The sequence below is a fragment of the Anser cygnoides genome, chromosome 1 (genome assembly GCF_040182565.1).
Source record: "Anser cygnoides isolate HZ-2024a breed goose chromosome 1, Taihu_goose_T2T_genome, whole genome shotgun sequence".
Lineage (NCBI taxonomy): Eukaryota > Metazoa > Chordata > Aves > Anseriformes > Anatidae > Anser > Anser cygnoides.
Window position 1 is genome coordinate 1826027 of NC_089873.1, and position 988974 is coordinate 2815000.

Below are 988974 nucleotides of genomic sequence, written 5' to 3' on the forward strand. Positions count from 1 at the left end.
GCCGGATTCCTTCGGTGTTTCAGTGGCAGCCAAAGTCCCCGTGGGTTTGCAGAGGGGTTGGGGGTCGTCGGGGACGAAGGAGGCCGCCTGCATCCCGGCTTCTGTGAGACTCCTCCGTTGGCTGCTGGGGCTACGGCCTTCGCTTTTGTTTTTATGTCGGGTTCTGGCCCGTTATTCGATTTCCTTTAATCCAAACGTCAAACAGAGGTGCGAATCCGGCGTAAACGCACCCAAAGACCCCAGGCCAGCCCTGCTTCCACCCGTCCATCCCTTCCTGGGCTCCCAGCACCAAGGGAGGGCCCCAGCCCCAGACTGCGGCTACGTTCGGCGTTTCAGCCTCCTCCCCTCTCCCGGGGGCTGCTTCTTCCTGCCCTCCAGCCTCGTTACGGGTCCGGCCGTCCGAAATAACCCCGTTCCCGTCACATTTGGGAAGTCCGGGTGCGAATAGGGCCTGGCCGCTTCTGGCACAGCCCTGCCCCGCTTGCTGCTGGCCCCGCTCGCCAACGCTGGCTCGCCGGCGGGGGGGCTCGCTCCCAGCAGCTTCCCTCAAACCTCGTGGAGCTGGGCCAGGAAAAACAAGGTGTGACCGAAGCTGGGGCCTTGGGAGGAAGAAAGCCTCGCCGCCCCGCGGAGTTCACTCCTCGTACCGCTGCTTCGCCTGGAAAAGTCAGGAGGGAGCCACCCTTCTCCGCCCCGAATGAAGGGTTTGTGCCCGCGGCTGCAGAGGGGCGCGGAGAAAACGTTGCTGAACCCCGGCGTAAGGAAGCAGGGGGAAAGGAGAGAGTGCAAACAGGGTTTCGTGCTTTTTATTTTTATTTTTTTTTTAAACGTCTCCAGGGGACTTGGCACAGCCAGCGAACAAAGCCCTCGGTGTCCCTTCAGACGTGGCGGCCGGAGCCGAGCGAGGCAGGCGTTGCGGCACGCCGGGAGCAAGCGCGAGCATGAAGCGCCTCTCCCGCCGCCCCCTGTGAAACCCGACGAAGCGCCGGAGCTGCCGGGCGCGCACCTGAGCTTGCTCACGCCCCGTCCGTTCATCGCCTCCCTCCCTGCTGCAAGGGCACGAGGCATCTTGCAGGCGCTTGCGAGGAGACGGCGCCCGTCCCCTGCGCCTGGACCCCCGCTGGGTCTCTGCCGGCTCGTGTTTGCCGGGCTCTGCCCCCCCGGCGCTTTAAGCTAGCAGCGAGGTACCGAAACGTAAAAGGAGAAAAATCTGAGTTTTTTGGGGATCTCCAGAAACCTAAATTACACCCGCGGGGCTTGCCTGGGCTGGGGTTAAGGGCAGGCTCTGCCCTCCACGCTGCTGCGGCACCTCAGGCTGACTGCGGCGGGACAAAATCCTCACATCTCCTGCAAATAATAATTAAAAAGGAATTTTTTTTTTCACCCAATAACACAGCCACGGCTTGTGCTTTGGCCACCTGTGGTCCCGGGTGCCCTGCAAACGTGGCACCCCGCTGCCGCTCTGCATTTTGGGACCGAGACACGGGCTTGCAAAGCTCTGACCTCAGTCCAGGAGGAGTCCGGCACGCCACGAAGACGAGATTTGTGTTTTTATCAGATTGATTTTTAATGGTTCCCAGAGCAACCATTACGTTCGGAAGCTCCTGGCTTTCCGCAGGCTTGTGTGGTTATTGGGCTTCTTGCTTTGCTGGTTTTATTTTTATTTTTTTGCGGAGGGACGCGGTGATTTGGGTGATGGTGGCTGAGAGCTGGAGGGGGACGCTGGAGGAAATAAAAAGCCCCCCCAGAATTCAAATTCCTCCCGAATATCGGGAGTGTTTCAATCCCCGATCCCTGCTGAAGAGCTGGGATGGAGGAAACCTCTTCCCCAGCAGTGCTGCTCCCCTGTCAGGCTCACCAAGGATCTGTTGGGCTCACCGAGGGTCCATCGGGATCACCGAGGACCCGTCGGGATCACCAAGGACCCATCGGGATCACCGAGGATCCATCGGGATCAATGAGGATCCATCGGGATCACCGAGGACCCATCGGGATCAATGAGGATCCATCGGGATCACCAAGGGTCCATTGAGATCACCGAGGACCCATCGGGATCACCGAGGATCCATCGGGATCAATGAGGATCCATCGGGATCACCGAGGACCCATCGGGATCAATGAGGATCCATCGGGATCAATGAGGATCCATCGGGCTCACCAAGGATCCGTCGGGCTCACCGAGGATCCATCGGGATCACCGAGGACCCATCGGGATCAATGAGGATCCATCGGGATCAATGAGGATCCATCGGGATCAATGAGGATCCATCGGGCTCACCAAGGATCCGTCGGGCTCACCGAGGATCCATCGGGATCACCGAGGACCCATCGGGATCACCGAGGACCCATCGGGATCACCGAGGACCCATCGGGATCAATGAGGATCCATCGGGATCACCAAGGACCCGTCGGGATCACCGACCTGCCTGCGCCTGAGCCTTTTTGCCGACCGACAAATCCTGCAAGAGCTGCACCGATGCGCCCCAAAATACACGTGGGTGGCAGAGCTGCCGCCAGCTCTCCCAGCTCTGAACTCTGCCCCCATGGGCCCCGCTTCACCTGTCTTTCTTTTTATTTTTATTTTTATTTTTTTCCCTTTAATTGCGTTTTTCCTAATCCTGCGTGAAAATTGACGGCAATGACAACCCGCCCCCGCAAAGCGGCCGGGCTCCCCTCTGGCTCCGGGCTCCAAAAGCTTTTTGGAGCTCCTCAGATCCCTCAGCAACCAAATCCCCGCTGAGCTCAGCTCGGGGCGTGGGGCTGTGGTGTGGTTTGGGGGAAAAAAACTGGGAATCGAGCAAAAACCCAGAGAGCAGGGGAGGGAAATGGCCCCGAATCCCCCCCCCCGTCTGCGCTGTGGTCCCGGGGGGCTCCCAGCATTTGGGGCAGCGCGTGCACGGGGCGATTTATTTCCCATTAAAATACCCCAACGGTGCTGGGATGGGGCCTGGACCCGCTCCGGTTGTGGCCTCGTCCTGCTCCCCGTTAGCCCCCAGCGGCGCTGCTCATCGCCAGCGTCGTTTTGGGCTGAGAAATCCCAAATCCTGGCCCCTTCCCGAGGTGCCGACACAGAACGGCACCCCCGAAAGTGACGAATTGACGGACGTGTCCCCAGCAGCCTGCTCCCCCTTTCTCCTCTCCCTGTCCCGCTCGGCCCCTCTCCAGCTCCCACTTTTTCTCTCCTGACCCAGCCGGTCCCATTTTTTCCCTTCCCGTGCTCCGATTTGTCCCCATCTCCTGGTCCCACGGCCCCAGTCCTGGTCCCGCTTGTCCCCGTCCCCCTCTGCCCCTGCTTTGCTCACGCGACGGGAAAAGGTCGCAGGCGGCCCCCACCCCGTCAGCCCCCACCAGCCCCCCGGGAGGAAAACGCTATTAATGGGCACGTGGGATTATTTTATTTTATTATTTTATTTTTATTTTATTTTATTTTATTTTATTTTATTTTATTTTATTTTATTTTATTTTATTTTATTTTATTTTATTTTATTTTTTATTTTATTTTATTTTATTTTATTTTATTTTATTTTATTTTATTTTATTTTATTTTATTTTATTTTATTTTTTATTTTATTAATTTAATTTAATTTAATTTAATTTAATTTAATTTGTACCACGCTTGGTTATTTACTCCCCTCTCTGGAGGGGAACCCAGCTCAGCTCTTCTCCACGGGCATCCCGCTCCCTGCCAACCTGGAGCTGCAAAAAAAAAAAAAATACTTTTTCCCCATTTTTTCACAGCCTCTCCTTTTTCACAGCCTCCCCTTTTTGCAGGCTCCCTGTTTTTTTGTTTTTTTTTTTTTTGCAGCCTTCCCTTGTTTTTTGCAGCCTTCCCTTTTCGCAGCCTTTTTTTTAGCCTCTTTTTTTTTTAGCTTTTTTTTTTTTTTACATCCTCTTATTATTTCAGACTTTTTTTTAGCCTCTTTTTTTCCAGCCTGTTTTTTTGCAGCCTCTCTTTTTTTGCAGCCTCCCCTTTTTGCAGCCTCTTTTTTTTTTTTAGCTTTTTTTTTTACAGCTTCTTTTTTTTTAGCCTCTTTCTTTTTTCCAGCCTCTTTTTCTGCAGCCTCCCTTTTTTTGCAGCCTTCATTTTTTTTGCAGCCTCCCCTTTTTGCAGCCTCTTTTTTTTTTCAGCCTCTTTTTTTTTATCTTCCCCTTTTTGCAGCCTCCCTTTATTTTTACAGCCTTCCCATTTTGCAGCCTCTTTTTTTTCACTCTTTTTTTTTTTTTAGACTTTTTTTACAGCCTCTTTTTTCAGCCTTTTTTAGCCTCTTTTTTTTTAGCCTCTTTTTCTGCAGCCTCCCTTTTTTTTTTTTGCAGCCTCCGCTTTTTGCAGCCTTTTTTTTTTGCAGCCATATATATTTTTTTCATCTGCCCCTTTTTGCAGCCTCCTGTTTTTTTTTTTTTTTTTGCAGTCTTCCTTTTTTGCAGCCTCTTTTTTTTAACTTTTTTTTTTTTAACCTTTTTTTTTCAGCTTCTTTTTTTTCCAGCCTCTTTTTTTTTTTTTTTTTTCAGCCTCATTTTTTTTCCGCCTCCCTTTTTGCAGGAGGAGTTGAAGCCGGTGCAGATGCCAAGGGGCCTTCCCTTCCTGCAGGCAGTGACTTTCCCCCCCCGACATCACCTTCACTAAGGGCAGAGCTCTTGCTGGGGCGGAGGCCGGGACTCTGGAACTGGGGAAAAAATTGGGAATAATGGGAAAAAAAAAAAATCCCTGCCCTTCTTTAACGTCCTTTGGGAGCGCAGAGAGAAGCCTCTCGGTCCCTTCGGGGCTCTGCAGAAGTTGTTTGCCCAACATTTAATTTTTAAAGCCCGGATGCTGAAACATCAAAACGCTTCTGCTAAAATCAAAGGATTTGGGTCTGACCCGGCCCTGCAGGTGAACCTTCTCCCATCTCCCCTCCCCGTGGCGGGTGGTGCTGGGGGGGGGGGGCTCGTGAGCTGCCTATCCCCCAGAACCATCATTTCGGAGAATAAAAATCCCCCAAAAGCACATAAACCTCCAGGTCTACCCCCGCCGGGTGGCCCCCATTTGCCACCCCACGTAACCCCCCAGGTCCCATCTCAGAAGGTCCCCAGGGACCCACCAAGGTCCCACCAAGGACCCACCAAGGTCCCAAGGTCCCACCAAGGACCCACCAAGGTCCCAAGGTCCCACCAAGGACCCACCAAGGTCCCAAGGTCCCACCAAGGACCCACCAAGGTCCCAAGGTCCCACCAAGGACCCACCAAAGTCCCAAGGTCCCACCAAGGACCCACCAAAGTCCCAAGGTCCCACCAAGGACCCACCAAAGTCCCACCCTGGAGGATTTCCCAGGTCCTTGCCCACCCCCGGTCCCACCCCACTGTCCCCATCCCCGGGGACCACCCCAGTGAGGTTTTGGGGTGGGACGGGCAGGTTTCTGCCCCTTGGCACCCCACGGCCGCCCCTTTCCACCCCCTCTGGTGCATCTCCAAGGGCGGCTCAATTAACGTAATCATTAACGAAGGCCGGATCTGAGCCTCCCGGTGAGTCACGGAGCGGGGGCGGGCAGGGTGCAAGGTCGGGGCCGGATCCTGCCCGCTTCCACCAGCTCCGTCCCTAAGATTTGGGCCTCAACAGCCGGATTTTGGGGAGCAAAATGGCCTCCCTTGGCGATGCCAAAGCAAACGGCGCCAGCAAGCCGGCGGCGCCGGCAGAGATAAGCGTGGTCCTGCCCGTCTGTCCGTCCATCCGTCTGTCTTTCCATCCCGCGCGGTGCCAGGGCGAACCTTGCCAAGCCGCTGGGAGCCCAAATGGGGAGGGGGGGAAAAGGGCAAAACCGGGCACTTTCCCCACGATGAAAGACACCAACGAGGACGCTGGCGTTCCCGGCCGGGCTCCAGGCTCTCGTTTAAGGCCGTCATTAAGAAAAAAAACAGCCCAGGAGGAGCGGCGTGAAAAAAAAAACAACAAAAAACCACAACGCGCCGGTAATTAAACATCCCCGGAACAGAAGGAGAAAAGGTCAGCCCTAAAAATACCGCGCGGCGCTTCGCCTCCGGAGCAGCGCGTTAATAAATAATCACATTTTTTTGGAAGGTCTAAATGTAGCGGCTTGTGTATGATAGCCTGGTGTGACCCCCGTTGCTTGTCTCAGTTGTGCAGGATGAGGGCTTTTTTTTTTTTGGGGCCAGAAACGCCCGTTTTGCGTCTGCTGCAGGGCTGTGCGCGAGCAAGAGGGCAGCGCGTGGCGAAGGCGCCGGGTGCTGGCACGGCGTGCTCGTTCGTTAGTGACTGAGCATTAATGAGGCCCATTATAATTAATTCTCTTCCCAAACCCTCCGTATAGAGAAAGGAAACCGCCCTGGCCAGCAGTGGGAGGGCTGCTGCGATTGGGTTTCGCCCTCTTTGTAGGGAAACTGAGTCACGGGGCGCGCTGTGGGGCGGGTGACGGCTGGGAAAGGCGAATCCTGTCCTGCCTTTGTTTGGGACGGGGCTTTTGGGCTAAATCCACCTACCACCAGTCCTCTGGAGACAGAAGGGGGGTGAACCAGAGCGTGGCTGCAGCCAGCAGCCCCCAAAAGTGAGGGGATTTGGGGCGGGGTGGCCACGACCCAGGGGCAGGGCGCTGAGCCGCCACGTGGGGCATTTCCCCAGCTCGTGGGGTGAAAGGATGGGGGAAAGGGGATGGGGGTGACGCGGGTCCCGTCCCCAGCCCTGTCACCCCATCCACGTGCACCAATGGTGGCCTTTGTTTTTTTTTAGGGGGGGGTGGATTAGCAGTGGCCCCAAAGAGAAGCCAAAAGAAGCTCTGGCAGCCACCCGGACATGGGGGGGACATTTTATTGGGCTCGGCGTGGTGCTGGGGGACACGCGGTGGCCTCTGTCCCCTCTACAGACACAGGGAGTGCATCTTTTGGGGGGGAGCAGGAGCGACACCCCCATGTCCATCAGCATCCCGGGGGAGAAGCAGCGTCCCCGAGCCCTGTCCCGCTGGGGTGGGATGCCCGCATCCGACGCAGACGCTGGCTGGCGATGCTCCGGCTGGGATAAAGGATGATTTTCCAGCCCAGGACGGTGGCGAGAAGGCAGTGAGGGGATGGAGGGGCTGGGGGCCACTATGGCCTTGGTTCCCTATGAAGAAACAAAGGAAAAAATAATAAAATAAAATAAAATAAAATAAAATAAAATAAAATAAAATAAAATAAAATAAAATAAAATAAAATAAAATAAAATAAAATAAAATAAAATAAAATAAAATAAAATAAAATAAAATAAAATAAAATATAAAAAGGCACCATGAACGTTGACGTTTCCAACCACCAGCACACGTTGAGATGGGGGGAATGAGAAATTTGGGGTCCCATTGCCAAGGAGATGGTGGCCCCCCCCGGTCCAAGGATTTCCCTGCACATGGGGTTGGGCACAAGGTGGCATCCCGGCATGTTACCTGCGGGCCAGGGATGAAGGTCACTTCTCCGTCATCATCCTCACGAACTCCTCGTAGTTGACCTGCCCGTCGTTGTTGCAGTCGGCCTCCTTGATCATCTCGTCCACCTCCTCGTCCGTCAGCTTCTCGCCCAGGTTGGTCATGACGTGCCGCAGCTCCGCCGCGCTGATGTAGCCGTTGCCGTCCTTGTCGAAGACGCGGAAGGCCTCGCGGATCTCCTCCTCGCTGTCCGAGTCCCTCATCTTCCTCGCCATCAGCGAGAGGAACTCGGGGAAGTCGATGGTGCCGCTGCCGTCGGCGTCCACCTCGCCCACCATGTCCTGCAGCTCTGCCTCGGTGGGGTTCTGCCCCAGCGAGCGCATGACGGTGCCCAGCTCCTTGGTGGTGATGCAGCCGTCGCCGTCCCGGTCGAAAAGGGAAAAAGCCTCCTTGAACTCGGCGATCTGCTCCTCTGAAAGCCGCTCGGCCATGGCGTCCCGCGCTCCCCGCTCGCACGCGGCTCTGCCCCGGCACGCAGCGCCGGTGGGGAGGCACGGATGGGGCCTCCTCCCTCCGTCCTCCCTTTCCCGGAGGAGGAGGAGGAAAAGGAGGAGCTGAGGCCCGCAGGGAGCTCCTTGCTCGTGCAGGCCCAGGCAGAGCCCGGTTGCCGATGCTGACGGGGACCTGAGTCAGCCGTGACGCCTCGTCCGGGCTCCCCGTGAACACTTGTGTGGCCCCCGGGGAGGTGAGGTGGCCGCGCAGCGGGTGAGTCGCGGCATGAGGCTCATGCCCTGGTTAGTCAGGGGTTAGCCCCGGGCTGAGTGAGGGTTCACCACCTCGTAACGTCCTGCTTTCGATTTTTGCTCATCTCTCACGCCAGGGTGTGCAGTGGGGTTCAGAAGCACGTGGTGATGAGGTCAGTTTCGCTGTCCATCCATCTGTGTTCGTCCGTCTGTCCATCCATCCAGCCAACTGTCCATGCATCCACTCAGCCACCCAACCGTCCATCCATGTGTCCTTCCTTTTACCCACCTACATTCCTTCCATCCATTCATCCATCCATCTGTTGTCAACCATCCATCCATCCATCCATCCATCCATCCATCCATCCATCCATCCATCCATTGTCAACTAACCATCCATCCATCCATACTCACCCAACCATCCATGTATTTGTTCATCCATCCACGTATCCATCCATCCATCCATCCATCTACGTCAACCATCCATCCATCCATCCATCCATCCATCCATCCCTCCATCCATCCATCGTCAACCAACCACACATCCATCTGCCCATTCACTCATGCATCCATCCAGTCACCCAACCATGTATCTGTTCATCCATCCATGCATTCTTACTACCATCCATCGAGCTGCCCCTCCATCCACCCATCCACCCACCTATCCATCCATCCACCCATCCACCCATCCATCCATCCATCCATCCATCCATCCATCCATCCATCCATCCATCCATCCATCCATCCACTCACCCACCCACCCACCCATCCATCCGCCCATCCCTCCAGCCCCTCTTTCCTATGTGCCCATAACAGCCAAGTGAACGTCACCAGCCGGGCCAAGGAGCAAACAGACCAGATGACCGGGCTGAGCAGCAGCAGAAGTTATTTTGCCTTTCTGGGCTCCAGGAAAACGGCACTAATTTTCCCCAGATTCCCCCAGCGAGTAATGAAACCCGTGGGATTTGGAGGGAATGCCACAAAAAACAGAAGCAACCCACGGGACAACTTGGGATCGCGTGGGAATTGGGGCCTCCAGGTGGGACAAAGTTTGGGAGGGGGTGACCATCTCGAGGAAAAACTCATCTGGAAAAAACTCCTGGCACGAAAAGCGTCGCAGAGGCAGGGAGGAATTGGCTGAGCCGCGCTGGGAACCTGTCTGGCGAGAGGCACGGCGAGCGCGTTTCGGGGAGGGGAGGCCCTGGCGGCTCCTCTTGTGCAACTAACGAGCTGCTCCCTGCTCTTCTGCCTGCCCGCGCTGCTGCCCTGCTCCAAAATGAATCGAAATTGTGAAAGAGCCCCGGGCGGGACAGGAAAGCGCGGGGCTGGGGAGCGGGGGCTGGCTTGGGGGTGGCTTGGGAGAGGCAGGCACCGTCAGGTGTTTTTCGGGGTGTTTTCCAGGCCTGGGAGGATTTAGGAGGTTGTTCGAGCTGGGGGGGGGGCTTGTCTGAGCTCCAACACGAGGGTGGGCTGGGGGGGCACCAGGGTGATCTCGCTAACGGGAGGCTCCATCCTGGGAGTGCCTTGGTGCTGAACAAAGCTGGAAGCTGCTGGGGGGTTGCTTCTCTGTCACCTCCCTGTCCCTGGCACCCATCTCCTTCCACCACCAGCACCCATCTCCTTCCACCACCAGCACCCATCTCCTCCTACCACCAGCACCCATCTCCTCCTAGCACCCATCTCCTTCCACGACCAGCCCCATCGTGTTCCACCACCAGCACCCACCCACCCACCTCCCACCACCAGCACCCATCACCTCCCACCACCAGCACCGATCTTCTTCCACCACCAGCACCCACCACCTCCCACCACCAGCTCCCACCACCAGCACCCACCACCAGCACCCAGCACCTCCCAGCACCCACCACCTCCCACCGCCAGCACCCAGCACCCCCCAATCTCTCCCCCCCCCCCTTCCCTTCCCCATCTCCAGCACCCGCTGCCTCCCCCTGCCCACCCCACGCTGCCTTCCGCGTTGCCAACCCTCTGTGGGAGGAGGTCAGGCCAGCCCTTGATTTCGACCGCGCTTAATTGCGACCTCATTAGCACAGAAGGCTAATTAACCTCCTAGACCCGCCTGCTGGCCCATAAAATCCTGACGGAGTGGGGAGAGGACGCCGCTGGGCGTTCTGCAGGCGGCCTCCCCTTCCCGGCATCGCCCCGCTCAACCCCAGCCTCTGCCTTAGGGTGATCCGACCCGCGAAATGTCTGAAAAAAAATCCCAAAATGACTGGTGAGAAGCAGCCGGACGAATTACCCCGACCCCGCGTGGCTTGCACCGCAAGCGCAGATGTGCGCAGATGTGTCTGGGTCTGACGAGGCTGGGGGCGGGGGGGGGGAGGCTGAGGAATTCGTGGAAAAAAAAAAAGAGAAATTTGGAGGCGGGGAACGAAAATGGCTCCGGCGCGGAAACCTCCGTGGGGCCCCGGGGCCCCGCATGAACCCAAGGCGTTGGTGGAGGTGGGGAGGAGCGGCCACAAAACCCGGCAAAAATCGCATCGGGGTTTAGGGAACAACTTGGGATTTTTGGAAAGGGCCCCGGGGGACGGCAGCTGCCGGGCGTAAAAGCCGGGCGGCGGCGGTTTGCGGTCGAGGTATTGTTTTGGTGAGGTTTCCAACAAAAATGGGGAAAAACGACGGGGTCTGCGGGGCTGCGTGCCCGAAGTCGTGCTTTTTTAACCCAAAGGGACCGCGGTCCCGCCTGCCGGATGTCCCCGTGGTGCAGGCCAGGATTGGGGTGCTGGGGAGGTGCTCGGGGCAGGGGTGCGCTGCGTGGCGCTGGCCCTGCTCAGCACCAAGCTGGGTGGGGAACCCCCCGAGGTGAATACGGGGCCGGGGAGCTGCTTGCCGAGGGTGGAGGTGCCGGGAGCCCGCGGGGCACGGCCGCGCTCCCTGCTCCCCCCCGTGTGTGGTGGGGATGTCGCTGCGGCAGGGGTGGGCAAGGATTTTGGGGTGGGTGGGTGGGGTTGGGGACATGGTGCTCGCTCAGGTCCCTTGTCTGGGTGTGAGGAGAGGAGAGGAGAAAAGGAGACGGAGGAGGAGGAGGAGGAGGAGGAGGAGGAGGAGGAGGAGGAGAAGGAGGAGAAGGAGGAGAAGGAGGAGAAGGAGAATAGAGGAAAGGGAGAGGGAGAAGAGGGAGAGGGAGAGGGGGGAGAAGGAGAAGGAGAGAGGAGGAGAGGGAAAAGAAAGGAGAGGGAGAGGAGGAAAAGGAGAAAGAGGGAGAAGAAGGAGAGGGAGGAGAAGGAGAGGAGAAGGAGAAGGAGAAGATAGGAAAAGGAGGAGAGGAGAAGGAGAGAAGAAGGAGAGGGAGAGGGAGAAGGTGGGAAAAGGAGGAGAGGGAGAAGAAGGAGAGGGAGAAGAGCGGAGAAGAAGAGAGGAAAAGAAGGAGAGGGAGAAGGAGAGGGAGGAGAAGATAGGAAAAGGAGGAGAGGAGAAGGAGAGAAGAAGGAGAGGGAGAGGGAGAAGGTGGGAAAAGAAGGAGAGGGAGAAGAAGGAGAGGGAGAAGAGCGGAGAAGAAGAGAGGAAAAGAAGGAGAGGGAGAAGGAGAGGGAGGAGAAGATAGGAAAAGGAGGAGAGGAGAAGGAGAGAAGAAGGAGAGGGAGAGGGAGAAGGTGGGAAAAGAAGGAGAGGGAGAAGAAGGAGAGGGAGAAGAGAGGAGAAGGAGAGGGAGAAGGAGAAGGAGAGGGAGAAGATAGGAAAAGGAGAAGGAGAGGGAGAAGGAGAGGGAGAATAGAGGAGGAGAAGAGGAGAAGGAGAGGGAGAAGGGGAAGGAGAAGAGGGCCAGGACCCGCCGGCAGCCAGGCACGCCCGGCGTGTTTAGTCTAGCAGAGCGAGGGCGGAGGCGGCGGCCGGCTGCGGTCGGCACATTCGTCCTGGGGAGCGCGCGGGACCAGCGCCGAGCGGGGGAACGAGGCTCGCGGCCAACTCTCTCTGTCGGCCGTGCGAAGACCGGAGCGAGGTCTGTCCCCGGCCTGACGCGCGGGAGGATAAGCCGCAGGATTTCCTCTCCTTTGAGGCCGAGCCATGTGCCCCCGCAGCTCGCCGAAGGCTTTTTTTTGTGTGTGTGTGTGTCTGCAAAAGGAGACTTTCTTCTACGCCCTCTCGCTTCTAACCCCTGTGTGGGGAGGGCTGAGCTCCCTCCAGCTTAAAATTTGTAATTCAGAGGTCAAAAATGGGGGCGAGCAGGGCCCTGGGGACACCGTGGGAGAGCTGGGGGAGCCAGCACGGGCACCCAGCACCCAGACACTGCCCTACACGGGCAGCCCACGGATTTTCGTGTGATTTCATCACCGCCACTCGCAGTTCGCCTCTGGATAGGTTCCCCAGGGTGCCCCCCAGCTCTGTCCAGCCGTGTCCTCCTTCAGCTCAGGGATTTCTAAATGTTCACTAAATGGGGACACCTTTTTCCCCCGCCGGGGCTGTGGGGTGGTTTGAGAGCTGCTTTTGGGGTCACACGTCCTTTCCTTTAAAAGAAGCGTGGGCTGTTGCGGACAGATCTGGTTTCTTTCCCTGGGCAGCCGCACGGTATCACTTCACAGCACGCAGGAGGAACAAGCGTAACGAATACTCGCTTTGGTACCAGAGCTAAAGATGAAGAGAAACACGTGCAAGACGCCCAGCAACGTCCTCTCGGTGTGCCGCGAGCAGGGCAGGGCAGCGACCACCACCCCTGCTCCCTTTTCCTCCGAAAAGCCAGGGAAGCCCGCAGGGTGACTCAGGGAGCTGTGCCCTTTCCCAGCGCCCGCCTGTCGCGCCGCGAGGGCGGCCGGTGCCGGCCATAAACCCCTGGCTCGCGTCCTGCTGGGCCCTAGGTGGCAAAAAGAGGAACCGTGACCGAGAAGAGGATTTTGACAACCCCACAGCTTCCTCGCGGGGGCTCCAGGGCCCAGCCAGGTGCCCAGGCTTTATCTGCTTCCCCGTACCGCGGCCCGATAACCCCGCCTGCATTTAGGGTGCCCTGCCCAGGAAACAACTCACGCAAGACAAAGCAGAAGGCTGTCACAAATTTAATTGTACTTGGCAATCGAAACTGTACAAGACATTTACAGAGAACCACACGGCTTTGCGTCTATGTACACCTTCCTCCCACCTCCCGCACTACTGGCGCGAGGGACAGGAACCCTCACAGCCGGGTGACTGCAAGGCTCGAGGAGGGGTGGCGTGGGATCGCCGTCCTCGCCCCGCCACCCGCGGCCGCAGTGCGGGGACAACCCTTTGGCTTCGATCAGAGCCGGTGCCGCTTCGTTTCCTACGCTGCCTGGCGGCACCGTTTCCCAGCTGGCTTCTCGCACGAATTCTTTGGACTGCTAGAAGGGCGGCAGTGTCGCCATTACGAGTATATACACTTCTACCTCTCCCGTCCTCAACTCCTCCGCCGCAGACGTTTCCTCTTCTCTACCTTTCTACCACATGCAATATCCTCTTGGCTGCCTCCAGCCCGGCCCCCCGTTAGCCCACGGAAGGCATTTCATTTTCAACAAACAGTAACTACAAAAGCTACTTTCACTCCCTCGCTATTCCCTCTACAGCTGCTGCTCTTCTTTTCCCTCCCCAAACCCTTTGCAACGTGCCTACAAAACCTTCCTACACCCCGTACAACGCAGTTCTCTTTCAGGAGTCCAGAGCTCAGCGCAGGCGCGTTGTGTACACGCGCGCCTCTGAACAAGAAGGATCAAGTACTCGAAAGGAAATGCCAAGTCTGAAAGACTGAAGATGACGAAAATACAAAAGTAAAAAAACGAACAAACAAACAAAACAAAAAGAAAACCAAAAAACCCCAAACAAGTATTTGAAACAAAAACAACTAATAAAAAAAAAATTAAATATGCGGCAGGTTACATGAGTGAAAATGAGGAATGTACAGTGAACACACCAGGACGAAAGATTCCAGTAGGTAAATTGAGAACCTGTTGAACCTGGGGTCTGATTTTTTGTCCCTTTTTTTTTTTTAAAAAAAGGATGGAAAGTCACATGGGTGATGACAACCAGACACTGCAAAACATGCGCTATTCGAGACAAAAAGAAAATGTGACTTCAGCTTTCGAGCCCACTTTAAAAGGGCTCCTGCAGCACAGATCCAAACTGTTCCGCTGCAGTGGGACACCACCAGGCTCGCGGTGACGGCACCAACTTCTGCTTTAGGTTTACCATTTCCCCGCCTCAATCACCACGTGGCAATCTTTCAGAAACCAAGGTGTGCTCTTCAAAAATCTGCCGGAAGCAGTCAAAACCACGAGGGCTTCTGAATCACAGACTAAGAGCGTAAAAACAGGGTCAAAGTGGTTGCTTTAGGAAAAACAGACTCCAGTTCAACAGTGTTAACTGTATACCAGTAGCTGCCATTACAACATCAAAAAAAAAAAAAGACTTCTGTTCAGAAGAGCAAATCCAATCGTGCTCACATGACAAGAAAAATGTACACGTTATTTATAAATAAACAGTCTTCCGCCGTGGTGTCACCGGGCTCCTCTTTACACTAGCGTTTCTTTCCGCTTGCTGCTCAGCTGCTTCTCCCTCGTTTTCCTGTGCCCCGCGAGCGTTCTGTGCGTTTTCACGCCCTTGGCTTCCTCCGAGTCCAGGACGGAGCCGCACTCGGCAGTGCTCTCGTCCAGCTCCATCTCCGTTACGCCGGACACGGCGGACTGCCGCCTCTGGGCTTTGACGTTGGGCACGGAGGGGTTGTTCTCCTCCGACTCTTCGCTGAGCTCCGGCAGCTCCGGCAGCTCCGCGGCGGCCGCAGTCCGCTGGAAGGGGGCGATGGCGGTTCGGATGCAGTTGACCCACTGCTGCTTGTGGAAGACGTCGTTGGCCTGCAGCGTGTGGGACTGGCCCGGCGAGGGGTCTTGGAAACGAACTCGGAAGATATTTTTAGCTGAAGGTAAACATAGGAAAAAGCGGATCAGTTCCTAGCTCAGTATTTCGAGATTCCATCACGAGGCAAGCGGCCCTGCCTGACCTGCTCCGCTTCGGGGAAAGCGTTCAAAATCCCACAGACATTCTCCCCAAAAAACCCAGCCCGGTCGCACTGAAATAGATGTTTTTCTAATTTTAGCTCCGACTGCAAGGCGCCGCATGAAAGTTTATGGGCACCAAAATATAACACTGCGAAGCCCAGCAGCGAGTCTAAAGGTGGATGCAGACATGTCACACACCCGCTGCGTGCAGGGATCATCCTGACCGAGATCTCCTGCTCTCCTCACCAGCTGATCCCCACGCGGGTGATGGGGTTGGGCTGTACCTTTATCCGAATTGCCAAAAGCTCCTCGGAAGGATCCGCCCATTTTCACATCGCCGTCCTGGAGGTCTTCGAGGAGCAGCTCCTGGACAGGGATCGGCTGCCGGTACACTTGGTAGGACTGACGCTCGTTGCGAGTGACTGGCCGGGTCAAAACCAGGATGTCTTGGAAAAGGAAGACGTAGAGTTTCTGAAAGGGAAAACATATCGGAGTATGAGCAAAGCGTTGTGCTCTGTGCAAAGTTGTCACACACCCTCTGGAATTCAAGGCCACGTTAGCTCAAGTCTCACGCCCATATTAGTTTCCTGACAACTGTTGGTTACAGTAACTTAGGACCCTGACAGCAGTGGCATACACAACACTTACATCATCAGATTTATTATTTTGTGACCCGTAAGAATTGATTTATGATTTGCAGAAGGCAAGGAGAGGATAATTAGAAGCAGTTTGTTTTCTGACTGTACAAAATGCTTCATGTGTCCTGCAGCGTAATGGCTGAATTAAACAAAAAACCTCAAAACAACCGACTGAAAAATAAAATAAAGAACACAAAGATTTGATGTTTAAACTGAGGTTACTCCGGCAAGCCAGGACAAAAGGCAGCAAAGCCTGGAGTACAGCAGGGTCTTTCAGTGCCGCTGCAGTGGGAGATAAACTCTTGGCAGTTCATCTCAAAGCCAAACAGGCTTTTGCAGGAACACTTTTGTTTGGAAGAGCTGCGCGCCAGCGTTCACAATGGGGAATGTCAGAGCACCTGAAAGTAAACAGGCAGCAGGAAATCCCTTTTGATGGAGTGCTAGGGCACGGAGCACACTTTCTAAGGTAATTCTGTGCTAATTATTTTCCAGCTCCTGAAGGCCAATTGTAAAACTGTCAGCAGGAAACTTTCCCTTATAGCCTGCAATGCAGTCTGCCATCAGGCCCTTTTTCCTCTGCTTTTTAAAATCTAGGCAATTGTCTCGGCTAACCCTAAGGATGGAAGGGCTCCTGGTCCTGCTATGACAAGGAGTTTCAAACTGCCTTTAAGGGAAGGTTTTCAAACCCGAGCGTTAATTACCATGACTTACATGCCCATTTTTATTCTTCAGCTCCCCGTGGCACAGTAAAGCTTTGCTTCCTTCAATCCTCGGGTCCTTCTGCTTCTCATCCAGGTATTCCAGCTTGTCAATGTAGTACTGGCACTCTGACTCCCCCTTCTTCAAGTTGATGTCAGAGAGGACGCCTTGGATTATAGATATCTAAAAAATAAAACATTTACAAATGATTAAATAGGGACCTATGCTTGCATACCTTCCCTTTACGTAGTTATTTAAAACCTCCCCATGATGGAGTCCATGTGGACTGATCGCCCATTTGCTTTCACAAGGGGTTACTGTCACAGATTTATGTCCTCTGAAAGCCACCCCACAAAACCGCTGAGGGTTTAAGAAAGCTTTCTGGAGCTCTAAAATGACATGGCTCTGTCAGAACAATGCTCATAAAATCGCTATTGCTTACGGCTTCTTCCAGGATCTGGATATCAGGATGGTCTTTGGGAGTGTGCCTCAGGATCTCTTTCAGGAGCAGCGGGTATTTGACCAGCCGACTTCGAGGGATGTCCAAAAAGCTCCAAAGGTCCAGCTTGCGGCTGAAAGGAGACTCGAGGCAGCGCTGAAGGAAGTCCTGCACTCTCCGGTCCTGCTTCTTCTGATCCAGAAGGGCTTTGGCTGCCAGCTGATTGCTACAGTAACCTTTGTAGGCATGGAGTCTTGGTAACTGCGGGAGGAGAAGAATAGTGTTGAAGAGTCAAATTCCATGCAGGAAGACCGAATCACGTTAACATGTCAAGCTCGGGGGGTTCTACTTCCCTCACTGAGATATCTGGGCCCAATAAAAAAAGCTAACAGATTATCCTGTATATGTAGCTAGTCTTTTGTGAGGAGAACAAGGGCGTCCTACATTCAATGCCTTTGAAGTTCAGATGTTTGAGATTAACAGCTACAGCGCCATTGAGATCACATCAGTTGCTAACAGTGCGGACAATGTAGACATTTCAAACATAAATCAGTAAGTAATTGCAGTCGCACTAGTGCAAGTCTCCCAGATGAAATTGTGGCCCATTACAGCTGACAGAGCCCCATTGTTTTCAGGGCAGTCAGGATTTCCGCTTCAGTCTTCCACTCAAGGCCACAAAAGCCCGCAGCTTTTCAGCTTCTAGCTTTAAACGTTCTTTAAGCTCATAATCATTTTCAGCCTGGTGTCTGAGAGTTATGTACTCACCCATTTCACGAGAATGGGCCCAATCTGCTCCACTGTTCCATCTGGTTTTGTTGCTTCTCCTAAACTTGCCAACAAGTCTGGAATTGAAACACGGAATTAGAAACTGCTACAACACCCCAGTAAACTATTCTGATGTGAGCAAGCACCGAGTGCAACTCCCAGTCAACGTATTACGTGAAAGCGATCCAATTGTTCTTACCTTCATGCAGAGGAATATAAGAATCCAAGTCCCCAAATATGTGGGTGAGTTCCTCCTCGGACATGATGGAGAGTTTCAGCATAGGATCGTGATACGCCTGTCAAAGGAAGTCAGTATTAGAAGGCATTCAGATCTCCCACAGCTAAAAGCTGACAATGTAAATCCCGGGGATGTATCAAGTGCAGGACAGATTTGAAGTGAAGCCGATAGAAACAGTAACATCGACTTGGATCGATGTTACAACATCGGATCCACAACTCTGTATGAAGGCATCAAGGCCTAAAAAGGAGAAGGGCTTTCCTGTCTGAACTGTTCTCCTCTGGGAGAGGAATTCCCCGACTAGCAGTGCAGGACTGCAAGGCACAATCGTTTTAGGGCCGGGTTTGTTGCACCCAAACCAGCACTGCAGGACTGCTCGCTTCAGCTTTCCAGGAGAGTTTCCAAAAGGTGGATTCTAGGCCTGACAAAGCTGATGTGTAATGTTTGCAGGGGCAAGTAAACTTAATTATCTGCAACGTGGTTACTGACTGCAGGAAAAAACCACTCACCTTTCTGGCAAGCTTCAGGTCTTCGATTAGGTCCTGCTCTCCTCTGGACATTTCATATATTGCCTGTGAGGAGGGGGATAAAAGCACCGAGAGTCATTTTTAACCCCCGTTTTCCTCTGAAAGAGCCTTTCAGCTAACATAATGTACATCCTGTCTCTTTGGCCTGAACAGGCGGTTCTGCCATCTGAATCGCTTTATGCCACCTGGGCACGACAACCCCGAGTAAATCTGCTGGCTTTCCCAGCCTGGAGAAAGCTACATTACTTACAACTGTGTGAAAGCTCTGACGCTCACGCACAAGCCAAATTAAATATTAGCACCTTTTAAATCACTGCTTTTACACAGGCAAGCACGAAAAAAACAAAACCCAGAAAACCGCAGAGGTCAGATCCCAGGCGTCTTTAGTCAGCTTCTGTGTTGTCATGAGAAGATTTGTCTAAGAACTACAGGGAAAAGGCAAGCCAAGGCCTCGCTGTTTGGCTTTCAACCAATTGTCAAGAGCTCGAAGAGAAAGACAGCTGGCTTTACAAGGAACCCGACTTTGGGTCTGCTGCAAAGCAACCAGCGCGGCTGGGTCTCAAATTTCAGCAATGCTGAGCACCCCCGTGGAAAGAGTTTGGCATCTCCGAAGGGTCAAACTGGGGAGACGAGCTCCCTAGCGACTCGAGAGAGAGCAGCCTACCTTTTCCCATGCCTGGCACTGAAATAAATCTAGTGGTTTCGAAATGAAGGTGCACAGGAAGACACAATCACCCACAGGTGCTCACTGCTCCTTTTCCCACCAAGGAAATGGACCAAGCCTCAGCTGCCTTTGCCAGTCCTGCTGTTTAACAGACGTCTTACCTCCTGGCGCTTGATTTCTTTGGTGCTCAGGGATTCTTTCATGTTGACATCTAGCATCTCAGACCAGAGGACACTGTTTCTTCTTTTAGGAGGGGTGGGAGCAGCGGATCTGCTACATGACTTCTGGGCACAGCCAGGGGATTTGCTGTCGCTGCGAAGGGCGAATGACTACAGGGATTAAAGAAAAAAAGAAAAAAAGTCAAAAAAAAAAAAGAGCCTACAGTTCAGAAGTGCAGAAGTATTACCCACACCCCTCCCAATCCTTCATCCTCCTCTGCTGCACAGGGCAGGAAAACACACCCAGACACTTTTCCTCAGATAAAGGAACACTTTAATCAAGCTGCTGAGAAGGGCCCAAGAGCCCCGAGACTGGCAATCTTTTCTATGTGCCTCTCTGCACCGATCCAGCAGCAGCCCTTGGGAGGAGAACAGGCAGATAAAGCTCGGGTCTATTTCCAAGGTATGAGGAAGTAAATAAATTAGGACCATAACCCTGCTTATAATGGGGTTAGTCAGACACCACTCGAACTTTGCTCCCGTGATCTGCAGTGGTACTGCAAGAGCCAGAGCAGCGATCGCACCTGGACACGCGCGGTTCCTTAGGCAACACGTCCCTGACATCATCGCTAAACAGCAAGGTCAGCTCGCTTCTATCTCGACACGAGCTCCAATACACATACCTCAAGTGCTGCAACGGCTTACCAACACCATTCCCCTTATCTGAAGTTTATTTTTGCTTCCCTCCCTAAGCCCTCAACAACCTAGGGAGCCACCTCTGAACTCCCGAACTCTTCTTCATCCCCGAGCAAGCTTTCTGTCCTTGCACGAATCCTACGGTAGGTTTTCACAAGCTGCCTGGAAATCCCAGTGCCTGTTTTCCACCCCCCCTACAGCCAGTACCGTCCCACACGTCCACGGAGGGCTAGAAAACTCTGCTTTTTACCTGTATTGTCTGCCCAAAGCGCCGAACTGCACCATTTCTTACAGGAGAGATCAAGTTCGCCAAGGATGTGACCCGTGCTAAAGGCCGAACCCGTTTATTGCTTGGCTCCTGTAAATAAAGCAGAGAACAAATTGTACTGGCTGTGACTCCCACTTCATTTCTCAAGCTGTCCAGGCAGGTTTAAAAAGCATGAACACCCTTAAGGGATGGGAAACACTGCAAAGAAAGCGTTTTGAAGTGGCCATTCATCTTAAATGGAAAGCAGAGGCTGTAAATATTTGTCTGAACTTTAGGGCCACAATTAAGACTGCGAAAACTCTGCCCAGTGTAGAAGAGGCAAGATAACACACACGTCAGAATTCAGAATTAGGCTCAAACAGAGACCGTTACGGCTCGAACAGAAATAGAGCGAAGCACTCGGCTCTACAGGGCAGGCGACTCATCTAAAGATGGAGCTGCGATCCGCTCCTCCCTTTTACCATGTTTTCCTTTGTCGAAAGAATGCGTTTTTCCATTTTAATTTTATTTTGGAGAGAAAAGTAGCAGTCGGAGCCCGGGACGGCCTCAGCAGCTATTCTAACAAATGGCAAATGACCACATGCTGAACATTCCTGCGAGGGCTACGCACACTCGAGGCAGATGAAGTTTAAAACCTTCGGTTTTACAAAGCTTCCTCCCCCTCCTGCTCTGCCCCCCTCCCCCCCTGGCAACTCATCGTAATTTTTCTTCTCCGTGTTTAGATTTGAAAGGCAGAGCTTCTGCTTTTCTACGCCGCTAATCCACGCCGGGAGCCCAGAGCATTTTCAATGCCGCCCTGACGCAAAGGCTGCCAAAAACGAGGAAGTGTCCCAAGGAAACCTACCGGTGCTTGAGCTCTGATCGGTTTTTAACATTGTGGTGGCAACCCTACAAATTTTGGATCAAATTTTTGGCTGTAGGGACTGCCCAGGGAAGGTGCCCTGGTGCTCCTAAGCATCTGGCAGACGTCGGCGTGACTCATCAGCACAAGGAAGTTCCTTCGTTTGGAGTTGGTTAGCATAAGTTGATGGAAGCTTTAAATTTTTTTTTGACTCAATCGCCCTAAAAACTTTCCCAAAACTTCATTGGACGTTTTTGGTTAATTACAGTTAAATTTCTCCTCTCCTGTATCAAAGACTAAAAGGTGAAGGCTGCTTAGGACAATCTCTTTAGCGTCTCGATTTCCAGCCTGAGGTTGCAGGGCAGGGAGCCCAAACCCCCTGCTCCTGCGTAGCACCGATGTGACAGAAGCTGAAAGCAGAAAAGGGAAATAGGAACCCGCAGGGAGAGCTGGGTTCCAGGAAGGACCGAGGAAACCTAAGAGCTACGTCCGCAAGATCCGTTCTCAGCAACACGACCCGAGGAGCCTGTCTGCCTGTGAGCGGCATTAAGCAACGCAGGACTGAGCTCACACCGAAATAAGCCCTCAAAGTCGCAGGGAGGAACACGAAACGCAATGGTTTATGGCTGACGCGGAGCACAAAGACCTCTCGGCACCGCACAACGGGTGTCTGAGGCTGCGCTCGAGAAGTTTGGGTAATCTCAGGCGCTGCGGGAAAGGGGAAAGCTCCAAGAGGGCACCCTCGAGCACGGGCCCCCGGCTCTCAGCGGGGTCGCTGCAGTCACTCGTCCCCTCTGCCAGCCTCGAGCCATCGCTCTCAGGGAACGTTGGTCGGGAAAGGCTTATCCAAGCAGGCTGGATACGCAGGCTGTGCTCAGGAAACGAGGAAACTTTAATTACTTACAGACGTTTCTGGCCAGAGCGAAAGGATAGGTAATTTAGTTCTGTGAAGCCCCGCATCCGTGTACCGGGATAAAGGGACACGAGCCAAGAGAAGCGTAAGAAACTACAGGAATGTGAGCAGAAAACATCCAGGCGTGAGCCACACACGGCTCGGGCAAGGCCAGGGATATAAATAGCACGGAAAGGAAAAACACGACGCCGAAAATTAACAGTGAGGAACCTCAGTGCTTTAGGATGCTCGCACGGTATTTCGCAGCCTGCCGTTAAAGGGTCAGCTCGGCAGGCTGGCCAGAACCGAGGTACAGTGACACGCCGTCTACGTGAAGGGACGCGTGCGGATGCCTTCCCCGCACATCTGCGGCACATGCACGAGGTCTCGCGGCCGGCATTCCTGCCTCTGCTCGGGCCAGGCGGCACAAAGGGGCTCCCTGTCCCTGCGGGGACCGTAAGTTGGCACCTTTTGGAACAGCAGCTGCTAGGCACCGAGACAGGCGAAGGCAGGCCGGGAGCGAAAAGCTCTGCTCTTGCGGACGAGAGGCAGCACAGCTCCCGAGCGGCACTCCTCTGCTCTGCAGAGGGAGGAATTTCACAGACCGGCAAGACCCGAGCGTTTTCTGCCCATGCCCTGTGCTCCCTCGGGGCGTTCGGCCAACAGAAAAACTTCTGCGCGCTACAAAGGCAGCTCAGCAAAAGGCCATTTCCCCTCTCTTGAAAAGAAATCCCGCTCTCTGCCCTGTCTCAGACGGGAACGGTTTCACCGCCAGAAAGCTGCATCTGTTTCTTCTTCTCCTTCCAACTGCATCACTCGATCCAAGGCAGGGAGACAGCCTCTTAGAAGCCTCACCGTCCCTGTGATCTGCGTTTCAGCTGGGGGTTACGTACTGCGATCCTCCGCTTGTGGTCAGACTCAGCCACGGTGTAAGCTGAGCCTCGGCGCGGCTCATGCTAGGGATAACTTTGGCTCGGTGCTTCTTCTTTTTTTTTTTTTTTAGCTCTGTACTTGCAAACAACGATCAGACTGTCTCCACGCTGTATTCCTTACAGAAGCCCGGATTAGAACCAAGTCTGCAACGCTTCCGTAACCAGTTAGCAGTGGTGAGCCTTACAGCCCCCACACAATTAAAACCCTGGGGAGTTCAACAGCTCTCCTACTTCCATTCACGTTTTTATTTTTCCCCCCAAGGGACTCTTTATTAGAAACGAAGAATATAAATACGTTGTGAACGTCCACACAAAAGGTAAATCTTTGTCTCAGTGCCTCGGCTGGAGGGCAAGGCTACCGTGCTTCAAGGGCTCCTCTTTTAAGCGCAGGTAATTCACGTTGTGAAGGCACTGCGTCTTGCTGCTCGGAAGAAAACCAGCTACTTCTGAGCAAAGCAGTTTTTCCCCTGGCAGCACGCACGCACGCAACCTTTCCCCCGCGCTGGGTAATAATTAGTGGGTTTTACAGGGCTCATTTAGCAGAGGACAATGCTCGCCGTGCCAGCCCCGTCCCAACGCATACAAACTCGGTGACAAATCGACAAACCGCACGCAGCCGAACTTGGATTAATTAAGCCAGGAATGCAGGAGGAGGTTTGAAGTCACCACCTCGAATATTCCTCGCCAGCGATCATCGCCACCTGACTATCTTTAAGATCCACGTGAAAGCTGGGCAAAGCTCGCCTCTGCCCCGGACACCTTTACCCGGGATCGATGCGAATCCCCCAGCTCGGCACCTTGGGGTGAGATCCTCACCCTCTGCCTTTCCCAAATTCAGGGGGCTGCCCGCCACGATGGGAGCGTTCAGCCCCAAAATTTGGGGGCTCCTGACACCAAACAAGTACCCAGCACCGCCAGGAATATTGCTCGGGGGGCATCGCTCGAGCCCTGACCCACAGCTTCACAACCAATACCCAGCACACCGGTTATACCGTACCAAACACGTACATTTTAAGTATCAGAGGCGATTTATTCATATTTATAAGACCTGCCTTATTTCTCTTCTCTCCCAGCGCCTGTTTTCCCTTTTGCAGGAGGCGATTGCCCAAATGGGGCTGTTTTAAAGGCAGGGCTTTAAGGTGGGGGGCTATGCGCGCAGTGTGCTGGCCCCAGAGCTGCCTGCAGCTCCCTTCCCCTTCCCCTTGTCCCCGAGCGGGGCGATAACGCCCTGCCCAGTGCCGCCAGTCTCTGCCTGACTGCTGAACTTTGCCTCCAGTCCCTGCGGGAGACGTGCGATAGTCTCCCCCGAACGCAATTACCCTCTCTGCATAACAACACAGAATAAAATCAACCCTATATATATATATATAAAAAAAAAAAAGCCACCAACACTTCGGCTTTGGCTCGAGGTCCTAATAAGGCAAAATCCTGGCAGCGGGAGGAGACGGCGCACGCAGAGAGCCCCCCGGAGCAGCCCCGCTTCGCCCCCCGCCTTCAGGACTACCCTCCTGCGGGAGCCTTTAACAAAAAGTTGATTTTCTTCTTTTTTTTTTTTAATCACAGCCTGCACCTCAAGGAGGGTCCGGGCAGCGCCTGGCTCCTCGCCGTCCCCAAACCCACCTCTTTTCCCACCAAAATCCCCCCCCCCCCCCCCCCCCCCCCCCCCCCCAAGACCCCAAAAAACCCGCTCCCCGGCCCCTCTTTTCCCCATCTCCTGCTCACCTCCTGCTCCCTGAAGGCCTGGTTCTGGGCGTCGATGACACGGATCGTCCTCTTGACGGGCAGCAGCCCCCCGAGCTCGCCGGGCGCCACCATCGCCCCGCGCCCCCCGCGCCCCCCGCCGCCCCCCGCCGCTCTGCGCCCGCCGCCGCGCCGCGCCCCGACCTCACCGCCGGGGGCGGGGCCACGCCCCCAAGCCCCGCCCCCAGGCCCCAAGCCCCGCCCCCTCCAGTAGCCCCGCCCCCAAGCCCCAAGCCCCGCCCCTCCCGTAGCCCCGCCCCCCTCCCTCAGGAGCTCGCCCCTCCCACCCCGGTCCCTTTCCCCGCCTTTTTTTCTCCTAAAATCCTTAAAAAAAAAAAAACCGCCCCGAAACGGGAGCTGGGGAGGCTTTGCTTTAAGGGGGGGAAGCTGTGAGGGGCGAGGGGTGCGTTCCTCACGTTTTGTGACAGAAAGTGGTTTGGAAAACACATTTTTTTTCCCGTTTTTTTTTTCCTTCTTTTTAACCGTTTGGGTTAAAAAGAGGCAAATTAAAACGCGTGTTTTGGTCTGGGGCTATTTCCCCTCTTTTTCTCTCCTGGCACTCGTGGTTCTGAGGCTCAGCCGCCCCCCAGGCCTGGCGGTGGGACGCGCTTCTCCTCACGGTCTCTGTCCCGTTGCCGCCACAGGGGCGCGAGGCGCTTGCCGCCACAAATTGTGGTATTTTTTTAAACCAGCCTCAGCCCTCCCTGTTCAAAAACCCGAATTCTTGTCTGGACCTGCGCTTTTAAGTCGGCTCTCGGCTTCCAAAGCTGTGCTGGCAGGGCCCGAGCCGCTCCCCCTCTCCTCCCAAGGGGAGCCTGCCCCAGCAGGCCCGGCCGTGGATGCAGCGGGGCCTGTAGGGTTTGTTTGTTTGTTCAGCCCTATTATTCCTGGCACCGCCACAAACCTCTGAAGGAAAAAGGTCTCCTGTGCTGGTGGAAACGCACCGAGTTTGTTTGGTGGTAGAAAGGTGGCTGCAGGGCTGCCTGGCCGTGCTCTCCCACCTTCTTTGTGGAAAAAGGCTCGCGCCCCACCAGCCCCAGTCGTGTCGTCCTCTCCCCTGGCCCATTTTGGTTTGATTTTGGCCCTGTTTGTGTCTTTTGGGTGGAAAACTTGGAAATCCAGGCCCCTTGAACCTTGGTTGGGGGTCAGGGTTTACAGCATTCACCCAACGCAGGATTCTCAGAAACTTGAGGTCCTTCAGATGGGGGGGATCCTGGTCAGCCAAGACACCTTCCTTCCCACCAGTCAAGTCAACTGGTTTTAAGACGACAACTAACCAACGGGACTGTGACTCTGGAAAACCCATCACAGAATTTGATCAGGGGTTTGGGAGTACCTAAAAGCTCGATTCTCCTCTAACCTAAGGACAAAGGTTTGATAAATGTGCTCTAAAGGGCCCTGAGTTGGGAGAGGGGAACAATTCTCGACCCAGACATCTCCCTTTCCTGAGATGGAGATGTGCAGAGCCAACTAAAAATAGGACGTGAACAATTGGGACCCGGGAGGGAAGGCGTGAAGAGCCACACACGCACACGAGGGCGGCTCTTGAACGAGTCTCGTTAGGACCAGAACGTGATGTCCTGCGTCTCGGAGCACTTCGTGCCATCCCAAGTGTTTTCTGTGACGTAAGAGTTAAGTAATTGTCCCTCTCCTTGCAGAGCCCTCGGGGAAGGGACGATTCACCGCGGGGAGATCCCTGTTTGTGCCTGACACCTGCTGAGGCCGCCTAATTCGCCGTGATGCAAGCCTGCTGAAGTCACGGAGAGGGAACTGAAGGCTCCAGCCTGACACACCGGGGCTCCCCGCCTGCTCCTGGCCCAGCACGTGCGACGGGTACGTGTCCTGCACAGCCGCTCTGGGTAGATCAAGCACTGTTGCAAGGTAAAATCCACCTGCGCGGTGGAGGTGCGCACGTGTGGGTAGTTGACGACCCACATGCAGCGCCGAGCACACAAAGGGAATAAATCTGGAGAAGCCTGAAGATGGCAAGGGTGGGAGGTGGGCAAACACCACCCCGGTGGGCAAACCATCCTGAAGGAGGCTGTAGTACTGGGCAATTCTCTGAAGAAAGCCAAAACGAATGGAAAAAGAAAGGAAACTCGTTCATCCTGCAGCAGAAGCTACCAAGCCCGACTTCTGGAGTTGTACCCTACACGCTCCACACCACAACCCCAGCTTCCCTCTACCCACCAGCATCTCCCTCTGTGTTCCCAGTGCCCCTTCACCCCTCTGCCCTGGCCCCGGCTGCTTTTGCGCCATCCCCAAACCCTCTGGGCTGCTGGGCAGGGTCCGGCCCACACCAGGACTCCGAAGCCACGAGAATGCCGCCCGGCCGGTCTCTGCATGGAGCGATGGTAACAGACCAGTTCTTCCTGCTCTCCTGCCAGGGGTATTAATAGCATTCCTCCCCTACACTCAGCTGTGGATTTTCACTTCTAGGAGTGAAATACCTCGGTGACTCCTATCCTCCTGTCGCGTTAGGGAGCCAGGAGGATTTCGAGTGACAGTCACCCAGCCCTCATCGTTCGATGCTCGCTTTTAGTTTGGGTTTTCATTTCCGTGGAGAAGGGTGGACTTGCTGTTACACCGAGCTGCTTGCCTGACGTCCTGAGCAGCCTCGTACCTGCGTCATTCTTTGCTCCTGCGTGTTATTCTGGGCAGGACTGCTACTAAACAAGTCCTCTCGGGGGTACTGACATGCCATTGTGTTATTTCAGCCCCAGAGCATCATCAAATAAATTTTAGATTAACAAACCAGGAATTCCTAAGAAAACACACATCCGAATTCTGGTCTGCAATTCCAGACTGCGTTAAGTTTTCACGGTTAAAAATACTCAGTTGCTTAAACAACACGTGGCATCTGGCTAGTGCCAGGGGTTGCCAAGCGTGGCGTGCAGACCGCTCGGGGCAGCAGGAACGTTGACCCCACAGCTGAACGTGTCCTCCAGCACCCGTGTCCTGGGCAGCCAGCACTCACGACCTGCTATCCTGTCCCTTCTCTTGGCAATACTCAAGCGAATCATGTGCGACAACAGCAGGCAGACACAGTTAATATAAAATCCTAGCAGGCCCGGAATGTGATTTTCAGCCTAGGTTCAGTGGAAGAGTCATTCCAGCACCCTCCGTGTCCTCACAGTTCAGGTCTGGCCAGGTTACACAGCCCCAGCCATCAGCCAGGGCGCTTGGGGTTGCTTTAGGTTATACCTAACTCTGCAAGAAGGATGTTTGCGGCTGCGGAGAGGAGCCAGAGACAAAAGATCTCGCCTCTGCCATTGGCTGCGAAGGAAAAGACCCGAGCTGGTGCACCACGGCAGCCTGGAGGCAGGGGGGTATTCCTCAGCGGGCACTTTTCCCAGTTTTCACAGGTCCCGGATGCCTCCAACGTGACTGACATCTGGATTCAATTTCTTCAAAGAAAGAACCTGCGACATTTTAATCCCTTCGGCGGCTTGAAGTCTCGGGGAAAACGAAAGCATCCATTACATTCACAGCGTATTCGTTTTCATTGTTGTGCGTGTCCGTTTTGAAATCCTGCTTACTAGGAACTGAAATCCGACTGAAAAGCTAACTTTACAGCTATTCCTAATATGCTATATATAGCATAGCATGCTCAAGGACTGGGATATGGACGATCTCCGCAGGCAATCATCTCCCATCCATTTTCACGTACCCGGGGCTGTCGGCCCCCCGCTGCTGTACACAACATTGTTTACCGTCCACGAGCTGTGTTTAACATTCCACTCCCAGATATTTATATTCGGAGCCAAATTCAGAGCAGTCTTCTGGAAAATGAGCAAAAGTAGGCTATGACCCATCAAGAGACTATTGGGTCATCTGAAAAGTTTACGAGCCGGTCTGGAATCCAGCATTTATTTTGGATGGTGGGAGGTCACTATAATTAGCTGCCACTCAACTCCATCATACAGTTACAAGTGGAAAAAACAACAACCCGCAGCGCAGATGCATTTTTACCGAAACAGAGCCTCCAACGTTTTGCAGAGCTCTGGAGGAAGAGTCACCTCAACCATCCCCGAGCTGAAAGTTTGTGTGCTCAGGCCAGGAAAGCAATTTCCATCTTATGAATATGAACGCGACGCCCCAAAACACGGACCGTCCGAGCTCGTGGCATTATTACACGCAACATCTGCCCGAACAACAGAGTAATGGCGCGAGAAGCTCCGGTTGACTTCAGCTCCCAACCTTCTCGCGTGCCAACTGTTGTTTTTCGGTTGCACGGAGCAGCCAATGCCAGCGATACTCGTTTTGATCGAAGCCCGTTTCCAAATACAAATTTGTAGCTTATGCACGGGCACGTTCTTGCATGAATCAGACCCGCCAATAAAACTGCCATAAAAGTCCTCGCGCGCGGTTATATCTTTGGGAGGGGGAAGGGAGGAGGGCGGGACTGTTTTGGTTGTTTCTTTAAAGCTTGTGGATATATATTCTAAAGGCAGACGTTACGGCTGCAGTTTCTTGCATTATTTCGTCGTGTTCTTTATGCTGCGTTATCCCTGCCTCGAGCCAAGCAGCTTCTGTGGACCCTGACCACGGAAAGACGCTCGCTGCTGGTTTTGAGTGATCTGGACCAGCAAGAACGCAGACACACGGGGATTCTCTCTCCCCCTTCCTCTTTTCTTCCAAGTCATTTTCTACCATAAAAATATTCGGGTTTCATCTGCTTTCCCTGGAAGGATTGTCGCTGTCAGCTTTAGCGTCACAGTCTCTCTCTGCTGCCAACACGAGCACAACTCCAGGGCTTGTTTGGGCTGGACTCCTCTCGCAGCCAGGCTGAGTAATATTCACAGAGCTGGTCCCTGAAGGTGAGTAAGGCTTGGAGAGGACACAGCACGGAGGTTCATAAAAGGGTCTTCACTAAGACTTCACTTCCTCTGTGGAATCCCTCTTCCTAAAGCCTTACACAGACAACCCATAACCAGCAGAAAACATCATCCAGACAAGACGTGATTCTTACACATTACTCAGCTTGGCTTCATTCTGCCTCTGGTAAAATACACTATCACATCCGTGTATTCCCTGTCATGTTCTGAAAACTGTTTATCTAGTTGCTAGCAAACATCAAGATACACACGCCTTCAAAAAACACAGGACTGCTTCCTCCCGTGAATCATTTAACGCCCTGCATAACTGTGGGTAACATGCAATCAGTCTGTACGCGATCAATTAACAAAAAGTAGCTCACAAACCTACCTGAAATGCAGAAGTAACTCTCAGTATTGAAGCATAAAGATCTGCTTAACAAATTCCTGTCTTCGAGTTCTTGTTTCTGCCCCTGCACCGCAATTCACTTTCTGTTCTTTCTTACCCAGACAATTATCAGTAGCCCAACGTTGTAGTGTTGCTCCAGAAATGATACGGGGAGAAAATACCTCCTTTTTCCCCCAAAAGGAGGGGGAAAATGTTTTGGCACATGAGAAGGGGTGGCTCAGTGCTGAAGGAAGTGGCTGCTGTAACTGCGGTCTCAGGTTATAACTTCCCACTCGTATTTTGATAATGTTTGGAGGGATTTTTAGGCTGTATGTCAAGGAAGAAGCTTAACAGGCCTAAGAGATCTGGTTCATTTTTGAGCGGGCCTCTGGCGGGCAAGGAGGAGGTTAACAAACCCAAACAAACAAGAGCAGCCTGGGCACTGCGGGCCGTCTGGGGTGGCGTGATCTCCCCTGCCATTTTGCATACCATCTTCCCGGCATGCGGAACGATGAGCTAGAATATGCAAGGTTCAAACGTCGTGAAAGGCCTGCTCGGCCTTTTCAGAAAGATAGGTACATGCCCAAAATTAAATAAACTCTCCCCTGGCTTTATTTTAAAAACACACATCGGGTAGGACACCAGGTTTGGATACTACGGTGCCTGCTCCTAAACACCTCTTCACAGGATCACTGTCTACATGGTATTTTTGTCAGCACAACTATGTCTGATAGGAGTGTGAATGCGGCGTGCTGGCAAAACTCCCCTGTTACTACAAGCGTGGCGACAAAACAGCAGCTCGGCAGCTGGGCTGTATTGGCTGGGGGAGATAGCGGAGCTGAAATAAGAGCTACGTGGTGGAGTTTGACACTTAATACTGACAAACTCTGAAAGTCAGTTCCCATCTGCAACATGGGGATAAACAACGTATGACCTAACCTATACGTAACATTCTTAAATTATCTTGAAATTCCCTTGAGACCTTATTTTGTTAATGAAACAGATACATCCCTGTCTAATGGAGCTAAATTTTAGCCTGTTGATTCACCCTCATCCAATCTAGACAGAGCAAAATAATCTCTGCAGCATTAGTGTGTGATGAGACTCTGAAGTGCTGGTGATATGTTTTGAAAATGTGACTATAAATAGTTGATTGCATTGTGTTTAATTTTTTTAAATAACCTTGAGGGTTGTTATCAAAAAGCCTACAAATTACAACCCAATCAGTACTGTTAATGTCTTTCAACAAGGCTACTGGAGTATGTTTGGTGGGTGTGCCTCACTATCAAATATCCCAGAGAGCCTGACCCTTTCAAAAGAACAAGGTAAAAAGTCAGCTTAAACAAAAGCTGCAGTCTGAACTTTGGCTGTATTGCCTAGGGATTTCCCTTTTTCCTTGGAAGATTCCAGTTAAAACTCTTAAAAAGCGGGTAAACATGTTACTGTCGATATTTCAGTTTTGCCTTAGAAGCGATTGCTTTGTGGGAGAAACCCTAGTCCATGCAATTTTGTTCAACACCCAACTTAGCCCAGTTAAAAAGAAGAGAAAAAGAAAAGAAAATCCTCTTCCCCGAGGGCAGCTTTCCTAGCCATAACACTCCCATCTGCATCAGAAAACCAGAAAGACCTCAGAAAGGAAACAAGCCCCACAACACAGTCAGCGCGGAGGCACCAGCACTGCTGTGTCACACAGCCCTCGGCAGAGAATCCTTTTTGCCCTTTTCCCTCCCCTGCTAGGAAATCACAGGGATGGCCTTATCTGGAGCAGGAGATCTGGTTTAGAGAGGTCAAAGCCCAGAGTTAGCCTGCTGGACAGGACAATCGGTGACGGCAAGCATCCAGCAGTAGCCAGGCTAAGCGAGGCTCATAAATAATGCACAAACGCAGAGTAAGTGGCAACAAACAGAGGATGCGCTGGTCATTAGGTCAAACAGGAAATTCCCCACTAGCAAATTACTTTTAAACCCAGCCTAATAAACTGTAAAAGCCACTTGTTAACTCTCAACTCAATAGCGACTTCCTAGGGGGAAAAACCCCAAACAATTTATCTCGTTCCCCTCTTCAGAGAAGTGTCTGACAGCGAGATCTTCGGGCCAGTTGGAGAGCGGGAAGCAGAGTCCCGTTCAGAAAACCCAGCTCGTATCTTTTCCCAAGATACAGCTCTGCAACTCCCCACCCTCAATTTTTTAAGTCCCTTTAATCCGCAGCCTTAAGAACAATTTACCGCCCAGCCTGTCCAGCTTGTTTGCAAAACAATGAAGTGCATTTGAAGGGGGCTTTGCACGGTTTTGCTCCCCACGGCTTGAAAATGCTTACTTTTTTTTTTTTTTGCCAAGTGCAGGTTACGCGCATTCGTTTCACACAACACCACAACTGTGGCGCATTTGGGATTCAAATGATTGAAACAGGGGATCACAAGCAGCGTTATGGATATCCCAAGCAGGACTCAGCCCACCCCAGAGGTGTATCCGAGAGCAAACACAGCTGTACGCGGCTCTGCTGCTGACGGGGAAATGCAAACACACAAAGTACGCCGTTCCCCTGGGTAAGCCACCGCAGCTCACCGAGGGGATGCTTGCACAATACCGTAGAGCAAAATGTTTTCGTTACCTTAAAGTCAAGGCTGCAGAGACTGACCACATCATCGTCCTTCTCTCGGCGCTTCCTTTTCTGTAAGAAACGAAACCAAGTTATAGCTGTGCACTTGATTTGCAACCTGAAAGAAGGCTGTGTTTTACAAAGTGGTCTAGAGACGTTTTTAAAACTTTATTCCAGCAAATAACTCAAAAAATCTAAAGGTTGACAATAAACGCATAGCACGTTTATGCTATTTTGTGAGGTTTGTCATGTGATTATACTTATATGCTACGTTTGTTTCTCTGCACTCCCATAATTGCGACTGTGAGTGAAGTCTTAAGTAGGAAACCTCAGTAAGAAGGCAGAACGTGGCAGTTAACCACTGTGAAATGATTCGAGGTTCATTTAGACCGTTATGGTTTCTCAGGTCAGCAATCCAGCACTAAAGCTGGGCTTTTTGAAGGAGTTAGGTACCGAGGGGGTCAGACACGGTGACCCATAGGACTTCATGCCTCTAAGGGGACACCAGCAGATACCGTATTTAATTCTCGTCATGTTTGATCCCCAGCCTGGCTGGCATTCGTGAGTGAGGGGTCCACAGATTTCCCCTGGAGGCAGTGCCAGCAGAAAGCAGTTTCGCACTGGGTTATACAGCTGCATGCACCTATGTGAGGGCACTTTGGTCACTTATTTAAAGTATCACCTGCTGTGGACATGGCCAGCAGGCAGCTGTGGCTGAGGCATCCCTGCTAGGAAGGCAACAGGCTCAAAGAATACATGTGTTTGTGGAGGAAAGATGAGGCTTTTGGCAGGGCAGCTCTCAGCTATTTTCCTTTCCGAAGAAGAGCAAAAGTCAGTGGAACAATGATCGGCACGGAGCTTCCTGATACCTCCCACTATTTCTGTGCTATCTGGGCTTCTACGTTATTTTTGCATTACCCAGATAATGGAAAACTAAGCGTGGGCTCATCCTGTTGGACAGTACCAGCCTGGAAAAAAACACGGGTCACGAGCATAAATTGGTCACCCATGAAACAAGCACTCGATTTTCGTCCTGTGCCTGACCCTTGTTGTTCAAAACTAGGGAAGGAGCAGAGTCCATCTTCTTCCACTTCACTAAGAACAGAGGAAAAAGAAAACAAACTATTTTGTGTTTTTGTATTGGCCTGCACGTTGTTCGCTTGTTTAACAGACTAACCACTGAACCATTCCCATTGAAATGGGAAGAACCACCTCTCTGCAGCTGCAGAGGGAACTACTAACACAAGCCTATTCTGAAAACTGAAAAAAAATTCTTTTTTTTGTGCTCTGCTAGCCCAGCAGCTTGACTTTCTGTCAGAAGCAATTCCTCTTTTCTTAGAATTTATTAATCTATTCATATAACTTGAAAGTTTCAGCTTTAGTAGAGGTTTGTCATCATTGTAAGTGTGTTTAAAATGTTTGAATACAAGCATTCAAATTATTTTTAAGCGCTGACCAGCCGAGTTTACATAGCTCCTTTGAAAGTCTGATGCTGTTGAGGGGATGTCCAGCCTCCCTGGAGGGCTTCAGAAACCTGTTCTCTTGTTTGCTCGTCCTTTCATATCGAGCATTTTTAGGCTCCAAGGAGTCTTCTCACCCGTCCACGTTATGCTAACTCCACCATTTAACTATTAAATTAACACGTGTAATGCTGAGATACAGAAGCTCACTCACTAATTTCTTATATTTTGTGTTTTTGTGATTTTTTTTCCTAACCGATCAAACGAGCTAAAAGAAGTGGATTCAATTTCAAAGTCCTCCGATGACTTCAAGCAGCGTTTCTGGTTTGTACCTGAGAAGACAGGACAGTGCCCCTGTCATGTCACTGAGTCCCTTTGCTAACTACCGAGGAAAAAAACTCGCACGTTAGGCATTCTGTCTGACCAAATTTTAGCACTGTCACTGCATTAATGGCCCAGCACACTCCCCGCTTTTTGAACAGACCTTTGGCAGGCTTGAGAACATATGCAAACGCAGACATTTGTTTTTCAGGCTTAGTAAAACATTCAGAGTTGGTTATTTACCAAACCCTACAATAAAAGACTGCTGTAACCACACCTTTTTGGTCTGCAGATTATTTTTCCCATATGTAAGGCGAGGATATTAGCATCTATTTAACAGAAGGGAGCTTGCAATAAAGACAAAGACACCACGCCTTTCTGGTCGGAATATTATTCGTTCCTTATGCAGGCAAGGATATTAACATCTTTACCATAAAGCTCCAGACCAAAGCCCAGACACGAAAGGGAGGCCAAAGTTTTGTTTTTAAACTGGCTAGACTTATGCAATAAGTATTGCATTGGCTGGACCCCATTTCCTTTGCCCAATATAGTTTCATACAAGAACGTAGACGTTTGAGTACAGAGCCAGCTGTATCATTCCTGCGTGGTGCCAGAACAGAAACAGATTCCAGGAAAACTGCCTCTTCAGACTGCTCAGACCTGGGCGTTTAAAGCCACACGACAGAAAAGAAAGCGCTACGGTGCCGTTCGCTCGCGTTTTTGAGACGGTCACAATCAGCGATGTGGCACGTTAACCTCCTCACGAAACTCCAGTCATGTGGAAAAAGTTACTTCTAGGAAAGTTATTAAACTGTAAAAACCGTGAGACCTGATTTTAAGCTCTCAAAGAGGTATTGTAAAGGAGAAACATAAAAAATGCTAAGCAGGAGGGGGAATCTAAATATTTTGTGACTTACTTTAGGAGACCTAAACAACGCCATGAATGTGGATGTTAATTACATTTCAAGGGCTCCGATTAAAGCTCCAGGAGCTTGGATTTCGGTTTGCAAGCAGTTCCCGTCAGCTAGTTTTCCTTACGCATATTAAGGGCTTTTGCATGAAAGCAGGAAATTTTTTTTGGTTAGGAGTCAGTCTGGTTTTTTTTGCCGCTTCTTGCTCACCTGAAGTCAGAAAGCACCAAAACAGCATCGCGACTGTTAAATCAACAACGATCAAGCGCCTGTTTCTCATAAACACATCCTTCTTAACGGAGAGGAAGAAAGGAAAGCGACCAGGAGTAACCTTGCTCCCAGTCAGAAGCCATCCTGAGGATGTTTGAACCCAAACTGTGCTCGTCTTTTCTTAGGACTGTGCACAGAACGGGCACCGGTCCTCTTTAAACCAACCTGAAAGGATATTTGCCCCGTTACCCACTATCCCTGAGACTCAGGCCAGGGCTTACAGGCTTTGGGCTGAAAAGCTGCACAAACTACGGCACGAAGAGCTGCTGTTTGTGACTGGCACGCGAGTAGTTGGTTATCAGGGGGAAAAAAAGCCTCTTGTGCAACGCACATGGGAGAAATAACACCAGGAAAGGTACACTTCTGGCTTGCCCACGGGCTGCTGCCGAAATACAGCGCTTTGGCCATAGATGGCTTTGCTGATAGAGCACAGAGTTTTCAAGTTTTAAATAATATAATTTCTAGGGCTTTGTAATATTCGAACGTGTAAGTCCAATGTAGCTGTAGTCACCAGATGAAAGTTTCTAAAATTAGGCAAAACACATCTACAAGCGCTTACGGTTTTGTTTTATCCCCTCCCACACCGGACCGGTGTTCGTGCAGCCTCAAATCTGCACATGACTGCCCTTCGAGGCACAGGCAGCGAAGAGCCTGTCCCAACGCACGCTCTCACAAGAAGCTCCAGCTGATTTTAGACGGGATTTCCTTCATAAAAGGTGCTCCTGTCCTTTTCCCCACCCCCAGACGTTCTCACGCCCTTCCTTGTGCCGGCGCTGGCATCCATACAGCTCGTGCGGTCAGCCGGCTCAGCTCATCCCAAACACTTTGTTTTCCTTTTGGTAAAGCAAGTTTTTCAGCCACATCAGTCTCGCTGGCTGATGATGGGATCACCGCTTCCAAGGGCAGCGGGGTCAGGTCAGCTTAGGCTGCTCATGAAAATGAGCTTTAAGATAGGCCAACATTTATACACCCAGCACCTCCTTCAGCTGAGTAATCGCCTCCAAATCCTCAGAAGACAGACTTCGTGATGAAGCATTTAAGAACAGAAATCCAGTGAAGGTTCTCTACCAGCACCAGAGGCTGGAGCAAGATGTGAACCACCTCCCTTCTTGATGCCTGTTACGGGATGGAGAGAAGAGTCCAAGGCTTTCAGCACTAAGGCCACACATATGTTCTGGGTAGTCTCTATACCAATAAAATACAGATTGCTGTATTTAAGGAAAAAAAAGGGTTTCCTTTTATACCATGCTTTACATCTCGCTATTGCAGTGCCAGCTTAGTTAGCAGGACTGCTGAAGCACATCAGAAAGTAAGAGGTCTATGAAGAAATCACAATCACAGCGTCCAGGATATCCTGTCTTCTCTTAATCCCTGTGTGCAAAAAGTACCCTCCAGGTACAGCCTCAGTGGCTTAGGAAGTATCTGCCTAGCCAGGGAGCGAGAGGAATGGGCTGATTTTCCTGCCCCTCCAAGCAGTGGGACCTCCACGTTCCTATTCCTGCTTTTGTCACAAGCACCACCAGGAGTTTACTCACCAGGGTGAAGTCCCAGTGTGGTCCTGGAGTCAGAAACGTGAAAGAGCTGCCTCGTCTCAGAGGATACCTGCGGGTAGAAAAAAGGATTAAGGTAAATGACGTATAGGGGTGCTGTATTAATTGATAACCTACACCTGTTCTCCACAGCTTCAATGGTATTGTAGGCCTTCAGCTCCTAGCCCAGAAGTCTTGAAGACAATGATGTAGCAGTATTTGGGAAGGAGAGACCAAAGGGTTGCCAGTATTCCCTGGGACGATTGCAGGTGGTAGACCAAAAATCCCATTTTATTACAGTAAGCAGCACTGTGCAACAAAGGCAGGCAGAACCCTCCCTGCCGGGCCCTACAGGCTGGTCAGGAAGAATCTCTCTCTTCGACCACAAATCTGCCAATTATTTTAAATCTGACCAAGAGGAAGGATAAAAAATAATAATAATAATAAAAACTAATCGTATCGTGACCTCATCTTCCAAGGTTAATGAAGCTGAAATGAAAGGAAGCAACAAACTGCACCTTCGACAATGCAGCCTTGTAGTTTCCCATAAAATCACAAGCAGGAATTGAGTTGTGGTCTTTCATTAAGTCCCTCTCGATCCAAGAAAGTCAAACCACCAGAAAGTAATACATACAATAGAGCGTTTGTATAATCCTTGCTCTTTGAACAATGGTAAACGAATTGCCTTATGCAAGTCATTTATTGTGCTAGCACGGAGTTAAGCAAACAAGTTACGTTCCAGCTTTCACTGTCTGGTGGACTTAAGGTATGTTTCCAGCAACAATTTTTTAAAGCTTATTCTGGCCCTAGCGTGGAGAAACATTTTTGTCTGTCATTGGGTTTCTGCATGTAGAATTTTAGTACCAAATGGGCCACAGGGTTTTTTTTTCAAAGGCAGCCAGCTGCATCACCAAACCAGGGGGAAGATTTCCCCTCTGCTGTCAAAAAATCAGACAGAAAAGGCATCTCCCCGCCAGCTGCACCTTTCTTCTTTGTTCAGAGATCCCCCAGGATTTTCAAAAACCTGGAAATAATATAGGAATGCAAATCCTTCCGAGTTTCAGAGGACTTACACACCAGCATTGCTGGAAATTCATCTCACGGAGTATTAGTAGCGCTTCACGTCAGCAACTTTCCGTATCAGGAGAGAAAAAGCATTTGTCTGTAAAAGGTTTGTGCAGGGTGCGGTGTTCCGGATTGGTATTTGGAAAAAATAAGTCAACCACCCAGAAAATACTTTTGCGCTCCTACCAGCCGATGCAGAGCACCAAGATAAATGTTTCGTGAAGTACATCTTACTCCAAGAAAGACGTGAAAGAGTACAGGATGCTTTTGGTGACGAGGCAAATATTTTATGCAGCAGCTGTACGCTATGGACGTTACACGGGTGAGATTTTTAGCACTTTCCCCCCCCCTCCAGAAGCGAGCTTCTGTGCTGACCCTTTGCTTAGGATACTCCTGTTAATCCAAGCGACGCCGTATGGTACTTTCTGAGAAGGCATCTAACCAAGTGGTGAACGCCCGAGCTGGTTCTGTGCTCCTGCCCCCGGGAAGGCAGCACATTTAGTTTCTTGAGACGACCCCAAACCTCTATCAGGCACCTGGAACCACGATGATGAAACCTCTACGTGCAAGAAGGGCCTCCTCCTCTCTTCCCTCCCTGTTTGGGGTGAAGGAACGGGGCTGCTGGCCCTAACAGGCTGGAGCAGAGGTCAGCAGACAATGCTGTACTTTGATCCGGATGGGGAGTGAGAGCTGTGGGGCTGCCTGAGGAGGTGGCGTGGAACAGGAGCGACAAACACGTCCCCGCGGCTTCTGGGGAGGCCGATGTCCCCTCGGGACCTGCTGAGGGAGCATTTCGCCCGTGCCAAGGGTTCGTGCGAGGCAGCGGCAACGTGAGAGGTGAAAACGCTAAGTGAGCAGCAGCTACAGTGGAAAATCTGGAAGCTGGAACATTCAGAGTGGTTAGAATACTACATATGCCACAAATATCTAAATATATAGATACATAAAATACCTGGAATATATAAAAAAATAAGCTGTTTCAAAACGCCACATGCACAAATTACAATTTACATAAACCCAGAGGAAAATATTCCTCAGACCGCACCGCTTTCGGTACCTTCGGATCAGCCAAAACCTTTTAACATAATCGCTTTGTCTGTGAGAGCGCTCCAGAAAGGAAAGTGGCATTTCCAAGAGCTGCATACTAGGACGCCGGATGGAGAAGAATCCTCTAGAAGGGAACATTCTTTGGGATTTATAAGAGTACATACCGCTCGGGGAGAAAAAAACCTGGGAAGGAGCATTGGATTTCTTTGAAATTTAAACTAGAGTTTAAAAGCGAGTTTTTCTCTCACGAGAAAGAAAAATCCTCGCTGTTTAATCCCAACCTGCTGAGCTGCCCAGACCAAAATTTATGAGTTTGATTAAACCTTCCTCGGCTGCAGCTAGAAAAGCGGAGAGCTAATTAATGGTCCGCAAACCGTGCCCTGCGCGGCCAGACAGAGCCACCAGGCTCAGTCGAAGGCGGCAGCTTTCTAGCTGAGAAGCAGGAGCACGAGTTTATTCCACGGATCTCGATCTCCGGCAGCAGAGGTAGCCAAATGGCGGCCTGGAAGCCACGCGAGGCTTCAGACCGTCATCCCAGTAGGGATGGGGGCTGCTGCTGCTGCCCTGCGGGTGACAGAGGGGCCGCCGGCACGGAGCTGCCGCTGGGGACAAGCGGGACAGTTTGGCCCGTCCGTGTCCCTGCATTCAATTTCCAGCCCGAAGGGATTTTACGGGGTTTAATCAAGTACGCCTTTTCAAGAAAGCTCAGATTTAAAGGTATTCTGTACAATCATCGTGTCCTCGTGGGTTTAACGATCGCTGCAGATTTCCAGTTACTGTCCAACACATCTCATTTCAATTAGAGAGCCGTTAAATAGGATTTTAATCCGAAGCAGTGTTTTGTTTTGGCCTGCACGTTATAAGGCAGCGTGCCTCACTGGGCTGCCTATCTACGCAGCATTTCGTTTCCCGCCTCTGCTCGAGCTGGGGTAGGAATCACCAGGCTGACTGTGCAAGATGCACCCTGGCCTCCCCACTGCCCTTGGATCAGGATTTTCTCAGGGTCTCTTGGGAATCTGCCTGACAGCACCTTCCAAAAGCCAGCCTGCGGGGACGATCAGCCGGGTGTTAACATCTCCAACGTCCACTAAGAGGACTCAATCAAGAGAAGGGGGCAAAGTGGAAATCAGAAACTGCTTCTTCCCATGTGCTGCCAACACCTCTGATGGTGTGGGGGCAGGAATTCCCTCATTTGTTGGTATCACAGCCACTTCCCAACTATCTTTTGTTGATAGGAACCTTTTGTGGTGCTAAGAGCCCTTACTGAATCCCCTTCCTTGGCAAGTCTTTGGCCAAACAGGGAGCTGCCATCTGCCAAGAACTGTCCAGAATGGCATGCGGAAAGACATCGAGGGTGGCAGACCTTGTGTGAAGTGGGGAAGAGACATTTAGGAACAAAGTCCTTTAGGAAAGTGGCCTCCAAAGCCTCATCACGCATCGTCGCGGCACCCCCTCCCCAGTCACTGCTTGCTATCCAAGCCTCGATGAGGTACCCACTGGGGCAGAGACGATCGCGATGGCCGTTGGCAGAAAATTGCTCCATTTTGTCCTCCGGATCTGCCCGGAGCTTATTGCTACGGCCTGCAAAGCTCTCCAGGAGCGCAGAGCCAACCGTAGCCCGCATGTACGATGTGCAAACAGACGACTCGCGCCTGCAGCGCTCAGCCGGGCATCCCTCGCAAGGTCTCTCAACAACGCGAGGATGATTCTGGTCAGAGAAAGGTCGGTGATGACCGCAGGAGAGGGCCTGGAAGTTTCACCTAGCGCATCGCACTACGCAACGTGAAAAGAAGCAGGGCTGCGTGACGGAGCTCCGCGCTGTTGGGCATTGCTCAAAACACTGCGTGATTAATTGGAAGAAGCGCAGAGTGGCCGGGATGTAATGTTTTAGCTCCTGAAGACAGCAGAATAAAGCACTGCGCCGGTGCCAACACTTGGATGTAGTTAATTGCTGTGTTTACAGCAAAGCTGTTGCAACAGCCCTGTTGCAGGGACATCCACAGAAATTCCTGCTGTGTCACCCAAACGAAGCCTGAAGTCGGGCTCTGTCATTTCCTGGGTTTCTTAAAAAAAAAAAAAGATTCTTCTTGATAGACCATCTCCAGAGTCATTTTCTTGTTTATGACAGGAAGAGCAGAGAGACAAGGAAAAAGGCTGGGTCCTTATCTCACCAGGACTCAGGCAAGCAGAAAGAGTTAATTGTAGCTAGCTAACGCCTTTCAGCAATGAAGAACTTCGGGGCTACGAAGAAGATTGCGCGAACAGCCGAAAATAATTTTCTAGATGTAAAACATTGCGGCAACACGTTGGCAAAGAAAACCTCTCCGGGCCAAAAGCAGGGGAGGGGCAAGAGCATTGAGACTGTACAGAAAGAACAAACAATTCTGTTTTGGTACCCTCTGTTTGCTTTGAGAAATGAATGTTCCAGGCTGCTTACCAGCAAGCGATGATACTGCCGTCGTGCCAAGAGTAAATCTTTCCACAGCCTGCTAAAATCAAGACTGCCATGTTGGTGGTCCATAAAGAGGTTATGAAATATTTCTAAACTGAAAAAAAAAAGAGCGTGTGCAATTTATAATATTCTCAAGCTGGCCTGCAAACAGATTTAGGAAACCAGCTTCTTGCTGGAAACTCCGGAGCCCCAAACCTGTTTGGCGACATAGCAGGGAAGGAGATGAGGCCCCAATAATCTTAATAGAGGAAGTTTGGGTGATTTAGTAGATAACATTTTGATAAAGGCGAGCGGGCAGGCTTCCATTGTTTCACAGCGAAGCCAGGCTCAGGAAACAGTCATTGTTTGCCGCCTTCCTTGAATAAACACCGGGAGCCTCTCACTGGCACAGCCCCGCGTGGATGCAGCAGCAAGGGCAGCAGGCACGCAGTTGAATTTGTCCGCAGAATTTCATTTCGTGGTTGCTGGTTCCCTTCAGAGCTCCATCCTGCTTCAAGTTCGGAAGGGAGAGGTAAACAGCAGTGAGAAAAACACCTAGTCTTAAATCACTTTATCAAAAAGCCAACGTTTCCGTCAAACAGTTTACACCGTGTGGCTTCTTGGACGTCTTTTTATTGTTTGCCTTATGCAGAAACAGATTTTCTTGTTTTGACTTTTGCTTAAGTTTTTGAGGAAGAATAAATGAGGTTTTAGGGGTAAACAAGAAAAGACAAAAGACATCCACCCAGGGCACGCTGGAATGGATGGCCATTAGTCAGAGCAGAGGACAAAGCACAGAAGAGCCTCACTCATCAGGTTAGGGCGACTTCCCATTAGTGCTATTTGAGACGTTTCTCTGCCTTGTTACTGTAAATCCGCACAGCCTAGTCAGCATCATTCGACAGCCTGCGCTCTTTTTCGACTTATTTTTGATGACTTATCCAGGAAACTGCAGAAACGCTTTGATCTGGCAGTTCTCTTCACTTTCTGAAGTTCCAAAATACATTCTTCAGACTGGGCAGCAGTTGTGTGTTTCCTTCCCCTCTGACTTCCAACTCCCCTTTTTTTTTTTTTTGCTGTGTTTTCAGTGCAAGCTGTTCTTAAATATAAACCACTTGTGCCAGTTAAGTACTAAGATGGTGAACGCTGCAGCACCAGGTTAAAAGCCTCTTTCCAAACAAGCCAGCCCCGCTGCTGAACCCCATTTTGAACGACAAGAACAGAAAGCTCCACAAAGAGCCTTTTGAATGTTAATGTAAAGCTTTTCTGTAGGGGGGAAAAAAAAAAAAAGCCTCAGGATTTCCAACTTAATATAGTTAATATTTCCACTTCAACAATATCCAGAGGCCTTGGCCAGCACGAGAGGCCTCCCAAGCACTGTGCAAACAAACGCTGAGTAAGGGCGCTTACAGCACTGCTTGTCACGGTTCCTTATCTTGAAAAGCTCCAGGGTGAAAGCCTTACTTGGAGAAAAACCTATTGAGAGACATTTTAAATGTCTAAAAGCCGGGCAGAAGAACTCCCTACTTCAATGGCCGCGAGGAAAATGGTGCCGACGAACTCCGCGTGGAGTTCAAGTTTGCGGCCTGCCCCTCCATCGTTAACGCTGCCTCGTCAGTGCTCCCGCTGCCAGCGGCGCGCAAAGGGAAGCGGGGTATGCGCAGCCCCAATTACACGGGGAGCAAAAGCACGACGACGGGCTCGCTCTCTGGAAATGTGCTTTCAGTAAGCTGCAATAAACTTGCTGGCAGCAGCAGCGTCGCGCTTCGCAACACCGGTGCAATTAGTAACTCTAGCAGCTCTCAGACACGCAGGGCCGGCAGCGAGCGCGGCAGCGGTCGGAGCCCCTTCGAGCCATCTTGGACGGGACCGAGCCCCGCTACTGCTCAGCTGAGAACTCCTTGTACTTTGTCAGACGCTCTGGAATAGCTATCATTTCGTTCTTTTATGCTGGAACAGCCCCTAAAGGAAGCGCCTCCAGACACACTCCGGGCAGGTTCGAGCTATACAAAGAACATTTAATTCGTAAGTGGTTTTATGAAGTTCAGTGCAGACTGCAGGGGAAGCCTGGTTTTCCATTTTGGAAGCGTTTGCTCCTTGCAGCTCGCAGCGGATTACTGCAGCTATTTGTCTGAAGAAGCAATCAATGGCAGCGCTGAACGCGAGCAGATAAGCGCCGAGATTACCCGGGCGCTGATATCCTGAAATAATCACACGTCTGACCTCCGCCGAGCTGCACAATCACAGGCTCTCCACGGCCAACGCAGCAGAGCCTGGTTTCATCTGAGGAGCGGAGTGCTATCTTTTCACCACAGACTTCCCTTATGACCCAAGCATCTTCCTTCCAGCCTGCCTCCAGACTTCCCGCCCCAGCCGCGTGTCTGCTCCCCGTCAAAGCCCGCGAACGCCAAGCTCCCAGCGCTGTCGCTACGGCTGGCGGCCCGACTTTTCTGCGGGAGAAGGAAAACTGGACCTGGCAGCACACGGCCAGGTCTCCTCTCCCCCCGAAGTCCCACCCCAACCATTTTCCAGCTGCTGAGATCACTTCGACGCTCACGCGCAGCACGTGGGGGCATTTGCAAAGACCCCTCTGGTGGGATTGACGTGCTGCAGCGCACCATCAGCGGGGCACCGAAATGGAAATGCTTCACAATAAGCCTTTTGTGATGATTATTTGTCAGAGCGCTGTTGCAACGCTCGAGTTTACAAGGTGACCGTGCAAACATTTGCGTTGGCCCAGCGGAGATAGCAATCACGAGCCTGGCAAGGAAAACCTTTGGTCTGCTTTGCGAGCTGGCGCGCCGAGACAACGCTCTGCGCCTGTTCAAGCCACCTGCAGCCACGGCCTAAGGTCACCCCTAAAGGCGCACACAAAAGCGGCGAGGAACTGATGGCAACACCCCACAAGAGCCCACGCTGCCACAACTAAGCTGGGAGCACAGGAGCAGCGTGGCATGGCTCTTAAAAGGCACGGGAGGGAGCCGGCAGCTCTGCAGCCCTCAGCACCGACACCTTCCCGGCCTCAGAGCATGGGCAAGAGCAGCTTCTCCTCCACGTGGCACGCGGGGACAGAGCCGCACAAAGAGCTCTGGCTCTGCACGCAGGTGTTCTCGCTTGCAAGCACGTCAGAGGGGATTAAAGCAAGAATCTGTCATTAGAAAGAGAAACCTTGCATTCCTCTTCATGAAGGCCGAAGGAGGGCTCCCGACAGAACAAACGCCTCCCGCTGCATGATGAAGCACACGCTGCGTGAAGTCCGTCTGCCCGCATCACGGAGCTATTTGCGCTCTCCTTTCCAGAGCTATGATGTAAATGCTTAAGCAGGGGGGGGAGGACTTTAGGGAGAAGCAGTGCAGCTGCCGACAAAATATTTTGCTTGTCAGCAGCCATGCAAAGGGGCTCTGGCTGCTGCAGGGCTGTCTCCAGCAGAAGGGCAGATGGCGCAGCCGTCGCAGCCCCAGCTCGTGAGCTGCCAGGTTTCGTGCACCGGGCTCTTGTCAATCAGCCCTGCGGGCCGCGCGCGGCTTCTCGCACCGACGGCGGGCCGCAAGATAATCCTCGCAACCAAAAAGCAGCAACAGGAATATAAGCACGCCACCGCCGCATGCCGAACCTCGGCTCCCCTCTGCCTGCTGTGTGCGCGGCCAGGCTTCATCTCATCTGTCAGCCCCCGATGGGAGGCGGCCGCCCAGGCTCCCCTGTCACTCCCGCAGGGGCTGACACCTCCGGCCAGGCATTTTAAGCTGCCGTGGCCGTGCCCCGGGGGGCGCCTCTCCTTCTGCATGACTCCACAAGAACCCTGGGTGAGGCTCAGATTTAAGCAACTGGCTTTTAGGTGACCGGAGTTAGGGGAAACGAAGCTCCCGTGCGGCGTTCAGGAGGCACCGGTCGGCCAAGTGTCTCGCTGAAGCTCAAACGTAGACTTCTCAGCGATTTTTCTCAGAGAAAAATCAAAAGTAGACTTCTCGGGACGCATCGCCATGAAAAATCAAAGCGGACTTCTCAGTAGAGAGACGTAAACTTAATGTCACCAGGTGATACACCACGAGCACACAACTCAACACAAATAAACGTTTCCATGTCTGGAGCACGTTCAACGAGGAAAGGGAAAGGAAGCAAAACAATAACCCTGCTTACAGAAGAGCACCGTGTCATAGAGACTAGACCTGATAAGGACGCTTTTGCCGTGTTTTCATGTACCAAAGTCAAGGCCGCCATCTCTGCACGCTTTAACGAACCGCAGACCTTTCCACATTACCTCACCTGACGGTTAATCCTACAAAACCACGCTCCCGAGGGCTCCAAGTGAACTTTCAACTTTTCGAACGTTTCCAGGCAGGGAGCAAAAGGTTCCAAGTTCAGCTGAAAGTAGCTGCGCTTAAAATACAACTATTTCCACTTAATATCGCCCCCGGAGCCCCTTCCCCTCTGGTACCTATTTCGAACGCTCCCAGGGGACAGCGGTCGGGACAGAGGGCTAGCGGGTGCCCAGAAGCCATGGGAGCGAGCCGCGCCGCCCGGCAGCCGTGCCAGCCCAGGAGGACCTCGTCACTTCAAATCCAGACGGCTATTTCGAGTTCTTGTGGGAACCAAGCTCGATCCAATAAATATTACAAGCCATCACAAGAGAACAGTCAGGAAAACATACATTTTAATGCTGACAGGCACAAACTTTTCTCTTAAAATAAAATAAAAAAAAACCCTAAGCAGCTATACAAACAAACGTTTCTGCTGTATGTTTTTCGCTTTCCTGCGAACCGTGTCTTTGCAGCCCCTGGTGTGAGAGCAGTTCTGCCCGTTGTAGGGCCCAAGGGCTGGATCAGCAGTTAACAGGGCGCAGCAAGTCACTGCACGGCCCCCACACATTGCTGCGCCCTGCAGAAACACGAGCTGGTCCCATTGGTGATTCAGGTGGGCTTGCGCTCAACGAAACACAATCATCTGCTTAAGCTGCACACGTGCATATAAAAAAGTTACTAAAACCCAGCTGAAATGGGGTTGCTCGCCCGTAGTAGGACAGCTTTTTTGTTCTACAGGACTCCAGCAGAGCTCGAGGCTCTCAGGAGAGCAGGGGATCCGTAAGAGCAGCGGTAGTGCCACGTGTGTGTTTGAAGGAAGCCTCCTACCCTTTGCTACAGCGCCCGCGCGGGGACTCACCAGCACAAGATGAACGTGTTCGTCATTATTTATGATTCACGAGAAAAGCAAACCGACTAAACCACAGGACTTGGCTTGAGCTAATCGAAGCCAGCACTTTTTGTCCTGCTCGGGGCAGTTCTGCAGAAGCGCTACAACACAGCTGGGGTGGGCACAGAGCGATGCGCACCCCCCTTTTTTGCCCATTTTGGAGCTGGTGTAAACAACTGGCCCACGACAATCCTTGCCAAGAGCTACCAGAGACACAAGGTGGAACTAGAAATAAAAGTTTCCAAAGCCCTGGAAGAGATTTACAGGGGGGCCACTAAGCAGACAACCCCAAAACTGCTGGAGATCAGGGATGGTACGGGAAAAAGGAGCATCATAAACACAGTCCTGTTCCTGCTCTTCCCTTAGTGCCCAGAAACAGCACATTAGGTCAGAGGGACACTCAGTCTGAACCAGCTCTTATGTTCTTAAGAAAGTTCACCTCCTCCTCCTCATCTTTGGCCGGGCTATAAAAAGATGCCCCGCATTGCTCTGGAGGCTGAAGGCGATTAGCGCTGATCCCACGCGGGAGAAAAGACCCAGGGGAGGGAGAGATTGGGGCGGGCAGGGTAAGCCAGCAGCAGTCTAGGAACTGCTAGCCTAGTTCCTAGACTCCAAAAAAAAAAAAAAAAAATATTGGAGCTGTAGGAAAAACAGAAAAGGAGACAAGAGAGAAAATAATGAGAAAAGAGCAAGGAGTGAGGAGCTGGGCAGGAAATGGCTGCAGGGTGGAGCTGTGTAATGTAATGTCTATACAATTTAAGGGTAAGACTGTAAGAGAAACAGACCTCAGTGAGTGGGTGGCAAGGCAGCCCTGAGTGACTTCACATTTTAAATATTTAAACATTACAAGGGCTTGAAGGTGTACTTTGCTATTACAAAAGGGATTGTTTAATGCTTTTACTTTTTGAAGGGACAGTCCCTTTCATTCTTTTCTTACTAAATGTAAGGATAAGTAAACACATTTAGCGCCGATAGCCCAGGCAGCTCTGCAAGCCAGTGACAAATCGACCCGTGCCGAGTTGATATAGGCCAGCAACCACCCCGGGAGAATTTATTTTCACAAACAAGGCTCGCAGTGTTTTATTAAATTCATTTAAAGCACTTTACCTAGCGCACCCTCTGTGCTTAGGCAAGGCACTTGTCTCCTTTCAGGGAGACCACCTCTCTTCAAACTATTTTAACCTTTAACAACCTTTCCCCCCGGGGAATTTGGAGGCTGCAGCTTCACTTCTCACGCAGCATTTTGGGAGCTTCGGCAGTGGGGTACAGCCGAAATCGGTCCAAAAGGCTGGTGCCTGTGCCTGACCTAAGCCTCTAGCCCTACAGCTCCCACCATAAAACCACGGCGATGCTTCTCAGTCCTCCCTGGAGGTGTTGAGGAGCATATCTCACAATGCTTTGTACCCTGACCCTCTGCTCCCTCCCGCCACTGGGAAAGCACGAGGGGAGTATCAGCTCTGAAAAGACTCGGTTCCAGTCCTGGAAGGCAATTTCCAGTTGGAGATCCTTTCCCTTCTCCTCACCTGGCCAATTTAGCTCGGTTTGCATATGCACGGCAGCAGAGATGGGGTTAGACCTCAGTGCTCGTGGTGGAAACGGCAGCTTCTGACTGATGCCGTTTGGGTATGTGGCCACGGGAGCTGCAGAGGCAGTGGCAGATAAGGAACAGAGTAACGACAGGCCTGCAAGGAGAGCAAGAGAGCTTGAAACTCAGACAAAACAACACAGCGAGGGATTAAGAAATCAGGGAAAATGCAGATACTGCAGTAGACAAGGAACCGCTGCCTCCAGGGATAATTTTATGGATGCTGGCAGGGAAAGGCCGCTGCTCGGCGGCCAAGGCAGACGCATGAGCTAGCATGATGAGAAGGGGGAGGAGAGCTCAGACACGAGTCTCTAATCTCTTTCCACGGGAGAAGTACAAATACACCTGAAGTCTGTCTTCAAGCCTTAAGCAGAGCAGGAATGAGGTTTTAATACAAGCATTGTAGCCGTTCCCAGTTATTACAACAAACAAACAAACCACCCACACACAAAATAAACCTCTCAGTGCAAGGGAAACAAACAGCACCTCACCAGAAAGAACAGCCAGTCTTTAGAGGAGAGAAAGTCTGCTAGACGCGACCACAGGAAACCCGTTATTAAAGCTCACTCGGCTCAAGCAGTGGTTATTCATGTTGTGGAGAACATTCTTGGACAGTTAGTACAAAGATTACCGTGTCTCTCCTAAAGATTATCCTAAAGCAACTCTTTACACAAAGAGAGTTGAGATTGGTTCCAGAGCAACCCCAAATCCGCCCCCTTCCGTGTACGGATCAGTATTGCAACGGCCCCGCCACGTGTGCTCGATGCAAAGAGATGATCACGGGCAAATTAAATATCAAAAACCACCTGGGGGATGCTTTAGTCAGCTGAAATTGGAGGCAGCAACACCCCACGTTACGTTTTTAAACTGGGCTCAGTAAAGAGGGCCTGATGCACCGATAAGGACCGTTGCACCGACAGCACCGCGCATCTCAGCACTTCCCCTGCTACGGAGATCGCTTCTTCCCCACCTGTTGGTACGGCACAAGTTAAAACACCGACCCATCTGAGTGATAAAAAGCACCTCAGGGAAGGGGACGTGACACCGCCGGCAGCTGGCAGGCTTCTAGGCGGGCGAGCCAGAGGCCGGGCTGTGTTGTGGTTAGCAGACATCTCGCTGAAAGTCAGCACTTCTGCAGCAGCCTCCGTCTGTCGTTAACTGCTCCGAGTTTCGGGGCCAAGCCCTCTGTAAAACAGTTACAACAACATCAGCTGCTCAGACCCGCTGCGGAGCTTTCGGAAGATCGCCGTATGAAGTGCAAAGTCCCACAAAACTAACACAAACAACAGTCGTGGAGGACTTTGAGTACGGGCCGCTAATTAGCGAACGCTTCACAGGGCTCTGGGTGATGTTTTCCAGCCAGTTTCAGGGACTCACGAACACAACTGCCGTGAAAAAACATAAACATGGAAATTCAATCACTTTGGCTCGCTGGGAAACCTCGCAGCTAGAGGTTTAAACTGATACAGAAGCAGTTATAACAGAGTCTTAAGACCTTTCTTTATGCGTGTGTGGGTGGGAAATGAGCTTAACCCTATGCAACAGACTTCTGTGGTCTCTCTGATGCTGAGACTAACATATCCTGGGCTGTCAGCAACAAACCCGGAACCACCCAGGCAACTTCACAGAAGAGCTTTTAAGTGAAGAGACAGGTGATGAACGCTCCCAGCCCTGCTGTGTTCCTGCTCCAGACCACCCACGTGCCCAACTGGCTTCACGTGCTTTGGTTCCCCGCTCACTTTCCTCCCCCCGAGTCATTTTAGAGCTCACCGAGCTCAAGTGGTTTAGGAAAAGGACACGGTCAGCAGACAGCATGTCATGAAAGATTATTAATTGTGCGGGGAATGGAAAAAGGACACTCATCGGTAGTAGTCAAGAAATTACTTCCCTTTATCCTGGGTGGGGAAGCACTAACCATTGGACTCAGTGAAGTTAAATTAATTCCAAATGTAGCCCAGCCGGTCAATTTATTGTAAATATTAAGCCCCAATTTAAACACTCGGGTTGTGCCTTGGGGTGAGAGTGAAGGGAGAAGATCTGTTTCCCAATCCAGAGGTGACACCTAGAGGAAGAGGATTTCATTGCGTGCTTGACAGTTCTTGAAGAGGCTGAAAAAGGAGTAAGAAAGCTCTGCCTGAAGCCGCATTTGCAGCTGTTCTGGAGTCCCTGCTTTCATACTAGGACATTTCCCGTGTGTGCTCCAACACAGGAGGACAACAGAGCAAGAAGAAAGCTGCTGGTGGAGAAGAGAACGTACACTGCACAGCATCGGTGGGATGCAAATGGTGCTCAGCTGCCTCTGGGATGGCAGCCCAGGAGGGCTCAGGCCCCCCAGCAGCGGGTGAGCTGGTTTATTGGCTTATGCCCTTCCCAACAGACCTTGCCTCTGTTCCCCAGACTCAAACTCCACACATTTTTCTTTTTAAATCTCTCTCCCCCCACTTTACACACCCTGAACTGCCTCAGCCACGGAGGTGGGGATAAAAAGACATCCAAGCACAGGCCAGCTCCAAAATAAGCCATGCGACTTCACTGCCAGTCCCTGGAACGACTTGCTAAAACACGCAGGGAAACTTTAGCCAAGGTTGTTGTTCCTCCTCCACACGAGGCAGGGCCGCCCCAGATTTGCAATTCTAATCACGGTACTAACTTCGAGCCTTTTTTGGTGTCTGTTTGCTACGGCTTCACCAAAACAAACATCGAGAATAAAGGTGAGCAGCAAAGCATCCAAATAGGGCAGGGATGAGGGTTGCAACACGAAGCCTGCAAGACCGTGGCTGCACAGACGTGCTTTACACCCCTGCTCGCGGGGGTAAATGCCTCTTTTGGAGAAGTTGTTGACAAGCACGGGGTCCTGCGCAAGGAACAAAAATCGTCTTGTCCACCTGGGACCCATCCAAGCATCTGACAGGCCTGAAATAATCTGTGCCTTTTCCCTCCCTGTTAAAAGGCTGCTGGGAGGGTGTCCGTCCCAGCCTTAATTTCTGGGAAGACTTCAAAGTAACCCTAAATGAAATTGCCTGAGGAGGGCAAGGCACCAGGAAGCCAAGGCCTGTGATCAAGCCTGCCTTCCTGACCATTTGCAGGTAAAGTTGAAGGTTTGGTCAGACAATTGCTTGCAATTATGTTAAACATGTAATAAGGTACTTCCCCTCTCACCAGGATGTGGTAACTGGGGGACCACCAGCCCCACGGCACCGCGGCGTTGAACAGATTTGCTGACAGCCTGCAATTCCTGGCGCGCAGACACTGCAGTGCTTTACGCTTCTCACAGCAAAGGGAGGAGGTATGACTGAATCAACAAAGCTGCAAAGCTTAAATGGTTAGAAGTACAAGGTAAATGTTCAGGCAAGTCGATACAATGTGAAATTGTGGCCGCTTTCCAGGGACTGCCGAAATTTGCCCTGCTGAGTACAAAAGCCGGGAAGCAAAGAAGATGTGCAGCTAGGAGGACGAAGTTAATGACCATTTAAAACGCTATTTGGAAGCAAGTCCCAAACCATCACCTGCTGTTTTCTCCAGCTCGCTGAGTATGCTAATGGTGCGTCAGGGTTTAGTTTGGAAGACCAATCTCATTCCTGAACTCACGCCTGCAGCCTTTGTGTTCAGGGCTTGCCAGGAGGTGACAAAGTCACACTCAAACTGCTGCCCACGCGTGGCTGCGAGGACCAGCACAAAGCGTCAGCTTTCTTCTCCCACCACATTTACCAAAGGCTCGCTTCTCCATGGCTCTCCACTGCATGAAGGATTATTTCCTAATCCGCAGTATTTTACAACTCCGCTTTAGCATGGAGCTGCCTGTAGCTTGATGTAGCCGATGAAGTAATTCCTGCATTCACTTACGTGTCAGGTTTTTAGAAGACCCTTCGATTACAGCAGTAAAGGCACCAGCTTCGCCTTACGGACACTAAGTAGGGACCCACACTGTGTAAAATACACTATCTTCAGGAACAGCTCCACTGCAAACACGACTACCTGTTACTTGAGTGCAGAGTTTTGAAATTCAAATAAGGATTCGGCATATTCTGAATGCTTATTTCAGCTCTCAAAAAGCAGACAAGCATTACCAGTATAAAAGGAAGACAAGTGATGAAATTTCATCAGGATCCCCAGGAACTGTCCATATGAATTTTTAAGTACTGTCTAATCTTCATTCCACTGATTTATAATGGGGGGAAAAAGGCTTTTTGATCCTCGCTAACTGCTTTACCTCAGCAGCAGCATCACCAGGAGTTCCCTCCTCATGAATTATTTTTTAGGGAAAGTTTCATGAAATGATTTTATTTCTCTCCCCCCGCTACTTCCCAGTCTGTTCATTTCTTGCTATCACATTCCTTTCTGGGAAGAGTTCTTCCTTCCACAAATTATTCTCAGGGCTGCCTTATCACTGCTTTCCTTTCTAAGGCATTTTGAAATTTTCCTTTAAGTTTCATTGCTGCAGGGGTTTGACATTCACCAGAAACTCCGTGTTTCCTGCTGTTTCTTCAGAGCAAGCACGCAGATGATAACGGATTCAAAGCTGATGCAGAAACGAAAGCATAAAACATGCTGGCAGATCTGACAGGAAAGGAAGAGAAGGGAGGAAGGGGAAAAAATGAAGACAAGAAGCATCTTCAGCCAACTGATAACAGAGCTAGAAAACAAGCATTAATGGTAAGGGTGAAGTTTTTCCAGTATCCAGAGAGGAAATCCTTGCGAGTCAGCCAAGATGCGAAGTTACTGTGACTTGCAAATGGACCGGCACTTGAAATGAATCCGTTGGACGAAGCACTCTAGGGTAAAATCCTGTAATAGGGTAAAATCCGGGAATTTACCAGGAATTTTGCCATCAGCTTCAGCGAGGTCGTATATTTATCTGCACACTGCTTTAAAAAAAAGCACTAAGATTTAAGAAGAAAAGCACTGCTGAAAAGCCCACTAAGTATTCCTAAAGTAGAGAAACCAAACAGCAAAGACAACTCCTGAGCACAATAAGGTCCAGAAGAAGTTGGCTGATTCCAGGTCCACCCCAGCTTTAAAACCTCAGCTGTCTTTCACCAGCTGGCCTAGTTCAGGTACTTTCAGAGGTTCCCGAGCTGTTTGCTTACTGCCACAAACAGCAACATCCTCTACAACCACCAAAAGACACCACTTCCATATAAAATATATTTTTATATAAAATATCTACATTCATTGTTACATAAAAATATTTACACGCACACTTTAAAATCAGATAGCCCCAGCTGCCTTCCTCCAAGCCTCCAGCAAAGACGAGCCCCTATTTGGGAATCCCTCGTTTATAAAATTAAGTTAATGAGCAAGCACTAATTCAAACAATGATCGTCTTCCTACAGAAAGATTCACGGGCTGCAACCACTAAACATGCACACTAAAGCAGTCTAAACCACGTCTCCGTACTTCTGATGTCAATAATTATATTTCTCGTCTTATTGCAATAAAAGGAACTGCTCCTGTGAATGGGAACAGCTTGGCAGATTCATTACTTCTGAAAAGCCGAAGGGGACTTCAGCAAGTGCAGGACTTCTACGTTGGCGCTTCTCAAAAACGGTCCAAGACGTTTGTTCACATCCTTCCACGTATCTGTGGTTCTCAAAAATTCAGCGCTGAGGAAGAAGAAACATTTTAATACTAACGGGCAGGGTTTTACCGCCCAGAAAATTGAAACCTGAAGTAATTAAGCAAAAGCTTTGTGTTATAACAGAAACCGGAAGCCTTGACATCTGCTGTGATGCCAAACTGAAGAGCAGCACTTGCTCAGTAGGAAAGGGAACGATACAAACCCCTGAAGGAGTGCACGGCCCTGACATTTGGAAGCTCGACCTGACAGCGGAAGCTGAAGATGTCCCATAAATTCTGTTAACGGGACAGCAGAGCTGTCTCCTCCTCTCAGACACATGAACGCCTCTTCTTCAGCCCGTACAAGCTTGCCTATCCACATGACAGGCAATTTCGTAGGTTAACAACAATCCTGCCCCTACGTGACATGCCCAGCACTGCATTAAACTCCCTCGCATCCCATTTCTGCAGAGAAGCAGAAGGGCTTCGAGGCTGACAGTTTTCCTCACCCCCCTCAGCAATTTGCTAAATATGCAGGGAGGGAGCACCACCTGTGGCAAGCGTTGATCCCTGCTGGTCCTACGGCAGGCTTGGAGATTTCACCAACAAGAACATGAGGTTTGCTGGCTACCACCCGGAAACCCGCATGCCAGCATGTGAAAATGAATGCCAGGTGACTCGATAATCAGAAGCTTCATGGGTCCACCTGGGCAGGAAAGGATTTTGCAGGCAGTTTTTGCCTTTTCCATTGCTACTTCGATTTAGAAAATGCTTTCTCAAGCCAAACCAACTTGCCAGTTCTTTTCAATCTGAGCTCTTGAACTCTGGAAACAAAACTGGAAGTTTAAACTTCCCAAGAGGGAAGGGCAAGCAATGGGAGCTGGTGGAATATTTGAAGCTCAGCGGTTTCAAGGTTTTTGTGTGAAGCTAGAGTAGTCAGGGAAGGAGCTACACCCTGAGTCTATGTTGGTTTTACATCTGCTTGGCACCACAGAAAGCACCAAAGCACCAGGATGTTGGTCTGAAGCGCTGGCTCCTCATTCTGGTTAGAGCTCAAGTTCTTACAATCCCTTCTCACCCACCGGAGATGCGAGTACAAGGCCTGCTACATTTCTGGAGGTGAGGAGATTACAAGTCAGGAGACGAGATGACTTCGGTATGACTTGGACCTCATGCTTGAACATGTCAAAATCTTCTCGTTCTTGCAAAAAAAAAAAGTCTTTGGGGAAACAGATAGAGCCTTCCCCAACAGCTAAACTCTGCTCACTATTTGGATATACCAGGCCTTTATCGCTGATTTAACACTTTCCCTGACTTTATGTAAAGTAAAGACCATCTTTATGTTGTCTCAGTCTCCTCTGATGCACCAGAGAGCCCACAGGATGCAGTCAAGACACGCAGAGTCTCCTCCTCAACATAAGATAACCGAGGAAGATGCCTGCGTTGCGTCTCATTTCTAAGAATTCAGTAAAATTATTCTCCTTGTTTGGAGTCCATCCTCCCCTGTCCAGATCAGCAGGACTGTAAGAATTAGTTTATTTTTCTCAGCCTGTCCCTGCAGAAGCAGCACTACTCGTTTCATAAAGCTCTTTACATTTTACTGAGACCAACTGTGCCACTGATTTTCACCTCTTCTTTCCAAAGCATATTTCAGATCAACCATCACAACCAGCATCTGTTAAACGTGTGCAGTCTGCAGCAAGAAGGCACGAAGCAGACATTTTGTAGGCTCCACTGCATTGCTGCGTGCAGTTGCAGAGAACGATGCCCCTGTTGTATTCCTATCCACACACAAAATTGGTGTGAAAGATTGTTAAAGTGCTCTTTCCAAAATGACAGACTGGGATACCAGGAAAGGGATGCTTTATCTCTGCTGCAAATGCATGTGATAAAGCGTTTCTTTTTTTTTTTCCTTAAGAAAAACTGCACCTACGTGTAAGAAAGAACCAGAAGAGTGAGGTCTTCTGCCCGTCCCACCAAACCACGCCACTGCTGTGGGCTCACACCAACCTTTGCCTACACTAAGGCTAGAAGAGATACGTAGAGTTAAGAACATCCCTTATGGTGGAAGAAGTACCTTCAGCACATGGAAACATCATTTCACTGGGTGCCAAGGCACCGAAGGGATCATTATCATCAAGGGGCCACGCTGACAGGAGAGATGCTAGCCTTATCTTTTGACTCACAGGCCTGAAGCTGGCTGGGCTCGGCCAAAACGTTTCATCTTCCTCCACCGCGAGCTACTTATCTGATGGGTGCCTTCTGCAAGGCATCTGCGATGAGCTTGCCCTGAAAATATTAATTGCAGCACTAATAGCTAGGATTAAGCAAATGGATGCTGAGGATAATCATTTGTGAGTAAAGATAATTATTTGGTAAGTGCAGCATGACTTCTGTTTTACAAGACAATAACGAGTCAGGCTATCATCAGCACATAGTAATTAAGAGAATTAAGAGACTGGTGTTGCTCCCAATCAACGTTCACATAAAGGGAAGCTGAGTGCTGAAAGCTGCCCTCGGTTTTAATAACTGCCTGGTGGCATTTGCCACGGAGTTTGGGAAAGCAGCAGCGCCGCGTTTTAGAAAAAGCAAGTTTTGGGAAACTTCCTTCGTTTCCAGCACCTCCAAGCACCCAGGCACTGAGCTGCACTGAGCACACCGTGGATAGCTCCACAGGTGCTATCAGCATTTCCCAGATATTTATGTAGAGGCCACTGAAAGTGCACAAAGGGTGAACTTCACCTTGTTTTACTCATTCTGCCCGCGCTTTAATATGTTTAGCGTGTCCTACCAAAAGGGAACAATTCTCCAGAGCTGTGACTAGTCAGGTGTGCTCACACCTTCTTTGTTCCTTGCAGGAAAACACCAGCTATAAGACAGTTCCCTTGCACCAGCAGGTGTTAGTAGGTGTCCAGTAGGGTCAGGCTTTCATTCAGGTTTGCTGCAAGAACACTATAATGGATTTTAATAAGTCTTCAGACACTCTGAGCACAGGGAAAGATGAAAATGACTATAAAAAGCTACTAGATATTTCACTGAAAAAAACAAACAGCCTACACATGAAGAAACCAGTTAGTAACTAAAATACACTATAAACGTGTATATAAATATATACACACATATATATATAAATGCCTCTCAGTTTTTGAGGTACTTTCTTCCTAGCCCTCTTCCAGCTGCTGAAATGTTGTGAAGTTCTTGCAAAAAGAAGAGCTGAAAAGAAAAACAAGCAAAGTACACACAAGCAAAACCTTAAGCCTTAAAAAAAAACATCCTGGTTGGTTTTTTGTGTACTGCTGCCCAAGTACCAGCATTCTCTTAAAGCCACTTCAGGCTGAGGCCTGGACACGGTTCGGGTGTCTGTGCTCCCGCAGCGTTACCCGTCTCCCGTGAACTCTGCATTTCGGGCCCGTGGCAGCACAAGCGACTGAAGTGGATGCATATTTGCATACCGTGCCTTGAACGCGCTCAGACCCAGACACGGCCTGCTTTTGGAGTAAAACAGTGGTAACACGAGAGCCTCTAGACATTTTCTGAAAGCTGCGCTGTAGCTTCCAATTACGCTCAAGTGATGCATTTTAATAACTACCTTCTTCAGTGGAGCAAAAGTTTCCACTTGTGCTAACTTTGAAGTGATAATAGTAAGGAACAGTGTAGGTTTGCGCTCTTCATTATTGTTTTTACCAGTCCAAGAAAGTCTGATGGAATACAGGCTTTAATCACAACAGAGATCAAGAGCAAGCGAACACTCATTGCAGAAAAGCCATAATTAGGGAGAAGAAAGGAAAGAGGTATCGCCATCAAAACCACGTCGCCTTCCACGGAGCGTTAGGTCACAGGCCAACAAACGACTGCCTTGCAATGGGCTCTGTGCGCGCAGTGAATAAATACAAGCCAAGCGAAGAGCTTGCAGTAAACCGTGCACAACAAGTGGGTGATCACAGAGGATTTAAAGAGCTTTTTTAAATATGTAAACATCATCGGGGAAGGACTCTCTTCAGCTGTCTCTAAACCCCATCCTTCTGTGTGGACAAGCAGATTCTTTGCTGCCATCTCTGCTGGGAAGCCTCCTCCTGACAAACCTCCCACGGGGGCTGCGGCGAAGGATCCTGCTCTGCACAGCACCTCTCCAGCGTGACCGCAGGCTGCCACCAAGAAAATCTGTCCTTTTCCCAGCCAGATCCCTGCAAATTGAGTTCACCAACCCCACGACCACAGGGAAAAATGGTTTAGCCACTGACTGAATGCAAAGCTTTGTTTTTTCGGGTGCTGGTTCGATATAAAACTCAACCAGGCAGCTCACCCTGCAGCCACAGCGCAAGTGGGACCGCTGCAAGGAAAGCGGCAGGAATGGAGTTGGTCTGGGGAATCCAGGCCCCCTCCACCCCTCTGGCAGGAGTTCACAGCCAAGGCATCGATGGGAAAACACAGACTGATGCTGTCAGTCTCCTCCGGCACCTGCTGCTGCTCTGCCAAGCTCCTTTGTCAGCCTCCTCTGCTCATCTCGCTGGGCAGCAGCTGTTTGTCCTGGCTTTCTCCACCCAACACCATCCAGCCTGCTTCAGACCTCAAGGGCTTCACGTGACACCACCCGTGTCCACACAACCGAGCATCTTTGCCATCTTCCACACTAATGCGAGCCACATAAAAACACATTTCTTTAATCCTTCCATCCCAAGTCAGCCAGTTAATTGAGATTAATGCCATTTGAATAACTACTGAGGACTGATGGGTGCGATTACAATGTTTACGAGTGCATGAATACCCGAGTCCTCCCTCCCCGCTGCAGATAGCTCATCTCAAAGTGACACAGCACTGACACTTGCTCAGAACCACACCGTCTTTGTAGCTCTGGGACCCCGGGACAGGCACAACACTGCATGAGAATCGCAGGATCATCATCGAAGAGCTGCGGCACCAGAGCACAAGACGCAGACTCTAGAGAAGGGGAGTGTGAGGTACAGCTGGAGCTAGCTGATGTGACAGTCCATCTGCCCTCACAGCTGAATTTCAGCCCTGCACAACCAGGGAAACCACAAGAAAATTTCACGGGCTTGCCTGGGGTGGGAGGTACCTGTCTCGTCCTGCGGGCTGCTGGGCCATCCCTGCTGCGAGCTGCTCCTTCCCAGTGCCAGCCTCCTGCAGCTTGGCAGGAGGTGCATGCGAGATGCAAGCTGGGGTTAGATAGCGCGTCTGGGGCAGGAGAGAGGACTCACTGCTTTATTTGTGTTACCTCAGCAGAGGTAACATGCCCCTGAGCTGTCAGCCTCACCTGGATTCACCCCAACACTACACATGTGAAGCTGGGAACAAGATTACAAAGCAAACAAAACCCCAAACAAGGTTTCTTTTACCCATCCCAGAAGCCTACCTGCAGTTTCTTTGCCACTTTCTAGCTACCAAAGCCAGGGACACGAGGTTCAGAGCAACACTGCCCCTAATTCCGGGTCAGAAACCAGCTGCCAGCAGAGCAAAAGTCTTCCTGGTAAATCCATCCTTCCCTCCCACCTCGGGACTGCTCTGGGCACACTTGTAATTTCTCTGTGTCTGCTCAGAGAAATTACCTCTTCTGATCATATTTTAAACGTGATTCACATCATCATGCAACAGCTACAGTGGTACTGCTGAGGGGGGAAAGATACAAAGGGAAAATAAGACGTTAAAGCAGACCCCAGGTTAGAGCTCTTAGAAATATTCCCAGTTGCATGAAGTCACTGTCTAGCATGCTACCAACTGTCTCCTCCCTTTTTAGGCACAGCTCTGAGATCACACAGACAAGCGGCCGGCTCCAAATACTGTCCAAGCTGCACCCTTCACACCTCCCTGGCCGTATACCCCTCTTTCGGGAGGGTTAGCAATTCTTCGGCGTCACAGAAGCAAAACTTGCTTTCTAAAAAAGGTAAACTGCTACTTAAAAAAAAAACAAACTGAGCCAGTTTGAGACTGCTGCGGAATGTCATAGCTGTGAGGGTCTAAGGGTACAAAAGCAAGGCAGCGTGTCCGAGGGGACACGTCTAATAAAGGATATTACCTCGCCCCCAAACACTGAGGAATGTATTTTGTGCATTCACAGGCTTTCAGTCGGAGGCCCCAGGCCCGCAACTGGAGCTGTTTGTGCCTGGAGAGATATTTGACTAAAATCAGCCTGGTGGGCAGGGGACTCCTCCTCCACGGTCAGGTTACAGGGCTGGAGACAAAGAGCTTTTTCATGCCTGGGTGTGCACGCACTCGCAAGTGTTGCAGCAAATCAGCTGGGGGAGAGGTAATCCATCGTGCATACGTTTAAATAGAATTAAATTCTAGTGTAGAAGCACCTGCCTGGGTAGCAGGGGCCTTTGCTGAAGCGCTCAGTAGGGTTTTCCCAGGGACCCAGCAGCATTCAGCGCCCCGGCTCGTGGCATTTCCATCCAGAAGAGCCCCAAGGTGCCCACGCTGGCTGCGGCAGGTGGATAGGTGCAGTCACAGCCAGGAGGGGGAAAATCACCCACTAACCTATACCAACCTTGCAAGGTCAGACTGGCTTCAAGCTCTGGAATCGAGTCCTGCAGCAGGACCACTCAGAAATAAGACATTTTTGTGCATCTGGTTAAAGTGGTTAAAAAAAAACAACAAAGAAACCTGCTTCTGGATGCTTATTCTCTCCCTCTGTTGTAGTTTGCCAGCCCTCCAGAGTGGAGGGGATTAAACAAGTTAAATGTTACAAGTGGTTTGCGGCAAGGCGGCCTCCTCTCCATTACTCGGGTGGTGAAACCACCGCAAGAAGGTCAAGGGCTAACAGTCAGTACTCGTGAGACTCCATCGGGATACTGGGTCCAGCTTTGGGCCTCCCAGTACAGGAACCACCACCAACTGGTGCACCCAGGCAAGGGCACCGAGCTGGTGGTGGGGCTGGAACACAGGAAGAATGGGGAGAGACAAGGATTTGCTCAGCCTGAGGAAGAGAAGGCAAAGGGGGATCCAACTGCTGCCTACAGCCATCTAAAAAGGGGGCAGCAAGAAGGAGCAGAAACACACAACAGAACAGAAAGAGGCAACAAGCACAAGCACCAGCAATAAAAAGAAAACATTAGATGTAAGGAAAAGTGGTTTTGCACTACGAACGGGTGGTCAAACTGTGGAACACAGACCCCCAGAGGTGGAGACATCTGCCCTTGGAGGTTTCTGAAACACACCTGAGCAACCTGACCTAAATTTGAAGTTGGCCATCTTTTAAGCAAGGGCTGGACTGGAGACCTCCCAAAGTCCCTTCTGGCTAAACCTCCCTATCATTCTCAGGCCAGCAACTTCTTGAATTGCTCTACACACATCTCAGGACCATGTTCTAGGTGCAGAGCTGGCATCATCTTGCTTGTGAGAGATTCTCAGGATGAAGGGTTTAATCCAATGAAGGTCTTATCTGCATGAAATCCTTCCCCAGCTTCACTGCAATCTCTCTGGGCCTCTCCACACAGACGAGCCTCAAAGAGGAATGCACGACTGACCATCCCAGAAACCAAGCTGGTGCGTTTCATCACCTCACCGAGACACTGAAGCCTTCAATTACTCTACACTTCTCAAGTGCAGTAATTACGGAGCTACAATTTGATCATCACGACGATAATGCAGCATATTTCTACAAAAAGCATTTATTTTTAAAGTTCATTGAAGTGTTCTGCCATCCAGAACACCCAATGGTTACTAAAACTAGCCAATATGAAAACCGAGCTCACCAACATTCACCTTGCTTTCATTTTAAGTCACTTAATAGACAATATCCATTCTGGCCTGTGAGGAATTTCAACAGGTTTCAAACAAGGGGCTGCCCAGGTTGCCTTCCTCGTTATCCCCAGGGCACAGACGGGGCAAAAAGCAGGTGCCAGGCTTGGATGCAAAGGGCTGGAGTCCCACAGTGGGCACAAATAACCAGGGCAGCAAAGGAAGGACCCTGATCATAGCCTCTAGAGCTGGGACTGCCCTGATAGCAGTGTGCTTTCTACATCACCTGCACACCTGGAGAAGTCATTTCCTAACCTCGAGGGTAATAAAAAGCAGAGATCTCTGCTGCTCCCCCTGGGTTTATCTAGATACGAGTCAGCAGGAGTTGGGTCACCCGGGTCAACACAGATAAGCTGATCTTTGGTTAGTTTATGACATAATGGTTTCTTCCACAGGGTGGTCTTGAGAAAGGTCTCCCAAGTCCAACGCATCGAAATAACAGTAATAGATGACACACAGAGGGATTTAAAAATCAGAGTAATAGCCAGGGCTAACGCTGAGTCCCCCATGCCCAGGGGAGGGAGTGAATCCAGTGTTATGGCCTGAGGGGATCCTGGAGGCTTGGCCAAGCCCTTCAAGGATGCTGGTGATGGCCAAGGGGTCCTGTCCCACTCCAACCCTCCCCAGAGAGCCCAGACCCCACACAGCAGCTGCAAGCTCCATCGTCCTTAACAACTCCCACTGCCCCCAGCCACAGCCCTACAGGACTCAGCACATGAAACGGGTGACAGAGAGGTGCAGGGGGAGCCCAATCCCCTGACACAGGGCTGTGCGACAAGAGAAATGGGAGAGGGAAAAGAAATCCCACCTCCAAACCGCACCAAAGCCCACCCTGAAGAGAAGCAAGGACCCTCTCTTCCTGCTCCCAGAGGGATGTGTAGGTGCTGGAAGCAGCCCCCCAGACACCCCCCCCTAAAAATAGGGAGAGGAGAAGGACTTCTTCACGGAAGCCTAGGGTCAGTTTGGGACACAAGGACGGAAATAAGACCAGCCACCCCTCTGATGGGTCAGGAACAGGCAAGGAAATCAGTTACGACCTGAGGAACGCCTCATCCCCCCCAACACTTTACAGTATAAGATGTGGCACTGGGATACCCCAGGCCCAATTACAGGACACTCAGGGACCCCCTAAACCCTGATCACTTTATAAGACAGGACAAAAAGCCAGCAGGAGGGGAGAAAGCATCCTTATATCCCTATTTTATACGGTGGGAGTGCAGCGGATCCCCCAAAATTCCCCTCACGAGGTAGGAGACAGGGGTCCCATATAGCCGGGGGGGATTTACCCATAAAACAGAGGAGTGCCCTGAAGGACAGAGTCCCCAGCGGTCTGAGGAGATGCCCCCCTCACGGTACCCACGGGCGGGCTCCAGCCCCTGAGGGGGAACGGGGAGGGATCGCGGCTCCTACCGGCTGCACGACGCGGCCCCACCGGGGGTGCTGGCCGCCGGGGGCGAGCGGCTGGCGCGGGGCCCTGCACTTGCCCTGCCCCGTCTCCGCCGAGGGGGTTTCAGGCCCGTGGGCTCGGCCTCCATGGTGCCACCCGGGGAAAGAGGGACGGGGACGGGACCCGACGGGGCTCAACCGCGCCGCTTCAGACCGACACAAAATGGCGGCGGCGGCGGCGACGGTACCGGCGGCGCCTCGGCGGTTTGAAAATGGCGGCGGTGTCGGCGGCAGCCAATCAGAGAGGCGGGAGGCGGGCGTTGCTAGGAAACGAGGGGGCGGGACTAAGAGGGGGCGGGAGGGGCTGAGCGCAGCGCCCCCTGGTGTCCGCGCTGAGGGAGGAGCGCGGGGAGGGGAAACTGAGGCACGGAGCCGGCCCCCGGTCCCTAAACCAAGCGCTGTGTCCCCTCTCCTCCCGTCCTCATCCTTCATTTCTCCTCAGTGAAGTAAAAGCCAGTGCCTCACGGCCCCCGGGAGAGTAGCAATGTCCCTTTCATTGGAGGGAGGCAGAAATCGCCGGGGTTGATGGAGGAGAAACAACTCTCCCCCCCCCTTAACCCCCGCCCCCCCCCAAATCTGAAAAAATAAACTTCGGAAATCAACTGCGATCTAAAAAACGTGCCTCAGACACCCCCTCAAAATCCCCTCAAAATACACATACAAGTGGTTTAAACGTGGTGTGAGCTGGGATGTGACCCAGGGTGAGGGCATGGGGCCGGGGCAGTGGCTCCCCTCACAGAGCCGCCTCCCTGACCCTTTTCTCCTCTGGCTTTTGCAGGGTTTTCCCTTTCCCCTGACAAAACGAGTGTTAAATGCGTGGACCCTATGTAGTATCATGAAACCAGGCAAAGGAGGGAGGTGGGATTTTCATCTCCTGCTTGTTTGTGTGAGGAGACTGGAATCTCACAGGCCACAGTCCCTTGCTGAGGTTTGCAGCGTCCCAGTGTGAAACCACCGTGTAAACTGTTTACAACGCAGTCTTAAATTCTGATAGTGCTGGGGAAAAGCAGATGCCTTGGCTAGACAGGCATTGGCTAGCAAACCCAGCAAATTCTGTCTTGAAAAGCTATCAGATACCCGCCTGATTTGTCCCACCCCACTCCAGGTAAAGTGGGGTTTTGAGCAAGACACAGGGTGAAAGTTTAGACACGCTTAGATGAGGAGACATGTCCCACTTGGGTGACATCTCAGCTACCTTCATTTCAGCCCTTCCCCTCTGTGAAAAATGGCTGTTATGTTGGGACAGGGTCTCTCTCATGGAGTGGCAGCCCTAACTGGTCCCAGAAGAGGGAGTAGGTAATGGTTTATCATTGCTTGGAAATTGGATTTATCTCCTCTGGGGTCCAAGTCTACCTTTAGACCAGACAGTTTTGGCAAAAAGATCTCCCTTTAACAATGCTGGCACCCCAGACTGCTATGCTGGAACGACCTTTTACAGTTTATCATGTTCATTTCAGTCGCAGGTTGATCTCAACTTCTGTGCACCAGTTGGATGAAATGCTTTGAAACGCATTAAAAATCCCACATATGCACAAGGCATTTCACTGCCTTGGCTGTATTTTAGTAATGAATCAGAAATGGATTCTTCAGAGGTACTAAAAAACAAGCCTAACTTTGAAGTGAAACCTGCAACTTGATTCAGAAAAGTAGATACCCCTTCTGTAAGCTGAACAGAGCAGCCTGCCAAAGGGTTAAACATAACCATATGCGAGGCAAAGACTGGAAGGTTTTAGAAAGAAGTTGTGCTTCTATTTTGAAATGTGCCATTGGGATAGGAGGAAGAATAAGCATACACAATACGCCAGGCTTACTCTCGATAGAGTATGCCAGAGTAGTCAGGCTCAGCACTGATATTATGCCAAAGTGAGAGGAATTAATTTTGTTTATTCTATTCCAGTGTAGACTTAACATGACAAAACTGTGAAGTTTCCATTTTTGTCCAAACCTAAACAGTTTAGCAAATTGTATTGTCCCACTCAGTATTTCATTTATATTGGCTAATAGTTACCGATAGGCATTCGCATACTTCATCTCCATCACTCATATCCTTTAATTTCTTTCCAGTCCCTCTCCACAGCTCTGTCTCCTGCCCTAGAGACCTCGCCAGCTCAGATGAGCCCTGGTTTCTGCAGCAGCCATCCACAAACTGGTGTGTCCTCCTGGGTTTGAAAAACTCCCAGGCTTTCAGGACCTTTTTTTTTGTTTTGTTTGTTTTTTTTTGCATTCTGCGGTGGCCACAGCCACATCCCTGAGCACTGCCTCCCCCCCAGTACAGCAGGCTGCGAGCCGTGGACTTATCAAATGCTTCTTCCATCTGGTTGAAGAACTCAGAACACAGACGTTAGTGATCTGAAAGGTGCTTATGGCAGACCTTGTCTGCTGAAACTATAGGTGTGTAGGTCATGGGGGTAAAGCATATCCAAGGAATAGGTCACCAGGGGAAGTCAGCACTCTCTTGGTGAAATCAATACTGAAGGCCCTGTTAAAACGAGGACACAATGGGAGAGGACACCGTATGTCCCATCAGCAGGTACCAGTGTGATGCTGGTTATGCAGGTTGCAGGTGGTGATGTTGTCATAGATCTATGACATGGCCTTGATGTCTTCCATGGAGCCTGAGTGCACCTTGGTGGGGTGGAAGGTCCCTGTCTTCAAGGAGATTTGTAGGATCTGGATGACCAGGAACACTTGCAGGATCCACACAGATAAGCGGGCACTAAAAGAGGGTTTTGTGAGATTACTACAGATGAGTATCCAGTGCAAATATAGGTTTTTGAAGGCCACTCTTCGTTATGAGTCTGTCACAATTGGATTGAGCTGTGGCCACAATGGGGAGGGAAACACACCCCAAAATCTGAGCTCAAGCAGAGTTGATCTGGCTTGTTACCCACCTCCAGCACGCTGACCTGTGTTTGCCTTTCAGTTACATGCTCAAGATAAAGTCTCCATCCATCTTTACGCAGCATGAGCGTGGCAGAAATCAGACTGCCTCCGCTCTGCACCCATTGTGCCTTATCTGCCATTTTGGAAGTCTTATTAACCAGCACCAAAATCCAGCATTACCAACCCGGGCTGTAGTGGTCCCAGGACGGTGTTAGCATCTCTCTTCCCACTGCTGCTCAAGGCAATAGAAGAACAGTGGACACCAATCTGAATTTCACCTGTTCACTGGAGACCATGTTAAAAAAAGAAGGCAGGTGGTGGTGAAAGAGTAGAACAGAGCAGGGAGAAGTCGACTGAAAATCAGAGTCCCCGTTACCCTTTTCTAGAAGGGACTTAAGTCCTTACATCCAGAATAATCATGGGATCTGCTAACAGCGGAAGACAAAGAGGAACCTCAAAGCATGGGACACAGCTCAAAAGAGGTGAAGAAACTCTTGTGGGCCACAGGACTCCTAGTGCAAAAATTTAGGAAAGCTAAGAAGCCGGTCCAGCTGGGAGATCCTTTTCATGCCTCTTGAAATCCTTGTTGTTAGATTTCCACTCTTTTTTTTTTTTTTTTTTTTGTATCTCTCCAGTGTCTCCGGGCTCTGGGGCTAGTCAGCTGCTCCTCCTGTCCTCTGTCACTGACGAAGGACTCAGGAGTTTGTTCATTTGTTTCATTATGGGGATGGAGAAGAAGAAAACGCTTCCTAATGCCGAGATCTACCTCTCACACATTCCTCCCTTGCTTTGCTGTATGCCTACCAGACTGGAGACATCATGCCCAAGGGAATCCCCAGCTTCTCATCTCAGGCAGCTCTGAGGGCAAGCACAGGGCAGGAAGGGTACGTTAATCTGCTAATAATCAGCACGTGAGCACGAGTCTTCATTGGCCTCACCCAATGCCTTCTTCCCCTGCCTTATGCATGAGACTTACCAGCTGCACAGCCCTGATAACCGCTGCTTGTGCATTTATGCGCTCATCAGAGCTTGGAATTTTAATAAGCGTAAGTGGATTTAGTGTGCTATATAACAATATTATCTCAAAGTCAGGCATTAAGCCCAACACTGGTTGGTACAACCAGTCTCTCTCCTGACTGTCAGGAGGTCAGGACGCCAGCTCTACCTTGCTTCAGGCCGCATCCTGACTTTATGGCCAAGTCCCCGGTAGTGTCTGAGGCAGTTTACTCTGCTGAAGATTGAATCAGGCAGCCCAGTGCTTGTCAGAGACAAATTAGGGTTGAAGATTGTGCCCACATGGTATCTGTGGGATCTCGTGAGTGCTGAGAATCCCACTGATGCTGCAGCATCCACCTGCTAGCAAGTGCTGCCAGGGGTTGCAAAATGGATTCACTGCGTTTCCAGAAGCTGGTGATGCTCCAGGAGAAATTTGAAATTTGAGCTTTGCTCTGTGCTTCTCGTCTTCGGGGCCAGAGAAGATTTTGCTCAAAGGAGGGCTTTTGCCTGCAAGGTTTTCTCTTCCCCACTCTCAGCAAGGAGGAGTGGAGACTACACTGACCTAAATGGAGAGTCTGTCTTGTTAGGACTGTGCTCTTTCGGAAAGATTTTTTTGGATTAGACAGGGAATTAGTAACACATGCATTAAGGACCTGTGGTTCTCAAACAAGCCGACTTAATTAGGCGAAGATTAAAGCATGCTTCATTGACACCGATCTCTTTCAGGATTCAAAGCGTCGAGTTATTTTGTAGAATTTTATACACTTGGCAACGTTGCTCATTTAAGCACTTACAGTACTTTGAAAGTAGTCATCTGGAGGATTCGAGGCAGCTTGGACGTTTATGATGCCATAAAACCTTCGGCCATAAATTGCACATGATTAGGGTGTGTGTCACCATCAGCATTCAGAGCCGTTAAAAAAAAAAAAAAAAAATCTAGTATTTTCATCTTGAAAAACCTAGAAAATAAGTGCCATAAAACGACATGAAAATTGCCTTTGCATTCCAGGTAGTCAGCGAGCATTAAGCTAGATAATACTTGTGGTTCACGGTCACAACAGGAACTCCGCCAAGTGACACAGTCGACTTGTGAAAGGTTTCAGAGCTCTTCAGCGAGGCTTATGAGATATCCTAGCTGGCCAAGCCGCTGCTGTAAGCCTCAAGTGACGCATTTCCCAACTCCTGTGCACCATGCAGAATTAATTCCTTTTAGGAGAAAATTAAGCAAATTAGTTTGGATAATCCAAGACACTCTGCTCCTCCGTTCTCCCTCCTTGCACCTTCTACAGACGTTATGGTTGGGCCTCATTTGTGTTTTGTCTCAGCCAAAGAGCTGACCAGCGTAAAAAAGCCAGTTTTAATAACAGCGCAGCCCTTGCGTGTATTTTTACAATGCATTCCATCTTTCAGAAGATGAAGGAAAAAGTGTTTTGCTCTTACATCTTCAAAATCGTTGTTTACATAGGCTCAATGACAGCATTTATCGTTGTCAGAGGTTTAGGGCCATTAGAAAAACCCCACGAGCTGCAAGTAATCAGAAACGTCAATCATGTGTGAGCTTTGTGGCATGGGAAGGGCTCTTGCTCAAAACTTCTTTGCACAGCTAAGCACAGCAGGGGAACAGGTCTCTAACTGCAGCTTTACGATGTCCTTTTGATGCTGCTGTGAATTCGTTTTCAGCAGCTCCCAACCTATCCTTTTCTATAAGGATACGTGCAGAAACGAGAACATCCCACTCTGCCAAGAACATCCCGGACAGTCAAATGTGTCTACCCATCTTTCCCAGCACGTAACAGATCTCTGCACACTGAATCTTCAGGTTAATCCCAATAATACAAATTAAACGTCTGCACTGAAATACAATTCTTCCAAAACACTTGATGCAAAGCTTCAGCTTTCAACTCCACTGACGGCAGTGTTGGTACCTCTGAAATTAAACACAAAGGGAAGCACTAAGGCTGAGTTTTTAGACTGCTCGTGAGATTGGCAAGAATTTTTCTACCCCAGCTTTGCTCTCAATGTTTCCCATATGCAGACAGGTGGGAAATAAAGGTGTCTCACAGAGAAGGGCCCTTCGGAGTGGGTCAATAAAGAATTGAATCCATGCTGAAATGCAACACGGGGCAGTTCCATGGGGAGCAACGAACGATGGAGAGAGTCTGGCTCAGCCTCTTTTGCTTTAAAACAAAAACTTGCAGGACTGGTAGTAGGGTCAGCTACTAAGGGAGCAGAGAGCGGCCGGGATCCTTCGCAGAACTAGATAAAGTCACATTGTTGGCAGAGGAAAAGGCACAGCTCAGCCACTTGCCTTTCTACAGCTGCACACAGTCTTTAGGGCTGAGACGGCTTCAGCCGTACGGACAGGGAAATGCAGGAGGCTGGTCACTTGGAGTCCCGCTGAACAAATTGAAACTAAAAGTGCCCGGGAGCTGACGCTAAGGTTGGACAACGTTCAAGGGCACGAGACAAACTCATGGCAGGGAAACGCATTGAGTGTTACTGAGTATGTGGAAACCACATGCAGTTCAGAAAGTCCCTGAGCTGAATAAAAATCAGCGGAGAGACTTCAGGGGATGTTATATCCATTTTCCCTGCCCTTTACACTTCTCTAAGCAGCTGCTCACGGCCATGGCTGGGAGCAGGGCACCAGAAGGCAGACCTTTGCCTGACACATCACAGCCACTCTGAAACCCATTAAAGAATATAAACCCAGCTTTCTCCAAGTTACTTTAGAAGAAAGCTTTTCCTTAAAGCATTTACCTCGTTACTTCCAAGGTAATTAAAGGAAGAAGAGTAGAAATAACCCTTTGCAACTCGAGAATAAATAAAAATACATCCTCGTGGGCTCTTGCTACAGCCTGACCCCACCGCAACGAAGCCCCTGCCCCGCAGCTGGTTGCTATCTGATTTCGGGGAGGCAGAGTAGAAGCACAGCTGTGCAGACACAAATCCAGAGAAGGTGCTTTCTCCACCCTCGGTTACGGGAATAGCTTCGAGGCAGAGCTGGTTGGGGGAATTCTGCTGGAACGGCGCTCTGCTGAAATATGCAGTTCCACTCCAATTGAGCTGTCTCGCAGAGTGGGGACGGGTCTGCCAGGGTTTTATTTGGAAAGGAGAATGAGGGGAGGGGGGTGGAGAAGCTGGAATGTCAAAACATCCCAACCTGATAGCCTTGAAACGGAGGGTTTCGGTTTTAACCACTTTTTGCTGGAAACTTTTTGCACTGCTGTGGAGAACGTTGAAAGTTCCTACCGATGCCGAATGCTTTTGTTGCAAGCGGTGTATTGGTAGTTTACTTTTGTGGTAAGATTAACTGATTTTTTTTTTGTGAGTATCTCTGATCCCCCTGCATCCAAATTGCTGCACTTGTCTTCCATTGCAAGGAGGTGTTTGCAGGAGCCAACTCTGTGCGTTGGAAGGAGGGGTAGGAAACCACGTAAGTGGATTTGTCCAAACCAAGTGGAGTTGGCCCTCCTTGTGTCCTTCGTGCACGCGAAGCAGAAAAGCGGGGAAGCAGCAGGATGAACACAAACGGTGCATGGACAGAAGCACACGCAGTCGTACGCTGGAGATAGCCAGGCTAACGCCTGGATAAATCATCTCTGGTTATCAGTAACAGATGCCTGAGCTGAGGCTGGGGCCTCACTGTGTCGTGATAAAGGGCAACCAACGTCAGGAGCAGCACTTCGGCAGCAGCCCTGGCAAACCTAAAATAGGGGAACAGTGGCCTGAGGCCTTCCTACAACCTGGGGGGAGAAGTGGGGTGTCCAGAAGGCTAGGTGGCCCATCAGCAAGGGGGTGCCCCTTGGGAGGATCCTCGTTTGCTTACCAGGCATGTAATAAAATCTGCACGGCCACCGTGAGCTCCTAAGGGTCTCAAAGGTCTTATGGGATGTGCTCACCACTGGCTGAGCCTTGGGAACAGCTGGCATAGGACAGGCTCCCTCCCTTTTGGAGGATTGTTAGTGGGTATTGGCGTTAGGTGGGACGAGCCCAGGTTTGTCCAGGTCACCGGGGTGTTCTCATTAATGGTGTTTTGGGGTTTTATGTCCCTGGAGGACAACGGGGGCAGACAGAGAACTGCTGGGGAATGGGATCTGGTGGTTCAGGTTAACGCCGAGGATGCAGATTTCTAGGACTGTTGTTCTGCATATTGGGCCAGCACGAAATTCACTTGAAAAGACAACAACCGCCTTCAGGGGGACGAGGGTGTGGAAAGTTGGCAGCCTTCACTCCCCAGAAAAAGGCATAATGAGAGCCAGTGGCTGAAAGCTGATGCTAGGGAAATTCACGTGTGAAACAGGGAGCAAATTTAACTGGGTGAACAATTAAAGACGGGAGCAAATTACGCCTAAAATGGTGGATTTGGGAGCTACGTAAATCACTGTTTTTTCAGTTCAGCCAATTAACCAAAAACACCCTGAAAAACCCACATTTGGCTCAGCTTGAAGCAAAATAGAGTTTTTTTCCCCCCACACTTTTTCCTCTTAGAGCAACACCAAAAATTAATATTGGCTGAAAGTAAATATTTTCTCTTCCCAGGGCCAAAACCTTTTGACAGCAGGTTTTTCTCTTCCTCAGCAGCCCGATGATTCAAGTGCTTCCCCAGAGCGTGGTCGCAGATCAGTTCTCCCCTCCGCCCGAGGACACTCATTCAGCGAGTTTTGGGATGCCGCCCCCATCCTCGTGGGTACGGATTTGCTCCGTGGAGGCTAAGAGCAGCTGGTGCATGGTGGGGACGGCAACAGGAGGACCAGGCAGAGCCAGGAGGCAATATTTAGGATGCTGGAGTGGGAAAAAGGAGGCAGCAGCTGTGAGGTCTGGCTATAAAAAGGCCGGGAGCTGCCGCAGTGGGTCCTCTGGGGGGTTGCTCTCTGGCCTTCTCCTTGATGCTGTTCTAAATACGTCCCGGAGCTGAGATTGCAGGCAGGTTGTCTCTGTCACCATGTCACCACCTACAGCACTCCTCCCCTTCGCTTTCCGTTTCCCATGAAAAAAGAAATCAGCCGCCCCAAACTTTGACTCGGAGTCACGCGTAGCTCGGCGTTGACCAGACATCAGCCAACGAATGAATATTTCATACTCAAAACTGCCAGAGTTCCTCATTTTCACTGTTCTCCTTGGGAAACAGATGTCTCCTGGAAAGAGAAGATCTTGTCTGACCGGCAGGCTCGGCGCGCACGTTTGGGGAGGTTCTCGGTTCGGGCCAGGAATGAATAGCTTCCCTGTCCTCGGAGGCCACCTTTATTCCCAGCAGAGGCCACGACGCTGACAAATGTGTTTACGTGAGGCTGTATCTAACAAAAGAAGGCTGCCTGACCCAATTAGCCCTGAATTCCCCCACTTCCAAAGCAGGTGCGTCCAACCTGCTTGGCTTCCCTAAACCCGTGGCATAGCCCGGAGCAGGAACAGGGTGATGCTCCCATCTGCCCGCAGAGGCTGGGCTCAGCACGTTGGTGGAGGAAAGCTGGTCCCTAGATGCCTCCTCGGGCAGGTCAGCTCATCTCATCTCATCTCTCTGCCCACCAGCACTGCAGACTCGTGCCCATTTTTTGGCAGAGCTGGGGGTTGAATTCTCCCACGCTTCAGGCTCGGCTGAGCCCATACGTGGTGTTGAGAATACAATTAGGGAATAAAGATTCGCTGAAGAAGGTCACCCCGTGGCTGGTGGTGCTCCTAAGGTCAGGTTGGAGCATGCAGGTCCATGGCAAGAAGTTTAATTTTGCTTCCTGAAAATATCTTGGAGTCAGCTTGGATCAGGATGTGTGCAGGTGACTTCTGAATATGTTCAAGGATGAAGAGTCCCCCATCTTCAGGTTCCTGTTCCACATCTGACCACCTTCGTGGTGAGCTGCAAGGTTCTTGAGGATGAACAAGCCCCACGCTTACCCTTTCCTTCCATGTCCTGTCCCCCAAACCTGGCAGTCTGCACTGGATTTCCTCCAGTATACCACTGCCTGTCTTGTACTGGGGAGCCCAAACTGGACCCAGCAAGCAGAGGGGGTCTCACAAATGCAGAACAGAGGGAAAACTCCCTGCCTGGGTGATTTCATGCAGACACAGAGCCCACTGAGCCATCAGGGCAGACCCAGAGCATCCCTAAAGATGTACCTACCCTCGTAGGGTACCTGCCCCTGGATGGGGCCAGAGCTGGCTCCGAGTCCCTATGTCAGCTCTCGGCAGGGCAAATGAAAAATGAACCCTAAATGTCCAGCAGGTAAGGAAAATGGGGGGTCTGAGCCTACAGCTTAATGCCACAGAGGTGCAAAAATCAGCGGATTGCCAAGGAGGTCATTGAGATACGGAATGCAGAAATAGAAAAGAAAATAGACAAAATACAACATCACCAATGGCAGTGCTCTGGATAACAATAAGGGGAAGATTATTGTTTCTTCTGGATAAAGTGAATCATATGGGGGTACTCAAATTTCCCCAGAGTTTCCTTCTTTTTAGCCCAACTTCGGCATCTACTTTTTTTTTTCTTTTTTTCTTTTTTTTCTTCTTTTTCTCTTTTTTCTTTTCCCAGTTGAGGCTGTTTGGAAAAAAAAAAAAAATAAAAAAAGAAAAAAGCTGCACTGTACCCCTGTAGGCTGTTTAATCACAGAATTTGCACCAGCCAGACACGAAGAGACCGTTTTATCCCTTGCTATTTCTGGGGATGCACAGGAAAAAGGAGCTCTGCTCCTTTAAGCTAGCAGAAAGCTTCTTTATATTCAGGTGGAGTCAAGCCTTCCTGGGCTATAAAGTTGCAGGGAGAGGCAGGGGCAGCAGCTGTTTTGCTTAGATCTTAGCGAGGCTCCAGTCTCATCATGGTAAGAGCATGCCTTATATTTGTATTAGCCTAAACTTAAAGTGTAGGCTGTGGATTTTCCAAGCGCACGGAGCTGAACAGCTTGCTTGCTCTCTTTCTCTCCTGTCTCTTGGGGATGTTAATTCCAACCGGCTTTATTTAATTGCTGATTAGCTTATGGCTTATTGATTCAAACTTTGCTCCTTATAAGGGAAAAGTGAGGGACTTGCTCGCAGAACAGCAAAGTGGCCTCTTGCTGCTTTTTCCCTCTGAATTTGCAGCTCCTGAGATGGGGTCTGTAGAGTTGCAAAGTGCCTGGCTCTCTAATGCAAGTTGGGTTTTTCTTTTTTTTTTTTTTTTTTGGCGGGGGGGAACCAGCATATCTTGAAACGCAACTGTGGGGTAGAACAAAGCCTGAAGTTTGGCACCGCTGGCCCTTTTCCCGAGTTTAACACTTCAACTCTCACACTGCCACAGGGATCTGGTGCAACTTGCAGAGACCTTTAGGGTTTTTTTCCTTAGGAGTGAGCTGCCATGTTGCCTTTGTCTGCTACAAACCCTTGGGATTATTTATTAAATGAATAAGGTCCCCCTTCCTTCTAGGTTTATTTTTTTTTTTAATTGAATCTTTGCCCTGAAGAGTTTGCAGCTGTGAAACTGAAGGGGATTGATCTGGTTACTAAAAAACTTGCAGACCTGCCTACTCTGGCTGAAACTTTTTGTGAAGAGTAACACAGCTGTCACCCTCTTGTGAATGCAAAAGAGCGCCTTGTTGGAAAATCTGATGATGTCCTTTTGCGTGTTGCAAGTGGAAGAAAACTTCAAAGTAACTCCTAGCGAGCCAGCTTTTGAACTTCTTCCTTTTATCCCGTGACTTCTAGAGTCTGTCCCGGTTATAAAACAGTTAAACATTCCCATGGTATTTCCAATGGGAAAATCAGCTGGACAACAATAGGCTGCCTATGGCCAGAGTCGGTAAAATGCAATTTATCTTGATGCAGAGGGCAAAAGTTGGAGATCTGGAATCTCAGGAAAAAAAAAAAGGGGGGGGGAAAAAAAAGCCCTTCCAGCATATATGGGGAGGGTTTAAAGAAAAAAAAAAAAGTTGTAGAATGTGATCTATGCTTTCTTCCTTCTAGCAGGCCCCTCTTTTCTTTCTCTTTTCTTCTCTTCCCCCTGCCCTTCCCTGGGCTCTGGGCTGAAAATGGCAGTGCCCCCCTGCAGCAGGTGCTGGGACCAGCAAACTGGGAGAGGATGGTGAGCGGAGCAGCTGTTCCGGCCCGTGCCCCCGACGGGGCTGTGCCGCTGACCCCTGCAAACCCTGGCGAGGAGCTATTGCAACCATCTTGCTGGGAGGGATGGGCGAATGGCAGGCAGCATTTCCCAAATAGTGCAAATATCAGCTCGGAGAGGGAGGACTTGCACGCGGCCTCCCCGCCCAGCAGCGCTGGCGGGCTCAGCCCGGAGCAGGGTTCAGCTGTGCTCCACCAGCTGTGGGTGGAGGGCTCGGTGTCCCTCTGCGGTGGCGAAGGGATGCTTGGACAGTTGGTGTCCAGCTTTGTGGCAGATGGCCTGGACACGTGGTGGCCCCTGGGCTCAGCTTGAGTGCTGAGAAACCTCTTGGCACGTCCGTGCATGGAGGCAAAGAGGGGAGAAGTCGTGTTGCGTCCTGATGGCTTCTCATGGCCAAGAACAGTTGGTGCTCAGGACCCTCTAGTGTGGCTTAGAGGGTTGTGCCTTCAAGGGACCAGGTCCCTCTGGCCGGGCAGTCACGTTTAGGGGTGTACACATGCAAAGCATCCTCTCCATCACCACCAGGAGCAATGGTACTGCTCACCGTGCCTGGGTGGGATCCCCAGCACCCTTTAATGGGATCCCCTGGGGAGCTGGCGCTGCAGCAGCACTTTGATCTCGGGGAGGTGGAAACAGCAGAGGTGCCAATTACCGAGGGAAGCGTGCAACCATCAGAAGTCCCCAGAGAGTCTCCAGAAGGTGCAGGTACCTCCAACACATCCCTGGAGGTTGTTTGGAGGCTCCTGGAGGGTGACCTGCGTAAATGGAGACTCTGAGCCTCTCCTCGGCTGTTGGCCTGCCCTTGTTCTGGCCCTGGGCAACTGCTGCTGTCCTCCAGCTTTGTTTCCTGGTGTGACTCCAAGCTTTTGGCTTCTCCCTGCTTGGTGTAGAAGTGTTTTGGAGCCTGGAGTTGTTGTCCCCAGGTCCTGACCCCCAGGGGATCGGTGGCCACCTGGCTCCATGGTGGGACCAGGTGAGCACTGCTCCAGAAGGAGCCAGCGGTGCTCAGCTGCTTCCTGCCTCAGCATGAAGCCCATCACCTCCTTCCTTCCTTCCTTCCCCCCCTGCCTCAGGCCAGGCAAGCCCTTCCTAGGGATGCTACGCCTGTGGGTCATGGTTTGATCCTCGCTCCAGCTCCCAGCGGTGGGCGGAAGCCGCCTGCTTCCCTAATCAGCGAACGGCCCCAACGAGAGCCACAGGGGCTTAAAGTTAAGCCGCAGGATGTCTAAAAATTGCCTTAACGCGCCGTTTCCCCTTGCAGAGGGAGTGCATTTCCATCCACATCGGGCAGGCGGGCGTGCAGATGGGCAACGCCTGCTGGGAGCTGTACTGCCTCGAGCACGGCATCCAGGCCGATGGGACCATTCCTGGCCCCAAGGTGGCGAAACCCGTGGAGCCGGAGGCCGAACAAGTGGATTCGTCTTTTGAGACCTTCTTCTGTGAGACGGCGTCTGGCAAGCACGTGCCCCGGGCAGTGTTCATAGACCTGGAGCCCACCGTCATTGGTAATAGCGGGTGTTGTGGTATCGTCATTTGTCGTCAGAGGAACTCCTCGCCTTTCTTACTGGGGCCTGGATCATTGTCCAGTAGCTCCCACTCTCTTCTGCTGTGGTAAAAAGTCTCCAGCCAGCAGAACTTGGCTGGGGGCTGCCTTTCCAAACGGATCTGGGAGGGACAGACCCGTTATCCCTAATACCTGTCCTCAGCTCGTCCCTCTTCTTAAGAGGCCTGCTCTGTTAAGCAGGATCCTCACAGGTGTGAAGAGGTGTGGGTTTATCAACCTCAGTAATACACCACAGGGTGAATTACCACATCCTAGGACTTGTTCCACATCTGGCCAAGGCTTCCTCTGAAGCTTCTGTGGGCAGATGGGTGCTACAAGTTCTGTGGAAGCTGTATGTTTTGCTGCTGCAAGTTTGCTACTTCCCCCAGCTCCATTAGTGATCTCTGGGGGGTTGACTCAATTTGATGTTTTAATTTGATTCACAATACCTTCCTATTCAAGTTCTTTTCCTCAAGAATCTGGTGGAAATGACTCCCAGTCACCTGCATCCACTTAGGCTGTGCATCTAACCTGCTCCTGCCTCCTAGGCCTCTCCTGGGGGTGAATGTGTTCCTGTCTTACCATCTCGGATGTGTGACTCGCTATTTCAACTAATGGAAGGAATGTAGACTTCTGTTTGGTTCCATTTAATTTTTAGGTACCTAGTCAAGGCACTAAATTGGGATCTGAGTAAGCAAGCCAACAGAATATGAAATGAATGAAAATGAAATATCCAACACTGAGTTTGAGTGGGTCTGAATAACCTCTGGAGGTGTCTCAAACTCACTGACTGTGTGGAGCCTAGAGAAATTGCTCCTAATCCTATCTTCGTTAGCTGGGTTGGATGAATATAGGGGAAACGTCAGCGCTGAAGGCACCCTGTCTTCTCTTTGGTGTGCTGTAGGGCAGGCGGTGGAGGCCATGCTTCGAGCCTCCTGCGACAAGCAGGAGCATAAGCTGCATGTGGTAACTGTAGACCTACACCAGTGTTGGAAGCATAGGCAGCATCCTAAATCTTTAAAGCCAAATTATGTCAGGATCTCAAGGTGGATGCTAGGGGAAGGTGGAGGAGTAGGGCCTGGACAGAGTTATTCTGACCCTTGCTGCGATCCCCCGTCTGCACTAACCGTGCTGTAACTGTTACTGTGTGTGTGTAGCCTCATCTCACATGGGTTCCTAGGGGATTTTATTACCCATTTTACTCTGCCACACGAATATCCACAACCTGTAACTGTGTGCTGCTCTCCATGACTGCCCTTCCCTGTAGACGAGATCCGGACTGGGACCTACCATGGGCTCTTCCATCCGGAGCAGCTCATCAGCGGCAAGGAGGATGCTGCCAACAACTATGCCCGTGGTCACTACACCATTGGGAAGGAGATCATAGACACTGTACTCAGCAGGATTCGCAAAATGGTAAGGAAAAAGGTGGTCTTCCTCTGAAAATAGCACACTGTGGACCATGCGATTAAGCTTTGGGTTTCGGAGTAATAGTCTTTGAAGAAAAAAAACCCTGTATCTGAGCTCAAAAGTGGCTGCTGCTGTGAGTGGGCCATCTGATTTTGTATATCTTCACGTAAAGCAAGGGTTGCTCAGTATCATACATGTATGGGGGGTTGGAACAGGAATGAGGCAATGCTAGATGTAAGAAGTGGAAGAGAAGGACTTTTGACCTCAAGGAGGCCACATTCCCGTTGTGCAACTGCAGAGATTAATTCCAAACAGGCAAACTGCAGTGGGCTGGCAAGACCAAACTCCATGCTTGATAAGAGCAAGGAAAGTTTGTAATGCTGTACATGGTTGCATGCAGCTGAAGTGCTTTTGAGATGTCTCCCAAGGGTCTAGGACCCACATACTGCCTCCTGTTTACTCTCAGGTACTGAGATGTGCATTTGGCTGATAACTCTGGGCAAGTTCCTCAGTTTCCATTTGATGACGCAGAACTACCTATAGTAGCTCTATGGAGATCCTGAAGTTGATTAACACATGTCTACTTATTCATCTTTTGTAGGGTGATAGGAATGGATCTATTCTAGGGGTTGGATGTACTCAAGGTTGAATTAGGTTTTGTTTAGCTACTTCTCAGTAAGTTCTCCAAGCAGCATTTATTACTATGTCATATGGGAGAGTCCTTAACAGAGAGGTAAAAATGCATTATTCCACTGCAGGCTGACCAGTGCAGCGGCCTCCAAGGGTTCCTGGTCTTCCACAGCTTTGGGGGAGGCACGGGCTCGGGGTTCACCTCCCTCCTCATGGAGCGGCTCTCTGTGGAGTACAGCAAGAAGTCCAAGCTGGAGTTCTCCGTGTACCCGGCCCCGCAGGTCTCCACAGCGGTGGTGGAGCCCTACAACTCCATCCTCACCACCCACACCACCCTGGAGCACTCGGACTGCTCCTTCATGGTGGACAACGAGGCCATCTACGACATCTGCAACCGCAACCTGGACATCGAGCGTCCCACCTACACCAACCTCAACAGGCTCATTGGGCAGATCGTCTCCTCCGTTACAGCTTCCTTGAGATTTAACGGCGCCTTGAACGTTGACCTGATTGAATTCCAGACCAACCTGGTGCCTTACCCGCGGATACACTTCCCGCTCACAACCTATGCGCCCATCATCTCGGCAGAGAAAGCCTACCACGAGCAGCTGTCGGTGCCGGAGATCACCAACGCTTGCTTTGAGTTCTCCAACCAGATGGTGAAGTGTGACCCGCGCCGTGGCAAGTACATGGCGTGCTGCCTGCTGTACCGGGGCGACGTGGTGCCCAAGGATGTGAACGCGGCCATCGCGGCTATTAAAACCCGCCGGTCGATCCAGTTTGTGGACTGGTGCCCCACAGGCTTCAAGGTGGGTATCAACTACCAGCCACCCACGGTGGTGCCCGGGGGGGACCTGGCCAAGGTGCAGCGTGCTGTCTGCATGCTGAGCAACACCACGGCCATCGCTGAGGCGTGGGCTCGCCTGGACCACAAGTTTGACCTGATGTACGCCAAGCGTGCCTTTGTGCACTGGTACGTAGGCGAGGGCATGGAGGAGGGGGAGTTCTCAGAGGCCAGGGAGGACCTGGCTGCCCTGGAGAAGGATTATGAGGAGGTTGGAAGGGACTCAGCAGATGGAGAAGAGGATGAGGCCGATGAGGATGAGTACTAACAAACTCCTGTCTGTTCTTAATGAAGCCAAACCTCAGATGAAATATAAACTATCTGTCATCAGGCTAAACTGGTCTTGAGTGCCTGGAGGTGCCAAAGGACTGTCCTGAACCTCACCGCTACTGTTTGAAGTATTATGCCTTTTCTGCTTGCCTAGTCTACGTGCTCCTAGTGCACTTCTGTAGCATGGGTGTCTCGAGCTTTGTCACACGGCTGTTTATCGATGAGTGAAGCTGAATAGGTGCCTGGCTCAGTGCTGGGGACACATCCTGCCTGGGCAGAGGATCCTGGTTTTTAGTCCAGGGGAATGTCGCAAGCTGCCTGCTTTGGTTGAAATGGCAAACTCTTGCTCTGGCTCTTACTGCAAAAGCACCTTTTAATGAGAAATGTACCAGTACACTTCTATGCAACTGTCTTTTGTATTTGAATAAAGACTTTTTTTTTTTGCTCTGAGCTCTCTGGATTTAATTGGGTTGTTTGTACGTGGAGGTCCCTACTGTGTGGATGGTGCCTTTGGGGAAACAGTGAATGCCGGTAAGGGGGTGCTCTGGGTAGGTTAACTCTGAGCATTATTGACTGTAATTGCTGCTGTGTGGGAAATATCCTATATCCTGCCAGAACTTGCCTGTCAGAAGCTGGATGCTGCTCACATCACCTCCAAGAGCAGCCTGGAGAAGCTGGGGCTGGGAGCAGGCACACAACCCCCAGTTTGACCAGTCCTGCAGTGGGGAGAGCACCATTTGGGTGGGTTTTTGCCACCTCCCCAGCTCTGACAAAGCTTCCTGGGGGCCTGAAGGAGTCCCACTTTCTGGAGTGTGAAATCAGCCCCACGTGCCTGGGCTTGGAGTCTGCCCTGAGGAGCCAGGGGCAGGTGCTGGGGTGACTCAGGAGGAAAAGCACTGAGGTGCCCCCGATAAGATATGGAGAGGGAGTGTTTATAATCCTGTTGCTCTATGCTGAATTGAGTTTGTTCATGTCTGTTGCATTAGAGTTCGTGTTTGCGTGCCACAGCCACACATCCACCTTTCATTTCAAAGCTGGGAGCCAAAAGACCGAAGATGCCTTCTGAAAAGACCAAAGATGACTTCTGGCGCTATTCCCCCAGGTAAACGCACTGGGATGTTTCCAGGCATGGTCTAGAGGGCTGGCCACCTTTTGCTGGTGGCTCCACTCCTGGCAGGCAGGCAGGGCTGGAAGTTGCTGGTTAAATTTCCCCAAAAAGCTCATCTGGGTGAGCATCGCTCCTGCCTGGAATCATGAGCCAGCCCAGAGGAGCACAGCTGCACTCCTGCAGCTTGGAAAGCAATTAGCACAGCACCAGGGCTGATGTAATTGGAGAGGTTATTTATTACTGCAATTAATTACTTGGGCACATCCATCAGCACAACCCTGCTCAGGCCCTCCCACAAATGCAGGGAGGGAGGGCCAGGAAGGATTTTCCTTATGGGGGGAGTGATATCATGACTTTTGGGAAAGCAACATCATTGCCATGATGGTCATAGGTGATGCTTTGTCTTCTCAACAAGCCTACAGACCTTCTTCCAAGAGTGTTACACCCTTCATTGTGTGGCTTCAGCTTTATTTTCTCTACTTGTGCACTGAGGGGGAAGGGTGGCCACAAAAAGAGCATCCTCTGGCCAGCAACGCATGGAGCAGCTCTCAGGATTGGGATGCCCAGTGCATTGCTCCATTCATCACCTAATTAGCCAGGGCAGTAGGGGTAGATCAAGGTGGTGGGGTGAAGTTTGTCAGCATCCTGCAGCAAGGATGCTGAGCAGTGCCTGCAGAGCTTCACCACTGACTTCTCACAAGGTTTTGGGCACCATCTCTCTCCCTTGTGGCCACACAACCCTGATTCTAGCAACACCAGCTGCCTCTTGCTTCCACCCCATTGCCCCAGGTGAGCCAAGAGCTGTGTCTGGGGCTGCTGTGGAGATGTGTGTGGCCCCCAGGGGCAGAGTTTGTGGGGCTGGTCTTCTGCATGTGTTCAGATGGGAGAGAAACTGTCTCATCTCATCACCACCACTGTGCCTGACTGCCCCCAGCCCCATCCAGCCTGGCCTCGGGCACCCCCAGGGATGGGGCAGCCACAGCTCCTCTGGGCAGCCTGGGGCTCACCACCCTCTGAGTGGAGAATTTCTTCCTAACATCTAATCTAAATCTCCCCTCTTTTACCTTAAAGCCATCACTCCTTGTCCCATGAAAAGGGTTCAACAGGTCCTTAAAGATTAAGCTCCTCCACAGTCATAAAAATGATGGTCTCAGGCCACCAGACTTGGTTCAGCTGCTGTTTCTCCTTCCTGCAGCTGCTTGCTGACCACAAACCCCAAAACAGGACCCCTACACCAGGCTGTCTGAGCTGAGCAGAAGACAAGGCTCCAAAAATAAGCAAGCTACCATCACTCCCAGCCAAATACCCACACAAGGAAGACAGCTGGCATTGCACCTGCTGCTTGCCTGTACATCTTTCTGCTTTCTCCCCTTTTGGTGCTGTGGTGGGTTTGAGCATCACCTTGGGGTCTGCACGTACCCTTTGCAACAGGGTGGCATTAACCAGCACATGAAGCTGCATCTGGAGGCCTGGGAGCTCCAGGAGAGCTCCTTCCCAACCCTGCCAGCCCAAACAGCCTCGCTCCCCCAGGCAGAGGGCAGCTGGAGGTGAGACAACCCCCGGGAGCTCCCCCCATGTTGTCCTTGGGAGATTGCCACCCCTTGGAGTCCAGCTGAGTAATGGCAAGTGGAGACAGCTTCTAATAACAACTCTTCCCCCCACCTCAGGTTGTTTAAACTTTCCTCCAGTGCAACCTAGAGCCAACACTGTCAGCCCTTCAATTACAGCCTGAGTGCAGATCCAGCTTCCCTGCTGCATCCCAGCCAGCTCTTTGTCTTGGATCACTTGCTGGGAGGAGACTCCCCAGCAGAGTAATAACCTGCCTCAGTCCGGGGATCTGCAGAGATCAAGTTAAAACCCATTTTTCCAACTCATTACCTGTTCACAGGGACTGTGCTGTTGTGCCTGGGGGGCAGCCCTCACCCAGCACAAGAGGAAAGAAGTCTAACTGGGGAGACCGCTCCGTGCTTTGGTGCCAAGCGTGAGCTAGGACGTGGGTCAGATGCATTTGGAGGGGCCAACAGACAGCTGGAGCATTTGAATTCTCATCTCCAGACTCAAAATTAGACTTGCAGGCAAGCCCAGCCCTGGCAGCCAGACATGGATTGCTTTAGCAGGGCTCTGTGTGGTGGTGGGGGACTGGAGAAAGCTGATCCCACTGCCTCGGAGAGGGCTGCAAGCTGGAAAGCCCAAAGCCAGCAGTGTTTTGGACAGGGAGAAGCCACAGGCAGCCAGTGCCTGAGTAGGATTGCTATCCCAGTGTTCATCTTAGCCCAGCAGTTCCCCTGCTGGGGAGGTGGCTCACATCCTGCTGTCACCTGCCCCAGTCTGCAGGGAAAAGCTCAGCATCACCAGGTGTGAAAGCCCCCAGTAGGGCTGCAGCAGCCAAGGCAGAAAAACCCCCTCCCATCCCACCATGAGCAACTTCGGTGGCACACCAAGACAGATGTTTCTGCTGGTCACCATTTATTCAGCCAAATTTGTGCATACACAAACCTTGACCAAAGGGTTGCGTTTAGCCAAGCTATAGTTTACAAGTCACACTTTCTCAAACCAAGTCCACAATTCCCTTCTCTGGAAGGAAATGCAGGACAAAAATACAAGACCTACTCACAATCCAAGCTGCTTCCCCACAGAAGTTATTCATCAAACTCTTCTCCATCTGCTGAGTCCCTTCCAACCTCCTCATAATCCTTCTCCAGGGCAGCCAGGTCCTCCCTGGCCTCCGAGAACTCCCCCTCCTCCATGCCCTCGCCCACGTACCAGTGCACAAAGGCACGCTTGGCATACATCAGGTCAAACTTGTGGTCCAGGCGGGCCCAGGCCTCAGCGATGGCCGTGGTGTTGCTCAGCATGCAGACAGCACGCTGCACCTTGGCCAGGTCCCCCCCAGGCACCACCGTGGGTGGCTGGTAGTTGATACCCACCTTGAAGCCTGTGGGGCACCAGTCCACAAACTGGATTGACCGGCGGGTTTTAATGGCCGCGATGGCCGCGTTCACATCCTTGGGCACCACGTCACCCCGGTACAGCAGGCAGCACGCCATGTACTTGCCACGGCGCGGGTCACACTTCACCATCTGGTTGGAGAACTCAAAGCAAGCGTTGGTGATCTCCGGCACCGACAGCTGCTCGTGGTAGGCTTTCTCTGCCGAGATGATGGGCGCATAGGTTGTGAGCGGGAAGTGTATCCGCGGGTAAGGCACCAGGTTGGTCTGGAACTCAGTCAGGTCAACATTCAAGGCACCATCAAATCTCAAGGAGGCTGTGATGGAAGAGACGATCTGCCCAATGAGCCTGTTGAGGTTGGTGTAGGTGGGACGCTCGATGTCCAGGTTGCGGTTGCAGATGTCATAGATGGCCTCGTTGTCCACCATGAAGGAGCAGTCCGAGTGCTCCAGGGTGGTGTGGGTGGTGAGGATGGAGTTGTAGGGCTCCACCACCGCTGTGGAGACCTGAGGGGCCGGGTACACGGAGAACTCCAGCTTGGACTTTTTGCTGTACTCCACAGAGAGCCGCTCCATGAGGAGGGAGGTGAACCCCGAGCCTGTGCCTCCCCCAAAGCTGTGGAAGACCAGGAACCCTTGGAGGCCGCTGCACTGGTCAGCCTGTAGCACCAGGGAAAGAGCCAGGACACCAAGTTACTGGAGTTCTTTTGGCCTCCTTGGACTTAAATTAAGCTTAAGTACTGCATTCAGCATCAAGTTTAAGGCCAGGTTGTTTACTACTGCTTTAACACCTTCCACTTCTAACAGAAGAAGTCTGTTAAACACAAGTTCTTTTATCTTTTTTTTTTTTGTCATTGTTGAGATTGGCGCCTGGCCTGAATGATGTTTGGGGACAGACTCCTAATGTTAGGAGTCAAGAAAATAAGGAAGCCTTTGAAGGCCACTTAGGAGTTCTACCTAAATCAAGCATATCTTAGTGTTATCCCAGCACTTCTGAGCTTATAAAGGCACAAAACCTTACCCTTCAAGGGCAGCTGCACAGGGAAGGAGATGCTTAGGGGAGAACACCAGCCAGAAGCTGATCTGTAGCACTGGTTGTAATAAGATGTTCATTTGTGATCACCAGACAGCTAAGTACCACAACAGCTGCCTTTTGAGTTGAACTACTGGAGACCAACTCAGGACTGACCCAGCAGATACTACACCCATAAGGGAAACCCATCTCCATCTTGCCTGGACATTTAAGCCACAGCTGCTTGTTCTCCTGCATAAGCTGGGTGCATGTTACCTCTTGTTTTCCCCTCATGTTCCAACAAGGGCAACATACACCCACATGCATCTCATTGTGTTGTTCCAGGTCAAGCTGCCAAAGATGCACCCACACCATTGCCTCCCTTGATGGCCAAGGCAACAACAGAATGCTAATGCAGGAGACCCTTCATAGCACTGTTACCATTTTACGAGCCCTATCAACAACAGGGTCGATGATCTCCTTCCCAATGGTGTAGTGGCCCCGAGCATAGTTGTTGGCAGCGTCTTCTTTGCCACTGATGAGCTGCTCCGGGTGGAAGAGTGTGCGGTAGGTCCCAGTCCTGATCCCATCTGGAAGAAGTTGAGATCAGGTTGACAATTTCATGATTGTCACGAGCATTGTCCGCCAGATTATTCGCATTTGTTTAGATGCAATTTCATATGGAAGCTAGTAGCCTCACCAGGAGTTTAGATGGCCAACAGTGCATGCCAAATCAGAGAAGGTGACACCCTCCCACTCCCCCCAGTAGGAGGGCTGGGGACCTTCCACCACTTACCAATGACAGTAGGCTCCAAGTCAACAAATATTGCTCTGGGCACGTGCTTCCCTGAGCCTGTCTCACTGAAGAAGGTCCCAAAGGAAGAGTCTGTTCGCCCTGAGGATGCCTCGGAGGAGATGATGCCATCTGGCTGGATCCCGTGCTCCAGACAATACAGTTCCCAGCAGGAATTGCCCATCTGGACACCAGCCTGGCCAATGTGAATAGAAATGCACTCCCTCTGCATTGGGAGTGGAGAGAGGAGGAGGTTATGAGTGTGCACTGAGGAATAAGGCAAAAACTGACTTTTCTGGGTGTCTTTATGTAGCATATGGCCCACAGCCTACGTATAAGAAGGACATCATCCCAGCTTGGTGGCAGCCAGGACATTTTCTCCACAGTAGGCACCCAAGAGATACTGACCTAGCAAGAACTACGCGTTAGCCCTTCAGAGAGATGTTACAACCTCCCACCAAGGCAGATCAGATGCAGAGATTAGGGCTTTGTGGTAGGTCCCCATGCATCCCAGGGCTGTCATTACATTGCACAACAGCCCCGTTCCCAGGAGCTGGATGCAGAGCAGAGCTGCTGGATCTGCAGCACGCCAAGGCTGCCGAGTCGAGCTGCTCGTGGTTCCCCTTCACCCTGCCTTGGGGCAGAAGGCAGGGTACTGCAGCCTTCCCAGATGCTTCACCTAGTGCTCCCAGCCAGGAAGGAGGGCATGATCCTGCCCAGCCAGCCTTGGTCCAAACGCTTTCCCCCACCACAGAGAGGGGAAGGTTGGAAGGGACCTCTGGAGGTAGAGGCTGGCCTCCCCATCCAGATGGGCAGCTGTAGAAGACCACTGCCAGGAGAGGCCCCTTGCTGTTGGGCTCCACATGTTGACTTGCAGAGCAGTTCCTCATCTCCCTTTAGATTAAAGGCAGCCATGCAGGAGCTGCTGGCTGGAGGGGATCCAAGGACTGAGGAGCAGGGACTAGTTATTCACCTTCTCTAGACAAGACCTAGCCATTGCCCTGTGAAGCAACTGCTCATGGCTTGAGCCTAAGAGAGACCTTAAGTAGCGTATAGGGAGCTGTTGAACTCCTTGACACAGGAGACTATAAAAAAAAAGTCAAGCTTTTGGGTACAAAGAGACTGGACTAGAGATATCCACAGAGGGTTAGTAGAAGAAAACACAAATATCTAACTGGAGAAGTCCCAGCCCGCAAGATGTTTAAGGTAAGTAAGCTTATCTAAAACTTTCCCAAAGCCTGCCCTCACCATGTGCTTTTAGTTGGGGCCTGGACAGGACTTGGGGTTGGAACCCTAGCACAGCCCCAGCCCCAACACCCCCCACACCAGGCCCAGCACAGGGGTGCTGAACCCATCTCCCCCAAGACCAGAGCATCACACCCCTTCTCCAGGTCTGCCCCAGCCCCACAGCAGCACCAGAGGGACACCCAGCTTAGTCCCATCCAGCCACCAGCCCCACATCCTTTGGGGGTGCCCTCATACAGGGGATATTTGCAGGTCTGAAGGTGGCAGCAGCAGGGGAACCCTCCCCAGGTGAGGAAGAGGAAGATATGAGGCTTGCAAACCCAACCCAGCTCTAGAAACCTCCCCAGGCACCAGCTGAGCACCCCAGGAGCCCTTCCTACTTTTGGGTAGACAGAGTCTCATGTGCTGATTCCCCCTCATGTGCTGCCCCCACCCACAGCCACTTTCCCCCAAGAAAAACCCCCATCCAGGGACAAGACACCTAGCAAAAAGAAAGGAAGGAAGGAAGGAAGGAAGCTTCCTCCAGTTCCCATCTCCTGCAGAGGACCAAGCAGAGCCACCAGAAAACAAACCCAAGACCCCACAACTACTCACCATATCTCTGCCCCACCAAGGCTCCTCACAAAAACCCAAGCCCACCTCACTGACAGCACCCCCTGCCCCGTGCTGGGGGCTTTTATAGCAGGTGGAGCTGGGCTCGCTCTCACCAGGCTCCCTCCTGGCTCCTGCTCCACCTGTGGGCCAAGCTCTCAGGTGTTGCTGCCCCCGAGGGACTGCGGTGTGAGGCAATGAGGTGCTTTGAAGGACTTGCTCCTGGGGAGCCCGAACTTTCTTTAGCCTTTTAAATCCTCATTTAGCTTTTCCTGTGAGGTCTCTCTTGTCTTTTTGCACTTTCTGCAAATTCAGAAGACGTTCAAATGTTTGTTTGGGGGGAGTATCTGGGTTAATCTGAGTTGGTTATTTTTAATGAAAAAAAAAAAAAGAAAACGCTGATGTTAATTTTTACAAATTTCTTTGCAACTTTCAGGACTGGAAATTGATTCCTGTTCTCTGCCCCAATTCTCTGAATGCATACGTTGAATCTCCTGTGTTGGCTGGGGATGGAGAGGAGTTGCAGGCTGGGGCTCCTGCCTCAGGGCAACGTCCCAGGGTTGGGATGGCTTCTCCAGCATTGGTACCACAAGAAAGCCAGGCTGTCCCAGCTCCTGGGCAGCTCCAGAGCCACAAAAGCAACGCGGCTCCCCTGGCCCTGCCTGAATTTTGCAGCATCCCACATCTTGGTCCCAAAACATCCACGGTGTAGGGCCTGGAGCTCTCCCAGACCCCCTATGGGACTAGGTCCTGCTGCCAGAGGGGAGTGTGCTGGGAGATAGGACTGCTGTGTGCCTCAGTTTCCCCTACCTAAAATAGGCATAGCAGTTGTTACATGGCAAAAAAGTCCCCAGAGATGCTGTGGCTGTGACGTGGCGCTGATGGATGTCCTGGAGGACCTGAAAGAGCCATGGAGATGGTACATGGCTCAGCACCACGTTGGGGAGGCACCAATGAGACCATCACACTGCAAATGGACAATGGTTTTATTTTTCTATACAGCACACACCAAAGCAAGAAACTCACTGACACGGATGTCCCAGAAACACAAGTTTTAAAATGTGAGCTAGAGCCAAGACATGGGGACTGGCTCTGGTCCACCGGGCATGGTTGGGTCTCCCCCTGTCCCACCACCTTCTTGGGATCAGCAGGAAGATTGAGGCCTGTCAAGGGGGAGAGCAGAAAATGGGACGTGCTGGGGAGGTTTAGCAGCTCTGGGGCTCCTCAAAAGCTGAGTTTTTTCATTAAAGAGTGGCCAGGATGTGGCATTGGCAGCAAGGAAAGGTCTTCAGGGTGGTTAGTGTTTGTTGGGAATGGGGGCAGCTTCTCACCCTCCTCGAGAAAACGGCGCTAACTTTTGCACCTTGATGTGCTCCTGCCCGTGACACCAAGCCAGGACACCCCAGGAGCAGGCCAGGACAGCCAAAACGCAGGACAGCTCACCCCAGGAACAGGATGGGACATCTCCAGGGCAGGACAGGACATCCCATCCCAGGAGGAGGCCTCGTGGCACCAGGGGTGGCTCCCCATAGGTGTCCCTACAGCCTGAAGTGCATCTCACCCCCTGCTTAGGGCTCAGCTCCTGAGGCCTCTGCAAGGCCACCACGTCCCCAAGTGCCTCAGGACAATTCTCCCCATGGTCACTGCTGTAAATCGTCTTTGTTTTTCTAGCCCAAACCCCATGGATGTGAACGCAGGCACCGTCCCACTCGGCAGGGGAATATTTTTGGCCAGATGCTCAATGCCTGTTGAGTTATACAGCCTGAATTCCTTCCTCAGCCAGATGGGCATGGGGCCTCCTTGATCCCTGGAGGGGAGTCAGGACCTGCTGTCCTCGGGGAGTTGCCAAAATCACTGCAACACCTCTGGTTTGGCCTGACGTGGGTTGGCAATATAAACATTGGCATGTGAGCATTGGCACGTGGAAGAAGAGAAAGAGGGCTAGGGGGTTCCTGGAGGCCAGGGGAGAGCTGGATGTTTGGGTGAGGATTATGAAGAGGGTGGGAGGGACCTGGCGGTGGAAACGGAGGGATCTGTTGGTCTGAGTGAGCCCACAGCAGCTGTGCACCCACACTTTGCTCAGGGAAGCCCACCTTTTCCAGTGCGATTTTGGGGTTTCATCCCTGCACAAAGTGGTAGGAAAGACCAAATCCTCATCTGGCTTTCACCAAACTGCACATCTCACCCAAACAGCAAGGCTGCCCTTCCTAAGCCTTGGATCCCCACGCTCCCAGCCCCAGGCGGTGGCTGGTGGAGACCTCAGTGCTCTTGCTTGCATCCAGCTTCCTCGGGAAATCTGGCTCCTCTTACCTCTACCTATGTCTCGTCCCCTCCAAGCAAGAAGGAGGGTTAATTTTGGAAAGGTTTGTCCACGGCAGCGCCGGGTACGGGTGAGACTCCCCCAGGGGGATGCAGGTGGGGACGGAGGACCTCTGCTTTCCCCATCACTTGCCATCAGCTGGTACCTGCTGGCCCCATCTCAGCTTTGCACGTGCAGGCACAGCCTGGTGCTAGCAAACACCTTGGGCCCACCCGCTCCCATGGTGTGGTTTCAGTGTTAATTGTTTTGTTAATGGGGAGCAGGAGAAAGAGCCAATGCGAGCCCTAGGGATGGGATGTTTGGATTTCCAGGCAGTAGCTTGGGGATATTCCCCTCATCTAAGCTGCTGCTGGCCAGCGTGTCCCATCCCATCGGGAACATCACAGCCATGTGGACCCCGACCAGGGCTGGTGCAGATCCCCATGGGAGCTGGTGGTAGGGAAAAGCCTCTTCCCAGCCTGGGCCAGTGTTTTACTGGAGCTCACTGGGAAGCAGAGGGGAAATCCACCCAGAGCAATGACTTCTTAACTCTGAGCGAAGGCTCCTATAGACAGCCTGATGCATTGGAAAGGCTGAGTCCAGACAGCTTGGGACACCTCTGGCCAACCCACAAAGGGACACGAGCACGTCTGGCCGGGTGTCTGGCCAGGTCTGACCTTGCTCTGTCCTGCCCTGCCTGGCCAGATGCATGTGGGCACTGTGCCTCAGCTTCCCCAGGTGTAAAATGGGGACAGCGACTGTGCACTGCTGAACAAGAGCTCAGTGTACTGACGGGGGATGGACATGTAGGTTGTTGGGCCATAAAATATATAAAGCTGTATATAAATGTATATAAAGGGCCATATAGTTCAAGGCTAGAGGAGACTGCAACGAGGAAAGACCTCACTGGTCCGTCCTCAGCCCCAGGGTGGAGGAAGGAGGTGGTCATGGCACAGAGATGCTGTTGGCATGTTGGTGTGTTGCCTGCTGGAGATGTGTGTACGAGGGGGAGATGCTGGAGGATCTGGTGTATTTATATGATTTTTTCTTTTCAGGCTTCAAATTCTGGTCCTAAGTCCCAGGGCTGTGGTCAACTAGGAGTTCTGGCCACCCAAACATGGGCTTGCTGGGGATGAATCCAGCTGTGCTGCCTCCTCTGGGTGCTCAGAGGAGGGATGTAGAGGAGATGCCTCCATCTATGTCCCTGCATACGTCTGGTGGGTCCGTCTGCCAACCCTTCCACCAGAGACCTGTCCCCTGCAATGTCCCACCTGGGGGGCTCCCTGGATGAGGCTGGTGGGAGATGTTGGCTGCTATTGGCAAATGTCTCCTGGGGAAGGAGGGCCAAATTTCTCACCACCTCCCCAGTTTCCCTCCACATGCTGGGATGGAGGACAGGAGATGGGAGTATCATCTTGGAGGCGGGCTGGGAGGTGAAGAGAGGATTTGGGAGGGATTTGGAGGAAGGGATGAATAGTCCAAGGTGAAGGGGTGGGCACTGAGTGAGCTGGGGCTTGATGGAAGGTGGGCAAAGGGGAGCAGGTTGAGTAGGGTGGTTTGGCAGGGATGTGAAGGGGGACCTCACGCACCTGGATTTGCACGGAGGTCTGCCAGGAAATGCAGAATGGTGGGGATGGACAACACGGACAGACCCAAGGGTGGGTCTGAAGTGGCTGGGGAGGAAACTGCAACTCTTGGGGTCCAAACTCACCTCGAACAACGGCGGAGAGAGGCAAAGCCACCCCGCATCCTGGAGATGCTCCTGAAGGACTACGTGGATGGGGGGTGATGGCCTCCTGGCTGAAGGTGTTGGTGGGGAAATGGGTGGTTGCAGGCCGGCTTTAAAATCTAGACAGTGCCCAGCAGGACAAACTGGGAAATCCCTCCTGAGATCCCCTGGACAGTCTTGGTTTTCCCTTCCTGATGCAGCAATGATTGTGTACGGGGATGTGTGTTGGGGGACGTGGGAGAGAGTAGGGCCTGGGTTGAGATAGGCCAGGTGGAGCTGGAGGGAGGTTTTGGAAAGGCCCTGAATGAGCATCTGGGGGAGGTGACGGGAGAACAACGCATTGGAAACTCAAGAGACTGTAGCTTTAATCGGGACCTTCCCACGGTGACAAGTCCCCTTGCCCTGCTGCGGACACCAGCCTCTTCCCCACGTGTGGAAATGTCCAGGAGGAGGAATTGGGGGGAGATCGGGAAGGAGAGAAGGAGGAAGAAGAGGTATGAAAGTTAGGTAGCTCTATGGGTCAAAAATATACAATACTGCTATCGTACATGGCTGTCAGTCCCCTCTGGCCGGCAGGCCGGGGCCGGGTGGTGGCCCCGTGTGCCCAGCTCTGCTCCGAGTCCCCCCGGCCCTGCGGGGGTCACTTTCGCCGCCCGATTTGGGCCATGAGGTGCGCGTTGGCCGCGGCCTTCGCTCGCAAGTTCTTGGCTTTGGCGATGTTGAAGAGGATGTTCATGATGTTGGTGGGGACGTCGAGGGAGAGGGTGACCTTGGTGCGGCGGTCGCTCTTGGCCCGGTTCTGGTACGTCTTCCCCTTCACCTGCGCCTGGGAGGTGTATTTGTAATGGCCTTCCCCAGGGAATGTCCTTTTCCCTCTGTCTTCCTCTGCCTCCTCCTCCTCCTCCTTGGACGCCTCCTCTGATGGGTGGTAGTCGTAGCCACGCTTGTCCAAGACGGCGTTTTCCTCCGGGAGGCTCTTCTGGGCCTCAGCGAGGGCCGCGTTGAGGCAGCTGAAGATGGAGGCGGCGTTGTAGAGGCGGAGGGCCCGGCTGGTCTCGGTGGCACAGAGGAGGGCGAGGAGGAGCAGCAGCTTGGCGTGGGGCATGGCGGTGGCCTGCCCGGCGGAGAGACCGAGGGGAGGGCAGAGATGGACATAAGATTCCCCAGGGGGCCCAGCACCACCGTCCCCCCGTCCTCCCATGTCCCAGCCTCCTGGGTTCACCTCCCAGGTCCCACCCAAGGTCCCAGCTAATGCTTAGGGCACGGGGGAACGAGCTGCCTCGGGGCTTCCTCCTCCAAGGTGCAATGCCCAAACCCTTTTTTTTTTCGGGGTACTGGGTGTGAGGTGGGATCTCCCAGGTGCTTTGCAAGGCTGAAACCTCTGTGGAGGAGAGGATTTGGCCATCTCCTTGTTGAAATGCAACTGCCTGTTGCAGGAGAACTTGTTTCTCCTGTGGGCACCTCCTTGCCTGGGGCAATCCTGTTGCAGTCCCTGTGAAGCCCTCTCCACCTTGCTAATGCCTCCACTGTGTGTGCCACCAGTTGGTGTAAAGGTGAGTTTTCCTTCCAGCTCCTCTCTGGTCCACCTGAAGCCACCAGAGACGTTTCTGTGCTCTTTGAAGAATTGCCTGTCCCAACCACTCCCCCAGCCTGGTCTGAAAAGGGCATGGGGAGCCAGGTACAAGGGGCTCTGGTACTGGGGATGATCTGCCACCCATCCTACATGATGTCCCTGTGTCCCCTCTCCAGCCCTGCTCTGGGGTTCCCCTTTACCCCATGGCTCCATCCCCAGGACCCCTCCACCCTGGGTGCAGGACAGGTTGCCCCATCTGATGGCATGGAGCTCCCCGGTGGACAGCCCTGTTTGAGGGACCTTGGGGCACCTCCAACATCATAACAGCAGCATCACTCCCTGCTCAAAATACGGTTGTTTTGGGGTCCCAAGGAGGCTGAAAATCTTGGAATAACCCCCGTGCTGTGCAAAACCTCCCTGTCTCCAAGTCCTGCCTCTCTGAGAAGCAACCCATCTCCCTATACACCCACCCATCTGCTCCGTAGGGCCCCCTAAAAGTCCACAGGGGATTTTCCGGGGGGGTCTTTGCCTTTACCGAGGGCAGACGAGTGTCCCCACCGAGGGCTGGAGGTGGGCTGCCATTCCCAATCATCTGGCCCCATCTTGTGGCAAGCTCACCGCACGACAAGGTGCACAAGTCCCCTTGGGTGGGGAAACCTCGCTTGGGTCCTTCTAGGGTGGATGTCCCCCAAAATCCGATCACCCCCTTATCTCCAGGAGCTGTCGCCTTGGACCTGCTCTCCTACTACCGAGTCACAGCCTCTAAATTGGTGTCTCTTTGCCCTTTGCCGGCACTTTGGTGGAGATAAGGGCAGGTTCACCCTCTTAGTTCTGCCCTCGTTGCCCCTCTCAGGGAGAGGTTGGGGCAGATTTGTCCCCTTAGCTCTGCCCTGTCTCCAGACAGGAGATGGTTGGGAAACGACCCAGGCGGTGCTGGCAAAATCAGTGCTGTAGGATGGGGATCAAAACCAATCCCAGGCACACAACACCCCTGTGATGGAGATCTGGAGCCTGAAGCTCTCCTTCCTTCAGCCCCAAATCTGAAATTTAAATCCTGGGGCTTAGCGTTTGCTTGCAAAAGCTTAATAGGACAAGCATCTTTCTTCCGCCCCAAAGCAGATGCATTTCAGCCCCAGATGATGCAGCCACCCCAGCAAACTCCTTGTGGTCCCTGCTAGCAGGATAGGGGAGATCAAGGCATGAACTTAGAAACCGCCATCCTTCCTCACCCCTGCCTGCAGCCCCTGCTCCCCCGGGGACCGTGCGTGTCACCAAGCTGCCACCCGAATAGCGGGAATGGCTCTGAGAGCGCTGCTGGCGGGGAGCTGAGCTGCTTTGCGAAGCCGCTGCCCTCTCCGAGCAGCATCTCCCCGCTGCCTTGCCTCCCCCCCGGTACTGAAATGGGCGGTTTGGCTCCATGGGCATTTGCTGCTCAGAAAAACTCTTTGGGAACCTCAGCTGAGCAAGGGAAAAGGCAGGACAAAAAGCAAGGCAAAGCAGCAAGGAAATTCAGCGTCCAGAGAGCAACAGCTACTTTTTAATATATATACATATTTTCACAGGGGTTTTACTCCCCTGCCAGAAAGTTTTTTTGGATTGCTTCTAGAAAAAGCTGAAAGTGGATCCCCTTCACCTCCCAAAAAAAGCAGGAAAAGAAGAAAAACCTGCCTGCGGCAGAGCTGAGCAAGTCGGAGTTAAATCTGCTGCTGCCGGAGGGTGACCCGCGGGTGGAAATTGCCGGGACGCCCGTGAGCGATTTCCAGGCATTACGGTGAGATGGAGCCAGCAGCCCCGGCAGGACAGCTCTGCCTCTTGGCTTCGGGGAGAAAAGTAAATCACTCCAGCGGGGCAGCTCTGGCAAACTGGGGACGAAGCTATTTGCTCCTCGGCAGCAAAGGCACCGCATTAAGCTGAGGTTTTTTTTTTTTTTTTTTCCCATCAAAAAGTAAGTCTGGAGTAAAATAACGGAGCGGATGAGACCTGTAAGACTTTTAAAACTTTCTGTCTGATGCCACTTTTGCTTCCCTAATGAATGCCTCCTGATGATGCTGATTCCCAGGGCTCCGAAATCCAGGCTGAACCGACGTGGACGGGGCTGTGCCCTCCTCTCCCCTCGCCCCTTTAACATCAGCAGCGATTTGTGTCCCCACTTCCAGATTTCCAAACCCTTCCCCTGCCTGATCTACCTCCAAAAATTGTTATAATAACCCAAAAGATATTTCACTTGTGGTGGTGGCGGGGAGTCTCTTACAGTATTTTCAACTGCTTTTCCCTACCCTGCTCTTTTTTTCTTTTTTTCCTTGCAGAGAAACGTGGAACCTGATCTCCCAAGGAAAGAAATGAAATATTTAAAGTTTGTGCAAATGAAGCCGGCTGCTGGTTAATAAATGAAATCCAGGCACTCACCTGGCAGTCCTCGGTGCTCGGGATGGGAAGGGGCTGCTGCTCGCTCGGCTGTCTCACTCCGAGGAGAGAGGCATCAGGCGCCTTCCCCTGAACTTCTGCACCCTCGCTTTTCTTTTATTGTTATTAAGAGGGCTGTGATATTTTTTCTCTCTATGGAAACGCTTTTCCCCTCCCTTGTGTATATATAAAAATGAGTGATCACGGGGTTTGAGTCGTAACTCCAGACGTGGAGCCTTCGTTTGGGCATGATTTCATTAAAATGAAATCAGAGGGAGCTGGCAACGTCACGGGGCCGGCGGTGCCTCTCCCCATTCAGAAAGAGGAAAAGGGGGGCAAAAAAGACCTCTGAACCCGACAACCCTGTGAGAGTCACCCGAAAACGGGGCTGTCGTCAGCGCTGGGACTTTGCAGGATCACGCAGACACGTTTCCCCCGCTCCTCCAGGTAGCTGAGCACTCCCTGCGAGGGTATTTTAAATGCAGAAGGTTTTTGTGGCCCCTAAGGATGCCTGTTTTCAGCATTGATGAGCAGCAATGAGCAGTGTTATCCCAATCATTTGGGCTTCTCTTTGATGCCTGGGGCTGCTGCAGCAGCTTGGCAGGGTTTTGCCCCAGTGTAGTGCCCTAAAGCCCCAAAAACTCTCCAGACCCCCTGAGGTCCAGCAGAATTAACTCAGATTGCCCCGAGGCAGCAGCCAAGAAAAGAAACCCAGTCCGTGGTCCCAGTATTGCTCCAGTCCTGGTGGGATCAGTGAGGTCTCCTGCAATGCCTCACGGTGCTGGTTTGCGAGCAGAAATGGGTTTGTGCTGCCAAGAGGATGGGGATGGAGATCTCCCTGCTGGAAACGTGCGGTCCTGGGCTGGGGCATCCCAAGAAGTCGGGTTCCTGGTGAAGAATCCTCCCAAGGCTGGGCTGGGGGCTCCTGGTGGACCAGGGAAGGAACAAATCCCACCAAACCCGGGGAAAGCCCTCTGAGCCCCCCACAAAGGTCGTGGCAGCCAGAAGTCACTCTGGGTGGGCTCGGAGTGACGGTGAGGAGACGTTCTCGCTCCTGGATGACAGCAGTGGTCACGGGTGCTTTTTGGAGAAACGGAGCTGTGATCTTCTTGGATGAGCATCTCTGAGCTTCTCACCCAGCCCTTGAAGTTGCTGCCCATCACCTGCGACTGGTGACAGTGGGAGCTCCCAGTTGGCTTCAATCCCTGGTAGAACATTTTCCCCTTGACCACCACCAGCTGTTGGCTGAGACACATCGGTCCCATAGCTCCAGCAATTCACTCTTTCCATTTTCACTTGAAGCTTCTATCTCCTGGACCGACATCTCCATTTCCCCTCCTTCAATGAGACCTGGAAGGCAAATCCGTGGAGCCTTTGGTCACCAAACCTGCTTGCAGAAGTCCATGCAAAAACCTGGAAGGGAAACACCGTCGGAGGGAACCACCACCCTGCTCCTTCCCGGCAAGAGCGAGGGAAGCCACGGCCCGCAGTCCTCGCTCCTCTAGCTCCAGCAAACTCTTGCAGACCCATTTATTGTAGCGGGATGAGCTTCCTCTAAGGGCTGCCAGGTCCCCGGTGCTGCCGAAAACCTTCAGCTCACCTTGCGTGGCGAGGAAGCAGTGATGGATGGGAGCTATTTCCAAAGGGTCCCTGGTGGTGGAGCTCCATTAAAAATGATTTCCCTTTGCTCTCGTTGCAGATAGGCGAGTGCTGATTCTCAGCAACCTTCGGCTTCCTCAGGTCGTGTCCTGCCTTTCCTCGGCCTTGGTGGGGTGAGAAGGGCTTGAGTCAGCACCAGTAGCTGGTGTCTTAATGAGCATTGGTGGACCAGGTGGTACCACAGCCCTAAAGAAGTTACCTAAAGCTTTTTAAGGTGCACGCAATGCCTCGGTTGGACTGAGCACCTCGGATGATGTGGCTCCACCTCAACCCCTGTGGAGGAAGGCTTTGTGCCTGGGGTGTTTCTGTCCCCTTGTGCCTCCTTGGAGAGATGTGGTCTGCATCTTCTTGCTCCCCGGAGGCTTCAGATATTGGCTGCGGTCCCTGCAGAAAGCTCAGGAGACCCTTGGACCCTGTTGGCCTCAGACCACTGGCAGCCCTACATGCTTCAGAGTGGGTTAGGGACAACCCTCCCACCTCCTTCCCCCAATTTTGTGGGGCTGGGGATGAAAGAAAGGGGTTGAGCTTGTAGATGCATCTGGGATGGGGGCTTTGGGTGCTGACATGGCCAATGGGTGCTTTATGAAAGGTGTGGGGGCACTCGAAAATAGGTGGCCCTCTGCCTCAGAGGGGGATGTCACCATCCCAGGTCTTGTTGAGGTAGAGGAGAGTTTTAAAAGGGCTGGGGGAATCCACTGGAAATGTCTTGGGTGGCATTTTGGGCTCAGTTGTCACCTGTCTGGGGATCATTAGGGCAGCATTGCTCCTGGCATGGGGTTTGGGTATGGCATCCCCTAGGTCTGAAGGTAGGGAAAAGCAGGCACCCCAGAAACCAAGGCACCCCTCTGACATGAGGACCTCATGGCCCTGATCACCTCCAGCAGTTTCAGGTCTTCAGGTCAAAACCGAAGCCCTGATACTGCCAAAACCTAGGAACCCATAATTCAGATACTCGGGGAAGGGAATATAGGATAGGGAAAGGAGTGGTGTTAAAGTAGATCAGTTAAGCCATCTTAAAGCCCACTTTCTCCCAGAGGTGGTGGGGTCTTCTCAGGGCATTTCTGTAGTGAACTGAGCTATATGAAGACTGCATTTTGGGAGGGGGCAAGGTCTGTGCAGCTGCCTTCACAGCAGTGATGCTGCTCCACCTCAACAGGTCTGTCCCTTGTGGTGGGGTGGTCGTCCCCTCTCACTGAGGGTTTCTTGGGGCTGAAAGGAGAGCGTGTGTGATGGAGGGAGAACACGGCAGCTTGTAGTTTGTACCCACTGCAATTACTTCAGGCTGTGCCCATGGGTTGTGCATGCTCTGAATCGTTGGGAATGGGGTGGTCAGCTCTTCTTGGTTGGCGGCTGCAATGGGGTGGCTTGGGGACACTGGGAAAGGGCTGGCCCCATGCCAGGAGGTCCTGTGGGACCATGAGGGGGTGTTTGTCAGTTTGGCAGCTTTGCACGGGAAGGTGGCAAGCGTGGGTTCATCTTCACGCACTTGGGGTTGAATCTGTCCCTGTTTGGGGAGATGTGGTGGTGGTGGATCCCAAAGGTCTTGGGGGAACAGGACGCAAGACCAGACCAAAAAGCAGGGAAGGACTTAGTGCTTAATGCACTGCTTTCCTGGGCAGCCAGGCTAGAAATGGATCATCCCTGTGACTGCAAAGGTGCCAGGTGAAAAGCAATCAAGACCACCCTAAAGCCACACAAAATTTGAAGGAAATGGGCTGTAACATGGGGCTTCCTCAAAAGTCAGTCCTGCTGCCCCAATGACCCATCTAAATGCATCTTTCCTTTCCTTTCCTTTCCTTTCCTTTCCTTTCCTTTCCTTTCCTTTCCTTTCCTTTCCTTTCCTTTCCTTTCCTTTCCTTTCCTTTCTTTCCTTTCCTTTCCTTTCCTTTCCTTTCCTTTCCTTTCCCTTTCCTTTCCTTTCCTTTCCTTTCCTTTCCTTTCCTTCCTTTCCTTTCCTTTCCTTTTCCTTTCCTTTCCTTTCCTTTCCTTTCCTTTCCTTTCCTTTCCTTTCCTTTCCTTTCTTTCCTTTCCTTTCCTTTCCTTTCCTTTCCTTTCCTTTCCTTTCCTTTCCTTTCCTTTCCTTTCCTTTCCTTTCCTTTCCTTTCCTTTCCTTTCCTTTCCTTTCCTTTCCTTTCCTTTCCTTTCCTTTCCTTTCCTTTCCTTTCCTTTCCTTTCCTTTCCTTTCCTTTCCTTTCCTTTCCTTTCCTTTCCTTTCCTTTCCTTTCCTTTCCTTTCCTTTCCTTTCCTTTCCTTTCCTTTCCTTTCCTTTCCTTTCCTTTCCTTTCCTTTCCTTTCCTTTCCTTTCCTTTCCTTTCCTTTCCTTTCCTTTCCTTTCCTTTCCTTTCCTTTCCTTCTTTCCTTTCTTTCTTTTTCTTCTTTTTCTTTTTCTTTCCTTTCTTTTTCTTTTTCTTTTTCTTTCTTTTTCTTTTTCTTTTTCTTTTTCTTTTTCTTTTTCTTTTTCTTTTTCTTTTTCTTTTTCTTTTTCTTTTTCTTTTTCTTTTTCTTTTTCTTTTTCTTTTTCTTTTTCTTTTTCTTTTTCTTTTTCTTTTTCTTTTTCTTTTTCTTTTCTTTTTCTTTTTCTTTTTCTTTTTCTTTTTCTTTTTCTTTTTCTTTTTCTTTTTCTTTTTCTTTTTCTTTTTCTTTTTCTTTTTCTTTTTCTTTTTCCTTTTCCTTTTCCTTTTCTTTTTCTTTTTCTTTTTCTTTTTCTTTTTCTTTTTCTTTTTCTTTTTCTTTTTCCTTTTCCTTTTCCTTTTCCTTTTCCTTTTCCTTTTCCTTTTCCTTTTCCTTTTCTTTTTCCTTTTCTTTTTCTTTTTCTTTTTCTTTTTCTTTTTCTTTTTCTTTTTCTTTTTCTTTTTCTTTTTCTTTTTCTTTTTCTTTTTCTTTTTCTTTTTCTTTTTCTTTTTCTTTTTCTTTTTCTTTTTCTTTTTCTTCTTTTTCTTTTTCTTTTTCTTTTTCTTTTTCTTTTTCTTTTTCTTTTTCTTTTTCTTTTTCTTTTTCTTTTTCTTTTCTTTTTCCTTTTCCTTTTCTTTTTCTTTTTTTTTTCTTTTTCTTTTTCTTTTTCTTTTTCTTTTTCTTTTTCCTTTTTATTCTTTTTACTTTTCTTTTTTCTGTTTTCTTTTTTTCTTTTTCTTTTCCTTTTCCTTTCCAGGAAGGAAGCTGGAGCATGAGGGCAAATGCATTTCCCATCATCCTGCAGGTCACCACCAGAGCCAGGCAGGGAAACCCACCTCCATCTCCTGTGCCATCAGCAGATGATGGGGTGTATTTCTGTAGCTATTTACCCATAAAGTGCTTCGCTTTTCGGTAGGGTCGGTGCAGGACAGTGTCCTGCAGGAGGCAAATCTGCATGCCAGACATGGAGTCTTCACGGTGATTTTATTAGGGGAAAATAGGAAAGAGAAAACAGCACTAAAGAAAAACAAAAAGATGAAAGAAGTCGAACTGTCTGGTACATCTCTATTGGTCTGCTTTAAATGCTGTTTTCGCTGTCCCCGGCTGGCTACCACAGCTTGCCGATCCCTGCTTTGCTTTTTGCTTTTTGCAGAGCTCAAAGCATAGATTTTGCTGCAAAAATTGAAAATATCACGGTATAGAAATAACCCTTGACCCCGGAGAAAGGACACTCTTGGGAGCTCATCTGAGGCAGAGTGGAATATGACCCAAACTCCCCGAAGTTTCTCCCCAAATTACCAAACTTGTAAAAAATGCAGGCTTTGTCACGAGCGTCCTCACTGGTACCCCTTGTGCGTCTGTCTCTCCAGGAGCAGGACACCTTCCCACCTCTCCGCAGCCTCTCTTGCAGTTGCCGAGCTCAATTTCCTTCTGTGAATCATCATTTAAGTCTGAATGTGGGCAGCTGAAGAAGATCTTATTAAAATTTCATCACCGCAACCGTTCCACTACTGGGAAAAATAAGACACAGCATCTCGTGGTCATGGTAGACCAGAAGCCTTGAAAGCAAAAAGCACGCCCCAAATACCAACACGAAACTTTTGGCTGGCTCAGGGAGGCGAAGGCAATGCCGTGCGTCATCGTATTTAATGTCTCCATCACCACGGCTGCAGAGAGGAGTGGGACATGGAGGCATTGTAGGTCCATAGATGGGCAAAAAGGGACTTTCTGGGTTGTTTTGGCCTGTCTTTAATAACCTCTAAGACTCAATGTGCATTTTCAGGGCTGTGGTGGCTGGAAATTCAGGACTGCCTGTTCTCCATCTCACCATAACCCTGTAGCAAACAGCTCTTCCTCTCCCCCAGAGCTCATTTTTGGTGGGTTTCTCTGCCCCATGACACAATTTTAGGGGTGGTTTCACTCCTGCTGGCAGCTCAGCAGCAGCAAGTTCTTGCATTTATCTCCAAAGGGGCTGTAGAGAAGGTGCTGGTGGCTTGGAAAGCCCTGTGGTTTTGAGCTGGGACCTTGGTAGAGAGGTGAGAGGAGATAAGGACTGGGAAGGCTGTTCATTTTGCAGGGTCAATTCTCGTTGAATTTGGTCAATTCTCGTTGACCAAGCCACCTTCTCAAAAACTACCAGACTTCACCTCTGACAGCCCTTTGGGCATGAAATAAAACTCGGTTCTTGATGCTTTCCCTCCAAAGGAAGGAAAACATGTAGCATTGGAGAAGAAGAAAATCTCTTAAATCCTCCAAATGGTCTTCCCCGCAGGTTTGCAGCAATGCTTTTATTTTCTGTCTCTATCACACCTTCTACCCCTTCTCCAAGGAGGCACTTGCACCACGTGCATGGTATGTGCCTGCAGCTACGTGGACACCACACCTCCTGTTGGAAGGAAACACCCAAAATCAAGAAAAATACAAGAAATATGATGGTTGCTTCTCCACAGCTGGGTTATATTGCTCCTCCAGCATTTCTTTGCTGCAGGGGTCATGGCCAAGTTTTGGCCCTTTGGTTTCATGAGCCACATGGAGGTGTTTGGGGTGGCTTTAGGGGCAGGGTGGGACACGTCTCTGGGACATGGGGACCTGCTGGTGGGGCTCAGGGCGCAGGGTAGGGAATGCCCCAGGCAGGAGATGGGTGACCCAAACCTTATGGATCAGAAGGGATTTCCTGGGTTGGTTTGGGGTGAAACAGGACAGGACAGACCAACACAGCTCTTGCAGGATTACCGGCTCCTGGATGGGGAGACTTTCTCCTTGGTTTTGCTCCTAACCCACGCAGCAATGATGCTGGGGGGGCGAATCCATCCCAGTTTTTGCTCCAAAGGATTTGGAGGCTTCTTTAACATTTCCCCTCCTTCTCCAGGGTGCCACAGCCATTGGGCTGCAGTTCCACCCTTGCCATGGACAGGGGATGGTGCTCACCAGCAGCCTCCTCACTTCTACCAGCGGCTCCAGCAGTGGCTGTGTATACCAAAACAATGATGCAGTAACGGCTCTTGCTCCCAAAATGAGCCGTTCTGGGTGCTTTTGCAAGATGTGTCCTGCCAGAGCTCAGGTCCAGCCCTGCATCAGCTCCACGTCCATTTGCCTCCGCAGCATCTCCAGCGCCTAAATTACTCCTGCTCTAAAAATACCAGGTAATTAATTTACCTAGCCGGATGCAATTCAGATGGGTGACACGGCGATGAACTTTTCTGTTGCTTTTGACTCCGGCAGGAGTGAAGACGAGGACTTCTGTCAGCTCCCTCCCCGGCAGCCTGTCCGCTCCAATCTGCCGGCGCAGCCAGAGGAGGCTGGATGATGCTCGGGGCTCGCGGCCATTTCAGGGGCCGGATCGTTATCGAATTACTCAATTACTCCGGCCCAGCCTCTTCATCTCTCGCCATCCATTTTCTTTTGTCAGGGTTGCCTAGGAACTACCCGCTGACATCGGATGCCGCGGTTGGGCAAGTTTCTCCTTCCCTCACCTCCTCGCAAGGCTCCGCTGGCCAGATGTGCAAGGCAGCGCTGAAATCCCAAATATAAGGGGCTTCAGTTATAGGCACACAGCCATATATACAGTCCCACGTGCTCAGCTCTGCAGGATCCATGTGAACGGGGCTTTGGGGTCACCCGTGCCCTGAAGTCCCCCTCCTCTTTGCAAAACTAAGGATTTTTGAAGCTGGTTTTACGTGCATTAGAGCCCCAGTGTGTGCCTCTCCTTCTATGCCTGGGGCTTGTAGCCACGCACCTCGCTTTTTCATGGCTTTTCTCCAGCGTGTGATGTTCAGGAATCTTCTGGCTTCGCCCCGCTTGGAGCAGCCTCAGCTCCCTGCACCTGGAAAGCAGCCGGCTCCCAGCAAACCGCTCGGCCCTAAAAGTCTCCCCTACCCTGCAATCAAATCATTTCAAGAAACTCAATTAGAGTGACGTGACATTTCCAAGGAAACACCAAGGATGCGTTCCGGTAATATTTTGGCCCTGCCAAAACGGTTCAGATGGCAAATCAATAATGAACATTTAAGGTTAGACGTATTAAAAAAAAATCGAGTTATCAATTTCCCATTATGCCCAAGCTCCCAGAGCTCTGATGGGAAATTCAAGCTGCATTTAATACACCTAGCAGAGGACTGAACAGCTGGATCCTGTACACTCGCCTGCAGTGTCGCTTCCCACTTGACAAGTCTTCCAAGTGCTTTGCAATCCTGAATTAAGTCCCCCAGCTCCCCCGTGAGCTGCTGCTTTGGCTGCCCTTGTGGGCATGGTTTATGGTGAAGGGTCCTGGGCCAAATCACGCTGCAGAGGCTCTGCACCTCTCCTTCAGCTACGGCTTAACCACGAAACCAGGTGGCCAGATCTGCTCCCCAAACTTGGCTTTGGGGCACTCTTGGCCAAGCTTGGAGCCCAAAGCTGCCAAGAAATTCCACACGTGGGGAGGTGAAGCCCTGTTTAAAGTGTTGGCAGTGAGCTTAAAAGGAAAAATGAACATGTTATCCCATTCCTTCAGTGTCCTGGGAATAATGAGGCTGAAAGAAAAATTCCTCGTGTTCTCAGGTGGGTCCCAGGACCATGGTCCGTGCTTCCAGGTCCACTTGCTCACCTCCGGCTGCCTCCAGACCTCACTGTGCTGCTGATTCACAGCCATAAAAATTATCTTCAGGCAATTACTCTTGCTTGTCATCTCCTCAGACTTCATGTCAACTTAGCATGCCTGCCAGGTGCCTCGCTGGCCTGCAGAGATGCACCATCCTCATCTCCGCTGCCCTAATAAAGTTGATAGCTGGAGGTGGACAAGGAAATGTGGGGCTGGGGTCCCTGAGGGGGCGGTGATGGGATGGAGGAAGACTTCCTGATCTTGTTTTTGGTAAATAAACGCCACCTGGAGTTATTAATGAGCTGTAGGTGGCAGTAGTCCCCGGCAGGGCACCATGTATTGGGGAGAAGCTCCTGGTGGAAACCCCACATTGCAGCACATAGGGAGGGCAGGGATAGGGCAGGGGCAGAGGAGATGTCCAGGGGGGATTTGGGGATCCAAAGGAGGCAGGGACCCAAAGGAGGTTAGGGTGGGTACACATCCCATATCACCAGAGATGGTGCAGCCATGTGTGGGCTGGCTTGGTAGGAAGAGGCAGGAATGAGAAACTGTAAAAATGTTCATTTTAACTGTGTTTACAGTGGGTCCCCATGTGCCCACATGGATATTTTTGCACCAGTCCAGCCACGGACTGGTTTGCATCAGGAAGTCTCATTTGGGGCATGGGGAGGTTGCAACCAGAGATGTCCCAGCTCAGGTTGAGGTGGCTGAACCTTTCTGGGGATGCATCCCCAGCCCTTCCTATGGCTGAGTCCCTTTTCCCCAGCTCTTTTAAAGCTCTGAAAAGTTGTTTGCTCTGCAAAAGTGTGTGAGTTCAACAACTTGATCCCCCTGGCAAAGTCCCTCCTAAAGAGAGATTTTCATACGAGGGTCATGGATGAACCTGGGGGTCATGCACTCTGTTAGGTCTCATTCTTGATTAGAAATTGCTGTTTCTCGATGCCATGGCCTCACCTAGAAGTACAGAAAGACTTTTTTTGTTTTGTTTTATTTTTTTTTGTTGGGGGGTTGGGGGTGAACCTGCAGCCAGCGTTTTGCTCAGCCTGGAATATTTTTTTCTTTTCTGAGGGAGTATTTTTCTTGCTGTGAAGCAGCACCTGAATGTTTTTGCTTGCCAAAGTGCATTTTGATGCTAACCATCCTTTCGAGAGGAGAGGCTGAAAGTGGCGCCTGTATCATTTCCAACGTTTACCAATTTCCTTTTTTTTTTTTTTAATTTTATTTTTTTTTCATTTAGAGGGAATGAAAAACCCACAGAGCTCTGCTGACCCCTTCTTGGAGCATGGGACATTGTGGGCAATGGGAATCCTGCTCCTGCCTGTACTTCTACCTGTACACCATACTGCCTATGCAGGGTAGCACTGAGGCAATCCTGCTCAGCCAGGAAAACCTGATCTCGATCTTACCAAACTGTGCATCCAAACTTTTAATAAAATGTACCGATAATTTCCTAGCCTTCGCCTCCAGCCCTGCTCCACCACAAACCCTCATTTAACCACAACGTTCCCACCAAGGCTGTTTGGGGGAAGAAATGTGATTCCCAGCACGACCCCTGCAGACATGATGTGATGAGAGGCGTCGTGTTCAGACCCCACATTTCCCGCTTGGTTGCGACACAACAGCAATTTTCTCACCCGTGGGGAAGTCAGAACCTTTCACTTCTGCTGTTTCTCTGGCAAATTCTGAATATTTGAAGACCTGGGAGGAAAATTTGTGCTGTTGGAGCTGCAGAAACCCTTCCAGGGGCTGATGTGCTGTCCCATGAGTGCACTTGGAGGCGATGTTTTTAGCCAGGACCCCTCTCAGCAGGATCCATGTGGCCACCAACCCCCGAGTTTTACCCTCCCACCTGATGGACCTCCACACACCTTGAAGTCTTGGGGCTGGCATTTTGCAGGGAGAAGCCAGGCCTGGTTTCAAACCTCATTTTTTTTTTCTTGTCATAAAATCTGGGACTCAATAAAGGCCCTGGGGAGGTCAAGGCTAAGCTGAAATATTTTATGCCACCAGGATGGGGCTCAGCCTGCCCACAACACGGTGCAATGGAAACCCCCAGCTTCCCATCAGCCTTTCTTAAAAGGTTACTGGTTCCACGTGAATTACGAGCTTGGATGATACACAGCAGCATTAACACACTTTTATTTTACAAAAATAAACTCGGGGGTGGGCATTGTCTGGTTTTGCACAGTAGTCTTCTGAGGAGAGCAGTGCAGTCATGAGCCTCCAGACGAAGCTTTCCGGAGCAATCAGGTGCTTCGCTCTCCTCATATCGCTTTGTTTCCTGCTCATAATTAGTTTTTGATTTTTTTTTTTCCCAACCTCTGTTGCTTCTTCATGCTAAATGGGTTGTCTTGCTTGTCCAGTCTCCAAGAAGTCCTGAAGACACTTCTTGCAGCTCTGTTTCTCTTTGATTTAGGCGTGGATTGCAGCGGATCACCTCCCTCGGTCTGGTTTTTGAAAGGAAAGAGGAAACAAAGGGGATGTTGGAGGCTGGCTGTAACTTGGGCTTCTTCTTGGACCTCCCACGTCTGGACTGGCTCAGGAGGCCCTAACACCATGCGTTTGTCTCTGCCTGGTCATGTCATGACATGTCAGGTACCCATAAAGCAACTATCCCAATACGGGCCAGCTCTGGACACTCTCTAGGGCCAGCAAGAAGAAATGGGCATGTGGAGGACACATGGACCTGGCCTAATTTTGGATGACTCCCACTCCACAGTGGCTGCTTCGCCCCAGAGAGGGGGGTGCAGATGTGGAGCTGCACCGGGGCAGCCAATCTCCCCATCCTGGCTGGTCAATACATACCTGTGCTCCCCAAGGAACACTTCAGCTCTCTGGGACGGCATTGGCTGTCCTAAACTGGGCTTAGAGCAACAAATATTTGCACTGCCCTCTTCCTCACAGAATGGGAAGCTCAGGCTCTGCAAAACCCCTTCCTTATCAGGAAGTTTCAACTGGATGATAACACCGTGTGCAATGGTCTTGATTTTAAGTACAGCAGATGCCAGTCTAAAAACCAACCAACCAAATATGGACCACCTGAAAACTCCAATTTAATTTCCTTCTCTTTGTAAAATGCCTTTGAAGACAGAGCAGGTAAACCTCACCAGTATTTTTTTAATTTATTGTGGAGAGCTAATACATTTCTCCTGCTGCCCAGGGGGGTTTCTTCCCCGCAGAGAAAAGGCTGAGAGAGGGATGTCTTTCTAGGAAAGTGTTTCAGCTCATGCCCTGCTCGGCAGCAGTGGTGTTTGCATTACTGCCAGGGCCAGCAGGAGCCCATTTCCCCTGTGGCAAGCTGCCATGTGCCTGGAGAGTAGGAAGAACCAGGAAAACCAACCCTCCAGAGCCTACATCACGCAACAGCAGCCCAACTGGTCTTCCAGGAGTCAGTTTTGCCCATTGAACCCCTGGTGAAACAAAAAGCCCATGCAGGTGTGTTTGGGACTGCTTGCAAGCTGGGCTAGATCGAGGCAGCTCCACCAGCTTCAAACTCAGTCCCAAGCCCTTGGTGGCTGGAGAGGCCAGAGAAGCACTTGGATGGAGCAGTCTGAGGATCGGGTTCCTGCAGAAGGCATGGGGTGACGAGCTCGAGTCAGCATATCTGCATCAACAGATATCAATCAGACCCAGCAAACTATCTAGAGAAATTAGTGAGACTTGGAGGGACCTCTTCATCACCCTGGACAGATCCTGGAGAGGCCTGTGGGCAAATCAGCCTCCTCATGTTTTTGCTGCCATCCAAAGCAGCAGCTCTGCCTTGGAAACCTCCCTTTTCTTCACGGGTTGAGGGAACAAATAGTCCCCCTTGTCCCCTTTGCATCTGGCCTCTTCCCCTTCCTCCCCCTTCTGCTCCAAATCATCAGCATCCCTTTATCATCCCAGCTTATCAAAGAAAGCAGAGCTGCCTTTGTCCTGCTGGGGCTTGGAGCCCTCCTGCCTGGTCCTGGTGGGGCACCACCGGGCGATGGAGGTGGATGGATCACAAATGGGTTTTCGGGCTTCCTCCTGAGGAAGAGGAGGGTTGGAGAGCCAAGGGCTGCCTCACCTGCTGAGGTTTTGCACCTCCGCTCGCACTCCCTCTTGCTTTCAAAGCGGTTGCTGTTCCCTCGGCACCCCCCGAAGACGAAGGGTCGGCAGGAATTCGCCGCGGGGTGGAAATACCAGCGCAGGGCGTAGTGCCGGCAGGAGCCCTCGTCCATCGGCTGCAGGCACGGGGCTGCAGGGAAACCCCAACACCACTCACGTGTGAGACCCGGGTGGGCAAAAGCCACCCTGGTTCCACCTTGGGCAAATGTATGGGGATGGTGCAAAAGCTGCCCCTGCCCTTTGGTTGGCACCTTCTCCCAAAAAATGGGGCTGGGGAAGGAAAGAGGGCAGCAAGGACCAGCGGTGTGGGCATTTGGCAGTGGGTTCCCGATAGTGGGATGGGCACAAAGCTCCGTGTTGTTCCACAGCACTGGCTGCCCATCACAGTGGTCTCTGAGCTTTGCAAGGGGGAAATGAACCCCCAGTTCTTGGGGTGGGGGTCTTTGTAGTGATGGTTGTATTAGAGGACATTACACAGGGGAATCTCACCGTGGTTTTTTGGGGTGGGGATAAATGCAGCTGCCTTAAGCCAAGCTCAAATCTGAGATTTGAGCCGCTACATGCTGGAACCTGTAACACTTTCAGCCCCGCATCCCCTTGATCTCAAGGCCAGAAAGCATTTAGGGAGCTGACTTCGCTAAATGTCACTTAATTCAGTGTATTTCACCTGGTAATTGACTGTGGGCTTCTCGGCGCTTGTGCAGAGAGGGCCCCGTTATCTGCTGCACGCTGGAAGCTGCTGGAGAAGCAAATGGAAATTACACGTAATGAGGGCACGCAAACAAATTAGCCATCATTTAAATATTGATCATTGGAGCCTTGCATGGCTTTCCTATGGCTAACAAGTTCTCTTAATAAATGTCACGGAGCGACTGGTGAGGCAGGGGGAGGAACCGGCGGCAATAAAATTCTTAATGGTGTTAAACAACTCAGTCAAAAAGGTTGGGTGTTAGTCAGAGAAAATGGAAGTATTTGAGGTTGTTTGCAGGAGATAAATGTCAGGCCGGAGTTTTGTAAATCTGGGAGCTTTGAAAAGCCAGGAGCGATTGTAATCTGGCGGTAATAACCCTCCGACTGCAGAATCCTGTTAACATTTCGAGCGCCTATCCGCACTCATCACTTAGCCGAGCGATTTATGAGCCCTCCTGCCTCAGACCCAGGCTTTAATGGGATTGTCGGCTGGCGACGGCGGCAGCTGTGATTCGATAACGCGTGGTACGCTCCATCGATCTGAAACCGCCCAGATCCCAAATGCTGCCTTGATATAAAGTGAGTTTAAACCCAGATGGATGACGTCTTCGCAGTGCTACGCAGACGTTAGGTGAGAGTTTGAGGGATGGGCAGGAGGAAGGCGGCGATGGTTGGAGGCTGGCTGCAGGCTTAGCTGGATTTGGGGGTTTGTTTGGTCCTGAGCAGATTATATGGGCGAAAAGTTGGGGTCATTGTCAATGGGTTTGACTTAAAATGCATCCCAAAGCTCAGGGAAAGTGCAATAGTGTAATAAAGGTGAACATATCTAAACTGCAGTCACTGACCTGTACAGGCTACCACTTGTTTTGAGGTTTGAAATGATGTAACATCAGGGGTCTTGTATGCTAAAAAAGTGCAATGTGATTTTTATTATTATTATTTTTTAATATTTTCCAAAGTAGCATAGCTGATTGGCCCACTGATGTTTTGGCTGGCCAGCTGGTGAGCTGGCTGGCCAGCTTTCTTGTTGGTCATCCACTTGGCTGCTGCATGGCCAGCCTGCAGAAAGCTCCGCAGCTGCTGGGGGACCAGAGCTTGTGCAAGGCTGCTGCAGGGGCACGGGACATTGCATTTCAGATGGCTCCTTTCTGCTGAGATGTTTCTGGCCTTGCAAATACCTATTTCTCTGAGCTGAAGCACTGGTGCCATCCCCTACCCATATTGGATTGACAATGGCCATCCATCCATGCTACCCAACCTCCTCCTCCTCATGACAAAATCTGAGCAGTCGTGGTGTAAACATCTTAATTTCTGATTTGCTGAATTTCAAGGAATGAGACTGAACTCTCCCTCGTTTTGAGTCCTGCCCTTTCCTGCAGTGTGTTTGGACTCTGAGTGCTCCATAAGCAAGCCCCAAGTCCCCTACTCCTGCCCACAAGCCCTTCTGCATCAAGCTTTCACTCTGTCTCCCATAAGTCAAGGCTCAAATCCAAGAGCTGAAGATGAGATCAAAAGGTCCATGGATGTCTGTGGTGTGAGTTTGAAAATTAGGTGGACGTGGGGAAAGACAGCTCACAGGAGTCCTATTGGGTGAAGATAATTTCCAGGTTGCTGTCTAAATTCAGGGCAGAGGTAGCCAGAAATCCCTCAAGCTCATGGTATCAGTAGCTTCTGGTCAAATCCATCAGGGCACAGGCAGGCCCATAGGTCCCTGAAAAGCCACCCATGAGGGATGGAAGAAGGAAGATATCCGACTGGTAGTTCCTATGTGCCGAAGGGACTATATCAGGTCATCAGGTCTGCATGGTACTGGGCCAAGAAGTCCCCCAGAGACTCACTCCAGTGGTTCACGGTCGGAAGAAAGGTTGGATGATTGGAAATGCAGCTAAAACTGCCCCATCCTGTCCTCTTCCTGGAGAGTAGGCCATTCTCAGCCAAGCACTAATGATTTCCCTGTGTCCATCAGACTCATCTCCTGAGCTTCTCCACCAGGACACCGTCACAGTGAATCCCAAGGGGGTCCTGGAGCCTCCTGAGGAGCCACCCCATCGGTTGTGCCTGCAGAACAGCCATAACCTCCCTCCAGCCCATGGACAAGTAGAAGCACATGGGTCACCTCTCTATAGCTGAGCAGCCTTCATCCTCCCCAAATGGTAGCTACATCTCAGTTGCCCAGCACTGCTTCAGATCCTACTGGGGAGACTGATAATTCCTAAAATTGTGGCCAATCCCAGGCCATGCTCGGACCATTCTCTTGCCTTGTCCATTAGCCTGGTGTAGAGGTAGATGAGGAGATGCCACAGACCCACTGGTGTTCATGTACAGGCAGGCCAGGACTGCATGCATCTGCAGAGAAGGACCCTGGCTGTTCTGTCTCCCCCTCTCTCTTGGGCAACACAAAGAGAGACAAATAGAGCTGGTTGTTTTCCCCTTAGCTGTAATCAGAAATTTTACCCATTAAATGGTTCACGAGGCCCTGGGCAGAAATAGTCTATAACAGCTCAAGTCTTTGGTCTCAGAGATGTAATTTCTGGCTGGCAGGAAGCTTTACTAGAAGTTGCAGAGGATGTGAGTGGGACAAAATCAGTCCCGAAAAATTCGGCTGCCTCCTTCCAGCATTTAGGAATGTGTCCTTTCAAAAGTGGCAGTCATCACTGGGGCCACGTGCATTTGGCTTTTCCCTCACCCACTGCCCTTTGTAGGAGCATTGGATCACCTTGTCTTCGAGCCACAGATCAGCCCTGTCCAGCACAGGGGATCTCGTGTAGGAGCCCTTGCTGGAAATCCCTTTCCTGCTTCCTTTCTGCCCACTGTCAGTGATAGAGATTTAGCACAGGGTTCATGGTGTGCTCTAAGAGGGTGAAAGAATTATTTTCTATGGTAGAAAAGACCAACAGCATGCATCCAGGCAGCTGCACCTACCTGCAATAAGTGAAGGGTTCATGAAAGGCTCTGATGATGTTGCCAACGTGGTCATGCTCTGGGTTTTGTTGAGCATTTCTTCCTGGTTCTCACCATCCCTTCCGGGGTATTCCTGTTCCTCAAAATACCCTTGGAGCCGCCTGCTGATTTCAGCTGCTTCCAGGCCTGTGGATTTAATTGCCGGGTCAGTGAGGATGAAATCTGGCACCATGATTTTACAGCTAAGCCCCCTGTGCTTGGAAAAATAGTTCAACACAATGCCATGTTTTGTTGGCCATAACCTCCAGACCATGGGCTTGTGGTCGAGGTAGGAAACCGTTCCCAAACCACACGTACTCTTGAGAAAGGCAAGCACTTATGGGCAGATCACACTGTCTATTGTCTTCTCATCAAAGTCAGAAGGATATACTAAATTTATGCAGACCAGAAGCTGGTTTTAAAGGAAGCAGTTCCCAGCCAGTGTGGTGGGACTCCTTGGGATTGCCATGGGCACTGCATGGACACATTTGCAGTGATGCTTAGGATGGAGCTGTGATCAAAGTCCCCTGTATAATTAAATTCTGTGGGACCTGTCGCATCTCTATGGGGTGGATCATCTGATGTGCTGAGCATTGCAGCCTTCTCAGATAAGACCAACTAAGGAAAAAAATGGTTAAATATTGCAACCTCATCTGTGTATCTGGATGCCAGTGGGGCTGTGGCTCCATCACCCTTCAGACAGGGTCTGTCTGACACCTAGTGCCATATGGGATAGGTGGGACCTTGACCAGGACTGGGCTGGCAGGCACGTTAGCGAGGCAGATATTTTATGAGTTTTGGCTTTATGTATGTACAGTGTTTATGGTTACAGGATGGCAGATCTGGTGGAGCCTGGATGTGCAAACCCAGAAACATGTTTTGAAGTGATTTGGACCAGCAGACTGAATCCATCCCAGATTAACATTCCGTGGCATGTCCATTGTGGTTTTGATGCAGCTCTGCTTTCCTTTGTAAATGTAGTGCTACATCTAAATGATGCTCTGAACAGGAGTGAGGGAGAGAGGACCATGTGCTCCTGGCTGAAGGACTGACCAGCTGGATAACAGGCAAATCCCTTGGGTAGAACCTGAGTCACGAATGCAAAGCACTTCAGCAAGGGCTGTCTTTTATAGAAACATGAAGTCTTCTGTGTCCGAGAGCATTCACTGTGCAGGATTCATTTGCTGTGATTCATGGACATTGCGGAAGCAAGTGGAGGCCAGTGCAAGGGCAGGATCTCAGGTACGGGGCCTTGGAGAGACACCAGGGAGAGATGCTCTCTACCCTGACAGATTTGTTTTCTAAATACAGAGCAGGAGGGGAAACAGAACCCAGAAAAAGCTATATTGTGTCTGGTGTAATGTCCCATGCCAAGGGAGTTCCCAGCTACGCTGTGTGTCTGTGATTGTACTGTCTCTTTATGTCCAGAGCAAGGATGCTGCCAAGTATCCCAGCTATTTGCTTCTCAACCTATTTCTCCTTTTAGAAAGTCTCTGCTTTGTGAAATGCTCTGATTTCATATACTATGAAAAAATGTGCTATGAAGGCTTAAAAAAAATAAAGCAAATCCATTCCTGAAGAACATGAGTTCATTTTAGAGGTGAGTTGCTGCTCTCAAGTTCCTCCTTTGGTTATTCCTGTTTAAAACATTAAATACAGCTTCAAGGTAGGAAAAGACTAACTGTGGTGGCTGCAGACAAGAGGGTTTGGTGCCATGCGAGTCAGCAATGTCCTCGCATCAGGAAGCCCGACAACATCCCATGGAGACGGGATCCAACACAGAGAGTGTAAAACACATCCACCCCTTATCTGGGGTGGGGTGCATCACCTCGGGCACTGCACTGCCCACATGGAAAGCAAACTCCTCTAACTGTCCTTTAATCCAGCACAGAGGTTGAGCCCTTGACCAAATGGGTCTATTTCAGCACCATCAGATTTGCCCTCCATGTTCCATGGACCATAAACATTAGGTGCCCATAGTGGGAGCTTAAATGACACACAGACACCCACAATGCAGGCACTGAAGCTTTTTGTGTTAAGGGTTTGGGATGATGGAATAACAGGATCTGTTTCATGGGTATGGAGAGGAGCTCCTGTGGCTGCAGCTTTTAAATCTGGGTGTTGGGAATATTTGTCAAGAATAGCTTTGATTTTGTCCTGCAGTACAGGGTGGAAGCAGGAGACTTCTTGGTGTCTCTCTTAACCCTGTTTTTTACATTCCCCTCAAAAAAAGTCCCCCTAGGAGCCAGGGTCTAAAAAGCATTCGGTGATCCAGGGTCATTTTCCATGCTGAATCTCAGAAAAAAACAAAACAAAACAAAACAAAACACACTTATTCTTAACATCTTTTCACTCAGTTTCAGACTGTTTGGGGTAGGGAGAACATCCTTTACTCCACTGCACATTCATATGCATTTCTGTGTGTGTAGTAGTAGCCTTACCCCTTTCCATGAGCATCCTTCCCAACTCACCTCCACAATCTGTAAACACAAGACAGGGCAAAAGTTTATTCTCTACTTCTTCCTTCCCTATGGAAAGTTTATTCTTCCAATGAAATCATTATTTTTATAGGTAGCACATGTTTTCATGGATTATTTTGCATTTTTTACCCCTTAAAGGCACTAAAACGCCTCCTAATATCTCTAGGCAGAAACAAATGCAAGTCCATCTTAATTATGTTGGCAAGTGCAAGGGGACAAACCCAAACCCTCTTTGGCCACAGGAAGGCTCCAGGGAGTGGGGCATAAGTGGTGCTCAGGAAGCTGGGCAAGGAAAGTAAGACCACAAAACCCTAAAACCTTGTGATGTGGGGATTCTGGGGTAAAAACATCCCCAAATGTGTTTTTCCTTTTTTTTTTTTTTTTTTTTTTTTTTTGTTACTGCCATGGCCCTGCTTGGCAGTTATTCGCTGCTGCAGAAGAGAGGTCTGTGTGTCAAGAAGCACCACGAAGTAGACGGGAATTAAAAGGTTGTTATTTGGCAAAACGCAGCTCCAAACTTCCCCTCGTGACCCAGTGTCTTTCACCGATCAGCGGGGAAACGGAGGTGACCAGCGAGGAAACCTTTACTGACAAAACCACTGGGGAAGAAATGGGAAGACAGAGGGTTCGAAGGAAAAAAATATTAAGAGTTTGAGCACGAGGTCAGGGCTACAGCGGAGACGCCAGGGCCCAGAAACCCACGCTCGTCTCCAAGCTTGGCGAGGTGACATGTCTCCGCTGGCTGCTAATGGGGTGATATTTGCTCTGCCGGGTGAGCATGTGCTGGCGCTCAAATTGCTCCAATTTAGTCACCGGCAGATGTCAGAGCCATGACCCCGAGTGCGGTTCGCCAGCCAACTTACCGCATCTGCCTCTCATCTCGCTCCTGACCACCTCCTTCACCTCTTCCTCCTGTGCCGCAGGGGGAAAAATAGAGGTTAGCGGAGATTTTCTACCCGGGCTCCATCTCCCTCTGCTTTATGTCCCCTCGCCCCACCAGTGTTGGTCTCGGCCAGCAAGTGAAACCAACTCTGCTTTGGTTTGACCAAGATGTTGGTGTCATAGGGACCTTGGTTCAAGTTTTGTGGCTTATTGGGAAAATGATTCCCTTTGCAGATTTGTGGCCATCCTGTCACCAGCGATGGTTTCTTTCTTTCCCTGAGGAACAGACATCTCCAGCCACGAGGACCGTGGGACACCTCAGGCCCAGGGTGGCTTTACAGTGAGTACCAGCACCTTTTCGGCACTGTCCCTGGAGCCATGGTCCCCCAGATGTCCTTGGCCTCTGACAAGTTTCATCAACCCATCTGCATCCATGCGAAGGGGCTGCTGAAATCACACCGTAGACTGACAGATGGGCTGTAGCATGAGGTTTAGCTGAGATGTAACTGCACCTCATTTTGTTCTTCTCCGTTTCTTTTCTAGCTAACACTAATCCTCACATGTCCTTGGGCTAACCAACCACCACTCTCAGCTGAGAATCTTCCATTTTGCACCCTACTGCAACTTCATGTGCTCTCCACCTTGTAGGGGTGAAAAATTTTGTGCCCCAAGCTCTGGGTCATTGCTTGGCCTTGGCATTGGACTGCCCAGCATTGCTCTTGCCCCAGCTCGTGCTTGTCTGACGTCTCTGGGTAATGGCCAACACTCTCATTTCCTGGATATTCTCTGCATGAATTTGTTTCTCACCATTTCCCTCCTCCCTTACACCTCTTAGGGGCAGTTTGTCCTATTTTCTCTATTCAGGCCTGTGTAATAGGATGTCATCTTGGACTAAAGTACTCACAGAAAGACCAGGATCTCCCTTTTCTCCCTTCTGGCCAGCAGGACCATTTTCACCCTGTTAAAAACACTTAAGTCATTACAAAAGCTCAGTAGATTGACCATTAAATGCTCCAAGAATAAGTGCACCTTAGAGAGGAGAGGATGCTCTAGAAATGGAGATGGAGAAAAATGCTCACATGTTTTCCCATAAATTTAAGGGATATCAGTGGGTAGCTCGCTAAGCTGGAAGGAACGGTCTCATCCGTGTGCGGGGAAACAAGAACAAAATTGCGTCTCAAAGGGCTGGGTGCAGGTTCCCAGCTTTTTGGGGCTGTTTTTTGCTTTCCCACTGAGTTTGAAGAGCTGTGTGACTGCTCTAACTTATATATGCACAAGGCAGCAGGGCTCTAAGGGTGTTAACAGCTACGGTTTAAGGTAGGTTTCTTTGGAATATGTAAGGGACCAAAAAGGCTGAGGTGGAGGCGTGGAGAGGATCTGGCCTCCAGAGAACCTCTGGGAACCCCAACCAGACCACGCAGAAGATGTGAGCCAGGTTTGCAGTCCCAGCACTAGGGAGATGCTGAGTTTTGCCAACAGGGCTTTCTGAAAAGAAAAATTTTCTGCTCAGATCTGGTGAGAACTGGATTTGTTGATTACATATACATAAAAATATTAAAGGAAAAGGAGCACGGGAGGAGTGACCTAAATTAAAGCCTTGATGGCCATTTTTCTCATTCCTCAGTTGCTTACAGATGTTGGAGACTGGGGAGACATCACATTATCCTCCACTGACACATGGAGGTAAAGCAATGTCACCTCCTGATGCAAAAATGTTGTGACTCAGTGTTGGTAGGGCCCAAAGCATGTAGGGACTGATCTGGGACATGGGTTGCAGGTTATCTTGAAATTAAGCTCTTGATTGTATTCTCTGATGAGCAATGAAAAGCTGAGCATTACCCCTCTGTACCGAAGTACTGCAATGAGTATTGTTTTACTCCTGGTCTACCAAGCACAGCTGAGGATATATGGCCCAACATATGATGTTTTCCCAAAGAAGCCTAATATAAAACAACCCAGTGGGCTCACAGCAGTTGTCCCAAGCAGAGGATGTAGGCATTGCTCATGTCTGGTGCCTGGCACTTGGGGGTAAAATGCTCTCTGTGCTCTTGCTGTTGCAAAATTTGGAGGGCCAAGAAACCCCACCTAGGGCAGCCAGGGTTCACCCAGCCCTAATGCGGAGCCCTGCGCTGCCGTAGGGTGGTGGTGGGGTCTCACCAGGACAGCAGGCGCACCCCCATACTGACCGCTTCTCCTTTTTGCCCGTCCATGCCAGGGGGCCCTCTGAGGCAGAGCGGAGGTCTCCCTCTTCTTCCTCGTGGGCCCTGGAGAGGATGAGGAGAGCTCAGTTAGTGGTGCCTGAGCAACATATGGAGATCCCACGCAATACAGCTTGGGTTTTTCCCCCTAAAGCCCAAGCTGGGCATTGGTAGGAGATACTCAGAGCACTCTGGATCTCAGATGCTCTCTGAGCAGATGTGAGGGGTCGGAGCCCTGGGATCTGCCCCATCTGGGCAACCACAGGGAGCTTCCTACGGTCCCACCCTGCAGAAAGGACGGGTGCTGTGGGGCAGAAGGCAGTTTTCTCTCTCCAGATCTCTGTCTTGGCATTAATTTAAGAAAGGGAGTCTCAGCGGGAGGAGAAGGGCTTGCAGTCTAAGATAACGCCCTCCCACATCAGAAATGGGGGTGGCCTCGCTGCGGTTCAAACCCTGGGACTTTCTCTTTTAATTTAGGGAAAAGACAAGTAGCAGTGTGGGTGTAGAAAGCGGCATCTCACAGTCCCTCTTTAATCAGTGTCCAGACAAAAGCCATTTATTATCTCACACATGGCTTTCTGAGCATTCACCACTTGTAAATGCTAACATAAAAACTTCCAGCCTTTTAAACATACATGAGGGGAGCTTGTACTTTTGGCTATGATTCTTTTGATACATTTTTCATTGCCAGGTAGAGCCTGGGGAGCAAGGAAAAGAAGAAGAGTACTGCTGCTACGGTCTGAGGCTGGATCTAGTCCCTGTTTTAGTGTTCTGGAGAGGGGGTCCTACACCTTGCCCACCCTGTGGGTAGAGACTTTCCCAAAGTGTGTTGCTCTTTCTCTGTGTAGGGTGAAAATTAGGTTAATAATCGACAAAACCTACATAGATGCCTTTACACCACCTGACTCTGAAGCCCTGCAAGGATTTCTAGGGCAGGGAGACCTTTGGTTGGGCCCAGGAGACCTGATCTAGTGAGGTCCAGATTCAAATGAATCTGGAAGTTCACACCAAATTGGGTCTGAACTGTCCCAAATTGTCTCCCTGACAGCAAAAGCAATTTTCACTGGTGTATCTTTACCAGCACAGACCTGTAAAGTCAGATGCAGCTACACAGCAGCTCCATTCTCCATCCTTTAAATGTGCTCTTAACTTGGCAAAGACCACTCACTGACCATCAGAGACGCATTATTTGGCTAAAAAAATTCATCAGGGCATAACAGAGGAAAATCCTGCCAGGGTTTCTGCCTCCTTTCCAAGCAGCAGCACGATCTACTTCCCATCTGGCAGCAAACTCGAGTGTTTTACAGACAACACATGGATGTGCATACACATGATGTCTGCATACAAATACACAGACATATGTGGATTAAGTCCTCGTGCTTACTTTTATAAGGATACATCACTCAACCAATATCTGCCAAATATCTGCCAGCCTTGCAGGAGTTAAAACAGGGCTGTCCCTGAGATGTCTGGTGGGACGCAGTTGGTCTTTCAGGTAGTTACCCAACTTCAGCTTTTCTTTTATTCCCAGCTCTTTCATGTTAATTTTTGTATTCTCCTGTGCAAGCCTGAAACTCAGCCAGTCCCACCAGCACAGCTGAGAAGAGTATTTTCATTTCCAGTACTCTTTCAGTTGAAAAGTTCTTTGTTACTTAATGGATGCTGTCTAAGGGTGGGTGATTAACATTAATCTCTAGTGTCGTCCCTCTGCATTGTGTTGGCAGCAGCAAGACACTCTTCATTACCATAGAATCTGGGGGCAGCATGTTCCTGCTTATAAACAGTATTAGCATGTCTCATTTCCAAGTCTTTTTGTTACATTTCAAAAGGTGCCCAGCATGTCTTGCATGCAAAGACACCTATTAAGCGTAGGCCACAAATGGGGTTTGAAAGCCACCAGCTCCTTCCGAAACTTTGGCATCCTGCTCCCTAGATAATTAGCAACAGGAGGGGTGCACTCGTTGCCCTGCTAACGTGAAATTATCAGCCTTCCTCTCTTCATTCAGAGGTCACAACTTATGCTGCAGATAGGAAAAGAAGAGAGGAAAGGAAAAAAAAATATCTCTGGTGATAAATACACTGAGAGATGAAGTAAGTTGACCAAGACCCCACTGAAAGCTGGGTAAGGGGGGGCATGTATGCATGCACGGTGGCATGGGGGGGACACTTCTGGGGTGCTGTGTCACATGAGGATGTGTGGTGCAACCACCTGGAGGGCAGCTGGGGAAGGGACTTCTACCAGAGCTCCCCACAGAAGGTAAATCCATGAGGTCTAGAGCATCTTGCTCTTGGAGGAGGGTGTCTGTCAGTGAATCCTTGCTAGGACAGCCCCACTAGCTCTGGTATAGGGTTTTCTAGAGAGCAGAGGGACCATGGTAGTGTTTGCCCACGTGGGAGATCTGGACCTGACTACACGGAAGTGGGAGGAGAGGATTTTTCTTTATCAATGGATGTATGGTATAGCTACAATGGGAAGGAGAAAACTAGATCTCCTAGAAGACAGCATATTAGAGTTTATCAATCAAGCCATCCTCACACCAGACCTCATTAGGGTTAACAGCATGCCAATGACGCTTGTTGCTCACCTGTGGCCCTGGTTTGCCCTGGGGCCCTTGAGGTCCATCTGGTCCAGCAGCTCCAGTCTTTCCAGGCCACCCCATTTGTCCTTTGAAGCCTCCCAAGCCAGGAACTCCCTTGGCCCCCTGAGAATCAGCAAGAGAGAGCGGTTCAGAGCTTTTATCAAGCACAGGTGGTGTGCTATTAGAAACAGGCCAGTCAAGTATCACCCAGATATTTCCATGGACACTGGCAGTAAAGGGAGACCCTGGACATTCTCCTTTGTCTGCTCGCGTAGGCAGAGCATCAGTAGGATGGCTGAGATTAAGTTTTTGCTCTCCAACATTTCTCTTCCAGAAGCACCTCCCTGCTTGGTGACATGGACATCTCCAGCATGATACCCCCAAACTTCTAAAGCCCAACTCCCCTTGCACATGTAAGCAGAGTCCTTTAGTCTGTAGCCCCAGAAAAGCCAATGATTCCTGAGGAGGAAAAAGGGAGTCACCAAGAGGTGGCCTGTAAGTTTCCTAGTCATCTGCACTACTGGGCTTTCTCCTGGAGCTGCGGTGAACAGAAAAGTCTCCCATTAAAACACAGCAGGAGGAGATGCCTGCAAGACTCAGCTAAAGGTGGATTTCTAATGTAGGCAAAAATAAGAGGCTGTCCATCTCCCCTGGATGCAATATTTTCTCTCTTTTCCTTCTGCTTCTCATCCACATCTTGGTCTCCAAAGCGAAACACCTTCTCTGTTCTTAAAAAAACAGATGTTTTTGGGAGAGGAGAACAGGAAAGGAAGGAAGTGATATTTCCCCAGAAACAATCTCCCAGCCTCCAACCATTTGCAGCTCAGAAACTCACTGAGCCAGGGGTGTTTGGCAAGAGAAGGACTTGCAGAATTTGACACAAATAACCATCAGGGAGTGGGGACCACAACAGTTATCGATAGAAGCAAAAAACTTTGGGACCAAATGGTGGAGCTGAATGCAAGAAGGGGCTGGAAAGTGCAATAAGCCTTGATGTTTCATGCATTAGCAGAGGGTGAATTTAAGGAGACCTCCTTCTCCTGCCCTTTCCACCTGCAGTCCCAGCCTCAATGCTCCAGACAGTTGACATTTGCCCGCTGGAAAGGGTACCTATGATGCATAAAGTGTATAATTTTGTTAACTCAACCTGATGGATGTGCGATTTATTCTTTTAAAAATGGCAGCTCAATGCAGTGTGGCGAGCACTAACCTTTTCTCCTTTCTCCCCAGGAATCCCCGTGGCACCATCGTCACCTGATGCTCCTTGTTCGCCCTGTTGGGAGCCAAGATAAAATCATGGCCAATGCAGATTTGGCATGGTTGCATTTGTTGAACAAACCTGTTTTTCTTCATATTACAATGTTATTTACTGAGTGCAACCCATCAGGGTCTCTCAGCCTGTGCACTGACTCAAGGAGACTGAAAGAAATCTTGTTAAAAAGCCCCAGTGCTTGGTACGTGCAGTACTGCATGAGGAGCTTCAGGGCTGGGTGGATGAATTTGGCTGAGTCTCGCATAGGCAAGAGAAGAGTTCCCCACCCCCAGATGTCCAAGCATCTTCACCAAGATATATGCTGGCTTCTAGGAACAGGTTCAGAATAGCCCTGGATTTTTTTTTTTTTCTCCAGCAGAAATAAGCACATTGCCAAAGTGAATTCCCATCATCTGCAAAGCTTTTAGGAAACTCCCTATTTGCAGGCAGATGTGCAATTTAAATATTCACCTTTGGTCCAGGTGGCCCATCTGATCCTGGGATTCCTGGTTTTCCAGGACTGCCAATTTCTCCCTGTGGATGCAAAAGCAGTGAATGGGCTGTAAGTACACACAGTGCCTAAAATATGGGGAAAACTGACTTCAAAATGTCAAGATGAGTAAGTGGTGCTGTGGAGGACATGGACACGATGACACTCCTGGTAACAGAAAGCCTAAATACAGGTAGATTCCTACTTCAGACCAATATAGACTTAAGGCTGCCCCGACTTCAAGTCCACCCACATGAAAGTAGGTGGGCGATTCACTGAGTAGTACTTAATTTACCCAAAAGGCCAAGGCAGACGAAGGACAACAATAACAACAACAACAATAATAACAACATAGCCCATTGGCTCAGATATCAAGCGCTCCCTTGCTTCTTATCAAGCTTTTCAAAACCCTTCATAAACAGACCATTAAGGGCCATTATCCCTGTTTATAGAGGAAGGACCAGCAGTGCTGACAATCAGAGCGATGTGCCTGGCAGTAATTGTGAATCAAGCCCAGGCAGTTGCTAAGCCACAGACCAGGAGAGGATTTGGGCAGGGGTTCATGAGGAAGGGTCTGTTTTCCTTTTTTTAACCCCAGATTGTCCAAAATTGGGGATCAATTCTGACAGTCCCCAGACTGTGCCCACATCTCTCTGTGCTGCAGCCTGCCGAGAGGGTCTTCTTCTGCCTGAGTTAGGGTGGCTTCTTCAGGCATGATGTTACCCTGGGGATGAGTTGGAAACACAGCTGGAAATGGGGCAGACAGAGCAGGAGGGAAAGCTGGGCTCAGCTCACCTTGGTGCCCTTGGCTCCTGGTGTGCCAATGCGTCCCGGGAGCCCATGTAAGCCCTGGGGAGAAAGCAGATCATGGGCAATGATGTTAAATCAAGGGGAAGGCAGACAGGATGAACGTTGCGTGTGCACAGGATTAGTCCCAGTGTAGTGCTGCAATAGCTTCCCTTACCCAAAGCATCCTTACTCATCGGCCCCACTCCAGCCTGGAGCCTTAGCTCTCTGCTCTGCTTGTCCCAACCTTTATTTCACAGAATGACAGTGGTCAAGGCTGGAAGGACCTCTGGAGGTCATCTGGTCTAACCACTCTGCTTAGGGTCTAGGGTCTGCTAGACCCTGCTCTAGGATCACCTAGAGATGGTTGTCCAAGACCATATCCAGACAGCTTTTGAGTATCTCCAAGAACAGAGATTTCACAGGGTCTCACCCTTCCCCTACCTTTGTTCCTTTCCGCCCGATGTCACCGGCAATCCCAGGATCACCTTTCTCTCCCTACATGAAAACAAAACAAAACAAAAAACATATCATACGTAGCCTGACAGGTTAAGAATGCAGCTCTGATGATAGCATCGGCTTGCATCTGTATTGTCCTTTTAACCACTGGGGGCTCCTAGAAAATTTGCAGATCATAGAATTGTAGAATCACAGAATAGTTTGGATTGGAAGAGACCTTTAAAGATCACCTGGACCAACTCCCCTTCACTAGATCAGGTTGCTCAAAGCCAAGCTGACTTTGAACACTTCCAATAACGGGGCACACACAATTTCTCTGGGCAACCTGTTCCAGTGCCTCCCCACCCTCAGTGAAGAAAACTTCTTTCTTATATCCAATATAGCCTTCTTTCAGTTTAAAACCTTTGTAACCTAGGTTTAAAACCTAGTAAACCTAGGTTTAAAACCTAGTAAAATGTCTTTGTCTTTCTAACAAGCCCCCTTTATATACTGAAACACTGCAATATAGTCTCCCTGAAGCCTTCTCTTCTCCAGGCTAAACAACCCCAACTCTCTCAAGTAACAGAGGAAAACTCATGGTGAATAACATGGGAATAACATAAAGGTAAGCTCTACCACTATAGAAATGGACTACTGGTGGTTAGAGATGGTCACCTCCCCAAATTTGGTCCAGGATGTGCATTAGAGACTTGTCTAGAAGGTTCAGGCAGCCATTTCATCTTTCTTTTGGAAAGACTCATCCTAAGCAAGAATCTGACTGCAATAATGAGGAATGTGGGAGAAGAAATGAACTTGGGTGTCAGAAAGCGACGGAGCCTCTTTTTGCCTTCCAAACTAACCGCGTCCTTTCCTGCTACTCACTGCTTTCCCCTTCTGTCCCTGAAGACCTCTGTCACCTTTGGCTCCCTTGTTTCCATTCCTCCCATCGAGGCCTGCTGCACCCTGCCGAAGAGGAGCAAAATGAATTTCTGTGTTAGCAAGGCAGTGGCTGAGGACAGTCATCAGGATAGAAACTCAATAGTAAGAGCCCAGGCGGCACCTGGCCACGGTCAGAGATCAGGAACCACCCTAAAACCAGCACTGAGACACGAGGCTGGGGTTTAGCACCTATTCTTTGCAAACTTGCAACCCACATGTGTGCAACTTGCAAGTTGACCTTTTTATAATTACAGCTCAGGAAATTGAGACACGTGGCAGTTAATGAGTAGTCCTGGGGCAAGAAAATTGAGGTGGTGATGGCTGCAGTTGAAAATAGGGGTAGAGGCATTAGCAGGCAGCATCACGTTGTGTGAGTTCCTTCATGGGATGCCCACAGTCCTGGGCACTGGGTCGCAGCCCAGTTTCAGCCCCAGCCAGTGGAGCAGAGCAGAAATCCAGCAGTGAAATTCAGTTTGGTGAATGACCGCCCTGCTCAGTGAGAGTGGCTCCGAGCACGGGGCTGCTCACAGTTGCAGTTTGGAGATCTCCCACCTGGGGAGTCCAGAGCCAGAAAACAGAGCCTCATCCAGCCCAAACATGTGGGCAATGAAGGACAGAGGTGCTCTACCATAGCACTGCACCTTGGAGGTCCTCGAACCACTTCGCTGCTTAGCTCAGCATGGGACATCAATATCACCTCCAGCATTAGGGTCTCTTTCTCTGGGGTCTCACTGTTTCAACAGCAAACTGAAAGTTACTTAAACTGTCTTTTTTTTTTTTTTTTTCCCCAAGGCCCACTTCTGCTAGTCTGTTTTTCTAATCTGATGATTTTGACTGCAGTTTTCAGAACCTGGGTGTGAGGTGTAATTGGATTTAACCCCACTTGAGAGACACTGATTGCACAGGGCTCGGCTCTCTTGGAGGAGAGTGAGTTGGCTGCTTAAGCAGATCAGGAGATGAACAAGTGACATTATCTACTTGGAATTAATTTACAGTAAGTTATTGAAAGGAAGCATGTTTATTAAAAAAAAAAAAAAGGCAAAAAAAACAGCCACCAGATCTGTATGTCAAACAGCTTCATCATCACCTCTCCCATTACTCATCCTCTCCGTGGCTAATGGACAATTCAGTGACCACGGTGACAAGCAAACATCCCAGAGATACGTGGGTGGGACGGTGCTGTCCTTGCCAGCAGGTCAGCCTGCAAGACCCATCACCTCTTCATCCCCAGATATCAAAAATTCAGCTTCCCTGGGGAGTGCTTCCTCAAACCCCTCCCCAAGCCTGGGCACCTTTTATGTTTTGGAGTAAGAGGAGCATTTGAAAGCAGGCCACGTGCTCCTTCATGGCTCTGCCGGTCGCGTCTGGAGGAGGTAAAGTCCATGCTCCTCAAGCCCTGCCTGCACGATCAGGCACGAACATCTCACGCATGATCTTTATTTACTAGTAACTATTTATTGACACAATCAATATGAAGTTCTGGCTGAGGAAATAAATGGGCCATAAAAAACACAGCTAACTAGAATTTCTGTTTACCAGGACAGATTGCTTGTTTGGAGGGCAATAAACCTTTTGGTTCAATGGTTAAATCTCAAGAGCCCAGGATACCTTCAAGTGCCTGGCATTTTTCAGATTGCTTTGAACTAGGTACAGACCCATCTGGCCAGGGATTTATACACCTGTGCCCGAGAGGATGGGCTAAAGCTTATTCCTGAGCACTGCCTGAGCCTGAAGGAACCTGACACTAGTTAGTGATTTCCCAATTAGCTCTAATAGTCCTCTTAGCACCTGAATTTATTTGTCCAGAGGGGCTCCTGTGTCAAAGAGAGCCCTTTCTGTTTTTTCTTGTGCTTCCCCCATCTGCCTGTGTCCAACTCTCATTTCTTCTGCTAGCTTTAACCTGTGAGATGCTTCTTGTCTGGTGGCTCTGGGCCTGAAAGGAGCTCAGGTGGATTCAGGAAGAGCTAAGCTCATGATATGTACTGGTAGGCAGAAAAATAGCTGGTCTAAGGCTTGCCTACTCATCCAGTGAATATGTTTTTGACCTTGATCTTATCTCACTGCAGGTGTTCTATCTGTGACAGGCTGAACAGACTTCGTCCTGCATGCTAGAAGGTTTTTTTTTAGTGAGGCTTGGCCATGCGAGCGGGTCTGATCTCCCTTCAGAGGCTGGGGTCAGAGAGATGATGCTTTTCAAGGCCGTCTACACCCAGGGAAAGAAAATGATGGCTGAAAGGGTCAAGAAGGAACAGGATTTAAAAACAAGACAAAGAAAGAAAATGCTCAGGCACTGGGCAATGGAAAGAAGCCGAATGGAAATTTGTTCCCTCAGATTTACACTCTGTGTTTTGCCAGGCAAATAAAAAGCTAGTAAAATGGCAGTTTAAAGGCAATTAATGGTGGAATACTGGAAATGGTTTCTGCTGTTTGGTTCTGTTATTAAAGTGTTGCTGGAACAGGCTTCATTTAACCGCAAAGACACCAGGTACCACGAAGGCATAGCAACGCAGAGGCTTAGTCATAAGTCCCGAGCGCTGGCCGTGACGCAAAGATGCCTTTGAGCAGCCGAGGAGCTCTGCTTCCAGGCACAAATTCCTGCGAAGATTTGGGCTGGAGCCAGGGAAGAGCCTGTGTCGTCACCAGGCTCATTGTCTCCACTCAGATGAGGAGCTGGGGAATTAGCTGGGTCACCCTGGGCAAGCATGAAATCCATCTGCAGAAACACGTCGCACCCCGAAAGGAGCAATCTGTTGGAAGCAGCAGGGAAGACGCATCAAAGGGCTAATGCATTTCCAAAGCATGGCGTAGGTTGCTACCTCTGCTAAAAGGTTTCCCACCTCCTGGGCTTCGGTGCTCAATATTTGATGGGATGATACATCTGAAGTAGCTGGGAGTCTCAACCTGAGAGTTCCAACTGTGTTTTTATCCCTTCCCTGCTGCGTCTTGTGTCTAGATGATCCTGCCCGCAATTATTTGCTGCACTCCTGAGTCTACTCCCCCCAAAAACCCTGTCCTGTCTTGGTGTGGAAGCAGCAGCTTGTCCTCATGGCTGTAACGAGCATTCGTTCTCAGGCAGTGCATCTCACAAAGCCTCCAAAGTGTCTGGGCGGAGATTTCCACCTGTGGCTGGAAGGTCTGGCTGGCTTCTCCTTGGCCACCTTGGACTCATGAGAAGTGCTCAGGACACATCAGGACACCCTTTTAGGCCAAAAACAACTCAGACGATGGCTCTTTGTGCTCCAAGTGGCCAGGGCACCTCTTGTCCAGCACAGGACAGAGGCCTACACCCGGCCTTTCCTCTCCTCTTGCTTGAGGTGGCCCCACTGCTCAGCAGGCCGGAGAGCTGTGCTGCCATAGGGGTTCACCTAAGTCCTCATGCAGCCGCTGGAGGGAGGTGGGACCCTCAGGTTGGTACCCTGAGTAGCTCTTCAATGACTCTATCTGTATCAAGAGCTCTAGGGCTTTTAATTAGTCTGGTAAAGTGAAATTTGTGCTTGTATTACCACACCTGCCACAGTCTGGACAAAGGGGCCTTGGCTATTGATTAGTTTTCAGGCCCTGCAGAGCACTGAAGAATAAAGGGCATCGGAAATGGTTCTGGGAGCAAAAGCAGAAGGCCCAAGGATCTGGTGGGTCTCCCACCCTCTAGGCAAGTTTCAGGGGGACACTGGGAACACACACGTGGCTGTGTGGATGGTGTTACCACATGGGGCCTGGCTTCCTCAGTTATAGGGCGAGCATCCGCAGGCTGCTGGCCAACTATAGAGCCCAGCTCACAAGAGGATTTGAAGAACTCATGAGAAGAACTCATGAGACCCCATTTGTACACTGAGTGAGGAAGACTGTGCACCAGGATGGAGAAGACCCAGGAACACTCATAACCGCAGATCCTGGAAACCCAAGATAGGGAGGAATGGCAGGGGATATTCATAACAGAGCTTTAAGGAGAATAATGGGTTAATCTGCCAGTATTTTAATGCATGAATTACATCTGGGACATAAAGAAATCTTAAAGTCTTAATACATAATCAAGACTACAACTTAATAAATGTAACACAGACTGGAGTATTAATATTAAAGGATGAATTGGGGCAGGAATATCAATGTAAAAGAGCACAGTGCTTTTAGAAAAGAGGAAAAAGGAGGATGTGTCTTGAATATCAAGAATGCACTCATTTGCCTTGAGGTCCAGCTATAAACTCATCTAGGTCCATTGAAATTCTCCAGGTAACGATTACAGGGAGAAGACACAAATGCTGTCACTTGGTTGGGAACTCCTACAGATCAAATCAAAAGAGTAAATGGATGAGACTTTTTACAAGCTGGTTAAATTATTCAGAGTGATTTGTGGGGGCGCTGGAACTTTTGTCTCCCCAGATATTAACTGGGAGGGAATTCGGCAGGACAGAAAGCAAGTTTTTGCAGTGAGTTGGTGGCAATTTGTAGAAAGGACAGATGAAATTAGGGGGGCCTGAAGGAAAATGAGAACTGCTAGGCAGTACCTTGGAGGTTTTTCATAGGAATGAGTGGGTACAGGTAGACTGGACCAAGTAGTGTCTGTCTTCAAGAAAAGAGGAAAAGAGGACTTGAGGAATGATAGATGAGGCAGCCTAACCTCCCACTCCGGAGTAACTCAGGAGAAAACAATCAAGGTATCTGTGAGCATTGTGAAGATAAAGTGAGACACCATCAACCTGGTTTTGTGGAGAACAAGTCACGTCAGGATGTCATGTCCCATCACAGGTGTCTGAAATAGATGGTGTGAATCACACTCTAAGAGTACCCTAAAGCAGTCTATAAAACACTCTGAGTCCAGCCTGCTCAGATGTGGAAAGTGAACATGGCAGACATCTAACCGGAGGTCAGATGAATTTCATCCAGGCTGTTGTATATCAAGGCTCCTCTGTCAAGGCCCCAGCTTTGATGTGAGAGTTGCAATTTTAGAAATTTAATGAAAAACGAAAACCAAGCTTTGTTATCTCAAATGTTTGTCTAGCCCCAAGCACAGCATAGCGTTCCCTGTACCAGCAAAATCCTCAGATATTTTCCAAAGAAGGATTACGTAGCTTTCCTCAAATACTGATTGACAAGATAGCAATCTCTGGCAGTTAATTACATTATGCACCAACCCCTGTGGGTACCAGTACACCTCCCAACCATCACTGGATGGCTGCTGGTCAGGATGGCCAATTCCTGCTGGAGTCCAGCTGAGCTTCCTTTGCTGCTCAAAACCCATCCTTGTTCTCCCCCTTGCACTACCAAAGCAGGAGTTGAAATTCTTATTTGAATGAGGGCCTTTTCCTTGGTGAGCAATTACCAGTTTGGATTATGGACTCTTAAATACCCACATACCCGTGACCAATAATCATCAGGCGGCACTGAGCAGCCGTGGAGCCTTCACAGCAACAGGCAGTTGCTGAGAACCACCTGCTCATGCACGTGGAGACATAATGGTGCAATAGGTTAAGAAAATGCTGATATTTCTTATTGCAACGAAACAACCAAACATGTTCATATTTCCACAACCAGTTGCCTTTTGGTGTTGGTCCATCCTATTCCTTCCTTTCTCCAACGAAAACAAATCAGTGGTGACTTTTTTTTTTCAGTTTGAACAACTTTGGAGACCCCCCCCCCCTTTTTTTTTCACTTGGGGTTTCCTCCAGGTGAAATGGCAAAGTTGTAAAGCATGTAAACACTTTTGTAAAACATTGCAGCAAAACCAAAATTACTTTATTATTATTATTAATATTAATATTATTATTGTTATTATTATTATTATTTTTCCCCCATTGCTGCTTGCCTGGAAATAGGATGTACTATCCAGGTCCTCCAGTGTAACTGCTTTCCCTCTGGCCAGCAGCAGTACCCACTAAGCACTGGGAATAGTCACTTGTAGCCCAGTCCTTTAAGGATATATACGTTTCTCATGTGATACACAACCTATGGTCACAATTCTTAAACCACCTGAACATGAACCATTGTCTGTTCGTGTCTGGCAATGCTCTCTGAAATGCTAAAGGCATTGCAAATAATAATTAAACGCACATTTCATGTGTCTCCTGATGCAAAAATTTAAACTACCTATTAAAACTTACCCTTGGTGTTGCCCCCCCCGCCCATGGCTGGTTTTCCAGCAAAGCCTCTTTGAAGATGGGCTTTATGGAGCAGCACTGAGCCACAGCTCCTTAACTTCCCCGTGACCCACATGCGTGGCCATGGGGCGAGGAGGAGTGGTGCCAGCCCTGCTCCATGCCCAAGCCTCCCAAAGGCAGAGAAACGTGCTCCAACTCACTGCAGAGCCCGGCAGGCCTCGTGCTCCCGGCTCCCCCTGCAAGGAAAGCAGTGACTGTGAGAAAGAGATGCCCTGACTCTGGGAGAGAGGATTGCTGTAGGATATTCCTACAGCTGTGGAAGAGGAGACAGGAGGACCTTTGGGGGTCAGGGACCCTCTGCAGCAGCAGCTGGAATGTAAGATCCTTTAAACATCTTGGGTGGGCAGATGAAGGGAGCCCTACATCTCCATTTTGACTATGACTGGAGCTTAGGCAGGAATTCATACCTGGCATGTAAATACTGACATTTCAGCAAAATCATTGTTGGTTGTCATAACCCAGGAAAGACGCCAGGAAAAAAGCTGCTTTATAAAATGGGACTAATCTTTAGGGCTGTCCTGGTAGAGCACAACTTCTGCTCTCTGGTAGCCCCGTAACATTTCAAGCAGCAATTTTGAAGAGGGAACACAGAATTCTATTGCGAGGAAACCGCGAAAGGATTTTATACATCAGTTCATGCATGATTTTACACCTCGGTTCTTACAGAGGATGCCTTAATGTAGGTGCTCGCTGTACTCACCTTCTGTCCCACCGGTCCTCTTGTTCCAAAAAGCCCCATGACTCCCTTGGAGCCAGCTTCACCTTTGAGTCCCTACAATTTTAAAATCCTTGTCAAATACAGCCTAAGTACCCTATGCTCTTGAAGCGACCCACCCTCAGAGAGAGTAGAGGAACCCATGGAGATGGCAGAGAGAAACACCAAAAGCACCATTTCTATAGCAGACTCCAGGCCCCCAGGGACCCCAAATGTCTGTATGGCACCCAGCGCTAAGGAAGAAAGCCATAGCTGCAGAACAGCTCAGCAGAAAGCTCAGAGCACTGTCCTGGGAGAGAGTTGGTGCCCGGTGATGGGGACTGAAGGAACACAAGCAGAAAAGGGTCTCAAAGCCTCTAAATAGGTTGCCTCCTTGCAAAGACTGAAGAGCAAGACCCTGATTGAATTACTGGTGGTGGAGATACTACCCTGGGGCTCCAAAGTATCTCAGATATTCAGCCCAAAGGTGCTGTGCCTTTAGGAGATGTTTACGTATTATTTTCTTATTAGAGAGCAGTCTGACAGATACTGTGCAGGGGATTTCATCTGACAAAAATACAGGTACCACCCATGGGAGCATCTCCATGGGTTTCTTTTACAGTCACTGGGGACCTAATCAGTGCCAGGATGTGATCTGCCCGTTCACGAAGAAGATGCCCACACTGGCTCAGGTGATTCCCATCCTGAATCCGCCCTGTGGAGTTATACAGATCCCCATGGGAAGCGACAGGAGCTCAGACAGGGATGCTGCTGTTGTAGGTACTTATATTTATTCAGCTGAGTCCCTGTCCTGGGTCAGGCTTCTGGAGCAAAACCCATTAACATAATATGAAAATAGGGATGATTGGTATATGGAGATTTAATCCGTGACTCAGTCCGAGAGTGGGAGAGTTGCGCGATTCCTCCCAGCAGAGTGATGGGTTGAGACCTGAGACCACCACGGGGGGCTCTCAAAGAGCAAAGACAGCCAGAGGGGCAGGTGGGGGACTGCCCTGCATGAGGAGCAGCTCTGGACAGGAACAGAAGAGCCAGCTGAGCCTTAAAACTGCCACAGGAGTTGCAGGGTTTGAAGGAGCACGGCCACCTCGGAGGGAGAAGGAGATACGGGGCCCCCGGTGCTGCAGCAATTGAATGAACACTTCACCCAAAGTGGTCTTACGCTGCAAACACCAACTTCACATGGTCCCACAACTACAAGACTTGACACCTGGCAAATGGGATGAGTATCACAACCCCAAGCCCCAGCCCAGCAGCATTCTTGCCCCATCTATGGGAAGAGCTGGGCGAGTGTGTCCTTGCACCGTGTTCCCCAGCAGGAATGTGGGATGGGAGGATGCAGAGACAGTGTCTGCATATAGCCCCCTCCTCACACAGCCAGTGCCTTTCTGTTGTACAGCTCATTCACACTGGGATGCTCATACCTTTTCTCCTACAGGTCCATCCTCTCCCTTCTCGCCTTTGTCTCCATCGAAGCCTGGCAGGCCCTGTTCACCCTGAAGGACAAGACAGAAATTAGTGGGTTGTGCCTCTCTCCTGGAAGGATGCAGCCCTCAGCCGCTGGCTCTGGACCAAAGTGCTGGTTTGCGGTGGTTGTCCCAAGCTGTTTCCTATGTGGATGTTACCAACATTGGGGAATGGATAGCTTAAAAAGACAACGAGAGTAAAACTTACGGGATCTCCTTTACTGCCTTTATAGCCCTGGGGTCCAAAACCGGTCATGGGATCACCCTAGAGAAAGGAGACATAGAAGAGCTGTAGATGCCCAGTGATTTCTGAATTCACAGCTCCCATCCGAAGGAACCACGCTTGCTACGATGGGCAGAACAGCAAAAGGGGAACACATATCTGCAAGAAAGGTGAGCATTTCCCAAAAGTTGGTCCATATGGATCCAACTGGGGAATGTATGGATGCTTCACAGAACAATATTAAATAAGTTTAATCTGTCCTTAACTAAAAGATGGGTGATAAACATGCAGAGAAGACTGCAAGAAGTCCTGAGTTTTGCCGGTGACGTCTTGCTCCAGAAAATGTTGGGGCCCACTTGTCTGGATGTCAAGGCTGGAAGTGGAGCTGTGCATGGGAAGGTGGGACCCCGAGGTTCAATTCCTGACCTGAGGCCATCAGTGATGGGACAAATTCACACCTGGCATGGTGGCTTGGCTCCTTCATCTCTGCATGTCACTCAGCATGGCAAGGTTTGCATCTCCTGCCAGGAGCAGGACCTGGACGTAGGTGGGATGGTGAAGGGGTCTGCTCGTGGTGCCCTGCTTTATGGGCAGAGATGGAGCTCAGGAAGGTGAGTGGGACTTTGGACACCCCTCCAAGGGAGTTTTTGAGGGTCAGCCACCCCTGGTGCCACCCTGGTATCTACAGGGCTGCAGTAACCCATGGACATGTCTGTGCCAAACATATTCATCAGCGGTTGTGTCTCCAAGGAGGAGATGCCACCCGTAGTTTGGAGGGAGGAGGGTTGAAGCCACCTTCCAAATAGCTTCAGGGAAAACCTACACCTGGCTGGAAAGGTTCCCTCTGGGCACAACCCGAGCCCCTGGGCATATGGACAAGCGTGAGAACATGGCAGGCTACCTAAGAAGTTTTTCATTTTGGTCTTTGGGATTAGGCCAAGTTTTCTTTAACCAAGTCTTTCACAGCCTTACGTAGCTGTGTCAGCTGCGTGTCACAAGGTAATACTTCTGTTTCATCCTAACTCAGCTAAAGGCTGGTTTCAGGGTAATGGGATCACCTCCACACCCTCAGCATCATCGATTCTTAAAACCAGGGCACTGTGACCTGCTGACGTGCACCTGCTTCCAGCGTGCAGCAGCAAGGAGGATGTGTGGAGGTGCAGCAGGTATGGGTTTTGGCATTGGAGGCAGGACAGACCCAGTAGGGAGGGTGATTCCCTTTTACTGGGGGCAGGACAGAGGCAAAAAGGAGCACTTTTCGCCTTTGGAAGACTTTCACATCTGATTTGGATGTTCAGTGCAGCTTGTTGTTAATATTTCACCATTGCTGTTAGCAGCATACAGAACTCATTTATTCATTTTTTCCCCCTTAAAGATAAATTAACCCCTTACAGGCTGTTAATTCTCTTTCCAGTCCTTTGTGGCAATTGTAACCCTCTTGAAAAGGCCTCCATTTACACCAGCTCGCTTCAGTATTGCGAATATCCCTGTTCAGGCAGACTGTGCATTGCTGCTAGAGTCTTAACAAACATGAATTAATATTCTCCCAGATTTGATAATCTTTTGCAGTCTTTTGCAATCTTTATACAGCCGTGATGGACCGTGGGACCCTGATCCAGTTCTATCTTAATATACCCTCCTGCTTGCTTTCTCCTTAGTATCTATAATGCAGATGGGGATGGGCTTGATCAATTTTGCGAACAAAAGGGAGCATAAGCATTCTGTAGTTTAATCCAATATATGGTATTGGCCCTGAGATGCACACAGATACTCCTGTATTGATGAAGAGAGAGTTAGAAAGAAAATTGAGCTGCAATCATGTAGAACAAACCCAAACCAACTCTCTCTCCCTTCCAGTTTTATCTCACACTCCTCCTTATATTTTATTAAGGTATTCTTTGGAAAACAGATTACACATTCCTTCAGCTTGGGAGGTGTTTTGGGGCCTCCTCACGAAGCAGATTAAGAATTGATTTGTCTCTGGAGCGAGTCCCTTTTGAAAGTAGCTTCCTCAGAGACAAATCGGCCATAATCATTTAATACTGCATGACTCAAAGGCAGAATCATCATGTCGGTTTTCTAAAACTCATTTTCTAACAAGCCATTTCATCCAGGAAGGAAGTTAACAAAACACTGGGCAGAAGTTCAGCATTTTCTGTGCACTTTCCAGAACCACTCTGGGTGTTATTTTCGCATTACCTGCTATGAGCCAACTCAGGCTTCTTCAGATTGCGGTATGCTTTGGGGCGAGCTGGTTCACCAAAATCAGTGGAAATTTTCTTCCTCCCTTAGAGCACAGGAAGCATTTTTGTGTGCCCCAGAAAAGAGTTGCTGAAGTGACTTTTTTTTTTTTTTTTTTGCTGTTTTTGGCTATGACTGTTGTAGGATCCTATTAAAACTATGGTGCAAGCCCCACCTGGAGCATTGCGTACAGGGCAAGGAAGACACCAACAAAGTGGATTGAACCCACTGGAGAACCCCATGAAAGAGGGGGAGCATCTAAGCATTGTCTTCCATTGCATGGGTGTAAAATGCAGAGAGGACAGACCCCAAGTTTTCTTGGAGGTGCACAGTGAAGGGACCAGTTGTTACACCCATCAGACAGAAGAAAAAGCTTTTTCCCCTGGGGGTGGCCAAACATCAGAGCAGAGGCTCAGAGAAGAGCACACGAGGACATGAGCACTGTGATCTGCTTTTGCAGCTGGCCCTGCTTTGTGTGGGGCTTGTACCAGAGATGTCCACAGGTCCTGTTTAAGCTCTGATTTTATTTTATTTTTTTAAATTAAAATTTTAAAAGGTCTCACCAGGGAGCAGTTCCCCACATGGTACAGCTCTGAGACACTGGTGGGCTCAAATTCTGCAGATTTCCTTGGCAAAGGGATCTTAATCCAGGCATGTCATACTTACTACTCAGTTCCCACTGAGGACTGAAGATAGGATTTAAAGTCCCCTTCGATGTGAAGCCTTTGCACACCACCAGCTGGGATCCTTGCTCAGCACCCTGTGCAGGCTGGGCTACGCTCCCCCATATGTAACAATACAAATCCTGTAAAATCACTAGGACCTCCAGATATCTGAAAACACATATCAGTATTTCTTATCATTTACGTCTCTACCTTGTCTGATCACTGACTCACTAAAATAAACGTCCATCTGCTCACAGGTAACTATAAAATCCCAGCAGCCTTTCACCCCATCTGCCCCAGACAGCCACAAGCCGGAATGGCCTTACTCTTTCTCCCTTGGGTCCCGGCAGTCCCCGATCACCCTGAAAACAGGAAAGAAAAAAAAAAAAGACAGTGAGTGATTCCCTTTTTACTCACTCTTCTTGTGCTGCTCAGTCCACCAATTCGCACGTCAAGACACTGACATCTATCACAGCTGGGAGCCAGTTCCTCTGGGCACTCTGCCAAATGATTAGCTTACCGCAAGAGATTGCGCACCACCAGAATTTATTGCACCGACAAAAAAAGAAAGATCCAGGACTGGAGTGGTTTGGTTGACTCCATGCTCAGCACATCCACGGTGTGGAGCTATCCCTGGATTTTCCCCATCCAGCAGGACATAACGCCTCCAGAAATGTGCCCACGCTATATCTAGGGTAGGAAGACATCCTACATAATGTAGGATTTCCCAGATTTCCACCCCAAAACTGGCATGTTGTACCGAAATTGTATGAAATACCAACTGTTCCTCAAGGGTTTTATCTAGGAGGTGGGATGTGAAGCTGAAGGGCAGGACTTCATTGCTGATGGCATCTCATACCCCTCTTCAGTGCTCGGGACTGTTGTGGTGACAGCAGAAGAGGAAGGCTACTACAAGGGCCAGGTGGGGACAGGAGATTTTCTCTTCTCAGCACTGCACTTTTCAGCTTTTCAGGGCTTGCAAGTGGGAAGTGGCAGAAGAAGACCAAGGGACTCCTGCTCAGAAATGCAAATGGAAGGCTATGCGTTGCCTGGCAGGTGGTCTTCACCCTGCCTGTGCTGCAGGAAAGCTGCTCCCCAGACCAGCCCTGCACATTTGGGGATCAAATGGAGTACACCAGGAGTCCCTTGCTGTCCAAACTCCCCAATTTCCTTTCACCTCCCCCCAAAAAAACAACCACCCAACTGAAAAAAAAAAAACAGGCTTGCAGAAAGATACCATGCACCCAGGCCCCATCTCAGCCCAGCCCTTATTGGGGGCTGCAGATGTCACTTCACACTTGTGCACACTGACCGAAGTGTCTTTCCCCCCTCCCAAGTTTGCCCTGATAAAGACTCCCCACAACACCTTCCTTCTCAGGTGCTGCATAGGTAAAGTGACTGTTGCTTACTCTTTCGCCTTTCATGCCCGGGAGGCCTTTTAGACCCTGCAAGAAGATAAAACAACATGTGAAGAGAAATACCAGACAGGGAAGGTGTTAGGAAAGAGTAAAAGGGCAGCCTCCACTTGAAGGCAGGGCTGCCTCCAAGGAGAGGCTCCAGCATGGAGAAGCTGGTGGTGGGATGGGTGCAGGAGCCCAAGCTCTCTTTTCCTTCCCTGTGAGAGCAATTTGAGGAGAAGTGAGAAACAGCACAGTTGAATCACGCTGGTGGAAAGAAAAAAATTAGCCATAGGTTTCTGCCCAGCACAGGATCGTGGCTACAACTCAGGATCTCCTGGGAGATGTATAAATTAAGCCAGATTGGCCAACCTGCCCCATTTTGCAAGCCTCATACTGAGGTTTCTGTATGCTTAACATTAATGAGATGAAGCCCCAGCCTCTCAGAGAGTGTAGGGTTGCTGCCAGAGGTCTTCTCCTGGGGGGTCACCTCAGGTGTAACCCCTTTTTGTGATCCATGACCTCGTACAAATACACACAGGGGTGGCACCTTCCCCCTACAGAACAGACAGCTCATCACAGTGGTGGGCATGGACAGGATGGACTGGGAGGAGATGGAGAACAGACATTTCCCAAAGGCACGAAACCTGCTTTCTACCAGCCCCCTGTGCCCTGTGCTGCTGCTCTAACCACTGGGCTACATCCTTCTGCAAGCCCTCATGGTTAAGGGATGGCCTGGCTGAGAACAAGCCCTTCAGGGATGAGACCCAGGGTGCAACCATGTGCTGCAGTCACCCTTGGCCTTCTGAGGAACTTCATAAAGGCCTATTCTGCTCATAATAAGAGCTTTGTTCCATTCGAGACAACGGCTTAATAAATAAAAAGTTGTTTGTCGAAATAGCAGTTGTGATCTGCATCTCTCCTGACTCACCCCTATCAGCAGAAAGGGAATTTAAAGCAGAACAAGGCCCTAAAACTCATGCAGGCAAGCAGACCTGACGAAGAAGAAAAGAGAGGTGGTGATATTTTAGGAGGGCTTCAGAAGCTTGTAGATGAGTCAGCCAAATGGACAAGAGCCTAAAGTGATTACGCTTGGCACGACAGCTTGTGTCTCACAGCTGCCTGCGGGATTTACGCTCATGCATCCCAACACAACCCTGGAGTTCAGGTTCCCAGAGTCTCTATTTCCCACTAAAACCATCAAACCATTTACATTTTTTTTTTTTCATTATCTGTGGGGATTTTTTTCCAGCCCTGGGCCACTATAATGCACGTTAATCAGTCTTGCATGCTGTGTTAACACTCACCATCATGCCAGCGGGGCCACGGACTCCCACAGCGCCCTCGCCACCCTGTGAGGAAGGAGGGGGTTAGTGATGGCCACCAGCAGACAAACGCAACATGTGCAGTCCTAACTCTGCAAACCATCCCGCAGAGCACAACAGGAATTGAAAATTCAGAAGCCTAGATCCTCCAGGGAGTCGTCCTTTCTTGTCCACTTGTATGGCCTCGTGGATTAGGTGCCTTAATGCTCCAATGGCTCTGGGTCAAAGGGCCTGGAGGGCTTGAGACCATCCATGTGTCACTGCAGGTAGACAGTGTGTGCAGTGTTTAGAGAATAATACTTTGGTCAGCCTCAATCTTCAGCTTCTCCTCAGCCCCCAAGTGAAATGCACTTGTAGGATGATCTGGACCTGGTTTAGCACGATATTAATCACTCGAAAAAAAGGTGCCTCTCCTTCTCTGATGCTACAGGGAGGCCCTGGTAGGATTGGCCCAGAAGAAGCCACCTAAGGTTGGGTGACCCTCCTTGAGCTGCATTTACACAAGACAAAGGCATGGGAAGCAATGGGCAGAGATCTGAGACGTTCCTGGGGTCCCAAGAGATTTCTCACCCTCAGTTAGGGGGCTCGATAGCTTCTATGCATGTTCATAACTCATTGCTGAGCTCGATTTCAGTAGGCCTCACCACAGCAAAGGAATTCACCTGGAACCCACACCACTGACTTTCGGAAGGAAGATACCACCAGCCAGCTGCTCAGCAGTAACTCTTGCCTTTGGAGACCAGCGTGAGACTTATCTTCACACCTAGCTGTAGTTTTCACCTGCTATAGAACTTCTTCTGAGCCTCTCTTCAAGCCTGCCATTGATTTTTTTCAAACCTTACTATGAGGGACAGGTGTGCTGGTGGGTTTGTGAAGTGCTTTTATGACCTCCCGAGGTAGATCCCCTGAGATTTACCTGTCTTTAAGATGCCTAGACTTAGGCACTGTCCTGTGGGGCCAAATTCTGCTCTCTCCTATGTAGCCAATGTAATTTGAGATTCTGTGATTCACTCCAGATATATGCTGGAGTCAGAAGAGCAGAAACATTATTTCATCATTTCCTTCAGATAATAAAGCTTGAGCGAGGCTTACCCCAGACCTTTCACAGCTGTTGACATTCTCATTAAGTGTTTTGTCTCAGGGGCCTCATTGAACCGTTCTGCTAGCAGATGGGGAGTTTGTCTAAATGGATTGCAGCATAAAATCAGTTTATTCGCGGAACAGCCACAGACGCAGCAAATTGAAACATGGCCTCTGATTACAACTCCAGAGGGTCTCCCTGGGGTCTTTGCCAGAAGGGGACCAAAACTTCTCAGCAAAGTGAGGAAAAGTGAGCATTGCTGTCCCAAGGATGACAGGGGCTGTTTCCTGGAAGAGGGAAACGAGGGCAAAAAATCTGGATGTGGATTTCTGAAGGAACGAGCTTGCAGGTAGCATCCCCAAAGCATACAAAATGAGCTGGTTCCTCACTGAGCTGCTGTTATTGAGACATGCAGATGTAGAGGTGTAGTTGCTGCCTTTGAAGCTCCCACCCAGCCAGTGAGGGCACAGGCATGCAGCCAGCCAATGCAACCTGCAGCGCTTGAGGGCATCTAATTGCAGAGGGAATGCTAATTGCAACCATTATTTAATTAATAAAGAGGGCTCTTCTGGCATCTTCTGTGATGAGTGAGCAGGAGGTGATGGTATAATGTTGCCTCCAAAAGGGGGTAGTTTGTACCAAGCCAAGCAAGAAGCATGTTTGGAAGGACCTACCTGAGGGCCAGGCAGTCCACGAGGGCCTCTTGGACCAGCAGCTCCAACCCCAACTTCTCCCTGCAGAACAACACCAAAAAGGTCTCGCTTGGAGCAAGGATACCACATGGGATGATTGCTGATTAGCTTGACTCTGATTTAAAAGCCACAGAAAGAGTCAGGAGACACTTCCATTTACTTTCTCCTGCTCTCTCTGGAGGATGCTCTGGCAAACATGGGGAAGAAGGGCGTGAGGGTGAAAGAGGGATGAAGCACCTGGAAGGGCTCAGGGATAAGGAGCCAGGGGAGGGCAGTGGATATCTCATTGCCACCCCAGGATCTCAGCTGTGACCTGCCTGGCAGGTTGGCACTCACCTTGTTGCCTTTGGGTCCGGGTGTCCCAGGAATCCCCTGTAGGATGAGGAAAACAAAGCAAGAAGGAAGACTTTGGTTTTGCATGTCCTTGATGTTCTCCTGTCCCACTAAGAGGGTGAAAGCGCACCCAGCCCAGGCACCAGGGCCTCAGCCCCTTTCCCCAGACAACCCTGTGTCGCTCAGAAGACAAAGGGGTGATTTATGAAAAGTCACCTCCTTTCCTGGGGATCCCGACGGTCCTGCAGGTCCAGCAAATCCATTCCGGCCTCTCTTCCCACGCTCACCCTTGAAAATAAAATACTTTAAGGAGAAAACCCTAAGGGAAAAGCCCTCCTTCCCCACAGCCATCCTGAAAGCAGGAGCCAGTGTCCCTAAAGCTCTGTGTAGGGGCAGCAAGCAGGAGGAATAATCACTGGGGTGTTCCCAATGGGAACTTCTTTGTCACTGAGAGGGGGACTTCAGCTACATCTAAGACCCTGAGTTTAGACACGTTGCTGTCCCCCATCTCACCTCCCACTAAGACTCCTTGTCCTTGCAGTGACAATCATTGCTTCTTCTGTCCCCAGGGGCTAATGACCCCTAGCCCCCTTTCTAACACCCTCTGCCCCATAACCACCCCTTTTCTTCCCAGTCACCTCATCAGGTCACATCACTAGGCTTCAGTGGAGAGCAATGGGTCCCTGCCTTGCTTGGAACCCCATTTCTTTTGTTTTGAACTTGAAGGACATCCTCCTGGACCAAACCCTGCCTGTTTATTTTTTTTCCCCAACCACACCAATTCGTCTAATCAATGCTGTTACCACTCATTTTGCAACCAGGCTTTGTCTCTGTTTCCCTTCATGGGCTATGCATAGGCTCAGGAGAATTGGATAGGTGGGGGTCTGACCTGCAGTGGACACCTGGTGCAGTCTCAGGAGGACCACGCTCGTTCTCACCTTGTGTCCAACACCACATGCCCAGTCCCCTCACCACACACCACCTGCCTTCTGTCCTGGTGTCCCGGGCAGGCCTGGAGCCCCTCTGTCCCCCTGTGACCCAGGAGTGCCAGCGTTGCCTCGAATGCCCTGGACGCCCTGAGCTCCTGGAGGTCCTGGGGCCCCTGGCTCACCCTGTTGAGTGAATCACAAGGAATTTAGATCTTAGGTGGGATTGACGGCCTCCCAAAGGTCCTGGAGAAAGCCTGGGGTGTTTCCTTGAATTCTCATGACTGGTACGTAGATCTGGGGGCACCCCTTCCAGCTCAGGCCCATCAGATAAGTCCTAGGGCTGGAGAAGGGCTTGCTAGAGTGGGGAACCCTCACCTTCACACCCACAGAGCTGTGCACTGAACTCAAACCCTGCATGCCTGCAATGTCCCAAGGGACTGCAGAAACATCCCTCTGCTGAGACCACGATTCCCTGATTTTTTTCACAGTCATATTTATCCTCTGGACCACACCTGTTCTGAACTGGTCCCTTGGAGGACACAAAGCTCTCCCTCTGTCCCCAACCCACGTGGTGGTGTTCCTGCCTCTCCAGGTTGGGACTGCCTTATCTTTGGCATCCCAGCCACCTCTGTGCTTCCCACCCAGCAGTGGAAAGATCAGCAAGGACTCCAGAGAGTAATACCCATAGAAAAACAAATGAGATCCTATCTAGAGGAGAAGACAGGTTTACCTTAAATCCTGGGGGACCAGCCTGACCGACAGGACCTCTGAATCCAATTCCTGGTTCTCCCTGAGAAGAGAAGAAGGTCAAGAAAAAAGCAAGACCACTTCTTCCACTGTGGGTCCATCAAGAGCTTGCTCCATGCTGCTCTCTGGATACCCAGCTGAAGTCCCTCAGGACTGATCCTATGCTAAAGTGTCTAAAGAGCACATCTCCTCTAGATGATGGGAAGTCTGGAGAGATAAAGTTGCTGAGAGCATTTAAAGAGCTCAGCTCAAACAGGGCACAACCTGGAGCCTGGGAGGTTCGCTCTGCCCACCAGAAGCACTTCTGTGCGGGGTGGGTGCTGGAGCCCTGGCACAGGTACCCAGAGGTTGTGGTGTCCCCTCCTTGGAGAGCTTCAAAAGCCACCTGGACACCAGCTTGGGCTGGCCCTGTTGGAGCAGGGATGGGACCAGAAGGACCCAGAGGTGCCTCCAAGCCTCAACCTTCAGTGATTCTGAGCTTCAGAAAAGAGGGAGCTGAGTTGTGGGAATATTACTGGAGATGGTGTCAGAAGACTCTGTGTGAGACTCATACCTTCTGGCATTAGTCATAAGGTGTGTGTCCTGCCTAGAGCAGCCACCAGCACTCCCTGACAAGCCAACAGACAGAAGCCGTGTCTCCCAGTGGGTGACCCATCCCAGCCACACTGAGCCCACATCTCAGGAGGCCACCCGGACACCTCTCCCTGAGATGGGAGGTAAGATGTCAGGAGCGAGAGCAGTCATGGAGGACATAAGGTCTCCTGGTGTCAGAAGAGGCACCCCTGACTGTGATACCAACGCTGTTCTTTACCTTTTGACCATTTTCCCCTCTGTCTCCTTTGGTGCCCTGAGAAATGAAGAGAGAGTTACCAAGGCTGTAGGAGAGGAGGAGTGAAGTACAAGCTCCGTGCTACCCTGAGTGAGAGCAGAGGTTTCCAGTTGTGCCCACCACAGAGATGCCTCTGATGTCCCCAGAGGAGGTGGGGAATATTCATGTGGCCAGGGAACAGCCAAATGCCCCAACATGGGGCCAAAGTGAAGGCGATGGGATACTGAAGGAGTTGGGGTACTGAAGGAGATGGGGTACTGAAGGAATTGGGGTACTGAGCTGACCCAGTGGGCATTGGGTCTGAGCAGGGTACAGGTTTTGGCTTCCCCGTGGCAATCCCCAGTGCTGGATTTTGGCCACCTAGCTGGTACCACTGTCCTGCTCCAGCTGCCGATCCCGACTCCTCAGCTCACCTTTTCTCCAGGCTTCCCCATCTCCCCGGGCTGCCCCTGTAAGACAAAAACCAAATACCTTCCAGCCCTTCTTCCATCTCTGTCTTTGTGCCAGGGCTGGCTTTCACTTGTCTGTCACCTGTTCAGTTCACCGATCCAGCAGAACAAACATCAGGACCCCCCCCTGAACTTTCTGCCTTCCCACTGAGGCATGGCAGACGCGTGTTAGCGTTGCTGGGAGAGAGGGAGCAGAACCACTCAGCCAGATCGAGGGATAAAGGTGGGACTGCAGCAAACCCAGTTTACATCAGCAGTCTCCCATGGACCCAGGATGTCCTCTCCACCAGTGTGTCCTCAGCTTCCTTCTCCAAATCTCAGAGACTCAGGCCGCAAAAGCACTATTGCTACCTTTTCTCCTTTGTCTCCATGGGCTCCTGGAGCTCCCGTTTCTCCCTGGAAAACAACAGACAGCCCCTTCAATTGCAAGCATGAGGAATTTCTCCTTCCCTCTTTGGGCCATGTGGGGGTTGCCCTTGTTTCCGTATCACCTTTTGGCAAACTGCAGTGAGGGCCACCTCCTTTCCACTGCTTGCTGGTGGACCAGGGCTATCCTAACCAGATCCTAACCAGATCAGGGTTGTCCCTGAACCCATCCCTCCCATCCTTCACTGTGGAAATGCAAAGAGAGATGACAAATTACGGAACTGGGGCCAGAGATGAGTGGTAGCTGAAGGTGTCCCTGTCCCAGGATACCACAGATGTTAAAAAATGCCATGAGTCTGAAGGAGACCGGAGAAGTTCATAGAGCAGAAAACTACTGAGGAGGCACAAAACAACTAAAAGCATGTCTGAAACAGCTGTGGAAGGTTCCAGCATGGGTCCTCTACTCATTGCCAGTGGCCAAAACCATTGATTACCACCTCTTGAACCCACCAACCTGGCCAATTTTCATCTGTGATTTCTCAGCCTCTATATGAGACTGCCCGGGAAGATGCTCTGGGATCCCATCTCACCCCAGCACCATTGGGTATCTGCATTAAAAGGTGAACCAAAAGCACTGACCTTTTGGCAACACAAGGGTGGATCTGGCCGGCCCGTTTCCTCCTTCTGTAAGAAAATGAGTGCAGGTACAACACAGAGTTGGGATTCCGCAGGAGAAAGGACTGGCCACGTCCTCATCACATGTATCTGGGGTGAGAGGAGCCCTGGGGCTTCATGCTGTACCTTAATTCTGCTCGGGTGCTGAGGGCCTGGGTACGTCTTGAATTGAAGAAGAAAAGAGAAAAGTGTGAGAGCAGGTGGAGAAATATTTCGCCCCTTGAGCCATGGGAAAGGAGTCTCGAGGACTCATAATTTTTCACCCTTAACTCCTGGAGATAGGTCTTGCGCTCTTAAACTTTGTAAAATCAACTCTTTGCACTTTCCATTTCTGGCTTATTATGTTAAAGTTGGAGATGTAATTGTGCAGGTATGTCAGAGATGTATGTGTTTGTAAATGCACTCAAGTATTTTCACATTTACACACACATACCAGTATCTTCTATTCTTTCAGGACACCAAATACCCCTGTCTCATGCTGCTTTCTCCACAAACCAGGTAATTATGTTCTCTCATTGATTAAGTTTGATTTTCGCCACTTCTGTATTGTGAGCATCGCGTTTCCCTTGCCAAATACCAGGAGAACACTCTGCTCTGCCAAGAAAGACAGCCTCACCTGCAGCTGCTTCTTGCTTTATTTATTAATATTTATCACTAAACTTTCACCCCCCACCCAGATTCATCATGATTCATCATGATTTTGCACGGTGAGAAGAGGCAAGTAGGGTTTCCCTTGCGTCCATGTGTTTGAAGACAACCTTGTACCAGGCTGTCTCACTCACCGCAGATCCAGATGGGGATTTCAGAGCTCCTGGGGCACCGGGGGGATGCACCTGTGACAGAGCCAACAAGGAAGGGTCACTGCTCCCTTGGGGATTACACCGGTGACTCTGCTCATATGCAATGGCCAGCCCAAAGCCACCGCGGTGAAATAGGGTTTTTACCTTGTATCTGTCCTGTTGGGCTGATCTCCTGGCCCTCACATGCCTTGGGAGTGCAGAGCCATCATCCAAATTCATCTTTTCCTGCAGGAAGGGAAACACCACCCTGCTGAGCACCCAATGCTATTATTTATTCAGGACCGTGCAATTAACTTATCGCTATTTCAGAGGAATACCTAAAATCTTGCAACTCTGAACTCTAAATGCTTCCCTGAAGCACCCATGCCTGGGTAACACATCTGCTGAGCATTTATTGTACCCGATATATCTGACTGCAATAACACAACTGTTGATGCCTGATCACTCTCCTCGGTCATCTGCCTCTTGCTGATGTTTGCAATGCTCATGGTTTTGGCCGGTACATATTTGAGACACACACAGTAAAGCTTGTACAAATAGTTACTGGCCCGAATCATAAACTGCTTGTAATTTTCCATGTTAGCAACAACAAATTATCTGCTTGCTGTTGTAAAAATTATAATATTCCTAGCTGCTGGATATCTCAGTGTACAGCAATTATTCCCTGAGCCACACGATGGAGGCACTGCAGATCAGCTTTGGCAAATATTTTGATACGAAGGCAAAAAGCAATGGGGTGATCCATAACAAAAGAAGGCTGGGCACCTCCTTGCACCCCAACCTCAACCCTGAGCCCTGCCAGGAGCATGGGAAGTAGAGAAGAAAATCAGGATGGGGTGCACCCAGCACTATTTCTGCATTATTATCATTTTCAGACTCAAAGACCTAGACTGATCTCACAATTTAATCTAGAAGTATATTTTGAAACTTTCAGATGGCTAAACTTAAGGAAAAGTAAATCCTAGATAAAGGACTTGTAAGAAATGCTGGTTAGTCCAACCACAGACATTACGTTGGCAGGTTTGCAGGGCTGATAGCCTTATTTTTTTGGATTCAAGTAACATTCACTAACTGGCTAATAAACTCAGGAAGTTTCTGACTCACCGAAATACGTAAGGAAAAAATATTTTGGACCAATTAAAATTGAAATTCTTTACTGCAACATAGTGAGGTGTAAGGAGGAGGAATTAAAGACCCGTTGATGATGTGCTGGCACAGATTGCTCATGAGTGCCCATCTTGGGTGGCTTTTGTCCATCCTGCACTGGGTCGCGGCTGATCTGCATGCAGAGCATTTGTAAAATGCCGCTGCTGTTTCGCACGGGTCCACGTTCATTCTGCAGACGTGCGAAGAGCGTCACAAGGAAAAGGCGAGGCAAGCCCGTGGGTTGCCAAGACCTCGCCGAGGTTTGGATGGCGACCCATGTGCATGTGATCTCATAAAGCTGCCATTTCCAGGGGTGGTGGGAAATTGCTGGGGGTAATAACTCTCCTCCATTCTGCTGTTCCTCCGCAATTTTAGCAGTTTCCAGCGCTGAGATGCCAGCAATAAGGCAAAAAAGAAAAGTGGAGAGGCTGCTGTTTTCTAAAGCAGTGATTTGCTGATGGCAGGTGGCAGTGTAAAAAAAAAAAGGAAGAAGAAATAAAAAGAGACAAGGGAGAAAAGGAGGAGTAAAAGAACGGATACAATTAGGACAGGAAAGAGAAAAATGGAAATAAAAGGGGGAGGAAGAAATTCTCCTGCAAAGAAAGAGGAACAGGAAAGACAGAAACAACAAAGAAAGAAGATATCAAGTGAAAAAAAATTAAGTGACTTTGGTTTTATCCACATGGAGACAGCCAGGGACATTTATCTGAATTAACCCCGAAAATGAGTAAGTTGAATTGCAGGGAGGCTGGGAGATGGAGGGGGCAGGAACTGACCAGACCAGTCCCATAGCGCCAAAGAAGTGGCTCATCCATGGAAAGAGCAACTGGGCACTGCTTCTGGCATGGGCACGTGTACCTGGGCTCATCCTGCCTCTTTATGCCAGTTAATTTGCTTCCCCCATTAACTCCTGCCAGCCAGAAATTGCACCTCTGAGATGAAGCTCTTGGGCTATTACAGAATGCTTTTCTCCAGGGCCCCATGAACCTTTTAACAGGTAAAATTCGTGATTACAGCTGCTACTGACGGGGAAACAAGCGGCTCCATTTCGCTCTCTTTGCATCACCCCGCGATGCGCGCAGGGATCTGTGCTGGGGGGAGAGGGGCTGCTCCTGGCTCCCTGCCTTCCACCCATGCTTCTTCCTCCTCTGGAGGATGAGGGGGATAAATGGGGCAGGAGATCATCTCTATAAACCCAAAATGTGAAGTTTTGGTTAAAAAAAAAAAATCTGATCTTAGGTCTCTGGTGATAAATGAGCCTGCAGTTTTGTGGCTCTGCTCCTCTCCTCCCACTGGCTTTAAAAAAATGAAAGTGGTATCTCAAATGGGATGCGAAGTCTGCTTTTCATCCTTGGGATGCAGGCATTAAAAATTAATTACATCCCTGATTGCTGAGGACAGTACTGCTTTTTTTTTTTTCTGCCTCAACCCCCTCATCCTTCCCAGCACCATGGCCACAGTGTTTGGGCACATGGATGCTTTTAGTTCCCTGAAACCAGACAAACGGGGGTCACTCCCTTTTCACCAAGGAGGAAAATGCTGGGCCTGTCATGGATCTGATTTATTAAGTCACTCCATGCAGGGGGCATGCGTGAAACCACGAGGAGCACAGCTGGAGTCCACAGCTTCAGATGGAAGTACAGATTTGGGATGCCCCAATTCCAGGGTGCAGGTCCCTAGGGACTGAGCTCTACCTGCTTGTGAGAGCGGGGCATCAGAGAGCTCCTATCTCAGCTGGCATCCTACACCCAGTCGAATGAGAAGTGAGGGGTTTGGTGTCCATCCTCTGCATTTCCAAATCTCTCTCCAGCTTAGCCATGGCCAGCAAAGGGAAACGGCGCATGCAGGAAGAGAAGCAATACAAAATGTGGGATGTGGGCTGGAAACTGGCTCCGCGAGCTCCTAAATCCCTGCCCTGTGATAGCAGCTGAGGGATGCTCGTTGCACAGGCCACAGTCTGCAGGGCTGCAGCTTGCACACACACACACACGCGTGTGAGTGCTCGTGTGCGTGTGCTTGTGCCGGGAGCCCTCTCGTGGCTGCTGCCACAGCAATTGTTCCAGCTTCGTGAGTCAGCGCCGCGACAATTTGCAAAGCCAGGCAGGAGACAGCTGAAGCGACGGAGCAGAGGCAAGTTTCCAGCAGACTGCTCAAATCAGAGCAAGATTTCCTCTTGACAGGGTCTCCCCGCTTTGAGCTACCTCCCCCATCGCTGTTCCTAGAAATGTCCTTGCTAATGCTGTTCCTAGCAGAAGCTGCACTTGAGGCTGAAAGCAAACATCCAAGGGATTTTTCCACTCAGGTTGTGGGCATCCTGCCTCCAAGTATTTTCAAAAATAGCCTTCCTTCCATCACACAGCAACATATCAGATGGAAAAGTGTTAAAGCAGCACTGAGGGAGTGCGTTTGCCCTCTCTCCCTCCCTGGGGCCGGTGCCACCCAGCGCATGGTGTTGGGGTAGGGTCTCCCAGCCAAGCTGGACTTTGCTTTCAGGGTTAAAATGCTGTGAAGAATGAAGGGTGCTGGGTTTGGTACAAGTCATTGAGCATGGAAGGGCTCGCAGAAGAAAATACATGCCCAGGAGGGCAGAAATAGAGAGTGAATTGGGATGTTAGGGCTCAGACAACCACACTGCAGCAGCACCCCAAGTTAGTGCCCATCCTCTGAGCTGTGACAACTGCTGCTGCCAGCCTGGATGTGCCCTCTGGCTTTGCTGCAAATGCTATGGCGTGACTTAAAGGGCACGTGCATGTGCCCTTGGAAGGCTGCTGCACCTCCTGACTATGGAAGGAACCTCTTTCTGTGCTATCTCCCCTCAGCTGAGGTGCAGTAACTCATCTCCTGAGCTTTTTAAGAGGCAAATGTCCTGCAGACCTTGAAAGAAGAGTTAAAGTGAATCATTCTATACCAAGTTTCCTCTGGGACAGCCACCTTGGCTCAGCTGCCCCACAAAGGATTGCTAAATTACAATTCACTCTGGTAGAAATTGGCCTTTTTTTTCAGCAAAGTGGGTAATTAGCCACCAAAACAATTTTCCAAGGGCTCTGGGGCGGGGGGGGTCCCGCTTCCCTGCCCATATACAGAGGACAAGTTTGGCCATCAGCCTCCTGCCCAGGTCCCATGTCCAAGCAGTGGTCTCCTTTGGGGATCTGGGGATCTCAAAGCACTGGGTGTGAGACGAGCATCCCAGTCCCTTCCAGTCTATCACTTGTCTCCCCACTGGTCTAGCACCCGGTGCTACTAGGGAATACATACATGGCTGGTGTCCTCCTGTGGCTGTCCTTCTGTCCTCTCCTCCAAGGACTTGAGAAGCTCCATGGATTGGTTTCCTTGCAGATCATATTCGGGGTGTGTGGGGGGCACAGGCAAGCTCTGCAGGGGATGCTGGATGAGTGACAACACAGTCTTACTGATTACCAGAGTGGAAGTTGGAAAGCAAAGACTTTTCCAGCCTCTGAAACTGATTCATGCAGAACTCCTTATCCTCTCCCTAAATTAGCTTTTCACTGCAGCAAAATAGAGGCTGAATGCACAGAATTGCAAGGGTTTGTCCACTCAAGCTCTTCAAAATGTAATCCCATTGCGCCTATTAAATCAGCACAAATAGGAATGTAATTAAAAGTCACTGAACAGGCATTTACATACACTGCTGAGAGAAGTGTTTGTCCCTTTCGAGTCTCTCTCCTTCCTTCTCTCCTCCAAGGACTCGGGAGTGTTCCCCAGGGGCTGGTACTCACCAGCAGATGGACCCTGGGGAGAACAAAAGCAGTTACTGCTTTTTCCAAGTCAAGACCTCATCCACAACACACTGTTTTTACCAGCACTGCAGTTTATTCAATAACACACTCACAGACAGCAGGACAAGGCTGAAGAGCCAAGTTACCATGATCCCTCTTGCACCTTACTTGGGAAGTGCCAATGACTTTGGGCTGGGGCATGCTGCAGGGGTCCTGATGGCTCAGAGGACTGCCGAGGGGCTCTGGCCCCTTTGCTCCCAGCTTTTTCATTGAAGGCAACCTAAACAGGGTGGTCCAGGTGAGAAAAGAGTGTCTCCAACACTTCCAGCCAGATTTAGGGGGGCAGAGAGGAGGAATGGTGCTCCCAAAATAATGTAAGTGAGCTCAGTATTTTGACAAGGAGAAGGGGGCAAATGTTTTGCCTCTTCTCACCTGGAACCCAAACCAAGACTCTCACAAGGAGGTGATCAGCCCCTTCCCACCCTGCCCTGGCTGAGTGGCCCAGGCCATATAACCATACTCCAAACCCCCATTCATGGTGGCAGAGACAGTGACAACATTTGTGGAGCGCCCTGACCCGCAAAGATGAGCAAAATTCCATTATTGTCATAGGTCCATGGTGGTATCTGATACGCCGTGTCTCCTCTAGCATATCACTGAGTACACCACAAAGTCCTGTAGCTTCTTTCAACACAGAATACATAGCACACGCTATCTTACAAAGGCCATCTAGTACATGGTGTGACCAATTTCCAGATGCTGTCCCTAATAAACCCAACGGAGCCAGCTTTGGTGTCTCCATATCCCAAATACCAGCATTGCTGGCTCCACGCTTGCTGGCACATGTCTATTTTCAGTCTCTTGAGCCCTCTGGTGCAAACACACTTACTGGTGAGCACTTCATTCCTCTCAAGACCCTAAGATACAGTCATCCAGGTTGCAATGATCTGGAAAAGTAAGGCGTCTCACCCGAGATCACAGTAAGAGCCTGGACAGAGGGGGGGATGAGCCTGTCCCGACCTAAGTGCCTGAGCAACTGGGTCATCGCTGAACCAACCACAGAAGAAGATAAAATCATCAGAGCTGCCTCCAAATGCTCCCACATCTCTTGTGCTCCAGATACAGACAACATTTCCTACCAGTGACCAACAAGGGTTTATGGAGAGTGAGTCACTTCTTGACTGTCATAAAAGAGGATTAAAAATCCTCACCTCAGCTGCTGTTACTGTTTACTGGACTCTCTCTTATCAGGACTGTCTAGTATGGGCAAATTAAGAGCCAGGACTCATCCAACAGCTATGAGAGGTGGCCTGGATACAGCCTTCTAAATATATTCCTGGAGGTGTGCTGTGACACACAGGAACTTGGGTCCAGGACGGAGTCTTATCACTAGAATTTGTAATTCCCACAACCACAATCTGTTACTTGCAATTGCAGAGGATGTAGGTGACTAGATTATCTCTAGCAATTAGCCTGGTTACTCAAGCAAATGAGGGCTGTGGAGTCATGGCAGGAAATGTTCCTTGGGCAATCTCAGCCCAATGTGACAGCAGGATCGGATCCATCCCTGCCAGGGCAGGAGACACACATAGATTAGAGTCTCCACATGGGGAGAAGACTCAGGATGAGTTCAACAGACATCAGGCATGGGGAATAGCTTGAAACCAGCCAAAAACCTGTGGTCAATTTTACTCAGAGGACCAGAAGGAGCAGTGCTTGGGTGGAGAGGAAGGGAGGATGAGGGATCAGCAGGACGATCATTGCTGGAGCATGGACTGGGAGCTCACAGGCATCTGGCACACATCAGATGTGTGATCTCTATTATTGCTGCAGCAGACTGGGTGGACAAAGGTACAGATCTATGTGACTACACTTCATCAGCTCTGCTGCTTGTTGTCACCTTAGGGGGTCCTTCAGACACCAGCACCCTAAACGGAGGCTCCGCTGCCAAGCTCTGTGCTTCTGTCACCTCGCTGCTGGCCAGGGCATCACGAGAAGTATCAAACACCAGCGAATCCTGTAACACCAAAAACAGTGGCTTGTCAAACTCGAGCTCCCAGGAACCACAAATGCAAAAAGCTGGGTCCTGATGGCTTATTTCTGCCCATCACCCCGGCATGCTCTGTCCCACTTGCTGGCCTTCCTGTACCAGGATGGAGTGAGCAGGCAACCAGCCCCTACTCGCCATTTCCAGGCCTTCTTTCCCAATCAGTTTTGTGTCCCTGGGATCCCTCTCACTTTTGAGGCCACCCTCGCGGTCTCTTCTTGTGCTTTATTCTGCTTTTCTCCTCTCACACATCCACCAGTCCATCAACCCCCAGTCTCTCAGGGCACGAGGAAGCTCACAGCTTCAGATGATGGCTTCTAGCTACCACCATCAACAGCAGGGGCTGACTGATTCTTTCTTTTCCACTGAAAACCAGCTGCTTTGCAATCTCAGCAGCTTTACCAGTAGATCCAAAATCCTGGCGAGAGCCCCCAGCCTCTTCCAGATTAAGATGGCTGCAAGTCACCATAACCTGCTTGATGACAGAGGTGACCCTGAAGCCTTCACTGATTCATTTCCTTCTAGGGCCCCCTGAAGATGATGGATACTCACGCCATGTTTAGCAGTCTGTGGAAGTGTCTGCTTTCTCCTGGAGCTCTTGCTTTTCCTGGAGCTGCCCAACTGCTGCACCAGCCCATCCAGCCCATCCCTCAGCAGCGCGTTGGAGAGATCCTTCAGCAGTGCCAGCTGCCAACGGCACAGACCGTTCAGGCAATGGCCTGCTGTTACTCTTCCATCCCCAAGACACAAAAGTCCAAGAAAAGCCACCCCAAAAAGATTGTTGATGAGTTTCCAGTCAGCTCACAGGGCATTGGAATGGGTTGCCCAGGGAGGTGGTGGAGTCACCGTCCCTGGGGGTGTTCAAGGAAAGGTTGGACGTGGTGCTTGGGGACATGGTTTAGTGGTGACATTGGTGGGAGGGGGATGGTTGGACCAGATGATCTTGGAGGGCTTTTCCAACCCTAATGATTCTGTGATTCTATGATCTGGCCCTGACAGCCAACAGTTGATTTAAATATAGATGTTTATGGTTTGGGCATCTAGGAGCTGATTGATGGTGCTTACGCAGGGGCTCTCACCACTGTAAATAAGATCCCCTACACCTAGTTAAATAAGCCAGTTCCTCACCTCCCTTGGTCACATCTCCAGAGCTCACAAAAAGGAGCTGAGGGCAATGAGCTCAACAATAAGGGCCTAGTTGGTAGATACTAAATGATGAGGTTCATCAAAATTCCTGAGCTTGATGGCTACCTTGAGACTGGAGAGGGAGGCCACCGACCTAGCATGGCTGTATTGCACAGCGATAAGTCATGATTATTTGTGCTGTCAGCAAGGGAGCAACCCAAAGTGGCCTTTGCACTAAACAAGATGTACAACATGGCCAAAGCACCAGAGGAACCTGGGGGTCTCCTCTTCCTGGCTGTGCAGACGCAGCGCTGCAGTACACTCCACAAGCCAACCCAGGTGGCAGCACCAAGCTCTGAATGGGTATTTGGCATTGCCCAGACAAATTGTGGATATCTCATCCATGGAAAATGGAAGCCGTCATGGGAGACACCATGTCTTCTTGTGAGTGCTGGACTCAGAGGAGCACACATCATCTCCAGAAGACCAGAGTGGATAGATGGAAAAGCTTAATTGCAATCACCTTGTCAAAAGGAAGGTCAAGGTGTTACCTACCTTAATACCATTTTCTTCAAAAAGTCTCTCCAGATCCTGCCAGAAGAAAGAAAGATAAGGACATGACTAAAGCCCAGACCCAAAAAGCAGAAGAAACGCCCCCTGCTGAGCAGCAGCCTGACTCCAGTGCCCTGGGCAACAGAGCAGGGAGAGGAGCAAATGGCATTTCCCAAAGGACTGAGCACGGTGATATCTTTCCTCCCCTTTCCAGCCTGAAAAGCTGGCTACACAGGTGGCAATGGCTAAGCCTGGAGGCATACACAGGGTCCCCTCTGCCATCCCAACCCCATGCAGAGAGGGAGGTGTTGCTAACATTAATATGCTCCAAATTTCTTTTTCTTTACCTTCATTTCCACTCCTTTTCCTGGTGGACCGGGCTCTCCCTTCAAGCAAACAACAACAAATAATTAAGTCATTCCAACGAGCACCAAGAATGGGCAGAAGTCTGCCACCATCCGGCTCCATGACGCCAGACAAATCTCTGTTGGCTCACAGAGGGGTTTGAATCCCACCCTGTTGCACGGGCTCCTTTGCTCCTCTACCAGACTCAGCCAACGTCTGTGTTTTTAGGGTCAGGCTGGACCAGAGCTTGACTTGAGCATCACCAAAGAGGTGTTTGGACCGGAGCTTTGCACCATCCCTGTATGGGGGGTTGTGGTTTGCTCCAAGTTAGGATGGACGGTCAGGCCTGGGCTATGCAATTCTGCAGTGAAGGAGGGAGAGAGACCAGAAAACTGATCTACTTGTGCAATGCCCACTGAAAAAAAATATTTAACAAGCTCCTGCGTTTCCACTTGGCACGTATAAATGCAACCAGAGGGTGACCCATTGCTCTGGAGGCAATCCTCCTTGCCACAGACTGAATCCACTCCTCCATTTCTCAGCTATGCACAATGTGTGAAAAACAAAGTGCAGGTGGCCCCTCAATGCCACCGGTGCTGCCACTGCCATGGCTGGAAGTCGTGTGGTGGTGGCAGCAAGGCAGGGGGTGGCCAAGGTGCTCCCAGGGACGGCGGTCCCTTCTGGGGGTGGCTGTGGTCCTGGTGGCCCTCCACACCACCACGCACAGTCTGGGTCAAATATCTCTGATGGGTTTAAGTCACAGGGATGGGTTTTCCGTCTCTCCTTGACCAGCATGATGTGGGTCTCCAGGTGAGTTATCATGAGCCACTGCCATGGATGAACTGCTGGATGAGCTGCAACAGCTTGGGAAGTCCCGTGGCGAGGCAAGGAGCATCTGATGGGACCAGGGGCTGACCTGCCTCTCTGACGGGCTTCATTTCACTGAAATCTGCTTTCTGCACTGACAGATTCCGGTGGAATGAAGGGCGCCAGGAAGGCCCCAGTGGTGCTGCATCTCCATGCCAAGGTGTGCTGGGGCAAAGGAGCCACTTCGTGGGGACATGCTGGATAAACTGGGTACGTCAGGACATCTACCTGCACTCACTAATGTTTCTTTCTGCACCATTTGCCTCTTCATTAGTGGAGCAGTTGGTCCCACCTCTTAAGATCTCTGCGTGTTGTGGCAGAAGCCTTTTCTCTTTCCATTCCTTTCTGATGTGATCTTCAAGTTGCAGGAGGGGAGGAAAGAAAGCAAATACCCCAAGCATTTTAGAAACGTATCCCATCCAGCTCCTGAATAACATCTTCCTTCCTAAATGTCATATATTTACTAAATTGAGTTGTAGGGCTTACATCACTGTTACCACAAGTTTACGAGCCCAGCTCATAACACCTGCTTTGAGAAACACAACTTTTTTGGGGGTAAGAAGAGATCTGAGATAGGTGCTCTTCCCCTCTGGCCAGCCCAACACAAAGATGCCTCCACACATTCGAGCACCTACCTTTGGGCCTGGAGGTCCTCTTTCACCTTTCAAACCATCCTTCCCGCGATCCCCCTGCAAGCCAGCAGGAACACGTTAGTTCTTCGTCCCCTCTAAAATTCACAGTGGTTTCATCATGCTTTATGGCGTTTCCCACCTACTGGCCTGTGCTGGCCTCATTCTAACAACATCCCCGTCTTTTCCACATGAACCAGCCAGCCTTTTCTTGTAACTATCTTATTAATTCACGTAATTAAGGTAAATCTGGAGCAACTCTGCTCTTCACTTGAAATATGCTACCTAAGTCCTTAAGAAGGTTTCTCATTCCTGAGAGCTTTTCTGTTTATTCTTTTCCCCTCATACCTACTTGGGCTAATAAAACAGTATTACTCCTCCTCACAAACTAAAATTCACCTGGATTTCTTTGCCATCACAGCTTGGCCGATGAAGCAAAACCTGGATATCTTATGTAGGGTTTGGGGAGGGGACAGACCCATGATGACAATGCCTGTGGCTCTTGTTCTCCCAGTCTTTGCCTGTGACCGAGTCCTGTGGGTGAACTGGAAAGCCCAGACCTGCCTACAAAGCAGCCATCTAGATAAACACTCTGCCTCTCTCTGAACAAGCCTTTCCTCTCAGTGAAATCTGGCAGACATCGAAATTTGGCAGAAATCAATTCTGTGGCTGCCCTGCCTCCCCCCTGGCTGCCTCATCTCCTCTCCTGACCCCAGCTGCATGGTGCATAAAATAAATGACCATCTCACAAACTTCATTAAACTGAGGGATTTAAATGCATTAGATACATTTTTCATCATATTGGGCTTTTTGATTACTCAAATTGCTCCATGACCCCACCTCTGTTCCTGCAGTGGGTAGGACCTGGGGCTGCACGTGGCACTATGCTTTGCAGGCAGCTTTGCCATTTGCTTGGTCTATGGTCTAAACAGACCATAATAAGTGGGGCGGGAGGGGGTAAGGAGCTGCTTTGCTCTTGATCACTATTTGGGCATTCCGCAGATAGAATTTAGGCAGATTGGCACGAAATCATGAGGGGCTGGGTGATATTTTCAGCGATCTTTTTCAGAGGGCTGATGAAAGGATGGAATGACTCCAGCTCTGCTGCATCCTACCGCTGATGCCTCTGGGCTGGATCCATGCCACTGTGATCCCTCCGAGCACTGGTGCTGGGTAAAAGCTCCTTCAATCCCTCCCAGACAGAGCTATTGCTGCAGCAAGGGAGCTTCTGTAATAGCAATAGACTTGTGCTGGACAAACTACTGGAGTAGCAGCATCCAAGTCATCTTATTGCCTTTCAGCAAAACTATTGTGCTGGCAGAAAACTTCAGTGTCTGACTGGATCTTTCTAATTTCTGGGCTGAAATGTTCACTCTTGTTTTCCCTGAAAACACAAGAGGACTGGGAAGAACTGCAGCTCACCTTGCCCTGGCATCACCAACAGTGATACATGGAGTTTGGAGCAGCTTTGCTGTTGGGGGCGGGAACAGCAAGAATTTGCTTAAGGAACTTGCAAGTTTCAGGCTGTGTTTGCAGACTTTGACTTATAAAAGTAACGAAGCTACAGAAAATATGACATACATGAAATAATCACATACCCAACTTCAAGAAAAAGCTTCTTCAGCAAGAAGGAGACTTTACCTTTTCGCCTTTCAGGGTCATGGTGTTTTCCAGAGAAGACACCTACAAAAAATGGAAGAAACGTGGTGAAGGAAGACGTCTTTGATGCGAGCTCTCACCTCCATGTGCCTTTTATCCCAGGTAGCCCTTACCCATGGGCACCGAGCCAGCACCTTTCTCTGAAATTAACCAGCAATGTGATCCCCTTATCTCTGGGCTCAAACCAAGGGGGAGCCAGTGTAGCATCTTTGTGCTCACAGGTCAGAGATTCAGGGTGCTGTTTTGATAAGGCTAGGAGGGAAATCCTCTGTACAGCACACACTGCTGAAAGCAATAATTTCTGGCAGTGTGTCCCCCCTGGTACCCAGGATTCATGATAAATCTCGACATATCCCTTTCCTGACCAAATGTGGAAGTCAGTAGAAGAAGGCATTACTCACAATGCTTCCAGGAGTCCCAGGCAGACCAGGCTTACCCTAGGGAGATAAAACACCCCCGTACCCCCCACCCCCCCAAAAAAGTGAGTGGTGCAATTCAGCATTTCGGCCTCCAAACAGATTCTTTCATGCAAGGTTATAAACGGGAATGTGCAAACCTACAGAATCGCCCTTGTCTCCCTTCTCTCCAGTGATTCCCTAGGAGGGGGAGAGAGAGGCAGAATGAGAAGAAGCCTTGGGAGGGGAGGGGGGCTCAGCATCTTTTTGCTAGCTCAGCATCCTGTGGACTAACAAGCCCTTCCTAGAGCAACTGAGATAATGAGAACTGGAATTCAACATCACTCCTGCAGAGGGGCTCTCTGAGATTCAATAAGAGGTGAGGTTATTAGCCTCTTCCCCAGTGGGTAGGCTCGTTAGGGACTTTCTCTCCCCCAGCCAGATGCTCATTTTACCAAAGTTTGTAGAAATGCTGTGCCTTTGAGACCTCTGTCCCTCTGAAAAATGTAGCTTATGCCAGCCAGTGTTTTCCTAAGCTATTAGAGGGAGATCAGACAGAACACAAGCGCATCCTTTCCCTTCCCTCCTCACCAGACTGAGACAGGGCTGAGCATTTTGTTTCCAGCAGCGTGGGGCTGGGGAAGGTTTGCATGCTCAGCACCCCCTGCTGCACAGTCCTGCTATTTAACTTGTGCTCCAGCTAGTCAAACAAGAAGGGAGAAACAGTCCTAATCCTCCCTTTGAAGAGGAGATCCCTCCCCAGGAGAGAGGGAGGGAGATTTCTGTGCCTTGCATACTGTAAGGCAGAAAAAATATAGTTCTGTCTTGCACTATCCTAAGCTCTCCCTCTCTCAGCTGCTCCTTTGGGCATTCCTTACGTCCTTTCCAGGTTGTCCTGTGTCGCCTTTTATGCCCTGCTCTCCAGGTCGTCCTGGGAATCCAAGTGGGCCCTACAAGAAAGGATTCGGAGAAGCAATCAATCAGAAATAGAGCCTGTCCAGCAGTTTCATAAAGTAAAGCAAACAAGAAAAATGCTTCCCCCCAGGATTTTTCACTCAGGGAATAAATAGTTGCATGTGGGAACTTCTAAGTGGGGATTCTTCCTGGGCTGGAGAAGGAACTCCTTTCCTCCTGGACAGATCAGGGGGCCCAGGTGGTAGCAGAGCAGAAAACTCAGCTGGGCAGAAAATCTTAATAATTACAGTTATTACCCTCATTCCTCTTTCTCCTGGTTCTCCAGGGGCACCAGCTTCTCCCTAAAAAAAGAGGAGCAGGAGCTTTAAAAAGCCTCTTCAGTTGCATTGAACCTTCCTTGGTGATACTAATGTTACTCCATTTACACCTGGAGGAACCAGTTTAAAGGGAGAGAAACAAGTCAGCTACTATTCCAGTGGTCCTAAGAGCAGATAAGGGCACCTCTTTGGCATTGCTTAATGCCTGGAAAGTTGGTACAAAGCCAGGCTTATGGTGATGTGAAATATCAGCTGTTGAGTAGGGGCGATGTTTCAGAGCAGCCCTAGAGCTGGAATAAACGGGATTGATGGTGACAACAGCCTGTTCATACTTACGGGGGAAACTGGGTTATTTCCACCAAACCCTACTATGATTTGTTACAACCTGTTTTCTGCTGCACAGCATAAAGAACTATCTTCCAAAGAAAACACATATTGATTCTTTTTTGGCTTTTGTTTTTCAGTCTTTGGCTTCGGAAGATGAAACCAAAGCTGAAATAAAAGAAAGAAAAGCCGTGGGAAAGATGCAGAGGATTCTTCATAGTCTCATCTAACCCAAGGACGAGGCAACAGGTAATAAAATGAGCAGGAGTCAGCTTCAAAACAAAGGGACTGGTGTTGCAGATTCTTTTTAACCAACTCATGCAGTGCTTTGCCTGAGGTCTGAGGGCACTAAAAGTTTCTGTTACCTTGGTCCCGGAGGTGCCTTTCTTCCCTGGTTCTCCCTAGAACACAGTGCAAAAATGCAAGGTTACATTTTGTCTTGCAGCAAGCTGTTTTACCCTAATTTCCTGCTCAGGCTAAGAGCCCTTGGCCTGATTCTGAAATCACCGGTGACTCTGAAGTCAGGGGGATTGTGCAGCAGTGCTTTGGGATCAGAAACACACCTGCTTTTTTTATTTAAGCCTCCTCTTGGTGATCCTATTCCACCTGATGCTCAGGGATCAGCTCAGCCCTTTGAACTGAAGAAAAGTCTTCATCGGCTGCTGGTAGGAGAGGTTTTATCTGAAGCCAGTTGTGAAGCTCTTGGGAAGAGCCACTTTGATTGTAAGAGGGAGCTACTGTACCCTAAAAACCAAATCAAGCCCTTCAGGGCTGGTGTGACTGCACACCATGCTAGTGCCTGCATAGCAGAGAGGCTCAATTGCAAAAAAAACCCAACCCAACCCAAACCAGACCAAAACAACAACAAAAAAGCACAGTGTTGAATAAGAGGTAAAAAAAATATGCTGTATCCATACAGCGTAACATAAACACCACGTTGCCAGGCACTTGCACCACCCTGATCAAGGGTGAAGAGACCTCACCCCAAAACCTAGCCTGAAGCACACCCCAGTGGGATCTACCTTCTCATTTGCTGTGAAAGGACAGAGCAAGCAGGAGGGTGGATCCCTTGATCAGCAAGTCATCATGGCTAATTAGAGGCCATTTGCCTGGACTTGTCTTGTTGACCACTGTTACTTCCCCATCCAGTACTATATAGGATGTTTGTTTCAGACTGGTCCCACCTCGTCATTTGTTCCTACTTTCTGCTGCAAGGGTGTAACGTGGGGTTGAGAGCTTGGCACTGAGTGATCAAGGGGTTCAGCACGATCATCTGCCTGGATTGTGAGCTTCTACTTACATCTTTACCTCTTAGTCCGGTCTCGCCTGGTTTCCCAGGTACTCCTGGTTCACCCTTCTCTCCCTTCAGACCTATTTCCCCCTAAAGAAAACAAGGCAGTTGTTACGTTTCTCTTCTGTATTTCGTAGTCCTTACATTTAAGACATTGAGAGGCAGTCCCTAAAAGCATGCCAGGCACCGTGGCCATGCAATTGCTTCCTGGCTGAAGTCTGGGCTCAGAGCATCTGCCCTGCTCTAGGAAAGGCTGTGTTCAGTGTATATGGTTAGCTGGGCTGGTCCATAAGTGCAGCCCCTGGGGAGCAGTGCTGTGAGGCTCAGGTTCTCCGAACAAACACCACTTTGGGATGGTTTCCACACCTCTCTTGACCAGTTTTGAGGCTTTGCTAGGAGGACTCCTACGAGACAGGGTTTGCAGAATTTTTGAGGCCTCACTTCTAGCATTTTTTCAGTGTTTCTCTGTTCAGGGCCCTGTGTGTCACGTGGAGACTCCAGCAAAGCAGGACCTGCTCAGACCTTTCAGCTTCTGAACACTCCCAAAATTTTGACACTAGCCCCACGGCAAAGATAAAACCGCACTGACTCAAGTTGCTTTGGGTGACACAGACATCAGTCATGAGATGGTGCTTTACGTGTTGCAGTCACTGCATCAAATACTCACCTTTTGACCTGGTTTCCCAGACAAACCTACATTTCCCTGCAGAAATATACACCGTTAGTCACATGGCAAGAAGGACAGAGGTAGAAAACTTTCAGATGAGGGTCCTCTGTGTTATCTAAAGGGTGTAAACATCAGACCCAGTGCTGCAATGCTGCCGTTTGCAGGCGGTAGCAGCTGAAACAGCCTAGTATGATGCAGAGAAGGGGAAAATATCTGGTCCTAAGAGGGGCTGCTACAAGCACACATTGTCTAGATACATGTCTTCATCATTTCTGAAATCATTAATTGCATGAATGACTTTGACAGAGGGGTGGGGATCTCAAATTTGCTAGTTTTTGCAAGTTTTAACTGGATTAAAGTGAAAGAGACAATTAATACCTTCACAGGAGGAAATGTGAAGACATTAACCCTTACTAGGCATCAGTGAACACACACGGGAGTGCCTTAAACACAGAAGTCAGGAAGATAAAGCTCAGGTTTGCCTTCAATTGGGAACGGGGCTTCCTTGGCTCTGTTCCTTGCAGCATCACCAGCTGAGCTTTGACTTCCTGAGCTTTACTGCAGATTTAGGAGCGATCTTCTGTCTGCATTTTGGAGGAGGCCCCCTTAGCATTGTCTTCCACAGTCGGGGGCAAAGACCCCCGTGGCAGCGACTGAGATATTGCCTCTGAACCTCCCAGTGTGTCTGTTAGCCCCCCCTTTCCACACCCCATGTGTTGCCCCACTTACCCTGTCCCCCGGGTCTCCCTTCAGCCCAGGCTGACCAGGAATGCCAAAACCTGGGCTTCCCTGCAAAAAACAAACAAAGCCGATGCATGTCTCGCTGCAACACCGAAGAGCTTTTCCTCTCTGGCTCCATGTTCCCTATCTTGCCACATCCCTCTGCCTCCTCACCACACTGCTTGCCACCTCTAGGAGATGCTAATTTTCATAAAGCACTATTTGGTGAAGCCAGCGAGTGCCTCAGTTTCCCTGTCCTGGTTTTGCAGATCAGAGATGTGAGCCCACTCGGCTCTTCACAGCATGTCCTGTGCCATAGCCATAGGTACCTGTCACCATCCCACCACTATTTTGCAGCCCCTCAAGGGTCAGCCTGCTTCTTGTCCCAGCTATAACTGATGGTATTTTGTTGCTAGTGCTGTGTTTGGTGCTAAGCAGGATGCAAATGGAGATATAGTGTCTTCCAGGAGCAATTTCCAAGCTCGTAAATCTCCCTGTCTGAAGCTAGCAGGAAAGGCCAGAGCAGATCCCAAGAATTTTCACCAACCCCAGGCAGCCAGGTGAGCCAAGCACTGATAACTCCTTGTCTCTCACAGACTTCTTTGCAAGCAGCTTTTGACTTCTCCATGTGAGCACAGGTTTTCCCTTGGCTTAGAGCACAGGGGTGTCTGACACAGGAAGGCAATTGGTGAATAAACCCTTCTACCCACAAAGTATGTGTTAAGAAGAGCAAGTGCATTACCTTCTCTCCTTTGTCTCCTTGTATTCCCTTGTCTCCTCGTGGTCCCAGGGCCCCTGTTGGTCCAATATCTCCCTGTGTATAAAGACATACCAAAAGCAAGTAATATCATGCAGGAAGGCCAACCCCTCTTCATGTGGCTTGGCTACAGCTGTATTTTGCTATTTCAACCCACTCTGAAAACTATTCCCTTGGGAAATCCATCCATCCATCCATCCATCCATCCATCCATCCATCCATTCACCCATCCATGGGTTTATATTGAAGCTTTCCTTGTAGTACCTGGGCTTCTGCCGTACAAAACCCATCAGAGCAGTTACACCCCTTCCAGCCACACAGCTGGCGTCGTATGTAACTTCACACAACTGTAAGGTGCTGTGTGTGCTCTTATGGTGGTATCAAGCACAAAAAATCAGGTCCCAGGTCACTACCTAACTGCAGCCAGCCTAAAAGAAGAGTGAAATTTTTGCTAACCAACATTAAGCAGTCTGGAGGATAAGACCAATGAAGGGAGGTGGCACAAATACCCAGGCAGAACTCATTAGCTCCAAGGGGTGAGGGAGGTCTGGAGGGTATTTCATGAATGCCAGGAGTCAAAAAGCCCAGAGGAGTTTCTCCTACAGTAAATACTCCTTACAAGCATAAGGGAGATCTTTAATTTCCCTGCAGATTGACGATAAACTATAAAGAATAAAGAAAAACAAAAACAAAAACCAACAACGTACTCCAGGCCATGTACCACCATGAAGACTAGACTGTAAAAGTGAACTATATGTGTTGCTCTACAAAGCAGATGTAGAATATGGACATCAATCAGTGAACAGCTCTGTCTCAGACATCTCCCTGATTTCAGAAATTCAATTTCCTCTAGTCATGGGGAGGCCAAACTCTAGGTGAGGAGCCCCAGGAGGTGGGGGACTCTCCACTTGGAGGTGCTCAGTACAAGGTCCTGAGGAACCTGACCCAGTTTTGAAGTTGTCCCTGTTTTGAGCAGGAGGTGGGACTGGTGACCTCCAGAAGTCCCTTCCAGCCTCCGCTATTTTTTGACTTTGTGTCAATGCCTCCCTTGGCTGGAAATTAGCTTCTGTGAGTGGGACGAGTCTTCCACAAACTCTACCTTCTAAAACTATCACATGAAATACCAAATTTCCCCACAGACTGGAGCTAGAAAGAGAATGACAGGTACAAAATGTTAATAAAAGCAAAAGAAATATCAGCAGGGCAAGACTGTTGCTAATTTTCCAACCTCTCCTCTCCAGCCCATCACAAGGGATATATGATTCAGGCAGTAAATAGTCCAGCCTTCAATTTTCTTAGTCTAAGTTTCATCTACGTTTCAAGCAGTGCTAATTAATAGACTTACCCTCACACCTTTCTTGCCTGGTGGTCCCAAAACCTGAGGATAAAAAGAAATCACAGAAATACTCTCTTATTTGGGAAAGGACCTGCCTTTCAAAGAAGGGTCTATTCACGCTACTGCTTCCAGAGCAGGAGAATCTCAGCCTTGTTATGGGATAGGAAGTGCATTGCCTACACTGGGTCATAAAACACCAGAAAGGGCTCCAAGACAAATGCCAAGCCCAGTGAAACTTGTGAAGGGATCCCACCAACCTCAGTAGGTTTTGGCTCCAGGGATAGGGCTGAAAGATCATTCATAAGCAAGGGGTAGTTGACAGATATCTGCTGTTGCCTTTGCTAACACACACCTTAAAGTCCAAACGACTGACCTTTGGACAAAAATAAATGCTAATGACTGCACTATGACTCTGCAGAGCAGCCCTGAGCTGAATTTTGGGACTACGGAGCTGTCTTCCTATACTGTGTTTCCAAAACAATTCTGCCAGTTTTGCTCAGAAAGAAACCTACGTTGCCCTTGCTCATTCAAGCATCCTCCAGGACACATCGATGTGTCCTGGTGGTGGGTCTCAGCCCTTGGTGCAACTTCCAGCTGCTCCCACAGCCCTTGCAGAAATGCTGTGAAGCACACAGAGCTGGCCACCACCCAGGTTTCTCCTGAAAGTTGCCCTAGCATTTGCAGGGACATGAAAAGGATGCTCGAGGAACCTGTTTCCACTTGAGAACAAGGCAAATAATCAAAAAAGAGACATCAGTAGTGTCTCTTCAGCAGGAACCAGAGCAGCATGAGCAAGGGGGCAAATCCAGAACACAGGGCTTGAGCAGGGGAGAGGTTTTATCCTTCTGCTTCTCTGAGGAGCCAGTGGGCAACTGTGGCACGGGGCTGGGAATACGAGAAGTGGAGCAAGGGAGCAGAAGACAAGGTTGGTTGGAGGGCCAGGGATAAAGTCCCTTAGTTCATCCCACACTTCAGTGGGACGCATCTGTTGGTCCTTGGTCTACTGGCACCACTGTTGATGATGCTGTATGGCACAAGAAGGGCTGTAATCCACTCATAGTTACCCCCATAGCTGGAGCACCTGGAAATCCTGGGTTCCCCTGCAAAGCAAGATGACATAAAATGAATAACTTGGGACAATGAAAAAAATAATCTCCTCCTTAAATCAGCTCAAAACCCCGTTTAGAAGCCAAAGACAAAACCAGAAATGAGATGCTGAGCTTTCAGGGATGCTCAAGTGACTCCCTGCTGGTTTCTTCTCTGTATGGCCCCCCCATAAGCACACTTGACTGCACCAGCAAGAGCTGCACACACCGTACAAGCTGGGGAAATGTGGGACACCTTCTCCTGAGCTAGTCAAACATGCCCTTTCACTGTTTGACTTACTTGGTCTCCCTTCGGCCCTGGAGGTCCTGGGAGTCCCTGTAAGAGAAAAGCGAAGAGACAGGAGACAGCCTTAAGGTTATGGGAGTTACCAGATCAGGTCAGTGCTTTGTCTAATCCAGCCCTGGGACTCTGCTCAGAGCTGGAAGCTGCAAGCACGCATACCCACTGTGCTTACAGCACCTTAGGGACCTAATAAAGCATATAACCTCGAGGTAACAAGGACTGGTCCATCACTGCCAGACCCTGGACATCCTTCCACCATCAGTGCCTGTCTCAGAATCCATACTCCTCTCCTACAAAGGGGCTGCAGCCTGGTCAGTCAAACAAGAGGCTCAGGATACAGCCCATATATCCACTCCAGGCCAATGACTCGAGAAAGACCGGCAGCTATTTCCACTTTTCACTACCGTAGCTATTCTTAGGAAAAAATCCACAGTCTCTTTTGATCATTGAGTTTATAATCAGCTGGGGGAGCACTTGTTCAAGCTGCAAAACTGAAATCAAGCTCAATAAAATAAATCTGTCAATGCACAGGATGGATTGGCAAAGAGCAATCAAGGGTTGTTTGTCGTGCTGTGTTTGCTGGTTGCAAACTGCCCAGGATATTTCCCACTGATGCAAGGTCTATCACATGCACAAAGGCTCCTTCAGCAGCAAGAAGCTCCTGAACCCTGTGGTTACATGGCACATAGCTACATAGCCTGGTCATCTACATCCAGCCTGCAAGAAGCCTTTGGGGGGACCTCAAATTCCCTCCCTGGATCCCCAACCTCATATTTCAGCTGCTCTGTTCTGAGCCTGAATACAGAGCCAGGGCTGTTTTCCCTCCTGCTCTGTGCTCCATTGCTGGCCAGTCTCACCTTTTCCCCTTTAACACCACCTTGCCCTTTGTTACCCTGGAAAACAGAAGATGCTTTCGTTAAGATGAGGCTCTGCTGGCAGAGCAGGGTCAGCCTGAAAGCTCACATGCTTCAGAAGAGCATGCTGAGCATGTTCCCTCCACTGGAGGTTGTGAAAGCCAGGGGGAAAGCAAATAAAATATTAAAGAAAAATGAAGATTTTCATATATATATATGTCTATATATATATCACATATGGGATATAGCATAAATTATATACATAGTCCATGTATTTATGCATTATATATTATATTAAGTACCTCTATTATTTACAATTTATAATTTATATTTATAATTAAGACATTTATAATCAAGCATGCTATTATCTGTACTTTAAATATACCTAATACTAAATTGCATGCATATTATAATATACAGTTATTATATACTAAATAGTTATATCATGATCATTTACTATATAATATAATACACATAAGCATATGTCATTATAGGTATATATCTGGACTATCCTGAGCTTGATCAGACTGTTTCCTCCCAAGGAGCTCAAGAGCTCAAGATGAGATTCTTGGAAAAGCTGAAGTTTACAGCACAGATAACGTGCAGGTCTGGGGCTGAGGGACAAGTCCAAGCTTAGCTCAGAGGCTGAGCAGGAGCAAGTTTCTATATTTACATGTAAGTTTATTTATTTATGTATTTATTAAAGTCTTCGTTTAGAAAAACTTCCTTCTGATTTGATTCATTTGGAGGCACACCCTTGGCTCGATTGATTCTCCTCCCCCAGGTGGTCCTGGTTAATCCTAGATGAAGGAGAGCAGCAGTGGTCGCCTTCTGCACCCTCTGATATCATCTCAGAAAGAGCTTATAAGTGTATGGCCAACCGATTACCCCACTGGTGAGCACCCTGCCAAAATTTGCACTTTCTCATTGAAATACCTGGCCACAGACCCGTGTTTCTCAGGCCTGTGCAATTCAAGGAGGTCTTTGCTCTCACAAAGAGCAACACACAAGCAGCAAACTGACTGTTACCACTTGTAAAGGCCTCACAAATTTAAGATCCATCTCCATTTTATGAAGGTTAAAAAAAAAAAAAAAAAAGACCACTGAAAAGGAAAGCAAAATATCTTGTTTCAGGCTAAATATACATTTCCTTGAATATTATTTTTTCCTTTATTTTCTACCTCTCCTGGAAGTATGACAATAATTTATTTTGGGGTCAACATGGACACTTTTTTGACTTTATCAGACCTGAAATAAATCAGTGGCTCATATTCATTTGGCCATCAGCAGTAGCTCAGAGTGTAACCTGAGTTACCTGGAGAAGGGGATGTGCAGAGAGCCATGCAACCCAATCCTACGTGGTTACTCCTCCAAAAGCTGTTCCAACCTGAGATAGCTTTTGTACCACTTAAGCCCATGCCTGGTGCTTCCTGTGCCAGGGAAATTCAGATCCTCTGAGATGAAAACTGATTGAAAATTGCTGAAAATTTGGTGTGCTGGACTGCAGTTTTTCTCTAGTGTCAACTTCCAGCGTGAGCTGAAGCTGGATGCTTCAGGAAGATGCAAAAAGCCATTCAAAACTGAATTTAGAGACTTTTCTCCCAGCTCAGGAGAAAGTTTCCTGGTGGTCCAGAGGAAGGTGCCCAAAATGCAAATGTGAGACAATCTGTTCCTCACATCTTCATCCCTCCTCATCCCATCAGAGTTGGGATTAACCCTGGTGCATGAGATTTCATGTTCCTCCCAAAACACATTTAACAGCAGCTATTACAGTTCTGCAGCTTCTCACTGGCCACAAAAAATGGCATTTATTATATTATTGAGATAGTGCCTCTCACTGCCATTCCTGGTCTCCGCAACATCCCACAGCAATGACTTCGACAGGTCAATGACTGCTGATGCACAGAATTATTCCTTTTCATTGCTTTTGAGGAAGGGGTCAATGTTTCTACATCCCATGACGATGGTTAGGGCTGGATGCATCCCTTGGCACCTGAGTACCAAGCACAGTGACTCAGGTTCAGGGTTTCAGTACCCACCTTTGGACCTGGTACTCCTGGAGGGCCCATCACCCCCTAAAAAAAAAAAAAAAAAAAAAAAAGAAACAGTGAAAACTCAAGCTTTAAAAGCCCAAGTCTTCCCTTCTTTGTCCCTTTCCTTTGAAACCACAGGTTGTACCCACCAAGGAGAAGCTAGAGGGGAGGTCCTGGAGGAGACTCTGGAGACACTGAGCCCTCCAAGGGGACTTCAGCAGAGGTGTCACTGCAGAAAGGCCACCCACCTGCTCTCCTTCTTCCCCCTTCGAGCCAGCAGTGCCAGGAATGCCAGTTCCTGCCATCCCCTGCAAGGTAAGTACAGCATTGTGCTCAGGAGAGCTGAACCCCCGAATTGCAAAGCATCATACATCCTACACTGCAACCTGCTTCCAAGCTCTCGTCTTAACCATCCTGCAAAGGAGGAGGGCAGAAATGTGCTCTGTAGCCATTTCGCTAAGATAAATGTCCAGTCAGTAACCTCAGGCAAGGTGCAAGCAATGACTGGGAGGAGAGAATCGAAAACGAGGGTATATGGATATTTTCAGTGACTATTTGAAGCACAATGGGGGATTCAGAGGAGCAGCCCCATCCAGGGGACAGGAAGCATGCAGGGCTTGGGAGGAAAAACCATTCCTGACAGCAGGAACTGCAGAGACCTTCCACTGGGTGGAAGCAAGAAGACTGAGAGGAATACAAGGGCTTGGATGGAGGCGGAGCATCTATGCCACCATGCATGAACTTGAACATATATGAGCAGGGAGCAGAGGGGAATGGGGGAAAATCCCTACATGCCTCCACTTTATTTGCAGTCATTCTATCCTGACATTACTTTGTCTCAGTTATTCTCAGCTCCCTCTCGGGATGATGGATCCTGCAAGCACCTGGTATGAGTAATGACCTTTTCTCCCTGTGGTCCAGGCAGTCCAGGAACACCGTCTAGCCCTACAGGGCCTGGCAAGCCAGGTTTCCCCTGGAAAAGAAGATATGTCATCAAATCTTTTTCTTCCAAACTGTTCGTTACCAATTGTACTAAAGAGAAGATTTATTAAGTCTGCAGAAACACAGAGAAATGTATTTCCTGATGAGTCTGTCTTATTGGTTTCTTTGCAACTGAGGATTTACAGAGATGTTTATTTATACCCAAAATGTCTCCCCTTCCTGCCCTCCCCAAAATAGGCTATGGATCATTGGCTTCACTCAGGAAGAGAAAACCAGACGTGTTTGCTTGTTACATGGGAAGACAGAGGCTGGGTGCTCGTGTTGATTTGGCAGTGGGTGCCTTCTGCAGTGGCACTTTAGGGCTGTGTTGCTGTAAGAGGGTGATCCCAGTGATGCTGCTGATGTAGAAATGGTAAAGACTGAAATAAGGAAATGTCTGGTCTATGGGATACAGCTTTGCAGTAGGGTAAAGGTTACAAAAAAAAGCACTTCTGTAGGATGATGGACAGCTATAGGCACCTTGGGAAGGATGTAAAAACAGGATATGCATAGTGTTCCTGAGTAATCTCTCAGCCTTGAATCATTTCTAATGCAGGGACTTCCCAAACCAGACATGGTTTCATTATCCTCAGTAGCCCTCCATGGACTACTTCTCTTTTTTTCCCTTCCAACAATGCAAATATTCTTGTGGGGCTTCTTGTGTGAAGAACCATTTCCTTTTGTTTGTCTCGAATCTGCGACCGGCTCTGTTCATTTACTGTCCTATACTTTTGATCCACCTTCATGCCCTCTTAATCCACCTTCACGCCATCCTCTGGACCTACCCAAGACTTCTCTGTCTTCCTGAGACAGGGGCAGGGGTGGGATGTGGGATGTTGGAAGGAGCAGGGTTGCACTCAGCTGCTCCATGGCTGATGGGATCAGGAGGGGTTCAAGGTGGAATCACTGCCACTTTGGAGCAACCTTCATCAAGCAATATTTGTTATCATCTGCCAACATGACTGACTATACCCAAGGGTTTGTCATCATGGCGAGCACGGTGATGGACGCAATTCTCACTGCTTTGCTCTGTGCCATGAGGATGAGCATGTCCTTCCTTTTAGCAAAATGAGTGGCTGTTATCTTGTGACTTTGTTGACTTTCTAACATTTTCCTTTTGGCTATTTGTGAGTGATGGGTCAGCAGGACGAAGCTGACAAAGTGAGAAATGCTTAACTGGCCATGCTTAATCTGACAGCCCTCATCAGCAGAGCAAAGCGTCTCACAGTGACGGCTGATGAGAGCTGGCAGTAGACATTAACCCTCTACACTCACCCCAAGTGACAGCAGGTGTCCCCAGGCCAACAGCCCCTTCCCACCATGGCCAGTGAAATTTCTGCAGGACTGGCCATCGGTGGACAACTCACCGGCTCTCCCATGCCTCCTCGGTCCCCCTTGAGGCCGTTCCTCCCACGAGGGCCCTACATGAAGCACAGGACACTCTTACCATCTGTCCCAGCAACCCTTTTGGGTGTTGATTGCCATCTGGTAAGTACTGAAAACAGAGCCTATTGGGCAGCTTATAAATAATAATAATAATAATAATTATAATAATGATAGTAATGATGACAATAATAATAATAAAGGCTTGTCATCACCTGGTAAAGTGAAAGTCAGTCTCAGGTACTTACTCTGATACCCGAATCCCCTGGTTCACCCTGAAACAAAAATGACAAGGAGTATTAGTGCAGTGTGGTAATTTAGAGAGGGGTTCCTCTCTAAATTTAGATCTTGGCCAAAAGCTCCTGCAGGCTGACAGCCTCAGAGACCAAAACCCCCTACCTCCAAGGGAAAGCAGAGGTTTAGTAGAGGTGTCTGTTATCTTTCATGCTTCAGACTCCTCAACTTGCAAAATCTGATGTCAAAACCCCCCTTAGGGTAGACAGGAGGGGAATTGAGGTCTCTTGATCTCTGCTGAGACTTTTTGAAACCTCCCAGTGCAAGGAGACATTTTGCAACAACCATCAGTCCAGTTTTAGCTGTGCACAGCAGAAGTGATCTCAGTTATTTCACTCCAGCCACTGAACAACCTTTGTATGGACCTGGAGATGTAAAAGTCTTAGTGGCCATTGAATCTGGTCCCATGTCAGAGAAAGCTGACTGCAGCCTTTTCAGGTTGCATCATTGATTCCCGCTGTGTTGAACAGCAGGGTCGTGGTGACAGGCAAAGCCATTTTGGAGAGAGTGTCCTTTTATAACTTGATGAGAGAGTCCCATGACAGAGAGAAGAAATGTGTGCTCTTAGGGCCCTTGAGTGACCAGAGTGTCTAGGGACCCTGGGCTATGCCATGTTCCCACTCTCTGTGGCACAGCATCACAGAGCCATGCTGCAAATAATCTTGCTCACCTTGATGGAGATGCCTGGTGGCCCCTGTGGTCCTGGTAAGCCTGGTAAACCCGGTGGTCCTGCTACCCCAGGAACCCCCGGCTGTCCTTTCTGTCCCTGCAACAACAAAAAAGAGAGGGACGTGGGCTCTCTTGCAGCTCCCTTTGCTGCACTGTCAGTGTCACAGAGGCCGAAGGGTCCAGCACACGTGGAGGATAATACTCACAGGGGGGCCAGGTTGCCCGTTTCGGCCAGGAATCACCTCCACTCCTCCCAGGACATAGCCCGGTTCACCCTGTGTGCAAGAGGAGGAGGACACGTGTTCATCTGTGCTGGGAGGTCCAGGCAAAAACAGGCAGTTTTGTGACTTAGAGGCAATAAGCAAATTTTAAACAAAGCAACCCCTGAAAGGCTTGCACCTCCCTACACTGCAAAACCAAACCACTTGCTTCCAGAAACTCTTTTAGAGGTACTAGAAACCACAAGGCCATGCCATGAGTTCTGCTCACCGGCATTGCAGAAAATTAATGCTGGGGAAAAAAAAGGGGGTTGGCTTTCAGCAGGATCCGTTCTCTGATCCAGGGCACTGTGTAGCCATACAGACAGCTTGGGTCCATGCAAGGAAGGAGGAGAAACATGAATTTGGGGATGATGGAAGGACAGGAGGACCGCTCATAGGAACTGCCTACAACTGGTCTTGAAGCCTTATCTTTCTGTGTCCTAAAAGTGTGCAAACAGGCTTCTTCATAGGGGAAACTCTCCAAAATGCAGAATGATCCAACCAGCTGCTACCTGCTTCTGCAAATAACCAGCTGAAATGTCCCAAGGACCTGTGATAATAACTGAGCAGTTTTCTCCACAGAGATTTTAAATGCCTCCTAGCAAAGCTGAAGGACAAACCCCTAAGCAAAAAACGAGTGGTGTAGGAGGGCTAGTTATGAGTAGTTCAGAACGTCATATTCACATATTATGAATATGAAGTCACAGGTCACTGTGCAAATGCTTAGAAATAAGAGAACAGAGCAAGACAATAGTTTTTTGTTGTTGTTCTTTTTTTTTTCCAGTGAATCCCAGGAATGGAACTCACCCGGTCTCCTTTTGGCCCCACTGGTCCTGGATAGCCAGGAGCTCCCTGGAATTAAAGATAAATCACACAGCGTTAAGCAACAAAGCACCCACAAGACCATCATTGTGGGCTGTTCAAGTCAAAGACTTATAAAACTTCATTCAGTTTTTAAGTAGTCATGTGAATATGTTCCTAGAAGTGGGTTTTGGTCCCAACAATGATGAGAATCATGTGTGTGTCATTCCTGGGGCCAATGTTTTTCTACACATTTTATACATGTACACTGTGTAATTCTGGAGCATCAGCTAGAGGTTTGGTGGGATAAAAGGGCATCTCAAACAACATGAGAGAACACTTTAAGCAACTGAACTGAGCCCAAAAGTTAGAGTTAAGTTCAAGATGATGACAATGAAATGCTGTTTCTCCACTAGAGCTGCCTGTTTACATCCTTTTGCAGCCAACAGAGATCAAAAGCTCAGTGCAAGTACACATGCACTGGTGTCTTGTGCCATTTATGATGTTATCTTATACCTGCCTGGCCCTAAGCTCTCACTTCAGGAGTGTCCACCAAGTCCCATATTTTATCAACTCTACATGGTCGCCTAGGAAAGTCTAGGGCATCTCAAACAACCTGGGCACATTGTTATCTGCCTCTTCTTAATATAGCCTTCAGAGGCAAGGGTGATTTTGGCCGTCAAACACTGTTTTCTACTAGTAGAGTCCTGGTAAAACACCTGTGATGGCTCTTCTAATGAGTAAAGCTGTGCCATCACCAATAACATTGACAGCATGCAGCAATTAGCAGCATGGCTAGCAAAAACAAGCGCACATGAGGTTTGGCTGGTCTGGCTAGACGTGTTTTCCAAGCAACGGTATAAATAGTTGCATGAACAGTTTTGGTATGGGAAGTCTGTGAGCTAACGATGCAGCTGGTGATTATGCAGCAGGACGGGTATGCCACTGAAGGCAGAGTTCACAGTCATTGGCCTTTTTTCTGGAGAGGTCTGGTTCACTGAGGATTACTTAGCTAGAAACATGCCTGTGTTGTATTGCATTATTGGCCAGATCTCCGAATATAAGGAAATCTGAGTGGCTGACTCCAGTACACAGCCAGAAGTGATAGTCCTGGCAGGGGATGCAGAACCCAGAAAAAGAAAAAAAAAAGAAGGAAAAAAAAAAAGAAGAAAAAAAAGAGTCAACAGACTCTTCCTTGTCTTGGTCTGGAGCTGTTTGGTGACAGAAGGGTAGAACATGCCACCTGGGGTCTCCTGTCCTGCTCAGCACAACTGGCCTTTGAAAAGCTTAAGAAGCAAAGCTTTAGGGTCCCACTGCATTGATTACATTTGCTGCATTCAATATACTTACAATATCACCTTGGATGCCAGGAAGACCCTGCAAAACAGGAGAGAGAGAGACTTGAGAGCCATGCTGATTTCTCCATTAAATGCCATTATTACAGAGTTTGTTAAAACAAATACATACCATGAGCCCTGGGGGACCAGGAGGACCTGTCCGCCCCGGCCTACCCGGCAGCCCAGGAATGCCATCCTTCCCAGGCAGGCCCTAAACACGTGGAAAGTGATAGTATGCAAGTTATGGCTCCAGATCTGCAAGCCCAAACATCTTCAAGCAGTACTAGCTTTCTGCACTGCTTCAGAGAATCCTTCGTTGCCAGCACAACACACACATATATGCGTCTTTTCCTTTTTGCCTGATTTTCAAAGCCAGCATGAAGATATATCAAAAAGTCAGCATAAAAGATCTGAGAATGATTCTTTGCTAGATCTCTTCATTGTTACTAATAATTTAGTTGTATATTAATTAACCAAGTGGATGATTCATGAAAATGGACTCACCCTCTCTCCTTTCTCTCCCTTCATAACAAACCCATACGAGTCGTAGCCTCCACGAGTTGGTGAGCCCCTGAAGCTCTTGAAAGGAAAAGAAAAAATGAACAGATGATCAGAAAATCATTATCCACCAAACACAAACCAGACTGACCATGAAGCGCTGACTAGCATACCCCTTATCTTATGCAACAGAAGTAAGGCTGACCACCCAGGAGACTGATCCATTTCCTCACTAAGGGACCCGGTTTAGTAGTGACACTCAGTAGGTCAGGTTGATGGTTGGACTTGGTGATCTTGAAGGTCTTTTCCAACCTAGATGATTCTATGATTCTATGTATTATTTATAGGGTCTTCAGTTTGCACTGAAATTTGGAGAATGGGATGGAGAACCTGATCACCTGTCCAGAGCAATGATCAAGATGTTTTTCTGAACTATATTCCCCTGAATCAGTGAACGAATTCTTACCTTCAGACACCAGGGACCACAAGCCTCCTCTCCTTTTTGGGGGTGTGGTTGAGCTGATGATGGGGCAGGGAGGTGTAGCTTGCTCTCCGTGTCATCAAACGGCAAGTGCTTGTTGGCTTCATGTGTGGCAACCTACAGCATGGAGTTCGAGTTAGATTAGTGATCCTCCAGATTTTGGGGCCAGACATCAAAAATTGTCCCTCAACATGTCTCAAGAGGTTACTGTGCTTTTACATCACCAGCCTTTTCATTGAAGTAACCATATCACTGTTGGAGATAACTTCAGACAAGCTCGTATCCTTTCCAAGGACCAGAGTTAGAAGAGGGCAATATATTTTTAATACATTCAAATGCTCTGCCCCTGCAGTGGCCTTATGCAACAAAACTTTTGAAGCTCTGTTCTGGCTTCTGCAGTCGCCTTGATTTGAAAATTTTTGTTATTCATCTCTAGGGCTGGACAGTAAGTGAGGTTAGGTTTGGACCCATTGTCCTAGATCTGCTCTGTCCTTGCTTTCAGACTTTACTCAGGGAAAGAGATTGGCCTCATGCATGACCCATGGTAAGGAATCTCTTTTATTCAAAGGCCTGTGAAGCAGCTCACCTTCCCATTAGGTAATTGGGCCCCTGAAGGCTGAGGGTCAGAGCAAATGACTTCTATCAGCTCTCGGAGGATCTGGGGGAAGTCATCAAATGTGTTGACGTAGAAAACATTCTGGAGGTTCTGCTGCAGCAAGATGCTGTTGAGCTCAGCAGGGTCGGCTCCGGAGACACCCACAGCAATGATGCGGATTCCTGGAACACATCACTCCCTCAGTGGAAGCAGAAATGTCTAAGATCAGTGTCCAAATCCCTCACTCCACTTGCCTTGAGAGAACTCACTGACAGCAGTGTGTGTGAGTTATAGCTAAACCAAGACACTCAGGCTAAGAACAGGAAGAAGAAAGGATGAAGAAGTGAAGAAAGCCAGTGATGCACTCAAAATGCACGAGTGGTGTAACCTTCAACCCTCTGGAAATTCAGCCTCAGTCTGTACATGAAGGAGAGCCAAGGCCCTAGGGAAACACAACAGGGCAATTCTTACCCAAAGCATGGGCTACTCTGGCTGGTGGCAGCACATCGTCCTGGGATCGCCCATCAGTCACAAGAACCAGCATGTGAGGGAACTCTGGTCTCATCCCTCTGGAGGACTGAAATAACTCCTTTAGCATGTAGGTTATACCACGACCTGGACAAACAGAGAGAGGCAATATGTAAACCTACAGAAGTGTTAGGTCTATAGGGGGGACCTGTGGGGTCTCTTCCATGCATGGAGGAGAAAAGGTATGCAGTGTGGTCCCATAAATAGATTGGAGATCCTAGCAGGGGCCAATGCTTTTTGAGGGAAGACAGCAGTAAATCAGATTGGCTGAAACGGTTCAGGTTGTTTTCAGCAGTTTCAGTTTCGGAAAGAGAAAAAATACATTTAGGAGATTTGAAGCATTTTCCCTATATTTTAGGAAAAAAAATCACAGAATCCCCAGTTCCAAATTCCTTTAGAAAGATCAGAAAAGTTTTCTGAAGAACTCTCCCCCAAGCTGAAACGGTTAAGAAACCCCAAAATAGCACAGAAGTCTCCTGTGAGCAGTAAAATGCCTTCATTGACACAAACTCCACAAAAAAGAAGGACTAGAGGCAAGGTTACATAAGAATTTGCAATCTGACCTGTCTCACGCCGACTTTCTCTAGCCAGTCCTGTCTGAATTCTTGTATTCTGACCAGCCCCATTTCTCTGTGTTGCTAACCAATACCACTAAGCCAGGATGGGATATACAAGCCTTCGTTTAACATATACAAGTTCCTCAATGCTTCGCTTTATGTTGACTGCCTGGAAGATATTTAGGTGGGCCACTTAAAAAAGATAAAGTTAAAACTAACTATCTTCAGTTTCATATTACTGCTGATGTACCGTTGGGGAAGCAGGAATACCCCACCATCCTTCTGGGAATGAGTAGGTGGAAAGTGCTGTTTGAGTTTTTAACCCTGTAAGACAAGTGTCTGCATTTCTGAGATGCTGAGCTGATGAAGAGCTGTGTTATTTGTACAACAGTGAGAAACAAAGGACATTTATGTGATGACACTCCATAAAAATAGGACCAGGTATATTGTTTTGTTGTTAGGGTAACAAGGCAATAACCATTGGCATTTACTGATTAAAATGTGCATAGAGTGGGTAATAAGGATACTTCAGCATCAACTATCCTTATCTAATGTTTATGGGTTTGGTCTCCAAGCCAGGTATAAAAACCTCCCTCAAGTATAGGCAAGGTTATAAAAAAAATGAAGAGAAACCCAGTAGCAAAACTAGGACATGGATAAAGGACACCAGGCCATCCCTGGGAATAAAACCAAATTCAGCCCTGTGTTCTCAGATTTTACAGAACTTTGGACTTCCTAACCAGGTAAATGGGTTCAAAACGTTCGCTGTCCCCTTGCCTCTGTCTTGGGTCTACCCCACATGTGGGCTTGCACTTGCACACCTGTTTTTGTGTTGCCTCCAGTGTAGTGCAGCTCCTTGATGGCTTTCAGGGCGCTGTTGCGGTCCTGGTGCTGGTGGAAGTGGAAGGCTGCCCTGGGCTCCTCGCTGTACTGTGCGACAGCAACCTGGCAAAGAAAAGGGAGGCAAGGGAGATAAGAAATGTGGAGGGATCAGACACAAAGCAAAGGTGCCATCACTCAATAAATCTCCTTGATAATACAAATATTTGAATTGCAATAGAAGTGGAATGAAGCTGTGTTTCTTAGAGACTAAAAACAGGCACAAAAACATCTGTCAGGTTGGCAGACAATACATAGGACACAATTCAGACGCTTAAGCATGGGCAAAGTGCTATTTTCTGCTCTCTAGGGCATCAGAAATTTCTGCACAGGCTGGTAGATAGAGCACAGAACCAAAGGGAAATACACTTCTGGCAGCTCACGGCTGGGTGGGAGCATCTCCTGGTGCAGCATCTCCCATGGCAGCATGCATCCCTCCTGAACTAAATTACCTTTAGGCAAAGTGCTTATCCTCTCTGAACCTCAACGTGAGTGAGCAGACTGCTGTCATTGCAGAGGTGAGCAACAGGTAAACACTTGGAAGGAAAACATGTTCAGGAAACAGAACAGATTCTTGCCTGTGTCCCTTCAGGCCCAATCTTAGGGAAATAGGAAATGATCCGGAAGAGGAAATCCTTCACTTTGTTGAAATTGCTCTGTCCAATACTTGAGGACTCATCCACCAGGAACCCAACGTCTGCTTTGAACTTGCCACAGACTGCAGAGGGAAGAGAGAACCTCTGTAAGCCGTGTGGTCCTGAAGCAGCATGTTTCTTTGTGCTCAGAACAATAAAACAAATCCAAGCATGGGTATCTTCTGTGACGCCAAGTGTCAATGAGTGAGCAGGCAGCACCTTCACCCCCCAGGATAGAGGTGAGTGCTTAACTGCGTGATACATGCTTTGTGTCTTCCATTTCCCCAGTGCTGGCCACTCTCACTTCTCAGTGAACAAAGATTAATTTTGACTCCTGACACCAGAGAAGACCATGACTCCTGGTGGTTAGACCCCCTTCATCATCATCATCAAATCACACATAGATGCACACTCACTTGGCCCAGGGAGAGTTGTCAGCGGTGCAGACACTATGGTGGTGGCTGGCAGGGTGTCTGGGGTTGGTGCTAATGTTGTGGCCGTGACTAGTGGGAGAGGAGTGGTGCTCACATTGCTAGGAGCTGTGACTGGGGATCTCCTTGCAGCCAAGTTTGCAGAAGTCACGGGAGAGACCATTGCAGTTGAATCTGTGTGAGGTCCTGCAGCAAGAGGCAAAAGAGGAAAAGATGTTTGTTAACCCCCTCTTAGTAATGACGCAAAGCACCACAAGGGTAGAGAAGACAAGAAACTAGCCTCAATAGCAGCTACCTGGGAAAACTACTACGTAACCTTCCTGCCTTCATACCTGTTTGTGCAGTGAGTGTTGTCTCTGGTCCCTCTGTATTTCCAAAGACTGGCCTTATGGAAAACAAATACGTCTCCTTGGAGCTCAGCCCTGTCACTCGGTATGATCTTGAAGCTGCTGATAACAGTTCCAGGGAAAGATCAGAAGCTGGAAAAAAGGAAGAAACATGCATTAACTGGGAGGCAAAGAAGCTCAAAAAAATCCCATGTCAGGAGCATCCCATCTGCCACTGACACCACCTTCAGCAAACAGGAGCTTGAGAAGCAGATGAGTCCTGGGCTTGGTAAAATGGATTTGCAAACTGCAATGGTCAGGCCCTAAACCAGCTGAAATAAAGTTGTTTGCATCTCTCTGAAGTTGAGAAGGATGGAATAAAGCCTGATGTTTGTGCAAATGTTTAGAGAGGGCATTTGGTCCAGGTGCTGAGCTCTGTGACTGTCCAATGAAGGAATATTAATTATGGTTTGCAAAGGCTGGCACGTATAAAAACAGGATTCTTTTTGTTAATGAATAGAAAGCTTGCTGAAAAATAGAAATAAACATAACTTGAGAAAACTGACTGCATACAATAGATAGTTTTGCTTTAAAGTGATAGGAAAAATCTGTGAAAATGTCATAACAATGTTTTGACATTTTAAAAGTGTCTTATTTTGGAAATACTGAAAGATGAGTTTTGACATCGTTCAAAGTGAAACTTGTACCTTTTCATTCTGAAATAGCATTTTCTTTTAAAAGAAAAGAACGTTAGTTTCTAGGGAAATAAATTAAATTGTTGCGAATAACTTGTTTCAACTGTATTAAATGTTTTTCATTACCCCAGAATAAATTTTGGAAGGGAGGTTTTCTTCCTTTAAATATATATATATTATTCCCTATTGCAGTTTGACTGAAGATCTTCTACTCCTCTCCATTTGGGTAGGCAAGTCAAGATAATAATTATCATAGGTGTGTTGCTATGCTGCCTGAAGAGATTTGCCTGAAGAGAAACATAAGCTGAGAGCTCTGCTGAAACACAGACCTAAGGCAGCCCACTCCTCACCCCTGCCTAATACCCCCAAAGAGGTAAGTTTAGCTACTTTTCCATTTCCTCTGTGCCATTGTGTAGCACCAAAACCCTCTGTTTCACACGATGAGGCTTTCCCACAATCAAAGTGTATGGTTACCGCGCTCATGGTCTAGAAGAAGCAGAAGACTTTGTTGGTGGATGGAGGCAGGAGAGACCTGGATCATACCCAGGATGGGATGCACAGCCCAAGGCTGCCGAGCACATGCAGGAAGAGGTCTGCAACCACTGGAGGAGGCAGATGGTCTTTGCTGGAGACAGTTTTCGAAGAAGAGTGAAACTGATGCTTTGCAAAGGAGAAGAGATGTGAGGGTCAAGGAGCAACTGGACGATTAAATGAACTTCTGGATGTTGATTGAGTGGATGCAAAAAACCATGGCTTTGGTGGTCTAAGAACAGTCAAGAGAAGGTAGGAAGAAGAGAGAGGAGGGCAAGATTTAGGTGAACTTCTCCAAGGTCTCTTCTGTCACACGGAGGATGAAGACTGGCTCTGGATGGAGCCCTGTTGAAATGTATAATGTATGGGGTTGGTTTTATGTAACATGACAGGGAGATCTACAGCAGGGATGACCTCCAGCTGAGTAGAAGAGGACCCAGTCTTTTACAGGGCAGGCTGGTGAGGGTAGGCAGGTAGGGAGGAGGGCATTGAGCGAGCTTAAAAAGGCAGAAAGGGAAATGGGTAATGAATGAGAATTCATTTAGCAAAAAAGCAAGTTGCTGAGAAGAAAATTAATCAAGGCAGCAAGAGAAAAAAAAAAAGACAAAATTCTTAATTGCCTTTATACCCTAATGCTGGCAGCTTGGATAATTAAACAAGAGAAATTGGAATTACTCACTTATGAGCATAAATTTGATCTTGTTGGTACTATTGAAACTCGGTGGCAAGATTCATCTGATTGTAATGTTAAATCAATAGTTATAAACCTATTTCAGAAGGATCGATTGAGTGAGGGCACAGTGGGACTGTCAGATGTGGTATTATCCGTTTCTGAGCCCCTGACAACTCTGAAACCAATGATTTTTGAATACTTACAGATCGATATTTTAACAGCATGGCACAGGAGAGGAACAGTTGCATTAGATCACTTAAGTCACCCTAGAGAGCTGAATGTTCAGTTCCCTAATCACTTACCTATAATATGTAGAGCAAAAAAATGATGTTATCACAGGAGACTTCATCCTGAGTGACATATGCTGCAAGTCTTAAGCTGCCAATACCAAAACGTCCTTGGAATTAGAAAAATTAAAGCTGATGACCTGGTAACTCAGAAAGCACTGCAGGGAGCACAGGGGAATTGCATCAGATGTTTTCCTTATTGACTTGTGAAGTTGAACTGATCCCTAGCAAAAAAGTTAATGGCTGAAGCAACAATGACAGGAAACTTGCTATATCCAAAGAGGTTAAGCCCGCTCCAGAAAAAAATGGTATACCTGGTACCTTAAAACAGTAAAACTCAGTAAGGCCAAATCAATTGAAAAAGAAAACAAACCATACACTAAATCTGTGAGCAATGATTATGAAAGTTTTAAAAGTTCTTTACTAGATAATAAAGCTTTTAAACAGATAAGAATTAAGGTGTTATGGATGACAAAAACAGACTTTTTTTGATTCACTGCAACTATTCCTGATGGACAAGCAGGGCCTCTAGAGGAAGAGAAATTGATAATGCCAATCAGGCTTTTTTTTTTTTTCTTTTCTTTTTTTTCTTTTTTCCTAAGCAATTTTCACTTCTCCTTTGTCTTCCTCTGAGGATTTTGCAATGGTCACATCGATCATCTTGTGAACCTCCTCAGTGAGACAGTTTTCTTTTTTCCCTCTATTTTTCACCCAAATGAAATTGAGATTAATGGATATGATGCATGGAATACCTGCACCCTGGTCAAACTGGGCAGCACTTGGAAATAATAGTCATTATACTAGAAGGAATCAACAGCCACTTAAGGCTGGTGTTGGAAAGAAATTTCCCCTTTATTACCCGCCCCTTGCATCTTCTGCTGCGTCAGCTGGCTCTAAGACCAAGTATTGAATTCAACACTCCAGAAGGTAAGCCAGACTTCTCCATGGTCCATCCTCAGATCTTCTTGGGTGATGGGGCAGCTCACAATGGAGGGGTCTAAATTACAAACCATCTTCCTTTCCCCACCAAAAAATGGGTACCTGAGGACAAGCGCCACGTTAATAGGTACGTGGATGCGCCAGGAACAGCCGCCCAAGTCAGCAAAACACTGGTCTCTGCAGCTTCCTGCACCATGAACTCGGTCACTTTGGGTAAATCCACTGTTGGAAAAGAGAAAGAAAGCAAGCTTAGGGAAGGTAGAAGCTCCCACCAAGAGCTTGACTGAGCTGAAAGGAAACAGATGCATCCTTTGGGAGATTCTGATCCAGGCCCCACTGAAACGAAATGCAAAAAGTCCAGATAGAAACGATGAGCATGGAGAATATCTGCTCCACTTGATCACAGCTCCAGCTGCTGGTGAATATCTGCCCTAGGGTAAATATCCCTTAAATATCCCTTATTAGAAATATTCCTTAGCCTGTGACCAGTTTTCAGAGCCTTTTTACCTTTTAGCTATCACTTTTCTGATGAGACAAAGGAGTCCCTGCAGCACTTCAAGGGTTTTCCAGAAAGCTAAGGCAGATCCGATCCTTAGCTAGTGGGAATTGGTGGCATTTTAGCAAATAACCATCGACAAATCTTCAGCCTAGCCTGATGGGTGTTTCTCCAAACCATTTTTTAAATTCAATCTGTTGGGATGGGAAATGGAAATTTGTGCCTGCTCACTTGTGCCAGATGCTGGTGCTCCTTGAAACTCCAGTGCTATCTCCACACCCCCGACCTTCTCCAAATCTGCCTATTCTGCAGCATCAATCAAATTGCATGATGCCACAGTGTCATGAGAGGTTTGCCTTTATCTTCTGGAAATGGTATAGATATTGTAATTCAACAGGTAATTCGAATACAATGGGTCACAAAAAGGGCACCTCTCGATGATTTTTGGTAGGTGAAGACAAGCAAAGCCCCAACATTTCTCAGTAATAAGATGAAAGGACCAATATACATTTTCTGGCACACTGGCTGGTGGGTGTCTGACAGCCAGCATTGCTCCCTGTCCATCCCCACCTGCTGTCACAGCCCCTGGCATTGCTGTGGCACTGCCCTTGTCCCCCCTCGGTGGTCTTTGTACTCACGGGTTTTGGCTGTGAGGATCGTGGGGCTTCCCTCCTGGCCCCCGATTACCGCAGACACGCAGACGGTGTAGGTGGTGCCCTCCTTCAGTCTGGGGATCGTGAACGAGATGGTCTCTGCTTCAACCAACTGTGAGGTTTCCAAGCCACCTAACAAAAATTGCAGCCACACCAAAAAAACACAATGCTACATAGAAATGGCAGGGTGATTGCTATTGACAGTTATTGTTACAGCAGTTTCTGCACACAGATCTTATAGGTCCTGGCCAGGGAGGATGTTATAAGCTCATTTTACATACAGAAGAACCAAGGCGTGGGCAGCTGAGGGATCTGGTCACAACGGCATCACATATGCTGCTGGAAGGGAACCGCTTCCCTGACTCCCCAAATCCAGCTATGCCTAAATCCGACCAATATCTACTTTGCAAACTAAAACCTGGCCAAGTTTCAGGGCTTCAGCCTGTCCCCAGATATTATAGTCCCCGTCTACCCTGATCATCTGTGGGAAAAGAACTGAGCTGAGCTAAGCTCCTGTTTTCTGAGGATCTTTGTGCTCTGTCCTCATATTGCATCTAAGAGAGGAGGATGCTTACCGTTGAATGGCACCCAGGATATCTTATAGTGAGTTACCCCTGGAAGCCTCTTCCAAGACAGCTTCAAACTATTTACACCAGTGTCAGTAATCTTCAGATCCTGGACGGCCTGGATGGGGTTGGAGTCTGCGAGAGATGCTGCAGAGATGAACCAGGATGAGATGTTGCTGGGGTTTAACCTGGCAGACAGCTGAACGCCACACAGATGTTTGCTCAGTTCCCCCTGCCCCACAGTGGAGTGGAGAGAAAATTGAAAAGTGCAAGAACTTCTGGGTTGAGATAGGGACAGCTGAATAAAAAAGAAAAAGAGAAAGGAAAGGAAAGGGAAGGGAAGGGAAGGGAAGGGAAGGGAAGGGAAGGGAAGGAAAGGGAAGGGAAGGGAAGGGAAGGGAAGGGAAGGGAAGGGAAGGGAAGGGAAGGGAAGGGAAGGGAAGGGAAGGGAAGGGAAGGGAAGGGAAGGGAAGGGAAGGGAAGGGAAGGGAAGGGAAGGGAAGGGAAGGGAAGGGAAGGGAAGGGAAGGGAAGGGAAGGGAAGGGAAGGGAAGGGAAGGGAAGGGAAGGGAAGGGAAGGGAAGGAAGGGAAGGGAAGGGAAGGGAAGGGAAGGGAAAGGGAAGGGAAGGGAAGGGAAGGAAGGGAAGGGAAGGGAAGGGAAGGGAAGGGAAGGGAAGGGAAGGGAAGGGAAGGGAAGGGAAGGGAAGGGAAGGGAAGGGAAGGGAAGGGAAGGAAAGGAAAGGAAAGGAAAGGAAAGGAAAGGAAAGGAAAGGAAAGGAAAGGAAAGGAAAGGAAAGGAAAGGAAAGGAAAGGAAAGGAAAGGAAAGGAAAGGAAAGGAAAGGAAAGGAAAGGAAAGGAAAGGAAAGGAAAGGAAAGGAAAGGAAAGGAAAGGAAAGGAAAGGAAAGGAAAGGAAAGGAAAAGAATAAACAAAGCAAGCGATGCACAACACAATTGCTCACCACTCAACAAATGATTCCCAGCCTGTCCCTGAGCAACAGTCACCCCCCACCCCAGCCAGCCACCCCATATTAATTGTTCAGTGTGATGCCATATGATATGGGATATCCCTTTGGCCAGTTGGGGTCAGCTGTCCTGGGTCTGTCCCCTCCCATCTTCTTGTGCACCCTCAGCCTCCTTGCTGGCAGGGTGGTATGAGAAGCTGAAAGTCCTTGGCTTAGTGTAAGCACTGCTCTGCAACACCTAAACCATCAGTTTGTTATCAGCATTATTCTCACCCTAAATCCCAAACACAGCACTGTACCAGCTACTAGGAGGAAAATTAACTCTATCCCAGCCAAAAGCAGGACAGATGTCAGAAGCAACACCCCAAGAGAGTGCAGGGCCAGGACCATGAATCCAGCCCTGATGTCCCAACACTAGGATGTCTGTTCCACCAGGACATACCTGTGCGGTGAGTCAGAGTCACCTCTGGCCCCTCGGTCTTGCTGAAGACAGCCCGGATGCTGACTTTATACTGGGTGTCAGGCAGCAAGTGGTCGATTCGGTGAGCCAGCACCCTACTGCCCAGGTACTGAGTCTTGGCAACCTGGTTTTCTGTGAAAGAAGGGATACTTCAGAGTTCGTAGCTCACTGATGAGGCTGGTGGCATCTCCTCCAAAGGAAATAGCCATTCCTTGCTGTACTGTGGTTTCAGAGCTTTGGGGATTGGTTTCATAAATAGAAGAGCATGAATATGGAAAGAAAAATATATCACTAACGGGTAGAGGCTCAAGACCATGTTTCTTAGTAGTGAGATCTTTTTCCTACCCTGGGCAGTAGATAAGAAGTTTGGAAAGGTCCCTCCCATCACCATGGCCACTGACATGGGTCTGTGCCAAGAACATGTATGTGCACCCTGTCTCTGCTCACCTTTGCCTGCTCCCACAGGGCTCCAGGTGAGTTTGAATTTGGTGGCAGCTGCTGTGGCACTCCATACCAAAGACAGGCTTGTGTTGGTGCAGGATGTCACCTTGAAATTGGAGACGTAGCCAAGAGGAGCTGCAAGATGGAGACAGTATTAGATGGTGCACACCATGTTCAGCATTGCCACATGGCCCCCCTCAAGCTGCAGCAACAGAGGTGGACATACAATGGTTCACCATGGAGGGACAATCTCTGGCTACCAACTGGATCACCATCTTTCCCTATTTTAGGTGAAGAATTTGCATCTGCTGCCTCTTGTCCAAGCAACCTGGTCTCCCAGCACATTCTTCTGGAGTCCCCATTCTTTGAGGCAGAAGACAGCTGCCTGTAACAGGCGTCCTAACGCGGTCCACCAGGCATCAAAGACCATGTTGGAATGTTCCTCTCCCTGCATCTCCCTGTAGCAGAGTTTATCAAGGTCTTTTCTCTTCCAGCTGAACTGTTTGACAGCGTAGAATACTTTGGCCAATGGTATGGATTTTGGGATGCCTGAAAGTTCAGTGAACGCGGATTTGGTGGTTCATATTTGAAGCTTTGTCCAAGCCCAAGGCACATGAACATAACTACTGCAGAGCATGCTGACTCCAGTTTGCATTTGAAGACTCACAAGCAGAAAACCCAGAGCCTTTGGGATTCCTGCTCTCACCCATAAGGTCAGCAGGGAAAAGAACCACCACCATGGTGCCCCTGACATGAAGGAAAGGCGATAACAGTGAGGTGCCGGAGGCATGGTGTAAAGCTTTGCAGGGACACACCAAGTTGAACCAGACACACAAGGGCTGTGTGCCGTAGTGGTTATTTGAGTGCTCTGCCCATACTCACATGTCCTGGCTGAGGTCGTGATCCCTGGTCCTTCCACTGAGCCAAAGAGCACATAGAGGGAAATCACGTACTCGGTGTCATGGGCCAAGTTGCGGAGCCTGTAGGCTGTGATCGACTTGTTGAGGGACAGCTGCCGAGGACGGTCTTTGCCAAAGAATTCTTTGCAAGAGAGGGAAAATAAAATAGAATAGGATAAAACTAAAGAGTCTGGAGAATGCCATGTTTTCCCCAGCAGTCCATCTCTGTCTCAGCTGAAGTTCTGTTGGAGGACATCTGAGTGTGCTGGGGCACGAGAGAGTTTCTGTGTGGTTGTGTATTTGAATTTGGATTTGAATGACTAGGAACGAACCAAACTAGCCAAGAGGAACCAAAAGAATCAAACCAGACATATTGTGTTTATGTGGCAAAGTTTTGGTAGCAGGGGGGGCTGCAGGGGTGGTCTCTGTGAGCAGAGTCCAGAAGCTGCCCCATGGCAGATCAGAGCCAGCTCCAACCAGCTCCAAAGGGACCTGGCGCTGGCCGGAGCCGAGTTGAGTGACATTGGTTAGGCCTTTGGGAGGAAAGAGAAGGGAAAAATGAAGGGGGAAACCCTGCTGCATTACAGCAGCTGGGAGAGAGGAGCGAGACCCAGCCCTGCAGCCCCCAAGGTGAGTGCAGCAGGAGGGCAGGAGGTGCTCCAGGCTCGCAGCAGCAGTTCCCCTGCGGCCTGTGGAGAGGCCCCTGGTGGAGCAGGCTGTCCCCCTGCACCCACGGGTGCCACACGGAGCAGATCTCCACGCTGCAGCCCGTGGAGGAGCCCCCGGTGGAGCAGGTGGATGTGGCCTGGAGGAGGCCGCGGCCCACGGAGAGCCCCCGCAGGAGCAGGCCCCGGGCCGGAGCTGCAGCCCGTGGAGAGGAGCCCACGCAGGAGCAGGGGGGCTGGGGGGAGCTGCCGCCTGTGGGGGACCCGTGCTGGAGCAGTTTGCTCCTGGGGGATGGACCCCCTGGGACGGAGCCGTGTGGGAGCAGTTCTTGAAGCCCCCACAGGATCAGTATGGGAGGGACCCCACCTGGAGCAGGGGCAGAGAGGGACCGTGAAGGAGGGTCAGGGACAAAGTGTCAGGGACTGACCACAGCCCCCATTCCCCGTTCCCCTGTGCCTCTTCGGGGGAGGAGGTGGAAGAGGGTGGTTGGGGGCAGGTATTTTTATTTTGTTTTTAGTTTCTCACAGTTCTAGTCAGGAGCTGGTGTGGTTGATACAGGCTGGAGGAGAGCGGGGTCTTACCTGGTGTAGGACCCCAAGCCACTCGGTACCCAGTGGCCCCAGCAACCGAGTCCCAGGAGACCAGAGCACCACTGATGGATATTTCACTCACTTTCAGCATCTGGACAGTGCTTGAAGCCACTGCAAGAGAGCAGAGTTGCCCGGTTGCATCAAGGTCCCCACAGCTTCTAAGTGATCCCCAGACAGCTCTCTGCACCAAACGAGCAGGGTGGTGGCCACAAATGACACCAACTCTGTGCTGCCAGCACATCCTCACCCCATCCATGTCCTTTAGGGCTGGTTCCCTTGCTCACACCCTGCTGCAGGGCACCCACCTGTGGTTGCTTTTGCGCTCACCACCGGCCCCTCGACATCTCCGAAGATGGGGTTGATGGTGACATTGTATTCTGTGCCAGGCTGCAGCCCCTGGATCATGTAGTAGGTGTAGGCGTTGCTGAGGTTCACGTCCTGGATGCTGCCCTCTGCAAAGGGAAATGATAGGTGAGGTCCCTCATGCCAGGCCAAGGAGGACCCCCCATCTGGGAGGGTGGTGGGCAATCACACAGACACTCAAGGACTATCTCGGTTGCCTGAGATTAAATGGCATTTTGTCCTCCTGGCCTGCACCTGTGCCCATGAAGTCCTCAAGCCGAGGACAGTAGGGATGGTGCTTCGCACACATCTTGGTTGAGGAGGTAATGCATATACAGATAGAAATATCCCACAAGCATTTGGACAGACCTCAGTGATCACCAACTGATCAAAGTGGCTTAGGACTTCGCAGGCCAAAGAAAATAACTGAGGTAAAAACACAGAAATTGATGTACATGGGGCTGTGAGCAGTCCCTTAAGAGGGTCCACACACTGCCCAGCTCTGGGTGACATGCTGCTGGAGCCATCCTGCCTTCCCTCCTGGACACGGGAGACAACTGATGCCACAAACAACATTTTCTCTATGTTAATCCTATTTTTGTATCATGGACTAGAAACCGCTCAGCAGAACCTCTCAGCATCACTCCAGAGGGAATCACGGACAGAGAAGAGTTAAAACCTAATCCTTGGGGGTCAGACCCCCCTTTTCAGAGGGGCAGAGAGGTGCAGGCAGCAGCAGGTTGGGATTGGGGGGGGGGGGCTGCCATTTACAGTTTGGTCACTGGAGGGTGCCATGTCCCCATCTTCTGCTTCCACCAGCACCCTGCGCCCCATCCCCCTCTCCGACCCCCCCCTCCACGGACCTTCTCTCCGTATCAGGCGTTCATTTATTTTTATCTATTCTCTGTCAGAGAAGAAAAACCCACATCCTCCAGCACCTGGGATGGCTGCATGGGGACGGAGAACAGGTGTCCAATCCCAGTGCCCCTGCACCCATAACACAGGCTGCTGGGATGGGATGGGATGGGATGGGATGGGATGGGATGGGATGGGATGGGATGGGATGGGATGGGATGGGATGGGATGGGATGGGATGGGATGGGGCGGGATGGGGTGGGATGGGATGGGGTGGGATGGGATGGGATGGAGCATGGGAGAAGGACCCCGCAGTTGTGAGGGAGGACTGTCCCTTGGGATTTTTGTCACCTCTGGATTTGGGGTGAACCAGCATTCAGTAAAAGAGCTGCTCAGCTACCACAACCCCAGAGCAGAGGTGATGTGTTGTTGCTCCTTCAGCTGAGGACATCGCTCATTGTCCCCTCAAGATGTGGCAGGCTAGGCACATGCTCCATTTCTATTTGGGACATCAAGCAAAGACTGGCCAAACAGCTGAGTTTTGGGGTGTGCCTTGATTTTTATTTTTATTTTTATTTTTTTCCAGAGAACCATTCACTACAAAGCAATAAAAGCAGTGTTATATCCTCCCCATAAAGATTTTTCCCTTCTCATGACCTTCAGAGCTGTTCTCCAGCTAACCCCCCATGGGAGATATCTCCTTATTTCATTAGCATGGGAGCTGAGCCTAAGGAGAGAGTGCTATTTTTTCAAAGCCTGTGACGGAGCCCAGGTGTCTCGACACCCATCTCCTCTTTGAACCACAGAGACATCCATATCCCAAGACCAAAATACGCCATCAGGCCTGATTTTTTAACTTCTACTCCCCCACATCAGCAATGAAAATATGTCTGGGTTCAGGGCAGGGGAGAGGCTCCAGCTGCTAGTGCAGATCTGTTTTCAAACACTAAAATCTGAGAATGAGGATGCATTCTCAGGGGGATATGGGATGCTGGAGGCCAAAGTCAGGTCTTGATGCAACAGACACAGAGAACCTGGATCTCTCCAGACTCTTGTTGCACGGCTGGCACGAAGTGGATAGTGCATCCAGTGCCTGGGGACTTCTCAGCTCGGGCCTCCCCAGCTCCCTGACCACCAACGCCTGCAGCCGGCTCCCTTCTTTTTACCTGCTGATGTCCAGGTGAGCCTGTAGCCTGTTGCTCCCCGGACAGGGCTCCACCTCGCCTGCAGCGTGTCAGTGGTCTCGTTCTGCAGCAAGATACTTTTCACGGGCAGGAGCTTCACTGGAAGGACAGGGAAGAAATCTTTCAAAGCACCTACTGAGCAGTGGAGGATTTTGCTGGCTGCCCTCCTTCTATCACTGTCCCTGCAACCTGTCTGTCAACAGGAGAGGGATTTCTAAGGGCTCCTGCTTTGCCTGAAAGGTCGAAGGCTTCTTGTAAAAGCACTGGCACGAATACCCAAATCTGTGGCCACTGCTTTCCACAACCAGTACCTCTAAGGCACCAACCTTGCTTCTTTTCTGCAGTGTGGGTGCAAAACAGAGGGGTGAGTGGCCGATCTTCCACCTTTCCACCCCAGCAGCGTGGTGGTGTTCAAGGATCAATGCACGTGATAGGGAAAGAGCATGGCTCAAAAATGGAGTTAGGAAGGACGCGTTGAGCACTGCTCTTTTGATGCATGTATAGATGCCATTCCCACCAACCATGAGGTGCTTATCAACGGCAAAGGGTTTGAAAGAAAAGCCCAGGGCAAGAAGGGGACAGCCAAGGAGTCAAACCTCTTACATGTTCTCCCCACAGCAGCCACGGGCTGGCTTGGCCCCTGGGGGTACACGGCGTAGATGCTGACGCTGTACTCTCTGTCCTCCTGCAGGTTATCCAGCACGTGGGAGGAAACATCGCCCCGCAGAACTTGCTCGTAGGTCATTCCCGGTCTGTTGGCTGCAAAACAAGGAGAAGAGGGATACTTGAGTATGAAAAACATCCAGGGTAGATCTGGATATGATGGTGCAAATGGTTATAAGGCATCCACAGCATCATCCCCACCTTCTCCTGCAAAAGAAGGTCCTTCAAAGGACTCTCTTCTTCCATCCCAGGGGAACCACAATGTCTGGAAGAAGCTAACCTGGCCTCCTTCCAGCGTAATGCCAGGAGCACTGTGGTGCAGTATTCCTTGGATAAAATGGCACTTTTCCTGCCCTCAGTTCACTGCTCCTCTTAAAGCAAATGCCAAGAAAACTGAACTCACCTCTGGGGATGTAGATCTTGTAGCCTTCCAGCTTGCCCAGGGGAGGTGTCCAAGCAACCTTCAAGCTAAAAAGTCCTTCTTCTATCACCCGGAAATTAGTGACTGGAGGCACAGGTGCTTTGGGGTACAAAAATAGTGCAGAAATGGATAGGACAGTGCTTTAATAAAGCCCCACATCCAAGACCCTTGGAAATATTTTTGTCTTCAGAGACAAAGAGACACAACAGTAAGCAGCGCCATCTCTCCCTATTGCGGCAGCTATATCCTCAGAAGTAAACTTCCCCCTCTATCGCACCCTTGTCCACTTGAAAAATGAGCAGAAAACCCCCATGTCAGCGTGCCTGGGGGCTTCCTCTTTGAACGGTGTTGCAAGCTGTGAAATATCTAACCATCCATCTATCATGAGGGCATTGCCTCGTGAGCAGATAAAACTGCAGTGGTTTCAGGCAGGTTGAGCAAGAACATAGGAATCGAACATTACTTGAGCCCATGGATGTGGCTCTTACAAAGAGGAGCCCATTTTGATCCAGCCAGCCATGGCAGACAGATTTATAGCTTCTACCTCTGCCTTCATGTTGGGGATAATAAGAGGAGAGATCGAATGACTTTATTTCTACCCATAAAACCATTCCATCTTCTTTGCGGCAAGTACATATGAATCAACCTCATTGAGGCTCTTTATTTATTCATCCTTTCGGAGATCTTCCCTTAAGAAAACAAGCAATTTAGACATTGTGGGGTTGGGGAGAAGAAACAAAAGGAAAGGAAAAAGGAATAATTATTTTCAAAATGCCATGGGCAAAGCAGACTTGGTGCTTCATGCAAAACAGGGAGAAAAGTGGAATTACTGTGCCCCCTTACCCCTTAAAGCCCCTGAAAGTAGTGCAGAGATTTCTGGGCCAAAACCTGCTCCATCTATCACATCTGACCCAGTGCCTTGCACTTCAAGAGTGAACTTTGTTTCCAAGAACCTTGTCATTATAGCCAGCAATGTGAAAGCAAAGGAATTCGGCATGGCAGATCACAATCTGGAGGAAGTCCAGATCATTTCATGGGACCAGAGATCACTTCTTGAGGCATGTCCTAAAAGCCTTGATCATACCACCTTGGTGTTCTCCTTGTGTGAAGTGAAACTCTAAGTGTGTACACGTACATAGTGCCAACCCAAACCTTTTGGACAGTCCCACTTCCAAAACAAGGTGTTTAGAATATAAATCGCTCCAGAATCCCAGTGTTTGTGTTTCTAAACCCACGGTCTCCAAAGGTTTCCTTCATCCCAGGTACGTGGGAGGTACATTAACTAAATCCCAACCTGAATTTTTTAAATCCCACTGGTTATTAAATCAGATGATATGAGCTACACCCTGTGCTTTCAGGTGCTGCGTGGGTTACTCTGCACCTGCTCAAGAATGCTGCACATCATACCAAGAACCACATATGCTGTTTTACTTGAGATATTCCTCCTGCGCCTCCATCCCTCACTCCTTGTGCATATGGTTTTTGGGTGGTTCTCTTCCTGTGCCCACATGGACAAGTGACGTGTGGGGGTGACTGCAGAAGAGATACTCACTAGTCTTCCCCTTGACAGCTGCCGATTCCCCAAGGGCATCTGTATAGACAGCTCTCACCGTGAAGACGTACTTGGTGTTGGGTTTCAGATCAGGTACCAGCACGGTGCGTTTGTCACCATCCACTGTGATCTGTCACACAGGGAGACAAAGGACATCGTTACACCTCTGTGATGGTCGAAACACCCATGTTCACAGCAGGTTAGGAATACAAGGCTTCTCCTCTAGTGCAAGGTTCTTCCATCGGCAGGAGTCTCTTAAAATGTACTAATGGATTTTATGTACATTGCAATCCTCAAATGATGTCCGGGTTCACATGGGACATGGCACTGACACGGGACAGTGCCAAGGGCGGGTTTCATGGGATAGCTCAGAAGAAACTCCGTGAAAACAAGAGCATGCACAATGGTGAAGGTGTTTCCCAGTACTCACTTCAAAGACAATGGAGGAAAAGCAACTATTTTTGACAAAGAGGGTTTCTTTTAGAATCATTTCCACAGAATCACATAGGTTGGAAAAGCTCATATAGGGAGATTTCAACGCAGCCTGAGGGCAAGAGAAGTAGACCTAACTTTTGGGTTCTTACTATGTTCTTATGAGATTCTGAAGCAGTCAAAAAATGATCCTTCTCGTTAAATGCAACCTTAAAAATTAATACAACTAATAATCTTAACCTTAATACTTTATGCTTTCATAGGTTTGTTCTCTTATTGGAAATCAGAGCTCTTAGGCATACATCTTCCATCCTTCAATCCTGCTTTCACACTCTGTGCAGTGACCCAGCTGACCCGGAGTGAGCTGGCACACGTGGCATCCTCCCTCTCACAAGGACATGGCAAATCCCAAACCAAAACATGCAGAAATTTTACCAAGGCAAACAAACTTGGTGGCAAGAGGAATAGGAGCTGCTATTATGGAAGCTGGCTGGACTTATTTGAGAGGTGGTATCACAGAGGTAAAGAAAGAAAGGAGCAGTTCCTATTAACCTGTTCTTATTGATCCTAAAGGAGCTTGTGACAGTTTGTGTCATATTGTCCTTCCACTCTTCCTTTCCAAATGACACACCAGCAGACCTGATGGTCTACCTACAGAGCTTCCCTTCAAACAAGCAGCTCCGGCAGTATATGGCAATGAACTGGGCTGTGACCGGGGTGGCTGAGGGACACGGTGCCATCTCCAAACCAGGCTGTGCCATCAACAGCCCCAGAATAGGTTTCATCTCGAACACTGAGACCCACAGCTGGGGCTCCGCAAGACAGGAAAGCATCTCTACCTGCCGCTGGTCCTCCAAAACTGGCTGCCCTGAAGGCAACAAGGGATGCAAGTGGACCCGGTACCCCGTCACCCTCCCTGTAGCCGGCATCCACGTGAGCTGCAGTGAGCTGTGGCTGTGCTCACTGACGTGCAGATCCCGGGGGCCAATGATCTTCTCAGCTGTGAAAAGAGAAAAGAAAGGTCTTTGGTTTGGACCATGATGCACAGGCCTTTTGTCGATGGAGTCACCATATTCAACGCAGAAAAAGCCTCTGTTTCCAGTCCAGAACCATGCAAGCAGGTTTTCTTTTGACAAATTGCTTGACAGCACAAGAAGGGAAAACAAAACTGTTTCTGGCTACGCTTGCCCTGTGAACACCTGCTTAAAGCATAGTGTATCAGCTCCTTTCTGCCCTTCTCCTTCCTGCCAGCATAGATGGTTCTGCCAGAAAGCTCAAACTCTCCATGAAGCATCACAGGAAGCCCTGAAGAGATACAGAACCACAGAGAAAACAAACAAAAAAAGATGTTCTAAGGACTTGGATAAAGTTCTTCCAAGCTCTGCCCTAAGATTTAAACTTAAGTTTGTGTGCCAGGAAGGGGGCAGGAATTCATTGCCACCACCTCTATGTTTGCTGCACCTCTGTATCTCTTTGGTGAGATCCAGATCTCTTTGGACATCTTTCTGGCTGCTTTTTGCATCTGTTTTGAGGACGAAATTCCTTCTGACATGGAGCTGTGCTGCCAGAATTCACCACGGGAGGCCCATCACGAAAACCCCGAGGGGCAGAACTGCTGCCCCATTGCCCCAATGGGCAGCGAGAGCATCGGGACCCCGTATCACCAGACAAACCACAGCAATGCAGATACAAGTGAAAAACACAGGACCACTGCCCCTAAGCGACAGGTGCTCCATGGAGCTGGCTGCTCCTCTAGGGTCATCCAACCCATAAAACTCCCTTGCGATGGGACCAGAAGGGACGTGCGAGGTCCACCTCCGTGGCGTGGCTGGCACATCCAGGGACTGGGAAGTGGCTGGTTTGAGCAGGTGGAAAATGGGATAAGGGGAGAACCCCAAAATACCTTGCACAGTCTGCTTGATGGGCCGTGGTGGCTCTGAGGCAGTGAAGCAGAGCCTTCGAGAGAGCTTGGGGGCCACGTTGTGGAGCAGGTGAAAATCGTCAACGTAAACCACGTGCTCTGCTGTGGGCTCAGAAGCTATTTTGTTCAGTTCCTGCTTGTCAGCATCCTTAATTCCTAGGCGAAGAAAAGAAGAGGAAAGGAGAACACCAGAGACATCAGTGGGGTAGGTGAGGCATTGGCAAAGGTCTTGCAAGAGCAAGAGGGAGCAACGTGCTGCCCTTTGTGCTTTATGCTGGCTTTATGGTCACGCTGCCCACAGTGAAGGCTGAAACAAGGAATGGAGACTCAGTCTGTATGGGCAGTGGTGGAGCAGTTGAAGCCTCTTCCATTAGGGAAAAGAAGCCAAGTTTTCCTCCCGAGGCATGTTGGAGATTGCCCCAGGGGACTTGGCACTGATGGGATGCTTAGGGTGGATAGTGAAAGGGAGGGGGTAGGATCTGGCCTCCTCCTTCCCGTTGGATACAGAGATGTTTCTGCCCTTCTGATGGATGATTAGTCAAAGGGACGGAGGCTGTGTGAAAATTGCTGCATCTTCCAGTGGTTGAATCAGAAAAGGAAAAAAGAAATCACTCATAATTTTCAGCTTGCATTGGTCCAAATTTGCCTGCTTGCTCTCTCTAATGGAACACCACCACCACCTCCTTTTTCTCCCCAAAATACTTGCTGAAAGGAAGGGTTTGGCTTGTAATAAATGGCTGTATTTAACTTGGGGGCAGAGGGGGCTGAAATTTTTCCTTTCCCGTGAAATTGTTCTGATGGACACTTGAAGTCAGCCTCTAAGCCCTATTAAGAGAAACCTTCAAAAGTAAAACCATTTCGTTTTTGAAAATGTCACATCAAAACATTTTGACTTTTATGGAACTGTTTATTGAACTCCTCCTGAATTCACAAGTAGTTTTGACAGATGCAAAACTGCAGATTTCCGCTGCATAAATCAGCGATTGACAACAACAACAAATATCCAAGCACAGCACAGATGTGTTTTTCTCCTACGTGCAGTAGTTGCTGGTGGCTGAGCCTAGAGATGGGTGCAGTGTTTAGAGGCGGGTGCTTTGTGCATCTGGAACCTTCCCTGGTGTGTAGACCGTGTGGTGGTTCACACACAGTAGTTGGTACAATGCTCCACATAGCTTTTTGTGTCCATACGTACCTACAGCAAATACTGTCACTCCCCGATCCTGCAGGACGTGGGCTTTGTCTTCAACTGAGTCGCTGGATTTCCCATCCGTGATCAAAACAACTACCTACAAGAGTTGGAGTCAGAGCCAGAGAATGAATGAGCACAACACGAGGGGCTTGAAGAGGAAGCTGCAGGATTTTCAAACCAACAGCCCAAACCTTGGATGAAGTGCATCCCCCTAAATGCAATGTATGATCTTAGGGCAAAAGAAAAGGTGCAGCACTGAGCTGTAAAAGTGGGAAGGCCCCGGGAGGCAAAAGCTGGCCGTGACAGTTTCAGACTCAATGCATGGGGTGCAAGGCTGCCCCATTCTTGATTTCAAGGCTGTCTACTGGCAGAGCAGAGCAAACAGCCTTGTGCGGTCTGCAAAGCAAGACAGAATGCGGTGCCTTCTCTTTAGCATCCTCAGAATTGAAAACCACTTAGAAAGTATGAACTAAACCATAGTTAAAAAATGATCTGATGGAACCGATGGCCCAAAACTTATGCCCAAAAGGTAGGGACACTGCCACATGCCTACTTTTTAAATAAGATTCCGGTTGTGTACTTGAGCTGTCCCTAAGTGGAGCAGGTGCATGCATACTGTTACCAACAGCACGTAGGAGGAACCGATGCTGCCACGACTTGTTTCCTTGTCTAAATCACGTCCTGAGCCTGCTCAGTTAGCTTGAGCAGTAAGTGCTCTGAATTTGGATACTTAGCTGGAGGCATCTGAGACCAGAGCACTCTGAGCATCTCCATAAGGTGAGCCAGCCCTTGAAAATCTGCATGTGCCTGTCTCTTTCTATCAAAGACCTGAAGCCGAATGGGCTCCTAAATGAGGTACCCCAACTCCAAGTCAAAAAGCAGATGGGGTGACTACAACCCAGCTGGCTCATTCATGCCCGTGGGTGGAGAAGTCAGAGGTCTGATCCCTGACAAGGATTACACCAGGGAAGTTGTCACAGAAGGTCGCTTACCTTTGCTGCATCCTCTCGCAACGTGGCTGGGCGAGACATGGCATGAGCTGCAAACGCCAGGGCAGCCCCCGTTTTTAGGTTGCTTCTTTTGAACGAGAGCTCCTGAATTGCCACCAGTATTTCTTCGATGGTCACATAATCCGTCAGTTCAATACTCATCCTGGGGGTGAGAGATGGGGAAGTATGGGGGAATAAAGGGCAATAAAATGCTGTCATTACAGCAAATTTGTATCATTAATGATAATGACCAACAATGATGATGACACTTAGATGGTCACACTAGTCTCACAGGTAGTCAAGAATTCTTCTTCACAGTGGTCAGGGGAAGCCCAGAGTCTTCTTATTTTAAAAATAGTATCTGAAATTGGACAGCAGGGAGTTTCTTGTGGCTGCATTAAGTGCTACCCTCCCTGCCCTGGAAGAGTTCCCCATAGACAAGCCCCTCTAGACTCTGGTGGCATTGCTGGGGGCTGAACTCTTGCTTTGCTCTTCCAAGAGTTCAACCAAGCAGCAAGAGCTCTTTAACCAAGGGAGATGGTTGCTTAGCAAAAACAGTCCCCATTTAGAGGTGTAGGGCTATCGAAACCCACGTGTTTCTGGTAGATAGATTGACCCACCTTGGTTTCTCTCCATAGAGTGCCACTGCCAGCCGGATGCCTCCTTTGCCCATCACCACATTCTCAAAGGAGCGGGCCATGCCGCTGATAAAGTCCTTCACCAGCCGCGTGCTCTCTGTCTCCGCACCCTGGGACTGTCCCACGAGGAACAAGACATCGGCCACCTCTGCTGTCCTGCACACTGAAGGAGAAGAGCTCATCTCACATCATGAAACCAGCCAGGAGATAAACCCCTCTGAGCCACATGAACCCTTGAGATATTACAGCTAAGGGAGAGAGACCGTGCTTCAGCCCAATGAAGTGGGTAAGCATGGGCCTCCCAGAGCAACAGGCTGCTTCATTCTCTCTAATTTCTCTCTAAGTCCCCATTTTGCTGTTCCCACCCCGTGAAGTTCTCCATTTGAAGCACAAACACTGGGGCCCATATCCATCAAGGTGGTAGACCACGCTGGCAGCAAGGGGACATCTAGGTGTTTCGTATGCCCAGAAGCTGACACCCACAACATGCACAACTGAAAATTGGCAATGTGGCAGCTCTGTCACCCTATTAACCACCCTGGTCTTCTTGTCATTAAGGTCTCAGAGCCGTCATGAGGCACACAATGCAGACATGGGGCCACACATACTTCGCCAGTCCTAAAACAACCAGGTCCTCCAGTCTTGCATGGACACCCCATGCATTCAGATATGCAGTACTCTGCTCTTCCCAAACTGTCAGCAGCCCTGAGCGTGGAAAAAATGTCACATGTGAAGAATGAGCAACGTGAGAGTGCTTTCGGTGCAAGCCAGAGCTATCCAATGACAGCTGGCACCGAAGGGGCAGGTGTATGGGGAAATTTGTTTAATGAACATCAAGGCATATTTCCCTTTACGCTGCTCAGTCTTTTAATTTAATTTCACTTTCTTTAGGAATCCAGTAAATATATTTCAAGGGCAGAAATCTGATGACTTTTAGGCATGGTTAAAGTAATGAAGTCTCTAAAAGGGAAGTTCAAAATTTGTATTTTCTTTGGCTTTTCTCTCCATTGCAGGTAGATGCTGAGTTCTTATTGTAAAGCTGCTAAAAAATTGTCTGCGCTGACTGCTGGAGGAAGACTTTTTTATTCAGGCTTGTTCACCAGGAGTGGACTCAACCTCTTCACATTTTTTCTCATTTTGTGTCACTGTTGCTCTGGACTTGCAGTGCAGGTTTGGAGACCCAACCCACATCCAACCAGGCTGGAGCATTTGCTCCAGTTTGCTGCAGAGATTTCAGGGTTTGCTGCAGAGATTTCAGGGTTTCTCATGCTTCTGCTGTGATGGAAAGCCTGCTTTAGCTCAGCCTTTTCAATTTACCTGCCTTTTACCCCATTCCTATGAGCAGGGTCCCCAAAGGGCTTGGAAAGATGCAGGTTTTGTGATCTCCTTCATTGCTGCGTGTCCCTGATCAATCCCCTTTGGCCACGCAGCAGGAAAGAGGATCATTTACTGGCAGCAAACAGATGGCTCCCCAAAGCTCTTTGCTGCCCAAGTTTTTTGGTTTCATCATTTTCCTTCGTGCCTCCTGATCCTGAGCTCTTTACAACTTAACAATCCTTTACTGCAGGAAAAGTAATGACCGCCTCTTTTTGGTTTAACTCACCCAGCTGTGAACACAAAGCACTTTCCCCCGACAAAAATGGGAGATAATTATTTCAATTTCCCTTTCTAGAGCTCTCTTTTGAGATCTCCCTTTCCTTCTCGACCCTCCGTAAGTCCTTTTCAGCTGGGATGTCAGGGCTGTCTTGGAGGCAGCTCTGCTGCTAACAGCAGGTCACCATAAGCTGTGCTCCTAGGTGCTGTTGCTGTTCTTGGATCTACCCCTTTGCCCTAGCTTGGACCTTGATGTCCCTGCTACCCCAGAACGATTTTAAGGAAAGGCAATGCCGGTCCTTGTGTTACCACAAGAATATCCCAACAAGTGCTGACCGAGACGGAGAACGCTTTCCAACAGCTCTCCCAAAAATCACCCACCTCTTGGAGCTTCTCAAGGCAGTGCAAACTGCTCTTCCTGGAAAACCTGCATTTTTGGACCTGATCTGGAAAACCTGCTCAAAATGCTGTTGGTATCAGAGGTCCCTTCGCTACCCCTCCACATCCCATTGCCCCAGGAGCCTCCTCCATCCATGCCTGGTCCATGGGAGCCTTTCTCACCCTGCACAATGCTCCTGCCCCTGTTTGCACCCAGGGATAACAAGGAGAAAGACAACTGAGCTGCAGGAGCTCCATGAGATTAAAATGGGAAGCCTGGTGCCCTTTTTGTCTATAAAGGGGCAACCAGACCCCATGTTGTGAGATGCTGAGCCAGGTGCTCAGCACCTTTCCAGAGGGGCCCAGTTGGGCAATGAAACCCACATCCATTTGCTGCCTGGATCAGGTACCTGAAGCTGTCACTGGGAACATGTGGTGTTAAGCATATTTGGACGGGTACCTTCTGGAGAAAATACCAACACAGACAGCTATATTAATCACAGGGGGATATGATTTTATTTGAAATTTTCCATGCACCTCCAAAATTACCACGTTTCATCAATCACAGGTTTGCCAGAGACATCTGTAAACGTTGATTTATTGCACTGTTCCCAGCTTCAAATTAAATAGCATTATAGTTGACTATATTGGCTTAATTGATGGACAGGAACTTAATCAAGTTAATTCTGTAGCTGGTGCCAAAGCCTCCATTAACTCCTTGTTGAATTTGCTGAATTTACGCCAGGTGAATTCACACCCCCCAAAGCCTGGGGGGGTGTTGCTGCAGAGGGATTCGAACAGGAAGGACCCTTTGGCTCGCAGCCAGCCCCACGGCATTCCTGGGAGCTCGCAAGGAGCCTCCCCCTCCTGCAGGACCCCAAAGCTCCACAGATGTGGGATGGATCACGCTGTAACTGCGCAAGGCTTTTCCCCAGGGTCTTTTTGGTTCCAGCCACTCGTCCCCCAAAAATCTGTGGGCTTGCACAGACAATGGGGAGCCAGGCAGGAGGCGAGCCCTCACGCTGTTTTGCCTCTCTAGACAGCAGCAGGAGGTTTCAAGGCTGCCTTGAGGTCCTCTGTCTCATATCCCTTGGGTGGTGGCTTGTCCCAGCTCTTGGAGATCGAAAGAAGAATAGGGAGAGGGCAAATTTTCCTTTTCTCCCCACCTTTCCCTGAAGCAGCTGAGGTAGGACAGCGTCAGAGGCTGGACACCAGGCAGACCCCTCATTTCCCCATAAACCAGGGAAAATCAGGTCCTGTCCAGGGACCAGCTGGGATGCTCTCTTAGCCAGCTGCTAACAAAAAAAAGGACACTAATGCAAAAGTCAATGGCATCAGCACTACAGCTCACCCTGATGTGACATTAGCAAAATAGCTGCTTGGAAAATGTCTTTTTTTTTTTTTTTCCTTCCCGATGTGTCTCAGCATCCTCCCCAGCTGCTGCATTCACGGTAGCCCACTTGCCACGTACCTTCATGAATGGCCATGGCTCTGTAATGTGCCATGGCCGCTGCCAGGGCAAGGAGCTGGGTACACAGCATTTTCTTTTCCCTTGGGAATAAGCCCTTCCTCAGTCCCTGGAGTCAGCACGCAGCCTGGGCAGTCATTCATCTGCAGAAGAAAAGATGCTTTAAGGTACGCCATCCCAATGGTATGCTCTGTCTGCCTGCTGTGGCAAGAGAAACTTTCCTCTAGCTCCCAAAGCTCATCTTGACTTGGGGAATCAGCATTAAACTCCATAAACCCTCTCACTCCTCCGCCTCTTTGCTGAGGCTGGCTGCAGGGGAGAGCTCAGCTTTGTTTCCCAGCACCTTTCCCTAAAATCACCCTTCTTCAGGCAGTAACGACCACAGGCAATTAAGCCTAAATGTGAATATTACTGCTGCAATGGAAGAAGGAAACATCTGCTGCCTCCATCATGCAGGGAGCAAGGATCAGCCCACGAGCATCGCTAGGAGATCGCTGCAGACAGCAACCACCCATACTCAAGTCTTTATTAGTCTGCCTTGTGACCGACCTTCAGGTTCCTAAATCTAGGATTAACTGCCTTGCATGTGGCTTCCTTGGAAATCCAGCCCATCATCATGGATCCAAAGGGGGCTGAAAGCTCTGGTTACTACTCATGGATGGTTTAGTGGCTCCCCAGACGACTGCTGACAGCTCATTAGGCTACAGAAGTCTCCCCCAGCAAGGCAGGGACTTCTCTCTGTAAAGCACTAACTGCAGCAGAAGTGATGTTGCCAGAAGGGGTTTTATTCTTTTGAAATGGACAATAAAAAAGTCCTTCTCCTGGTCTGAGCCTCACCTGCTTGGCTGGGACTGAGCAGATTTCACGGGGAGACATGGACTACTTCCAGGGTGGAAATTCAGATGTGGGGAAAAGACGAGCTCAATGACTTCATCCAGCCTAGCTCTTTTCCAGGGTCACATTTTTCCTTCCAGTTAACACCACGCAACCTCAAAACCACACTGCCTTATATATGGAGCTGGTCTGCTTTGGAAAAGAAGGCTGGGTTCCCTGCTCAGCATGGGACAGTCCCACCTGAATGAATCCCCCCGCAAAATAAAGGTCAAATGCCCACAGCAGCCTGATGCGTCAGTGTCACCTAGTGGCACTGAATTCTGAGACCCTCAGGGATGATGTCCCCCTAATGTGCTTTCTGTTTCATATTTCCCCTCTCTCTTCTCCTAATTGCTGGGTGTACTTGGATGTAATTGAGATCTTTGCCGTGCAGTGGTTACCCTGTGCTGCATCCTTCCTTCTTACCTCCTGCAAGAACCTCTGTGCAGCGCTGCCATTAGATGCTATGGAGGTGACTGCAGAGTGAAAACAACAACAAAAAGAAAGAGGAAAAGAAAAACACCACCAAATGTGGGTTTTTTTAAACACTGAAATAAGGATTTAACAACAGTCGTGAACAAGCTTCTAGGAAACCAAGTATTGCAGCACAAGTGCAGAGCTAAGACCTAAGAACACTGTTTTACCTCCAGCTCTTCTTCAAGAGTCACATTGTCAGCTTTGGCGAGGTCACCCCATCACCCCTCAGCTCCAGCATCCTTCTTACATTGCTGAAGGATCCCCTTTTCTTTTCCCTTTTAATCCTCTGCTCCATAGGGCAGGGTCTGTCCTGGACCACGAGCAAACCCAGCACGGAGCATGAAGGCACGCCAAACGCGTTTCTGAGCTCTGTGTTAATGCTGTTACAAAGGTACATCCCTCCAGAAATGTTCCTGCAGAGACCTTTATTTTTTTTTCCCAAAAGTTCTTCCTTCATTTCCTCCTTCCTCCCTTCTTCTCTTCCTCCTGTCCTTCATATCCCTACAGTTCTGCCCAAAATATAATCCAAGTGAAGAATATTAGTTTGTAAATACAACAATCTCTTCTGGGATTATCTGTACCTAAAATAACATCAGAAATGCCATGTAGTATGCACTGAGATAGCTAATGTAGGTCCTTCGAGAGCAGACGTCCATCACAATGGCTGAGACTGAAGCCAGCCCTAATGGTCTTACTGGTCTGTATGGGGAAGGCTCCCCAGTTAGAACCATGGGATGGTTTGGGTTGGAAGGGACCTTAAAGCTCACCCAGTTCCAGCCCCCTGCCGTGGGCAGGGATGCCACCGACTAGATCAGGTTGCCCAGGGTCTCATCCAACCTGGCCTTGAACACCTCCAGCGATGGGGCATCCACAGCTTCTCTGGGCAGCCTGTGCCAGGGCCTCATCACCGTCTGAGTGAAGAATTTCCTCCTAACCTCTAATCTAAATCTCCTTTCTTTTAGTATAAAGCCACTGTTTTTCATAAATATTTCATAATCATATACAGGAAACATCCCTGCTGCTTGAGTCCTTGGGATAGACTGAGCCCAAAACATGAAAAAAAAAAATCAGCAAAGCTTAAATGCTGACCAATCTCCCCAGTTCTTTGTAATTCCAAGAAAATACTGGTCTATTCTGAAAGGAGAATAAGGAAACCCCTCTAGGATGCAGGTGTTATGACAAGGCACCTGACAACATCATCCTACAGCAGGTTCACCCAGGGGATCTGCACCGCTGGCCAGGGCACTGAGCTGGGACAGGGGTATGATGCGCCATGGCAATGCCCTGAGAGCGATGGGGAGCCAGCAAGGGGCAAAGACCAGAACTAAAAGCACATTTGAATCTTCAGCATTTGCTGTCCAAGTTCACATGTATGCAGGGAAAAAAAATTAAAAAAAATGGCCCAAGCCACAAAAAATAATTCTGAGTTTCTGCAGCCACTTTGGGCGGCTAAGCCAAAGCGCATTTTCGCAGATAAATATCTGATATGCGATTCTTCGCTGTTTTTCCTGATATTATTGAATGTTTCAGCACTGAACAAATACAGTAAGAAATGCATATTAACATAGTCTTACCCAGCCATGGGAAAACAATCATATAAGGAATAAATCCTAGGAGGCTTTGTAGAAACAAAGGAAAAACACAGTGAGCCCCAGGCCTTCGGAGAGCAAATGCTAATGTCTGCAGATGCGAACACCCTGTAGGTGTAGAGAGGCTTTGGCTCAGAATAGCTGTGCCTTGAATTCACATTGCAGAGGTGAGGAAAAGGCTGCAAAAGGGTTTCGTAATCCAGATCCCACAGATTTCCCACAAGCAGGCATGAATTCATACATACATTTGTGCATATATGTTGAACTTTTACATGGCAAATCTTTGACTGTGTTGAGCTTCTTAATTTATTTATTTATTTTTTGCATAGGCTTTTGACATTTTAGTTAAAGCTGTGCTCTGCCTTCCAGCAGTGAGCTGCAGCTGTGAAAACCCACCCAACCCCTGCTGCTGTGCCGCCAGCGTGGGCCCTTGATGGATGACTGCAGCACATCCAGATTACAGATGATCCCCAATTCAAGGGCGTTATTCTCCGACGTTGAAAGGAAAATTAGTAGTTTTCTCTCTTGCTTCTCCTCTTCCTGTGTTTTTTTTTTTTTCTCTTTTTTTTTTTTTCAAAATCCTGCTGTGATCCTAAATGAAATGTGGGGTGTAGGCAAGACAGGGCAGTGTTGGCCATTTATACGAGCGTGAAGGGATGCTCTGCAGCTTCCATTGCAGCTCCCTCCATCCACAGCCCACCAGCAGGCCAAGATCACACCTGGGCTTCCTCCACCCGTGCACTCCATCTTTTGGGATGTGATATTTGGGGTTGGCCAAGGCCACTCCATCTTTTGGGATGTGATATTTGGGGTGATATTGGCCAAGGCCAATGGAGGACTGCCATTTGCAACCCAGGTCTGCCCGGGATGGAGTCCCTTTCCCCGCAGCAGCCCCTGTAGCGCGCTGCTCTGTGCTTGTAGCAGGGACAGCATCGATATCACACCAATGGTATGAAAACCTCCATCCTCCCCCAAAAAATCTACATGTATCGAGGCCCTGCTTCCCAACATGTGGCTGAACATCACTTGTTTATTGGAAGTATGATCTCTTTCCTTCCATGTATCCTTTGCTTGTATTTTTCCCCCCTCTCTTTTCTTTTCCCATTCATTAAATTATCCTTATCTCACCCCACGAGCTTTTTTCCCCATTATATTTCCCCTTGGAGGAAGGGGAATTAAAAGGGGTTGTGAGCTGCCCCTCAGGGTGAAATCAGCACACCAGGGCAGCTCAGGTCACTCAGAGCCACCAGTTCACTTCAGTGCCACTGCACCGCTCATTTTATACGTTAAATATTAGCAAACTTCAACCTGGCAGGTCTCAGCTCATCTTTGCAGACACTGGCTGCCATCTGCCTTGTCAAAGACCTCCTAAACCACTACAGAGAGCTTTAGAGAAACCTGGTAGGGGCAGGCAAATGACCCCATAAACCTCAGGGTTTTGCAAGGAATCCCAGCAATGTCCTTGATCTTTTACTGCCTCTGGTAAATAATTTATAGGGGCAACTTCTCCAGGTTTTACAGTTCCTTGAACAAATTGCCTCCAAACTCTGTAAAGTCGATGGAGCAGGTTCTCCCTTTGCCACACCTGGATCAGATGACAGAGCTGTGGGAAGCCTGGCAAGATGTAAGAGGGGAAAAAAGGAGGTCTTGCAAACTTGCGGCAGTGCCAGAGGCTGGGCTGTTCCTCTCCGTTTATTCTTCCTGTGTATATGCTTGTAATAAACTCTTTTTCCATTTTTGACAGCGCATTTGGGGATAAATAAATAACCCCACTCAGCAAGGTCTGTCTAAAAGGGATGGGACCCAGTGGGTTTGCAGTCTCATCTGGCTGGTGCCTGCCTGTACCTCCAGCTGGACCCCATGCTTCTCCCATCCGAGGATCCCCCGTGCCAGAGGCTAACTCCATCCACCAAAGAGCTATTCCTGTTGTATACAGACGACAAACCAACGTGACAATGCAGCATCTGAGCCTGCACAGCCTTCCCAGATGATCCACGTAAACTCACGTCCCTACACCCACCGCCGCATGAAGCATCACACAACCAAACAGTTCCCCCCCACCTCACAACACAGAAAAATCTTGACAATTTCAGCCCATTCTGATAGAGGAAAACAAGACTCAGAAGTATTTTGCTACTGAAAACAGCCAGCTGGGCAGAGGAAGGATATCCTGTTTGCAGCTCCCTCTGAAGGCTGAGCACAACTCTATATTAGCCAGCAGAGAATCCACGGGGACATCTACTTATGAGTGCTCTTGGAGCATCATCGGGAACATCACAAAATCCTACGGAGAAAGATCCCAGCAGCCCCTCGAGAGATCACGCCGAGATGTATAGCAAATATTGAGAGTGGCCTAAATAGAGAATTAATGGGAATTTTGGGATGTGGAAGCAGGAAAAGGTTATGAAGAAGGTCCAAGTTTTGATGGAATCAGAGTTAACGGGTCACTGAGATCCTTGCACATCTACGTATAATTTTGCAGGAGATTTGGATGGGGAAAACAAAGGGACAGACAGCGTCCACCCAAAAGCAAAAGCCAGACTCAAAACACTGAATTTTGACGTCAAGATAAAAAAAATAAACACAAGGGCTCGAGGCTTAACACAACAGCAAGGAGACAAAGCAGGGAGTAAATCCTAATGGCTCACAGAGGTGGAGAGAATAGGTCAGAAGTACTGCCAGCCCCTAAATGGTAGGAAAAACACATCCAAAATAACCAAGGCCAGAAAAAACTCAGGAGGCAGGGTGAAGATGCAATAGCTGGTGTCAATTAGAGGGCCCGTCAGCTTTGCAAGCAAATGTGTTCATAATTTTCTGCAGAGGAAATGCCAGCTCTTGCCTTCAGCTTTGAAACGTCCACACGGAAAAGCCTGGTCAGGGGCATTTCCGCAGCCCCTCTCCGGCGATCAGGCACCATTTGCTGCAGGGAGTCAGAGACATTTTCCAGGAGAAGTTAGGTCTGGAGGGGAGGAGAGATGGGGTTAAGTACGGGTTGTTCCTTGCTCGGGAGAAATAAGCCTCAGGGGGTCAAAAGTTTGCAGCCTTTTTTTTTTTTTTTTAAATGCAATTAATAGATTTTTATGGTAATTGATTTTTCTCTAAATCCCTTGAATACGAAATTCGAGCTGTTCCATTAGGAAATATGAACACACTGACTTGTTGGTGTCTGGAGGAACGCTCTGAAATGCTTGGGACTCCCCAGGGGCAGCCTGAGGGGCTGATCCGTGGGGAGGAGATGCTCCCTCTGCAAGCACTGGCGCAAAACAGCACCAAAACCCAGAGCTGGGGCTGGGATCAGCCCAGTCTTTTTGAAAGCCCCTTGGACGTCTTTTTCAGGCTTAACAGGGGTTATGCTTACACAGTCCAAACCACGCAGGATTAATTGCGTGATTCGGGAGAGCTAACTCCAGCTGAAGATGCTCAGAGCCTCCCTCTGGCATGAGCTGGGAATGGACCAGTCCACCCATTTCAGACCATTCCTCCTGCGCAGGTATTCACATCCCTTTGGGACCATTTTCCCCATGAAGTTTTGGCCACAAGACTAGGAAGGAAAAATGGGGTTTTCCAAATTCTTGAAAGCACTAATGGTAGGTATCAAAGGAACAAATTTGCACATCCGAACAGGGCCATCCTTACTGCATCCATGTCAGACCGTGGTGCTAAGCACTCCAACCAACAGTCCTGCAGCCAGTAGAAATTCCTAGGTGGTGCATGGAGGTCTTATTTTTTCATTCCTGCCCACCTGTGGTGCTTTGGGAGCTAAATCCCCACTAGAAAACCAGTCAATTCAGCTCAGCACTCACAAGCAGCCCTACAATAAACGCAGGGAAAGCAAGCTCATACGAATGGAGTAGCTGGAAAATGAGTGGGCATGTGGCACATCATCTCAGCACGAGATTTCCCCAGCTAATTCCCATCTCACATTTCTCCTCCATCCCACGCATCTCCCCTGCTCCAAGATTTGGGGTGCCAGATGGGATTTGTGCCTTGATCCCAAGCATGTGGGCTGCCTGAGGAGTCACGGCAGGGTGCTTTAAACCTGCTCTGGTTACTGAGATCTCTGACACTGGACTAGTTGTTAGTAGGAGCTGCTAAGAAGCGATCAGATATTTTTTTGTTCCCAAAAGCAACCTGCTAGCCTTGCAGCTACTCTGTTCCATCCCCAAGGCATCTACTGTCCCCTAGTGTCATCTGCATCCTAGCCCAGGGCTAGGTTTTGCGCACATCACAACCATGCCCTGATACCCCAGGTGGCCGCATTCAGCCACGCAAGGTTTTAGATCAAAGCTTTAATTCTGGTCCAGCACCATCCTGGGGCAGGGGATGCTCCAAATGAACATCCCAGAGGAAGCCAGAAGAGCCACGAAGCAGCTAGAGGAGCATGGGTCGGGACATCCCACATGGCAGAAGCCATCAGCAGTGGCACGGTGACACGATGTGTTGGGTGAGAGACCTCCTCGGAGGTCCAGCAACAGCCACGTCCACAGAACTGCAGCTCCCCAGAATGCATCAATTTGTCCTCCCCTCCCAGAGGACCTGCCCTGCCTGCTCCAGGTGAATCTGCCATGAAACGGGAACATTTTAAAGCAACAAAAAGAGCGTTTTCACCCCCATGCTGCAGCACGGAGCCTGTTTAAACAGCAGCGTCAGCAGCCATGAGAAACTGCTGCTCCTTGCAGAACGGGTAAACGGCTCCCCTCCCTCTCTCAGAGCAAGAGCTTTGAGAAAGTGTTTTGTTGGTGTTATTTTTTTTTTTTAATAAATACCATTGATTTCCAGATTTAAAGGGGCTGCGCTGCCTAGCAGTGTTTAACATACGATGGGGAGAAAAGGGAGGGGATCCTATAAGGCTGCTCAATAAAAGAAGATGAAGTGAGAGCTGGAGGAAGCCTATTTTCTGCTTCAGCACCTAACTGAACGTGCCTGGTTTGTTCCAGGCAGTGACCAACAAGGGCTGCCAACCGCCCAGTCCCACCAGCTTGAGGTTCGGACCCCAGAGCTGATGTTTCCCCAAGAAATGTCACCGGGGTGGGGACAGCCAGGTATAAAAGCAGACATTAACATCTCGGTAGGTTGGAGAATGGCCAAGGCTGACTTCAGCTCTACTCCGGGTGGCAGACGTGGCGTGGGGAGGTTTTTTGACCCATCCTCTCCCTACCCACCAGGTTGTAGTGCAGCTCTGTTGTGGTTTAACCCAGCCGGCAGCTCAGCACCACACAGCCACGTGCTCACCCTCTCCCCTCCCTCTCTGGGAAGGGGGAGATAATTAGAAAGAAATGAAAACCTGTGGGTTAAGATAAAGACAATTTATTAGGACAGAAAAGAAAGGAAAATAATAATAATAGTACTACTAATAATAATGTACACAAACAAGTGATGCACAACGTTCACCACCTGCTGACCGATGCCCAGCCTATCCCCAAGCAGCCGGCCGGGGGAATATGGGATATGGGAATATGGAGCCATATGGGACAGAATACCCCTTTGGCCAGTTGGGGTCAGCTGTCCTGGGTCTGTCCCCTCCCAGCTCCTGCTGCACCCCCAGCCTGCCCGCTGGCAGGACAGAGCTGAGAAGCTGAAAAGTCCTTGGCTTAGTGTAAGCACTGCTCTGCGACAATTAAACCATCAGCGTGTTGTCAACATTATTCTCATCCTAAATCCCAAACACAGCACCCTACTAGCTACCAGGAGGAAAATTAACTCTATCCTAGCTGAAGCCAGGACAAGCTCCAACATCCTCCTCCACAGCTCTTGCAGCCGTTCACAACAAGGTCACACAGCACAGAGCAAAGCACGGGTTATGATTTGCACAGAAGCAGCCACTTGAGGGCAAAACTTCCTTGAGGAGAGGCCTCAATGACCATTTTGGCCATTCCCCACTGGGGACAGGGCAGTAAGGTTGATGAAAAGGTGGCAAGTAGCTGGAGGTCACTGGCCAGTCACATCTTTTCCCCAGTACAGGACAACTTGTAGAGTCACATCCCATTGGGGCTGGTTTTTTCTATTCCCCCCCTCTGCAGAAACTACTCAAGCAGCACCTCGGATCACCAGACGGAGCATTTCAGCTTAGAAGCACCAAGGAGAAAAGCAGAAAGATGCCTTATAAACCGGGAAATGAAAGCTAGACCCTCCCTCTGCTTTCCTCCACGCTGCGGTGACTCCCTCACATAAGGTTTTCACATTAACAATAGTAAAACTATCTTAGCTAAACCTAGAAAACTTTCCAAGCAGAAAGCTGCAGTCGGATGGTGGCTATGAAGACCGTCTCCAGCCAGGCTCCTTCCTCCTCTCCAAGAGGCCCTGTCTGGAGGGCAGTGATGATTTTGCTTGTGTAACCATCACAAGCAGCGAAAGAGGGTTTGCTGCCTGCCCCCAGCCTCTCCTTGCCCCCCAAATTAGGCAAAGAGGGCAGTAAAAGTTTGGGGTGGGTAACCCTACAGGAGAGGTTTGCTTGGAGACCACTGCTCAGAGTCCACATGAAGCAAATCAGTGGCCTCCCAATGGGGCTGCTGATCCTCCTCCAGTCTCCGCCAGCAGCACCTAGGTGGGCACCAGACGACAAGCACCACAGTGTGAATCCTACTTAAAAATGAAAAAAAAAAATTGAAAAACAGAAAAATGAAAAAAGCCAACTGAAAAAGCTAAGACAGACACATAGCAATGGTCAAACAGTCATTGCATATGTCACCAGAAACAGGGAACCAAAATGACTTCAACTCCTTCCTGCTACCTCCGTCCGTTTTAGCACTCAGCTTGGGCACGCTGATGTTACAGACAAGATCAATAGGTAGGGAGGGTTAAAAAAAAAAAAAAAAGGGAGAGGGTAGGAAGTCAATTGTTCAACTGATTGACTGCTTGGCCGGCAGCCAGGCCTGCATTGCTCAGGTTGCTCAGGCTGGCTGCTTTCCAGGAGGCCGCCGGCATTGCAAAGTGCCCCTTTGCACGACCGAGTGGAGAGGGGACACAGAAAAAAGATCCTAGCCCAGGTCCCGCATTCTCTGTAAGGGGAAGTCTCTTGGTTTGCAGCAGGATAAATTCTCCAGGCCGATTCCTGTTGTCGTGGGGCCAACGCTGTTTCATTGCCCCCAACAGATTCGCGTCGCTCTTGGCAAAACAAAGATCACGGCTGAGTGTTTTGGAGCAATGGAAGGGGGACTTATGCATGGGACGTGCAGGCCCCTGTCCCCCATCCTTCACTGCACACCCCCATCTCCTCCTCGGGACCCCTGACCCTGCCAATCTCCTCTTCCAAGCCCTCCTACCCTATGCAGTCCCATAGAGACCCCCAGGAACTGCAGCCTAACCCCATGCCACCCTGGTCAGGAGACAACCTCTGTGGGGTCCCATGAAACCAGGTCTCCCCCCCACACTATAAAAGATGATCCCCTACAACGAGGATGGGCCCTGAATCCTCCCTGGGGTCTCTTGGCATGACCATGGTGAAGATACCAGCCACCATCTTGCGCTGACAGGCCCTTCTGAAAAGGATGGAGCCACCACAAGTCTCAGCTTCACTTTCCATTAAGTGGACCCCTTAGCGGATGCATCTTCCCACATTCCCATGACACCTCCATGCTGCTGAGGTGGTGAAACTGCAAGGCCATGTTGATTTGAACTTTCATCCCCTAAGTCTCACGCACAGCACTGTTGGAATTGCTGAGGCATTGAAGCAAGGGCGTTGTGGCAGACAGACATCTCCCTGAACAGGCAGCACTGGCATAATTCATCATTTTCCTTTTATTTATGTTTATTTAATCTCTACATCTTGCCCTCTGGTGCAATCATATTTTATGTCCACCATAAACTGGTGTTATGGGTTTGGGGAGAACTGGCTCCCCATGTCCATCTAGTCAGGTTTGGTATTTACGGCCTGACTGTACAAACAAAATCTGTCGGCGAGGTGCTGGTGACTGAGGGTTATGCCGATGGGTGAATTGTACAAACCTTCCCAAAAGCACTTCTCCTTGGCACAAGGACATGGGCTGGGCCTTGCCACCAGGGTGTCCTGGTGACTCGGGCCTACCTTCTCTACTCGCTCCTGTGGAGCACCACACGAAGCTCCCACAGATGCAGCTAAACCCATTTGGGATGTTTCTCTCTGCTCCCCCCAGCTCTCACGGAAGTCACTGCTGGGTCTGTGCTCCCTCAAGACCCCATGGAAGAAGGATTTAAAGGACATACGGATGGTGAATTGGAGAGGCTGAGCCAGAGGCACCCATTTCCCAAGTGGAGCAAGAACACCCAGTCTTGGAGCCCTCAGCAACCAACCCGTGGGGCCCACGGGGAGATTTGGACCCAAACCTCTCACCACTACATGGACTTCTTTACTGCTTTCTTTCCACTTAACGCTGAGGCCCAAGATGAACACATCACCCCCATTTCACCACCACATTCACTACCTCCTGAGCACTGCAGCAAACTCAAAACATAACTCATCCCACCTAACAGTCACACACAGCAATTATGTTCATCAGTCCTTCCCTGGCTTGCTTGACAAGGTTTCCCATTCATACAGACCTGCACCGCCCCAGTCCCTGCCAGTTACGGTGTCCCCAGGGGAAATCCTTCTCCTTTTCAAAAGGCCTCCCAAACTACATCTTCACCCCGGCTCCCTCCAGCCATGGTTCCAGGCCTGCAAAGCCTGGGATGACGATGGGGTGACCTTTTCTATAGGCGAGGGGACACGGTGCCCACACCACAGCCTGTGGCAGGGGTCCCCATGGCCTGACAAGGAGCTGGAGATGTCCTCCTGCATTTCTCCTCTTTCCTTTGTCCCCTATCTAGAATAAGCAGGGTCAGAGGAACAAACCCAGACCTGAGAACAGCTGAAACATGAGAAGTCATGCTTGGGAAACTAGGTAGAAAAAGCAGACAAGCTTTCATGCGCATAAGCTCTCTTTCAGCCAAGAGCCCCAGCACACTGATATTTAAGACCAGGGAGAGCTGATGGAGCTGCCCCAGCAAGAAACCCTTGCATGGTCACTGTTCAAACAGCCTCTGAAGATGAAGTATCACCCCAACCATCCCCAGTCCTGCACCATATAAACATCACACACTCCTAATGCCTGTAGGAGTGGGCCAGGACCTGCAGGTGAGGATGCATCCCCATATGCACACGCCATCTCTTCAAACAACCCCAAGCACCTCCCAGCCCAGAGCATCACCCCATGCACAACCTGACCTGATGCTGCTCGGGGTAGTTGAGAAGAGGAGCAAGAGGTCTACAGAGGGGCCACTTTGCAGGAGCATTGGGGAGCCCAGACAGCATTGTCCATCCCCTCTCTGGGCAGGACTGCTCCTTCCAACCCGCAGAAGGATGGCACGCACAGAGCAGTTTCTGCAGGCTCTGTCCTACAACCCAACCTCCTTGTTAGAGCCACACTGACTTCTCAGACACCCCACGAATCATCAGCTGGTGGCTAATTTTCTCCTCTCCCTGGAAAAAAAAAAAAAAAGGCCCTTCCTTGTAATTCCTGATTGCAAGCAGAGATTACATTATTTTGGGCCTGCAGTGGATAGCAGCCAAATGAAATTGTTAATCACTGCCACTCCACACGAGATGTCATTTCAGCAGCTATAGGGGGAAGTGGTGGACTGGTGCTGAAGGATCTGGGTCACCATAGCCACTAGGGATGGAAAGCCTGGGCTGGGACCTGTTGCTGGTCAGGAAAAGAGCAGACCCACAACATAAAGCTGCATGCGCACAGCTTGCATCCCGGTGGTCACTGCATTCATTGCAAGTTCTTGGACCCTACAACCTCTACATCTTAGCAGACCTGGTCTGGTCCACCTGTAGGAAAGCAGAACCCAGCCCAGAAGCATGCAACATCTCCCTTGAAAGGATCTGGCTTCCCCAGCCAGGATCGGCCTCAGCCCAACCCCTTCTGCTGTTTCTCCCATAACCCGCTGAAATATTCATTTTGTCTGGAGTTATAACTAGTCCCAGAGGGGTCTGCTCTGTTGTTGTTACAGCTTTGATCCAGGACTCGCTTTCAGCACTTGCTGTTTTACCAGCATCCACCTCACACAATCCAATTGAACAAGATTAAAAGAAAAAATATAGCTCCTTATTCCACAGGTGGGAAGTTTATTGGGGCTGTATTCTGCCCACTGCAATGCTTCGACCCCCTGAGCACAACAAAGGAGGCAACAAGAACCCAATTCCTCCCAGAAAGCCTCAAAAAAAAAAAAAAACAAATATACAAACAAGACAAGCCACCATGTGCTGCACATGACAGCGCTTCTTCCCCACCTCTCCCTGCTTCCGAGACTGGCTGATGCCACCGAGCGAGCCTCTTCCCATCATGGGGAGCCCGAAGTCACCCCAGAATTCACTCCGCAGACAGGTTTTGGCCATCTCAGACACCCCGATTCTCTGGGTTGCTTGTGCCATGCTGGGAAGTTTGGGGGAGCAATTTGCAGCCCCCTCATCCTCCCCATCGCCCCCAGCCCGTTCTCACGCCGCATCTCGTTCTGCTGCAACCCGAGAACGGGAAGAGTGGGGAAAAACACAACCGAGTGCATGCTGAGCCTACAAAAACCCGACACCTGGGCAGACAGACAGACAGACAGCTGCAGGCGGCCAGCACCACTTACCTGGGCAAAGCCGCCGCACGTTGGCTGCTCCCCATGGGCAAGAGGCCCCCCAAAGTGGGCGACCGCGTCGGCTGCTGTGAAACTCCTCGCAGGCTTGGAAGAAGTTATGAGGCAGGAGGAGGGGCTGCTGCGGGCATCCCCCCCTCCAGCTCCAGCTCCTTCTCCACCGGCCGGCAGCTGGGACTGACGAGCACCGGGTAGAGGATGCTGCCCCGCACGCTTTCGGGGCAGGAATGCGCGAGAGAAGGAAGGGGGAGAAAGGGAGGGGAGAGGAAAAAAAAAATCTTTACCTCGTGGGCACAAAATAATAATAAAATAAGTGGGATGTTTGAAAAGGAAGGGGCCGGCTTGGGGAAAGGGTTGGGGAAGGGGGGGGGGAGTCTCTGTTTGCAGGCGGCCAAAGGGTTTTCCAGCCCTGGAAGGGATGGAAATGCAAGGGGCAGGGTGCAAAGCTAATTTGTGGTTCAAGTGCAGGGGTCTGGCATTGCTGGGGGTGGTGCTGGGATAGCACGGAGGGCGTGGGTCAAGACAGCTCAAACAAAACTGTGATTGCACTTGGTCCCATCGCGCACCACCACAGTTTTCTAAAAGACAGCCTTAGATGTGTTCTTCTGGAGGATGCCGGCATTGCTACTAACAGGCAACAGGAAACTGAGGCACAGGGAGGCAAAGGGAATGGGGCTGTTTTCAGTGTTCAGCACCCGGATTTGAATATCTGGGAAATGACCCCAAAAGGGACTTCAACCATGTCCTGCACCCATCAAAGCCAAAGGAGCTGAACCCCACAGCAATCCAGCAGCAGGGTGAACCCCCCCTCCAGCCATCCCCAGAGCTCACAGCACGCAAATATAGGAAATTTTGGCTCAGAAGACACTCAGAGGAAGAACCAGTGCTCTCACACCCCACATCACAAGCTGTTTAGCTGCTTGAAGCAGGTGATCCCCAGGTCTCCTCCCTACACCGATGGCTATTTCCCAGTGCCTGGTGTCCCAAAAAGTCCAGACCCAGCGGAGAACGGGTCTCACCATGGTAGGTGCTATCCGTTCCTGCAGCTAGATTCCTCCCAGCCAAGAGATAGCCAGGCCAAAAAGCTCAAAGAGAGAGGGAGAATAAAAAGAACCCTGCTTTCAGGTGTTTAGGTACAGTAAGGACAAAGAAGTAAGGACAGGTACGGTGCGGCTCTTCCCATCCTGCACAAGCTTGAGCCTGCAGGGTGATATTTCAGCTGACACTTCCCTGCTCCAGGAAAACATCCCAGGAATTAACTGCTTCGTGTGCATACTTTCACAGATTTCTTTCCCCCCATTCCTGCCACAAAACATCACCCCAAATTCTCCAGGATTACGCCACGGCAGGACTGCCTGAAGACTGCAGACTTCAGAGGAGCACCCCACAAGGTTTAGGCTTAACAATTGAATCTAATTGAAGCACATAAAGCTCCTAAATCCCTGAATGCCTCGTTATCGGGCTGAATAGGCTTAATTGCAATTGTAGCTACATTCAGCAATTAAATCTATTCGCATCCCCAGAGTGAGGCAATCAGAAGATGCTTGTGCCACGCAGCTCAAATGCAGTTTCGGCACCAGCAGGACTTTGATTGCCATTTGGAGATGCCCAGGATGATGGCAGACCACCAAGCTGTGGGACCACCAGGTCCATCAGGCCTTCTCCCAGGCATATTTGGCTTCTTGCTGCTCAATAAAAACACAAGGGTCGACCAAAATGGATCTCAGTGACAGTGTACTCAATGTCTTACTGCAGCATCCACAGCAGCTTCCTTCCAACACGCAAAGCGTTGAGCTCTCCCCTGGTTGCAAGATTTTCCTCCTCAAACCCAGCTAATTTATCCTCTCAAATTCTGGAAAATATGAAATTTCTGAAAAAAGAGATACCCCACACCATCTTGATCAGATAGCCCTTGTTCCTTCAGGCAGCCGGAGACCTCCCAGCCTAAATAACCCACCAGGCTACGACAGCAGGGAACAAGGGAGATGATGATGAAGTGGTGGACAGATGAAGACTCCACTTCTAAACTCATATTTAATGACACCTGAAAAGAGACTGAGTGAAGCGCTTTGGATATCCAAGTCTGCAGGTAACACAGGAGCAAAGCCACAACACCCACATGCCTTACCCCGGCTTCAACTCGCATTTTGGGAATCGAGCCTGTAAAATGCTTTTGTGTTCAAGCATGGCAAGGCTAAGGAAGGAGCTCCCAAACTCACACCACCTGATTTATTTACATGCTACGTATAGGTGTTATCTGGGTTAATAATCCCAGCACAGCACTGTGCCAAGACAGCCCAATCATCCCATTCTAAAGCCTAATTTGCTGAGCACAAGCTCACGAATCTCTGTAGGCATTTACACCGTGTTCAGGTCCCCTGTCGTAATGCATAGAGAAGACTGCCCTGAGCAATGAGAAGAAACCAAGGGTGTCCAGCACCTCCAGCTCAGCACCAGGCTGCTGAGAAGAGGCCCATTTAGCCTGTAACCCGTTTACATCGCTGGCAGCCTTCACCCAAGGAAACAAGGGGCAAGGGTGTAGGGTGAAATTGGTTATCTGATATTAAAAAAAAAAAAAAAGTGGGAGAGAAAAATACACCAAGCCCATGCCAAATGCAAATTGTAAAAAAATAAAATAAGCTGCACTGAAGCATATTTGGCAGGTTCCCAAGAGAGTCTTCTCAGCTACTCAAGCCGTCAGCAATATTTTAAAGCAATTGAGTGAAAGTAAGGCAAAGCAAACAAAGAGGATCATTCATGTGCAGTTGTCACTTGCCTTAATGCCAACCTTTCCGGGGAGGAAAGACTTTCCATTTTCTAAAGTTCAGGCTTAATATTTAGCAAGACATCTTGGCACCCACACATAATTCATCAGATAAAAGCCAGGAGGGCTCCAGCGGCGTTTTCTGATCCACAGCCGCTCCTTGCCACAAGAAACCTCCAGAAAGGAAACCAGCCCACGTTTCTCATGCCCTTCTCCTTCACTAGCCCATGGCCTGGAAAGCAGTGATGGGGCCCGTAAAGACCCAGCAGTGAGACCCATAGGGCTGAGGACAAGGTCTCTGAAGGCAATCAAGAGCTGAAATAAAGATGTTACACGAGGTCTCATCCAGATCAGCTGTACCCATCCCATCCCATATTAATTGTTCAGCATGACCCCATATGGGACAGAATACCCCTTTGGCCAGTTGGGGTCAGCTGTCCTGGGTCTGTCCCTCCCCAGCTCCTGCTGCACCCCCAGCCTGCCCGCTGGCAGGACAGAGCGAGAAGCTGAAAAGTCCTTGGCTTAGTGCAAGCACTGCTCTGTAACAATTAAGACATCAGTGTGTTATCAACATTACTCTCATCCTAAATCCCAAACACAGCACCGTACCAGCTACTAGGAGGAAAATTAACTCTATCCAAGCTGAAACCAGGACAGTCACACATGCTAGGCTTGATTCAAATGAAAGCAGGAGGGCATCTAGTGACATCTGGGACACTGACTTGGTCATTCCTTTCGTGGTTCTTTGCACTCCCACACAGCCAGACTTTTTAAGAAGGTTCTGGATGGAAATAAACTTACTTCTTATCTCAACCTCAGCTCCTTCTTCAAGGAGAAAAGCCAACAGAAGTCAGCAAAGAAGAGGGGCATAGAAATGGAGAAAAGCTGACCTTGTATAGAACAAGTCTACTCCTTTCTGGATGCAGCCTCATAGGATCACCTCCAAATCATGAGGTTGCACCGAGATATAGGGTGGCACAGGATATCTGCAAGGAAGGCACCTACCCTACAAACACTCAACACCCTTAACAATGCTGATAGAATGGGTACAGCCCTTTTATAATGACCATGCCCAGGGCAGCTGCATCTCAGCTCCCATCCTCTTCCACCAGCACCTGGGAGAGCTGTTACCTCAAACTGCCCCCAGCTGCTTTGTACCAGTCCTGCTTGTCCCTGCTCCCAAGGGAGCTACTCACGAGAGTAAAATTTAACGCTTTTTAATCAAAAGATTCTGGTCAGAAAAAAAAATATATATATTATTTAAGCTCAACAGATGTGGGTAGTGCAGATGAGGCAACTCCACGGATCTTCATCGAATTATGGCACCGCTTGTCCCCCGTCCCCCAACCCCTTGCAGATCCTGACAGCCATGGGTAGGGGCCAAGAGATGCTAGGGGAATTGGGAAGGGTCAGACAGGCTTTTCGTGTGAAGAGGGTGGAAAGTGCCAGTCCCTCTCCATGCCCATCTCTTGCAGGACCGCAACAGCCACAGACTGTCTCGTTTCGCTGCACCTTGATTTCCCCAGGGGTGGAACGAAGACAGGATATTTAGCTTCCTTTGAACACGCACCAAGGCCTCTTAATGAAAAACACTGGGGTGAAACATGAAGCATTGCTCAGAGAGAGCAAAACAAACACGGACGGACGTATAAATGGTATTACAAGAAGTGGATCCTTCTGACCACTGCGGTTTTAATGGGTTCTCCCTGCAGATACTTCCTACCCTTTCCGTTATTTATTGCCAAGCTAAGATTTGCTCATTTTGCAATGAAAAATGCCAGTAGCAACAAGAAAGATCGATCCAGCACCCGGGATGGACAGGTTAAAGGGGACAGGCTTGGTATGCGACACCAGTACTTGCCAAATCGTGACCCACATCCTGTGCCCTATGCAGAATGTATGGCGGGCAACTTTAAGTGTTCCCTTTCTGTAATATTCATCAGCTTAAAAATAAAAAGCAAAAAAAAAGAAAAATCATGCAAACAATCTTCTTTTGACCAATAGAACCTAGAAGGAATTTTGCAGTGTAAGCACCACAAAGGGCTGTTCTGGTACCTCTACGGGGTCCTCTAAACTTGCACGTCCAGGAAAATAAAAGCAACCACAAATATACCAAAATATACCACACCATGCAGAATGGGAGGGCAAATTTCCTGGTCCAGCAGACTCCAAACATTGCAGGCTCCAGGAACAGCAGCAGCACATCTGCATCACTGACTGCCGGGTCCAGCTCCATTCCTGCCAGTCCCAGAGCTAACTGGGGGTACTGGTGCAGAGCTTCATGGCAAGTCAGAGATACAGCCCAACCAGGCGTGATGGGCAGAAATATTGCTGGGGATGAAAAAGGGACCTTGTTCTGTTAGCTGCGCACTGAAGCAGACTGGGCTCTGAAAACCCACGAGTGATGCCCTCTGTGCAATGCTTTGTAGACAAAAAAAGGTCCTGGCCTCAGACCTGGTGCACACACCCGACGGAGTCCTCCTAACAAAGATGTTCCCTATAGGAAACGAAGTGCCAGAAGAGACAAGTTCAAGAAAATCTGTGCTCTTGAGACATTTACACAGAAACCACCAATGCTGCCAGACTCTGGCGGTGAGGTCTGGACTCACCCCATGTCAAGGAGGAGTGCAGTTCAGGAGCTCAGTCGCTGCCAGGGCTGCTGGTTAAGTTTGGGTTACTCCATCACGGGGGCAGGACAAATCAGGGCAAAACTCTGCTGTTAAAAAATAATGATAATAATTTAAAAAAAAATCAGAAGACTCAAATATCTAAAGTTTTATCCATGTGACACATTTCCATTCACCACTTCAAAACACATTTTTGAGTCCAGGACAGAGAAATCTATCTATAATCTTAGATGTTCCCAGCAAGCCGCTCCATCCCGAAACCTATGGGAAAGCAGTCCCTGAAAACATCCTCCTGCAGCCCAGCGACACCCAGCAGTGAGGCCGTTAACACAGCGCTGTTTGCGAGTGGTACCTTTGCTCCTTGCTGTTGTACCAAGGTCTTCCTTGCAGAGTTAAGGAACTGAGGCTGATTACTTTCCCACTCAGGCTGGAGATTAAGACCGTTTTCCCATCCCTTCTGAAAGCTGTTTTCTCAGGCTGCTTTGGTCTATGAGCTCATTTTCATCTGGCACGCAGAGCCAGATAGTATTACGCTCCAGGAGCGGATATTATTTGCAATTCAGTGCATTAGGGACCACGGTAATTGCAGAGCAGGGTGACCCCTTGCTTACAATTCAGCAGCAATTTCGCCTGTCCTGCTTTTGTAATAGAATAAAGTCACGTGCGGCCATTTATTTCAAGTCATTTGCCGTTAGTCAGAAACATGTTCAAAATTTGCCTTTTCCCTTTTAACCATTTACTAAATAAAAGGAAATAAACCCAAGAAGAGCCTTCAAAGAACCCAGCTGTGGTTAAACCTGCAAACACTGTCCAGACAGTGAAGTGCAGAGACGCAGCCGAAAGCTTACCCTTGACTCTGCCCACATCTACGCAAGCACTGCGATATTACGTACTTTAAATGCACAGAAATGTTATGTTTTTGAACCAAAATAACATCGAGTCATGGTTGTGTGTTGTACTATTTCATAAAACCCAGGGAAATTAAGGGCTTAGACCCAGGAGCGAGGTACTGTGGTTTAACAGGACGCAGTGGTTTATCAGGACGCCGCGTCCAAGCAGATTTGAAGCCTTTCAGCAGGGAAATGCTCCTCAAACCTTGTGTTTTCAAGGGGAAAAGCGCTCGTTTTTAGGCACAGAGGAAGCGGTACTAGCTCATCTGCTTTGAATCACGCTGGCTGTGGACAGCTCAGGATCTTGCATGCAGGAACGCACACGGACGTTTAGGTCCGGCCGATGCGTGACAACTTGCTAAGACAGAGTGGTTTTGGTTCTTTTGCCTAAAAACTGGTGTTGAGTGCCCTACGAGGTGCTGCTGGACAGCTGGGACATGCACACAGCTCACAGATATGTGTGAGGAATTAGGGCCCAAGGCAAGAGCAATTTCCAGTTTTGAGCCATTTCAACGTTTCGCCGCTTGCAAACCGGAGTTCCCCCAAAGAAACGCACACAGAGCACAGCTTGCGGCATTTCAGACTTTCTTAAAGAAGCACAAAATATCCTGTCTGATAAAATACTTCAAACTTGGACGCTTTGAAAGCAAATAAATGAGAATACTTTCAGCAAGCAACCACGCCACACTCTTTCATACTCATCAGCCCTTTCCAGCATCTAACCTCCTGAGCCTAACGCTCTGAGGTGTTACAGAGCCACGTGTATTTCTCAAAAGGCGTGATTTTTAAGATGATCGGATCATCTCTGTCATAATTTTGGACGCCTGGGAGCAGGTAAGAGACTCAGAGGGCAAAGAAGGGGGGCTCTCAGCCAGGACACTGCCTGCACTGGTGGTCCTGTTACGCTCCATCAGCAGAAATTATCCGAGGAGCTGGTGGGAGAGGAGACAGACACGCAGCTCGGCTTCTGCGAGCTCAGTGCCTGCTCTCAAGAGCAGCACAGCCCAGGTGGAGGACGGATCAGATGTCTCTGAACTGTAAAATCACAATTTAGGTTGAGAAAGCACCCTCAGAAGCCTGACTGCCTGTCTCTTCTCCAAGCTGACCAGACCCCAGCCTCCAAGCACCTCCTCGCACACCGTTATTCTCCAGCCCCATACCACCACAGCCACCTCTGCCAGACTTGTCCCAATATATCAATACCCTTCCTCTACTGGTGAGCCCGAAGTTGTCCATCACACCCCAAACGCAATCTCGCAGTGCTGGGCAGAGGGGAAGGATCACTTCCCTGGCCCTGCTGCCTTCACTTTTTTGCCAACACAACCCGTTTGCTGCAAGGACACACTGCTAAGCACAGCATCCACCCGTCCTCGCTCATTTTTTTTTTTTACCTTTTTATGTGTGTTTCTTGGAAAGGAGGCATGTGCTGGTGTGTTATAGCACAGCCTAGGGCTCCCCATTCACAGAGATCACATTTTACATCAGCTCCTTCCCCCTCGAGCCGCAGATGCTGCCTGTACTTGACAACCTTCCCATCCATTCCTGTCCCCGGCCAACCTAAAATTACAGCTTCCAAACTCAATTTGGAGGCACAGGGAGAGACAGGGGAGCTCCTGGGCTTTTTCATATTTAATGTCGCTCAGCAGGTCCATTCATCTTCCCTGTCAAACTGCACGTTTCAGCAGCACACAGCACTCACCAAGCCAGCACCTGAGAGGGAAGCACCAAACTCCTGATCGCTGCAGGATCTCAGAGCCTCCTCGTGTTCTAGAACACACGCGTGGAAGCGGTGGGAAGGGCTGTGCACCTCACTTTCTTCACTCATCCCCTGGAAAAGGGCTGGGACATGTCTCACGGAGAAGCCAGCCCCTGCAGGATGCGGAGGACAGCTGCCTTCCCCTCTAATTCCTGCACGGAAATCGCAACTGGAGCAGAGCTGGCACATTTCGGGTGGATGGAGAGCACAATCTCTCCTCCCCAGCCACCTGGACCTGACCATGCAGGGACAGACGGGTCTGAGAACAGCTCTCTTCTCTCCATTGTCCTCTTCCAAATTCTTTTCTGGTTGCACACTGAGGCCGGAACACGTGCCTGTTGCTACACCAGCTTCTCCTGATGAGACTGGCTCTGTCCCCAGAAGTTCCCCTCTAGTCATCCTCATGACACCATGTTTGCAGACCTGATATATCCATAAAGTTTCAATATAGACCTCCCTCTCGCATATGTATCCATACGGTCTCTGTCCAGCTGAGCTCCCAGCAGAATTCCCACTGCTGGATGTGTTCCCGCATTGACCCAACCCATGGCCAGACCTACAAAGCAGACACAGACCTGCCCTTCCAGCTCCTCTCCAGGTTAGGGTCAGATGCAGTCCCAGATCAGTTTGGGACTCACATTCTCAAGTGCTCCTGAGCTTTCTGTGTCTGGGAACACTTTCCAAGTGCAGATTTGAAATACTAGATCCAGCACCCGTTGCCTGGGTGCAACATGATCGCAACCAAGAGACGTTCAGGTCTCACCAGCTGATGATTTGGTCCCCTTTGGAAACATTTAAACCCCCCACTCCAGCAACTCACACCAGGTTCAACCGCTCATGTCCCACTTCATCCATCACACCAAAAAAACTCCCTTTTTCCTGCCAAGTTTCATGGTAAGCCCTGGCCACAGCTCTGCTTTTGAGGGGGAGAGGGCTGGAGGCACCAGCTGTTAGAAATCCCAGCCAGCCCCATCTCGGGGCAGCGCACCTCGCTTCCCAGCCCACAGCCGAACTGCACGGCAAGGGCGCTGATTTAAGACCGTGGCTGAAAGCAGAGAACAAAACCCAGAAAAAAAAAAAATTAAAAATGTAGGGTTCAACATTTTAATATCTCACATCTTCCCCGGGCATTGTTTGGAGCACATGAACCAAATCCACCGCTTCCATCCTGTGCCAGGTCACAAGTTAGCTGAGATGTTTTCAACAGGCGGTGATCAAAACGCAGCCCGTGCACACATTCTTCTCGTAACCTTTCTGCTTAGGCTCAGGTTATTAAAGCAACTGTAGCATGGCTCCGGAGGCTGCCAAGGGGCTAGGAAATATCCCCCTCCGTGCTATCTGTTCATCTCTGCCGACAACTGAGATGGGTTAGCTTCTACTTGATGCCTCCCATGGTGCCTCCTGCATGCAGATGATGGACCAAGGTGGGATGGTGCCCCGGTATCTGGCAGGAGAGCCACTGAAAGGGGCAGAGAGCTCAGCCTGCTGCTCCCTCTAAGGGCTGTCTGGACACAGGCAGGCCATACAGGACTGAAGAAGGGCCAAAGGCATGTCACAAAGCATACACTGGGCCAAACCATAGCCTCGGGACCCATCAGTGACTGTGATGGGCTGATCATGGTTTGTCGCCTCAGGATCCAGGCTAACACCACCCAGCACAGACCTCTTTCTGCCTAAAGCACAGCCTACTGGAAGTTTTGTGGTTAGGCTTCATGCGCAAACTTTATTTCCTTAGAGGATATCAGGTTCGTCAGTTAACTTGCTAAAGAAGCTGTCTTTTCAGTGTCAGATGTGTAGGGTTCCAGATTTGCCCTATATAGATATAAAGGGCCACAGACCTCCATGCCAACAGCCTGAATTAGAAACAACGATCCATGTATCCCTTTGACTCATGTACAGCAGCTCGTGAAGTACAACTGTTAAAACAATCACAGAGTCACAGAATTATAGAATGTTTTTTGTTGGAAGGGACCTCAAAGCCCATCTCATTCCACCCCTGTCATGGGCAGGGACACCTCCCACCAGCCCAGGCTGCCCCCAGCCCCATCCAGCCTGGCCTTGGGCACCCCCAGGGATGGCTGGACCCAAAAAGTCATGGTGAATGGTGTCAAATCCAGCTGGAGGTCAGACATCAGTGGTGTCCCCCAGGGCTCAGCAGTGGGGCAAGTTCTCATCAACTGAGGAGCGGCTGAGGGAACTGGGGTTGTTTAGTCTGGAGAAGAGGAGGTTCAGGGAAGACCTTATTGCACTCTACAGTTACCTTAAAGAAGGCTATAGCGAGGTGGGGATCAAGCTCTTTTCCCAAACTCCAAGTGATATGATGAGGGGAAATGGCCTCAAGTTGCAACAAGAGGATGTTCAGGTTGGGTATTAGGAGAAATTTCTTTACTGAAAGGGTTGTGTGCCATTGGAATAGGCTGCCCAGCCTCCCCTAGTGTTTGAGTGACCATCCCTGCAGGTTTTCAAGAAATGTGTAGATTTGGGACTTAGTAGCATGGTTCAGTGTTGGACATCAGTAGGTTAAAGTTTGGACTAGATGATCTTAGAGGTTTTTTCCAACCTGAATGATTTTATGGTTCTATGATTCTATTATTCACATCTTCTCTGGGCAGCCTGTTGCAGTGTCTCACCACCCTCAGAGTAAAGAATTTCTTCCTAAAATCTAATCTAAATCTTCTCTGTTTTAGTTTACTCCTTGTCCTAACACTACACGTGTCAGGAAATGGTTTCTGCCTTCAAACCAGTGCCACCACAAGCACTCCTTTTGCTGGAAAGGTGAGAGATGATTTGGGCCACAGGCCCAAATGGCCCTCCAGCAAATCACCTGGAGTGCCAATGTGGAGTGTCTCTTGGTGCTGATGAGTTTTCTATGCCGAAGAAGAGGACATTTATATCTCTTCATTGGCATTGGGCTCTCTCTGGAGATACCCACGTGCTGCCTGGAAGCCAACAGGGTGCTCTATAGCTCCCATCCCAGCATGATCCCCATCTTCCTCCAGGCAACCTTGCATTTTCCTTCCCATCTCAGCCTCGCTGTCTCAAGCCTTGCCCTTCTCTTGAAGTGTCACCTGGAGCTAAAGGGACCAGGCGTTGCTTCCTCTGTTAAAGACATCTGTACAGACATGCTCACATATTTCATCCATCCCTTCCCCTTGTCGCTAAAGGGCCCCGAGTCTTCCCTCAGCACCGCAATCTTTCAAAACATTTTTCTTATCACAGTTTGCCTGCGGGAACCAAGTAAGCCCATCTGCACATCCACATCTTTGGGGTTTTGCCATCTTTTGTGCAAACTTCCAAATTCCTAGGAGTCTCGCAGAAATCAGCAGCCAGGGAGAGTCTGCTGAGTGTCTCAGCCCCAAAATCCCAACCACAGGAAAAATCTGCGTGTAGGTCTCAGAGAAACCAGACAGAAGGAAAAACTCAACAGGAAAGGCAACATCACTTGGGACACCATGCAGGGGAAATATCCCTTATTAAACTCCAGATGAATTAGGAACTATTTGTACAGTTAAATCCCACAATGTGGAAGGCACATGTGAGAGAAAATGCCTCGAGATTTAAAGAAATCCTCTAAACAAGATGTTACTAAATAAACGTAATTAAGCCTGATCAGAAGGAATAGAGACCTCCTCCATGCCTGACCCTTAGAAATAATACAGAACACATTTCCCTGGCTGTAGCTGCCTGCTCTGCAGGAGGTACAGGGAAATACCCTGCTGGATATATTCCCTCGCTATCATGATACCGTGTCAATATGGGATTGGAAAAGCTGGGCTGGAGTCTCTGATGTACTGGTCACACATCCCCTTTCAATTACCGGCACCATTTGGTAGCCCCATTCGCTGTCACGTCAGACAACCGGATGCATGGCAGATGTTAGAGCTGCAAACACGGCAGTGCACGTGTCCCAAGACTACACTGGGACAGCTCTGTGGGCATAGAAGATGGTGTTTCCTCATGCATGGCAGCGTCTTTGTGCTTCTTGGTGTCACGCCCTCTGTCAGGGACATCAAATCTAATGTAGTCGTACAGTTATCACCAGCTGAGGATGTGGTTATGGTACGTACCCCCTCTGTTCTGCCAGCCTTTCGCAAGGCAACACGCACACACTTGGTAGAAGCAGATCCTCTCTGACCCAGGCACAAATGTTTGTCCTAATGGTGCAAGATGCTTCGAGTCTAGGAAGTCATTGCCTTTCAGTTCCCAGTGGTCACCATCCACGAAGCTCGATGGGTCTTGAAAATGACAGCAGGTAGTAGAGTAGAAGATTAGGGGGTAAATAAGAAGTAGATCTTGGCTCGTCTTGGAAGTAGAATCATGAGTTCATTGAACACAAAGAAACAACTTCTAAATTTCTCCAGACAGACATGGACCAGCTACCAAGAGCTCTCAGGTTAGACCCCCACCACATTTTAGTGAGAGGTCTGATGGCTGGACCTTATTCCTCAAGATCTCAAAATGAATGGGGGCTGAAGATCCCATATCCATCACGAGCAGATGCTGGAATGACTGAAGGATACCGATCTGAAATGGACACCGTTTGGATACCATCAGAAATGGACCTGTCAGCTTAAAATTATCAGCAGTCCAAGGCTGGAAGGCAGCAGGATGCACTGCCAAGCTCCCTCGGACACAAGCCGTGTGTAGCTTGATGATATTTTTAATTATTTAGAGCTGACTTCTTAAAAATTCTGTGTCTCAGCGGAATTTAGGTAAGTTTCAGCAGTTCAGGCAGTTTTGAGAACAGGTGTAGAAGAAATGAGAATCTTTTTCATCTGAGAGTTGGGGGGAATACCTAAGGAATCCTTCATCCTTTGGAAGTGTTGCATCGGGAGTCACTGGGCTAAAAAAAATCATGCCTTTGGGTTATGGAGCATCGTTCCCAGACCATTTGGCACTTTGGTGCTAACACCCTTTGCAGGAGGAAAGCTTACAAAGGATTTGCTTCCCATGCTGTAACAAAGGCAGATTTTGTGCATTCTGCAGGAAGCTCCTCGCTCTTGCAGCGTGAGCGTTCAAAAGCTGTGTTTGCAGGGTGGTTTTGAGATGTGGTCATGAGGTTGGAAGCACAAATGGATGTGGGGTTGCAATCCTAAAACTGCAATCTTATAGGGAAAAGGGTGGCCAGCAGTAGTGTACAAAGACCTTGCAGGACTGAGAGAATGTATAGGGCAGTGCTGTGCATCTGAAGTCCCTTTTATTCTAGAAAGCAAGCAAAAACCTACTTAAAAATCAACTTTTTTACTTTTTTTTTTTTTTTTTCTTCTTTTTTTTTTTTCCCCAGATGACAGTGCCTACAATTTACAAGCCAAGAAAAGCAAAAGCTTTCCAGTGCCTCCCGAGAGCAAGTCAGATACTCACACCTCTGCAAAGTAAGCAAAGAGGAGCCTTTATGCTCAGCCGAGGTGTAATTAGTGAAAGGAAGCCCACGTGTCCGGATATCCAGGCTGGGTAGCTCTGCTCAGCATTGTTTGCTTTTCCAGGAGCAAAAGGGAGCCCCAAAGCAGAGCAGATTCTCGTTGATGCTGCATTCACTCAAGGTGTCTCTCAGAAGGAGCAAATCCTCACCTTTCACCTGGGCTGGCATTTTTCTTTCACACTTGCACGTACACACCTTTAGCCCAACCATCCTGCAGAAGCACTTAAAGGTAACTAGAAGTGATTGATCTACGGATATTTCCCTCAGCAAGGAGGGCTACCAGTCAGTTACTGAGGAGACTGGCAGATGCTGCACTCCTGTACCCAGGAACAAAGAGCTTGCCAGGATACTGGCACATCTACATCATCAAGAAAATAAATTATCAGGAGCAAAGGTAGTGATGCCCTAGCAAAGGGACTAATGAGCTCACAGCCTGAGAGGACCCCAAACACATCAGCCAAACGAACGCTCCCTCGGCCCTGTACGTGGTCAAATCCCACTTCATTCTGGATCACATTGTCAGATCTAGGAGAAGTTGAGAGGAAAAAGAATAATGGGCTTCTTGCCATCTACATTTCTTGAACAGAGAAAGGATGTCTGCTGTCATCAGCCCTTCCTGGGGTCACCACAAGGCTCTTTAGCCCCACAGAAAGAAGCCTTGTGTCCGCACTACAGGGAATTAAATGGACAATAGAGGTGAGAAAGGGAGATAACAGCCATTTATGACATGAAACCCCATCAAGCTGAGGCTGCTACTTTAGGAGAGAAAGAAATGGGGACAGGACGAGACTTGCAGCCCCCGTGCTCCCATAGCCTCGATGCCTGTCACCTAACACAACCCTGGTACAGGATCCCAGCTGCAAGCCAGGCGCAGCTCTCGGCTGCGCATAGGTTGCAATTCTGACTTACACAAAGAGAAAGAATAAGCAGCGATCATTAAAAATAATTAAAGCCACTCTAATACACGAGGTTTTAAGCCTCCACTTCAAATTTTATCTACTCTGTAAATATTAGACTGCAGGATTAGATCTAATGCTAGGGGGCAAGTTATCCCAAAACGTGCATCATAACCAGCACCTATCTCCCGAAACCAAGCTTCCCAGAGAATATTTATTGGACCTCATGTCTCTCCTCATTTTTTTCCCTTTTCCAAATACGTTTTGCAAAAGCAGGATTTTCCAAACTGCTAATTCATTAGGTCACAGCAGAAAACTCCAGCACAGAGACAATGACAAGATACAGAATACCCCTCACTTTCCCCCCTTTGCAATATTTTTGCAGTAATCTGAACCACAAAGAGAGCCACATTACCTCATCTCCTCACTTTATTGTTCCAGTGAACATCTCCAGAGTGCTTGGGCTGTGACCCACGGTGACTACATTATATCCTCCATTTTCACTTACCTTGTCAATAAGAGACAAATTGAAAGGGGAGCATCTGGGATTCGGCACCACGCACCTGTAACGTGTTTCAGACTGCTCCTTCCTCTGAAGCCTCACCAAAGATGAAGACAGAGCTTGAACAGGGAAGAAGAAAACTCCAGCCTCTCTGGAGGACACAGTGAAAATCCTGCAGAGTCTGGGAAAACTAAGATAGCTGAGAGTCAACCCCGCGACTCTTGTTCTGCCAGAGAGCTGCAGCTGGTGCCAGTGAAATATTTATGCAAAGACAGCAGATGTTGCGAGCAAAGTATGAAGAAAAAACATGAGAGCTGCAGCACTAGGTCGGGGCATCCAGTGCAACGCGTGCTTCCTACAGTGCCCACCATCAGATGGTTAAAGGAGGATGCAAGAACAGGACAAGCCCATGGAGACATCTCCATCTTTGCAGTCTTCAGAGACCTGAGGCTAGGGACTTTCTGACACACAGACTGCATCCTGGAAGTGTCCTTGCATTCAGGACCTCGTGTGAACTTTTATTCTACGGATTTGCTCGCTTTGGAAACCATTTAAGGTTTTTAGCATTCACAGTGTCTTGTGGCAATGGGTTCCACAGTTTTATTACATGCTGCACGAAAATATTATGTCATAGAGTCATAAAATCACAAAATCACAGAATCACAGAATGGTTTGGACCTTAAAGACCATACAACTCCAACCCCCTGGCATGGGCAGGGACACCCCCCGCCACTCCAGGCTGCCCAAAGCCCCATCCAGCCTGGCCTTTCATTAGCTTTCAACCCCTTGTTTCACTTGTTGCCACTCAATTTCTGAACAAGCAACCAAATAGTTTTTAAAATCTGGGCGAAATGCTGCCTCTTTCTTCCGTATCAACGCTGCCATTTTTAAGGCCTCAGAACATTTGTCTGTACTTCAACAGACAAATCAGAAATGACATTTTAGCACCAACAGTGCAGCCTGGACAGTACTGAAGTGCCTGCGCTCACAGAGGGACTGAAGAAACCTGGAATATCTCCATGAGAATCGCTTAACACAGAGGGCAGCTCAGCTGAGCCCAGGCCTTGGCCTAGCAATGGCTGCAGATGTAAGGTTGGCCTAGCAGTGACTGCAGATGTAAGGCTGGCCCAGCACTAAATGCAAACACCCCAGAGCTCCTGGAAATCCCTGGTGTCTGCCTGGCATCAGCCCCTTCTCCAAGAGACCTTTGCAGCAAAACAAAGCCCACGAGAGCACAGCGTGGCCGGTGCCCCAGGGGAGGTGGGCCTAGCTGCCTCCCATGTGGGTCAGATGACGGCTGGGGCCTGAATCTTCAATTTTTTGGTGCATGATGAGAGGAAACTAAGTGTCCAGTGCCAGGAGTAAGCACAGCCCTGCTGAGAAACCCCCAGCGACATTCCCATTGCCTTCAAATCATTCTCCCATTTCTCCACCCCTCGTCTGGAGGCAACCAGGGGTCATCCATGATCCATCCAGTGCAAAACGCCCACCGTAACTGCTCTGTCAAAAAGAGGAAATAAATCTCAAATTGTTCGTTTCGGTAAAAAAAAAAAAAATAAAAGGCGGGAGGGAGCTGCTGTACTGCTGGCTGAAGGGTTAATCGTGGTGCTACCCAGAGACAGCTCCTTTTCGAGCTCATCTCCCAGCTGCTGGGTTCTGGCCTGCTTAATGAAGACGGATTGCCTCGAGGAGGCCACCTCTGTCTAGACTGCCCGTGGCCCCTTTTATTACCCCCACCCACGCAAGCGAACTCAGGATCCAGGCACGGCGAAATTCCAGGCAACAGAGCAGCAAGTGAATAAATTGAGCTTGCTCAGAGCAAACCGTGCCAGGTCTTTCCCCAGCCCTTTCTCTTGGGGGTGGATTCTCTGGGGGCTAATAAGGGCTGAGCCACCGACATCATTTTGTCAATGGGGGCCCGGAGAGCATTTCATTTCTCTGCCCTGACCTGTATTCATGAAGTTTGCAGTAACCTACTGCCTCCAAGACCTCCTGATTTTAGTTATGACAGCGCTGGGAAACTTGTGTCCTTGCTGCAACGGCTTGGCTGGGCTATTGCAGCCCCCGACGTGCAACTTGTGCACACCAGCCTGTGGAAAGGCAAAAACTGTGCAGCATCTCCTGCTGAGAGCATCCTGGAGTGCAGGGCTTCTGCCTCATAGCCCCTCCATGAGACACTGGGTTCCGCATGGACGCAAGGAAAACATCAGATTATTGATGGGCTGGTCAAGTACAGAAAGCCTGCGGGCCATGCCTATGCTATTGAAAACATGGAGCAAGGAAATGTCATAGAATCATAAAATGGTTTGGAAGGGAACTCAAAGCCCATCTAATTCCAGCCCCCTGCCATGGGCAGGGACACCTCCCAGCAGCCCAGGCTGCCCCCAGCCCCATCCAGCCTGGCCTTGGGCACCCCCAGGGATGGGGCAGCCACAGCTCCTCTGGGCAGCCTGTTCCACTGCCTTACCACTCTCTGCATAAAGAATTTCTTCCCAATATCTAATCTAAATCTAGCCTCTCATAGTTTAAAACCATTACTCCTTGTCCTATCACTACACTCCCTGATAAAGAGTATTCCAACGCTGAGGCCAAGAGGTGCAATAAAGTTTCTGTCCACAGAGCTAAACTTAATCATAATCCCTCCATCCCCAAATAGGAGTAGTATTGACACTGCCTGGCCTTTGTTCCATGCTAGGCTGTGCATTATTTGGGCCTGTGATAGTTCCCTTAGGCTAAAGTCATGCCAGGGACTGTGCTAAGAGAGGAACAAATTGTCTGTCCACTCACCTAGGAGCTCCAGCCCTGCACCATGATGTCCCACAGATCCCCAGGAGTGAACAGAAGTCACAGGTGGAGCAATAAATGAAGTGGACCTAGACACCCCGTCTGTTCTCTGAACACACTCTGGGAGCCAGTAAAGGCAGAGAAGGGGGAGGAAGACTAGAGCATAGGAATGGATGGGTAAGAAACAGACAAGGATATATTTCAGGTGGTAAAAAATTTAGTGTAGTAGAAGCTTTCCAGCCCTCTCAGCTGGGATTTTGGGACAACTTCCCAATACCTTGTTGGAGCTCACATGAAGTCATGTCAACTTACTCAGGGAGCGGCACAGTTTCAAAGGTCTTTGCTAGACCATGAAGCTTCATCAGAACAGATGGTAGATCCAATTTTCAAAATCTCACGTGTCCCACATTGCACTGAAACTACAGCCTGGCACCACGAGGTTGGGAAGAACTCTAATTCCCCTGATGCAAAAGCAACAAAGGTTGGAGAAATATTAATAATGGACATGACACCCAGATAAAGACATGTCAATGGTGATCCCCTTGGCTTTTATTGAAGGAAACGTGAATTTGGGTCCAAAATTTACAGTACATTGAATGAAAAACACAGCACTGAAGAAATGAAGGTCTGGGAGGTGGACTGCAAGGCCACAGCTTGCACAGCTGCTTAGTACCTTGAGATGTATTCCCTTTAATTTCCCTGTCTGAAGGCTTTTAAAGCAAGAGGCTCTACCTCAGCTGAATGCATAGTTTAGATGTTTAATGATAATGATTCTCTGATGCCTTGAGGGTACAGAGAATTAGTGCATTCGTTCCTCATCTCACGGCACAAGGGGGGCCAAACTCAGTCTTAAATCATACAAAAAACGAGTCCTGTAGGTTATCACTCATCGTCCCGTGCCTGCAACCCTTCATGAACGCTCAGCCCTCTCGCTGCAGAAAGGGAGCAGCTGTGTGCAAGGAGACCCGTTGGCACGCCTGAGCGGGGAGGACAAGCTGAGCTCACGAGTGCTGCTTTCCAGGGGCAAGGTGCATTTGAGCAGCTGGTACTGGGGATCAGGACCGAGCATTTGGAGGGAAGCCAGTTAAATGCGAGGCTTCAAAAGACAAGAAAAGATGCCAACGTTTCGATACAGCTAACTGATTCACTTCCTGGACAATAGTAAAAAGAGTAGAAAAAAAAAACAGCACAACAACTCTTTTTCTCCTCTTTGTGTGTGTGGGTTATTTTAATTGAAAGAATATTTCTATGAGATCCCATCAGTCACCTCCGGAAAGTCATGCTCAGTGCTCGCCTAAAGCATTGAGAGACATCTCCAACGCGGGGAGATTCTCAGAAGGGAAAACTGCTTCAGGTTGAAGTTCTTCCAGCTCATGTAAAGAGATGTCAAGTTAATGAACCTAAGGAATGAGGAGGAGGAAGGGGGAGAGGGATGAAAAAGAAAAAAAAAAAAGAAGAAAGAAGCTATTTCCATTTTCTCCCCCCAAAATATGCCTGGAGTTTTTAGCCTTTACCATTTTTGACAAGTAGTAACACACATAGGCAGTTCCAGCACCGGTACAACTTGATCAAGGAGGTCTGCCTTGGAAATCACCCAAATAAAACTTGGCAGAGAAAAAAAAAAAAAACACAAAAAAAGAGGGAGTTTAAGAAGTGACAAAGAGGAGAAAGAAGGCCAGATCCTCAGCAGAGCAATTTCTTGCACCTTCTCTTTGCCCAGGGAGCCCTGCTAGTAAGTGGAAGGCTCTGAGAATGCCAGAGAAACATTTGTAAGTGAGAAAAGCAGCTCACGTCCCTCACTGAAAATGAAATGGTTGAGACAGCAGGAATGTCTCCTGCTCCGTCCAGAGAAACGGTGATCATTTCTGAAACGTACGCGAAGTGAGAATGTGCAAGTTGCTGAGATGTGATGCATTTAGCAAATACCTGAAATTGCTGAGAAAATATCTACTGAGGAGGGAGTGGGAGGAATATCTGGGGGACCTGGAAGGTGTAAAACCCAGGAATGTGAAAATTTAAGGAGAGGGGAAAGACCTACCCCTTCTAATGCACCTAAAAATACACCAGTGATTTATTTTAGTCATTTTTAAAGTGTGATAAGACAAAGGAAATAGAAATTTTAAGCTGACTACCACAAAAACCTTCCCAACAGAGAAGCAAAAGACTCCTCCCATGGCCAAAGCCATAAAAGCCCAAGGGTTGAGGGCATTTCAAACAAAGCTGGTGAAAATCGAGCAGCACTTCTTGAATTTCTGTTGCTGCACATTCTCAAAACAAAGGCAAAGGAGCCGAGATGGAAAGATTTGGAGAGCTGCAAAGCAACAAGAGAGCTGACAGCAGAGCAACTGTTTTAGGACATGAGTTTTCTCTCCCCAAAGTACTTGTTGACACTGGGGTTAGATAAATTTTGGTTTCAAGCATACAAAAGGGATCTGTTCCTTTCTATTCCTCTTGCACAAACAGAATGGCTCAAATTGGAAGGGACCTTAAATATCATCTAACAAATAGCTACCTACCATAGGGATACATAATATTGGACAAGAAAAATCAAGCTCCCAGGATCTGTTTCCTTCCTTTTGCCCTGACTGATGTGATCTAGTCTCTGCCTGTGTCTGCAGCTTAACTGTCCCCTTCAGAAAATGGGATTAATAACAGTAATCTGCTGAGAAAAAGCACTGTCAGACACAAGAACTGTGAATGGCAAGTTTGCCTTGGCCTTCCTTTTTTTACCAGCATTTTTGGTCGGTCTATATAGTGCACGTGGCTGTGCTGACAAGGCTGGACTTGTTTTTTTCTTGCAGGCAGTTGTTCCCTATAACTGAATTCCTTGCAAAATAAAGAAGAGATTTAAGGTTTTGAACCAATAATAGCTCTGAGAATTTGGGAGGTGTTATGCAGAGGGTCAACTCTTGGGTTTATTTCCACCATTTTTCATCACAAGCATGTTCACTGAATACCCGTCAGCACAGCCAAATGCCACAAGAGTTCTTCATCTTCTAGTAGGAGAAACAGCAGGATTTGATTCAGGCCTGAGCAGGATCACAAATGGATAGGAGAGGAGGCAGATGAGGCACCTCACCTCAGCAGGAACCATGAAGGGTTTTCAGAGCCACCAGGGCAGGATGTGTCTGTGTTTCTAGTGCTTCTCACTGAGTCATTCAGCCCCTCTACCACCAAAGCCCTAAGCCTGGCGCTCTCCTCCCACCCTGTGAATATTCAATGTGCTCAAAACCATATAAACGACCAGAGGCATCTCAGCTCTTCTCTCATCTCAATGAACCTCTGCAGAGGGAAAAGCAGGGTAGTCCAGCTCATTTCAGATGCCAGTTAGAAGGCAGTCAGTCCGTCACCACTGCCCGACACTGACCCGTCTGTCACTTCACCGGTTTTCCCACTCTTTGGAAATGTCCTTAACACCAAAAATGAAGTCTGGGTTGATTGGAGACAGTCCAGCTTGCTGCTTCTGAATCCCTGGAATGTCCACTGCGAAAAAATATCATTACCGTTGTCATTAGGATGTTATCATTAGAGATGATACGTCACACTCCGTTTCAGCAGAGACACCATTCCTAGAAAGTAGAAGAGAGGTTTGAATGGACAATGCAATATAGAGAGAGGCCAAATATACTGGTAAACAAAGGAAGGCCAAGGTAGAGCTCAGACCTACTAAAACCTGTTAATGTCTCCACTTTCAGTAACTCTTACTGATAAATGGCTTATCTTTACCTATGGCACCTCCATCTGATCACAAAGTCAAAGGTGAAATAGCCTAAGGTGAAGCCAAAGGCGAATTCTATGGTGAAATAATGAATTATTTGTAAATGTAACGTACAATTTACAATGTAAACTGTAGTTTATGCAGTTAGAAATCAGCATTTTTTTAGCGTGCTCTGTTTGTGCCTTTCAAAACCTAATGACTAGCCAGGACTGCAGAATTCACTGCCTCAGAGATGCTTAAATTAAACATGCTATGAAAACAGGAAAAAATGGTTTGATTGATTTGCTTCCCGTGCAGTGAGAATTCAATCAGTTTAATTCTCAGAAAAAGCCATGCTTTAAAAAAACAAGAGTGAGAAGACCTTTCCAGGAAAGCACAGCTTTGAGAAACAAGATTTTGCCCATATCAAAATGTCAAAATCTCTGGTGTTTTGTCGGATTTTGCCATACCCAACAGGCTCAAAACAATTCTTTCTGGAAATGAAACAAGAACCTTTCACGCAGGAGCTTACAGCTCCGTCTGGTTTTGCCCATCACTGTATTTGTTCCCAAAGCAAAGACCAAAAATCTGTGTCCCTCTGGGGAATCAAGGCCTGACTGTTGGCATACTGGGGCTGGGAAAAGTGGCAAACTTCTGAACAAAACAGGTTTCCTAAGTTCCTTGTTCTCATTTTCTTCCTGACGCGTGGGCAATTGCTCCCAACGCGGTTAGCAGGCAGGGCTGAAGGACAGATTTCTGACGTATTCGCTAAGGCAACACAACCCCCTTCACCCTGCATCCTGAGAGTCCACAGTTCTGCTTTGAACTGCATTTCAGAAGTCAGGAATTCAAAACGCTGCCAGGCCCTATTCAAACCTTGAAGTGCTACAGATTTGTACTAGAGAAAACACCCCTCCACACTCCGCCAGCCTGCTTTCCAGGCAGAAACAGGCTCCCCAGTGTTTCCATGATGTGAAAACGTGTTTTGTTTTATTTCAGCCATCTCTGAAGAAAATCAAAATAACGCTGGCAGAAGCAAGATGATGTTTGTAGGTAGAAGTAATATCTTTTACGAGAGCATCTGCTGTTGGAAAAAAAAACACAGCACAGATAAGCCCTGGGCAGTAAAGAAAAGCTTTTGTCTTATAGCTGAAAGCTTATTTAATTTTCCAGCTATATTATTTCAACCTACAAACCTCATCTTGTCTGTGTGCTTAGACCATTCCAACTGCAAGAACATGGCCTCAAGAGCATTGCTGTCCATTCACAGTATGCAAGACAACTTGGCTGCACTGTCAACAAATTAGTGTTTGCTCCTGGTAGAGAGATGGGGCTGCGAAATCACTCCTGCTCATCAGATGCTTACCCTGACATCACTGGGTTTGCGCCTTTCAATACGACGTAGGTGGGCTGAATTTTAAATGACTTCTGAAATTGAATTTTTTATGTTAATAAATATTTTTTCTCTTTCTGCCATTATTTGTCATTCATTTCAATTTTCGTATAATTGACATGAGCTGAATTTTCAATAAACTGAATTTTTATTCTAATGGGAGAGAAATATACTCTTAGCTCTGTGATGGGGATTGCTTGAAAGGTATACATCAACCTGCAAACAAAGAGCTCAGCATGTTGGTCCAACATCACAGCTGGCACGAATTGATCTCACTCCATGCAAAGGAAAAAGGTAAGTCCAGGAGCTACATCCTCTAGCCCTGCACTGAGGTGACCTGGAAGTTTTTGCAGAGATATGAGCCCCCATCTCCTAAGAATTAGACCATGAACTCTCCTCAGCCTGACAATTCATCCCAGACCCTACCTTGTAGTTATAACATCAGAAAGGATGTTAAGTACTCACTAACCCAGACAAAACTGCCCTCCCAGAGGTGCCAGGCTACAATGAACAGCTCAAAATGCTTTATGAGCTGAGATTTTGGTTTTACTGTTACGCTGGAGCAGTTCAAAAGAGGCAATTTGTTCTGTGGCTTAATGCATTTAGGAACCAAGGTGCAGCACATTTATTGTGGCAGAAAAACAACCTCAGCCCCCCTACCCTTTGAAGCACAAAGAAAGCAAATGAAAGGCGCAGAAGTGAGCACCCAAGGTAGCAAAAGCTTATTAGTGAGGGGAATAGAAAAATCGATCATCCTGACCTGTGCAGCAGCTGAGGATGTGGAAGCAAGAAACCCTGGAGACGTTACAGAGAGCCAGCAAACCTGAGCAGTCTTCTTTGTTTGTTGCTAATGAACCATGGTGCTTTTTAATAATAAATAAACCATTTAAAAGGACTTGATGGGAAGCTCAAGAAAGTCAGTCAAAGCCTTTCTACCTGGAGCGAGGTCAGAAAACACTTTTTTTTTTTAATTTTTTTTTTGTGTAAAGGGGGAACAATGAACTTCTTCCAACCGCAGTGCAAAAACTAAGCAAAATCGTTGGGGTCCAGACGGTGTCTGTGATGCTCGGATTCCCAAAGTGTTATTTTCTGGCAGACTGTTCTCCTAGAGGGTATATCCCAAGCCAAGAGTCCTGGAACGATCACAAGAGAGGCTCCAGATTCCTTGGGTCTCTGGTGCTTTTCTCAAGAGACTGCAAGGTTTCTATCTGTAGGCAAAACCCACAAGGTACCCAAGGATTCCTAGTTGTCATTGCGATCATTTCAGGCTTCCAGCCATAGCTCTTTTAAGCCCTGAGGACATGTATTCCAGCCAGGCTTGGTTTCCAGCTCAGCCTCCACATAAGGAGCATGGAAATCCTGGGATCTTCAGCTTGTGGAGTCGAGGAGCCTAGAAACTCTCACAGTGAGCAAATGAAATGGGCAATCCTGGCAGTTTCGTCACTGTCATTAGCTGCTTTTAACAGCAGAGAAACTGCCAAGACTGTCACGTTCCTGGAAGAGCTGGAAATCATAAGAAAAGCGCTTCATTTTTGGACTCGCTATAGTTCTTTGCAATGTTTTCATGGGATTTCACACTTGTGGCATTTAAAGGAAAAAAAAAAGATTTGGGTCTGATTCAGATCAAAACTTTATTAAAAAGTAAATGAAACACGACAATCCAATTTTTTGATCAATTTGGCTTCTGTTGATCACAGAGGGCTTTGACAGATGCTGGTACACTCTCAGCACGGCTCCGCTCAAGTTTGGGAACGACCCTTCACCCATGACTGATACGCAGCTGTGTTAACAGAAAACTCAAATTGCTCCAAGTGCAGAAAGGCAAAAAACACCCTCTAGGTACAGGGATGAGGAGTTACAGGGCGACAACACAATCTAACAGTGACAAAGAAAGACTGAAGATGCCACAGACACTGTATTAGGTCCTGCTGAAAGTCCATGCCAGACTGGAGAGTCCATATATCGGGGCAGGATCCTTGGAGTGGTCGTGCTGTTTAAATTCTTGGTTTTGTGATGATTGACACAACAGTGTCTTCACCCTGTTGAAGCCAAAGTGCCAAGACATGAAGGTAAATTAATAAATGCATCACTGCAGATGGGGTCTGCACAGCACCTCTGGGTGCAGTTTGTCCCCACACCAGTAACTATCCCAACCAAACCTTGCATTGCTCCCATCTCCAGCACCGCAGTGCAACTCTCCCACCTTGACGTGTGCTGGGTCATGGCCAGAAATACAAGCAGAACTGGTTATTTCTTTCAAAAAAAAATTTATTTTATTTTTTATTTTCCATCTTCCTCGTGAAGCAGCTGGCATCTCCTGGTGCCACTGTCCTGGCTGGTCCCCAAACCACCCTCATGACACCACTTGCCCACTTCTTACTCCCTTCTCCTCTCCCTGGACCCTTCCCAAATTTTCCCCTCATCAGACCCAATTCTGCTGCTTCTGTACCCAAATTCCGTGCTTCTCACAGAGCTGCCTGTTGGGCGGGAGCACAGCCAGGCCTCCTGGGAGGCTCCACCACAGGCATCAGGCGACCTATTTCACATCTAATCGATAATTTAACTATTTGAACCCAAAACGTCCATCGGCAGCAGCTCCTCAGCGGCGTTTGACCTTCCCCCCTTCCTCCACCGCACCACCAGGCCCCATTCCGCCATTACCCCCCCCCGTATCAGAACTACAACCCCCATCATGCCCCGCGGGCACACCGCCGGCGGGAGGAACCGGGGAGGCGTCGCGGGGGCCGCCGGGAGCTGTAGTCTTTTCCGTGCCGGAGCCTCGGTGGTGGTGAACGTAGGGCGGGCGGGGAGCGAACTACCGGCTCCCGGGAGGAAGCGGGGGCGGCGGGGGCCGGCAGGAGCGGGGCCTCGGCCCGGGACCGGGATGCGGTGGCGGCCGGGGACGGTGCCTCCTTGCTCGGGGCGGCACCATGCACCCGGCCGCAGCGGTGTGCCTGGTGTTCGGGGGCTGCTGCAGCAACGTGGTGTTCCTGGAGCTGCTGGCCAGGTGAGGTTGGGGGGGGGGGCAGAGGCTTTTGGGGTAAAACGGGCGGCAGGGAGTGAGGTTTGGGGCCGGAATGGTGTCGGGGAGGGTCCCCCAGGGATGAAGGCCGCAGCGACCTTGGCTTCAGGGCGTTGGGGTGGGGAGGGAGAGGCAGCGGCGCCCCTGGGGGTCTCCGAGGGGTTTGGGGGGAGAGGATTTGGGGGCTCTGAGAGGATCTGGGGGCTCTGAGAGGATCTAGGGGCTCTGAGAGGATTTGGGGAGCTCGGAGACAGCCTGAGGGGGTCTGCGGCCCTCAGGGGGTGGTCGGGGACCTTCACAGCTTGGGGAGCGGGCCCAAGCCCCAGGGCTCCTCGGTGAGGCCAATGGCACCAAGAGGGGCCGGTGTTTGGGGTCAGCCTGGGCACCAAGATGGGATGATATTTGGGGTCGGCCTGGACACCAACAGGGGATGATGTTTGGGGTCCAGCTGGGCACCGACAGGGGCCGGAGTTTGGGGTCCAGCTGGGCACCAAGAGGGGATGATGTTTGGGGTACATGTGGACACAGCATCCCCTTCCAAACCCCGACGGACGAAGGCCAGCACAGCTTGGAGAAGGCGATCGTCGCAGACCTTTAGAGATCCTTAGATCTTTAGGGAAAAAGGGAGTGCCAAACAGAGCCTGGATCTGCCAAGCCAGCGGCGGGGTTACTTGCTTCAAAGTGGGAGACCAGGATGCGGGTCCCATGAGGTGAGGTTGCACATCTCTCCGCAGTCGCTGGATAAAGCAAGAAGCAGATCTTCGTTTCCAAACCTAATTCTGTGATCTTGGAGGGAGAGACCATGCCTGACACGATGTCGTTCCTCTTGGGGCTCGCTCTAAGCTCTGCCTTTCCTGCCTGCTTTGTGCTTCGGCCTCAGCGAGGGAGATGGAATTTCCCCCCTGAAGAGAAAGGGAGCTTCGGATTGGGGATTATCCATTTGCTTGCCACCAGACTTGTGTTGCTTCCAGCCAGACATTAAAACAAAAACGAGCCATTTGGCCCTGCTCAAAGTCTGAATTAGGTGTCTAAACCCCACAAGTCCTATCACAGATACCTAGGAAAAGCTGCTTTTCACACACAAGCTTCTCCTGGGCATTGCCTCACATCTACTTTAGAAATTTCCCCAGTTCCTGTGCCCCACCCTTGCCTTTGTTCACCTTCAGTCCCCAGACTGGGGCAACACTGCTTATTTCTTTGAGTCTTGCTGTTGTCTGGAGGGGAAAGTCCCTCTTGAAAATGAATCTGCCCATAACAAAGAAAGTCTTGGAGCAGGATCGCAGGAAAAAGCAGTGACCAGACAGAGTCAAGTGGGGAATAACAAAGGTAATTGGAAAAAATTTGCTCAGGATTTATGTGGAAAGAGTAAAGGAATGAGGACTATTTAGTCTAGATGTGCCTGAAGACAGACAAAAGACTTTAAATGTGTGGAGAACTGCTGCGGGAAAGACGAAATATTTTTTTTTCTGCTGGGCTCTGGAGAGAGGACAAGAAATAATGGGCTTCTATCCCTATGGAAAGGGTTTAAAGCAGGACAAAAACAAACAAACAAAAACCACACAAAAAAACAGGTTTTATATGTTCTGGCGTCCTTTCCTGGTTGACCCTGGGGGCTGTCTTTTAGCTGTGATGCCAGAGCTTCGTGGGGTGTGCATACAGGCGTGGTTAGAAAGCCCACAATGTGCACGTGGCCTTCGGAAGTTGTGTCCCTGGGAGCTGTCTTCCCTGCCGAGATATTTCAGGCTCAGCATGAGCTCAGTGGGGTTTCTTCCCTTGGTGGTGCAAACTTCGGGGGGTGTCTTGCTCTTCTGCAGGTGCCACCGCAGGCATTCTGTATGAAATCTGGAGTCTTCTGCACCGACGGCCAGAAATCGTTCTCGGAAAAGCGGTTTGGATGTGCTGGACTCGGTCCCAAATGAGAGCATTCTGCATTAACACGACCCAGACTGATGCCCAGAAGCGGGGCTGTTCCGTTTGTTCCCCGCCGATGTGACCAGGAGCCCCACTCCGTCTGCTTTATCCCCGCCAGCCCAGGCGGTCCTCGGAGGCAGGGTGACAATGCCAACGCTTCCATCGTGGTGCTTCCGTGTTGCTTCCAGAGGGCTCTCCGTCAGTTATCTACAGCTGGAGCAGATCTTTGGTTGAGAGATGCGGCCTTTTGGCATTTCTTTTAAGGCTATCGGTGTGTTAGGATTGTGAGTCAAAGGCACGGGCAGGTACAGCCTGGGTTTTTTTGTTTGCCCTTTTTATTATCAGTCAAAATACAACCCTCTGTCAACACTACCGATAACGTGAGGCCGTATATACCACAAGTGACTGGATGCAAGGGTCTGTGGACTGGGAAGAAACAAAGTCTAGTGCGTGGAAACTGTCTTGGTTTATTCCAAGTTTACTCTTGCTTTCTGTTTTCCTACAGAGATAAGGTTTACAGTCCTGTGGCCTGTCTGTGGTTCAGTCTCTCTTCTCTTCCCCCATATAACTTTTGAACCTCGTAACCCCGCTGCGCAGCAGGCATGGAGGTCTTGAGGTTAATTAAGCTCTGAGAAACACGAAAACTGGCAGGTGGGTAGCGGGGAGGAGCTCAGGCTGGGGCAGGCACCAGAAGCTGGCCTTTCCAGGGCCGTTTGGTGGTTATGTGAGCGAAGTGTGTGCGTGCGCAGCAGGGAACCAGCAGCACGCGGCCTCTCTGGTCAGTCCTCGGCTTCTCTGTCACGCCAGAGAAAGGTGCCGTGCCTCCCGCCGCAAATAACAGCGAGCTTTCCGATTTATTGACGTGTCACGGCTTCCCCTGAGCCCGCAGACTGCGTGCCTCCCGGGAAATCCTCTCCTGCTCCCTGTAAGCCTCTTAGGAAGAAGGCAGAGCCCGCAGCAGGAAGGGCTGAGCTGCGTGCAGGCAGTGTTGGTTCAATGTCAGGCCGCTACGCGCTGCCTCGCCCTCGGATGCAGTTCCTCTCCCCTCGGATCAAACACAGAAGGTCGATTTGCTCAAAACCGGTGTCATTACCACGCTGGGGCCCTCTGAGGGGTGCCTGGGGGCTCTGTCGAGTGCAGGAGGGCAGAGGGCCAAAGCTTGCCGGGTGTATTGAAAGCGGGTCCAAGCCACTGCTCAGATGTGGGAAATCTTGGAAGAAGATCCCGTGGAAATCCTGCTGTCTTCCTCCCAGGCGGAACCATCGTTTCACCTGGCCTGTACCGAGCCCAGCAGCTTGCAGGTAGTGAGAGAACCCTACCAGAACCGTTTCCCTGTGAGAAAGAGGCAGCCCCAGCCCCAGGACGGTTACGTGGGTGCTTGATGTCGTGCATTCGCACCCTGTGCTGTGGTGGGAAGTTATGCAGACCCCGATCCGAGCAGTTCTCCTCTTTCGCTTCCTGCCCCGTGTCACCACGTGCCCCGCGGAGGGAGTGGCTGCTTGCTTCCTCTTTGGGAACGGCAGGGGGAGGCACTGGGATTGCTGCACGCGCATCCAGACACGTATCGGTGAGTAAATCCCTGCGGGGAGGTGTATGATAGGAGCAGCAGGAAAACCTGGGTGGATAAAGCCGCAAAATCCCCCCGGGCTGATGCCGACTGTGGGACCAGCCGGTTGCTATCACAGCCCAGCGCACCGTGTGTTCTCTGTGACGTTGCGCTTAACGCTTGTCATCCCTCTCCGCACCTGCAGGCAGTTTCCGGGATGTGGGAACATCGTGACGTTCTCCCAGTTCTTATTTATCGCCGTGGAAGGCTTTATCTTCGAAGCCAACTTCGGGAGGAAGCGGCCGGCCATCCCGATGAGGTACGGTGGATCTCAACGCTTCGGCTTGTTGCAAATCGACGGGCCGTCCGTTATCTCAAGGGGCGTTTAATAAAAATGCCTTATCTGTTTGTCCTGTCCAAATCCCATCCGTTCTGCAGCCTTCGCAAAGCCTCGGTGAGAACCTGTCTCGCCCGTTAAAACGAGAACTCCTTGTTTATTGAGAATACTCAATAGGAAATTGCCGTCAGATTGCATCTGTCCAAGGAGCAGGGCAATATTCCGTACAGTTAAGTCTGCGCAGTGTGAAGAGCTTGCAGTCTCTGGGGCTTGGTGCAACGGGCATGGGAGGGAGAGGTTTACTGGAAGTCTAGCTGGAATCACGTTTGCATTTCTCTGTCAGGGCTTGCCTTGTCCCGGCAATAACCTGGCACGTTCATGCTCTCTTCCCTGGCAAAGTCAAGGGCAAGTTCAGTGCCGTTTGTGGCTGCGTTGCAGCAAGGAGCTCTCTGGGTTAGGTCTCGGACCACGGAGGCGTTCAACGTGGGTTTGAATGGCGTCTTTCACGCAGGGTAGTGATGCCTGCTGGCAGAAACGGAATCCCTTCAAATCAAGCCTTGTCTTACGCCACTGTCCTTAGGAAAGAGAGGTCTGGGAGAAATCCACGCTAAGAGATTCCAGCTGGGGTGTTCTCAGTTCCCCTTGATTCTGCAGTTAGCACAAACCGAGGCAGTGCATGTCAGTCCCCTTCCCTTTTTAAGGACTTCCCTGCTGTATTCAAACTGGATCAATCTCCTCGTGAGTCGTTAGCACAGACCCAAGAGCTAGGTGGGTTCCTGCTCAGCTCCAGACCTCTCTTTGTGCCGCTTCACCTCTTCGTCACGTGTGTCCCAGCCTCTCAGGAGCTACGTGCACAGCTGCGGGCTGGTTTTGCCGACCACCGCTTTGTGTTTCAGGTATTACCTCATCATGGTGGCCATGTTCTTCACTGTCAGTGTGGTGAATAACTATGCCCTGAACTTAAATATCGCCATGCCGCTGCACATGATCTTCAGATCGGTGAGTATTGCCGTGCTGTCCTTTCCCATCTCGTGCGACACCTCTTCCCGTCATCTCTGCAAGCACTTTCCCTGGTAGATGTGTTCTTTCACCCTTTTTTTTGTCCCCCTGAGGACAACAAAACCCTGTGCAAAGCTATATTCCGTCTTAATTGTGGGGGAGCGACCTTGCTGCGAAGCTGAACTGCAAGTTTTATTTCACAGCGTTGACCGTTAAATGTCAACGTAACGTCCCTGGACGGTTGAGGAAACCGAAGCTGGAGCAGACTTCGTCTTTCCCAAAGCGATGGGGAAATAACAGTGACAGAACCAAGGCCAGGCTCTGGCTGTCAGCCTTGGAGGGGCTGAATTGCTGGCCAGAGGGCCCCAGCTTTCCCTTCCACCTCATGACTAGACCTAAGCGGTTGGTGTCCTAGTGGGTGTGCCTTTGTTAAATGCCTCAGGCCGGAGTGGAATGGCTTTGGCGTAGTTCCACGTGAGCTGTTACTGCCTCTGCTTTGGATGGTGCCTTTAAAATGCATCTTCACTTAAATATTTGCATGCGAGTGGCTAAAACATCCATTAAAACTAAAGACAGCGGGGTCCTGGCTGTTGGGAATGTTGGGAATGTTGGAAATCTTTTGGGGGGGGCTGTTCACCCCCAACATATCACAGGGTTGAGATATCAAGAGAGGTTAAAAAGAACTGCACCAGGCAGGGCGCTAGGAGCCCTGCCCCATGTTCTGTAGCGCAGTGTTGGGAGCGGGCCAAGGCCGAGAAGCCCTGCGGGCCAGGAGATCCTAGTCGCCTGTCTGCTCCAGCGTCCTTGTTCCCGAGCTGCCCGGCTTCACTTCTCCCCTCCTCCTAGCCGAAGCCAGACTCCTTCCACCCTGAACCTGTTCTGACGTTTCTCTTCGTGTTTTTGTATTAGTTGCTCGTGGTATTTCTGTGGGGCAGGCACCCCAGACCGAGGAATTTTGTCCTGCTGACCTGTTTTGTGTTTTTTTTTCCCCTCCTCTCTTCTTTCCCCAGGGCTCTCTCATAGCAAGCATGGCTCTCGGTATCATCATTTTGAAAAAAAGGTAAATCACAAGCACCTTTCTTATACCATCAGGGAATGCACTGCCACTGACTTAATCCTGGCTGGTGTTTAGAGCCTTACTCTCTCCTGGTAAATATCCTCGTTTGGCTGATGGCGAGGTTGGGGCACAGAGACGTGCCTGGACTTGAGTAGTTCCCTCTTCTGCACTCCCACTGCTCCTCACTCCTTCATTTAATGCAAGCGTAGACTGAAGAAAGAGCTTTTAAACATGGCTACAGACAAGAATTGTTAGCTCTTTTCCTTCCTCTTTCATCCCAGTACTGCTCCTTGAGGATGGATCTGGCTGGGATGGAGTTAACTTTCTTTGTAGCACCCCGTAGAGTACCGTGTTTGGGATTTGTGGCTAAAACTGTGTCAGCGACACACAGATGTTTTGGCTATTGCTGGACAGTGCTTACGTGGTGGCAAGGCTTTCTCCTTTTTGCACTCTGCCCCCCTTTCCCAGTGAGCAGGATGGGGGTGGGCAAGAATTTGAGAGGGGATGCAGTCAGGACAGCTGACCCCAAAATGGCCAGGGGGATGTTCCGTGCCATATAACATTGTGCACGGCAGGAGAAACCAGGGCAGAGGAATAAGAGGGTTGGGGCACCTTGGCTTCTAAAATATCCATACTTGTGGGAGGAGGTGCAAGATTACTTTTGCATTGTTATTTGTTTTTCCTCACCTATTAAACAATCTTGATCTTGACCCAGGAGTTTTCTTGCTCTCCCTCTCAGGGTCAGCCCACCACAGTGGGCAAAGACATCAGGACAGGATGGTCCTCTCACCAGCCTGGGGTCTGGTTGCGAGACCGATGTGGGCACGGGTCCTTTGCCACAGGCAAAGAGACCTTGGTCCGAATGCTTCATTTTTGGTGCAGCTGGAATAAGTTGGCCTTCTGTCCCCGGCAAAGTCCAGCGTTAGGTACTGGGTACGTGCCCATTATCCCAAGTTCGTACCGGCGTAACGGAGCAAAACGCCAAGCGAGGGAGAAGGAAATGAGCGATGCGAGGCTGGGCTGGGTCGCTGACATCTCTCTTCTCCTCCGCGCAGATACAGCATGTCTAAATACACGTCCATAGCCCTGGTTTCCGTGGGGATCTTCACCTGCACTTTCATGTCTGCAAAGCAAGTGGTAAGGATTGGAGGGGGCCTGAGGGCACAGCCGTGAACCTTTTTGACAGGAGGAGCTGCCCTGGGCACCTTCATCAGTCATTTCCTTTGCCTGATTATTAACGGTGAGACGAGATGTCTCCGAGCTCTCTGTTTCCTGAAAGCACTTGTTCCTGCCCTGTGGGTTGGAGGGAAGGGACACGTGTGTGGTTTAATTTAATTACAGATGCCTTTTATCCTGTGTTATTTAGGTTGCTTTTGGTTGGGAATGAACAAAACATTATTTTGTCTCTTTTCTCTTGCCCTTACCGTGACATGCTACAATCAGGAGCAGGTGAATCCTAAACGAAACTCCTTAAAGAACTCGATTCTTTGCTCTCTTTATCCTTGAAGAGACCGTCAGGTTTGGGAATTTTCCAGACATGTTGTCAGCCAGTGTGGCTTTCTGTGACCCTTGAAATAAAGTTAACGTGTGCTTGGAGAGAAGGAGGGAGCGAAGAAAATCCGCGTGTAACACCGTGGATTTGGGCTTTGCTTGGGGCAGCACCCACAGCCTGAGCTTGTCAACCGAAGACAGAAAAGTGGTGTGAAGTGGTAGCCAAGTAAAAATTGGCTTCACTTAAACCAGCTCTGAGAGGCTGGAAACGAAACACAGCTGTCGAGCCTCAGAGACCCCCATTATTTCCTAGCTGCTTACGCCCTCAGGGTGTCTGAGAAAAAGGCCTGTGCCCTGCAGCCTTGCTCTGAATTCATCCACGTAACTCTCGGCAGGCGTGGGGGTTTGGTAAGGTACGCAGAATTGTGGCAAAAGTGAGTGATCTCCTCTGGCTAACAGCACCTCCAGGCCTGGTTCCCTCGATATCTAGACCATAAGCCAGTTTTAGTACCTAGCTGGGATGTGGCCAGAGCCCTTGATCTTCCCTGCATGCCTGCCCTGAGATGAGGAGAGAGGAATCTGCTAACGGGCCATCTCTGAGAGCTTTCTAGGCAACGCTGATTATTTTTATTGTAGAAGAGTTCAGTCTCTGGCCAAGCCAGGGCATTCCTTTAAGAAAAGCTCCTTTCTTGATCAGACATTCATACTTCCAGCTGGAATCTGGTCCGTTCCTGAAAACGGAGTGGCAAACAAAGTGTGCTGTAGTTGCTACCGCCTCCGTTCAGCGGGGGAAGTGACCGGAGGATGGGAGACCTTGGGCAATCTTTGCTTTCTGGGCTTGCGTGGAGCACAACGCCCAAGCTGCGAGGGAGGTAGAGGCAGGCCCGAATGAGCTGCAGGGCTGTGGTGGCTCGCGATGACCGTGTTGTGTCTCCCTCCACCAGGCGTCTGACTCCGGCTTAAACGAAGAGGACGGACTCCACGTTTTCTTGTGGTGGCTGCTAGGTACGTGAGCGCCCCGTCTCCAGCCAACCCTGGCGGGATATGGACAAGACTTGGCTTTCTAATGTCTGCGGCCGTGTGTGTTGTGATAAACGTGCTGTGGTGTGAGTCCCTGCGCTGATATTAAGTTATGCTTAGCTTCTAGTGGGTGTTGATTCCCGAAGAATGGGGTTTTGTGGCGCTCATTTGCGCCTTTGTACAACGATTCTCTTCATTTGGCCAACAAATCACATACAGCGCCTAAAGGGCTTCTGCAAAGTGACTGTTCTTGTCAGGAAGCAAGCTTTCTGCAGATACCTTCTTTATTTTTCCCTTCGAAAGCAGATTTGCCTAACGTACCTGGTGCTGTGAGCTGTGCTGCAGTGAGGAAGAGGGGCTGTTTCCATTTCAAGCGTTCCCTCAGCACAGAATTTCACTGAGGACTTTCTACAAGCTGGCACTTGAGGGTTTTTTTTATACCTCCAGCCAATTCATTGGTGGTTTTTCAGGGAACCCGGGCCTGATGTTGTGTCAGTAGTGCCAAGCAGCTGTGTCCCTGGTGTCCCACCAACTCAGCTTGCCAGGGCCGAGTCCTCGTTTTCAAGAGCTGATCCTTTGCAGAAGTGCCTTGGCATCTCAGCCCTTGTAACAATGTACCTTTGTCCCCAAGACCGTTATCAGCTTTCTGCCCATCGTGCCAACTCTGGGTGCTTTGGCTTCCGTGACTGTTTTCTTTCACTGAAAGCCCAACAGCAGGAATCCTCAAGCTGGCTAACACGAACTACGGCGTGCCGAAGCAACGCTGCAAGGCTGTGCTTCTGTTCCAGGTATCGCTGCGCTCACCTTCGCCCTCCTCATGTCTGCCAGGATGGGGATTTTCCAGGAGACGCTGTACAAGCGGTTCGGGAAGCACTCCAAAGAGGCCCTTTTTTACAACGTGAGTCGCTGCCTCTCTTCTGTTGCTTTTACTGGGCAGACAGAGCTGCTAAGAGTCCCTTTCCCTCCCATCCTGCACTCAGATCCGTACGGGCAGCTCTGTGAGCTGCTTCAAACAACGGCGGTTTCATCTCCGTGTAGTCCACAGACCCCAAGGAAGTTTCCTGTGGAGGTGCAGCCCACCTAGTGCGTTTTAAACACACGAGAGGCCTGACTTTCTGAACTCCCCCTGCTCAGCAGCAGTCTGGTGACTTCTCTAAAACAGCGCTTCACGTGCAGGAGACCTGCCGGAGGGTGAGGAGTTTCGGAGCAAAAAGCTGAAGATGGGGAGAATGATGCTGAGCCACGCTGTAGGAGGGGAATAGGTCGGGAGGAAAGGGATGATCGCAAGCTTACAGCCTGCATCCCTGGGCTGTAGTAGGTTGCTCTCCAGAAGGAAGGAGTTTTTTGGTGCTGTAGGCGCATGGGACACGGTTAAAGACAGGCAGTCTTCCTGGGGCGGAAATCCAAAGCATCACGTGCTGTGAAGTGTGTGCTGTCATCCATGGAGATGCGCGAGGCTGGCTGCCCAGGAGGAGAAGTGGGGTGGACTCGTATAATCTGTTAACACCGTGTCTTTCCTTTTCCTTCCAGCACGCGTTACCACTCCCTGGCTTTCTCCTCCTCGCCCCAAACATCTACCACCACGCCGTTCTCTTCAGCCAGTCCGGTGAGTGTTGCGCAGACGGACCCTTGCTCTTGTTGTACCTTTCTGTCCTCTGGAAAATGCGGTAGGGAGCTTTCAGTCCAGAAGCTGCGCACATCAGACGGTTGTCTCCAGAGGTTCAAGCCTTTCGAATTTTCAAATTTCAAATTCTCTAATCCCGTCGTGGTCAGTCATGAACAGCGGAGACCTACTCGCTGTCCTTGCATCTCTTGCGTCAGCAGGCTTTGCTCCTTTCCAGCTCACACACGCGTGTCCCAGGCAGCCGTGACTGCAGCAGGTAGATTTTTTTCCCGAAATCCTTCATGCTGAGAGACCTCCTCGTCCTTTCTCCCCGCAGAGCCGTTCCAGATCCCAGTGATTGGGCTGACCCTGCCGATCATGTGGTTCTACCTCCTCATGAACGTCATCACTCAGTATCCTTCCAGTGTGCACCTTGAGACAAGCTGGCGGGGTGGGAGAGGAGAAACGGGGTAGGGAAGCTAGGGATGCTGTGCCCTTGGAGCCTTCCCTGCCTTTAGGAGCTGATGTTTATGTAACTCTTGGAAAATCCAGATAGAAATTGAACCTGGAGCTTACGTTTTTTCCAGAATGACTGAAATCTGCCACCACCTCCCCGTGGACAGGCTGGCTGGTAAAATATCGCAGCGGTTCTGCTAGCCAGTAGAAGGATAGATCGAGAGCCATTCGCAATATCCGTGGGCAGTCTCCCAGGCAGCGAGGACAGATCTGCAGGTCTGATAAAGCCAAGATGCACTAGAAAAAGGGACCCTACGGTCCAGGTCCCTCTTACCAGTTTTATCTCGTTGAGAGGTCACCGTCCCCTGCTGCTGCTCACGCTCCTCCTCGTTTAATCTGTGTTCCCTTGGGGAGGAGAGGGCACTTCTGCAGATCCACTGCCAGGTGTAAAGGGAGAAGTTTGGTTTTAGCACCTGCCACGGAGCTAAAAGAAGCTGTAAATGCTGCATGTCGCTAACCTTTTGCTAGCACATCAGCTCTCGCTGCTGTCCCGGAGCAGGCTCGGGAGAAGTCTGGGAGATTCAGGCTGTCCCCGAGGTAGAAACGCTGAGCTCAGGAGAAGGGATTTTAAATTCCTTCGTAACCAAACCAGGGTTATCCGTTGCCCAACCCGTTGCGTTCCCGAAGCCGGGCCACCCTCCCTCTTCAGCCCTGATGCCCCCTTACCTCCGCCCCCTCACCCAGATACGTCTGCATCCGGGGCGTCTTCATCCTCACCACGGAGTGCACCTCCCTCACCGTCACGCTGGTGGTGACGCTGCGCAAGTTCGTCAGCCTCATCTTCTCCATCCTTTACTTCCGCAACCCCTTCACGGCCTGGCACTGGCTGGGCACCGCCTTTGTCTTCGTGGGGACCCTCATGTACACGGAGGTGTGGAACAGCCTCGGGCCCCTCCTGGCCCGCTGGAGGAAGAGGCCGAAGGAGGAGTAACAGCCGGGGGACTCTCTGCGGGGACCTTTTTATTATTTTATAGAGCAGAGCAGCAGGGAATTCCCCCCCCCCCCGAGAGGGGTTGTTTTTATAACAGGGGAGGTGTTGGCTGTGCCAAGCTCCTGGGAATCATGGAGCCTCCGCTGGGAACCTGCCTGGAATGGATCACGGAGGGAGGATACAGTTATTTTTGCAAGGTTGCATTTTTTTAATGCAACCCCTTTTGCTCCCCCACCCTAGTTTTTTTGTTTTTCATTTAAATAACCCTTTTAAATTAATTTAAAAGCTGACCCAGTCCTCTGCTAGGAGCCCAACCATGTCGTGGTGCTTTTGTACACTCCTCCCAGCTTCGGTGAGCTGGGCCCTGAGCCTGTTTGGTGCCGTCCTTTAACGTCCAGGTCGCTGTAGCAGATGGGTGAGCCCCTGGGAATCCCCAGCCGCTGCTGTTTGTGCAGCAGGTTTGTAGTTACACTGGAAATGCCAGACCTGGCTGTTAAAACTTGAGTCCTTGCTGCTTGATCCTGACTCTTTCTGGGAGGGCACTGGATGTACTTGTAGCTGCCACCTTCTCCGGAATCCCGTCAGCCCAATAGACCTGCGCCACGGAGTGGCTCAGGGGGCTTATCCCTGAGACCCGGCTGGGAGCCTGAGGAAAACAAAGAGGTGATGCCAAGGTGCCAAAATGCCGCCGCATCACCTTCGTGGCTTTCCCGGGGGGGTGGTGCGGTGCTGTCAAGGCTTAGCTGAGCCCTCATGGGTCGTCCTGATACCCTATGACGTGGAGGGGTCGTAGGTTCCTCCTGCTTCCGTTAGCTCCTCGGTGCAGGTCACTTTTCCTCCTTTCTCCTTCACCCGAGCGTGGTCTCAGGGGGATTTGTTGCCAGCAGGCAGCTGTAACAAACCGCTGAGCCCCCAACACGCTTGTGGCCTCCCCCAGGCCACCCCTTCACAGAATCACAGAACGGTTTGGGTCGGACGGGACCTCAAAGCCCACCCAATTCCACCCCCTGCCACGGCAGGGACACCTCCCTCAGCCCAGGCTGCCCCCAGCCCCATCCAGCCTGGCCTTGGGCACTGCCAGGGATGGGGCAGCCACAGCTCCTCTGGGCAGGGCCTCACCACCCTCAGAGGGAAGCGTTTCTTCCTTTATCTAATTAAAATCTGGCTTTCCTTAGTTTAAAACGGTTGCTCCTTGTCCTGTCACTACACGCCTCAGGGTACGAATGATGCCAAGGAACTAGAGCAGGGCCAGTACAGCTGAGCTTACTTCTGCCGCTGGGCGGGGGCCGGTTTTCCTGTCCCTTCGCCCAGCTCTCTCCTTTCCTTTTCTTCTCCCACTCCTTGGGGATCAGCTTCACCAGGCGTGGGGACAGTTTTGCTGAGTGTCACCTCTCTCCTGACGCTCAGACAGCTTGCGGGAGCTCCGGGTGCCTGTCCCCAGCGTGTAGAAGGTGTCTCGCAGCAAGGTGAGGAGCAGCAGCCATCCTAGGGGCTGCTCACCGTCGGGCAGAGCAGGGATCGGCGCACAGCCTTGTCTCAGTCTCGGAGCAGCAGGGAGCACGCACGGTTTTGGGGAGCACACGAATTGTTTTTGCTGCCTTGATTTTCCCGTTCATTGTGACTCTGCCCCTGCACAGCCACGGCCACGGACGCATCCAGCACTGTCAGCCTGATTTGCGTCAAGCCTGGCTAAGGAAGGGCAGGGGCTGTGCTTGGGTGTTCCTCCCCCCAGCGTCCTGATGGCTTGGGGTATTTAGTTTTACTTACATCTCCAACGTCAGACCTGCGGCCAGGCTCGTGGCGGCTTCACCTTGGCCAGCAGCAAAGCGCCGTGCGGCCCCCTTTGGGTGTGGGGGGAAGGAGGAGGAAGAGCAAAACCAGGCAAGGCTGTGGGTAGAGCTAAAGGTGGTTTAATAAGGACAGGAAAGAGGAAGAGCAAAATAAACACGGTGCGAAGACGATCAGTCACCACCTCGCGGGTAGACCTATGCCAGCAGTCCCCAGGCAAAAACCGCCGTCCCCAAACCCCTTCCTCTCCATTTTTATCACTGATTTTTATCTGGGGCAGCCGTCCTGGCTCTGCCAGCTTCCTGCCCGGCCATAGCCTGTGCACAGTGGGGGCAGAGAGGGGAAAAAGGAGGCCTCGATGCTGTGCAAATGCTGCTTAGCAATAGCTGAGGCGTCGGCGTTCTGGTTTAGTCACGAGCCCTGCTGCTGTTTTGGGGACGCTGGAGCCAGCAGCACGCTGATGGGCCCTGCAGCTCAGGTCCTACCCAGGCAGTGAAGGGTTTTCCCTTCTGGGGTCGGTTTTTCCTGAGCCTGAAAAAAAAAAAAAAAACCTCTCGAGTGTCCCAAATGGGAGATTTCCAAGGATTTTGTAGGTGGGGAGGCAGATCCCCAAGAGCTTCCCTGCACGCGGCGCAGCTCAGCTCGCGCTTCCAGCTGTTTGCGCAGGACCGGAGAGAGGGAAAACTGCTCCTGCAGCTCGCTCTTCAAAGCTGTTTACGCAGAGCCTCAGCCGAGGCAGCGAGGCACGGGCAGGGAAGGCAACCCAAGCCGAATTCAGCGCGAGAGCATCAGGGATGCTACCCGACAGGATCGCGTCTCGAGGGGGAAAACACCGCTGTGACGCCGGGCTGCAGGCAGGAGCTGTGCCCACAGCCGGGCAGCAGGAGCTGTCACTCCTGTTTCGGGGCTGTGGCTGTGGGTTTTTGGAGCCTGGCTCGGGGATTTAGCAAAGCGAGAGCCGAGCGGGTGCCTGAGGGACTGTACCATACTGTACATAGCCCCCTCGCTGGGCCGCCCTTTGTCTCAACGAGCTTGCACGTCGTCTCCGATTTCTGTGACGCTGGTAGGCTTGGGGAGTTTTCAGGTTTCTTTTCTTGAACCATGTGCTGTTCTCGGGCTTCACGCGAGCCAGGTGTCCACCATGGGTTATTTTTTTTGTTGTCAGGGTATTTCTGTTAACTGTTTACGGTGTGGTCTGTGTGTTTCTGGGTGCGTATCACTGTTAGTGTCACAGACGTGGCAGCGATTCCTTCCCTGCTGCAGGCGAGCACGCCTGGTTGTAAGGTGGAGAAAAGGTCTGTGCAGAAGTGCCCCAATAGCCAAAACTAGTATTTGAACCCAGGTTCCCCCCCCCAAAAAAAATGGGGGTACTGATTTGTTCGGGTTTTATGTTTGCTGTAGAAGTGATAGCACACATTTTTTTTTAGCAGAGGTTGGCAAAGTGAGGAGCCAAAGTGCTTTTGGACCCGTGTTTCGGATTTACAGAGCTTTTGGGTTGGCTGGTTTAGGGTACTTGTGAAGTTGTTTTTTTGGTTTGTTTGTTTGTTTTTCTTTCTTTTTGTCTGTTTTGTTTTCTGAGCAAAATAAATGTCTCCTCTTCAAAGCATGCTGCTCCTCGTGTTTCTCCATTCATGCTTTGCTGCTGGCCATCAGCTGGCCGCAACCCGAAAATTCCTGGGGCTCTGAAATTATCACACAGTTTATCCTTCCTTTAATATGAGAGAGAGTAGGAATGGCTCGGCCTTACCAGGCTTCGAGGGGAAAGCTCAGCCTTCTCTCTCTCCCTTGCCACCGTCGCAGAGCAGGAGATGGGTTTTGCTACCAACACAGCTGGAAGAAGCAGCCCGATAACCAAATGGCCCCAGGAAGCCTACGAGTGCCCCCTGAATTCGTGAATAATTTGCACTTTAACGTTTTGGTTGCTGGGAATACAAAGAAAGCGTGGTTAAGCAATAGCAAAGCAAAGGGCCAGGCTGGATGGGGCCTTGGCCAACCTGAAGCGCAGCTCCGTGTGTGTCAGCTCCTGCCCACGTCCCTTGGGCGCTTTCTGCTCATGCCGAGCCTTTGCTGTCTCCAGGTGGTGCACCCTGGTGGTGCCACCTTGCCCAGTTCTCCTTTTCCCTCCTCCGCAGCCCTCGTCCCCTTCGCTGTCCCTTTTGGCTCTGGTTCCTCCCGACGGGGAATTGAACTGGGGTCTGGGGTGGGCACGGGAGGTGGAGGATGGTAAAAAAGAGGACGGGTGGCCAGGGAGAGGCTCCTATTTAATTGCACTTAGAGTAAATTATATCCATTAACGTGCTGCAGAAAGTCTCTAATTGCACCCGGACTGGGGGACCTGGCCCGGGGCAGCGGTTTGAGCCGGGACCCCAAAGCGGTTGGTACTGGGGAAAACATCAGGATTTTAGGTCTCCAAGCAAAACTCGGCGTTTCTGGTTTTTTTTCTGCTTCGCTTGCCCTGCTGCTGTCCCAGGAGGTGCAGAAATAACAAATGGGGCCACTCCTGGCATCAGCACTTAACCGTTAACTCGGAGCCGAGCCGTCCAGCCTCCTGCACGGGACGTGATTTAGAACAGAGCTCCAGAAATGAAGTGATTATCGCAGTCTTTCCAGAACCCCCCGAGGACATCTCCATCACTGCAAAAGCGATGATGTGGTGCTGATGACACGGCATCAAAATCCTGGCCATCGCTTCACATTTAGCACGCCTTTAAACCTCACAGCTTTAATGGGCACACTTAATTCCTCAGCAGTTACTGAGAGTATATGTATATATAATTCAAGAAATCATCTTTCCCCAGATCCTGGCAGCCTTTTGTTTAATAAATCTTCATTGTCCGGGCTCCGCTTTCATCAGCTCAGAGATTTCTGTTCAAAATCTTTTGCCTTTCATTAAATCCAGGCTGGTGTTTATTAATGCTTTCAATCTTTCCTCGGCGCGCCGCAGCCCGGCTCGCCTTGGTGGGCTGGGAAAAAACAAAGATTTTATTTTTTTTTTATTAAAGCGAGAGGGAAAGCCTTGAACTCCTTTGGGAACCTCAATGAAATCCTTGTCACTTCCAAGGTGTAAAAAACCTTCTTGCGCCACTAAATTAAATGAGAGGGGAAGGAGAGGGATAAAGATGTCTCCGTAAATCACTTGGAGCCTCACAGTTCATTTCTGTTCAGCACCTTTCATTACAGCGACCGTAAATCGGCAGCGGGAGCCCAAGAGGGTAGGAAGGTGCGATTTATTGACATGGGAAATCCGGGAGGTTCGGGGGGGATGCACAACCAGTATTTTTGCCCCCGGCGTGGCCCAGGCTCACAGGTGAACTTTGTGCTGAACTCCATCGACCAAAGGACCTCAGCGCAGGGCTCAGTGCTAGGTACAGGTACGTTCATTTACCCCTTTAAAGCCTGAGAGGGTGGAGGTGAAGCAGGAGCACCCGTTAGAGCCTCACAGCCCCTTTTCCCTTGCAGGAGGTGCTGGGGGACAGGCAGGTGGCACTGAGCCCCTCCATCAGCCACCAGTGGTGGCTCGGTGGTGGAGCCCCGTCCCAAGAGCCTGGAAGGGGGCGCAGCCCTTGGAGCCCGGTTGGCCACGAGGGTTTGTAGCCACTCGGGTGTTTCAGGTGGCCTGAGATCACAGCAGCTGCCTGCAATCGCGCTAAATGCAGCGGTGGGGAATGTGAGAGGTGGAGGGCATGTATCAGAGGCAAGAAGACATCAAGTGAAATAAGGGAGAGGGATCCTGCATGGACCTGCAGTCCTTTGTGGTCTCCAGTGTTGACAAATTGAAGTCACAATGCATGGGATTAATGCAAGAGCTACCACTCCTGGCTCCTCGGGAACCCAAAGAAGTCTCCAGCGTATGGGAACCCATCCTCGAGCTGCTGCAGGCTTCGTGGGGCCACCGCCAGCTGGGACGGGGCGGCCACGGGGAGCCTCCGCGCTGTCACCACCCACGGCAGCACAGAGTCACGGTGCGGGCCTCAAAGGAGCTCCTCTGGAAGCACCTTCAGCACGGGGGATTTTTCACCATGGTTGACGTTGATTTACGCCTTCGTGCTCCTACTTGCTCCGAGGTACGAGCGGGGCAAAGCACGAATGATAAAAATGTAGGCGCCGCCTCCTCCCTGCAGGAAAAAAGAAATTCAGGCTCAGCGGCGAGGGCTCTTCTCCCTCTGCCTTCCAGGAGACACAACAAATAGCTCAGAAGCTTGAAATATTTCCTACAGGTTACCAGAAGGCTATGTCCAGGGAGAAAGATTTACTGCAGAGCCTACCCCGGGTACCAGGAGGCCTTTGCTTGAGCTCCAGCTCCGCAGGAGCGGGCGCTTGGCTCCCATTGGGCTGGCGATGGAAAAAAAACTGGTATATGGCTGGGGGGACCCAAAACTGTCGCAGTGACACCGTAGAAGTGTGGGGTGAGAGCATAGAAAGCCCAAACCGGTCCCCTTCAAACCGTTCGTCAGGTCTTGCTTGCGTCAGGGATGCGAAGAGAACCACGGCTGCAGTCAGCGTAATCACGGCAGCGCTTCTCGCCCCCGCTACTGCGCTGTTAAAAAAAAAAACACAACAAATTATAATTCATTTTGACAGCTGCCAAATTAGCAGCATGTTACACGGCGTATTCAATTAGACAAGCTCCCGAGGGAGCAGGCGGAGCTCGCGGGGCAGGCAGCCGCTGCCGGGATGCGGCGTGGTGCTTCGGAAAGGGGATTTTTGGAAACGGATGTGGGTGTTCAGCAGGGGAATGAGCAGCCCTTCAGTCACTCCTGGCAAATTCACCATCTATTTCTAGAAAATAAAAAAAATAATAAATAAAATAAAATAATAAATAAAATTAAATTAAAATAAAATAAAATAATAAATAAAATAAAATAAAATAAAATAAAATAAAATAAAATAAAATAAAATAAAAAATAAAATAAAATAAAATAAAATAAAATAAAATAAAATAAAATAAAATAAAATTAAAATAAAATAAAATAATGTAGTTGCTGGATTCATAGTGGTCTCACTCGCAAGTCAAGCCCCGACCAGCCCAGCCCGTATCGGTGACGATAGTGGAGGAGGGAGGCAGGAGATGAAGGTCAGAGAACCAAACCAAAGCTTTTTACGCCCATTTTTATTTTATTAATTTGGGAAGTGGGGGCTGGAGAATCTGAATCGTCTCCCCTAGCCTGAGCAGCCCGCCCTGGCTGCCGGCGTACCCTGGGGTCACCTGTGGAGCATCGCGGCCTCCGGTACCCAGCGAGCCCGGCAGCTCTGCAGGAGGAGGAGCAGCTGCCCTGGAAGCCTTCCCTGAGCTGCGAATTAAGCTTTAGCTGCCAAACTTCACATCCTCTCCTTCAGGCAGAGGGCTGTGTTAAAACACCGTCCCCTTACGTCTAACGAACCCGTCGGTCCTTAATTCAGCAGCTCCTTGTCCTACAGCATCCACGTTGCTACCGGCCTGGGGGAGGACTTGGGATAAACCAGCTGCCCTCGACTTCCCCAAGCACCTCGGCATAAGCAAGGTTAAGACCTGGAGTAGAAACGTTGGAGCCCTGGGGTCTGACCCAGTCCTGAAGGACTCCCATGGGATGGCATGAGCTGCTGGCATTGCTCCCTGCCGTGCCACGGGGCTGGGACAAGCACACGTGGTCCCTCCTCGGGCTGGTAAAACCATCTCAATTCATGTGGAAGAAACCACAGCTACGAGTAGTGTTGAATGTTTAATTTAAAAAAGGGAAATTAAACAGCTTGCTATGCTCCCCTCCGTAAAATTCAAGACTCGGAGACTTGCTTGACTATGAGTAACTTTAGGTGCTACTCTGCTGTAATCCAAACACGCTTCCTGCCAATGAAAACAGAGTTCCCCAAAACAGCCCCGCGTTTATCTGCCAGTCTATAAATATAAAGGCACCGAGCTACACGTTCTGTGCTTTCAGCCAGAAATAAACGCCCTGAACTAAGAACGATGAACGGCGATGCTTCCCAATCTGCTGAACGAAACGTAAATGTTACGGATTGGAAATCTTCTGCCTTCGAACTCAGCCAGGTGTTCCATGCACCGGGGCGCACAGGCAAAGGACACGGCCATATAATGTGCTTTTTTGCAGGAATCTCATAAATGGGGTGGGCAGCTCGGTCTGCTGGGGAGTGGGATGGGAGCAAGTGAGAGCACACGGCAGTAAAAGCTCAGAGAGGAAAGGCGAGAAACTGAATATATGGCTGCCTTGACTTTGGTCAACATTTCTAACCTAAACTGCCCCCCGTATCTTAAAAAGTCCCGTGTCCTACTTCCCCACCATGTCCTTAACCCTGCTGGGGACGAGTGACCCCACACACGGGGTTTGAAAGCTCAGGGCTTTCAAATCTGTTGCAAGCTGGGAGAGTCTCTTCAGCCATTATTGTCTGGTACAAGTGCAGCAGGCTAACCAAAACCCCGATCAAGTGCTCATTTTTCATCATGGCAGGTTTTTTTTTTTTTTTTTCCAGCTGGGAAATGGGAGAAGCATATTTATGCTCCACCTGCATAATCAAAACAGAGGTAATTCCTGCACTAAAGAGCTCAGTCTTTAAGACCTTTCCTGTAAACACGAGCACTCGGCATCGCTGTGCTTGCTCACTGAAGACGTCCAAGGCTTTTGAAGGATTACTGACTTCAAAGTTGCGCCCACGAGCAGCACAGCTCAGGGACAGCCAGTCCTGCTTTAGGCAGAAGGGGACAACCACTGCGGGGGCAGAGGGGTGGACTGGGGCTGGATGGGGAAGATGTCTTGGCTTGGCAAACTGCGCAGAAATGGAATCAAAAGCGAGACACTGACACAACTGGGGTGTCACCCAACTCCCGCTGCCCTTCTTTCCCAGAGGGATTATGTGTATGGGTTCTGGAATTAGTGTTCAGGAAAAAAAAAACCTGATCCATGTACACTGCCTGTATCGCCTTCCTCATGTAAGCAGTTCTGTCACCAGGCTGAGCTGGGAGGTGGGATCGCCCCGGCCCTGCTGCGCACGAAACACCAGGCACCTTGCAGATATTCATTAACCACAATGCCAGCACAGCTCCTCGCGCCTGTAAAACAGCAAAAACCATCGGCCGATCAGCGTCCACGTCAATCAAGTGTGCAGCCGGCCGTGCCAGCCAGGCTGACAGCCGGAAAGTTGTTTGCAGAGGCAAAGCTGAAGGTGTTTGCAAAGGCAAAGCGGCCGTGCAGGGCCCTGCAGGATTTGCTGGAGAAGCTGCGGGGCTTGGGAAGCGTTCAGTCCAGCGCCCACCTCGCTCAGATGCCTTGGTCAGGGCCACCAAGGTTCAGACTGCAGCTTCAGCTGCCTGAACTCCTGCTGAACCCAGGCCGCGGAGCAGCCCTGCTTTTTGTTCTGCCAAAAAAATGATAAAAACCGGTGCCTCAGAAGAGCTGTTGCTCTTCAGCTCGAGGATACAGCCAGCTGCAGCGTGGAAAGGAAACCACTTAATAAAAGACTGAGCTGTTTTACAGGCTTCACTGGAATTTAAGGTCAGGCTATCCGAATCTATTACCCTGACTTACCAGGAGCTGCGTGGCTTTGTTCAGCTCATCCTATTTAAACAACGAAAACCCTCGGCCATGTTCTGAACAGGCACAATGAGGTAAACCAGAGCCATCCCACGGACACAGCTCCGCACTCTGGGAACGAGTCACGTCGCCTTCTGTGCACGCAAAGACCTCTCGGGACCCACGCTGTAACATAAATAGCAATCAGCCTTCCTCGGGGGAGGCTGCTCAGGCAAAGGGCCCCACGATCTGTTCCGTAAATGGATGGTAATGAAAATTAATCAGGACAAACATCAACTCGAGAGTTTTATTTACTTGTCAGAGCTCTGTTCCACATATAGAAAAAAAAACAAATCTTCACATGGTGCTTCAGCCAGTTCTCTGAAATTGTAATATTTTTTTTTTTTCTGGTTTTTTTTTCCTTACTAGGTTGTTTGTTTAAAGACACATGCAAATGAAAAAATCGTCTCAGCTCTTCAAAAAACACATTTTATTAAAAATAGACTCGCAACTAGTTTTCACTCCCAACAACACTGAACATTTCACAAAATCTCTCTTCAAAATAATTCACTGGTCCTACAATATCGGTGATATTATCAGAAGCCCTGACGCTTCCACACGTCAATTAAATCTACAAAATAGGAGGGGGAGGAAAGAATGAAATTAATAGAAGATATGGACTTGTGGCTGTGAGGAAAAAATTCGACACCATTTCCCAGCTGAGAATGCCTGGGGAAATCATTTTTAGTGTTGGGAAATGCAGGAATTACTTTTTAATAAAGTTATAAATAAATAACTTTTTGGAGATTTAATCAGAAAGGGATTTAGAAATGATCTTTGATATAATTTCTTTTCAACAAAGCAAAATCTATCAAAATCAGTATTCCCACTAGGCAGAAGGATTCGGCGTGACCGAGACAAAGTCTTGGCTAGCAGTGGCCGTCAAGGGTTGGTGCTCTTCCGCCGAGGCAGGATCGGAGGTAGGACAGGTCTGGAGTGGGAGCCTGGCCAGTTGCTGAGCTGAGGCACGTGTGAAGAACCAGCCTTGGGTTTGCTGTGCTTCCTCTGAAGACTCTCACTGTGGAGTTCATTCTCTGCAGGAATTATAAAGTGAAGAGACTTAAGAGGGTGTTTATTTAAATGAATTCACCACAAAGCGCATCCCCCGGCTGAAAACCCCGTGTTTTGTGGGAGAAAAAAGACTACTATCTTCAGTAGTCTAGTGACTGCTCTACCTCATGTGAGTAACTTCATGCCTAGGCAGCCATTATTTTGAATTTCTCTTCAATTTCATTGAGAGAGAGCTGCTGTACTGAGCGTGTTTCCTTCACGCCACACTGATCCTGCCACATCCTAACATTGCTTCTTGTAAGAGCGTCATTACCAGAGGCATGAAGAAGCTGCCCTGGCACCCAAGCGAAGCCGCTAGCATTACGGTAAGCGTGATGCACAGCCTGAGCAAAACTGTTATTTTGGAATACGCTCCAAACCTTGCGTTCTGTCCGCTCCGTTTTCAGCTCCCCGTGGATCTTGGTGCTCAGCCTGGGCATCTTCAGTGGGATGAGCGTGGAGAACAGGGGTGCGAACAGGGAGGCCTTCAGCTGCAGGTGCACCGGCGGAGTTTAGAAACAGCCTACTGGCAGGACCAGATCCTCTGCAGCTGAGAGGGGGAAATGATTCATGCTTTGAGACAGCAAGAAAAAAAGCACGCGCACCAAGTCTGATAGCGTTATCGATGTTGCAATCACGTAACTCAATCAAAAGTCAGAAATAAATGCCAGTACTTATCAGCTACACGAGGCTTTTTCGCACATTACGATTCTCTCAAAACTTCCAGCGCTAGCAAACACAACTACTACCTCTCTCAATGCTCATTTATTGATTTAATTAATTGCACAGACAGGTGAAGAGACAGTGAGTCAGCTTCACAGAATGGCTGGGGTTGGAAGGGACCCCTGGAGGTCACCCACTCCAATTCCCTGCTTGGGCAGAGTTGGCAGAGTTACCTCTCTGTTCTCACACCCACATCCTGACGGCTTTCGAATAGCAAATCTGGGATCAGAACTCAGAGCTTCTTATTTCTAAACCCGTGTCTTAGTGAGTAAAAGAAAATAGGAATTGCCTTGAGAAGAAGCATTTCTGTGACAGCAAGGACCACAAGCAGCCATTTACCAGCGAGTGGTAACCAGGGCACCTCTGACCTATTCGGTGTCTTGCAGAAAACCTAACCAAAGCCAAAGCCTGAGTGGTCTGAGACCCTTCATATTAAAACAAATAATCCGTGAACATGACATTTCATAACATCTGTCTTCATATGGAAAGGACTGTTCTGGTCTATATGGGAGAAACCGATTCATAGGTTTATGAATATGGGAGAAGCTCAAACTTTATCCACCCTGACCTTACCAATGGTGCAGGCCAAAAGAATTTCATCCTCTAATTCTTGTAAGAAGCATTTTACCTTGTGAGAATACTGTGATTACAGTGTTCTGGGGAATAAAACGAGAATTTCAGTGGTATTTTAATAAAACCACACTGTAAGAAGAAGGGATAATGAATAATGAGATAAAACAGTGTGGTACTCCCATAAGAAACAGGTAATTATCTTCTCACTAGAAGCACTGTGAAAGTCTATGAGGTTTTTGCTATTGCCTTCAAGGTAAAGGAATATTATATTCTGTAATGAACCGAGCGCTCGCATCTTCCTCCGAGGTCTACTGCATCCAAGGATGCTCATCTACTGCTGAATGCTCTTGCCAAGCGCTTAACCCTAGCTGTAATCGCATTTTAGCTGCCTGCAATGTGCATCAGACATAATCATGGCAGGGATAAGGAATTACTAGGAGTAGTGAAACCAGGCTCAGTATAAACAGCACCATGGACAATTCAACAATGTCTACGGCAGTTTCTCAAAGGCCAACTACTTCAGCTTTTGCTACAGAGAACATATAGTTGTGCAATCACCTACTCATAAAGGCTAAAAATAGACCATAATTACGTGGTTAGAATTAACCCCTGCTGATCTCCAGGCACAACGACGTGAATGCACTACATCGAACCCCAGCATACTGGGTGTTAAAGAAAAATCTTCACTGTTTTCTCCTTAGCTGTCCCTTCGTAAAAGGGCAGAAGACAAGGCAAACCGTGGAAAATAATTTACACACCACTCAATGGTGAGGTAGGTACCCAAGTTCCCCTGAAAATCATTTGGATCGCCTAAGGACAAGAGCCCCACAACTCAGCGCTGCAGCAGAAAGCTCTGTCAATACCTTGCGAGCTGGTAAGGGAGCACTTCACAAAATAAAAGCCAAATTACAAATAACATTATCCTGTGTTGGTTATATGATTTCCCTGTGGGGAAAAAGCATGGTTGATGCAGTACCTTCTTCCCCACAGAGAAGTGGCGTAAGTTACAATGACAAGTGCAGTCCTGCAAGCTTAACCCACATTTACCTGTGGCACCAGACCTGCTCATTTTTCCTAGGACACTCAATAGTTTTAACTTTTTATAGTTTATGGTGTGGTAGCTGTGGCAGCAGCTGTAATATATCTGACATGGGGGAGACTTGGTGTTTTACTAAATGCCTCACTGTTATATTTTGGTCTTGGCCAAGTTGTGAGTTTTAATAAACCTCGACGTGAGGCTTTACTGCAATACTCATCTCAGTGTTTAGTTGCGCAGAGTTCAGCAAAAGGCTTCTCTAGTACAAACATCAGAGGAAACGATTAAGGAAAGCTACTCAGAATGAGAAAACCAACAAAAATAAGTGGGGAAACTAGAGCTTATGCAGTCCCTGCCATCTAGATGTCCACAGTACTTGTGAGGGGTGCGGTACAGGAGCTGAGCACGTACCTCTCCTTCTTCCCTTCACCAGATGATCTGTAAATGAGTTTGGGTAACCTATCTCTAGTCCTTCCCTGACAGCCCCAGCACAAAAAAAGAGAACTATTATGAGTGGAGCAGGCATGTGTCCTGACTTTAAAGTTTTCCCTCTACTTTTATTTTCCTACCAGTTATATGGAGAATAAATGCATAAAATAAAAATGAAATAAAAATAGAGAGTAATACCCCATGGAATAATAAGATAAATGGAGTCTACGTGCACTAAATACAAAATAGTCGAGGAGTAAAGCCCTGGACTGCTTCGGATTCTGTTTAGATCTTGCACTTGCCAGCCAAACCCTAACATACACCATTGCACACGATGGCATAACATATCAGTTGACAGATATTTTTCATTTGACTGTGTTTTGCAATAGTTCCTTGCTAAAGGCGCTGCTCAGCGGTAGGTGAGGTTCTGCCTCCACCCTCAGACTTGTAAATAACAAGGGTATAGGAACCCATTAAGAAGTTTCCCCTCTCTGACTCACTAGTTCCCAACTTCAGCTTTGTTCCTCCTCTCTTCCCTCCTCTTGCTATGCTGTAACCAGATCATTTCAATGTCTGGCTTATACTACAGCCTTACAAATACCTCTACTGGTAAAAGTGAGTAATGAAAAACAGCAGACAAGGATGTAAAGAATTTATCACTGCCTGTGGTAACTAGCAGCCCTTTAAAGTACAGTTGCAAGATAAACTGCCCTAAAGGACGGCTACTCAGCACAAGCAATGATAAATTGTTTAAGCCTATGCGTGACAACAAAGGGAACTTTGGGCAAAAAAATAAAAATCCACACCTTCACGTGCAGGAGAGTTCAGGCCCGGCAGAGAACTTCCAAGAGAACTTAGAAACCAGCACAGTGTTTTCTTTTGTGAAATAGGGAGGGACTAGGCGAGCAGTTTACTTCCAAGAAGAAGACCACAGCTATGGTCTTAGCGATGAAAAGAAGCCATGGATGTAATTAGAAACCGTCTCGCTGGAAACTGCAGGTCAGTTGGCAGATGTCCAAACCAAACCTTTAATTTTCACTCGTGGAGTAAATGCAGTCAGGATCGTCTATTTTACTTGTAGATCAGAAGTAAAAGAACAACTTCAGAAGTTGAATCCAACAGGTGTCAATGACCTGATGGATAACAATGGCATTTCCACCACAACTCAAACTGCCAGATTTGAGAAATAATGTAAAGAATTTGGGACCTGGACACGTTGTTGCCCAGTGAGACATCAGTCTAATCTGCAGACCCAAACCTGGAAAACAATATTTGCTCCATTGCCTGTGCCTGGAGGTCAAAACGTTAGTGCTCTTACCCCTTGATGGCTTTTTTTATTCTACTCTTTCTTCCATTCCAAATGTTGAAAGCATAAAATTGGGGAGAAAGCAAAAGAAAAGATTAAAGCACCTCAAAATGCAGGCAAGTAAAATCACTACAGGCTTTGCTCCAATACTTCTGAAATGTGTATTTTTTTTTCCACCAGAATTTCAAATGCATCTACACAACAGCATTTCCATCAATCATGCCTATAAGGAAAGTTTGGAAGAAATTTTCTTATTTCCCTTGCAAAAGGATTTGACAACATGACTCTATACAATTTTGCCATAGGCCACGATGCACGCACAGAGGATGAATCAGATTAGCAGTTTGCATTTGCTCTCCTCACAGTTGTTTTTCCACTGTGTTATTAACAGTGCTAAATGAAAACACTGCTAAAGTCAAAACACCAAAATGTGGTGGAGTGGAAAGACATATTTATTCCCATATGTGAAGGGTAAGACCTTTACAACTCATCGTAGCTTCACACTCATTTGAGTTACAGGTCCTGCCTCTTACTGGTAAGGACAGATGATGCATAATCCCTCTGCAACCTATTACGCACTCAGTTTCTCTCGTATGCTCACTCTGTTCCCCTTCAGCACACTCCACGGTGGCACAAATACTCAGGACAAATGGATCTGCAGAGGCCTACAGTTTCAACCTTTTTACAGCATGCTAATTAACAACTTGTAATTACAGTGGCAGGTAGTACATCACAGGGAAGGAACTGGCAGTCTCTCTAGGATATAAAAGGAACACAGATTTTTTTTTTTTTTCAACAGCAAGTTTATCTAAGAATTCTGCTTTAGCAGATCAGGAATGAAAAGAATGGGCTGAAAACTTAGAAAGATGTCAGCATTTCTCATTGGCTTGGCTTATGTGAAAAGTTGTTTAATGTGTGTTAGGAAGGTTATTTAACACAGCGATTTGTTCAATTAAAAACAAACAGCTGAAAAATGCACAGTACGGATGTTTCCATACATACAGTAGGAGAGGTACCTTGGTTGGTATGGAATGACAACAAAACATCAGATACGGGATTGAAACCATGATCAAATTCAAATTTACCAACAGCCATATGGCATAGCCATCAGCTCCTTCTCAGCTGCGGTTTTTAGATGAGTTTTATCGTAGGTTCAGGAGAGGGAGGAGAGCTCAATTTACGGTGGCTCATAGTACAGCCACAAGCACACACCTATTTCCAAGTGAGGATGGGGGATCTGGCGTGTCACACCTCACTAAGTCTTGCTGTGTGGCATCCGGCAGCTTCTGCGCATCCCATCTGGGCAGGAGATTACAACAGATGGCCAGAAGAGGGGAAAAAAAGCTTATCTAGGATTCTGCACAGAGAGGCTGCAATGTCACTTGCCACAATAGCAGGCAGGCTTGTTGGCAGCCAGAGCTCAGACATTTTTACGGAACAGGACAAGTAGAGTGCGTCACAGCCATCTTGGCAGGATGGCAACGTGGACCTGTAAAACAAGTCAGGAAAATAAAGCTCCCTGCATAGCTGAATGCCTCCAAGACAAAGAAGATGTAGCCTTTCCAAGTCGTCTTCTATCCTTGCCTCTCTACAAGCTTTAAATGAGACAGGAGTTGCCTCCCTGCCACACCCTGGAGCCTGTTTAGCTGCAATACATATAAATGAGGATGCTCACCACTCACAAGTGGAGATGCTGGACAAGATATGAAGCGTAGCAACAACGACTGAGATAGTAAGGGAAGGTAAAGGTACTACAAAGTTCAGGATCCTGACAGGGTCTCTTGTTATCATGGATGAAATGAATTTGAAGATCATGATGGAACCCAGACTCTCCAGAACAGTATTCAATGTAACTATAGTAAACCTCTAAAGACAGAATGAGAAATAATTCTGATGGCAATATCTAATAATTTGTCTAAAAAACAGTTATCATTGCAGTTCTGTTTTTCTCTAGCTGGACCAAGTTTCTTTCAGTATCTTTTTCCCTTCAAATATCTTGCTAATAGAAAGATCTTGAAATTCCTTTTTTTTTTTTTTTAAATTATAGTGTCTAAATGAAACCATTCCTACGAAAGATGTGACTTTGCTTTATGATGTAGTGACACATGCTTAATAAGGCTGTTGATGGAACAGATGAGACAACTGCATTAGCTTGGAAAATGGTTTTAGATCTTGCACATTGCGGCATTAACCTTCGTTCCGCCCAGCGATAATCTGCAGTCTCAGAAACTGAACTCACCGGCTCTCTGGGTTATTCGAGGGGAAGCTGTGATCTTGGGTGACACTCCTTCCATCTGAGACCAGAGAAGGACATGTTGTCGGCTCCAGCAGTTTTTGACGGGAGCTGCCTGGTGCAGGAGTGACTGCTAGGTCCCTGAAATGACACAAAAAGAAAATAAAGGGCTTGTTACAGGCTTTTATATACTGTGACGGCATAGCTAGCGCTTGGCTCACAAGATGTGTTTGGATGAATAGGAGAGTTATCTCCAGTGGAAGAGAAGTGGTAGTACGCAGCTGGGGCTAGTAGTCCTGGCTGTGTTTAGAGCCAGTGGAGAGGAACAGTCACAGCTATGGTATGAATAAGCTCAAGTGTAAGCAGAGCTCTAAGCAGGTTGGATGAATCACTCTCCACCAAGACAGAGCAGAGCAGGACAGCTTGTTCAGAGACGTTTTTGTTAAAGACACTCCCAATCAGGTGAGATTAACCCCACCCCTCATGACTAACTCAGAAGGAGAGAAGTTTCATCTTCACAGCCACTTGTAACACCTAAAAAACCCATTCCTGGTGATTGCAGTACTGGCACCACGTTATTTACAGACTTAATTCGCAGAGCTAAAACCAAACGCAAGCAGAACTGAAGAGTGCCAGACGTGAGAGGTCCATAACTTAAAATTACAGCTCTTGGGAGTTTCCATACATCTACCCCCTGTACCTGAGCCATCCCACTGACACGCCACAACGACCTCTGAAGGAATCTGATAATTTTTAAGGGTGCATGCACTCATTTTCTAGTTTCCCCAAGAAGCTTGTCAAGAACATTTTTAATTGTGGTAGCAACTGGTGAATGCTTGCTCCATGGGAGAAGCTAGGTTTGTAAGGAGGGATAGTATCTTTTCTTAAGGCTTATTACTCAGACATCATTCCCAAGCCCAATACACTGGCTCTGCAAGCAAGGCTTATCAACTGCTCATCTTCAAATTCTCTTTTTTAAAGCTTCTTCTTATTAATACCTATAAATAAAGCTTCCCATATGTAAGGCCTCAAGCTGTTACTGTTTCACTGTCAAGTGACTGCTGGCTGGCAATGGTGTTTGTTCACTGTAGGCTCAGATCAAAATCTGAAAGGGTCTGATTCCAGTAACAGCCCCGGAGCTACTGAGTGCTCTCAGAAATCAGTTCATGCAAACCAGCATCATGGAAAGAAAAAAAAAAAACAACTTAATAATAATAAAAGTAAAAATCTCTTAACAAAGAATTCTGGTCAATATACAGAATTCTGAGTAATTCTGCTCAGAAATACACAGCCTGACAACAGAGGTTAGAAGAGTGAAGGCAGAGATCTGAAGGCAGGATTCAGTGCCACCCCTCTCAGGGCTAGGTTGCTACAGGAAAACGTACCCTACTCCCTGGAGCAAAGGTTGGTATTCACGACCCGTGACCCCCCTCTCAGAAGCTATATCTCAGCTGAAAAATAAAACAACTTGCCAGACAGTTAATAAAAAACAGGCATCTGTAAAGGTGAGAGGGATGTTCTTCCACCTTCTACCTGTGTGCCAAATGTCTTCTTTACATTTCCCTTTGAGTTTCGTACTGTCATCAGAGTTAATCGGATTTATATTCCGATTGCACTAGTGTGCCTCAGCTCAAATTAAAAAGGAAAAGAGGTTGGATAACTTAAACAGCACCCTGTGAAAAGGCACACCCATGTAGTTCAGGACAATGTCCTAGTTTTGTCACTAATAGAGGCATAAAAATAAAACTGAAAAGTGAAATTACATTGAAGTCGGAGGCTGGCCAGACAAGAGGATCTGCAAGACTTGTATGCAACTACATGCATGCAAATCTTATGTTCAGAGCAAGTAAATCCAGCCTGAAGAGCCTCTCAGCCACAGGTGGACCATGCACCTTCTCTCTTCCCAGTTCTGGCAGGGAGCTCTGGTGAAACTGTAAAGCAATATAAATTTTCTCTGACTTAGGAAAGTGAGATTGCACGTTATAAATTCTCCTCGTGGTGATGTCTGCTCTTGCTTACTCCAGTTCTTTCAGCAACATTCCAAGAAAATCAGCAAGTTAATCGTTAGCTAAAGGCCTGATCTGAGTGAGACTTCAACCCATCCTCTTATTTATTACCCTCAGACACAGAGACAACTGGTGAAATTATTCAGCTCAAACACCAAACATTGCCCTCATTGTATTAGGCAACGAGACATCAAAATGGCTTTAATTACACCTGCACACAGCCACAGGCAAAAAATAAAAGAGGACAGGTTTTCAGTAGTTTGGATTTAAGAATCTAAATTTATGTAGACAACCCTGTGGGGCTGCAATAAATAAAACAGGTTAGATTCTTGTGTGACACCACTTTTAAAATTTTCTAATGCATACTCAGGATAATTGAGCAATATATTTCAGTTTGGATTAAAATGTGCAACGATGACATGAGGCATTAAAGAATATTTTACCGATACACAAGCAATTCGGAACATCTAGTACCTTCGAAACTTTCTGCATATATCATTTTTGGCATCGGTTTCATATTATTTCATAGAATTTAGATTCATTCCTAACTGACGTAGGGTTTCCATTCTCTGCAGCAGCGCTGCTCAAAAGCAAGCTGAGCTGCCTCTGTCCTCTACCACTTTGGGTCCACTGCCACTCGCTCACACTCCCAGTCTGCTCTCAGCCTGATGCCAGCACAGGCAGCCCTTCAGAAAGGGAGTGAAACAGATCAGGGAACTGATCTGGCTGAGGAAGAAAAAATAAAAAAGAAAACCTTTTTGCTTGGCAAAACTTGATAAGTGCCTTTATGGAAGAGTGCTATGGCCATAAGCTCGCTACATCAAGATTCATTAGCTAAAAGCCTCTGTAAGGCTGGATGTACTTACTACCAGTGAAAGAAATCTCATTTTTAAATAAACAACTAAGTGGGCAAAGTACTTTTATGCACTGCTGCTGACAATGAAAATAAAGAAAAGTTGTATCATGTTCTAAATATAAAATATTCAGAACAAAGCTGGTTAAGATTCAAGCAAAAACAGACACCGAGAGCTTTTAAAACTAGATTTCAAACACGTATGACCTCTGTTCTATTTATGGAGCCACGTAAAAAGAGAAATTAGAACTTCTAAATAAAATACAGGTTGAAAAAAGTATTTTTCCATAGGAGAGCGAAATCTGGAAAGCACTGAAGCTAAGACAGATGTAGACACAATAGTGAGATGAGATGTCTAACCTGAATTTCTAATGCAATTTGACTGCATGAAAGGATCGGTGCCAATTTTTAGCAACATATGCAGAGACAATGAAGTGTTGTACCTCAAAACACTGGCTACAGAGTCTTGTTTGCCAGCACTTGTAGGGAGACTTGAAATACTCTGGTCAATTTTGAGAATTAATTAACAAATTCGAGAGAATTTCTAGTAACGCTACTGAAATTTGTAAAGACAGGCTTGCAGAGAGAGACATTACAATACATACAGTATAAGAGAATCAAAGAAAGGTATAAAACAAGATAACAATCTAACTACCCCAACATTATTTGGGTTGTACTGCTAATATTACTATAAATAAGACAATCAATTACCATGTTGTATCTGAGCTGCACAATCTGTGTCCAAGCTCCTTGCTCAGCCCTTGATAAAAGCTAAAGCAAGCCACATCATATTACATTTCCTAGGGGCTAAGAGCGCACACAAAGATTACTACCACAGCTGAGATGACATACCCAGTAACTTCTGAAGTTACTGTAAAGTAATGCTTGACCCACGTCCATTGTTACATATTAAAAGAAAGAGCCATCAAACCCAGGTGAGCCATTGCAAGGTGAAAGCCCTTCTTAAGGGCATTTAAAAGTTCATTTGATCCAGGACAAATAAAAATGCTCAGCAGAACAAGGACACACTAGCACTGAACTGGACAGCACGACCTACCAGGTTCTCCACTAATTGCTACATTCCAGGAATCAGACTCTCTCGCAGAATTTCAACCATTTGAAAACTTTCTTATTTATGGCATTTCTTGCCTTAACCTCTTGCATGGAATGGTGCGTTGTCTACTCTTGCCTCCAATTCCGCCGAGCGCACCCATCCCTCGAGGCCCGGTTACTGCAAATGCTGATTGGGGGTGACAGGATTTTCTCTCACCTGCCTGACAGCTCTGCTGAAGCAGCTTCATGCATAACTCCAAAATCAGCTTCCACGGAATGAGCATTGTGGAATAAAGGGAGCAAAGAGCAACAGACCAATGCAGACTCAGATGAACAGTTCACATTACCACACTATATCAAAAACAAAACATACAGCAAAAGAAAACACCGATTTCCATTTTTCTTCTCAGTACAGTACAACATAGTTTAAAATGAATGAGTGGAGAGAAAAGTCTTCCTTAAACTAGTTAAACTTTTCTCTAAGTAAAGATTTGGAAAATGTACCATAGTTATGCATTTCTGGCTGTAAGCTTCTGCCGTTGTTTTTTTCTAATGACAGTTTAATTCACTGATTTTTAAATTTCCTTATTTATTTATTTTTAACGGATCAGTATCCAGTCTTTGTCATTGGAAAGCTGATATGTATAACTGGTGACTGCATTTGCAGAGGCCTGAAACAAGATGAAAGGTGTGAACTGTTCTATTCATTTTGATGAGTGCTGACTTAGCGGTTCTTGGTCTACTTTAAACGTCAACACTGTGAGCCTTTTCAAGATGGGTAGGAAAAGTAAACACAGAAAAATTAAAATTAGGAAGATTTACACCAGTATGTACCAGGTGAAGTCAAGGATCCCACAAAAGACCAACCAAAGAAGGTACACCAGGATTTACAGACTTAACACCATTTTGCAGGGCTGTGACTATGAGGAAGAAGAAAGAAGAGAGCCAGTAAAGATAGAATACATTTTCTAGAAACAAAGAAATAACAAAATTAAAAAAAAGTCAGAAAGTAAAGTCTGCTTTCTGAAATTTTGCTTTAAACAGAGGTATCCACAGAAGTGTACTGCAAACAACCTTGTGCTGAGCAAGGCTCTGACTGTCCATTTATCACTAGTAGCACTGAAAAACATGTTGGAGACTGCGAGCTGCCAGAGGAAGGATCTTTTTCTGCTTTCTCAGAGAAAAAACATATAATAACTTCATAGTTTTAGACAACTTGCTTGTGGATGGTTCTACCTCATATGTTTTCGGCGTACATTTCAGAACTGCTGAGCTCCCAAGTCAAAAGACAGACCGTGTGAGATATATTTGTATGGCTAGATTTAAACATGATAGAAAGGACAGTTGTCTGTGAGACCTGCAGTCCCTGGCAGATTCGAATCATTCATCCTTCAGAACAGGGGAGAAGAAATCTAAAAGAAGCATTTTTCACTTGGTTGCAAAGGACTTGGCTGAAACTCCTCTACATTACCTTTGAAACAGCTGGACATATGCACTAGGTGCCTTCCCTGACAGAGCCTGACGTGCTGCAGCATGACGCCTTTGGAGAGAAGCTTCTTCCTGATAAGGAAATACAACCAACTTTATTTAGTAACTTGGAAGTATAGATGGTAACTTAATTGCCTGTAATATTCCTCTCTTTTGTCAAAGACTCTGAAGTGTATCCATTTATACATTCTGGGAAAACAGCAGAGCAATACTGTAACTAAAAAGGTACAAAATATGATCTACGCAAACCAAGTTTTGGTCTGAAATCTTGCTGGCTTTGAACAATGAAGATCATCTCCAGTGAAGCCCCATTTCTTCATATAACAGCCAAAACGTGCCAGGACGTAGCAGGAAGGAGTGCCTGCAGAGAACCACTTTTGATGCATCCCAACCTTACCGTATATTAGAGCAGGGATAATTCTAGTTAGGCTGTTGTCTTCAGCTTCTTTTCACCGGGAAGGGACTGAATACAGAAAAATTTGCCTTTGCTACATTTCAAATACACTGGCTTTGCCTCCTTGCTCCAGCAATGCTGAAAACCTGCCTTACCAACTCTGTATCAACCGATATTCCCCCCTCAGAGAAGGGATTACCTTCTGCAAATTTCAGTTGGTTAAAATGAACACATTATGATCTCAGCAGACTGGAAAATACAGTCCAAGTTTTAAGGGTCTGTTAATGAACATGTGCTGTAGCACAAAGTAATTTCTCAGGTCAGACAAACGCAGAACTACAGTGTGCTTAAAAAAAAAGAGATGTAAATCTCAAAGCAAAGTTACTACATCCTACTTTGTTATCAGCTGATAGCCATTGGTAGTTATCAATTTAATAGCTAAATCGTGTCTGTAACAGAGGCATTTTGTCATGGTATCAGGAATGAAAGAGAATATAGCTAACTGCTCAGATTATGATTATGGTGAATTCCTGCACTTCCCCTCGCTGTTCATGCTAAGTAAGGGTCTGTTTAAGTGCTCACTGAGCTTGTGTTGTGCTTTGTTTTCCTCTGGACAGTTCTGTCCCCTATTTTTTTTTGTGGGCATTACAGGTATAGATTCCTTTCTGATCATACCTTGTATCGTTACGACTGCACAGAAGTGCAGGGCTGGCACGCTCACAGGGGATAAGGCTGCAGGGAATCTGATCTACTGGCTTTCCCTAAGGAGCAGCCTCTGCTTCTTATTTTGCTTGTGGAAAACTCACACCTATAATTTCTTCATATTTGTTATTTTTCTGTTCTACATGATGGGAGTAGAATGTGTTTACTGCAGCGACAGCACATTATTTGGGTGCCTTAAGTGCAAAAATTTTACTTTAAGGCCACAGACATTTATATTCCTCTCATTAAATACAGTCCAAGAGGCACCTGTGTTTCACCTTGAAGGTTTTACTACACAGACACTTCAGCTGACGCTATAAAGCTTCCTCTGCATGTAAAAATATATCGAAAACTTAGCGTAGTAAATAACTAAAAGTTATTAGCAGCACTGAACAAGGCAACTAATAAGAAAGAGAGCCTTGCAGCACGTAAGTAACTTAAACCCATGGTAAATGATAGCCTCCTTCATCATAAACCACTTCTCCCTGACTTGACAAAATGTAAACTTTCAAAATAAAAATAAAAAAGATGAAATAAAAAAATGAGGAAAATAAATTGCTGGGGTAGGAGTGCTGGCAGAGAGCCACCAAGGTAAGAGAAACTGCCTTCTCTCTCACATTGAACTAACAAAACTCGGGATGAAAGAAACTTGAAAACGAACGACACTTGTGACAGTTTTTGAGATCTGCATGGCTTGAAAGGTGGTATTTCATTTCAGAAAACTGAAAGATAGGAGGCTCCGTATTTACGCCAGCCATTTTACAATCATACCTTTCTCCACACCTAAGAAAGCCTTTTTTATAGCCTGGGAAACAGGCTGGGGGTGGGTAGAGGGTCTTCTACTTTGGCTCATCTAGAACACTAATTCTAAACATCAGAGGTAGTTATAAATACAGAGACAGTGGCAAAATTGTACAGCAAGTCATGCCTGCCAAGCCATCATTCATCATAATGACATCATAACCTTGGAATGGAACAAAGTTTAAAGCTTTCATTTTTCTTTTTCTCTTGTCGCTGTCGTATAAAAGGAGCATTAGACACATCTGCTTCATAGCTCCATCTCCCCCACTGCCTGCAAGGAGAATGAATGCCTCGAGGGAAAACACCATTAAGAAGGAAAAAAGAGAGAGATGAGGCTGAAGTTGTAAGAGGTTATTTGAAATCCAAGCACATTGTTGAATCTGTTGATTGAAAAAGTAAAAGCAGGTGAAAAATGTACTCAAATTTGATCTCTTGCAGTTATCACTAGCACTCACTGTGAACCACTCAGCTGAATGAGTTTTTCCACTGCCACAGGATGGCGTTCATAAGTAATCTTCATTGTCCCATTAACTGCATCTAGCTATTTGCTCTGAATAGGAGAGTTTCAATATCTTGTAGCAGAACTTAGAGATGATATTCAGCTCCCTTACACCAGTACACAACTGGATGAAATCCATTATGATAAATAGACTTATTCTGGTGTAAAATTGAACAGAACAGTTAGCCTGTCCTCTCAACTGAGCTTACCTGCTTCATTCTCATTCATCTGCCTTGAACTCTGGGGAACAGGTAAATAGTTGAAAGGAAAGACATCCAAACAACAAGTCTTTTTTTTTTCTTTTTTTTTTTTTCCTGGAGAAATAAAGGTCTGACGTAGTTTTTGCATAGAACTTATTTCCATCCTAAAGTTAGAACAAATGTTCCTTACCACAGAGCTCAGTTGTGCAGCAAATTTGTCCAAGGTGCCTCCTGAGCAGTTTTTGGCAGAAGAGTCCAAGAACTCATTGACAGAGGAAGACTGAGCAGTGCCAGCAATTAGTCTGCTGGGTGACAATGTTTGCTCCTGTAAGAGACGTATTCTTGAACCTAATATGGAAAAGACACTTCTCAAAACATAAAATTCCAAGCAGCACTTTGCTTACAGCGAGCAGAAAGAAACTAGACATTTGCAACTGTGAGCTGGCTTTTGGCACCATTCTGGATTTGCAAAAGGTAACCATGAAAGTTAAACAGGATATAAACTATTCAGTTCCCCCAAAACCTTTTAAACATCACAGATACAATTAACGTACTCCCTCAACACTTAGGCAAATGAAAATTATGACAAATCTGGGAAGAAACCCATCACCCTACATTTAAGGATTAGGAAGAGGTGTTTAACCATACAGACAAGTTCATTTTGTTACGGATGCTCTGACACGCCCCGCTGTTGTGACTTCTAAGGTAATTGCAGTCTGCCTATTTAGGAGTTTTGACTTCCTCAGAGCTCTTAGAATCTGACAGGGGGACTGAGTGGGAAGCCTTTCCTTCTGTTACTTATCTAAATTTCAGTGAACAAAAAAAATCCAAAGACTTGCACCACTGCTGGATTGCAAGGAATCAAACATGAATGTATCCAGAAAGCTTACAAGAAAGATACTTGTAAGTATACTCTTATAAATATTGCTACACCATAGTTCTTGCAGAAATTCAATCATAAGAAAGGTGTAATTGTATTGTGTGTCATATTGTCACACTAAGAAATCACATAATACACACAATGGGCATAGACATCCAACCCACGAGAATGTTCGTATACCAAATGTGGTTATTTTTCTTACTATATGCATTTTGTAAAAAAAAGTTTCAACAGTCATCAGGTGACTTGCTGCCTAACCATTATATACCTGTTCGTAGCTGCCAGAAAATCTGGTGTTTCTGGTGTTAAGTAGAGAGGAGACAGGACTTGAGATTCGTGGTCTCTGTTTCAGTCACGGTAAATTACTCATTTTGACATTGAGTAAGTAGCAGAGCCCAACCTTCAAAGGTGCAGGGCTTCACCCTGCCAAAACTTCAGTGGGATTTCTGGTGCCCGGCATCCCAAATAATCAGTCTTTAGCATAAATGTCCCTTTTCTCATTTGTAACATACAAATAGTAACGCATACTCCACAGGACTGCTGTGAGATACAATTAATGGTTGCATAGTACCAAGCTCTGTGGATGAAAGCTGCTAATGCAAGTACAAGGCATTATCAGCTCTGCAATATATTAAATTTCTGCTATAAAAAGTTTGTAAAAAGAACGTATCTATTTTCTCCAGTATTTTTACTCTATACACGAGCGAAAGATCTCGCAGAGCAGCTCATTAAAAAAAAGAATTAACAACCTATCATAATCTCGCAGAACCAATCTTTCCCCTGCTACTATCTTACTAAAAATGCCCATATTAAAGACAACCTTGAGGCAAGTTTTTAAAAATAAATTATTTCACACAGTCCATAAGAAGGAATGATTGCTAGAGATAGGATAGTTAAATTTATTTAAACACCTATAAATGAAGCTCTAAATGAATTTAATGGTGCATAGTAAATTTAAAAGTTACTTCATGGACAGCAGAATTACCAAAATGTAGTACTATTAATGAAGTTTCTCTAACTAGTAACAAGCCACTCACTGAAAGAACTCAGATACTGAGAAACACAGAGTCCTTTAAAGGAACTTCAGGTATGTACATATATATCTTCAAAAATACCACAATTACACACAAATCTTTTATCTTTACTCCTTTTTTTCTTCTTTCCTGATAATCTAGTTAGGGTTTTGGTGGGGTTTATTGCCTCTCAGGACAAAACATCTCCAGTGGTTTTAAGACAAATAAGTAACAAGGCTGTAGTCAGTAAGGCACGGAATTCTTCCTCCTGACTTCAAACAAATGTGCTAGCTCTAGAAATGAAAATAAAATCTACGTAGATTAAGATTAAATAAGATTCTTCAGAAAAAGTACCCACTGCTGTGGCACTGAGATGCCACAATATGAGTAGAAGCTTTTTCTTCTCCACTGGGAAATCAGTATTTATTAATTCTTTCAGGATACAAAATTACTTGAAATGATGAACTGATGAATTTTGCACTATCCTTTATTAACATTTTCAGACATTTTTGCCCTCCCTTCATCTACTTTTATTTGCAGCCTTCTGAGCCACACAGAAGGTCATGAATATTGGCTCTATGCTACTTCAGAAACTAATTACTCTCCGGTTGCAATGGATCTAACCAAGACAGGCATAAACCACGGAGGCTCTTAGAGGAAAGAGTTCACGTAAATGAGTGTGTTGTTAGTCCGTGCTGTGCGACATCTTACAACTATAATATCAGTTTCTTATTTCTTCTTCCTCCATATTTTAGAGACCATATTTTGCTTTTATCTCCACTGGTAACCTGCCCTGTCTGGAATAAATACATGGGCTAGGGAGAGACTAGAAATGGACAGATGAGAGGTAAGTTGGCCACGACTGCTTTGTGCAGCAGCATGTGCTTGGGTTAGGCTGAAGCGATCATGAGGCTCCAGCCTTAGTCATTCAAGTAGGGAAAGGGTTGTTTTAAACACAGGGCCAATCACAGGGTTTACGCCACAGGCTACCCAGCTGGGTTTACACCACAGTGGGTAGCCCCAAAAGTACTTGGAGTGAATTTTTAAGTTGCCTTCATTCATCTTACTGTCTTTGTTTTTATGTATCTCGTTATGCTTCTGGCTATCCTGGGGGAGAGTGACAAGTAAGCTCTGAGTGCCATGCCCTTTTCTTGCTGCTCAAGAGTTTGATAGGCACAAAGGTCTCAGCCGGGGACACATCTGGCTTGTGATTTATCTGGAGTGAATGGGAGATCCTCAGCGCAAAAGCATCTTCACAAGAGTCAGGTAACTCACTTTCTACGTATTATTGCCTCAGGGCACCCAGCGCTGTAAAGTACGTGGAAAGATGTCCATTAAAGATTTACATCCCAGGGAAGGAAAAGCCCAGGAGACCCATTACAGAGAAGCACAGAGAGCTCTCACAGACAAGCAGTCTCACAGGTTGCATCATTCCCAGATTTTAATTCTTGTAACAAATAAGTAGGAACACTCTACTGACAGAAGCAGTAGCAGTATGTGCCCACAGTACCTGTTCCTGCTTTGCTGTTCAAGTCTTGACTGCTATCAGAAACTGCAGGTGGCTCCAAGCCCAGGTACGCCTTTATCAGGAAGCTCAGTTCTGTGAATGCCTCATCCAATTCATCTGCAGAAGGGGATAAGCATTTCACGAAAAACAACCTTTCTTCAGTACAAAGACAGAAAGCACAGAAGCCTGAGACAGAAATGCATTCGTAACTCATCTAGCCCATCTCTTTGGGAGAAAAATCTTCGTCTTCATAAACAGCACATTCAAGCAAATAATCCGAAATTCAGCTCAGTTCTAGCTTTCTGCACTCAACTAAATATTCTCCTACAGTTTGCGTTACTGTGTTTTACTTTATTTTTAAAAGCTATATTTAAATTGTAAGCTGCATATTCTGTGATCCATATGCCCTCAACAATAACTATAAATAGTATTTTTCATACCACGACGATATACATATTTCACCATCACTGTGATGAACCACAAAATCACCTCCACAAAAGGGCACAAAGAGAATGAATTAGATTCCTCTCCACCATCTGTTTCTCTCAATCCCTAAATATCAAGCAGCAAACATTGGTTTTAATGAAATATTGACCACTCACACATCCCTTGTCTCAGGCTGGGGGATTTGAACAAGTTACTAAGTGGAAGAGTCCTGAGAACAAAATATTTGCAGCAGCCTCTCCTTTATAGTGAGGCTGCATATCAGCTGTCATTTCAACACTTGAAAAGAGCCTATCTGCTCCACAGATAATTAGACCTGTTAGGTCAAAAGCACTTCTGACCTCTGTCCAGAAACCAACAGATAATTAGCAGAGAACACTGAACATCCGATTAACATTCTCACAGGAGACAATACTTAGAGCTCCTGAGTTCAATTATTTGGTTTGCTTTCTAGATGGACTTTAAGATAACTTGGACATAGCAGAGTAACTCAGTCCTAACAGATCTACAGAGCTTTTAGATTCTTGGGACAATAATTAACAAGGCAAATCAATCTGTTGCTGTAAAAGTCCATCTATTGCTGCAATTTTAGGGGTCAGATTTATAGTATGAGATTAACTCACCCGTGTTCACAACTGCATCAAAGTATCCTGGAAAATCCTGACTTATTTTGATGTACATGTCCACTCTGGATACTGCCTCTTCAATCTCTGGCCTGCTGAATAATCCTTTCCTCCGCAGATGTCCCTCATATTTTTGTTTGTTCACTGGTACCACCAGGATATATCTGGGTTCAAAGTAGGTATTTTTCAAGCTGCGCACACCCTTTAAAATCAAACAGAAAAATGCAACGTTTTGTTCCTGAAACTGCCTTTTGAATGTATAGCTGAGCTCGGGACAACTCTGTCCTGAATCCAAAGTCTCACATCTGGCATTCAACTTTACAAAAGAAGCAAGTTCAAAAGGATACCTGTCTGCACGCTAGGACCTTCAAAAGGCAAGGTCTTATTAAATGATGCACATAACGGTACTGATCCTGAATTTACAGGTTTTCCTTTGCACCACCTCATACTTTAAAGAATCTTTTCTCTCTCCCTCTACACATACAAAACAGAGCACTGTAATCACGTAGCCCTGTAGCACGGTATCACCATTGCTTGTGACAGGCCACAAGATTCCCCCCGAGTGTTCAAGACTTCAGGACTCAGCCTTGTCCTGCTGTCTGAAAACTTCTTTGTTTGACTTGCCCGTATCTTTGTTTTACTTGGCTTAGCTGTGACAGCAATTCCTCTTGTTGACCAGGTGTCTTTATCTAATTTGTTTTACTTTTATCTACGTGTGGTAAAGTCATAGTTTTATATAGATAGCTGTAACAAGCCCTTGTTCCAGGTAGAATGAGATGTTTATGACTCAACATAATAACTTAGTGTGGATAAATACAGGCCTGGCATGATAGCAGAGACCTTGAGAAGTGGAGACATGGGACACGATGTAAAGGAGTACAAGCATGGAACGATAAGAGAAGGGGCACAGGCTTGACACCAGAGACCTCACAGCTGTAAACATGTCAGTGAGGGTCAGTTGAAAAACACAGACCTGAGGCTGGACAAAACTGGTTTTAGGGCAAAAAAGAAATAGTATCTGGCATAATAGACACTGTATAATAAAATCAGATGTAACCTGGGGCTGCAGACCAATGAAAAATGAGAAAGGTGTAAATGTCTATCACCAAACATATAAACAAGACCTCAAGAGGATCCTGGGAAGAGAAAGAAGAAACTATCAACACAAATATCCTTCCAGCAAAGGACCTGGATGTTGACAACTTATTGTAACTCCCCCCCAGTAACAACAGCAAAGGGAAACCACCAACCTTAGAGACCAAAGGGGCAGTGAAAGGGTGAGCACAACACCAGGAAAACAGGCAGAAACCAAGGAGTATGTTACAGTTTTAATTGTATTACAAATTGTGACTTTTTCAGTGTATAAATACTCTAAATTATTCTACTTCTTCCTGTAATAATTAGATCTAGACTAATAATGATTAGACAGTTAATGTTTCCATCCTATTAACAATAAATTCTCGGCTTTGCTTAAATATATAAGGTGTGCATCCTCTATTACCTTGACCTATATGAGGTCAAGAATGATCAAAGGGCTGCCTGAGTTGCAGGTGCCAATCCATTTAACACAGCTCCATCCCTTCAGTTTACAACATGGGGTTACAGAAAAGCTGCAACTAGCATTTTATCTTGCTCCCTGTGACTCCACAGCCTAAATGACTGGATAACCAGCAATAGGAGTAACGGAGAGTGGTCTCTGGCAGAGTGTACGCACCATGGTGTACTCCCATTTCTGGCAGCATAATGAGCCACGTGAGCCACTCTTCCACTATACCCTTGGCCGGACCATGCAGATCCTTCAGCTACTATCGAGATATTCATGGCCGGACAAGCAAAGGAATAGCACTGCAAACGTGCTGTCTCCAGTAGGCACCGTGTGTCAGAACTGCAGCAGCTTCACAAATTGCAAGCGCGGACTCAGCAAGATTTTACTGTTAAAATTTGTGTCAGTCTCCTTTATCGGTAAAAGATATACTGTAGATTAAAGGGAATGAACAGCTCTAAATTTTTAGTCTCAATCCATGGACCATAATTAAAATTTCTTTTAATAGTGCTAAATCACTTTTGTTATGAGCCTAGCAGAAGATAATGGAGTTGGATAACTCCTATTCACATACATAACTCACCATTATTGTTTCTCATCTGCTAGCAGAGTCCACAGTGATACAAGACTGTGCATAATTACTACGTGATCCTGAAACTTCATTGACAAAGGAGTTTCTTAGCTCTCTGTCCATGACAACAGCTTCAGTAATATCCAGTAAAAAATATGAACACTGTCCATGTCACTGGGCTAACCTCCTTATGAATAAACATGAATTTCCATTAAATTCTCTCTTAAATTATTTGAGAACACATCTACTTTGTGAAGAACTGACAGTTTTAAAAGGCACCCCACTCCATCATATTTCATCTTCTCCTGTTTTTCTTCCCTTGTAAATTCAGGGTCTGCCTGGCAAGACAACAAACATATTCGATGCCTATTGCAATCAGTGGAGACTGAAGGTGATTCACAGTTCTGACAAGACAGGGGAAAAAGAAGAAATGGAACTGAACTACACAGAGATTCAAAGTAACAGGCCCTTAAGAGGACTGCAGCACTAAATTGTTGACCATTTGAGCAAGGAGCTACTCATTTATTTATTTATTTATTTTTCTCTCTGACATGCTGCGATTCAGTTATTTGTATGTTCCTATGCAAGCCAATAAACACGTACAGACTCCTCGACGTACAAAGGATCTAAAACTCCTTACAGACACTCAGGTTCTTTTCTAAAAACTAGTTTTTCAACCATCAGTTTCACAAACAAACTAATCATCCTACAATGAATGAAACTTAATATCGATTCTTGCTTAAGTCTCCCTAGTCATTCCCCTAACTGTGGATGCACAACTTAGTAACCTAAGTCAGAACTGCAGTCTCCTACATTTATTTCTTTTACATCTCTACTATTTTTTCCCCATCTATCAAGGAGTGCAGTAGCATCCACAAACTTGTACTAAACCCCCAGAGGTAGAGCTGAGCCCTGCAAACACAGTGAAATCCAGCAACAATCAGCATCATATTTTGGGCACTCTGTAGTGTGTCTCATTCTAAAAGCTCATATAGATGGAGCTTACTTTGTAGGAAGAATTTGGAAGGAAATGAAGCCTGTCTTTCATTTTTGTCACCTCAATCCCTAGCTAGCAAGCCTTCATCTAAGATAATGAAAAGTACTTAATTAGAAAATTAGCTAAAAATGTATTCTTTGGGGATTCCAGCAGACAGGTTTTGATACTTTGTCATGACATCGTTTCCTAATGCAGCCAGACTCCCGAGATTCTGCCGTCTGTGCACATGCACCCAACAAATCTCAGAGAGGGTAAAGCAATCCCTCACAGAGATTGCATCGTTTAACAGTTCTGCCCAAAATATTGCCTCTGGCCTGCATGCATCCTCCACTGCTTCACTGGAAAGGAGAATCATGACATCCTTTTATGGGGGGGGGTTAGTAGGCGTGCAGCTCTAGACTAGTTCACCTGTAAGCTGGGGATAGGTGGAAAGAACATGGATGAAGAGCTGAGGGTACTGTGATGGAAATACTGGTGACATGATGGGGAGATTAGGCTACTGAAATTGAAAAACCTGACTAAGAAATTTTAAGCAGCCATCTGTAGGACACATCTGACTAAATGTGGGTATCTATAAGGGAAATGCTAGGTACTGTTCATGTACAGACCACAGAGAGCTACTTGATGCACACAGAGGAGCTAAAGATACAGTTTATCTGACTAAACAACTGTATCTCCAGTGACACTAACGCAGCCCACACAACTCATCCAAATCTATCAGCAGCAGTCATAGGCCGGGCAGAAGGCCGTAAGATGTCTCTTATGCCACTAAATTGCTATGTCTAGGCTGCCGAAACAAACCTTAGTTAAAGTGCACAATTTTTTCTCCAGCACGGTTCTCACAAAATGACTTATTCAAAGGTGGTTAAGCAATATGCAATCCTTACCTCTATTTCTAAGTGAACACACGTTGCAAGACCCTCTCTGGCAATTGATTCCACAGTGTCTCTTCCAAGGCCGTAGTAATAGCCACTGTATTTAAAGGTTGCTATAAACTTCCCCTGAAATTCAAAACAGTGAGCACAATGACAAAAGGAAATATTGTAATGAAAACAACTTTCTTAAAGGAGAGAAATCGCTGTGGACTTCCTTCTCTTTCTCTTCCAGCAAAGCTTCTCCCTGCCTAAATCATCAATACTAATGAGGCCAATGGGAGCACAAAATTTGCAGACAAGAGCAGAGAAGGGCCTGCAGGGTACGGGCTTGTGCATTGTTCATGGATAATAAAACACCAGTGCCTTGAAAACAAGCTGCTGACAGGTTACAGCTTTCATTGGTTATTCATTCACGCTGTAAAGAAAGCGAGATCTAAAGCAAAAGGGGCATCCTTCTTTTGACATTACATCAAACCATATGGTGATGCCACGTAAAACAGAAGATGCCAAAGAAAAGAGGACAGAAACAATCCTGCAAGGAGAATGCATAATTGGCCAAAAAATTTCAAAGTTAATAACTGACAACTGAAAATTTGGGTCCCAGTAGTACGTCTAGAGAAATGAAGGCAGATTATATTATTTTAAACTCCTCGATTGCTGAAAGTTACCGTTAAGAACCAGATCAGTTGCTTAACGCTGTGTTGGCTCCCCTGTTTGTATATGTACAAATAATGAGCTCTGTTGTGGCTTTCCATGCCAAAGTTTTATTGCAGGCAGCAAAAGGCATCAGAAACAGCAGCTGGAGGCACACTGCCTTCAGAGAGGAACACGATGCCTTCAGGGGGACAGAAGGGTGATTTGCTAAACTTTAAAAGACTGCATTCCCTGCAGGGTTGCTAGAAGATTGGAACAAAAAAAATAAATGGCAGTTATTTCATGAGTTTTTGCTTCTGGTACCCATACTAGATACTTGCATAGGCAAATAAGCTTATTTCTACATTATAATAGTGTCTAAAAAGTCCTGCTGACCACTATGCCAACATAATGGTTCCTATATATGCATACAGAAGAAAAAAACAATATAAATGTACAATGAATTTCTGGTCACTGTGTATGTACTTAAGCCACATAACTGTGAGTGAAAGGGCATGCAAACAAAGACACAAACTTGAAAAAATAAAAAAATGACATCAGAGCTGGATGGAAAAGTTGAGTTCACACTGACTGTAGGAAACAGGCCTAGCGGAATACTAGTCAGGTACTCACTGCGTTCAACATTTTGTCAAATGCTTCTTGAGAAACGAAATAGTAATCAAGTCTGTTTTCTTCACCAAAGTAAGCTGCCCTGGTGGTATGACAGGGACTGGAAGATATATAGTATAATAAAAAAATAACCTGTTTTCAATCATAGAAGCAGCTATGGAATAGGAAGGGGGAAAAGGGAGAATACTACAAATCATTTTATTTTTAAGAAGAGAAGAAATATGAGAAATATAAAGAGGTGCAAATCATACCACTAATGCTGCATATTTGAAAGATTAACCCATAAATACACACAAAAAGTTTAAATGTAACATCACATTTTGGTTATAAATCCCCTCCAACCCGGGATAGCCTGAGCTGAAGCTGTCACAGTGCCCTGTAATAGAGAAATGCTGAAACCATTTTTCTCCGGTTATGTCAGCTTGTGAATGATATAAAGTAGAACCCTAAATATGGAAAAGGAGACTAGGAGTTAGGCTGACCTCCAGGGTTAAGAAAGAGATATAAAGTCCAATCTTTAAATAGCGCCCCATTATTAAGGGGAGAAACAATCCCCAAACAGGGGAGATAAGTGGGACACAAGGCAGGGAAAGTAACTGCCTGCCACCACGTACGGGTAATAGGATAAACCTCAGATATGTGAACTTATTACCAGGGTGAAACACTAAAACAAAACAGAACAGAACCAAAACAACAACAACCAAAAAATGGCTAAGACAGTGCTCGTTGCAACTTTGGATTAAACTAATTAGTAGCTCACGTTCTTAGGAAATAATATTTTGCTAATTGTTTCTGGTTTGGCTTTGTTTTTAGTTTTACATTGTAGGATACCAGGAACAGAAGTGTGATGGGGAACTCTAGCATTGATTCACACTGAGAACATTTAGTCTCCTTGACTTTTCTTGGACTATCCTGGAAAACATGGACAAAATATATATATATCCCACCTGCTAGTATACCACCTACTAGGCTCACCCTACATTGCCACATTTTTTGCTTGATGATAATGCTACATTGAAAATACAATTATTTAACGCTTTTTCCTGTTCCCCAAGGCATGGGGACTTCTAACAGTACAATTTCTTTCGCTGTTCTTCTTGCTTTCTGAGAATTTTCCTAAGAAAATGGAGAAGTACATACAACCAACAGAAAACAAAAAAACAAAACAACTTATTCTTTTTTTTTCCCCCCTTTATATTGGGATCTAACAATGAACAAATTAATTTTGTTTCATTTATTTAAGACAGCTGAGTTATAAACCACTAAGAATTTTAGTTTATAACATTGAGCTTGACAGATCTTAATTATCACAGCATTAGAGGGTGAGACTTTTTTTTTTTAATCATGAAGATATGGCAAATGAGGACAGCGTGCTACTCATGGACTCTGTAAAATTTCACTTCAGAGGCCTGATTTTATTTTTTATTTTTTTTTAAAAAGATATTATGAATGCATCCACCTTTAAAGGTCAATCTTGAGTACTTCCCAGATGGTTTGAGGGTCCAATTTCACTTTATTTTTTGAAACACTTTTAAACGTTACAACCCTTTTTAATTGCAAGGCCATGTTTACATTCAAACTGCCAGGGTATGTTGCATGAAATACATTTTTAATGAGTGGAATGTTTGAAATTTAAAAGAGTAAGCCATAAAATTGCTTAAATCTCCACTGAATAATTAAAATACAACTTTGCTTTATGGATGCAATTTTCTGCTCTGTTAAGATTCTGTCTCTATCCCCTTTTTTTCCCCTCATGCATAAAACTTTTAGGAAATAAAATACACAGTATAAAAACAATGCTCCTAAAAAAAACACACAGTGCTTGGAAAATTTCAATTGGCATTCAGTTAGTTTGTAATTTCTCATCTAGTCATTCAAAACACAGTAGTATCTTTAAAGAAAGGCAAAAAGGTATTTTTCCAGTCCCATAACTTCTCAGATCTTTTCTTAAAACGTCCTTTTGTTTTGCCAGTGTAATGACTTAATTCAGCATGTGGCTATAATCTGAGTACACTGCAGACATGTAGGCTTCTTCACCGTGGAGTATTACGTTAGAGAAGAAGGCTACTACTAGACATCCCATCAACACGTAGGTTGTGGTCCTGATGCTAGGAACTCTGAGGAATTATTCTCGTAAATACACAAGCCCACAGTGCTTTTCTCGTAACCGACTTATTCAGTACATAGGAGTGCATAAACAGGGGTCCAAGATGTGGTAAATGCTATTATACATATGAAAGCATGGTTAAAGTATGATTAAAAAAATGGGTAAAATTGTGTAATTATAAAAAATAACGACAAAAAAAAGAGAAAATAGAGGAGAGACAAAATAATTAGAATACGGGATTTCAGATCAGAGACACGCATCATACGTAGGACCTACAGAAGTTATGTATCGTGAATAATGGGATGGGTGGACACGAAGAACAGCTTTCACCACCTAATTTTAGGTGGCAGATAGCAGTGATCTAACTTAGCCAGAATTCCTATCCACTGTGTACTGAAAATAGACATATAGCTCAGGTAAATGTTTCACAAAGGGAAAATCTTCCCTTGAAAGAGCTGGTTTCTCTCCACTGAATACCCAGGAAGCCCAAGGCTGCAAGGATCCTAATTCAGGCCTTTCCAATAGGGAAAATTAGTCCTCCCAGCAGGTGGTGAAGACTGAAAGGTGCTATTTACTTTGATAACACCACTTGCAGGATAATAAACTGGTCCAGCAATTGCACTTGCTTTCTTGCCTAGCTTCAGGATGCAGCGTGCACATGCATGCTAATGTGTTTACATGCAGGTACATTCCAAAAATTAAGAGAAATCTATACATATCTAAACAGATGTTTAGGTTGAGGGGCATATGTGAGCAGAGATAGAACAGATCAATAAAAGGAGCTCTAAATGACAGTTTTTGTTTGCCTCTTTGCTGTTCACCTTTGAAAAGAACAACATAATTTAAATGGCTTTTCTTTTTAAGAAAGTATTTGATGGCTTCAGGCAATCAAGCACCGGGAAAAGATTAAATGCAAGGCAACAAACATTTATGGGTTGTCTTTAACTTTTAACTTCTTTAAAAAAAAAAAAAAGAAAAAAACAGGAGCAATTTCAGCCTTGATCACTTTGTGTTCTTTTAACCTTAAGGAGCAAACTTACCCAAATCTGAAGAAATTATTGAACTGTCTGCAGATCCTATGAGTAAGCTCTCTCTTACCACAGGCTAGAGGTCCAACTAATACCAGCATGGGGTAGGGAGCATCAAGACTAGGTAGAGTGCTACAAGAAAGGAAAACAAGGAGCCATTATATTACGTACAAATAAAGTCTTCAACAGCTTTGTATAAAGCCTCCGTGGGGACTTCATCATCATTTCTACTAATCTCATCTGTCTATCACATTGTTCACATTGTTCGCAGCGTAGACAAAAATTGTGAAAAGTGTGCGCTCAGTTTGATACGTTCCAAACACAAAAATAGCACAAAATACCACATTAAAGACCCCTGGGTCTCTTTTGCCAAAGGAATAATGTTATGTGTACTATAATATTCTCTGATTTATAGTCTTTTCTAAAGCTCCCTCTGCAGTTACAGTATTGCTGGGTTTTGTTTAAGAGTTTTCCGACTCTATTGCAGGGATGGTAATATTTTAATGATCAGGGTAATAAGCCTGGCATGAACCTGGACTCAATCCTCCAAACCTTTATGCACTCCTGCATATAATCTTGCTGACTTCCACGGCCTTGCCAGATGAAGGTGGCAATTTGTAAAGAGCTCTTCAATTCAGTATAATGAGAGACACCAAGACCCTTAAACTCCTCCGAACACAAATAACACTCCAATGAAAGAAAGCAAAGTGTTGCAAAAATACAAAGCCTTCACTTAGGCTCCATTTTCTCCATGCTGAGCAGATGGTTAGATCACCGAATTTCCACTTCCAGCTGTAAAGACTAGAATAAATGGCATTTTTGCACTTCTGAAAGTCCAGCAATTGAGGCATCTAAAAATGGAATGCAACTTTGGACTCTCATTTTTAAATTTCAGCTAGACTGTAAGACCATGCCACTTGATGACGTGTCAGAAATAGTTGGAATCATTTCAAAACCACTTAGTTTTAACTAATGAGTACCTTTACCTCGATTTAAATTTTCAAGTGGAAGAAAAACACCTCTGTGCACTAAGAGTACATTAAATGTTATTTAAAACAGGTGAATGTAAATTCCTGAAAACAGATTTTCTTTCTTTCAACTTTTCTCTTACAAGTGCCTAGCTCCATAAGAAGTAATGATAATCATCCAATACAAGCATGGGGGAAAAAATCACAGTAATGGCTTTACTCCTATTTTAGGTGCAGCAAAACAACTCTATTTTCTGCCTGATTATATGTACGTAATAGGGCTTGATGTTTCAGAAGTACTACGATAATAATGCAATTCAGTCTCCTAATTCTCCTGTGGAGTAGGTAAGTGCTATCCTCTCAGAAGAAATAGCAGACACACCTAATAAATTGACCGGCTCAAGGCTGTACACGTGCTGTTACTAAACTGTAAAATGAATCCAGATCGTGGTCCGGTGTTCCTTTCTCTAGACTATTTTAAAGCAAGACAGCAGCAGAACCATTGGGAGACCGAAGGTATTTTTCTTACTGTGCCGATTGGTGACATTTACAAAACAACAGGCAGCATTAGCACAACAAGTTTATTAGCACAATATACTTGGGATTCTAATTCCCTTTAAATAAATTCCCATTGCTGGAACAGACGAACACATCCTCAAATTCCTTGGGTTTATTATCTCATGGAGAACATTTACATAATTCAATCTCTCATTACATCACCGCTTACTGATTGTCAAAAGGTAACCTGAAAGCTCTGGTTTTCCTATAACTTGTAAGCATATTGTGGCAAAGAGTCCTTGGCTCATTTGATGTTCATCTTTCAACTTTTTTTGACTTTGGGGAGGAGAACAATACACTGCTGTGCAAGATTAATAGGTTTCAAGGCCAGAAGGGACTACTGTCATCGTCTAGTCAGCCCCCCTCATCGCACTGGCTACAGGATTTCCCCAAGTCGGTTCTTGTTTCAAGGAGTTCTGCTAGAGCATATTTTAATTACAACGTTCCCGTTGTGGAGAATTCTTGGTACCCCTGGTAAATTGTTCCACTAATTAATTACCACCATAACTTTTAACAATCATGTCCTATTTCTTCTCTGAATGAATTTATCCTTGATAGCCAGACACCAAGCCTCTTCACGTGCTTGCCCGATAGACTGAAGAGCCCACTGTTATTACACTTCTGCTCCCCACGTAGCAGTTATAACTAAGTCAAGCCTCTTTTTAAACGTCACATGCATTTATAGCTGGGGTAAAATATACATAATATTGTGCAGTGATGTGTTGTCATGCAATTAGAGAAGCACAAAGCACACAGAGAGGGAACGGCATAAAAAACTTAATGTTTTCTGACTGGGGCATGCAACAATATCACTTTTTCCTTTGACTTCAGTCTTCATTTTTAATGGAAATATTACTAAACAGAATTAATTATAATCTCATCTAAAAACATAGATGCAAATGAACTATACCAATCTGGTTCCAATAGGCATTTTATAGTGTAGAAGACTAACTCATCATCATTAGGAGGATTTCATTAATGACTGTGTTGTGTGTTTTCCAGATGAGCATGGGCAAACATTCAAGGCATCATTAACAATTTTGGTCAGTACCATAAATACTGGTCTGCATGTTTACATGTTTGCATATATAGTCCCTCTGATAGGAGACAGAATTGGTTTTTTTTTTCAGCAACGAAGATGCACAAACACAATCCAATAAACAAATATTTAAATAGGGGCTATGTCTGCACTGGAAAAAATCCATGCCTTCAGGTAAAACTATTGTTTTGTTTTTTTTTTTTTTTTTTCCAAAAAATAAAAATCTCCAATCCTGCAAGACAGTCAATAACTGCTTGGCATTTTTTTTTATAGGCTGAAGAGCCTTCTCAGAGCTATCATCGCCACAGGGATGGTATCTATCTTTCATCATCAAGCCCATAAAAAAAAACACAAGACACGCAATACAGATATTCTAAAAATTTAAATTGAGTTGCTAAATCATGAATCTTAATCATGAATCTGATGTGTTCAGTTTTGGACCCCTCAGTACAAGAAAGACATCGAAGACCTGGAATGTGTCCAGAGAAGGGCTACGAAGCTGGTGAAGGGCCTGGAGCACAAGTCCTGTGAGGAGCGGCTGAGGGAGCTGGAACAGAGGAGGCCACGAGGATGATGAAGGGGCTGGAGTGGAGCCAGGCTGAGGGAGCTGGGGGTGCTCAGCCTGGAGAAGAGAAGGCTCCGGGGAGAGCTCCCAGCGGGCTGCCAGGGCCTGAAGGGGCTGCAGGAGAGCTGGGGAGGGACTCTGTGTCGGGGGTGTAGGGATAGAACAAGAGGGAATGGCTTTAAACTGAGGGAAGGTAAATTTAGATTAGATATAAGGAAAAAATTTTTTACTATGAGGGTGGTGAGGATGTGGAACAGGCCGCCCAGAGGAGCTGTGGCTGCCCCATCCCTGGGGGTGCCCAAGGCCAGGCTGGATGGGGCTGGGGGCAGCCTGGGCTGAGGGAGGTGTCCCTGCCATGGCAGGGGGTGGGATGAGATGGGCTTTGAGGTCCCTTCCAACCCAAACCAGTCTAAAGGGTGCTAAGACGGGCTGTTGGGCACAAAAGCTGATCTCAACATCCACTGTAGTTGATGTAACTGCAAACCACAAATACGTCACAGTATCTTCCATCATGGTGCGTCAAAGCACCTTCCAGACTTTTACCAAGCAAATATCATAACTCATCTGCAGAGCAGCACAGTATGGTGACTTCCATTTTCTAGATGAGAAATGAGACAGAGAGAAGTCACCTGGCATGACAACAGCAATGTCAGAAAAGGAACATTGATTTGTCTCTCCCTTCTGTGCTTTAAATAGCAGTCAGCATCATCTCCTCCCACAGGCAAGGACTTCCTTAAGTACAAACTTGAAAATTTCACCTTATGAACAGAAAACATACCCCAAAGCCACAAAATAAAGCCGCTTTGCTCACAATGGGATGCCAGTAGTGCAAAGAGGAGTAAGCAGGATAGGAAGAAACGTTTTACAGCTCTCTTCTCTCTCAAGAGACTTTCAAATTGCCTTTGGGTATTGATAGAAATTTTCCATCTTTCATTTATGGTGTAAATGACCATCTGTTTCAACAGATTGTTTAAAAGAAATAGAGTTGTGGACAATCTGTCTCAGACTTCAGAGGTGAATGACTAACTTCATTTTATAATCAATTTCAACCAAACAAGATTTGCCTAATTTCCAGGCTGCTAAAAAATATACCGTGGAACATCTCCTCTTCATTAGATTAATTTAAAGGTGGGAGAGGGACAGAAAAATGTCCCTCTAAATATGACAACATATTCTGCTTTACTTGAGTGCCACCCTCAGGAGCAGACGTGAAGTGGAGGTAAGCTTACCTGTCAAAGATTCGCTGGGGCTGCAGCATGCTATACATAATCTGAGTCATATGATCGTTAGCAGCGACAACTTCTGGAGGAGGATCATATTTATTCACAGCATCAACCTGTTTCCAGAGTTTAGGAGCAAAAAAAAAAGAAGAAGAGTAGTGATGTAACTGTTCCCTGCTTTAATATGCTTCTCAGATCACTATGAATAACGATGGCCTCATGTTTATGAGGGTCAGTCTTCATATTTGGCTTGTCTATAAGCACTCCACTACATAAATCTTTTCAGGAGATTTAAACACAATTTGATAGATGGATGGAAGGCAGCCAGAAGTAGCTCACCATCATTAATATATTCAACCTTTTACTGGAAAGAAAACAGGATGCTATACAAGATACAAAGTAATTCTGCTTAGGTTTTAATTATCCATTAATTTATATCCTTTCATGCTAGTGGAAGATGCCAAACTAAAATCTTTAGGGACTGAAGCCATTCATTTATTCGTTAGAAGAGGAACAGAATGGACATTAATAACATAAGCAAACTGCAGTTTTCTCCTGACAACGCATTTCTGTCTTTCCTGGGAGGAAAAGAATTCAAACTCCAAGGATTCTCCCCATTCATTCTCTTAAAATTCTGTTGAGGGTACTGACCTCTATTGGGCTGTATTTATTTATTTTTATTATTAATGTTACCCACTCCTAGAATATCCTGAGGAGAGGATTTTCTGAAATAACTTTAATCATCCAAAAGTTAATGCTCATCCAGATCAGTCATCTAGGCTTACTTTCACAGTCCATAAAGAAAGAAAGATTTATTTAATGGATTCAAAATGTTGTTGGAAGGAATGCAGACTGACACATAAGAAAGAATAAGATCAACATCTCGGGTAGGCGGGGTAAATTACACTCTGATGTCATCCATTCTCTGTGCTCATGATAGCAAGAGCCTGGCATGAAATGTGAACCCTGATACTTATGCAACTACGAGCGATGAATTTCCTTGAAGGACCACTTTTTGAGAATACTTCCTTCATATCCAGCCCCAATTTACAACCTTTAATCCCAACAGTTCTAGCATGGCCCCCAAATGGCACACAGAGCAATCAAATTATACTAAAAACAGCACAAGAGGAAATGGTTTCTATTCCAATAGAATGTTACTGTAAGCAGCCTGAGGATTTATTTGAGGTTATTTGTAAAAAAAAAAAGATTTTACAGAGAAAGCTGTATGGAGTAGAATTGGAGACAAGCATCATTGGAACTTTCAGAGTTCACTTTTCAGTACACAACACTGAAAAAGAATAACAGTATTTTAGAGGTAGCACAGTGGCTGGCACATAGTATTTCATGAGCATAGCTTCCTGTTTAGATTCACTAACTGCTAAACAATGGCTGCTAAGTAAGTATTTCTTTATGAAACAAAGCTTTTAGTAAGTTTTGTATTTTTAAATACTACAAAAGCTCCAGAAATTCTGTAGATAGCTTTAGAAGCTTTAGACAGCTAGCTTTAGAAGCAAAAGTCTCTGAATTTATAGTCTATCTTGTAGCCTGAAACATGGGAGATTTGTGACAACCAAATGTGAACAAACCTGATTTGCATGCATGTTTTTTTGGATTCGCATTCTTTATTTAGAAAAATTCCAGAATGGTATGCTTACGTACCTTCTCTTCCACTGAAATCTTCTTGAGATCCAGTTCTGTTAATTGTGGCAACATGAATATCACCAAGAGCCAGTAATCTGTTTGCTCCTGAAGGAAAAAGTTTCCACTTTGACATAAAGTGCCTAACATCATCAGTCTAATATTTAATTTCCATTGGCTAACGTTAAACTGGCCTTAACATATTGCAATATAAAAAGCTTTTTACCCTGAAGGATGTCAATACACTGTACGAACAGACCCCCCCCTGCATAAGTGTAGCTTCTGCAACAAAAGCTAATAGCTGTTCAAAAAAGTCTGCAATTACATTATTCAAAAGGTCAGGATGGGAATTTAAAAAAAACAAAAGAAAAAAAAAAAACACACACCACCAAACATACTAGAACACCAAGAAAGACTTTCGGAGAACAAAAAACATCTATACTGGACTATGTAATAAACTATATCTAATACTTCTGACCTTAGAAGAACTATAGGAATTTAAAAGAGAATTTGCATTATAAATTCACTGTTATACATGCTTTTAAGTCTGAGACAATAAAAAAGAGTCATTAAAAATCAAATAAAAAGCTGATACTGATAACTGAAATTCAAATGGCAGTAGTAAGATGATGTTTGGGTACGTTACTAAAATAGTAATTTAAAGGAATGGGATGAGAATCTGCTTAGGAGAAGGTCGTCTAAACAGAAAAAGGGTTTCAGACTGTGGAGGAGGCCCAGGACAGCCTGCTTCAGGCATTTTTCCTGCTAATTTCATTGTGCACCACAACTGATCATTCTCAAGAAAGTCAATGTAGAACTGGCAGTTACAGGAAGGAGAAGTTAAACCCTTAACATTTTTCTTCTGACACAGGAAACATCTTTGAGTGAGGTTTGTGAAGACTGTATGATGAATTTTAATTATAATTCTTAAATATGCATTTCACAGAGGCAAAGGGTGAAGTGTATTGGATTTATGGTGAGGTTTTGTTAGCAAGGGGGCTGCAGGGTTGGCCTCTGTGAGAAGACACCAGGGGCTGTCCCCATGTCAGACAGTGTTCCAGCTGGCTCCAAAATGAAGCTGGCCAACACTGAACCCACTCTAAAGATGCCTCTGTGCTAACATATAAGAAAGGGTAAAAAACACTGCATAGCAGTTATGAGAGAGAAGTGAGAAAAATGCGAGAGAAAACCCTGCAGACACCAAAGTCAGTGAAGAAGGAAGGGGAAGAGCAGGTAGGTTCCCTGCAGCCTGTGGAGGACCACATGGAGCAGATACCCACACTACAGCCCATGGGGGACACCACACTGCAGCAGGTTACGTGCCCTGAAGGACCTGCATCTCGTGGAGAGCCCATGCTGGAGCTGATTCCTGGAAGGAACTATGTCCCATGCAGGGCCCTTGCTGGAACAGTCTGCTCCTGAAGGACTACACCCCATGGAAAGGACCCACGCTGGAGCAGTTCATGAAATACTGCTATCCTATGGGAGGGACACCATGCTGGAGCAGGCAAAAAGTGTGAGGACAAAGGAGCAGCAGAGACAAAATGCTGTGAACTGACCACAAGCCCCTATTCACTATTCCTCAGAGGAAGGAGGAGAAAGAAGAGTCAGGAGTGAAGTCAAGCCAGGGAAGAAGGCAGAGAGGAGATGTTTTATTTTTTTCTTACTCTCCTATTCTATTTTTAGTTGGCAATAAATTAAATTAATCTTCCCCAAGTCAAATTTGTTTTGCCCATGATCATAATTGGTGAGTGATCTCCCTGTCCTTATATTGACTCACGAGCTTTTTCATCTTTTTTCCAATCTTGCTGAGGAGGGAGAGTGAAAGAGCAGCTTGGTGGGCACCTGGCAGCCAGCCGAGGTCAACCCACCAGAAGTTCAGACAATTTAGAGATCACAAAAGTCAGGACGGAATCATCTTTGATTATTCAGGACAAATTATAAATACAGTTGGTATCTCTGATATTGTGTAAATGTCACTGCCATTGATAAAACGGATGTTTAATTCATTGGTTGAAGAGTAACATGGGAGCCATAAAAGAGAACTGAATAAATCCTAAAGAAGAAAAGCAGATACAGATTCCAGAGACTCATGATTTTATAAGGGTTACTGTTAAGTTCCTTTGAGCTTTTCCCACAAACAAGTCTGTACCTTCAAAGCAAAATGAAAGAGGGTTCTCTTACCAAACAAAAATCATCGCATACTATGAATACGAAAGTATAAATGGATCCACAAGCAGAATTAATCAAATTCATGGATTTACTGTATTCAACATGATACATATACAGCATTCGTTCAGGAAGTTCCCAGAAAAAGGTGGGTAACCATGCCAGGGGAACCATCCTTCATTATTGCCTTGTTTCATCTACTCATTCCCTGAGATGACCTGGTCACTCTCAGAGACAAAAGGAAGCTAAATGGATTACGGTGGGATCCAAAAGACCAGCTCTAGGTTCATATTTTTTGCTTTGTCTTTACTCATTTCTTACCTGTACAGGATTTTTTAAAAGATTTAAAACTCTGAGGAGCGGCAGATCTTGAATACATTCAAGTTCACTCAGTTCAGCAATCTAATTAGTGACAGAAACAGAGCATAAATTAGCAGCAGAATCCACAATAACTACAGGGAAAAAAAAAAAAGAAGTTTTTTGATTCTTGTTCTTAAAATGTGGAAATAAAAAAAAATCATTATACTCACAAAATGGGTATACATGTTAACTGCCTTCAATAAGGCACTTTGAGTCACAAAAGGCAGACAACTTGGATGTTAGCTGCAGAAGTAATATAACAGGCAGTAATTTCGAACCACCTGTGTTTTTCCAGTTCTTTCAAATGTCAAGCCATAACACATTTAGCTTTTATGTGGCTGATGTGCTTAAGTGAGGCAATTCTGCGGTTATATTTGCGCTTCATGACTAGCACAAAAAATTCCTTCTAAGAAGAGTTTCTTTTCATTGGAGCTCCAGTTCATCCTAACTTTCAGCACTTAACTGAAAAGCATCAGTAGAGTTGTCCTTGCCTCTATTTATGTCCAGAGAGTAATGCATCCCACTTAAGGACTCGTGCACAAAGATCTGCACTCAGCCACTTCAGTGAACTATTAGAAGTTAAGCGTTATTAATTGAAGTTTGAGTGCCTGAAGCAAAGTCAGGCTAGAAGCATTCATACTAGACCCTGAGTGAATAGTTGTAAGGCTATCAATTGAAACAAAATGGATCAAAATGGGTCATGTTGCCTCGTTTTAGCCACCTGTAAGGTAGCCCAGATCAGTCACTTAACACGATTTTATAATCGGTGGAGAAAGCCAGTTCCAGAGACCATCTGATCCACGCTAGGCTGGGATGAATTGCCTGTTTTCCTTCCCCTGCTGAAAGGCTGAACCATCCCTAACTTCTAGTTGGCTTATGTAAGGTGTCTAAAAACATAAACCTTGATGATAGCCTAGACAATATTAATTTTGAGATAACAAGCCCACTGCTGAACAATTTTGGCTAGGTGAAGTGTCATTTGGGTGGATTTCCTAGTAAAGTCATTGAACGCCAACAGCCCATATCTGAAAATCACCAAATAGATATGTGAGAGAGAGATTCTGCAGATAAACCCATTGTGCCCATTTTTGAAAAAATCAAGCACTTGAGATCATTCTGGATGGTGGTGAGCTGAAACAATTCAGATTATTATAACTCTGAAAATCACTTCCCTACACAAAAAGCTCCACCAGAGTTCAATAAACCTTTTATATCAGGACCTGAAATAGCATTTAGCTTCTCTCTTTATGCAGGGGTCAAAAAACATACACTTTTTGAATTCAGACATTTTAATTTATCACTGAGATTGTGTTTGCTTTAGCATTGTAGTTTTAGCCCTGGAAGTTTTATGTTTTGGATGTTTTTGGTGGGTCACAACATACATGCCAATGTCTAGATAATAGGCATCTTGCCCCTTACTATCAGCTAAAAAGGAAAAATGAAGAGCACATTGGCCCAGCAGAGACAGCACGTGGGATGGCTCCAGGCTGAGGGACAATTCTACTTTGTGCATGCAGGAGAGAAGAAAAATTTGAGTGTTCTGTCCTGTGTTTGCTCACAGGCCCTTCTGACCTGCAGAATACCACATCCACCCAGCTCTCCAGAGACATCAAGTAGCTGGCATCTTACTCCCACCGCTGATGGGGGCAGAGCAACCTAACTTTACATGGGAACGAAGAGTTCCAATGACAGGCTTAATGCAGCTATTTCAGACCGATGAAAATTGAGGCTTAAGCAATTGTGCCAATATTCTCTTTAAATTATTCTGCAGAAAGAAATGTTCGAAAATTGTGACTCATTAAACAGTTTCAATAACATCATTAACAGAGGTAAATTTTGATGAGGCAAAATTAATAGCTTTTGCGTGCCGTAAAGAACAGTGGAAACTATAAGAGGTGATGGAAGTGGTGTTATTAATGCTATTAACAACCGCACCATTAGTTAGTTTCCTGTCTTGTGCAATTTTAAACATCGATGTACCTTTAAATGTCAACCTGAATGCACTGTGAGAAAAAGAATTCAGAGCGTATTGTATTAACTCCTGTAAACACATCTTGCAAATGAGGAAAAATGACAGAAAATGTTCCATTCCTGGTTTATATTGTTATTTCTTATTTTCTTCGATTTCTTTTTTCTCAGGCAGATCTTTCTTCGATGTCAAAATGATTCATGAATTGACAGTCTTTTCAGTGAGAGACTCTGGAAGCTCAATATCAAAAGGATTAGGTATATATGGCTTGGGTTTCAAAACTCAAATACAAATGAGTTGGATTGTGTCATTGTAATTCCAGTGAAAATTCTGCTGCATAACAAAAGCCACTTTATAATAGAGTACACACTGTTCTGCCTTACAGAAACTTTCCAGCTGAGAGCTCAGAAGAATCTGTGGTCATAAAACTGGGCTGAGAGATATTAGCATACCCTCCTGAGGCCTGGCAGTAGAAAAGCTGTGATGTAAGTAAAGATCCTCAAGAATAATCAAGCTGAAAAAGCCACATACTCATCCCTATCATATCCACTCAAGGGAGTACTGTTAGTTCTTTACGTATGTGAGCACTAAATATTACCGAAGTGCTACTTACATAAAGATAATCCCATCTAGAGGTATTAAGTAAGGCCTGAGGAATACACTATTAATCAACACGTGAAACAGTGCTGGAGTGAAGCACCAAAGGAAAAAATGTCATCTTTCCTAATGTTCATGGCTTGTAGTGTAAGATTTTTTGTTTAAGTCTTCAAGGGATAAGATTTTAGGGAAAAAAAGGAAATAGGGATGCATTCTCCGAAAAAGTTGAGATCAGTAATAAGATTGTTACCTGGTTATTCTCTAGATTGATCACCTCTAGCAGATCATGTTCCTCCAAGCCTTCTAGACTAGTTATTTTATTGTTAGAAAGGTCCAGCTTCTGCAGAGTTTTCAAGCTGTCCAACCCGGTTATCTTCTCAAGCAGGTTAGAGCTCTAAGAATAAAGGAAAGCACACGAATTCTGATAAAGTTCTTCAGATCAGAAACAACATTTCTGAGGAAGAAATGAGTTTATTATTGAGAATCCCATTACAAACAGGTCTGTCATGCATTAGCCCCATCTTCATCTTGAGATGACATACTACAGCTTTCCATTCTGCTCAAGGAAAAAGGAATCAACTATCTTCCGACTAACTTACCTTCAACTTACCTTGAATAACAAACAGCAAGAGACAACAGCAGTAAAAAGAGCTTGAGCATTCTTTCAAAGCTGACACTGGCTAAAGGATACTCTTGCCAATATCAAACTCAAAATTTAGAAAATAGATATGCACATAAAAATATAGAATACATATACATACATGCATACAATTTCCCTCCGTAATGATGGTTACATTTACACTTATGATTACAGAATAAATAATGAAAATATGAAGGTAGAACAATACAGTACTGTCTTCTTTGGACTACAGGCACTCTAAAATACCTCTAGGATACACAAGTTCGTTAATACATAATAAATGAAGGCAGACTATTTACTTTCGGTGATGGCGTGCACAGAAATATTCCAAAAAAAACCCCACCACCTCTACTGTAGGTTCATCTAGACTCTAACAAGGGAAGTGACCAAGCCTTTGAGAATTCATAACTGACTATTATTGTTTTACGTTCCTTCCAAACAAGGTACAAGATAGAAGGCATACATTAATCACTGGACACCAGATGGCTTCATTTCTCAGGGCCTCACAAATCATTTACTCATTCCTGCTCTGAACTCCAAATAGTTATAGCATGCTAGGTTCTGTACTCATCTTCGTCCCATTGGCCACATGTACCCAGATGGCCTCTCAACATGATTCTCTCCAAATAACCTTGCAAGTTATATATTTTTCCATCAGCATCACCTTGTGCTGAAAGCTTAGAAGCCTCATATTCTATTAATAAATATTTAGGAACTATTGAAATAAATAAGCCAGCTGACTCTAATGTTAATCCAGTTGTCTGTCCTTGACATTTTTCCTGACTTTTAAATGTTTAATTAGGTTATTAATAGCATGGAGGCTCTCTCTTCTCTTCCTGTACTTCGTTAGACCTCTTTAATAACATACAGCTCAGAGCTCTAGTTGCAAAATGCTATGCAAGAGGTACACATAAAATTTTGTGAACAAAAGGGATTTGTGCAGAGATCCTGATTTGCTAAGCATAAAATTCCTAAGAGTCCAGTTCATTAAAGCTGCACTTGTTATTTTTTGCAAACACAAGCAGAATAGAGGCTTTTTGGTACAGCTAGGCAGTATTTACAGTTTCTGAAGTCTTTCTTCTAAACTTGAGACCTTTACTACTCTTTCATCCTAAAAAGCTCAAGGGAAAAAAGAAAGGAAAGCTGAATCAATGGGAGGAGAGGGGGATGGCTGCTCCCATGAAAAAGAGGAACTGCATCTTATTCTAATTAGTAAAAGAAAACGCTATGCTAAAATCTGTCTATTTACATAATTTCCACATGACTATCTACTTTGCTAATTAAAAAAGACAAGCAGTTGGATAAATAATCATATCAGCATGTAAGAACCAAAACTGAAGAACATGTTCATATTAATAAGCCTTAGCTGTTAACACGATCTCCAAAGCATTTTACAAAGCAGATAACCATTACTAACAGAATTATTATTAGGCCTTTTAACAGATGAGGAAATCAAGGAGCACAATGGTTAAGTGGGTTCCTTTAGTTCTACTGAAGAAAGTATTTAGAGAAAAGATCTTCCTGTCAACTTGGATTTTCATACTCTTAGAGTTCATTTCAGAACTTTCAGACATGATCTTGCCAATCTGAGTTAATCTTATTCACCAAAAATAAGAAAAAAAATAATCAGTTTCATTCCCACTGAAGTCATTAGGTAGCTGAAATATAAAAGTACTAAAAATATGCTGCTGAACACTTTTGGAATATATTATTTAAAACTCACTACTGCCCACTTTTAAATGTGAATACCTTTACAGAATATCGAAGTGGTAAGAACTACAAGGGACAATCAGGCATTGATGGGCACAGACCTTACTTATGCCCTTCTACATAATTACTACAGCACAGAAAAAAAAATCTTTAAAATTTTAAAAGGATCGAAACAGAACACTTCTATTCTTGAATAAGGGATTCATTCACTTTACCTAAAATATTTATGTAGGTGCTTAACACTAATGTAGCAAATATGAACATATTTCTATGTATAGCTTTTTCATCCTCAGCTTCAAACTCCACTTAAATATTTTTAAATTACTGTTATAAAGTAAAACCTATTGAGATGTAGACTTGTATTTTTATAGCAACTCAACTGCATTAAAAATAGTTCTTCCCTGTGGTACTCTGCAACCTCTATACTGATAGCCCTCCCTATTAAGTAACTTGAAATGATTTAGAAGAAAGGGCTGGTATTATTAAGGATGTTTTACTAACATGGAACTGAGGAACACTGATAAATGCCTTCCCAAAGCCCATAAAAGAGCAAGATGCACACAAACAAGTGTAGGCATTGACAAATAGAGGTCTATACTGAGCTAGTTATCCTCAGCAATCTTCATAACCAAGAGAGAAACAGCCACTTCCAAGGCCTGATGCATCTTGTGTTAATGTTGATGTCAGCAGTTGGATCAGAATAGCGGAGTACTTTAAGCGTCCATTTCTCTCCACTGACTTTTGAGGTGGCAGAGAACAACGAGCTCAAATGCAGTGGTCTACACTGAAAAAATCTGAAGCCAGATGAGATAACTGCCACTTAAAATCTAGAAATACACCCTAGAAATGTTGTATGTCAACAGATACACCCTAGATATCAGATGACCCTCAGTGCTCCATCCTAACCCATGTCATCCTTTAATTCTGTATTAATAAAAAAAAGTGTGTCCCATATTACACATCTTTGAAACTTTGTTATGTAATTGCCTTCACATTTATTAAGGCATTAATATATTGATAAAAGACTGGCAGGAAAACAACAAGAAATACTTTCTTACCAGATTGAGTATTTTGAGAGGTAAATTCTCAAGGCCACCGATTGCAGTGAGTCTGTTGTGTGACAAACTAAGATGAGTCAGGCTACGACACTTCTCCAGCCCTTTTATCTCTGCTATGTTGTTAACTATACAGAGGGTTTGGAATTCAAGGAAAATAACTGGATGCAAAAATCTTTGCGCTAGTTAGCAGCTAGTTAGACGGTGGGGCTGAAGTTCACGGTACGGGGAGCTGGACATCGAATACTTCACGCTAAAGCGTTTCAGATCCCAGCTGCTCGTACCCAGCCCTACTCTGAAGCACACTGCCTCCTTGTCCGCGTGACGCAGCTTCCCGTGGGGCTGCAGGGTGACTGACTTCACTGAGCCAGCCAGAAATATCCTCCCCTCCTTTTTGGTGGGTCTTCCAACTGGGATAGTTTCTGTGACCTGGTCTGTAGCACAGCCTGGCATAACGGGGGAAGGAACTTCTGTCAGCATCTTGTAAAGCCACACTGTAAATCACTGGTCTTCTCATCAGATGCACATGTGCAGGTAAAACAAAAGAGTCTTTACATCTTTTACTTCAACTGGGCACCAGTCCTTGTAAGCCAGCTGTGTACAGGCAGATGGGTGAGCCATCAGAGGAGGGCTTGGCCTTTTTAAGTTTGCAGAGTACTTAACTCAGTATGGCTTCAAACTGACCTTGACATCCAACCATTGTACACAAATTCTCCAAGTAATAATGGATGTTTGTACTTGGTGGGGCTATTTCACGCTAAGTTATACTGGTTCTGTACTGGCTGCCTGCACTGAAAGGGGAAAACGTGTTTTAAATTAACAATAGAATCAAAAGCAGTAGTAAAAGTCAGTAGGGTTTCTCTCAAAGTCACCTTTAACATGGTCAGCTTTAACTTTGCAGACTACTTAAAAAAACAAAATAAAACAAAAAAACTTATTTCATTTGAGGACAGTCTCACAGTGCTCTTAGAACAGGATGAACTACAGAGGTAGCTGTACATCCTTCTCTGCTGAACTCAGACAACTCACATCAGGCACTTAATTGTTTGGTGACTGAAGTTAGACAGTAAGAATTGTACTCCTATTGTAAGAGACCAAAACTGAACTAGTTATATATAAAAAAACAAGAAATATAACTGATAAAAATAGCCAGAACGTGCAGGGGACAGAGAAATGCCTTCAGGCGATCACAGAAGAAAACATTTTTAATTGACTTTGAGATAACGAACTCTGCCTGCAAAAAGGGACCAGTTCTCATTCACGTTTCTTATCAGGCAGTGGACAAGTTATCTGGATTTTCTTCCTTCAGTCTGAAAGATATCAGAAATCTAAATGAAATGTAAGCTTAGACAGGGCCAGTATAATCCACTTTAATAACTGTGACCTAACTCTTTTTTTTCCTAACTGCCTTCTTACGTTGGAACTTAATTATACTCTTCCTCTATGTTCTACACTCACAAGCTGAGATGGGAAAGGAGAGGTGGAGAAATGAGCTGGTAAGCAGAGATTCATCTTTTCAAAGGACCTCACTCCAGGCTGTCTCCGACATTTAGGAAAGAAACCAAAGCCATCCACAGGCACTGATAGTTGACAGATATTCATCTATCTGCACGCAGAATGGGACTGCTCCTCTTTCAACTGATGAGGAAAAATCTGGGTGAGCAATGAATTTGGGTCAGTATGAATGAGATCAACAAATCATTTACTGCCAGTAAACACAAGCACCAGCCTGTTGTGAAACAAAGAGCTTTAAGCCACAAGCATCAATATGAGGCAGCAAATTGCCCGGCACTAAGAATGAATATAATCAGTTTTATTCTTCTAACAGCCCGCTATAATGCCTTGTAAGCTATTATTGCCCAAGCTGTCTCCCTCTCTGGTTTGGGCAGCCACCTCCTTGAAAACTCATTTATAATCTTGTCAGGTGTGCTTGTATGAGCACCTGTCAGAAAGAAAGTTGCAATGACCTTACCATCTGCATTGTAATTAATTTAAATATGGTAAGAAATGCTTAGTTACTGTAAATGAGGAAATACATGCCAAACATTTCCACTAGTGCATGATATTTATTTTTTTATTTATGGATTACAAAGAACAGCTTGTTTTGTCTGCCATGTCTTCCGTGAGGAGTGCTTGACATGGGTTAGGAACAGTGCCACTTTACTGTCCTAAATTCTGCACTCTTTCTTGTCTGCTTCAGAGGGTCCCATTGCAACTGTACGCGTGAAACAGTTTTTCTCCCCATTACATTGGCATCAGTGCAAATGAAGAAATTGAAGGCGGCACACTGCTGCATTCAAACCAAGTGAAGAAATACAGATTCTGATCCACAATACAAATCTCTGATCTTTTTTCTTTTTCATTTTGTCATATGGTTTTTGCTCCGAGACAGAAAATTAGAATTGCAAAGGAATAGTGTCTCAATGCCATTTCCTGACAAGAATCACGTCACCTGCACACCTTTTAAAGCGTGTGAATAATGTAACCTGGACACCCTGCAAATGCTTTATCTGTTCCTACATGAAAAAGACATTGTATTAATATCGTTTGGTAATGGGCTACTTCAAGAACGAGACAGGAAAAAAAAAAAACGCAACAGCCTGCTGTCTTCTCCTTTTCAGAGAGCAGAAAATCAAGATGCAATTTATGAAGCAAAGAGAGAAGGGTCGCAAGCCTTCAGGAAGCAATTTTAAGTAAGGCAGCACATCAATGTGAAGCTCCAGAAGACCTTTCAGAAAAGCCTAGGAAAATCCACAGGCAGGCAGACTAAGAGCACCATGGACGGCCTTAGAAAAAGAGGCGACGAAGAAACTTCATCTGCACGTTCGTGCTTATCTGATTTCTGTCAGAACAGCGTTTCTAACCCCACAAAATAGGTCCTGTGGTGACCGAGTGGAAGACGTGCAGCAGAGCACCATCCCTCTCTGTGCATGCAAGAAACTCAAGTTTCCTTTCACCTAGATTCTCTTCACTGTTGTTAAACAGCCTTGTTCTCCACCAAGCCTCTTTAGGCACAGGTAATTACTGAGGGCCTAAGATTAAACGACACGCACCTTTTTCATTTAAGGGAGCTGAGTGTTCCAAGCTGATTTACTATTAACCTTTCTTCTATAAAAAATACCGGGATTATTTATTATCTCTGCTATGCAAAGACAGTGTGACATGTCACATTCTCAGTTTTACATGACCCAAAGCAGAGGGTTTTCTGTGTTTCTCTGGCAGACTAAGACCTTATGTACACGAGCACCTTTAACACCACGCGTGCTTAAGTAAATGGATATCAGTTTCATCACCATGTTTAAACTCACTTCTCAAGGAAAACCTGACATTAAGAAAAAAAAACAACAAATAACACAGGTATCTATTTGAAGCAAAACGTTGTTCAAAAAACAAACAAGCAACTTTTCTTACACAAAGGATACAGTCCAGCAAGAGTTTAGTAAGTGCCTGGTATGCTGACAAATCCTGCATTTTAGGTATTTGATTGTATGAAAAATCTACCTCCTGAGGAGAAAAGGAGACAAAGTTACTTTTTTTCTTCAGCACTTACAGCTGTCTTGTGAAACTAAATGGCTGTCACATTAGACTTGTGATCAAGGGTGTGGAAATAAGAGGAACATTAATATTAATGTTGGAAAGTAAACAGAAAGGCTCTTTTTTCTGACACAGAATTCAAACTTTGGGAACTTCCAAAATTGTGCTATCTTTTCGACAACATTATCGTTAATGGCCCTGCAGTTATGTGTACATATTAAAAAAAAACGATGGAGAAGACAGAAATATACAAAGGCTGTATTTCAAAATAACATCCTGCTCTTTATAACCCAATGTGGGCTACAAAAAAAAACCAACAGCAAAGAGAAGAATAGCATAAAGCTACACTTTAATTACATGTTTCACGTTAGCAATTGGCACCAGTCAGTTTGAAAGGCAGGAACTGATCCCACTAAAAGTCTGATGAATTTGGCAAGCAAGGAAAAAACTCTGGCTAAGATTAGCCCTGCCTAGAACAGTCAGCTGCACAATGCATCTTCCCAGGGCATGCTGGGATTCAGAATGTGAAAGAAAATAAAAGACTGAAATAAAAATTATAATAACAAGAAAAAAAATAAATAAAAATATCTAAACATTTGGAAAAACTTTTGAAATGACAAAGAAAGAAAGAAAAAAAAGAAAGGTTAAAACTCTGCTTTTGCACACATCCAAATCTAACATCTAAATTTGATTTAGAAAATCATTTTGAATTTAAACCTTTAACGTTTTTTTTTTTTCAACTTACCTTGAGATTTTTTGGTGGCTTAAAACCGAAATATGTAGTCAGTTCATTGTTGGAAGCATTCAGTTGTAGTAAGTAAGGCATCTGACTGATACAAGAAAGATCTAATAACAAAACAAATGCCAAATCCTTTACATGAATGCATAGGTAAATGCAGAGATCATCATGTCAAGATGTGATAATTATGGCAAAAAGCAATCAGAAATCAACTTGTGATTACACCTTTAGAAAGCAGTGTTTGAAATGCAGAAGTGAGGTATATTATTACCCTGCACTAGAAGAAAGATGGTTACTAAAACATGAAGAATAAACATTCAAATCCTACATTAAATGTCCATTATGTAAACTGATTTGTCTATTTAGTGTTACACTCTAGTTCCCTTTGAAGTGACACAGATACTGTCTCCACTCTAACTTATTAATTATTGGAGAAAAGTATTTGAGTCACTCCTGAAGGCTAAACAACTACTTGTAAGGAAAAATCCCTGCTCTACTCAGACCTAGCCTTCACAGACAAACTGTTAATAAAATGAGCACGGAGATGTGGACCTTACAAAAGTGCTGCTACAACCGGACTCTCACACCTCAAGTAAAATGAACTTGGAAGGAATAACGTAACAGGCTGCCACCACAGCTCATTCCTTATCAAGTTAAATTAAAAAAAAATATATATTAAAAAGAGTCGGGGGTACAAGGGAGAGGAAAGGAGTAGAAAAGGATGGATTTAACTGCAGTCTCCGCTAGTTACCTTTCTAAACTCAGGGTACAATTTGTTACATTTTGCCATCAATGGAAAACTTTGAGGAAGCAAAGCTCAAGGCTTGCAAGACTGTACCAGTCATAATTTTACATACTATGACACTTCCATGTTCTCAACCTTAATCTCGTATTGCCACGCTTGCTTGCATTTTAGTTTTGGATAATAAACTGGACAACAATCTCCACGTTCCCGCTGATCAGCATATGCTGGTGCAGCTGTCTGAACAGTCCATGCATCATTCTCAAGAAGATCTAGCCATTGCCTCAGTCTGTAGAGCCAGAGTAGTTATGCCATTAAATTGTAGACCAGGCTTCGTGATATTAAGCCTACATGGTACGCTGCATTTCTCATCTTAAATGATTTCACAACCCAAGAGTTTACTAGTGCATCTACTACATACCATTAATTTTATTATATGAAAGTTCCAACTTCTGTAGGTGAACGTATCTGGAGAGAATGTTAATGTCACTTAACTCACGACCCTGGAAAAATAATGCAGAGAGACTTTAATAACTAGCTGTAATATCTCACCCTGCTCTCCCAGATCTCCTGGGAGATGCACGATCAGGAGACGCTGAAGAGGTGCCACAAGGTCCCTCCCACTGGATCTGTCAGAGCTGGATGACATATACTGAAAGTTATGTTAGCCCAGTAGACCAGCCACGAATGCAAAAGATGTCAAAAGACTTTAAAACACAACCACGAGAGAGAGCTGTAGCCAGGAAAAATGCCAGAAAATCAGGGCCTGCAGCAAGAAATATTTAAGACGACACAACCGTTTTAACCTTCTGACCAGAAGACACCGAATGCAGCATTCTTAGATGTTAAGCATGTCCCTCTACTTTTTCCCTAGCTGACTAAAGCAGGAAGATACATTTCCAAACCTAAAGATTGGGTATGGAAAAATCTTACTACTGCTACAAAGTGAAAAGAACAGTAGCGATATAGCAGCTGTCAGCAGGAGCTATGCTGTGCCTTGTCAAATGTCCCACGTACATGAGATAGCATTAACGGGTAGAGACCAAAAATCTGATTTATTTATTTATTTTATTAATATTACTTAACCAGAACAACTATTTGTTGTTCCAAGGAATGAATCTTTGAGCAGAAAAGCATTTCACAATGACTTTCTTTGCTTGTACTTACTGAAAGTGACAAATTAAGGTAAACGTATTCAGTACCAGGGGCTGAGCGCCCCAGCTTGTGGAGACCCTCAGCCACAGTGTCTTCATCCAACACTCCTTCCAACTGATCCTATAACATACCAGCAAGGAGAGGAAGGGAGAGAAATGGATTTAGAGGAGATTTATGAAATAAAATTCCACTCTATAGAGTCTAGGTGCTGCTTGGGATGCAACTGGGAACAGAGTTTAATAGAAGACCTCAGTCAAGTGCTGCTTTCAGTGCTCCATCACCTTGTTAAGGCACTACACATTAGGAAGAATGATGAATACAGCCCTCAAAATTGATAAATAGAAACACGTCAGGTACTACCTCTAGACACTGAAAAACGCTCACAGTCAATCTTTTCAACATTTTTTGTTGGTATTTTTTTAACCTCCTGGTTTACACGCACAGCACTAAGCAGGTCCTGCTTTCAGAGATGTTGCACCATGAAACTCACGCTGATTATGGATGTTAACATCTCAGCAAATCTGCACTAACACAACCCCAGCATTGTACCCCAATACATACATTATTGGAGGCCCTTTAAATTTGTTCAGCATGAACAGCTAGCGCTTCGGAGAGCTGTCTTTGCCAAAGAGGCTACTTGACAGATGGCACTAATGAACCACTGCGTAGATTTAATGAGAAAATAAGCCAATGGCTTGTGAAATTTCTAGGAGCTGGGAGAAGTCACAAAACAATTGCTAATCTACGGACCAGGATAAATAATGTTTCAAATGATAATCACCCAAATTATAACACCTCCATGTCATAGCAATGGAGACTACAGAGATATTTCCACTAGGTAAAAATATGAGGTGATAATGCAGTGGCAGCAGATACTTTAGAGGCCAGTAGAGAAGGCAAAACAAATTCGCTTGGGACTTATTGAATCTTGGGGCTGAGCATATACAAAGGGGGTTAATTTGGTGATGCATATGTTAGTTTAGCCTTAGTCTTTACAGGATAAGGAGAAGAATAAGGCAATCCAGAACTATCCTGGGCACAGCTGGGATTGAAGGGACCCTTAAAAAAAAGGCAGAAGTGATGAAAACACCAAACTCACTTTTTGGGGAGGTGAGAAATTGAAACCTTGTGCCCCCACCGCCTCCCCCTCTTTTCCCCAACTACGCTGAGCGATGAGGGAGGGGAAGAACATCCCCCCCGTGTGCACAGCCCTCCCCAAATAGCTGCAGAGCGCCGAGCAGAACCTCTGCGGGCCGCGACTCCTCTTCCTCATCGTCGTCCTCCTCCTCCCGGTGAGGGGAGCTGCGCTGCAGCAGGCCGGGCCCCTCGGGGACCCCCTTTGAGGGGTGGGAGGGCACCTGAGAGGAAAGGGGCAGCTCCCCGAGGCCGTCCTCTCCCCGCTTCTCCTCGTCCCCCACCATGAGCTGAGAGAAGGACGGGGGACGCGGAGGAGGCTCCCTTAAGAGCGCTTCGCCCCCCGGCCCGCCCCGTCACCCCCAGGCCCCGGCCGCCGCCATCTTGTTTGCTCGCCCGTTGTCAAGGAGACGGGAGAAGGGCCGCTCCCGCCTGCGGGACAGCCAGCCAATAAGAAAGCGGCTGGCGCCGCGGTGCACGCTGGGAGTTGTAGTTCTCTACGCCTGCCTCACCCTATTAGTCAGGCTGCAGGGCATGTTGGGAGTTGTAGTCCGCCTCACAGGCACTCTCCTCAGGCCTCCTCACACAGTGCTTGTCCTGCTCGCTCCTTCCTCACTCTTCCACACCAGGGCAGCGCCTCTGTTTGTGTGTTGCAGATCAAGACACAACATCACTACTGTCAGACAAATAATATTCAGGGCACTGTTACCCACCCACAAAGCCCCAGGCCAAAAGGGGCTTTGTTGAGATGGCAGCTTTGCTCAATGCGCTATAACAAGAGTAAATGTGTCCAGCATGGTTGGATGTGGTCACAGTGGTCCTGACTTCCAGTTCAAAGAAAAAGTTACTTGTTTTCCCATTTCAGTCCTCCTCAGTTCCTAGTCTGTCATCTACTGAGTGTTTTTATGCTGCAAAATAGGGTAAAATGAGAAAGTAACCCTATAAAGAAAAGGAGGGGAGGAAGAGCGATCTCTCAGGATGTCTGCAAATACAGGTCTCTGTGAGATAAACACGAGGAAAGCACAGCTCCTCATGGTAAAACAATTTAATGTTGGAGACTGCAGATTCCTGCTGATTGCAATGGGTCTGCAATGTGGGTCAGGACAGCCAGCTGAGCCTTGAGAGTCTTGTAATTTTGTTTTTCAGTGTCACATAACTGCCTTCTCCACCTGTGTTCATAAAAGGACACCCATCTTTGATTGCACCAGTTCTTGCTTTAAAAAAAAAAAAAAAGGAAAAAAAGGACATAAAAACTCCTTATGGACACCATCCACTGACTTTTATCTCTGTGCTTCAGGGAAACATTATGATAACTGCAATAAAGCTACCCCAAATTACCTTCCTTCATTATCTCACTGGCCATAAACGTTAAAACCCTTAATGACATTTACTCCTTTTCCACTAAGCGCCTTGTGCCTCCTCCCAGAGCCCTCTGGGTACAGCAACTGCCCTGAAATGGCTCCTTTCCAGATGGGGCATGGCTAGGACTGTGCTCAGGGGAGGGCGACAAAGGCGTGGGTTGGAGAGACCATGAAAAGAGGGAAAATTCTGTCAGGGAAGGATGGGTCCTAACCAGGAATATCCATGGTTTTGGGAGCCTTTTGGGTTTGTTGTGACCTAGGAGAACAATTTCGGAATCACCGGAGCTACAAAGAAGAGCAGGAGCTGCTTGAGGAGAGCAGCCGGGGATGTTTGACCACAGTGAAGGTGGTCAAACACTGCACAGGCTATCTGGAGAGGTGGTTGATGCCCCATGCCTGTCAGTGTTCAAGAGGCATTTGGGTAATGCCCTCATTAATATTATTTAATTTTCAGTTAGCCCTGAAGTGGTCAGGCGGTTGAAATTGATGATCTTTGAAGGTCCCTTCCAGCTGAACTATGCTATCCTATCCTATCCTATCCTACCCTATCCTATCCTATCCTATCCTATCCTATCCTATCCTATCCTATCCTATCCTATCTTAGGAGGACAGAACCCCATTTAGCGAGCCACTCTGCCCTGGCTGTCTGCTGCCATCCCTGTCCAACAAGCACAGGAACACCATCAGGACCTGGTACTTACGGACATGGTTTAGTGGGTGACATTGATAGTAGGGTGATGGTTGGACCAGATGATCTTGGAAGGCTTTTCCAACCTTAATGATTATATGATTCTATGATCAGCCAACACAGACAGCAAACGCTGAGCCTGTAAAAACAGCTGCTCACTGCAAACCTGAAAAATACCACTTCGTACATGGAGCCTTACAATGCACAAACCTCTTCTGAACATCTTCCTGGGTGTAAAATACTGCTGCAATGAAACAGGACAGTCCTGCCATCTCTTTCAACCGGCATGAGGGTTTTCTTACCCTGCCTCCCATGTTTTAAAACAGAGGGCACTCGGGTCACCCCCAAGGGAAGCGGGACACTTTTAACCCAGCTGAGTTGCAGAAACAGCTCTCTTTCAGTGGGGCTTGTTCAAAGGACTGTTACAAGGCTTCGAACTATCTGCAAGCTGGGCGAGCTTTGTGCTATGGAACAGCTGTGAAGTTTCAGAGAGAAAAAAAAAATGCAGACTAACTCTTACCGTAGATGACAACTTTGGCTGTCTGACATCCAGCAACCACACAAAGAGGAGCACACTACCTGCCGAGCCAGGTCACTACTGCAGCCAGAAACACCTACAGCATCAGAAACACCCTGGTTTGTGGGGTGTAAGGGATGTGTGGCACGACCGAGACCACCACTGCACCCTGTGCAAAGCACGGTAGTAACATTTGGCTGTGGCTGGGCTTAAATCCCTCTGCATGCATGTGCATGCAATGCCTCCCTCCAAATACCTCTTTGTTCCCCAGACTCTGCACAGGCAGCTTAACATCAGATGAGAGGCGAGCAGACGGGAGGCGTGAAGGCAGCTGAGATGCTCGGATTAGTGTGCAGTAGGTCTGCGGGAAGATACTTGCCTGAGCTCCAAGCTCTCCAAGAGGCAAAGGCCACACGTAATCAAATTAATAGCTAGCTGGGCAGCTTGTCTGTGTAAGATGGGGCTGGAGATTTCATGGGAACAGATGATAAAAAAAGGGCAGGTCCAAATACAGTCTACACGGGCTGCCATCAAGCTTGGAGCAGAGCCAGCAGGGCTAATGAGTTCTCTGCGTGGAAGTCTCCCAGAGTTTATTTCCTACCATCTGGAAAATGCCTGCCCTTCCACTGGGATTTGTGAGGATTCAGACAGGAGAAGGGATTATTAGAACCTCAGAAACACGCTTGTCTTTCCTCCCTGTCCCCTCCCCACCCCATCTGTTTGGCTTGGCAGTGCAGGAACCGGCTGCCTGCTCGGGTGCCCTGAGCTGAAATGGCTCCTTCAAGACCCCTCTCCACGGGGGACGGCAACGGGAGCGAAATGAGCCTTATGCATTTTGGGCTGGAGACAGATTGTTCCTGAATGGGGCTATGAAACAAAGAATCAGATTTGGGGGAAAAATGCCTAGGTGGTAATGGTAGTTTTGTCCTTTTCCCCCAGGAATCACACAGAGTAAATGCCACCCTAACAACTTACCATGGCCGCCCCAAATGGCCAAACACTATCCGTCCACCTTCTGCCACGAGCAACAACTATTTTTATGCCTTAGATTTGTGCCCAGTGCTGAGGGAGGGAAACTTCCCTCTGCTTCCTCTTCATCCCTCTTTGTCCCCAGGAGCTGCCATCACTTTTTAGCTCCAGCTTGTCCACAGTCCTGGTGGGTACCATTTCCCTGGCACTTGTAGGTTTTTTTTTTTTAGGGCTGGTGCCTTTGAGGTTGTTAGGTGAGCAGGGTGGGAGGTTTCGCAGTAATTAAGTGAATGCAAGTCATTTTCAAACACCTCCCAGGAACTGCTTTTTATTAGCATCTCAGCAGGCGTTAGATCCAACTGGAGCCCACGCGCTGGCAGCCTTCACCACGCCAGGGTGAAGCCTTCACCTCACTGTGCATGTGGCATCGACGGGATGGTGGTGGGTGATGGAGCCATGCTTGCATTGATCTGTGGAGGCGAAGGAGGATCTGCTGACCAAGCTACAGCAGATCTGTCAGGGTCAATGTCACTAGCTGCCTCCATACTTGACCAACCACCTGTAAGGAGTCCTCTGCAGCTTCCCATTGCCATCTCAGTGCCCCAGCCTCTCTTACTCAACCTTTCCCTCCTCCATGGTCAGCACACAGCAGGGGTAGGTGGCCCTTCCATGGGCGGTGATGGCAGTGTGCCCACAGATGTCTCTGTGCCCCCCTCATCCGACCTCTGTGCACTCAGAGTTGTGGACTCTCTCAATCCACTAAAGGAAAGGGCTTGGATGGCACAAGGGGCTGTGTCTGTTTGCCCAGTGCTTTTGGGGCAATCTACTCACGTTTGAGGAATCATTAAAAACGGAGTAACTGTTCGAAGAGCGTCCTTCTGTCATCAACTGGGAAAGAGCTAATCATGCAGATGAGGGACTTTTACGGCTCCCCTAAACGCCTGGGCTTCAATTCTGAGTGATTAATGAGCACAGCTCGGGATGCAGGCTCAGTTATTCATAGCCTCCTCTGACACAGTCCTGCTCTTCATGTGAGAAGGGGGATTTCAGGATGCACCAAGGAGAGGTAAATCTTCTGGGCTGATGTTCGACCAGGGGAATGAGAAAGGAGGAAAGACAAAGGGCAACCCACATCACGGCCAGCCTGGCCTGGTGAAAGGCAGTTGCTTGAGGTGGCTGTGATACCAAAAGCATGTCTAAAGGAGATATTGCCCTCGGCTTCCCAAGCTTAAAGCTCAGGGAGGGGATTGGAGTGGTTCGGCCAGGTGGGAAGTGACCCAGTTCTGCTAATGAAGGAGAACTCGTTCATCTGCTGCTCCCTGAGAGTGCCCAAAGGGCCTGACGTGGCACGAAGGGTGCGAGATGTCCCCCACGCATCCAAGCTCATGTTACTGCGTTTCAGGTGGTGTGTGGCTGTGGCATGAACCGTTCCCCAAACTCTCCTGACTCTGGAACAGCAAACACTGAACCGAACATGTGAAAAAAAATCCAGAATTGAAGCTCTAAATCAGCAGTTATTATCCTAATAAAACTTTCCCAATATCGACAGAGAGAGCATTTCATACTCAGAAGCGTTAACGGCAAACACTGGCCTTAAATACATTGATTTACAATTCAATTATAAAAACAATCAGCTCCCAACTACGTGCCACGTACAAAGCAGATTTATGGGCAGCCCTGGCACTCCGGCAGCACTTTGCAGTTGCAAAAGCCCCACGCGAACTCACTCGGTGAGCCACCGAGAAGCGCCAGGCAATAAAAGAACATGACTGGCTGAAGGGGAAACGGGGAAACCCGAAATGGTGCCGAGGAAGGTGCTGAGCAGGAAGAGAAGCCAGGTGTAAATCAGGCATCCTGCACGCCTCTGGAATCGTGCCTAAACCAACTTTGCAGGCCCTGGCTTTTACGGGGATGGGGCAGAGGTGTGTGCTGGTTCCCCACCTCCCGGTCAGCTTAGCCCTGAGCTTTGCTATTCAGCCTGCTGGGACCACCGCCAAATTTCCTAAATTTGTCCTAGCCTGTGGGTTGGGTTTACTTGCTTCCCCGTGATCCTCTCGTGTTTCTTGCTGCTCCTTCCTGAGCATTTCCACTGGGGAGTGGCGTGGTGGGGGACACGGCAGAGCGGGCTGCTTGCTGGCCTGGGGCCCATCCCTGAATTCGGCGCTGTGCCCATGTGGAAAATCGTAGAATCCTAGAATCATTAGGGTTGGAAAAGCCCTCCAAGATCATCTGGTCCAACCATCCCCCTACCACCAATGTCACCCACTAAACCACGTCCCTAAGTGCCATGTCCGACCTCTCCTTGAACACCCCCAGGGACGGTGACGCCACCACCTCCCCGGGCAACCCGTCCCAACGCCTGACCGCTCTTTCTGACAGAAATGTCTCCTCGTTTCCAACCTGAACCTCCCCTGGCACAACTTGAGGCCGTTCCCTCTGGTCCTATCACTGGTTACCTGTGAGAAGAGGCCGACCCCAGCTCCCCACCCCTTCCTTTCAGGCAGTTGCAGAGAGCACTAAGGTCTCCCCTGAGCCTCCTCTGCTCCAGACTAAATAACCCAAGCTCTCTCAGCCGCTCCTCACAGGACTTGTGCTCCAGGCCCTTCATCAGCTTCGTAGCCCTTCTCTGGACACGCTCCAGGGCCTCGATGTCCTTCTGGTACTGAGGGGCCCAAAGCTGAGCACAGCACTCAAGGTGTGGCAATGGCCTTAAGCATCTTCGAGGTGGTGTCAGGTCTCTCTTTCTGTCTCTCCTTAGCTCCTCACCTTAATGCCAGTCAGAGCCCGATGGGGACTTTGTCTGTGAGGACAAGGCTGCAGCATTTCCCCTCCTGTAAGGTCTGTCCCAGCCAGGAGATGGGCTCCATCCCCCATCCCACACTGTCTGCGCCCAGCCCCTCACACCCCGGCTGCTCTGCTCTCCTCTGGTCCTGTGCTGCGAGTGGCAGGGATTTGCCACCGTCCTGGGAACGGGACAGACACCACAGGGGACTTGAGGTGCCTGGCAGACTGTCCCTGAGTGTTGGGGAATGAAGACGCTGACAGCAAACTCTGCTGGAGAAGCACTGCAGGTAGCACGGGACAGCTGATGGCTGGGGCCTACAGTCACCGCAGGCCTCTGGAAGCGCCCACCACCAGGGTTGTGATTCAGGCTGCTTCTTATTTCTCTTTTCTTTTCCACAAACCTGCTTTTGCCTCTTCGTTTTTCAGAGCCACACCGATAGCCGAGTGCCCCCGGATGCGCACGCTGAACACACAGAGGAGTGATTCGTCTGCGCCGAATATATTTCATGCTGCAACTCGCTGGAGGAAATTACAAACACTGAAGTCCAAGGCCCTAACTGTCCAATTTTCTTCACTGATTGCCACTGTGCCCAAGCCTAACAAAGTAAATAATGAACACCGATGCAATGAACTTCCCAATAAATCGCTCCTGATGAATTTCACACAGATTATCCAAAAGCAAATGTAATGATTATATGCTGGCCGCAGCCACCTAATTTTGTATTCCTGGCTCAGTTGTTAGTTTCAATCAGCAAAAGGAAGGAAAATAAAATAAAATAAAATAAAACGCCTCATTTCTGAGCACGCTCCCCATTTGAAGCAGAAAGGTAAGATGTGAACTGCAGGGCACAGGCAGCTCTGGCTCGGATTTACAGGGTTGCTTTGCCCAGCAGTGAGAGCAGGGCTGATCCTCCAGGGACCGTGGCCTGGAGAGCATCAGTTGACTTCCCTGCATCTTGGTTTCCTTTCAAGTTTATCATCCATCATGCTATTTTTGAGCTCCAGCTCTGTAGGGCAGAACATCCCCTGCTATGCACATGTTCAGCAGTGGACACCCAGCCTTGCCCGAGGCTCAAGTTGCTACTGTGATATAATTGATACGGGTCACTGGGTATTTAAAGTGCAGTGGGGAAAAAAAAAATCTAAGCTTTGGGTAATAAATTCCTGAAATGAGAGCACAGTCAGCTTTGTGGCTGAGGGCTGTGGCGATGGATGAGGCTTGGGGAGCACTGCGTGTTCCCGCTGTGGGAATTCATCCCCACGACTGGGGATCGGTGTGCGAGTGGCTAATGGTCATTTGTGTGACGTCTCCATATCTCAGCTCAGTGAAATGACCAACTCCCTGTCCCCATCTCAAAAAACCTTCCCCGTTTGCCCGAGAGCAATAGGACTGACATTACTGCAACACTAATTTCCTCTTGGCAGCTCTCCCCCGCTCCCTGTCTGCGTGCCCTCCCCTTTATTGCAATGTGCCACATTGAAAAAGAAATTTGCAATTATGACTTGTGCTAATAAAATAAAGCACAGCCAATAAAAGGCAGAAAGAGAGCCTCACTCCTCTGCAAACCTTTCCAGCCGCTGCTTTCCCTGAGTGGCCGCGCTCACCACATCTATGGCAGCTTATGGGGTCGAGGGGACCCACGCCATGGTATCTCTAGGGGCTTATATATATACGGGTATGTATATAAGTGTGTACATACATACAGTTGTATGTGTATTTGTCGAACAGACAGCTTTATACCATCCTTAATTAAGAAGCTGTCAAGAGGGAGGAGGCACTTGGGAGAGGACGAGCTGGTGACTGATACACAACCGTGGCAGGAACAGGAGTAATTTACTTTACCTTCCACTTCCATGTCTGGCATAGGCTTCAAAATAGTGCGATAATTAAAAACCAGTAAAGATTACGAGGTTGTAAAGAGGAAATTGTGAAACCCTCATGAACGTTTACAGCTCCCATGAAAATATTTCATTTTGTGGTCTGGAGGAGTATTTCCTTGTCTCTTTAAGCACCAAAGGGCCACATCCATATAACAATTACGTTCTAAGTGCTGGCAGAGCTGGTAGCATTTCATGTTGCATTACAAAACAAAATGCCTAGGCCTTGTCCATAAAGCAGTGCGTGTCTTGCAGGGTCACATCAGGACTGTGAAACCACCGTAGGCAAGAGACAGTGCAGAGAACAGAACCGGCGCTGACATCCATGGTCCTGTAACAAAGTCCCAGACTGAGGACTGGGTCCCTCCTTCAGGGCAGAAGGGTAAGTCACGCTGTGCAGCTGTGCGTAGCTCACGTCTAAGGTAAAGGGCGTTCATGGGGTCTTTGCACAGTTTGCAATACACTTACATAGTTTTCTCCCTTCAGAAAACCATCTTTTACCCTAAATATGTTATAAATGCCCTGTCTGTGTGAGTTTGTGTGAGTACGTTCCACAAGCTGGGATGGAGAAGTAGTTACCAAAGGCCAATACCTAAAGAAAGGCAAAGTAAACACAGGCAAGGAAGTGTGAGACAGCTTCCCAAGGGCCGGTACGCTCAGACTTGTGCATCTGTTGGCTTTGAAGGAATGATAAACTCAGGCCAACCAGAGCCTGCACAAGACCATGAGCACACACAAGTTCCAACAATGGGGCCGGGTGACCTGGACCACACCAAAGAGGGTGGCTGTTATACGGAGACGATGAGTACAGGGTTATTGAGACGCCTGATGAGACATCTTGTTCTCAGGGGACTTTCCAAACACCTACTTAGAAGCGCCTGGTGCGTGAGTACCGCCCGTGGGTTTGGCCTCCCAGCTGGGGCTCCAGATGGGTACGTATGACTGTGTGCGTGTGGACTATGTGAGAGGATAAGCCAGCCTGTTGTCTGAATAGTTATTTGCTATTAAATAAAACATCTTGACTCTACCCACAGTAACAGCTTAATGAACAAAAGATGTTCCCAAAAGATCTCTTCCCCCCACGCGCTCGAGACCCCATTAGCGAGAGAGGATTGCAACAAACGCCAACACACAAGCCAGACCCCTTGCAATGGATACCCATTTGTTCCAGGCAGGCTTAGTGCCGAAAAAGTCCCCTCAATGCTCACATTGTCCAGGTGTGTGGTAGCAAGCGGGCTGCTGCCCTGTCATCGCTGCTACCTGGACACGCACATAATGCAGGAAACTCACTGGGAGGTGGTTTTGTGAAGCGTAACTGCACGGTACAGAGGACGGACCTGCTGATCATGTAAGGCTCTTTCTTGGAAGGCAGCTCAGACAGTGGGTGATCTAAAAACTACACACACAAAACTAGGTGCATTGTCTAAACATGAGCTATCCGGAGTCCTCTTTGCTTCAAAATCACAGCCTTCACTGAGTACATTGTATTTCTGAAGCACCTGTTGGCACAGCAAGCATGGTGCATTCAAAAGTTACCTTTCAGGGAAAAAATGTTCAGTAAGGATTTGCAAAAGCTGATGAGGATTCTTTCTGGCAGCATCTTTTTGTGGTGGAGCAAGAAAGCTTGTGCAGAGTATGCCAATGGGTGGCTGAAAGAAGGTGCTTGAGCTCTGGCTTCCGACAAGCCGCATGCTGCTCATGTCTTTCTCTGTGGCCTCAGGCACTCCCTTTTTACCCTTGGTGTGACTGCCATGATATACAGACTGAATAATATTAACTTCTGTTGTAAAGGATTGGAGAGGACTGAGTCTGAACACTCAAGGAGATGCTGGCCAATTATATGCTGCAATTACCTCAACTGCAAAACTTTTTCATCTCTCTATACCAGGATCTGGGTAAGTCCTTGCCTCTCCTCTCTCCAGTCGTGCCATGGTGTTCTTGAACCACGCAGGCCAGCAAATGCCTTCTTGCACCTCAGGCCAGTGCATGGACATGACCTAGGGCTCTGTATTTACAGCCTGTGGTGCTGTGATGGACAATGTGATGTGCAGTTCAAAGAGGATTCTTTTAAATAATTTACTTTGGAAGAAAACAGACTCCCAAGTTTGAAATTTTCGAAATGTTCTTTGTTTTCATGCAATCTGTCATGGCACCCACCAGCACAGCTGCTCAGTGGGTGGAAAATGGGGACTGCAAAGCTCAAGATCAGCCATGTAAAGATGAGGCAGAGCCTCAGATTATTAACAATAAAGGACACAAAAGGAATCCAAAATAGTTTGACTCTAGCCCACAGCGGCCCAGTCTGGATTCAGAGCTCCTCACACATCATCTCTGTACCTCAAAGGGTCTGAAATCTGTTTTGTATGTACCAAGCAGCTTCTTTTCCATCCTCCCATGTCTGGATGCAGAATAGGCTGCCTTCTTGCATCCTCACTGCAGCACATCTTGGATGCCAGGGCTAGGGAATACATACCCCATGTGCTACCCCAGGGAGAGCCCTCATCATCATACAGGGCCACGATGGCGTTCTCCACTGTTACACGTGCAAATTCCTCAAGGAAAAGAAGGAACTCTAGGAGTTAATGGCTGGTACTGGCACAATAAAAACTAGGTTCATGAATAAAATGAGACTAGAAATCAGAAAAAAAATCCTAACGACTTAGAACTACTGCGTTCTGCTTTTAATGTGGAGGTTGAGAAGCTTCTTGTCCAGTTGGCCCGTGGTAGCCGGGGATTAGGCTGAGTGACTCAGAAGACCAGTTCCATAGTGATGCAACCTCAGAGGACACCGTATGACTTTGGATCTCACAGGACACCATATAACTTTGGACCCAGAAAAGAGTCTTTCAAATATCACTAAATTAAGTTCTTAAAGAAATAAAGCACCAGAGCCTTCGAGGAGTCATTACATTATCCTTTAATTCTGAAGTTTCAAGACTGATGCACAAGCAGTTAAACAGCTGAGAGAGAACCCATCTCAGGACGTGAAACCCAGCTGGGCTGACTATTTACCTGCCAAATACAAGTGCAGTGTGTTCTTGGTTTGGAGGGTTGGCACAAACTCATCAGCCTCAGTGAACCGAGAGCCTTTTACCAGGTGGCAAGGCAGAACTGGTGACCCGAGCTTGCTTCATACTGCAGAGCTGGGATCTACCCTCCTCCTGCCCTTGCTGACCATTAGCACTGAGCTACGTAAGCCTGTGCATCCTCCCAGTGCATCAAATGGTGATTACAAAATATCTTCTGAGCTAAGCTATACTCAAAAGATATATTCAGAAAAAGAGAATTAAGTTCTGCTGTTGCATTATATTGGCAATTTTCTCCTACATCCACCATCATCCAGTGCAGTATGAGCTGCAGAAACTGATGCCATCTGGCTCTGTGATAATGAAAAAGTAGAAGTGGAAACAAATGGTCCCACGTCACCTCCCACTACAAGAACTGGCTTATTACTACTGTCTGTAGGAATAAGCAACTAGATCTCTTTGCAGTGGAAAGAGCAGAAAACTAAATGCATCTACAACTGTCACTTAGAATAGTACAGGCAGAGCTGAAATAGGCTTCCCATGTGGCAACAGTGGTGGAACAGCTTCAAAGTCATCAAGATCCCAGGTTATCAACAGATCTGCACTTAATTCTCACGGTGCTGTTTAGTGTGGTCTGAACTTCCACCGAAGACCGGCCTAACCCAATGAAATCTCTTTTCCCATTCCCCCAGAGAGAGCAGCTTGCCTTGCATCTCAAGGCAAAGCAGCAGCGACAGAGCAAAGCCCAATATCCCACCCACATCTCTGCCAAAAAGCCTCTTCCTCCTGCAGCGCAATCGCTCTTGGGAGAAGGCGTTAAGGAAGCATTACGTGATTACACATCAAAACCCCCCAAAGAACCCCAAAACCAAATTTCAAACGGCATTTCCCTTCTCGCTAGCAGGCCACCACCCAAGAAGATTCACGCTTTTGCCACCAATTTTAACAGAAACGCAGAAGCTTGGCCCTGCGACCAGACAGCCCCCACTGCTCACCGAAGACGAGCAACTTAGTTAAACAGTGGTGATTTTCTTGTCCTTGGTGGCCTGTTTGATAGCAGCTTGCTCACAGATGATCTCCTTCAACCTCTGCAGCCTCATATTCTGCGTGGTTTGGTCTCCCACACCCGTCTGGCTCCGGTGGAGTAAGTTCAGGGCGTAGATGTACTCCAGCTCTGTGTACTTCACGCCTTGATCCACCACGAGGTTTAAGAGCTCGTCTGCTGTGTTGTAGAGCATCTCATAATACTGCCTGAAAAGCAAGCAAACAAAAAACCACCCTGGTGAGCACTGAGGCTTGATGTTCACGAAAACCATCTGTAGAATGGTAGAATCCTGTAGAGTGTTTCCGTAGCATACCATCAGCTGTTACTTTTTATTCAGTGGTGCCGTGAGCAGAGAAGGATTGCTAGGTATACAAAGGAAGCCCAAAGATAATGCTGTTGAACACCAGGAGATGCCAAGCGTGCACGTACAAGCACAGGGGAGCCCATGTCCCACTCACCCCGCTTCCCATATTCTTCCATCTAAAGCACAAATGATGGGAACTGAAAGGCAGAGCCTAGGATAAGGTCAGGGATCAGGGGAAGTTTCTCCTCTACGGCTCCACTGCAGTAAGCTCCAGCACGCGATGAAGCTTGGCTGGGGGTTAGGTCTGTTTGGGGTTTCAAATCCAAAAAAAGTGGTGCCTGGATGGCAAGTACCCCTCTTTCTAGAGGAGTTGGCTGACGGCATAAATTCATACTGGTGTTACAGACCCTTGTAAAGAAACAAGGGTCCGAAAAGCTCAAGGAAGAAGTGAAAAGATTCCTTTCTTGCACCACATGGCAGCAAGGACTGTTTCAACCAAATCCTGTAACTTCCAGCACCTGCACGACTGCCCCTGCTTCTGTAGGAGGACAAGGCCAGGCTGCAGTCTAATGCTTAGATCTGGGTGGAATAAATTATTTAAAACCCAAGAGTAGGGGCTCCAGGAAAAGTTATCACCTCCTTCCCTTTCTCTGCTCTTTGACTGCATTAAAACGGCAATCAGGCCAAACATGGCAGAGCTGCATATTAAATTTCTCTTGTTCTTTACTTTGCAGGCTCTCGGGTCTGGCTTAGCTGTGCTTCTGCAGAGCATCCAGCGTGCTGCCAGACTGCAAAGCACCGCAGCAATGACTGTAACTGGCTGTGGCAAAACCCCGTGTTTGGGACGTCTCAGGTCTTGACCAGGCTACTGGGCTTCAGAGTGCTGCATTTTGGTCTCCTCTGTCTCCTTCAAGACATTCCCTGCTGCCGTGAGCTGAGAATTTGCTCCTGTGGTTGAAAACCTGCAGCTACGTAACTGCTGATAGGGGACAGCCAAGAGCACGTGGGCTTGCAGCGAGAGGAAGGGGAGCTCCAAAATCACCAGTTCCAAGAATGAGGGCTGATAGGATTCAGGCTGGGTGGTCAGAGAAGAAGCGAGTGTGCATGTGCAAGGGATGATACACATAAAAAACGCATAAGAAACAAACAAAAAATAGCTTTTGGGGTTGAATAAGAAATGAAAAACCAATCAGGCTGCTAGCTCTGTGCAGTTGAGATGCAGGCTATGAAACTCCTGGCGCTGAAGGAGGACCAGGTCGCCAGCATCAAAACCAGCAAAATTTGGATGTTCTTTTAATTTTGGCTGCTCTTGCAGGTAGGCACAAGACCCAAAACCCGGCAGTTCCAAGCATCAGCGCGGTGACAGCATCAGCTCAGGCTGGCTAACCCTGGCACTGCAATAACCTCCCTCCCAGCCAGAAAACACAGCTCATTCCTCAGCTAAAGCAGCTCGGGGGACATCCAGTTACAGGCAGGGACTGCCAAAACCCTGCGGGTCAGTGGTCTGAGGACAGGTCTGCCGAGTTTTCACTTCAGTTCCTCCCTTGGGCCATGGTCCCGTAACCTTTATGCTTGAACTCGACGTACAGAAGCAGTTGCATTTGGGATGCTGCAGGAACCAAGAGCCCAAATTTGCCTGGCAGGTGCCTACCCCTGGGCCCTGCAGCGTCCTGGCACCCCGACGTGTGCCCAGGAACCACTGTTAGCCTCAAAATGCTAAAAAGATCAAGGTATTTATGAAGCTGCTTCAACACACAGGCAGGAATCGAATGTAAGGTTGACTTTGAGGGTATTGGCAATATCTCAAATACGGTTATACACAACACAGAGAAAAATCAGCACGGCTGCCAGAGAAAACACCATGACTTAGGAAACATCGATCACTTCGAGAGAATTGATGCTGAGCAGATGTGAAATGAGATTTTGCTTTTATCAGCTCTGGCTGCATTTTCAAAAAATGACACGGGGTGTACCTTGGCTGGGGCGTATCTCCCTCTGAGAGGTGGCAAGTCTCTGCTCAAAGCCCAGGACTTGGCCTTCCTAGGTGTCAGACCACCTCAAAAGGAGGAGCAAGAAGAACATATCCTTCCTGCTTCTGCCTAACCCCAAGCATATTCTCAGAGGTGCATGAGCTGCTGTACCTGAAATGTTCCTGATTATTTCCCCATGAGGCAAATATTAAACTCAGAAAATGTCAAATAACACCGCAATTAAACAGGGAGGAAACCTGAGGTTGGGGCTGTGCTACCAGTTTTGCCTCCTATGTGCTAAAGTTTCCAGTTCCTACAAGTAAGTGGCCATCAGAAAGCTTCCCAGAACATTTCCATCCCTGCGTGGACTCAGAATTTTGTTCCTCCCTTGAGCAGGGGACCAGGAGGGAGAAGAAACGACCTGCCCACAGCCCCTCTGGTCATCTCTCCATCTGACCCTGCGTCTCTACTGCTAAATGACACTTGGGGGCACCACAGCCCTGGTTCTTCAGACTCTGGGATGGCCAAATGCAGGGACTGGCCAAGACGCCAGTGGGCATTTGGGTGACCAACACCACTTCACATCCCTCTCCTGAGATGCCAAAGCTGACCATCAGTCAGGCTCAGCAGTGCAGGCCTGTCATTCCCTCCCTGTCCTTATGGCTGCCTTTCCGTTAACCTGTCCCAAATCCTAGCTTACCGCAGGATTCTGCACCTCATAAACGGAGGATTCATCTGTCACTCGGTTCAGGATCAGATTATTTTTTAATTAAAAATTTCCCGCAAAATAATACAAAAAAAAAAGAAAAGATGAGCGAGCGAGACAGTGCGAGCGAGCAAAAGGTATGCATTTTTAATTGGGCGCAATTAAAAACCTGCCGCTTTGGCATGGCTTTGCCTTCGGCCAAACCCTATTTGCATGAGTAATTATTCACTCCATTACGAAGTCTGCTCAACTTTGCCTCCCTTGTCTTTGAAAGTATTAATAAATATTGATCAGACACACTCCTGTTTGCCTTTGCCCAAGCAGCTCTGATGGACTCATCTTCTGATGTTATCAAATAATGAAATATGAAAGAGTGAGTGGGATGAGCCTCTTGTTCTGTGATTTTTTATTTAGGCTCTTCATTTTGCTTTCAGAAGTGTATTTGTCCCTGGCATTATAAATGCTCTTTTGATTATCGAGAGGAGGTTGTGAAAAGCAAGTTAGTAAGGGACGGGGGAAATAAATGGACAGGTGAGGGAGATCTCTATTCACTGAAATGCTGGCAGACTGCTCTGGGTTTTAAAGTGGAGATTTAAAACCAGGGAGAAGAATTAATATTTATCAAAAGTTGATTTTACCATCTGACAAATAGGTTAATAAATAATAATAGCAGATTAGCATAGCTAACAAAAAAAAATTAGCTTTCCAAGCCTTCGGTTGGCTTCCACGTGAGCACAGCTCAGCACACGTAAGCTGATGTATCCTAACCTGATCATCGACTTGGGCTGTGAGATCCACTCAGCACTCAGATATTTGGGGTAAGGAGGGAACGGATCAAAGCCGATCTCATCAATCGTTACTCACTTGAGTAAACGCGGCTGATGGGAGCAAAGTCACCTGGGTGACTCGGCTCAGCAGGGAAATCTTTTTGTTTGCATCCTTACTCGGTTATTATTCATTTGTACGATGCTGAGAAGTGTAGATGGGGCTTGTTGAGTTCATTTGGTATGGCAAATGCATAAATGGGGTACAAGTTCATACAGAGCATCTCCCTGATTTCTCCAGATTTCCTTTGGAAGTGCCAACCATTGCTGTGCCGTAAGGGGAAGGAAACATCGATTTGCATGCCAGGCTTTGGTCCTTTAGGCGGGTAAATACCTGGCCAAACCCTCCCTATAACCAGCCTTGGGGTTGATGGCGTGTTTTGAGAAGGTGAGGAGTAGAGGACAGTCTAAGGTGCCCTAAGATGAAGAGAAAATGAGCAGCCCACCAGCCTAGCCATGTGCGAACTGTTCCTCTGCCTGACGGCAACGAGATTGGGTCCAAAGTTTCTGAACCACCCTTAGAATTCTTTTGGTGCTTTTTTGAAGACAAACACCCGTCTAAGAGCAAATAATGCCTAATGCAAAGCTCAAATACAACTGTACTCTTTCTGCTGACTACAGCAGGCTCAGAGGATCTACCACCACACGAACAACATCTTCGTCCTAACAGCAAATAAATGAGGCAAATAAATGAGGCCAAACATCACAGGTGGAAATGGTTCCCAAGCCAAGGAAAAAACAACCCATGGGCAAGTCAAAACTGTTGAAGCCAATTAACACAACCTTTTTATTTTTTACACCAATTATAAAACAAAACATCGTTGCCAAAAATGAATCGATTTTGCAAGGATGCATTTTTAGTATACATGTATCAAAAAAGATGGTTTCTTGAACTCTCTTGTTGGAGAAAAAGAACAAAAATAAAGAAGCTCTCTCATTTAGAAAAAAAAAATCTCTGAAAAGGCAATCAGGACGAGACCAGCTCCTCTGAGGGCTATTAATACCATTCTCCATTTAAATGCTAATGTTAACCTATAACCCAAGGCCTGCACACAGAAAAGTTTTTCAAAAGATGTCCAGGTGAATTCAAAATTAAATTCTGATTTCCCTGAGAATGACTTGATCTCTTCTTAAGAGAGGGACCTTCAGACGAACAGTGTGATGTTTCAGAATAAAGAGTCTTACTTTAATTATTCATTCATTATATAGCTGGGTGCCCATTCTGTAATGATGCAGATAGAAAGAGATTCACAAGGTGAGAACTTAGATCTGGGTGCCGATTTACCCAAAAGGAATAAAAAAAAAGTATTCTGTACTTTCTTTACCTCCCACACTTTTGGGGGATTAAGGAATCACTTCTACAATGTTCTAATAAGAACTTAAATAAGAAAGTAAAAAAGGTTAAGTATGTAGCACTTACAGACTAAATCTAGGCAAAAAAAAATGCAAGAGAGAACAATGAACGTGCACTTAAAGAGGAAAAAAGACCAAAGCTGCAGTTATAAAGTCACTGAATTTTGGTACAGGCAGATCTTGGTGGAACCACCCCATTTAAATACACGGAGGAGGTGAGCAGAAAGGGACGCTGCAAAGAAATGAGGTAACTTCGGTTCGTGTAATAGAGAAGAAATCCATTTCCAGCACTTATTGAATGCGAAAAGATGCCCACGGGGCTCTTCTGTCTGCAGAGCGCGAGACGTCAAGGTGGGAAAGGGAAAGAGCTGAGGATGGAGCTGAGGGTTACTTGTCCCCGGAGATGGGACAGGAGAGAGAACCAGTAGCATGCAGGATTTTGCAAAGCAAATTCCCAAAACTTGAAATACCAAGCAAAGGAAAATCCCCATAAGCCAGCAATTACTGTAATTTCTACACCTCATGAAGACTGCAATGATGTTTGCACACACGTGTCAGTGCTCAGCATTTTAAAGCAGGAGTCTGCAAGTATGGCTGCTGGGTCTTTTTCCATCTAAGGAACTTAAGATAACAAAACAGGAACTGCTGATGGAAGGTACCTGCTACATCATACAGCCACTCTCTAATCACTGCCTGTCTTAAACCATGTCCTTCGAGTCCTGTATGCAGTCACAGCCCTAAAACATAGGATGGAATATCATTACCCTCAGGACACTATTCTGCCAGGGAATACATATCCTGATCATCATTTTTTAAGATTTCTTTCATGATTTTTAATTAACGTGGACCAGTTCTGGAGACAACAGTAGTAAGGTCCATTTTTTTTCAGGGGAGACCTTATTGCTCTCTACAACTACCTGAAAGGAAGGGGTGGGGAGCTGGAGGTCGGCCTCTGCTCACAGGTAACTAGTGATAGGACCAGAGGGAATGGCCTCAAGTTGTGCCAGGGGAGGTTCAGTTGGAAATGAGGAGACATTTCTGCTTAGAAAGAGCAGTCAGGCATTGGGACGGGTTGCCCAGGGAGGTGGTGGAGTCACCGTCCCTGGGGGTGTTCAAGGAAAGGTTGAACGTGGTGCCTGGGGACATGGTTTAGTGGGTGACATTGGTGGTGGGGTGATGGTTGGACCAGATGATCTTGAAGGTCATTTCCAACCCTAATGATTCTAGGATTCTATGATCTTCTGCCTCCTGAAGAACCCAAAGCATAGGGGGACCTCACACGGTTTAGATGTCAAGAAACGGGGACCTCTCATGTCAGCTTAGGGTGGGATGACTTATGGCCAAGAAGCACCTATTGGTCTCCACGAACTGGAGAGGGAGTCTAAAATGAGGCTAGACCAGCCAAAAATGTGCAGCTATGATCTACACCTCCTCCAGGTGCCCTAGGGACAACCTCGTTCACAGCCTCCCAGAAGCCCTCCAGCAGATGCCCCCTCACCATGCGGCACAATTTGGAGCAGGAGGAGCAGACGGCAGTGAGCTGTGTTTGTACAGCACGAGAGCATCAAGAACGTTAAAAGCACTTAAAAAGCTAAAATATGCAAGATGTGAAATGGTTTGCAAAAGGAAAGAAAACAAGAGAGGAAGAAATAAAAGTGAATTTATACCTTAATGGTGCTCCACGCTCCTGCAAATTGCAGCCCTTAATAAACCCACAAATCAGGGATGTGATGTAAGGATTGTTGTAGCTTTTTCTGTTGTTTGTCTACAGCCAGAAGAGCCAAGATAAAAATGAAGTAATTTGTCCAAAGCACAAAGCAGTGTCAGAGGTGGTAAACCTTCACACCTTGAGCAGTCCTGTGCCCTCCCCGGGACTGCAGGGCACAGAAATCTGAACAGGTTGCAGAGCCAGGCAACAAAAGGAGCTTTATTTATTCAGGCGGGTAAAAAAGTGGAGTCTTAATTGAAGACAACCAAATTACACACACCAATTACTTTTCTTTTTAAAAATAAAACTACCCAGTGTACAAACCACGAGAACCAAATCCTCTCACCTATGTGTTGGTCTCTGTGTGGGCTAAGCAGCTTTGTTTTAACATCTCTTTTTCAAAATAAACCCCCTTCGGGTGCTCTCTGCAGCTCTGTGTCACTGAAGCACTTGGTTTTCTCCCTGCTCCATCCCCTTATGTAAAATACAGATGACAAAATACCTGCAAAACCCTGAGATGATTAGGAACGGAAGAGGTAAGATACGCGCAGAACGTAACTACTCTTCCAGAAGACCTCCCCTTTACCCTCTCCTCCTTTTCCCCCTGACTCCTGCCCGGCTCTGCCTTATCTAACAGTTTTGTTCTTGGTATTTCCCTCTTATTTTCTTTTCCCTTCTTCCCCCAGGTTGTCACTCGTGCCTGGGACCAGCGTGCCCTGCTGGGGATCTCCGCTCAGCAGACGGCGTCACCACGAAGGGAACACGTGCCCGGATATTTCAGAAACCGTTCCCTGCAAGGCAGCAACCACCCCTGCACTGCGCGGCGACACGCGGTAATTACACGGCTTTTCAAAGGAAGGATAAATCCATTAAAGCCCATTAAGTAATTTTTTTCAGAAACGACGTCTGAGCCACTCCTCGTAGCTCCATGCTGGCTGATACTACGATGGACGAATTTCTCCCTCTCCAAATGGAACTTTATAGGGTATTAAATAAGCACCCTCAGCACTTATCTAAATCTTTAATTAGTTCTATAATATACTGATGATATCAAGGCTAATTAAATTTATACAGATAAAGAGCAATGAAATTCTAACCAAGTGAGCTGGAAAGTACATATTAAATAGTAAATTTAATGGTTCAAGCAGATAAATGCAATTTTAAATAAAAAAAATTAAATTCAATTTGCATGTTGTATTAAAATTGATTTTGAGTGTGCAAATGATTGGAAAAAATCTTTTTAATATATCAGTAAAAATGCTAATCCATTCCGTTTAAATATCAGTTATTAATGCCAGCATTTGCAAATAAGCCACACACATTTGCATTTTTACTGCATATAGTAAAGAGAAAAAAAATTATCTATACCATATGCCAGTTTATAAAGAATATTAAGCAATTTTTCCCCTTGCCTCATGCATAAATGAGAGGAGATGTGGAAATGAATGTAGCCCTAAAGAAGAGAGAGTCAGCAGTTCGATGGAAAGTACTGCAAAGATTGCTCCAGTCAGCAAAAAATAATACAATTTTAGCTACCCTTTGGGAACAACATTTACTGTGGCAAAAAAACCCCAACAGCCTTATTTAGGATCAAGTGGCTTGGAACTGGATAAAAAAAGCCCAGTGCTGTAATCGAGGAGGTGTTCAGTGGTGCATGTTTGCTGATTTTTAATAAAAACAGGAATGCTCGGTAGTTACCGATGGGTGAAGGACACATCCGACGGGATCTGCTTGCTAACAGAGAACAGGATGCAACACGTGAACCGAGACAGGAAACTACGAGGTCCATCACGCCAGCGTCCACCTGTAGTAGGTTGGGGTTGACCCTTGGTGCTTAGAGGAGGCTTGAATGGCTCGCTGAGGTCAGGCAAATTGCCAATAATTCTTGAAAACTCCAATTTATGTTCTTTTTTTTCTGACTACCTTTATTCATTTGGTTTGAATGCTGCAGTGGCGTCAATAATTAGGGAAGCCAGCTTTTGTGGCCAAGCTGACGTCAACTGGTATGTCACCATTTGTTGAACGTGCTGCTGGCTCTCATGGAAGAGCCCTTGTTGGGATTCACTTGCCTCATGGCACTGCTGCTTCTTCTCCTTCTTCACCTTGCGCCAGCCTAGAAACTGCTGAGACTGGGGACGCATCCTATGGCTTTCTACTTGCTCAACGCTGGGTGCAGATCTACCCAAAGCAGGAAGAAAACAAAACGGTGCAGCAGCCTCAAACTCTACCTGCTGGTTCATCAGTGCGGGGTTACCACCACGACTCAAGGGGATTGACAGCAATGATTTCCCACCTATGAATGGGCAAAGAATGGGGGGAAGCCAGTTCATTCTACAGTAAAATCTGTAGTTATATTGGGTTGAAGTGCCCTACGGATGTTGGTTATTATAGAGAAATCAGGCAGCCAGCACGTGTTCGGTGCCAACTTTTTAGAGGGCCAGAAGCTGGGGACTTCAACAGAGACCTGTGTGGCTCCTGGATGAAGGAATTAACGCTTAAGACCTTCAATGTTCTTCTCCAAGACTTCTCTGTTGGCCACTGGCCACAAAAAACTTTCATCACACCTAATACACCAAGTCTCAATAATTCTGATGCTTGGAAACCTTCAGCTTTGCAGGCTAGACGTAGTCACGTCCAGCTGCTACTCATTTGCTCTTGCCACAAAATTTTTGTTTTAAATTGCTTCTCCCTCTCTAATATATCCAGGGCAAAAGACATACTTAGGGAGGGAAACCATAGCCTCTCCAAGGTATTGCTGCAGTAGGCAAAGCAAGAAGGTGACTTTGAATTGCTCCTTTTGAACTTTCCTGCTCCTGAAGGCAAGAACTCAAGACCTTAAGCCTGAGTGAGCATCGATGCTGCCGTGTGCAGTACAACTGTGGCCTCTTCTTGCCATTCTTCATGGAATTCCACCTCCAATAATCTCAACTTTTTGAGCCAACACATCCAAACCCCAGTATTTTTTGCCAGACAGTGCAAACCCTTAGCGTGCATAACGAAAACGTCATCGAGTCAATGTCAGGGCAGGGCAGGACCACAGCCATGGATGCAGTTTCTACCTCCACTGCATGGAAAAGCCAGGTCTGCTTGCTGACTTGCTCACCACTCCTCACGTGCTGGCTGCAAACCCAGGACTCCATGGCAATGCGACCATGGCTCCAGGGAAACAAAATTGGTCCCTATAGAGTGAGGAGAGAACCCCAGCACTGCTTGTAAGTGGATGGAGTGGTTCCCAGCCCCTAAAACCAGGCAAGTAGCTCTGAAGCATTAATTTCATCTCATTTAAAAAATGCTTATAACGGTACAAAATCTCCAGGTTATCGAAAGAATTCTGCTGTGAGGATCGAACCTGTATTTTTTCTGTATTAACTCATTTACCTTCTCTTTCAATTCCCATTTGTACATCTCAAAGCACTTTAGAAATACCACATACAGAGCTTCTCTGTTTTCTCAGAAGGCTGCTTTACGGTTAAGAAAATGAAGGTCTGTTGAGATTAAGGGCTAGGCTGAAGTCTGTGTGTGTGCAACAGGCTGGGTACTGCCCAGGAAAAGCCATCCCCATGCTGTAACCTCCCAGGGCCAGCTTCCCAATGGGTCCCGACCTCTGAACCCCCTCCAGTGACAAAAAATGCATTTTCCTGATGATGCTCAGAACATTTGCATGCTACCAGTGAAGGGAGAACAAATTCACCCAGCGTGCCAAACAGTTAACAGATTGCAACAAATTGCAATCATTTACTGAGTTGCGTTGGGCTTAAGAAAACAACCTGGAAGACGAAGGCACTGAATCTTATTAAAAAAGACATATTTTACATATTGCTTTTTCATAATACAAGCTGTTCTTCAGGAAAGCTTGCTATTATTTGCACCTCTCTTCTTCTTCTCCTTGTTTTTGCACACATGACAATGTGGAGTACGTATCTGATGGATCGCTTCTGTACGCACTCGAGGGACTGACTTCAGCTTCAGATGTTAATGCACTTATGCGACGTGAGACGTCATCTGTATTTTACATCCTGGCCATATTATCTCATCTCAAATCTGGAATACGAATTGTAAAACACAAGGCAAGCTTTACAGCCTTCAATAAAATCTGAGTAAGGGATTACACACTGCAGACCGTTTCCTGAAAGTGATGCATGGCCGTGTGTGCTGACATCAGAAGTGTAGGTTCAAACGTGGAGGTCTGGATGTAATTATTTTAATACCTTCTCAAAATACGAGAATTGAGGCTTTCAGTCCGTAACCGAGCGTATAGATTTCTCTTGGCTACGATGCCCAGGTTCATTACAGGACAGATTTAATTGCTACATCAGAGTTTGTGTGTTGATATTCTGCATCTGATGTGTGAAAGTTCAGGGACGCCAATCAGGCGCAGTGCAGATGCCACTCTGCAAAATGTTCTCAGACAGTCTCCATCTGTCAGATACGGTAATAGTTGCGCTCAATCAATAATTCACCTCCTTAACTCCATGTTTCCTGCATTTGAGTCAGAATTTTTAATGTCAGCCTCACCAGAGGAACTACCTCGGATAGACAGGAGCTGCCTGACCCGCGCTCCTTGCTCAGACTGCGTTTCGTGCCCTGTAGCCCATCACCTTCTGCAGCTGAAGAATCACCTCGGTTTGCTCCGTTCTTCCCAGATCTAGCTGCAAAAATCACAGCTTGCCTTTGGGGGCAGCATTCCTGTCTCATTGTAGGATAGAAGCCGGAGGGTATTTATGGCAATCACACCTTAGTAGCCAAAATCCAGCTCAGATGGACCACACCATTTCCAGAAAAGCTCTGGAAGGCACTGGGGTGGCTGAATACCATAGGTAGGATGCTTCTGCATGAGCCTGAAGAAGGAAGAACGGGGAAAAAGGACGGCATGGAGCTGCTACTCCATAGTGAAAAGCTTGTCTCCACGTGAGGCAACTTGCTCCATGCAGCCTGTAGGAAGATGGTTAGAACCCAGAGCCAGGAGCTGGTCTCCTCTTGGCAAGGCTGGGGCTTCTTTGCCTACTCATCAGTGGTCCCTTGCTCAGGAGGCAGGCAGTATAGAAATCCGTAGGAAATCAGCTGGAGGCGAGCACATTCTCTAGCAGGAAGGCAAACTCCACGCTCATCATCATCACTTCAGTACCACTGAGTGAGGAAGGCTCCCAGGTGCCTCCGTCAGACAAGAGCTTTGGCTCTTGTATGCCCCAGTTCTTGGCATCTGAAATGTGGAACAACGGTCTTTGAACTTCCTTTGGCCAACTCAGATGAAGCACTGACACGGGAAAAGAATTCCTGGTGGTACCACGCGACATTTAGAGATTTACAGATCCTGTTTGCCTACACACCAGTGTCTACTGCAGCCATCTCAGAAGGATTTGGGTCTCCCGTGACCCCCGTGCCACACCAGCTCAGGTATGTATGCTGCCCATGGCTATTTCAAATAGCACTGTGTGAAGGAAAGCAAGTTACATCTTTAGCAAGCCCTTGGTAAATCTGGGAACGGAGCCTGCTCCACTTACGGTCATCTGAGAGAGATTTGAGCCAGCTTTAAGTAGAAGCAGTTCCACCACTTTAGCCTGGCACTGTGCTTTTTGGAGACAGGCTAACAGTGAGCGACCTGAGGTCCTCGAGATGTGGTCAGTCCTAAAGCAGCTGAGCCCAGCTGCCATGCCTAGAGCTCATGGCACGGTGAGCACCAGTGCAGGTTCATGTGATGAGCAGGTACGTTGGGACACGTTGGCACAGAGCTGCTGGTCACGGGTATCCGAGGGTCTGCTCATCCTGCCGTGGAAGACGAGTGCCCGGGGAGCTGCCAGGCAGAGTAGGGATAGTTGTTGCAGGCCACATTGTGGTCCACCAGAAGTCCATGTTGTGGTGTCCCACCTCTGGAAGTGGCCAACAGCGAGGAGCAAGTCAGTGAAGCTTCTCTAGATCCTCCTCCCAGTCACTGGGGACTTAATGAGCCAGATGCATGCCTCAAAGAAGTGCTCTTACCTCCACGGGTACGTGCTACATGTCTTGGGGCTCCTGGCCACGGAGAGATTTCCATATATAACCTAAGCTTTGCTATATGGGTTCTACACTGCACACTACTGTCCAAATGTCTTGCTCTGCCCTAACCCCATCACTATGCCATGACGTGACCCCGTCACTCCTCTCAGGTGTGCTATTTTTGTCCTTTGCTCATTTTCCCTCTTCCTCCCTCCATTCTATCAGGAACTGGCCCCATGCCATTGCTATTCCCTGCTCCTCTGTCCTCGCTCCTGTCCTCAGCCATGACCATGACCATGACCACCCTTTCCACAGCTGGCCACATCCCAGCCTGTCCCCTATCAGCCGTGCCCTGCCGGCTCATACGCCTTTCGAGTGAAACATTTCTAATTCCTGGGTGCCCCTGCACCAGCGGGTTGATTTGCTCCGCTGCCCGGCTCAACTTAATTAAGAGAGGGACCTCTGCAACAGACACGACTTCAGTGCATGGAAAAGGGCTGAGTGGTAACTCTTAAAAACCTATCGCACGGTGCCAATATCTGTTGCTTCTGAGCAGATTACCGGGTATGAAACACTGCAGTGTCTAATGAGAGCTGACTGACAGGGTAAACCAATCTGCTACTTAAGGACTTGCGTGTGTCTTTCTGTCTGTGGGGCTTGTGCTAGAAAGAAGCAGCCTACTGTGAAAAAGGCAGGACATTTTTCTAATTGCTTCCATTTGCAGGCTGGAGCTAGGCAATAGAGATGCATTTCAAGCTGACAATCCAATATTTACCTTTATTTCAGCTGCAGACAAATGCCTGGGAAGGTTGTTCTTCACACACTGATGGTTCCTCCTTTCCTTGCCTTTTTTTTTTTTTTTTATGTCTCACACCAACCTCCCTTCTTAAAATATCTGTCCTTCATCTAACAGCTGTTTGCTGTGTGTTTAAGTGGGAGCTCCCAAAAAGCAAGCAAACCTTCAACGCGCAAGCTCAGTGCATGGGAGCAGAAAGGAATTTCTAAAAGCTGCTTCTGGAGCAAATCGGAGCTCCGAGCAGGACATGTGAGAGCTCAGACATTGAGTTCACGTATGCTCATGGGGGTATGTGGTCCTGCGGGGTGACTCCGAACGTCTCTTCAGACTCAGTCTGGAGTCTGAGGCCAAGTTTTGACCTCAATTGAATGGTATCAGTCATGACAGTCAGGCCAAATGAGAGAGACACCTCAGACCAGAACTACCTCCATGATGTTACTTGAGCCTTTAGGAAATGTAAGACAACTGAAGATTTGTTTGTTAGTCCCTGTCTGGTTAAAAAATTCAAAAGAGCTGAAATGGCTTTCCTCCCGCCATCCCTTCCAGCTCCCCTTAGGGAAGCTTCCTACGTCTCACAGGTGAGCACGGAGCGCGTTGCTCCAAGGAGAGCGGAAGATCCACGGAGCCCATCGTTTGTGTTGGTGGGCACGACTCTTCGCTACCATAAAGGAAAAGAAAACTTAGAATTAAGAGTGAATCCAGCTGAGTTCCCTCTTCCCTTCCTCTCTTATCCCTGGGCAGCGATCACTGACAAAACAGTAATGATCATAAAAAATAATTAGACTGAATTACAGTCAAAATACCTCTATAATAATTCCAGGTAGAGTCATTTGCACACCCATGGGTGCAAATACATGCTCATGGCCTTCCCAAGAGCAAAGAGAGCCTGGGACCTCCTCTTCTTGAGCTCTGCATCGCATGCAAGCCCCGAGGTCCCTCTCCATCCCTCCTCTGGGCTTGAACCTCTGCTCCCGTCTCTCCTGACCTCTGCTGCCCCCACCAAATCCCTGAAGGAAAGCTGCAGGCAGTTTTCCGTGCCTGCCCCTCCTTTTTAGCCGTTCCGTTTGTGTTTTGAATTACAAACCGGCATGTGGCAGCTCTGCAGGAGAGCCGAGCTGCTCCACGCCGCGCCGGCTGCGTGCGCGGAGGTGACAGCCGCGCCGCTGAACGACAGCCACCCGCCGCCAACGTGCGAGGCAGGACAAGGGACATCGCTAGCAGATACTGAGAAATGCTGTGGTCCTTAGGAAGGGGGGGATGAGGACGCTGCTTTCCATTTTGGCACTACCCTGCCTGTGCAAAATTGACTTTTGTCCCTCGAAATCTGAAAATGCGGAGTGGTCTTCCCTTTCCTGGGTCTCTCTTGGGTCCTGTAGGAGACCCAGGAGACGTGTAAGGGATCAAGTGAAAGAAGGAGGAGAAGATCCTTGGGCTCCAGCAGAAGAAGAGGATTGCTAAGATGTTCCTAAGGCAGATTTAAAGCAAGTGAATAAACTTGCTGTCTGTGCACACAAAACCTGCCTAGCCCCTTCATGGCTAAAGCCAGTGGTGTATCACGTGTGTTATGTCCTTTACGTGGACCTGGAAATGAGCTTTCACGGTCAGCTTCGTATTTCCAGGGGACAAGAACGGCCCTATTAACCTCGGCAGTTGCCGGACATGGTGATGGGGCTGAGGTTTTGGTCCAGCCCACAAACTCCACATTTAGTAGGGAGCCACGAGAAAGGGTGAGCGTGTGCAGCACCACTGCTGACCCCGTACAACTTGGTTTTGCTCCGAATTTCTGCTGCTGACACCCACACTACCAAATTCTGCATAGTCAAAAAAACAAACAAACAAAACCAATGCTGACGGGTACTCTGCGATTTGCAAGAACCGCCCCCAAGATGCGGACGGGTACCAAGACCCGCACCTACAAGAAGTGCTTTCAAAACCTGGTCTGCAAAGAAAATCAACACCTACCCCACGTGCTGCACGCCCGGCTGAACAAAATGATCCAGCTCCAGCTGGACAGCCTGAATTTCCTGAGCTTAGAGTAAAGCAACTCCAGTTCTACAAGCAGCCGGTCAGTGACTATTGTCACTGAGTATTGTCACGGAGACCAAAGTCACCAAAGGTAAAAAGTAAGAAGCAAAACTTCTAAACAGAAAAATCCTTTCCCTTTAATTACCATTAGCAATGCAGCATGACAGAAAGAGATAAACACACATGCACCTACACAAATAAGGAGCTTGGGAACATGAAGTAATTACTTTGATTTTTTTTTTCTCCCAACGACATTCAAAACTTATTAGTCTCAAGAAAGCACATATCAGCAAAAGACTGTCACCTCGGGGATAAATGAGGAATTTGTTTGTAATTCATTTCCAGGGGAATATATCCTGATGCTGCTAATGCGGAGCGGGAACGTGCTGTGGCCAAGTCTAGGAGCCAAAACCACGTCTTAAAAATGTTTATTTGCATCTTCCTGAGCTTGTGTCCCTGGAAATGTGAACGCAGGTTTTTGCTGGCTGAGAAGTTCACCTCCATCGATTGTTTCCCTAACACACCAAGAACCAAGCGAAGAAAGTCAATGAAGCCTCTCTGTTTTTCAGTCCATTTCCAGTTTAGGAAAATTGAATTAATCTCTTTACTCGGAGCAACTCAGACGTCCACGTTCAGGCAATGGAAATCATTACAGAGGCCACTAAAACCTATATCTTTAAAGGTTACGGTGCGAAGATTAAAAGCGCCTCCGGGAAAACGCGAAATGGCTGAGCAAAATGAAAGCCTTGAGACGAGAGCGGAAAGCCTGGGCAGGGCCGGCGCCTTCCAGCACCCTACTGGTATTTTCGGACGTTTCCTCTGCTCTACGCGGTGACAGCAGTGACGAGTGGATGTTATATGGTTTCACGCCCCGCAGTGTGTTCGGACATTAAGGATGGAGGAACTGCCAAATTCAGCCCCCTAACCCCTAATAGGGGGCTGCTACCCGGTGTAAAATACTACCAACGGTGCTTATGGATGGATCTGCTCATCTACAAAGTCACCTCCTGACCCCAGCTGGCCTCTTAGGAAGCCCTGCATCTTGTTTCAAAGATGAAATCTAAACCGACCCAGAAAATCACACTCTGAAGGTGCCTACTTCTCACTACTTGCTGTGAAGAACCAAGGGCAACCGCGGAGTTGTCTCTGATGGCGACGTGACTGTGGTGGACCTCTACTTACAATGGGCCAAGGCATGTATCTGAAAGTTACACTGGGGCTTGAACGCTTTTTTGGACTTGAGTTTGTGTCCTTTGGGCTGCCACGGCCTCTCTTTCAGTGAAATGCCTGGTGTGTGTTTTAATTACAAAGCCAGCACAATCCCTTCCTTGAGGAATTTATAACCCACGCGGCCACCAAAGGAAGGGGAGGGATGTGCTGTCACTACCTGGTGGTACAACCACTTTCTTCCCATCTTCACGGGCTCAAGTGCTCTCATTATGCGAAAATTACTTCAGGTCAAACAGGAGAAATGTCATCCCCCAAGAGCCAGGCCCTTCGCTTCCCAACAGCTGGCAAATCACCATCTTGGAGGGTTTTTTTTTTTTCTAACGTGGAGAAGCAGCAGCAGGCAAGGCATCTCCCAGACACGCAGAGCGAATAAGAAATGTGCTGCTCAGCAAACTCGAGAACAAAAGTTGTCCGTCCTCAGGCTGGAGGGAGGCCAAATGGCCCAAAGACGGCAAGAGAAGAGCGATGCCTTCTGCGCAAAGACGCGTTTGCTGCTCCTGCCTTATCTCTGCTGCTATCTCGAGCGAGTCCCTTACTCGCCCCTGATGTCTTACCCTAATTTAAGGTGCAGTTCCATTTTCAGGAACATTATCGTTTCAGAGCATTACAGCTCATTTCCTTGTTTGTTCCCTCTCCTTCACTTGTGCCAGCACAGCTGTTCGCAAGGCCCGCTGTGAACCAGACCGGGGAGCTGATCCTGCCAAAAAAGTGAAAAAAAAACTGATGCAAAAAGCAAACTATATCCCTTCTCCCCAGGCTGAATCATTTCCCTGCTCTAATTTACCGCGTCGCATCAGTGCCCGCTGTGCTGACACGACCGAAAGCAGGAGAAGGAGAAGGTGGCGAGTGGCGAGGTGTCGGCATCGTGCACTACGTGCGCACGCCGTCACGGATTTGCACCGAGCCTTCGGGGCTGGGTGATGCTTTCCTGAAAGCGACGTCAAGAGCTGCTGATCTTTTATCGGTACCGGCTCCGCGTTTCACCTGGCTAACAAAATACAACGTGTTTTGGAGGGAGTTTTCCAGATGAGGCAGAAAAAGCACCAAGGGCTGTGCTGGGGAGGGGAATTTCAGGCCCGCACCGGGGGTGTTTGGGTCTATCCACATCCGATGTCTGTCAGGATGTCCCTGAGGGGATAAAATAAAGCCCTTCCAGCAGCTTTGACCCACTTTGGGCTTATTGATCCCACAGAAGGGAATAGGGCTGAAAGGACCCATGTGACAGAGGACTGGCGAGAGCACAGTCCTCATAGAGATTATCCTGGGAATAAATGTAAAATCTGCAGTCACCAACGGGGAATTGGAAGGAATTTTATGCCATCAGACTTCAGGAGAGAGACTTCAGCCAGAGACAGCATAAAGACCCCATCTCTAAACGCAGCAAAACGTGTCAGGCTCAGCAGAGAAGTCTGTTTTGGGGGCAGAGAATCATAGAATCATAGAATATCCCAAGCTGGAAGGGACCCACAAGGATCATCAGTGTTAAACCCTGATGGATGCAAAGCTCAGATCTGAACTTCAGCAACCTCTGACCCTGGGGAACTGAGGAAGGCATGAGGAGGCTTTTGGGTCCCGGCACTGCCAAGAAATGGGGTACATGACTGAAAAGAGGTGATTTTTCACATAGATGTGGTAAGGAGAAATGCTTGACCCGCAGTGGACAGGGACCCATCTGTGACCTCCACTCTTGGGCACTGGGGTGAGCTGCTGGGAGTGCTGCGTTTTTCAGCCAGTGCCGTTTCCATAAATATCCATAAAGCTTCTCAGCTGGTCAGAGGAACTTGTCCAGTTCCAGTTCGAGGCCTTTTCCAACACACAGGTGTTTGGGGGGCTCGGTGTTGGGTACGCTGATACCTAATGAGCGTCAAGTGTGTGTCCCGACAGGAAACCTGGTGCTCAGCGCTGCTCGTACTTCACCGGCTCAAAGAGCTCTTTGGTTTCCTCCTGCTCTGCTGCGACCGACCAGCTGGACCACACAGCCCCCTACCCGACATTTTCTCATGTATTTCCCTGGAGGGGAGCAGACCAGTGACTCGGGGTTCCCCAGATCACTGGCACCCCTTCCAAAAACCCTTTGTGTTTCTGTGGTGAGGAGCTGCGCAGCTCCAGCAAAGGATGTGGCCTTCCCATAACTTCCAGAGGCTGTGCAGGGCTGAAGAAGCCAAAATACCGTGAATTCTTGAGCAGGCACCTTACTGTAACTCACTATATTGCAGAGAGCAGTCAGAAACCCCAAGAAGCACCTCTAGAAAATGTGAAGGCACAAACTGGTGCCCTGCTAAAACTCCCAGCAGCTGCAGATTGAACTGGAAATTAAACCCCACGGATGGGTGGTTTCTTCCAGTGTAGTTTTAGTGGGCACGGGGCATCGCTCAGCAGCACCCACCTGGTGAAGGACCCCATGGGCGGGCAGTCTCTGATCCCCCAGAGCACATGGGGGAAGCCAAGGGAGGGAAAGGGGAGGGAGCCGTCAAGCTGAGGGGTGTTTTTTAATCCTCTGTAGTTGGGATTTTTGGTTAATGCAGTGAAACCACTAATTACAGCTAATTAAACCTGCACTGAGATCAAAGCTCAGTGGAAACTACGGGGGGGAGAAAACAAGAGAGAAAAGAAAGGCAAAGAAAATACGGATTTTGTTGTAACCAAGTCCTTAATTGAAAACCAAAGCAGCTTTGTTAATTAAAAACAGCAAAAACAAAATGAGGCCGTGCTCCACAGATACACAACATGAGTCCAGCATGGAGATGGAGATAACACATCTTTCCCACGCTGTCAGCAAAGGAAAGCTTTTCTTCCAGCTTTCCTTCTGCCCCTGGCTCCTCTGTAGGGAAGGGTCTGCCTACGATCCACACTGGGAAGCGGTGGTGACTTTTTCTCTGAGTCTCTGATTTCATCAGGTGAAATTCCACCCCGGTCTTTAAACCCACCAATAGCAAAAGAACATCTGGGGGACTGTCAGGGCTCTTTCACGACGGAAGTGGCTCTGCGGTATCTGGGACCCCAAATTCCTCACACCTGACCCGCAGAAGAGGTGAGGACTTATCGCAACAGGACCCAGCACTCCAGGCAGCAGCTGCTCCCTGACCACAGCCAGACCTCAGCTAATTTACTCTTTCTCTTGTGCCTCAATGTCTGGTTCCACATATTGTCCCTTCCTCACTGATTAATATTTCTTGGGAAATGAGCCACGGCCTTCCTTGTAGCAGTCTGCCCCCTGTTCATGCTCAGCTCTACCTGCAGCATCCTTCCAGCGTCTGAACGTGGGGTCCAACACGCACAAAAAGAGCATCAAAAAAACTCCTGAAGGAGGCCTCCTTTGGCCAGCTGCCCTCTCAGGCAGGAAGCACAGCCTGCTGTATATCTATCGAGAAGAAAATCGGAAAGAGAAATAATATTTGGCAACGGAAAGGACTTCTTTCAGAGCACTGGGATGGCTGAGGGATCTCTCAGGCACACCGGCTTCCCCTTCCCTCCGCAGCACCCAGTAGATGGCAGCATGTTATTGCTTATTCGCCCTGTCTGGGACAGCTTTGTGCATCAGGAGAGAGGCACAAACCTCTCCTGCCCCTGCACAATCCCACAAAAACATTCCCTGCCTGCTGGGTGTAGCAGGGAAGGAGCCCTGCACGCTGAGCATCCAAGCCAGAGCTGTGCTCTGAAATAAAGCCCACTTCTAAATCCCACTGCTGTGGTTCGAGGCTGTTCCTGCTGGAATTAGTGGGCATTTTCCAGCTCTCCCAGTGCAAGTATCAGTCAGATGGGTCAGCCCTGCCACCTAAATAACAGGTTCCGGTGCAAGCTGTGCTTCCAGGAGCTGTTGGAGGTACATGGTGTTAATTTTACCCACAGCTTCCTACAAATGCCTTGGCGGTGCTCGCTCACTTTGCAACCAGCACAAGAGCTGGTGCAATCCTCCCAATTCTCCTGGTGGCTGTAGGGGTGCAGAGTGTTTGCCCCGAGGATGTAAGGAGACAAGCACGTACATCGTAGCATTACGGGTATCGCTGGGAGAGCAGGGACACGAAGGAACAGGGTCAGAGCAGCAGCTGCAGCTGTATTTTGCCGGGGAGAGGAAGCAAAGGTCAATTCTCTTTTGTGAACAATGACAATTCGAGCAGAATTTGTATACAGACACATTTTATCCCAGGCATCTGCACTACACTGCAAGGGCTTATTTGTGTCTGATCTGAGGAGGACTGCCCGGTGTGCTGATGCTTTCTCCCCACGCCTGGCCACTGGGCACCTCTCCAGGTGGCCGCGATCCTCCAGCAGTGCCAACGTGGGTGCCACATTTCTTAGAAGGACGTGGTCAGAGCCAAGGGCCCTGGTAAATAAAGGTCTTCAGCCACAGGAAAAGAGATTTCTGGTCCCTGCGGGATGGATGGCCAAAGCAACTGTTAACTTGAATGGCAGGAGCAGCAGGGAAACCTCTGATCTAACTTGCAGGCGTACAGACACCTCTGGTTCTCCGTGCTGCAAACTGTTTTAGGAATGAAGGACATTTTCAAAGCCCATAACGAAGAGGAGCACCACTCAAACCCCTTTATCTCCGAGGTCGAAATTACATTGCCTCGTACGAAACGGCCACGTTTCACCAGTGGTCCCTCCCTTCCCCTCACAACCAACTCAATTAACTTTCAAGAAAAGGGCAATTTTATCACTGCTGTGTGTCGGAAAAGGGTTTTTTTTTTTCCTATGGAAAATGAACATCTAAGAGTTGACTGACGTTGTATTCAGGGATAAATCTGAAGCCCAAACCTAGCCTTTTCTGAACAACTCTGATGAAATCTCTGCATAAACACACAGTTGTATTTTTAGGGGGATAAAGGGGATGTAAAGGAAGGCAGAAGGGAAGAGACCTGAACTGGAATCCATATTTTAAGATGATTTTTTATCCCTGTAGTGGCATAAATATAATTCTGGGTCTGAAACTTCTAAAATGTGGAGGTATCCGGAATCCAAGTTCAATTCCAGACTTGGCAGTGTGTGACTGGGTACCATGTACAGGAAGAAAATACTGCTTTTTCTTTAATACTATAGAAGATGCCCTAACCATTGCCTGCGTTTCTGCTGGCCTAGATACTGAACACACATATAAGGGAAAAACCTATTCATATTTGCAGGAAATTTAGCAAATGATACAAACCCTTTTGCGACACCTTAGCATTGGGGTTTCTACTGCCTGAGAAGTCATCAGCTGAGACAGAGAAGAAAGGGGATGCCCAGTGCTCTCTGGGGCCCAGAGAAAGCCTTGAAGAACATACCAAAAGTGGAAAAAAACCCAACAAACTCCAAATCAAAAGCACAACACCCAGGAAAACCTTGAAAGTCCTGTGGCCCTTTCTCAAATGGTCTGCTTTCTGCCGTAAACTTGAGCACATGCGATATAAATGTGTTCACTTGCAGAAAAGGACAGGGGTGCTGAGCTGCCTCCCAGGGGATCCACGAGCCGCTCTGCTCCAGCTGAGGTTTAGATCAAGCCAGGAGGGCAAAGAGCTCTGCAAAAGCCCAAGAGAAACAAATTTTCTGTGTGTGAGAAAAAACAACAAGACACAAAACCTATTACATCTTTCCCTGTTTAGAGGAGCCCGGGACTTCTGATGAAGTTCCTTAAAGCTGAATTATTTTGGATAAGGGGGACTGCCTACAAAGGCCAGAGATGGTGCAGAGAGTCACCAGCTGGGTTAGATCTCCTCTCCCATTGCCTAAGGATCACCCAGTTCTCTGCAAAGTTGAGGCAGGGAAGGAATTTAGTCCAGTTAACAGGACGTGTAGGGAGAAGGAAGAGCAGCTGAGCACTCCTCATCTTTAAAAAGGCAAAACTGATAGTCAGCAAAGCATTTACAGATTTCTCTATGAGAGATATGATAGAAGTACAAACCACTTTTATCCTACATTGATACGAGTTTATGCTTTCTAGGTGTGAACAGTTATGTTTATTTTATAGTTTGAGTAGACCTCGGTAACTGGAGTCCCTGGGGTAACAGGAGAACTTGCTCGGGTAATTGTAAATTCAGGTGAGCAGGGCAGGGTTCGGATGCGTGAAACACCTTGTTTATGTAAAAGGGGAATCTGGATAATGAGCATTCAGGAGTCATCTGAAGAACAAAAGGATAAAACATATTTTGCAGATCACAGAAACCTGCCCCGAAAGAAAGAGGGAAGCAATGCAGTCATGAAAGCTATAAAAAAAAAAAAAAAAAAAGAAAAAAAAAAGGTGAATTTGTATTATGGGAAGAGATCTGCATTGCAGGTTCCTCAAAGCAGCTGATACAGATCAGGTATCTCGCGTGAGCCCCACAGTTCTCTGTGATGGCCCCCAGCAGCCCAAATGGCCCAGGAGAAAATCTCTTTGCCCTGTAGCCCATACGGGCTGGTACGTGTGCGCTCGCTATCATGAAAACTGCCGGTATGGCACATCATCCATCATGCAAGATCAGAAGGGGGGAACACGTTCTCTCCTCTCCCTTCCCTTCTAACTCCACATCAAATTACGCAGCTCTACAAGTCACAGCTCTGTTCTCTCCGTGGCTGTTCAGCCTGTATGGCAAAGACCCTCCGGAGAAGGGCCGGCTGCACCACGCCAGCCTCCAGCAGCGCTCGGTCAGCGGCTCATTATCTGGGTGCCAGTTGTTGTCAGCACGTGCTCAAGCCCTGTTCTGCCTGCCAAAAAAACTGGGCTAATTTATTTAACGTTTCAAAGGATCAGGGAAAAAAAAAATCGTTTAAAAAAGGAAAGATTGAATTTGGGAACTTTATTCCTTGGAGAGTTGGTAATGGATCTAGCGCTCTCACTCTCCGTCTCTCCCCCAGGCCTCAGCATTCATAACTTCCCCATGTCAATGTTATTATGAAAAGACTAATTCAATAATGAGATCATTCCCCATATGAGAGCCCAAGTAAATGAGGCACTCAGCCATACCTACTCTCCCCCATCTGAGGGAGTCACACCACTCATAATTCAGTCTCCAAGCGATGGCCAAACAGTGACACCAACTATTTCCAGTGTTTGCAGTGGGTCACAGCTAAGCCTCATGCAAAACTTTTGCCATTTTATCTACATGCCTTAAACTGAAAGTTCCAGCCTCCTCCTTTGGCTATTTCTTGGGCTCAGCTGCCTGTTGCTGAACCAGCTGCTGCCACAGAGGCTCGGCCAACACAGCTCTGCTGATGGTCCCGTTTAGTTTTTGCTTTTACCCATGTGGTTATTCCTCAAGAGATCCTCCTTCAGTCAATAATGCAGCAAGACAAGATGAGAAACTTGCAGGGGAGCTGTCGTGTCCCTTTTTAGTTTTGTTTTAGTATTTTGAGAGCAACAGAACTTGAAAGGAGACAACAGCCCTGAGGTTCGCACACACTGCTGCAAGTGGCTAAAAATTTAAGCCTTCGACAAACCAAAATATTACTCACCTGGGCACGAATCAAGACCCTGGATTCAACCACCTTAAATTCCATGCAGGACTTCTACCTAGAAAGTTTTCCTTACCTGGGTTTAGGTCTTAAGGAAACCGCACCAACGGGAAGCCCCAGGCACAGACACTTTGGTGGGACCTCCACTGTGAGCTGATGCTGAGCTCCCACGTTGCTCTGAGTGCATCTCAACTGAACCTCCCACCCAACGAGGGGGAAAGTGAATATTTCAATTAACACTTCTGCGCCCCTAACTTCGTTGTGTTCATCCAGTTGAACACACAGTGAGTGGTGAAACCTTTGGAAGGAGCTGCCTCCCTGCACGAGGGCATCAAAATAGTAACAAAGACGACATGGGGCTCCCAGCTCACCTTGCAAAGTCCAGGTCAGCCTCACGGGACATGGTGATGTTGGTCAGGTTTTGCTGCAGGATGAAGATGTTCCTGCACATTTTCTTGATGCCAGATTCACTGATGCGCTTAAAATAGTGGGCGCCGTTGATAAGAATGCAGGAGATGAGGTGGCCCAAACCTGCGAGGGGGAAGAGAAAAACCAAACAACAAAGTCACAGGAGGAAGATATTTAGTAACAGTAATTTACTATAAAACCCATGAATGAGCACTGTTAAGGGGTGCATGTGAACTGGAACCGGAGATCCATCAGACTGTATCTGGAAACTGCCTTCAGCTTTCCTGTGAATTTTAGTAGGACTTTCCTCAAGGTTTCCTTTGATAGAAAAAATATATTAAAAAACAACAACAAAAAAACATATAATGACAGTAAGAAAACTCAAAGTTGCATTATCATAGCCGTTGATATTTACAGGACGCTGCCAGATTTATCATCAGGCTTTGCAAAATGCCCCTTTCAGTCCCTCTCGCTAGCAGATCAATGGACCGCTATTGCTCCTACAAAATATTAATATTTTAATCTATTACCAAGGAGCGGTATTTCTTCACGGTAAACTCTCTGCAAGAGCAGAAGTGAGCTGCATTTCAATGCACTCGATGTGCAGGCTCCCTCTGATCAGTCCTGAACAGTTTCTTGTTCCTGAATGATGTCTCCATCTCCCCTCTGCTGCTAAAGGACAGAGCTGGCTGCTAAGAGTCACAGCCAGCCCCAGAATGATGTATCCACCACTCATGTTGCACTACAAACTCCCCAAAAACTCCAGCCCAATTCACTCAGTACAGAGGTCAGTACAAGAGTAGACACTGATAAGAAGACCTGATTAAAAAATGCGCTATTGGGAGCTACACAGGTTTGTGGGGGACGTTCAGAGATACTGAGAGCCTTCTTTAGGACCAGCGGTGGTCAGAAGACGACTAGCCAGGCTTGCAAAGCCTTGATCCCTGCTCACATACCGTTCTGTGCAACGGGTGCATCTCCAGAGCCCCCTCTCTCCTGACTCTGTCAGCCACCACGTGAAAGGACACGCACCCCGGCATGCTGGCAAGACAACCGTGCGTCAGCGCCACAAATAAATACAGGGGAGATGAACCGAGACGTGATTTATATTCTCCAAGGTAATCACGACAGATGAGACATCCGAAGAGCTAATGTTCTTGAAATTTAATTTTAGTAATGGAATAGCTACACTTTGGGTAGGAACTGTGCCATAATAGAACTGTGCTCGTAATATATGCACGTACCCTACGGCTTCCCAAGCACAAACTGTCCTGCATGTACACCACCTTACTGCCTTCCTGCTCAGCACGGGCCCACTGCTCTTATCCTGTCAGATACACTCAGAAATGGTATGGGGGCAACAAGATTTGACTGTCCTATGTTTGCATGTTTGCACTTACCGATTTGCTGTAGATGCGTGAGAGACAAAGTTGTGTTTTTGCAGGAGAATGGGGTTTTGCAGTGGAGAATTCCACTAACCTTGCATATTCAAAAGTGATTGCGCAGGCACAACAGGGGCATGGCAGTGGGAAGTATGTTAAGCAGGTAAGGGGAAGGTCCCACTGTCCCAAGATAAGGAGGATAGCTAAGAAAAACAGGACGAGCAGTGCGAAATCAGTAAAAACAAAAAATCACGGGCCCTCTAGTCATGAGAGAAGGAAAAAAAAGGAAAAGGAGAAATTAAGGGTTGGTCAAAAAAAATTGTACATGTATGGTATAGTAATAAGCGTCGAGTAGTTTGTGAACCTGTAGTACTCAGCCAGAAGGAATCAAGCATCGGGTAATAGGGAATATAAGGTTATGATCTACTTTTTCTGGGTGCTCTTGCTTGCAGGACGCCCACCATTGCAATCACGAATAAAATAACTTCACAGAAGACCCCGTCTGAGAAAATTATTGCGGTTTTTCTCACAGATGGCAACAATACCACACGCGCCTTACCCCAAAAAGAATACTTCAGAGCTTTGCAGTGATAGTGAAACATCTTTTTGTAAGAACCAAACGTTTACAAGTTCGTTGTCAAATGTCTGACCTTCGAAAATGTACTGGAACTTGTGCTGCTGGAGGCTGGCGCTCATGGCTTCCTCGATAGCACTGATGTCCTTGTTGAGCCGGACAACCAGGGGGTCGTAGTCCATACTCTCCACGTTGGCGACGATGGCATAGTTCCCTTGTTTAGCCAGCGGGATCAGGTAGTGGAAGCAATGAACTCTGCGAGACAGAAGAGAAATGTTACCCTACAACAAGCCCGCCATTAAGATATCAGTGGGTGTTACTCGAAAATGGTTCCAGGTAGGAAAAACACCAACGCAGAACGCTTATTTTCATGGAGAGAAATGCCAGCGGTGTCAACTGAACAATTCTGCATGCTCAAGTCACCTGAAACCTGTGCAGACCCCAGACAAGGCAACGAAAGCCCATTGACGGGAACACACCTCAAGAGGCATCATGATCTGGATGGAGCAGAGTATGTCTTCGCCTCTTGGTTTTGGTTCCTCAGCTAGGATTGTTAAAAAGGATAACTGCAGGGGCCGATCCCATGTGAGCAAAACACCCCCCATGGTCTGCATGCCAACTTGCAAAGCCTCTCCTGAATCAACGTGCAGCTCCAGGGGGCTTGGAGGATGCACGAACCTTTCTGTGCTCTTTTTCCCTTGCTTTGTTATGAAGGTCAAACAAAAAGTTTTTTTTTTTTTTTTCATCTCATCACCAGTCCATGAAAGCCTTGAAAGTTTCCATTTTAAAAATAATTAACTCATTTTTTTCATGCATTAGCCAGTCCCCAAGCAGTATTTGATAAGCAGTATTTCCACAACACTTCCAAAGGGGTTAAGGCTGCCAAGAAGGGCAGTTGTTCCTTTTGTTTCTCCCTCCAAACTCCAGCACGTTTGTGCTGACCTTGACATGGCTTTGCCATTAGGTCTTCTGAAAGCACCGCTGATTACACTGTGCAAAAACTGCATAAATCGGATGTTGCAGGGATACAGAGGGGCTACTGAGAGTAGTTAAGCTCTCTTGAAAATAAATCCTTTATTTTGGGAATAATTAAATTAAAAAAAAAAAAGAACTACAAAAACCAAGCACGTTGCTTGATCATGACACTGTATTAAACACACCTTAGGCAAAGTGTTATCTTTCAATTTTCCTTCCAAAGTTCAAGCAGATAAAAAATAGTAGTTTTAAGAAATGAGTGGTTATGTCTGCATTAAGTGCATCCTTCTCTTGACTTGTCATCGTCCTATGTTGAGAGGTGAATACAAAGGACCCTTTATTAACAGATCTGACCTACACCATCACAGTAAAATGCCAAGTGCCTTTTCACCAGGTTCTCCAACCTCACACGTGCTGGTTCAGCAGCACTTTAATATTGATGCCTAAATGACAACTCCTTGCATACTTTGTAAGCTCTAAGAGCAGTTAAAATTGGAAAAAAGAGTGAGCCAGGGGACATTAACTGATAATTATCAGGCCAAGACCGTGCCTATTCCCAAACTTTTAACACTACCACAATTTATTTCTTTCCTATTTGCCTGCCAAGCTGGTCCGTAGGCAATGTGCCCTGACATCATCTCTTCCATCAGGATCGGCACACTGAGACGTAAAATTCACACCGGCCTGGCTCAAACAGCGGGAGAAGTGTTGGGGTGTGAGAAGCTGTGTTGGTACGTTCTGGCTTTCAAGTCCCCATCCTCCTGGAAAATGTCCTTGAGGTGGCCATCACAAGCAAGCTCACTTTAGGGCAACCCCAAGAGTAAAAACATTTGCACCCATTAGTGCCTGCAACTGTGTAATGCCATATAGCTTCGGTTTTTATAGGAAAACACTGTAATAGATTAACTAATCTAAAATTCCACGGTTATTTGTAACAAAGCAAATGGTTAATGATCTGAACGTGCCAACAGATTTCATTTAAGGAAGCAGGTATTAAAATAAGGGGCAGGTTCTCGCTGACCACTGTCCTCGGGGCATGCCCAGCTGGCAGTGGAGGAGCAGAAGCCAACCCCAGGCTGGTGCCAACCAGCATCTGGCAAAGCTGGGAACGAACGGGGGGTCCTACAGGAGGAGAAAGCCACGGGGAAAAGTGCAGAGCCTCAGATCCCTTTTGCTGTTTGCTTGTGTTTTCTTGGACTGCACCTGCAACAGCAAGAGGCTGGATAAATTCCCAGGCTCTTCACAAACGTGCTGAGCGCCTGTTTAAAGCACAAGGCTCCTGTCGATGAACACACGCTGTGCTGTGCACCTTGCAAGTGGCACGGATCTGGGGAGCTGGTGTGGGAACGCAGAGAAATCTGCTCAGAGCCGCCACCAGAGGGACCAGGATTTTGCTCTGTTGCTGCAGGGGGTTGCGAATGTGGCGTGATGAATGCAGGGCAGCTCCTGCCCTGCCAGGGATCCTTTTGGTTGCAGCATCTCTCCTTCTCACTCCTTGCCACCCGTTGCACAGATTAACAGGCTACAGTGTATTTACAGCATTGAACTTGGGATGCTGATAGAAGCACTGGAGGTTGGCAATGGTCAACTCCAACATCCCAGCAAAAATTGCCCTGACTTCCATTTGCACTTATTTTGCTTAACCCACGTGCGATGGAAATCCACAGAGGACCGTGGCCAGAAACCCATTCCACGAGCCTAGGTTGGCTGTGTTACCTTGCACCACGCCGCAGCTGGAAAGCTGCTCCATTTCCATACTTTAACAATCTTTTCCTCAAACCCTTCAAGCCCCAGCTCATTTGTGATGCTTGCAACCAAGTGGCCAGCAGGTGATGGATAGCGGGTTGAAGGGCTGCTGACAATAACTAATGCATATTTTTTTAAAGCTCCTTCATGAGAGCTCTGCCAATGTACACGAGGACACAATTATGGCTCAGGATATGTCAAAGCAGAACAAACCAGCGGCCCATCAAGTCTCATTGCCTGTCTCTGACACCCGCTTATATTTGATGCTTCAGAGAAAGGGAAGCAATGAAAACACACCTGGCCAACACGACGCACAAGGGACAAATGTCTTCCCAGCCCCAGAGTGGACAGCTGGCAGCCTGAAGAAAGGGATTTGCTGCTTTTGATCTTTGCATGGGTAGTCAGAGACATCATAAAACTATCCAGCCCTTTAGAAAGTCCAGCTGGTGCTTACCTCTTCTTCCCCAGTTTCTGTTACTGTTTGAAAAAGGAGCAAGAAAAGCTCCTATCTGCAATCCAAAGCTCAATGGCTGATAAATATGCAGGCACCTGTTAGACTTTAAAAGCATTGTGCAATTATCTAAGGACAAAGACTCTGAAAACCCATTTTTCCTAGTTTTTGACACTAGATGCAGGCCACTCTATGAAATTCCAGTTTCGGTGTCCTGCCTCTGTCCCTCATTTGGCCATCCACGGCGATGGGACCTGGCATTTCTGGGCACGCCTTTGATCTCTTCAGTGCTACAGCAGGCAAATATACCTGTCTCAGGTGCCATAACATGTTTCCTGCGTACAATCCTACCCTGTAGCCCCCCAGCTCACTCATAATCCCCGAATTCAGGGCTATTACCTGACTTCCAAATGCAGAACCAGCAGGCAGCGGTCAGCCATCTCTTGGAAAGACCTGGCCAGCTCGCTCAGGGTTTGCAGGATCTGTTCGGATGCAGGGAGGTGCTCCATACTGGCGTGGCTGTCCTGGCCAGGAGACATGGCTAGCAAGAGAAGACAGGATTAATTTGTGACGTATTTCATCAATACCACTTGGCTTTAGCAGCTACAGAATCTCAACTGCTTCCGTCCTAAGCGCGCATGCTCTCGTCCACCTTTGGCTGAGCAATGAAGTCTGTAATTTGGGAGTGTGAGAAGCAACAAACTGCCTCTGCAATTGATTAAACTCCAAAATGAATCTGAGGGGTTTAATCAACCACCAGAATACATTTGCTTGGAAGATATTGCTCTGTGATGAGTATTTCTGCACTTGCAAAATCCAGGAACATTTATCTTACTTTGCGCGGAGTGAGGAAAGAGCTGCTCTGGAGCCAACGCACGGCACCCACAGCACAGATGGTCCTTTTTGGTCACCTCAGACTTCCCCAGGAGAATTTCAAGTAAACCCTTGTTTGACCCATCCCTCCACAGGCAGCTGGGAGCCTTCTTTGTTCTTGTGAATAAAACGCAGCTCTTAATGCAGTAAAGCAAACAGCAGGCAACAGATATGAGTTGCTCTTGGACCTGTCTCCAAGGCTGACACCTGAAGAAAGGTGCTGTTCCTGCACACCAGACAACTGGAAAAAAAACAACCTCTTTATTCAGCACATGCAACATTTAAAAAAGTCCTGGCAAGTGGAGCCATTTCATCATTTACTTCTCGCCACCCCACTGTGAGCCAGGAGACAAGTGGTATTTCTGCTTCGTGGGCAGCAAACTCGGAGAAGAGCAGCTTGGCCATGGCCACAGTCATGGAACTGCTGTCCTGCGAATACCATCCCCAATGATGAGCTAACCAGGTCTAACTTCTGCAGATACATCTGTATCCCTCCCGCTGAGACCTCTTTAAAACACAGTTATCATAAATTCTGCCCTAATTACAGAAAGAAAATCTCAAATATCAGTTCAAATCCTCGTTCAAGCAGCCCTTTCGAAATGACTTCTTGCATAGGGTGATTAGCAACGTCTAAATTAAGCAGACCTACATAAGGCACCTTCCAGCTGAATTAAACAGTGCGATGGCAAAGGATGTCCTGGGTCACCACGTCTGGCCTGCAAGCGCTGTGTCCCGTGGCCTTGAGTAGAAACTCGTGTGCCATATGAAAGTCATTCAAGTCTCTACCCTCCTTGCTTCCCTCGGTGGCTCCCGGAAAACCTCTGGCAGTGAAGTTGGAGGTTAGGAACTAAATTCTAGCCTAAACGTAGTCACTGATGTTATATATCTGGTTCTTCATATGCCAGCATTATTCTTTGCCTTGTGGAGTTTGCCATCACCAGCATTTAGCTTCTGCTGCACTATAAGGATGAACTCCTGGAGAGGTGGGCAAAGCAACCTGCTTTACCTTCTGCCTCTGAGAAAGGCTTGCCATCCCCTCTTCACCCAAGACCAATTCTCTGCACCCCTTCCAGGCTCAATTATATTTTCTTGAGCACCAGTAACCAGAGCTGTGTGCTGTATTTGAGCTCTCACTACTGCTGCAACGGGACTAGAGCTTTCCCATCTCCCTCGGAAATACTCTTTTGCTCTGGTATCTGATTTTTTCATTGCTTTACATTTTCAGCTCATATTTGTTCTGTGGTCGACCTGAATAATGGAGGCGCTTGCTGGCAGTAAGAAATTTCTTGTTTTCCCTCTCCTTGCACTGCTGTTTGGTACATGACAAACACTTAGCCAGACACCAACGCAACTCCGCGCAGGAAGGATTTGTACATCACCAAGGAACTGTTGACAACAAACTTCCATTGTGATGGAGCCTGACTAAATAAATGTCACTTGGCTCTGTTTGTATAGCCAAAGACCTGCTTTGAAAGGGGAACCTACGCGGAGCTTTGGATTCGCACGTAAAATTAAACACCCCTTCAGATCTAGCCTGAAAAGCAAAACCAAAACAAAGAGAGAAAAAATCCCAATCTCTTCTGTGTGAAGCAGGTTGAAATAGAGGTAAACATGTAAGACAGACAAGTACAATTAAAGGAGTGTGACAAAGCGAAAGGAGAAGACTGCACACAGCAAAGTGCCTAATTGTGCATCTAATTTTACTGTGAATTACAACAGGGAAAACCCTGCCTGGACAAAGCCGAGTGCAACACAGCTCCGGGAAGCTGCCTCCTTCAGCAGCTCCTCCCATCGCAGCAATATTTATGAAGTTTCACACCAACAAAGAGGCAGCAATGGGTAAAGAAATTCAGAGCTTGGCAAATACTGCTGAAAATAATTAACTGGCCCGGAGTGTTAAATAATCCATTCACCGTAAGGATTCCTCCCTGGCCCTGGCACACTCCGACACTTCTCCAAGCATCGTTCTGCTCGGTGAGAAAAACAAGACAAAATCAAATTATCAGTGGGTTGAACGGCTTATTTACACAGCCTCTACTTCCAGATAATGGCGTTGGGAGATGACTCGGGGAGGCACTTTGAGCTGTTTGTCCAGCTGCCACCCACCTTTCAAGCCCCCCAGTGACATTGGTTTCCCTGGGGTGGCAGGACTTTGGGATCAAGTGGAATCAGGTCTAAGCGTGCTTATCTGGTCACAGCAGAAAGCAGGAAACCTTCCCTGTATTATGATGGGGGAAACAATCTATTTTTAGTTAAAAAAAAAACACCTAAATTTTGACAGGTTTCTATCAGTCTTGTTCCTGGAGCTGGACGCGCTGTTACGCCGCAGGAACGCCGCTGCAGCCTTGGGTCGCTCCCGCAGTGCCTCCCTGCAAGCGATAGAGATGGATGGACCCATCATCCGAAATGCAGGAGTCAGCTAATTTCTGCACTGGAGAGATAGACACACATTTTTTCTGCTCTCCAGAATTCATTTACGGCAATTTAAGTGAAGCTGTAATTATATTTGTCAGCGGAGTTAAGAGGAGGAGGGAGCCGGGGATGATCTGTGCCTTGGTTAAAGCGAGAGCACTTCTGGCTTTGTTTTTATGGGTGCTCAGTGCCCCCGCTGAAGGAGGAAGATTGAGTGCTGGCTCGAGGCATGTGTCTCCATTTCTCCCTCGCAATATGAGGGCGCTGAAGTGTACCTTCGCTTTTTGAGATTAAAAGACTTTCCGAGCCCACCACTTGTCCTTTCTCCTTCTTTGCACATCCCAGAAGGATCGTCCCACTGCTGCGCTAGCCAAGGAGAAAATCCCATTTCTTTAAGTCTCGCTCAGGAGACACGAACCCACAGAAGGAGCTTTAGCAGCATAAGATAATCAGAGCCTAAAATATTACAGGGTATTGAATAAAAATGTAATTTGGAACTGGTTTTGGAGGTGGCCAGTTCTTTGGGCAGACACGATCCAAGGGTGACCCTGCACTGACGGACCTCCAACCCACCTGAATGTCTCTGGGCTCAAAGAGCCGAGGGAGGTATCTCCAGCTGAAATGCTAGAGAAGCAGTACCATAATAAAACAAAACAAAATTCAGCCATGCATTTCTTCTTGCCCTTCTCCTCCTTTGTAAGTACCTTGGCCCATTTAGACCAAGTCAACCACGAGCCCTCCTAGCCAAGAAAATACCCAACGGTTGGGTAAGCAGCAGCCAACGACTGGCTCCGCAGCCCCTTATCATTTTTCAGCCTAAACAGATGAATTTCAGTTGTCTTACGTCGGCTTCCTGTGCTGCTGGATAATAATTACAGTTTTGTCTGGGATTTCTTTTGCTTGCTGTAAGCACGGCCAAGATATCCCACTCCAAGGAGAAGGAACATTTCATTCCGGCAAACCTGAGAAAAATAAACTTAACACACTACTTGTCACCCATGATTTCAATCATTTTGCAATTCAATGCGATGCTGGTGCCTCTTGACAGATTGTGCCTTGTAAATCGATGGATGTAAATTCCCAGACCTCTGGAATATTAAACAAAACCTGCCGCGTCGCCCATAAACAAACCTCTGTAACCAATCAAGGTCTACAATAGCACGTCCTGCCCGCTCCCTGCTTGAGCAGAGCGACTGCTAACAGATTTGAGTGATTTAATAGTGGAAGGAAAAAAAATCAATCTAAGGTTACAGGCTCTGCTTCAGCTCCGGTGCAGCCTGAACCTGGGAAATAAACCTGCAACACGCTCAGACTTTACGTACAGCACTATACGTGTTTGCTTAACAGAGGGAAGGGGAAACGCTCACGGAGAAGTTTTACATCTCTGCTGGGAGAAAAACTCTTATTTGGAAAAGAGACGCAGTCTGAAACCTTTGCTGTGTCCCACAGGTAGCATTAAGGAGCAGCTCACACCTTTTAAAATTTTAATTCTTGCTCCCTTCCTCTCTGCAAGAGGAAACCCCCAAATAATCATTAATAAACGGATGCAAAAGGAAATTGTTATGGATCAAGTGCTGAACTATGTCTTTGGAGACTTGGGGTTAACTCCCATGTCTTCTGGAGACTTTTCTGGGGATCTGGGCTTGCTCTCTCTATGCTTTAGTCCTTAGCAGATGAAACCTGGGAACGTGTCTTTATCCATCACTGCCATGCAAGCTGACTCCAAGCTCTCTGCGTCTCTTGTCCTTACAGCTTTCAGCACCACGAGGTGACACTGTCACTGGGAGACAAATTGGCTATTGTAAGGGATTTTATGTGTATCTAAAAGAAAGAGCACTAGATAAAGTTGGGAAGAATTAGATCTGTGTATTATATATACATTTTTTAAGGAGGTATGAGCATGGCAGTACAGCGTCCACATTAGATCCAACACCAAGGACTTCAGCGAGATTTCTGAAGGCAGGCATATTCCAGGAGACTTCTGTCTCCTGAAGCCGAAGGACAGGAGGAAACTAACATTTTTCTAATAGGTCACCATCAAAAAATCACCTCTCTTCCTATTAAGTCGTGCTCTGCCAGTGTGGGCCAGAGTTGGGTACTGGAAAGCTGCTGCCGTTGCGGTGTTGGTGAGGAAGGGCTTGGTGGGGCAGCAGGAATGTCACCGAGATGCCTACAGCACCGACACAAGGGATGGAAAGCAGCACTGGGGCATTGCCTCGGCACAGCTCTACGGAGACGGGAGCCGGGAGATACGTCAGGACTTGCTGGAGATAAAAAATCCTAAATAACTACAGAGAGCCAGACAAAGCAAATCAACTCAAATGATTTTCTCTCCGTGGGAAAAACTACCAGGACCCTGCTCTCAAGCCGCTTTTCTTTTTGTGGTTACACATCTTTCCTCCCACTTTGATCTCTTATTGCTCTTGAGATGCTGCCTCGATCTAATTTAGAGTCTAAGCTCTCCGAGGAGCAGGGGCCTTCTCTTTTTATCCTGTTGCAAAGCGCTCTGCACACCTGTGGTGCTCGAGAAATAATGAACAACAACAACTATATGCAACCCATATGGCCACTTGGACCAGCGTCTGGCTGCAAGAGTATTGTTTGAAGCTCTAAGGCATAGATCACTCACTGCCTGCCTTTAACTGGCTCTGTTTGGGGAGCTCAGCGCTGCAGCTCTGCAGAGAAGCAGTGGAATGAGCCACAAAATCTGGAACTGGATTTGGCTTTTTCCGAGTTTCGCGAGATTATTTCAGAGCTGCAGAGCTTTGGGAACCAAAGCTAGATTCTGTTTTCCCATCCTTCCCCTTCCTTTTCAGAAGTACATCTGAACCTTCGGGCCCCCTAGATGCGGAGGATATTTATGCAGCTACTGCTGCACCGCTCCCTTTTACCTAGATCGCTCTCTTTCTAGATTTTAAATAGGGAGGGAAATCAAGATGAGCAATGACATCTCCCAAGACTTCCACGTACCTGGCACCTATGGATTTTTGATGTCAGCTGTCTTCTTCACACAGACTCTGAACCAAAAAGGATTCCCTAGCCTATCCTGGCAAGGATCTGGCTCTGTACATCAGCGTGCTGACCTTCTCTTCCATGACGTTGGGTAAGGTTAACTCCTGTCACCAAGCGCGGCCGAGCAGCTTATAGACGAAAGCAGGAGCCGACGAGCAGAGGTGAGGGCACTCAGCACCCACCTAAGCCATGCACTGAGTCTCCCATGCACTGGGTGCAACCCTCCTCCTGGAAAAAAAAGCGAGCAGCCCGGACCTGGGCAGAGCTCTGAGATCTGGAGAACACCTCCCACGTGCAGGCGGGCTGGGGATGCAGCCGACTGTACCGATCGATATGGGAAGAACAGGCATTCTTGTTAAAATAAAGCAAATACCAAGAAAGGACAAACTTCAACAGGTGAGGACCTTTCAAACAAGAGATACGAGGCTGGAATTTTCCAAGTACTCAGCACTGCTCTGGCTCACCTTTTACTGGGATCATCGGCAAAACCGTTCATCGACGCTGAAGGGGCAACGTTATGTCAACATTTAAAGGCTAAGCAGAGGTAAAGACCAAGCAAGCTCAGGGAGAGCTTCTCACTGACATTAGTCGTACTAATGTGACATGCTATGACCACTACAGAGTCCTGCTATTCCTACTAATGAATCTGGTTCATCAGCAGAGGTAACTGGGATCACATCAGAAGATCCTTAAGGCAGGGATTTCCCTTTCCAAATCTCCTTGAGGTTCTGATGAGAACGGAGGAGGAAAGGGAACTTGTGTGCCAGACCTGAGCAAAGCGAGACAAACCTGAAGGGTAGTCTCGAGAACATCCTTCCATGCCTCTCTGCCCACTCCACGTTAAAAATTGAAGTGCAGGAGAGGAACAATGTAACCGTGCTGGAAAAAAGCATTGCGACCTCATTTGCGATGAGTGGTGATAAGCAGGCTGGGCTGCAGCCCCCATCAGTTCAGTAAACACTAATGATGAGGAGAGCACAGACTGTCACCAGTGATAAAGAACAGGCTAAACACTCTATTAGTTTTTCATTTTGTGAATTAATGTTTTTTATGGCGTGTGTACACTCGCTAGTTAATGAATTGTCTCGTTAGAGGTGCCTGCAGAGCTCCTCGTCTGCCTCTGCTGGCAGGCATAAATTTCGCAAGGAAATTACCACTTTTAAAAAGGCAATAACTCCTCTAAAAGTGGTTTGTTTTCCATTAGTTTCTGCAAATATGCAGCCTCGAGAAAGGGATTGTAAGGGGGGAAAAAAAAAAAGAGCTGGAGGGGCAGGACAAAAAGCGTGGTGGGACGGTCTAGCTCCATCTAGCTCTATCGTGTAACAGCCTGCTGGAAGGTTGGGTTGCTGAACACTTTCCTTTAAATAATCTGCATTCGAGCCTGGAAAGGGCTTGGGTAAAAAGAAAACCAACAAAAAAAGAGATATTTGGTTCATTTAAAAAGTCAAAAGAGACAAAAAAAGATATTTTTTTTCCCCTAAACGAAGCAAAATCGTGCAGGTGCAGCTACGAGCAGGAGAGCTATCTCAGTTGAAGACTGAATATATCGCGATCTCTTTGAACAGGCCAGGGTTTGCTGCTCCAGTGCTCTTCAATTAAGAAAATTCCTCTGTGTTAGAATTTCTTGGTTTCAGTAATTTATAACATAATTTTCTCCTTCTTTACCCCACAGAAATATTTCTCGGGCTTGATTCTATTATCAAAGAAGAAACCTGATTTAGAAAGCTTAGGGAAAAACCCCACATTAATCTGCTTTTGAGTTATAGAAAGCATTTTTTTTGCCTCTTCAGAGTTTTGCACCCTTCTCTGTCCTTGGCTAGCCAAAAACAGCCATGTACTTTGCCTCATTTTCATTAAACCAGGGCAAAACCACAGCTCCACTGACATCAACTTCCATCAAGCCACAGTGAGGCCAAAAATTCATCCCTGAATTAATTTATTTTCTTACTAAAGTCAGCAAGAGCTTTGTCGCTGGCTTCAATGGGGAGAGAAGACCCTATAAAAATTGTCCACACTTGAGTTGAGGGGTAAAAATGAGTGGAAGGAAACCAAAAAGCTCCAGGCCAGCTGCTTTACAGGAGGCACCACGTCCTTAGAGCCGATGGAGATGATTTCAGCTCAGCTGCTAATAACGAATGCTTCCCGGCACTCGGAACACACATAATGTACATATCATCAAATTAACGACATTTCAATGGTATCTGACTCAGAGCATGTCGGCTCGGCCGTTAACTCACTGGCAGGCATCGGGCAGGAACGCTGGGCGTTTATGAAACCTGCAGAAAAAAATCGCACGAAGATGTGAAGCAAAGCAGAGAGGACCAGCAGGCTTTTATGTGCTGCCTTCATGTACGATTCTCCCCAAGCCGCTGTTAGGATCTGTCCTAAACTGAAATGTTTAATTTCGTTGACAGCTGAAAGAATAAGGAGACAAACAGGTGTTGGCCACTTGGGTTAATATTAAAAAGAAAAAACGACAAAGAGTTGTCAACCTGCACATAAGGCTTCCTCTGAGCTAGAAAAGAAAAATCAGTGATTGGTGTTAGGATGCTTGTAAAGCAGTATAATTATGCCTTGACATGAAAACTGAGGGATCAAGATAATTTGTTAGGGCACTGGTCAGCTTGGCCAGGAGAGGCGGTAATGCAGCAAACCATCTGAGATGTCCAAAAGCAAATACAAGCAGCAACCTTTTTCCTTTTTTTCCTCCCTGATACTGTGCTGTATCTTGCCAATAAATGCCCTGAAAACCGATTTAGCATCATTGCAGAATTTCTGTGGGTAGAAGATGTCCTGAGAGGGATGAATTTCTAAAAGGACCTTAAACCTCCCAGTCTTTTGGACTCACTGGAAGAGTGAGAAACAGAAGTGCTGGTGTTCTGATGGCAAAACTACTCTTCTTCGCGGTGAGTGTGATTTTCTCCAAGTCCCACGTGAATACAGATGCAGGTTAGATGAGAACAATCCTCTAGTCCACGCGTTGTGCAAAGTGGCTCACTCACTGGTGATGTCAATGGTTGGCCACACTCCTGTCGCCTAGTTTTGGAAAGGATTTTGCCCCTTCCACTCTAGAGGAAGCTGCTACCCCTAACACCCCAGGGAGAAGCAGGTGGATTTACTGCCATTAATCTTTGACACCAGTGAGTCATTCTCTTCAGAAGAGATAAACACATCTTAATGCGTGATCCAACCGGTGTGGACAGCAGGCTCTTCGGAGTTATTTCTACAAAAACCTTGATTTCCTGGTATTACTCATGAGAGATCCTCACTTTAAAATGGTTTGAAAGCACTGCTAATTAGGTCACTTATTTACATGACAATCCCCTGCGTTTAAGGCTGGTGGGTGGGAAGAAAGAAAGCAGGAACAAGAGTAATTAGCGTAATCATGACGGTAAGCTAAGTGCTGACCCCAAGGCCCCAAGATCAATACTGGGACTGCATCCCGGTGGTGTGCCTATTGTCTGAGATAAAGAACCATAAATGCTGAGCATCCAAGTCAGAAAAACAACGTCTCATTTTCTAACCATTAAATATTTGATGTAAAGCATCGAAGCTGGGGAAAGGAGTAACCACTAATCCATAAGAGGAGCTTCTCTGCAGACATTCAAGGGAACAAGGGCAGTGAAAGGCATTGGGAGATCACTTGGACACGAAAACAAGAGGTCTCAGTTGGCTGATGGCTGCGTGGTTTTATTCCCTGCTATCCAGCAAAGCAGACCTATATTTCAGCTATGAAATTTTATAGCCAAAATCATAAAATAAACCAAAACCATCTCTTAATCCTCAGGCCTTACCAAAACAACCACTGTGCCTTCATGAGGTTACTGGTTCCGGCTGTTTTGGAAAGTTAGACTTCACCACTTTGCTGTCCCCAACCAAGTGGTTTTGGCCCTCTGGAAGCCTACTCAGCTAAGATGGTACCAGCTGGACCCTTGTCCCCTGCCTGAATTGCTCTGCTCAGCCCTTTTTCTGCTTCAGGTGGTGGTAAGAAACCAACAGGCATAACTTTGCTTTTGGATCCAAGACAACATTGCTGAATTGGCACATGGAGGGGAGAAAAAATCCAATTTTGCTACGTTAAGTCAATCCACTGAAGCCTGAGGCTCTTTGAGAGAAAACACATCTTTGAGCAGTGCTCTTGGGGTCACTGACAAGAGGCTCATATACGTTGTATGTCAGGATATTGCCAGATACATAATATTTCCCCTTTGAATGTCTACTGAAAGACCTCTACACTCTGACACTGGTTCCTCCATTAGGTTCTTACTATTCAGGAGGGAGTAACTAGATGTCATGCCATATCTGCTGAACCTAAGGTTCAAATATTATCTAGAAGTTTCCAAACTGTATGTAGCAACTTCCCATACGTTTAAGTAAATTTGTAGCTCCCAGTAAAGTTAAAAATGGTGATTAATCTGGTGATCATAGACGGTTTGGTGTAGAATTGACAGATTTACATTCTACTGTGCTTGAAGAAGGCCAAGTTCTCCTGTCCTTGGCTCAACGGGAGTCCCACCTGGGGAAACCCAGGTTTCAAGGACAGTATCTCATTTCTAAATACCAGCCCCAAGCACGCTGTGTACAACAGTGGGATTTGTAGTAGTAAGGAGATACCGTTGGTCATCCTTGCAATACCCAAGAGATGTTAGCATAGGACCAGGATGAGCCACGGGTTTGACAATAAGGAGATGTGTGGATCTGAGCCACGGTGATGTAGATGAGATGGCCAAGATCTTCTCCTATCAGCTTCCTCCATTTCTCCCCTGAACTTCCTAGATCCAAATGAAAACATGCAACACCAATCTGAACCAGCTGTTCCCAGACAATATTAACATGCTACCCAGAAGAAGGACTTAACATCTTGAACTTATTTCAGGATAAGCCACATTTGTGTAACATGTGGCCAGCTCATGATATGGAGAGTGTGAACTTGTAATTGTCTGTAAAACACCTCCTAGACACAAAATGAGTTAACCTGATCAAACAGGTTGAAGGGCAGAGATGGGAAGAGATCACCCCAGGACACCGGCATCTCCCTTAAGACAATGTGTGCACAGCTATGAGATAGGAAAAGACCCCACGGATGATTGTTTTATGATGGTTCAGTGCAAGTGAGAAGGGGATTTGGTCCCATTTTTAGCATTTTCAAAACAGCACTAATTGCTCAGGTAGTGGAAGAGAAAAAAAAAGTACTGGAGAATGAGACTGCTTAAGAAGCTAAATTGGAAAGCTGTCATTTAGACTAAGTTATATTGAAGCAACTGAAATTCATCAAATGCTACAAACATGCAAGACTTTATCTTTTCAAGTTAATGGCAGATGTTTTACATTTGGAAGAAATTTGCAGAGTTTTCTGCTTAAGAAAGAAATGCAGTTTTGTTAAAATAATAATGCAACAGCATTCGCTTCTCCCGTGTGAGGCCAGGCACGTGTTGATCACCTTTAATCTGGCTTTTAAATAAGGTTCTCTATTAATAGATCTCTACAAAAAAAAAGTTCTCCATGAGCAATCAATACAGCAAGATGTGTTACAAGCTCAATGACAGAAAAAAATAAGCTCCAACGGGAGAGAAATATAGGCGCATTTAAGAGCTGAATTCAGTTCATTAGAAACACCAGGGTTAAACACAAAGACCCGTCTGAGTTCACCACCGCAGTGTGGCCTGACTATGAAATGAAAGGCATCAATTTTACCACCGCGTCGGCCCTGATTTTCATTTGTGCTGAGACCCCTTTACACCACTCTGTCAGCAGAAAGGGGCCTTAAAGTGTAAATTACAGCTCCTTTCCTCTGGCAGAGTGGTATAAAGGGGCTCTGCCATCAATTTTAAAAGACATCACTTTCTCAAGTGTTGCGGGATGCTTTCTGTTAGCTATCAAAGCCTATTTCAGTACGAGGAGGCACGCTGAGCCAGGCAAAGGGGAGGCTGACCTCTCGGGTGCAAAGTGCTCCAGGATAGTCTTGATCCTATAATGGCCTTCACTAACCTTTTCAAAGCATTTTGAGATCTATGGCTGGAAAATGCAATGCAAATGCTCAGTATTATCATTAACAAGAGCCAGACAGCGACAGAAATCTGCGGTATTTGGTAAAAAGCTGTTGCACAACCCATTTTTCTCCCCCCTGCTTTTGAACGAAGCCGTGGCTCGCCAGGACTGCTGCAAGTCTGGAGGGTGAAGTGCTGCCCTGCCCATCCACAGGAGTGGTGATGGTGTCTTCCACACGCTGCCCTTTGATTTTGGGGTGAAAGCACCCCTAAAAGGGTGAAAAACAACCTGCTTTGGAAGTATCTGTGATAAGATAGTGAAGAGGCTGAATGCTTTTTTAGGTACTTCAGAAGGGCCAGATTCTGTCCTTGCCAACCTTGCAATGCCTCTGCATAAATATCCTCATTTTGTAACACCCTAAAACCCAAGTGACAGACCAAACCACGTCCTGACAGCTTCCTAAGCAGACCCAGCCGCCAGGCAAGAGCCACGGCAAGCCAACCATTCCTAAGCTTTGTTATTGATGTCCTTGTTGAGATTTCACTTCTAAGCATTTCTGCCACTGAATCCAGCTGGCTCATAAACCCATAGGAAACTGAAGCCTTGAGTTTGGAAACCAGGGGATGACAGCGCAATGCGGCAGTGGGAACTGCAGGAAAACTGAATAAAGCAGTAACAAACTCCACGTGACCTTTCTGTACGTTGTAAGGCACAATTTCAATTACTCAGGTGGCTGTAAAAAAAAAAAAAAAAAAAAAGAATCCAATGGGAAAGGATTACGGGATTACGGGAAAGGATTTCTTCAAGAGGAACAGGAGACCTACCATCTGCATATTGGCATGTGCATCACTTTGACGTATTGACGTCACTTAAACACTGCTTTGGCTGTCATGGGGTGCGACTTATGGCAGAGGGGCTGGGTGGGAGGTGGAGGCAGCATCCTGCCCGGAGCTGTGAATCTCCATCCCTTCAAATACAGTTTGTGTAAAACTGGGGGGGAGAATTGCAATGCTGCGTCCTTCCGACTGCCTGTGCAAACCCCATCCGGAAAGGGAGCGTGGCATTTCCCTATCACTCATTAAACCTGCGTGCAGCTGGCTTAACCAAACAGAGTAATTAGCTCCGTGTCTAATGCAAATTGCCGCAGCGGAGACCTGGCTCTGCCGGCGAACAATTGCAATTTACGTCTGGGAAGAAACGACTTCGCCCTGTTGGCTTTGCCGTGGCTCAGCTCTGCGGACAGCAGCAGGGTTAGGATGTCCTGGTGATGGAGCCAGCTCTCAGAGGTCTCCCGTGCATCCCCCCTAGCACCGGGGTGCTTCCCCCACAGACGGGCTGCCGGCGTTAATTCTGAATTTGTACTCACGTTTGCCCTCGATTTATTTAGTGTTCACTTTCTACTTTCTGCCACTGTAGACTAATGGTCAGCCTGAAGTCTATCTGAAGCCAGGGTTGTGCAGAAGATTTTGAATCTTTGCTTTTTAAGGAAGCTTTGCTTCTGTGCCAACTTCTGAAGGGCAACAGGAGACAAAGAGGAGCTGGTATTGAAAACCAGGAGCTTTGACAACAATCCAAGTAATCACTGGGTTAGATTCGGTGTTAAAAACAGTATGTGTTGAGCCCCTCATGCTTTTGAAGCTTTTTGCTAAGAAAAACGATAAATGTGCATGCATGTATGTGGTTTTCAAATACAGCAAGATTCTCACTTAATTGCATAAATCCAGGACCTGGGATGCTAAAAAAAGCAACAAACATCACAGAATAAGAACACTCAAGACTTTTTTTTTTTTTCCCATTTCTGCCTTGATTTCAACACATTCCTGACCCAGCTTTTCCTCTTGTTGTGCTCTTTGCTGGACTTAGCTATTTTGAATGAACACGGAGTCACAGGATCCATTTCTAAAGAGACTTAGTTTGTAGATAAGGACATGATGGGACAGGAGATGTCTTTCTTGAGACTACTGCTGGAGTCCTGGTTTTCTAGCTAAAACTGTTAAGGTACTAAAATTGCATTAAAAATATTATTCATTAAGGATCAGAAACAGAAACCACACACAGAAATTGAACACAATATACTGACCAACCTTTGGGTGGACGCAAGAGTATCTACTTATCTGTAAGTATATGCAGGCACGTTGTACATGTACAAAAACTTTACTTCCAATAAACCATCTAGAAGAGAAAGATGATCTTGTTTCATGTAAGCTCGGGAAAAAAGTCATCTTAAACCCAGTATTTAAGGCAGCCGGTCGGTAACTGCTGACTACAGCCATCTGAAGTCACAAGATGCCAAGAGCCAGCTGAATGTAAAAGGACAGCTGCAGCTTCGCTGGCTAATGGCTAATCTTTCATCTTCCTACCTGCACACAGCAGGCAACCATCTTAAAAATGTAAAGACTGGCCCAACTTCTTCATCATGCATAATAATTCGCTCTTTGTAAAATATTCACAGGGCTTCAGAAGGCTGAGGCTCCCTGAAGAGAAAAGGCTGAGGATTTGTTTTATCTGCCTGGGACAAGGCAGAAAAGCAGGAGAGGAAGTGGGGAGGAAACCCGACTTCCATTTTCACATAAAACCTATTCAAAATTGACATGACTTCCTCAGTTAAATTCATCCACTTCCAGCAACTTTATTCCTTAAATTGTTATTGTTAAAAAAGAAGTTTGTATTCCCTCAAAAGACAAGAGAAAAAGAAAATGACTTTGTCATATCTGACTGGCTCAGAAAATATAAAATCCAATTCTGAAGCAGTGCAGATAAGGGAAGAGCAATGGAAGAGCCATCAGCTTAGCAAACACTAAATAATGAAGAATGCAGAGACTGCCCAGCATGATAAAACACTCTATTAGCAAGACTGTTTTTAAATGAGTGATAATTGTGGCACATCCACAGCGAAAGGTTATTGAATTTTTATCTGTAGTAAGGGGTCTTTGACAGCCTAACCGAAAAGCCACAGATGTATAGCATCCTTTTTAGGATTTCCCCAAACACTTCCACACCCGACCAGCTCTGCCTCGTGGTTTCTGAATACTTGCAGCTATGTCCATAAATTGCCAAGGAAGCCTTGCTGGGAAAGCTACCAGCTTTCTACAAGGAAGGAAATCGGGGCCGCTACCACCATGTCATGGACTTGTTGGGGATTACGGTTTTTCTGGCAATGCACCAAAAATCCTGGTCCTGGTCACTCACTGAAGGCTTTGATGATGCCCTGAGTGGGGCTGAGATTTAACCTCAAATTGTTGGGACAGAAAAGACTTTGCAGGTGACTAACGGCCTGTCGACTTGGATATAACGAACCGCGGATTCCAGTTGCGTTGAACTGGAATACTTGGGTTTCACGTGGGCATATCTTAAAGTCAAGCTACCAATGCTGAAATGATGATGCTGGCTCCACTTACGGCAACCCCAGTCTGAATTTGGTGAGCTTCAGCGAGTGGCAGAAAACTCCTTCATTTACCTTTACTTTTGGTCGTTTTTTTTCCCTCCCTCCCTCCCTTTCCCCTCACTCTCATTAATATGCTGTTTCTTGCAGCAATCAGATTCTCAGAAATTCAGATGATCAAACCAACCCAGAAAAGAACAGAGTAACTCGTATGACAGCCGAGCGTTACGGCATTAACATTGTATGAATCTTGGAAACAATAGCTGGTTTTCCTTTTTCGTCCTCCTGCTCAGTCCAGGTGGGACGGAAAGAAAAAATCTCATCTTTTTTCCTCTGTTCTTTATTCTTTATATGCTTCCGCCAAAGAATCGCACTCCCCTGTATATCACTGGAGCTGGCTGGGTTTGTAAATACATCTGACTTCCACCACCACCTCTGCCCCACAGCATCACTTTTTACTTCTCCCACATAGACTGCAGTCAGCTCTATTGACGTTTCATTTACGAGAAATACTCCACCAGGTTTCATTTATAACCAGGAGGTCAACAGCCTCTATCATTTTCTAACACAGTTCCTTCTTCCTCTTGTTTCAGATATTCCTGGCATTTGTGTACAGACATTTTAGCGCATTGGTATGAAGTTATTACAAAGGAAGATGAATTTTTATTGTCAGGAGGATGCTGACAAGTAAAGTATTACACTTTATACTTTTATTTTTATTCACTGCTGCATGTAACGTCCTCTCAGAAGCTTGAAAGTCATGCTCATGCCCTTTTATGTTTGGAAAACATTGATTTTTAAAAAAAATTGAGTTTCAACTAGAACTGAAATTATGAATGATGTTTTTATTTCTAACAACTTTGACTGTTAGAGCGTAACTCCTCAGCCCCCAAAACTCCTCTGGTTACTAAAGTTCTGGGAATAAGTATTTGCCTATTGAATTTTAATAGCATTTTCCACTGGGTTTTGCTTTCTTTTTTCTTTTATTTTCTTTTTTAAAATTTTAATCTTGTAAAGTACACACTGTGAGAGCCCAGCAGTTCTTCTTGTCACTCAGGTATCCTCCAGAACTCAGAGTATGGGTTATAGAAATATTAAAGCTACCCATGGCATTTTACATCTTTAATTGTTTGCTGATTGTATAATCTTAATTATCCTACTGGAGCCCAACCAACGGATCAGGGACAATTGGAGCAAAGATTTCAGAGGTCCCGCTCCAGAGCAGATATAAGGCATAGGAAGGACTGTCACTCACCCAGATGATGATGCTCTCCTAGACAGTCAAATAAAGCCCGACACTGTTACAGAGAAGCTGTGCTGTCAAGGGGCAACTATTTTAACTGAGATGTAACACTAAGATTTTTCCAATTTAGCACCACCAAATTTCCCCCGTCACTTCCCCAGAAAACAGGGCAGAAGTGATTTTTTGATGCCAAGTTCACCCAGAAGCTCGGAAGATGTGGCTGCCCCCAGTCCTGCTGCTCTGTGCAGACCTTCCCCCTACCAACTGCCGAAATGCCAGGTATCCTCACCATGTCTCCATGTGTCCTGGTGCCTTGCTGAGCTGTTTGGGTCTCTTTATGTAACGCTTTGCTTCTCCTCTGCCCCTCGTCTACAACCTAGTGCTACATACAACCACAGAGATGCGCATCATATAACTCAGGGACGTCACAGGCTGCTTGATATTAGCAAAATGCACCACGTTGTATTACAGGGATCTAGGGAAATACAAAGGGCTATAAAAATGCACGGCAACCTCGCTGGGGTCAGCCTCAGATGCAGGACAACTACTGGGAACGTCGAGGTAGGCCGGTAAGGTGCAAACCCCTGGCCCTACAAAGACCTCAGCTCCGTGCCGGCTGAGCTGAAGGCGAATCCCTGCGAGTTAATAACAGCAGAGGTGCTAAGAGATGTAAGATGTCACACATTTACATGTGCATTGCCTAATTCTTTACAGCACCTGTTGCTTACCAAATAAGCAAAACTTTCTGAAAGTGGTAAGAACAAAAGGATGTGGTATTGGCATGGTATTGGTATCTTTCTCTTATCTAAGCCTGTTGCAAGCAATTGGAGCACAGCTGGGAGAGTGCACTGCTGGAGGGCTGATGAGCCACTGATTTTAAACGATGGAGAAGAGCAATAATCACACTTAGCTGCATGCCGTGGACTGCCTTGCTGCTGCTACGCAACGTGACAGAGGCAGCCGGCAGGTCAAAGACACCACCTTTGGTACGCGGCGCGTTCTGGTCTGTTGACATTCACTGCATTGAGGCACCCGGCGAGGTGCAAACAGCAGCCCTGCCATGTTGCAAGCAGCGTATTATTCTTAAAAAAAAAAAACATTTTGTGTGATTAAAACAGCTTAATATGTTTTAGTAGAACGGCTTCCGTCAGGCAGCAGAGGAGCTGTGGGCTGTTTGTGCCAAGCTCAGCTTCTGGGGCACAGCCACAGCCCTCCTTTGAACGTGACCCTGGGCAGACAACACCAATGACGGTGATAAAAGGAGAAGCAACACTAATCACGTCTCTAGCACTTTCCAGACAGAAAAAAATCACTATTCTCAGGGGAGAGGAGTGAAAGCTGAAGCACAGAGAAGTGAAACGATCTCACAAAGGTAGTGCGGGTGATCCCTGACAGCCAGGAGCAGAAGCGGTGTCTCCAGGCTCTCCCTTCTCTGCCCTCCTTGCACCTCGGTTCACCAAGGGCTGCCTCTGCAGGCTGAGCATCAGTGCCCCAGTGACATGCACATTAGGGCATTCCTCATTAAGAGCTGCTCAGTTTCTCTACTGAATTTATAATACCTATATTTTTAAATATTCAGTGATCGAGCAACGCTTTAAAGAAAGCGAAACCTGTCTCAGCACGGATACCTGCTCCTGTGGAGTGTCATTAGCAGGGACTGCTGAAAAGCCTGAGCCTTGAAAGACCCAGCAGAGCTTCTGCTGGAAGTGATGCCCTTGGCACCGTCGCACCGTGCCCCCCACCACAGCCCGAGCAGATGTCACACCACGGTGTTCGCTAGGAAGAAAGAGATGGAGCTGCTTTGCTTTCTGCTCTCCTCTGACATAAACCCTTTGAAATCAAGAAGAAAAGCCCACGCCTGCTCAAATTGCATAATTATATTGGTTTCCATCTCTACAGTGGTCGTCCTATGGGAGCTACTTACTCTGGGTGGCTGAGAGGCTGGAGAAGGCTGCCTTGGTGCGACCTGCTAACCACTCCAGGCTCTCGTGCATGTTGGCCAAGGCCTTCAGGTCGCTGACGTCCCGCAGGATCTCCTGTTGGGGGATGAGCTTATCTCCCAGGTTGCCGATGAGAACTTCCGACTCTTTGCCGAAAGCAGCCCTGAAATGCAGAAACGAAGCCAGCCTCAGAAATAGAGCACAGGGCCAGCAAGGGGGAGATGGAGACGGTCAAACCACCCAGAGCAGAACTGCTCCAGGGCAGGATCTCGAGACGGTTGTCTCGTGGAGTTTTGAAAGTCTCATCAAAGTGAATAAAATATGCTGCAGTTCATGACACGACCATCTCAGGGATTTTTTTCTATCGTTCCCCCTGCATTTCCAATCTCGGCATTTCATTTCATTCCCACAGTTACAAACCTGATCCCAGTCAATCCCCACAGCCCTTTCCCCCACCATTTACACCCTTCCCAGGCATGCAGCTGCTTTCCGTGTCTCTTTGGGGTATGTACAAATATGCAGTACTTTTAATCTTTCCTTGTAAATCATCTCTTTCAATCGCTGAAGCAATTTTGTTCATACATACATCAAAAGAAATCTCACGTGAAACTTGAGGGCTTATCACAACAAACAGACAAACAAATGATTTTGAACATTAGCCCGTGCATTATTTCGCTTATAGATAGCACCTGCTGAGAAATGATGACCAAGACAAACGTGCTTACCCCATAAAAATAAAAAATCTCTTTCAAGGTGTGTAAATGCTCCCTCCAGTCTCACACTCCATCGTTTGCATTGAGATTTAACTTTCCCAATACTCATGTCCACGAAGAACTGGTTTGGTAAACTCTTTGCATGGCAAATACCCCCAACGCTTTTGCAGGTAGGAGATGGTAGGTAGGTAGGATGAGTTTTTGAATACCGTTAGGAGAGAGAAAATCACCCAACGGTCCCTAAGTCTAATTACAATAACTCCTGGATGAAGCCAAGTACATTTTATTGAAAGACTCCAAGTGACGGCACATTTACCATGGTCCTCGGTACACTGTTCCCGTCATTAGTTGCTCTTTTTGTTACGCATTTGCATTCCACTTTCATTCAACTTTGCAAACCTCCACTTCCTGTCATTAGCTCTTTTATGAACTTACAATGAGGAATCATGCTGCTGAGCATAATAACTGCAACGAACTGCAGCAAAATAATCCCATCAGTGGCGTTTTACATACTATCTAAGCAGCTTTATTGCCAGCATCTCGCTAGATTTGTGGGACTTCACTGTCACTTGAGAAAAAAAAAAAAAAAAAGAACAACACTGAAATGGTTTTAAAATGCTCAATGGAATTCATGAAAGGCAAAAAAAATAGTTTTCATTAAAAAAAATTCTCTTTGAGGATTTTCTTCGTCTTGACAATGCAAACTATGTTGCCTTAGGCTGTATCCTGGGTGCCATGGTTTGAGAGGAACAACCTTACCTCGTGGTTGTGTTTGAAGCTCAGCCACAGGAGCATCTCCAGCTCCATGGAATAGGGCAGTGGCAGTTCAGCTGGCCTCCCTCTCCATTAGCTGGGGTTAGTTTTGATCTGTTCTGGCTACTGGAAATAGCTTAAATCCTTTCTGCACTTCAGGAAAGGCCTTAGCAAGCTTCCCTTCCTGGGCATTTGTAAGATATTAATAAGAGGCTACAGGCAAGGACAGCCTGAGCGACTCCTGTGAAGCCCAACCCAAGGCTGAACTGAATGGTCAAGCTCATAGCCAGGCTTGAGCATTTATTCTTCTGTAATGTGTGATCATTCATTCAAACAAAACATGTTACTGGCTTCTGCAGTGGCCACAAGACAGCTCACTTAGCTCTACCCACCTACAGACACCCAGATATTCTCTTCTTCTCCTGGGGAGTAGAAGACACGTCAAAGATACGCTTTTCCCACCGAAACTGAACCACTCCTCTTGATTTCCACTGTCAAATCCCACTGGCAACTGTCTTAATCACTCCAAAAAGTTAAGAAATGAAACATTTGGTGGATTTCTACCTTCGTTAACATGGCTTTCCAATACAAAATGCAGCAGAGAAAGCACTTGTTTGTGAGTCACCATCTGAGAGCTGTGAAATGCGGAGTCACGAGCATGCCGCTGCCCACAGCCGCGATTACAAGTTGGGTTGGAGCACAGGGATGGCTCTGCTGCCTTCCCACACGCCAAGAGAAAGGTTTTGGCACTGCTTTGGATGGATGCCTGTGCATGAATAATACAGTGCTTTCCGTCAGGCTGCAATCTATATAACACAAAGCAGGGCGTATTTCCTATTTTAACTCCCATACAAATCACTTTTTCTACAGAAAGCTATACTCTAAAACGCTGTTGCGACAAATGCAATTCTGACGCTCTCAAACAACAACTAAAGTTTGTGCCAAAAGGACAGCAAACGTATTTGTTTTTTTTTTTATTTAATACATATCCTTGACTGCAGAAACCTCAACGCCCTCTTTCACACGACCATCTAAACTAGGGACAACCTTCAGCAAGTAACTCTCTTCCAAACGATGACTTTAAAGGGTTCTCGTGAACTGCAATAATTTAACTTGAAGCCTGCTGTTAGCAAGTGCCTCCCTGAAGCAAACTGTTGCTATTCCAGGCGCATGCTTGAGCGACTACTCACTACATGTGTTTCTTTATTAAATTTGCAAGGCTAAACATTTAACGGTAAGGATATGAAAAAACAAATCATCTGAATGTCCAACCTTAACTCTGTATATTAGAATAGCATCTTCAGACCTTTGATTCCCGTACGGTTTTTCAGCCATACTTCTTACTTTTCTGGTTGCTTTTATACCTGTAAGTGTCTATCTAAGACAGGACCAGAGTGCATGAACTCATCTGTAACCACTTCACGCATATAATTTACAAGTTTTTGACGGTTCAGTGGGTACCTTTGGTTTGAAATACCATGGTTTTGAAAATCCAGATCCCATCCTACCTTAACTACAAAGTTTCCTTTGGATTTTGCCAAAGCTTTCCAAAAGACAAAAAAAAATCCTTCAGATTTTGTTGAGCACTCAAGCTCAACATCGAGCTGTGGAGATAACATATTTTAGAAAGCAAGAAAACCACACAACCGAGTGGTTCACGATGGAGTGTTTTATAGAACTGGAACAAAAGGCAAGGCTCCGCTCTCCTGCAGGTAATTCAGGTATGTATATAGCGATGCTCAAGGTTAATATTGGTTAATTGGTTAATATTACATATCAGCTACACCGTGAACAAAGAAAATTCAAGTATATTTCTTCACTGTCCAGCTGCTCCTTTGTCGGAGCTCACTCTTCGTTGTAACTGTATTTGATGCTGGTGCCACAACACTTCATCGCCTTTTGGTCTCAGTTCCCATGGGATTTATACGTGCTTCAATAGGGTTCACTCTTAACTCTCTGCTTTGTCAGACAAGGCCAGCTGCGCCAGCTACGTCCTTGGATTAACAAAGTACTTCACTTTGCTTCCCTTTGTTAAGCCATCCATTTATATATATTTTTTTCCAATACCGTGACCAGCAATGTATCAGCACTAGATCCATTCTGTTCCCGTGGATACTGTCTGGGATGCACAGCGCATCCTTGGTACCAGCAGGGATGGGGAGAAGTCGGGGTCCTGGTTTCCAAAAGGAGTCTTCTGCAGACAGACTGGTTTCCCCCTCCTCTCCTCCAGAAAGCAGGAGCACTGGTGATGCATTTACGGGATGAGTTGTTGATAAAATTAAACAGCCTATTGAGCTAAACTGACTGGAAACACAGGGACTGATGACAGTAGATGAGACTTCCCCTCATCTCTATTTCAGCCTATACATGGGAGGACGGGAAACTCGTACACTAGGGAAAAAAGGCCAGGGAAGAGCATATGTGATAAATGGGGATGACCTGGGCTACTTTTAAGGCGCTCTGCCCGTGCCAGAGCAGGGCTGAAAAGCAGCCAAATGTCCGCATCAATACTGCAGAATGAGGAAGGAGGTCTCTGGTGTACCCTTGGCAGCAGCTTTACGTTCACTTACTGCTCCTCTCCTTTTTCTCTGCCAAGAAATTAGCTTCAATTATCCCTTCTGCAAATAAGGCCAAGGAAACAGCTCACTGGGAGGGAGCGTGGAGCTGCAGGAGGAGGTGGGACACCAAGAGAACCCCCTGGGAGTCCCCCCAGGAACACACTGACCTGATGAGGACCTCCTGTCCTCTCTCAAACCCTCCTGACCACAGACCTCAGAGGGATCCTTTCCATTGAGCATCAGATGCTCGTAGAGGAGAAGCAACAAAATGGATTTAAACCACAGCAGAAAGCAGCAGGCAGAGCTGTGCCTGTACAGGAAATATCCTAAAATTATCTGTTGAACTGAGAACAGGACAAAGATAATTTGTTTTCTATCCCTGCATTTTAGCCATAGAGTCAGCTTGGGGAATGCGCTCAAAAACTGTAGATAGTAACTACACAGGCAGACAGATTTCCCCTGAACCAAATCAAAGAAATTCCTATTATGTTCTTATTTATAAAGAAAGAGAGAAAAAAAAAAGTGGTTTGTTTCTTCATCTCGCACCAGAATTTGTTCAACAGTCATCAAGAAATTGTGCGAGTACCAAAACAAATAACCCACGTGGGCTTTTCCTGCAAAAGGAAACCCTCGGAAATGATTCGCTGCCGCAAGAACAATAAAACCCGGCCCAGCCGCATTTCTACAGAAGCTGTGGTTTCACTCGTTTCAAAGGTTCGGCACCTGAAGGTATTTTAAAAATTCAGCACATGAGGACATTTTTTTCGCAGCGCATCCAAACAGCATTGTAGCCGTGATGAAAAGATGCTGCAGAGCATCCTCAGTGGATATAAATTCACGCTGCCAACCTAAGGTACTCAGTTTTAAAGGACTGAAGATCTAGCCCAGCCTAAAAACGACCCAGATTTGAGGTTCACCGGGATTTGCAGAGCCTCAACAACACTTTGTGCATCTCTATTAGGGACCAGCGCGATCGGCGCCAGCACTCCCAGGCAGCTCCAAATCTCTGCTGAGAGGTCGCAACACCGCCGAAAAGCAGACAGCGCTAATTGACAATTTTAAGCTGTAACATCACGCGCCATCGTCTCGCTTAAATTTATTTGAATATTCTGGTCTTGTTAGGTTTGTATTATATAATTTATCACAGCAGACAGGGAAGTGTCTCGGAGTATATTGTGTAGCTCTAATGATGTGATTTAACGATATTAAATCTTGTTAAAGCAGGAGCTGGTGTTAAAGCTCTGTGAAGGAGCTGAAGCTCCGTGTCCCTGCTCTGCCTTCCCTCCCCATCCCTGCCACGCAGTGTAGGGGTACCCAGAAAGGGACCTTGGCAGAGCTGAGCACTGCTGCACTCCTTTCAATAGATATTGAACTCTGTAGGATAAATCAATCTGAAGCTGGGAGATTCTTCCTGGATTCAGGTCCAGTACACACATAACCGTCAACTGCCCCCTCCTCAAACTAATGAAAAACCCCAAACCCAGCCCAAATGCCCCCAGACTTCTTTGTCTTCATAAGACAAAGGGAAGCAGGAGGGAAATTCTCAGATAAGAAGTGCCCTGTGAAGATCCAGGAGCTCACTCTATTTTATGCCTCTCACATGAAATTCTTGACAGCAACAGGATTCAGCATCAGTTGTGCTCATGATGAGGCCATTTAGACACGTTTTTCTTAAGATCCAAGAAGAGATCTAGAAACTCATTTCATAGAAAGGAGCAGACTGTCATCAAATGGAAATGACTCACACCTACAGCACACCCAGATTCATTGTCCCAGTGGAGGAAAAATGTCGACAGAGTCTGCTGCCAATCTTCCAAGACCATCCTTTCCCCCTTTAGAAGTATTGTAAATACAAGAAATAGAGCCTGGGAAGTTGGAGAGGGAGGCCTTTTATTTTAAAGAGAGAAAGGAACAAGGAAAGAGAGACAGGAAAGCCACAACTGAAAATGGGAAGGAAATCTAAGAGGTAAAGAAAGGGAACATCCATCCATGAAACACCAGGGCTTCAGGCATCAAAAGACAATAAAATTAATGGAAAGCTCCAAATCTAACGTGACAAAAAACACCCACCAGACAGCAGATGGAGCAACCTAAGATTTAGCTTTTGACTAAAACCTTCACTGGTACCTCCCGGCTGCCAGAGAGGTGGAAGAAGGGGAGAACACCCTACCCCAAGCTAGGACCTGAACTCCATGCTCCCGTCATTGTGGCTCCCGATTTTGCACGAAGGAAGGACTTGAAGGCCCAGAGCAAATTGTCCCAACTCATTCCCAGTTTTGCAGACTGTTTATTTATGTAACGGAAAATTTTAAGCACGTCAATCCCTTTGGAAGCAGTTGAAGCAATTCAAGCTGTGATAGGAGCAGCTGATGAACTTGCACGACACTCAGGATTTCAGCCCCAAAACTGGAGGGTATGTTTCTTGCTCCTGCCACACTTTCTGGTGGGACGTTTAGTCTATCCCTGTTTTTATCCTTTAGCCTGACATTTTTGTCTTGTCCAACAGTGAAACATCTCCAACGTAGTCCCAAATCTGCAAGCAGGCTCCAGTTTTACACTGGAAGTACTGGCAGGGGACAGCATTGCCTAAATCAAGGGAAGAGAAGAGATCCTATTAAGCAGGGATAGTGTAACTGTCCTGACCGATGCCATTTGGGAGAATTTGGTGAAGGATCTGCTCTTGCACAGGTATCCTGTTCGAATATACCTCTTCCTTTTGGTGCGGAGCGACTGAGGATGAACATCTGCAGGTGAATGGGAGATGCAGCAGGCAGCTGGAGCACTCTGCAGGCAGGGTTATCCTCATAAGAAAAACAGAAGCAGCGAAAAGAAAAGGCCTGTGGTACATGGAGACACTGAGAATAGGGTTTTTAAATTGCTACAACAGCTGTAGCCTGAGAATCTGATCCCAGGTTTGGTATTCAGGAGCCTGCTGGAGTCAAAAGGTGAGAGGAAATGGAATCCTCCTAACACAGATCTGGTATCTCTGATCTGCAACCATAATAATCTGCGTTGGGGGGTGATGTTCAGACCACCTCGGGGTTTTCAGGCAGATGTGTTGCCCCATGAATTGCCAACATAGCTTCCTCAGCTCCCCAGACATGTCGGGTGCAACGTGTCCTTAGCCCCTGCCACCCCTTCTGCTGCAGAGCTGCACTGGAAACCAGGAATTTCTGCTATAACTCAGGTGTGACCAGATCTGAAGCTCTTTTTACATTGCTTTCCTTCGTCAAAGGCAAACCTGGAAATGATACATCTCTGGGTTTTATCACCAACATATCTGATTCAGTAATGAACTGAAGGCTAACCTTTATAAAGCGATAAGGGCAGCATATTTCACACTCGCCCCAGTGCCAAATAGCCTTCAGAGCTTTAAAAACTAATTATACGAATAGAGGCATGACTTTTCTTTTCCTTTCTCCCCTTGCCAAGTTCTGAGCTACTATAATATGCTCAATCAGGTCCCTTTGTCTGGCCAACCACACCAGAATATTAATGGAGAGATTCTGCTAGTAGCTTACCCTGCCTTTTGACATCTATTCGCAAAAGAGATAGTGGCAGGTTAAGACAACAGAATCAATCACTGTCAACACAGATATGCATGAGGGTGTTTTTTTTTTTTGCAAAGGCACTGCATTTGGATTCTTCCTTTTAATTAAACAAATGAGTTACAGGAAACCCAAGGAGGCGGACGAAAAAAAAACAGTGCACTGATGGCTCTTCCTGCCACAATCCAAAAGCTAGTGGCAAACTTTCAAGACCTATTTAATTCAGCAGTGTTCGTAAAGGGATGCTGCTGAGTAGTTCGAGCCTTGCCGTCAGCCCTGTTTTATGTCCGGACAGAACATGCTCCCACGTTTCACCAAGCTTAAACCTTCCTTTCCAGCAAAAGGACGCTTAGTCCTGTCCCTGCTAGCTGAGGAGCTGGGTCGGTGAACGCAGGTGGGTTTCTACGTGTCGGTGTTTTAAATAGCTTGGATGGCTCAAGTGAGAACAAAATGAACTCTCAAAGGCTCTCTCATCACAGAGATGACCCTAACCAAGATATTAATTGGGCAAAGACCCATTTCCCTTTGGCTCCGCAGCAGCCTTCAGGCAGTGATAGCTAAGGCAGAATTATTCCCAATTCTTCAGCGGTGCCAAGAGGGAGAGAAAGAAGCAACAGAGGCAAAGAAATCTTGTTCCTTTGTATTAGGAGCAAGTCTCTGAAAAAAAGTGTGCTTAAGTGGAAAGAAGATGACAAAAAATTGGACAAGCAATTAATTTTATTTTGAAGCTTTCAGGAGAGACCTATTCAACCATGCACAGATTCTTGGAGAAGTTTATAAGCCATGTCGCTTACCATCAATGGCTAAAACTGGCCCAGACCAATTATTATCATTTAAATTAATGCTACAGGAGCATTCAAACAGCACTCTGAGGAACTGGGGCTTAATACATGATGCTCTGTGCAAACAGATAGTGAGAAAAGATCTTTGTTCTAACATCTAGGCTAAAAAAAAGGCAGAGTACAGGAGCTTTTCTCAGGGAATTCAATGTAGATGACCTAATAGGGCTTTCTATTCTAACATCTCTGATACAATTGCAAAAAATACTTCAATTAATGGATAGTAAAATGACAATACTGGAATAAAATGCACATTAGGAGCGAAATACTGGCACTGCTATCATCAGACTGAGCTTGGCCATACGATTTAGCCTGGCCAGGTATTTATGCTAGCAGGTTACACTCAGCCAGCGGTACCCAGCTCTGTATCCACGGGAGCTCTGGTGTCCCATGCTGATGGCTCAGAAATCACAGAAGGAGCCAGGAGGGCATCCCAGCACCCTCCCATGCCAAGAAACAAAGGAGAAATCTGATGGCAAAGATGGAAGTTGGGACCAGCTTTCCACATCTCAAAAAAAGAAAAAACACAAAGACCTCAAGGGCTTTGCAGACGATTCTGTGATTCTATGATTCTTCCAGTGTCACTGAAGACTTTTTAAAACACTGGTGATGCTGATTGCCATACCTACTGCAGTACCTACAGCAGTAAAAGCAAGCATTTCTGTGACTAGATGTATTTTGTACTTTTTGTCGTTCCTCTCTCTAGACTGCATCATCTTTATGTTATTGTGCTTGCAGTCAGTGAATAACTAAAATGACAATCTGGGCAAATTAGACTTTAATTTTCAACAGCTTCACTTACTCCTACTGTTTTATAGCCAAATGCCAATCAAGGATGTAATGAATAGTGATGGGGATGTGTAGACAAGCTTTTTGACTCGCTGGAATGACAAAAAGGGCCCGTTTCTTCAGGATGAGCCAATGATTCAAAGACTAAGCGATTTACAGTGTGCAAGGAAAGGCAATCTGCCCGTGTACAGGCTTCCACTTGCCTAAAAAGAAAAGGTGGAAACAATCTTGTTTGGATACAGAAAGTTGCCTCTGCACGAATCCCCTCTGGAAGTACCACTGCTTTTCAAGACCAGTGAACTCTTGGCCGTCCTTAATAGCTGCTGGGCTCAGGATGGAGGTGAAACACCACAGGATCCCAGCTCAAACAGAGGGCAGCTGTGGTGACAACGCCAGCTCTGGGAATCCCTGCCCAGTACAGTCAGTTGTCCCCACTATTAGGTCACAGACTGGTGCTCTCTGTACTGCATGGGTCACCAGGGTTGCACCATCAAGCACCACGAGGATCTGCCTGAATGAAAAACAACCCTTTCATCCCTTCCCCAATCCCAGCCACTTTCCTGACTTGTTTCACAAGCACGATTCTTCAAAGAGCTGCGCCTGAACAAGCAGGAATAGTCAAGAAGTGCAGGAAAGCAGTACGCTGGCGCTGCCACTGAAGCCTCCTTGCTGACCCATGGCCTCCCTCTCTTCTGTTCCTCTTGCATCAGAGCAGAAGCTCCACTTTCTTCTTTCTCTTGAAGGATAAAGAGCTGCAGGATGGTTTAGCTATCAATCCATTGTGAAACGGGCGCTGACAAACACAGCCCAGAAACGTCTCCAAAACAGCACATTTCCCTAATGGTTTCTTGTTACCATCAGCAGAACGAAACACAGGCAACGTGCAGGAAATTCTCAGTTCAGCGAAGCTGGTGCCTTCACATAAAGGCACGTGGACTTAAGTTTTATTACTCCACTCAAGGAAAAAACCACATCTCAAACTCTTCTCATGCCTGAAGACACAACAGCTACGCAGACATCGTAATTACTTTGTTTCCAGCACATTTTACCATTTTTTGCGCAGTCTTTAAAACCCTTTTACAGCTTGGGCTATAAAATGTTTTACCTTATAAAGTCTTCCTCCTCTTCTCTCTTGGGTCTCAGTTGCTTGGGCTGAGCCATGTTGCTCCAGTTGGGCAGGGATTTCAGGAGCCTGCTAATATCGTCGTCTTTAGCCCAGGAGGCGCTGATCACCAGCTTTTCGTCCGACTGCACGATGCTCCTATGGGAAACCAGCAGCAATCACATCAGTGCAAAGCACAGAATCAAAGAATCATAGAATATCCCGAGTTGGAAGGGACCCACAAGGATCATCGAGTCCAACTCCTGGCACCACACAGGTCTAACCAAAAATTCAGAACATATGACTGAGAGCACAGTCCAAATGCTTCTTAAACTCTGACAGGCTTGGTGCAATGACTACATCCCTTGGGAGCCTGTTTCAGTGTGCGACAACCCTCTCGGTGAAGAACCTCTTCCTGATGACCAGCCTGAACCTCCCCTGCTTCAGCTTGACACCATTCCCTCAGGCCCTGTCACTGGTCACTAAAGAGAACAGATCAGCGCCTGCCCCTCCGCTCCCCCTCGTGAGGAAGCTGTAGGCCGCCATGAGGCCTCCCCTCAGCCTCCTCTTCTCCAGGCTGAACAGGCCTGGTGACCTCAGCCGCTCCTCGTACGTCTTCCCCTCTAGGCCCCTCTAGGCCCTTCACCGTCTTTGTAGCCCTTCTCTGGACACTCTCCAATAGTTTCACGTCCTTACACAGCAAACCACACTCTTCACATGATTCCACACTTATTAATTCAAATCGCTGTCACATACAAATGTGCAAACCACACGGTATTAGAGAATGGGTCCAAAAATTAATTCAGCAAATAGGTGGAGGGCACAGCAATACAAGTGGACACGATACCTCTTCTCGCAGATAACTAGGGATAGGACTAGAGGGAATGGCCTCGAGTTGTGCCAGGGGAGGTTCAGGTTGGAAATTAGGAGACATTTCTGCTCAGAAAGAGCGGTCAGGCATTGGGACGGGTTGCCCAGGGAGGTGGTGGAGTCACCGTCCCTGGGGGTGTTCAAGGAGAGGTTGGACATGGTGCCTGGGGACATGGTTTAGTGGGTGACATTGGTGGTAGGGGGATGGTTGGACCAGATGATCTTGGAGGTCTTTTCCAACCCTAATGATTCTGTGTTTCTATGATACAAATTCCTCTCAGGCTCACAACTCTTGATGCACTTTGACAGAGTCCCTCAGGGGATAAATGGCCACATTGTCCCCTACCTTGAAATCACCCAACTTACTATCATTTACACAACCGGAGGAGGTCATCCTGTGCTACGAGAGTGAGGAGGTAGTTTCTCTACACCTCATTTGTTCTCTGCAATCTCAACCGAGCCCGCCAGCCGCTGCTGATTGTGCTGTGCCTGCAATGTGGAAACCTGCCCAGGCAGACCTGGGTGGAAGCCACCAGCTCACCGCACTCCAGCTGGCCCCGCTTGGGGAGCAGGTCTGAAGCAAGGAAAGGAAATGCAGGGTCCCAAATCTTCTCTCCGGTCATCCAAAACATCTGATAATAGTTTTCAGCTGAGTCGTACGTACGTGTGAAATCGAATCAAAGATCACAGCATATTCCAATTACGAAGATTTCCCGTTTAATATTTTTGGCAACGTAAGTAATCTGAAATCCTCACCGGCAATTGCAGGAGACAAAAGGGATGCTCTGCGTGGAGGAGTCAATTAGCTGCCTATTTTTTGAGTTGGGATTGCTCATGAACAACCATGAGCACACACAGCATAGTGCTTTTCCATGCTTCCTATTTCACCAGCACACCGGTGAGCTGAGAGTCCTCTCCCTCTCTCGGGTTTTTGGTAAACTGCAAGGATTTGGGAAGGGTTTTTCACCCTCTTAGAGAAGGTAAGTGGGAATTAGGGGTACTGGTGTTTCCTTTTACGTCCTTTCACCAGTTTCGTTCACTGGCAAGCCTCATGGTGACCAACTGGGCTGCTTCTCCAGCCCAAGAAGAAGCAGATGTCCCCTGTCCGCATCACTCACAGCAAGAGCATGGTGGTGCCCTCTCCAACAGGCAGCAGTGGGATTTTTTTTTTTTGCCTTCTCTAATAGGAATATGGGAAACCCACTGAAAAAAAACACAGTATAGCGTGACTTGAGAGATGAAGCATATGAAAAGACAAGGTCTCAGAAGCCCTGTTCCTACAGAGAGGCTTAGCTGCAGATTGACAACACAATCAGTATCTCCACCATGCTCCAAGAGACGGATCAGCTTCTACTAAGCAAAAATACATAAAACACACCTGTGTTTGCCCCTCAGACACCCACCACCCCTTGCTCACAACACTTCAAGGCATCCAGAAGTAATGCATCTTTGCTGTGCCCTACAACGGTAGGGGCTGGCAAGGTGCAAACACTGGATAGATGTTTTTCTGTTGCTGTCCCCCAGACAAAGCGGCTTCGCCAAAGAGGGCAGAAACTTTGAGGATGGAAAAGATGCGGAGGTTCAATGCTGGCTCTGTCAACTGAGAGTCGCTGGGTGCTGCAGTATGGACGTGTCTGTGCTGGCTCAACCCACGTCAGCTCAACCTGGACCTCACCGGGGCATTTACTGGGCTGAGCACTTCTGGATGGCACACACGATGGTCATGGGATGGTCATGGGGCACACAGATGGTCAGAGCTCGCTGCCATTCAGATGGTGATTTTGGGAAGGGTTATATAATAAAGACCCTGAAGGTTTCTGAAGGGTTACGTGGATTAACCAGTCTCATTTTAAATTAACTGAAAGGCATGTTTTGTCAATAAATAGAAATAAAAGTAACAACACACTGAGTATATGTGTTTGGAAGAGGAAAAGGGTGAAAATGGCATTGAGATAGGAGCCAACACTGATTTATCGTGAAACCGAGATGACTTCTTTTCCCACCAGCGCGGAGCAACCTATCACTCCTTTCACCTGCCACCAAGAAAACAACCTCTGCTCAGTAAGTACACAGGACTTGTGAAAATGAATTTGTCACATGCACTTACATACAAATTTTCCTTATCTTTAAATTTCATGTTCGATCTGCCACAGACAGAAAAGAACGAATTCTGTTTCCAGCCACAGAAGACCTCGGCATCAAAATATCAATTTGGCCTTCTGCTGCTATTAGGAACTCAGTGTTTTTCCGTTTATGAAAAAAGGGATCTGCTCAACACCCTGGAAAAAAAACATTCCACCAGAATCTCTGACATCTGAGCTGGAAAAACTGAATTTGATGATATTTGGCCATTTCTCTGCCAAGGCAGGACAACTGTTCCACTGAATATATTAGTCAGTGCTTTGTCCTTTCCAGATTTAAATGACTGAAGTAATAGACTCCTTCCCTTGGGAGTCTATTTCACAGATGAACAAATCTAACTCTTGGACAAAAAAAAAAAACAAAAAAACCAATACTGTGCTCATGTTTTACTTTACTCAGTTTCATCCCATTACTCCCCGTTATTTTCCCTTATAGCAGCCTCAGTACTCGGCCTCTGTACTCAATTATTTACAGCGGTATCGTAGCCCTTCAGATGTCTACGCATGAAAGTCATCTTTGGGAATCTTCTGGTGGAGTCAGAAGAGAGAGCTACCTTTCTGTTTTATGATCCTTAGCATCTGCTGGCCTCAAAAACCCTACTGCTTTCTGGAATGGGTGGCAGGGGAGGGGAAACGGGAGTCCATTTGGCCGCTATAGCAAGTTCCAGACTGAGCTGGGTGTCCTTGCTCTTCTAGGGCCAGTATTTTCCAAGAGCCTATCTCACACGATTCCTACTTTTCTTACCTTTTGGTGATGTTTTTACTCATGGGACCGAGTGCCACTGGAGACCTTGTCAGAATTCTCCATTTAAATCAAAAGGGTGCTTCTACTTGATCAGTGCTGGGACACCGCCACTTCCACATGGGTCCCTCTGAACTATTTCCCCATTCTTTCCCACAGTTGCAACACCTCCTAATATTTATTGACAGGTTGGTTTTACTCCAACCACCCCCTCATTAAGAAAGATGTTAAACAAGGCGGAACATACCCTGATCTCCGTTAGAAGCCCAGCTTTCACCATCAGTTACAGACACCTTTTTCCCCACCTTTTCTTTCTAACATCTCAGCCAGTTTTCTGCCTCCATAACTTCCTATCAATGTCAACCTAATTCGGGTCCTCGAGTCAATTATCACAAGGTAGGATGACATGTTTTAGTACAGCTCAGAGTGCTTCCTTCCAAACACCCCCTTCTCCCAAAGTCCTACGCGATTACTCCTGCTGCCGTAATAGGGTTACTTGCCACCACCAGTGCCATAATCAGCTAATTAATTCACAGCTCAACGGGCCAAGGAAGATGCCATCTGTTTGTACCCAGCTTTCGGGACTGGGGAGGGAATAGGTGAATGCTTGCACGGGTGATGGCACATGTGCAAGAGGCTTTGCCCCTCCACAGCTCAGTGGTTTTTATCCAGAAAACATCTGCTGGTGGGAATGGTCCCAGGTTGGCACCGCTGACCCCTGAGCTGGGGGCAGAGCGATGGAGAACGTCTCCAGACACAGCTGGGGATCAAGGCTTTTCATTAGGAAAACATCTGTGGGCCACAGGAGCTAATTGCACTCTGCTGCCTTGTGCCAGTCGTTTTTGGGAATGATTTTTTCTCCCTGGGTATTTTTCCACGCTGAGCTCTGCTCACATTGCTAAGAGTTTAAAAGAAGAGCGCTCAGCATGTGCCAGGTACCTGACGGCCTGAGGGCGACAGACCCCTGCCTGGAAAGCTTCTAGATCCAAAAAGACACTTACAAATCAAAAAGTTAACATAAGAAGGAGAAGATACCAGTAAGAAGTATTAAACTGAGTGGAAAGAGTGCTTCTTTGGAACTTGAGAAATCCTGTTGTGACTGCAGAGCCTGGATAAATCCATCTGCTCCTCATTTCCTTATCTATTAAAAAGGGGTTTTGTTTTATTTTGGCTGGCTGGAAACGTGTCTTTTTTTTTTTTTTTTCCTTCCTTTCTTTTACCCCGTTTTACCCCACCTTGTTTCACAAACTTAGCTGAGACAGTTCAGCCAGGAGGCTGGTCACCATAAGCTGTCTTCCTAGCTGGTAGAGGCTGCTGCTCACCTCCAGACAGCCGAGCCATGTTTGAATTAAGGCGAGTCACTCTTTGGAGGTGTCCATCTCGTTTTGCAGACTGGAGAGAGTCAATTGCGGGACTTAATTCAGACTCTTCAAACAGGTTGAAAAAAGCATGAGAAAATACTTGTTCAGTGGAGATGGGATGAAGAAAGACTGATAAAAAGCAGGTGGACACACAGGACAGAGCCTAAGGTTGGACAAGAAAATAAGATGCAACTTCAACGTGAACTTAACTAGAAATGGGATAAATTACTGTAGAAGGACACGGAGAGAGATTCATTTTAGACCTCAAAACAGCAAAGCTTTTCTGAGAAGGGTGCTGGCACAAGGCTAAAAAGAAAGGCTAATGTTAACTTGAACTGGTCAGATTTTATCCCATCCCTACAGTTCCTTGCGTGGCCTTTCAGTACCTCCCAAATCCCAGTAAAAATGGTTTAACTACTGGCTTAACTCAGGAGTAGAGCTCCTTTCCCAGAAATCTGTTTTCCCAGAAATCTGTTGAAGAAGCAGCTAGATGTGGGATGGACAGACTTAGGATGACACTGCTAACACAGCCGGAGGTTTTGTGGCTGTCTCCCATTTTTGCTTTCATTTTAATCCCTGATTTCCCACTCCCCACCATACACTAGTCAGAAAGCATAGCTCAGATTTGCAAACAGCTTGTGTTAAACTTCTTATACACACGTGATTTGCTGAAGACATCTCACCTAGCTCAGACGAAATACGCTTCCGAAATTTGTCATCGATGAAAGCAAAACCTACAGTTCCTACTTACATAAATGCCCAATCCATTCACATCCAGCCCCGCTAGTTTTTGTGTTCGCTAGAAAATCAGAGCCAAGTGCAAATCAAACAAGAAAAATCTCAGCTCTGCACGCCTTAGCGCTGACGTCCTGACGGAGCTATCTGTGCTGTGAAGGACTCCGAGTGCAAGCGCCCTGCTTCGAGGAACCTGTATCTGAATATATTTAATCCACGCTTGTTCCTATTCCCCTTCAGGAAGCATGCACATGGGGAAGGAACAAATGCCACGTGCAAATCTTGCATAAACCATCTCTCTGGCTTCCCAAATTCTCACTCCCGTGACATCTCAAGAGCAGACACGCACTCCTTGCTCCAACAGCTTCGCCTGATCGTATCAGTATTCAGCTCTAAGGAGCGTATCCTGATTTTAGGCAGCTATAACCGGTCATTCCTCCGCTAACTTTATTTATCAGCGTGAGGACACTCGAGATTTATCCATCCAAAGGAAAGCCGCGGTCCGTGCCGAGCCGTACCGACGCGAGGTCCCTGCAGAGGGCATGCTGACCCCGCGCATCGAGCCGCTCGCCCAGGAGAGCGGGGTGGCTGCTGTACTCCTCCGAATCATTTGAAATGTATATGGATTTCTATTTCAGTCAGTCATTTGCTAGCAGCAAAACTAGAACATTTCCTGTTTTTCCTCCTGCTGTAATCAGGATATTGCCAAATTAGGGCTGTCCTAATTACGCCTCAGCAGGTGCCAAAGCCAGGAATGGTATCAGGAAAGGAAGGAAGGAAGGACCTGTAAATTCAAGCCAGAGAAATTACACCCATTGTCTGGCTGCAGTCAGTGAAGTTTCACACAAAACACGAGCCTTTTGGACAATGGCACACACGCAGCTACCGATTTACACGAGCGCTCGGACGCTGTTTAGCCCACATATGTGCTCACTGCTATTGTTGGTGTTATTAATAATAATAATGAGCCCGTACGCAGCCGCTCGCCAGATGAAGCTCCTTCTGAATGAAATCAGGCAATAGGAAATAATTTCTTAATGCTTTTGGTCAGAAAACACAAGGGGCTTTTTCAGCTTCCCCTGCTATCGCCAGCCTCAATTAGCTATTAAAGGAGATTATGTATAGCGGCTATTATAGCCCACATTGCTACGGCATCTTTAGTGTCTTTCAATGCAAGCATTTATCCCCGCGGTGCGGGGCACATCGCTGGCCCCCCTCTCCAGGGAGGGCCATTTTACAGATGGGCAGCTGAGATGTACAGAGAATAAGTTATTTAGCAATGGTTACCAAGGAAATCTACGATAAAGCAAGTGCCCAAAGGACTCAAAGCCCTCGCCCAGAGGCTGAGGTTAGCTTCCACACCATGGTGTGGGAAGCAGTCAGAGAGCCATCCCCCCAAAATGCTGATGAACAGCCCAGGACAGAGCATTTGATGGCCCCTCGAAAGAGTAAGTTTACAGGAAGGTTTGGGAAAGTGCCACAAAATTCGGTGCGTGTGTATTTAAATGGTGTGCTGTGGTTATGAATTCCAACACTGTCATGAGATCTGAACACCTCAACCTCAATGTAATTAATTAAAATATAATTGTGAATTTCCTGGGAGCAAAGGATGGAATGGACGAAATGAAAGGACCTGACTTGCTCTACAAGCAAGCAGTAGCTATATGCAAGTGGTTATGTTAAATGTGATGCCTTATGCTCCCCATCTCCAACCTGAGGCCACCTTTTGACCGATGAAGAGAAAAGTCGTGTGGTTTCTATGCACTCTCCCACTCTCATCCACGTTTAAAAAGCCTAAACCATAGCGTGGTGTGCAAAAAGTCCCCGGGAAACCAAGACTCTTCCTATGGCAGTGATCACTATTTCAGATTTTTCCCCCCACCTATAAAATACTATTCCTGAGTGTCTCAGCAGAGATGGTTTCCAGAAGCAACTCCTTCCTACTCATGTCAAGCAGCAAAAGCACAAGGGCAGTATCTCCAATCCTGCCCATACCTGTAGGCAAGGGTGCAGGTGTCCTTGTACTCCTGGAGCTTCACGCACACCATGTTGAGGAACTGATCCGAATAGGCGCTCAGGTCATGCATCAGGTTCATCAGGTCTTGGACAGTCTTCTCCACGATCACCGTGCTCTGGAAAAGAAAGGCAAGTACGAGCATGAATAGAGGTTAAGCAGATATCTTAATTTCAGCCGTCTTGTGTTTTGCTAATTAGTGTCACAGATGCAACTGTACAGCTGACTCTCCCCGACGCCAAGCAGATGCTGGAACAGCCCGTGTCACCAAGTGATGTAAAACAGAACGGAAGAGGAAAAAGCAGAAACCAGGGGAGAGAGATGGCTTAAGGCTTTGAATATTGGGTCTGGAAGAGTTTGGCTTTTTGAGCCAGTGGCTCAGGACCAGAGGAGTTCTCTGGGTCTTTTGTTCATTAGATGAAACCTCAAAATTCAGACGTGTGATTTTTAGAGGAACCAGGTACCTGCAGCTTTGCTGGGCTCTGCTTGGACTTGCCAACACTGAGCCTTTCAGCCTGACCAGTAATTCTGGACTCCCAGATCGCAGACCATCCTAACGACTAGGGATTACACCCACTGCTCACATTTGCACGAACTGCACGTGCTGGGGACAAGCTTGCTGCCGAGGCCGAGGGTTAAGTAGCACCTTGCAATCCTTTTGTTATGACAAGCGGCGTTATTACAATCACGGGAACAACAGGGCAAAGCTGCAAACCGAAAATGCTGCTCCCCAGCCTACAGATGAGCCAGTTCTGACAGCCCGCAGGACAAGGAGGTACTGTGCATCTGATAACATCCTGGGTTTATAGCACCCCATATTTATTTGGGGACTTCTGAGGCACCCCAAGGTGACTTGCTGGCTGTATTTGATTTTGTTTCTCTGAACAATTGAGAAGGAAGGTTATCAAAGTCCCAGGCTGATGACAATTGTATTAATATTAGGCTCAGCAGAATGGAGGGCTGTTCCTGAGCTACGCACAAAGGCAAAGAAGGAGACTGAAGCATTTGGGAGCAGTGCTTCATTTGAGAAACTCTGGACTCCAGTTATACCGGGGGTACTCCAGTGACTTCCAGAGAGCTGCATCAAGGCTGATTTTAGCTTTTTCTCTCTGTTAATCAGGCTGTGAAGAGGAGTTAGTGACTCAGTTGTTTGCAGAGCAAAATCTCATCAAAACCAAAATCATAGTCCCTGCAATATCCCCACAAGCCCAACTTCCTTCTCTGTATTGATTTCCAGATTAAAGTGCGGCAGCATCGCCCTGATCCATAATCCTGCTCCTCCAGAGTTACCCGTGAGTGACAGGAATTGATTCTGCTCCGTTACCTGTCCCTGATTTGGTAAAAAAAACATCTGCAAACCTCATCCTCAGTCAGAGCACAGATTATTCCTTAGCATGCGAGCAGCAGGGGTGGGTTAAATGAAGGCTTAGTCACCGACCGTGCCATGCCTGAGATGTCCTTGGCTCACCACTGCACTTGGAGAAGGAAACTCCTCTTTGGTCACCGTCATATTGCATTAACTTGCTCCTAAGCAAACTATTGACCTTTCATATCAGAACTAGCAACAATTTGGGATTGTTTTGTTCAAGCAAAAAAACGTCTTTTGGCACGGCCACCTCTCAGATGTCTGTGTTTATGCTGCTTCTCCTGGTACTACAAGTAGCTGTGTTTTAATAAAAATTCAATCCTGTCTTGGACTTGATGCCCACAGGTAAGGCCAACCAACCCTGAAGGATTTGCAACCTGCTGTCATCACGAGCAAATGAACCGGACAAGAACCCAGTTCAAGAGAGACTTGGACGTACTGGAAGGAGTCCACCAAGATGCTGAGGGACCTGGAGCACCTCTGCCATGAGAAAGGGCTGCGAGAGCCAGGGCTGCTCATCGTGGAGAAGAGGCTCCGGGGGATCTTATCAATGTCCATAAATACTTGAAGGGAGGTCCATAGGGCAGACGGATCCAGAGGTGCCTCCATCCCCACTGGTTGGCCGCCAGCGTGCCAGGACACCGAGCTGAGCCCAGCGAGACAAAAAAAACCTTTAAAAACTTTACCCAAATCTCACTAAAATGAGACATTGATCTGGCTCCTTTCCCTTGAGAGTAAACCCTAAACCATGTACGTTGGGCTGGGAAGTGAGGAGTGAAAATTACCTGGTAATTTGGGGAAATTAGATCAATCAGATCCACTAGCCTTGAGGTAGGGCATAATTACACCTTCAGTGCAAGGGGGTTCTGTAAAAGGGCCTCACTTTGCACCAAAATGGCTTAAAATGTGCTCCCATGGCCAGTGTTTGTCTCTCAGCAGAGGACAAGGTGGCTCTCCAACGTGCTTACAAAACCCACAAGAAATGTCTGATTGCACACATGGGAAATACAGAATTTGCCTTGCAGCTTCGGTCCAAATCCAACAATCTTCTGGGGCTGATCCTGACCCTTTATGGTGGGGTAGTTACGTAGGGAAGTTACATAGGGAAGAAGAAAACCCCAAAGTTCCTAACTCGTGTAGCAACCTGGAAACCAAAAACAACGATTTGCCTCTTTGTGTGGATAATCATTTCATTTTCCACTGGTATTTTACTGGTGGGAGAGGGGTGGGCTTTTCAGAGACCCGTGCCATTACCTGACCTCTCTTAGTTTGCAAGGGGAAGGATCTATCCTTCTTTGTGTCCTCCCATTGCAGTGAACTTTGTGCCTTGGACACGCAGCCACATGAAGAGGAATCAAAGATGCTCTCAGCCTGCCCCACTTCTATTTCATATCATAACTCAATATTCCAGAAAACAACAACTTAAAAAACCCAAAGACCGTACGTTAAAAGAGAGGCTACTGCTGATTTCTACAGAGTTTCTCCCACTTACTTTCTCCTCTCTACAACAACACTAAAATCAGAGCTAAGCTCCTGTCAATATCTTGATTTTAGAATAAGGTCTTTTGATTTAATGAGAATACTAAGCTACTTGCATGACTTTAAAAAAAAAAAAAAGACAATTACCATATGAAAGAAGGCTGTACTAGATACGTAAAGGCTATTTTTTCTCTAACATTTTAACCTTTTCCAAAGCAATCCTGACACATCTGCATGTGTCCCTGGGGATGCTCTGTATTAGGATGCATTAGGCCATGTTAATACAGCTGGACTCGTTAGCTGGGCCGGCGCAGGATCTTCTAAAACTCGGCGCGAGGAAATGAAAGGCAGCGCATGTATTATCAGAGAGTTACAATCCAGTTGCCGCTAACCCATCTGGATTCATTAACAGCAAATGGATATGATCAAAGCATAATTTTATGGCAAGACACTTCAATGAACCCTTTTAAAAAAACCCACACTAACAAGGCAACGCATCCGCCGAACAATATTCATCTCCTCGCACCTGAAAACACCGCGTGGTGCTGAATCCTAACATCACGCCGAGGCTATGATTCATTACTCCTACAGCACATCGGGGTGAAGGTTTCAAAGGGGTCTTCTTACAGCTACTAAAAATAAAAAGAAATTCCTTCTGACGACCTCCTGTCCATTAGCTACTGTCAATGTAATATGATAAAACAGCATAGCACCGGTCGTTATTAACACCGTGGGTTTTATCTTTAATGTATTTTGCAAACATTTATCACTGCTCCTCGATACAGCCCTTATTCTCAGTTGTGCCGAAGCTTCAGATAACGCAAAGGAGCTCCAGGGCACGTATAATTTACACTCTGACCGTACTGCTTTCCCCAGCCCCAAATGATGGAGAAAAATAAGCAGCCCCAGAGGCATTATCCCTGCGTTTGACAGATGGGGCAGAAAAAAAACACAGAAAAACCCAGAAACAACAGGTCATGGGATTTCCTTTTCTGTCCTCACAGCCCCCTTCTCTTGAAAATCACATTTACCTTGGCTTCATTCCGCAAAACCGGGTTCCTCACTGCTGAAACTCTTCCTCACCTTTGACTTGTGCAACCCCACCTAAGTTTTAAAAATGACCAAATTCCTCTACAGAAAGAGGGCACCCGATGGCACGACACAGCTGGGGTCTCCAAGGGTCCCTGTGGTGGCTGCAAAGGCGCACGGCACAACAGAACAGGGATTAGCGAGTCCCCAACATGCAGAAAAAGTTCAAAGCAACAAGCCAAGCCTACACAAAAATTAAATTTTCAACCTATCGTTTTGTTTTCTCTGACTTCTTGGCAAGGAGCGCAAGATTAGAGGAACAATCTCCACCCCGAGTATTTTTTTTTTCTGCAGAAATTGCAGCTTCTCGCCCGCACGTTCACTTGCAAACTCTTCAACTTCTTGGGGGAAGAAAGGTGAAGATGGGAATCTCCCCGGGCAGGGACATCTTCAGCATGTGATGGGCTCTTGAAAACGCAGCAGATGGAGGAAGAGACTTTGGCACTGTAAAGGTTGTTGGTGATGAGTATATTATTGCCCATCACTTAAATCTCCTTGAGATGTCTTGGCAGAGGAAGGCACCAGATGAGTGCAGGATGTGGCTGCCTGAACGGAAAAAATAAATAGAGCCTAATCTAATTTTTAAGCTGGAGTATAGCTGACACCCCACAATTTAAAAAGTGCTGTACGGAGCACAGCTGTAATTAAAGGCAGAACAGCAGAGACAAAAGCTTTGCAAACCTCTTCAACCTCAATGCTGACCCTCAGCTCTGGGTTTGGGACTGCTTCCAAAGCATGCTGGTGGCTAAATCTCACACTGATGCCTTGACACGCGATGTTTATTTGTGTATTTTCTTGCCTTTTTTTTTTTTTTTAATTAAAGCTTCTCAGCTGCCCCCAAAATAATTCATTTCATTTTTCCAAAGCGTTATTCATCCTTCTTTGCTGGTACTGAGAAGGTGTGCTCAGCAGGGGGCTCCAATGACCCGTGCTGGGGCACTATCCATCAGGGAAGAGCTGCAAATATATAAATCAACACATCAGGGGAAGAAGCCTGTGCTTGTCCCAGCATCATCCATACGGATCTGTTCTGCTCGAAGCAACCTCACCTGTCTTGGGTGCTGTAAACTGTGCAATCAGCCATGAGGGTGACAAACTTGCCTGCGGGTCACGGAGGCTCCGGCTTTTCCTGTGGCCCCAGGAGGTGGGGAGCAGAGCAGGGGCTGCACTCAGAAGCTGGGTGGTTGGGATTGAGGTCTCCTTGGGGTGAGAAGGAGACACGGTGGGGTGTTTCCTCTCCTGCCTGGAAGGCTGGCGTTGCTTCCTTGTCGGCCCCGTGGGTGTTTGGCTGGTTGTTTGCTCAGCGGTGAGAACATGAAATGACCTCTTGGAGGCTGCTGGACATTTTGGGATGGAGGTGATGGAGCCGCTGGGCAGTGGTGAAAGCTGGGTCCGTGTCTGGACAGCAGCGAAGCGCGGTGCTCTGCCGGCATCTCGCCGTGGGGCTCCAGCACCTCGCAAAGCCGTGACAGCCCAGGTGCCAGGGGGATGCTCTGGCTCAGGAGCCTTGGTGCCATCACTGTCCCGCGGTGTGTGCCGGAGAAAGCCACACGCAGGGCAATTCCTCCTCTTTAACCACGGACATGAAGAAACAGCATCCGGCAAGGACGTATTTCAGCTCCTTTTCTCATAATTTCCCTCTTCCTCGTTTCCCAAGGCAAGCACTGGCAGAAGAGCAGGCTCAGGCTCCCACCAGTCCCACCTGGGATTTCTTGATTTCTTCTGCTGACCTTCCGCTCGATGGCTGCATCTGATCTGCTTTTAGGCCGCAATGGGGCCGGAGGCTGCCCTGCAAGTCCCTTGGCACCACAACGCCCGCGGTGGGCACAGGGAACCTGCCGGGCTCCAGGCCGTGCCCACTGCCTCCAGTCCTGGCACTGGGCGCCACTGCCAAGAGCCGGGCTCCGTCCTCTCTGCTCCTCCCCGCAGGGATTTCTGGACATTGCTAAGATCCCCCCGAGCCTCCCCTCTAGGCCGAGCAGCCCCAGCTCCCATAGCAGAAGGACCCCAGGCATCCCTCCGCTGGGCTCCTTCCAGTACGTCCCTGTCTCTTTTATACTGGGAGGCCCAGTATCACACCAGCATAATGCCATCAGGTGCAATAAAGCGTCTCCAGCACATAACGGAGGTCGTGGAGCGAGAGCTAAGCTCGATGGGCTCTTACATTTTGGCTTGGTATACAGGATTCTGCATCAAGATGCACACTTCTCCAAATACCTGAAATCCAGGGTCTAGGATCTAGGCTTAATTTTATGACATCTATTAGCATCATTATTTTATTTTATTTTATTTTATTTTATTTTATTTTATTTTATTTATTTTATTTTCATTTTCCTTTATTTTATTTTATTTTATTTTATTTTATTTTATTTTATTTTATTTTATTTTATTTTATTTTTATTTTATTTTTAATTTATTTTTAATTTAATTTTATTTCATTATTTCATTTCATTTTGTTATTTCATTTCATTTCATTTCATTTCATTTTATTTATTTTGATGTTATTGTGCCGTGCCCCCACCCGCGGGGCCGCCTCCCGCGGGCTGTGACCCGTGATGCTCGGCAGCATCGGGCTGCCAGATGCAATTTGGTTCCCCTGCCGTCAATTAATAACGCTTTGTCACCCTGCGGGCGGGCGAAAGGGAGCTCTGTGGCAATCTCCCAGCACAGACTTCTTTGCACTGGTGTGGACAAGGAGGGGAGGGAGCCCCAGGAACCGGGCGAGATGCGGAAATACCTTGAGGGGCTCTTGGGAGCTGGGAAACACCAAGTGTCAGCACACCGAATGGCGACGGGAGATGGAGATAAAACCACAAACGCATTCATTCCCTTTGCCCAAATTCTGGCAGTTTAACAAATATCCCGCAAGGACAACGCCACGACTGGTGATCACCCCGCCAGGGGATGCTACGTGTTGGTGGGGCAGACTTGGAGATGGAAATCATTGCAAACCGAAATGCAGGAGCTGGGGACCCAGTTTCCCCCGAGTACTGCCGTAAGATGCCTGCTTAAACCTACCCAACATCTGAAAAATAACCAAGACAATCTGGAAATTGTCTTGGTTATTTGGAAATCTGGGACAATCTGGCCGGGGAAACCGCCCCAGCTCTGCTCCCGCTGCCTGCCACCAACCCGCACCCCTACGTCCGTGGAGCTACCCTCACTAAAACAGGAAAAAAAAGCAACACCAAACCCTGAACCAACCTACTTTTTATTTTTTTTTTAGCTAAAAGAGGGAAGATGATAGTCTAAATTGCCCGTTTTACTGATTAGTGGTTATTTCACACTGAGTGATAAGGGGGCTTTGCAATTTGTTTTCTTCTGCGGTACACGCAGGGTTTACAAAGGGCTGGGGTTTTTAGTATGTATCAATTCAAATACATGTTTAAATGCAAAACTCTTTTTACGGTCTCCAAATCTGATAGCCTGCTTTTCTCATCCAGCATTTTTTTTTTTTTTTCAGCAAAATTCATTATTCCAGTATCAGTTCTGCAGAATCCTGCCCGTTACTATGGTTATACCACATCCTTCTACAACTTTGCTTCCCAAATGCTCCTAACTCGGAGGGATATTTTTTTCCACTACATCTCTGCCTCTTTCTCTGCAGGTGATATTTTTCATTTTACGGGCTTTATTCGGAGAAGTCCTGAGTGCCTCCATAGCAGAGATGCTAACAGGAGCCCATAATACTCCGTGTTTCTCTCTTAGCATTAGAAGTGATGCTGCAGCAGCCACGTGAGTGCACAAACAAGGTCTTAGGTATCTCTTATTTACCTGGAAATGTGTGATGCAGAAAACATTTGCTCCAGTGAACTAGAATATTGATGAAGAGCAAAATGTACATTTTTTTAAAGCAGAGAACATGTACCGTAAAATCTGCTTATTACTGTGTTACCTTTGCCCATGCAGAAGAATTGTTTTCTTCCTCTAACCACTATATTCATTATTTAGGATTTCACAGAGCACGGGATTTAAACACACGGGTCCCTGTTCTACACCAAGTTAACGCGAGCTGCAGCCAGCCCTGCTGAAGCCCGGTAAATACCCAATGAATCACAGCTATTTAAAGCACCAAAGGAGGAGTTTGCCAGGAGTATTTTCAAACTATGCTCTGCAACAATTTAAAAAAAAAAAAAAAGGTACATAATAATCATAGGTTCTGTAACTTGAACAAAAGCCCCCAGTCTTTTCTTTTTCACGTGTCATTTCTGTAGTACGTGAGGCCGAAGCTGGAGAAAGCTGAGGAGGAGCCACTGGGACTGCAGGAGTTTCCGGACGAGATTTTTTCTAATGCTCTTTGTCCAAATTTGAGGCAGACTTCTGCTCCAGATCGCACTTCAGAGCAAGGAGAAGCTGTGTTTGTAAGATTTCCCCAATTCTGTATTAAACCAAGTCCCTTCTTACAGCAACACAGCTCAGGATCAGCCGCCATCGGCTTTTTCGCATCCTGTAGGGCGAAGACTTCCCATCCGGGCTGCAGTTCAGCTCTTCCCAATCCCTAGTGACTGTTGCACGCTGACATTCACATAGGAGACGACAGCTCATTTCTCCCACCAGAAAACAATTTTGCTGCGACCGAGACAGAAAGATGTGACCAGGTAACTCCCTAGGAAAAGTTTTTTGTCACTTCTGTTGAGACCTTTGCACAAAAAGAGGAGAAACCCCCTTTTTTCACCTCCCACATGCCTACGACGTTAGGATATTTTTCAAGCTCCTTATTTATTTTATTTAAGTCTTTTAAGCCAGCACAAAAAGCCATAACAAGATCCAGCAGATAGCAGCTGAAGTGCGCTCCACGCTTTTTAACAGCGCAGGTAATTAACCACTCGAACAGCTTGCAATTGCCTGTGCTGGATTCTCCACCTCTGCAAGGCTCTAAATCAAGCACAGGTGCTTCTCTACAAGGTGAGCTACTTCCAAAGAGGAGCTATGGACTCGATGCAGAACTTACGGGGTGAACTTCTAGGGCTGACTATGCTGGAGATCAGATGCGTTTATTCTGATTTTGAGCTCAAATAAATCCCATAGGAAAAGACGCCCATGGCGTGCTTACAAATAAACATTCCCCACTATTAAAATCTCCGAAATTCCCCATGAAACAGAAAGTCGCGGCACGTCAACTCTTAGCCAACGCCCAGGGGGTGGGCAGCGTGGCCATGAAGATGGAGCAGCTCCATCAGAAGCCACCAAGCTCCCCCCGCCAGGGCGGCTGTCAACCTCTGCGACAAATCACAGCGATGGGACCGCAAGCGTCTGCTTGAGGAGACGTCTTGCAACAGTCCTCAGACATACAGGCGTCCCCAGCACCGAGCAGCCTGATGGCTCAGCGCCGTCACAGGCAGGAAATACAGAAGTTAACGCTCCGAACAGGGTTTTCTTCCATTTAGTCCCATTGCACACCTGTGCATGCAGCGCAGAGACAAGCAGAGAAGGAAAAATGAGGTTGCACATGGGAGTTTTGTGACAGTAAAATCTTCCAGCCTGTAGATTACCCTCCCATCAGAGCCCCTGGCACTTGAGATGTTGAAATCTGCACCGAATGATGCAGCAGCGACTGCATAATAAGGAACACTGCTGCCTTGGCAGGGAGATGGACTGGATAACTTAATAGGTCTTTTGTATCTCTCACTTCTCTGATCCTGCTGAGTTCTGTAGCTATTATTAAAGACATTTTTTAAGGTATTTTAATTTACTTCTCTAAATGGATTTCCATTCATTCACTCCCACCAAGTGAATGTTGTCAGGGACATTAGTGGCTTGATAAAATAGCTGTAGCTTCATGCTGGTTTTAATGTGTTACACACACAAGAAAAGTCATTAGCTCTTACCCTTTAATATACCCTCTTTACTGCTGCATAACTGTTTATCACTCAAAAGTGCCAGGCACAGACCATGCTCTTCCTTTATTAATCAATACACATTTGTGCAAGGCTGCAGTGAAAAGGAATAACATTCAGCTATTTCGAGCAGAGATTGTACGGCAGGAGCTCAAAAGCCGGTCCCTGACATTTTCAGCCCCCCTGAATATTCCCAGAAGTGGCTCTCAGGATTTTACAGAACTCTCCCAATTACAGGTAATCTCATGGCAAGGTGGCGATTTATTTCCCATGCACTGAGTGGCAGGTTTCCTTCTCCTTTGTGATAGCCGCTCTAGAACATCATTAGCAGCCGGCAACACGATACAAATTGAACACGGACCAGGAAATTAATGATGCTCAGAAGCAGGACATCAATTTTGGAAGCGGAGTGAACCTCATTTTTAAATAAATGTTTTCATACGGTTAGTCCAGTTTGGAGAAAAAGAGCCATCTGTATTATTTTTATGAATACTCTATGTGCTCTGAGGTCTCTTTCTTTCGATCTTGGAGCCCGAAGATTAGAAGTGCTCTTATCTGCGAAAACTTTCTGGCTGGAGAGGAGGGGTGTGTGTATGAAGGAGAAGATGTCCCTGCACAGTGACCATAGCAAGGGCAGCTGATGCAGAAACAGAAATCAGGAAGAAAAGAAGGGGAATGGCATAGCAGGGCTGAGCCCCAAAAAGAAGATGCTGTGCCCCCGGATTTATGCTGCGCACGTGGACACTGATGCGAAAACTCACCTGTACAGAGCACAACTATAATTCAAATTCAGTGAGAACCAATGAAAATGCAAAGTGTGGGGGATGGCTAGAAATGAAACGGCCAAAAAAATACACGTACCAGCTTTATCAGCTGAGCTCTAAGTGCTAGCCCAGGGGGAGCTTCTGGGACCAGACTGAGGCCATTTCACTGACCTTACAAGACCATCTGTCAGACTTCAGAGCAAGTGTCAAAAAGCCTCACTTGTGGGGCTAAATGACATCACAGGGTGACAAGACCGATGTCACCAGCGGGTTTCTAGAAGGTAACACCCAATATAGGGTGGATCCCGAAAGACACAGGTGAGTCAAACCTCACCTCAGAGCACTGCATGTCATGTTTCTGTCTACAGTCACTTACTCTTCATTATCCAGCTACAACTAATTAGATTAGGAACGTTGTATTTCTGAACATGTTCCCACTTTTTTTCTGATATATTCCTATGGGGAACCTGGGAGAAAGCAGAAGCCCTACAGGAGGGTGCGGCTAGCTACCTACAATGGATTAAATTCCTAGAGAGACATCCAGAAGTATATTAAAATTGACAGTTAAAATTATTGCATTGTTTTCTGCGGTTTGACTTTGTAAGGCAGCACAGATGAAAAAGTAGCTCAGCCACAGGGATTGTACATGCTTCCTTTTTGCAAGGCAGTTGTAAAAAGCAGAAGACCAACCCAGCTCGTTTAAGCATTCTGAACTTGTAAAAAAAAAACATCTTTTTTTTCCCCTAAACAATGGTTTGGCATTAATATGTAGATGACTGTCTTATGAACGACGGAATTAGAGATTAAAGAGGAGAAATCTCAAATATTCCAAAACACTCCCAAAGGCGACCTGCCAGCAGTGAGCTTGAGATTGATTTCTGCAATGTGGTGGCTCTTTTTTTTGCTAAAAGCCCTGCTCCATGTGTTTCAGTGAGAACTTGTCCCCACGTGTACCGTAGCCCCGTGCATGCAGGGCTGGGCATTGCCTACGACAGCCAGCATTGAGGGACCACGTCAACTGCCACCGGCTCCTGGCGAGCTGCCCCCAAGTCGGAGCTCTTGGATTCTGCAGGGCTAAGGTCAAGCTTCATTTAAAAGGGGAAAAAAAAAAAAAACTTTCTAAGGGGCATTTACACCCCAGTGCAATCAAACAGAGTGCTGCAGATGACTGGAGGATGACAATTTGGTTTCACAGAAAATTTGGATGTTTCTAATTTCGGTTCCCCCACAGAGAATGGGCGAAATCGTGACCTTTTTCACTTTTCCACTAGAACTCAGCAGTGCTGAAACATTTATAGACAAAACTGATCTCTGCCTTTCTCGGTGGTTAGGAAACCAAGAGGAAGGAGTAAAACGTTTCTCCTATACCAGTCAATCAGCAGGAGTCAAACTTCAACGTCTTGGTGTGCAGGTCAAGGCTCTAACCACCAGGCTCTCCAGAACAGCAGAGATGTTGGACTCGATTTCCTTTCCTTCGAAATGATTTCAACCAAATACATTGCTCGTAAAGAGAAATCACGATACAAGTCTGCAAGAAAACATCTTCTAAACACCTCCAGACACAACCTCAGCAGGGCTGACGTCTTCTCAGAACAGCTTCTCCTGCTCCTCATTCCAGGTATGAATTACTAAGTAAAAAGCAGAGCTACAAATAAAGTAGTTGCAGTGTATTTGGGCTAAAAATACACACACACAAACATACATACACACACACAAAAGAATCAAAATGTCCTTAGTTTTGTGAAACTGCAGTTTTATAAAACCTCAGCTTTCTTGCACGGCTTCCTAAGCTGGAAACTACAAAAGGATCAGTTGTCTCCTCTCCTGCAAGAGGAAGCAGGCACATTAATAGCTCTAAATGTTCATTTATTTCCTTTGTTTAAGTTTCTGTATTTAGTCCTGGGGTTCGGTTTGACCATTTCAGGGTGACACAGGGTGCCCTGGCATAGCACCTCAGTCCAGCACAGGCCCAAGGGGGAAGCTGCAGCTTTAAACCCTCTGCCCAAAAAGCCCGGAGAGGAGAAAACTCCTGCGGTGCACTTGACGGCATCACTTGTGATTTATTCAATAAATTAAGCCTTGTGTTCTACACATCAAAGACTAAGGAGATCACAGTTCTGTCCCTGGACGTCTCCAAAGGATTATTTGGAAATTTCTCATTAATGGAGATTGTGAGCAGCTCCAAGTACCCAACAGTTTGCATTGATGCTGCCTTCATCAGAAGCGACCACTTAAAAACCTGGGAGATTCTGCTCGGACAAACTCTTCTGCTCGGGAGATGGAAGAAAAGACAACACCAGACTTCGAGTTGTGCACAGAGAGGCAGCAATTGCAATGAGACTTGGGTGCAGGATTTAACCACTACTGGAACAGTTTTCTCCTGCATGAACACAGCTACTTGCCTTGGCTTTTCTCAGACCCCGCGTGGGAGCACTTCTAAAGCGGGATGTTTCCAAGCATTGGTGTAAGGATGGAAACCCAGACAGCCAAATACACCTACCATTTTTTTCCGGAAAACTGCAAGGAATTTGGGAAATGCCATCACTTTGCCGAGCACTTCCCTTTTCTGATTGTCCACCTTCAGTGGGAATGCTGCACCGGGTTAAGACAGCACAAAGAAATGGGATCGCTCGGACGTTTGCAGGGAATCTCACAAGGACGGGCCAGAGCTACCACCACGACAGCAAATTTCACCGTCCTGTTTGCGTGGAGAGCAATGGAAAAGGAAAACCTTTGGTAGAGCTCCGCTCAACACCTTCCAACAGAAAACAAGGTCTGGCTGGGGGCCAAGCTCTGCAGCAAGTTTGGTGTTAGGTATAGGTTGTTTGCCAGGCGCTGTAAAGTCAAATGTGATGGGGTGAGAAACGCTCCCATAGCTAAATCCCAAATTACACATGTCAGGGGAACTCTTATTTCACCCACCTTTGTCTTCTTCACCCTTCCACAGCCACAAAACCCAGGGTGATAAGACCTCAGCTATACTGTGAGGGTATTCTATCACGCTCTGCCCAGAGACCTGTAATTAATACAAAAACCCACTCAACTCAAAGAAACAAACAAACAAAGTGTTCAGTTGTAGTTCACGGTTTTCCACTCTATGTGACGAATATTTCTACTCCCTGCAAGGAACAAAATGAATTAAATGAACTACCCAGCAGTTTGGTAACCCTCTGCTCATAACTCAGGATTTCCATCACAGCAAAGAAACGCCGAGCGCGGCGCAACCGCAACACCCCGCTTCCAAAATGCAGCAAGAGGGCAGTGAAAAAGTTGTCGCCTTTCCCCCCAAAATCCCATTCTCGGAGGGAAAAAAAAAAAAAAAAAGGTCCAATTGGGAAAGGAAAGACCCAGTGGGTCAGCTCATTATGAGAGATGTCTAATAACAGCCGAGATGCCATTGTTCAATTCCCAGCCGTCGTGGGCAGAGCCGTAATGAGCAGTCCTGCTCAGCAAATGGTCTGGATGATACTATAGATCTTCCCTTCCCATCTCCAACTTGTGCATCATTTCCTGACGGCCCCATCTCCCCTCCGAGCAGATGGCTCCCTACAGTACGTCTTTAAGAGACCTCCCAGGCAGTTATGGATGGCAGAGAATGAGCGTTTTGTTTCATCGCTTGCTCATACGTTATTTTCCCCGTGCTAATGACAGTCAAGTTATTGTCCTGTGAATAAATCCATTTAGGCCTCGCGATGTTGGCTGCAAGTGCGAAGGCGAGGGAGCAGAGGAAGCCAAACTTGGCACCAGCAGAGCGCAGATACAGTCATCCACAAAACATTCATCTATTAACCAAACAGCGGCATTTCCAAACCCAGCGGGGTCACAGCGGAGCCCTGCTGGGAAACAGAAATTAGCTCCGAACGGAGATAATTTGTCTCTCCAATGTTGTCATATTTGCAAAGATCTCTCTGGCAGTGCCGTGCTGCTGCGAGGAGAGATATCCCTGACGAGCGAAGCGGAGGAGACGCGAGCTTTATCGGGAAGCCAGGTGGCACTTGAGATCGCTCGTGCTGTCTTTTGCCTCCGGGAGAGGCGTCTGGATCGCAGGGAGAGCGGAGGGGAAATTTGTCTGCGGCATCAAGACCTTGCTGCAATTCATGGCAGAATATCTGCCTCGCTTCCACGTCGAATGGGGGGAAATTGAAGCACCTTAGATAGCGCTCGTTTCTTTTTTTTTGTTCCGTTCCTACGTAGGAGAAACATTTTTCTTGTGAAAGCCATGGCATGGCCTGATGGGGAACATGGCATCGGGTGCTGGAGCACGGGAAGGGTTTTGGAAGTGAGATGGGAGAGGAGGAGGCTGGTGGAAAATCATGGGACTCAGGGGATAAGAGCTGTGAGTTTGTACGGGGCAGGAGGCACTCAGATACGTGGGGAGTGCCACCAGGCAAAAACAGGAGAATTTGCGGAGGGAGAAGAGTCTTTTTGTTATCAACTGCTTAAAAGGGAAGATGCATTACTGCAACACGGAGTTATTCTGCGTTTACACGTCCTCCATCCGAGAAGCACAAAGCAGGCTGATGAAAGTGGTTTTATAATGTCTCCAAATGGAATTCCCTTAACTTGATTTTACAGGTGAGAAAATAGAGGCCCAGAAATGTTAAATGGTCTGCAGAACCCCTTGGAGGCAGTGAGAAAGGAGTAATTATGATCGCAGAGCCTGTGCTCAGAAGAAAATACAACATCCTCCATTCCTTTCTTGACAGCATACTCAGTGGATCCCACCAGGCATCAGCAGCTCCTTCCCAACACGTGGAGGCCCTGGAAGGCTGATGTGGTGAGGCAGTGTCACCAAAATCCGAGGGCTTCCCACTGAAATGAACAGCACAGCAAAGTCCCCTGAGAAATGTATATTTTTGGCCACGCTATTCACAAGCTTTCTGCTCTCCCTAGAACCATTGCCTGCTGCTGCAGAGTACCACGCCTGAAAAAGGGAGGAAATTTTCATGAAATGTCCAGCCATGAGCACGCTCAGGCCAAGCTCTGGTTTTCAAGGAAGCAACCCCGCACCTACGTTGGCAAATTCTGGAACTTCCACGTTAAGAAAAGCCAAGAACTGGAGGATTAGCCTTGGATGGCACCAGGGATGAAACCTTCTTCTGTTGCAAGACTTGTGCTCCTACAAATCTCCAGCGTAGCCTTCCTGGGCTGCAAAGATAACTCTCCTCTTTGCCTTTCTCAGCAAAGGGTACCGATGCTGGGCCACACAGCCTTACTGTCCTCGATCAGAGGGTGTCACAGCTAGCCTAAATGTCCTTTCTCACTCTTTTTTGTTTCCAAGCTGTGAGCAGGGCAAGCAAAGTGCTGGCTCAGTGCAGACAGCCAAGCCTACAAAGTGCTGCTCAGCCACACCTGGGAGCAAAGGCAGAAGGGGAACGTGCACAGCACGTCCCTCACCTGATGTCAGATCAATCTCTTCCTTTTCCTGTAGGTCACCACACTCACCGACACACCTGAGGAACTCAAAGGTGGGAAGATGGGCCCTGAGGAACAGAGGTAGCTGAGGTCAAGAGCTCACAGCAGTCTAGAGCAGTTCAGCCATCAGTAAAATAAAGCACTCCTTACCACAGAATCTGAAAGTCCTCCCGGTTTCTTCTTTCTAAGACCAGGGTTTTTGACAAAGAAGCTGGAAGTGGCTTGGAACAAGCCTGAGCCCTTTGAAAAACACCTTAACTTTCCGCTAAATAAATCTAGGCTTACAAAGGAATCTCTGAAAAAGGTTTTGTTGTTTCGCTCCTTAAGAAAAAATTACTAAAATTAAGATCCAGATTAAGAGGTGAAGTTTTGGATCAAGACCTGGCCAAGAGACAGCAATGGTGAGGAAAAATAGCCCAACTGCCATTGAGAACGGCCCGTGTGCAGTTGAAGAAGATTGTCTCAAGCCTCTGCACCAATTCTTGTGCTGTTTGACACCATTACTGGTGAGCTGCCGAGAGGCTGAGCCCTGAGCAGTCCCTCTGCAGATGACTCCAGGTTACCTACACCGCTTGCAGACCCAAGGGAAAAGCTCAAAGCTCAGGTGGACCGAATTCAGTAGCCTTTTGGGCTACAAATCAGAGGAATGGCAAAGCATTAAAGCAACACTACGTTGAAGACAGACTTACTATGGTTATGAGAAGTGGTTGTACGATGCTGTGCAGCTGATGGCAGGCACGGGACTTCCTGACCCACGAGGTCCCTCCCAGAGGTGCGCTTCTAAAATGTAGCCATCAGACCTACTGCCCAACTTGCTGGACACTAATTACCGGCAATTCAAAACTGAAACAAGCAGATAGTTTTCATCTGATGTGTAATGAGAGCTTAGGATTCACTTCCACGAGAGCACACGATTAGATTTGGGGACAGGAGGTATCAGCGAGGCCCACGTGTCGGCAGCTTCACAACGGGGCTGAGCGTTTACACATCTATCACGGCAATCCAGAGCTGTCAGACTTAATGTGATTTGGAAAGGATATTGCATGCAGCAGTTAGGGATCAAGCTGAACTATCACAGGCCGTGATGAAGCCTAATGAATAGCAGACATTCTCAGATTCTCCCCAGTCTTTATTTTTTTCCCTAGTAGAATCGACAGCACTTCTTGCTGACCATTCTGAGATGGCAAGGAAGATTGGGTAAATCTCCTTATCATTGCTCTTATGTTCCCCAGATTGCTACTTCTGGAAAAGAGTGAAAGCTTAGACAACATCACGAGGGGTACCAAGTCCCCAGATCTTTACAGCACCGTGTTTGCCGCACAAACTCACCTGCTGTCCAAGCAATGCAGACAGAAGCCAAAAATCACCTCTTAAAAGTTCAGAGGCTGAAGAAGAGCGAGCAGGACACTGATTTGACCACCCCCAAGATGCGATATACAACAGCCCCGGTCTTCTGAGGAGCTGTGTTGTGCTCCCAGCAATGCCACAGGGGAGCACGGACCTTCTCAACATCTTCAGGAGCTCTGAGAGTGGAGGTTGTGGACTAAAAGCAGATGGCTGAGCAATCTCCTCCACTCCACCAAGCAGCACCATCTAGGGGCACCTCACCTACCTGTGAATCTGCCCCAAAACCTTCACAGAGTTCAGGTAAACTGAGATCTAGCTATGTATGCTTGGGAATATCATGTGAAAACCAGAAATTTTTAGCAAATGTTTCACAAGCGGCTCTGCTGTCCTCACCTTTCTGGCACCAGCCATCAAAGGGGCAGATGGCCGGGGCAGGAGCTCGCTCAGCCATATAGTTTTAATTTACTACACATGTTTACTAGGGCTCTCAGAAGGTTCTGGCCCAACCTACACTGTCATAACCAACACTGAATTTTAAAATTCATGACAAGTAATGTAAGAGACTATAAAGTGCTTTTTTTTTTTTTTTTTTTTTTTTCTGGATGAAGCCAGAATGGTGGAAAATGTGAGAAGCTCTGCTGCAGGTGCGATTATATTGGGCAGAAATCACTGTTGTGGGAAACACCCCTGGGTCAACTATGCTTTTTAAAAGAAGAAGAAAAAAATGCAAAAATATCAACGTAATAGACTTAGGGCTTGCCAGATTTTTTTTTAACCCTCTTCATTACCCCATTCCAGCAGGAGACACAAGGCCAGGCAGGCTGCACTGGTCAGGCTCCCAGCCAGCTGCTCTGCAATGCCTCACCTGCTCCGAGATGCCACAACGTGTTTCTGCATCCCCCAAAGTCCTCCCAAAAACACATCCTCCAGCTCTGGAGACTCCTTCCCTGGGGGTGTTCAAGGAAAGGTTGGACGTGGTGCCTGGGGACATGGTTTAGTGGGTGACATTGGTGGTAGGGGGGTGGTTGGACCAGATGATCTTGGAGGGCTCTTCCAACCTTAATGATTGTAGGATCCTATGACACTGCGTCCCCCTTGGAGCCCAGAGGTTGTCCTACCTCCAGCGAGACCCCCTGGCTGTTCCTCTGATGTGTTATTTGAACTGTGCAGCACAAGAACATTCTCTCTTGACAGATGCAAACAGAACCCACGGCTTTTTTTTTTCAAGTTTGTTTCTAATAAAATCAGAAGAACCGAAAACAAAACATTACCTCATTACCTCATCTCGCACAAACCCAGCGTTAACGGTTCCATAAAATGTTTTCCAACAGCTGCGCAGAAATTTCATCTACATGTTAATAAATACATTAAATAATAATCACTCAGAATGACACGAGTCTGCAAACCCCGCTCTGCAATTCTGTGGTTACCCAAAATGTAGCCACATTAACTACAATGCATTCAATCTTCTTTTTCTGACATGTTTGACTTAAACGTGAAGGATGTATAGGAGACATAGAAATCTCATTATCCCTGCGTTAAATGAATATGGACGCAAGCTCTCACAAAAATAATACTTACAGGCATGCTTTGGGCAAACATTTGCTTGGCATGTACAGATCTTCAATTATTTGAGTCTTAAGCTGTCTCAGCAGACATCAATTCAGTCTTGAAGCTCTGCATCTTCCCTAGCTCTCCCTTTCCAGGGTCCAGCATCAAGCCCCAACCACCACCAGTAGGTTCTGCTGATGGATTTTTGAATTTGTTATTTAATGACCCCCAAAGTAGACATCTGTTACAGAATTAGAAAGTTTACTTTTGCTTAAAATCTCTTTTTTTTGGGGGGGGAACCTTCAACATGCAAGTTTTTGAGCCATCCCTGGGATGTCCTTACCATAGGGAAGACTCAAATGGACAACCATGACCTGGGCTGCAATACACCCCTTGCACAAATATACAATCCCTTCCACTCTCTTCCCTAACCCAAAACCCCAATCTTTAAACCTTCCCTGTGGCTATCACCAAAGCACATGTACTAGCCCATTTCTTGATGCTGGCAATAAACAGAGCTGCTCGCGAATGCTGGGAACAGGACAAACCCTGATATTTGTCTTCACAGACCTCCTTTGCTAAGGAAAATCCCAGAACAAACTCTGAATAAAGAAAGCGAGGGTTTCGCCCTGTGTTGTGACCCCGCATATCTCGCACGGAACCAATTTATAAAAGTCAACCAAGAAAAATGGTGCTAATCCATTTACAGCAAAGGACACAAAAGGTCTCAAAAGGGTCAGAGGAAAGCATGCTTTTATTGACCAATTTCCACCAGCCCTACCTAAATATTCCCACCATCCATGTAATAATTTGGTGTGCCAACGATATCTACATTAGAAAACAGAAAATGTATCTGAGCATTTTTCTGCAATGAACCAGAAACCTAAACATATTTTAAAATGTTCATGCATTTTGTTCCTACAGCAGCTCTCCAAAATGGGTTCAAAAAGCTATTACAGTATTCAAGTTTCTCTGCTCTTTCTATTTTCATTTTCCTTTCATAAGAGCGTAGTACACAAAAATAAACCAGGAAGAAAGCTGGAGGCTTCACGCGATCATAAATTGATAGAAAAGCTAAGAGAGAGCATATATGGACAGTTATCTGATCGAAGAGAATGGATCACAAATGGGAAAAATACTTTAAACTGTGACATGTCTGCTACTTTCACCGTAATAAAGGTGCTTAAAATGGACTACTCCTAAACGTAAATGCTTTACTATGCAATTAAATGAAAAATAATTTGGGGGCATGAACTAATGCTCATAATAAATGATCTTTGTGTTTAATTATTGCAAGGGTATGGCTCCAGCAAACAGTCGTGGATTGAATTGTTGCCTGACGTGGTCAGCAAGGTGGGAGAAGACGTTGGACAGCTAATGGCACATTATGGAGCAGATGTTCCCACTGAAAGCCAACCAGCAGAAGGCTGTCAGCTCCCAAATACCGTCCCTCTCCAATCCTACCCGTCTCAGGAAATGTCCCTGTACTCCTCCCTCCTGCCTCTTCAGCGGTGGGTGGGAATATCCAGAAGCAAAGAGGTAAGGATAGTTCCGCAAAGCTCTGCCACTATTTTTTTTTTCCACATTAGACTTCCTCTACAAAACCAGCTCCACGGGGCCATCAGAATATGAACAAAAAGAAAATCATCTCCTTTTTCCCAGCAACTCAAAGTCAGCATCTCGCCTCAGATGAGAAAAAAAAAGAACAAAAAAACCCAAACCCAAACAACCTCTCTCCCCCAAATAAACAAAAAAATAACAGACAAGTGGATTCTGACCCAAGCCTGTATGACAAACAGAGCTGTCAAGCTGCTCTGTAAATACCTGCTCCTTGCCTCTGCTGATATGAACTTTTCGACTGGCTGTTTCCGGAGTTTCCTTCCGTTTCTCCAGAGTTCAGCATAAAAAGAGAGGTTATCTCGCAGCGTGGACCCAGAGCTGAGTTTTAGTAGCCTCTTAAAAGAGATGAACACACAAAATAAATCAACGATTTCTGGACTTTTATGATTTTCTATGCATGGAAAAGGCCCCACCGGCCAACCAAGCCATCCTCATCTTAAAATCATAGAAGGGTTTGGGTTAGAAGGGACCTCAGAGCCCATCTAATTCCACCCCCTTGCCATAGGCAGGGACACCTCTAAGGGCAAAGCAGAAGAACAAGTGCATAGGGAATAAATGCAGAAGGAAAACCCCAAAGTCTGCCAAGGAGCGTGTTTTTCACCACCACAGTAAGCTCATGGGGAGATGCTCCCCTGTCATTATTTCATTACATCAATTTCAACACTTGCTCATCTAGTGGAAGAAAAACATTTAAAATAATTTTCCTCATCAGAGGGAAAACAACCTCTCTCCTTACATAAATATGGATTGGTGCAAAATGACACGGGGTGGAAACGCACTTTAAAAGAAAAAAGCCAAGCTGATACCCACACAGAAATGCCATAAGAGGGAGTTTGGGGTTTTATATGTTATAAAATATATAGATATGTGTACGTATGTGTATAGGCACCAAGCCCGCCAGAGTTCAAGAAGTATATGGACAATGCTCTCCGACGTGGTTTAATTGTAGTGGTCCTGTGTGGAGCCAGGAGGTGGACTCAATGACCCTTGGGGGTCCTTTCCAACTTAGGATATTCTACGATTCTATGATTCCATGCGTATTTCAAACCATTTTTGAGGGCTGTGTGCTGCTGCAGGTCTGGCATCATCGTGTGAGCCATGCCCAAAGCTTTTCCCTTCTGATTTAAGTATAAAGGAGTAAGAGCACTAACTTAGAGAGCTGCAGATTATCAAGGAATTTGTGCTTTCTTGGCTCCATTAGGGCAATTTCGTTCTTTTTTTCTTTTTAATGCTGATGAAAACATGTCAGGCTGGGACCAACATTCAAAAAAACAGAATTGAAGGCGCTGATAAATGCCTTCCTCTCTTTAAGGCTGGATTGTTTAATGCTTGAGAGCTCTTATACCCATTATATCAAAAATTGAGTTTATTTGTGAAGCTCACATCTTTCCAGACACCCAAATGGATCTGCTTGAGCATATCAGCTCCCATGTTAAACCTTTGCATTAGCTCACTGTCAAATCAACATTTTGATTTGAAAAGTGTTTCACTCCTGTTCCAAACTTCAGCTGGCTCTTCCTTGTATCTCCAGTGCTACGCCTGCGGTGAATTATTAATGTAAAAAATTAGCAGGAGGACTTATTCCCCCTCACTTGATACCTGACTTGATGGAAAGCAGCGTTTCTGGCTGCTCCTCAGCCCAGCTGTGAAATGCAACGCTGAACGCAATTAAGAGATGCTCAGGCCGCGTTACCGCTTGGAGGCTATGATACAGAAACTTCAGTACGCATTTACGGACGCGCAGGCAATTCATTTCAATTAAATGAGATTTTGTTGGCTTGACAAACCATGCAAGTGTTGCCAAATTACTTTTAAGAACCTAAAAGACTAAAGTAAGCCCCGATACCCTCCAGCTACTTGGTGGTTTCCACTCAGCAGTGGGTAGATCCTGCTTGCTTGAGTCCATTTGTCATGGATATTCCTCCCTCATCTACCAGCACGTTCTTGCTTTCAGAGCATCAGATGCTTAATCTTAACCTCTTCTCGCTTTTCCTTTCTGTTTTTTTTTTTTTTTATTTTTTTTTTTTGATAGTTGGGAAGACAGTCACTGCTTTGTGGCATGGCGCTTGCTGTGAGCCCCATTCCACTTCCAGTGGTTACGGAGATCATTCCTAGGAAGGGCTAAAAATCTTCATCACAGACCAAAAGCATTGGGTGCTGCTTTGAGCAGGGACACTTCAGAAACGTAATGTGCTCCACTGATTTGAAGAGGCAATAATTAGGAAGCCATGGGCACATTCACAGCTCTGCTGGTCACTGAATGTCTTTGGGTTAATCAAACATACCTTCCTCCTCACACGTCTTCCCCTCTAGACTCTTTCACATCTTTGTAGACCTCCTTTGGACGCTCTCTAATAGTTTTATGTCCTTCTTATATTGGGGCACCCAAAACTGCACACAGTGCTCGAAGTGAGGCTGCACCAGCACAAACTTAGGGCTCTTTAAGGCACCCTTCCAACACCCATGCCCTTGTTAGGTTATAAATCTTCCTACCTGCAAAAACAAGAAAATTCAACCACTGAACCTCCCCTACTGTAAGAAATATTATTTGCTTTGCCACTTTTCCTAGAGCTCTGGCTGAGTGCTACAGCCAAAGTTTGGATGATGTTCTGGCTGCTCCTATGCAAACTGCTGCTGGTTGTGATTATTTCACACTTTGCCTTTACAAGCCAGAAAACAAGCACATCTTGTACACAAATTCGTTAGGAAGAACTAAGAATCAAGTCAAAATCTCCAAATCCCAAGCAATATTGGAAGGAATGAATACGAACGTAAAAACATAATTTCTAACCCAGCAGAAATCCAAGGTGCAAAATAAACGGTGAGCATTGGCCGCTCCCTTTGACCTGGGAATGAGAAAAAGGGCTTTAGATAAAGAGGCAGGCAAGGGCCAAAGAAATAGCTTTCAGATACCGCTTTGTTTTGATTAGATCTATGATTAGATCGCCTTTGCTAATCCGGGAGTGGGGCCTTCAAAACATTTCTTACGTCCCTAGAAGCCTGCAGTTGCAGCTGTTACACCATGGCACCATTTCCCTATGTCACCCGTGGGGACCCATCACCATGCCCTGATGGTCTGCAGACTGTGCTCCGTTGTACAGGCAGCAACGACAGTGGCACAGTCAAAGGGTCTCTAGGGAGAGTTCTTCAAGCACTCCAGGAAGACCCAAGACACAAATAGTTTTATTTTCAGGTCTGTGATCGACTAGCACGTGGGTGTGAGCACTGACGCCCTAGCTCGTGTGCATTTTTGCAGCTAAACCTCCAGGCAAACAGGTCAACCTTCACTACTTGGAAGTTTCTAACTACAAGAAAGGTGATTAATAATATTTTCTGATTTGTGGTCACCTCCAAAATGTGCCAGATGACTGTCCAGGCACTGCAAGCTCTCTTCCTTTTGACAAAATGTTTGTTTTTCCCAGCCGTCTTTCAACTGGAAGAAATACAGACAGATGTTGTCAGTCATCATTCATTCCAGAGAAACTACTGCAGTGATTTGGGGACAAACGGAGTAGAAAGCAGGTACATCTGTGCAATAAAGTAAGGAAAAGTGAAGTGACAGTTTTAGTTGAGGGTGAGTAGGTTTCCTCTGTCATGGGTGGAAATATCACAGTGGCTGGACACAGGACGGGGAGCTGCTGCAGAAATTTGGAATTGCGTTGTTTCCACCAAGGTGCAACGGAAAACAACATAGCAGGAATTAAATATGAAATGACATGTTAATACCAAAGAGGGGTGTTCAACCTGTCACCTACCTGCCCCTAAAGCACTTTCTGACGTAACTTTTCAAGGAGAAAATAGACAGTTAAGCAGAGAAATCTCAGTGCCTTTTTGCTAGAAGCGTTTTTCAACAATCAGAGCTCCTTTGGTGGCCTGAAATGTTTGGTTTGCTTCATTTTCAAGCCTGTTATTGAGGCTGATGCTATTCATGCAAACGGGAGTCGGATGCAGCTGAATGACTGTATCTTTTCTTGGCCTTTAATGTTTAAAACGACTGACTTCGGACATTATTTAGAGTTAATGGGATAGATCTCATCTCACTTGTGCTGGAAGAAATACAGTGTAACTCCATTGACTTCAAGGTCAGCTGAGATCAGAATCTGGGATACCATCTTCACACATTGAATGCTCTTCAATTTTCTCTCATCTTTACCTTTTCCAGCAGCTATAATCGGCACCTAATTAATTAAAATAGAACACAGCCCGTGGCGGGGCTTTCCCATAGAGTTATACCATTTCACTCTATTTTCACTCCGTGTTTCAGTTTACCTTAGAGAGACACAAAGTCTCCAAATGCTTTAATTAGAAGAGCCAGGCCTAATGGTTGAAATTCCCCAGCGAGCCCTGGATCGGGCCCACAATGACCGCGATGGGGGCTGCAGAAGGTGGCACCACCCAGCAGCTTTACGGAGCAGCCCGGTGGGTAATGCAAGGGAAGAGCTTTTACCCTCTGTAAGGTGAAGTTCGTGCAGGTAAAAATCACAGCACAAAAGCAGATCATTTGCAAAAAAAAAAAAAAAAAGTCACCATTCTGCTTTGTGTGTGTGTGCGCAAACCTATTATTATTTTTTTTTGGAAAAGAAAGGGTCTGTTTACAGGTTAGTCCTGGGACGGGAAACTTTTAATTTACTGTCTTCCCTCAGTTCTTTGAGATGTAAGTTAGAGTGCTATTAACCTTTACACTGCTAGCAAAGTTTATATGCTCTCACAAAAACCTTTCCCTCTGCCAGCAGAGGGAAGGAGGGGAAACCCACTGTGCGAGAAGGAATGCTCTGATCACAGCATCTGTGCCTCTGTTTTTTGTTTTTTAAGCTCTCCTGTTGACAAGTCCCTTCCTTCAAAATCACAGCTACTTCTCTGCAGTCCTCCCACTGAATGGGGCTTGTCAGGGAGGGGTGGCCCCTGAAGAAAAAAAAATAGCTTTCTACCTTTCCTTTTAACAATAGATTAATCTTTCTTTTGTTCTCTATGAGAACTAGGTGTCATATTTCAAAATGCACTTTTAAAACAGGTATAATTAGAGCTCTGCAAAAGGAAGGAGGCAGAGAAATTAGCAGCAAAAGTAGTAATAAAGGCATTTTAGAGCCTGCGTGAGCTGGAAGGTACTTCATCCCTCCCCCTCACAGCACGGCTACAATTACACTCCACGGTGAAAAAAAAAAAAAAGTAATTATAAAAATGAACTTTTCTTCAAAAAATGAGCATGTTGTTAAAGGATTACTCCTTTGAACATCCAAGCACTTCAAAAGGAGGATGAATTAGTGCTGACAACTCAATAAAGTAGCCATCAATTATTTAAAATGCAATGGCTCTTCTCATACAGCACTTCTGATTAGGAAAACATTTAAAAAATTAGAAATTAGAGTTATTCTTCCTAAATGAAATGGGCTCAGGCTTCAAATGCAAGGAAAAAAAAAAGTGACTTTCAATGAGCCCAGCAAGAGTGCAGGAAAGTTTATTTTCTTAAAGTTGTCTATGAAGCACGTTGTGTCAGATCGGATTTGGGATTCACAAAGCAAGTCAGGCAAAGGGAAGAGGAAAAAATATGTATTGTTGTGATGAAGGGGCACAACCCTGAACTGAGAAGTGCATGGACAGTCAAAAAAAAAAAAAAAAACACCCCAAATTAGCAGCGCCAAGTTTCAAAAAGCAAGCAATTAAACTTTGCTAGTGAAAAGACGGTTAAGAAAGAGAATCTCGGTGGGCTGTTGGCCACAGAGAGATACACGTCTCCTTTAAGTGCAGTTCATCACACTTTGCCTTTGTAGGTACTCACAAGTGGCTGCTAAGAGCCTTCTGGACACTGCAGATATGGTCATCCATCACAGAAACAACCCTCGAGAAGTCAAAACACCGATTTAAAATTGAAGAAACACCTAGGAAAAAAAAGGTAGCTGGAGGGAAGGAAGGAAAGCTGGGTGAAGTGGAGCTTTGGTGATTGCAGTATCTAAGCTTTCACACTTACTTTTTGGAAGCACTCCTGGGTGAACAAGGGCAGCTCTGCCTCTGCATCGCTGGGACGTGCCCTCCTGCCATGGGCACCATACGCTTAACGAGGTTACAAATGAAAAATGTGCAGCTTAACGTTTAAACAAACAGGAGTGCGGCCAAGCCAAATGGCTTCTCCTCTGGACATAAAGATAACAGGGGCTGTTTCTGACACCAGCTATGTGGGCTCAGCCATGTGAGGCAAAATGAGGATTTATGTGCACAATACTACTGGTGAAGGAGCCTGTCTGGGCTGTTCTGCTAATTAAAATAATCAATCAAGGCCTGTGACCGTAGCTGGAGAAGGTACATTTGTTTTAGTCCCAACTTATGGAAGAATTGACTGCAAGAAGAAAACAAATAAAAAATACAATAAAACATAGAGAAATCGTAGTGGTTTTATCAGTTCAGCAATTATTTGGTGAACTGCCACATGGTCCAGGGTGAGGATGAACACTGTAAATGCGACAGCAGCAAAGTTCCCTTAAAAGGGTTAATCCTGCAAGATGTGGATGCTTCTCTGTGTACCACTGGCAGCAGCAGGAGCTGATGTGCTCAGCATCTCGGAGGCGTTCCCGGTACCATACTGGCACATCCCATACACTTGAATTACTGCACGCTCCCATTGACTTCTGGCCAGACAGAAATAGTTGCATGCATGGTGAGTGTAGGATTTTAAACTAAAATCCTACCAAAAGGAACTAGAAAGAGGGAAGCAAACAATGCACGTAGTTTCTCCCATTACCCTAAAAAAAATACGTTAATTCAGGAGCAAAAGAAATGGGAAACCCTTCCAGGTCAATAGAGACTGCGTCAATGGAGACGGGATTAATCCAGAAGCTGTACAGGGAACTACAATGACACAGACAGTGAGATGTCCATCTTCGAGGCCAAGAAGACAGTGATAGCTTTTTTTTTTTTTTTTTAACTCTCTTTTACATTTCAGCCATCTCTAGTGTGCAAGAATTGGAGTATGTTTCCCTCTCCACTTTGGCTAGAGTCCTGCTTATCAGACTAATGACCAGAAAAAACAGACACAGAAAATTCACAGAGGCAAAGACAACCTCTCCTTGCTCTCACTCCAGCTCCCGGAGTAACCTTGAGGGCTTAACGCCCCTTCTGCTCCCTGCGAGCAGCTGATCCCCACAGCTTCGTGTTGGCCATGCGGCAATCCATCTCTCCCTTCGCTTCCTGCTGCTTCCCATATAGACCAAAAACTGAGGATGCCTTTGATAGCCGGTAAAGTCAAATACGTCTCAAAAAAGGCAGCTCTTGGAAGATCAGATTGACAGAGTGCTAATGTGGTTCCATCCCTGTCAGCAGATTTGTCAGAAACCATTACTTCTCTCCTGCTTGTCCACCAAAAAGTCCTGCAGCCCAAAGATCAAAAGAGACAGCAGCTGATCCACACCTTCCAACCTGCCCTGAAAACACGAGGTTTGACCCCATTCCAGCTGGGTTTCTCGCCACCAGCAGCTCAGGAGGTTGTGCTTTTCCAACCTGATGCTGCCAGTTCCCAAGGATGTTCAGAGCAAGTCATCATTTTTTTCAAACCCAGAGCTTACGGTTGGAAATGCAGCTTTCCTGGCCCGGGCAGTCTTCTAAAATAACCGAGCAGACACAACCCTGAGCAAGTGGAGTTAATGACATGAATTCACCGTGAAGTATTGGACCCTAGGAATGATGTTAGTTGATGTAGTACAAACACAAAGATTTAGTGAGAAAGCCATGCTAGAAAAGCAGTCTTTGAATAGCAAGTTTTACCAATTAAATTCTTGAAAAAAAAACATTTAAGATTTACTGATGAAAAGCACAATGTAATTGCTCAGGGATACAAGACTGGGTGATCTCTTTTTATTAACTGGTCTATTTTTCCCATGACATCTTTTGATTAGATTCATAACCCCTCCATAGACACTTTCATCTCTAGTACTGTCAAGATCACTGTAGCTAGATTGACCCTAGTAGCACAAAACAGGGAAGTATACTTTAATAACACCGGAATAATTTAAACCAGAGATCAGATATACCAAGATACAACCACAGGCAGAAGTGGATGTAATACGGACGCTGGATTACTGGATCTGCCTCACATTTAATGTAGCTCTGACACATAGAGCCACAAATCATCACAAGTTGGAAGGGACCCACAAGGATCACCAAGTCCAACTCCTGGCTCCACACAGGACCACCCAAACACCAAACCCTGTGTCTGAGGGCGGTGTCCAAACACTTCTTGAACTCCATCAGGCTCGGTGCCGTGACCACGTCCCTGGGCAGCCTGTCCCAGCGCCCGACCACCTCTGGGTGCAGAACCTTTCCCTAAGCCCCAGCCTGACCCTCCCCTGTCCCAGCTCCATGCCGTTCCCTCGGGTCCTGTCGCTGTCCCCAGAGAGCAGAGCTCAGCGCCTGCCCCTCCGCTCCCCTCGTGAGGGAGCTGCAGGCCGCCATGAGGCCTCCCCTCGGCCTGGGCTGAACACACCAAGGGCCCTCAGCCATTCCTCACACGTCTTCCCCTCTAGACCCTTCCCCATCTTCGTAGCCCTCCTTTGGACACTCTCTGATAGTTTTATGTCCTTCTTATATTGTGGCACCCAAAACCACACACAGTGCTTGAGGTGAGGCCGCCCCAGCACGGAGCAGAGCGGGGCAATCCCCCCCCTCGCCCAGGCCATGCTGTGCCTGAGGCACCCCAGGGTGCAGTTGCCTCCCTGGCTGCCAGGGCACTCTGTTGACTCATGTCCAACTTGGTCCTGATCAGAACCACCAGATCCCTTTCCATGGGGCCCCTCTCCAGCCTTTCGTCCCACACTCTATACATATATACAGGGCATGTCCCAGATGCAGTATCTGGCATATTCTCTTGTTAAACTTCATATTGCTGGCGATTTCCCAGTCCTAGAGTTTGCCAAAATCTCTCTACAAGGTTTCTGTTTCTTCAACAGTTCCTCCTAATTTAGTTTCAGCTGTAAACTCAGTACACATTTGAGTCCTTTAAACATGAAAACATTAAAGAGAACTGTCCCTGCAGTGGAGTCCTGCAGAACCCCAGTAGTGACTGGCTGCAAACCTGACGTAACCCCATTTACTACAACCCTTTGAGCCTGACCCATTTACCAATTGCTCACTCATTGTATTATGTATTTGTCTATGATACGTTTTACATGGATGTAAGAGCTGAACTGTGTGCAGCAGGCTTCGCATTTCCACAAAACAAAAATACTATGTGGTTTAAGTGAAGATTCTTGGTCTGCTTTGTATATCATACACGTGACATAATAAAGGACAGAAGTCAAAAAATGTGGCTCAGGAGACTCAGGTTAGACCTACGAAAAAACCTTCCAGCAGGAGAGTAGTGCAGAACCATTTCCCAGAGAATCTCCATCCCTGGAAGTTTTCAAGACTTACTGAGAGTCGTCCTTCCTGGGCAAGCAGCTCACATGGTCCTGCTTGAACAGAGGGGTTGGACCAGATGACCTCTAGGCATCCCATCCAACCAAAAACATTCTGTGATTCTGAGAAAAAGCCTTGACTGATCTGACCTGGTGTTGGCCGGAGTTTAGTTTTGTGCTGGAGGTTCAGACAGATGAGATCAACCTCCAGCGGTCACTTTTCAACCAACATTGCTATGATCCTATGACACTGGGTATGTACATATTCAAACATGGTTATTAAATATCTAGAAATACTGGTAATGATATCTATCATATATAGATACTTGGTGAGGTGAACAGAACAAGTAGGTGGTTTCAGGTAGCACCATGATCACATTTTGCACCCAACTCCCACTGCTTGCAATCACGACTTGGGCTTTTACATTTCTCTGCGGTGCTAATTTCTAATAGAGCACGTTCCAGGTAGATCAGCCGTGATTTTGCTTGCTCTCGAAAAGTTTGTTTAAATGAGGAATCCATTCTCACATGTTCTAGATAAAAATCACATGGTCAAGAGCAGCTTAGTGTTGAGTCTCCGGTCATGAGAGACATGGAATATTAACCTGGATTTACAAAGACGGGTTATATGGATTCTGGCCAACTCCAACGCAGCGTTGTACCTACCAGTGGAAGAGACACCCAGTGGCTGCAGGGATTAATAACAGGCCACAGAGACCTCACATGTGCAACTGCTTCCTTTGGGTCCAACCTGAGTCACATCTTTAGCATGGTTTGTGCAAACTGACTTTGCTTTTCCACTCCTGGAGAGGAAGAAAACAATTCTGCCTGCAAGGAATTCTGCTTCAATAGGAGTACGTGCAACTTAAAGCCATCTCCTACCTAGGCTTTACTGAATGTGCATGTTAAACTTGATTTTTAAAATAAATTGAAGCACTGCCATAATGGTTTGCCTAAAGCTAGCAATTGCTTTTATGTAACTTACAGCTCCACGATCAGCCTCAGTGGAGAACTTACACATCTGCAGATGACTTACATGGGAGCCTTGTAAAAGCTTCCACAAAAGGCAGTAACTACTCTAAATGTTTCCCCTAGAGGAAGAATTATCTAAAGAAATATTTAAAGGAATAGGGAGATTCAGACTCCCACAGAGAGATTTTTGTCTCTCATTTCCAAATGAAAAAGAGGATTCAGGACTCTAGGGTTCAGCTGGAAATCCTGCCACTGACTCGGTCAGTCTTAACCTCCTGACATTTTGGCTGTACAGACAAAACAAACACACCACATGAGAGATGAAAACACCTGCAAAGCACTTCATACTGTTTTAGACGCCGTGTCACCATAAAATAGTTGAAATGCAAGGACCAGAACCGCAGGTGATGCCTCTGAAGCTACACTTGTCCCTGAATGGGAAAAATCCAATTGATCAGCCAAGCCTGGTCCTTAATGGATTTTGATTGCTGGAAGCCAGCCTGAAAAGACAACCAATTTGTTTACACTAATAAATAATAACATCTACTTGCTATCAAAGCATGCACCCATGACTACTGGTGAGCCATTTAAATGCCACTCACTGTGACCGTTCTTCTTCTTAATACCCAGTAATTTGACGGGAAGAAAACATGCCAAAGCCACCAGCGACATCTCCTTGGAAAGTCACAGGCGAGTGACTTTGTGCGCAGGCTAAGCGGTGCGGGCGATGGGGTAATTAGCTCCAGCAAGTCATTATCCTGCAAACAGCTGCACGCTCTGACTTCCGAAGGAGGTTTTTTTGCTGGGTTTTCAGCCGCTGGAGCACTGCCAGAGAGCTATCGTGCCTGTCATCTGCGTAATTCTGCGCTAAAAAACAACGGTTGCACTGATGCTTTGAGGGAAAATCCTGCTCTGCTGGTACAGGGTTTTATGATGGAAGCAACGTGCGCTTTTTGTTGGATGGAGACGGGGCACCACATGTCCAAGGCCACTGTTAGTTGCGCCCACCTAGCTGGGAAGATTTATCACTTCGACACGAACCGTACGAGAACAGGCTAGAGAAAGCTGTCGAGCTGCTTGTAGCCTAATTTGGTATTGATTTAAACAATTACAGCATAAAGTTTAATGTGGAATAATTCTGAAACAAATTAGTTTCATGGTTATTCAGTCCCTCTTAAAAGGAGACGGATTTACAATATTTTACATTTAAAGCTGGAAGAATGGAAAATAAAACAATCCTCCTCTTTAACTGTAGTATTTACAATGGGTAGCTGAATTTTTTTGGGGGGGGCATAATCTTTAAAGAACTGGATTTGTCTGTGAGGATATGATGGCAGAGGATGCTAGAAAACCTCTCATCTCTAAGCTAATTCAGTTCAAACATGTGCTGATAGTTATCAAAAAGCAGCTATTATCAGCCTGTGCAGTGGGAACTGATAAATCCTCGAGTCGTGTTCAAATCACAGCTCCAGCTCCTGTTGCAGAAGCTTCTGAAAGATCTTCAGGATAGAAAGGAGTGGGATGGCTGAACCATGAACCCCTCCACGAACGACACGAGGCAGGAAAAAGTAACACAGCACTGGGAGAGACGTGCAAGGATCATTCACGCTACACACTATATTTTCATTGTACCCATGATGCGATGAGGGCAAAGATTTCAGGCTCTAGCACTGTCAATGTAGAAATAGCCCTTTTTCTTTTAATGTAAAATCAATAAAATTATTTTAGGGAGCTATTTGGATGACTTGGTTCAAAGAGGCAGCAATTTTTCTTCTCTTTCACAAAATTACCCTTCTATAATGTCGGGAACAGGCAGACCTTCTGACCATGTACATTTTGACCAAGAATAATTCCAGTTCAAAATTATTTCCATCCATCATGAGAAATAAATTATAGGGGCTGGCCGAGAAAATTCCAACCCATTCTGTCTCTTCAACCCCGAATGAACTTTAAGAAAATGTATTGATATAACACATTGTCATTGGCTCCCAACGAAGCTACAATCCACAGAAATACATTACTGCATTAAAAATCCAAAACAAATTTGTAAGGTTAACAGCCCTCATGGTCCTGTTCCAAAGCTTACATGCTAATATTACTATAAAATATTTTCAGCTCTCGATAAGGTCAGACGCCTGCGCAGGCTGAGTTCAGGCTCTCACCCGCTTTGATTCTCAGAAGACAAAACAAAAGAAAGGCAAACAATACACAGTACAACACAATACACCAAATTATTTCTATTATCCCCAAATTAACTTTAAGCAACATCCACAATGGAGCCTTGAAACCACGAATAAGTAGAGTTTTGCTTTTTATTGTAACTCACAGTTTCAATCTTCAGATAGTTTTCTTGTTGCGGAAGCCAGAAGTGCCCTAAATTTTTTTTTTTCTACCCTGTTCTGAAAATCAAGGTTTGGAAGACTTCTACAAGTGTCACAGATTTGTCCTATTTCTCTTCTCCTAGGCACTTGCAACGGTGAGGAATTACTAGCACTGCAGATAATTGTAAAACAAGGGTGTATTTTGTCATTTCTTCCCCACTCTGCCGTGTTCCTGCTATCCCTGCCCAGCCAACGCTTTTGAGTTCTTGATCTATAAAACTCCTTCTGTTCTCATTAAAGTTGTTTTCAATACTCAGCTGTTGTTTCATAACCACTCCTGCTGCGATTTTACTATAACATCTTACACCTGATTGGCAATACTTTCGCAGTGCCAAGGGAAAAAAAAAAAAGACAAATGTCATCAAATCCATCTTCAGCTTACAAGAGGGCTCAACACGAAGACACCCAGCCATAAACTGCTCTCGTTGCAATGCCCTGTTGTAAACTTACATTGTGCATGCTCAGTGAACAGCGAGGCTGAAACAATTTTTATGTTGTTTTTTTATTTACAAAGGGCTTTATTCATCCACCTCTCAGTTGTGATAGCAGAGTTTGAGAACGCTGTTAAAGGTGTATCTTGGGAAGAAACTAGCCCAGGGATGCTGTGCCTGCTCCAAGACATCATTTTAACTCGTGGAGATTTTCTGAACCACGTAGAGAAGATTCTGGCTCCCTTCTAAGGATCCCATTCCCCTCTAAAGACTTCTGAAAACTCTCAGAAGGAATCTAATTTTGCTTTGCCTCTGAAAGAACCATCCCATCCCCATCCCCAAAGCATCCAGATGGGCACAGCTTTAGCAACCATTAAAAAATGCAGAAAACCTAAGGACTTCTCCCAAATAATAACACTAACAACAGTTATTGCTGTTATTAGATATCATTAAAATATGCACATATTTTAAAGATATAAACTAAGGTGGAAAGCAGCCGTACAAATCCTAGGAGATGCACTAAGTTTCCTAAGAACATTGTAAACATTATTGATCCCTGAGGAGATGATTTTATAGATAAGAGGGAGTTATTTAAAAGGATTAAAAGAGCTTGACCCAAATCACAGCAAGAGTTGGAGCTGACAGTTAATTCATTCCTTTTAGTCCCATGCAACAAGTATAATATAAGAATATTTTTCTGAGGCTTCTGAACTGTCCTGTTACCCATGTAGTTAGGCTGAGAAGTGTGTTTATTGCTATTATCACTGCTCCACATCAGAGCTTTAAAATCTGTTTCATAAGAGACCTCTCATATAAATACTCTTAACTTCAAAGCCGAATCTCTCCAATCTCTCTTATCTGGCTGAGGAAGCAATACAGCTGCCTTGCTGCACCAGCACCACATAAATCACAAACACACTGCACTTGGGAGGCAGCAAAACCTCCTCTCTGCTCCTCCCTGGTAGTTTGCCGTGTGTGTTTAGCCCAATCGCACAGCTCTGTGATTTGTGAGCATCCCCAGAACTTCTAAGGGAGACACACGTCATCAAAAACCTTGAAAATTAGCTTTTTTGTAGGGCTTTAAGGCTGGTAACGAGTCATCATGATGACAGCCAGGTGCTTTAATAATGGTACATGTCAGGAAAGATGCAAGGATGCCATTAGTTGCACATTTGGTATATTTATCAAGAGAGACACACTCACCTACACACCTGCGTGTAGAGACTGGGAGAGGAAAGACTATATACACTAGAAGCAACACTGCAAGAGACTGCAGTTAACATTAATAGACAAATTTTGTGTGTTCATGTCAGATACACAACCGGGTCATGGTTAGATGGACAGTAAGAGGCTGCTGGAAGTTCACTCAGCTCCTACCTGCAGGAGAGGCCTCTGCACCCCTAGGATCTTCATGGTATCTGCATTAGCCAGGATCTTCAGGGGATCAGATGCCTTCGTGACTCCTTCGATTTCCTTATTGATCTCAGCCAGGACCTGATTGAGGAAGATGTTCTTGATGTACATGGTGAGGAACTCACGGAGCGGACACTGTTTGGCTGGGCCGAGCTCCATGGCGTGCTCTATCTCCTTGATGAATCTGGAAAACACAAAAGGAAGAACTCAATGTAGTTAAACCACGTAGTTAAATGTGTTTGTGTTGCATTTCCAATTCCTACATCTGAGAGCCAAGCACCGGCAGTGGGGGAGACAAGACAGACTATGACATGAGGTGTGAAGCGTAGAAAAGATCTATAAGGTGGCCACCAAAATATCCATAAAATGCCAACAGCTCGTGAGACCGACTCGATGGTTGGGGAAGGAGAACCGACAAAATGGAGAACTGGTGAGAATCCACACCCCACACATGAGTCCTGTTTAGCTGTTCAAAAATCACTGACTTTGCTCTACTTGAGACATACTGGCGAGACCACTTCTTTTAAAATAAACCCCCCAAAGTAATCAGGATGTCAGAAATCACTTTGAAAAGGCAAACTTCCTTCTGGTGTTGGTCACTCAATTCCCACACTTGAGTTCCCCATCTCTAAAATGAACGCAAGTATATTCTAGTTCAAAGTCTAGAGATACCAGGAAAAAAAAAAGAAGCAATGGAATGTATATTATGCCACTATCATACTGCATTATGCATGTCTGTATAATGCTATATTTTTATTATGCGTTATTGTTCCATTCTAGGATCCCATTCCTGTGTGTGCAGAGCAGCATACCGATTCCGGGAATATTTTAGCACAAAATGTTTGCCATCTCCTCCTGCAAAATATCTTTATCTCAGTGATGCCATCTGTTTACCAGATAGGAGTTTCTTCTAGAAACTACCCCATCATTTCTTTCATTTACGTTTGAGGCAACAAAATAAGTCTCAAATTTATATATATTTAAATAATTCAATTTTTTATATATTTAAATAATTAGGGATTAGTATCAGTGGTCCTAACAGACTGAGATATTCTATCTAAAAGAGAGAAACATGGCTGGTATTTGTATTGCCTTCGTCATCACTGCATGCACGTGCCTTGCTCTCTGTTATATTTTAATTCCACTTCTGGATGGGCTGGGATCGTTTTCATCTTTGATTTACAGATTAGTAGCAGAAGCAAGTGTTTGAACCTGGACCTCCCAATGTACGTGGCATCACCCTCTGCACCCTGAAAGCCACCTCTTCTTCACTACAGAAGATTTTTTTCTCTCAACTGACACATTTCAAATAGTTTCAGAGTGGTTAGCATTTACTAGGGATGACCTAGCTAAGTCATTAACTTAGGGATGACTTTTGGGGAATAATCTTATCCCCCAAAACTTCAACGGGTTCTGCTTCATTGCCCGTACATTTTCTGTCTCCACGTTCAGCATCGCAGAGGCAGCTTCCCTTCAAAGGACTGACCCCAGAGCTCCTGTCAATCGTAGCAGCATGATTTCTTTCAAATCTAAACAATTTTGCTCCCTAAAGCCTCTGCGGTGTTGACTCCGTCAGTCCAGAGCGACGCATTTTGGTGACGCAGGTGTTGCTTCTGCAGAGGGACCCTTCGCATTAAGTCTGAAAACCGCCTCGCCAAGGAGAGATGCTGCATGGAGAGAAGTGCAGAGGACGGCAGTTTTACTCCCCGGCTTTCACAGATCGATAATGTGAATAGGCTTTATCAAACGGGGAAGCTGTGGAGTCATTTGGGAAGGGAGCAGTGCGACCACTCCTGGGCTTATCTCCGAAATAATAGGACTAATGTCACCAGCTCTGAGTGACAACCGCTGATGTTCTTAAGGGAGTGCTGTCAAGGTTGATGGAGCCACATTAAACTGACTTACTGCATTTTTTCCGTGTCAGCCAACAAATTTGTAATATTCTCCAATTTCTCTGTAACCTTATTTACACAGTGCTTTTGATGCACAGAACTCATAAAAAAGAAGTGAATTAGCTCTTATAATACCTGCACCACGTAGCCAAATACCACTGTATCTCTTTCAGATGGGAAAGGAGAGACAAAGCAACCTGCATTTGAAATAAGCAACTTTCAATAAAGTGAAGGGAACAGCTCACAGTTCTATAATCCTTAAAAATGCTTAAAAATGGCTAAGCCAACACAAATGCAAAGCAACTTTTAGAGGGAGAACGGCCACATACAAAGTTCCAGCAAACTAGAAGAGCTCGAATGTGCTGACCTACGGTCAACTCCTTATCCCGCAATAGCTTGATGGTGTTTCTAAGTGTTTCCCACAGCAGAGACTGAATTGCTTGCGCGAGGCCATAGGAAAGGTCAGTGCTACCAAAAGGTGTAATTAAGAACTTTGGGCTCCCAGTACCTGGCATTAATCACCAGCTCAGATCTCTCCTAAAGACCCACGCTTCAATCTCCAGCAAACTTTATCTTCATTAGAAAACTGAATTCTTGGTGGTTGAAATGTTCCAACAGGCTTTAATTTCTCGGCGTAAACAAGACAACAGTGGTTCACTTAATACTGGTAAGGATCAAAAAATATATCCTTATTTTACTTGATACAAACCACGAAGTAATCACAGATTAGGAGAAAGCTACTAGATGGCAATGACTCTGCAAGAGGGGATTTTATGAGTGCTCAGCAACACTTGTGATAAAGAACAAACGGTCAAGAGCTTAGGAAAGCAGATTTAAACTTGATAGCAGGAAAAAGTTATTAAGAATGAAACTGTGCATGGCACGGAGGACTAGAGGATATGGATGAGAGACGTTAAGTTTGAATGTTCAAGGATAGCTCGATTAAATGATAATGGTAATGAAAAACAGACGCTTTCTGAGGTCTTCATTTAATCAAAAGATCTCCAGAGAAGAAAATGGAAGTAGAGAAAAGGTAAAGAAAAACGTATGGATGTCTGAGCATCTCTTGCAGTGGGGAACAGCCCTAAAAGTTCAGAGATTTCATACTCCAGTGGTACAGCTACACTGCACAGCCTAAAAGCAGGAGGAGGATGGGGGTCCTATCTGCTGTGACATGCTGCAGTTGAAGGACGACCTGTCCTCATCACGTCGTCACCAGCCAGGAGTCCTAACTGCTGGCGGTCCCAGCGAACACAGCACTCGAGGCAGCGACTGCTCAGCTCCATCCTGCATCCTGCCAAGGGGGAAAACCCCTTCGAGCACGCTACCAGGGTGGCTGAGCAAGATATAAATGTAAAACAAAAGATATAAATATCCAAATACAAATGCACAGCAGATTTGCACCAAGAATCCTCCTACCACTTTACACTGCAACGGTGATGCACTATATGTGTTCTGTATTGGCAGGTTTATACAGACTGCCATCAGAAATAGATTATTTATTGGAAAACATTAATTTTACGTATTTCTTAAGAGAGTTGAGGATGCAAAATCGAACACTGACAAGACTGGGAAAGAAAGGATTGGAGTGACTTGTGTCACCCTATTTTGGCCTGCTGTGCACGATGTCGTGGTATAATTACAAATTACACAGTAGCGCACTATTGCTCTCATCAGCAGATCCTTGTCTTGTCTCAGGAACCTGAAGGTCAGTGTTCAGACGGGCAATGTCACTGGGCTCGGACCCTGCAACCCTTCACTGCATGGCTGGAGCAATGTAGCAGCAAATCCGTGTGATGTGAAATGAGAAACTTCTGCCACTGAGTCCCACCAAGCTGTTGGCACTGAGCTTCATTCTTCTTGCCTCTCATTTCTTCAGGAGACTCCTGCTTCTGTGAACTTGGCCGTAAGTTCTCTTAATTCTCTTGGCTCGCAAGCCCACTTGTGCATCCTATATTTCTCCTCTCTTCTTGGCACTTCGGGCAGACAACACCTTCCTGCGGGCAGAAAGAGCCCTGCGGGTATGGGAGCCCAAAAATCACGGCGAGGGAAGGCACCCTTGGCTCAGGACCTTTGCAAGGTCCTTGCCCTTAGCTTGGTCCTCTTTATGGGCAGAGCTGTGCCCATCCAGAAGCTTAGCCATCATGAACTAGAAGCTTTCGACACGGGTGTGAGCACTGCACTTCTCCAAAGGTGCGTAACGAAGCCAAAATTTTGGTGTGCTTTCAGAGGAACGGCGAAAGGCCCAACCTTTACACAACAGCTCTTACTGAGAAATGCGAAGATGCAAATTCCCAGCCTGAAGATTTTCCACAGAAAAGGTCACCAGAATTTGCTAACATGTGCAATGTATTTCTTCTCTTTCTCAGAAAGAATAAGTATTTTAGAGATATTTTTTCTAAAAATAAATCTAGCCCCAGTTGGCAATTAAAGACCAGCCAAATTACAAGAAAGTGAGGTTTTATAAATGGGAAGCCTTGGGTGGCATTAAAGACCTAACAGATATTCTCTATTTTCTGCTTCACAGACACATTCACAGTCACACGCGGTGTTATTTATTTATTTAAAATTCAAATACTTCTGGTTATCTTATCCTAACATAATTTAATCTTTATAAGAAAAAAAAAATGTTTACCAGTCAGAATCTAAGAAAAATATTCTAAAAGTACTTCCCATAAATGCTCCCATTTATTCATACACACCTGCCATGTAACTATTAAGACGTCAGAAAAGCAATATGATCCGTGGCTATCCCAGAGATCAACGTTTATGTCCGTGTGTGAACCAGCATACCTGATAAGGAATCACACTCTGGTCGATGATACTCTTAGAGAGAGTAAGTAAAAATGAAAGCAGTGGAAAGTTCTTAGCATTTTCATGAAGTGGAGCACCAAGGGAGGTAGATCTGGACACACAATGCGTGCATGGCTCTTCAAACGGGTTTTGGACATACCTGCACGTGCATCAAACCAAATGACCAAAAAAAACCTCACCACGATGGTGAAAGGCTGTGTCACGCAGGACTTTTATCCCCTGCTATTTTCTTTTTACTCTCCAAAGAGTGAAATTTGAGATAAGGCTCCCTGTAAAAGCAGGCCATAAAGAAGGCCTTGGAGGAACAGCTTTATTCACATTTCATTTGCTTTGATTATTCTACTAGAAAAAGAACCATTCGGTTGTAATATAGTAGGGTTTCTGAAACAGTATCAACAACTGCATTTAAAATCATCTCTCACCGGCACACAAAAACTGAAAAAAACCTATAAAGGTGAACATACTGTGCGGGTATATTCTCTAAATGCCTGAGAATGAGCCACGTGGCACAGTTGGGATAGAAAATTCCCCTAATGCCGAGCAATTACACTTATTTATCATAACTACTGTAGTTTCCAGACCTACAAAATGCAAAGATGCTTTATCTGAATAAAAATGCGGAGAGAGGTTTGTCACCAGTTTTTGGATAATGGTCACTGTAGATAGTCCTGGTAATTGTTTCAGATCCTAAAAAGGCTTGTTGGGATGGCCTGAAGAACACTTTTACACGATGTCTGGCTAGGATAGAGTTCTTGAAGAAAGCAGATGAGTTAAAAAATAGAAATCTGCATCTTATATTGAATTCAGAACCTGCATTTTCAAAATGATGCACGATTTTTAACTTATTTTATCTTCCTATGAAAGCATTTGAGGTGATTTGTGGCTGCAATTAAGCATTCCCCTTAGACAGAAAAGCACTTTCAGTAAAATGAAGTATCTCTTTGTAAATGACAGTCATTTGGATTAAAGAAGAAAAAAAAAAGGCAAACCATTTCACAAAACTTAATTCATTCTAACTCGCAACTTAATTGCCTATGAGTACTGTCTTACCTGGGCTGAAAGTGCGTAATAAAAAACATAAAGCCTAAAAAAGCTATATGGATTGATTTAGAAACCTACAACTTTCACCTTCCCTAGGCTTTCTTCTGTCTTCTTGTTATCAGATCTCTTCTAAAATACCATTAAAAGAAACTGAAGACATGTCATTGAAAGTGCATAACATCAACTACCCCTTTTTTTAATGATGATAATGCTACCTGAAATTCCCTTCTCAAACAAATGAATGACAGCAAAAATAAAAAGTTCCAAAACCTTATTACGATTTTTTTCTTTCAGACATTCTGCCCAAATTTGCACTCCAGCTTGTTTAATTTTCACATGACACTATAACTGTTCTTTTCTCTCGGTGATTGAAGCTTCAAGTAGCCAGAATGAATGATCTGGTGAGCTTCCACAAAGGAAATATCAGAAAGCCTTTGAAGTAGACACTGGTTATGGACAGAACGGCAAATCCCAAACTGGTTGTTCAGACTCAAGGCAATTAGGGATAAAATATCCAAGACTTTAGGTTCTTCAAGGTCTGAAAGCACATTCAAACTGAGGACACCTGGAAGACCCTGGGTTGTCCATTCCCCGCCGAGAAAGCCTGCCTACTCCATTAGTGGGTGTTTTGGGAGATGGTTAGTAGGTGACAGCCGGCAATTATGTTCTCCTGCCAAACTCTTTGATAGGCACATCTCTGTCTCCTCATTTATTGCCTCTGTGATAACGTGGCCAGGCGAAGAGATAATTTCAATAACCGTGCAACCAAACTGGTACTACTGATTTAAGCTGTAATTTCTGCATGCCATTAGTTCACATACTGATCTGGCTGGAATGAAACCTAATTCTCCTCCATCCCACGGCGTGGTCCATCTTCTGACCCCTCTTCTCTGCCAAAGGGAGATGACCGATGTTCCCAGACCAAAAGGTACTGACCACCACATTATGTACAGAATACTACAAATACAATTAAATTAAAACATCCACTGCAGCTCACAGACCAGAGATCGTTTTTTTATTGAAGATCAATCCGGTAGGTACTAAAGTAACAGAAAGCTCATTATTTTGTGTAAAAACTCGACGATAGGGAATTATTTTGGTTACATTATCACTTACCCCAGGATTGATATTTCTCTGAGGAGCATGGTGCTGATAAATATCATGGCTATAAATAAGATAATAGAGCGGCTTCTGTGCAAAGTTGGTACAAAGGGAGTTGTGTGCAGGGACAACAGCAGGAAAAAAGGTTTAAGCTCTTCTCTAGGTGACCCAAAATGTGATTATAATTATAATTATAATCACAATAAAAGTATAAACAGTGCTGGGACACTCAATGGTGATTTGACTATGCAAAGTGTATTTAAACCCTTAGCAAAAACAGACGAATTACTTTGAAATATTCTGAAATATTACATAGTACAGAAAACACCCAGGAAGGTAGTGACTAGGAAAAATCACTAGTGTTAACAGAGAATAACACATTTGGAGTATTTTTCACTAAAATACTAAGTTTTCAGCTTGAAGGAACTTACTGGTAGTACTGGCCAGACTGGTCAGCATCAGGATGAGTTTGACGAGAGGTTTGGGCGAATGGTCAGATTATAAAGTCAGTCCCCGTCCCTCCAGTCCCCCCTCGTGCAAGCAGAAATCCCCACTCAAAATTAGCCTGACTAGGTGATAAAAGCTTCTGTCCCCATAGAGCAGACAGCTTTAGCTCTGGAAGATGAAAAAGCCTAGAACTACTTTTTTTAACAGCAGCTATAAGAATATGAGATTTAAATAATTTATTTCGGTCTTGTAGGTGCTCATCCACAAGATCGAGGTAAGTAACACTTCTCTCCCATGCAGGTGTAATATAAAAATAAGTATGTCATCGCCTCCAAGGTACTACAAACACCACACACTCAGAAAAAAATAATAATATTATTTAACAGTCATCTCGTGTTATAAAATATTGCTTATTTAGTGCTCTCTTAACTCTTGAAGTGCAGGACTTTCAAGCAGCAGACAGACCAAGTGCAATTTCTTATGATGTCTCCAGAGGGGAATATTGGCTAGTGTTTGGACCACAAGATGCAGAGTCAGAACTAATCAGATCTAAAGTTTCAACATGTAGAGAGATGCGTATCCGAGCTTGAACAGACATCACACCCTGCTGCTCCCAAGCCTCTCTCCAAGCCGCCAAGCCAGAACCACAAGCAGTATTAGCAAAGCCATGGAGGAATTTTGTGCAGAGATGGAAACTCGAAGGCAGATTTTAAGGGGTTAATTACAACTTTCCCAACTGCATAATTTGAAGAGCACCCCACATTTCCATACCCCTCCTCAGAGTTTCAAAACTGCTTTCATTTGCTTGCTGGTGGGAAAGAAATACGCGGCCAGGTGAGGAAGAGACTGAATTTCCAAGCTTTGCTGTTGCAGTCAGCACTCAGCTTGCTGTATTTGGAGCCCTAGCAGTTACTGAACACCTTCGTTAACAGCCTTCAGTGTGGGCATGGGTAAAAACATCCTTCTGCTCTGCTTCAGCTGCACAACGGCAGCACGGGGGCACTGCTGTAAAGCCTCTTCCTTGCTGTTCATTCTCATCTTGTCAGAGGTAAATCCCATCTGCCAGAGTGGCGATTCCCTCAGTGAAGCTGGCACAACAAATTCATGCATGGCCAATGTTAGCAAGAGCCTACCTGATGGAAAGTTCTGCCATCTCACATCTTCCATCCTCTCATCTCTTGCGAGGGCATGAGCAAGCTTCAGGACACAGCTGCATTTCCATCCCACGCAGGAGCTGCCAAACCTCTGCTAATATCCAGACGTGACTTTCCCCAAAGTGGTAAATCTAAGCGAGGAACAGCCTGGCGGTGACCCTCACCGAGAAATGGAGTTTCAAAAGGAAAAAAATGACAAAACTCGGAGCTGTTGCTATGAAATGCAAACTAGGAAATGCACAGCAACATCACAGTCCTAGGCAAAGCACGTGAAAATATACTGTACAGACCACTGGAAGAGAGCTACGCTACACTGCTTAGAAATAGAAGCTGGGTATATTTTGAGCCTTGTTATAAATTTGTAAAGGCATTAGCTCCACTGGCACTCACTTCTGCAGAGTTAAAAAGCAGTCTTTTGGCCTGTGAATTTACAGCAGCGAAAATCTATCTTTATTCCCCTTCTATCTCTAGACGCTGTTCTTGCAAAGATGTTATTTCCCTTTCTGCAGATGAAACAGAGCAATTACCGGTGCCACAGATATGAATTTATACATCTGGAAGACCCAAGAGTGGCTCCTTCCGAGAGCAAATGCAGCACAGCTGCTCCTCTTTGAAGGCAGGCAAAAGGGGAGTAACTCGAGCATGGATCCCATCAGCTTGTTCTGCTAACGTGGACGTTATAATAAGGATAAGGATCACGGGTGCTCCTGGAGCAGCAGCTGCTGGTGGAGGCTGGGGGGATTTGCCCCCCTTCCCGTGGGCACAGGGCACATCACACGATGCAACTTGTCTCCTGTAGGCCAACGTGGCATCTCGGTGTGTGCAAAATCATCTCCATCTGCTTGGTACGGAGGAGTCATCTCCAACGTTGAGTCACGACACCTCAACTGAGGCACGGTAAATGGTTGGATGTGTCCCAATCCTTGGTGTAAAGCACAACCCTTGGTGTATTTGGCATGCAGAAAGGGCCAGGAACATGCGGCTGGGAGGCAATAACTCATCATAACTTGGTTGTTGTAAATATATGCTCAGTTGCAGGACTCAGTCAAACGTCTCCTCACCTTGCCCTGTCCTGATGCACAGTCCTCGATCCGCTCTCCGTAACGTTTTCCCACCATGCTGTCTCTTTGTGATGACTGCCTAAGAAGTGCCCAGTAGTGCTCTAATTTGCCCAGCAGTGCCTCGTTATTTATTACAGAGGCAGAACAACTGCTTGACATTTTGATTATTCACAATAACGAGCAAACAAGAATCCTAACTACTGATGGTAACACTGGTTGGCTGAATTCTGATGTAACTCTTGGTACCAACCTAAAATACACCCCAAGGTCATGTTTTAAGCAACAAGAATTAGCAGGCAATGCTTATTAACAAACACTGAGCAAAGAGAAGATTTGCCTGTCTTCTACAAGCAAAATGTGGCTGCCGTTTGGCCTCTTCGTTCCCTTCTGATCTCCCAGTCCACATAAAATACTGGAGGGATCTGGCACTTTGGAGCAATTTATTTATCCTACATGGCGTATACCCCATCAGAGAAACCCATAAACCCACACCTTCTCCTGGAGAGCACCTCTGTGTTAAGGGAAAAATGGTGGCTGGAGTATCTTTAGCCCAGTGTGGGATGTAAAAGTGATGTCTCTGGTTCCCCACAAGAGTCGTCCCTTGGCGTTGGCCTTCCGTCCCTCTCAGGCAGACAAATCCAACTCCGTGCGGTTTGTTCCACACCTTGACAGAGGTCTGTCGGATCAAACCTAGAAAACTAGAGCTCTGTTCACATCCTAAAGACCCCCTGGGGCATATTTGGTAAGAGACGGGTTTTCACCCTGCAGCACCACGATAAAAAGGCCTTCGGATGTCACCGCAGAGCGGGGCGTCATGCCTGCTGTCCTACACAAGGCCGCACTTAGGTGGGACCACACGTGTGTCCGTGTGTGCAGCCTCGTATCTGCCCAACCTACACGGGCTCTTTTGGGAGCTGACTTCCACTTTTATTCCACGCGTCCCCTACAGACTCCTAACTATGCTGTGAGGCCTCGGAGTTCAGTCTGAGAACAGATATAAAGTAGCTTCGGTCCCTATATGCCGCGAGCCTCCTTTTAATCCTGTTGAGCATGTACCAGCTCTTTTCAATGCGAGTCTGGAAGTAGGAAACCTGTGGTCAAACGCTTGTGTCTCTTCCTCGTTTATTGAGGAATGTTGTGGGGTTGTTTCGGTACACGGAGCCTCAGCTTCCCCATTAATGAAACAGAAGCAGTGCTACGTGCTTGTAGGGGTGAGGCAGGAAGCGATGAATGTTTGCAAAACACGAGATCCTCAGAACTACAGAGGGGTACGGTATCATCAAGACGCCAATGAACCACAGCTGTGCACATCCAGGTAAGAGGAAAATGTAAAGCTAACGGGGACAGCAAAGAGCTGCGGTGTACAGCTCAGCAGCCAGGCAACAGGCTTCACCGTCAGCCTGAAGCACGGCTTTGATGAGCTGCTACTTTAACATTTGTCACAGAAAGAAAAATTAAAAAATATATATTATCTTATGTCTTTAAAGTTTATATGAAACTGGGCAAACACTGCTCCTACACACAGCCACCCCTTTTGTCTCCTCAAGCTGCGCCGCCAAATCTCTCCCCTCCAGTCCCTGAAACCACCAGCTTCCAGCCCAAAATGAGACTGCTGTCGAGCAAAGCCTGCCAGTTGCCTTGAAGTTACAAGATTGCTTCATGATGGAGATGATAATCCAAAATGACCACTGAACTAAATTACCCGCTGTCGATCCATTTGTAATTTAAATCCAATCCTGCAGAAGCCAGAAGATAAATGTACTAACCATGGTCAATCAATCTCTCTCTATAGAGAAGTTCTGTGATGCATTTATTTTACGTGAACCCTGGGCATGCGTATGCCTGGAGGCTCTTTCAGCCCAGCTCTGACCATGGGAGAGTTAAATCCACAGGATCCCACTGCTTTGCCTGTTTGTGACTTGCCGCATCGATAAGGACAGTGCTCTGCTTCCCGCAGCACCACAAGAGGTAGCATGACTTCGCTACTGCTGATGCCTTTGGCCCTGTGCAAGGTAGAAAATGCACACAGCCTTGCTTAAGAAGCATTATAACTTTAAACAAACTTGACAGTCAATTCTAAATGAATTCCTGCCTATTGCAGAGAAATATCGTGAGGTTTCCTTAAATGTGCATAAAACGCTTTAGCATCATGCATCAATAAAGATGTTAACAGAACCATCACATAATGTCTTCCTATTACACAAAGCGATCTGAAATATGGAGTTCACTAACTTCAGCTTCTCCTATTAAATCCTATTTCCTTTAATGCCATATCACATTTAGTTTGTTGACCATCACTGAAATAGTGATACCCCCTGCCTGAACTTCACATTCTCTCCGAAGCACAACAGCTTTGTAAAAATTAACTTATTATTCATATTATTTTTAAATGTGATCTGGTGGCACATTCGACGTGCTCAAACCCCACAGCTCTCAATCTGGCTTCTGTAAAAAGTAACATATGCTGACTATAAATCTTTAAAATGGCTCTATTAATAGAGTAGCTGTGGTGACAGCTTTATAAATGGGCACCATCTTTACGCAAACTGTTTTTTATTAGATTGCATTATAATGATTTGTAATATGAATGCAAGGATGGATTCTGGAGGGGACGGAAACCAGCAACAACTCGAGCGAGCCAGCGGTTTCGAAGCCCGTGAACGTTGGGCGGCAGATTGTGGGCACTTGCAACAACAGACACCATCAGATCAGCTTTGCTGCACCTCTCTGCTCCTCTGATTTTCCCGATCAGATAGCAAACAGTCTAATAACTGGCTCTGTGTCTGGCAATCCAATTACTTCCTATTTGCTCTGTGCTGACACTCCATTAAATAAGCAGACAGATGGCGCGGTCTTTCATTAGCATCCAACTGACTGATTAGCCTCTGGTGTGCGTACTAGGGTACAGCCAAACAATTAAACCAGGGGTTATTCCAAAACACACTTGGGGCAAATGAAAAGCCCGATCTAGGAGATCAGAAGCTCAGAACCCACCCTGGGATGCCCCAAAGTGTAGGGGCTTGATGGAGCTGCTGCCTCTAGGAGCACGTACGGCCACATGCGGACATCCCACCATAGCCACCCAACGTACCCACCACAATCGCGTTGGCATCTCCAGGGAAGGGTGATGAGCATTTCTGGCTGTCCTCTCTGCAGCAGTTGGCTTTCCTTACAGCTGACGTGGAGAAATGGCCAGGAGGCCTGTTGTAACCACCTGCTGAAGGATCGTTGCAGCCCACAGCCCGCACCCTTGCAAGGATTTGGGAAACGCAGTTGTGCGGGCAACCTTGCTTTCTTCACGTGCCAACACCACTGCCATTTCTCAACAAGAAATAAGACAGTGTCACCCAGGAAATCTGAGGCAGAGAAACACAGCCCTCCGTCCCAGTCCATGTCCTACCTAGCAGTTCATCCCTTAACCCTCCTTGCCACATTTTAATCCTGAACCCAATGCTGTGACAGATTTTGTCCCGAAACACATCAGGTGAGGAAGAGTAACACAGATCTTAGATCATTTCCAGATTCCTTATTGCCTAACCCAAGGATCTGGATGGGACAATATTTGGCTAATCCTAGAATCATTAAGGTTGGAAGAGACCTTCAAGATCATCTGGTCCAACCACCCCCCTACCACCAATGTCACCCACTAACCCATGTCCCTAAGCACCACGTCCAACCTTTCCTCGAACATCTCCAGGGACGGTGACTCCACCACCTCCCTGGGCAACCCGTCCCAACGCCTGACTGCTCTTTCAGAGAAGAAATCAAAGAAGTCATTCTTTGTTTCTCTAAGAGCTAAGTTTACCACTGGTGAAAGTCTACTCACACACTAAAAAATACTCATCAAAGTATAAAAGAGGTGAATTTTACAAGGAAACTGAGGCAAAGAGTAGCTATTACTGTACATGTGAGAACAGGATGTACGTGTACAACAGAGGTGTAGAAATGAGACCATAAAAGCCTTCCTAAGGTCACAGCACCTCTATAACCAAGTCACAAGCGTACCTGAGAAACACGCAGACTGCCTGACTTGGGCTCCTCTCCTGCCTTCCTCAGCACTGTAGATAAGAGCTCGGTTGGGTACAATCTCGAGAATCCCAGCCCTCCTGGTGTGAACAGTGATGCCAGAGGGCACCAGAGCCCATAAAACCCAGTTGTAGCGACCACGGGGGTGATTGCACTAGAAATGGGGAAGCATTAATATGTTGAGCCACTTTAAGCAGGCGACTTTACAACTCTTTAATGAGGATAACAATCTTATGGCCTTGGTTTGGGGGAAAAAACACAGTCATTAAGTAGAGCATCATCTTTTCTAAATTATTCTGTTCCTTACTGATTAGGGAGTAGCTGTATTCTGCAGAAAGCTCACTGCTGCTTCCTCTTTCCCTCTTCTGAGGGCAAACACTGTAAGCCTAGGGCCATGTCAAAACTAGGAAAAATCAGTAAATAAATACAAAGCCTTCTCTGAAGATTCTTGTTCCTTATCACCCTATTGTAATAAATACCTGGTGTGCTGCAAAGAGAACTGAGAAATGGGTAAAACTGTTGGTTTGACAGCCCCAGGGAGAGAATTAATGTATTGATCCCAATAAAAAGATGCGCTAGCTCCTTTGGTACTCCTCCACCTGACTCAGAGGGACCTCCAAGCAGATGTCAGTTACTAGAGCTCCTGACATTCCTCAATTAACAGATCAAATAATGCCAAGCAATATTTTTTCCACCATGTGTGCGAGTAACCTATAGGAAACAGAATGGGACCCCTACTGATTTTCACATACAAGTTGACTCGAGATGCTATTGAGCTGAGTTGGGTTTTAACCATACTCTCTCACCCCAATCACACTGAAATTACGAGACGGGTAAGCAAGCACACAAATAGCAGAGTGCAATCTGAGCACAATCACTTCACCTTCTCACTGACCTCAGGAATGCAGCACCGTGGAAGAAAGCTCGTTGCCCTTCATGCCATGAATGTGGCACCCAACGTAGCTGTGCCCGCAATGCTGAGTTACAGCTACTTGCATGGGAACATAAAGATCCCATACATAAATAGCTGCCAGTGTAAACATACCATGCTTTTGGGATCTAGATTACAAATCAAGGCAGGCAGCGTTAAGCTACACGCAGTTGCAACCTAATCACAGTCATTAGTAAGTTGGCAGAAGAACTCAAGTCAACTGGGGCACCCAAACATCGCTACTGAGGAAGGCAAGAAAAAGTGATCAAAGAGCCAGCTGTGCTCCAGGCTCTAATCATTAGTAAGTGCACACCTTGCCTCCAGAGCTGCAGGAAAAGGAATGATGGAAGGTCTACCAGCTGCCCTTGAAGGCATTTACAGCAGGGAAATTACACCCCAATTTCAGGAGCCCTCGCTATTTCTCTGAAAGGCCAAGACGAGGCTCAGCGGGTTTATTATGCAGGCAGAGATGCTCGCAGAAAGTGGTGCAGGAAAACAAAAACAGCTTCCAGAGTAAATACAGACGAAGAGCAGGTAAGTGAATTGCTGCCGATCATCTGCCTCATTTGGCAGCCAGGGCCCGGCCCAAGCTAACAACCGATGGTTAACAGGGAAATGGATGTGCGTCGCAGCAGACCTGAGCAACAATGAGGCAGCAAATTTGGACAAATTGGACGCTGCACCTCCATTAAGGATCTCATTCCTATTCTCCAAAGAGCGAGGGCATTTGTTTCAATGTCCTCAACCAGTTCCGACACCAGGAATTACATTCTCCCAAACTAAACTAATTCCTACGTAGTTCCGTTTGTGAGCAATATTTTTTTCTCAACCCTTGATTTTAAAAGTTGACCTGAAGAATTGCAGACCAATGATGTCTTCTGTCCCAGACAGCCGGTTTCTGGCCATAGAGTGATCCTTACAAAACACACATAGTTGATTAGCTTAATAAAGTGAGTGAAGTTGCTGTAAAACACAGCATAAACACATAGGGGCTGTATTGCTATTGGTAGAATTATTTTGTGACCCTAGCACATGTCATTTCATGTTCATATTTGCATATGTATGCATGTATTATACTATAATTATTTTGAACGGATAATACACAGTGCATTAGGGGGAGCAGGCAGTTCTGCAAACATAGAGCTGTAAAATGGGGCTGTCAGAACAGTCCAAGACACACCGCGATTCTTGATTACAGACCACCAAACGGAAAGGCCCATGGTTTTAGAGTGGGAATTACCTTTAGACACAGACTCAGAGCAAGAGGACCGAATGCAGCATACTGACCACCAACATCCCTTACCGGGCCCACACGTAGGGCAGGGAGAGGCCAGCAGGATGCTGCCGGTGGTGTAAGAGCCTTCCTGCCCCACAGCCTGGGGCACCAGCTGCCTGACAGTGCCCGCGGGTCTCTGCGGATGACTTCGTCCTGCTTGCAAATCCATCACTGCTTGCAAATGCACGGGGTAAATAATTTTTGATGGCCTAAGGTGGTATGATTGTGCTTCCCTTCTTCTCTGAGGTCTCCTGTGGTGTTACGAGTTGGGAGAGGAACTCCTTTGAAATGAGCACCGAGTTTCAGCCAGGATGGCAACTCCCGTTTAAGGCTCTATAGGAACTGCATTAATTAAGGCTGTATGACAGATGGGCTGTTGTAACAGGCTTTCAGCCCTGGCGATCCCAGCCTGCCGCTGCAGCTGAAATGGGATGGCAGTGCTGGGGTGTCTCACCTGCCCCAAAAAACACGTGCTGCGCTGGGCTGCCGTGGTACGCTGCCGAGCTGGCCACGGGCAAAAGGAGAGCAGGAGGCTGTTAGCCTAGGTAACTCCTAGCTAGCCATCAAAACACCAGAAAGAGTTCTTCTTAGCCCAGTTACAATAATACACAGGGATAGCACAAAGCTCCTGGCTGCCCACCTAGTGATGGTAAAAAATGACATTTACTGGGCTACGAAGATGTTTCTTGCAGCAATAGCAGAAGGCATTCTGCGAGCCTGAGTCCTGAAGTCACCACGTAAGCAAAGCCTCGGGTTTGTGTTTTACATTCCTCCGTGGCACGAGGTATTTTGAAGCGAGGCCAGGGAGCTTGGGGAGACAAAATAGGCGGAAATAAATGCTGAGAATCACACAGGTATCGCTCAGCAGAAAGCTTTCAAAATATGACTGTTTTCCCGATACAAAACGCTATCTTTGTGGCTACCTCCATTGTAAACTGTGCTCGGTTTCTTCACATTCCCTTCTTGCAACTCTCTCACATCATTTCTATTACCAAAAATAGGTAAAAATCAGAATACAGCTACAGGAAATATAGGAATGCAAATTCTGCAACTTCATGGACAGGATGGATGTTGCAGCAGTTTTTTTAATTTATTTTTTTGTATTTTTTCCCAAGAACCCTCTTTTCCTGCCTTTTAAGAACTGGACGAGGAATCAGGATCCTAATGTGCAACTCAGCCAGCCTGCGTGAAACACTTTAGCCCCCTGCATTTCATCTTTTTCTCTACAAAATAGTGTGAATAGTGCCTCAGTGGTGTGAATAATACCTCAAGGGGCGGCTGCCAAATTAATTCCTGTATTGCTGTAAAGAAATACATTTCCAGAATACACCAATTTTATGTGTCATGTGCAAGACACCTCGAAGTATTTTTTTTTTTTGAATTTGCGGTTTGAGAATGAGGCTTTCTGGGCAAAACAGCATAAACTAAAATGCCCTAAATCACCATCTGCATTTGAAAATGCACATGCTAAAGTACTCTGATGGTGAAATCCTGACGTGGAAAGCTCTATTTGAGAAGAGCCTTTCCTTTCTGCTTCTCTAATGCTGCCTTGATTGGGTTCCTTATGTCTGTACGTATTTCTCCTACCTGGGAGCCTTGCTTTCTGCCCCAGCAGTAATAACCACTACGCTACACTGAAGCATTACCTTAAAACTTCAGCATTCATATAAACACAGAGAAAGAGGGATGAGCACTGTCCCTGCATTAGTGAGACTTCAAATATCTCAGGAGGCATCTGGCTTTTCTCCTGGTGTAGGACTGGGGATCGCAGCCCCTTCCTTGCCTCCCATCCTCCCAGCCCCTTGCGAAGACCACGGCCTCAAAGCACAGCTCAGTTACCCACAACTCGCTCCTGAGTCACCCTGGGTCTAGAGCGATGTGAAATGCAGAAAGGCTTTCAATTTTTCAGTAGTCTGCTCCCCATGAACACAGAGAATTTTATCTGGAGAAAAGCTCAAAGATGCTTTTTTCCCCCCACACTGACACGAGTTTGTCCAGGCCAAAGTATGCGGAGGGGTTAATTCTTGGGATGCTCTTTCTCATCATTTCTTTTCAGCTTAATGAAATCACTTCAGATCCAGGGAGGGGACCTGATCAATGTGTATAAATATCTGAAGGGAGGGTGACAGGAGCAGACTCCTTTCAGTGGTGCCCTGTGACAGGACAAGAGGCAACGGGCAAAAACCGAACCCCAGGAAGTTCCAGCTGAATGTGAGGAAACATTTCTTTACTGTGAGAGTGACAGAGCACTGGGACAGGCTGCCCACAGAGGTTGCGGAGTCTCCTTCTCTGGAGATATTCCAAACCCACCTGGATGCCATCCTGTGCAATGTGCCCCAGGTGGCCCTGCTTGGCAGGGGGGTTGGACCAGATGATCTCCAGAGGTCCCTTCCAACCTCAACCATTCTGTGATTCTGTGTCCATGAACTAAGTGATGTTTTTCCCTCTAAAAACATTGAATGATGTCTCTCAAGCTGAACACCGGGAGGATACTCATCTGTGCTGCTGCAAACAAGACAGGAGGTGTTGGCCCATACTAAAGTCCACTAGCAGAGAACAACTACAATTGCTGCAGCATCTGTAACATCATCTACCATTATCAACCTTGCTATCTTCATAGGCAAAATAAACAAAATGAAGAGGGAGAACATATTTCTGTCTGCCACATCTTGTCTCCTTTGGACGTTCAATATTGATGACTGGAGCAGAAGCCAACGAAAAATTATCCCATTCATTCCCTACAGCCATTAAAAAGAAGAAATGTTGTTTCACATCAGGCATGGACAAGGAGAAAAAAATGGGTATGTGGTTTCATGATTTGTTCCTTTAATATTTATCCTAAAATAAATGTTGCTATTAGGTTCAAGTACACAGGAGCATCGCTGGACTTGACAACTCCACAGACGTACAATATGGCCTATCACATGCATGAAAGAATGAGTCAGACTCAAACGAAATCAATCTAAAATTCGTAAGAATTAAAAAATAGGCTTTATATTTTTTTCATTTCCCTTCCTATTTATGAGCCTTTCGAGTTTATCTCAGTCACAGTTTCGAGCTGACTTCCATTGGCGTAAAGACTGAAAAACAACGAAGAAGACAAGAGTATTCCTCTCTCTCCCAAATTCCTAGATGATGAGTTGTTGCTGTAAGGCAAATCTGTACCAGAATGCCTGCAAGCAGAAGACATCACTTGGCTCAAGGAGAACTGCCTCGTCTCTTGGAGGCCCATGCCAACACAAGCACATCCCCGGAGGACTTTGGCTTTCCCCCTTTTCCAATGAGCATCGTATTGCCAACCCACACGCAGAGCAACTCTGTGTGCACAGCCACTGCTTTGTGCGTTCTGTTCGCTGCTTCTGAATCATATCCTCTTTTTTATTTTTTTAGTTTTATTTTATTTTCATCGTTATTTCCAATTTGGCATGAAACCTGGACTTCACAACACGCACACAGTCCTTTCTGGGTTGGCACTGCTTGATTCGAGTGCTGAGTGACTGTCAGCCCTCTGAATTTCCCCAAACTTTTCCCAGATCCTATCTTTCTAAGTGAGCGTGTCTTTGCCACAAGCATGCACAATGCACGGCCAGCCAGAATGCAAGACTTATTAAGCTTAGTAAGCAGATTGCTCCTTTCTGCTGAAAATAAGGACAATCTTATCTGTTCGTATCTCTGCAATTCCAGGGGTTGTTTAGCTTTTGGATTCTGTTCTTCTTTTAAATTAGAGTTATAGGGGGTAATTTCCCCAGTAAATTAACACAGAGCATCTGACCTATTTCGGGACATAAAATAGATGCAGCACATGCTAAAGCTTAACTCGGATCTTTACTTAACACTATATGAAGCGGATTAAGATATCTTTTGATTTTCAATCTCCTTCCCCACAATTGCAGATTACCATTGCTTATCTGCACATAAAGTGCAGTCATCCTGCCTAAAGTCAACTCTTCCCGCAGCTGGACAGCGTGGCACATCCTATCATCACAACGGGCATGCGGAGGGGAGGGTGAGCTCACGAAACCTCGGGCCATGGCAGCCTCCGATGAACCAGGCAGAAGGAGAGAAACAGTTCAGACAGAGGAGCAGCTTGGGAACTGATAGTAACTGGGGAGGAAAAGTATATGATTAAATACTTTAACATAGAACAGCAGCCTATGTAACTATTGAACATACTTCCGATGTCCTTATCATCTGCTTCCTTCAGTGGCATGTCTCTACAACCCCAGGTAGAATGGACATGAAAGGAGAAAATGAGCAAAAAGTGCTGACCCAGGTTAAGAGAAAGTACTGCGTGCTTCAAACGCGGAGTGCAGTTACACACAGAAATCCTCCCGCACGATAAAGCAGCACCCTCCTACTCCATAGATCTGGTCTTTATCTTACAAGTACATAAACCCGCTTGATCTCTGGAAATAAACTTTCATCTCTATCTGCCGAACAGGTCCAACGTGGCTAGAAAATGTGCTAGGTAGCTCCCTCTTAGAGGAGCTTAGAAATCTCAACTGCAGAATCAATAATCCTAATGGTTAAAAAGTGAGAGAGAGAGAGAAAGAATACAAAAACTTTATTCTCGGGTATCTGAGGACTTTTGAAACACCAGAAGTTAAACAAATTGCTCTTTTGAGATGAAATTTGGGGTACTTTGACAGGGAATCCTTCCAATGGGATGATTGGATTTGAAAGTTCACTTTTTGCACATTTTTTATTTAATTTGCTTGTCTAGGAGGCATTGTCACACTGAAAGCAATATACTTTTAAAATGTTTCCTGGTTGCACTTCTGATGTCAACAAAAATGTTTCAAGAAGAGAAAGAGAGAGAAAATACCTAATTACTTATCACTACTTCATAAAGCTTCTTTCTGTTCCTCAGGCTTTGTAAGGAAAATAAATTTACTGGTGTCAACTTTCATTTCTCCGCAGTTTCACCGTTTAGCACTCACGCTTACGAAATTGCTCTCTTTGGACCCATGCCCAAGCAATACATGCCGAATGCTTAGCACATCCCCACCCCTCATACATCCTGCTTAACAGAAGCATACAGAGATTGCAAGCAAAGAAACGTCTACGTGCACACACACACACACCTCCCCAGCCGTAACAGGCTTATTTTAAAACTACATCTGGGGTCAAATTTGACCTGCGAGTATCGCCTTGAGAGCCTGAACCAGAAACACACTTACCAGGGTACAGCTCTTCCTCCACTGAGCCATGCTCCAGTGGGTCCCAAACAGCTTTCCTGGAGCAGTTCCACACTTGAGCTTCTCTAACACTCAGTAACACTCTCCTCCCTTTAATGGGATGTTTTAGCCTTCTGACTTTTACGGCAGATGCATTTAAGACTCAGTGATGTCATTTAATTACAGACTTGGGGAAGAAGGCTGGGAGCTTTATTAGAAGCAGGCTGCGCTGTCAGCCCTCCAGATGGAGTCACAAACCATGCCATATTGCTCAGGCTCAAACGCCGACGAGGGGAAAGTGGGGACTGGGAAGAGGAATCCCATAGCTCGCTTGTTTTTTTTCCCCTTAAACATTAAAATGCTGCATCCAGCCCCGATGAAATAATAGCTTGAGATTAGTCTCTTCTCAGCTCCTCTCTCCTTCCCTCCCTCTATTTACACACACATACACTTATCGAAATAATCGTAATTGCTCAGATCGCAAGGCAGAAGTACACGCGGCAGCAGACAGGCCTACAGAAAAGTTTACAAAAATGCAAGATTCTGTCAATTCAATGGATTCCCTGATTTATATACATATATATACATTTTTTTTGAATGGCAAACCCACGCTATTTGAGATAGGCTCTAAGTACCTGCAGATCAGCTTATCGTTAAAAGCTGAGCGGATGGTTCTGAAGACGTGCATTCTCCCCAAGAGTATTAAATGGAAGCAAAAGTGAAAGAAGCAGGACATGAAGCGATGAGAAAGGAGAAATAGGAATAAATGACAACGCAACGCTAACTTGCTGGGCAGTGATTATGGAGGAAACACAAGAGAGGAGGGAAAAGGCTGAAGGCAAGGAGGAATTGAGCGCGTTCGCATGGACCCAGTCTTTCCCAACAGATCCATCACCCGTGAGAGGTATCCCCAAATTTGTCCCTAGGCACCCTACACAGTAATACGAATGGGAGAAAGAAACAACCCATTAATCATCAAAAGCCTCCACCCTGCAGCCAGCACATGAAGCTGGACCTAAGGGAAGGGGACTGAGAAGTCAGAACACAAAATACGGAATACATTAAAGTAATGGAAGAACACTGGTGCGAGAAGCAAATTCTCAACCTCTAATCCCTCCAAAAGTGCTTAATGGCATTTAGGAAAACTAAATGGAACCTGAAGACATGCATGGTTTAAGGATGCTCTGATTAAAACTGCACAAGTTTAAGTGCCAGCCAAGGAAATCAGCCTAAACTGTGAATCCTGGAGCTATGGTGGACCTCTCACCTCCTGAAGGAAATCATTTGGATAAAAGGAATAAAAAAAAAGTTTCTACATTTCTTTACCCATTTCATTCACCCCCACCCCAGGATCACAGGCTGGTGTATCAGAAGGTAAGGGATTTACAGCTCAACAGAAGATGCTTTCAACATTAAAGAGGCGCTGACACTTGATCTCAACCCAAGAAAATCCACATCACTCTTTAGATTTACAAAGCCTTGTGTTGACAGCAGAGTAGTGTCTGAATGAAATCAAGAAAAGTTAATTAGAAAATAATAATGTCCCTTCTATTTCATCCCTCTCACTGCTCTCCTCTTTCACCTCCTTCGTCTGACCTTAAAGAACTGAGGGTCCAAAAATTAAGATAATGAGAAAAAAGGATGATTGAAGTTATACAAGAAAAGGCACGCTCAGAAAAAAGCTGTTTCCTTCCATTACTCCACCCTCTGAACAAAAAGCGGTTACGCGATTAATTCTTCGTTGCTGATGAGAGCTGACACACGTTGGAAAAAAAGAAAATTTCTTCTCAACACCACCAAATTTCACATCTGATTTGAAAAGCTCTTTGACGAAGATGGAAAGCACCTGTTTGCAGCACACACCTCCTTTGGGGAGACCTGAACTCCACTCCTACCCCGGGCTCCCACGCACGACGCAGCAGCACCAAGGGCACCTCTTCATGCTCAGGCTCTGGAAATCCATCCACAAGCGATGACCGAAGACAATAATAACTAGAAAACTACCTCTGCTGGTTTGTTGCGATCCCTTGGAGGCACCTTTTCACCAGAGCTGCTCTTAGACCACAATCCACGCAAGCAGGATGGGACGTTACAGGATGTGTTGCCAGGAGATGCCAGCACTGCTCTAGTTCAGAGGGAGAAATGAGCCTTGGAAAGAGTTAAGTGGGTTTCCCCGTTCATAAAATATGGGCAGTAGCTACCTGCTTTCCGAAATGTCTTATGAATTAATGACTTTTAGAAAAACTAAGGAACTAATGAAGCTCAGACTATGATCCCATATGGTGCAGATGCTGAGTGCTGAACACAACATAAAAAAATAACCAAAAACCTACAACTAAGAAGCATGAAAGACCCAGCATCTCCCCTTATAACACCGCACGGGTGTAACGGGCACCTCACGAGCAGGGTACTGTCACGGGAAGTTGTGGTTCCTTAGAAATGCATGAACTCATCCATCTCCCAAAGCCTTATCTCCTGGAGTCTACACTTGTGATTGAGCACGCATACCTTGAACGTGTTGTGCGCCTGTACAAGAAACTGCAGCTTCTAAACCAGGTAATTAGCAAATTCCTAGTGATGAAATGACAATGCAATTTATGGAAAATTCAAGCTGGAATTAGAAGATGGACAAGAATGGCATCCCTTCGATTTTGGAAATAAAAGGTAGGCACAGTTTCACACAAGGTAATAGGAGAAAACCCCTGATGTGCACTTAGCATCATTTTCACACTAGTTCTTGACAACAAAACAAGGCTAGGATTTCTGGCATTGTTTTACATGGTTTTTTTTTTTTTTTTTTTTTTTTTTCCCAATAAAGCCCCAACTGGACCATGCTGAAAGAGTACACAGGGATGAGAGGACGCTGAAAAGATGAGAGGATGCTGAAAAGTCCCTAGGAAACCAATTTCCAGCTGCTGCTTTCATTATTTAGATTTAAGAAAAAAACCCACGCACATACAGGACTGTAAGTTTGAGCTATTCAGAAACCTGAGACAAAACGTAAAAGCAGCATTGAGTAAACTATTAAAAAATATCAATTTATAGACAGGTACATTAAATATTTTGCACTTAAGCTTTCTGCCTGTACAGTGAAAATGGCAACTGGATATAAATTTCATGGTCTTGAAAAAGCAAAGCTTGTAGCCTACAAAAACAAAATTATAATGCAACTTTGGAATGGAAATTTAGACTCCAAAGGTAATTTTCCATTGATGGTGCTCACTGATGCATGAATTATACTCGCAGGGATGCGTAAATAGGATTTGTTTGATTGCTTTATCATCCCTCCATTATATCAAATCTTTTAAAGCAGTGGGAGACATCATAGGGCTGTTTGTAGATTCCTTGTTTGAAGATGCAGGGGGGGCAAAATTGTATCACTCCTATTGAGGAACAGGGCCTGACCATGAAATCATAATTAACGCCATAACAATCTACTTATAAGTCTCTGAAGCAGCCAGGATGGGGATAAATTAGAAGCAAAATATTGTTAGCATTTTATTTAAATTAAATTTTAAAAAGTCTGACATGACAGGAACCATATTACAGGCTAATAAGGGATTAGATGAAGCAATTACAGCAAAGGATTTTTTTTTCAGTGATGCAAGTACACAAGCTTCGCCGACATCTGTGCTTTGAAGCCACATTTCCAAATTTTCTTCAATAGCATGACACCTGCCAACCGTTGAGGTTTTCAAGAGAGCATCTCAAGTTTAGAAATCAAACCAGGTGAATTATCTAAAGCCCTAAAATTCCTAGCAGAGACTTTTCTATTCGGCATCTTACAGATCCAAAAGTTCAACATCACGGTTGAATCACAGCAGAAAAGAGTCAATATGGGAAAGAAAGGTTGGCAAAGCAACCAGGAGAAGAAGACTCTTTGCAGCTGTCTATGTACCACAGTAATAGAAAAGAGAGAGAAATACGTGTCTGTAGTGACCCAGGCAAGGGTAAAACCAGAGAGGACAGCACAGAGGCCTACTCTCACCTGGAGACTAGCTTCACAGGAAAAGGCTTCATTTAGTAATGCTTGTAAAAAAGAACTGAAGAAAAACACCAAAAAAACAAGCAACCAACCAACAAAAAAAACACAAGAGAACCCACTCTAGGATTCATCCACTCGTGGTGTGCAAAGCACTTGTGGATGAAATCACCTTGGGCCTCACTGAAAGGGAATCTGAAGGCCACGCTGGTACCTTCCAAACATTAACTGAAGAGGACTTTTACCCCACCGAATCTTTATCACCAATGTTAGATGAAACAGCCAAAGAACTGTTAGTCTTAGCTCAAGTAAGACAAAGAAAAGAGAAAAATACATCAGCTAAACCCAAGGGAACATCTTAAATGATGGCCTTTCAAGCACAGATTGCATTTTAAGGCCAGGACTCTGAAATATCACGGGCAGCTGAGCAACTGGTTAATATATCGATAATTAGGTGACCAATTTCAAAATTACGATCATGATGATCTTCCGCGTTGGGGACACTTTTGCTCAGTTTGTTGGTAATGAGTTATTCTGGTACACGGGTCCTTGGTCTTACTTGTGCCACCAGCCTACTGCCACTGCCGGGCAGAATAACGCAAAACCACATGGTGGCATGTGCTACGTCCTGCTCTACTGGCAGGAGCCAAAGACACACGACAGGCAAAGAGGACTGACACGTGATGTTTTACTAAGATCCTTTCTAAGCTCATGAATGCCAGTAGGGATGGCTTATAGCTCCTGAATATTGTTCTAACTATTATTCTGAATATCTCCTGAATATAGCTCCTGAATATCGTCTCTAGCATTGCACTCTAGCCAGGACAAACGAGGTTTGCCCAAAACATTGTGTTACGTAGAAATATCAGCATTGAGATCATAATGATGTCCAACTGTCCATGTAGAGCCCAGCAATCTGGGGCCATAGCCCAGACGCAAACATCGCTCTTCAACAGCGTTGCTGTAACTCATTGGTTCCATGCTACAGCTACTCTGAAGCACCACAGTGAGCACCAGAAACTACTGGGAACGTAAGCGTGCCTGAATGACAACAGAATTACCTTCTTCTAAGAGCTTCACACGCATTTTATAAGGTGGGGACTGCCCAGAGCTGGAGAAGGAGAGGAGCCCCACTGGAGGCGACGTGCAGGAGTAGACATCTCGTGAATGTTAGCAGGCTCCCCACAAGTAATCTCTGACAAAGGCTGGGATGGGAGGAATTGAGAAAGGTTCCTTGGTGCATGAGGAAATGCTATCCCTTTCACTTTGCTGCAACACCCCCAGACATACACAACACGCCGAGCACAGGAGGAGTTACAGTCCTGCTTCGTGGCGCGCGGTGCAAGGCTACGTTAACTGTCAACCGACCGTCTCATATATTCATAGATAATTCTGGCAACTGATTTCAATTAGGGCAAGGAAAGGGGAGGAAGTTCTTCTGTCCTTCACGTTAGGAGACGTATATTAGAAATGACAGCCTATGATTGCTGCAGACAGCGTCTAATTAACTGTCATTATAAAACACATGTCAAAGCCCGGGGCCTATGCTGGATCTGCTGTCTAATTTAGCTCCAGAATATTAAAAATCCCCTTGAAACAAGCTGGTGAATGAATTTTGTTGTCTTGTAAAACATTCCCTACCCCCCCATTCCTAAACCTTCCTTCCTCTTTGGTACTCAGTATTTGGAACAAATGATGGATTAAAATTGTTTCTTTTCTTCCTCCTTACTGTAGTCAGCCTTAAAGAGAAGGATTAGAACACAAATATGACATGAAAGTGGGAGCTGTCTGCACAACTAGTAGATGACTAATGAAACAATTATATCTAAACAACCACCACAATTACTTGTGGAGCTTATTTTTTACATAGCGCACTGCACAAGCAGACCTTAGTTCTTTATTTTTAATTAGAGCAAGCACAAATTAATCTATCTTCGTTTCTGCAAGCATTACGTGCATGGAGAAGCAGAGTGGAGGAGCTGGATGGAAACCTCCTCATCCAGTTCCTGGTGGTATCTATCCCTTTGCTGCACAAAGTCACCCAGTGTAAGACGACAACTGTCGGCATGGAGACAGACACGAATTTAGTGGGGTAAAGAAGAAGGGACATAAGCCAGCTAATAGGATTTTAATCCCTCTTCCAACACAACTTGATAAAAGCAGTTGATTGTGGACTGACATGCAAACAACCTACTATTCCTACTCAGTTTTGGAGAAAATGCCAAGAACACAATGAGTTAGTGATATAACTGGAGTACATAACCTGGTGCAACCTCATGCTTTAAGAGCGGTGAGACTTCAGTTGGAAGCTTTTTTTTTGGATAAACCTATTTGCAACTCATATTTCTAGAGCATAGAACATATTACTCCTGGAATCCCAGAAATATTACAGATTCTGGATTTTTTAATTTTTTTTTTTAGAGAAACCACTCAACTTTCCCTTACCGTTGCAAACTGCAGACCTTTCTTTCCCATTTGGAGAATACAATTGTCATAAGAAAACAAAGAGCTGAATATGGCCCGCAAAAATCTGTAAAAGGCTGGGAAATAACCTTTACTCTGAGGGCAGTCCAAATTTAGAATGAGATGCTCCAAAACACATAATCCATGAATAATTCTCAATTTAGCCTTCTTTCTCTTTCCCAGAGGTAAAAATTGACCAATGAGAACAGTGTCATTAGAGGATGTTGTGATAATGCAACAAAAAGTGCAGAGAAAATAGCTCCTAGTATTAAAGTCTTATTATCATAATCTAAAGGTCCTATGCGATCATTGCCTCAAATAACTAGATTTTCTCTAATGCTGCTTAAGTAGCTAGAGCATGCATCACCTGGGACAAAATAGGATAACAAACCCAATGAATTAGCCATTTCAACACTGTGCATTTCCCTCGAGGAAGAACTGAGCCTTATGGAAATGCACAGAGCCTGCCCAAACGAGCGTTCTTTACAGAAACATTCAATACTCTCCCCAGTCCACAGGATGGTGTGATGTGCCTTAGCACTGCCGTGTGTTTCAGGTGTTTGCAGCCCGGTTTCAGAAATGGAATGAAATGCAGACACAGCCTCTAGGCAGAGAGGAAGATCCAATCTATGAGAAATACCAACTCAGGGGATATCAGAGTCCATTAATCATTAAAGCTTGAAGTTCCCTTGCTCTACATCTCTGTTTGGCGTTTGTAAATACAGTACCTTACTATAGTTAAAGCTCGATATCAAATGTAGCTATAGCGCCCCAAGGGCTGATGCTGAAGAGCTTGATTTCCTACACTCAACCCACCAGCATTCTCTCAAGCTCAGCACTTGCTGCAAACACTATTATGGTAGACACCATCCTTTTGCATCTCGACTTTCAGTAAAGCCTTGCAAACTCCCTGTTCTCGAGGCAGAAGGCCAGAGTTATTTTACAGCTTCCAGCGCTGCGATGTAAATGTACCTCCATTTCCTACAGCTTGCCAAAAATGCTGTGTAAAGGCTGGTTTTGTCATTATGGCACAAACCCAAGATGTCAGCGACCTTGGTTCAAGTTTCTTGTCCATGTAGACATCGGTACACAAGACATTTTAGAATAGAATAGTTCATTTGGAAAGGACCTTCAAAGATCATAGAATCATAGAATCATAGAATATCCTGAGTTGGAAGGGACCCTTAAGGATCATCAAGTCCAACTCTTGATACCGCACAGGTCTACCCAAAAGTGATCATCGAGTCCAGTGGCCTGACCACTTTAGGGCTAACCAAAAGCTAAAGCATGTTATTGAGGGCATTGTCCAAACGTCACTTGAACACCGACAGGCACTGGGCATCAATTAATCTAGGGAGCCTGTCCCAGAGTTTGACCACCCTCATGGTAAAGAAATTTTTCTTCATGTCCAGTCTGAACCTCCCCTGGAGCAGCTTTGCGCCATTCCCGTGTGTCCTGCATGAAAATTAAAATGACATTTACAAAAATGCTATTCCTGGAAAAAAAGGTTTTAGGTCTGGAAAACACTGCCAGTAGGTCTAGTCCAAAGAACAGGTAGAGAATTTACAGTCTCCTTGGGGTTCTTTAATTCCTGGAAACACGTATAGTATGGCTTTTACCTACCTTTTTAGTTTCTTCTCTCTGAGAGGAAATATATCTCTGTGCTTCTGCTTCACTAAAGCAAAACCTGACTCAGGTTGCCTCAGTCACATATTTCATTTTTTATTTCGCTCATATTTATTTTCATTCATACGTTTCTCTTTATTCCTCTGCCTTATCTGCTGCCACTAAACCAGCACAAATCACTGAGCCTAAAACATCTCCGCTCCTTTGCTAGGTACATCAGAGCTGAACTCTCCCCCACGCAGATGAAAGGCTCCACACAAAGCCATGGACCCACTGAAGTTGACTGAGGTTTTGCGATGGACTACAGGGGAAGAAGGACTTCAACATACACAATTTGGTTCTTCACACCAATTTCACTCACATGTAGTGCCACTAGTAGCTATGATATTTGTCCTCACTTGAAAAAGAAGCAAATTTACAATCCTCTTGGCAATTTTGTGAAGTGTCATGAATAGGTGGTAGTGAATTGCCTATTTGAGCAATTCACTCACCCGGTGTATAGACTGGTGATGACTATGAGAAGTTTTGGACTCGATTACTACATGCTCTGGGACTTGTTTGCAGTCTCTGCCTTCGGAGTGTAACATTAGTGGGTCTGCACCAATGAAGTCCTTATCATCTTTAATTTTTTCTTCATGCTGAAACTGAAGTATTCTTACCCCCTTTTTTTCCAGGCAGACAACAGAAGCACAAAGAGCCAAGTGGGCAAGCTGATGTTTTTCACACAACCTGTGCAAGAAAACGTACTGCTGTAAAGCAGAATCCTCGAATGAATTAAGTTGGTCTTGGGGAACTGGGCTCACCTCTCTGAGCTCACCTCTCTGAGCTCCTCGCCTTGTGTGGGATGGCAACGGTGCTCCTTTACGACTGCAAGTTATTCCCAAAACAGTGGTGCCCAGAGCCACCAGCAGGCATTTCCAGCAGTTCTCATTAATGTTATTGCCAGTTCTTCCATTTCTCTATTTTTTCTCCTGTGATTCTTCAATTACAATATGTAACTGAGGACTTCTGCCCTTCATTCTGCATGGAGGAGTAAATCACTCATTTCTTTAAAAGACTGATTTCCCAGGAGGTTAACGATGGTGATTATTAACACAAGATGCACTTAAAGTTTAACTCTGGTTTGGAAAAATGTACTACTATTAAGAAAAGCATTTAAGCACATGGCACTAAAACACTTTGCAATTCTTACTAGTTTTATTACTCTATTCCCCAGATATCTCAGTAACAGGCCAGCATTCAAATGAAAGATTAAAAATGCCACAACTGGATGGATATAACCATCCACAACCATGCATCAAGTTCTGCACGCGTACCTTTAAAAAAATCCTTTTCTTTCTGTTGATTTTGTGACATAGTTGAAAATGACCAACAATTAGTGAATACAGAAGAACAGACACCGCTCCTCTGTAATCTGCGGGAGGACCTCGGGAGTGTTTGCATTATCTGCCTGGCTTTATTTCAGTGATTGCCAAGATGTCGAGGTATCTCTGTTGTAGGCTCACCATGCTCATTAATATTCTGCTCTTCCACCAATAAGGTCCTCATTCAACGGCACATTTCGCCTTGAAAAATGCAAAGAAACATTCCTAACCCTTCTTGGGATGAGAACAAATCCCTTCTATCTTGCTACATAATCCTGGCCATGTTTATAGTTTGCTTTAGAAGAATTATTTCTCCCATCTGCTCCTACTGCACTGCTCTATTAAGTTGCTTCCCTCGTACTGCTTTGCTGAGGTTCTCAGTGTAAATACATTAATATACTGCGGTTCAATGATCCCCCAATACTAAACGCATTTTGTGGTATTGATCACTGCTCAAATGAGAAACTACCTATGGAAGTCAATGCTATGAAGACAGAGCAGTAAATCTGCCATACAGAGAGAGACGGCACATATGCGTGTGGGTGTATGTACGTACACAAGCTCTACCCGTGTCGTACAGCATCCAGTCCTCCAGCCTCAGAAACAATTACAAACTTGGTTATTAGCTTCCTTATTGAACATGATTAAAAATATTTGTTATCACTTTCCTTTCAATTTTATGGACTAAATATAAAGTCACAGATCAAAATAAGAGCTAATGGGCACAGAAATAAGAAACAAATAGGTCCCTGGCTGTATACTACTGTTTATAGTACTGTAGGTTTAAAAAAGTAATTAAGAGCTTGGTAAAAGGTCAGCAGTTCCACCGGGTTACATTTTTCAAGCATGAGAAAGTAGTTTCCTTCCAGAGTCTCATGACAAATAAGACAAATGTACTTTTTCTTTGTCAGATGGAAAAAGGTCTTGGTGGGTGATAAATAGCAGACCCATCCAATTTTGTAATCCAGTAAGAAAAAAATATACATCTTCGTGCTGAGGTACAAATCAAACTAGTTTTTCCTCTCTTTGCTTAATCACCAATTAAAAATATAATATATTATGTTAAGTTTTAGTTAGTCTAAATTGAATTTCTTTCACATTAAAGAATGCAACCTATCATTTGACAAAAATGGAGCAACTATTCTTTCAGAAAGCACACAAAATCAGTAATTTAATTTAACTAGAAAGTGTGCCGCTTTTCTGAAAAGAATTACACTGTTGATTGTGTTAAGCAAATAATAATTACCGCAAGTACATACAGCTCTAATTAGCAAGGAATTTAATTAAACAAATATGCCAACATAACAAGATGCATAACAAAGTAATTGTACTATGTCTTGCCAGTGTAGTCTCTACTACTTCAAAGTTTTTACATGGCGATTATAAAACAATTTCCAAAGACTGGGTACACAAGAGCAGCAAAGCAGGCTCTGTGTAGTCCTGCTAAAATGCACAGACCCTGATAAAGCCAGTGCACGTCAGAAATGATTGCACCGTCTGCTCCATCGCCACGCATTTTGTCTTTGACCTGGAAGTTACATACATGAGCACTTTGAGCAGCGCTGGCCTTAAGGATTACTAAGGAGAAATCCTGTTTCCCCAAATTAACAAAATACGAAAGCCAAACTCATCGTCCCCGACCTTTTATCTTGTTTGAAAGGCCTGGAAAAGGTAAAGTAATATAAAGCTTAGAAGCAGTTGAGGTTGGAGGATCACCCAGTCCAACCTGTCCAAGCCAGCACAGGAAGAGTAGGTTGTCCAAGACCATCTCCAGCAGGTTTTGGCTGTCTCCAAAGAGTCCGCAACCTCTCCAATCAACCTGCTCCAATGTTTGACAACACCACAGTAAAAAAAAAAAAAGTTTCCTCATGTTTAAGTGGAACGTTTTGTCCTTCAATTCAATGACACCTTCCCACTGCAGGTACAAAACCTACATCACCACGCTCAGAGCAACTCAGATTTTCCCACCATTTTTTTTTTTCTCTGACAGACAAGTAAGCCTACAAAATCCGGTTGAAAAAGGATTCTACAGTCCTTCTGATACAGTGTCGCTGACATGGTGGTCTTCTCAAGGTACTTTTAGTGCTTTAGTGAAAAGTCTCCTTAACCAACCCAAAACCCTGAGACAGCTCCGCAAAAAGAGAGACCATCATGATCAACTGAAAGTTACTTATTTCACAAGAAGTAACAGAATCTCTTTTAAAACTCACCTCTAATTTTGCTAGATGAAGTATCCCCAAATGCCTGTCAAGAACAGGTTTTTCAATGGCTTCAGTAGTTTTTAGATCAAAGTTTGCAAGTGCCTACAATTGCCCTATTATCCGTCTCACTCTGCACTTTCACCAAGATGAGGATTTTCAGTATAACAAACATTGCTTTTGTGAAGTGCAAGATGATGGTCAAAATTGATGAGAATACTCTGAAATAAAGTTCTTGTGCTTGTGAACAAATATCAGTGAGTTTAGCCACTGGTAGGTCACCAAGAGTCTAAGAACGATGCTTTACTCTCTAAAACATTCATTAATGTTTGGGTGGACATCTTGGCCATCCACATTGGCACCGATCCTCCATGAAGGGGAAAAAGTCTTTGGATGCTAAAACCCTGTTTTCTCCACCGTAGTTTCATCCTTTATTTATTTATTTATTTATTTATTTTAATGCTCGGTACATAGTTACAGGGTTGAAATTTTCTCCTGAATTATTTTTACAAGCCACCACACAGGAAAGAGGATTCTTGCCTCTGTCCCCCATTAAGTATTTCCAGTCACAGTGCAGACATTTTTAATCAGTAGAAAGAGAAAATTGAGGGGGAAAAGAATACAGGGAAACTATGTGTTTTGCACAGCTCTTTACGACCAAGGAAGTAGGGAAGAGTCATGGGCATCTTTGAAACAAATATGCAATACCCAGACTGCATCAGTTAATATCTTTTATGAGTCTGTTTCAAAAGCCGCAGCAGAAGTGGTATTATACAGACTAATTAAATCAATTCATCTGTGTAACTTTGCAATGGTTGGACTTTTTCCAGAAGGGCTCCTTGGAGCATCTTTTGTTCATTCGCTGTCTACTCCTAAATTTCTGAGGTAAACAACAACAACAACAAAAATGCTAATTTCTTTCCTGACACTCTGCAATCAGTGAAGGTTGAAGCCCCAAAGGATGTTTTGTTAATGTTAAACTCCCTGCTTATCAGCCCCATTTTCAGCTTAAAGCTGAATGCCACTGTTCTGCACTTTGTTATTTCTTAATTTATTATTTGTATTACCGTAGTGCCTGGAGGCTTTGGAGTGCACTGATTTAGCGGTTTGGTTTTCTTTTTTTCCCTAATGATAAACTGAAGGATCAGGCTTCCTATTGGCATAAAATTCATTGAACAAGGACTCTAGAAACTCACTGTGTAATTTGGTATTGCAGGCACTGTGCTTTTCTCAGGGTGTTAGTGCTGTTTTACCACAACAGGATGTTTTCTATTACCATGTGTCACAACCCAAGCACTTGCTTGTCAAAGATATTGACATCTGCAGCAAGAAAGCTGCTGCTACTTACTTTTAAACTTGTTTCTCATGTTTTGATTGCCACACGTATCATGTCAGCATCTTCTTTTGTGATTAACAGAATTGGAGAATCTGTAGGCAATTTAATGAAATGTAAAAAAACCTGCTGACATTAAGGGCTACTGTACATGAACATAAGCATGCTGAGTTACAACACACTGGAGAACTGAAGCAAGAGATAGACACACTTATCTGAAAGGCAAAGACTGGAAACTGCTGTTTTAGTTGTGTTCCACGTTGCGTCTACAGAATCCCAATAAGGCTGGGTCTTAACACACTTCAACGGCAGGGAACTACGCTGGTCCAACAGGCTTTGGTCTTAGGGTGCTCAAATCCAGACAAGTTTCTGTGAGGCAAATTGAGGTATTCATATACAAGATGATCTACTGCTTGGTCATTGGCAATGGACATTTAGAGCCGTGTAAATTTGCTTCTCTGCTGCAAAGAGGTCAGCTGCCATGTGGGTATCAATGGATACAAGAAGTGCCAGTAGGCTTTAAGTTCTTACCCCTAATGATGAATAGCCCATGCTCATGCAAGTACAACTTACATACAACTAGGAGTAAAGAGAAATATGATTATTTACTGGTAAAAGAAACTTACAGTAGTCAAAACCAACCAACCAAAAATCTAGGTCTCCAAAGTCCCATCTCATAACAAGACCATCTTTTCCTTGTCATAACTCAAATATCTTTACAACCAGACCCATTCACAAACACGGATATCTCACCACCCACGTACTCAAGTAACTGTTCTCTTTTAACCCTCAGTTTGTTTCATTGCAAAGTATCCTCAGAATCTGATAGTGATGCAGATTTCAAAAATAAAACAAACAAAAAAAAAAAACATGAGCTGTGACAGGGAGTTTCTGATGAAGGAAATTTTAAAGGAACTTGGTCTGGAGAAAAAAAAAAAAAGAAAAAAGAAAAAGACAATCTTGGAAACAAGTCTCCGAAAGAAATGAGGTATTAAAAAGATAAAGATTGGATTTTGTACAAGGTACGCAGACCTTCTTAATAGCAGAAATTGGTTTGTAATATAAATGCAGGTGAAGCCATTCATTCAATGCCGCCTTATAGAGGAATTTCTCAGATTAAACTAGAACAACAGCAGAAATATAAAACTTCTTTATCCTTTTTTCAGCTCCATTAGGCATGGTATTAGAAAGTCCAAGTGGGCTACTTAGCATTAACATTTCCAAGTACAGGCCAAGATTCAAACTCTATGCAATCTGATGGCAATGTAATCTTTGGAAGACGTTTTCTTTCTCCAACTTTAATCCTATTCTGTAGAGCTTAAAATGCTACGCAGAATTTAAGGTCATTACACAAACCAAGATCTATTCAGAAACACGTACTGAGTCAATACCAAATTAAGAGTTTTGCTTGGGCACAGGTTCAGCTGGGCAATTTTGAGGACTGTGTTGAAAGACTCACACATACACCATTAATTTTGGAGAGTGTTTTGCACATTTTGGGTGCTACATACAGTAATGACGATCTGCATGCAGAGCGGGGGCTCTCCAGCTCTTGGCCTGGATTTGTCCTCTCCGGTTGAGAACGGCCAGAGATTGCGGCTGGTTCACAAAAGCCTTTTGTGAAAGGTGATAAAACAGGATGGAGAGTGGGGATTAAACCCTGAGGAGGAAGCAAATTGTTTGAGGAGGTGGAAGAAGCAGCTATGGGCCGTAGCAGCCCCCAGCCCGTGCATTTATACCTTGCACCCTACTTACAGACGGCAAGCACCTCCACGCCAGCCTTCGTTCTGCTAACAGAAACAAGGCAGCCCTGTTCATCTGCTCCTGCAGAAGAGGTTCCTGCTCCTGTTAATAGCTTTTCCTTTGCACTTTTTTTGAAGACGGGTAAACAGAATTGGTCACAGCTATCATAGGGAAGGTTTCAACGGTGTCCAGCGCAACAGTATTAACGCTTCTCATTAATACTTCATTAATTTCCTAATGAAAATGTTTCCTGGATTGCATTTTGCCTCTTTCACAGCTGCACCCCCTGGCAGCTCAGTGTCACCTTGTGATCATCACACACCACATCCCTCTCCTCCTCCTCCGTGGTTTCCACCTGATGAGCCCTCCGCCACAGCTTTTATAGCACCGAGTTCTTCTCGCCTTTCCTTCAAAGCCACCGCAAGAAATCTTGAGCTGCTTAAGCAGAGCAATAAAACGTTATTACATTCAATATCTTAGGGCCGAATCAAATCCTTCCTCAGAAACAATCTAATTCTGCAGCCAGGATCCACCGCCTTTCCTGCAAAAGCAGGATATATTGGAAGAAAGACCAAAACTAAACCAGGATGTTAACACTTGCTTAGCCTCTCGCGTACGCGGGGAGAAATCTCTGACAGGCAATTTAACACGGGTACATTTAAGAAAACGCACAAAGGATTTATGGGAATGTATTTAGCCTTTTATTTTACCTATTGCACATAAACAGACGATCACAGAGTGGGATAAATGGCTTTCTGTCTGGATAAAGCACTGCTTTGGAGTGATGCAATCAGATGAAATCCCGCTACGTCCGTGTGAAAGCTTTCACAGAACAGATTAGTAAGAAGCTAAATGCGCTATAAACACTCAGCAACGCAGCTTATTGTTCAGCCTGCACAACAGTTTTTAATGGAAGCGTGGAGAGAAACATTATCAAGAAAACGCAATAGCGGCGTGATGGCTAAAACATAAATACCTTCGCTTTTGTCGTGGTTCAATTCTAACAGCCTAGGGAAACAAGATCGGACTGGAATATCATACGGACAGGGGAAATCTGACGGAATTTTTGCTTAACAAGCACGGTGACACCTCAAAACCTAAGCTAATGCGTGCAATTACCCTAATACGTATTTTCAGTGATCCAGGTCCTTACCCAGGTGGGACAGAGTCCATCTGCAGTATCCTTCATTTCGAGGAAATTACCACCCAGTGCCTGTGCAAGGCGTGATGGAGAGCAGCACCACACCGAAGCATTAACCATGACTATGAAGCCCGTTAAGGAGCGGTGAGGGTTCACGTGGTGCCAGAAGGCCGGTCCTTTCTATGCCCTTTCTAGAAAGCAGCAAAGCACCCTGAAGGCTTCGAGTGACCCATTTTCAACACAGAGCCCTGAAACGCTGTATCCCTGTAAATTTTCTCCATATGCGAACTATGTTTTTATAGTGGATTGTATCAGTATTGGTAACCTTTGTGTTTGTAAGAGCTGTGGGATGTCATCAGTCTGTACAGGCCAGCTGACGAGCCCCCCATCATACCCCTGTAGCCACTGCTGATGGAATCTATTTGAGGAGCGGGGAATTGACGGAATCACAGAATCCTCTAGGTTGCAAAAGAGCTTCAGGATCACCAGGTCCAACCATCAACCTGCCAAGTCCCATCACTGAACCACGTCCCTTGGTGCCACGTCCACACGTCTCTGAAATCCCCCAGGGATCTAAAATTCCGCCAGGGACTCCACCACTGCCTGGGCAGCCAACGCTTGAGCACCCAATGCATTGATTGCACTCAGTTCCAGTGCTTGAGCGTCCTGTCCATAAACAAATTCTTCTTAATGTCTAACCTGAACCTCCCCTGACACAACTCGAGGTTATTTTGTTGCTTCCTATCACGTGTCTCCTGAGAAGAGACTGTCACCCTCCTCACCGAAGCCTTTCAGGTGGGTGCAGAGAGCGATGAGGTCTCCCCTCAGCCTCCTCTTCTCCAGATTAAACAACCCCAATTCCCTTCAGACCCATCCCATCGTCCCTATGCAGGGGGGCAAGAAGAAGGCCGCCCAGCTGCCCGCAGCGTGCTCTGACTGAGGGCTCGGGAGCTGCCCCGCACCACGCGCCCACCGCTTCTCCGCGGGGCAAACGAGGAGTCCACAGGCGAGACGAAACGGAGCACAGACGTCAGCTTTCGAGCAGGCAATGCCGAGGAGCCGGACGTGTGCCTCACGGTGCAAATAACGAGGGCTGCAAATGGCAGCCGGGCAGATCGGAGGCAGGAAGGCTGCAGCCTTTTCGAAGCCTCTTGTTTGCGTGGGTCTTTCACCCTCACCGTGTCCCAGGCACTTGGCTGATCGGAGCTGCATATCTCCAACATATGTCTTCAGCTGTGATTCGCTGCAGCTGTTGCAGGCTGTAACTACAATCCGAAATGATTTAATTATAACATGCAGGCATCAGGAACAGCAACGAAATTACGAATAACAACCATACAAATGCTAATAAACGCCACTCTGCCGGGACGGAGAAAAGCAAGAAAATACTTCACGGGAGCAATTAAAGGGGTCTTTGTGAGCAGGAAACTGAACTGGCCTTCAAAACATTTTGATGGTTTCATTTGCAGATGAAGTCAAGGCCTGTCAAACAATTGACGGGGGGAGCATACCACGTGGCAAAGTTGCAAGAAGACATTCACGTGCAGGAAAAAACACAAACAAATGAACACAAATAAAGCCTTGCAGCACAGCAGAACCAGCTTCAGCACATTTTTAACTGCTTCAAACACACACTGGCCCCTTTGAAAAGCAAGTGATTGGAGAAATTCAACATCTGCGAGCACAAAGGGCAGATTTTGCAATTGACTGTGAAGTCCTTTGGTCATCTGAAGGTCATCATTTGGTCATCTCTCCTTCCTATCCGCGTTGGTCCTGCCACTGCCCATCAGTTCCTCCAGCTGAAGCATCAGCAGCATCTCAGAGCACAGCGATCCCTATCCCCCATAAACCTGGTACCTTACATTATTCTGATTTGCCAACAGATTTCTACAGCCCCAAACCGGAATAAAACCCGAGGCACTGTGGATTCGGTGGCACTTTTGCAGACGAGCGGCAACCTGCCCAGAATCTAAGTGCAGTCTGTGCGACGAGCATTTCCCCTGCTGTTTCAAGGCAGTACAACAGTCTCCAACACCTGCCCTAGGCAGTTTGGATGCTGGTTTGAACAGGGAGACAAAGCCACCTGGAAGAAAGGATATTCTAGCCTACATTACCTACAACTTTTGAGACATCGTCTGGTTTTGCACATTTATTTCCAAAGCACTTACAGAACCTTCAGCAGGAAAGCAATCTATAAAATGTATTAGGCCATTTACCATAGGACAGATTATACAATGGATTGGGCTGGCATTTAATCACAGCATTCTCCGTGACTTAAAAAGCCGATGCTAAGGATCTCCTTTAGCTTTTCTGATAGCATCACTCCTCCTTCGCCTCCATGGAGAAAAGGTATTTCTCCCTGGCTAAATGTGACAAAGTACGTGTGCAGAGAGGGGAAGATCACTCTCGGCAAATGCATTCCTACATCCCACATTTCGTTATTATCAGGTGCGACTCGGGTAAAAGCCTTCATTGTGTGTGATTTGCAAGATGTCCTAACGCAAACTTAGAGCTGTGATTCAGTCGGCTTCCTAAGCTGGAAAGGGAAACACGACAAGGGAACAACAATCGCGAAAACCTCTTTACACATCAAAGGAGAATCGCTGGAGATGAGCTTAAAAGGGCTTCATCTATGGCCTTGCTAATGCAGAGAGCACAACAAAGCTGCAGTTCAGCATGTCCACTAAATTAAAAGGGAAGCTGCAGGATCTCGAGGTGGGCTTTGACACCTGATTTGCATCAGATAGCCACTCCAAAGGCAGGTAAGTGTTGGAAGGCGGTAATCAAGACAAAGTGTCCACATTAGCATTACGCGGTTTTGAAGTGAGTCCCATCTTGTCCCCCATCCGTGCGTGGGTCCAGCTCACTGAGTTATTTGGGTGTGCACAAACAACATTTCTTTTGGGGACTAACCTGTAAGATTTGCACCGGACGGACGCATTGTCAAGGTCTGAATCGCTGCTTGGTCCTTCACACATCTGCAAAGCACTTGTGGTAGGGAAGATCGGCATGAATACACGAAACCAGATGAAATAGGCCAGAAAGAAGCTCTCAAACCACACGCAGTACAGCAGCAGGGGCCTTAGCACTTTAATCTACTGATCTATCCAAATCGAGATCTATCCTTGCTAATGCGGACATAGTCAGAGAAGTAACAGGAATTACTGCGTTCTGCCTTCAAGATCTTAAATGACATCTAGGAGTGATCTCATTTCGTTTTCTCCTTCTGTAACTCTGTAATTGAGGATTTAACCCAGGAACTCCAACTTGTCAGCAGAAGTAAGATTTAACTGCTGGTTCAGACACCTTAATTTAGGTGTCTACATACAAGCTCAGCCCAGCTGCCAGGACAACTCATTGCCTGGGCAAGAAATGCTACGGAGATGCCCCCAGGTGTCTCTGTCCTGACCTCCAGATCCTACTGTGGACTGACGCAGATCTTCTGTATGTCCTGCATCGTATCTGCTGGTCTGTGGGGACGTATACTTACTAGGACTAGAAAAACAAAATAAAATAGGGTATTTCCCAGAGAAATGAAAGTGGCACCTGCGACATAAGTTCTGATTCTTCTCTTATGAACTTGTGTCATTTCACTGTTTTTTAAACATTTATCATGCCTGTCCTCAAAAAACATATATATAGATAAATCCATAGCACTCTTGTGCCTCTAGAAGCAGCAACTCCAGGTAGGGCAACGCTCAAGAAGCCCCCTGAAGACACCATGTAAAACTAACTTGTGAGTATCAGAAAACAGATCATTGCCTAATTAGCAGCATTAATCAGCTTAAGCACTTCAGGCCCTGGAAGTAAGTTTGCTTCCAAAACAAGTAGGGGACAGACAGCTCATCAGCTCTTGGTGCCTGTGAATCTTCACCGTCACCAACTGAAACATTTTCAGGTCCCGAACGTTCTCCTGCTGCAAGGAATCCAGGCTTAGTCCTGCCCTGCTGCAGCCATCTCCAGAGACAGAATTGAAGCTTTTTTCATCAACGCACATCCTTTTGCATAAATTCACAGACCGAGGCCCTGAGTGACCACCACAACCATATAGCTCGACCTCCCGTGTACTCAGGCCATCGTCTTTTTCCCAGAAGCTGAATTAAAGCTTACCTTTTCAAAAGACAGCTGTAACTAATCTCCGTTACCTGACAGCTTTTATCTTCCCCGTGGTTCAGCCACTACTGGGTAATGTGATTACGCACAGCTGCGACACTGCAGAGAACCGGGTTTCACGGTCAGTGTGAAAGCTACTGACTGAACAGCGAGAATTGTCATCCTTTTCCAGAGCTGAATACAGGTGAAGAGATTACCTTCACAGGGGCTCCATCTCACTTAGAAGCTGAACAAGCCTCAGTCCTGCCTTGTCCAGGTCGCATCAGATTCTGCCAGCTTGCACAGCTTCCATCCTTCTGCTCCCTCCTCTGTGCATTGACCGCATCAAGCGAAGTAAAGCAAAGCCAATTCAAAACAAACACAATTCATCTTGAAATTAGGAGTGGTTCGATCCTGACAATACCCTTTGCTATCAATGGCATAATATTATGTGTCCAATATATCTCCATTGATTAAGTTCACCAAGGTTACCCGCAAGACTGCCGGAGAAGGCAGACAATAACCATGCAGAAGCACACTGCTTTCGGACCGTTACTAAGTCCTAGCAGGACTACACGGGATTCCCCAGGGCTGCTAAACCTGGTCCCTGCTATTTTACATACAAGGCAATTCTGTATTTGAGCTAGATATGGTTTGGGGACTTGTTTCAGCTTTATTCCCGGTATTACGGGTTTGGGGTGAACTTCTTTCTCTACAATTAGCTTGGCTTGATTTTTGCCGAAGTTCCCCTTCTCCCACGTTTTTTTTGTATCTTCCTTTCCTCGTCAAACCTTTTCCTCATACTGAATCCCTTCGGCCCTGTTAAACCCTTTTTGGGATTCATCCAGGCAGCTTTGGTGCCTTCCCTACAGGCAGTCACTAAATCCCTAGGGAAAACATTTTTCCGAGCAGTTTCCGCATCTCAAGTCTCCTGCCCGTTCAGCTCTCCTGCCTGAAATCCAATCTCTCAGCGCAGAGGCAGCTCAGGGAAGCTTTTCTTTCTTAAGACAAAACCTGATGTTGCCTTTTTTTTGCAGTTCTGACCTGGATCTGTGCCAACGGGTCTTGTAGCATTGGGCTGCAAGTGAATTTTACCCCGGAGAATGACCTTTATTCTCATGCATTATGGCCAACAGCAAATGAAGATGATCTCAAAGAGAGCTGGGAGAAACTGTAACAATCTTGGGATCGGTGGCCGCAATACTAAAAAATATTGAGCCAATATTTCTTCTTATGGCTCGTCTGGGCTATTTGTCAAAATTTGTCTTATCCAATATATAACAAGCTGTGAGGTTGGGAGAAGGGATCATCTGTTTTCCTTTGTTAGAAAGCATTTACATACACTAAGGCTTGATTGATTAACGTTTCCAGATCCCAAAATAAATCAACAGGAGAAAATTGAAGGCTGCAGTTATGCGAGAAGCTTAGAAATCACAGCAAGCGACCCAAACATCTTGCAGCCCATCTTTGAGGCCTTCAGTCTGTTAATGGTCTGTGCCTTGGCTAGTGCACAAAGACGGTGAAAGGGATGCTCCCCGGCTGCACAGCCAGTGCCATTCGTGCTTTCACCTCCTTTCCCACCACTCTGCGCTGTAACAAGACTGACAGCAAGCAGGGAAGCCTGGGTCATCACCATATGGCAGCACAGCAAGAACAGACCACCAGAACATGGAAAAAAAATCAAGATTTTACAAAGCCGCCTCGAATCTTGAGAAATGACAAAAAGCTTCTGTACGTTTCAGGGGAAAAAAAAAAAAATCTTCGATTTTTCTACAAAGAGCCAAGCTCTGACAGCTCTTTGGGGGCTTTTGCAGGTCCTAGTGCTTTTACAGCTGTGTCTACCAGTAATCCTCACTAACACTTTCAAATTAATTCCAACACTTCCCACTCAAAAAGCAGAACTTTTGGAAACAGGAGTGAGAGAATGTGTGATAAATTCAGCTATTATAAAAAAAAAATAAATCCTGCTCCTTTCTGCCTTTTTTAATGACTGGTAAGAGCTCTGGTAGATAAGAATTTGCTGCTCAGGGCCAAACCAAAACTGTGTGGGATCGAGTCTAGTCCCTCTGGATGCGTGAATAAGACAGAGAAGACGCAGGCTCCATTTCCATGGCTTTGAAATGATGGAGAGAAAGGACGAAAAGGGCTCTGTGCCCCTTTTGAATTAGTTTGGGTATCAGTCTGCTCCTCTCCAGCACAACACTGCTCTTACAGCGCAGCCTCTTCGGAAAATTAGATTCATGGACACAGACCCTTTTTCGAACCCTGAAGTAACAAGTCGATTTTTGTAGAAGCTGAGACGGTGCAAAATAATGAAATGTGTTTTTTTTTCTTCTTCCACGCAACTACAAATGTGTGTGCTTCAAGTAGAAAGCCTTACCCAATCTCACCAGGGAAGGACCACTGAGCGCCTTTCACGTGCTGAAGCCAAGAAACGATAGTCTCCAGGAGGAGGATGGAGAAAACGCCCAGCAGACGTCGAGGATCCCAGGTCTCACACCACGTGAAGATGCTCATTATTTGGCTACCTATAGCACAGTCAAGCCAGTGTGGATACAAAGCCTCCCCAGTGCTTCAACGAAGATGAAAGAGATCTTTCTCAGGAGATCAGCACGATGCTCTGAGATGTCTTTCATTTGCATGAAAGGACTTTCCCTTCTGCAAACCCGTTCTTACATACACACAGTACGTTTAGTTTGGGCCACTTTTACCATACGAAGGCGTCAGGTCTAAATACAGCCATAGCAGGACTTGAGGGATTTTCTTGTCCCTTAATAACGAGGTTAATGTGAGCATAGCATGGTCTTCAAGCCATCCACAGCCTCCTTCCTTACCGGTTCAATGAATGTGCCATTCCCCCTCCTTCACTTCTGGATTTCGAAACACAGCCGTAGGAAATAAGCGGTCTCAGAAACACAGGGCTGTGACAAAGCCAAGGGAGTCGTGCAGCACATTCCTCCAAACTTTCTCTGTTCCTCCAGATTGCACCTCTCCCCGGAGCTCTTCCAAGGGGTGCGAGAGCCCCTGGGTCCCTGCCAGGGGAGCTGATGTTGCAGGGCAGGAAAACGACGACAACCAGGTAAGAGAGAACGCCACAGCTGCTAGCTGGCGCCACGCGAAAATCAAGGCTATTCTTTCCCTGCCTCCATGTGAAGCCCCCTTCATGCGCCAAAACAAAAAGCGGTAATTTGCCTTCCTGCTTGGCTTTGTCGAATTTTGACATGTCCTCAGTCAAGCAAGATCCCCTCCTTCAATCAGACACCATTTTCTTGAGACGTTAGAAAAGGAGGAAGCTGAAGTAATTATTGAAAACTCGTAAGCGGCAGCTTTAGCCTAATTACCATGACTCCATTTTAATTTTTTTATTGATCACCTCCCGTGAATACACAAGTATTGACTGAACTTGCAGAGCCTTGTGCTGCTGTGATAAGAACAGCAGCCAGTGGAAAATAAAATGCAATTAGGTGCCCCAATATCCTGCCGAACGTTTGGGATTAGAAAGAAAGAAAATAAAGGAAGGAAGGAATGAAGGAAAAGCCTGGAAGAAATGTACGTACACAAATATGTGTAACATTTGTGCCTGCCACAGACGTGTTCTCTGTGCTTGGAAGCAGTGTCCTTGTCAAAAACAAAGTGAGCATGCAGTGGCAAACGAGGGACAAGATGCTTTATTTCCTATGTTACTCACTTGGTTGTATTTATTTCCATAATGCCAAGGAATGACCCAAAGCCCAACCTACTAGCTCCGATGATGTTCAGACAGGGGGACTGGCCATCTCTCACTGTCATACCTACCAAAGTTTGCCCTGAGAGCTCACAATCCCCATAACGACTTATGCATAGTCCTTAAACCCAGGCAACCAACTTAAAATACAAATACAAACCTCGACCAGTTATCTTGCAAAACCACAGCCCAAAACTCAGCAGTTCTCCTCTCCGTGCGATACATCACATGCATTGTAACCTGTTCTTATTTTTGTCCTGTTTAATCTCTGGGCTGGCCTTCATGGCACTACTGATTCCCACATTAACCCTGATCCATCCAAAATATGTCGTGGCCAAATGCATTTTTGTTGCTTTGTTTTGGTGCTTATTTTTCCCCCTGGATCTAATAAAGCCACGCTAGTTCTTTGCCCTGCTCTACTTCCTTCAGCCACTAAAACAAAACGAAACCTTCCTTCTTTTCAGCTGCGGAATGGCCATCCAGTTGGGTTTGTCCGTACCATCAAATGATTTTTGAAAAGCTGCTTCGATTGGAACAATTCGGTGAGCAATTTTTATCACGCTCATTTAACGGATAAAACTCTCTATCCCACAGCAGCATCTGCAAGTCTAACAGGAGAAAGAAATTATATTCGGCCCCCCAAGATTCACATGCTTTCAAACAGACAAGGCAAATTCCATTAGGCTCACACAGATAAGCGCTGTTTTTACGTGGCTAAGGATTGCTGGAATTGATTTCTTTCCTTTTTTTTTTTTTTTCTTTTTTCTTTTCAGATATGATAAGTGTAAGTAATGGAGAAGAACTACTGAGTTAGCAGATACTGCTCTCTTCATCAGTGTTTCATTCCAGGGAAGAGCTAGTAATGATTTTTCTAAAGAAAATGAACTATACATGAATTCTTCGCATTTAAACTCTTTTCTACTCAGACCACCACTAGAGCTACTGTGGCTTCTGAACCAGGCTGAGCTTTTGACTATATGTTGTTCAAAACCCACTCTTGATGGCAGGTCAAAGAAAAAGACGGTATTTTTATTATTTTCTAAGCCTTTCAGTTACCATGAATTCTAAGTTATGAAGTGATGTAAGTAAAACAATGGCTCTCTACAATTCAATCTGAATGCAGCCACATACAATATTATGAACAAACCACTGACATTTCCAAATAAGCTGAGCTCCTATTTGCAGGTCATCATCCCTCTCCTTTTCCGGATATCTTAAAAGACAGCATGGCATTAACAACCGGGGAAATACAAAAGTATGTCTGCATTACTGTGGTCACAGAATGATTAAAGACAATAAAGATTTGGTAATTTCATTGCCACAGGACAGAAGCTGCACATTGCTGCCAAGCAGGAAGCTGGCGGATGGATCCAGGTACTAAGCAGACCCCAGAGGCTGATGCAAGCCAAGGAATGATCCCAGTGATGTTAAATAAATGAGACGTTGGTGAGGTTCCTACTGCTCAGGAATGACTTCAAGTCAATTAAAAAGAATTCCCAGTGTGCTTCGAGAAGATTTTCGTGCTCTTGTTGTGGGTCAGAATGCTGTTAATCAGTTTTGGGGTATGACCAAAAAAGAGAGAGGAAAAATAAAACACCCTTCCTTAACTTTGTTTCTCATCTTTTCACCCCTGTAGTCAAAATGAACTTAAGATACCTGTACCTTCGGATAAAGTCAGAACTGTGCACGGAGAGTATCAATTGCACACATAGGCAGAAAGGCCAGTAAATTATTATCAAGTACAGTCCATCCAAAGATCTCATTTTAAATGTGCCAGTTCTTGTTTAATCCTTCTGGAAGATCCAATCTATAAAATGCCCTCCTCACAAGTAACACAGTAATGACCACAGAAGATGAAAGTCATTTCAGTCTCTTCTTTCTCTGGAAACCTTTAAGTGACCTGTAAGGATGGATGGGGAGTTGGGGAAGGGTTTCAAGTGCTGTCTGAGCAGCTGATGGGAGTCATCCTGGGGCCACAGTTCAGTTCACAAAACACAAAAGTGAATAAATAAAAATATCGCCCTTCTTCCCCCCCCTTCCCCACACGCTCATCTTCGATCAGCCAAAGGGAGAGAGTCACCAGCGCTTGGTAAATGGTTTGGATAAAAATCCATATATTGAATTCACAGAAATGAAATAAAATGCAAGCCCTGACAGAATGTCAATTATGGGGTTTGCAAAATGGCCCTTTCTTATTTTTAGGTTTTGAAAGTTGTTAACTTTGGCAGTTTCCAAGATCAGATGGAACTAGATTTCAATATCTCATTTTCCAGCATCTCAGGGCCGTACTTAGTGAAGGAGCACAAACCCCCCTTGGTGGAAGGAGCAAAAAGCCTCTTCTTTGCGCTGGCAGTTGTACCCTTGGGCCGTCAGTGCAGCAAGATAGGGACTGACCTGAGGGTCAGACTGCTTTCACTTGAAGATAACGATCCTAAACTACCAAAATACACACACAGACACACGTACAGTTTCTCCTGTTACATACGTGCACCTGCACTGCAGCTGCTCTTCTTGAAAACTAAAATTCACTCCACTCCCAGGCTATTTTTACGGCTTTCAAATAACAGAGATCTCAAGCGCCTTTTTTTTTGTGCCATGGGGTAAAAACACACCAAAACACTGTTACATCACTGGAGGAAAAATAAAACATTTTTAATAATTGAGGGCTGATTGTAACTGAGTCTACTCATTTTAAGCAATGAGACTTATTAACTGGACCATTAATGACAGAGAATAGTCTGTGTATGCAAACAGCAGTAAAAAACTCCCATTGTAGCCACCAGTTAGATGCCAGAGTATAAAATGTAAGCTTTTCCCAGCCCTATTTATTATTTTGTTTCTTAAAACAAATAAAAAACAAACAAAAAGAAAACAAAATAAGCAAACCAAAACAACCCAAACCTAAACAACCCCTCCCACACAAAAGGAAAAGAAAAGAAAAACAAACAAACAAACAAACAAAAAAACCAGGCCAAAATCTTGAGAATCAACATTTGTCCTTCCCCAGACAGATATTTAGTCCAACCTCTGGGTTGCTAAACCAGGTCAGAAAAGGACCATGAACCCAACCACCTTACGTCTTCTTAGTCCCAACCATCACTGCGCATCACCTGAGTGCCTATTAACGAAGCAAGGATCCTCATTTATAAACACCTTTCGTTCAATACTTAATACTCTCATTCAAAGCAGAAGTGATAACATCACGTTTCCACATATTATAAGCACCTTTCTACAGAGTTATTTAAGAAAATATGGTGTTTTGCGTTCCAGAATAAATTAACTTTTTCTCTCACTTCGGCATTTGGGGATGGGGATGTGGCACATGAGAGCAGTGGCACTGTAGGTCTGGCACTGGGCAGGCAAAATAGTCTAAGTAGTTTATGCAGGGGTAATTAACAATTGCAGTGGGCTACCCAGGATTATTCACAGGTATTAAATTGAAGGGAGGGGACGGGAACGTCAAAGCTTACAACTTTTCACTAGATTCAGCTCTGGCTTCACAATAAAACACCTATAAGATGGAAAAATTCGTCCCAAAAGATTATTCCCCTCTGTTTCACAAATATTGACTTGCTCTTTCTGGTTATAAAATCAAACTAAAATTGAATTTAACTCAGTCATTTACTAGGTTCGGTTTTGGTTTTTTTGTGAAACTGAACAAGGAAAGTGGACAGTCCATTTAAGACTTTTTGCCCGCAAAAAGTCCTCAGCACTTTTACGCAAGCCCATACAAGCAATTTCACCCTCTGCAAATACGTTGTAAAATGAAGTACTACGGTTGTTTCAAGAAGACTGTAATTTGTGTTAGCTGAGCAAACACAAACGCACGCCGCTGAAACCACAGGCAAAACTAAAGAGCAGGCCAGCACTGGAGTTCAGGCAGCTTGTTCACACAATGACCTTGCTCCAACCATAATAGGCTTTTTAGCTTAAAAAAAATGAATTTTGCCAGCATTTCTGATTAGAAAGAATCCCTAACATTGAAGTATTTGTAAATGCTGAAGAGCAGCAAGTAGTTAGCATGGGTCAGAAGGAGCAATCTGCCCCTTGTGTCCCGACTGACGGGCAGGCCCGGGTAGGCCTCGCTGGCAGCCTTAGGGGAGACACCACTGGCTGTACCCCATCCTGCTGCAGCACTTCAGGCTTCAATATTGTTTTTATTTCTCCTCCATGTTGCTCTTCTAAAAAAAATACAGTGGTGGGGTGGGTTTTTAGTCATGACAGACACAGATTTTCCCTTGCTTGCTGGTCTGACAAAGGGTTATTTACGTTATCCTTGAGAGCTGCTCTCAGAAATATGTTGTCTTTAACTCCTCCTGGCGAATCTTTTGGTCGCAGCACAAGAAGCAGGTGGCGAAAACCTCTTCCTTGCTGTTCATTCTCATCTTGTCAGAGGTAAATCCCATCTGTCGGAGCGGTGATTCCCTCAGTGAAGCCGGCACAACAAATTCCTACATGGCCACAACGTTAGCAAGAGCCCACCTGATGGAAAGTGCTGTCGCAGCGGGCTGACGAACGCTGCCATCTCGCATCCTCCATCCTGTCATCTCTTGCGAGGGCATGAGCAAGATTTAGGATGGGGCTGCATTTCCATCCCACACAGGAGCTGCCAAACCTCTGCTAATACCCAGACGTGACTTTCCCCAAAGTGCTAAATCTAAGCGAGGAACAGCCTGGCGGTGACCCTCACTGAGAAACCGAGTTTCAAAAGGAACAAAATGACAAAACTCGGAGCTGTTGCTATGAAATGAAAGACATCGGTCTTTGGAGCAAGGTTTAGGTTTCAGGAATACAGAATACTTTTTGCAGAATAAAAATGCAACTTCTCCTTCCTTTTCACCTTATTATGCAAGGTGAATCACACAATAACAGCATCACAGGTCTTCTCATGTCCCTCGGTTGTTGAGATTCACTTGGGAGAAATCTTGAAAACTCAACCTAAGATAAAGGGAAAGAATACCTAATGCTCGTATACCCCCACATGCACACACTCCATCCACCTGCATGTGAGCACACGTGCTGGATCCCTATAGGAACAAAGCCGGGGCTGATAACTTTTGTGCAAAAAGGAATGGATTGTTTCCCCTTTCAGCAAGGTCTGCAAACTGTTATCTGAAGACTTACTGAAGCTTTGCACTCTCTGCAGCCTCCCCTCCCTGAACCTAAACCAATACATTTTTAATGTAACGTTTAAAGGTTTGATGAAAAAGTTATAAGTATTGACTTTTACTCCAGCTCATTCCCACTCAGCATGGCTCCGCTGATGAACCAGACAAGCGGTACTTCATAGTACATTCAGAACGGGCTATTTGGGGGATCTCATAAAATCGCAGAAATGAGAAAGAAGCTCTCAATATGTGGTCCAAGTTGTGGAGGGCCACTGGTAGGAGCTTTGATTTCCAGCTCTGCATTTCCAACCCTTTATTTCCAGTTCCAGTTGCATTTGTGTGCTGCTATTTTTATTTTATTTTTCTCCATAATCCTACAGCAAAAGGCTCAGCAGAATGAAGGACAACAGTGGTGTTCTTGCAGAAAAACAGCTGATTAGCAAACGTAAGGACCGTTAAGGATTTGTTCCCTGTAAGCCACCAAAGTAGGCTGCTTTAGGCTCTTGGACCCCTCAGTGTGCACTGGACATCTTTGTTGTGAAATGGTAACAGGTGCATTCATAAACACCTTATTTTTAATTATTGTTAATGTCATTGCTAAAATAACATTTGGTCTAAAGCTGCTGCTTGAGAAGAAAACAACCTTGGACTTCGAGAACTATTTTTGTAAAAAAAGCAATCTGGAAGTAGATGGTGATTGACAGGGGGAGAGGTAAAGAGCAACACTTAAATAATATATGTAAACCTGTAATTCAGCCTGACACAAATTCATTTTTCTTGCTATGACGTACAGATGTAATCCAATCAATGAGACAGTTTACGTGGCAAAGCCATTATTTAAAGAAAGCCAGCTTGGCTTAAAAATGCCACAATTTGGGGCACAATTTGGGACAATTTAGGACCGCGATATTATGCACCATTTTGCATTGCGATGTGCTGAGAGATCCTACATTGATCAGGACATAAAAAGCCAGCAACATTTTGATAGTTCATAGATTTCCCCCTTCCCTCTGACTCCAGAATCCCCAAATGTGTTAAATAGTCCGGCAGCTATCATCTCTGTTTACCGCACTGGTTTTATTACCAGCAAAAGCAGAACTGGGAAGACTTCTTAAATGGCAGACTAGCAATAGGAACACAAAACTACCTAAATGCAGCTTTAACAGTAGTGCTCTCTCCCTTTTGAAATAAGCATCGCTTTTACAAAATACATTTGATTGCTGCCTCCAAACACATTACCGAAGCTGTACAGAATGGCAGAGAACATGGTATAAAAACTGTTCTTGGGTCGGAGGATGGGTTTATGCTTAAAGAGAAGAACAGGGACTTGGGAAACTTTGCTTCAACTCCTGCTTTCATCCTGAAGCACCAGGGCTACTCCTGTAATTAAAGATCAGCAGATGCTGAAGCCATTTGCTATATCAAGGCCAGAGGAGTCCACAGCTCTACATGATCTCTCTCTTAATCTTCCCAGGCCTTCATTCCCCATCTGTAAAATGGGAGGAATTATCCTTCTCTTCTCTCATCCCTTGCTTGCCATGTTTAGTTACATCAAGTCCTCTTTTATTCCGTCTACACACCGCTGGGTCCTGGTCGCGGTTGAAGTACTGACTCATTATCATAATACACAAAACAAACAGCAATATTGTGCTGGCTGGATAATCTAATCTGCTTTCCTCACCTCTGGATTTTGTAGTTTCTGTAGCCAGAGCAAGCACTGAATTATCACACCTTAACAGATGCTGCTGTGCCACCTACCACTGGTTAAACTAGCTAAAAACTATGATGATTACACAGTAAGTAGACAGGACTAGAGGCTAAAAATGTAATCTGATGTAAAATCTTCAACTAAAGCAAAACGACTAACTTTTTTTTATTGATTTACAACGGAATTTCAGCACTGCAGTTTCAATGGGAAGAAAAGATGAATCGTCTCTGTAGATGCAGTTTGACTCTAAATGTCTCCGGAAAGACAGCGTGCGTTTGCTAAGAGCTAATCATTGCAAGGTGAAATCCATTTCTCATACGCCAATTTGTTTTCAGAGATTAAAATCAAAGTCCTGGGGGTTTATTGCTCTGTGAATCAGCACTTGCAAATGCACTGCAAAACAATGCCATCCCAAAATATTACAGCTCTGAAGCAACTATAATCCAGGGGGGATTTGGGAATTTACCCCGTAAGGCGCTGAAAGAGACTCCAAAGTTAAAAGAAGTTTTTGAGGATGTCTGTCTTCAGTAACTCTCCCCATTCTGCAGTGTCAGTACTGGCTCATGTCAAATAATCATACTTAACAGCCAAAATTATGCTTTTTACTATTGTGATGCAACTGAGAGCAGGTCTTCCCATGCTGTTTTTGCTTGAGAGCTGTAACACCACGCAGAAAGCAGAACAGATCTAGCAGTAACTCACCAGGAGGTACATCCTTGCTGCTACTGGCAACCAAGCATGATGCTTTTGGCAGTGCTCAAAACTGAATAAAAACTTTTTAGTAAAGCTGGGACGCTGTTCCCTTAACAGACAGCTTTTTGCTTCCCCGAGACTCAAAGGAATCTGCTGCTAAAGACTAATAAATCAAAAATGTCTCCAGCCCCTCCACATCCTCCCTTCCACTGCTCTCTTTGCACAGCTACCACCAAGCCCCCAAATCGCACAGACTGCCTGGCCAACAGCAGAATTAATGTATATTTAAAAGCTATTAGAAGGGCACCCAGAAGTGCTGGAAGTACCTGCTGTGCTGTACGTGGGTACAGGAGGGAATGGGAAACAAGGTCGAAGTTGGCAATTAATATAAAACTTGAAGTTTGCATATAGGGATGTATCAATAGAAGAGAATTAAGCATGCACACATGACCTTGTGTCTTAAAGTCATGATGCAATGGCTGAGAAGAAAGCCTTAGATTAGCCTGGTTAATCCTTACAGGCTTAGCTGACCTCCTCCTTGCCACCCCAGCGCAGATCAGACACTGCAGCAGGAGCGATGCGTTGCTTTCGGGAGGGGACTGCATCAAGTCTGATCCATACCGAGACAGGAACACCTTGCTCTTACAGGAGAGAACTGAGAACGCTACTTTTATTTAAAATGTAATTAATTTTAAAACAAACAAACAAACAAACAATCAATCAAACAAAAAAAACCAGCTTGGAAGCAAGGCTCAAGAAAAGGTGGGAAACTTGAGATGATGAAGGAAAGTGTTTCTACCAAATTTCATTGACAGTGTGTGCAAACAGGAGGAGACTTCCCTTAACTGTAGGTTCAAAGTTGGAGGCTCCCGTTGCAGCCCGAGTTATTTAGCAATGGTTGCTCGTGGTGAACCCAACACGCAGATAACTCTGAGCAAATCTCTGGGAGTTACTGATTTCAAACAAGCCAAAAACAAAGGCCCGGAGTAGGAATTAACAGCGATAGGGATCTTTGGAGAGGCTGGATTTTAATACTATTCCACTCCTCTCCTGAGGGAGCCTAATAGCTTTTCAGGATCAAGAAGAGAGTTAACAGACAAACACTTAATATTAAGCTAGATTAAATTTGGAACCATCACCCTTGACAGTGGCCCTTAAAGGTGTAATTTGAGAATCGCAGCAGGTGAAAATAAAAATAAAAAGCCTGGCCTAGGTCATATTGTAAAGCTGGGTTATAATAAGCTCCTGCGAGCTGAGGGAAGCAGCAAACCGCGAGGTGATACAGTAAAAAGGCACGAAGTGAGGATGCCCCTCTTCATCAGGATGCAAGGCGTGCAACCTGCCTGCACCCCATCACAGGGCTATGATGGCGAGAACGGGCTGCAGCACGGCTCATCCTCCACACCCCCAGTTTCCCTTTAATTGGACCCACTTGCAAGCCAAAGCCTGCAGAAAGCACGGGAAGAAGCGACGGCAAGGCATTCTGAGTTATGACTGGATTCGCTCCTTGATTGCTTTATTTCTCTTGAAAATAACAGGTGCTCCTCATTTGTTCCCTGGGGAATTACACGTTTGGCACTGGATGCTTCTGTCCTCGTCTTCCAAATGGGCTCGAGCACTGGGAAACTATGAACTGAGTTGAAAAAGCTCTGCAAGCTGGGCAGATGGGATGCCCCGCTCCATGGTGGAGCAGCTGGGGGTCCCAAAGTGCCCTGATTTCCTCCAGGTTCCTCTAAACTCATCCTGCCCTCCCCTTCACCATATTTCAAGTAAAAGCTGATTCTCAGAGAAGCGTGGGTTTCACGCTCATTCAAAATTAACCCAAATTACCTTAACATTTTGTGGAAAGGGACAGGGAGTGCACATAGGCCAAACCCTGATCAGATTCACTTTCAGTTCTTTCAGATGGACAGCAGTGCCCATTATCCAACATTTCCCTTATTACCTTGAATTTTTGCCTTTTTTTTTAGGACAGAAGACTGCAAAAATCCTAATGTAGGGCTCTCCACGATATGGCTGGCCTGAACAGCTACCAGAACTCTCCTGAAAACTCCTCACCTTCTATTTCCCCAGGTTCGGTGATCTGAAAAGTCAACGTATCTAATCGGAGAATGTAATGCTTATTTTTAGTCATAGCCCAAAACAACACAGGTGATATTCAGGAAACTCTAGGTACAGATTCTGATCTATATTACAGAAGTTCCAAAGCAGCTCATGCCCCAAAAGTCCACCTCAGAGGACTCACTGGTTGCTGCCGTTGAGCTTGGAAGAGCTGCTCCTTCTGCAGGTGTCATCTTTATGGAAGCTAAAGCAGTTATGGAGAAAAGACCAACAGGAATCTAATACTACCTTAGGAAAGGACAGGGAGACTTTGGAAGCACAGTACTAATGCACAACGGGGTTTTGTCATTTGGATGGTTTTCTCTCTGCAGCTTGAATTCAGTCCTCATGGGAACGGCTGGGTGAGGTTGCAGAGCAGGATCCCAAATGCTTCAAGTACAGCTCACTGTTGGGCTCCGACACTTCCAAACCAAAATGTCACCAAAATTCAAAATCAGAACAAAAGAGCCAGGGGCTTTGTGCTAGAAAAGTGTGACCATTTGATATGAAGAAGCAGAACTCAGGCTGCTTCTTAGGAAAAACATTGTGCTAATCAAACCACAAACACCCTTTCATTCATCAAGTTTCTTTTTCCATCACGTAACTTCCACTGTGATGCAATTTTTTTTTTTTTTTAAAAAGAGATAAGTTCTGTCATCTAAAAATAACAAAATGTTCTTCGGTGATCAGAGCAATCGTTGTCTAATAATTACAGATCATCACCTTGAAACTGCGGCGAAAGCTGTCGTGCTGAGTGCACTGCACTGCCTTACCAACACAGTACAGCCACAGCCAGGGGCGAGCTCAGCTGAGCTGAAGTCCTGGATGGTCAGCTCCGATTTTCAAATAATTAATCATTGCCTTGGATATTGTTTTTCACCCCAAAATGTAGGATCTGGGATTGCGCAGTACACCGACCGGAGCTACTCACTTAACAAGACAAATGGATTTTATTGACTTAATCACGAAGAGTAACAACTCAATATCTCATTTCTTCATAGCTGGCTAGAACAAACTCTGGGGGCATGAGGAGAAGATGTAAAACACAGTCTATAAATTATGAGAGTTTATTAAAGAAATGCCAATGGAAACAGCTTCAGAATTAAATGTCCATGTTCTGCAAGACTTCCACAGCAAGTGGGCAAAATATTGACTTATAACAGATGAGGCAAGCAATCTACAGATAATATATCAGAGGAAAGTCCATAATTTTTCTCCTTCAACCGACGAGATTATTCTAGTGCACCGCTTTTGTTGTGATAGGAAACAAAAGGTTATCACCATTTTTGTTGCGGCAGTTCGGATGACAGCTTCTTTTTGTCACAGCACCTTTACATGCAGCTGCTGTATCTCTGTTCCCTGGATCAAGCTGATTGTGCTGTGGAAGGAGCAAGCCGGGCTCAGATCGGGCCCTAACGATGATGGTGTTGGGGATTTATTCCTCTGAGACCTACGGCAAGCACCAGGGGTAGGGGGAGCCTGTTGACACCCCTTGGTCTACCTGAAAGCTGAAGTACCGCAGTCACGCCCCAGCATCTGTGATGGGTACAAGAGCGGGACTTAGAGGGATCACCCTTGAGCTGGAAGGAAGAGGAATTAAAGAGCAGGATTTTAGGGCAAGCACAAACATAGTTAGCTGAAGAGGAATGGCCAGGGCCCTGTTGGCAGCCCCGTTCCTGGCTGCTCTGGTGCAAACCATCAGACTCCGTTCCCCAGTATGTTGCCTGGAGCCACAGGGCAAGGACAGAGAAGAAAGCCCGAGTGCTCACGTTCTGCAGAGGGGAGCACAAACCTTCCTATGAATTATCTGCTGCCGATGACTCCTGGACAGAGAAAACCATAGAAAAGCCCCCTGGTCTCATCCAGGATGGAGCACATGCTGTGAGGCTACTGGATGAGTGACATCTTGGGCCACGTTATCGAGGGGCACGAAAGCCCAGGAAGGAGACACTGAGAAAGATCACTGGAAGAAGATAAAGCAAGTAAGTGCAAAGTGTTAAAGTACAAATTGTACCCGCTAAATATTAGCAACAAGCCTACGAATTACCGACACTCAAGCAGCTTCTCCAAGATAACTTAATGCCTGCATTCAAAGCTAAAAGTTTTAAATCAGAACCAAGTAGCTATCATATTGATTTGTGCGCAGTGAGCCACAGGAATACAAAATATAAATGAGAACAGGAAGAAAAAAAGAGAAAACGTTTCTAGCAATCTGAAATACTCCTCTCACGGGTCCATGGAGATCAACGTAGAAGACACTTGTGTTCAACGAGACGACGTTATGCTCTTATTTCCTGACAAATACAAGCAAGCTTCATTTGTTTAACTAATTGATGACATTTCTGATTAGAAATGAACCCTGAAGAGGACTGCACATGCTGGCTTGTGTGTTTACTGTTTCTAACGGGCCAAATTATGCTGCTGATGATTAAGACCCAAGCCTTGAAGAACTGGCTGTACCTCAGCTTGATAATGAATGGGCTTTTAACACACCAAGCCTTTAATCTCTAGGATCCTGGACTGAATCCAGGTTGAAGGTGAGCCTAAGTATTAGGCAGCTATTGGGGTCTGTTCTATGGCCACCATTAGCACTTAATTTTAGCCCACTTTAGGATGGGCTGGGCTAAAATATGTATGTGCACCCTACAATACCTGGGAACGTTGCACTTCCACCACACATGCCGTACAAACGTTGAGTTTCTGCTTTTAATATATTTTTCTGAAGGCAACTGGAATTTTTGCATGGTGATCAGAGCAGAAATGGCTGAAGAAATATTGTCCCAACAGTTTGGGGAAAGATGGTATCAAGGTGATTCTCATTCACTTCTCATCTTTTTTTTTTTTTTTTTGCTTCTCGATTGTTGCTGCTGCCCTTACTTAGGGCATCACTGCCCCGAGGACTTACAGCAGCATCACACGGATGGCAGCACTTTCCAATTCATTCCACCCTCCACGTCAAATAGTCCCATTTTGAAAGAAAACTTGCTTCTGTGTTCTGTGTTACGCGTCCTACAAGTGCACGAGAAATTAAGAGGCAGAGCCCAGAGGACATATGGCAGAGAAAACGATCCTAACGTTAACGGCATTACATTCAGAGCTAAATAGAAAGGTCATCTCTTGGACAAAGAATTGGGTAATGGACTGTATTCCCCCTCACGCACTCTATAAACCAGCACATTATTTCTTTTATTGCTCTGATTGTTTTCAAAGTCTCAAGAAGCCTTCAGACACACCGCAACAGAGAGGGTCTGCAGAGGTCAGAGGCAGGGAGCAGGGACCAGGAGATGAGAAGTTCGCTTCTTGCTGTGCCAGGTTATTCAGTGCTTCTCCCACACCTCTGCTTTTCCATCCGTAAAACTGGAACAACGAACCTTTCAAAACACACGACTTCAGGCAGAAGCCACCTCAGAAAGAGGCTGCCCCCTTTTAAATGCCAGCGGACTAACCAGCTGAGCTGTAAACTCACAGGATCATTAGTGTTTAAATGTTTAAGAGGCTACCCACTGTGTTTCTAGCTCTTGGACGAACCTGGAGATTTCGTGTAACAGGCGCTGAATGAACAGCTTACACTGAGCTCCTTGATGTGTACCAAGTCCAAAGACAAAGTTCTGCCGAGCAGGAGTGTGAAATCAAACTTTACGGTTTAAAGGGAATGTCGGCATAACACGGGTTTAGGCATCCACACAATGCAAAAGTGCTTCTCAATAGCCACTGAGAATATTTTACTTACAAACACCCTCCGCTGGCTTTGTGTCACGCTAGGAGATGCGCTACTGAAAGCAGGTCCTGTCAGAGGATTTGTGCGGAATGCCTTCCACAAAGCCTCTGCTTTCAGCCTCACCCAAAATCATCTCTCTCATTTTAGCCCGAGCATTTCAATACGACTCTACAGGTAGCAAATTGAAATGTTCAGTCCTCCATTGCAGGGAGATTGAATCTGAAAAGAAAGCAGCAATACGAATGAAGCAAGGCATCAATAGCACACGCTAAAGCTCTCACAGACGATAGCAATGATGTTGGATGAATGATTTTGAGCATTTGTTAAACTTCTACCATTGTGAAAGCAACCTATTATTTTCCTGGTTGTGCTCTGAAATGCCTCAATCACTGACAGAACAAGTGAGTGAGAAATAATACAGTTCATTTTCGATTGCTTTTGTTCAATAGATACATTGCTGTACACCTTATCTCCCATTGTTTCATCAACAACCCGGCTAATATTTTTTTCTCATCTCCTCTTCTGGTATCATGTTGTTAGGCTGATGACTCTGCCATTTAAAACCGCGTACATCTTTAAAACTCGCCAATAACATCCCGTAACACGACGAGGCGTTCAATTCAGGCCTGTTTGTGTGAAGAAAACCACGGTGCAGCACTCGTGTGGAGGCTGAAGGAATCGGCTAACGCAGGAAAGCAGCTTCCAAATCGCCGCGCTTAACCACGGGACACGATCCCAGGTAGAAACTGCTGTCGCAGCAGCTTAACTGAGTAAGGCTTTGCTTTCACAGCCATGGATTCCAATTCTGCTTGGTGTCCTACACCTCTGGTAGTGTGGCCTTGCAGGTAAGTTTTCAAACAGGATTTTAATCCGTGTCTGTAAAACACCCGAAGATGTTTCTACGATACGTGGCAGCAGCAGCAGTCCCACTGATACGCACTTCTAGACAAGCAACCTGGCAAACGGAGCCATTTAGGGGAGGGTGGAGGGTGCTAAATGAGAAAAGCAATGACCAGAATCTCAAAATTCTGGTTTAATTACCAAGAAAATGCAATGTGAGCTGGTACGAGATGCCACAGAACATGGTGGGACGGCAGGGAAGGTCACCTGGGTTCTGCTGCAGCTCAGACACCTCTCGTTAGCTCGGACTAAGTCAACACAAATCACCACGAACATTGAACCGGAGCAACACGGTACCGGCAGGTTACAATTTCGATTCAGACGGAAGGACAAAGAACAAATTACCTGTAAAAACAACAGGCTGGAAGCCACGGAGAAGAGGTAGTGGCACTGAGAGCAGCAGGAGAAGTCTCTGCAAAAAGCCTCCCCTCTCTGGACACCCCTGTTAAGCACTTCAGCTGTGACTTAAACTTTTGATTGCGTGCTTCTCTACAGAAGGAAGAGCCATGCAAAGTTTTCCCCCAAATCAATTTTTCCCCCAAATCAATCTTTTCTTTAGGCCCCTTTTGAGCTCTTGGCATCTTGATGTGCCAGGGCTTAAAGAGAAGCCATCGCCCTCTTGGTGGCACACGCACAGGGCAAGCAGCTTTCCAGCATCCCACCATGATGATATGTGGATCTTAGGCTAACATTGCATTTTTATTAAGGAAAAAAAAACAAAACAAAACTATGCTCTTGGCACTACACAATCGGAAATGCTCGGATCCCAAACACTGGATCTTCTACAAAAGCAGAAACGACCTTCTCCTGTGCAGTCCCCACATTTGCAGTGGCCATCCAACATCTCTGGACATCGCAATCCAGTGTCCTCCTCCTGTGATGTGCAGACACCACAGGCCCAGGACGGGACACCACAGGGATTAAATGAGAACCCGCTGGACAGAGGGACACAAGGGATGAGTATACTCGGAGGAATACAAGGTACAGCGTGCAAAGCGAGAAGCCTCTTGCGCAGCCAAAGGTCTTGGCTACGTTTCCCAGCTGCCTTTTGAGGACAAGGAGAGCGGTTCAGGGCTCGAGTCCCTCTCCTGCTGTAAAAAAGACAACAAAAGTTGATCAGCTGAAGTCTTCTGTCACTTTTTCAATCACCTGTCAAAGGTGCAAATGTGTGCCTCTTACTTTGGTTTAAAAACCCATTTAGGGAAATTAGAAGTCTCCTGCGATGTGTCCTAGCAGACACCCAGCTGGGTGGCAGGGAGCCAGAAGCATCCACCTCTGTCACTTACAAAGTCACCTGGAAGAACCAGATCCTTTTCTCCCAGATTTTCATGGAATTCCCTATGAAAACAGAGACTTTTCTCTGGTTCTGCATTCAAACTGACCAGCTTTTGTTTCCTTCTCCACCTCAACGTAAGCCTGATGGCAACAAGACTATGAAGCCTTGTGGGAACACCACAGCACAGCCAGCTGACGTGCACTCCAAACAGGGCTTCTCTTTTGCTTGAAGAAAGAAAAACTGAGGTTTAACTGCTGGTGCTCAGGCCCAGAGGTATCCCAAAGTATTTAACAAACAAAAACAGGCAGAGTTAAAACAACAGAACAGATACCAGGCTCATCATTAGGGGCACAGAGTCATTAGTTCCTTCAAACTCATCCTTCAAGATTTCTTCTGTCACTCTGCAAGACGTAAAAGAAGGAAAAAGCAAGCCAGCAGCCTCTCACAGAAAGCCACAGACACTCGTGGCTCTACAGAGAGGATTTCAGGTCTCCTTCTGAGGGCAAGGAGTCATCACAAAACACGTCTCAATGGTTTGCAAAGGAACCAGGGATCCCTGTTCAGACACGTTCAGATCCCTGCTCAGGGATCCCTGGTTCCTTTGCAAACTGTTCAGCCGTGTTCAGATCCCTGTTCAGGGATCCCTGGCAGCTCACGAGTGCATTCTGCTTTTGTGCAGACCTCCAAGAGCGATGACTGCTTAGCCCCAAAGCAGCAGAGGGTTGGTTTTGGAGTCTGAAAGGTATCGACCCTTGGGGGACGCAGCCAAAGTGAATTAAAGAGGAGTGGGCAGCCTCCCTGGGAAGGGAAGCAAATAAAACAATCTATATTTCTATGTCATTTCACTGACACGAAGATAAATTGCTATCGTCTCTTTGCAAAGACTCACTGAGAAGCGTTCTCTCTCTCAGGGATCGCATTAGCTTCGGTGTGACTGCAGGTTACATCTTGAACCTCCCCTGGTCCGAGCTGCCTGGAGGAAGCCACCTTGTCCTGTTGCTGCTGCCTCACACGTCCCTCACGAAAATGCAGTTTCCTTAGGCAAAGGGCTACCTTTCTAAGAGTAAAAATACAGGCTGAAGTAGTGAAATGGAGATCTCAAGCCATTCCGTCACAGGCAGCAAAATCAATCTAAATACGGCCTGACAGCAGAGCCCAAACCTTCGCTCTAAGGTTTGCAGCAGCCAAGCCACGGGTCCAGCAACTCCAAAGCACTGCTAACAGGGAAAAATAGTTATATGAAACTGGGGATTTCTGTCATTCGAGACTAAAAAGCCATAAACTGGAGTACATTAGGCAAATAACTGCTGCACCAGCCTTATCTTTTTTTTTTTAATAGTGCATTTTGTCTCCATCAGCAAAGAACTGCTCTAAAATAATTGCTCTAAATGACTTTTTGAAGACGCATGTCTATTTGCAAACCTCATCAAGTTACACGTTAGACAAGTCCCTAATCTTCCTTTCTTAATTTACAGTAAGAATGAACAAACACGAGGAACTTAATGCAGCAATTACCGTCAGCACGCCTCCGAGAGGGGCCAGTTACCGGCCCTGCTGCTGTTCCCCACGGGGGAGCTGCTGGTCCCACTCCGTTTTGGGTTCGCACGGGACTTCAGGCTTACAGACTGCATCAATCTGGCAGATCCATAACCTCGTAACTCCTTCTCACAGCATTCACTGAAGGCTGTTAAAGCCAGCTGCCCCCCAGTTGTACTGGCGCTCCCACCAAGCCCTGTGAATGAAGACGATCCCATTCCGTGGACCCTAAACCAACACCCCTGCTTGCCCTAGGCATCGCTGTAAACTTGGACAAGTTTTGAAAGAGCTCTTGAGCTGGCAATTCGTATGGCACAGGCTGAATCGTCCCGGGACATGAATAAAGATGAGAGCAGTTAACACCACAGCAGACTTTTTACTGTGTAAACTGCACTATGGATCAGAGTTGGATCAAAAGTGTTTATTTCTTCGTGCTGGAGCTTGGCACACAGTACATTATAAAAGCCAAGATAAAGACTTTAACCGCAACAATATATCCCGTTACCTGCAGCAGGCAAAGAATAAAGTTTAAGAGTTAAAAGATTTAATATAGTAATAATTTCCTTTAAGTACGCGCTACAACAGAACACAAAATATACAGCGCTCATTCTAACCTCAGTCACTGGCTAACACATTTCACTTTCATATTCTTACATGCTGCAGGGTATTACTCCAGAAACAGTTTTAGAAAGGCAGAGGACACCATTTGCAAGCTTTGCCCGCTCTATCTTTTACCAGAAACTCCTCGATTCTACACAAGTTTGTAAATAAAGGGAGGCTGCCTTCCAGGGTGCCAACCCCAGTGCCGCTACCGCAAAGCGACAGGATTGAAGCGTGTTTCAAAAGCTGGATTATTTGGGTCTCAACAAGCACATATGTCTAGGCTGGGTATTACTTCTTTATATACGAGAACCCCAGTTTGGCTGTTCTTCTGAAATACCTACCCGTGCTCCGGGGTTTGTAAAGGGACCCTACAACGCTCAGTGAGTTCTGACACTCCGCAGATAAAAAAACCTAATCCGGGGATGAAAACACCCATCTGCGCTCCGAGCGCGAGCACTGCCCAGATCTGCCCGAGTACACCCCGAGCGCTCTCAATTACACCACCTTCGTATCTGCATTTTCATCAAGCTGGCGTGCCTGGAGGTTCCCTGCAAGCTTTTGGCAGCTTGCCGCGCGGTTTGGGGCGAAAGGAACTGGCGCAGCTTCAACAGGCTCCTTCGCAGCTTTGTGGTTGATGGATAATGCCAGCAACCCAGAGAGACTTAGAAAAAGAATCAAATCCTGCCCCTTCATTAGGCTTTGCTGATAGGATTGGGAATACGGCCACAGAGTTTGCAGCTGACGACAGATCACATAAGCAAGGAGGTTGAGAGCTTTTGCAAAGAACACCAGAGCTGCCTTGCTCGACATACCCTGTGCCTATCGAGCAAATATACACAGATTTCGAAGTACGGAACTTAAACAGTTTCCTTCCAGTTCAGAGGGACAAGACACCTCAAGGGCAGCTTCAAAATCCAGACAAGGTGGGAAGCATTTTACAGAATGAGAACAAAATACAACCATTTCTGAATCGGTTTATAAATCACCTGCCATGATCCTTAAAATTGTGCCAGGAAGAATCTCTCTCTCTTACACACTCTTTTTCCCCACGTATAATGTAAGAGTAAATTGCAAACATCACGGTTTCATATCTCAAAAGTTTCATCAAATGAGAATTTAAGCTCCCAGGAATTACACCGAAAAGGGTTTAATTCTTACAGTTTAGAAGAGACGCTCAACGTGATCCAAGAGTCTAGGAAATCTGCTCTGGCTTTAGAGAGCTCAACAAGTGCTTGCTGCTTTTGTGGAGGAAGGTGATGAACGCAGAGTAGCAAGCACACCCAGGAAACCCAGCTGAGAGATGAGGGGTGTCTCGGATGTCTTATATAGGAATGGTTTTATCCCACTAGAAAGAACCCAGCAAGCGTGTTTGGTGAGTCGATCGCAGCAAACCCAACCACGTCCTGGTTACGGGACCAGGAACCTTACCGCTTTTTTGGCTACAGCTTGGTATGCGGTGCCTTAAATAAGCCATGCATTATTTGTGGATTATTACTGGGAACATATTATTGAAGTTCAGCTATATACGTGTGTCTTCTTCAGCTCACAGCACCACAGATCCACAGGACAGACTACGGCCCCAGCCCTTGTGAAATCTTTCTCGGAGAATAAAAATTCTGGCATTCAGCAAACTATACGGCCCTACTGAAAATACACAGGTTTTACCACACGACAGAACTGGGCAGTTTCTTCCAAACCACGTACCTTTGGTAAGGCGTGGGCAGGTGATTTTCCTTTTTCAAAGAGTCCAGGAAATCGCCAGTTTTCACACAACATATTAAGCTGGTCACAAGCACGTTCACACAGCTGTGTCAAAATAATAACTACTCCGTAGACCTAACGGCAGTGAAATATTGGCAAAAATTACGTTGTCGTGTGGTCGGGCATGAATGAAGCTACATGTTACGTTGCAGCTCAACCCTGGTCCTGGAAATTATGCTTTCCTTATGAAAGGTAATAGAAATCTGAAATGATGTCACTATATTAGACCAATTGTAACAAAATTGTATGCTTTAAACTGAGATACATATTACAAAATTGCTGAGAAACTCTTTTTTGCCTTGATTTAACACAATGTGAAATATTCCAGTTTTAGATAAATAAAAATATCATTAAAAAATGATCTTAATGGACCTCCTCTCTCATCTACTGTTTCATAAATCATCAGATATTCCGACTACCTTTCCATTCAGAGCTGCTACTCTCTGCTGACAGGCAAAAATTCATAGCTTGCTAACTTTGGTGCTGCTTTGCCATCTGACCTCACGATTTTGCCATTTTACCTCAATTTGCTTATCCACAACATGGCCTACTTACCAAAAAAAAAATAAAAATCACGCCAGTGGGATGTTATTTACTAGTGGTTGTAACGTTTTGCAACATCAGAGACGAATTATAAATGACTAGTCATTTATAAATGATGAAGAGGACAATGAGGCAACACAACTGTACAATGACAAAGGGAGAGAACAATGGATTTAAGACCATGAAACCTGCTTTCCATGCAAAGACTAAGACCATGAAACCTGCTTTCCATGCAAAGACTAAACAGAAAGGAAGGACAAGCCTTGAGGAACTCTTTTCTGAGGTAGGAAAGTCACTGATCTGCTTTCAGAGCGAGGATTATCATGAACTTTCTTAGCGCAACCCAATCCTCAAAACTGGCCCCTTCTCCATCATTTCAGTTACACAAAGGGGAGAGAAACAAGACCAGAAACCTGAATCAGGGAGGAAAATGTCCACTAACACAATGCAATTAGAGTTTGTTATATACAATTTCATAAAGCTAACGAAAGGGAAAGTACAGTTTTTTCACTTAAACTAAGCACAGCCAACACAAAAAATCCACATTTTAAACTTAGTTAAAATTTAAAACATACTTTCAAACACCTCGGAACAAAGCTTTTGTTTAAGCAATCCCATCTCCTGCTTCATACAACTTTATTAGCTTAAAACCACTGCTCAGCTCTGCCCTTTGGCTCCTCAGTCACTGTGCCACTTAGCATGGAGAATAATAATGAGCAATATAACGGAGCACCGTTTCTACCCCTGCCAGTCCCTGGGGAAGAGTAATCATCTCTATACTGTCATTGCTAATGCAAACTACTATCGCTAATCCACTGGGACTCCAAGTAAAACACACAGGGAGATTGTTTTGCTGTTGCCCACTCTTTCTTCCTTCCCTTTTCAAAATCCGTCTCTCTCCTGCAGGAGCCTGAGACGTTATTAAGCCCACCGACACCGAAACATGAAATGAATGAGACGGACGGATAAACAGAGCCTGATTTCTCCGCAAAACCTCTCATGAACTGTGGCACAGACCTAACGCAAACCTACTTTGTTGAGGGCTGTTATTAAATAGCACAGTTGCCTGAAGACGCCGCTATTGTATTATATGACTTGATTCACGGATTGAATTCCAAGCCATGAACGTGTGAATAGAGCATGAATGGCTTTACCCAGTCCATACAGTCCACAAACATTCGTTAATACAGCAAAATGAAAGATTCTGTAACAACCTCGTTTTTTAAGCTGCACTAAATAAAGCGATAAAGCAAACAAGATCTGATTTGTCTTTTTTGCAAATAGGCAGGGTTTCAGTAATGACACAAATAGATGTACCCACAGCACAGATTATCTTGCTTTGAACAGCCAAGACCTAAGCTGTAATATCTTTGACACTTAAATTTTATGCACACATATTTTATGTGTGTTCCGCTACAAGTGAAGAACGGAAGCTGGTTTCAGCTTACACCAAAAAGTTTCATTAAAAAAAATACTAAATTTATCAAGATCATGGCCTTTAGTAGAAGGTCAAGGGATGTTCATTCCAACACCTGCAGCAAAGACACAAGGACAACCACTGGAGAGTGAGGGGAAAGCAGGAAGCCTACGGAATAACATGGTAGAAACAACCCAGTGGCATCTCCTAGCCACGAGAACAGATCCGTGGTGGATTGGCCGAGTAACTTGGAAGAGCTAGAATGAATCACAGGACAACTCAATGCTAACCAAGGTCCTCTGCCAAAAATTCAAGCATCTGACTTACTACTTTAATGGCTTTTTACCCTGTTTTGCCCTGAAAGTCCACCTATTAGAACCCCAAGAAATACAAGGTTTGGGTCCATCAAGAAGAAAAAAAACAATCCCACCTCCTTTCTCCCCCTTCCTCCAAACCCCCATTTCCCTCTCAATCAGTATTCAGCTAATTAAACCCACACTAATTAGATCTCGGGCTTAACCACAGAGTTGCTATCAATCAATTGCCACTCGTACTGAGCAATCAAAGAGCGCTCTCATTGAGAACGGACGTGTTGACCCAGAAGAATTTGCACCAGTACCCCCACGAATCTTAGCCCTCTAATCTGGCTGATAACACTAACAAAAGGTGTCAGCCCGAATGAGCCAGCCGGAGGAGAAGGAGGAGGAGGGAAGGCTCACAAAGGAAGAAAGCACAGCTCAGAAGAGATGAGATCTGCAAGGGGAAGGAGCGGAGACAGAAAGGCTGTACAATTGGAAAAGAGCAGATGACATTCAAGAGGGTCACGGTGCACAGAAAATGAACCAGGAGATTGAAAGGTTCTGGTGGAAGTGCTGACTTTGAAAACATGCCTTGATCTATTTTTCTTCATTGAAATGTTTTCTTCACAAGGCCCAAACACCGAACACGTAAAGGATAAGCTGCAACTACCCACTGAAAATGAAGGAACGTGCATTTGAAAGTTGTACCAGTGATTTCTTCTCCTCCCAGCCTCCAATCTGCTGGCATATTAGTTTGTTTCCTATCTGTTATGCATTAGGAAAACTAGGCACAAGGTACGAAGCCAGCCTGGTATAACCTTCTTCTCTGAAACTCAACCTCATTACACATTTCTTACTCATTATAATCCAACACACAGCCTCTTCAAGTCCCCTGGCCAAACCATCCATGGGTTTAAATTTGTTTAATACCATGAAAGGACATTTATTTTAACTCCACGACGATCTGACTCCAAATTCATTCCACTGTGAGTTAGTAAATACAAGACAATATTCAAATCCTAATTCATTTGAGCAGTAACCAAAGGCAATTCTGGACATCAAAGCTCATTTTAAATTAGGAAGAAAATGCCCCGAGTTAATTACCAGTGTGGAGGGATCTTTAGCATCGTGAGAACAGTGCCACCAAAGATGCGTCAGCTTGTGTTTCTGGTGTGTCATGAGCTTCTCCCATCTTGGGAAAGAAATGCACAGATGGAAGATGACGATTTCCCAGGCTACAGAGTAGCACTGTTGCCAATAAAGCTGATAAGAGCAGTTAAAAAGAGCTATTTTCCTACTGGACCTGAAACCACAATTTCTTCTAAGCACAGCATGCAAGCCAGCAGTTCAGGCTTGTGTTTTTCTCTTCATTATTCCTCCTATCCCTTTCTGGTTTCTGAGTGTATTGGGAAAGTGAGGCTACACCCCCTTCCCAACCCTGAATATCTCCAAAGAATTTTCCATCACTATTTTGAGTTCTTTGTAGAGCCTTCCATTTCAGAAATGGCACCTGAGCGAGCAGCCGTAGCATCTCAGACACAACCCCCAATTCAAAGCACAACAGTTTCCCCATGCAGACACGCACAAACCTGCTTCTCAAGGTATTCCACAAAGCATCACAGCTCCAACATGCCCTCTCCTCAGTTTGTGTCCAATTGGGTTTGTGCTCTAAGCATGGTTATCTCCTCTGCTCCTACACGCAGTGCTTTTCCATCCAGGTTTAACATCCAGGTTTCCATCTGCAGCACAGCAGATCTAGGCAGCTGATGCTGTTACCGCACAGATTATTTCTCTTTCTGAGCCATCGGCACACATAGTTTATGAATAAATTCCCTAAATTAGGAAGGAGGAATATGATGCCAGCACACGTGTCATAGGAGGGTCTTGATATAGATCTCAGCCCCTTCTTCATCCATTGGAGCCCCTTTTTATTTCACCTGCAGGGAAGGTTTCAAAGCTCACCTCTTTATTCCGGTTTTTGCTTCAGGAATGAATAATTTGGCTCCTTATTTTCTCTCTTTCATGGAGTTTTATAGCAAACCCAAAGGGAGGAAAACACCTAGAAGCAAAAGCAACCTCCAGGCTACGTGAGTCAACATACTTACTCTCCCCCAGTATCAACACCGAAATGTCTTGAGGAGGTAAAGTATCTTCTTGATTCATATTGATGTGGACTGAAGTGCACCAATGAAAGCTGGAGAAGACCACTTTGAAGCATGGGCCCACACCATCCAGGAGTCGCTATCCTAAATCCTCTTAACACCTAGATCCTCTTTTGGGGAACCACTGCTAGCAGCTGCACTCACAGGGCCAAGACCATCAAAGGACTTGATCTGTGCTCCCTCTACACCCGCAGGTTGGGAAGAGTTTTGTGTCAGATCAGAAGAAATGTGTTTTGAAATTACAGTTTCTCCAACCAAGTGAAGTATTTCAGAGAATAAAGTTGAACGAAATCAATAGCGCAGAGTGATTTTTTCCTGTAGATGGTACCTTAGTTGGTTAGCATCAGTCATCACAGGGGGAAGGGGGAAGCAAGGTACGTGCAGAAACTCAGCGACTGATTCCAAAACTGGGAAGTCCCGTGGCTTTTTATAAACAGAAGTATTACCCAAGAAGACAGCAGCCCTCGAATGATTAAAGTTTAAATTTAAACACAGGAGTAAAAAGCATGAAAACATCGCATTTATGAAGACATTAGAACACAGAGTAATGGATGGGTTAGTGAAAATCTGCATAAATAAAGAGGAGTTGTCTTTCTAAAAGGTGCCTGATCAATTCAAGTGCTCCTTTCTGTGACCCGTCATTCCCTGTTCTCGTTCCTTACCTATAATGTGAGGATTGAACACAGCTCAGGGCCCTGTCTCAGTAGAAAAAAAGTATTAAACTTTGTAATCTGTACATGTTTTAACACCCATGCAAGTGCAAAATGTTCTGATACCCCAGTGATCACAAAATTAAAAGAGATTTCACAGTAAATACTGGAAGGTTTTAAGGATTAGTTGTTCTAATAACAGAAATACTCAGCAAAATCTATTCTAAGCCTATAAAAGTTTTGTATAAGAAGTTGTATAAGGTGACACAATCCCCAGACCAAATACTTCTCATCCAATACCTCAAATTCTGCAGTCCGTTATGCTTTTCCCCAAGTATTTTGTTTTTCTATTACAGCAAATTATGACCCATACACGCACATCCGAGAATGTGATGCTCGTATAGAGATTAAAGGGATATTTTCCTCACAGTTCTAGACAAACACTTTTCTTCCTAGCAGTGAGGTGTAAAGGGGATCCCAGAGAAGTCCTGAATACATCTCATTCTCCTGGGGAGCGTGCGTTAAGATTTTATCCTTGAAGACATGTAGATTATTAAACAGGATGACTAAGAATCACGCCTGTGCTACGTAAGACAGTGCTCACTCCACTTGGGGGGCTCAAGGGATTTAATGGAAAACTGCTTGTTGGTTTAGCTAGGCTTTAGGTCAAATTGCTAAATATTTTCCTTGAATCAACCCAAGTGAATTGCTAATATCTGCAGAGGCATTTACTCTTCATACAAAACCCTGCTCTGCCCCCAAAATGAGATGTTTGTCACCCATGGAAGCACACAATACTTTGGAAACAAGGCATTAAAGCCTCAGTTCTCCCATCCTGGTTCACTGGTCACAGTCAGATTTTTCTAACGTGTTTCTTGCCAGAAGCAGAGCTGAAAAGGTGCAATTCAGCCAAGTTGTTAAAAGGAAAGTTTTCATTTGCTTCCTGGTTTTATTTCTCGGAAGTCTATAACCAATCTCCAGTAATAAACAACATTATTAAAGAACAGAGAAACTAACTTGCAGGAGCAGGCGAAAGCAGAAAATTGTGTATAGGCCAAAATTGCTTCCCCTTTCTGACATCATTCTTTGACCTTTGATGTATTTCCAGCTTGTGTAGATCTGAGCAGGAAAAGCTGGGAAATTAAACCGATTTCTCCTCCGTGAGAGTTGTGTTGAGCTGCTGTGTTTCTATTTTTTTGAAGTCTGCAGAGCACGGTCCACACCTTCTAGCTTGCAGCCCCAATTAGAGTAGCAAGAGCTGAACTAAGAGCTAATCCTAAAGTGACACAAACAGTAAACCTGATGCCTCCTTCAGTGTGCAATGACAAATGGCTAGAATAAAACTTCTTATTTTTTTTTGGTTTTAACTGGAATATAAGAGAAACACAGATGATACGGCCTTCAGAGGACTAGCAGAGATAACTACCAAAGCAACAAAAGGAGAAGGACAAGAAAAATGGGCCTGTTCCCCCCCAGAATTCCCCCTTTCTTAAACAACAAGCAATCAAACAAGCCAAGATTGGTTCAACGCAAGGAGATATCTTCATCATCCTCACTGATATACGGTCACCTGATGAAGATCCTGCACACTCAAGACTTCTCAGACACCCAAGAATGGACTGTTTACAACAGCATCCCACACTCAGCACTCGATCCGTTTCCAGCCTCATCACCTTCCAGTCTTGTTTCCAGATTCACTTCACCTCTGATGGCAAATAAACCTCTTCCCTCTCTCAACCTTCTGCTTCCCAAACAGAAAAACAGTTTGAAATCTCATCCAAAGCCGATTTTGCTGGAAATACTTGAACTTCCTTCAACAGCCTCTACAGGACTTCTGGCGTTCAGGTAATACCGGGGTAAGCAAGTTACATACGTTAGATTTACACCCATAGTCCTAGCTGCAAGACAACATGTGATTCCACAATGAGAATACGGCAGACACAGATACAAAGAAATCAGCCTTGCTCCTGATGAGCAATTAGACTTCGCTCATCCCCATTCCTCCCAAAACATCCAGCATCCATAAACGTGCCATTAGGGAAGCACGCAATGTCCCTGACCTAATTTGTTTAGTCCAGCAGTTGATTCCTCTGCACCCCCTCACCACTCCCCCCGCACAACAATTATTTCATAATAGAGGTTTTCTGCAGAGAAGAGAGAAAACATTTTGCCCAAGAAGGTGGAAATCTTGGCAAAAGCATTTGTGTGACTGTAATCAGCCTGCATGGGGTTTCCAATTTCTCTTTTCATTACGCAGCCACTGGTTTCTTTTATTCAGAGATGTGTATACAGTGGCAGAAGAGATCTCTCTAGCGGGTTTGCTCATGCCATCCTCCCCCTCCTAAAAATAACCAATTGAGGCTTTTCCTGCAAGACGCCTTTCATGTGCTTGCTTGAATAGCTTATGTGAAATAGCTCCTGCATACCGAAGCATACAGAAAGCTTTATTCTCGCACACGGGAAAGGATTTATTTAACCAAAATGAAAAAGCAACCAAAGAGAAGACAGATATCCTCCCTTACAATCGGGATTTCCAACCGTCTGAATGATATGTAAATTATACTCCTTTTTTAATGTGTGGGCCTAGTTGGAAGAGGTCCTAGTCAAAAACAGCCCCTTTCTCGTTCAACGCATCCGCTGTGCGTGCGTGCATGCGTAGTCAACCAGATTTGATGACTAAGGGTGGTCACAAATTATCTCTCAAAATTGTGGGATTAATTTTCTACTAAATGGTTTTCTTTTCACTAGAAACGTCCATTTTCTCCATGAAAACCTGATGTTTTGCTGAAAACGAATGCTCACACCTGAAAATGGAAACCTTTCAGTCAACTGGGAATTCAACCAACATGCCTCATTTTCTTTTTTTTTTTTAACTACTTCCCATCAACTGACGCATTGTGTCTCCCACGATGTGATCTGATCCCAGCAGATCCTTCTAATGATGCTCTACAGTGGCTCAACCACAGGGTAGAAAGTTTTAGCAACCTACCAACTCCACAGCTGACATTTGTAGGATGCTTGGAATCTTTCCCATGTCCTCATAACCCTACAACTCAAACCAGCCAAGAGACAAAGCTGAGTTTTTCCCCCTCTTTTTTTTTTTTTTTCCCAGCATAGGATTAATTCCCCATCTGAATATCCCCCTCTGACCAGGCTGAATGGCATTGCTGAGAAACTAAAAGAGAAGCAAAGTTACTGAAATAGGAACAACTTGGGACAGAATCATTTGCTCCTTGAGGACATCAAAAGCAGCAGCAAAGGGATTTAGGAGTTAACTTGCAAGACCCATGATTACAAAAAAAAACAACACATTATTTTTTAAACATGGGATGTGCAGTATTATTGACAGCTTAAAAAGCATGTAAAAATTGAAGTACAAATCACTCCATTATCATTTCACTATTTTATTCTGTTATTCGTCTTTGTGCTTTTCAAATGCTTGATCAAGAAATAGATGGAAGAGTCTCCAGACAGGTTGTTATTACTTTTATGCCCAAATTATAACTGCATGTATTACAGCAACAGTATCTGAATTGTGATTTTTTTAAAATTATTTTCAAAGTCTCTGAAATGTATTTTCTTTAAAGTCTTCCTGTGCCTACAACCTAAATAGAGTGCAAAATTCCTTAATACTTCCTGTTGAGTAGAAATCTACTCTGAAAAGCAAGTACAAAACCAGATGAGATGCAAATGTCAGGGCACCCCCAGGTCCCTGTTTGCTGAGCTGCTCTCCAGTCACTTGTTTCCAAATCTGTACCCATGTCTGGCATTACTCCAAGCTTGGTGCCGCACCCGGCATTTTCCTTTGTCGAACTTCATGCAGTTGACGATTGCCCAATGCTCCAATGTATCTAGACCTGTCTGCAAGACCTCTCGCCCTTCCAGGCAGTCAACAGCACCTCCCAGTTTTGTATCATCAGCAATTTTACTTCGGATGCATCCAACTCGTGCATCTAGACCGTTGATAAAAACATTGGGCAGAACTGGCTCCAAGACTAAGCCTTGGGGAACACCAATAGGGACCTGCCATTTGGAGCCCCATTCACTACGACCCTTTGAGCCCTACCTTTCAGCTCATTCTTCACCGAGGGTACCACGTACCTGCTCTTCTCGCAATTGTCCAGAAGGATGCTGTGAGGGACAGTGTCAAAAACCTTGGCAAAATCCAGAAAAACTACACCTACCACCTTCCCTTCATCCACTAAGTAGGTGATTTTAGCATAGAAGGAGATCAAATCAGTGACATAGGACTTTCTTTTCATGAACCATGTTGACCGGAGAAGAGGAAGCGTGCCTTGGAGTAGATATTAGTAGTCAGTGAAGAACAAAGCACAGGTATCCCAAGAGCTGGCGAATCGCGCACCGAGGGACATTCACACCACTCACATCTCTTGCTGTCCTCACCTCCGCTTCGATGCTTCGGGTTTAGCTAATATGGCTGTACATTCCTCACTGCCGGTCTCATTACATTCAGATCCTGGTGCTAAGCACGTTGTTAAGCATTGTAATTCTTTCTTTATTAGATTCAGGTATATAAATGGCATCCCAGGGAGCACTGTGAATTTTGATCATTATTTCTTTACTCGAGCTATGTTCAACTGCCTGCTGAGAGGATGATCACCAACTTACCCCATGCCCCTGTGGGACCCATTATTTATCTTATTACATTTTATAGTGTGGAGTAAATAAATAGCATTAAAGTGCTAAATTTATTCATCAAAATGGGTTGCATTAGAGTAGTGGAGCCATTTCTAAAATGAAGGAAATGCTGTTAATAGACACTCTATGAAGATGTGGAAAACATTCACTGTAATATGGCTGTAATAAAGCAGGACTGCTCCGAATTGCTGATGACATTTCACATGTGTGGAGCAGGACACTGACACTTTAATATCTCCACTTCCTCACATCACGTCTATCCCATGCAGCCCAAGAGAGCCGTATTAATTATTTTGGTGTCATTTCTATGAAATTAATTTCAGTCTTTATTAGAGCATGCATATTAAGCAACGATTGCCTGGCTACTTGAGAGATGGGCTTGGAAAATCCTACACACTGGGAGGAAACAGAAGCATGGTGAAAGCCATGCAGCGACACAACTGTTTCCATCTCAAATTTTTTTGCGGTCTTTATGCAATTAAGTCGCCGTGGAAGCACAGCAGAAGCAGGTAGGAAGCGACCCAATCTTTACAGGGCAGTGAGGCAAAGCAGACACAGCCAAGCAATTTGTGCCGAAGGTAGGCACGGCAGCAGTGGGAGATCTGTGATTAAGACCAGGGAGGAGTGGGGTCCCATTTCCTCGATAAAAGCAACTGATTGACATCAAGTGTTTGCCTTCCTCTAAAATTTGTTCTTACAAAGAACAAATAAACTTGCTTTTCCCACTAAAAAGCTAAATGGAACTGTACCAAAACTATAATGCAGACAGAGTAATGTCTTGGTCCTGCTGTTGCGCTGCGCTTACTGCAAAACAAAATTAACATCTCTTTTAATTACCCTTACCTTACACAAGTCACCAAAGTAAAATATGTATCTCCAGAGCAGACTATTTAAAGCTCTACCTACCAAGCATGAAGATATTCTGCAACTTGTTCATCTTCAGAGCAAATGAAATACTTCAACAAATGTTGCTGCTCTACCAAGAACTAGGCACTGGGAGGCCTACTTCCCTTCCCCACTCTCTCTGGGGAATACACCATACTTAGCCCATGCAAGTGAAATTTCATTTTTCTTTCTAATTTTATTGTCGATCTCTAAGAGCTAAGCAAGCAAAGCACAGAAGAGGTTACTCCAAACAGCCATCCCACTGCTCTAGATAAGATGAGCTGTCCTTTCAAGACAGAGGCATGTCTCTTTGTCTCATGTGCCATTTTGATTAATTTATGTTATTAAATCAAAAAGATTCTTAAAACAAACAACCTATAATAAACAAGAGCCAAGACTGTCACCAGTAGATGTCTGAACAAGAAGAGAAGAAAAAAGTAAGACAACAAACTGTGTCTTTACAGCCATTAATTCCTCAGCCAACATTGGCCAAGTGGCTATTTGCCCTTCCAACATTAATTTACACGGTACACTTTTAGATAATAATCACAACCCCCTCCTCCGACCTCGTTTTGTTGTCTAATTAAATACAAAAGAGGAGGCAAGAAGTGAAATTTTGACTTTGCCGCTATCAAGCCAACCTGGTACAGAGTGGGCTCTTACTCCGTATTTCTCTTCCGAAGAAGACTTCAGCTTAGACCCAGAAGACTTCAGCTTAGATCCAAAACACAGCCAGGTCGTTCCTGCGATGAGCCGTGCTGCTGACAGATGGGTCCCACCAGGCACACATGTACCTTCATCAGAAGTTTACCGCTCCAGGAAAACTCAGCGATTAAAGTGGCCCCAAATACGCCCAAATCAACCAAAATACACCCAAGATTTACCTTGGATGTGTGTTAGGTGATGCCTACAGAAATCAGATAATACCATAAAAAGCAGTTTATTAAAGCTTACCTGCAAAGACCAGCCAGTATACACAAAATAAATGAGAAAGGGTAGATGAGACGAGGATAGTCAGCTTAGGATTGAAAAGGGAGGTGGTTTTAATATGTTGTACTACAAATGAGTGAAGCAATGCCATTGTGGGAAGCATTCCTCCTGTCTAGCTGAAACAATTTCTCTGAACATGACACAGTAAAATAAAATTTATAAATGTTAATAAAATTTTTTTAAAGGTCAGGTCGGTATTTTCTGTAACATGTGTCGGGGGGAACCGAATACATCTCAGCATCAGGTCACCGTGGGACAGCACTGACATTAAAGAGCGGAGGACCAGCAACTCTTCTAGTAGTGAATTAGTTACTGCAACAAGGTTTGCTTCCCCCTCCCTTTCAGTCTGGTCACTCTGATGTGGCAGCAAAGCAATCAAAAGTTTAGTGAAACGAATCCTCAGTAGGATCGCGACACCAGTCTGCACCAGAATGGTCAACAAAGCTGAATAGCTCTTAAAAAATAAGAGTAAGCAATCACTAAAAGTGTTGTGAAATTTAAGTGATTTATGCATGATGCGCAACAGCGGAGAAGGGGAGAAAAGGACTTGTTAAAGCGTGTTTAAAGTCAAGGATCAGACTGCCCTACTCTTTGAAGCTCGACTATAAAGAAGGACAAGTGGCAGGGATTTCGAGATTCGTCGCCACGCACGCATCCCGGGCTGAAAGGCTGTGATTGTTACCTTCACCCTTCAGTGGCTTTGATTCGGCTTCAATGAGGGAGTTATTTTTGTTGATCATTCAGTGATTGTCGCAGGGCGAAGATGACATGTGCTGTCAACAGAGGGTGTCCAATTGGTTAAACCCGAAGATCAGAGTTTGTAAGGCAAAAAAATATATGGTGCAGATCTCGCTGACACCTCAAAGGCTTCAGACGCTCAAATTCATTGGAGGAGAAGAAGAGACGAAGGGAGATGCTGCCATTTTAGCTGACTGTGATAACAGGTTAATCTTTTCAAATATAATTTGTTCTCAAACCTAAAACCCTTTGCACTCCACATCTTCCCTTAGAAGATTTCTAGAGGATTAAAATGGAGGGGAAACAGCAATACAGGGAAGCCCATGTTCATTCACACTTAGATTAATGGAAGAGTCCCACCAGGGCTGATGTCTCAGCCCTGTGGTACTTGACAGCACCCTCTTCCCACAAGCAGTCTTGTTTTAATTAACTGTTGTGAAATGCAGCACAGAGAAATAAAAATTGTCCGCCTTCACCTTACTACGCCACTTAAAACATAGTTAAACATAAAATAATTAAAATCATTCTTCTGATAATAAATTAGCCTAGTAATTCTAATAAATACTCTGTATTTTTGAATATTTTAATGCTTTGACTGGAGAAGTCTATGGGATAGCCTTAAACTCACTACGAGCATTGTCAGATCTTCTGCATTTAAATTATTTACAAAAAGCTTAATGGACACTTTTACATTTTCCTCTCTATGCTTCAGTCCCCCCTCCTCCACAGATACAAACATTTCACTATATTTAAAAGTTTTCTGAAAAAATTAATTGGCATTGGATGTAAGAGAAGAGTCTCCAATGCTATCTTGAAAGAAAACTGTAAATTCCATTAAAACTAGACGTATGTTATGGCAAAAACAAAATCAGCTTCTGTTTTCAAGGATACTGAAAACACTAAGATATAATAAAAGTAATGACAAATGTCCGCATCCTTTCATGAGGCTGACTGCACTAATCCTCCGATGAGCTTTAAATAGCAATCCATGGCCCAACAAGTGTCACATCTATATAAACGCGATAAACTCATGATTCGTACAGGCACACACAAAAAACTCTACACGACCTCAATGCAACGTAAGAAAATGCACACGATCTCAAGACGATGTAAGTGTTATTAGATTCATTAAACTTCAAGCCTCCCCCAAATTCTTAGACGTTTGCATACAATTAACATTTCAGTCTATTGTGTTCAACCCTTTGCAAAGTGGCTCATCAAAATGCTGTGTGTTTTGCCCTTGAACTACAAGCATCAATTCGGTGTTGAGGCAACAAAGGAAGTGCTGGAATGAGAAATGGGATGGAGAAGTTTGAGGTAAAAGATAAATATCTATTAATGTTCCAGAGGATACCTCGGGACTTCAGCCAAGGTAACTCATTACCCTGGAACTTGCATGTTCTGAGCTAAACCAAAGATTTGGGTGTTTGTTTTTCTCCCCCCTAAGGTTTATCAATACCAGAATAGAACTTTGATTCTTCACCTAGGAGACATTATTTGCATGTCATCACATAATTATAAGACATGCTTACTTCTTTGCACTCTTTAGTGAATACTGAAATTATGGAAATTCTAGGATCAATGACAAAAATCAGAGGTTTCAAAAACCACCCACAAAGCCGAAAGACTTCATGTAGATGGAAAACGGGAAGCAAGATAATTAGGTCATGTCCTTTCTGACATTTATTTTAGTAAGCAGAGAATCAGATGGTGTTCTCTCCTTCATATGCAATTCAGAAGCTGAAGAAGTATATTCACACTGTACTTACCCACGGATAGAATTGAACTGTGGGAATAGATATTCCCACCTATTTGACATACAGTGCAAGAGCGGATTTCTCAACACATTTATTAATATACTAACAGAAAATGTGCAGATTTCAGTATGAGTTTAGATCTGTTCTTGTGCACGAGATGAGGACAAGTGTCCAGCAAACAGGCTGATGAGCCCTTGTTAAGGCTCATACCTAGAGACAAACGATCTACTTGAGGTTCAGATTCTGGACTCTCATCTATGAGATAGGAGAAAAAGAACAGAGTGCAAGGGTAAATTCAGTAATAAATTACAAATTTGCTGAAGTCCCCTCAATTAAAGCAGTGCTGCAAAGTCTCAGTCACCTGCTTCCTTTGGGTGAACAAGGCTTGTTCGGTGGATATTTAGGTGAAACTGCCCTTTCCCAGAACCTAACCTGACACTTTGTCCGTTCTCATAAGAAGCAACATGTGCCAATGGGCTTTTTCCTGCTTTCGTGCCATGGAATTAAAAGGCAAGGCTGTGTGGCACTGAAAAGTGATGGCGGTTGGAAAGCAAACTCTCAAAGCATCAATGGTCAGGTCTCATAAGCTACAAATATAGACAGGAACTTAAGCTCTGTGTCTTTGTAACCTGTAACGTTAAGAAAATCCGTAAAATTCCAGAGGGAATAGAGAGAAGAGAAACAGCCCTCAGACCTAATCTTTCCAAGCAGTTGTGAAATTGGGCAGACCTAAATGCAGACCTGCTCCAGGGTCTCTCTCTCCTATTCTCTCCCTCTGACCTAAATTTTGTGGTTCTTGTCGCCGAGCTGGTTTTCTGCTAAATTTCTGCAGCAGCGACAGAATAGAGGAGAACCCAGGACTGGCGAGCGATGCTCTCACTAAAACCCCCCTCCACCTCCTAAGAATGCTTCAGATAGTCCTTGAGGACTGGTGACCCAGTCAAAAGGACCAGTTGCAATGCATTCATCACGGTATTGCTGTTTGAAGTCTTTGGGGAAAGGTTGGCTTTGCTCATATACCAGCAAAGCTCAGCACTTCCCAGTAACCCAGGAATGTATGGTTTTTAATTCATCTTGCGCTGGATTTCATAAAAATAGACCAAACTATACCAGCACTTAGCTACTGCAGAGACCTGCAGAATAATAAAAAGTACCTGATAGCACTTACATTGTTTCAAAGATTAAATAGCCTCCTCAGTGCAAGCGAGAAAAATTTCTATAGAAATAAAAAAAAAAAAAGGGGGGGGGGGGGGAGGTGGGAACACATGAAAAAAGAGGGCATCTTTTTGTCCTATATACCGGTATGTTGTTTGTTACACACCAAATAGCTAAAACAAAGGAAAAACTAAGCAGGATTTGTACAGTAACTCGTGCAAGGCGGTGATTTTCCAGCTGAGGACCACTGACCAGCTCTGCCGGCACCACAGGGAAGCTGTGCTAATGCGAAGGCCTGAGGACGCCACCCAAGCACGCACCCGTGCGGGCTGGGCGCACTCCAGCAGCAGCCAACCCTAACTCCTGCCCCAGAAGGCTCCCTTAAAGCTTGCAGGCTTCATCTGTTTCCATAAAGCAACATTTCCTATTAAAACCGAAGTGACACTGAAGTCACACACCCCTTGCCAACATTCGGTACGAGCCCTCTGGGCTAACAGTGATTTCGAGATGCTACGCATCAGAGACAGTCCCCGAGCTTGAAGCTTCACTTCTTGCTCTACCCCTTGGCCACCTCTGCCTACCTCCCAGATAAATCGTGAGGGACCTCAACAAAGGAAAAAGCCACGTTATCCTTTGTAATGATGAAAATTAACGGCCTGTGACACAATTGGTCTCCCCGGGGTGGCTTGTCGTACAAGGTGGGAATTTCACCCCAACTTTGTAATGACATGGATATCAAAAACGTCAAAAGATTTACTGTAAAAAGCACCTCCGGGCCAAGTTCAAGGTGATTTTCGTGTTATTGTTTTAGTTTTTCTTTTTTTTTTTCCCCTCAATAAAACAAAATTCACAATTATAAAACCACAAGCCACAAGGAAATGGCTCTTACATGCCCCCCAACCACTCTGATGCTCACAAAACCAGCTGGCTCCTTGTTCTGTGCCCACCTGCAGCTGCACTCTGGTTCTCCATTTCTTTTTCTTCAGGGGATGCCTACTGGTTCCGTGCCTTTCAAAAACCGCACTGCATTCCTTATTGTGCAATTATTTTTAAAGTTATATGTCAGTTCTAAAAAAGAGCAACGAAATGATAAGACACAGGAGACGGAAGAATTCAAACATATGCTTTGAATTTCATAAACAAGAAGGATTGTTACAGTAAAAGCCACCAGAAACTGGAAAAAAAAATAGTAAAATGAGCTCAACATAATTAGGTATTTAATTAGAGCACCAAACCATTACTGATATGTCCTTTAAATTTGGGAATTCAAAGCATATAAATTAAAGCGAAACCTTTCTATTTCTGTATGGCTATGTGCAAAAAAAAATCCTTTACAAAAATAACTCCCTAGGAACCAGTTTCAACGCCCTTGGGTAGCGGCAGCACTTTGTATCTGAGAATCTGGAAAAAAATAATCTAAATAAGGCTCCCCAAATCCACTCTATTAGAAAAAGGAATAGAAGAGGAATATATTTAAAAAAAAAAAAACTCAGACTTTTGTTTCAGTGGTTATGCTGGAGCAGCAAATGTCCTGGAGGAGAGTGCATAGCTACAACATGGACCTCGAGCAGAAGAAGCCAAGGAAGAAGAAGGAAATCTTTGCCAGTGACCACAGCTCTGGAGGGATTTTGCTAGAAGGGCTAAATCAGAGGGGTAAAGAACATTCACGAGCTGAAATAGATGCGCAGAAGCAGCCTTTAAGGACAGACCTAGTTGAGAGACCTCCTGACAAACCCTGCACTACAAGATATTAGCTTATTTACATCCTGCTTAATCAGTCTTCTCTTTCCTTTCATCAGGCAAACTGGCTTAATTAACAATCAAAAAGCTCCCAATTAGAAACTAAGGAATAAATCCACGGAAAGGGCACCCGTTTATAAACAGAGACAAACAGCATCACTTAGCGCTGCCCTGCTTCGCTTTGTACAGAACCATGGGAACACAGCAACTACGCTCTTTCCTCGTGCAACTTATTTAAAATGCTAATTTACTAAAATAACACTATTTTGGGCCTAACTAGAGAAAACAAAAAACAAACAAACAAACAAACAAAAAAAACAGAGGGAAAGCAATACGGAATGACAAGGAACGAAGAGACCCAACGTATTGAAGCTGCTACTTCCTAAAGCAACAGTTTTCAGCGAAGCTCCTCTAGCCACACCCAAGAGGCCTGTATCTCTGTTGAAATCAAGCTTCAAAATCAATCCTTGTGGATTTGAGTGCAAAAAGACTTACTAAATTTGCAAAGATCCTGGCAGAGCATGGAACCAAACCTCAACCCCCTAAACTTACCATCTCTTTGCAGCCATAGCCAAAAAAGGTAGGAACGGGTTAAATCCCAGCTGTTTATGCACAACGTCTGATCGTCCCACTTAAAGAACAACAACAACAAAATCTTTCCACTGAAATTCCAAAGGGGGAACTCCAGTTTGAAGTCTACGAAGTAACAACCAGTAATGACTTCTGACAACTCGACTCGTTTCGGTGTTGAGCTGCTGGGACTTGCCACCCAACGCTGGGAAGTCTCAGAAAATGCCCGTTAGCGACACTGATATCGTCTTCTCCTCGTGCCAGATGCTAACTCCATCCAGAGAGGGATTTATGTCTATAAAGCTCTTTAAAAATCCACCGTCAGCCGCAGTTATCCCAGTTTGATTTCATAGGAAAAGGAGAGGAAAATAACTTATTTTAAACTGCCCCTAAAACACGGGCATGTCTCTGATAAGATCTACCTGAGCTGCAGGAATTCAAAAGAACCATAAGAAAGATTTTATTTCACGTTCATTTTGGATGAAGAAAAACGTCTCTGTTGGTCTTTTCATCTTTTTTTCTGGCAACATATGTGAAATTAGAGGAACAATCACTTCCTAAATGCCATGGGCTAGGGGAAAGTCTGGGTTTGCAGTACGAAACCCATCACAAAACCATAAATGTACCATGTGCTTCCCTGTGGGAAAAAAAAATGCTCATTTTTTAATCGATTTACATCTATTAATCAACAATCTAGACTAAAAATGTGTAATATGTATGTGGTGTTCTAATTCATCTTCCATGCGATGCTTTGTTACACAAATAAATTTGGTATCTGAAGAGTTTAACTTGTCCACACGGGGATGCTTCCATCTTACAGCCCGCTTTGCAAAGTGTAGAAAGGGAAGACTGTGTAAAGGTTGAAGCTCACCAGTGTTAATCCTCACAAACGGACGGCATTGCTGTGAATTATAATTAATTTCTGCAGTAGTAATAGGGCTGTAGCACGTGGTTTCATCAAAATTCAACTCTGCTGATCAAACAACTTCAGGAATTTGGGTGTTCTACATCAAGATTATAGCAGTAGGTGAAGGTCCGGGAGCCACACTTGCATTCAACAGACTTTAGATTTTTTTTCTCTCCCTCCGTCATCCTTTGCCAGACCAGGCACACGATCGAACCACCTGAGCACACAAATTTGGTAGCTCAACCACCAATGTTCTGCTTGCATCTCTTGACTCATTTGCGTGCATACATGAGGTCAATGAAAACTGAAACCTCCGCCTTGTTAAAAACTTTGCCCCATCTAGCATTTAGCACGCTCATTTCTCATGCAGAATTAGGGGCAGCCCTACCTGAGAGAGTTTTTCTCTCCTAGCTGGTACTGTAGCGAAGGCAAAATGAACAGCAATCCCTTTGGGTTTGAGCACAAAGAGGCTTCCTGGATAGTGCTTTATGCGCGGTACACAATACTTTTCAGCCTGGGTGTGTGTGCAGGGAACTCTGAAATAGCTTTTATTTATCAGCCCTCCAGGCACGTTGCTTACTCTGCCAAGCTTTTGGGAAGGTTTAAGGGCACTGGAAAAATTCACGAAAAAAAACCCACAAACCAACAACCGCCGACCACCCTTCATTTTGTTTACCTAACTTATGTGATTGACATTTTTAAATGATATTGTACTCTCAATAGCTATTGCCTTCAATTCAAAGAACTTAGCTACATTTCTTCAAAGATCATGTTTTTAACACTGTAAAACGCTTGATGGTAGGTAATTACAACACATTATCAGAATAACTCAAATACTGCATATACTACATTATAAATGACAACCAGCAATTAAATCTATTACTGCCTTTCATCAAACTAACCAGAGAAAAACATTTAACTATTGGCCTGGGCGTATGTAAAACTGATAATAAGTACCCATTCTGCTTACACTAACAATAGTTCTCCGTCCTTGACAACTTCTATTTATTTTTTTAATACAGAAGAGACGCCAAACATCTTCTTTAGGAGGCTCTGGAGGGATGCGTGTGACTGATCTCCTCCCATCATACAAGGAAAAACGTGTTTCACGTGTCTGTGTAAGCAGCCACACAGCAGCACCCGTGTTCAGTCCTGGGTACGCGATGGGGAGGGTGCAGAGGGGACTTTGGGGAAAAAAGCAGCCGAGCAGAGGTTGGATGAATTGTTTTATCAGCAGATCACATAGGCGACAATTTTGGCACCTCTTCTACAGAAGATAGATTGACCCTGATGAATTGGCAGCAGAAAATACCCCCCAATACTCAAAGTGCCATGAGGACTAGGAAGAATGCTACTGGGGATGGAGACAGAACAATGATTCGGGAGCCCGGCGAAGGAGAGGGAGAGAAATAGCGATGTTAAGAAAATAGCAAGTAACAATCTAGAGATTCCTTGCAATTAATTAACTTTTATTACTTTTTTTAAACAACAATTTGCTTTCAGTTCAGATTACTGATTTGCAAGTAGTGCAAGCCCAGTCTGACTTTCTGAGTGAATTGCAAACCCCATTTCCATTAACATCAGTTACGCGGCGTGTAGCAAGAGGGATGCTCTTCACAATGAGGAATGAATCGCAGTGATAAACTACACACCCCTGTAAAACTAAATGAAGAACGGCTTCAGCCTGAAGACTAGTCTCCATCATTTGTAAGGATCAAGGAGAAGAGGCTGATTTTATTTCCTCCCTGTAGCATTATAAAATTTCAGAAAATTTAAGCTTTCCTTCTCCGTGTAGCAGTTTGCATTTCTGCGCTGTGATCTATCCGCTGTCTGGCCATCAACCAGACCCGACCACGGCTGTCACTCGTCTTCATCAAGATGCAGACGAATGGTGACTTTTCTTCTGCCCTCCGTAAGCCCTGGAGACTTATTAGAAGAGAAGCAAATCTGACACTTCCCAATCTTTCTCCCTCCTTGTTGTATTTAGTGTTATTTCTCTCGTAGGAGGTCTGAAATTTTCCTTTATATTCTAAACAATTACATCGATGTAACATCTTGAGTGCACTGAGCTAGCTACCTGCCTCAGTGCTAAAAATTATAAACTTGGGTATCCCAAATCCAAGTAACAGTTTCTGAAGGATCTATACTTATTCAGCAATGTTATTTGACCTGATGGAGTGTAAACGTTTGGTTGTTTTTAACTTTACAAACGCAAACTGTTACTGCAGAAAAAAGGAGTTAACTGAAAAAAGGTCAAGAAAAATGATTAAAACCACTAGGATCCTCAGCCAGTACCTGACCATTCATTAAATTTTACAGCATACATAGCACTGCTAGTCTGTGTCTTCTCTGAAGTCTTTTTCTCCTATGATGAATCAACTGGGACTGCCTAGAAAACGTAAATAAGAGCAGTTCTGTTCAGAGATTATAAAATCACGGAATGATATAATGGTTTAGGTTGGAAGGGACTTGAAGATGATTTAGTTCCACCCCCCCTGCCATGGCAGGGACACCTCCCTCAGCCCAGGCTGCCCCCAGCCCCATCCAGCCTGGCCTTGGGCACTGCCAGGGATGGGGCAGCCACAGCTCCTCTGGGCAGCCTGGGCCAGGGCCTCGCTGCCCTCAGAGAGAAGAATTTCTTCCTTAGAGCTTATCTAAATCTCCCCTCTTATAGTTTAAAGTCATTCCCCTTGTCCTATCACCACACCCCCTGACACAGAGTCCCTCCCCAGCTCTCCTGCAGCCCCTCCAGGCCATGGCAGCCCGCTGGGAGCTCTCCCCAGAGCCTTCTCTTCTCCAGGCTGAGCACCCCCAGCTCCCTCAGCCTGGCTCCACAGCAGAGGGGCTCCAGCCCTTCGATCATTCTCCAACACCCCCAGGACCTTCTCCTCAGGGCTGCTCTCCACCCATTCTCCACCCAGCCTGGATTTGGGCTTGGGATTGCCCCAACCCAGGTTCAGGACCTTGCACTTGGCCTTGTTGAACCTCACGAAGTTCGCACAGGCCCAACTCTCAGGCCTGCCCAGGTCCCTCTGGATGCCATCCCTTCTCACACTCCTTGGTGTCATCAGCAAACTTGCTGAGGGTGCACTCGATCCCACTGTCCATGTCACCAACAGAGCAGCCCCACTTGATTATCCCGATAAATGATTAACACAGCATTTAGCATACCTGGTACCACTGCGCCACTAGTTTCAATTATTATTACATGGATTGATTCTTCAGTCACAATAAAGACTCAAGAAGAGGTGGTATTAGCTTCTGGTATTTTGTAACATTTTAGTATTTCCATATATATATATATATATAAATAATCAGAAACTCATCAACCTGAAGGTACAGACAGAACAAAGGCAATGGCCTCAAACCGTCCCACTGGGCTCCCAAAACCTCAAGTTGCCTCTAACACGAGCAGCACCTGAACCTGAAGGTCCATTTCCAGAGTTCAATTCCCACTCGTATGTCACTGCCTGGATGTTCTCCAGGAACAAAACTATTTACTGGTGTCCATACACTCAAATCAACATCCATAACGCTTGGACAAGCTGTGATTCATGGAGCCTACCTCCGCAGAAACCCAGCCTCGTGCTCTCCTGTTGATGCCCTGTCCCTGAGCCCAGAATCACTTAACCGACCATAAAACCCCACACAACCTAGCACAGCTAGCTGCCTGATGTGGCTATTCATCTACAGATGACAAACTACCCAATGGACCCGCGGAATAAACGTTATCTCCGACTCGCAGATAAGGGAGCAGAGGCAGAGGTGATTAAGTGGTGTCGGATCCGCGGTCTGAGAGCATTTCCACTCGGCTCTGCTGCCTCCCCATGGGAGGGGGTTACAACTCCTGTGCTAAGAGGCTCCCAGCAGGTGCTCCAGACTTCAGACCATCTCGAGAAAGAATATTCTCGTTTTCAAAGCCAAAATAAAAAATCGGCTTTCAGGAATACAAAACAACAGTAAAAAAAATAAAATAAAAGGACTAAAAGCCCTCTAAAGTGGCACTTGGTGATGTTTGCTGCTCAGGAAAACCTGCTATCCCTCTGTTTAAACAGATGAAAATGTATTGCAACAGCCTTTGCATTGTGTATTGTTACTTTGGTCAAAACCAGACCCCAGCATCCTACCAGCAAAGGCAAAATACATTTATTTTTTTTTTAATTAAATGAACACATCTTTGTTTCCCCTTGTTTCCCTCCTTCGAGTTTTAAAATGTCATAACCAAAGCATAAAGGTGAAAGAACTTGTTTACTTAAATTACAGGTAAGGGGAGGGGGGAGCAGACCTGCATTTCCCAGCTGACTTCTTCAGTTCAACATTTAGCATTATTTCTTTTTTTTTTTTTTATGGTTACGTCCAGCACGCTTGCTCCAACAGCTTCTTAAAAAAATAAAATAACATAAATCCACCGAATGAAACGAAGTCACCAAATCACCCAAGAGCCCTGGCACTTCAGCAGTGGATAAACAAGAGCAGAAATTGCTATTGTGCATTTCATCTTGGGTGCATTCATATGCCCAAGGAACCCACCCCAGAGCCAGGGCATCCTTTTCATCCTTTTCCTGCTCCCATTCCCACCAGGTCACATTGCTTTAAGGCACTTTTAAAACAGATGAAGAGGTAGAAAGTAAAAGAGGTACATCCACAAGCAAGGAAAATAGCATATTTAAATGGACTTTATGGATTTAAATCAGAAATCAAGAAGCTAACTTCACCGTTGAACAGGAGTTTGCTTGCACAGGAATTATGAATCAGAGTGGAAATTTCACAGGCACCCACTTGACAGAGGTGGTAAATAAATTAAAAGACTAAAAATTTAATGAAGAATCCAATATCTAAGAAATGTTATCCAAAGGTTTCACTTGTATTTCACACAGAGGTTCCTATCTCTGCTGTAAGGAGCTTACAGGTCTGGTCACGGCCTACCAGTATTATTTAATGTCCCTCATGATGCTATTTGTTCAGCATCTCCGAGATGATTCGCCTTTTGCTCCTGCACCAGCACACCAGCGCAGGATGAACATCCCTGTTTTACAGGCGTGGAAGTCAGGCAGAGACGGATGAAGCGGTTTGAAACGTGCTGAGAAGGGGAATACAGAAAGAAATGGCTAAAAAGCTGTTTTAATTATCGATAATTATAGCAGTGATAAAGGGAGCACAACCAAAGATGGGTCTGAATAAGGAATACGCAGAGGGGAGGAAGATGGGGCTACAGAGATGTGCAGAAAGCTGCTCAGAGCTTGCACGAGGCATTCAAGCCACTTTTTCACCAGATGTGGTCCTCAAATGGAGAAGGTGACCAGATCACCCACGTTATACATACCCTGCCCGCACAGCCTTCAGCGCCAGGCTGGAGGACCGCTCTCCCAGCCGAACTAAGCTGTCACAGACCTGTCACACCCTCCAGAGCAAAACCCATTTGTCCAGAGGCAAAGCTACAACAAAATGGAAAAGTCTGGACCTCGATTAATAACAGTGGGAATTTACGACTTGCAGTTACGTTCCACTTATTCCAAACCTGCACAGAATTTATGACTGTTTAACTCACCGCTTCATCCACAACGCCTTCATCCCTGGCTGTCACAGAGCCAGGATTCCCACGTACCGAGCAATACACTTCACGCTGAGGTGTTAATGAATTGACGTCTATAAAAAGCTTGCAAGTTATCAGATGAAAGGGGCTACAGAAGTGCTTAGCAGTGGTATTAAGCAATGTGCAATTACTGCTAATCTATCCGGTATTCAAGATGTTGGGGACCCGAAATAACTAAAATAAAGGCCCACTTCTTCCCTGCAAATTTTATTTATGACTGTTCTGCAGATTGCTAAAAATTACAGATTTTTAAATGAAACCCCAAAGGAACATTCCACCAAAAGCTTATTTTGTGTATGACTCAGTGGCTGAAAAGCATGCTCTTCCATGAGCTGACTTCCCTGCAAGGCAGCTCTTGCGGTGCTGCAAGGACTTTCCTCCTGCTGCCCCAGCAGCACACAGCACTCCGTGAAATCATAGATGAAAACTAAATACTCTGAAAATCTCTTTTTTTTTTCCCTGTTAACGTACTTGGAGGTGTTCAAAATTCACCTCTGTGCTCTAGCTGGGATAACTGCTGGACTTCCCCAAATTACAGAGTTTTATTTTGTACGTAAGAACACCAGGTCACTACCAAAGGCTTTTCCAAGAAGATACTTAAACTTACGTCATATATGTGAAATAAATTTAATTTAAAAACTAAAAATATAAAGCTCAGTAGGGCAAATGGAACCCCAAAAGCTGTCATCCTGGGTTTTGTATCTTTACTGATAAAGGCAAGCACAAAACACAGGAATCACTTTTTTTTTTTTTAATCACAAAATAGCTCTACTCCAATCAAAAATTTATAAAGCTTTATGAAAATAACTACATTAGCTCTCCTAAACTTTTCAGGACTATCATACTGTAACTCAGATTTAGACCACATTAGGTTTTCATCCTTGGATTTCCTCTCCTACGCTCAGGGAAAGCCCTCACTGATGTATTTTCTGAATGACTTCCATAAACAGATTGCAAACCTAGAACTTGCTTCTTTTTTTGGAAGAAAAAAGAAAAAACGTGCCTTTTTTTTTTTTTTTGGCCAGCTATGCCTTGTGAATTCTTCTGCTGTTTTGCACGCTTTTATATTTTTTATTTTTTTTAGTGTAAGAGATGTACTTATTACATTGGAAATGAAAACAAGTGACATCAAAGCAAGTTTCAGTTCCTGTGGAAGTTCATTCCCCAGTGCCAGAGGAGCTGCCAGAAAAGCCCTGACTCCTGCATAGGGGACCCTCACCTTGTGCTTGAACAGTTTCATACAGCCTGAGAAGCCAAAGCACTGAACATGTATCTCAGCATACAACTCAGGATCCCTAAAGTATTCCAAGATTATGCCATTTTGTACCTAAGATCCTCAAATTAAATAAATGGATCCAATCTTCCTTTCCCACTTTCCTAAACGCTTTTCTGAACAGAAAGTTTTTGGGAGGAGCTGCAGGCTCCTTTGAGGGCAGAGACACCTTTGCATAAAGATGCTAAAAATGAGAGGGCCGGACAACCACCACCCACATGAAGTTCAACAAGAGCAAGTGCCAGATTCTGCACCTGCGATTGGCAACCCTGGATACGTACAGACTGGGGGACAAGAGGCTGGACAACGCTCACAGGCAGTGTTTGATTTTTGGGCGGTCCTGTGAGGAGCCAGGAGTTGGACTCAATGATCCTTGTGGGTCCCTTCCAACTCAGGATATTCTGTGATTCTAAGAAAAACAACGCTTCTGCTTCTAGTTTCAGGGTGGGGTTGGGGGAGAAAAGGAAAACATCAGAACGAAAAAAACCTGTAAACTTCAGTGCACGTAAGACCCCTTTCAATCACATTTCATCTCCTGTTTCTTGAATATAACACCTACAAACTTCTGCGGAACGTTCTGTGTAACAGTTTAACACTTAACCGGTTAAAAAATAAATAACTAAAAACGTGATCCTTGGTCCATGCTTCCACTGTACCAGCTCCTTTCCTTCGCTCTCAGCTGCAATCTGAAAAGATGACCTTCTTGCAACAAAGGAAGGTTACTCCCCATCTCTAATCATATTCTTGCACCTGTCCCGCTAACAAGGTGCCATTGGGTGATTATAATTTACAGCCAGTTTGAACTCGCACAAGACTTAAGCTTCTTTTGAAAGCGAGCTATGCATTTTACATGTCTCACCTCACGGGTCCCCGCTACAATAATCCGCGCCAATTCGTTTGTCTGCCTGGGTAAAGCACCAACAGCAAATCAGGCAGTCACTGCCGCCGCCTGTACGTTCGTGCTGGAGAGGTGTGGATTAAAGGAATAAAATAACTTTTCCTAGAGGCGAGCTAATAGACAAAGTTTTACATCAAAACAGAGCTTAAAAAAGCCAAGGAATTTCATGTATATTGAATTCTCTTAAAGAAAAATACACATTTTGTACAGTCTGTAAGGTAAAATACACTGGAAAATATACTAGTAGGATCGCCTTTCAGAGGCTTTGCCTATTTTGCTCATGGGTAAGGAAATGCTCTGATGTAGAATTATTGGTCCAGTGACATGGTGTAGAAATATAACAGGAATTCCCTGACTACCTGCTAGGTCTGGTATCGGACAAGAACCACTAAATGAATTTAAATAAAACTGTCTCCTTACTTGTGGAAGGTCCTTCCTTTGGTCCTCCGTGGGCTGCAAGAGGACAGGCCGCGGGGGATCTTCTGTTGTGTGCCTGGAGCACTGTCTCCCTCTCCTTCTCCTCTCACCTACGCGTTCACAAGGCCTGTTTCTCTCACAATTTTTCCTCACTCCTCACTGCCTGTGAAGCACTTTGCTCTTTCCTAACTACGCTATCACAGAGGTGCCACCAGCTTTGCTGATGGACTCAGCTGTGTCCCGAGGGGGCAGCCATTTTGGAGCTGCCCGGAACAGGCCATGACCAACATAGGGCAGCCCCTGGTCTCCTCCAAAAGGCCACCCCTGCAGTACCCCCTAAAAACCCAAATCCTCCTACTTAGACCCAGTACACTTCCAGTCATCACAGCTACTATCACCTACAAAAGATACAATACTTAAAGAAGTGATTTCAGGTTTCTAGTTGGTGCTTGGAAGAGGCCGGTTTGTAACTGAGAACATTGGACTTTTAACCTCAGCTGTTAACACGAACTCTAATGGAAAGCTAGGAATTGCATTCATAGGAGCTAGAACAAAAGCAGCAGAAGTTTCAGCATCAAATGATGATCTACGGAAACAGCAAAAGTAGAACGCAAGTGCTGTCAGTATCAGGAAAACTAGATCGGCTCTGACCTACGCATTCCCTTTGGGAATTATGGACACCAGAGCTAAAAGTAAAGTTTTTAAAAAAGTCAGTGCAGGAAAATAAAACCCACCAGCAGAGAGAAACTGCTACACAGCCACTAACAGTAACATAAATTGACTGCATAAGGACATGGAGTCACTCTGCCTTCTCTGGCGGCTCATTACCCCAGGATGTAGAAAGACATGGTTCAACTTAGTCAGTGGTTCTCAACATTTTTAGCCCTTATTGCAGACTTATTGCACAGGAAATACAGCATTGCCATTGCTATTTCCAGGCCAAAGATCATATAAAACCTTGGTAGTATAAAACTTTACACGGTTTTGTCTTGGCTCAAGCTTATTTCAACAGCAACAAAGCTGCCCGACAGGGAGATTATTAACATCTAACTTGTTTGTAGCTTCACCTTGGGTTTAAATCATCGGGTTTTGTTTTGATATTTTTTTTTGTTGTTTTTCTCCCCAGAATTTATACCATATATTGCAACGGTGTAACAAAATTAAGTGGTCATGGCATAAAGAAAAATCTGTGGACCCATAACAAGAGAGCGCTGGATACAGACTCTTGGACAGTACAGAAAAATAACAAGCAGACTCAAGAACAAGGAAGTTCTACCACAAACATCCACCTCTCAGCAGAGTTAAGGATAATAATGATTCATCTGAACAATGCATTGGAACGGTTAGCTAACACCAAAGAAAGCTGTAGATACTAGAGAGCTTATGTATGTAATTGCTAGTTAAGTTCTTGGAGAGGATCAGTAATAATGGACTAGTTTGGTCTATACAACCACATTTTATAACTATTGATTTCGCCATAAGTGTGCTGGTAAAAACATCAGTTAGATTAACAATGTCTTCATAGCACCATGCTGGCTTTTCCTCATTTTAAATTTTGGTGTAACACTACAACAAGCTTAAAAAGTCAAAAATAGCCTTTCTACAGTCCAACATCACCTACTTGGAGGAAACCCCATCACTATTCTCAACCCAGTATGCAATCAACATTTTTTTGCCAACTTGTTAACATACATCCACCAGTGATGCTCATCATCTCTTTGGGAATGCACAAAGAAGCAGATCTACACAAGGTTTGCTGGTGTATTTCAAGACTTGCTGTCAGGACATGACTCAGGTCTTGTTATGCAGTATTCAAATGGAATAAATAAGTCACTGAAAATTGTATGACTAAATCTCTACTTATACTACAATGAAAATAACAGTGTTCAGCGATATAGGGAACTTTAATCTTACTCCATGAAAACATGAGTTAAATTGCTAGAATTAACCTAGTCAGTGTTTCTATTAAGAAATGAGCTGAAACTACTTTGTTGGCTTGATGAACATAATATGGGTTAGAAGTAATTAGCTATCATGGAAGTGAATGAATGCTGCTCTCAGCTATTCAATGCAAGTTCTTGCAAATGTCAAATTTCTATGTTGCTTCAGGTTGTATTTCATCCGACAGAAAGGAGGAGCTGGAAAGATGTGAAATTTCTGACAGGCTGTTGATTTCCTGTACGGATGAAGCATGTTTGAAAACTCAAAACTTGACTGATCTGCTGAAGCACATTCTCTGACAGACAATATAAAATCAATGCATCACATATTAAGAGGTTTTTTTTTGGCATGTAAGAGTTTTTGTTTGTGTGGGAGGTGGGGGGGATCGCTTTATTTTCTGTCATCGAAAATGAACAGCCTTACCTTAAGGTTTTTATAAACTGTCGTCTTTAATCAGACACACACAGTAGGACTGTCAGTTCTCATAAGGCATTGGGGGAATAAAAAAAAAAAAGCACAAAACGTGAAGCTGTTCCCCATCCCCTTCTCGTGCACGCGCCCCATTTTTGCGATGGCCTCAGTCAGAACTAAACCTTTTCTTAGCAGTGTCACAACAACAAGCTTTTCTGAAATGTGTCTTTATAATTCAGCGACGCAGACTTTATGAGAGCTTGTCAAAGGGAAAAGAGTTAGGATTCGCCTGCAAGAAACATTCATTCTTGCTGTTGACAGATATAAAGTACTAAATGTCAACAGCAAGGAACTCGTCAACTAAATGTCTTCTAAACACTCATTAAACCAGGGGGAGGAAAAAAAATTCAGTAGGTGGGTGTCAAATTGCTCCCTTAAGATTTTGTTGCTTGCGATTGAGGTCAATTGAAGTAAACAGCGAGTGTATGAAAAGTTGCATCAAGCACCTGTCACATTCAAGGACGAGTATTAATGATTCCAAAATAAAGACGTGAATATTAAGCAGCACGATGACTACTAGTATCATAATGAGAAGCAGCAGTCGAGACCTCCTGATTTGAGCCCCATTTGCCTCGTTGCACTGCAGACCTTGCAGGAAGGCACCATCTCCCTGCCTCAGTAGCCTTGCTCAGTAAAGAGAGAATACTGCCTACCTTGCAGAAGCAGGATTTAGATGAGCTAAGTGCTATTTCCCCCCTCTTTTTGAAGATAAGGGGTATGTCTGAATGCAAGACTTAAACTACGCATGAAACCTGGATAGTTATATTCTGAAGGGGTCACCGGCGTTAAAAGTGTGCAAATGATGTTTTCCTGTGTATGTAAAAGCATCTTGGATTTAAATTTTTTTTTTTCCTTAACCCCTTCTCAATGTTATTCATTGGGAAGTACAGACTTTAGTCAGTCAGTATTATTTTATAAGTTCCATCTCCTACCTTGAGAGTCAGTTTTATTGATTTCTCTAAAATCGAGTCCTTCGCTTTCAAAAAGCTAAAAACATCAGCTCTCATTATTTACCATTATCTGCGCCCTAAGAGTATTTGACATTTTCCACCTACTTCAATAATAATATATTACTCTTAGACTGATAAAATGCCACACATTTTTCTTAACCATCCTGGTATCATTTAACATACCCTCAACATACTAAAAGTAACTAACAAACTAATCAAATTCTCACACTCCTTTTGCTTCCAAAGTAACACATTCTGCAGTATCAAATATTAATTTTATAGTACATCACTGTAAGATATTACAGCATATTTTAAAATTAAATCAGCTGTTTATTATTACAGCTGTAAAACTAACTAATAAGAGGGATTATCAGTGACATACACATGTTCTTAATTATACGCACAGCTTCGTATCAATTACAGGTATGCAGCTATGAACACTGCTCAACTGCAGCAGCAGTTTATGTTCGCAAAGGCCAAAAGGACTTAGATGCCCCCTGGGAGCTGCCAAGGTCTTTGCTATTGCTTCCTAACATTTTGAAAATAAACAGAGGATTTAAACTCTGCATACAGTACCTTTCATCTTGACATATCCTGTATTAAGTAGCAGCTTGACATGATTATTTCTAAAGTGTGGAAAGCTAAGACTTCACTGTTAATAACATATGTACCTGCATGTACGTATATATCCTGTATACTGTGTACATCCCTCCCAAGGACAGGTTACAAGTGGAGTCTGAAATGTGACCTTCAGCAGTTTAGAGCAGATTGCCACCAGCTGGTGAGGAGCACACTGGTATCAACAAGCAGCGGAGGAAAATTACTATTCTCCATGATTATTCCCTAAAGCATTAGTTTTATTTATTAAAAGAGCAATCACTCTTTTTTCACTGTTAATACAGATGAAAGAAAATTAAATTCCAAAAATGCTAACAGTTGAAAAGCTACTGCTGTAAACGACAAGGACCAACCAGTTTAAATGAACGTAATCATTCAATTGTTAAATTAAATTGTCAAACTGTATACTGCCTGTCCCCCCCTGCTCCCAACCTCTGAGCACTCTGATATAACGGGAATTGGCAAACTTTGCAATGCCTTGGAGCACTGCGCACAACTGAGTGTTAAACTTCAGTCTTTGCACCTCAAACATCATCAGTGGAGTGAAATCAGTAGGGTTTTTGTTGTTGTCGTTTGGCTGGATTTTTTTGGTACTCAAATCAACACTTCATTTTCACTTTCTTACTGTCCAGACTTTGAAACCGAAGATTCTATGAAGGCAGGGATTACAGTATTGCTGACACGGTGTACTTGTTCCCATCTGGCAAAGAGTGAAACACTATGACACACACTGCCTGGTCGAGAGAGAGGTAAAGGGTGCCAAGTCAATTTAGCCGTTCTAGAGCCCTTCTTCACAAGGATACAGTTTCACGAAGAAATGACTGCTTCTTCCGAATCAATGAACACTTTGCTTTCTCTTCCATCCCACAACCCTTTTAATTACTGCTTGATCTTAATGAAGTGTGGCTGATACTAATAAATAGATACCCTTGTGGCTTTAATACCCAATATCCAAACAACGTTCAACCGCATTAGCATCAGCGGTGCTTTCACAATTCAAAATGCCATCATCCCCTCCATCTCCAGCCCCTCCTGTCCCTCCCCCTTAAGCCTCAAGACTGCAGACATCTGTTCTTCAATTGTCTGGTAATAAACATACTCTATAAAGCATATGTAAAATGATTATTACCCTGAAGAGCCAAGTGCCTTTCAAATGCCAGCTGAAACAAACAAACAACAAAAAAAAAAACCAACCACCAAACAAATGTTACAACAGACATCACTCAGGCTGTTCAATATTCCACAACGTAAGGGCTTCAGCATTGGTCCCACACATTTCCTTCCTCCAACGGGAGACATCAGTCCACAGACCAATAACACCAGCGCTTCAACGATCCGGGCAGATGCTGGTTAGCAGTGAAGGATGAAGAAAGCAACTGGACTCTTTTGGTAACTTTTATACTTTGACACCTCCCGCAATATGTAATTAAGGAGAATCAGATGTGTGTTCCTCTTCAATTTGTAAATGAAATTAGTTTTCATATGTAGTTAGTAAAATCTATTCCCAGGAATCATCTCCACGAGAATACCCACTTGTCTTCCAAAAATTTGCTATTCATTCATTATGTGTGTGGTGGTGTCATTAAATCCTGGTAATTAATCTGGGGCCTGGTGAATCTCAGTTGTCCTAGTGGAAATTAGGGGCCCACATCCCAAATGGCATAACGACTCATTTCCCAACTCCGGCTTGTTGCTCTAAATGAATTTGAGGAAAGGCAGATTTTGAAAACCACTTGGATGTATCTGCCCTTTGACTCTCTGTGGTTGTAGGTAAGAGTTCCTCTAAATGAACTTTTGTTACTGGAGACACGGACACCGACGTGCAGCCCACTGAACGCCTGCCGACTCCTGAGTTCTTCAAAAGGTCTGGATCCAAGCTCAGTCTCAGTTTGCAAACAAAAAAGGATCCAAAATAAGGCTATTATAACCAGTAAACTTAGCTCTTCGATTCTGCAGCTCTTGGATGTGATGGAAAATGACACTTTTCTATCAGTAGCACAAAGAGATGAATTCAGACTGATGAATATGAATGCTCTGGTTACAACTCTCCACTTCACATTACTCTGCTGAATTACATTTTAAAGCCACCACTTAAAGTGATGCTTAGGCTTTAAATCACCACACCAATGTCTGGTTTCCCAGTGATCCAGTTAGCTTAATACTTTTAAGAAGCACTCAGCATCCTAACAAAATCAGCTAGTCCATACAGTGTTAAAACTTCCCTGCCAACGTACTTATGTGAACTTGATAAAAATAAGAAAAAAATCTTCTAAATAAAATATCGATCATTTTGAATTCAAAACAGATTCATTTTAAGCCTGTACTGGCAACATCGATGAAAGATGATTGAGACGGGCCATAAGCAGCCTCAAAAACTAATGGAAAATAAAGCAAGTGAAAACTTCACACCTCTGCAGCAATTACCTCCTGGAGAGTTTGACACTTAATACAATAATGCCTAGAAAAGGGTGACAAAGATCTAACCAAGAAGCAATAGACACATAAGATGATGTGACAGAAATTATCGCAGGTATCGATATTTTAGCAAATCCCCCATACTCAGCATTTACAAATGACAGCCAGCACCATACAGCCCATTTTAACAGGAGTCAGTGGTTATGCCAGTCTGTGGGGTAGGACACTGCTATTGACTCCCATCAGGAACAGAATTCCCTAAAAGCACTTATTGCCCAAAGAAATCCAGTGCTATGCTCTGTGGATTATTAAGGCAGGTAAAAAAATCACATTTTAGAAGTTTCTACATTCTTCACCTAAAGACAAACTCAGCCCATTCAACAGTAACAAAAAGGTAAGCTGGGTCATGGAGTATTTTCCTTTTCTCCATGCAGTTATTGATGCACCACTCAACACACGAAAGTTAAGATGTTGCAGATGGTTAGTAAGAAAAATATATTGTACGCAGATACCTTAATCTTGATGTAATTATTTTTTATGAAGCAAATTATTTCTACTGCCTATCTTGCAAGCTGGTATTGAAAGTGAAGTGTTTGTGAGGAGTGCTATTTAAAGCAGAGCACTCATGTTTGACTAGGATGGCAAAAACAGAGGAAAAAAATGAAGCAGAGAAGCAAACAGAAAGCAAAAAGCATCTCACCAGTTTCTAAATCAATGTGAAGCAACTCATCAATAAAAATAAGAGCGTTCCCACCCCCCTCGGAGCTTGAAAGAAGCCTGCAAATTCATTTAAGATGAAGGGACCAAATTCTATGTCCTAGTGGTCATCTTGAATAGCTTATTGCATCTTAACCACTCCTCCCTTTTCTGACAATAAAATAGTTGAAAAACATACATTATGGCTTGGAAATTAATTTTCAGCATATTTCTTTCATTTCAAAAGAGATGGGTGTTGAAATAAAATGCGCTTATGAAATTATCATTATAGGCATCCATCAATAAATGAAGAGCGTACAGTGCACACAACCCTTTTTTCTAGGGAACATCTGAAACACCGTAACGAATTTTATTACGTCACATATTTTAACGTCTTCACAACCGGTGCTGTTCTAAAGATTATTGAAATATCTGGTGTCATGACATCAAAAATTTGCATTTGCAGAATTAATGCACTTTCCCTCTGCATTTTTAAGTCACAAGAAGTCACAACTGACCAGTTCTCAGCTGTTGAGATGACACTCAGAATAACCTTGCTCTCATTCATGACCAGATTCCAGTTTCTTGTCTTTATTACTCTTTTATTATTGCTTGCTTTTAGTGCTGGAGAAAAAATACCCTGTTGGTTGACTGAGTCATGATAATGAGTAAGGCAAACAGAGCAAAGGAGGGAAGTGCTCTCTGAAGATGCTAGCCCAGAATAGGAAAGGACACGTCTGATGATAAAGAAAAGCCATGCAAGGAAAAAGCAGAGGTGGAAGACTGACATTAACTGAGCAAAAAAGTCGTATTATTTAATTCCAGCAAAAACTAAGAAAATGAACTGTTAGACTGCAAAGTAAAAAGAGCAAAATTGAAGCACCAGAGGTGAATGACTTGGTGAGAGGAGATGTTATAGACTTGTTTAAAGTTCCAGCAGTCCTTGGTAAGCTATGAATTTCTGTGATTTTAGTAACTGGCACAGCACTTTAGACCAGGCATTTAATTTGCAGTCCATAGACCGTAATTGTTTATCAAAGAATGAACTTACCTTGCAGTTCATAAAATAACCTTCTGACTTTTTAATAAGCATAATGGACAAATGGGTAAGTGATAAACAACTTCTGACAGGCTGCAACTAAACTTTCCCCTGCGTGGGCCAATAATAAATTGCACTGTTCAATGGAAAGGGGTTGCCCAGGCAAGCAGTCCCACTGGAGCTCTAGGTTATCTTGAAAAAGATGAAACAAGCACTGGTGACAAGTTCAGCTAGCGTTTACTTCTTAAACACGTGCACAACAGCTTTACAAGCCCAAAAATACATACACAAATTGCTGGGAGGTGTTACCACATAACCCGCAATGTGCCCATAAATAAAGTAGGTTAATTCCATTTACTCTAATTATTTACATCTGTAGAAATAGAAGAAATATGCAGAAAGTCTCACTTACCTGAGGAGTGGATGAAAGATGATGGTTATGTTTCTGGCTCCTGGTTTGCAGACAAACTTGGATCCTCCACCTTCAATTAAGTTATCATCCGGTCCTCCTGGAAAATAACACATAACAAGTTGTTTAACAGAATCCGAACATCCCTTGATTTTTAGATACTAAGTGATAATTAAACATTTAGACTTGTCTGTAAATGTTATTATATTTAACACTACTCTCAAGAGTCCATTTGGGGCTCTCAAGAGTCCATTTCCTACAGCGAGTCTCGTAATTTCCTAGCAGAAGACTCCATCGCCCAAGCGAAAGTTGCGTACAAACAGGCTCTCAGCTATGGAGAAATAAGTGTGTTGCGTTTGGCGCACTCTTGGGAAGTAGAACAAGCTCAGAGAGCGTAATTTATACACCTCAGGTCCAGACTGCAGAGTTTCAAGTGGCATGAAACAGCCACCTTCATGTCATCGCAGCGCAAGCGAAGTCACTTCCATAAGGCAGCTCCTAACACCAAGATACTCTAAATCAGGATATTGAGACAGGAGAAAGGGGGGAGAACAAATACTCCCTCTCAATCTCAATTTCTTAGAACTCTTGCATCTCCTGAGACCAATGAAGACTACTTGTTGCCCTTCCAGAAGGGCACATTTTTAAGAGAACAGGTCTGATGCCTCTCATATTAGCATAAAAAAATAATTTGATTCTGAAATTAGTTGCAATTCACCATACAATGCCCCTGTATTTTTGGTCACAAAACTCAGACAATCTTCTTACTGGTATCATCTGACAAATAACCCTATCAACTAAGTTTTTGGACTAAAATTCCCAAAATAACCCGAAATACAAACTTGGGCAAAGTCTCTATCCCAAATGTTATTAAGCCATTTTTATTTTGCATGTGAACTCTCCTTAATGATTGAATAATAATAAATACAGAACCTAATCACATTACTATGATAGCTTTATAGGCAGGAAAATGACAAAGCACTTGAAATCAAAAACAACACCAACAGATTATTGAATTTTTTGACCCTGACATCCGTCTGTCTTGAAACGAGAAGAAAAATGTCTTCAAATTGGAAAGCGCGAGAGGAAGAGGAACACAACCACCGAGTGACTCTGAACCTCTTTCGAAGTGAAGTTTATGCACTTCAGGCCATTATCTGCAACCAATTCATTAAGGGAAAAAGAAAAATGTTTAAAAAAAAAATTCCTCAATGAGTTGATTTAATTGGCTCTCCTGTTAGCAACCTCACAGCAAGGACTGGTCATCTACGCCAATTCTTCCATACTCTAAAACAGTCCCTCCAGGTCAGGATTGTTCTGTACAAGCTGATGCGGAGCCAAAGATGTTGTTTCTGTGCCTTGGTAAGGGGACGAGGTTAAATTCCCTATGGAATCAATGAGGAAACCAGGGAACACAGAGGACAAATCAACTGTCCGAGGTCATCAAGTGAATGAAGACCGAAGAGAAGCAGCTCCTTGTGCTTCCTAACTGCCAGGCTGTGGGTGTTTGCCTACAAACACCGGTCTATATGCTGTGCGTAGTGCCCTACCTACCCTGTTATATGATCACTGTATGTGTGTGGCCGTGGAGGCTGCTTAGATGCACTCCCCAAGCAAACCATGTGTACCTGTGCTCGCTATATGGCCGTGAGCTGACAGCTCCCCGGGCACACAGTTTGGACATGGGGCTTCTTGGTACTTGCCACGTTAACATAAGGTTTCGTGAAACACAAAGAAACAGCTAAGGACCGAGTTTATAACACTTTACTGAATGCAGTTAGAGAGACCTCAAAAAAAAAAAAAAAAAAAGGAAGAAAAGGAAGTTCAAGAATTTCAGCTTTCATCCAAAAAAGTTAACTTGCACAATGTGACTGTTTAATCGTGGGAAAAAAAAGAGGCAAAACTTCTAGGAAAAGAAAGTTATCTGCTTCCCCTATTAACGTCACACCCTGCAATTTCCAGCGGGGTCTGTCTCTTAACGGGCTTATTGAGGAATTCATCCAAGCATGAACTACTGAGGCAGGAAGTAGGAAATCCGGGCTCAAATTAAGGACGGGTGTTATTCTTGTTACATCAAGTCACCCCGCGCTAATCAATATTATCGACTGGCACGAACTCCTTAGTGAGGAATGAAGCCATCTGTCTTTTCTGCTTGGCCACATTATGCAAGATGTGAGAAGAACAGCACACCAGCCCTGACAGAAAAATATGCTTTGTATCTTCTCGGCTCTTAGCTTTCAATTAATAATAACAAAGGCTCCGTATGTAGGTGTAAGCCACAAGGGAAAGTAATTGTGTTTGTATTCAAATATTTTACCTTGAAAATCACACGGAGATGTAAATCCTATTCCTGATGATGCCCCGAACATACCAATAACACCACAAGAGGTACGGCAGCCTGCACAGCACCTCCTACCTTTACACCCCTTGACGCTGCCATCGTGCACCTATGGACCCCAAATAGCATCTCGGCTGCCCAATGTTAGCACAACCCTAGTCATGCCTGGCCGTCACATGGAGGTGCAGTGCTGCTGTTTACCGCAATTTATTGTGTTTTGTCATGATAACACTTGGAGAAAAGCCCAAATCTGAGCAAAGAAGAGCTTACAATGGCATCGTCTGCATGTTCACGTGGATATCTCTAATAACTGCCGGCACCAAGGGCTGAAATGCGCCGTAACGTTGGCTGACCAATGTGATACCCCCCATGCAGTCAATGTCCCAGACCAGGCTCTGTGCTGTAGACCCAACAGACACGTCCATAAAAAATACACTCTTAATACCCCTTCATCCTTATGGATTCCTACCAAGAACATCTCTTGCAGGGAGGTCAATTATCATTCATCCGACCTACGGAGAAACCAATGACTCCCGACCAGGTGGCTGCAGAGAAAACAGGTAGAAAATGAAGGAAGAGAGGGCAAAACACCTGTTTTTCGGAGTATTTTTTCCCCTTTTCAAGATGATTATCAGCCAGGCAGGTTGCTTAGTCTCTGGACCAAACAAGAGCTAAGCACGCAAACACGGTACCGCTGGGTTGTCCCAAACACATGCCACGTCCACATGAGCAGACTCCAAGAAAACGATCCACCTCATTAGGGAAAGGGAGCTGTACAGCCTAATTCCCAGGGAGCGCTGAAGATTTTAAGCTGTATGTAAGCGCTCAGCTTTATTGCCATGACAGCTCACCATAAGCACTGACTACAGGGCTAACCATCCATGCTTGCTGATGTACAACATCCCGATGCACGCAGCTCTCCAATAACCATCTGGACCAGGCGTACATCATTGCTTCAGCACTGCCACACAACACAACTCTTTCATTTGTATTGCAGGGCCGTTTTGTTTTTTTTTTTAGTTTAAGGCAAGAAATTATAACAGCTACGTTTCATAGGCACTAGAAAAAAACACTAAACGTTTCACAGCTGTCACAAAGTACTATTGTTGTAGCTGTTCCTTCTTAAGAGCACCGGCTTGCTGATTTAATCTGTCTGGTAATAAATTATGAGACCAAAAAAAGAAGAAAAACGTTGAGGTGAAGTGAGATTCGTCATGGAGCTAATGACATCCTCACGCTGTGCTAGCAATGAAGTGTGCCCACCTGAATGCCACTGTGAGTGGGAGTCAGAGACGGGGCCATTAGGAGCGCAGCTGAACGGTTCTGAAATGGAGCCGAAAATGTCATGCTTCAGTATGAAAAAACAAGATTACCAAGAAAGCCAGAAACTCTGCACACATTTTGAGTCTGAACAAACTGCTTCAAGTTTCCATTCTGCCTGGTATCTTTCTGGGGGAAACGTTCGCCGTGGATTCCCCCCAGTTTTAGTGCTGACACCCTGTTATCTGCAGACATGGCAGGTCTCAAAACGATAACATCAAGTTTCCTTGCCCCAGAAAAATGCAAGGAACCTTTTCAATCCAGGGAGGAGAAAGACAACAATGGGTATTTTGTTCTATCCAGAAGAAGAGGTAAAAGAAAAAAGACATTTTTATTAAATTAAGACAAAGGGTATTGCAAATTCTTGAAGGTGTTCAGATATTTATAGAATTTCCCAGGAACTTTATGCTTTGTTGATCCATTATGGCAACACAAACAATTCAGCATCAATATATATAATTTTTAATTGACCAGTTTGGGAGTCTTTTTGTGCCATGAAGTTACTCCAGCTCAAAGCTGTCTACAACAATTTGAAGTCTACCTGTATTTCCCTAATTTACTCTTTTCAGAAAACATACTGAAGCCCATGATAACAATGCTGAGGATTAATAGCGCTCTTCAGAAAGAGTCTCAATGTGCTTCGCAAATGCATTAAAGTACTTTTCAATATCCTTATGCCTGTTGTGTACACTGAAGCAGCAAAGAAGCCATATCTCAAGTTAGATGGCCCACAACTCACACTGCAAGAGGTTCCCTGGCACTCCGTGATGCTGACCCACAACTTTGCAATCAGTGCAGTGCTTGCTACCTCCTCTAACCAAGGACTGCCACGTTCAAGGAAAAGGCTTGATCCTAACTTGAAAAGAAAAAAAAAAAAAATCAGATATCCTGCAATTCCCTCATTTCTCATCACCATCCCTCAGGGTGTTCAAGGAAAGGTTGGATGTGGTGTTTAGGGACATGGTTTAGTGGGTGACATTGGTGGTAGGGGGGTGGCTGGACCAGATGATCTTGGGGGGCTTTTCCAACCTTAATGATTCTATGAAACAAAAAAGTAATAGTGTTTGTTTCCTTTTTCCAATTTCTTCTTATTGAAACAATTTTCTCCATAAAGGTCCAAGATTTAATGGAAGTTATTACTCTTCAACATCACGCTTAAAGATGAATCACATCCCCCTCACTCTCTTGATCAGTTCCTTGAAGAACACGGACCCATCAGAGAGGAGGTAGCTCAGCATCTGGGAAGAGGCTCCTTGCACCTTTTAAAATCAGTTCTTCTCATAGCAAGAAAGTTGGTGGGTTTGTTTTTTTTTTCTTTTCAAACAAGGTAGGGAAAGCTCTCTCTGCCTCTAATAAGGGTACTTGAAGAGGGTGAGATTTCTTACGCTTTCCGTGTTCTGCAATGTCACTGCAGAGCACCACAAAATGTTACCTAATTGTTTCGGAGCCACGTCTGTAGTAAAGCATTTCATCCTCAGCCCCGATACACTTTAAATCCTAGCAGGAAGAAAGATTTCCACTGTGCTTAGTGAGTAAGTAAATCCGGTCTGAAACATCCAGGATACACTAATCTAGTCCCATTGGAAACCACAGCTACCCAAAAACCATGAGTACCATTAGCTAGCCTGGGCAAATCTTTCCTATTTCCTCTCTTCCCCTCCTCTCCCCTGTCTCAGCACAGGACAACTTCATTTATTTCTCTGCAAGTGCAAACTTTTCAGCTAAACAAGTTCCAGGCACGTAGCGAACAATTCTTCAGCACCTCTCTGTGATCAAAGTGCCTTTCCTAGCGAGCCACTTCACGTTAATCTATGCAACCATAAAAAGAATATAAAAAAAAAAACAGGCTTTGAAGCCACAACAATCAAGCAATCAACACAGCTTGCAAATCAATGCCACCTCCTCCATCCTGAGCATCCGAGCAAACTTTTATAGGAGAAAAGGAAGCAGTTTAGATGGTATGGTCCTTCCCAAAAGTTCTTGATTATGTGGAGATCGACAGCATAGCTATTACCTGGGTATCATCTTCAAGGTATGGAAATAATTTTATTTAGCACGAAAGGGAAGAAAGCCCAAAGACAGCAAAGCAGGTTATTAGAAAACAGAGCTCAACAGAAAAGAACGATTGATCGGTGCTATTATGGAACAATAAGAACGGGGCTTCATGAACAGCCTCCTCCTTTCTCATATTTTTGTGCATTAGGGCTCAATTGTCTCACAACTGCACCTCCTGAAAAAAGCCACACACGAGCGTCAAGTTCCCTTTTTACTCTCCTGATTCACAGCGGTGATTCAATGGGTTGGTAACTATCTTCACGTTGGTTTTAGAAAGAAGCAGACAATTATCTTCTCTGCAGTTCTTTGGCACGTCTTGAGTCATCGAAGCTGAGTTTTTCAAACTGCTCCAAGGTACCTGCTTTAGGCGTGAAGTAAGGGCTCAGCCACCAGCTCTCCTGCGATGTGCTCTCCCATGGGATAGAAACGAGGCATTTAACTGTCCTACACCACCAGGAGGGAAGTGATGGGGCAGGATCTGGTCCGTCCCTTCCGTCTCCAGTCCTGACTCTTCACCCTCCCCCTGGGGAACAAAGCATGTAGGGCATCCTGCACCTAAAACAAGCTTTGTCAGGGATTCAAGCACCTTGACTGCCAGTCCTATAAGCAGGGTGGCAGAACCTAGGTCGGTCTTCCCTGAAACCAAGTAGGTTTATCCAAGTGAACAAACAAAGCATTACTAGAAGCCCCAGAAGTGCCCAGCCCCATGCTCCGAGCGGCCCGTGATCGAATGCCAGCTCCGCAGAAAACAATCAGAGAAACTCCAAATCCACAGCACCTTCCTTCTGAACAACCACCATCTTTGAAGCCTTATAGTGTTATTTAAAATGCCGTTTGACAGACAGCCTTGAAACACGGCACTTTCCCACTGGTGTAGGTCAACGTGAGGTTAATGCTTTCTGTTTCTGAGCCGTGTTCTCTTCCCTCCTTGCCGGACTCCTATGAACCGTGTGAGGTAGCTGTGATGGGGCTGCCAACGCATCTGGAACTGAAACTCAGCGCTGCAAATAATACAGCGAAGCAAAGGTTATGTATAAGCGAACGATGCAAAGTTCTCCTGGAAAGCCCTTCAAACACCATCCACTTCAGGACTCCACGGACCAAACGAGAGATCTCATCTTCTAGTGGCATCTAGTGGATTAGCTGAGGCGGACGATTCTGTCTACTCCTGCCGATCAAGGATGTTGCCTCTGTCTTCCTCAGCCTCAAACTGAGGTTGAGAGCGCACTACACAGCTGCTAGTTCTGACCACGAGCTACTGGTCCACTGCCACAGCACATGGGGATGCTGTTTCCCTCTCTTGCAACAGGAGGGAGGGAGGTGAGATGAAAAAACCACACAAACAAACAAAAACCCTGTCTTACCAAGACACAGAAGAGGAACCTCGGCCAGCACTTGATTACTTCCTTGCTTGAGGGGAGAAGCAATTTAAGAAAGGTTTCTGACAAAGGGAAGATTGCATTTCTTGTTTGCTTCTCTTAATTACACGCTCCTTCCTAATCATGGCAGCTGTGAATTTATAGACCGGACCATCAGGAGTAAGGGACTGAGGTTTATAAACACGTAGGCACCCTACCTTCTACCAAAATCAACACCGATTGGAGAGATGACGACGCTGGCACTAGGAGAGATCCAAAATCAATGGGAATTAGGTGGCTAACTACTTGCAAAATACTGGCTGTCAGTCCTTGGGGCGAGGGCTCTGCAGTGGTAGGAAGGAGCTCTCAGATGATTATCTGCCTCAAAGGGCAGTGACCGCTGCCAGCTTCCCGTCTGTCCATCACCTGGCACTGGCACTAAACCCTGCACAGGAGATACCAGCGCTGCTGGAGCCAGGCACAAACCCTGCCCCAGCCCCACAGGGGCTGCGTGCCTAGGTCTGCCCAGTTGGCTTGGCAAATGTTTTTCTTCTTTGACAGAGAGGTGGGGTGGGAATTGAAAGAGAGATGTGAAGCGAGAGGGGAAAAAAAAAAGGCAACAAGAAAACTGACCTTTAAGGTTATAAAATACATTGCATTTCATTTCTGTACTGTTTCCTTCACTGAAAAAGATCTCAGCAATTCTCTCAGCAGCAGAGTTTGGGGTGATGCTCCCTAACACGGGTTGCAAAGCAGCTTTCTAGCCTCAGAAGCTTTCGCTGGAGAAGGACAAATCTGCAGAAATTTGGGCAGGGCTCCTGGCTGGTTCTCGGTTTGCCCCCCAGAGCAATGGGGCTGCTGTGCCAGGGGTCCTGGACAGACAGGGGAGGCCAGGGCTTCCCAAACACGCATCGACCCTGCTTAGAATCATTAAATAATCATTGCTTGCTTTGGGGTTGGGAACACAACAGTCAGAACAATGATCCCACGCACCCAAAGACTTCAAAATCCCAGCTGAAGTCAAGTCAAGCCTGATGGCTGGATGATCACCAATTCCTCTGTGTTATAAGACTGGGAAAGGAGGGATGAGAGCCATAGCTTGTGGCCTAGTTTGTACAGCACACGCTGCTTCAAACCATGCTGAAGGAAAAGTGATTTCCAAAACAGGAGAGGCCATGCCGGCACACATTGCCTCTCCCGAACCAAAGGGAGCACAAGCCTTAACGCCACGACCACAGCATTTCCTTTGGTCCAGGTACAAAGTCCCCACCCATGAGAACACACGTTGCTATCAGCACCTTAAATATCAATCCAGAAACCAATTTCCGGAAAGCAGATGGAGGTTGTGCTACCCAAATTTCATACAACACCTTTTAGAGCAAAGCTTTTATTCCCCGTTCCTAAATCCTTGCTCTCCATGGAGCAGAGGACGTGGCTCCAACTCACCAAACGGCCGCTGGTAGTTTGGGAGCACACCACCCACTCAGTGCCTGAAATTTCTCCCTGATCAGCTTTTTTTGCTCGCCCCTGACCACCTGCCATCACCCTTCGCTTGCTACGTACCGGGCTCCGGCACAAGAAGCTGATTTGGATGCAGGCACAGAGCTGCTGCACAGACATATTGTTCTGCTGATGTTCCCATGCCCAATCCTTTTACTCTCTCCTATACTGTCTTGTCTGAGATCCAACACCATATGCATTTAAATAAGTTGCTCTTTAATGTTTCAAAACCTGATTTATTAGTTGCTCACACTCCATCTGCCTTGAAAAACTGCACCGTGCCTTCACTTTCACAGCCCGTACAAAAGGTTGAGGTTCAATTTGACTCTACTTTATCATTTGATCAGCGTGTCAGCCACATATGTAAAGTCTCCTTTCAGCTACAGAATTTGTTTTAAATGCATACTTTTCTCCCCCCTTGTTGTTTTTTTCTTTTTTTTTCTTCTTCTTCCCAGGCCACGCAACTCAGCAGCAGGCACTTTGATTAATGTATTTGTCAGCTCGCATATTTACTGTTTTGTCGGCTTCCCTAAAACTACTGCGTACAGATGTAAGCTCTCCCAAAGCACGGCTGCCGCGTAAATCCTTATCCAAAGCCAGGAAACGTGCTAGAGCTAATGAACTGTGATTACTTATACCCTGTGCTCGCTTTTTAACTGTTTTCTTCTCAAAGCTTGCTTTCTTTATCTTATCTCCTGTAGCGGTAAATGCCTCCTATCTGAACTTTTTACATTCGTGACATGTTTTCTTTCAGTTTTAATGTCAGAAGAAAAAAAAAAAGGTGAGCAAACAGAGAGAGCAAGTGAAATAAGACAAAGGTATGACTTGACATCTAGTCATTTATGGTTTTATATTCCTATAAAATGTTCAAACTTTGAAACCTCACACATTTCAACCCTGCACCCCCCCCCCCCTTTTTTTTTTTTAATACCTAAAAGCTCGCAGCCACCTTAAAGAATAGAATTGGGAGTTAGATATTTGGCGAGGCGGTAGGCTCATGGGACAACGTTGGCCAATGCTGCACCTCAACCCAACCACTCCTGAGACTTGCTACCCACCCCTCGTGGGCCTGTTACAAGAAATAATGAAATAATGTAAAGCATTGTATGGTCTTCTAGAATTACAGACACACAACTATGCATCTGCAGAGACGCCTGTTCCATTTTTTAACACCAGGACACAACAAAAACTGAGGACTCAGCAACTGTACACTGCAAGGACTACAGCAACCGCCGTGCCGCCCAAGAAAGCCATCATAGACTCATTTTCTACATATTAATGAACGTATCAGTTCTAACGAAGACAAATTTGCCAATCTTTTGACAAGTCTTGAAAATGTTACAAAGCTGGCATGTGGAGACAAGGCAAAATATATCCTACTTGGTTATTCAACACTGCAACGCCGCTGTAAATTCGTAACAACAAAAGAATGTCTTTACTCCTCATCTGTGCGTACGCTGGTGTGAATTAATTCATTTCCCAGCAATATGCAGAATGATCCCCACTAATAACGCGGGCTTTCCCCAAGGGAACCGAAACGCCTCGGCCATGCCAGCGCACGAAATGCACAAACCGACTCCCAGCTCCAGCAGAAGCGATCCGATTGCTCAGAGTACGACCTGTCAGGCAGCATTTTTCAACCTGCTCATCCATAATCTCTTTTAGATGGGTTCCCCCACCTCCTTATCCTCCTTGCTTTGTTTCGCCTGAAATTCAATCAAAGATGAATTAGACTTTGGAAAACAAACCAACGCTGCGGCTATTAAGTTGCGCTGGAAATTCCAGACCCCGGTGTTAATTTTGCTACAGCTTTTTTACTTCTTGCATTTTAATGCAAAACTGCTTCCCCCTGGAGACTGTCACCGATATTGGCACGAAACTGCACGGGGCTGTAACTGAACTCCAGCGCCAATAAAAAGGAGGTAACTCAACCCTCGGCAGACATTAGCAAGTGCAGGAAAACAGCCAGAACTTTAATCACTATTCTTTCAAATGCGGCCAGGGATTTCGAAACGCTGTTATTCTACGATATGACCCTAATGCGGTGCTTAATCAAAGCAATTGCTAGCACAAGAATAACCTGGCGACTTTAATAAAAAACCATTTCATGGGAGTCAATGTGTCAGAATCGTGCTGTATCTAATATAACAAACTCTGGGAAGAGGAATGACCAGACCTTTCCAGGCATGTTTCTATACATTTCCACAGCCATGACACTTAACAGTTCTGCTCAGCGTTGACCAGAGGACTCCTGTTTGTCCTGTGTTACAGAAATCTCTTGGGAGTTCTCCAAGTTATTTTTTTTATTTTTATTTGTTGCCACTCTTGTGCGGGCGGCAAGGAAAAGAAAAGCACAAAAGACACGTCTAAAAAAGCAATTCAAGCAGTAGCCATGCTCTTATTTTAAAATGCATTTAAAGTAAAGAAACTAACATGTGAATGTTTCAATTTTATCACAAAAAAAACCAAAACCAAACCTGCTGCTTTGGGAGGCTCTATCAGCAGAAAGTCACTAGCTCAGTAGAGTTTCATCTGTAATTTGGAATACTTTGTGTTATAGTTTCACAGGTAATACAAATACGTGCTCTTTGTTCGGCCACGAGAAGCAGAAGTGCTCACACTAGTGCAGAGCAGCTAGAAATTGTGTTTACGGACCAAGTGGTGCTGGACAAAAAGGGAAGAGAAGATTTCTTCTGTACCGTCTGCAGGTGGGCAGACCTCTCTGAAAGGTCTGATCAGCAACAGGACACCCTAACACCCTTTCCTATATTGATCACTGACGCGATCCGGACCCGGCCAAGGACTGAATGAAGCCCGATAGCTGCTCAGCAGCCTGTGCAAGAACGCCAGCTGTCCTCAGATCGGGTCAAACATTCACACCGCAAAAGCAAAAGTTAACTTGGCACCGAGCATACGCTGTAAAGGAAGGCAGAGGAATGGGCACAAACCACAGTTAGTCCCATCCCACAGAATGCATTCCCTGAGCACGGAAGCTGCTTCTTGAAGCTGTAAGCCCGGACAACAGTATTTCCAAGCCGCGGTGTACCAGGTGGAACTGCAGTCTGGAAATCCATCACTCTTTAAAAATAGATGTAAGCCATTCTGCATCTGAAAGGAGGAAAGGAGTACCGAGTTCAGAGGTCCCCCTCTGCTGTGGTCCTAACCTTTCAGCTTCAAACATCCACCAAACTTACTTTGAAAGCTACTGCTCATCAAGAAAAATCAGAAGCAGAAGAATCCTTATTTGATGGAGGGAGTACTCAGCCAGCACTTTCCCCCCTCTTTTTCCCCCTGCAAGGGCTACTTACAACCGAGGAAAGCAGCCAAACTGTAAGAGAGGGAGAGAGCTGAGCTATCCGGAGCAACAATCAGTAACACAAAGGGGCCCGCAACACAGGAGCAGTGGCAGATCTAAGAGGTTTCCCACCTCCCCCAGAATTTTAAGAGCTGTACCGTACGCCTACGTCGAGGCGCCGTGTTGCAGGGCCTCGAGAAAAGTTCTCTGCTGGCACCACGCAGCGGGCGGGCACAGATCCTAAGTGGGGTCTGCGCCCCAAAAGCCGACAGCGAGCCAAGCTGTGCTTGGCAATCACGACGATACCCCTCGCTCCAACCTATGAAATTAGATAAAAATCAATGCAATAAGAGCATTGGCAAAAAGCTGGTTTTGTATTTGAAGGAGGAATTTCTATCCTTTTTAATCCTGGGATTTTTTTGGTATGGCTGATGTTTGGTTTGGTTTTTCAGGATTTTTTTTCAGAGCAGAGAAAATCCCAAGGTTTAGGCAAGGAAGATGACCCCGTGCTCCTCACCACCAGCCAGCTGCTGGAGTGAAGATTTTCCTCCAGCATTTACCAAAAAAAAAAATAATAAAAAAAATCAGTTGTCCTGAATGTACTGAATGAAAATCAGTCTGATTTGAGTAAACGAAATCAAACTAGGAGGAATCAACCTAAGGAGGAAGAGGAGGAATCAAACTAAGTCTGGAAACCACCCGGGCTCAGATGATGACCTCTGCTGTTGAGGCTGCCAACAATTACCCAAATTACCCAAGCACCCAAAATTCAGACCTACTGTAAGCCAGCTTTATGCCATTACAGCAGAGCTACGCTCTCTAAGCGAGCCGTGTTAACCCAGTTAAAACAATGGCTTTGCCAGGAGAGCTAGGATTACAGCAGGGACTTCGGTTGTAGAGGTTAACATCCCAGCCTGCATCGCTGTGCTGGCAGCGATCTGTGAGTAGCTGCGATGCCATCAGCTCTGCCAAAAGCCCGGAGCCCATCGCCAGCAGGCGACATGACGTGCCTGCCACGGGATCGTCACGGATGGAGGTGGAAAAATACCAGCACTGTTCCCCTACAAATAAATGACAGACTTCCAACGCATTAGATGAGCTGGCCTGTTATGCTACCACTCAGAGACTGCAGAATTGAACAGTGGAGGAAAGTGGCTGAAGTCAGAAGAGCATCCTACAAACACCCGTTATTCCTAAAATAACGGGCTCCAGAACAAAACCGCCGCAGCTGCTACTTTTGACGTGGGTAACGCACCTTAAGCCAGACCTCTGAGTAACCCGTTGCTATTTTTACATCTCTTTTTACCTCGTAACATCCTTTCCTAATGACAGTTTTAAATGTACCCGTGTTCAAGGGACAACTGCTTAATGCTTTTCTTTTTTTTGGCAATGCACTCCTTGTCCCAGTGCTACACGTTTAAACTCCGTAGCGTAGCCTCCTTTTCCAACCATCTGCTTGTTGAGCTAATTCAAACCATTACCGGCTTTACCTACAAGAAAAGATGCTCCAGGCTTCAAGGAGACAGCTACGGTTTCGCCAGGGGAGGAAAAAAAGCACAGCACAAAGCAGCTAGTCTAACAATGAGAGAAATGTCAAGAAATAGAAATGTCAAATCCCTTAGGGTGGGGAAAAAAAAAAATCCAACTCCAGTTCATCTCCAAGCACTATATTTTGTAATGAAATTACACTCCGTAGTCTTCCCTCAGGGGAAAGCTGCTCCAGCTAATCAGCCTGTTGTTTTTTTAAAGTTCAAAACAAATGCAAGAATGGCTACGCAGCACTCGTGCCCTCGCTGTCAGGAACTGCATTTAACTCTTTACAAGCACGTGGTTCTTCTGAATTTCGCCACCAGGAACCGCAAAATGCCTCCGTATCTCAATATTGAGATAGATCAACGTATCTCAATGTTCTCCTGACATTTACCACTTGCGGCATCTTTCCTCTGTCTTTTAAAACATTCTTCAAAAGCTCCTCAACAGTTTGCTTAGCAAACCAAAAGGCTCTCCTGTCACTCTTGAATCCTCCGAAAGCCTTCACAGCACAATCACTTCGAGTGGTGTCCGTCATCTTCTTGGCAGTGGCAGCTCAGGCTTCTGCCAGCTTTTTAAAATTTATTTATTTTTCAATACATTTGTGGACACCTACGAGAAACGGTCACTGATTTACAGCTGCAGAAAGGTTGCTTCCCATCCCGTGGGACTCTTCACTCCGGACACCAGCAGCAATCAGCTCCATCCCAGGCACCGTCCCGCGCAGCTAGCACAACTGTGAAGCAAAGCTGCCGTGGTACTGCTAAAGGGCAGCACAAGGCAACCTTTCCTGCTCAGCAGGGACAGGATGGGCTAGAAGATCTTCAGAGGTCCTTTCCAACCTCAGCCATTTTGTGAACCTTCACGCAGACAGCCCTGGGCTCTCCCCAGCATGCACCAAACGAGTGAAACAAAGGAGATTGCACACCACGGGCTCTCTGGCCCCAAATCTTCAGGTATTGCAGTGTTTCACACCAGTTAGACCTACAGCATAAGGCACAAAATGGATGGGTTCACACAGATCCTACAGGAAGAAGAGGGCTGCCAGCTCAGGCAGCACAGGCAAAGAGTGAGCCAATACCCACCTGCACCACTAAAGGTGTCCGTATCTTCCACCTACACTCTTGAAAAAAACAAGCTTCAGAAGTTACAAGACTCCTTTTGAGACAGAAGCCTGGAACTTGTATGTAAATTGGGTCCATACAAACCAGCGACCATAAAGCTCTCGGAGTTCCATGTCCCTCTTCCACACCCAGGTGAGCAAACGGAGCTCATGTGTTAGCCTCGGGATCTTGCTTGCTTGCTTTCTGCTCAACAAGTGAAAATAAGTAAGTAAATAAATGTCCAACTCGAGCAGGTTAGGAATTAGCTCCCCTGGGTTACAGCGAGAAGAGGTGACTGATTACACATCACCCCTAGCCGGTCGGTCCTCGGAGCATCTGGGCTTTTGTGATAGAGGGAACAAGATGCAAGATTCAACATCGGGCGGGGAGCTGCTGATCAACAGATTATTAAACCCCTAAAAAGGCACACGCATCATGGGGCATGGTATGCCCCATCTTTGCTATCCCAAACTCCTTTAAGACAATATGGTCACGACGAGCCTGCATGGTAACTCCAAACCCGAAACTCCGGACTCCTCTTGCCTCCTCACCAACCGTCCCGAGGTCTCTTTTTACCTGAAGCATATCCTCAGCCTCTCACTTCAACACACAAAAGCACGCTGTTGGTTATTTCTACAGCACGCTCAGCTCTACGCAAAGGAGCAGCCAAAAGGCTTGCACCCGTGCAGTTAGTTGTTTATCTTGAACAGTTGAGCACTTGCGCGCATATAAATGAAACGCGTGCTCTCCTCCCGGCTGATAAATAATGAAAAGTTGGGTCTCTTCTGTCTGGTTATCCTTGTGGAATTCCTCTCTGTTAGCACAACCTGTTGTAAGGGCGAGCTGAGTAATTTTGGAGCAATGATTCACAACGTTTCAGTGCTTGAAGACTTTCACTCTCTTCTTTAGACCTCACCTTTAACCCGTAGCTTCCTTACCTTAAAGCCAGCAAGGCTTAGCTTAATTTGACAACACCAAAGCACACTCATTGTAATCACATCTAGGAAGCAAAATAAATAAAATAAGTACAGTTGAAGACGCTGCAGATTATCATAGAATGACTCGGACTGGAACAGACCTTAAAGATCATCAAACTCCAGCCCCAAGAGCTCTACGAAAAACCTGTGCTGCACAGGTACCACAAGGCAGGTGCAGTAACATGCACCTACAGCCCAAAACTGCAAACAAAACTCTTGTGCCAACCTGTGCATCGGAGGTTTCAGGCTTGCATTTAAGAGCAAATCAACTCCCGAAGTGCTCGGCAGGGCCATGGGATGCAAACATCTCCAGCCACACGTGTGGGCATGGCAAAGGTGCCCAAAGGATGCCTTTAAAGAGCTGTCACAGAGCAAATGCAGAGCTAAAGGAGTCTTCTGCCTTCAAGGAGAACCCTCGACTCTCCGCGTCCTGAAAACAAAAAGGCAATTCCTTTTCGACCTCCACTCTCCCCTGCATTTAAATAAAACTGTTTATGGGTGTTTGGAGACCTAAAACCCCAAGTATCAGTCTGTCATTAATATTTTAATTGAAGGCATGAATATTCATGATCATTTTGCTGCTTTAGAGGACAAGATACGATAATTAAATAATTCTAATATGTAAATGTGTTCCTGTCATGACACCTTGCCTTCATCTACATTACAAAACCAAGGCATTTTTAGCTCTTTCATTATTTATGTAATCCTGGTTCTTTTTGCTTTTTTTCACCTTCCCGACTAACTAGAGCTACTGACTGCAGACAGAACTTTCTGAGTTACAGGCGTCGTAATTACAACTACTCCAAAGTCGTCTCCCTCTCCTGACTTTGGTGGGTTTGGAGGATTTTTATTAGCAGTGCTTTTTTTTTTTTTTTTAGTATGATACATCTTCTGTTTCCAAGCTAATTTCAACAGTTTCTCTAACACCTGATATTTGCCACAAGCCCGGGAGAACACGGGCAAGCACCAAGTTATTAAAGATTTCATCATTTCTCAGACTTCAAGTAACAACAAAACCGATATGGTTTCTATGAGAGGCAACAGCAGTAGCTGTTTTCTACAATAAATGGAACATTTCTTTCATTTGCAGCTATACCCAACAACAGAAAACTGGCAAGCCTTCCCTGTAATTGCTTTCGAAGTCTCCCATTTAAATACAAACTGATTTTAAAACCTGAAGCGTGTCAAACAAGGGCAAAAAACTAGAGAGGATTTGCAGGGTCATTAAGCTCACCCTTCAGCTCCTCCGAGTACAATCTCCCACATCTCCCCTTCGTTACTATCACAAGCTCAAACACCCAAAGTTTCTTGCCTTCACTGTTCAGAGCTCACTTCTCTACTTGCTAGGAACTTGCTTCCAATTTCCAGGTATATTTCTGGCTTCTTTACTCTTATCTGTGACAACTATTTTTATTTTATTTAAAAGGAAATAGCTCTTCACCCCCACTTCAGGAGCCTGATGCCTTCTGTCAAGAACTGTATCACCTTTCAGACTACTTTACTCTCATTTTTGCCCCAGTAGAGATGACCAGAAACCACGTCCAGTATTTCAGATACCATCTAACCAGAGACGTGTACAGCGACATGAACACTTTCCAATCTCTGCTGGAAATACCCCTGCCCGGGTTACATTTGCCTTTTTTTTTTTTTTCTGAGCAGCATCACTTTGGCAGCTCAAAGTCATTCTGTAATCAACTGGTGGTGTAATCACCACTCCTTACCCTCCATCATTTCCAATTGATGAGCTCCTAGATTACAGCTGATATTTCTGTATCAATCCCCAAGCGCGTGAACCCTGCATTTAGCACTGCCAAATTCCATCCCCCTTCTGTTACTGCGGTTCCCGAGGTCACCCAGCTTCTGTCAGACATCTCAGCATCGTCACCACGGTGGCCACTGCCAGAGGAATGAGAATCATTAAAATATTTCCTAAGACCAACATAATGAGATAGCAGAGCCCTTGAGGCTGCTGAAGACATCGGGTACCAGACTCTCCGTTAAATACAACCACCTGAGAACAAAGTTCAGCTACTTTGCAGCTACTTCTGCTGATTTGCACAACGCAGTCTCTTACAGAACCGCAGGCTCTCAGGGACCCGGCAAGGGAAGGACAACTCGGCACGCCAGGCAGGAGGCAGGCAGCTGCTGACAGAGGGAAACCATCCCAAAACCCACACCAGCATTGCAAAAAGCTCAAGCAACAGCTGAAAAGTACTTCTGTTTCTAAAACCCAGCAAGTCCCAAAGCAACAGGTAATGCCCCAAAATTCAGGAGAGCATCTACCCTGTCCCAGCCAAGGCTCTCAGCTACATTCAGAGAGCAGCAGATGCTTAAAAGCACTTACATTGCCCTTGGCTCACCTGAACGTGACCTTCCTACTGGATTATTTTCTGCGTTAAACCACTTAGCCAGTGAGATGCAAGTGGCAGTCAGGGGGGTTGCTAGAAATCCCAAGCGCTCAATTTTTAACTTGGGTCTGGTGTTACTGGACTTATCTGACCTGGGTTGAGCAACGTGGGAATCCTGCAAAGGCAAAGCAGGCGGCTGTCTTCTTTCCTTAGTTTTGTTTCATTTCAATAGAGAGGGGAAGAGAGTAACTTTCAGAAGTAATTACTCTCTCCAGCTACATTTGGAAAAAGCAGAGTGTCGAAGCAGAGCAGCCTTTGCTGGAAGTCTGACTTTCCTGCATCGATCCCACGACTGACTATCCAAAATAGTAGATGAAGTAATCCGGAACAGCTGCACCAGGGAAGAAAAGAGCATCACAAACACTTGAGGAAAGCAAACCCCAGAGGGTTTCCCAGCAGCGTTCGCAGAGCTTTCAACTCCCCTCCAACGCAGAGATGCTTCACGGGGACATCAGGGAAGAAGGCCAGCAGCTGTGGCACGGCTGGGCTGCCTTGCCAGAGCCTGCGTGTGCTGCTGAGGCTGGCACGCTCAGACATTGCCTGGTGAGCCTCATCGTGCCTGCTTTGGCTTTCCTATCAGCACCACAAGTACTGCTCCCCCCAGAGCATCTCAGACAAGTGCTGTTTTCCACACCTGCACAGGTTTTTCCCCCAGAATGAGTAGTTGTATACAGTAGTTCTTTCCCCGACCGTTAATACCATCTTTGATAATCCCAGCACATAAGTAAGTCTTGGAGAAAGTGATGAAAAGAGACTGTTGAGTTGTTCAGCCTTCTAGCAAAGGAGCTTGCACAGAAGTGGGTTAGAGCACTGCTGTCCTACTGAAGTTGGCTGGATATAGAGATGCCCAACAGAGCACCGAGCAAGCTGGCTCACAGGGAGGAAGCAGGAGGGCCACATCCAGGCCGTTTTGTTCTCCAGGTCTGCCCAGGAGCTCAGCAGGGGGGTCTGCCCGGCTGCACTGCACCATATCCACCTGCCAGCACACCGAGGAGCATCTCAGTGGCACGCTTCGTTCCCTGACAATGGAAAGCGCCCATACTTTTAACAATTCTGATTAAAAAGCTGCGAAACACCAGTAAAACACAAAAAGATCCTCCATCTCATCTTTTAGTGTGTTTAATTCAAGGCTGGCATCAGCAAGATTTCCTTCAGATTCTGCAATTGTTGCTGCTGTAAGCATCCAGTTCTGGACTGGGGCACTCCTTTAGGAGCCACGTTGAGATCCAGAGTCCTTCACTTCCAAAAATTAGCTTCAAGGCAAGGAGAAAGAGAAAAAAAGCAGTTGGGAGAAGCACAAAAAGATTACTTCCACCTGCCCCGTTACCTTAATTAAGAAAATAAAAGGACTGAAAGTTCCAAGCAAAGGACACAGAGCAGTGGCACTGATGAATTCATCAATGAAATTAAGTGAGAAACAGGGAAAAGTAGCCACACAACTCTCAAAAACAGCAAAATGCCCAAACATACACACAGACCCCACGCTGGAGGAAGGCAGTGAGAGCTGCCGAAGATGCCAGGCATCCCGAGCTGGGAACCCACCTGCATCTCCTGCCGAAAGGTGATGGATGGATGGATGGCAAACTTACCCAGCCCCTGGCCTGCTCCCTCGTGCATCTCAGGCAATCACAAAGTCCAACCATCCTGAATTATTCCTCCAAATACATATATATACACACATCAGCTACCATTTTTTCCGTAATTAAGCCTAGCACACTACGCCACCATAACAAGATGTTGATTAATTTACTGATTTGATTTAAATGTATCCGAGCTGCGTCAATCTCCTCCCTCTAGATCTTCAGAACAACCTTCACTCCGTTAAATAAGGCTGGGGATGCAATCATTTCCTTCTCCTTTTCACGTATGCAGATAGGACAATTATCCAGACATCCATCAGAATGGCTCACAACAGCAAGAAACTCTTTTTAAGCCAGTTTGCCACATACCCTGGCTGAATATACAAACGTGATCGAGTGCGATAAACTTGCTGAAGATTAAAAAACCTGCATGAAAAACCTGAGACAGCAGCAAAAAAGATTTGCCCGTTCTGGTCCACGCTCGGTGGCTGACACCCCCATCCTGCAGCCGGGGCCCTGATGTGTTTTGAAAGACTATAGAAGCATTTTCCAAACATAAATTGTGCCATATTACCGAGAAGTAGGAACAGGATGAGATTCCAGTTGTGTATGCATTGAAGTGTGGCACGCAGCCACAATATTTATCTCATCAGAGCAAGGGGGGGATGAAGGAATCTGTACAAAGGCACTACAACTCCCTGCTTGGCTCTCAGAGGTGGCAACATTGTGAAACTACCTGGAAAACAGAGCACGGTCAGCATTTCAGAGCACGTACAAGGAAGAAGTCAACGTAAGTGTGTAAATGTGAGTACAACTCCCATTCGGGTTGCTTTCTCCACGTCCTATAAAACCTATAAACCCCGACACAGCACCAAACTCACACCTGGCAGCTCAGCCGAGCCATCCTCCTCCACCAAGGTTTGCAGGCAATTTGTGGTCCATGAAATTCAGGCACATAAGCTGACTTACCCTGTCTGCAGCTACTAAACTGCAATAAAGGGATGCCGTAAATAAATTGGCTGCTTTCCTGACTTCTGGTGGTTGTTTTTTTTTTTGCATCTCCAGAGCTGTCACAGGGCTGCTGAATGATTGAAGACCATCACCTCAGAAAAAAAATTGAGACGTCCTTCCGGCAACAAAAACAAAAATGAAATTTATGCCTGACCCAAATGCTATTTCTTCAGACAATATCTGCCAGCCCTCACAAAGACTACAGACCCTAATATTTCCGTTCCGGGCCATATGTGCCATTCTCAGGCAAAAATAAATTTGTTAACGAGTCTGCAAGAGCAGTTGGCACTTACTTATGCCAGTCTGTACTAACATCTTGAGACTTTCTTTAATAAGTAAAAAAATGAAAAGGAGACTGTTCCAGGAAAGTACAAACCCAGGAAAACATGCCTAAGATGCAGGGGAAAAAATAGTAATTCAAGGAAATATTTTAAATTCTTCTGCTAATAGATAACAGAAACGTTGGCAAAGTTTGGTGTTCATAAGCTTGGGGATCATCCAGAGGTCCCGAACATTTTCAACATTCAGTGTGACCATCTGTCACCGCCAGAGTCACCGAACAGAACGAGCAATTACCGGAGCCCTTCTCAGACATAATCTGTCAACCACATCCAGTTCGGCTGCCAAGAGAAATCAAGCTGAGGACGACGAAAGCAGATTGCCCTTATGGGAGATGGAAAGGGTCCACCTGAGCAGGTGAACAGTGGCCGGGAGGGAACTGGGATCCAAAAGTCCCGCGACAGCCCCCAAGCACTCACCAGGCTGCGCATTGTGTTTTTGTGTGCCCGTGTCTCGTGCTCCATCCCTGGCCCCGCACAGCGGGACAGGGCGAGGCAAACCCCGCAAACCAAACTCGAAGCTAAAGATTGTCATAAGGATGGAGGCAAGAAGGGCTTGGTTAGTTTACAAGAGCGTTGGCAGGTTGCTTGGAGCAGCGAAGACAGCTCAATATGGTGGATCTCAGAAGTTCAGTGCCGAATTTGTCTTAAGGACTTCCAAAGTGACCGTCAGAACGCCGTCCAGAAAGACTCCTCCTCTTCCTCACCTTCAGCAGCGCTGCATCGATACGCTCAGGGACGTGTTGTGACAGCAGAGAGCTGTCAAGCCTTCTAATGAGAAAGAGCACCGCTGACAGTTCTAATTGCTTTTAATTTGTGTCTCACCAGACTGAGCTGAATCATATTGGGAACAAAATACAGCAGCCTATAGAACGATCCCCTTAAACAAGTCCTGAACCTCTACGCAATAAAAACCCCAAATGTTTCCTAGTGGAAATTCTTGTAGCTAAACCGATTCACAGAGGTTAGGGCTCAAAGGGATCATTAGATCATTTGTTTGGCCTCTCGTAGATGAGAGTCTATTGAGTTTTACTCCATGGCTTGCTTTCAATGAGATGCCTGCGTAACATCCAGAGATGATTCAGCCAGAGAATCTGCCTGTCCCCTACAACTGTGTCGTAAAGCTGTCAGCTCCCTGTTAAAGACTGCATCCAGTTTGAATATATCTCACTTAAGCTTTGAGCTACACCCTCGTACAGCACTGCGCACCAAAACAAGCCCAGCCTTTCAATACTCGCTATTTTCTCCCTTGATGAAGACGTACTTCATCTTCTCTTTGTTGTTTTTTTCCTGGGGACAGTAGAGAGACTGTGTTTACTCTTGTAAATGGTATTTTTCTGTATTCTTCAACCATAACTAGTTCTCCTCTCTATCTGTCAAATTTTCACCATTTATTTTAAAGAGTGCAGGCAGCCATGCTGGCATAGGATCAGTATGGCCACTTCATCTTCTTCAGAAATGAAGATTTCAGAAACAAGTGGTTGGGTCTCAGTCCTCCCACATTTAAAACCTTGATTCTGGTTGCACGAGACTTGGCTGAACAGACCGCAGCTCACCAAGGAGCCAGATTGTTCTGCACAACAGTTTAGCGATTTACCCACAGCAATATATTTAAATCAACAGCCACTTTATATTTTATAAGGATACAGAATTAAATAGTAAACTGCCTAAGCAAACTTATTAAACATAGCATAGTTACACAGAAGCTATAACTAATCAGAGAACCTAGTAGGCTAGACTAGCACACACTATCCACCCACCCAGGAAAGCTTTCCCTGGCGATTACTTGAATGTTGGGGACATCCTGAACACGCTAAATCCGGGCAGGGTGGGACAACCCTGCTGTAGGAACAGTGATCTTGGAGGATATTGAGCTCTTTCAAAAGCCCAGTTCCAGCAAGGCTACTGGACTGGCCAACTGGACTAGGCACAAAATACAGTGATCACCTATCAAATGATTTTGTATAATTCCATACCAAATCCTAACAAGGATCTTACCAAACACCTACGTCCTCATTAATCTTCACACCTCATTATCTGTGGTATCATCCTGCTCTGAAGAAACTACCTGTACTGCAGTACGAAGCTCACGTTACCGTGAAGTCTCAGAAATCAAGTTTTGGGGAACAATGGATCTGGAACGGAAAGAAAGTCAAGTTGCCCAAACAACTAAGTTTCTTTAAAAAAATAAAAAATAGAATACATTCAATGGACCTGATAGATATAATGAAGTATACAGTAATTAAGGAAACCACTAGGGTGGAGATGATGGAAACTAGTAACGTGAATGTGCAGTGGTTAATGAACTACAAAAGAAAAGTAATTACTTATGCTGAAAGAACTTCTGGTCTGCAAAAAGGTTACCAGTAAAATTCCTTAAGGACAAGTTCAGGGACTCCTCTTACCGATTCTTTAATCACAACTTCACAAAAGTCAGTGTGCAAAAACAGCTGCTGAGGAAACCAGAGTTGGAAGTTGTTACCAACATACGGGAGATCGTGATACAGCGCACCGTAAGCACTGGAGGAATATAATATAATCTGACACTGCACATTTCAGTGTGTTCAGGTACTGATCTTCTTTTCCTTGAGGTGGGGACTGCATGGCTTGAAACTTTATAAGATGAATCCAGGTGTATTGGTCAATCACAGAACTAGGGGCCACCCAGAGGATGCAGCCATAAAAGCAAACACAATCCCAGATACTGCAGGCATGCTCTGTCCGGTGAGGTCAGGAAGGGAATATCGTCGATATTGAAGGACCTGGTGAGACATCATCTGGAATAACCCATTCAAACCAAGGGGAAAGCAGACCAGAAACAGAAAGGCAGTTTGGATGCCAGGAGAACGATCAGCACACCCTACACGCTGAAGTGGATAATTTGGTTAATTAAACAAAAAGATCAGGGATGTAAGCAAGAAGAAATAGACAAAGTTATTTAGAGGCAGGATTAAAAGATGACACGTGCTTGGACCACAATAAAATCCAGATGGGTTATCAGAGTAACGTCTATAAACGTCAAAGTATCGAGGTTCTGGACTGCTTCTCAGGAGGAGGAAAAGCTAAGAACTAGTCTTAATAGGTGTGTTCCTCTACCTGTGTGGTCTGTTGACCGTAATGACAAGAACAGAACTGGCTCACCCAGTGGCCTCTCCAATCCCGTGTTCTTGTATTTGGCAGAGATTAACGGAAATACCAAATAGTCTCTATTCAATCTCATTCCTGCAGAACTTCGTTACATCTTTCTAAGCTATTATTCTTTGACAACTATTATGATATGTCAGCTGGAATATCAGCTATCAAAATATTGTCAGTAGCTTGGCAAATACTAAATGAGGAATAATGCTTTTTAATTACGTAATTAAAAACAATCGCTTTCCGTGGTATCTCTGTCTAGGAGTCTAGATGTTGATCGTAACGCTAGTGTGCTCGTCATCACATAATGACGAAACCACACCTGATCCCCACAGAGTTTACAACAGAAACATAATCTAAGACAAAAACGGATACAGAGGAGGAAGGATGCACATGGTAACTCTCAGCTGCTTCGCATGATAGCTGGGGGAGCTTAGAACAACCCAGACCTAACCATTTCCAATGACTTTTTTTTTTTTGTGGCACCTGATACATCTAAAATTGGCTCATTTATTACAGAATCGACTTTAAAACAACTTTCAAGTCCTTTTTTTCCAAACAGACTTGCATTTTTCTCACTGCTAATCTGCCTTATGGAACTTGGATTCTAACCGAAAAGTACATCGGTAAATTGGCATCCCCCACTGAGAGAGATAAGAGCTTCAGTCACTGAATAAAGACGCTGAAACAGTGACAGGTATTTCTGAAAGCTCTTTTGAAAATTCCTTTATAAACAGTATTTATTTGGCTAAAATACCTGATCAGTGCAGCACTTCTGCAATACGAGTGTTTGCGAAGTGCTTTAGTTCTTCAGATAAAAGGCGCTACAGAGCTATTAGTATCATTTGGAGAACTAGTTTCCACGAATGTGTCAAAATCATTTGTCCCCAGTGAGGTCTAATTTCATGGCAAGTCAGCCTTATTTTGAAAACTTTATTCTTAACTTACCCAAGTACACAAAGCCCATGTGAAAAAACACATTAGGTTGGGAGCAAGTCTCTAAAGTACCGGGAAATCTTTACAGTATCTTTGAAGAAGAAAAGCTGGTGCCATTAACTGCCTTTGTACGACCTGATGACAAACAGACCAGCAGTTTACCAGAAGGATGCACTGCACAGTTGCACAAATAATTTCTTCTCCTCGGTGTACAATCACCTGCCCGGTCTTTGTTTCCCCCCAGTACTTACGGCAGCGTTCATTCTGCAAAGCAGCTTCCAGCAGATTGGGTTTCTCCCACCAGCTGCTCAGCATTTCATTTCATCTCTTAAAGAGTTAACAAATCTTCACCAAATAATATCTCTGCAGGTGTCAACTCCTTGGAAGCAGATAGGTCCAAAGGGCAGACACATCGTTATAATGAGAGAAAGATTAAGAGGGGGAGAGAAAAGGAGCCAGCATGAGGCACAAGAAGTGCTTTGATGAATGATATAGCCCAGCATTAATGAGATCTGGTAATTTTACATTTCCAGAAAGCTATGGTCGTTAGGACTACGAGGATCATCGTTTTATTCATTGGGAACAGAGAAAAGTTTAGGACAAAAACCGGCTCATCAAGAAATCCATCTCCTCCTTTGATTTAACCCAGCTGTGATTTGCAACATTTCCCATCCCCTCCAGTACCCGGCATTTGTTTAGTCTGCCTTTTCAAAACACGCTAGCTGCTGTTACTACTGCCCTCAGCACACCAATAGCTAATAAATGTCCAAACAGATCCTGCCTCTTTTAAAACAAATAAAGAGTCATAACCTTCGCTGGCTGGAGAACTGTCTCTCCCAGTGCTTGGAGCTCATCTCTTTCCAAACCGAAGCCCTGAATCCTCAACCATTTCAAGGCACAAAGGGTAAGATCTCAACCCCAATTTTCCTCTCTCAAACCTTGGTGCAAGTCCATTTTCAGCTCTGTAACTTAGTCCCGTCTAAACCACAGCAAAACCACAGAGACAGATGTCACACACTAAGGGCCAAGTCATACAAACTCACGTGAATACGAATTTAAAGGGTTGCGCAAGTTCTGACAACGCTTTTGCTATTTTTCAGTAGCAAAAACAAGATCTACGGTTATAAAATGGTGCAATAGCCATTTCCAAACAACCTGAAGCACTTTTAAGTTGTTAAAAGAAAAAAAAAGGCAAATAAACTGAACCTGCACAAAGTCAGTAGCATCCAAAGAACTTCACAAAACCCTTTTCCCCTTCTGTGGCTGGGAAAACTGCCCAGCCTGCGTGCTGAAACCTAACGGCCAGAACGGCTGAAGTTGGGAAAACCCACAGGGTGGAAACGGACTTCAATACAAACAAGTCAAGATTGAAATGTGGTTCCCCAAACTGCGTCCCCATGAATGCCACCACGTCCCAGGGCAGAGCAGAGCCCCCGGGACATCTTTGGGGCATCCTCTGAGTGTCTGCTCCTGGCAGCATAAGCCACTGGTGAAAGGTCCCATGGGCGTGTTCCTGAATTCCCTTTTACGCCTAATCGCAGCGAAGAATCACTTTTTCTTTTCCCCTAGCCATAGCAGCATTTAAGAAACTACTCTGATCATTTCGTAAGCCACAGTATTCCATTTCCAGCTTTTTTTCTCCCCTCCATTTGTTTACTTTTCTCCATTCAAGAAAGCACTGAGCTGATGCTCTGCATGCTGGAGTAGCTCCTGCCGTATGCCACCTTCACACGTCTTCCCAGAAGTGACGCTACAACACGGTCTTAGTCTTAATTAAACCGCAAGTCATCGCACACACAAAAACCCGGCCCCAAACCTTGATGCTTTTTCCTGCCCTCATTCGGTGCAAACGTAAGATCCGTTCTGAATGATCCACCTTTTTATGAATTTACATCACCTTGAACAACTCGAGGTGTTTTGATTGACACGAAGCTTTCCGAGATGGCTTTGATTCCTCTCTAGTACCGTTCCCACTCATAAATATTTATACACAGTTCTCAGTTTTGTTTTTTTTTTATACGAATTCCGAATATTCATACCTATCTTAGTTGACGTTTCCTCATCTTTATAAATAACCAACTTTTTGCTGAACATGTTTGCTTTCCATAGCACATGGAAAACGGTGCTCAGCACTGAGCAGCACGGAACAGGAGTCCCCATCGCCAGGCATCCACCGACTCTACCACGGAGCTGCTCTGCCCGCAGGTCCTACACTCCCACTCTGTGCAGCTAAGAAACAAACAATATATTTAAAATGTTAAAACACAGCACTAGCAGGTACTACCAAGAACTGTCAGTTAATTCACTATTTTTTTTTCCTTCTTCTTTCTTATCACGTTCGAAAATTCAAAAATTACCATTTTTCATTTTGGCACAGCTACCGTTCCAGAACCACCCCCCACCAAAAAAAAAAAACACCACTGATTATCTCAGAAGCATTAAGTCAGTCTGGTTTCCATCTCTTGCTGACTGGCACGGCTCCATCCCTCATTTCACACTTCTCAATTTGGCCCTTTCAGAGTTTAGCCAGATTTCAGGAGCCTGCAACATGTGATCACCTGTTCTGGTGCACCCTTCCTTTTCTCTACGTTCTTCTGCCTCCCTTAAGATTTTTTTTTTTTTCTGACATCTGTTCCACCATCCTCCTTCAAAAAGCTCATACCAAGTGATACGGTTTAATGATTTGCTAAATATAAACCCCGTTATCATTGATATTTTACTATTTTTGCCCAAAGTCTCCATCTTCTCCCAACAGTGGGAGTATTTGCGGGTTGTATTTGAAAAATATCTAATAGACACTTGAACACATTTAAAGCCTCTTGCCTTTTCCCCACGCTGCTCTTCTGCATCATTTTATTCTCTTGACTTCATCCCATAAACCCTTCCTCCCTCCCCGTTCAAACAAGCCTGTGCCACGCCACAGACTGCTTCTGCTTTCACAACAGCCATCTCACACCTTTTCCTTCTTTTACCTTCCCATTAGAAGAAATATATGGCCTGTAAAAAGGTCAAACATTAATTCAAGCTCAATTTCTTTCAGTCCCATCCTCCCCCCACCCCTTTTTTTTTTTTTTTTAATTTTCTTTGTTTTCATCTAACTACTCTGCCACGCTTTAAAACCACGAGCGTCTGGCCTCTTATGAAGGAGTTGCACGAACCTGCCAGCAGCCTCCTACCGACCACGGCTGTGACTAACCCAAACGGCCCAAAATTAAGCACGAACCTCCATCACGGGGGAATTTCTTATGAGATCACAGTACCCAGCAACCACGTTGACCCAGCTGCTGAAGGGGTCACTCCTCGGTCCCACCTCAGTGAACATCCACCACTTAGAGCGGCGGTCCTCCAGCAGGCTGGACTTCCTAATCCGATGCCTTCAAACCGCTTCCTCCACTGAAGTGGTGCCAGCTTCCCTCAGCTCAGGTTTCTCTGCTCCAGCCCGTATCATCACCTGCCGCTTCCAAAGAAAAAGCACCAGCTGTTCTTCGTCCCTCCCACAAACAGCTTAATCCTTCCTGGCAGAAGAACAAGCTGGTAGTAAAGCTGGTCATTAACGGGTTTCAGCTGGAAATGAGAGAACAGCTTCTGCCCGTCAGGAGCAGCGAGGTCCCGCATTACCCTCCCAGTTGAATCGCGAGGACAAACATCCCGACCGGCTCCGTGATGGAGTCCCACAACTTTACCTACAGAACCCAAAGATTTCGCTGCCTTACAAACGTGTGGGAGCTGGATTCGGTAGTGCAGGCAACCCTCCAAATCCTGCAATTTTAATTAGAAATATCCATCTCTAAGAAAGAAGCCGGTTACCAATGTTTTACATAATATATTCTACTCTGCCATGAAATTATAGTTCAGTCCCTGAAATGCACAGAAGTTTGTTTTCTTTTTATAACAGTAAATATTTTGGCACAAGAATGCCACCCACTTTGCCAGATGTTTCATCAAATGTTATTAGTATTTTAGCTTTTTAATATTATATATAAATATTTGGCGTGCTCTCCATATAGTTCCCCCCTGAGCTTTTCCTCACAGTGCAGTCTTTCTAAAAATATTATTTCTAATAATTATAGGTGCTTCTTGCAAAATTTTCCAGTTCGGATTTTGTAGAATTCAGGCCTGATTATGTGACTATTATTATGACTGATGTGTGATTTCAACAGTGTTAACGCATGTTAATATTGAAAAAAAAGAAGTAGATATATTTCTAGCTCTTTCCTAATACAACACAATTTAACCTTGAAAAAAAATATAAGCCTGCAGAACCAGTTGTAATGTTCTAAGTTCAAGAAATGATAAAAACAAATGGTTAATTAATTGGTAGCCAGGAAAAAAAAAATGGATTTATGGAGGAAATAATAAAAAGAACAAGTTAGGCCATTCAGCAGATTATATACTTGGAAATCATGAATCTTCAGGTCAATTTAAGGCCTCAGTCACGCCTTGCACCATCCTGTTGTCAGTTAATTTTGCTATCTCTGCCAGTGGACAATACTGAGACCACAAGAAAATGACAGCCAAACTCATTCTTTATATTATTTCCCCGGGACTATGAGTGAAGATGTACTAAACACACACTGTTACATTCACATCTTGGCCAGACAAAAGAAAAATCAACTGAAAGAGTTTGTCCTTTCCCTTTTCACTATTCGAAGCGGAGTTTCACTATTCAAACCGTCCAACGCCGCCTGCCAACTGGTTCAAAGAAAAATATCTAAAAACGGGAAAACTGCAGCATAAAGCAAATAAATCCAATAAACCAAGTTCACAAACACCTTTCCACCCACCCTCCATCCCCCCAAGCAGCTGGAACCCATTGATGCTCAGCCAGCGAGAGGTGCCTACAAAAGGATGCTCTGCCAGATAAGCCCACTTCTCTTTAGGGCTCTTTGAAAGGGATGTCTATGTGAGTATGCGTTATTATTTACTTTATAACATGTCAAAAAAAAAAAAAAAAAGAACAAATGACACCAGAAAACTATAGGGGAAAGGAAATGAGATACTAAGAAAAAAATCACCCCGAACCTACAATCAGAGCCAGCTGTAGGCCAATTAAACTCAACAGTTTACAGATGTTCACAGGAGAATACTCATTCACAATTTAACCAAATTGATCCACTTTCTTAAAAACTCTTGGGACTTGGTACACAAAGCTTACTTTTCTTTAGGGCTCTCCAACTAAAGTTTACAGCCCCCTTTTGCTCTAATACATGCCAGGAAACACTCCCTGGAAAAGAGGAGATCAAACTCAGAGCTTAACCCCTTCCCCACTGGCAGCTCTGTGAGCTCCTCTTCCATTGCTTCACAGCAGAGTTTGGAGAAGTTCAGCTGAAACCCCAGAAATCATTCCTCTGTCGTTCACGTCACTCCCAACCATCCCTTCTCCCAGCAGAACAACACACCTCACTAATGACTCTTTCTATTATTAAATTTAATTAGGAAGGTATTTGGTTAGGCCACTGGAGGCCAGCAAGCAAGGAAAAGAAAAAAAAGAAAAAAGATGACTCAAGGAATTAAAGTTAAAAAAAACTATTAAGAGGTATGACAATAACAGCACACTAAGCTCCTTTTATTCTGGACTCCTTAAGCAGTTAGGTGAGTATGACAACAGAGGTGCATCATGACTTGCGCTACCCAAACCACCCCATATAAACACTGCTATTCTTTCCTGTCCTGCTTTAACTGCTCAGCTTACCCAGGATTATCTCAGTTTAACCCAGCACCTGAGCTTCACTTTCTTCCCCTCCCCCTCAAGACTCTCATGAAAATATTACAAGTGAGACCAAGGCTCTTTCACATATACGAGATGGAACATTATTAATAAATATTACACTACAGAGCATTTTTCCACGACTTCTATGTATTAACTAATCAGTCTTCACTGATGGCTCAGGATATGTGAACGGTTTCTCTCCGAGGACAGTTAGACAAGGTAGACGTGAAAGGTCAGCAACCGCCAGCCCCACGTGTACTGCAGCAAACATCATCAGGACTTAAATACCAAAGCAGCCTACATTCAACTTGCTTTAACCTGTACTATCTAATGAGGAATGACTACTCAAAGCTGGTGCCCCTTAAAACTCAGAATACTTCCCATGCAGCAGCTTTTGTTTGCCTGCTATTTTATGTAGCAAAGGCTTTTGGCTTCCCTTACAAATCCACATAACGTTCGCAAAAGTCTTGTCCTCCTCCAGTCTGAATAAACATTGGACCGGTGAGCATCTGAGGCAGCACCCTGACAACACCCGCACCTCGGAGAAAACAGCACAGCTGTTTCTGCACAGCCTCTTAAAAACTGCACACGGAAAGGGGGCAGGTGAGCTGAACGCCTGCATAGAGACAACATTGGCCAGGCATTGACCATAGTACCACAGAACCACACAATACCCCAAGTTGGAAGGGACCCACCAGGATCACCGAGCCCAACTCCTGGCTCCACACAGGACCACCCAAACACCAAACCCCATGTCTGAGAGCCTTGTGTAAATGCTTCTTGAGCTCTGCCAGGCTCAGTGCCGTGACCACTGCCCTGGGCAGCCTGTCCCAGTGTCCAACCACCTCTGGGTGCAGAACCTGTCCCTGAGCCCCAGCCTGACCCTCCCCTGTCCCAGCCCCATGCCGTTCCCTCGGGTCCTGTCGCTGTCCCCAGAGAGCAGAGCTCAGCGCCTGCCCCTCCGCTCCCCTCGTGAGGGAGCTGCAGGCCGCCATGAGGCCTCCCCTCGGCCTGCTCTGCTCTGGGCCGAACAAACCAAGGGCCCTCATCCGCTTCTCATACTTCTTCCCCTCTAGACCCTCCCCCATCTTTGTAGCCCTCCTTTAGACACTAATACTTTTATGTCCTTCTTATACTGTGACGCCCCAAAAAGCACACAGTGCCTGAGGTGAGGCCGCACCAGCTTGGAGCCGAGCAGGACAATCCCTCCCCTCACTCAGCAAGCCAGGCTGTGCCCGAGGTACCCCCAGGACCACGTTAAATAAGTTATCCATACTCACATTTACCCAGCTAGCAAAACACAAAACGTAGTTTAATGCACTCTGTGTCTCGCCAGAGCTAGAGCTAATTAACCTCAGTACCACGCTGTGCTACTTCACACAACTTTTCTCTTGCCCGTACCCCATGATGAACTCCTATCTGCTCAAAGCCAAAAAGTCATCTCACAGCCGCCTACCAAATACTCCACTGGCACACATCTACGTGTACCACAGCAGTGCTAAATGTCTCCAGGACACCCCCATCTTTCAAAAACCACTAGCATGCCGTGCAGCCTCAGCAGCCTCGGGGATATTCATGTTAAGGCTTTGGAAAACAAGATATGATCAAACAATGTGAGGGCTGGAACACCTCTCCGATGAAGAGAAAGCTGGCTTCGTTTAGTCTAGTGAAGAGACAGCCAGGGGAAGACCTTATTGCGGCCTTTCAATGCTTAAAGGCGGCTTATAGGAAAGACTTTTCGCCAAGGCCTGCAGTGATAGGACAGGGGGTAATGTTTTCAAATTGAAAGAGGTGGGATTTAGACTAGATATTAAAAATATTTTATTTTATTTTTTTACAACAAGGGCAGTGATGCCCTGGCCCAGGCTGCCCAGAGGAGCTGTGGCTGCCCCATCCCTGGCGGTGCCCAAAGCCAGGCTGGATGGGGCTGGGGGCAGCCGGGGCTGGTGGGAGGTGTCCCTGCCACTGGCACGGGGTCGGAACTAAACCATCTTTAAGTCCCTTCCAATCCAAGCCATTCTGCGATTCTATGTTATCCATTTCTCAAGAAGTAAAACTTCATTTTTACATAGGCTAGTGGGAAATCACGGTTCTAGTGCAGGGGAAAAGCAGCATGTATGAGGGAATCAATTCAGACCTGAGAAAAATAAAGTTACACCGCTTTCAAATATATTGAACACTTTTACTGTTTACTTTGAGTACAGCAGAGAATCGTCCACATAAGAAAAATCAAGGCCAAAGTCAATAATGAAGATGCCTTGTAATAACTAAATGCTATTTCCACCTCCAGTTCCAAAAATCTTTTAAGGTTCAACACTCAGAAGATCCCTTTACTTCCGTTGTCCCTTAAGCTCTTTCCACACTCCACATTGTACTATCCATAAACCTCCGTATGTCCCATTTGCCATGACATTTGCCAGAAGACACCCTCAAATGTGTGTTATTTGCAACTCCGTGTCTCGTCCCTGGACAGTGGCTTCTGCTAATCAGAGCACAGAACAGCCAAGTTTTACCTATTTTTCCCTCACCGTTTGTTTCCTCAACACAGTTGCCGATGTGTAACTTTTTTTTCCCCCATGGACTGCATGCGTCTTTGCACCTTGTGCTTCTTTCAGATTTGCCTGATATCAATCACATCAGCAGGAGGGACAGAAAGCACCATCATAAAGGACTCATTTCCTTTATGATAGTACTCATTTCCTAGAAAATCAACCTAAAACCATAATATAGCTGCTATCAACTGAATTTTAAATCCACATTCATCTCTTGGTAAGATAGCATTCATTCCACTCATTTCTAAAAAGACAGGGTTATTTTTCCCAAATCTAGAGGATATTGAAGAAATTATCATTGATATACTGGAGATCAAATACCTGAAAGCATAACCATGATCAAGATATCAATTTCTACCTTCCATCAGTTATCTCTCACGTAGCAGAAAACTATCAGTTTGGCAATGCTCTGAGGGGGATGTGCATTTCAGAAAGAGCATACAGTAAACTATGTATTGATGAAACACAAGAGCATTTGAGAATAAAAAATATGAAAATAGAAAGAACTTGCATTTTCATTCCCTCTAGTCCCATTATATGAGAGCATTCCTCTGGTTTCTGGCATGACAGATTCAAGTCACATCACTGAATGCTTTTCTGGATATCCACACTCTACAGAGATGAGGACTATTTGGAAAAAAAATGTCAAGGAGAAAAGGAAACAAATCACAAAATCACACGTACACTAATCTGCGTTGCTGTGGGAACAGTTTCCCTTTAATAACCACCACTTCTTAATTTCATAAATATTGAAGATGTGCAAAATTCAGCATCAATATAACACAGTCTGAAAGCAGTAAAAATTTCCTCATGCTAAAATTTATGTGATGTAAAACTTCATTAAACTTCCACAGCTTCAGAGTATATAGTTAAGTATATTTTCTGCCTTCTTTTCCGATGCACTGTAAGAGTATGCACTACTGCACTACATGGAAAACATGCACACTAGCAAATGAATTTGTTTTGCTTACTTCCTCCCAAATCCTTAGAGATTTAATATTCATGTAAGATGCATAAATCACCCATAAAATCTCAACAGACCTTCCCAACTCCTTTATGGAAACAGGAGGCTCTTGTCATTTGATGCCTACTGATGACTAAGGCCCATACATATGATAAAAATCCATGGAAAACATCTCAAAGTTACATCGTCCTGTCAGTAAGATGAGGCTCTCAGAGGCTTCAAGTTTTAACTCTCTCTGCTTCTGCTTCTTCCATTTCTTCCTCCCTCCTCATTATTCATGTTGAACTGAAGCTCACATTCCACAAATAAGACAACTTAAAGGAGCTCTTAGATGCACAATAAAATGTCGCAACAAATAAAAACAAAGGTAATGGAAAAAGGAGCAGATCTCACGTGAGGTGGAGTGACCTGTGCCATGAAGACTCCAGAGAGGTTCTGCTCATGCCGTAACCACTTTGCAGAAGTTTTATTTCCAATGGATCTCCGGTGAATCCCCTCTGCTCCCAAAAATCATACCGAGGGCGCGTCTACAAGGGTCTCGTACAAAGCTGAAGACTCCAATCAACTGGATTGCATGAAGTCCATGTAGGTTTGAGGTTTAATTGAAAATGGCAGAAACTTTCTGGTTATCAATTAGCCTTAGACACCTATAGGAAGAGTCTGTCTTCATTGCCGTAATACACACTTGCAATTCTATAGTGAGCTTAAATATCTGAACATGAGTATCTTAGAGGCGTCAGATTGCTAGAGTCCCATTAGGACTAATATGGGGAAAAATAAGTGTAGGCTGGAGTGGATTTTTTGTCCCTGCAAGCTGTTTAAATTACTTGCTGTAAACATGAAGAATTACGAAAAGAAGATTTCTAAATTATTTCCATGTTAGTACTCACAGGCCTTGATCCCACAAATAATTAGGCACACAGACATGCGATTAATCAAAATGACTTCCATACATTTAGTGGCACTTACATTTTTACAGTATGTGGACATATGGCAATATTAAGAGATTAAAATCTGTCAATATTTTCAATACAAGCTTGTCTCTGAGAAAAGGAGGAAGAAAAAAACTTGAAGTTTTGATTGCCACATACAGCTCATATTGAAAACCAAAAAAGTCATTAGCTCTTACGAGACCCAATTCCATTTTATCCAGTCTTGGTCTACTGTCGTCCACTTTAGTCCAATGTAAGGGCACTTTTAAGCTCCAAAACAACGTAGTCAGGGTTTTCTAACTATGCCAGTTTAATGGGATAACCTTATTCTTTTTTGCCTGTGTGACTTCAATACGCAAACAGAACGGTCGCCGTATGTTGAACACCTATTTTCTATTGTCGTTAAAAATGCAGACGGTAAAAGAAAGCTCAGAGTATAAGTCACACTGTGCAGAGAAAAGACCAACTAGATGATTGCTTCTGAGCAAAAAGCAGTTGCAGCAACTGCATAATACATAACACATCCTCCTCTTTAGAAATAGGATGCAGAAGTAGAAGGAGAAAGCTCCTTTGGACGTCAGGAGAATTAGCTCCACACACGTATGGAAATTCCATTTAGGATAAGAATCAGTGACAGGAAACAGCCAGGAGGGACTATTTGTACTGAAATACAAGCCGTTAACTTGAGCCAAGCTAACAGCAAATGACTACACCGGCAACTGCTGGCTGCAGATAATTAGTTTAGAACCTATTTTAACATGAATATTTTATCGTGCAGCACAAAACTCGTTATGGAGAAGAATTAGAGAGCCAGGACGTCTGGAAGCACTGGAGAGGTGATCTGTCAGGTCCCTGTAAAGAGCCTTCCAGGAGAAAGAAAGTTTAGTGATTCAGCGAGACTGGATTTCATTAAAGCTACAACAATCCATTAAGACCGTATCTGGTCACAAGCTCAGGAGTGCAGGTAACTGTATTTTAATGACTTAACTATGTGCCGCTGTACATACACACACAGCACCGTTTACAGAATCACCTCAGCTGGTATTTTCCTCAGAGACGCGGTGTTCATTTTAATCATGAACTGCTAGAACATCCAGTAAATTCTTCCTGGGAAACTTAACAACTTGCTCTGTCCCCGCGGCAGAACTGCACGTCCTGGTACGCCAAAGCTGGGCTGGTACATTAAAACCTGTCCTCTACACACCGTGAGGATACCGACCCCTGCGCGAGGGGAACACTAAAAAGGTGGGTCTGATGTCTATTTGCCAGGCTGGCTGGAAAAAGAACACAAAGTTCAATTCATGGCACTTCTCTTTTTTTTTCTTTTCTCCATCAGGCAGGAAATTAAATATAGATCCTAAAGACCTTGAGAAGCCTTAGCTGTAAAGACTGCCTTTATTTGTCAAAAACACTGTATCTTGAGTCTGTACGGGCTTCTAGCTGGAACTGAACTAAAGCTGGGGTTTTAAAATACGCTAAGAGGAAACAAAGTAAATGCCCGTGTTTGAATATTTCCATTTTACAAGCAGTTACTTGGGAAGAAAGACCCCCGCAAAATAATCATGTAGGCATAGCAAATGTGAATCTCTTCTGATTTGTCTTGAAGTTGTTACCTATCACATTCAACTGCTTAAACTACCTTTAGCATTTAGAGCCTGAACACAATCCAATACACATTAAAAACCGACTTATCTAGACAAGTATCTGCCACATGCAGTTAGCATCTGTGGCGTGATTTAAATGCCAGCCACAAGCACTCCTGGAAAGCAGAGGCCAGGACTTCAGATCTCCGAAGCTTCTTCCCTTGGGTTATAAAATACTGCACATCTCCCTCTCGTTGCAATCCGGACGCCAGAACAAAACCTAAGAATTATAATAGAGTGACAAAACTAAGGATTATCGCAAATTCATGTATGATGTTATTTTAAAAAAAACAGTTTTAAAAATGATGTATGGGATACACTACAAATCCATGTAGTTAAGACAGGAGCCAGCTCACATCCCCCTGCTCAGTTTCTTGTACCAGTGCAACACCTGCTACACTGTGTTGTTACACCACCAGTACAGACAGTCTATGTTAGCCAACAACATATATTCTGGCAAAAACAGGCCTGTATTTCACCTCCGCTTGTTCCAAAGACTTTGCAGATCCACCTTCCTTTGGGTGTGCAAGGATAAGGACTTGCATGGGCTCTTGTCCTACTCAAGGTATCCTGCCTATCCCTACTCTAAACTTGCTTCCACAATGGAAAATCCAGCTGGACAAGAAACAAAATAGGTCTGATAGAAGAACCGGGATCCCAAAAAAATTGGGGTTTGGTGCTACTGATCTCAGTAACAGATGACAGAAATGCATCTCAACCATATTCACCCACAATAGCTACTCACAGACATGCTTAGCTCCATACTACTCTGCATATTGTTGAAGTGTACTTTGTTGAACAAAAATACAGTTTCTCATAGCTTCTGCATTTAAGCTGACCCACAAAATAAGTAACCTTCACTGAGAAAAGACATGAAATAAAAAGAAAGGGTAACAAAAGAAGCACCACAGGAGACCGTGGGTGATCACTAGAAGAGATTTTTAGTTGCCAATGTAAACAGTTGTAGTCATGAAGATGGATTAAATCCCCCATGAAAAAAATGAAGCAAAGAGCTTACAGCATATTCAACAGGTCTCTGTCGTTCTCCGAGTGCCTATATATGTTGCTGGAACTAATGACTGGGGTACACGTGCAAGGTCTTGCACCCACAGGCTCCTATTTCAGAGCCCAAACACTCACTGTCTCTATAAGGGAGATGGAAAGAAGATGGCATCACGCCACAGCAGAAGTGTAGAGAAGTTCTAGCAAGATTCCCTTAATTCAGTCACATCGAACTCTTATTATCAGGGCAAATACCAGCTCCTGGTTTACACCTACCCTGCTGAATTGGGTAACTTGCTCTTGACTACAGAAGACCTCAGTTGCATGGGCCAAGGAAAGTTCCCATCCAAAATTCCCTACAAAAATGTCAACCAAAGCTTTATGGTTACCACAGCTGTCCTTGCAAGAACTGTTTAAAGCCCTGCTCCCTACCATACAGAGCCTTGGAGCATCATCAAAAACAACTGCACAATTACTTTAAAAGAAGCCAATGACATTCCCTCTGGCTACAGGAGAGTGGAAAAGTAGATATGGCAAGAGGTTCTGAGCAGCTTTAGGTACTTTTTCATTAGGGCAACATGTTACTTAACCCAAATGTGCAGGTAAAACCACAACCAACTTTGGGAAGGATCTAACATCAAATGAGTAGACGCGTAGTCAAAACACTGGCGATGAACTTGGAAGGATTTTCACAAAGCTGGACAGTACCGTTCTCACCCATCACCGGGCAGCTAACATCTGGAAAATTTCAGAAGACAGCCTCGGAAGCACAGAATGGCTATGGCATGCCCATATTATCACAGCATGAGAAAAGCAATCTTTGGAAAGCAGCAGGAGAGAAAGTGTGTTGGTACCACAATAAAAAAGAGAGGGCATTTCCCTACGTCTTCCTACCTAGAGCAGAGCTGTAAGCACTAGAAAACATATTTCACTAAAGAAAAGCAGCCCAAAATTGTATCCTCTGAGACTGGCTTTTTAAGATTGTGGGGGGTCACACTAGCCACAACTAGATGCTCCTCGCAGCACTGGACAGGCTGTATAGACTAGGTTTAACCACAAAGTGAGAAAGGCTCCATTCCTGGAAGGCATCCATCCTGCTACACTGCAGAAGGGCGTTTTCTTTAACTACTGATCTGGTGGGATAGCCAAAACTGTTCAAAAGATGCAGTGAACCAGCACCAGCCTTGTTTGTTTGCTTTTTAACACCTGGGAGGCACGTAATGGCACAGGGATGTTCCAAAACAACTGTCCCTTTCCTGAGGACCCTGCCTATAAGGATTAGCACACCAAGGAGATGGACCAAGTCCAGTAAAACATCTACTGGTGTATACTTACCCCATCGCCTAGCTATTGAGCTAAACAGTCCTACAATTAACCGTGATATAACTACGTGTCTTTACATGACTCAAAACAGTAACACAACTGCTTGAAAACAAGATTTTTAAAGGTTATTGTATTTATTTGTGAGTGTGTATACACACACACACACATATATATATATAAATATTAAAGAAACTGGCCTTACCCGGCCTTAAGAATAAAACTACTGAATGTATTTTTGTTGCTTTTTCATCATTTAAACTATAAATGTTATTCGTTACACCATTATTTCTGCACCATGAAGGCACATTTAAACCAGTTAGCAGTATTGTTTTAAAGATACCCAAACTCCTTTAATTCCATCTACTCGCAGAAGCTGAATCAAAACAAAAATTATTCTGTCTTTCTGGAGACAAGAAAGCGTATGGAGCCCACCTTACCCCGACTAATGAAGTGTTGGAAGCACTTGTTCCTGTATTACTGACATGCTCATTAAATCCATTTGTTTATTTCTTCTTCTTCTTCTTCTTCTTCTTCTTCTGGTAATTACTGTAACAACAGTAAGTCACATAAAACTTCAGCCTTTACCACTGCCATCTTATTTCACTGCTGTACTCATTTTGCTTTATCTCTTGGGCAAATTCAGCGATTGCAAATCAGCTTGACTACAGGTGGTGGAAACCCAGCAAGAGTCACCATATGGTGATCCATATGCTTTGGCACTGCATCAGCATGTGACAGAATACTGGGATATGCCCGCGGAGGAACTGAGGGACGCCGCATTACTTCTTTCTCTGACTGACCTCGAGGATTTCAATTTGAATCCCATGCCGCAGAAGGCACTCAAAACACCGCGTAAGGCATCGAGTGTAGTGGAGCCAGTTTTCACTCTTTCACTTAACGTGAGTTGGGCAGATAGTGACAGAGCCAAATCCCGTAGAGTTTTCACGTGCTGTTAACAGTAAGTACTTGGCTGGTCCCTTCACAACAATACCATGCTAACACCAGCTCCTAGACCTGGGGCTCGCTGCTCTGAACAGCCACTATAAGGTCACCACAACTCATGAAATGGGTCCAACTTGCAAGCACTGCAAGCTCCCACCTCATCCTCATGTATCAGCTAACAGAAGAATATGACGACGGGTAAGATTTGGCACGGTGCTTGTACAAAGATCCTGCACAAAGATCTGTGCCTAACTGTAATACAACCCATTGAAACTCAAAATAGGAACTAAACTTGCTTGCTTGGGCTTAACGCATCAATGGTTTTCATGCATCTCACTTTAATCTCAAATAGGCATTTAACAGGAACCTTTTTCACAGCTAAAAAACTTTCAGACAAAGCTCAGCTTCAGATCCCCTTGCTTTTATCACTGGTACAAGGCAGAATAAGAAAGCACAGAATGAAGCACAGGATTTATCCCCCTAATAACCTAAATCTGATCTCCGTGTTCTTTCATACCACCACTAAACGCAAAGATAACTAAAACATACTCCTCCAGAAAAATAAACTGGGAAGATAACAGAGCTTTTTTTTTTTTTTTAAAAAACTTCAACCCAGCGGATCAATATCCTGTTGCTTAAGAAAAGGAATGTAAAAAAGATGGTGCTTTAATTTCCATTTCAAGAACTGGGTCAACATCACCTACCATTCAGCAACAGCTAAAGTGCTTTTTAATTTTGTCCTCATGCCAAAGCATTCAGAGAACAACAACCAAAAGGACAAAGCCAAAGTTCAAAGATTCAAGACACAAAGCAGAGCTGTAGCTCTTGTACAGACGGGACACCGAGCAGTAACCTCATTTAATTTGTTGCAAGGAGATGTATTCAGAAATTCCTGTTAATGGCAAAGAAAAAAAAAAAAAGAAACAGGCACTCAAAAATCAAGATGTTGGAATAAGAGAATTTAGGGAAATGGCTGTCACACAAAGGGGTAATGAGCGTCTGGTGGAAATCTCTAAGATAGGTCATTGCACCAAAAAAGCATTTTGCAAGAAATCCATTTATGCACATGTTGAAAGGATTACAGACTGGGGTGAAAAAAAAGAAAAAAAAAAAAGGAAAAAAAAACACAGGCTGTTTTTTCAGGTCACTCTAGATTTAAGAGATTGTCACTGGTCCTGAAATAAACTGAATGGCTGGTAACATCCTATATTCTTACCTGGACACAGATAGGAGTTTGTACTCAACTTTTCTCCAAGTGCCATATTTGGGGCAAGGGAATAGAAGTGAGGAAGAAAAGCATATCATAGCCGCTGACTTTTCCTGCATGGCTATATATAAAATAGCTCCTAGATTACCGATGAGTAGTATCATTTGATTCTTTCAAGATGGCGATATCAAAAATAGGTCACAATATCTGTGAATCCTTTGGGAAAGGTTTCAAAGGGAATTCAAGAAATTGTGTGTTCAGTCAGGGGAGTCTGTCCTTTCACATCCCTTCACTGTCTGCTGGATCAGGTATGTGCAGGGACCTTCCTCCAGTACTGGAGGCCGCATTACTGGGTGGCACTGGGCTGTCCTCCTCCTCCTCCTCCTCCGCTACTAACCTGGGGTACAGGTTAATCCTCGCATGGGAAACTCGGACGTTAGATGAATGGCAAAATGCTGGAGCAAGAGAGGGAAGGCTGCTAGCTGCTAGGTGGAACTAAGCGAGAAAACAGTCTCCTTTCAGTTCAATCCTCTTCCACTGTTCAGGCAAAAAAAAACACCAAAAAAAAAGAAAAAATAGGCACAGAAGGCAAAGACCTGTTTGTCTAAGGCAACTTTACAAAGTCAAATGAAACAAAAGCCAGAGAAACAAAGCATAACTCTCTGTAAATGCACAGCAAACCAACCCAAAATGAAGGACACCGTACCCAACAACGTACGGAAGCAGTGTGACCCATGCAGAGAAGCTGTGGGTTTGGAAAATTCCTTACGAATTCTGGACAAGACACTCGGATGTTGTGGATCAGTACATAGCAAGACAGCTAGAAGAGTCGGGCTATGCAATGCAGCCTTTGGTACTGCACATAAATGAAGGAATAAAACACCTTTTCTTTTAATATTCTGTAAAATGGACTTAACATTACAAGACTCACGCTGACTAGTTAGCAGCGTTTGCAAAACACTTCAAGAGCCCTTACGTGATGACAGTATTTAATAGAAAGGTGTTTTGTTAACTTCGGGTATTTGTTAACTTGTAAGGCTGTCAACAGTCCAAAGAAAACAGGGAGAGTTCGTATGGTATATGGGAACTCAGAGAATACATGAATTTTAAAAGAGAGATGAAAAAAATGGAATATAACCAGGGGGGATGAAAATACATAACTAAATTGTGCCTGTGTTAAGGAGATTGAACTGTTTGCAGAAAAAGCCTTGGGAATTTTTGGTAATAAACACAACTTCGACTCAGCAATTAAAAAAAAAAGTGTTTATAAAAATAAAGCTGTTCTTAAACTTACAATGTTCCTCCAACAGTTTCCTCGGGGAGCAGAGATGTAATTGTGTATAAACAGCTGAAATTACTCTTGTTTGTAAATTGTGTCATTGCTTTTCATTCCCCCTGTGTGGCGGTTCTAGGAAATTTTCAGCAACAATTCGATGATAAATAATACACCCCGAAACCCAGTACTTTTGCTACCATATGGGGCTATAATAAGGAAAAGGTAATAGCTGTCGGTTGTTTTCTTTTCATCTCTAAGTGCAATACAGCTTACAAAAAAAGAAGCCTATCCGAATGCCACACCTGTATGGCTGAGAAGCCAGAAAACTTGTATGGGGATTGTGGGTTCTATTAAAACCTTAGACAAACAGGTGCCAACACATTATTTATCCATAAAAAAAACAGTGTTACTTTGGTACTAGTGGTTTCCATACGACTACATCTCACAACACAAAAGATGCTGAAAAACGGGATTGCCGTACACCTGTCCTTAGGTGATCCCTCTGGGTTCGGACACACTTACACTCACTGCTGTGTTTTCCAGACTCCACTGCAGCCTTAAAATTGCAGGTCAGCAGCTGATAAACCCAAAACCTAAGCTGATTTTAGAACCAGACTTGAACGTTGTAGCTAAAACCTGCCTTTTTATCTGCTGAGCTCTAGGATGAAGTTTACACCTGCAGATGCTGCTGTGGCCATTTGGAAGATATGCCGGAATTATAAAGTCCATTCGGTTTTGCAGGTAGCTTCTGCAATTTACCTTCACGGGGGATCTGGAGACCAAATGCCTTCCAAACCATCACAGACTTCAGAGAATAAAGAAGGTCCTGCCATCCCTGCTTACTCTATATTCCATTTAGCCTGCCTCTGTGTTAAGCACTGCACATTTTGAACACGAGGTCTCTTTCCATTACCCCTTTTAGGATTTTCTTCCAGCTGTCCGGTGCTGCTAAGCTCTTGTTCATCTGCTTCTTCAGATGGAAGAAGTCAGAGGCAGGAGGTGCTGAACGCTGTCAAAGCTCATCCCAGGTAGTACATCATTTGGATGTGATTTTGAATACATTTCACAAACAGGCGAAAAAAAGAGAAAAAAGCACAGGAGGAAACAGAGGGCTGAGCTTATTCCCAAAGAGTGGTTTCTTTGACAGTCGACTATGTCAGCACCGCAAGCAAAACACCAGGGTAAAGAAGCCACCAGGGCATTCTGCTTTAAGGACTTCAATTAAATCCTGGGCTCACTAATGAAGGCTGTGTGCAGGAACAGGTTGTTTCCAATACGTGTATGCTCTTGTACCTTGTTGTTTTTGTTAAGGGGGAGCCTGCATTTTTTTTTGCTGTTGTTTTTCCATGCTGTATTTTGAGGGGATAGCCAGGAAATCAAGCCCAGGGGTCGGGTGGGCTCTTGGGAAGGCTGCGCTGAAACAACAGTGCCCCTGGTGCCAGGAGCAAGATGTTAACCTTTAACCAGGTCTGGTGACAGCAAAAGAGGATGGAAGCACCTTTTAGCTGCCATCATAACTGGCTAAAGGTTAACTGTAACTCTCCTCGACAGGGCAGATCTGCCCCTGACAAATACCGTGCGACAGTCTTTTTTCCTCGCTTTAACAAGGCTTGTACGGTATGTCATTAATTAGGTCTAATGCCAGTCCTGACTCAATCCTAACACCAAAAGTTGGGTTAAAACCTTTTGAGAAAGCACCGTGTGCAGCTGAGGGAGGGACTGGTGAAAATATGCCTTGGAAATGAAACTGTTTGTGTGTCCTTTCCTGTGTGTTGTGCAAACCAACACAGCAAGGCCTTGCTCGCGTGCACGAGCAAGAAAGAGCCTGGTTAATAGTGCAGAAAATGCATTATCTTCATTAGCTTGTGCATCTTAAATGCACACACATGTACACAGACAGGTATAGATCTAGAATAAATATATTTTCTTAGTGTGGAGGAATTTAGAGGTTTACACAGGCATTGAAATTAGCGCCTGCCTAGCTTTGTTCTGTCACTTCTGACTCCTGTCATGCCGCTGGGCACCGCTGCTGGTTAATTCGCAATTCCGGCTAATTGCTAATAAATTACCAGAACGCTCCCAGCACTGGACTGGAACTTTTTGTGCTTACGGCTAAACAAATAAAATGTCACTTTGGGAAAAGCAAATTACTCTTTAAAGGACACGTGGTCGGCCCAGAGGTAGGCAAGTGCTTCCTCCAAATCCAACAGGGCACTGACTGACATGGTGAATAACAAGAGTAGCAATATTTAATGATAATACTTTGTATTTATGCTTGTAATCCACAAAAAACATGTTCGGTTTCATATTCTATACAATATTGTGTCTAAAGACACATTCCTGGCTATCACAGGTAAGGGGGGATACTGGACCTGTACGTGCTCAGAGCCACACACGACTTTTGAAATAGAAATACGAGGCACAGGCTGTGTTTCTGCAAGCACATCGGTGGCTGAAGGCATCAGCAGCATTCAGTTCCAGAGCCTGAGTCCTCCCAGCAGTTCTGCACCCATCTCTTCATCACTTGCGCTTCCGAAATCCCATCACTGCTTCTGCCAAAACATAACCGCCAACCTTTCTGCCGAATTGTGGAAGCACTCGTCTCTCCTCTGAGCCCACGGAAGTAATGACGGGAAGGTCAGAATGGAAACCCAAATGCCTTACTCTGTACCTTCAGAGCAAGGTGTTAATCATCCCGAAACAAATTCACACATCACCTACGGTTTGTACACACAACTGGACTGTTTGTTCAGGTCAACACCAGCACTAGACTCAGTGGGAAGTGAGCATGGAGGTAGAAAACACAGAGAAAAGGGAAGAAATAGAAGCAATAACCAAGCAATGCCCAGGTTAATGATGCAGTGAAGATTTATCCCAGGGATAAAACAGGTAATGCTTTGACACATGGTTCTCTGCATTAAACCCCAGTTCACATTCTCTCCCTTTAATGATTTCCCACCTTCCCAATCTTCACAGTCCTAAACACCAATTCTTAAATACTTTGTCTCGTTAACACTGAGGGCCTAAGCAGTTAATATGAGCAATGCTTCAGCCTAAAGCCAGGTTTCTGTTCAAGTCCTAATACAATGTGCTGAAGAAAAATAGGGAATATGTGCACGTGTTAATGCAATTCAGTGGCACGAGGATAAAAACGAGCAGAGAAAACAGTTACAAGCCCTTGATTAAGGCCTGCATTAAACTATCAGGCCCCATCAAAAACCCAGCTGATGAGAAGCTATTTGGCCACACACAGAGCAGTGATTTCCATCCACTTTAATAATCAGGGAGTTCGGATTTACTGTTAATGTGACATTGATGAACAGCAATGACGCTAATGTGACATTGATGAACCGGAATGACAGTTCAGGCTTGATTAAAATTAGCCACAGCTCTTCAGCACAGGACAAAACAGAAGGGCTTGACACAGAACTTGCAGCTGAAATACGTCCAAAGCAGAAAGAAAAGAGGGTGAGGCAAACGGTAACGTGGGGGGAAAGTAGCAAAGGTAGCTAACAAAGGGTGTTTTCATATCAAATCCTGGGTCCTTCAATGAGTATCATCATCTCACACCTTCTTCCCACTGCTCAATTCATCTGTTCTTGATTTGTCTGCATGCTCCCACAAAAACTAAGCCAATTCCCTATTTAAATCTGCCTTCCCGAAACTCTAGGAAATGCTCCCCACGTTGGTCCCACCTGCCAGCTGTTGCTTCCCCCTCTGCTCTCTACTCTTTCTCCTGTCCGCACTCCACTGAGAGCCAGCATGCTACCAGCAAACTGCCACGTAACGAGTTCATTAAGTGATGCACTTGATGGTCTCCTACCCATTTGAAGGTCTGTCACCGCAAAACACATGCCTCTATTCATGAAAATCCATTAGTTAACAGACAAATGAGTTTGAGTTAGGATTTTAATGTACATGGCAGAAGGTGGGTACCTAGACATACTACCTCGTACTCACATTTACAGCTCCTTAACGAGTTTGCTTTAGTATCCCAAGACTGAAAGTACAATGCAAGAAGACTTATCAAAAGCTCCAAAGCAAGCCAGCACTAGATCTGGAAGCAGGACAGAACAGTTCTGACTGCAAATTAGAAGAACAAAATTATGATGTTAAATAAGCTGACCCACCCTTCAAAATCAGACTTCTAATAGTAAAACCTGTGTCTAACAGGCAATGCATACTGGCTCGTCAAAACCGTCATTCAAAGTTATGATAAAGAAAAAAATAAGACACAGACAAGCTCAGGACTGGATTCTGTTCACTAATACACTTCCATAAACAAAGAGAAATGCAAATTCCTGCCCCTGGGGAGGAGCAGCCCCAGCCCCAGGACATGCTGGGGGCACCCAGGTGGGAAGCAGCTCAGCAGGAAAGGACCTGGGGGTCCTGGTGGGCACCAAGTTGAATGCAAGTCAGCAACGTGTCCTTGTTCCTATACGGTTAATAGTATTATTCTTGGATGCAACAGGCAGGATGTACTGCCAGAGGGAGGTGATCCTTCCCCTCTATTCAGCATTGATTGAGGCTGCACCGGGAGAACTGGGTCTGATTCTGGGCCCCCAGTATAGGAGAGACATGGACACGCAGGACTCTTTCCAACAGAGGGTCACCAAGACAGTCAAGAGCCTGGAGCACCTCTGCTGTGACGAGAGGCTGAGAGAACTGGGACTGTTCAGCCTGGAGAAAAGGAGGCTCAAGGGGATCTTATCAATGTCTATAAATACCTGAAGGGATGGTGCAAAGATGGAGCCAGACTCTTTTCAGTTGTACTCAACGCCAGGACAAGAGGCACTGGGCACAACCTGGAGGCCAGGAGGTTCCCTCTGAGCACCTGAAGCACTTCTGGGCTGGGTGGGTGCCAGAGCACTGGCACAGGTACCTAGAGGTTGTGGTGTCCCCTCCTTGGAGAGCTTCAAACCCACCTGGACACGGGCCTGGGCACCCTGCTCTGGGTGTCCCTCCTTGAGCAGAGATGGGACCAGATGACATCCAGAGGTCCCTTCCCACCTTAACCATTGTGTGATTCTGTGATAAGGCTCTAATTTAACAAAGCTACATCAAGAAGTTCAGCTTCCACAAACACCAGCGCTGTCCACAGCAAAGTTCTGGGAACACTGGAACCACATACTCACAGGGTAATAGCCTTGTTAAAGACTCAACACTAACATCTCAGAACATATAGCATTTACACAGCAGTCAAAAGCAATCTCCCAGATTTCATTTCCAGCTGTGAATTAGTTGAAATGGTCCTAACCTTCTGTAGTTACATTACTTGTTCCTTTTATAAACAAAATATTCTTTCATTCATGATATAATTTCCTAGATTATCCATTATTAAAATTCCCCTCTCAAAAGTGAATTTACATCTGAATTATCTCATTACTTCTGAACAAGCCAATTATTGCCTCTAGTGAACAAAATAATTAGACTTGTGCTCACTGCATTCAAGATCTTCTTCAGCAGTCCCAGTGTAATCACAGTCCCAGAACACAGAACTGCAGAATGCAAAAAGACACAAACATATACATGCGTACAGAACTAGTAAATGGAGCAGCTTTTTTCTCCTGAATATTGTTTTTCAAATGAATAGGGTAATTTTTAGTGTATATATACACTCGTGGAGTAAGAATGCACCACGAAAATCAAAAACTTTAACTCTACTCATCAGTCAGTATTGACAGCAGCAAAGAACCTGATCTAATTTGTTTCTCCAAAACCAGTCAGGATGTCTCTCTCTGTTGACGTTTTGTCTATGCTATAGGGTGCCATCACAAAGAAATGCAGATAATTGGTCTAGAGGGGAAGATGTGTGATGAGGAGCAGCTGAGGGCCCTTGGTGTGTTCAGCCCAGAGCAGAGCAGGCCGAGGGGAGGCCTCATGGCGGCCTGCAGCTCCCTCACGAGGGGAGCGGAGGGGCAGGCGCTGAGCTCTGCTCTCTGGGGACAGCGACAGGACCCGAGGGAACGGCATGGAGCTGGGACAGGGGAGGGTCAGGCTGGGGCTCAGGGACAGGTTCTGCACCCAGAGGTGGTCGGGCACTGGGACAGGCTGCCCGGGGACATGGTCACGGCCCCGAGCCTGAAGGAGTTCAAGAAATGTTTGGACAACGCTCTCAGACATGGGGTTTGGTTTTCAGGTGGTCCTGTGTGGAGCCAGGAGTTGGACTCGGTGATCCTTGTGGGGTCCTTCCAACTCAGGATATTCTGTGATTCTACGAAATATAAAACTGCTTGAAGATGGGAAATGTTTCTAGAGGTTGGGGACAGGATTCATTTTTAGTGCATTAGATTTTAAACTACATTTATAGTAGAGAAGACAGAATATGAAACGCTTAAAAGTTTCCTCAAATAGACCGATACCTTCTCTTTCTAGGAATGGCTGCTTTTGGCAAGCATCTAAGTTTCTATTTTCACTAGAGTATTAATAAAAATGCTTCACTATATGACTATTTCCAGCCTTTGCACCACAATGAAATACAACCGCAGCTTTACCTTGCTAAAATACCCCTTACAAATCCAGAACTTTATCTTAAGCTCACAGAAGGCTGTTAAATCAAGCTCCTACATGTATCATCATCTGCCTGGGTGGGTATTTGTGTAGGTCCAAGTCCTATTATTCAGCTGCCTTACAAGCCCTGAATGGTGGCCAGTGGTTTAAGGGGTACAGGGCAGAGATACAATACTAACCCTAAAGCCACACATGAAGCTGGCGTCAGCTGGCAATAGAATCAATCCAGTGTTTTACCTGAGCAACCAACTTTCCCACCCTGATAAATATTTTGCATTTGTTTCTATTTCTGATCTTTGGACACGTAGATATAAAATATTATTTAGAAATAAGCTAATTCTCTATTGACTTTGATGTTTTTACAAGAGTTGGTGCTTTCAGGATTCCTGCATTCTCTCGCTTTTCCAAAATAGTAAATACCACATAAACCTGAATACACGACAAACACATCAACATGGGTATCACCTATCCCTTCCCATTTATTTCACTATTATTAGCTTTGAAAATCTCACAAGAATGCCCTGAGCTCTGCTGTTTGGAAATCAGTTGCCAACCCAGCTATGAAATACGATCACTCTATCGCTCCGATTACTTTCTTACATTCCTTCCCCTACATATGTCAGCTCTAGCATGCTTTTAACAGCTAATATATCACAAACGTGTAGGGTCAGAGGCTAATGTTTTATAATATGTGAAAACAGGGTTTCCCAGCTGCTTTCAGGTGATATGAATCACTGGTACCAAGCTCTAGTGGCTCTTGCAATAGCAGTTACTAAAACCAGACGAGAATGGATGTGGGGTGAATGGAGTCAAAATGGCAATTAGTGATATACATGTTTAAGGACCCAGTCCACCTGACATACCTAGAGTGGAAATTAATCCATTTTAAAATCTGTGGCACATGCAACATAGTTATTTCTCTGCACTGAACACTGTAAATGGAAAAAAACAGAGCTTTCCAGCAAGGTCCCTCATGTATTCATGGCCCTAAGAGCACGTATTTCCAAACATGCCTTCTGATAAGCTTCAAGCTATATGAACAGTATGTTTTTTAATATCAATTTGACTCCAATACTGGACTCCAGGAGTCCTTTTTGACAAAGGAGATGAAGTGGAACTAAGCAACATCTTTGTACTTGGCACAGCAAGTGACATAAGGATAAAATGGAAGTACTTAAACAGCAAAGCAGGTGGCTAAAACCATCGCTGGAGGCTCAGCTTCCAAGAGCAGTTATACCCTGCAGCAAACATCAACATTATGTCGAGGTGAGTACAGAGAACCAAAAGGCAAATATTCAATGGTAGATGGAACATAACTTTAGCAATGGCCAGCTTCATATTCATTTAAATTTACTGCAAGATCAAACATAGCCTACTTGGTGAATTTTCTTTCATTCCAAAAAAAAAAATAAGACAGAAGAAGGTGGGGAGTACTTACAGGTAATAAAGAATTGCAAGTAAGAAGGACAGGCACGCACTTATTTTCTTGATCTGCCAAATCTCTCTGGTTCAAAAACAATGCCTATACTGCTGCAGTAACAACAGTGGTAGTGATTTCAAATCCTCACTCTCAACTGACCAACAGTGGAAGATCAGCTGGGAGTACAGAACTTAGCTGGAAACAGTCTAAACTGCTCTGTGCAGAGCTCAATTATCAGCACTTGACAACCATCAGTGCCTTAATTTAAGGAATATTAGCATTTAATTTAAGGAATATTAGCATAAACTATGCATATCCATTTTTTCCATCTGTAAAATAGGTAGGGGTAACATCACCTTAGCTTTGCAAATCTTCGTGATGCACTTCGCTGAAAATTATCATGTTATCATAATTCATAGGAGATAACTGAGTACCAAGAGCCAAAGAAAAGGTGGATGTAAGAATGTATTAGCTTATGTGAACCTGGGTGAGCCCCAGGGTTCCCAAAATGAGCTATTTCCTAAGGGGGTGAAAAACCAAGTGGTAGAGAAATGCATGACTTAGGCCTTGCCATGAAAACGTTGTCTTTACTCTTCATCTAAATATTTGGAGAGAAGTATAAAACATCTCCTGTTGGAAGGAGTATTTTTCCCAGATGAGGAAAAGAGCAACCAACTTTCATGCTTAGTTCCCCTATAAATGACCCTGAAGGCGCACGATGAGCGATGCTGGAGGAGCCTGGCTCACAATTTCATTAATGATTTGCAAAGCCTCTCTGCCAGCTGTCAGAAGGAATACACAGCTTTAACCTCAGCAATTTCCAAAGCAAAGAGATTCGTTTTTATATTTTGTATATAAGTTAACAAGCAGAGAAAATCAGATACCTCACATCTGCTTCTGGGGCCTCTTGGATCCTTCAGTGACTCCCTGCATTAGATACAGCAGGAACTTTTCCTGCCACGAACCATTACCAGCACAGTCCACAACATATTGGAGTATAATAAAAACAATGCAACCCTCATTTATCAGCTGGATGAGAAGCGGTCAAGGCAATCGGCTGAGTAAGATGACCCATCAAGAAAGCCTGAGAAACAGAAGATGAAGAGGTTTGGTTTTTTTTTTTTGCCTTCAGTTAGAAATGATGCACTGCTCATGATGCAGTACAGATGACTGTAAGCGAAGAGAATTGGAAGGAAAGCTTTACCTCTCCTTCCTTCCCCCTCTCAACAAAACTATTTATGGAGAGCTCTTGTCAGGACTTTGCAGTCTTACTCTTTTGCTGAGCAAGGTTTGAACTGCTCTCGGTCACTTCTCCACGTGGCCCGGCCCTCCTCTATGCTACCCGAGCTATACCACACATTCGATTTGATTTATGTTGTTTCTCAATTATTTATTTTAAATTAATGAGCTGTTTCAAATGGAAGATGAAAAGCGAAGTCTCTCTTTCTTTTTGGAAGGGCAACACAATAACACTGACAGTACCAGATGGCTGTCTCCTTAGAAAGCCAGACAAAGCAAATGCATCCCAAAGTGTCCAGAATGTCAGATGCAAGCATCAAATAGAAAAGGACCAAGCAAATACATACGGTTATTGCTTCTCAGAAACCACGAACATTTGCTAGTCCTGTCAAAGAACAGATTATTTCTCCCTCCCTCCAATACCCTGAAATTTCCGAGAAAAGCTGAAAACACTGAGGTGCCTTGGTCTCACCAGGGAAATAATTTTCCACAGCTGATTTGATCTGTGAAAACATTAACCTAACAGCAGCAGCTGTGCTCAAAAAGCAAAAGCCTTCTCTGAAATAGTGCAGCACTGATTGTCTCGCAGACAAGTTCTGTTAGAAAGCCTACATAACGCAAACTGCCGCTAATTTGATGTGTGGAGGAAAGCTAAGATCATGGTCAAGCAGTGAATCAAAGTGTCAGTTCTGGGGTATCTACCGGGAGCAGAAAACAGCGTGGTCAAAACACACGCAGCTTCTCCACCACCGCCGACGTGGATCAGGTTATTTTTAAATGCTTCAGTTAAGGTGCTCCTGACAGCTGTATTCAGAGTACAGCACTAGCTGAAATAATTATAGAACAAGGCTGGAGTCTGCACGACTGCTACCTAAACTGTTTTTGCCCTGTGGCTTAGTTTGCTGTGAAGGTTTGTATTTTCCCGAATAAGCCCTAACAGCAGTACCTGAGCAATTTAACTCAAAACCACTTTGTTAGAAGAAATCTGGCTCTGTCTCTGTTGAAGCTATTTCCTTGAGAAGTGCAGAATAGATGCCAGGAGATGTAAAAGGCTTCCCAGTACTTGCACTGCATGACCGACCAGCTCTGTAGGCAGCCTGATTCAGCATCCAGCCCAGCTCCAGCAGCCACCTCTTCTCCATCCTCACCCTAGAGCACATTTCTGTTTTGGATGCATCTCCACTTCTCCTGTGAGTGCTGAGAAGAAGTTAAGCAAGTGCATGTTTAGGTATAAAACTTGTTAACTAAGTAAGAAAACCACAACATTATCCTCCACTTTTCACTATCTTCTACTTTTAGGTGAATTCCTAAGGAAAGCAAGGTTGATACACTTCTATTTATCCGGGCACCCCAGCCTCCTAGTCCTAACTCCAGAATCCCAGACTGGTTTGGGTTGGAAGGGACCTCAAAGCCCATCTCATTCCAGCCCCCTGCCATGGCAGGGACACCTGCCACCAGCCCAGGCTGCCCCCAGCCCCATCCAGCCTGGCCTTGGGCACTGCCAGGGATGGGGCAGCCCCAGCTCCTCTGGGCAGCCTGGGCCTGGGCCTCACCGCCCTCAGAGTAAAGAATTTCCTCCTTATATCTAATCTAAACCTACCCTCTTTTAGTTTAAAGCCATTCCTCTTTGTCCTATCACTACACTCCCAAATGAATAACTCCCATTCCAGAATGACTTTTGTGCCCTCAAAAAAAAAAATGTACCAGAGATGTAGAGACCTCGAAGATCTGAAGATGCTGAAAGTTTCGTAAAAGACTGGAAGGTATTTCTGCCAGAGACAGAATTACAGAGCTTTGCTCTAAGCCAATGTTCCCATGTTGTTGAGGAGCAATAGTTTCATCAGCATCACACATCTTTCAAATAACTCAAAAACTCTCCATATTCCTCAGGAATACCCTTCTTTTCAGTATCTTAGGAAAGTTCACCCTGTTTCCCTTCCAGTCCTTATGTAATTAACACATATACATGAGAAATGCAGGCGAAAATTATTCAACTCTACTTGTACTTTATCACTCGGTGAATTTGTTCAGTGAAATTCGGAGACTGCACATGTATTTCTTAAAAGATCAGGCACCACAACTGGAGGAAAGCTATTTTCCATTCATCCCTCCAGCAACCAAGGGCTCAGCCCGACCTGAACACAAACATCATGGCATGTTTTGTGACATTTCTGATATACCGAGAAGTGGAAGGAAAGTAAAATAGGTCAGTTAAGTGACTTTGAAAGTCAAGTTCTACTTAGGAAAAAAATAAAGAAGACAAAAAGCATGCATCCAAACTTTCAGTATGCGTTCGCTTTCTCCAAACGATGATTTTCAAAGCCTCGAAAAGGAGTTCTCAACCGGGGACTGGCTGATCAAATAAGGAAGAAAAAAAAGGTGACAGAAAATATCTGTGGCAGCCTAACTATTAAAGGAAAGTCGCATTTTGTCCTAATGCGTGATGTTCTTTGAAGACATTTCCCTTTTCTCTGAACACGCTGTCTGTTGCGTTGCTTTATATTCCTCCCGTGTTCTGTCCATCTGTTGTGCTGATCAGCCTCAAGAGACCAACTTTCCTGGCTGCTCTCCGAAAGCCAGCGGCGGTACGAGCCGCCCAGCCACGGAGCTAGCCGGGGCTAAGCGGTGACAATGGGAGCTCGCGGCTCCAGTACTGCTTGTGCCTGGCACCCGGTCAATCCAAACCCCAAGGGACTACACCAAGCATCCGAGGCTGTGTCCCAAACCCCCGCCCACAAAATGGATCTTAGCCGGTGGTGTTTGTCAAAAAGTCCCTTTTCCACCTGATGTCAATAATGGAACTTTACATCCAGCTTAAAGAGACATCATTATTTGTTTCTTCAAGCCTCAGCAGCCAGCAGCTTGGCTTATTATTAACAGAGGTGTTTATTCCTTCCAAAGGAACGTCTCTGCAGCCAGTCATTACAAAAGGCTCGTTCTGTACGGCCCTGTAATTGTGTTAAAACAGCTTATTCCCATCTGCTTATTTAACTTGCATTAAAGGAGCGAAAAACCTTTGCAGAATTAGTGTTTTCTGCCCGCATTCGGTGCTCGTTATGTTTTTATCGCACGCTATAATTTCAGTATACAAAGAGTGCAGTTTCATTTAGGTGAAGCCCAAGTCTGCTTCGAAGCTCAGTCGCTCTCGAACCAGTGGCCTTCCAGTCACTAAAAATACTGCATCTAGATCCGCTTACTCTATTTTTGTTCACAGCAAGAGAAGCCACATCATAAAAGGAAGAGCACTGATAAATTAATGAATGAAATGTCTGTCCTAGTATTCAGAAAATGAAGAAATTACAAGCAGCGTTGGCGAGCACTATTTTCTTACATTTTGGATAGCTGGAACCGCCAAAAGGATGCTCTGAAGAACATTCTGAAATGGGTCTTGCTAGTGACACAAGTGAGGAAATAAAGGAGATGAGTGAGAATCTAGTGAGCTGCAATAAATTGAAAATGGTTAAAATTAATAAGCAGCTAAGTAGAAGGTTAACGTTAAGACTACTTAAGGTTAGAAACAGAAGTGTCTTTTAAAATGTAAAATGGACTGGGATTTAGTCCTGCAAACCTCCCAAATAAACTAAGAAAAACAGATAATGAGATGACTACTCAGTTATTCAAGTCTCCAGAGAAACTGTTTGTTTTCTGATACGCTGCCATAGAATCATACAGGTTGGAAAAGACCTCCAAGATCATCTTGTCCAACCATCCCCCCTGTTGCCCCCTGTAGTATGATTGATGCTACCTGAAATGTGAAAAGTATTTTCAATATCGAAGTCTACACCGAGAAGTACTTACACAAAACCTGGCAAAGCTTTAGCAGTCGAATTCTCTGCTAAATTCAGATTGCTGCTGACATTGCCTAAGAACACAGACGTACCATCACTGGTTTTGTCACTTAGCCACGCTGAACCGGTGTAACTAAGAGAAAATGAGACTATTTCTATTCCTTCTGAACACCAACACGATCCCCTGTTAACTCCCAATCTGTTTTACCTGGGCAAGTCTGCCAAAAGCAATGATGCTGTGCCCGTGTCACCGACAGCGTAGCAGAAAACACCGGGCTTCCAGCGGGTTGGTTAACAGCACAGCTCCTGCTTGCTTCCCAAGTGCCACCGGGATGACAAATTATAAGAAGTTCTGCTTGTACCGAGTCACGTGCCATCCTAGAAAATTATAGCCTAGCTTCAGCGTCAATACCAGAGCCTGCAGCTGAATAAGTTATGCCAGCAACTAACTGAAGGCTCACCCAGGGTCAAACCAGCCTTACTCTTGCTCGCTGTCACTTACCGGGATGCAGAAGACTGGAGGTTATCCGGCTGGCATTAACCACGGAGGGTGTGCAGGGAGGGCTAAAACCTACGAGGCAAAACAGATGTCCCTCCACTTACTTTGTATTATGAAGCATTACAGACATTCCTCCAACATACTGCTAGTTAGAAAAAAATTAAAAAGGAAAACAAAAGCAAACAAACAAAAACCTTAGTACCAAACGTAATAAGGCAGACCATATCGGAAAACAGTTTGGAAGTCAAGCCCAGGATGTTTTTCCCGGTAGATCTTTCAGGTCAAATCCCTGCTGTGCTCTCTGGGAACACCAGTGACTGGACACCGAATGCACCATTTACGGTTATTTTCCGATAAACAATTCCCATGTTTCTGAGAAGAAAGGAAAAACACCAAGTCAAAATACTTCCATCCTTTGTTTTTTTGGCATATGCACGACCACAAAGCATTAAGTGAGTTAAATACATTAGATAACTGTAATAATCTGCACTCAGGCTGCAGAGTAATGGAGTCTTGCATCAAGGCCTGGAATTAACCTGCTTAATTTCACTGGTATTACATCCACCACATCCATCCCCTCACTCCGCTTCAGAGCTGCGTCATTAACTTCCTATATAGACAATCAAACCTATCATTCCAGCTTGCCACTTTTTCATCAGAATGTATTATAATTTGCTTATCCGCTGCCATTTGCATCAACTTCCTATTAAAATGGAGGGAAAGAGGTTTTAATCTTCTTTCCCTACATTTAATTCAATTGTATGGCATTACTTTGCTTTAATGACTCTTCTCAGTGCATAAGACATGGTTTATGCTTGTTTTAGACTAACTTGGAAGCTTCGACACCCAGTAAAGGAAAAAGGACTGAATGAAAGAAACAAAAGGGATTAAACGAACCATCTCCTGTACTGTGAATACAGTTTGTATTGCTGTACTCCCAACAGACACCTGATTTCCTACAATCCAAGAAACAACTGGTAGGTGCATCATCCAACACTTAAAACCAACATCGCTGTGCTCAGAACATTTCCAACAACGTATCAGAGCAGTCAAAAAAATGAAACCAGATGGGACTGATGTGGATTTCATTTACTCTTGTGGGTGAGGATGGAAATTCATTCATATGCTACTTTTGTGACTTAATAATACGTGATTTCCTAGGTTTATTAAATACAGAGTCAACATTAGAAACAGGAAGCATCCCCACAATCAGTCAAGGTTTTTACCTAAAGACTGGCTCTGTCTAGACATTGGAGGTGAGCTTCAGGATACTAAACCAGCTAGCAAAGGAAGCCCGGTATAATTTCCTAGTGATGAAAAGGCAAGAAATCAAGTGTCTCCTGCTGAAATTAGACTTAACTAAACTTTAAGATAAATTAGAAGGTCACAGGGACCATGATATTATAGTATACGTCAGGGAATGCAAAGATCTAAAATATAGTTTCAGCTAAAATCTCCAACTTCTATTTCCTCTGGTCTTTTATTACAGGATTTGCAGTGCTCTCAGAATACCTCTAACTAATCTCAATTTTTAACAAATCAAGGTGGATAATTATGGTCTTTCCAGCTTTACACTCTGCTCCTCTACTTAGAGTCAGAGGACTCTACCATGTCTGCACCAGGGTAACCTAAAATTTCTAAAATCACACCAAGATTGTACTCAGACTGTATACATAAGATGCCACATGTTTTGTCTATGAATTGATCACTTCTTTCACCTGGTCCTCTGTCAAGAACTGAAAGCTGGTTATTCAGTAGGCAGACCAAGTGTGCCGAAGTTACTAACTGCCTCTGTTTGGTGTTACCTACGGGCATCACGAGCAGACAGCTCTGCAGATCTCAGTGCAGATCTGGGTGCTGCTAACAAGCAAGCACTTGGGAGGGCTGAGTTAAAACCCTTACATTTATTGCAGCACGCCTCTGAGGTACGGCCACGAGAGCACAAAGCCACACAGCCCTTCTGCCTCTCACTACAGCACGGCGTAACCAGACGTGTGCCCAGCTGACCACGCGCATTTTGCACCTCCATGCAAGCCTGAGACTTTACCAGCTCAAAGCAGTTGTCGACAGCGACTTCACCCCTGTGATTTTCATTTTTTTATTTTTTTAAATGTGTCAGACAATCATGCCTCTGCGTGAAATATAAAATAAATAGCAGTTCTCTTCCCATTTCCTAGGCTTCTCAGGACCACATAAAAGCAGTGCTTTCTGCACTCTTCCAATCACGAAATTACAAAGCGTTAGCATTAATGCAGGTAACCATTACTATATCAAAAGGGACTGAAATAGATACACTTGTGTAAAAGGCAGCACATCATGCAAATAGCACAGGTCTCAGAGGTACTGCAAGGGGAGCACAGCTTAGTGGAAATGTGTAGGAGAGAAGCCAGGCTTGGTCAATCACCAACTGTGCTGCAGGCATATAGGACAGCAGATATTACCTACTCTGCATGTGCCCTAGACATCCAGGGTACTGAATATCATTTTTTCAACGTAACACCAAGGTTTCTGTGCAAGGACTGTAGGTTTCCAAAGTAAAAGCAGCAGCAGGGAAGAACAGGACTCAGAGATGTGGCACTCCTCCATTTGCTTTCTGTAGCACCTTTTGACTGGGAATGGGGTCTCTGCTCTTTTAGCTCCCAGACAAGAGACGCTGCATTTTGTCTCCTACCTCAGGCAGATTTATTCTCTGCATTTCAGGTCCCTATCCCCTCTCAACAAGAGAAAATAACATTTATTCTCCCATTTTTTCTTTGTAGCTGCAGCACCTGTAATAGGGTAAGCGCTTTTTGTCATACAAAGGTGAAGGCCAAGCTACAGTGGGCGATTTTTTGTTAAATTCCTAAATTGGATTCTCTGGTTACAAAAAATGGCCTTAAAAATAAAGCTTTTAGCTAGACAAATTATTCTTACCTGCAGGATACCAGGTGAAATTAAGGTGCACAGATGGCACAGTACCAGTATCTCAGGTCCGCCCGGCCCCAAACTCCACGTGCCAGCAGGAACACAAAGCACCCTTGGTCTGAAGCTGAACGGTTCAGACACACAAATGCACGAACCAGTCATTATCTCTGGATGAAAAATGTAGGCTCCAAAAAGGGATCAAGTAACAGGATCGTTAATACGAAAGAATACGGAGCATTTAACTATAACACAAACCAAGATAATCCCTAAAAGCAATTATATAAACTTTAATAATGAAGTCGGCTCCTAAAACAACAAGTGGAAAAAAAGAGCTATAAATAATGTCGGCGAAAACATCCTTGGCTTTTATCTTTAATACGCTGTTCTGTATTCCAAACAGGCTCTAAGAGAATATACCGGTATGAGGAGGCACTGTATAATTACAAACGCAATATAACAGGAGAGATAAGTGCTCGATCTGGTATGGTTCACATAATAATACTAAACTGGTCTATTGAAACGAAGAATTATAGCCTGATGTGTGTTTGGAAGGGCAATGCAGCTGGGGATTCAGACGCGGTGCACCTCCTTATCGCGCCTCTGAATAAACATTTGACTTCCTTCAGTTATCGAGTAAGCTGACAGAGGAAGGAAAAGTCTTTTGTTGAGTTTTTTCCCCCCCCCCGGATACGTGGAATACCCAACACAGCACCAAGCTCATCAATTAGGGATAACAGACCTATATTAACACCACTGGAAGTGTCAGATATGTATGTGGAAACGTATCTTGTGATACACCGTCCCCTCTTAACATACACACGCGCCAGCTATTAGCATTAATAGAGTCCTAAGCACTTCCCTTCCAGGGAACTAATTAGAAAGCAAAAGGTTGCAAGAAGTACATTGGTTACCCAGATCCTGAGGTGAGGGTGGCATTTAGGAGTATCTAATGGTCGATGAAGTCAGAGAGGAGAATAACGCACGGCATCGCTGTTGGTGAATTATTTAATTTTTGCTTTCTGTACCACAACGCTCCACCTACAAACTAATTCAAAAGACCAAAAAAAAAGAGGAAGAAACAGCACATGAAGTGATACAGCTCGTTGTTCTGGCAACAGGAGGTTGTTTCCTATGCACTGTGCAGTAGCTGTACCTTGCAAGCTAATTTAGATGTCGGCGATTCTTCCTCTCTCGGCTCCCCTCCTCTCAATACCAATAAATCTCACAATTAGGAAATTCTCCTTTTGCATATGAACCCTGATCCTCCCCAAATCCTGCTCTAGGTTTTTTAATATTAAGAAAACAGGCGTGAAAACCAAGCTTCAGGCACAATTTCATATGCAATATGGAGATTCCTTATTAGGTTGCTCAAGACACGCTCCATTATAAGCGCTGGTTAAGCCCACCTAGAGCGCTCTGGAAGACGTTTCGGACGAGGTGCTTTTGGCAGATGCTACATCCAGATTGTAGTGGGTTTCCGTGGCAAGGTTTTGGTAGCAGGGGGCCATAGGGGTGGCTTCTGTGAGAAGGATCTAGAAGCTGCCCCATGTTTGGTCAGGGCCCCGCTGCTGACCAGAGCTGAGCCAACAAGTGATGTTGTTTTGCGCCTCTGTGGGGGCATATTTAAGACGGGGGGAAAACAAAGTGCTGTGCCACACAGCAGCTGGGAGAGTGAGAGGAGTGAGGAACAGCCTTGCAGGCTCCAAGGTCAGTGAAGAAGGAGGGGGAGAGGTGTTCCAGGCGCCGGAGCAGAAGTCCCCTGCGGCCTGTGGTGAGGACCATGGTGAAGCAGGCTGTCCCCCTGCAGCCCACGGAGTACCACGGTGGAGCAGGGTTCCACGCTGCAGCCCGTGGAGGAGACCACGGTGGAGCAGGTGGACCTGCCCTGATGGAGACTGCGGCCTGTGGAAGATCCCTGCCGGAGCAGATTTCGGGCCAGACCTGTAGCCCGTGGAGAGGAGCCCATGCAGGAGCAGGTGAGCTGGCAGGAGCTGCTGCCCCTGGGGGAACCAGGTTGGAGCAGTTTGCTCCTGAGGGATGGACCCCGTGGTACGGACCCGTATCTGGAGCGGTTCTTGACGAGCTGCTGCCTGTGGGCAGCCCACGCTGGATCAGTTCAGCAAGGACTGCATCCCGTGGGAGGGACCCCACAGCACAGGGGACGAGAGTGACCGAGAAGGAGCGGTGGAGAAGAAGCGCTACAGGCTGCCCACAACCCCCATTCCCCCGTTCCCCTGCGCCGCTCGGGGGGAGGAGGTGGAAGAGGGTGGATGGGGGGGGAAGGTGCTTTTGGTTTCTTTCCTTTGCTTCTCGCTTCTCTAGCTTGTTAGTAATAGGCAATAAATCTTACTACCTCCCTATGCTGAGTCTGTTTTGCCCATCGCAATAATTACTGCGCGATCTTCCCGTCCTTATCTCAACCCTTGAGCCCTTCTCATTGTATTTTCTCCCCGTTCCTCTCTGAGGAGGGGGAGTGAGAGAGCGGTTGTGGTGGAGCTCGGCCGCCCACCCGAGTAAAACCACCACAAGATTTACTCTGTTCACAGGACCGTGATCCCAACGAAGGGACACCCGGGTGATGCAGGGACACAGCGCGTCTCTTGGCTGGGACACCTTGAGTACACCACTGAGCGCTGCCTTTCCTAACCCAATCTACATACTCATTTTCCCAGCTGTAAAATTCCTCACTGAGCTCTGCCCCGTGTCCCATATTGCGTGGATTTCACAAATGTAAGTTTTACTCGACTACTTCTCTGTTTTAGGATTCTGCAACATCACCGAGAAACTGCCAGGTCCTCCCGAGCTGAAATAACTGAACACACATTAAAAAAAAAAAAAAGGCACATTTACATTTTTGAATAGTAATTATCTTTAAAATGTAGCGATGCCCTTTTGGTTACACCCGCCACAAAACTATTTACACTGTGGCCCCGTAACTCTTACAGACTTTAGAGCTCACCTATTTATGGTGTGAATAACTTTTTTTTTTTAATTATAATCGAATTCTAATACTTCAGCAGCAGCTAAAAAGGCACTATTCCCCATGGGTGGCTACTGACCCCGCACATCATGATATCCTGTAACCACTCACTGGTCACGTGCTGCTCCCTTACTTAACCTGGGGTCAGGCCAAATTGGCATCTTACCTTGCGGAGGGGAAAGCACTAAGTGCACTATAAACCAATTATTACTGGAATTACAGCTTTTCCACAGAATATCAACATATCTCCTATTATAAAGAAATACACAGTTAGAGTCTAGGGAAGAGGCCATTTGAAATCACTTACATATTCATTAAGCAGACAAAGAAAGTGCCATTTGTTACATTTGTTCACACATTTCGAGATGCCATTGAGGTGCAGTGAATGCAGCGCTCATGCAAGGGATCTCATCCAATAACTACTGATGACAATTAAGTCAAACACAGCCACATGATCAGTGCAATTAAAATTCCCAAAGAGGAGCACAGATGCACTCTAAGCCCCCAATCACTTAGAATATTTTTGATATTATGTAAAAGAATCCAGCTACTGAGCATCAAGTCTTTGCTATTATACTATTAAGTAATTACAATGAAATTTGAAAACACTAATGAGATCTTCAGAGTATTTGCTGTACCCACTAGTTAGAGGAAAAAGAATCAGTCTGCGTTCCTCCAGCAAACTTGGAACAACCTCCCTCAAGCAGCTGCAAAAGTTTTATACGGAGAAAACACTGACAAAAATCTGGTTTCAACAATAACTCCGCATTTGGGGAGACTGCGTGGCTCAAGAGACCTGTAATAGATGTGTGACAATTTGGGAAATCTACATTCAGAGCAGGAATTTAAATTCAGACCCCAATGTGGATGTAAATGGGAGAAACTGCAAACTCCATTTCGAGTGTGAAGCTTGGTTACCCTCTCATCCCTTTTTTTTTTAAATGAAATTAGAGACAGATGTGGCATAATAGTTCGGTGTCCATTCAAACAGTGATGTCTTGAGAAGCAAGCTTCACGAGCACACTCCTATCCCCAGTAAAGACAACTGATCCGATTCTGATCACGGTATCGCTGAAACTGTGAGCCCACTGAAGACGAGATTAATTACCATCAGGAAACAGGGGTTTACCCTTTCTCTTGGTTTTACCCAGCTGGGCAGCTGAACACCACCACAACCGCTCTCTCACTCCCCCTCCTAAAAGAAAAAGGGGGAGAAAATACAACGTGGGAAAAAAGGGCTGACAGGTTGAGATAAGGACAGGGAGATCACTCAACAATTATCATCATGGGGAAAACAAACTCGGCACAGGGATATTAATGTAATTTATTGCCTAACGCTAGCAGCTAGAACAGTGAGAAACTAAAAGCAAACCAAAAACACCTTCCCCCATCCACCCTCTTCCACCTCCTCCCCCCGAGCAGCTCAGGGGAACAGGGGACTGGGGGCTGTGGTCAATCCCTGACGCTTCATCCCTGCTTCTCCTTCACGGACCCTCTCTGCCCCTGCTCCACGTGGGGTCCCTCCTGAACTGATCCTGCGGGGGCTGCCCACAGACAGCAGCTCTTCAAGACCTGCTCCCACACGGCTCCGTACCACGGGGTCCATCCATCAGGAGCAAACTGCACCTTGCCTCCTGCTTCAACTACCTCATTAGGGAAGCATCTTGCAAGCTCAGTTTATCTCCAGCTTCAGTAAAAGGACAGGCAAAGCTACTAGCAAATTAACAGGGTCCAAAAATAGCCATTGAGGCCTGGGACCCCCCTTTACCTTTTTTTATAAGATCATGACCTTGCCCAGGATACGTCCCGAAGAAAGAGCCGGCACAGCTGACCACAAACACCGCTCGCGGAGCCTGTGCACATCTCACTACACTTATCTGGCCAGAGATGGTTGGGTACAGTCTGAGAAGACAGTTTTCTCAGCAGTCAGTTCGTGATTCAATCATTTTTCCATTAATGCAACCAATTTTAGACCTTTGAGGCCAAATTAAATTAGATTAACCACCAAAATAAGCTCCTGTTAAAGACGCACCTAACATGCACATCATGTCCTTCTACGGTCTCCTCATGTGGCGGCCCTTGTAACAGAGTCAAAATGACGAGGCTCCTCTGCTGTACCCCAGAAATGCCACCACCTCGTCTCTCAGTGACTTGAAAGAACACGGTCACAACAGAGAAGACAGAAAACAATTTTTCAACTCTGATTCCGAACCAATACGATCTGCATTTGTACTTGGTTCCTTGCCCAGGTCCTTCCAGGTGATACCGACCTTGATCTGCTGAGCTGCTATGAAAACCAAAACCAAACAAACAAACAAAAAAAAACACCGAAAAGTGAATTGGGGAGGGTACAAGAGGCCAGATTTCAGTCAGCCAACAGCAGAGCAGGGACATTTCTAAATGTGTTCTCAGTGCCAGGTCTCTGCACCGTAATGTGTACGAGAGGCAGTCGTCCTGCTATCCCAAACCTTACAGTGAGAGATGGAGGCGGCCACACACTCCTGAATGGACAATTCCATTCGGGCTCCATAAACAGCAACAAAAACCCGCAAAATTAGAGACTTACCCTACTGGCACGAGGCTTCAAAGCGCTGATGCTTCTCAAGGGCATTCTCTTTCTCCAATCTCCACAAAAATAGCCTCTGACTATCCGCTTAGTCACATTATTACTGGATGAAAAACCTTCTCCTATGATACTCTCCCTGCCTGCCTGAAAAATATTTCTATCTTCTGGTAACAAAATATTCTAATACTGTACATGTAATATTCGGAAAAAAAATCAACAACAATTTATACACTTAGTCCCAACAACCCTTCAGAAACTGTTAGCCTCTGTATCCTCAGAGCCCTAAATCACATCACCTTATTGATTAATGCCACCTCTTTTATTCTGCAGAAGGGAATCCCCTACTCAACTCACATTTATCTCCCTAGAAAAAGCAGGACATATTGTATATATATGAAAAATATTGCAACTTTTTATGATAATTTCTGAAATAGCATGCAAAGCGATGTATAGGATAGAAATGCCACACCTTAAATTCATATGTTGGACAGAATGAATAGCAGCTAACATAAAAGCAAGTCTGTAACATTTTAATCCTCTAATTAGGTAAGAATCAGTTTCTTCCCAACAGTTCTTCCTTATTAAGAAGGATCTCAAGACATCTACAGATCCTCCAACTGTTATTCAAACTCTAAGCCACGAAAGTCTTTCAAGCATCTGGCGTGTTTTATGCTCCGTGGCAGCTTCTTTAGCTTCGAATTGAATGATTTATTACCATATAACCTAAGCCTCTGATGAGATTATGCTGCCAATTTGTGCCTTCTTTGCGAAGAGGTCTCCTGGATCCTAGGCTTTGGACTGAGCGTGGTGAATCTCAATTAAAGGGTGACCTTTACAAGACAAGGGAAATGTTAATTCATGCTCACCTAAATGGTTTTAACCCTACTTGAAAGCGGGGCTTTCTAAAGCTGCCCACTACTTTGTCACTGTAAAGTTTCATTTCAACATTATCAAGATAAAAAACTCTTCGGTGTAAAAAAATGTATATATCCATCAGTCAAAGCCGAAGGAGAAAATCCAAATGCTAATAAAGCTGTCCCTGGTGCATTTTTTCTGCTACTTGAAAAACAATGGTTTCACATTTGTAGGGACGTCAAATACAGATTAGAGGCATTAGAATGACAGGGCCAGAGATTAAACACCTTTCACCCACTGAACAAGTACGAGACGAGGCAAGAGTAACAGCTCCTGCCTCCACACTCACCCTCAAGGTATGTGTTGGAATTTGCCATACCCTGTGCTACCTCGCTGCTTTCTTGAGATGTCTCAGCTTGGAGGGTAGGAAGTTAGCAGAAAAGGCAAAATGGCAGCTCGGACTTGACAGATAACTGGCTTTTTTATTATTATTAAGATTAGCTACTCTATCAGGCGAGAAAAATAAAAGCAGTGTTTCAGCATTGTATTTATTATCTTGCAAATTAAGTTGGTGAAAAAGAGGTTTCACAAATCACAGACAAGTAAACAAGAATTTGATTCACAAAAAAAAGGATTTGTACAAAATTCAATACAAAAAGATTTAAGAAATTACTGAAAAACGCCGATGTTAGCAAGATTTCAACACAAAACAAAAACGCCTCTGAGCATCTTAGAACTCTACCCTATTAAAGATTAAACAAACCAGGCCAGATTAAACAAACAAACAAAAAAGATATATACAATGCTAGCACAGAGATTTCAAAATAAAGCTAGCGTTCTAGAAAGCACACTTGGATAGTGTACAAATCTCTTCCAAAAATATACAACATCCTGAAGGATACAAGTGACAGTTTGGGCTAACCTGGTCATTAAAGGTCCCAGAAGAACAGGATTACTGGGGCTCACATTGGCCAACCCAAATTCCAAGCCAGCTAATTGTACTCAGCTGATCCACATTCCCGCTGGACAATTTATTTTTCATCTTATACAATTTATTTTTCACCGTGTGTAGCCTAACTCTACATACTCTGCCGTACTCTGATTCAAAGGAATGTACACTATTATCATTAACAATAATAGGAGATGAGTGTAGGAATCTAACCCTGGGGTACCAAAGGTACACTGGAGTGTCCTGGTATCAAACAAACAAACAAAAACCACAAGGGAGCAGCACAAAAATATTCCTTAAGCTAGTCAAGGAAATGACTTTGCAAGAAATAATGTCCTAAGGAAAGCCAGAGCTCAAAAATAGAGTTTTGGCTTCAGACGATTAAAATTTTCGAAGAGACAATGGCAGTAGCATCCACTTAACCTACAGAACCTTTTTCATCCTTTCAGGTTGTTGCAGCCAACTTCCACCAGTGCCGCAATGAACACTCTTCAAAGCAGAGTGGATTATCAGAAACCAGACCTCCTCAGACCAAACCGAGAGAATCCTGATCCTAAGCAGCAAGACAGAGCAGTTTTAAATAAATGGTTTACTACTGAACTTGACGCAAAGGCACAAATTCCAGGAGAGTACGAAGCTCTCATATGGAGAGAAAGGAGGAACGTATTATTTTAGATCACAGTAAGAAGAGTACCTGTTCGGCTGCATCGTGGCTGTTTTATTGCTGGCTGTACTGATGAAATGTTTCCAGTGTCCTTCAGAAAAGCAAAGCGTGATTCATTTGTTCCAGCCCGGGACACATTTTACGCACGGACATAGCACGGCTCGCTGCCCGGCACAGAGCAGCCCAGAAAGCTGTGCTTTAGCTGACGGAGGGGAAAGGAGAGCACATACTCACCGATACACCGATACAAGTTCACTTTGATGAAGTTACATCCAATTAGAAACTAATCATACGAAAACACAGGGACTGATTTTAATGGATATCAAGGCTTGCAGCGCATCTCACTGCATCAAGCTGAGATGACTCAATGCCTTCAAAAGCCTAGTCCTCATGGAAAACCTCCTAGAATTGATACAAAACAGGATATTACAGTTCACAGTCATAAACATTTCCTACCTATTCTGCTTTAATCTGCGTAATACCCGATAATTCTACAGCGTCTTTTTAAATTCACCACAAAGCCCCCAAATTCTTCAGTAATCCAAAACTCAAAGCTGAAAAGAAGCTGAAACAAAGTACCTTGAAAATCAATGTTTGCTTTCCAAACAAGGGATGCTGAGACAGAAAGAGTCCCAGAAAACCTGAAAGTCTCTCTGCCCAGAACTGTAACAACAAAACACAAAGCAGATCTGGACACAGCAGCCTCCCAGCAATACCAGTAAGACTGAAGCATCCATCTATGGGATTATTTAATCTTTATAAAATGAGTGCTTTTTTCTGTGTCCTTCCTCATATCGAGAGGGGAGAGAAGCCGAGCACTAGCAATTTATGCAGAGAGTGGAAAATTAAAGCTCTTAACGAAACTCATAAATGATAGCCTCGTCTTTGATTTTCAGTCTTTATTTGACAAGCTCGTCTACTGGCACAACACCTTGATGCCCTGGTATTTTGTTTTTTTATATTAAAAAAGGACAATGTGGCATCTGGAAATCTACATGGTAGAGTTACTGGAGGTCTTTTGGCTTTGAAGTGAGCACCGTATGGAGGCAAAGCCTAAAGCAAGAAGATCTTGAAGCTGAGAATGAGAACTTATTTGGGAGTCCCAGGCAGGGACCCAAAGGCAAATGCTGAAGGCGGAGATTGGAGAGTGCTTGCCATGCTGCTTCACGGAGCAAAGCACAATGTTATGCACTGCTGTACTTGTATAAGGCTCAACCTCTGAACATCAGTTGGTGGTGCAAGCTAGGACTGAGCATCCTCAATAACGTGGCTGCTGCAGTAAAGGCTGCAATAGCTGTGGGCATTGCTAGGTAGGACCTAGGACGAAGAATGTGGCTAATGCAGCTGCTCGCAACAATCAACTTCATAATAGTTGTTTTCACAAACAATTTCGCTCAAAAATAATACAGCAAATAACATTTTAAAAAGCCATTGAACTGTATGGTCATTTTAAGAAGCAAAAGCAGGCGGACAGACAGCTGACTACCCGCTCTCCTACGGAGATGCAAACTGGCAGTCCCCCAACACCCAGCAAATATTGATCAGCTATCAGAGGAGACATTTCCTCTCAGAAAGAGCAGTCAGGCATTGGGACGGGTTGCCCAGGGAGGTGGTGGAGTCACCATCCCTGGGGGTGTTCAAGGAAAGGTTGGACGTGGTGCTTGGGGACATGCTTTAGTGGGTGACATTGGTGGTAGGGGGGTGGTTGGACCAGGTGATCTTGGAGGGCTCTTCCAACCTTAATGATTCTGTGACTCTGTGAAATGACTCATACTGCCTTAGCCTGCTCCAAGTCCCCTACGCAGCCTGATTTCACAGCCCAGGGCTGACACTCAGCACCCTGCACTGCCCTGAGAAGTGAGAACAATTCAGTGGGAGATGGAACCCCCAAACCCTCCGTGTTCTCCGGAAGGGACAGAGATGCCCCGCTTCTTGTTCCACCTACCCTGAAGTCTGGCAGTGCTCAGCCTTTAATAAGCAGTGGTATACGTCCTCAGACACTGGGAGTGGATCAAAAACCAGTTTAAAAAGTGTTCATGCCATGTATTTGCTTAAAGGAATGGAGACAAAGCAGCCCGTCTATTAAAACAACAGGACCGCCTCCTTCCCCGGGATACAAATATTTTGAATATTTAAAAACCACTGCAGAACCCTCAACACACATCGATTAGGAAAGGCAACAAGCCTCCGCAAAGCAATGCAAACCTGTTGCTGTAAATCCAACGCAGAGCGTGCTCTCCCTAACACCAGGACGAGGCAGCTCTTGGCACAGCGAGGAGGACGCTAACAAGGCAAAGGGTTTCTCCGGCTCCCATTTTTAGGTATCTCCTCCTCCCACTCTTCGCCTCCCTCTGAATTCACCGTAGCTTTAATAACAATCTCAGAGGCAAAATCAAGAAACAAATTATTTTCTTACACATAATCCCCCTTTTGCTGTCAAGTGCCTGACCCCAGTTTGATAATCTCATTTCCTGAGAATCAAAATGCTGGAAATTTAAGCTTCCTAGAGTGTTAATTGCGGCCCTGCTCCATTGCTAATCAAAAAATTGGATGTTTTGCATGAAAATGCTGCTCTAATTAATTCTCAGTCATAAAGCGCCCCAGTTTTAATAACCCCTTCTTGATTGGATAGCCTTTGAAGAGACAGTGCAGCTAATCCGCTAAACTAGAAAAAACACACGCAGAGGAAATAATAAGTGGGCTTACAAGGTCTGAACGAGATGATTGCATTAATACTGTCAAACCACAAAAAAGCCATTCTCTCCCCTCTCCTCCCCCCCAAGCTCAAAGCAAACTGTGATCCTCCGCACCGCGGGGAGACCAAAGCAGCTGCGTGACAGGAGGTTCCTAACATCAAATCGTTTCCCCCTCCCTTCGTCCAACCAACTTTCCGATTCTTCGATGGGTTATCCCTCTTCCTAACGGGGCATTTTTAACCGGGACTGCCCGCTTGTCGCGGCATCTCCTCTAACCAGACAAGAATTACATTGCTTCCCCCCCCCCTCTCCCCGTTGCCTCCGACTGACAGCGTATTATCATACCCGTCTCTAAAAGGTGCTGAACCAAATTTTCATTATCCAAAGTGTCAAGATTCGTTTTTGTCATCGGCAAACACGGCTGGCTCCCTCCGGCAGCCCTTCGGTGAATTCAAATGGAACAAGGCACCTACAAATAACTGCATTTTCCCCGGACCTGGCCTTACATTGTGCCCTTGTCAGATCAGATACCATTTGCCTCCGCCGCTATTTCTTGGCGTCAAAATCTTAATTAGCAGAGTTTCTCTTTGATTTCCTTAATTACTTAAAACCTTCTGGTAAGAAATTTTCCATCTTAGAGCGAGAATAGTTAAACAGCATACTGGTGAGCAACCCATCCCCAGTCTTCCCCAGTCAATTTGTATCATCGGTGATGTTCGGCTCTTTCCAGTTTTATTTTTCACCTGGCCAACAAGAATTTCTTGGAGGTTCTTGTACGAAATAAAGTTAAAAAATAAATACATCTGGTATCTGTAGCCTCATTGCAAGAGGCCTTTGTTTCACAGCTCAATTTGCCAACCTTGGTCCGAGCTGGATGTGACTTGCCTTTTATTCTTGTAGCCCTCCTACTGAGTCTTTTGGAGCACACCTGAGATTCACAGCTTGCACAACGCAGGTAATTTTCAGCGCTGCTGGTCATGCCCGAACCATTCATCCAAGGTCCAAACTTCTAGCAGGATCCCACCGAAACTTGTGAAAAGTGAAGCAAGTGGAACTAACCAAAATTTCGAAGAAGAAGGAAGGGTACTGCATCACGGGGATCTTCTGGACAGAAACTGCTTAAATAACTTCATAAAGCAATACAGAATTTTGCTGTTTCAGCTCAGCACGCAAAATGTGCCCAGTAGTTGGGGAAGCACTGCTTTGGGGCATGAATTTCATTCTTCGCTCTATTAAACACTTCCTCTGTGATGCCACGTAACTTTTTTCCGCCTGCCTTGTACAACAAGCACTGCCCTGCCTTCCGGTGGCAATAAGAGCGCACACTTATGAAAACCTGCAGGACACCCACGTAGTAGGAGCAGAGACGACACAATTTCTAAGATAAAAAAAAAAAAGAAAAGAAAAACCCCAAAGGCGCAGTGACAATACAAGAATATTCCCAATGCTCTTACACAGCACAAAGTACTCGTAGGCAGCGATTTCTCCCGGGGTGCTGTGCAGGAGCTCCCACCGCCACGCAGAGCTGGCACAGCAGCAGTCCCAGGGCTGCAGAGCCACCTTAATCGACACGTGGCTGTGTCAAGTGTGCCTAAACCATCCTTATATTAACATATACAGCCTTAATGTATTCAGACTTCAACCAGCACGACTGAACAGAAGGCTGAAAGGTGAAGACCGGAAGGTGACTCTGGAATCCTGACCAGTTCTGCTTCCATCGTCCTTCCCGGGATGACTCGTCTCATACCGCAGACTTGCACGGCTACACCCTAAATAAAATCCTGCTTCACAAAGGCACGGAGAGGTTTAATAACGTTGAATTGCTTCGAGCTTCTTGGGGGAAAGAAATCAGAAGCCCAAATTTTAAGAGGTGCCGAGCAGCTGTGGAGACCATTAACATCCACGGGAACAGCGGCTGCTCGGGAGCACTTCACGTTTCATTCTTAAAACCGGCCCAGCTGTACGACACGAGCAAAGCTGACCCCGCTATGAACTACCAGGGCCTGCGCTCGCACAGATAACAGAAGCTGGCTGCTGTTTTCCATGCTGATCAGCACCCTCCAGGCTCTTCAGATTTTCGCAGTGTATAAAAACGTCTTTCACCATTTCTGCTGATAAACTAAGCTGAGGCCAGAGTCACCGTGAGTACGCACCTGCATTAATTCCCCACGGCCATGGGACTCTGAAACAATACCTGACGTGTTGAGAAGGATCCTCTAACCAACGCCACCTTTGATGAAGTAACACCACCTTCCAGGCATGTACAACGCACATAGCATGTGTACCGTGCTTGGTACAATGACACTAACACTATTACCAAAATACTAATTCAGAAACCCAAACATGCCTGAACACTACCTAAAATAGTAGCGGTTTTGCCTCTTAATTCTCTCTTGAAGCCATGTTTTCCTGATACCGATCACATCCAATTTAATGGAAAAAAAAACAACAAGGTCCCTGCAGACTGCCTCCTGCCTTACTGTGCAGCCCCAGGGACAATCTCCTACCCTCTCCATCCCTCTTGCAGTCCCTGACCCCCTTCTGTGGGGAGAAGCCACATTTTTCTTCCGTTCCCAAGGATCTGTTGGCAATTGAAGGCAGCAGTGGAATGAAATAAGGGGCATGCATGGGATTCATTCCACTAGCCAGTGACAAGCAACCACCTCTGCAATGAAATACAGCAATGTTTTAGCCTGGTTTCCTAGAAAAATAAGAGTTATCTGATCTTCTGTCTGTCCAACTGGCTGTCCCATCCTCACAACAACTGAGCTGGAGAGCCAATTTCAGCCGAAGGTGACAGAGGCATAAATCCTAAAAGCAGTAAATTCTCAGAGGTCTCGTGGAAACAGACAGCCGTGCAGACAAAGGTGGGATAAACGCGTGCCTCCACAGAAGGAAAAGCATCAGCAGGCACTTGTTAGCTCTCCATGCTGCTGGACCTACCAGCACACTTGCTTCCAAGGTGCAGAGCTGCTTGGTCGGGATGTACTTTGCTTGGTCCAGCCGTGGCACAGGTTGCTTTTTGTTTAGCGGGTGCTTCGGGGACACAAGCAGGCGCTGAGGGGTGCCAGGAAGGAAGCAAGGGGGATGAATGTGATGGAGAGACATGGTGAGAAGTGTGGCTAATGAAAGAGAAGTGTTAAGGGAGAACAGGACGCATCTGCGATGAACCAGGCTGCAGTCATTCAGCCGCTCGTGGAATAAACTGATCTGCTTTTTAAATACACCTCCATTATTTCAGACTGTCTATAAAAAGAACATCGTATCTGACAAATGGCAGAAGGGCTCTAAGAAGGAAAATGTAAATTCCCCAGCCAGCACTCGGCCAAGACGTACTCTTGGAAAAAAAAAAAAAGAGAGAGAGAAAAAAGAGACAATCATTTTGGGGTTTGGGTTTTGTACAGAAGAAACCACCTCTGACATTGTACTTCTGCAAACATCCCGAGGCACCGCATTTCTGTTAGTCTAGAAGGAGATATTTCAGTTACGTACTTGCTTCTGATTTCTTCTTCTTAATGACAATTGGCAAACGACTTCTGTGTCCGACTTAAAGCGAAAAAGACATGGCCTACGTCTTCCTCCTCTGATTTCAGTGGAATAAGACGCAAGAATGAATCCTTCCATCTCTAAATCACTTACAGCCGGTCCCTTTCTCCCACTGAGGGATAACGTCTGCCTTATGCACTGTACTATTTCAGTCCAAACGAGAGAGGTTAATGACAAAGCATCACTCTGATCTTCACACATTTTAAGGCTATTTAAATTAAATTCTTATTTCAAAAAGTTGGCAAGAGCCAAACTTTTATAAGTTCTTTTTTTTTTTTTTTAATGCATATGTTTCTTTGAAGACCTTTTCAGGAAGAAAGATTTCCTACCAAGCCACCCTCCCCCTGCTGCCACTGAAAAATCATCCCTGTGGATAAGCTGTCAGGAAGAGAAACTGTGTGGCATTCACAGAAGAGAGAGTGTCACATGCCTGCCTTCCAGTAACCTGATTGAACAATTAAATTGTATTTCTCTTTAAAAGGGGGAAAAAAAAATCAAAATGCAGATCTTGCTGTGGTCTGGGATTCAGGAAGATTAATGAGCTACCTAAAAGGGAACAGCAGCTTATAATAGAAAGAGAGGATAGTACATTTTTAACATAAAGTTCAAAGGGAAACTTTTCTTGATGGTTAAACAGCAAAGATTTCTTAGCAAAGTCATCTCATCTATTGTCCCTATTGACTCCCTACATTGACTTTTTGTCACCTATTGCGTCACGTCCCAGCTCTTCCGATTCATCCATAAAGGGCAGTATCATCTTGGCCCTATCCACGCTAATTCTTATATTTTGTCCTTTCCTCCTTTGTCAGCTCTTCAGCTTTGTTCTTTCCAACCCCACGCCAGCTCGGCAGCTGAAAGTCTGCGGAGCTCTTTCGCACCCTCTTCTCTTGAAAAACGCTCACAGCCTCCTGCTCGTGACAAACGCTGCCTCGAGATCTGCCTTCTATCGATAAGGGGCTGCTCTTTCAAGAAATCTGGCTGTGCCCAACAGCAATGAGTTCTGAACCCTGAAAAAGAAAGGAGCTATTTAAAAACACCTCCTCGGCTCAGTGCCACAGCAATGGCAACTCTATCCCAAAACCACACGGATCTCAGCCATGGTGCATCTGGAAGAAGAGGCAGACTTAATACCTTCGTCTTCTGTGTTTTTAAAGCAACGAGGTCAAGTGGCCAGATCAGGGCATGGAGGCAACTAGAAACAACAAAAGGCAACAGGACTACTACCAAAGAGATTTGAATTTTTTTGAGGGAAGGGCTACGAGCCCCCTGATGGCCCCATCCCTATCCTAAACTTAATCCCCTCAACAGTTTCAAAATTGTTGGCTTTGAATCCAGTTGCCCCACGCAGGCTGCAGAATAGAGTAATTACTGTGGATAAATAACTACTTAAATCCTACTATCCATTGGTATTAAAAAAATAAAATAAAAAAGACTGTGCCATGTAATAGCTTAGACTTAAACAACATCCTGCTGAACTGGGAGATTTCTTCCAGCTGATCCCAGGTACATGTGACAGATTTTGAAGGTGAGAACCTGCGTCTTAAAAGGTGAAGAGCTGTGAGCTGAACACCTTCCAAGCGTGCATAATGGGTGATACCATCATGTAAAAGGCAGGGATCTTCACCTTATTTTATTCCTATGGCTGTGAGATTACACTGTGGGCAACTGTCAACTTCAGTACATCTTTTTATCTCAGATTCTTCCCTCACAGTCCATGCAGAAAGACCTGAATATTCGCCAGAGAGTGCATCATTACATATTACATATTTAACATTACATATTACATATTTTATACATCATTACATATGGTAATATTACATATTACCATAACCAGAGGGTTATGGTAAATGGGGCTGCGTCAGGCTGGCGGGCGGTCACCAGTGGGGTCCCTCAAGGCTCCATTTTAGGGCCGGTACTTTTCAATATTTTTATAAACGATCTGGATGTAGGAATAGAAGGTATTAGGTAGGTATGTAGGAATAGAAGGTATTTTGAGCAAGTTTGCTGATGACACCAAACTTGGAGGAGTTGTGGACTCGAATGAGGGTGGAAAGGCCTTGCAGAGGGATCTGGATAGGTTGGAGAGCTGGGCGATCACCAACCGCATGAAGTTCAATAAGAGCAAGTGCCGGGTCCTGCACCTGGGACGGGGAAACCCTGGCTGCACGTACAGACTGGGCGATGAGACGCTAGAGAGCAGCCTAGAAGAGAGGGATCTGGGGGTCGTGGTAGACAGCAAGTTGAATATGAGCCAGCAGTGTGCCCTGGCGGCCCGGAGGGCCAACCGTGTCCTGGGGTGCATCAAGCACGGCATCGCTAGTAGGTCAAGGGAGGTGATTGTCCCGCTCTACTCTGCGCTGGTGCGGCCTCACCTCGAGTACTGTGTGCAGTTCTGGGCACCACAGTACAAAAAGGACATTAAACTGTTGGAGAGTGTACAGAGGAGGGCTACGAAGATGGTGAAAGGCCTGGAGGGGAAGACGTACGAGGAACGGCTGAGGTCACTGGGCCTGTTCAGCCTGGAGAAGAGGAGGCTGAGGGGAGACCTCATCACAGTCTACAACTTCCTCGTAAGGGGGTGTCGAGAGGCAGGAGACCTTTTCTCCATTAACACCAGTGACAGGACCCGCGGGAACGGGGTTAAGCTGAGGCAGGGGAAATTTAGGCTCGACATCAGGAGGGGGTTCTTCACAGAGAGGGTGGTTGCACACTGGAACAGGCTCCCCAGGGAAGTGGTCACTGCACCGAGCCTGTCTGAATTTAAGAAGAGATTGGACTGTGCACTTAGTCACATGGTCTGAACTTTTGGGTAGACCTGTGCGGTATCAAGAGTTGGACTTGATGATCCTTAAGGGTCCCTTCCAACTCAGGATATTCTATGATTCTATGATTCTATATTTCATCATCAATATGAAGATCCTCTTTACACAGTCACCTAAGTGAAGCGATCGGTCCACAAGAACACTGTACATCTCTCAGTGCTTCTGACCTCACTGCTTTGGGTTTCACTTCTTGCTGAGCACAACTAAGTTATAAAAGGAGGAAGGGAACACAAAGGCATGCAATAATTCTCTTGTAAATTATAAAATATCCTCGAATAAAAGCCATCTGAAAATTACCATGAGTAAGATTTCAAGAAGTTCTACCCCTGTCCATCACTGTAATATCTGAAGAGTTTATATTATTTTCTTTTTATCATTAGCCCAGTAAGAAACTACAACGGATGAGACAGAAAAAAAATTATTCCTACTGTACATTAACATGACAGCCTCAAGATCTTCCACTGCTGTTGCTTCCAAAAGCAAGACTTTTGTGAACTAAACCATTCACAAAAAAACGTGAAACGATGCCATGCCCAGAGAACACTTCTCTGTGTATACACAACACTTGTCACAAGCAGTATAAACCAGCAAGAGTGGTCCAACACTTCAAACTCACCATTTTTGAATACTCTAACTCTTCAAATACTATACAAAAGACACAGACTTGGTCACTTCCAACAGAAACTTGTGATTTCAAATACGAAACGGGTGAGTTTAGCTCCCAGAACAATCCAGAAGCATGACATACGACACAGGGAAATAGATTGCAGATAAAGAAACAGGCATTACCTCCAAGTAACCCAAAAGCAATGCTCACAATGAGACTTGTTTGTGTTTCATCCATTGTTTCATGACTAGTTTTTAAGAACTGGACCTTTATCTGAACGCACAGAGGGGAATAAAAAGAAACCCAGTTGCATGACGGAGCAAGAATTAAAGAAATAGACCTTAAATAATAGAGAGATTTAGACAGCCTGGGCAGCAAACTAGAGAGGTACTAATACCTTGACATGGCATGGACAGGACATTCAGCTCCTGCAGAAGAGAATTACCCAAACTAACACATTATTTCCCCACCTTGAAGTTCTCCGCTTCTGCTGTACAGCTCCCTCCTCTGCTCACGCAAATAGGCACTCATGCTAATAGCATGGGAAGAGGACTCAAACCTGTAATTAAAAAAGAATAAAGTCAGTTAGCCATCCACAGAGCTGGCCTTCTTGTAAGCACCAGTCAGCTCAGAACAAAATGCACTTCCCTGTGTGGTTGAGGAAAATGACCAAGGCAGACAAAAGCACATTTTTCCTGTAAAACTCCACCACTGATGTACCGTATTTTGCCACCTTGGATCCACACAGCTCTGTCGGCAGCTGCCGGTGGCACAGACCTGCCTGCATAGCATGGGGATGCTCTTCTGAGCAGGAACGGCCCCAAAAAATTGGTGAAATCCAAACCAAAGCAATGAGTTAGTATCAACTACATCGTTAACTGGCATATACATAAAGCCACAAATTAAAAAGTAATACTCTCATTGAAACTAAAATGTAGTAAATTAAGTATTTATTGGATGACTCCAATACTCTACAAGGATCAACCTGAGACAAGATGTTTTTCAAGTAATGGAGCCCCATAAACATGACTTTTGTCATTCACAGTAAAATGGCCTGATGCTGCAGGGTCTCAGGGTGGCTCTGAGCTTGCTGGGGGCTGAGCTGGGTGTCCCTGTGACACAAGCATCCCCTTACTGAGGGACCCAAGGACTCAGCCTGAGCTCAGCACTGGCGACACCCAACAAAGAGCAGCCCTGTGTGTGCCCAGGTGGGCGCTGGGCAGCTCTGCCATGGGCACTGGGGACCAGGATGGGGCAGGCAGAGGGCTCAAGGCATTTTCAAATTGCTGAAGTGGCACAAGATGTCTTTAATGACCAAACTCCTTATAGTGAAGACCTCAAGGCATTGAGGCCCTTCTGCTGGGGAAGGCTGAATCGGCATTAGCACCACCCAGAGGGACACTGCAAACCTGAGCATCACACTACAAAGAAGGGCCGAGCATTTGGAAGCTTTCTTGTGCAACAGTTTTAAGGTTATTTTTATTAATGAGGCTCTTCCACTTTAATTTGGACTATGAGTGTTAGCATTACTGCGACTGAGCTAATAACCATTTATCAAAATATAACGAACGCAGCTGAGTAATTAAATGAACGATAAACTCTTGGCTTTGTATTTGTGATGTGCTCCCTCTTTCCCCTAGTGAAATATTAAATATAACATTATCGCCATGACCCAGAGGTCTTCTCCAGGCATCAAACTCAGAAGCTTCAGGTTAAGGCAAACTGCAGCAACAAACCTGAGTCTCCCCCTGCTGCCCCAGACCTGGCTTTGAGACAGTGACTCCGATCTCAGCACAGCCACTTCTCTCCCACAGCCATCCAGTTTCACTCTCCCATTTCCCCTCCTCTGCTCTTTCCTTGATCTATTCTCCCGTGTTCCTATTCCCACTCAACCTCTCTTCTCTTGTAATCCCCCCCTCTCTCCATGCTGACACTCCAGTTGCAAAGCTTGCATTGATTTTTTGTTTTAAGCACAGAATTGCACATAATTTTAGCCAAGCCTGAGACTAGAACATTGGGTGTTCAACACCTGCTTGTGCAAGCCACTCCTTTCCCACCAATGCCCAATTTTTGTCTAGCAAATCTGACCTGCCGGGAGACAGCAACCTACACGTGGCTACTTTATGGAAAAGAAGAAAGCCAGGCTTACGATGGCAGAAGCTACGTGAATTCCCAAGGGTTTTGGGTTTTGAGTCAACATTAAACAACTGAACACATCATGACTTCCCCCGCCCTGTGAGTTATACCCGTTTTCAAGATAGGGAGTCAACGATTCAAAGTCCCTTCCAAATGCTGGTTGCTGCAAGACGCAATTCAAGAGTCCTCGTTCTTCCTACTGCTGCCAGATCATAAGTCTTCACATAAACACACCACCAGAGGAAGTTGGATTTAGAAAATCAGCTTCTAACAAGCTATCACAGGGCACGGCACAGATACCTGCATCGAGCTGCGAGTAAAACACAAGGTGGAGCCCTGCCCTAAGAGACTTGTGAAGTGAGAAATTAAACGCGGATATTCTGATGACAAGTGGATGGCTCCTCCGATTTGGACAGAGCTAATGGAAAGGCAAGAAAAAGCCTCGCAGCCCGGCGCAAAAAAGCACTGAAGATGGGCGAGGAGACAAGAATAACACTCCATCAAACATGCACATCCCCCAGCGGACTGAGAAATTCCATTTCAATGGAGATTTCCATAGATATAGTGACAGCTGACAGAAGACAGATAACCAAATAAGAGCTCTCAATAAGTGCTGCTGTCACCGTGGTGCCGGCGATGACTTGGTGACAAGACCATGAGTGGCAAGAGACACGCTGTTCCTACGAGGTTAGGCACCTTCACTTTAAACAATTACACCTACCTTCACTCTCCGGTGACAAACTAATATACAGGCTTAAATTGCTCTAGGTGAAACAGAGCATCCCTATTCCTCAAACTTAAATGGCCCAAGCACATCCAAGAACAGACACGGAATGAAAAGGTGAGCAGCCCTATTTTGCTCCGATAGAGATCTGCAAGACGGGGTGAATTCAAAGAGCATAATTCTCAACCCAAACAGCCAAGGGAGTGTTAAAAAAGGGGTGGGGAGGAATAACCATAGGCTGTCAAGGTGGCAGGAGACACCTCTGAGATCCTCCAGGCAACATTTAACCTTCTAATAGCAGAAGATTATACAGACAGCTAATCCTGGGAGATGGAGAGCGGGAAGTGCAAAAGCCTTTGGGTACTAAGAGAATACAGCTGCTATGTGCCCGTGCCCATGGGGCAAGTAACAGGGAGTTCTGCAAGCTCTGGGTAATCAAGAAATAAAATTTAGCTGGAAAAAAACAACAAACGACCTGTAAAGAGGCTCTGGAATGTGAAGCTCCCCTAACCACTTGCCTTTTCGGCAAACCTCTCGGCCTTTTCCATTACTGAATTTCCCATATTACCTCCCCACCACGTAGTGATCTACCTCAGATTACAAATGGGATGTTGCAGATTAAAAAACCCACCCAGAAAAACCCACCCAGACTTCACGGGCACCCATCCCCAGCAAAATAAAGGGGGAAACCACAAGCTCTCTCCTCCAATCGCTCCCCGCCTCCAGCAAACATTTCAGTAGATTTTGTTAAACTCGGGCTTTCTACATGGGAGAGCAAAGCCTGGTAAGGCTAAATACCTCGCTAATGGGTAGTGAAAGACAGCTCAGCCCTGCAGCAGCTTGTAGTGAGTCCACCCATCAGATACGCTGCTCCTGCTGCAGCTGAGCACGGGTAAAAGGTTACTGCCCCAAGGTGCTGGTACTCCCCAGCACTGCTCTCCTTGCTGCTGTTCCCTCAACCCTACCGTTAAACCTGCACGTTCCCTGAACAACTGCTTTAGAACAATGTCATTGTGTATAAAAGAAAAGTCATTAAAGAGATTATTTTGGCAGTGCTGAGTTAGGGGGCGGCCACACACACAGTTACACTGGCAGAGCTGCAACGTAAGATCAAAGCCATGAACTTCCAGCTTGGAGCCTCTGCTCTGAAAACAGCACATTTCGGTAATTCCCCCAGATCCTCAAAGGGCCAGAGAGGATGGACCAGCACAGGTAGTCAAGAGATGAGACAAAAATTCAGCAAAGCTCCTCTGCGTCTCGGTGTACCGGCAAGGCCATCTGTCCTCTCGTAACAGTGCTCCTCATCCCTCATTCTTGCACATCAAATTTGCACCCCAAATCCTTCCCTCACCCACCTATCCTCTCTCGTCCTCTCTCCTCCCAGCCACTGAATTCTTTCCACTTTGAATTAAAGGAACAAGTGATAGGATTAGCCAGTTAGTCTATCTAGTAATTATACAGTTATCTTAATTCTCTTTGTCCAGTCCCCTTTATCACCCTTTTTAACAGGTCTTGAACATACTGTGCACAAAGATAGGCTTAACGTATCGCTGCACGCTCTGCAGCAGCTCGTGTAATGGGATCCCAACCCCGCAATGAGCCTCTGAAAGAGCTGCACTCTACAAACCAGCCATGAATCCCTAACAGAGATCTTACTGAGGCTTCAGCTTCAGGCATTAAACCTTACCATCTCCAAACTTACACCCCAGTCCCACGTGAAACTGCAATTAACGGCCAGTTTTAAGTGCATCCTGGCACTTACTTGAACAGAGGGTTTTTAGGCCTTTGTGGCTTCTTCTTCGCAAAGAACGCTGCGAATTCTCGCCCCGAGCTGGCATAGCTGAGCTGGGTGGATGGCTCCGAGGCGGTGCGGGTGTTCTTCATATCCAGATATTCCGTCAGCAGCATCTAGGAGCAGAAGGAGGAGGAATGCTGCATTAGAGACACAACAGCATTGCACTGCGACTCGGAACGTCTAGGATCTTTAAATACTATACAGGACTGGTAATAAACAAATCAGCAGTTTTAATTAACAGAAACTCAGCTTTATTTTCAGAAATGAGATCCTAGTGACCTATATGCCACTGTCACTGATCTGATAAAAGCTCATCCTACATTACTCGACCAATTCAACCTGCTACAAAACCCTGATGGTACTGAAGGTATCTTGCAAGAATCTTGAGTTGCTTGAGCGTGTGTGCAGAGAAAAGCAATGAAGCTGGTGAAGAAACAAGAAAAAAGAGGTACAAGGAGTGACTGAGGGACGTGGGGTTGTTTAGTCTGGAGAAGAGAAGGCTCAGGGGAGACCTCATCACTCTCTACAACCACCTGAAAGGAGGCTGCAGGTTTCTTTTCTCAGGTGACAAGTGATAGGAAGCAACAAAATGGTCTCAGGTTGCACCAGGGGAGGTTTAGGTTGTACTTTTGGTAGAATTTTGTCACGGACAGGGTGCTCAAGCATTGGAACGGGCTGCCCAGGGCAGTGGCGGAGTCCCCATCCCTTGAGGAATTTCAGAGACGTGTGGATGTGGTACCAAGGGACGTGGTTCAGTGATGGGACTCCGTAGGTCAGGTTGATGCTTGGACTTGGTGATCTTGAAGGTCTTTTGCAACCCAGAGGAATCTGTGATTCTACTGATTCCCCACTCCTCCCCAAACTGATTCCAACACCTGTAGCTACAGGGAGATGGTGGGGGGCTTCTCAGCTGGCCTGTACAGACTGATTACATACCACAGCTCCTAAAAACACAAAGGTTACCAATATTGATATAATCCACTACAAAAACACAGTTTACATATGGAGAAAATTTACAGGCACGTGTACGCATATTTGTGTATATAAATATAAAACATGCATGTGTAAATTCATGTGGATATACTAAGAGTCACGATCACTGTTGGAAAAAATCCTGGGAATGCTGCAAAAATTGCCCTTTAATAGCTCCCAAACCGTTGATTATTTATTTATTTATTTATTTATTTTTTAACCACTGAAAATACAAATTCCACAGTCATCAGTTCCTCAAACTCAGTTTAAATTTGATTTTCTTCTAGCCTAATAACTTCAGAGAGGGGTTGGCGGGTGCCTTTGTGAATGGGGTCCTTTTGTGAAACCCCTGCAGCCCGAAGTGCTGGTCTGGTGTTTGGTGCTGCTCGAGTAACTCCACGGTGCAGAACCAAAAACAGATTCAAAGTCACTCGCTTTTAATTTCATTGTGTCTGAAGACGGAAAGAAACCCCTTAAAAATTAACTTTTGTCAGTGCTTTCAGAAATTCATTATTTATGTTCAGAAAACTCTACCTACTTGGAGGCTATTAGTAATGTGTTCCATCTCAGTAATTAGCTAGTCAAAGCCCATCAAAGAGAGTTGTCTTAATGAAAGGAATACATCAGTGCGGCGCTGTCTATGTTAAAACAAATTACATACGAATAAATATCCAGGCAAATGGTATCATGCCCCTAATTAGAACAATTCACGATTACTTGGGAGAAAATAAAGTAAAACATAAAAACTCCAACTCTTAAAATGTCTCTATTAAAACTTTACCTGAGCACAAGCTTTTAAAATGCATGCTTATTGTTAAGAGTAAAATAATCGCTGTGCTAATTTTTAACAGTAATTTACCAAATCCGTTTGTATTTGCGTATTTGCATTTCATCTTCTCTACTTGAATTAACAACCTTAAAATCGCCACGAAAATGTAATTAAACCCTCAAACTTAATCAAGTTTGAAAAAAAAAAAGAAAGAAAGAAAAACATTTAGCAATTTGTTCTCACGTTATGGATGAAACCTATTTATAATGGATTCCGGGACTCTGATGTCCCTTTATATGCAGGACTGGGAAATACGAAGTGCATAATACCGCACTGAGCTCCACGACTACAATAAGGCAACAGAGGCTTGTGCTAGGAATATAATGATTTGCTCCTGTTAGTTAAAAATTGAAACAGAAATAAAAGATCAGTTGTGGTTTGATATTCAGAACAGTTCTGAAAACACCGCAGATTAGGAGAAAGGAGAAAATTGTTCATTTATGGCATTGCTAGGTAGGCAGAGCAGGATGCTAAGGCGCAAGGCTCTGAAAAAGTCAAAAGCTTGTACGAGCAGCAGAAATTGCTGGTTTTGATAACTATTCTCAAAGTTCATCTTTAAGTTATAAAATCCAAGCATAGCAGAAACCGTGCACGACAGATCAAAGCTCTTTGTGCTCCAGTGCCCTGTATTCAAGTTACACCGATTCTTCAGGACCGAGTAATTAACTGGAAGCATGGCTGAGCAGTTACAATACGCAGCCAAGCCGGAGAGAAGCTGAGACAGGAGACATCTCCAGCGCACGGTACATTTGGCTTTTAACTACAGCACGAAGATTAAAGCCTTTAACATTTTTAAGCAATACTATTCACATGTGGGACACTCTTCATATCTTGCCAGCTACTTGCTTGAAAAATTAGGGTGAAGTTTTAGTTTCTTGCTTCTTTGTACAACCCACGGCCTTCACCCACCATCGTTGGCCTCAGCTTAATCCCTCCACCTAGACGTTACCCAGCCGTTCTGCCCTCATCGTGGTTATAGGCGATTCTAACAAACGTCGTGTTTCAATGTCATTAGTTGGAGCCTGACCCTGTACTTACCAAAAATCACAGCAAGAGAGAACTTGAAAACCCACTTATGAGAAAAAGCAGACGTCTTCCTGCCTATCAAGGTGAACAGGAGCTTTCCTTAACGCTGAAGTAAGGGATTCGACAATTTGGTCCCATAACACCTGGTTAGCAGTTGCTAAGCCATCAATCAAAAACCTTGTTAGACATTAATCACATGGACGTACAGCAAGATTTATGAGTGACTGTAAAGTCTGCAACATCCCATTCATCTATAACAAGGACTTTTGACTTTCTGTTCGATGGTTGAGGTCTGCCATCCATGTAGTGTATTTATATCAACGTCAAACAAATAAAGCTGTACATAAAGCAAGAGAACAAAGCACTCTTTACCCAGCTGCTCTTTGGAAATGAAAATTAATATAAATGTTGTATTAAAAAGGCAATATTTATGGATTTGGAGGCGTAATTAAATTCTGAAATTTCAAAAGGTCAGAGCAGTACGTGTATCCTGTCCGTCACGTCGGTCTGGTAACATCTTGTTGTACATCGCCTCCCTGAACTACAACGGGGCAACAATTTGCTTCTGTGGCTGATCACTGCACCTGCTGAGACCTTCCAGATCCACGTTTTTAATTTTTTTGTTGAGCCCCCTGAGCTGTGCAAGTCAATGAAGAAAACATAGGCAATAAAATCAGACTGGCCACAGAGTGACTAAAGAATTAATTCATTGTTTGTGCCTCTTCTGAGGTTTTAGATAGGCGGCCTGGGCTCTATTGCATCAAGTAAAAGCTGCAAACAGATATTTCGCATCCTCACATACTCTGAATCAAGATGGACGCTGCAGGATGAATGGTTGAAAATCCCATTTCAAAACAGAGGATCTCTTCCTAAAGCATTACTGTTATCGGTTCTCTTTGGAGATGCTTCCATCTCAAGCAGCTCTGCTGATCACAGCAGCAATGAGACCTCAAGGAAAAGATAGTTTAAGTAACTAAATCCCAAGACATTTACATCAAAACCAACCATTTCCATTTGATAAACTTTGGAAGAAAGCATAATGCACAACGTTCTGTTTCAGTGTGCTCCTTACAGGTAACTACCATGGGATAGCAATTCAGTATTTTAACACTGATGCACGAAGCCATTGAATAGCAGCTACCAACCTGTCCAGAGGTACGTAAAATACACCGAAAGAACTTTTAAACCTGTCTTAAAGCCTCTCTACACTCTCACAGTACCGGTTATGCCTTCATATATTTGGGGGATCCTGGAGATCAAATGGAAACTAACCCCACAGCATGAATTTTACAAGAGTAAATGGGATGAAGAGGTAATTGCTGGCCTCTCCAGCTCATATTGATCAGGGACAAAATCACAGAAGAGATGATAGAAGACTATTAAAAAAGAATTAAGGGAGAACAGCAGCATTCTACGTTCAGCAACATTGGCTTGCAAAAAACAGATCCTGGCTAGCTGGTATTCTTAGATGTCAAATTTAGTTTTAAATAAACCCAAAGAGAGCAAGTTATTTTCATGAGGGATCTGACAGAAAAGCCAAAACAATAGCAGAAAGCACAGCATCCGCTAAAGTAAAAATCAGCAAGACAGTGACAGGATCCTCAGCATCCACGTAGAAATGAGGAAGCCACAAATTGGGGATTTTTGTTAGGTCCCAGAAATCTAAATTCCTCCTTTCCTTTTGTCCTCTGTATTCCACGTGAAATGCAAGTGTGTTCCAGAAGCCTTCTCTTTTGCTTGGTTACAAATTCTCATTTCCAGGCTAAGTTTTTATTTTCTTAAAAGAGCAACAACTAGAAGCAGCTTAATCAGAAAGCAGTGGCAAAAGCAGCTGAAGCAACAACTTTCCACAATGAACGGACCAGAACTTTTCCTGACTCAAGTTCCTATGCAAATAATGACTACAGAAGGTTTGTGGCTGATAATATTTTGGGGAGAAATTGGTAAATTATATGAGTAGCGGACCATTGATACAAAATAATACAGAATAATATTTTTTATATTATTTTTATAATATTATCAAGCTGCTGTAAGAATTTCATGGTCACCAGATGTAACTCCACACACACGGGGAAAAAGAATGAGTCAGGATCTATGGGACTGTTGTGGAAAGCAATGACTGTAGAAAATTTGGGAATATCGAAGATAATCAGCAGCAGAGAAGTTCCCACTGTGACAGTGGATATTAATTAGCTAATTGGAAATGGCTACATAAAGCAAAGAGCTTTGTCAGAAGTAGAAGTTAGCAGCACCTCTCCGTGTCGGTCACACATCTGGAAGTCACCCATCTGGGAGGCTGAATGAAACCCTGGCAGTCCTACAAAGAAAGAGCGGGCAGAAAGGGGGCGGAGGGGTGTGCGAAGGAAGCCTGGAAGTTATTAAAGGCTGGAAGGCACAACTACGGCCAGACACCAAAAAGTCGTGAGCTCAGCCTTGTTAGCTTAGCATAGAGAAGGCTAAGAGGTTACTAGATCAGTCCGCAAGCACGTAACACTGAGAGCACAGAGCTGAGGAGAAAAGTCTTCGCTAATGAATTACAAAAAAAACTCCAAAGGCTGGAAAGTTGAAGCTGGCCGGGCTCTGACTAACAGCTAGGCATACATTTCCAGAGCATAATTAACCACTCACATCAAAGGTTATGCTGCATTCTCCGCCACTGACTTTTTCTTCTCTCCCCTAGTCAGGACTGGACTGCTTTCTAAAGGACGTGCCCTCTTTCAAGCGGGAATTAGCTCAAGAAAGCACCACAGCTTGTTTTACGCAGAGGTCAGGCGAGAGGACCACGACAGCTCCGTTGGCTTTATAATCTGGGAATCTTAATAAAGCCGTCGTGGCATTCAGGGCCAGCTCCTGCACGAAGGAACCACTGATTTTTGAAGTACCAGTCCTACACAGCACCTTTTAATTACCATCTCCATTGAAAGAGGAAATTAAAACAGCCGCTGCTAACGTTTGGGTTTGGGAACAGGTTTGCACTGGAGGCAACTTCTCACTTTGGCAACCCCTGGGCAAACATCCCTTATACTTTGCAGAAGCTGTAAAGTCAAAAGAAAAGAAAAGGAAACCCAGAAATAACAGTCCTTGTATCTCCAGTAATTCACTGTGTGGTACTGGCAATTGAAGACAGGAGTTATTTGCAGCTTCTTGCTCCGACACACCGGGCAGCTGCCAAACCATGCGCCCCTCCTGCTCTGCACCAGCCGCCAGGAACGCTTTGGAGTTACCTTTTAGTTACACCAGGAGCAAGAAGCTGAGACTGCAAAGTGGAAGGCAGACTTCCTAATGGGATTTCAATGAGACAAGCTGGTTACAAACAGACCAGCAGACAACGTTCACGTTACACTCCCGCGTTACGGGACGCTCAGCGATGCCTGGTGACAGCACACCGCAGAGCACGCGTTGGCAAAACCATTGCTGAGATGATGGTTTGGGAGCCACAGGTGACTTCAGGGGCGATGGAAGCGGTGCTAGTACGACACTCCTGTGACATGCACTCACTTCGTTGTACACGCGTGAGAAGCAGCATCATTCCTGAAGCTCTGGAGACTGGACTAACAAGTAGCAAAGTGCCAGAAAAAGGCAAGAAGAGCAGTGGCACCCTGTGTGAGACGGTGGTCTAGAGCTGATTACCCAGTAACGTGTAGTACCGACATTCTTAATAATTACAGTGCTGCACAAATTGTGGATTTAACAAAAAAAAACAACAGTTTGAGTTCTAAGAGCACCAAGCTTTCTGTAAGTTGTACCACGTCGACAGCAGGGGCTGGGTACACAAATGGCAAACACAACACAGGGCAAAGCAGCGAGGTAAGGCTGAAAGAATAAAAACAAGTTTTAGGTGCCATGAATGCAATTTAATGCTACACAACCTGCTTTATCTAATCCTCTTGTTGCCCGTGAAATTAATTTAAATGAAACACAAGAATAAAAACCCTTCAAGAATTAATTCTCTCAAGGCATTGCCCAACTCCGTTACTGAACAAGAAGCAAGAATTCTTTTGTTTTGCATTTTGGGGAAAAAGTGAAAAAATAACCCGAGAACTATTTAGATAATGCTATCACTGCTGGTGCTACTCCATTCATTATCAATGCTAATTGTCAATTAGCACAACCATTGCTGGAGACCTGCGAATGTGCATTTACCTCCGGGGAGCAAGGGAACAAACCTCGTTACTACTCTAAACCCACAACTCCTTCAAAGCTGTTTTAATTGGCAATGAACTGCACATCTGTTCGCATTGCTCGGGAAGGTTTCAAGCCAGAAGTTCTTCACTTCACAAGCTTTTGGTGACGCGTGCGTGGACTTCACAGCTGGTCCTGAGCACCACAAGCTCCGGCTGCACTTGATGTAGGGATGAGCTGAAGTCTCCTGAGAAGATATGGAGTCACCTGGGTGTGTATGTACTGATATAATGGCTCTCACAGGTGCTGGTACAGCAAAAGGAGAAACTAGAGGTGCTGTCCCAGCCATCGACATCAGGCTGTAGGCTCCTCGAACAAGCCAGCACTGACCAGCCCTCATTGTGTTTTCCCACTCTTACCAGGAAAGGGCCTTTGGTTCAGTAACGAACGCGTGGCATAATGATTTAAATTGCAGTGTTCTCTGCAAATGCTAGCTAATTAACCCTGTGATGTATCAACAGCCCTGTGACATGTCATTATCCAACTGAACAGGTTTGAAGGGAAGCCCTCTCCCTACCGCAAGCGCCAAGAGAAGCATCGCTGAGAGCATCAGGTTGTGTGTGCCCTACCGCTGACATACCCACAGGATAAAAGGCCTCTTACAGCTCCCAGCTCCATCCCCACTCACCTGTGCTGCATCAATATTACAAGTTTCACCCTAACTTACATTCGTGGCTCTGAAATCAGGCTCTGAAATCAAGCGGCTAAAAGAAAAAGCTGCTGAGAAGCTGCAGCAGGTAAGTTAATCTTCTGCAACATGCAGCAGGCGCGTGATGCTGAGACAGCTGCCTCTTTTCCAAGTCCTCAAGGCTGGCTTTGCAATTGCTTTCTACCTTTAGTGGCTTTAATAGCCATATAACACAACCCAAGATCAGCTCACACAAAGGTACGTGGTGCAGGTCCTTCTTCAGTTTACTGATAGAGAGAGTTTTAAGACATTTCCTCTGAAATTTAGTCATCTGGCCTTCACAAAGGAACAGGAGCTGGACCATCTGTATTGCAGCTTTCCCAGTAGTTCTTTTTATTTATGCATTTATTTTAATAAAAGAGCCATAAATTTGCCAGCAGCATTTGTTCAAGCTACCAATAGTCAACTTGAATAGCTGGGTCATAAACCAAACGGACAGCACTTCATTTTCTCCAGGCACGTCAGCTGCTCTGCAAATACAGATTGTGCTCACAGAAATGATCCAAGCCACACGGATGCTTTCTCCTTTCAGTATCAGGCCCTCAACACCAAAACAAAACACACAGAGAAAAAAAAAAAAAACAGAAGTAAGGTGGGCGGCACGAGGAGTCAGTCAGATGATTCATGTCCTCCAAAGAAAAGCAACCCGCTGGTGCACGTTTCCATAGGAAAGCAGACACGGCATCTGCAAGACTACAACTGGAACCAGAGAGATCTACACATTTACACACCTCGAGGGGTTTGGGATGGGGACTGCAAATGTTTGGGGTGAGGGGAAGCCTTTTGCAGTTTTTGACAGTCAAACCCAACTGGCCTCTGGGCAATAACTTGTAATTCCTAGGAGTGTTTAATGACCATGCAAAAATGAGTGTATGCCTACAAATGTACACACACACCCCTTCGGTGCATGGTCCTTCTGATGTGATTGATGAGAAGCTGGGAAACACACACGGTCCAGTACGACCCAGAGCCTGGGTAAGCAGCCAACCGTACTCTCAAACTGTCCAAAAAGCAATAAACTTAATCAGAAAGGCGCAATTACCACCTGCTTCATAGACTGTACAACATGAAGCCTTTTCCCACAAGTTTCGAGCCCGCTGCCTTTCGGTTTGACTGGCCTCTCTTTTGTTCATGTAGCCCGTAAAAAGGTCAAGGAGGAGTGTAAGAGTTGAACAGGTAATTGTGTGCGGATTTCGGCTCTGCCAATTATAAATCAGCAACCCTTCACTGGGTCTGCACGTTTTGCAACGGAGGAAGGCAGAGGTAGAAAGCATTTTGCAAGGGAGGAAGGCAGGGGTAGAAATTCCTGTTTATAACCCAAGTAAAGCTAAAGATCTTTAAATCACAGAGAAAGAGGATGTACTCACTCACGTTGAGTGTCTGCTACACACCCACCTCTCAGAGCATCCTCTTTCCCAAGGAAAGAAATGTGCAATCCTGACGTGTACAAGACACGGCGTTGGCTAACCCAACTTACCTGAGCTTCTGCTACTCCAAGTGGCACATACGACACAGCCGCAGCAAAGAGAGGAAAAGGCAGCATGCTGTTTAAATATCAACCGTGTTCACTCATGGATAATACAGCACACTTCGTGTATTTCGTGCCTTCGACTAATTGCTTAAGACATCCTGCTACAGTGTAGACGGTAACAGTAGTGTGCCCTCAGTCTTCATTAAATGCCAGCTCTTAATAACAGACTCCAAAAGGGCTTTAATTGCATTTACTTGCAGCTCCTGAACTTTAAAAGTTGTTAATCAGATTTCTATGTAAATGGAATGACGATTAAAGGTTAAGTACAGGTTTCTGAAATTTCAGCAGTTGAAGACGTATTGCCCTTAACAGGAAAGAGAAACTACCAGGCTTGACAGGAACTAAACATCTTAATTAAATACTCAGAAGTACAGTACTTATTTCTGCGTGAAGTTCTATTTTCAAATGTCAAACTTAATCAGGCACTTGACAAAAACGTGCAATATCCCTACAGCACAGAAGAACAAAAATGCCTTGGGATTCTTTCCTGAAGAAACACCTGCACAGCTCCCAGTCCTCAGCTCCCTGACAAATTCAAATCCGCCAAGCCACTCGTCCCAAACGACGAGACGGAAAGTTTTATGGCTCTCAAACTGCAGGAGGCCGGTTCAGAAATAGGATACAACATTTTTCAACATGTCAGCTTTTCTCCCGTTCGCTCGGTTTATCCCTGTAACAACAGTGTCATGCTGACAAATAAACATAAGGGTCCTCATAAATCTGACTCGTAGAGATTTATTTCTCCCGAGGGTACAGCCCATCAATTATCGCCAGTCGAAAGTATAAAAACTTCTTTGGTGGGAGTAAATTTAGTACGTCTGCACAGTGCTCGGAGTAAATTTAGTATGTCTGCAGAGTGCTCTGCGAGCAGCTGCTCGCGCTGGGTGCTGGTGCTGAATGCTGCTGAGAGCACCGAGCTCCGGCGCTTCCCAGGGCGCGCAGCTCTCGCACTGCTGCTGCTAATTAATCTGACCCGCTGATTTGGGTCCTACTGACTCATTACAACGAATACAGAGGCTGAATGCTTCAGTCAGACAGGAAACCTAGCCACGCTTGAAAACTGACCTGAGGTTTAGTGCTGTTAGCTACGATTCCAGTCTCTGGTTTCAGTTCTCATGCATGGGGGCATCGGTGTCGTTAGCAGCACGCGCATCCTGCAGTTACGTACGGCAGAGAAGCCAACCTAAATGGGATCTGTGATCGGTTACTTTATGCCAAAAGATTACAGAATAAGTATTTCATACACCCTGGGGCTCAATCTGTAATCCCAGTGAAGACAACTGCACCCAGGACTACCTCCGAGACCGCCCCGTGCATTTCAGTTTGTGACTGGACTGGAAACTGGCACATATCTTCATAATTAACATTCACGGCAATGCGTGAAGACTGGAATGTTTGGACAACTGGATACAAAACCGCATTCATTTCTTACAGAATTAATATTTAGAATTGCACTTCAAGCCCGCATCGTTGTATAATGACAAACTAGACCTAATCTTAGGAGAATTTGTTCTTCCATAAGCTATCCAGCAGCTACAGTAACTGCTAGTTACTGCGACAGTGCTGCATGGGATAGGAAAATCAGCGAAGAACATGTGCCATGGAGATGACTATTATACTTACAACCCAAAGCACAAAAGAAATTGAGGCAGAGGCAGACCCTGCCTTCACACAATATCAGTGGGAAAGAAATGGTGTAAGCAACGGTGAAATTCAGTGAAAGCTGGTAACAGAACTGCACAGCCACCAGTTGCTTCATCTTCTTTCAGATCAATTAAAAACCTCATCACGGTGACTTGTAAGAAAAGGAGGAGGAGTAAGGGAACTTCCACCTACCTCTTCGTAACACGCTGCTGCAACAGGAGGCATTACCCACCGAAGTGATTTACTGGCTGGTAGCGGGTGTGTGAAGACGTGAAAGAGGATTTAAAAAATCTGCTGTAGTTAAACCCAGTATTGTTGCTTTACTACACATAAAAGGCTTTTTTTACACAGATCTAGGAGGAAAGGCTGTGACGTTGCTCTTAGAAAAGCCCACGGTTTGTAAGCTCACAAGTAATCTCTAGCATTTGTCCAAATTAACTTGAAGACTTTTAGATCTCACTCCTTTCACAGAGAGCCTTAATAGTAAGATGGTTCCAAGCAGCTCCATGCAACAAGCACCAGACTTAACAGAAAAAATGTTTCCCGGACTTCTTAACTCCATGCTGACATTTCTACCTGACCAAACCCTTGAAGACCCAACCGCAGCTGAATCTACAGCTGCGGCCCAGAGGCAAAGCACCTAGCAGAGAGAAATGGCCCGTGAAATTAGTCATGTGAAGGGTTTATACAAAGGAAACATAAAATACTACGGCAGCAAACGCAGGCTGCTGTACGAACAACCTAGTGAGTCCGAGACGCCGACAAAAGGGCACGCTCCCCTTCGACACCAACCCAGCGGCCACCAGTTCAAGCCCAGCTTGTAAGGCCACCGAAACCTTTGAAATGGCAGCAGAATTAGAGACTCTCTTTGTCAACCTTACAATATGCAGGGATTTATCCTTCCCACATGGCAGTGTGCATCGGTGCGGTGCTGTCAGCAGTCTGGTTTCCGAGGCTTCGTATCACACTTCGCAAGAATTTACCCGACCTTCTTCCACAACTACACGTTTCTGTAAGGCTTCGGGGTCTTTGATGTTCTCACAACCATCCTGATGCCAGAGGGGGGAGCTCATGGCATAGCCAAGACTCCTATTTTCAGGCTTGGGGGTAAAACAATCAAAATTTCGAGTCGTTCAAAGCCCTTGTGCACCAGCCACTCCTCCTTTTTAAGGGGCCCGTCGGGATCGCCACCCCTTCTGCCCTTTGTGCTGCTCTACAAAAGGCACGGCACCAGGCCACCAAGATGCCGAAGTTAAGCAGATTATAACGTTTCTGAACATGTTCCGTTACAGTAGACACTTGAATGTCTTCCTGCATCAGGGAGCCTTTGCCTTCCCCTTTCATCAGCTTATCAAATGAAGCTAAACTGTAACGCTTGCATCTAATGATGCTGGGGACCTTGTAACGGGATTAGGAAAAACACCATCATTAGCTTCAAGGAGGAATGTGACCTTCAAGAGATTTCGTACTCCATGCTTTGAACGGAAACAGTAGGAAGAAGGAAATGAATTCCTGCATAAGGATGAGAACTGGGCAGGGAAAAGGAAGAGGTTTTCTATTCCTGGGTAGATACTGCCTTTGCTCCCATACTAATGGCAGGTAAGAAAACAAACCAACAACCACATCATAACCTACAGACCCTTCCCAAGGCCAGTCTGAAGGGCTCTTTGCTCACCAAAAGCAGTTTTTAAGCATGCACCAGCCTTGAAGATGGGCAGGTGCAGAAGGGCAGTGCTGCCATCACGGCTTCTCCTGCTGGGGAGATGAGCGAGCGGCACAGCACCAAAGGTCCGTGCTCGGACATGGCACGGGCACTGTGAGCACACCAACAGCAACGCTGGCTGAGCTCTGTTTGTCCACTTTCATGGCCTTTGGGTGCTCACGAGGGCTCTGCCAACTCAGGGACCTCAGGAGGACTCCTTACTGTCCCCCACGTTCGGGGCCGAAGCACTTCTCAGCATTAAGGCTGCGCTGCGCCCTGCTGAAACGCATTCGATTTGGCGAGTGTTCAGCTGAGAAAAATTATTTTAGATAAAATTTCTCCAGCAAGACCTGCAACCATTGCTTTTGTTTACTCAGAAAAGCGTAAGTGCTTCTGGAATCACTATGTGGCTTCCAATATCCAAACCAATCATGCATGTCATTGTTTCCTTCAGTAAAAACATTTCTTTAGATTGCCAAAAGGAAGTGTAAATGCAATAGCAACAGGAATCCATTTTAAAGCTAAAAGCCTGACAAAAAACCACTTTGTATTCTTATAGGCTCTAAAGCAAACAACATCCCGGTACTGCTGCTCGGAAAGGAGCCCCTCCTGAACAGTGCCACAGATTCTCCAGCCAGCCTTTTCCTACCTTCCTGCAAAACACCTCTTTTTTTTGTTCTCTGCGATGCAGGGCCTGAATTCGTCCCTGGTTTCCTCAGCAGGGGCCCCCAGAGCCTGGGCCTTGCCTCTGAAATTCCACCTGATATGTGCGTCCTCGGGCTACGACGGTGCAGTCAATTTTTAATGACACTGATCTTCAGTTGTACGGCGACTGCACAGCTGAGGTGGGGACTTGCTTTGGTCTGAGAATGGGAAGAAAAGCAGTGCAGTGTGTCAGGGCAGCAAGAGAGCTGGTCCGGAGGGCTGGACCTCTGCAAGCAGGTGCCAGCCTGGCTCCAGGCTCTCTGAACATCCGTTTCGGTGCAGAACAGGAAGGTCTGAGCAGCACCAAGCCCAGGGACTGAGACAGATCAAGCCCAAACTCAAGCCACGCTCTTGGGTACAGAAGCATAAAGGCAGAGTGTATTTGTGCAATGCTTTAACCCTTACAAAAACCAACACCGTGACTTCCCTGATGATGTACAGCAGCCTGAGGTTCCTGCAGAAGTGGTTGCGGAGTGGGAAACTGGCAGGCTCATGCCACTGGGTGGAGCCAAGACAAAGCGGATGGCTGCAACGTCAGCTTCAGGTCGCTGCCAGTGCTGCTGCCATTTACCTGCTGCCTTCCGCAAAGGAAAAGCTGCCACTACCAGGGCAAACTCCGTCCTCCGAGATGAAAACGACCCCGCCGCACCACCTCACTCCTGCTCCTAGATTCTGGAGATTGAAAGGGAATTTATTTACTTGGAGACACAGGCCGTCGCCTCGTGCAACTGGAATAATTACAACGACCTTCGTGCAACGACCTTCATCCCCTGTAACACCCCGAATAAAGAAAAGAGGACTGCCAAAATTCGTCTTACCATTTCGAGCTTCTGTGCAATTACTGTAAAACCTATATTTGCAATCCCAAAGCCCACCCTTCAGGGCACACAACTGCAGTGGGACGTGCAGACCTGACTCGGCAGTGCCACCGTGGAGAAGCTGGTCCATGTATCTAGTTAGGCTACGGTACATTGAACAAATACGTACAGCTTGAGAAAAGTAAAGTGCTGAATGACTTCTAACCGGGAAAAAGTCAGAAAGAGTCAGAAAAAGTCAGAAGAAATGAACAGACAAAACCTGCATTAACTTGTCTCCATTTCCAATAATTACTTGTGAGGGTTTTTAAGACATTTGTGACTCACAAGGGAGCCTGTAAATTTACCAGCTTTTGCAATCTAATAATGTTGGCAGCTATGAGAATTGCCTATTTATTGATGCGTGACACCAATCTATCATCAATGGATAAAAAAGCTGTTAGTTAAGAGTCCTTCCTCCTCCTTTTAGCGTGCACAATTTCCAGTGAACAGCATTTTTCAAATGTGAAAAAGCAAAAAGGAAAAAAAAAAAAAAAACAAGTCCATGGAAGTTGATACAAAGGAGAGGGGATGGAAGAGGTTACGTTACTGAACTGGAGAGCACTGTAGGGAGATTAGCCAATTTTATTTACAACTGATGCAACACAGAGTCTCAGAAGAGACCACACACAACGAAACAAAGCTACTGGACCAGGAATCAAAGAGATCCAGGGCACATATCCCATTCGTGTGCCTGTCTGCAGCACTGCTTCGGTCTCTTCTCCTTCACAGCCAACATCCTTTGTCTCAAGCAACATTCAGGAGAGATGTTTCGCTGAGGATCTGCTCAGCGTCAGGTATACCACGGATCTAATCTGTGCTGGAGTCCCTTGGTACCGCAGAGATGCAATTAAGAAAAATTTCATGGAGAAAAAATGCAACTCTAACACGGCCCCACCAAGGGCAAAAAAATCCAGGGCCACAATCACCCCTACAAATGCAGCTCCTCCCACGCTAGGTGAGAGTGGGCTAGAGACAAACAAAGAAAAGGCAACAGGCACACTTTTACAAGACACTGTGTGCACTTTAATAACCTACAGACATACAAATCACTGTCAAGAACGAGCCAGCGGCTCCCAAGTGCTTCCTTATTCCCTTCCATTAGTCTGTTGCTCTTCCCCCGATCCTATCAGTCATAAAAGGAGGACTAATATATACCTTTATTTTCAAAAAGTTTAAATGCATCGCAGTCCAAGTGTAAATAATTTATAAAGCAAGAGGCAAGTAAGATTCTGGCGCACGGCTGAGATGAAGCTAAAGCTTTTAAGAAGAGGAAGATGCAGATGTGTGCGCATCCGTGTAAACAAACAGTGTGCCACTGCCAACGAAGACTTCACAAGGAAACCACCACTCCCCCTCCCTCCTCCTTCAGATTCCCTTGATTTTAATATTGGTCCTTCAACCAAAAGCTCATTACTAATCCAATTTTAATGTCACTTGAATTCTTACAAATAAGGGGACCACACAGGGAGCTGATGATTTTAATTCTGGCACTTAAATCAGAAGTGTGAAGTTAAATGCAGTGCATACCCTCCCCCCTTTCGTTAATTCGACATTTAATTGCAATGCCTTGTTCTTCCAAATCCCAACTTGCAAGGCAGCATTTAGAACTAAATCAAACAGGTAAAGTTTCAAAGCTTTGATAACCAGCGAGCCAGTGGATTGGCTCTCTAGCATTTCATCCATCACTGTGGATGGCAGGATATAATCCCAGTGATTTTCCTGGGATCACAGAAAATTGGAAGAGACCTCAAGAGATCACTTAGTCCGTCCTCGTGCCCCAAAGAACCAGTTATGCTGTCATGCCTGACAGATGCTTCCAAGTTTTTAAGGATGCTACACAACAACATGACATCCCTGTAATCATTCACTGCTCACATACACTGGCCATTAGGTTAGAAATAAAGCCCGGAAATGTTTGAGTCTCCCTTGCCAGTCTTCAGGCTCGGTACTTCCCATCCTATCACATCCTAAAAAACTTACAGTCCCCCTCCTCTTTTTAATTCTTGATATATTTGAAAGCAAAGGATTCCCTCCACCTCTTAAGCCTTCTCATCTCTAAGCAAATAGATTGTTCCTTTTTCAACTCAAGTAATTTTTCCCTAGACCTCTGATCGTGCTGGTTGATCTCCTTTGAATTCCCTCGTTGTTTGGCTTCTTCCTTGGGAGCCTATGGCCAAAGACAATGTAGAGCTGCAGCTGAAATCTTTTCAACAAGGACCAGAACAGGATTATTTCCCGACGTCCTGCAGGCCACGCTCTTCTGGTACTCAGCAGGGCACTACTTTTTGTACGGTTTGTGGGGTTTTTTTGTAGGATTTGAGGGTTTGTGGTGTTTTTTTGTGACTGCCATCCCATTTGTGACCCTATGCACCACACAAGTCTTTGTCTGAAGGTGAGACCTACCCAACTACTCACCTCACATACATACACAGAAAAAAACGCATACCTACCTCTCCTTTTAAATGCAGTTTATTAAGATCTTCCAAAACCTAATCATGTCCACCAACACGCTTCCAAAACCCTCCTTCCAGCATGGTATTTGTGAGTTTAACGATTCTCTACTGCATTATTCAAGCCATTAACAAAAATATTGAATAGCACCAAGCCCCAGACAAAGCACTCAAAGCAGCCGTTAGATAAATCCCTTAATGGCGAACCCTTCATAACTTCTCCTTTTCCAGCCAGTTGTTTACCCCACCTCATTACAGTTTTATCTACATCACAGCTCCCCAAGTCAGTTAAAAGAGAAAAAGCGTATTAAATGCTAACAGACGGCTTACTGTCGCCAGGACATAGGCCACCCACTGCTCCTCCCTCCTCCACAATCCCTGCCACCAGCTCCCTGGAGGAAATTAAATCAAGTTTATGCTTAATATACAGCAACAGTAATACCTCCTCTGATTTTAGATATTTAGGCAGTTTATGGGTTTCTACATTTTTTTCCTAGAAGTCAGAGTTAAAACAAACGCTTCAGAAGTCCCTGGGTTCTCTCCCTGCCTCCTTTTAAGAAGGCTGCTTCTAGTTGCCCTTTCCTGGTTTTCCAGAATCTCCTGGGATTTTGAAAGACATTGTTCTCCTTGGGTGAAGGTGTTGCTTACACCATGATTAGCACAAAGCAGAAGGGAGAATAATGGCAATGACCAAGGGCATATTAGGGGGAAAAAGGAAAAAAAGACAAAAAACACACAAATCTTCCAACCCGCCATGTAAATTCAGCAGGGTTCTTGAAGAGAAGGGGAGACTGGACAAGACCCAATGAGAGCACCCAGGAAAGTCTTTCTGCAACTCAGTCACTGGTTAAATCTTGTACAACTGGGGTCTGAATTCAGTACCTAAAATAATAAGGGGGGGGGGGGGGGGGGGGTGTGAATATGAAACATATAGGCATGTTGAAAAAAACCACAGGTCAATGAATTTTGGAAGTAATGTGAATTTTCATACCATAAAATGTAACCCACCTTTAAACTACTGAATTGCAGAAAAAATGTTACCCCATAATTGCTATGTACTCTACCTGGGATTTCTACTTTTTGTTTCTGAGACCCTTTGAATTTTCATTCGTTAACAACCGAATGCATTCTTACACTTCTCTGACAATACAGAATTCATTTCTTTTTCAGCTGCTTAGCAGATGGCATGTGAGAAGCCTCATTTTCTGTGGCACTGGTTCTCAGAGTTGATTCATCTCATGTATACCACAGAACACAAGCTCTGGCTGAACTTTTTACTATGGTGAGGTCATTCACAGTATCACTCTCCTCTGTACATTTACTATCACACAGTCTTTCGCCCAGAGGTAGCACTAACCAGGTCACGTATCTACATCAAACCTGGTGTAGGTAACTTCTCTAACACTTAATTCAGTATTATCAACCTTCCAGAATTAAGATTATAAAGAGGACAATATCCCCTCTGCCCCCGTCAACCTATCTTCATTCATTTGGGGCCTGCCAAGTAGCATTTAAGAAGGTGCAGGCTAAACCAGCATTAAAAATGTTTTGTCATTAAGTTGTATGGGTCCTCCACCGCTGGATTTCACAATTAACTTGTTTATGGTACTGAAGAAAGAGGGACAATAGGCTAATATGGACTTGGATTAAATCCTCTGCAAGCAGAAAATGGAACCCATGGAGAAACACCTCAAATATATTGATTTGATTTCTCCATTTAAATTTGATCTTTGTCAAATTGAGCAGACAAGGAGCTTCTTTAGTTTCCTTTAGGGGAAATCTGCACCTACCATGCTTGTGGGGAACACGGACTGCTGTAACATCCTTTGTGACCAAAGGTCTGTCCAAGTGCCCATACTCTCTAGGCCATTTTTCATTATAAATTTTAAACCCTCGAGGAGATAATGAATTATAAAGACACGGACTTTAGCAGAGCATGTTTTGAATCAAGCAGCAGTTCCTTAGATTAATATAGTCACCTGAAAAACCTACTGCTCTGCATCCATCGCCTGCCTCTTCGTGGCACCGAAGACCCTCCTCTCGTGTTCCTGGAGCAAGAAGAAAACAAGAACCACCACCTACCCTTCCTACCCAAACTGTTATTTAATCATGTTCCTTCTAATTTATTTTCTTTCTAAGCGGACAGGAGCCCAACTTTTACTTTTCTTCAGACGGCAGTTTGCGTGTGTGCTACAACTGCCCCTGCCCCTCTCCTAACCCCTTCTATTTTTGCGATATCCTTCAAGATCAGCTCAGATTGTTCAGGGCAGAGACCAAGACGAGGCTCGCAGCATTCCCTTCTATACAGACAATATCAAATTTAGTTTGACAGCCTTTTTTAATGCACCCGAGCATCTTGTTAGCTTGAACCACTTCGCACATTAAGTGGAGCTGCTACTCAGCTTTCTACAAATGACAACCACTTTTCTCTCTTTGGCTAATTTAGACCCAAGGAAGCTAATCAAATAATATTATTTTCCCCTCCAATACCCATTTGCTAACTTGTTTGAACATCTCAGATTCATCAGTCCCTGCTTGTTCCAAATAATGCAGAAGATTTTATGCCAGGTGTCAGAACTTGCTGTCCTCCTGCAGAGACCTTTTAGAAGACCATTAATAAGCCTGATAACCACCACGAGGGTTATCAGAAAAAGAGTTAACCTTTCTTCATTTCATTCTGATCATTTTCCACTGTTTCTTACCTTATGCCTCCAGGTCAGTTTCTTTAATCAATTAAAAGAAAACAAAAAACATGCACACACACACACATATATAAAAAATAAAAAAGCCAGCATTTCAACCAAAGGCTAACTTTGACTTGTTGGAAACTTCTTTATCCCTTCCAACTATAAAAAAAAAAAACTCACAAGAGCTAATTTCTCCCCCTACAAATCATTTCTAGCATCTTTTGTACATGTAAGACATTTCCACTTGTCCTCCAGTCCACAGCTGAAGGCTTTAAGGGGAGGCTGCTCATCTTTATGGCATCTCAGTGACTTCATACTTTTCCTTCCTAAAAAAGCCTTCTTACACACTGCCTTTGAGCTTAATGTAATTTCAAAGTTCCTTCTAAAGCCTCTAGCCCTGCCTTTACATCTTTATAATCAGAAAAGACGTTTCAGGATGGCTTCTTCATCTGCAATTTAAAAAGTAGAGTCTGGTTTCAGAGAAATCATTCAGCTTCCCCATAACGTTTACTCATGTTAACCCATAACCATGGACAATTTCACAAAAACACATCTTCTACAGGCGTCTTGATTTTAATCGTCTGAAGATATACCAAATACATTTGATCCCCCAAACCCACCATGGTCATCTTCACTTCCTACTGCCTATTCTAAAAATACATTTCAGCTTATTGGCTCTCCAGAATTTAATTTCTAAATTTTAAGTTCCTTAGGCCAAACAAACCCATCTAGAACCTTGGCTGCCACACCGCTCACCTATCTGCTGTTTTTCTTACTGGTCAGAGGAACGTAATTCTAAGACTGGACTACTGAAAGCTAAGAATCATGCTTCCTTTTCCTTTGTAGGACTTCACAATTTAACCTTTCACTTTACTCCGTTTTCTCTCAATTGTATTATTTGATGCACAGCTGCTCCTCTGGATGCTTAACATAATTACACTCTAGAACAACTCTTAGCTATGTCATATTATTCATTCTGACCCAGCCACAGTGCATTGTGCCATACAGCAATCTGCGATCTAGCCCCCAAACCTCTTCCCTCCTATGGTGGGTTCTTGAGCCAGCCATTACAAGAACCAGTCAAAAGCTCCACCAATTGGTTGTGAATCTTCCACTTATCCAGCTTAAACATCACCGACGGAGGATGGCAGCCACCATTAATTTGTTAACAAGTGCTGGGCTCAGACCTCTCTCCAAACAACCTTCCATTCCTCAATGCACGGACTAATAAAACCTGCTAATAAATTCCGATTTTTACAGCATCATATTTTCATCCCTTGATGTGGTCCCCCCTCTACTCTGAGTTTTTATCTCACTAGACAGAGGAATTCTTTAAATAAAGCCATGTTCCTCCACCTCCTACAAGAAGTCTGTCTTCCATGCATAGTCTGCAAACAGCTTTACAGATTTCCACTGACATTTGTCATCTCACCACCTTTGCATAATGCACTCCGTGTCTTGGTTTTCTCCACCACACGGGAATCCGACCACCTAATTTTTATTTAACTTGGTTTTTAGTTTTATTTGATATCTGTTTTTCATTCAGTTGCTTCATCTTTAATTTTTATGTAATTTCATGCATCCTCCTTCCTGCAATATGTTGTTGTTTGCAAGTGATTTGTTCACTGATGGGGACGCTTAGACAGCAAATATTTACTTTACTACTCAAGACAAATATTTGACATCTATCACCACCCAATTTTCATATGGATAAGAAAACAGTCCCTCCTGAATTATCATGACAACTAGACGCAACCACATAATAGGCTGTTCACCCACCCACTGACTAAAGAGCCATCACGTATTTCAGAAATTTTCATTCGTGAAGTTATCAAAAGAGAAAATGGTAAAATTCAGAGTGTTCTTTGTCACTGCCCTGCTATCTTTAAGATCGTATATTTAAGTTACGTTTGCTGAAAGGGTCCATTATTCATTTTTCCTCTTTAAAAAGAAGTCTCTCTCTAAAAAATTATAAGCAAAAAATATCTTTTACTCTGTGCCCTTAATCTGTTCGATCACTGAGTAGTCTCGCCTTAGATTTTACTGAAAAAAAAGATGTCTTACACATCCTTTAATTCCTACTTACATTCTGTAGCAAGTTTTCTGCAAAAAGTTCCCTTTCAATCGTCTCAACCCGTACCGTGCTCCAAGTCAGCTTTTTAAGATGAGTACTTCTGAAGTGCATTTGAGACGACTGTCACAGAAGTTGAATAACCGTTGGGCTCAGAAAGTCTTCCCGCGCTGGTGGAAGAGCCCACTAGTTTGGAAAATCAGACTCTTTTTTACTTTACTGAAAAAAATAAATAAATTTCTAAACTTTTCTCCCAAAGTGTTCTTTCACTTAATTTGAGTACTGGCTACATATCGACTTGGGTGTTTCTCTTCTTAGTCTTTGTCTTGTCTTTTTAGGTTTCAGGTAGGACCATGGCCTCTTGGGAATCTGTTCAGCAGGACAGGAATTCAATTTCGGCAGGATTTTTCCTACACGTCTATGCAGACAGCCTGGGTTTTGATGAGGACAATGCATGAACACAGGACACTCAAATTCTTGGGGCAACTAGAGATGCCCATGTCTTAAAAATCAGTTCCCCATATACACTACATACTAATACTTGTACTGCTGAAAGCATAGGAGAAAATATCTTTATCCACTCATATATGCAAACAATATGGATCTGACACAGGTGTTTGGCACCATTAATACAATGAAGCCCTCACTTTCTGAGGAATGGCATTTTTAATCCCCAACAGGACAGATTTTGTTAAACAGATAAGGAATTGCTATCCACAGATCACTCCACCTGCAAGTGGACAAAGAGCAGAATATAAACGACCACGTTATTCGTTATCCTCATGTCCTGAAGTTCCACAAGTGACAGAGACATTCAGGAAACAGAACTCACCGGGGCTACTCGGAACCGTGGAGATTCAGACTGCGTCATTTCCCAGTGAAGATATAGAAATAAGCTTCAGTCACCTTCTGGAAAAGGCTCTACCTTAGCTTATTACAAAAACATCGTCTTCACCTTGCCAGGTGCCGGGCAGCCTGGCCGTTAGCCAGCAAAGCACTTAAGCAAACACACAACTTAAAACATGTGAAGGGTCCCAATCACGCCATACATCTAATTGCTTTTCTGGATTAGGGCCAAAGCACTCAACACGCTGTAGATCAAGACCTCGCTGACAACACTGATATCCCCACACATGCAAATCTCAGACACACACAAAAAAAAATCCAGTAGCATCCTTGAAGCCTTTCCCCAACTGCTGCTCCGTCCCTCTGAACGCCGGATAATAACAGATAATTTCCAAACTGCTAGTTCTGCCGTTTGAATGAATCGTTTAACAAGAACACATTCAAATTTTGACAGATTATGTGACAGATTAATCACTTATCTCTGCAATTCAGAACTCGCAGATCAATATTCGCTAATAAATATCTTTCCACCTCAAAATGTTCCGTTTTCCTTCAACTCTGCACAAGAAGGGTTTCACTGACAATGATGAAATTATAAACAATTTGTTCTGTGAAAGTCAATCTCTTGCTGTTCCGCTTTCAATATATGGTTTGTAGAGGAACCCCAACGTGGAATATCCAATGCATTTCATATTTAAGAGTTTTTCTAAAGGAGAAAAAGAACTTTCCATGCTGTGCTGAAGACAAAAGTTTTCCAAAAAAGAAAGGAATGCACAAAGTGACCTCGATAAAATGACAACTCAATAAACAAGAATATCAAACCTCTTCAAATCAGGTTACAGAAAAGATTTAAAAAGGTCCTCTAGATCCTAGGAAGCACAAAACCTTCTCTGACCAAATTACTTCCAGTTCTTCACAACTGTGTTCAAAAGAGGAAATTGTCACCAATACAGAAAATCAATAGGAAATGTTCCAGACAATAATGCAGCAGTAAGGCTGGACCAAAACAGTAAATTCAGGGTAGATAGGAGTTTGGGGAATGGAAAAAACAAGTGAGCTAAACAACAAAATAGCTACTGAACAGCCTCTGCATCCGTCCCACACTCAAAAAATAACATGGCCATTTGTTTAATCAACCAGACCACACGAAAATAAAGATCTGAAAGGATATCAGCGGAACAATTCCCCAAAGCAAAACAAAGGATGTAAATAAACAACGTAGAATGGAGATGTAAATAAACAACGGAGAATTCAAACGTCACACCACAAGAGCCTTTCTATTGCCTTTTAGTCTTTGGTTTAGCACGCATTATTATAAGGCAAACTGTCCACCTTATTTCAAACAAGCAACTAGTCCAAGGTCGCACAGAAAGCCAAATGCAGTCAGGACTGACTCACGCCTGTTGTTCCCCAGCCTGAGAGTCGACCCGCCACAGCAAGTCCCTCTTCGGATGAGAGTGGTTTATAAACATCAACTCGTGCCATGGAAAACAGGAATTTTACAGACTGTGCCCTTAAGATTTAAATACAAGATTTTCTCATTCTATGTAAGAAAGCAACAACAGCAAGTTGTCACTGTACAGTCGTGTTTACAACACGCATGAATATTTTAGGAGTATGAGCTTACCCTGCAGTAATATACAATGTAGGTAATGGATAGTAACATCCCTAAAAGCATGAACAGATTAACCTAAAAATGTTGCTCATTATCCAAGGATGGGCAGGTTCAGAAGCTGGCAGAGAAGCAACGAGAAGTTTGGGCACAGAGGAGAAACTGGGTTGGTGGGGAGACCGCACCTGGGGTTCTGGGTCCAGTTCTGGGCGCCCCATTATGAGGGAGAGCTGGGCGCACTGGGAAGAGTCCAACATGAAGGGTGAAGATGATCCAGGGCCTGAAGCACCTCTGCTGTGAGGAGAGGCTGAAAGAGCTGGGACTGAGGAGGCCCCAGGGGATCTTATCAACGTCCATAAGTACCTGAAGGGAGGTGCGAAGATGGAGCCCGGCTCTTGTCAGTGGTGCCCAGGCCCAGGCCAAGAGGCACTGGGCACAACCTGGAGCACAGGAGGTTCCCTCTGCCCACCAGAAGCACTTCTGGGCTGGGTGGGTGCCAGAGCCCTGGCACAGGTACCCAGAGGTTGTGGTGTCCCCTCCTTGGAGAGCTTCAAACCCACCTGGGCACAGGCCTGGGCACCAGCTTGGGGTGGCCCTGCTGGAGCAGGGTGGGACCAGGTGGCCCCGAAGGTGCCTCCACCCTCAGCCTTGTTGCCATTCTGTGAAAACTCAGAGAGAAAATGAGGCCCTTAAGGCAGGGAAAAAAAACCACAAACATCTTAAACCCAGGGGCTCATCTGGGGCCATTCTACTGAAGCTCAAAATCAGAAGGTCAGTTGGGTTTAAAAGAAACTAGAATTTGGGGTCTAACTTTTTTTGTCCAAAGGGATGGTCAGTCTCCTACCAATTAACATGCTGTTTTCAAGATTGTAGAAATAAGCTGAGGTTTAGCAAATACTCCATGGAAACCTTTTCAGATTCATTAAGTACACCAAGTCAGTTTTATTCTGCTTAAGCCAGCACATATTTTAAGTGAAGTCTCACAGGCAGTCTCGCTGGCTGGATTACTTGCGCAAGCCAAATTTAGCAGGTGCATAAATGCCAGCATCATCAGGATCTTACTGAGGTGCTGGGACTGATGGTATTTTAACACAGCCATCAGAAGTTTAGTAAAGCAAAAAATGTCATTTGTGAACTCAGTTACAGCACGGAGGACCTAAAAAAAGTTCACATTCACCTCAAAGCGACCAATCTTTCTCCTTGGATGGACTAGCCATTGCGGGTTTTTGGTTGTCTTGTTTTAAAAAAAATAAAATTAAAAAATCTGCCCTAGCAGCAGATGGCCACAATCCTCCCCCAACGCCAGAATTCAGCACTGTGAAGCTCAAGACGAGCAACAGCCCTTGCAACCGCTGTCAGTGCAACATAAGCATCTTCACCGGGCCTGCAGCTCCTTTAACGCCATGTAGGACCTTTTCAAAGGGATGATGACGTAACAGAAACCAGGCTCCAGAAGTTTTGATTCTGTGCTCATAAATGCATTTTCAATGCCCTAGACACCTTCAAGAAGTCGTCTCTTACCGATATTTTAGCCTGGACTGCAGTGAAAAGATAAAGAATTTTTCAGCAAGAGGAATTCATGGATGCGAGACGACAGGAGAGCTGGGGGAGTGAAAGAGCCCTGCTGAACACAGAAAAGAATTGAAAAATTGAGAAGTAGAAGAGCTCTTCAAAAGATCTTTCATCCACAAGACAGCAAAATTTTTACAGCATTCTTCACGAAAATTTTCTTCTCCAGTCCCATTCCACTAAGGAGGGTTACACAGAATCAGGATTACAAAAGTCCTTCTGCTGAATTACCTCCGCATTGAGCTGGATGAATTGCAGACAGGACCATACATACATGATTAAATCATTGAGCACTAGAGTAGTTATTTGGAGAGGAGAAGCACCAAAAAAAAAAAAAAAGCGACCACTTAAATACCACCCACTCCAAACAGAGTGCCCAACGCAGACATGGTCGCACATAATTTAAGCAGTCTGTCCCGAGTTCTAAATTATGTCTGTGTGCACATAGAGGAGTTACCTGGGAATTCATAAATTGGGTCTATATTGAGCAAACAGACTGACCGATACCTGAAACTGCCCATTTTAAGCTGGCTGTGGAACAGGTCTGGCGATGCAGCTGGTGTAACAGGGGTCATTCAATGGAACTTCTAGACTCTTAGAACCAAGTGTGTCTGCATTTTCTTATTAAAGGCATTGTTGTACTGTTTCGTCTTCTTTTTAGGCTAAAAAAAGCCACATACTTTTATTTATTTATTTATTTGGCTGGGGAACAAATTAAATTCATAAAATTCCCCGAAGTTAACTGTATTATTGCTCCGCCCTGGATGCATTTGCTGGCTGCACTGCTCCGTTTTGCAGCACTTACCTCTGTAGCAGACACTGAGGCACAATTCTGAGGGGGCTGCTGCTGGGAGAAGTTAAAGGGATTCCCACTCATCCTATGCAAGCTTTCAGAACAAAGCAACGATCATTAATACAGCACAATATTATGCACACAAACGAAGACATTCCTAGTAGATCATGTAAAAATCTTACAACAGGCCACGAAGAACTATTACAGCTTTTGTCAGAGAGTTTTTCTATACCACTAATTAATGTGAACCTTTAACTCAAACTTTGAAGAAGTTGTTAATTATATAGCTTACAGTAAAACTAAATGTAAAAGAGAAGAATGTTTAACAAAACCTTCAACCTGAGCCCCTGGCCTTAAAAAAGTACTAACAGAAAATATAACGCTAGCACTTCTTGCTAATCACCGGAGGCTGAACTGCTGGGAACACGTAGCACCAGTTAGAGAACACAATGGACAATCCACTCAACATTACAGTAGAGACTTCTCAAAAGGCAGAACACATTTTTGTGACCTTGGAGATAAGTCTCATAATCTCATTCTCATCTGCACCTGCAGATCCCTTCACTTGAGTATTTGATGTTTGGATTTTCGTTCAAATGACTTTGCAGAGAATGTCAATACATGTTTAGGTGGACTGTAAGAAGTAGGAAATCATTTTGCTTCTGCTCATGTTTGACTACAGAATACATTTAAGCCTGTCAATGCAAAAATTCAGATTAATATCTAGTCAGTTTTCAGAAAATGCTATATATACACACACATACATATATATAAAAATATAAAGTACAGGGAATATATGCTTCATATCTACTATTATGCCTCAGCAACAAGGAACATTTCTCAAACTCAGCCTCTGAAGAATATTACACCAGAGAACATTATACTGAAAGAATGATTCCTAAGAAAGGAAGGTGGGATTTGGGAATACAAGGACCAAATTCTAACCTGTTTTACACAACTTACAACCTCAGAGAATTTCAAAGAATCACAAAGGTTGCAATCAAGGGAAGGCTGACTTTCTAAGTCACCATAGAAATTTCTACAAATCACATCTCCTGATCTACTTTTACTCAGATGTTTTACAGTAACTAAGGCTTTATTCATCCTTCCAAAAAAACAAGATACTAAGATTTCCAAACCACAGTGGTTATTAAGCACAAAGAGTCACAGTTCTACTTCAAGCATGGTGCTAACCAGTTGCTGGTAATGACAGCCCTGTCTCAAACCACACCAGTCATGAAGTTACCGACAGAAGACTTTCTCCTTCAGTACTACTTCCTACCACAAAGCTGATGGATGTTCCAATTTAGACTGCAACATGAAATTTTCCAGGGCCTTGGTCTACCCGCTTACCATGCACTGAAAATTATTTTCACAATTCAGCTGTAGCTACAAGTGTCCCATCCCCCGGAATATTTATTTTGTTAAGTTATTCCTCTGACCATAAAGTATTGAAATGTATTTAGAAATGCATTTCCTAATTGCCTGAGCAATGGATGTTAGGCACTGAAGAACCACAAGGTGTGCAGGTTTTGTTGAGATGAATGCCTCAGAAAAACATGCCACTTTCCAATTCCACCTGTTGTAATTCAACACAGAAAGAAGCTGAAGCTTTTAGAGTGAAAATATGGCCAAATTGAAAAGAAAAACAATATATATTCATATACACACAACAACCATCTTACATGATACCAAAGAGCTACGAGCCACACAGCTTTATTAAGAGCACCCCCGTAAAAACATGAACTCTACTGCTCAATATGGATGGAGCTGCAATAGTCGAGCTGCGTGTCCCACACTGCAAACAAACTGAAGGACGTAGCCAGCTGAGCCAAATGAAAGGAAGCTGTAGATACTAACAGGGAGATAGATGTTAGAAACACTTCTACTGTTACATCACAAAAGTTTTAGGAACTCTATCCACCAGAGTCATCACACCCACAGATCTTTGGTAACATCTTAATTTTTCCACCATCAGCACCAAGACAAGCTCTAAAGGAAAGACACCATGAATTAAGGCAAATTATCAGGAGAGGTTAGCATGAGAGAACAATTCAACGGCACCATCATTTATCACTTTGGCAGGTAACGTGGCTGGGAAACGCAGTTTTTCCTAACAGGGCATCAGGCATGTGACACACTGATTAAGCTGCGAGGGAACATAGCACCAAATCATTGCAATAAAGTGAGCTCATCCTTTTATTGTGCCCTAGCTAATCATCTGTAAGTCTGCTTGTTCTATTTCATTGTCCTTTGTGAGTAAAAAGGGGATGAATTTTGATATTATGCTTAAGGGACCACTCTGATTTATCTATTTACCAACCTGTTGGGAGGTTTAACTGACTTGGATTGTTCTCCTTGTCATAAACGACAACTTCGGACTACTTAAGCTGAGGAGGGAAAATTAATGACATGATTAACCTTTCTGCAGTTGGAACGAATCTGCCAAGCAGCAGACAAGAATCCCGTTCTCGCTTTCATCCTGGGTGTTGCACAAGGCTATAGGTCAGCCCTCGGACAACACAGCAACCAGCTCTTTGTCCTCCACCTCGTGCTATGAGCCTTTTCTAGAGGAGGCTTGACACAAGAGACTTGGCCATCAGCAAGGCCAAGCAAACAGCTCCCCCGTCTAGTAAAAAAAAATAAATGAGAAAATTACACAAAGTGTTATTTTTCTTGGAGGTTTCACCCCTCTAAAATCATGTTATTATAATGCAAAATTAGATGTGGGATTTTCAGAAGAATCTAATGTAATTAGTTGCCCAAGTCCCACTGGATTGCCAAGGGAGTTAGAGCCTGAATGCCTTTGGCTCTTTTGGAAAACCCCACCCATCAAAGAAATTCATAGGATGCCTCAGTATCAACTACAGAAAAAGCAAGTAATGAGTTGAATATTGCTTCAGAGTTATTTTTGAAGAACTTTACAGGGTTCCTCAGCCACTACAACGTTGTGAATAACAGCACTACCACCAAGTTTTCCACAAAAAAAGCTCTGGGAAACAACACTTCACCCGCAGACACCACGGTAAAAAGTGATCAGTGACACTAAGTCGCATTGTATTACTAAAAATAAAAGGCAATGTTCCAGTAAATAAAAGCACCAGAACCACATCACTCAAAACCACAGCATCTAAGCTAAGCGCACATGTATTTTTCATTCTCTTCTCCTAGCACTGCTCTTTGATGTTTTTTCAAGCCCATGCTATAAATGCAAAGCAGAGGGAGTCCGGCTTTTATTACTGGAAAGAATGAATTAACAATGCGAGACATTTTATTATTATTTTAAGCAGTTTCCAGCTCACAGCTTCACTGAGAGCACACCAACAGTCAAACATTTCTTAGTCCTCTTCCAGTAAACGAGGACCCCGAAGAGCTCTACACGGTATTTAATTACATACTAGGAGTAGGACGACTGTGTACAGGCCACATTTAATTAACTAATTCCCTCATCTCCCCCTTTTCTCAGGTGAAAATAGGTTTCCATGGTTCCTAGCATGGACACAGTTACAGTCTCCTCCCGCTGTTTGCTTAGGAACAACAAGTTGCGTGTGGATTCTAAAATAAATAATGCTGATATTTTTGCACATATATTACATATTTTGAGAGACGGGGGTCTTTTGTGTTCCTCAAATGGCTTTCAACGCTGCAACTTTTGAAACTACATAAAGGGTTGTGGTGAAGACCCAAATTTGAAGGGAAGACACAAATAGAGGCCTTGTCCACAGACCATCAGCTACCAGCAAGCCCTACAGAGGGCTACCACCACTTTCTTTGTTGCATGAGATAGGAAGATTCAGCATTCAGTTGAATGGTAATTGACTGCTCAACCTTAAATATGGCAGATTCATTTTGAAATACGGAACTGAAGAGAATCTCATCGAGCTTGGAAGTTCAGAACAAAGCTGCGTATGAAACCAATGTGGGACTCATCATCTCTCTGAAGCTTTCACACCAACACAACAGGACGACAGAGGAAGGAAGGGAAGGGGACTACTGGCAAGAAACGCAGATCGAGTAAAACAAAACATTTTCAAACCATTCCTCCTTAAAATATGAAAGGTATTATCTGTGGGCAGAAGACAGAGTGCCCACGAAAATAAAACTGCTTTCACAATTTCTATTGCTTCTGGGGAAAGCTGGGTGGTTACACAAGATTCTCACCTTTCTTCTGAATCGTTTTATAGTGGACAGCTTTTGAAGAAAATGTTTAAAGTTAAATCTTTAAACAGAGGGAATTCAATATTGACATTTTACTCTAACTTAGATAAAGCGCTGCTCCTTGGCCTACCAAACCCATAGGGCCACTGACTTCAGGAAACCATCAGGCTTACTTCTCCCCTTCCACATCTGCTCTGGTGTACCAGACAGGCTGGCGGGGAGCAAATTCAGACTTAAAATAATCATGTACCTTGAAAGGGAGCAGTACTGACTAAATCAATTCCCTTTTCCTGCTGCCACAAGTTCAGGACACGGGCTCTTCTGTTACCATCAAGCTCATTTCCTCCTGATCTCTGTAAATCCTATTTCGGTATCTGTGTTTGGTGAAGGAATACAGGTTGGGAGGTCCACAGAGTGCAGCCTGCCAGGGAGGAGGCATTTCCAGAAATACTGTGCAGTTATTCAGAATTTATGTAAATCCCCACATGAACTTCCATTAACTACTGCTGGCCCTTGGCACAACTGAAATACAGAGATTTACAAACTATATGGTTAGAGAAATACCCATTACATTATCATGCAAATCAGTATCCCACTTCATAAGGCAGAAACATGCACACTTCACATTTAAAACTTCAGTTTGGTGTTGCCACTCCCAACAGGGTCCAATCGGCAGGCACATCGTACCTTCACGTAACGAGTACTAAAACTAGATGTACTGGTTAGTAAACCCATCTCCTCCTCCTCCAAAGAATCCAAAAGCACATAAAACCAACAAAAACAAAAGCAACTAGTTGTTAACCACATGAAGCAAGATTTTGATTTTAGTTGAGATTTTTAAAATAGCCCTTCTTTTCCATTCACTTAAAAATGAACTCAATACAATAGAGAAATACATCTCAGCCCGTTTCGGGGTCTATGTCACACGGGCACTTCTGAAGCACGACACCAGCACTTCCAAAGAAAAACAAGACAGAACAGAGGTACGAGAAGTAGTTCAGATTTTCCCTTTTAGCTACTGGAACAGAGAGAAGCACCTCCCATGTTGATTTCTTACAAATCAATCTGGGTTGTTTGCTGTTGTTTTAAGTTCCTGGTTAGACGTACAAAACGCTGACTTACATGGCCATTACCAGAACGCTGCTGAGCACAACAGAAGGATTTGGAGGTGGAGAGGAGTCGTTTGTTCTCAATTTAAGTTGGGAGTTTGTCGTTTCCTGCAAAGTATGCAGGCTTCGAGCCCTCCAGTCTCTCAGTCCAGAACTCACTGGTGAATCATCAGCCACTTGCTGGTGGTTTGTACATACAGATTTGCACAATATATATAGAAAAGGAAACTCTGTTCTCTTGCTGCTAAGTCCTTTGGATAAATCTTGGTCAAAGCCCGGTGCAGCAGAAATTTCTCAAGCCAAAGAACGCATGTGAACTAATTAAGAGAAAATATTGAGGTTCGTTTTGTGTTTAAATACTTTCTCACCATGGCCCCTCAGCCGTGTACGTGCCCTCAACAGCATCACAGTCCTCCCACTTCAGACTCAAGTCTTCGTTATCTATCACCAGAGCTTGCACCAACCATTGTAAAGATATTACATATATAAACCTGATGACACATTGCTCAAAGCACTGAGAGCTATTTGTAGACTTCCTAAGTAAAGCCACTTGAAAAGGCAGCTGGTCAGTGAAACCATGAAAGAAAGTACAAAATCAACAGAATATTGAAGCCCGTAGATCATCATCAAAAACTTTAATTAAAACGCCAAATTTTAAGCATTGGGTGTTTTGCATATTCATTTCCTGATTCTCGGTGGTGAAGGGCAACCGTAAGGTCAAGAAAACCAAAAAACTCAGAAACTCAGAAACAACAAAAAACCTCAAAACGGGCCCCACCAGAAACAATAGGTATTTCCAAACCCTTCCGTTTGTTTCGCTCATTCAAACATTAGCTCCCCCATGTGTAAAACGCAGCGTGGCATCACCCTGGTGAGATCAGATGACTGAGTCACTTTGATGATGACAAGCATGCTGTGAAGTAGATGTTCCTAAAATGTTTTATGCATGCCACCGGTGACACACAACACATTTCAAAGTGCTGCCTATGTGTCCAGAGCTGCAGCAGCAACAGCTTCCCAAGTGTATGCGAGCAGACTTGCAGTTGCCTTCACAAGTGGCAAGGAGCTGCTGTTACTTACCTACAGCGTTAGCTCCTTGCATGCAAATCTCCATAAATGCTGGACCTTCTCTTCTGCCTCCAGCCCTGGAGCAAGGCCAAGAGAGAGTGGAGTTGGTGAAACAAGGAAAAAAGATGGGGGGAGAGCTAGAAGAAGAAAGGGATGCATGGGTGTGAATGGAGAGCAGCAAGAGGTAGGTATGGCTTGCAGAATGAAAGAGGAGGAAAACTAGAAATTAATATTCTAGCAGCTCCTTTCTGAACTTATGTATTTAAGCTTGGCATCCTCTAACTGAAGGAGGCTGAGCTTCTTCACCCACTTTGGTCTAAGTCCTACAACTTCATTGAGAGGGGCTCACCTGCAAACAGACCTGTCTAAGAACAAAAACCAAGGAAGATAAATTAACAGAAATTTAAGAAAATTTTAGCTAATGCAATTCCATAGCTTCCTATGGCACCGAATTACTCAATAACATCATACAGCACCCCAAGAACACAAAGCTGAGATTTCGTATCAGGAAAGAAACAGCAGGAGCTGGTAAACCTCAGGAAAAGAAACGGATTCTACCTTACTGCTTTGTAAATGTCACGCATGTTAAACACACCAAGCGCACAGCACAGGAGCGGAAAGGCTTTTAAGCAAAACAGTTTCCAAACATTTCCCTAGGATATCAGCCACTCTCTAACATTAGCGGGAATTTGCCTGCATGAATCCCTCCTGCACTGCTGTCAGATTAGACGCCTTGCAGTGAGGACATGATGAGCATTTGGCCTTTTCCCGTTCGCAGCATTTTTATGATGCTACTAAGAGTATGTCTCACTGCCTTTAAAGCTACTCACACAGGGACCAAGTGTGAATAAGCTCAGCACATCAAAAGAGATGTGGTTTTATAGTCCCATAAAACATGTCTACAAATGCTGATGAACTACTTGTAGTCTCTCCTAATTCTAGCTGACAGCGGGAATAAAGTGCAGCGGACACCGATAGTAACCGGGGAGAAAAAAAAAAAGCACATCAGACCTAATAAAACCGTACAAGAATCTAGGGAAATGGTTAAAATCAAAGGCAGTGCACATATCCGCAGCCAAGTTTACATTTCTTCTACATCAGCCCATAATTAATTAACAGTTCGAGAAGATGAAGGCTGAGAAGCAATTCACAGGCAGGACATTTTGTACACCTTTATTCAGAATACCCTTGTTGCTGCTGGCAACTGAAGCACAGACTTCCCATCAGGTGTGGTGGCCACTTGACAACCTTCACGCTCATTCTCAGAGAACTTTCAGCTTGCAAAGGAAAGACTTCTAAGTGACATTGTTGGAACAAAGCCGCAAAAAAAACACGTATATGCGCTCACATTATATAAATTAGAAAGCATTTGACAGCGGACAAGGATTCAAAAGGCACAGGTTTCACTCAAACTGCCAAATATCAAAGTAGGGAATGCGCCATTCCCCCGTTCTGCATTCCCAAACTCAGAGCAGACTTTCTCTCAACCTGGCACCCTAGCCAAGTTGCCCTCTGCTGTAACTAACAGTTTTTGTAAATTATTTACTGATGGGGCTCCTCACAGGTATTTTTTGCACCTTTTTCCTCCAGTAGAAGACAGTCTTTAAGGAAAATAATACGTACACGTTTTTAATGCACATATATGCATTTAGCTACTTAAATATTTAAGGATAAATTCCCCTGAAAAAAATTAAAATGATAAATTCACATCTATGTTCAACATTAAAAGGTAAATCCACCTGAAATCAAGAGCTTTTCAAGTCCATAGCAGCGTGAGGCTCTACAGTGTGGACAGAAGAAGGTGATTTTTTCCTTGCTCACATACCTGCAAACATTTCATTAAATGAGCTAATCTTTTTTAAATCTCCCAAACCATAAGCTCAGTGACCTCTTCTGCAATAAACTGCACAAGTGATCGTACGCTGTTCAAACAACTCATTCTTATGCAGGGCTTTCTCTCTTTGAACTTTAAAGCAAACGTTAGTGTTTATGAAATACATTGGATCAACAGCTCTGGGATAAAAGTGACTCCCGAAATAAAAGCTGTAACGCAGAATTGTTCACGCACATTTCTGCTGTGTCGCCACGCTAATACGGCAGTTCAATTTAAAAGGGGGGGGACTTAATTAATTAATTAAATGCCTGGGACAGGCAATAATCCGACGTCGATAGCCAGCTCAGCTCTGGACCTCTTCCAGGTGTCCGTTACCAAAGCAATTCAGTTAGCTTTAAACACACTTCACTTCAGCAGGAATCATCCTGTTAAAGGGAAAACAGATCGATGGGCATTTCTACTTCGTATTTCTGGTTTTTAAAAGGGAAGGTGCGCCATCGCTCTCTCGTTCTTTGCCCTTCCACATGCATAATACATCTTATGCTGTGGAGTCTCTTTGCACTTGAAAACTTTCTCACCTTTACCAGGGCAATTTCAACCACCTTGAATTCCTTCTGCGTCGTCTTAAGAGCTTAAGGAAGGTACCAAATTACTTTCTGTTTCGAAGTGTAAGGAGACAACTTCAATCATTACGTAAGTTGGAACAATGCTATCAAATGTTTTAGCACAAAGGACATCACACACCCCCTAGAAGTATACTTAGCGGGACCAAAATTTAAGATACATCTTCCTGCAATATTATCTTGTCCCTTCCCAGATTCAGACAGGAGACTTTCGTCCTGATCCACAAATGTTCACTGAAATTTTCGTGCTGTTAGTAGATATGTGCAGGAGGAAAAAAAGAAAGTTGTGTTATATTCACTGTGCTGGATTTCTTAACAAACAAGCATGTTCTCAGTTCACTTCCAACAAGAAATGGGGGGAAACAAAACATGCCCAGTGGCCCACTCCATAATTATTTAAATTCCAACGTTCAATATCAGCAACCTGAAGAATGTGATGCTCTCTCTCCCTGCTTTATGCACCCAACACTGAAACTGCATTTTTCAAAAGCTGCAGAAAAATCACTTGCACAACCGTCACCCTCTCGGCTGAAGGCGAGATGAGCATTAATGAGACACACCAGTCAGGAGTCCGAGGGCATCGGTTCCACACATTTAAAACCATTTAAAAGGAACCAGAAAAACTGCCAAGCGCATTATTTTGAGGACAACCGTGAAACCGTTAATTTCCACCAGGAAACGTTCTGAAAAATAATGCTGCTGCAGATTCAAGACATCACCTGGTGAACTTCCCAAATGTGACAGCAATTTCATACATCGCTCTGACATTTCAACCAGCATTTATGACATATTAACGCACTCTCCTCTGAGAATCTTATTCTACTTTATAAGTATTAACTGTGTCATAAATAGTTAATTCATCCTTTAAATGTGAAGTTTCGGCAACGAGAGCTGTGGGTACCCAGCCCAGCACCCAAAGACTCAGGCACGGAATGACACGGAATGACAGTTGCCGGGATAAAGCTTTTGCTCCCCTTCTTTGCAGCACATTGCTGCCCTCACCAACACAGACAGTTCAAGGACCTGAGCAAGCGAAAAGTGAAGCCAGCAAAAACCATCTGACCAAATCAACTCCCTCCAATTAGGTAGCTGCTGGGAAAATGAGCAACGCTGCCAAGCAGTGGATGTAGCGTATTAAATTGAGTACAAAGACTGCTGGCCTGCACTGCCCTTCCCCTGCTCACTTGTGTGCTTAAGGACCCGTAACTTTTGCCGTTAACTTGCTTACAAAGTCACCAAGTGGCTGAGCTTACTGGCATATCCCCGCGTGCTCTTGCACGACTCCCTGAGAAGCGTGGCAGAGCAAACACAATTGAGTGCAGCTTTTCAGGGAGATGCTCACGCTGCTGGCCACCAGCCCTGGCTGCGTACTGCAGAACCGCTCCATCCCCTGCTCCCATCACGAACTCGCTCGTGTGCCCTTCCTCTACACGAGGAAGAAAACGTCACAGCTTCTGGACGGAGGAGCTCCACGAGCCAAGGAAGAGGCTCTCTCGTTCAACAGTTTCTGGTATCTCCAGCTCTGCAGCAACAGAACAGTAGCGTGTGGGCAGGCAGGAGGCTTCCATTTCCCTTGCCATAGTTTTCTTACAGTTTCAGCAATGCTTAGGCTGCTAAATTACACTATTCGGGGAAAACACCTGCAAGCATTAGACAGAGGACCACAAAAAAGGACAGTTATCATTGTAAACGTTTTCTCAGCAGACAGCCCACCAGCCAGCCTGAACACTTGTGTTCCGTCCCCCTGGTGCTGCTGAAGATGCAATCTGTGTCCTGGAGCACATATATGATTTTCCTTGTCTTCTGAAAAGAAAAAAGAGATAGGCCACCTTCTTTTTAAAAAAAAACGAGAACTACAACTACAAATACTACTACTGTTAGAGAAGAAAAGAAGATCTCTTCCTTGGAGGCAAACAGCACCAGCCTAAGCTGATAACAGGATCCTGAGTGCGCATGGAGATGTCACATTTGCTGGGTGTTTTCTCTGGCAGCAGGGCATTGCACTCCTACAAAGCAGCTGACAGGACGATCACCCTGTCACTGGAAGGTGGCGTTTCTGAAGCAGCTGAATGAACGCTGGTATTATTCGACGGGGACAGATGCCTCTTTCTCGCCGTGGTATCAAAAGACGGTGCTAAAAAAAAGGTGAATGAACTGCTCCAAGTTCTAAAAGCAAGGGAGAGCCATCACAGCAAGCATCAGCTGCATGTCCACTGCTGGTGCTCCCCTGACACCACTACAATGGGACAGAAGGCACACTTGCCTTTTACTCAAGCACATACATCGCTCTGCCTTTCACACAACAAAGCCTAAATGGCAGCGCGTCATCACTTGGGATGGGGGAATGCCACGCACACACTGAATTGTGCCAAAAAAAAATCCGAATTCCTTTGCTGTGTAGTCCTGAAGCAACTCTTCATGTCAGTACAGCTCCACCTGCCACTGTAACACAGCTCACAGCAATCTCCAGCCCAGTGCTTGGCCCTGTGATAATCCCCTGCAGAAGGATATCCCACCCACTGCTACACTGATGAGCTAAATTAGCTCCATATATAAAAAGAGAAAGTTAAAATTTAAATAACTTCCAAATCTCTCTTGCTGGCATGGCGATACAGCTACAGGCCAGGCTGGCTCCGGTACAAATAACTTCAAACTGTGTTTTCCTGAACAAGGCTGCCCTAATATTTCGACGAACTGATTTCTTTGTTTGTTTGTTTTCTAGCACTCTGGCATCCAGCTCGAAAAGGTCACTCTGTCTTCTTCCTGACGAGTTCGGTATTACTCCTCTATTCACAGAGAAGGTCAAAAATATATTATATCTGCATGTTCAGTATCTAAACACTGCCTGACTTTGTGCCACCTATCCAATACCGTACCGCAGCGCTTTGTGCTGTTATTAGAAGCATTCAGAAATCCAGCTTAAAAAAAATAAAACAAAACAACAGGCTGCTCAAAACAACTCTCTCATGTTCTCCGCAAAGGACAATTTCCAGCCCACCACGAGCGCGCATTATTACTTTTGTACCCAACTACAAAGAGATAACCTTGCTGTAACGTATTTCCCATGCCGAGCTGCACAATGTACATGTGGCAAAGATTACCCATGTGAATTACCCAGCCACGTGATGCTGCTCCGGCATGATGAATAAGTTTCATTCATTAGGATCTGCAGGAACTGCATCGTTTCCCCGATGCGCCCCACCACTAACCTGCTTCCTCCAGATTTTCATCCTCCCCCAACAGCGGGCACGTTTAAATATAAATACTTTTAAACCTGAGCTTTCTGCTCCCCCTGCCACTATCGTAAGATCTTCCCTCAAAAAATTATCCCTATCTGAAAACACAGGATAGAAATAATTTTGTCTTGGGCTCAAAGGTTTTATTCTACTGTAAAAAAAAATAATCTGCTCATATGAAACTAACATACAAAAAAACACAAGGCTTCCAATAGAGAAATGGAAGATTTTCCTCCTTTCCACGTCAGTCAATGCTCATCTCTTACCCTAAAACAGCAAGAGATTATGGAGCTTAAAGTGCTGCTTTTGTGCACTGAAAAAGCTATCCGTGACTCTTCTGGAAGCTGTTCAGACTCCCTCTGACGCTTGTGCTGTCAGGCCAATGGCAATGAAATCTTTACAAGTGGGCTGCTACATATCTCTTGGCACTTTTCTTGCAGAAAGCTTGGTCACGTATTTTCTCCCTAACACAGGAAGCTCACTCATTCTCTGTACGTGCACACCTACACATGCTTCTGCATAAAAGTTTTATCAACGTTATTTGGTAATAGCCAGCATAACTCACTCCCGACTGCGCCACTCATGAGGAATGAAACCATCACAAACCCACACTGATAAGGGGGAATTACCAGCCTTGTCATTCTGCTTCACTGAAGATAAAATCTTGGAAGATTCTTAGTACCGAGCTTTATCCTGCTACAGCAAAGTTTGCAGAACTCAAAGCTCTTAAAGGTTTTCTGGACCTCGTGGGTGACAGAAAGGAGGCTGGAGATTTCCCCTGCCAGACTCTTTCCTCATGTCCTTAACCCTTCCCTTTAATGGGGACAGACAGCTTTGATTTTATGATATTCTTTTGTTTAGAAAACCAGTCGTTAACTTCTGGCTGGACATTCCCAATCAATTTTTTAAAGAACAATACTGAAGGAAGGTGAAAATTTATATCAAGGCGAAAACTTACTGTGATTTCTTTAAATGAAAGCACCAACTCCTTTAGAAAGACATGTAAGTGGGGAAGGAGAGAGTGGGCATGATCAAAAGGCCCGTAACTTAGGTTTTCCCTGTCCAAAAAGTGTGTGCACGCACACACAGCCATACTCATGTAAGCAAAAAAACCTGTGTGCATCATTGCACAGACACACAAACCTTTAGAGAAGCAGTAAAACTGGCCTGTGACCTAGAATGAAAATGTGTGTAGGAGCCAGAGAGCTCCTAATGTGTGTAGGAACAGGACAGAAGTGTAATGATCAAAATAAATCTTGCCACTTCTCGTAAATTACGCCAGGCTAATTTCTTCGACCTCCTCTAGCAAATACTGGGTGAGGTGTACATCTGTGTATTAGACATAGGGGAAATTCCGAAATAAATACATGAAAAAAGAAAATAAAACCAATCTAATGAGAGTGTGTGTTGGCCTCACAAGTAGGAGAGAACAGACGTGTGACAGACAGCTCTGCTGCCTGGGAGAGCCTCAGATCCTAAGGTGATAGGCGTGGTACCAAATAAAGCCTAAGCACGGTACAGCTTTAGTATGCTGTGGCTTGGAATATGAATCAAATAAGACTTCCCTGAAAACATGCTAGCAGCTAGTGTCTCAGCTGACTATAACCAAGGCACGATGACAAGAGAAGACAAGCGATTAGAGCTGTGACACTTTATAAGACAGGCATGACATGGTAACATGGAACAAAAATGTCACTGTTTGAAAGCTTCTGCTAAATCACTTGGTAGGCAAAAGGAATCAACCTCTCCATACACTACAAGGACGAAACCAGAGATTTTTTTTTTTGCTGATATTTAAGCTCATTGGAATTTAAAAGTCTGCTATAAATGTGCCCACTTACCAAAAATCAAGACAAATTGCAGTCCAGCTGTCTCTTGAACATGACAGAACTGTTTTCTGTGGTATTCTAGTTTAAAAAATCTGTCCCAAGCTCAAAGTGTGGCCACCTGAAGGCTTCTTACCTGCAAGACATCCTGGATCTTCACCCACACATCGACCATGTCGTAGAGCTTGATATCACCATCATACTGGCTGCAAGGAGAGGCCACTGTTTGCTGAAGGTGTCCGAGGACGACAGAGTGCGCAGCAGCCACAGCGTTGAATTTGTCAAAGAGAAGCTCTAGCAGTTCCAGCAGCAACCTGAAAACCACCAAAACAACGTCCACTCATTCTCCAGAAGACACTGAGAGCACACTGTCACGCTGCACACCTGAGCAGCGGTCAGGAGTCACAGGATTGTGACTTCAGGCCCTGCTTTGTGACAGATGCTCTGTGCAGCCAGGGAAGCTTCAAACCCCCTGGGGGCTCGAGGTGATTAGCTTCGGCTGTTAGCAGCTCAGGTTTGGCACCCATATACTTCTGAGCACCTTCCTTTTAGCACCATCCTCAATACGCAAGCTCTTCACCTTTAGTGTGTTCAACTTGGGGGTGTGGGAAAGACAAATACATTCATAACTACACAACATTTCAATACCATGATAGTAGTAGAGACCTTTTTAAGTTCCCAGGTAGAGCAGCAGACGGGGATGGAGACCACCTGCCTCCAAGAAGAGTGTCAATCTAATAAGAATTTACTTACCCGTACAAAATAATGCAAGATATTCATTTTAAATGATGAAATAAGCAGTATGGAAGGTTTTAAACAACATGAAAGATTAAAAAAAAAGGGATTAAACAACAGGAAACCTAAAACATCAAGCTCTTCAGCTGTGTCAATTATAAAGATTTTTTTGTAACATGCTACAGCTATAACCTCATCAAAATGTACAGCACATTACCTGCTCCTATAGCTTCTTTACTGCCCAATTACTGTAATTAACGTACCTTTGCCAAGTCCTACATATTTTGTGATAAGGCAATGACTCGTTATTTTTGATCTTATTATTTGGGAAAAGGAACATTCTGGTAACTTCGCTGCCATTTAATGAGAAATGCAAGTACGTGTGTAACCCCAACACAATGTGAAGGTAACACTTCCCAAATCCCTATGTTGGGCACTTCCAAGCTCTGACAGACAGGCTCCACTGCATTTCACTACAGCAGTTGAGGAATTACCACGCACTTGCTGTGTCTTCCCAGCAGAGGTTACTGTCCCCAGAGGAGGACAGAAGATCTGCAGGAGAAGCAGAGCTGCCTTCACTCATTAACCACCACACTACAGCCTTCTGTTTGCTAACAACCACTAATAAGGTGTGCATCTGTGCCTTGGACACTTTAATTCAGTACGCAAAGTATCTGCATACACCCAGTTTCGTCAGCTGTTTAAGCCAGAAGCTGGAGAGTTAATTGGAGAATCTGAGAAGCTGCTGCACATTTGCTGCTGGTACCACCAGACAGCAGGAGTCATCTGGCGTGATGCTGTGGCTAAAACCACCTACCTTAGCCTAAACTTCTAGCCTGCAAAGGACAGATGCTTGCTATTAATCAAAAACACAACCATCGGTTCATTATACATACATATGCACACACACACAGCTGTATAATGCTGGAGATACGTAACTCTCCCACGGATCTCACACGGACCATCCACCTACTAGTGACGTCAATTATACAGCTCAAATGGGTAAGCAGAAGAGCACCTTGATACGACTGAAAGAGCCCATGGATAAGTCCTGGAGAGTACAGTGACCAGGTCTCTGTACCCTCTGCTCTGTGGTCAGAATGTATGTAACATTAATAAGTTGGTGTTTTTAGGAATCGTCGTACTCATAGAAGGCACAAAGACATTAATATTGCCATACCTTAAGTGGCTATAGAACTAAGGCATTCATTAAAGCAATCCGAAAAACTGGTGGGTCTATCAATATCCTTCTTATTTAGGAAATGTGAAAATGCCTAATGAATAAGTGTTGTTGGCACTGAAAGAGAAAACTATTACATTTTTTTACAGGTGTTTACATATTTAAATAAGACGGTCAGGAGATAATCAAATGTATAGGACATACAAGTGATACAAGAAAGTTTGGTGTGGAAGGAAAGTCATTTTCCTCCATTTAGGTTTTGTATAAAGCCCAGTAACTACCCTGCCCAAGGCAGAGAAGTTGCTCCTACAGAAGGAAGGAGCAACACAACCTCCTCCCTGAGCACCGTTGCCCCATCACTGCTGTTATCAGTGAAGAAGATACAGCAATGTGCAGAAAAGGCTGCCTGAAAAAACCTTTCACCGTTTTTATGCAAGTACCTTCTCCAACCTATTCTGGGCCATGGGAGAGGTGACTATGGCTTCAACAGCCCCTACAGGATTGTAGAGCTTCACACAGCAAGTACAGTTCAGTCTGGAGAAGAAGAGGCTCAGGGGCGACCTTATCGCTCTCTACAGGTACCTTAAAGGAGGCTGTAGCGAGGTAGGGGTTGGTCTATTCTCCCACGTGCCTGGTGACAGGACGAGGAGGAATGGGCTAAAGTTGTGCCAGGGGAGGTTTAGTTTGGATGTTAGGAAGAACTTCTTTACTGAAAGGGTTGTTGGGCATTGGGATGGGCTGCCCAGGGAAGTGGTTGAGTCACCATCCCTGGAGGTCTTTAAGAGACGTTTAGATGTTGAGCTTAGTGATACGGTTTAGTGGAGGACTTCTTAGGGTTAGGTCAGAGGTCGGACTGGGTGATCTTAGAGATCTCTTCCAACCTAGACGATTCTGTGATTCTGTACCAGAGAGGGGTGAAGAGCCAGCTAGGGTAGGTGGCTGCTCAGCCACAAGCCAGCAACACGAGGAGGAAAAGCAGGTGTGGGAGCATTGGGAAAGAGGAGAAATTTCCTGATTGAGGAACCAACACACGGCTTTGATAGAAATGCCAAAAAGGTAGCCTCATGGGGTCAAATGGATTCTTTGCCACTCAGAAAAATTAGCAATGCAAGCCTAAGCTCTACTAACATCCCGCTGCTAATGAAAATTTAATTCTCTACATACCTCATTATTGACCCAGGAAAGTATGAATTTGCAGAACCAAACTAGCTGGATAGTTTGACAAATTCATTTTTATTGATTCTAAGTGAGCTTCATCTCACATTATCAACTTATTTATGAAGCCATTACTAAGATAGTATTACACTGAACAGAGTTATTTGGTCTTCCCATCTGCCTGTTCTCGTGGCACAGACTGACAGAAATGAAGCTCCCCCAGCCACGTCCTTCGGCCTCACTAACACCGTGGTACATCCTCCATTCTCAACCAAAATCATTTTTCCACTTCTGTTTTCAAATTAGCCTGCACCTCTAACCTTTGTTTTATTTTCTCTAAAAGTCTTCTAAATCACAGAAGCACAGAATATCCCGAGCTGAAAGGGACCCACAAGGATCATCGAGTCCAACTCCTGGCACCACACAGGTCTACCCAAAAATTCAGATCGTATGACTGAGAGCACAGTCCAAACGCTTCTTAAACTCTGACAGGCTTGGTGCAATGACTACATCCCTTGGGAGCCTGTTTCAGTGTGCGACAACCCTCTCGGTGAAGAACCTCTTCCTGATGTCCAGCCTGAACCTACCCTGCCTCAGCTTGATACCATTCCCTCAGGCCCTATCACTGGTCACTAAAGAGAACAGATCGGCGCCTGCCCCTCCGCTCCCCCTCGTGAGGAAGCTGTAGGCCGCCATGAGGCCTCCCCTCAGCCTCCTCTTCTCCAGGCTGAACAGGCCTGGTGACCTCAGCCGCTCCTCGTACGTCTTCCCCTCTGGGCCTTTCACCATCTTTGTAGCCCTCCTCTGGACACTAGTAGCCCTTCTCTGGACACTAATCCGTCAGGCCGTTTTTGAAAGAAGGTGACCCAAAAGAGACGCAGACCCAGGCAGTGTCAGACAGCCAATAAGACAAAACAGCATAAAATAATATGGCCTAGATTTTATGCGCACGGGGTTGCAGCACCGAGTGACCTACGCAGAACACATACAGACAATGACAGGAGCCTGGCTTGAGCAATTTGTCAAAGCAATCTCATAACCCCTTCACCGAGAAATATGGTAAATATGCTGAGAGACAGTGACACACACCCGGAAGCAACTCCTATTGTCTGGGCACTAACGGAGAATGAATCGATGCAAAGCGACTGCTGACACCTGAATGAGGTTGCTAATGACAATCCATGCGTCTTCGCAGCAATAATGTCCTTTGCCTGGTCAGAGTGGTGGCGCGTGTATAATTTCCGTATTTATTTTAGAGCTTCGAGATTAAATAAAAGGCCAGAAGTGTCTTACAAACATGTAGGGAAAAATGCACTGAATGCAATCAGTAGGATTTAGGTACAAAATCATCAGTACACCTCTTCGTCTTTGGTCGGGTTTTCAGCTACAAGTAAAGCTCAGGCAATGTATCCCTCCCAAAAACCTGTCCCATAAATCTGGCCCTCAAGTGGGCACACGTCTGGATTATTACTCATCTAAAGTCAGCAGCCTTCCTTACCTCAGGAGATACCCACAAATTCATTAAGACATAGCAGTACTCCAAGCTAAGGCAGCATGGGCTCATCTGTGATACCCTGTCCTCTGCAAACAAGATACACATTTCTAAACAAGCAGGTATTACGCTCTAATGAGCCACTAACCAAAGATAAGTCAATGGCAACTCCTACATTTAAGCACTCTTTCATAAACTTGCTCCAAGCACAGATATCAATTAAAAAAAAAAGCCACTTAAAGCTGAAGACGACTGCAGCTGGGTGAGAATCAAGTTTAATTTTCAAAACGATCTTCCACCAGGGACAAGGAACTACTAGGAACCTGCTACTGCCCTTAACAGGTTTTAATACGTTCATGTGTCAAATTTCTACATCATGTCATTCACATTTCATGGGGGTAAATGTACCTGAGTAAAGAGGGCTTATTTCCATAGCAAAGTACAGCCAAACGTGTTCTGCCTAGTTAGACCGACTCTAAATCGGGTGTATGGCATTACTGCACCCATGTTGTGTGCTTCAGGAAACCTGAACATCAGCTGTGTCACGGGACCATGCAAGCCCTTCTTCTGTGAGCTCACTGGTAAAAACATCCTTCTGCTGCTATATGAAGGTCCTTCCAGTTTCACACCAGCTCTCCATGCAGCCAGACTGCTTACCAAGGAGAGGAGTGCTCAACCCAAAGGACAAGGACAACACGCCCAAGCCAGAATGGACCACACGTTATCAGTGCTGCAATTGCTGCTTCCTCTTGTGCTTATTAACAAGCCCAGTACCCAACAGCACGGAGAAGATTTGCTCCTGGCAGGCATACAGGGGCTACAGGACTTCGAGAGAATGAACTCAGTGAACCTCTGAAGATCTAAGCCAAGAGCCCACTGGCCAAGAGCCTGTTGCCCCCGTGAAGACAACACCTGGAAGTACATGAGAGACATCGTTACTCCCTGGGAGCTCGTTGAGTCATAACAAAAAAAATCTTGATCTCAAAAATTTGGGGGCAATTCATGTTTTTTATATATAAATGGAAAAGGTGGCCACATAGAAGGTAGTCAAAAAGAATAATAATGGAAGCTTGGTGCCTGATCTCTTTTTCAGCTCTTGCACAATGAGGGGGCTCTACCTTATTTTTATGTGGCTACCCCAAAAGAATTATACCAGAGGCAGAGATTTTCAAGTGGAGTGAAGCATCACCCTTTTTACAGGGATAAGACACGAGCCAACCCTTGAGGGCCACCAGACGACGATGCAGAAATGCATCGAACGTGTTCTGTGCGTACCTAACGAAGTGAAGGGAGGCTGTCCACCAGAAGGTTCAATACACAGCCTTCAACCTGCCCTGCCCTCAGACCCCCTCTGTCATCTCATTAGTCGTTTGATTTGCCAGAAGGGAGAATTTTTTTAAGAACAGAGGCACTGAGCTCAGTGTTAGGAGACGGAGAGGCATTCATGCATGACTAGTTTTCAGGTGAACTGAAAAGCATTTTACTCACCAAATCCTAAGGTCAAATCAGCATCGTGGCTGACAGGCTAATGAACAGTTACGTAGTTTCAGGCGCTGCATCACGCTCAAATTTGGGGTCTTACAGAGCTCTCTTGAAACAGGAGGACCTCATTGTTATGTCTTTGTTTTTTTCCTTGACAGCAGGAAAAAGTCACATAGTTCTGATTTTAAATTGTAGATAATTTAAGGGGTGGTATACTTTTCCAGACTATAATTTATTCTTTTCAATATAAATGAATTTACCTCCTTGCTGTAAACTTCTCATGCAATTTTGGTTTAGAAACTGTTCTAATTATCTCCTTATTCGACATGAATTAAAGACACTTTCCACAGCTCTGGAATATAAGAATCCTAAGGGCTCATAAACTCCTACTAATCACATGCCAAAACCCATTAAAGTTTTTTGTACCTTACCTACCCCTCCGGGCAGGTTAACATCATTAAAATATGATATGATCCAATTTTATCAATTTCAATGGGCAACCAATACCCATGTCACCTCTCAAGACCAATTCATAAAACAAGTGTCAAGCATACGTTAAGTTCCATCATGATATCAGAGAGAAAAATTCTGCCTTCTGATCCACCCAAAAACCTTGCTGTGGCTTCATCAAGATCTCGGTACTATAAGGCTACTAATTCTTCAGCACCATAAGGCTACTAATTCTTCACAACATAATTGTTTCCACGGCAATAATGCCAGGAATTGAAGAAGAATTCTTTACCTAGCTAAACTTTTCCTTGGGAGCAATTTCAATTTCCATTATAAATATTACATGTAATGAAGACACACATTTTTGTTTTCAGTCTTCTTCTCCGCTATTTCCCTTTGGGCAGTGATCACTGCAACGTGCAGTATCACAAATTAAGACTTCAGCTAAAATTGATAGCTAGACCTTATGGAGTCCTGTTTTAGTAACTCCTGAAGAAGAGCAAAAACGTAGTTCTTGGTTGGCTTCCACACTTTGCTATTAATGTAAATGGGGCTGCAAAACAATTAGAAACTTGGCCATATATTTACTGATATAATTAGTTCCATATATGATTTCTAAGCTTTGCACCTGCACCAGCTTAATTAGACTCCGCTCCACTTGAAATAAATAACTGAGCTGAATCTTCTCTTTCAAAGTTCTGTTATGTATGAACTTAAACATTTCTCTGGCATCAGCACCAAGCGTAAAGTCATGATTCAGTGCAACACAAGACTATAATATTTGTTTTGGCACCGAGTGTTCTTTGCACCATGCATACCAGCAATCTGAGACAGCATTACCATTCAATCTGTTGTAAAGCTGCTTAAAACGAAAGGTTAAGGTTAAAAAAATAATCAAGTGCTTAACGTTATATACCTCTCACTACTTAAGTCATGCTGGCTTCTACTGCGCTCCCACCTTCAAATCTGCATTTCAAACATCTGTTTAGCCAAAAGATTTTCTTCTACAGCCAAGCACAGAAGGAAGCATCTCCCTCACCCACATCCTTAGTTGAGAGCAACAAATATCTCCCCTTTCTGAATATATTTCCTACACTCCCAAGTCTTTCAGGTGCTCAGGGCACATCAAGCCTTTCATGAAGACACAGGCGTTTCTCAAAACGTTAGTATTTCAGATCTCTGCTGGTGCAAAAAACATTATTGTCATTGCTTCAAATGGCAAGCAGACATGACACCCTTCTCCAGACTTCTTGTTACAGCAACCAAGTTTCAGTGTCAAAATATCCTTACCTAGGCTGATTTTCCTGGGAAATATTTTCCCCTCTCTGGTAACCATTGTCTGCCACCTGGGTTGTGGAGCGCTTAACAATCTGCTTGAGTTCTTGTTCTAGGCGATCCTGGATGGCTTTCACTGTTTCAGGGATTTTTTTCAGCTTGGCCAGCCCTTTGATGAGTATGCCCATGAAGACAGTGCTGTTCTCCTCTGGATCCAGATCCATATCTTCCTTAATTTCCAGAAGGCTCGTTTCTCGCACTGCAATATAGTTTAAAAAGCAAAAACCAAGATTTAAACTAATGAAATCCACACTTAGCACCACGCGTAACACTTCAAGCAACCAAGGAATAAACAAGGAGACATCAGCAGCCAGATTTTGGGGAGGTGGGAGAGGGCAGTGGATGTTTTACTTTGCTTGTGAAGTTCCCTACAAACACAACAGTCTCTACATTTGATCGACTTCAAAACAGAGCTTATGGTGTCTTATATATTAGCTAGGAAGCAGAGGAAGCCTGGTGCAATTAAGATATCCACAAATGAGGTGCTCTATCACTACAACCCCCCCAAATGTGTTTCAAGGAGCTAAAAACTCTAAATTTCCAACCCAGCTGTTTTCCTTCACTAGATTCTTCACAAGAGAGAAATTTTCCTTATAAACACGATCAAGCCTAACAGACTTCTGATGAATTCAGCAAAGTTTACCCTGCCGAGGTGAATTACTGCTCGATGTTATCCCATTCTGCTTTATTACGTCTGTCAAGGGGTTGATGAAGTTACTCAAATCTTTCAGGGAGGCTTCCAGACAGGAAAAACTAGAAGGATTAGAGAGGATGTGGTGGATACAGCCCTCCTGAAGGCCCAGGGATTGCACAGGGAGAAATTCTGTTGCTAAGCGACAAGAGGAGAAAGGCAACTGGTACCACGCTCGTTTTAAGTACCATCATTAATCAACATTTCTTTATTTACAGATAACACCAGCAACAACAAAAGGATGCCTCTGCTGAAGCCTGGGTGAAGAGTTTAATAAATATATCGAAACACCGGTGAGAAGTAAGTGTCTTCTAGGAACCTTGACCACAGCATCCCGGCAGATCCCCAGCCATGCTCGTTAGCAGACAGAGCGGTGGCACGTGGAGAATCAGCTCCGAAGGACGTGCCTGAAGCCGTGCCATCCACTGTACCGGCTCCTAGGAATGGAAATGGAATGGAAATGGAAATCCAATACGAATGGAAACCAAACGGCTGCTTCGCCTTCCTGGTACCGAGCTCTGGCGAGGGCTGTCGGATGACAGATGACTCCTGTGGATTCTGCTGCTCAACAGATTTTTTCGCTTAAATCAAAAACTTCTCCAAGAACCTGAATAAACATCAAAAGATCCACCGGCAGGATTGAAATGGCATGGCAGAAATGAAGAATGGCACGTCACAAGCAGCACGCAGCCCTGTCGCCGTCTAAAGCTACGGCACTCCGAGCAGAGAGCAGCAGCGCCCTGTAAGTCAGCACGAGATCAAGAAAACGATGTCCCAAAGAGTCCGTACGGTGCCACTTCACGAACAGCGCCGCGATAAGCAGATAAAGCTTATTTCAGTGGCAGCTGACACCAACCTCCTTGCTGTCACGTAATCCCAGGCACGGCACCTCGAGCTCACACCACGCGCTGCTCACCCGCTCGTCTTCCAGCCTCCAGCACCAGCAACGCCGCCAGGTAAGAGGGAGGTAAGAAGGGACCCTCTGGGGTCATCCCACACCACAATGCAGAATGACATCGGCTTTTAGGTCATCAGCATCGGGGCAGAGTGTCTGGGGGTCACAGACTGCTTTCTTCCCGTCTTGCACATGCTTTTTTAAATTAAATTCTACTTAAATGTGCAATTTGGCGAGTTACGGTGTTAACTTCGACCTAAAAACACCCAGAATGCACTGAAAAAAAATTTTTTTTTAAGGAATGATAATACAGGAAACACCCTGCATGCACACAAACCATAACACCAAGCAGAAGGTCCCACTGGATGCACACACATCTCCGCTCAGGCTCTCACCTCCCAACCCACAAGGCTGCAAAGCACTCTGAGCACTTTGTGCGCTGCGGACGCGGTCCACCCCGCTTTGTCAATGCCGCTTGCTGTTCTTTTAAAACCACAGCATGCCGGGCCCAAACATGGAAAATGAGCTCTTTGGAACAATAGCTGGGGGGAAAACAACACTGGAAATGCTAGATGAGGGTTTTCACTTATTGTTTAAAGCTAAGAAATGAAAATCTCGTTGTTCTGAGCTCAAGGCACGGCATTCGCAGCCAAAACAACCTTTGAGAGGACAGGTCCCCGTCAGTACACCGCAGCCCCTCTGTAATGGGCTGTAAATTATTCCTAATATCACACAACGAGAAGCAGAGAGGGAGGAAGCAGTGCTATATCCAAATGTGAGGCCAGCATTTAGGGGACCAAAGGCAGCAATCTTGCTGGGAACTCTGCCAGCAGATGAGGACGAACCCTCTTCCATTTTCAAAAGAGCAAACCAATTTGGGACGCCCTCCGATAGCCAGGACATCGATTTGCATCTCTTACAAACAACAGCACAGTGAATAGTTCAATACCTAGCAGCACCACTCTGCTATCTAAGTTTTGTTAGATCTGGTCTTTTGATAAAACAGTGGGGACCGTGTTTCCTGCACATTCTGCCTATTAAACAGGTATCCTGGGCAGCTTCGGGGGCCCATTTATCTGTAAGATCTGACGAGATCCCAGCCCTGGGCAACTGAAGATGAGTTGTTTCTTTTTCTGCGTCTTCCCCGCTTCAAACATCCTCTTCTACCACTGAATGCCATCAAGGGGTTATTTGCCAACAAAGCCTTGGCCCAGGAACCGGTCCTTCACCTCCTGGAAAAAGACATCAAAGCAGCCTGACGTTTACAGAGAAGTTCTTCTTCCAATCTTCTTCCGAACCGTGCGCCCCCGTACTACCCTCCGTGGGCAGGGGGGTGAAGGGAGATGTCCCTACAGATCGCCTCTCAGAACCGACAGCTTCGTCTGCATTTAAAGTGAATAATTTTACCATTCGTTGGTATCAAGACAAAAGCCCAGGACTGGCAGAAGCTATTCCTCGCTTTCCCCACGCACCGGTTTCCACCTGAACTGCATCTGCAGAATCCGTGTTCCTTCTTTTACGGGGGAGGATCATCGTTTGTGCCACAAGCACTTGCTTTATGTAGAGGAGCCATGAAAGATTAAATTGTCCTTTGGATGTTTGCAATGACTGTTTTTATTAATTAACCTGGACGTTGGCGCTGCTGTTTAGATTCAGTTTGGTTAACCTCTTCTCCTTTGTTATTCATCAAAGAGAAGGGAAGGAAAAAAAAGTCTTCTTTCAGTTAAAGACAACTTGGCTTTATTCACAAAGTAACACAGGTAGAAAACGCCACAGAAGAATCCCATAGGATTTTTTTCAGTAGCACTGAGAACTAAATTTCACAGAAACACAGCATAACAGAATCACAGACTGGCTGAGGGTGGAGGCACCTTTGGGGACACCTGGTCCCACCCTGCTCCAGCAGGGCCACCCCGAGCAGGGTGCCCAGGTGGGTTTGAAGCTCTCCAAGAAGGAGACTCCACAACAGCTCCAGGCAACGTGTGCCAAGGCTTCAGCACCCACCCAGCCCAGAAGTGCTTCTGGTGGGCAGGGGGAACCTCCTGGGCTCCAGGTTGTGCCCGGTGCCTCTGGTCCTGGCACTGAGCACCACTGGCAAGCGCCAGGGTCCATCTTTGCATCCTCCTTTCAGGTACTTATGGATATTCATAAGATCCCCTAGAGTCTCCTCTTCTCCAGGCTGAACAGTCCCAGCTCCCTCAGCCTTGCCTCATATCAGAAGTACTCCAGAGCCTTCTTCATCTTCATCGCCCTCCGTCAGACTCTTTCCATTAAGCCCAGGTCTCTGGGGGCCCAGAACTGGACCCAGTTCTCCAGGTGCGGCCTCACCAGCGCTGAGTAAAGAGGAGAAACACTTCTCTTGACCTGCAGGAAATACTTACTGCCTAATGCAGCCAAGAATACCATTCGCCTTCTTAGCAGCATGGACATGTTGCTGTCCCATGTTCAACTTGGTGCCCACCAAGTCCTTTCCTGCCAAGCTGCTTCCCACCTGGGTGCCCCACGCACGTCCTGGGGCTGGGGCTGCTCCTCCCCAGGGGCAGGACTCGGCAATTCTCCTTGGTGAGCTCCATGGTACCCTTGCCAGCCCACGTCTCCAGCCTGCCAAGCTCCCTCTGGATAGCAGCACGGCCCTTGGGTGCAGCAGCCGCTCCTCTGAACTTTGTGAAGGTGCACCTACCCCATCGCCCAGATCACTAATGAAGATGCTAAACTGGACTGGATGCAAACGATGGCGGTACTCCACTCATTACTGGCCTTCCCTGCCCTCTTTGAGAGCATAATGAATAAAATGTGATGTCAAAGAATAAACATTTCTAAGTCTAGATTGTTGCCTTTCTCATCTCCGTCATAAAGATATCTTTTAACTTGAATTTGCAGTTTTATGTTAAACACAGCTTCATCATATTACCAACCAACCAGCTACCAACCCAGCTGTCAACTCCGGTGTGTGGGCCCCCACAAACCAACAGAAATACCAGATTATGTGAAGCCTGCTCATTCGACTGAGGTTTTTCCCATACTGGTTTGACACACGACTTAAGGTCTTTTTTAAGTAAACTGACCTCTCCAGATGACCAAATTTCAGGATCGCCTAATAATTTGAAGCAGTTTTTATGGTTAATTTCATTCAAAGAAGACACCAAATGATCTCTGAGAACTGCTTAGGAAGCAGAACATTCAAATACCTTTTCTCCAAGATCTCCTGAGAACAACCTAAAGGAGCAATGTCTTTGCCACAGCCTCTTTAATGAAATACGTAGGCAGTTTCAGAAGCATTACGTCATGGGAGCTGTGCATCCGAAAGCACGTTTAAGCAGCCAAAATCCAGATCCAGTTTAAACCACTAGAAAGCTGCATCATGTGCATCATTGATTCATCACCTCCACAGACAGAAAGGTAGAGGTTTCCCTGACGGCTCCCCGGTTTGACGATGCCCTATAAAAACGTCTGTTCCAATTGACGATACCCTAATTTGTGCTGTTCTGCCATTTCGCAAGCAAGAAATCTGCTGCGAGAGACATTTTAATAGCACTGGTTTGATCCCCAGAAAAGCCAGTGTTGATAACTCATTTAAGCAAAGCAGCTAAAGAAAACTCTTGGGTCTTGTTTTTCATTCCAATGAATGGTCAAAATTTGCTGCTACTTATTAGAGAAGATTTCATTAGCTGTGTGCATTTATGGGCGACTAGTAAAATTTAATGTACTATTTTCCATGATTTATGTCCTTCCAGATTATACCCTTTGTGCCTTCAATCCTTTTCTCTAAGAGGATGCAAGTTCACAGTGCCCCATAGGCATAATTTGATATTTGAAGAAACTTTATCTGTTTATTTCTGGTGCTGAAGCCTTGCTTTGACCCATGGGTAGAGACAATGGGCAACAAACAGGCAGTTCCTTTAGAAATGGGTCCCTTAAAGATTTTGGACATTTCTTGATCTGCCTTACTGCCAAGCCCAAAAGAAAATAGGTCTCAGAGATGAATAACGTCAAAGCCCCAAGCAAATCTCCTCTTTCTAAAGCTGTGATTCATACAGTTCCATCTACAGCTTTAAGAACGTTAGTCTTCCAAAAGCAAACACATTTTAATTTGGCATGGCCACTCTCTCAAATCTATTGTAACAGCATTTAATTCTAAGAATCCTCTTGATTTTCCCCTTTCCTTCCCCAAATGCATACGGATTACATGCATCATGCAGCACAATACAAACCATTAGTGAGGATCAGTGAGAAAAAGCATTGCCTTGAAAAATGATGCATAAAAAGTTACTTCGTAGGCTTTCAGGTTTCATTGTACAGCTGCAAAACATTCTTAAACTGTAGGAACAGACTTCTTAAATGTCCTAGACAATAAATTTACCCTAAGATGATGAGGACAAGCTCTGCTTTTCACACAGCTCTACAATGATGGCAGGAAAGAATCAGACTCACTGTTAGGTTCCCACCACCTTCTGGTTAAGTCCTCGGTGCAAATGCGAAGCCGAAGCAGCTAACAGGACAACTCAGGTTTAGCATCCTTTAACTTGTAGTAGGAATGATTGAGAAAAAAATCACCCTGCTGGGGGTAGATCCCCAGATGACATTACTGGAGAAAAAACATCCTTTATTTATTTGTTGAACACGTTTAAAGTTGCAGCAATCGTGACAACAGAGAACACCAGAATGGCATTTTTAGAGCCACCTTTAAAACTGGACCTTAAAGCTCTGGGGTTCCTGAGGGTATTTCACAGGGCCAACTTCACGGGTCTCCAAGTGCTTTCACGTACAAAGACAGACTTACATTCTTGAGCAGTAACTACACTTGATTTTAGACACCACCACCATACACTATTGGATCTAGAAGCTAGATTCTTCTCTTACAGCTGAGATATCTGGGTCAAGGAAGAATATTATCTGCTCTGTTCAGCATAAAATTTACAAATCCCATCAACCACAACATGCATTGTCACCACTTCAGGTTCTCTTCTGTTGGGTTTCTAAGATGCATTCCCAAGAGTTTTTCAGGAAAGGGAGCTCTCAGGTTTTCTGCGCACTTGGCGAGCACGTTTTACAGTTCCAGGAAGACATTGGCAAGGCAGGAACTGTCATAAATACTCTTCGGAATACTGAAGGTTCAAGCAGAGAAATGTAATTTAAAAGTGAATTTATTTCTCTGAACTGACATGAAGGGAAAGTTACTGGTGAACTGCCGTATCTACAATCCTCAGGTGAATGTTACTGAAGCTTTTGTTTATTTTAAGTGCAGCAGGAACTGCTTTAATTTCCTTATAAAGATTCTACAGCACAAAGTAACATCTCCTTTGGGAAGCGAATGCAGAAAGGACTCAAAAACTTGGCATCTTCTTTGCTGAGATGGGTTGAATGAGTCAGTGCTTTATAGTGACATGCATTAATATGCATGGCCACTTTGTTTCACCAATAAAAAGCGAAAACTTAAATGACTAAAGGCAGAAACAGCTTTTGTTATGCATACACATAAGTTTTAAATCTGATACTTCTGCAGCCCAGGAAAAGGCTACTTCTAAATAAAATTATCCGGAAAAAATATACATAAGTACATTGTGCACTTGAAGCAAAACCATATGCATATTTAGCTGATCAAATGGTTTCTATTATATCCTTCATCTCTCCCATTCTGAGGGACACTTGGCCAGCACATCGCTGAGTAATACAATGTGAAACAAGAGACCAGGTGAAAGATTTTCTGGTGCAAATGAGCATGAACAGCAAAACAGATCTGCACAAACAAGAAGTTTCATGGCACATCCTCAACTGACCTATGCCAATTCAAGGGAGTTGAGGATGAAGGCACAGGGCCTTTATTATCAGGTGTTTGGAGTCAAAGAACGGTACAGAGCCGTGTGGTAGCAGTTCTTGAAGCCTCCATAGGATCAGTATGGGAGGGACCCCACCTGGAACAGGGTCAGAGAGGGACAGTGAAGGAGGGTCGGGGACAAAGTATCAAGGACTGACCACAGCCCCCATGGCCAGTTCCCCTGCACTGCTCGGGGGGAGGACGTAGAAGAAAGTGGCAAGGGGAAGGTGTTTTTGGTTTGCTTTTAGTTTCTCACAGTTTAGTTTTCTAGTGATAGGCAATAAATTACATTAGTCTCCCTGTGCTGAGTTTGTTTTGCCTGTCACGATAATTGTTGAGTGATGTCCCTGTCCTTATCTCAACCCTTGCGCCCCTTTTATTGTATTTTCTCCCCCCTTTTTCTTCGAAAACAATCCTTCTTTCTCTTCTCGTCCTTATTAACAATTTTGTCCTTATTTCTGTCTGCTTGATTCAGTTTTTTCTTGCCTCCTAGCCAGCTCTGGATAATAACGAGTCCTTTAAAAATCTCAGGAGAGTAGATGAGGGCAGGCTAGGCTGTGGAAATCTCCAAAGGTACAAAAGTGAAAAACTAAACAAAACAAAACCTTTATTTTCAAAGCATATTTGAGTTTGTTATTATATTAGCAATAAGAAACAACCAAGGAAGACACTGAAGACAATGAAAGATAGGATTTCCCTTCTCAGCAGGCTCCTTTCCTGCTGTCTATTCCCCATCACAATGCATGACCGGAGCCTTCCAACAGCTCTGTAACTCCAGACTTGTTTTTTTTTAAACTAGGAGGATTCAAATTGTAGGTGCAGAAGTCACTACAGAAGTGTGTTAATATTTACAGTGGTAGGAATGGGATTCATCTTTTCTGGTTTATTTCCTCAACTCCCCAAATCATGTGATCTTTGTCAAGAAACCGAACTTCTTACTGATCACACAGGAAAAGTGCAGGAATTCTGATGTTTCTGTCCAGAATTTTCATGGGGTTTCTATTCCAGGGTTCCTTGACCAAGCTGCAGTTTCCAGCTTGGAAAATCTGTACTGGAACATCACAAAGGAGTAACTCCTCACAAACCTCCACCATGTAGAAATACAGCCTCAGACAGAGACTAGCCAACCCGGCAGGAGCAGGGTATCAAGTAACAAACATGAGCAAAAGAGAAGAACGATCAAACAAAAGCTAGGAGGCAAGCATGTCAAGAAACAACAGAATCAAGACAACAAAAAGGACAAAAGAGTTAAAGATGAGAAGAGAGACTCTCCATTTGAGGAAGACTGAAAGGGGTGTAGGCAGGAGAGATCTAGGTCACTTCTGTGTTCTTTATTCTATTCCTTTGTTAAACAAGGACAACCCCACTTACTAATCCACTGAAACAATACAAGGATTAATTCCCCATCTGTGCAGTACTTTCAAAGCTTCATACAAAAGCACCAATAAAACTGAGTATTTTGCTTAGTATCCGTTGCAGTAACAGGTGTACAAAGATGACCACCAGATTAATCTTGTGTCTACGTAGACTTTTACTCAAAGCTACAAGGAGGAAAAGCTTTGACCTTTTGGCTCCAACGCAGCAAAATATTTGAGACATCTATGTATATCTGCCTGCCTACATTAAACAAACAGAGGAGACCTCTATGGCAACTCAACTGACTGCAAATCTTTCTTCTGTCCGGGATACCAAGAACATGATCAACACCAGGACAGGCTCAGAAAATAGTGTCATTAATTACAGCTGATGAGGAAGGATGACTTGCCAAGAGGAAACTGCAGATACGACCAAATTCTGCTCCTAGATGCATCACTCACTCATTTCCAAGTATTCTGCAGATCACTTCATATCTTTTTTGTCTCAAGACCCCCACCAGCACCCGTCCAAGAAGAGGGGACAATATGCCTACTACTCTTGCAAAATTACCTGAAGAGCTACAAAATAATCCTGTTAGGAATGCACCTGACAAATACTCACTGCTGGAGCTTCCAGGAGTACTGAACTGTGAAGTTTCAAGGAACTTGCGAGGTGTAGACAAGTTGGTAACGTCCATAAGAGGTACAGAAGAGGCATCTTTCACAAGTGAACTGGATGAGGGGAGAGAATTAAAGCAAATGGTTTACTGTCATTTACAGTCTTAGTTCTTGGCAAATAACATTTCTTAACTGTGTAAGCAAAAGCAGCAGAGATATACATAACAGTTCTGATACAAGATGTTTACAAAACCTAAATTAAAGCACAAGTCCATAGACGGATACAAGTGGGTGTGCATATATACATTTGAGTGAACAAGGGAACACTGTTGTATCAAAGACAAAATTTGGTATCCCCAAATTTGGGATACTGCTCTGCAGACATGTCTGACTGGTGGCAGCAATGTAATCAGGGCACACACCCACTACAGCTTGCCATACCTCGATACTGTTTCCCAACACATTCACTTCCAGCACAACTACATCCTGCTAGCATAATAATAAACTGACATGGAATTGTTGTTAAGATCTTCCTAGAAAAACACATATGGAGAAGAGATGCTCCCATTTCCACGGCTTGTCAACTACTTACTCCTTCAAGCTTTCCTAGCACCCTCTAGAAGCCTCCACTCTTTCTCCTCCCCTTCAAATTCCTGTTCTGTGCACACCTACATGCACCCCTCTCCAAATGAACCTTCTTCCTCTGAAAGGACAACTCTTCCCCTGAAAGTAGAAAGACTTTGTCATTTCCATAACAAATTCAGAGTATTATTTGCCAAGAATGTGTCGTGCTGCCTCAGCTGCACACATAATGAAAGGCATAAAGCTGGATGTGGCAGGGGAACAAAAGCAAGAAATCATTTGAAGGAGAGAAGGCACCTACAACGAGTTTTGTATGTTCCCTAAGAGATCAAAATACTTAAAGAAACCTGCAAAGACAGGGGCTAAACTTACTACCCTGCCTAAGAACCACTTCCACTCTCTCCACACCTCCAATATCACACTTAAATGGATTAGCTATGCATTCCAGCTCAGCATTGTTAGATCTAAGACACTTAAAACCAACACGAGAAATAACTATCAACATAATTGCGTCCTGGTTGACAGCCAGTCTATGGCAGCACACTAAAACGAAGCAACAAGATTGTCCTTGATCCAAGCGTTCATATTAATATCATATCAATGATGCATAACAGGGAATGGGGAAAAAGACAAAGCACGATAAAGATAAGGGGTCCCTGTAGCAGTGGTACAAAACTGCAGTTAATTAGTAGTTGCATAGTCTGGGAACACCAAAGCTTTTTTTGACTGTTTTTAATTAACTAGATGAGTAGGGAAGAGACTGAGGACTTGCTAACTCTCTCTCCTAGAAGCTTCAACTTCAAACAATCCTTTATTTCATAAATTCATTTAATGAAACTTACTATCTCTCCTCTTATTTTTGTTAAGCATGTTTTTATTCTTTCTTTCTCACAACAAAATTCTCATTTATCTTTTTCCCTGCATCTTTATCATATGCTGACTCCCCTTTTGCTTCCCACCACTATTTATTCTCTCTCCTACTTTACGAAAGTCACTTTCTGACACTTCCTCATTTCTAGACAGTGCCTGTCTTTCTTCACTCCCAAAAACTCTACTGCCATCCAAGTTAGAATTCACAAAATTAGGTAAAAATAGCCAGGTGCCTATACGTGAGCCCAATCCACTGATCAGAAGCACCAATCAGGCACAGAATTTCAAAATCTTTAAAACACCCTTGAAATGCTACAGAGGCGAGACACTGCCCAGGCACTTCAATATTGTGCCTCTGGCTAGTAACCTTATGGTTATCTGGAAGTTTTCTAAACCCTGGCAGTTTGCTAGAAAAGATGAACAGTTCTCCCCTGTGATCTTCCCTTTGCCTGACCTGAGCCTCATGATCACGGCATTTGTGGGAAAGGTATATGCCCCAGAGCTGGAAAAGAATGCTGGAGAACTGACCTCATCATAATTCTGTAGGAAGCAGCAAAAAGCAACAGAATCACTAAGCAAAAAAAAAAAAAAAAAGGAGAACAGACTGCTCGCAGGCTCAAAAGTGCATCAAAATATTTGGGGGTTTTACGCTCTTCACAGCCATAAGCACAAGAAAGTTGCTTCCAAAAATGAAAGTTTCAATCGATGTCGCTCTTCCCAAGAAAGTTTCCGCTCATGACAGGGAGAAGGTCGTCCCCTTCCCTCCCAGACCTCTTGCCCTTAGTTAGCATCACACCAAACCAACCTGATTCTCCCCTTCTCCTTGTTGCGTTGTCCCACCCTGTTAGTTGACTTGATGTAAAGATGGCGGTGTAACTCATCTATCAGGACTAGGTGCATGTTCATCTTCTTGCTGTGCAGCTCCAGCCTCAGATCACTCAACCCCTCCACCTGAAGAAGGGGACCCTCCAAGGAGTCCACTGCTGACACCTGGAAGGAAAACAGATGACAATTTTTAAAGGTCTCTTCATTCACCTCTCCAGACTTTTCCCTTTGCTTAGGGGAGTGTCTGAATGCCATGACAATCCTATCTACAAACTCTTCTGAAGGAGCAAAAGCTTAAGTAGCATTTCTTCACTTCTCCTCCTAAAAGAAAATTCAACACAAAAAGGGTTCAATATCCGAGCAACTGAAATCTAATGAGCATTCTTCAAACACGTTGAACCTATATATAAAACAAACTACTTTAAATGCTGTTTGGTAAATAAAACCAAAGAATGGGGTAACAGACTAAGAAGATAATCACGTGGAAAAGTGGTCAGAAAAGACATTGACAATGATGTTTGGTTATCTTTATTCTTTTCGTTACATAAACGCCATCAAAATATTATTCCCATATCTACAGATGGGGAGAAAATGGCTTACATTTTATTTGCCTGAAGTAATGGCATGGCTAAAAAACTTAGGAAGCCTCAGCTTCTAGCCCACGTTAAGTACCAAGTCACCTAACTACACAATTTAAATAAAGATAGCCAACCCGTTAATGAAAGCTATTGCTAGTTCAAAGGTACTTTTCAACTCTAAGGAGTTTTGGTGGGTTTTTTGGTTATTGTTTAAATGCTTGTTTACCAAGCCTCAGGCTACGAAAAATAATTTTACACGAGCAACAGAGTACCAGACAGGGCTGACAGAATCACAGAACAGTTTGGGTCAGAAGGGAGCTTAAACCCCCATCCAGTTCCAACCCCTGCCATGGCCAGGGACAGCTTTTAAAAGACCAGGTTGCTCAAAGCCCCATCCAGCCTGGCCTTGGGCACTGCCAGGGGTGAGGATGCACGCATGCAATGATGCACGCAGGCCACGAGCAACGCTCCTCTGCTGACGCAGTGACCAGCTGACAGCCCGTGGGCACCAGGACAAGAAGCCTAGCTCATCTTCATTTGTATCCTAGGAACAAACACGGACAAAAGGCACCAGGACTGGCAAGTTAGTGCATTAAAGCAACATTATCAATTTGCATCTCTCCCGGTTTATTTGTTCTCCTAAATATTTAACGGAACTCTTTCGCAGTTACTTAAAAAGATACAGCATCCCTCTGCAGCATCCAAAACCTCGGGGCTGATGTTGTAAGGAACTTAAAATAACAGTAATAGCATAGCTTGTTCGACTGTGCATCACCTCTTACACACAGAGAAGTGCAGAGATTTTAAATTAAGAAAGAAAAGAATAATTCCCTAATAATTTAAGATGTTATTGGTGAAATAAGACATTTGCTTGCACTTCAGGATTTAAGCTTATAGCGAACCTGTCAGCTCAACATTAAAAATGAAAAGCAAGGAGATACAGCAAGCAGACAGCCAAGCTAAGGTCTGGTCCCTTAATACCAGTAAATATTAACTATGCCGAAAGAACATACATCAACACAGCATTACTTTGCTTGCCTGCGAGTCAAGAATGACCCTGAAATAGCTTTGGGGCACTCAGGCTTTTGAAATTAGGAGTGGTTCCTAAGAGGAACCTGCACTTTTTCTTTCCTCCTGAAAAATGTTACCAAGTCTCTAATTATGAAATTCCCTTCTCAGCACGGATGATGAGCACGTGTGCATCTGCTGCCAGCCTTAGGACAGAGCCCACTGTGCCCTGCCTCACCACTCCTGCAGCCCTGCCCTGCATTTTGGCAGTCCACAGGAGTGAAGTTTGCTGTGATTTTGTTAAATACCTCCTGAAAGCTCACATTTTGTCATTGTATTCCTAGCCTTGAGAAAGAATTTGTCTGTTGACCAGAGGATGGCAGAGGACGTCTCATAAGCCCACCTACCCTACAACTTCAGCAGCACGTACAGGGTTCCCGTCACTTAACCCAAAGGACTACCCATCCTCTTTCTTCTCAGAATCTATTTTTGAACAGTTATTTAAATTTGGCCACAAAACTATAGCACAGATGATGCAGAAAAACAAATTCACTTCTCCCCAAAGAGCTTGACATACAAAGACAGAAGGGTCAACAAGAAGTGCAGACACAGCTTGGAAACCTTCAGTAGAAGTAAACCTAAGTGCTAATTTTATCTCCTTCCTTTGGCAGGTGGGAATGTATCCCAAATTTCCCAATCCCAAAGGTGCTTTAAGCCCCAGCCACTTCAGGGAAGTCGCAGGCACTCATCGCTGCCCTGAAAGCTGTCAGCAATTTCACCAAAGCAGGAGCAAAATCAGGAACGACATTTGTCAAACTGAGAAGCTGAGATGAAAATGCAGCGAGGAAAGAACTGAAAGCACAGAGGAAAACGGCATTAAAAAGGTTCCCAGACATCCAGTAAAAGTATCGTCAAAACCACACGCAACAAAATTTAAAGCTTTCCCCTCGAAACATTAGGCTCTATTTTTACCTTCCGAGTTACTACAAGTTATTCTCAAAACTAATCATTAAAACCAACATACAGCTCCCAAATATGCCTCCTGACAAACAAACAGCACAGTCAATCATTTATTGCACCTAAACAAAACCCCACATTGTTATGTACTGAACTTTCTTCTCCTGGAAAAAGCAGGTTTGGTTTTTTGCAGGGTTCGCTCTTGGACTTTTTTTTCGTTGTCCTTTCTGACACTCCGCATTTGGGGTCAGACAAGCTGGAAGTTACGTCCCTGATAAATGCCACTTTCCCAAAGATTGACCTGCACTGGGAAGTAGCATGGGCAAGTTTCAACGTTATGCACACTTGGAGTCTTTTGATTCAATGCAGCCCCACTCCAGGAAAGCCTCGCGTAAACGCTGGTTTCTTTTCCAATACTTGATTTCCTTTTACCACCAATTATCAAGACAGAGCTCAAGACAAAAGCTTTTTTTATGTTCAGAACAATTTGGGTCTGGAAAGTAGCTACAGGCTCAATCCATGTTCCTGGAAGTCAAGGCAAGGTCTCCAACTGGTTTAGGTGACAACTAGTACAGATGTTACATTAAAAAAAAATTTCTCTTGTGTAGTTTTACCTGCTTAGAGATTACATAAATCCTGGCAAAAGCGAGCTATAGACCACCACCCTAGATTACATCCCTGAATACAAAACCACAAGATTAGAACATTTTGCTAATTTGTATGCTGGATAACCTAACAGAGCAGTACCATAAGCAACTAAAATGATGTAAAAGGTGGCTAAAAAGAACACAAAACTTGAAAAAAAAACACAGCTGCATTTTCACATCTGCCTGCTGTTCCAAACAAAAAACAAAGCACCACACTGGCAAACTTGTGTTTCATCCTACTGTCCTGCAAGAGATGACTTCTTGTCCTGGTTTCAGTTAAGATAGAGTTAATTTTCCTCCCAGTAGCTGGTAGGGTGCTATGTTTTGGATTAGGATGAGAAGAGTGTTGATAACACGCTGATGTTTTAATTGTTGCAGAGCAGTGCTTGCACTAAGCCAAGGACTTTTCAGCTTCTCGCTCTGTCCTGCCAGCGGGCAGGCTGGGGGTGCAGCAGGAGCTGGGAGGGGACAGACCCAGGACAGCTGACCCCAACTGGCCAAAGGGGTATTCCGTCCCATATGGGGTCATGCTAAACACAAAATTACTGTGTTTAGTGAAAGAAAAAAGAAAAATCAGCCTGCACTACAATAAACTTTGGGTTAGATAATCTGATAGTCATCTCTGATGTTAAAATCTACTCATCTCTAAAGTACAGTGATATACAGTGACCCTTTAGAAAATCAGGATCAATGAAACAAGCCTGAAAAAAGAGCTCTGATATGTATGAGCTAAAAATTGTACGTTTATAGAAAATAACTACGGCACCAGAACCATTATGCAGCTTGTTTAAAGGTCACAATCAGTTTATAGCAGAGTTTAATTGCCTTAAAAAGAAGATGTAGTTAAACATTTGCCTATCATAACATCCAATTTGGAAGGTTTTGATTTAGCATTTTACAACACAAAACCTAAGTACCAGCAAGATATTTGTTAAAAGTCTGGATAACTTTGGCCAAAGTTAGGAAATATGCTCCCAGTTAAAACTGCATGATTCCCTTAAGAGGGTTCTCAGCAGTATTTTAGTTTTCCAAAAAGCATTGTAAAACAGGGGTGAAAAGATTTATTTATTTATTTAAATTCTAAAGCTCCACAATCTTGGAAGTCTATAAGCAGAGATAAAATGAAAGCCCTCAAGTAGGTGCTCCTTCATGGTGGCAAAGCAGAATAATGTTTGTACAAACCAGGAACCCGAATGCTTTCCATCCGGGACACCAGCCTGCTCTCAGTTCAGATGACAGATGCAAAAACATGAAGAACAAACAACTGAGAAAGGTTAAAGTAAAACAATGTGGTAGGTCACAATTTGAAGGGAAAAAAAAGCCAAGTCATACACAAACACGGTATGACAAATGGGAAAAAGCTGAACCCTCTGAATAAAACAGCAAACAAATAGCAGCAGCCTGGAAGGTTTCAGCTGCCTCGCTGGATGAATAAAGACAATGCTGACATTTAAAAGGGAGAGAATTGATCTACTGCTTTTACAAGGAACTTGCTTTTGAAAAGGTACAGGAAAGGAAAATGACTAAAAAACAGTTGAAACGTGTATAGCCAGATCTAAACAAGCAGTTCACTGAATTCAATTACACCTGACTTGCAGGAGATAAGGATCTAACCTGGGAAGTTTGCCGCAGTCTTTAGGAAACAGCAAGGTACTCACGGCTCTAGCTGCTGAATTTTGCACTGGGCAAAAAGGTAAAGTACTTAAGAGTGATGGTCTCTCTTCAAAGAATTTAACAGGACAAACTGAGAAGCATGTGGAAAAATGATCCTCCAACTTCCTAACACTAAATGTGCATGTCTAAAGGAACTGACTTACGTGTCCCAAGGAATGTTGCAGTGGTTCATTACGGTTTGGGGTGGCACGTGGCTCTGCTGCTGTTTCTTAAGTAGGCTGGAGCAACTGCTAGCAGCTGGAGACAGGTCCATGGAGGAGGCACTCCACTGCAAAGTGGCGACTGCTCTGAGGATCTGTGGCATGGGGGCAACCCACGCCAAAGCAGGCGTCCTCAGGAAAACCAGAGCAGTGCAAAACCTGGAGAACCCAAGTGCTGCAGAGGAAACCAGTAAGAAGCAGAGCAGCAGAAAGAAAAAACCTACAAGGGAAAAAGTGCAGAGAGAAACCCTTATGGATGACACCAGACTTCTGTGCCATCCATCGCCTCACTGGAGGAACTGGGACAGACTGAGCATACGCCACAGAGAAAATAAGTTGAGAGAACGGAAGGGAGTAAAGGTGCTTGACTTAAGTTGTACCTCGAGAAGAGTGGAAAAAAATATATCTAAAAGTGTTTTTTTTTTTATTGTCCCCTCTTTCTCTGCCCCCACCTCAAATATCCAAATCATGATCAAGTGATCATGGGTGTGTGTTAACTGGCAATAAACTAAGAATTCCCCAAGTTGAGATTGCTTTGCCTGCAAAACTCCTGTTTTCCAGGGATGATGGAGGAAAAGTGCTGACATCCAGAAAGCAGGAGCTTGTTGAGTATTTTGTACCTACAGAGTTGGAAACACATAATGAGTAACTGATTAAGCCTGCTCTAAAATTGCATTTATATTTTTTAATTAGAAGCTTGACGTAAGCCTTATCAAGTAAACCTGAATTTCAGCCGTAAACTTGTTCCGTATTTTGGTAGCAAGGTGAATTAGGATGAAGCTAATAAGTCACTGTCCTTAAGGACGACACATCCAAATAATGGAACACATGGAAAACCTGCACCCAAAAGCTGCATTTAAGAAATCCAAGGATTGGCAATTGTTCGCTATCAAGTTGCCACAGGTCAGTGGGCAGCAGAAAGTGTGGTATCAGGACAAGGCAGCATCATCCAGCTAAGATGACCCTGGAATTACAGGAACACCCAGACGGTCCCAAAGCAGGGAGCCTTTAGATTAAAAAAAGAAAAGCATGGGAAACGTGAAAAGCACAGATCACAGAGCTGCTCCCGACTGTCACTGCCTCTTTCCCCTTAAAAACAGGAAAAGGGGAAAAGGCACACAGGATGTGAAGACTAATGAACAGCTGTAAAATACTCATGATGAACAGTACCGACTGTTGATTAACACACTGGATATTAAGATGATGGAAGAAACTGCTAGCAATTTTACTCACCTTTAAGCAGTCTCGGAAGAATTAACAAGCTAAAAGCATGTGAAGAGTTGTAAGAGATGGAGAAATAAGAAAGTAACCCCTTCAGCAGTATTTTGGAAATGGCTGAGGTCAATTCCCTTCTTGAGGTGAAGGGATTTGCTGAACACTGATGAAGAAAGGAGGAGAAGATTGATGGCTTCTGAGCTACACACGAAATACAACGCTCAGGTTGCAAGAAAGGAGCTAGTCCTAAGTCACTGTAAGCTCCTTTGGTGGGGGAAGGACAGGAAATATATAGACATATAAGCAGGGTAAGAGGACTACTTTTTGTTTACAGGGTTTGTTTTCTCTGAAATGTAGCACCTTTTATTGAAATTCCACCTGTACATTCATCTAACATGACTGAAATGCAATCACCTCCACAAGAAGAGGCAGCAAGCAGCCAGCACGCAACACAACGCCAAACAGTAAGAAAGTGTACATGATGGCAGAGGAATAACACTTATTTAATGCCTTAGCAGAGTAGAAGTGTATTCCAAAGAATCAAGTTCCAACAAGCTGAAGTACACAATTCTGCATTCTAAACCAACCATCCCACCTAGTCTTACTTCCTTTAAAGAAAAAAAAGTCTATATTATCTGATACAAGTTGGGAGGAGGTCAATTATATTGCAAAGCCATTTCCCTGTGACTCTAATATTGCCTTAATTATATTTTGCAAAATTTGCCTTTCTATCTTTTGCTCGTCGGACTACTGCTCCTATGAAAGCATCAAAGCAAACCTGTTACAAACATGTTAATACAAAGTGCAATCACCCTTTACTTTTCTTAAATGTTTATGCAAACGGTGGTGACCCAACCGAACTTACTACTTTCCTTTACAAACTTAAAATATTTATAGAATTACATCCCTCGCTTGCTGTCCTTTAGTCCACCTACATAAATTTAATTCTTTCAATTTTTCCCCAGTCCTGTCACCCATCAATCATTCTACTTCCTCCTCTACTTGCTGTAATTCATCAATGTCTTTCTAGTAATAAAGTGCTGAAACCAAAGGCAGTGCTCAAGGAACACGCTGGCTAAAAACCACGAGAGGATTATCCAACTGCTCACTTGGACTTGAACACAAAACCCGAGCAATCTCAACAGTGGTATGGTTAAATGACTTCCCCGAAACAGGAAAGTCAAAGTACCTATCTGCATTGCAGGATTGCCCGAGACGTCCTCCATTAGAGTGACAACTCGCTGGAGATGAGGTACGTATCGCCGGGGTGCCTGCGATAGCTGCGTGCCTCGAATCCTCAGCAGCTCCTGAGCACTCAGCTGAAATTAGCAAATCAAAGATTTGATGGCATCTACAAGAGGCTCGCACAACTCAGCTCTATACCTCATTGGCACAGGACACTGCCGAGGCCAAAAACTTAAACTGGTTCAAAAAAACAACAGAAATTCAAGGCAGAGATCTGCCGAGTGCTACTCAACACAAAAGACAGCAGCTTTTCAATGGCCGGCTGCCTACTGCCAACTGCTTTGGAAAAGGACTGCTATCACTTTACCGTGTCCTCCCTCTCCCGCTCAGCACACCCTCCATCAGACCCACTACTGGCCTCCTAAGCTCACCTCTGGTCCAACCTTTTTCTGCCATCTGTATCCCCCACTGGAGCACTGGCACGGACTGGAGATACTGTTACAGGTACTGTGAAAGCAGTAAAAATAATCTTAAAAGGCTCTTCCTTCTACTTTTCACTTCCATGTTTTGTCTCTGATTTAATACGTCCTCATTCAGCCTTAATTGCCATTAAGAGAAGTGTGTTTTTTCAGGACCATCCATCCCAAACGTCTTCTGCCTATACGAATGATGCCTAGACCAATGGGGGCCTAATGCACTGAAGTAAAACACCAGGACTTTTTTTTTTTTAAATGCAAACCTGCAGTTCCCCAAATTGATCTCTTGCTGTCTTCAAGATGACATTTCCAATCCTTCACACTCCCTGTCCCATCTCTCTGTTGTTAAAGGAATCATTGACTCCTTTCAATTAGCTCTTCACCTACTAATTTACTAACTTTTTTTTATTACAGAATTCATAAAGACATCACAGAAGGTAACATTAAACTGTAGTCTTATACAACCACTGCCTTCTCTAACAGGCACGTTGTCTATAGATCTTCATTTACGAGCTGTTCAGCATAAGTTTTCCTCCGGGTCTACAGGAGAATGTTTCATCTTTCATGCCATTTTGAAGGTTACGTGGTAACCAACTTCACCCACCATAAATCAGTTTCCTTCATTGGAAGGCTTCCAGGCTAAATTCACCCGAAGTGTTCCAAATTCTTCACTGAAAACCAAATTTATTGTTCCTCTTCTCCCACCATTCACTGGCTTTAAAGTTGCATTAAAAATGCAAATTTATCTAGATTATATTTTATATTGTTCCATAACCCACTAGGTCTTCCAACAATTTCTGTTGGTGTTTGTTCACTATGTGCAGAATTATGTTTGCACAATCCAGAGTTTAAAGAATTAATGGAAAGACCAACGACTACTGGAAAAACATCAGCTATATTCAAAGATAAAGCAATAAGAACATACATGGCTCACGGAATGAACTCCATAAACTATGTCAATAATAAAAATTACCAACAATATCAAAGGCAAAAGAAATATTAACCTGAAGGTATGTAAGACGCCTAGCTTCATGAGTTAAAAAGGCAGCCAGTGTAAACGAGAACACAAAACTCTCCAGCTGTTAAGAGATCACTCCAAAGAAAGGATGCATCATTACATGGCAGGGACAATTGCCTTGAGCAAAGAACTTATCACTGCATCTGTGATCAGGAAAGATTAAGCTTAACGTGCAGAAACGTCCATTCCCAGAAGCACAGACCATCATTTTACAAATACTTCTCCTGTTTCATTAACGGCAGTGTGGCTGAATCTCACCACAAAACGATGCTCGACACCTCTATTCCACCTTCATTACAGTGTGTGTTTTTTATTTAATAAACTTTCATCAGCTTAAATGAATGGTTGTTATTAGTTGAGCTAACAGCCACAGGATAATACTCCAGAGACGTATCGATGCTTGTTGGTGCATTAACTAAGAGCGGAGGGGCTGAGGTCAAGCACGTGTCAATGCAAATGAAGCACTATTAGGCACTAACAGTTTAATGCAACAGACTGCCTCGGATAATGGAAATTATAGGATGAAAAGAATGAGATAAAGTTATTGATAAGCGTAGTAAGTGAAAAATGATAAGGTGTTTCAAAGGGAAAGAAAACTTCCATTTTATAATGTCTTCAACCGTAGCCTAGCAAAGTGCACGTTTGTTGTTTTTTTTTCCAAATTATAAGAAAAGAAAAAATAGAGGTGAAAAATGTGCTAGCAATAAATAGCACCAATGCTTCTCATATAAGGAACTTACAAGTACTCTTCCAAACTTAATTACTTAAGCTTTACAATGCTCCTTCGGGGCAAACAACTAATGCTAATAAACTGTCATCTGAGTAAAGGTACAGCATTTGAAATGAATCAGCAGGAAGGAGAGAAAAAAGCTCACTGCTTCCACGTTTATGCGTGAATCACTAGAACATATCCCGTCCATACAGCAGCTTAAGAAAAACAAAGCTGCTTTCTTTCTCTTCTGTACCTCAACCATACAGTTAGCAGAAATCATTAGGTTTGCCAATCATTAAAAACTAGGACAAATTAGTTCCTTTAAGCATAAATGCTTACAAACATCAAATCTAAAATCAGATACAACCCTTGAGGTGCCATCTTCTCAATTCTGTTTTCTGAAAGGCTTCTTTGCAATCAATCGAGTCTACAACAAGACGACACAATGTTAGCTGTGGAAAGACTTCAAGGCAAGAAGTAATGAAAAATATTGCTATGTTTGCAATTCAACAGAAAGAATTTGAAGCAGGGCCAAAATTTAAGTTTTGTAATAAAAAAAATTCTATAGAATCCCAAAGACTCTTATATTTTGTAATTAGTGACTTCAGTGGAAACAAAACTCTTCCACAGCAGTGCTTGGATCCCAGCACTGCAATAAGAAATGCAGAAACAAAATGAAAGACTGATTTTACTGATTTTTCATTGTTCCAGCTGAAAGAAAGGCAGACAGTAAATAAAATGCATACCAAGAACTCAGTTGCATGTTTTCAATGTCATTATTCCAAACTACTTACAGCCTCAGAAGAGAGCTCGCTACACCGTACTTGTAATTGAAAGCCTCTCCTCAGCCCACGCTACGGAGAGCCACAGGCAGCAGCCACATTCAAATAACAAAAACCAAATTTTCCTCACCAGGGTTACGAACACCCAACGTTTTCTGGGAATACGTCAATCACTCCAAATGCCATTACAGAGGATTAATGCGAACAGTAGAGGCAACTGTTATCAAGGACACATCCACTACGAGATGGGCAAGAAAAGGCCAAATATGCGCTTGTGTACATGCACACCCCAACATCCCTTCTTCGCCCCTGAGATGTTCAAGGTTTTAAGCTCCTTGTTTGACTCCCCTTTCCATAGCAAGCTGAATTCCTTGTCCTCATTCACTGTTCTCCAAGTATCCATTTCCTTTTCCTACGCCACCTCGCCCTTCCAACTGCCTCAGTAGCTTTACGATCATTTTTGCACAGCATTTCTTTGTATTAAAATCTCTTCTCATTCTGACCTTGCTCTCACACACTAGATTGACCCAGTTGTGTTGTAAAGCCCTGCAGTCAGAAAGAGAAAATAACCAATTCTGTGTAAAATGCTTTGGTATGCAGACATCGGGGCTGGTCAGCATCACTAGTTTAGACTGGAATAACCCCTATATAAGGGTTAGATTTGACTGGAATAACCCTTATATAAGGGTTAGATGTCACAACAAATAAACTCAAGAAAAAATTACATATATTAACCCTATAGATCTTAACAAAGCAGCCTACAGAGCTGTGCACGACACACGATAAGGATGCAAGTGGCGAACTCTGCATGCTCTACACATGCTCCATGAGCACAACTGAAAGCGACCTAATTTACCTGCAGCCCCATCTCTTCTCCCATACAGCTGGAGTGAAGTTAATTGAACGCAGCAACAATAATGGCCACTCGCTCCACTCTGGAAGCTGAGCAAACTGGCAACAATGCAAATCTGCAGTAAGAATGCGGCCAGCTCTGAGCAAAGCCTGATGCTATTACTACAGAAAGTAGAACAGGAGACCTACTACTCTTTCGCTCGCAGAAGGAAGCTGAAATAGAAGTCTGTTAACAGGGAAAAAAGAAAGAAAAGGAGTCGCTGGAGTGTTCCCTGGCCTACTTCTTGAGAAGCAAATTACTCTAACTTTTTATTACTTTGGACAAAAATGCCTCAACTAAAGGAAAAGGATGTGCTCATGAGTAAAACATGCGCATCAGCTCCTAGCTCTGCAACATAACTAAGTGGGATATTAAACTGAAATGAACACTAGTCAGTGGGCTTCATATTTGCTTCCTTTCACATGATGCTCTTCTTTGCTTTGTCATGCTCTGAATAAAAAAAATAAGAACTTTCAACTGGGTATGGCAGTAATCCTCACTCTTATCCTATGGATATATTTCTGCAGCTTCACCGTGTTTTACCTAATACAATCCCACCCTCGAAGGAACTGTGCTCTTACGATAAGAAATCAAGTTCAGAGCAAACGTTTCATGGTCTAACAGACTTCAGTTTTTTTTTAAAAAAACTCTATATACTTTGACAAAGCGATATTAGCTCATTAAAATTGCAAAGCTAGACACTTAAAAGCCAGGAAATGCAAAGAAAGTAGCCCAAGCAATTTTCATTTAATTGTATTATGATATGACCTTTAATTACTTGATTCAACAACACTTCTTCCTTCAAATGTTTTTAGCTTTTCATCTCTTAGATTATTTAAACAAATGGAAAATATTAATTCCTCCCGATGGATGCCGCATGGGTCAACAGCAGAGCCAGAACTATTAGATCAACACCACAGACCTATCAGCTACCTGAGTTAATTACGAAGCTCCTCGTGAGAGCACGTTGCCCTTCAATGCAGAACCTAGTGGTGAGGGAAACTGGACCCAGAACTGCTTCACCAAGCAAGAACCCTTCTGGCTGTGCCCCCTGTCCATCCTGCTGTGCCTTCTGCCTCCTGTTTTGGCTTGGCTATAGAGTTGTGTAGACTGTGCAGATCATCTTGTCCAGCCTCAGAGCAGAGTAATTCAGATTCCTGCCTTCCAGCAACCAAGCTCATGCTTCCAGGCCAAGTGCCAAGCTATAACCCAGCCCCAACTTGCCTCTACCACCAGCTCTGCTCTTCTTCTTCAAGACTGCACGCCACCTTCTTATGAAGCTCTTGTTGTGTCAGAATTTTTCTCAGCATCTGATCGTGTTTTGTTTAACAGAAAATGCACGCACATCTGTGCACGTGCACTCAATTGCCCCGTTAAAGTGGATTTCACTTCTAGCAATGATGTGTGTCACGAAACAGTCACTAGGGTAGTGCAAATGAACTTCTAATATCATCGTGTATTCACATTCTGTGTTCTTTCATCTTTATAGTACGTACTCCTGTGCGTAGGGCCAGTAGGGTTTGCTGTTCTGTAATTGCAGATTACACATCTTTGCACTACCCTAGACGGATACAGAATGAGAAACAAAAAAACAGCCACTTAAAAATTTTAACTTCATACAAATGTAAGCTGTCACAAAACACCTTTGCATTTTGTTCACGCTACTGGGAAAAGCTGCCATTCTTACATTAATAATTCTTCCCGGCACTGCTCAGTCATTGCACATTAGAACCAGCAGCTGGAGAGTTTTGAGTGATAATGAAACCTGTAACAAGCCATCTTCAGCCGTCTTTTCCAAACAATAAGGGAATTAAAATTTCAATTTAAATGCAGAGGTTTGAAACACGCTTCAGTGGCAAAATTACTTCAATTAATGTGAGTGGAATACAAAGAACAGACTGCAGAAATGCGATGCAGCAACCAGAAATTATGCTATTAGTGTGCTTGCATCAACCCGGCACAACGGCTGCAAAGGTCTAATTTAGACTGTACATATCACAAGGCTACAGGCAACAATATTAATCAGTGCTCCAATTTCAATGTGAGGGATACAAGCTCATTGTCAGATCACTTTGGGCTTTTTATAAGCCAGGAGCATCTGTATACCTTGAGGAGCGAAACAAAAGGACAAAGATCTATAAACACCGCATACCCGACAGTTTATTATTTTACAGAATATTCCTATCATAAAAAAAGAAGAAAGGAGTTATGCTGCAGCCAGTGAGCGATTACAGCACCACAGTCTTGCAGAGGTGCTGTTAGCAGGAGATGGCAAAAACCAATGAGCCCACAGCAATTTCTGTACGTGAAAAGGCTCCGAAGGCAGGTAGATTACTATTGCTTTATTACAGGTGCACTTGCCTTCAAATGAAAATTGCAAGGGTAAATGAACAGTTGAAAGAGTGTGTTCAATCTCCACTTCAGTTTTCTCTGCATTCCTTGACTTAAAAAAATATCTAAACAGCAGCTTTTTGCATCACTATAATTTGATTTCTTAGAACAGATACCCCATTGTGGAGAAAAAAGTGTGGCACGCTACAGAAGTTTGTACTTAGGGAGGCCTAATATTGGCTGTATATCATGGCCTTGGGCAAGCTTACCTACACACAGCATTTATGTGTATGGATGTACATGTGTATATATGTATATAACCAGCAAAAAAATTGCACACAATATATTGCAAACTGATAACCTATCATAAATGTACGTTTCAAAACATTTCTAAAATATAATATGTAAGAGATTAAGTATATTCCTAAATCATGTTATTTCTCTTTTTACACTTCCTATCTTATATTCCAGGTAGAAATTTAATTATTTTTCTGGAACTTACCTCTAAAAACAGTTTTTACATAAAAAAATCACAACAAGCAACCTGTCTTTTTATGCTGATTAAAGTCAACTCCACCAGTAAAAAGAAAAAAAACTGATAACACATTAACATTGCAATCAATACCAATGTTAACATGGAGTACTATTTTTCCCCCTAAACTGAACAGCCTTAACTCACTTCTCCTTCATCTCATAATTAAAACTATCAGACTAACACCTCACTCTAATCTCCTGCCCCAGAAACCTGATGAAACTTTTGGCAGAACCTGACTGCACCCAGATATGCTGCCTCAGTCCTTCCATCGCTGATCCATTTTGAGGAATTTAATGCACTTTATGGCACACTTTGTAAAGTATCATAAAATTCCACTTGATATTATAGAACAGAAATGGATATGTTGCCCATTCCAGATGACTTACAGAACATATGAAAGATATATGACAGCAGTTCGTATTTGAAGGAAAGTGAGAATCTAAGGAGAGTAAGATTGAGCGTGTCCCTGGAAGATGGTTTTGAAAAGGACAAAAGGGAAGACTGTGACCACAGTACAGAAAGAAGATTGCACCAGATGCGTCATGAAAACAGGACGTGTGCAACAGAAAAGGACAGGAAGGTGAAGATCAGTGAAGTCAGCGAAAGTAAAGTGAAATCAGGCCAGAAAATATGACAGCAACAACAAAAATCCAGATAGGCTTACACATGCCATCAGAGGAAGGAACAAGGAGACTGACATCCAGCTGCTGAATACACTTCAGAAGGAACAGAATAAGTTTGAGAAAGTCGTATTTAAAGTAAAATGAGAGAAAATGGAAAGAAGGAAATTAAAGTTCTGTTTCAGGCTCTAGGAATAAGAGTGAAGAAAAAGTGAAGAGGCACAGCTAAGACTGAAGTTGTGAGAAATACAAACAGTAAATTGACTAAGACAATAAAAAAAGAAGGTGATGAGAGGACTTTTTTTAAAAGCATTCTCTTAAAAAAAAGGAAAATGAACAGACATATCCCTTTTGCCCTCACTTCTGAATCACAGAATAGTTGAGGCTGGCAAGGGCCTCCACTCATCTAATCTAAGTCCACTCCTCATGCAGGGTCAGCTACAGCAGGGTGCCCAGGACTGTGTCCATTTTGGTCTCAAGAATTTTCCATGGATGGAGACTCCACAACCTCTCCATGCAGCCTGTTCCACTGCTCAACCATCCTTGCAAGTTAAAAAAAAGATGTTTTCTTATGTTCAGACAGAATTTCCTGTATTTCAGCTTGTGCCCATTGCCTCCTATCCCATCACCGGGTAACACCAAGAAGAGTCTGGCTCTGTTTCCTCTGCGCCCCCCCCCATCAGATATTTATAAACATTGATAAGATCTTCCTGAGGTTTCTCTTCTCCAGGCTAAGCAGTCTCTGCACTCTCAGCCTCTACTCGGAGGAGAGATGCTCCTGCCCCTTAACCATCTTTATGGCCCTTCGCGGGACTTGCTCCAGTAAGTCGTTCTCTCCCCTATAGTGGGGAGCCAGAACTGGACACAGTACCCCACATGTCAGGGCTGAGCATCACTCCCCTTGTAAAATTTTTAGTTACTGGTAGAAGACAGTTTCAGGAAAGAAAGGACTGGAGCCTGGTTAAGAAACACGTTTGTTAAGCTTAGGAACAAGAGTAAGACAGACATATATCATTGCAGAAGTTCAGGAAACTTCTGCCTCCAACATAAGACTGGAATTGAAAGGTATGCTTGTAAAAGAGATGGAAATGAAGGGAAAAATACTTGAAGGAAGGGAAAAAAACAAGTGAAAACAAGCTGGATGAGGAATAAGAATCAAAAGTACTGCTAAAAGACCTAGAGGAAGACAGTAAGAGGTAACAACACCTCAATGGTGAAAGACAGCTTGAGTAATGACCAAAGCCGTGAGTGTATTCTGGGAGATGTACTCCCAGAAACAGGAGGGAAACAGGACAGCTCTTCCATACCAAAAATGGTTCTGAAAAAACTGATAAGATATAAAGAAAGGAGATGATAAAGGCAGACAGTTGAGAAATTCACTTTCAAAGAAAGGACAGCCAGTGGCAATCATAGCATACAGGTCAGTTCAGGAGACCTAAGAACATTTAGAAAGCTACAGTAAAGAGCTGAGAGAAAAAGCTTACAGAGAAACACCAGGTTCCAAAAGCAGTAGGAAATCCTGTGTGCAGATCAAATGGGTAAAGAAACAGCCGGTTATAGAAAGCATCAGTATCAAGAGAAGTCAACAGGTACAGACAGCTCTGAAAGCACGAAAAGAGGAGATAATCGAACACGATCAGAGACTGTGACTTGACGTCCAGTCAAGGAGGATGAAAACAAAACAGAAGTTTCAGTATAAGAAAGCAGCAAGTGACAAAACAAGGAACTCAGCAGGGCGAAATAACAAATAATAAAGAACACACAGATGGCAGATATGCCTGTAGATGATCTGACGGCTGACCAGTTATGTTTCTTGTGGGTACTTTCCCAGGATAAGGTACTGCATCTTACCAGCATGTCTGTTGCGTTGAGGTAGTGCTTGCTGGCCATGCACTGTTCCAGCTTCTGGGGCACTTGCTTGATGTTCTCAATCTCATCCAGCAAATTCAGGACATGTTTGTGTTCGATCCCTTCAATCCACAACTTGCGCAACTCATCCCTCTTGCAGTGCAGCAGCATCTTGCACGATAACAGATTCTCCTTCACCTACAAGCAGCATGTCAAAAGATTAATTAAATCTGCCCCTGTAACTTGCGCTTCTAACACTAATCAGCCCTTTCTCACATTTACTCTATTAGGAACTCCAAAAATACCATAAAACAATAACAAAAAACAAGTTCTTTAAAATTACTGGCTATTCCTTTAGCTACAAGAAACAGGAACTGTTTTCAAAGTTAAATGTTTTTAGTACAAGTTCCCTATCACTAGTGAAAATTTAAAGGAAGTTTGATAACGTGAAAAAACAAGGGATCCTATTAACCGTGACCAAAGACTGATTTGTGGGTTTTCCAAAAATCAATTCAGTATTTTGGCATACAGCAAGACTCCAATTCGCAGTGAAAGCAAATAAGCCACTACTAATTTTTCTGCTGTAAACATTTTCCATCTGTCTAGTGAATCTTCTGGCATGTCTTCTCCTTTCTCCGAGTCGCACGTCCGTTTCTCGAAGCCTGATTATCCAACCGTACAACCACTTCTCTAATACCTTCAGCATTATCAAGTTTGGTTTTACAAAATACACTTTCAGTGGAACAAACAGCTGTTAGGATGTAGTTCAGCTCAGCATTTCTACTACGTAGCAACGAAAAGCACCTTGCTGTTTGCCATCCAGTTTGCTTTGGAGCCTCGTGCCATCACCTGTCAGCTGCTTCTCTAAGTGGCAAAGTCCCTTACTACTCTCCCATTAGCATGCCTAATAAAAAGCATCAGGAGTTTTTCTTATCCCCTCTCCCCAGTCATACCCGCTGCCTACATCCTGTTTTCAGGTTCTCCCAATATCCCCCGATAAGGTCAGCATAACCTAACTTCACTTGCATAATGCAAACCAATAATCACATATTAAAATGTGGAAGCAATTAACAACACAGCTTCGCACATAGCTTTCACACTCCTCTTGTTTTTGTGAGAAGTTATGAATACTCAGGGTCCAACCTTTTCTCAGGCTGAACTCTCACTGAATTACACATGAAGAGAGACTACGAGAAGTAGGCCTTTCAATTTATTTTTAAAAATTTCAGCCTTCAAAGCGCTCCAGGAGTCCTGCTTCAGCTGCATGTTCATCCTTGTCCATCTCAAGGCAGTTAGCATTTAGATGAGCGCATCCCAAACACGTAGAGCAAAATACAAACATCTGGTAATTAGCTACACAGGACAGCCTCCGTCTGGAGTTAGAAAAGACTAAGATCTCAATACAATAACATTATTGTTTTCAGGAAGACATTTCAGAGTGCAACACAGAAAAACTCTCAGCCAACAAAAAAGCTAATGTAAGGTGTCCTAACTCGCTGCAAAAGCATAGGCAAACTAAAATGCATAGAGAGTTCATTTCAGGCATAATCCCTCCCTGTTCAATACCTTTATTTAAAATGTTTCACCGGCCTAGCACACCATCATCAGTGGACTGCTGCTACACAGAGCAAAACTGGGTCAGGAAAACAATTGCAGGGCTAGAAGGAATCTCAGAAGACGTTGCTACTCCTGTCCTTGCAAGAAAGATGACGAACTCTATCTACGTTTGAGAGAAGGGGAAGAACGAACTAGTCTTTAAGAACCAAACTCCTTCTGGCAGACCCGATTGTTTTCTGCTTTATAACTCAGTTTTACAACGGTAACACTTCTAAAGCTAGATTCAAAACCAAGACAAAAAGCAAGCCTTTCCCAACAGGTACCCATAAAAGAATTAACTACAGAAGGTAGATATATAGCAGGATCTGGACTATCTGCCATTTCCACGGGTCCTAATGCGAGTAAACGCCTGCGCAATCACCCACCTCCTACAAAAGGGGAAGATCAAAAGACTGATAGTGTAACACAGATTGATGACAAACCAGATCTGGGGCCTCCCAGGAGATTAGGTCAAAGCTACTTCAATACATGTTGACCAAAACTAATAAGGAAACTTAAATATCAAAAGGTTCTTCACCTTTACAGTCATTCTTCTACGCTGGACCAAAAGGTCACCCCCCTATATGTTTGTTTTGACCTCTGCAAAGCTTAGCGTACTGTGTGAAAACAGGCCACCAGCTATAGTTTGTTTCAAATTTAGCGCAATTGATCTGTGCTTTCAAAGTGCTGAGCTTTGTACATAAATCCTAGGGTGAACTCTTACCCTTGGAAAACATCAGGACGGTGTCATTCTCTTTGAAAATGCTAAACGAATTTTAAAAGCCAGAAGGGTCAGTACGTAGCCCCAGAAGGGTCACAGCCTACTGCTCCTAAAGCAATGCGGTGAAAGGTTTTAAGCTGAGACCTCCCCAGAGTCAGGGGAAAAAAAAAAAAGAACAATTCTGGTACCTAGTTTGCAAAGTTTAGGTAAAGCAAACCACACAGGAAGTAAAAGGCAGGGCAGGAGACCAAAAAACTAATCTACTGCTACAGTAATCAGAGCTGCAGGGGGAGAGCAGATGGAACAAGTCCACAACAAAGAGTGCCAGAGTTATTTACTGGCACACTACTAAAGTGTGAGCACTCAAAATGCAGAAATACACGGGGGCACAGAGTTCATGTACGTTCACACAACAGAACTGAGTTTGGAAACAGCGCCAAAATTCATATTCTCTGAGCAAGAAGCAAGGTGATGAATCACCCAGGCTATTTAGGAGGTTGTTGGAGGCCAACGTACAAAAAAACATGAACAGATTCGATGGAAAGGTGTTAGCTTAGCAGCCTTTAGACTTCAAAAACCGATAGCAGCTTGCCCAGACAGTAAATGAACAGAGGGCACTGCAAACTTTTGCTCTTCATATCCACCTCCCATTCTGCTCTTTAATTACTTGTGCTCTCAGAGAACAAGAAGAGAACCTATGGAAAACAAACTACTGGTAAGATAGGCTGGGACCACTGTATTAGGACCGAATGCTGCGCTCCCAGCCACATCACAATTCATAGGTAGCAGAGCTTTCTCAGTTTAATTTTTAGTTCTGCTCAGGATGACGAGTAGCTGGAAAAAGGGAGAGAAATAAGGTTAAAATGTAAGCTCGCACTGCACTAATAATAAAAAAGCAGTACGCAGGAAAAAGAGGAGTTGCACACGTTTGTACAGGTTACCAAGCAGACGAAAAGAGAGCAACACACGTAACGTCGGTCCTCACCTGCTTGATCTTGTTGCGCGAGTTGGTGATGCGCTCCGTGATGCTCTGGTACGTGCGGATGGCAGTGGTGAGCTCGGTGTAGTGCTGGACAATGAGCTCGTCCAAGTCCCGGTCGCATTTCTCGTAGGCTTCTTCCAGGCGGCCCTTCTCGGTCTCTCGGTCCTCAACGTCATCACTCGTAGACAGGGTCCTAAGAGCAAAAAGATGACAAAAATAGGGATATTTTGAAATTACCTGTCACTCTTACTAGTCTGACACATCGGCGAGTGAAGCTTATTTCTGGTAAATTCTTCTGGTAAAGAGAACGATGCACTTCAAGGAAAAAGAAGCATTGTGTTTCATTATTTCCCCAATTTTCAGATTCTTGGGAGCTTTTTTTCTTTTACAGTGCACTACTGGATGGGCACAGTATAAAATCTGAAATATACCCCAATTTATTACTTACAGAGCACTACAAAGAAGAAGTTCTATTTTTGACTTGAAGACCATCGCAACTATCAGTAAGGAACGCTCCAGCTACTACTTATTTGCCAAAGCCCACCAGGAATACCACCAGAACAGATAAAAACCCACCAAAAGCTGACCCACGCCTTCCAATGGCCACTCTGTTTTCAGACATGGCACCACTCCAGGGAAGACGTGCCACGTGCCCTTATTTCCACCACACATACGTCTTGATTTTAACCTGAGTAACATCATCCAGCAAGAATATTTTGATTTATTTTAAAGCCGTAAACTTCGAGATTCCCATGAAACTGTTGAAAATTTCAATTCAAATCGAAATTTTGCAATTTGAAAATTGAAAATGTTGAAATCGAACTGGGCATGGGGAGGGCAAGTTTCTTGGTATCACTCCAAATTTCTCAGATTTGCACAAAGATCAGTGCAATTTTCTCTTCCTCACTCCTTTCACCTCACTCGCCCCCACTTGAGACCCCTCCTGCCACCAGATCCAGCAGCCCGCACCTGCAGTAACTCGGTGGCACTACTGGAAAGGGCTAGGAGACAGCAGCAAGCAGAAAAACACCTTCTTATTTCATACATAGCACTAAAAAAGCCAGGTTGTGCAAAAAAGGCATCCTGAATTTTCCTCTTCCTTTATCCTTGGGACAGGTAGGCACGGTCCACAAAAGCTTTCGTCTTAAATCAGCAATACAGCAACAGAAAACTGGATATTTCATAGAGAAAAAGAGAAAAGTCATTTAGGATCAGTTGCAGTAGTTATGACCTGAACTCTGGTATATCACAGCCTTAAGAACCTGGGTGATGGATTCTGCAGCTCTCTTGAAAACTTCTGAACCACTTTGAAGAACTTGTGAGGTCAAAATAAGGGAAACAAACAAAAAAATACAAACTCTTTTGGCTCGCATGCTTGAACAACACGAAACAAGCACAACTTTCCAAGAAGTCCTGAACATTGACTTGCTGAAAGTGAGATGCCCTTAAAAAACAAACACAGCAGAGCATGAAGGCCCAGAGAGCATTATTCCTTTTCAACTACAGAAGTTCAGCCCTCAGCCGAGCAGAGGCACCATCTTCAGATGATACACGTTACACTAAAGAGCATTAAAAGAATAAAACAGTAAAATAGCCACCGTTTCCAATCCCGTGGCCAGTGGGAACAAAGACACATGCCAGGAGAAATAGAGAACTGCTTGATTTTTTTTTTTTTAAGGACTTTTTAAGCAGTTTGAGTGGAGAAGGTCAAATTTGCTTTATGGGGTATCCACAAGTGGCTTCAGTGATGTGTGGGACACATGAAGGGTTAACGTTTGAGAGATTTTTCTGAATTCTCCGATCTCAGAAGTAGTAGGAGCTCAAGCGCAAAAAGCTCTTCCCAAGTGAATGCAAACAAGGAACTTCACACCAGCACACAAGAAATGTTCCCTCTCCCTCAAAGGCAGCAGAGACGCAGCCAAAATCTCCAGTTCGCGACCAATTCTTGCCTACAAAGAAAAAGAACAGGCTGTGCCACCCACGCGAGGGCTCCACCTTTAAAAAGGGAGGAAAAAACTGGCATTTCACAGGAGATCATCATCCCAGAAAGAGCAGCTAAAAACCTCAAGTGAGCAAGCAAATCTGCACCGCCAGATGGAGCGGGGCACGACAGGACAGGACCACGAGGACGCCTGTCCTACCCGAGTACCGAGGAGGTCAGAGGAATTTCAGCCACAATGTACAACAAAACCCCAAAAGACGACAACGCACCCGTGTGCTGTGTTTTATTCTACCCAATTCTCACACCTTTTCCCTTTCAGCTGGCAGTGGCAGAAGGGCTGAACAGATACTACAGATACGCTTTGTAGGATTTCAAGTTCCGTGCTTCTTGGTCGCTGTAGAAATGGGAACGCTTTCCAGTGTTACCGCATCAAGATTCTGATCCTTCCGATCCCGGTCGTGCATTAAATCACATTGTCTCAAAAGTCACTCTAATTAGCCCGTACCGTATGCAAAGTGATTTGGGATCGTGCAAAACGGACCTGGAAAGAAAGAACGATGCTGGGGTGGTTGGAAAATCAACCTGGGATTAAGGAAACCGGATTACAGCCTCTGCCCTACCACGGATACCACGGTGCTCAGAGCATCCCCAGCTCCACGCCCAAATGGGAACAGCTGCCCTGCAGCCACCGGGCTGCCCAGGCAGATCCTCGGGGCCTGGTTTCTCCTCCTTACCTGGGGAACGCACAGCACGGGCTCCTCAAACACGTGAGCTGCGGTTACGTGCGCTAAGCACTAGTGAGATGCTCCAAGGCTGCTGGCAGAGGTCATGCAAACACTTCAGACAAAGTAAGGTAAGAGGATGTGGCAGAAAACAACGCTCAGCACACGCAGAATGCAGAATTAAACACACGGTACTTGGGAGCTGCAGAGAAGCTTCTGTTCATCTCTTATAGCATGAATCCAAAGCACATGAAAGAACGTATCTGGCAGTAAACCTCACTGCATTCAGATCTTTTGTGGATGAACACCCTTTCTTTGTGAAAAACTGCTGATTTTTGCTAAAAGGCTGTTCTTCAGCATGGTCACCCCAGACACAAAGGTATCGCCTTCTTAGGAGCTGATGTATGGTTTGAGTTGGATGCTGAAGGATATCGCCTGTCGCCGTGGTTAATGAAAACATCGATCCTCCCTCACCTGCGCTACGGATCGCCGGAGAATCGTGGATCGCTGCAAACACTGTGCAAGCTGAACCAAATTTGCCTGCATCATCGACTAGCAAAGTTTCTGGTTTTAATTAAACTTCAAAATTCTTGACTCACCAGAGCTACTCAGGCTTTAGTAATCCACCTGCAGCAGCAGTAGTTACAGGAGCTAAAGACCATTCCACAAGGTTACGGCTACACCGCGGTAATATCCGAGGACATCACAAGTCTTTTTTTTAAGGCTCCTTTTAATGTTTAATTCCTAACAACTTCCAGGCGTATCCATGCTTTCAAGCAGATTCAGACAGTGCTGCCCACTTGTTTTCGTCCTTGCAATTGACTTGAAATTGCTCTTTATAGAATGACTACTTTTTGCTAAAAACACTAGACATCTGCACAGCCAAAACCAAGACATTTCTGAAGCCAGCGAGAAAACGTGAGGTCACAGCTGGACCCTACCTTAGAAACCACAGAACATGTTGAAAAAAGGAGAAGGCGAGCACAAAAAAAAAAGAGCCCATCTGGCTGAGCACAACTCACCTTCTCACACGCAGACTAGGCTCCAAAGACCTCAGCATTTAAGCCACCACACAGCCAGTAGTGGCATGAAAATATCAGTAATCCTTACTAAAACGAAGGGTAATGGGAAGATGGAGATCTCAAAGCCCCATTTTGTCCACCCTGACTTCTGGAATCTCACCAGCACACATTGGGAATCCAGTTGCCAAAGCCTTTTTTGCACTCACAGCTCTCTGAAAACATGAGCACAGCAGCAGCCCAGAAGCCAACGAGATGAGAACACAAAGGACTTGCTCTGCTGCTGCACAAAACCTTACTGTGCCCACAGCCTGCGAGATGTCTGCAGCTCGGGTCTCTTCTCTCTTCAGTTGGCCTTGGAAGCACAACTAAACAGCAAAGGCGCCACCGTTGTTCTCTGCCGAGGTCAAGGCTTCAGTTTGGAAGAGGAAAGGCTGACAGGAGATGCGCATCTGATGCTTGCAAGAATCAGAAAGGAGGTGAATAATGTAAATGCAGAACAACTTTTTACTAAGTCGTGTACTACCGGCTTGGTGAAACTCTCAGGAAATCGGTTTGAAGAGCCATAAAGCAGGCACGCTTACGCCACAGGTAGTGAACTCCTGAATCCTGCTGCACGAGTCTCACAGCACCAGCAGGTTTCAAAGGAGGATCTAAGCGTTGCTCACAGACAACAGGACAAAAAACAGATACTGAAGGAAACTAGCTGGAACGCATCCTCCCACGCCCCTAACCCTACATCTGCGGGCACGAGGGAAACAGGAGGGGCACTGGACACCACGGGGTGGCCACGTGGGTAACCCCCATCTCCTCACTAACATCTTGCATTGCCACCACTGTAGACAAACTCGTGGGCTGTAGCAACCCTTCATCTGCCTCAGCAGAGCACTTACTTGTTCTTATCCTCTGGAAGGCTCCCGTAATTTCGACTACCTAAAGCTGGGAGATGTTTTGGAGGTGACATTACCTGGCTCCTACGCACGCACACAACAACGTGCACGCTGGGTGCCAGGGCAGGGCACCCTCCACCTTACCAGGGTATCTCAGCACCCAAATCTGCACGAAGACAACAGCGATCCACTCTTGCCAAGTCCCAGGTTAAACCAAAGTGCTATCACAGAGCAGGAGGGGGAAGAAGGTAAGTGTTACAGATGTTGGTGAAGCCCTGCTTTGTGTGCACGCCCCAGGGATGCACTCACCAAGGACGCGACCCTATTAACAGGCTGTCACACGCTTCTCCAGGCTGTGATCCTAACCTGCGAGGGTGCTGCCTGAGTGGAACTCGATGGAAGATTCAGGCTCCATCAGCTGCCACGTTCCAGGATTTCCAGCTGGCTCCGTCGGACCGCAGCACCTGGGAAATCTGCCCAGAATTAACACCTGTCCTGGGAACCTCCTGTCTCCTTTGATTACCTGCTTTGGGAAAATGTTGTGGAAAGAAGCACCACCAAAAATACCCTACTCATCACTTCGACCAGATAATTTACCTGCATCCGGGGCCCTTTCCTCCTTTCTAGTTTATGAAAGGGACCACTTATTACGCCTGAAGGGATACATAACTCCACACTAAGCAAGTAAATTAAACCCAACAGTTCTCTGCGCTCATGTGAGCTTGCCTTCGATACCTGCAGATGATTTTTTCATAAACAGAATAAAATACAAATCATAACCCAAAGCTAAAAGGAGAAGAGCACCAGAGACTGCTTTTTCATTTACAGTACTGAAAGTCCATGAAGTTTCAGAAACGTTAAGGTTTGGGTTTTAGGACTTGGTTATTTCCTGTCATTACAAGCATCTGGATTAACAGCTGGGGAACAGAAAAGCAGCACATGTGTGATCCACCCTGTGATCGTGTACTCAAGAACCATCAAAGAGCACGTAGGGAAAAGCGAAGGACACGTTTTTTAGGACACAAACAGCAACATATAAATAAGCTGAAATAAAGCTGGTTTGAGCCACAACGTCAGAAACAAGCGTGCCGTAAAACTGAAAATGCTTCCTCTTGTTTTTTTTTTTAAATCGTATTACACTTTTCCCAGGTAACAACTTACTTTTTTGTCCACCGCTGCTGCAAGATACAAATTTCCACAGCACATTTTAAAGGAGCACGACTGCTTTCAACCGCTTACAGCCACCAGCAAGACCTTTCTGCTCACGTTCTTCTCAAGTCACTACATCAATCTGCTGAGCCTTCGTTTTACCTACTTCAACCAGAACTACCTCGCACCCCCTTCTCTCTACTCCAGTAATTCATTACTGTGCATTTTTCTTCTTAAAAGCCACAACATTAAATCCTTGAAGCCTAGCAGCACCTCTAACTACAAAAAGGCGCCGTGTCACTTTGAATCTGAGGAATTACTCTGTGCACCTGAATTTCCTGAGCCCCTTGGTACGGGAGCCATTTCTTTTTCTTGCTCTGCACAGCAAAGAGCAAAGCGAGGAATACTTAATATTCTTGAGATTATACAGGTTCCTGCTAACGCTGCAAAAAAAGTAAGCCGAGGGCATCTTTGCTTGTTTCAGTTCGATTAAAGTGTGTGGTAAGGAAGAAGGAAAGTCAACACGCTGTTTGCCAAATTGAAAGGATCAAAATTGTTTGGGAAGGGAACTCTGCAGAAAGAACTTTGAAGGGGGAATTACAAAACAGGACGGGATTATGAAACGGCGATAAATATACATCAGCTTTTCAGAACTCCTTGAAAAGCAAAAGCTTTCAAATCATGTCACGAACAGAAGAAACGCCAGCCTAGATACCGAGTACGTACGGGTTATGAACTCGGCGAGGATCTCCAGAAGGGTTCCCTCATCACTTCAGTTGTTTTTTCATTTCCATTTTTCTAAATGAGAACCCGCCTCTCCTGTAAAATACCTGCAATTTGTACTTGGCAGCTGGATGGCTGCATATGCCTGTCTCATTAGCAAGAGCTCAATAGGATTAGAATAATTCCAACTGGATGTTCGTCTGCTAAGAGCCATTTTTATGCTACGGTAAAACAGAAATTCATTGAGCCAAATCTCATTGACTTTTGATTTTACATAGTTAAAATACAGATTACACAAACGCAAAATGCTTAATTCACTGGAGTCGCTTCCACCTACGGAAGAGAGGATAGAGGAGAAGATCAGACACAATCCCAAAGACGTTTTATCATGGGATGTACAACACGTTTCCTACAAGAAAGAAGCGAACCTTGCTACTTCCCCCGAGGTCACTGAATTTACACTGGAATTAGATTAATAAAAAAAACTCCATTGGGACTATTCATTTCAGCGGAATTTGATCTTCATATCACAAGCATTTTTCATCTCTGCTTTCCAGCATCCGACTCAAATAACCAGAGCAGGTGGAAAGGCTTCCAGAGGAGTCCTGACACACCGTCACCCGGCGGGACGCCTGAAGCTTTACGCTGCTTGCTGCAGCAGCTCCACATCAGACGGGAACATCTCCTTCCCAACAGTAAATACAGAAGAAAACGCATTCACACTGATCGGATGCAACTGCCAGCTGCACCATTTGTACGAGAGACTGTACCGTTCCGGAAAGCTGAACGCAGGAACCCCGCAGCTCCAGAAGAGCCCTGCTCCTTCCTCGGCACCACGGATGAAGGAACAAGCGTCTCTGACGCGCTGGGACGACGAGGACCCGCAGTACGTTTGAACCCACCTTTACCTGTTGCTTCCAGGAACCCAACAGACTGCAGTCATCAAAAGCTGGACGGCAGTCCGGAAGGCTGGCAGGCAGGGTTTCTGACCTAGGTATGTTCCCCAGAACCACTCCACGTGGTACTTCCCAGCAGTCGCAAAGCCCACTTGGTTCGTTAGAACTGTTTTTTCCCTCCACCAACTTCAAAGTTTCTGCTTTTTCACCCCGAGCTAGAAAATGAAATACTTCTGCTACTAAAACACTAAAGAGCTTTGAGAAGGACACTCATTTTTGTAATGCAGAAAATACTACAGTCTATAATCTTATTTACGGTGGTAAGTATATACCGTGCTTTGAAAACACACCATATTAAGCGGGGATAAAAGAGACCTCCCTTAAGAGCAACGTAATTAGCCCGGCCCCAGCGGCACACACTAGCACCAGACACCTCCGCCCAAAGCACAACAAGTTATTCTCACGCTGCAGACTTCGTGCTGGCTATTTCTTCGTGCTTTTTAAAGACATATCCGAGCTGTGCAGGTGCCCGGGCTGCACAACTTCCACGCTATCTCACCTCTTCTGTAAGTCTCCTACAGCACGATGTGTTAATTTGAGGAGGAAGGAGAAGGAAAAAGGGCTTGCAAACTTCTCAGCATTCAAACCCTGCGAGAAACTCAACACAGCTTTACGGTGTAAAAGCCCAGAAAATAAGCCAGTTTCTTCCCAAGCTAATAAATTCCTTGTGTTGCTGTGAACTGAAAGAGCACGAGGTTTGCTAAGCTCTCCAGCAGCAAACAAACGGGGCTGTCCTACACATCGCGGGGCCCAACAGGTACCTACAGGTGGACAGGAACGCTACAGAGACAATCAGCTACAGAACTACGAAACAATTCATATTCCTGCTTGACAATGAAGATTTAGTTTCAGCTTACGTCCCCACGTGTGAGTGAGTGAGCCTCATCTGAAGCACGGGGCAAGCATCTGTGCTCTGTTACCCCCCGTTTCACTCTACAGAGACCACTAACACAAACAGGTCAGTGAGAGACAACCCCAAATTCCTCACCTCCAAACGCCCAGGCCCCGTGCTTCACAGTGCGAGTGCCCTTACAGCGTACACAAGCTCTTCACCTTCCGAGCCCAAATTCAGGGGGTGATCCACCCACCCTTGCTGCAGCTTCCTCTGCTAGAGCATTTTTTGTTGTTTTTTTTTTTTTTTTCCTTAAATCCTGTAGTTAGCCATCCCCCTATTTTGCACCGCTGCAAACAGAAGTTAACGTTAACCTTTAAGACCACTCGTTCGCAGGCCCAGGCAGCAATCTCAAAGTTACAGCTCCAGCAGCAATCAGATCTGGGGCTCCACAAGAATTTCTATTTACACTGATCAGGCTCCTGTTCCCCTACAAGCTCTGTATTACCAGGAGCTTTGCTCTGCTTTCTAGGGGGGGGAATTTCTTTTGCCAGCCCACTGCCAGCTTCCTACCTGCCCAGTAAAACGCTGACAGGATTAGATTAAGCATCAATTTTAGGAGAAAACTGTTAATGCTAATGAATAATAACTGCTTCATTCCTGCAAATTTGCTTTCCCTGATGCCTCCAGCTAGGCTGGGCGGACGAACTGCCTGCCTCTTTTACCCACCCTAAAGCCAGCCCTGTTAAGTATGATTACTGCTAAGCTACGGATAGTAAACTGAGTCTTAAGCATCGATTTCTTGGCTGGAGAATTTGTTCCACAGGAAGATCATTGTAGTAACTGTATGGGGGCATTACGCTTCTCTAGTTGGCTCTCTTTTTTATTAAATGAAAGTGGAAGGACAGATGCTGGGTGTGCAAGCACGCACTGCAGAGCATTAAGGAAAAGCTGGCATCTGCAACACGCCGGGCAGCTCTTGTGGGGAGCTCCGAGGCTTATTTAAGAGGAGAGAACAGCTCGGTCCCTGCAGCTGCTGACCACTGCTGCAGGTTTTCAGTATCTGGGCATCCCTTTAGAGCCCCCTCTTCCCGTGCCCACCAAAATTGGATCAGACACATGCAAACGTTTGGATTAAAAGATGAGAAGAGTACTGCACGAGGCACAGGTACGGTCCGGAAATCTGGGAGCAATCTCCCATCACGTCTGGATCAAGTTTCTTTAAAAGCGCAATTCACTTGCCTTCACCCAGCGCTGCTTATTCACACGAAAACACTCATTAAAGACGGTGGGAAACACCACCGAGAAAAGGCAAGCAGAACAAACTTAAACATTTCTCACCTGATCGAGAAAACGAACATTTTAGCGAAGCTGCATCACCCGGGGGGAGCAAACAAAGCTCCAATTTTAACAGCACCCCCCAGTAAATTTTCTGCCACCTGTTTCTGTACAGCTCTGCCCTGGATCTCATGCCTTGGTAAGCCTTCCACTTCCTCGCCTTCAAACACTTTTGAAGCCACGACGATACAGAGAGCTCAGGGTATCATCTGCACGCAACCCGGCCCGGCTCAGAGCTTGTCCTGGTGAAAGGCTCTGCTCAGAAGCGTGCCCAATGTACCCGGGCCCTTCGCTTCGTCACCTTCTTCTCCAGCAAAACCAAAGCCAGGAACCGTTCACCACAAGAAGCCTCTGAGGTGCGTGCTGCGGCCCTGGGCAAAATGCAGAGTTGAAGGGATGCAGCGTGGGCCATCCCTTCCAAAGAAACTGGGTGAGGCTTTCAGCTTGGGTAAGTTAACTGGGACAATAACTCTCTCTGCACATTAGATATTTGCAGATAAAGAGCGGTAGGTGCCACGTACCAGTAATACACAAACCCTCCTGAATATGTTTAACCATAGACACCTGCATCGTTCTGGACGATGAAATGAACAGTACGGCGCTGAGATCATCGAAACACCCTTCAGGAAGGAAATACAGAGGAGGGATTTCTTTTTTTTTTTTCTTTTTACACCATACCAAGGACCTAAAAACACAAGTCAGAACACAATAAGCCTCGATAACATGCAGGGACAAAAAAGAAATCGAAGCACGGCCTTCACCAACACAATTTTTGACCAACAAAGCACTTCTGGAGTTAAACGAGGGAAGCAGTTGCTAGAAGCAACAAATCATCATTTCAGCAGAGCGCTGTGGATGTCTAGGAAGACCGGTCTCCTCTCTGCAGGAAATGGCTGCAGCGTGCCAAGGAGACTTCACTATTAAAAAGAGAAAAAAAAGAAGGAGAGTAGAAAGAAGCCCATTAGAATCCAGTTACTTCTCACAAGGCGTCTCTTGCTGATGACCGTGGCCACAAACCAATTACAGCATTTGCTTTATTACTGTGGTTTAAGCCACTGGGCTCGTTACCGGACAGTTACACTCGCTAACACCTGCAGGCCAGCCCCACCGAGGCACCGAGCAGCCCCCACGACCGACAGCCCGGGCTCTTTGCGGGAGGAAATCCGACAGACAGCAAACAACAGCAGGTGAGTAAGAGATAAGAGGTCAGGATGCGCTGGAAAGGGGGAAAAAACCAACAAGATGAGAGCTGTCCAGCAGATGCAGCGGTAACTCGACGCTTCTCAGGCAACGTCAAGCTGTAAGTTATCACGGGATTGAGGCAGCAGCAGGCTCGCGGTGCAGGTTGTTGGGAGGATCAAGCACTGGCTTCGCAGACGTGTGGAAGACACACAGAAGTGCTCTGCAAGAAGGACTTGAGGGTAAAATGCACTAATTTATTCCTATCTCCTCCCCCCCCAGAATACAGCTAGCTGTAGCAGGGAGCAGAACACGACAGAGGGGTGTGATGGTGATAATTTCAAGGACCATTCCTTGAATTTCAAGGGATTATTTCCAGGATAATCTCCTGACGATGCCAAGCAACACCTAAGGCCAAACATGCCTTTTGAAGATGCCACCATGAAACTCACTGTAAACTGAGCTAATCGGAATAAAACATGTGAGGAAACACAACAAAATCCAGTCCGCTCTGAAAATCAGTTCCCCCTTGTTTTTATGGGTGTACAGAACAGAAAAACAAAAACCCTGCATGGGGAAAGAGCCCAGCAGGGCATTCCCCTCCTGCCTGCCGTGCCACAGCCCACGGGTCGCCCCGCGAGACCCCACACACGGCTGTATATCTACAAGGCACGACGAAGACAGGTTGTATGGCACCCCGGGACAAGCACGACCGTCCAGCAGCCCGCTGCCTGCGCCGCTCTGCACATTTCCAGACGTTCATTAAACCAGAAGCGCTTATTTGAATTTTATAATTGAAAACTGTTGTCTTAAAAGCCGAGTCCCAAGCGGGGCGATCTACAGCTTCCAGCACTATTTAACCTCAAAACACACAACCTGATGAGACGTGTTGCAAAACCTCTGCAGAGGCACTGCGAAAAGTTGTTTCGCCACGAAACAAAAACCAGCCCGGTATGCTCTGGGAAGGAGAAAAAAATCCAAAAAGTATTTAAAAATTTAACTCTGTAGCAACAGGCTAAATGCTTTCTCGTCCTTTTCACAGGTGAGTTGATCGCTCCTAAGAAATTCTGGATTTGAAGAAGGGAATCAAAGTGTTCAGAAGATTTAAAAACAAAAAAATTCCCTTCAAGACACAAATGAGGTGCTGGAAAGAAGGTAGCCAAAAATTGTACCGTGCAGGTCAACAGGTATGGAAAATGGGCTATTGTTGTAAACTGGCTATAAGATTATAATGGATCTTTCCCTTAAAAAAAAATTAAAAGTGAAATCCATAGGCCAGCACAGTCCAAGCGCAATGCTGGGTGGGTTTCCAGCTTCCACACACAGATCCCTGCCGTGCAAACAGGGAAGGAGCTCGCTCCTTCGCTGCGAGGCAACGCAGAGCTGAGCCTCTTCAAAAGGCTGTTAAACACAGAAAGCAAACAGAGCATTATAAAAGATATTCCTCCTCTACTTACAGCCTATTAATCTTTCATGCTGCTTACACAGTCGGTCAGAGCATTTTCGACAGAAATTGATCATCTTTTATCAGCGAGGACTTACGCATTTACGCACGAGAGCTGCGGCGCAAAGGCTGAGCAACTACAGCCCCCTAAGTAAATATCATCAGGACTTTCTTTATTTTGCTAAATTAACCAGCCTTTAATCAAATTTCCCCAGGCCAGTGCAAACAATGCGGGTATAGTTAGTGATCAGCTGATTTCTGGAGAACAAAAAAAAAAGGAAAAGGGGGAAAAAAAGACTGCAGACACTCGGGATGACAACTTGAAGTTGCACACTTTTACATGTCTCCAGCAGCAGCATCTTAATACAAAAATGTTTCCCACCCAGGCAAAACCCTACCAGCACCACCTGTGCACCGCTTCCCACCTTGGAGAAGTGACGCAAGCAGCCACAAAATCCAGTTACACTGCCAGGGATGAGCTGAGTGACGCAGCTACTGCTCCGCTGGGAGCGCGGGTACTAATTTCCTACCTTTTATTGCAACTGCCCTACGACCCCAAAATTCAGCACCGCTATTAGGTGAATCGCCAGCTCCCGGGAGAAAAACCAAGTCCTAAGCACCAACGTGGTCAAACCTGCAGAAGTACAAGCTGTACAACGCTGTCTCAACCTGGAGGACGAAGAGGTGAGTGTTTCAGAGCTGCTGGCCTCCCCGTGCCACGAATCTGTCCTTGCGACCACCCAGCAGCAGAAGGGCAGCCCCTTACCCATCAGCAAATGGATGGCTTCGGAAATTTCCTCATTAACTTGGAGGTTTCACTAGCGCCCTGGAAGGAAGAGTTGTCGGAGGCGATGTCTTCGAAAGAGGAGAAGCCACAGGACTCGCAACCGTTTATTAACGAAACCACTCATTTCGTCTGCTTCCCTGTTTTTTATGGGCAGGCCCAGCTCCGGCTCTGCACGGGGCGGTCCCTAAAGCTAAAACACAGCCTGCCAGGCCACGCACCTTGAGCTTTCCATGGCATGGTCACACCCGCACACGCTGGGCACCCCAACCTGCCGTTAAACATAACCAAAGCGTATGAAACATAACCAAGCCGCTGCGCCCAGCCCCACACCTCCCACAAGCGTCCCAAGACCACTACAGGAAAATTTATCGTTTCGGACCACATTCTGCCGTACGCAATTTGTTCCCAGTGCGTTTCTGAGCTACTTATCTTGTAGAACTACGGCTTTCATAACGCTGGAAAAGACTGTTAGCAATAAAAGCGGTTTTAAGAGACCATTACCGTCCACACCGATCGGAATAACCTGGCTTTATTTCTCGTAGCAGCTTATTTCCCAGCTGTAAGAGCGAGGGCATCAGCTGTACATCCATCTTTCCCACTCTACATCACCAACTGGGATATCGCTTCTATTGCCTTCGACGGAACGAGGAGATCAAACGCCAGGTCATTAGGAAGAAGCCATTTAACGAAGCTCACTGTAAATGTAATGAAAATAACGGCCAGAAGCCATTAAAAGGGAAAAAGAAGAATTTCGCCTGTGAAAAAATAAAATATGTTCGAGGGTTTTGCCTGCAATTTCAACTCCTGCAGACACGAAAGTAGGAAACGCACTACGTCTTGCCTCACTTTTACTTCTCCTTGACATCTGTCATGTGTGTTTGCCTGTGTGAACGCTTCGCTAAAAGATTTCAATAAGGTCTTATGGAGTCACTGCGAAAGTTTGTTTTCTCCCAATTAAAGCAGCTATTAAAGGCCAGCTTTAAAAAACAGCAACCTTTAATTGGAAGGAGAAACGCCTAGCAATAAATAAAAGGCAGACATTCACCAATTAAAAATCTGACAAGATCTTTCAGGAAAAAAACCTAGCGTTCGCTAAATGCCAGGTTGCTTGTTTCAGACTACAAAAGCTGCTTCAAGCAGCTCCGAACAAAACAAAAGGTTAAGAAAAATCAATATACATACACGTGTTTGTCCTCAGAGAGATTAATACGCATATTCCCTCGGTCGTCCTCGAGCAGACGAACGGAATTTCCTCCCTTCTTTGCGCTGCTTTTTAAAAAGGCAGCGTGAAAGCCCACGTGATGAGCACCTCACCGAAAGCTCCTGGTCTCCCTTTTGGTCTCACGAAGGAGCTTTTTCTTCGGGAATCCGAAGCAAAAACTCACACTCGAAGGAACCGGCGCTGTTTGACAGAGGGCACGCTGAGGCCCAAGTGCTAGCGCTGTGCTTTACGCCCAGCAGGAGCAGAGGGATGGGACCTGCAAAGCCCCCGGACCCACTGTGCTCTCTTGAAGCCATAAAACCCACGTCTCCTTTAGGAGAAACACGAGTTTCTCCCCCAAAACATGACTTTGGGCGGCATCCCTGCCCGCAGCAGGGGAGTTGGATGGTTTTTAAGGTCCCTTCCAAACCAAGCTATGAAGAGGCAAACCATGCCCAAGCACCCAGCGTAACCCCACAGCAGCCCTGCTGAGGGGCCGAGTCCCCCGCCTCGCCCCTCAGCCCTCCCGGCAGCTCGTGGTCTTTGGGAACAGCTCAGCCCCCTCCTGGGGCAGCGCCGGACATCGCTCCCTCCTGACAGCAGCCCTACAGGAGGGCAGATATGGCACCACCCCCCTTATAAAACATCCCACCCACGGGCTGCAGGACAGGTTTTCCGGCCACAAGCCGTCCCAAATTGCTCTCCGTTCTTGGTAGTAACTGGAGAGCCAAGGCGCACTCAGTCAGTACGGGAATCCTCCGGGAAACAGCTCCCAGAGACCAAACGCGTTCCCGGCACAACAGGAAAAGCTGACGCTTCACAGGGAGAGACAAGGGCCTGGCAGCGGGACGGTTCTTCCTGCGGCGCTCTCCTCCTCCACCCCACACTTATCTGCACTCGGAGCAGCTGAAAAAAGCAACATCGCAGAGACCAGGAACGACCCCGAGCTCCCACACAGCACAGAGACACAGTTTAGGACCGTTCTTGTAGGCTCGGGGGACGTCAGAAACTTCCTCGGGCTCCTTTTGAAAACCGCACGGCCACTTGGTGCGACAGAGCAAGCCCCAGCGCTGCCACGAGACACCCTCAGCTACATGGACTCGTACGCAGTTGACTTTCCCGAAGCAGCAGCTCTCCTTTCAGACCAGAGCCCGCAAAAAAAAGACCACTTCCCACTCGATTTCAGTGCTGCCGTAACACAGCAGAGCTTTGTCAAGGATCTGGTCCTAAAGACTCTCACTGAAAAGGAGACTGGTTCTGCCCCCTAGGAAGCCCAGGGTCCCTAAATCTGGCACCAGAGGAAAGTAAATTCATTAGTCTCTTGCAGTAGAGAGCTCCTTAGCTTGGGTAAAGATAAAAATACATCCCTTCATTAATAAAATCATTTATATTTACAGAACACCTATCTCCGCGTTTCAAAGCATTTTGTAGACAAACACAGGCTCAATATTGCTGACCTAAGCGATGTTTCTTCCCGAAAAACACAGCCAGCTCTGCTGCAACCAAAGTAAAACACGGCGACGCTTGAAGAAGCCCCTCTGCTTTTGTTTGTTTGCAGCAGAAGAATGCAGGCAAAGTTTTGCTGCTCTTCACACGCAGCTTCCTTCCTGGGGCCTTCCGCACAGCCACGAGGAGAAATAAAAGCAGCCTTCTAAATAAATAGGGAAACGCAAGCGTAACGCTCTGAGGGCTGGCGGGAGAATCCGTGCAAAGTGTTTGGAAATAAAGCTACCAAGGAAAGAAAACTTCCCTACGTTTCAAACCAACGGCGGGCTGTTAAAATCCGTAACGTCCTCCCGAAGCTGAATGACGTGGTAAGAAAGGGAAAGGTTTAAGTTTGTTTGCAACGGTATTTTACGAGCGTACAAGACAGCAAAAAAAAAGTCACCTGTTGCTCAGCGGGTTCATCCTCACCCGAGTTACTACAAAAAAACAACAAACAGAAGAAAGTGGTTTGAATTCCTTTCCATGCTCCCTGCTTTTCGTACTTGGCTAACCCTAAGCAAGGGGAACAGTCCCACAACGCTTCCTCCTGCCTCCGCAATCAGTTCTACTTCCAGGCTTGCATGCTCCGGCCCAGCACGATACTTCAAGCACTACACCCAAAGCAAGTTCTAATTTAATTTTGGAGGTTTAGTTATCGCGCTGGTCTATTGAACAATTTTAATTTCACAAAGTCGATAACCTCAAGGTTGCACCCAAACGCTGGACGTGAGCTACCTGAGCTATCGGTGCCTGCGAGCCACAGATTATTAGACAAACATGATCTCTTTTTTGGTGAACACAGTAATATAAGCTCATTCTCATCTTAGATCATAAATGAAATAACAAGTTAAGATTTATTAAAGTCAAGACCTAGGTGAAAAGGCAGCCCTTACAACTCTTCAGTTTCTGTCGGGAATTATAGAAAACACGACAAAAAAAAAGGAAGACTACTGGAGGAAATGCTGCAACAAGGCATTTACGTTATTCATTCTTCCACTACCCACAAATAACCTTAATTTACAGAAAATACAGCAATCTATCCACAGCTTACCACATTTATCTCCCCCGATTATTCAAACTTGAGGTTAACAAAGAAATAACAAGCACACAGCACTTCAAATCCACGCTATCTACCCTTGGCCAAACACAACGTGCAAGTGCACAGTAAGAGCTCAGGATCCAGGCAAGAAGCCCGATTTTTGCCAGTTCTCACAACTATTCACGTATTTATTATGCAAGTATTCCTTGGGAAATCATAAACAAGTGCACCCATGAGAGCACGTAGGCCTGAATATAAAATTTTAATAGCGACATACTTGGGTATTCAGCACTTGTTATGTAAAAAAATCAGAAGTTATCAAGGCACACTGCTACGACCGTCGTATCTCGTGTTTACACCGTGTCGTAACAGCATACGCATAAATCTGCAGAAAAGCTGGCCTTGCGTGTACACGCAGCTCCAGCCTAAACAAATCTGTTTTTCTAACCGGTTTTCTTACAAAACTAACAAGCCAGAGACAGGCCCGGCTGTGCCAGGCAGCTCCTTTCATTCGTTTTCCAGCGCGATGCTTTGTTACCTACTACCACGCGCTTCCGAGGCTGCGGCGGTGACCCTGGGAAGGCAAAGCAGTTGTGTGAACCTCCCGCTTTTTTCCCCTGCCATCTACCTCAAGTGCTGCAAGATCTGAAAGACCGGTTTTGAGAAATAATGAAACGGGGATTTTGTCCTAAACACCATGGTTCACACAATACTTTTAAATTAGATCATAAAATGTGCTGGATACAGAATTATTATCACTCTAACTTCTCCAAAGTAGTAGAAAAACTACAGTTTCCAGCAGTTTCTGGTGAAGAAGCGAAGTTTGAAAGCTCATTACAATGCACAGTAACAGAGCAGTATGATTGCTTGCTGCTTACACCCAATTTGGAGCGTGTTAAGACCAGCGTTTAAAAGCTTCAGTGGGAAATCAGCCGCCAACTCACTGGTTGTAAGCGGCCCAAAAATGATTTATATGCAGCTGAAAAAGGCACAGAGGGAAACTAACACACTGCCAGGTCCATGCTTGGATCCAAGTATATCACAGAACCATCCTCCAGCAGAAAAGAAGAGGAATAAAGGCAGACAGAAATCAATAGCCAACACAGGACTAAACACAACTGCCTTCTTTGCATCCCCTGCAAGGCAGTGAGACTTGTTGAGGTGATGTTTTTTCCACTATCGCATCCTAAACCAGGACAGTGTCTCCACAAAGGACTTCCTAGTCCTTTGACTTCTCCAGCCAGCCCTATTTTACCCAGTGCTGCTCTGCGTTTGTGGATGAGGGTCAACTATGGACTCTATGGCAGTAGGGAAATATTGCACTGACCCTCCCAGTAGGACACAAAGTTGGGACTTGCTGTAGTCTTGCTCCAGTGACCCCATGATGCTGTAGAGCAAGGTGGCAATGGGAGGTGAATGACAGCACGGTTTGGGTTGGATGGGGCCTGAAAGGTGATTCAGTTCCAATCCCTTGCCATGGGGGTTGGAACTTTCCACTAGATGAGGCTGCCCCCAAGCCCCATCCAGCCTGGCCTTGGGCACTGCCAGGGATGGGGCAGCCACAGCTCCTCTGGGAAGCCTGGGCCAGGGCCTCACCACCCTCAGAGGGAAGAATTTCTTCCTTATATCCAATCTAAATCCCCCCTCTTCTAGTTTAAAGCCATTTCCCCCTGTCCTATCCCTACACCCCCCAACACAGAGTCCCTCCCCAGCTCTCCTGCAGCCCCTCCAGGCCCTGGCAGCCCACTGGGTGCTCTACCCGGAGCCTTCTCCTCTCCAGGCTGAACACCCCCAGCTCCCTCAGCCTGGCCCCACAGCAGAGGGGCTCCATCCCCTCAGCATCCCCGTGGCCTCCTCTGGCCTCGCTCTGCCACGTCCCCGTCCTGGTGCTGAGGCCCGGACCTGAACGCAGGCCCCAGGTGGGGTCTCAGGAGCAGAGGGGGACAATCCCCTCCGTCAGCAGCGGCCCCTCAGGCCCCACACGCGGCCCCGGGAGCCGTGCGGGCGGGCCGGGCCGCCCCTACCTGATGACGGAGATGAGCAGCCCCGAGGGGTCCTTGCTCCTGCTCATCGCGCTCCGGTAGCGCCCCGCCGACTCGCCCGCCGCCATCTTGCTCCCCCCTCAAACAGCGGGCAACCACCCCTGCTAGCGCGGCGCAGCCAATAAGAGGACAGGGGGGCGGGAGGACGAGCGGCTGCAAGCCAATAGAAAGCGGGGAGGGCGATGCAAGCTGCTATGCGTCGTGCGGGGAGAGCCGCGGGGTGTTCTGGGAGTTGTAGTTTCTGTGGGCGTGGCTCCGGCCTGGTTCACCCTCAGGTGGCATGGGCGGGGCGGGCCAGTGACTGGCTGACCTCGTCCCCGTCTACTCGTTCCCCGTTGTTCTCATTAAAACTTCATTTCCCCCCTAATTCCCTCCTGAATGCAACGATATTCCTCTTGTTAACGGTTATTTTTGTCGAAACGACTCTGAAGGCTTGCAAAATAAAAAGACAGTGCTCGGGAATTGCCCCGAACTGCAGGCAGGCAGCACCTGCAGCAGCACGGGGGCTTTGAAATGCTGTTAAAATCCATTAACTGGTCAGGAGATCATCAAAACGGTTGACAGATGTATCTGCAAAAAGCACAACACCCAGAAGTCTTTTTATTTTTCCTGAAAATTACATAAAACGGGGTCATAAAGGGCCACATCCACCCTTGCCCCGCTGACAGGAGCCCGGCAGTGCTCCCAACGCCCTGACATGGCGGCGTGAGGCGGCCTCAGCCTCAGCCACGCGCACTATGAGCCAAATGAGGTGGCTACACTAGTCCATAGGACTGACAATGAAAAAAATATGTTGGCTGCTGAGAGTACAGCATCCTACTTTGGCCACAACAACCCCATGCAGCGATACAGGCTTGGGGCAGAGTGGCTTGAAAGCTGTACAAAGGAAAAGGACCTGGGGGTGCTGGTCGATGTTCACTTTACCATGAGCCAGCAGTGTGCCCAGGTGGCCAAGAAGGCCAAGGGCATCCCGGATTGTATCAGGAATAGTGCAGCCAGCGGGACCAGGGAGGTGATCGTCCCCCTGTACTCTGCTCTGGTGAGTACACCAGTTCAGCACCTCGAGTGCTGTGTTCAGTTTGGGCCCCTCAGCACAAGAAGGACATCGAGGCCCTGGAGCGTGTCCAGAGAACGGCAACGGAGCTGGTGAAGGGCCAGGAGCACAAGTCCTGTGAGGAGCAGCTGAGGGAGCTGGGGGGGTTTGTTCTGGAGAAGAGGAGGCTCAGGGGAGACCTCATTGCTCTCTACAACTACCTGAAAGGAAGGTGTGGGGAGCTGGGGGTCGGCCTCTTCTCACAGGTAACCAGTGACAGGACCAGAGGGAACGGCCTCAAGTTGCACCAGGGGAGGTTCAGATTGGAAGTTAGGAAACGTTTCTTCTCAGAAAGAGCAGTCAGGCACTGGGACGGGTTGCCCAGGGAGGTGGTGGAGTCACCGTCCCTGGGGGTGTTCAAGGAAAGGTTGGACGTGGTGCTTGGGGACATGGCTTAGCGGGTGACATTGGTGGTAGGGGGATGGTTGGACCAGATGATCTTGGAGGCCTTTTCCAACCCTAATGGTTCCAGGGTTCTATGAACCAGCTCGCACTACAAATACTGGCTGCGCATTACAGCCTCACACAGGCTGATTGCAATGACATCCTCGCAGGGTTACCAAAGCATCATGTAATTTAATTTCTTTAAGTCACGGTGTTTTTTAAAAATGGCTTTCCCCTGTTTTCTCCAGGCAGGCAGTGAGGTGTGGTGAGCTGAAATAGCCCAGGCAATCTTGTACTTTGCGCTGATAGAAAGCCTGCTCTGAAAGGAAACCAGACCTACGTTGCCTTCTGCATTTTCACCCTTTTGTGCAGCTGGAGCTGACAAACCAGTGTCAGTTCACAAAACAGCGGGGAATTGGCACAACTTTGACATTTACAGAAGTTTCTAGATCTTCAACATTTATTGAAGGCCAACCTCCTTGTCAGGTCTGCTTCTTTCACTATCCATAAGCTCCCTGTCTTGCCACAGCACCATCCCTCTTTAAAAACATCAAGGTGTATGCTGCTGTGTTCAGGAGTTAGGAAAAAAAAAAAAAAAAGGTTGTTTTTGTGTGTGATGTCAAAAAAGTAAAAAAGTTTTCTTACAACTGCTGCCTGCCTTTCCCCATTTGGAAATGAAGGCTAAAGATATCTCCCCAATGAAGTGCTTTGAGAGTCCCTGTTAAAAGCACCACTCAGGACCCTGGGTTATCATTACAGGGGCAGGAATTCCTTAGCAAATGCAGTAACAGATATCCAGGCACTAATAGTCACTAAGTGTTTTCTAAACCAGGCTCACTCCATCATGTCAAAGACGCTACTCCTGGTTGCTATTCTGGAGGTGTTTCTTCAGCCCAAAGCTGCACATTAATTATTTTAATTGCAGGAAAAATGCTGAAGTCTGCAGGTAAGTTAACGGGATCCATTTATGCAAACTGTATTTGAAATATAAGGTAATTGGAAGCATGGTATTCCTCGGGCTTATTTACAAGGGGCTATTCTTCCACAGTAGCTATTGTGGAAGAATCTTTATCTTATCAATGGTTGTATCTATTTTAATTAGCAAAATGGCAGAATAAGTTCAAGCACAGGCACTTCAATTCTGAAATAAAAGGTACTTTATTCCTGAATAACTGGTGTGTTTTCAGAGCAGAAAAATTATTCCAAAGTAAAGTGATTTTTATCTCAAGATAGGTAGTGCACGTGACGTGTGTTCCCTTATAGCAGTTCTGCTCCATTTCCCCTGTGCAGACAGGCTCTTAGCTCTACAATTTGCAATCCAGCTATGCCAAAAAGCTTATCTTTGTTGATTTTCTGGGGAGGTTTGCTAATGCCTTTGCTCGAGGATGGTGATTTGAATGGCGTGAGTTTTATGCACTGGCTGGAGGGAGTTTTTTCACAAACTGCCGACTTGCCAATATTGTTTTTTTGTTAATTGGCAATTTGTATTGACTGCTCTGTACCGGCACGTCCTGGAGATTGCAGTGGGGATGAAATCAATGTGTTCTGCCTTTTCATTCCTGACAGCTACAATAATCACCTCATTTAGGAGGAACTTCATCAGGACAAACAACAACAAATCTCCCCCAGAACTGTAACCTTACTGACTTTCAGCCCTCATCTCTAATTGCCAAACCACAGCCTTGTTCCTTTTACAAGCCATTCACTACTGACTGAAGCAGAGGTATGGGTGCAAATTTATGTTTTCTTTAAACAAAAGGAAAAAAAAATCGACGCAATACGCCTGATGCAGCACATGAACACCAAGATCTCTCTTCGTTAATAATATACGATACAATGAGGATGAAGGGTTACAAGAACAGCATTTTCTCTATACACAGCTTCTGAGAAAGATCTCAACCTGAAAACCAATGGATTGGAGGTAGGGGGACAGAAATGTACATTTTCTTTTCACGTTTTTTTCACAGAGCATTTTAGTACTATGAGGTATATCTGGTAGAATGAGTGGTTCCTTGACTACTCAAATAAAATAAGGTCCAAGGTGGCCAAAACTTCTGGATGATAAACTAATCAGTATCATAATGCAGAGTGGCTCAGTAAAGAATTCCCCTGAACCACAAAGAACTGGGAAGCACAGATGGCTTCACTCCTCCTCCCTATCCTCCCATTGTAAGGAATAAAACCTAAAAGGCTAGGTGCGGAGGCGAGCACACACTCTGCTGTTTCTCATCCACTGGGCCAGTCGCCCATAGGGCCACCGCAGTAGCAGAGAGCTATGCCAAAAGGAAATCTAAATAGGCAAAGACGGACAAATTCTTTTGCAAATATGGTTTATTTCCTTCAGGAAGTCATTAAAATCTCCACTGGCAAAGACTCTTTTACCCACAACACATATGTCACTTTAGGGGATTGCTTTACCCCTTTCCCAAGACAGTTTTACCTGCAATCCTTTTCATAATTTATCCACTGGTATTTTCTAGGAGTCACTTATGAATTCCTAAGTCTAACAGATTTACCAGTGCTCAGCATCATTGTACACACAGGCTCCTCATCCACAGGTTTAACATTTTTAAAAATACCACATTTTACATCGTTATTTCATTTCAAACATTACTAGAAATGTCAGAGAAGGGTTCAGCTCACACCGATGTCTTACAGGTGTAATTGCCTTGTCTGTAATGCGTTTATATTAGTTATAATGAAATTACCTTTGACTTGCATCAGTGTAAATGGGCACAGAGTGAAGGCCAGAGTTTCCATCTAAGTCTGTAGGAGCAATTGTACTTGTATAAAGCAAGCATAATTCAGTTGGCATACATCAGTCAGTTTAATAAAATATATTACCTCTTCTTGAAGAGTTTGTCACCCTGACATCAGCTGCATTACACTGAAATTGGTCCATGGTCAAAGAATTAGGCCCCAGACCCCTACTTCTTGCGAGAGATTTAATTCTGTTTTTTCTTCTGAAGCTTTATCAGTCTTTACAAATCTGCCTGAGTAAGAACTCAAAAAAAAAAAAAAAAGTGTGCTGAAACAACAGGATTTGGCTCTACAGTTAGTCATTTGTCTGAATGACCTTGTTATTCCTATTTACCATTATGTAAGTCTGAGCTAAAGGTGTTTCGGGTTATTTTATTTTTTTTTCGGTATGACAACAATCAGTATCTCTTCCCAGCACGTAGCTGCCATCAATCCCTTCTGTCTCGGCTTGTGAATAAGAAGTAAGCAACCCATAGGGCAGGAGAAGTCATCGCCTGGCTTAACGCTGGGAATCAAGGCAGAGATATGATTCAAATGCCTCCTTATTGTTTTTTGCCTCCTGACATTTCCCAATTTGCACTGTGTACTGCTGCTGCAGGAAAAAATAGTAACTAAGATTAAGCTAAGTGGAAAAGTACTGCTGCTTTTCCAGCGTCAAAGCCACGGAAACCTGTGGTAATGCAGTCCCCGAAAGAAATCAGAGCAGAAGTGTGAGGTATTTCTCTTCATATGCAGGTAACACACTGTGAAAGAAGAAGATGAGCTGTTCTCCTTCTGTAAACTTAAAAAACAGATTATTGGGGTTTATTTTTTCCTCTTTATTAGATTTATCTTTACTAAGGGAATGCTGGTTTTGCAATTGTACAGCCTGTAATAATACAGAGAGACAAGACTGAACCAGAAAATTTGACAGTTTGCTCATGCAGTTGGTGCCCTGTTTCAGTTTCAGACCTGGCCAGAATGAGGTGGGGACAGAAACCCTGTAATTGAATATGGAATAATCTTTTTATTATTTTTATTTTATTTTTCTGGCTTGCTTTGTTAGTTGATATAATTCCCTCAGAAACAGTACATTGCAAGGTGGTAGATCAGCTTTCTTACCTAGTTATGCCTTATCACACTTAAAAATTCGTGTGAAGCTTGAGCCTCAGCGCGTGCATTCACCTTCCAAGAGCTTGAATATGCTCCGTGGCCTTCTCAGCAAAACATGTCTATATTTTTCCATGAGAACTTTATTCAAATAGACAATTTTCTGGTAGTGACAATAAATGCAGAATGAAATCAGGTTTTCCACCATTACTGGGTATTGTAGATGCTCCAAGCCTTGGCTTAGGAAGCCTAGACATGACTTACTGGTGGTGCCTTCCCTCTTACTGCTAAGACAAACCCCCCCATTTGATGTCTGGCATCCTGTGGTCCTCAGCTATCTTCCAGATTAGAAATCTTCAGCCTCCCTCTCCTTATACTGTGAGTGACAGCAGGCTGCGTGATGGCTGGTTGAAACTCAAATCATTAAGCCTTCATTAGGAACCATGGAAAACCTGAGTGCGTAAAAAATATGAAAAGCAACACGTCCCGACTCTCTCATGCTTAATTTTGCTTTTTTTTTTTTCCCCCCACCTCCTCTTTAAGGAGTTCTTAAGGCCTACCCATGAGCCTACCCTACCACTCGTTTTGACCCAGCTCCGTAAGTTCACCATGTCTGTCTGACCATCAGTCTCCACATAATGACTTTTGGATCTGTTGAGTGTCAACCCTTGCCTCAGGTGATACGTGAGCCAGGAAGTTTCTACAGTTCGGGAGAAAATAAGTGCCCAGAAAGAAGTGAAAATCCCAAATTCCTCCCTACACTGAGGTGGAACTGCAGGCTTGGCTTGCCTATTCCAGCAAATTCACATGGGATGGAGAGGTAACAAATCCCTCAACCCAAGAAAAAAACTTAGATCAGCTCTCCACCTTATTAAACTGTAGCCAGACAAGCATACAAACCCATTGGAGATAAGATTTCATAAATTCCACTGCTCACAGAAGTATTTCACCCTACTGAATACAGCTTTGGATATTTTCTGCTTTGTGTAACTAGCAGCTGCAGGCAAGAGAAACAACAAAAATTTGAACTGAAGTAAGTAAAACTCCCAATACTGGCAACACGCTTGTATTTTCAAAAAAAAAGCAGCAGTGGTATCAATCCTTCCAAAATGAGACATCAGACATCCAATTTTGAGGCTTCCCTTGCAGAAAATGGGGCATAACTTTCAGCAGCTGAATAGTCCTTTTGGCCTCAAATTTAATTTACTATGAAGTGATATAAGAGAAGGATAATATGACAGTTGTTGTACTTCTATAGCACTTTTGACAAAATAAATATATCACTGGCAAACATCATAATCCCCGTTTTACAGAAGAAACTCTGACCCAGTGGTACTAAAATCAAGCAAACAACAACAAGTCCCATTTACCTTACAGTCTTAAAGTTTTGCTGCCAAGGAGGAGAAGAAATCAGAACGATCTAGGCTCAGTCTGCAGTAAAACAAGGTTGAAGGGTGGCCAAGCTGAAGGATATTTCAGAGAGTCGGTGCCGCTGCAAGGGCTCTAAACAGTGCTATGCATGGTCAAAATCTGAGTGTCCCCGGTGTTTGACCTTATCCCGAGACAAAATATCAGTGAGGAAAAGAGCTTGCTTTTGGAGAGCTCCCTTCAGAGAAAAAACCTGCAGGCTTTCTGCTGCGTAATACCACCATACCCGAGCAGCAGCCTGCTCCAGATGTGCTGCTGTGTTTTTTGGCCACGTACACTCTGTGCTTCCTTCGATGGGGCCCGTCAGCTTCTGTTGGTTTTGCCACCCTGACCCATGATGCCATCCCTCCTGCTGCTCCTGGCCTGGGACAGGGTGATGTGCCCAGGCTCAGCGCCACTGCTTTGGTGATGGAGAAGGGCTGACTTTCCCCGTGCCCAGAACATTACCACCCCACACCTCTGAATTACTCCCCTTTTGTGGCCAAGGGGAGCCCAGAAGTGGTCACCAACCTGAATCTCAGGCTGGACGGAACTAAAATCTTAGGCCATATCCATCCAGCAGCTCCAAAATTCAGGTTGAAAACTGTTCATTAGTAACCTGTCTGCGAGATGGCAGTAGTGATAACTCCAGAATACGCGTTGTCGTGAGGTGGTGGTGGGTAGTCACGGAGTGAGGATGCTCTGTGAGCTACAGCCACTGCCGCTTTGAAAGCACCGTGATAAAGAGCTAACTGAAGCACCAAATCTACGGGAACAGACTTAAATCAACTTTATTGTACAGCCGTGTTATGCGGGCACTGAATAAGGCTGAAGATGGATGTCTTTAATTTTTGCTGTTATTGTCAGCAAGAAGGACAAAATCAGCAAGACAGATACTTGCAGATGAACCCCACAGCTCCATCACCACTGGTGCAGGGCTTGAGACAGACGGGTTAGGATGGAAGATCGCTGCAGCTTGCAGTGTTTATTGAATGCTCTTGCAGTCACCAGAAGACCTGACAACGGATTAAGAGATGTCAGTAGAGTAGAGCCAGCCCATACCCTTACAGAAATGTGGTTCGGGTGGCCTTTGCAAAATAAGAATGATGGGTCTCTTGGAGATCTGCTTTATGATGTTGCTTGATTTAAGCAACAGGAATTTAAGCTGTCGGTACACCAGAAAAGTTCCTAGAGATGGTGGTGTAACTATGTGATTTCTGAATGATGCAGGAAGGTTTTGTAATCCCCATTTAAAGACTGGCGATGCAATATTAAATGCTCAGCTCGAAAATGGAGTGTAATCTATTGTACATCTATAAAATGAAATGTAAAGCAAAAAAATAAAAAAAAATAAAAAATAAAAACGCTTCATCATCCCTTCTTTAAACATGGTGAAGTTGGGAATGGTGTTGTTTTGACAATTTCCCTTAAGGAAAGGCAAGGCCAACCATCCATGTGATAACTTTTCTTCCTATTTTTATGGCTTTGGAAAAGAAAAACATTTCAAGGAGTAGCCAGCTCCAGGAATCTGGTGAAAAATTAGGTCAGCACAACTAGTAGATATCTGTCACAACAAGTGCTGAAGACTCCCATTCAGCTGCTGAAGACCATTCAGCTGCTTCTCTTGCTCTTTTGTCACCCTATCACACTACCCTCCGTTCCCTATTCCTCCCCAACTCATCTCCTGCCTTTCTGTTGTGTCCTCTCTTCCTTCATCTTTATATTTTACTAATCCCATCCGCTAAACACCACCGATATTTTTAGAATGATGGTGACACAATTCAGATTTACAGATCATTGGCTGCACACTTCTGTGCTATCTCCTCTTCCTTCTCAAACTCACGCATCTCATCTTTTTAAATTATAAACTCGTCAGGGCAGAGGCCACCTTGGTATAGTGCAGATTTATGTAGTATAATTAACTGGGGTAATAAAGTACACCTCAGTGGAGGTTGAAATGTAAATTACAGGGTTTACATTGGTTTTCCTCTTAAGGTGAGCAGCGAACACTAGGATGACCTCGCCCAACTTCTTGCATAACTCACACCGGGCACTGCCCCACCGCTCACACCGACCTGCTGGGGGTTATCTGACTTTGCCAGAAGGTCTCCAGACCTCTCAGCCGCCTTCTGCCCCTGTGCCTACTTGCACCGTGTAATCTGAGGCTGTGGGGTGTGAAGGATATTGCAGACAAAATGTTGGGTTCACCCAGCGGTGCTCACATTCCCTATGTCACTTCCCCGGCATGCAACAACCCCTTCTGGTGTCCCAGATAGGCACAGAAAATGGGGGTTATGCTACAACTGCATGAAATACAGACCTGGCTTTGGACGAACAGAGTGCAGGAGGCAAAATCTTCGCATCTTACAAGCAATGCACGTGACTTGACAAATCTGGCTATGCATCTCTCTGCGTTTTATCCACGGGTCCAGGACCTGCATGTCTTGCTGAGAGCCACAATGACGAGAAGAAGCCTTCAGGCTATGTTTGCACTCTTCTACAGTTCCCCTTATTCCGAGGAAGATGTCCCCATGGCAAATCTGGTCTGGGAGTCCCTTCCCAACCATGCGCATGGGCGTGCAGGGGGTGACACAAACCAGAGGCAGAACATGGATTCAGGCTTACGATGAGAAAAGACTTGGAAAGACCAGGACACTGAACAGCCTTTGTTGGCGTGCTTTTCTCACCGAGGTAAAAAGGAATGGGAGAAGGTATGGTATAACACAAACTGACTTTCATTTTTCCAAGGGAAAAAAGCAATAAGTGCGTAGCCTTGGGTTATGAACATCTTGATCGCTCAATCACAGTCTCAGTGACTGGCTGCAGTCATTACAAGCTCAGTAAATTTTGGAACCTTTGGAAAACTGCTGCTGCCTTTTCAGTAAGAAACCATTTGTCTGAAGTGGTTTTAGTTCAGTGAGTCCAGAAATCTCCGGGATGTAATGGCAGGAAAAACCACAGGGGTAGATATATTCCTCAGTATATTTCTGCCTTCAATACCTACAAAGACAACATTCCTTTGCTGTCATGGAAGCAAGAAGGGGCAAGAATATCTATGACCATTTTATACCTGGCTCAAAATATAAATCAACATGCTGCAGAAGGAAAACCAAATCCAGAGGATTTTCCTTTGTTTGGTTTTACTCTTTCCCTGTGCTTCCAGGCCACTCCCAGGTGCTCAGCTCCCCCTGTGCTGGGAAAGAGCAGTGAATGCAGAAAACTCTCTGGGGTCTCCAGGATCACCAAGCCAGCAGCAGGGTAAGTGGGGCAGGGAGGCTGGCACACACCTGCAGCCTCTGGTGATACAGGTCCCGCTCTCCCCTCTGTATGTTCACCCAATGTGACTTCAGGCACAAGGATGGGCTTTGGGGATACAGGAAAAATCTCATCTTCAAAATCCTTGCAGGTACAGAGCCTAAATTTCCACCAGTAACTATCCCTTGATACATGAAGTTTTCATTTTGCAGCCCAGAAGCATTTTTATCCCAGCAGAGCTCCTCACCGCCCTTGCTGTCACCCAGAATGAAGGAATTTTCTGTCTCTCGCTTAAAAAAATCTCATGTTGAGTTACCCTTTACCCATCCAATGCACATATAGATGACCACATACGTTGCCTGCTGACTGCTTGAATCGCTGTCAAAGAGAGAAGTGGTCTCCTGTGGTAGCACAGGGGTCAGAGCACTCATCCCTGCCTTGCCTGGAGCAGTGCTTCAAACCCTTCCTCTCCTGGGGAACGTCCAACTCCAGACTGAAGTCTGTAAGGGCTCAGGAGAGGGAAGGTTGCTCTCTTCACTCCCAGGCTGATGTTCTTTGAATCGTAAAACCCACCCAAGGAGCTGATTGAATGCTCGGGCTAGGAACTTAACTGAACTCCTCGGGGCTGGGTGACTGAGAAGTGCACGCCTGGGCTGCGCACGTGGCAGCAGCTCTGATGCTGGGGTTGGGGAAGGGACTAATGCCACCTGCACTAATAAGGATCAGCCGGGAAAGAGCACAAACATGCTTGTTATGTACCCAAGCTTTTCCTTTACAACAGCTCTTTTCTATTTGACTTTGCAGTTTTTCGAAAAAATATACTTTGTTTTCTCTCTGCAGCGAAATATGCCAGGCTGACATCCCTGGTAGTGAAGATGCCGCCCTGCCTGTGCTACCTGGGAGGGCAGAAAGACAGCAGAATACACTTTTGCAAGGGTCCTCTGTCAAAACAAGCAAAATGAATGAACAAAAAAGTCGAGACCTGGCATGTAAAATTCCCATGCTCCAAACTCATGCAGGTATCAAAGAGAAAGAGAGAAAATTCAGGCCGAGAAGGAGGGGTGAAGAAAGCTTTGATTTTGGAAAGTTGCACTGGGGGGCTGACGAAGGAATGAAAGCATTGCCAGTGCACCAGGGAGCTTTGAGTTAAACACCAGGAAAAGACTATCAAAATACAGACAGGTGAAATTATAACGCGACGAAACCCAAGCGCTGAATAATATTCTGCTGGGGATTGTTTTACTGTACCCCAAGGAGCAAATTTCAGATTGTCTCTGCTTGAAAATCCTTTATGCAAAGAAGACCTTTGGCAACTCATATCTGGATTTGCCATTACAAAGCAACTTTAATCCTCGGTGACTGCAAAGCACTTCCTAGGCTTACCTTCTGCTGCCACGCGGAAACGGGCAGGAGGAGGGGACAGTTTTTTGGAACGTGTCTCAAAGGCCTGTGTTATAATGGAAACATCGATGCTGCGATCAGAGAGTGGCTGCAGACCATGCAGGTATGCCTGTAAGAGCTTTAAAAGCTATCCTGGGGACAGAGAACAGGGCAGCATCCACAATGTGAGTGCTGCAGTGCCAGCTGCAAACCCTGCCTGAGACACAGCAAAAAGTGCGGTGGTTAGCACATGCAGAACCCCTGCAATTAGTGCTACTGGTGACTGGCGTTACAGGAGCTGAGCAGCTTCTTGGTTTATTTTATTGTATTTTACTTATTTTTACTTATTTTTTATTATTTCATTTATTTTATTTTATTTTATTTTATTTTATTTTATTTTATTTTATTTTATTTTATTTTATTTTATTTTATTTTATTTTATTTTATTTTATTTTATTTTATTTTCAATTCTTGACTCAGATGACCCCAAAAATCAGCTGGCATAAAGTCAGTGGGATCCTTAGCTGGAGGCCTTTGTGTGTGGAGGACAGACAGATCCACATGGGACTCTGGAGCCAGCAGCGTGGAAACCCTTGGAGAAGAGATGTGCCCCCAAAGAAAGAGCCTGGGTCGGGAAGGCAGGATAATTACTTGGCTGATTTTACAAGGAAAAGGAAGACTGCAGTTTGAGGAGAAGACCTAAGCTGGATCCTGGAAGTGGTTCATGGATTACTGCTACAGTGCTGAGGGAAGGAGCCGGCAGCCCTCCAGGAGACTTCATCCTTTGCTTTTTTAGGTGTTTGTCTCAGCTTTCCTCCCAGCAACCGGCCAAATACCAACGGGGCTAGGAAAGGTGCTCTGTGGGGCAGGTGGCCACATTGCAGTGGTTTTTTTTTAGGATTTATTGAGTCATTTAGGAGCATCCCTGGTGCTGGTGGAGCGGCCATTGTCCTCTTCCACCTTCATCGTACCCCTTTCCAGGCCATTCAAAAAATTCCTGTTTTTTTCAGTAAATCAGCATTGGGCACTGAAGCAAGAGACCAAAGGCTGATAAAGTTTTGGAGCGTTTTGCCCAGCTATTTGCAACACACAATTCCCAAAATGAAGGGTATCCAGAAGACGGCATTTAAGATTATAAAGAAATATCAGATCCTGAGCCCTAAGAGGTTGGGAACAACTCCACGAGCCACAAATCCTACACACTGCCCCATTCCGTGGAGCAGGGACCTTCTCAAGGGGGATGCAAGCTCAGTGCTGACACTCTGCTCTCTTCTGCTGGAGAGGTATTTTCCTGCAGAGAATAACAAATGGCCAGAGCCCAGTCGTGACCAGATGGTCCCAATCAGCTGTTGTTTATACCAAGACCTGGGAGGCAGGTCAGTCAAGCTCCCTGACCCTAATATTGTCCGTTGAAAAATAATCAATTTACAAGGCTGGGAAGACTGACCTGTTAGCCTTGTTTGTTGATCCAAGACATAATGGCTCAATAGCTTTAATTATTAAAGCCAGTGCAGACAACCATTGATCCTCCCACTTAGTGCCATCTCTCTAGCCTAGATCTCAGGGGTTTAGAGCAAGGGCATTTGCAGGGAAGAGAGAACAAACCACCTTGTATGGCTGACCCACTGGCATCATCACAGTTTTGGACCCCCCGTATTGGACATCCAGCTCCCTCCGTCCATCCGTTACACCTTCTCAGAGCAATCGAGTGATGACATTTCTCTGAAAACACAAGTCCCGACTCCTCAGCCAGCAAGATGTTGAAAGGACCATTTATAGAGTTGACCCAGATCATCTTTTCTCTCCAACAGTTCAAAAAGCGATTGGCATAAAGGACATTAATCGAGTTGGCGCCGAGAGGTAATTGAAGACAGTAATTACTCAGTTTTTATAGAGCTGGAAATGTAATAAGGATTTTAAGAAAGTAATAACTGAGGCTTTCTGCAGAGAGATCCCCTGGTGCATACAGTTTAGCTGAGGGCCTGTCTTTTTGAAAATACATTTTCTTGTAGTTATTACATCACTGGCTTGCTGGGACATCTCTCCTGAGCCTTTGTAGCTGTAATGGGCTTTGCTAAATCTGAATGTACTGTCTCTCTGCTTTCTGAGTTCCTGTGTTGGATTGACACATCTAATGCAGCAATAATACAGGAAACAGAAAACACCCCCATTTATGTACTTTGCCTTCTCTCAGCTCGTGGCTCCCTGATCAAACCTGGCAGATTTTTGTCAGTCAGCCAATTTTTCTTTCTGCTTTGGAAGCCGTAGCAAAAAGGATGTGGTTAAATCTCCCAGAGGCATTCTCACCTCACATGGCAGCTCCAAAATTTTGTGGTCAAAAGTTGATGCAGATTTTCCCAGTAGGCTCGGAGGACATTTCACCTTGTGGTGTGCTGGGTTGCTTAAATCACAGGACCCCACATCTGAAAGAAAAACTCTGATGAAATGGTAAATTTAGCTCCACTTCAGCTTGATGAAATTTGGCAGAAGCTCTGAATTTACAGAGAATACTCTGAGTTCGGCTGCAAGGGACATCCTCAGGATCCACCCCACATTTCTCGGGTGCTGATGCCTTATGGGCTCTGAAGCTGGAACCTATACCACCCAAGCATTTCTTTCTCCAGCCTCTCTTACTTTTGTCTGAATTACCTACTCAGTTCTTGGGAACTGGACTTCACTCTTGCTGGAATGCTGTGCTGTACCCAAAAAATAAATGCTTCAGAAATTTAATGGTGTCTTAGTTATGACCAGTCTGGCACCCTGTATTTACATGGTGGTTAAGGTTTGGTATGAGTGGGCCCTGGTCCACAAATGATGGCTGCACAAAAAGTGATAAAATGCTAACTACTTCTTCAGGTCTTACTGGTTTCATAATAAACAAACAAAAAATAAATAAAAATAAAAAACCACCACCAACAACAAACACTCTTGGTAACTAAACTTACTGAGTGGAAACTCCTATTTTTGTGAGATTCACGCATGAAAGCTATGTGGAATTTGCTGAGCTCTGGTGCTCTTTCTTTGTAGACCTCACCAGCTGTAGCAAAATCCAGCCCCATGGTGTCAGGGATGCGTTAACAAGAGCATTGCCCTTTGCAGTACCTCTTTGTCTAGCACACACCATGCTTTGAATTCCCATAGCCCACTGTACACCGGCCTCATTTATCTTCTGCCCGTTATCTGTGTCATAAACTGAATATTTACTCTCTTCTTTCTTTCTTTCTCTCCGAGTCTTTGCAGCACCACGTACAAGTTGATTCTCACACACAAAGACCTTCAGAAAGTCCAGAGTTGTCTCTTCAGCTACTGAGGAGACTATAAGTTTTTCAAGGCAAGCAGAAAACACGTTCAGAGTTTGTACAGTGCTGCAGTGCTGACACAGGTGGGTATTGCTGTACCAAGAAGGAACATCGGCCTTGGCTGAACTGGGTAGCAGGAGGTGGTGAAACGCTGGTGAAAACCCCAGGCCCATGCTCTCAAGCTCATTTTTTATGTCCCTGTCTTATGCTATGAGTGTTTTGTGGAAGAGCTGATGACTGGTAATCAAGACATCCACCTTTGGTGAACCCTTGCAGACAGCGAACTATTTCACTCGCAGTTTTATGACAAGGCTCAGCCTGCCAAGAGCTGGGGCTGTGCAACCCACCAGCCTCCCAGGGCTGGATCTAAGGATGGAATAAATAAATACAATGGGCAAACACTGAGCGATGCTCCCTTGCCTCGTTCCCAAGGATGCAACCCAAAATACGTGTGTTGCCTTCACCCACCTCTACTCACACACAGGATCCAGTTCCTCCTTCACATGACTGCATCACTAATTTTTCTGTGTCTGGTATTGAGGTTTGACAAGACAGAGCTGCTTTTATAAATGTTTGAATGTACATCTCAGCTACATCTGGATTCAGAGGTCTTCTGGGCTGGGAGGATGCATTTGTGCTGGGAGGGTGCAAGAGGAAGCCAAAGTCTGACGACCACATTTGGGCTATATCTGGTTCTGGCTCTCCTCCAGGGGCAGACGGCTCATTACTAGCAGAAGGCTTCTGTCCTGCAGGGTTTAGTGGCTTTCTGGATAAAGTCTTTGATAGAACTTCATTTCATGACAAGTCTACCTCCGGTACCTTCTTCTTTGATAGGACCATCCCCTCCCAAGAGAAAAATCTTTCATTTCCTTTGCTGGGATGGGGTCCACCTTGATGACTTCTTGGCTCTGCTCACATGGCTCTGTTTCAGCCACTTCCCTGCCACACAACCAAGCAAAGTTTTCTGGAGCTCCAGGAAGAGAAAACCGTGATTGAACTAATTGCCTGTGGTTCTAGATGCAAAACTTCCCTGCATTGTCTGCGTCGCGTAACTCATCTCTGCATTCACTCGTTCATCTCATTAGTTTTGATTAGAATTGGGGGGGTGGAACAGCGGGGGGGGGGGGGGGGGGAGGGGGTGATTCTAAGACCTTCTATTGACCCATTCTGGTATATGCTGGAAATTTATTCAGGTCAATTAGACATCTGCCAGTTTCATATTCAAAGGCCATGACATATGTTTGCTCAACAGGGTACGGCAACAAGGAGAAACTGAATTTGCATCCTGAGCAAGGTGGCACAATGGTGTATCAATATCGTTTTTTAATGAGATTTGCTCCCTTTCACAGACTTGAGAAAGTGTAAATTTATGCTAAAATGTCAACAAATGCCAGTCAAACAAAGTTCTGTATCATCCCTGAATGCAAAAGACACAGAGGGATACAGTGAGTCATTACAGCATGTTAACTCCAGGAATTACATTGACTTGCGTTTGGTTACAATTGCCTAAGCTAAAAGCCCCATTTTGCTGCTCTGTGAGCACTTTTTGCCCTCTTCAGAGGCAGTTGTTTCAGTGTTAGGAGACCTATTTCTCCTGTATACATCATATTCATGCCAGTCCACATTTTTTGAAGTCGTGAGCTTCAAGAGAGCCACTCGAAATCTGCAAGACATCAGATTTGTGGGTGCCCAGCATACACCGGTGTTTGTATAAATAGCCCGGCACTTGGGTAAGTTGCAGATTTCCATGCTGTTGAGTAAGATACAGGTATCTAAATGCCACAGTGAAGGCAGGTAAGAATACCTTGGCTCTAAATGACCTTTCTCTGCAGAGCTAATTCAGTTTACCAGTTGTTCCCGATGAACTGGTGCTCTTCTTGCGCTGGTCTTTAGCTTCCCAAGGGACCATTTCAGCATCTTCGTATCATGGTACCATGCTGTGCTGATGTTCCCTAAACAGAGTTGCGTGCCCAGCCCTGGGCAACTGGCAGTCTAAATAGAAAACACCAACCCCAGGGGCAGCAGAAACATAAAAACACCACGAGGACTTCCACAGGTTTGGGCCACCGAATGGTGGCAGTCAGGAGAATCCAGATGTCCCACATGCACCATGGTGCTGGACTAACAGGGACTCTGCCATTTACTTACATGTACAAAGTAGACGCAGACATATACATGACCTGTAGCCATGTGCATTAAAAATATAGAGGTATATGGCATATGAATCCAGCTCCCTCAGAACCACGCAGCATTGGACTTTTCGTTCTTTGGATGCTAGATGGAGGACACTGATTGATCTGAACATTTCCAGTATTTCTAGCCCATTTGGTCCAAAAAGTAGTTCTTCACCAGTTTAGCTGAGTAGCCCTTCTTTGCCAATTGTCCCAAATGGAAAGTATTATACACGTTTTACATAATTAGCTAATTTCACCAGCTAATTTAACATTAATAGCAAATCTGTGAGTTGAACGCCAGCAAATGAACTCATTAAAGAGAAAAAAATGGTGCGTCCTCCTTTTTTTTTTTTTTTTTTTTTCCTTCTCGTTTTGCACTCTTAGCAAGATGCTGTGGGGAAATCAGGATTTCAGGAAAATTCAGATGATCAAAGAAATAGGGTTTTATTGATAAATTAAAAAGGATGCATCAGAATGTCAAAAAGCTTTTACAGGGAGATGCCAGCCTCATCTGTCCTGTTTAGGAAGGACCCCAGGGTAGAGGACCCCACACGGCCTTTTTTAATTTATTATTCTCATTTATGCTATGAGATTCTCATGGTCTCCTCATGTGCTGTGTACTCAAAGTGCCTTCCTGAGGCCTAAGCATGCTGTGAACGTTGTTTATTTGAGAGATGTATTTGGGGACATCAGCATGATGGGGTATCTGCCATTTCATCTCTGTTAGCCAAACAACTCCCATGGCTCAGCTGGAAAATAATTCTTGCCAGGAGGGAGCTCTGCTCCACCACCCTTCTCCTTCATCTCCCCAGCTCCACGAAAAAGCCCTTTCAGGTAGTTCTACAAGTGTCCCTCTCTCACACAACCTTCTTTTCTCGTGTCCCAGCTCACTTTTTCCCACCTCTGTGTGCCACACCTCCCACCGCTTAAATAGAATAAGACAGCAAGGGGCATATGAGAAGCTGTGTGATGGGGCAGGCCAAATAAAGGTTCTGCAAAAAGAAAAAGGATGGAGAGCTAGAGTTTTGGGGCAGGGACAAAGAAAGCAGGGACAGGGTGAATGGGAACGACCTCTGTTTGATCTCACAATTCTTTGTGAAAAAGTCCCTTATAAAATGAAGTGTTGTGCAACTCTGTAGAGGCCCTTATGTCAACGTGACTGAGGACGTACGGATGTAGGTATCTGCTCAGCCAAAGACTTCCAATGACACATCACTACTTCAGACACCGGTGTTGGGTCTGATGACCTCTCGAGGTCCCTTTCAACCTCAACCGTTCTGTGACTCTTGGATTTCTTGTTTCACTGGTGTCTGTTTGTAAAATGGAGGCAATAATGAAAGGAACCAGTATGAAAAGATGGGTTAAACATTGAGATACTTTGAGGGGAAGACGTATGAGGAGCAGCTGAGGTCACCAGGCCTGTTCAGCCTGGAAAAGAGGAGGCTGAGGGGAGGCCTCATGGTGGCCTACAGCTTCCTCACGAGGGGGAGTGGAGAGGATTTATTCTCTTTAGTCACCAGTGATAGGACCTGAGGGAATGGTGTCAAGCTGAGGCAGGGGAGATTTAGGCTAGACATCAGGAAGAGGGTTGTCGCGCACTGGAACAGGCTCCCTAGGGATGTAGTCACGGCACCGAGCCTGTCGGAATTTAAGAAGTGTTTGGACTGTGCACTTAGTCACATGGTCTAAATTTTGGGTAGACCTGTGTGGTGCCAGGAGTTGGACTCGATGATCCTTATGGGTCCCTTCCAACTCGGGATATTCTATGATTCTATGATTCTGTACTCACAGAGACTGGCCATGGAGTGCTCAAAATTGTAGATACAAGCCCTGCACCCAAACCTGCATCCGGATGGACAGCACTGCAGTTGTGTTGGTGTGAAGATGCATTTCTAAGGGACTAAGGCACTCCTGAAGGTGCATTGGGCGAGAAAAAATGCAAAAGGCTCGGGGATCTCAAGAGGAAATGTATACAGAGAGGGCTGGAAGGAGGGAACATCTCCAGTAACGAAGGGCAGTCACCATGCTTGCATCAACAGCTTTTTGGGAAGACGTCAATCCAGTGGGAAGCGGCAGAGCACTAGCAGACAACAAGCTTTGCCTCTCTCAAAAGCTGCCCCTGCCCATTCCCTGTTCTTTCAGCTGGCGATTCCTCTGTTGTTTAGAACAGTACTGGAATATCCTTGCACAACTTTGAAGCTAAATTAATCCTTGGTTCAGTGTGCGTGTGTGGGGATGAATAATAGATTTTCTGTGCTAAAACTATCAAAGGCTCTGGCAGGCAGCTGCTGAGCTCCCTTGGGCAAATATCCTAGAAAGGAGCTGCAGCAACAGAGCAGATTTGCATGTTTGATGCATTGCTGTGTCTCAGTTTAAAAGGAGGCAATCTGTTGGGTCTTAGTTCATTGCATGCCTGTCGAAGCCTAGGCACTGGACTGCAGCACACTGGCGAGGGTTGGTTTTTTTTCCAAGACATGGAGATTTTTCTCTCTCAGGAGTGTAATTTATGTCTTGATTAATCTAAAAGTTAGGGGATTGTATGCTAGGGAATGCAGGGGGAATTTTTTAAGAAGCACGGGTAGCAGTAAAGAGGAAAGGAAGGCATCTGCTGGAATTGCTTTCATACCAGAAAATCAGCTATGCTGTAGGCAAATGCTGTGCCTCAGTGGAGCAGAGACAATTTCAGGTAATTAATGTTCTTCCTTTACCAGCACTGGGAAAATCACGGACTTTAGCAGGAGATTTATACAACTTCATGTCAAAGCTTAAAGCAACTGTGGAAAGGGGGTGATTCATAAGGGAAAGTTCAGAATCTGCATGCAGGAGCTAAGTCCCGAGTCAAGGATGCTGACTTGTAGCTGATGAAATTTAAGCCATTTTCTTCCACAGGTAGTGTGTTGTTCCAGCCATTTTTCTTATTCTGAGTCAGACATCCTCCTAACAAACCCATGTTTGGCAAATAGATGCAGTAAATCCCTCGCATACCCAAGCAGCAAGGAAGCAAACCCTGCTTTTCAGCTCCAAAAATGCATGCCTGCCCTGGCTGACAGCAGTGGAAGTAATAGATTTTTTTGTCACCTCTATGGGTAGCTTGATGGGCCAAGAAAGCTTCATCTTGGGGGTCAGAAAGTAAAAACTACCAAAAGTCAAGCTGAGATAGATTCATGCATAGAAATAAGACCAAATATTTAAAAGTTCCCATGAAGCAGAAGTGCGGTGGCGTAAGGATGAGGATTCAGTTGGAAGATAACATTTCCCCTCCTGCTTCAAACCTGCCCCCAGCACACACAGGCTAAGGAAATACTTCATCAAGGTAAAATGATTTGCCTTAGAAAAACAATTCTGATCACAATGATGAAAGAAGAAAGGTAAGTGGGAAAAGGTGTTGGAAATTCCCACACCTGCAGCGCCCACTGATAGACGTCTCTGCTCATAGCACTCCAAGGGCATAGACAGAGCAGTAAATATTTATTTATTGGTTCTGAACATGGGAAAGAAGAGCAACACAGCGTGAATGCAACTGAAAACAGATCTGATCAGTGTTGGTGGGAGTCAGTTTAACTCCCTCAGTGTAAAGGCCTTGGTCTTACAAAGTTGCTGGTCCTACAAAGGATGCTTGAGAGATGCCCTGCCAGAAGTGTGGAAAGAAGCAGAGAAAGTTAATATCGTGGTTCCTACAGCCTTCCAGGCTCTTATAGAAGGAATTTAATTCCTAGCCTCCGCTTTCTAATGTGTTGCCCATCCTACATTTTATCATGTGGAATTAAACTGAGAAGGGCTTTTAGGTCCTTTGAAGATGAAAGGTGAATAGGTGCATTAAATACATTTGTCTAGAAATTGTTCCTTTCTTTTATTAGCTGATAAAATAACTTTGGCAACATCATCCCATGAGGTCGTCGTTGTCTATTGGGCTATGACAGGTTCCGGCTCTTCTTTCCCAACTCAACAAGCAAGGTGGTCTGTGACATGAGTAAACTTTATTCTGAGACAGATAAACAGAGAGAGGCCATGGCATGTACCAAACCCACTAATAAATTGCTCATCTCTAAAACATGTCACATTTAGTGAAAGATTTCCTCTTCTCTCTCTCTTTCTGTTCAGTTTTGGAAAACAATGTTAGTAGATCTCTCAGTTTCCTTGTCCTCAGCTAAATCACCTTTTCTCCAGTGATCTCCATACAGTTGCTTCTGGAAATTATCTTGGGGCTCTTGGCTGCAGTTCCCTGTGCACAGAGCTTACACTGCTCAGTAGTGCAGAGGATCTCCTGGTGCTAAGTGCTCCCAGCAGCTCCTTCAGCACGGTGCAGTCTTTTTGGCATTGCCTCAAGAAAGGACAGTTTGCTTGCCAGAGCGTTAGGTTGGTAAAAAGGTAAGAATGATGAAGAGGAGGCTCATATAAAAGGCTAGGACTGGATATCTTTTAAGGACTCTAGACTTTTGCTTAGCAGAAACATCCACAAAAGTTGCACGAGCAAAGCCAGGAGGAGAAAGGCGCTCCTGCAAGATTGCAAATGGAAAACTGAATTGTATTTTCATGGCTGTTTCCATGAACTCTTGCTCTTGACAAGAACAGATGCTTGATCAGAGCTTCTGGAATTTGGTCTGAAAACAGAAATAACCCTTTTACAGATTTTTAACTGGTGTGAGAGACCTGGCTGAGGAGGAGGTCAATAGACCCTGTACCTGTTCTAGGACTAACATGGTAGTGTCGGTGGTTAAAACCGATGCTCCCTCCATTTCTATAGACACTAAGTTTACAGCCTACTTTTCAACAATACATCTGTATTTATCCTTAACAGAGGAGAAAAGGAAAATACTTCTGTAGCTCGTAGGACATCATTAGCTGAAACACCCGTGGAGGTGCACATTGATATCTATAGGTCACTTGCCCTGCTGTGAAAAGCATCGCTACTCTGTATGGGAGAAACCTCTTCCTCTAGACTACAGCTCCACTTCCAACTCGCCTGACCTTTATACCAGCAGCTGGATGAGCTAAATCAGTGTCACAGCCCAGGAGTGGCGAGGGGACTTTGACAGAAGCACAGAGCCACTGTCAGTTCTGGTTTTCATGCTCGAGGGTCTTACCGCTCACAGAAGTTGCAATTTGTTCTCCCTTCACTTGCGGCACCTCAGTGCAGAGGGGAGAGCACATGGGAAGAGTTCGGGTCCCCTGGTTGCCCAGGGAGTGTTTTGTGTGAGGTGAAATCCTACGGGGAGCAAAGGGATGAAGCAGAAGACCAGGGGGGTGGGTTTATTTTCACCTCTGCCACCCGCGATTTATAAAGCCACTGCTTGGGGCAGCTATCAAAACCCAAACAAATCCCAAGTGCCCTCCAAACAAAAGGCTAATTTAATTTAAAATTGATTTGCACTCTTGGTACAAGACACTTGATTTTGTAACCTTCAGCAGCAGCATAAAAATAAAAAGAACATCTAGCACTGATTAACATCTGAGTCATGGATTGCTGGGGTACGTTACACCAGCTGAATTCAGCTATTCAACTGGCACGGTAACTCCTCTACAGTATTAAACTTTCCTGGCGTAATTTACCATCCTTCATTCATTTGTGCATATGCTCAGCACACGGTCCCAGAGCTTGCATGATGATTTTGCCATATATAAAAGACACACTGACTTTTCATCAATACGATTTGTATTGTTAGTTGACAAGAACAATGTGCTCAAAGAACAGGCTCACAATAGCTTCTATCAATCAGGCAGTCTGTGGAAAATCAAAAATGACAATGAAACCTACAGCATTAAATAACCCACGGTGCTGGAAATTAATCAGGAATCTGGTGTGCTTGAAAAACTAATGTGTTTTTAATAAATTGGATTTGAGTATCACTTACAAGCCACGGATTACCAGCTGAGTGGAGACTGTTTTGATTTGCACTGATAAACTCCAGGGGAGCTTGCCCGTGTGTATATTCAAGCCTTTGATGTCACTATAAACCTGCTGCGCTTGGTGACATTTAAGCTTTGTGGACACTATTCTTTTTAATAGAAACAAAATCCACGCTTATAAAAAAAAAGGCAAATCTCCGGTCCTGCTCCCGACTATCCTCAAACAATCCAAGGGTTAATAAAAACGTCTGAAAACCAAATACTTCCCAACATGTAACAGCTCCCCCCTTGAGGAAAAGATGAAAGAGAACGAAGAGCGTATGACATAAATTAGCGGTGTCACTGGTTGTCTGAGCAGAAGAAACTTGGGTGCGACATGAAAAGGGAGGGATAAGACCTCGCCAGAAATAGCACAGAAGGTAAATGACTCCGGAATTTGTAAGTGCTCGCTACAATGCTAATATTAACTCATCCCTCGAGCAAGCGGAGGATGAGTGGCCGCTCGTCCAGCAGCTTTTCCTTCTTGCTTCTCAATTTCCAAAGCCCCAAACGAGAACAAATTGTTCTCTTTCCATTAATTTTCAGCAAGTCTGCTATCTACCTGCAGCCATCCCAGGGAGAGGGTCTGCTTTCCTCCATCCTTTCATTCCAATAAAAGTGGAATATTTCAGAGAGCCCCTTGGTTGCCAGCATAAAGACTGAGCGACCTCTCGCCAACCTGTTGCTTTAACGAGACACTCACCGAGGTCAGGAAAAAACGGAGCACCATTCCTGGGATTTGGCTTTCAAAACTAGCGCCTGCGAGAGGAATTTCAGCTAGTGAGGACTGCAGTTTGAACAGCACAAAACACAGGCACTTAGCCTGGTGTTTGGGGAAGTCTTGAGCTTTTATCTATTTGGCTAGAGCGGTGTCTCTTCTGAAGTGACTGAAAAAGCAGAATTATTATTATATAGTAAATCTCTACTATTCTGACTACCTCAGAATTATATAGTAAATCTATTTAATGATGAGAGAAATCTGCAGAAAACCAAATAGTCTACGGAGAGCAGAGTGACACTTCCCATCTTCTCCCACCACATGAGAGCAAAGAGACATAACTGAGAAGCAACAAATTCAATGCTGAGGAAAAGAAGTACGTTATCGAAGATTTCATAGTTAATCTGCACTCCAGCACTTCTAATTTGACACCCTTGTGCTAATTTAAAATATGCAGTGGAAATAAATGCACATTCCCAAAAGGGATCAGAAAAGAACATATATTTTTAAGCTTTGAGGTACAAACCACATCCTGGCTCTGAGGGGTTGGGAGCAAACTCTTCCCAGGAGATGCAATGGGGCACAGCCGAGCCTCTTGGGAGCCCACCAACCCTGGCTGCCCTCGAAGACACCATCAGGGATTACACATCCCGCTGCTCTGGTCATCTACCAATCCCCCATGTGCCTATCAAAGACTATCGAAGACTTCTGATTTGAGTAGGAGTCTAATGGTTTTTCAAGATGATTGCCTCCACCATCCTTAGGTGTGTCATGTACATCACTCTTGTCTGTAACCAAACTCCCATTGACTTCGGTGGGGAATATCACTCTAGCTCACAGAAGATTAGTAAACATCTAAAAAAGGAAGAAAAAAAGCCCAAGCCTGAGAGCCTGAATGTTTAATTCCCATTGATCTCGGCCAGAGCTGTGAGCATATCAAAAGGGAGTGAGCCGGACCCCCAGGTTCTGGGGTTTCTTGTCCAGCCCAGCCAATCTCACACATCCTGGACTCTCCTCTCCTCTATGAGTAGACTGATAATTAAGAAATAACAGCATAATATAAATGGATAGTTGATAGCTAGCACCGTTAACATCAGGGATAAATTGAGCAGTAATCTGCAAAGGATGTTATTGCTATTATAAAAATAAAGATCTGTCTCCCCAGCCAATCAATTCAGCAGATATATACCAACAATCAAATTGTTAAAAATGACTTCTATAAATTACCCAGTCTTCCATCTAATGGAGCTAGAAACAGCTGTGAGACAATTTAGAGCTGATATAACCATACGTCGGGAGCGCTTTTTCATCCTGATGCCTTTCCATTCTCTTCAAAGCTGTTGTACTGTAGCAGGCATCTTTGTTTAATGCACCCATGTGAAAACAGACTGTATTTCACACCACGGGTTAGCAAAGTAATTTTGGCAGAAATGCTCACGAATATATGCATTTAATATGGGTGGAATAATTCAATTTCCTCCCTATTATTTCAGCTATGCAGTTACAATCTCCTTAATTCTTCATTAAACCCTCTGGGCTTGGGGGATGTTGCTGTGTTTTATGATCTGCCATACTTCTTTCAAATGAACATGGAAAGACACACAAAGGAGCAGTTATAATCATGTATTTTTTAGTCAGATATACTAGCGATTTCAGCTAAATCAGAGCAATTTAGCACCTTGCTTTGGTCATGGCAGCACGAGCCGCGTGGCACGCTGTTGGCACTTGGGGCTAATCGCAGAGCGTGTAATGGGATTTACGGGTGGCACGCTGTTCCCGTAGCATCTTCATCCTGGCCATGCCCCAGAGCTGGGAGCCACCAAGGGGCACTTCTCTGCCTTTAAGTTACTGTCAGAAAGTTCGTTTTTAGTAAGGGGCAGGGTGGAATGAGTATTGTCCGTGCTGGCTGCTGCAAGGAGTCCTAGCTGGGACAGATCAGGGAAATCCTGGCTGGGGACGGTAGAGACCTTGCTGTTGTCCACGTGGAGCAGTTGTAGTCAGGGCTCACACCTCCAGCGATCTGGTCCTGTGAGTTGCAAGGGAATGAACGAGGTGGTGGCCACTCGGTTGGCTTTTCCCCTCCCTGGAAAGCTCCCTGCCTGCTGGCTTCGAGGAAGCCCTCGACGATTTCTGCTCTCCATCCTGCATTAAGTCCTTCCCTCTCTTCTCAAGGCCCTGGGGAGATTGCTTCTCCTCGGCCACCACGCTACTGAACCACTGCTGCCCATTTTTTTGCTGCGCACAGAAGAGGAGAGCTAATTTTTCTGTCCGGGAAAAACACATGATAATCCAGGCTCGCTAAACAAAATCTGGACTGCAGTTTGGGCACTGAGGGACTCGGGAAGCCCCACAGCTGCCAGCAGTGGTCAGCTTATGACAGAATGGACGTCAGATGGGAATAAACCAGAAAAGAGTTTGGTTGAAAAATTCATCTGTGCGCAAATGCAGCTCTCCCTAAAACTTCGGCCAGGATGTGCACAAATGCAGCATGCCCTTTCTGAAGCTGTGCAGCTCTCGTGTTGGTCTGAACTTAATTAACTTTTCACACTTTCTCACTTTCAGGTCTCAAAATCAGCTCCAACTTCCCTGGCTCTATAAACATTTCCTTCTGCCTCACCTACTTTAATTTACTTTCAGAAACACCCCGGCCTCCATGAACATCGCTCGCTTAGATTCATCTGCCTTTCCAGCTATTGCTCCATCCCTCCTAACTTCCTCCTATCCTCTCCTGCGCTCATTTTTCCCTCCCCATTTACCCACTCCCATCCAACATCCCCTGTCTCCATGGAAACTGCTTTGGAATGATTTCCACCTGAATGAGTGTCCAAAACTTTGCTTCATTTTCATCTCCTATCACGAACCCTTTGAGCTCCTGCTTTCTTTTGGCTTCTGTGACTTGGTGGCACCTCCGTGGGTGCTGAGTACTTCTCTCTCTGAAGCTATTCCCTTCGTATTTTGGACTCTTTCTCCAGTTGTTTTTGTTTTGTTTTATTTTTTTTTAATTTTTTTTTCCTATCAACTGGCAGTTTTGGTCCCAGGCAGGATTGAAACTGTCCTGTACCTCAGTGGCTTGCTGGCATCTCTCTTCTGTTCCCCTGTCCAAAGCTTCTGACTTGCACCTTCACTTTTCTGAGGTCCCAGGCTGAGCATTATTTCAGTTCGGGATCACCAACTATTTGCATTATTTATCTGCTTTGGCAGACCTCAGCTCGTATTCAGAGCTGTGTTTATTCCGCCGTTCATTTTTGTCTTCCACTCATTTGCTGTTGTTTACAACTTTATCTGAATTTCCACCGGGGCACTTCAGAAACTGTACATTTCAGATTGAAACGACTCCCAGAGGAGTCACTTTTCTCTAAACCTTTTCCATTACCTCTGTTAACTAATACACTTAACAATACCATTCTTTTTCTTGCATTTCGGCTGGTTAGGCTGAAGATCATGTTTGACTTCCCTTTTCTCCCCTGTTTCACTTAATGCCACAAAATCCCACCCCTCCCTCATCTGGCCTGACAGCTAAATTACCTCCCCACCTTTCCTAAATCAATATGCCACCGCCTATCTTTGCTTCATCAATCCATAAAAATTTGCGATCGCAGCAGTGGTGACAAGGCACTTGGAGCAACGTAGGCTGAGATATGCAACAGATGCAGAGCGACTGAGCCGTCGGGAGCTTCCTGAGCCTTGCCCTCTTCTTCCCAGGTTGAAACGCTTGACTGGCTTTTCATGACTTCTGAGGAGGTCAGATGCTACAGAGCAGGTTACGACGTGCTTAATTTTACAGCACGGGTTCTGCCTGGTAGTCTCAGCCAGGGAAAAGCGATCGTGTAACGGATTGCTGATTTCATTGCAAGTGTCCCGAGTGCATCTATTTCGGGCAAGGTACATCTCTTTTCTGCAAAACGCTCAGTAACTTGTTTTATGACTAAAAGAGTGACAAATAGTAGTGATAATTTCAAATGTCAACTAGCAGAAAGCAATAGCTCCCACTCGCACTCCATCCAGCTGGAGTCAGGTAGCTCGCAGTGTAGGAGGTGTCTCACACTTAATTCCCCCTCGGCCACGTTGTTCCCAGCGCTGTATTTGATGCTTCCACGAGTGGGTAATTTAGGTAATGATGGTATAACCTAGGCAATCTGCTTTGCAACCATCTCAGTCTGCAATTCTGAAGTGTCTGTCGGAGCAAGAACATCATGTTTCGATGAGGAGGTGCCAGTGCCTTTTTTTGCCCAACTTTCCTTGGATTAGGATTTGGCCAACCTCTTTTCAGTGGTTTGTGGGGACAGGACAAGGGGAAACAGCCACAAAATGGAGCCCAGGAAGGTCCGCACCAGCCTGCGAAAGAACTTCTTCACGGTGAGGGTGACGGAGCACTGGGACAGGCTGCCCAGGGAGGTTGTGGGGTCTCCTTCTCTGGAGATGTTCAAGGCCTGTCTGGACGCCTACCTGGGCAACCTGCTCTAGGGAACCTGCTTTGGCGGGGGGGTTGGACCTGATGATCTCTTGAGGTCCCTTCCAACCCCTACAATTCTGTGATTCTGTGATCCAAATACCAAAGAGTTTAGGGAGACGGGCATTTATTTACATTGGCCAACTTGTCTGCCTGTCCCGACAGGCACTGGAGGAAGACTGGCTTCCCCAGGGGCAGTGCTGAACGGGAGCTAGTTAGGTGCTTTGAGCCATGTGCTAGAGAAACTTCTCCTCCTGGCAGAAAAAAATACAAAAATTAGCTTCCCAGCTCGCCTGGTTTACTGTGGAGATGTGGATAAGGAGTGTCTGTTGATAGCACAACCACTGTAAGAGTGTTCTGGTCTTAATAGAGATGTATCTGTGTGCAAAGTTAAACACTCCGGTGCGTAATGAAGTGCTCTGTGTCATAACATGTCGCGTTGGATACCATCATGGCCTGAGCTGATGTGATCCAGCCTACCAGACTGTGTTACCCTAATGTTACATGCTGGGAACTTGTGGCAGTATGTCAGTGCACTTAGTCCAACAAGGAAATAAATGAAATGAAATGGAGCTTTTCTCTTAGAAACTGTATATATTTATTTATACGTATATATATAATTATTTTTCCATTTGCAGTTGCAAGTGGGGAATAATTAATTTAGTCAGAGCAAAGTGGACAACCCTAGAATGTATGCACAGCTGCTAGATTTCATGTCATGCTACCACCACTGGCTCTCTAAACCCAGAATGAAAACACAAAGCAAAATCACCTTTGGGAGGAAAAGAAAAATGGAGCGTTTCCTAGGTGGAGCAGCATGTTACGTCAAGAACCTGAGGTCTGCATCAAATGTGCTGTGACGATCCCCATCCAGAAGGCATCCCAGTGGTTCTGTTACTCCAATTTATGTTGTCAGCTGTGACTCTGGCTTTAACATGAAATGTATTTCAATTGCAAGCTCTCTGTTGGAAAGAGATGCAGATAAAATGGGGAAAATTGGGTTGTTTCACTGAAAAAAACAACAAAAGTATGGGATTTGATCTCTTCCTACTTATGAAAGGATCTGCATTTTGCAAGTGCATAGAAAAGATCTTAAGTATGTAAGAACAAATATCCCTCAAATATCACTCAGACTAAAAGAGCTTCTTCTTCAATATCCTGCTTCTGCGAGTGAGCACCAGAACAGACTTCCTTGGCAGTTAATGAATCCTCCTTGCAGATAATGAATTCTGTTAGTTTGTAATTGGCATTTTGGTGTTCAGCAACTTTTAAAGGGTTTTGTCTACTCACGCTTCCTTGAGCTCCTGAAAAATTGCAGCACACAGCCCCTGCAGCAACGAGCCCTGCAGTCTGTGCGCGGTGTGATGCATTTTCCTCTGCCCTGCATGAGCCACCTCCTTGTTTCACCGATGTCCCCTAGGTCTTGGCTTAAAAGTCAGTGAACAGCAGGCTCCTGTTCAAATTCTCCACGCCCTTCATCTTTTTACAGATCTCTATTACATCTCTCCCCTCCCCTTATTTTTTCCCCATTTCCCCATCCACAGAGACCACGTAGCCCATGTAATCATTCTTGCCATGGGAGCCATGCCATTGCTTGTCAGCTTTCCCCGAACCTTTCCTAGCTCCACCTTATCCTTTCCGATAACGGGAAGGGCTGAAGTTCATGGCACGCTGGGGATACCTTCAGCAACGCTATGATGCTCTGCTGCGTTTTCACACGTGCCATGGGGAGAGCATTCACTGGCACAGTGCAAGCAGAAAAACAGGACGAAGCAAGAGCAAGGAGCTACACAAAATCCTGCATGCTAAATTGCGGCAAGGCCTTGTTTATATTGGGATTTGGGGAAACAGCACAATCGGAGAGTTTAAGTTAACGGCCGATAGCATATATTACCAGCTAGGAGGTATTGGCAACTGGAAAGAGAATTTGAGGATATCAACAATAAATCTATGGCTGGGGGAAGTAAGGACAGAAAGATGTCTTAATAACAATGCTAATGTAAAGATATAAGAAACAAATGAAACCTTTAGGATATGTGCGATACCAAATAAGGCTAATAAAATTGGTGATTGTGACTCAGAAAAAATGAAAAGTTTCATAAATATTCATTTTTAATAGAGAGAAGTCAGATTTTATATCCATATCTTAGTGTAATGAGGAAATACTTTTGATTTTAAGAGCAACTAGGAGGCATATTAAACAGCAACTATAAAAGTTAGACATACTTACATTGACAGGCCATGTACCTAGCTCCTAGGATTATTAAAAAATAGCTGAAAAGCTCTCTAAACCATTAAATGTTGATTTTTCATAGATCTCATAGCACTGGAAAAGTTCTAGAGGACTGGTAAAAGTTCATGCTGCACCAATATACTACAGGATAAGCGCGGTGGCCTCGAAAACTCATGCTTAGCCTGATTTTAGCCTGGGATAAAATTATAGAAAGTCTGAGATGGATTGTGATCAATATTTTGTTGTTCCAATTTGTTGGAATTCTGGTGGAAAAAGCAAACCCACTCCTGGTCACATTTGCAGATGCCTCAGAAGTTGGAGAAGTTGATCCTGCCCGAGCTGGAGCGACCTGCTGAGGTGGGCTTGCTTGAGCTTGCTGCTGGTGGAGCCACGGCAAGGTCGCGCATCCAGCTCCGGGGAACGTAGGTCCCGCTGACCAGGCAGGAGACAGAACCTGAAATCGTTGTGATGCCGCAGCCGGCTTGTGGCAATGACAGAGCCTCACCTGAAGGTGAACCCACGGCGTGATGCCGTCGCTTGGAGGGAGGATGTGAGCCCCGAGTACACAAACGGGGACAGGAAAGAAAAAGTAACCAAGAGATGGGAAAACAGCAGAGCCTCTCCCCATCCTTCTTATTTCTTTGTTCCTTTTTGAATATTGGCTTCAACTTACTTGCAAGACTTGAAATGCTTTTAGGAGCCTGATGCTTTAAAAGTTGGAGTATGTCTCCATGGCTTAGGGAAGGGCTCACAACAGAGAGCCTAACACCTACCTGTGAGAGCAGCCCTAAAAGCCAGGCTGTTTCTGGTCCTTGATCTGCACCGCTGATAGCAAGCTTGCGCAGATCTCCAAGATGCTGTATTTTACTCTATTGGCAATAATCTACACCTGGAAAGTAGTGACAGCAAAATTATTCCCCCGCTTGGCCCTGCTCAAGTACGACATATGAATTCCTATCGAAGAGGCTATTGATTTTGAACGGCTTTTTGTTCAGGGAACCCCAGAGCAGGGGCTAGGGACGTGTCAGAAGGCATTTTAAAATGGGAATGCTTCAAGAAAGCTGGTTCCCTGTGCGGACGAGTCAGATTTCATCAGGATTTCATCTCAGATCAAGACTGCGGCCAAGCTCATGAGATGGCGACAGAGACAGTGCACGACAGCTCGTCTCTGTAGGGCTTTTGTGCTTTGCAGTATGCCTGAGTGTGTCTGAGTGCGTGTGTCTGAGGGTGTTTGGATTATGTCTGAGTAAGGAACTCCTTACGGATGGTTTTCAGCCACCAGAGCTGTTTTGGGTGGGTGTGAAGGGGATAATAAGGATGAAACAACCAGACAGCCCTGGCCAAGAAAGGCATCGGAGAGAAGTCCAGCACCAGGGCTGTGTGGGCCAACACAACCGAGACCAGTGCCAAGGCTCGATGGAGAGACAGAAGAGATCAGGATATACCACAAACACACCAGGTTCAACAGCTTCATCCGAAAAGTGAGGTGAGCCAGACAGTCCCAAGGTGAAGAGTACATGATCACAGCTTGCAGGTGGCTTTCCTGTTCTCTAGCAGGCAAAGCGTGAAAACCAGGAGCTGGAAGGAAGCTGGGACCTCATTTACAGACAGGATTCATGCTGCACGGTGGTGGGTGATAGTCCTTTTCCTCTCTACTTTTTCCCAGGCATGGAGTTGGTTTTACTTTTTCTTAGGTAGCAAATGTAATTGCAAACTGCCAGCCCAGAGCAGTCAGTGGTCTTCCCAAAGCATTCCCAACCTCTGTCAGATAGGGTTAGAGTTGTTTTCACATCAGTACCAGAATAGGGAGTCTGATGTTTTATGAATTACATGGTCTGGAGACAGAGAAAATCACTGTATATTTATAACCAAAATGTTAATATTAAATATTCCCAGGCTCTGGGAATATTTACCTGTTTGTTTGAACCTGTCACCATACATGAAGAAACACTTTGATCCCAGACCAGCTTCCATCCCTAGAGCACAAACCTCCTGCAGGCAGAAACTTCAGAGATATTTACCTTAGGTGCATTGAGCTCCTGTGACTAAGGGTACGAAGGAGGTGAGGGGAGAGGAAACGGTGATGAATTTATTCAGCAACCTGACAAATTTGGAAGAAATAAGCAATATCTGGGGGTCCACGGCTCTCCTGGAGGTCATGCAAAGTCATAAAGAAGGAGCTTATTGTCCCAAACTTTGTTTCCTCCAGCCGAATCACTTATTCTGACTGAGGCCGTCACCTCGCTTTGCCACATACCTTGCCTCATCAGTCACTTGGTGTGAATTAGGATGGCTCCGGTGATATCAGTAAAGGTCTGAAAACTTTTAGCAGCTGAGCATCTGGCTCATTCATTTGCAAGATATTCGGAGATTATTAGAGGTTAAACGTCCTCTATAAATGTCAGATGTCGACAGCATTACATTTGGTGATAATAAACTTGAAGCAGAAGAAAAGTTCCCTTAAAATATCAACCTTTCACCCAGCAGCGCTCATTTAAGAGTTGAAAAGATGCTGCACATTACTGGCCCATAAATAATGGTAATGAAAAGGTCAAGCAACCTGTTAGGGAAATCTTACTGCTCAGTGAACGAGCTTGCAGAATCAGAGCTGGTGTGGAAAGCCAGTGTTAGAGCTCGGTGCTTCATTTGTGTCTGGCCTGCCCCAATCCATGCTGCTGCGCGCTGTCCTTCCTGAAACCAGAAATAATCCTGAATTACATTTCCTGAATCCAGAAACAATCCTGACTGCACGATGTGCCAGAGTTGGGTTAGGCAAGACTTGTAAACCATTTTTGTTGGTAAGGTAACTTCTTCAACAAGAAGGCTTTGGTCTGTATAAGAGCTCCACACCTTTTCCTCTTACGGACAACTTCAAAAGCTTTAGAAACAAATGTTTTATTGGGGGGAAAAAACAGCAAAAAACAGGAAAAAGTTACAGCAGAGGTGAGAATACAGAACTGGCCCCCCAAATATAATGAAAACCTTTGGGAAAATGCTGGTTAAGATTTAAACAGGAAAGGTTAGATGCTGTTGATTTCTTCATTTCTCCATCAAAGGCGGCATTTTAAGAGTTGGTTTAACAAAAGACAATTTGAAAGAGACAGAACTGGGAACCAAGCTTGCAGGAGACAAGGGAGACCCCGAAAGGTGGGAAACTTCTCCAGGATTTGTGTGGTTGGCTCAGTTTGCTCCCCCCCCAACCATGGGCAGCGCCACCCCATTACTGTGTTCAAACCCACCTCTCCCGATCACTTCTCTCTTCGTTTGCATCTTATATCAGATCTTGCCCTTTGCTGTAGCTCTTCTGGCAATTACATCCCCACACCTTTCTCCCCAGAGCAGTTCACTGTTGGACTAGGCTCTCTGATAGGTGATATTTATTAGATCTTGCAGAAACCAAGTGATTTGGCTTTGAGATAAGAAGCTTCGAAATCTTCCACTGTGTCTTTAAAAGCAGAACTAAAAGAGCCGAAAGTTGCTGCCACACTAGAACTGGGAAACTATACGTCTTGGTTCATCGGTAATGTTGATTGCACCAAGACATTTTATTTTGTTATTTTATTTTATTATCTTTATTTTATTTTATTTTATTTTATTTTATTTTATTTTATTTTATTTTATTTTATTTTATTTTATTTATTTTATTTTATTTTATTTTATTTTATTTTATTTTATTTTATTTTTTATTTTTCATTTCATTTCATTTATTTCATTTCATTTCATTTATTTCATTTCATTTCATTTCATTTCATTTCATTTCATTTCATTTCATTTCATTTCATTGTTTTCTATTTTCAGAAAAACACCATTTTGAAAAAAACACCCATGTTTTATGATTTTTTTCTGACAGAATCAAGCCATTCTAAACGTTCTTGAATACTCAGCAGGACCTTTGTTTGGGCTGCTTCATTGGAGCTAGGACCATAAGATCTGGGCCAGATCCACAAACCCATGACGGCACCCAGCCCTAGAGCTATGCAGCCCCCTTGGTTTTGAGCACATGAAGAGGAGGCTGAGCAAGGGACGGAGGCGCAGCATGCACCCCACCTTTCTCTCCTCCCTCCAAGAGATTCCAGCTGTAAATCGTGTATTTTCTAGAGCTGGACTTATATCTCCTAACCCTCCTCTAAGCATCAGACCGCTTTAATAGAATGATTTAGGTTGGAAAAGACCTCTAAAATCATCAAGCCCAACTCATAAAAATATATTAGCCCATACAGATGGTCCAGTATATTTTTCTTCCCAAACTGCCAAAAAGCAGTGTCCATTTTTTCTGCTGTTTCCAAAAGCTGAATATCTATGGGAAATAAAAAGCGCATAAGAATTTACAGCAGGTTTTTTTATTTTCCCTATTAGATTGCAATACAGATTAGGCAGGTCAGTGCTGTGCTGTTCAAAAGTTTATTTACTTCACACTGTGATTTCTCCTTGAAAGAGTAAGGGCAAAGTAACCTCTGCATCTTCAAAAGCTCTGGCACTGCTGTGATGTCTCCGAGAGAAATTTGTGTATTGTTAGGTTTGCAGCGAGCCGTTCAATCCCGCAAGAGATTCAGCTAATAGCTCAGGTGAGCTGAGAAGAGCTATGGTTACTTGGATGTTTCTATACTGCATATCATTAATTAATCTACTACAGCAAGCTCTTTTTGAACCATTGTATATTCCCTGCTTATACAGTCTTATCGACCCGACCCTGGGGAAAATCAATTCTTGTAATCTATCTTATTACATTTAAATATATGTACAGAACCTGATATAGTACAGCAGCAGTGGGGCTTGGAAGAGGCAAGGAAAAATGTGCAGGAAGGAGGAGAAAAGGAAAGGAAAAGCACATAACTATTAGGTGTTATGTGTTATTAAGGTAAACCTTGCAGATCTGCCCTAATTCTTTTTTTTTTTTTTTTTTTTTTTTCTGAATTCACACCATTGTAAACCCAGATCTGGGTTTGATGCTCCATGGGAGAAGGGTGGCGAGCACCTCATGTGCAATGTGGTGGAAGCACAACCTGGGGACACGTGTGTGCAGGTATGAAGACTGTGGCACATCTGACCCTGTTACTGCCTCATCTAAGGCTCCTTAATTCTTACAAAAGTGGTTGCAGTTCATGCTTTTAATTCTTGGTGTCCCTGCTGTGTTGGCTGAAACACGATGTCTTTAAGGCAAATCCCTATTTCTTTATCTGTCCAATAAAAACTGTGTCATTGTCCTGCTTTTGTTGCTATTGAGACCGGTTCTTATTTTTCAATGGAACTCAATTGATAATATGACCTGATTTTCCTCTGAGAGTAGGCTGACACAAAATATGAGGCCGAAAGAATGGTCTGGGAAAGCAGAAGCTGGCCAGACTCACTTTGGTCCCTGGGAAAATCACGGAGTGATTCATCTTGGAGCATATTTCTGGGCACAGGAAGGAGAACTAATTAATTGGGAAGGGTTAGCATGGATTTACCAAACATAAGTCATGCCTAACCAACTTAACCAGGCTCTTCCTTGTGATATATCGTAGGAGGACAAGAGGCAGTTGAAATGTAAGGAGGAACAGGGTAGACTAGAAAGAAGGAATAAGGGAGACCAGAATAATTTTGTTACAGGGAGACCAATCAAGCACTGGAAGAGGTTTCCCTGTGTAGCTGTGCAATCTCCATCCTTGGAAGTCTTCAAGATGCAAGTGGTCAACCTGGTCTGATCTGATGGGTGACCTTGCCTTGGGCAGGAGGCTGGGCCTCCTGAGTTTCCTTCCAGCCAGAATGATTCAGCGATTCAGTCACTCTGCAAGACTGTAGGAGCGGCTACCATGCAGTTGTTCCCGTTAAGAGGATGGCAAATGCTCCGTTTCCACTCGGTGGGCACAACAAATGGGAGCGTCGCTCTTGAGGAACGGGGATGGGGACTCACGTGGAGGGAACCCAAACTTACTGGTGTGTGAGCGGGCATTGCGTGGGATGACACAAAACTGCAAATAAAACTCACTCTGGGCACTGCTGGTAAATCTGCCCCTCTACAAAAGGATCGAATGTAGATTACTGGAAGCAGGAATTGCATTAAATCCAAAGGGATAACTGATTCTCCACTGATCATTTCTAATTCTGTTAAGCATCAGGAGTAATGAAACAGACCCATCAAGAAATTGGAAGTGCAGGCACCACAAACATTTTGTAAAGACAAAGGGCGGACATGGTGAGGCTGATTTTGTAGAGCAGATGCAATTGTTATTTCAGCTGTTTTTTGTTTAAAATCAGTGAATTGTTTACAAGTGGCCAATAAAAACCCTGGAGGCTAGCCATCGAAGTAAAGGCAGCATAGAGTACTTGTGTCTGGTGTTGTCCCATTTTTAGCTATGCCTTTGTACGAGGTGGAAAATGTGTGAGGTTACCATAGCGAGCTGAATCCATAAAAGCTTTCCTGCAGCCCAGAACCATACTGGGGTGGATTAGAATGGGTGTGAGTGCTTGAGATTGTGCTAATGTGCACCTAAATGACGCGAAAACACAATTTTATAATGGGAATTTGTGCAGGCAACGAAGATGTGTCACATAGGTGCCCTTCAGCCCTCTCTAACAGCTTTGCCCCTCTGTTTTGTTTTCTCTTCATAAGCCAACTTTAAAGAAAAAGGATAGGAAGATCTAAAAGCCTTGCTTTGGCTTCCTTCCCTCCAACAATAGAGGCAATGACGAATCCGAGATGCTCCCAGCCCTCCTTCAAGGGCTGGATTGATGTCCCTGCCTCGTGGTTAGACCCAGCTGGGAGAAGGGGAATTAGGCCTTGTCTTTCAATTACTGCTGTTTTGCTCAGGGCCGCACATTGAAGCCTCCCAGCGGAGAAGTCCTTCTTACTGCTTATAATCTCTGAATTGTATTTGAAAATAAAGCTTTTAATTAAAACTGGCATTTCTCAGCTTCCCACTGGCAGCCGACATCTGCCTGCAAAGAAATATCCTTTGTGACACTTGCAGTACAGAAGCCCAGTGTTACAGAGAGTAAACTAATTCCCCACTCTCCTGCCATCAGATGAGATGTGAAAGACAAGCTCCTCAACACTTACAGCCATTAAAGATCCCACGGCATTTCGCAACAGCAAGGGGGTTAACCCCAGCGACCTGGCCGAATTCCAGCTCCGGTAATCTCTATTTCAAATCCCCCCCCTGCAGTTTCTTACGTGACCCGATCTCCTTCCCTTCCCGTGCTGTCATTACTGGGAGCTGTTGATGCAAAGAGTTAAAGAGCTGCTTGGTTGGCTCTACGGTGACGGTGTTTCATAGGTGGGTCCTTCCGCATACACCTAGAAGGAATACAGTGCCATCTTTTCTCAACCCCCTGATCTGAAAACCAACATTGTGAAAAATGTTGTGCCCAAGGCAGTATTTTGGCAGTCTTCAGCAGCTGTCAGGGACCGTTTCAAACCAAAATCCTGGTAAAACCTCACCGTTTCCATAATGCCGTCTGCATTATCTCACTCAATTAACATTCAAGGATGTAGAGAGCCTTAACAATACTGGCAAGGTTCTTTAAGGACATCACATGCACAATGATACAATTGAATCCTCTTATGACATCTTTTAAATCACATGGATGTTTTTTTGTGTTTTAAGTAAGGATCTTGACATGTAAATTAATTTTTTTATGTCTGTTTCTCCAGGGGTCCTGAGGGCAAGGCTTTTACTCTGTCTGCTCACAGCCATGTAGTCTGATGAGGGCTAATCGTCTCTCATCCTTGTCCCTGCAGCAGGCTGCACTTCAGGTATTTTCTGTACCAAATCTGTCATGTGCGGCATAATCCTGGTGAGGGAAAACTGGGAAAAGGCAGATTGAAACGATTTACTGATAATATCTCTGATAGCCACATTAGAGGTCTATGCCTTGAGTTTTGGAACAAGCTTTGTGAAGTCCTGGGATTCCATCAACCAAAAAAACAGGTGTGAGATAGCAAGGATTCAGCACCAGGAGATAAAAATTAATATCGTTCCTCCTCCAGCACTGACAATCCCAAAGTGTCATGAAAGTCAAGGAAAAACAACAGACAGAAAACAAATGTGGCCTCAGGAGTTTGTTCATAAATTTATATGGCAATAGCACTGCATGTTCTCAAAAATGGAATAGCCTCAAATAAGATATTAAAACTCAGAATCATCTCTGCTAACCTAATATTTCTATCTGATACAATTGAGATTACCCTGTAGATATTTTATGTTTTTAGCAGCTTTTTTTCCTCCCATCATTAAATATTTAATAGTTCTAATTTATCACTTTAATATTGAGTTGTTTTGACGTAGATTCTTGGACCATGAACTGAATTGCACCAACAAAACAGGAAACTCTGTGCATGTTTATCAGAGTTATATGCCAAAGATGGACACCCTGTACTTATGTCTCCAACGCCTTATACTACAAGTAATTACTTATATCAAGAGAAAGTTCAATACCCCTTCTGTGATCTGGTACCATGCGTCACCAGCTCAGCCCGTTATTGCTATTTTTATTCCCCAAGCATTAAAAACTGCTATAGGAGATCAAGGCTTCAGCGTGCTAGATACCCTACAGACACAAGGAATGGACAGAGCATCTCAAAATACAAATGGGCAGACAGGGAAAAGAGGTGAAAAAGAGGTGAAAAGAGAAAAGCCGCCCCAGCATCTCGCACCCTGTCCAATGCCCTGTGCATTGCTGTGTTCAGCTTTGATGCAATACAATACAAGGTGGCCAAAGCTCATGAGAGGTCTGTGGTGGGATTTATCTGCCCTGACTTAGGTACTCAACCGTCAGATGTCTACATCTAAGCTAGGGTTCCCCTTATAAACAGTGGAAGGCCATGGGCACATCCAGAGGACAATGTATCACATCTTACAAACAGTTGTCTACGACAGGTTAGATGAGTTTCTCAGAGCAGGCATCTATTTCCACTGTTGTCTTTGTGGTGGAGCATGGAGATATAGTGCTCAATCCATTTCTCCACGTCTTTTTCATTAGCTGAGCAAAGATAACCCATCCGTCTTCTGTATCAGCACAGAGCCTCTGCCAAGGGGCAAGCTCTGTCTGTGCTGCATGACTCCAGAAGGCAGACAAAACCATTAGGAGTCATTTCTGTCTTAGTTTTATTGGCTAGGCTTGTGTAGGAAGCCCCATAATCTTGTTCAGCTTTTTCCCTTGAAATTGCTTTGAGGCACAGCAGTTAAGTTCTGTCTTGGTGATGGTGACTGTTTTAAGCATTTTTAAACCAGGCAACTTCACTTTCTGGAAAGATCCCGGTGCAGCAGATCTGTTCTGGACCTGGCAGCACACTGAGGGGCAACCCCAGAATGGGGTACATATGCCAGGTGCTGGGGATGTTAACTCATAGCCTGGTCAGTACCAAAAATGCCAAGGAAGAAATAAAAGAATATAAGCAGCATCCTAGGAATAAACCTCTGAAATCACAATAGGGAGACTGTGAAGCATGAAAACGAACCACTTTGCGGTGTTTTTCAGCAAACTGTCTGAGACGAGGCAACTTTCACCTTCATCCTCAGAGCCAGGTCATTATGGAAAGGTATGGACCTGGCTGTGAGCACTGGTGACAAAAATTGTTTTAGTTACAGTCTCTGTGGCTCTTGGTGATTGAGTTTTGAATCACAAATTGTGAGGTGAACTTCTGGGAGGTCAGCTGCAGGTCTGATGTACCTGTTCGGATCCCAAATCAGCAACTCCAAAAGCCCTTTACAGCAACAGCAACAGAGTGAGAGAGAACATTTCAAGGGTGAAGCAGTGTCATATCTTCCTGGTGTCCTTCTTGGGTCCCTCCATGTCAAAAAATGCATACAGGTGAAAGTAGTGTAAATTGGTACTATCCTGGCAGTGGATTGAATATATAAATCAAAGGGGGAAATCTTGGGGGAAGAGACTTGACCATCCTCTTATACTCAGTGGACATATCTGCAAAAAGAAAATGTTCCCCCATGCTCAACTGCAGCAAAATGTGGCCTATGGCCTATCCTGTGATAATCTTGGCCAAAAAAATAGTCCCAGTATGTTTCTGACGTGTGCATTTCTCAAAAGGACTTGAGTGAAAGAAGGAAGAATTATATTTCCTGCAGGCTTTTTTTGAAAAATCTTACCCTTAAAAAGTTTGGAGGTCCATGAACAGCAAATGTGATAGAAGTGGACATTTGCCCCATGGGATCTGATGCTTCAGGCCTTAGCTGTCTTTCAGCGAGGGTCATTTCATTAATTCAGCCCCACTCTGCTCCAGTCAGGAATTTCTGCATTCAGAACAGGGCTCTGATATGGCCGCTCTGTGCATATTCTAGACAACCGTTATGAGATAAAAAAGTAGTCTAAATTTCTATAAAGATCTGAACAGACAGGATCCGAGTTGCATTAAAAAAATAAAAAGTACAGTCAGATTTTGTATTACTAACCAAGATCTAAGTAAAGGGTCTAAATCTTTCCACACATCTGTGGATGTAAAACCCTACACTTCTGCAAGTTCCCTGTGGCAGGGAAAATCAAAAAGGACGACTGTCTTTAGCCTGATTTGTGAGACAGAAAGTGAACGACTGAGTATAAATTGTAAAATACCTTGGTTACAAGTGAGTATGAGCAAATAAGCCTCATATTTCTTCCCATTTACATGTAGAAAGTTGCTGCCTAACTCACAGCAGAAAAAAATGTCCTTATAAGACTGGGCACAAACTGGTGGATGTAGATGCTAAGCCACTCTCCATCATATTTGAGCAGTTGTGAATTCAGTGATATCCCCCAGGATATCCTTGTCTCTAAAATGGACAGACATGGATTTGTTGGAGGGACCACTTGGTGGGTAAGGAATTGGCTGGATGGTCACACTCAAAGAGTTGCGGTCAATGGCTCAATGTCCAGGTGGAGATCAGTGACCAGTGGGGTTCCTAAGGGGGCAGTACTGGGACCGGCGCTGTTTAACATATTTGTCGGTGACACAGACATTGGGATCGAGTGCACCCTCAGCAAGTTTGCTGATGACACCAAGCTGTGTGGGAAGGGATGGCATCCAGAGGGACCTGGGCAGGCCTGAGAGGTGGGCCTGTGCGAACCTCGTGAGGTTCAACAAGGCCAAGTGCGAGGTCCTGTGTCTGGGTTGGGGCAATCCCAAGCCCAAATCCAGGCTGGGTGGTGAACGGATGGAGAGAATACCTGAGGAGAAGGCCCTGGGGTGTTGGAGGATGATCGAAGGGCTGGAGCCCCTCTGCTGCGGGGCCAGGCTGAGGGAGCTGGGGGTGCTCAGCCTGGAGAAGGGAAGGCTCCGGGGAGAGCTCATTGCGGCCTTTCAGTACTTAAAGGGGGCTTATAAAAAAGACGGAGAAGGACTCTTTGCTTGGGTAGATAATGATAGGGCAAGGGGGAATGGTCTTAAACTAAACGGGGAGAGATTTAGATTAGATATAAGAAATTCTTCACTCAGAGGGCGGTGAGGCCCTGGCCCAGGCTGCCCAGAGGAGCTGGGGCTGCCCCATCCCTGGCGGTGCCCAAGGCCAGGCTGGATGGGGCTGGGGGCAGCCTGGGCTGCTGGGAGGTGTCCCTGCCACGGCAGGGGGGGTGGAATTGGGTGGGCTTTGAGGTCTCTTCCGACCCAAACCATTCTGCGATTCTATGAAAAGCATCTGATATCTGAAACAGATCTTAGACCTTCCTCAGACTTTACATTTTATATTTTATTACTGTGTCTCCAGATCCAGTTCTCTTAGAGATCTAGAGTCTGGGTTGAAACTACAACCCAGTAAATGCTATTTTTGCCATCAGCAGAAGGTCATAGGCTTTGCACTGACCCAACACCACAGGGTCTTGGCACGGCTCTGGGCTTGCTGGGGGCTGAGCTGGGTGTCCCTGTGACACAAGCGACCCATGGCCAAGGGACAACAACCCTCTGTGTGCCCAGGTGGGCACCGGGCAGCTCTGCCATGGGCACTGGGGACCAGGAAGGGGGCAGAGGAGGCAGAGGGGATGGAGATAGCTCTGGGGGGGCCAAGGGTGAGGAGGAAGATCCTCTCCGTGAGCATCACACTCTCCCAAGGAAGACCCCAGGGTGATGACTTGCAGCCTTCTCCCTGATTGTGCTTGAGGGAGCCCGAGCCTGTCAGCCCTGGGGTGCAGAGGGACGCAGGCAGGGTGAGCATCACACCAGAGAGAAGGCAGAGTTACAAAGAAGGGCTTTTTATAATAACCATTCAAATTGCCTCACTGATGAGGTTTTTAAAACATTAATTGGGAATTTTGCAATATTTGGCTTTGAAAATATTAATTGACTAACAAATTCTTGGTTCCATCTCTGTTATACGTTCCTTTATTTTTTCCCCCATAACAACATCTTGGAAGGTGAATAGGCTATCCTGGGTTTTTGTTACCTTTGGGCTGAGATCTCACAAAGCTCATTCTGTTTTGCCCTGCAGCATTATTTCCAGCACTGAGCTGGCTTTGAGCTTAGCCAGGTATAACTGCGAGGGTATCTTAAAGCATCTGTCTTTGACTTGGCTTAATCAGTAATATCGGCCCTCATCTTGCTGAGTAAAGTTTTCTACTACAAACAGCACCATTATTAAGAAAATATTCACCACCTGATTTTCCAAAGGGAATTAAACACCTCTCTCACCTCTCTTACGTCTCAGCAGCACTCAGGGCTGAATAGATGCGGGAATTTCACTGCCCCTGACAGCAACCTTTCCCTGAGAATAAAGCCCCACAAACTATAATTTGGCTGCCACTCTCACATCCAACATAATCAACTACTGACTTAATTAAAAATCCTTTTAAGTGATGCACAGGGAGAAAAACATTTTTTTAAAGTATTCCTCATTTGTAATTATTATTTCACTTGTGAATCTTCCACACTCCATTGAAAATGCCATATGGAAAACAAATTAGTTTGCTACAGTGACTAATGTTTACTGCCACTTCTGCTCTGAAGTTTTGGGCCAAGTTTTGCAATCATCAGCCCTTCCTCTGTTAAAACTGCCAGTGAAATTGGTCTGTGTGATTAAAGACTGGATATAAGTAGAAGCAGGACTATAGGAAATGGCAGTATGCCTCGCTTGGTCACTAAGAGCAATCCAGGAATGTAAAAGCAGGTAGGTCTTTATTTAAACAGTTGCCTAAAAAATGTTGCATATGCTAAATATGATAGAATTTAAATTACAGTGCTTTCCTTGGAAGAGGGACAATATATCCTGGTTGCATCATGTTGCTGCTTGTAGGGAACTTCGTGGCCTCTTAGGAGCTTCACAGCCTTGCAAGTCATTTGTACCTTTCTTTAGCTCAGTCTCTCCACTTGGAATAATATAATACTCTAGTCCTGAAATACAATTTGCTTAATTACACTCTAGTACTGCACCTGTCACTCCAGTCTCATGTATTTCCCCTTCGCTTGGCTGTTCCCTGTACCTGCAGGGTAACAATGAGTGCATTTTTTCTTGCAGTATTCCCCTTAATTCCACCAAGACTAGGAGTTACTTTTACAGAATAGTGACTTCCAGGGTTATACTCTTCTCTTTTTTGATGACTGGCCCTAAATTGGATTTTCTCCCGCCTTCTGCTGTTTTCTCACCGTACTGTGTACTGTTTCCAAACAGTCAGTAGTACAAGAAATTCATTTATTGTCAGGGATTGGCCTTCTACTGAACACATTTGCTCAGGTAGAAGTCATTGGCTCGCCTTCCAGCCATGTACAGAAGGTTATCGCAATAACTGTAAAGGATGAGATTTCACTTTTCCCTTCAAATGAACACTTGAATTCTGTAGAATTGGAAGGGGCCATCTGGATGTGAATGCATAAAGCAGGCAAAAGTTTTTGGCTCCTCTGCTCTGCGAATTTAATAGCAGTATGGATTAAAGTTTCTATGGCTGAGTCCTCCATGAGCAAATTCTGCTCTAACCACCATATGGAATTCCCATTGGTGAGAGCTTATGTGGAGGATGCCATGAGGATCTGTATGAAAAACATAGTGACTGGTAACACAGATCAGAAGGGACGACTTGGCTCTGTGCAGTAAAACACTTAGTCATCCAAAGCTACGAGCACAAAGTACTGAAGAGTGTGGGAGGTGCTTAGGACCAAAGACTTCAGGGTTTGGACTGTTTGTATCATTATTATGTACTATTTATTAATAATAATAAATCTAATCACTACTTGGAGGACAGGACAGTTGGCAACAGTGACTCTATTAGCCCAAATTATGAGTGTTTCAAAACACCATCTGCTGATGGTTACCTCTAAGGAATGAAAATAGAAAGCAAATTTGCATACTGGGTGACTGTGGAGCACCTCCAGGACTCTTGTTGAGGACATGCTGCTGGGCATAGGCTTTACGGTTGAAAGGACAACTGCTTCTTGGCATCCTCATTCATATGGATGCCCTGGCTTCTTCTTCTCCCTCAAACTCCTGTCAATTACTGCATCTTTGTCATATGCAATCATTTATTTACTAAACCTAAATAGAAATATAGGACAGAACTGTCCCTTCTACATCACTGAATGTGGCTCCCAATTATCAGAGGCAACCACATCGTATGGAGTGGAAAGTATCCTGCTACTACCACCTCAGCAATCTCTGAAATCAAGAGATATATAAATGTGAGCTTTCCAGCCAGGACTAAAACCTAGCATTAAAAATACGGGGCATAACACATACCATTTTAACAGAAAACACTGTTAATGTTGCAAAGTAAGGCACTTGAAAATTAGGGAATGACAGATTGATTGTTGCCATGGAGAAGTCCTTGAGAGCATTAATCACTGCCTTGAGAGCTGGATTGAATAGTGTGCAGAAAAGAAAGCACAGGGCCACACACAGAACCACAATGTGAAAGCAGAATATCACATAGCTGCTCATTAAAGGAGCACCATTATCCCGGTCACTGAAGGTAGGTGTCCCGTGGAAAGAAACAGTATGGGATCATGTAATTAACATCCTACCATCATGCATATGCACAGGGGATGTTCTGAGAGCTTGCCGACGTCTCTGAACTTTTGAGTGCTTGACTATGCAACGGCATTCTCTTTCATGCAATTGTGCTTGAATGAAAAATCTGTATTCATTTTTCCTAGAAGAGATAGGCATTGACAGAAGATTCATTATGGTTCGTACTACTTCATTTCAGCCCAAAGGTCCTCGCTTATGGTAGAAGGAGGGCAATACTCAGACTACGGCCTGAATGCAGGCTCACGAGCCTGAAGGTTTGGGTCTTTGCCAGCCGTCCTCACTGTAAGGCAGGTGAGCAATGTGTGGGCCTCCAGTTCTTGTCCCCTTTTTTAGGGTAGGAGACCTTGTGGAGCGCATGATGGAGCTGGGCAAAAGGATTTTCAGGCTCAATACGCCATGTGGATGCATTTGCAAAATAATTAAGGATTTTTCAAAATACAACCTACATTTTAGATAATCATCTTTGTTTCTCTCTTTGTTACCTATTTCCTATTTCAATTGATTTCAAAAGAAATCTTGCTCTTTCACTGCTCTTTTATGTGAGCATTGGCTGCCCTTTACTCACCACTCGGGTTTAATGTTCCCAAATTTTATTAACCTGTTATTTACAAACTGCCTAATCAAACAGATTAGCCAGCAAGACTCAAAACAAGACAAAAGATCCCGTGTTAGTCTCTTACTGAGTAAATAATCAGCTTGGGTCATGTATAATTAATCAATCTGCTATTTCACAGAGGACTCAGCCATTCCTGTCCGTCCTGGCAAATAACACAGCTCTCTGGATTTTGCTGTGGCTGTCTCAGTTGCAAATGCAAGCAGCCGACTGCACGCTTTCTTCCAGAAAGCAAACCAACAAACTGAACAGAATGACCCTCTGGAGAAGCTAGAGAAGTGTCTGCACAAAATTCTGGCCACTGGGGTGTATGAGCAGAAGGGCCAATATGTGTCCGCTGTGCCCTCTGCTAGACGGAGTCAAACTCAGCAATGGGCCGGACAAACTGGACTGGTAACCACTCGTATCGAACACTCTGGCCTCTGGGGGAAGGAATTATACTTGACAGGAATTGGTGTGACAGGTTGCTTTGAGGCATGTGAGGCTCAGCCAGCTTGCATTTCTGGAAGTCACACTTTCAGCATGGACTGGCTGAGGTGCTTAACACAGGCAATAACACAGTTACCGATCCCTGAATTACACTCTGGTGTTTCATAGGATAACCCCACTCAGGTCTGAGTAGGTACCTGACTTTCCAAAGCAGCACGAGAGTTTGTTCCTTGTGTTCATCTCCCACATGCCCCAAATAGGCAGATTAGTTGATGACTACAAAGCCCTAACAGTTACAGGTAGAGTTCTTTAATGCCAAGGGAAATTAGTTGATGACTATGAAGTCGTAGCAGTTACAGTTGTATATTTTTTAATGCCGAAGGAAATCATTGGATCACCTATTTTGACCTCCTGCTGTTCAGTTTCAACCACTTACCAATAACTTCTGCCTGTCTGAAGAAGACTTTGAGGTAGAAGCTCAGGCAAGAGACAGAGGATTTACCGGTTCCTTTGGGTTTGTCCCAGTGCCTTGCTGATCTGTTTTGCAAATTGAATGTCTCTTCTTTTAACACCCATCTTCTGTTACACCTTCTTCTGCTAGATTGAGAAGCTCCAATATTTTCTCTTTGTGAAACTGCTTAAAAACCACTTAATCAAATAACCCATCAGTATTCTTTTTGTCAGGTAGATCCACTGTCAAGCTTTGTTTTAAGCATTGAATTTTTTCTTGGACTCTTATCAGAGTCCCACACCTACTTCTAGAATACTTCTAATTTTGGGGGCAGAATGCCATTACTGGTGTCACTCACGTTATATGCAGAGGTAAATTCATCTCCTTACATTAGTTGCTCTACTCCTGAATTGTTTAATCTCCTGTTTAATTATTATGGCACTTCAGTAACTTAGCTGACAGCCTCTTTGAAAATTTACTACTGGAAAAGCAAACAGTGTGAATAGTATACCCTGGATGGCAAATAGAGGACTTTTCCCCATTGATTCCCCGAGACTATGTCTTGTTTAAAGCTACTATAATGAGATAAAAGAAATACAGGTACTTTTCAATTAACGAACTATGATCTCCTTGGGGGAAATTCTTCCAGAAAATTGTGTAAAGAAACAATCTGGCTGCTACTCCATTTTCTTTTTGTATACAAGAAATTAAGATCTCTTGAAGAATTAAATAATTCTTGCTACAGGCAATTTCTAGCAAAGTGATGTTGATCCTTTTTCCTCCAATGCAGCTTGGGCTATTGGATTTAACCAAAGGTTTACATTTCTCCCAAAAAATAACCATAATATTGAGGCTAGTTCATCTGGCATGAATTTCCCTGCGGAAATGACTATAGGAAGAGTTTCAATGAAGTGAATATCCAGGACTGCTAAGTGTTGCTTTTTCTTTTGCATATCAAGCCACTAATGACGACCTTCCCTCTCAGAAGAGTTCTGCACACATCCTACGCCATTTCTGTTTTTTACTTTGTGTGTGAGAATGCTATTTCAGACTACGGTGGACAATATGTTGGACGTGCTGAGCAAGCTGTAGTAAAGAAACGAAGTCCCTTTTAGTAGCAGTGGAGATGATGTCCCAACACATGATGACTTCTCCAATGTCTGCTGGAAGGACTGGGGATGGGATACAGGTCAATAGCAGGGTGGAAGTAGAAGGATGTCCCCACGGTACTAATATGTAAAGAGACAGAGCATAGTGAAACTTTCATTACAGAAGGGTGGAAGATGTTAGTATATGTACACAAGCACCCTCAATTTTTTTCTGACTTCTTTGCTACCTTGCTGGGAAGTAGTAAATGACTGTCCCATCCTGTATGACCTTTGAGTTTTTCTCTATGTGATCCCTGATGGAGATCCCAGCTCCATGACTGCACAGAAAAGTACCCTCTGTTCTCATCCTTTGTTTCTCTTCTTCTTCTCTTGTGTCTTTTTTATGCTGTCTGAATCACCATTGGGCTGAGGCTGAGTTCCTCAGCAGTGAAGGGTTTCCATGTCACTTGCGATGTAGCCTTGGAGCTCTCCAGGGAAGCAGCCTCCAGGTCCTCACGGAGCGCTTATCCCTCCAGCTTGTTGCTGCTGCTTGCAACTCTGACCACTGTGCAGGCCTGCTCCATGGCTGGTCTTCCTAGGTGCTAAGGAAGCACAAATAATATGCAAAAGTATCAGATATCAGTTTTCCTGAGAGCAATTGTACATTTTAACCAAGAGGAGTTGAGGGAGGGAAGGAGGCGTCTAATGATATGATGGAAGAAGCGTCAAATATTAACAGAGATTACTTCAAATCTCTCTTCAGGCAGAGCAGAAAGGATAGATAATGATCAAAAAACTGCTTGTGAAAATGCAGCTCCCAGCCCTTGTGACTCAGGCCCCAGAGGAGCGAGGCCAGAGCGACTATCAATGCTAAGTCCCCGAGCCCTTGATGCTCTCTGCGGGAGGCACTTCAACGTGGCCAAGATGATGCTACAGCCCAGCCAAGTTTTCTGATGAATAACTCCGTAGGGGGCAGAGGCCTGTTGAAGGTCATGAAACGATTCTACCGACATTGATGTTAAATACTAAATCCTTCTGCTTTTGTAGCGAAGCAGCTGGAACCCAGCGATGTGCTGCAGTCCCGGCCGCTCGCGTATTTACGAAGGCAAGTGCAATGAAGCTGGCGCAGCAGACCACCTCTGACAGGCAACTCCCTGTCTTCAATGATCGCCTGGATCCATGGATCTCTGTGGCATCCGATACAATCTGTCTGACCTTCTGGTATGAATTTCCTCTACAAAGCAATTCATTTTTGCAGTCCATTAGACCTTCCTGTGTATTAAAGAGACAAGTTCAGGAAAAAAACAATACGCAGGATAGAAACAAAAAGCTTTCTTCTCTGTTCTGTATTGCATCTTAATTTAGTAAAACCAGATAAAACTGAATTTTGCTTCTTTGTTTTCTATAAGCTTTCAGAAATTGAAGCGAGGTGAGGTCCTGCCCTGTGCTGTGCCAGAGTTGAAGACAGCTCTGTCCAAACACGTTTTTCCATCTTCCAAGTATTTTCGCTAGTCTGATTTTCATCCCGCAGACCCTGTCACGATGGTACTGTAGCCTGTTAAGTAAGATTTGTGCCATCAGTAGCAGAAGGCCACAGGCTTTGCACTGACCCAACACCACAGGGTCTCAGCATGGCTCTGGGCTTGCTGGGGGCTGAGCTGGGTGTCCCTGTGACACAAGCGTCCCATGGCCAAGGGACAGCAATGCTTGGAGTGCCCGGGTGGGCACTGGGCAGCTCTGCCATGGGCACTGGGGACCAGGAAGGGGGCAGAGGAGGCAGAGGGGATGAAGATAGCTCTGGGGGGGCCAAGGGTGAGGAGGAAGATCCTCGCCATGAGCATCACACTCTCCCAAGGAAGACCCCAGGGTGATGACTTGCAGCCTTCTCCCTGATTGTGCTTGAGGGAGCCTGAGCCTGTCAGCCCTGGGGTGCAGAGGGACGCAGGCAGGGTGAGCATCACACCAGAGAGAAGGCGGAGTGACCAAGAAGGGCTTTTTGTAATAACAATTCAAATTGCATTATTGATGATGAGGCTTAAAAAAAATATCAATTAGTTTGGACTACTAGACTGCTCCAATATTATCTGGTCTAGCAGCAATAAATTCTTAGCTCATCTCCTACAGGCCATAACGCAAATTTCAGTGTAACAACATCCTGAGACAGTCATTCCACAGCCAGGTGGTCAGGTTTTCCCTCCTAGGTGTCCTCGCGGCCAGCATCACGAATGCAGACTTTCTGAGGGTATTGCCACAAAGACACGAGCTGTCTGCAGGAATCGAGCCTGATTTCTTTAGGGCAGACATTTGCTTGGCGTAGTTAGGGAGGCAGTTAGACCACTTAATGTTAGGCACGTATTCCTTCTTTAGGAATACAATCGCCCTGGGTTGCCTCTGTAATTGATGCCGAGTCTTCTCGAAAGGTAGTTCAGGATTTGGGTGCCTACATTACAAAGCTCATTGGAGTTTAAGAGCAGAGGACCAGCCTCTAGAGGGAGAAGTGAGCTGTGTTCGGGCCATGACCTGTGCTTTTTGTGACCCTGCAGTGATCTGCAGGGCTTGAACACCACCACTCTTCTGGGCTGCACCGCAGACACCTCGTGCTTGGCTAGATAAGGAATTTTGTTGGCTAAAAGCAGCATAAAATGGATGAACCACTCTACAAGAGAGACCACAGGCTTTGTGCCTCTGAAATGATTTGAGAAACCTATTCGTTCCAGGTATACCGGACACTAGGAAATGTTTTCAGATGCTCGGTAAATGGGAAAGATATTTACACACCCTACAAAACTCAAAAATATAACCTAGAATAGAAATGCTTTCATGCGACTCATCTGCCCAGGCACAGAGGGAAGCTTGAATGCGCAGAGCAGCCTGAAAGCAAACCATTGCCTAAGAAACGTATTGTCAGGGTGAGCTGAGCTCCCCGTGCAATATACTCGGCTGTGCCTGAATTGCAGATGTTCCCCCATAACAAATGTTCTAATAACCAGTTCTGCAAATGATATATATATATATATGTTTTGTGAGTGTTGGATTCCCTTTAGAAGCAAATCCGTGGCGTGCTAGAGGATGAGGGAAGAAAGGGAAATATTCTTAACTTACCCCTTATGTCTGCACCTGCTCTTGTGCTTAGGTAAACTTCAGCTCCTAAGGTGGCAGAGGCCAGGGATGGATGTGGGACACCATATATAAACCTGGCACCTTTGAAAACCAAGCCTGAATTCTTGCCAATATTCAACAACAGTCTTGCACAAATGTTTTCGAGGCAGAATTGGATCCAGTGTTGCTGCGACATACTCAAGAAGAACCCTCTCAATGGTCCGCAGGAGACAGCTTCCCCTCTTCTGTTTGGGACCTCACCAATTTCTTTGGCTGTATCAGTGTTTAGCACCACGACACTTCTGCTTTTCAGCTTCATATATCAGGGTATACAGAATGCCAAATGAATACTGTTGCTCTGCCTTTGTGTTTGCGGGCCTTTTTGCAGTGCTTGGGGATTTCGGAATAATTCACATCATCATTGCTCGGAATTGATCGAATCTTGTGCTTCTTTTTATTCATTCTGTCAGTGAGGAAGGCTGAGTTCATCAGCTGAACAGGCAACCCAGATAAGACAGGTTTGGGCAAGAATTTTTATTGTTCCGAAGATTTAGTATTCAGACATTATAGACTTGAGTAAATTCTAATTGTGTTTCTAACTCTACATTTAATAAATGGACCATGGAGAAGGAAAAAAAAAAAAGACTGTGAGCAGCGGGAGGAAAAACAGGAAATGAGGCCATGAATCAAATCTGGTCTTGGAAATGACAAGTCAGGCTGGCTACTAATTCTGCTGCTCACTTGCAACTGATGTGAACCACACCAGTCAGATAAAAGTATATCCACATAAATAATCCCATATTAATATGACATAATATTAATATATTAAGCTTTGAAGCCCACGGGCAAATCTGAGGGTCCTGAACTGCATGATGTGCATTAACTAAGTCAGCTTTGCCACAGCTTCCTGTGGATAGTGCTGCAAGGAATCCAGGCTACCTCCGTGGAAGTGCGGAGATCTCTGGGGTGATTTATATGTAGTCCTAAACCAATTCACAGTGTGTAGCAGCCAATAGGGAAATAAAGAATAATAAAATATCCCAGGCACTCCAGAACTGATCTCGAGGAAGCGGTGGTGATCTGCAGATGGCACTCATAACCTGGGGCTGTCTCAGACATAACTAAACCCAGCCTCGCTCCTGCAATGAATATGGTGAGTTGAAGTCAACTTTTTGCTCAGAAAAAGAATAATAATTAATCGTTATTCATTGATTGGGTTGTTAACCTTGATGATTCAAACCATGCAGATACAATTCTCCCCGTGATATCAACTGGTAACTGCTGCCGATAGGGTGCTACTGAGCACGTGGCAAAATTCAAGCACGCGCTTGTCTTAAACTAATGAGAACAACACACTGGCTGTGAAAAGTGAAACAACGATTGAAGCATCGATTCTGAGATGAGCCACGAACCTTCAGCCTCTGCAAGGACTGAAATGGAACTGAAAGGGAATGTGTTCTGCCCTTTATATAACCAGGGCTTTTCAATGTGTTTGCAAAGCTCACTTAGAAGAATGGGATGGCTTAGCTTAATTTGCCCTGCAGCTATAACAGGTACTGAAAGCTGTGCCAATAGTATCAACGGAAGCAGGATTTGGCACACCAGGAATGCAAGGAAGATCCATTATTTACTGATGAAATCTCATCTTATGGCACAAGGCACCGTGGATTGTTGCATCCAACAGGAAAGAGTAATCTTGATTTGGAGAGCTTGCAGACTTTGCTATTACGGTCATTGCTGATAGGTGTAACCTAGGTACTATCAAAATCCTTCCATGCTGAACATTTCTAAGCAATAGATTACCATCAAGGGATAACCACGTAAAGTCATACGGTACAACATGCTCACCGTGGCAGTGACCGAGCAGGATGATCCTCGGCAGAATAAAAACTCACAGCAGGTGTGCAATGAGCCTTTATATGTCACCTCCCCTATCAAGTGTTTTCATGGCGTTTTATAAGTCTTGAGACAAGAGTCTGAAATTTAATAGCGACTTGTTCCTGGGCTCATTAGGATTTATTTGTTTGTGAATGTCTGGCAATGCTGTCCTTCACTACTCTGTGGCTTCACATTATAGCTAACACTTGAGTATCAAGTGGTACAAGAAATACCTCTACCACAAAGGAGTTATGTCCAGGCAAGGACAAATCAAGACCGAACAACAGCATTGTTTTTTAATGAAGGATCAACTGTTTATAATCTGGCCATAAAAATGTCTGGGGTGTGTGGAAAAGCACACAGCACCATAAGAAATGAATGTTTTTAACCTAATAAGACACTGCTTGTTTTTCAGATATACGATGAAATATTTGAAGTTTACCAGTTTGAGATGGATTTTTGGCTTACACAATTCATAAATGGGTTCAGATCAAACAAGAATCAGCAGCAGTTAATGGGTTTGTATTGATTGCTATATTTTTATTTGTTATTTTGCTCTTGCATTATCTTTCTTTCTTGGTAGAAATGTATTCTCTAGTAACCACTGAAGAGAACTGATACAGAAGACCAATGTTCTGCTTCTTTGGCACTGACTTACTGAATGACCTTGGGCATGCCACTTTATCATATGTACCTCAGAAAGGTTTTACTGTGACTGAAGATTAGGACGCAGGCATTTGAGGTAACACACATATCAAAAGATGCCTGACTTGGCTGCACAGAACTCCTGTAGATGGATTAACACTGCCGAGTAGTAGCATAAATTATTCTGTTCTGAGCTCTTTTTTGATGTTTTGATTATAACTGCTGCCTGCACGCATTAGTTTAAACTATTTTTTTCTATGCCACAAAACAGCTAAATCTGTATACCACACTGATAGACACTACTCTTAAAATAAGCATGTTATTTATGAGAACATATAAACCTTTTAAAGTTATACACAGAAAAACTTCTTTTTCTATTTACAAATTACTTGTGAGAGTTGCAAAATAAACGTGAGTTTATTAATCAGTTGTTAATGAACGGTTTTTGGTCTGCAAATATGTTGCATGTTTTTCTAACGTTATTTTGTAATACTTTTTTCATCCAGCAATGTCCTTGAAAGAGCTCTCAAATATGTTTGACAGTCCACCAGAAAAGCTTCTGACATATAGATAGCTCTGGCCTGCAGCAAAGTCTTTCATTTCCACCTATTACAGGGGAGCCATAAATTCTGGGGTACCTCAGTCTGGCTTTTTCTACAGTGAGTGAACCTTATAGACACATTAAAATGACCCAAAGAAATTTTGAGATGTAATTCAACCCATTTGTTCTTTAAGAATGTTCTCTCCCCCCCCCCCCCAGCCCCAATCTATACATATGGTATAGTGTTCTGTAATTCCAAGTCATACAAAACAATCAGAGAAACGCATAGTAGAAAATAGCTGTTGTTAAAGTCTTAATTCCTAAATAGAAATCTATCTGCTCAGCAAGACAAGAGCATTTTCTTAGAATTCTCCAAACAGAGGAGAGGACAAATGTATCAGAAGAGCTCAGTTCTGATTTGGAGAAGGGCACTTCCACAACAGTTATGTAGCTAACTGAATAAATACAATTTGACCCTCTAAAAACATTCCTGGTGCAGAAGGAAAAAATTGAATATCCTCAGCTTGCTGGTGCTCACACAGTGTCAAGACAGATAGATGCATGGTCCATTTATTCCCTTAAAAGTATAGAGTTACCAGGGTGTTGAATTTATAATACTGCCCCCTCACAGAAACTGGTTTAACATCTATAAAAACAGGCATAAACATTACGTCACGTACCTCAAGAGAACAGCTCATATGTCCTTGATATATTTTCAAGCAATTTTTATTATGTAGTGAAGTGGCTATCAGCCAATGCTTCAGCAAATATCTTAAGCCCCAAGGAAGGCAGATACTGCTCAAATGTCGTCTGACAGACACTTTACATCCAAATAAAAATTGCTTGAAAATATATCAAGGACATGTGAACAGCGCTGTTGATGCAACCGACCTGATGTTTACATCTATTCAGAGAAACGAAACGAGTCAGTTGACATGAGCTGCAATAATCCATTGTGAGCAGCAGTCAACACGTTGGGACGGATGTCTTGCAAGGGAGGGGAAGGGTTCAGGTCACTTCGGTACAGATAGGATAGCCTTCCTTGAGCTAAGCAGAGGAAGGATTTGGAATGGGAAAAAAAACAAAACAAAACAAAACAGTTTTCCAAATAATCTAGTTATTATTATTTGTATATTTTTGACCAGTGTCAAGAAGTCGCAGAAGAAGACGGGGTTCACTGTGCATTATATCTGGGCTAATAACAAGATGCAGTAAGTGGGTAAAATAAGTGAAGAGGCCAGACGGTATGAGAGGAAAAACAATGTATATTCATATATATCAGCTGCGTAATGGTATTTCTTGCCTCATACCTAGGGACTCAGAGGTGTCTCTGACACCACTGGGATCCAGAATGCGTTTCTTTTTCTAATGTTACCCACTAGAGAATACCTCTTTTCGGACCTCTGCCCAGCACATACCTCTGCAGCTCTGACAATTGGTAAAGGTAAGACATCGGACTCCCCCAACCTACAGAGCAGATTTTATCTGAACAGTTACATCCCGATGCAGTTTATCTTGTGGGCTGAAAAGAAAATGTATTCTGTGTTATTGACATTACTCAGCTCTTGGAAAAGAGACTACTCGACCACAGGGGCAATGTGAAGGGTAATTTTATGGCGTTATAAAGTGAAAAAGGGGCGGGGGTGCCAGCTCAGCCCCACATCCCCAGCACAGCCCTGAGGCCCCAACCCCACAGGGGCCCACTGAGGCCCCATTACAGGGGCCTGGCTTTGCGAGGACAGGAGCACAATCACGCTCCTCCACGCCCCCGGGAGAGGCTGTGAGGGGTCCAGAAGGGAGGACCGGGAGGGCCCCAGCGGCATTTCTCCACACACTCAGCCCGGCCCCATAGCTAATGGACGGCTACTCCAGCGCGGGGCTGCAGAGGACTACACTACCCAGCAGGCACTGCGCGGCCGCCCCGCCCCTCGCCGGCCGCTCTTGGCGCTAAGCATCTTGGGAATTGTAGTCTGCACCCCTCGGGAAGTTTAAACCGAAAAAGTTTCCTCACTCTTTCCGGGTACCTCGCCCGCTCTTTCCCTGGTTTCCATGGCTACCACCGCGCAGCCAATGGCGCGCAGGCTTCAAAGCGCGGAGGGCGGGGCGAGGCGAGCGGCGGGCCAACGAGGGGCCGCCTTGTTGCGGGGCCGGCTGGCAGCGGGCACGGGCAGTCTCCTTGGGGCCGTCCCCTGGGCCGCGGCCTGGTGGCAGCCGGGCGAAGATGGGCGGCGGCGGCAGCACCCGGCGGGTCACCTTCGAGGCGGATGAGAACGAGAACATCACGGTGGTGAAGGGCGTGCGGGTGAGAGCGGGGCTCCCCGGGCACGGGGACCCTCTGAGGGGCCGCTGCGACCCGGCCCGGCCCGGCCCGGCCCGGCCCGGCCCGGCCCGGCCCGGCCCTTCTCTCGTCACTGCCCCTTGGCGGTCGCTCCCCTCCCCCCCGCCCCGTTAATTAGGGGTTTTGTCACTTAGGGCGCTCAGGGGAACGGCTCTGCTTCCCCCGCCGGGCAGTGAGAGGCCTGCCCTGGCTGGCTGGCTGCTCTGGCCCCTCTCTGGTTTCCTGCAGGCAAGGAGTGTGAGGGTGGTGGGAGGGCTGGAGGAGCTGCTTGGAGTCCTACAGTCGTTAAGGTTGGAAAAGGCCTCCAAGATCATCTGATCCAACCATCCCCCTACCACCAGTGTCACCCACTAAATCGTGTCCCCAAGCACCACGTCCAACCTTTCCTTGAACACCCCCAGGGACGGTGACTCCACCACCTCCCTGGGCAACCCATCCCAATGCCTGACTGCTCTTTCTGAGCAGAAATGTCTCCTCATTTCTTCCCCTGGCACAACTTGAGGCCATCCTCTCTAGTCCTATCACTGGTTACCTGTGAGAAGAGGCTGACCCCCAGCTCCCCACACCTTCCTTTCAGGTAGTTGTAGAGAGCAGTGAGGTCTCCCCTGAGCCTCCTCTTCTCCAGACCAAACCCCCCCAGTTCCCTCAGCCGCACCTCATAGAACTTGCTTTCATCTCCCCTGGTCTCTGTGTCTCGCAGCTCCTCCTGTCCCCTTGTTCTCTTACACACAGCGTATTCTATGGCGTCCCTGCTTATGGCAGCGGGTTGGAACTAGATGATCTTTGAGGTCCCTTCCATCCCAAGCCAATCTATGATTGTGCACCTACAGAAGCATTCCTGTTCTGTCCCTACATAGGGCACGCTGTTACCAGTAACGTACCAGAAAGCTCCTGACACCGCACCACAAAACCTTGTGGCATAGAAATTTATCAGTGCCACGGCGCAGTTCCCAGCAGGAAAGATAAGCAGCTGCCCTTTATTGCTGCTCACGGGGAGAAGCGGTGAACAGCAGAGGACGGCAGTAACTCCTGCTTTTTTCAGCATGCTGATGTTTCCCTGTTCTGGTCATCAAAGGGTCTTGGGCAAATAGGTGACAGTAACATAGTGTGCACAGCAGAGAGCATCCTCTTTGACACATTGTGTTCTGTGATTCCTGCACAATATTTGTTACTTTATTGCTGGCTCCAGTTGACTGAATACTAGGAAGTGCTATTGAGATTTCTGTAAGGTATCCTAGCTCTTGAAATAGTGGGAGTGTAACCTGAATGATGTCACAGGTCCTAGGAAGATTTAGCTTCATTAAATAACTGATGTTAATCAGTAGGGCATCTGTAAATGGGTCCGTTTACATAAATAAGGCTGTGTCGTGTGAAGTTCAGAGTTTTAGGATGGAGGTAAGAAACCTTACGCTGGAGGAATTTTACACTAGAAGTCGTATGTTAGCCCGCAAATGTTAGCAAAATTTTTCTAACGCACATTTCTACCAGCGAGAGATGTCATGTTTTAGTAAAGAATTCTCTAATGAAAATTAATTTTCATGGGCAGTGAAAGGCATATTTTTGTAGAGTTGATGTTCGAAGAAACCAAAAGGAGGTTCCAAGTTGGAAAACAAGAAGTCTCGTGTTATTCTTTTAACTTCTCTTATTTTTTATTGTGGGCAACGGTAGATCTGATACGGGCATGACTCGAATTCCCAGTTAGAGTCCCCGTAATCAGTGCCAGGGCTTTAGGGTGTGCGTGTGTCAGCGTTAGGACAAGCTTAGTGGATGACCTCCGTGCTGTGACCTGTATTGGGATGAAGCTCCTCTGCAACTGCACAGCGTGCTGGTCCTCTGGTACCCAGATAACAGAGAAGGGCAAAAAAGCTGATTTCTTACAAGCAGCGTGTCAAGGGGCTGTTGTTTCCTTTACCGTTCCCTGTATCCTCTGTTTGGTCATAGCAGTTTCTTGTGGTACGAGAGCCAAAATGACCTTGTTCAGTCTCATTCTTTGCTCTCGGAGTTAAGTGCTGACCCCATGAAGAAGAGGAAGGATGGTTGAAGTAGTTTATTGCGTGCTGCTGATAACATTTTAGCTGCTGGCATATCTCATTTTGTGGCTTTATGCTCTCTTTTATTTTTAAGTTTTACTTCATTTTTGTTGGGGGAGAGGGGTAACGGAGATGAAGGAAAGGTGCGGTCTGACTCAGTTTGGGCTGGGGGTTGTATTTTTCAGCTCTCCGACAGTGTCATTGATCGTATGAAGGAACCTTCTTCACCCAGTGGAAGACAGCAGCGATCATCCAGTGCAGGTATGCCTGTATTTTCTGTGTTTTGGCGAGGGGAAGGAAAGTTAATTTACCTTTCAGAGCGTTGTGACAAACCCGTCGCCATTTCACTGAGAGGATTTTTTTAACGTTAACTTTTGCTGGTCTCTTTGAAGTAGGAAGCAGTTTCAGACGAGTTATATTACTCTTCCTTTTCTTCTGACAATAATACGTGCAACACAACTGCTTATTAGATTCTGTTTTTTAAGTTATCATCTCTAACTTATTATCTAAAGGCCTTTCTTTTCTAAAATTAGAAAAAAACAAATATGGAAGTAACACGTTGAGTCCTGAAGTGAAAATTCTCGCGTATTTAATCAACGCTGAAGTTTAGCACAGTAAGCTCCAGCTGAAATATGGTTAACCCGAAGATAAAAGAATGATGTGTTATTTTTATATATTTTTTATATTTATTTTTTTAATATTTTATATATTTCCCCATTATGGAGTAGTGGAAACAAGTTGCGTGCAGTTTACACAGCTTGCCGGCTGTGTAAAATGATGGCTTTCTTGCCTCTTTGTGCTTTCGTTCTTGAGGTCCGTTCGAATGCATCGAGTGGGCTCCGTGCCAGGCAGGCGCTGGTCTAATTTAAAACAGTTCAGCAGAGTGAACGTGACGCAGCTACCGAAGGAGTGAAAACGAATGGCAGGGCTTGGAGCTCGTGATTTACGGCTGTTGACTGGGTGAAACCTGTAAGGTTCGAGGAAGGCTTCTTTTCCTATTGGTGCTTCACGGTAACGATATTCCCAAGGGGCCTTCTGCATTGCTATTTAAAACAAACAAACAAAAAAACGCTAAAATCCAGCCTCCTGATGACAACTGGGGCAGCAGTGGGCCTCGTAGCAGGACCTGAACGAGCAGAACATCATTTTTTCATCTGAAGCATAGAAGGGTGGTTTCCTGCCGCATGGCTGAAGAAGTTTATAGTGCAGGTGGCTGTGTCTGTGCTGGGTTCCCTGTGCAGTCCGTGGGAAGAAAAAGATGTTCTGGGGGGACGATTCGTGTGGCTTACCTGGGAATTGTACTTGAGGATGTGACAAATTGGGCTCCAGGAGAGCCAGGGCAAAGAGTGCAGATGCGAGTGTCTAAGGGGGCCAGGTGAATCCACCCCAGAATGTTTCACAAATATTCCAGCTCCCAAGTGCTGCAGCTTTAGAGGTTTGGCTTTCCCCTTTATGAAAGGGAAGACTGTGACACAGCGAAGACAAGGAAAATACCCGTGCTAAAATGGAGTTAAACTGGCTTGTAAACTTAGTTTGCCCGATAAAACTGCCTAGAATTTGGTGCTTGCTTAAGTAAAATTTAGAAATAGTAGGGCTGGCACACAAACTGCCAGATTGTCCACCTTTGCTTGTTGTTTAAATAGTGTCCGTCTGACAAGGTAACGTGTGTTTTGGTGTGGTGAAGAAATTACTCTAGGTAAAAGAAATTATTCTAGGTACAGAATTTAAATTATTCTAGGTAAAGGATTTCTATGAAACAGTACTTGTGCGTTCTATCAGCTTTTATTGTGGTGCTCATTGCTTTTTCATCCTTAAACCTGGGTTCTGGCAATAACCTTGTGAACATCGACTGGGATTTTGGGGATGTGGGCACCGGAGATGAAGGCTGTGATATCTCAAATTCTTTACTAATTCACAGTTTGCACATATGGGCCTAATGAATCGCTTGACTCTTAGCAAGCTCGGGAAAGGTTACACGTATTTTTGCTCTGAGAACTAGTAATTTAGGTGAAGTGCTTGTGTTTACGCAGGGTAATCAGGGTCATACGCCCGTTGCTCAATGATTTGTATTTAAGAAGATTAAATTATACCTAAGTACATGCTGCTGCTGCCATCCAGTTCTCTGCCGGATGTTTTTTGATGAAGAGTTGCAAACCAGTGAATTTCTGTGCCGTGAGAGCAGCCAACCTGCTTGTTTATTTTGTAGCTACATCTTAGCTCGTCAGGAGTCTGAATTTGGCTGATAAGGTGGCGTTGCAGGAGCGGCACTCGCGTCAAAGCTAGCGCTCTGATGACTTAACGTTCAACTTCTCTGCTGATGGCTGTGGGGGAGACTCGTTCTGCTGTGATGCAGGTGTGCTTGGTAGTGTGTTTTTTTCATTAAGCCTCTTGCACTGATAATAAGAGACTTGTTTCCAGGTGGCTCCTCCCCTCCCGCATGTGAATCTGGGGACGGTGAGTGGTTTTTGGGACAGAGTGGATCTCTCACTGCTTCTGAAGAGAGTTTTCTGAGGGTGGTGGTGTTTGGAGGCTGGTTCTGGCTTCTGGACCACCAGTTGGCCAACTTCAGAACTTGACAGTTTGTCAGCCTGCGTTTATATCTTTGTACGTTCTAGACAAATAACGCTTGTCTACATAAAAAAAAAAAAAGTCTAGAGGGAGAAATGTTAAAGCTATTAAAAACAATCCTTTCCTTAAGTCTTTGATAGCTTTTGTTTGAGGAATAATGGATTAGATTACACGTGAAAGTGTGTGTCTTGTTGCTTGCTGATACGTGATGTATTTATTGACTTCAGTTTGGGGTGGGAAAATGAAATTACATACACATTTAGAACGAAATCTGGCATCTAAATACTGCATCTTAAAACATCCTAGCTTGCTTGGATCATTTTATGACTTTTGAGTAATATTAAACGCACTAAAATATTTAACAAGTGTAAAATCTTTAAAGCATGTCTGCAATTCGTAAAGCAATATTGATGAAAAGTAATTTGGTCAGATGAGAGCTTTTTTTTTTTTTTTTTTTTGAGGGTATATTATACCTAAAGCTTCAGTTGTAGCAGACAAAGGGAATGGTTTAATTCATTTTAGCTTAGTGCATGTCAGGAAGGCTAATAGTCTGTCGTGGAGGCGGGGGGGAGAACAAATACTTAAGTTATCAGGTTTCTGCATCTCAGCCAGACATTCTTTTTTCCTTTGCAGAAGCAGATTACACTGGGGATACAGAGGATTTTTTTTTTAAACTGTGTTATTTATTATTGTTACTGTACTGTCCTCAAGGAAACAAATCAGTAGAGGACGTGTGTCACCCACTCCTACATGAGACCTAATAGCAGCATCCCCGTAACAGCGAGGGGCTTACTGAGAAGCTGGCAACAGGCACCTGGTGGTGCATTGTGTGAAGATGAGACAGTGGACACGAAAGCAGGAGAGATTCAAGCTGGAAACGAGGAATAACCGTGTCATGATGAGATGAGTAAAGCGTTGCTAGATGTTAGTGAGCTGGAAGCACCAGCGCAGTGTGCTCTGTCCATCCCTGGAGGTCTTCGAAGTGCAAGTTGATAAACCTCTGAGCAGCCTGCTCTGATCTCTAGGCTGACCCTGCTTTGAGCAGAGCATTTGGCAAAATCACCTCCTGAGCCCTCTTCCAACCCGAATGACTCTGCAGTCCTAAGATTTGGAGATAGCAAACTTATTTTCTCACCCTAAATGCAACCAAGCATTTTATTCTTTAAAATGCAAGTGGGGGCCATTATGATCACCTGGGCAATGTGCAGCCCAGGGGATCGTATCTGAGGACTTTTTTACTTGGACCATTGCCCTTCTTCTTTGTCCAGCTTTTAGGAGTATTTTTTTCCTCACTGTTTGAAGAATTACAGCACGTATATATTCTCATTACTCCTACTGCTGGTACTAGTACTTCTGGAGAGTCAGATGCTGCATGAATAAAACTAGAACTGGAGTACCTCGTGATAAATGTTGTGGGAGGCTCTGCTTTATTTCTTGTGACTTTGAATTGATTTGGATTTGCACTTCTTATGAGTATCTGGAAGTTTACAGGGTTTTGCTAAATTTATGCTAGTTAAGCAAGAATCCTCTGCAATAAATCCTGTTAGATCTGTGCCCTTTAATGTATTATTTTCATCCACTTTTTTGTTGCAACAACACTTTTTCTCTATATAAATTGAAAGATGAAGTAAAGTGACATTTCTGTGACGCTATTTTGTAAAATTCCTCTTATTTTTAGAAAAGGAAAAACAAACAAACAAGAAAACAATAACAAAGCTTTAGCAAGACATTTTTGTGCCTGGGCTGATTCCCTGTTTTTTGTCTTGCTGTGAGACACCTCTACATCTCAGGCTGTTCCTTTTAGCCAGTAACATGAATTTGCAACCTTTCCTCCTGCAGCAGCAACCAGGAGAGCACGGTCTCTCTGATAATGTTTATTTTCCCTTGTTCTAGGTACAGATCTGGGTACTGTTTAGTAGAAGTTCTTAAGCTTAACTGGCACTGGAAGCCTCTGTGAAGTCAACCAAGTAGGAATCCCCAGCCAACAAACTGAGCTGGTCTGTGGACAGCTGGTGGCCTGGAAGGCCCTGATTTGGATCTCCTAAAAACTGCTGTGTTTGTAGGTTTGGTTTGGTTTCTTACTTCTACAAAAGAAGTTTTTTGAAGTGATTTAGAGAGGTTTGGGAGGAATACTTAAGACTTGGCTTTCAGTCTGAAAATCCTGGAAGCCTCTAAACTTCCCATCGTGGCAAGATAATATTGCAAACAACATTCAGCAGTTTTATTAAGGTACATCCTGCTGCCCTTGGTGAGGTAAGTGGCTATATGGTGTAAAATATTGACACATAGAGGGAGGGTAGCTTCATCAAAACATCTTTGCTTTTGATACCCAGGCTATAGTTTGCTCAGGGCATGTGTTTTTTGATGCATGATCTAAATCTGAACAAGCTGTCTTGGGTATTCTTACACGTGGTGCTGCAGCACTCACTTCTGCTCTCATGTGGCTTGCTATATTGCCACTTAGTTGTCACCGAGTTTCTCAGAGATAACTTTATTTTCGGTGATGTATATTGATATTCTTTGGGTTAAAGGTTCACTATTGATGGAAGTATTTTATTATCAAAAGGTGAAACGTCTTGTAACTCACTCGACTGCTAAAGATGCCTAACTTTTAGTGCTGTCACTCTAACAGCAAATCTTTACTCGAGCCTGACATTCATGTCACTGGATTGCAGGAGTATAGGGAATCTGGAATTATGCATGGGAGATGAAGTAAGTTTTGCATAAATTAAAGTTCTCACTGTCTGTGTGACGTGCAAGGTGCGCTGTGAATGCTTTCAGGTGGCTGGGTACGTCCTCATAAAATTGGACTAAAATTAGAAGGAAAAACTAGCAACTAATGCAGCTGGCACTTCTGGTTTCCTTTTTGCCAATGGAAATTGGACAGGAGAGCTGTGGGAGGGCTTAGCTCACTCTGCATCCTGAAAGTACAGTATGAACCTCATCAGAAAGGTGGCACGTAACTGGGGGAGGGTTGGGTGGGTGTGGCAGGGTGTTAGAGAATAGGGGAAAAGTCCTAATGTAGTTGTTTAAAAGACTTGGGTTGTTGAATGCAGAAAAGTTACACAACTGTATACCTGGAGCCTTACAAATGCTGGTCTTGGTAACAGAATTTTTTAAGGTGGGAATGCAAAAACCTGTCTGTGCTCAAAGTACTCCTGTGTCCTATACTCCCTGTGCTTGTCCAATTCAAACATGCTTTGATTCTTCACTGAAATACCATCTTTGAGATTTCATCGTGGCTGTGCCTTTGGGCTGCCCGCTGTAATTGCGTTGTGCGTGCTGATAAACCCGGGGAGCAGCAGACTTCGCAAGTGCCCAAAGGTAGAGCAAGAACTAACAGCAGAAGTTGTTGGAACTTCGCAAGCAAATTTCAGATATTTGAAGGTATGTTCTTACAGCTAACCTCATCTAATGGTCTCATGTCTGATCACGTCTCATCCTGTAATTAAGGTGGTGTCAAGGGGATCTAATCCATCAGGAAACGCCTACAAGAAGAGTTTTGTGCCGGTTTAGCTCCCTGAATTGAACCTCGTGTGCTCCGAGAAGTGTCTGCGGGAGGAGCAGGAGCACATGAAGGACCACCAGCGTCACTCTTCCTTCTTGGTGACAGCTGGCTTTTGGAACAGCTTTGCAGATCTTGTCAAACTTGGGTTTCTTTCCTAAGTCAGCTGCTTAAGCAACTTCAGCATTTGTGGCTTAAGTGCAAGTGGGAGGAAACAAGCGTGAGCACACCTCTGGGAAATACACTGTCAGTTTAGGGAAAAGCAGGACAGAGGTGATTTGTAGCACAGGTTAGGATATGGGAATATTATGTAGAAATTCTTCAAATGTCATTATTGAGTGGCACAGACATTATAATCGCTATATTCAGTGCAACAGTCCTTATATTTTCAGGTATTAACTTTGATGGTGTTATCTCAGAAGTACGCTTAGTCCATTGCATGATAGTGCAAAAAATGGTTTGGATTATGTTTCAATGAAAAGCAACACAAATTGTTTTATTGAAAAGAAAAATCTTCAAGTTTTCATAGACTAGATTTGTATTTTTTTTCCCTAAAACTGAAATAATACTGTTCAAGGGAAGATTCATTTTTTTTAAATTAAAAAACAACCTTTACTGGTAAATTAATAATAACAATTTAAAAGCAACCAAACAAAACCCAAGTAAGCCCCTAAAAAAACTTACTCATCTCTCAGTATTGAAGTAGACTGCATGAAATGTGTGCACTTAAATGTGCCCCGAGAAATGGCATTTGTGTTAGCATTAGCCCAGAGTTTGTCACGGTGCAGATTTGGATTAAGTTTGTGCTTGCAGTAGAAGGACGGGCCAAATGGAGATGTCTCTCTGCATCTCTTTCTCTCCCTGTTTCTTTGTTTCTCTCACTGTAATGTAACAATCATGTTTAAGTTTGTATGGAAAAAGTGGTCCATGTGTGGGAGGCATTTATGGCTGGAATTGAAGTAATTGATTCCCAGCCCGCCTTTCTCCTTCTGTTCCTGCTATTGCTTTATTTGTTGTTGCTCAGAGTTGTAAAGGGAGCTAAAGAAACGAATTCTGAAGCTTTCAGGGGTTCTGCAAATGGAAGAATTGAATTTTTGAGAGCTGGTGGAATTGAGTTTTTTTTTTCCTTCTTGTCTCCTGCATGCAGGTTGGAGTGAGAAAGCAAATATATCCCATGGATATTGTCACGTTTCAGGTGGACATCTGATTGATGTAATTAGGGGATCTCATTTTAAAACCGATAGAGAACTTTTGACATTCCACATGAAATTTAAGGAAAGAGCAGTCTCTCAAATCCTGTCCCACTTGGAAGCATAATTAACTAGGTCTTAGGCTGAGCTAGATTCATTCGATGATAGCGAGCTTCTTTTACAGTTTTTCCTTTCACAAGTGGTTTTGTGTGTGTGCATCTCTTGGCGGATAGGCAGAATTTAGCTTTCAGTGGCACTCATTTAGAAGTGTCATTTTTGTTTCCATATATTCTTTGAAACAGGTAATTCTTATGTACTGCATACTGTGTGCTTTTCTGGTCTCAAGTGGATTTGTCAAAATTAAATTTCATGCTATTCTGCTTTAGGCTGCATGTGCTCTATTAGGGTTTACTGAGTGCAGATGTTTGCTCTAAAAATCTTTGAGTAGTTGCGCGGTGCACACATAAAGCAATTTTTGTCATAGCTAGTATAACAAGCAAAGCCAAAGAATTTGCTTAGAAATGGCTTCTAAGTTAGAACTGCCTGCTTTTTGATGTGGAAGCACAAGATTTGTGCATGCTAAAATACAGTCTTCTAGGAGGTGGGGGAAAATCAGGCTTAAAGACAACTATTAGTTGTGGCGTGGGATTCTTGTATTAATTTCTAGTACGGCAACAAGCTGAATTAAGAAAGCCAGTGAAATTGTTCCTGAAAATATAGGGAAAAAAAATAACCTGGGAAAAAGAGATTGTAGGCATTTCATGGAGCTCTTTGCCAAATGCATGTAATAATGAATTTTAAGGACTAAATGCTTTTGCATTTATGCATGGAGTTGTTGCCATCGCCTTTTACTAGCGCTGAGCACTGAATGATTTTATAGTTAAATCCTGGCAAAGTTTTAGGCCTCTGAGCATAGACGGTCGGAGCTCAGCCTTGGGATAAGCTTATGGAAAATGCAGCCAGAATCCATCGTATGGTTACAGGGCAGATTTGGGAAGAGGCAGAAATCACAGTTCATGTATGCTGAAGTTCTTGGTTCATACTGAGAGTTAAACGTGCTGGAGATTGCCGGCAGTGGATGTTCTCTGTACAATTGGATATTTCCTGTGAGATTTCAGCCTTTGACTTCTCTACTCTGTGCTGTGTCTAGGCACCGGAACAAAACCCAGCTCTTTCTCCTTTGTCCTTCGGAGACCTTCCTGGGATTATAGGTTGAAAAGTCGAGATAGCTGACTGAGATAAAGGGGTATGTAATTTAAAGGACGGTTAGAGTGAAAGTCATTTGAAGCAGCTTGAATAGTTCTGCTGTCTTAAAGAATACAATCAAAAATATTGATGGTTTTAATGAAGTAAAGCTGATAAGTAAATGGGAATTGTTTGCCTGTACCAGTATTTGTCTTGATAGCACTGTGCGAGGGAATTGTCATCCTGCCATAGAACATCCTCTCCAGTTTGAGAGTAAAATGTGTTCTTATCCAAGTTCTCTCTCCACTGACTACAGCTGTCGCTAAAATGAAATGAGTGGGGACTGTTACGAGGGAAGAACATCTCCAATAGTTCTAAACCAAGCCTCCAGTGAACTGGTAAGAGGCCATTTCCAATCACACGAAGTGGGAGGGGGTTCTGAGTGCATTTTTTTTTTCTTAGCATTACTTAAAAACACCGCTTGTTAGGTGTAACGTTACTCGGAGGTCTTGTTACCCTGCTGAAGTAATAAAACTTCGTGGGTTTAATAGATCATGCTACTTCGCTTTCCATCATGCTTTATATACAGGTTAGGGAATCTTCAGTGTGATATTAAAGAATGCTTTAGAGGCATGGTTTATCACATTAAGATGAAAAGAAAAGCTTTGTTTTATTCCTTCATCTTCAGGCTGCAACCGAGTGTTACTAAACCTCTTCATCACTTGTCAGATCAGACAGGTTAAGTATATTGTAAAGTGCTGCTTCTTGAAAGGTTTCTACCGCTTGTTTTTTTAGTTAAACAGGAGGTAACCACTCAGTCTTTTTTCTTTATGTTCCCTCCTACCTCGGGGAACCATTATGCACTTCCAGCTCCTGCTACGATTTTATTTTTTCCTGAGACTTTTGTGTTTTTGCATGCGTACCAAATTTCTCCATTTTAAATGATCTCATGTGCAGATCTACCAGTAAAGTTTGAGGAACACCAGCCTGGAAATCGCAGCTTTCAGGTATTACTACCTGTTGTTTGAAGCCTAAATTTAAAACCAGAGGCAGGACATTCTTCTCTTCGCCCTCGAGGTTTGTTGTGTGTCTGTTGCAACATCTGCGTATTTGTTGTAACACCTGACAGTGCTTCCTGAAGCCAGTTTATTGGATTCTCAATTTTAGCTTCATAACAACGTTTAATTTCCCCTACTGTTAATCATCTAAAAAATAAGCATCTAGTCTAAGCTAGTCATTTAAACTAGGGGTGAGATATTGTGTTTCATCCAAGATAATTGGCTTTTTCTTCCTATTTTTCTTTCTGGTGAGAAGGGAACGGCTTAACTGAAGGGAAAGGACTCGCTTATCCCTGATGTTACCAAGTGGCATTGCTCAACAGGCAGAGATAGGACTGGATATTCTGAAATTTAAGCAGAAAAAGTAATATCTGCAGGAATCATTAGAATTATAAAGGCAGTGATTATTGTGTAAGAGTGGCTTAAGTGTGTAAGAATGGCTAAGTGTGTAACAATGCTAATCAGAAACTTAAGGAAACTGATTTTTGAAGAAGCAGCACTGGATGTTGCCATCGTGTCTCGTGGTCAGTTAAGTTTCGACTGAGGACCAACCTGGTTTTATGCCAGGCTGCTGGAAAGGGGGCTGAACACTGGCTCCTTTTAATCTGCACTGGCATTTGCAGAGGAGGGGAGAGAGCGATTTACTTGAAGAAAAAGTGAGCCTCTTGTTCCTGGATTAATGGGAAGCATCTGCTGACCAGCTCCTCTTTGTCCGTAGGTTTTTCGTTTCTGACCTTTCGCCTGGCAGAACAGCCTTTTACTTATTTTTACTCCCCTCCAACTTTTATTAAATTCCTGCCCTGTCTTTCTGTGATCTGAGGAGCAACTAGCCCATGAGTTTGCTCTTTCATGCTGGGCTAACCAGTGCTTGGTGACCAATAAAGGCAGCTCCATCTAGAATGGGACCCCATCTGCTTTTTTTTTTTTTTGGCACTGCTGCTGTTCACTGCACCCTTCTGTAGGGTCTTGGTTTTTCTTCCAGCTAACAACTTCCTCCATTAAAAAGCTATCAGCGGTGGAGGCGGTACATCAATTTAGAGACCAGTCATTTAGAAAAGTTTTTTCTTGTTGCTGTATCTCATTAACACTGACATTTTTCATAATGAGTAGATTATGACTGCAAGAGTTTTACACATTTCAGCATTTTTTCCTTTGCGATCGTTTCTGAATAATGAAAATAGTTATAAATGTCATGGCTTTGTCTTTAATTTTCATTTCGTATTAGAAGCGGTGATGTGGTGCAAAATATTGGGTTGAGAATACCTCAGCTCCCACATCTCAGAATTAACAATACCGTAGCTGTCTGACGGTTAAATATAAAGCCAGGTTTGCTGAAGCTGGAGGAAGACACACTACAGTGCTTTGGAGGAAAGTGGAAGGGAACTGAACAGAAACAAATCCTTGCGCCTGTGCACAACCTGGGCGTCCTCCATACCTTTGCAGTGCGTATACGTGAAACATCAGCTATTTCTAATCTGGCTTCTCGTGCCCTCTCATTGATATTACATGAAATAAGTGTTCTGTCACTTTTTTGTTATTAAAACTTGTGTTTCAGACTATTCTTCAGACTAAACATGCTGCCATGTGAGATGTAGGAAGCTGGAAACGTTACCCTTGAGACCTAAGAAGGTAGACGCTTGGTACTTCTACGCTTCCTTTCGTGAGTCAGTGATTCTGATCTGTAGGACCTGGTTACAAATGCTGATTAAAGGTCCTCGTGCTTCGGATTTGGATTTGGATTCTTTCTAAATCCTAGTGATCTTCGTCAGATTCTAGCCTCCTCGTTCTAGTGACGAGACCGAGTGCTGTAGTTTGCATCTGAGCTGAATAAACAAATTCTGGAATTACTGTTTTCTTTACTCTGATACAAAACATCCTTGTATCAGCCTGGTGTAACTTGAATGAATCAACTGGAGATTAGGTTTGAGAGCGCCACAACAGCTGTTAAAGATCCACTTATTTATCACTGCAGGCTTCTCTTTGTACCTAATTTTAAGTGAAGTGATTGCTTTCAGACTTCGTGCACAGTTTCAGCGCCCAAGTCATTGATAAATAAAATCATGACTCGATGTGGAGATGGTTCCACTTTTTTTTTTTTTTCTGAGTAGTCAGCTTCTGGAAAATTTTCCTGCTCTTTAAAGTTTAGTGATAAATGCTAGATTGCTTTAATTGCACAAAGCAGAAGTTTGGCATCTTGATTTATTTTTGCACGCGGCTCCAGCCACTGAGAAATTAGGTTAACTGGGTCAGCAGATGTATTGATGAATGATATCTCTGGGTGAAACGCTTTTCCTTTTTTTTTCCTCTCCTTTCATTAACCTTTACAGGTGAAGACCTACTTTTTCTGCAGTGTGATTGCCTTATGGCCACTTATGTAACTTGTTTTTATCCTCCCCCTTTCCCACAATAACTTTCAAGGTTGTGAACCAGTTTTATCCAAACTTGACAGGTAAACTTCTTGAGGGTGATTAACTTCTGTGCATGTTTTCTGAGCATTTACAAATGGGTGACAAGTGGTACTGTCAGAGTGTTTCCTGATAAGATGTCCTGATCAGCGTTATGTATTATAGATTGTCTTCACACTGCTGAACAGATTTGCAAAATGAAGATAACTACTTCTCTTTCCCACAAGCAGCACGTTGTGACTTCCTTTATTTGACCATTAAGCCTTTTGTTGTGCTTCTAGAAATTTCCTCAAGAGGACACGTTCAGGACAGATGCTTCTTAATGAGCGATGTTGATCTGTGGTACAGCTGCTACAATGAAGATCCGTCTTATCAGCAAGCAGCCATACCTCACAAATAGTCTTTCTTTGACTAGTTTAATTATAGATTTCCCCCTGAATCCCACATCCCTTTCCTTCCACCTTATCAGTGCTTTGAAATTTTTTTCCTTTATTCATCTTTTTTTCTACTTTTTTCTTTTTCTTTTTTTTTTTTTTGGAGGTCTTTAAAAATGTGTAGATGTAGAGCTTAATGACGTGGATTAATGGTGGGCATGGCAGTGCCAGGTTAAAGGCTACCAGATGATCTTAGAGGTCTTTTCCAACCTAACTGATTCTATGGTACTGTGATCTTTCATCCTGCATCTTGCTGGACTTCTTCTCTTGCCCCTTCCCTTCAAAAGGACCAGTCTCGGTGGCTGGGAAGGGTAACTCTGCTGGGTTCACCGCTGTGGAACCCTGTCTAGAAAAATTCAGAGCACCACTGGCAAGAAAGGAAAGATGTTTCGATGCTAGGGATGTGCTTGGAGATGAGGCTCAGAGATGACACGGAACGGAGGCTTGCTGATTCATAAAGAAAGGCAGAGCCAGGGAAATCCTGGGGAGTTTCAAGGCTGCAGAAAAGCCTCAGCATCAGTGAGCTGAATAAACAAATTTGTTTGTTTGTTGTTGTTGTTTTTATTAATTGGGGTTGGGAGAGCGTGGGTAAAGATGAAGGGGGAAGATCCTCCTTTTTGGAAGGCCACAGAGTCTGGTGCTGCTCTTGGTGTGCTCTCTGATGCTCGGCTGTCGCACACATTTGAAATTCAGAAGCTGAAGGAAGAAACTGGGTGCAGGAAGCTGCCATTCTTCAAAACCAGCACTGGGGTGGGACAAACAAGCGGTTGCTTGCTCTGCTCTGTACCAAAATTCAAAGGTGACTTGTTAAATTTGATGTCTGGTGGTAGCTTTAGGTAACAGTAGCTGCAAGTTAGCGATGGATGCTTGTATCAGTGTGATCGTATCAGTACAGGAGGGTCACTTGGAACCAGTTTTATGGCACTGCTTACCATGTGGCCCCTTGGAAGTCTGGGGGAATCTGTGAATTATGACCTTGTACAGGAGAGGAGGCCAAACTCTCCTATAACACTGCATCTGATGAGTCAGTACAGGTGTGCTGATGGGCAGTCAGCGTGTGTGAAGCTTTGGACGAGCCACAGAATTCATCATCTTGGTTCAAACAGCATGGTGACATTAGAGAAGGCAGGATTATTGTGTATATAAGCGGAGTAGAACCTAAATCCACAAGAAGCCATGGCATCATTAATTTTGTTGCTCATGGAAAGGAAAGTGCTGTGGGTTTTAAATTTTGCAAACCGTAGGGAATTTCCTTCGGCATTTGGAGCTGTGATTGTGCAGCCAGATTTGGAAATAGCGTAAGCAATAGCGAAGCGGTCGGAGGTCAGAAGGCTGATGAAGCGTCATCGTCATGGAGTTGTATCCGCCAGCAAATATCGGTCTGTGGTTATCTTTCGTTTTGTTTGTTTGCCTTGTCCTCTTTCTCCTGATTGCTTGTTCAGATTGGTTTGGTTTGGGATCTCTTTGTGGCTGTTACAAAAAGCCAGACTATGTTACAGGGCGCGTTAAGATCTTTGAAAGTTATCAATACATGAGTATGAATGGAACACAAAAATACAGGGAACGTGTCAAATTTAGGTTGGAAAGCTAAGTGAATCTAAATTTGTATCTTGCAGGCATTTATTTGAAGAAGAAAAATTTGGTTTCTTATTAATATATATAGTCACTTGTGCTGCGTATATGGGATGCACAACAACGGAAAATAACATTAGGCTTTCTTTATCCCCTTACGTATCCATGCTAACTCATCCTGTTCACTCACTAAGAGTCATCACTTAACCTTGTTTTGGCAGCAGTGCCCATTCCCAGCGCTTTGACCCACGTAGATATAAAAACGGGGGCTCCCCTGCCCCACAAACAGCTGGCACGTGGACGTTTGACAATAAAATCCCATACCTGGAGCTGCGGGGAACTGCTGTTCCACCAGCGGAGAGGAACGTGAAATGTTCTCAACAGCGGGCTTTTTGTCTGAGCGATGAGCGGCTTTGTGAATCTTGTTGAGAGCTAGGGCAATCCAGAGCTGGAATTGGGGAAAATTGACTTTGCAGTGCCACGGATAGCGTGCAGTCACGGCTGGAGAGTCTTCCTAAAGGTGATGGCAGTAGATGGACCGAGCATCAAACTTTGCTATTTGTGTAGCCTTGTCGATACAGAGAGTCCTATTTTGCAGAGCTGCCCTGTGCAGTAGTCTAACTAATCCTTTGCAATTAGTGGTGGCTTCTAAATATAAAACTAAAGAATTGTTTCAGTTTAGAAACCTTTTTGACTGTTACACGTTAGAAATAACTGATAGTGCACTGTCCCAGGTACAGGTAGAAGTCGCTTACTGAAGTACACACAGTGAAATAATTTTTTAATAGCAGGTGTTTTATTTCCCCAGCCTGCCCAAGTGAGAATTCAGATGAGGCCGACTCTCACAGCTTCTATATCACGGACTTGATTGCATCTTATTACTTCTATGAAGTGAGATTTTTTTTTTAAATATAAGTTCCTTTGACATTGTGCGGATTCTGTACCACTTAAGCCGTCATTTTCAAGTTTATTCTTTGTATGAAAACAGAAATTGTGGGTTCGGTTGTGCAAGTTTTGTAATATTAGAGGTATATTGAGACAACACTGAATTTTACTGAAGAGGATCAGAATATCTTCAAGACAAGGAATTTGTTATTTCAAAAGGATACATGTTTTTACAAATAATTCAAAGTTTGTTTAGGAAAACTGTAAGCACAAACAACATCCGCTGACAGATTTTTTTGGGGTTCACTATACTGCATTGAAATTCTTGTAGCACATACATATATATACATATAGCACATACATATACATGTATACACACAGATATTCCTATATATATATATTTGAAATATCACGAAGTCTGATCGAAGAGCTGCAGCACCACAGTTTTAACCGTGCTATAAGCACATCCGTCTGTTCTGCCATCACGATCATTGCCGCTCAGTCTGAGCTGAGTTTGGGGAGGATTCAAGGAGTTTTCTGTGCGATGTGAAACCCCAGGTGGAGAACCAGACACGCATCTCGTGGTGGAAGAGCTCCTGCTCCTGCTGCCCCGCCGGCAGCGAGCAGAAGGGTGCTGCGTGTGCAGGCTGCGCGCCGCCGCACGATAGCCCGCTTTCCTGTGCTCAATTTCTCGTCTGTGTGTCGGTTGAAAGATCTAATTTTTGCCTCGGGATTTTGTGATTTTAAATTTCTGGCTTTCTGTGGTTTCGATACATCCGTTTTTTGATTTGATTTTTCACTTGGTTTATTAGAAAGCAACCCTGAACCTGTTGGAAGTAATGGAAATTTTCGTCTTCTTTTCCCCGTTACAGAATGAATCTCGGGAATGAGTTATTGTTAAATAAAGCTGTTAAGCACAGGCAGGTAGGGCCCAATTCAAAGAAATGTGAGGCAAAGCCTGGTAATCCCCCTCCCTCCTGTTTTTCCAGACCCCCTTTATAATCCGTATTAATTCAGTGTTGGGATTCTCTGCTGAAGTTACAGCAGTAGTGGGATACTGAGGAGAGGATGTTCCAAATATAATATAGCTAACTTTGCTTTCTTATTTCTAGCTCGTGTACCAGCTTATTGCTAACTTAAATTACTATAAATTGATTGATATCCACATTTACATTGTAAAATAGATACTGTAATATATGCAAGAGCGCCTTTGGAAAGTAAAATATTAAATAATTTTAAATTATGCACACTTAATTGCATTGTTTTTGTATTTCATTATCCGATGAGCTTGCTTAAGTATCGCTGCACATTACCAATATTTACCGGTTAATACCAAATCCTGTCCTTGGAGGCGCGCTGTGTGTTCAGACCGAACCCGTGACTGCTGGAAGCGGCTGTAAATCTGAACTGAAGTGGAGGAGTCGCTCTCTGTGCCCCTAGTTAAAGTCGTGTGAGGCTGAGAATTTATGCGTAAGGGTGCTGTTGGAAAAAAGAAATCATAAATAAAAGAAAAATCAGGTCAAGTGGTGACCGTACGCTGCTCCGTGGCTGATACTACGCGTTTCCTAAATGTTTTATTAAGGTCGCCCACCGAAGCGATGGCTCCTGCACCCTTCCCGCCTCGGTTCTTGTTCCTGGCAGTTCACCTGGGCACACACCAGTGGCTTCCCAAGGGCCTCGCAGGCATTCCTTTGTTGGGGAGGAAACAGACACTCTGTTCCTTAAGGCAAATGATTTATTTCTGCAGGTTTTCTAGCCCTGGTGAAACGAAGGGATGGTTGCGTGTCGTCCCCCCCCTCCCCGTGTAAGGCTAATTTGTACAATTATGGGGTTAAAGGCTGGATACAGCAGTGTTGGAAAACCATTAATTTTTTAAGAAAGCGTCGTATGATGGGAATACTAATGCACTAACTGTTTACAGCACTTCCTTATTTCCTCTTGTGTGCTGCCACCGGCAAATGCAGGCTCTTGCAAAAATAATAATAACTAAACATACTTTTTTTTTCTTTAAACATTGCCATTGTTGTAGCACCAAATTTAAGCACACTAAATAGATTTGCTGCTGCTTTAATCAGCATGGAAATCCTACAGGCTGGTTTTAAAACCAGCAGTCTTTCTATTTTCTTTAGTGTACAATGAATATTTGTATGGCTTTCTTAACAACTTACGTTTTTAGGAGTCAGAGATAAGAGTTCCTTGACAGCATCACTGACACCCAAACCAAGTGGAAGTGGATAATTCGGCCCCAATTTCACACTTGTAAGAAATGGACAGCTCTGATGGGCTGATGCTTCTGGGCACACACGGGTAGCGCGTGGAGGTGGAGCTGCCTCACACCAGTTCACCGGGACTCTGCAACCTGGGCCAAAGCCCCCGAGACAACTTCGAGAGTGCCGGTAACGGAAGCGATATTTTCTTATTGTTTAATTGCACAAGGAATCCAGTACGTACTCTTCTTTTTTTTGTCTGGTCCAGCAAAAATTGTTGTATGCTCCTCGAGTGCCTGCTTATGGCTCCCCTTTCGAAGTGGAGTCACGGATTCAATATTTCATCTTTGCCGTTCAGCTTAAATCCCTGCTGTTGATATCGAAGGTTTTTGTTTGGAATTTAATTACGGCCCAAACTGGCGTGTTTATTAAGTGGCAAGAATATTTGAGGGTGTGTGCATAGTGTAGTACTCGCACGTTATGAATTTGATGGGAGCGTGAGTGGGAAAATATTTTTTAATTGTGAAAGACTCATATTTATAACCCCATATCTTGATGCTGTGAGCCTACCAGGTTGCTACTGGTTGCGGTTGTCCTGCCGGTTCCCGAGGCAGACGATGGGGCTGGAGGGAGCCCCGAGGTGCGTGGCCCCAAGGGTTGGCGTTCCTACCGAGGGAATTGCCTCGTTGGGTCAGATCGATGGCTTGCAGGGCCTGATGCTCTCTCTGTTGTCAATACCAGATGCTAGAGGTAAATGCAAGAAACTCTGTAGTCATTGGGGAATGGTTTTTCTAGGGGAAAAAAATTTTGCTGTCTGTGGCAGTGGTTGGTACATGCATGTCCTCCCACTCCACTTTGTGTACTTTGTAGCCTGTGGTGCTCTTTAGTCTTTTGATTTTACTTTTTACCCTTGATTTTACTTGTTTTTGGCTTCAAGAATCGTGGAATGATTGAGGAAAGTGGTGCCCATGGTGCATTTCAAATAATCCAAATAAAATCTTCTAAATGCTGCCCTGTCAGCTTTGCTGTATGGACGTATTTTTTTGTAAAAGCAAATATTCCTCTCTGTAAGGAGGCCACTTGAATGACCTGGAGGACATCTGTATGATTTCATTCTCGGCTTTGAGAACTTGCTGTCTGATGGACGTCCTGTTCTCTGCCTAACTTTTTGTTTTTAGCAGAGCTGAATGAAACAACAGCAGACCTGGTTACTTTCCTCTTTATGTAAATTCATTCTCTGAATATTGTTTAGCTAAGTATTGCCTAAAAAAACGTTTGATTATATCAAACCTAAGTGTCTCTTCGTTAATAACTTAATGCACCTGCCCTTTCAAGAGGGATTGGTTAAGGTGCCTCCTAGTAAATGCTGTTTCCATTAATGATATTTGGCAATCCAAAGACTAATGAGCGGGCTCCCAGCTCTGCAGGCTCGAGGCTATTTCATTAATTTGTCCATACCTTATTTCTCGTTTCTCAAGCTAAACCTTTTGAGGCTGCAGGTGTCTGCTTTACCTAACGTATGTTGTTGTTAGCTTTGGGTGCTCTGTTGCCATCATTTCAGTAATTTGCTGAATGTTTTTTTCGATAAAGCAGCTGCTTCAGAGTGAGAACAAGTTCCGGATTTACATATTGCGACTAGCGTGGACAGCAAGGGCAAAGGAAATTGGAGAAAATACGATCAAAGTAGCCGAATTGCGTACATCCTTATGTGCCAATCTGCAGTAGATATAAGAGATATGGTTGTTGTTTTCTTCTCAAGAATTGTCGCTGTCACAAAGGTCTTGGCTTTGCATCCATCCTGCTGCTGTTTGGCTTTTGCGTGTTCCACGATGAAGCACGGGTTGCATCTCTGAAACCTCCACGGCTGTTGGTGACTGCTGAAGCTCTCCCGTACCCCTAACTCCTTGGTCCTCATTGCTTCCTCCCGTGATTATTCAAAGTCTTTTGGACCCTGGAAAACATATCAGCTGTATGCTTTCTTTTTCATCTGATTCTGAAGGATCAATACTGAGGGTTAAGTAAATGGCTTTGCACGCTCTTTTAATTGTTTGTTGTTTTTTTTTTAAGCAATTGCGTTAGTATTTATGGTGTGGATTACAAAAAACAGTTTCTGTATATGAATGGTTTCCCAAACCATTTAGATAGGTTTTGTGGCCTTAAAAAAATAAATAAATACAAAAAATCTGAGTGTCTTCCTTGCCTGGAAAGGCATTGAAATACAGCAGTGTGGAGGGTGCTGTCACACTTGTGTAACTGCTGGTCTGATCTGTGCTCTTGTCAAACTAAAACCCTGTTCCAGCGCCATGTGCCCTCGCACCCTTTCCCTGCTGTTGTCTCTGTACCCATCTGAAGGTACGAAGTCAACTGGAACGATCTGATAGAAAATGTGAGTAACCATGCCACAGCTTTTATTTTGGAAGTTGCCTCCACTTCCCATTGGGCTTGCCTAGAGATTTTGGCCATTAGATAGGTATTGGATGTAATCTGTGGCTTCTTCAGATTTCTTAAAGCTTTGTTTAAAATGTTAAAGGAGCTGAATGTGTGTGTGGGGATGTTACTTACCCAAATATACATATGAGTATGTCCTTGGAGTAAATGGAAATGGTTTAGATAAAAACTGGTTAACTTACCTGTACCTGTATTAAAGTTACATTTTCTACAAGAAGGGTAGGAAATGCCTTGTGCATTTGTGCTGTAACATTAGACATAAATATCCGTATCTTGTATCTTTCAAGCCTTTCCAGAAGAGTAGGTGGACGCGGAGGAAAGGTCACGTTCCTCCTCCTGCCGGCCGTCCAAATGGCAAAGTGTCCTTGTCCGCTGACACTCAGGCCTTGGTCTGTCAAGCTCCAGGCAAGAGCTTTGGGTATTTTTTTATTTTATTTTTTTTAAACAGGTATTCTGTGTCTGTGGTGGTGTTTAAGGAACGGTTTGGTCAGTCCTTTGAGCAGCGTGTGACCTGCTGCTAGATCCGGAGCTAGGTGTGAGCGGGGTAAGGAGCCCGTTGGCAATGCAGCCGGTGGCCCTCGATTTCCATTCTCCTGCAGAGAACGCTGCTTATCAGACACCTATCAAGGTGCAGATGCTAAGAGGACAGAGTTATTTCTGGCCACAGCTCTGCGGCTTTTGGAGTGTAGTTGCCATTACTGACCATCTATCTAAATTGTCTTGTGACGTGAACTGTGCATTAACACATTCAGACTTGGGGAAAGCTAAAGCTGCATTTTATGCTCTAAGAAAGCCAAAGAAAGCGCTGGGGTGCAAGTATGGCCTTCCTCAGTGCAGTTGTCTGAAAATCTTCCAAGTTTCTCTGCTCTGGGATGAGCTTCAAATGAGCTTGACGCTGATTTACAGGATACTGAAGAACTTTTAAAATCCTTAGAGGGGTTGTGGGAACGGCTAAGTAATGTTTGGCAGCTGCCGCGTGCTTATTGTTTCCCGATCGCACTTATTCCTGCAGTCATCCACCCACCAGCTTCTGATATTCTCTAGTAGTTTAATTGTCAGCTGTTTTTAATGCCCTGTTGTCTGAGCAGAGTTTGTCATCACAGGGAAATGCTATTGGGTTTTACCTAGAACAGTTCCATTTTTTTTCTGATCCTCTTTCTAATAAATTAACTTCCCTCATTTTAAATGCTTCTTCCCCCAGAACAAACCCCTCCTACTTATAGAACTGCAATTTTTTACTGAAACATCATAAACTTCCCATCTGGGAGCTACCTAATTATATCCTACAATAATTCTAGTGAATGATCTATAGCTCCACTTTTATTCCCTATTAGTATCTGCCTGATCGATGGCTAACCTAATCGATTGTTAAGGTCAAACGTCTTTATCAGCTGATGCCCAAATCTCTTCTTATTATGACTTAAAAGACCATTCTCTGCTCTGTTAAACTTCTTGTATTTGTTTTTGCACGGCAGAATAATAAAATTCAAGGTACAATTGCTGGTGAACGATATCCTTACGCAACATTTCGTCTGTTCTCAGGTGCAGTATTAAAAGGACGTGAAATATTGAGGTATCTGGGTTGAACAGAGCGGCAGTAAGAAACACTTGATCATTGCTTTTCAGATTTGTTCTGTGAGTAAGGTAGCTGTGATGTGAAATAAATTCCTTGCTTTTATGACAGCTTAATCATTTCTAAGGGTACAAATGCAGAACCTTAACAGCTTTCATTTTGGCTTGTGATGCTTACTGAGGTGTGGGGGAGATTAATGTGTGCTGCCGCACAAAGCCGGGATCCTTGTGCTTGCCTGGTATTTTGCTAAACTTTTTGTCTCCTTTGACAAGGGAGTTGAGTGTGGCTATCTGATCCTTGTTTGGGAACATACAGGTGTGATACAACAGCTCAGTGTCTGTGCAAACGGAGGGTGTGAGCGTATCCTCGTGTAGCCTCGGATCCGAAAATGGTGGAAGAGTGGTGGCAGTAAGAAGAGAATCCCAATAAAATGAGTACTTGCTTTTTTTTCCTCCGGGGTTTGTGGTAGCAGTCTGTTAGAAGATCCGTGTTTACCCCTGGATTTTCACGCATGCAAGTCTGATTGCAGACTGGCTTCTCACTTGCCGCTCACAAGTGTCCCCTCACCCTTTCCCAGTGCAGCTCCCTCCTCCGAGCATGTGCTGCGTCTGGCAGGGTGGCTGTCGATTCGTCCTGCTTTCCTTAAGATGCCTCTAACTGAATTAGTTGCCCAAGATTCCCTTACAGCCGATGGAGCCGCTTCATTCATTCATAAAGCTCGCTGTTATAAAAGTCTACTTTAGATGAGAAGAATTGCACGCCAGGCTCTATTTAAAGGGAAGGGGCTAATGATGTTGGATGGGTAACTTTTGCAGATAAAGCCAGCTCCTGGGGACCAGGTCACTGAGCTACGTGGCTGTTTGTCATTGGCTTTTTTGTGCATCTCCTTGTTTTATGAAATCGGATCGGTGCCGAATGCGAAATGATTAGCTGGCCCCACAGAGGGGATATAGGAGTGGGAGACTGCCCCGTTTTGTGGTGTGGTCATTAGGCACCTTCTAAAGCACTTCTTTAGATGAAAAGTTGTCCCCCCCAAAACCGAACAGCGAAGTTGTCTCTGTGAAATGAGGCACCAGCTTGGTGATGGGGGCACTGGAGCATTTACGGCACAGGGGCTCAAACCTGCCCATCCCAGGAGGTTAAAATCCCGATATTCCACTTCTGGGCAAGAGCTTTAAGTATTAGCTTGCAATGGAAGAGGAGAGGCAGTCTCATTCTCCTTGGCCCCGCTTTCTGGCTGCCGACAACTGAATGCCACCTCGGTGCCCAAACAATACAAATGCAACCTGTAAGGGGAGTGCTTTGCTAACTGCTTGCTGTCTCACTGCTCGTCTTACTCTGTCTTAAAATGACGTTGTTGCTTTTTCCCTACCAAAGCAAGTGGTTTTGTTCCTGCTTCTGAGGACAGATGAGAGAGTTGTATCACCTTTGTGAGTTTAACACCTATACCCTACCGAAATGATGGGCATTTTGGAGTGAGATTGCCTATCTTGTAGCTCTGTGGTTCCATGAGTGGAACTGGAACCAGATGCTTTGCAGAAATAATGAAGTTATCCATGTGCCTGTACTGGAATACAAGAGGATAGCAGAGTTAGAGGTGTAGGTGACCTGGTATTCTGGAGATTTAAGATTAAGGTTTATATCGGTAAGAAATCTGGATACAATTTGATTTCTAATCTTGTTCTACAGCTCTACTGTGTAGGAGAAGAAAACAACTACAGGAGAAGTCACTCTTATTTAATGCTACAAGTTGACATTTTATGCAAAGTTAGCAGCTGTTCTACCCAAAGTTTGTGTACCTTTTGGTTACCAAGCTAGCACATTTTCCCAAAATGGATGATATAGTTCTTTATTAATGGGTAAGTGGGATTTTGTCTGTTTTATTTCTGCTAGGTACGTGTCAGGTTGCGTTTGGATGGAGATAAAATGTAGGAAACCATTTCCGAAGTGTGCATTTGTGGTTGTTTTTTTTTTTTTTTTTTGTCTTGGCTGCCACAACCTTTCAGTGTGGTTTCATCTGGAAGTCCAGTGAAACTTGCATGACTGAGAGCTTAAATATCGAAGAGTTACGTGTTCGTAAACAAAATCCTCATGGAAGGCTTTTGGTAGTCTTGGGTATCTTTCAAGCTTCTAAAACTTGGTGGATCTCCTTCCTACCTTTCTACCTTTGCGTGGGAAAGTTTATTCATAGACTTGAAGAAGTTGCTTACCTGCTTAAGTCAGTCCTTAACCAGCCTTCTAACTAATTCATCTGATGGAGTCTAAATGAAGAAAATGTATTTTCCGTGTCTGCCAGCTTAGACGAAATTAGGAGAAATTTAGGTTAAAGCTTTTTCCAACAATAGAAACTAAAATATCAATATCTAGGATGTTGTAAATGCTCTGTTGGGTGGAATATGCATGTGAAAGTACTTGATTCATTACATGGGAAGATGTTTCCCTGGTTCCATACGAATAAAAGCCACCGGTTCAATTTTACTCTTTAGGTCTAAGATTTTTTAGTTACCCCAGATTTTACTTTATAGCAGCATATTTCTTAAGAAAAATGTATTTAATTTAACATTTACTGTATGGTGCTGTATGTTTTTTTTTAAATTTTTCATAAGGTACTGTTAATTGAAATGTTGTTTAATAAGGGTAATTTTTAAAAGCTTTCTAGTGTTGTATATTAAAATTTGAAAGGTGGTTAAACCACAAGAAAATGCTCTAACTGCTTTATAGGAGAAAAAGAAAATAAATAAAATGGTGCACTGTATTCTGCTGTTGTTTCTGTAAGTAGGAATATATTGTGTTCTGTTAACACTTCATTTAATTTTCTTTTAATTGTAGTTAATGATGAAGAACTAAAGAAAAGAATAGCTGAAGAATTGGCGTTAGAACGAGCCAGGAGAGACTCGGAAGCTCAAAAGAGAAGGTTTGTTTGTTAATAACAGTATTTAAAACAAACATGTACTTAAAGCTTTTATGACTGCTCTTTATCCATTTGTTATAAGCAGTTGAATTCTGTGCCTCAGGACAAAACAGCTGGGAAGACCTGTCGGCTATATTGCTAATTTTGATAGTAAATATATGTTAAAATCAACATATTTTAAAAATATATGTTAAAATAACTGACGTTCCCCTGTAAAAGCTGATATAAAATGCTGATCTGAATCCCTTTTGACCTTATGAACTGGACTTTTTTCTTCCCCAGTCTTTTAAGCTCAATTTTCATTGATTTCTCTTGAATCCAAAAAGTCACTTTGCTATGTAGAGATAGAAATAGCTCGGGAGCGTTGTAGAGGTGGGTCACTTACAACCCTTCTGTTTTATCAAAAGGTAAATTTTAACAGCAGTAGAAATAGTAATTCCTGTTACATCTGTACATTTTAGATATTTCTCTGTGCTGCAGTGTTTTCAACTGCTTTAATACTCAATATCGCTTAGTGCTTTGAAGATACAAAGTGTGGTAATAAAACAGTTTATTAGCAGAAAACCTTTTTGGTATCATTCTTGTATATCAATACTTTTTTATGCGTGTTTTTTCAGAGCGTAGTTATTGCGAAAGAATCATGCAGAATGCAGCTGAAGAGCTTGGATGCAGCATTTTAAAAATATTCTCTGTGACATTAAACGTGGTACTGCGTTAACATTGGCAATTACAAAGTTCCTGTTTGAATTTGACATCCTTTGGCTGGACAGTGAACTTGGTGGGCTGGTGTGGTAATTCATACGTTCTTTTAGCACTTTTCCTATAAAGCTAATATAACACGTAGGATATAAATATTCACCTACACATTGGCCTGCCCTCTGAGAATGGGAAGAAAGGCTCATTATGATGGATTTTAAAAATTAGAATGTAATTAGTGCTGCTCAAACTGTCTGCGTATAGATCAGTTGTTTCCTACACATCATTATATTATTATTTAATTGTGTTAGGTTGATGGAGTATATAATTAGATAGGACTATATAAATGTCCCAGAAAATGAGTCAGGCTTTTTTAAAATCAGCAATAAAGGAAATCAATGGGATAGTGAAATCTCTCCTCTTTTGAACTGGGCTTTGACAGGGAAACTTGTGTTGTATCCGAACTGAATGTCGACTGCTCAGATTTCATCTAAACACGTTTACAGTGTGGAATTATTTGTTTTGTAACTTCACTGTTTTACCACTTGACGCTTTAAATTAATTTAAATTAATAATTCCGTAATTTGGTTTTCATTGGATGTACATTGGTCTACAAAAGGAAGGAAGCAGGTTGACTTGTCGTATACCTGATCTTCTATTTTGTTGTGACTTTGTTGGCTAAGGAAGATGTTACATATGAAAAGGATCGTGTAAAGTCTTCCTGTTGTCCTAAAATTAGTTTGAAGAATCAGTGCTTTTGAAATACAAACTATCAAAATAAATTTAAAATAAAAATACCAACAATAAAATGACAAAAAGTTTTGGTAGCAGCTTTCAAATCATTTCTAGTTTTGGTTTTTAGAAATAACTTTACTTTCTACACAGTATACATAATTAAAAATATGCTTTAGCTGGAACGTAGAGGCTCTTTTCATGTTGGATAAAACAGTTTTAAAAGACGCAGATGTTTACTTACCTATTACTTGGTGTTTTAAAGGTTGAATTCTGTTTGAGGTTTGTGTTTTAAAAGCATTTGAGAAGCACTGCAGCTCCTGCAGACCGTGTTGTTCTGAGAAGGAAGCGAGTGCTGCTCTGTCGACCACTTTAAGAACAGATTTATGTTTTTCAGGATCAGAAATATACCGACCCCCTCCTGTTTTCTTCCAGTTCAGAAAGCAGTCTCTCCGTAATTCAGGCGCATGAGGAATGTCTGTGCAATGTTCCTCTTAAAGTCAGGATCCATGCTTTTAGGCCTGCAATTTTCTGTACAACTTCATGTCTCAGTCTTGTGGATGCTCATGTACTTTTAGAGTCAGTATAATTTGTCATCATTACTGGACTTCAGTTTTGAAGCAAACACTCAAGAGCTAGGTGCATGTTGTTCAGGTAAGATGTTTTGTATCTTGCATGTCTGCCCAATGCAGAGTACTCTAGGTAATATAAACAAGACAAGGGAAAAAGACTACTTTAAACTGTAGTTATTTGTAGAAAGCATGCAAGCATATTGATGCAGTGTTGGAAAATGGAACAAAATCCAAGTTCTCAGCTATACTGTGCTTAAAACATGTATCAGAATAAAACTATTAACAGAGTACAGTTGATAGCATTTATATGTCAATAGTTACACATGAAAAAAGGAAGTAAACGTAGGTTCCATAACCTATATGGAGGATGCAGTGTACAAATGCACCGGTGTTGTTTAAGGCTGGCTGGACTGGGGAGTGGCGGTGTCCCATATCCGTGTTGATAGCATCTTGTAGAACTGTAATTCACAAGCTCTCTGGGTTTATATTTCAGGCCCTTTGATAGAGAAATGAGGATAATGAAGTCTGACCCCTGAACCTTGACAAGAGATTCGTAACTTTTATCTGGGTAAAACCAAGTCAGAGTGCTCTACTTGTAGCTGAAGACTAGACCTTGCACTTCTGATCTGTTAAAAATGCAATTTGCTGACCTACTGCTTTCCTTTGTTGACTGTCTTTTAAATCACTTACTGATGATATGTGACACTGAGATCCATAATTAAAGCTTCTGTGGTTCTGCATCCATTTATGAATTTTTTTTACCAAAGATGGTGCATTTTGAATGTGTATGTTTTCATTCCTTTCTTGAAAACATTTTTTCTTATCGTTAAGTGTAAAGACGTTTAAGCATAAATATCTGAAACTTGCAACTGTTTGTCGTCTGATTGCAACTGCCTAATGGCTAATTTCAATACTGTTTGTATGCAGAGTATGACCACGTTTTGATCTGATTGCAAAGTATGTTCTACTCATTTAAGGAAGAATTTTGTAACTTTAACTTTCTTTATAATTTATTTATTCACACATACATATATAGTAAGAGTACTTCAGCTCTACTTTATAAAGTTAAGATCTGTCCTTATTTCTGGGATTAGAACCGAAGGCTGACTGTTCAGCTTGCATTATTGGTGGCATTAAAATACATTCATAATACATCAATTCCACAGTTCTTGTTCAAGGGGACTTTGAATAATAATAATTTAGACCCAACTTTAGACTGTGTGCCTAAATGGCCTGCCCACTGATCTTTCAGGTATTTGAGAATGCTGCTTCATCTTTTTAATCCCTTTTGTGTGTGATTGAATATGGTTATAAACCTGTATGCTTCTTTGCTAGGGATATGGAGCTTGCTGAAACCTTTGGCTCTGTGAGAATCGGATAAAACCAGGAGGCTCCTTAAGAACTTAAATTTCCCCACAAATAATGATGAATCTTTCCAGGATTTTCTTCCCTCAATTTGGAAGTTCAAATTAGCAGCAGTGGAAATATAACATAAAGGTTAATAACCACCATCAAGGTAATGTGTGGGGCTTTTGGTCTGTTGGTGGAAATTTGAGCACTACCAATAGCAGAACTTCCGTATATCTAACTTTACTGAGCCAGGACACCACCTCATCTCACTTACTGTTTATACAGTCCCGCTAATGGACAAACATTCCTGGAAGTGCTTTAATAAAGCTGCCTTTTGGCAGAATTTCCCCAGGGAATACATCCACTTATTCTGATAGACTGGATGAGTGCGGTCACTGTCCATAGAAGTCTCTTTTCTTTCCATCTTCTGAAGTGAAAGCAATGTTTATCTTCTCAGACGTGAGCAGAGTTGTATGTGAAGGAATGATCTGCTGGGTGGTGTTGGAGATGGGGTATTGGGATATTTGGTTGGACTAGTAGGTTCTTGTGCTCTCTGGGCAGTTAGGACTATTCAGTCCTGAATTTCACAATAAAACCATATTAACCGCAAACCCCTCTGAAGAGTCAAAGTTGATGCTGATTTATTCATTCTTTTACTCAGCCCAGCTATTGTTTCTCACTTTGGTCGTTGAACGTTAAAAAGTTTTATCTTAAGAGTTTTCAGTTAGAAAGGTTAAATCGATTATTATGCAATTGCAAAAGAATTTGCAATGACTGCCTTAGTGGATGTGGCCAGTTAATGTGTCAGAGCTTCAATCTTACGATAATATTCAAGGTAGTTTACAGGTTGTAATACTTTGAGTATTAGAACAAAAATAAAGTAATACTATTATTATAGTTGGAAATGATAGAGAACTTATATTCTGGAGAGAAGAGGGAAGAGTAATGTGCCTTTTTCTCCTAGAGAAAATATATTCTCAGTCTGTTTTCCATTTTATGTCAGTACCTACCAATACTATGTCCTATCCCTGTAGTGTTCCAGAGAAACTCCGCTCTTTGTAAGGTTTCTTATTCCTGAAATCAGAGTCCAAGTCGGTACCTTAATGATGCGTGTGTGGCTTACTGGGCGATTACTTTTGGCACTTTTAAAAGGCTTTTTGGGGGTGATTTTTGTTGCTACCTCTGTTGTGTATGGATCCTTCAGACCAAATGAAAAAGCAAGCTTTTGGCCCCTGTGAAATACATGCCACAACCTCTGTTACGCAGCTCTGGAAGAAAAGATTCCTAAAAATGAGAGAATAGGCACAAGAACCTGAGTTTGACATTTGTGACAGGTAAGAAAAGATAATTGTTGGCATAGTTTCTTTTCCACGAAGTTCTTAACTTCTTTTCTCAAGTGTCATAATAGGAAGAGATGCCAAATTTGTGAAACTAGTTATTTGCCATGACATGAAATCATACAAAATATGACAACGAAACTTCCGAATCCTTTAGCTGTTTGGATTTCTTCCTGGGGTACAGTCTTACAGACATGGATCATTACGCTATGTCTTGTCACAGCTGTTATGCTTTATTTGAATCATTTTGTTAATGAGAGAGTCTTAAATAGCTTTGCTGTGTCAAAAGACTTTGAAGTAATTAAGAGCATTTAGAGTAGAATAGCAGAGTTCAGTTGGAAGGGATCTACGAAGATCATTGAGTCCAACGGCCTGACCACTTCAGGGCTGACCGAAAGTTAAAGAATGTTATCGAGGGCATTGTCCAAATGCCTCTTGAGTACTGACAGGCACGGGGCATCAACCACTTCACTAGGAAGCCTCTTCCAATGCTTGAGACTGAACGAGATGGTGCCGTGGCTCATGAACTTCGGCTATGAGAAGCTGCTTCTGGTCAGCAGATGCACCTGCTCCATCGAGATCTGCCGAGGGGTTTGCACAACTCACTGGACCGGTAGATAGGGGACAACGTGACAGTAGTAAGTGAGCCCTAGGGATCACAGAATGCACATTTGCAATACAAAAAAAAAAAAGTTTTAGGATGTTAGGATAAAGGCATTTATTATTGATAAACTTTATCAATCATGAGATTTCCAGTTTTCACTGTTGTTGTGCCTCAGTATTTTTGTGACTTGCTCTGTTTGCCTTACCGCTAGAACATGGTACTGCGACTGTTGGACTTTCCCTGTTAACCTGAGTATCTGAATCTAAATTAGATATATTACTATAATATATATATTATAGATGGTATATATTATAGTAATATATAGTAACATATATAGTATTCATAGTAATATTATAGTAATAATAGGTTGCTTTTTGCCTTTTCTCTGCTTACTCTGGACAAGCTCAGCAAATATGTAGTATATTTCCTAATTTCCCAAGAGGTCAATTTGTATGAGTAAAATATGAGTAAAAACTGTAAATGTTGTGGCTCTGGAGAACAAGCGTGGGGGAGGTAGCTGACTTTTTCTCCTCTGATCTTTAATGTGCAAATTGAAGTTTATCTGCCACATACTTTGTTCTTGAATATAGAACTAGAACTACTCATTTATCAGAATGTATGATGCCATGCTGATGGTGCCTGATAATTTTTTTATAAAGAGTTTGCATTACGAAAGGCAGAAGAAAAGATACCTTGAAAAAATGTTGTTCACTTTTACTATCATCAACATAATGATAAAAATTTTAGCTACTGTCAACCTTGTTAGACTACTAGATGCCTCCATTGAGATGTACATAAAAATACTTAAATAAGAGGCAAATGAAGGATGTGATTTCCCACAGAAGCTTTTCATAAATGAATACTTAGCATTTTCCCCCCCTGAAAATCAAGGAAAATTCAGCCTTATTTATTTTGCAACTCATTTAGCGTGGGCTGATTATATTTGTGGGCTTTCAGTAGCTTTTGCTTGAGAAGTGTTTCCCGGCTTCCACTCTTTCTATATAATTTGGCACATGGTAAATATAGTTATATGTAGATTGAGGTGTTTTTGCAAAATGCTGGTGCTTGACAGTCCGTTCAGTATTGCAGAAAGTTTATTTTGTTCAGGTCTTCGATATATATCTGCATATAATTTTGTTATCATGCTAAGTGTATGTTCCTGTGCAGTTTGCTGATGCACGAGTGTCCCAAGAGCCCTTCCCTATGTTTAGTTGTGCTTGAATTGTCCTACATTAATCTCCCACGATTCCAGCATTTGTTTCATAGAGTAACAGTACCTGCTGTAAGTAGGAATTTTAAGGTAGGGAAAGGCTTAAAGTAGGCTTTTGTTTGGTCAGTGGCCCTTCAGTAACTGTTTCTAGGTCTGCTCTAAAATTGTTTATAAGGCACGACGAAGGTAGAAATTTATAGGAACCAGCACTGAGCATTATGTAAGCGTTGCTCAGAATCTTATTTAAAAGGATCCAATGTATGTAGAAGTTACAGTAGTATATGAAATATCTTTTAAAATCTCTGTTTAGATGGTCTGAACCCTGAAAGCTCAGTTCCATTTAAATAAGGGTCATGGCCAGGTGAGTTCTACAGACAAACGTTTCTGGTGTAGCCTCCACCAAAGCCAGCTGCTCAGCAGGGATGAAGGTGGAAGTTCTTCAGCTAGGGTCCAACGGGGTTGACCTAAAGATCCGAAGCACATACTTGAGCTTCTCCATGGGACTTCATCTGAAGCAGAGCAAGAAATGGTCCCCTGATCCCTTGTGGAGGGAATTGGGTGGGTGGTAGCTGTCAGCAGATGGGAAGTGGTGGTTGGAGACCAACAATTCTCTGGCTGCAGTATGGAGAGTGTTTCAGTATCTCCTAACTACCTCGTACTATAGCTACAAGCCTGTATTCTGTTTTGTAGTCTTACTCAGTCTTTGCCCAGCTTCCTGGGCCTTCTACTGAGTGCTTAATGCAATCCCTGTTCTCACTTCCCTGGATTGGCTTCTGCTTACTTTAGGTGAGGTCAAAAAAGCAATTAGTTGGTAATGGCTTTTTTAAAGTTTTGCTGTGCTTTGACTATCTCATCTCCTATGACTTCTTTGGAAAGCTTTTGTCTTGAAAGCCACTTGAAAAATGTTTTTTGTTTCTTTTTTCTTTTTTTTTTTTGAATAAAACAGATCATAGATTTTCAAACATTCCCTGGTAATGAATTGTTGGAGTCTGTTCTACTTGGCTAGCTGGGCTCCATATGGTGTGGTATTTTATCTGTCATTAGCCAGATAACTTATTGCAGCCTCTGTATTTCTAAACATCCTCATCTGTTTAAAGAAAATCTTTCTAAACTCTAAATCAGCTTTTAAAAATATGTACACAGTGGTGCACAAAGGTGGCTCTCAGTGGTAGGTTATCAGATTGCAGCCATTAGTTTCTTTTTTTTTTCTTTCTGTGCTTGGGGAGGGTCTCCGTAACTGCGATTCACTTACGGTTTAATTGATACTCTGATGTGTCTGAGTGCTTCCCCCCCGACCTTGTTTTGGCATGTCTCAGCAGTGCGTTGCATATATGACAGGCTCTTAGTAAACTTCACGGAGTGGACAGCTTTTGCAGAAAAGAACAACAAATCCTCCAGTGCAAATGCAAAGTGAAAGAAGGATGAAGAACAATATTAGAGGAGAACCCTTTGGGAAACTACTCACCAAAAATGTTATATTAAAATCAATACTGGGGCTCGACCTTTTTGTGGTACTGTATATTTTAAAGCTTACTATTGATTTCTGTTTTAATAACATGCTTATTATAGTTTACTGGCACAGGTCTGCAGAACATAAAGGAAAATAAAATGGTTTATTTAGAATATTCATTTTATATTTTACTGAGATTTTAATTTATGAAGAACACATTAATTTATTTTCAGTTCATATGGGTAGTGCATTAAATGTGATGAAAAATTTTTGAAGTAGGTTTTTTTTTCTTCCTAAACGATTCTATTTTCCGAGGTAATTAGCTATGTCAAATTGGGAGAGTGGCTTTTTCTCCCAGTATTCTTCCCACAGGGGACAAAAAGCTACTTTGTTAGTCAGAAAATAGTTATAATCTAGTATTCTGCCACAGGGGCCTCTTGATAGTGTGAAAACAGTCAGGAAAATTGTCTCATCCCTACTGCTGACAGTAGGATAGAAAGCTGTAAATACTTCCGTGAAACTGCAAAAGTGAATACAATTGTTTCAACTTCTGCTAGGTCAGGGATAAGAATTTTATATCGTCTGACATGAGTGACCATACTGTTTTTAAAAAGAGGCTAAAGTTGGTAATTGGGTTTAGGAACACAGGCGTCGTCACAACAGGGCCGTGCTGGAGGCTTGCCTCCTGTGGTAGGCCTTTGTCTGACAGGGTCTCCATGAAGTACTGCAGAGGTTCAAGAACTGTCTAAAAATACTATTGAGAGAAATTATTTGTAGAGCAAAGTTTCTCCATTACTGTTGTCATTCCTGGAGGAAAAAATAAAATTAAATTGCACACTAGTATAAGAAGCTCTGCGTGTGAAGTAAAGCTCGGCTGTCAGCACTGCCACATTTATGTAGCCTGTGGAGAATTGCTCTTTGTTCGTACACCTTCATGCAGTGTGACTTGTCTTCAATGGATGCTTAGCCTTTTTCTAATATAATATTCAGTGTATTAGGAAAAAAAACTGGCTACTGATTTGAGAGAACAAAACTTGGTCGTTTATAGTTACAAACAGGAGTTTGGAAGAGAAGCCCTAAATTGCATATAAACTGGAAAGGGAGGCTAATGAGACAGCTAGAAGGGGCCTCCCGTCTCTGAATGCGACATGCACATATGTGCAACTCATATTCCATATTTGAAGATGTATAGTTCGTTGCACACTAGAGAGAGGACTTAAAATAGCAGTTGGATAGAATTGTCGAGTAAGCTTTTATGGAATGGGACATCTGATTACACAGCGATGTGGTGAGGGCTGTTCACTTACGAGAACAAAATATACAAGTTTGATGTTTGTGGCTGTTTACAAAACAATAACAACAAACAGAACCAAAAAAATATTTGCTTTGGCTGTCCAAAGTGGCAGTTCAGCCTCAGGGCTGGGGATCATTCAAGGAAAAAGGGACAAATTTTGGCATTGCTTCCACAAGTTCATTTTCTCCTATTCTCCCTGCGTGGCCGTGCCCTTCACCCCTCTCAAAGCAGAAATATCCCACGTCCTGTCTGACACCCAGCAAAAGATTTAGATGTGAATTTATTCTTCGATGGCTGTAATGTTACTGAGGTCTGGAGGGTTATGGGATAACACTGCTCTGCCAGAGGAAAAAAAGGAACGGGCAAGGTCAGGCTGGGTCAAGATCCTTTGCATGTGAGGGAAGTAACTAAGATTAAATGTGAAGATGTTTGAGGTTTTGTCCCAGATTTTCCTGTAAAACACTGCTACGGTCAGGTGAGGTATTGTAACTGATCCCTCTTCCAACAGCCAACTGTTGAAGAGGTAATTTTATAGTGGGGGTGAAGTCACCTGAATGGGATTGCATTGCACCTTCTGTTTTTTATAGTCTTAAAAGCGTAACACATTATCTTACCTGCAAAATGCTTAGGAAACAAAAATGTTTGCAGGCATGCTGCTTAGGAGGATGAAGGTTTGGAGATACCAGGCTGTCAGAGGAGCCCGTATTGTTTTCTTTGTTGTTTTCTGGGAAGAAAAAACAATATTTGGCAACGGTCAAGTTACTCTCCAAGATTCTGTTATTGGTCCCACTCTCTTTATACTGTTACGTCTGGTGCTCAGTATATGCAGGGATGAATCTTGGAGACAGGAAGTAGAAATTGGAGAAAGCAGTGCTATAATTCACTCCTACCTTTATAAACCCCCCATTTTCAAGGGATTATTTTTCACTTTGATTTTAAAACTTGGCATCTCAGCTGACAATGGTATACGAAGCTTCATCTTGATAAGTTTATTTCTCAGGGAGATTGGAAAATGACTTGAAGCCAGTGAGTTTATTTGGAGAGAGCATCAACAAAAATAACACTGCTTCATAGTTTTATAGTTTTAGATTCAAGGAGGGAGGAGGGAAACTATTCCCCCATGGCAATTTAAAACAAATCTTTGCTTTCAAACTGCTGAGCTCTTTCATTTTGAAAAGTAGCAAATAAGTAGACATAGCAGAGAAACACTTCAAAAAAAAAAAGGTAACTACCCCTTCACTTTAATGGAGAATTAATGTTGTCATAATTTCATGACTGCCTTTGCAGATCCCAAGAGGAGTGATATTAAATTGGAAAGTAATTTCAACTGGAGTTATGAGAATATCAAGAAAAGTCTCAACTAAATACTTATACAAATTATGTAAAACAGTTTTACTATTCTGATTTAGGTTCTCTGCATGCCTCTGGCATAAAGGTAGAAATTTGTTCATCTATTCTGTCTTTATATAATACTGATTTATATGCACATATTTTAAAAAACAGTGGCCATATGAAGTATAATTACAACCCCCCTGTTTAAACAGCCTTCCCTTGTTCCTGCTTACTCTTCTTCTGCTCAACCACCTCTATCCTACCCTAGAAAAGGAGGACAACCGACAAAACACCCAGCACCCCAGAAAGAAAGTTAACCCAGCCAACTTCGGTAAGGTATCAGCACACCGACAGGAGTTAGCGTCCATTTTGCACTAGGTATTAACAAGCTGTCTGTGGAAGTCTTGTTGATAAATTGAAGAGCTGTATATAATTACAAGTCTTGAAATTAGTGTCTTTGATCTCTTGATCAAGCACTGGCACATAAAATAACATGGCCATTAGCAAAGATTTTCAATTGACAGATGTTATGCTGAGGCTGGAGGGCAGGGAAAAGGAAATGCATGAAATGTTCAGCTGAATGTTATTGCTTGAACCTCATTGTTATGGTTGATTTTGGAAGTACAGCATTTGAAGCAGAGGATGATCGAGAGAACAGAGAAATGGTTAAGCAGGTAGGGTGGAACATAGTTTTACCAAGATAAATTGGGCAGAGTAGGTTGGTGTTCTCTTGGGTTGTATAAAAGGCTAAAGAAGGACAGCAAACCAGATTTCATACTGTAAAGCAGAACACTCAGTATCTTGCTGTCTTGGATATTAATACCAGACACAAAAATCCCCCAAACTAATGCCAGAACTGTAAAATGATTTGGGACTGACCAAAGATGAGATTGTAATGGAATGTATTTGAGGGAGGAATTGACATTGTATTGAAAGTTTGTGTTGCTTAGGGATCAATTTTGTAATTACCGCCACTTTCCTACTTGCAGTATATTTTCTATATAATTTTTGAAAATGTATTTTCAATATATTTTCCAATGAGTGATCCACAAATTTCATGTTTGTGTATTGCCAGCATTAAGGAGGGACAGGTCATTGTGAGGAAGAAATGCCCATGGACTAGAGTAGTGGAGTTCTTGTTAAATATTATAATATGAAGTACAAGCACAGGAAAGTAACAGTAATTACTACGAGACCATGCTAAAATCTCCAAAAAGAAAAAAATGCGTGAAAGAGATGATGATCACATTTGTTTTTGTTATATTAATAATTCCCAAGATCCAGAGCGACTGCCAGCTCTCTTCGGAGGACAAAAAGACCTCCTAGTCCATATCCTGAGTGTGTAACGTGGCCTCTCTCATTTTCTCTTCTTCCTCCTGTTTCTGCATTTTAACTTGGCTCTGAGCTATTGGAAGTTGCCTGGATTCTATGGCCAGTCAGCTGGTATGGTTTCAGTGGTACTGGCAAGTGCCTGGATACCCTTTGCTTGTGTAGTCCAGGGGGAAGCCAGACACCGGGTCTGGAATACGTCGGGTTAGATGCAAAGGGCTCAAATTTTGCAGCCTTTTGGTGTGTAGCACAAACTGCCTTACTCCAAATTGTTCGGTGGGACAGGGAAGGGGAGCACTGCTGGCACCTTGGATCTCTCTTCTCTCCCTCCACACACCATCACCATTAGAGCTTTTGATGATTTGCAGTGAATTTGTGATAAGAATTTTGATTGTGAATATTGTGGTCTCTAGTGAGTATAGCAATTCTGATCCACGTATTCCCACTTGAATAGTTTTGGAGTAAGCAGCCATCAAGTGATTGCAGATTGGGATTTGATGACCTGCACGTTCGCTTTCTTTGATTTTTATAATGCCATGTTTTTAAAGCTTTAGCATTTTTCCTTTGCCTTGCTTCATTTCTATTTTACCGGTCCTAATTGTCTCTTACTTAATAAAATCTGTTTAGTATGGAGAGGTCTCAAAAACCACTTGGGTGGAACATAATTTTGGGGAAGATGTATTCCAATCTTAAATTTAGAAGAGGTTTCTGTTCTCCTATGGATGTTTTTTAGTAATGGTTTGGGTTCTCCTCCCTTCCCACAACAGGGCAGTGCATAATCTATAATACAAGTCACATGTAATGTCACCAAAAGAACACAGTCAAATAGAGAAAAAAACACTACATTTTTCCTATCTGTTACAAGTGGGCAGTAGATAATGCAAGAATTGAAGGTAAAAGGTTTGCTTTATATAACATGGATGTGTGGTGCAGAGGAATGATGTTTTCTGTTAACTTTTGCATAAACTGAAATAGAGATGAGTTTTTTTAAAACGTGCAAATAATGCTGGGAAATCTCTTCAATTCAGCAGAACTTTTTTGTATTGTCATTCTGAGACTTTGCTAGAGAAAGAAGCATTGCCAGTGATTCTGTGATTCAGGTAATTTATTTTTCATATCTCTGGCCTTAACCATGTTTTGTAGAAGCAGATAAGCATTAGGTAAGTAATGTATCTGAATTTGCAGCCTGGTGAATTTGAGTAAGAGAAATATCCATTTCACACTTCCCAGTTTAAGTTTAGGTTAAAGGTTTTCCTGATTTCTCGAGCGTCTTTTCAAATCCCTTGTCAGCAACAGTGATTTTCAACAACATTCGTATAGCACATTCAGTATGCATTCATTAAATATTGAAAGTCAGTACTGGGAAACATTATTCATTCATTAATATTGCATCGTGGCCTAAACTGCATTGTTCAAAACATTTTTGGATGTTATGCAAGGCTGTCAGAATGCATTAACATTCTTGGTTGCGTCAAACTAGGCAAAAAAAAAAAAAGATGAACGGTTTCCACTGTAAATACGTTGTACTCTTATTTTTAGTCAGTGTAAGCTTTGTGAATTCTCAGTGTAAGGAATTATACAGATATACTTTTTCAGTGCTGAAGTGTTGGAGTTTTATATCTTTTTACATGGACTTCATATGTCAGGATTGTTTCCAGCTTTTAAGACCAACACATCTTTAGATTTTTCTACATTCTGTAGAGAAAAGGAGGGGATGACTCTGATTTTCCCAGTAGTGGACTTTGAAACAGGAAATATTTTGATTTTGGTTCGCTGGAGGTAATGAAAAATGACACGGGTCATGCTTTGGACTTGAGTGAGTTTATCTTGGATCACCACAAATCCATCGGATTGTGTAACTTGGAGCTGTAATAAAGATATAACAACTGGCAAGTAATCATTTCCCTGAAAAGTAACAAAAAGAAAATGTTTAATCTTTGATAGCGTAATAAATTTTCAGTATCTGGAAATAAGAAGGGCTGAAAATGATACATCGCTGTATTTGCTTTTAATACTGTATTGTTTGCCAGTTTTGGATTTCCCGTGCATTGTGGATTAGTTTGGAATAAAGCACGTAGTGGCCATCGAAGCTCAAGACTCACAAAGCTGTTGGTGTTTTTCTTTTCTTGTTTTGCTCTTTAGCATTTTCTCAGTGTTGTTGTTGTCCATGAATTAAAAGGTGCTTTTTCATTAGTGATAATGTTTAATGTCTGCAGGTGTTTTTCAAGAATGACAGAAATGGATATTTCGAAGTAAACAATTGAGCGAATTCTTCTGGATTGAGGCTTAAATTATTCATCTTGTTAGTGTGGCTAACGTGGTTCATGCTGTGCAAGATTACAGTACCATGTCGTAAATTCAGATGGTATAATTAACAGTTTTATTTTCCTGAACCCTTTTTAAAAATGGATCTGAAAAGGATAAAAGGACGGAAGTTTTATTTCTTTTCAGAGTTTCTGTTTCTTAAAAAGAGATTACAGGAAATGTACCACTTGTCCCATTAGAGAGGCTTTGGGCTTTGTTGTTTGTTTCTTAAATTCCTGATTCTGCTTCACAGTGACTGGAGAGTGGAGCTGGTTGGGAATTTTGACCTCATCTTTTTTTTTTTTGGACTCTGTATGATAGCTGTCAGTTACTCATTTTAAGTCATTACTCAATTCTGTATTTTTTTTGCCAGTATACGCCCACGAAATAGTTGCATTTAACCCTAGTTCCATTTGAGCACAAATAGCTAAGCTGATCTTTAAGGTCCCTTCCTATCCAAACCATTCTATGATACGTACAGAAAGTTTAAAAGTATGAGAATTAAAATAGCTGGTTTCTACGTAAGATTTTAAATATACATTTATTCGATTTATTTCTTAATATGTCTCAATTTAGGCAAATTTGCTTTCCCTCTACTGTCAACCTCAGTAGATGGCCGAGATGCACAAAGCATTTGACATTTTATGTCCCGTGGTAGTTGTGATGGGCACCGATAACTGATGGTGTGGTTGGGTGCTAGCTGGGTGGTCCCACCTGCAGCCTGTTCTGGTGACAGAGCGGGACAGCATCACTGCCGTGATATTCCAGGGGTTCTTCCTTAAGGTCTGGACGAGTCAGAACCTCTAGAAAGAGATTTTCCTTCTGGAGGAGTGGGGTAAGCGTTTCAGGCTGGCTTACCGTGCTCTGACAAGTCTGGTGTATCCACGTGTGGGTTCTGTTACTTGCATGTAGCGTGTTCGTAATTAGTTCAAAAGCCACGTAATAAATGCCAGCCACCTGGAATATTACAATCACTGCTTTTGTAGAAAAAACTGAAGATTAATAAAAAAAAGGAACTCAGAAGCGAGAAGATTATTCTGCTAAAACCAGGTATTTCCACTTTGGCTTTGTTCTGAAGATCTACTCAAAGGAGACGGTTAGGACAGATGTTTTGGCCATGCCTAACTTTTGATTTTTTCCCTCAATCCCTCCTGCCCAGCCCCACAAAATCTAAATGTAAGAACAAATTGGCTTGCATGTAGGTGAGCAGCTGTCAGATATCTTACTTATCTGTTGCCTGGTGGGTGCAAGATCACTCCTTCAGAATAATGTGATAGGTTTAATGTTGGGCTTGAACAGAATCTGATTTAGATGGAGTGTCCTGTAAACATTGTTTTGATTAAAAAGACCTCAGGAATGAAGCAGTCAAAAATTATGTTAAGACCTAAATATGATAACTAAAAATATCCAAATTCTTATTTGCTTCTGTTTGTCCTGAGATCCATAAATCTTTGGTGAATGTTATATCACAACTTACCTAGCCTCCTGCAGTTTCTTCCATTTCTTTTCTTTTCATGTGTGTTTTTTTCCTTGTGACAGGAATGCTCAATCATCCTCCTGTCTGTTTTTTGAGGAAAACCCAAACTTCATCTATTTAGATCTGCTTCTTGTGTTCAGTAATTCTGATGCATGCAGCAGTGTCCTGCTCAGAGTGGCTATGAGCGGTATTGTCTCCAATGAGATGGGAATTACTTGAATTTAGGAATTTTCTCTAAAGGGATCTCAAATCAAGTGTTTCATTCAGATGGGTAAGCTTCGTAGCTGTCACAGTATTCATTTGCAAAGGAAATTCAATCATATTTTCTCCTCTAGCTAAGCTCCTAAGTCCAGTCTTTAAAAGCAATAAGAGCCTTAGGCAGAGCAGAGAATTTTTATTTTCTGCTTTGGGATAAGCAGGATGTTAGCAGCGCTGTCCATTGGTACAAAGGTGTGCCCAATTTTAGCCAGTGCAGCTCCTTTTCTTCTGACAAAAGCTTTAGTTCATGGGGTTACGTAATTAAACGCTTTATCTATCAGCAGATCTCGGGACAGATGGAAAAGTCTCTCTAATGGATACCAAAATGCAGTGTGAAAATCACCAGCAAAAGGAAGAAATTTAGGGGAAATGTGTACCCACTCACGGCTAAGTGGGGCAGAGTCCCGGTGACAAAGGACAGAGAATAGGCTGAGATACTCTGTGCTGTCTTCATCTTTCTGAAAGGCAGCTTTCAGGAATCCCAGCACCCTGAGATCAGCGGGAAGGGAGCACTGACGACTTACATGAGAAGGAGGATCAGGTTAGGACACTTACACAAACTGGACATAGATAAGTTCATGGGGGCTGGCAAGTTGCACCCACGGGTGTGAGGGAGCTGACTTACATCAGTGCGAGGCCAGTTATTTTTGAAAGGTCGTGGTGGTCAGAAGAGGTTCCCGAAGAAGGTAGGAAAGCAAATGGCACTCCGATTTTCATGAAGGATGAGCAGGGAGATCTGAGGACCATGCCAGGAGGCAATGGAAACAAACTGAAAAGCATGAAATTCCATCCAAACACAGGAAAATACAAGGGCCAGTGGTCAAACTGTGGAGCAGGTTACCCAAAAACAATGTGAAGTCTCCATCCGTGGAGATAACCGAAACCCAACTGGAGTGTTCCTGGGCATCCTGCTCTGTCTGACCCTGCTTGAGCAGGGAGTGTGGGCAAGATGGTTACAAAGGTCTGTCTGCTGGATTAAGGCAGGAACTTCTGGTTTCAGTGTATATAATCGTATGCAAGGAAATAGTTCAGAACATGAAATACTGCAAAGTGTTAATCCAAACCTTAGTATTTAGAGGTTCTTGTTAATACCCTACGTACTTTCGAAAGCCCTATGGAAAAGAGATAGCATTGCGTCCTTTATTTGATTAAATCAGTTACTGTAACTAGATAGCTGTACACTTGAAACAGTATTTCATAATTAGAGTATTTTGTTCAAACTATCAACTTTGCAGAAAAATGTATAGCAAGCAACCTTCTCTGCTGTTTCAGCAGCTTTTTTTAAAGCACTTTCTGTGTAAACGATCAGTGTAATGCATAATGTCTTTTGTCTGTTAACTAGAGCTTTCTGCTTAAATGTGAGAACCATTATATTGAGCCTTTAATTTTGTTGTAATTAAAAATGTCATTTTAAGTGGTCTATTTATGTGGACTTCTTGGAATAGTGGACTGTACTGACAAGTTGTGCTATTTAATTGCTTATAAATTGCAGCTATGGATTTATTTATTTATTTATTTATTTTAAACTTTTGGCTAGGTGATAATATAATTTATTATTGTAGATTTAGCTGATGTTTGCCTTCACTCAGCAGCAGTACATGCTGAATGCCAGCAAAATGAATTTGTAATGTCAAGGAAGGAAACTACTGTAAGTTGATGCAAGCAAATGTTTGAGATCAGAAGATAGCTGCCTTGTGTTTGTTTCATTAAGCTCCTATGAGCCACCCAATTATGTAACTCAAATAAATGAAAATTACTTCAAAATCCTACTTCTTCTTTTAAAACTCTGGTGAATTTAAATCAGTTGTGATGGGCATATAGGACATTTTTGTGGATAAAAGTTGCTCTAAGTGGAGAAAGTCTAGTTGGGGCTTCAGGAAGTTAACTAATTTTATTCTGTAGGTACAGTGAGATACATTTCAGATCACATGAATGAGGATTTGAGTAAATAGAAAAGACAATGTTTTTGCTTTAAGGTGCAGTTACGTGCAACTCAGCTTTGGATGTGTTTGAAGAACATAAAATTAGTACCTTTTTGGCCTAAACTGTATAAAGTTTCACCATGAAATACTATATATTTCTTTTATAGTAAAATGCCACCCCAAGTAGGAAAAAACAATGGCAAAATATTTGCTGTGCTTCCTTCTTTCTCTGAGATAACGTGTCTTGATCTAAAAATTAGATAAAACTCCTAAATATGCAGAAGTTTCTTTACTCTGGTATGTCTTAAACTAAATAGATTTGTGTGTTTTTTTTTCTCCCCATTTGCAAAGAAAGGTGTTTTGGGGAGACCAGGAGGTAATCCAGCCAGCTCTGGAACTGTTGAAGTAAAATTAGTGGCAAAGATATCACAAAGGTGGAAGAGAAGACCTGTTACTGGTTGAGAAAGGAATGGAAAGTGAGACAAAGTCGTCTTTACTTAAGGGAAAAATTAATGATACATCATTTGATTTTTATTCCCCCCTCCCCGTAACAACATAGCTACAACATAGCTTTTAAACAACAGATTAAAAAGTAGCCATAATCTCTTCAGTGGCTTAATTGTCAGTTTTAGAAAATTACTAGTTAAACTGGAGAAGGTGGAGGCTTGTGGACAATGACAGATAGAGATTATTAGGCTAGAAGGTGGTTTGTAATGGGATTTCTCAGAAAGCAGTCTAGGAACTGATGTTAATATTTTTATTTCTCAGATATGTTTATGGTACTACATTTAGTGATAATATTACAAAAGAAAGATCAAAGGATCATGTTGGGAAATAAATGACTGACAACTACTAACTAATAAGTGTTATGAAAGTGCAAGGTAGATCTGCTAACAAACTAACAAAGACGTTGGCATTGTAAATCTGCTAACTAGGAATAGCAGAGAGTAAAAAGCCTGCAAAGTATTAGTTAATCACCAAAGTGACTGTGCAATTTACAAAGCAAATAATTTGTCTAACACATTTCTGCTTTCATACCGTAGGAGATGGAGAGAGAGATATCCTTGCCAGTGTAAGAGCCGTGCTGAGGTCTCCTCTGGAAATATAGCATGATGTTCTGGACCAGCTGCAGGGCTGATCAAGGAAGCTACATTTCTTATATAAGGCTAAAATGTGGACTTTATTTTCAGGGAACAGCAAGCCAAACTGTTGTCTTAAAAAGATCTTTGGTAAAACCTTGTTGGCCCCAAAATTAATGTGTTTAAATGGGGTAACCATAAAGTCAGCTGGGAAATTGCAAAAATGTTGCTAGTCTCTGGAATCTGCAACAGTCTTTCAGGTCCAATAGGGACAATAATAAGTTTTTTAAAATTATATTTTATTTTTTGATGAGGTTGATGAGTTTATGCAAAGTATTTCTGTGGCTTAGCTGCAAAACTGGAAACTACCCGATGACCCAGGGAATACTTAAGAGTTTTCTGCTTGGATATTTACACTGATCGTGTTATATTTTCATACCATTTTGAGTGCATTTTTAAAAGACATCAAGAAGTTGCATTTCTAAGGAAAAAGGGTGGTCTGTAAATAACAAAACTGCATTTGTGTGAGCTGTTATAACCACCACAGAAAAGATCTTCACTTTTTGATGTAGATATTTCATATCCTCGTTATTGGTATTAACGAGGTAGGCGGTGTTTAATGTTCTTTTAATCTTCAGCTACTTGCAAAGAACACATCACTTATCTGTTTAGTAATAATGTCTTCACTTTACATGCCTAGTGGTGGAAAAGGAGGCAAGGGGGACAGTAATCTGTTGAAATCCTATAATGCATTACTGCTGGAGGTAGGAGTTGGAAGTAGGGTCTCTCCCTGTACTCCCACCACTTACCTTATTGCAGTAGTTTCCCTGGCAGGTTGGTCTATTAACGATGGTGAGACATGATTGACAGCAAAGGATGGCACAGAATCCGTTTTTTGAGTTTCTAGTATGCGGTGGGCTTGGAAACCAGCAACTTGTGAGATCAGGTGGGTTGTACGGCTTTGGCAGGCATTTTCTGGGAGCCAACTTTGGGTGTCCTGTCCCCAGCCGTTCCAGCTGTTCATGCCCAGGACTGTTTTCAAGATGGGAATAGCTATGATAAAGGATGAGATACCTGAACTGATTTTTAAATTGGCTAGCTCAGGTCAAAGCAGTAAGTCTTGCAGTGAGTTCTCTGCTCGCATGAAACCAGCGTTACATATCCATCCCTCCTGTCTCTCGTGTGGACGTACCCACAGCTGTGTCATTGTCTGTTAATTCTGTGGGATGTCCGTTTCTGATGAAAAGCTGCTCAACAGCTCACGGTAAGGTGGGAAATCAGATGACACGCGTACATAGGCGAGATTCTGGGTCACCGTCTTGGAGCAAGTGTGCAGCAAAGGGTGTGTGGAGTTTGGGCAAAAGCAGAAAAGAACAGCCCGTCCCTCTGTAGTGTACTTAGCAGGGAAGCTGAATGTAACAGTAGTCAGGTTAAGCCATCAAAGGGTTTATCTTGACATTGGGAACCTGTTATTTTTGAGTGTTAGGAAAGCTGGCTTTCTTCTTTTTGCAAGGGAGGTTGAGAGGAGACCTCGCTGAGGTTCGTAAGGGCAAGACTCAATGAGCTCCTGAAAAAACAGGAATAATTTCTAAGAATTAGATGTAACCACCTAAGCACTTTAATTTTGGAGAGTTTGTAATGTGGAAGCCTCCAGCAGCTTTTTCAGATATTATCTGATTTCATATACTTTAATTACTCTGCTAGGTACAATATACATAAAGAAGAGATGGATTTTTAGGGGGAAAGCATCAGTGGGAAGTAAAATCCATAAAGGATGAGGAAGGAGCTTACTGCAGTCTCTGGAAACACAGAGTGCTTTCTCTGTTGTCTCTCACAAGAAAAAGCTGCCGAGACTTCTATTTTGACACTTTTTTCTTTTTAGACAAAACATTATTTCTCCAATGGAAAAGACAACCAGAATGTTTTGACTGCAGCATTGATTGTGTGAATGATTCGATATACCAATGCTGCTGGAATAATTTGGGGGACCTTGGGAAATCACTTAATGGAATTTGGTCCATGGCTGCATAATCTGACTTTCTGCTGGAGTAATTGAAGATGCTGCTTAATAAACTTTTTATAAAGACTCCCAGTTGGTTGCTGCATTTCAGAGGGTTGTGTCTGAGCACAGAAGTAATACATCTTGTAATTGTCTTTTTCCTCCCCACCCCACTCAAATATTTTCCCTGGGGAAGAATCTAATGTACTGTAATGCTAGTACCTTTTACAAAGTGACCCTACTCATTATGATTTGTTCTCTGAAGCTCCCTTGACAATGTATAAATGCGCCGAGAATCCTTAAGCTTCCTTTCTTCCACTCTTTTGAAAGTGTATTTGAAAACCTGTGTGATAGTGCCATTACTATTCCGAGTTCCCTAATGCTGACGCTGTGCTCGATGTCACAACATGCTCAGTAGAAATGTTTTATTAGTTAACCAATTTATATCTATACATTTCCATGAAAACTGAATATGGTGTGCTTACATAGAGTGATCTAGTAAAGATTTACCTGCTCTAGGGAACCTGCTTTGGCAGGGGGGTTGGACCCGATGATCTCCTGAGGTGCCTTCCAACCCCTACAATTCTGTGATTTCTAGTAAATTTATGGTTTTGTGACATGCAAATGGTGAGAATTTTCTGCTTTAGCCGTGTTAACTCTGTTGCAACAAGTTCAGTAGCTCTTTCCATCTCATCCTTTCAAATTTCTGGGGAAGGTTTATTATGGTTGTTGGGTCTTTTTGCAGATTGGTAAATAGATGCAGTGTTTGGGTTTATGGTGTGGCCGGAGATCAAAAAACATTATCACATTGCAGAAAAGAATGGAGATTTTACCTGGAAGTTAGGTGGTGGGGCGGGGAGAAGGAGTTTCCTTGAAAAATGTTCCTTAAAACAAACAAGACCAATACCCTCCTACAAACAGAGCTCTGTGCATATCCTTGGTACTTAAAAGATACATTTTCATAAACTTTTAAATGAGTTGTATTTTATATGATTTAATAAATAGTGTAACTAAGATGTGTTGAGTTTACGTATTCTGTTTTTAACACTAATCTGAAATGAACTTCTGAAATTTTTACTGAATTCATATTCAGCTGTCTTAAGACTCCTGTAGTAACTTCAGTGACTGCTTTTGAAGTGACTGTGCTTATATCCTTTTAAAATGCATTTGGAAAATAACCTTTCAATCTAAATTTCCCTCCCTCCTGTAGGTTGAAGCAAGAACAAGCATATGTACGTGATGAGTTTGGCAAAATTCTGGAACGAGAAAGGATTTCTTCAAATGAGCATTTGACTCGAGCCATTCTTCGAGAGAGAGCTGCGACAGAAGAGGAGCGTCAGAAGGCACAACGCTTTGTAAGTTCGAAAACTTATGTAGAAGTCTTGGATTTTTAAACAATCATGACTTCAGGCTTGTTTCAAACTATTTGTAGAAGAAGAAAGCGTATCTCATCTTGTGATTTTTTTTTCTTTTCCTTACTACTAAATTCTATCATTTTATTTTATTGTTCGCAAGTTTCCCTATCTTAAGAACAGATGAGTAAAAAGAACCAAACGTTTCTGAAGGTTGCAAGTATAATACATCTCCTTGTTTTGAGGGGTAATATTAAAGCCTTCTTCTGTTTTCAGATGAAGAGTAATATGATTGTCTAGGTCTATTTAAAAATTAGGTTGTTGTATGTTAAGTAGTTACAACATATGAGATGCTCTTCTGGAAATTAATTACTTCATATTGGAAGGGAATCCATAATATTCCTGGCTAGAAGGCTGGCTAACAATAGGGATTCAAAAACTGTAACTTTGAAGTCTCTTTTGTTCTAGAAAACAAAAAGAATTGTCTAACTTTTGATTGTCTCAAATCTTGGAACCAGCTTATTGAAAAAATCTGTATCAAAGACTCCTATTTCATTAGAGCTGACGTATAAAGACTTGGTGACAAGGAAGTTGTAAAATGCAGCTGGCTGTTTTCTTTTTAAAATTGACAATATATATTTCAGCCCATTTCAAATGTCTGGCAGATTTATAGCTTCCTATATAACAGTTGCTTGCTGTATTGAGTCTTCTTTGTAAGAAGAATCATTCTCTGAGGTATGAATATCACTTCTTAGAAATTTTTTAGGTTTTTTTTTTTTTTTTTTTTAGAAATTAGTGGAGTATAAATGGTAAACAAATTGGTCTTCCCAAGAAAAGAGTTTCAAGTCACTTACGTGAGCATTCCTTTTAAAATAAATGGGGTTATTTATGACAACATCTATATAAATACGTTTGACCCTCTGTATCTGAAATGAAATCAAACCTTTCTAAGACTTACTGGTTGGTAACACGGCAAAGCAGTCCCTTCAGTAGCTTTATCTATGCTATGTAAATACGAATCGATTGCCTGCATTGTCGCAGAATTGCAGAATGATTGAGATTGGAAGGGACCTCTGGAGATCATCTGGTCCAACCCCCTGCTCCAGCAGGGCCACCCAGAGCACATCACTCAGGATTGCGTCCAGACGGCTTTTGGGTATCTCCAGGGATGGAGAGTCAACAGCCTCTCTGGGCAACTTGTTCCAGTGCTCAATAAAATCATTTAGGTATAGCTGAGTCTAAGTGTCTTCTGCAGACATTTCTCAATGTTTTTTCAGACTTCTACTGGTGGTGGTGTTGAAGAATAACTATATGGCAGACAAATAGCTACTATTTTCTCATTTTTAAATATAGGAACAAAGGAAAACGGAGAGCAGTTATGACCAAGATACGGTCTTAGTCTTATGCCTTAAACCCTTGGCTTGTTAATGTCGTGCAGTATGGATGAGGATTTTGTGGCCTCAGCCTAATGAAGTACTGAAGATTTATACTGGAGAATATTATTTGCATGAGTTACCGGGTTTTTGCATCTTTCATTTACTACTGGGGCTAGCACTATGCTTTTGAGAATTGTGTGATGCCTTTCTCATCAGCCGAATGCTCGATTTCATATCGATATCAATATCATATTCATATCAACATCAATAGATTTCATATTATGACTATGAAACTGGTATATTTAGCCTTTAAGTCAATTTTATTGATAATTTTCACATATTCCAGAATATTTAAGCTAGAACTGTCTAAGTGAAGCAATCAGGAATTGCTATTAACTAGTTTTGGGCCTTATCAGCTTGTTTCGAGGTATGTGCTGTTAATGCATATGGAGGTGGGCTTGGAAAAAAGAACATAGAAATGTTGCTAATGAAATGAAGCAAATGCCTTAAAATCTTACAGGATGTCCTCTTGCATGGAATTGTAGAGTGACTGGCTGCCTTTCAAGGTAGAAACACCACAGCCTGGCATTTTAGGGAGCTGCCTGCCAAGACCGTGAATTTTCGATCTATGAAATTGTCTTGAGATTCTTTCATGAAGATCCCTATGTTCTTTTGCTTTTGTTACTGCATTTTTTTTGTTTCTACCATAACTTATAAACAACAGTATATATTTTTTCAATGTATCAGGCTTGAATTTATAGAATTTGTAACATGGGGATGTATCTGTGTGCGCCATTTGTCAGGTAGGGTGAATAATCCCGTGTGCTAGTTAACTGCTGGAGTAGGCTGATATTTTATGTAGCCTGGATTTGATTGCATCTGTCAGAGAAAAAAGTATTGGAGAAAAAAGTAGTGTTTCGGAAATGTCAATAGCATTATCTACAGAGTTAATTCCTTTGCCACTAAATTGTTTAAACAGTGCACAGGAATAGATATTATGGTTATAAAGGAAGAATATTTTTTTTATAAAGGCTGCTAATTCAGTTTTAATAAACAGACACGACCTTGTTAGATTGAAGGAATATTTCCCATTCTAAAACCATTTTAATACCAGCTGCTGCTTATAGGTTTGGACAGAGGAAACTTTTAAGTGTCAGCACACCAAAAGTTAATACTAACTTTTCATACAAATGAAGAAAATTGATACAAATGAAGCTAAAATGGACAGCTAAGACAGTAAAAGCTTTGCAGGTGACAAGAAGTAGAGAGAAATGTCATTTGTCTCTTTAAGCAAAAGTATTCCACTTGTCAAGAAAAAGAAATCTAAAGGAAGTCAGCAGAGCTTGAACAGCAAGGTAAGACAAGGGAGTGCACCCTTAAAGCAATCTGAAACAATTTTTAAGTGAGCAGAATGAGGAACATCATGACATTTGCTAGGCTAAGTGTTAAAAAACAACCCCCCAAACCCAAGTATGACAGGTAAGATTTTAAAGACCGTTTAAGAAAAGGTTTAAAAATTAACACACGTGTGTGTGTGTGTGTGCAATCCCACAGCCTCCGTGGAACAGAAATCCTACCAAAGACTGTAGGGCCAAGAGATGACTGGGCAATACTTGTAGTGATCAGAAGAGATGAAACCACAGCAGCAAAATACCATGAATTAATTCTTTCACGTGTCTCTTGAAAGTGGAGGAACATCGGAAAGTTCCCATGCTGGAACTTTTCTTTGCAGAGATCTCCTCAGATGAGGTCTCAGATCTGAAGATTCAGTAGAAAATGTTAAGGGAAGTTGACAGTTTTACCAATAACAGCTCTTCAGGCTTGGGTGATAGTCATAAAGGCTTTGAAAGAAACTTGGTGATGATAGATGAGCTAATGATAGCTGAACTGCTTATGTGCTGTGTAAGCTCTTACAGAGAGCTCCCTCAGTACAAGTGGACTGGAAAGTGGCTGATGGGATGTCAGCTTCTTTAAAAATGATTCTGGGGGAGATCCAGAGGTATACAAAACAGTATTTCTGATGTTTGTACTGACCAAGGTAGAAATCAAAATTTAGAGTAGAATTTCCAGACCTTCAAGTGCGCCGTGTGCTTGAAGTTGTGCTTGAGAACTGTCTGTAGCAGTGTAGCACATCAAAAAATACTTCTTTCTTCCATACCCTTACCATGTATACTTACCGTGTGATATTTTTCCGGCCCATCCTTCTTGAAGGAGGACTTTATAATGACTTAAGGCTTTTATTTCAGTCTGACCATAAAGAATTTTGGTACCGGCGTGATCCTCTCTGGCAAGGATTGATGCAGCCAAGGGTCACATTCTTCTGAGTGCTCCAAGAGTGCTGGTGTTAAGTTTTACTCGTCTAGGCAGCAGACCCATCCTCCTTTACACTATTTATGATTGGAGATCTTCGCTGCACACCTGAAAGTTGTGGGTAGTTGAGCCGGGCAGAGTCTTGCTGAGTGGCTTTAAATGTGGGAGCTTTGCCATAAATAGCTTATTGATGTTCCATCACTTGAGTCATTATGAGAGTTGGGGTGAGACACAGAGAACATGGAGTGAAAAATCAATAGTTATCCAAAGTGCAGAGGACCTGTTGTATTTCCATCTCCTTATAATGACCTGGAGTTTACTGTTAACATGTTTACTTCACTGTCTGGACTGAAACGAGCTGTCATTAAGACCCTATATGTTAGAAAATGGTTTTATTGAGCTGCCAATGACATTAAAGTCTCATTTCCCTTTGAAGAGGCACAGAAATATTGTTCTGTTCATTTGCTGTAACCATAACATTAAAATTTGATTATCGCTATCATTAGAAATCTGTATCCATACTAATATAATTACATACACTTCTCCATGTATTGTTCCAGGCTTTCATTGAAAAGTACCTGTTAGAGAACGAAGTCTGTTGTTGCAGAGGTATTTTTTTTGTTTTGTAAATCATTTTCTATACAAGAAAGTCTATTAATAAATTCTGTGATCAAAAAATCAATTTAGCAGAAGTATCCTTATATTAAAAAGCAGTTTTTGCACCTTAGGTGAATGTGGTAATCAGATTATTGGAAATTTGAGATGTATAGTTCTTCTTTTACTTTTGTGAGCACTGAAATCAATAGACAAAATACATTCCTTGATATATTAGAGCTGAAACATGTTGAGTTATGTTAGGAGTGAATTTGACCTATTGTCATAATTGAATACATATTGTTAAAATAGAGTGTTTCACTCCTCTGTGTCTCAAATGTTTAGATGTTTTCCCTATCATCCTTGGGTGGCTGGTCCAAATCACTAGGTACATGCGCTATGCACTGACCTTTCCTTTAGTGTTGCATTTATTTTTCCTGTCCTCAATTCATTAGCTTTGTCAAGAGGAGGTCCTCTATTTTCCATAAGCAGATTATATACTGACCCTTCCTGCTCTTTCCAAACAGTCCTGTGCTAACCATATTTTAAGGATGACTTCACTAGAAAATACCAGGGGGAAAAATTACTAAACGAGTTAAGGCATTAGTTCTCAAGAGAAAAGAAGTCTGTTTACAAACCTGCAGTATTTATTACATACCTCATTTAGCTCATTCATCATTTTAATAGAAAAATGAATCTTTTTAGATGATTCTGAAATAATTTGAGGTAAACTACATAGCCTGAGGCAAAACATGATTGCTTACTGTAGAGAGGACCAAGCTGTTTCTGAAAAATACAGTATGATTGGTGACTGTAACTTACAATTTATCATTGTGAAAATATTAAAGGCTCACATTTGAAAATTAGACTTAAGGTTTGGAAACAGCATGGTACAAAATTAAATCTAGCAGTAGTTCTTTTGTAGTTCTTTTGTTCTTCAGATTTTATAATGTAGAAGTATCTTTACTCCTTGAAAGCAGGTATCTTTGCAGATTTACTCATAAGGTTTCTTTCGGGTTTATGTACGTGGTTCTTTGTTGCCAAGTGCTGTTCTCCTTGCCATTTAGAAATCATTGTTTTGTTGCAGTAAATGGTCTTTTTGCATTAGTACTCTGGTGACATGGGCAAAAGTCATCTGTTTCGCTTTGTTCTTTCCTGCTTTGGAGGACAGGGTAAAATTAAAACGAGGAGGAAGAAGTTACTTGTGAATGTTGAGGATGAGGTCCATTGGGTTTTGTTTGGCTTTGTTTTGGGGGAGAGGGGCTTGGTGGCTTTTTTGCAGAAGGAAGTGGGATACATTGAAAAGGTCATTTGCATTTTAAAAATATTAAACTCCGTTGCACTGTATGTGCTTACCTTCATTTGAATAAACATAATGTTGTGAATATGGCTTACATCTCTCTTGGCACACATTTATTCTCCCTCTCTTTCTGGCATTTCTACTGCAGCAGTAAGGTGTTTGGAATCTGGCTTTCTAACTGTTTTGGGATGTCAAACAGGTGATGTGAAACTGCTGTACGAACAAGAAGGTGTTGCTGTGCAAATAGAAATCAATAACGTTTGTTTCCAGCGATGCAGGAAACGGGACTTCCTGCCAAATATTTGCAAACCATGAGTGGTTTTCTTAGCTGGACAGATGTATGTGCCTGGAGGAAATGGTAAAGACCCATTTGCATGTCTAAAATTATTTTATTAATGAGAGAACAATCTCTTCCCCCTAGATGTAGTTAAACAGTAATAAACAATTTAAAATAGCCTGTGGGTGATAGTACTGTTCTTGCTCTAGGTTGTAATCCCAGTACGACCTCTGTCACGTCAACAGTTAAGCAATGTTTTATTTCATCTCTGAAACTGCCATTAAGTGCCTGCAAACTAGAATAAGAAATTGCTCACCTGTATCTCTCTTCTGTTCCTTTGTAACATCCATTCTGACATTTAAAATAGTTGTTTTAATGGAACAATACAAATAATTTTCTCCTTCCTCCTGTTTTTGACTTCATGACATGTCGTAGACCTGTAATTTTTTATTTTTATAGCTAATGATCAATTGTTTTTTCTCAAAGTGAGGCATATAAGAAGAAAAATGCAGTAAAAATAGAAAATGTAAGGTACATAAAATGAATATTTATTCTCTTTAAAAGTTTCTTTTTGAATGGTTAGAGGAATGTGTTTTGTTAGTCAAACAGCATTTAAAAGCATGCTGGTTTTTTAATTCTTATATAGCAAACCCCAAGATATTTGACAGAAGCAAAATTAATCACTGTGTTATCTCAGCATCCAGATGAAGATCTAGTGCTTTACAAAGCCTGCTGCTCCATCAATTTGTTCTTTTGGTTGAATTCAAATTGAGTTCATTTTTATAGATTCACTGCATAATACTCTCCTCTCTCCTCCCTCATTCATTAACCAATTTGTTCTTGCTACTCCCTTTTTATTGAATGGCTAACAAAATTGCTATGCTATCTTTTCAAATGAATATCATCATTCCTTGTCATGCATGGACGAAAAGTAAGCATATCATTCTTTTTACATATACATTTGCTTCTTCCAGAGAGAAGACCCATTTCTGCCCCCAAGATACTGTGAAAAGGATGCTTTAAATAACCTTCTCTTGAAGCTTTTGGCACAATGCTTGTGTATAAGTATTCCTATCCAGACTCCATTTGATTTCTTCTGGGCCTTTAGAGCATGTACGCCCTGCTGGTTGTATGGCACAACAAAAGCCGAAATCAAAGAGTCGTCAAGACTTGTCCTTGTACACGATGTGGTACAAATGCATGCAGTGGATTAAAATGCGCTCCTCTGAAAGAAGTCTTAAAAACGTAGCATACAGTCTCCCCATTTCTTCAAAACAATTTTTCTGGACTCTCATTCTGACTTCTATTTAATATTTATTTACTCTCAGGCTAGGTTAATTTTGACTGGGCAGATAGTCCTCATGTCTCTCTTTTCTAATACTTAGGTTGTCTAACTCCCTTTGGTTGAATTAGAAGACTTAAGAAAAGAAAGGTTGTTTAGGAGGTGGGGGGAATTAAGAGTAATTTGTTTTACTGATGACCACTACCTTTAAGTCTTCCTGGGACTCTTCACTGCGTAACATGGATATTTTGTTGGGGAAAACCAGCTGAGAGAAGGGGACCGAACCATTGAAAGAGTATAGTTGGAGGGTATCCAGCCACCTATCTTAAAAACATTCATGAGATTGATCAGTGGTCTTTACGTTGCTGTTCTGTGGTGTTTGGTCTGTGTGCTGGTGTAGTGTTTGCCGTAATCAGGACTCTGCATATCCCGTGAAAAGCAGGCTCTGAGACAAGAGCCATTCCTTTTAAAGAATGAAGCTACAAAAAGCCAAGGGGTTGTTGTGAATAGTAGTAAAATGAGAAACTGCTACATATAATATTCTTTATGGCTTAATTGGGTAGTTTTATTTAATGTAGCTCCCATCAATTTTGTATGCCTCCCCTTTTACTGAGAACAGTTGAAAATCTGGATACTGAGTTTTGTGGTAGAGCTTGGTTAGAAATATGTGGGATGTGTGCTTCTTACAAAACCTAGGATTTTGTGACATCTAAGGAGATTAAGAGACTACGTCATACTAATATTTATATTCACAACTATGCCTGAGACGGGGTTTCAAAATTGAGAGTAAATAAGGGTGAGAGACTGGCAGGTAAATAGTGAACTACATTTGTGTCCTGTTTTGGAGGAGCTGGCTTCCTTGGGGAACTCCAGGAACTCCAGCGGTAGATGTCCACTTTCATCTGTGGTCTACTCTTGGAGCTCTTTTTGTGTTCAGGAGACCTGTTACTGCTTTATGTTACATCTATTTCCCATTTTGAAAATTACTTTCTTTACTATAAGGAGAAAATGGTTTTCTTTTTCTTTTTTTTTCCCTCTCCCCACTGAATGCTCATTTTGTAGTACCCTTAATTAGGCGATGGACCCAGCTGCAGTTTCCTCTGCCTCGAGTGCTAGAAGGCACGGAGGTGACCTTCCAGCCTTAGTACCAAAAAGACAGTATTATCAAAGTATCATTCCTCAGGCATTTCTGAAAGTTTAAGTCTGGTGCTGTATCAGGGAGAGAGAGAAAATATATTTTCGGGAGGCTCTGTTAAATACCTTCAAACAAACAAACAAGCTTGGATGTTTGGAAAGGCCAAAGTGAGCGGAACTGTCTACATATCAGCATTTTCAACAGAGATGTCATATTCTGCTTAAACCAAAACGCAAACAGAAGTGATGCCTGGGATGTTTTTATTGGTTTTGCTCTTTAATATTTTCTCTGCTCTTTGTGCACTTTGACATATTCTTTATTTATTAGTACAAAATTGGATGACTTCTATTTCTGCTATGAGTTATTGAAGTAGTGAAACTTCAGTGTCTCCAGAGCAGAACTAAGTGACGACTGTGAAATGCTGTTGTCTTCTTCAGGAATAAAAGACTTCACATCTCATCAAAATAACACTTGTGATTTTATCAAAAGTTAGAATAAATCATAGAATCAATAAAATGTGATCAAAAAGTGCCATATAATACAATTGCTACTGGCATTATCATAATTATTGCCACAGATTCCCTTACACAATGCCCCCAGAATATGCTGGGTGGTTTAAGGCAACTAACGTGAGCTAGGACTTACCCTGGTAGAGCTGATGATAACACGAGTTCTAGAAAACACATAGTGGTAGGGAATGGTATTTGGGGAAGAAGGGAGAGAATTGACAAATTACAAATATTCTCACTTTTTCATGTAATTTTAAGTTTCCAAGTCTTTTCACTGGGTATCTAAAATATATTGGGATATTTATGTATTGAACCAATAGGTGCAAATGTATCTAAAGTAAGTGTATGCAAATCCAATTTAAAAGGATCTATCAGAGAGTGGGTGAGGAAAGAAAATGACAGGTCACAGTTAAATTTGATTTTTTTATAAAGATATTCAAATAATTTTTGTCATATCCAGGTATTACTTGTGTGAGATATTCTGCAACACGTACGCTAGCGTGTGCATGGAGAGAAATAGTCTGCCTCCTTTTTTTAAAGGAGGGAAGAGTTTTAAGTGTATGGGTTGATGAATTGGGAATGTTAATGCACCATTTTATTTCGGTAATAAAAATTATTCTCTTGATAGTACTGTCCTCTGAAGACTGGGGACTGTTTAATTTCACTGCTCCCAATAGCATAGTGTGTCATTTCCGTCCAGCAAAGTGCAGTGGGGTTTGTAGCTGGGAATCCAGCCTCCTTCCAAGAAATGTATGGATGGTGGTCTTCGTATGGGTGCGTGTCGGCCTCTTTTGCTCAAAAGCTGCGTATTTGGAGAATGTGACATACGGGTGGCTGTGCTGCTCCCGACTAAAATCAAACGTTGCTTTATGCAAGTGATGTAGCGAGTTGAAGCCAAGCCATCCTCTGTTCAGGAAGTCCCTGCTACATGAGTTTGGAAAGCAAAAACTATTCTTAGTTGTCAAGTCTGCTGTTTAAGCAATTTCTTAAGAGTGATATAGTAAAAGTGTGTCAACGCTCATTTTTGGGAAGCCGCGGCAAGAGGTGATACTACGTGCTTGTCACTCTGCTTTTTGATTCATATGGCTGATGCTTCTAACTTAGTTGTGAGCTTGGAAGATCCATCCACCTGTCAGCTTGCGTCGTAAGATGCTGCATTGTCTTTTTCTTACACGGTTGAATTCAAATCACGTCCGTAAATAAATAAATAACAGAATTTCATTACTTCTCATTTTCCTAATTATCATGCAGATAAACAGTGGGGATCGTGACATTAGGATAAGTAAGTGGCTTATGATTTTGCCTCGGAGAAACAAACTCGTGCTGTTCCCCCTTTTCCCCCCTTGGGCTATGCAGGAGTAATAAATGAGCAAGTCCAGAGTACTTTATGATAGATAGTTAATGGTGCTGCGCCTGAGCCAACAGGCTTGTTTCCTCAGCAGCTGTCACAATTTATAGTCATTAGCATACCTTTAATGGTTGCATTTCAAAATAATTTCTACTAGGGCATTCAGCATACATAAAGGCAAAAAGCCCTGACATTGAAAAAGGAGTTTGAGGTGTAGGTGGATGGTTTTGGCTGAGCCTGCTGTCGGAGCGCGTACACGCAGAGGGTGTGAGAGTGAACTGAAAATTGTTTAAAGCAATTTTGAAGGTGAATACAGGTTGACTGTATTTGGATGGTTGGACTAGGTGACCTTGTAGGTCCTTTCCAACCTTGTGTTTCTATGATTCTGTGACTCTCAGTACCCGCTTCTGATCAGGTCTCTGCCTTTAAGCCTGTGACCAGCCCAACCAGGAGCCTTCTGCACTGTGTTGTGGGGTGGTTCTTGCATTTACATCCGCAGGAAGACTGATCTGCAATCTTTTCAGAGGGAAGGGGTAGTTCTGCAGTAACACCAAGTCATTTCTAGTGTGTAAGGCAAAACTGAAGGGCTGCCAGATTTTCAAAATGAAGTCGTGATGGCAGACATCACAGCGATGGCTTGGTATTCACGCTAATTTGGTTTAAAAGAAGAAATACTTGTGCATAGTATCTATCAAATCTTCTTTTAATGGTTTTGAAGGCAGGCAGGAGGGATGTTGGGAGGAAGGATGAGTGGGTGCCGTGCCTACCTTAGTAAATGGGGACCTCAAAAAGCCATCGGATAAGTAGGTCAGCCGGATCTTTGTTTTACATTGTAGTAACTCTTGTAATATTTTAATTTGCCTTTGCACTTTTATCTGCCTGATGGGGAAGAAAAAATACCAAAACATGTTGTTGTTTTTTTCTTTTTTTTTTTTGGAAGTAATGGTGTTGGTAGAAGATACCGAACTTGAGAAAATCTTTCTTTGAACATACTATCTGCAAGTGAGCTGTTGTACAGCAGAAACGTAGTGCCTGTCATTTTCCCTTGTGGTTTGCAATGCCTGAAAATTCATTTAAAATTTGGATATGGACAGATTCGACCTTAATGAACAGAAGGGGGTGGGGGGCATCAAGGCAAACCTTCGTTTTCCTTAAACAGATTTTCTATTTTACTTGCTGTTTTCCAGTGCTGCCAGTTTTACTCCCATATTCCTGCTAATTTTGGAGGCTCAAGGGAAAATTAAGCTGTCCTGTCTAGAAGCCTTGTTTTCCTGCAGTAAACCATTAAAAAGCTGGTGGTCAAGACCCATCAAGTATAAATGCCATTAATTAGTTGTAGCAGGAAGGGAGGGGGACTGCGTAATTACTGAGAGCTGTTTTGGCAGGGGTGTGAATTTGCCTCGAAGTGAGAGGGAGGTCGCAAACCTTGACAGATCTTTCAAAGTCTGCCGTGTGTTTGACATCCCGATTTTGTTGATTTTTTTGTTTTTGATGGTCAGTCCTCGTATGGCAGGAGAGCAGCTCCACATAGCCTCGAGAGTACCGAGATACGCTGTCGAAGATGAGCACGAAGCATCCTGCAGATACAGGAATCTGTGGCAATACAGACTATCAGATAGCGCTGATTCTGATCAACATTTCATTTCATGTACTATCACACAAAGCAGATTTTGAACAAATTTCAGTGCCTATTACAGACAGTGGCTAAACTGTTGCTAGGGCAGATGCAATGCGATTCTGTCTTGTCATTATTGCCCGGTTTGAAAAGTTGCTCATTGTAGTGTGCTCAGCCACTTGATAACTTTTAATTGGCTCTATGAATTTTGCAGCGTTTGTGTGCAGTATTTTATTTTTTTACATTTATGACAACGATTCTGGCTGCCCCAACAAGCAAATCTGTCGGTCTGCTAGGGACTATTAAGATTGCAAAATTAGTGCCATCGAAGTTAAGAAATGTTTTGCTCTCTTAGTGTTTTACTTTTTTATTTGCTTTTTAAGTAACAATAAAAAGGAAAGAAAAAAAAGACACAAGTACTGTTAAAAATTAGGCTCCAAGCAACTTTCAGTGAGGTCCCCAGACCCTATGAACTTGTACATGTTGATCTTGATTTCTTCACTCTGATGTCTCTTTCTAGGGATGTGATATGAAGCGGTAACTTACCTGAAAGCACTATAAATTCTCTGTTAATTCCGTATGTCATTTGGGTTGGTGTGTTTCTTTTTAGAGGCCTGTAGTAGCCATTGCATGTGGAATATAATGGAAAAAGCGGTGTATAAGTGCTAACTCAGAGAGTACTGACTGCCTGGTGCCCCAGAAAGGTAGTAAATACCTTGGATGTAAAGATTGTGTAAGCCCAGCACTTGGAACTGATGTTCAACAGACAAGGAACACGACACAAGATAGCTTCTGAAATCCTGATTTTGCTGTGTTACTCTTGTCTTGATGTAGCTTATGAAACTGTAGTTTTCTCTGCTTATTATTTTAAAGATAATAATAATAATCATGTCTTCCTTCTCATCTTCATCTTTCCAAAGTCCCAAGACAGGAGAGATGTTTAAATTCACCTGAGACTTATGTACTGGGGAGAGTGATATAACTGTATTATTGCACGTGAACTACATTGATTTTATCTTGGCTGCAAAAACCAAGAAGGAGTATTGACAATTGGGAATTCTGGGTTAATCCATATCTTGTGTAGGTTTGTATTCAGGTTTTTATTTCTTCCATTTTTTTCTTTTGGCTGTGGGTATTTTTTGATCAAATTCTTTTTCTGTTCAATTTTTCTCAGACACCTTTTTCTGTCTAATCCTTTCCCAATACGCCATTTCTTTCTCAAGTCTTCTGCTTCTTGTCCTTGGCCACTCCAGTTCTTCAGTTCTTCTTTTCATTCTACTTGGTCATGTTCTTTCACTTCCTTCTCTCTCCCTTTCTACTTTCCCTCCGCAAGAACCTCCGAGTCCTTCAGTTCTTACCTTCAGGACAACCTACCGCTTCTCCTCTGTGATGCCTGGGAGCGAGTTGCCCTCTTCGCTTCTCTTGCCTGACGCTGCAGTGCCTTGGAGCTGCCGGAAGGAATAATTGCAGGAGAAATCTCCGATAACCCCTGCAGTCCAGGGAGGGCACGTGTTCAGTGAGGCAGGTAGCCAGGCTGTAGCCCATGGGGGCTCTCGGGGATGGAGCCTGCATACGGCAATGAAATCATACAGAACCCTGTTGCCAGGCTCTGACAAAAATGTACTGAACTGGGGCTGTGGGTTGTTTTCTCTTTTTTTTTTTTTCTTTTTATCCCAGAGGCTTATGGACATGGTGAAGTTTAATTTGGTTTTATTGGAGGTGGAAGAAGGATGTGCCCTGAAATTGGTGTGATCGGCGCTGTTCCCCTGGCAGATATCAGATTCCTTTGGAAGCTACACGAATGCTGGAACTTCTCAGCAGAACAAAAAGAAATTTCATTTATTGTTAGCGGACAGTTTTCTCTCTCTTTAAACGGATGAAATGAATTTGGCTTAGGCCCTCAGAAAAGTTGGAGATGAAGTGTAACATCTTTAAATCTTTTCTTTCTCTTGCTTCTGACAGTCTGTAGCTTGAGGCTGTGTGGAGTGGGAAATGGATGGAAAGCAATCTTCCTTTGTGGAGAGGATGACACAAGGCTTTTGTACAGGTGGGGGAACAGTAAGGAGAAAACTTTTTTTTCCTGATAGCTTTCAGTGTAAGTCTGATCTGTAAGTTGGAAGAAGAATACGGGGAGGTTATTCACAGTTATTCACAAAACAAGTTTTATGGTGAGTTCGGGTTTATTTGCGTGTGCGTGATGGTGTTAATTAAGCAGAGGATGACCCAACTGAAATAGGGGCATCGCCAAGCTGTGCTACCTTAGATGCTGAGTGTTTAGATTTTCCAGTGTGTAGTCGCTTTACACTGTCGGCTGTCATCCAAGGTATTACTGCACAGGTCATTTGCAAGCAGAGGTTCGTTTTCTCTGCCTACATTTTCAGCTAGTTACAGGTCTAATCAGGTGTGCCAGAACTTGGCACCCTAGGATCTCTTTATAATTGAGGAGAAATAGGTTCTTTGAGTATTTGATTCTGACCTATTCAGTTGTCAACTTTATGATGATGAGGATTACCTTGTAGAAGTGTCTCTTTCGCTGCACATGACCTTCTGGGGCTCGAGATTAAGTGTGGATGTCTTCTTGGGTAAATTCCTTAAGTAAGGAAGGTGATTTGGACAAGAAACATCCAAATATCGTAATGGTGCCTGCACCCATGTCATGCTAAATACGCTGATAATAAATTAGAAAATGAGTCATAATGAAAATTATTCCCATGGCATGCGTTTTGTTATGACCTCTTCCTTGTCCTTAAATTGTTTTGGAAAACTTTGCCTAATGCACACGGAATTCTTCTGTTCTTCACAATCGTCTGTAAAGAATTGGTGGGAGCCACTGTTTTTTATTGGCTTCCCTTTTCCTTTGTGATGCACTGTATGTTCTGCAGTTGTAGCTTTTTAAGGTTTTAACTATTTGGTGTTTAAATCCCTTTGGGTTTTGCCCATGAATGAGCACAAATTCCTACTCATTCACACATTCCTGGAGACTTGAGCATGCTCCAAAAGCTTGCAGAGTGAGTGACTGTGGTCACAGAGGGAAATGAAAATTGATCTTAGTGTATCTTCCCATCTTCCCGCAACGATGATTTCGATGTTACAAAGTCAGACCCTATGCAGGTTTTGATGCCAGGATTTCCCTAAACTTCTGGAGGAACTGAGAACAGTCCTGTGATTTACTTGAAGTCCATGCAGCTCAACAGTGCGTTCCCCGTAGGGTACTATGATAACACTTTAAGGTAATAATAAATAGGTGGGATAAGTATTGACTCTAAGTTAGTGTTTATGTAGAACAATTTTTAAGATTGTTGTGTCTGTCATAATTGTAAATGGGTAGAGTATGCTGCTCAGTGTGGAGCTGACAACAACAACAAAAAAAAATCAGAACTTGTACTACTAGTGAGGAGAAAAAAAAAACATTTTATACTCCATTAAACTGTTACACATCATAAATAATTTATGCTCGGCTCGCTCTGTTCTGCAGCAAAGATGATAAACTAGTCATTTTAGGAGCATTTTAATGAATATAATAGTTTTCCCGACTTTCTCTGTAACAGAAACCATGTGCTTTCTGTATTCTCCTGGTCATTATGTGTATGTGAGTGCATTAAATAAGAATACATTTAGAAATGAGTCCTTCGGTCTGAATTCCATAGGTACCTAGGATGGATCAAAATTATATGTAGTTTTCTTTTCATGTTGCTTACAATAATATGTTTATATTGGTTATTTCTGTCATTTCCAGAAGCGTGTTAGCACTTCATGCAACCTAATGAGGTTGCCTGAGTTCCCAGACTGCAATATTAGTATTTTTTCTGGTTTGTACTAAACTTACAGATAATGCATACTTTTTCTCATATATTTTCCGTGTTTCATTGCAGACAGCCTTAGTTTTTTGAACTAATTTGTGTTTTTTAATGTTATTTGTTGGTGAAAACTTCCTGCTTTTTAATTAATTAAAAAAATCAAATTACCATTGAAAAAATAGAAATTGCTGTTAGATCTTGGAGATAAAAATCTTTTAGACTACAGCATTTTCTAATGTGGAATTTTAAAATCAGGTTTGACTGAATTTTTCAGAATTATAGACACTTAGCTCTATATTCATACAAGCTCCACATTCATAAAGCTACGTTCATCTTGTGTATGATGTTTGGTGCTTCTGAACATGCAACTTGTCTATTTTAGTGGAATGTGCTTGATGTTCTGAAAATCTAAATAGCTGAAATTGTACTTCACTTAGCATTGCCTCATTTCCTTTTGATAATGAAAGTATAAAATGTGATATTCCTAGCAGGTAACAATCTATTCAGGTGAGTGATTCAGGAGAAGGGACTTGTGCTTGGCTTTCAGTGTCACTCCTGGATGTAAGCATGAATCCAGAGAGTGCCCGTAGTAGAAATTACTGTTCGGGTTCACGTTTCGATAGTATGAAGTCCTCCTTATACTTTGTAATGAAATAGTCTCAATTTTTTCTTCATTTTTGCATGATATGCAGTGCCCTCAAATCTCCTTCCCGAAGCTCTTGAATGTAATAACTGAAATCTCTTTGGAAAGAATATTCTTTCTGACAATTAATTTATATTGTTGTTTATACACCCACACAAATACAGTGCCTGAAACTTCATGGGTACTACTGATAGAACAATTGATGCTGTTCTAGTGTTCTCGAATTTGAAATAATGGCACAGATTGTCTGTGCTCTGCAAAACGTTTCTGAATGGGGATTAATTGCTCTTGGTCTTAAAAGTATCACCTTAACCTGATTTAACATTAAAAGACAAATCAAGTGGTTTTGTCTCTTTGAGAAAGAATAGGTACGTAATTGCTTCTTTTTTTTTTTTTTTTTTTGCTTTTATTTCCTGTTCCTTTAAAGCATTTTAAACTTTGCGGATTGGATAAACTATTGCAGAAAATAGTTTATGGAGAATTAAATTCATGGTACTCTGCCAGTAGATTACTTTGACTAGAAACGGTCCTCTGACAAATTAGTGATCGTTCTCTTTATATAGTACATTGCAGAAACAGCAACCTCCATATTAAATCTTAATCAATAACAATGCTTCGCTAATTACAGGAGCGAGTTTATATATTGGATAAATTGCTGTTTGTAAATGTTGTATTATATTAACTAAAACAGCTAATTACCAGCAGCAGAATAAACATAAGGTTTGCTAAAAGCTTCCATCCGTAGCTTGGAGCAGTCGCTGCTGCCTAATATTTCAGTCAATGTGGAAAATAAGGTAATGACATTATAAATACATTTATAATGCAGGACAATTTCTTCTAAAATGCATGTAAGTATTATTGCTTTACTATGAAATATGATTTATTTAATGCATTTCAGCCCCCATAATATTAAGATATAATTGAGATGGGGGGAAAAAAATTGCATGCAGTCAGAGACTGCATGAAAGTGAATCATGGTCTAAATTGCTTGTAATTTTAAAGGCACTTAGGGGAATCGTGAAATTTATATAATGCTGTCTTTGGTTTAAAAAATGTGAAGAAAATAGTTGTCCGGTCTTTCAAGTTTTATTTGACTTTAAATATTTTTGTATGCTAATCAAAGTCTGGAGCAGAGTGAATAAACAGAAATTGTAAAAGTGGTATCACGATTAAGAAATGGGTCCAGATCTGTTGAGAGGGGGACCTTTATGGTGACGATTGAGTAAAATAGCCAACAGTAGAGTGCAATTTGGGTAAAGCCATTAATACAGGCATATGAAGGGAATGAATGATAATGCAAATGTTACCAGTGATCTTAAATGGAAATCATTTAAATGGGGCTGGGAATTCTGCTGATTAGTGCTTTCAAAAGACTGAAAATCACAGGTCTCGGCTTTATAGTTTAATTACCTGCTAAACAATTGCTAGTGACTTCACTAAATCACAAAGCTCCCAAACAAGTAACATCAGTAACTGCAGCTATGCCTGAGCAATTCCAATTTCCTTGATAATGGCCAGCAGCCTGTGTTTAGTCTAACATAAATTGTCAGTTTGAAAGAAACCAGTAGTGTACTTTATCTTCAAGCATGTATTTTGGTCTAAAGATGTGATACAGAATTCTTAGTAACCCATACTTCTGTGGCAAGTTTCACTATATCTCAGTAGATGATAAAATTAGTACACGTAAAAATTAAGCTTTTTTATGATATGCAAGAATTAAACTTCTTTTGAAGAAATGACTTCATGCTTTTAGGACGTGTAATTTCTCCTTGTGTCAAATATTTTAATAACCCTGTGGAATATAAATCATATACCATTACACATTATTTCAGTTGGCAGCTAGAACGTCACAGGGCTGAAGTTGAAATGGGAGCTGAGTGTTCATCTCATCCGTATCATTTTCTGCCTACAAAGACTCTGGTCTCTTTGGCAAGCATCGTCTTCTAGATCCAGTAGTATTAAAAGAGAAAGTTAGAGGCTTCGGCAGCTCCTCATCATTTCCCCTTGCTAGAGGTGAGTGTCCCTCACCAACTGGCCTAGTAGCAGTTCACCTGAACTCTTCCCTAATTTGCTTTGGGCAAAATCTATTTGCTGAAATAGTTTAAACGAGTGTCTTGAGCTAAACTAATTCCCCCACCACCAGATTCACTTGCACAACTCTGCAGGCACGTCAGTGGGATCAGTAACCTTTTCAGTGGGAGCAGCTGCAACCTGGAAGATGATGTTGAGTTTCATTTGACCCAAATTAATTTAAATCTCTTTGAATGATTAGTTACTTTGTTAGTAGTACAGCCTGGAAAATTCTATGAGGCTTTTTAATATTACCTCCAGATTACTGGATGTAATCACTTTTTTAATAAATGAGAACTTTGAGGCTGGCAAGCCACATTTGGTTTTATTTTGTTTCATTAATTAAAAACCATGGTGGGGATGAATAATAAACATAAAGAATTGGTAGCTTGACTGAAACGCCACAACTCCCTTGCCTCTGTATACTTCCTGCACGCTGTTGCCAAGAGATTTGGTGAGGATTGATTAAAAGAGTTTGAAATAAGGCTCTGTCTGCAGAAGTTCAAAGTAATTGCTCTAAGTACTTTTATTAATAAAGAGAGCTTGCATAGAATGAATTCTATCTTGGGGGCTCTCTAAGGGCTTTTACAACTTAAATATATAATTAACTATATTATCTCACACTATTCATAGAAATATTTTTTGTATGATAGAACGTACAGTAGCAATTTACTGTGTGTAGACCCACTATGGGAAGTTTCCTTTAAATGTGAATAATGTAATTCTAGTATTGTTGAAATTCAATGATACTAAGCTGACTTACGTGCTAGACAGACAGAAAGAGTAAGATGAATTTAAGCTCAGCCTAAAATGAATCAGCAACATGAGTTCAGACAGGCAAGGCAAGTATTGGACAGGACATTATGGTCTGCAAGTTTGCATGGAGTTTTAATACTGTCTAGCTAGGGCCTTAACTTTATTTAGAAGTAGTAATTGCAAGCCTACTGCTTTTTAACGAATGCCATACTTTTGTGTCGTATTTGATCTGGGTTAGCAGTAGATAACTGCATTTATTTATTTATTCCAGACCAACTTTGTGCAGAAGCACCGTACTGAACACAGTCATTGTGTAGCCACAGAGTTCTTAACTTTAAGTTACTGGAAACAGCCGTAGCAGTGCGTTACGGTGGATGAAACAGAGTGGGGCCGCTTCTGGCAGAGAGCTGAGGTTGCAGCAGAAGAATCACAAAATGAAGTGTCCCTCAAAAATGCTCTGCTCTGACTTCGAGTGTTCAAATGTAGTGTTCAGGGCTGATATATGATGGGTAACATGGTACAGAAGCCTAAAAAGATGCATGTTTTTTTAGTCCATGGAATAAATAAAAGAACATGGATCAGCTTTAGTACTGTTACACAAGCATGTTGTAGAAGGTGATAATATTTTTTTTTTTAATAGACTGATCTGGTTCTTTTTTCCATATTCTCTCTCTTTTCTGTATTCTCTCTTTTTTCCACATTCTCGCCTTTTTCTCCTGTATCAGTGGCTTTTCCCTCTTTTGTTTGTCCTGGGGACACCAAGTTCTTCAGTAAGGAGCAGAAGCGATTGCCCCTGGCTGCTTCCCTCGCAGCCCTGCTGGGACCCGTCACTGCCTGGAGTAGTCTTGGGCTTTGTGATACACTCAACAACGTCATGATGCCTACCTGCCGGTGACAGAAGTGACCTCACTTAGGATGTCAGCAGTGGCACCTTTCTTTGCTTCCTCTCCTTCCCCCGAGGTGCTGCAGCACATAATGGGGATGGTCCAGGGACGGCAGCGGGAGGCAGCAAATGCTGCAGGAGAACTGCAGTCGTGTGGTGCCAAGGCAGTTTTTCTTGGAAATTCCACCTAACGAAGCAAAGGTAGAGCCTATTTAAAAAGCGTTGAAGACATGGTGTGTATCTCTACAGTGAAACAATTTTACTGGTAACTCTAATTTGAAAACTAAAGCTCTCTAGCTCAAAGATTTTTGTGCTCTTGAAACCTTCAGCAGGTTGTTTTCCTGACTCCTTACATAGTGGGAAATGGGCTTCTTTTCTCACAACACCTACTCGCTCAGTAGGAATCTTGTTTTGGAACCTACGAAAGCAGTTTAACGTGATGTGCCTTAGTGTATGGGTGTCTGTGTCTGAGCTTCTCACTTCGCCATCATTGATGCGATGCCTGAGTACACTGACAAAACAGATTCCTCTTTGCTGAGAGGATTATGCTGGGTGAAAGCGGTTTCTAAAAACAGGAGGTAGTTCTTACGCAAGTGCTAGGTTGTTACTACAGATAATTTGTTACATTCTCAGGCTTGGATCTAAAATGCTTTTTAGAATAACATTTATAGAAGCACATACTTTATCAAATTGTGGCCTTCAGAAAGTTCAATGTATCTTTATAACTGGTAAAATAGCAAAATGCCACTGATATGTGTGGTTTTACCCTGCTGGGCAGCTGAGCTCCACCACAACCACTCTCTTACTCCCTTTCCTCAAAGGAAAAGGGGGAGAAAATGCAAGAAAAAGGGATCAAGGGTACAATTATCCACAGTTATCATGATGGACAAAACAAACTCGGCATAGGGAGAGCAGCTCCCCCCAGCCCCCCTGCTCCTGCGTGGGCTCCTCTCCACGGGCTGCAGCTCCGGCCCGGGGCCTGCTCCTGCGGGGGCTCTCCATGGGCCGCAGCCTCCTCCAGGCCACATCCACCTGCTCCACCGGGGGCTCCTCCACGGGCTGCGGCGTGGAGATCTGCTCCGTGTGGGACCCATGGGCTGCAGGGGGACAGCCTGCTCCACCAGGGGCCTCTCCACAGGCCGCAGGGGAACTGCTGCTGCGTGCCTGGAGCACCTCCTGCCCTCCTGCTGCACTCACCCTGGGGGCTGCAGGGCTGGGTCTCGCTCCTCGCTCTCCCAGCTGCTGTAACACAGCATTTTTTTTCCCCCTTTCTAAAATCTGCTCTCACAGAGGCTCAAACAACATCACTTATGGCTCGGCTCTGGCCAGCAGCGGGTCCTTTTGGAGCAGCTGGAGCTGGCTCTGATCTGCCATGGGGCAGCTGCTGGGCTCTGCTCACAGAGACCACCCTTGTAGCCCCACTGCTACCAAAGCCTTGCCACGTAAACCCAATACAATATATAAAGATTTAAAAAACAGTGGTTTTATCAGTGTCCTCTATCGCTTACCATGTTCAATAAATGGTTTTGAACATTGCCATTTCATTTATTGAATGGTTTGTCTTTTTCTCTCTGAGAAGCTGACACCTGCATGCTGAGCTCTGCTAAAATAGTAATGGGAGTTAAAGGAATTGGGACGACAAAAAGCACAAATTAATAACCAAATTCCTAGTGCTAATGGCAATTATGTAGAAACAAAAAAGTTATCCCCCAGCACTAGACAATCCCTAGCAGTAGTCAGTGAAAGAAATTTTAATTTCCTTAAAACATGAGGTCACTCATAATTTAGACCTCAGACTTAACTGCCAGGTGTGGCAGATGTGAGTTCTTGGATAATGCCAAAATTACTAAATGTGAGGTAGGGATTTGTAAGGTATGCTAACGTGCATGTAAATGTGTGTGCAGGGGTATACTTACATGTATGTATTTTTTTTTGCCAGGTGACATCTCTGTGAAATAGAAAAGTCTCAAAATACTGAAAATAGATTAGATTAACGCTTTGTCATTTTACCCTTCTAGAAGCAATATGTAAATACAGGTCTAGGTTCAGGGGAAAGAAAGGACAGTCTTATTTTATAGAGGAGAAAGTGAGAAATATACAGAGCATCTGTATAAATGCATGTAGTTGGAGCTGTCATTTTAAAGAGTACAGGCTGTATTTTCTACCTTTTCTGTATCATCATCTCTTTTTATTTTTTTCTGACTTTCCTATGCAGCTCCTGTCAGTTTGGAATCCCCCATGTGGCAATTCCCTGCAGTGCAGCAACCTTACTGCTTTAATTTTCAGGATTCAGCGCTAATATCTTTTGTCAGAAATGGCAATGAGAAGGGATCGAGGAGATATAAACTGACAGGTTTTACTTAGAGAAAAAAATATAACAGAAAACAAATGGAGAATGTTTTGTCCTTTTGCTATTTCTTATTTCTTTTTCTGCTTGTGAGGAGGGAGGGGAATTATTTTAAGGCTGTGGATGGTGTGATAATATACAAAATACCCCAACCTGTATATTTAATTATAATAAAGATTTACAAATAGAGGTATTCTAGCCATTAATTGTTGTTTAAAATACATATTTTTCATTTGGAAGTTCAAGTTGGGTGCAATAAAAATAGAGTAAAAGCGACTTAGACTAATGACAGCTTGTGCTTCAAAAGAAAAGGGTAGTTTTTAACAGTAAAAGTAATTTCGTCTGGCACTAAGGCACGTGCAAGGCATTAACTCAGTAATCGCAGTCCTATACTAATAGCTCTGTAGAATCACTTTTCCCCAGCAAAGGTATTTTATTTTCTACTGCCTCTTTTCATGTGCCCCTGAAGAACTCCACATCCATGCATGTTTACTTTCCGAGGCTGGAGCTCTTGTTTCTCACGCTGTGTCTCTTGTAGTGCTTTGCAGAGATGAGCAGAAGTGCTTGTAGCTGGCTTTTTTCAGGCTTGTTGACTCAGTGGTTGGGGACAATGTTATGTACACAGAACTTTTATCATATTTTTTATTTTTTTCAGTATTATGTGTAATGAGAATTCATTTTAAAAAGTTTTTCTCAGCTGTTTTCAGTTCTTGTTTGTTAGCTCAACTAAATTAACATTAAGGGCTGTATTTGATATTAAAGATTTCTTTGAGAAACAGACTGTAACCTTAAACTGGTGAGTGCAGATGATAGCTCAGATAGCAAGTAATTTTCAGAGACTAAGCTTCAGCAAACGGAGCCTTCCTTCCATCATCACGTCTCTTGTATTTAATTTCCGTTTACATGACCTTCCATTATCATTTGGGTATAATCCATATAACAGTTGTCCACAGGGTAGATAATCATCAAACACTAACTTCAGTATTTTGGAATAAAAAGAGAGAAATTACTATTTTCTGTACATATTGGACTTGTTACAGCCTCTGTTGCTTTACACCGGGTTCTGCAACGCTTTTCTGTACAGAAATGGCAAATGTGGTTGAGAGCTCGGCAGATTTCATTAATACTTCTTTTCATTTGGAGAAGAATCAAATAACCATGAGGAATCTCCATGTTATCTTGAAGTCAAAACTTCCGTGGGCTGAACTTAGAAACTTCCATCGATGTCGAGCTTTGAATATCGGGGTGGGGAGGAAGAGAGAAGGGAAGTTTAGATTTTAGCAGTAACTTGTGAAACTGGGAGTGCTCAGAGGGTTTCTTAAGTGGCAAACTTCTGCTGTAGGGAAAGCTACTCATGCCTGCTGAGATTTAGGCATCATTGTCACGTTCAGTAAAAACTCTTAATTAAATTTTATTGCTAAAGCTGCTTGTTAGTTCCTGCATGCAGGTGGTGCCCCGAACGTCTCCCAGAACCTCCAAGCCACCAGGGAGTTCAGTTAACAGAAGCCGGCAAGATGATAGAGACGTTTCTCCTTTTTAGAGCTGATGTGGTCTTTAGTGGATAGCAGAATTATACCCACAAACGGTAATTAAAAAGCCCACACAACACATACCCGTGAGCTGTGCGCGATGTTGTTTCGCAGGGAAACCACTGAAATTGTGGTGTCCCGCCTGCAACTTTCACACGAGAATTTTGTAGAGTTACAGATGCAGAAAAAAAGCACCAATGTTGTGGCATAATTTAATAGTTAGGATTCAAATAATGTGTTTTTTATCCTCCCTGCAGTTGGTCAGGCTCATGATTTGTAAAAGTGAATTTTGGTAATGCCGTAAAGGAAGAAAATATGTTGGAAAACTACCATGCTGATAACTTCGGAGCAAATGCTAATATTCTGAGGTCAGATGTAATTTGTTGGCTAAGATATTTTTATTTAATTAAACTGATTTTTTTAACTTCTACTTGCAAGGACGAACTCAGGTGTGGGGTTTTCTGCCACCAGAACTTGGAAATAGCGACGAGTTCCAGACAAAATAGAAGTTTCCACAATTATTCATAGTCAAACCTGGGTAGTCTTATAAAAGCAAAGAAATCCGGAGCTGCTGCTGAAGCTTTCATTTTTACCAGACTTGAGTACAGGTCATTTCTCATCTGCTTGGGTTGCTCTTGTGATTCTGGGTTGTTCCGTAATACCTGTAGGGCTCGAGCCGAATGCTTTCATTGCGTTGGGGTGTGGGTGGAGAAAGAACCGGTGATTTAAGTGCCTCAGCTCCTGCTCGGAGTGAACAATTTTTCAAGAGGGATACTTTTCGAGGGATGGCTACTGAAGCAGATAGCCTCAGAGTGCCCATTACTTTGTTTCTCTGTAAATGAGCCATGAACTTGAGGTTTGGAGGGTTACAACAACGTTGCTGCAGCAAATTGACGACCGGAGAATTCTGCCAAGATTTTTGCCACGCAGTTTAAACAGGTCTTTGTTTACAGATGCGGATATTAGGAGTAAAATTATTATCTGTGGCTTGACTGTAGCATATGAGAGTTTTAAATTTCTTTTAAAATTCTTTTCTGTGGGAGCAGCATCTGATAAATTGCTTTTCTGCAGGAACTGGTGCTTTGGCAGCTGCCAGTCACTGTAGCCAAGGCTGACCAAAGGGTCTGCAGTTAACGAAGCGGCATATACAGCGCAGTCCTGACAACTTCCAATCTGCCAGAAACGGATAAAAATGTCACTGGTAGGACTGCCAACTTTTTAGCAGCTAGCAGTTATTCAGAAAGAAAAGCAGGAATATTTCTGTGCGATCGCAGAGCAGCTGAGGCTGGATGGGGCCCCTGGAGGCGATGTGGTCCAGCCACCCTGCCAAAGGCTGGCTCGGCCAGAGCAGGTTGCTTTCTTTCCTCAAAATTCATCATTAGCAGCAATATTTTTAAGAAGATTAAAACAGACAAAAACTTAGTTCTGAAAAAAATACCGTATTTTGAATTATGATGTTTTCATTGACTCATGATAGAGATCGTAACATAATCATCACTGAGATATTACTTGAAGCACACACAACTGAGTAAAAACACAAAGTCTGTAAGGTACCCTAAGGTCAAATTATCAATATAATTTCATTTTAATGTGTGTCATGTGATCTTGCTTGTGTATAAGAGTGAGTATTTGCTTTGCATTCGTAGCATCCTTTTGTAGCAGCCCGTGAAATGCTCCATTAAAATATCTAGAAATCGAGATTGAAATATGGAGAAATGAATTTAAGTTCAAGCTGCAGCAGTAATAGAGGGGTAGAAAGATGAAACTCTTATTCTTCCCGTTTTTAATTTTACAGCATAAAAATTCATGCTTCTGTTTCTAGTTTGATTTACTTGTTTAATCACATGCAATGGAGTCAGTACGGAATGACATATTAGGTACGACCAATATTTTAATGTGCTTTCTTCTTTTCATTGTGGTTTTCATATATGTAGTAATTAAAGGTAATTTTGGGAAGCTGGAGCTGAACTTGAGTTTGAGAAAAGGATGTGAGATGGGAAAAGAGGGCTGGAGAAAATAGTAATTTTTATTTATTTTTCACCCACTGACTCTCCTAAACACATTTAATCCATGGAGCGCTCAGCCTTGCTTTCATCTATTATAAATGATTTTCATTTCAGCATGTCATTTTGCTTTTTCTGTTACAATGAAGATCAAAGTGACACAGGTTCACCACAAGTGTTCAGCAGCTCTTTTCAATCCTGGACCTTAAAGTAATAGGATTAAGTTAATTTGTTCCTGTCTTAGATCTCTCTCAAGACATGTGGCACTTGGATGGTTGGTTATTATTGCATGCTGAGTGTGTCGCATTTTTTTTTTCTTATTTATAAATAAAAATACACTCCATAGTTCTTAAAAAATGTTTAAAAGTGGGAAAAAGCTACGCTAACAAGAATCACTCAAAACTATTACATCAAGAGTGTTTGAAACTCAGTTCTTTGTCACAATTTTCTTTCTTCGTGAATCGTTTAGGGAAGGTTAGGTCCATCAATGGTGATTTCAGAAAGGATGATACCTGCACAACTTCATCACACCTAGAGCAGCCTTTAGGGTCGTCTGTTCCCAAATGTAGGCAATGGCAGCATGTAGATTATTTTTCCTGTAGGTTTATACATAATTTTTTTGGGGGGAAAAGTAGTAGGGCAGAGTGGAATTGGGTTTTATGATGCTGAGTTTTATTGATTCGCTGCCATGTTATGTTATTGCGAAGGGTGTTTGCCTTAATCCATGAGCTCTAGTAGTAGGAATAGTTTAAAAATAAACGGGGAGACAGCTTCACTGTGTTTCTGATATGATACTATTAATAAGCAGATCCTCATTTTTTCAAAATTTAATGTTTAGAGCAGTGGTAAGGGTGTAGACATATTTCTCTTTTAACTCTAATTTTTCTTGCCATTATGGTTTTATGAATGTATAAACCTTAGTGATAAGATAATAGAAATTATTAACCTATTGCATTTAACTTAGTCTCTCAGATGTTTTTATTCCTTTTCATCCCAAGTTTTTTTTTTAATATTAAGGCAGTCTTTGAATTGCTTACAAATGTAATTATGAATCTGTGAACATTTCATGTATTTTTTTCCTAGCCCTGAAAATATTAGGAATAATTTTACTTCAACCGTCATGAGGAAAATAGCAGTAAGATTGTATCTTTCACTCCTTCCTGCTGTGGGTGCATCTTAATTTAAGAAAATCCATCAAGAACTTAGAAAAAATAAAAAAAATAAATTGAGAATACTCCAAGTAACGAAGCTCCAGGAAGCATGCCAGTGCGATTCAGAAACGTGCTCGGGTAAACCGGCTTCCCAAACCGAAGTGCAGGGTTTTGTTACCGACGTCCTTTGTAGTGCCTCGTCTCATCCGCTGCTGTCGGCCACCCGCAGACCCTCACCTAAAACTTTGCTGCTGGCACTGTCACCATCCCTGTTTGATTTGCTCCTCGTGGGTGCTTTTCTCTTGACGGCACGTCATAAATCTCGTTTGTAGGGCCGTGGCTTGTGCCCGCTGCTGCTTGTCTCCTGTGTGCTCTCTGGGAGGGGGTCAGCTGCAGGTGCAGGAGGTCTGCAGGCCTTCCTCCTTGCCTTGTCAGGTTCACAAGCTGTGTTACTATTTACAGTTAGTTTAACTTTAGAAAATGGCTTCCTGCTTTTTCTGTTGCTGTTGCCTTCCGCTACCTAAAGGGGGATGCAGGAAAGCTGGGGAGGGACCCTTTGTCAGGGGGTGTGCTAATAAGACAAGAGTGAATGGCTTTAAACTAAAAAAGGCTTGATTTAGATTAGATTTAAAGAAGAAATTCTTTACTCTGAGGGCGTTGAGGCCCTGGCCCAGGCTGCCCAGAGGAGCTGTGGCTGCCCCATCCCTGGCAGTGCCCAAGGCCAGGCTGGATGGGGCTGGGGGCAGCCTGGGCTGAGGGAGGTGTCCCTGCCATGGCAGGGGGTGGAACGAGATGGGCTTTGAGGTCCCTTCCAACCCAAACCGGTCTGTGTTAAAAAATGAGTTTTTAGCCAAGGTAAGTCAGATACGAAGAAGCTTCTCTCATCAGAGTGCCTTCTTGCATGATACTGCTAGCCCTGGTCTGCTGGTCTGGAGTGCTTCATGTTTGTGCCTGTGGGAATGGAGAGGAAATACTCGTGCTTGTCTTTGGCAGGAGTTTCCCCTGATAGTGGTGGTCAGCAGTAGCTGGACACTGGTCTTGGTTCTTCTTCCAACCTGCATTTAGAGGACTCTGCCTTCTACCTCCTCACCCACCTTCCCAGCCAGACCAGGAAACTTAGCGCCTTGGGGGAGAGCGTTATACCTACCCTCCGTGTTTTCCTGCAGGTACCCTCTGTTTTTCCCATTTTTCCCATAATAAATACTTCAGTTTTTCTGTCTTCTCTGCGTCTTCTTCATTTATCACAGTCTTGGTTTGCAAATAACATCTGAGAGCACGTGGCTCAGGTTGCCCGGAGCAGATGAGCTGCGACTGTGATTTTACCCGCGTCTTCCCCGGTCCTCAGCCTCAGATGTGACTGGCTTTTTGCTTGTTAAGCCCGCAAATGTCTACGAGCAGACAGAGGAATAAAATATTTGTCAGAATTATTCCTCCCATAAATTTTAGACAGAAAATCTAAGTTACGTGGAGGGAATATGATGATAAAAGCCATTGCTCTTACAGAGCTCTAAAGAGCCCGGCTGTACCTGTGCTTGTGCTCACTGCTCTGTTAGTTTGTACTATTTCCACCCGCATTATCCTTTTGAACCTCTAACTGCTAGGGTAGATCTTTGTCTGTGTGGCTTCTTATTTTGTTTTCTTTTGTTGTGCAAAAAAGACATTTAAAAAGGATACCGTTGGCACTTCTTTAGCAGTTTGGGAATGCTGGTGTTAAGGCTTTGAAATTTTTTTTGGGAGCTGAACAAAGAATATTAGTCAAATATTCAGTGTCTTTGATTCCATGTTATATTAAAAACAAACAAAAAATCCCTGAAGAAGTACCTGGGCCTAGTCTTGGTCCCACTAAATTTGCTCATAGATGTGTAGATAAATGTTTTCGCAAAAATGCTGATCCTTTTGAAAATTTCATCCCCTGTTATTTATATACACCATTCCTGCTCTTTCTGTATTTTGATTCAGATTCAATTCTAGTATCACTTGGAAGCCTTTTGCATGGATAAAAGTGGAAACAGTTTCAGGCTTCAAAAAGGAGCTGTTTTTTGTTTGTTTGTTTGTTTTAAGGAAGTGCCAATTAGCGTTTTCATGTAGTATTTTGTAGAAGCCTCATATTTTCCTCTTAATCCTTTCGTGTTTGCAAACACGCAGGTAGGACAAACATGTAAGATCTTCACTGTCTGTTGTAATTTTTGAGATCAAGGTATGGAATAAGAAAGGTTTTTCACGGAGTATACGTAAAAGTGTATACTTACATGTTTGAGTGGCTATATTTTATATACATATATATATATACATATATATATATATAAGAAGTAATATTCTTCGGGTGGGTAAAAAAAAGCCTATATGCCCAAAGCAGGTATATTTGCTTTCCAGCTGTAGCATTTGAGGTGATTAAGAAGTCCAGATCCCTGTGTGCATTTCTTATGTCTCTTAGCCACAGCTACAATATTAGCTTTGTTTTAATGTAGGCATTCTGAATGTTAACGACTACCAGCATTACCTACTTGTTTGCTAGTAGAATATTTATTTTGGAGTAAAAACACCTTCTCTAGAATATTTCTCTAGTTGTTAGAGTAAGAAGGCCTTTGGCGTCTGTGCAGTTCCTAAAGGGTAGGACCCAATTGCAGCGGAAACCCCAGGAATTTTGAGTGAGCAGTCACTTGCAAGGCCTTTTTCTTGGCCCTATATTGGGCACCAAGCCCGTGGGTCAGGAAATGGCGCTCGGTGGCTGGCCAGGCGGATTCCCGGTGGAGGAGGAGGCAATGTGTGACCGCAAGGGCATCGGATCCGCTGAAGCTGGCATGGGCCAGCAGCTTAAGTAGAAAATAAAAATAAAAAATATCCAGAGTTTACGTGTTTGGTTTGATTTGAATAGGTGGATTCCAGTCTGACAATGGCTCTCTTTATTTTATTTATATTTTTGTTTTTTTTAGTCTTGGTTGATGAAGCAGCTCTGCTTGCATGGGCCATGGACTGTGTGTGTTTAGGTGTTTTTGTTACAGAACTGAAAAAAAGCTCAGGTTTGTCTTAAAATTAGGTTATTTTTTATTACAGTAGTAAAACCTTACAGCTTAAATTCCTAGGAAAACTGCTTAGGCCTTTTTTTTACTGACTCCGCTTAAGTAAGAGGAGATATGAGGCCATTTCCCCACCATTAAAAAAAAAAATACTGCTTGCTGTGTATTACAGATGAAGATTTCATAAAAGCAAATAAGACTGTCTTTAATTTTAGTTTATAGGAGCAGAATTTATGCATCCGTGCTGGTACTCTGCGTAATGGAGATTCACGCTCATCTGTTCCACCTCTCCTCTGGAGTGTGTCTGAGCTGGGCTGGGGCTGTATGTCACCGCCGGTAATAACGTTTGTGCATCTTCCACGGTTACCTTGTCAGGGTTTCAGTGCCCGAATACATTTTAACTTCGGCATGTAAATCTATTGCTTCCTCCACCTATAAATTGGGCTGCGAACGTAGAACGTGGCAGACGGCTAATAATGCTCAGTAGCATAAAAGAAAGAAGTGAAAAATAGTCATTGCCCGAGACTGCCTACTGCATTTTGAAAGGTAGGTTGCAGTTAACAAAGCTGACGGTTGGTTAGGGTAACGGGGGAACCCACTTTTTACAGGAGCCCTTCAGACATTTTTCTTATGGGAGGTGGTATGTCCCATTTAAAAACGGTCTTGCATTGCTGTAGCACCTTTTGGAGGCACAGATTCAGTAATAGGTTAAACGTAACCACACCATTTGGTGCAGTGGTCAACGTGAACTTTGCTGTGTTGTCTCAAAAAACAATTTGACCTCATCTCCTTAAAACTTTAAAATGTAGCAGGGTCATACTATGTGGTGATACATGTACAAGAGGGTGCCTGTGAGTATTTTTCTCCCATGTGAATAATATTTACATATTTTTTGAATGCTCAGAGATTGTCACACGATGAGGTCAGTTGTGAGAAAGATGTGATTTCTGTTGGAAATTCAGTTCTTTAGCCTCTCCATCTCCTTGCATGTGTATCAGTGTTAAATAAAAGTAGAACACCGGGTATGGCTTGAATAGCTGTGCTGCTGTCTGATATCTTGCAAACACTAGCGGTTATAATGATTATTTCTTCTTTTTTTTTTGATGCAATATTTTTCTTTTTTAATAATGTCTTTTTGAAAATAAATGTCTCTTAACCTATATTAAGTGTGTTCTTCTAGATCCAAAATTTAAAAAGGAGAATCTCTTTAGTGTGGCTGTAGATGCTTGCACTCATGAATGGGGAAGAATTCCAAAAATATTCCGAGAAGAGTGTAGAGAAAGTCAATTGTATTTATCTCTTACTTGTCTCTGAAACCTGATCTCCCATGCAATTCATAAGACAATGCGAGGGCGGAAAAGAGTGGATAAAATAAGTTTTCTTTTTGTTTCGTTGCAGGGCCATACCCTATTTAGTAACCTGAAACTGGGTGTCATGTACTCTTTGTTATGAGGGATGAATTAACATTTTATTAATCTTTGCCTGTTTATGATCAGTCATGTTTTGTTCTGCAGAATCTTTTTTTCCTCCTCTTCTAAGGACAGAGAAAAGTTGCTACTTTTCTACCATTGCTGAATTAATCTAATTTAAACAATTCCTTGCTATTCTCAATTTCATGCAAATACCAGAGACGTTACTTCTGCAAGTAGTTGGTATGTCTCTCCACGTTTAGAAAATTAAGCACTAATTCTCTCTGTGGCCTAGAACAGTCTGTATTGCATGACAAATAAGGTTTAAGTATGTGGTAAAAAAACACTTCACAAATTCAGAGAAGAGCTTTGCTTTCTAGCACTCTAAATGTTGGGCAGTACACAAAAGATTGCGTAAAATTGACATGTTTTAGCAACTCCCAAAATGCGGGAGGTTTTTTGTCCATTATTATAAAAGTACTTGACAGCTTATATTTTCCTGAAGCAGTCTATTGACTGGGATGAAATCACTTTTCTGTAAAGCACTTTTAAGTGCTTGCTTTCACTCGCGGACTTGCTCACCCACAACATAAAACGGTCATGTTAAAATAATAGTATTCCTTTATCAAAATGTATGGATTGTAGATTCTCTGAGCACTGCACAGACAGCCCTGGAGTCCTTGCAAACATCACCGATACCCAGGAGGAAAGAAGCTCTTCCTGAGGTTGCACAGGCAGTCGAGCTCAGGGTGCAACTCACACACCTGCACCCCAGGACCATGCTTGCTCCATTTTAGGGTCACGTTGCTTGACGTGCAGGGCGCTATGTTGGACGTCATTTATTCGGGGTGCCCTTGAGCCAGAAGCTGTTTGCATTGGAGTCCTAATTCTCTTCTGCTTAAAACTACAAGCAAACAAAAAATAGTAAATGTCGGGATAGTTCTGATCACTAAAAACATTTACAGCTTTGGAAATTAAAATAAAAGGGAGCACAAGTTTAGCTTAATTGTTATTATGCCTTCTAGCACTCCTGTTCTCAAGAATGGAAGAATTCCTGAAATACCTCAAGGAATGGCCTATTGGATGTTAATTATTGTCTGCAGTATATTTTTCTACCCTCTTATCTCTTGAATATATATTACATTAAATCTTGCAGGTGTTCTTCCTTCCACTAATTGTCCATATTGCATTTGTGCAGTGCTGAACGCAGCAGAATCCTAATCGATGTCTAAGGTTGAGCTGCTCTATTTGTGTTACAGCAGTAAACGATAAGAAAAACCAACATCGTAATTAATAGTTTCTCTAGTGGTGGGTCATAATGAGACATTCTCATCCATTCCTACCCAGCTCTTATGGTGATAATATTTGATTTTCAAGTGATTGAGTCATTACTATTTCTATTGAAATTACAGGCCTAATTTATACTCACCGTAGGTAGTTGTTTAGGCAGAGGGGTTGAAGAAGAGCGGAAACCATGGCTGTGACAATTTTGCCTTTTTCGTTGTGTTTTTGGTGAAGAGGTGAAGAGAGGAAAGGCGGAGAGCAGAGATGAGGAAGAGGAAGCTAGAGGAGACTTCAGTGTTGGTTTGCTTCTGTAAACTCAGAGCATGGACTCGCTGTCCTTCATTGTGCTTCTCAGCACTTTTGCTCTTCTCCAGCCTGGAAAATTGTGCTTTTTGCTGCGTGCATTTCTCTGTCTTAAGAACAATAAGGCTAATGGTAGGAAATTTGCTGAGCTGAGAAACTTTGCAGTCTTTCTTTCTGCAAAAGCCATGTTAACCAGTTTGGCATTCTGGTTTCAGCAGTATTTAAATTTACTTGTTAGCTATTTGTTTCCTGCTGATGAGATATTTTGTGTTGCTTTATACCTTGAGTTTCATTTCAGGTTGGCTCCTTGTAGCATCTTAGCCCTTACTAACGCACAGATGAGAGGCGGCTCTGCAAGAAGACTTCCTGGAGCTTTGTGGATGGATCTGCTTAATCCCTAGATAGGTTGTTATCCTAAAAGAAAAAAAGGACTTGGCAATGTGTATTTCAGGCTTTTTTTCTTTTTGGTTTTGTAACTACAGGCTGACAGCAGCTGACTGAAGTGGCCGAACTTTTGGACTCAAATAATGTTTTTTGTCATACACAACAGGGAAAGGCATAGTTGTCTGGAGGAACTTTGTAGCATCCAGGGAGCATGAAAAGGACAGGGAGTTTCCTCCTAATCTCTTATAATTCATGCTTGACAGACTTCAATATTTTTAATTGTTCTCAAAATGATGAGGTTTAGAGCCCTCGAAGGAATCCAGTCTCAACTACTTCGTAGGTATAACTGTGGATGTTCTCAGAGTTAATACAAACATCTCAACTTTTTCTGGATTTTGCTAAGCGATTGGCTTCACTGATAACTTGTGGCAATGAGTTCTGCAGGTTAATTATGCATTTAATTGGTTCCAAATTTGTTGCTTTTCAATTTCACTGTTCACTGAGTATCTCCTCAGTCTGGTATGCTGAGAAAGGAGTAAATGAGAGAGCCTGACTTACCTTCTCTGAACAACTAATTATTTTGTATACCTCTATCATGTACCCTTCTACGCACAAGAGGCACTACTGGTGGTTTTGGTATTTAGACATCTCCAGTTTCTTACTCCTCTGAAGCTTTTGGGTATAGCGACCAGAGCTCTGGGAAGATCTGCTTTTAGCCTACATCAAATAATGCGATCGCAGCGTGGTGCTGTCTTCTTTCCTCCTTCGTTCATAAATCTCTTTCTGCCCTAGCTCTGCTATTGTTACGCACCGGACAAGTTTTTATTGGCTTGCCTGCAGGAATATAAAGCCTTTCTCTTGGGGTTTACAATCAGATTAAAAATGCTTCACGTGGCTGGAACAGGCTTTTGCTTCCAAGCTGTATCGTTTTCTGTTCGTCCTCATTGGATCTCCCCTTTCTTCAGGCTGCCTGTTCCTTGTAACTGAAATAGCTTTGGTTTTGTTCTACACGGTCTTCTCTGGTCTCTAATAACACAAAATGGTCTCCAGCTCTGGTTGTCTCCATGTAGCGTTTTTTCTAGATGATTGAAGTCATCTGAATTATAAACGGCCTGAAAGGTGGGACGCTGACCACATCATCTTGGGTTTGGTCTTTCTGGTCATTTTTATACCCGATTTTTCACTGAGTTTCATTGGATTTTATGGTTATTTGGTTTTCATTTTTTCCCTGTAAGATATTGCTGAATTATTTGTGAATAACCCATTAGTCAACGGTTTTATGCTTTCTTACTGCCAAAAAAAAAATACAGTAAAATGTAGCACCATGTTTTTATAACAGCCAGTCTCTGCCATGGTATGTTTCTCTCTCTCTAAATGTTCTGTCAACAAATTGACATGACAAGGAAGTCAAAATAAGATAAGGAATACAAATCAGACCATCTTTTAAATATATTTACTGCCTCCAATTAGTTATTGGTGTGCATAAATTTTTTTAGTTGCTCTGTCCCATATTACTGGCATACTTAGAACTGGGCAGGGCTTTAAAAACCAAACCAAACCAAAATAAACAAACCTAAATTCTTTTAACTTGTTTTTCCAGCATGCTCTTTACAAAAATCAAGTGTTTGTCTTCCTTACTGTCTTGTATTAATTGTGCTTTTTCTATAATTTAAAAAACATGCTATAATTTTTCTGTGCTTAGAATATTTTTTATTTCTGATAGAATAATACCACCAGCAGAGTTTGAAGTCTAATTATGTTAAACATTGCACAGGTAGGTAGTGAGTTCCAGGATCTGCCCTAGAGACTTAGCAATCAAATGAGATGAGAAATAAAAGTGCAGTGAATGGAAGTTGGACATAGAAATTCGATGGCACGTGTTATAGGATTTTACAAAAGGAAGATGCTCACCAATAATCAATGTATAAATCAATCCCTGCTTGTTTCAGAGGTATTCTACTCAGGGCAATGATTCTCTTGTGGTCTTGTTTCAGAATAATTTGCTAAAACTTTAAATAAAATTCTTAAAGACCAGGATTGTCGTTTGCTAATTAAAGGAAAAATAAACATTCACTCTTGCTGTGTATAAATATGCTTTTTGCCTTTTTTCCACCTGTTTCCCAAGGTTTTGCTTTCTAGCTGTGCTGAATGTTAGTTTATATTTAATGTTTTAAACAGGTAACTTTTCTTATCACATAGGATTTTCAACCTTAAGAGAATACTTCAGAGAGGTGATGAAAAGAGTGATGGAACAGTACTATAATTTGCTTACGTTGAGTTTCTGAAGTGTTACAGGGAATGAAACAAAAGAGCTAAAAAGCAATGATGTATTCAAGGGGTAACATTTTGTATAGCCTTGGTATATATGACACACCTACTAGCTATAAATATTTTCTTCACCATGTTAGTTTTCTACGTGTCTTGATGGGAAAAGGTCTTTTGTGAAAGCTGTAGCTGTAGCTTTCACAGAACTGACCAAACTGATGTTCCTTTGGCAATGCTGACAATAAATACCTAAGTATTTCCCTGTTACAGATTAATTAATTCATGTGCACCATTTAAAAGATCAGCTTGTTGTTGAGTTGCAACTTCTATTTTAAATTATCTACAGATTGCAGCTCTTTTTTCTATCAAGCTGATTAAGAAAGTCTCTGTTTCAAGATAATGGCAGACAGTATGGCTGAATTATTTGAAAGAGAGACAATGAATTTTGATGGTTTGTTTATTACTAAAGAGAAAAGTTCAATGTAACTGGATCTAATTTCCAAAAGATACAGATAATCTCTTGTCATAAAAATATTTTCAAATGGTAGCTACTCGAATATCAAAAAATGAAGGTGCTGCTTATATTGTATTTTTCAAATTGGGAAACACCTGAAGTAGTTACTAGTTACAAGTGCTTTTGTGTCTTAAGCAGAAATCAATAACTTGAATAGCTGGGCAGAAATAAATGTACTCTTATCTTGTATTCAAAAATGTGTTTACCTTCTTGGGCATCATCACCGTTTGCTTTTACTGGAAACTGGTTACCAGGATAACCAAGCAGCCAGTTTCAATGATGCATCTTCTGTTTGAAGGAAATTACATCAGTTTAGATATAGTTTTGATTATTTGATACAAGAAGTAGGATATTTGCAGATGGAAAATAATGCCAGAGAACGTGTGGTCCCTGATGCTTCTGGACCTCAAATATAGAGGATAGAGAGTAAGTTTTTGTGGGATTTCAGATGAGATTGACTTTGAAGTGGGCTTCAGTGAGATGTTGAGTTTTCATTGCTTATATTAGTGCAGTGCCTATGAGAATTATTTCACTGTTTGCCTTCAGTCTACTGAATCTTCAGTTTACAAAGCTTCAAAAAATATAATAATGTAATATGAAAGTGTTAGCAAAAGATGTTGGATTCCTGAAGCAAGAATACAACTTCCTAGATAGACAGCTTAAAAGATGTCAAAATTAGCTCTAGACTAAATAGTAGCTATTAGGTAACTGAGATGCAAATATGTTATTAACTTGGTTTTGGACTGTGGTCAAGCATGAGAATATCTTCTGAAAGGGTCGAGGTTCCTTGTGCTTTCCTTTGTCTTACGTGGTGTATTGTTTTACAGTACATCAAATTTTCAGTGCTTCTTTTTACCTTTTCTTTGTCTTTCTGTTGTTCATTTCAACTAGGAATTTCAAAGTACTTCTGTAAAATTATTGTTAGATCAGTTTAGAACACAGTAAAAATAAAAATAAAAATAAATTAAAACACACAAAAGTTAGGAACGACTAGAATAGTGATATGATAGCACAGCTGGAAGTAGAACATAGTCCTAAATCAGTTTACTGACAGTTTTTCCTTCTGAATTTTACAGAATAACAGTTCTCTTGCTCCATTTTTATGTAGAGAGATCCAGTTTGGCACATATGGAACAGTCGATGACTGCTTCTTTAAGATTAGTGGAAACTGTAAATGTTTGACATATGACTGAAACATCAGAAGCTGTCAGAAAAGGTTATAGACATTATTTGAATTACTACAAATACCTGGCAGCAGTACAGATAGTCTTTGATATATTTGATCTTTTTGGACTGTATTAGTTAAATGAAAAGAATGTATACAGTTTTGGAAATAAGTCATGCTTTTCTTTTATTCCCGCTGGCATGCATATATGCAATACAGATTTGCTTGGTGTCTGTTGTTTCTTTGAACTATGATTGGATGGAAACATGAGGCTTTTCTGCATATTGCTAATGAATGTAATAGTCGTTAATGTATTTTAATTTTCATTTTCGAGGAAGTAAAATCTTCAAACCATGTTGATTTCACGCTGAACAAGCCAGATGGTTTATCCAGCGAGGAAGAGAGTCTGGTGATGAGTGCAGGTTTTCTTTAGTCCTCATGTTGCTCATTTCATGGTAGTGTGGTACAATTGTATGACTATTCTGTCTGTCGTTTTGGGGACAGAATCATAACATAATTGAAGCGGGGAGAAACCTGAAGTCTCTCAAGCGATTGCTGACTTAAACCCTGTCTATGCTGTTGCTTCATCTCCTCTGTGAACTCGCCTGTACAGAGACCTTGTGGATGAAGGCACGGTATAGGTTGGGCTGTGCAGTCTCCATGCTTTGGGGTTTTCAAAACCCAACTGGGTGCAGCCCCGAGGAGCCCAGTCTGGTCTCTTAGTTGATCCTGCTCTGATCAGGAGCATGTGGTAAGTGGCCTTCCGATGGGGGCTATCCTCCGATCCCATTGAGTACCTAAGCTGTATTTGTTTATTCTCCCTGAATCATACTCATGTTTTTTTAAACTCCATTGGTTTATAACTAGATGTAGTAAATGAAGCTTAATGTCGTGTCCTGTGTAGAATAGATCCTAACTTGTTCATAAATTCAATTTTTTAATTTTCTTCATTAGCCTCCTCTCAGAGTGATCTTTTCTACTACTCGTTCTTTTAGGACTTCATTATTTTTAGAAACCGTACTGTAGCACATTTACTGGTAATTACAAAAGCTTGTTTTAATTACAGTTGTCAAAGAATATGTTTTATGACGCATTATTGTTGCTGCTGTTTCTAATTCATAGCTATTTTCCACCTTTACAAATGGAAATTAGTATAGCTTTTTTGTAAGTGATGTTTGGATCATTTTTTTTTTGTGGTTAGGAATGATTTTATGAATAGTGATATCTTCAAAATAAGTTCTTATGGGGGGTAGGGAAGAAGTATATACTCATAATAATATCGATAATTTACTTCTACTGCCCATTCAGGATGGTGTGTATACATACTTGTCTGTGTGTATATATATTACTATTATAAATTATTATTTATATTATAGATATATATATAGGTTGAGATAGAAGACAAATTCAAAGCTGTTGTAATCCAACATACATTAAATGTGGAAAATTAATCGTATTTATTGGGATGCTATGTGCAGTGACTGAAGATGGTAGTTTTGCTGACCATAATAATGAATACAAGTAACTAATCCTTGTTGTTAATCAGTGTGCAAATACGAATGCATGGGATTATTCATGATAGATGAATGTAGTCCACTGCAGAAGTGTTTCTGTGCAGAACAGCCTGGTGGACATCAGAAGCAGAATACTTGTTTCACCAGCAGAATAGCTGTTTTACAACACGACAGTCACAGTCTGCACGAGTGACACTAGTGTCAACGAGCTCATGAATTCACACCCTGTTTCAATGCACAGGTACAGTCATCCAACAAACTTTAATTGTAAAACAAACAGAAAGTCTTTCGCTGCATAAATGTGAAAGATGATTTTTGGAATGGCATTTGAGATCTGCTCTCCTGCAGTTCTGGTGCATCATATCCTCCCTGCCCTGTCAGCAGTTCTTCCGCCAGATCTTCCTCTTCTGGAGCTGCTGAAGGCCAGACCTCTACCGCTGCTTTCTTTGCCTGTTAATCCATTAACCTTTTCTTCAAACTACACAGGCCTGCCTGAAGGTCTATAGATATTTTCTGTGACCTTTCCCATTATTCAGTGGCAAAAAAGCCCTCGTTTTTTTAGTTAGCATTTCATCGGGCAAATCCCCGTAGTCTTGTAAACTCGCTCTGACAGTCAGAGTGCTCTTTCAGCCCTTGGACCAAAAGCCACTTGCAGCCTTGAAAGTCACATAGAAAACCTCGTCCCTTGGTCATCCACTTACCCCTTCCTCTGCCTTTTTTATTGTGATGGTGGGGAAATCACCATGAAGCAGCTTGGCAAGACTAGGCAGATCACCCCTTTCAGATTGCTGATGATGCCTTATAAATTTAGTGTTGAACTCTTATTTTGAAGCAGATTATTCTTCTCTAACTGAAAAATGCAAACTGAAGTGATCTCAGGGGTGTTCTTCTGTAAACTCGATGGATGTTAATGAATTTGGAGCTTGGAGCCCTCACTGAGGGGCAGCTGCAACCCTGGGACTGCTGAGTGCTTCAAGAGCTAATTTTGAAATCAGCCTATAAACTTTCCCTCCTAAACTACCTGGTATTGCTTTATCTGCTGAAGGTTCTTAAAGAAAAGCAATAATAAACTGTACACAGCTCCAACCTTGCTGCATACAGCTACATGGGTTCCTTTATTCTTTTTTAAAATAACTGTTAATCATTTGTTTTCAACCGGCTGCCTGTTTGTGCTAGGAAGGACAGAACAAATGTGTATGTTTTGTATCCACAGAATCACAGTAGTTGAGGTTGGCAAGGACTTTTGGAGATCATCTGGTCCAACCCCCCCTGCTCATGCAGGGCCACCCAGAGCAGGGTGCCCAGGACCACGTCCAGGTGGCTTTTGGAGTTCACTAAGGAGGAGGCACCACAACCTCTCTGGGCAACCTCTTAGATTATCCTCGGTTGGAAGGGACCCACAAGGGTCCCACTCCTGGCTCCACACAGGACCACCCAAATACCAAACCCTGTGTCTGTTGTCCAAATGCTTCTTGAACTCTGTCAGGCTCGGTGCTGTGACCCTGTGCTATGGCTTCCTGGGGAGCCTGTCCCAGCACCCAACCACCTGTGGGTGCAGAACCTGTCCCTAACCCCCACCCTGACCCTCCCCTGTCCCAGCTCCATGCCGTTCCCTCGGGTCCTGTCGCTGTCCCCAGAGAGCAGAGCTCAGCGCCTGCCCCTCCGCTCCCCTCGTGAGGGAGCTGCAGGCCGCCATGAGGCCTCCCCTCAGCCTGCTCTGCTCGGGGCTGAACAAACCAAGGGCCCTCAGCCGCTCCTCATATATCTTCCCCATCTTCATAGCCCTCCTTTGGGCACTCCCTAATACTTTTATGTCCATCTTATGGTGTGGCACCTCACCACAGTGCTCGAGGTGAGGCCACAACGGTGTGGAGCAGAGTGGGACAATCCCTCCCCTTGTCCAGCTGGCCATGACGTGCTTGAGGCACATCAGGGTGCCAGGGCACTCTGTTGACTCATGTCCAACTTGCTGTCAGCCGGAACCCCTAGATCCCTTTCTGTGAGGCTGCTCTCCAGCCTCTCGTCTGGTCTGTACATATAGCCAAGTGTCCCAGTGCTCCAGCACAGAAGTGCTTCCCGATGTTCAGAGGGAACCTCCTGTGCTCCAGGTTGTGCCTCTTATCCTGGCACTGGACACCACTGAACAGAGCCTGGCTCTGTCTTTGTACTTCTCTTCATGTGTTTATATCCAGCACGAGAAGGGTTTGGCTTTGTCATGTGAGCGCTCTGATGAGCGTAGACTGAATTTCCCTGCGGCTGTGTACGAGGCGACGTGCAGGAGTTTTCTGTAGGCGTTCTTTTCTCTGATGATAGAAACTCATCCCGGTGCTGTGCCAGATCCAGGCGCTACTTCTGAAAATGAAAATCCAGCTTGGCCTTTAAGTCTTGGTCCGAGTTTCTAGTAATTCTAAAATGAAAGTCAAGAATTAATGTTAGTGATCTGGGTTTTTTTTGGTTTTAATTTTGGATTATCTTGGGAAGGTGGGCTGCTTCTCAAAGGCGACTTTCTAGATTTCTTTTCTAAATAACACCCAAGTAAATGCTTTGTTTATTAAAGCCACTTGTGAAGAAGCAACGAACCTGTTACAATATCTCATTTACAACTAAAGTGCAGCATTCAGCTAATTGAATACATGGCTACTGTTAATTATTTTGTTACGGCTAATTGATATTCACCGGGATCATGTTGCTGCGGCCCCATAAATATAACATTACCTTACAAGTTTTTATTTCTGCAGTGAATTCTCTTCTGTTGGCATATTTATATTGTCTCCAGTATAAATGTGCGCGTAAATAAATATTTATGGTTTTTTGCTCTGTCTGCATTATTTTACAAATGCCAGGGGTGTTAGCTATATGGAGGACACTTCTATGCTGAGTTTCTTACTGGCCTATCAAATCTTCCAGTTACTTTCACAATACAGGGAACTAAACCTTTGGTTTAATGTATTTTTTTGTGTCCCTACAATCTAGTATTTCTACTTTATCAGTGATATAAAAGCTCTGCTAGGTTCAGGGCAAAAAAAAGCACTGTGAATATATTCTGCTGCTTGGCCCCCATGTCCTTTAGTGCAGTAAAATCCAGCTGTTTTGATCGCTAATTATCTTGGGGGAAAAAGAAAAATAAGAAACTTGCCAGGGAAAAAACTCTCATTCACATACAAGTCTTGGGAACAAACATTATTTGCATTCCCCTGCTCATTCTGTCTTCCACATATATAAACTTAGTGATCAGATGCAAATAAAATTTTTTTTTTTAAATCCAGTTCTCTATTTTGAATGGTTTTTGATCAGTAGGATTGACGTAGGTGGAAGGACTTTGGTCGCAGAGGCGCATGGAGGTCCTCTGGAAAGTTTTGCCAATTCAAACCTGTCTCAGAATTAATCGTATCTATACAGGAGAAAATTACAGATCAGTAGATGTGAACCTGAAAAGCAGTATTTTTTAAGAAAATTTTAGTTTTTACCTATACGTACTCAAATTTTATTTAAATAGGAATGTTTCATGACGCTTTAATTCTGTTTAATCCATTTTTCATCATTCTCTACCTTCCTTTATTTCTGCTGACCCATGTAATAGGATAATGCAGGCGTATGACTTGGAGATACAGTATCTTAAATGATCCAGTTCAAACATGCTCGTCTATGGTGTGAGACCTGAAGCATACTTTACTATCAAGCGTGTCTCATGGTAATTTAGTCAAAATCAACACTCCAGAGTTTTTAAAGTAATTTTTATATGAATGTGTTCTGTTTGAGTTCCTCAGTTACAGAGAGGTCCTGACCAATATACTGTGATCTGGAAACTTTTCATTCATTCTTTTTCTTCAGCTTTCACAGCTTCCGTGCTCTATATTTCTGTTTCATGAAACACTTTGGACAACTTGTGATGTCCTATTAAGGCTTTTGGGGGTGTTTTTCTAGGAATGTGATTTTCCTAGACATCAGTCACTTCTTTGTCCAGTTGAAATTTCTTGAGAGTTTTCAAACACTTTCAGAGCTAAGATCTAAGCTAGCCCTAACTTGCCTGCAAAGAGTTTTAATAAAAAGTAAAATTAAAAAATCACATGTTGACATGTGTTTTTTTTTTTAATAGACTAGATGTGCATGTGGCCTGGTCACTATTAAATATGAGGACCAATAGGAACAATGACAGTATTAGGACACTAAACCATGGTTAATGTGGATGGAGCCAGTCTGATATAAACTTTTACGATGAGTGGGTCTTAAATCCTTCAGCACTGCAAGGACTAACATGCAGAATATTGGGAATTGAGTTGAAAATAGTAGCCACATAACAAGGATAAAACATAATTTTGCTCTTATAAAAGATGCAAAAACTATGCAGAAGAGCTGCAAGCTCTTCTATAAATTAGAAATGCAGCTGTAGCATGGTGCAGTCTTTAGCTCTGCTCTGATGGCAGAGTGTTAAACATAATCAATGTTTTTATCATTGCTGTACAAGATGTTTGGATTTTTTGATTGAACCTAGTGGGATTTGTCTGCTTCATAAAATGGTCTGCAGCAGTTGCGAAGATTGCCTCTCATTCTTTCACTCCTCATCTTTATCTGTGAGAGGAAGGATCCGTTAATCTCCTGCTATTGTTTTCTTTCTCTGAGATGAGAGAATTGATCCTGATTGATCAGCTGGACCTGGAGGAGAGGACAGGTTTCTGACACAGGGACTTTTCTTTTCCTTGGTCGTTACAGTGTACCCTTGACCTGTTGTGTTTTTAAACCCTGAACATTTCTGCTGTTGTGAATCGTCAGAAATGTGGCACGTGAATTAAATCACAGCACTCTTGCACTTTTTTTATTGTATCTTACTGGTTTTCCAAAGTCAATTTTATTGCTTGGTTTCAGGTCATCGATAGAATCATGTGAAACACTTCTGAATTCTAAGATGTAAAACTTTACAAAGTTCTTGGGAGAGGAATGGAACATTAATTTTACAATTTCTTTGTCACTGGCCTATTTAACTGCGCTTGAACAAAAGGCATGTTCTCGAGTTTGCAGATATTTGAGGGATCATGAGGTGGTTATGCATAAAACGACAGCATATGGGTAACCATGATGATGCATCGAAGCATAGGATTAAATATCTGGAAGGGGGTGGTTTGGGGATGCGCAACCTGCAAGGAATTTTCAGTTGTTTCCTTGTCTGAACCAGGACAAGATGCAGCTTTGAGAGGTGATACAGGGATTATCTGGGAAAAGCAGAACCGTGATCAATACGAAGCGTGGTAGTTAGATTGTAGAATATTTAGTGTAATCAGCTTTGGAAAAACCTGTAATCAGTTTTCTGTAGTGAATAAAGGATTTAAATGATGGTGGTCAGGGCTGCAGCGTGTGCTCCACGGTGTTATACCGAAGAAAGGATGGTGGAGGAATAGCAAGGTTTGACTCATCCAAGTAGCATTACAACTTGGCTGTGTGCTTTTCTGATGAGCAGGGACTTTTTTGTGAAGTTGCATATAAAAGACATCTTATGTATAGTTTTTAGCCTTGTTCTACATTCCAGATATGCCTGACAGGCGTGTATTTTTCTGCATTCCTTCTCTTCACCATTATATAATAAATTTAACTTGAACGTTTTGATTTTTCTTTTTGCATGCTTCAGGAGATAGAAAAAAAGGTAAGTTTTTAAGTTAGGACTAACCCAAACCCCAAAGTTTTTATTTTATTCTTTGTCTGTGTGCAGAAACAAATCTTGACAAAGAGAAGCCCTGTATCTAGACAGCAAGCGTAGCACAATGTGTAGCATAAGTAAGTCTTCTGACACGCTTCTGTGAGCATGACTGGAAGTGCCATCATTAGTAGTGAGAGTTTACACTTCACATTTTTCATGATGCTGCTGGAACGGGGAACTATTTGCAGTTAACTCCGTAGTATCAGTACCTGGGTGAAAATATGTTGGAGATAAATGACTAATTTTGAGTAGGCAGTTGTGGTAATGACCACTGATAGTTCATAAAGCATGTTCAGTGAATAAAAATTATTAAACATTATTTACCTGGAATGTGTTTGCACTCATACTTGAGGTGTATATGTATTTGGTCTGTATGTGTGCAGTTTTAATGTATTCTGTAATTCATAATGGGTCCCTATAATACTACATATTTGAGCATACTACAGATGAAAAGCCAAAAAAAAAGTTGACTTGCTCAATAGTGCTGAAAACAATGTGTCTTACATGAATACTCGAGTCATAATGGTATTGAAAACACCGACATTCACAATGCTTCTATATTATTTTAAGTTACTGGACACACGAGTAACCACACGGTAAAGGATTCCAGCTTACTCTAGTTGGGTACTTCAGCCAACGTAGGAGTTCCCAGAAGAGTAATTGTTAAGTACAGAGGACAGCAGAGTTTTAGATACACTTTTTAGATTTGCTTTTGCAAATATATAAGTATTTGGTTCTTCCAAACATTCGCATGTTCAGCATTAAGCACATGCTAAATGTATCCCTGAATACTTAAAAAAAATAATAGAATATCTTTTTACCACAGCCTACAAATGTACAGATGCAAGTTTGGCTATTCTTGTGTCAGAATGTCCACCTAGTAACAATTAATTTACAAAGAAAGTTAAATAATCAAACTCTGCATGTACTCTGTGCGGTAGCTGGAGTACATTTCCCTAAGTTCAGAAGTGATCTGCAAAGTTAATAAAAATTTCATCCCAGCATGGTACGCTTGGTTCTGTCTTTGTGACGTGTCCAAGTACATTTGAACAAACCATGGCACAGCTGTTGAGGAGGGAAGGAAAAAACAGTACAATAGACAATCTCTTTACATTTTCAATGCAGCAATCATCATCTTATTAATGTAGTGTTTGGCAAAAACTAATAGACTGCAGTTTTCAATCACTGTATATTCCTTGCTGGTACAATTTATAGTAGATGTTTTGCTTTGTGAGTGATGCTCTTTCTTGATCCAGTTTTATCTCTCTATTTCTTTTTTTAGGCCAAGCAGCTGGAAGAGAAAGACAGAGAACTGAAGAAGCATGATGCCTACTACAAAGAGCAGCTGGCTCGACTGGAAGAAAGGGTAAGCCTTCCTTCCCTTTTAATGAAGAGGTTTCCGTTCATTTCTGCTACTGACTTTCTGGTTATGTTTATTGTTAAACAAGATGACTTTTCTAAGGAGATAAAGATAAAACTGGCCAGAGGTTGTTTTTTTGTTTGTTTGTTTTGTTTTCAATATTAACTGCTGCTATTTCTGGCTTAATATAGCCAAGATGGAGGCTTTAATGCTGAGAATGTTGTTTTCTTTACTAAGTTCTCACATTTGCAATGAGATTTCATCTGTCACAATAGTTATATACAGGGAAATAAACCTAACAAGATTACTTTTACAACAGTACAGATGAAGAACCGGTGCAAGGGAATGAGTATCACCAAGCAATCTTAAAATTGCACGTGAACTGTGAAGATGCATACTGAATTTCTGCTTTTGCTGTGGCCCACAGTTCCTTTTGTTGGGCAGAGTTAGTGGTTCCTCCAAACCTACCTGCACACGAGAAGTTTAACATTAACTGCAAGTTGTTTACGACATGTTTAAAAAGCACTTCTGCATCTTCTTTTTTTTTTTGCAGTAGGCTTGAGACTAAACTATATAAAACAGTTTGGTAAGCTGTGCGAAGTGCTTACAATGAATTTGATAAGAAGTGCTTTAACATATTGCTGTTAACATTCTCATTCTTTATAGGGTGCTATTTTATAGGAAGTTATTTTCAAACTAATTGTTATTGGCATCATGTTCTAGATCCCAGGTTTGTTGTAACCTTCAGCCTGAATACATTTGCCTCCTTCTCTTTCCTTCTGCCTGAGCTTGTTTATTGTTCAATTTTTTTTTTGTTAGTTTTGAAAACAGTATTAATGTGATATATATTCATTTATGCAGCTTAACAGGATAGAGAGAAGAAAACCCCTTATTTTCCTGGATTAGAAAGAAGAGCATGTTGCATGAATTATCAGTGTGTATAATTGATCTTAATTAATATTTTAAATGGAGGGCATACCAGATACCATCTCATTATTTTGATCAACCTTTTTGAATATCACTTGAGGTCATATTCTTGGCAATGAAAAATAGTTTGAAAGGAGGAGGTTAAATTATTTTAATGATTCTAAAACTGTATGTTATTTGTACAGTTAAAATGAAGATCCTTCAGACAAAAACCCCACAAAATACCTTCCTTATTCTTTACTGAAGGGCTGGTATTAGAGGCAAAAGCATCTGCAGTAATTCACCCAAGCTGGGTCTTCATGGCATGGTTGTACCTGTACACTTTGTTATTGCTCTTCCATTTTATTGTTAAAGTAGTGCTGGAGTAACTGATGGCAAAGGACATATAATAAACTATGATTCTTTGCTGGAAAGCTTTTATTTTACCTTTTCAATGTGATATGCAGCAAATAAGGCTTTTATTCTTAGCTATTTTTAATATTGTAGTAGGTCGCCGGTACAGTGCCTTCACTTACTACTGTTAAGTGACCACGTCCAGTGTGGAATTTTATGTTAACATGCATGTGAATATATCATTGCTGCATACAAATGAGGTAATGAACTGTAGGTACCTGTGTCTGAGTCCTGCTGAAATATTGTCCCCTGGGTGATGTGAAATAATTGATCTTTGCCAGCTCTTGCTTTCTCTTCTTGGACTTGAAGTCTCCAGGACTACAGCGGGCAGTTCTGAATTGACTGTCTTGTTCTATGGACGACGTTTGCTCCATCTTCAGAGTTGAGTTCCCGTGGTAATTAAGGCTAGTTTTTTCCTTCTGACATTTGATTTGTCAGGCAAGGAACCTTGGCTTTGCGAAGTTGTCATCAGGTTTGTTTTCAAAGTACACGTGCATATCTCTTCTACACAAGAAAGAGTTGTTCAAGCTCTGAGAGGAGCTGAACTCTGTGCTCCATATCTGGCTTTGAACTTTTTCAGAGACGCAGAGATTACAGAATGAAAACCTACAAAAGCAGGGAGGTCGTGTAGTTTGCAATCCTGGCTTCACTGAGGCTGGTGCCTGCAGCTATTATTTAGGTCGTTTGGAAGTTTCAGTATTGGTGATTTTTTTGAGCATCGGGATGGAAATAGAGCTTTAAGAAAAAAAGAAGGCCTGGAAAGGCCTAATATTTTGGAAATTACAGAGCGCAATAACAGGTGGATGTTTGTTCCTAAACTTGTCATATTTCAGTGAAAGGTACACAAAGTCAGAGTATGTGGTTCAACAGAGAGGAGATGAGAACGGAGGTAAGGTGGGAGCGGAGCAAGTGGAGCTCAGAGGAGTAATGTCAGCACGAGGAAATGTGCAATATTGGTCTGTCACCTGTGACAAAGAATGCTGATTACATTCTCAGATCGTTCTTACATCAAATAAGCACACTTTAAAAATACTGCAGTTACGCATATGTGGTATTTCTGTCTGTTGCATCACTGAATGTCAGAGCTCATCTGTATGATTAATTGGCTTTTTGATTACCTAGCTTTTTTCAATTAGAAGCTTCATATTTGTGTTCTTCAATGCTGCTGAAAAAACAATGCAGACATTGATAATAAAGGAAGACGACAACAGAACAGATTAGTGTCAGCACAGTGTGCTCCTTATGGAGAAAATTATTATACATATTCAGTGCCAGATGAAGTCTGTCAATTATAAAATATTTCAGTGACTGAGTGAAGGTGCTCAACCTTTTCAGGGGATTAATACAGGACAAAGTAACTGTGCACAAGTGACGGCTGTGATACTAAAACATAAACAATTCTATTCTCCAGGGCAGTATCTGTTCATAAATTTGGTTTATGTGCTAAAAACCTTTTTATAGTTTCCCAAAACCCAGCGATTCCCCTAACAGCTGCTGGTGTTTCTAGGTCAAAAATGGCACATAAGCTGTGAGTTATTAGGTGCTCCACGGCAGCAAAACAAAATGAGATGGTTTCACAAAGGAGTTAAGGAATAACCTTCTCATACTGTATATCTGACTGGGGTGTAAAGCTGTTATTTAAGAGTTCACACGTTAAGCTTTGAGAAAAATTTGTCTGTGGTCTTTGTTGTCTGTTTATAGGCTAATGGTGCTTCTTGACTAAAGCAAATAAACAGAGGGTCAGATAGCAGTGTTCAAATTGTTTCATATGTGTATTTTATATTATTTCAATTATTTACTGTAATAAGCTCGGTTTAGTGGTATTTGAAGCCATTAGATTTTCCTTTTAAAATAGTGGAGCGAGAAAAGGGAGAACTAACGTCTCAGCTTCTTCAAGGTACCGAGCTGCGCAGCAATGCTGTGGCCTTTCTCTAACATTGTCTCAAGTGCACGTGCACACACACACACACACACATTTCTGTCCTGTTGTGTTCATCATTTTTCTGTTCAGCTTCTCCACGTCCATCATCCTCCCACTGTGTCACTCTTTTACATGTGAATTCCAAGCCCCAGTGGCCGTAGACTTTATAACTACCTTTGGATCCCTAGTGTCACTGTGATGTGTAGGTTCCAGCCCACATCAACTGTTGCATTAATTTTGTCTGCAGAGCAGCTGACACCCTGTCATTCCTTCACCCGGTTGCTTTTGCTTTAGAGTATTTTTAATGCATGGGAAATGCATTCTGCCTATAGTTCTGGCATTTTGCAGGCATTCACAACACAGCGTGCAGCTTCTCGAGAGTGATGCAACTCTCTAATTCAAGCTTTCTTCAGCAAAACCCAACTATTTTCATGTTACACCGCTTCATAATACTATTATGCGTCATTAGGAGAATCATGCCTCTAGTCATAGGAGCAGAAGGAAATTAATTTTAATAGACTGCTGTATGACACACCTACTTAGTTTATCTATGTGAATGAGCAAGACGTGTATCCCAATATTAGGAAGGATATTTCTCACTCAGGCTAAGCTTCTATGCTTGCAAGTTTCCTAGAAGTACTTTCATTGAGTATTGGTTAGTATGCACGTGAATATGCATACTGTGCAAGGAAATAAGATAATTCTATTCTGTTAGCATTGGGAGGCTTCAGCATTATGTTAGGTACTCCCCAGGTTTAGCAGTCAACAGGTCATTGCTCACAATAGTTCCTTCTTTGCCAATGCTGTAATTTCCGTGCATCCCCGTGCTGACTTCAGTGGCCGTTGTGGAGGGAGCCTCCTGCACTACGCAAGGCTCACTGCCAGATCAGAGCCTGAGAATACAGACATAAGTTGTGCAAATGTGATCCTCTTATCTGCATCCATTTTTTTCATGACTTAAATTTTGAGGAAGGATTTGCAAATCGTAGGTTCGGCACTTAATTTGGGGATTCTACTTACCATGTAGGCTGTCAAGGAGCATTAACCTTAAGGTAAGACGAGCACACAGAGCATGAAGCTGTGAGCTGATGGCACATACTATACCAGGTGTTAAATAGTATTATCCATCCTGCTTGCTACAGTAAATAGGATTTTGCTATTATGATGTGTCAGGATTTTCAGAGAAATCAAATTTACTAGACGCTAAACTGCCATCCTCACTGCTGAGCGGCTTTATTCTGGGATCTTGTGTTCATGCTAATCCTGTTGGTAGGAAATGCTTATACCAATTGTGCAGGGAAAATTATAATTTAATGATCTCTTCCTTTTTTTCTATTCAAGGCATAAAATGGACCAGTGTGCTTTGCAGTGATAGACCCAGTGCTCAGAAAAGGAGATAACATACAGTTCAGCTTCACAGCCAAGTATTGGCTTTTTGTATGTGTTTATAATGAACATAAGTGCTATGGCGCAAACAATGCGAGTTTCACATTTGTTCAGATGCTTCAGAATCTTGTTTACCTTTTCAAAGTCTCAACAACTAAATAATCAGAATCTGTTTACTGTGTTTTTTTGTAAACTGTGGTTTGCAAGATGTAGATAACAGAGGGGGACTGTTATGAAGCGGTATAATAGCTCCAAACATTTTAATTTCCTGCAATGTATTTTAGCAGTTTAAACATTTTTGTTTCTATTTGTTTTAAGTTATCAGTCTGTTTATTTTCTCGGATCGTGCATGACTGTATCGGCAAAAATTTCATAACCAGAAGTTGATTCTGCTCTCACCTCTTGTGTTTAGAAGTTTGTATTCAGCAGAGCAAACATGTTTACACTCCACACATTTGTACTGCATTCTTTCATGTCTTTCAAAATCAAATAGCAGTGATGTAGGTACAGTGTTTGAAGACTTCAGGCTGCATCTCGCAAAGCAGAAAAAGGTTTGGGCTGATGATACTTGGTACTGAGCTCTTAGGGGAGGCACAGAGAAAGCTCAGTAAACCTTTTGTCATTGTTCCCGTGAAGAAATGGAATTACCTCTAGCACATTGCTGACAGACTTGCTAAGTTGTACTTGTTGATTAAATGCAATGCTTGCTTTGTTTGTTGGAAACCCGGAATACCAGTAGGGTTTTCCAAACTGTCCATTGCAATGCAAAGTACTGGCCCAACAGACTTCTGTTCTAAACATAATGTATATGAATAACCACTATTGTTTATGTTTGCATTGTAATTGACATCCTTTTTACCACAGATGAGTAAAATAACCTCTTGGTAGAAGCTTTCATGTAGGATGCCACTTTTTTTTTTTTTGAGAGCATGTTCCATAAAGGAATCTCTTAGGACTTCCTCAGCTTGCAGAGTTTCTCCGCAGTTTGCCCCTGTGGAGATGCTTCATAGTTCTCTGTCTAGAGAAGTGATTTTGGTAAATGCGGTACGGCTGAAAATGCCTGGTCTTTTTCTTGCCTCTGCTGGATTTAAACTGATGCTTCCAGTAATGCCTGTGTTGGCTTTGACCAAACCAAACTCCAGTATTTCTGAAAAAACTTGTTGCAAGGCAGTTAACAGACCTCTTTAAAATCAAAGTGGGCATTACCAATGCTGTATTGCTTAACAAAATTGAATTTTAACCTCAGTTTTGTTTCTTTTTCCCCCTCAAAGAGCCGTAAGGACACTTACCCTAATAAAAATTATCCAGACCTGACAAGCTGGGGCTCTCTTGTAGAGCTGCAGATACGGGGAAAAGCTTTCATTGGTATTTGTCTGAGTAGATGGTTCTGTCTGTGTAACAAAACCACCTAAGCATCACGTTAATCTACCAGCTGTACTTGAGTTCAGTCTCCTCAACTGACTTCAAGAATAAGAGGAAAAGTAAAAGGTCAAACACTTATTTCCAAACACTTTTCAGGTAGATCAATAAAATATATTATGGCTTCCACTGGATGAATAGTACAGTATATCCTACCGTAACCCTGCAGAGGTAATGTAATTCATTAATAATGATTTTGGGATTTTGCTGTCTTTTTTTTTTTTTTTTTTAATGGATATTCAACTGCAACAGAGAGTTCTTGCAGTTTTGCCTGAATCAGTGCAGCAGGAGACCTGAGTGTAGAATCAAGGTACATTAATTTCTCATTTTGTGCTTGGGCCAGGAGACTTTCCTATGCCTGAGCTCATGTGCTGCACCAATGAGATAAAAGTAGGAGTTCGTGATAGTTTCCCGATGCTTTGTATTTCCATACTGCTCATGAATCCCCCCCCCACCTTCTTAGTATTGACCAAAGCGTAATGTTTTTGTCAGTTTAGCATAATAAAGCTGTCAACCCAACCTGTGATCTTGCTTCGTGTTGCCAATATTAGAAAATTTCTCTCTTCAAATTTCATTATATTTTGGGGATGGAGCTTTTGTGGAGCGCTTCTTGCCTGGCAGGTTGAGATTAGGAAACTTGCTACCAATTACAATATCTGAAACCTCAACCTGATTGACAAAGACAGACGGAGCTGTAGCCTTGTGACTGGAGCTCTGCATTAATGCACTACCTCCGTATCTCGCTGAGCCACAATCATTATTCCAAATAATTGTTTTTAAGCCTTGATTTTTGTTTCTGCTCATTACCTTTTATTTACTGTTTTTTGAATAAGCAGCTAATATGTATATTAGTTATTAAATACATACCCATCCTTTTTTTTTCCCTAAAACCACTGAAAATGTTTGTTCAGAGACATTTTCCTATTAAAAAATGCCCCTTTCAGTCTCATCTTTCACTATCACATCTCCAATCAATAGCAATGCTGAAATGCTGCTTAATAACAAACTAACGAGTTGTTCCACACTGAATAGTAGGTATTAATGTTTCTCTAAATGTTTGTTTATAGATTATTTTTCCATTCTGCATGTGTGTCTTTATATAAATGGAGACAGAAAACCAAGTGTGATAAGTAATATACCAGGCTTTTCTCCCTGTGCAGTAAGATGCTTGATAACCGTTAACATGTAGCCAGCAATTCCATATAGTTTGTTTGCAATCCTTTTTTACTTATTCCACATGTGCAAAACCGTGTTTGGGGATGGTTTCCCTCTTTCCCCTCTTTCCCCTCTTTCCCCTCTTTCCCCTCTTTCCCCTCTTTCCCCTCTTTCCCCTCTTTCCCCTCTTTCCCCTCTTTCCCCTCTTTCCCCTCTTTCCCCTTTCCCCTCTTTCCCCTCTTTCCCCTCTTTCCCCTCTTTCCCCTCTTTCCCCGTTTTTCCTCTTCCCTTTTTTTCCCTCTTCGCTTTTCCCTGCTTTTCCCTATTTTTCCCTCTTCCCTTTCCCTTTTTCTGTGGTACTCCAGACTTTCAGTTTGGAGCAAAAGGTGGATAGTTCCATGCTTACACATTTTGTAAAAATGTGTGGAAGACCTAGGGATAACAGCATGCTGGATGTAAAATCATAACTTCAATACATCGATGCTGCTGAGACTGTGAGCTGTGAGCTTTCAAGACTTTTTTCAAATGCGCCCTGCTCCTTGTAATGCAGTTGTGCTTTTTTCTTTATTTTATTTCCATTAGTGTATTTCTCTAAGCCATCATCGTTCTTGCAACTTTCTTTTCCTGAGTAGTTTTTGGTTTAGAACATTTTTCTCGCATCGCTGGTCAGAGCTGACTTTGATATTGCACCTCTAGTCTCAGCTAGAGCTAACCTCATAAGAGTTACCGTCCTTTCATCTGATGCTGTTTATTTTTATAGGCAACCTCAAGCTTCCACTCTTTCTGCTTTATTTCATTGTGCTTTGGGGCCTACAGTGCTGTTTTAAAATCATGCTGAAGTCTCTCTCTAAGCCTACAGGCTACCCCAGTGTCCTTTCCTACAGAGTTTCTGCACTGACATTTCCTCAGGTAGGGAGGGTGGTGTTTCTTCCCAAGTGAAATTCCGGTTTTCAGATCCGAGGTAAAACCAAACTCCGTGTGTGTTTCACAGGTGTGTGCTTGGAGAGGTTGGGTTGAGCTTCCTGAATGGTTGAGCAGGGACTTTTATTGGAAATGTGGATGCTCAAAACCTCTAAAGTTCAAACTCTTAGAGGTTTTCATAATTTATACGGGATTTACTGACCTAAGAAACAGTGAAATACCGTTTTTCATGAAATGGCTATTTATGTAGTGCCATATGTTTACCTGACTGTTGTGTAGCTTTGTAAAGATGATTTCTTTATAAACCCAGCTCCGGTCCTGCAGCTTTTACATCCTCACTGCTTGAATCACGCATGTTTGTTAACTCTTCCTCTGTTATACCATTATCATCGCTCTGGATCTCAGCATTTACTGGCCTCCTACCGTGTTTTAACAATAGGGATTCATTCGTGCTCCCATGGTCATTGCTAATCGCTGTTTTTCTCTGCGATTGTTTCAGTTTTTATTAAAGCTGCTTGAATCTTGGTGCTTGCAGAGTCTGAACACATACGCGTGTGTTCGTCCTGTGAATAAAAAACGCAGATGAGGATAAAATATGAGACAGTGGGAGCATGCGGGGCAATACCAAAGAAACCAAAGCAGCATGTTGGGCAGCTCCTTTGGTCTCCCTCTTCATTCCCACGTGCGAAAGCATTGCATCAGGAGAACTGGAGAACACCTTTTCCCTTCCTTTTCGCTGGCTGTGTCTGATGTAAGGGCTGGAGAAGGCAGCGAGCGGGACCTGACCGCGGTGCGGCGGGGAGCGAGCGCATCTCTCCCCGGGACGGCTGTCCCCCACGAGCACACGCTGAGTCCTCGTCAGCCTAAGAGGTTTGTTCATCCAGCCCCGCTCCTTTAATGAATACAAAGCAGTGGATGCATACAGTTTGAGCGTAAACACGCCAGCGCTGCCTAAGTCACCCTTAGTGATTGTGTCTGCATCTGTTTTCCTTGATAGTCTCAGCTGCGCTTTTCCCCTTCCCCTTCCTGAGGAGCAAAGAAAAGTGTCACGAGAGAGAATGTTTAAATAGGCAAAAGGGAACAAACCAAAGAAATTTGTCATTTGAATGTCAAAAGGCAGTGTTTATCGCATTTCGTAGGGTATGGCAAAATGTTTTAACATATGTGTGGTTAATGAATAAGCGGCTTTCATTTTTCCCAGGTCTGTTCCCTCCTCCCACCCTCTTTCCTTCCAGAAGATGAAGATTTGGTACAAATGCTGTACTAAGTTAACAATGGGTTTAAAACAACTTGGATTTCTTTGTCAGGGTAACATTTAGAAAATACCGCAACTGTAAATGGAATCATGTGACAGGCAAAATACTGAATTTTAGGATTTCTTTTAGAGGTTTTACTGGTTATACTATGAATAATTGAGCAATTCTTTAGTCTCTTTATCTTACCTGGGAATCTAACAGGTACGTATTCCCTTGAAAGTATTTAGCTTTTTAATATATTACATACTGGTTTCGAATGGCCCAGTGGTTTTGCTTTTGGGCAAGCTGAGCAGGGATGTGAAGAAGCAGGATACAGGCCAGTCCCTGTTTTCACTTGTTTTCTGTTCCCTCTCTTTTGTGCCTTTGAAAACAAGAAGTACTCTGTTTAAATACACCTATTTAGAGGAGTATCAGTGACATTATGTGCATTAAAACGTTCTCTGAGCAGCCTTTCTTTCTAAAACATTCACTTTTCTGCCTAAGCAGTAGTTAGTAATTTTTCTCAATACAAAGCAATAACGTTTATGTGAAACGTTGCCCTGCGTTTTTTGTAAATCGTCTGGTAAAGCTGAAGGCTGAAATAGCCTTCCCAAGCACACACCGACTTCATTTTCACTGCTGTCACTCTGAGTGATATTTTAATTTTTCTGCCCCTAAAAATACTTCAGGCCCGTAACTGATAGATGAATGAGAGAATCCCCAGGAAATGCTGCAGAATGTTTCCATTTGCCAGCACAATAAATGCAGGAGCTAATAAATGTCCTCTTACATCAGGAGGAGGCGTATAATGAGTAAATGATGGGAAAAGGAATTTGGGAAATGAATGATCAATGCAATCTAAGGCGACAAACAATTTCTTAATAACTTGGCCTTCGGTTGGAGCGAGGGCTCGGCTCAGCGCAGAGGCACCGAGACGGAGCACGAGGGAAGGGCCGTTTACATCTGGCAGCTGATGGATTTCGGGAGGCTCTTTTAGGTTCGCTGAACAGTGAGCTGTGATTCAGACACAGCCTTTCTCATGCAAAGTTTGGATGGTTCGCCATTTGTCTGTAAGTGCATGTAGGGAAAAGGGATGGCGGGTTTAATTCTCGTTCCTAATTCTTTATGGTAAATAAGCGCTGAGCGTGCTGTTCTTCAGGAAACCTTGGGGGAAAGGACACAGGTTGCACCACATCTGAGAAAATTGGGGTTTGGCTGGCGTTCTGCCCCTGCTGCAGGCATTATCGTCGTCCTCATCGGAGCTTCTTGTGTGCAAGGGATCAAGTCCTACCCAGGAGCACTCGTGGCAATATTCTTAGCATCAGGGAGAGTCCAGCCACAGGAGGAGCCGAACCAAACTCTTAGGACATGGCCAGGATTTAATCCCACAGCAAACAGAGAGGGGAAGGTAAATGCATTGGATTTTGTGACGTGGATCTCAGCTTTGGCCAGGCTCTGTTGCAGGAGTGAAAGGTTAAGCACGGTTTTTTCTGCATTGCATTAACCCGCGAAGCTCCCTGCAACCAACGTGCGAGCTCTAAAGGTGGGAGAAGGAGCTCAAATTCAAGACGAGGCGGAGGGCTGTAGGAAGAAAATTGGAGAGAATAGAAGGGGAGAAAATCACAATAATGGACTCGGTGACAAGTCTGGTGGCAACTTCTTTTCAGTTGAAGGTTTTGCTTTGAAGAGAGCAAAACCAATTTGTCTTGTGCATTACCCAGATTCCTTTAAAATCCCCAGCTCCCCATTCCTTCAAAAGAGAAGGAACAGACAGCTGGCATCGCAGCTCTGTATTTGTGAGAGCCTTCCTGCAAAAATATGTGTGATCTTTACACTGATATTTAACAGAGGTGAAGGCTTCCTCTTTCTTCTTCTGTTCTGTTTTACAGAGCTGGTTTTTGGCCTGTTTGTGGGTCCCGTGGCTGATAACCTGTGCAGTGGGTCCAGTTGGGCCGCCTGCTTGTGGCTCTCATCGTCTCGAATCAGGATGGGCAGGCAGCTTGGCAAAAGTGGTGGAGAGCCTTTGGTTTGGAGAGGGGAAGGGATAGCCCAAGGCTGGTGGCACGCTCAGCGCTCTTCCAGCGTGTCAGAGGGAATCGAAAGTTCTCCCGTCTTACGCCTCTCTAACTGCAAAGCATTATACCTGAGAGCTGAGACTTTTCAGCGTGTTTCTATTCACATGCATATTTCTGCGCCCATGAAGGCCTTTCCTTTTGAAATCTGGGAAGATAATCATGTGTTTGAAATGAGCAGGTACTCTCCTGCCACTTTTGAAACCTTTATTTCTCCCCTCGTCAGAGAGTTTAACTGTTTGCATTACCGTGGGCCGTAATCACGTAGGAATATGTATTTATGCACACTAAAACACAAAAACATAGCTGGAGTAATTATGAAGCAAATTCAAATGAACCCTAGCGGAGGAGTTCAAACATATGTCTAATTCTCAGGGAAGACTTACCATTTTTTTAAAATGCCTTACCTTGGTAACATCTCAGTGTTTTCCATATCTGGTACCCCTGTACTCCAGTTAGACGTTCCTCCTGCAACGAATTTCATTGCTCGTTTGTCTCTGTGTTTATTAACCATAAAGCCCAAAGGTATTCCTTGTTCCTAATAAACTGTGGCAATAATACAATTCTTTTTTTTTTTTTTGTCGCTGAGGCCATATCTTTTTAAAAGCATTGCAGATAATTGTTGCTACATGCCAGCTCAGATGTCTGTCTGTGCCAAGCTCGCCACTGGTTTCAGTAGTTAATCCTCACTGGCCTATAGTTCTCCAAAGTAAAAGCATCCTAGTGGTTGGCAGTGGTTAGTGTGATCCAGGCTGTAATTACTGCTTTCTACAGGTGCAAATACTTGCATGTTGAACCCATGCTACAGCAAATACCGCTAGGTTTTTTAAATAAATGTCGATTGTGCCTTTGAATAGCAGGTAAATGTACAGAAAATGTGTTTGATAATCCTGTTTCTGTTTCACACCTTGGAAAAGTCACTGTTTTTCCTTTGCCTCAGTTTCTTCAAGTAGTGGAAGAACAATGTAATCCTCAAAGTGTCAGAATTAATTTTGATAAATTCTATAAGATGAGATACTGTATATTTATTGTCGACAAAAGTAAGCAAGTTAACATAGTAAGGCTTTGAGTTAACCATTTTAATCAGTACGATATCTACAAATTTGTGGGTATGATTTTAAGTTACCGTTTGCTCATTTCTTGTTTAACTCGTCTAGCTGGCTTTTAAAGCCTGCTTCATAGCTGCATTTTGGAACAGATTTTGTTTTTAAGATGGAAAATTTTTATTCTTCATACCAGGTGGTTATGGTGTTGCTCATGTGTTACTGCTCAGTGCCTTGAGGCAGCATCGTGCAAGTCACAGAAGTATGAATCAAGGGCTGTTCTAGATTGTAGTGAATGATAACTCCGGTTATTTTTCTTCAGCTCCTACTTAGTGGGATTTACAGTAGAGTTAGGTGATGGATGTGCACATAACTTTGCTGATTGTAACAGTAACACAGAGATTTTATCTGTTTTTCTTATTCCTACATCCCACTGCGTTTCGGTTGTGCAAGCTTTGCATTCAGCAGGTAACATTGGAAGTGAACACAACATGCCAAAGTGATCTTTTTTAGAATCTATATATTGTTCAATAGAGCATAAGGGAAAAATGAAGGGTGTTTTGGAAGAAGAGGAGAGCCACAGTCTTAAAGCAGGACTCCAGGCACCCCTGTTGCAGGGGATGCCGTGTCTAGCACGTGTCCATCTGTCCTTACCGATGACACCATGAGATAGTTTTCTGCTTCTGTAGCTGAAGCTGTTCAATTTGGTGTGTTTATAGGAAAAACAGTTAATATTTTTTGCTGTCTTGCCCCTTTTAATAACAGAAATAGGTACACTGATTTTATTTATTTATTTAACCCTGCCAAAGGATATGATGCAAGCATAAAATACACTTTGAAATGAATGCAAACCATGTTTTGTTCATTGCACATTTCAGACAGCTTTCATGATCTCTTTCCTTGTTATGAGTTTACTGCTACTACCGTCTCTTAATTTTTGGAAGCTTTCTTTAATTGTAGATGTCTAAGATAACGTGCAGAGTGTTGCAGACTTGAGAACCTGAGACACTTGTGCCTGTCCAGTAGGCTTTCAGCTGAGCAAAAGAAAACATTGCTGTGTACAGGCGAGTTGAGTTACTGCATCACAGTGCAGCTTGGACTTCCTTTTGTTAGAATAAGCGGGGAAGCTTTGTAAAAAAAATGCATTTTCCACAGCAGAAAATGTCACTATTTCAATTCAGAAAACTTCAGTCAATTTTTTGTCATTGAATTGTTGCCATGAATTGACAAGAGATTTCAGATACTTGTCAAGTTGAAAGAAGTTCTTTAAAAAACGACAAAAAAATGAGTCCTTCTAAGATTTTTATATTGGAAAATCAAGTGTAAAATGCGACACGTGTTTGTATCATACTATGTGCAGAATATTTTTGAAGTGGGAGTTCTACCGATGCTTAACAGAACAAGGATTTATGGACAATATTTGTGGGGGCGGATGATACTTTTTATTTGACTACTTGCAACTTAAACAAGTTTTCAGGAACACGGACCTGAAAGCTGCCTTTCAGGTAGCCTCGAATTTAACAGCAATATTTTTAATGCAGTATTTTACTTCCCTTGGTCAGGCTTTAAGAAGTAATTTAAAAAAAGAGAGAAAGAAGAAAGCTTCAGTGTGCAGGTAGCATAAATGCAGTTCCTGGTGGCATGATCCCTAAGATACAGATGTAATAAAATGGGATCACCCTTGGAGATATTCAGGACAATGTCCTGAGCCATCTGGCGTAGCTGGGCCTGCTCTGGATGAGATGACCTCTGAAGATTCGTCCTAAATTACTCTGTGAGTTGGCGTGATAACATGAAGCTTGCTGATTCAGGGAATTTAACCTGCCACTTGTTACTTCTGGAGAATGGATAAATAATTACAGTAATACATTCGGCAGTGTAAAGAGTTACTGTAGTATTTGGTAAGCCTACAGCGATGTAGGTCCTACAAGGCATAATAACAAAAAGGATGCTTTTTCTATAGTAAGTTTAAAATAGTTGGGTAAATAAAAAATATGAGGGGCTTTGCTGAGTAGTGTTGTTTGGTATTGTATAGGGGAAAAGACGAGAACAAAATGAAGTATATAATTAAGTATATCAGAAGTGCATTCTGAATGCACTATACATTATATTAATATGATGTCTTATTTAGAATAAGCTGCAAGAATCAGAACTTGCAAATGTCTTTATGAGGAAAATTGATGAGTTAATTGAGTTAATTAATACAGGAGTACAATTTGACTAGCTAGATCTATTACTGTAAGGAATGAAGAATTATAAACAGTGTGGTTAGGTTTCTGGTATTTTGCAGCCACTGTGTGTAACTCTTCTCTCAATTGTTATGTATTATTTTGTGATTATGTTGGCATAGCACGTGTGTAACAGACTCTTTGCCCCAGAGAAGTCGGTAAAAATCATAGTGTCTTTGTATGTCCTTCTTGGTGAGATGTGTGGCTGTGATGCATTTTCCCTGGCTTAGCTTAAAATGGAAACCTCTAGTCTACATTAAATACCTGGGGAAACTCAGCAGTTGCTGCTGAGAGATAGCTGCCACTGAAAGTTGATCAATCCATCCCCTCCTGGCGAGGGGATGACTTGCCCTGATACCGTTCCTGTGTCTTGCTGTTGATTATTGAGGAAGCGTAGTGTAACCATCTATCTACGGGCAGCTGAGGTTGGGTGTGATGAATCCCAGCCTCAGAGACAAGTGCTGTGGTCCATGGTCCACGGCATCAGCCCCCCATCCAGGGGGATGAGCAGACTTCCTCTGTAACAACAGCAGTGACCTGCAGAGACAAGTTTTGAGTTCATTTGCTAAAAGAAATGGGGGTTGTTTGGGGCTATTACATAGTCCCCTGTGTAATAACACAGGTTGCATTATCAAGAGGCATCTAAAAATCTGTACAGACTACTGAGGAAGTCTGCGAAGGGCTGTGCATGTCCAGAGAAATACAGAGAGAATTTCTTTTCTTTGAAGGGAAAGAAACTATGAAGGGACCATTGGAAGAATACACTTAGGTAGGAGAGAACATACACTAAATACCTGCAGGAAGGTTGCAAGGCTTGGCTTGAAAAATGTACTGAGCGCTGCGGGAGGGAGAGCTGAAATGGATGCTACGAATATACAGAACCTGCAAAGAATACAGGAAAAAGAAGCCCATTAAATAGTAGGAATCATCCTCAGAGATCACAAAACATAGCTATAAATTGTGAATATTTTAGGGGTCTGCATCTGAATTACTTGCCCTAACATATCTATTAGTGGTAAGTATTTTGCAGCGTGTTGCCTTACTGAGAGCAACAGAACCACACTTTTAACTTCCGAAACAGCATATTTGGTACTAATTATTACACTGTGACATGCTGAAACACTTAATCAGTTTCTTTTTCGTAGGTCCTGGATGTTTTATTTAGCAGTTTTTTGAGTGAGAAGGCCACCTGCCTTAGTTTTGGCTGAGTTTCTTTCAGAAAACTGTTTCCAAACAGAATGGGTCTGCTGGGATACGCTGTTGTAAGAGCATTGAAAAATTCTCACATTAGCTTGATTTAAACATGCTCATAGCTCGTTTCATTTCTTGCTTCACCAATTATCAGCATAGCTCTCAATCTAGACTGAGTAGAAAACATAGTTTACTTGGATTCTGATACTAAAATTCATCTAAACAATCATCATCATCGGTCATCAAACAAATACATACAACATTTTTCACCAAGCCATTTTTTCATATCTTCAGCATTTGTATTGTACCAGTCCTGATGTTTTCACACTGCTTACACACGGTATTCAAAGCAGCTGCAAGAAGCTGCCCTTGATGTACTTCGGTTACTTCATAATCACCAAAAGCTGTTACTTATACGCAGTTTTGTACGGTTTTGCTTTGTGATCAACAGACTTTCTGCCTTGATATCTTGTAGGTGGTTTGACATGGGTCATGAGCTTTGCACAGTGATCTCTGCATATTCACCATATGCTCGGCACATTCAGATGGTGTCTGCATATTCACCTCCTCTTTACTGACCTGCTGATCCTGGTGTCATCAGCATCTTTTCACCTGACAGCGATGTGAACGGAGAGATACCAGCACGTACAACACTTGAGCCATCAATATCCCCACAAGTTTTTTGGTCCGACCAAATGCAGATATTGAACTGGTTCTGGGTAATAAGCTGATTTTCTCTGGAAACGCCAGCGAGTATTTTCCATAATAGGAAGGCTTTGGTGCTATCATGGTTTATTGGGTGACATCAGTAGGAGGGTGATGGTTGGACCAGATGATCTTGAAGGTCTTTTCCAACCTTAATGATTCTAGGATTCTATCAGTCAAACTTGTTCCTCAGTCTTAATGCAGTGTCTGTGTTAGCTGTGCTGAGGAAAGTTAGCACAACTTGCCATCAGTTCAGCAAAACAAACACAAAACTTTTAATATCTGTGATATAGGACAAGCATGTGAGGTGACATTGTTGCCGGGGCTGTTGGATTGAGAGAGATGGAATATTTTAGAATTTCTTTCAAGAACTTTATTCTTGATCTTCTGACGGTTGGTGCATAAGTGTTATTTGTGGCTGCATTGTGCTTTTCAAAAAATGGTAATTTTGCACTCGTTATGCCCTTAGGCAACTGAGTAGTGATAGTGGTAGATCTAATAAACAAAGCTAAACCCAGCTACTTTCCATTCATTTGAAAGAAGATGTAGCCAATCCTTGATTCTTTATGTTGGGCTTCTGCCACAAGATGAATTTCACGTACAGCTGCAGAGCAGATTGCACATCTACAAGCCAAAATAGATTTTCATTCTGATACCAGATATATTGCTGAGAGTAGGTATACATATTCATAGAATTACTTGGTTTGGAAGGGGCCTTGGGAAGCGCAACCTTCTGCTCCGAGCAGGATCAACGCTGAAGACAGATGAGGTTGTTCAGGGCTATGTGCAGTTGGATCTTTGTCAGCTGCACAGGCTGGAGATACCACAGCCTCTCACATCCCTGTCCGCTCCTTAGTTATACTTGGAAGGAAATATTTTTCCTTATACTCATTCAGAACCCCCATTGTTTCGATTTACAGACATTTTCTCTTGTTCTCCCACTGAGAACATCAGTAAGGAGCCCCTCTCCATCTTGTTGATACTCTTCTTTTAGGGCTTCTAAGGCTACCAGGTCCCCCCAAAACTTGCTCTCCTCCAGGCTGAACAAGTCATGCTCCATTGGCTTCTTCTCACAGGGCACATGCACCCAGTTTGGGTCACCTGAAAAATTGGTGGCCGTTTCTGGGTCCTTGGTAAAGGTGTTAAACAGGGTGGGATGTGGTATAGACCCCTGGGGAACTCTGCATGTAACTGGCCTCCACGTAGAGCCTGATGAGCCAGCCCAATCCTCACCCGTAATTCATAGAAGGAGTTTTCTGTTGTTCTTTTGACCACTTCAGTGGACTTGGTGAGAGTTACCCATGCAGCAGATACTCTACAACCGTGCATGAGTATAATAGAAGCTTTAAACAAGGTGACTTCGTGCTGCTCCGTGTGTCCGTTGTCTGATGATGGAAACTATCTGCAGAGCTGGACTGAGCCACGAGGGCCATGCTGCCATCCAAAAGGACCATGGCAGGCTGGAGACGTGGGCTGGCAAGGGTACCATGGAGCTCACCAAGGAGAATTGCCGAGTCCTGCCCCTGGGGAGGAGCAGCCCCAGCCCCAGGACGTGCTGGGGGCACCCAGGTGGGAAGCAGCTCTGCAGGAAAGAACTTGGTGGGCACCAAGTTGAACATGGGACAGCAACATGTCCGTGGTGCTAAGAAGGCGAATGGTGTTTTTGGCTGCATTAGGCAGTGTAAGCCCAGAGCCAGGCCAAGAGGCACTGGGCACAGACCGGAGCCCAGGAGGTTCCATCCAAACACCAGGAAGCAATTCTGTGCTGTGTGGGTGATGGAGACACATGTTGTGGAGTTTTCCACCTTGGAGATCTACAAAAGCCACCTGGACGTAGTCCTGGGCACCCTGCTCTGGGTGGCCCTGCTGGGGCAGGGGGCTTGGAGCAGATGACCTCCAGAGGTCCCTTCCAACCCCAACCACTCTGTGATTCTGTGATTTTGGGGGCAGAGGCTGGGGGAGAAGTCTGCTTTAGGATGTGGAGAAATAACATCCAACGAGTACCCTTAGGGAGAATGCAGTTTATAATGTGTAATAGGGAAAAGGGGTGAGGCTGAGAAGAAAAGTTGTAAATAAGAATGATTTAGATTAGGCATCTTGTCATCAGCAGGAGATGTAAATATAGTTGTGCATTTACACATGCATCTCTAAGATTGAGAACAGTTGTATTAAAGACCGTGCTACAATTACATGCAGATTAGATGCTTGGCTGAATAGCTGTAAGAATTTTGAATAGATTTGTCCTTTTCACAAAGGTTTTCATTTTCTTTGGCAGCTCTGAGTGTTAACAAATTAGAGATCAATGCTCTACTAGGGCAGAAACGTGAAGTGCAGCATATCTTGGGAGAAACTTTAGAGACATTAATAGTTGCAGTTAAAGGTATTAGTGGTGCCTGAAAAACAGGAGTGGAAATTCAAAAGAAAAGGTCAAAGAATAAGCTATTTTCCCCATTTTCTGCTGATGACTGAGTTAAGTGCTGTACCCCACTTGCTGCACACCGACTGTATACTCTTTGACAAGCACATGTGTAAAGAAATCAAACAAATCACGTCGGGAAGCGAATTGTCTGCTGGCAGAACGTTTGCCAAGAAGCAGTATGCGTTCTTCCTTTGTTTGAGTAGGTCGCAGTACTCTTCAGTACTATTTTGGGTACCTGTTTGCCTTTTCATCCCTCTGTTGAAACAGTTATTTGATGGCTTTGGTGTCCAAAGTCCTCTTCAATAACTCAGACACCTGTTCCATCGGAGGAGCCAGTTTCTGGTCCAGAGCCAATTTCGTGCAGGACGTAAGGGGAAAATGACCACGCGTAAAGGCTTGGGGATAAGGGGCAGAGGAGAGGGAATTTGCACTTGAATTTCAGCCAGCACAGGAAATATGTATTTCTAGGCAAAATCCACCAAACTCCTGAAAATAGGTCTTGGCCTTACCGTCTGGATGTCCTCTGTAGGCTTAGTCCGAGACCCCAGACCTTACCTTAGCTTTTTGGAGTCATGGGATTTCTCTTTCAGTTTGTCTTCTCCCTCCCTGCCTGGCAGCTACTTCTCCCCTTTCTTGCAGTTAAGGTTCTTGCCTGCCGTGAAAGCTTGTCCCCTGATCTGTCCGTGTGTCTTTTGTTTCTGTGAGCATCTCTGAGTTGTCCTGAACGTCATAACGTGGTTGTAGCCTCCCACCAAGGGAGTTCTTGGGTGCTTCTGTGGAAGGTTTGCAGCTCTGGAATTTATCTTCGTGCTGGAGCTCAGAACTGGAGACTCGTTTTTGTTTGGGGCAGCAGCATTCCCTTAGGCAAAGGTGCTCAGTTTTGGGTGGATTTCCGTAAAAGCCGAATGTCTCGTATGGCCTGATCTGATGACATTTCAGAAGAAATTACTTCATTCATGTATCATTTTAATAGCATTTGAGGTAGAATAAAGATGTGGTATCGTTTGGTAATCTGTATGATGTTATATGCTTGGCTTTCCATGGCTTATTAAAATCAATTCAGAGATAAATAGAGGTTTTTAATTCAAATAAAGATGCAATAAAAGTGGTCATATATTTATAAAGCGGTAATTTAATATAATTTGGAGCTTAGATATATGCACCCTGTTTAGCACTACAATAGATAGTCTTTTTGTCTTTTTGTCATTCCTGCTTCCCTAATTCTTCCTTTTGCACATTCGTTGCTTTTAGTGGCAGCTTCAAGGGTATTTCAGGGGCAAGGTTGTTTCTTGTAGCAGTTAATTTTGCCTTTTTCTTTATAATCTAGGGAGTCTACTTTATGTTATGGTTTGCATGACAGTGGGGCATGTCCATGCACCTTACACAGTCAGTCCCTCCTGCTACTCAAAACGTTTTCTCCTTTTTTTTTACTCATTTCTGTGGGTTTCCTTTGCACTCCCCCTGGGATACGTCTCTTTGGGCAGAAGATGCTGCACCTGGCTGCTTGTCCTTGCTTCGCAGAACCTCAACAAAATGGGGACTGTGGCGGTCCTGAGGCTGGGCTGAAATCCGTGAAGCATCTCCGTAGGCTTCAGAGCGATTCCTTCTTTCTGCCTTTGGAAATCTTCTCATTTAAATCCATACAGGTGCCGGGCTGCGTGTCAACAGAATGAATAAAACAAAATGTTTCATATTATCCACAAATGAGTTTGTAAAAGACACTGAGATGAAACGGCCAGAAGTTCAATTAAGGGATAAGAGAAAGCTCAGCTTCAGCAGCGATGGATGAAAAAGAGGCAAAGAAAACTTTCCAATTTGCCATTCAGGGAACATGATAATCTTTGCCTGCCGATGCTTTGAGTCCTTCAGTGGGGGAGGATGACAAGGAAAAAGAAGTCTTTAAATTAAAAATTCTCCCCTGATTCTCAAAGGTGCCAAACAGCCCAAGCTCTTCATTCCTTTGGTGGGTGGAGCAGGTGCTGAGCTGCTCTGAAGTCAAGCTGTGCTCATTTTTGTCTTTCACAGCACTAACTTGAAGCAAAGGCCAGATTTGTCTCCTTTGTGTGGAAGTCACACGTCTTTTTCTTTGTCAAATAAACTGGTAACTACATAACTATTAAATTAAATTTAAAAAAAAATTAAATAGATTTCATGAATGTTATGTTCGTACTGAATCTCTTCGGGGCTTTGAGAGCCAAAGGGCTTAAAAGGAAAATTTCAATGGCAAAAAGAAGTCGTGGCATGTCTGCAGTAACAACAGTTCCAGCACGTTTGTTATAAAATAGTGCCTATAGGTGAGGTATCTTTAGTGAAATTAAATGAGGACTCTCAAGTTCTCTTGGTTCTTTTGACAACCTTTTATCAGCTTGGATGACACGAGATCTTTCAGAACTTTATCGGCCTTGAAATCTGAAGATTTTCAGCCGAGAGTAAAACATGCACTTCTGCTTTGAGGTCCCACATGCAGACAAAACAGCTGACCTTCCCCGCTTCTGTCGGACTTTATTTCCTTACACAGACTTTTGAAATCAGAGCTGTCTAGCTAAATAATAATTCTCTCCTATTCCTCCACAATATGTTCTTTAAGAAGCGTCTGCTCCTACGTTTGTTCAGGAAAGTTTATTTTGGGGTCAAATATGATGAAAATGCTTCTTCCCATAGATCATACTTTTCTCTACCTGAATTACAGCGTGGCATATCCTTGCAAAGGCCGTGTATTTATCAGGAGATTGGGTAGATTTAAAATTAAAATTTCAGGTCTCTTTTCCTTAGCTTCTCTTTAGGAATGCCAGCCTGCACTTCCCTCTTTGGAGGTAGCTTTTAAAAGGCACCTCTACCACAGGAACAACAAATCCCGACCTTTCTTTGCAAAGAAGGGTACGGAAGGAGAGGCATAGCAAACACTGCTTATTACTCACTTTAATTTGGTTGAATCCTGTATTAGTCTTTGAGCTGTAAACATCTGAGTAACTTAACACGTGCTGGTCCTATTCAAGCAATTAGATTACAGGCATATGTTAAATTAGCCACTTCTACAAGTTTTTGCAGGCTTTTCAACTCCTCTGAATTGCTTAGTACTTGTACAGTAACAACACAAAGTCACAATATTTGTGAAAGTGCTGATTAGGTAATTTCGGAACTATAGGTAAAGAATTTTGAACCAAGAAGCTAAAATTGGGCAGATGTTGGATGATTTCTGCATTTTGTTTTCTGCCGTTCCTGGGGAAATGTGCCTAAAGTCCTACTCCCGTTCAGCAGAACAACTGATGTTCCTCTAAAAATATCAATTCATGTTTATTAAAAGTGTTTTCCCTCCTCCGGCTTAGAGTTTGTTTATCTAGCAAGAACCTTCAGCCGTACAGATCCAGGTGGATAAGCAGGGATAAAAGAGCGTTGCCTACGGTGTTTGCCTGGTGCTAATACCCACGTGCTAGCAACGGCTGGGGATGACTCGCACCTTGAGGAATGTCACCGTGTGCTGTCAAAATCCATGTTGGCTGGTCCAAAACCCCTTGGCTGTTAGAAGAACAGCCCCAGTACAACGTATCGTGCCAGCATTGTGAGCCTAAAGGTACAAGAGACGTAAGCCATGGACATCGGACGCATGGCCTGAAAGAGGGAGTCTGGGTACAAAAACTAAAGAGGCTGTGAGAAGGAGGCTGTCACTTAACAGGGGAGGCTTCTCTTTCGGAGACACAGGGTAGAAAATGCAGTTAAAAGGACACAGGTGGCAGAATAAACCTCTGGATTGAGGCAGCCGAGCAGAGAGGTTGGCAGCTATTGGGAATATCAGAATGTCAAGCTCTCTTACAGAGAGCTTGGCCAACAGAAGTCGATGTGACCCTACTGCTTAGTTCAGGTAGAAAAGGACTGTACTAGGATCTTGCACATCATAATTTTCCAGGGGATGCAAACTCAGTGTTATTATGATTTTAAGTCATGGCATTTCTAGCATTTGATGGATTCTTTTCTCTCTCCCAGCTGGCTCTTAATTTTTTTTTTTTATTTTTTTATTTTTTAGCTTTCCCTGCTAAGAGTAACCATGTGCTAAACTCAAATACTTGCAAGTTGGAAAATGTCAGCATAAAGGCAGTGGGCTTCTTCAGTTGTCTTGGATCTCTGATGTACAGCTATGTGTGCTCATGTAATTGTCAAGGTTCTCCCATACGATCCGACTTATTGAATATACTCATTGCTCAGTGTGCAAGGCATCCATTATTTATTTCCCAGCATTCAAACTTTGCAAAATTGAAATGGGCCTTTCTGTGTTACCGTTTCTGTAATACCAGAGAAATGAAATTACCTGATTCCTGTGCGAGGTAATGAAGGCTAAAGCTTTTTACACGTGGAAAATGCGTGGTGACTAAACCCCAAATTGTCACAGGTCCTATTTGTGCTTGTAAGAGGTGGGTAAGCCATGATGTCTTGGCTGCCTTAACTTTTTCTAGCACAAACTTTTTCCAGTGTTGGGAATAGGACTCTTCTTTTTCGGTTGTGGCGGTGTTAAGCTCTTCAAATCCAGCATGACACGGCTCAGCCCTGCTGACAGGCTTGGTGTAACACTGGACTTGAGTCGCTGCATGTGCTGGAAGATCACCCAGCACCATCACGTGCCTGTTCTGCTCTTTTCTATATGTACACGCTGCTAGTATTTGTCAGAGTCCTGGTGGAGAACTCGGTTTGCGTGGCACGTTGGTTTCTGTATGCAAGGTGAGCAGTGTTTCTTCAGCCAAGCAGACAGCAAACAAGGAGTGTGCACACAAATGGGTTAATTTCCACCAGCTTCAGCAGCCTTAAAGTTAAGTGACTATTTTGAGCTACTGACTGAGGCCCGCTTTGTGCAGTGAGCATAATTCAAGCCATTCTCAATTCTCTGGGCGATGTGTGAGATCTGCTAGCCAGCAACCTCTGTGATTCTGGAGCAAACCTCCGGGATGAGTTTAGACTAGATACTTTGAACAAGCTGAAGTTTAGTCATCAAGAACCAAATTTGCCACTTTGTTTTGATATTAAAGTCAAGCAACATGCCCATATTATGTAAGAACTCCATAACAGATACAGAAATAGCATCTTCTACATAATCTGGGAAGATGATTAATTGCCATAACCCTGACACTCTGTTCCCTTTTGGAAGTTCGTTGCATCTTTCATAACATGCTTCCTGCATTTTCATACTCCTTGCAACAAAGGAGACCGTAACAGAGGTCTGCAGAAAGCCATGTTTTCGTTAAATAGTGATAGAAGAGTATAAATGAGAGGAAGCTGCTGTGTAAGATTGTTTTATAATGCATGTGCCCGAAGGACCCAAATCAAAGATAGGAAGGAGCTCAGTTGCTGCCATTTTAGTGGCTTAGTTAAGAGCATCCTAGGGGTGGATGGATGGATGGATAGATAGACAGATAGATAGATTCCAGATATCTATGGAAGGTATGTTTATTACTTACTTTATTACTTATATCTGCTGGAACCCGTGAAGATCATGGGTCTGATCCAGAGCTGCTTGCTGATAGTCTGCCACAGCTGCCAATCTGCAAATTGGACTGTAGCTTTTATCCTCCACTTCGAGTTGAACAGTACGTGAATATGCAGACTACATACACAACACAAATACAGATACTTATCTGGAGACTGAGGAACTTATATCAGCAGTGCTGTGTTACAGCACCCTTCCATCTCTATCTAGAGAAATGCCCACTGCATTCTTATCTTGAGGATTAGGGAGGACTTCTGAGATGATAATTCGTCTCTGGATTATTGTGAGTATATCTCCTAAAGAGAGCCTGAGTGAGTTTCAGAGGAAGATCTGATCCAAGAAACATGGCACGCTTTATCTAAAATAATGAATGATTTCTTGATAGCTTGAGTCTACTGTAGGATTAAAACTTCTGGGCATATATAGCAGCTCCGTTGATCACTTGAGCTGCAATTAAAAAGTAGAGCAAGTACACTCAGAGTATTGTTTTTGTGTCAAAAATGCTCCTTCATGCTTGAAAATGATAAAAAATTGCAATCGATCCCTACAACTGTTGTGTTCATCTTTATTGATCAGGCAAAAGAAAGATAAATCGCAGCCCAAATAAGATTATAGTAAATGTTAGCGGCATAGGGGACTGGAGGATGATAGAGAGCTATTCATCATCTCAAATGGTGACCTGTCCGCGCTCGCCCCATAGTCAGTCTGCTGTCTAATCACATACCTATTGATTTCATCCACGTCCAAGCAACCTGGATGTGACTGTCATTGGGCAGCTGAGATTGCTAAACGCAAGGGGGTCACTGGTGTGAGGAGGATTTCATTTTCATTTTCTTACTGGCCAACCATGATTTATGGAATAATAAATGACCCCAAGTCACATGCGTGGAAACCTTGATTTCAGTACAAATGAATTATTAGGTCTGAATCTCAGAAGCAAGAGTGCAGTAGACCACTGTGCTCTTTGTGATCCGTGCATGCCCTTTGACCCCAGGAGATGTTACACAATTCATTATAATTTGTGGTAAAATATTAGGCTTGCAATGCAATTTTACCCGCGTTTGGAGGTGATGTTCTTTTTGGTGATTTCTGTACTTTTCACGTTCATAATTCACGAGGAAGGACCTTGGAAGATGATCGCCTCAAATGGAAAGGATAAAAATTTTCCTTTTATTCTTCTGGATACCACTGCCCGTTTTGGAGTTTCCATCAAATGTTTGTGCTGTAGTGTCCTTTCTTACCTGCTTTTCTCATAACATAATTTGGCACAGAGAAATGTTGTTCGGGATGTGTTTGCTAACCCACCGACCGAGGAGACAGTCACCTTTCGCTCTTACAGAAGAGTGACCTTTCCAGTTATAGGGTTTCTTTGTTTGTTTTCTGGCAACGTTTTAGGCATATTGCTTTCTCAAGGTCTTAAGTAAGTGTAAGTGCTCATTTTACCCAAAATAAAATTGGAATGACACTTCTCATGGACTGCATTGTTCAAGCCATGTATGCTAAATGCTCTAAAGAAGCACAGTCATGTTGTGGCATGAATAACCTCAAACCACGGCATTAACCTACAACAGGTAGGTTGTTAAAAAAAGGATTCAAAAGGTTTTGTATGCAACCACGCCGTGTATAATTGTAAGAGTTTTGTTGCCATGTTAACGTGACTTCCTGGGATGCCAGATGACTTGAGAGTTGTAAAGCTAAGGAGGAGTTGTTGCAAGTGCCAGCAGAACCTTCGTTCATCTCCACGAGATTGTTTTTCCTATTGACCTGACTATTCACGGAAAAAAAATGTTTTAGAGAACTTTTGAACTGCTTTAACTTTTCATTATTCCTCCAACTGTGAAGCCAGGTGCCTTAGTTATTACATCTTAAGTCCAACTGTGCTAGGGCTATAAAAATCTCTTTAAAAATACCAGGTATATATTATCTAGACATGAAGCATCACAACATTATAGTGATTTGTCTTTGAATATTGTATGTCCCACTGAGAAACTTTGCCATTTTTATGTATAGAAAAGTTTTATTGCTTGCTGACTCAATCTTGTCTGACCTGCATTGTGGAAATTAATGATTTGGTGGAACTGAGAGAAAGCTTTCCCTGGTTTAGGGGAGATGAAAATATTCTCCAAAGCTGCCAGGAAAAAAAAATAATATTAATAACTGATTGAAGCAATTTAGAAGTATGGAATATTAAAAGAACTCCCTGCAAGAGGCATTATCAAGGCAAAGAGCAAAAAAGAAAATCAAGCGATAGTTAATTTATTGTGCCACTTTGAAGCCTGACATGAATGTCACCTGCAGACGAGCTGGGGACATATGTGTAAGTAACACAAATACGCACATGCAAAGAAGTACGCCTTCAGTATTTTGACTTTTTTTCTTCATGGAGAAGTTTCACGGGCTCCAATATCACCTAGGGCTAAATGCGGGATTCTTACCCCAGGTCTCTGCAGTTTCCTTCTTGAGGAAGGAAAACATCTCTTTTTATGCCATCTCTTTTACGTAACCTTTCAGAGCAAACGGGACACATTTGGCAAAAACGACACGCTTACCAAAATGTCTGTGCAACTTTGTAGAATATCTGATCTGAGGGTTTTTGTTCTTTTGATGTTGTTGTGTCTTTGGTGTTTTTTTTTGTTTGTTTTTGAGCAACTGAAATGTATAAAATATCTAAATTTATGTTACTTACCAGGTATTGACTTATATATAATTGACGGTAGACGAAATTTGTATTATTAAGTTTTTTATTTTATTATTATTATTTTTTAACTTTCCAGAGCGCCCAGTTCTACAAAGTAACCACAGAACAATACCAAAAAGCTGCCGACGAAGTGTCAGCCCGGTTCAAGTAAGTCTTTTCTACCACTGCTTTTGAAGCTGGCAAATAAATGAATTTTTATCCGTATTCAAATGCATAGTAACTCCCCTTTCTGCTATCGTAGATCCTATCAGTCTGTGTGGGAAAAAGCCCTGGCTATTCATATGAGAGAATTTTCAAGAATTTGGAGGCAATGCATAGTAACCATAAGCTGCATAGAAATTAGATGCACAGTTAGTAATATACTAATTAATTTATATTTGATAAGATGCATGGAATATTCTAAAAATACACTCCTTAACATTTTTTCTCAAGCGGAACAACAAAAATGTAGTTCCAGCTTTGCATTACAATAGCATTCATCCTGTGCTTGCATGATGTGAAAGGATTTAAATTGGCAACTTCGCTTTGCCCCTACCAGTGAAGTTCAGATTAAATAATTTTTATTAGTCCTGAGGATGGTTAAATGAAGATACAGTAACTGATGGATCAAAGTGACTCTGACCCTTAACCTTGGACTGTTTCCTTTCTGCTGGTTCATCCATTAGGCAGAAGGTTCCATTTATCATGTTAGTAAGGATACAAAGAGAACTTCTACAACCTTAGAGTCACAGTGGTAACCAAGAAATGCTGTGTAAAGTCAATTATTCTGTGACCATTTTTAGGTTTGTGGAAGGGTTTAAAAGGAAACAAAAGAGTTTTGGGTTTTGGTTTGGTTTTTGGTGGGCAAGAGGAGGAAAGGCTTTTTGGAGCTGCTGATAATGATACCAACTTCTTAACTGTAAGATAAAAACGTTTTATCTTTCAATATCAGGGGTTGTTAATACTCTCTAGTGTTTATATAAAATCTTCTGTGCTGGTTAACAGACAATGCAGAGTTTATGTCACTGAGGACTGAACTCATCTGTCCCTTAAACAAGAGAGACGGAATGACCATTGACTCACGGAGTGATTTAAGCATAATTTGGAGGGCTTCCCGTTACTGATGGGAAGCCCGGTATGTTGTCATTCATTGTCATTATTCTCACCAGTGTAAGATTCCCATCGAGTATTTCTCCTTCCTTTGTTACATTAGGTTACTTTCCTGTTTTGAAATCTAATTATTGCCTAATCTGACTTTGCTTATTTCAAAACGAGACTTTATTGTGATTTGAAGTAGTATTTGATAGCCTAGGTGGTTATTGTGACCAGAGGTGGGGAATGTTTGGGTTTTTTTTTGTATATTTGTTTGCTTTTCCCTAGTATATAAACAATTTCCAATATGCATGCTTTGGTGTTCTTTTTTTTTTTGCACAAACAGCTGGCTAAGGGGCCAGTGCTCAGCATCAGGCAATATCTACAAATTTTAAGAACACCATTTTGAAGGATCTTTTATTCTGTCTGCATAAACCAAAGACTATTTAATAAAGAGGGATTTGGCCAGGGAATCAGAGATTCCTAACAGTTGATGAAATTGGCTGCTTCTTAATTTTCTAGAGACTGAAATTATAAATAGAAATTAACTGTTTGACTAGTCTTCACTGCCGTGCCATTACTGAAGTTGCAGTGCTTCCTTTGCACTTCAAGCCATTTTTTCATGAAAATTATTTGGAGGTTTTTGATTAGTAGATCCAGTTTTGGTCCATTGTGTTAAAAACAAAAGGAAAACATTATCAGGAGGAAAATATATCTGAAGTATGCACGTAAATTGGAATAGCTTTGATACAGAACATGAAATATCAATCTTACTGTATCATTTTAAATTCTTCCCGATATCAAATCCTTTGAAATGGCCTGTCTTTTTACTGAAGGTTTAAATTCAGCAGCCGTTATTTTAGCACTGCCTTTTGTATGCAGCTTGATGGATAAATTATGAATGATTTAGTGAAACCTGAAGATGATGCTCTTTTGGTGTCGCCAGGCACTTCTCATGTTCAGTTTAATTGCATGTGAGGATTGAGGACAGAGTTTCAAGCAATGGTGTTTAAAGAGCTTGTTTAATTGGCTGTAAAAGAAGAATTAAATAAGGTTGAACTGCTAAATTTTGTTAATGCATAAAGCAATGTGCTGCGTGTCAGTGTGATTTCAGGTTCTAAGTGAGAGATTAATAGATCTAATTGTGGGATTATTATAAAACAGTCTCACTTAATTTTAAACATGTCTAGAATGAGTTGATAAGTTTTATTGAGATAACTTGTATTTCCTAAACTTTTTAAACCATATCTCTTTCAAGAGCAAAGAGTAGTGGCTAATTACTTAAATATTTCCTGGGTTTTCCTTTCCTTCCTCCATTTAGTCCTTGAAATTACATCAGCTGTGGCTTCATCAGCCTTTAGGGATAATTCACCCCTTTGAAAGGGAAGAACCAAGTACCCCATATAGGCTCGTATCCGAGAACTGACAGCTCTTCTGTACTTTGTCTGCAGTCCTTATTGATGCCTGCTTATTACCTTCTTCAGTGCTGCCTGGATTAGACCGCTATTCCAAATGCTCATGATAAATGTTTTATCTCCATGAGGTCCTGATTCACATTGATCAAATTCTGAATTATCAAATGGTTCATCTCTTTAAGACACTAATTCGCATTGATCAAATTCTAAATGACCAGGTTCAGTCAGTTCCTGCAGTACACAAATTACATTAAAACAACATTACTAGAGCATGCTGCCTTTTCTAATGTAGGAGTTATGTTACCCGCAGTTACATTATAACCAGAATTATTATATTATGAAGATGTCTCTGTTATAATCAGAAGTTGACACAAGAAGAAAAGAATGCGTTATTACAGGAAGAGCCAGGCTTTGGGCGAAGATTTGGGCTTTAAGTAATCAAATTGTACATTTATATTGTGTTTTTTTTTTTCCCCTTAATTTGAAGGGCTGGTATTGGGAAATTTGGCAGCTGCAGTGGTGACATTTTATTCCCCCACGGTGTTCGGAGCCAAGTAGCGGCTTGATTATTCATTTAGGAACAGAGTAAGCAGATAGGGCAAATCCTGCCTAAAATAAACATTTCTGCTTTATCTCCTGTGGGTTCTGATTCCTTGCAGTGGGTAACACTTACAGCTGTGCACTGGTGCTGTTTCAAAACGTTTAGCCCTTCCTCTCCCGCTCACGCGGAGCCAGCAGGCAGCAGCTTCTTGCTGCTCTTTTCGGGGCAAAAACGCTGAGCTGAGCAGGACCCGAGGTGCCACAGCCCCGAGCCTCGTCCTGCTGTGTCACTTCGGAGTCACTTCGGTGTCACTTCTAAACTCCTACACCTCCAACGAAGCCGAATTCTGGATCAGGTGCTTCACAGCGTTGAGACGTGTTGGCATGTTGGTAGGCTTCTGGGTGAATTTGTCCCCTGCAAACAGCTTTAATCACGGAGGATGCTTTGCATCGCGAAACGATTGAGTGTTCGTTCTGAGTTTCAGGTTCTGATGGCTTTATTCCCTCGCTCCGAGACAGCTGGTCGGGAGCCCTGCCGTCGGAAGGGATGCCTCTGGGGAGCTGCAGGGTTCGTTTGATTAAACGCAGCGAGGTGCGGGGCTTGCTCGGGCTGCTTCGCACCGGTACCGTCTTCTGAGACTTTTATTAAAAACAGTTTCCCAGACCGAATCGATTTATTTCACGTGCTCCCAGATCATTTCAATTGCTCTGATAATACGATCATTGATGGAGGTGAGGCTTTGGTGTTAGCACGGCAACAGGCTGTTGGAGCCTTGAAAATAGTTCAACGGGGGGGTTGCTTTGGGACACAGTGAACAAGAGTGTAAGGCAAAACCTCAGTGCCGTGCCTTCCTTTAGTTACTGACTTCTGTGTCATGGAGCTTGGTTTATTAATGCTTGTTGAAGATAAAACATAAACCACAATAATTATGTTCTATGGTTATCAGTAAATATAGAGAAACATTAAGAATATTTCCTTTAAGTTGTGTTTTAGCTAATATTTTTTGAACTGGAAAATGTAGCCGAGAATGTGGTGAAGCCACGTTAAGTGAGTACCTGGCACTTTGGTGTAGTTGCCTCACAAAGCAGTGATGCCTGTTCTCTGAACATTAAAAATAGGCAGTTTAGAGAGAAAATAAGCTTTATAATGACACTACTGGACAGAGCCCAGGGAACCGTGGCTTTGTTTCGAGGCACAAGGTGATTTCCAGGGACTCTTCTGTGCTTTCTGTAAATTAGGAATATTGATAGCTCCTTAATGCAGACGTCTTCAGTAACTGCCATGTGATACTCACATGACAGTAGTGTAGAAATCCATGTTGGATACATACCCATGTCAATAGTTTGTTCTGTTGTCTCCACTTCTGCAGATCTGATGGTGAGAAACTTTCAGTTTTCCAGCAGCTCCTTCTGCCACCTTAATTAGCATCAGCTGCTTTTAAAAACTGAAGTTAAAAGAACGGATTATAAATTATTTATGAAATACCACATAATATTTTTCAGTAACAGAAAATAGAAATCTATTTAGAAGCCCTTGGACAGAGCCTGCAGGCTTGCCTCCTTCTCGTTGCACTCCCTTTGCTCAGCCAAAGACAGTGGACTCTAAGTAGAAACATCTGAAATTCATCTTTACTCTTTCAAACATAGCATCCTTTGCAGTGCTTTGTCTTGAAACAGTTTTTTTAATACTGTTGGTGATACCGTTGTTGGTAGTAGTCTTAAATTCTTTGTTCTTAACATTTGAAAAAATGACAAGAGAATGGCAAATGTTGTATTATTTTTTGTGTTTGTATGTAACTGATTATTTAATTTGCTAGTAATCATAGTTGTTATGTTATGAAAAGTTATCATAATGTAGTTATCCTTACAGCGTAACTCTGGCAGTAAGTCATGTCCTCTTTTCACATCGAAGAAACAAGAATAAGCCCCAAACCCCACAATCGGACTGGCTCAAATCTTAGTCAGCGGGTCAGTGAGAGAAGCACAACTTGGCACGATGCTGTTCTGAAAACAATGCCACGTGTTGCAGCTGGGGACAACGGTCCCGAGTTACCCAAATGTCCCCCGGGTGAGCGTAGGACTGCTGTGTTTGTGAGTTCTGCTAGAAGGAGTGCACAACGTTAAATACCATCAGCTCAGCTTAAACCACACAGCTTTTCTTAGTGGCAGAGGTACTTGAATAATCTTTCTTTGTACTCTTCCACCCTGTAGTGCCCCAAGGCTTAGTCGCTGTGTAGCTGCCCCAGCAGTGGTGGTCACACCATACAGAGCGTGGTCCATGGCAGTGAGTTGCTTAAATAAATAACAAGTGCTGTTGTCTGATAGCTTAACGGCCTTGCACTGCTCAAGAGAAGTGTAAATGGTGTTTTGTGGGGTGGATGTGGCACTGTCACCCCTCTTAGCTGGGAAGCAGTCTGGATTCAGAAGGCGCAGAGCTGCTTCAGGTGGGAAGAGGAGCTGAGAAAGAGGCTACAGATCTTTTCTGCCTCTGTTATTTATCTTGTACATCCCAAATTCTGTTCCTTTTGAATGCAAAAGGAACAAAACAGAATTTATTTTCTTTGCTCACCCCTTTCAGCCCGTACTCGGTCCTAATAGACTCGTCTCAGCCCTGCCACAGCAGAGCTCATTTGAGCAAAGTGCTTGACTTTCTACCACTTCTTTGTACCTGTGGTTTTGCTTCTTGGACGAACACAGTGCTCCTTGTCTGGACAAACACTTCACACCATGCACACCTAGGTATGCCTTTGAATTGAAGTGAGGAAGGAGGAGTTATTATATTTTAATGTAAATACTATATTTATAACTCAGTGATGTATTTCTGCCTTTTGGTTAGAATTGCCTGTTGCTTCGGCATCTTGGCTTGATGAAGGGACGTTGGTGGTCAGTATTATCCCTGTCTCCGTTTTTCCCCAACCTGTGAACGTATAGATGAGGATTTCCTTTGAACAGCTTTAGAATACCAAAATCCTGTAAACCCTTCAGTGCATTTACCTATGAAATGATGATCACTTCATAAATGACAACTTCAGTTTTCCCTACAGCAACACAGATATTTAACTTTCTTCCTTTGATCGATTGAGTCCATTAGAAATGAGAGTACTCAACAGAGCTGGATGAAATATTAATTGTGCACTTTTGAGCTAGATGCAGATTCATCCTGAGCGAAGTGGGAGCGGGGGATTCTGGTGTAATATCTGTGTGTTTTCCTGGTAAGCCCAGGACCGTGAGTCTGTTTGCATGGGGACGTGTTTCATCGAGATATTCAAACTCAAATGTGAACTTTAAATGTGCTTCTTTGGGCAGGAGACAGTTTTGAAGCATGTTAATATATTGAGAGTTATATTAACTTTTTTTTTTTTAATCCATTATTCAAAATTTAGGTAGGACATTAGTTAAGAGGGCCAAGCCAATTCTTTCCCTATTTGCCCATATCTTTTTTAGGAATCCTGGGTACATTCATTAAGTCTTTCCTCAGGCTATCACCAATTTTTCACACAGTTAGATACTTTATGGTCTGGAATAGGGAAAGCAATCGTAAAATTCATTTCAGTAAAGCCCAAAGTCATGACTAGGAATTTTTTATCTGATATGAATTAGTACTTGAAATAACAAAAGACTTGCTGGAAAGTAGTTATAATAGGATAAGCTTTCTAACAGATGTAGTCAAACACTCCTAGTTGTCTGAATGTCCCTTTCCTCTTCAGGTGCGTCTGGTCGATGTTGGAAGGAGAAGCACATGCTCCTGCCTCAGCACACCACGGATTTTCTGTATTTGCTTACACAGATGCGTTAAGTCATTTTATAGACTTCCTCCTGAAAAGCGAGCGAGTGAAAGTCTTCCTTCATGCATCAGTGGCCAACAGTTAAATTGGCGTGTTCCCTAGTTTTGCGTGCCGGTAATCAACCGAGTCCCCTGAAAATTGATGGATGCACTCATTAAGGGCAGTTCTTGCTGCTGGCTGCAGTTTCCTGAGCCACTCGTAACCAGGGAGGACCGAGTGCTCGCGGCGCACTTGGCATGTAGCGCTCTGCTGCGGTACATCTGGCTCCCCGCTCCCTTTCAAGGACTAAAGCCTCTTGTTTTAATACGTTAAGCATCCTTTGTTGGGATTTGGTGTACACACAAGTAAATGATTTCCCAGTTACAGTGTCAAACCGAGGCAGGTTAAAACCCACAGTCTCCTCTTTTTATTATTAATTTGTTCTGTGGGTTGTAATCTTGTGTTGCTGAGATTTACCAATACCTTTTTTTAAGGACTTTTTTTTGTGAGTCCAAGCCATCTGTAGAACCAAAGCCTACAAATCTCGCAGCCCCCACTTCCGAGCACACAGCAGCAAGCCTCTTCTTCTAGAAGGGAACAGGTTTTGCAGAGTTGATGGTAATGCTTTTTTTCTAAGAAGCATACACCTGTTTCTGGTTACAGGGTAAAGAATGAATGGCCAATTACCTCAACATGTTCGAACACGACACTTCACATGGCAGGAGCTTGTGCTTTCTGTTTGGTGAAGGCCCCCAACTACGTAACCATCCGTTCCAAAATCACGGGGTGGAAAGACAGCAATCCTTGATCAGCTGCTAATATTTGTGCGTGTGCAAGCTGCGGGGAGGGAGGTCAGTGCCACTGACCTTTGTTTTCCCAGCAGAGCTCTTGAACAAGATGAAGTGATCAAAGCAGGATGCCAGTACATCAGCACGATCTCATTACTTTGTAAGCTGCATGCACAGATGCTGCTGTTGCTGCATCAGGCGTCACTGATTTACATTCATAACACCTCCATTACAGCTCATTTGCTGCTACTTGTAATTAACCAGTTCTTCCTTTTTTTTTTTTCCCTCCCTTCCAGTAGTGTTGGGCTAAATCGGGGGGGAAAAAAATTGACTGCAGTCATTCTGCTTAGACTCCATCGAAGTGAAATCACGGTTGTAAAGCCAAAGTATACATTAAACATTTGGGGAAATAATATCAAATCATCTGCCTTGTTGCAAAGTGTGGTCATACTCAGAAAATAAGGTTTATAAAAATAGAATTAAGATGCCTTATAAAGCAGTTAAGCTGTCCTATTGGCTTCTAGTTCACCTGAGGTTAAGTTCAAAAGTAAAACTTCCCCCTTTTATTGCCAGGAGTAAAACTGATTACCTGGGCTTGAAAATCATACAGTTTCTTTGGTATCTGGCAAGCATATTCCACCTACCTTACCCTGTAGCTCTGAAAGACTAAATGGAATAAAAATATGTTATTTATTTTTCCTTTATGGGGAGCTGATAAAGACATTAGACATGCAGAGAGCAGGTATGCTGCAATAGCTCGTTCTCTGAGCAGAGCTACACTTTTAATTGCAGTTTATCTTCCAGTATCGCTTTTTATCTTCCTATTTACTTAGGGCAGTCCGAAATGAGATGAATCTCGGTGGAGAGTACCATGCAGATTTCGACCTGAGTGAGTAGTCAGGGCTTCAGCATAATGTGACAGCCAGGCCTGGAGCATTCAACAAGCTTCGTATCTTCCACCGCTCACCCAGCAGCCAGGGAATCCTGCTGCCTGATTTACATTTTTTAAATAAAGCCCTCATTCTCAAGACGTCAGAGCAGCAGAGATATGCTGCTGGTACCAGAACCAGATCGCATTTGTTTAAGGCTGGTCCTCCTGTGTCTTTGGTGCGTAGAACACGGAGCTGCAGCTGTCAGCATCTGGCAGCTGGATGGGTGGCACCCGGGGGTGGCACTGGATCGCCGTGTCACTCTGCTGGTCTGATGGAGGAGGAGGTTCGTTCCTTTGCCGCTGGCAGGTTCCTACAAATAAATAAATAAAGTTGTGCCAGGTCGCACTTGGTTAACCTGAATTTATTGGGGAATAGAACAAAACTGCAGCAGGCAGCTGGCAACAGGTGTGCTGCATGGAGGTTGGGTCACAGAGAAGCCTTTATACATTTGTGGAGGATTTGTGCTTTTTTATGTATTAGGATGCCTAGCAAATTGCTTCCTAATGTAGATTTCACTTTAATTAGTCCATTTAGGTTCAACTGCAATAAAAATAATGAAAGCACCTGTGTATGTGTGACAGAAGTGCATTCAGTTATCCCTTACAGTTAGGGGACTGGACTGAGGTCAGAGGGGTAGTACGTACCAAATCTGAGTCTACAATTAAGAGGGCAGTGATTGTCATTTTTCACATAAACTTTATAGGCTGTTCTTCCTAAGACAGTATATTTTTTCAGTGACCTAATTGATTTGTGTCTCATTTATAGGTAAGAGGACAGAACAGTCCCCAGATTTCTTTTCTTCCATCTTAACTAGCACCAAGCAGTGACATTTTGGCTTTCTTTGTTGATCCTCTTAGTAGCACATGCAGCATAAAATAATTGTGGTTTTGAAAAATTTTGATTCTTTTTCGATTTTTGATCCTCTAGGAGTTGACCACAGCGTCGACGTGTACGCTTTTGTATAGCTGTGAAAGGGGAACAGCATCAGTTCTGTCCTCATAGGCATTGCTACTTCTTCACACCTCCAAACTCATATAGTTTAACAATTATTCTCCTTCAGTCAGAGGAATTTTGACATTTAGATAGCCAAATTTTAGACAGTAGTGGCCTTTTGTGAATATGGTCAATTTTATTTTTTTCCTAGTAGATGTGAACCTTCAAAAAAAAAATTCCTACTCTTCTTAGCTTGAAATTTCCAGCAAGTTTTCCCGATGTGCATCTTTTTAAATGCAACTGTGTAAGTCGGTTAATTGATCAGAACATAGCTGTGTTGGCCACGGAGCCAGCGTTGTTAGGTGGAAGCACTCAGGTCCAGCAAGATGGTCTATGTCCTTATCAGAAAACTCAAGTTTTATTTGTTTCCCTTGAAATACTATTCTGTTATTTGATGTATATTCTATACAGGAAATTTTTGTGCTGATGTTCAGCCTGCATTTTCTTTAAATTTTGTTCTGTTATTCTCAGTACTCCTCATTGCAAACCACTAAGTTATTTTCTGAACATGCTTTTTGATTCTTTCAGTGGTTATCACTGCATCTTTAAATTATGAGTCCTGACATCCACAGGAGAAAGTGTGTATATTGGTCATGAAATATCCTAACCAGTTTTTGGAATGCTTTTACAACTGCTGACTGCATTTTCTCACTTTCTTGAGCGTGAGCTTCATTTTTAAGCAAATCGTAACTCTTTTGCTGGCATTTCTGAAGAGGGAATTTCCTAAATATTTTTGTTTTACTTAGGGATTTTAAAACATTTGGCTTGTGTGGGTATGACCTGACATTTTTGTTCCATAGTGCACACTTAGAAGCATGAAGAGCACACCACTTCCTAACCCTAAAAGAACAGGAGAAGGCACACAGCTGTTCGGCAGGAGAGGTTTTGCCCTGTTACTGTTTATGAACAGTTAAGCGTTAGAGGGGTTTGTCAATTCCAGTGCTGCGTGCCTCTTTGGAGGATCTATAACTCAAATTGGAAAACTTGTCAATATTTAAAAAAAAAATTGTAAAAATGCACTCTCTTGCACTGTCTTCTGCATCTCCATTAATCTGCCTGCAATATAAAATCAAAGTAGAGTCCTGAAACATTTAAAGTACACATTTAAGCCTTGGGGAAAAGGACTGGAGAAAATAGATAAAACTAATATGTGGATCTTTAAGGAGACCACTCGAGTGCCATGTCCGTGGCTATAAACGTTATAAAGATAGAGTCCCCTGTCAAGGATGTGTGAAGACGGATAGTGTTCCATAGCCAGTGCTGCACTGTGCCATATGCATTACGGGAAGCACCAGAAGATCAGGATCGAAAGGTTTTGCGAGACAGGCTTTATAGATCCGTGCGTAATAGACTGCTGCTCTGTCTACACTGCTTTACTGTTACTGAAATCTTGCTCTTGCATGGGCTGATGAAATGCGGCCCCTTTTGTTCCATCACATACATTCTTTTCCCTCTGCCGTGACTAGATGCAGTACTTTGGCAAAAAAAATTGCCATAACCTTCTCAATAAAAAGATGCCATAAGCACAGTCAGTGTGGAATTTAGAAACAAGTCCTTTATGGATAATTTCGGTGTCAAATGAATCTAGTTCACCAGCTCTTTTCTACTAAGTATTTTGGCTCCTTTAGGTAGAGATATTATGTGTTGCCTACAAAAGGGGTTTTGGTGGCTCTTCAAGAGAATTGATTAAGGATAAAGCTAATCTATGTAATGGCTCTGTCCCAAGTTGTCTTTATTTTAGACCTGGAGACCTGTTGGTCCTTCTCACCGGTCGCATAATGTGATGCTGTGCGGGACAGAATTAGTCCTCAAGTTACTCAGTACCTGGTAAACCTCGTGTTCAGGCAGATAAAGTTGTTGCTGCTCTTTGGATCCCCACAGGATGGATGTGTGAAGGTCAAACTCCACCATCAGCCTCTTGTTCTGGGTATGCATTGTAAACTGAGTTTTTTCAGGTCATATTCAAACACATCTTATTACAGATCAGACATTATCCCTTACTGCCCTTAATGGGGTGTGTGTACTACTGAGAGTAAGTTTGTGTGATTCTGTTGAACTTTGTGTTCAGTGCTTGTGTATAAATCTTCCTTGGTCGCATAGATCTCTGCTAAAAGGATGTACTGAAATACTGCTCATTTGCACTTCTTACCATGGTTTCTTAACATGCTATGATTCAACGATAGGCATTCTCCTGAGGCCTTTATTTTGTCCGTGTAAATCCATATTATAGTACAATATTACCTTTCTTGAGCTAGGAAAGATAAAGCCATTGTAACGGACAATCATTTTATTGAATAATGAAAGAAATGAGAAAAACAGTTATTTCTCTAAAACTTTCCTGGCCACTTAGCGTGGGTCCCAGTTTCAGGCCATTTAGGAGATCCATTAAGCCACTGGGTTGCTCCTCTGCATGCATTAGTAACAAACTCAGCGTAATATGGAACAGGCTTGCCGTATCATGGACACATTTATGAAGATTGATAACAGCCAGGGTTCAGTGTTAACTTTTATTGTCAAACAGGCTGCAGGAAAAACTGCCTAGTATTGCTTTTCCTTTGATTTATGAAAAGGTTGCTACATGAAAAAGACATCACATAAAATAGCTCTGCTGGCAGTAGCATTATAAAATAGGGCCGTAAGTAGACCAAACAATAACTAACTACAATTATGTTCATTATTGTCTCTCTGAGCTCTCTGTACCTTTGCTAGGGTGCTTTCACTACCCTGGTAGTTTTAAGGTGGACCCACCTTTCCTGCTAAGTGGGATAAGCATAAATCCTGCTGTTTTAGATAGGCAGTGCCCCGAGAGGAGCCCTTCTGTGTTCGTGCCATCTTCAATCCCCAAAATGAAGGAAATGATCCAGAGTCAACCTGCTTTGGCATTCCACAAATGGTGCTCGGCAGAAAAGGAAAGGTGTTGAGAAAAAAATGCTGGTTTTGTTACAATTTCCATCACTGAGGTGTTTTGCTCAAAATTAGTACTCTTCTCTTTAATGGGTTATTTCAGACCATGTTGTAGTGAGACCCCTTAAAATCAAGACCCAAACCCATCTGCTAATGGCAGAGATCGCCAGTTTCCAGCTCTGGCTGGCAAGAAGAATTGGTTTGTTTCTCGTAGCCTCTGTAACGAGATGTGCTGCAACAGGAGCGAGTCGAATTCTTCGGTTAGCAGCAATTAGCAGCAAAACCTCAGTGAGAACCAGTTAAACTCAAGGGGCACGACCTAACTGGGGAAAACTTTCCTGGTTGATCTGAAGTTTGTCCAACTTGAGATACTTAAAAAAGCGCTCCACCACCCAACAACTATTTGAGACGTCGGCGAAAAATGGGAACTTACAAATGGTACGTGATGAGGTTGTAAAACACGAGGCATCAAAATGACTTCCTGGGATCAGACCGAAGCTCCATCCAGTGACTTGGTGTCTCGTTAATGCTGCCAGCACACGGTGAATGCATAAGGAGAGACCTTTGTAAGCTCTTTCTGAGTTGGCGATGATGATTTTTGGAACACCCTTCAGGTGTTAAACTGCTTTCCAGGTACCGTCGTGTCCTGAAACAGTCTCAGGGACCTGTCCACCAGCAGGCAGTGAAAAATAACAAAGTGAATCATGAATGCCGTGCTTTACAACTCCTCTCTCTAAGTGCCATTTGTGATTTCTTCATGGTGAGAGGTGCATTTTCCCTACTGGGATGCTAAGAAGGGTGTTGAGGTCATTATGTTTTCCTTTATTTCTACAGCACGTTGTACAAACACATTTAAACTAAGATGTATTATAACAAGGTCCAGTACCCACTTATTAGCAACATGTTTGCAGGGTGATTATTCCTCTTTGTGTGTGTTTCTTAACACGTTATTGTTATTGCAGCCCAGCTGATTATATTTTATAGAGTGGCTTGCCACAGCCTGGTGCAAGGCTTGGGGAAGTGCACATAGTCTTTGTTGATTATCAAAGTGAGTCCGAGCCTCTTTTTATTGAAAAACTTCATGCTCAAATGAAAAATTGGCATTTATTTTACTCTCTCTTAACTTTTAAGATTGCAACCTTCAGTTCCCTCCAGTAATCATCACCCACGGGAGCAGTGATGCTTGAAGTGTTTAACTGTTGATTGCTTTTCCTGCACGCTATTTCTGCTCGTAAAATCTCTTATTTTTTGTGGTTGGGAGCAGGCTTTCGGGCCTCTTACAGTCAAACAAAACAGTGAAACATATATTGCTCGAGAGAGTAATATTTGGATAATAATTTGCCACCAGGTAGTGTCGTGTGGTGCTTCATATTGTGTGCAGCAGTTGACCTTTGCTACGGATAAGAAACATGTCTCCTTATTAGAGCACACTCTATGGCACCTCTGTAAAGGGAAAGCTCTTTTTTAGAGTGAGGTGCTGTGCAGATTTTATTGTCACGAGATTGGGATGATGATGGTACTCGTGAGTTTACAAAGCCTGAAGTGAATTGTGTAGCTCTTGGGAAATATGCAGCAATAATAAATCCACGCCGTGGTTGTGGTTTTGGTTTGTGCTGCTCATTTGGGTGGTTGGTCTTTGCTTGGGTCTGTCTGTGTTCCCTTTGTGTGTGCGTGTGCTTTACTCAAGCAGTGACATACCCTTACCGTGGAAAATTTAACACAGGGACATGAATAAAATTAAATGGATTAAATGCCCATTAAAGTGGATAAAATTACCATGGTGTTGTTTTGCCACCTTCGTATAGAAATAGATTTCATACTGTTGCAGAATTATCTTTTTCTTTAGAAATTATAAATACTTTATTGTATTTTACATAGTTTTAATGCTGATTAATGTACCCAAGTAGTCCTGGACCAGCGGTGGTTGCAGACCACTGGCATCACACACCTATCAGAAATATCAGTCAAAGCATCCATGAAATTTCCCAGACTGTATCTGCCTTGACGTGAGCTCTAGCTAGATCTGAAGAGAGCAGTAATTCCCTTGCTTGTTGCTGCAGCTCCTTCTGGAAGATGCACTGTCTAAACCTGGATCATGCCATAAAAAAAAAACCTAGAACTCATGATATTAAGACATGGTACCACCTGGTGTTGTTGGCCGTGGTGGTCTTTGACTTGCCTGCTCGTAAACAGCTGAGCGAGCGGAATCTAGCTCGTCCTCATTAAATAATGTTTTGGGAGGAGTAATGAGACAGAGTTCAAGTGATGCTACATGCAAACTAAAAATAATCTGTGATCCCAATTTACATTATGAGGTTTGAAATCAAGCGTTGATATGCTGATCATGCGTGCGTGGATGTGTGGGGTTTTGCTCAGTTCAGGCTGAGCATATTTTGACTCTTGTGGTTGGATTAGTTTGCTTCCCTTTCTGCCTAGTGGTCGGACAGGCTTACATACATCCAAGGTGATTGTTTTTCCTCTCTTAACTTGCCAAAGTAGGAACTGGTTTGGATCAGTGCAAGACCAAGAAATTCTTTATATAATATATATATCATATACGTACATTGCACAGATGCAGTATATTCCGTGTGGATAAAACTGCACCTTTCAGAGCTTTCTCTTATTTTCTTATATATCGTATATTTCTAACATAGTAGTTACTATATTTTCTACACCATAAAGGCATGCATGCCCGTTTTATAAGTGTAAAATTTGCATCGTCATCCATATGGCTGTTTATTTTAATATTTAAAGCCTACATCCTAGTATTCAGTAAAAACTGTTCTTTAAGCTGCAGGGTTAAAAATGTGCATCCTAAATTTGGGTAATACGAGCATGTGGTTCCCTTTGCAGCTGCGAGGACCAGCTGTGTGGAAGGTACATTTGTATAATAATATGTTGGTGTACTTTGTATTTTAAGTTTTTTTTTTTTGTTTTTTTTTTCCAGGGAGGGGAATTTTATAAACAAGCAGTGATTTGGGATAATAACATTCAATGAATATCAATTTAAATAAAAGTATTGAACCTAATTGTGCCTGTCAGGGTGGACAGCAGTCTCATTTCTTTGATGACTTGCTCTTCAAGGTGTTCAGAGCATCAATAGTCCCAGCGGGTCAGATCAGAGGTCCTCCTAGCTTGTCAGGCAACAGCGAGGCGTGGGTACTTGAGGAAAACCATAAAAATAGAGGAATTAGACAGGAATGCCATTTTACCTTCAAACAGGCAGTGAAGTGGGGCTTTCCTGAGCCAAACACTGTATTTTTGCTCATAATCCTTTGATGGACTTCACTTACAGTACCTTGTAATTGGCTTTTGAACCCAGCTGTGCTTATGATACCCCCGGTATCCTCTAGTAGTGAGTTCCCGCTTTTCATTAGGTGTTGTCTGGAAAAGGCTTGAATTATGTTTTTGGTTGTAAACCTACTGCTAGAAGACTTCATTGGCTGTCTCTCTGAATAATTGCTCCTTATGCCATTGATGATTTCATACATCTGCCACATGTTTACTTGAAATTGTCTTTCTCTAGGCTGAAGAGATCTAGTCTAGTTCATGTAACGTCCTCAGAGGCTGAAGACCTCAGCAATTAGTTCACCAGTCTAATTAGGATTCCCAACCAGGAAATCTTTCTGATCCACATCCCAATTTCGTCCTGGTGTAAGTCCCAGCCCAACAGAGGGTTTAAGAATGTGCATAACTTTGCACATGCAAATGTGGAATTACTCACTTCATGCAGTTACGCTTGTATTTATGTGCTTTGCCAGATTTGGGATCGTAAATTCTCTCTGTTAATCTTAGAGATGCTCTTTCCTCCCTGAATGCAATGAATGTGTTGTTGCATTATGAGGAATGGTTTCCACTTTGCTTATGCGAAAAGCTGAGCCGCTCTCCTACCAACATACCAGGTGGTTCACCAGGTGGGAAACTCTCATTGGGAAAAAAAAAAAAAAAAAGAAAAAAAAAGACCTAAAAAGGTCAATAGTGCTATCTGCCAGGCTTCTGTGTTAAACCAGGTTTTTGTCAACATATTGAACTTGACTTAGTGCACTCTAGACATAATTAAACGTCTGCCTCCAAGCAGTGCGTGTGCGTGAATATGCTGGGATGTGTCTTTCCGCCTCTTCTCATCTCCATCCCTAAATTTCAGAGGTCAGGACGTTGGGAACAGATTTTAATTTGCTTCTGAGAGAGATGAAATAAATGAGAGGATGACAAACATTTGCCGAAGTTTTTGTCGGGGCTGGGATTGTGGAGTCTAAAAATACCATGGGCAATATTAACACTGGAGCTGATCCCTCGTAGCACAAGAGATGCGTGTGTCAACAGGCAGAGGGGGTTGTGCTCAGACTTGGGCAGAAGTCATTTTTTTAGCATTACTGTGCACTTTTAGTGTTCTCACTTGTAACAAAACAGGAACAACTGCGGCTCTCTTCCACCAGAGATTTGTTAGGAAAATTCTTTTCTTTTACAGCTTTTGGAAAAGTCACACTATGTAGTCAAGTGTAAATAAAAGCAAGAATCAACTCTGCAGTACTTGATCTTTTGCTGGCAGCACTTCCCACATGGTAATTTTGAGGGCTCTGTGTGGGCACAGTTTGATTATGGACTGCTTCACAACGTCAGTTGTAGATACTCCGAAATCAGATCGTGGTATTACTTCCAAGTGATCTTTAGAAGAACAGAACCATTTGGTTTGTGCTTTACACGTTTCGTAATGCACTTACAAGTCATCACCTACTTAATGTGCGAAGACAATTTTTAAAAATAATTTAATATAAAGAGTAAATTCATTTAAAAGCTAAAAATACTGGTGCAGCAGTAAGGATCTTCATTACCATATGCCCTTTTGTGTTTTTTTTCCCCCTGTTCTCTGTTTTGCAACTATTTTCTATACTGTAAACAAGTCCTGTGAATTCAGCGAGCAGTGATTCTGTGGAAGTGGCTCTTTTTGGATGAGGTAATCTTAAAAAAGAATAACCCCCTCAGCACCACCTTTTTGTGTCTTGATGGAAAATACCCACTGTCTTGCTGCTGTTCGAGACTTGTCGCTTCCACCTCGTCTCTGACCCGACCTTCTCCCTAGGTCTTCTCAGCTAGGCTTACCTTTTGCTCTTGCTGACTCTTTATGCAAAACATCTAAAACATGGCCTTCCTTGTCCATCTGCTCAGCTAAATCCCTCGCAGCTCGTGGTGTCAGTTATTGCAACATACGTTTTATTCCCCCTAGCCACGAGAAGGGAAATCTTGCCTTGACGGCGTCTGTTGAGAGCGGTGCCATAGATCATTTGCCTCCCCAACATTCCCGTCATCTTTCGTCCTGCCACTGGCTTCCCTTAGCTGCGTCACGTGCAAGTTGCACATCTTCCTTTTGAAGCCCTTTATGGCCCATTTCTGTTTTGCTGTCGCTTCCAGTCCCCCTTTGCCTTCTCTCCGAAGCGCTGCTAACAGTACCTTCCACCCCTCACTCACCGCTTTTACCAAACAAGCATCTGCTTTCACTGTTTCTCATTCTTACAAGAAAATTTCAATAGACGTAGGCAAAGACAGTTGATTAACTTCTCCCAAGTCTCTTTAAGATTCCTCTTGGTTGCTCATAAAGCACGTGAAAACAGTTAGGCTGTTGCCTATCGCGAGGGCACTGCCTCAGTTTCCTTTTGTTTCACCATCTTTCTGCATCAATCTTTTGTTTCTTATCTTTCTGGGCATTATAAGCAGGTTGAGGAAAGACACATCTGTTTTTTGTCCTTGCATTGCGTGCTACGAAGTGCAGGTAGGGTCTGATCGTGGCGTGGCTCCTACAGCAACAGGAGCAAGTAAAGCAGCTCAGGACCTCGGCTCCAGCGCTTCACCACACCGGCGCAATGGGTCTAAGAGGTAATGTGCTCCTTTTTGGGGATTGATTTTGAAGCTGACACTTCCCTGGGCGGCACCTCGTATGGCTGGGGGAGCAGCACATGCTGGGGACAGTCCCCTTTTTGTAGCTCGGACACACAAACATGCTGAGCTGCTGGTTTGGAGGGGATTAATTTACATTTAGGGGTGCAAGCTGGGCTGTGCTGCCTGGCCTCGGACCCAGAGCATCATCTCTGCCTCTTTCACGGAGCACAAGGTAGCTGTAGATGCCAAGGGTTACACGGAGAAGAACAGATGCTTCTGATAAGTGTCAGCATTTTAATGAGGAATAAAATTAAGCCCTGGATACTTCTGGCCATCTAATGGCACAGGTTTTTGTAATCCATGCTGGTTTTTTGTTGCTTTTTTTTTTTCTCTATATTTTATGACAATTGCCCGAAGCCCTGATCTGGTGGGATTATGCCAGATACCTGCACAGTTGGAAACTCATCAGCGATTCAGATTCCTTCAGTCAGAATGTCAGTTTTATCACAAAACTTACCATGGTGATTTCAGATTTCCTCTTTAGTAGACATTTTGTTTGAATGCCGTGGAGGGGCTCCTTTCTCGGAGCCCCCAGGAATACAATAAGCTATGCTCTTTGAGACAGGCTAGATGAGTACAAAGTTCCTCTCATTAAATTTTCTCTTCATGCTTTCGCATAGAATATTTCTGTATAAAGCTCTCTCTTATTTTTTTTTGTGCCTTCATCCCATTACCTTTATGAGATTGCGGTGCATCAGCTTGATGGAAAAGGTGGGCGCGCGGCTCCCTCCGAGGTTTATTCCGGCACGCAGAAATATTTGCTGGCATGCAAGGTGCTCGAGAAGCAGCTGGGAAAGCGAAAGCAGATCAAGTAATTGTAAACTTAATAAAAACACGTTAATAAAAGCATGCCGGGCGGTGCGCAGTGCAGATCGGGCTGCTGCTCATATTGACTTTTGGGAAGAAAGGCATTTTAAATTTCGCTTGTGTTGATTCAGTAAAGTAGTTATTGAGTTGCGCTGAATTGAGATAGGGTTCGGTCAGGGTTTCCTGTCAGTCCTTGTTGACTACTACAGTATATATTTTTCCCATTGCTTTCTTCAGTTTAGTCGTGAAATTCCCAAGTAATTAAAAAAATAAAAGGGGGGGGGGGTGGATGCTTTCCCTGCCACGTATCTCAAAATAAAGCTCTCGGGACACAGGGAAGGAACCTCGTGCTTGAATAGGGTCAGCTCTGACCAGACCAGGCTGGTTTATCCATTCAGCCTTTAAAATCTTCACGTTTCCCCTGCAGATTCCTTCTAACGACTGTTTTTGCACTGTTTCCCTTTTCTTACAAGCTTCTTCTTCAGTCAAGCCCCGCCAGACCTTTAAATGTGTCTGTAAAATTACCGTTATTTACAGGAACATTAGCGAAGTTATCTTTTAGGGAGATGTTTCATTTCCCTTTTGAGGAGTTTCCTTGCCGGTGGCTGCCTCTGACCGTCCGTCTGAGAGTCCTGTCATCCATCACCAACCAGAAATCAATCGCAAACCCTCTGCTGGGTTTACCATAATGCGCACTGCAACCTCCTTTCCTAAGCAGGAGATCCTGCCCCGCGTGCTTTATGGCCATCTAATGGTAGATAGTAATCTCATTTAGCGTTTTCCCCAAAGTGCAAATAGTGCATTAGGGGAGCATAACAAGCACAGCAGATCAATACGGAGCCGGTGCTCTCCTTGAAGAGATTAATCCAAGAAAATGGACTTGGTTGACTTCAAGGAAATGGCCCCGTTCGCATTGACCAGCGCTGGGGCTGGGTTGTGGTGGTGGGCTGAGAGCACGTTTGGAAAATTCACCATTGAGAAGTCGTAGGATGAGAAGAAATCACGGTGAGGCAGGAGACGACGTGTCTGCCTGAGCTCCGGTGTTGTCGGCAAGGTGAAGCGTCCATTGAAGCATTCAGATAAGGAATAATACGTGATCTTTGAATGCCTAATGGCACAACTCAGGGAAACAAGCAACCCACAAAGATCCTTGCTGCGGGTTAGCGACCCCCCCGGATGGCTTATTTAAAGAAATTACATTTACAGAATTTATGTAGCCGGTGTACAGAAGCCCGTTTCCTTCTCTCTTCGCCTTTAAGACACACTGAGCGAAGTCACTTTAAAAACACCTGTGAATAAAGGCACAGCTAGGTTTGCTGTGTGGGGGTTTTGTTAACTCGTGGGCTATTGTATTGGATTATCAATCCAGACCAGGGTCTCAGGCGTTTGAAACGAGTGCTGGTTTAGTTGGACCTATATCATCAGAGCTGAGTCATACAGCTACAAAGAGCGGATGCGATGCTTCAGCCTTTACTTTTATCCCATCCCATCCAGCCCCAGCCCTTGCCGTAGTCAGTCGGTGTACAGCATTTTATGGCCGTACATTTTGATGCCTAACACGCTCTTGAAACGCTTGCTGATATCAGCAGAGGGGGGATTAAGGGAAAATCCTCATCCGTAAGAGTCTACAGAAGTTTGAACTTTCAGATCATAAAGTGGGTAAGCACCAGGGACTGCATTTAAATTCTGCTTTAGGTATTTCACAGATGTACGGTAATGAATGAAAAGAGTAAGAGGGCTGTTTTCTATAGGTATATATTGTAAAATCAAGGCGTCTTAACAGTTCTTTTTTGGTACTACATCTTGAGTGATTGCCCAGAAGTCAGCTCCCCCAAGGAACCGCATTGTGCTTCATGTTTCGCCTTCTCGCTGTAGTAAAACAGAGATCTGTCTTGGCCAATCAGCAAAATAGGAAGGAACAGAGGATTCATCTGAGGATGCTGTGGCTGATGAGTCTCGTTCTTTTTACGACCTTATTGAACTAAAAATAATGTGGGCTGCCGTGGATGTTAGAACAGCCATTGTCGGGCTTTCCCAGGAGGGTAAATGGGAAGGTGTATTAAGTATACAGTTCACACACATAAAACAAATGGTAGTTTTAAAATTATATGAGCCTTAAATGTTTTTTTTATAAAGTTTCATGGCTCTTCTTCTACTACTAAAATGTTTTATTTTTGCTGTGAAAGGGGTATAACAGTAACTAGATTTTGAATACCTTAAAAGATGTTTATAAAGCAAATGTCCAATTAACTTGAAATTACAGTGGACCTTTCATCTCTCTAACACTTTGCCATCCACTTGCTTTTGAATCAGGAAAGTATTGCATTCCCATTTAAATTCTGTGCCACTATCAGTGTAGATAACATTACATAGATTAATGCAAATGACAAGATTTTTGTCCAAAAGGGGGGTTATTTTGCAGAACAGACTAGAGGAGTTTCCATTCCTTTGTGTATTGCATCGGCCAAAAAGATGACAAGAGTAATTAATCCATACAGTACAGAAAATAGACAAAATTCCTAAATAACTTGCACATCTGGCGTCAGGGTTACAATTGAGGTGATGGGTAGAAGAAGGGAAGGAGGATGCGCCAAAAATAGAGGCTATCATCAGATCAGCAAAAGCAGATTGTGTAATTTGCTGATGCTAGCAAGTTTTTTGCATTCTCTAGGTCAGCCCAATGGGTGCTTTCTGCCTTATGCAGTAGCAATATTTAATAAGTAGCAAGACTGTATGGTCCTAGGACTATACAGCAATGAAGCTTAATGCGTCCTGCAGTTCTGTGACTGTTTTTGTGACTGCAGCCTTCCTTTTTAACTTTAAAGTGTTTTCCTTCACATCCATTATTTAAAGTTGCATCTTTCCTGAGACGTTTTTGAGAAGGAAATCAAAATGTTCTTTCTTCTTTCCCCAGGCGATACGAGTCTCATCCAGTCTGCGCTGATCTGCAGGGTAAAATTCTGCAGTGTTACCAGCAGCATGCTCAGGAGACCCTCAGCTGCTCTGCACTGGCTAGCCAGTACCTGCATTGTGTCAATCATGCCAAACAGGTGGGTGTAGAAATATTGCAACTGAAATATTCATGGAATAGAGAGAGGAAGACTGTTGGATTATCCAATTAGTCCCTCTTACATGCGAAAGCATTACTGTTCCCTGTATGTGTGGTCTCACAAGCTCCATGGAGTCCACTTTCAATTTATTTAAATGATAGGGTTTCCATCTCTTCCCTTGGGAAACTGTTGGTTAATGTAGAACCTATCACGGCTGGCAGATGTTTCCTGGTATCTGCAGTTTTAGCAGTAAGACAAGGGGATTTAACTAAGTGGTACTATTTGTCATAAATATGGCCACTTTCAGTAACAGGTGAATGGATGTCTCAAAACTAGATTGCTCACCAGTTGGAAGTCTTCATTTCTTTTATGTACTCACAGTCTAATACCGCCATTTACCTGGTCTTTTCCCACTGCCATCCAATTTGCTACGGCATGGGTTGTTACTTTAGATTATAAACTTTTATTCTTTATTAGTGCAGCTTAAGGGAAATGACAGTACTGCGTAAATATTTCAGTTAAAAGAAGCTTCAAGTTCTAAACGTGATTCTTTTTCATCATCTTAAATCTTTCAAATACAGTGATATATATGTTGACCTCAACTGTGTTCTTAGCCAGTTGGAAATGTGCTTGCAGGCCATATATGTAGTGCATATAAAGGTGCTTAAATAAGCCTGTTGGTCTTTGTTTCTGCTGAAGTCTGAGTTAATCTCTGAACATGTGAAAACGCATGCTCTAATGTGTTAGCAGAGACTGAGCAAGCACGTTTAGTAGTTGATAGTGGCAATCATCTCTAGAGTTAGTCCTGCCTGTACAGAAAAGCAGTAAGACTTTGACCATAATCCTTCCTTGTGACCTTTGTGCAGTTTTGCTGGTGCACTCCTGCTCTGGCGCTGCTGAAGATCTTCCTGGAGTCAGTGCTGCTTGTGGTTTAGCTCTGTGTAAATTTTGTGGGAGGCAACAGTTGCATGGCAGTGCTACAGCGGTTTCTGCAGGCCACAGCACTCAACACGTTTGTGGGGTGCTATTATTATAATTTGTTGTTTATACAGCTAGCGTGCTCCTTTTTGAATAGGCAGCCTGGCTGGAGGACAGACGCAGCCAGCAGCTGTAGCGTCCTTGTTCGCTGAACGAGCCGCGTGCAGGACCAGGACAATTTGTGGGGCAGCTCTGAAATCTCTTTGTGATAGTTAATGTTGTTATCATCACTGAAAACTTTGACTGAAGAGGGTACACGTGACGAAATATAAAAGTAAATGAGATCAACCCCTTCCTTTCAAAATTACCTCCTTCATTACACCCTTCGGTGTTTCTGCTGCCCACTTTTAATGCTCCTGTGCTCCTTCATTTCCTTTAAAACCCTACAGCCTACCAGGATCCCTGCTCATGAAAATTTTTCCTGATGGCGTAGCCTGAGGCTCTCTTAAAATGCTCCATGCTCAGATACCCAAGCATGAGAAGTGCAGTAAGTTTTGTCCAGGTGCCTTCCTTGGGCACAGGACAAGTTTTGCTTGTCCCCCTTCTTCCCTAAGCTGTAAGTTTTCCGTGGCTTTTAGAACTGGATTTTTTTTTTTTTTAATTGGATTGCTACTATTTTAGTTAATTCCATTCCCTTCCTACTATAATGAGCAAGAATTGGTGTATGTATTTTTTTTTCTAAGATATCCCTTAGTATGATTTTTGTATTCCAAAATCCATTTTGAAGTTACTAGACCAGGGATGTGTTGAGAAATTTTAGAAAAGAAAAAAAAAAAGGCTAGTGAATAATATTAGGTCGTTAGGTAGTCAACATCACTGTGGCTTGCATCATCTGAAATGCTAATTTACTGTATTTATAATTCTATATTATTTTTAACAGTAACTACAAAATTTATCCTAATTATTCATATTTAAGCTATAACTAAAGTTAGTATCTGATAGTAATTTCTTCAGAAGGCTATGATGAGGATGAATTAATTCATGTTCAGAAGGTGCAGGAAAAGGAAATTGCATAAATATGAGCATTAGGTTTCTGAACCCTTTTTAAACACCTTTTTTGTTGAAGATCTTCAACCAAGCCTGTCAAGTAGTTAAAAGTGTTTCCTAAATGCTTCTTATTCTCTTTCACACATGCTTCAAGATGAGAATTCAGAGAGGTTTCTCTCTTATGATAACAGAGAAAGAGAAGCCTTTTATGATGGAAATATTTGCAAGCAGGAACGATTGTTTTTCATAATGAACATCAGTCCTCTAGAGCTCATCCTCCATGTGTTGCAGCTGTAATTGTAATTATTTTTACTCGCTGATTGCCTGGAAGTCCAGACAAACAGTAGCTTTGAAATAATTGCTAAACACTGCTATAAAATACTGCAAAATTACCTACTGTGTGTGCTTTTCTGGAAGACAGAAGAGCAGGATAAATAGTAGATTCAGAAATGAAAAAGTTAACTGACACCGGCTACAAGAAACAAACAAAGAAGAAAATTTGCTAGAGGGAATAGACCAAGATATTGAAAACCAAATAAGTTAACTAATCCGATTTCCTGGCGGTGAGTCTGGGCACTTGTGCTCAGGCTGAGCACACTCTGTGCTTTTCATAAATTGAATTTATTGACTCCTCTTTCTTTCCTATCTTGCTTATAATTATCTCACCCTCTCTTCTGTATGCTCCTTATTTCTCATCCTGTCTGTAATCTCATGTCTCTATCTGTCCTTTTCTCCCCTTGTTAGAAAGGCCCAGAGAGCTGTTAATTCAGAGGAGTTTGACACATTGTTGTATCTTCAGTTTAAATCTTTTCCCAAAGTCAGGGGGAAGCTCGTGAGATAAATTAAGCTCTATTATTAATGTTTGTATTTTATTATAATGGAAACAGAGAGAAAAACTACTTAATGGAGCCATTAAAGGGAAGATATTAGGATTGTCTGTGCCATGGATTTGTGTTCCCAGTGCTGAAGTATCTCCAGCAATGCCATCCACTGACATTTTTATTGCTGGTCATAATGTACCACACACTGATGTGGACAAGGTGGCTGTTGAAATACCCAATTTTTTTTTCTGATCTACAGGGAGTCCTAATTCCTGTACGGAAACACAGCTGTAGTATAGCGTAATGAAGTCTATGCAATAGTTCCCTGTTAGACCACTGAATTTCATCGGGATGCAAGTCTCTGCAGGTTAGGTTTGAAAGTACTTAAAAGAACGGTGCTGACAGTTGCTGGTGTCTGACAGCCTGGCTCCTAAATGCTGTCCTTCAGCCTCTCCAGCCTCTTTGTGCCCATTATTTTGAATTGGAGGATAGAGTGGTCCTCGGTCATGCATCCTAGTCGGCGAAAACCCATCTTGTTTAGCCTCATTCTCCAGTATTTTAGTAGGTGCCATCTCACAGTCTAATGGAAAAATATGTAAATTTAGTGTAGCTGGAAACACTGTGGGCTGAAACACAATAAAAAGACATTGTCTTTTAACACTATTTAACACCACCTTGACTGAAGAAAGTTCATTCTGGAAGGGTCGGATCAGGTTCCCTTCACGCCTACATTGATATCATGGAGGAAACACAAGGGAAAAATGCTAAATACATGGAGTAAATGTCTAAGTGATAATAAATTACAAGAGTCAGTAAAGAACGTTAAAAAAAAATGTAGACAAAAAACAAAGCCTTGGTACCCTCCCACTTTTCTGCAGATGAAATTTTGCGGGCAGAAATCTGCATGTGATGAACAAATACCTGCAATTGCTTTCCTTAGGACATTAAGTGAAAGAAAAGTAACAGAATTTTGCTCAGATCTTTCGGGAATTTCCCGTGTTAATTTATGCAGTGTTAAATTTACGCAAAGTTAATATTCAGCCCAGCAATGGCTTTGAGCAAGTTTCTGTAGTACAACTGCAAAAGGAGACTTCCCGTTGAAATAGCCTGCACCAGTTTTACCGAAATCTCTGCGGGGAGACTGTCAACTGAGATTGGAGATTTTGTTAACCAGTAAAAGTTTCCCTTATCTTTGTTTATAAAAGCAACTAGGGAGTGTAAAACGGATCCTTTTTATTTCATCAGCATGTACTTCTCTTCCGTAAGTTCTAGAGAACATTTGTGATCACGAGGACATTTTCCATCTTTTCATATGCTCACTGTCCTGCTCCTTGGTACGCATCTTCATCCTCCTTGCAGGAACACTGCTTGATCAAGTTGAGTGGTTCACCACATAATTTTTAGAAAGACTAGGAGAATTTGGTTAAAGACATACATGACAACAGGTTTCTGTTCCCTTTATTTTTAATTTTCCTGAGCCCTAACTCTGTGTCTGACAGTACAGTCCAGACCTGCGAGAGCATATGCCTGGTGTGGCCATGTACTGACCAAGTATTTGAATCAGCTCTTCGTAGGTCTCCTGTAAAACTTCAAGGTTCACATCTGGGCCTGCTCCTGACATAAGCTCAAAAAATTGTCAAATCCCTTCCTGTTATTTTTTTACAAGGAGACTCATAATTACCAACTTTCCCATTTTCTGGATTTTGAAGGCAAGAACAATAGATTGCCTTGGTCAACATCGTAGTCCATCAGTGAATGTAGGTGGTCTCCGGCACGCTAGAGCCTGTTTTCTGTTCATTGTACTGATCTAGATAAGTAGTACACGTGCATGTGCTTGTTTCTGCGGCCCCTTTATTTATGGATCATGGCAGTAGGAAGTTCTTGGTAGAGCCCTACATATTGTCCTTGCAAGTCTGCATTTTTCTGGTAGACTCTGAATAGAGTCAAGACCTCTATGGCAGAGCTCTCTGGTGTGGCAGTAGAAATAATTCTTGGAGGACTTGACAGATCTATACTTTTAGCTCTTGGTGGCCTGACTGCGCACAGGAGGTGAGTAATGAAGTGCAGGTTCAGTGCGACATGTTCAGACTATCAAGATTTCGATGATGACTTGGAATATAGGAAGAAGGTAGGTAGGGGAGATACTTATTGCTGTATGACTTCAGGGTATATTTCCTCGAGTATGTAACTGCTGGGAACAGGATTTATCTTATTGTAAGGTCAGATGTTTTAATTTCCTTAATAGCCATAGCATGACTAGAGCTATGATAGCATTAAGATGGATGAATAGGAATTGTTCCTGCAGCTCTTCAGCCCTCCAGATGTCTGGCTTGTTGAGTCTTCAGATAGCTTCGTTCTGCCTCTGTGGTGATGTGTGTGTTGACAGTGTTTCCTTTTCTGTATTTTAATTGAAAATACTGCAAATCCTAGGAAGGAGTTGTAGCCAAACTTCAGTGTGTCTCTGGAATAACTTTGATTTATTGAAATATGTTTTTTCCCTCTCTCTTTCCCTCCCCCAACCGTTTTCTTAGCAGAGCATGCTTGGGAGAGGAGGATAAAGGCATTGTCCAAATCAAGCACAAGACCATCAACTCTAATTTCAGCAGAAGAGCATTTTTTCCCAGGAATGATATGACAGCCCATTTACAGGGCAGACCAATAAAGAGAAGAACTGGAAGAGCCATTTCAAGAGCAGCAGCCATCACGGCTCAATCAGTGTGACCATTTGAAAAGCCAAGACCTATATCTTATTACATCAGAAATCTTACATTCGAGGATACTGTTCAGTCTTAGTAAAATCCACTTATTGGTGATTGAAGGAAGGAAAAGAAAAGAACCTCTCACTGACCTTAGAAAGGGGAAATATACTTCAAATGCTGCTATTTCATTGAATCTCCTCAAAAATTTCTCACTGTCAAAGGCGCGGGTATGTAACACTTGCTGTGCCGGGATGTGGCGGTACTTTGTGAGCAAGCCAGCTGCTGCTCCTCACTGCACAGCCTGCGTTCGTTGCTTACATGAAGTGTTTCTTACAATGGATGATGACGTAAATTTTCCTTTAACTTATTTCACAAATTATGTAATTAAATGAAGTCTCTCTTCAGGCCTTCTGCTGGAATGGTAATGATCCAACACTTGAGATGTAACATGGCCTTTATTTACATGGAATGATGCTGTTGTGCTCCTCACTCCTATCAAGTACTGACGAATATGCCTCACTCTGTACCAACAATAAATGTATTTTATGAACAAGATTAATGTCTCAGTCTGTCTCTCTTTCCATTTCTTGGAGGCTGATGGTGTTCCTTCTGCTGTGCTGTCACGTTTTTTCCAGCAGATGTTATTGCTGAAGCTTTACAGCATAGACTTTTACGCATAACCAACCTTGGTTTCAGGAACAGTACTTACATATAACTGTTTTCCAACGCAGCAACCTAAAAGGATCCCATGTGATAGCATGTTGTGATTCATGCACCGCCAGAGTTTCCTTTCTCAGAAAGTATTTGGGAATGAAAGGGCACGTAGTGCCCCAAACTGCAAACCAGCTTCATGCAAGTAACATCATTTGGGTTAAATCATGTAATCCGTATGCCGATAATGTGGGGGTTAATTTCATTTAACTGTTTCTGTTCAGATAACCACTGCAGAATTCGTCTGACAAACAGTCTTAGAGAAGGCTTTTACACAGTAGTCCTAGTGTCAAATGAGCAATGTGTCTAGAGCCTTCTGCTGTCTGTTTACCTGTTCTGTTTCCCTAATGGGCTACGTTTGAACCGCATCACACCGTACAACTGCGAGTGCACCTGCAGATCTCATTTGTATTCAAAATACTGCCAACGTCTCTCCTGTCGTAATTATTGAGATGCTTTGTGAGTACTCTTTAATTAAGGTTTTTTTGGTTTTGTTTTTAATGCTACAAAAATAAAAATAATAAAAAAAAATGAGCTAGGCTTTTTACATGCAAAGGAGCAGTAATAGCACAAGGTAAGGGAAATCCTGGCATTCAGTGTCAGGTGCCAGGTAAACTGCTTAAGAGAAATAATAGGGATGTAAGCGACATGTTTACATGGTGACTTGCTGTAGTGTTTACAAATCAGCTAACTCACAAATTCTCCTTTATAATGTTCTCTTTTGTAACAGAGAGCCAAGAAGCTGGCAGATCCGTCCTTGCCAGACTTCGAATTGGCAGCAAACTCCAGCATAGAGGAAAAGCAGACGTTTTTAAGGCCAGATGATTCTGTAAAATCAGGAGAAGAGCTATGTCGGGAAGGAGGTCTCTGTTATTGCCAAATGTTTATTGGTTTCCCATCCTGACAGCCTTGAGCAATGGGAGTCAGTCTTGCTTGCTTTCTTCCAACTGTGTTTCAGGCTTCATTTGAGATGATGTGTTCTTTAAACATCTTCTGTATCATCAGTCGTGTCATCTCTACCGTGTTTTGCTTGAGCTTGGAGGATGCTGATTGCCGCAAATGGAGCGTAGACTTTAAAACGGTCCACTTGGTGGACAACTTTTGCCTTTAAAGTAGAGCAGCGGTTCTGAATGTTTCTGGAGTGAGCTTCAGTAAGCCACCTCTTCTGCATCCTTATCCCTTCGTCAGTCTTCGGCTGCTTCCTTCCTCCCTTCTCCCCACTTGCTGGTGTAGAGCTCAAGCAGGACACGCGTCATTGAAACCAGAGCTGAGAGGTGGTGTTGGACACTTCTGTTCGAGGAAATAGTAGGTCTGTCTGGGATAGAGACACTTCCCACCTTTTGGATTAACAATATGAAAAAGAAAACAAGGTTCATAAGCAAGAGGAGCGTGCAGCCTACTGCTTCTGGTACTGGAGGGAAGGAGGAAAATTTGGGTGGGTCTGGTCTGGTCTGGACACTGTTCCGACAGCCAAGACTTACCTGGTAGCTACACTTCAAGATTGAAAACCATGAAAGTTACCAATTTAATTATTTATCTGTTTATTTTTACAGAATGGAAGCCTGTGGGGAGGTCTCCCTCCTCCTCAGAAATCATCAGATCTCTCTAAGATTGCCCACTGAGACTTTCAGCTCAGCCTAATGGAACCTGAGCTCGGAAGGGATGCTGGGAATGGCATTGTGTGGGGAGAACAGATGGAGGGCTGATGCTCTCTGCCCATGGTGGAGAAAAACTTCAGATAATCCTGTCGGTCACTTATAATCTCTGATCAGTTCTCCCCAAAGGGGAATTTTAGCCAGGGTTTTAAATGGACAAGCAGTATTGTAATAGCTAAAACAAAGCTTTTTTTGTTCCTTGCTCAGTTTCTGTGGAGCAAATCACACGTCTTTCAACAGTATCAAAATAATCACTGCTGTCCAATTCCCGTGTAATTTAGCAGTGTTCAACTCCTTCAGATACTCCTTCCCTTCCTCGGGAGTCGTGTGTCTGAGGCAGATCACAGAACCTTGCAAAGTTGGGTGTTTGGGGGTTTTTGGTTTTAGTTTTAGCCTCTTAAGCTATTCCCACATTACAATTTTAAACGGATATTTGGAACTAGCTTTAATAGGCAAATTACTAAGGGGTGGGATAAATTTTACAGCTCCAGCTGCCACTGCTCTGTTCGGTTTTAGATCCCATGCTCTTCTGGAGAGAGCCTAAAGAGGGGAAGGAGTCTCAGGTGGGCTCCATCTGATGGATTTCATGGCATCTCTCAAGCTGAAGCCTACTGGAGAAGAGACCCTTTAGGGATCAGGTCTTGGCTTTATAGATTTATTTTTTTTTCTCCTTGTCATGCACACAAACATACCTGCGCATGAAATTCGGAAATCTGCCCCATCCACCTGGCATCTTTCCTGTCAGATCTATAAAACCGACAGCTCCTGGTGCTGAGAGCCCCAGCGGAAGCCCTGAGTCTTCGTCACACTGTCAGCCCGTGGTGCTCAAGGAAACTATTTACCACTGCGAAGTTTGCCGGCTGGCACGATTCAGTCTCCGGCTGGCATTTTGTCACATACGCTAATGATCATTCACAGAACAGCTTCTGGGGGTTAGTTCTCCTACCCCTTGGTTCAGTCTGAGTGACATTTATACCTCCTACATTGTCTGAATTGCTGAAAGGAGGCCGTTCTCTCTCCTACCCTTTTTGTTTTCCTTTCCAAAAAAAAAAAAAAAAAAACAATCAGAAATTCTAGTCGATATTCTTCTCTGCAAGGTCTTCCCTCCACCTGCGAGTGCTGCTCAGGTTTGGGCAAGGCAAAATGATTATTTCTTGGGTTTCCCTTATGCAACTTGCTGTTCTGTTAGCACCTCGAGATCCCTAACCCAGCTCAGCTTTCCAGGAGGTGCCACCAAGAGACGGAGCAGGGCAAGCCTCGCATCCCACGTGGCAGGACACGAAGGAGGGAGCCGAATTCATTTGCCCCGTGAGCCGAATCTCGTTTGCAGGACCCAGGGAGCAAAAGACATTTGTCCCGTGCCAGCTGGTAACACTCAGGCTCCTGTATCGCCTCCTTCGAAGCCATCCCCGAGTCAGCATCAAGGAAACCGTTCGTGCTTGTGCTGTAAGAACAACGAATCTTCCTTAAAAGAGCCGGGGGCTGGTTTTAGGGCTAAGCACCCCCTGCCACACTGCAGGTCGGCAGAGCCCTGCCTCACAACCAGACCTGGGCTCTTGAGACCCCAGGGGGGTCCAAGGGGGTGCTGAGCCCACAGCACGGTGCTGAGGGCATTCCCACCAGGGAAACTCACGCACAGTGAAGGTGCTGCAGTGCAAACCTGCCGACAGGAGCCGGGTCAGAACCCGTCCCTCCCTGAGGACAGGGAGAGGTCCTGAGCGTGGGGTGGGGGGCACCCGGACCTCGAGGCGCTGTGCCAGGGCTCCTCCGCAGGAACGTCAGCTCCCTGCGAACAAAGACGCTGGGTAATTAGAGAGCTAATTAGTTGGGTAATTACTAAGGTAATTAGTTTGATTCTCTCTCAAGCCAGTAGCTGCTGGGAAGAGGAGCGTGCTCAGCCCCTGTGCTGCAGGGAGCACCTTGGATGGCTGCGCTGCAGTAGCCCCGGGGGCAGCCCAGCTCTGTCTGATGTGAGAATGGGATGGTCTGGAGGAAAAATAACCCTAAATGCTTTTGGGGCACCTTGCAATGAAATCCACAAGTCTTTGGGCCACGGTCAGGAGAGGACCCAAGGCAGCAGAGGTAACTGCAGGAGTGATGGGACATTTACTGCAGGGGTTTCGCACACTGCCAAGCTGCTGAGGACACCTTTGGGGTAACCATTTTGTAGTTTATTGCTGTTCCTGGGAAATGAGGATTGTTCCACCCCTCGTATAAGATCCTGCATGTCCCTAATGCCCGTAGGCTGCCTTACTGGAGGCACTTCTACCGGCTTAGTTTGCAAGTCAGTGGCTGGAGCTGTCTTTTTGGTTCAGCTGTCACCTGAAACCTTGTTAATTTTCTGAGCACCCTACACAGGAAGACCATCCCTCCTTCCTTGGCAGGTCCTGAGGTCGGCCGGGGGCAGAGCAGCTGTCCCTGTTACCCCCTGCCCAGCTCTGACTGCCAGTGCTCATTTGGGAGGTGGGCTCGTTTTGGGGATCGAATTCCCAAAAACCCTGCAAGCTCAGCAGGCTCAGCTTCGTGCTAATCTGTTGGTTGCATAAAAATAGCAGAGCTGGAAGGGACTTGGGAAACGCTGGAGCCCACTTCTCCGCCATTCCGTAAAACCTGATCTCGAGGAGTTGTTCTCACGTTCCCTAAAAACCAGGTCCTTTTCTCCTTGCAAAGCTGTTCAGAGGTTTGTTTGGGTGGTTGCAGCAGGGGGATTTAGCTCTGCAGAGGGATCAGTGGGAGAAAAGTGGTGGGGGGTCAAGGAGATGAACTGCTGAAGACCCGTTAATGGACAGGAACCTTTTTTGCCAGGCTGCCCGTGAGAATTTACTGGATCTCCCCCCCCACGTTTCTCGTGTCAAACGAGGAGGATTTTTTTTCCCCTCTCAGTGTTAATATTATTAACACTTGGGCTGTTTTGAAAAGGTCAAAGTCAGCTTGAATGTCTTCTAATGTCTCTTCTTAAAAACAAGCAAACAAGAAATCTATATTCCACCGTAGCCTCCTTTAAATAGCAGGGCCTGATGCTTTGCAAAGGGGGTGAGGAGCTGGGGAGTGGGGTCTGGCTGATAACAAGGGAGTGCTCCGGGGTGGGAAGGGTCTCCAGATCTCCTCATATCGGCTGTTTTGCTTAAGGTTCCCGGAATCAAGCAAACAAATGAAAATCTCTGTGTTTGCCTGAAAAACACGGGATCCACATACGGCTCCAGGAGCACAGAAAAGGCAAAAGGAGCAGAGCGTGCATGCATTTTGTGGTTTTGCACCTTACACACCGATCCCTTCTGTGCAAAGTACTGCAGAAATGCTGGGCATGGGGCACGGGAGCTGTGGCTGGAGCAGATAGGTGGTAACACACCGGCTCGGTGGGCAATATCCTTCATCCTTTAGCATGGTGCAGGAGGGAAATCTCCCAGCTCCTGCTCCTTGGTCCCAGTTTGCCATCCTGGAGGAGCAGCGAAGGAGTGCCGCAGCAAGTGTGCGTGCATTATTTGTTCTTGCAGGTTTGGGGGAAAGCAGCAGAAGAGAGGAGGCGGGGGAGAGGCAGGGCGTCAACAGAGAGAGAATATTAAATAGCCTCCAGTAAAACGAGAGGTGGTTGAGAACCCACTCCAGGCTCTCCGAATGGGTAATGTGCGGCTGCTGCTAACGTTACGGTAAGCAGAGAGTGTTCTGGGATCTGCCTATCGACCCGGGCGCGCTGCCTTCGTGGCACAGAGTCTAGCGAAATCATTCACTCCCTGCACGGCGCCTTTTCCTTCAATGGAGAGTGCACCCATTAGGGAGCCTGGAGAGCAGCAGCGTTATGAATCACTATCGAGTCTCGCCTTGTAATTTTTTTTTTTTTTCCCCTTTAAATGGAAGCTTTTTAATCTGACGCCGTGGCACTTTTGGGGGTTTAGAACGAAGCTGATTGCTGCTGCTGCTGCAGCTTGGTCTGCTGTTACCAAGAAACCAAATATCACAATAAAGCTGTGAGTATCAGCCCACGGTGACTCAGGGCTCCCCGGAGAAGCAGTGCCTCTTGCTGGGCCGTGTTTCCTCCTACCTGGTGTCAGCTAGTGGTCTTGCATGTCCTCTTCCTCATGCTTTTAGCTAGGTTTGAGGCTTCTCTGGGTCCGATGGGACCCAGTGCACAAGGCGAGGTGGTGGGCGTCAAGGCAAGGAGGCCAGAGGATGTTCTCACTCACCTTGCTTCCCCAGGAGGCCATGGGCTGAACCAACCCGAGCATTATTTTTGGGCCATGCACGGGATGCTGAGAGCTGCACATCAGGGTCTGTGGTTTCTATTTTGAGTATTTCTGGGTGTATTGTTCAGCCTTTCCATGCCTTTATTTCCCCTGCCTGGCCAAAATAACTACGTTAGGCTGGGAAATGCTCTGTAGACACAGGGGCAGAGAAAGTGTGGGCATGCGGTTTTTAATCTATCCGCCAAGAGTGGGCTCTGTGTGCGTTACTCTCCCTCCTTTATTGAGTTTTGCTTCGGACAAACAGAACTAAGGGACTGTGTTGGATGTGGCCTGTGGACATGAGATGTGTGGTCCCCATCTCCTCCCCAGGACACCATACTTTCCAACCTGTGGTGTCCTGTGCAGGAGATGGGGACCATGCACCCCGTGCCCACAGGCTTGGCAGGTGTGAAACAGCAGCACCCAAATAGTCACTTTCTCCCACATGATTTAAAAATATAAAAATAGGAAAAAAATCAGTTCTCACTGCCTTCACTGATGCCCTGTGGCACCACGTGCTACCCATTTTGTTTCCCAGACCTCAGCCTGTACAAGGCTTGCTCAAGATTGTGAGGTGTCGAGGGCAGGCAAGCTTCCCGCCCAGAAAAGACCCAAAAAATGTCTATGGGAAATTCATGTCTGTGAAGCAGAGCCAACCATTTATTAAATGTTTAATACGGTAGATATTTCTCTTAGTTTTTCTTTTTTTTTTGGAGGGTGGTGTACAACTTGCCAAGCCTTGATGCCCGACATCTTAAACAGTAAAAATGCCCATCACGACTTCCCGGCACGGTGCCTCTCGGGGTATCTTCAGCCCCTCCGTGCTCTTCCCCCAATGCCCACTGTTTGCCTCTGCCTCCGGTCTTTAAGCAATCCCTTCCCCCAGACAGGAGTTACTCGCCGCTGATTTACGGGATTACCCAGACATTCGTTTTGCCCAAGTCCATCTCGGCTCTCTCTGGGGAAGGCTCATTTCCTCCCGCTCGCAGGAGAGGAGGGGGAAGGAGAGGGCTCTGGGCTCCCAGGCAGCCTCAAAGCGGGCTCCTTCATTTTTTAAATTGGGTTTGTGCTCAGAGGTTAATAATTTCAGCTCTGATCCTCCTTAAAAGGGGTGATTAATTCCCTGTACATACAGGAGGCGCACGAACAGAAAATGCCAACATGGTACCAGGCATTTTTCCCCCCAGTAATGAGAGCTATTCATAACCCAGCTTCCTTTAAAGTTCCCAGTTACCGTGCAGAAGACAGCATTGTTCATAAAAACAATTCAAAGGTATTTTGTTCCCCGGTTCCTGGTGGGGAAGAAGTCTTCAGAGAAAAGTAATTGTTGGCTTAAAACTTCAGCCTGCATTCAGCAGCAATCTATCACCTCCACGTGTGTTTTGAAGCTCTGGTTACTCAATATTCAGGCTGGGAATACTCAGTAGGAAAGAACAGAGTAGGGGCAGCATGAAATATTGCCAGCAAAATTCTCTGTAACCTGCTTTTATTTCATGCCCTTCTCCTTGCTGAGACTCAGTGGAGGGGAAAGGAACAAGCCCAGATCCTCCCAGATCCAGCAGCTGCCCTGTCTGAGGGCTCTCCCAGCCCTGTGTCCTGGTCACCCAGGACCCTTTAGGGTGAAGGATTTCTGATGCTTCTGGAGGCATCTGCCAAAGTTTGGTGCAGGGAACGTGCTGCAGAGAGTGATGCCTGCTTGGGAAGAGAGGTATGGAAAGGAGGAGGAGATCACATTCCAGAATTGGTTCCCTGACCTTGACCATTATTTTTGCTCCACAGCTTAAAACAACAACAACAACAATAACAACAACAACAACAACCACTGTAAACCATGATGTTTTCCCATCTTGCAACTTACGGTAGGAGCTGGGCAGGATCCTCCTAGGGACACAGGGGCAACCCCTGGAGCTCTCCTCTTCACCAAAGGGAAAGGGACATGGTTCTTACCCACAAAACATTTTTTTCTCTCTCTCTTTTTTTTTCTTTTTTTCTTTTTTTTCCCCTTTCTTGTCCTCCACTAGTCAAATTAGAGGAGACCTGCAACTGGGCTCATTTTGGCAGTGTTGATTATCTGGGAGTCCAGCATCTACCAGCTTCCAGTCCATGGAAGTTTGTGTCTCTCTCTTCTGGATGGAAGAGGAGGTTTTATCCAGAGGTTTTATCCAGAGGAGGTTTTATCCAGCCCACCTGCTGTGGGCACCCATTTCGGATAGGCACAAACTGCCTGTGACTGTTCTCCCTCTTCCTATTGATCTTGGGGGTACCCTGGATGATCTCTTACGCAGGTTAGGGGAATCCCATCCCACTACGATTGTCAAAAGCCATTTCAGAGGAAGCAGTAACACAATCCCAGGAGGGCCAGAAGGGACTGCAGCAGTCTTCAAGGTAAGAGGTCCTGTGCTGGACCATTCCCAGACCATTCCATTTGCCCAGGCTGGCAAATAAAGTGCTGCACTCCCTCTGCCAAGGCAGGGTTACCCCTGGACCTCTGCTGCCGGCACCTTGGTCCAGCAGAAATTAAGGTCTGTGTGATACTTGGCTGATCCTGCACCATGGTTAGGACCGATCCAAATCCTGCTTATATTGCTGGGCACCTTCAGGGTTTCCTCTGCCTGACTATTGCAAGGAGCTGCTGGAGATGTGGGGAAGAAAGGCTCAAAATGGGGATAGCAGCAAAAGGGATGGAGCAAGGCTGGGAGCTTAGAGCTGCAGTCCTTGTACTTTCTCTGTCCCCACAGCATTTCTCTGATGGCTTTTTTGGTTTGTTAAGTCCATACAAAGCGGCTGGTCAGGAGAGCAGAGGTCCATCAGACCCCACCTGGGCCACTCATGACAGGGACCGTGGTCCCCAGCCCAGGCAGGAGAAGCAGAGAGATTTCCAACCCAAGCCCTGAGCACACTCACGGCTCTTAAACAAGCCTAGTCTGTAGTTTCATCTGACCATCAACGTCCTCGGAAAGTGTAAATAGAAAAGTGACTGACAGCGGCTTTGTCCCCGTGTCTAAGAAATCTCCCGCTAAAATAGGCTCGGAAAGGAGCCAACTGAAAGTGAAATGCTAAAGAAGGAAGCACAAAGATTGCTGGTACTTAATATAAATTTACATCATAAAGGCCATTTCAGGCTCCAGTGTCTCAGAGACGTGCCTTCATTTGGGACTGACTTCAGTTTCATGTTAATTTGCTGTAGTTAAAGCTACCTAAGTGGATGTGCAATGCCAAGCCTTTCATTTCTTGATGATAATTTCTAAAAGCTATTATTGATCCATTTGGTTTGAAAGCTTGCTGCAGCTCGAGGAAGCTGGGGAGATGTCTGCTCTGCAGCACAGATGAGACATAAGTGGTTTCTAAAACAATTTTGACCTTTCTTAGCCACGGCGGGTGTGAGGATAACAAGGGCAAATCTTCAGGCTTCAGACCCATTTTTGGGTTGGAGGCTTCACATTACCTAAAAGTTGAGGAAAGCTGCTTGGTCCTGGAGTTAAAGCTGTTGTTCAACGTGGGCGCACACACGTGCACACAGCGCTCCTTAAACTCTGCCTCTCTCTTGTTTGCTGCTTTCCATCCCACGGGGGAAAAACAAACCAGGTCCTCACTAAGCAGAAAAGGCTTTTTTATTTATTTACCTATTTTTCTGTGTGTGGAGAAAGTTTAAAACCTGTTTCTCTTCTTCCTTGCCTATATATATATATATTTATTATTATTATTTTTTTTTTCCTGTGTCTGGAGAGACATGGAGATCAATGACTTGCTGCCTGAAAGCAAAGGTGTGCTCAGAGTCCTTGGAAGAGTGTGATGAGGTGGAGGGGGAGTTGCAGGAAGAAGCAGAATTGACCCCAGGGCTCCCAGATATCAGCGTTAAGAGGGGGTGTCACATCCATAAAACAAAGTTATCCAGATGTTTTCCTTTCCTGGGGAGTCTCTGTATTTGTGTCCGTGTCTCCGCAGTCTCAGTAGTCTGGTGTGAGCAGAGTAGCTGATGGGTGATGGTACCTGCGGGTTTCAGGGCAATCTGCCCTCAAAACAAGCAGGTTTGTAATAGTCATTACAAGGAGAAACACCAAATAAGAGGCCTTCTCCTGGGTAAGGGAGTTCTTTGAGCCCTCTGTTAACGGCAGCACAAGGGCCAGGTTCAATGGCTCTTGAAGCAACAACCATGGGTTGACAGAGCTTGAATGGGCGGTGGCTGGGCAGTGACCTCTCTTGTCTCCATCTCATATTTTTGGCTGGGCTGACCACGTTCTGTGGAAAAAGAGGAGGGAGAAAGGGAGAATTTGGTGGCTTTTTACGGGTTTTGTAGTCACAGCCTTGTATTGCCACCCCCAGACAACCTCCTCCCACCGCTGCCAGGAGGCTGCGGCTGGGCCTCCACCAGCTCATCACTCGGTGGCCCATTGGGTTGGGGATATTTCGCTGGGGGAGATGCTGGCCCAAGGTACCTTTCTGGGCTCTGAGGTGCAGCGTTGCCTGTGTTTGTTTGGCCAGGCCTGGGCGAAAACAAATCCCATCTCTCCGTCCCACACAAGGTGCAGACCTCAACAAAGTTTTGTGGGCAGCATGATGAGAAGAAGGGGAGGTAAAAACCATACGAGCCAAAGGGTTGTATGACTTCAGAGATGGCCAACAGGAGCCATGAGGGGTTGATCCCATCTCTGGCTGCCACGTGTTGCAATTCACATCTCTTTGAGCCAAACCTCGGCATCTCATGAGAGCCACCCCGAAAATGCAGGTGCTGGGACAGGCACTGAGGTGCCCAAGCATGGCCACAGGAAGCTGGAGCCATTCTCCTCTGCTCTTGGTTTCAAATGTAGAAATGATGCTGGACCCATTAATAAGACCTCCAGAATAATAACATCTTCATTTAGATCCCCTGGGAATGGCATACACCAGGTGCAGGACCACTTACAGCCACGTAAGGCGTCCGGCTCTGCTTTTCCTGCCGGCTGAGCTGGGGTTGGCATCGCCGGCTCTGCTGCAACCTGAGCCAGGTAATTGATCGATCATCTGTGGCATAAAGCTGGCCTGTAAATCTGAGTTATAGGGTGGATCACAGCACGGCGTGATTGAGCGGGCTGTCACTTGGGGCATTATAACGGTTTATGTCTAGTAATATCTTGTAGAATAAAGATAAAATCCGACATAACATCCTGAATTATCATCTGATCGAGAGCTGGAGTCTTGGCTGGATGCAGGCTGGTTTGCGATGATGTCCGCATCGTTACTATTGGCCATAATTAGTTCCCTTGTTGGCAGTCTGAGGAAAGAGGCTGAGCATTGAATTTGCTTTAGATACTCGACTGCTCTTCCGCCTTCAGCAACAGGAGCAAGGCAAGGAGACGGGGACGTTTCCAGCCTTTTGTTGCTGTTAACTACAAGCCCTCTCACCAGGATTAAATAGCAACAACAAAAGTTTTGCTCGGCTCTTTGTGATGGAAAGGAAGGAACAAAGCAGTGCTTCTTACACCCCCACAAATTGTTTATTGGATTAGATTGATGCTTCTGGGAACAACCTGTTTGCATATGAGCTAAATTCTAGTCTTGCTAAACATCTTCATTAATTAACTCCATCTGGCTTGCCTGCTTTTAGATATAAAAGATATATTGCTTTGATCATTTGCTGTTTACATATTTCTTGCAGTTTGGTAAAACACAGCAGCAAACACACAATAAATACTGCGCAGAACAAAACAAACACAAAAAATGAAACATGTTGAGGAGACTGCCAAACACCTACAAAGCAGGAATCCTGCTCAAGTCTGGGTTCAGGTTCCCTTGAGGACTCCTGGGTATTGCCCATGTGCATGGTTTAAGGTGGGTTTTGCCATCTCCAGGCATTTCTGAAGCACCTCCAAGAGCCAATGGGGTTGCCCCAGAAATCCTTTCCCTGCAGACCTCATCCTGCAAGGACTTTTATTAGTAGGGTGAAGTGGTGGAGGGGAGAATGTGAACGTGGGATCTGAACCCTGCATCCATCCTTCCTGCACCACCTTCCTGGGAGAGAGAAAAGGGGGATTTGGGATGCTGCCTCTGACTGACCTTGGGGTTTTGGGTCTTTCCCATGACCAGGCTGGTGGTGGCATGAGCATGGGGTAGGCAGAAGGGACCAATGGCCCTGAGAGAGGCACCATGATGGGAAGATGCATGAAGACAACTGACATGGATTTACATGATGCAGTGCTAAGCAGGACATTTTATATGGATGTTTTAGTGATATTTTAGGGGTACTGCTTGCCTTACTGTCACCTGTGACCAGCAGAGCTCCTGGTCACCTCTCTCCAGGAGCAAGTACCCCCTGCTGGGTAACTCCAGACTAAATGACCAAAGGGAGGTTTATTATGAGTTTTCATTATTTGGAAGCATCCTTACCTGGTGCCCTGCCACCTCCTGCCTCCCAGGATGGCCTCGCAGGCTCTCAGGAGGCTCCACAGCTTTCCTGCTAAGTGCCAGGACTAACGCAGGGCTGGGGCTGCATTTCCCCATGGCCGAGGTGTGCAGAGCCTGACCCTGTCCCTTTTGGGGACCCTTGAGTGCCAGGGGCACCCTGTCTCTGCTGCTCCTCCCCTGGGGCCCTACAGCCCCCCATGATGTGAGTGTGCCCCGGTGGGTGCAGGGATGCTGGGGAAGGGGTTTCCATGGTGACAAGCCGCACATCCACCATCTCTCAGCGTGCTCTTCTCCCCAGTCCAGCCAGCTCGGATGGCAGGAGGAGATAAGAGAGTCAGGATATGGCCTCAGCCCCTTCTGCACCCTCCCAATCACCCCATCCACCCTGCTGGGGGCTGCCAGACAGCTCTCCCACCCCAGAGATGTCCCCTGGTCCTCGGTCACCCTGCTTCCCTGGCAATCTCTGTACCCCAATCCCCCCTGGGCACGATTGCTGCTTTCCTTGCCATGCGCTGGCTTGGCCCCCTGAGCCACTCTCAGCCCTGCTGCTGGACAGAGCCATCTCCTCCACCCCACAGCCATGGGCAAAATGCCCATGGGACTTCTTGCTTTCCCTCCATCCATCTTCTCCCCAGTGCTCTCTCTCATCTGTGTATGTCGTGCATGTCCTGAAGGAAAACATGGCTCATAGGGGATTTCTGAATTTGGCAGCGGGCAAAGATTTAATGAAGATAACACTCAGAGGCAGGTACATGGCAGTGTGTTGGAGCAACCAAGACCTTCAGTCCAGCAGGACATTTGGTGGCATGGAGGTTGGTGGCCACCCGCAGATACGGTGGCCCACATCCCACCTGAGCCATCCCAGCAGCAATGATCTCTGCAACCCCAAGCCAGGGATCACTGTTTTCTTCCCAATATTGCTAAGAGACTAAATGGACTGTACAAATGCATCAGGCACTAAAGATGGGAAGGTTTTGGCTTGGCTTGGTGTGCAGGGGGGACAGGCGAGCAGGATTTGTTCTAGCTCTTGCCAAACAGTCCTGAGGGTGAGCAAGGCTTTGCCATCAGCCAGGAGGTGTGCAGCCACCACCCGACCTCTGCTCAGAGCAGTAGGATGGCACTCAGGGACCATGCACTTGTCAGTCCACGGTGCACAGCCTGGGGGGTCTGTTTTCCATGCAGAAGGCAGCATTCCTCCTTTGACTTCCTCTTCTCCCTTCTCTATTTATTACAAATGCAGTTGGACGACTTCCACCCTTGGTGCAAGGAGACCTACAGCAAGGTGGCATTTTCAAAGGACAGGTTGCAGAAGAGATCAGTCTCTGCCCCAGGCTGTCTGGCTGTGTCATTATCATACATGACATGGGATAGAGGTCACTCACCAGCCCTGAGACACAGCATCGTTGTGTTCACATGCCTAAATTTTCTTGTTCTCCAAAATGGGGTGACCAAACACAGTCCTTGGCCAATGTAGACCTCCAAGGTCTAGCCAGCCTGGGAGGCTGCTAGCTGCAGTCTGAGCTGTGACAGATAGCCCGCCAGCAGCTTAAAAGTATGCGTAATTGTGTGCTGGAGTTTGATTCTGTGCCCTGACCTTGTCTAGTTTACTATAACAGATGTAGGTTCGTATATCTGCTCCTGTCAGGGCAGCGGCGGGTCGCGGTGGTAAATGACAATAGGGTTTGCATTGACCTAAGGACACATCTGCTCTCAGCCCCTGGGCTCTCCCCAGCGGTGAATCCTCAGGTGTGCTCTTATGAAAAAGGCCAATATTTATTCTAGGGTGAGAGGGATTGAAGATTTTAAGAGATATATTTAAAACCTGGCACTGGGGTGTCCCATAATGAAGGTGCAGGTTAGAGGCACCCTGGGGTCATAGACATCAGAGGATCAGAACTCAGGTTTTGGGGTGAGGAGGGCAGCACAGGGTGCTCTGGGGAAGTTTGGAGGTGCATTTGTGCCCACCTCCTTCTTAATCAGCTATTATCAAACAGATATTTGGCTTCTGCTCAGGCTCTGATTTTGCCCATTAATGGCGAATTACTTGCTATTACCAAACCATTTCTGGGCTTCGTGAGCTTGGGGAATGTTCTGAAGGAACTGCAGGATTAGAAATGACTTTGTCATTTTAAATCTGAGTTTGATTCTGAGCTCCTCTCGGTCTCCTCATCTGGAGAGCCTCAGGGATGCTCAGGAGCTTGCCTCATACCGATTTTAGTGGATCTCTGCTTTAGTGGTTCTGGCCAAGATTCAGAGCAGCTAAGCAGGGAGTGTGAAGCTGGCCCAGGTGCTCTTCTCTCCAGCATCACCAAAATCTGAATGCCTACTTCTGCATTATTCCAGGTGAAGATGGTTGAAATCCTGCCAAGAGCAATTTAAGAGTATCCACTGGGAGCCTGAAACAAGTGCTCTTCCACTTGATTTTTTTTTCCACAGTTAAGTACCTCCTCCTTAAATCTGTTTATTTTTTAGAAATTCCTTCCTTTTATTTAGGCTTTTAGAAATGCTTAGAACTCTCTGATAGCCAAGGTCTTAATAAACTTGCTAAACTGGTGCAACAGCTGCTTCTTAGGATGGATGATTTGTGAATTTTCAATTAGAAGGGGATGGATAAGCTCGGATGTACTAGGAGGCTGTAAAACACCCTTGCATTTCAGATGTTTAGGCTGGGGAGAAGACAACTGCCACCTTCAGTATTGCAGAATTGCCCAGAATCTGGCAAAAATGAGCAGCCAACCTTGCTGAATCCAGGTTAATGCCTAATCTGTATGCTCACCAAAAAAAAATATAATAATAATTTGCTAATCACAGAATAGAATGACTCAAAAGAGAAACAATATTAAAAAAACTAATAAACCTATAGTACCACATGGGATTCAGTGCAGTCCACCTCCTTAATAAGGCGGTGACACAGAGAGAGGGACAGAAAGTCCCTGAGCACCTCCTTCCTACGCCATCAGAGCTGGAAAGAAAGTGAGGATATATGGTTACCTGCTCTCCATCCCCACCTGTAAGAGAATATTTGGTGACTGGGGGTGCCTGACTGATCACAGTCCCAAGGACCCATTTCCTTCTCCAGCAAGACCAGTTTGCCACAGCTGGATCCCAGGGAGCGTGCTGGGACAAGACCCCATATAATCTCTAAGAGCAGAGCTTGTGCCTGGCAGATGTTGGTATAGCCTTTTCCTGTTTTACCTATCCTGTAGCACTGTTTCCAATTTTTTTTTAATTATTTATTTATTTTATTTTTTTCCTATCAAGTGCTCATCTTATTTCTTCAATAGTGTAATGTGGACTTTGTCTTCATCCTCAAACCTTAGCCATGGAGGCTGGTTATCCCTCCCCCCCCCACTTTCCCTTTTGTAAATTTGGAATAAATCCTTTCATTTAAGGTGCATTGGAAGAATTCACGTGTCCCAGATGGAGAGCTGCCCAGTGATGAAGCTGGGGGGTATTTTTGTCTCTTAGGGAAGGGACCTCATGTCCTGATGCGTGTACAGCCCAGCCTGTATTAATCCAGCTGCTACCATTGATAAAAAGTGCTGCCAGCATTTGGACTCAAACAGACGGGTGTCTGAGTGTGATAGATGTGTTGATTTTTTCTTTCTTTCTGGAGTTCAAATGCTTTGCATTGATTTGTGTCTTCGTTTGTATATTGTATGAGAGGCTCAGACTGGAGGCAGCGCTGCCTGTCATCCATCAAAACCTCCGAGAGCTTTGTCTTCATTTCAACTTGGCTGCTCCTTTGTGGGCTTGTGGCCGGGCTTCTGCCAGACGGTGGTGGGTCTAAATCTGTTGCTGGGAACACTTCACTGCAGGCTTGCAAAGCAGGGACAAAAAACCATGATGTTAAAGGAAACCCTCTGCTTACCTGGGGACCTGGGGCTGTTCGTCTCCCACGTAGGGTGGTGGGTCAGCTCCCTGGGGTGAGCTCCCCTTGGATCAGCCCTTTGCAGCCTGAACACAAGGAGGTTCATCGCTTCCCTCTTCAGTTCTTGAGTGTTGCTGCAGCTTACGATCTCTGGTTATCCCCTTCCCCACTATAATAAATGCAGTAAAGGCATGTTGATCATCGATGCTCATTCTAATGGTACCCCTAATAACTGGCCTGGAAGGACGAGATGATGGGGTGGGAATTTGCTGGGGCTAATGAGCCCTTCCTTATCTTCTTTGCTGATGCCTGGTCTTTTGTGAAGGCAGTGATTTTCTTCCACAAGCTAGATTTTGGTTTCTTTTCCCTCTCTTCTGGACAGGGAGAACCTGTAGCACATGGCCCTCATTGAATGTCGTATCACTTGCTGTCCCAGCAGCTTTCTGGGTTAGGTGGATATTTCAACCTAAAATAATACCCCATTGTTCCATAAACCAAAAATGTCAAATTCCCCTTCTTTGGAAGAAGGTGCACGGTGTCCATCGCCACGTGCTCTGCAGAGCCTGTGCCCAGCTTAGGAGATCAGTACCCAACATGGCCTTGGTGTGGGCTCAGGACACGGTCACTTTCTGCACCACTGCACAGAAATGAGATTCATATTCAGCCCTGACATGTTTCCCTACAGCCACACCAGTTGCTGCACCAGCAATACAAGAAGTGCCCAGTAGAGGAATGCCTTTGGACGAGGTCCCCTGGGCAGTCCCTAAAGCACCCCCAGCTACTCCCAGCTCAGTCTGGAAGAAACCTTATCCCCACCCCAGGCCAGCGATGCTGTACTGAAAAACTGAGCTGAGAAACAAAGCTGACTGCAGGCAGAGTGGTGTACGTGCGTGTGTGCTCAGACAACTTTCCTCCACCCAGCACCAGACCTCTTCAAACACAGTAAGTGCCGCTGAAATGCCACCGCTCCTCTGTGTACCGCAGCCAGCAGACCTCTTGCTGGTGTTACTCATTCTGGATCCAACCGAGAGCAGTTTGCACAGTGGCACTAATTGCTCCCAGGGTTGGTGGCTGTGGCAGAAAAGGCAGGAGCCCAATTCTCCTTCCCCTGCTGAGATGCACCGAGGCTCTGTGTGATCCGTGCTGATGTAGCAGTGTTGCTCTGGAGACGGGGGACACTTGCTGTAAATCCCTGTGCGATGAAAATGATCTCCAGTGCAAAATACCCCCAGATCCACTGCTTGGAGGCCCTACGATAAACCTTCCCCAGTGACACCAGTATGAAATCTCTTCCTCGGTCTTCCAAGCTCTGGTTTTGGAAGCACCTACCAAGAGATGGTGTGGGTTTATTTAACATTAACAATGCCAGCTTCAAGGGAAGATTATGTGGGGCACCAGCATGATGAAGGACTTGCTCAGGCTGCAGCTGGCAAGGTTTTGGGGCTGTCTGCCTTGGTTCGTGCTCTGCCTATAACTGGATGGTGTCTGCAGGATGGGGGCCGTGAGCTGGCAGGACATGTGTCCATGCTGGCATGGCCACAACCAACCCGAGCCAAAAAAAAGGTCAGGTTTGTGAGCTGAAGACCAAGGCTCTCAGAGCTGAGTTACTGGAGGGAGAATCAATCCTCCCATTATGATAATTTTGAGCTGCCTCTTTCCCTCCTACTGCCTAGGAGGCTTTATTGCGAGTATTGATTAACCTTTATTCATTAAGTACCAGTGGTGGGAAAAGCAAAAGTCAGGAAATGACCCCCACTGCGAGGAATTTGCAGGCAAAGCACCCATGGGTCTGTCCTGATGTTGCGGGGGGCTCCGAACTATGACATTTGGGGAGGCACTGGTGAGGGGTGGGAGGTGAAGGGTCTCAGCTCTGCAGTACATGCTGCCTCCATTCAGGGTGTGTTTTCTATTTGTCTTGCTTGAAATTCTCTCTTGTTTGTTTGTTTTAAAGTGAATTAATTTGATGGTTGAGGGGTTTTCCAGATTAAAATCTTTCCTTTTTTTTTTTTTTTTTAATTTCAAGGGATAGGTCTGGAGCTTTAGACGGGTTTGGACTTACATAACAGCATTTCATGCTGTTTTTACAGCAGGATGATAAGCTCTTTAAAGACCTCGCCCCCTTGAAAGACGCATCTTCCAGCATCCTCGCTTGCTTTCTCATGCTGCCCATCCCTGGGGTAACTCTGGCTTTTATGCCCAGCAGCATGATACAGCTGTTGGTGTTTGCAACCTCATCCATGATGCGAGCAGCACGTCCTGGGGCTGATCGGCTGGCAGACAGCCATGGACACAGGACCTGAGCTTGAACAGCCCCATGTTTGACATTGCTTCGACCAGCCCCATGTAGCTCAGCAACAGGCAAATCCTCCTTTTCCAACATTTACATGGAGGAGGTGGGGCTGGGTTGGCGTCCTGCTGACTCCGGTGAAGCTCCAGCGAGTGCACGGGCAATGAGATGCCCTGGCTATGGCCTCCACCCTGGACATTTTGGGTTTTGCTGGTTGGATTGGATCCTGCAGGGCAAATTCCAGTGTATCGAAGTGATACAATTTTGGCTAAGCAGCCGGGTAAGCTGGCAGCGCCACGAAGATGCAGGTGGATGCTCAACCCCCAGGGAAGCCCCCAGTTCAGCTTCCTGGGATACGATGGAGGGTTTTTCCAGCATAAGGAGCAATTTCCCTCCAAACCTTAGGGGGAAAAAAGGTCTGACTTATTTTTATCTCAGGAACCGACTAGAGATGAATACTTGATTCCCCAGAGAAAAGCAAATTTTCCAGGCCAAAAGTAACATGTCACGTGGGGGAGGATGTGATTTTCCACCCTGAAGTGTAAAACTTGTGTGTCTCTGACAGCATGAAGATGACTTGGTGGTCACACAAAAAATGTAAAGATATTTATCTTTGAAATTCAGACCTAGGGCCAAACTGAGCAGACACGGACCACTTTAGCATGGGCTCAAACTGTCCTGAGCTCTCCAACGTGACAAATGTCTGGGTGGCTGAGCTCAGCGCGTGGTGCCTGCACGAGGCCTTGGGCAGTGAGCTGATGGCCACAAATGAATACGAAATGAGACTGGATATTTTTGTTAGGTGACAGCCATGGTGCAGAATAAGAAATTAGAAAGTTGAACGCATGCAGCTCATATTCTGCTACAATTTGCAATCAGTAATCATTGCAATGAGTAAATGTTGGGGTAATCAACTCTCCTGTGTTGGGGTCTCATTGTAACCGCAGGGAGCAGGAGGAAATCATCCTTTCGGTCCATGCGTTGCAACCCAGATGCTATTTTTTCAGTCTTTCGAAGCAATGATAGCCATCGTCTTGTCTGTGAGAATGCCACAGCTGGAGGGGTCAGTGCTTGGCTCTGTAAAATCACAGAATCCTGGAGCACTGCCCGTAACTCACCTTGGTGGTGGTGCACCTCCATCAAGCCCTTGGTGAGGACCTGATCGGGTCCTTCCTCATCAGTTGGTCCAGGATTCTGATAAGGAGATGCAGGATCAGAGCAGATCTCTTATTTTCAGAGCAAGCTCATCCTCTTGAGGTCTGGAAGGGGATCTGATCACCATAACCCTTGACTGTGCATCTTCCCAGCCCAGTTTTAGCCAATGTTGATCCTCCTGGCCATGAGGACATTTCAGGTGTCTCTTCCCCTGCGTGGGCTGTGAGCGAGAGGGTGCTGCCTGGTGATGGATGGGCGAGTACTGCTGATGCAATATTTCACAGAATCACAGAATCGTCTAGGTTGGAAGAGACCTCCAAGATCACCCAGTCCAACCTCTGACCTAACCCTAACAAGTCCTCCACTAAACTATATCAATAAGCTCAACATCTAAACATCTTTTAAAGACCTCCAGGGATGGCGACTCAACCACTTCCCTGGGCAGCCCATTCCAATGCCTAACAACCTTTTCAGTAAAGAAGTTTTTCCTAATATCCAACCTAAACCTCCCCTGGCACAACTTTAGCCCATTCCCCCTCATCCTGTCACCAGGCACGTGGGAGAATAGACCAACCCCTACCTCGCTACAGCCTCCTTTAAGGTACCTGTAGAGAGCGATAAGGTCACCCCTGAGCCTCCTCTTCTCCAGGCTGAACGAATTTCCCATTATTGTGTCAATACGCTGCATTATGAACTGCTTTCACACTGCCGTGACAGCGGCCGTGAGTCTCTCGTGGCTCTGCCTGCAGACCAGGGCTTGCTTTTGCTTTGCAAAAGGCTGCCTTTGGCTTTGCAGGGACCTGACATAGTGCCAGCCTGGGGGTCCACACTCTGGTGGCCTCCTGCTGCCAGCACAGGGCCTCTGCAAACCCTGTCAGCAGATTTTTGTTCCATACAACCCCTTTGCTCCCACTGCAAAGAAGAGATCTGCTCAGCAGCCAGCCTGGGATTGTTTTGCTCAGGGACTTTCAATTAAAAATTTTCCTGGGTTTACTTTACCCAGCTAGGAAAGGAAAAGCAGCAAAAACAGCATGGAGGCCAGAGTTCATTTCCCCCACTGCCCTGCAGCTCAGCCTCTCCTCCTCCTCTCCCATGCACCTTTAAGTCCACTCTGATGACTCCTGCAACCCCAAACCGTCAATGCTTCATCTTTGCTGGGCATTTAAAGGGTTTGAGCTACTGGCTGTCTCAGGGCTGTGCTTGCCCATGGGCTTATGTCTTTGTGAGCTGTTTTATCCTCGCAAGGACTCTGACCTCTAATGCTCTTCCTAATGACATGGGAGAAAAGGAAGGGCAACAAGCTGCTGACGCTAAGTCCACGTTTTAGAGTTATTCTGGATTTCTGGGAAGTAAGACAGTGAGTAAAGGGGAATGCAGTTTTCCTTTGTTTTCTACTATGTCTATTTATTAAACCTTTTCTCAGCCTTTTTTCTTTAAAAGAGAACAAACAAGTGAGAGGTACCAGCATGCATCTTGAGTACTGAAGTGCTCTATGCCAGGAAATGACCAAGATATTTATTACTTGCCTGGGTACTGAAGTTTTCTAAGTGCACAGAGATTTCCCGGGCACATATCAAAGCAAAATAACACAAAGAAGTAGTAGGAAGGGCAAAGATGAAGAGGGGAGGCAGGGAGGAGGTTATGGACTCCTTTCATGCCTTTCATCTGGGTCTCACAAGGGTTTTGTGGTCAACCAGAAACTAACCCACATAGCTTAAATGTGTGCCTTCCTTTAGAAACAAGGTCCCTTATTCAAGATGATTAATTTTGAAAGTTCTTTCCTATGAGGATGGTGAGGATGTGGAACAGGCTGCCCAGAGGAGCTGTGGCTGCCCCATCCCTGGCAGTGCCCAAGACCAGGCTGGATGGGGCTGGGGGCAGCCTGGGGGGTGGTGGGAGGTATCCCTGCCCATAGCAGGGGCTGGGATTAGATGGGCCCTGCCAACCCAAAACCAGTCTGTGATTCTATGATATGGCTTTTGGGAGTGTTTGTTGATACAGCTCCTCTGCCTTGCAACCCACAGCACTCCAGTTGGCCATTGACTTTAATGTGCCTCTCACCATCGTTTGACAGATGCAACATAATCCAAACCGCTTCAGACCGCTGCGACTGTGTTTTGCTACCAGAGCAATTTGCTTGGAATACAAGGGCACAGCCAAAGCATGTGTACAAACACAACTCTCCAGTGGCTGCTGCTTTAGTAACCATCACTTGGGGTAGGGGGGACCACAGCTTTAATTTCATGTAGGTTGGTGTACTTTAATATTGTTCTTCCTGTTGTTCTGCAAGATATGGCCAAAGGTCCAAGGACATTTCTTTAATTGCTTTATTCCACAGTGGGCAGGGTATTTACTGTTAATTCTTTATCCCATTTATGCTTCATTACACTCAGATTAACTCTTTGGTGGGTCATTAGGAAATCACACAGCAAAGCAGACAATCTGGGAAAATGTTAAAGCACTATGAAATAGGAGAGATTCTGACTGTGAGCGTTTCCTGGCTAAACATTGGAGTCAGGAAAGGAATGGTTTGAATGCTCATTTATTGGCAGCACTTCCTAATGTGTATTGCAGTTTGGCAGCTGTAAATGCTAGGATTTGTAATCACTGGATATATAAAAACTGTATCGCATTTCATCTGTTTTTCTTCTCACATACATCCATTCCCAAACTGAGGCCTGGGATTCCCATGAATGGAGAAGTCTGGATTTGGGTCTGGCAAAATAAATGGACTGAGATGAGACAGCTTGGGAGATATTGGAGATTAGGTCGTCTGGGAACCACCTGTATCCTACACCTAAAAATGAGTGTAGGTAGAAAAAATACTACTATTACAGTTTTTTCCTGAATCTTATCCAATCTTATAAGCATCTTATGTCTTTTACCCATCCCATGGTTTTAGTTACTGTAATGTTTTTGTACTGCTTCCTCAGATTTGGAAATCTAAACTCCAGTAGTTCATTTGACAAATTAAGCTTCTCACGGGAGATACCTGGCATTCCTTGTCCACCACCATTTGCATTTCATAATTAATTTAGCAAACTAGATCTGAGTATCTTGGGGCATGCAGCAAACATTTGCAAGATCTTTTTCATTAGACCAAAACGAAAGCCGTTAATCATCTACTTTTTTTTTCTTTTTTTTTTCCTTTTCTTTTTCTTTTTTTTTTCTTTTTTTTTTCTTTTTCTTTTTTTTTTTTCTTTTTATAAACGAAATATTAGACTGTTACCATGACCGAGATGAAAGGCAGAGAGCAAGAAGATGGGACCGGAAATAACTAATTGCCCTCTAGTTAAAGTATTCAACAGGAATGTGCCCAGCCATGGAAAATTGGCTATTCTTGGGTGAATATAGCTTTGGAGGCTGAACACGAAGATAGGAAAGTTGTTGCTGAAAGTTTCATTGAAATCTTTCTGTGAAAACTCCTTGTTTTGAAATAGTGGCATGAATAACAATGTCATTGGAAAAGCCCTACCAGAATATTTGCAGTGAAGTCCCCAGAGCCTGTGTATTAATCCAGGTAGCATGTTCATTTTTATCAGGTTTATTCTTCCCTAGAGGCTGAGCCAAAGAGCTTCCAATTTACCGAGGTCATTAGTGATTTATATGATAATTGGATCTAAGTTGATTTTAACTATTTGCTTTAAATCTCTGGGGATTTGTATTCTTAGACATTTTAATGCCATTGGAAATTTCACTGATTAAGCAAAGCCGAGTATATGTACTTAATTAGTCCTGAAACCAATTAGTCCTTTGTCGGTCAAATTAATCTTGTATCTGGACCTTTAAATGAGTTCTAATAATCTGGGCATTGACCTTTGTGGGCTGGAGAGTGGAGGCAGAGCACTGCCTATATCCAGCCTGGGGGACAACCCCCCCCCCCCTCCACTCTCAGGCTGGGCGCATGCTCAGCTTTGTCTTTCCTTGTTCCTTCTGCCACTGAAAGCAGTCGTCTGAAATGCAATTGTGGGTGATTGTCTCAAAAGGAAGGTAATTATGGGGCTGGTGGTGAAGCAACAGGCAAGCCCTGGTATCTCCTGAAGACAGGAAGGTAATAATACTGGTAGACACCACCAAAGAGTCTTGCTGCCTTAATGTCAGTGCCTTGAAGGCTCTTTCTAGCACTAGGACAGACTGGATCCATGGGTTTTTGCCTGTGGTTGTTTGTCCAAAGCTTAGATGTAGAAAATGTGACACCCTTTTCATGCATAATTCAAGTGAACGCACTTTACCAGTCTTGTACAACAGGGTTTGGATGCACATCCTTCCCATCCCTGCAGCACCTCAGGGTGGTGACGACTCGCAGTGACAGCCTCCCCGTTCTGCTGGAGGTGACCGATGCCTTCAACAGTAGGGCATAGGAGGATTCTGGCAGGGTGAACATCACACATGCACTAATAATGCACTATTGTGAAGTCCCTGTGACAACACAGGAGTGTCAGCCTCCAGCCAGAGAAAATGGAGGTTGGCTTTCTTGCCATCTGAATACGGCTGCAGGTATTTAGGAGGTGGTTTGCAAACTCTGTTCATTGACAAAATGTTGAAAAAGCACTTTCCATCTCTGTGAAGGTGAAAAACTTTGCAGGGAGTAGTACATCAGTAGTACATTGGTACATCTCTACAGATAGTGCACTTAGAGATGTCATCTGGGGTGATACTATTTGTGTGTTGCCTGAAGAGCTGCACAGACCTCCTGAGTGGAGGTTTCACACCAGAGTATTTCCTGATACTCTCTGTCACAAATCCAGCCCAAGATGAGATCATTTTGTGATTTGGGAAACTGGACAATTCAGGATTGGCATGGCTCCAGGGACTGGAAATGTTCCCATCTAGCCCTGCTCCAGCATGGGTCAGCTGTACAAGTTTCCCATCACACGGTTATGTCAGCTTTTTGTTTTAAGTAGATTGAATTCCGCACCCTCACCCCTCATGTTAATGGATTATTTAACTTGTCCCTATTCCAGGAAACACAATTAATAGCACTGGAAACACTAACTGTAATGGTAAAGCAATACCTTGACTTTCTGTAGGAGAGGGCTCCTGCAGGGACTGGAACAAGGGGAGGACTCCAGGTTTTTGGGACAGTTGAGATCTGGAGAGGGCAAGAGTTTGAGAGGTTGTGGGACTTGATAGCTCTTTAGAAACTAAGTCTGCTGCTTCTTAATCCGCAGATGAGAGGAGAGAAAAGGGGCAGGGAAGAAAGGGGACCCGCTGGAGGGTGGGAGGTGGACAGGAGATGGGCAGAGATGGTGGCAGGAGGGCGTGCAGGAGCAGTAAGCCGAGGGACAGCAATAAGATTGATGTCCCCAGGGATGAGGAGGGAAGCACAGATGTAGGATCTGGATTCACCCTGTGAAGAGGAGGAGGAGGAGGAAGCTGTGCTGGGGAGAGCTATGCTGTGATGATGAAGGTATGGCAGTAAAACTGCACCGTTCCTCCCATTTTCTTCCAGTCCCAGGGATCTGAGATGCTGGAAAGCCCCGAATTGGATTTTAGGCTCAGTGCAGCAACACAGGCTCCAGCCAAATTGCATCGTCCACCCTTTGATCCTCCTACTGCTACGAGCACTTCCAGTGGATATTCATCACAGCAGGGTATGACCCCGCACAACCCAGGAATAGACAGAGTAACTCATTTTGCCGAGGGTCGGGGAGGAAGTCTGCGATGGAGCCAAGAATAGAGCCCTGCTCCGGCAGCTCCCGGTCGCGTGCCTTCTCCCCTCTCCTATTCTTCCTCCCGGCAAGTGGCAAGACAAATAGCCGGACACATCAAATCCACTGAGATCAGGAGCTGAGTCAAAGGTCAGTGCTTGGGCACAAAGATGCTTCTATTTACAAGGCACTAATCTGGGCCGCCGCTGAGCATCAAAGCTGGTTTCGCCGTACAGATGAGGCCCGGGGCAGGGGGTCATGGCAGCGCGATGATTAGCTGCTTTGGGGAAAAGAAACTTAGTGAGATGGGAGTGTGCAGAGCTGAATGGGTGGAAATCGGCCAAGTTAGGTGTCCATTCATGGACATGGGGCAGGGTGTCTCACTGCCTAACTTTCTGGGAAAAGTGATGAACAGCTCAAGTCTCCGTTCTTATGCTGCCTCTTGGTGTAACCTTGCACCACCTCAGCAATGCAGGCATCCTGATGTCCATCACCCAGGGGAGGCATGCACCTCCACAACCTGATCTTCCCTCCCTGGAGATGTGTACAACATAATTCTCATTATTTTCAGGAGAGGGTTGGCAGGACTTTGCCAGGTTGCAGCCATATGAAGGAACCCCGTGGTTCCTTGTCAGCTCCAGGGCTGCGGCCTACCCTTGCCCTTCCTCTGTGCCTGGAGGCCTTTGTCACTGAGGAGAGGCATGGGGTTGTTCTTCTGACCAGAGGAGGTTTTAGAGGGTCCCCAGTCATTACTATAATCATTTCTGATTTTGATTAATCAGCTGCCCAGTGTAGAGCTGACAGAGGGAAAGGCAGGGAGGGCAGAAGGAGGTAGGGTTAAGTCTACAGCAACACACTGCAATACTCTGCTGGTCTTGAGGTTTAACTCAGAGTCTTTCTCTGTGGCATTTCTTTAGTTAGCCCATGCACTGGTGTAATGCTTCTTGCTGGTCTTCACACTGCTTTTTCACCATCTTGATGTGTTACCTCCACAGAGGGCTTTTTGAGGGCCTGTAGAGGCCAGATTTACAAGCCAGTGCCAAAGGATGGCCTACATCAGCGTGGCTTTTTGAGCCCCTCTGCACCATTTGGAGCTCTTCAGTCACTGTAGAGAGAACAGAAGCACAGGATGATTGAGATTGGGAGGGATTTCTGGAGGTCTTCTGGTCCTACCCCCTGCTCAAGCAGGACAACCTACAGCAGGCTGCCCAGGTCCACACCCAGGGGACTCCTAAAGATCTTCAAGGAGGAGACACCACAACCTCTGGGCAATGCCCTGGAGCTTCAAATCTTGCACTCAGACTTTAGCATTTGATGCCTGCATAGGTTTAGCTACCTTTAAACTGCTGAAGGCCCTTAAAACGTGTGTGTAAAAATGTATGACACCTTTTATTCCTCCCCTGATAACTATCCTCACTGTGCAGGTTAGGAGAACAGGGAACCCTTCCAGAACCCTTCATTCCTGCAGCCTCAGCCTCTTCCCAGACCTAATCCCACATCACAGCCCATCGTTGTCTCATCCTGCATGATGCTTTGAACTCCACATTACAGAACAGAATTTGGCAGGAAATGTCTGGTCAGAGGCTTCTGTAACCAGACAGTGACCACCTCTTAGGACAAGCCCTCCATGGGCTTGGCACCATCACAGAAGCACCTGAGCTTGTTTTCAGACTCAGTGATGGAGGAACACAGCCCGGCTGGCCCAACAACCAGCTGCACCGTCTATGAAAGCTACAGGTGGAAAAGTGTTGGATTTATGCTTGCAGACTGTGCAGGTTGTCGGTCAGTGTGGAAGGAGCCAAATTATGAAATGCTGCCCGTGAATACATTATCCAGCACGCAGCCTCTTGTCCTGCGTCCAGCTGGACAGGAGCTGTCTGCAGAGTGCTTGGCTTCTGCTCTCTCCCAAGTCTGGATGTGCTGCCTGCTCCCACGTGTTCGTTGCCATTAGAAGGGCTGTTCTAGGATGTCTGTCATTTATTATACATAGGAAGCTATAAGATGAAATCTATATTTGCAGCTTCGGTAAACGATAATTCACAAGGGCTTGCCTAGTGGAGCTGGGAGCTAATGTTGTTAAAACACGACTCTTCCTGCAAAAAGCAACCCCTTAATGACTCAGATGCAGCTTATCCAACTACCACACCACTTGCCTCCTGTCCAAAGATCCGGACTCTGCTAAAGGGATTAACTTCTTAGTGAGCTCTCCCAGCATGGTGGCCAAGCTCTGACCTCATAATGGACCAGTTAAAAGGTCATCCTTACTTATGGCTGCAGCTTCCTTACACGAGAGCTTCCACACTCCCATCTGTCACTGCAGGGCACTGAAGGCAAATATTGGAATTTTAATGTGTTATTAATGCAGCAATAAATGAATCTTTCTGGTGACTCTCTGTTTTCTGGAAGGCACTGAAGAGTTAACACAAGAGATGCTTGCAAAGCCAGGAAATGAAGGCAGCAATAAAATCTTATTGTCAATGGTTTTTAACTAACAAAACTCTCCTTGCAGGAGGATGCCCAGGGAGATACCTTGTCAACTGGTCCAGTGCTGAGCAGAGCCAGGCTGGATTCACACTAGGTAGCTCCTGCACCCGCCAAGCTGGTGCCACCCTTCAACTTGCCAGCTAATAAAGATATTTTGTGTGGTTCCTGAGCAGCATGAATCAAAAATGTCATGTCGGGCCTTCTCTGTGGAGGATGCTACAGCCTGGTCCTGACCCAATGGGAAGGTTCACAAAGACTCGCATGCATGGTATTCCTCAATCAATAGTTAGATCTTGATGTCGACTGGCAGGAGAGCCCAAGGCATTTTGCTGTGTTACAGCTCTTTACAACAAGCCACCCAGATGGCTGATTTCAGGGACGCCTGTTGTCCTCCAGGCTGCTTCAAGAAACCCTGCTGAGCATGAGAGATGAAACCTTTCCTGTCTCTACGGGACTCTCCCATCCTCTTTTCTTTTTTCATTTGGCAAGCCACGGGAGGGTTAATTCCTAGCAGAAATATTGCAATCCTTCTGATGTCCCCTGCCTGTCTGGTCCCTAACCTTGAATGATGCACCCTTGGCATCCCAAGGGGCCTCCTCTGATTGATTGATCCCTATCTAAGTTGGTGGATAAGGGAGAATATTTACTACGCAGCAGAGAGCCCTTCAGAAAGATGTTTTATTAAGGCTGCTCAGAAAACAGGAAATGCAATAAACCACCGAGAGACAAACGAAGAGAGGTAAATATACCATCCCGCCTATCAGGCCTGCCTAACAGCTATAATATACTGGCCTGCACGCTCACATAGGTCACTCTTTGGCCATCACCTGAAGAAAGGAATAGCTTCTGTTTTCCAGCTGATGTATTGACCCAATAAAAGGTATTATTACATTGCCTATCACTGCTGACTACAGGAGAGTGTTTTGAAGAGAGTGATGGCTCCCTTTGGAGAGTCACGGAGCAGGAATAATCGTGTATGTATGCGAGCATGTCAGCAAGAGCGAGAGATATTCCTCCTTCTGGAGAGAGCAGGGCTCTCTGAAGACCTTTGGCTGGTTTAGCTACAGTGTAATTGGAGCAGCTCCTCTTTCCTGGGGTGGATTTTGGGGCTGAAGTGGTTGGGGAAAGGGGAATGAGGCCGTTTGCCTTTTTTCATTGAGGTCTCTGATACCAGCAGAGCAAGTTTGTATCCTAAGAAGGGATGCTCACTGATCCTGAGCGCTTGGTTCACCCAGGCAGCTCCGAGCCTGTTTTTATCTGCAAATTTACTCTGCAGATGATGCGGGGTGAGCCACTGGGTCAGAAACATGCTTGTTGCCAGCCACAGGCATGCATGTGTGCACACACGTGCACGTACACCCCTTCTCACCTTGCCCTGCACTCCTTCCATAGCAATAAGGGGTTAGGGGGTTGTGAGCTTCTGAGATTATCCCAGGTTTTGCTGTTTGTTTGATACAGTGATTCCCTATATGAAATTCATGAGCAGCCCAGACCCCTGTAGTGCTCTTCTCCCTCCCAGATGATACTCTGAGAGCAAGGCTACAGCCTCAGCTGCATCTTTTCTTTTTCTCTTGTCCTACAACTCTTGGCATAAGGACCTGGTGTTCCCTATGGGCTGGAAAGCGACTTCACCTCTTGGCCAGCATATAAAATGATGGATAAGACTTTTTGCCAAGGGGGAGATGACAGTCTTGTGAATGACACAGAGCAACCATGTTGTCCCATCTGCAGGGCACAGGACTCTGGTGCATGGGGCAATGGGTGCTTTCCCACATGGTTGTTGCATTTCTGGTGCCACCAGTGTAGGGCCCCAAAATATGCCAAATATCTCACTGCCACACAGCCTTGTACTCTGCATTCATTACCTGGAATTATGCATATCAAGGTCCTGGCTGATGTAAGTGTACAGACGTAGGTCTGCTCTCAACTGAGTAATCCTCCCCACCTCCTCTCCTGCCACCCGGCCGGTGACACGCTTCAAGGCATGACCCGCGGGGATTAGCTGGACGTGGCTTTGTTCCCTCTGCTCTCGAGGTGTATGGATTACACCGAGGGGCACAGGGACGGTTAGTAGGCGCTGATTATCTCATTCACCAAAAATGGTCCTTTTGAAACTTCAAATGGTGCTTCTGAGCTTTGTGATGCAAGGAGGGGTGCAGGGAGACAGAGAGGGATGCTAAGCAATTCAATTCAGAGCTTTTGTGGCCAAACGCACTGGAAATGCTATGGTAATTATAAGCTTGCTGCACATTTCCAGTGCTTTGTGCCTGCAAGGCTAGAAAACACCCCTTCCCCCCCCCCTCCCTTTTTATTATGTTTTATTTTTTTATAAGGGTATATATTCTATATATGTTTTATATACATGCAGACACATGCACACTGAAAGGAGCTAATAGCAGCTTTAAATTCCAAATGGATTTTCCCTTCCCGTAAATCACGGAGTAAATTTGCTATAACAGCCCGAAGCAACCCCCCCCCCCCCCCCTTCCCCAGCCCACTGGCTGCAGAGAGAAGTGGGCCGGGATGTGTGGCTCCCAGTCATCAGCCAGGGCTCTCCAGCCAGCCCCCGTGCCCCAAAAGTATTTGCAGCAGAGGTCAGAGCTGGTTCAGCAACAGCCCGGGGTAATTCCAGTCGAGATGCTGGCCGTAACCTAGAGGTGAAATAGAGAAGGAAACGAGAAGAGCTGGCAGGGAGTGAGTGCTAATGGAAGAGCTTCCAATGTTTGCATTCTGGATGAAAACTCCTGGTGGTCTTTAGTTACCTCTAAGTCCCCCTGTGGCTGTGTACAAAAGCAAGTGCCAAGTGTGTTACAAATGCATGGCCTGATGCTTGGGGCCTGAGGCCTTCCCAGCTCATGTGGTCATGCTGAGTCCTCTTTCCCCCCTAATTTTCCATTTTCATCCGTTCTCACTGCACCATATCTCTCCAGCTCTGTCCTTCCTCCCACGGGTGCTGGGAAGGTGCAGAGCAGGAGCCACCCACTGCTGGACTGGGGCATGGTCTCAGGTTGTACTAGGAGAGGTTTAAATTGGACATTAGGAAGAATTTATTCATGGAGAAGGTGGTCAAGCACTGGAATAGGCTGCTCAGGGTAGTGGTGGAGGCCACATCCCTGGGGGTATTGAAGAGACACGTGGACGTGTCACCAGGGGATGTGGTTTAGTGATGGGACTCAGTAGGTCAGGTTGACTGTTGGCGATATTGAAGGTCTTTTCCAACCTAAATTATTCTGTACTTCTGTGGTTTGACCAGAGCTGGAGCACTCCCATGCTCCCACACATCCCTTGAAAAAGTCCTATGGTGAAACCAGCCCCTTGCTTCTCATGTCTCCAGCCTGCAGGAGCCAAGCTCTGCTTTGCCGGTCTCTGTCTGGGCTCCTCACTGCCTGGAGACCCTCCAGCATTTTCCTCTTAGGATGTCACACACAATGAACTTTTTGGGAGTTTTTGCATTGAGATTCTGCTTCTCCATTCTATGCATCTCATGTGGAAGATTAATCTAATGGAAATTGTAGCTAGAATAACCTGGTCCTTTCTGAACATGTTGGGTTATGTAGCTTAAGACCATGGCCACATGATGGGGGTTGGGATATATAAATTATTTTTCTGGGGTCCTTGGAGGTGCAGGTTTGTGTATATTATTGCCAGATGGGCTGAAGACTGCTGAGCAATGTGTACACCATAGTTTCAACACTATGGGCCGTAGGAAGGGAGTCTCTCTTTGTTCAAGCAGTAACTCTCCACAAGAGCAAAAAGATCTGAGGTCTGTTTCCATGCCCACAGACTCATGAGTATTCATGAGGGCAGCTGGACTCTTCTGGATAGCTATGAGTTATGAACTAGAAATGAAGGATTCATATCCTCTGCCCAGACCCCTGGAACAGTTCGGGCTTGAAGGTTTTCTCTCTGTTTCGCTTTTCTCCTCTTCTCTTTGCATCTGAACTGGTTCACATAGCTTTGTCCTTTGCTTACTGGTTTGAATTTCCTATCCATGCAGAACTCTCTCCGACCCAAGCCAGTTGGCCAGAGCCCACAAAACCCAGCAGAAAGCAGTGGGAGAAGGTGGATGCCAAGATGAATACTGCTGCTGGGTCACTCTAAGCCAGCACTGCCTGCAGGTGTAAGGAAAACATGGACAGGGAGAACCAAGATGAGCCTTGCACTATGCTCGTCTCATCCTCTGCCACCTCTCTGCCCTGCAAAAACCTCATTTACCTCAATTTCCCCGCAGACAGAGAGGGCAAGAATGACAAAAAAGGCAGAGCCATGAGCTAGAAAACTATGAGAACAGGCTGAAATTCAACCATTCAAGGGATACAACCGAGAATCAACCAGGACATCTTTGAAATTGCTGCTGGTGACTTCATGGTTGTTCTGCAGACCAGCAGTGACTGTAAAAGAGATGCAAAATGAGTCAGGGTTTGTCCTGGTGAAGAAGCATGGTGGAAATGGCAGGGAAGAGCTGGAAGGGTGCACTTGGGTGGAAATGAGTCACAAGTGATGCTTGGGAGGATTGCCAGGTCCCAGCAAAGCAGAAAGTGTGGGACATTAGGAACTCAGAGCTACCTCTGGGCTCATCTAGCCAGAAGAAATAGCCATGCTCTTGTGTAGACATTGTCCTACTAAAAAGACTATTGGGCTCGGAGGAACAGGAGGGACTCAGGAAACTGCAGGTCAACTTTCAGTTTAGCTGGTTTTCGCTTATCGTTTTGAGGAAGGGCTGTAGAGTTGGGAGCTAGAATTAACATGGAAAGCTCATAGATAATATTTTCATGGCTATGTGTAGGAGAAATTGGTTGAAACCAAACCAAAACGCAGAGCACTGGAACATCTTAATGTAGAAATGGAATGATCATGCCACTAATTTCAGCCTGTCCCGTCAGCACTGGGGTTTATTGGAGGGCCACCTGCAAGACCTTCTGGGGTGATGTATAATGAGCAGTATTGGGCACAGATGAAAGAGTCAGCAGGTAGAGGTTGGGTGCTATGGAAACTCCCCAAGCTTTGTTGTCCAAGTCGTCCTGCGAAGGCAGCATTTTCAGCTCTGCTCTCAGAAAGCACAAAGCCAACGTGCCATCGTGGTGCTGCTGGAGCAGGATCTTTCCAGCAGCACCAGGTCCCAACAGTGTATGGTTATTAAAGATCCCATGCCAGTTTCAAAAGGTAACTTCCAGCTTTCATTTTGGCTCACTTCCCTTTTACTGGATTTTATTTTATTTTTTTTTTCTTAGAGGAATCCCCGCCATCTCTTCTAAAGTATCATTTGGATGTGGCATTTACTCTTAAACTTCCCCCACATTGTACCACCAAGGAAGCCATTTCAGTAATGACATATCAGTGCCCATAAGTGCTCTAAAGTGTTTTAAAAAACAGCCCTAAGTGCTTGGTTTACCTTAACGCACCCCATGCCTCCCCCCAACAGGTTAGAGATCTTTGTCTTTCTTCTAGATACCCAACAATCAGAATTGTTCTGTACATTTTGCCCATAATGCCCAGCATGATTAAAAAGCTTTTTTTTTTTTGGTCTTTTTCTTTCTTTCTTTCTCTCTCTTTTTTTTTTTTTTTTTTTTTTTTTTTTTTTTGTAGTGGCTTGATGATTTATAGACAATGAGATTTTATTGGTAGAGCACCACATTAAGAAAATGCTTGTTAATTATCTGCTGGTTAATATGATAATTTAGCAAAAAAACAACACCTATTAAGAGCTTCTCATTAGGTGAAATGCTTCTCATTTTTAACACACAAAGTGTCCAAGTTAATGAGGTTCACCTTCGATTTGTAGTTTGCTCAGAGATTAAAAGCTCCCTCCATTTATAACTCTTCACATTGCTCCATTTGTAAAAACCGACACAAGCCAAGCTTGAATACCCGACTGCTGCACTGTCTCTTCAAAGACGGGATGACAAAAACCTATCTCCCTTCATGAAAGCCTTCCCAACCCAATGCACCTCTCCGTCAGTCCCCTGCTGTTTCTATTTTTGCAGAGCTGGCACTACTGCGGTGGAAGTTAGACAGAACCAGAAGCAAACCATATGCCCACAGCGTTAGGGACAATTTGAGGACTACTCTGCCAGCTCTGTGTCACCGAGCCCAACCTCTGATCTCACTGACATCAGTGCAAACCTGACTAAGTCCACTGAATTCATCACTTCCAGAAAATTCAGACTTTGGCTGCACGGATGGGAAAGAATTCCTTCCTTTCATTCTCCATTAAAAAACCAACCAACCAAAAAAACCAAACCAAACCAACCAAACAAACCCACAAACAATTTTTGGTGGGTAAAGCTGGAATATGCAACATTTTGGGGCTGCTTTGCTCTAGGGACTGTGGTGGGGTGGTCATTTAGAAGGAAACATCTCGCTTGCTGGAAAACTGGCCCCTTCAAGAGGTGTCCCCAGTGAGCATCATGGTTGCAAATATCAAGCCTTGCAGTACATGATCAGATGTAGTTTTATCCTTTTCTCCCCTTTCAGGGCATTTTCTCTGGCATAATGGCTTGTGGCTGTGCTGATGCTTTTTTACTGCAGGACCACAGAGTTTTCACAAAGTGTATTTGAGAGCCTGACCTTTACAGGTGGGGATAGGAACCAGTTACTGTTCTTCAGGAGTCATTTTCCAATTCAGAGGTCCACCTTATCCATGCTGTCCAGCTGGGAAATGCTCTTAAGTCCCAGCAAATACTCTTAAATTTCACCTCTGTTTCTTCCTTTCTCATTTTGGAGCAGATAGCAAGTCCCTGTGAGGGAAAAAAATCATCTGCATGCTAAAAGCAAGTACTGCCCAGGGCATGCTTGTGAACAAACACTGGAAAGGTTTAGGGAAGATATTCACGATCAGACTCCTCTTCCCCAAATTAAGACTTCCTATTGCTGTACTTTTTTTCCATCACCACTCGTACCAATCTTTGCCACCCACAATGAATATTCAGGCTGACTTTATACAAAACAAGTGATAAAAAGAAATTCCTTCATCCTTCCCCTTTACATCCTTCCTTTTCATCCTCTAGCTATTCAACCCTTGCCTCTATCTGAACAGATCAGCCAGTTTAATTTCATAGTGGCCTGCGGATTAAAGATTGTATCAAGCCTAAGAAATGACTGTGATAATCAGATTGTGAGGGCCCACGTTTATCTCACTTGGCAAGTTGCAGCTCAGATAAGCTCCACACACAAGGGAAGAGCTCTTTTTGTTTTGGTTTGTGTTGTTTTTTTTTTTTTTTCTATCAGTCTTGCAAACTCATCCTGAAATCTGAGATGCGAGTTGGGTCCTCTCTGTCTTACAGCACGTCACTAGTAATAAAGGCTCAGCAGCCCAAATGAAGAACTTCTTGACAGCTCTGTAAAAAATACTGTCTTCAAATTATGCCTTTGGGGACCCGTCTCCCACCACGCTGCTGTCAAGAGGCTGGTGAAGGTGTAGCTGCCTGGAAATGAGTCAACAATTTGAGCGGGCCACTGGAAGGAGTAAAATCCAGAGTATGCTGAATGCGATTACTGCCAAGCCGATGAGAAGGAAAAGAAAGAAGAACTTCCTTTTGTCATTGTAGTTAACAAATCTGTCTGTGAACACAGACAGCAGCTGCAGCATGCAGGAAGAGGGCACTTAACGCATTGCCCTTTTTTAGGACAGATCGCTTTAAACACTTTAGTCACGCTGCTTTAATCATCTTCTGCAAAGCCTGAGTAATCACAGTCGTCTCACACAACCCTCGTAAGTGAGCCCCTTTAGGCTGCACGGTCATGTAAATAAATAATTACATCCAAAATTCTACATTAAAAGGACATTAGGGCTACAAAGACGAGCTCTCAAAAGTTGGGAAAGGGCAGGATGTTGGTTGTCGGTGCCCACGTGGGTGCACGCATTATGATAAAGACTCTAATTGCACAATGGTAGGGGACAGGAGGCTATCATGTAGGCTGCATCTCATGAGATGCTCCCGTGGCCTGCTGGATCACCTTTCTAACATATCTGGCTGGTTACGCTCTCGGTATTTGTTTTTCTGGCATCGCATTATATTGAGCACACTAATGAATGCAATTTAACATTTGAGTTTTAGACAGAGAGTGTGCAAAGTTCTTTAGAGAGAGGAGGAAACATGGTTTACAGTTATCCTGCTTGCAAAGTAAAGCAGGTTAGGTAGTAGTTCATAAAGTTGAGCCATTTTTAAAATAGCGCAATAGATGGAGAGATGCATGCCTTACAGATGAGACATGGACAAGGCAAATTATTGCACTGTTGCAACTCAGAAATCTCCTGAGAAGAAACAGCAGAACCTGTGGCGACAAGTGCCTGCCCATGGCTGGTGAGCCCTTACAAGGAAATACTTGGATTACTTCCCTGCTAGAGCCTCAGCTCAAGATGAGCTTGAGCAACCTCATCTAAATCCAACACTGGATCTGATTTTGTAGTTGGCTATGAGTGGAGAGCTGGACCAGAGACCTCCAGAGACCCCTACCAAGCTTTGTTATTGTGGTTGTGTACATTCTCCTGTTTACAATGTTGTATTTTCTCCAAAAACTTAGAGGTTTACCAAATCTTGAATATCTTGAATCACTAAGGGAAGCAAAACTCTCAGAAAGACCCCATTTTCTCAAATGAGTCCTGTCTCCTTTGCTGCAGAGATGTGAAGGGTGTGGTTGGCAGCAGGGGTCCACTGCACTGCTGTGGCACCATGTGGAAATGATGAAGTGGATGAAATACCAAAGGAGAGAAAAGCTGTTACTAAGGTTTAGACCGGGAAATGTAGAGCTAGTTTGAAATTTTGTTATAAAATCTTTTCCTAACAGAAAGGCATGATGGAGGAGGAAGGCATTTAAGACTAGGATAGAGTTTTAAATGACAGAGGGCTGTGTTTGGATGCTCATTTGAAGATGGCAAAACCCAGAGGCTCAAAGGTGTGGACAACCTCATACCTTTGGGGTGTTTGCCATCTTCAAATGAGCATCCAAATTTAGTTAATCCCATTAGTCTGCCTCTTACCCTGTGAATATTTTACTTATTTCTTTGTTTTGCTAAAACTAGGAACAATTTTAGGAGAGCTTGATTCTGCTTGGTTCAGAGCAGTGACTAAAACTTGGCCTAACCTTATCCCAAAATTCAACCTAACCACAACTCTACTCCTTTTCGCCCTCTCATCTGTTGAAGAGCCCAGATTCATTACAAAAGATAGCTGTAGTTGTTTATAATTGAAGCCTTGATTATTCATTTCTCCTCCTTCAAAAAAACATTTTTGTTTTGTGGCAGCCCTGACTCCACCAGGAAAGTCCCTTAGTTATGCACACAAGTGAAGTAATTTTAGAGTAAAATCTTTGTTGGCCATTCACTGAGACTGAAAAATCTACTTTGTAGAAATGTTGAATAGTTAAAACTGCAACTAAAATGAATGGTACCTAAGAGATCTAACAATGAAAGCTCTAAAAAAGGCTAACCTCTTGGAAAAAAATGGGTCACGGCAAGCTCAAATCAAACAGTACTAATGGATAAATGTTTTTTTTTAATCTCTGTGTCTCACCTCCCGGCATTTACTGTGAGGATCATGCTGGAGCTTCATCTCACAGGACTGTTTTGAAAATAAATTCATTCACACTAATAGAACTTCTGGCATGGAGGATCAGCAGAGAAAAACATTTGTAATTTATAACACAGTCTTCGGAGCAAGGCTCATATAGTGTGCAGAAAAATTAGGGATGGGGTTGTCAACTGAATGACAAGGAGAAACCTAGTGCCTGATTCAATAACCGTGTTGTATCCTGGGAGGCATGTTCTGTAGGCAAAACTGAGGCAACCATGTAATTAAGATTATGATATAATGAGTATATATGGAAAGGGTTGAGTTAAAATATGTACACTGGCAATTTTGGAATTTCCTAGCTTTAATTTTAAAATTCCAAAGTTCTTTTGTCTTGGCATTGTAAATAGCTTCCTCATTTTTTCTTTCTCTTTTTTTTTTTTTTTAAGGAAAAGTCTACATTTCCATCAATTCCTCCTTCTCACCTTCTTTGTTGGTTGTCACTAGGATTTGTCACTCACATTCATCCCATGGTGGTCCTTTGTTTGTGCTAACCCTGATGGGATGACACTGTGCTCTGTGCTGATCAGCATACAGCGAGTACAGAAACCTGCTTTGTGCTTGCTGACAACAGAGAAAGTGTGAGATGGGATCACCAGGCTACACCTGTGCTGGAGATCTAGGACAGGCCAGGTTTTGGGTTGGCAGCACCAACATGTGGTCATCCAGGCTCTTATCGTAATTCTTGGTGAGGTTTTGATCCAAGCCCCTAGCATTGTCCCACAATAATGTCTTGGCATGGTTTGGGATTTGGGCAGCAAATATCTGTCCATCTATCCTCACCCCAGATCCTCTTGTCCAGCACCTCTGCTTTATAAAGCTCTTCTCCCACTCCTTTTTCAGGTCTTTACTCTCCTTCTTCAGTCAATGCCTGGGAAGCAAAAAGGACCACTGCTAAGTTTATGGAGAAATTTTCCCTTGCTACCAGTTCTTGCCCTAAATAAGAGGGAACTTCCCTGGATTGCTGAGGGGAAGGAGTATGGTCAGTGCAAACAAATTGCTCAGGGGATGTAGCCACCAAGTACTAACTAGCCTTTCTAGAGTAAATAAAAAAAAAAAAGTTTTTTTTTTTAATTTGGTTTTTATTTTTATTTTTTTTACTTAGCAAATATGCAACCCTCAAGGAACGGGAAAAGCCATTTCCCAGATATCAGAAAGACTCCGACTTTCTTTCTCATGTCAAATCCCTATTCCAAAGCAGGGGAGATGTGGTGCTTCTCCCCCCCCAAAAAATGTAAGATTCTATCCTAATGTTTTGTTTGATGCATTTTTGCCTTGGAAAAAGCCACACTCATTTCTTACTGAAACCAGAGTTTCCTTCCCTCCTCCCTGTTTCTACCTCCTCTCGCAAATAATAACACAAATAACTAACTAACCCGTCTGCAGCAGACACCCAGCTTGGGAAGCATCAGCTGGGCCAATTAAACTTTGGCAAAGTAATAAAGATCAGAAAAGAGGGTGTGAGCAGACAGCTTTAAGCAGCAGCTGAGAATGATGCTTGGCATCAGGGAAAGCTGGAGCAAATGAGTCTTGCCCTGACTATCTAACGGTCTTTAGCTGAACCTGCTGTTGCCCTCACCTGCTTCTCCCGTTGACCTCCAGAGGAGGTCTGACCCTGAGACATTATGTTACTTCATTGTACAATGGCAAAAGACAGTAAATGTTGATTTTGTCAGTACATCTAGATCATATTCCTTTGTGTTACTGACTCAGTGCCATTTCAAACGCACTTTTACTTGGAGCCTGCTCTTACCCCCGTGCATCACTTCACGCTTAGCCACATTAAATTTCATATCCTACCTCTGTGCCCACTCACCTCCTCTATTATGATCAGCCTGCAAAATGGTTATGTCCTTCTGAGTTTTAACCACTGCCTTTATTTCATTATCTCCAGCAAATTCAATGATCTCCCATGTCTAAATCATTAGTAAAAAGCATTACAGGGTACCAGCCCAAACAAAGATCCTCATATGATCGGATTCTTTGCTAGCTCTGCAGAGCATACGTGCTTCAAAACCACCTTTGTACAAGACCAGATACAAAAAATATATACATAAAAAAAGGAAAAAAAAATACAGTCACGGTTGCATTTAGGTTCTGTCTGTATAAACGGACAATGCTGCATAAAAGCTTCGTCTTTTGCTGGCCAGAGGAAGTCTTCTCATCACAGCATGTTGCAGTCATGGAGGGTTGTATGAACTGTAAGCTTTTATCAAGCGATGACGTAGAACTTTGGCTAAAAATGTTGGCAGTGTTGGGCTGGAATCAGGTGTTTACGGGTCCCAAATGAGGTCAGAGGTATTGTTTTAACCTCTATAAATCCACAGTGAGAGACGGTCTGTATCTCAAAGAGAGACACAGCTGATCCCATTGTATCTGATGAGAACAAGCTGTCAAGCTGGTGCCTTGCTTTAAATTGACCCAGCTTTGCCCCATCTCTGTTACTTTGCCAAGTGATCTGTAAGGTGTCTGTGCCACCAGAAAAGTGGTGGCCTAGCTCCTAGGGGAAAACACTGCTATCTGTAAGGATCCTCAAATAAGAGATGTTCTCTGTTGTGCAACTGTCTCTGAAAGGCTGCTGTGCCAGTGCTGGTAAGCTGGTGTGGTAGCAACCTGTATGTCTTTGACAAATCCGAGTGAGTTCAGGAAAGAGCGGCAGGAGGGTCAGACTTGCAGTTTTTGAAGACAATGACAGGTGGGGACACAGCCTTAAGGGACTAAAGATCTCTAAAATGTGTAAAAACCAGTGGACAGAAAACTATGTTGTGCAGTAAAATCAACTATATCTAGGAGAGAATAGCACTTGAGGCTAAATATTAAAGATCTCTATTCCTGATGGTCAGGGTGCAGGACAGTCTACAAGAAAAATGATAGATATTTAGCACTTAAAGTGTATAAATTTATTGCTGAAGCGACAATCCTACCACGCTGTAGGCTTCCTGCCTTTGGCTGGAGACGGTGGTATTCTCAGCTCTGAAAGTAATTTCTAGTATGGTCTTGGAAAGTTGGCTCACCTCCCTGTGTCTCTTCTTCCCTTCACACCTTGTCTCAACTATTTAAATTTTAAGTTCTGCAGAGCAGAGATGATCTAATTAATCTCTGTTGTCTCTAGCATAAGAAGGTCTTGATTTTTGGTACAGTTCACATGAAAACTGCATTTTTAAAGAAGCTGTGTGGGGCAGACCCACCATGGGGATAAATCTTGGTTGGGAGCAGAGATGACTGAATACAATATAAAGTTTGCCCTTGGGAATCCTTCTATATCTTGTTGCTAATGATCAGTGATTTTCCTGTTCATCTACAGTGAGAGCAACAGGGAAAAAGAAGTGAATGGCCTGGCTGAATTATGAATGAGGTGGGGACAGAGCTGGGATTGAGACAGGCTTCCCCATGTCCTCACCATGTTTCTCCCTCTGCTCACCCACCTCTGGGGAGCTGGAGCAGTTACTGGCCCCCAGCAGCCATCCCTTCTTGCTAATTGGCTTGGTTGTAGCTGTTTGCTGGCATAAATACTGAATGTGCAGACCGTGGGTCCTCTTCTGAAAGAGCCCCTCTGGGAGGAGTGATGGAGCAGGGCTGGAAGGAAGGCTGTCCATCACCGGAAGGAGCAAAACCAGCCTCTAGGCTTGGTTTGACTTCAGGGAAATGTGTATTTGCGGAGGTTTGAAGCTTTATTATAGATCAGCACCTTAAAGGATCTGAGAAACAAAGGCTTCCTCCCCTTTAAAGTTCACTTGCAGCAAAGGGCATCACTTGTTCCTTGGGAGGCTTCTTCCCATGAAAAGGTTGATGTGCCTCCTGTTTCCACTTTGCACAGACTTTGCAAGACAGGGAACACTGCTTTGTAGTGTGGAGGACGAAGCATTTTAAAAGGAGAAAGATTTCTCTCTACAGCCCCTTTCTCCACCTGAGTTGAGAGGGAGGGCCAGGGTTGGTCTGGGAGTGAGAGATCATTTCTGTCTAATCAACTTCACTGAGCATCTGTCACAGAAGTTGCCCATAGTGGTGGTGGCTTCCTTTGCAGAAGCTCCCTTTGGGCAAATCACTTGGGCAACTTGCATTTAATTTCTTCATTGATTAAACCATTATTATTTTTGCAATGTTGCTTCCAAATTCTGCATATGACTTAGTAAGGTTGCAAATGCAAATACTGTAATGAAAACAAGCCACCTAGACTTTCTCTGTTACAATGCGGGCTATTGGAAGCCAAGCTAGCTCTCCTCCGGACAGGAGGCAGTGCTGGAGATCCCCAAATGATGAATATTGTTGCTCAAAGGGCAAGCAGTGGCATGGTTGGAGTTAACTGGAGGGTGACAATGCCATGGAGGTACCGTGCACCGAAATCACCATGCTCAGAAAGGGGTCTGAGAAAGTCGTGAGCAACGCTGAACCACTTCAGGTGACTGGTCAAGGACAGAGACCAGGAGCAGAAGAGGGCTAGATCAGTGCACAAGGGAGATGGGCTGGGTTCAAGGCAAGGATTCAAGGTGCAGCACAGGGCTTCGAAGCAATTCACTACACCATGGAGATACTTCTCACAAGCACCTGCTTGCTGGCTGGCTGCTGAATACATACATACATATATATATATATAATATATCTGGTGGGGTCTGTTTTGGGCTCAGCTGGCAAGCAATGGTTGCCTGCCTGTGGAAGGACTCATCCCCGTTCTGCAGCATCTCGTTATATTATTTAAACACCAAACAAGTAGCCAGTGTGGCATGAGACAGATCGTGCCCCAGGAAGCCTTCAGTGCAGTTGTTTCTCTGCTTCCCTTGGCAGAAGGAAAATTCCCGACCCTTCCACCCCAAAAGCTCTGCTGCTAGAGCTATAGGAAATCTTGTTTACTGACTGCCGTATGGACTGTGATAAAGCTGTATCATTACACAGTTTGGATTCCATCTCCTAGTGGGGTTTTAGTGTGTATTTTTTAGAGCTGGTTTGTTACAGTTCTGTGGTCATTTCCTTTTTAGAAGTCATTGGTAATTTTTCATAATTCACCATGCCTCAGCTGAGCCTCTCTTCGAGATTTCTGTCTGGTTTAAGAGAGGATTTTTCTCCATAACAACCCCTTCTCCCCTTCTGCCACTGATCCTGGGGTTTCCCTCAATGGATTTAATAAAAATACTCTTCAGGCTTTTTATCAGCTGAGAAAAATGAGCCTGCCTGCCTTGCTGCAGCTCTGCAAACTTTCCAGCTGATTTCATGACACTGCGACCAATTCTCTCCTAACACCCTGTGATGTTGGGGGCGCAGCTTTGAATTCACAGCATGCCGAGAGCAACCAGGGGACAGAGGGAAAGTTCCCGTGTAGATCCTCATCACCAAGCCGAGGACATGCAAATAAATTGCAAGTGTGGCACTGCGATGAGCTGGCTGGAGCAGATGGAGTCCCCACCGGCTTTCTGCTGGACGGAGCTGAAACTGCTCCAAAGTGCGCCGCATGCCCTGCGCAGATGACTTCTGATGGATTTTTTCCTTTAGCCCAGATAATAGGTCTATAATTCTGTGCCTGAGCTCTGGCTCAAGGCAACAGCACAGGGCAAGCTCCGGATTTGCCGGCTGTTTCTCTAAATGGGCCGTGTTCCGGAATTTGCCCTTGTGATGCACAGATTTCCTGATAGTCATGTTTTCCTATTTGGCTGGTTTTAGAAGGGGATTTGGTGATATGGCTCCACTAGCTGAAGTCCAGTCAATGATTTAGTCCCAGAAAGGATACTTAAAAAGCCAGTTCACTCATGGATCTTCTCCATCATCTTGGAGAGATGTCCCCTGGGGGAACAGAGCTGCTCAAGCTGCATGGCTGCTAGCAGCCTTGGCCTTTTTGGTGAGGTGGCTGCCTGGGGATGGGATGGTCAATGTGCTCCTTACCCCCACCTTGTTCCCTACAAGATCTGAGTTCTCTGTCGGTGTCCTGTAACTCCGCATCTAAACTGGTTGACAACATCCAGCATGTTGTCTGTGCCATGGTGTGCCAGCTGAGCTGGTGATGTGTGGGGTCTCTGCCCCATTTTTCACCAGGAATCTGCAGGATCTCGGTGAAGATCTCATACTAAAAATCCTGGAGGTCATAGCATTAGAATCAGCACAAGGGGAAGGACTCGAGGCTGATTCAGGCAACATTCAACCCTTGAGAAATAATTGGGGCTGTACCAGACTTGCACAGTCATAGGGAAGGAGTGTGAGACACCCACTGAACAGCAGGTCACACCAAGACGGGGAACAGGAGTGCTGATGGAGCAAGGACTGCAAGACCTGGTTGAGAGCCAACCCCATTTCCTCTTACCAGGTCTCCGATCCCGTGCAGCTCTGGCTGTGACAGTGACACGCAGTCATGACCACTGAATCCTCCCTGCTAATGACAGCCGCGCGGCAGCGCATCTCACCCCGAGCTGAACCGCGTTAACAATCTGTTCCCAGCGAGCCAAGATGTGCCTGCTTATTTACCAGACTTCAAGCCTCTGGCAAGCTGCCTGCTCAACATGTAGATGGGAGCGGTATTAACTCCATCATTGCCACCAACAGGGTGCACAAGCAGTGCTTGGCAATGCCCCTAGTCCTCCTGTCATGCACTATGGCTACGGTTCATCCTAAGTGCCTGAGGTTGGCTCTGGAGAGTTAAAAGTACTTTTTGGCCGTGGGGTGAGGACAAGGAATTTATTTTGTACAGAATTTCATGAAACGAAGGCTATATTTACACTGAGGTTCTCAAGATGGACTTAGGCACCGGCTGTGGTACACAGCAGGCTTTCTGATAGGGCTGGGCAGCTCAGATCATGTTGTGTAGGGTCACTGCATCCTGGTTCCCCATAGTCAAAGGAGGGATGTAGGCTTCATATCCAGTGTACGTGCAGTAAGGTGGTTGCTCCAACAGCCTGCCCACCTCTTCGTATTGACAGTAGGAAAGGAGACTCATGCAGCCTTAGAAAGTGGGGAAGTCAGAATCACTTCTCTCTTGAATTAAAACACCATGGTATGGCCCTGAATTAAACCCACTCACCACAATAGGCAGCTTAATTGCATTTTGGCATGTCCATCACCTTTTTGCCTGTACTTGTGGCTGAATGGTCTCTACAGCCAGAGGGTTGTGTCCACATCTACCAAGGTAATGAGTGGCAGGACCTCTGCAGCTCCTGGGCTTAGAACATCAAAATCTTTCCACACCTTGCTTGTCTGACCTTCCGAGGTGACTCCATACCTCCGGCCCTCCTCATTCATGATTTCCTCTCTCCAGACTAGTTATCCTATAATGCAAAGAAAATTTATTGTTACATTTGAATTTCAGTCCGTATCTCTTTGAATCTTTCTCCTTGAATTTATGATACCTTCTGTACACACCTAAACTGGAAAACATTGTGGCTCCATCCAAACCGTCTGCTGGAGACAGCCTCTGGATTGAAGAGTCCTCCGGACTGAACTTGAGTGTTCTCACACAAAGGGCATCTTTTTTTTTCTTGAAACTTGAATCTAATATCTGAGCTTGAGGTTTCTGAAAGTACTGAACCAATACTGAAGGGCAGAGTCTTGGATTTCTGTTCTGTGCTGTTTGGAGGGGGAGATTAACTAGGATTTGAATTGCCTGCTCATGCTTTGCTCCCAGGAAAGTCACTCAGGGAAATGCTCAGTGCTGTCCCTTTTTTTATAGCAGCAGTGAGCTGAACTGCTTGCAAAGAACACTTCTCCTGCCCCTCCGAGCTGGGAACTCAGGAGCAGCAGCAGCAGGGTGTTAAACCACTTGCAAATAGCAATTCATCCCTGAGAGCCCAAGTCTGGGACAAACACTGAGTAAAATTGTAATTAATACAGTTCCACATCACTTGACTCTGTGCTCTGCAACAGCGTGTAGGAAACACTGATTCTTCTCCCCAGTAGGGTGTTGCTTATTTGAAAATATTTCATATGCATTTGTGTGTGTGCGTATACATATATTTTTGTATAATATCTCTTCTGCTCTTTAAGGCTATGAACCGAGGTTTGAGTATCTTGTGCCCTTGGCCATATGAAGGTTTTGGTACAAGCTTGTAAGATTTTATATTTTACTTTTAAGGTACACAGACAACGTCTTTTGTATATGCTTTAGCATTCCTCTGTTCAAAAAAGGAATATAGCAATTCTAGTGTACAAGTAAAGCCAAAAGTGGCTTTCTTTTGCTCATCCCTGAAAAATCAAAAGGAAGTAGTACACTTGACATTCCCATTCTGTGCAAATCTTTCCTCATTTTTCTGTCTGTTTCTAAGAAGTGTGTTATTATGTAAAACCCACTTGAGACTCACAGCAGACCCTCCCATGGTCTGGCTGATTACTTTCCAGAGGGGAGCAGTGTTTTGTATGTGTATATCCACCAGAAGAGGCTGGTTACTGCCCTCCTTCATTACAGGTTCAAACCTGCTGTTCTCTGGCACGAGCTTCTCATTCCTCCGAGTGCGCTTTGTCTTTCATCTCATCTGTGCTTTCAAGAACTAAGACTGATGCTGTTCTTAGGCTTACGAAGCTCTGTTCATACAGCAAAGTACCAGCTAACAGAGCGCGGATTTGCTGTACGACACACAGGTGAAGCCTATGCCTAAGACAATGACTCTCAGAAATGATCCACTGAATTGTAGCCACCCACAAAGGCAGAGCTTAGGGCAGGAAATGAAGAAATATCCAGGGAAAGCTGTGATATGAATTTGGACAGCAACAGTTGTAGTGATTGCTTGGATAGGAGTCTGTCCAGCCTGGTATGAATACTTCTGTCACCCCCTTTAGTGACTGTAAGTGCTGTCCAGCTGAAGGATGACCATGGAGCAAATTGATGGGGCAGCTCCTGATGTCATCTGGATACTGTCCTGGACAGACAAACCCGCAGAGTTGGGTGTCAGCAGGACTGAGCACCTCTGGCTTCACCCTGTGGTGGCTGGTTACGTGCCAGCTCTCAGAAACTGTTGACTTTCAGGGCATCCTGTGCTGAGCTGGTACGACCAACCTTCCTCATACAGCTCTCATGATGCTGGAGCTTTGCATTTGGCCCATAGAGGAGAGGGCTGGTAGACTTCAGGTCTGTCTGCATCCATCTGTGCTCATTTCCTGAGTGCTGCCTATGGAAAGTCACTGAGGAAAATAAAAAAGGAAAAAAAAAAAAGGAAAGGGAAGAAAGGGGAATGTTTCTTATAATGGAAGCTCTTTTCCCCTCCCCCTGGAAGAGCAACTATTTCCAGTAAGTGAGAAGGAAGACTAGTCCTTGCCACCAGAGAGTGTTTAGAAGTAATTGAATCACTGGATTAGCTAATGCAGCATCCATTAGGAGTCCATACCATTCCCAGAGGACTCTGCAGCCATAAAGGAAAGCAAGGAAGCCCTGAGTATTTCATGAATGCACATAAACCTCCTGCTTCCAGGCTATAAATTGCTTCCCGCGTGACATCACGGAGGTGCTGCTGGCGCTCCTCCATTTCCCTTAGCATGAGGTCTGAGGTTCTCCAGATGGGCCCGAAAGGTAAGAGAAGCCAAAGCAGTTGCTCACTCCTGTTACAGCTGATGTGGGGGTAGGGGAAATGACAGCAGAGCTCCCAACTTGGCTCTTTTCAGGGTTGAGAAGAGCAGTTGGAGCGTGCGGAAGCACTTGGGCATATCTGGGCTGGGGAGGCTGGTGCAGGGAGAAGCAGCCGGCACCAGACTTGGCCCGGGGCACGGTGCGCCTGGCAGATGGCAGGAAGGAGTGGGTGTGCAATGCGATGAAAGATTTAAACACAGAAGGCCAAGTCCTCAGCCAGTGGAAATGCCGCTTGCCGAGGATCCACTGACAGCTATTTCCACTTGGTGGCCGAAGCCCGTGCTAGCCACAGTGTTGTTTCAGCTGGTTTCTGGCACAATATCTGCAGTGGATATTGTATTCTGTGTTTTGTAGCTGGTTCTCTTCTCCAAGGAGCAGCACCGTCCCCCAGATGCTACAGACTTAGCCTGTGCTTTGAATCCTGGTGGAGGCTAAAGGAGGAGCAGGCTCAGGTGATGGGCAGAGATCTGGGCACCATAGGTAGGTCTGAAGCTTCTCCTGCTTCCAAACGTGTCCTCTGTGTTCAAGGTGGGTAAAATAGCTTTCAGCAGCATTGCCTTCCTGCCAAGGCCATGCTTTCCAGAAAGAGCAACGCAAGACCAGCTACGTAAGAGGCTTAAACCTCAGCTAAAGAATCCGTGGGACTGCTAATCCTAATTCAATTACTCAAATCACTCTATGCTTTCTTCCACTTTTAAGTGTTCTTATTTAATAAGTGAAATAACTAAAAGTTTGCATCACTGAGCCTTTCTCCAAAGGGGGAGATGGTGAACCACTCCTCCGACTCTCTTTCTCCCATGGTGACCCATTCACACGTGCAATGATGGTTGCCTTGTGTTGCTGTGGGAAGGGGAGGCCCACTGGCAATCTAAATATAGATGCACATAAGGAAACAAATGCTACCCTTGTAAATTTTGCCATCAGCAGCTGTGGTGGGACATACTATTGCTTAGCAGGAGATTAGTTTTGTAGGCTTTGTGTGTCTAAAGGGAGAATCATCTATTGTTTCCCATTTAAGATTTATTGCATCTCTGTTTAGACTGAATAATTTATCCTGAATGAGCCCTGAAACCCGTTGCCAGTTAAAGGGAGAAAAACAGTCCCCAGAAAAGAGCTTCACCCTAATAGGAAAAAATCAGCAGGCGGCAGACAGAGTGGAGGGGGTAGGTGATGGGTGGCGGCTGGTTGCACTGCTGGAGACCTCAACGGTTATGTATCTTTTGTCATTACTTTATAATGATGAACTTCGTCGTTAGGAGCCATTCATTACCGCTTAGCCTGTGTGATCTGATGCTGATTTGATAGGATCCAATTTAGCATTTCACTCTGGGCTCCATTCCATAGCCATTTGGGTTTGGATGTAAAAGGCAGTTTGATGCTGCCTTGATAGTGTTTTAAACTGCCGTAAAAAATGCTGGCGCGGCAGTTCAATAGTCATCTGACTAGGGGCAACATTGCGGGCTTGCGTGTTGAGGCAGCTGCTTTTCTTTGTCCAAACACACAGGCACAAAGTGGTAGGGGGTAGCTTGTGGCTGGTTTTGGAGCATCCATGTGGTGAAGTACTTGCAGGAAACTCTTTTCTACCACTGAGGTGTGTGTGTGGGTATGGCTCCTAGCTTCAACCCAGTTCAAAAAAGGAAAAACAATATTGAAATTTACTTTTTATTTTTTTGAAAGAACATGAAAGGTTCAAGGCCTGTCTCAACTGTTTCCCATTTCTTGGTGACTCTTGAGATCAAGCTGTTTTCATTGCTGAATCACTGGGGATGATTCAGTGTGTGGATTTTTAAAAGAGCAAGACCTGCGCTAAACCCCATCATCAAACTGATTTCATTTCCCTTTTCCCCCCACCCTTTTTTTTCCCTCTTGTTATCTGACTTTAATGAGGCTTTTGAACTTTCTTGTTCTTGAATCAAATGCATCAAAACACTCTTGTTCTCATTCAAGTGGAAGCAAGGATAGGCGTAATTCTAGGTGCTCAGAGTTACCAGACATATGGACTCAAGTGTTTGAGGGCAACATTTCTCTAGATCACCCCTTGAACCTCTCCTGGGTTACCTCAGTCCAAAAGCATAATCTAGATTCAACTGGTATTTCTAAACAATGAATCTCACTCTGTATGACTACATTTTACATATTTAAAAGACACTTAACTTCATTAAGCCAATGGCTTTAGAATTCAAGTGTCCTCCACATTTTCTAGGATGATGTGAATCAGAGTTAGAATAAGATATTTGAACATATGTCTTCACTGAAGCTACCTACCCACCATGTGTGCCATCCCATTGAAGAGGCACAATTACGATGGAAAGAAGACAAGGCCTTGGATGGATAAATTGGGGAATGAATCATTTTATAATTGCCTGGTTCTGTATACTTCCTCTCTAGGTATTTGCACATGTCCATTACTGGAAATAGGCAAGTAGGCAGGTGGGAGGATATCCAGACTGGCCTAATGCAGCCTGGTTCATTTTATATTATTATCTGGGATGATATGAGGAACAGTGGATGAGGAAGGCTCTGCAAAGGGGTGTGAGTTTGCCTTTCCATTTCCTGCCAAACGCAGCCTGAAGGTACTGTGAAAGGTGTGATGGGTCTACCAGCAGCATCTACAGTATACTGCAGACGAAGCTAGTAGTGTGCTCTCTTCTTTCCTGGTAACCATAGTAAACATCTGCTCTGTAATGAAAGGCCAAGTGGTTAGAATGAAAACTAATGGTAACATCATTGTTCTGCAGATTGGAGAAGGAAGTCAGCCTCAGAGCAGCAACTAAAGCAATTGCATTGAATAAAATGGATGGCTCAAGGGACCAAGGGCTAGAAACGAGAGACAGAAAGACCTACTAGATCATCTCATGGTCAGTACAAGATTGTTTCTGTACTCACTGAGGCCAATGCACTTTCAAATAATTCTAGTGAACATGGTATTTACTCACCTTTTGGGGAGAGTAGTCCAGAGTGCCTCCCAAGATATATATCAGTATAAAGCTTACACTTTCCTTTCCTTAGTTGATTCAAAACACACAATCTTCAGAGTTATTATCAATAGACTTAGAGGCTCTGTGGAGTTCAGGACACAAAATACTTGTTAAAGCGCTTTGCTATCCACTAGGATTCTGTAATTGTGTTCTGCAAGTTCCTTTGGCTTGACCACAACTAGTATGGGAATACCAAAGGCTTTCACCTCAAGATCACTGTCAATCCAAACTAGACCAATGGCCAACTGAAGGATACTGATATTTGACAGCTGTGGGATGAGTTATATGGCAGGCACTGCTGTCTGGGTCAGAAGGTCACTTGTCCAAAGCGATTTGGATCTCTTTTCAACTGTTTTGGCAGAGAAAAGCAGAAATGACAGAGCAAGGAGAGGAGAAATCGCATCACTCAATTGATCCAGTATCTTTTCTGGCATTCAGAGGTGGGATCCCAAGTTAGTAGGCTTCATAAGAGCTAACTTTAAAGAAACTACGAAAGACAGTAGAATTTATTTTTATTTTTTATTTTTAGAGGATTACCATTACATTTATGAAGAAGTTTTTATCTCTATCTTTAAACATTTTTGGAAGGAGTTCAGTGAAAATACTAATTTTGGGAAAGAAAAGCTGGGAAATAATAAACATTAGTTCCAATGTACTACTCTGGTGCCTAGAGATTTGCTTCTTTTTTCTAGATGTTCTAGTTAGTCATTATTTTCCTCTATTATCCTAGTCTTCCTGAAAAAGCGTTACATTGTTAGGGATGTATTCCAGGCAGGGAGTCTCACACTGTGGGAAAATGGGCCTAAAGGCAACTGAGCAGTACTCCCATCCAAAAATTTCAGGTTTGAGGCACTAAGCTGTTGGTTTTGGCATTGAAGACACTGCTGGAAAAGCAATATAGTTTGGAAAAGAATATGATTTCTTTGAGAAATAATTTGTGATGGAATATTTGCTTTTATTCCTAAATGCATTGCTGAAAAAGGAACAAGATGTATGTAACAATTAAATACTCACCAGCCTCATCAGAACAACAAGATGCAAAGCCACTGGCAGGACTTAGAAGATGGTACCACGAGGGCTTGGTATGCCATAGGTCCCTAGAGCACTTTGAATAAGTTATGGTACAAGATTTCCAAAAATTTTCAGATTTTCAAAAATATCTGTCCCTTGAGAGCTCCTGGATTTTCATATAATCTCAATATCCAGCCTGCTGAGCTGCCCTGAAAATGTCTTCCTTTGCAAAACCTCTTTGAAAATCTAGCAGATCTCTTCTCAGATAGTGTGATATTGTCTCATGTCAACCGATTATCTGGAAAAAGTGGCAGCACAAACTTTATTTGAAGTCAAGCACAAGAGGAAGTGGTGCGAAGAACATGGTCCATGCAGTCCAACACTTTGCAGGCACAAAGGGTCTACTCAAGAGATATTGGGGTGACATCAACTTCCAGTTGACAACTTCAAAAACAATTGTTACATTTGTTTCCAAACATTGTCTTCTTTTTTGACTATATAAATGATTTGGACATGTACAGTACCATGCACTAGAGTCTACATCAAAACTGAAAACAGTGGGGTGTCTTGCAATGTAAATACTATCTGTGTTAAGGCACAGACTCCAGTTATGGGGTAACATTCTTGGAGACAGAAAGAACGCTTGTGTCCTCTTGGAGGTAAAATCACAACTATTTTGGTGTTGGGATGGTAGCTTTCTGGAGTGTTTCAGAGTTGTAACAGCACTGCTCTAAGCTGGGGAAAAGCAAAGCATTTTGAAGGGTTAAGATAGCTATTTGTGGACGAAAATGGCTATCACCAGTGAAGGTTGTTTTGCAAGCAAAGGTGTTTGGGACTGAAATCAAACCCTGCAGAGACTGAGAGAGGGCACTAATGATTATGTGGTGCTCTCTCAATCAATTTTATCAAGGGTCAGTTTAACCATTTGAGGAAGAATTTTTCCCTTATTGACCAGATGATCTCCCAGGGAACATCAATGCAGGTATGTGCCAAAGCAGTGTATCTGCTGCTGGAATTTGGTGAAGAGGGATCTGTCCAGCAAAATGTAGTTTTGTTCCAGCCCAGGCATATAAGTGGATGGGCAAAAATGGGGAAGAAAAGATTCTTTTTGTTTGTTCGGCAGGGGATTTCTGTTTAATCAGCAGTTGTTTTCAAAACCAAACACTGCCTGCCGTGAGCCAAGGTCCAGGAAAGTAAATATCTGGGCCCTTTTCCAGGCCATGGCTGAGCTCCAAACTGTTCATGAAGAGGGAGGAGGTGGGAAAGTGTCTCCTGATGCTCTGCAGTTGGCAGGACTGGTGTTTGCAGCAGCACGGTGACAATATTCAGCTTGCCTGGCCCATCGTGTAGGATTGGGGTTGCTTTATAAAGCTCTTCAGCTATTCTCGAGTGATGCAGACCCTATACTGGCCACCCAAAATCTAACCACAGCACCTTACATCCCAAGAAGAGGACAAAATAGAAAGACTCCAGTGAGTTTTGGTTGAGTCCCTGCAAAAATCCAGGTGTAGCTTCTGATGATTGTAGATTTTGTGGTACAAATTGGGGTTCCCACAAGCTGGACATTCTGGGAAATCTGGCTTCCTCATACAGATCAGGAGCCTATTAGAGCCTTTTCACAAGGGGTTTTTGGGTTTGTTTGCTTGATTTCTATTGCCGATGTTATTTTGGGAGGAAAAAAAAAAGAGAGTTTTTTTCTGAAAGTACAATTTTTTTCATCACAAATAATTTGCAACAAAAAGGAAGTGAGAGTTTTCCTTAACTGAAAAATACAGTTTCCAAGTGTAAGCTTCTCCCCCGCCCCCAATAAAACCCCACCATCTTCTACAGGAGAGACAGATAAACAAATAAAATTGTTTTGCAATTAGCTCAGAAGCTCGTTTTTTGGGGGGAAATCTAGCTGTAAGCAAGTGGTCAGGTTCAGAAATACTAGAGTGGAGCCAGGATTGACATCTATGCTTTCTGAGCTGCTGACAAGAGTTGAAACCAAAAGACTGTCTCTCCACTCATAGGTTTTCAGCTTCTGTCATGCTCTACATGCTTTTGTAACAGCAGAAATGGAGTAACACTATGAAAGGTTCTGCAACTTTTGTTATCTTTAGGGTTGTACTTCATTCCACTTCAAGTCTTAATGTCTCTTCTCCTATCTGTGCTTATTATAATAGTCCAAGCATCTGTTTTCTCCCTGCTTCCATCCAAGCTTAGCACAAGTAGCTTGAGTATGTATCAGTTTTGGATATCTGGTGTACTGCTTCCTTTGCCAGGTCTTTTCATGCAAAACCCCACAATTTTACCCCATTGTTTATACTCTGTTCTTGGCCTTGTTGCTGTCTGCTGTCTCATACAGCACTTTTGTGTCTTTCCCTATTCAGATGTTGTTGCTGTTCTCTGCATCTTGTTTGAGGCACCAGCTAAAGTCAAAAGCTGGTTGAAGTGGGAACTGTTGGGCACCTCAGTGGGACACATCACTGCTTGGAAGGCACTGGACATGTAAAGACCAGAATAGGTTACAGTGAAGAATTAGATTGCCTGAGATGCTACAAAAAAGCTGAATAAAGTTGAGAGGGAACTGGGCCTCTAAATTGCACCTTGAACTGTGTATATGCCAATTCTTGTTTATCTCTGGAAAAATACATTATACTACTGGCATGGAAGGTCCCACCCATCTAAACCCCTACCATATTTTTGCCTTTGTAAAATCCATGTTCTAAAAAGCCTATCACAATCAAACTGAAAAAAAAGGCACAAACACTAGCACATAGAGCAGGTAGGACCAAACTAAGCTTCACCATCAGCAGTGAGAATTCTGCCTGATCATCCAGGAGGATTTTTTTCCTTTCTTCTATCTGATGAAAACTTCAAGGCTTCAACAGCTGTTGCTCTAAGTGTGTGTAGCTCTTTTTTTTTTCTTCCCAGTCTGTTCTTTTTGTTTTGTAATTTCTCTGAAAGACTTGAAAAATGTCAATTTTCCATCATTTCACAAAGGAGGAGACAATGTGGCGGATTCAGATTCGGATGCCATGGTAGCCATTGTCCCAGGAGGCTTGAAAACATGATTCTAAGAGATGTAGGTTGACAAGTACATTTTAAATCTTACTGTATCTTTTCCCTATTAATAAGTAAACAAACCGAAATCTCAAGAGTAACACAAATGAGAGAATTGAGTTTAAGAATACAAAGATTTTTTTTCTTCTTTGTAGGACAGAGGCAAAACTACTGGATAATAAGCGTCCCAGCCACTGACATTTCAGGTGACTTGGGTGATTCTCTTTCATTTTCTTCCTTTTTTCTGCTTAGACCATGTGTTCTTCAAAGACAAGGATGAACCTTTCTGCCTGGCGTGCACCCTGGTTGCAGCCCAGCTGTATGTTGGAAGAAGTTCCAAATTTCCGCCTTTCATTCTCCAGCACCTCATCCTGGTCTCACCTTCTCTATGGGAAGAATTCCTGGCTGCATTGGCCACTGGACAGCACTGATGAAGACTGAGAGGTCCTTTGGTGTTATCCATAAGGATGCAAGACTGGGATTTTAATTTTATATATATATTTTTTTTTTTCTCCCAGCAAAACAGGTGAAGCATTGAGTGTTTTGGCCTGACTTTTCCAGTCCAGCTGCCTGCAGATTTCAGCATTGCTAATGGCAATGCAGGGAGTGGGAATTTGTTGGGGAAAAATACAATAATTTTCTGGTAGCTTATCCAAGCTCACTCAGAAAATCAGTAGCAGAAGCAGACATGTTCATCTTGTCCACTCTTTGGAGCTGATTGCAAAAAAGTGAAGAAGAAGCCAAGGAATCAGCATAGATAATGCTCATAAGAAGGCGGCTGGGCAAACAGCCTTGTTGAAAACTATTTGTAGGGCAAACGGAGGTGGGAGAAAGGGCAGGGAAGTTGCACTTTTGTATTCTCTGTTTTCTCCACCCCCGTTTCTGTGCATCTCAGCTAGAAGGAGAGGATGGAAGCCAGAGAAATTTGCTTTGAATTGACTGACGCTTTATTTAAAATAAAATAAAAAATCTGTTCTGTTTTGTTTTTCCTCTAGATGAATATTAGAAGGTGGCATAACTGACAATCCAGCCCACTACAACTTCGCCTCCTGTTTGGAGCTAAAATGGAATGAATTTAAGTCATTTTCTTTTTGTGGGCATAAAAGGGACTGTGGGCCTCTAATCGCTGCCTGGGGGGTTGACTCAGCCACCCATAAACTGCAATATCCAATCATTTACTCCTTTTCTTTCAGTTGCTTCCAAATTGCTTCCAACAAAGCTCCATGGCTGCTGGGGAAGGAGAAACTCTGCCTGCTCCTCATTAGAAAAGGAGTGAGGAGGAGAGAAACAGGAGCTTGGTGCCATCCATCTGCCTCCTTCCTCCCTTTCTTTCCTTTGCTCTGGGGAGTGAGGGTGAGTGAGGACATTTCCAGCCAGCGTGCAAAGCTGGTGATAACCCACTCTTTGCTGCTCTGGGTCTTGCACAACCAAATAAATACATTGCTGGTCACATCTGAATGTTGCATGGGGTATAAATACTGCTTTCTGTGCCTTTGGACTGGGAGCAGAGTAGTAGTAGGGTACTGCTGCTATGGGACCAAGCTTTGTAGGTTTGGCTGGAAACTGGGAGACAGGTTTCTACGTAAAGGCAGGAAACCACAGCTCAGTTCATGTACTTTCCTAATTCCTGTGTGCACACAAAAAGCAGCAAGGATGAATTTCTGCCAGAAGTCATTGCAGCAGCAACCTGTTTATTTTATTTTTTTTTCCTTGCATTTGGGGTTGCACCTTCTGCCTAGAATGCCAAAAAGGTACACAGAATCATAGAATAGAATCACAGAATCATTTGGGTTGGAAAAGACTTTGAAGATCACCACGTGTGCCTTTGAGACAAAGCCCAAACACCTTTTTGGGAATAGATTTTACATTTCAAGCATTCTGGAGAGAAAAACCCACCAAAACTTAATTATTATATCTAAAAGTTATGGATAAGCCATGGGTCCAGCACTCTGCAGTGTGGAAATGGTCAACCCACCATAAAGCAACTAGCCCTGAGCTGGTGCACATGGGTCTTTCCTTATTACTGGCCAGCAAAAATCTGAATTTATCGTGCTGTTTTTTCTTCATCCTAGATGTGACAAGCTGTGTCCTATTGGTGTCTTCCTGAATCCAACAATCTACATCAGCCAACACAAGGAGAAACATCTTGAGGTGTGCTCTGGGCTGCAAGCTGCTGATGCTCTGGATGCAAATTTCCCAGAAATCGTGTTCCTCTACTGGATGTCTTCAACGATCCTCCCTTCCCAGCCTTCACTTTTCAGAGGGCGGGTCACAGAATGAGGTCATAAAATGTCCCCTTCACGTTCCTGCCTGATGGCTGGGCTGAGCGTGGCCCCACCAAAAGCAGGAGCTGTGGCTGTGTGCAGGGGAGGCTCCGCAAAGCAACCCCCTCATTTTCTCCAGCACTCACAGGGCTCCAGTGAGCGAAGCAGCTCGAGCAGAAAATACTGCATTGCACCAAAGGCACAGAGACAGGGAGAGAGAGAGAGAGAGAGAGAGAGGGAGAGAGAAATCCCACAGTCTGACAGGCAAAGGCTGTGACTGTCCCACTCCTGACAGGCTGCTGCGCGGCACGGCGGCGGAAGGCAGGAAGCATGCGCGATGCTCAGAAAAGCACTGCTCCAACCCCGAGAGCATTTTACTGCGGTGCCTTTTGTGATGAGCCACCCCGAAAGCTTCTGTCTCGGCTCAGGCACCTTTGGCATCTGTAGACGGAGAAGGAAACGTTTCCAGCTTGCTGCCTGAAAATGAAAACTGCGATGTTGGCTCAGCGGAGGGAAGGGGTCAGCGGAGACAATGACAGCCCATTTTCTGCAAACATTTCTCTGGCGAGTTTTCCCGTTTCTGTGCACTTGGCTCTGCTGTGGCTGTGAGACCCTTTTGCTCTCTGCCCTTAGGACTCTGCAATAAGCTTGGGCAGCCTCCCCTTTTTCCATCCACTACTGCAAGAAGTCTCTTTAGATACTAGCAGCTAATCCAACGTAGGGGCACGGTGGTAGTGGCAGAGACCTGCTGCTCGCCAGCTGCCTTCCCCTCGGCTCCCTCTTCCTCAGCATCCTCAGGCTGTCTCTGGTTTTACAGTCACATCGTCCTCATTGAACCTGGAATGATCTCCGGGCACAGCAACAGCCAAATGCCAAAGGAGGAGGAGGAGAGCAGGTGCAGCCTGGCCTAACAGCCTTGGCCATGAACCCCACCTCCAGGACTGACCCTAGGAAGCCTGCAAAGCCAGGAGTGCTTCCTAGGTGCAAGCCCAGGGCAGGGAAAACAAAAAAAACAAATGAATAAGAAAGCATAATGCTCTTAATAATGCTCTTATAATATCAGTGTTCAATCACTGTTTATTTCCTGTCCTTCTCACACCAGGCTCTTCTACGTTGTGAAGTCTCGACAGCACGTAGGCAGCTCTACCTTTCTCCAGGAAAGGCAATCATGATCCCCTTCCTTCACAGCTGGCAGAGAGAGAGAAGAAAGCCTATTTCCATTTTACATGACTGGAAAAACGGCAAAGGCCCATAGGTGCCCATGGAAATGGAGGTCCCATGGAAATTAGGCCAATCAGGTCTTCTGTCCAGTGTCCAGGGCTGCTGACCATTACCTCCCTGCTGGAAGACCTTTTGGTCCAACCAAAATCAATCACTGCTGTCACTGGGAGACAAATCAGGTCTCGTATTCAGGCTGGTGATTCAAATTGCAGGTGGTTAAATTTGGGGTTACACTTTTTTCTCCTATTGATTCTATAGGGTACAATGGCCTGGATAACACTGAACAGCCCTTGAGTGACAATGAACCCTCATTGTGGTACCAAAGCAAGGCACCCAGGGTAGGCTATCTGGTCTTGAACTCATGCTTAGTTTCCTTGAATAGGAAGGATAATTAGTAAGGTTCATCTCAAAAATAGTTTGAGTATTCAGGCAGTCTCCAACTAGGAAGTGGAGACAAGAAGGAAGGCTGGAACTGGAAACAAACAAGCAAACAAACAAACAGGAAAAAAAAAAAAGATTCATGGATTTAAGCTGTGAGAGGCAATAATATCTCCTGCAGAGACAGTAAACACAGAGGAGCTGTTTCCAACGAGCACCCAGTAACAGATCCTTGAATCAGTGAAAGCTCAGAGGTAGGGGAGGGGGAGGCAGGCGTGCAAACAGGTATCTTATTAACAGAGAAAATAAAGTGAATCTTTCTCTTCTTATCTTCCTCACTGTCATTGTTCATCTCAAAATCAAAATGACACAATATTGGGCATCTCAGGAAAGAGAAATGAGAGCATCGACAGAAAATGGGGTGGGGGGAGCGTTCATAACCTGTTTTGGGGTGGATTCCCCAGCAAAGCAGCAAGGGTTTGATGCTGCACACACATGGGATGGCTCCAGCTTTGGGGTACTCCACAGGCAGCTGCTGCTGGGTGGGTGCTGGGTGCATGTGCAACCGTCAGGCCTTGCCCAAAGAGCTCAGCACCCCAAGAGGGATAGGAATAGTGAGATAACCCATGGCTATTGCAATCAGTGTCATAAGGAGAGGTCAGAACCTGCCAGGAAGACCTACAAGCTGCTGGCTGCCTGTAGGCTTCAGAGAAATGGTGGTCGAACCCAGACCAAGGACAGGAGTGTTGCCTGGTGTAACGTCTATGGCCCTGATGCAGGAGACCATTCCTGGTCCCTGAAAACTTTTGAGATGTTCTCGGCCATTCTTTGGACTTTTTTCCTGCTTTCACTTTGGAGACCAGGGAGTTAATTCTAGCCCACTTCATGTAGGGCTCCCAAAACCTCCACTTGAGACACAGCAGGCAAATCTTGAAAAGGATTAGGCCCTATAGGTGATGGTACATAAGGAAGAACCAAGTGGAGGCTAGACCACAGAGACTGCAGTTTCACTGATAGGGAATTTGGAGGATTTAATAGTTGGGTGGGCAGTAGGAAGCACCCCAGAGAAATCTGACATCCAAAAGACCAGGCTGTGTTTCCTGAAGCTTCTTCTCCTTAAAGGTACCTGAAAGTGGTCCTGAGAAGAAGAAGCACACACAAATCTCTAGTTACTTTTGCTAATTTGAGAGCTCCTTTTCCATAAAAGGGCCAAAACACAAAGAAATGAGGCATTATATTGTCCTTCCATGTAGGGTAATGCATTTCTCAGTGCTCTCCATCCATTTGGGCAGGGGCTTCATATTGCAATCAGTAGTGGACTTCTTTTTCAGCACCATCTGTATTTGTCATCTTTATCAATCATCTTATCATCATCTCACGGTTTCTGATCCATATTGTTTCTAGAGTATGATTTTCTGAGCTATCTATATAAATGGCTTCAGACTCCCTGTTCATGAGACATAACTCCAACTTCAGCTTTTTTAGGGTCTTATGGTGGGATGTTATAGATACTTGCAGCTAATTGTCATCATTAGAGAATGACAAGCATTTCTAGGGTTCAAGTTGAATGATTTGTTTACCATGTCAATTTAAGACAAGCTGCACTTACTCGTGCTTATTTGTCTTGAGGAAGGACCAGATGGTCAGTTGAGATACATGCTGTTGGGATGGAAACTCACCCTTAGCATCTACAGGTTGAAGCACAGCAACAACCGAGGGTCTGTGCCAAGGGTGGCTTTAAACCTGCTCAGATTTTGAGGGGGTGGATGCTGTGTGGGGAAACCCTCACTTGGTCTTAGGCTCGTGGAAAGGCAGACAATGCTAACAGGTTAATGTGGAGTTGCTCTTGTGTGTGCATGTTGTTAGTCATGAATGTCTGGCTGGAGACTCAGGGTTCAGACCTCTTTGTTAGCAGAAGGGATGGGTCAGACATGCAGGTGACATCCTCTTTCTCTCATGCAGACCACAGAGATTTGTGCTTCCAGTGTTGGAAGTGCCAGGTTAAGATCCCTCTATCAACCAGCTCAGGGGCAATTAGATTTGAAAGGCGAGCGCTAGGTACCAGGAGCTTCCTCACTTTTTCTGCTGCCTTCCCTTATGGCCCATTAACATCTGTGCTGTGTTATCCATCTTCCATGAACTTCCCAGAGCTGGGACCTTGCTCGTCTGTGTCAGTGCCTGTGGATAAATCAGCCAGAGGTGCCCAACCTTTCCAGCCCGAGGGCTGAGCATACTTTTTCACAAAGGCCACAGGGTCATCATTGATGCTGTAACTAAGCCAAGGCTCGGCCAGCTGAGCTCTGGCCCTTCTCTCCCTGAGGTCTGTGTTCCCAATGGGAAAGATGACATCTGAAGCTGTCCCCTTCCTGCCATGTCACAGCAGGCCACCTGCAGGAGCATGGCCCGGACTCCTTCACAGTGTGGGGTGTAAAGGTTCAATCCTCTGCTCTGAAACCTGCGCTGCCCTGAGGTCAGATCAATCCCATTAAAGGTGGGAGCTGCGACGCCTCGTGCTCCTGCTTCCAGGACCACCTATCCTTCCTCAGGCAGCTGAGTTGGGGGAGAGGGCAGGAGAAGTTTGGGCTCAGATGCAAGAAGCAAAATGCCTGCCAGCAGCCGCAGTGCTGTTCTCTAAAGCCGTGCACATCCAGCAACCCTCCGTCAGCATCTGACGCACCGGGCATGGCGCGGGTGGACATGGCGCTGTGTGTTCAGTGGATTGCTCTGTGTGCACCCAGGGTTAGTGGTGGGGGATTTCTAGATGCCAAGGAGTTTTCTCCGTAACCACTGGACTGCTCGGCACTTGGCCGCTGTGCATCTAAAAGCACGGCGCTGCTGCGCTCGCTGCTGTTTACAACCGCTCTGTGTGAGCTCGCCCTGTTTTCCTGCAGGAATTAGTTGCCTTGGTAGTGAGTAAAGAAACCTCGAAATGTTTTAAAGAAAGATGAATGTGAATATGTGATGCAGTTACCATAAACCAGCCTTTAACTGACTCCCACTCAAATACATTCATTGTACAGGCACTGTTCTCAGCTCCTTTTTTGCGCCTCTCTCCCTACCCCCAGCTCACCACCACCCCTTAAATCCCACGCCTGCACTTTTCCACACAGCCAGAGGACAGATGTGTTTATTTGCACAGTACCAGGCTGTGATTCCTGACTCTGTTGCTGACTTTTTGAAGCACTGGGCAAGTTTTTTTGCCCGACACCCTGTATGTCAAGTCCTGCTCCTGTAAAACAAGCAGGGGACAATGCTGGGAAAATAAATATGGCACTGGCTGGCTGTACATAAAAATAGCGGTGATGCTGGGGAAATTTAAGTGCCAAGCTGTGTGCTTGCTTTGTTGAGGACTTGCAATGAATTGTGCTCATTTCATTCAGATTCTGTGAAGCTTTGTGGGAAATTATCCTGGGGCTATCGTCATCCATCCTGGCCTTTAGAAAGGCATCAAGTGTGCGCTGGTTTATGTCAGCTGAGGAAATATTCCCCTGTTAAAAAGGATATCCTCTCTTCCACACACTACCCAGAGCTAGGACAACACATGATATCCCCATCTTATGGGTGGAGACTGCTGTTACCTGGAGTCTTTGCACATCATTAGTTTGAGAGTTGTAATTGCAGTCCGGAGTCCCCTCTCTCTCCATGCAAAAGGAACCCAGATTTCACGTTTCTCTCCCAGCACAGTGAAAGACAAAGGGAGAAGAGGCTGAGGGTGCAAAGGATTGGCTTTAGAAGCTGAAAGAGTCTTGAAATCTGGGCAAGAAAAAACAGAGCCAGGCCTACAGGGGAAGGAGGGAGATGGCTGCTGCCTGCTGTCACCCCAATGCCTCATGACATGATTTAGGAGGCAAGCAAGAAAAAGCCTCAGATGTGGAGGCTGTGTGCTTCTGGGTATGAATGCACCCCCCATGGCTTTGCTTCTGACCATCGGTATAAATAACATTTTCTCCCAATTTCTCCCTCCCTTTCCTTTGATTTTTCTAAAGCAAAGCTCTCTTGGGGTGCTTATGGGGATGTGGGTGCTTTCTCAGTGGGATGGGTATGGCAGCGATGCTTTCCTGAGGGCTCTTCCTGCCCTCATCAGCAGCACTCCAGGCATTGCCCGCAGGTTTTGGAGGGGAATTGCATAGTCAGGGCAGATTTCTTTTTCTTGCTGTCACTATTAATTTTTGTAGCCTTTTTGGGACTGCAGGGACTGATCTGGGAGTAAAGGAATAAGGGTGAATAGACTTGGGTTTAGATACTGTTCCATCACAAGCTTGATTTTTGTAGTGGGGGTGATTCTGAAAAGCTGCAAAGTGACCTCAGTTGAAAATAACTCTCACAACTCTCCTCTCCCCTCTAAAAAAGAAAGAAAGAAAGAAACAAACAAACAAACCACAAAGAACAACAAACCACCAAAACACCCACTATCTCCAAAAGATCCTCTTTAACCCAGATGTTTCAGTGCCATGGTTTTCAGCGTGGTCTCACAAGCAGCTCTCCTGGACCACACTGTGGAGACAAGAAGAAGGAGCCAGCAGTGAAATGCCCAAATTTTGGTGTGGTTTTTGGAGGAAGAGGTGGCTGGTGCTGCCGAGAAGCTGCACTCATGGGACCGTCCCCTTTGGGGAGCCAGACACATCTGCGGAGCTGCCATCATCTGGGATGCTACCATTAGAGATCATAAATAAAATGGGACACGTGGACCTCTAGGGAAATAATCCCTGGTTCCAAGCACAATGCAAGAAGACAGACGCTTTCTTTTTATTTATAACAACACTGAATGCCCATCTGACCCCCTGCTCACATATGCATACGCACGCTGATGCATGCGCGCTGTTTCGGGGCAGATTTTCACCTCAAGCAATGGAAAATAAACATCAAGTTCAAAGCAGCAAGAACTAAGCACATCCCTTTTTCCTTGGGAAACACTGACCTCGAGCCATTTCAAACCTCATAATGTACATGGAGAGTTGTGAATCCACTCCGTTGCTCCAAAACTGGAGGTGTAGGTACTACATCCAGGTCTCATTTGTGAGTAAAGGAGAATAACCATAATGACTTGGATATTTCCTCTAAGCAATTCCTTCAGAGAACCCAGGAAATCTGTTTTGCAGTCTACCAAGATCTGCAGGCAGCACAAGAGCAAATTCATCTCCTTTTATGTTTTCTCACAGTGAAATGTAGACTTTCATTCCCAGCACTGCCGAGAGTCATTGCAGTAACATCACTGTCTGTCTGTCTGTCTTAATCATCGCAGTGCCATTATTTCACATCCTCTCTCTGCTCTGTTTATGCCTTTAACATTTCAGTATTGATATTTCCCTTCCACTTTTAGGTGGGATGATAGTATAGCTGATAACTGCCACCTTAGCCAAGCTTACAGTCAATAGCAATAGATCCAGCAGGCTCCAGCTGTCATTCTCTCTGTTGTCTGCTCTATTTCATTTTCCGTATTTTGCATCCCCCAAGGAAGATTTATTTCCTCTTCCTCCCCCACTACAAGCCCCAGTCCCAGGCCAGGCAGAATGGGCAGCATTTCTGTTTTGCATTTCACTGAAGCAACTACTAGCTCAGCACCAAAATGGTGCCCCATGGTACAAACCATTTTCTGGTGCCAATGTCCCATCATTGCAAGAGCTGAGGTCCAAAGTTAGATTCATCTCACCACCAGACTGAGCTTGTGCCCCTGTCCATGCACCACTGACATGAACCATCTCATCCCAAAGCAGACATCAATGTTGGACCGATTAACTTCAGGCTGTGAGTGCCTACTTCTGGTCCTTGACCGTGAAGGCAGCCAGGGAGGATTTGCTCAGCTAGAAATGCCTCTGTGGCTGATTCCTGATTGTATGTGGGACACATCCCAGGTTGCTTTCAGCTGTGTGTGGATGTGCATTTTTCTGTCAGGAAACTGCCCCTGGGTAAGGTATGGACCATGAAAAACTGCTTCCTGAGGTGTCTACCGTAGGTAGCAGCCTTAGCTCTTTCCTCTGGCTGTGGAGTCAGTCTCTCCTGTTCCTCATCTTTCTTAGAGGATCTGCATGAATATTCTTCTAGTGGTCCCATACAGTTTTTGGTGACAGTGGGTACCTGTCTGTAGTTGTGGGCTTGTAGTGCCCAGGAGCTTGGAGCTGCATGGACAGAGCCATGGAGCTTGGAGTCTGCCAAAAAACCAGGTGCAGAATAATTTCAAGAAGAGACTTGGAACGATTTATTTGGTCAAAGCACCCACTTCAGGAACCAACAAAATACATTTTCACACTCACCCCTTCACTATGGGGATCCTCTTTGAAGTTTGTCACACCTCTCCTTTTCCCCAGTTTTATATATTTTCCCCATCACTCACTTTACTCTGGAAAAGCTGTATTTCCACAATAACCTCACATTTGATTTTTGACCTGCTGAGCATCCACTTTGTTTTTTTTTTTTTTTTTTTTTATTCCTGAAGGAAGATCTGTTCATTCAGATTAGACAGAGAGTGCAGGAGACTGACTGCTTCCATTTAGATATAAAAGTACTGCAACCCAAGGTATCAGGAACATAAAATTGCTGCTGTCACCAAATAAATAAATAATCAAACAAACAAACAAATGAACAGCCCTTCACTTCTGTTTGGGCTCGGGCTGTTTGTGAGAAAGCAGATGAAAAATAAAGCCCAGACACGTAACTCATCTCATCAGATGTAGTCTATCTACCTGTTGGGTGTCCAGGCTGAGCAAACCTTGGGGTTCTCTCCAGAAAAAGAGTTTCATCCCAACCTCACGTTAACATCTGGGATGAAACATCCCCTGGGGCTATCCGTCTCTTTCCATTGTCTATCTGGGAAATCAATCTGAGATTTTATTCAAATAAAACTGGGGGGTTCTGAGTTTAAAATCCTTTCCATCTTTTTTCTGGGAGCTCCCTGTGAAAGTCGACTCAAAGCTGTGGTTGATTTAGAGTCTCATGATAACCGCCAGTGGCAGGCAATATACAACAGCTTAGATATCAGCATAACCCCTGAGGACCTACCCAGAACCCAGGGAAGGTTCGCACAGCCCGAGCAGGTTGAGACGCCAAGAGCAGTTAGATTAAAACTCAACATTCCTTCCAGCACGTTCATGCTAGTGGTGAAAAGCATCACACAGGCTGAAGAAGCAGCATGCAGAAAAGCTTGATGAAAGAATTTCTCAGGACTCCTTGCTGAGAGAGGGTTTGTGTTCAGATCAAGGAAACCCCCTCTAGTAGTTTGATTACTTTTATAATCAGCAAAATAGGTTGAAGGAATTGTATTTCTTTAGCCAAGAAAAAAGGAGCCAAGTGGAGATAGAATAATAGTTGTCCAGGAGACAAAAGATACTTGAAAAAGTGATGAGAGCAATTCTTCTGTTCTATGGGGAGAAAAATAAGAAGAAATGAGCTTAATTTTCAGCAAAGTAGATTCAGTTTGGATACTAGGGGAGAACAGAAGTCGTCTTCTCAACAAAATGCTAAAACAGGTTAGAAATAGGTTAGCAAGGGGGGATGTAAGAACTCCTTAATTAGGGTTTTTATTGTTGCTGTTTTGATTTTTTTTCCTTTTTTTTTCTTTTTTTTTTTCCTTTTTTTTTTTTTTTTTGGACAAACTTCTGTTGAGCATGATTTAGGTGCTCCTGGTTCAGCTTTCATCCAAGGGACTCAAATATATTTCTCTCATTCTTTGACTTCATACATTCCTTGCAAAAAGAGAGAAGATGACCACAAAGAAATACTGATTCCACCGTTAATTTCTGCTAATAGTAGGAACTGTGGAGTTTTAGCTGGCTGCTCACTTGGGATAACAGTAGCACACTCCATTTCCCTTTGGGGAATGTAGGGATTTATCATCCTTACACATCTAGACTGCAGGATGATAAGGCTGACTTTAGGCTGAAACTCCCCAATTTAGGGCTATACTCCAATTCTATGTCTCTTTACTCGTTACCTCTTATGGGCAAATTTGCGGTTATTCTCTGCACTTCTCCTAACCAGAGCTCTCTGAGGTGCTCTCCAAAGGCACTACCCATTTCTGCTGGGAAAGAGTGACAGATTTAGAAGCAATTTAGTCCACCTTAATGTGCCCTTAAGTGCAAATAGTCTCCAAAGGGTAAAACTGGTCTAGTACAGGAAAGGCTGACTTGAGGGCAAAAGGTTCCGGTGTCTGCTCCCAAACTTGTGGTTCTTGCCTCCATAATCATGTGTCTTTTTAATGACTTGGCTACAGATGTTGCCTGCAAGGCAGTCTTGGGAATTCTTCCCATTTTGAAAGGCTGGGTTAGGAAGATAAAGATGTACAATGATCAGTACGTGCTAATGCTAACCTATCATGTTACTGACAATTGTCAGGTTACTTCCCTTCAGACTGGTTGTATCTGATGTTTCTCTACAGTGTATTATAGGCTAATTAATGCTGTTAATGATAATGGTTCTACTGCAAGAAGCCTAGAGTATTATCTCTATCTATCTTCTTGTCACCTTCCTTTTATCAAACCATTAAAGGAAAGCAGGCTATCTAATGGGGCTATCAGCCCCTGCCATACTAATTCACTTATGTCCATATGGAAATAGAAAGCACTCTACAGATGTAGGATGGATGCTTATGCTAATTGTGGAGACTACGTATTGGTCTTCTGGCTTTCATTTCAGGCCCTTCCCCGTGCACTTTGAGCCATGATCCAACTCTTCTCAAAGTTGGAGGGCAATTTGTCATCTGCAGTGCACATCTTCGGCTGCTCAGATTTCAATCTGTCATCTTTAATATCAGTTGGAGACACATATATTGTACATTCTTCTAAACCACAAATCAGCAAAGCTGCTCCTTCTTTTTTTCAATCTAACGCGAAGCAATTATAGTGGTTGGAGACCATTCGTATTACTGGCACTGCAAAGAAGAGGGTAAGCGATATTTCATTTGGGGAAACTATATACTCAATTGAGATGTTCTTTCCAGGTCAGTCACTACCCCCAGGTGAGAGAGCAGGAAATTCTCGACATTGGCTTCTTGACAAAAGGAGCTGGGGTCTTTTGTGTTTCTGTGGTGGTGGAAAGAGCCACAGACACCTTTCCCAGGGGAGGAAGGATCACAGAAGCAGAAATCCATTGGACAGATAAAAGCAAACTATCCTTATGCTCAAAAGCAGCATAAATAGAAGCTAGGGAGGCCTGAGATACATGCTACAGAAAGAGCCCTTTTCTGATATGTGCCTCTTCTCTGACAAAACAGCTTAATATTGTTCTCAAATGCTGGGTTGAAAGCTGACTTTGTAAAGGCAATGTTTAAATAGAAAGATTTTGAAGAAGATGTAGGGATAATCTTCAGGGATCAGACATTATCGCAAGAAACTTTGGAGAACACAGACACGATCCAGCCATTAATCTCACCATTGCCAATCCTAAGTGCAAAAAGAAAACAGTTTAGGATTTGAAAAGCAGTGACATCTGGGGCTCCTTCTACAGCCCTCTGGTTTCACACCCTCGAGGGCTCACTTGTCCTAGCTATGCTCCATAGTGACAATTACAGGCTGTTTGCTTTTTGAGTGCTTTCACTAGTTTAAGACACTACTAAACATTGTGAGGCTGTCTGTAAGATCACAAATGCTGGCAGAGCAGCACTAGTGTCTTCCACCAGTTCTCTGCAAACTGCGAGCCTGTTATTTTTTTTTTTTTTCATACTTTTACACCTGGGGAACTGTGATTCCTGTGGCTTTCCTTCTGGCTGCCACGCAAGCAAGAGCCAAGTCTCATCTGTATGCAACATAGAGGACTTGCTTCATGCGACAGCAGTGAAAGACAGATGCACAACTTCAGTTCTCATCAGCAGAGGACAGGGAGTTAGGAGCAGCAAAGTGCTGTGAGATGTGAACCGACACTACAAAATAATAGTAATAAAAACTAAATAAAATTATTCAGTGTGAAGCAGTGCACGGAGGCACCCTCTTTGGATGTGGTTTCACCATATATATGCTGAGGAGATATCTGGGACTTTTACAGCTACTCCACCTCATCTTGTGGAGTAGCTGTAAAAGTCCCAGAGTTCCCCCATGGCTTTGTGCAGGGGCTGCAACATTACAGCAAATGAAGGAGATGCTTCTCCTTTGACAGCATAACTCCTTGAGCTGTCTCTTTCCTGCACCACCTGATTCTGCAGCAAGAAAAATAGCTTACACTTCCACTAGGAGACATCAAATCCATAAGAAATTCATAATGTTTTATACCCCTTATCTAGCTATCAGTTTGTGTACCATGGGAAAAAAAAGGAATTTTCCCAAGAAACACTTAGATCTGGTCAAGCAAAACACCTCTGGAGATTAATGGACCAAGAAATGTGCACAAACCCTGTTCCTACTGTCTCTAAAATACCCAGCACCCGTGGTGACCCTGTCTGGAGTCTGACCCTGGCAAAAAGCACCCAACAATCTGTTATTTTGGGGAAATTCTAAGCAGAACATAAATGTGGTAGAGCCCATCAGATTCCAAAGCAATGCTCTTTCTGAAGAAACAAAACCCTGCTGTGACTCAGAAGTAGTGGGAAAAAAATATGCTAGAAACTACAGATAGCCTGAAAAACTTGATTTGAGAGACGTTTTTCAAAGCTTGGCTGTGTTAGGGTATAATTCGTAGAATCATTGAATGGTTTGGGTTGGAAGGGACCTTAAAACCCACTTGATTCCAACCCCCAGCCATGTGCAGGGACTTCTCCCACCAGACCACATTGCCCAAACCTGGATTCAAGCCTGCGTAACGCCAAACAGGACACAGCTGAGAGGTGATTCTGTAGAGCCAAAGCTGTGGGTCTGATTCAGACTCTGGCTGCTCCATCCATTACCCTGGATGAGCACAGATACAACTGTGCTCATATCTAGCCCTGTGGTTGAAGGGCTGTGACACTGGTGTCCTATGTACACTGAGGATGTGAGAAATTGTTCTCATTAGTGAGCGGTTGTAAGACTATAGAAATATAAAATATAAATCTGCACACAACTTCCTACCCCTGAGGCTGAGAAAGTGCCAGACAAATGGTTCAGCTTCCTTCTAGATTTAGTTTTGGGCGGCTGTAAATCATCTTGAGTAACGTTTAATCTTCATTTCAGTCAAAACACCCCTGGTCTGGCCACGAGTTTTGATGCAATCTGATTGAAGTGTGCCTATGAAATGATATGAAACATAAACACTAGGGATGGCAAAAATCATCTGAACATGCCTAGTCATCTATTTACATCTGAAAACATCCCTGGAGATAAAGTCTGATTTTGTTCCACAAATGAGGAATAATGAGAACGAGAACATTGGCCAATGGCTGCCATTTTTGTCAACACCATCCGCGGACTCAACATTTGTCCCCATTTATTTCATGGAAGAACTTGTTTTTTTCAGACCTCACACATCAGATCACTCTATTAACTCTCTCTCTGCTTTTTCCTTGCTGGCATTCTTGCTCCAGCTCTGAAATGCAAAAAGGTTTTCAGAGGGGTGAAATAGTTTGGTCCGTAGGTTGCTGTAAACAACAGAAGACTCTGATTTGGGATCTCCAGCAGACTTTGAGGCCATGCTGGCAGGAAAGGGATTGATGACAGTACTCTACATTTAATTAATACTTATAATAATAATAATAATAATAGATGAGGTCATGATTATTACTCCTTGCTGGGTTACTACATATACCCTGATGTGCTCCTAGATAACCCATGCAAACTTCCCTCAATGCCTGCCACATGTTTGTCACCTCGTTCTCTCCTCCACTTTCCTGATGATTTGTTTTCCCTTCTGAGTATATCTGAGATACATTTGCATTGCAAACAAAAGTCATTATTACAGCATGTGTGGGAATACCAGAGCTGGCCTTGCACTAGACTTCTTGGTGCAGCATCCCTGTCCTGGGCCTGGATTCAAGGAATAGAAGGGGTCCTGTGAGCCAACAGCACTTGTCACTCCTTTTTTCTATCTAGCCAGCCCATTTAGTCCATTAGACCCTACACAATGTGCTGTCTCTTGTTTTAATAGCTGTGATATTGTAAATTGGTACCAGCTTACTTTCTGACAAGCTGGGAAGTATCACGGTACCCAAGCAAGTACACAAAACCCCATGATATGTAACCTACAACATATTCCTTTCTCACAGCAGGATGATACACCCTTTGACTGTCTCTAATAAAGTGGATATGCAGCAAATGGATGAGAACTGTCTAGCACAATGGTGTTGTATCTCAATGTTGTATCTAAACACATACCCCCTAAAAGCCAGAAAAAAATAATAATAATTGCATATTTGTCCAGTGTTCTACAAAAGAGTAGAAACATGTTTTATTTATCAAAGATCTTTAAATCAAAACCTTGAGGATTCTCCAATAGATCCTTACAGTTTTCATGGACTAGAGAAGTGAAACAAATACATGGTGTATGACTGGAGAGGAGCAGAAGACATGACGGAAATTACTCAGTGGAAGGAGAAGGAAGGAAGTGTTTGAGGAGGGGTGGGTTTAAAGGTGGAAGAGTCCTCTTTAGCAAAGACACAAAGCATTGGTTTTTACATATTTTGAAAGATATTTTTGCATGAAACAAAATAAAGAAAATTTCTTTGGTGGACTTATTTCCTTGCTTTTATGAGCAAGCTGGATCTGATTCTCATTTGTACAAAGGGTCTCGTTACATCATGCATCCCTAACAAAGCAGTTTTGTTTTGTGTTTACCTTCACTTAGGTACCCCCAAAAAGGCTTTCATACAAGAATCAAGTCAATCTTTCCATTTTCTCCACACTTTTAATTTCCCCTTTCACTCTCAAAAACCTCTCCAAATTAATTTATTGGGAAGAAAAATAAAAGTGAAGAACTATCTTAATGGAACACTGAATTATGATTCAAACCCACAAGAGCCAGAAAATGCGGAGTTAAAGCTCTCAAAGCCCAGTGTTATATTCTCAAGTAATGAAAGGCCCTGTGTCCTAAGAGAATGATTTGGAGAAGGGGTCAAAATTACAGTGGTCCAGGAAGCTTTAAGTCTTCTGCCTTGAATCAAAACCTGATCCTTCTGCTAATGCACTTCTTGCTTTCAAATGTTTTTTAAGCATTTTGAAGAGAAACCAATCCCAATCTCTAACATTCTAAATAAATTTTATGTGTTAAATACTACTCAGTTTAATAGCACACACTTTGCTAATATCATTCGTGGTCAAATTTTTGAAAAAATATCCCAGAAAAACACACTCAGTGGGTCTTGTCCATTCACCTGAAACTATGATAGAAACATGAGCATACACAGATATATAAAGAAAGAGAGCAGACAGACTTTAATAGATGGGGCAGGTCATTTTTGAACAGATAGCATCCAGAAGGTTAGAGAAATTCGATTTTAAAAGGAAAGAAAGATGGGCTCAAAGAGAACAAAAACTGGGAGAAGGAAGAACAGACCCATAACTGTGGATATTTCACTCTGTAAGATGTTTGGGGTGTTTTAGAGAAGTGAGGTCCTTCCTCCCATCACCTGATTTGTATTTCTTTTCTTGTTCTAAATGGAGCAGGGTTCAGATCAAACCTTCTCCAAGCTTTCACCTCTGCCATTTCCCAGGGTCCCATCAGTCTTTGGAAATCTCCAGTGATTCCCTGTAGATGCTGCTGGATGCCGTGAACCAGTGCAGGCACAAAGGGTTCAGGGTGAATGAAAGAACGACAGAACTGTTTGGTCTCCAGGGCTATACAGTAATAATATGAAGGATATTTGTGCAAGTCACAGTTGGGTTGAACTGCTGGATGAAACCTTGGCTCTGGAGAAGTCACTGGAGGTTCTGCTTGTGCCTTTGGTGGGACCAGTTCCCTCCCATGCCTGTAAGCACGTACACACTCACACGTGCACCATCCTTTTCCTGGATCTGGTCCCAAATCCAGAACTGATCCCATGTGGTCTGAGACGTGTCAGGAGCTGGAGGGAAGGAAGGTCTCATGTCTTCCAGGTGAAGGTGGAAGGCAATGTTCACATTGCTGGAGGCATCATTGACTGTGGTGGGCCCTCTCACTGATGGACCCATGGCACAACCCTCTTGAAGGTGCAGTAACAGAGGTTGGAGGGATGCTGATTGTGGGGAAACCCACACTGCTTCTCCCACAGATACCAGTCTTGCTAGACCTCAGCTTTCTCATCAAAGTAAAGGGGGGGGGTTGAAAATATGATTGATCTCACTGTATTTGGGACTGAAGCTACCATTAAACATCCCTACACAAGGATGAAACTTTCCCTGGCTTTCAGTTTAATGGAAGGGACACCACAGGCACAAGAATAGTGATATTTGTTTTGGGGAGGGCTTATAGGCGCAGCACTGGTGCTACCTGACCAGGGTTGAAGGGATTTGGGGTGATGTTGGCCAGGGACACCAGATAGGAACAGTGACAACCTTCAGCTTCCCTAAGGCACAGAAGAAAACAGCATCATACAAATGCAAAGAACAGAAGTACGAGGTAGAATCAGAGTCTTAGTGGACTGTTGCCTCCCAACATCATGACCCACAAAGCCAGTGCTATTTATTGATGTAAGCTGGTCTACATCTATCCAGAATGAATAAATAAATAAAAAAAATCCCTGTATGGGCAACACATACATACAGTCTTTGGTGCTGCTCGAATGCTTTTGACCTATCAATGCCTGTGAAATCAGAATTAACCTATCTTTAACCTATCTGGGCTGTTCCTTTAAAACCTTTGACCAATCCCATGAGGCACGGTAATAGCCATATTGACCTTCGGCCAAGCGCAGTCTTACATGCTGCTTCTGCATCTCACCGTGACACTTGTTGGCTGGCCCCATGATGTGAAAATATCCATGTGCCTGCCTCTCTCCCCTGCAAGAAAAGAGCTTGAATTACAGTACTGAGAAGGCAATGATCTTCATGAATTAATCCACCAACACATCACACAAATTTAGCCGTGTCCATAAAATTGGATTTCCTGATAGCTGGGGGGATTTGCACTGTGCTCAGCCCTGACTCAGGTATTACAGGCATTCAGCTGTGCAAACAGCAGAGATGACGGCACGCAGCTAGCTGCAGAAAAAGCTCAAAGAAGTCGTAAGTACTGTGTGCGTTCAGCACTGGCCGCTGATGCCAGTTGGGCTTGCAGCAAGGGAAAGGGCTGTGGGGCAAAAGCACAGCCAAAAATGCATTGGAGGGAAGTTTTCACCTCTCTGACATGACTCACAAAACATCACTAACAGAGTTAATGCTCCTTTCCACTCCTTTATGACATTTAAAAAAAAAAATAATAAGGTCTTATTCAGGCATTTTTTGTTTTGTTTTCTGCTTGATTTTTACCTTAAAAATGGTAAAAACATGAAGGAGCAGCAATGTGAAGACAGAGCAGGGTCTCAGTTGTGCTCTGGAGGGTTTCTTGCCCTTCATCAGAGAGGTGAGTAGGTCTGTAACAAACCTCCTTCCTCCCGTCTTGTTCTTGAGCTTACAAGCCGAAGTAGAGCTAAAAATGAAACAAATGTCAAGTGGAAGATGAATTATAATTCCCGTCCCCTTCTCAGTTATTCACTGTCCATCTCTTTTGACATCCTGGCCTTTCCAGCCACAGATTTGTCATTTGGTTTTCTTTTTCTTTCTTTTCTTTTTTCTTTTTCTTTCTTTTTTTTTCTTTTTTTTTTTTCTTTTTTTTTTTCTTTATTTTAATAGTGGAAGTACTTCCTGAGAACAATGTTTCTATAGTGCTATCCATCGTTCCAGCACTTTGCAGCCATTAATTAATTGAGCTTCTAAATAATGCCACGAAGTGGGGAAGCTGCCTGTGTTTGTACAGAAGGGCCAGCGGAGGCAGGCAGTGGGGAGGCTGAGTATACCAACCTTAACCCATGGGTGGGATTCAGCCAGCCATGATACCGGTGTCTCTGTGAGAGCTGAGGTCTGAAGTCCCATGGGAGGTCTCAGAAGGTTTTCTCCCCTCCCCTAAAGCAGGTATCTAGCGGTGGCTGGTAAAATGCCTCAAATTTACAGAGTTAGGAGAGGTGAATCCAGCTCCAAGGGGTCATAAGGGGCTGCAAAGCGAATTACTGCTGGAGGAAAAGGTGGGCTGCAGCAAGCTGGGAACATGGGCATGGCAAATGTGGTTTGAGTTTCTCTCTTCTTTCCTTGCAAGTCTTGCTCAGCTTGTGGCTTTTAGAAATGAGGTCCTGTTAATGCGACGTAACTATTTTCAAGAAGAGATGGCTGAGAGTGGATGCAGTAGATGGCTGTAAAACCATAAGGAATGATGCTTGTTCACCACCTCTTCAGATACAGGAGCAAGGAAGCATCAGCTCTGGCAGGCAGACAACATTTTGCAGAGCACGAGCTGAAAACAAACACAAGGACATCCTTCAGACAGCGTGCTGTTGTTCTGGCGGCTGGCTTCTCGCAGCAGACATTTACACAAGTTCAAAAAGCCAGTGGACAAATTCCTGAAAGAAAAAAACAACGAATCTGAAGGCTCCCTAAATATACAGAGGTCCTCTTCCCATGCTTCTGTGCTGGGGCCCTGCTGGTTGGGACATTGACATGTCCTGGAGTTTAAGACTACGGTGACTGCTGGGCAACATCTCAATCCATAGAACCGTAGAGTCATGGAGGGGTTTGGGTTGGAAAAGACCTTTAAACACAACTTAGTTCCAATCCCCTGCTGTGAACAGGGACATCATGCATGGACATTATCCATCCATGCATCTATCCGTGCATCCTTTCACACATTCAGGACTTCTGGTGCTTCCAGATCACACGTGAAGCTGGTGACCAGTTCTCAAACCCACTGTGAGAGACTCCAACAGCACCAAGAGACACCTCTGACCTTCAAGTGCTCACAAGGACTCCCTCCAGTAGATGCTCTGCTGGCTAGCAGAGGGGGAAAGGACTGGCTTGCACACCTAGTCCTGCAAGGATGGTTAACCTCACCAGCAGGCTGTGGGCAAGAGTGTATGAAGGAAGACTGCAAAAAAAACCACTTTCCAAAATGCACTTTCTAGGCGACTAAATAAAGCTGCAACGACCTGGCAGCTTTTGCAGCCAATAAAGCTGCTTGTTATTTAAGTTTAATAGCAGGGGCCAAGCTGGGTACTGAGCCACAGAGAATGGCTTTGGGCTCCATCCCATCCATGAACCACTGAGTGTGACGATCTGCCGGTGAGCCAAGCCCTGAAACATAAACATGTTGGCTGGAGAGAGCTGTTGTGAAAGGAGAGCATGGGAGCCACTTCTGCCATCCATCTGCAGGCCGAGCACCCCTTAAAATGCCTCATTGATGCAGAGGCAGGAATATACCAGGATTTCTCTCTTTTGCTGTTGCAGGCTGTCCATTAGCAAGCACAAGACGGCAGCACGCTCTGATCTCCACGGCATGGCTTTACTGGATGCTGTCACACTCTGCCACACTTCAACCAAACGCTGCCTTTAATTCCCAATGCACACTTCTGCGCAGTGTCAGGCACAGGTTTGCCAAACGCACCGAGGCTGCTTCAGCATCTAGCCTGCATTAACAGCTTCTCCTGTGCCCCTGCTTTGCACTCCCCCATCACGATGCTGGCAGCCCTTGAGCTCCAGTTGCTGCTTGTTGCTGTCACGTCCCTGCAAAGCCGCAGAGAGAAGAAGCAGCACAGCCTGGCCCCTGGGCATGCGTGTTTGCTCTGCTGTCTCTCCTCTCCTCTTGTCTTTGCAGCCCCTTGCAAGAGGGCAGCCTGCGTCGTGTGACCTGGATGGGAGGAGAGGGGGGACGGAGCAGCCCCAAACTGATTTTTCCATTTTTATTGTTGTTGTTGGAAGTATTTATGAAGAGCCTGTTCCTTGGGTAATTACTCTGCACCCTGTTCATTCCTACTGCAGATTCCCTTTGCTTCTTCCTGGGTGTGTGGGCATTAGAGAGGAGGAGAGGAGTCCTACAACCATCCAAAGGGATGAAATTGTGTCTTTTGTGCTCCATGTCCCAGGAGTGCAAACTCCACTGCAGCAGCCCCCCAATGGTTTATTTGTTTTTGAGTTCACCTCGACCCAGCATCATTCTTTCTGAAGCCGCAGCCCGGGGCAGGCAGGGGCAGCAAGGGTAGCATGTTGTGACCACTGTTGGGGGGTAAGGATGCTTCCCACCTCCCACATCAGGGCTGGACCCTTGGCTCCATGGCATCTCTGATAGCACGAGAGCCTTCCTTCTCCCCAAGCTGCTCAGGACACAGCAGGAGCTGTCTGCCTACAAAATGCCACCCCTGAGCTAAGCTGAATATGGGGCTGCAGAATATGCTCTTAGCCATGCCTGCCTCCAACTATTTCAGGCTCTGAAGGAAAAAAAAACACACAGCTGTGACCTGACTAGAGAGCTAGAGCACTACATGAAATAAATAATAATAATAGCAGCGTTACTCCTGTGTGACACGTGCCCTTTGGTATCTGATTAATGCTTACCCAGGACACACAGCTCGGGGAAGCTTCATGCGAGGTTGTGCAGTGCTCCCCGTGCTCTCGGAGCAGACAATCCACTCCGGCATCGCTCTCACGGTTACCATGATACTATTGTTGTTGCCTGCCTCTTCCCTCTCTGTCCCCATTGACTTTAGGCAGATTAGAGCAGAGAGATGATGGATGGCTGGATTAGATGCTGCACACCTACTTCAGTTTTATAAAGCAATATTTTTCTGTCCTATTTGGATGTGTCTCTTCCATTGTGAGCACGAAATAGAGAATAACAGGGAACTATTGTTGCAGGGCAGACTCTGGTTTACACATACATGCAGCATGAGTCCATTCATGGTATTTATTAAAAAAAAAAAAAAAAGTAAGCTGATAAATAGAATCAATTACGGCAAGCTAGCTGCGAGGTGGAATGGAATAACCATGTGCTTTGCCATTCAAGGTTCAGTGAAGGTCCCAGGCTGGAAAAAAGGGAAGATTGTTGTTGGTCTTTAAGGAGAGCTACTTCTTCTCCGCTCAGAAGTTGAGTCCCACCTAATACAGTTTCACTTCCTGCCTTTACAATGTTATTGAATCTTCCTGGAATTGATAAAAGTTGGAACTGCTGGAGAGGGAAGGATGTGAGCTAGCCAGGAACCCAGGCCTCCAACCTGTATTTACATGGATAGGATAGCACAGGTGAGCCCTTGAGCAAAGCTTGCAATTAAAACTCTCCTCCACGAGGCTTGATCTGTTATTATGGGGCTATATTGGGCCACTGAGTTTCAGACAGAACTCTATTTCAGTGTTGAGATTTTCAGGACTGATTAGTTTTCTCTATGGCCCCAATGGCTGGAAGAACCTCTATGGACTACATGCAGGGTGACCCTTCTGCCTACATGGTCTCCTTGTTTTTTGGACACCTGCAGCCTCCACAGACAAGCCTGGTGGTGAGCACACACCCATGGGACTGCGGCAGGTACGGCAGTGTTTGGGTTTGCAGTTTTGTGGAAATGCTGGAATAGCAGCTTTTGCTAAGAGTGGCTGAGCCCTGAAGCCAGGCTTGGATCTCCAGGTGGTCTTGCAGGATGCAGCAACCTTGCACTTGCTGTCGTGGCACAGTGGCTCTGTTGACCTCCTCCTCTGCCTTCCCCCTGCTTCTCCAGGCAACACTGGCCATGGACTGTCCTGGGAGCAAAATCAGCATGAATGCTCAAAGGCACAAGTTGATGGTATCCTGATGCCATGCTAAGAGTCGGTTCTAAGACGGGGTGTTCACCCAAGTGATGACGAAGGGTGATGAGCTGGCTCTGAGCCTCTCTTTCTTCTAGAGGACTTCATTGGACTTGTGTGGAAATATTATAACGTAATGTTGCTAACACTGTCCATAAATTGCATTCACGGATCCTCCTCCCACACTACCAGGACAGCTGCCTCGGGGGAAATGCTTCTTCCAGGGCAAGACCTGGGTGATATTTCTCATGCAGAAAGGTGGAAGATCAGATTTACAGTGTAAGCAATTGAAGGTGATGTTTAAGATGGTGTGAACTACAGAGCAGTAATATCTAGCATCCTTGCAAGTGCTGAGGACAGCATTGCCATGAAAGGAGGAGGGTAGTTGGGTGACACACTGGAGTCATTTCATGCTATTTTCCTCATATTCAGTGCAGGAGCTTAGCTGGTGTTCATGGTCCATGTTGGAGCTGGGTCCTAACATCATCCTGGCACATAGTGCCCACGGGAGACAAAAAAAAAATACAAAGAAAATATCAACTGGCACAGGCATTGTAGAGCTGGAGGCTGAGAAACATCAGGGCTGTCCCCAGACCCTGCCCATATAATGCCAAGAACGAGTATAGACAACACAAGCCCAATTTAGGAAGAATTTACTCAGATATTTTGGATACCCAGGATTTTGCATGGAACCATCAGCTATGCTGGGGCTTTAGAAAACTCTTGGTGCCGAAAGCTGCAGGCAAACAGCTGTGCCTCTTGGCTCACTGCACCGTGGCGTGCCCACCCTTCTGTCCAAGCGTGAGTTACGGCACCCATAAACTGCTTATTTTATTGCTGAGGCTAATGAGCTCTGGGCCCTCTAGGTAAAGCCTCTTAATTACATGCCTTCTCAGGATGCTGATTTAGGAGTTGCACAGAGCTTCTCCTCTTACCAGCCACTGCCTTCACTGATGAAGGCTCAAACCACCCATGTGAGCCATCAACACCACCAGTTTTACCAACCCTTTACCTCAACCCAAAACCAAAAAAAATCACAAACAACCCAAAAGACCCATGTGAATCATCAGAGATATGCTGGGTACCCACTGGAGTGGCTGGTCCTTCCAGTCCCATTGCCACAGCAAGCAGAGGAAAGGGGATGAGTATTTCTGAGTGTTGTAGCAGCAGGATTTTGGAGGTGAGCACTTATTTGGAAATCCTTTAGTGGATTCTTTTAAAAATATAGGGCCAGATTTTAAAAAGAGACAGCTGTATTAGAAAGAATTAGCACATCTTAAATAATAATCATTATTAGTAGTATAAAAATACTAATTACTGTAATTACAAAGAGGGCACGACACTGCAGGAGTCACGGATGAGGAGGGTGCTATATAGATGTGTTACTGGGTTTTCCCTTCCTCCCTGCAGTCTAAAGGCAGCTGCATTGCTTGCACAGCAGGAGGAAACCACTGCAGATGCACACACATACACACGCACGCTTCTCCTGTGCGTGTGTGTCAAGATCAGAGTGTCAGGTAGAAAATGCTGCCAGAGCCTGGTAGGCAAGAATTGACAAGGGAATCCAGTGTTATCTGGTACTGCTCTCTCCAGAGAGGCTGAAAATCTTTGATAGGTTCACTCCAGGGGAAATAACTTCGGAGGATAAGAGGCATTGATGTGCGCCGAGCAAAAGGCAACCCGTGTGCATGCTGGCACAGCAGTGGGGTTTGAGCTGACACGCATTCTTTTCTTTCTCTTTCTCTTTTTTCCTTTTCTCCCTTTCCCCATTTTTTTCCCCTGTATATATATATTTTCTTCTTAAAGCAGCCCTGCGTCTCCTGGTTATGAGGAATGTTAAAAGGAATGGAGTGGAACCGGTGTCTCCATGGCATGCGAGTAGGGGAAGTGAGGAGCAGGAGAGGGAGGGAAGGAGGGAAGGGGAATGTCAATAGGCAATCTGAAAAGCAAACCTGGGGAATGACTGTATGTCTAGCGTGTGAGTGTGTATGTGCTGGTGGAGCCTCCAATGGAGTAAGGGAAATATTTTCACAAATTTCCCCATGCTTGGAAAAGACGGAGCTGCTCCTGGGAAAAACCCGCAGCAGTAGCCTGGTCCTT

The 988974-nt window shown here is 45.0% G+C and overlaps 10 protein-coding genes and 6 long non-coding RNA genes across 55 annotated transcripts; 7 read left to right on the top strand and 9 right to left on the bottom strand.

Moving 5' to 3' along the window:
- Nucleotides 1-6778: 6778 nt before the first annotated feature.
- On the bottom strand, nt 6779-8527 carry LOC106038708 (calmodulin, striated muscle). The gene is made up of 2 exons (XM_013185411.3): nt 7404-8527; nt 6779-7087 (listed from the first exon to the last, which is right to left on the bottom strand). The coding sequence occupies exon 1, from the start codon at nt 7871-7873 to the stop codon at nt 7424-7426; it is 450 nt and encodes a 149-aa protein (XP_013040865.1). The 5' UTR covers nt 7874-8527; the 3' UTR covers nt 6779-7087; nt 7404-7423.
- Nucleotides 8528-13115: 4588 nt separating this feature from the next.
- On the bottom strand, nt 13116-63095 carry NET1 (neuroepithelial cell transforming 1). 6 transcript variants are annotated; one of them, XM_048062588.2, is made up of 12 exons: nt 62906-63095; nt 36876-36942; nt 32391-32450; nt 20153-20260; nt 19210-19377; nt 18367-18429; nt 17819-17915; nt 17620-17696; nt 16858-17115; nt 16428-16598; nt 15363-15549; nt 13116-14996 (listed from the first exon to the last, which is right to left on the bottom strand). In XM_048062588.2, exons 1-12 carry the CDS (start codon nt 63028-63030, stop codon nt 14596-14598), a joined length of 1782 nt encoding a protein of 593 aa, XP_047918545.1. In that variant the 5' UTR covers nt 63031-63095; the 3' UTR covers nt 13116-14595. The 6 variants fall into 6 exon arrangements, with proteins under 6 accessions (XP_047918545.1, XP_013040905.3, XP_047918547.1 ...); XM_013185451.3 differs by lacking the exon at nt 62906-63095 and adding an exon at nt 49208-49311; XM_048062590.1 differs by lacking the exon at nt 62906-63095 and adding an exon at nt 44581-44612.
- Nucleotides 26274-28933, top strand: LOC136791063 (uncharacterized). The gene is made up of 2 exons (XR_010832270.1): nt 26274-26408; nt 27932-28933. It is a non-coding gene; the product is annotated as an uncharacterized lncRNA (long non-coding RNA).
- Nucleotides 63096-73478: 10383 nt separating the features above from the next.
- On the top strand, nt 73479-80050 carry LOC106038759 (tubulin alpha chain). Its single transcript, XM_013185510.3, has 4 exons — nt 73479-73632; nt 76165-76408; nt 77714-77862; nt 78615-80050. Exons 1-4 carry the CDS (start codon nt 73630-73632, stop codon nt 79596-79598), a joined length of 1380 nt encoding a protein of 459 aa, XP_013040964.2. The 5' UTR covers nt 73479-73629; the 3' UTR covers nt 79599-80050.
- Nucleotides 80051-83153: 3103 nt separating this feature from the next.
- Nucleotides 83154-87424, bottom strand: LOC106038701 (tubulin alpha-1C chain-like). 2 transcript variants are annotated; one of them, XM_066999458.1, is made up of 4 exons: nt 87301-87424; nt 85465-85687; nt 85110-85258; nt 83154-84316 (listed from the first exon to the last, which is right to left on the bottom strand). In XM_066999458.1, exons 1-4 carry the CDS (start codon nt 87301-87303, stop codon nt 83348-83350), a joined length of 1344 nt encoding a protein of 447 aa, XP_066855559.1. In that variant the 5' UTR covers nt 87304-87424; the 3' UTR covers nt 83154-83347. The 2 variants fall into 2 exon arrangements, with proteins under 2 accessions (XP_066855559.1, XP_066855504.1); XM_066999403.1 differs by lacking the exon at nt 87301-87424 and having other exon boundaries at nt 85465-85693.
- An 856-nt stretch (nt 87425-88280) lies between these two features.
- UCN3 (urocortin 3) lies at nt 88281-95473 on the bottom strand. Its single transcript, XM_048062668.2, has 2 exons — nt 95305-95473; nt 88281-92439 (listed from the first exon to the last, which is right to left on the bottom strand). Exon 2 carries the CDS (start codon nt 92428-92430, stop codon nt 91966-91968), a length of 465 nt encoding a protein of 154 aa, XP_047918625.1. The 5' UTR covers nt 92431-92439; nt 95305-95473; the 3' UTR covers nt 88281-91965.
- A 10569-nt stretch (nt 95474-106042) lies between these two features.
- Nucleotides 106043-214878, bottom strand: LOC106038705 (collagen alpha-1(VII) chain-like). Of its 19 annotated transcripts, none has more exons than XM_048062654.2 (91): nt 214556-214871; nt 201024-201163; nt 197564-197744; nt 196947-197106; nt 195958-196051; nt 194748-194921; nt 193684-193844; nt 192413-192542; nt 190843-190959; nt 190380-190535; nt 189759-189875; nt 187701-187847; nt 187387-187506; nt 186123-186281; nt 185247-185375; nt 184782-184931; nt 183385-183522; nt 182795-182941; nt 181763-181882; nt 178542-178688; nt 178195-178395; nt 177722-177861; nt 177086-177209; nt 175651-175794; nt 175171-175361; nt 174570-174701; nt 174110-174184; nt 173736-173816; nt 173619-173645; nt 172275-172319; nt 171414-171482; nt 171209-171304; nt 170493-170519; nt 170229-170282; nt 168782-168853; nt 168030-168188; nt 167887-167922; nt 165851-165886; nt 164991-165026; nt 164669-164704; nt 163614-163646; nt 162254-162325; nt 161521-161580; nt 160792-160827; nt 160134-160214; nt 159199-159234; nt 158489-158533; nt 158156-158227; nt 157443-157478; nt 157284-157319; nt 156865-156906; nt 155230-155283; nt 153730-153768; nt 153386-153421; nt 152258-152392; nt 151559-151675; nt 149567-149671; nt 149177-149305; nt 144920-145000; nt 144758-144808; nt 144102-144137; nt 143940-143984; nt 143286-143330; nt 142899-142934; nt 142468-142503; nt 141640-141699; nt 140967-141092; nt 140197-140268; nt 139984-140019; nt 139630-139689; nt 137857-137901; nt 136562-136597; nt 135479-135514; nt 132232-132288; nt 131982-132053; nt 130546-130617; nt 129986-130021; nt 123637-123717; nt 122761-122814; nt 122326-122379; nt 121512-121574; nt 120999-121061; nt 119795-119911; nt 117198-117275; nt 115916-115969; nt 114993-115041; nt 114091-114129; nt 111632-111796; nt 108687-108755; nt 107979-108149; nt 106043-106377 (listed from the first exon to the last, which is right to left on the bottom strand). In XM_048062654.2, exons 2-91 carry the CDS (start codon nt 201091-201093, stop codon nt 106364-106366), a joined length of 7671 nt encoding a protein of 2556 aa, XP_047918611.2. In that variant the 5' UTR covers nt 201094-201163; nt 214556-214871; the 3' UTR covers nt 106043-106363. The 19 variants fall into 19 exon arrangements, 18 of the variants coding, with proteins under 18 accessions (XP_047918611.2, XP_047918610.2, XP_066855876.1 ...); XM_048062653.2 differs by having other exon boundaries at nt 108687-108758; nt 214556-214870; XM_066999775.1 differs by having other exon boundaries at nt 108687-108758; nt 144758-145000; nt 168129-168188; nt 214556-214872.
- Nucleotides 214879-238186: 23308 nt separating this feature from the next.
- Nucleotides 238187-239973, bottom strand: LOC106038713 (uncharacterized). Its single transcript, XR_001208782.3, has 3 exons — nt 239739-239973; nt 239449-239542; nt 238187-239328 (listed from the first exon to the last, which is right to left on the bottom strand). It is a non-coding gene; the product is annotated as an uncharacterized lncRNA (long non-coding RNA).
- A 114-nt stretch (nt 239974-240087) lies between these two features.
- On the top strand, nt 240088-256383 carry SLC35B4 (solute carrier family 35 member B4). Of its 3 annotated transcripts, none has more exons than XM_048062604.2 (10): nt 240088-240296; nt 243974-244087; nt 245002-245104; nt 246115-246164; nt 247217-247298; nt 248597-248657; nt 249461-249570; nt 250203-250278; nt 250613-250688; nt 255815-256383. In XM_048062604.2, exons 1-10 carry the CDS (start codon nt 240220-240222, stop codon nt 255993-255995), a joined length of 930 nt encoding a protein of 309 aa, XP_047918561.2. In that variant the 5' UTR covers nt 240088-240219; the 3' UTR covers nt 255996-256383. The 3 variants fall into 3 exon arrangements, with proteins under 3 accessions (XP_047918561.2, XP_047918562.1, XP_047918560.1); XM_048062605.2 differs by lacking the exon at nt 255815-256383 and adding an exon at nt 251260-251469 and having other exon boundaries at nt 240091-240296; XM_048062603.2 differs by lacking the exon at nt 255815-256383 and adding an exon at nt 251476-255116 and having other exon boundaries at nt 240097-240296.
- Nucleotides 256384-261305: 4922 nt separating this feature from the next.
- LRGUK (leucine rich repeats and guanylate kinase domain containing) lies at nt 261306-311468 on the bottom strand. 6 transcript variants are annotated; one of them, XM_048062624.2, is made up of 21 exons: nt 311175-311465; nt 309943-310050; nt 309197-309278; nt 308040-308140; nt 307183-307264; nt 303764-303888; nt 300606-300749; nt 297751-297831; nt 295282-295368; nt 293629-293735; nt 289282-289401; nt 286138-286234; nt 284884-284997; nt 280886-281087; nt 279822-279935; nt 276609-276766; nt 273806-273894; nt 268429-268563; nt 266202-266231; nt 262503-262672; nt 261306-262106 (listed from the first exon to the last, which is right to left on the bottom strand). In XM_048062624.2, exons 1-21 carry the CDS (start codon nt 311349-311351, stop codon nt 261955-261957), a joined length of 2475 nt encoding a protein of 824 aa, XP_047918581.2. In that variant the 5' UTR covers nt 311352-311465; the 3' UTR covers nt 261306-261954. The 6 variants fall into 6 exon arrangements, 4 of the variants coding, with proteins under 4 accessions (XP_047918581.2, XP_066856841.1, XP_066856791.1 ...); XM_067000740.1 differs by lacking the exon at nt 303764-303888 and having other exon boundaries at nt 307172-307264; nt 311175-311466; XM_067000690.1 differs by lacking the exon at nt 266202-266231 and having other exon boundaries at nt 311175-311463.
- Nucleotides 311469-322162: 10694 nt separating this feature from the next.
- Nucleotides 322163-703892, bottom strand: EXOC4 (exocyst complex component 4). Of its 5 annotated transcripts, none has more exons than XM_048062633.2 (19): nt 703749-703892; nt 685022-685211; nt 681723-681917; nt 665022-665206; nt 662769-662878; nt 653346-653589; nt 645698-645875; nt 605511-605656; nt 601359-601447; nt 598497-598565; nt 524412-524508; nt 425192-425411; nt 390164-390300; nt 382323-382478; nt 372002-372180; nt 353567-353708; nt 350072-350250; nt 348003-348162; nt 322163-323538 (listed from the first exon to the last, which is right to left on the bottom strand). In XM_048062633.2, the coding sequence occupies exons 1-19, from the start codon at nt 703832-703834 to the stop codon at nt 323301-323303; spliced, it is 3000 nt and encodes a 999-aa protein (XP_047918590.2). In that variant the 5' UTR covers nt 703835-703892; the 3' UTR covers nt 322163-323300. The 5 variants fall into 5 exon arrangements, with proteins under 5 accessions (XP_047918590.2, XP_047918589.2, XP_047918592.1 ...); XM_048062632.2 differs by having other exon boundaries at nt 662754-662878; XM_048062636.2 differs by lacking the exon at nt 322163-323538 and adding an exon at nt 345540-345719 and having other exon boundaries at nt 662754-662878.
- Nucleotides 400967-406283, top strand: LOC136791307 (uncharacterized). The gene is made up of 3 exons (XR_010832998.1): nt 400967-401035; nt 402129-402335; nt 406149-406283. It is a non-coding gene; the product is annotated as an uncharacterized lncRNA (long non-coding RNA).
- Nucleotides 529176-585076, bottom strand: LOC106038717 (uncharacterized). Of its 4 annotated transcripts, none has more exons than XR_010832971.1 (5): nt 552516-585076; nt 551332-551521; nt 541606-547356; nt 540111-540314; nt 529176-539907 (listed from the first exon to the last, which is right to left on the bottom strand). It is a non-coding gene; the product is annotated as an uncharacterized lncRNA (long non-coding RNA). The 4 variants fall into 4 exon arrangements; XR_010832991.1 differs by having other exon boundaries at nt 529176-538788; nt 538890-540314; XR_001208785.3 differs by having other exon boundaries at nt 529176-540314.
- A 1766-nt stretch (nt 703893-705658) lies between the features above and the next one.
- Nucleotides 705659-709964, top strand: LOC125182633 (uncharacterized). The gene is made up of 3 exons (XR_007162766.2): nt 705659-706189; nt 706810-707164; nt 709636-709964. It is a non-coding gene; the product is annotated as an uncharacterized lncRNA (long non-coding RNA).
- A 49712-nt stretch (nt 709965-759676) lies between these two features.
- Nucleotides 759677-909415, top strand: CHCHD3 (coiled-coil-helix-coiled-coil-helix domain containing 3). 2 transcript variants are annotated; one of them, XM_048062484.2, is made up of 8 exons: nt 759677-759858; nt 762110-762185; nt 785784-785868; nt 808021-808165; nt 853914-853997; nt 881254-881324; nt 903240-903375; nt 908693-909415. In XM_048062484.2, exons 1-8 carry the CDS (start codon nt 759778-759780, stop codon nt 908717-908719), a joined length of 705 nt encoding a protein of 234 aa, XP_047918441.1. In that variant the 5' UTR covers nt 759677-759777; the 3' UTR covers nt 908720-909415. The 2 variants fall into 2 exon arrangements, with proteins under 2 accessions (XP_047918441.1, XP_047918442.1); XM_048062485.2 differs by having other exon boundaries at nt 908696-909415.
- Nucleotides 909416-933549: 24134 nt separating this feature from the next.
- LOC125182638 (uncharacterized) lies at nt 933550-938252 on the top strand. Its single transcript, XR_007162794.2, has 3 exons — nt 933550-933637; nt 934593-934941; nt 937301-938252. It is a non-coding gene; the product is annotated as an uncharacterized lncRNA (long non-coding RNA).
- Nucleotides 938253-988974: the final 50722 nt, after the last annotated feature.

Bases quoted from the DNA above. Each gene is read 5' to 3' on its own strand.
- CHCHD3 (XM_048062484.2), top strand. From the start codon at position 759,778: ATGGGCGGCGGCGGCAGCACCCGGCGGGTCACCTTCGAGGCGGATGAG. The intron at 853,998-881,253 runs GTAAGCCTTCCT...TTAACTTTCCAG, and splicing joins TGGCTCGACTGGAAGAAAGG to AGCGCCCAGTTCTACAAAGT. The intron at 881,325-903,239 runs GTAAGTCTTTTC...TTCTTTCCCCAG, and splicing joins GAAGTGTCAGCCCGGTTCAA to GCGATACGAGTCTCATCCAG.
- LRGUK (XM_048062624.2), bottom strand. From the start codon at position 311,351: ATGGTGGGGGACGAGGAGAAGCGGGGAGAGGACGGCCTCGGGGAGCTG. The intron at 300,750-303,763 runs GTAAGAAAGTAT...CTTTATTCTTAG, and splicing joins CTCTCAAAATACTCAATCTG to AGCTCTAACCTGCTTGAGAA. The intron at 273,895-276,608 runs GTAAGGAACATT...TTTCCTTATCAG, and splicing joins CTGCACAACTGAGCTCTGTG to GAAGAAGCTTCTCTCCAAAG.
- LOC106038705 (XM_066999594.1), bottom strand. From the start codon at position 201,093: ATGCTGTGTACCCAGCTCCTTGCCCTGGCAGCGGCCATGGCACATTAC. The intron at 177,862-178,194 runs GTGAGTGTGCAT...TTCCCTCTGCAG, and splicing joins GACAACTCTCCCTGGGCCAA to TCTGTGGCAAGTTCAAAGCA. The intron at 115,970-117,197 runs GTCAGTATGGGG...TGTTTTTAACAG, and splicing joins ACGGGCAAAAAGGAGAAGCG to GGTGAAAATGGTCCTGCTGG.
- EXOC4 (XM_048062632.2), bottom strand. From the start codon at position 703,834: ATGGCGGCGGGCGAGTCGGCGGGGCGCTACCGGAGCGCGATGAGCAGG. The intron at 598,566-601,358 runs GTGGGGAAATAA...CTCTTCTTCCAG, and splicing joins CAGAAGCGGAGAACTTCAAG to ATGCACCATGGCTGAGATCC. The intron at 382,479-390,163 runs GTATGGGCAGGA...GGTTTCCCATAG, and splicing joins ACCTGCACCCTTGCCTACAG to GAGCATCGTGCAGTCGGACG.
- UCN3 (XM_048062668.2), bottom strand. From the start codon at position 92,430: ATGCCCCACGCCAAGCTGCTGCTCCTCCTCGCCCTCCTCTGTGCCACC.
- LOC106038759 (XM_013185510.3), top strand. The intron at 76,409-77,713 runs GTAATAGCGGGT...CCTTCCCTGTAG, and splicing joins CCTGGAGCCCACCGTCATTG to ACGAGATCCGGACTGGGACC. The intron at 77,863-78,614 runs GTAAGGAAAAAG...ATTCCACTGCAG, and splicing joins TCAGCAGGATTCGCAAAATG to GCTGACCAGTGCAGCGGCCT.
- LOC106038708 (XM_013185411.3), bottom strand. From the start codon at position 7,873: ATGGCCGAGCGGCTTTCAGAGGAGCAGATCGCCGAGTTCAAGGAGGCT.
- LOC106038701 (XM_066999403.1), bottom strand. From the start codon at position 85,693: ATGCAGAGGGAGTGCATTTCTATTCACATTGGCCAGGCTGGTGTCCAG. The intron at 85,259-85,464 runs GTAAGTGGTGGA...AACTTCTTCCAG, and splicing joins CTTGGAGCCTACTGTCATTG to ATGGGATCAGGACTGGGACC. The intron at 84,317-85,109 runs GTAACAGTGCTA...CTGGTGCTACAG, and splicing joins TTGATAGGGCTCGTAAAATG to GCTGACCAGTGCAGCGGCCT.
- SLC35B4 (XM_048062603.2), top strand. From the start codon at position 240,220: ATGCACCCGGCCGCAGCGGTGTGCCTGGTGTTCGGGGGCTGCTGCAGC. The intron at 246,165-247,216 runs GTAAATCACAAG...TCCTCCGCGCAG, and splicing joins ATCATCATTTTGAAAAAAAG to ATACAGCATGTCTAAATACA. The intron at 250,689-251,475 runs GTATCCTTCCAG...CCCCTCACCCAG, and splicing joins CTCATGAACGTCATCACTCA to ATACGTCTGCATCCGGGGCG.
- NET1 (XM_048062588.2), bottom strand. From the start codon at position 63,030: ATGGAGGCCGAGCCCACGGGCCTGAAACCCCCTCGGCGGAGACGGGGC. The intron at 36,943-62,905 runs GTAGGAGCCGCG...TTCTACCCGCAG, and splicing joins GGGGCCGCGTCGTGCAGCCG to GTATCCTCTGAGACGAGGCA. The intron at 32,451-36,875 runs GTGAGTAAACTC...CGTTTCTTACAG, and splicing joins CACACTGGGACTTCACCCTG to AAAAGGAAGCGCCGAGAGAA.